The following is a 976,879-nucleotide window of genomic DNA, read 5'->3' on the forward strand; positions in this document are numbered from 1 at the left end:
AAATGAAAATTAACACGTTGACTGCCGCGTCACCCGTATTCGGGTGACAGCAAAAGTTCTCGTCAGGCCACGTCACCCGTATTCGGGTGACGCTGATTTGATTACTTACAAAGGATTTCCGAAAATATTTCGACAAATATTCTACAGGAGGTAATGAAACTATTGAATTCTTATAAAAATGGTTTATTAAAAATATTATTCGCAGTGTATAACATTAAAACATTCTCTGCAAAGTTGAGGTTGATCAGGACAGCTTGGACAAAAAGTTGTTTGTTTCTTCAGACATGCTCGTGCCTCTGATCGGTCCATTTCGTATCTTTTATTTGAACCGTAGCTTCCTCGGTATCATCAACATTTCTTTCTTCTTCCATGACCAATTCTCGTAAAATCTCGTCAATAGTATCTTCATAACATTCATTATCACTAAGATTATATTTATCAGTATCCAAATCAGAATCTGACGATGTAATTTTATTTATGCTTCACCTTCCGGGCAATCCGATCTCTTTTCATTATTGAAAAAAAATAAGGGCAGAGATTTTAAGTTATACCATTCGGTACTCGGCAAAGATTCTAATTGTTCATGCAGGAACAGAAACAGATATGAATTAACAGCGCACGCTTCCTATAGCGGCACGAGTGGCCTGTAGGAGATTTTGTTGTAAATACGCGTGGCAGTCAACGTGTTAATAGTGATGACTTGAATGGATCTAGTCGTGGTTGCCATAAATAATAGAAAAGAGCGCCGTCCGAAGGTTAATCATGTCGATAAGTCAATAATAACGTGACGGTATATTTAAAGTTTTTTAAAGTCTGTAGGTTTGAATTTTATCCACTCGTTTTTGCTATAAAATATACAATTACTCGCTTTAACATTCGGACACCTTTTAAAACAAAATAACTTTTCCAAGACTGGAATAAATGACTTGAATTCTTTTTAGATGATAGAGGGACTAGTCGTGTAGGCAATGACTAAAACGCTTTCTTTTTTCCATTTTTCTATTATTTAGGAGATGACAACAAAAAAAAGACTCTCGTACTTTAACGCTAAACCAACCGAGTCGAATATCAAAAGTCATTAAATGAATTATAACTGCGATTGCTGTTACTTGTACGTCACAAACTATCAATATTGAACATATAAAAAATTATGAGACTCATTTTTAGAAGATTACACATTATAAAATGTCAGATTCGATTACTTTTATAAAATGTGGCAGTATTTGGGATGTCCGCGGTAATACCCACATATACCACAGTTACTCTTAGAGCTCGGTAGATTTAGCGTTAAATTAGGGTGTCGCGCACCCCAAGCGACCTTCATGTGACTTTAACTGACGCTCCCGGTCCAGGCTTAATCTATTACCCGCCGAAATTCAAAAATACAAAAAAGAAAATTAAATTGAGGTTATTAATTTCAACCCGAAGTTTATAATGATTTAAAACAAAATAGCGGGAATTCTTAATACTTTCATGGAGCACGTGATATGCTCTCACTATTTTAATGCCTGTATTTTATTTAAAAGTTGCAGTTTGTAAAAGAAAAAAATTTGTAAAAGTGTCCCAAAAATGGGACATTGGCGGATAATGAGTTAAAGACGAAGCAGTGGAAATCGTCGCAGTTATGAAAGACATTATAGCACGATGTGTTGAGAAACCCATAAAATAAGAGAGAGAGAGAGAGAGAGAGAGGGGGGCAGGGAACGGTCCGGTTAGAAGTGAACAGGAACAGGTGGCGATTTGCATTTCGCCGATGATAAAACTTGAAAGAGAGAAAAATAGAGAAATAGGGAAAAGAGGGGAAAATATAGAGCGAGAGAGGAAGAGAGAAATAGAGAGAGGGCGGCTGCCGATCGGCGCGAGTTCGCCGGTATGCTCGCAATGCCGATCGCGGCTGCACGCACGGATCGGAATGTCAGTGGACGGGATTCCTCGTCGACGATTTCCTTCGGACGTCCCCGTAATATCTGCGGCCCGTTGGAAGACGTATGCGCGCGAAACCCCGTGAATCGGCTGGAACGGCTCGGGACGCGAGAATTATCGAGGCTGGAGAAATCCGCTCGATCTTGTCCGGTGATGGACGACACGCGGAAACGCCGCCTTTAATCGGCACGCGGTCGCCCCATCGCCATCGCCATGAAAACCACCGCCGATTCACGTTGCCCCGTTGCTCGATAATTGCTCGCGATTTGTTTAACAAGTCGCGCCGCTTTATTTGCTAGTCCGCGATCCTGCGATCGCTTACCCTGGGTCAGAAGTTCGCGCGGCATACTCCATTCAAGAGAATCGAGAAATCGTAACGAGTTCTGTCTTTGTCTTTGCAAGGCAACAATTCGAAGGTACTGCCGTCATTGAAACATTTGTTTTTATGCACTTTTCGCGTCGTGAGATTCATCACAGCGGTTCGGCATGGCTGCGATGAGCTGGTATCTCTTTTATTTTTATTTTGGCACGTTTTTTACATCTTAAGATTGATTAGAGAATTTGGATATTACTGGAATGCATTATAATTTTTGACATATTTGTTTTGATGCACTTTCGGCATCTTAAGATTGATTAGAGAATTTGGAAATTACTGGAATGCATTGTAAGTTTTGAGATATTTGTTTGGACGCACTTTTGGTATCTTCGGATTGATTACAGAATTTGGAAGTTATTAGAATGCATTGTAATATTTGAGACATTTGTTTTGATGCACTTTTGACATCTTAAGATTTATTAGAGAATTTAGAAATTACTGGAATGCATTGTAAGTTTTGAGATATTTGTTTGGACGCACTTTTGGTAACTTAGGATTGATTACAGAATTTGGAAGTTATTAGAATGCATTGTAATTTTTGAGACATTTGTTTTGATGCACTTTTGATATCTTAAGATTGATTAGAGAATTTGGAAATTACTGGAATGCATTGTAAGTTTTGAGATATTTATTTGGACGCACTTTTGGTATCTTCGGATTGATTACAGAATTTGGAAGTTATTAGAATGCATTGTAATATTTGAGACATTTGTTTTGATTCACCTTTGACATCTTAAGATTGATTACAGAATTTGGAAATTACTGGAATGCATTGTAATTTTTGAGATAATTGTTTTGATGTACTTTTGTCATCTTAAGATTGATTAGAGAATTTGGATATTACTGGAATGCATTGCAATTTTTGAGACATGTGTTTTGATGCAATTTTGATATCTTCAGATTTATTACAGAATTCAGATACGAATGCTAGAATGCATTGTCATTTTTGAGAAATTTTTTTTAGTATATTTTTGGTACCTTAAGATTGATTAAAGGATCTGAAAATGACTAGAATGCATTGTCATTTTTGACACATTTGCTTTGGCACATTTTTGGTATCCTAAAATTGATTAGAAGATTTCTAAATTATTCAAACGTACTGCAATTATTGAAGCATTAGTTTTGATGCACTTTTGGCATCGTGAGATCGATTACCTGAATACGGCTACGACAAGCTGCCATTTCTTTTCACATTTATTTTGACAAATTTTTAGCACCATAAGACTGGCTAGAAGATTTAGGAAACGACTAGAATGCACTGCCATTCTTTAATAATTTGTTTCGTCACATTTTTGTTATCCGAAGAGTGATTAAATAACTTGGCTACGACCAAAATGCACGATTATTCTCTAAACATTTGCTTTGACATTCTGAGATTGATTAAACAACTCAGATACGACTAGAACACACTAGCATCTTTTCACGGTTTCGCATTAGGCTTCCGGATTTTTCTCACGAGCGCATAAAATCGGCGGTCCAGCGATCGCTATCGCTCCTTACCGTGCAGCGATGCTCGGAACGATGGTTGCCAAATCGCAGTAGCTGCCTCGAAGTTATCGAATAATCGCGGCATAAAGAGGATCGATTGGTTCGATAAAAATCGCATGGCTGTCGGGCAGCGGAGGATCCAGGGCGGCAGGTTTCCGAAGAAACAGATGTCGGGACGAAAGCGAGCGAGTGGCTAATTGACTAACGAGGCATTCGCGGCTCGTACACGTCGTTCATCAGCCGTCACCCGGGTAACCGAGAAAATATCGAGAGGTTAGCGTGGACGAGCAACGAAAAAGAGAAAAAAGAGAATCGGGGGAGGAAGAAAAGGAGAAAGAAAGTGAGTGTGAGAGAGAGAGAGAGAGAGCCGATGATCCTGTGCGAAAAGAGTAGCGCACCGGCGAGGCGAGTTCGTTCTATTGGTTTTAATGCCGGGCCCGCGTCGGTAATCGAGCGGGGCATCCTTTATCATCGGCGAAAAAATGGCCGTTTAATCACGGCGTTTCCCGACGTGGGGTCCGAGGCCCCCCTCCGCTCGAACGGCCGCGACGGGAACGGTCCCGATATTAATGGCGAACGGTTTGACCGCGTAATATGAGGAATCGTCGGCGCGCGCGTATAATATCACTCGGCCGCGCCAAACCGGCCGAGGTACACGCATGTAACATTGGCCGAGCATGACAAATTAATCGTCCACTTGGCCGGTCGCTCGACGATCACCTCCGACGATCTCCTCTCGGCCGATCAGGTTAGCTCCGGTCCGCTTTGTCAAGGTCCTGATCAACTTTCAGCCTGACGAGGGACTTTCGACCTTTTCCGTCGAAGCTGAAACGAAGAATTAATTAATTGTCCACGGAATTTGTTACAGGGTCAACCTCCGCGTTCATTTCTCTCTTGCCGATGCTCTCTAATTCGTATCAATCTGCCCAGGCATCTGTTGCACCGCCGCGCCGCGGAGCTGGGCGCGATACGAAAATGTATGGACGATGATACGCGAGCTTGTATCATTAATCTCTTCGATGATACTCTGATACGTGCGTGTACAGTTAGGAACGTGGTGTTAGTTTTATGAGCCGCATTAAGGCCGCCGTCTATTCTTTTTTTTTCATGCACGCGCGATTCTACCTCTTTTCGTTTTGTTGAATCGAGGCGTACTTATCGGGTTACGTAATCGACGTTATCTTAAGGATGTACGAAGAAACTGTGAACGGAATGTTTACAAACATTTTCTAGACACTGGCGATGGCCAGTGCTTACGGAAATTGCACAACGATGTTTTTCAATGTCCTATCAACTATTCACAACATTTGGAGATGCTAATGCTGGCGGTACATGATAGAAGTGAAAGGGTTAGTTTAAAGTGCTGTAACTGTGCGATGAAAAATCATAGCTATGTTTCTTTTTTTTTAATGAAAGGAGAAGGATCGATCTTTGTTACGCTATAAACGGCATGCCCGGAGAAAATTTGACCAAGTCCAGGCATTTGGTCAAACTTTGCAAATTTCAATATTACAAACATGGCTTAACATTTAGATGATTACAGTGGTAAGGGTGCAAAAACTTGAAGTTGAGAAAAAGTATCTCAAAATAGAGATCTCAAGCTTTAATTTTAGATAAAAATCATCATCCTGCGATCATTTTTCGCGGAGTTATCGGCTATCAAAGTTAGCCAACTTCTATCCACACTTGTAATCCGTAAGGAAATCAATAAAGTTTGTTAACTGCGATTTTTATCCAGAATTTTTCGATGCTATAATTGTGTTGAGGAGCATATTTTAGAGATCTTTTAAAAAATAAAAATTGTTTGTTTCAGGTCAAAGAAACAGAGGATCGATAAAAATGCATTCCTTGTGTGAATGATCTGAATAATTTCAGAATAACTTTACAGCGTTCGTCGGTTCTTCCAATGTTTTCACTGTTCCGTACTACATCCACCGATGTTTGTCTAATCACATTGCGGATTTTATGCGTTTCTGGCAAAAGTTGGTTGGTGTAATTTAAAACAGTGAAGAGAGATTCGAAGAAATTAAGAATATTGATATATCAATTTGAACTTATTAAAATGATTAAAGAAAGAAAACAAATTGTGCTTGACTCCAATGTCTGGCAATTAATGCAGACGATTTATACAAGGTGTCCTAAAAATGTCTCGCAATCCGAAAGTGGCGGGTTCCTCAGGTCATTCGAAGCAACTTTTTCCTTTACAAAAATGTTCTTCGAGGCACCGTTAACGAGTTATTAACGACAAACAGTGACCAATGAGAGGCGAGCTCAGCTGGCGCGAGGCGATCGAGCCAATGAGCGGAACTGGGCTTCGTGCGCTGGTTGGCTGGGCCGCCTCGCGTCAGCCGTACTCGATTCTTACTGGTCACTGTTTTTCGTTAATAACTCGTTAACGATGCCTCGGAGAACATTTTTGTAAAGGAAGAAGTTGCTTCAAATGATCCGAGGTACCCGCCATTTCCGGATTGCGAGACATTTTTGGGACACCCTGTATATGTCCCATAAAGACCCACAGTCTACTAACAATTAACATTCAGAATATTTTTAGACAATTGTTATAATATCGAATGGTGGGAGAAGTCTCTCCTTTACAACGACACCTCAAAAGTCTGTCTATGATTTTTATTCGTGATTTTACGGCATTTTAAATAAAGAATATGCCAGCGAGAAGTGGTGAAAACAATGAAGAATAAATATAGCAATGTTTATGAAGATTGAGCATTTTCTATTTTATTTCACGATGTTGCTCTTCAATAATATATTGAAAGAATATTACTAACAACATTCTATTTATTTATTTCATTTTTTCGTGCAAAATACTATCGCTGTAGTGAAAAGAAACCAAGATTAAACACTGTAATCAATGTTAATAGCAAAAGTGATTACAAATTTTAATAAAAATGTTTAACAATAGGTTTACGAAACACGTCCAAATGATGGGTAACTAATTGTTTAATTTCCGATTATCCAAATTGCGAAGATACATTTATGAGTCATTTATTCAATGTATAGGGTGTTTTGTTTAAGCGAGTACAATGAAATATCTCGAACCGGGTTTAAGCTACGAAAAAAAACGTTTATAGAAAAGCTCTTCAGTATAAAATTGTATTTTACGTGACATTAACAATTTTTTCGTTGATATAATATTGGTGAATTTTAATTCATATTACGACTGCATTCAGTTAGACGAAACACCCTGTATATTGAGTAGATAACTCACATCTTTACAATCTGAAAAATCGTAAATTAACAAATTAATAAATACTTATTTTCTTGATTGCACGCGAAATGCCGGAGAACTAAAAACAGACAAAACTTAATAAAAAAGAACTTAATAGTTGAAAGTTTAATTTTTTATGTCAATAAAAACTCCTCTTTCTAAAAAACCCTTAACATCTGCGGCAAATATTACAACAACGCTCGTTAAAGATCATCATAAATGTTTTCCATTTGATAAACAAATATAAATCAGCTGTTTCCGGTGATCCGTAAATCAAGCGTGAACCTTACGAAACTAAAACGACGCTTGTAGTTTCTACTTAGCTACAGTCTCGCTTTTATATCTCCACCATTAAAATCGGCTTAATTTCTCCATCCCCTAGGCGCGTTCGCCGGCGAGCCGAGTCTAGAAAGTTAGCAATCGATTTTAACGAAGCGGCCCAATTAACGGCGATGTCGGTCGCCGATGACGATCGGATAGCCGACAGATTAGGACGTGGGGCCCCAGCTGGCAACGGTGTCGAGAGCTCGAATCGATTCCTCGGGCTCGATCCGGGACCGTTGCTGATCAAGACGTGACAGAGAAAAAGGCCAAACGGACTACGCCCCTCTCATTAACCCCGTTCACCCGACCTGGAATCCGATTGCCAGCCGAAAAAGAACCGATCGCCTGCGTAGATCCCGTATGGTGGCCCTCGAACCCGCCGACAGTCGTCGAAGATAACGCGGCAGCAGGAAGTCAGACGCGGGAAAATCCACGGCGGAAGGAGGGGAGGGGGGCAGACCGTTCGAGCTCGATGGAACGCGCAAGAAAATCACGTTCGTTACAGGTGTTCGGCCGTGTTCCGCCGCGTAATCCGCTCGTACGATCTTATCGGGCGAAATTAACCTTCCGCGGGACCCGAAGCGAGTCAGTCCCCGTGACAGCCCCCTCCCCGTGGGCCCCACTCTCCGCCCGGTTGCCCCGTGGGCCCGCATACCGTCGGTGCATCCATCGTGACGCGCGCGAGAGGACACCGAGCAACGCGAGTTTCCAAAGAGGTCGACCGGGGCCACTCCTCTCCGCGGCCGATAATCGGCGACTTTGTAACGGGCCCCGATTCCGCGCCACGTCGCCTACCGTTCGGAGCTGATTGCCCGTAATACGGCCACCCGAGGTATCCCGGGCACTCGCGTTCGCGTCGGCCAACGGTGACGACACCGCACCCGTCCACGAAAATCGAAACGGCCATCGCTTACGATCTCGCAAACCACCTCGCTATACAGGGTGGGCCGGAATTCGTAGTACAGTCGAGCTCGAAGTGATTCTACGCGAACAAATGAGACAAACATTTGGGATAACATTTTTTTACCCGAGGTTCCGTTTTCGAGAAAATCGACTTTAATGTTCGTTCGTCTTTGTGGAGAATTCAGTAGTCGTTTATTCTTTTGCCGCAGTTGTCTCCGTCTGAGATAGCGTTTGCGAATTTTAAACAATGAACCCTCAATGGACCGGAAGTATTTTCAGTTTACACGCCGCCAAGTCTGAGCTATTTTTCATAAGCAGGGAAATTTTGTGTCAAAGATCTTTGTATCAAATATGTAGAAAAAAATATTCATTTTTTAATAGAACTTCATTGATATGAATGTATATATATTATATATATTTATTATATATATTAAATATATTTATTTATTATATATCGCGTATATTCTTCCAAAGTTTCCTGCCAGATTCAGGCTTTATTGATTTTTGCTGCGTGTATGATGACATTGGATCGTTAAGGGTAAATTATCAATAGGAAGACATAACCCTGCTTTACCTTGATTTAACTCGCACGATAAATAATGTTCGTATCAAAATATTCTATGAAAAATATTATATTCTACTAAAAATTTCATTCGAGTTCCCTTTTAGACGATAATGTATCTGAATAATACAATGATTAGGGTTATAATGTGTAGACGTATAGGAAAAGAAAAGTTTTATACATGCACAAATTGATGATTAATATTTTCTTATTATATTTTTCTGTCAACATGCAAGATTTAGAGAGAAGTATTATAGCGTTTATGTTTTAAAACGTAGAAAATATTTTTCGATCGATGATGCAGCACTTCTGACGAGCTTAAGTGGTATATTTTATCAAAAATCGGAAGAAATGCTTGCTGAAGATTTCATGATATAAATGAATTATTAAAGCGATTTAGTAAAAAGGTTTCATTTGGTACTAACGACGATAACAAGCTGCAAATCACGTAAATTTTTATATTTTTTAAATAAATCCAGGAAAAAGGTTAGATTTTAAAACATGTCCGTATTTCAGTGCCCTCTTGTATTAGACCGTGTAATCGAACCTAACCTCACTTCGTGAAAAGGATGTTATGAGAAGAGAAAAACAGATCGGAAACGTTATCAAAAGAAGCACAATAATTGCAGGAGATAGCTACAAGATAGAAATAGGTGCGCAGAAGTACAGGCAGGCACAGAAGTACGGTCGAGCACAGAAATATGGACAGACGTAGAAATACGGATACAGAAAGGACACGGAATTAGAATAAAAAAACACCCTGTTCGTTCAATTAAAAACACGATTAAATTACTAATTTCTGTGACGCAAAAAGATATTTCTAAATACAAAAATGTCCGAAAAGTGCAACAAATAAACATTAGAACATTTAACACGTTCCGTGCAACGTGTACCACCGATAGTACATGCTTACATGTTTATTTAATCTGCTAAAAAAGAATAGTTCACACAACAAACTTAGAACGGAAAAATAAATTTCCACTACAAGAATAATTTCCGCGTTCATAATAAGTTTGCTTCATTGTTATATGCACGATAATTAATAATCACATATAATATAACAAGTTTCAGTAAAATATCGAATGGCCAGTGTGAAGGGTAGATTAAAAACATCTCGGCACCAAACCTGTCGACGAAAGCATCAGCAAAGCAAAAATTGGGACGTCCACCCTAGATAATAGAACAGTCGAATACCAGAACTTTGTAAAAATAAATGTTCGGATATGGGAGTCTCCACCGTATTTCAATGTTCCCGAATGGCTGACGGACAATTTCCTCGCGATGCAATTGCATCGCCTAAGTATCGTGCTTGCCGCAGCGCCTAAGTATGTACTTGCTGCAGCGGCTAAGTACCTGCCGCAGCGTCTAAGCATTTGATGCCGCGTCCCAGCATTTGATGCAACGCCTAAGTACGCGCTGCATCGCCGAAGTACGCGATGCATCGCCTAAGGACTCGCTGCGGCAGCCACTTGATGCAAGAGCTATCCGGCGCGGCGTCTTTTCGGCGGCGTACGCGATCGGCTGGCGAACAATTAGCGTGCTGGGATCGAGGCACCGGCGGCGGATCGTCGGCTGATGATCAGATACGTGGAAAAGGAGGTGCCGGCTGGAAAAGCCGACCACCCGCGGCGGTCGCGAGTAGGCGTAGCACCGGCGCAGTGTTCGGCCAAGCGAGAATAAAATAGTGTGGGAGAGCAGGAGCGCCTCGACAGCCGTCGCGTCGAGTCGCGCGTCCCGTCGCAGACCGTTCGAGAGAAACACTTTCTCCAGTCGCCGGCCAATCCTGGGGACACGGCTCGACCCAGTTCCGAGTCGCTTCGTCGTCGATCTCGTTCCTGCGTTTTTCATCCTCCGCGACGATCGCGAACCTTTGTCGCTAATGATGCCTGCAGGCACCGATCACCTGGTCGTGACTGCTCGTCCTACAGGGTGTACCAGCAACGCGGATCCGACGACGTTGCTTTAACCTTTTAGGTACGGTTGAATTCTGCGCGAGGCTATTTCTCTGGGCGGCAGAGTCTGATGTGTACTGTACAGAGTCTGAGACAGAGTATATACAGTGTGTCCCAAAAATGTCTCGCAATCCGAAAGTGGCGGGTTCCTTAGGTTATTTGAAGCAACTTTTTCCTTTACAAAAATTTTCTCCGAGGCACCGTTAACGAATTATTAACGAAAAACAGTGACCAATGAGAGGCGAGCTCGGCTGGCGCGAGGCGATCGAGCCAATGAGCGGAACTGGGTTTCGCGCGCTGGTTGGCTGGGCCGCCTCGCGTCAGCCGTACTCGATTCTTACTGGTCACTGTTTTTCGTTAATAACTCGTTAACGGTGCCTCGGAGAACATTTTTGTAAAGGAAGAAGTTGCTTCGAATGATCCGAGGAACCTGCCATTTTCGGATTGCGAGACATTTTTGGGACACCCTGTAGACTGTTGTAAATCGATGCGAAGAAAAAAGAAGTGTGAAACAATGCATATGAAGATGATTATTTGGTTCAAACGATGAACGAGTGAGCTACTAGAGCAAGCCACTATAGTGGCGTGTCGTGCCTAAAAGGTTAACATTCAGCGCTGGGAACGTTGGACAGGTCCAAGGGGTTACATTCGAGATTGCTATGAACGATGGGAGCGATGATCACTCATTTCTACATTCTATGCTTGACAGCAGAATAAAAACATCGGTAATCTTTGGCCGAGAAATTGTCAATCTTTGAACAGCTCTAACTCCGTTAATGACTATGATACAGTCACGAATTTTGTCTGAAATTAAAGCTTGAAGTCTCTATTTTCTGATGCCATATTATATTTTTTAATGGCACGCATCATCACGACTTTATCCCGAACCTGAGACCATGTTCGTGATACTGAAAATGTGCAAAGTTTCATGCCCTCTGTAGAGTGGCAAACAATTTTTTTCGAACATGCCGTCTCCAGAATAGCAAAGTTCAGACCTTTCTCTTCAATTTAAAGGTAGAGTCAAGTCGCTACGATCTTTTCTCGCATAGTTATAGCACTTTAAAGTAACCCCTAAATTAGTTAGTCGTGTCTGTCACAAATGCATAAAATCCGCATTCTAAATATTATTAGTATTATTATTATTATTAATATTACTAGCTAAACGAAGCTCGCCAATCGCAACAGCACAGACGAAAAGCCGCTCTCACTGTTCTGGGATCGTTAAATAAAGCAATAAACGGTTAATGCATTTTCTTCTGGCGGAGCGGCCGCCGGCGTCAATTGGGAAATCGTATGTTTTCTAATTGCCAGGCATTCCGTCTCGCCATTCAAATCGTAATGGGAATCGGCTGGGATCGCGGCACGAATCCTGTCACTCTCGTTCAGCCTCTTCCACACGACAATGATCCGACCTGGTCCGGTTAGGATAACCGTCGGCGTAACGCGAAACAGGTAGCCCTAGATGATCGTATCGAGCATGCAGTCGGCAAAGGCACGCTCAATTTCAATGATCTACCAGACGGCTCGTCCCGGTGTAAATATGGCAGTGGATAGATAGACTTTTGCTTTTACGACGACTCCGGCCGAGCGACGTCTTTCACAACGAGCATCGGGAATAATTTATAGAGCGAGCCATCGACGCCGCGGTCAAAGTTCCCAATCGTTGCGAAATCTTCCATCGTGTACCCTTCGACACGCGGAAGAATTTCACGGGAGGGGTGGGAAGAGGCCGGCGTTGATAGACACCAGCAAATCGCTGTATTATAATTCCCCGCCGTTTTCGGAACCAGTCGGATCCAACTTTCTCCGGGGGAAATTCGAGCTCGCGAACGTTGCGGTGTCATCCTTATTTAGATTTAGAGACCCGACTGCATCGGTAATTGTGCCGCCGCCGAAACTGGAGACCGTTCAGCCTCGAATTCTGGGCAGATTCGACGCGTGTAACGAGATTCGTCCATCCTCGGACGCCGTTTTCGAGAAAATTGACTCGCCGCTTCCTGGTGCAGACTGCGACCAGACTTTCCAGGTGCTTCGAACCGTCGCAACTATGATTCGAATCGGTATCTCTACGGTTGTATAATTCTCTGATATTTGCTGGAGATCGAATAAATCTAGATGAACAAATGTAGATGGTTCAAAATTGATAAGTTCGTTGGTTTCGTCTGGGAATATCGGTGAACTTTGTACGCTTTTGCAGATCTTTTCTCTCGAGGAGACAAAATCGATTTAACGTTATTGATTTTAACGCTTTATTTACCGGCTGTTTTTTAATAGTTGTTTTGAAAGTGAAAATTGCTGAAATACTACGACAATCTCGTTCATAATCCATCGAATTATTTAGATTGAGGTAATGTAACAATGTTTTATTAATTTCTATTTTTTTTCCACTTTTTGTGGCTATGTTTAGGATTTAGGTGTCGTAGTTTTCCATACTTCGTACGTGTAGTTAGTAAATACAGTAATTTCTTCCAGAAACGTTCGGAGGTCGGTATTGAAACCGGCAAATCTGAGAATACTAAGTCGCGACTTTTCGAGCCTCGCGGCTCGTTTTTATAAAAACTCAGGGCAGTCGACAAAAAAGGTAGTGGTCAACACGTCGGTGTACATTAATATGAATACATAATAATGCTAGAATGAAAACGATAACTTAGCTTTTCTTTCTAATTTTTTGCCACGATTTGAAGGCAATTCGGAGGACACATGACACGATTCGAAGACAATTCGGAGGCGACGTGACACGATTCGAAGACAATTTGAAGGCCACATGACACGATTCGAAGGTATTTTGGAGGCCACATGCTACGATTCGACGGCACATACCTAGTATAGTAATTTCTCCTTAATTCGCACTCAGATCGCGCACAAAAATGGACAATTTGGGAAGAGGAGATACGATTATTCGAGCTTTGTGGGTCGTTTTTATAATTACCGATTGTCAACAACTATAAAAACGAGACGCAATGCTCTAATAATCATATTTCCCAAATTGTCCTTTTTTATGCGCGAATTAGGGAGAAATTACAGTACCTACCACGTACCTTGTATCTCCGCGATTTTTCTTATCCCACTCTTAACTCACTCCCAAACAGACCATTTTGTATTGCCTTCCGCATCACACGCTTGACCGACTCCGACGACCCTCAGCATCGACATAGCGATAAATTACATAGGCGTAGGACTAGCACAGGGAAATTCACAGAAACCCAAAATATATCATTTTCGGGAGAAATTACTGTATAGCTACTTTGCCTATCGTGCGACCTTTACGTTTATTCTAAGAGAAACACGCAATTCCATAGGTGCTTTACCAAGGATACTTCGTGGTGTAGACATAAATGGCATTTTCATTAATCGTACGTGTCCTCTAGAAGCAATATATTCTTTTTAATTTAATCTTTTGCCGTATAATTTTCATCATAGATACAATGATTACAACTTCTTCGATTACAACCATTTTCTGCAAGAAAAACAAAATTTACACTTGCTTTGTGTCTACTCTCACTTGAACGCTTAAATATTGAACACAAATTTTTATTCGACAATTTATTGAATAAAAATAAATTCTTTTCCCGAATTCAATGGACGGTGTAAACCTGCCATACTCGGCAGGTTATCACTGGAAATTCCCATCACGAGTCAAAGTGATCAAAGTATGGCAGAGGGTTAAAGTTCTGTCGATCGCTAAGAATTGTAGCCAACTTCGAACAAGAAAATCTGATTAACATTAAACCTAGCAAGGCCTAAAAACGATTAACAAGAGTCGTCTTATAAGAGTATACACGATAGAATTTAATAAAATTTTTCACAATTTTTATAATAGTGTGTACCTGAATAAAGAAACATATTAAAGAATTTCCAATGGAAACAGCTTTACGACTGCGATAATTAGGAAATCGAAAATATGGAACCGGTCATTTGACCGGCGGTGGTGGTTTTAGTGTTAATAATACAGACGGTCAGAAGCGGTGCACTGGCCACAACCGGTACACAACTACCCTAATCGCGGAGCCGACGAGATTCTTCGGTGCCATAATGTGGATCGCGAGTTTTACAACTCGGACCCGGATCGGAGCGCTCCACGTGGGCGCGGTTTCTCGAAAAGCGGCAGAAAATCAAGTCGGTCCCCGGCGATTTTTACAGCGCGTTCGACTCGTCAGACATCCGGCCCGGCCGTAAAGATCAAAGGTTCCGACGTCCGGCGATAACAAGCCCGAGGACAGCCACGAAATCCACGGCGCGTCCCATTCGCTGCGAAATTCTGACCCGCGGAATGCGGACGCGATCCAGCCTCGTTAAATTAAGCGTCGCGTCCCGCGAGAGTCCCGACGAGAGTAATCGAGCGAGGCTTATGGACTCCGTCTTCCTCCTCGAGTATGGTTGTCGACTGTGAGAAGCGTTCGCGGCCGATCCGCCGCGCCGGCTTCCTGAAACGTCCGGGCACCTATCGACGTCCTTCCGTGCCCCTTGGTTACCTTTCGGTTTCCCTTCGGATATCGAGCGGCAAGTTCGATGTGATCTCGAACAATCCGCGTTGCTAGGAAAATTTTTCGAGAAAAATGGACTGCGAGAAAAACGGACTGTGAGAAAAACAGTTCGATATTGTCCAACGAGTAAGAGAAATGTTGATAGAACATGCATAGTCATTTCTCCCTAATTCGCGCTCAGGTTGCCACAACAATGGACGATTATTCGAGATTTGCAGCTCGTTTTTATAGTTACCGATTGTCAACAACTATAAAAACGAGGCGCAAGGCTCGAATAATCGTATCGTCCTTAATTGTCCATCTTTATGCGCAATCTGAGCGCGAATTAAGGAGAAATTACTGTATTCTGCCATCCTTAGTTAACACTAGAACTACCGATTTTTGCTTTTACAATTTCTGACACTATAAAAATGTTTTTGTCAGAAATTTTCATCTGAACTTCTTCATTCCAGTATATATTGTAATAAAAATCGTAGGAAGTTAAAATAAACCCAATCATGTCATTGTTGTAAACCAATATGTATATATATGTAATATGTATGTGAAAAGTATCCTAAAATGTGGCATATTAGTAGATAAGATATTTTAACACTATAAGTACCAAGTCCTAAACTAATATATATTAGTCGCGTTTAGGGCTTGGTACTTATAGTATCAAAATGTCTTATTTACTAATATGCCACATTTTAGGATATTTTTAAGTATTTTACCATTCAAACGAAGTTAGAATATTTTATATATTCATAGAGTTCCAAATGTAATTTTATTTATTTGTTTTCGCTTATCTGAAAATGATTTTATTAATTTAAAACTTAATTTTTTGGATCATTAGAAATATTAGCTAGGACAATTTAAATTTAGAGGACGGTATTGTGACAGGGAAGAAGTAATATAGTAAAGACTCTTTTATTTGAAGATTTATTTTCGTAATATCCCGATACCAAAACATTCTATTATCTGAAAAAAATCATTCATGTTCTCTGCCAGGCGATGATGTATCTAGATAATACAATGTTGGGATAATAGAATGTTTGGATACCAGAATAAGGGATTCTTTATTGTATTCAATGTTTTTTACAGAATTAACTAGACTAAGGTGATTCATAGTCTATCAATTAACTAGACTGCAGATCTTTAGGAATAGCACAGATTTGGGCAACTTTTATTTGAAATGAAGTTAAGAAATTGTTATCTCAAATACTGGAACTCGGTGCTAATAATTAGATCACCGTACACATAATTGCCAAGAAGCGTTTCACAATGATCTCAAATAACTATAAAATAAGATAACAAGCAATTTAAAATAATATTTCGAATAATGGTATGTGAAAAGTGACCACAATCGTGGTAATAATGCAACATGTATAATAATAAAATTAACAATAAATAAAACAACACGTTATTTCGAATAATATTTCAAATAACGTAATGTGAAATGTGCCCGGGTCTGAATAGCACGTGAAAATGATAAAAAATATCGCGATACCGAGTCCGATAGAATCGAATGCGATTGATTATTATTTACGTATTTGCGGGCAAGGAATATTAACACTGGAAGCAAGATTCTATTTAGCAAATTGCATAATCACGCGCGGCACGGTCGTTACGAAAAGCGAGTCGCAAAAGGTTCTCGATCAGTAGGCGCGCTAATGACAGTCTCGGGTTCGGCGCGAGCAACAATGCTGTCATTAAATCCGTCGCCGGTAGACAGATTAAGGCCCGCTATCTAACTTATCGGAAGTCAGGCCTGGGAAAGCGGCGGCGGATTTATGAATCGCGATCCAGCCTCCCAGTGTATGATCAGCGTCGTAAACGGTCCAGGACTCTCGTTCGAGTGTCTCCTCTTAATGGCCGTTGCGAAACGGCTCGGCTAAGAACGGCCGTTTTGAAATGCACGCGAAAGCTGAGTCGCTCGGTTTGATCGATGCTCGCTCGTTGTCGTCGGTCCCATGCAGCGATTTCTTCTCGTTGCAGGAGACAGAGACAGAGACAGAGGACAGAGAGAGAGAGAGAGAGAGAGAGAGAGAGAGAGACAGAGAGAAAAAGAGACAGAGAGAGAGAATGAGCGAGAGAGAGACAGAGAGAGAGAATGAGCGAGAGAGAGACAGAGAGAAAAAAAGGGAGAATGAGCGAGAGAGAGACAGAGAGAGAATGAGCGAGAGAGAGGGGGAGACAGAGAGAAAAAGAGACAGAGAGAATGAGAGAGAGAGAGACAGAGAGAAAAAAAGGGAGAATGAGCGAGAGAGAGACAGAGAGAGAATGAGCGAGAGAGAGGGGGAGACAGAGAGAAAAAGAGACAGAGAGAGAGAGAGAGAGAGAGAAACGATCCTTCGTGAGAGAGAGCCTGCTATTAATAAGTTGCTAATGGAATCTCGATTTGCGTGGGCGAACCGATAAATTACCCCGGCAAAAGCGCGCCGACAGGTTGCTGCACCGCGATGCAACACCCCGGCCGCGATTTAGATGCAATTAACGCGCCTGCACGGCGACACCGCGAGTGTGCAACGATCTCGCACCGCTGCTCTTTATTCCACGAGACAGCGCGTGGAGATTAGTTTCTGCTTGGAATTTATATTTGCTGTTTATCTCTTCGCCGGCGAACGCTTCGTAATTTATTTTGACGGTGACAATGGCCACGGTAATTTATGAAGTTTTAATTTGATTATAATTCAATTTCATTAGAGAGACTCTTCAGTCGCCGCGTTAATTACCTGCGAAAATTCGCCCCGATCGTCCGACCAAGAGAAAGGAAGTTTCAATCGTTTTTGGTAGACTGCGGATGCGATGCGTGTAAGACGAGAATGAGTAGCTGAATTGCAATTAGATTGCGGATATGCGTGCGATTACGATACGTGCAGTGTCGTGCAGTGTACACACAGGAAGTCGTGCGTATTAATAAAACTCGATAATATTTCGATTTGTTTTTCGCCACGAAAAATCTTTTAGTCCGCGAACGAAATTACTATTTTATTTCGGTGTTCGTAAAATTATGTCTGATAATGGAAATTCGCCATTTAAATGTAACGTTATCTTTCTATTATTGTCATATTTAGATGGCGGATTTCCATTGTCACGCTTAATTTTACGAACACCGAAGTGTGAGATAGAAATTTCATTCATCGGCTACAAGATTTCTCGTGGTGAAAATAAAATCGAAATATCGACAAGTTTTCTAAATACGACTATTAATGACAATCATCAACTTATGCGTATATTTCCATTTTACTGTTTTTACACTTTATTTACATCTTTGTTAAGATTAACGAATTTTATCAACGTTACACGATAAAAATAATAATTTCAGTTAATTCGTCCAGCTTACTAAAACTAAGAAAAAACACACAAGGAATCCTTGAGATCCCTTACAACAAAAGCGCTCGCAATGACATCGATGCACAAAAGCACTCAAAATGGCTCTATAGAACAAAGCTAAAAACAGCAATACGAAGACAACGCCGCAAGCAATCAAGGCTAATAACGCGAAAGAGAATAATCACAAGATTAACCCTTTGCACTCGAATGACGACTCTGAGGCACCACTAAAAATTGGTGTACTATTTTTCAAAATCATTCTAAGCGCATCGGACTCGTTTCTACTTGAAAAGAAACTATTAAAATTGCATTGTACTTGTCAACAGGCTCAATTTCATGCGCATAAAATAAATGCGCATAAAAAATTATATAAAATAGAACTACTGTAGATCAGATATCATGTTTTGGATTTCGATTTCAAATAGCTTCGACCGCAAAGGGTTAACACGTTCCGTGCCGAGCTTTTTTTACTCGAATCTTCACACTTTGATATTTGACTAAAACTTGATGTATTACGTGCAATTATTAATTCTCGTACACATAACAACGCAACAAAAACTTATCAACGCCCATTCTTGCGGTGGAAATTGATTCTTCGGTTCTAAATTTCTTGTAAACAATTTGTTCAGTTCACTAAGTAAACATGCAAGCGTGTACCATCGATGGTACACGTGGCACGGAACGTGTTAATATCGTCGAACCAAAATGACGAGGAAAGATCGACCATCAGCGACGAAGAAGCGGCAAACGACTGACCTAATATCTGACAAAACGTCGCGGGAATTGGCACCGTCCCCGTTCACGCGGAAAGTGGTCAATTTGAAGACAGCTCGAAAGAATCCCCGGATGTAAATAAAGACAGTTATTGTCTGGACTAGAGCATTCACGAGGCCGAAGCCTGCTCTGACCGGGCGAAGTGGTGCTCACTTATGCCGGTCGATGTTAAATCAGCGGTGAACAGCTGCGAAGGAACCGGGACTTGGATTCATCGCGCCCTCGCTGTTAAGTTCATTGGACCGGGGAGTCAGAAGACCCGGTCTTAACCCGAGAAAGATAACCTACGTCGCAGAGGCGCCTGCGAAATAAACAACTGACTGCACCGTGGATGACGCAAAGTCTGGAAGCACCCACTTTGCCAAGGCATGTGCGAAGCAACATTGAAAATATTCTTCCAAAATCTGCTGTACAGGCTTCCACAGATGATGAAGAAGAACCCTCAGCCAAAAAAAGGCGTTATTGCAGTCTTTGCACGTCTAAAAAGGAAAGAATGTCAAAGATGACCTGTGCCAAATGCAAAAAGACAGTTTGTGGTGAACACAAGAAAGACGTTTGTCATGACTGTCTCTAAAGAAATTTTTTATAATATTATAGTTTTTTTTACACTGATTATATTATAGTCTACTAGTTTGTAAGGATAAAACACTATTTTTTGTGATATTTTACGGGATTTGTTCCCATAAACCGAAGACTGTTGATTTTTGTTAATTTTTCATAGAGGTCTAGTGATTTAAGTTTAAAATTACTTAAAATATAAAAAAATATAATATAAATGCATTTTATTTTTACAATAATGCCAAACCTTTAAAATGACTAGATTAACTTAAATAAATATCCATTGTTAGTATAAAATTGACGCCTTAGAAAAGCATGCGCCTCTGAAGCGTATGGTTATCTTTTACGTACGTTGTCATATGGTTATCTTTCTAGGGTTAACTCTCTGTCGGCTGCAAGGAGTGTAAATAAAGACACGAACAAATCGAGGCACGCATGCAGAAGGCGCTTCCAGCCGACGAATCCAATTATCGCGGACCTGTGTGCCGGCGAAATCAAGCGCCGCTTGTAATTGTCATAATAAGGACGATATTGTTGCCGTGCGTCAATTACGCTCGGACGTGCGTAACGCGCGAGCGTGTACGCCGAAGTGTAATCGGTCGCTGTCATGCAACGTCGATGGCACACACGTGAACGCATCGGCTTTCAGAAAGTTTCGCTGCTCCGCGGGCCGCGTTACCGCCGTCAAATTACCATCGCGACGAGTCGAAATCAACGTTCATCGGGCGCAGTCCATTTATCTAAACTTCATTTGTCTACGGTTACGTTCGATTCGATTCGTTCGCGCTCCGATTTTCCGTACGCGTCGTTATTGGTCCTGCCGACGTTCGTATCGCGTACGAGAGCACGTCATGTAACAGCAAATAAAACAGCAAGCGGACGCTGTTTGTTCACTTTTACGTACTCGATAACACATTTCCGGGATATCGTTTGAAATAACAGCGATTTTATAGGAGGGTGTAGAAATTCAAATTTGTGACGACATTGTTGGAGGTTTTTTTTTATTTATTAGTCTTTCTGATACTGGAGCGAAGTGAATAGCGAAGTGATAAGCGCATATTAGCAGTGTTGGTAATAATTTTTTTAGATTTTTAGGTAACTTGATAGAGGCGGGAGAGAGTTCTTCCCTTTCTGCTTGGCGTCTGACTACAGATGTCCGTATCTACTGCGTCAAATACATTTCCTTCGTAGGCATTATTATGTACGCGTCATATAAAAAGTATATTGTTTTCGATAATCAAACGAATTGAGAATATAGTGCGATATAGTGAGTAATCATCTGGCGAAGTTTCGTCTCAATTGCTTCAGCAGCTTTCTCAAAAATGATTCACGAAAACAGCTATTTTTGCAACTATTCAGAAGCTGAAGGATTCTTGACGCTAGATTTACGGAGCATCAAATGCAGCTGCTTTGATATTAGTTTGTAAAAGTAACTTTAATCAGGTACTCTGATTTCGAACGAGTGTTATTGTAATATTTACCGCATGTCACACATACACTGTGCTTCGTCTAACTGAATACTGTTGAAGCCACAAAAAACTGTTTATACAAAAGCTGTTCAGCATACGACGATGTCTTACGTAGCATTGACAATTTTTACATTCGTATAATGGTGGAGGATATCTGAAGGTCTACTTGTTTTTTTTTTTTTTTAAATAGGCCATACATTTTCTGATTCGTATTGCGACTGTACTCAGTTAGACGAAACGCCCGGTATATTCAGTAGGAAACTCATAAATGTATCTTTACAATCTGAAGAATCGTAAATTAACAAATTAGTGACCACCATTTTCACGGGTTCCGTAAACCTAGTGTTAACTCATTACCGTCCGGATGACTAAAAATAGTCTTTTCCTTGATTGCTCGCGAAATGCCGGAGAACTAAAACTAGTCAAAACTCGATCAGAAAAAATCATAATAGTTAAAAGTTTAATTTTGTTTTGTAAATAAAAACCCTTCTTTCTACGAACCTTTACACGCAGAAGTTTCCGCACTAACGATTCCTAAATTCCTGAACGAAATTCCCGAAAATATTGGCAGCTTGATTAGCTGTCAAAAAGTGAGTAAAACCGAAGATAAATGCTGGCGATTTGGTAGGAGAAAAATGCCGAAACTGCCAAAGCACACAAGTACCAGAAATACAGCTGACTTTGATGGCCGTTGCTTATGGACTTTTCCAAATCAGATCTCGCTCGATTCACGGAACCCAACGGCGCAACGGTCTCGTAAAATGGATCACACGGCGCAGTAAAGTCCTGTGACTCGGACGGCCGAGGGAGTTAGTATCGAACAATTCGCGATCCGCCGCGAACGGCGATAACCCAGAAAAACCGTCGAAACGGCTGGAGTCTCTCGCGGATGGAAATAGATTACGTGCTCGCGGGAGGATCCAGGCCTGCGGGAGCCGGAAGGATCGCGGGATCTAAGGGCAGGATCGCGCGCGTTTACGTCTCGCCTTATACGATCGCGGCCGTTGCGTCGGTTCGGTCCGATGGCCCCGCGGATTGTAAAACCTCCGTCGATTTGCCGGGGCCTAAGCCGACGCGTACGCGCCCCACGCGAGCGCGTTACATCGCTATCTTAATAAACCGCAGATATACGGTAATCTGCCGAGTTATACGCCGGCACGGAACAAACATTAAACCGTGTGGTGGTAGCCCCGACGAACGGTCCCGCCCCGATTTACGAGCCTCGACGCCTTATCGAACCCGACGTTAATCAGTTGCACGCGGATAATAACGTTCCGCGGATTCCGGGCACAGATTAGCACCGGCCCGCGCCGATCCCGGCTCGATCCACTCGATTATGTTACAACAGACACTAGAAACCTGCCGACTTGCCGCACAGTGCGGCCGTCAATGCACGATATTCAAAAATGTCACTGCCATCTATTGGGTTGGCAACTAAGTAATTGCCGATTTGTTCAATGAAACAAACAATTTTTTTTACTTCGAATGAAGTTTAATCTGTAATGTATTTTCCATTTTGTTCGATGACCTTTTGCCGTCTCTCTGACAACTTGAAAATTCCACGCTCGTAGAAAGTCTGACCCTTTTCGGCCAAAAACTGAGTTAAGTGAGATTTTACGGCGTCATCATCGTTAAAAGTTTTACCACGAAGGGAGTTGTCCAGGGATCGAAATAAGTGGTAATCCGATGGCGCGAGATCAGGGCTATATGGTGGGTGTAACATCAATTCCCAACCAATATCCATCAATTTTTGTCGAATGGACAAAGACGTGTGCGACCTAGCATTGTCCTGGTGGAAAATGACACCTTTACGATTGACCAATTCTGCTCGCTTTTCCTTGACCGCTGCATTCAATTTGTCCAGTTGCTAACATTCGCGGATAATAAAAAATAACATAATAATAATAATAATAATTTTATAATATAACGTTTACGGATATCATAAAAATGGGAGTGAGAGACATCTGTAACTGAAATCGGCAATGTAACTGAAGTTGCCAACCCAATATATCAAAGCTATGTGTACGATGCGTTAAAATGTTTAAATACAGTAAATTCTCCCTGATTTTCCTTCAGCTCGTAAACGAAAATGGATAATTTGAAAAGTGGAGATACGATTATTCGAGCCTTGCGCCTCGTTTTTATAATTGTCGACAATCGGCAGCTATAAAAATGAGCCGCGAGGCTCGAATAATCGTATCTTCGCTTCCCAAATTGTCCATTCCTTTTTGTACAGGCTGATGGAAAATTAGGGAGAATTTACTGTAATTATATTTAGCAGATATATTATACTCCCAGAACTCGTAGAACTCTAAGAACGCAGATAGAACGCAAATAACACACATCGCTAACACCATAGCTATACTGTAATATTATTAACCCTAGAAAGATAACCATATGACAACGTACGTAAAAGATAACCATACGCTTCAGAGGCGCATGCTTTTCTAAGGCGTCAATTTTCTACTAACAATGGATATTTATTTAAGTTAATCTAGTCATTTTAAAGGTTTGGCATTATTGTAAAAATAAAATGCATTTATATTATATTTTTTTATATTTTAAGTAATTTTAAACTTAAATCACTAGACCTCTATGAAAAATTAACAAAAATCAACAGTCTTCGCAGGCGCCTCTGCGACGTAGGTTATCTTTCTCGGGTTAAAGTGTACATAAAAGCAACCAGCGACTTCGTTCAACTTAATTCCATTTGGAAACATCGCGTATATACAGAACCTATTAAATTAAATTAAAATGATTAAAAGAGGATAAACATTTTCATCCGACTTGCGTTTCGTGCGATTAAATTCGACAATTTTTATTGTGCATAAAATTCCGCAGTCCGGTCACAACGAAGCAGAAGTAAGCCGAGTAAGATAACGAAGACGAGTCGTAGTTGACCCGAGCGAAAGGTATCGGCGATCACTCATCGCGGGGCGAACCGGCTTGTATCTGGCTGCCGTATCGCCGTATACGAGATTAATAGGGAATAAGCGAAGATTCACCGGCACTCGAGTTTGTAATCACGGAATGATCTCCGCTCGTTCCGGCGTGCAGCGCCGATCGGTCGACCACCCTCGAGAGATTTCCTCACGCAAACCGTCGCGCCGCGCCAGACGAAAGACCGCGCACGGCCTCGAGGTCTGCCGCGTAAATTCGAATCGAGATACAATTAGGATTCGCCGGTGAAAAGGCCCGGGGAACCCGCGCGCTTCTATCTGATCGCGAGGCGCGGGTGGGGGACAGTTTACGGCTCGCTCCGAAATCGAAAAACACCGATCGAGCGTGACCACTCGCGACCCTTCTCTCGACGGAAGGCTGTTCAAGCCTCTGCCAGATTGCGATCCGACCAAAATACGTCTGGAAGTTCTGACCTGCTGCTGCAAGACCTCTTCAGGCTCGTTTTGTTGCGTTTGACGCGATTTCACGTCGTTCGACTAAGTTTGATTCCGTTTCACTGTGTCTGTATTAACCGTTTGCGGACGCGGATTTTTATTAGTAACGAGAATGTATTCCTCAGAGAATTAGATCATGTACGACAAACGTAAATAAGGTGACATATGAACAATATATTCTGATGTTTTGTTATGCAAATCATCATATTATGTTTGCTACTTCTGGAACAAGACGGGTAACCCTGATGTCGTCACTATGTCTACATTTGTTCTGAAAGGGTCAATTAAATTGTGATGAATACGTTACGAGAACAAGCTCACATTTTGATTCGACATAGTCGTTTAATAGTTGATATACTGTTTGATCTTGTCTGGCCATGTTTGACTGTGTTTATTCCAGCTGTTCGCAGTGTGGAGAAGCATCAGTTAAATTCTGATGAATGCGTGTGGTAGATAGGAAGTCACATTTCGACTCAGCTTTGTCGTTTGATAGTTGATATATTGTTTGATCTTGTCTGGCCATCTTTGACTGTGTTTATTCCAGCTGTTCACAGTGTGAAGAAGCATCAGTTAAATTCTGATGAATGCGTGGTGGATAGGAAGTCACATTTCGACTCAGTTTCATCGTTTGATAGTTCATGTACTGTTTGGTCTTGTCTGGCCACGTTTGACTATGTTTATTCCAGTTGTTCGCAGTGTGGAGAAGCATCAGTTAAATACAAATGAATATATAGTGGATAGGAAGTCACATTTCGACTCAGCTTCGTCGTTTGATAGTTGATATACTATTTGGTCTTGTCTGGCCACGTTTGATTGTGTTTATCCCAGCTATTTGCAGTGTGGAGAAGCATCAGTTAAATTCTGATGAATGTATGGCGGATAGAAAGTTACATTTCGACTTAGCTTCGTTGTTTTATAATTGATATTCTGCTCCACCATGTTTGGCCATCTTTGATTGTATTTATCCCAGCTGTTCGCAGTGTCGAGAAACGTCAGTAAAATTCTGACGAATGTGTGGTGGATAGAAAATCACATTTCGACTCAGTTTCGTCGCTTTATAATAGATATACTATCTTGTCATGTTTGGTCTTGTTTGACTGTATTTATCCTAGCTCTCCGTAGTGTGAAGCAGCGTTAAATAAATTCTGACGAATGTGAGATGGATAGAAAGTTTCATTTCGACTCGGCTTTGTCATTTTATAATAGATATACTATCTCGCCATGTTTGGCCTCGTTTGACTGCGTTTATTCTAGCTGTTCGCAGTGTGGAGCAGCGTCAAATAAATTCTGATGAATGTGAGATGAATAAAACGACATAATTCAATTTAGCTACGTTATTTGATATTCGATGTAAATGCTGTTTGTTCTTGTTCGATCGTGTTTAACTGCGTTTGCCTTTGCTGTCTGTCGCGAACAGCAACATTAATCAAATTGTCAAAAATGTATGGTGAGAACAAAGTCCCATTTTGTTTTACCTTTATCACTTGATACTCGTTGCAGACACTGTTTCTCGCTGTTTAACCTCGTTTGACTGTGTTTGACTTTGCTGCCTATACTTTGCAGCAACGTTGATTCAGTGTCGCAAATGTATAGTGAAAAAGAGACGCTTTTTTTTCTCAACCTGATCCTCTGATATTCGATGTTAGAAAAGGTTTGACGAACGTACGATAAACACGCTGTCATTTTCATCCAGATTCGTCATTTAACACTTTATGGACGAAAAACCAATGAAATTTCATTTCGATTAAATGCAATAAATCGATGCCACGGATAACGCTGTATATTTTTGGCAGGTTCTGTTCTAAATCTTCGCGAAGCGACTGGTTCGATATTACAGAGCAAGAGGTCGAGCAGTAATTATTTCTGCGGCGACCCGATCCGAGGTGCTCCTCGGCTCGAACTGCCGAGGATCGTTATTAATATTATTTAACGGACAGCGGCGCGTTTCAACATCGGGATCCGGCCATGTCATGACGAAGCCAGAGTTACGTTGATCCTCGGGTAGCGGGATGCTGCGTGTGACTCGTGCGGCGGTGCAACGATGAATTCGTGGGATCGCCGACAGCGGGACGAACGGCTGTCCCTTCGGGGAGATCCAGGGTGGAATGCCAACGCGCCGCGGAACTGCCTCGCGAAATCCTGATCTCTCCGAGCACGTGTGTCATAAATATGCGCGTCAAGATCGAATTAATTGCTCCGCCGCGCCCGTGGAATGACAAGGTCCCGGCCGCGGCGCTTCTTCTTCGATCGGCCGATCCCTGAACCCCGGCTTCGACGTTTCCAGGGGAATGTCCGGCTGAGGTCAGACATGCTGAAACCTCGTAACTCATTTCTCTAATCTTTTTCAGTCTGACACGATGCCGTCATTCTTTCGCTATCCAACGTTTCTGTTTAAGAAAATTCGTCAAACATAATTCTCACGGAAGTGCATCGCACACCATATGGTCGTTACAACTGTCTAAACCCGACCACTCATCAATGTCAATCGTTATTGCCATTCTCTCTCGACTTCTTTTGTGATCCATTTAGCTCGTTTAAACGCTCTGCCATCAATATTGTACGCAACCATACTTAATTCTTGTCTTACTGCCATTACTGTCGCTGTTACTACTATCCTTATTATTCTTATAATTGTTATTATATACTCTTACTTTGTGTACTCGATATTATTTTGCATTGGATAACAAAGGGCATATCCCGTTAGGGAATTAACATTATTATTATTATTAATTTGGTAAAAGGAAGTGTGCGGAGTCCAAAACCATTTGGCTATGTTGATTGTTATTCTTTTGGCATTGTTGAGGTGACAATGTGCACTTAAATTTAACACTTTGCTCGCCATGCCGCCCATGTACGTCTGACGGAATTATTTGCACAGACTTGAAAATCAATTTGTGCGCTAATCTATTATATGTTCCTAATTCGATTAGGATCTGCAAAGCGTAAAAACGTTGACAACGTAATTGGTGTCATACAACTTAAGTTTCCAATTTTAATTTGGTTGAACAGAATACTATGATTTCACGAAATCCTTGATGTGAAATTGCGTTAATCCGTTCGTTCCGAAGAAAATACGATGTTGCTGTTTATTAACTTTGTCTGCAAGTGGAATCACATTCTTCAAATGTTTCAATTACACTTTCGATTTTTCTTTTCCATATTCTGTACGAATTTTTCTTGCAACTTCTGCGCGACTTTCACCGAATTTCTAATAATTCTGAATAACAAACAGGCGTAGTTGAATCGAATATCCTTGCCATTTTCGTTCACCGCAATGTTCCCGCTTGTCAAACGTCGAACGATACGCGGCGATCTAGTGCAAAACATTTAAACGGTGCGAAATTGAAAAGTAACGCTCGGAAAAGGACACCCTTCGGGAACCGGAACGAACCGCGCGCGACCAGAATTCAGTCATGCCGAGCGTAACAGCTCTGCAGCCGAGACTCGATAATAATTCAAATCCGTGAGAAGGTGGACATTTAGAACAGAAAAAAGAATCGCGTTAATCGGGGCATCGATCATGACGAATATTAATAGACAGCATAATTTCTCCGCGGATTCTACCAACGGTTGCCTCCCGCTTTCGAATGATCCGCTTTATCGCTCGTGTCCGTAGCTAAACGAACCCAGCGCCGAACGGATCAACACGAATCCACTTTTCCACGGTTAATCGATCTCTCGGTCTCGATGCCGAGGCGGCCGAGTGGCAAAACGATCGATGGATCGTGGGCAGTTGGCGAAGGTGGAACTCGCGGGGCACGTAAGGAGGCATTTTCGCGATGGAAGCAGGCTGCCTATCGGCCGGAGAAGATACCGGCTTCGCGGAGAGATAAAGCGCGAGATAAAGAGAAAGAGAGAGAGAGAAGAGAAAGAGAGAGAGAAGAGAGAGAGAAGAGAAAGAGAGAGAGAAGAGAAAGAGAGAGAGAAGAGAGAGAGAGAGAAGAGAAAGAGAGAGAAGAGAAAGAGAGAGAGAAGGGAGAGAGAGAGAAGAGAAAGAGAGACAGAAGAGAAAGAGAGAGAGAGAAGAGAGAAAGAGAGAGAGAGAGAAGAGAGAGAGAGAGAGAGAAAGACGATGATCGCGCTTGAATTCCATCGCGGCCGCGTTCGTGCTCGCCGCTCGTTACTCTCTCCCCGTTAGCCGGCCCCTGTAACCGCGCCTAAATCCTGTAAATACGAGCGTTACCGCCGCGCCGCGCCGCGCCGCGAGCCGATATTACGGATCGCTGGCATCCTCGGCCGCTACCGGTTCGTTCTGCACCGTCGGTTTCATCGGGAAACCTCGCTCCCGAAATCGAATGCTCGCCCCACCCACGCATCTCGTCGCTTATCACCCTCCCTCTACATCCTCCTTCCTTTTTTCGCCGACTTTTAACCCCCTTAACGCGAGCGTTACCGATGAACGCACGATTGGCAAGGATCAGGATCACTGCCAGATTCATTTAGGCATCTTTTCGTGACGCAGAAATCGCTGTCTTACTGTACAGGATGGACTACGCAATTGCTTCAGGTCGTAACTCCGTTATTGATGCATTTACGAAAAAATGACAAAGGAGGAAGATAAATTGTACAAAAAGCACTACATCTGTGGGCTTCCAGATTTCATTTAAGTGCATCGGTGCATGTGCAATCGACTATTGTATCATTTCTTTAAATGGAAATGCATATCTTTTATTACACAGATCGATCCCGCTGTTCATTTTGCGTAAAAAATTGTCAGGGGTATCATGGCAAAAAGATTATTAGTTTTCGTGATATTTTTAAAAATGTCTAAATCGAAGAAGATGCTCGAACGCGACTTCACTGCACTGTAAACATTTCTGATAATATTTTGCGACTGTTCTCGTAACTGCGTTTAAATTTTCCGCAGTCATTGCGGCACTCGCCGGAGTTTATTCAAATCCTATAAATTCTGCGGAGATTCCGAGAGAACGGGTCTCACACGGGAATGTGCAGCAATAACGGCAGAACTCTCTGAATGTCACACGACTTCACGTGATTGCTCGTGACGCGGCATTGGTAACGTTTCTACCTTTAGGGTCACTTCCAGATTCACTTAGGAATCTTTACGTGACGCGGAAATTACTATTTTACTATATTTCAGAAAAATCGAAGGAATGCTAAATTATGGCAGATAATGTTGTCGATCTTTGAACTCCTGTAACTTTAAAGAATTTCGTCCAAACATGTTTTGCATACTTGTGAAAGTAGAGACATGACAGTTCCGAAGGGGCATAGATAGAACGTTGGAAGATTGTTCTACACGATGTTACAAGAATACGAAGACCGACAATTGTGTCGGTCGTAGTGAGAGTTGCGCAGAATTGCAACTGAATCACTCAAGGTATTATAATTACATAGTACTTCAATCACATTGTAATTCGTAATTCAGATCGCTATTGAATTAAATTTCAAAGTTATTCAATCCCATTGTATTTGAATTACAAGGTTATTCAATTACATTGTATTTGAAATTGTATTAAAATCAAAGTTATTAAATTCCATTGTATTTGAATTATAAAGTTATACAATTTCATCGTATTTGAATTAGAAAGTTATTCAATTACATGATATTTGAATTTCAAAGTTATTCAATTCTATTGTATTTGAATTACAAGGTTATTCAATTACATTGTATTTGAATTTCAAAGTTATTCAATTTCATTGTATTTGAATTACAAGGTTATTCAATTACATTGTATTTGAAATACAAAGTTATTAAACTCAATTGTATTTGAATTATAAAGTTATACAATTTCATCGTATTTGAATTAGAAAGTTATTCAATTACATTATATTTGAATTTCAAAGTTATTCAATTCTATTGTATTTGAATTACAAGGTTATTCAATTACATTGTATTTGAATTTCAAAGTTATTCAATTTCATTGTATTTGAAATACACGGTTATTCAATTCCAATGTATTTGAAATACAAAGTTATTCAATTTCATTGTATTTGAAATACACGGTTATTCAATTCCAATGTATTTGAAATAAAAAGTTATTCAATTCCATTCTATTTGAATTACGAAGTTATTCAAATTACATTGTATTTGAATTGCAAGGTTATTCAATTACATTGTATGTGAATTACAAAGTTATTCAATCACATTATATACGAATTACAAAATTATTCAATTACATTGTGTATTTGAATTTCAAAGTTATTCAATTACATTGTATTTGAAATACAAAGTTATTCAATTCCATTCTATTTGAATTACGAAGTTCTTCAAATTACATTGTATTTGAATTGCAAGGTTATTCAATTACATTGTATGTGAATTACAAAGTTATTCAATCACATTATATACGAATTACAAAATTATTCAATTACATTGTGTATTTGAATTTCAAAGTTATTCAATTACATTGTATTTGAAATACAAAGTTATTCAATTCCATTCTATTTGAATTACGAAGTTATTCAAATTACATTGTATTTGAATTGCAAGGTTATTCAATTACATTGTACGTGAATTACAAAGTTATTCAATTACATTATATACGAATTACAAAGTTATTCAATTACATTGTGTATTTGAATTTCAAAGTTATTCAATTATACATTGTATTTGAAATACAAAGTTATTAAATTCCATTGTATTGGAATTATAACGTTATTCAATTACATTGTATTTGAATTACACTATAATTCAATTAGCACAATTCTAACATTTGCACAGTGCATCTTCACATTCTCGATAATGATATATTAATTACAAATTGTAGTGCTATTAAAGTACGTGGAATCTTTCCTTAAATATTTCTGCACGATTTAGTAACAGTATAACTGAAGTCAAAAATAATATTGTCTACTAAAAAGCCCACTCCAAACAGAAAATTAATGTACGTTTCATTTCGGCTCTTTTATGGAGTCGACCCCAGGAAGAGAAGATCGTCTTCAGAAAATAGCGTAGAGTCACTCGTCCGCGTTGCACCTCGAACTTTTTGCACGCGACTTTAACAAGGGTTGATAAGGCAACAAGGTACGATGAACCGATAGATCGCATGAACCCGGCATAATATTTGCACGCTGAGGGACAGCGATCGTGATAAAGAGTCTGCGGAGTCTGGAAGACGTGTCTCCTCGCGGGATTTTAATACCCGTAAAGAACATGCTTACGTCTGTTAGGTTGTAGCTTAACTTCCTCCGTCGCCGAAGCTGGATACAGTCGCCTGAAGTATACACTCCCGGGTAATGCTTGCCGAGGATAACTGTAATCACCTAATGCCGCGAGTATTTCTCGCAGCTCGGAGATAGTAGCTGCGGTCGCTTGTCAAAATTTCCGATGTTCAGCAGGAAGAGGGTTGGAGAGCTTCATCACTGTCGCGATAAATGATTCTTCGTGGATAAACTGCGCGATTTTCTCCTAATCATCGGAGACACAAATTCAATTCACTTATTAGGAGGTGGCTTAGAAGATTATTTATGCAGAAATGCCCAGGCCGGAATGTAACAGCGAAACAAACTGCTGTAGCTCGAGTTATGAGATCTTCGAGGGATTAGGTACGGATTTTGCTAACCTAAGGTCGTTTCTTCTAATCTTCAGAAAATTATTGATACTCTTTATGTCGCGTAATCAGCAACGCTTGGTTCATTTAAACCACTAATTATTTTCTTAAATTGTAATCTATAACAGTTGTTATTAATTTCATTTCATTTGCATAAATTGACGATGCTCTTCGATGAACGTGGCGAGTCATTATCGATAATCTCGAATTTAGCAACCGTCCAATAATGACACAAGTACTGGAAAACTATTTACCGATGTTATTTCTATTCACATACTTCCAATCGCATAAACCGTCTGCGCTATTAAGTGGTATTCACATGATTCTGTCGTCACTAGACTGGCGGATTTGTATGCACAATAAAAATTGTCCAACTTGATTATAAGAAACGTGAGTTGATTATAAGAAATGTAGTTCATTGAATTATTCGAATTATCGAATTTCGAATTATTTTTCTCGAATTATTCGAATGAAGAATCATTCGAATAAAGAATTAATCGAATAAAGAATCAATCTAATAAAGAATTATTTGTACAAAGAATTATTCGAATTCAAGAATTATTCGAATAAAGAATCATTCGAATAAAGAATTAATCTAATAAAGAATTATTCGAACAAAGAATTATTCCAATCCAAGAATTATTCGAATAAAGAATCATTCAAATAAAGAATCAATCGAATAAAGAATTATTCGAACAAAGAATTATTCCAATTCAAGAATTATTCGAAAAATTATTCGAATAAAGTATCATTGGAATAAAGAATCATTCGAATAAAGAATCATTCGAATAAAGAATCATTCGAATAAAGAATTATTCGAATTGAAGAATTATTCGAACAAAGAATTATTCGAATTGAAGAATTATTCGAACAAAGAATTATTCGAATTCAAGAATTATTCGAACAAAGAATTATTCGAATTCAAGAATTATTCGAACAAAGAATTATTCGAATTGAAGAATTATTCGAACAAAGAATTATTCGAATTCAAGAATTATTCGAACAAAGAATTATTCGAACAAAGAATTAATCGAATAAAGAATTATTCGAACAAATAGATAGAACAACATATGACGGATAATGAATGAGCCGAGCCGACTGACTCAAATATCCGACAAAAAGTAATTCATTCGAACGATCATCTTCGATAAAAACATTTATTCGAAACAATCCGAGTAATGCCTAACTGCGTACACCGCGCGCAAAAAATAAAATAAAAACAGCTGTTTTTGAAATTTCTGCTCCCTCTGGCCAACAATCCCCTGATCGCATTACGCCCCCAGTCCCCTCATATCCCCTCCGTCCGCCAGCGGGAGAACGTTTCCCCGGCACTCTCTCCTCCTTTCTCCCTCTGTTGGTCAGCGGCGGCGAGGGTAGGTACACGCGGGAGAGCAGAGCGTAGGTCGTCGCTGGCCGCTCTTCCCGACCGATGACGTGTTCAACGTGTTTCACGGAATGCCACGAGCAGCTCTCATTGTAACGGAGTTAGGCCCGCGGGCCACTCTCGTCAGAATGCGCTGCTCCGCTCGGCTCCGCTCCGCTCCGCTCGGCTCCGTTCCGCTCCGCTCTGCCCCGCGCACAGGGCAAGGCGAGCCTGCAAACCGCCGCGTGGGCGTTTGGCTCAGGCAGGTGGATGCTTGCCCCACGGCGCTAACACCGTGATCCCGCACGCACCAACCGTCCTATGCGCGCTGTATACTGTACGGTGTGCCGCACACCGTGCCATGGGAGTCGGCTGTCCAGCTGAAATACCCGCGGCCGACACCGAAACTTTCTGCGTGTTCTTTCGGAATTTTGTTGGGAATTTCAGGCTGGCCGCGCGCGATGGCCGCTGTCCGACGGATGAAACAATGGCGCGCACTGTTGTCGGCAAGTGGGCTGCTCGAGAGACTGTGGGTCTTCGTGTTGGAAAACTGTACGGCAATCCTTCGGGGACGAATGTCGACATAGCTACAACGTCGGGCCTGTGTATCGTCTTCTAGAAGTTGCAAGTTGATTCTTTATTCGCGATTAATTCTTTATTTGAATGATTCTTTATTCGAATAATTCTTTGTACAAATAATTCTTTATTGGATTGATTCTTTATTCGCGATTAATTCTTTATTTGAATGATTCTTTATTCGAATAATTCTTTGTACAAATAATTCTTTATTGGATTGATTCTTTATTCGCGATTAATTCTTTATTTGAATGATTCTTTATTCGAATAATTCTTTGTACAAATAATTCTTTATTGGATTGATTCTTCATTCGCGATTAATTCTTTATTTGAATGATTCTTTATTCGAATAATTCTTTGTACAAATAATTCTTTATTGGATTGATTCTTTATTCGCGATTAATTCTTTATTTGAATGATTCTTTATTCGAATAATTCTTGAATTCGAATAATTCTTTGTACAAATAATTCTTTATTGGATTGATTCTTTATTCGCGATTAATTCTTTATTTGAATGATTCTTTATTCGAATAATTCTTTGTACAAATAATTCTTTATTGGATTGATTCTTTATTCGCGATTAATTCTTTATTTGAATGATTCTTTATTCGAATAATTCTTGAATTCGAATAATTCTTTGTACAAATAATTCTTTATTGGATTGATTCTTTATTCGCGATTAATTCAAATACGAGCGTAACAACATAATGAAAGAGAGCCGATCTTTGCGCGAAATAATAATTGTCTGTATCAATTGCATAGATTTTTCATATTTTTATATAAATTTTTAGATTCATTTCTATGTATTTGTATACAGAATTTTTATTTTGCACATAACTCCGCCGTTTTCTAATATTTTGTTACGGATATATTTGAAATGTATGTTATATGTATACATATATTCAAGTTTTTTTATTGTTGGTACCCGTGCGACGGCTATATATGAAACCTCTTCTTTTGAATTTCTTCTTCTGCTTGTGGCCACTTTTCCGCCAGTTGTGGCCATCGATGTTACACGTATCATAAATTTGCAATATAGAAGGATACAAGTGATCAAAGTGCAGTCTAATGTTTTAAAAAGATATCGCATTTCTATATTTTACTGTACAGTGCTTGAAAATCTTGGCGATATAATATATAACGATATACAGGGTGAGTCACAAATTAGTGCACACGATTTTTCAACCCTTTCCGATGGTCTCACAAAAAAAAATGTTTCGTATCAAAGTTAATTAGTATTTAATCGACATGAAATTGCAGTTGTCTAAGTTAAAAAAACATACCATTATATTTTTTGAATAAAACTAAGTAATTTTAACTTCATAGCATTTTAAGCGACGTCGAGACAAACTCAACGAGCTGCTACATAATGACCTTCAGATGACATTGAAGGAAAAACTGTTACGAATCGATTGCTACAATACATTGAAATTTCTCGATAAATAAGGCCATGCATGTAAACATAAACAAATGAACGTAAACATTACAAATGCTCATTCATTTAATTTCAGACCTTAACACAAAAAACAAAAGAAAAATGTATACGTATGAAACCAAATGTTGTGGCAATCGATTCATAGCAATTTTTCCTTCAATGTCATCTGAAGGTCATCATGTAGCAGATCGTTGAATTCGTCTCGACGTCGCCTACAATACCACGAAGTTAAAATTACCTAGTTTCATTTCAAAATATAACGGTGACCTTGTTCTTTTATCGAAAATCAATTTGTTTTTAAATACCAATCGGTTAAATACTAATTTTAAATACTATATTATCGATTAAATATTAATTAACCTCCATACAAAACATTTTGTTGTCGGACCTATGGAAGGGTCAGAAAAATTGTGAAAACTAATTTGTGACTCACCCTGTACAATCTTAACGTAAAAATAATTCTATTTTACACGTTCTAACAAATTTCGTTTGCGTTGTTCTTTTATCTCTTCTTCATTATCCTCCTATTTTGCATTACTTCCAATTTCCTTCTTCTCGTTTCTGATTTGCCTTCCTCCATTTTTCCTGCTTCCTTCTATTTCCCCCTCTCTGCTATTTGATTTGCATTGCATTTTCTTGTTCATTAAAATTGTACGCATCCGCTAGAAACAATATATTTCCTAGCTCAAACTTCTGTCGATCGCTGGGAACTGTGACGAACTCCGGAGAAGAAGATATGAATAATAAATGGACCGTTTATTTTGAAAGTGGTGCTTGTCCACTTTCTTTCGTTTCGAGAAAATTGAATGTTAGCAGATCTGACAATTAAAAAATATAGGTTAATTATGCGAAGTCTGGGAATGTTTGTACTAATTTATCAATATGTAATTTGATTATATAAATTTCTTTTAGGCGAATTTAACTAAAATAATATACAATTTTCAGGCTGCAGATGGACTTATACCACTTTCAAAATTAGTCAATTGTAAATATCATCTAATTTCAATTTTGAAATAACAAATATCACTTTCTTTTTTTGCTGGAATGAATTTTCCTTTTTCCGTAAAGTACTCTTGTCCGGCATTTCGCTCAATTTTGTTTATTCGTTGCGTATATTTTCCTTTATTTTCTTTTACAGAATCCAAGTTCTCAGTAACAATATCCTCATCTGATGAAGATTCTATCTCTATAATTCTTTTCTTTTTACGCTTCATTAATTTGTTTTTCACAGTGGAATTATCTTTATCCTCCGATTCTAAGATTATTCTTTTGTTTATATTCATGGGTCTTATTTCCCCGTGTAAATTTATTTAAAATAAAATAAAATAACTATTTTCAATTGTCATAAAATAACATTGATTTACTATTTCTTCTTACCTATATCACTATCTGATGTGAATATGAAATTATCCATTGTTCGAGGAAAATAAAATAAGTAACCTAAAATAGTAACTTTCGGCAGGTGAAATAAAACAATTGTGAAGCCACCGGTGGCCACTAACCCCGCCACCAGTCTATGGAAATTGGACTTACACCACTTTCATAATCAATGGTTACGCAATTTCTTTTACCGGCCAATTTTAAATTGAACAAAGCATTGGAATTTTTTAAGGTATTAAATACCAACTAGTTATAAACAAAAAGTTTACACTAAATTAATCATAAATTACGTCATATCTCATTTTTTTAAAAAAAGGACTTACACCACTTTCAAAATAAACGGTCCAAATAAAGACGGCCAGAAATGGTTGCACCTTTTCGCGCCTGGCCGCAACCGGTACACCCACCCAACGAGCAGCAAGAAAAGAAGTCTCTAATACGTGGCAAAATACAGAAGCACGAGGATCCCTGTTAACACGCTCCCAGAATTCTCGGTGCCGAGATTTCTATTTCGCCGTTGAGAGAGACACCCGGGCCTTAATCACCCGGAAGGCAGCCGAAATGATCGATCAAAGGCGGCGGGGATCGTAATCGCGGGATGGGCTGTCGATGAAAGCCGGGTTCGGCGGAGAGACAGGCCAGCCCACAGCTCGGGGACAATTAACGATCGGAGGTTGCCGGATCGGCAGGGACACGGAACCGAGTTGGCCGAGGCCGTAGGAGGTTTTCTTTGGCGGGCACAATAAATGGATAGCGCCGAGTCGAACGCCGGGTTTTGTTTGTGTTATTCGTGGTCAGGAGCTTGGGAGCATGTGCGGTGATTGCCGTAACCATCGGGCACGCCTGCCTGACTGGCTGCCTAGGCTCGCGAAGGCTCGCTAGGCCGCTCGCTCGCCTCTCCCGGCCTTCTCTCCTCTCCTCTCCTCTCCTCGCCGCGACGGCCGGCGTCGCTCTCGCCTCGTTGGCTCCGCTATCTTTTGCTTTTGCACGCCAATGCACCGAATGCACTTTGCTGCACGCTGCTGCACCGCGCCGCCGATGTATCACCTATCTACCTGCGTACGGACGCGGCCGACCCCCTCGGCTCTTCCTCTAGTTCTCCTCTCTCCTTGCTCTTGCTATTGCTCTTTCGCTTCTTCGTCGCGACCGGCCTCTCGTGCTCTCCTGTCTTCGTTTGTCTCTTACTCGCTGCGATCCGATCGACGCAATTTATTCGCGGCCGCTGTGACATTAGGTGATCCCATAAGTCCTGTCCTTCTACTTCGAACGCGTTCAAGCGTTTTAATCGGGCAACGGAAGAAGCGCGCTGCGAGGGCGGGCTGTTTGATTTAATTGCTGCGACATTTGTCGCGAATATTTCTGACGGGAAATATGGCGTGTTGTTTCGTCAACGCTCGTTCCTCGACTTCTTCTCAGAGGAAAGGAGATCGGATTAACAGCGTACGCGCGAATGGCTTTGTGACTCATTGTGCGTCAATTGTGACTCCGAGAGAAGCCATGAAATATAAAGTACTCGTAATCAGATATAAAAGTGGGCTAAGTAGTAACACTTTGAGCTCCACGTTGGCAGCCTCAAGAACTTCGTAAGATGAGTATTCTTCGTTTAATGAAATTCAAATTGGAAAGTTGAGCTGTGCAATATCGATTACTTTCTTTTTCATCATTCCTGCGTTTTGCGGATCCTAATGAAGTCTGGAAAATCTGAATAAATAACTCAATTATATACCGTATATAATCGATGTTATATACCGTATGTTATTTGTATATATTTAATAATTCGATCTTATAGAAATCTGAATAAGTAATTCCTTCACCCGCATACGGTATTGGCACGGCAGTTGAAGTGTCAACGATTCGAAGGGCATGCAAACTTGTGGTTAATTATAGTAGCGTTTCGCAAAGTGCTGCATGAATTACCGATCATCTTTGATCCGAATGAAAGTGCACCGTTTATTTCGACGACAGGAGATAAATATTGTTAACATTGATGCAAGAATTCTCTGGTTGATATAAGAAATAAACGAGAAAGGAAAGCAGGAAGGTTTCGCGCGAGCAAAGAGAACCGTAGAAAGGGAAAGAAGACTAATCTAGCCCGCGGGCCAAGTTCCCGCGAGCGTATAAACAATAGCGCGTTGCAATGAGATTCAAATTGGCCGCGCATCGACTCGCATTAATCTGAATTAAATAACGCACGGGATGATTGCGTGCCGACCTGAAGCTACGAAGCAGAGATAGAACGGTGTCGAGAGAAACTCGAGGAAGAAAAGCGGATGGAGAGTAGTCGGCTGGAAGGGAAAGTAAACAGCCAACTCCAAACAGAAATCCACGAAATTAAATGCGAAGTAACTAATCTCTTGGTAAACGGGGAACTTTTATTTCAGAACTTAGAAAAAGGTGATATCAGAGTTTAATTGTGTATGATTTGGCTGGTGTCTGATCTGTTTCGGTACTTTCTACTTTTTCCAGATTTTGCTGCGTCTCCAATTTTCCTCTTCTCAGATTTTTCCTAGCTTCAGATATTTCTCAGTCTCCGATCTTTCGTTGTTTCAGATTCTTTTCAGTTTCAAACTTTTCTCAGCCTCAGATTTTCCTCAGACTTAGATATTTTTCAGTATCGAATTTTCCTCAGGTTCAGATTTTTCCTAGCTTTCAGATATTTTTCGGTCTCAGACATTTCATAGTCTCAGATTTTCCTCAGTCTCAGATATTTTTCAGTATCGAATTATCCCCAGTCTCAGATTTTTCCTAGCTTCAGATATTTCTCAGTTTCCGATTTTTTGTTGTTTCAGATTCTTTTCAGTTTCAAACTTTTCTCTGCCTCAGATTTTCCTCAGACTTAGATATTTTTCCGTATCGAATTATTCTTAGTCTCAGATTCTTCCTAGCTTTCAGATATTTTTCGGTCTCAGACATTTCTTAGTCTCAGATTTTCCTCAGTCTCAAATATTTTTCAGTATCGAATTATCCCCAGTCTCAGATTTTTCCTAGCTTCAGATATTTCTCAGTCTCCGATTTTTCGTTGTTTCAGATTCTTTTTAGTTTCAAACTTTTCTCAGCCTCAGATTTTCCTCAGACTTAGATATTTTTCCTTATCGAATTATTCTTAGTCTCAGATTCTTCCTAGCTTTCAGATATTTTTCGGTCTCAGACATTTCTTAGTCTCAGATTTTCCTCAGTCTCAAATATTTTTCAGTATCGAATTTTCCTCAGGCTCAGATTTTTCCTAACTTTCAAATATTTTTCGACCTCAGGCTTTTTTAGCCTCAGATTTTCCTCGGTCGCAGATATTTTTCGCTCTCAGACTTTTCTCAGCCTCAGATTTCCCTCAGTCTCAGATATTTTTCAGTATCGAATTATTCTCAGTCTCTTATTTTTTCTAGCTTTCAGACATTTTTAGTCTCAGATTTTCCTCAGTCTTAGACATTTCTCAGCGTCAAATTTTCCTCCGTCTCAAAATTTTACTAGCTTCCAAATATTTTTTAGTCTCAGATTTTTCCCAGCATCGAATTTTTCTTAGCCTCAGATTTTTCCCAGTCTTAGATATTTCTCAACGTCTCATTTACCGTGATGACAGAATTTTTCTAGCTTCAGATTTGTCTCCGCTTCAGATATTTCTCCACCTCGAATTTCTCTCAGTCTCAGATTTTTCCACAGTTTCAGTTACATTCCATTTCTACTTCTCTTCAGTCCTTCGACTTTCTCCGACAATTTTCAGTCTCTGATTTCTCTTACTTTCTGCTCCATTTCTTACTGTGTCCTCTATATATCTCAATCCTCCTATGACAATTTTCTCATTATTACACAGCTTTCATTCTCCCTCAGTCCTTGCCTCAGCTTCTTTTCTCCCTTTCGGTCTCAGATTTTGCCGCGTCTCAGCTCAATTTTTCCTCTCAATTTTTCCTCTCAATTTTTCGTCCCAAATGCCTCTGTCTTCCAGTGACAACCACCGCCTCGCTATTACAGCTATCTCTTCACCCTTATCTTCATCTCAGCCCTCTTTCTCCTGCATCTCAGCTCTGTTTCTCAGTCTCAGCTCTTCTCGATGCTCAAACTCTCTGCACTCCTCCGATTCGAAACTCCGTCTCTCTGTCCCTGCTCTCCATACACCCGTATCCCTCCAGAACTTTCTCTCTTTCTCAATCATCTCACCTCCGTCTCCGTCTCGGCTCTCTCTTTCTCTCGGCTCGGCCTCTCTCTCCCTCCTAAACTCCGTCTCCCCACCTTTCGATCGGACACCGGTGCCCGAGCACCTTCCTCAATCCGGCTTATCTATAAGCACGAAGTGACTCACCGGTGCGGTGAGTGGTACGAGCACTTGTCGCGACTCGTGAGTAGCCGCGACGCGGATGCCGATGCCGATTCCCGGGGCCCGATTCAGGCCCGGCCTGCTGCCGCTGCCGCTGCACGTTACCTGTGTATGTTCCCTCGGCTAGGAAAGGTTCTCGGGCATGTCGCCCGCCGCGCACCGCCGTTGCGTAAGATGATTTTATGTCCGAGCAGCCACGCAGGTGGACACGGAGCCCGGACCTTTCCGCGTGAGAACTCTCGGCCACGATCCGCATAGGGTCCCTGCGCAAACTGCGCTTTTAATCCGCGATCCAGTTTCTAATTAGCTTCCCTCGATATCAATCCTGTCGCTGTGTATTCGCCGTGTTCCTCCTTTATGGTTACTATATGTATATTCCTTCGTCAGGATTATTATTATTATTATTATTATTATTATTATTATTATTATTGTTGGGATTATGGAATGAAAATGAATATGATTCTAATTCTTTGCTTAAAAGGACTTTATTTTATTCCTTTATTGAGAGAAGGTATATGGGCGAAAACGATCGAGCGACCAAACTCTACTAAGTGTCCGGCAAGAAAAAACGCTTCTTTTATACCCTTTTTGGGTTCGTCTTGTCCACCAATCAGAGACGTTTTCACATTGTATACGTGACGCTGGGACCCCCAAACAGTCAGGGTACGATGTATATCTAATGGTACCGGTGATGATGTATCGCGGTATCTACTATATACAGTTTACACGAAAATGTAAACCGATATCTTAGTATCTTAGTACTAAGTAAACTATAGATTAATTTTTGTTCGAGGCTAAAATTTCAACAATTATTATTATTATTATTATTATTACTATTATTATTCTAAGTACTTCGATTGCTACTGTAATTATTGATAGTAGTATAACTGGTATGAATACGTATTTTAATCATTGCGATGTGTGATAATGTTAGGACAAGGGATTAACCAGTCAACTGTTGCAATTTTTATGCAATAAACATGTTACGATGAGTGTCGTTACTTGACCGCAGTGGCGGATTCAGTGGGCCGGAATGAAACGAGAAGCAATTCTATTTAACCAAAAATTCGGCTGAAAGGCCTTGTCAATTTATTCAACAAAAATGCATGGATCTTACACGACGCTTCGAAATAAGTCGGAAATTATAACAGAAAGATAACAGTACTTGTTTTTTAACACTAGATTTATGGAGCACAAGAAACAGCTGTTTTGTATTAGTTTATAAAAGTAACAATACGATATTTGTTCTGATTTTGAACGAGTGTTATTGTAACATTTGCCGTAAGTAACATATAAATTGAATAAATAACTCATAAATCATCATCGATAAATGAATAAAGTATCGTTTCAATATGAATAATCGTAAGTTAAAGAATTAGTAACCTGGCATTTTAACGGGTTCCGCAAATCTAGTATTAAAAAGTGTGTAACTTGCCCTAATTATACAATATATGTCTGATGTCCTTCATATTTCGTTTAAATGCAGCGTTTGTATAAAATAAAGGTAATTTAATAAGGAATATCAAGGTACATACATCCTTCATAACACTAGAACTACCAAACCAGTCAGAATGACTGGTTTTTTTATTTCTTCTTTCACAGTTACTGGAATTATAGAAACGTCTCAATGAGATATTGTTTACTAAACATTTTTACTGCCGCGTATATACTATATCAGAAATCGTATAAAATCTGAATAAATCAAATTTGTACACTGTTATAAAAGAACGTGCATTAGTCGCGGTTAGAGCTCGATAGCGTTAGTGTTCACTAATTAACTGTTTGCGACGAGTATACTCGTCGTGAAGCGATGGCGATATTTTGTGTTACAGCGAGTATAATCGTCGAAAACATCCACTCGGTTAAGATAAGAAGAAGTGCTAAACAACGTAGCTGTGTAAGTGATCATAGCGAACGGGTTCAACATGCAGATACGAGATCAAATGTCGCTCGAGAACTAAAGTTCGAAACCGAGAGACACCAAGCATCCACGTGTCACTGGAAAAAAAAACAGTCTAAGGATCCAGGATCCCACGGATCCGTCTGACCAAGACGGCCATGTTCGCGGCCGAAGAGGATCTTCAATCGGGGAAGTGTCCACGAAACTGTGCGTGCTCCTAGGCCGTCTTCCTGCGGACACGTCCAACACGCTTCATCGACATGCAAATCGTCGGAGCTTAGGACTGAGAGCTGTTGGTCAGCGCGGCCCGCGGAATTCCTGTTTATCGATCCCCGGCGAGGTCGAACCGATCGAACCGAGCGAAACGGAATCGGAAGGGAGATGAACTCCGGGCCTCTCGTCGACGTCGTACGTCCGCGCGCGGCACACACGTGGCCGACTCCACGGAGCGTGTCGATCACGTTCGCCGGAATCATTATCATTGATCATCCTCTCCGCCTCCTCGGCGAGCGTCCGGGCCTATCGGCTAATTGCCATCGTGCCGGCGATCTCGCGGGCGTAAAATCGTGAACGCTCGGTCGCGTACGATCGTGAGAGCTCCCTCGACGGGATTTTCTTATTTCGCCGTGGCGAACGGCCGCTGTAGATCGCTCGCCGAGATTCCGAGATGTCGGAATCGGGCCGACCATGGAAAACCACGGAGAAAATCGGAGAACCGGCGGACCACGCAGATCGGTACGAGATCGGAGAACCGCCGGACTCCGCGGTTCAGTTCGAAATCGTAACAGATGGCCCATGTCGTCCAACGAGAGCCATTCGTTTTGCCATGATGATCTACGGCTTTTTGGGGCAGACTTTTTCTCGTGATTTTCGCCTGCTCGATTGTTTTATTTGCTAATATTCATATTTATTTTCGGCCATTCTTGCTAACTACTCGGTGATTCGGAAAGAGATTTCGTTTCTTCAAGGGAAAATGAAAGACGGTTTCTAATATTCGGAGTAAATTTTATTCGATGATGCATTGTCCAGATTGTACTGTAATTAAATATAATACTTTCGTCATTTTTCTAGCAACTTTTCTTTTCCCTTCTCAGTGTGTCCGTTTAAAGTCGCGTCAACACCACAGGTTCTTCTTGTTCGAATCACCGTTTAAATCGCTGTTTAAATCATTGTTTATGACGAATGTAAGATTCAGTATTCAGATAAGACATCCGAGATGTTTCGAGATATACGTCAGACTGCGAGCTCGATCAAAGAAATGTTTTCATCCTGATCGAATGTTCGCGACTGCATCCGCGAACGAAAAGGGACAAAAAGGGGACAAAAAGTGGCGCGGTAGCAGAGAATCGGCTGGAAAAACGGCGCGGCTCTGAATGTCGGATCATTTGAAGGGAGCGCTGGCGCAAAGCGGGAAAATTTCAATCGGCTGCGAGCGTATCGCATAATCGAGTAATCGAGAGTCGGTTTGAATGCGCCATTGTACGGGCGGGCGGGCAAAAAACGCGGACACCGTGCCGTTACGTGAAGCGAAGTCGTGGCCATTAACTCTCGACGAAATTGAACGAGATCCGATCTCGCACTCCCACGCGCCGCGGAAATATCAGCGCCGTGGAATATAATCTCCGCGGCTCTCGGCTCGGGCCGAGAGCCCGGCGCGGTGCGGCACGGCCCGACCCGGCCCGGCCCCGCCGGTTATCAGAAGAACCGCGAAAAATGTCGCTCGGAAATACCCGAGCCAGCATCACAATGGAACGGGACCGATCTATCGGGCCCGGGGATAAATCCGAAAGCGATTCGCGCCGATTATGTTCGCGGAACCGGGTTGATATTCCGCTTCCTGTTCCTCTCGGACGTTAACTATCTCGCGAGAAGATCCTCGATCGCCTTCCAAGCATCGTTTCGATGGTCGCACTCCGTAGATTAAACCGACCAGTCCCATTATCCGGCCTGTACAGTTATATGCATGGTTTATTTTCATGGTATCGCGCTATTGGCACTTCGCGGGCCTCGATGGCGTTAATAATCTACAAAAATTAAGGAAAATCGACGATTCGCGAGGCCGGCGAGATCTGCAATCGTTGGCCGTATCGAGACCGCTCGTGTATCGAGTCGTGACAGCGGCTTCGCCTCGTAAATACTGAGATGCGACTACTGTTTACGGACAGCAGCGTTGCTGATCTACTTATTGGGTTCGTCATCTTCGAACATTCTTCCGGCGAACTTGCTGCTCGGCTAGCTACGGTACATCATATTCGATCGCATTGGCAATTTCTTCCATTTTTCGTTTCATTTCTCAGGATGTTAATATGACCAGGCAAAATGACTGGTTTCCGAGCTTTTCTTTCACGTTTACTGAAATTATAAAAATGTTTCTGGAAGAAATTTATGGACTAACTGCTTTATTCGAGTTTATATTGTAAGCGAAATCGCTCGAAGTTTGAGTAAATCGAATGTTGCCATTGTTCTGAAACAATGTACATTAGTCACGCTTGGGACTCGGTAGTTCTAGTGTTAAATGCATTTGTTTTGCGTTAAACAGTTAGGCGTTTTTGACGAGTACACTCGTCCTGAAGAAATGCCAATGTTTTACATTACAATTTGCAGTTTGCACTGCAATTTCAGCGAGAACTCAAATATATCCGTACATTTTGAACAGTTAGCTGTTGAAATATTGGATCGGAAAGACGGTTTTACTTGATAAAATTAACAATTCTGTTACTAACATTCACTTATTCGCTTAACATTAATACGTACTACATACATAATAAATGAAAAACGCAGAAAAAATCAAGTACTTATAAAAGTTAAAAACATTACATGATGGCACTTTGCAGGTCGAACACAAATATCATGAATTAGTCATATAATTGATAATACTTTTTATTTGTCTGTTTTATTCTGGCCTAGCCTCGAGATATTCTAAACATCTTGAAGTTTTAGAGTATGTTCTTGTTTTCTCTGAAATTACAATTTAAATAGCCAATGGTCAGCACTTTTTACGCACGACGAGTATATTCGGCATGATAAAAAATACTGCCACGTCTCCATGACGAGTATACTCGTCAAACACAGTTAACTGGTTAAAATACCTCGAATACTTGGAGGCTAAGACACATGAGAACGAACAAATAAGAAAATATAAGTAATTATTATGAAGATACTGTACACAGGTGTGAACAAATAGAAATTTAAACTGCATAACAAATTCTTTTAGCAGAAAAGTAGAATTCTACCAGAGTTCGCCAAAACTGAAACTTCTGTGGCGGACCAGACATAAAAAGACACGTCCTTCAAAAACGGGGTGTGCATATGCCTTTTTCGGGTTTTCCCGACGCAAGGCGTACACACCGCAATAAAACAATAAAAACGTTGGGACACAGCTTCGGACCATAGGTCCCGGATCACCCCGGTCGGAAAATCTTCGGGAAAGGCCTTCGCCCTTCCCAAGGACTTTCCCTTACCAATTTCAATACGTTCTCCCCGATAAATACGAGGACCTCTCGACCGGGAGACGTCAGTTAGCAAGTTTTCCTCCGACTCTCAACGTGTCCATATTTCTGTCTCATCCGTCACTCGCTTACCTTTACCTTCTACACACTGTACCTCATCGCCTTTTGTTACAAGTTATATTAAAGTTCTCGTTATATAAAAACCAAAAAAACTCTCTCGGATTATTTTATATAAACCGTCGCAGTAACCCCTGCGACAAACTTCCCTGAAGAGCCGACGTCCCTTAAGATATTCCCGAGAAAGCAACAGAGATTTGCAGGCAGCGTGGATCGATACGCAAGTATCAATTTGAAGCTCCGAGGTGTCAAAGTAGCCGCGGTTGCGCCCCGAAGAAGCAGCGAGAGCCGAGAGGAGGCGAGATAGCCTCGAGATCGTTCGTTCAGCGAAAGGGCTCGGCTCCCGGCGGTAATAGCCGACGCATTATGTCAACCGTTCCGCGGACAACCGTTTATTACTGGGTTGCGGCTCGATAAAAAACGCATTTTGCATAATGCAAGATAATCGAGCGGGACGGGTTTGGGACAGGTGTGTGTCGGCGCGGCCCACTCGCCGCCATCATGCTCCGCGAGTCGACGTGTAAATTAATAATCTATTAGGACATCCTCTTCCCCGCAACTCTTCTCTTTCCTTTTAGCCGGCTCCTCTTCCTTCCCGTCAGCTTCTCGCGGCCATGCTTTCCTTTTTCCTTTCGTCACCTCTTTAATCCTCGCGAGCAACGCTGTTCGGCCGATCATAAAATCGCACGGATCCTCCTAACGCAGAATGCCGAAACAATGTATCGTCGAAACCGTAAGAATGCAGATAAGGTTTTCTGTGATAATCAGTCACTGTAAAAAATGCATTTGATTCCGATTCTCTTCTATGGGTGTTATTACAAATTTTGGCAAGTAAGAACATTGTCTATTTAACAGATATTTTAAATAGTTTGAATATTTATTTTATTTCAAGTGGTACAATTTATTATACTATTGTATTATATTATATTATATTATATTATATTATATTATATTATATTATATTATATTATATTATATTATATTATATTATATTATATTATATTATATTATATTATATTATATTATATTATATTATATTATATTACATCATAAGTATAATTTCTAACGAAAGACGAAGAATTAATGAACCAAGCACACAGGTTATAAAGTTTTGTTTTAAATCTAATAACTAGATTGGGGATTTGTATAGAGAAGGAAAATTGTGTGTCTGCATGAATTGCAAGAAATAGGAACTAAATGGCAAGTTTATTCATTCTTCAATCATTTTTAATAGATTAAAAATAATAGATCGCAATATTTCAATTTTTTGAATCTTTCTGCTATTTTAAATTGCAACCACCCAAAGTTATCATTTTTTATTGTTTCGTGGAGCTAACTAAGTGAGTATAAATAGATTCGGAGAGAGAACAAATAGTAACTGTTGAGAAGAAGAAATAATAAACTCACGATTTCTGGTTACGTATTTGCATTATCTTCGACAAAACTGTTTATCTAATTTACTGATTCGCTGATTCTCTTGCAGTCAAAGTGTGATATATGTTTGTTCAATTGCTGTAAAAATAGACGTTCACCCGTGTATATATAAATACATTGAATTAAATTAAATTAGAAACCGTCGGGAAAGAACCAAGAAGTAACACGAACGAAGCTGAGATCGCAATTAAAGCACCAACAATCCCATACAAACCCCGAAGAATATCGATTACTTAATTACTACGTACATGCAACAGAAATTGAGTTTCTCCATCTTGTTTTAGCGAGCCGTTCGAGCTTTTCAGCAGCTATCAACCGCATCATATCGCATCGAATCGTCGCGGACGAACGTCGAAGGAGCGACAGCTCGCGAACAGCGACGCCGAGGAAGCCGCAGTCGGTCTTCAGGAATCAGGCTTATCTTAGACCGGCTGATGAATGGGGATCGAGAAGATTGCGCGAGTCGATCCGCGTCGAAACAAAATCGATCGGCGATGCCTGGCAGCCGCGTATCAATCCGCGCGCACAGCCAACAAACAATTTGTCACTGTCATTTATCCGGCGTGTCACCTGCGTTCGCGGAGCCTCGCCCAGCTGATCGCGATCCGAGGATCGCGTCCGCGAACGACAAATCAAGGGGACCGTAGCCGCGCGATAAATTACAGCTCGGCGAGATCGATCCGATCCGATCCGATCCGATCCGTTTCGACCCGCGATCGGATACGATCGCAGATCGTGGTCCCGATGATTTACGTAAATCTCCGGGGCGTCGATCGAATCTAATCGATCCTGCCATTCGCGGATGGTTAATGCCGGTTCGCGAGATTAAATCGGCACCGAAGGCGCGCGATTCAACGCGGCAACGGTGTTCACGGGGAAATAAGTTACGCAAGGAGTGGGGGCAGGTGACGCATGCGCCCGGAGATCCGCACAGCGCTGCACAGTGGTTCAGGAGATGCGCTCTTTATAAATTTTTGCTTTTCAAAATACCAGGTTTTCTTTGCTTTCTAGCTTTTTATTTGCGTTTATGTGTCCAATGCGATTGGACAACCTTAAATTCTGCTCGAAAAATTGTAGTGGATGATTGAAAAATCGATAAATGAATAGCTACACGCTATACAGAAACACATTATTGAACTCAGTGCGATAACTATAATGGGTTTTCCGTTTCTGAACGTAGAAAAATTAATAAATAAACGGTATTTGGTATATACGGACGACAAGTCCGTAAGCCACACAATTCCAAAGGGATGACGAAATTTCACTCGAGATCTGTACTACAATCTATACTACAACCCACGGACAAAATGCTATCGCATTGCATAATAATCTCGATTGCGAACCTCAAGCAAATTCCCGATTATTTACGCCACTATATAATAAAACTGATTCAGAGTTTCTCTTCCTGTACTAGAGGCATTGTCTTACGAAAACCATCACGTGCCCGAATGTTTAACTTCGCTGGAACTTCTTTGTTATTACCTTTAGTAGGTTAAGACACGCCGTGAATGCACAAACATCCATAGTCTAATAACGACGACGACGATGACGACGATGACGACGATGACGATGATGACGATAGTAAAAATAATAATAATAATCACAATAATCATAATAGCAATAATAACACGGCAGTGACTGCTGAACATTGTCCGGGAACAAGTGCAGCCGGAGGTAGACAAGAATCGTGTAATCGATTCTCGGCGATCGACTTTCATCGCTTATCGCCGCGAGGATCGCAGCCGGGGCTTGCGGTCGCGGATCTGTCCGCTGAAAACGATTTGCCTCGACGAGGACACGATCTGATCGATCGAGACCGAGCCTAATCGCCGGGGAACGCCGCGCAGCGCCGCGCCGGCTTCTTAACTATAGCTTCGCCACAAATGTCACCCGTGTCACGGCGAAAATTGAAATCGCATTGGAAATGTCGTTCCATTTTATTCCGATTTCGAAAGATCGAGCAGGTTTGCGCAGAACGGGGGGAGAGAGGGCGCAGAAAGAGAGACAGGTTCAGACGATATTGGTCACTAGACCGCGGATTTTACGCACTTAGGCGAAATTGAGCTTGTATAACTTCAAATAAAGAGGACATTGAACGAATTTATGAATACCGACATATTATTTCCAGTGAATTGAAATTATCGAAGAAGGAAATAACCTTCTATTGGGTCTCTACTTTTTGCAATTCACGCAGAAAGATTTTATTTCGCATCGATATCCGCGGTCTATCGATAACTGTTGGTTAATAAACCATGCCGACTGCGTTGGAAATGTAATTTTAGTTTATTTTATCAATATTGTATCAGTTTATATTATCGGTAATATTGAGCAGTTTTCCGCAAAATGTGCGGAAGAAACAGATTTAAATAATGTAGGACACTGTTCGACAGACTTCGAGACAGTCTTCCGTAGAAATTGATATTTTATTGCAAATGCTGACTTATTTTATTCGTGTCTCAAAGTATCTGCAAGATTGAGCATTTTTGCGCAAAATTTACGAAAGAAACAGATGAAAATAATTTAGACCAGTTTTCATTAATAGGCGATCTCAATTAGCAGGCAGTCTCCCATAGAAATTTCAATTGCATTGCAAATGTTATTTTATTTTACTCATTCCTATCTCAAAGTATCAGTAAAATTGAGCAATTTTGCGCAAAATTTACGAAAGAGAGAGATAAAGATGATCCAAATCGGCAGCCATTAATGAGCAGACTCGATTAGCAGACAGACTTCCGGACAAACATAAATTCCATTGCAGATGTTATTTTATTTTACTCGTATCTCAAAGGATCAGTAAGCTCGAGCACTTTCGCGCCAAATGCACAAAAGCGACGGATTAAATGAACTCAGTCTATTGTTCATTAATCAATACTCGGGATCAACAGGCAAGCTTCTATAGAAATTGATATTTTATTTGAAATTTTACTTCAGTCTATTCCTATCTCAAAATATCAGTAAAATTGAGCAATTTTGCGCAAAATTTACGAAAGAGAGAGATAAAGATGATCCAAATCAGCAGCCATTAATGAATAGACTCGATTAGCAGACAGACTTCCGGACAAACATAAATTCCATTGCAGATGTTATTTTATTTTACTCGTATCTCAAAGGATCAGTAAGCTCGAGCACTTTCGCGCCAAATGCACAAAAGCAACGGATTAAATGAACTCAGTCTATTGTTCATTAATGAACACTCGGGATCCACGGTCACAGGCTTCCGCAGGAATTGATATTTCATTGCAAATGACGCTTCTCATTCTATTCGTGTCCGAAAAGACGAAGACCAAGCACTTTTGCGGAAGATAAGAATGCAAAGAAGAGACGGATTAAGACGATCCGGGTCACTGGCCGTGTCAATTAGCAGGCAGGTTTCCGCAGGAATTGATATTTCACAGGAAACGTTGCTTCGTTTTATTCGTGTCACGTAACGATCGGCAATATTTAGCACATTTTTGCGTAAACTGTAAAAGGGAGACAGATTAAGATGATCCAGGTCGCTGTCCGTTAATAAGCGATCTCAATTAGCGGGCAACCTTCCGCAGAAATTGAAACACGATCGTATCAACATTAATAACAGCCATCGAGCGATTTACAAGCCTCCCAGAAATCCCCCTGCGGACGATCGGCACAGCTGGAAGATCGAGGACGCAATTCGAAGTCGATCGACCCACAAATTAGCCGAAGTTTTATCGTGTTGCCAGAGAAAGAAAATGGACGACGAAGGGCGCCGCACCGTGGCCAAGGGACAAGAGGGGGAAGATTTTTCGAAGCTCTACCCGAGGAAGATTAACGACTAATCGAGCTTCCAAATGGCCGATTCGCAACGCCTATATGTTATGAGCCGCGTGCAAAAAGAAGGCAGGGGAAAAGAAAGAGAGAGAACAAGAGAGAGAGAGAGAGAGAGAGAGAGAGAGAGAGAGAGAGTGTTTGAGAGAGAGTCAAAGTGAGAGAGTGATAGTAAGAGAGACAAAGTTAGAGAGTGAGACTGAGAGAGTGAGAGTGAGAGAGAGAGAGAGAGAGAGAGAGAGAGAGAAGAAATCGTGTGGGATCGTTTCACGGTGCCCTTGAACGGAACGTCATGGGGTTATTCGATTTAACCCCGTCGCCGGTTAAATGCAGATCTCGAGCGGTACGACATCCTCCTGGATGCCGTTTATGTAAGACGATCCGCGATCGTCCGCGATCACGACTCCTAGATCCCGGATCCCAAGGATCTTTCTGTGCCGTGCCGCCTCATTTCGCAATCGATCATCCTCTGGTAATTAGTCCTCCTTCACCTGCTCGACTTTGTCCGTCGCCAGGGTCGCGGATAAGTGAGCTACGCCAATCTGTAACTTTTGTTTTCAGAGAGGTACGTTGTTGCTATTTTCTGGCTACTTGGGGGCACTCATAGTCCAGCTGCACCGCGAATTTCAACTCCATTCAATCGACCAATCGTATATGGTGGTGATGCAAACGTGGACGTGCGTCCAAGTTCGATTTTCTTTCCTATAATTTTTGTAGGCGGATATTAGGTGAGAGAGAGAGAGAGAGAGAGAGAGAGAGAGAGAGAGAGAGAGGGAGAGAGAGAGAGTGAGTGAGTGTGAGAGAGAGTCAAAGTGAGAGAGCGATAGTAAGAGAGACAAAGTTAGAGAGTGAGAGTGAGAGAGTGAGATTGAGAGAGAGAGAGAGAGAGAGAGAGAGTGAGTGTGAGAGAGAGTCAAAGTGAGAGAGCGATAGTAAGAGAGACAAAGTTAGACAGTGAGAGTAAGGGAGTGAGATTGAGAGAGAGAGAGAGAGAGAGAGAGAGAGAGAGAGTGAGTGAGTGAGTGTGAGAGAGAGTCAAAGTGAGAGAGCGATAGTAAGAGAGACAAAGTTAGAGAGTGAGAGTGAGAGAGTGAGATTGAGAGAGAGAGAGAGAGAGAGAGAGAGAGAGAAGAAATCGTGTGGGATCGTTTCACGGTGCCCTTGAACGGAACGATTTACAAAGAAGTGATACACTTAATGAAATGATGACAGAATAAAATGAAAATATAATCGTTTGTGGTATTTTTTGTAAAAAAAGAAGTAACGTCATTTACTAACAATAGCGTAGAGTGATCCACGAATTTTGCATTATTTCCACATTATTTTCTGTTTAAATGATGCACAAATCCTTCGAACGTGTAAAAATTGTTTCTTTAATTAGAGCGGCAAATTCTAATAAATATCGTAAAATATTTTAAAACCATTCTAATTTGTTAGAAACGATTCCAATTTCCAAAGCCATCCAGAAATGAAGCCAATCACCTTCATTATCACACTTCTCTAAAGCTAATACATTATCGATAAATTAAGTTTTTTGACTTACACCATTTCTCCATTAAACGGCTCATACATCTCAAGAATTAATGACACAATTTATTATTGTACAGCATGTTCTTGCGATAAAGAATGTTTATCATCGTCGATAAATTGTTTGGCAATCGGAAGAGCGATATTAGACGAAACGCTTGCTCCCGAATCGCGTTACAACAAAATGTGATCTGAACGGTTCAGCACCCAAAATAAGACACTACGAACCTAAACTAACTCGTCACGCAACGTCAAATTGATCTAATTGCCGGCTGTCCCGACGAATCCGCAAAAAGTATCGACCCGAACCAGACCCGGCCGGCCGACATTCTCGTTAAATGATCCGAGCAGGTTCGCGGCCAGGGTATTTGAATTTGTCCACCGTTAAAATTCATCTCGGCCGAGCTAAGTACCCCGGAAGTGGTCAGACCAGACTCGCGGGATCTAGATTCTTGATTCAGGCGACACTGGCCCGTTTACGAGCAGGTCTCGCAGATGCGCCGCGACTTAAAACGGAACGGTACTTTTACGAGGTCTGCTCTCTCGCAGAAGTCGCTTCACTTTTAATCTTTTTTTCCCTCTCTCTCCTTCTCTTTCTCTCTCCCTCTCTCTCTCCTTCTTTCTTTCTCTGTCTCTCTCTTCTCGGGAACCGAGGAACACGTGCTTCACTCCTGACTGATTACGAGAGTCCACGTGGGAACTGTACCACACAGGTGGAAACCCAGCTCGAGATGCTGAAGCTGGAACGCTGTGGGCTAGGTCAGTTCTTGGTCCATCCACGCCCGAATTATGCTGGCTGAACTGCTTTCTGCGAACTTTAACCCTTGTGTGTACAACTGGCTACTCGGGTACACATTTCTAATTTTCCTTTAGTAATTTTTCTTCTTTCTCATTCAAAGAAAATACAGCTTTGGACATTTATACATCCACTTTGGATGTCTACAAGTCAGATTTATTATTTATAGAAATATCATTTCTTATTTATAGGTTAGAAGTTGATAATATGTGAAATATAATATAGGGAATAAAAGGGAATCAAAATAAATAATAAATCAAAGTATCTTATGAAAGTAAATTCTCCCTAATTTTCCTTCAGCTTGTAAACAAAAATGGACAATTTGGGAAGAGAAGATACGATCATTCGAGTATTGTACCTCGTTTTTATAATTGTTAACAATCGGGAACTATAAAAATGAGCCGCGATGCTCGAACAATCGTATCTCGTCTTTTGAAATTGTCCATTATATAATATAAATTATTTTTTTATTATTATATTATTATATATATATATATATTATTTATATATTTATATCTTTTACATATATTTTTGTTTGCAAGCTGAAGGAGAATTTGGGAGAATTTTATATATATATAATAAATAATAATAGCTTGCAAACAAAAATATATATAAAAGATATAAATACATAAATAATATATATAATACTATAATAATAAAAAAATAATTTATATTATATAATAATAAATATATATACATATATAAATGTATGTATATAAATATATATGAATGAGTAATATAATATTATATTTTTCGTGACATAAATAATAATTAATCTTGATAGCATCGATGTCTGGTTCGAAAAACACCAAGGTCTGCTTTTCTCTTTTAACAATCGCGACAACTTGAGAACAATGTAAAAATATCCTCCAATTCGTCGAACGTCTTTTTAGCTTCGTATTCGACCTATCCATTTTCGTCATAGATGCATAAAATCCGCGGTGAATTCATTAAATTTGAACGATTCACACGAATAGACAGAGAATTTTCAGACAACCCGAATTTGTAGGTATCGAATAATTGGACTAATGTTGCAGAAATATCTTGCTCGCTTTAATCCGACACATTCGTTAGAAACACATTCCAATGTTCATACAAATGGTAGCAAAAAGCTGACGATCATTTCCAAACGCGCGGAACAAACCTCGTTGGAATTTAAAACGTTAGGAACATATCTCATAGAACAGATGCGGTGCGATTTTTGCGTCGCTGAATAATCCGGCGACTATTTATGTGCCGGCACACGTGGTCGAGGCGAGTCCCACCGGTTTTCCTTAGACAGTGGCCCGTCGGAATTCCGAAGCCAGCTGCGAAAGCAAAATCGTCAATTCGATCACGTCGCGATCGAACAAAGAGCGATATTTTTCCGCGGACCGTGGATCTCGGGCCAGGTTCCCATGATCGCGACGAACGGCATCGATCACCGGCGTCGGCGCGCGGTTTCACGAATCCATCTCGGCTGTCCCTGCGACACACGTAACCCAGTTTCATACAAATCGGCCGGGTTCCTAATAAGCCTAAGCCTAAGGTAGCCAGTGGCAGCCAGTCGCAAGCCAGTCGCAGCCGGCGCGACCGCTCGGCATTCCGGTCCGCGAAAGGAGCCTCAAAGAGCGTCGAAGCCGAGAGTTCCGCGAGCGGAATGGCCGCGCGACCGTCCAATTTGCTCTCCGGGCTGCTCCCGGAGAAATCCGATTTTCCGACGCTTCCTCGTTCCCTGGCCTCCACTCACGGTGTTACGCAGTCGAGGACGGTCGCCGACTGTCGAGAAAACGGAGCCGAGCCGGGCCGAGCCGAACCGAGCCGAGCGGAGCGGAGCCGAGAGCAGTGGAAGGAAGGCGAGGCGAATGGATATGCAGGAACGTAGAGGCACTCGCGGCCAGAGGCGATTAAAGAAAGCGACACGCCGCATATGTCACAGCGTTCACACGCCCCGGCATTGCACCGACACCGACACCCACCGCGCCTATGCCGATACCGGTCGGTGCCCGCAGACCGACTCAAAGACCGGCTCCTGCAGACACTTATACACCGTGGACCACCTGAACCACCTGGCGCCCAAATTACTCCACGATTTTTAACAATAGACCGTCGATTCTTGAGAACGGTTCCATGGTTTTCGAATGGAAGAGCTTCTCAATTTTTAACAAAGGCCTAGCGATTTTTAGGAATGCCTTTTTCATATTGAAAAATACCTTCGCAATTTTTAAGAATAGCTTTCGTTTATTTTACAATTGCTTCTCGAAATTTAACAATATCTTATTTTTAACAATACCTCCTCTGGTGAAGGATAATCGAATACAATTGATGTTAAATTATTGAACTTATTAAGAAAGATATTTATTTTAATTTAATTAATTTGACTCATTCCTTAGTATTGCACTTATTAAGAAAGATATTTATTTTGATTCAATTATAATTTTACTTATTCACTAGGATTGAACTTATTAAGAAATATATTTATCTTAATTTAATTAATTTGATTTATTCACTAGTATTGAATTTATTAAGAAATATATTTATTTTAATTTAATTAATTTGACTCATTCCTTAGTATTGCACTTATTAAGAAAGATATTTATTTTGATTCAATTAATTTTACTTATTCACTAGTATTGAACTTATTAAGAAATATATTTATCTTAATTTAATTAATTTGATTTATTCACTAGTATTGAACTTATTAAGAAATATATTTATTTTAATTTAATTAATTTGACTCATTCCTTAGTATTGCACTTATTAAGAAAGATATTTATTTTGATTCAATTATAATTTTACTTATTCACTAGGATTGAACTTATTAAGAAATATATTTATCTTAATTTAATTAATTTGATTTATTCACTAGTATTGAACTTATTAAGAAATATATTTACTTTAATTTAATTAATTTGATTTAATCGTTAGCATTGAAATTATTACGATAATTGCAATAATCTTACTTCAATGTTTGAAGTCCTTCAATTATTAAATCCATATTATTGAACTGTGTAACAGAAATATATCGTCTACCTTTTGGAATGATCATGAAGCGTTGTGGATTCGTTCGACATTTTTGCTGATTGATTTTCGGGACACCCTGTATGCACATACGTACAGCCACACAGACTCGCGGATACGTTTTCACGAAGCCCGTTTTCTGGCTCGTGACTGCACCGGCTGCAGATGCAGGTAGCTCTCTCGCGTACCTGACCCCGTGAATGTGATCGCGAACAAGCGCGTCCGATGCACCGGCCCCGCACACACCTAACCGATCGCAGTTCCTTATCGACCGTGGAACTGATCGCTGCGGATCTAATGTCTAAGCTTCTGCACGGTGATCATCGATCGTGACTCCATTCAGACTCGGTTCAGCGAGACGTTCATAATTGGACTGCGAATTTTCTGCATTTATGGCAAAAACTGGTAGGTGAAGTCAGTCGAATCGTTCTCGACTTATTAAAATTGTCTTCTTGCATAATGACGGATCGAAATAATAATTAGAGCTCGTATTTTATGCATTTATGTCGAAATGCGAGTAGATCGAATGCGAAATAACAAAAATATATAAACAATTTGAAAGCATTATTGTATTATTAAGATCGTTATGAATTTTGAAAATTTTTTAAGACCGCTAAGAATGAGAGACTTATGTAGTTTCAATTAATAAAAAAAAATCCATTTTGCATAAGAATTCGCAGTTTAAATAAAATAAAGTTTTTCGTTTTAAATAATATAAAAATTGGAGTCGCAGAAAAATAAATACAATCAAAATTGCATAGCTTTAAATTTCCTAAATACAGTCGTATAATATAATATAAACCAGTAGAAAGTAATATAATAAGTAATATGATATAATGTATATAGTATATATTAGTATATAGTATAATATAGTATATAATATAATATAGTATATATTAGTATTATATATAGTATAATATAGTATATAATATAATATAGTATATATTAGTATTATATATAGTATAATATAGTATATAATATAATATAGTATATATTAGTATATAGTATAATATAATGTAATATATAATAAGTAATATAATATATCAGTAGAAAGCAATGAATTTTGCTGGTTAGATAATAGCAAAATATATAAAAATATACAGTAAAGAGCAAAAGTGTACACATATCTTTGAAAACGGTATCACTTTTCTTTTTTAAACTGGTTTAAAATGGCTTGCATTTTTCTGTAAATGTTAGAGTAACTTATTCGCTGTACAATGACCGAAATATCTTTCTTTAATTTTCCTATTATTTGGAATAAAAAAGATATAAAGAAACTCTCGTTTCTTTCACTTTTGTATCTGAGCCAGAATAATGAAAATTTAAAGAATATGTTTCGTAGATCTCGTTAACTTATATACATGCTGAAAATTATATCGAAATCGATTGACGCACGGTCAAGCTACAGCCTCTGAAACGTATAAAAATTATCTGGTGTTGGTTGAAATTCGTGAGAAATTGCTATTTTCACGAACTTCATGTTTTAACCGCTCGTAAAAACATCGTCCAATTTCAATGAAATTTTCAGCACGTACATAAGTTACCAAAAAGTACCAAATGCATTTTAAAAATTATCATTATAGGCACAGATGAAAAAAGTGAAGAAACGAGAGTTCTTTTACGCGCTTCCTTATTCTAAGTAATATCAAATTTAAAAAAAAATAAGCCGTCATTGAACAATGAACTAGTTCCTGTAACATATACAAAAAAGAAAATTCACGTCAGTCTTGAAAAAGTTATACCGTTTCAAAAGGTGTGCGGACGCTCTTGCCCGTCGCTGCATGTTGCAAAACAAACTGTAAAATTCTCCTTCAAAAATGAAAGCGTCGAACGCACCTAACAAGAGAATGTTGCTCGCGGTTGTATTATAGAAGTGGAAAGCGGGACGAGCGTCGGCGTAGCTGAAATATCGCGGCGAGTAAAGTTTCTGGCAAAGTTGACAAGCCAGGAAAACCTGCGTGAGATTTTTCCTCGCGGATCCGGCTTGGCGAGCGAAAGGACATCGTTGCCCCGCGGACAGCGTCGGCGCGTCGTCTCTCGGAAACGTTGCGTCGCGTCGCGTAAATTCGTCGGCATCCATCGTCGCCGGTTTGGACGGCGCGGCTCGAACCTCGCTCGCAGATTAATAACGCGATAAATTCAACGCTTAGCCAGGTGGGCGTGCGTAGGAACAGGTAGACAGAGCTACGCGGTACAAGCAACGTGTTTCGCCGACGCGGCGCGGCGCGTCCGCTCCTCCTTTCTTCGCGGCTGCTCGATATATGCACGCGCCTGCATTATTAACCAGTGCCCAATTAACGGCGAGTACTACCCATCCATCGGCAACACTCGTTTATCATTTGCCACCTATTTGTTGCGTCATGCGACGAATTGTCGGCTGCGAATTGTTCGCCGAGCTGGATGACTGTAACAGCGTCATTGCCGATCCTTGATTATTATGCTTAACAAACTGGCGGCGGAGTTGCGCGTATACGTAATTCGTATACGATTTTATTTCGAATAGATCATTCGAATAATATTACATTCGGATAATATATCGAATAGATTCTTTGAATATGATTTTGTTCGGATAATAATATCGAATCGATCTTTCGAATAGAATTTGGTTCGGATAATATATCGAATCAATTTTACGAATAAAATTTGATTCGAGAAATATTTTGAATGAATTCTTCGGCTAAAATTTCATTCGAGAAGTATTTTGAATAAATTCTTCGACTAAAATTTGATTCGAGAAATATTTTGAATAAATTCGTCGTCTAAAATTTGATTCGAGTAATATTGCGAATAAAATTTGATTCAAGAAATATTTCGAGCAATTCTAATCGTTATTCGTTATTCGAATAAAATATGCCAAACCCTGCCTAATGGCGGGTCAGAATACAAATAAAATGATATGAATATATATATAGCCAACTAGCGCACGAAGCCCAGTTCCGCTCATTGGCTCGGTCGCCTCGCGCTAGCCGAGCTCGCCTCTCATTGGTCACTGTTTTCCGTTAATAACTCGTTAACGGTGCCTTGGAGAAAATTTTTGTAAAGGAAAAAGTTGCTTCGAATGACCTGAGGAACCCGCCACTTTCGGATTGCGAGACATTTTTAGGACACCTTGTATAAATCGTCTGCATTAATTGCCAGACATTGGAGTCAAGCACAATTTGTTTTCTTTCTTTAATCATTTTAATAAGTTCAAATTGATATATCAATATCCTTAATTTCTTCGAATCTCTTCACTGTTTTAAATTACACCAACCAATTTTTGCCAGAAACGCATAAAATCCGCAATGTGATTAGATAAACATCGGTGGATGGAGTACGGAACAGTGAAAACATTAGAAGAACCGACGAACGCTGTAAAGTTATTCTGAAATTATTCAGATCATTCACACAAGGAATGCATTTTTATCGATCCTCTGTTTCTTTGACCTGAAACAAACAATTTTTATTTTTTAAAAGATCTCTAAAATATGCTCCTCAACACAATTATAGCATCGAAAAATTCTGGATAAAAATTGCAGTTAACAAACTTTATTGTTTTCCTTACGGATTACAAGTGTGGATAGAAGTTGGCTAACTTTGATAGCCGATAACTCCGCGAAAAATGACCCGAAGAAAGTCGGAAAATGCATATCCCGGAGAAGACAGGCTGAATCGAAGGCCTCGATGGTAACGCTCGAGGATCATCCGCCGGACAGTCCCTCGAGGGTTTCGCCCGGCTCGAACAATACCCGTTCGATGAAACGTTGAAGGCATCAGCGGAGACGAGGGAGACCCGTGCCGTAAATCGGGTGGCATTGAATCCTCGGTGGGACAGAGCCGCGTCCTCTGACTAACTGTCTCCCGTACACAATGGCGCGACTTTGCTCGCCTGGAACACCGCGAGGGCCCGAGCAAAAGAAGAACGGCGATCTCGCGGTTCTCGGAACAGACGACGACGACGACGATGCGTCCGCGGGATACAAGTGCAGGGTATATAGAGGGAGCGCCGGTGTGCCCCTCGGACGTATTGAGCCATCATCGCGGATCCGGGAATTGTGCAGGGCGGTCCATAAAACGCGGCTCCGTGCCGCGTTAGGACTCCACGCCGCGGTAATTTACAACGCTGGACACCGCTGCCGGTTTATTACTAGGTTGTTTATTTTACGGTTGGTACGCCGGTGCGCGCCTTCCGATCTGTCTCTACGTCTCTCTCTCTTTCTCTCTCTCTCGCTCTCTCGCGATTCCTCTCGCGATTTCTCGCTCGTCGCGCGGACAGCCGCAGCCTGCACGCGCTGCACCTTCCTCGTTCCTTTCGCGATGCACCCGCCGCAACCGTGATACTTTTGCTGCGACCTCGAGGACACGGCTGCTACACCCCTTTCCCATTTTTATAGCAAGTCATCCAGCTTAGGAAACCGTAGTATTTCGCCTTTCTTGTTGTAATAATTGTAATAAGTTGAAAATTATGTAACGATATCTTTAAAATCTTTTAATCTCTTTCCAGTTTTGTATCCGATTTTGTACAACATATGCATTAATTCCGCGGTGCAATAATCGTTCATGCATTTAACCTGGAACGTTGCAACAATTTAACAATTTTGACGAATTCTTTTTCAGATTCTGATGCATCTAATATCATATAGTTCCTTTTGTAATTCGTTCAATGTCGACTTCAATTAACTATATCTTGCTATTCTCTCGCATATAATCAAATAAATGGTCATAAATAAACCACCTAAAGTCGTTATAAATGAATAATACAATGTCGTTATAAAAAAAAATATAACGTGGTTGTTATATATAAATGACGCAAAGTCGTCATAAATAAATAACGATGTAACCAAAGAACGTGAAAACAACAGATATGGATGCACAGACGGAGCGTAGCAATTTTAATTTTAAAAAAATCGGTGAACAAATGCGTACATCAGAGTCGCGGCGTATATCCGAGAAATAATGATCGCAACGTTGCCGGCGGACAGGAAAAAAAACCGAATCGATGTACCAACTTTTTCGTATATTTTTTTCAAATTTCAGCCGAATCCGCACTTTTTCCAGCTTTCTCGCCCGGGTGACCGTTTCTGCTACATTTCACGGTATTGTACGATTTTTTTGTACAATTCCATCGCACAATTTCCCTGTACTTATTCCGGCGGCGCATTTGAACACGTGTACTATTTTATACTGTTTTATTACATCCGGCAAAAAATCGTGCAATTTTGTTTCTCTTTGCAACGAACATCGTGTACATTTACGGTATCGAGTCGTCGAAATTGAATTTCTGCTCGAGCAAACTATACATAGAAACATAGTTCTATGCGGTGGTCTCCCGTTCCACCGGTTAGACCGTGCACCTTGCGCATCGATCCGATCAAGTTCAATCCCTGACTCACGGCCGCTATCGATCCGATCGGATCCGTGCGATCGAACTCGAATCGAATATCGCGGCTCGTAATTTACCGTTTCGTCATATTTCCAAGGCGATCCGGAATCGGCCGGCCTCTGGCGACGAGAAAAAAAACCAGGCAAAAGTCACTGGACGGGATTCCCGGTAAATGAAAGAGCCGACTGTAATTGGACGATGATAACGGACTGCGCCGTTGTATTTGCATAGAATAGGCGCGCGTCAAGCAATTAAATCGTATCGCGGAACGTCATCTTCGAATGAAATCGTTCTCGACCTATCATTCTTAAGAATATCCTTCGAAACTATTTGAAAAAGTCGCGACAGAGATTCAACAATTCTGAGACGATTACGTTTGCTGGCTGTATAGTGCAAAATTGATCGACGAAGATGTTGAAAATAAATTTTTTCGGATACGATAACCACGGTCCAACGAAATTGAAAAAATTAGATGTGAAAAGATAAAAATCTCGATCTCGCGATCGCAACGCAGACGATCCACTTGATCAATGAAGTTCTCCAAGAGAAATATGAAAGTGTAGTAACAGAGATCCAATAAAGGCAAACAATCTTCCAATCGACTCGATCTCGAACGATCATTGATCAACTAAGATCTTCGAGCGAAATTTTCAAGCATGACGATAGGGGATGCCACGAACGGAAAACGATTGTGTGTACGCTCGGCTATTGATTTTTCAATATAATCGATCTGGAACGGTCATTGATCAACAAAGATCACCGAGAGAAATTTTAAAGCGCGGCAACAGAGGTCGTGCAAAAGCAAAACGATCAGATAGATAGGGCAAAAAGAAACCGGCGATCGGTACAAGAAGATCGTGAACATCCGACGTGTATCGCGGGAATAGCGTTCGCTTCTCGCTCGCGCGTCGATCGGTGAAATACACGCGTTGACCTTTCGCAGCGACGAAGATCGAGAGGATGATCTACGCCGTCCGCTACATCCTCGATCGATCGACCTTCGTATTTGGCAAAGAAACTGCGCCCGCGCGAGAGGTCGATCGGCATTGACCTAGGTTCGAGCGTTCCCGTTAACGCTCCTTCCTTTCGCGGATCAAAACGATCCGATCAACTTCCGCAGTGAATGATAAATCTTGTGATTTCTTCCATGGATCGGCCGGACCCGAGAGGATCTATGAAACACGTGCGGGTTGCTGAAACTTCCGACATTTCGACTGGAAGAGTTCAAGGCTCGGATCAAAGTGGTCGAAGCCCGGCGAACTGACGTATGCTTATTAAACAATGCATTATAATGGAAGCGCGCCGAATTGCACATTGTGTAGATATCATTCTGTACAAATAATAGCGTACAAGGCATATTGGTACAAATCATACTATACAAATCATGGTGTATAAATCATACTGTTCAAATCATAGTGTACAAATCGTGGTGTATAAATTATACTGTTCAAATCATAGTGTACAAATCGTGGTGAATAAATTATACTGTTCAAATCATAGTGTACAAATCGTGGTGTATAAATTATACTGTTCAAATCATAGTGTACAAATCGTGGTGTATAAATCATACTGTTCAAATCATAGTATACAAATCGTGGTGTATAAATTATACTGTTCAAATCATAGTGTACAAATCGTGGTGTATAAATCATACTGTTCAAATCATAGTATACAAATCGTGGTGTATAAATCATACTGTTCAAATCATAGTGTACAAATCGTGGTGAATAAATCATACTGTTCAAATCATAGTGTACAAATCGTGGTGTATAAATCATACTGTTCAAATCATAGTGTACAAATCGTGGTGTATAAATCATACTGTTCAAATCATAGTGTACAAATCGTGGTGTATAAATCATACTGTTCAAATCATAGTGTACAAACCACAGTGTTCAAGTAATAGTGCTCAAGTCATAGTGTACAAATCATAGTTCCCAAAATTTCATATACACGTATGGAGAACGTCCATCTGCTGGCACAGTTGTAAGTCATCACTAGACCGTAGATTTTTACGCAAAATTAAAATTGTCTGCATCAATTGCTAACCAAGCGCACGATTATTTCTTTCTTTAATCTCGTTTTAATAACTTCAAATTAGTACCAATGTACTAATTCTTAGTTTCGTACTCGTTTACTCGTTAACTAATTCTTAGTTAATGTACTCGTTCTTAGTTTCTGTTAATCTTCTTACTGTTTTAAATTATATCTACCCATTTCTGTTCAATTACCACAAAAGCAAAGACAATGGTCTTCTAATACTATGACTGTCTGACCAACAATCTCAAAAATGTCACAAAACCATTTGCTTGATTCGATCAAATTAAAACAGAAAATTTAAATTGTATGTCATCAATTGCTTTCTCAATATTTGTAAAAATAAATAAAATCGTAATAAGGTAGAGGAAAAAAATTCATTTTCAAATCTTAGTAAATAATTCCGTCGCTCTCATATGGATGTAGCAGTAATGAATCGTTAATTAAGACCTTCGCGTAATAAGTGAATGATAAAAGAAGTTTTAGATCGAACCAAAGATACTAGAGATATACTTTGAGAAAATTCTACGACATTGTCGTAGAAAATCGTCTTCGAATGTCTATCGCCGAAGTCGAAAAGTTACGGTAAATTTTCTTTAGCTTTGTACCGCGAAAAATTACGGAAATAAAATTGTAATCCGGCATCGGGAAGATTTGACGAATACGTATATTATTTAGCGAGCGACGATCGAACGCAGCGTAACAATGGGACAACAAGGTATCAGGATTCGCATCGTTGCGGCGTGTCCACGCATGGCCGTCGCAAAAGGCGAAGGAAAGCGGCGCGACGCGGTGCGGCGCGCCGGATGGAATGAGTTTATGGTTGTGTTCCCCGGTTCCCGCGGTTCCCAGAAAGCGCAAAGCAACCGGCTGGATCGTCCTGCGAGTCGTTTCGTAATCAAACGAAGGCGGTGCAGCGATGCACCGGTTACACGTACTGGTTCGGTACGGTCGCGCGCGTACCACCGTTCCCGTGGTACGTAAGCATCGCGTACGAGTCGCGTCTCGCGTGTATCAAGCCCGACACGCACCGCTGATAATATCTTTAATTACCGGCACCTCTAGAGGAGGCTCTTCCCCTCCTCTCGAAACCATCGCAACGGCCAATGACAGCCGCGATCGAACTTCGACGACCGCCGATCCGACAATGCCAGGGACGGTCGATTTTAATGACCGACGATCCCTTACTCGCAATTAGTGCGATACGATTCGAATAAGCTGATGGTTCAGTCGACGACAGTGCTGCAGGATACTCCATAGGAAACCATAGTCAACGATGTTGCAAGTAATTTCGTTATTTATTTATTTATTTATTTATTTCGTGATACATTTACTTATTTATTTATTTGGCGATTTATATAATTATTTGGTGATTTATTTAGTTATTTGCTGATTTATTTGTTTACTTGTTGACTTAAACGGTAAAACCCTTTGTTAATTTATCGTTATTGTACTTGTTCCAGTAGGTACTATGCTTTTGTATTGTACCTTGTGAATAGGTTATTGAGGATTTTTTGTGAAAATCATTGGTATGAGAGAAAAATTAATTTCCTTCATTAATTTCCTTTAAATTAATTTCCTTCATTATTTTCCTTCAATTAATTTCCTTAATTATTTTCCTTGCATAGAACTGTACGGTCTACTTATGGTTTAATTTAGAAGTAATTCTCTGAGTGTTGCATTTTGTTAATTTATCGTTATTGCACTTGTACCAGTAGATACTACGCTTTGTAGTGTACCTTGTGAAAAGGTTACTGATTTTTATGTGCGAAGTAACTTTTTGTAAAAATTATTGGCATGAGAGAAATATTAATTTCCTTAAGAAATATGTTTGCTGTAACAGGAACACAGAATAAATGTGAAAATTTGACTTCTGTCAATATACAGATTTTCTTGTGTTTTATAGATTCATAGTACGAGCGCATAAAAATGTCCGATCTATTTATGGTTTAATTTAGAAGTAATTCTCTTAGTATTGCATTTTGTTAATTTATCGTTATTGCACTTGTTCCAGTAGATACTACGCTTTGTAGTGTACCTTGTGAAAAGGTTACTGATTTTTATGTGCGAAGTAACTTTTTGTAAAAGTTATTGGCATGAGAGAAATATTAATTTCCTTAAGAAATATGTTTGCTGTAACAGGAACACAGAATAAATGTGAAAATTTGACTTCTGTCAATACACAGATTTTCTTGTGTTTTATAGATTCATAGTACGAGCGCATAAAAATGTCCGATCTATTTATGGTTTAATTTAGAAGTAATTCTCTTAGTATTGCATTTTGTTAATTTATCGTTATTGCACTTGTTCCAGTAGATACTATGCTTTGTATTGTACCTTGTGAAAAGGTTACTGATTTTTATGTGCGAAGTAACTTTTTGTAAAAGTTATTGGCATGAGAGAAATATTAATTTCCTTAAGAAATATGTTTGCTGTAACAGGAACAGAATAAATGTGAAAATTTGACTTCTGTCAATACACAGATTTTCTTGTGTTTTATAGATTCATAGTACGAGCGCATAAAAATGTCCGATCTATTTACGGTTTAATTTAAAAGTAATTCTCTTAGTGTTGCATTATCCAGATAATACTATTCGGCATGAAATAATAGAGTATCTCGAAATCGCGTCTTTTTCTTTAAACGTCTCGGTATTGAATTAGAACAGCGACATGCTAATAGAGTTCTAGCAAGCGATAAACAGCGGATAAACCAGCGGGGAATCGTTCGGAAAAATCGGGTTGAAATTGCCGGGACGAGACGACGAACGTTTCTCCGTTGCAGCATCCCGGCGATCCTTTCCACTCGTTCAACGTCCCAGAGACACGCCCGGTATTGCTTTCAATTAGCAGCACCTGGAGATCGGTATCCGGTACCATCTCGGCGAACGACAGGGGCAGCCTCGGTCCCGCAAAAGCAGCCCGCCGATAAAGCGCGCCGCGCCGCGGTCCGCGCGAGGGAACTTAATAATGGTAATTACAACGCAGCCGCGGAAATTTATGATGTTACTCCGGCGAGAGAGCGCGGGCCATGGAAATGCGTGCCGAGCGATACGCTGATTTTTCTCCGGCATTTTTCCGGCCGATCGCATACCTGCCGAGCGATACCTGCGCGACTATTCGCTCGCGATTATTCGGAATTCGGAGGGAGGGGCGCGAACAGGGTCGCCTTACGCAATTACCGCGTTGCAGACCGTCCGCAGAATCCGCTTATATTTTATTGTCACTTTTAAGCCGATTTTTATAGCCCTTCGACTGTCTGGTTTATTTTTGTCTATTCGGTCATTCGTATCCAGGAGGCGCACTCTTATTGGCATTTTTAATATCTGAGCGGTCGAGGGTATCCTTGGGAAAATTTTGCTATAATTAGACGCAGATTTTGTGGTAGCGTAGAAAAAGTTTCAGCCTGGAGTATTAATTTTTTATAATATAAGATATAATTATTTATGAAAGTATTGGATTTGTGAGGACAATATCGCCGCTGTCCTGTGAAGCGTTTAGGTATGGAAGTTTTAATACCCGAACGGTTCAGTGTGCATTCGTGTAACTTTTGGTTTACTCGGATACAGGTTTGAGGAATGCAAGAAAAAAGTGTCGGCTAGAAATATCAATTTATTAATAAAATGTAAGAATTTCTCGCTGGGACAATAAACATTGAAATTGCTGCTGTTTTTAGAACTGTGTTCATAGACGAACATATATGATTGTATTCCTGCAGGTAGAACGTTGTGCAGTTATGTGCGCTTTTATGCGCTGCGTGTGCCGTCGTAAAACGCAAGGAAACATGTATATTAACGAGAACCAATGGAACATTAATTTTATTCTCGGAACCAGGAATCAAAACTTTATTCGGATTATTAAATTGCATTTGCATAAGGATTCGCGCAATCTACCTGCGACCTAAATTTTATGTTGCGCGAAACTGTGTTCATGCTGTTTTCAATCCTTGAAAAAGATCTTTATCGCGTTATATAACCTACTTTGTAGCAAATGATAATCATTTATTGGAATGAATTTATATTGGGTTCGCAAGAAAGTAATTTCGGTTTGCACCAATAGATTGTATGACGTTTGCAATGTCATTCTTTTGTTAAAGTTATAATTTTGTTGTCCTCAGCTTTGGTAGTTGACACGTTTAGGTTACTATAGAAACAAATTCCATTTAGTTTTGTTTGAAACCGATAGCTTGTTGTCAATTTTAACACGGAGTGCAAAAATAAACATTTTCGAAACATTTTACTTTTTTATTCTCATAAAGGCAAGAAAGCGGCCGAGGCTCGCAAAGAGATACGTGAAGTTTATGGCATCGATTGCTTAACAGAACGCACGTGTCAGAATTGGTTCAAAAAATTTCGTTCCGAAGATTTTTCACTTAAAAGTGACCAACGTTCTCGTCGACCTTCTGAAATTGACGATGACAAAATCAAAGCCATAATTGAATCGAATCGTCATATAACTGTACGAGAGATTGCAAAAAGGTTAAATGCATCACAAACAACAATTGAATATCGCATAAGATATCTTGGACTTGTTAAGAAGCTCGATGTTTAGATTCCGCATGAATTGAAAGAAATTCACATAAGACAACGATTCAGTATTTGCAACATGCATTTTAAACGTAATGCGATCGATCCTTTTTTGAAACGAATTGTCACTGGTGATGAAAAATGGATCGTTTACAATAACATTAATCGAGAAAGGTCATGGTCCAAGCGTTGATGAACTAACATAAACCATATCGAAAGCTGAATTACATCGAAAAAAGATCGTGCTGTCAATTTGGTAGGGCTATAAAGGTGTTGTGTATTTTGTGCTGCTTCCAAGCAACCAAACGACCAACTCAGATGTTTATTGCCGACAACTTATGAAATTGGAGAAAGCATCCAAAGTGAAAAGGCCAGAATTGGCAAATCGCAAAGGAATCCTGTTCCACCACGACAGTGCGAGGCCTCGCACATCTTTAGCGACACGTACAAAATGATTGAAGCTCGGTTGGGAAGTGATGTCGCATCTTCCGTATAGCCCCGACCTTGCACCATCGAATTATCGTTTATTTCAAAGTTTACAAAACCTTTTAAATGGTAAAATTTTCAATAATAACGATAGCCTCAAATCGCACTTGAGTTTTTTTTACTGATAAGGACCAGAAGTTTTATGAGCGTGGAATCAAGAAGTTACCAGAAAGATGGTAGAAGGTCATCGAACAGAATGGAGAATATTTGACCGATTAAAGTTCATTTCTTGTATCGAAAAAAATGAATTTTATTTAACATTGAAGTGCCGAAATTATTTTCCTGCCAACCCAATGCCTGAAGAAGAATTTGCTTCGCTTATTCTGTACGACTCGTAGACCATGAAACATGGTGCCGTGTTCTATGGGACTCCGCTGCAACCGTTCCTGCACGAGTATTAAAGTAATTTGCAGAGTGATCGGGGAAACGAAGTGCGTACAACCCCGTTACCGGATCGCCGTGTATGTTCCCGATCTGATAAAAAGCTGATAAACGCGTACGCGCCGGAGACCGACTCGCATGATTTTATTCGGGTTATTAACGTGATAATCCGTTGCGGCGGACAGAGCCCTCGTCGTCGTCGTCTTAATGGCATGTTTAGGGAAACCGGGCAGGGAAATAATCTCGACAAAGTAACGATCGACTGCTCCCGGTCTCCGACAACGAGCAACGTATCCCAGATTACCCGGCAAACATCGTTTAATCGACGTGTTCATCCTGTCCCGGGCTCCCTTGTCTCTCTTTAAGATTTTTTTTCTTTTCGCCGTACCATTATCGCGATATTATTCATCGGCGCGCTAATAACACGTGACTCACGACAGAACGCAGAAAAACCGTACACAGCTCGGCTTTTTGCGCGACGATTACGGAGACCTTGCGTATTATACTTATCCTGTCACGGGTTCCGCTTTAATCTCATTAACTTGTCAGCCGATTTTTGCGTCGGCCACGCAAATCGATCGACTATTTTCGCGGCCGATCCGTCCTCGGCACAGCCTACCGGTGTCTCAGCAAACGAAATTCTTCCTTTCGCAATTTGCCAACGATCTTCGTGTTCGCGGAATTCTAAGCAGGCCGCGTTCCTTCAGGCGAAATTACGCTTCGTTGTCACGGCGGAACAATCGCAATCGGTCAAACTGACGTATATCAGATTATTTGTTCTCCAATTGGATGGCTCGGATATTTAGTCTAAGTCCGTTATCTTGAGATAATTAGCTGTGATAAAATCACAATTCCAGTAATAATGCGAAGTAAAATTTTTATTATAATTAAATAAAAAAAAATTATTACATTTGAGTAATATAAAAAAAAAATTAAATTATTGTATTTGTACTATGCAAAAATAATTAAATTATTACATTTGAGTAATATAAAAAAAAAAATTAAATTATTGTATTTGTACTATGCAAAAATAATTAAATTATTGTATTTGAACTATATAAAAATAATTAAATTATTGTATTTGCATTATATAAAAATAATTAAATCATAACATTTGAGCTATATCGAAATAAATAAATGATTACATCTGAGTCATATAAAAATAATTGATTTACAATGTATTTACACTATATAAAAATAATTAAATTATTGTATTTGAACTATATAAAAATAATTAAATTATTATATTTGAACTAAACAGAAATAATTAAATTATTGTATTTGAACTATATAAAAATAATTAAATTATTATATTTGAACTATATCAAAGTAAATAAATTATTACATCTGAATCATATAAACATAATCAAATTGTTATATTTGAATTATGTAAAAATAATTAGATCTAAATATATTGATCGAAATGTATATATCTAAATATTAATATTTCATTATTTTACGTGATTTTTCTATTTCCATTTCTTTTATAGTTATTGTAAACTTCTTTTAGAAAAGTGGACTTACATCGATTAACTTCAGAACCGTCCAATTACATATCGAGACTGTAAAGATGCTTCTTCTTCTTAAATTCCTCTATTAACGTATCAGAGAGTGTGAGCATCGTAATGCGAATGATGAATATTGCAAACATGCTTGTATGGAAAAATCGATGACCCATCATTCTGCAATAAAAATTGCACAATATCTCGGCAAATTGAAATCTTGTTCCTTCAGTGTTAACCAACTACAGAAACCGGCATTCAGTCTTTGTGAAACACTTCAATGCTTAGATCCTCAAACGTAGGTTCTCTAGCAAACAATCTCTGCATAAACAATTCGAGATATTCTTTAATTCTTCGAACGTTATTACCGCTTTGTTCAGCCTGGCTCATTTCGGCCATAAATGCATCAAATCCGCAGCGAATACATACTTTCGATGCGCCGGCCTGCACTCAGCTGGATTTCAATTCCCGCGAGACACGCGGTTTTTATTGGCAAAGGGAACCCGGTCGGCCGCCGAGGAGCAATTAGTCGTCGCGCAATACCTCTTCCTGTTCGGAAAAAGTTGCTCGCCTGGAGACACGTGCGATTTCTTTCGGCTCCAGCGGCCCCGTCACTCACCCTTTCTGCAAACTGGCTTATAAATACATAAATGGTAAAGCGTGTCGCGGTAAGCTTCCATAATGACGCACGCGGGTCCCTGCAACACTGTGTAAACATCGTCTGCAACCGCTGCAACATATTCAATGACGTATTAATCCGTTTAAAGCCAATACGTATCGATTCGCGAGCAATCATTGTGTCAAACGGGTATAGAGATCTTGTGGTTATTGGGAGAATTGACACGTTGTGCTACGTGCCGCAATGTAATCTCGTTTCAACTTGAATACTTCCTAGGTTGCCCTAAAGGCCCATTTCCACTGGCTTGGTCTTGCCGCTTGGCCTGAGCCGCGCGGCTCTGCCAACCGAATGAGCCGATCCTTGTAAAATCCGCGTTTCCACTGCGTCGGTACAGGCCAATCGGGCAAGGAATAAATAATAGGCAAAAATAAACAAGTTTGAAGCGTTTCGTATCTCTTCAGTGTGTCATTTGAAAAGGGTATAATACTGCTTGAAAAGCGAAACGCTATGCGGTAAAAGATCGAAGGAAATCGTGCCAAGCGAGGCCAAATCATCGGCACGAGGAACAGTTTCGGTCCTAAAGTAGTATCTGGAACGAAATTAATAAGTCCTAAAATTCTCCCCAAAATGATGATGAAGAGAATACAGTTTCATAAAGAAAAAGAGTTTAGACCACTGTGTATCTTCATGATAATATTGGTTAATATTTTCATTTTGAATAAATTCGAGCAAACAGAGTCGCCTTTAGAGTTTAAAGTGTCCAAAAATAGAATCGATGTACCATTCTTCCATGAGAAGAAGGCATGGCCTATTTCTGCAGCAGTCCCCCTATAATCGCAGGCAGTGATCGATATTAGTCGGAGATAGTGACGGTTTTTTTCCGAATAGTGTAAATTCTTCCTAGAAGACTCGGAACTCGGAATTCAAAACGGTAATCGGCGGACACTCAGGCACGATTCTCCGAACCTCGTGATTCGTTTTTATAGTTTCCGATTGTCAACGAATATAGGCTCAAAGAATCATGTATTTTCTTCACAAATTGTCCACTTTTTTCTATTTATAGTAATTTCTCCCTAATTCGCGCTCAGATTGCGCACAAAAATGGACAATTTGGGAAGAGGAGATACGATTATTCGAGCCTTGCGTCTCGTTTTTACAGCTGTTGACAATCGGTAATTATAAAAACGAGCTGCAAGGCTCGAATAATCGTATCTCCTCTTCCCAAATTGTCCATTCTTGTGCGCAATCTGAGCGCAAATTACGGAGAAATTACTGTGTTCCGGGAATTAGAGTCGAAGGAGTCGCGTCGCGTGCCGCATCACACGCTTGATCGACTCCATCGAACCTAAGCATCGACGTAGCAATCAATCACATAGGTTTAGGACTGGCACAGGGAAATTCACAGCAACCCGAAATTTGGAATTCTAGGGAGAAAATTTACTGTACTGTCATTATTCCCTTTCACTCGGTCTCGCTACTACCCGTCGTTGACCTTTGTCACCGTCTTCGACCAATATCAATCACTGTCTGCGATCATACGAGGAACACCGGACAGCAGCTGAAGTTTGTTCGCACGGAACCTCCGCTAACGCGAGAGGAGGAGAACGAAACCAAAAAACACAAGCGATCACTGCGTTGGCATGCCGCGCGGCATGCCCAAGCGGCAAAGTCAAGCCGGTGGAAACGAGGCTTAAGACATCGTTCCTTGTTCAGACGAGAGATTCATGGCACTGATTATGACCAAAGTCAATTGTTTGAATGGAATTTTCGTTGCAGTAATTAAATTGTGCGGCTCACCGAACCTTTTTTCGTGCACTTGTAACGCTTTACATTTTATACTATTACGATTGTATGATGGTTCTTTATAAGTTCTGTATAAGTTTTGTGTAATGTGTAATTTTTGCATAATTATTGTATAATGTATAATTTCGCATAATAATTATTGTATAATGTACAATATCTGCATAATTTGTCAATAATATATAATTTTTGTATAAGTTTCGTGAAAAGTACAATTTTTGCATAATTTTTGTATAATGTATAATTTTGCATAATAATTATTGTATAATGTATAATATCTGCATAATTTATATATAATATATAATTTTCGTATATAAGTTTTGTGTAATGTATAACTTTTGCATAATTTTTATATAATGTATGATATCTGCATAATTTATACATAATATATATTTTCGTATAAGTTTCGTGTAATGTATAACTTTTGCATAATTTTTATATAATGTGTAATTTCGCATAATAATTATTGTATAATGTATAATATCTGCATAATTTGTACATGATATATAATTTTTGTATATAAGTTTTGTGTAATGTATAATTTTTGCATAATTTTTGTATAATGTATAATTTCACATAATACCTATTGTATAATGTATAATATCTGCATAATTTGTACATAATACATAATTTTCGTATATAAGTTTTGTGAAATGTACAATTTTTGCACAATTTTTGTATTGTATTATGTATAATTTTGCATAATAATTATCGAACAATGTATAATATCTGTATAATTCGTACATAATATATAATTTCTGTGTATTTATTCTATAACGTATAATTTCTGCATAATTTTTGTATAACTTACAATATCTGTATAATTCTTCTACAATTTTTAATATTTTTATTCGCTAAAGTGTTTAGACCTCGTATGCATGCAAATAAATAAATACATGAATAAATCATGACGGATCTAAAAAAATGCTAGGTCAAGAAAATCGAATTGAAAAGCTTTCATTTCGTTAAACGCGACATTCGTTCGTTTCGGAAGCTTTCCAAAGCTTCCGACGCGGTCACCGTTCAGTTTGTGAAAGCTTCGTCAAAGCCGCGATGAAAGTATGAAGCAGTCCTGTCCGATAGTGGTCCGTGGAGCGATCACCAGAGGTCAAGGCACATCCGAGGCGATTTGATCCCATTTTTCGTGGAAACGACGTCGGCGAGCGCGTCTCTGTGCGAGCTGTGGCAAGCGGATCGCGGCGGATCGCGCGGCGTTACCGATGTTAAATGGGTGCCACGGCACGCCGGGACGCAAACTAATGCCCGCGTCCACCTCGTATATAGCATCGCGACTGCTACCGCGATGCAAATGCCGGATTCCGCGGGCCACCGCATAATGAATCCACTTTGCGCCGAGCGGCGTTTCTTCGGGCTTTTTTCGCCCGGTTCCACGTTCCTCTCGCTCGCCTCTCTCTCTTTTATACTCTTGCTCTCTCACTCTCTCCCCGTCTCTCTATCTCTCTCTCTCTCTCACTCTCTCGTAGAGAGTCCTGCTGTCGGTTTCGCGGCGAGTGTCTCCGGTTCGCCGGTGCCCGCCGTTGCTCGCCGTTGCTCGCCGCTACGCGGCCGTGCGACCGCCACTTAATGAAATGTCACAGGTGTCCTACCGATTGCCGAGCTAAATGTCGCCGGCTTCCCATACCCCGCCTCGTCGTTGCCGCGCCGAGCGGAATCGAGCGGGGTCGCGCAGCTTGATTTCGACTTTACGCGGAATGCCGCGAAGATGACGACAAAGATACCGACGTGGACCTCGGAGCCGACGAGCCTCGCGATCCTCGTGGCGATCCCCTCGGCCGTCCTCTTCCGATCCTGGAATCTTATCGGCGCCGGGGACCAAGAGGTCTCCGCTGGATCGCCGCCAACAGCTCCGCCGCGATTACTTTCGATTACCAGGCAGATTCGCTCGGAGACACCGGCCAGCATAGATACCATGCCCGCGGAAGATTGTCGCCGCTGAGTTAATTAATTTTCCACCGTCAAGCGATTGCATTCCGTCTTCCAAGCCGCGAACCAGGCTGCACGGTCACCTGCGTCCAAGCAAGAAGCGCATCCAAGCGGACGTAGAACTTCGGAGCAAGTTGAAAAAGCAGTGGTATAAACCTTTGATTTATTTGGAACCTCTAATTCGTTGATCCACGTTGGTCGCATTTGGGTGACACTGGTCTTTTAGGGTTACTTTGATGTTTACGACAATCGCTTCAATGACTGTGATCTCCTCGACACGAGTTTCGTCGACAGCGTGCATTTAACGAAATGCAATTTGTGAAATCATCGACGAATATTATCATTAGGCTGCGGATCTTTGTGCGAAATTAGAATTGTTTAAGTTAATTTTAAGACACATAAATTAGCTGAAAATGTCTTTCTTCCTGTCTTTCTTCCGCAGTTTAATTATTATCGATGCTCATTATGCGTTAGGTTTAGGTTATGCCTGAGTTAATGAACGCAACAGATGAATTCAACAGATTCCGTTTTTGTGACCAACGCTTGTTTGTCCCGCTGTCGAGATGAGCCAGAGTTCTTTTTCGAGAAAGCGAGATTAACAATTAATTCAATACATTTGCAAGGGAGATATCAAGTTAAAACTTTCTTAAAAGAAAGGAGACGATGTTCCAGAATGTTCACAGATTATATTCTCGTAATTTTTTTGGTGTCAATAGCATCGCTAGTTTTTGTGGAATAGTCGCTTGAAAATTGTATGGTATACTTGCATCGCATAGGAATTGTGATAGCAAAGGGTCAAATATAAACAGGGTGTCCCAAAATGCTTATACAAGCGGGAAATGACGAAACGGGAAACCCGAGAAAGATAACCTACGTCGCAGAGGCGCCTGCGAAGACTGTTGATTTTTGTTAATTTTTCATAGAGGTCTAGTGATTTAAGTTTAAAATTACTTAAAATATAAAAAAATATAATATAAATGCATTTTATTTTTACAATAATGCCAAACCTTTAAAATGACTAGATTAACTTAAATAAATATCCATTGTTAGTATAAAATTGACGCCTTAGAAAAGCATGCGCCTCTGAAGCGTATGGTTATCTTTTACGTACGTTGTCATATGGTTATCTTTCTAGGGTTAAGATCATTTGAAGTAACTTTTTCCTTAGCGAAAATGCAATCCGCGGCTTCATTTACGAGTTATTAATGAAAAACAGTGAACTTCGACCGCTCATTGGCGGTCGATGAGATGCAATTGTAACAAAATCAGTTAGACTATTCACAACTAACATGATGTACAGAACACTATCGAATTGGCACAAGGGACTTGAGTAACGAACAAGTTGAATCGTTGTTGTAGATGTATAAGTGTATTTATAAATTTATACTAAACGTAAGCGTGTCTTCTTTTCTCATTGATATATTTAAATGTCCCAATATTGTGAATAAATGTTGGGTAATCTTAGAATATCTTGTGTTATATTTATACATTTTTATTATTATAGTTCAAAAGAAGCATTCTACCATTTATTTAAATATATCCATATTCCTTAAAAATAATTAACTATTTACATATACATGCAATAAATTATATACATGTATATATTAAAAAATTATATTATTTAATATATATAATTTATTGTATGTATATGTAAATAGTTAATTATTTTTAAGGAATATGGATACATTTATATACATAAATGTATATGTATGATGTATGTATGCATATTTTTTTACCCGTTAAATGTTTAATATTCCCTTACAAGATTTTTCTGATCTCAAAAGAATTCTTGAGGCAGTCAAGTCCGATCAGCTGAAGTCCGAAATCAGCTCCGTCTCACCAGGTGAGTTTCACCTGGGTCTGGACAGAGAGCGGCTTGGCGATCTAATTCCTATTCTCGTGGCTGCCGCCTCCGGGAGTCGCATGAGTTATGATATGCATACGTCGCGGCCAGATGGCTCGTGATCTTGTTCGCGACGGTGCCCAGGTCGCTACCTCTCGGCGATCCATTGATCGACGGATCCTTGGATCGATCTAACCGCGAACCACCTCCGCGACTCCTTTTTCTTCGTGGCCCGGAACGTCGCGTCGGCCATCCGTCAGCGATCATTACGCGGCGAACGGATTTCAATGTCCTTGTTAAAACCGATCGGTGACCTACGACATGCCGAGCCGACGAGAAGATCGATGGCCGGACGATCCTCGAGATCTCCGCGATCCATCGGCTCGTTAACATTTGTTGCGGTTGCAGGGAACGTCTTTATCCCGTTCTTGGAGTTAGTGTCCTTTCGCTGGTCAACGCACCGCGTTCCAAATACGGTGTGCAGCTTAAATTGGGCTCCGAAGTCTACTGAAGTGATCCGATCGTGGTAAAAATTGATCTGGGAACAGCTAATTGAAAGATACAATTGAACTGTACTAAATTTTGTTAGAAATTACAGTTTCTTTGTTAGAAATTATATCGTTGAGGAAGAGGATAATTTTTGTCTTCGTGAATGATTGTTGTAACATTGCAGGAGGTATTTAAACAATAGCAGTCATTTTTGTGTCATTTTTGCAAGATCGGTGGTTGTTCATCTTGTTATGTAAATAAACTTTAATAATAATAATAACATAATATGGTACCAAAAAAATGATATATTAATAATAATGTAAGCGGTAGAAACCTTTGTTACAGGAAAGAGAAATAAAAAAGAGATTTTATATAGCCGTCGCGTGAATACAATAAATATATATATTTTATTATATATATATTGTATTCATACGACGGCTATATAAAATCTCTTTTTTATTTCTTTCTCTTATAACAAAGGTTTCTACCCTTATAATATCATTATTATTATTATATTATATATATGTATATATAATATAATATAATAATATAATATATATAATATGTAATATAATATAATATAATAATATAATATATATAATATAATTATATATAATGTAATATGAAATGTGTGTGTAAGAAATATAATAAATGTAAAATTGACAGACGTACAAGTAGTTCAGTTGTCAAAATAAAAAATACAAAAATAAGTATCATAAAAAATGTGAGAAATTGGGTTGCGGGATGGTGAACGGTAACTTCGAACGGAACTCTGAAAATAATCGAGAAAGACTCCATAATGATTCGCATTGACTGGTGGATGAATCGGTATAATGATAACTAGACAGCGGATTTTATTCATTTATGGCAAACAGCTGAAATATGAAATTGGAAGAAAACAGAGAGCAATTGCTTTCGCAATTTACGTTCAAACATTACGTTCAAATTCAATAACATAAGAACATTCTTAAATTTTTGAAATTTCTTCATTGTTCGATATTTAACCTAGTGAATTTTAACATAAACGTATAAAAACCGTGGTTTACCAATAAGACTAACTGTAAGTGGTTTCGACAAATTCCGGCGACGTGCGCCAGCAAGCAGCCACAAAAACGACGCCAACAGTTGCAAGACGCACGCGACCGTCGTCACCGTGCGAGATCGTTCCGCGGCGATCGGCTCGCCGTCGATTTTCCCGTCGGTTTCTTTCGCAGTCCGAGTTACGGCAACCGCGGGGTTTTCTAACGGTCGGGCACGGATTATTTAATTAAGCATTATTTAGCAATTAAGACAGTTGCGCGGCGAGTCGCGAAATGCATTTTACGGCCGTGTCGCAACACGCGAGGTTTGCATAACGTGTCCTTGCCTGGGCCTCGGTTAGGAAACCAGCGACAACAACCGAACGGGGAAAAAGCTGCGGCACGGTTCGAACACGCGCGCCCGAGAAGATGAGAATGGTGTCACCGGCGGAATAAACTGGTCGTTCAACCCCTCCGACCATTGAATTAATTCTCGTGACTCATCGGTCGGATGACTGATCGATCAGGAATGCCAACATGCTAATTGAATCGTGATTTTCTCGTGCGTGGCCGCCGTTGTCTTGAAAACCGAGTTCCAGTAGAGCCCGCGTCTACATGCGATCGAACCCGACTCGCTTGTGCTCCACCTCTTTTTAATTGAGCCGCGATTCCGCTCGAGATAGCTACGGATTACCTACATAAAGTATTTACGCTTGTTTCTGTCTGATTACCTCGATCGATCGCTTTGTTCGCCGAGGTAAATGCCTTAATTTCATGCTGGACGCAGTAGACGCCAAAGCGATGAATTTAGTCGGATTCTCGGCGATTGCTAACTCATTACGTTAAGACGTATTTGTTGAATTAACTTGTCGGAAGTTTTGCCGATTTTATTTGAGAGTTTATTTATCGTCGGACAGCCTTGACCAGTTTCACAAGAACAGTCTGTAATAGAAACGATGTTTTATCATTTTATTACGTTATTGCTGTCTATAGAGCAGCAATTTCCTCGTGGATAAAACTGGAATAACTTAATCATTATTTTGCATCTACTTTTTTTTTAGTTTTAACTGTGGAAACAAGGCTGAGAGACTGATAACATTGATAGAATAAAATAGCTGACTTATAACTCGATTATAATTGAGCCGTTGAAAGCACAGCGATGGTGTAAGTTAAAAAGGTTGTTAATTTGCAGATAATGAAGCATGAATTAAAAGTTATGTGAAATACAATATCATAAAAAATTGTTGCACCTATTTTATATGTTAGCCACTTTCAAGTTTTAACTTAAAATAATAATAAAAGATCAAATAAAATAATAAATTAGATGTGATTTAACCCTTTGCACTCGAAGCTGTTTTAACTTCAAGAATAAGATATTTCTTCCAATGCTGTGTTATTTTTATATTGTTATGAAAGTCAGTTTACTCGCTCGTACAGTAACTACACTTTTAACAATTCTTTGAATATAAACAAATTTATTAAATATATATATATATATATATATATATATATATATATATATATAAATATTATATAGCAATTTTTAGAAGCGCCTCAAACGCGCCATTCGAATGCAAAGAGTTAATAATGTTAAATCAACTTAGCAAAAATTCACTTACATCAATTTTGCTTTGAACGGCTCAATTATTAGCACTTGGAACTTCATCTGGAAATACTCGAAGGCCTCCAAATTCGCCTGGGTACTTTTTATAAATTCAAAAGCGTCGTCTAAGAATTCCTTTGAGCCATTCTTTCGACCAACGCTGACCCAACCCTGACTCAGAAATAGTCTTCAAGCATCCTCGCAATCGCGACAGGTTCCTCGAAGTCCAGGAAATCATTGCGCAGTTCTGTAAGAAGTTGACGATCCTCTTTCGTTTCGACATTTGCGCCGGCGACACCCTATAGAAGTGGCCTCATGTCGTTGGCAACGATCTTCCTCGAGGTGGCTTCCCCCAGCGACCAGCTATCTTTTCCTCTCCGGTTTCTCCGAGTCGGTGCTTCCTCGTGGGTGGATCAGAGCCCGGGGATACGTTCGCAACCGCGGAACAAAGTGCGTCCCTTCCGCCATAGAACAGTGCATCGGGCAACATGAGGCAACACGAGGCACCATCAGGCACCGCTTATCCAAGGTTCGGTGACCAGGCTCGCGGCATAAATCCCGCACACGGAAACGCGACGGAAACAATCGCGTGACAACCTAGCAAGGCTTATCCTAGAGGCCGTGGACTTCAGTCATCCCGTATCGCACTTCGATTCAAGTTGTTCCGATCAGATCGAACAATCGATCTTATAAAAGTCCTATTAAAAATTCTATGGTATCGAAAATCCTCGTTGAAATTTCCCGTAGACTTTTTTTCAAGATTTATTCGAACGAGTTCAAAAGCAAGACTGCTCTAAACAAAATTTCAGTGGATCATCGAGGTCGTCGATCTATTCTAAGGAAATCCTGAAGTGCAGAGAATGGGTCCGAAGACTTGGATATTTGCAAGAAGACTCGATGGTTACATTTGTTACATTCCCGATGGCTTCTGATACATTCTCGATGGTCTTTAATGCATTCTTGTTGGTCTCTAATACATTGACGAGGGTCCCTGGTACATTTCTGAAGGAGCGTGCAGCTCCCGAAGAATTTCAACGTTCTTAGCAAAACTTCACAATGTTGCTTAAGATTCCTCTGCGACACACGACGTCTACATTCACGTGCTGTGAACTGCTTGCGAAACCTGAAGAGACTTCAGTCCTAGAAAAATCCTATACATCAGAGAAAGCCGTTAGCAAGGTTTAAAGGTCTGCGAAGAATAGAGTTCTAGCTCCAGAAGGACTCTTCTAAATGGCACTACTGATTTATACATAAGCACGTCGAAAAATCCGAAACAACTTATGTTAGTTGCAATTTGCTGATGACGAAGGCGTTGTTCAAAGTAACCCAGAGATTTCCATGGACTTCTATAATTGAGTCCCAAACCACTGATGCTAATCTCAATTTGCTGATGGAGGTATTGCTCTACGTGAATCGTGCATTTCTGTTCCAGCTCTTAAAAAATTCTCCTAAATGGTACAATTGATATCTATCCATGTCTATTGGAAAATTCCAAACAACTGATGTTAGTTGCAATTTGCTGATGACGAAGGTGTTGTTCAAAGTGACCCAGAGATTTCCGCGGACCTCTATACTAAAGTCTCAAACCACTGATGTTAATCTTAATTTGTTGATAAAGGTGCTACCCTACGTGAATCATGCATTTCTGCTCCAGCTCTTAGAAAACTATTCTAAATGATACAATTGATTTCTATCCATGTCTATCGAAAAATCGGAAAACAACTGATGTTAGTCTCAATTTGCTGATGACGAAGGTGTTGTTCAAAGTGACCGAGAGATTTCCATGGACTTCTATAATAGAGGCCCAAACCACTGATGCTAATCTCAATTTGCTGATGGAGATATTGCCCTACGTGAATCGTGCATTTCTGCTCTAGCTCCTAAAAGGCTCTACTAAATGGTACAACTGATGTTAGTTGCAACTTTCTGATGACGAAGGTATTGTTCAAAGTGGCCCAAAGATTTCCATGGACCTCTATACTAGAGTCCCAAACCACTGATGTTAATCTCAATTTGCTGATGAAGGTTGCCCTACGTGAATCGTGCATTTCTGCTCCAGCTCTCAAAAAATTCTCCTAAATGGTACAATTGATTTCTATCAATGTCTATTGAAAAATTCCAAACAACTGAGGTTAGTTGCAATTTGCTGATGACGATGGTATTGTTCAAAGTGGCTCAAAGATTTCCATGGACTTCTATAATAGAGACCCAAACCACTGATGCTAAAAAAAACGATGATGGAGGTATTGCCCTACGTGGATCGTGCATTTCTGCTCCAGCTCTTAAAAAACTATTCTAAATAGTACAATTGATCTCCATCCATGTCTATTGGAAAATTCCAAACAACTGAGGTTAGTTGCAATTTGCTGATGACGATGGTGTTGTTCAAAGTGGCCCAAAGATTTCCGCGGACCTCTATACTAAAGTCTCAAACCACTGATGTTAATCTTAATTTGTTGATAAAGGTGCTACCCTACGTGAATCATGCATTTCTGCTCCAGCTCTTAGAAAACTATTCTAAATGATACAATTGATTTCTATCCATGTCTATCGAAAAATCGGAAAACAATTGATGTTAGTCTCAATTTGCTGATGACGAAGGTGTTGTTCAAAGTGACGCACAGATATTTCCATGGACTTCTATAATAGAGACCCAAACCACTGATGCTAATCTCAATTTGCTGATGGAGATATTGCCCTACGTGAATGGTGCATTTCTGCTCTAGCTCCTAAAAGGCTCTACTAAATGGTACAATTGATGTTAGTTGCAACTTTCTGATGACGAAGGTATTGTTCAAAGTGGCCCAGAGATTTCCGCGGACCTCTATACTAGAATCCCAAACCACTGATGTTAATCTCAATTTGCTGATGAAGGTTGCCCTACGTGAATCGTGCATTTCTGCTCCAGCTCTCAAAAAATTCTCCTAAATGGTACAATTGATTTCTATCCGTGTCTATTGAAAAATTCCAAACAACTGAGGTTAGTTGCAATTTGCTGATGACGATGGTGTTGTTCAAAGTGGCTCAAAGATTTCCATGGACTTCTATAATAGAGACCCAAACCACTGATGCTAATCTCAATTTGCTGATGGAGATATTGCCCTACGTGAATGGTGCATTTCTGCTCTAGCTCCTAAAAGGCTCTACTAAATGGTACAATTGATGTTAGTTGCAACTTTCTGATGACGAAGGTATTGTTCAAAGTGGCCCAGAGATTTCCGCGGACCTCTATACTAGAATCCCAAACCACTGATGTTAATCTCAATTTGCTGATGAAGGTTGCCCTACGTGAATCGTGCATTTCTGCTCCAGCTCTCAAAAAATTCTCCTAAATGGTACAATTGATTTCTATCCGTGTCTATTGAAAAATTCCAAACAACTGAGGTTAGTTGCAATTTGCTGATGACGATGGTGTTGTTCAAAGTGGCTCAAAGATTTCCATGGACTTCTATAATAGAGACCCAAACCACTGATGCTAAAAAAAACGATGATGGAGGTATTGCCCTACGTGGATCGTGCATTTCTGCTCCAGCTCTTAAAAAACTATTCTAAATAGTACAATTGATCTCCATCCATGTCTATTGGAAAATTCCAAATAACTGAGGTTAGTTGCAATTTGCTGATGACGAAGATGTTGTTCAAAGTGGCCCAAAGATTTCCATGGACCTCTATACTAGAGTCCCAAACCACTGATGTTAATCTCAATTTGCTGATGAAGGTTGCCCTACGTGAATCATGCACTTCTGCTCCAGCTTTTAAAAAATTCTCCTAAATGGTACAATTGATCTCTATTCACGTCTATCTAAAGATCCTAAACAACTGATGTTAGTACCAATTTACTAATGACGAAGGTGTTGCCCAAAAATTTGCATGGACCTCCATACTGAAGACCTAAACCACTGATGCTAATCTCATTCCGCCGATGAAGGTGTAGTCCAACGTGAATCAAGAATTTTCGCTCCAGCTCCCGAAGGACTCTTCTAAAGGGTACAATTGAATCATACAAATATCTCTCGAAAGATCCAAAACAACTGATGTCAGTCTCAATCCGTTGACGAAGGTGTTATCCAAGGGGAATCGTGCATTCTGCTGCAGCTCCTTAAGATCTCCTGGAAACGTTACAATTGATTTCCCCGCAATTCTATGAAAAAATCCCAAATCCCTGATGTTAATCTCACTTCGTTGACGAACGCGTCGCCCAAGCAACTGAAGCACTTCTAATTCTTGCTGGTTCGAATTTCCCGGCGAGTCTGGCGAACGTGGGCGAACGATGTTCGCTGCAGGACACCCTGTATGAGAGGCGAAGCCGAAAGCCGGACAGAAAGGAGGGTCGGGGTCGGGGCTGCAGGGGCATGCGAAGGAAGAAGGAGAGACTCTCGGCAGGTGAGGTGTCACGAGGCGCGCGAGTAATATATCGTTGCTCGGCCCATCGTAGGTGGGTGTGCTCGTCCCGTGCTCGTCCGTATCCTCGGCTCGGCTCGGCTCGGACGGCTGGGTCTCTCGGGTATCTCACCCGAGCCCCTGGCGCTAAGAGAAAGAAGGGTAATGCCGGTATAAACGCGCCCGATCACTTTTTTTCGCCGAGGGACTGCTCTCCGCGCGCGGGAGTAGAACAGAGTCTCCTTCGCTTCGGCTCCGGCCTCCTCTTCTTTCCTCCTTCCGCGGGATTGCCATTAGCAAATGCCAACGTGAAACGCGCACGCCCGCGCTCACCTGCCTGCCACCACACCTCGTCGACGTTACTCTCTGCCTCGTGCTGTCTCCTTCCTCTTCCTCCTCTTCCTCTTCTTCGTTCCTCTTCGTCCTCTTCTGCTTCTTTCCTCGGCCTGCCTACCACGACTGTTTTTGTTTTCCTGCCGGCCGCGTGTCTTCCCCGAGAGTATTCAGACGTGTCTTTGCGGGTCTCGAGGCCTGGGTGTGTTCGTCTTGATCGGCTGGCGGAAGCTGGTCTGCTTCGAACATCGAAGGTCCTGCCCAGGTATCCTAGGATGGAAAATGTGTTACGAGAGAGGCTGACAGGTAATGAACTTTGGTTTCTGGAGGGGAAACGAGGCGAGCTGCGGTGGGTGTTCCGTTTGCCGCTGCAGCCGGCCGGCCTTTGTGGTCGTGCCAAGTTTGGATGGGTTTGATCGGCGATGTTTCGGACGGTACTATTTCGTGCGGCCGTATCGATGCAAGAGATTCGAACGGTGTGTTTCGTTGGTCGACGCTGGGTTTAACGGGATCCGGCCAGCACGACGGGCTTCAAATTGTTTAATTCACGATTGTTAAGGCTGCGGAGATACATTGACCAGTTAGCTGTGGCGTCTGCTTTTCGGAGCGCGCACCTACACGTGCCGCGAGAATCGAGCGATGACGAGTATACTCGTCAAACACAGAGTAAGCGTCGCTCTTAAAATATTGGATGAAAAAGATGGTTTTATCTTATAAAATTAACAATTTTATTACTAATATTTAATTGTTCGCTTAGCATTAACGTATAGTACGTACATAATAAAACGCAGGGAAAATCAAATACTTATAAAAGTTAAAAATTTTAATTGCTGCTGTAAAGTGGTATCCGGCAAAGTAACAAACGATGCACAATGGCGTCGAACACCAATATGATGAATTATTCATATTTTTTATTCTGGTCTGATGTCAAAATATTCTAAACTTGAAACTTGAGAATATGTTTTTGTTTTCGCTAAAATTACAATTTAAATAGCCAATAGTCACTACTTTTTTTTACGCGCGACGAGTATACTCGTTAAGATACAAAATACTGCTATTTCTCCATGACGAGTATACTTGTCAAACGCAGCTAACTTGTTAATAAGGAGTTTAGTCAATATATTTCTATATCGTATATTGTTGTTGCTTTTATGAATAGACGGAGAAAATTTCATTACAGAAATAGAGAGAAAATATTTTATTTAATAAAGTACCTGATTTTACGTTTATTTTTACAAGATCCTGGTATCCAAACGTTTTATTATCTAAACATTGTATTATTAACGCTACAACCTTTAAATAATAGAACGTTTTGGTATCATATAATAATATCAACAATAATAATATATCAATATATCAATATATATCAATATATATCAATATATATCAGTATATCAATATATCAATATATCAATATATCAATATATCAATGTATCAATGTATCAATGTATCAATGTATCAATGTATCAATATATCAATATATCAATATATCAATATATCAATATATCAATATATCAATATATCAATATATCAATATATCAATATATCAATATATCAATATATCAATATATCAATATATCAATATATCAATATATCAATATATCAATATATCAATATATCAATATATCAATATATCAATATATCAATATATCAATATATCAATATATCAATATATCAATATATCAATTTATCAATTTATCAATATATTAATAATATCGATATATCAATAATATCAGATATATATCATATAATAAAAATAATCGTTCAGATTATTATTTTCCTAGAATTGAAGAGTACACTCCTTCGTTTCCAGTCAGATTTCTTTATTCTAGAGAAAGACAGTAGTTGAGTTAGATGGCACAGCTGACAGTAGTGCAGATATTGACTGTAAAACCCACCACTGTTGGTCAAATAACAGCTTTAGAAATTCGTTCAGTTATTGAAGTTGCGAAAATCCATTCGTAGACATGATTACATAAATTTCAAGCTTTCATTGTAATAAAACTTGCCCACGATCGGTATAGTTACAGTCTTGCTATTTTTATACCAAGCAACGCATGTCATTCTATGTATATTACCATATTACAACAAACATTGTGTCACAACTAAATGGATTTAATCATGTCACCGTTATACAGCAATACATACCAGTCCGAACCGTATTAAAACAAAAATTGCACAAGAACCGAAGACAGTAAATTCTCCCATATTGTCCCTCAGCTTGGAAACAAAAATGGACAATTCGGGAAGAGGAGAGTCTCGCGGCACGTTTTTATAGTCGTTGATAATGGGCAACTGTCTATTTTTGTTTCCAAGCTGACGGACAATTTTGGAGAATTTACCGTAGATTCAATCTCACAACTTTTATTCAATTCTAGCATGACTGACTATAGCGTTCGAGTCTCGCATAATCTATATATTAATATCTATAGTATAGTATATATTTCACTTTCATTGATTCATTTATTTTTTTATTATTGCTAATACTGCCATATAATTAATGGTGGTCCGGGATAAAGTTCCATTTACTTTTTCTATTTATAATAAATAATTTATTATGTTTCCTTATATGTAATACATAACAGTCACCGCAGACTCGGCCATCGTCGTGCGAGGGTTTACAGCAACGCATGCCACTGGCTTCTAATGTGCAGCTTCCTCGGTAACAATTAATCAGCGAACGCCAGGATTATAAGTTTGAAAAATCGCGGAGGGGATATTAGAGGATGGAAGGCTCCACGGGCCGAAATGAGACGAATCGATTACGCGAGGGATTTCAGGGTTCCGTATCTCACAAGGCTCTATTAATATGTATGATTGGCCGGGACTCCTGACGCGGTCTCCTCCGGGGCATCGCAGGATACGGTGCAGCAGGGGCAGATGTTGCTGGCCCCCGTGTCACAGCATAAATCGCGGAACTGGCCGCCAATTAGCCGGACGCAGAAATTACACGACGTGGAATTAGAAACCGGCCCCGCCTTTCCGGGAACACTCTCGTCTATCGATCTCCGCGTCGGCGATAACTAAAAATACACCCTCGTTGTTCGCGTAAATCGCGCGATTAAATGGATATCGGACTGGTCGGGCCCCTCTTCGTTCCTGACGAAGGTGTATTTAATTCAACGAGCTGCTATTCTTGTTAGCGAAAATTTGTCGCTCGCAGCTACGATTACCATTGTCATCCTTGAGCTACGATTATCATCGTTGTTCTTGAGTTACGATTATTATCGTTGTTCTTGAGCTACGATTATCATTGTTATTCGTGTGTTACGATTATCATTGTTTTTCTTGAGAAACGATTACATTATTATTCTTAAGTTACAATTGTCATTGTTATTCTTGAGGAACAATTATCATTATTATTCTTAAGCTACGGTTATCATTGCTAACTCTGAGCTAAGATTGTCATTATTATTCGTGTGCTAGAATTATTATTGTTTTTCTTGAGAAACGATTATCATTATTATTCTTAAGCTACAATTGTCATTGTTAATCTTGAGAAACTATTATTATTATTATTCTTAAGCTACGGTTATCATTCTTAACTCTGAGCTAAGATTGTCATTATTATTCGTGTGCTAGAATTATTATTGTTATTCTTGAGAAACGATTACATTATTATTCTTAAGCTACAATTGTCATTGTTAATCTTGAGAAACTATTATTATTATTATTCTTAAGCTACGGTTATCATTCTTAACTCTGAGCTAAGATTGTCATTATTATTCGTGTGCTAGAATTATTATTGTTTTTCTTGAGAAACGATTACATTATTATTCTTAAGTTACAATTGTCATTGTTATTCTTGAGGAACAATTATCATTATTATTCTTAAGCTACGGTTATCATTGCTAACTCTGAGCTAAGATTGTCATTATTATTCGTGTGCTAGAATTATTATTGTTTTTCTTGAGAAACGATTATCATTATTATTCTTAAGCTACAATTGTCATTGTTAATCTTGAGAAACTATTATTATTATTATTCGTAAGCTACGGTTATCATTCTTAACTCTGAGCTAAGATTGTCATTATTATTCGTGTGCTAGAATTATTATTGTTATTCTTGAGAAACGATTACATTATTATTCTTAAGTTACAATTGTCATTGTTATTCTTGAGGAACAATTATCATTATTATTCTTAAGCTACGGTTATCATTGCTAACTCTGAGCTAAAATTGTCATTACTATTCGTGTGCTAGAATTATTATTGTTATTCTTGAGAAACGATTACATTATTATTCTTAAGCTACAATTGTCATTGTTAATCTTGAGAAACGATTATTATTATTATTCTTAAGTTACGGTTGTCATTGTTAACTCTGTGCTAAGATTATCATTATTATTCATGTGCTAGAATTATTATTGTTAATCTTGAGCTACGATTATAATTGTTATTTTTGTGAAACAATTATCATTGTTATTCTTGAGCTACGATTATCATTGTTATCCTTATTATTCTCGAGCTACGACTATCATTGTCGCTATTGTTGATTCATTGGTTGGAACGCGGTTATTAAGAACGTACTGCTGCAAAAAATAATAAAGGAGAGTATAGTAATACATTCACAGAAAGTGTTGAGACGCAACGACTTTTAAATAGGATTAGGCCTGCCATAGGATTTCCTGTATCACCGGGTGACGTTGCGTCCTATTTTAAACCATTCCGTATCATTTAGAATGTAGAACAAGTATTTAGGATCATCAACGTGATATTTTCAACTTATTAAAATGATTAAGTGCAGAAAGAGGTTTCAATGTGATTCCAGTTCCGTAAAAACGATGCGAACATTTTTTACTCCGCGCAAAGATTCGCAGTCCAATAATTGCACTCGCGTGGCTGCCTTTATGTCGCCCAAACCAATTATTATTCTCATTAATACAATCGATAAGGGATTCGATACGGTCGTCGCAACAACGAGGTTCGCAGAGAATACAGAAAATCCTGAACACCTTCGAAAACAGTTCGCAGAGACCCGGTCGAACGCAGTCGAACCAAACGCCGGGTGTTCGAGAACGAGCGCGTCGGTAGACCGACAATTACGAATCGCTGATCGGTAGTTTCGGTCCGTAGCTAATTAACACTCGCGTAAGATCGATTAGGCTTTTCGGTCGGCAGCGGCCGGCGGGACGTGCAGAAAAATGGGGAAGCGGGTGAAAGCGGGTAGCGGACAGTCGTTTTCCCGGCCTTTCCATAAATCGAACGGAGCCGGGGCCGAAGAGCTGGAACTCTCTCTCTCCGCGAGGCGTAACGCTCGCGATCCGGCGATCTCGCGAGATCGGTCTCCGACCGCGGCGCGGACAATTAAGCATCCGGCCGATTATTATCGATCCGCGCACGCTCTCCGGGACCCGGTCCGGGAGAAAGTCGACGCGTCTACTTTGGTCCGGTGACCCCGGGGAGGCGGCGAGGACCCGGGCCTCCGAGCAGAAGCCGATGCAAAAGCGCGACGCGCGTGCGGAACGGATCCGACCGTTCTCGAGGAAGCGGAACCGAGACGTGACGAGAGACCGGGCCGGAGTCCGTAGGAGCGGAGAGGAGCAGACACGGTCTGTCCGACTTCGCCAGGCCGGTTGCCACTTTTTTTTCCCTCCTGTTCTGGCGCGGGAAATCCACTCGGTCGATTTATGCAAATCTATGACGGGGTCAATGGGGAGCAACGAGATCGAAGGAAACGCTAGAAAGCTACTTTTACCGATGAAATCGAACGATCTTTTCGCTCCTTTTTCAACCGGCCGGCCCGGCAATAATTCGAATACCGTTCCTCGCCGGTACACCCTCCGGGATTAGTAATCGCTCGGTTGGATGCGGTGGCTAGGCCGAATGTGCAGGCTTGACAGATTAGGCTTGACCCGTTGCCGTAGTTTAACGAGTCCGACTCGTCATGAAAATTTCTAGTAATGACTTATCGATGTTATTCTGATTATACGATTATTACTTTTTATTGTTGTTTTATATGATTATATAGATGTTATTCTGTCCTTTAAAATTGGAATAAAATTCTAATCTCTTGTCATCAATATTTGAGCGTGCAAGTAAATTTAGGCTTACGATAAGCATCAATTCTTAGCGGCTTTCCTGACGAAGCTGGTGATAAGGTGAACATGAATTCTGTGGCTGGAAGGAAAACGCCGCAACTGGCAATTTCGCAAAAAAATTCAGTTCATGCATTAATTGAATTGTAGCTACTAAGATTTATGAAATTATCAGAAAGAACATCGTGAAAACAAATTCTAGAGAACGGAGAAAATGACGCAATTTGACGTGGTCCAAACGGAAATTATTGAATTTAAAAATACTGCCGCACTGTTTTCATCTGATTAAAATAATTAAAGAACGAAATCAATGTCTACGTAGCGCCTGTATCTTGTAATTAGTAGAAACAATTTTTATTTTGCATGGAAATCTGCTTTAACTTCCTCGATTCTTCGTTTGCATTTTCTCCGTTCGATCGTTATTCTATTTTCGTTATAATATTTGTTATTATTATTACTATTATTCTTAATAAATGTTGAATGAATTGTATCGTTCCGAAGAAAAATTCAATTTAATGGAACACAATGGTAAAAATGTTTTATCGTCGATCTTTACATATATTCGCGATTATAAATAGTTTAGCAATGCGAAAAGATTTTCTTAAACAACGTTAAACGTTTATCCACATTCGAATCCGTTGCATCGAACGATCCAGCAACGTTACAAACGTGCCGAATAATATTGTTTGCAATAAATAAATACACCCGAACCATCATTCTACCATCCGAACAATTATTACCAGTCTGTTTCCGTTTCTTTCTGAAAAAGGTCGCGTTAATTGCACGCACGAGCCGAGATCGGCAGCCTCTTAAACTTAATTACCTCTTACAGGGAACGAGTTAATAGCCAGTTGACTTTCATCGGATCTTTACCGTATCATTATTATACTCCGCGAGTATGGTTATTAAACTCCGTTGAGACGAAGTCAGCAGTTTCCTCATTTTCGAAAGTCAGTCGACGCGTTCGCAATTGTCGGAGGAGATTCGGAGTCCGGTTGAGTTATCGTCGCGGCGATTCCGCGTTCGTGTTCCACGTCCCTGTAGAAACCGTCGGGCTCGCGATAAATCCGCGGAGATCCATCTGGCCACACCCAGCCAGGGGATCGGAAGGAGATAGAAAGTTATTTTCGTTATATACGCGAGTTAGTCACGCGCGCGATGGGTCAATCCGTAAGGAAATTTCATCGATCAATTGCACTCGGGGACAGGTGGCGTCGTTTCTGCACTGGATGTCGAGAATATGGCGCATTTTTGCGATCTTTCACTTTGAACGAATGCAAATACTTTTCTGCAGGTGCATTTATCCGCTTGCTTTGTATCGACGAGTCTGAGCCGTGACGAAGACGTGAAACGAAAACTTGAAACGAAGATCTAAAACGAAGGCTCGAAACGAAGATTTGAAAGGTGGACTCGAAACGAAGACTTGGAAGGAAAACTTGAAACGAACACTTGAAACGAAGACTTGAAACGAAGACTTCAAATGAAAACTTCAAACGAAGACTTGAAAGGCGGGCTTGAAATGAAGACTTGTAACGAAGTCTTGAAACGAAATAAAATTTTAATTTTCTATTATCCGTAATCAAGTGTAAAAATAAGTAAATATAAAATAAATACGAATTTTCTTTTTAAATACCAAGGAAATATTAAACACAAAGAAATCCTGATTATTGTAGGTATGATGAAAATAATATGGATGACAGTGTTGTATATTATTCGAACAAAATTTGATTCGAACATTTCGAATATATTTTACGAATAACATTTTATTCGTATACTATTTCGAATGAAATTTTATTCGAATAATATACCGAATAAATTCGACGAATACAATTTTATTCGAACAATATATCGAATAAATTATTCGAATAAGAAGTTCAAGAAATATTTCGAATAAATTCAGTTACTGTTCGGTAACCAATGAATCTGGCCGAAATTGAAAGAAAATTGCCTCGTCGAAGTCGATCATTTTTGAACAATGAAGATCCCAACACCGTTCAGTAACCAATAAATTAGGGGCCAAAATAAGACAGAACTTTCAGCATGATTTCGCAAGATCCCATACCGACGTTACCACCAAGAAAGATCGCCAAAATCTGTCGATTGTTACACAATGCCTCAAAATCGAGCGAGAACCCGGGACGGAAAAAGTGCGGCCCATTGTATTCGTCGGTCCTCGGGCCGTCGGTCGGTGGACGCGCGACCGGTTCGAATAATCGAGATTCCATCGTGATTAATTCGATCCGGAAGACACGCGTTCCATTGAGGATCGAGCAAGAAGAACCGTTGTCGGGCTCCTCGGATGTCTTCATCGCGAGCGTTGAAGCCGCCGATGCTCGCTGTGACCCGGCCTTGAGAAAGAGAGAGAGAGAGAGAGAGAGAGAGAGAGAGAGAGAAAGGTGTACAAGACCGAGGGAGAAAGATAGATAAAACCGAGAGAGAGAGAGAGAGAGAGAGAGAGAGAGAGAGAAAGGTGTACAAGACCGAGGGAGAAAGATAGATAAAACCGAGAGAGAGAGAGAGAGAGAGAGAGAGAGAGAGAGAGAGAAAGGTGTACAAGACCGAGGGAGAAAGATAGATAAAACCGAGAGAGAGAGAGAGAGAGAGAGAGAGAGAGAGAGAAAGAGAGAAGGACGCGAGCGAGCGGCCCCAGAAAGAGAAGCGAAAGGACGGAGTACCACGGGTCGGAATTAGAAGTCTCTACTCGCGTCCACGGTTCTTGTTACCATATTTTTCGTCCCCGCCGCCGGGAGAGGAACAACTCACTCCGAGGGAGAGACCGTGCACGCGAGTCCCGGTCACGCACGGTCACGCACGGTCACGCACTCGGCCGATATGTAGCCCATACATCAGCCGAAGAATATGTGCGAATCGGCAAGCTGCGAAAACTAATTTCCGCGTACGCGCAGCAAGGTTACACGGCTCGGTCCAGGCCTCTTTCGAGATGATTTAGAGAGACCCCTACCACGATTCTTGCACGCTGCTTTTCGGCGCGGGTCCTTTCGGTTTACGTCGAATCCGCTTTCCGTTTCGGTGGACCATGGTTTTATGCGTCTATGGCGTGCGCCTGTCCGTAAATATCGTCTCGGTCGAACGACTCGACGATCTTTATGGCGGCTTTTGCTGGTGAAACGTTGGGACGAGTAGGTTCATTGACTAAAGGTAGATCGTCTAATTCGTACTGATCTACTAAATCGCGTCTCCTATGTTTTTCCTAAACTATTCTATATTAGTAGCATCTAGCGATAGTAACATACACTTAAGTTATGGGCAACAGGCCTTTTTAAAAGCTAGGCAAGTACAATGTACGTTTTGAGTATACTTATATCGAAAATATTAATCAAACTGTGACATTTTTTTTCGCAACGTTACCGTACATTTGTTTGATGTAAGAATCGTAATTCTTTTGTAGATTATATTAGTTTCGTTAAACAGTGCATCAGTTACCCAAATTGTAGCAGTGTAATGTTTCTAAAATCGCAATCCAATGATATTATAAGTTAATATTATATTGTGCAATTTAAAGGATAATGTTTAATTAATAAAAAATAATACTATTAAATCAATTTATAGTTATTCAATTATATCCAGATCGTAGAGCAAGTTGTATAAGAGAAAATAAATATTGAATAAACGTTGAATAAATATTGTATAAATATTGAATAAATATTGAATAAATATTGAATAAATATTGAATAAATATTGAATAAATATTGAATAAATATTGAATAAATATTGAATAAATATTGAATAAATATTGAATAAATATTGAATAAATATTGAATAAATATTGAATAAATATTGAATAAATATTGAATAAATATTGAATAAATATTGAATAAATATTGAATAAATATTGAACAAATATTGAATAAACATTGAATAAACATTGAATAAATATTGAATAAATATTGAATAAATATTGAATAAATATTGAATAAATATTCCATAAATATTGCATAAACACTGAATAGATGTCGAATAAATATCGAATAAATATTGAATAAATATCGAACAAATATCGAATAACTATTGAACAATTATATAATTATTAAAAAATAAAATAACAAAATAAAAAATAACTATTAAAATATTGAATAACTATCGAATTAATATAGAATAAATATTACATAAATATTGAATGAATATCGAATAAATATCGAAGAAATATCGAAGAAATATTGGATAACTATTGCATAAATATTGAATAAATATTGAACAAATATTGAATTGACGAAAACAATTAACAAATGTTGTCATGTCACGTTCAGCCTTCGAAATAACGCGGTCCACGGTAATTTGCGAATAGTCGTATCTGCTCAAACTGCAGATTTTATGCATTTGTGATAAGATTGAACGAATTCACGAACCGGTCAAGATGCACGGATATCCACAATAAAGATGTACAGTTGACTGTCTACTAGGATTTAGAAAGATCGACGAATCGGATGCATCTACGATGTTTCCGCGGTCGAATAGCATTTCGCGGATGGCCAAGCGCCTCGATTGGAACTTTAATTAAAATTGTGCACAGGGTCATTAGAAACCTATACCGGGATCGACCAATTACGGACTCGGCAACGTAACCTTTCGACGACTTAAACTCTCTATCAACATCGTGGCTCGCATACCGGCTGACTTTGTATCGCGGGCACGGATTACGATTCCCCTAAAAATCCTTTAGCAAGTCAGCGGCCGCGGCGCGCGGCTCAACAGGACTTTCGATTAGTGGCGACTGTAATTAGTACCGTTCGGTAACAATCGTACGATCGATAATCCGCGTTCTATCCTTTCGAAACGGCGAGTCGCTCGTTCTACGTTTCGCTCTGACGGATCTTAGGACTTCGCAACGACGCCGATACGATGTATCCTTTCAGCGATAGCATTTTTATGATCGCGATCGAACGTGGTGGGGCAACTTGTGCCGCTTAGACGATCGACGTTATTACCGGTCGGCCGTTGCGTTTTATGCCGAGTGAGCCATCCGACGTGATCGCTTTTAATTCCGCTGTCCGATGACTTCGAATCTGTTCTCGAATTCAGAAAGAGGCCAGCGTTATTTCGACGTTTCTGAAAGATTTTCTTAAGAACCTTCAAGTATATCTGAGTAAATTTTATTTCACGTGAAAATTAGATATAATTATTTGAATTAATTCATTGGGAACCGTTATTTTCAACGCAGTTATTTGGAATTAAAAATAATATCGGTCCATTTGGAATCATAGCAATTTCGAATAATGAATTATTTCGTTATTTTTTATTTCAAATATGACAAGGGAAATAATTCTGAAAATAATAGCAACAGAATGAGTTTAGTTTAAAAATTATTAGATCATAGATTGATTAGGCATTGATCACCTTCGAGTAAAAATCTTTTCTCAGAAAGATCATCCTTGAGAGATTTTTATCTAGATCCAAATAATATTGTTATTTAAAAAGTAATCACAGAAAGGGAAATAATTATGAAATAAAATAACAAGTTATTTAAAATGATATCTCAGATATTGTTATTTAAGAAGTAATCAAAGGCATGGAAATAACTAATGAATAACTATGTTATTCGAAATAACGTCTCAAATGATGTAATTTCAAATGTGTCCAGATCTGCCTTCAACTATACTGCTACTCCTCTATTCAAGATTGCAACATAATTGAAAATTATGGTACTCCAAAGGTTTTATTATCATCATGGAAAAGTACTCAGAAATCTAAGCTGCGACATACAACAGGAAAGGTTGCATGTAAAAAATCGTGAAATCATTTAAATAACTCAAGACACATTTCTTGAACCATAACAGCTAGAGAAAATAATGAAACGGTTACATCAACTATGACAAAATATACTATATTAAAAAACTATAACAAACACTTACTATAACAAAAAGTATTGTCCATCCGATAATGTTTCCGCCAAAGAATGCTACATTTTGATCATTTCAACCGTTCATGTTCCATGGATGAAAATGCAGGCTAGTTCGGAATACTGAAAAAGTTCCCGTGTACCAGTTACGTGTTTTTTTAACGCTGAACACGGCCATGCAAACAGGCCTTTAAAAAATTCATTCATTTCGGAAACACGGGTCGTGCAAACCACTGCATTTCCTACTGCACACATTTTTAGTTTGTATCGTGAAAGCAATATCCTACCAGAGGGCAGTGTTGGTCATCGATTTAATGAAATTATTTTGAATTTCACTACAAATGTTTGATGAAAACGATTATGGACATGTATCGTCAAAAAGTCGTCGAATGAATAGATGAATTGACGAATATAATCGTCAGTCGTTGATTAAAGACGTCGAAAAATCGATTATGAAAATTGAATTAATCGATCGACGAAATTAATCGTCAATGATCAAGGTATTAGAAATTATTTATTGTTTATTATCTGTTATATTAAGAAATAGATGGCCAAAAATTGTCTTTGTCGTGTTCATTACTTTATTACATTCATGCATTGTTAATTACGATTACCGATTCATAGGTAACATTTCAATCGTTAATTGCGATATCGTTAATCGCGATCAACGATAGTAATTCAAACCGTTAGTCGTCGATGAATTTTTTACGCAACTCTGTCAGATATTCAATTAGTTCCAAAACAACGAGGTTCGTTCTTTCGTGTCTCTAATTTTAATAATTCCATAATCTTGCGGTTGCTTCTCTGGCAACTCTGTCTCCGTTTTCTCGGTTGACTCGTGAAAGTATTCAGAAATCGCTTGCGAAAACGGCGGCCGCACAGAACCGTGAAATTCCGTTCGATCTGTTGTGACTAACGCCCGACCGATTAATATAAATCGCCGCATGTTACGAGTGTCTAATTGCGCCGAGAGGATCGGAGGCATGGAACCTGCTCGCGTTCCCGTTTCTCGATCCTCTGAGTCACCGTGCCACGCCGAGATCGGCCGAGATCGTCGAGACCGCCGATCCCCGGCTTCGACACGCACGATAAGTCCGCGGCGCTCTTATCGCCTCTTTCCCTTCGGCCTGCTCCTTTTTTTCCTGGTTGCGTAAGCGAAACGCATCCAGCTCTCTTCCGCAGGATTAGCGGACCCACGTGACCCAACGTATCGCCGAATCGATCAGCGGAACGGTTATCAATTCAGTCAATTTGTTTTATCGGTGCACGTTACCGGAAAAGTCGTATATTCTGCAATTATCGGTTAGATCAAAGCGATATTCTGCTGGCCTCAAATTTCACAATTATTATTTTATTATTATTATTATTATTATTTTATTATTTTTATTATTATTATTATTATTATTTTATTATTTTTATTATTATTATTATTATTATTTTATTATTTTTATTATTCTATTATTTTTATTATTTTATTATTTTTATTATTCTATTATTTTTATTATTTTATTATTCTATTATTTTTATTATTTTATTATTATTATTATTGTCATTATTTTATTTTTATTATTATTATTATTATTATTATTATTATTATTATTATTATTATTATTATTATTATTATTATTATTTTATTATTATTATTATATTATTTTTATTATTATTATTATTACTACTACTATTATTTTGTGATCAGAACTGACCAACATAATTTACAAGCATATAGTTTAATCATAATCGTAATTAATCATAATTTTTCTAGGACTTTGAAAATGTGGGCTGTTATTTTTAGGAGGTATTTTTTGGAGGTACTTATTTTTTTTATGGGCAGGATATGAGGATACTTAGAAGGCTGTTGAGAATTTACAGGTTTTTCCAACTAGTTCGAGCATGTTGAGCATGTATTATTACTATTATACTACTATTATACTACTTACTATGTATATGCTACTTTCATATATTATAACAATTTATAGTTATATTATTTTAATATTAGCATATTAAAAATTTTTTTAATATTAATATATTATATAGTATAATTATAAAAATTGTCTAAGTTAATTGTAAGAAACTTAGGTAAGGTGGAAATGTTTCTCCTCTTTCAATAATTCCATTAAAGTAGAAAGAATGTAACAGTATCCTTAAATTTCTTTAAATCCTTTACAACTTCGTACTTGATCTACTTATTTTCGTCATAAATGCATAAAATCCGCAGTCTACCAATCATTGGCAATAGAAAAGAATTGTGCAGGAAGACATAGTCAGCCTCGAATCACGATGGTTTACACTATATAAATTCATCATAAAGGTATTCACAAGAAGGATTTTTACTAAAAACATATTTCAAACAGTTTTGCCAGTATTGCAAATATTATCGACACGATTAGGTTCGAATTCCAATGTTTCACAAAATAAATTCATCCTGAAAGAGTTCACACAAAATATTTTCACCAAAAACATAATTTAATCAGTTGTTTCGATCAGTTTCGCGAACGCATCGTGAAAGAATCCACCAGACGAATTTTTCTAAAAGACGTATCTCGATCGACTCTGCGACCGGACACAGATATCACCACGATCGCGATAAGTCCGCAACTGCGAAAGCTTATTTCGCCTCGTACAAAATAGGCGCTTAGAACCGTCCAACGCGGATTGATAGATTCGCCTGGTGTTCGATAGGCCGGTACGTCCGTTTCCGAAGACAGGAGGAAATCGCGAGCCGGAAACGATTCAGCATCGAGACGGAACTCGAAGAACTGCTTGAGAGACTCGCGCACGTTGCCACTTATCCCGTAAACCGGTAATTTGTCCGGAACAACGCGATGCTAGGAGCGAGGGAACGCATCCAGCTGTACGTTTTGATCGGCGAGCGATGGTTCGCACGGGCATTTCAACTGGAAAACCGGCGATTAACGTTCGACCGGTGTTAGGCAGGCTGGCAGGCCAGGCGAGTTTCACTCGGTCGTGCAAATATTTACGATTCATAAAGCGTCTGTACGCCGTCTAATTTCCGGAGTGATATATCGTCGGGGAGTTCGACAGCGGGCAGAAAACGTGACGGCTCCGCGCCGCGCCGCGCGGGCGAGAGTTCACGGATCCGCGTGGAAATCTCGCGTGTGCTGTTAATTAACGAGAACATCCTATCGCCGAGCTTGATGAGCTTCGTTTTCTTCAGGTGTGGCCCCCCACCCGCGCACCCGGGACCCGGACTTGTTTCAGACTGAAAAATTCCCGCCATTCCGGACGACTCAATCTTGGACCGCAATGTGGACGGAACTCGATTCCTTTACAATAAGCCCGCGCAACAGTCGTAAAGGTCCGCCGCGAGATCTTGCAATTACTTTTTGCCAGTGTGCTACTTCTGCAGTCGCGTTGCGCACAAATAAATGCTAAGTGGGCACAGTATATGTAAATAAATACGCTCGACCGTGCTTATAAATTGTGACATGAAGGAAGCAGTGCATGTTCGTGCACTCTGCAAGCTATGATTCGATGAAATGGGATCTGTATTCAAAGCTGCGGTAGTTTTGATCAAGTCGAGACGGTTTCTTAGAGATCCAATGCTTGATACTTTTTGGGAACCAGCTCTTAACTTTCCAAATAATTGTCTGAGACGACTGAAAATCTTGCTGACAGTCTTCTAGAAATTAAACGGTTGAGAATCTCTTATTTATGCTCTGCGTTCTATTTGCTCTCTTCTTTGTGATTTTATAACTATTGGGTAGCTTTTCGTACATGTTCGATAAATATATATATGAATAATATTTATGATCAGTTTATAGTATGATAATATTTATGATCGATTTATAGTTCATTATCACTTATATTACGAATCAAACCTAATACAAAGTAGTATATAGTTGTATATAGTATATGTGTATAGTATTGGGTTGGCAACTAAGTAATTGCCGATTTCAGTTATAGATGTCTCTCACTCCCATTTTTATGATATTCGTAAATGTTATATTATAAAATTATTATTATTGTTATTATTATGTTATTTTTTATTATCCGTGAATGTTAGCAACTGGACAAATTGAATGCAGCGGTCAAGGAAAAGCGAGCAGAATTGGTAAATCGTAAAGGTGTCATTTTCCAGCAGGACAATGCTAGGCCGCACACGTCTTTGTCCACTCGGCAAAAATTCATGGATATTGGTTGTGAATTGATGTTACACCCACCATATAGCCCTGATCTCGCGCTATCGGATTACCACTTATTTCGATCCCTGGACAACTCCCTTCGTGCTAAAACTTTTAATGATGATGACGCTGTAAAATCTCACTTAACTCAGTTTTTGGCCGAAAAGGATCAGACTTTCTACGAGCGTGGAGTTTTCAAGTTGTCAGAGAGATGACAAAAGGTCATCGAACAAAATGGAAAATACATTACAGATTAAACTTCATTCCAAGTAAAAAAAATTTTTATTTCATTGAACAAATCGGCAATTACTTAGTTGCCAACCCAATACAATAATAATTTATTTAGCTTTGTATCACGTCATTCTAAGCTTCCGTATCTTTTTATCTTTTTATTATTTCTTTCTTGTGACTTTACAACTATTGGGTAACTTTCCGTACATGTTCAATAAATAAAAAAATAGTATTAATAGCCGAATTATTGTCGCTTCAGTTTATCACTTAGATTACACACGAAACCTACTACAAAGTAGTATTGTATACAGTATAACTATAATTTATTTAACTTTGCGTCGAGTCATTCTAAGCTTCTAAGCTTTTCTATTTTTTTATCTTTTTATTATTTCTTTCTTGTGACTTTACAACTATTGGGGAACTTTCCGTACATGTTCAATAAATAAAAAAATGGTATTAATAGCCGAATTATTGTCGCTTCAGTTTATTATCACTTAGATTACACACGAAACCTATACTACAAAGTAGTATTGTATACAGTATAACTATAATTTATTTAACTTTGCGTCGAGTCGTTCTAAGCCTCTGTATTCCTTTTGATTCGTTTCCTTTCTGATTTTATAACTAACGGCTAATATCCCGAACATATTTTATATTAATAATCAAACGCTTTACAAGCATTATAAATTGCATAGAGTTTAAATGCAGAAAATTCTCGGTGCAAATAATCAGGAAGCGATCGCGTCTAATTAACGTCCGCAGGTAATTTTGTCGCGCTCGAAAGCGCTCTATCTCGGTTTCCGGCTGGCAGAGGCCTGAAAGGCCGAGCAGGCTCTCGCGATTTAAGTTTGTCATGGTGTTCCCCGCGTGGATTCTGCCGGCGGTACGTCTCCGAGGACAGTTTACGGGCGGCGTGCACGCGAAATAAGAAGATAACGCGGCGCAGGATGTGACCGGTGTCCGCGCATAAGAAATCGCGGCGACTGGGGACCTTTCCCGGCATGCTGTCCGCTCGCCACGAGCGTGAGAAAGGTAACGATGACCATTCGTATGCGCCGGGACGATTAACGGCAGCGAATTTTTCGCGATCGACCGCTATTAACGCTCCTGCAAGTCATCCGTCCGTGATGCCGCGGCTCGCGACCCCGCTTTTAACGCAGACTGCCTGTCGGAGCTTGTCTCTCTGTGATCGCCGTGACATGTTTTTGCTTGATTCGCACTCGATTTTCCTTGTACCACTTTCGGCACCGTATCACGCGGATGTGTAGAAAATATTTTCGTAACTTTGCCAGCATGGAAAACACGCAGCGTTAGGCGAAAAGTAATTTGATCAAGGATTAACGAATATAACTAGATATAAAAGTTAAAAATGTAAATGATGTAAATATTAAAATATAAAAGTTATTCTAACTTGCTATAGACTATAGTTATAACTCGTTAGTTATTCTAAATTATTATAGATTAGTTACAACTGATCAATTATTATATTATACTATTACAATTATTATAGATTACAATCTGATCAAGGATTAACGAATATAACTAGATATAAAAGTTAAAAATATAAATGATGTAAATATTAAAATATAAAAGTTATTCTAAATTGCTATAGATTATAGTTACAACTCGTTAGTTATTCTAAATTATTATAGATTAGTTACAACTGATCAATTATTATATTATACTATTACAATTATTATAGATTACAATCTGATCAAGGATTAACGAATATAACTAGATATAGGAGTTAAAAATGTAAATGATATAAATATTAAAATATAAAAGCTATTCTAAATTGCTATAGATTATAGTTATAACTCGTTAGTTATTCTAAATTATTATAGATTAGTTACAACTCTTTAGTTATACTAAATTATTATAGATTAGTTATAACTCGTTAGTTATACTAAATTATTACAGTTTAGTTACAACTCGTTCGAATAAATATCGAAATAAATATCGAAATAAATATCGAATAAATATCGAATAAATATCGAAATAAATATCGAAATAAATATCGAATAAATATCGAAATAAATATCGAAATAAATATCGAATAAATATCGAATAAATTTCGAATAAATATTGAATAAATATTGAATAACTATCGAATAACTATCGAATTAATATTGAATAAATATCAAAATAAATATCGAGATAAATATCGAATAAATATCGAAATAAATATCAAAATAAATATCGAATAAATATCGAATAAATGTCGAAATAAAAATCGAATAAATATCGAAACAAAACGGTGTCCGTCACGTCACACTGGTAGCGATCGCGTTGAAAACGGCGGGAAGAAAATTTCGACAAAGTATTCACAAGCTCAGCCTCGAATCTGTGTACACGAACGAGCAGTGAGTTGGTAAGTTGCGAAGACGGGTGACCGCCCACGCGGCGAGTTTCAATTTCTCTAATGACACTCGCAGCGAGTCGAGCGGCCGATCCGCAAACAAAGTCGAAGGTGCGGAGGATCACTGGCACGGGCGGTCGGTCGGTCGATCAGCGATCACGTCCGCGACGCGAGCGAAAAGCTCGGGTGTCGATTACTCGGACACCGACCAAGAAAATAGCTAGGCAGTTAGAAGGGGCCGATAAAATAGCCGGCGAAATCGTTTCCGTGCCGTGGTGGCGCGTACAAATGCCCGTGGAACATGATATCTATTTCATAACACCCACAAACCGTCCCCCGTGCGAACGCAATCGCGCGCCGTTGCGTAATCTCGGCCTCAAAGAGACACGCGCGGATCGGCGCGGCGCGGCGCGGCTCGGCTCCGCTCGGCTCGGCTCCGCTCGAAGTTTCCGAGAGGAGAAAGATCGTCGTCGTGGTCGTCGCCGTCGCGTAACCGCGCGCCGCGCGTTCTAATTTCCCGTCGATAGATCACCGAGAGACTCGGCCGTCGTCCGAGAACCGCGGGACTCTCTATCCCCACGCCGCGCCGCGTCGCGCCGCAGTCCGACCGAAGGAGACAATGCACCCGTGATGTATGCGGCCGCTTCTTCGCCGCGATCTTGAAAAATGGCCGGCCGACGCGATCCCGTTTCACCTGACGAGCCATTCAAGAGCATAATGAGCGGCAGGCCGGCTGTGGAACGCGGGCTTGCGAAACTCGGGGCCTGCGCCGGTCGCACCTGGGTGACGGGGCTCGCTGTGCTCCGCCGATTCGGAGACTCTTATCCAATGGAAATGATCAGATTACGATAACAATGACAGTATTTATTTATTTATTCGACCGACGACGAAGCAAGTACCTGTGTCGCGATAGCACGACGCTGCGTCGCGCGAGTAGCAAATGAAAAGAAGCAAGAAAAGGGACGATACGATAAAAGAAAAGATGCGACAGAAGATACACGAGTTTGTAGAAAATTCTGAGACGACCAGGAAGTCCAGGCAGCCGGGTATCTAGGTATAATGGAACGACGTTGGCGTGCAACGCACGAGTCAACGAACCTCTAAACCTGCTTCGGCACACCAAGTAGTATGAGACGGTGCGCGATCAGACAGCGTTGCGTCGGTTTACGGTCGCTAAACAATTGCGCAAATATTGACGCACGGTCCAAACGAACGGACTCCTCTCTCGAACCGACTTGATCATTTTTAGTAGAAGCAGACGGTGGTTGGTCGGACGCGGTAGTAGAACGATCTATTTACGCCGGACGCTCTCAAACGAAGTCAAACGCGGCTGAACGGTCTGCGGAAGCCTCGAGAGACTTCAGTAGCCGTTCCTTTGAAGTTCCACTCGAATCTCCTGGACAATGTCGAGACCTAGCCGGCGATATCCGATCGGACACGGTAGCAAAGGAGTGAAGAATTCGCTTCAAACCAGGTCGAACGGTCTCCGCCGATCCGAAGCTCGCATCTCTCTCTTTCTCTCTCTCCGCTGAAATCTGATCCGAACGAGTTCCCGCTGAACGTGCGCAACAATATCCGTTGCTACCCGGTTCTGCTCGATCAACCGCGGTGGCAGAGCCATCCGGCCGCTTCAAACGCTCTCAAACATATTGAAACTTGCCCGGACACTCGGGGTCCTTTGCCTCGGACGGCAACGGGCCCTGCGTCTCCTCCGGTGGCTCGTCCCTGGGATCTGACAAGCGGTATGCGAAGGTGGACAGTCTTTTGCATCGGCGGTTAGGCGGGCAAGGAAAAATCGGCGGAGATCTGTGACGCATTGTGCTTGCTCGCGGAGCGTGCGACGGCGATCGGCCCCGCGCGAGAGGAGGATCGCGCGCGGATCGAGGATCGAGGATCGGCGATCGGTATCGGAGCCGCGTTATTTCTCTAGGGTATCGTCGCTCGGCTCCTCTATATCGTCGATCGGCGTACTATTAATCGTCGGGCAGACGTTCACCCACGCCGGGAGCCGGCCTCATTAAAGGTAGCCCGACGCAGAGATACGCGTGGCCACGGCCAGAAACCTCGGCGTGGCCACTAACTCGCCCGGGGCTGCTTTATACATCGCGAGGAATTACGCCGCAGAAAAGTGTGGGCCCCGCTAGTTAAGGCGTACCAATATTGAGTTACCGAGCCGACCGTCTCAAACGAACCGGCGAATTTATGCTCGCCAAGTAGCCTCCTTTCCTGCGTTCGCCATACTTCGGCCACGGTCCCCGCTCACCCTCTTGTCGCCGCTCGAACCTCTTTACGCCATCTTCCAGAATCCGTTCGATTCTAGTCGATTCGGCGCTTCTTAATCTCTTAACAGTTGTTTGATTAGAACGCCGGTTTCTGGAACGGTTTCTTCGCTGGGTTTTGTTCGGAAAATTGGGAAAACTGGTTCGATAAGACCGAATTCTACGGGTCGAGTGCCGCGTCGATCACGTATGAGCAGTGTTTATAGGAAATCATGTAAGTACCAGTGCATCATTTATTTATTTATTGATTATGTACGGTAAGTTGCCCGTTAGTTATAAAATTACAAGAAGAAAAAAATCAATCGTGCTCTTATTATGCTCTTATATGCTCGAATATGTTTTTATTAGAGTAGACTGCATAAAAATAAGTATCGAGGAAAGCGAGACCTCTAAACTATGTTAGAATACATGGACAAATATATATATCATGGCTTTTACAATTATTTACGTGAAATATTTTAAATTAAAATTCTTGCAATAAATTTCTTGCTCGCAATAAGAAATTGAAACATTATATTATAAATATTTCAGTTTCTTTTTTGTATTTCCTATATTTCGATATTATATATTTTGATATTCTTAAGTAATTTGCGATAATGTGGCGCTTACAGTACTTGCAGTTTTAAACAATCGATAGTTCCAATTCTTTTTATTTCTAAGATGTGGCATATACAGGTATCTCTCTCGAAACAATCCTTTTTTTCGTCAATTCGTGTATTATTATCGCAAGAAATAAAAAACTGTTATATTTTTAAGCAATTGCGGTCTTAATTACATGTAAAGATAACCATAAATCAAGTTTTGTTAATAGTGCAAGGACAGCTGTGTTTTCTCTTTCTCCTGGAAAACTACATTTTTTACGCTTACATTGTTTTCTACGAACATTCTTCATACGAATGACTCTAATTTTTAACTAGGTTTTGAAGTTTAATTCTGTTTTCATATATTGAACAAACTGAATGTTACTAGGATTTTTACAATAAAAAAAAAGAGTTCGACTAATCTTTCCTGTAGTAAATTTTAACTTCCCAGCTTCGGTTGCATTAATAAAATAATTTTGACATTGTCGAAATTTTTGGATTTGATGTTCGGCACTTAACCTGATAATACTGTCTGCATTAATTTTGTTCAATTCTATACGGTCGTTCACGATTTTCTAACTGAAACATCAGCGATTTTATTTTCCTGACTTAGCAACTTTGATTAGTGTGAACCTTTCGCTATCACCAAAATGAATTTCACCATAATTCACAATTTTAAACCACAATTTTAACACCACAATTTTAAATGCCGCAATTAGTAAGTACAATAAATTCTCCCTAATTGACGCTCAGATGATACGCGAAATGGAGAAGTATTGGGACAATTTGGGAAGAGGAGATACGATTTTTTGAGCCTTGCGGCTCGTTTTTATAGTTACCGATTGTTAACAACTATAAAAGTGGGCCACAAGGCTCGAATAATCGCATCTCCTCTTTCTAAATTGTCTATTTATTATTATATTATAATGGACAATATATATTATATTATATTATATTATATTATATTATATTATATTATATTATATTATATTATATTATATTATATTATATTATATTATATTATATTATATTATATTATATTATATTATATTATATTATATTATATTATATTATATTATATTATATTATATTATATTATATTATATTATATTATATTATATTATATTATATTATATTATATTATATTATTGTCCATTATTGTGTACAATCTGAGCGTCAATTAGGGGGACTTTACACCTGCTGCGATTTTTCAAACAGTCGCCTCAGACTAATGCTCGACTTAGGCTAACGGCATCGCGAAGCCGCGGTTAGAATGAATTCAGCGCCGATTTCCTAGCAACTGCCGTTTCTATTAGGAGCTCGCCGATTTCCCGGTCGAGGTACAAATAATCGTCGTCGGTTGTCCGCGGCGCGAAATCCGTGTGCGAGCCGAGGCTGACAGAACAGTGGCGGACGCTGCATCCAATTGCAGTGGTGGAACTGTGCGGTGCCGTAAGGACGAGCACGAGATCCGATCGGAGAAGCCCGCAAATGGTAGCAGACGGTGTAGCCACGGCGACAAAAGGATCCGGGCCCGATGAGTTTTCAAGGGGGTTGCCTCCTGCGCCTAACGCCGCGAGATCTCTCCTTCGGTTTTCGATCGTTATCCCATTTAGGGGAGTCGGATCTACGCGCAGCTGCGACGATTTATCGGGCCCCTAACTCCGCCGCGCTCTCCGCTACGATCGATCGATCGCCGCTGCTCGATTTTCGGTCAGAGATACAAACGATCCATCGCGGAACGATCTTTCAAAAATCTCTCCGTGTCGAGGTTATGCATGGTTGCATTGCAGAAATGCATCCGATGCATTTTTATTTTGACGCCGTTTTTCTTTTAAAAATGTTTGTGAACGTAGACTGCATATTTCTGCAACCTTTGGCGTATTTTTTCCTAACGTCGTTTTTAAAAAATTCATAATTGAATGCAGCTTTCCATGTAGTTCTTCTTATCGCTATTTTTAAAAAATTGTTTCCATGTAAACTGCATGTTCATGCAATTCCCGGTGCATTTTCATCTTGACGTCATATTTTCAAATGCATGAAAGTAGTCTGGATGTTCGTGCGTAATTTGATGCATTTCTTCCTGATGCCATTTTTGATTGATCTTTCGAAATAGAATGCATGTTCGTGCAACTTCCCATGCATTTGTTCTTATTGCCAATTTTGAAAAATGTTTCCACGTAGACTGCACGGTTGTTATGCAACACCTGATGCATTTCTTCTTGACACCATTTTTGACAAATGCTCCGAACTCGATAGACGTCTGTGCAACTTTCTAATGCAGTTCATTTTGCCGGTACCTTTAGAAGATTGTACATAGTAGACCACACGTTTATGCAACTTCTGATGCATTTTTTCGCTGGTGCCATTTTTGAGAAACGTTTCGAAATAGTACGCATGTTTCTGCAACCTTCCGTGCATTTGCTCCCGTTGCCATTTTTCAAAAACGTTTCCAGGTAGACTGCACGTTTGTGCAACTTCGGACGCATTTTTTTGAAAATGTTTGGAAAGTAGCCGGCATATTCGAGCATCGTCCGATGCATTTTCCCTGCATGCGACTTTCGAGGAATGTTATAAACTTAATTGCACACGTTTCTACAACTTTCCAATCCGGTCTGCTTTGTTGTCATTCTAGAAAGATGCTGTTCGGTAAACTGCACGTTTATGCAACTTCCGATGCAATTTCTCCTCCGCGGTATTTTCGTCAAAATTGTTCTATCAGTCCCTCCGTTCTATCGAGTCGATAAGTCTAGTGCAAGATCAATTACGACTAGAAGCAAGCACCACATCGGAGCGGAATAATGACGGCTGGAATTGTTTGGTCGGATAAACTCGTGTTTATGCTCGCGGCTCGGGAAGCGTTAGGTGGCTGCGCTGGCACAGAAGACACGCAGCGTCCTGCGGCTCGAGGATCTCGAGGATTTCAAGCGTAGGATCTCGGAGCGGGCTGGCTAAGACCGTAAACAAAACGCAGCGCGACGGAAGAGCAACGGGAAGGTTGGTCGAGCAACTTGTCCCGGAGGTATAAAGCGCGGTGCACGTGTCTCGCTGGCAAAGAGGATATCAACGCGGAAGCGGCGGAGCTCGTGTCGCCGCGACGAGAATCACGGCTCGTCCCCGCAGTTTCTCTTCGGGGTACCGAGAGCAGCGCGTTCACGATGCACACGCAGCGCGGTGCAGCGCGGTGCACCGCGGCGCACCGTTCGCTTCTGCGACCTGTTACGTGCCGTGATGGTTTTGTTTCGAAGCCGGGACACGCTTGCCACCGCTCTTACCGAGACATTGATTCATCCTGCTCTTCCATGTCTCCACCGTTACTCGCCGGAGCAATTGTGCCCGTTGCATGCTGCATCCGCAGCGGACGATGCGTCCACAGGCCGTTGCGAGTGCTGCGAACGCGACACTCCGTCTCTTCATTGGTTCTTTCTTCCGAGTCACTTTATTTGCTTCTAAACACCGAGATGGCAATTAACTATTTTCGTGATACGTGGATCGATGAATTTTTAGTCTGTCCAAAACTCATTTGTAACTATGTGTACTTACGGGAATAGTTAAAAAAGTTGTCATTTTCAAGACATATCGTTAACATTCGAGTCAAATTTGATGCTTTAACAAACATAAAAATCAATTATTAAATTCAATTGTTAAATTCAATTATTAGATTGAATTACTAAATTCAATTATTAAATTCAATTATTAGGTTCACTTACTAAATTCAATTATTAAATTCAATTATTCGATTAAATTATTAAATTATTATTATTAAATTAAAAAGACATATTACAGTGAAGCATGTAACACATTATTTGTAGTGCGATATTGTTTGATTTAGTGCATACGGCAAGTAAAAAAAGATAGAAAATAAAGAAATAAGATAAAAGCAAAAAGTTAAAATAACGTGAAAAATTAAAATTAATATTTTTCTTGTCACAATACAAATTTTGATCCAGCGTTAAGCAGGTTCGTTGCAACAAAAAATATGCATCCGCGCGTAACACAGTTTTGAACTCTTTAACTCCGTAAGTGAATATACATCAGACAGCGATCACGTCACACAGTGATCGATTTCCATACAAAAAGCGGAAAAATGTCAATTTAAAAAAATATCCCCATAATGCATAATTTATTCACTTAGTAGTAAATTAAACATGTGGCTCATTATTTACTATGATGCTTTTTACCATTTGTTCATTTTGGATACGGCTACATGGCTTCGAAGTAGCTCACCTCCAACTCATCCTAAATTTATATCATCGTTAATAATTATTTTGTTCTTTGAAAGTAAATAATTCATACAGAATTTAATGTACTCAGTATGTATTTAAATTATGTCACAGGACACTCTTTTATCTCTCACATTTTTTGAGTTATGTACATTTGAATATGTTGAATTTTCATTTCACTTTTTAATTATGAGGTCGGTGGAGTTCAGTGTTCGCTTTGATCGCATTTTAAAGAGCGATGCCTTACATTAATAACAAAGTAAAAATTGGCTGCTCTTAGCTGCTATTAGAGAAATCGTTTAATAATAATGGCACGTGCCACGAAGCATACCGTGATATCCATTGGCTACCGAGTTACGCGAGATGTTTTGAATAGGTCGAGTACAATATCAATATTTCAACAGATCACACTCTATTGAAACTAGTGAAAATAATTATAATTTCTTTTTTTTATTATATGCAGACTTTTGCTCACACCCGACCCGTTCATGTCGAGTATGTGGAAAAGAACGACTAAGAAATCGAAACTATTTCTCAAAGAAACAATAAAACTACTGGTTTCGGTACAATGTTCGCAACATGAAAATAGAGAGGATGCTCAATTTAATTGAATTCCATCGAAAACAAAAATTGTATTTTTTAAAAATTTGTTTACAATCAATTAAAACACTGCATTTTGTTCTCATTATTCCATCCCAACAAAAACCCAAATATATGTACTAGTAATATAAAATGAAAAAGTAAGACATAAATATATAATTTTATGTATATTATATATATTATATATATTATATATTATGTATATTATAATATATAATTATATATATATAAAATTATATATTTATGTCTTACTTTTTCATTTTATATTACTAGTACATATATATATATATATATATATATATTAATAATCATATATATTATTTACGGGATCAACTCCTTGTTACAAGAGGAAAACGAGGAAACAGCTAAATAAATAAAAGACCAAAAAGAAAGACACACTTGTCAGTCATGAATGCATAACGTCTGCATAACGTCTGTTATATATATATATATATATATGCCACATATTTTCTTCCGCTTTTCGCATGGAAACCGACGACTGTGCGCCGTCTCAATTAGCCATTGTCCTAGCGACGAAGCGTTTGTCGACGACGGGACCAGCGACACCGGATTAAAAACTCCGTAGAAAGACCGATCGGCGGTAAAGGAAAGATCGATATCGGCGGCCGCACGTTTCAGTTGTTCTAAGGGCTTCGGTAAACCGGCAATTACTTTCGGATGGGTCCAGTCACGCCCAGCCGATCTGCTCGATAATGGCGGGCACCGGTGTGTCTCATTAAAAGACGACACGGTGCCTGTGCGCCGAGTGCTATTCGCAGGAAGCCGAAATTTCGGAGATTACCGACGCGGAATCAGAAAAACGAGCCGTATAATCGATGCCTCGGCCCCGAGGGGGCTCTCGGTCTCTCCGATGCGGCCCGGGCTCCTCCATTAATTGGACCACCCCGTTCTGGATCCATGTACGACCAGCGTTTGAAAAAAATCCGGCAATCGAGAGGCCGCTCATGCGGCGAGAAATTAACAGGTGCAACGCCAGCTCGGAAGTATGTCGCTCGATCGTATTGAAATTTGCTACACAGTTGCCAGCCGAAATTATAACGATTTTCTGCACGCTGATTGCCCGGTAATGAGGGGATCGTTGGCTTTTCGGCAGTTTCGGAAGCGGCGGACAATCGCAGCGCGTTCGGACGCGCCGGAAAACGAAATTCGAGGATGTATCGGTTAAACGGTAACGTATCGGCTGACTATTGCACACTTTATCATAGTTGCCGTGAAACGTTAACTAGCATGACGCGCCTCTGAATGCTATCAATTTGTTCGTTTCCATATTACTTCGCCGCTTATTAATCGATCTTGACGAGTACCATCGTTCTGCGGATACAACGAATAAGCATCTTGTAATTAAATCGCGAACCTTTGTGCAAACACCGATGCTCATCAATCATTTCATAGAAGGAATGAGAGAACCGGTGGAAACTTACGCGAAAATAAGAATGTGAGACAAAGTTGGAAATGTCACAAGGATTCGCGCGATTGCTGCGAGAGCCTCGCGAACCTGTGAAAACAGCCTGGAGATATCAAAAAACGATTGTTTCTCACGTTACCGGGAGGAGGATCGCATCCTCTAAGAACACCGCGGTCGCTTTGCAATCTAGCGATCGTTAGACAAAGGGAATTGCGGAATTTGCGGCCGGAGGGCGGAAAACGGTTCGAAAATTGAATGTTCGGCGGTGATCAATCTTGAAGATGTTGTTTGAAAACGCGGGGCCGGGGTATCCCTGGGCCAAGGGAAATCGTTCGGTCGATCAATCACCGGAGTGTCGCAACGCTCCTGGAACAGCCTGTGCGCCAACCTGGGCTGGCATAGGTGTAGATAGTTAGCCGCGGCTCTCCCTGTACGTATCGTCTGTGCTCCGGGCACGACCGATCATTATCTCTCTATCTCTCTTTCTCTCACTCCCGGTGTGCCCCGGCGTTTCGAACCACAAAGCACGGCAGTCCCACGCACGCCTTGTCGAGTTATTAATCGCCACATAATTCTACAATTACAAAGGTTAATCCGGCGTTTTCACGCTCCGAGCGTCGTGGGTGCTGCGACAGGCCACGGGAGCACCGGCGCGGAGCAACGAGCTGTTTCGCGGGGGAGGAAGACGGCGAGGGGGGGAAAGAGAGCGGTCCCCGTTGTCAGGGCAATCGGTGTCACTTTACTTTCGATCCTCACCTTTGCCTCTCTCTCTCTCTCTCTCTCTCTCTCTCGCTCTTTTTCTCTCTCTCTTTCTTTCTCATTCGCTTTTACTCTCTCTCTCTCTCTCTCGCTCTTTTTCTCTCTCTCTTTCTCATTCGCTTTTACTCTCTCTCTCTCTCTCTCTCTCTCGGTCTTACTCTTTCTCCCTCTCTCTCTCTTTCTCGCTCTTCCTTTTCTCTTTCTCTGTTTCTCTCTCTGGTTCTTTCTCTCTCTCTCTCGCTCTTACTTTCTCTCTCTCTCTCGCTCTTCCTTTTTTCTTTCTCTGTTTCTCTCTCTGGTTCTTTCTCTTTCTCTGTATTTTCTCTCTTTTGTCTACTCTCTCACCTTCTCGCTCTTTTCTTTCTCTCCATTCTCCCTTTCCTCTCTTTCTCTCTCCCTCTCTTCTGCCTCTTTCTCTCGCCCCGCGGTTTAAGGCTCTGTTTCGCGTGGTCGGGACCAGGGAATTTCGCGTTCCGCTTGGATAACCTCGCGTGATATACCATCGGGGAACGAGTGTCAACGCGAAGCCGCTCGGATGCTAAATTGATGAAGTATTGTTGAACGAGCATTAGTCGCCTAGGACGAGGGACGCCTAGGCAATGGGAAAGGTGAGCTTAGTCGGCCGAGATTCGAGCGAAACGACGATTAAGCTCACTCGCACAGCAGAGAGATTATGCATTGCCGTTGTGCGTTGTTGGATTCTCTCTATAATGATACTGGAAAAAGAAGATGGATCGGATAATCTAATCGAATAATCTAAGTATTCCTACATCTTTATCTTCGATCCATCTATTCTTTTGTCTAGTCCGTGTTCGTACTTTTGTTCAGCCATATTTCATTTCGTTCGGATGGTAAAGAGTTGGCGCACACATTCGAATTGTCTCGAACAAATATTTTTTTAGGATTATTATCCGAACGAAGTCTTTTTGGACGAGTACTTTATTTGAACAACGATTTTCCGTTGTTCGTCATAAATTATTGTATCTATTCGAGTAAATTGCTGGCATAATTCCTGATTCGTATAAATTGCTGCCATCATTCTTTACTCGAATTACTGGCATAATTCTTTATTCGTATAAATTGCTGCCATAATTCTTTACACGAATTACTGGCATAATTCTTTATTGGAATAAATTATTGGCATAATTCTTTATTCGTATAAATTGCTGCCATAATTCTTTATTCGAATAAATCGCTGGCGTAATTATTTATTCGAATAAATTACTGGCGCAGTTCGTTATTCGAATAAATTACTGACACAATTCCTGATTCGAATAAATTATTCGCATAACTCTTTATTGCTATTCGAATGAGTTCTATATTCGAATAAAATCTTATCCGAATAAATTTGTATTATCTACACTAATTTGTGTTCAATTCAACATCGATCAAATAATGTCGAATAAAATTGAATTCGTTAGCCTTCACCTCTAATTCGTCATCCGAAGAAAATGTTGCCCAGCTCTGTGATCGTGGAGTATGCTACCCCGGAGCTGTGACTGGCACTCGCGAAGAGTGGCAGGGCTCGAATCTAACATCAGATTACACCGAGATAAGGTGCAACTGTAAAACACAGTCACGACGGATGGAAGACCAGATTCGTAGTTATTGTAAATGTTCCGAGTACAAGCACGCGGCTGTCCTTGGTATCAGGCCGACTAGAAAATTGATTGGAATGGTCCCGCGGACACCGACTATTAATCGACCGACTGTAGCCTGCAATTACGAAATATATTGTACTGTACACGTACTCGGCACAAGCATGCTAATTGCGAGCTTAGTGGAAACTGATTTATAATCACGTCGAACCTCTAACTTATAATCAGCTTAAAGTCAATCGACTTCTGATCTTTCAGCCTCTAACTTCTAATCTTTTAGACCGCTGCACGCACTTACGCCGACTGAAAGTGCGATAATGATAGCTGGTTATAAGTTGATATACAGCCTCCGAGTTCTTACGCACGGTTACGTCACAAGCGACACACACTTTACGTAAGTTGACTTTCATTATCAACTCGGTTGGCGTTCATTGACATTTGATAGTCAGGCTATCAAGATAGTCTTGTTCCGCGCATTCCCATCCATTGTGTACTCGCGTACGGTACCTGCACGCTCGAATCAATTTCCTAATTATTTACAGTCGATATCGCGCCACTCGAATAAGTTTCTCAACGTCATACAGCAGACAATCGTGCAGGTTAAATGCATTTCCTAATTGCTTACAGTCAATACCTATGTACAATGAAACGAATGTCCCAGTTGTTTACAATCTGAACGCTTCGAATAGATTTCTCAACGTCTCGCAAGTCGACATTGGCGCGCGTAAATGGATTTCCTTATTACTAATAGTCAATATCTGTGCGATGCAATACATTTCCTACTTGTTTACGATCCGATCGCTTGGCACAGATTTGCTGCTCGCATTCAGCGCGCGATTATGATGAATATCTGCACGCTCGGGCAGGCCTTTTAATCGTTTCTGCCCGATCCCTCGCGGCGGAACAATTCTTCCGTGGCGACAAGAATGGCGCGAGGAAGGCGATCGGCGGAATCCGCGGAGGGCCGCGCGAGGAAAAGCCGTGCGTTCTCACGCATCCCGGCTGACTTTTCGATGGAATCCTGTTCGCGGGCATCGGGAAAGGAGCCAATCGGGACAAACGCAAACGCTGGAATTCCTATCGTTTATTACGAGGAACAATGCGCGGAACTATCCTACCCTTTTACCACCTCTCGTTATTAGCCGGCGGCGCGGCGCGTTCAAATGGCAAGCGTTGCCGAGGAAGTTCGAGATAAAACAACGATACCTGGATTCCCGGGGTGCACGCTCGATTAATCATTCGCGGCGACTTTTCGCCCGGTGATAGACGATTGTTCGACGAGACCGGCTTCCACGTGATGGTTCCTGATCGCTTACGAAATCGCACGATGATACAGCGCGCCGAAGATTGGGGGTTGTGAGAAACGAACGGGAGTCGTTTGCATCGTTCACAGAAATTATAAACACTCCTTTCTCTAACGCATTCGGAGCGTGCACGGAACACCGACGATTCGAATCGGCTTATTGCAGTCTGTTCATGAATGTGGATACAGCCAATCAGTGTCAGTCCATTGATCTTAAAATTCAGATAAATAGGAATTTTTTAAATCAGTTGTGAAAAGATAACAATACTACTAATAATGCAGAGCACAATTTTTATTAGAATTCAATCAAAGAAAAAAAGATTAATATTAATATTTTAACTATTTTATTTGCGACGAGTATAATTTCCTTTCCCATTTGAATAATTTTCATTATAGATAGCAATAGACAGCAACACTTATGTTGAAATATAATAAATAAGTTTATAAAAAAGAATAAGCCATTTTATTTCGTTTCCAAAATTTTTGTTCTTTTTTATAATGTTAGTTATTTTGTTTGGTCATTCTGTGGACAAAATAAATGCTGCTACCTATTATATTATCTATAATTAAAATGATTTAAATGGGAGAGAAGATTATATTCGGCACATTTGTCTTGCAATCGATGCAACAAACTTCTCTTTTCCGTAAAGATCCGCAGTGCAACAATCGCAACGAAATACAAAAGTGCATGAACTCTGTCGGCCCGCAAGACGAAACACTTCGAGCCTGCCGATTTTATGCATTTACGATAAAAATTCGCGGACCACGTACAAAACAGCAGAGACACGGCTTCGAGAATTTAATTATTCATTCCATTGTACGCCGTTGTGTTATTCTCGGCTCGTTAAAATCGTTCCTGAAAGAAATAAATGTCTACACCACCGTGCAACGAATGCCGGCGATTTTTTTTACATCGCATAGAAATCCGCAGTCCACCGGTAATTGAAGGCGCTCGCTTAACAAAGAAGCCATTTTCTGGTAAGCTTAACAGTGAACACTGTGCCGGGCAATTTATACCACCCACTTACCGTCTGATTTGAGGACGACGATCAAAAGGTAGCAACCGTGGTGCGATTGAATGCGGCAAAAAAGTCCGGGGAGTACACGAGATTACGGCCCGGAATGGTCCACCGTGGGCGATATTCCAGGATCGGCGTGTATTTCCCGGGGTACACGGTCCCTTTGTGTCGACGGTGGCGCGGGGACCGGCCACGTAACAAATGGGCCCGCTTTCAACCGCGCATTACGCATTGGTCGCGCTGAATTACGCACGGAAGTAGCGAGTTACGATGTCACCGGGCTCCGAATGGGCCCCGGCGACTGCGCGGGAGCCGGTGCACGCTTCTTGGGAGGCGAGTCGCCGCGATAATTGATTCGGCTCGCTTCTTATCGGGCCCCGCTAATATCCTCGATGCCCTAGTAACTGCTCCTCGTTCCACCGAGATTGCCGAGCCGCCTCTAATGAGCGTATCCTTTCCCCGCTCGCCGATTCACCCTTGAACCGCTCTTTAATTGTGTCAACTTTCCTCTGCGGTTTCTGTTACCCTCGCATACGACGTCGCTGGCCTCGGGAACGGGGATCGAATTTAACTGTAATTTAAATGTAATCGGTTCAGCAAACTTTTAACATCCCGATCATTTCTTTTCCCGTTTTACGTTTCACGTTTCTGTATGAAAATTTTCTGTCTTAACTTTCACGTGAACATTTTAATTCCGTTGAAATAGTTTGATTTTAATATTCAGTTAGGATTGAAGTTTGAGTACAGTTAAGCACAGTTTATGTTCAATTTTACAATTGATCGATATTATTTCTTGGCAGATATTTTCAAGTAAAATGTAACAAATATCTATGAAAGAATCGTGATTTGAATGTACTTGTTTCATTGGAAATGTTTGTATGTAACCAGAACTGTGATGATTTTTTTCGAGGTTGCTATGATTACAATGTTTCTCAATAATTTTGTAGCAGAAAAGGAAAATTTAGTATTTATTATGCACTGTTCAACAAAATTCTAGCGTAGAAAAATTTTTGATAAAAATTGGCCAACTTCGACTGACGATAACTCCGCGCGAAATCATCGAAGGATAATAATCCTTTGCTTAAATTAAAGCTTGGAACTTCTACTTTAAAGTAGTATATCTGAATTTTGAGTGCGACGTACCCTCGGCACTGTAACCCTTTATATGCGAGACCATGTTTGCTATGTTGCCATAAAACTTGCCCCAAATTCCCACGTTTGACGAAATGCACGGGTTTTGCCAAATTTTTTTCGAAGATACCGTTCACAGCCGAATAAAGTTTGATCCTTTCCCTTTATTTTGAGCGAAGAAAAGCTTGACCGCGATTTTTTTTCGCAAAGTTACAGCACTTCGAAGTAACCCTTGCATTTTGGCAGAATTGTACTATAAACCTTAATGTTCCTATGCTACAATTTGTTTAAACAATACGTATCCACGGTGAATATATCGACAGCGAAAGGACAGAACCTTAATTTGACTGAAATGAAAAGAATAATTTGCAATATTACACGACAAAGCGTTCACGAATCCGACGTACTGTTCAGGCCCGTGCGAGATAGTTCCGCGTGCCGCAGCGTTCGCCAAAAATCGTCGGATCTGGGATTTCAATTTGCAGTTATAGTTCTTTTTTTTCGACTGCCGCCATCGAACCGGCTCGACCCGCGTAACTTTCAACCGATCGCGGATACTCATTAATCACCGTTCCACGTCGACACGTAGCGTTTATTAAGTACCACACCGAGCGGCGAACTGTTAATCAGTGAGAACTGCCAGTTTAATTTCCCTCACGACATGCGTGCCCGTAATAAGCTTCGACTTTGTTCTATTATAACGGTACCCCTTTAACCAGCCAGACACCTGCCATTTTCATTAGACGTAAATATCCCGAACGAAAGTTTCTGCGTTTTTCACCGTGGATATCGCACGCTCCGGCAAACGTGAAAGCATAATTAACCGGACGAGCGCTGATTGGCGTCCAAGGATCCGCAGAGTGGCCGGATTCTTATCGTCGAAGGATCTGCGTCCGTTTCGTTCGGCTTTCCGGAGCATGTTGCACTTTTGGGACAAGCTGCATAATATCGTAGAGCAGTCTCGTCGAGACTGCAATTAATTTTGCTGCGATGCGAGTTGCATCCTCGTTTCACTTTATAGTGCAGTTCCATTGTTCACTGTATATAATTGGAATATTTTAATTTGAAGTGCAGGCCTTTATGGGGAATGCAAATTTTCTAAAATGACTGCGAACAATTATTTCTGCATCCGTGTCCTGATTTTTCTTTTGCACTGCAGTGCTATTATTTTGCAAACTGTACATGTTACATGTTGCAAACTGTATTCATATTGCTTGCATTTGTACTGCAAGTCTTTGTGCAGAATGCAAATTTTCTGAAACTAGAAAAACTGATTCTGCGTCTAGTTTTCTCTTTATATTGCAGTGCCGTTACTCTGCACATGTTGCAAACTGCATTTATATTTCTCGTATTTAAACTGCAGGTCTTTATGCAGCATATAAATTTCCCAAAATAACTGCAAAGAATTGTTTCTGCATACATGCCCTAATTTTTCTTTTATATTGTAGTGCAATTATTTTGCACATGTGGTAGACTGTGTTTATATTTCTTGCATTTCAAATTAATTCAATTAATTAATTGCGGCGTCATCCATACATGGGTGACGAAATTATTTGCTAAGGTCACAAAATTAATTTTCACGTCAATCTGTTATACGTTTCCAATTTTATTAAAATCAGCAAAGTGTAAGAACGTTGCAAAATTAATTGATGCTATACAATTCAATCTTTGAATTTCAGTTTGATTGAATAAGTATACTATATTGCTATATACTATATTATATACTATATTACGAAATATTACATAACATTATACTATATTACACTGTATTAATTGTGTGCAATTTTTTAGATGGTTGTCGCGACGTTCGAAATGTTAACCAGCATGTCTATGCATAATTTTCTAGTACGATTGCTAGGAACCGGGGGACCGTAAAAATTCGTTTCGATGACTTTGCACCTCGGTCCACTATCATCGATGACACACCCGATCTGTATAACCGTATCTTGCCCTCGAACTTACGCATGCATGAGCATGTTAAATGCGGCCCGATCATCCTCGACCTAATCGCGGAATCGTTAACAGCGGTCACGGTCGTTCTCTCTCACTCACTCTCTCTCTCTCCCTCTCTCGCTTTCTCCGTCCGGATCTCGGTCTCTCGAGGAGCTGCAGGTTGCACCGATAAATGAATTGTGCATACTCGGGCCACGGCCTTATCTCGCTCCACTAAATCACTCTGCCAGAAGTCGAACGTTCGCTGTCCGGGCATCTATTTCATATTTATCGGCGAATACAGGCACTCGAGCATTTTCCTGCGCCGCGTGGAGTCCCCGGCTAGAATATCGAGACACGGTTGCACTCGATGCAATTTCCTATTACATTTTGCGACACGTACCGATCGTCTTCTCTTAATTCGATGCATTTTTCATCCGGCGAAGCATAAACTAGTCTCGCGAATTATTAAATGAAATTATGAAAATCGATTTCTAGGGAATTTATTCGATAAATTTGTTTCATTCGATATAATTGCACTGCAAATAATTGCATTACATTATAAAAGAAAAATTAGGACATGTATGCAGAAACAATCCTATGCAGTCATGTTAGAAAATTAATATCCTGCACAAAGGCCTGCAGTTTAAATACGAGAAATATAAATGCAGTTTGTAACATGTGCAGAGTAATAGCATAGCAATATAAAGACAAAATTAGACGCAGAATCAGTTTCTCTAGTTTCAAAAAATTTGCATTCTGCACAAAGACTTGCAGTATAAATGCAAGCAATATGAATACAGTTTGCAACATGTAACATGTACAGTTTGCAAAATAATAGCACTGCAGTGCAAAAGAAAAATCAGGACACGGATGCAGAAATAATTGTTCGCAGTCATTTATCGACAAAAGTTAAATAAACATTGATAAATAGATGTATATTCTTGGGTGTAGTACAGCTTAACATAAGACAAAACTTTTATCTTTTTTATAATTCTTTAGTTTCAATTTTCATTTCGTTTCTCTATTCTTTATCTGTCCTATTTTATTCTACTATTCATTATTTGTTTTATTTTCTTTATTTTTCAATTCTATATCTGTTTTCATTAATTTCGTTCAACTTTTATCATACTTCGTATTTGTGGTATGCACTAAACAAAACAATATTGCATTATAAATAATGTGTTATATCCTTCGCTATAGCGTCTACTTTTAATTTAACAAGACGTATATTTATTAAAGTATCAAATTTTACTCAAATGTTAACGACACGTAAAGTTTCTTAGTTCTTGTCGGTAAGTGTATATTATAGTAAAAATCGTGAAGAATACGAAAAATCGTAGATCTCGTGTTAAAAAGCAATTGGATGGAGGAATAGTCAGGGGAGCAAAAATCGCAGTCGGTGCAAGCACATTGTTATTCGAAAATGGTTGAGGGAAACGCTAACAGGGAACGCGATACCGTCCGCGTTTTACGTAACGGCCGAGGCGACGCGGGAAAATGATCTTCGACGTTAATCCTCGTTGCAGCGCACCCACGTCGGGACATTTCCATATTCTATCGCGATAAGCTGACTATGAGAGGCGAGGGAAAACCGAGACGAGCCTGGGCTTGGACCGTTCGCCGTTTGATCCTTCGATCCTCTGACATTCTATGTCCTTTTTTCTTCGGAGTTTAAAAGACACACAATACGTTGCATATTTCGCTGGAATGAAAAGTTCACGACCCCGTTACTATCTTGCGATTATATTTGAGACAGAGTTGGGCAAAATTTTGTTCGAATGGCGGATAAAGGATAAATGCTAACGAATAAGATTTTATTCGACGCTGTCGAACAAATGTTCGATCGAACAAAACTTTGTCTAGATAATAATTTATGCGAATAAAATTTTATTCGACATTATCGACTAAATATTCAATCGAATATAAATTTATCTAGATTTGAATTTATACGGAAAATAAAGGATTTTTGAATAAAAATAATAGAATATAAAGCGTTTCGTCGAATAAAGAATTTTTCGAATAATTCGAATAAGAATTTGTCGAATTATTTGAACAGAAAATAATTCGAATGACGAATTACGTATAAAGAATCATTTGAATAAATAGATGGAATAATTTCTGACGGTTAGTGAATTATTAAAATAAAATATTCGACTAAAAAGGAATTCATTTGGATAATTATCTTAGATAAATTCTCAAGCCAACATCTAAAAGAATCACGATATCAATTTTAGACGTGGCCAGAAAATTTGTAAATCCAGAACGATCCTCTATATGCTTAATTCTCGAGGAGATTCTACTGCAATACAATTGCTATTTAACATCGGCAGTGGCAAATGTCAAGTGTACACTAGATGCATTATAGAAACTTATGCAATGACCGCAACTGTTGGATGCACAAATATTTAATTGAAGGGGATAATAAATCTTGTTCAGGAATCGTTATCTACGATCGGAGCCGGGCAAAAATTTAATCAACGGCTGACGATTAAATTTCCACTTCAATCGTTCATTGCGATTGACGATTAAATTCCTACGTTAGTCGTTAACCGTAATTAAGGATTAGATCGCCTGCTTGGTTCTTAACTGCGATTAAAGATTCGATACATATTCGATCGAATAATTAATTAGCGATTAACTTCCGAAATTCTTTTTCTGGCGAAACTGCTATCAGAATTGAGAGATCTCTGAGAGATCTTTTGTAGTTGGATCAATTGATTAGTGCGTGCAGCTTCAAAAATGAATCGTCTAGAAATCAGCGACTATCTAAATGAGATTGTTAAAGTGTTCCATTGCAGCTGTCGATTCATTTCATCAACCGATTAGATCGAAACGTCGATTTCTAGGCGATTAATTTCCTCAATCAGCGCTTCAGCAATGGATTGATCGACCGATTAAGTCGATCGCTGATTTTTCGATTGATTTCTTTCATCAACGATTCACGAACGCTTTGATCAATTCATTAAATCAATCGTCGACATTCCGACGATTGAGTTTCATTTAATCAGCGATCTATGATTAACCCTTTGCGACTTATGCACATGAAATTGAGCCTGTTGACAGGTACAATGCAATTTTAGTAGTTTCTTTTCAAGTAGAAACGAGTCCGATGCTCTTAGAATGATTTTGAAAAATAATACACCAATTTTTAGTGGCGCCTCAGAGTCGCCATTCGAGTGCAAAGGGTTAATTTCACCAATCTATCAGTTTTACGATGTTTAATCTGTTTAATCGTAAGCATTAACACGTTCCGTGCCGAGCTTTTTTCACTCGAATCTTCACACTTTGATATTTGACTAAAACTTGATGTATTACGTGCAATTATTAATTCTCGTACACATAACAACGTAACAAAAACTTATCAACGCCCATTCTTGCGGTGGAAATTGATTCTTCGGTTCTAAATTTCTTGTAAACAATTTGTTCAGTTCACTAAGTAAACATGCAAGCGTGTACCATCGATGGTACACGTGGCACGGAACGTGTTAATCAATTAATTGCACGAAAAATTTTAATCGCACGAATTCGAATCTCAACGCCATCGAATCGTTGCACCCTGTAACTAACCCTGTCCTTGACATCATCAAATTATATTCATCATCATCGAACACCTTCACCACATTCTATCATTTTCAATCTGCGAGAACGATCGTCCAACGAATCCGAACGCGTTAAATCACCGGGTTATATCAAGCCCGAGCAATTTCGTTCCTTAGAATCGCAAGATCCCGTCGATAAGCGACTTCCCCTGCGATGAATTAACGCGGAGGAGTTACGCTCGAAGTGAAACGATGATAAACAATTAATTCTTTGTCCGATTATCGGCAAGTTTATCGCGAGCAGGCGTGGAACCGCGCAAGAAGCCGGACGCGACGGATAATCTACGATAATTGTACTGGAAGTAATTGCCGTAAGACGGTCCGCGGTGTTAATTATACCCACGCGATACGTCACCGCGCGTCGCGCCGGGATCGGTTACTTAATAATGCGTTTTTCCTGTTTACGATCTCAATTTCATTATTCGCTGAACGAATACGTGTCCGGACACGTCCGATAGGATGATTCGATGCCCGCGTCCCTATCGACAGCTTAACGAGACCGCCTCAATTAATAACCGGTATTTTCATAATCTGTCGTTAGGCGGCATGAAATTGGTCCGCGCTACGCGGATGCACGGGCGACGTCGACTCGTTCAAAACTGCATCAGAGTCACCGGGCGGTAACGAGCGGATACGAATCCGGCCGCGAACAGATTCGCGGATTTTAATTTCTCGGATCATTGCGGGAATGATTTGCTAGGATAGTCGGACAGGTGTAGCCTGGAAACTCGTTTAGGGGGAAAAAGCAGCGTAGGAAGCATCTTGGAAAAGATCGCAGCCTTCGTGGGAAAGGAAGCCCGGGAGGATGCGATCGGCGATTTTCATCGGAGCGTTTCGAACGACCGGCGATTATCCACGGTGGACAGATATCGGCAGATCGTGATTCGACCGTCTGCTCCGTTAACTGGCCTTTAATTCCGCCGTGGGGGGCTAACTAACGACAACGAAATTCCTCGCGGGGTTCGCGCCTCTGCGCAGCGTTGAGAAGATGCACCGGTCGCTGTCGCGCGTTAACGATTTATAAGAATTTCAACGGGAATATTCTTAATGTCTTGCATCGCATAGGAAATGTACAATCTTAAATAGATTAGTTAATAGCTTTAGTAACAAAACGATTCGAACATTCTTAGTTTCTTTGAATCTCTTGGCTGCTTCAAATTACATATACCAATTTTTCTCATAAACATACAAACTCAGCGGTTTAATTAGACAAACGTCGATGAGTGGAGTATGAAACAGTGGAAACATTGGGGAAGAACTGACTGTGATGATATTATTTTATTTATTTACTTATTTATTCACGTTCCCGATCAAAATGTAAAGAAAATGTAAAAGTAGTTCTATTTTATTTATTTTTAAACATTTTTTTTCGCGTTTTTCTTTTATGCTTTTCTTGTTTCCTTTCTTCTTTTCGCTTTTAATTGATTCTTCTTCAGTTCTTCTGCTTTCTCTTGCTTTATCACTAATTTCTATTTTTCTACTTTTTGAGGTCATGTTTAAGATTTACGCGTCGCAATTTTCCATACTTTGTACGCTCTGTCAGTGTGAATGTAGCTTTTCTATTTGCCGTGCGACCTTTGCGTTTATTCTAAGAAAAACATGCAATTCCCCAGGCTCTTTACCGGTGGTACAGAGAAGAATGGCTTTTTCATTAATTTTACGAATCTAGTAGAAACGATATATTCACCATTTTCTTTACAGGAGACCGCGGATTTTGTGCGATTATCGTGAAAACGAGTACATAAAATTTAAAACAATGAAAAGATTAAAAGAAACTAAGAATCTCGATGTACTGCTTGAAATTATTAAAATTATTGTCAGATGAAAGAATCTTGCGCTTGGCTTCAAAGTCCTACAATCGATGCAGGGAATTTCTATTTCGCATAAAGACCCGCAATCTATTCATCGCGCAACAAATCGGACGATGAAGAAGCATTAGCGACATGCGCGGAGACTTGGAATCAATTTCCAGCGTGATTGGATAAGTTTATGGATTATTACATGGATAAGTTTATTTAAAACGATGGATATTATTAAAATCTATGCACATTAATTAATATCTTCTAATCAAGGAATTTATGGTCTAAATGCTTCGGGTTTATTAGTTGCCTCTGCTACACCGCACACTGTGCTCTCACGCGAACTCGCGTCGTCTTCGCCGCTTAATTGTCCGCGGATAATTGGACTGGTAGCCGCGCGGCGGTCACCGGTGACGATCGGACGATGTCATTCGCGAATGCTCGTCCGCTCGCATGCTTTCCCCCCCGCGGCATCGGTCGCGGAAGGAATTTGTATTGGCTCGATATTCAAATGAGAAGTCACTCCCCGAGCTACGCGATTTTATCGATCCGACCGATACAGAGGGATTAATTAACCCGTGGAACGAGGAAGCTGGACACGCTCGGGTTGCGGTTCGCCTCGGTTCGGAGAAAAATCACGGAGCAGAATGTCGCCGATCTCCCGATGCCGCGGAATCGCAACGCGTGCCGATTTCAGGCTAAACTCGTTCTATGATTGATCGCGCCGAAATTCGCGCGAAGAGATATAACCTGTTCGTGTGCAACAGATCGTTTTGGAGGAAATCCTCTGTATCGTCTTCTAAAAGTTGCAAACAGGGTGTCCCAAAAATGTCTCGTAATCCGGAAATGGGGGGTTCCTGAGATCATTTGAAGTAACCTATTCACATACAGGGAAGCTACGGAAATAATGTTTATACAAAAAGTGTTCAGTATAAGGAGATGTTTTAGGTAGTATCAATAATTTTTTTATTGACATAATGGTGAATGATATTTCAAGGTCAAGTTGATTTTTCTTAGATAGGACCGTACATTTTTTTAGTCATATTACAATAGCTGGTTTCAATACGAATAAAATGTTGTATTATTTTTTTCAGATAATCATACAGGAAACGATCGAAATAAGTTTGACCGAGAGGAGACGATTTTAATTCATACCGACAAGTGAGGGACAAATTTCATGGGCGACATCCGGACTTGTAATACAGAAGGATGTAAGGATGCAATATCCGATTCCTATATTTTACTTTGTAGTATTTGAAAATCTTGACGAGATATAATATGTATAAATGAGTAATAATTTAGTCCCTACGATTTTTCATCCCCTGGCGATGGTCTGACAAAAAAATATTTCCTATCGAAATTAATTAGTATTTAACCGACAAGAAATTGCAATTGTTTAAATTTAAGAACAAATTAATTTTCGATAAAAGAAACAATGTGACCGTTATATTTTTAAATGAAACTGGATCATTTTAACTTCACAGTATTGCAGGTGACGTCTAGACGAATTCAACGACTTTTTTATTGTAATTATATTAATGAATTAAATTAATTATATTAATAATTACACGAATCAACTTTTATGCGAATATTCTATTGTCAGACCATGGGAAGGGGATGAAAAATCGTGGGTACTAATTTGCGATTCACCCTGTATACTGTTCTTCCAATTTCTTTCTTCACGCTTCTAATTTGTTTCCCTTCATTACTTCCGCTTTCTTCTGCTTTATCCCTTTTGCTGTTAATTTTATTTGCACTGCGTTCTCTTGTTCATTAATTGTACATATCCAGTAGAAACAATATATTTACTGAAGTTCTGTTTATCGCTAGGAACTATAGCCAACTTCACAGAAGCGGATACGAATAATAATTAAACTACTGATTTTATACATTTGTGATAAAAATGAGTAAGTGCAATTTAGAAGAATAGATGAACTAAACGAATTTAAGATGATCAATCTGATATTTTCAAATTATTAACACGAAAAAGGGAAGAAACAGATTTCTATTCGATTCATGTTCCTTCCAATTGATGCGAACAATTATTTTGCATAAAGATCCGCATTCCAATAATAATAGAGATGGCCGGAAAAGGTGCGCTGGCATCGGTACATTTACCCTAGTTGAACGATCAAGAGGCTCGGCCGAGGTTAAGGTCGTCGACACGGCCCGGGTCATCGTTATCCTCGTCGTCGTCGTCGTCGTCGTCGTCATCGTCGTCGTCGTCGTCCAGCCTGAGGATTCCGTGGACGTTACGCAACACCGCAGGAGAAGTCGAACTCGTTGCCGGTGTCCCATAAATATGCCATTCCCCTGGGTGACCGCTCCTCGCACGCGGAAACCCAGCCAGGTATTAATTTTCTAATACGATTCCACGTTTCGCTACGACCCGGTCTCTGCGAGCGGTCCCGTGATATCGCGGGTCTTCTTCCTACTCTTCTTACCGCTGCACTGGTCCCCCATGGCCGTTGATCCGGGCCCCGTGGATACACAGGTAGGCATAGAACCGTCGTTACCGGTCTGTGTCATAGCGGCGTCGTTAACTTAATCGCCGGCAAATGCGAGGCGAGGTCTCGTTTACAAGGACCCCGTTGCACCTGTGCTCCTCGAGCCGACGGCTCCGCTGGCTTTGATAGCTTACCCCTTAATAGATATCGCCTGGATACATTATTTCTGGTATTTGGTTCGCTCCGAACGGGTCCTTCTAACGATCTGTTATTATTAGTGGCCCCTGGATCTTTATGCGTTTATGGCTTTCGCAGATTTTTCAAACGCAAGCGAACGTCTAAATGAACAAGCTGAAATAGCATTTTTAGTTTATTTTTGTTTTTAGTATAATGCGCGTATAAGGATTTTTAGTGTAACGAGCAAACCTTTAGTCGACGAAGGAAACTTTCGTTTAATTCCGATTCTTTTAAAATGGTTATTTCTGTGCAATTGCCTTCGTAGTTGCACGCTGTCGATCAATTTTTACTCTGGAAAATCATTTTGTATGCTTGTAGCATTACTTTTTTATTATTATTATTATTATTTTATGGTCATCGATATGTTGAATTTTTGTAGAGAAATTAAAAGGTCATTTAGCCTGTTGATGCTAAATAAATGAATAATATAAATAGAAAATAATACTTTTGAAGTTGCACTTATATCTGAATCTGTTTCAATAAATTTATATTGAGATTTAAGGAGAAGAAGATTTTAAAATCGGAAATAAAAATCATGTTCTCTTTAACATACTCAAAATAATGCGTGTTAGGAAACACTAAGTACTTGCAATTTTCAGTGTCTTGCATTTATGTATGCAATGATCGATATCGACGAAGTATCGATCGCGAATAGAAAATCCACCGAACGTATATGCCTCCGATTCTTCTTTGATTTAATTAATATATCCATACACACGATAAGACGATCCCTTTGTTACAGAACAAATAACAATATATTTATATATTGCATTTATATATTTATATATTTATATAGCCATCGCACGAATACAATAAAAAAAAACGAAACAAAAATCGAAATATATCGAAATGTATATGTACAATTTTAATTAACGTGATTCTAATTCCACGATTTCAATTAAGCTTCCAGATAAAACAGTCGCAAAGATCGACTTCCAACTACTTTCTTCGCGACTCCGAGCTAACAACGTCTTCCCACGATTTCGATCAGAAAATGTCTAGCGAAGATCGCGTGACGGACGAAAATTTCAGGGCCCGTGAAAGCGAGGCCCAAGAGCTTCGAGCGGAAAGAAAATCTGGGGATCGGTGAAAAGCGAGCGGATTACGAGGACGATCGCGATCGACGATCTCCGCTCGCGAGACCGCCGAGCGTGGCGAGCGCGGCGATCGCGGCGAGCCGGCTCGTTAGGTCTTCCGCATCTGCATCAAATCCAGCAATTAAACGCGGAAAAGACGATCGCGTTCCAACCGGGAGATAAGTGCCGGTCATTCCGCCGGACGGAGCGGCGCGAGAGACTTATGGTTCGGTGACAACGCCGCCAGATATCCGCGAGAGACGAGGAAACGGCCGCTCCCCTGCGTTTCTCGCCGCTATCGAACACGCATCTTCCGCTAGGCTACCTGGTCGACGACCTCTTTATCTCGTCGACTACTCCTGTACGCTTTAAAATCCTGCGAGATACGTGTTCCACAACAATTGAACGACCGACCGACGTTACGAGAACTGCTGCTGTTGCTGCTGTTCGAGGACTATCGATGCTGCGACCGCTTATTTTAGCAGCCGTTGTGACCTTTTAACACTAAACCAAGCAGTAATGACGACTAGCGAGCATTGACTCATAAGAGTGAAAAGATTGAATTCATTTGGATTTTGTAAAGTTTTAATTATGAGACTTGTTTCAATAATATTATTTATTCAATCATTTTCCACGAAGAAATCTCAAAAGTTTGTAGTATCGAAAAATAAGAGATCGATCATTTTGACCGTGGTAGGTTTAGCGTTAATGTCCATCTGACATACGTGATGGTAACCTGACTAGTTTACGTCGATTTAGTGAATTTGCATCAATTAGTGAATTTCATTATGCACGCGACTGCGATATAAAGAAAAACTATCGAAACTGTACCAAGACACTAAACACTGAACAATTACACAAGAATGATATAGAAGGAAGTTATTAAAACTATATTACACTAATTTTATGCAAAGCAAATGAAATCTAAATATATGATACTAGAAAAGTAATACGGGATCATCAATATTGCAAAATGTAAATGTGTTTTTTACATGTCTCTCCTCCTCGATGATTCTGACTGAACTGTGAATACATTCGTGGAAATCAGCGACTCGCTAACATTGCCAAGTCAATGTACAACAATTTCCAACGACACTGATTGTACGTTTAGTGAAATTTCTCATCTCTTATATTATATTTTCCTGTGTTATACACTTTTACTATATCTACTATGCAGGGTGTCCCAAAAATGTCTCGCAATCCGAAAGTAGGGGATTCCTGAGGTCATTTGAAGCAACTTTTTCCTTAGCGAAAATGCAATCCGCGGCTTCGTTTACGAGTTATTAACGAAAAACAGTGACCAATCAGAGGTGAGATCATTTGGCGTGAGACGGCCGAGCCAATGAGCGGAACTGGGCTCCGTGCACTCGTTGGCTGGGCCGCCGCGCTCCAGCCGAGCTCGCCTCTCATTGGTCACTGTTTTTCGTTAATAACTCGTAAACGAAGCCACGGAAAAAATTTTCGCAAAGGAAAAAGTTGCTTCAAATGACCTCAGGAACCTCCCATTTCGGGATTGCGATACATTTTCGGGACACTCTGTATACTTATTACGTACGCTGCACTTTTTTCACTTTTCTTCTTACTTTGTATTATATACGATATGATTTATGACATGGAATGGTGTCACATAGCAGATCGTTGAATCCGTCTCGAAACCCATTATTATAATACTACAAAAAAAACATATCATCCTATTTAAAGAAATTAGCGTGACCTTGAAATCTTTTCTATCACTTTACTCAGAAAAAAGATACTAACTCGAAGCATTATATTCCATCATACAGATAAAGTTTTACGGAAACATTTTCTTCATAACTTGCACCATTTCCGAGATATTCCGTCGTTCACGCTTAAACGAGACACCCTGTTCGTATTTTATATACATTCGATCTTTTTAATGTAAAAATCTATTCTAAATCTGTTTTGTAACAATTTTGATATTGCAAAAACGTGCTCTATGTAACAAAGGGTATTCTTTGCCCACGTATACGAATAAATAAATAAATAAATTTGCAGTTCGAAGATTCGTATGCGCTACAAGTCCCATAGCAGCGTCAGCGAATGCTCGGTCGATCGGTCTGGATTTTTCGATAACGCCGACTTTGTGCACTAAAACGTTCGGAGTTGGTCGGCTCGAGTGGTCGCCAAGACGGGGGATATCGGATATCCGCGCGCAAATTGGCGAACACTAGAAGCGATCCCGATTATAACGTCGAGCTGTCAAGGGATTTACGGAAGACGATCGATTCCGGCGGACGTCCCCGCGGACCATGTCACCGACGTCGCTCGATATGCAAACGTCGATAGTCACTTAGCGGCTCATCAGAAGCCGCTAATCTTAATTCGCTTATCGGATTATTCGCCGGCCCCGCCGATGGAGATGTTTCGCGCTCGAAAGATAATCCGGTCGGTATGGTAATTCAAGAGTGGACGGGTCCGTCGCCGTTTCGGCGCGTCCCTGTTTCTGGTCCCGCAACTCGTCTCCTTACTCCGTTCCCATCCCCCGTCGAAGGTTTTTAACCCTTTCGGTGATCAGTCCGCAAGCAGAGGACCATGGTACTTCAATTTTGTCGATTCTTTCGGCATCTTTAGCAGGAAAGCGCACGAACTTGCGACTTTGTATATACACCCTCGCCTTTACGTATGAGAACACTTTCTTAACTAAGAGAATTATTGAAAAAATATTGTGTGATCATTAATGAATATTATTACGATTTTTGTATTTATTTCGTGCTATGGTAGAGGATATATTTTAATAATAATATATTTAATATTTCGCTAATAATAACAAAAATGACATTTAAAGTTTCTGTTCTTTTGGTGCAAAAAAACTACTTAAAAACTATATATCTCAGCCAATGGGAGCCGTCTCACGACGGCTGTTATTTAATGCAAAGGAGAAATCACAAAATATTAAGCATATTGTACGTTGAATTATTGCTACACATCATTTCTAGTTAAACGTCCTATTATTTTGGCGCACTATATTTCTATACAAATTCCTTTTATTGAAATAAAATTGTTTAGACCAGCGAAATTCAACTCTGTTTTATTTATGTATGTCTATTGTCCTGTTTACCAAATATTTATAAAAACGGAACCTTCGTTGTAATGTTAAATAAACGAAAATCACGTTACTTTTAAAGTGTGTATAAATGAAAATCATGTTACTTTTAAACTTTTTGCCGCGGGCTGTAAATGTTACTGAATATATGTACCAAATAGAATGTACCGATATACATCGTTTTATAATTCATATAATTCAGATAATTCAAATAATTCATATAGTTCATATTGTTTGATACGATATTGCCATATCACTTATTGTGTCTCAATACTTATGGACGTAATTAAAAGATAAATTGCAGTTTCTGCAGTTCCATTTAGACAGGTATCTCGTGTTAATCTCCGACAATTACAATGTAACCTATCGCAAAGAGAAATATAGCGAAAAATAGAGTGGGAACGAAAAAGGATCGCAATTGACGGAAACGCTTAGGCGTGAAAGTTGAATGAAATTTATCGCCGTCTCCGCTAAATCGTACAGGAGACTGGTCGAGGATCGATCCTCAAGTCTCGACGATTGCTTCGTTGAAAGTGTCAGTCGGTTCCCACGATAATTTACGCATAAACCGCTTTGTACGATGCCTCGAACGATTTAACCAATCTGCGTGCGAATTCGGTGCTCTATACTGAAACGTACTCGCAGTAGAATCAGACTGCCAGTCAGACTGTGGTCAGACACTTAAGGCTTACTACTTCCTCCAAGCATGTATCACGCATTGGTCATTAGTAGACGTACGGACTTCATGCATTTTTGGTAAGAATAGGCAACTGCAATCAGAGACATTAACAAAAGAGATTTTAGAGAAATTAAATTTAATATTGAACAAATTTGAGAAAGTAATTTAGAAGCGAAAGAATTAGTAACTTCGTGGCACTAAATTCTGCTCTCAACTCAAAGAAAACATAAAAACACAGAAAAATACTTTCTAAAAATTCGAGAGAAATCTGTAGCTAATCGAAGATGAATTCTTGACACTCTTACGACCGCGCCAAAATTCTTAAAAATTTCATAAAATTTAAGTGTTTCGTTCAATTAAATTGAGATTGCAAAGCAAACTTTTACGACTTCAACATTCGTGTCTTTTGCGAATCTTAACCCTTTGCACTCGAAGCTGTTTTAAATATAAATCTAAAATAATTTTTCTGACTTACAGTACTTTCATTTTATATGACAAAGTACATTTTATGCATGCAAACTCGAGTATCGCGACTTGCTTTTAACAACTATCGCGACACTTTTAACAATTTTTTAAAATCCAAACTTTGTTAATGTAAAAATTATCTTAGAACGTGATATAACAAATTCATTATATTACAAATAATTTTATATATATATCGTAAAATAAAATAATATAAAAATATAATATAATAAATATATATATAGAATATATATATATATATATATATATATATATATATATATATATATATATATATATATCATTCAATATATATTATATACTGCAGAATATATATTTATTATATTATTTTTTTATATTATTTTATTATATATATAACTGCCTCAGAGTCATCACTCGAGCGCAAAATGTTAATAAAATTAAGAAATTATAATGATGACTAGCGTGAAAATTAATTCTTAGAAATTAAATTAAATTTAATTAAAACTATGTTCAATAAAGAAGGAAAAAGTAACCAATAAATTGCGAAAAACTCCAGGTCGAGACTGATCGATGACAACAGCAAAAAATAAGCAGAACGAAGGCCACGCGTCGCTAAGGTAAAAGTGGGAGATTTCCCTGGTGGGTCGTCAAGCGACTCCATTTAAAACGAGGAGATGTCCCGATTCGGTTGGTTAAGTATTAAGTCGAATCGATTTCCGAGATGTCTCGGGTTCCCACGATCTACGAAATTCACGAACGGCGAGCGTGTCACCAGGTTCGTTATAGGGCGCGGTGGCTCGTAAGTAGCCACGTTTACGACGTCGCCGGAAAAACGTGTCGTAAAGGTGCGCGACGCGGATCGTACCCGTCGTAAATAGTCCTTAGGCCGGTGCTCTCACGTTCCGAGCCGTTCGGATCTGGCCCGTGGACAGAGATCGGGAAAGAAAAGGGAGTCGGTCGCACGCCTCCGAGCAGCTGAAAGGATACTTTCTCCGTCGTCTCGCGTCGCGTCGGTCCGCGCGACGAGCTGCGACGTTCCGTCGATCGGCACCGGCGATCGGCACCCGGCTACTCGCGATAGATCGACACCGGACGGTGATAAAACGACCGTGTTGCAACCGAGGACGACAGCTCCGGGACCGTGCACGATTGATAGCCGACCATTCGAGATCATCTCCGCGTTAGAAACCAGTCATTTGTTCGGCCAGATGCTTCTTTCCGACCGATACGCGCCTGGACATTTTCTTTTACCAAGAACCATCTTCTTCCGCGGCGATTTTATTTTAACGGCAACAGTTTCAGGGAAACTGTTATTATTTTCTTTGGCGTCGCTTGAACTTTGTTTCTGAAACGTGCTCCGAGAAGATCGTTGGAAGAGCTGAATTGTGCTTTGAGTATTGTGTGACTTGCATACAGTTGCGGGCAAAAATTATATACTTGGGTGTAGTAAACCTTCTCAACGTAGGAGAAAAATTTGTATTGTGACAGCGAAAATATTGTGTTCATTTTATTTTCTTATAATTTTGTACATTTTTATTTTTATAATTTCATATATTTTTATTTTATTTTCGTAATACTTAATTTTGTCATTTAATTCTTCTTCTTCTTGTTTTTATTTTATTTTTTTACTTGTCGTATGCACCAGATTGTGCTATGGTGTTTACTATTAATTTAATAAAACGTATACCGATTAAAATATTAAATTTTACTAAAATGTTAACGATATTTACAGTTTCATCATCTTCGTCGGTATGTCGTGATTAGACCGTGGATTTTGGTATGCATTTGACTGAATTCGCGGTAAGAATGAGGTGTCATTTATATATTTACGGTAAGAATCGTGGTAAGAAAATGATTAAAATGATTAGAGAAAGACAGAATGTTCAAATGGCTCTCATTTCAAAAAATCGATGCACAAAATTATTTTGTTTGAAAAATGAGATTTAACACTGTCTTTATCGAAAGCGTCAAAAGACGCTTCTATTCATTTCTATTTAACATTATTTCCACACGTGTTTCATCAATTTTTAATACAAATCGTTTCAAGATTATTGCCTATTTAAGACTTTTGCTACAGTCACGAAATTAGTTCGGTAAATTGCACACTACAAAATATCGGTAAAAACAGTGTTGAACGATGCTGCCTTCCCTTTCATAGTTCACGTTAATACCTAGAGGAGTCCCGTTCGCATAATTGACTGCATGGCATTCCGAAATCTCTGCCACGACTTCCACGTTGATACAATTTCGCGATCGTTCCGACGAGCATCGTGAACTCTCTCGACTTTCGTCGATAAATTCTTGAAATTCCATCGAAGAGCACCCGGCACGAGTTTTAACTGTTAGGGTAAAGGGTATCGCGTTCACCGAGGACGTTCCGGCAGCGGAAAAACGGCTCCACCGTTAAGAATTATTAAATTGTGCTCGCGGTTCGAATCGGAGTGGTCACGAAGCGGCGGGATCGGCGACGAGCGCGAGTCACGAGACAGGAACGGCTCGCTCGAGCGATTTCGAGGCGGTAAACGGTCGGCTGGAAGCGACCCCGGCTAGATGGAATCGTCTTTTATCGTCGCTGGTGCACAGCTCTCGGGAAAATAACGAAGGAAACGCGGTGCGCCGCGATCGAACGAAACCCGCGGACAATGTAGCTCACGAGGCAATTACCGACGGGAGCGGTGCTACTTTGCTCGCGGATGAAATTCGCGTGACTCCGGCTCGTAGAGCTTTCCTTTAAACGAACTTTGCGGTCCGAGGGGCTTTGCTAAGTATCGCGGCACGTTTCGAAGCTGCGGAGACGGCTGCTGCAGCATCGGAGAGCAGAAATCGCGTTGCAAGGTGTAGAGCTGTGTATCGTTACTCTTTGGAATGCTGCTTACTTGTACGACTAAAATAGTAGAGCGTGCAGGGTTTAAACAAAACGATATCGGTAGACAGCGCGGATGTTTATGCAAATGCGTATTTTTAGAGAAAGAGTGCGAAGTTGCGGGATCTAGACAAAAATTCACGTCGTATGTAGAGGTTTTTTAATGCTCGGTTTACGGAACCCGTCGAAATGCTACCGATGTTTTAATTTACGACTATTCGGATTGTAAAGATACTGAAATAACGTTTATTTTCTTATGGTAAAGATTTACGAGTTATTTGTTCAATATACAGCAAGAGCAAAAGTGTCCGCGCACCTTCTAGAAAGGTAAATAACCTTTTTAATACTGGTCTAAATGACTTGAATTTCTTTTTGTTAACGTTAGAGGGACTAGCTCACTGTACAATGACTGAAATACTTTCTTTCTAATTTCGCTATTACTCGGAGTAAATAAAATGTAAAAGAAACTCTCGTCTTTTCAGTTTTTTTATCTGAGAAATAGATCTTTTTCTCGTTGCTACGCGTTTAACGTGCTATCAATTGCGGATTTTATGCATTCACGTTAAAAACGAATAGCTGAAATATACAATCGTTAAGACATAAAGACAATTCAGTAATATTGTTACACCGTTTTGCGACTTATTCAAATTATTGAGAGACACAATTTCTTTTTATTTCATTTCTGTTTCTTATCATCCTTCTGGACAATCGTTATTTCGCATAAATGGTCTTAGTTATTAAGATAACTTCTGAGATAACTATGTTAAATTCTACCGTACCGGATTCGTTTAAGAATGAAAGAAATTTCGGCTTCGAAGTAGATCTTCGAACAACGAATATCCGAATCAAACACACACATATGTTCGAATCTTGCGTCAGAATACGGCGGCAGTTTTGCTTCGCGGAACGTGCACGGCCGCTCGGATAGACCTTTCGTCGACGAGGCTCGATAAAACGACGACGGACAAAATGTCGGAATTGTCGCTATTGGTCACAGAGAGAGCTGGTGGCTCGTGCAGTCACGTGAACGGAAGTGCCGGTGCAGCACGTTGGCAACACGGTGGAAAGAGACGGCGGAGAGCAAGGGGAGAGAGGAGAGAGTTTCGTGACAGAATGACATAGTCGCTTTCTACGGTGTGGCAGGGTCATCTCGGTGCAGAGAGACACGGCTGCTGCCAATCGTGAGCGGTCACCGCACGATTCTATTGTTCCGCTCCGCTGCTATGCATTGTGGAAGCTCGCTGAAGAAATTAATCGGCGGACTCCGTATTCGAAGCGCCGAGAAACTTTGCCATTTTTGTACACCGAGTCTGGTGCCACCTTCGAACCCTTTTGGTCACGCAAGAAAAGTTCTTTAGTTACGTGAGCCATTTTCTTCCGTGGATCTCGTTTGTGCACGTGGACGCGGTTGAAACGGGACGTTATTACTGTCTACTACCTTTTCAGAGTGGACTCATTATTTCGAACAAGTACTTGTTATGTCCGACCAACTAAGCAGTTAGTCTCTTATTTATTTAGGTGATCCATAGACCGCAGACGTTATGCATTCATGACTGACAAGTGTGTCTTTCTTTTTGGTCTTTCATTTATTTAGCTGTTTCCTCGTTTTCCTCTTGTGACAAGGAGTTGATCCCGTAAATAATATATATGATTATTAAGACATATATTTTATTAAATAATACATAATGATTGTATAATAATACATTATTATTATGTATTATTTAATAACATATATGTCTTAATAATCATATGTAAGTTATTATTATTATGTATTATTATATTTACTATTTATTAATATGTAATAATTGTATGTATTTATTGTATGTATTATTATGTGTATTATTTAATAATATGTATTTTAATAATCTAACGAATTATATATGTATATATAACGTAAATATATAATAATATGTCATTATACATAATACAATAATAATATATAATTATTATTATTAAAATTATGTATTATTTAATAACATATATATCTTAATAATCATATATATATATGATTATTAAGACATATATGTTATTAAATAATACATAATAATAATGTATTATTATATAATCATTATGTATTATTTAATAAAATATGTCTTAATAATCATATATATTATTTACGGGATCAACTCCTTGTTACAAGAGGAAAACGAGGAAACAGCTAAATAAATAAAAGACCAAAAAGAAAGACACACTTGTCAGTCATGAATGCATAACGTCTGCATAACGTCTGTTATATATATATATATATATATATATATATATATATATATATATAATGTAAATATATAATAATACGTAATAATACATAATACAATAATAATAATATATATTGTTATTACTAAAATTATTATGGTGTTTCCCTTCATCTGTCCTTGCGATCCGCAGATTCCTGTCTCTCGAAGTTCGGCCCGCAGTCTCCCTGTCCCCGTAAAATAGATTCGACCCTGAATTATTCTCCACGGGCGATTCACCCTTGTCTCTCTCGGCTTTATCGCCAAGAGGAATCGACTGCGGACCCGCCGCTAAATTACCGGGTGGCAGAGCGTGTACGCGAGCGTGATAGACGCGGCAACACCTAACGCCAGTCACAAGGCGGAATGGGCGAAAGCACGCGCGCGAAACCAGCACCGTCGCGTCGCTTCGCGTCGTCCTCTTCTTCTTCGTCCTCGTCTCTTCGTCTTCTTGGTCCGTCTCCGTCCTCCACAAAGTGCACCGGCGCCGATGGTTTCGGATCACGGCCGATTCAGAGGCCACAGCCCCGGCTAACGGATTGATCCGTGGACGTGTCCGATCGTTTCCGTGCCCTGACCTGTCCTACTAGCCCCCTAGCGAGTCCTCTTCAAGGTACATTGTTGGCTGGAACCGATCGCGATAACGGGACGGGCCAAACGTTACGCGGCATTAGTTCGCGCTACGATCTCCCCTTTGTTTGCCACTCGATGTACTTGCTCGGCCGAACTATGGTCGCGCAATCATGTCGGACCGACTAGGAAGAGATAGTCGCAATGATGTTTCCTTCCTTGAAACGATAGCTGACGGACGTAAAACAGAGGTTTTGGATTCTTTAGGATTTTGAGGTGAGCAGCGATACATTGCTGTTGATATTTGTTGTTTAGGGCGCGTTTGAGATTTCTTGAAGTGGACGGAGTTGATTGGTTGGGACGCTGGTCGATTTGTTTGCAATATTGTGAATATTGTAATTTGTATAATGGTATTGTGTAATTTTTTTTATGGAATTAACGAGTAAGGATTCTTGTGGACGTTCGATCGTGAAGAGAGTTGTAAGAGCTTCGAAACGAAGCTGAAATTTTTGTGTATACTTCTTTCAGGAATGTCGCGAGAAATGCACCAATGTCGCAAATAATTGAAAGTATTATTATTAAAGTTTGATGATGAAGAAATGGTTGGAAACGAGCACCGATTTTTATGCAGTTCTTTTAGAAATGTCACGAGAAATCTAGAAATATTGTAGACAAATAAAGGGATTATTATATACAGGGTGTCCCAGGTTTTAATGTTCAAACTTTGTCAGTATATTCTATGGCACGAAGTATGAAAACAATGTTATGTAAACATAGATTATATAGAGCTTTATTAAGAAGTTATAACAAAAATTCAGAATAGGAATAGTAATCAACTAAAAAAAAAAATAAAAAATAAAAAAAAATCTTGGATCGATGTCAATCATGTATTGTTAACAACGGTTATTAATACATTTCGAAATGTATTAATAAACACAGCTTACATAAACACACGGCATGTGCTGATCTATTCAAGTCAATGTTCGCAATAACAGCAAGTTGATTACTATTCCTATTATGAATTTTTGTTGTAATTTCTTAATAAAGCTCTATATGACCTATGTTTACATAACATTTTTTTCTTACTTTGTGCCATAGAATACACTAACAAAGTTTAAAATCTGGGACACCCTGTATAGAAGTTTGATCATGATGAAAGTGATAGAAGTTCGAAACGAGCTCCGAGTTTTATGTAGTTCTTCTAGAAATGTCGCGAGAAATACGGAAATATTGTGGACAATTAAATGAATTTTTATGGAATTTTTATAACGAAGAAAGCACAGTAAATTCTCTCCAATTTCTCTTCAGCTTGTAAACAAAAACGCACCTCGTTTTTATAATTGCTGACAATGGGCAACTACAAAAATGAGTCGCGAGGCTCGAATAATCGTATCTTCTCTTTCCGAATCGTCCATTTTTGTCTACAAGCTGAAACAAAATTAGGAAGAATTTACTGTACCTAGAGGTTCGAAGCGAAAGTTGAATTTTTACGTAATGTTTTTAGAAAGGTCGCGAGGAACACAGTAATTTTGCAGTCGAACAATTTTCATAGAAATTGCAAGTGTTGTGACAAAGATTTACGTCTTCACGGTGTAAATCACTGCAAATATCAGACTCGGAAGCAACGTTAACCTTTTAGGCACGACGCGCCACTATAGTGGCTTCCGCGGATATCATCTTTTAGAACGACACGCCACTATAGCGGCTTTCGGGGATGTCATCTTTCAGATTGTAGTGGCTTTCGCGGAAGTCAACGTTATGTCAAGGTTATGTCAAGGTTATGATCATCTCTCTGGACGACGCGCCACTATAGTGGCTTGCTCTAGTAGTTCACTCACTCATAGTTTGAACCAAATAATCGTCTTCATATGCATTGTTTCACACTTCTTTTGTCTTCAAATCGATTTACAACAGTCTACAGGGTGTCCCAAAAATGTCTCGCGATCCGGAAATGGCAGGTTCCTCGGATCATTAGAAGCAACTTCTTCCTTTACAAAAATTTTCTCCGAGGCACCGCTAACGAGTTATTAACGAAAAACAGCGACCAATAAGAATCGAGTACGGCTGACGCGAGGCGGCCCAGTCAACCAGCGCACGAAGCCCAGTTCCGCTCATTGGCTCGATCGCCTCGCGCCAGCTGAGCTCGCCTCTCATTGGTCACTGTTTTTCGTTAATAACTCGTTAACGGTGCCTCGGAGAACATTTTTGTAAAGGAAAAAGTTGCTTCAAATAACCTAAGGAACCCGCCACTTTCGGACTGCGAGACATTTTTGGGACACCCTGTATATACAGCATCAGACTCTGTACAGTACACACCAGACTCTGCCGTCCAGAGAAATAGCCTCGCGCAGAATTCAGCCGTACCTAAAAGGTTAAAATGATTTCAGCCAAGCACATACATAAATTCGATCCCGTCGCTTATCTACGACAACCTATGCGAGTTCCGTCGAGTGTCGTACAACGTTACAAACAACCGATAAAAGCGTTTGCCGCGACGTGACACAGTTCCCTTGTCTGTCCGCGTGAGAATGCGGCTCTCTTGGAAGGCGGTTGTTATCAAACTAGATGGATTACGAGCGCAGCTTCCGCGCCGTGATCTTTTTCCCAAACAACAACCGTCGGAGCACAAAGCGTGGGAGGAAGTCTTTGTTGCGACCTCGGAATTAGAGAAAACCGCTCGTCATCGCTTCATTCATATGTATGAGCACAACATTGTCGAGATGAATCGCGATCACGGCTAACGACCGCGCGCATTTACGAACGCGGAATACTTCGGCGTAAATCGGTGTATTACTCGCGGAACAAGCCACGGTCGGTTCAATTTGTCTACAGGGTGGCCCGAGAGTCTCCTCCGCTAACTCTCATCTATAAGGTGACACCGAGAAAGTTTGACGTCATTATTTGTTATAATAGTAATAATAATAATATTTATTCGATCAACGGGAGAAAGTCGCCGCGTTACAATGGTGTGACAATATGTCGCGCAGGAAGCGTGTCGAAAGGAAGTAAAGAAAAAAGAAAAGATGACACAATAAAAGAGAGGATACAATAGATGGTAAAATAAGTGATCAAGATATTTAAATAATGTGAAAACGGAAATCATCATTGGAAAACTTTTCCACGGAGATCATTGTAGGACATTCTGAAACTTTTATACATACATGTATTTTCACAATGAACATTTTCTTCGCTTCTAGAAAAATCCTGGACAATACAATCAGCATTCTCAAATCGTTTTCTTATCGATGAAAGGCATGTCTACGTAGATCATTGTAAAACTTTCTAACCGCATGTCCGCACAACGAACGTTAACTTCTTGCACTCGGATGTCGCCGCGACGACGACGCTCTACGTACATTCATGTCGAAGTGGCAATTTTTCATAATTATTATTTTTTTTCGTATTTTAAGGTAATAATATAAGATGACGTCAACCCTTAGCAACCTGTCGAATTTTCTGATACATCCATCGTGGCAAATCGAAGCAAATTTTTCAAAAATTGCGATTCTGCTTCGGGTAAAAATTGAGAATAAAAAGAATAACAAGAATATATTGAGAATGATAAGAACTGAGATAAAAATCATCGTACTGCTACGAAATCTTATAGGAATGAATAAATAAAACCGCAAGATCTTCGATTTATCAATTCCTATAAAATTTCATAGCAGTATGATCACTTTAATTTCAGTTCTTTACATCCTCAATTTATTCTTGTTGTTCCTTTTATTCTCAATTTGTATCCGAAGCGGAATCAGAATTTTTGCAAAATTTGCTTCGGGTTGCCATGGCGGAAACAGACAATTTTTCCAATTGCTAAAAATTGACGTCCCAGCGAAAAGAAATCTGAAGCATCACTTAAACCACCCGAAAACGCGGCGCCGATTAAGGGTACACGATCGACGATAAAATCGGCAACGGGAACAACAGGGTTTCTCGGCGGCACCCTCGATAAATAAACGTTACGAGGGAGAACCTAAAAGCATCATCTTCATTTATCTGCGGAGCGTCCGCCTGGCTGCCGTGGCCATTTTTCAGGGATTTTTCAGGGTAGAACAACGAGCGCGGAGCGTCGAGACAATTGAAAGTCACCGTGCCGGTCTTTCGTTCGGCGAAGAAAGAGTACGTCGAGAGCGCAACACGCGTCGGTACAAGCGTCTCCGGCACAATGTCGGTGGCCACAATTCAAATCCCGCGGCGGAGCACGTCCCTCGGACGGACCTTGTCCTTCCTCCGAGAACGCATGGCGCAATAAAAGCAGTCGAAAGCGGTCGTCCCGCGGGCCGGCAACATGTTCGGGCCCTCGCGCGGAACACGGGCCCGCGAGTTAATCACTCCCGTTAAGAGCCGCTCTTCCCGAAAGGTTCAAACTGCCACGGCAATTTACGATAGGAGCAGGAATGTGTCAGGTGGCCGGCGCAAAGCCGAGCTGCGGTGCAAAAGCAGCCACGGAGCGTTCTGTTGCGCGGCTCGAAGCGGTGCGAAGCGGTGCGAGAGTCCGCGCGAGGAGAGACTTCACGCGGAGACGCGCGCACCTCCTACACTCGTGCACGCCGCGGAGGCCTTAGGGCCGCCGTATAGCAGTCGCCTGACAGCTGTCACCTCGCGAGAGGGGCGACAAGACGCGCTAGGGCCCCGGGGAGGCGGGGCCGGCCGGCCGGCCGGCCGAGCTCCGGTGATTCACGCGCCGCAGGGGGCCACCGGAGGGCCACCAGAGGGCCACCATAGGCCCTCCAGGATCCGGCGACCTCCTGTCAAGGATCCCGAGCCGCATACCGCGCCGCAGAGGTGACATCGCGGCCGACTGATTTAATCGCGGACACACTCGCCGTGTACCCGTGTCGCGTCGCGTCGCGTCGCGAAGCGGTCCCTGCGACTCGGCGTCGTACCTTGTGGAACCTTGTGGAACCTTGTGGAACCTTGTGGGACGACGGCGAACGGCTTTGGGTCAGTCGAAGCGCCGATTTCGTGCCACCTTTCTCCCCTTTCGCTCGTGTCACGCGTGTCCCGCGCAGCCGAGATCCCTGGGACCCAGGGTGACCCTATCGAGAACAGCATTTTCAAGGTCCCTGCGAGGAAGATGTACCGTTGCTGAAATCTCTGGTGATTTGACGGCCGCTTGACGGGTGAAAGGATTCCTCTGCAGATCCTGTTCCGATAGGGACAATTACCGCGGGTGTAGAAAGTCGTCGCGATTGGGTTGATGCGGGATGTTTTGATCGATCGAGTTTTGCTGCGGGATTTTTGTTTCAATTAACGAGCCTATTGTTGGAACACCGTTGATTTGTGGCCCCTTTTTGAAATATCAGCACATACGATAGAATCAACAATAGATAGAGCACGAAACACAGAGTATGGAACACCGCTGAATTGTGAACCCTTTTTAAAACAGTGGCACAGACAATAGAATAAAAACTAGGTAGAGCATATGAAAGTGGATATAAAAATTCTGTCCATATTTTTGTAGATTGTTCTTTATAAATTCCCTTACAGCGATACTGTTATGCAACAATTTGCTGCAGAAATATATGTTTATTCAAATACGAGTGTTTACTGGCAAAAAACACCAATCTCTATCGAAGAGTGGTATAAATATTAAAAAAAAAACTTCTCGGTTAGAATAAAATTGATGATTGTTGTCCCTGAAAAGCGTTCCATAATAGGTAACTCTTCCTTAACTATTATACGATTCAACCTGACAGTACATTAGGAAGCCTTTTCTCCTTCTGTTTATATTATAACATTACATGTATTATACTAATTTTAATAAAGGGCAATAAAATATGTACAGACATTCATACAGTGGGTGTAGAAAGTATTCGTACACCTTTTAAAACAGAATAACTTTTTTATAATTTGGCCAAGCGGTCTAAATATTTTTGAGATGATAATGTGATTAGTCTACTAAACAGTGACTAAGAAATTATTTTCAAAAATTGCAATTTGTTGAAATGATAAAAGAATAAACGAAATGATGTTTCGCATAAATGCATCAAACCCGCAGTCTACAAATTACTATAAAATCAGCACAATCGCAACAACTATTTTCAAACTGAACCAAATGACTTGAATTTTTTTTAAATAATAGTGGGACTAGTCTACTGGACGATGGCTAAAATGTTTTCTTCCTAATTTTGCTATTAGTTGGAATGAAAAGAAACAATTAAGTGCTCTCATTTTACAACTTTTTTGTCTGAGCCCAGAACAAAAATTTAAAAAATGCATTTTGTAGATCTCGGTAATTTAAATGTATGCTAAAAATTTTATCGAAATCGGTTGACCTTGACATGAACCGTAAGCAATTAAAGATCGCGGAAATTTCATTTTTTTATGTATTTCAATCAATAGCAAATAATTTTTACATCATTCAGTGACTGTGGCTTGGCTATGCGTCGACCGATTTTGATGAAATTCTCAGCATGCATACAAGCTACGGAGATCTACAAAATGCATTTTTAAAATTTTCGTTATAGCCCTAGGTAAAAAAAGTTAAGAAAACATAATTTTTTCAATGCTTTATCACGCCAACAAATTGCAATTTTTGTAAATAATTTTTTAGCCCTTGTCTAGTAAACCAATCACTCTAACATCCCAAAAAACATTCAGGCAGCTTGGCCCAATTATAATAATGTTATTACGTTTTAAAAGGTGTACGAATACTTTCTACATCCACTGTATATTATTATACAGATTATGCGACTTACGATTCTCATACTCAACTTAGACACTTCTTATTTTGCATAAAAATCCGCAATCTGCCAATTATCTATTCATCTGTATTACCCTTTCTGCATGATTTACGAGCCTATCACTCTATAAGTTCTTTTCAATCACAGTACACTATTTGATTAGCAATTGTAGAACTTGGACCCCTTCGTCATTTATCTGTGATGTAGACCAATTAATTTTGATCTTTCATTTACCACTTTCGTGTCAATGATAACACAGTAAACATCAGCAGTCTGTGAAACCTCTAACAGTATAGTAATTAAGAGCGAGTACATGAAAGCACGTAAAAATTGTTCAACAAAATGTGCGAACGTATATCCAGTTTGCGGGTCGCCGTCACGAGGGTTGTAGACGCGTGTTGAACAAACTGTTTCACCTTGTCTCGAGCAATCAAGAAAATGGCAGCAAATAGTTCGCCGCTGCTCCGGTGCAGTAACGCAAGTCACCTTCGAAACGTTAAGCACAGTCCCGTTCCGGATTTCGTCGGGGTCCAACGGAAGCGTCTCGGCGAATTATTCGAGAGGAAGAGAGAGAAAGAGAGAGAGAGAGAGAGAGAGAGAGAGAGAGAAAATGCGGGAGAGAGAAAAAGAGGGAGTGAGAGGGGGCCTAGGGAGAGAAAGAGAGCGCGACGACACGCACGCGGGCTGTTTGACGAGCCTCGTTGCCGCTCATTACTCTCCGGTGGCCGCGTCATTTGTCTCCGGAGAATAATCGACGAGTCTCCTCGAGCGAGTGGAACGCCGCGAAGCCGAGAGAGAAAGGGAGAGACAGAGAGACTGAGAAAGACAGAGAGACAGAGAGAAAAGAGAGAGCGACAGGCAGAGAGAGAAAGAAAGAAAGAGAGAGAAAAAGAGAGCGACAGGCAGAGAAAGAAAGAGAGAGAGAGAGAGAGAAGAGAGAGCGACAGACAGAGAGAGAAAGAAAGAGAGAGAGAGAAAAAGAGAGCGACAGGCAGAGAAAGAAAGAGAGAGAGAGAGAAGAGAGAGCGACAGACAGAGAGAGAAAGAAAGAAAGAGAGAGAAAAAGAGAGCGACAGGCAGAGAAAGAAAGAGAGAGAGAGAGAGAGAGAAAAGAGAGAGCGACAGACAGAGAGAGAAAGAGAGAGAGAGAGAGAGAGAGAGCGACAGGCAGAGAAAGAAAGAGAGAGAGAAGAAAAAAGAGAGTGACACAGGCAGCCTGAGAGAGACCGAGAGAGACAGAGTGCGAGAGAGAAAGAGAGAGAAGTAGGGGAGAGTAATGGGGGCTGTCGCTGCGCGGAGTCAACGAGAGCCCCGCAATTATGTAATCGCTGTGTCATTGCGTTAAAGTAATTCCATTAGCTAACGAACACACCGGCTGCCAACGAAAAACGTCTGTGCCGCGGCGTGGCTGACCCCGAACCCCGTTTACATTGTACACCGAGGGTCACGTTCTCACCTTCCGCTCGTTCGCTCGGCTCTGCCATCTTCGATCTCGCCATCTTCGGTCCCGTCGACGCCGAGTCAATCGGATCGAAGACTTTAATGCGCTGTCGGGACCACCGATCTGCACCGTCACCTCGTGCACTCGATTAAACGCGATCTCGATCTACTCTCTTGCGCTACGGCTCTCGGAAATCAATTTTTTCCGAGCCTCATCTTTCCTCTCTGACGGACGGAACTTGGGAATCGCGATCTCTGCGCGCTCACGACAACTTCTATCTTGCTCTGGTTTTCAGCAAATAATATGGACGATTATATAATAATAATTGGACGATAATAATTGGATAATAATAGATGGACGATTTGTTTTTGCGAAGGATACGCGACGACGAAGACACAAATTACGTTGTTTTAATTCGTACATTTCTACACTTCCCTAATTTTCATAGAGTGAAAGAAAATAGTATGGAAAATGAGACTTTGCATAATGATCCGCGGTATAATTATGGAATATTAATGTATCAAGCATTAACCCCTTAACGTGCACGCTCGGGTTAACTCGAGCGCGCTAAACTGACCAAACTGTGCACACTCGAGATAATTCGAGCGGCGTTGTACTTTATGTTGCTATAATTTTTCACACTCGAATGCAATCGAGAATTGAAAATAACAATGTGAAAGCAAAAAAAAGACAATCGCTTTATTGATATTTATCATTTACATGGGATTGTAAGCTATATAACACTTACTTATTCAAGTATAAAATATATCCTTTTTCTACTTATCACTTACGACTTATCTGTTCCTTGTGAGCCGCTTTCCGACAGCGTATTCATATTCAGATTCTGATTCGCTCATTTTTCAATATATATTTTACTAAAATATAATGTAAAATAAAATATAATAATAATAATAATAATAATAACAATAATGATAATAATAGTAATATTCTGGAAATTAGAATTGCCATACAAATTTTGATTATTTTTGTATTTATGTAATTTTCTTCCCAAGACAACGTTCTAAATTGTGTTTTTTACATTAAAAAAAATTGATTTTTTTTGGCCGGCCTTTTTCAAAAAAACTATGCATTAAGGGGTTAAAACTTTGTTTACAGGAGGTTTCATAATCCGTCAACGCTGGGGCCAGTTAAGGGAACCTTGTAATATCTGATTATCTTTTATTAATGTATTTACATGGTAATAAGGTTATGTTAGTGGTATAACATTAATGTGAAATTAATATCGTACAATTAATATCATATTGTTATTGTTATAAAATTAATGTTATATTGTTAATGTTATAAAATTAATATCGTATTGTTAATATTATAAAATTAATGTCATACTGTTAATGTTATAATATTAATATTATAAAATTGATATCGTTTTGTTAATGTTATAACGTTAATATCATATCACGTTAATGTCATATTTTTAATGTTTCAAAATTAATATCATATTGTTAACGTTATAAAATTAATATGATATTGTTAATATTATAAAATTAATGTCATACTGTTAATGTTATATTGTTAATGTTATCAAATTAATATCATATTGCTAATATTATAAAATTAATGTAATACTATTAATGCTTTATTGTTAATATTACACAGTTAATGTCATACTGTTACTGTTATAAAATTAATGTCACATTGTTAATATTATAAAATTAATATCGTATCGTTAATGTTATAAAATTAACGTCATACTGTTAATGTCATATCGTTAATGTTATAAACATAATGTTGTAAAACTAATGCCATACTGTTAATGTCATAAAATTACTGTCACAGTGTTAATGTTATCAAAAATTACAACATTATATTCGTGTCAATGTATGCAAAATACAGGTCCGTGTTTAGTACGTATGCCATCATTAAGGGTCTGATAACCCTTTCAAAGTCGACGACGAACAATGAGAACTTCCTAAAAAATTGTTCCAAAGCGACACTAACATCGTCCACGATTCAACAAATTATTCGGATAAATCCAGTGCAACAATTTCGTCTGAAATTATTATCGCGCTTCTTCCACATAGAATTCGGTCATCAACGAGCCTACTTTCCGGCAACCAAAGCATCGATTACCATTTCTCTTGCTCGAGACAGAGAGGATGGCGGAAGATAAAATTAGGTTGCTCTCGCGCGCGCGTTTCCAAAAAGCTACTCCACGTTTGAAAGTTCGTCGACTGCAGCTGCAGAAGAAAAAGGAGTCGCAGCCGGTCGAGGTGGCCGGCGGAGAGGAGTAAGAAGAAGAAGAAGGTTGGAGATCGACTTTCCTTAAGTTACAACCGAGTCACCGGTGGTTCTCGACGTAATAAGGTCGATAAGCCTTCGGACAGGGCACGAGCGTCGCAAGAAAAGAAGCCGACGTCGAGGGACACTCGTCCCACGAGAGGACAAGGTCCGAGCGTATCGTTACACGGCGACACCAGAAAGCCCGGCGACGTCATTGTCGAGTTATCCTCGCCTCCGCGAGTCGCCTCGCCGACAGGTTGGCGTTAATCACGCCACGTGGATGCCCGTACGGACGTTCCCGAATCGTCGATACATCAATGTCCATTAAATCCCCTTGGACGAGGAGAGCTCGCGATTTATATAGGTCGCACCGGTGCCACGGCGAAAGTTCGCCGCGAATGTTGGCTGCTTTGCCGACTCTTCGCGGACGGACGGTCTTCTTTCAATGATGGTTTATTAAACATTTTAGTTGACAGCATGTTTCGTTGATTCGACTCACGGTGCGGCCTACTGCGGATAAGAATTCAATCATTGTTGTTTATTGAACGACCCGCTCGGTGATATCGCCAATCGATGAGTAAACTATGTAAACATTAAATCCCGAAAACACTGATCGGGAATTAGGTATAATTAAATATACTTCAGGACCTATATATATATATATATATATAATTATTAGGACCATGGATGTTTAGGCGAAATAAAAATTGTCTTCATTAATTACAAAGATATCGAAATTATATATACGTATACTTTGGCGGCGGTTCGAAGATCGTGGAAAGGAAAAGGAGTGGGCAGACGTTTCGTCCGGGGCCCGCTAGAGGACTCATCGGTAAGGCTATCCTAGCGGGCCCTTGCCTTAGACGTAAGGGTAGGACGAAGTCTCGGAGTATATATAGGGATCGAGGCGGATCGGCTACTAGCGGGAAGAGGAGCCCTCTGCTGGCGGGTCTGGAGGTAGCCGCCACAATACTTTTTCTTTTTTGATAAAAGTGAGTTGAATAAATAAATAAATATAATAAAATGAGTTGATAATAATGCAGTAATATTTTCAAATTGTTTAAACGTTTTTGCTATTTTGCATTCGATCTGGTCATTACTGGCATAAATGCATCAAACCCGCAGTCTACAAATTACTATAAAATAAGCTCATTTGCTCCATATATACAGTGACCCACAAAAGTGTTCGTACATCCTTTAAAACGCAACAACTATTTATTTCAAACTGAACTAAATGACTTGAATTTTTTTAAATAATAGAGGAACTAGTCCACTGGACGATGGCTAAAATGTTTTCTTCCTAATTTTGCTATTAGTTGGAATGAAAAGATTTTTTATCTGAGCCTATAACGAAAATTTGAAAAATGCCTTTTGTAAATCTCGATAACTTATGCGCGCTGAACATTTGATCGAAATTGGTTAACCCAGGATCGAGCTACAGACGTCGAAGGATTTTAAAAACTGCAGATTTCTCACAGTTTTTGGTCAAAATCGTGATAAAATTGCTATTCTTGGGATCTTTAATTTCTTGTAACTCATCTTCTTGTTCACTCAACGTGAACTGATCTCGATAAAATTTTCAACATGCATACAGGTCACCGAGACCTACGGAAGAGATCTTTTAAATTTTCGTTACAGGGGCTCGGATAAAAAAGTTAAAAAAGGAGAGATTTTTACTTTTTTGTCATTCCAAGCAATAGCGAAATTAAAGAAGAAAGCATTTCAGTCATTGTCTTATACATACATATAGTCATCGTCTAGTAGACCAGTTCCTTTATCGTCTAAACAAAATTCAAGTCATTCAGTTCAGTTTTGAAACAGTTATTGCGTTTGAAAATGTGCACGAACACTTTTGTGGGCCACTGTACGTAATCGTTTGTTGATCTGTGTCGAAAACGTGTTTGTTATACCTTAACCCTTAAATGCATGAATTAATGAATTTTATTTAAAAAATAGGGTTATAATTTTTCAAATGAGTGGAAATCGGGAAAAATATTAAAAAAAATTATAAGTCATATCTTATAGGGTTTTTATTGAAAAATATTAATGATTCATTTTTGGTACACTATGCAAAATAGACATAAAAATTCTTTAGTTAGTATGACATATCTATAACAAAATTATAAACCACATGCATACCACACCAAAACGAAACCAACAAACCAATAAAGGAAGCATAGTACTAAATACATGTCGTAATTATTACCATTAGTGCATGTTGTCCCATTTTTGCATCAACACGAAATAAGCCCTCCATACACATGATAGTTACGGAATATAGACAAAAGTACTAGCAAATTAATAAATAAGAGCCTTACCTTTAGAAAATATTGTTTGTTTAACGAATACACCAAAATATTTCTAAATAATCCACTTCCAAAAGTACGTAAATGAACCCGCTATCAAAAATGCGCGCCAATTGGTATAACGTCAGAAAGATACAAATATTGAAGTCAAATGTCATTATTTTAGTTAATTTTTGATAAGTCAATGGACAAAGGAATCACTGCCATTCAGCCAAATGTATCGATATCAAAACTGTTGTCGGGTATCCGCGCAAAAAGTTATTGATTCATTTTTGGGACTCATTTAAGGGTTAAATATGGAGAATTTTAACAGAAGCACGTATCATCGTAGTCAACAATTACGAAATTTCTCCGTCCTTAAAAAATTTACATTTTAAGGTTTCACCATTTTTCCGATTAAATCGAAGCGAATTAAAGAAAGAAATTCGCGCAAGAAGGTCGCGTTTCCTGGAAAGGTGAGAGAGCGGCGTGCAGGTGATAAAGCTAAGAGGCGTTCCGCTACATTATCAGCTTCCGAAGGCAACGGAATCTGAAAGAGTCCCGGCGGACCGTTGGCGGAGCCACCCTCGTCTTAAGCAGCGATTTCCAGGCTTTCATTAAAAACACAGTTCCCCTTTCGGCTAAATCGGGTTAAAAACAATTGATACTAGCCGGCGTGGAGAAAGAAACGCCAGAGGGGTGGTATCATCCTCCGGTTCCGTCGCGAGCATCGCAGTTACCGTTTCACCCTTTCCAAGAGGAAATAAAAACAGCGAAAGAGGGAAGAAAGAAAGAAAGGAGACGAAAAAGGGGGAAGTAAGCGGCGCGCGGCGCCGTTACAGAGGAGAGTCACGACCCTCGCTCGAATCGTTTTCCCCAGGGTGCCGCGAGCGTAAAGCTTTATGCACGCGTTTCCATCATGCCTGCTCGGCGATTAGGACGTATCGCCGTTAAAAATGCATGCAATTAGCGTCGCACCGTGCCGCGGCGCGCCTTAAAAGCGCGCTTCTTCTTAGGAGGATACGGCTCCTCACCCTTTCTTCGCCAGGGTGACAAAATTACGATCTACCGGGTGTCGTTAATATCAGCGTCTCGGGTAAGGGGGCAGAGAAAAAAACGGGGGAGAAGATCGCGCGGGGATGATCTGCGAGATACCGCTGGCTGCTCGTAACGGCCGCGTAATCTGCAAATGTAAACGTACAGCTGTAATCAAACGGCCGCGAACGCGGACTATACCGGATCATGTAACCGTACTATACTGCGTGGAAATTGCAACGCCAGGGAAAACCGAATTGCAACTCTTGCACGTTCGACCGTATTATGTTTCAAACCAGAGTAAACGCTTGCCAGTGATTTCCGGCGTGATTCTCTCCGCTTTGTTTTCTGCAAATTTGGGAAGAGCCGTGTTGCTACTAAAAACGCGAATTGTTACCGATCGCGATCTACGTGTAATCGGACCGTTTGGAGGTTCCGCTTGCCGAGAAATTGTTTACTACGTACTTTCGCCTTTCGGTCAGCTAGACATTTGTAAACGTTGAATATTTGACGTACTTGAAATTTGAAGCACGTGAATACGAATTGTTTAATATATATTTATCGATGATAATTATCCGAATGAATTAGTTTCTGTTCGAATAACAATTATTCTTTATTCGTCAAAAATTATCCTACCTATTTATTCGAATAAGTCTTCATGTTTTAGTCAAATAAATTGTTCAAATGAGTCTTCGTTTTCTAGTCGAATAAATCGTTCGAATAAGTCTTTATTTTTTAGTCGAATAAATTATTCGAATAACTCTTTACTTTCAGTCGAGTAAATCGTTTGAATATGTCTACACTTTTTAGTCGAATAAATTATTCAAATTACTCTTAATTTTCTATTTGAATAAATTATTCGAATAATTCTTCATTTTCTAATCGAGTAACTGCTCATTTTCTATTCACATAAATTATTCAAACAACTCTTCATTTTTAATTCGAATAAATTATTCGAATAATTCTCCATTTTATTCTAATGAAAAATAAAGAATGATTCGAACAATTTATTCGAACAACTCTTTACTTTTTATTCGAATAAATTTTCGGAAAAACCGATAAAATTTTGTCAAAGATTATCCTGCTTTCGCGACGTCTCCTGATTCCTCGGGATCGTCGACGAGCAAGATCGCTGTATCATTGCTCTCGGGACATTTATGATCCAGGTCCGCGGATCCGAGCGGCAATAACGAACGAGCGAATCGCGCGCGAACGAGGACCATTTATTTATCAAACTGAGTTACGAGGAACGCGACGTCCGGTATAGGCTTCTCGATAAATTACAGGACACCGGCCCTGGTTCTCGGTGAAGCCTAAGACCACGGTCCTGCTCGTTTGCTCGATTCCCTGTTATCCCCTAATCAAGATCAAAAGCTGTGCCAGTCGCGTGAAAACCGGCGGCGGCGACCGGCCAGCGTCGTCGTCGTCGCACGGACACTCGTTAAGCCTCCCCGCGGTAAATTAGTGGCGGGCTCCTTTTGCGGACGAACTCCGCGACGATGACAAATAACGATAAATGTTTCGAGGGGGACTTTCCTAGATTCCTTCGGATCGATCGGCCCGTGGCTGGCCTTTGAGACCTAGCTTCTAAGCAATTTGCGAAACCAATCGTGAGAGACCTGCCTCTTCTCCTATAAGACGTGTACTTCGGAGACTGCTTAGAAATTGTCGACGATATTAATTTATTTTTGCATTATTCACGTAGATCTTATTATTTATTTTATTCATTTTGTTCACGTGTGTCTTTTTATTTATTTTATTCAATTGGTTTATTTATTTTCTGTACTCGATCTTGTATCTTGCTTACATTTGTTACCGTATTTTTGTTACACTCTGGACACAGGTTTTAATTACTGTTTAACTGTAATACGAGACAAACAATTGGTCTATGTATCCAGTTTCCTGACAAAATTGAAGAACGAATTTCGTGTACATTTTAAGTACAACTTATACAGGAGGTTCGATCGAAGTGCATCAATTCACTTCACAAATCACATACCCTGCAAAAAGAACTGTCATTGGTGCCATGCGATTAAATGAAAGCTGGTTAATTTATGCTGCTCAAAGAAATTATGGCATAGACAAATTTTTGATAAAAATTGGCCAATTTTGGCTGACGATGACTACGCGAGAAATCATCGTAATATTTACATTGATGCTTGAAATCTCTACTTTAAGATAATGTTTCCGAATTTTAAGTGCGACACATCCTCATCGTTGAAACTCTTTAAATGTGAGACCATGTTCATCATATCAAAAATTGCCAAGTTTGATGAAATCATCGGGATTTACTGCGATTGACACTTTTTACAGGAAATCGTGTCACGTGCCCTCCGAATTGCCTTCGAATCGTGACAAATAATTAGAAATAAACAAGTTAAGTCATCGTTTTTTTTTCTAGCATTATATATATTATATATTCATATTAATGTATTGGGTTGGCAACTAAGTAATTGCCGATTTCAGTTATAGATGTCTCTCACTCTCATTTTTATGATATCCGTAAATGTTATATTATAAAATTATTATTATTATCATTATTATTATTATATTATATATTATTGTATTATATTATATTATATTATATTATACAATAATATATAATATAATAATAATAATGATAATAATAATAATTTTATAATATAACATTTATATATATATATATATATATATATATATATATATATATATATATATATGTTATAAATATAATATAATATAATATTATATTATATTGTATTATTATATATATATTATTATTATTATTATTATTATCCGTGAATGTTAGCAACTGGACAAATTGAATGCATCGATCAAGGAAAAGCGACCAGAATTGGTCAATCGTAAAGGTGTCATTTTCCACCAGGACAATGCTAGGCCGCACACGTCTTTGTCCACTCGGCAAAAATTGATGGATATTGGTTGGGAATTGATGTTACACCCACCATATAGCCCTGATCTCGCACCATCCCCGGACAACTCCCTTCGTGGTAAAACTTTTAACGATGATGACGCTGTAAAATCTCACTTAACTCAGTTTTTGGCCGAAGAGGATCAGACTTTCTACGAGCGTGGAATTTTCAAGTTGTCAGAGAGATGGCAAAAGGTCATCGAACAAAATGGAAAATACATTACTGATTAAACTTCATTCCAAGTAAAAAAAATTTTTTATTTCATTGAACAAATCGGCAATTACTTAGTTGCCAACCCAATACACCGGCATGGCGGGCGTTGCCTTTTTTAGCCGACTGCCCAGAGTTTCTATAAAAACGAGCCGCAAGGCTCGAAGAATCGCGATTTAGTATTCTCAGATTTATCGGTTTCAATTGCGACCTCCGAACGTTTCTGGGAGAAATTACGGTATTTACAGCCAATATTATAAAATTGCTCGCTGATTCTCGGCCATTATTATTCTTAGTTTTTGTTCTTTGTTGTAAAAATGCGTTTTCACTCGTGCAAATAAATGAATAAATGAATAAGTAAATAAATAAATAAGCAATCGATGAATCAAAACGTGTCAAAATCTGAATCATTGGGAAACGAGCTACGATATGATCAGCCTGCTAGTGTTAGGTCAGCTGAAACGAATCTCATCCGAGGTACCAGAATCCCACTAAAGCGAGCAAAACAAGAAAAGTCCGTCAGTTTCGTGCAAGAGAGCAAGAGCCTAGGGGCAGGTCGTTCTCGTCGCGGTTCTTGCCGCCAATCAAGAAACTGGGAGCACCGTTCGCAGCACAGCAGCGATGCAACCTCAACTTATTGCCCTCGCAGGAAAAGGAATGATCGATTCTCCGCAGCGGGGCACCTGCAGCATCGGTCGCCGCGCTAATTCCGCGGAAATGCGGGTATCTCGAGGACCATTAGTCGCTTGCCGTTTCCATTTCCGCGGCGGAACAAGAAAGCAGCTTTGCGAATCGTGAGCTCTCTTGCGCCGGGCAGGGGTCGGGAACGCGCCAAGAAAGTTAGCGGGGAGGGTGGCTACGCGGGTAGTAGTATAGCTGGGAAACGAAGGAACGCGGACGGCAGCATGCAGCCAGGAGAGTCGACGGGCTACGAAGTCGAGTACCGTTCTCGTTATTATGTTCCTTGTAGCGAGGCGGCTTTATTAAGCCGGCGGCCTCGGGAATGGCAAGAAAGTTGGCTCGGAGCTACTTCCTTCCGGTCTCCGTGATCGCCGCGACCGAGACCCGCCTAAACATCCTATATTTAAAGGCCTCCGGAACACACCGGAGCCTCGTTCCTTCTATTTCTGGCGACCGTTAGATGGTTATCGCGGACCGTGGAACGGCCAGACACCAAGGTTACATACTGCACGGTCCCGCGTATCGATTTAAGGGGAGGGGGCAACCCTGTGAACATCAGCTACCAGTCATTTTTAAGGCAAAATTTTGAGAACACGTGCTTTCACTGCACTTTTTACGGTAAATTTAAATATGTAAAAAGTCATTTTGTAGGTATACTTTTTACGTAAGAAAACGATTTTTTTTCCGAAAAAATCGTCGGAGCGTGATATCCATATTTCTATTTTTTTTCGATACCGTGAACCTATACTGTTAGAAAATGTCAGCTCGGAAGCTTCATTTTTGTGAAAGTTATAGCGGTTTTTATAATTGATATATTACCTAAAATGTGCTCTTGCGGCTTATGTTGAAGCTTTTTCTTCCTATAAAAACTTTTCTACCACAACTCTATTGCTATGTTTTTGAGGTTATTTTAGGTAATGTAACAATATTAAATTAATATGTAGCAATATTAGAAAAAAATAAAGTTTTTGTGCTGAATTCTCTTTGCAGTATGTGTTCACGGCACTGAAAAAATAAGAATGCGAGCATGCAACCACTAATTTCAACTTGTAAATATAAACTCTTTCCTATACAACTAGCATTGTTATATAGTTTTCTTCTTACATTGTGTTATTATATAGTTTTTCTGTAGAGACACACAATAATTCTGTATCACAAAATACTGTACTCACCACAGGTGAGATTCCTATCCATGAAGCGTATTATTGTACAATGTTATAAATTTTACTAAATCTCATCAGACAGATTGGAAAAAATATGTTACTGAAATATGTATAAATCAAGCTTGCAAATATGACTGTAACAAATGTTATAGCTTCTTCGCAAAAGAATCACGAAGTAAGTACAATAAGCAGTGTTGTTTAGCAGTGTTTGCTTTTATAACCTTGACAAATTTTAGGTAAAAATTGGCCAACTCTGACTGACGACAACTCCGCGAAAAATTATCGCAGGATAATGATCTTAATCTTGAATTAAGGCTTGAAACCTCTACTTTAAAACACTGTTCCTCGATTTTAAACCAGACACACCTGCATTCCTGTAACTCTTTAAATGTGAGACCATGTTTGTCACATCGAAAATTACCAAGTTCGACAAAATGCACGGACTTCGTAACATTTCTCTCGCAGATGCCGTTTACAATCGAATTAAGTTGGATCCTTCCCCTTTAATTCTTAAAAAAAAAATAAACGTGACTGCGATTTGTTTTCGCGAAATGACGATAGCTCAAAGTAACCCTGGCATCTTTGGCATGAAATCATAGCTCGCATTAACCCGAGAAAGATAACCTACGTCGCAGAGGCGCCTGCGAAGACTGTTGATTTTTGTTAATTTTTCATAGAGGTCTAGTGATTTAAGTTTAAAATTACTTAAAATATAAAAAAATATAATATAAATGCATTTTATTTTTACAATAATGCCAAACCTTTAAAATGACTAGATTAACTTAAATAAATATCCATTGTTAGTATAAAATTGACGCCTTAGAAAAGCATGCGCCTCTGAAGCGTATGGTTATCTTTTACGTACGTTGTCATATGGTTATCTTTCTAGGGTTAACATTACAGTGTATTCGCGTACGAAATCGTAAATAATTCCGATGTTGCAGACTCGAATAATCGAAGCTCTATTCGCAAAGTGCGCAGAGTTTCTCGGATATCGCAATACTGACAGCGCGCTCCCAAATATCGCGTGATCGAGGAAGATGGCGGCCCGGCGGCGAAGTCAGGGCGCATCATCGGCAGCCGATGAAAAAGCGGGTTCCCGTCGATTTCACAGCCTTGTACGACATTTACGAACGTTCTAAAAGGTCTTAATCGGAATTCGAATCGAGTTCGGCGGGCTTCCCCCGCGCGATAGCGATCTGACCTCAGTTTGCTCGATCGGCGCTCGTCCCGCGAGCAGAGCGTGCGCGCGCGCGACAAGATCGAAACGGATGACGAGTGACTTCACAATAGCCCTCGAGTCGAGAGATTTACGATAACGTCGATCGCTGCTCGCGGGTCCTTCATTCATCATGGCGGCGGGACAGTGGGATTGTCAAAATCGAGCGAGAGACGTTTCGGTGTCGCTCGGATCCTGGATCCTTGGATATCTTGTCCCTTTGCGCCGTGCTCGTGATCAATCTCGCTCGATCTTTCTACGGGGAACCCCTTTTTTGCGCGCGACCAACCTTGTCCGATGGCGTCAACAACGTCGACTTTAAAGGTCACCGGACAAATTCATTAGCATCTCCTCTTTGTACGAGAGCGTGACGAAAAATTCGATGCTGAATTTTGAACACCCGAGACTCCGCCGAGACACGTTTCCATTGTATTCGAGATCGCATCGTCGATCTCCATCTTTTCAACTGTAGGATCTTTTCAGGAACGCTGGCGTTGTGTTCGAAATATTTTCGCCTACTTCGCAGGCGCGGAAACGAAGCGAAAGATCGGGAAAAATCGTGCAGGAGAAATGGAAAACGGCAAAAAGATCGGAAGAATTGATGGGATCTGGTTAACCATCTGGAAACGGTGATTTTCAATCGAACGCAAGAATGTCTTTGTCTCAACATCCATCGACCCAGGAAATTGTATTACAGTGACTTTCTCCCGGCGTAAAGAGAAGTATCACATTTCTGAATTCTTTTTACAAAATCGCCATATTTCATCGGGTATATAATATCCTCAACGCGGAGTTTCTTTCATTCGACGGAGCGAAACTTTTCGTTTTGCACCGCACTCGTGTAGCATTCTCGGAGACGAGGAGCGACTGCGACGCTGAGAGCTGCGCCCACGCGGACGCTCGGAAGAAACCTAATTATCGCGAGTGGCTGGAAGCTTCTTGTCGGCGAGCCATCTGTGGTTTAGGCCGTCGCTATCGGACCTGTCTACCGGAAAGCGAAACAAATTGATATCCTTTTTGCTCCGGCAATTAAAACCGTAAAAATCGGGACGTTACGACAAATCCGTTTCGATTGATCGATAATGTTGTCGGTGTACGTTCGGTCGCGTCTCGTTCCATCTTTGTCGCGCGGGTAAAAATTGCTCAGTGATATTTTCTGGCACAATGGCGGAGAAAGTGGTCCGCGAGGAATCGAACGGATTCATCGATCGTTAGGCGAGCTCGTAGAACGGCAATCCTCTCCTCTGTTCTTTAATTAACTTCTCAACGCTTCTTTCGCCGCGAGTGAACGGCCGGAAAAACGACTCGAACGAATCGCGCAAATGATTGTGAAAGAAAGCCCGCGGACGAAGAAACGGATTCGATTGCTCGGACGAGGCTCGTTTGCGATTGTCGGAGCAATTTTCAGGTTCGTTGAGCACCGGACCGTCTGAAATTAGAATGGCTAATCGGGAAATTATTGCTCCCGGTACGTGGACGGCGTTTTAAATTTCCTTCGGCTGTTCGCCGCTACCGTTTCAAGTGTCGGGACTTTCTCGGTTTATAAATGCCGCGTCAAAGGACTTTCGAGAAGTCCGCGATCGTTCGTGTTAAAATAGCTAGCATTAACGTCTATGCCAATTTTCGTGACGGCTGAAGGCATATTAGCATATATAAAGTGGTTAGAATGAAGCGAGCACGGTGGTATCGAATGCCGCCTTAAGTTTGTAAAGACATTTTCTCTTTTTGGACAATGAAATGTAACAGCGATCCTTTCGAAAAATTCTACAAGAATTTCTCGAAATACTTTGAACTATCTAGCTCGTGTTCAAGCTCGAACTATACTTTGAACTATTCTAGCTCACTCAAGAGTTCGATTTCTCAAAAGAAATTGGAGGACGTTTATATTTGAGGAAGTTTCTGGAAGAAGGGCGGACAAGTTAAACTGATGAAATGTGTAAATCTCATCAGAAGTTATAGCTTTGTCAATATTTAGTTAGATTTAAATTGTCAATTAAGTGGTTTCTAATAAATCTTGTTGTTATCGAGCGAGGTTCAATTTTCAGAGGAATATTTTTCGATATATCGCAGCTCATTAACGCTAGATTTACGGAGCACTAAAAACAGATATTTTATATTTGTTTATAAAAGTAACAATGAGATATTTGTTCTGATTTTTAACGAGCGTTATTATAATATTTGCCACATGTAACAAGTATATGATGAATAAATAACTCATAAATAGACCGCGGATTTTATGCATTTATGACAAAAAATGGCCAATTAAGATATAAAACAATGAAAATATTGAAAGGATTTAAGGGCGTCCGATCATTTTCAACACACTTAGATTACTAAGGAAAGAAAGCAATTCCTATCCGACATATTTTTGTTGCAAATGTCGAAGCTAATTTTTATTTTGCACAATGATCAACGCTCTGCTCACAAATATATCTTCGCAATCAGAATAATCGTAAATTAGAAAATTAGTGATCCGTCATTTTGACATGTTCCGCAAAACCTGGTGTTCAAAATGATTTACCGAAAAGAGGCTTATAGACAGTGTGACCTTTTTTCAGAAACGTCTTCATTCGCATTGATAACCACACGGTCAAGAAGGCGAAGCGTCCGATCAAATATTTCATTTGCATAGCAATGTGCACGATTTGAATTCGAATGGGCCATTTGCTCTTTGAATCGGTATTTCGTCCATTAATGACTCTGTAAGATGTTCGCGATGATTTCAATAGGACATATCAAAGAATGCACGGGAAGAGGGCTATCGCACGGCGATTAAGATCCTCGCACGGTGGTGAGCGAGCAAGAAACCGTGGCCGACGCCCGGCTTATTCTCTTTTTGCCGGTTCCTGTTTCCCCGGAAAGGATCGGGGTCCCGGCGAGACAGAGACGATGAAACGGGACGCTGAAGAACAGAGGACGGAGGACAGTAATCGCCTCTGATTATCGAACCGAGCGGACAGATTACGAGCAGGACGGACAACATCTGTTGCTCCTTTACCAGGCCGGAGCAACATCGGGGGCATTCCGTTGGTACACACGGTTGTCGCTCGCGAGCAGACCGCCTTTCATTTGCCGCGCGAGAAGGTTCATTCGCTCTGGACGATGTTTCCTGATGACCGTAGACTTCATTCGAGACTGGAGATATATTATTGATTGAACCTTCTATTTGGAAAACTTACCGAAAGTAAGGAAAAGAAAGAATTGAAGAAGTTCAGTTTGAGAAGGGGAGGACAAATTCGAGGAAAATTCTGCGAGATCTATTATGAACCGTTGAGGTTCTCCAATGTCTATCAAGGTTTGTGGAGATCTGCGAAGGTCATCCGAGGACCATGTAAAAAACCACCAAAGTCTACCAATAACTATAAGAGCCTATGCAGGTCTATGAAGATCTATGAACATCCATGAAGATTTATGAAGGTTTGTAAAACTTTATGAAGGTTCATCAAGATCCACCAAAATTTATCAATGTTTAGCAAGGTGTGTAAATGTCTGTAAATCTCCAACAAAGTCCATCAAAGTCTATCAAGGTCTATCAAGGTCTATCGAGCACCATCAAGATTCTCCAGTGTCTATCAAGGTTTGTGTAGATTTGTGAAGGTCATCTGAAGTCCATGTCACACCAAAGTCTATCAATGTCTATAGAAGTCTATAGAGGTCTATGAAGATCCATGAAAGATTTATCAAGATCCACCAAAATTTATCAATGCCTAGGAAGGTCTCGAAAGATCTGTAAATGTCTGTAAATCTCAAAACAAGGTCCATCAAGGTCCATCAAGATCTATCGAGCACCATCAAGATTCTCAATCGTCTATCAAACTTTGTGTAGATTTAACAACTTGTAACAAAGCACCAAATGCATGAAGATTTATGAAGGTTTATCAAGCTCCGCCAAGATTTCTCAGTGCCTAGCAAGGTCTATAAAGTTCTGTAAATGTCTGGAAATCTCAAAACAAGGTCCATCAAGGTCCATCAAGGTCTATCGAGCACCCTCAAGATTCTCAATTGTCTATCAAGTTTTGTGTAGATATATGAAGGTCATCCTAGGTCCTTGTAACGAAACACCAAATGCATGAAGATTTATGAAGGTTTATCAAGCTCCACCAAGATTTATCAATGCCTAGCAAGGTCTATAAAGTTCTGTAAATGTCTGTAAATATCTGTAAATGTTCAACAGGGTCCATCAAGATCCATCAACATTCACGATCAACCTGCAAAGTGTCTTTTAAGCTACCAGATTCAAAACATCTGGACATCTTTAATATATCATATATCTATATCTATCATCTATAATATATCATATATATTATATATTATATTTAATCTATTATATATACATTATATTTATAATATATCATATATATTAATATATCATAATATATCAATTTCTTGATTCAAGCACATACTATAGTGAAAATTACACGAAGTCTAAATAAAATGCATTCATGCAAGTTTTATGAGAAAAAACAAACCAGCCACTTTTAGTGCTTCGTACGTACAGAATTAAGCACTCGGAGGATGCGACCAGCCCACAGCACTTCGACGAGGACAGTTGTCGACCATGCTCCTCTATTTATAATCTATTTCAAACTTGCTCGTAACATAACCGTATCGCGCGTTTCTCAATCCTCGATCCAGGATAAAGATATCGCCAACACCTCTTAGTTCGCTCTCGCATAATCGCATACGTTCTGGCGCTAGCTCAGTGTATGTTTAATCAAACAGATTATCGCCTGCGGGTGCGCGCCGCTTAATTCCGTCGTCGACTTGTAGATCACCGTGATAGACAACTTCGATGCACAAAGTGCACAATGTAGAAAGTCCGCGTTATTAATTCGTATCATTTTGTTCGCGAGAGCGTGTACAATAATTCGATGCCGGTATTGTAGCGCTGCGCTGTTCGCGATTTACAAAATTCACGACCCCCGGCGATAAATCACTGGAAAATTACGGCTGACAGAAAAAGAAGGTTTCCGGATCCGTGCTGAACGTGCGAGAAGATCGCGAGAAAAAAAAAATCCTGTTATTGGACGATTCGATCGTTCATTAGAAATCCAACGGAGGGAGAGAAAAAATGAAGATATCGAGTAATCGATCGCTCGTTCTCGAAGATCCCGGGAACGTTGCCATTCGCCGCGGGTTTTTCAGAAGCGTCGCGGCACGATTTGCCACTGGAGCCGAACGTGTAATCGGATTACCGGGAGAAACGATTGCGAACTCGGCCGATTTATTGCCGCGTTGACGCGCCCGGCCCGATGAACTCGATATATTCCGGCGCGATTCCGCTCGTGCACGCGCGCGTACCGTTAGAGAATCCCGCGCGCCATTATTAGTTTGCGAGTAATTTGTTTTCTTGCGGAGTCGCCTAATGCGACAATCGTTGCAGCTCGGTTTATCAACCGCGGTACCGTTACCAGAACGTGCTGCTGTCATCTAATTTCTGCCTGCAACGCGTGACCGTTTCGCGCGCGGACGTGCGGATCGAGATTTCCAGGAGGTTTTGCGCCGTGCATCCACGAATATATAGATCACTCTGTGCTGCATGCAGTCGATCGCAAAAACCTTTCGCTCGCGGCCACGACGGTCCCTGATAGGCTCGAAAAACTGCTATTAACGCGACACGACCATTATCTCTGCTGGCCGTGAATCTATCCCGAGATAGAAGGATCTTCTTTCGGTAGACTTTCAGATGTCGCGCGTGTCTGTGCATCTTGAGAACGAAGTCGATTCAATAATCGCAATGGATTAATCGTTTCGTCCACGTATTGGTGTTGAAAGCAAGGAATTTAAACAGTTTGTACATTTCGCTCGCAATGATTTCAATTATTTTTAGAATTTGTTTCATAGTTTCATTGTAACTTGAAGAGGATATGTTACAATTTTTATTTAATGTCAACGTTACTTTCAAATCAGTTGTTCTATTAGAAATGAAATAGTGTTCACATTTATATATAAACGTATTAAGTGAAAGCAGAAATATTTTATTTTAATTTCATGATATCTTCTCCTTCGCTAAGGAAATAATTTATATTAATATCTTTACTTAGAAGAAACGTTCATTAAATAATATAAAAATTAGAAACTTCTTTTTGTATCTTTAAATTGAGTCTTATTTTTGTTAAGAAAAAAAATATATGCTTCCGGTTTATATTAATATCTGCGCATACAAAAAAACGTTCATTAAATAATATAAAAATCTTGAATTTCTTTTTATATATCTTTTTTAATCGGGTCTTACTTTTGTTAAGGAAATATTATATAGTTCTCTATAAGCTTACTCTTCTGTCCTCCTTCATCCAAACATCTTCATTTTCCGATTGTCCGGAATTGTTCGTCGATTGTTCGTCTCAGCATTGAGACACGAGAAATCTCGCGAGCGGTCGCTTAAGTGTTAATATTTTTACATGAAATTGAAATGTTGTGCCCTAAATTGGAACGTCAGCAGACGCGCGTTTCTTTAAAAATAGACCGTAAGGCAAGGGTTTAAAAGCGGCCTTGAGACTCACGACTGAAAAAGTAAGCCCGCCGTCACCCAGCCTACCGCGCGAGCCGAAACAAAGAAAAAGGTGGCCGTAATCGTCCGATACGGGTTCATGGAAATTTCAGACACCGTGGCCCGTCGAAACCCGTGAACACGTAGCGCGTCGTTGAAGCATGAGCGGGGCCCGAGCGTGGCCCGAAAACGGCTCCTTGGGATCCGGTGGTCCGGACCTAGGCCGCCGTATGCATGGAAGCCGATCCAGCGTCGGCATTGACAGTTTTTGCGGGGTGTCATTATGGCCGGCGACGGCACAAAAGACCGTCGTCGACCGGCCAGCCATCCGTGACGAACGCGGCGACTCCCGAAAGAAAGAGGATAGGATCGGAGGCTCTTGGAAAAGAGAGCACGAGGAGGACGATGATGGAGAGGAACAGGCGGAAGAAGGATCACCGGGGCATCCCGAAAGAAAGTCGGGCCCGGATCGGGCCTGGATCGGGACCGTGGGACGCCGGTCGGTCTCTTATCATCGGCTGGCAATCGGCGAGAGGCGACACACCGCGCCTTTTGCTCCCTTTGTCTTATGCACGGTCCAGCAAATTAATACGGCGCGGGGGGAACGAGGCGGCCGTGCGTGTCCGCTCGGATGCGCGAGACGATGCTCGCTCCCGGGAGCCGGCAGCCCGACGAGAAAAACGCCGAGGAAACGGGAGCACGTCGGGTCGCCTCGTATCGCCTCCGATCGCCTCTCTATCGCTTCGAATTGCCTCCTATCGCCTCTCTACGCCGGCCCCTGCGGTTGCGTGTACTACAATGTACGAAGCACGTCGCCTCGCGACGTCCACGCCCGTGAAATCGGTCTCGACGGGCTGCGAGAACCAATCCTTGTCCGGGATCCACGGTCCGCAGAATGGGGAATCGTAATTCGACGCGAAAACCGTAACTAAAATCGAACAGGTCTACCGACGATTACTTGGAACCACGGTAGCCGAACTGTTTTCGGTAGTTGGTCCGCATGAGTGGGAATCGTGTTCAATATCGGGAATTTTTTAAACGTTTTTATGTAGGCACTGCGCAGTCTAATTGATCGAGGTATTCAGTAAGTAGATATTCTGAAGATGTGGACTGATTGGGGGACATCTTTAAATCAAGAAGAATATCATTTCAATTATTTGGTCATTTGTTTATCAGTTTTAGGATTTTTCTAGATTCTTCTGAAATTTGTAAACGTTTTTATGTACTGTACAGTATATTTGATTGAGATCTTCAGTAATTGGATACTTTGATGAGGTGGACCGGTTGGGAGATATTTTTAAATCAAGAAGAGTATTATTTCAATTATTTGGTCATTTGTTTATCATTTTTAGGATTTGTCTAGAATTTTCAGAATGTTGTAAACGTTTTTATGTACTGTGCTGTCTATTTGATTGAGATTTTCAGTAATTAGATATTCTGATGATGTGGACTGGTGGGGAGACATTTGTAAATTAAGAAGAATATCATTTTAATTATTTGGTCATTTGTTTATCAGTTTTAGGATTTTTCTACAATTTTCCGAATTTTGTAAACATTCTCATGTACTTTACAGTCTAATTGATTGAGATTTTCAGTAATTAGATATTCTGATGATGTGGACTGATTCGGAGACATTTTTAAATCAAGAAGAATATTATTTCAATTATTTGGTCATTTGATTATTATTTTTAGGATTTTTCTAAAATTCTCCGAATTTTGTAAACGTTTTCATGTACTTTACAGTCTAATTGATTGAGATTTTCAGTAATTAGATATTCTGATGATGTGGACTGATTCGGAGACATTTTTAAAGCAAGAAGAATATCATTTTAATTATTTGGTCATTTGTTTATCATTTGTAGGATTTTTCTAAAATTCTCCGAATTTTGTCAATACTTTTACGTAGTGTACAGTCTAATCGATCAAGATCTTTGGTAATTGGTTATTTTGTTGAGGCGGAGTGATCGGGACACACTTATAAACCAAGAAGAATATTATTTTAATTATTTGTTTTCGTTTCATAACCATTCCTAGAATTTTTCTTTCTGTTTCTTTCTTTTCATGTTTAGTGTATCCATTCATTCTCAAAACACGACTCACTTGCGCAACCCTAAACGTATCGGACATTTTAAACATTTTAAGAAAAAAGAAAAATGAAAGTACAATAAGGTAAAAGTGACAAGTAAAAGAAATATACTATGGCGTACAATAGATTAAAAATATTTTATCAAAATTAACACTAAATCTACCAGGGGGTTCTCAAAATGACCGGTTCCAAATTTATCAGTTTTCGAATTTCTGATATCATCAGGGTATAGCAAAAATGGCAAGAAGTGTAAATAAACTAGCGTAAAACGTGACTGGTGCGTGTTGCCTTATGAATTTACCTGGATTTCTTGCCACTTTCACAACAATATTTCCTCTAATGAGTTAATTCATCAAGTAATATTTCAGTAATTGTTTAATAAAATACATGCAACCGGTCGCCCGACCGGCAGTGATACGTTTACGATTTAAAGGTGCGCGTGGCTGATCCTGGCTGGCACATTCTACTGGCCACGTTCACCGAACACTGCTCACGACTTAAGCCGCGCAAGTTCGAAACGAGTTTTCACTTGAACGCCTGAAATCGCTACGAAAATGTTCTACAGCAAACGATCGGCAGCGCCGCGTATTTCGAAAGCCTATTCGGATCGTCTTAAATAGAGGATCGTTAATTAAATGCAAAGCCGGGAAGAGTGAAACTGTAAGAGCAGATCAGCCGAGCCTCTCGCGGATAATAAGCTCGACGATAATTTCGCAACGAGGCTGCGATTTCAAACGCGCCTCGTCCGATCGTAAAATACCGGTATTCAGTGGATACTATCCACTTACGACAAATCGACGTGCTTTGACAGACGGGTAAACACCTTCGTGGAGAGATCCGAGCCGGCGAAAGGTGATGGAGGAAGACGGCGAAGTCGAGTAACTGGGAATCGAAACCACTAAGGAGGTGCACGTGCAGGTTCGTACACGTTGTCGCTCGGCTCGCCTGAAATCGGTCGATTTTCGTTCGGCCGCGGGATCGGATGCCAACAGCTTTTTCATCGATCCGCCGGAGTCCGCCGGGGAAGAACTTAATCGAGCTCGGCCGATCTCATCCGCAATCCGCGGCCGGGGAAAAACCGTGACGATCGTATCTGCGGTTACAAAGTAGACTGCCGATATTACATATTCGCTGGGATTTCTTCCGCTGACCGCGTTCACCTGCCTTCAACAGCCAACCGATCTGTATGCAAAGGAAAAACTCTTTGCGCGAATTTTACGCAGCCGAGACAGAAGATAAAAACGGCTCAGAATATTTTATGCCTCCACTGTCCTGTATTTAATCGTTTTCGTTGAAAATTAGAGCGCTTTGCTCTTTAACCATAAATGGTACACGTTAAACTTGACCATCAGGCCACGTGTACCATAAATGGTACACGCGGACATATTTATTTAAAGCGCTGAAGACATACATTTTGTGACAAATTTGATTGTATAAAATATATTTCCACCAAAAGGATGAGAGGCATTGTAAAAAATGCTGTATAGAACAAAGCACATAAATTTGTTTAATCGTTATATACACAATAACTATTAATTACAATGTTTGACTTTTTTAAAGCAAGAGCTGCATAAAAACGGTTGATTCGGGCAATCACTACTTATCTACTGATGATATAATGAAATATTATGTGATAATGTATCAATCTTTAGTCAAAACATCAAATAGCCTGAACGACAAGTTAGGCAAAAATGGCTTGGCACGGAACGTGTTAAGATCGTGCAGAATGTTTATTTCGAAATACGCGCACGAATGAACAAATTCATTCAGTAATTTTCCACGGAAGAGTAACTCGCACGAATTGCCTACGGTTTCGTGAGACTTCGAAATATGTTACCAAAAAATGGTGTACAGTAAAAGACTGCTGGTGCTTTTATAACAATTTCTCCATGGAATGTTTGAACGAACGATTCAATGCACGACGGCTGTTTCAAACGGAATAACTTTTCAAAAATTGGACCAAATGATTCGAACTTTTTCAAGATGTTGGACTGCGAGATTAGACAGCGAGTAAAACAGATTTGACAAGAATTGCAATTCGTTCGAACGGTTAAAAAATTGAAGAATTGGGTCTTTTCGACTGAACCAGTGTTGTTGTCGTTGGTCACTTATAGTCAACGTAAAGAATATTTCTACAATGTATTTTCGATTTTCATATACTACGATCGATACGATCGTATATTATTTATAACAGCCTCAAAATGTCCAGTTTCGCTGATTTTTACGCGTTTCAGCTTCATGTCTCCAAAACTATCGAAGATACAAAGCTACGATTTTTCCGGTAATCTCGAAACGTAATCTGAACAAATTTCGTTTCTACTTAAACAAATTTTTCTTCAACATACAAAAAATGAGGATATGTCCGTTTTGCAAATTCGATTCGCGATCGTGTGCTTAAGAATTCAAACATGAATGCAGGTGGTGCAAAATTATCTATTATTATTATATAATTATTATTTGATGCACGAAGTTTTCTCAATTTGGAAACAGCGGAATCGAAGAAATTGACAAACGTTGTCTTCGACTGTCCGTCTGCCAGGTGCAGGATTCTGCTTATTGGGATAGATTCGGCAGAGAAGATAGTGGCTCGGAGATAGCTCGGAGATTCGCTCGCATGACGTCGCTCGCGGAGAAACGCCGCTCGCGTATCGGTATCGACGCGATGGCACGCAAGCATTTTCGCCTTTGCGTACGATGCCACACGGCAAAGTGGAGCGTATACGCAATCGGCGGCCCTCTCTGTTGTGGTCTTCCGCGGCGTCACGCATCGTCGGCCACGCCGCAAATCCGCTCGGGCCCGCGCGATATCGCATCGACGCGGCGCAGCGTACCCGCGCTTCTGCAAATTGATTGCACCGCAGCGTCGAGGACCCGCTCTCGCACTCGCTACATCTGGCGAGCTAGCTAACCCGTCTTCCAGACGACCGGAGTCCTTTACAAACACCGAGCTTTTTGCGTTCGTTCGCTTGGACCGCGGGCAACCTGCTCGCCGCTCTGCATTTCTCGACCCGTGATTAATCCATTCCGCTCGGCCGAATTCTTCTTTCGGCATAGACGATGCCGCGATTATCTTTCCAGCTGCCAATCCTTTTCTTGCGGGAAAGGCGAGCTTTTCCGATCGCCGCTGATCCGACTATCATTTTAGCGGTTTAGTTATCATTTTAGTTTTTTTCATTATATTAGATCTACCGAGAAGTTCTGTCCGTTTTTTAATTGAAATATAACACAATTTTCATACGTTTAATAATATTTATTGTAGAATGTACTTTCCATCGTTACTTATGACTTCTTGCCAGCGTGATGGCAACTTGTAAATGCCATTTTTAAAAAATGATTTATTTTTAGAGGCGAAGAACTCAACTAGTGCTTGGTTGACATCAGCTTCAGTTTTGAATCTTTTTTTCTGCAAAAAGTTTTGCAAAGAGAGAAACAAGTGATAATCGGAGGGTGCTAGGTCTGGGGAGTATGGTGGATGCGACAGAATTTCCCAGCCTAGCTCTGCGATTTTCTGACGAGTCGCCAAAGCAGCATGTGGTCTGGCATTATCACCGGTAGCCATGTTTTCACGATCGCGTCTCACTTAACAATGACATGAGACATCTTTGTTTCGGTTTATTTAGGAGAGCGCATGTGTGTAAATGCAATGATAAAGAGAGATAGTCATATATGTCTCAAATCAACATGTGCATATGGATTGAAACTTGAAGTGACACTATCGGACAGAACTTTCCGGTAGACCTAATAGTATTAATAGATTAATAGATTATATTATAGATAGATTAATAGATTATATTATAGATAGATTAATAGATTATATTATAGATAGATTAATAGATTATATTATAGATAGATTAATAGATTATATTATAGATAGATTAATAGATTATATTATAGATTAATAGTATTAATAGATTATTAGATTTTCCTCGTTCTTTATTATTTAGGTGTTTGATTATTTCAAGGAATAACGATGAACGTTATAGAAGGACTTCGATTGAACCTCGACCTATCATCTTGTATTATTGAATTAATAATTCATCGAAAATCAAAAGAAACTAACTGTCAATTTTGGATTCGCATAACCGAAGTACTACCGAAATAATTTGTATTACTGTTGCTAACATGTATATCGTTCACAGACCAAATTTATTATTAACACTAAATCTATTATCGCCGGTCAAACGACCGGTCTCACATTTTTTTATTTTCAAATTGTTCCAATTATGCAGATTCTATCTTAAGGAACGATCGAATCAATTTCTTTATTCAAGCATGCATTGTAATAAAAATGGCGAACCCTAAAAATAAAGATCCTATTCGTTGGAATATCTTTTAACGTACAATTCAATGTTTTATCTGAATTCGTGGATGGCACATAAACCAATCCATTTAAAAAATTATAGGTGACCTTCATATGTATCTGGATAAGAAAGCAAAATAACGTAAATCTGATTACAGTACTATATATATATAGTACTATATATATATATATATATATATATACAGGGTGTCCCACAATTATTTTAACAGCCGAAAATGAGGGGTAGCTGAGGTCATTTGAAGTAACTTTTTCCTTTGCGAAAATGCAATCCGCGGCTTTGTTTACGAGTTATTAACGAAAAACACTGGCCAATGAGAGGTGACGGTGCGAGAGAGAGGGTCCGCGAGAGAGTCCGCAGCACGAGGCTTTGACAGAAGGTCGGGACGGACACGAGCCGCGATCGAAGTATTGAACAAGTCACAAGGCGAGAACTTTACGGATTTTTTTTTACTACATAACAGTGATATTTTTAAGAAAAACGCTGTTCACCTTTACTTTAGAACGTCTGAAGAATATTTACTAATTTTTCGGACCCGAAATAATATGAAGTTTAACCGTGACAGCTGTTTTAATTTTCTGGTGTGCATGACACCTCGTGTGTACCATATGAAATTTTTATGCAAGGTGTACAGTGAAGATTAACGAATGATTTGCAAAGCTGATTTAATAATAAATAAGGGACGTAAAGGATTTGTTTATTAGAGAGATATGAAAAATATTATCAGTAAGAAACTCACCCATTTAGTTGAGGATGCATTTGCTGGCTGAAATTCATGATGTCGAAGGGCACTGACCTTGTACAACGTACAGCTGATCTTTCACTGCACTGTCACTAAACACTGATCACTTAATTGATCACTGATAATCCGAATCACTTGTGGATATTTAAGAAAGATCACTGAGACTCGTTCGCGGATAATCGTTTATTCGACGCGTTCGTTCGGAAGTCGACGTTTCACTGCCAAAAAATCGAGGCCTCGACCGTGGGCCCTTGTCGTTCGTCTTTCGGCCGTCCGAGGAAATAACACCCGATACTATTTTCTTCGAAGCGCAGGGTAACGCCAAATGAAATAAACAAGATATGCCGAGACGTAAACTGTGTCCGACCCGCTGTCACCCTGCGCTCTTAGAACGTAATTAATGGCCGTGCGAAGAAAATGGTATCGAGTGTCATTTCCTCGGACGGCCGAACGAAGAACAACAAGGACCCACAGTCAAGGCCTGAATTTTTCGGCAGTGAAACGTCGACTTCCGAATGAACGCGTCGAATAAACGATTATCCGCGAACGAGTCTCGATGATCTTTCTTAAATATCCACAAGTGATTCGGATTATCAGTGATTAAATAACTGATCAGTGTTTGGTGACAGTGCAGTGTAAGTGAACTTCGCAAATAACCATACCAGAGGTTCCACCGACAGTATCCCTCGAATGTTGCGGTCATCGACCTGGGATCAGCTGTTCGTTGTACGAGGTCAGTACGTACGAGTCAGCAAATGCATCCTCAACTAAATGGGTGAGTTTCTTATCGATAATATTTGTCATATTTCTCTAAAAAACAAATCCTTTACGTACCTTAACGCGATTATTTATTATTAAATCAGCTTTGCGAATCATTCGTTGAATTCTGTTCGTACACGGAATTATTTAAATTAAAATATCATTTACGAACTTTGTTAATCTTCACTGTACACCTTGCATAAAAATTTCATACGGTACACATAAGGTGTCATGCACACCAGAAAATTAAAACGACTGTCACGGTTAAACTACATATTATTTCGAGTCCGAAAAATCAGTGAATATTCTTCAGACGTTCTAAAGTAAAGGTGAACAGCGTTTTTCTTAAAAATATCACTGTTATGTAGTTAAAAAAATCCGGAAAGTTCTCGCTTCGTGACTTGTTCAATACTTCGATCGCGGCTCGAGTCCGTCCCGACCTTCTGTCAAAGCCTCGTGCTGCGGACTCTCTCGCGGACCCTCTCTCTCGCACCGTCACCTCTCATTGGCCAGTGTTTTTCGTTAATAACTCGTAAACAAAGCCGCGGATTGCATTTTCGCAAAGGAAAAAGTTACTTCAAATGACCTCAGCTACCCCTCATTTTCGGCTGTTAAAATAATTGTGGGACACCCTGTATATATATATATATATATATTTGCCATGCAGCTTCTATCTGAAACGTTTTTTCTTAGAACGAATATTTCACGAGTTATTTGATGTCGTGCGAGAAGACTCGCCCTGTACAGTAATTTCTCCCTAATTGACGCTCAGATCGTGCACTTGCGACTTGCCTTGCGTCTCATTATTATAGCTGTTGACAATCGGTGACTATAAAAACGAGCCGGAAGACTCGAATAATCGTATCTCCTCTTCCCAGATTGTCCATTTTTGTGCGCAATCTCAGCGCGAATTAGGGAGAAATTACTGTAATTGTCTGCACGTGTTTCCTGACCTTAATAATCTGACTTCAAACACTATAAGTGTGAGGGGGGGGGGGGGCTTACAAATAATAGATGGCGATACCCATCTTCTAATCTAGAAATAAAAAATCATATTTCTATATCAATGACTTACAGACCTAGATGTCTAAAGTTGTATATTCTTTAAACAAAAAGAAGACAATAGAATATAATGCACAAATTTTTGTGCGCAATCTGAGCACGAATTAGGGAGAAATCGCTGTACACGTAATTATTTGGCGATACAAATTGGACTACAATGATCAGGCGCGACAATTAATTCGTATTCGAAGTAGAATTTGCAGCAATCCCATCGCGTTCCTTGGATTAGAGGGGTCGCAAACCGGAAAAGACACTCGAGGCACGGGGTTGCAATTCGGTGAATTAACTCGGCACCTAATCGCCGGCGAGCCCGGGTCCCCTAAGCCAGGTGTCGGCGGTGTCGTGAGAAAGCAATGAAGCAACCGGTCGTTAAGGGCCCCTCCGCTAGTCCGTTCCGGCATAATCGTTTATCGGAGTCATGCGACCGTCGAACTACCAGTTTCCAAGTTTTGCTTAACCGCCCCGAGACCCCCCGTCCGCGAAGGGAAAACCAGACCGGGCCGCAGACGGGTCAAACACGGACGACGGAGGAGGGGGGAGGGTAGAGGGAGGGGCCTTGCAACCAAGTAACACCTTCGGCGTCGCGTGATACCGGTAATTACTCAAAAATAGCCGGCCGGCCGTGTGTTCTCGCCTTAGCGCGGCCGACAAAACGCCTTGCCAATTGCTCGTTACGTGGTATCGTGCGCGTAAACGCCCAGGCTCTGCCCTCGCTGAAAAGTCGGCCGCTGCGAAACGCCTCGCGAGTTCGTTTCTTCGGCTTCTCCACGCTGCCAAGACCGCGGAAGGACCCACGCGAGCCGCGGAGGTCAACTATGCGGACGAAGGTTAATCGTTTCCAGGAGAATCGGTGGCTTCTCGGATCAGCGGATTGCGATTCCCAATGCCGAAATGACCCACTTCCAATCTTTCTGCTTGTTAACACTAAATCTATCACCGTCGCACAGTGGTCGATTGGACCCGAAAAGACGGCCGAATTTGAATTTCAGAAAGATCGCATGGTCCAAAATGTTTTGTTTCCCTAGATAGTAAAATGTACGGGCAACATAACCTTTCGCTTTTTAGACAACTCTGAGTGACTCTGAGTAACCCTCAGTGACATGCTGTTTAAAGATTTTAAAGTTTAAAGAAAACACTTTTCATTCGCTATCGATTTTTCAACGTTTTAAGAAAATTTTACGGATTGTTGCTTATGGGAGCTTTTAAGACAGCTCTAAACTGCAGCCTCATGCAGGCGTTGTTTCTTTAACATTTATATTTGCATAGTTATTAAACTTCGAAAATAGAGAATAATCTGCTCATATTCTGTGCAATTTTCAACCTTGATTAACGATTTTGTTATACTTCCGAGTTCGTTCGAGCACTTTTATTGGTATCATTATATTCGGGGAAGATTCACAATGGCGTTAAAATTTTTTCCGGATTCGTCCGGATAACAGTGTTGCAGCTAATTGAAGTTGAAATGTCGCAGCATTTTGCACATTTCGAAGACTTCAGTTTTAAATGTTATTTATTTTACTGAGACTGAAGTTTATTGTTTATTTATATTATTATTTATTGTCTATTATTTCTGTATCTATCTATCTATTTATTTATTTATTTTTTAATTTATTTATTACTTCGTTTAATTGTTAGATATTAATGACATTTTTTTAGTTACTAAACAAATATTCATTATATCAATGTCATATCTATTTTTTTTATATATCCATATGTTGAAAACATTTCCTTTCAATAAAGTTTAGTCTATTTAATCTATTTATACGTAAATAAATATTTATATAGCCTACAGTGGTTAATTAATATCAAGAAATTCTTTCAAATTAACATACTTCCTTATACTCCGGTTTTATGCTTTAGACACCGATTGCAATCAAGATAATATAAATAATTCAAAAGTAGGGAGTATGAACTTTAATATGGTCTTTGTGTGTGGTTCATTCCTTTTGGATGAATATTGACAAAGTTATGAGAGTTTAAATATTAAGCTGCTTTTAAGTGTCCGCCTTTTCGGGTCAAATCGACCAATGTGCGACGGTCGAATGACCGGTTACAGATTTTTTGTATCATGTTTGTTGATGTCATAAAGCTGCTTTCATTAGAAATTGATGAATGGATTTCTTTATTCAGACACAGACTGTTATAAAAATATTGTGAAAAATTTGAATAAATTCCATCTTGTAATTCTTACAATGCAACACTTGTTAGTCACTTTTACACCTCGGCAGGTTTAATGTTAACGTGCTAGAGCTGTTCTTGGAACTACAGAGGAGATGTCGCTGTTCGGATAATGGAACGTTAGCTTTTTGTGAGCCGATATGCAAGTTCTTATATTAGAAACTTATGAATAGACACTCCAAATGCGAAACGATTAACGAAGGAATATGATTTTAGAACAGCAGTCAGCTACCATTTTTAGCTGCCGATTAAAATCAACTAAAGCGTGACTATTAACCCTTCGCCGTAGCTACTTTAACGAGTCAGACTCGTGGCGGAGATTTCTAACAATAAGCTGAATGTTGTTCCATCATTTTAAATAAGAATTAAATTCTATTCTCTTGTCGCCAATATTTAAACATTGAAGTAGATGTAGATACACAATAAACATAAATATCGAGAATTGCAACAAAATTGAGTCAGATAGAAATTTCTTTCTTTCTTTAAATAATCCAAGTGAGTTGAAAATTGTACGCAGATGTCTCTAAATTCTTTCAATATTTTCATTCTTTTATATCTTAATTACCCATTTTTCTCATAAATTCATGTTATTTATTCTATATATAAATATATATATATATATATATATTTGTTACTTACGGAAAATACTCAAATAACACTCGTTAAAAATCAGAATAAATGTCTTATAGCTACATTTATAAGCTAACACATAAACAGCTGCTTTTGTTGCTCCGTAAATCAAGCGTTCAACCATGAAACAAGTTGTCCCGATTTCGTGTGTCTTTCATAGGCATCGCTAACGCGTCGAGAAGAAGTATTGTGTTGGCAACTAAGTAATTGCCGATTTGTTTAATGAAATAACAAATTTTTTTTACTTGGAACGAAGTTTAATCTGTAATGTATTTTCCGTTTTGTTCGATGACCTTTCGCCATCTCTCTGACAACTTGAAAATTCCACGCTCGTAGAAAGCCTGATCCTTTTCGGCCAAAAACTGAGTTAAGTGAAATTTTACAGCGTCATCATCATTAAAAGTTTTACCACGAAGGGAGTTGTCCAGGGATCGAAATAAGTGGTAATCCGATGGCGCGAGATCAGGGCTATGTGGTGGGTGTAACATCAATTCCCAACCAATATCCATGAATTTTTGCCGAGTGGACAAAGACGTGTGCGGCCTAGCATTGTCCTGCTGGAAAATGGCACCTTTACGATTGACCAATTCTGCTCGCTTTTCCTTGACCGCTGCATTCAATTTGTCCAGTTGCTAACATTCACGGATAATAAAAAATAACATAATAATAATAATAATAATTTTATAATATAACATTTACGGATATCATAAAAATGGGAATGAGAGATATCTATAACTGAAATCGGCAATTACTTAATTGTCAACCCAATATAATCATCGACGACAATCGGTTGTCTTAACGAACCACGAAAAATTGCTAAAAAAAATCGCGACAGAAGGTAAATCGCTTACTGGCCCGCAGGGTCTCTCCACCCACTCACCGAGCTGCATTATATTCTATTGGCGAGCGATTAAAAAACGACTCTCGATTGAATGTAATTCACCGGCGATTACATACAACGAGAATTGTCGTGTCCGCGCTCGACATTACACAAACATAACAAAGGGCCGTCACGAAGCGGCGATCGAGAGGAAAATTGACGTCAATGATCTCTCCCTCTCTCTCTCTCTCTCTCCTTTTTTATTTGTTTCTCTCTGTCTCTCTGGTTCGATCCCGGCACCGATATATCCGTTATAAAGTCGTTACGACACGGCAGCGGCACACGATATCGATACACCGGGGTCCGAAGAGCACTCCGAGGATAGATACCGATCTGCCGTGTGCGGTACACGATCCGATCTCGAGCCGGCCTGCTCGTTTATGGCTCTCGAATCGTGTAACAGCGATTCCGATTGCGCCGGCGTACCCATGCAAATTAATCGTGCGTCGTTATTACCTGAGCGACGGTCTCCTTTGGCTAGGCGATCGCCCCGGAATCGCTATGCAAACCGATCTCGTCTCTCCCCCCCCCCTCCCTCACCCCTTGCCGCCCCTGTTTTCCCACCGAGAGCTATTCTCCTCGATTTATAACCGCGATCCCGGCGTTTTCTACCGTGCGGCAATAATTACCAACCGAACATCCCCCTTTCTTGTTTCCGTTAATTGCTCGGTCGAGATCGGCTGCGTTCTTCGGGCCGGGTCGGGCCGGGTCGAGCCGAGCCGATTGTTACGGGCCACAGTCGGCTGGACAGTACTATTTCTGGTTTCTGCACGTAGCAGTCAGGTAATATTTCATTTGGGCGATGGATGAGGGATCGACGAATCGAATTTTATATATATATATTCTTCGGCCCGACCCGGCCCGAAGAACGCAGCCGATATATATATATTTGGCACTGTAATGTAATTTTGTAATAAAATAAAAATTTATCTGGATAACAGTTTAGCCGAATACGATTTTGTTCTAATAAGAAAACATCTAAATAAGAAATTATTTGTCTCGCACTTAATGTGCATAATTCTCTTTCTAATCATATTTTCTCGATTGTAAATAGCGTGCACTCATCCATCGATTTTCTCAATCATCATTCGCTACACTTTTTCAAACAGAATTTAAGGCGTATTACTTAATATAATTTCGCAACGTTATTATAGTCCGTAGAGATTTATTATATTAATGTAAGGAAATGCGGTCATCCTATTTCGCTTTCTTTTTTACTTTTACTCTGTATCATTTTTATTGCGATTTTTATAATTAACAGGTAACATCCCATACATATTCGATAAATACACAAACAAATAAATAATGCATTTTCAGTTTGTATAAAAATCCGCGGTCTACTAGTAACTCTACATGGAGCATCTACAAAAATATGTTCGCAAAAATTGAGGAATAAAGCGGGGAATATCGTCCTAAGCATCATCAATTGTATAGTTCCGGCAATAATCCGCCGTCCTAAGTTTAAGTGTAAGCAGAGAAACGAGTAACACCGTTTCGGGCATCGCGTAAACGGCGATCGCGAATTAAGAGATACCGATAGAAATAACCGGTCGATTTCGCGTGTAGAGCATACGGTAATGCCGTCCATCTCGGTCTTTTAATAAACAAGTAATTGCCACCGCGGCAGCTGCGCCGCACCGTTATCTCATTTCCCATAGCACGCGCGTTCCGCAACCGGCAGCCGTCCCGCTCGCAATATCAATTCCGGGACAGACTCGTCCCGGTTACGGGTTTCACGGGTTTGCGCTCGGGCCTGCCGATTTTTCACATTCGATTAATCGACGCCGGTCCGAACGTCAGCCGAAACGCGCTTAATCGGCTGCCGTAACTTTATTAACCCGCGGGACCTCTGCGTCGCCGAGTTATCTCCCGTTTCCGACGGGATTGATACGCCAATTAACCGGTGCCTGGACCCCGGACTCTAGCCACGCGTGCGCTCCATCCCGTTGCTCTAGCCCGCCGTCGAACGTCCGCCCAGTGTTCTTAGGGAAATAAGTTGCGCCAGGAGTGGGGGCACGTGACGCATGCGCCTGGAGTCCCGCACAGCGGCGTGGCGCGTCCACCGAGTGAACGTTGCAATTCTGAACTGAGATCAGCTGAAGCTCTACGTCAGGGCACGGAATTAACTTGCCCACGACAGGTTAATTAAATTGCATTGTAATTTGTAAATCAGATCTCCATTCAATTCCATTACGATGTAATTTGTAATTCGATAGAGCTACAATTGAAAGTTACCAAGTGATTCAATTAGCTTAATCACGAATTACGATGTGATTGAATTAAAATTACGAATTGAAATATAATAATAGGTAATAACAGATTGAGAAGAAACCATCATTTAATTAAAAAACAGAAAAATGTATTTCATATCTTGAAACTTCTGGGCTGCAATTTGAAGAACTGTATTTCAATTACATTGTATTACAATTATAATCGTAATTAAACTAATTAGTCATTGAATTAACTTACAGGCTTGAATGACGTAATTGAAATGCAATGTAATCGAATTTGCGCAACTCTGATTGACGACAATCAAAATGTTCCATAACAATTTTGATCTGGAATTGTATGAGATGTTCAATGTACTATTTTCGAATTTTCTAGACACAATTTGGTCTCGTTTCAAGCATCTGCATTCTGTTCCATTCAATAAGGTAAATACCTTGGCACATATTAAAATATATGTTGAATTTCAACAGATAAATTGAATACACTAATCAATCTGGCAAGTAGGTGTTTATAAATTATCTTTTTATAATACGATTAAATCAAGTCGCGTGGAGAATAAACAAACTCCTACTTGCCAGATTGATTAGTGTATTCAATTTATCTGTTGAAATTCAAAACCAAGGAAGGTATAAAATATGTTTATAAATTATCTTTTTATAATACGATTAAATCAAGTCGGGTGGAGAATAAACAAACATATTTTATACCTTCCTTGGTTAATAAAAAGTATTAGTTAAAAGTTAAACACTGAAAAGAGTAAGCATTATTCCCACAACTAAATATAATTCCAATATTCGAATGAATTTTCGAGTACATATCAAATGTACGCATGTTTCGTAAATTTATTTCACGATTTTATGTGATTCGTTTAAGGAAGGGACAATTATTTTCTGGCAAATCAAGCAGAAAAATCAAGATCACGATGTTCTGCGTCTGCGTCGCTGCTATTCGTAAGTGTTTAAGAAAAACGCCGAGAAAACTGAAGCTTCGATATTTCAGATGTATTTGCAACAAACTCGTATCTAACCGAATGCTGAAAAGCCTACGAACAAGCTCCCTAATGTCTCGGTAGAAAACTAGTATAAATTTCCAAGACACGAGCACGGCAGCTGTCAAAGGGGTAAGAACGATGGTACAAGCTGCTAAATCGCGGCCCCCAATAACGAAATTACCGAGGCGCGATTAGCGTAACATCTAAATATATCGCCGCCGCGTATCGCTGTAATACGTGCAATTTATAACGCAATTTACATGCGCGATTTGATAGAAGAAATTCTATACTACACTTTCCAGACCCGGCGTTTTCTTTCGCATTACGTTAATGGGCAAAGCTATTAGACGCACGTACGCCGCGGCGGCCCGCGCGGGTAGCGCGGAAGAAAACGGTGTCACGTGTTCAAGGTACTAAGTTATCGATTAATGTCTAAATTACAATCTGCCGGTACCCTTTGCGCGTTCGTTAGATCGAAGTTTCGGCTCGAACCGCCTCCCGCGAAGAGCCTCCCGGTCGATTCCTCCGTCCGTGACGTTTGTTACCGCGACGGGGAAATCAAGCCGGTTTCAAACCGATTTCAAACCGATTTCAAACCGATTCCGGTGTTCGCTGCGAACCAATCCGAACCGATAATTTCCATTTCGGTCACGGAACCGACCGGAAACCAGTTATCGTTCGCGGATCGCGTCGCGGCGTCGAGTGTTCCGCCGACTAATCTTCGAAACAATTCTTAAGACCAGTCACGGAAAGAACGCGAACCGGTCCCACTTACGCCGGAACCCGCGTCATTCGAGCACTTCATTTCCCAGGATACTACTTTTCGCAAGCGTGACCCGTGATCCGGCAGCCGCGATCCACGGTCACGGAAGGGGAAGTACCGTCGAGGCTTCCATCGAAATTCCGCCGGAACTTCGCCGACTTCGAAAACTGCTAACGCTCTGGCCCGCAATTATGGAAAAAGTTTCGCGGATCGACCGGCAACGCGCGCACCAACCGCTTTCTTTTCGCCACGGTTTAGTATATTTTTAGTGCATCACCTGCTACCGCGTGCCACAGCGCATCGGGCCAGCGCCGTGCAGATTTTTCTTTTTCTCGCAATCCTTTCGCTTCGCACGATCGGTTTTGTCGATCTTTAAATTGTAGGTTAACACAGAATATTAACAGGGTATCGTGCAATTCGTTTATTAGACTGTGGATCTTTATGCAAAATAGAAAGTTTCGGTATCGATTGTAAGAAACAGGGGTTGAATGAAAACGTACTCCCTCTTTCTAGGATTTATTTATTATTTTTTACTTATTATTATTTCTTATTTATTATTGTATTTTACTTATTATTATTACTGATATATTATTATTATTACTTATTATTACTTATTATTACTTATTATTATTATTTAGTTAGTTATTATCTAGTTATTATTGTTACTTATTACTTATTATTATTTACTTATTATTTATTATTTTCTACTTATTATTATTTCTTATTTGTTATTATATTTTACTTGTTATTATTATCTACTTATTATTATTCCTTATTTATTATTGTATTTTACTTATTATTATTATGTACTTAATATTTATTATTTTTCACTTATTATTATTTCTTATTTATTATTGTATTTACTTATTATTATTACAGATATATTATTATTATTACTTATTATTACTTATTATTACTTATTATTATTATTTAGTTAGTTATTATCTAGTTATTATTGTTATTTATTACTTATTATTATTTACTTATTATTTATTATTTTCTACTTATTATTATTTCTTATTTGTTATTATATTTTACTTGTTATTATTATCTACTTATTATTATTATTCCTTATTTATTATTGTATTTTACTTATTATTATTATGTACTTAATATTTATTATTTTTCACTTATTATTATTTCTTATTTATTATTGTATTTACTTATTATTATTTTTTACTTATTATTATCTTCTACTCACAGTATCTTTCACTTGTTATTATCCATGTATTTAAAAGAAAAGAAATGGCGTCTAGAACAGATTTCCTGAAAATAGTCTTCCTGGCAATCAACGCGTTAATACATCAACAATAACGTGGCAATATTTCTCAGAAGATGAGATTCCCGGAAAAACGTGATCATCGGTCACTTGGAAATATATGTACACTAACCCATTAATGGTCATCGAATAGCTGTGACTTCGTACATATCGGAAATTCAAACAAATCTTGTCGCAGACGTATTTTCGACGGCGTATAACATTAAGAAAATACAACAAACGAAAACTCGATTTTTTGAAAAGTTCTAAACCAGAAAATACCGCCCATGAGGATCACGGGTATGGAAGGTGCATGAAAAATGCAGCTAGCAAAACAGTGTGCAACAGTTCGGTTTGTTTGCGAAGGGAAAAGCAAAGGCAGGGGCCGCGACGGTGTTATTCCAGCGCGAAGCATGAAAGGGTGTGGTTGGCGGAATGGCTAGGCCCGCATTGAAACCGCTCTCGAAGAGGTTCGACTATCAGATCGGTAAGGACACCTTCTTGCCTCGATCCCGTTGACTGTTGCAGGCTGGACAAGCGGTTTTTGTTGGCGGGACGTTGAAGTGGCAGGCGAGCCACGGCAGAAAGAGCCATGGGGCTCTATAGAATCGCGCGCGCGCGCGCGCAGCCGAGCACACGCGCGCGCTGCCGACCGAAGCGAGCGAGCGATCGCGTCGACGCGGGACGGAGCGGAGGAGGATCGAGGCAGAGAAAAATATTCAAGATGAAATCGGCGAGGGTCAAAATGCGTGACAAATAACGCGGCTTGTCCACCGCGGAATGAAACAAAACCCCGGCGAGGACGCCGCGCCGCTTTGTTCCCATTGTGGCCGGTGTCACTTCAAGGTAACGTTGCCATTCGGCGGAGCGCGGTGTCGGGTCGCCATCAGATGACGCTTGATAAAGGAACGACAAATTGGTACCACCCGAACGACTGCTGCTCTTCGCGGAAGATCCGCTCGCGATAAAGTTCGCGTCGATAAACACGCTACACGACCCCGTCTCCTTCTCTTTACCCTCTCTCTCTCTCTCTCTCTCTCTCTCTCTCTCCCTCTTTCTTTCTTTCTTTCTCTCTCTCTCTCTCTCTCTCCCTCTTTCTTTCTTTCTTTCTCTCTCTTTCTCTATCTCTCTCATTCTGCGCTGCGATTTCATGCGCCGTCGTACACAATTTTCGTACGTGTTTCCGGTACATTGAAAAATCATCGTTTTCTGTGAAGGAGAGCCACTCTCCCGGGCCGCTCGAGAAAGCCACCGGCGAACGCCGACCGAATCTGATCCCAGGGATGCTGCCTTCTCAACCAGAGGACATCGCTTCTGCGAACTTAACGCATATGATACTTTTGCGCCGGCTTCCTACGCTGTGGAGCCGCGAGGATGCATACGTTCGCGAGATTCGGAATCGCTTGCGTTGATAATTTCATGGTAGCCCGATGGTCATAATCCGTCACAATCCGCAATTCTCTTGTAAAGCAACAGAGAAAGTGACTTTGTTTCTGTGAAACAAATTTTGTAGGCCCGATACGGCTGTTTGATACACTTTACTCGGCTGGAGACGGCTGATCATACCCTAACTTTCAATCTTCTCTCGAAGGTACAAAGAAAGTGACTTCACTTTTGTTAAACAAATTTTCTAGGTCCGATATAACTGTTTGATACACTTTGCTTGGCTGGAGACAGCTGATCATACCCTAACTTTCAATCTTCTCTCGAAGGTACAAAGAAAGTGACTTCACTTTTGTTAAACAAATTTTCTAGGTCCGATATAACTGTTTGATACACTTTGCTCGGCTGGAGACAGCTGATCATACCCTAACTTTCAATCTTCTCTCGAAGGTACAAAGAAAGTGACTTCACTTTTGTTAAACAAATTTTCTAGGTCCGATATAACTGTTTGATACACTTTGCTGGGCTGAAGACAGCTGATCATACCCTAACTTTCAATCTTCTTTCAAAAGAAAAGAGAAAGTGTCTTCATATTTTGTTAAACAAATTTTGTAAGTCCGGTACGGCTGTTCGATACATTTTGCTGGGCTAAAGACCGGCTGATCACGCTCTAACTTTCAACCTTCTCTCGAATGAACGGAGAAAATGGCTTCATTTTTGTTGAATAAATTGTGTAGGTCTGATACTCCTTGATACTCTTTGTTGGGTTAAAGCTCAATCCTCTTATAAAGCAACAGAATCTTCTTCCTGTTTGAAAGTATTCGTGACTAGATTTTTCTGAAAATCGTGTGCCTCCAATTTCAAGATTTATTCGTGTCATTGAAAACAATGCAATATGCAGTCGAAAATGATTCGTGTCATCGAATCTGAGGAAACTAAATTCGTTCTTCGATTAAAGGATTGCAGACTTGATCAACTTGTACTACCATAAAACTGGCGTTCACAATTCCGAACTTTCTGTGAAATCATCATAATTGCGATCAGTAGCTGGTACGGATAACTAGAGAAGACTATAATAATGAAAAATACCGATCAGTATAAGTCCAGTTTTCTTTGAAATTAAGTTAGACAGTGAACAGAAATCTTTATCATAGGATTTTTCGGATCATAAATCAATAAAGTCGATTTCTTCATAAATAAACAATAGATACGACCACTGATATTAACCACGAAGCGATTAAACGAAATAAAAGAAACGAATAAAAAGAGAAAAAAATGAAAAGAATTAAATAAACCAGTTAAGCATTAATATTAATTCCTTTTCTTTCATTTAATCCTAATAAAAATTGTTATATTTTATCGTTGTTATCATTTGTTCATTGTTACTCTTTTTACATCTAATTTTCAAAATCCTTATTTCTTCTACACTGGCTTTACGGAACCCGTCAAAATGACGCGTCATCAATTTTTTAATTTACAATTATTCAGATCGTAAAGATACATTTATGAGTTATTTATTCAATTTATACGTTACTTACGGCAAAAGTGTCACGATAACACTTCTTAAAAATCAGAATAAATGTCTTATCGTTACTTTTACAAACTGATACAAAACAGTTGTCTTTTGTGCTCCGTAAATCCATTGTTAAATTTTAGGGTTCACGGGCTTACGCCGATCGGCTTCTGAGCCGTTCATACAAGTTTCGAACATTTCTCCGGGAATCAGAGTCGGCGCAGGATCTGCGATCCGATCTATCAGGTCGGAACAAAGGCCTCGGACGCTGACCAAACGGTGCCCGACAAATTTCACAAGCCGATCGTTCCGAAAGATTCATCCGACCGTCCGGATGGGTTCGTCTTACGACATAGACAAGCTCACAAAACATCGTTACAAGAAAACCGGAGTATGCCCGTCCTCGTTCCTCTACCGATCGTTCCTCCCGGTCGCGCGGCCACGATCGGCCGCGATGATTGACTCGGATGACATCGACGGTTATTAAATCAAGATAACCGGTTTACACCGGCCGGTCGGCCGCCAGGAAATAATAGCGATTCAGTTTGTACGGATATGTGCGCGCCGTGACAAAGGGAGGACGCGGACCGTGTACGAAGGTGGTTCAATCACGAGCTACAAGCGATCGGGACCGTCTTTGTCCGGCCCAGTGGCGTAATCATGCGCTCGTTAACTATTTGCTCGATCGGCTATCTTCCCGCGGGAAATGTTCCTGAAATTTTTTGGCAGCGCGGAACCATTCTATCGAGAATGGCCAATAAGTCGTTGCGTTCTTTTTTTGTCATCGCAAATGAAAGACAAATTTTCCATTTAATCACACAATTCACACAATTTCTTGATACCGCGTTTACGTAACTTTTTATGTGCTTGCACAGCAGTATTTCCTTTTCGGAAGTATAACAGAGCAAAGTGTGACGAAAATGCTCTTTCGAGTTATCCGCGTCAAAATCGATGCCAAATAAACAGTCTTACACAAAATTGCGGGACACTTATTTTTAAAAACCGGCTTAAACTGTAATCTATCACGATGTACTACGAATTTGCGGTTTAGAATGAAGTTAAATACATTGCAAAAGCTGTATTATTGAGTTGGCAACTAAGTAATTGCCGATTTCAGTTATAGATGTCTCTCACTCCCATTTTTATGATATCCGTAAATGTTATATTATAAAATTATTATTATTATTATTATTATGATATTTTTTATTATCCGTGAATGTTAGCAACTGGACAAATTGAATGCAGCGGTCAAGGAAAAGCGACCAGAATTGGTCAATCGTAAAGGTGCCATTTTCCAGCAGGACAATGCTAGGCCGCACACGTCTTTGTCCACTCGGCAAAAATTGATGGATATTGCTTGGGAATTGATGTTACACCCACCATATAGCCCTGATCTCGCGCCATCGGATTACCACTTATTTCGATCCCCGGACAACTCCCTTCGTGGTAAAACTTTTAATGATGATGACGCTGTCAAATCTCACTTAACTCAGTTTTTGGCCGAAAAGGATCAGATTTCTACGAGCGTGGAATTTTCAAGTTGTCAGAGAGATGGCAAAAGGTCATCGAACAAAACGGAAAATACATTACAGATTAAACTTCGTTCCAAGTAAAAAAGAATTTTTTATTTCATTGAACAAATCGGCAATTACTTAGTTGCCAACACAATACTTCTTCTCGACGCGTTAGCGATGCCTATGAAAGACACACGAAATCGGGACAACTTGTTTCATGGTTGAACGCTTGATTTACGGAGCAACAAAAGCAGCTGTATAAATGTAGCTATAAGACATTTATTCTGATTTTTAACGAGTGTTATTTGAGTATTTTCCGTAAGTAACAAATATATATATTTATATATAGAATAAATAACATGAATTTATGAGAAAAATGGGTAATTAAGATATAAAAGAATGAAAATATTGAAAGAATTTAGAGACGTCTGCGTATAATTGTCAACTCATTTGGATTATTTAAAGAAAGAAAGAAATTTCTATCTGACTCAGTTTTGTTGCAATTCTCGATATTTATGTTTATTGTGTATCTACATCTACCGAAAAGGATCAGACTTTCTACGAGCGTGGAATTTTCAAGTTGTCAGAGAGATGGCGAAAGGTCATCGAACAAAATGGAAAATACATTACAGATTAAACTTCATTCCAAGTAAAAAAATTTGTTATTTCATTAAACAAATCGGCAATTACTTAGTTGCCAACCCAATACTTCTTCTCGACGCGTTAGCGATGCCTATGAAAGACACACGAAATCGGGACAACTTGTTTCATGGTTGAACGCTTGATTTACGGAGCAACAAAAGCAGCTGTTTGTGTGTTAGCTTATAAATGTAGCTATAAGACATTTATTCTGATTTTTAACGAGTGTTATTTGAGTATTTTCCGTAAGTAACAAATATATATATATTTATATATAGAATAAATAACATGAATTTATGAGAAAAATGGGTAATTAAGATATAAAAGAATGAAAATATTGAAAGAATTTAGAGACATCTGCGTATAATTGTCAACTCATTTGGATTATTTAAAGAAAGAAAGAAATTTCTATCTGACTCAGTTTTGTTGCAATTCTCGATATTTATGTTTATTGTGTATCTACATCTACCGAAAAGGATCAGACTTTCTACGAGCGTGGAATTTTCAAGTTGTTAGAGAGATGGCAAAAGGTTATCGAACAAAATGAAAAATACATTACAGATTAAACTTCGTTCCAAGTAAAAATAAATTTTTTACTTCATTGAACAAATCGGCAATTACTTAGTTGCCAACCCAATATCATCTACTGGAAAGAACGCAATGACTTATTGGCCAATTAAATTATCGTTTCTTTTCGAGAAAGTGGTATTGCTATGATAAGAATGAAATGAACAATTAATTCAATATACTTCGGAAGCGAGAGATCGAGTTCTAATAAAGGAAACGATGTTCTAGAATGTTCAAGTTATATTCTGAAATTTTTGGGCCTCGACAGCACCGCTCGTTTTTGAGTGACGATTGTTTGAAATCTGAACTGTGTCTAAACGATCCAACGTGGCACGCTTGTTTCGCATAGAAAGTCTGACAACGGATGGTTCAGAAATTTCCCGAGCAATCGCTTTAACCCTTTGACTCCGAAAGACGTATACATGTCTCACGAGTCTACCGATGCGTACGAAATGTGTGAATACACGCCGTTCACATTTTGCGAGCTGAAACACCTTCGCCGTTGCACCAACTTATCATTGTGTCATCGATGAAACTTCTTAATCATTATGAACGTCGAGTTTCTTTCTGTACGATTATCATCGAAATGACATGCGACCGATTTGTCGATTCCGCTTCGTTCGCATCGACGTTTCTATCCGAAGTCGACGGGTCGAACATTGTCATCTGCGCGACCCCGGAGAGCATCCGAGCGAAAAGTCGCGTTCTGTCTTCTGCGAATCGACGACCGAGAAGATTGCGATCGGAACGAGTTGCACAATGTGCTAGATCGACGACCAATAAGTCGACGTGTCCCGCCCACGCGGCGTGGCGGCAGGTTCGATCAAAGGAGGATTCCCGAGAGCGGAAGTCTGCCGGGAGAAGACGCTGTCGGACACCTCGCGGCGAAAGAGGATCGCGAAGCGGAGCCGAGTCGAGCCAAGCCAAGCCGAGCCGAGCGGAGCGGAGTGGAGCGGAGCGACGCCGGTCGAAATAATGAACCGTGTTCTCGAGTGCTTTACGCGGTCGACGGACCCAGTCCCGTTTCCGCAAATTATAACCATTAGCGGCAGTTCGCGTCCGCGGCCGGCAATCTCGCTGAAATTAAACGCGCCGAATCAATTACGCGTTCGGATCCGGTGGATCGTGGCACCACCTAAGCTGGGAAGAAACTGAGGCCGCGGCGCTTGTCTCCGCGTTTGTCAAAGAGGAATCCCGCGTATCCGGTTGCGGGGCGACGCGACCGAGGGAACACCGTAATGTCCGGTCCGCGTCACGGAGCGGCCATAAAAATGCAATTTGCTCGGCGATTACGCGCCGGGCCGACGATTTCAGGACGATTTATACAATGTGCTCTTGGCCGCTTAAACGATCGCTTGGCCGTGGAATAATTGAAGACGGGGAACCGAGGAAGAGGACGGTGACGCGGCCCCGGGTAACCGGTTCCCGGCAACTTCCGTTTAAGAGTGACTTATCGACGCCTCTACTCGCCTCTTCCTGCACGCTCGATCTTATGATCCCGTGCGACCATTCCCTCCTCGAGAGAGCTCGCCGCGCGTCTATTTTTCTGCCGAGCCACCGCTTTTCCTCTCGCCTTCCCCGATACGATCCACGGTGGTCTGCCGGAACAACGATCCAAGAGACAATTTTGCGATTTTTGTATTTTCAACGATTGTATTTTCTAATGGGTTCGCAGCCCTCCGAAGCTTTGTAATATACAATATTAGTTCATTCGGACAGTTCTGTTATAAGTGTAACTTTATGAAGACTAAGTAATGAAAATTTGAAGGAAGAGATTTTTTAAATTAATTATTCTAGAGTATCGGTGTATAAGTGTGTATTATGTTATTGTGTTGGTAAGTTGGTATATTTTAGTTATTTATGCATCATGTATGAATTCTTTATTATACGTATGAACGTTGCATGTCGAATTAGTTTCGCATCATTGAAATTGAATGTCTATGGAGTTCCTGCAGCATGCAATTAATGCTGGCAATTTTCGTGCATTTATGGCAGTTAGAGGATCGGATGTGTCGTTCTATGAGAATGAGGAATTATTGTAACTAGGTGGATTTTTATACAACTACATATTTTTTAAGAAAATAGGTGTTGGTTTGGTTAGAGATGTATATCATGATCGGGTGATCCGAGAAATATATTTTTTATATTTTGCATGTTGTATATGCTTTGCTCATCTTTTATGAAAACATATGCTGATGCGAATGTCATATACGTATTTTCATAAAATTAATGCTTACCGGCTTTCGAACATTATCTAATTAAGCGATAAACGTAATTGATAAACTGCAGATTTTATGCATTTGTGATAGACATGAATAGACCAAATACAAAATACAGAAAAACATTTATAGAACTTGAGAATATAATTGTATTACTGTTAACTTATTGGAATGTTATTAAGAAATGAAATAAATATCCATGCAGTTTCTATATCTTCTAATTAACGAATACAATTTTTATTTTTAAAAATACTTGTAACATGTACTGTGAGTATTATTATATTTATTTATTATTATATTATTACATTATCATATTATTATGTTACTATATATTATTATATTACTATATTATTGTATTATTATATTATTGTATTATTATATTATCATATTATTATATTATCATATTATTATATTATTATATTATTATATTATTATATTATTATATTATTATATTATTATATTATTATATTATTATATTATTATATTATTATATTATTATATTATTATATTTTTATATTTTTATATTATTATATTATCATATTATTATGTTATTATATTATTATATTATTACATTTTTATATTATCATATTATTATGTTATTATATTATTATATTATTATATTATCATATTATTATATTATTATGTATTATATAATATTTTTATATTAACATATTTCGAGTATATTTTGCATATTTCCGTACACGTTAACATATTATTGATACATATTTCACATACGTCACTTACATATGTTGACACATTTTAGTGACATAAACGTCTGAAATAGAAAATGGTAACTAAACTGTTGATTTTATGCATTTATAACAAAATTTGGTATTCGTAATCTTAAATATTAGAAAAATTAAAAGAATTGAAAATTGTCAATCTACTATTTTTAATCTGCTAACATACTGAACCTACCAAGCAGTAACAATAACTGGCGAGGATTGCTTCATAAAATTCAAACGATCGAGTCCGTTTAGATTTTGTAAAGCTTTTATTATAAAACTTGCTCCGATAATTTCATTTACCCAAGTATTTTCCATGAAACGATCTCTAAAGTTTGTACAATCGCAAAATAGGTTTAGCGTCGAAGAATGAATAAACTTGTCATTTAGTTTCTATTTCTTGCAATCGAAGCAGACAATTTCTGTTCAGCATGAAAATCCGCAGTCCAACGATAACGCCTACGATCCCAAAATAAAAAGTGTGAAACCGGCGAAAACGAGCGTCACGGTGGGTTTAGGGTTAAAGAAAAGAGTAAACGCGCCTTCGCTGACAATTTCACGGCGAGGGCGACGATAAATCTCGGCAGGCATCGGACAATATTAAACAGTGTGTATTACGCGAGTTTTCGTGTAGTTAATCGTGAAATATGAGGACAAGCGTTGCGAAAAAAGCATGGCCGGAGCGTAGGGGAATGATAAAGGCACGGGCCGCTGCCTGGGCCGTTCGATCAATCAAAATCCCAGCGAGTTCATCAGAAAGTTGTCGGTCGGCGTCGAGGTGGGTCCGAGGCGCGTCCGAGGTGGGTCCGAGGTTGCTTAAGCGGGCGCGAAACTCGACGACTTCTGACAGAAAAGTTCGTCCTGGGACCCGCGTCCTCATCCTTAAAAGGCGTGTCGCTCCTTGACCCGCGTTCCCGCTCATCCGTCACGGTTGTCGGCTCTCCGAACACAATATCCAGAGTCCTCGGGCGCTGCTCCGGGCTCTTTGTCACTCGGGACGAATTTAGAAATTTCGCGATCCGAGGGCTACGTTCGAACAACCTCTGCTCGATATTCAGTACAATATATACTCGACTGCAGAGCTACGACTCTGACTGTGCAAAATTAACACCGTCGACAGAGAGCATTATTCGAGTAAAATATGATTCGATAACGACGTTTCGAATAAATTCTTCGAGTAAAATTTTACTCGATAATTATGTCAAATACAATTTTAGTCGAAGGTTATTTCAAATAAAATTTTATCCGAATAACGCTTTTTCAATACAATTTCATTCTAATAATATTTCGAACACAATTCTATTCCGATCATATTTCGAATACAATTTTATTATAATAATGTCTCCAATAAATTCTTCGAATAAAATTTGGCACGAATGATATTTCGAATAAATTCTCGGAATAAAAGGACATTCAGATATGATATTGAATAAATTCTTCGAATATAATTTTATTCAGATAATATATCCAATAAATTCTTCAAATCATATTTTGCACAAATAATATTTCGAATGAATTCGTCGAATAATATTCTAATCGTTATTCGAATAAAATATGCACGACTTTGACCATCAACTGTGTTCGTTGAGAAGATTCGGATGATCTAGAAGCTGTCTGATCAACAAAGGACGAATCTACTACGACATAAAACAGTGCTGTATCAGGTAGTAAACGATATTTGTGAGACATTTGAACGACATTTGCAAATATAAAAATGTCCAGAAACTTGGACACGATGGTGTAGATCACGCATCCTAAATTTTGCACTTCCTTAACCCTTAAATGCATAGAGTCCCAAAAATGAATCAATAACTTTTTGCGCGGATACCCGACAACAGTTTTGATATCGATACATTTGGCTGAATGGCAGTGATTCCTTTGTCCATTGACTTATCAAAAATTAACTAAAATAATGACATTTGACTTCAATATTTGTATCTTTCTGACGTTATACCAATTGGCGCGCATTTTTGATAGCGGGTTCATTTACGTACTTTTGGAAGTGGATTATTTAGAAATATTTTGGTGTATTCGTTAAACAAACAATATTTTCTAAAGGTAAGGCTCGTATTTATTAATTTGCTAGTACTTTTGTCTATATTCCGTAACTATCATGTGTATGGAGGGCTTATTTCGTGTTGATGCAAAAATGGGACAACATGCACTAATGGTAATAATTACGACATGTATTTAGTACTATGTTTCCTTTATTGGTTTGTTAGTTTTGTTTTGGTGTGGTATGCATGTGGTTTATAATTTTGTTATAGATATGTCATACTAACTAAAGAATTTTTATGTCTATTTTGCATAGTGTACCAAAAATGAATCATTAATATTTTTCAATAAAAACCCTATAAGATATGACTTATAATTTTTTTTAATATTTTTCCCGATTTCCACTCATTTGAAAAATTATAACCCTATTTTTTAAATAAAATTCATTAATTCATGCATTTAAGGGTTAAGGATCAAGTTTTTAACTCTTTCGTGACTCTACTACAACATAAAACAGTGCTGTATCAGGTAGTAAACGATATTTGTGAGACATTTGAACGATATTCGCAAATATAAAAATGTCCAGAAACTTGGACACGATGGTGTAGATCACGCATCCTAAATTTTGCACTTCCTTAAGGATCAAGATTTTAACTCTTTCGTGACTCTACTACAACATAGAACAGTGCTGTATCAGGTAGTAAACGATATTTGTGAGACATTTGAACGATATTTGCAAATATAAAAATGTCCAGAAACTTGGACACGATGGTGTAGATTACACATCCTAAATTTTGCACTTCCTTAACCCTAGAAAGATAACCATATGACAACGTACGTAAAAGATAACCATACGCTTCAGAGGCGCATGCTTTTCTAAGGCGTCAATTTTATACTAACAATGGATATTTATTTAAGTTAATTTAGTCATTTTAAAGGTTTGGCATTATTGTAAAAATAAAATGTATTTATATTATATTTTTTTATATTTTAAGTAATTTTAAACTTAAATCACTAGACCTCTATGAAAAATTAACAAAAATCAACAGTCTTCGCAGGCGCCTCTGCGACGTAGGTTATCTTTCTAGGGTTAAGGATCAAGATTTTAACTCTTTCGTGGGTCGTTCGAAGGGCAACATATAGCACAAGGTTGAGCTTGCCTATTCGTTCTCTGCAACGTTGCACCGATGAAAATACGTCATTCCATTCGGAAAAACGTCGATAACCTTGAACAATTGCCTCTCCGAAGCAAACTTGTTCTCCCTGAGACATTTTAAACAGGTGTTTTAGCTGTGAACGTTGGATGACTCACCCTGTATAGTACGTAGAACGCCGATGTTTCTAGAAATTCGCATTTGCATCGGTTATCTTACAAAAATCGTAGCGAGGAAAAAATTTCTTTGAAGGATTAGAAGGTTCCTTCCGGTAAAAGTGTTTCGCAGTTTTCTAGAGTTTCACAAATTTGCATACGCTATAATTGCGTCAAAATTGTGTGGATTGATTGCACGTTGCAGAAGCTAGCCAGACGTTCAGTTTCTCTTTGAACGATTTGAACGGAGATAGAATAACACGTCGTTATATCACGGGTACACAAAATTAGCAAGGGATAATGTTAAACAATATAAAATTAATCGAATCCGAAACTGTGTTGCATTTTCGATGCACGCACAGGAACCTCCAACACAAAGAGAATCGATCGACGTTAATTTTCTATCGACGATCTAGTGAAAACAAGATCAGAAATTGATTTCAAGTTCGTTATCGGGTTAATGCAAAACCGGGAACCTTTTATTATCCGATCAGGATACTTCGATGCAATTTCTAGTAAAACTGAAATTAGAGCAAAATCGGAATGCCGAAACTGCGGTTAGGAAAATAGAGAGCTATGAAAATATCGACGTTGACAAACCTTTCACAATTCATGAAAATATTTTTTAAAGAACGCCAAAGTAGTCTCGTCGGAGAACAAAATAAAATAGTAATTTCTCCGTTCGGCGCGTCAACGTTAATTTCTTTTCCAATGCCATAATCGTAAATTCGGACGACGATGTCGATGAAATCGCGGACGTAGAACGTGGATACCTGGCAGTAAACATAAAATGCTGTAAATCTACGGGACTACAAATTTGCATTTTGAGTCTGCCCGTTGCGATCGGCTGTCCAGTAACAGGATCTTTTTCCCGATACCAGTTTCAACGATTTTTCATGCTCACTGGTCTCGTCCAATTTGCTGCAGCGACTTTCGAACGGATTAAAGTTGAGCTACGATCTTCGGATTTTTCGAGACCTAATCGTTTCCAGTCGATTAAATCCTCTTTAACGTTCGGGAGAACGACGAGAAGTATGACTAATTGGTCGAGTCGACGCGGATAACTTACAAACAGGAAACACTGCTGCGACACTGTTTATTCGCGGAGTTAGGAACAGTTGTTGGTACTTGTCAGCTGTTAACACGTTCCGTGCCGAGCTTTTTTTACTCGAATCTTCACACTTTGATATTTGACTAAAACTTGATGTATTACGTGCAATTATTAATTCTCGTACGCATAACAACGTAACAAAAACTTATCAACGCCCATTCTTGCGGTGGAAATTGATTCTTCGGTTCTAAATTTCTTGTAAACAATTTGTTCAGTTCACTAAGTAAACATGCAAGCGTGTACCATCGATGGTACACGTGGCACGGAACGTGTTAATGACGATTCGCGAAGAACCTCGACTGATTTCTTCGCTTTGCTTGTCTGCCGAGGCTTCTGTCCGGACAAATAATATTCGCTGCCGCGTTACACCGGTAATTAGACAAACACTGGAATACATTTTAACATGAGACGGCGTTTTGGTGCGGCAACACGCATTTTATGGTGTCGTTCGTACCATGAAATTAAATGAAAGATTGTTAATTTATACTGCTCAAAAAATTATAGCATGGACAAATTTTGGATAAAAATGGATCATCTTTGATTGACGATAATTCCACAAAAAATCACCTTAGGATAATGATCTTTCTCTTAAATTAAAGCCTGAAATCTCTACTTTAAGATGCTATTGCTCGATTTTAAGTTAGACACACCCTTACCACTGTAACCCTTTAAATGCGAGGCCACGTTTGTCGCATTACAAATGGCCAAGTTTGACGAAATGCACGAATTTTGTCGAATTTGTTTCGGGAATGCCGTTTCCAGTCGAATCATATTCGATCCTCCCCCGTTTATTTAAGAACAAACAAACGTGGCTGCGATTTTTTTTCGCAAAGTTACAGCACTATAAAGTAACCCTTGCATTTTTCTCATGTACTATTGGCATTGTCGTTACGGGATATGTAAGAGTTACTTCAAAGTGCTGCAACTTTGCGAACAAAAATCGCAGCCTGATTACTTTCTTTTTAAATTGAAGGGGAAGGATTAAACTTTATAACCGTTTGCAAACACCTCCGAAAAAAATATCACCAAGTCCGCGCAATTCGTCAAACTTTGCAATTTTTAACATGACAAACATGGCCTCAGATTTAAGTGGTTACAGTGACGAGGGTGTATCAAACTCGAAATCCAGAAAGACTGCCTTAAAGTAGACGTTTCAAGCTTCAATTTAAAAACAGGACCGTTATCTTATAATGTTTTTTCGCAGAGTTATCACCGGTCAAAGTCGGCCAATTTTTATCCAAAACTTCCCAATGCTATAATTCTTTCGAGCCGTGCTTTTTTTGAACTGTCATCTGAGATCAAGTATGAACGAAAATGTATTACATCTAGCAAGTAAGAAAATAATTATCGTAAGAACTTCATCAGCTTTCTTACTTTTAACGATCAGAATGGATCGTTTAACCCTAGAAAGATAACCATATGACAACGTACGTAAAAGATAACCATACGCTTCAGAGGTGCATGCTTTTCTAAGGCGTCAATTTTCTACTAACAATGGATATTTATTTAAGTTAATCTAGTCATTTTAAAGGTTTGGCATTATTGTAAAAATAAAATGCATTTATATTATATTTTTTTATATTTTAAGTAATTTTAAACTTAAATCACTAGACCTCTATGAAAAATTAACAAAAATCAACGGTCTTCGCAGGCGCCTCTGCGACGTAGGTTATCTTTCTCGGGTTAAAATTGAACGATCTATAGTAAAACGTATTTCGACGAACAGCGAATTCAGTTATCAGAGATTCTACCGCGCGCTCTGAAAAAGAAACAACTGAAAAAGCAATTCGTCGATTCTAATTCTGAATTTGTTGATTTTACGATTTCGGAGCTACGGGAGAGGACGAACGTCTGCGGAGAGCGGCGACGGAGAGCGATCTCCGATCCAAATTCATCGGATCCCAATAAAATCGGACCGACGACGGTGCACCGATAATAAAAAAGAAAGGAAAGCATGGCTTGCACGGTACGCGGAAACGCGCAATTTATTCCCTTCAAGTCGGGCCCGATAAGAGGGCCGTGATCCCCGGACGCAACGCGCCGGTCATTCGATTTGACCTGGATTTATGCGATCGCGATCGCGGGCTTCTTCCACGCGAGAGATCAGTTACTTCTGATCGTCAACGGTCTTGATTTGTTTCTGGTGCATAGCGCGCGGACTTTGTAATGCGCGAGTCATCCCGGCTGCTTCGCTGGATGCCGAGATAAATCGCCCCGCGTACACCGCCGCGGCGGTGTGTCTTGCCGCACTCGCGCCGCTTCCGTGAACGTATCGTCCGCGGATCTCTTGTACTTTCGATACAAAAATCGTCGTCTCTTTCTTCGGGACACTGCACAGTGGAGTGGAAGCCCGTTCGTCGCGTCCGAAATTATTTTCGCGTTATTGGGTGCCTTTGGGTGCCTATACCTTAGGTGGTAGTACAGCAGGTCGTTGAATTCGTCTCGGTACCAGCTACGATATTATGAGGTCACAAATATAGAGGGTGGAGCATTTAAAATGGGTCATTCGAATAACTTGTTTGCCTTTAACAATAGAAAAAATACAGCTGCACACAAATGTTGCTTGGTGTCAAGAGGCACATGGTATGGTGACAATAATTTTGTGATGGGGAGGCGTAGAGGTCATATAATGATCAAACCTATTTTTATTTTGTTTAATAAAATGGTATACTTTTTATCCCAAAATCTTATTCTACGTTAAAAGCCTAGTAACATTTGTCTGAAGCATTTTTTTGTACGTGCTTCAATTTTTAAGATATCGAGGGATACAGGTACGCAATTATTGATGCAATTACACCAACTCTGCTAATGAAGATATTTAAGTTTATATCTATGACCATCGATATTTTTGAAGCTGAAGCATACCTGGAAACATGTCTGAAAGCTAGCATGTTGAAGCACTTTTTTAAAAATTCTTCTTAAAGTTTGTACGAAATTCTACGTAATTTTATATTATTCGCACGTTGATTGAAACATGGCTAATTTGGTGAAACCACATATTTTGATAAAACAAGAAAATAGTGAACAATTAATCGCTGCCATGAATACTCTCTTTGTACCAACAAACTTCTGTTCGAAACACTTTTTTGTCAACATGTAGTTCGAAAGAAAAATGACGGTGAAGGAATTAAATGAGCTGTATACGTTCACTATAAAAAAACACAATAGAATTGCGTTCAATTCAACTGGCAGTAGAAATACATGCCATCCGTCATAATTCGGAAACAATTACCAAAAATGTACCGAGGACGATGAAAGGATTACTTTCGTCTTTCTATTATAAAGCATGCTTGAACGAAGAAATTGATTACATCGTTCCTTAAGAGAGGATCTTCGTAATCTCAAGAATTTGAAGATAAAAATTGTGTGAGACCGGTCATTCGACCGGCGACGGTAGTTTTCGCGTTAAAATGGACGCTCGAGTTTCTCCTGAACTGAAATGAAATTCAGACAAAGTAGCAATATGCATCCGTGCCAGATCGCGAAAGGCGGCGTACTCGACGGCAGATGCAGCGTTCGATCAGCCTTGAGGCAGCTAGAGTAAAAGTATCGGTAAAAAAAAGTAGCGCGCTATAATTCCGGACATAAACGATTAAACAGCGAGGGCTCTCGTGGCGGCGATCCGGCCGGGCCGCATTAATAAAATCAACATTGTAAACAGGTCGTAAGCGATGAAGAAATTATACAAACGCGAAAATAAGGGAACAAAAAGCGTTCATACGGAGGCGAGACCGGCCCGTTTATGGTGGCTCGGAGCCACTGCGAAATTCTTCGAGCGAGCTATGAAGATCGCAGAGCCAGATAGGACGGTCGAAGAGGCCTCTCGATTTGAATATGCAACAGCTGCGATGGATTCCGCGGCGCAGCCACGCGGGTGAAAGACACGTAACGGCTTCACACTTTCTAGCTCGAAAAAATGCCGCTTTAATACCCTAAATTGCTAGGCGATCCACGTCCGGGCCCGAACCGCGATCGCTTTTCCACGATTTCACCTAAAGGGGGGCCCGGCCGATCCTCTTCGCGCCGCGGAAAAATCTCGCGAGCCGAACTTTCTCGAGCCAGGCCTACGGAGCGGTGCCGAGCGGACACCTGGACGCCTTTCACGCTCGCTACGAGACCATTTTCCATTACGAATCGGTCGGATCACTCGGCAATAACTCTGCAAAGACCGGCTGAATTCGACTATTATACCATGTACACTTATAAATTGCAGATGATCGAGCAAATTGTCATTCTTCTAGGGTGCATGTACCAATTTCTGTGCCTTCTGATTAAAAGCGAATATGAAAAGAAATGTTATACGTATGAATTGTTGATTTATATTTTTTTATTATGATTACCTATCGTCGTGTAGGATTTAGAAAGAAGTATCACATTTTTTATGAGTTCAAATTTAACAAAAAATGTTCAATTGAACACAGTTTGAAGAAAATTAACAGCGAAACAGCTGCAACAACGTATCTCAACAGACATATACATGCATACTGCTAGTCTACGGATTTGTATGCAAAATAAAAATTGTCTGCATCATCTGCAAGAAATAGAGAATTTTGTTCTGTCTTTAATCATTTTATAGATTGAAAATAATGCGTTGGTATTTTAGAATTTGTTTAATCGTTCTACTATTTTGAATTAAAACTGCTTAATTTTGCCACAAATTCGTAAAATCTGCATTTTATTTACAATTAAAGAAAGGATAGAAACATTTTTAAGACTGTTAATGAAAGTGGACGAATTTTTGAGATTATTAGAAAGAGTAAATCAATATTTCAGATCGCGCGTTGGAGAGACCAAATTAAATTTTAAAACCAGTAGAAAGACTGAATTAATTTTTAAGGTCACTAGAGACAGTAAATTAATTTTTAAGACCACTAGAAAGACTAAAATCAATTTTAAAAATAACTAGAAAGACCAAATTAATTTTCAAGACCACTGAAAAGACTAAATCGATATTTAAGATCGCAAGAAAGACTAAATCAATTTTGAGACTCCAAGCAAGACTAAATCAATTTTTGAGACTATTATCAAGACTAAATCAATTTTCAAGACCACGAGAAAGGCTAAAAACCTTGTCTAGAGTAAATCAATATTTCAGATCGTTGGAGAGACCAAATTAAATTTTAAAACCAGTAAAAAGACTGAATTAATTTTTAAGGTCAATAGAGAGAGGGAGAGAGTAAATTAATTTTTAAGACCACTAGAAAGACTAAAATCAATTTTAAAAATTACTAGAAAGACTAAATTAATTTTCAAGACCACTGGGAAGACTAAATCGATATTTAAGATCGCAAGAAATACTAAATCAATTTTAAGACTCCAAGCAAGACTAAATCAATTTTTGAGACTATTATCAAGACTAAATCAATTTTCAAGACCACGAGGAAGGCTAAAAACCTTGTCTAGAGTAAATCAATATTTCAGATCGTTGGAGAGACCAAATTAAATTTTAAAACCAGTAGAAAGATAGAATTAATTTTTAAGGTCAATAGAGACAGTAAATTAATTTTTAAGACCACTAGGAAGACTAAAATCAATTTTAAAAATAACTAGAAAGACCAAATTAATTTTCAAGACCACTGGAAAGACTAAATCGATATTTAAGATCGCAAGAAAGACTAAATCAATTTTGAGACTCCAAGCAAGACTAAATCAATTTTTGAGACTATTATCAAGACTAAATCAATTTTCAAGACCACGAGAAAGGCTAAAAACCTTGTCTAGAGTAAATCAATATTTCAGATCGTTGGAGAGACCAAATTAAATTTTAAAACCAGTAAAAAGACTGAATTAATTTTTAAGGTCAATAGAGAGAGTAAATTAATTTTTAAGACCACTAGAAAGATTAAAATCAATTTTAAAAATAACTAGAAAGACCAAATTAATTTTCAAGACCACTGGAAAGACTAAATCGATATTTAAGATCGCAAGAAAGACTAAATCAATTTTGAGACTCCAAGCAAGACTAAATCAATTTTTGAGACTATTATCAAGACTAAATCAATTTTCAAGACCACGAGGAAGGCTAAAAACCTTGTCTAGAGTAAATCAATATTTCAGATCGTTGGAGAGACCAAATTAAATTTTAAAACCAGTAAAAAGACTGAATTAATTTTTAAGGTCAATAGAGAGAGTAAATTAATTTTTAAGACCACTAGAAAGATTAAAATCAATTTTAAAAATAACTAGAAAGACCAAATTAATTTTCAAGACCACTGGAAAGACTAAATCGATATTTAAGATCGCAAGAAAGACTAAATCAATTTTGAGACTCCAAGCAAGACTAAATCAATTTTTGAGACTATTATCAAGACTAAATCAATTTTCAAGACCACGAGGAAGGCTAAAAACCTTGTCTAGAGTAAATCAATATTTCAGATCGTTGGAGAGACTAAATTAAATTTTAAAACCAGTAGAAAGATAGAATTAATTTTTAAGGTCAATAGAGACAGTAAATTAATTTTTAAGACCACTAGAAAGACTAAAATCAATTTTAAAAATAACTAGAAAGACCAAATTAATTTTCAAGACCACTGGAAAGACTAAATCGATATTTAAGATCGCAAGCAATACTAAATCAATTTTAAGACTCCAAGCAAGACTAAATCAATTTTTGAGACTATTATCAAGACTAAATCAATTCTCAAGACCACGAGAAAGGCTAAAAACCTTGTCTAGGGACGGGAAACGAAGGAATTTTCATACAAGCATCTCAGAGCTACCAGTTGCATAACTATACCGACCCGGACGACCATAAGCAGCTCGAAACGCGGAGGTAGCGCATCTAGAAGCGATTCCGTAGCAGCTCGGTGATTGATGAACAGCCAGCAATACGGTGAGCAACGGGCAGAAGACAATGTAGGAGAATTAAAACTGTCCTCGGCTGGCAGAAATTGATTCGACGGTCGGCCGGTCCGCGGAGCAGGTGAACGAGCACGCGCGCAAGTTCGAGCGGAGGCTCGCGAAAGCATAAACTAATCTAGCTCGGAATGCCGAACGTACCGAGGAGCGATCCTCTCGAGGAGTGACTCCTCTGCTTTCACGATAACGAGCCACCGTCTATAAATCATAGCTCCGCTGGAATCGTTTCCGCGTAGCCTCTCGGAGGCTTGAGAATTTTCAGCGTCTAATGGCTGCTGGCCGCTGGACAAGGGGCGTCGAAATCTGCGTGGGACGAATGGGAAATCGGCGGAAGTCTCTGGATCTTTAGCTCCATCGATCCGACGACGCCGGATGTTAAGCGTCGCTTCGATTTAACGTTATTCGCGTTTGTTATCCATCGGCAACATTTTCACAATTGTACTATGGACGATGTTCGAAACAACTCTGAGCTTTATTCAGCGATTTTTCGAAACATATTTTTCAGGATATTTCTTGCATTTCTTATTATTAATCTTTATGCTGCTTCTGCAATTTATTGCATTCAGGGTCAAAATTGACCTAGCCACCGCGTTGCGAGGGTTAAACAAAGTCTATTCGTAAGTTCTAGATTCTAACTTTCTAAATTTCTAATCGAAAAGTTGAAACTTCCACGTGGAATTCAAAGAAAGACGATTGTTTTTTTATTCAGTCTCTTGAGGATTTTCTGGGTAGTTATACTTTATGTTTACAGGAATAAGAAAAAAGGAATAACAAAAAATTGAGAAAAATTTCTAATATGCAATATAATAGAACACTGGCTCAATTAGGTTATCGAGATCGATAACTAGACTGCGAATTCTGTGCATTCATGGGAAAATTGAGCAGTTGTAATTTGAAACAAGAGAAAGTTTCAGGACATTTTTAAATACCAAGATATATGTATATATATTATATATTATTTTTTTATATATTATATATTTATATATATATTTTATATTATCTTTAATATATTAAAGCAATTAAAGAAAGAATGAACCTGCCATTTATTATCAATTTTTTGTAATTGATATAGACAATTTTCAATTAGCATAAAAATCCGTTATCCACTGTGATAACCATTAACCAGTTAGCTGTGTTTGACGAGTACATTCGTCATTGAGAAGTGTCAGTATTTCGTGTCATGACGAGTACTGGCCGACGAGTAGTGATCATTGGCTATTTAAATTGTAATTTTAGAGAAAATAGAAACATATTCACCATATTCAAGATGTCTAGAATATTTTGAGGCCAGGCCAGAATAAAACAAACAAATAAAAAATATAAATAATTATATGAATAATTCATGATATTGCTGTAATTGACGCTCAGATTGTCCACAAAAATGGATAATTTAGTAAGAAGAGATGCGATTATTCGTTCCTTGCGGTTTAGTTTTATAGTTACGAATTGTCAACAACTATAAAAACGAGCCGCAAGGCTTCGAACAGTCGTATCTCCTCTTCCAAAATTGTCCATTTTCGTAGACAATCTGAGCGTCAATTAGGGAGACATTACTGTACCATTCTACAGCAGCAATTTGAATTTTTATCTTTCATAAGTATTTGATTTTTCCTGCGTTTTCTATTTATTACGTATGCAGTATATGTTAATGTTATGCGAATAGGTAACTATTAGTAATAACATTGATAATTTTGTAAATTAAAACCGTCTTTCAGATCCAATATTTGAACAGCGACTCTTACTCTGTGTTCGACGAGTATACTCGTCATCGCTTGATTCTCGCGACACATGTATGTGCGCGCTCTGCAAAGGAGGCGCCACAGCTAACTGGTTAAGTCATTGAAGAAAATGAAGAATCTCCGACAAGTTCTTTAACTTCAATGGAGTCGTGGAATTAAAGCAAATTGTTCGTACGAAGAATGGCCGGAAAGTACCACTTCGACCTGCTGCAGAAATTTCTCTGACAGTTCACGTTACTTTAACAATTTAATCAATGATTGTTAATCATCCGATTAACAATTTAATCAGCACATGAAAATGTATGTCCAAGTTCTGCTGCGTTTCCGATACACGTTATCAGCACCGTTCCAAAGCTATAAGTCCCGCAATATTTCTTCAACTTTCACATTTTTGAAGAAACGAGAAATATCGACAAACCGAAAGCAACGTTCCAACAAAGCCAAATCGCCCCGAAAATACCAATTCCGAAGGTGTTCGCGAAAATGTGCAGATCTGCGACGCGAGCGGATCGATCGGCGGAACGCACAGATGCGTGGCGCACCTTGTCGAGCGGATTACGCGGACGATTTTCACCGGGTAATTAGACAGCCGGTTGCGAATTTACTTTCCTGCGAAGGTCAACGTTGCCTCTATCAATTAAGAGCGCGGCTGTTAATTAGCGAGGGAACCGGGTAATTGATACCATTCCGCACTAAATCGCGATCGAATTAATTCCTCGGTATCGCGGCGCTTAATTGGCCGGCGACGAATTAATCGCGCGCCGCCGCGGACGCGCCGAACGGGATTTTCGTTTTTCCAGATTTTAATTGGTTCCCGTGACACCGCGCTGAATGATGGGAGGGGAGGAGCGTAGAAAGGCAGCGCTTTGAAACCGCGGAACCTCGACTCTGCGTGCACACGCCTGACACGGCTTGGCTCGCGTCGCGTCGCGTTGCATTGCGTTGCATCGCGTCGCGTCGCGTTGCAAGCAACGAGGCTTCCCTGTCGCCGACTTTCGGCAGAGGCCTCCTCCGGCGTTTCCGGTTTATCATTTAATTTCCAGCCGCGATTTTCTGCGAAACAACGCGTTAATGACGCTCCTCATGAATTTTCATCGGTGTAATTTAATTGTTAATGGCCGTGGTTAGCGCGAGCAGCGCCGAGGATGCGCAGAAATTCTTCAAGGCGTCGTGCACTATGTATTCCGCTTCATGACTCGCGAAAAATCCTGTCGTACGGTTCACGCTTGTGTCAATGCCCGGACTTTCCAGTCGTCTTTGATTAATGCCACTTGAAAACCGGCGACCAAGCTTCGGAATAATTGGACACTAATTTACCGTATTTTGCATACGAATTAGGCCGACTGCGATCTCATTGACCGTTACATGGAATTATCGTCACCGAAGTCAATGTTCGACGCTGGTTCTCGACTCGCGAGATTTTATTCGCGATATCAGCGAGTGAAACGAAGAAAGTAATATTGTGGCGTGCTCGTCCGTAACCGCGCGTTACGATTAAAATAATTCGAGAAACACGCCGAAGAGCAACACAGCGGTGGGCAGACATTAATTCAGCGATACACATCTGGAAATCTTATTGTTCGATAATGACCGACGAACAGCCGAGTCATCGCCTCCTTTCAACAACGCCTATTAAGTAAGCGTCTAATTTGCAAAATACGAAGCCCGTTGTATGTACTGTGTACACGACTCTGTCTGCGGAGATCGCGTTGCTAATGAATTTCCTCATGAATTTTCAACGGTGGCAGGCTATTTTTAGCCGCGCCGATCTCAATCAAAGTTAAGGTTGCAAATGAAAATTCTGACAAGCGAGAGTAACATAGTGGCATCCTTGAGTTTTGCCGGTATGCACGCGTCCCACGCAAGAAAGCCCGGCCCGGCCCGGCCCCGACGAAATTATACCGTGCGGCTGCTCTTACACGGATCACGTAAACGAAATGTCCACGTTAGCCGCCGGGTTATGCGAACGGTGGATCGTTCCTGCACAATGAACCAACGTGTCCGTCGTTTCCCGTGTAATTTGCCGGACCAGCAATTAGAACGATCACGCAAAACGTTTCTGACGTCGGGCGGAATTCGAATCTCATTGCGCAACCCTTAGCGGGCCAGAAGTGTAGTAAATTCTCGCCAATTCGCGCTCAGATTGTGCACAAAATTGGGAAATTTGGTAAGAGAAGATACGATTATTTTAGGCTTGAGGCTCGTTTATAAAAGTTACCAATTATGAATAATTATAAAAAGGAGAGGCAACGCCCGAATAATCGTATCTCTACTTCTCAAATTGTCCATTTTTGTGCGTAATCTGAGCGCAAATTAGGAAGAAATTACATTGTATTTCGAGTTTACGTTCTGTCAGGTCCGAGCTATTTTTTATGTGGAGGAGAAATTATGTAGAAAAGATTTTTATATCAAATGTAGAGAAGAAATATTTATTTTTCACTGAGAATTCATTGATATATTTATCAATATCATATCATTATTATATTTTATTATTAATATATATTATTAATACATATAATATATATTATTATATTTATCAACATATTATCAACATCATCGTGTCTAGTCTTTCAAAATTTCCTGCCAGATTTCACGACAGTTAAAGGTTAATTGTTACTAGGGTCAGTAGAATTAATTAGCAATAGGCTAACGCAACACGTCGAAAGGGCTTCAAATCTTTTAACTTACGATTATTCAGATTGTAAAGATACATTTACGTATCATTTATTTAACAAATTGGTCACTTGGGACAAATGTTACGATCAAACTTCCTAAAAATCCAAGAAAATACAATTTGTTTTAAGTTCAAGTTTTAGCGATAGGAAAAATTTTATCATTGCTTCTACAAAGTAATAAATAACAGTTTGTTATAAAGCTCCGCGAACCTGGCGTTAAGATAACAACAGATGGTTTCTAGGAAAATTGAATACATCGTAAGAGAAGAAAAATTAGACATCGCCGGTGAAAAAGGAAAATGTCTAAAACTTGCAAAATTAAGTTGCATAATCGATGAGTAAATTTCTGAATCCACACGATTAATTGTAACAAAAAGAAATGATTCCCAGTAAAATTGAATAGTTCGTGGTAGAAGAGAAATCGAAGATGGTAGATCGCAAACATAACAGGCTGAAACCTGCTACAAAATCGTGCACCATTAGAACTAATTGTAACGAGAAGAAATGCTCGATAGAAAGATTTTTATATCAAATATAGAGAAGAAATATTTATTTTTTATTGAAAATTCATTGATATATTTATCAATATCATCATTTCTCAACATATTATCAACATCATTGTGTCTATTCTTCCAAAGTTTTCTGCCAGATTTTGCGACAGTTAAAGCATAATTGTTTCTAGAGTCAGTAGAATTAATTAACAATAACCTTGACGGAACACGTCGAAATGGCGTATAATTTACGTATAATAATAATAATAATATAATATATATATATACTATAATTAATATATATATATAATATAATTAATATATATATAATATATTAATATATATATAATATAATTAATATGTATATAATATATTAATATATATATATATATATATATATATATATATATATATATATATATATATAATATAATATAATTTATTTAACAAATTGGTCACTTGGAACAAATATTATGATAATACTTCTAAAAGTCCGAAAAAATATTTTGTTTTTAAATTTTGGATTTTAGCGACGGAAAATATATAATCGTTGCTTTTACAAAGTTATTATAAATAGCTCCGCGAACCTAGCGTTAAAATAACAAGAGAAGGTTGCTAAGAAAATTGAATACATCGTGAGAGAAGAAGAATTGAAGATCGCCGGTGAAAAACGAAAATGTCTAAAACTTGCACAATTAAGTTGCCTAATCGATGAGTAAATTTCTGGATCCGTACAATGAATTGCAGCAAAAGGTGCAAAAGGTTCCCTGGTAAAACTGAGCAGTAAAATTACTTCACCAGCAAAATTCCTAGTGAAACAGAAGAGAAATCGAAGGTGGTAGATCGCAAACATAACAGGCCGAAGCCTGCAACAAAATCATTAGAACTAATTACAACGAGAAGAAATGCTCGATAGAAAGATCTGGGTCGTCGTAATACGGAAACAATCGGAGATAACGAACCGAAAAGAAACCGTGCGACAAAATTGTCAAAGCTTACAGGCTAGAGAAATTGAGGCTGTCATCGGCGCATCCATCGCGCGGTGAAAGAAGGAAGAAGGATGGAGTTTTAATTCCTGGGCACCGGAAGGGCAGAGACGCAGGCGTCAAAAATCGCTCGCAGGTGTTCCCAGGCAGGTTAGCGGTCCCGGTGTCCGAATTTTCACCGCGTATTCGGCCGCGGCCGATTTGACAGTGGCCATTTATCAAGGAAACTCTCTCGAAAATGAGCGGACGGGCCGCGGAGCGGGAAGAGAAGAAAGACAAAGAAAAGGAGGCGCAAGAAAGTCGTGCTCCGGCCACGGCCGCAACCGACGGTCGATTTGTTAGGCGTACACACCTGCCCGGGCGTCGTTTGCCGGGACAATAAGCTCTATCTCGATCTCCCGAAAGGTCCTTTTACCGTCTTGCCAGCAGCCAGAGCCTCACGGGGGCGATATATCGCTCGAAATAATCGTGTATAGCGTTTCACTGCGAACGTACCACCGGCCATTGTCCTTGGATGGCTAAGTAGCCGGCCGTGGCACACTCGATACTGCCTAGGCCCCTCCGACATCGATTTTAACCTGTTCAACGACCGATCGCGCGATCCCAAACAATAATATCGAGGGAATTCGAATCGGCCGGTTTCAACATTGTTTGACCAGAGTCGGCTGTTGCAATCGCTTCAAATATCTTTCGCGATGAACAATAACATGCACGCGGCTTCACAAAATGGAACACGACACGATCGAATCCAGCGATATTGTTGAAAGCTTCTTATCGCGCGATCTGTGGCGGAGCTATTTGAAAAGTCGTTGCGTATCTCAACGTTATTCGTTTCGTCTAAATCGAAACGAAATTGGATTCTTTCGTCGGCAAAATCACGAAATGCAGAGTAAACGAGGACGTGACGGAGACAAAAATTGTCGCTCGTTCGAAAACAGAGTTTCGTTCTGTTCTTTTCAGTCGGAAGAAGATTCTGCAATAAATGCGAATTTGAATTATTGCGATGGTAATGTTAGGGCAACAAAAATATCCAGTATGCAATTTGTCCTGAATTTGACACGAATCTGATCGTACGCTGTTATGTTTGCGATCTACCACCTTCGATTTCTCTTCTATTTCACTAGGAATTTTGCTGGTGAAGTAATTTTACTGCTCAGTTTTACCAGGGAACCTTTTGCACCTTTTGCTGCAATTCATTGTACGGATCCAGAAATTTACTCATCGATTAGGCAACTTAATTGTGCAAGTTTTAGACATTTTCCTTTTTCACCGGCGACCTCTAATTCTTCTTCTCTTACGATGTATTCAATTTTCTTAGCAACCATCTCTTGTTATTTTAACGCTAGGTTCGCGGAGCTATTTATAATAACTTTGTAAAAGCAACGATTATATATTTTCCGTCGCCAAAATCCAAAATTTAAAAACAAAATATTTTTTCGGACTTTTAGAAGTATTATCATAATATTTGTTCCAAGTGACCAATTTGTTAAATAAATTATATTATATTATATATATATATATAATATAATTAATATATAAATATATTATATATATATATTAATTATAGTATATATATTATTATTATTATTATTATTATACGTAAATTATACGCCATTTCGACGTGTTCCGTCAAGGTTACTGTTAATTAATTCTACTGACTCTAGAAACAATTATGCTTTAACTGTCGCAAAATCTGGCAGAAAACTTTGGAAGAATAGACACAAGGATGTTGATAATATGTTGAGAAATGATGATATTGATAAATATATCAATTTGTTAAATAAATTATATTATATTATATGTATATTATAGCATTTCTACATCTGTCATATGGGTGCCACCAATCTGCCCTCTTGAAACGGAACGTTTCGCTACAAGATTGCGCCAAGTTTGCCATTGATTTGGTAACGCAAAGCGTCTGCTCCCAAATACCGAACCGTCTGTTTCCGTGTTACGCCAGGGACTTGGCCTTACCAAAATACAGTAATTTCTCCCTGATTGGCGTTCAGATTGCGCACAAGAATGAACAATTTCGCCAAAGAGGCGATATGATTATTCGAGCCTTGTGTCTCGTTTTTATAGCTGTTGACAATCTGTATCTATAAAAATGAGCCGCAAAGCTCGAATAATCGTATCTCCTCTTCCCAAATTGTCCAGTTTTGTGCACAATTTGAGCGCGAATTAGGGAGACATTTCCCTATATATCAAATGCGAACAAAAATCAGTGTCTTTGGCAATTGACATAAACTGTTCGCAAAGTACACTATCAAGCGTTTTACATGTTTGTATTTGGTCGAAGCAGACTTGGCTGACTGGGTATATACCGTTGCACTTGGGAGAGTCTGAAGAATCGTTCAGTGTATGAATCGATCGCATAGCTTTCATAATTAAGGCAGAAAAAATTCTTAAACTTGGAAAATATACCAGAATATGTACATCATAAGTACACATCGACGATCAACATAGTTCGCTTTAAAAATGATTTAAACATATTTAAACATTCATAACCTACTTAAAAAATATACCGTTGTATAAAAAAAAGTCTGCGGAATCATTCTACTCACCGATCATTCGCATACCTAATTACGTTGATCCAGAAAAAATCCTGAAAATTGAAAGTGTAACTGAGCCAGTCGAATCGCAGAAGGAACGTTCAAATTCATTGGAAAGTGTAATTACAGTATGCGGCGAATATTTACGCAAATTTCCACTTTCATACGTCATTCGACAAGAAATGGATGTAAAAGAAAAGTTTTCTACGTCGACAGAGAGATTACTCGTGAGCGAACGAAAAATAAAAATGCTAATACGCCTCGTTAATTCGCCTGTCTCGTGGAATGTTTAAAATCAGCGCAACCCATAAATGCGTAAAGATCCCCCGTCAACCGATCAGTAATGATCTATCATTAACCGTCGGCGACAAGCTGATCGTTTACGGTACTCGTCGAGGGGCCGATCTGGTCCGGTGTTTCTCGGATGCGCGCGGACGTTGGAACTGGTCCGTTCCAGCGAAAATCCAAGGGGATTAGCAGGCTCGTAAATCCCGAACTTGTTTCGCGGCGCGAACGGAAAAATATTTGAGGAGGACATTGTAATTTGAAACGGTCGTACTTTGTACGCGGTCGCGCGCGCGCTGATCGGGGCCTGCGAACGATGTAATCCGGAGGGTCTATAACCCTGAAAGAATCTCGCTTTGCTGTACCTGTCCGGAGCTCGTTACACATACCCGTTCGAACGCGAACGGTGAAAACGAATCGCTTAATCGTCGCCCCGAAACTCTTCCCCGTGATCACCTCGAGAGCGTACCTTGCGTCAGGCCATTGTGCAACCGGTCGTGTTACAGTGTCAAACCGTTGTGTACGCAGCCAATTTAGTAATTACAGGCTGGAGCGTTCTGATCCGCGTTAATTACCAGCCAACGATGCGTGAGATTATGCTGGGTCGATGAAGGCTGCGAGGAAGGATAGTGGATTTTCTCGTGGATCCAATGGCCGATCGGGGGAAAATCGTTCGAAAAGTTTGTTCCTCGACGAGTAAAATTGCACAAGTTTCGTTCCGTCGGATGAATATTGTTCACTTTATCGAACAGCAGACCGCGGTACGATGCCGAGGTCCGTGTTGCGAAAACGCAACGGACCCATGGGACTTCGCGAGAGAGTATTATAGTTCGACCAGAACACAATGTCTGGCTCTGCGGGGCAATGGCAACACGTTCCTGAGCAGAAAGAGCGAGGCAAGGTGCATTAAACTAGTTCGAGATCGTGGCTGGTTCGCTATGCATTATACAAAGTGTCCGTGATGAACCGAGAGCACCGGGTTCCGCCTAGATCTCTGGCTAGATATCTGCTGGCTGTAGCAAAAAAATGAATCCTTCGGAGAAGACAAGCTCCAATACCTTGATTAACTAACCAAATTATCCCTAAGCTAGAGCAAATTAAAATAAATGATTTAAATAACAACGCAATAATAAAGTAAGATCATATTCGATTAAACTGCAGATTTTGATGTAGAATAAAAATTGTTATCGTTACTTCTTTTCTTATTAATTTGAATAAATTGAATGGTATATTTAAATTATTTAAATATTTTAGCACACCTGCACACTCACTTTTGTCAAAAATGCATAAAAATAGGTTGACAAAATTTGAATTAGTTCAAAGATCAAGAGAATTATTTAGAATTACCTATAATAATATTAATAACTCGCTATTTATTTTATTTCATTTTATTTTATTTTATTTTATTTTATTTTATTTTATTTTATTCTCTTGCTTTATTTTATCTATTTCGTTTTATTATATGTTATGCTATGCAATAAGGAGATGAAACACTTATCATCCGTAAAGAAATGAATAAAGCTCACATCGCATTAATAACTCACTAAAAGTATTGAACAAAGAACGTAACGTCGATCTTGTTCCTGTTCGTTGCAACTTACAAAGAAAGCTTCTATTCCGCACAAAGATCCGCGGTCTAAATATCGCCAATATTTCCTAAACTAAAACGCCTTGAACTTTCCGTTCATTACAATAATCTTCAAGCTCTGATAAATCATTCCGTAGCAGTATGAAAATCGCGATAGCGTTCGATTTTCTGCGGAACGACACGACCCACGTAAAGATACCGACCGGAGATTGTCAGCGACCGCTTTGTATGGTAAACACCCTTCACCCGCGACGTTCGGCATAATCAGAGACCACGAGAATTATTGCTCCTGTTTGCGCGGCTATTTTTTTTCCAAGTTCGATAACCTTTCGCCGGCTGAAAGGATGAGAAAGTAGCGACTTTAATCGTCTATCATTTCCTTTCCACGGGCTGCTGGGTTCCGAGCGCGAATCGGCAACAGGTTTTCCTGGAGACACCGTTCCCTTAACGCGACCACGACGGCCGGTTGACCTTCTTGCATTTTCCCATGACGAGCTGCCTACTATTTTCCCATGCGCTGGCCGATCATCGGCTGGATAACGATCCTAAACTCCCTTCGGCACGCCGTGCAACCTGCGCATTCGAGTCGGTGCTGTCAAGCTTGCCTGTGCAAGGTCGTTCGAGTAGTTGACGAAATAGGTAGAACACGGTGGTGGAACCAAGTAATACCGCGTGGAGTATGTCAGACGATTAAATTATTAGGAATAGATGGAATTCTTGCATTTATTTCATTTACTGTATTTATTTCATTTACTGTGTTTATTGCATCTATTGCATTTATTGCATTTATTGCATTCATTGCATTTATTGTGTCTTCGCCTTGTTTTCGACACTAGAACTACCGTGCCCTAAACGTGACCAGTATACAGAGTGTTCCATAATTATGTTAATACCCGGAAAGAGGTGATTCTTGAGGTCATTTGAAGTAATTTTTTCCTTAGCGAAAATGCAATCCGCGGCTTTGTTTACGAGTTATTCACGAAAAACCGTAACCAATGAGAAGCGAGCTTAGTTGGCGCGAGTCGGCCGAGCCAATGAGCGGAACTGGGCTTCGACCGCTCGTTGGGCCTTCCGTTAGCTGAGCTCGCCTCTCATTGGTCACTGTTTTTCATTAATAACTCGTAAACAGAGCAGCGCATTGCATTTTCGCTAAGGAAAAAGTTGCTTTAAATGACTTCAAGAATCACACTCTTCCGGGTGTAACATAATTATGGGACACCCTGCAGATTGTTTTATAATAATAAGATTGAATCTATTTAAACTTTCTACAATTTTTATTTTTTAATATGCTCGAATGAAGAAGTTCATGTAAAAATTTCTGACGAAAACATTTTTACAATATCAGGGATTGTAAAACCAAAAATCGGAAAACTGTCATTCTTACTGTTTTTTTTTGTCGGTCTAGTGTTAATTCCTCGCCGTACTTAGACGAGTCGGATTATATGTATTTATGAGAATAATAAGTAGAGTACAGTAAAATGGACAATTTTAGAAGTTGGCGATTGTCAACAATGATAACAACGAGCCACGAGGCTCCAATAATCGCATCTCCTCTTCCAAAATTGTTCATTTTTCTTTACAAGCTGAGCGAAAATTGGAGAGAATTTACAGTACAACACAGTCAGTAGAAGACAGTAGAATAATATAAGGATATTGTGCCATTATTTCCAACTTATTACAATTATTGAAAGAGGAAAGTCAGTTACTTAACTTGGATAATTTTCATTTTGCAGAAAGTTTTGCAGTCTTGTAATAACCTATTAAGTTAATCTTTATGCAAAATAAGCGTTTTCAAAGTCAATTGTAAGCAACAGGAATAGAATAAAGATAAATTAAATCAATGGAATTAAATTATAGAACCTGAGCGATAATAAATTAATAAATGACAATACATAATAATTAGCGGAGATAAACGACAATAAATAGATAATATCAAATAAAATTCAGCAAAACATAAACTAAACCTCAAACAAAAGTAAGCAGCCTTATTTTCCTTCTTTCTTTATTGATCTCTCAAGATCAGGCCAGACCTTGGTAGCGCTTTTAAATCACATCTTTGCGATCTTTGTAGCATATACAGTAATTTATCCTAGAAATGTTCGGAAATCGGAATTGAAACCGGCAGATCTGAGAATACAAAGTCGCGATTCTTCGAGCCTCGCGGCTCATTTTTATAGAATCTTCGGGTAGTCGGTAAAAAAAGGCAGCGATCAGCATGTCAGTATACATTAACCCTTTGCACTCGAGTGGCGACTCCAAGGTGCCATTAGAAATTGTCATGTCACGTCTCAAAATAATTTTATTAATCAAATTTGTTTATATTTAAAGACCTGTTGAAAGCGTAACTGTTGCACGGGTCGTAATATTCAATTTCATATGCATACATCATATAAAATGGAAAAACCGTGGGTCGAAAGAACTATTTAAAATTTTGTATTAAGGCTTCCAGTGCAAAGGGTTAATATGAATATATAGTAATGCTAGAATAAAAACGATGACTTAACGTTTTTATTTCTAATTTTTTGCCACGATTCGAAGGCGATTCGAAGGCCACATTACACGATTCAAAGGCAATTCAGAGGCCACATGCCACTATTCGACGGTCAAGTACCTAATACCTACCACATACCTTTTATCTCCGCGGTTTTTCTTACCTAACTCATACCCAAACATACTATTTTGTATTATCTCCCGGGAATTCGCGTCGCGTGCCGCATCACACGCTCGACCGACTCCGTCGGCCCTTAGCATCGGCGTAGCAATAAATCACATAGGCGTAGGCCTAGCACCGAGAAATTCACAGCAACCCGAAATTCGGCATTTCCAGGAGAAATGACTGTGCTTTCGATCTGTATAAAAAAAATCGATGCAATGTTGTCATTAGTTAAACAGTGTTCCTTGCCAAAGGATGCCAATAGAGTCCGGATCGACGATAAACAGTGAACGATCACGACGAACGCCGACCCCAGCGAGCTCGCGGCGTTAATCATCGTCAGCAGCATAGCTCGGCCAAAGAAGCCGGGTATCGAAGATTCCATTCTCCGGCGTATCGAAAAACTTGCTATCGCGTGTAGGAAGTCGGAAGGTATTTCGTTATCAGGATCGAGGCGGCGTAGGAAGAAGCCGGGCCCGCCACGAAACCGGCGAAGAAAACGACGATCGATGCCCGGAGATTCCGTCGAATTCTTGGCCGTCGATCCCGTCGATATAATCGTCCATATTAGACTGCGAAATTAACGAGGCTCGCGGTTGGTCCTGTGGCGCGTTCAGCCACCGAGGAAGCCGATACGCGATGAGGATAGCGAGGAGGACCGCGGGGAAGGCAAGGGAGCCAACAAGAGAAGACAGCCGCTATCTCTGGGCTGTTGCGATTAGCAATCTCCCGAACGTTTCCCGAGGACGAAAATGAGCGACGATCGCAGCGACGGTTTTATCGCGTCCGAAAGGCCAGCGGGCCGGTACTCCTTAGCCGGCCGATGCCGAAGGACCGGCCGATTTGCATAAACGATCGCGGGGACGCTGTTGCGATGATCGGGACGCGACACGCATCTCGCGCGGTATGCAAACTGACGCGGACGCGTTCTCCGGCTTATCCGCGACCTCGATCGTGATTCATCGATCGATCCCGCCGACCGGGAGAGACGAGGACGGCCGATCCAGGCCGGCCGGTAGCCGGTGATCCTCTTACTTTCACGTTCTCTTTCTCTCCTCCTTTCTCTCCTCTTAATTCCCGATCGACGAACTAACGAGAACGACGCCACCGCCGCCGCCGCCTCCGGCGCTCGCCACAGTAAATTACGCGAGTGTTCATGCGAGGCCCGGCCGTTCAAGGTCCGCTAACGGTCGACCGTTACCAATGGGAATCGGCTCGAAGGACGAGACCGGCGAAGGACGTCGTGGGAAATTCGACCCTCGCGAGCTGCAGCTCCTTCGTGTTACAACCCTTGCGTCGATTTTTTCCTACCGTCGATTCCATTTCGAAGCAGGATAGACGAGCCAATTACTGTGCCCTGTTAGCAGTTTTCATGGGTTTTCGCTACTGAACACAACTGTAGCAATTTTAATGGTATTTCTTAAACCTGGAACGGTCGCGTGGTGTGTTCGACATCCCTGTTGTTTGTTTTATAATTTACGGCTTTTTTATTTTTTAGCGGAATGTTAAGTGGTGTTATCTTGCTGTTAACCCTTTGCACTCGAAGCTAGTTTAATTATATTTTAAACATATTTTCTGACCTACGGTGTTTCCATTTTATATGATTTATTGCGATTTATGCATATGAAAGACTATTGACAAGTACAAAACTTGCAATTTTAAGAGTTTTTTTTAGATATAAACGAGTCTGATACTATTACAATTATTTTGAAAAATAGTATAGCAATTTTTAGTGGCGCCTCAGAGTCGCCACCCGAGTGCAAAGGGTTAATAGCTGCCATTAGCTTTTAATTAAGAGGCGTAGTAGCGTGATTTTGTTCCCGGTATTGTTTTTGTCAGGTCTCCTGGGGTGTCGCGCACCCCACGCGTCGCTTTGTGCAACTTTGACTGATGCGCCAGGTCCGGGATTGAGAAATCAAAGGTAAATTTCGAAGTTTCTTTTGTCGATATCGATTTTCCCATGACACATGTATCAAATCTCCTTTGAATATTAGGAGAAAGAAAGAAAAAGTTCTGGAATTGCGAAAGAAAAAAGGAAAGAAAAGGTTACCGTGTGCCTATAATCTACAAAAATCAGTTACTGTACTCCCTCTTTGAATACTGTGCTTCAATTAATATGCTCCTTCCCTGAATGCTGAGTCTCGATAATTGTACACAATGAAAATTTAATACTTTTAACACATTTTCATAAATTTTATATCCCATCAAAAAATTTAACCTTAACAATAAGTCATTTAAAATTTTACGTTGACGATGACTGCTTTAACAAAATCTCATACTTACATTTGTTCTCTTTAAAAATATGGCAGAGATGATCCGATATTTGAGGTTATGTTAGTCTATCTTTTGGCAAATAGCACAGTAACTATCGCATCGAGTGAATAACGGGTTCGGTTATTGTGCACAGTAAATAAATAAACTGAGAAATTGAAGCTAAAAAGAAAAATTCAAATAAACAATACGTTCTACCAATACAATTAACATTGTCATATTTTACCTAGAACGATTTATTAGACTGAATATTTATCTTCATTCGTACAGTCTTTTTTAAAGCTTTTCCCTAAGTTATACTTTTGTCTTTGTTGTTGCAAAAATAAGTGTTTATGGATTTAAATGAACGGAAATCGACCGTTTTCTTTCTGTTTCTTGTAAGAAAAGCTGTTCATCTACTTATTTCAGTATGTGTGTGTCAGACACTTATTTAAGTACGTGTAATTACCATACCGCGGCTTTTATGCATTTATAACAAAAACGAGTAGTTGAAACACGAAACATTGATGCTATCAGAAAAAAATTTAATAATTACGTTATATTGTCTATAACTTGCTAGAATTATTCACAATGGAAATAAATGTTCATGCAGTCCCAGTTTCTTGCAACCAAAGCATAAAATTTTTATTTTCCATAAAGATCCGCAGTCTGCGTTTGCCTCGTTCGTGAATTGATTAATAGAACGTTCCACGCTTCTTTTCACTAATTGGGAACTATGAGGATCTGCTAGCTCTGGAAGAAGAAGAACCAGGATGCAGCCTTCCGAAGTATCCTCTCGCTTAAGAGCGTTTTCCATCGTCGAGGGTGATTCCGATTTCACGACGTCCCAAAGAGGAGCTGGTCTCGATCGTCGCGTTATCTGCTCCCTCGAATCTCGGAATCGAAGCGTGTTCACGAGGGACACGCGAGAGAGAGAGAGAGAGAGAGAGAGAGAGAGGTTGCCAGCCGGCTCAGCTCTGCTCGTCCACGGTAGCGAGCTTTAATTGGTGGTTCGGCAGCTCCGCGAGAAAGAAACGCGAAACGTGCGCGGAGTGAAGATGCCACTTCGTTCTCCGACCCGATTCGGTTCCGATCGGACGTCCCCCGTTACCTTTGTCACCGGCTCCGCTGCCTGCTGTCTATCCGGGTGCTCCGCTTTTAATGTCCGCCACGGTGTCACCTGAGATTCTACTAATTGGACGGTATAAATTCGCCGGCGCGGCGAGGTGCGATCGACAGCGGAAAGTTGAAACGACGGGAACGTGACGAGCGACGGGAACGTTAGTGACACTCGAGGGGCTGCGATCGTTATCGAACTGCTTGACGAACGGCCCAAGGCTCCACGGGCGTGTTCCCCGAAATACCGCCAATTGCGAAATTGCAGAACACAATTTGGCAAACTGTGCTCTCATGTAAATTAGCGTAGAACCAAGACTTTTATGTCCGCGTTCGCGGTGTCTGCTCATATTTGAACGCAATCTTTCCTGCTATCTACGGTGGCCCATATGTGTTCGTACACCATCTAAAACGCAATAACTTTTTTGAAACTGGACTAAGTGACTTGGATCTTTTTCAGATGATAGCGGGACTGATGTACCAGACGATGACCAAAATGCTTTTTTTAAATTTTGCTATCACTTGGAGTGACAACAATAATAAAAAAAGTTTCGTTTTTTAACTTTTTTTATCCGAGCCTATAGCGAACATTTAAAAATTGCCTCTCGTAGATCTCGGTAACTTATATGCATGCTGAAAATTTTATCGAAATCGGTTCACGTTGTTATGAGTTATAACAGATTAAAGATGGCAAATTAAAGATCGACCAAGAAGTGGAAGAAATCTGCAGTTTTTTAAATCTTTCAACGCTTCTAGCTCGACTCCAGGTTAACCGATTTCGATCAAATTATCAGCGCGCGTATAAGTTACCGAGATCTACGAGAGGCATTTTTAAAATTTTTGTTATAGGCTCAAATAAGAAAGTTAAACATTTTTTTACTTTTTTTATCATTCCAAGTAATAGCAAGATTTAAAAAAAGCAATTTAGTCGTCGTCTGGTAAACTAGTCCCACTATAACCTCAAAAAAATTCAAGTCACTTAGTCCAGTTTCAAAAAAGTTATTGCGTTTCAGAAGGTGAACGAATACTTTTGTGGCCCACTGTATTTAGTTACTATTCTTTCTATGGTATTTAGGGTAGTAGATAGAAGGAGGTTCAAGAGTTGTTCACCAGGATTTTTTACAATGATCGCGATTCACACTGGTCACAGACAATGGTCATCTTTCAATAGTCAAATTTCGAACAGAAAGCTTTAACTTATTATAAATTGGCTTTGATTAAGTATTAAGGTTATCGTCACCGTTTTTATTAATTGCATCTTCTATTCTTTATTGCATAGGATCGTAGATGATGTAAAGAGGAATTCAACCACTTAGCTAATTATCAATGTGCAATAATTTCTGAACTGAGAAGCGATCAAGAATTTCTCGGTAAAATTCACCTGGACATGCTTAAAGATCATAACAGAATTTATTTAATTCGAATACACTGCAATAAATATTAATTTCTTCGTGCAAGAATAATAATTTATTTGGTCATATAGAGTAATTCAAGATGGCGTAGTATGTAGGGTTGTTAAAAAATGAAAAACGAATGAGATTTAACGAAAGTGATCGGAAATAAATAAAAGATGTATCAGGAAAAATTGTAAAATTAAATTTTCAAGTAAAGAAGATGAGAACAATGATTTTTCTCATTAACACCAGATTTACGGAACCCGTAAAAATGACGGGTCACTCATTTTTTAATTCGCTTTAATTCATTTTTTTATTCATATCGTAAAGATACATTTATGAGTTATATATTCAATTTACATGTTACCCACGCGGCAAATGTTACAGCAACACTTGTTAAAAATCGGAATAAATATCTTATTGTTACTTTTATAGACTAATATAAAACAGATGTTTCTTGTGCTCCGTAAATCTAGTGTTGAAGAAACTAAACGAGTATCAAAAACACGCTCCACGTGGCCTTTACAAAGCGTCACCCAAAAGTGACAGGGAGAGACGGATTTAAACTCAGCGACCGCAAGCGGAGTTAAAGCTTTCGGTAACAGATGAAAAATTGCAACTAGCTGTTTCCGTAGTTTGATTTTGAAGAAAACTTCCGAAGAAATCGATTCTCGTTCGAAGAGCGGCGGATATCGCGTTCCTCGGATCGAGATAGCGGAGCGACGAGCCGTCCACGTGGACGTCCGAGTCAATGGTCGTTAAATTTAATGGGCCCGCTCGTTAATTCCGTACACCGACGGTTTCACGTACGCAATAACAAATTACGCAAACGACTCGCTCGGCCCGGCTCGAACTGACGCGCTTGCCGCGTATTTTCATAATATTCTCTCGGAACGTCGTCAATTAATGCGGTACGCGCCGCGCCGGCTCGATCGCAAGCGCGAGTTTACCCTCTCCGCTTCGCTCTGCTCTGATCCCGCTCTGCTCCGCTCGCTCGCTCGCTCGCGAGAAGAGCAGAATTTCGGCGAGGCGAGGATTAATTTCGGACGTTGGAACGCCGGTCACGATAACCCTCGTAATCAATGCATCGAGGCGAATTATGTCCGCGCTATAAAGATGCATCTCGCTCGGGTTGCTTGCATTTATTTTCCTTCGTTTTGGACGTCCCCGCGGATACCCGAGGTGATAATGTAAATAAGGGGAGAGGGGTGCCTCGCTCCTTCCGCTCTCGATTTGCGACCCTGGCACGCGCATAATTTAATTGTTACATTATGCAACCCATAAAGATATTGTTTACGAGCGAGAGGACGTCCGCAGAGCTTCGCAGTCGTCTCCGCTCGTGCGATGACCTCTGGACTGCGCGATCACCAGCCGTTCCGTGGTGCGTTGCACCGGGTTGCATATCGTTGGTCGAAAGCAATAAATGAACCACCGTATGAAAGACCAAACGATTTTAAAATATCGTTCTAATTACTAACATATCCGTGTGCTGCGAATTTTTATTCCTCCTCGTCGCGAATTTATATCCTTATCTTTCTAACGGGACTTGAATTTAACTGCAAATTTTTATAAAAATCAATTATTTTGTAAACTTTTGACTTCCAAATCATTTCTTTTTCTGTTTTAAATTAATTGTTTTAATTTTTTTTAATTTCTTACAGGGAATTTTCCCATTTCCGAAAAATTAACAATTTTCTGCTTACGCATAAATGTACAGAATAAAAGTTTGTGTAATATTATATAAATTATAATTTTATATTATGTAATATTTTACATAGTATAAAATATTTTACATAATATGATATTAGACAAACTTTTATTCTGTACATTTATGCGTAAACAGAAAATTGTTAATTTTTCGGAAATGGGAAAATTTCCTGTAAGAAATCAACGTTCCTTCGGAGTTGTTATCAATCAAATACGAAACGAGTGTTGAAAGTGAACTTTTATAACAGAATTGAAGTGTTAAAGTTTAAGTTATCTTAAAACAGAAGAAGAAATGATTTGGAAGTTCAAAGTTTACAAAATAATTGATTTTTATAAAAATTTGCAGTTAAATTCAAAAATCCCGTTAGGAAGATAAGCATAAATTCGCGACGGGGAGGAATATAATAACATAACGTTATTGAACGATCAAACGAATTTATCTACTAATGAAGTTTGACATCAATTATTTTATTATTATTATTATTATTTTCTTAAAACAGCAAAGTTAAAAGTCAAGAACTAACTGTTACATCAGAATCAATTAGAAATGTTGAACGGTTTCATTCAACCGTGCATTCCAACGTTCGAACATTTGCCCGCAAATATTACATTTTATTCAACTTGATATCGATTTCGCACAATGAAATTTTAAATAAATAAGTCGGTAGCCTAAACGCAGTGTACGTGGGAAGAAATGAGCCGTTTATTTTGAAAGTGGCATAAGTCACTTTACCGTAATAAAAAGTGGTGATTTTTTAATGTTTATACAAAATTATTTATACTGAGAAAAATATCAGTAACAATATCAATAACAAATACAAGTAAATCTTCTCGAAAGTTAGCATCCATATTTTTAAACGTGTTAAAACGCGAACTCTTAAATATATCGACTTAAAAACAAAGTGACTTATGCCACTTTCAAGATAAACGGCTCAAATATCGCGACAGAAAAATGTCCGACACCCGTCAATTTGCCGATGATTCTGCCGGTGAGCCGGTTAAGTCTGAAAAATTGAAAGGTGATCGCTGGACGACAATGGTATCATCCCCTCGATTTTCTATCGTCTTCCCTGTCCGTTTTCGTTTTGTTCTCGTTAAGACTGACCCGATGCGATCTACGAACACGCGAGGCTCGTAAAGCCGCAGACAGTTGTTTTTTTTCTTTTTTAGATTGTTCCGCGTTAAACCACGCGGAAACGTGTAATTAAGTCGAATGTATCGCGTACGTGGCGGGGCATTAACTGTTGCCCCTTTAATTATTGTGCGTTCGGAGCCGCGGCCGTTCCACGGAAACCGACAGGATGCGGTGATACCTTCTTCTTTTATGTACAAAGCATAATTTGTGGCAAACGTGTAAGCCGCGCACAGCAAACTGGAAAGTGAAAGGTGTTGCCGCCGGCTGCGGCGTTCCGAAAACTACCGTGTCCGTGTAATCTCTCGTTAATTGTCGCGAATGAAACGCGACGGAACCAAACGTATCGAAAATTCATTTCGTTCCGAAACGACCGCTACTTACGATGCTTACACGATTCGCATACAAATCTCGACACGCGCGATTTATTCGGCAATGTTTCTGTCGAGAGGACAAATTCGGTCTTAACAATTATGCCAACTGTCGGGACGCATGCGTAACGAAGATTCTGACAGATTATGCCGTTTTAGCGTTTTATTATATATTTATTATATTTTATTTACACGCGGAAGCCTATTAACCCTTTGTGGTCGTATGTCTACTCTCGGCCAAGTAAGCTATTTTAAGCTAAAAAATATATTTTTTTATTTTTACATAACATGAAAACATATTATCGTGTTATATATCTAATGAAATTTACGAAGGAAAATAAATTAAGAAGAAAATGAAAGAAAAATTAATAAATTTCGTTTCTTTTTGTATTATTCTTCCTTCGACGCATCTATGTATAAACTTAATACAATCGCAAAAGATTAATAGGTCTCTCAATGATAGAACTATGTCTAACAATAAGAGAAGCTGAATCATTTTCTTTGAAATCATTTCAGAAGAACTTCTTGCGTTATATTAATCTGGATAATTTGATGGTTTAAGGATGGGATTACTGCAGAATTCCACGATTTTTCGAGAAATTCTTGACAGTTGATCTTCGATTTTAAAAGAACTATTAGAAAACTATCGGTAGATAAATTATTAACGGATTTCCGTAATTGGGGAGACCCACTTTGCTTGTTTTACGATCGTCGTAACGTAGATATGGTTGCCAAAAATTTGCCTAATATTAAATTAACCCTTTGCATTCGAGTGTCGACTCGGAGGCGCCGTTAAAAATTGTTGTATCACGTTACAAAATAATTTTAACATCATCGAATTTGTTTATATTTAAACAATTGTGCGAAACATAACTGTTGTTTGAGTCACAAAATTTAATGTTGTATTATGTATAAAATGCAGTAAGTTAAATGAAATGAAAATATTACACGTCAGAGAAGCTATTTTAGATTTCGAGTTAAAATGGCTTCGAGTGCAAAGGGTTAATTGTATCAACAATTTATTTTTAGAGATATAAATTAATAACAGTGATTAAAAACATAATAATGTATATTAACCCTTCGATGTCACGGATTTCAAAGAATTTCAATTTTCAAAAAGAACTGTCACTCAAAAAGCAACGATACTACCGAGATCTAAAAATTTCAGAATATAATTTAAACATTCTAGAACATCGTTTCATTTATTAGAACTCGGCATCTCACTTCCAAGTATACTGAATTAATTTCACTGATTCGAAAAGTAAAACGAGGATTATTTTGACCCAACATGACGGCGGACAGTTAAAGTTACAGTTACCTAGCAAGGAACAAAAGGGTTATACTTCTTCGACACCTCGCTAAAAGTCTTACAATTTCCAACGACCCGTCATCGCGATCCGTGCGCAAAGGTTGTCGCATGTCAATTTTAACAACACGGATCGCGGTTCTCGATATCCGAGGATCGCGTGCGATTTAAGGAGCGCCTCTGCGAAGTCGTGACGATCAATGATCACCAAGGCACCTGTCGAGAGAACAAAAATACGGCTCCGGTCCGTCGATCCTGTCGATCCCCTCGAAATCGTCCGCGATTTCATAGAAAGTTCCAGCTGCTGGAAATAAAAGCCGCAAGCGGCGCCTCTTGCAATGGAGCTTTCTACGGCTTGTGAGGTCTCGACGATGCGGTTGCACATTTTTCTGCATACATTATCGAGAACGATCATCGTTTTACGCGATCGATAAAGTCCTCGTGCGTACAAAAATTGTGGACACTCGAAACTGCTGCAATTCCGCGTGAAGAAATCGCTCGACAATAACATTCGACTCATCTTAAAGCCCGAGGTTTCTACATTCGGAAACTATCGTTCAGTTTCGTCTAAATTATACTTTTTTCTATTATGTCACATCGTATCCACGTTTTTCTATTATCATAATTCGTTATAACCAGACTGCGGACCTTTATGCAAAATAATAAATTCCTGCAACAATTTGAAAACCGGTGAGCCACAAGCATAATTCTCTTCCTTTCTTTAACCCTAGAAAGATAACCATATGACAACGTACGTAAAAGATAACCATACGCTTCAGAGGCGCATGCTTTTCTAAGGCGTCAATTTTATACTAACAATGGATATTTATTTAAGTTAATCTAGTCATTTTAAAGGTTTGGCATTATTGTAAAAATAAAATGCATTTATATTATATTTTTTTATATTTTAAGTAATTTTAAACTTAAATCACTAGACCTCTATGAAAAATTAACAAAAATCAACAGTCTTCGCAGGCGCCTCTGCGACGTAGGTTATCTTTCTCGGGTTAATAACGTTATTCAGTTGAAAGTTGACCCGTTTCTGCCATAAACGCGTAAACACCGAAGTCTACCGATTATTATCGAACCACGATTTGCCGATCGAAGGTAACAGACGCGGAATCGATCCAGAATTTGGACTGCGACTATCTGGCAGTTAGGATGCTCGAGAAGATAGGATTAAGCGTCCGGCGATGAACGGCTAACACAGTTAAACAGTTAACAGGTGAAAATTCTCGGTAACCCATTTCCGTGGGAACGGGCAGCAACGAAATCCGCGGCGATCGTTCCACAACAGCATCCCCCAATCTACTAACAAGGGGATGAGGGATATGGGGGATACGTCCGGTATGGGGGTGTGGGTGGATTCTCTCGTTGGCGATGCGCGCGAGACGAGCTCTCTTTTCCCATCCGTTGCTCCCCGCTCGATCGGGCAATCCTCGTTACGGGCCTCGACCAGCCGTAATCAATTTCACGCATTGATTAATACGAAGTAAATGAATACCTGGGAATCGTTCCAGGGCTCTCGATAGCGAGAGCAAGGGAGAGGGATAGAGAGAGAGAGGGAAGAGAGAGAAAGGGAGGGAGAGAGGGAGAGAGAAAGAGGGAGACAGGTCCAAGCACAGCGAGAGCGAGAGATGATTTATCCGGCGTGGGTCGAGGGCTGGCTGCCACGCGTAATTATCATACGACAGCCGATTAAAATTGCGGCGGTGCTCGCGTTCAACATCAATTTCAGCTAATTACATGCATTTTCACGTCTATGCGCGGGACCGGGTCGACTCCGCCGCGGAAAAATCGGCCGGTACGTGCCGAGAAACGCTGACCGGATTAGCTGAACGAGCCGGTGCATTATGGGATCGATCAGTGTCTCTCAACCTTGTCGACAAGATCGATTCGCATGGGAATCGGTCGTCCGGGTTCTCCCGCCGCGACCTTCCTAATTAAACAGGTGGTTGACCCGCTTTCCTTGCGGCTGCCATTTTAGGACGATCTTCGGAGCCCGATATTAGTCAATTTCTATCTGAATCGAAGTTGAGACATTTGGGTGGATTAGAATCAAAATTACGTGAATCATATTTTCCTTATTTTAAGAAACACGCGTTGTTACAGTTTATTAACGTGTTTTGTTCACTGATCAAATTAATTGTGAACACTTAGCCAATCGAATGGGCAGATCTCACCGTTTTAAATTCAGTCGGTTTGTGACCGATTGGGGAAATCTTCCACGTCTAATTAAATGTGACTGCTTAATTTTATTAAGATTTGCAAGAGGCACGAATGTTGCCATATAAGCTCGCTTCATAATTATTGTTTAATTGAATGAAATGCTTTTTTAATTTTATGAAATTTATGAGATTTCTGGCGCGGTCGTGGAAGCGTTAATATAGCTTGTACTTAAGTTAATTCATAGTAATTTTATAATTGTAAAGTTATGAAATTGATTAAATTTATTTCACTTGTTTTTTCAACGTTTTGGCATGCATTGATTACATTTATAAAACGTAAGTCACAGTGTTCGGGAATGTGACCAATGTCACTATAATTTTTCCTTTCAACTAATATGCATATGTTAAATATTTTTTGGTGTTTCTAGACATTATACGACTGTCTAAGACGAAATCTTCAAACAAATTTGTAGAAGTGGATTGCGCTAATAATTTAACATACATTTCTACAATAATGTGCAAGTGCCTAAATACTTATGCACGGTAATGCACAAAGGCAATTTCACTTCAAACAAATCGATTCCAATGTTTTCATTATAGAATTGTTTGACGTGTAGCGCAGTCAAGTCCATCTGTTTTGAAGACGGAGTGGAACATCCTCGAGACGTTCTGATAACAGATTGATAACAGATCTGATAACAAATTTGAAGCCTATATGCAATTTAAAGAAAATATCTCCCTCTTCCTGTTTTTATAAATCAATGAAAGCTAGTTGGAACACCTTGTTCCTTCATTTGTTGAAAGTGTCCTCAAGATCACACGAAGATCATGAGATTATAAGTCGTCCTATTTAGTCCTGTATCTTCGACATCGTAACGAGAAAGCCACAACGATGGATAAAGATCGTGAAATATGCACACAGATTTAAAGAAAGCATCGATGACCTTGAAATAGCTAAAAACTGTGACCTCGAGAAACATTTTTTTTCTTCTTACAATATTCGTTCTCTTTAGCCTAATTATCGAGGTAATTAATACGGATCACTCAATATAACCTCCAACTGGTGACTACGTCAATTCGACGTCTTATCACTTTGCAAAACGAGCCATAAAAAATTTGGTCATCGCTAGAAGCTTGATGGCGATCCAATTGGGCCATTTTCACAAGACACTGCACAATTAGCGGAAAATTTCGATAATGGAGAACATGATCGACCATAAGTCGCACTCACCGGAACGCAGGAAACACCGACAGCTCCTCAGCGCGTCTCGCAGATCTCAGCTCGAAGCCTCGGAGTTTCCTTCGGAAGCTGCGTTTCGCTCTGATTCTTGGCACACTCGAAGTCGACCTTGGGATCCTGAATCCTAGCTGATCCTGACGCGAAACGGTGGCGCCGACCTTGTTTTTCACAGTTGCCGCGAACACAGAACCGTTCTCGTCAAGGTTGCTCTCGGATTTCGCTTTTCCCAGCCTCGCAGCTGCCTTTTTGTCATGGTCACCCTCGCCTGTAGCCACCTTCCTCCCAGCGTCGAATCTTTCGTTGTTCCCGATCGTCTTCAGGTTCGTTTCAGACTTCGCGTTCTCCACGGGTGCTCTGTTGATCTTTTTAATAGGCTGAGGAGGAACCTGGCCGCCATTGATGAGACGATTGAAGTACCTCTTTCTTTCAAGGACGAGGTCGACAACTGGCGTGGTGAGAACGTCTTCCGAGTTCGTCGTGCTGGACTTCGACAGGTTTAGAGATGGCACCGAGGGTTCCTGCTCGGGCGAAGTACATTTGTCTTCGTCAACTTTCCTGTCGCCGGTGTCTCTGGCAGTGTCGATGTTACTGGTTGCATCGTCGTCTGTTTTTAACGAGTTCTGGCTGCGGGCGATCTCTGAACATTCGCGATCTAGGATCGACAGGCGCGAGGAGTTGTGGACACTGACCTCGATGGACGCTGCAGCGTCTTCTAGCTCACATACTCGCTTCTCTAGGTAGGCGATTCGACGATCTCGATCCTTCAGCAGGAAGAGAGCCTTCTGGGCTCGTTCTTCCTCGTCCAAGGCGTTTCTGAAACAGTATTCGATATATAATAGCTTTCAATTTTGAACAGAATCCTTTTAGCATTCGCTGACCAAAGAAACATTTAACGCTAGATTCACGGAGCACAAAAAACAGCTGTTTTACATAAGTCAGACAAAAGTAAGACATTTACAGTGGCCCACAAGAGTTTTCGTACACCTTTTAAAACGCAATGACTTTTTTAAAACTGGACTAAGTGACCTGAATTTTTTTTAGATGATAGCGCGACCGAAATGTTTTTTCAAGTTTTGCTGTTACTTGCAATGACAAGAGAAAATAAAAAGCTCAGCTTTTTTAACTTTCTTATCTGAGCCTATAACGGAACTTATATGCATGCTGAAAATTTTATCGAAATTGGTTCACGTTGTTCTGAGTTATAACAAATTAAAGATGGCAAAAATCGCAGTTTTATCACGATTGTGATAAAAAATTGGAAGAAATCTGCAGTTTTTTAAATCTCTCAACGCCTGCAACTCGACTCCGATTTCGATCAAATTTTCAGCGCGCGCATAAGTTACCGAGATCTACGAGAGGCATTTTTTAAATTTTTGTTATAAGCTCAGATAAAAAGATTAGAAAACGAGAGTTTCTTATCTGCTTTTGTCATCGCAAGTAATAGCAAAATTAAAAAAAAGAAAGGCATTTTATTCATCGTCCAGTAGACTAGTCCCTCTATAACCTGAAAAGAATTCAAGTCACTTAATCCAGTACGAACACTTTTGTGGTCCACTGTATTCTGATTTTGAACGAGCGTTATTGTAATAATTGCCGCAAATGACACATACTGGGTGTTCCGTCACCCGAGATTGATTCGATAGAAAATTCTTGGAATTTAGTTAAAACACTTGTACATATTCATCCTCAAATATCGCAATAACTGACGTGAAAGAAACGATTGCAGATATTTGACAAAACAGTGCAGATATGAAACATTTGATAAAACAATGTATATATACAGTAAATTCTCCCTAATTCGCGCTCAGATTGGGCACAAAAATGAACAATTTGGGAAGAGGAGATACGATTATTCGAGCCTTGCGGCTCGTTTTTATAGTTGTCGACGATCGGTAAGCATAAAAATCAATATCGTGATTCTTTTCTAATCTTATTTTTATAACAATGTAAACACTTTCGCGCAGGACTGGCCTCAAAATATTCGAAACATCTTGAAATTTGAGAATATGTTTTTGTTTTCGCTAAAATTACAATTTATATAGCCAATGACACAAAATATTTCTCCATGACGAGTATAGTCGTTGATCACAGCTAACTGGTTGATTGCGACCAAAACAATACATTCAAAGAAGCTTGTTTTGTAACAATATAGGAGATTTTTCCCTATTACAATTCCTATGCGACATAACTAGACTGCAGATTTCATGCATTTTTTTGACAAAAATAATTAGGTTAAATACGAAACTTTGTAGACGTTGGAAGAATTTGAGGAATATCTTTTTATTATGCGAAACGCACTAAAAGAACTGGAACAAGAGTGACTCGAACTAAAAGAGGAACGACATTCTTCTCAAATTTACATTTCTTACAATTAAGTAAGACAATATTTATTTTACACAAAACTTCGCAGTCCAAATATAGCATATCTCACTAGCAAGAAGACTCGCACGATTTACGTCGAAGAAATGATTAGCGCTAAACCTAACGAGCTTTAAAAGTGACTAACGTGTGTTGCTTCATAAGAATTACAAGACAGCATTTATCGAAACCTCTCACCATTTTTATTACAACGTCTGTTTGAATCGAAAAGTTTATTCGCATCGTTTTCTACGAGAGCGTCTTCATAATTTCAATAATTGTAATCAATAAATTTTCGCAAATTGTCCATATTTGTGCACAATCTGACCACAAATTAGGGAGAATTTATTATAATATGTAAAAAAGAATGCAAGCTTCAATAAAAGCAAAAGGAGGACACGCACATTGTTACCATGTATTGTGTTGTTTACTTGTGTGTGGTTGTTCACTTGTGCCTCGTGATTTCATTAGAAGTATTGGAAAGCATTGATACAATTATAAAATGTGGTTGGTCCTTATCGTTCCGAAGGGACGATTCCGTAGGTTCTTCTGACCCTCGAACCTAATTCTAGAACTAAGAATTTATCCTGTCCCATGAAGTCTTAATTTTAAATCCTAGAATCATCAATCTAGAAATTAGACTAGAATAGCGACTAGAGTCTAGGATTTAGAGCCCAGCATTTAGAGGCTAGAGCTTAGCTCTTAAGCTCTCCTGCCTCCGGAGCTCGATGCTCGGAGTCAAAATTCGCGAGCACGGCGAGTCTCGCAAACCCTTTCTCGTCTCACGCTCTCCGAATTGTACGCTGCGAGATACAACACATATGTATCTGTCGAAAAAGAAGAAAGCGAAAGTGTAACGACTGACACGGACCGCAGAATCGTCGAGGAAGACGCCCGCGGTCAAGATTAAAGCGTGGCAGGAGCTTTTTACAGGAGGCGGCGTCAATTAATATCCCACGGAGCCATTATTAACGTCCGTGGAAAGCGCCGGCGAGTTCCCGACGACTTAAAGCGCTTAAGGAAACCGAAATAAATTACGCCGCGGAGAGAGGTGCATATTTAATTCGAGCAATTAATGCCGTCTTGTAAAACACGCCGCTGGGGTGGCTGTTGCTGTAGTCCTCCCTCTTTCCTGGCAGTAATGAGCCCGATAAATCAACCGGCTCTGCACTCGAAACTTCGCGGATAACTTTGGGCTCCTGCAGTTTCTTCTCCCCCCTCTCCTAGTCTATCACTCTCTCTCTCTCTTTCTCTTTCTCTCGGCTTCGGAGACGGTAGCGTTCCGTTTTCCACCATACGACGATTGATAAATAACCGGGGAATAAGTGTCCCGGCTCGCCAACCACCCCTTTTTATATATACCCTTCTTTTCTTATTGTTGAATTAATATTTTAAGCTAATTACTAATATTCGAAATTCTTCGTATGATTCTATGCTCGGATCTAGAAGATTCTTTTTATTTTTTGGTCGCTTCTTTTCGAGTACCTTGATTGCCAAAAATTGTGAAGGTTTGATGAGTGTCGACTGCAACTATCTCCTGCTTAATTTAACAATTCTGAATGAACATTTATTTCTTCTTTTGGCTAACATCCGCCCTCAAAACGACGGAACATTGATAAGTTAATAAAAACATATTTTCTAAACATATTCATCACGTTACCATCAGCCGACTGCTTCTGGAATATACAGGGTGTCCCGTAATTATGCTGACACCCGGAAAGGAGTGATTCCTGAGGTCATTTGAAGTAACTTTTTCCTTAGCGAAAATGCAATGCGCTGCTCTGTTTACGAGTTATTAATGAAAAACAGTGACCAATGAGAGGCGAGCTCAGCTAACGCAAGGCCCAACTAGCGGTCGAAGCCCAGTTCCGTTGACTGGATCGACCGCCTAGCGCTTGGCGAGGTCGCTTCTCATTGGTCAGTGTTTTTCGTTAATAACTCATAGACAAAGCTGCGGATTGCATTTCCGCTAAGGAAAAGGTTATTTCAAATGACCTCAGAATCACCTGTTTCCGGGTGTTAACATAATTATGGGACACCCTGTATATACTTTTAAAACTTTATACAATTCTTTTGTCGGCTCCGAAATTGAGTACTCACAGTTGTCTGACGATCCTACCAAAAGAATCACTGTTCAAACCTTGTGGGCATCCAGCAAAAATTGTTGCGTCCGATTTCTTAGAAATTGGGTCATCTTATATTCTATTGGGATCGTAATTACTCAGCCACATTGTTTAAAATTAATTTTCTATCGTTATAGCATTTCCTTCTATTTTATGCCTTGTATTTAATCCTGATTTGTTTTAAACTTTAAATGTATCATATTGGAATCATTAGACTTTCGTAGAACACTTTATAACCGACTTAACTCCTTAAGTCGCATCTACATCAATGTTAATAATTTTGAAGGTTTATTTAGTTTTTCTATTTCATTTGCACGTTTTAGACATAACCCAATTACAATAAATTCTCTAAATTGATGCTCAGATCGTACACAAAAATGGACAATTTGGGAAGAAGAGATACGATTATTCGAGTCTTGCGGTTCGTTTTTGTAGTTACAGATTGTCAACAACTATAAAAACCAGCCGCAAGGCTCGAATAATTGTATCTAATAATAAATGATAATAAATATATACAAATAATTGTATTAATTAGGGAGAATTCAGTATTTCTCTCGTATCTAGTATTAAGAATCTTCTTGTACCCAGAGCTCACATTCGTTACTTAACCCCTTAACGCGCAGAAACGTATTAACACGGGCGTGCAAAACCGGCCTAAATGTGCAGACCCGTATATATACGGTCGGCGTCGCAACTTATGTTATGTTACCTATATTAATTGAAAAACAGTACGATGGGTACAAAATTCGATCTGCAATGCGATTCAATATTCACTATAATTATTTATCCACTATTTTTATTGAATTTTTAGTAATTTTTGCATTTTTTTTACATATTTATTGAAATTAAGGTCCAAATATGTATTTTCTTACATAAAAAAAATTGATCTTTTTGGTCGGTTTTTTTTTTAAATTGTGCATTAAGGGGTTAATAACCCCTTATTAGGGGTTAAGTAACGAATGTGAGCTCTGGGTACAAGAAGATTCTTAATACTAGATACGAGAGAAATACTGAATTCTCCCTAATTAATACAATTATTTGTATATATTTATTATCATTTATTATATATTATTTATTAAATAATAATAAAGGGAATATAGCAGGAATATTGCTTAAGTTAATAGGAAATGTTAGGTCCGGTCTTCTCTAAATTAATGCGACTTTGTGAAAATTTCATTCCATGCGAATATATATTTTTGCATAGTTCAGCAAGAAAACCGTTTCGAAATCTGTAAGAACGTCGAGTGTCAATACGCGTAGTGCAGTAATTAATAAGGACGCGGGGAGATTTATCGCGGGCGTTTCTATAAAACCTAATTAAGAGGGGTATAATTTCCTAATCGCGGGCACAAATCACCGCATCGCCCCAGCTGAAAGAAGGTATCGCGCGAATTTCACCGTAATCCTTGTTCCCCGCCCCTCGGATATACCCGGCGATTAATTAAGCATAAAAATCTGGTCGTTTGCGAGGTAAAAAAAAAAGAAATGCCGCAGATTGCCCCACTTAATCCCCACGGACGACCGCCTTCTGCGCTGGGGATGACGCCTCCTGACGTTCCGTTGGAAATTCATTAAAGCGATATCCCATTAATTCCGCGCGACCCCCGCGTCTTCGTCGAAATGAAAGAACAAACGCGTAATCCGCTCGCCTAATGCGCGACGGCCCCCAGAAACGTTCCGTTTCTTCTGCAAGTTCAACGAACGTTCGTCATATTAAGTTGCATTTATCCATGAAAAGTGTTAGATTTCAAACTCAGTGTCTCATAAAAACATTTTGAAAATTTTCTTTCAGGAAATGATAAAGTCATTGATGCTAAAATTGGGTACCACGGACGCTGGAGTCAGCGAATTCAATTCGGAATAAAAAGTATTAACTATCCATAATATACGAAATACTCAAAAATACTCGAGATACTCAAAAGGCTCAACACACTAAACAAATCTCTGTCTATGAGAGAGTTTTGTTTTCAATGATTTATATTTTTATTGCTGGTATGAAAACCGACCCTCTTGATTCTAATAGTTATATACAACGAATTCCATAGAACACGCGTCGATACAGGTTAAATTAAAATGCACAATAATTCTAAAAATACAGAATTGTATTCATGATAGCATGGCTTATAACTATGAATTTAATAGCATTCGTGTCATTTTGCATCCCAATAGAAATCAGTTCTTAGAATAGCAAAATAGCATTCACGCCGATGCAGGTCAAATTAAAATGCATAATAATTTGAAGAAAAATAAACACTGTATAGAATTGAACGCATGATTATGTAGCATATAAATTTGAATTCGTAACGTTCACGTCATTTTGCATCTAAGATGTAAATGAATGCAATAGCATTCACATTCACGAACGTGTTAATAATTCTGCATCTGTCAACAAACTCGAGCCAAACAGAAATATCCTTTCTTGAATAATTATATCAAATTTGAAAGCTCTATACGAATAATATCTCAAATTTGTTGAATCTGAATATAATTTGTATCAAAACTTTTGACTAGGACTTGAAATTTTAGCTACGGATTCCAGCCATAAACGTAGAAAATCCGCAGTTTGGTGATCAGAAAGATATTCGAGGACGCATTTAGCAGGCGGTAGGAAGCCGTTTTGGTAGACAGGAGCTCGTAATATGGCTTATTAAAATTACAGAGGGTAGCCGGGGGTGGAGGGTTCGAGTGCCGACCGCATCCCGGCTAGGGACAGACCGCGACAGAGCCAAGACAGCTCGTGACCAGAGCCGGAGGGAACGTAGTTTCGAATAAGTCCATTCCACGGGTCTGCTTTATACGGGCTCCGAGTCCCGGGGCTGGTCCAGGCTCTGGTCCAGGAACTCGACCGCCGGGGATTGCTCTCCGTGGACCACCACGCCTTTCCTGGATTAATGTTATAGCTCTTCGGTTCGCTCAGACCGCGAGGAAGACCGGACAACTGCTCGTCAGTTTCCCGGTGACCTCAAACTGCGTCGCCTGGGTATGATTTAATCGGCTGATCCTGATAACCGGGCGAAATTGCCGCTCAAGTTTCGCTATTAGCTGTCTAGATGAGCAGCTCCGTGAACTACAGCGTTCCGACGTTGTTCGTACGCGTTTAAAAGCTCGCTATCTGGATGAAAAATACACGGTTTCGTTGTTACAGCTTTTATAGTCGAGACGGGAAACATTGTTGAAGTTGGGAAAAAGCTCTTTTCTCTAGGTGTTGCGCCGAAAGCGTTTTGATATCTCAATATAATTTTTAACTATGTTGTTAAATGTTGTTAAAAAATATACTATTATGTTTAGGAGGACCTACAGAGTTGATTTACTCAAGAATCATTAACGTGGCTTTTAAGATAAGAGAGAAAAAAATGTTCGAAGTTATAATTATGCGTACAGGAAAATTGTCGCAGACGTTTCGTAGCTTCTAAATGATTTTTTTAACTATGTTTAAACGCTCACAGTGTGGTTCAAAAATATACTATTATATCTGGAAGTATTTACAGAATTGATCTACACAAGAATCATTCATGTGGCTTTCACGATTAGCGCAAACAAAATTATTAAAGTTCAAATTATACGTGCTGGGAAATTGTCACAGGCTTTTCGTAGCGTCTAAATAATTTTCAACTGTGTTTATACGTCCACGATGCTGTTAAAAAATATACTGTTATATTTGGGAGGTTCTACGGAGTCGAACTACACAAGAATCATTCATGTGGCTTACACGACCAGCGCAAACAAAATTATTAAAGTTCAAATTATACGTACTGGATAATTGTTGCAGGCGTTTCGTAGCGCCTAAATAATTTTTAACAATGTTTATACGTCCACAATGCCGATAAAAAATATACTGCTATATTCAGAAGGATGTACAGAGTTGAACTACATAAGAATTATTCATGTGGCTTTCACGACTAGCGCAAACAAAATCGTTAAAGTTCAAATTATACGTGCTGGAAAATTGTCACAGGCGTTTCGTAGCGTCTAAATAATTTTCAACTGTGTTTATACGTCCACGCGATGCTGTTAAAAAATATACTGCTATATTTGGGAGGTTCTACAGAGTCGAACTGCACAAGAATCATTCATGTGGCTTTCACGACTGGCGCAAACAAAATTATTAAAGTTAAAATCATGTGCACAGGATAATTGTCGCAAATGTCTCGTAGCTTTCAAATAATGTTTATCCATGTTTAAACGTTCGCAATGCTACTAAAAACCATACAGCAACACTTCGGTGAATCTTCGCAGTCCTCGTGGGTCAACATTATTCGCAAAAGCGTTACGATTACAGCAGAAACACTGCTAAAAGAAGAAAGATCGCGGAATCCTCATCGAAACCTGCTCCTCGGAGATCGAGATGATTCAGGACACCGCGGCACGTAATCGTTCCCCGTTGAAAATATTGCCATAAAACGTGAACAAGCAGAGAAATGTAATTGAAGCAATAAGGACACGATTATAACACTTTTACACCGCAGAAACATTAGAAGTGGATCGCAAGAAGCGATCGGCGCAGTCTCGGACGTCGAATTACCGCTTCTGATACCGAACGTAGAAGCGACGACACTCGCGAGGTCGGTAATTATGTTTTACAAGGAACAAATCTCACCTAGCGGTGTCCGAGACGGTTGAAAAAGAGGTTTCCGGTAACAGTACGGCCGAACTAAGTGGCAGTTTCTTGCGCGCGTTCATCGCAGAGACAAATCCATGGGTCTCGTTCTTGCCGCATCGAGACGCGTTAATCCCATTTAAATCGCGCGACGGATATTAAAACCTTCATCCTTCTCGAGTAATTGGGAGAGCATAAATTGCAAAAAGGCCTCGCGCTAATAGCCCGGCAGAGAGTGCGAGAGAAAAAGAGAGAGCGAGAGAGAGATCACGGCCAGTTTATTTGCGAGGAGTTGTCAAATGGAGACCATCAATGTCCCGCGTAATCGTTTGATGTCTCCGTGGACTGTAAAACCAGCGATCGGTTAGGTTAAATAACAGTCGTAAATTTTCACGTTTTACGGGAATCCGGTCCCGGAACGAATAAATCATCGGGCCGGCGTTTTTGCCGGCCGCGCGAGAGAGGAGGGCTCTAATAGAACCGGTTCTTCGACGATTTTTCTGACGATTCGATTCGTTTCCTGGCGGTCGCGATTCGCGAAACCGATTTTTCTCGACTTGTTCGTTGAAACGGCGTCAGCGATTCGATGAATCCGCGGATTAAGCGGCGGGATCGGCGGAATCGCAGCGACGCAGATCGCGCGCCGCTACGCCGGAAGAAAAATCGGCGGCCACGACATGTCCGCGTGTACCACTGCCGCGCCGGCGATATTAATTACGATAATTGCCTTCGAGATGATAAATGACTCGGCCGTACACGGACGACTATTGAACCGGCCGCCATCCCGTTCTCGCGACAACGATCTCGGTCGTCCTGTAATTAAAGTCGGCTAATGAAGCCTCCGCGAACGCGCGGCCCGACGATCGAAAGCTCGCCTCCTCTGATTTCGACGCCAACGCGATTTTCTTCATACGATATCCTCGCTTGTTAGGCCTCTGCACGGTTATTGTGCAACAATTCGAATTTGATGTGGCTCTCGGACTCTCGGCTAATTGCTGTAATTAGATCGGCCCTATGAATACAGGGCTGAGGAGAGTAACAAAATTTATTGATCTGTAATCGATGAATTGTTTCGAATAATCATGTTAAATAAAATGCATGTAACTCTTCAGTTACGATCATTTTACAGACATTCGTAGGTAGGAATGCAATAAGTGACCCTATCGCAGAAATGAAATCAAAGTTTAATTTTCGTCGCTGTGCATGATTTCCGACGCTTTGCACGCTCCAGTGCTCAAGACTCGGCAGCAGAGTTAAGCATTATTCGGATTGTTTCGAATAAATATTTATTTAAAATAATTATCTGAATGAACTTCGTTTAGTCGAATATATTTCATTAGAATAATTCATTATTCGAATGATGCTTTGTGCGGATACTTCTTTATTCGAAGAATTTTTTATTCGAATAAGTCGAAAAATTCTTTATTTGAATGATTCGAGAGACTATGAAAAAACGCTTGATATTCGATCATTTTTATTCAAATCAATCATTTTCCGTATGAATTCCTGTACGAATAAATTCTTATTCGAATAAAATCTGATTCGAATGAATTTATATTCGAATCAAATCTGATTCGAATGAATTTATATTCAAATCAAATCTGATTCGAATGAATTTATATTCGAATCAAATCTGATTCGAATGAATTTTTATTCGAATAAAATTTTATTCGAATGAATTCTTATCCGAATAAATTCGGATAAAATTGTATTCGGCTAAATTATTAACTGGATAAATTTGCATTCGATTGAATATTTATACGAAAGATCGAATACAATTTGTTTCGTTAATCTTTACCTTCCATGCGACATCCGAATACAATTTTGCTCAACTCTGCTCTGCGATTCGTACGCAACACTTAAATGTAACAATTTCCTGTACAGTGAACGCGGATTACTGAATGTAAATTAGCCGCGTGAACAATGTAACGTTGTAAAAGCCTTAAGAACGTATATTCAAATTAGAATCATAACGAGGATCAGCCCGAGCATAATTAAATAACTCAGACGAGAGGCTAATTTAATATTCCTGTTGTAAATATTAGCACGAGTTGCCATTGAATTTACGACATTGAATTTTGCACAATAACGAACGTTATCTGCTGGATCGAAATTTCCGAGGTGTCTGTTAGCTTCGCGAAGCAGTTATGTATATTCTTTGTAGGAGACTGCGAGCTAATTCAATAATGACTGCGATTTAAGTAAACGCCGTGGCAAAAATGCCGGGGCAAGAATTCTGTCACGACGTTTCACTTTTACCAACCATACCTAGCGGCGTGACTAACAAGCAATTCGACAGGTTTCCGTGCATACCGAATCTCGGTCCTACGAACGCTTTAGCCAAAAGGTTATTGAAAAAGTCAGAACTGCGTACACTCGAATGCTGCATACTCGTTCGTGCATGTCGAAATGTCTCCAGCGGTGACTCGATAAACACATATTGTTACAATCTGTTTCCCAATTCGTTCGTACATTAACGCATTAGAGAGCGGAACGTGGTTATTTTAAAATAGAGAAAAGCTGCTGGCCCTGGCTCTTAAACTCTCAAGTGACTCACCCTGTGCAATAGTCTAACAATTAGCCGGCGGATCATTACGCAGACATTAATTTCGACTGACTGTATAGCATTTTAATTTCTAATTATCTTTCTTTTATTTGTACAAGCCCTGGCAGGAAGTATTCGATCACTTTTTTAAAACGCAACCACTGTTTTACAGCTGATCTAAATTACTCGAATTTTTTAAAGCGCCAAAGGAACTAGTTCTCGGTACAAAGACTAAAAATACTTCTTCCAAATTTTGCTATTACTTGAAATGGCAAACTAAATTAAAAAACACTCGTTTTTTAACATCTTAAAACTCGCAGTTGAGCTACAGTCGCTCAGAAATGTAAAGATAACCTATTTCGGTTGAAATCCATTTAAAAAAATTCAATTCTCACGACCTCTGTTTGTAACCGTTAACAACGTCGATCGATTTCGATGGAATTTTCAGTATGCGTATACAGAAGCTTGCGAGATTTGCGACAAGCATTTTTCAAACTTTTGTCGCAGGCTCGGACGAAAAAGAGTTGGAAGAACAAAATTTTGTAATTCTTTTCTCATGCCAAACAATCGCAATTCTTCCGAGCAGTTTCTTTACCATCGTCCAGCAAACTAATTCCTCTAACACCCCAAAAAAAATTGCAATCGCTTTGCCCAATTATAAAAACGTTATTCCGTCTTGAAAGGTTTCCGAATACTTTGTACACCGACTGCGTAAAGTTAATTATACCCGTTAACAAACCGAAGGCACAGCAATTGGTCACCCCATAATAACCGGCTCCGCTACCCTACAAGTTGATGTTATTGAATACTTTCCTACGTGATACCATAGACAATCGCGGATGCTGTAACTGCATAGAATCCAGTCTACCGGCAATAGCCACTGCAACAAAAAGAAAATAAATTGGCTGAACACTGAGGTAAGAGAGTGGACAGTTCTTGCAGCAGAGCATCGCCGCGGCGCGCCGCGGCGGAGCCTTCAATTTCGAGGACTATAGCTAGAAGTGGACTGGCCTGATCGAAAGAGGAGCGTGTCGAAAAGCTGGCCGCTTGATTACGCGGTCACGGTGACCATGGAGATCGTCACCGATAGAAGAAATGGTCCGGTCTCGCGGTGAATCGGCTAATCCTGCGATTCACACGAGGCAAGGACGTGGAACGGCCTCTTGAAAGGTGCGACGCCGATCAGGCCGACGACGATCCTTCTCGCCACCGCATTTACAATCGTTAGCTGGGCCTCCCCCCTCCCTCTCTGCCCGACGGTGGAATCGTTTAGCGTAATTACGGCTCTTGTCACGGTCCCTCCGACCCCCCCTACGTTCGAGGGCCCCGCCGCCGACAAATGTAACCGGTCGATTTTTCTCGCTTCCACGCCGCGCTGGCCACTGGAACATCGTGAACCCCGCGATCGGTGTTGATGGATACCCGATGGATGACCGGCCGGCGCATTCCAAGGGCCCGCGACGACATTAAGCCGCGATGAATCCGCCGCGCGAGCCAGCGCCGCCGCGCGATCCTCTCCCGGATCCTCTCTCCGGCGCCTTTCATTCACTCACGGTATAATGCACCGGGCATAATCGAGCGTTAATTCATTGGCCCCCGGACAAAGGACGCGTTCCAGAGTGATACAAAGTCGCCGTTACGCTGCGCCGAGCTCGTCCACGTTCCAGGCTTTTTGCGAGGTACGAGTTCGACTCGCCTCGATCTTTCTTCTCGATCTGGAGACGACGGGAGAAGTCCCGAGACTGCTGCACCGCACGGTAAATACCGTGCAACTGTTTTATCGGGAATTCTTGTTAACGCACGGGCGGCGGGACCCGGGTCCGTTTGGACCCAGCCTGTGAATGATTATTATCGCGATTAATTGTGAATATTTAGAACTCACGCGGTTCGTTCGGGTCCGTTGAAGAACCGTGAAGAAACGTGTGCTTTGAAAATATAGTAAACATAATTTACGACTAAAATTGATATCTAAAATTATAAACAATCGTAAGCGTATACGGTTACAGTTTTGTCAAAAAGGTCGGCCGTGCGTGTTAAGGGAGGGCATTCGGGCGATAATCAATAGGCAGTCATTTTCCAGATTCAGTTTTCAAAATAGCCGATATTCGATAGCATGTTTTACACTGATTTTAATAACATGCATATTATTTTGCCGATTCATTCTTTTGGTAATAGGAAGATTTTCTTATTAAAAACAATCGGATTGGAGAATACGTGCCCAATTTTCTCCGACATCGTATGCACGAAATGGAATAAACATTTCAACACGAAAACGTTATTGTTGCTCCAGGTGTTTCAATTTCAATGATCATCATTGGCACTATCATACGCTGCCACATCACGTGAAATCATGTGTCGTTCGAAGAAAGTGAACCTCTGCTTATTTCTATTATCTCGAATATGTTAGAAACAGATCAGGATGATGTGTTTATGTATTGTTACGCATGGGCGGATTTTATTCCTATGATTTCACGATGTTCGCGTGATTTGTACGTCCTCGCAACTCTACCAATACGTACGAAAGTCATACGAAAGTATTCGAACGCTTGCGTTTCTAACATTCAATTAATAAAATATATGTGTTAAACTGAAGCATTTGATATAATATGACACATATAACAAGGGATGCGTCTTAACACTTTATCGTCCGGTCGTGGTTGAGGCTGCCACTCAGTAAGGACTGGCTTAGTCGCGCGCGCATTTGCTCCCAGTACCGGCTAAATTTTCGCTATTCATTGTGTTGTGCTTATTCCTTTAAAAATAATAATAAATAATAATATAATTATTATAATTATAATTCATAAGGATATGGGGAGGTCAGCATACAGGAGGTCAGCTACTAACAAAACAGTAAAGAAGCGAAAACCGTCGATAGCTAAAAGTCGATTAATAGGCTATCGGTCGATAAGCATTGGCAATCGAAAAGCCGATAAATAGGCTAGCGGTCGATAAAGTGTTAAGACTGCGTAAGCAAAATTAGAAAATAATTCAACAATATATAGCGTTTTTACAGTACATTTATTGTAAACGCGTGCCAGAAATGGCTCACAAAAGTATTCGAACGAAACAATTAATAGTTATTTAAATCGAACGATTAAAGGTTTTAATAGGAAGATCATCCACCTTTTACTTTTATACCAGCCCTAAGTCTGTTTTCCATTGAGTGGACCAACTTAGAAGTAACATTTGCATCTATTGATCGTCATATTTCAATAATATTTCGTTTTAACACTTCTTTCGAAGTATTAAATATAAATAAGTAGTATTAATTCGAAGTGTAGATATAACCTTTACACTCTGTGGACTCCGACACCTTCGCTGTTGCACGAACTTGTTGCACAACAAACACTGTGTTCATCATGACATTCATTATCAATATCGAATTTCCTCCTTTATAATAATCGTCGTAGCGACATGCGACAGTCAGTCGCAGCGACTGACTTGTCTATTTCGCTTCGTTTGCATCGACGATTCTATCCGATAGTACGCCGCAGTCGAAGGGTTAAACAAGCTTCAGGATCCGGACAAGCCCGGCTCTCGCCGGAGTGTTCAATTATCACCCTCGCCGTTGACGAGCAGAAGTCCCCTCGTCCCCGAAGAAAGGGTAGTCATCGGAGAGCAGAAAGAAGTCGAGATAAAGATGACGAGGATGAAAGAAAGGGAGAAGGGTATACGTGCCGCGTATACCATAGCAGAAGAATATCTTCGGGAGCCGTGAACCTGTCAATAAGGTGGATTCCGAGCCGCTTGTTCGGTAGTGATGGCCTAAAAGAAGTGCCGCTAAGACGGAGAGAGAGAGAAAGAGGGAGAGAGAGAATGACCGCGGCGAGGGCGAGCGAGGAGAAGGCAGAAGGACGGGTCGGCGAAGGCGAAGGCGAAGGCGAGAAGAGGAGGATATGGTCCCAGGGATCTCGGAAGCTGGTCTCTGGCCGGTCTCTGGCCGTTCTCGGGGGCCGGCGTGACTTGCAGCTCGATTTCTGGCACAGAGAACTGACGGATGCCCGGTCCCGATGCTTTTCTTCGAATGCCGTATCGGGACACGATGATGCCCGCGCGCTAGTCATTAGGCGGTATCGCGCGAGAGATCGTTAAGGAGCAGCAACCGCAACAGCAGCAACAGCAGAACGAGCAGAAGCAGCAGAAGCAGCAGCCTGTAAAAGGAACGCGCCGACACAGAGCTCTCCGCTCGAGCTTTGCCCGCTTTCTATCGGAGCCACGGTGACGTTATGTAATTACCGGCCGATGAAATACACGTCGATCGATGATACACCTCTCCCGGACCCTGGGACCACTCTTGTCTCGCCGTCTGATCGGCCCGTTTAATACGTTCTCGCCGGCTGGCCGGTTCGCGATACCACCGTTCCTCCAACCGCCATGCCATCTCCAACGAGTAATTATCCTGCCGCGACTTCGCGCCGGTCAACCAACCAGCCGACGCATACTTTTGCATTGTTTCTTGCTGCGGGAGCAACGATATCGTGAGTTATCATTCCATTGGTAGGCTCCGGATTCGATGGATTTGTGGCTAAAATTGTTGGATGGACGGTACTACTTTTTCATCCGACATTCGTCTATTAGGTTGTTCGATACTTAATTCCGTTTTTTTATCTACAGAAACATTAGTTGTGTATTTTTCATCAGATAATTTCATTATAAATCATATTAACACTGTACAGGGTGTTGCGCATTTTTCGCAACACAATTTATTTTTCGGGACATAACGTTTGTGGACTTTTTGTTGCATGTCATTCTAGTCTTATTTTTTACTTGTTGAACGCACTGCCGAAATAGGCACGGAAAAGTACGAGACACCCTGGGTGTTCTGACAGTTGACAGTTCAAAGCTTATTTGTGACTTTTGTTGACTCTTCTGTGCAATTGTCCTTCTTAGATGTCCCATAAAATATGGAAAATTAGAAACAGTATTTAAAAACACTTTTTCAGGGTACTTTTTCATCCAACTCTCATCCATTGTTCGGAACGTAATTTCTTTTTTTTTATCTACAGAAACATTAGTTGTATTTTTAATCAGATAATTTCATTATAAACCATTTACTTGTTGAACGCAGTGCCGAAGTATGCACGGAAATATATGGGACACCCTGTCCCATAAAATATAGAAAATCATATGTCACGGTCATGTCAATGTCAAGGTCATGCCAAGGTCATATCAAAGTTATGTCAAGGTTATGTTAAGGTCATGCCAAGGTCATGTCAAGGTTAGGTCATGACAGCATCAAGGTCATGCCAAGGTCATGTCAAGGTCATGTCAAGGTTATATCACGGTTATGTCAAGTCTATGTGAGAGTTATAATTTTTTAACTCGGGTGGGTCAGCGATATATGTTGGTTCTGGAGCCCGGGGATACCACAGGTTAGTTGTGGGATGAGAATCATGTCAAAGTTATGTCAGGATTATGTCAGAGTTATGTCATGACAATGTCAAGGTCATGCCAAGGTCATGTCAAGGTTATGTCGAGGTCATGTCAAGGTTATGTCAAGATCATGACAATGTCAAGGTCATGCCAAGGTCATGTCAAGGTTATGTCGAGGTCATGTCAAGGTTATGTCAAGATCATGACAATGTCAAGGTCATGCCAAGGTCATGTCAAGGTTATGTCAAAGCTATGTGACAGTTACACTTCGCACCGTTTTTTAAAAATATAAACACATTCGATGCCGTTAAAATGATTTCGAAACGTGGTACAATAATTTTTATAGCGCCTGAAAGTCGCCACTCGAGTGCATAGGTTTAATAACACTATCAAATATCATATTAAAATTTTGTTGTTCACATTTCTTTGTCATATTATTGTGATTATCGTCAAAATACATGAAAGTGACGGTATTACGGACAACCATAGTAATTGGTACCCTCACCATACACATGCTTTATCTAGATTCAGCAATTACTTTATTGATTTTATTTTATTTCAGCGTAGCTGAAACATAAAATTGCGAAGACATACGAAGAATTTAATAACATTCTCAGACTGTCTTCGGCGTACCAAAATGATTAATAAAAACAATTTATTTCTAATTAAATTTCTATTTCTTAAAACCGCGTTGCAGCATTTTATTTTGCACAAAGATCCGCGGTCCGGTTATCAAAGTCGAAACAATACAATGTCCACGCCAACCTCCAAGAGTCCTTCGAAACGCGTCCGTCAGAAACTCTCGTAAATCCTGCTGGCATCGAACAAGACGCTATGAAGCAAGCTTCTAAGTAGCTACCTAACCCGAACGAAAGATCCGGCGAGCCCAGGACCGTCGTTTTACGTGACCCGAAGGGAGACAACCGAAGGGAACACGGTGTCCGAGACTTGTCCAAGCTTCGAGGTGGAAGCGGACTGAGTAGAGGGTACAGAGGGCCGCGGCCATTAACACCTCCCGGACAAATCACTCGATTTTCTCGGACGATTTTCCCGCAGCACGTCCGGCAAATAAGAAAACACGATGTATCACCCGTGGGACGTGGACAAGGAGTCCGAGGAACGGCGGGGGCAGGGGGAGGGTGGTTTACTGGCCGCCCGGTAATGACGAAACAGATGGTCTTTCTGGGGGCCGGGGCGGAGGACGCGCGAGGAGCACGCGTGTGTCCCGCAGGAAGAGGGGCCACGGCAGGAACCTTGATGAAGTGCCGCCATTATCGGTACAGGACAAAACCCACTTCTGCTTGGACGTCCGGCGACTTTATTACCCGCGAACACACGCATCCACCACGGGTCCCACACCGGGACCCGGCTGTCATTCTCTCTCGCTCGCTCTGTCTCCGTCTTCCGTGGTTCTCGACGGAGGTAGACGGGGAGCTTAACGAGCTTACCGCTATCGGACCTTCTCTACTCTTTGGCCGGAGCGAACATCGTCGCTGGCTACCGGCGTAATCTCTCTTTCTCTGGTCCACGCTCGTCCACGCTCGTCCACGCTCGTCCAAGGCATATTCGAGGCGGTCTTGCAGGAATGCCCGGCCATAGCTCGTTTGGGAAAATGGATGGGAAACGCTGATGGATCTCGAGCTACCTCCGCGAGCGAGAACGAAGAAGATTGGACGAATCAAATTCTTGCGTCTGACGCGCGCTGAACGGCTACCTGGATGTCCCATAGCGTGATCACCGGCGTCGCGTGAGCGTAATTTATGGCGAACGTGGATAGATGAGATTGAAACGGTAGAGAGATCGAAAGAATTTACAACTCGTTAAAACTATCGAGGATGGAACTAATTTCTGGTTGGTTCCTGTGTCCTGTAATTGATGGACGCTCCGCTTGGACCCGAGGCTATTATAATTTCTTGCCAAATGAATTTCGCTCGACGATCGATCGAGATGTCTTCTATTAGCGATCCTCGATCCGCGGTCGCAAATTGTGCACGAACAAATCGGTCGTCGTTGATGAGGACATTTATCTAATTGACTGTTGCGAATCACACGCCTGTCTGTCACCGATAGAAACGTCCGCGCAATACGCTCTCCGGCGAACGCGATGCAATCGCGTTCGCGTACCAGGATCTTTAATCGTAGGCGGATTATACTGGGTTTATATTGATCTGAATTGTTTATGCGACTAGAAGACTTATCGGCAGACAGCGGATTTAATGAGTTTATAGCAAAAATGGGTACACGAAACAGTGAAGACGAAAGAAAAATTGAAGAATGTTGCAGCATCTCCAGTAAAATTGACTGATATGCAATGTCTCATAAAAGCGACAGAATATAATTTATTTAGATTTTGTACAGTTTTCACTATAGTAGTTGCTCCAGTAATGTAATTAATTCAATTACTTCATGAGAAAATGTCCTTAAAGCTTTTATAATTTTAAAATTTTCTAATTTTAACATCGTTGAAAAATATACATTTTTATCTAATTTCGGTTCGATATAAGAGAACATATTTATTTTGCATAAAGATCGTCGTCTACTTATCAGTAACTGTAATTTCTGTATGCAGATGGTAAGTGTTCACTGAATTATCGAGGAGAAAAGTCGCACAGTGATTCGAAATACTCAAAACGCAGAAAAAAATATGAACATATCAATAAGATAACTGTCATTGAGGTAAAAAATAGTATCCAAAAGTTTTCGTGGTCGCTGATTACGAATCTACTGTTAAAAAAGTTGTTAAAATTAAATTGTCGTCTAAAAAATGTTTTAGACAACAACTTAATAGTTTCAGGAGAGACATAATTTTTATTTTTTATCTGAGTTCCATCTTTACATTTTCAAATGGAAGAAAGATTAATTCAGTCCGCATAATAAATTCTGACCAACTCGATGAAAAAAAGTGATCTACTTTAAAGATTAAAGCACCATAATAATCAATACTTACATTGACGCAAGTTATCGCAAGAAAGTTGGTCCTAATTAAAGTAAATTCTTTTATTAAAAATTCATTCGTGTGAAACTCGCGTCTACTAAAATCAACAATGATATTATTGATTTAACAAACGTAATATATTTCCTTATTATGTACATAATTAAAGTACAAAAGCTTTTCTATTTCAAATTTCTCAGCTACTGTTTAATTTTGAATTTAATAATTTTAGATTTCTCAGCAAATTTTTCAATACTGTTTAAATGATGATGCGGTTTTAGCTAAAAACGCAGTTATTCTTTCCTCTAACTTGCATACTACATTTTTGGAACAAATTGAAGGTATTCAAAGACAATATTTACTGATTTTAGAATCAGTACTAATCAGTACTACTTATACTGATTTTAAGAATTTACTTCCTTACCATTTGAAAAAAATTACTTTTTCCCCGTTTCAAACCACTGTTCGCCGTTTTAGGAAGTTTTGCATAACGAGAAGAAATTGTTAAGTCTAAGAATACATACTTTCTATTTATAAATAGATCTGCATAATAAAATTACCATATCTGTTGCTTTCTCTTCATCCATTCACTACAATATAATATCGTCCATTTTTTAAAATAATTACTAAAGATATAAAACCTAATAAATTGAAATATAAATCTGACGGAAAATTTTCTACATAAATAAAGAAATTTTGTTCTTGGTAAAATATGACCCGGCTTCGACATTCTCCGACCACGAAACCTTTAATCATCCTACGGTTAACCAGTTAGCTGCTTCCGACGAATATACTCGTCCTGTAGGAATGCCAATATTTTGTGTTTCGACTAAAATATGTTTGTTTAACACGTTGAACGCCCAGCGTAAATCGGTAGAGTTTCTCCCGGCGACACGAAGCAAAAGAAAATTTACAAAAGACTATAACGTATTGTCCTGAGTGTCCAGAGTCACCTCAATTATGTTTACAACGTTTTAACGAATTCCATCGTAGCTAATAAAATGTTATAAGATTTTGTCAGTATAAGTATATTTTATTATCTTATTTTATTATTAGCATAAGTATATTTTTAATGTTTGTTCTTGTTTACTTTATACTTTATTGTTACCCTATATTGTGTATACTCGTCATAATCGTGTTAGAAATAAAATTACTATAAATTACCTCCAAAATCCTGCTTCAATTGGACGAAGACTGCGGAAACATAGCCGTCACCCAGAGATGGGTGACGTGGCGTCCAACGTGTTAAGATGTTTCGAATATTTGTAGACCGGGACGAAATAAAACGAACAAATAAAAATACATACATAATTATTATGAAACAACTGTATATAGTGCCTGGGTTAGGTAGTATACTCGTCATCGTTTACTCTTTGTGACATATTTATTCGCACGCTTTACAAAGACGTTGCAGATCGACGAATGCAGAGCTTCGTAACGACGCCGAAATCTTCCCAGAAACAGTTCAATCGCTGGTTAAATCGCGTCCGCGTCAATATTTCTATGTCGAGGCCGGTAAGTCAATCCCCGGCGGTGCCGCATTAATCGCATAATTATCGGCGAAACCAGTTATGCATAATTGACTGGATAATTGCCGCGGAACGGCGCGCGCACGCCGCCGGAATACAAAGTATTAATTCCACGCGAAAATGTTGATGATCAGTCGCGCGGCCGGGTCCTCGTAACTTATCATATCAGGAGTCGTATAGCTAATTTATCGTGGAAAATTGCAGGATGTCCTTCTAAGGAGGAGCCGCGTGTCGTCGATGGATTGCAGGCCGTGGGCGTCGACGCAGGCGGAATGCATAAGTGTCGCCAGCCTCTTCCTTCCCGTAACGAAGCGTTCGCTCTTATCGCGATAATCGCTACGAGCAGCGATTCTTTTTCCCGTTTAACAGCCGATGACACAGCGGCCACGGGCTGTTTGCGCGCCTCCGATGATCGCTTAATGACCTTGGAAAATGTGGATCCTCTTTTCAACAAGGAACGGGGAAAAATCCAGAGGAAACGGTTTCCGAGGCGGCTGGTATAAATAGACCGCGGAATGCGCTTATGGCAGAAATGCTAGACGGAATTTATGGCAAGGGAATGATCGGAGGAGCTTATAGAGGGATCGGAGATCGATATTTCGATCGTCGTTACCGTGTTGTTAAATTCGTTCGAGGCGCTAAAATATTTCGAGACCTTATCCTGCACTATTGATCTACCATCGATCATTATTGCATTATTGTAATACCGATCTACTGTCAAAAGTTTTATGTACAATATTATGTACAATAAAATCTTATTGGAATGAATTCTTATTCGGATAAATTTTTGTCTAGATATAACTTGAGACAAGATAATTTTCTTCGATTTGATATTATATATATTATTATATACTCTATTAAATTGCTAAAATATTTTTTCGATTGGATATTTACTCGATAAAATCGAATACAATGCTATTCGATTGCATATATACTCGATAGCGTCGAATAAAATGCTATTCGTCAGTCTTTATCTCTTATCCGTCATCGAAACGGAATATTTTCCAGCTCTGACCGACGCCCGACAGGAAGGAAAATAAACTAGCTTGTGATGCACGCAGAAATAATTGCGTGGAAGCATGAATTCGCATACCGAGAAAAAATTGCGAGCAACTGGACTTCCGTGAAGGCCGTCGAAAGTTATGGAACGATCCGCACGACAACGAGCATAATCGTGTAATCAGAATTGTATTCGAGTCGTTATTGCCTGCTTCTAAGTAGAGCTTAATTTATACACCGAGCCGGGTATTTTATAATATTCCCCGGCCGGCTGGCTCATTACGACTTTCTCTGTTCGTTTACGGTGCACCGTGCATCAGCTTCCACGGCGATTTATCGCATCGCATATAGGCGAGCCCGAGATCCATTACGGCGGGCCGATACGGGCCGCGGATAAATAAACGCGGATCGCCTCGTTTCGCCTGGTTCCGGGGACACCGTGGAATTTCGACTCCGCGAACGTCACCGGTCCCACGGATATTAATTATTGTTGGCGCGCGAATAGAAACAGCGCGGATAGATACGCCGGCGTTCATAAATATTTGGACACTCACAATTAGTGCAATCTAATCGAGTGGTTCTCGTTAGGATTCGTTACTGCCGGGACGCGATAAGATGTTTGTACAAGGTGGAATTATTATACACACGTGTAACTTGCACTTCATTATTATTTAACTTAACTGTGCCGCTTCGTTAAAGTCTATAGCCGCAGCGACAATTTTTAAGATCTGGTAGGACTCCGATATTCAAACGACTGTAACTCTGTAATAGAAAATTGCACAATAATAAATTTTATCTCGTTTTGAAGCGCGAAGCGTATACTTTTAAAATCCTTAAGCACTTTCTCTCAATAATTTTTCTGCCGACCGTAGAAAAATGTAAACGTAAGGCTGCCTTTCTCGACGATTTTTCAAATCCAAATCATTCAAACTGCATTGAACAATTTTTGTCAGGATTGAAACTACAGTCGATTTTTAGATCGAAGTCTTCCCTTTGCAATGACGTTTTCAAATCTGGCGTGCGATCTTTTTTCTCGCAGATTTTTATCGAACTCTGAGCGAACGGTGCGCGGGTTAATTGATACGGAATCTTCTTGGCGCACGAAACGTCCCATGAACCTTGGCAGTCGATGCGCCGAGGGTCGAAACGCAGATCGAATTCCCGATGCACCGTTACCAGTCGATGAACACGGTCGAATAAAAGGACGCCGCGAGATATAGCGATCGGCAGAGTAAATGATTTCTAAATTGGATCGAAGGCGCGTGGCACTCGCGCTCGCTCGTGCATAACGCGCCGCGAAAAATCAACGGTGATCCGCGATCTCTGCTCGATTCGAAATACGGAAGAGTATACGCGAGTTGCGGTCGGCTCGCGGGAGAAACAATTTTCTGCGAAACGAACGAGAGAGAGACTTTCGAACGATCAATAATAAACAACGTTCAACGGTGGATCTGCAAACTGCATATTTTATCCGACCATTTCACTGTCGGGAAATCCTTTGAACCAGCAGTATCGTCTTTTTCAGAAACGAGGAAACAGGGTCCAGGTTATTTTATGAAACAAACATTTTGGAGGATTATCGATGAAAATGTACGAAGTGGAAATTAACTACTTTTATGTTCATCTCGTCCACGATTTCATTTAATTTAATTTATTCGAAAAACGGGAAAACCCTTTGGGGCAAAGGTTGAATTTTTATTGCCTGATAAAAGAGAGTGCGTATTTTTTCTTACCTGAATGCATAAAAGACAAAATAATTTGCGGTCAGGATTAACACTGGAACTATCAAACCAGTCAAAAGACTGATTTCTGATCTTTTCTCTTTCACATTTATTGAAATTATAAAAATCTTTCTGTGAAAAATATTGATCGTGAATTTCTTCACTGATGCATATACATATTATGACAGAAATCATACAAAATTCCAGTAAATCCAACCTTATCGATGTTGTAGGACAATACACATCAGTAACGTTTTGTACTAAAAGTGATAAAGAATGAAATTTTCAGCATGCATATAAGTTACGGATAAAAAAGTTGAAAAAACGTCATTTCTTAACTCTTAGTAAAGTAATATTCTTAATAGTAGTATTCTTAGTAAACTAATAGTAAACTAATCGCTCCAAAATCCAACAAAAACTTTAGACCGCTTGTCCCATTATAAAAAAGTTATTCCATTTTAAAAGGTGTACGAATACTTTCTACGCCTACTATAGTAAATTCTCCCTAATTTTCCTTCAGCATGTAAACAAAAATGGACAATTTTGGGAAGAGGTGATACGATTATTCGAGCTTTGCGGCTCATATTTATAGTTGCCAATTGTCAATAATTATAAAAACGAGATGAAAGACTCGAATAATCGCATCTCCTCTTCCCAAATTGTCCATTCTTGTTTACAAGCTAAAGGAAAATTAAGGAGAATTTAATGTATACGTATATTCAACAATTTCTAATGGAAATAGCTTTTATGACTTAAACAATTATGAAATAAAAAATGTAAAACCTGTCATTTGACCGACGATGATAAATTTAGTGTTAAATGATGTTTTATGTAGTGCAATTAACCAGATCCTTGTATTGCTGTTAAAAATCGGTAATAATCTAGGAAAACAAACAAACGTAGAATGACGCAGTCGGGACAACAAAAAGGAACAGGAAAAATGTGAAAAAATCGATGAATTATCGATCGGTATGGAGATTTCTGTGACGTCGGTGCGGCTGTTTGCGCGCGGCGCCATGGTGTCCAAGCGGGCGTCGCGTCGAACGAGCAACAACAAACGTCGTCGTCGTGTAGAACGCGCCGAAAAACTTTATGAACGGTTTATGAACGCAATAATCCGCTCGCGAGTAACACAATACAGGCTAATTATAGAGGACGAGGTCCAGGCCGGTCGACAGGCATTAACGTACCCGTTAAACTCGCGGCCACGACAGCCTGGGTGGCTTCCCTATTTTTGTCTTTTTTTTCTCTTATTTTCTCTCCCTCCCCTTCACCAAGTTCACCCCGTCTCTCTCTCGCTCTCTGCGCTCGTCTCTCTCTCTCTCTCTCTCTCTCTCTCTCTCTCTCTCTCTCCTGGCTCTACGCCGGTGTTCCTCGCACTTTGATCCTCGCGACGCTAATGCGTCTCTGTTATTTCAGTCCTTATCCCTGACAGCTAGACCCCGGCGAGACGCTTGACAACGACTTTTTCGATTCGTGTAAAACGATCTCGACCTCGCGGGTCGATCAGGCTTGCGACGTCACCGACAGCGGTTTTTGCGGCGCGGGAATATGCGAGCGATTGCGACACAGGTGCAGCAACGCTTGTTACGAGGAGATCTCGCAGGACCTATTTTCACAAGGTATTTTAATTAGGCCATCTTTTGGTCCTTGATTTCTTTGTTCCATTGCCGTGGAGGATCGTCGCCAAAATTCTCCGCCAATTATAGTAAATTCTCTCTAATTGACACTCAGCTTGGAAACAAAAATGGACAATTTGGGGAGAGTGGATATGATTATTCGAGCCTTGCGGTTCGTTTTTAGTCAACGTTTGTCAACAACTATAGAAACGAGCTCGAATAATCGTACGTCCTCCTCCCAAATCGTCCATTTTTGTTTCCAAGTTGAGCGTCAATTAAGGAGAATTTACTGAATTGCCAAAAAACCCTACTTTGCTAATATTTTCTTCCTCCTGAGTCCCATTGTGCTCTTTACGGTTGTTTCAATCGTTTCAATCGCTTAATTATAAACTATTACTTTTCTTGCGTTGATTACAATCGCTTAATTATAAACTGTAACCTTTCTTGCGTCAATTATAATCGCTTAATTATAAACAGCAACCTTTTTACGCTAGACTTCTATAATAGTTCGTTCACCTCATTTAGATCGTTTACTATCGCTGCGGTTCATGTCTTGTTTTGATCATCATTTAATGTTTTAACCGTCTCAGTCGTAGTCTTTAATTCTGGCTTCTAGTCTGTTTAATAATTCTTTCAAAATTTCATTTCTTTCTCTTGTGTAACAAAGGGTTTTCCCGTTTGTTGGGAAATTGGTGGAAATATCCGTATGGATCTAATGAAAACACAGGGTGTCTTAAAATTATGCTACTTCCGGAAAATGAGGGATTCCTGAAGTCATTCAAAGTAACTTTTTCCTTAGCGAAAATGCAGTCAGCGGTTTTGTTTAGGAGTTATTAACGAAAAACACTGACCAATCGGAGCGCGAGTGCGGCCGGCGCTCCAACTTTGCAGCCAATGCCGCGTCGCGCTGGCTGTCCGACGCAGCAGCAGTGGTCGCGAGGGCGGGGCGTCAACCGTACGCGATCTTTCGTTAATAACTCGTAAATGAAGCCGCGGATTGCATTTTCGCTAAGGAAAAAGTTACTTCAAACGAACTGAGGAATCACCCCTTTCCGAATGTTAACATAATTATGGAACACATGGTATCCATATAGTCGTCGAGACAAAGGTCTTCGTCACCTCAACACAATCGTCCTGGTTATTATAATACATGTGTAAACAGATAGCAACATTGATATCAATTCATGGATTTATAATACCGTTAAATCACCAAATAAACGAATAAATTAATAAAGAAAGAAATTCTTGGAATACTTAAATTAATATAGAGACTTGATTTAACAATGTACATCAATCTTCAAGACAATTTCGTACAGTTTATGGTCATGGCGCCCTATGACTTTACGAACAGGAATGAATTCCGACTATTAAGGACACATATATTATATAAATGCGGCAAATACCTTAGTAAAGATGTTGTAACAACAAATAATATATAGATGTATATATAATAATATAATATTAATATATAATAATATAACATTAATATATAATAATATAATATTAATATATAATAATATAACATTAATATATAATAATATAATATTAATATATAATAATATAATATAAATATATTATATAATATATTTTTTTCTCGAATTTTTAAGGGTACAGTTTAATGGAACACAGTTCTCAGACCGATAGCACGGTCACGGGTTCCTCACTTATTCGATAACAAATGAGGTCGCTCCCCTTGCAAGTCAAGGTCAACGTTTCCATTTAAAGTGCCCGACTAATTACTTCCGCAAAGGGTTGAATGCGTTTTTTTACGCGAATGTTTACCCTCCGAATAATTGGGATGCAATTTGTACTTCACATAATTGCGATCTGTATTCTTTCTGAAATCCTGTTGCTCCGAAAACCGACAGAAACGTAATCGACCAACGAAGATTTTCGTTCGGCTGACGCACGGCGATCAGTCACTGTAATTGGTACCCCCTCGCGAGACGAATGTTAATACCTCGGACGAGGAGAAAAAAAAGCCGAGGAACAAATTGAATCACCGGTGCATCGCAGGGCACCAGGAGGTCACCTCGGGATCTCGACCTTGTTCCCAACTAAGCCCGGCAACGGGCTGATAATTAAAATTCTCGGGCTATTTCTCGTTCGGAATTAGCTGCGACCGTAATCACTCTCGCCAAGTCGAATTACGCGGAAATAGATCGTTTTGGGGAATTTATTACGGCACAACCAAACGACGTGGAGCAACGAAACCCGTTGCAATGGATTCGGGCATGATTCGATATTGTACACAATGTGTTTTGAGAAGGAGTGTTTAATAAATTATTTTTATGATATATGAGCTTAGTTGAAAAATCTTTTACAATGTAAAATAGATGTCTCAGTAATTTGATGATTAACACGTTCCGTACCACGTGTACCATCCATGGTACACGCTTGCATGTTTACTTAGTGAACTGAACAAATTGTTTACAAGAAATTTAGAACCGAAGAATCAATTTCCACCGCAAGAATGGGCGTTGATAAGTTTTTGTTACGTTGTTATGTGTACGAGAATTAATAATATTGCACGTAATACATCAAGTTTTAGTAAAATATCAAAGTGTGAAGATTCGAGTAAAAAAAGCTCGGCACGGAACGTGTTAAGAAAAGATTTTCCGTTACAAGTCACTTATTAGACTGATAAGAGTGACATTTTATGTGCGGATGAATTTATCTGGAAGGGTAGATCGTTTATTTTTTAAATTGCTTGTCGAAAGGAACCTTCGTTTGGAGTAAAAGTATCTATGTAGTAATCGAGATTATGTCCATGTAAGATAAATATTTAACAAGTTTCGAATTCCGTGTACAATAAATACGTTATGAATTTTTTATTTTTAAATTTATTAACGAGTTAACAAATATGCTGCTTTTTGTAAAAATGTTAAATATAAATTAATGGTACGCTTAAGAGAAATAAGCAGAATTACTTAGTTATTATCAAATAACCTTGACTTTTTTTCCTGTATGATGTATCCTTGGTTTAAAAACACCGTTCGTTTTCTTGCACAAAGAAATGTTTGGAAGACATTGTTCAGTTTAATCAATAATCTGATTATCGATTCAAAGGAAAATATTAATGAAAATGTAAATTGCTGTCTAATCACTAGGACAATTACCTTGCACAGTAATGTCTTTCTAATTGATGCTCGGATCGTCCACAAAAATGGACAATTTAAGAAGAGGAGATACGATTATTTATACGATTATTTTTGTAGTCACGAATTGTCAACAACTATAAAAACGAGCTGCAAGGCTCGAATAGTCGTATCTCCTCCTCTCAAATTGTCCATTTTTGTACACAATCTGAGCGTCAGTTAGGAAGAAATTACTGTAATCTCACCAGAACAGATTGCAGAAAGTTTTTCAGCTTTACGTCGTTTCATTCACTAGCAATAAATTCTCCAAAATGACCCACTCTCGAACGCTCGACCCGAGCGTAAATAAATCATTTTCGGGTTATCCGGAGGTGCGTTTCCCGCGGAATCGCGTCCCGGATAAGGTCGTTTTACATAGCGGTAGACGCGATTACGGTATCGGATTACGCTGCCGGTTCGGGGAATTAATGTTCATCTCGCGACGCGGAAAAATTGGAGCGATTTGCGGTCGGGGCGAACCAGCCTCCGAGAAAAACTGGCTGCAAACTCGATTTCAGACGCGGCGCTGACCGCAAATCGTTTTCATTCTTTTCGCCGCAGCGCCACTCCGCGGCAAAACCTGTCCGCCACGCTGCCTTATCTCGAAATCGAACTTCTCTCCGGCCTGGGTGCAAAAGGTCACCGCCAACCATTCCGACACGATGGGAAAGTGGAAACCGTTTCCGCTGCGCGAACCAACTCAAGGTTCTTATTTTTGACCGGCGAAGGTCGCCGAGCTTTCCTTTTCTAGCAAGCTCCGGCAATAAATCAATTTTACCGCAGCTATACCGTGAAATCAAAAACTGTATAAGGGCTGGTTTACACGTTCACTGCCAACAACGAGTTTTCTCGCGGTGAAACGCCCACCGTGATGCGTCTGTTAAAGGTTCATTATTTACCAAAGGAACGACGTATTTATTATTTTTTACTTATTATTACCTTTTACCTATTATTACTTTTTACTTATCATTAGCATTTACCTATTATTATTTTTTACTTATTATTAGCTTTTACCTATTATTATTTTTTACTAATTGTTTTTTATTTATTTAAAGAAAAAGAAGCGTTGGCGTCTAGAACATCAAAATATGCTTGGCAGTCATTGGGGTCAACATGAATTTCGTCACGAAGAACATATGTTCTTAAAATGAGATCTCACGTGTTTCCCTCGCCGTCCTCAGTTTCTAAAAAATTTCATTAGACTCCACAGAGACGCGAGTTCATAAACTCATTCATAAATGAGTGAATAAAAATTCAGAATTTCGAATGCCTTAAGCCAGATCTACCAGATCTTAAGCCAGTATCATCGTTTACTGACTAAATTTGTTGCCAAGATAATTTAAAGTATTTAATTTAATCTACAGTAACTGCTATAATTTACTCCACTTGTCTTTACAACATTTTGTATAGATTAAATTTTAGCCAACATTTTTAGAAACACGACTTGCTGCGATTCTAATTCAAATGTTCGGAGCAACGAGAAATGCAAGTGCGTGTTCTAATGCTTGAGACCAGCCTGTGGGATTCCAGAATTTTATAAATGCACACATTCGAGCATCATCTTCTGTCGGTGACAAAAACTGCTAAGAAATACCTGTCCGATGGTTACGAGATGGGCATTTGGAAAACATCAAGCTCACCCCGGCCTCAGAAACCGATCGTTAACCCGGCATTTAATGTGTTGAGCACTGTCTCCCCGGATGAAGTATAGTTTCCTGACCAGATACCGATCCTGATAGCATCGGCTGTAATCGCCAGGAGATCGGCGCGTTTTCCCCAGCACCGAAACATCGCGATGCGCTCCGTTCCCGCGAGATTGCGTTTCTCGAAGCTCAAAAAGCTCGCGGGGTGAGATTGCGCCGAGATTCATCTCGGCATCGCGGAACGAAGGTAAATCGAGGCGTGTAGAGAGTCCCGTAAAAAGGACCCGTGGAATAATTCCGGTCCGTGTCGGAGCCGCGTGCAGATTACACCGTGATGCGATGTCAAGAGTCATCTCGTGACGGTCGTGTTTCTTGTCGGCGACAAGTAATCCGGAATCAATTACTAGCATCGCAGCCCTAAGGAACTGCTTCGCCGAGAGACAGAGCAAGGGAGAAAGGGAGAAAGAGAGAAGAAGAGAGCGAGAGAGGGAGAAAGAGAGAGAGAGTGAAAGAGGGAGAGACGGCCCGTGGGACGCGACGACCTTTTTAGAGGCCGGCGATCATTAATCACCCGCTTTTTAGCTCGAAATTCCCTCGCGCCTAGTTTACAAAACGAGGGTCGTCGAAATCGCCCCGTCACCCACGACAAGGGTGCTGCTTTTTGTACTTTCACCGGCGCGCGGACAGACGATCTACCGGCTTCCACGGTGTATCGTTGCTCGTTTCCGTGCGATTACTTCAACCTCTTACTTATCCAACGCGATCGTCGCCGTCTTTCGACCGGCCAACGTGGGCGTAGAAAATCCTGCTTCCATTAAGTACACGCCGATTCACTGCGTGTGAAAGTTTACGAGTAGCTGCGGGTTATAATTGATCCGGCACTCCGCGCGGCCGGGAAGCGTGATGCAATGCAGACAATGTTCTTCTTTTCTAGCGCTCGCCTCGGGGTCAATGAAATTTCGATGCTTCGAGCCGCGCGCGTACTCGGCTTAATCAATTGTGCCGGATTGTGGATCGATCGTGGATCAAAATGCCAAACTGCGCAGACATTGGGAGAGCTAACGTTGTTGTCTTTCGTTTTGTCACGTTTCGTTCAATCTGCTGAGATTGTCGATTCGAAAAGCACATTTTTATTCCGTTACCGTTTCTTACCGTTGATACGGGAACGGTTCATTGATTCGGGAAGCACGTTTTTATTTAGTTCCTGTTTCTTATTGTTTACACAGAAATATGTTGAAATAGTGACAATAGCTCAAGTAGTCAAATTCCTGTAATAATCTGTAAGATCCATTGTTTTTGTGAAATTCAAAGAAAGACCTTGTGATAACCCTCTAACCGGTTAGTTGTGGCTAACTTGATCAAAAACACGGTTTTATTTTATAAAATTAACAATTTTATTATTAATATTTACTTAGTCATTTAACATTGACATATACTACATACGCAATAAACGAAAAACGCAGGAAAAATCAAATACTAATAAAAATTAAAAATTCAAATTGCTGCTGTAGAGTGGTACAGTAATTTCCTCCTAATTCGCTCTCAGATTGCGCACAAAAATGGACAATTTGGAAAGAAGAGATACGATTATTCGAGCCTCGGGGCTCGATTTTATAGTTGTTGACAATCGGTAAGCATAAAAATCAATATCGTGATTCTTTTCTAATCTTATTTTTATAACAATGTAAACACTTTCGCGCAGGACTGGCCTCAAAATATTCGAAACATCTTGAAATTTGAGAATATGTTTTCGTTTTCGCTAAAATTACAATTTACATAGCCAATGGTCACTACTTTTTACGCACGACGAATATACTCGTCATGACACAAAATACTTCTCCATGACGAGTATAGTCGTTAATCACAGCTAACTGGTTGATTGCGACCAAGACAATACATTCAAAAAAGCTTGTTTTGTAACAATATAGGAGATTTTTCCCTATTACAATTCCTATACGACATAACTAGACTGCGGATTTCATGCATTTTTTTGACAAGAATAATTAGGTCAAATACAAAACTTTGTCGACGTTGGAAGAATTTGAGGAATACCTTTTTATTATGCGAAACGTACTAAAAGAACTGGAACGAGAGTGACTCGAACTAAAAGAGGAACGACATTTTTCTCAAATTTACGTTTCTTACAATTAAGTAAGACAATATTTATTTTGCACAAAACTTCGCAGTCCAAATATAGCATACCGCACTAGCAAGAAGACTCGCACGATTTACGTCGAAGAAATGATTAGCGCTAAACCTAACGAGCTTTAAAAGTGACCAACGTATGTTGCTTCATAGGAATTACAAGACCGCATTTATCGAAACCTCTCACCATATTTATTACAACGTCTGTTTGAATCGAAAAGTTTATTCGCATCGTTTTCTACGAGAGCGTCTCTCTCTCTCTCTCTCTTCATAATTTCAATAATTTTAAAATAAAAAAGATTAAATCGGTAATTTCGACCGGCGCGGCAGGTTTAGCGTTGAATTAACAAGAGAAAGAAGACTGGACGAGAAGATGTATTAGGTCTGCCGGAAAGTTCTGTCCGTTTTTCAATTGAAATATAACACAATTTTCATACATTTAATAATATTTATTGTAGAATATACTTTCCATCGTTACTTATGACTTCTTGCCAGCGTGATGGCAACTTGTAAATGCCATTTTTAAAAAATGATTTATTTTTAGAGGCGAAGAACTCAACTAGTGCTTGGTTGACATCAGCTTCAGTTTTGAATCTTTTTTCCTGCAAAAAGTTTTGCAAAGAGAGAAACAAGTGATAATCGGAGGGTGCTAGGTCTGAGGAGTATGGTGGATGCGACAGAATTTCCCAGCCTAGCTCTGCGATTTTCTGACGAGTCGCCAAAGCAGCATGTGGTTTGGCATTATCATCGGTAGCCATGTTTTCACGATCGCGTCTCACTTAACAATGACATGAGACATCTTTGTTTCGGTTTATTTAGGAGAGCACATGTGTGTAAATGCAATGCTAAAGAGAGATAGTCATATATGTCTCAAATCAACATGTGCATATGGATTGAAACTTGAAGTGACACTATCGGACAGAACCTTCCGGTAGACCTAATATCACATGTCGTACCAATATTGACAATTCTCTTAGCCCAAAAGTGAGGCGCAAGGCCTCTCGAAAAATTCTAATTTAATCAAGACAGTATTGAAAGTTGGACTATGCACGGCAACAAAGTCCCCGATCGTTCAATCATCGCCTGGTGAAAACAAGACCGGATCGACACCAGGCCCAGCTCATTACGATCGGATTCCTCGCGGCGTCACCGTCGGGAAAAAGTGTCCATCGCCGGTATTTCTGGCCTGTGTAGCCCCCGGTGTCGCTCGCAGTCACAACGCGCGTGACAAATGAGACGTTGTCGTACGTTTGTTCAAATTACTCCCGGCATTCCGCGCGCCACGGTCCTCTCTAGCGCCCAACGAGCTTTGAAATATTACCCTCGTCGCGTCGCGTCGCCTCGGCCGTTTCCCGGGGCCGAGAACCGAGACCCGAGACCCGAGAACCGAGAACCAACAACGCCTCGGCGATCGCCTAACGGTTCATCCTCCGGCTACGACGCGTTTCGTTTTTACCGGTCCCGAGCAGAAAGACAGACCCCTCTAAGCTGCGGTAGCCGGGTAGCCAGCGATCGCGGCGGAGTCCTCGATTCCTAGCGTATTTCTTGCGAGAACGTTTCACCGAGTTTTCTTGTCAAGCGCACGCGGAATTCCTCTACCGAGGCGCTTCCTATGATTTCTCAGGCTTAACGGCGTCATTTGTGTCATAAGGATCAAACTTTTTTCCCGCGTAAGCGTCGCGAAATTACCGAGCGGACGGTGTCCCTGATTCGTCGCGAATCGAGGTCCGATTCGAGAGACTCTATCATCGAGATTGCGACGCGATAGGCATGGTTACTCGTTTATCCCGCGCGTCGCGATCCGCATGAATTTTCTGCTTTCGCCACTCGCTGCACAAGATTTCACTTCGTACTGTGGGGTGACCGATTGCTGTGCCTTTCGTTCGTTTTCCGGGATAATTAACCGTACATATTTATCGAATAAGAAACGTTGTGTTTTTGTATTAAAAAGTACTCGAAATAAGAGAACGAAATAATTATGTATATGTCTTGTTCGTTGATTAAATATATTCTTTATTATTTATTTTTAGTAGATATTCTTTATTATGGTGTAAAAGGAGGAAACATGTATGTACTCCTAAGCACCTTTATATAAATAATTAACTAACTATATTCTTTATTATTATATTATCTATCGAGTAATATGTATTAAATCTTTTTCATCTTTTATTTTGTTTAATTATGAATTAAAGAATTTAATAATGTCTTATTCGATAAATAATATAGTAACAGAGAATACGTAATAATAATAAATAATAAAGGATATATTTATTGAATAAGACATATTCAATTTTGCTATTCTTTTACGTCGTTAAAATTTATATTAAAGAACTTAATATTTTTTATTCGATAAATAATATAATAATAAAGAGTACCTAATAAAAGTGAACGAAGAGAATACATTTATCGAATAAGACACATTCAATTCTTTTTTGTTCTCTTATTTAGTTGAATTTTGAATAAAAATATATATGTCTTATTCGATAAATATAAAATTAATTATTCCCGAAATCAAACCACAGTAATTGGTCACTTCATAGAAACGGACACCCCACTAGCCTATCGCCAATATTTTCCACGAGCATCTCGTTCACCTCTAAAAATGACGTAACTAATTGTTGAACTTCTAAAGATAGCAATGGCAAACAATTCGGAGCATACATTTATCGAATAACAATTTATTATTTATTTATTATTCTATGAAGTGACCAATTACTGTGGTTTGATTTCGGGAATAATTTTATATTTATCGAATAAGACATATATATTTTTATTCAAAATTCAACTAAATAAGAGAACAAAAAAGAATTGAATGTGTCTTATTCGATAAATGTATTCTCTTCGTTCACTTTTATTAGGTACTCTTTATTATTATATTATTTATCGAATAAAATGTTAAGTTCTTTAATATAAATTTTAACGACGTAAAAGAATAGCAAAATTGAATATATCTTATTCAATAAATATATCCTTTATTATTTATTATTATTACGTATTCTCTGTTACTATATTATTTATCGAATAAGACATTATTAAATTCTTTAATTCATAATTAAACAAAATAAAAGATGAAAAAGATTTAATACATATTACTCGATAGATAATATAATAATAAAGAATATAGTTAGTTAATTATTTATATAAAGGTGCTTAGGAGTACATACATGTTTAATACAGGTATAAAAAAAACACTATACGAATGGCACACTAAATTGCCGAATGACGTTCGGTATTGGCGATCGATCGCACGTCCCGTTCCACGGGGATAAAACCGTGGAAGACTTTTGATAGCGTACATGCTATCAAAGCGGCGCAGAGAGGAAAGCTCGCGCCCACGCCGGATGGCAAATAGTCAAAGATCCTAGTCAGAATTTTTCCTTTGATTTCGGGCCCGCGAGCCGCGCACGATAGAAGCCAGATTGCCGGATGTTTGCGAGGAGCAAACGTTGCTAATTAAAATCCCGCGGCTCTGCTCGGCCGGTAATCAACGAATGCCTTTGGGCTGCGAGGATGGTCAACGATCCTCGACCCTCCAACCCCCGTCCCCACCCTTTCTCGGCCCGTCTGAACTCGTTCGTTCGGCTCGATCGGCTTCGGCGTCGCTTTGCTTTTTCATCCCCCAGCGTACCGACCTTCCGCACCCCTGCCTTCGCCCGCGCGAATCTACTAATCGAACCGTGACTCTGGCCTGTTTGTGCTTGTTTTAACTTCTTGCGCAATTTTTTCGTTTCTCTCGGAAGACGGTTAATTGTCGCACTCCGACTAACGAGAAGTCGGCGAAACAATGGGGATGGTTGCAGCTTCTAAACACAGTTGAAAGAAGAGCATTCTTTGAGAATTGCTTTTGAGAAGCAGAAATTTTGAAGAAACCCGATCAATAGGGGTTTCGAAAGTGCAAATGTTCAGCAACAATTGAGAATCTTTTCAGCGAAAAATCTGCACGTTCAAGCACACTGTAGAAACGCGATACAATACTGCATTTTTTACCAGATTTTACGGAGGCTTCTCGGAGGAGTTTCGCAATTTATATTAGCAGCCCATTGTTACAAATTCAAAAGTTTCGTACGACTTCTCAAGCTACGTTCGCGTTGTTTCGATTAGGCTTGCGAAATTTCAATTCCCACAATTTTTAACCCTTTGCGCCCGAGTGGTGACTCTGAGGCACCACTAAAATTTGTTATATCCGCGTTTCAAGATAATCTTTATATCAACAAACTTCAGATTTAAAAGATTGCTAAGAGTGCAATAATTGCGCGAGTCCCAAGAGTCAATTTCCTGCGCATTAAATGCATAATTTGTCACGTATAATAGAAATACTATAAAGTGAGAAAATTGATTTTATATTTACAGTTAAAATAGCTTCGAGTGCAAAGGGTTAAGAACGCAATGGTCGCTGAGACCGTTGCTATTTTTTCTGCAATTTTCCGCGTGACACAAGCAAGCCGAGTAGTTTCAAGAAATATACCATGGTTATTAACAATTCGCATCGTTTTGATAATAAAAGGATCGTGCAACATACCTAACGATGCACCCTTCGATCTCCCTGGCCAGCCTCCTCGGCGTGCACTCCCTGTCGTCTGGCATCGTCTGCGAACACAAACAGGCGTCGAGTCTTTTTGGGGTCTCGGCTAAGTGAACGGGACCTAATTCTTTCAATTTGCTCCGAGACGCTTTCGAAAACACGTGTCACTTTTTAGCTCGTAAATTGGCTCGGGTGGAAACGAGGGTGCAAACGAGGTACACGATTTCCGCTTTATTTTAGAGCGACGATAGCACGTGCTCGGAGGGAACCCGAACGCTCGTCAACCACTTCCGCATGATGTACGAGCGAAACTTAGTCTTCTTGGTGACATAGTTATGATCGCGGTGCCTAAGCACGTGGAGTTTTCGTTTCCGCGGCGTCGTGCCACTGACGGATCTATGGCGACGGTTCCCGAAGCTACAACGTGCCACGTCGACTACATTTTCATAGCCGTTTTAATACCGTGTTCGTTGCGATTTCGACCTTCTCAACGTGTCATGCAACTTGTACACGTTAACCGGTTAGCTGTTGCGATCGCTTTGAAAAGCGTGTACCTAAAATGTGTCGCGAAGGAAAGAACAACTATTTGTTCACATTACACTCGCTTGAAACCGGCCACCTTGACGCTTTAATGGCTGCACGGCAATAATTTAACACGTGCGAACATACATATAAAATAAGAAAAAACAACAACAACAATAACAACATATTTGGTACAACAAATTTAATATTTTTCCTGTGTGTGATAATTATTAAAGCAATCGCCTACATTATTATTGAAGCATCGCACACATGTTGTATGAGCGGCCATTAACACGTTCCGTGCCGAGCTTTTTTTACTCGAATCTTCACACTTTGATATTTTACTAAAACGTGATGTATTACGTGCAATTATTAATTCTCGTACACATAACAACGTAACAAAAACTTATCAACGCCCATTCTTGCGGTGGAAATTGATTCTTCGGTTCTAAATTTCTTGTAAACAATTTGTTCAGTTCACTAAGTAAACATGCAAGCGTGTACCATCGATGGTACACGTGGCACGGAACGTGTTAATGTATTAATATGTGGCAAAAAATTTTCTTTTATGGATTTTGATTGGTATCAAATGACGAATACGATTTGAAAATTAGTTTCTTTTCGAGTTCATTTTTTCAGGATTTTCTCGGACTTTGGAGTCAAAGGTCAGGTTTGTAGTCGTAAATCATTTCAAGGTCGAATCATTATACATGTCTGAATATATTTTAACAGTTACACGGTGCAGTAAAGAAAATATGTGCACTCGTGTGCAAATAAACATCGATTACCTTAAAAACACCGAGAGAATTGACACTTTTTAAATGAAATGATACTTTACGCATCGTATTCATTTCTTGATACCAATCAAATTCAGTATACAATATTTTTCGTGACATCACTGTCGAAGGAGATATTTAGGTGGCCGGTTTAAAGCGTAATACTGTTTATAAACAATTTGTTTATGACAATTATTAGACTGCAGATTTTATGCATTTATGACAGAAATAAGTATATGTAATATGAAGCAGTAGAAAGATTATATTACTCACGACCTACTAGGATTTTAAACAAAATAATGCAACTTTTAAGTTGCTGCTAGTTTTTTGCACCAAATGTAGACAATTATTGCTTGGCATAAAGATCCGTAGTCTAATAATTATTTATATTTTTCATTTGTCCGCTTTATTTCGTCTTGGCCTGCAAATATTCGAAACATTTAGAAATATATATCAGTTTTCACTAAAATTGCAATTTAACCAGCAAATCGTAACTACTTTTGACGAATGACGAGTATACTTGTCTCAACGCAAAATATTGCCATTTCGTAAGAAGAGGAAACCTGTCAAAAACGGCTAACTGTAGTCAATTTAAATTGCTATCTACTTCTGGTGGGTCTAAAATATTTGCTACCGACAGCAATAATTAGACAGCGGATTTGATGTATTTAGGATAAAAATAATTAGGTGAAATTTCAAGCAATGAAGATTCTACAAGAATTTAATATAAAATTAATATTATAATATTACTATAATATTATATTAATATAATATTAATAATATAATATACTATTATATTAATATAATATTAATAATATAATATACTATAATATTAATATTAATAATATTCCTATATTTTTTTCTCAATCTATTGAAATCATCAAACGAAGAGATAAAGCTTTATTTAAATCTTATTCCTTATAATTAACTCAGAAAATTTTTATTTTGCACAAAGATCAGCAGTCTAGTAACAATAGATCGCAAATCGTCGTGAAAAATGTTATTTACCATAACGAATCATGCTCGAATACAGTGTCAAAAGTTCTCAAGCTCCACGCCGTCCAAAAAAAAAATTCCCCAAAAATACCAATTCCTACGACTTGGTGAAACAATAGCCCGCCCTATAAATCCAAAGATCTACTCCAGCAATCTCTCCAGCCATCCATCAGAAACCACACGCGCTTTCCCGAATCCCGTTTCACCGCTCGAGGCTCGCAACCCCTGCAAATCCTGGCAGCATGATCGCGGACCAGGTGGACCTCGTTCATCAACCACGCAGGTATCCGAAAAATCGGGATTCCAGTACCGAAGAAAAACAACCGGCCAAGAGGATCGCAGCGACCTCGGCGGACTTCTGAGCCGGGAGAAAAGAAGGTCCTGAGAGACGTCCACCTCCATCAACCGAATTCCGATCAAAGAGCTCGGATCTGAAACCCGGCACCCCGAAAACTTTTCCCGCGGACCTAGGCTGCGGCCAGGTCCGCGAGATGGTATCTCGGGCTGCTCGATCCCCGTGCCTGAGGTCTCGGAAAGAGCTGCCCGGGGCAGGGCTATTAATAATCGTCGGGTGCGAAGGCGCGTGTCGCGTAACGGGTGGCGAGGAACGTTTGTTTGCTCCCGGTGGCCACCGGGTTGACAAACTGGGCGGAGGAATTGCCGCGACTCGCCACGAGACCGGCCTAACACGTACGAGGGTGTGAGAGAAAGAGAGACAGAAAGAGAGCGAAAGAAAGAGAGAGAGGAAAAGAGCGAGGGAGGAAGAGAGAGAAAGGGCGTGAGAGAAAATAGAGCGAGAGAGAAAGAGAGCGAGAGAGAAAGAACGCGAAGGAAAGAGAGCGCGAGAGAAAGAGCGCGAAGGAAAGAGAGCGCGAGAGAAAGAGAGCGCGAATGAAAGAGCGCGGAGGAAAGAGAGCGCGAGAGAAAGAGAGCACGAGAGAAAGAGCGCGAGAAAAAGAGCGCGAGAGAAAGAGCGCGAGAGAAAGAGAGCGAGAGAGAAAAGTGAGCGAGAAGTACAGAGAGAGCGAGGGAAAGAGAACGAGAGAGAAAGAGAGCGTGGGAAAGAGAGCGAGGGAAAGAGAGCGAGAGAGAAAGAGAGCGAGGGAAAGAGAGCGAGAGAGAAAGAGAGCGAGAAATAGAGAGAGAGAAAAGAGAGCGAGAAATAGAGAGAGAGAAAAGAGAGCGAGAGAAAGAGGGAGAGAAATAGACAGATAGAGGAAATGGGAGTGTGAGGGAGAAATAGATAGAAAAAGAGCGAGAGAAAGAGAGAGTGAGAGAGAGAGACAGAGTGCGGGGGAGGAGGATGTTTTCACGCCGGATGAAAATAGTGCGGAACGATCCGTCCACGGCTGGCCCCGAGAAATTTATCAGGGCTTAATGGCCCCGGGATCGTAAAAAGAAAGGCTGCAACCGAGACATTGTCAACGAGTTTGTCGAACTTGTGTCAACAGAGGCACGCTGCCAACAGCTGCCGCTGGTAGCTGGCTGCCACCGTTATTCCGACGTTAACGACGACTTGTTTATAGCCACGACACCGGGGGACCGTGGCGCGAGCCGGAAAACGAGCGTTCGGGGAACGGAGCCGACGTTCCTTTCCTGGACAATTTGTTTATTCGATGCACGGGATAAAGAACCGGCCCGTTGTTCCCTCTGTAATGGAGCAAACAAGGCTACCGGTAAATTTGGACCGAGTATTCTGGTAGAGGGGTCGAAGGTTCCACTCCTTTTGTTCGGTCGTTCATTAGAAGTGGAGAGTGACTTTCGTCTAGATTTTTCAATGAAACTTTGGCAACGTCTTTATCATGAACCGATAAGCATCGACCTTCTCGAGCGCGATTGCTGAGCATTCTCGGACAAGCAAAACCGGAGAAATTAATTGTCTATAATTAAATCGTTCTCCCATCCCGCAACTAGAAAAAGTTAAATACTTAGGCCTATCTTTAGATGGTAGATTAACTTGGGGTCACTCTCTGAGCCGCTTGACCTCTTTAAATCATCCTACTCTCGTCAATAAGAACTAACCCTTATTTAATTGAGATTAGAAAGAAACTCTATACCTATTATAGTAACAATTTAGATGTGAATAGAATTGAGTTTCTTTGGAATCCTGCTCGTATTGCTGATGACTTGGCAAAGGGTGCCGACGAGTCATCTTAAAATTCCCTCTTCACTGAGCTTTAAAGTACTCGCCTTTAACAATACTAAAGATCATGTTATTACGCAGGGTTCGTAGGAAGATCTTAATTATTTTGTGCATTGTTATAATATTAGGAAGAAGCCATGGATTGGTAACGTAAATTTATGAAACGATTGTCATGGTTAACAGGATTAGACCAGAATATTATAGTTTTGCTGTTTCAGTTGTGAAAATTAATGTCGAAAGTGACTCTAAATGTATGTGTGGATGGGAAAAATAAAATATGGATATGAATCATCTCCGTTGTCATCAAGACAGACTGTGGAAATGAAAACTTGGAGATTCGAAAAAATTGCTAAGTATGTGATTTTCAGGAAGTGTTTCTTTCAATGTTCACAAAATATAATAAGTTATGAAAAATTGTATACGCATAAAAATCTGCAATCTAGGAGTCACCGATAAAAAGGTAGTCGTTACCTAAAACAACTGAACGAAGAAGATAAATCTGCTACAGTCTAAGCACTGTCTACACAATTGTTAACATTTTCGAAAAACAGAAAGCTAAGTATCACGTGCTGAAACAACCATAAAAGTATCATCGATTGGCGCCAAATACACCTTTGCAATTTCTAACAGAAGTTCCAAGATAGTCGCTTTTACTTCGGGTGCTAATCGTCTTTGTCATCAGTCACCAAGGCACTAAACATCTCTCATTTTCATCATATCCACCGACTGCTGAAATTAATTGCACGCACTTGATCAACTTCTGTCCTCTTCACGACATCGACTGCTACCATTTCATTTGGAAGACAAAGCGAACGACGAAAAAGGGAGGTTGCCCGCGGATGACGATTGTATTCGTGTTCCCATCGCACCCGAAATCGTTTCCTCGTTACGACGAACGCAATAACTTTTGCTGGGAACAGCCGGCAGCGCGCTAGAATTAATTGTGCCCGTGACGAATGTCCTAATCGAATTCTGGATGATCGAGCGTTCCGAGTCTCGTTCTGAAGAACCGTGGAAGATCTCGCGAAAACGGAAAATAAATCGCAGATCTCTACCGTGAATCTTCGTGTAAAGTTAAGATTTTGTAGAGCACTGGAACCGGTTACTGTGGGGTGACCAATCGCTGTGCCTTTAGATTGTTTTCGGAATATTTATGGAATATATTATATTTATGGAATAAGACATATAACATTTTTGTATTCTTTTATTTCGCGTATTTTCAAATAAAAGGATTCAATATCTATTGTTCAATACATATAATTGATATATATAATTAATTATATATAATATATAATTAATAATACATATAATATATAATTAATAATACATATAATTCATGTAATTGTAAGACATATTAAATTTTTTTATTGAAAAATAAACGAAATGAAATTTATTAAAATTTATTTTTGAATAAAAAAGTTTAATATGAAACTATTAAATTTAAATTTACAGCGCGAACTAATATTAAGCAAACTACATTTTCTCTTTACCGAAAGCTTGCGAACCGCGCGTTTAATTGCCACGTTCTCAGGCAATTCTGTGCACGAAATTCGAGTATTTCAGAAAGATTATCGCCAAGATCGAGCCTGGAGATCCTCGGAGCAGCCTGTTCCGGAAGAGGAAGACGTGTCGCGAGCAGCGAGCGGGATGCAGCACGTGTTTAAATCGGTATTAAGTACATCGGCGGAGAAACAGTGCCAAGAGGCGAAGTCAAACAGACGTTTATCTAATGTGTAATGGCATAATTTGCGAAGGGGCTTAATCACATCAGTGTTACTTGGCCGTCCAGCAGAGTGGAATAAGCTGATCGTGTCTCAGACTTCCCTCTCCGCCTTCGGTGCTTACCGTTCGTCCGTGGAACCAAATTGCATTACACCGTAAAATTAGGGGCCCGCGAACCGTGATTAATCGGTTGACAAGATTCGCAGCGACAAACGATTGGATCGTTGCGCCGCTGTCGATCCGAATGTCCCACAAGTGTGTTACAGTTTGCTACAATGACTCACGGCCCACCGAAAATAGCGAGTGCGCTGACGCGCGAAACCGAAGAATTCTAACTGCTGTAACTTCGCGAAAAAAAATCGCACAGGGATCCACCCGGGCTCGTTTTGAAGCGGCAATCCTCTACATTCGGCATCCATGAAGTCGTTTTTCTCAGAAAAATTTTTGCGTAACTTTAGTGGAGAGAAAATCGCGTGTACTTTTTTTACTCGATTCAGACAATTTCGCAGATTCAAACGACTGTACCGAGAACAAGACATTTTTTTCTATGTATAAAATCACCGAGGTAGCGAAGATTAAAGATTTCCCTTTAAAATGACGTTTTAAAAATTGGTCCACGATTTTTCTCCGCTGTTTTATCGCATTTTAAGTGAACAGTGATTCGTTGCCGGAATAATTGCGTGTTCTGTGTACCGAATGCTGAATGTTTATTACAGTTTGTACAGACAGTGTTCGTTTAGTATATATTTAGTGGATATTTAGTATGTGTTTAATCCATACAGCGTATGCAGAAACGATAATTAACCCCATTACGCTCCTTAAGTCCCTTGTCATTGTTAAATCGAACATCGTAGATCCGTCCACTTAAATTCGATATTTCGAGCTTAATTAGAAACAGAGGAACCCGGAACGCTATTTAGGGCGGCGAACATCCCCCGCACAAATCGTTTTTCACCGTCCCTGATAATCCTGGGAAAAGACAGCGGTTCGGGTGTCACTCGCGAGGGGTAAAGCCTGTTGTTTCAGAACTGCGCTCGAATTAGGTGATTTGCCCGACCGTATCCAACGCTGCTCGCACGTTTCGATAGGAAACGATCTCGCAGGCCCCGAAATTCGGCGAATTTTATTCTCCGCGCAACTTCGAAAGCAGATCTTTGTGCCCGAGGTAGAGAGACGGAGTCGAATGCTTAATAAATGAACTGCGCGCAGCCTCGCGTTTCCCCGATTACCGAGTTTATGGCGGCAAATTGCGACGGGCAGCGAGAGGAGAGCGTGAAACACGAAAATTCGATGGGAAGAACGCAGCCTTTTCTCCAACGATCTTTCCTTTCGTTAGAGGTCCTGGGAAAAGGGACGTTGAAAACGCTAATAACGTACGTTTAACGCAGGTTGTCGTGCATTATTGTGGATTAAAGGAAGTACTTCGGCTGTCGATTCGTTTCGAGCAGCCTTATCCCGCGGCGGGTTCGAGAAAATGAAATTCTACGGTACGCAACAATGGGTCCTTCCAGCTTGAAACCACTTTGGGCCTTTCGCTGGAACGGGACTGCGGGAACGGGCACGCGTTTCTCGCGGGGGAGTGTCTGAATTTATGGCAACGGACTAAAAACAGATTTATGCGAGCCAGTGAAAGAATTCAAAGTGTTCGGATTTCGTAAGACCCTTGAACAATCGCACGGAACAACAGAAGTACGCGATAATATAATTCCCGCGCGAAGAAGGAGAAACGTTCGCTGTCATAACAGAAGGTGCCGTCGGTGGAGGCTACCACCCACGCTCGCCGGCTGAGTTAATTAGTGGCACCTCTCTCGCAACAACTGCCTTTCTTTACCGGTCCGTACAAATATCATCTTCGAGCGTCATTTAACATCCGTGTAGAACAGAGTTTGCCAGAGGACTCGTCAATAAGGCTATCACCTCTTAGGACTCCTTTCACCCACTTTCATTTCCATGAAAAAGAAAACAAGGCGACAGATCGCGACTTTAATGAGTTCTAGCACGTGTCTCATGAATCGTAGATCAAAGGATCAGAAAAAGAAGGCGAATTATTCATGAAACGGGAAAAGCTATCGAATGACGACTTCCCACTTCGTTTCCGGAACCGTCGTGCGCCATTTTTTGCTTCAAATAATAAATTTTTTAATATACATTTATTAAAAGATAATAATATTGAAATTTTATGAACAATTACTCCCATGATTATGTTATTAATCATTTCGAATTATTGACGAATTTTGAAACACAATATATCATATTTAAAATCAATTGGTCATCGATAATGTCGAAGGTATGAATACCTAGAATTTAATAATATTACGTTTGCTTCATATATAATTACAAATATTGAATGTGTAAATCAATTTCGACTACTGAATGATGACAATCGTGTTATTGTCCTTCTTGAAACACTTGTATTCAATTATTAGTTAACTTCTACATATGTAATTCATTCATGAATTGTCCCTTGATTATGAATTAAAATAAATGCATCACCAGGACGAATTAATCAAATATCATTAATTATTTATCGACCTGGTTTATTGTTTGTCGAACGTTCAAAAATTTTATGCGTATTATGAGTTAATATAAATATAGCATTCAATGTCGAGAGTTTAGTACATTTGCGCATTACATTCTATTCTTTCCTTTTTATTTAAAGAAAATACAACTTCAGACATTTAGGTCTATAAGTCATTGATATAGAAATGTAATTTCTTATTTATAGATTTGAAGATGGGTATCACTATATGTATATTATTTTTAATGGCTCATTCTCCCACTTATAGTGTTTGAGGTTAGATTATTAAGGAAATCAGGAACCACGTGCAGATAATTATATAGAATATTATTACGAATTTCTTACCAAGTTATGAACGTTATACAGAGGGTTCCAAAATTATGGTATTTTCGGGAAATGAGGGTTTCCTGAGATCATTTGAAGAAACTTTTTCCTCAGCGAAAATTCAATACGCGGTTTTGTTTACGAGTAATTAACGAAAGACACTGACCAATGAGAGGCGAGCTCAACTGGCGCTAGGCGGCAGAGCCAACGAGCGGTCGAAGCCAAGTTCCGTTCGTTGGTTCGGTGGCCTTACCGCCAGCCGAGCTCGCCTCTCATTGGTCACTGTTTTTCGTTAATAACTCGTTAACGATGCCTTGGAGAAAATTTTTGTAAAGGAAAAAGTTACTTCAAATGACCTCAGGGAACCCCTCATTTCCCGCACGTACCATAATTTTGGGACACCTTGTATATACAGGATGTCCCAATAATGTCTTGCAATCCGGAAATGGGCACTTCCCAAGGTCATTTGAAGTCACTTTTTCCTTAGCAAAAATGCAATCCACAGTTTCGTTTACGAATTATTAACAAAAAAAGTGACCAATGAGAGGCGAGATCAGCTGACGCGAGACTGGGCCGTCTCGCCTCTTATTGGTCAGTATTTTTCGTCAATAACTCGTAAACAAAGCAGCGGATTGCATTTTCGCAAAGGAAAAAATTACTTCGAATGACCTGAGGAAGCCCCCATTTCCGGATTACAAGACATTTTAGCGACACCCTGTACAATGAACGTTGAGCTGAGTTAGCCAACCACGGATCTGAACAAAAATAATTGTTATAATTCCCCATTCGTTGGACGTTTGAATTGAAAGGAAGCAAAAGCGACAGATTGCGATTGCGACGAATTCCACCACACGCGCTATAAATAGCATCATCGAAGGGGCTCGGCAAAGAAGCCCGAAGGCAAATCGTTCATGAAATGTGGAAAGCAGTGGAGCGGCGATTCGATCGAGGCAGCGAGGACAGGCTGCGGGGGCGTCCGAGGATCTGGAGGCGCAGGGTGCAAGTCACCCTCCGATCGTTCGGCGCAGAGTTCGCCGCCAGGACATCGTAGTGACATCACAAAAAATCACGGCGCTGCTTTCCGGCCGGATATCTTTCAATTACCCGTTAATATGATAGGCGGCGGGCGTAGTTGCAAGTCATCGGTACGTCGTTGCCCGCAGCCACGCACGCTGGCCACCGCGTGATTAATCGACGTCAACCGCAGGCCTCGCCGCCGCCGCAACAAACGCGGGGAGAATCGTCGAACGCGTTGACACGTCGATCCGTGGATTTACCAACGCGATCCGATATACGTTGCGATACGATAGGACGCGAATCCACCCCCGCGCACCGTGCCCCAACCCTGAATCTAACCGGGAATTACTCGCCTCGGTACGCGCAACTCACTTTCACCCTTCGCGGGCTCCTTCGTGACTGTTTCGCCGCTGTGTTTTCGATTTGACTGATGTCGAAGCTGTTCTTAGTGGCTCCGGCTTTCTGGCAAGACTTGAGCGATTCACTCTGCTCGAAGTGACGCGAAACGTCTCAGAAAGTGAGATTTATTTAACATTGAATTCGACATTGGCATCTGATGTTTGATGCAGCGATTTCTAGGCAGATCTTTGTCATGCTTCAGGAGCTATATCTCAGTTGCAGATCAATTTCTTTTTATCATGCTTTTTGATGTTGCGACAGCTTAAGAATGTTTTCCTAAAATGCTGTGCCCAAATTCGTTGGAATAGCGAAGCTGCAACGAATCTGGCATGAGCAGGATTTAATTATGATGTAAAGGATGGAACACAATTTTCCTAAAACCATGCTTCGTTTACGCGAATCTTAATGACTGATTGATTAATCTTCTTCAGATTTTATACACGCACAATGTGAACTATTTTCCTATGAAACATATCTAATCAATCGTATCAATTTCTACAATAACACTGTTTCAACCCTTAATTGGATTATAGTGACCGCGGCGGTTCCGCGCAACTTAAAGCTAGTCATCATTAAGACACGTTAAGGTAATTATTTAAAAATTCGCACAAATCCTCTATTAACTGATCAAGTTTGTAATGTTGCAAATTTACTTACAATTACAAATTTCGAACAATAACATACTTGCTGAAACCATAACTAGCAGTAATTGATAGTCACGTTAAGGGTCAATTTTGCAAGAAAGACTACCGTTCGAGCGGCAGTTTAGCTCTTTAGGCAGAAAAGCAGAAAATGACAATAAATAATTTTTAAAAAATAGCCCTACTGGAACCGGTTAATGTGGCATGACCAATTGCTGCGGCTTCGGTTTACTTCCTGGCATAATTAACTTTGCATTTATCGACGAAGACACGCTAAATCTTTTCATTCGAATACAAACGAAACAAAAGACTACGAAACTGAACAAATCATTTACCGGAAATGATTTTATAGTAATTCCGTACGCAGATCCGAGTTATCGAATGTCAAATAAACGTGTCCAGGAATCGTGGAGGTTTGTCGAAGCTCGAGGAAGTTTTGGAGAAAAGGGTTTCCGACGCGGAAGGTAGGCGTGTAGCTCGTTCGATTTTAAAGCGCGTTCGAGCGGCCCGAAATTACACGAGCAATTAACTTTACGACACTTGGCAGCGTTCGAAAATCCTCCGGGCGGGCGTCGGTTGTTGAAGGCTCGCGTGCTCGACGTCGAAGGCTTCAGGGGCCTCGTGAAGTCGTGAGACGCGCGCCGTTAAAGCCCGCGACACCGTAAACAAAGCCGCGCTGTACTCTTCCCGTTATTAATAATAACCGGAGCCGATTTCGGCTACGCGGCTGATGGCGGAGGGGCGACGGGGAGGGAGAGAACGTGTTTCAGCTTTCAGCGTTTAAGTTGGCTTCGGCTCGTGACGGGGCGCGGCGAGGCGCGTCTCGTACGAAAACATTCTTCGTCGATTTACTTTCGGGAATTCACGCGTAAACGTTGACGTATTTAAGGGAGGCTGTAAACCATCTATTTCGGTGTCCCGGCGGGAATCATCGCGGCCGTTTCGCGTTATCGTCGCCACTCGATCATTTTTTCCGTCACTCGTCATCTTTCGCTACCGAAGCCTGCCGGACCGGCCAGGAATAGCCGCAGCCTCGTGCAACGTCGCGTTTCGCTAGCTTATGCTCGTCGTCGGCAACCAAAAACGTCCCGACAACAACGCGTTTCCGAAAAGAACTTCGTATTTTCGTGAGCGAAACGCGGCCGGTGCTAAGCGCCTTCCTTTTTGTAATTATCAGGCCGATTTAAATTGACCCTTCGCCCATAACCTTGCCCTTTAACTCTAGAACTGTCAAACCAGTTTAAACGAATGCTTTCCGATTTTTTCATTCACAGTTCCTGATATTATACAAATATTTCTAGGAGAAATTCTTGGGTACACTTCTTTATTCAAGCATATAGCATAATACAGATCATACGAAACCCAGTCCTGGCATTGTTATAAAACGATAAACAGTAATTTCTCCCCAATTCGCGCTCAGATTGGGAAGGGGAGCAAACGAGCTTGCGGCTCGTTCTTATAGTGACCGATTATCAACAATCAACAACTATAATTATACTCCTCTTCCCAAATTGTCCATTTTTGTGCGCGAATTAGGGAATCTGAGCGCGATTTAGGGAAAAATTACTGTACATTAGTGGCGTATAGAGCTCGTTAGTTCTAATGGTAAGCACCCATACGAAATTTTCGAAATTTCCTTCAACTAAACAGCTTAACAATCAATTGTACATCAAAGTAGAAACTTTAGCGAACGTTCCAGAATTAAATAAAAATTGTGTGAAATTCTAGGACAATAAAAAATCAGGTCCGCTTAAAACTTAAATCGCGGCTTCCGGATCTGCCATCCTCGCAGCATTTGTGCGCCAGATCATTTCAAAGCGTAAACATTGCTGCATCATTCAGTCTCCTAATCACGAGCTGTGTTTTTGTTCTCTGCGTTCGTTCGATCCAACACATCAATGAGAATACAAGCGAACCGACACGATAGTCGTGTACGAATTTCAACCAGTAAGCAGCGAATACTACAGAGACTATTGAGTACGAAGAAAACAGAAGAGCTGGGAAACGAAGTTTCGAATCGGGCCCATAATCGATCGATCGTCCGCTGTCGAAGCGTCCGGGCATTTTTGAATTCCGCGGTTCGACGAAAGGCGCGTCAAGGTCGGTCACGGTGTAAAGCGTTATCTAATCGAGATACTGGTCCTCTTGTTACAGAGCTGCCGTGTATATCGGCATTGCTATCGCGAGGAAGAGGATGCCTCGTCGTCGAGTTGGATTCGCCGGGCTGAACGACGGTACGACAAGGAGTTATGATATCGGCGCCGATCGCCGCGCCAAGTGAAAACACGGTGGCGTGAGTAATATACAACCATAGGGCGATCTTTTATAGTGCAGGGACTCCGAAGGGAATGATCCGCGGCCACGTCGGCCGAGATAGGATCGTTCTAACCCCCGCGCGAACCAGAGGAGAGGGTCAAGGAGGAGCGAACCCGGAGCAGTCAGCGATTCTAGTCGTAAATAAAACCGTGTCTGCTACCAATGCCAATCCTGGACCGAGCACTCGGTACCTGTCCGATGCCGCGTTGCCACCGAAGCTCTAGCTACCTGCGAAAATTTATATCGAAGACATAGGATTCATAGTGTCTCGGCTCGGACCGGGTCGAGCTACTTTTGTTCCCGATTCCGTTTATTCTATGCGAAAAATGATATTCTTTGTTTATGTTAAGAATGATTATGTTCATTATTTATATTAGGTGTAATTATATTCTTTATTTGTATTAAGGATAATTGTGTTCTTTATTTGTACTAAGAATAATTATATTCTTTATTTGTATTAAGGATAATTGTATTCTTTATTTGTACTAAGAATAATTATATTCTTTATTTGTATTAAGGATAATTGTATTCTTTATTTGTACTAAGAATAATTATATTCTTTATTTGTATTAAGGATAATTGTGTTCTTTATTTGTACTAAGAATAATTATATTCTTTATTTGTATTAAGGATAATTGTATTCTTTATTTGTACTAAGAATAATTATATTCTTTATTTGTATTAAGGATAATTGTATTCTTTATTTGTACTAAGAATAATTGTATTCTTTATTTGTATTAAGGATAATTATATTCTTTATTTCTATTAAAAATAATTATATTCTTTATTTATATTAAGAATAATATATTCTTGTACTTTGTACATTATTGAGTTTCTTTATTCTTTTGTTTTGTATATTTTTGAGTTCTATTCTTTTGGTTCGTTTATTTTGAAGTCCTCTTTATTCATGAACCTTTTTATTCTTTTATTTCGTTTATTTTTGAGTTCTTTTTATCCTTGAACCTTTTTATTCTTTTATTTTATTTATTTTTTACAATAAAAAATTTAGCATGTTTTATTCGATAAATATACAATTAATTATGTCCGAAAGCAAACCAGAGGCAATTGGTTATCCGACAATAACCGGCGCCACTATTCTAACGAGTTCAAAAGTGACTATTGCGTGTTGTTTTGTAACGATGAAACAATTGTATTTAATTAAATCTTTCGTCTCCCAAAAGAAGTTTATTTTGACCGGTTCGACAGATTCGGTGTTAAAGCTTCAGTATTTGAGATTCTCTGCACAAATGTTTGTGGTAAAACTATAAATTGATACGACAGTGTGCAAAGAATGAGCATTTGGAGCGATTTGATTCTCAAAACTTTAAGAATTTTTTGTTTTGTAGGTCTGATGATGGAGTGCAACGTTAGAGTGCAACAATAGAGTTTAACGATAGACTGCAACAATATATTGCAACGAAGGACTGCAACAATATATTGCAACGAAGGACTGCAACAATGGAGTATAACAATGAAATTCAACAATGGACTGCAACAATAGAGTGCAACAATGGAGTAGAAAATGAAGTGAAACGATGGAGTGCAGCAATAGAATGCAAGGATTGATTGCAACAATGATGTGCAACGATTGAGTGTAACAATAGAATGCAACGATTGACTGCAACAATAGGTTGATACGATGGACTGAAACGAAGGAGTACAACAATGAATTCCAATAATGGAGTACAAAAATGAACTGAAACTATGAGTGCAACAATAAAGTGCAACAATGGACTTTACATTTACTTTTCACAGTACAACAATGAAATACAACAGTGGAATCCAATGATGGAGTGCAACAGTGGAGTACAACGATTGAGTGCAACAATGATGTGCAACGATTGACTGCAACAATAGAGTGCAACGATTGACTGCAATAATAGAGTGCAACGATTGACTGCAACAATAGGTTGAAACGATGGACTGCAACGATGGAGTGCAACAATGAAATGCAACAATCGAATACAAAAATGAAGTGCAACCATGGAGTGCAACAATAAAGTGCAACAACGATTGAGTTCAACAATAGGTTGAAACGATGGTCTGCAACGATAGAGTACAACAATGAAATGCAACAATGGAGTACAACGATGGGCGTGTAAGTGGAGGAAGCAGAATCTGATACTGGATGAACGATTGGCAAGCAGCGATTAGGATTGAAAGGAGGACCGGTGACGTTATCGTTTCCGCGATTCTCTCGTCAAGACGTCCGCGATACTTCGTTTCTTTCCTCGCTTGTCTAACGGCCCGTGGTAACGAGTTTCGCACGATCGGCACGATGATGATTCCCGCTCGAAGGACTCGGGAACCAAGAGGGAACCAGGAGGGAGCCAAGAGGGGATCAGAGGGAATCGCGGCATGGCAATCAGCGTGTCGTTACGATCCTCGATTTTTAAAGATCGGCGAGAGATTCAGTCGGACTTTTCACCGTGGAGCTCTAGAGAATCGAACGGAATCGGAGTGTACCGTTCGATCTGATTTTTAGGCGATCCCCGAGCGCAACCAGGGGATCATTCCGAATAGGTGGATGAGCAAGGGCTTACCAATGGCCATTGCGGAGGAAAGTAACTGCAGGTGTTATTTATGGGAAGCATTCTATTTCCGGAATAATCCGTGCTTTTCTATTCTCAATGCGATTTCATTGGATGCGATTAGAATGATTAGTAGACTCCGGACCTTTATGCAAATTCTCATTTTCGGAGAGAATTCATTTTAGAAAAATTATGTTCAACGAAAAATTTTCTTCGTCAACTACAAAATTAATCATTGGGAACAGAATGCAACAATGCTGTTAGTGTTAACGCTAGTGTGTTGTTAATTTACACTGTTCCTCGCGTTTGAAACATTTGCACACGCCATAAATGCATAATGATCCGCGATCTAGTAATTAGCCATGATTAGATTGCAGACATTATGCATTTTTGATGAAAATTACTAAGTTAGGACTATAAATATTCTGAAAATGTAAATATTAAGATTATAAATAAATATTATTATAATATTATTATAATATTAAGATAATAAATATTATTATAATAATATTATTATAATATTAAGATAATAAATATTGTTATTATAATATTATTATAATATTAAGATAATAAATATTATTATTATAATATTATTATAATATTAAGATAATAAATATTCAGAACTATGAATATTCCTGCATCGTCCTTAAAAATCCAATAAAACCAGAGAGAGATTGATATTCCTTTAACGCGACGATTCGAGACCAACATCCCCGAAGTACCACCCTAGGAGCTCCATGATCTAGACCCTGGATGATGGAATTTCCGGCGGAAGTTAGTCGATCGCAGCTGCCGGTTCAGCTTTGAAACGAGTTGGCCAAGTCCGAGAGAGCAATCAGGTGGTCCAATCTAGCATTATTCGTTGGACTTATTGGTCGGTTTCGAGGGTAGAAAGGGGCGTAAAGAATCTCGGAGCGTTGCGTAGCCTCGTGTATACAGCGATTAGGTGGGCTCCTGCGATTTGAATGATTAGATAGGCTCGACGATTCGGAGATGTTGTTGCCGGCGGTGAAATAACAGCCTCCGGGCAGGATCGGCCGTGTTCGTGACCGGTAGGCACGCATCTCGCGGCGCGGGTCGATAGTTCGCACGAAACAACGGTCTCTCGTCATCTCTCTCTCTCTCTCTCTCTCTCTCTCTCTCTCTCTCTCTCTCTGTGTGTGTGTGTGTGTGTGTGTGTGTGTGCAGGTTGCACGGACTGCACACCGTGTGCACAAGTTGCGCGGGTTGTACAGGTTGCCGGTAAGTACACGTGTCCGTTCGGTCGGCCTAGCCGATCGTTCTCCGCCTTATCATCCCTCCCGTCCTGCCGCCGCCGCCGCGTCGATCCTCGACAGGTGTGTCCGGTGTGGATTAACGCGCGATCTCCACTCCCGATCCCGAGGATCGAGGCGAGAGAGATCCTGTAGCGCGCCTCGTGTGGCAATTTCCTCGATCGAAACGGAAATCGTCCGCGACGCTGAAATCTCCCCTTTTAATCGGTCGGACCGATGTAATTCCAGCAAGACTCACCTGGATTCGAGCTGACCGGGTCCAGGGGCCTCCTCCGCGAATCGGAAATGTCGATCGTCTGTGGACCTCGGGGCTTCGGACCGCCGGAGGATCGACCAGTTTTATTCAACGCGGCGATACAACGCGACGATTCAACGCGACGAGGTGTTACGTCGCGAAATTTTGGTTAACTAGCACTGTTGCTAAATTCAGAGGGCAACGATATCCGCGCGATACGCGGTTAATTAACCCTTTGCACTCGACGCCATTTTAACTCGAAATGCAAAACAGTTTTTCTGACCTATAGTATCTCCATTTTATATAATCTAATGTATTTTATACGTTTGAAATTGAATTTTGTGCTTACACTTTGCACAATATTTTTAAATGTAAACAAATTTGACAATGTTGACATTATTTTGAAACGAGACGTAGCAATTTTTTGTAATGGCGCCTCAGAGTCCCTACTCGAGTACGAAGGGTTAAGCATAGGTTACGTTCGAGGGACATTACTCGGATTTTGTAAATAACTATTCACTAAGCCTGAACGCGACGCAGGACAGCTTTGACCGTCATTGATTTGAATTAGCGACACTTTTAGGTGATACTAGATAGATAGACAGAATTTCCCATCGAAAAGAGAGAGGGAGAGAGATCTATAACGTAGAGATTATCTAAAAATCTATAACGTGGAGATTATCTAAAAATCTATAACGTATCTTCTACGTTGATCGTCGTAGCGATTTTATGGGGTAAGATATTACTATTAACTATCTTTAATTTGACACTATTGCGTTAATAATTAGAGAATATTGTTTCACAAGAATTTAGAATATTCGGTATACATAAATGTTAATTAATTCCAGAACTCTTCTTTAATTTAATTTAATTATCGCTACCGGTAGAGGGAGCACATCCAAATTGAAATCGCTGATATCGAAAAAGAAATAGAAATAGAAATAGAAATATCTTGACTGCATGTTCGAGTTATTGATTATATATTATATTATTATTGTTTTATTATATTATATTATTTTATATATATATATAATATAATATTATATATATATATATATATATATATATATATATATATATATATATATTTATTATATTATATTATATTATTTTAGCTGTTTGATATTTAAACAAATACTTGATTGATAAAAAAAGACTATGTTAAGTACGTCTGGATAAAGAACAATAGTAGTAGATAATTAGCAGGACATTTATTGTGCACACTTTTTTATTTAATATACTCTCTCACAATCTGAAGGGAATCGAACGTGGATAGTGCGCGGTGTCATTTGATTTACTGCGGGTATTTTTCACTGCGAGTCGGAGTCTGTGGATCGAGGTCCTCGATCGTGTACACGTGGGATATTGAAACGTAGATTCTTCATCTCATCTGGTCGTAGGTACGAGTAATTTTTTCGTTCGTATATTTCCTCGATTTCTCTCTTGCTCACCTCTATAAGATTAATTAAACGTGAATGTCCCAAGCAATATTCTTTTCATTGTAATTATACGGATAAAATATTGTTGCCAACGAAAGTTAAAAGTTAATCGTTAAGCTTTCAATCGACTACAAATTGCAATATCAGATATAATTTTTTTTTCTTTTCCTGCAAACATTGTTCTCTATTGCAATTGAACAGATATATATTTATTTTTTTCTCTCTCTCCCTCCCTCTCTCTCTCTCTCTCTCTCTCTCTATATATATATATATATATATATTATTATTATTATATTATTTATTATTATTATTATATATTATTATATATTTGCCCATATAAGAAATAAATATATAAATAAATAAGTAAATAAATAATAGAAGTTTGATGAAATATCAAGATCTTGAATGAAGGAATCGAAAGAGTATAAAAAATCATGTTGACTGAAGAAACTTTTGGACCACCCAGGATACTTTGATGATTCTGGTGTAAATTATCAAATATCAACTAATATTAAAATTTAATGGATCGACCCGTACTTGATAAGTACTTCAGCCTGGTCATATGGAAATTGTCTTCTTTGATCCTTTTTTCGGTGGATGTATTGTTCAGAACATAGTCTGGAAAATTATACTTCGTGTTCATTCTCCTTTGAGCTGAAAGAATTACCAAAATCTGTTCGTATCATCGGCGCTAGTCTTCGAAATGCAATTAGTTATTGAATAATAATTGTTGAAGAAACTTGAAGTACTTGTAGTCATATTAGGTCTCGAAATGCTATTTCCAGGCATAGTACGTTGCTCAGGGTGGATAGTTCCCTCGCGGGACGAACCTGGGTCGGGATCCCCCCCTCTGTCATCTTTGGGTGCATGTTCGGTGTTAGTCGCGTGCATTGGCGGGGATGACGAGTCGCCGCCGCCAATGTGGGGACCCGACAGACTCGATGTATGGTCTGTCATGAGCGCGTTTCTCGTCTCTGTTTAAATGACAAATAAATAAATAAATAAATAAATAAATGAATAAATAATTTACATATCATCGATCACCGTAAGTGACTTTATCGAGCCAATCGATCCCAAAAGAGTCGGTCTTGCTTCGACCTTAAATAACTCAGCCGAAAAAAATCGCACCGAAACCAAGAAACACCAACTTTACGCAGAAAGGTAGTCGCTTTCGATTGCCATAAACGTAATTTGTCGCTAAAATTTTGTTCGCTCCATGCAGCATTGCATAGACGAACAAAATTTTGAAAAATCTTCAAAGCATCCTGCAAAATCGAGAACTTCGAAAATCATTCGCTTAGCCGAGAAATAATATAGTTGAAATCTACGGAAAGCATCTAAATGTAGAGATTTCGCTCTTTCAAATGACTTTCGAACGACATCGATACGATCATTTTTGTCGAAGTTACGGCAACGCGAAGCCACCCTGTTCTTCTTAGAGGTGGTCTCTTTAATTCAGCAGAGCGCGCAACAAAAAAAAAAGGAAAATTGCTATCGCAACGTTCAACTTTTCGATTAATCGTTTTTCCTTATTATCGCATAATGAATATTTCGCTGGCATTCGCTGATAAACCGCTCTGCCCGATCCACGCGAAGAAAAAGCTCGCGCAGTCGCGATCGGCCATTAGAACGCAGCCCCGGTGTTCCGCGGCGAATAATGCCTTTGTTCCGCAATTACACCGCTCCAATTAAGGGCTGACATCGAGCCGGCTTTAACGACTATTCCGCGGCGTGGTAATTCGGTAATAAAATGACTTTCCGCCGGCAGCTTATTAATCGAGCCGCGCGGCGGTGTCTCGTTTGTTACGAGGGCGATCCACTCAGCGCTAATGTAACGCAAATAGACACGATCGAAACGTTAATTACGATCGACCGTCGTTTGATCAGCGGTCGTTCCCGTCGACCTACGCCCGACTAGAGCAAGAACAACCGTAATCATCGGTTTGCGAGACCAGGATCCAGGAACTAGTGCATTAAACGTTCCAGGTATCACCTGGTTTTTCTAATTATCAACGATACAGCCAGACGCTGCCTCGATCCGATCCACTTTGTATCCCCGGCTTTATCGCCGTGGAAATCGTTTCCTAGCGATCCACAAAGTCGTCGCACAATCCCGCCGTTCTATAGCGCTTTATCGCGTTGCCAACCGTCTGGCAGCGAGCAAAAAGGCAGCGTCTGACGAGGAGAGCGAACCATCGGGTCACCGACTTCGTAGAAATTGTCTAGACTTATGGATCTTGTTACGCCGATCATGGCAATCCCAGTACGCTCTGTGACACTTTGACTGCCGACAAGTAATTTCGGTATTTTTATATGCTATCTATTTGGAAAACCGAAATTTATAACAACTCGATACGACAGAAATCAAACAAAAATGGAAAAATGGCATCTACTTCGTAGAAATTGTCTAGACTTATGGATCTTGTTACGCCGATCATGGCAATCGCAGTACGCTCTGTGACACTTTGACTGCCGACAAGTAATTTCGGTATTTTTATATGCTATCTATTTGGAAAACCGAAATTTATAACAACTCGATACGGCAGAAATCAAACAAAAGTGGAAAAATGGCATCTACTTCGTAGAAATTGTCTAGACCTATGGATCTTGTTACGCCGATCATGGCAATTCCCATACTCTCTGTGACACTTTGACTGCCGACAAGTAATTTCGGTATTTTTATATGCTATCTATTTGGAAAACCAAAATTTATAACAACTCGATACGACATTAATCAAACAATAGTGGAAAAATGACATCTACTTCGTAGAAATTGTCTAGACTTATGGATCTTGTTACGCCGATCAGGGCAATCTCCATACTCTCTGTGACACTTTGACTGCCGACAAGTAATTTCGGTATTTTTATATGCTATCTATTTGGAAAACCGAAATTTATAACAACTCGATACGACAGAAATCAAACAAAAGTAGAAAAATAGCAGCGTAACAGTCAATTCTGAAATCTGGGCAAATCATTTCGTCATCCACGCACGGGTGATGCGACAGTCAAAGTATAAAATCGAATAGTTTTTTTGTTTAATTAACCAGTAACTCCGCGCAACTTCAAATAAATTATTATTAATATGCGTTAATGTAAATATTTAAATCCACTATAAACTAATCGAGTTTGCAATCGAGTTTCGATATAAATCTACTTGCACTTACTAATTACGAAATACGCAATATTTACTCAAACAATAACTGGCAGTATTTGGGTGTCCGGTTGAGGGCTAAATGAAACTGGTACATCAGATCTATCGTTAAAATTTTTGTAAAACTGTAATTGACTGGAATGGTGACGGAAGATCCGAAAGATGCCTTTTCCGAATCAGCGCAGCAAATTCTGTGAATCCGCAAGGATTTCCGAATCGGTGACCTTTTGAGGTCCTACTCTGTCCTTGGAAGGAGGACTCACCAGCGAGTCACAAAGGCTGCCGGCGACGAGCCCACTGATGGATTCGCCGTGCGACCTGTCCTTTCGACAGCCACTCGTCCACCGTATCGTCCACTATTGTCTTGCTCGTCCAGGACATTGCAGTTGTCCGAGGCGTTAGTACGTATTTCTCTGGAGCGTCGCGACGCAGGCTTTCGGGGATTAGACGTCGTTCTAACGATGACACGGAGAACCTGCTCAGTTTTCTCGCGCGTTTCTCGGTCCTGGATCTTGGACGTCTGGTTCCGTTTGCTGAAAACATAGCCGGATTATCGTCTGCTTTATCGGACACGGTATTTCTGCAAAAATTGATACGCGTTGGTGGAAGTTTAACGAGGATCGACGGCGCTATTTCTGGCAGAAAATGTTCGATTGGATTGTTCAAGGAATTAATTGGATGTATACATAAAACGAAAAACGGTGTTGCATATTGCACGCGATGGGCGTGTACGGTCAACGGTATTTCTAGAATAATGGGATGAGAAATGTGCGAGCACTTTTCAATGCTTCCACATATGAGCCGTTTATTTTGAAAGTGGCATAAGAGAGAGAGACACGTTTTTTTTTATGAAAAGATACCGTTCAATTGTAATTAGTGTTACCATTGACTCGATTTTTTTGAAAAAGTGACTTATGCCACTTTCAAAATAAACGGCTCATATCCGTCTTCGTCGTAAATGAAGATATTTTTGGAAACACTGCATTGCGAGCAGAGATACGAATACGGGAATTTTGTTTCGCTCTGACCGAATACTGTTTGCCAGAAGCAGGAAAACACTGACATGCTCTTACTTAATCGTGAGTCCAGTTTCCTCCGCAATTCCACTGAAATACTTATCTTTTAATCTGGCATTCGTCTAATCTTTAATCTGTTAAATCCTCATAATGAATAATATACAATTTCGACATTCTCGGGTCTCAATAAACACGGCAATGATCATGGATGAATATTTATATTTGATCTCGAACGAGGGACAGGACAACACAAGAAGAAACTGATTTAGTTGGACGTCTGAATTTTCGGCTCCATAAATTCATCGTCAAAAATAGATGATCGTTCGAAAATATTCTTTAAGGCTTCGCAGGCTGACACCTATCGCTCTAGTCAGGCACACCTTTGCCTCGAGACAGGTCACGGTTTTGCACGGCGTCTTGGGACACGCTCCTGGCAGGTGGCAGAATGTCAAGCTTTCTGGTCCTCGCGTCACCGATCGGAGTTTCTGCCTCGATCTCCGGCTTCTTCTGTTCAACGATCGGGCCAATGTCGATCTCGTGTGTGGCCTTTCTCCACGTCTCGAAGTACTGCTTGCTGTAAGGGTAAGGATCCCCTGGCAACCTAATGTACTCGCCGTCGTTGACATAGTTATCGCTCAAGGCTGGAGGCTCTTCGGATTCCTTCTCGAAAGCGTCGCTGTTCTCGGCCCATTCCGCGGATTGCTGCTCCTTCTTGCGCTCCTCTTTCGCGGACTTCTCTGAAAAGTAATCGTCCGCGCTGTCGATCGGATCGATAACCGATTAATTCTGTGACTTTAACACGTTCCGTGTCAAGCCGTTTTTGCTGGACTTGTCGTCCAGGCCATTTGACGTTTTGACTAAAGATTGTCATATTATGGCACAATATTTCATAACATCATCAATTCGTAAGTAGTTAGCTGCGATAGCATAAGTAGCTACTTAGCGCTGCGATCAGTTCGATTGTAAAAGTCAGAAACTCTTCTCGGAAAAAGAACCTGCTGTATTCGAATTGGTTAAGTAAAAAACGAGGGACTGAAGTAGCAAGACATAAAAACTATAAGAGTGACGACGTTTTGCAGCAATTGCCCGAGAAAGTCATTTTTAAGTATTGTCTTAACAAAGTCAACCATTGCATGTAATTATTAATTATTGTATATGTAACAATTAAACAAACTTATGTGCTTTGTTTTATACTGCATTTTTTATAATGCGTCATTATTTTGGTGGAAATATATTTTACAGAATTAAATTTTGTCATAAAATATATGTTTTCGGCGCATTAAATAAATATGTCTGCGTGTACCATCGGTGGTACACGTGGCACGGAACGTGTTAAGAAAAAACGCTGCATGTCTAACTCTGACCTTCTCGATTCGCTCGATTAGCACTGCCCTTTACAACCTCATTCTGCTCATCGAGATTTAGTGCGATTGACCTTTTTTACAGGACACTTCAAATTGTTAATGACAACAGCGGCAAAATAGACATATCCGTTCACGTAAACCGCTGATTCGCCGATTCTGTATTAGTATTAGCTTTGTGTTCTGTATTATAAAAAATGGGTCTTTATTCGTATATATGCATAAATAAATAAATTAATTAATTAATTAATTAAAAAGCTTTCAATTAATGCATTAATTGAACTGTAGCATATAAGATTTACGCATTTATGATAAAAAGCATCGCGAAAACAAATTTATATAGACTGCAAAAAATGATGCAATTTAAAACGTTAAAACGCTACTAATGCGAACCATGGGCGATGAGAATTTTGAGCGATAATATTGGGTTGGCAACTAAGTAAATGCCGATTTCAGTTATAGATGTCTCTCACTCCCATTTTTACGATATCCGTAAATGTTATATTATAAAATTATTATTATTATTATTATGTTATTTTTTATTATCCGTGAATGTTAGCAACTGGACAAATTGAATGCAGCGGTCAAGGAAAAGCGACCAGAATTGGTCACTCGTAAAGGTGTCATTTTCCAGCAGGACAATGCTAGGCCGCACACGTCTTTGTCCATTCGGCAAAAATTGATGGATATTGGTTGGGAATTGATGTTACACCCACCATATAGCCCTGATCTCGCGCCATCGGATTACCACTTATTTCGATTCCTGGACAACTCTCTTCGTGGTAAAACTTTTAATGATGATGACGCTGTGAATTCTCACTTAACTCAGTTTTTGGCCGGAAAGGATCAGACTTTCTACGAGCGTGGAATTTTCAAGTTGTCAGAGAGATGGCGAAAGGTCATCGAACAAAATGGAAAATACATTACAGATTAAACTTCATTCCAAGTAAAAAAAACATTTTTTATTTCATTGAACAAATCGGTACTTACTTAGTTGCCAACCCAATATTTTGGAAGTGATAACATGTGACCTGCGGCATTTTTCCCAGCAGCCACAGAATTATTTCATTGTATCACTCATAATGGTGATACAATGCTAATCCACTCACACGAAGTCCACAAATAACTCACCTGGCCCCGATTCTATAGGTATTGACTCGTACCCGGCCACGTAATCGTCCTCGTACTGCGTGAAGTTATTAGCATGCTGCTGATAGGAGTCCTCAGACTTCAGCGACCTCGAATCCTTCCTCTCGCGAAGATTCATCGAAACATCCTGGATCTCCTGATCCTGATGCGTTCCTTGCAAAGAGATCTCCATCTCTCTTTCCGCAATAGCGTTCAGACTGTCTGCAAACTCTGCATCGATATCCGTCTGATGAAACTGATACTCCGGAGTCTGCATCTGGTCCAGACTCGCAGCTTCCTGCGTGTTCTCGGCTGCCTTCGCTTCTGTACTGCTGGGACTAGCACTCTCTGTAGCTGGTGGAGTTTTCCAGCGTTTAACATCGTTGACTCTCTCAGCATCGGACCAGTCGCCATCGGAACTGGTCGAAAAGGTCACGATATTCGCCCTTGCCAGCCTGTTCATGGTTGACCACGTCCACGAACCTTCAGACCTAACTTCGGAGTAGTTGTTGTCCTCAAACCGTCCGAAACGTGACGACTGCAGCGTGTGCAGCTTCTTGTTGTCTATCTTGTGGACCTCTCCAATCCGTTTCCCATCCAGCTTCTTCATAGGAGTCTTCATCTCCTTCGTATTGTCCCCTTCAACCTCGTCATCCTTCAGGATCTCAGGGTCTACCGTTGGAACCGCTTGAATGTCCAACTTCGGCTCCGGTGGCTCCGGACGAATGCTCAGCAAATCGATCGACTCATTCGCCTGCACGAAGTCGTCCTTTCTGGTGGTGTCTATGGGCACCTTGGACTTCAGGACTAGGTCCTTCCAAGCTGAGATCTCCGCGTCGAAGTCGGTCCCCGCGGGAACGTTGTAGTCCTCGTCGCCCGGCGAATCCTCCTTCGCCGAAGTCGCTACTGCCTCCCGGACCTTCTGCTCGGTTTCCAAGTTGTCCGCCGGTTCTGCTGTTTTGGTATCCTCGACTATACCGGGTCCTATCGGCTGGGTTGTCTGAGTTTCTAACTCGGGTTTCGCGGTGGATTTCTCCTTGTCCGAGGTGCTCATCGTCGCAACGAGACCACTTGCTCTTCCGAGATTGATGTCGCATACTGGATGAAACGTTTGCGTTAGGATGCGAAATTAATTTCATGCATTCCGGAATTAATTTAATTATTTAATATTATAATCGTTATCCAGGTTTGTCTTTCTTTGTATACTGTTAGCCCTTTCAGTTCGTATGTGGTAGTATGAATTCTACATGAAAAAGTTACACTGTGAAAGTTACATTAAAATAAATAATTACTGTAATATTGGCCAAATAATTACCAATACTGACCGGCCGCTCATAAATGAAGGTGTCTAATGTAACATAATTTATTTTTGCTAATATTTTAGTAACTGTCTATTTTAGACCCTATTTGGTATAGTACTTTTTTTCATGTAGAATTGAATACTTTATCCAAATTCGAAAAGAACTATAAACCATTACATTTTAAAAATTGATGTTGACTGTCATATCTTGATAAAAAAGCAAAATAACTTAAAGCTGATTACAGTACTATGTGCCCCTCTGTAAATCGGGCAATTTTTATCTGAAACATTTTTTCATACAATGAATATTTTATGAGATATTTTATATCTGCACGTTACCGGATTCACCCTATATAATAAAATATAAAATGTAATATATAATATATTATGTGTATCATGTATTATATATATATATATATAATACAACATAATTTATTTTTGTTACCATTTTAATAACTATTTATTTGAGACACTATTTGGTATAGCACCAGACTCACCCTATATAATAGAATATAAAATGTAATATATAATATATTATATGTATCATATATAATACAACATAATTTATTTTTGTTACCATTTTCATAACTATTTATTTGAGACACTATTTGGTATAGCACCAGACTCACCCTATATAATAGAATATAAAATGTAATATATAATATATTATATGTATCATATATTATACATGTACATATAATACAACATAATTTATTCTTGTTACCATTTTAATAACTATTTATTTGAGACACTATTTGGGGTATAGCACATAGATATAATATAGATATAATATATTGTATATTATATATATTTTATATTTATTTTATGTCTTATATATATATTATATATTGTATTTTATTATAAAGAGCGAGTCTGGTAACGTGAGGACATCAATATCAATCAAAATATACAGTGTCATTATGTCAATAAAAAAAAACATGTGGGACACAAAACATGGGACAGCGGAGGGTCAAGCACAAGGAGTCAAGTACAAACCTTTGCCCCAGATCTGTTCCCTGTGAGCGGTCTGAGTCGCTCGGCTTTGAGGTTCCTCCGGGATCTTAATGCCCCACTGGTACCGATAATTGACACCTTGGGCGTCCTGAAGATGCGGTTGTCCCTCCACAGCAACGACATCCGGGAAATTCTCTGAGCCGTCCACACGCATCACCGGCTTCTTTTTCTTCTTTTTCTTCTCCTTCTCCTCCTTCCTCTCCTGTTTCTCCGGCATGTTGGGCTCCCTGATCGGTGGCTTCGTGTTTCTAGGGGAGCAATCCGCCACCCCCCGGACCTGCATGTCCATCCCGTTCGCCATCAACAGAAAGCTGCGACTCGATGGACTCGGGTACCATCCAAAGTACCCAATGGGCTCTGTCGAACAGTTGATTTTCGGTTCAACGTTCCTCTCGCCTATGCTGGCTACCTCTGGGGACGAGCAACTTTCAATATTACGAGGGAACTTTCGCGGCGTGACCTTTGGAGCGACCTTGATTCGGAAATCTACCGATTCCCGGGCTCTTCGGACCCAAATTTCTATGAAGCGTTACATTAGCGCTGATTTATTCGCTCGTGGATCGCATAACGAATCTATTTCATCGAACCCGTGCACAAGTTTCCGTTACTAAGTAATCGCTGTCGATCGGAGCAGACGGTGATCGAGCGGTGAATCTCACTTACCTGTCCTGAAAATGTCCCTGAGCCAGGAAAATACACCCTCTACCTTCTTTCTGTCGCTGTCGTCTGTACATCGCACCGACGCTGCGAAAATGATATTTATTTATAACTTCGATGCACGGAAATTCTTTTATCATCAGTTAAAATCGACTTTGGGGAATCATTCTTTGCACAAATTCGCAACGCTACAACAATGATCTATGTTGAATGAACAGCGAATCGAAACGAATCGATGAAGAATTTTCACGAAAAAAATGTAATACGCTATAATTTTGCATAAAAATCAGCAGAAAGAAATTCTTCTCAACGACGAAGAAATGCGATAACAATTAGTCCGAGTAAAACTAACCCCACAAAACCTCGTTACGATGTATTCGTGGCGAGATACATGCAGTATCTGCAAAAATATTGAAACGTGGCAATGAATCCCAAAGTTGATTTGTCTTTCAGATGAAGTTCGGCGGATTGAATAATATTTCGTAAGGAAAATTTCTATGAAAACTCATGTTGTGACAGACTTGCAGTCAGATTCCTTCGGAACAGAGGGTTGAAAAGACCCCGTATAAGATCCACCGAGCCAAAATGTCCCCTCAGCATGGCGTCCGAGCGTAGATGGAAAAATTCTGGAGGACTGTAGATACTGGGCGAATTTTGTCGGCAGGCCGGACCTAGCAGATAGAATTTCCAGATTTTCCTGGCTCGATTGATCTCTTCAGGGTTTGTTGACAGGTTCGACAGACTGTCTGATTTTCCCCGGCCGTTTGTTTCACTGTTTTCTCCATTCGCTTCTCCTTTCGAAATCGAGCGCGAGCTACCAACCAGCGATTAATTCTACATTAATATTTTAATTTTAATTCAAATCCTTTAATCGATTTGTTTAATATTAAGTTGTCCCTCAAATATCTTTTACCTCAAAAATCGATGCTGCTCCGAAATAATTTTCCTCTCTGTTCTTCGACCAATTTAATTTATTTAGCATCAACGGGTCAGATATCCTTTTAATTATTGTACAAAAATTCAACGTAATAATAATAATGAAACAATAATGAAAATGAAAATGAAAGCTGAAACAATTTCGATTACAATATACATAGCGAACACAAATTAAACATCCTAATTTCTGATAACATTATACAGCAGATTTTTAAATTTTCCTTTTAAGTTTTCTACATAAATTCAACGTAATAATAATAATGAAATAATAACGAAAATGAAAATGAAAGCTGAAACAATTTTGGTTTCAATATACATAGCGAACACAAATTAAACATCCTAATTTCTGATAACATTATACAGCTGATTCTTAAATTTTCCTTTTAATTTTTCTACATAAATTCAACGTAATATTAATAATGAAATAATAACGGAAATGAAAATGAAAGCTAAAACAATTTCGATTACAATATACATAGCAAACACAAATTAAACATCCTAGTTTCTGATAACATTATACAGCTGATTTTTTAATTTTCTTTTTAATTTTCCTACATAAATTCAACGTAATAATATTAATGAAATAATAATGAAAATGAAAATGAAAACAATATTTATTACAATATACAAAACAAACACAAATTAAACATCCCAATCTCTGATAACATTATACAGCTGACTTTTCAATTTTCCTTTCAATTTTTCTACATAAATTCAACATAATAGTAATAATAATAACAACAATAAAATGTTAATAAAAATAAAAGTGAAAATGCAAATTATAACGAAAAAGAAAGCTAAGAAATAATTTTTATTATAGTATACAAATCAAACACAAACTAGACATCCTAGCTTCTAATAACATTATATATATATATATATATATATATATATATATATATATATATATATAGTCGAGTTTTAAATTTATTAAAATTATTAATGAACAAGTCGACGTCGTTAGTATAAATGTCAGTTAAATTAAGAATCTTATGTAAAGGATTCTTAATTATTATTTAAAGGATTAATAATTATTATTAACATATATTATATAATTATCTAAAGGATTAATACAGAGAAAAACCAGATCGCGGATTGTTGAAATTAATCAATTTCGCAACGCTAGAGTTGTTGATTCTATCGTGTATAATGGTTGCCTCCCATGTTTATTACTATAAAATATCCTAAATTCAAATAAATAGAGAGAGAGAAAAAATAATATACATTTTGAACAAAATAATGGATGATTCGTGGATCAAGAAGTATATGAAGATTCGTCAGAAATCAAGATCGTTCCTTCATCTGCCAACAAAAATGAAATATCAGGTTGTCGTATCACGGCTCACGGAATCTGATCGAGCACTCCCGCAGCGAAGTTCCGCGACGAGAACTTGCCGTCGGGACACAATTATTCTTGGTAAATCAAGCGAGGCGAGTTCCATCGGCGTCGACTCATCGAAGGCCGCCGAAGGCCGCCGGAGAGTCCGGGACTTCGGTTAATCATTGCCAAAACTTTTCTCCCCATGAGACCGGAGACCCTCTCGCGCGCTTAATGCCATAATGGACACTTCTCTTTTCTCTTTCGGATCGCCTCCCTATTGATCCGAAACCACTAAACACGCTACACCTCCCTCGCCGGACTCGTTGCGCACACATTCTTTCTGCTCTGCCACCCCCGACGCAACTTCGTGCCTATTGTTTTCGCGAAACTTCATTCCCGTAGCCGCTAATTGCGTTCCTTGTTCCATTCACGATTTATGCGACGATTTTCGATGTCTCTGGAAGACTTTCCGATTCACTTTTTAATTCAATGCTCGATTCGATTCGGTCAATTCTATTTTATTATATTTAGAAGAATCTGCAGACCGATTATTCAGGATGTCCCAGGTTTTAATGTTCAAACTTTATCAGTGTATTCTATGGCACAAAGTAAGAAAAAAATGTTATGTAAACATAGGTCATATAGAGCTTTATTAAGAAGTTATAACAAAAATTCAGAATATAGGAATAGTAATCAACTTGCTGTTACTGCCAGCATTGGCTTGAATAGATCAGCACGTGCCGTGTGTTTATGCAAGCTGTGTTTATTAATACATTTCGAAATGTCTATCGTTATTGACAATACATGATTGACATCGATCGAAGATCGAATTTCTGACCGTGCGAATTTCGTTTCTATTCTCTTTCATTTCATTGAACGCATTATTAATCCTATTCTGAAGTTTTGTTATAACTTCTTAATAAAGCTCTATATGACCTATGTTTACGTAACATTTTTTTCTTGCTTCGTGCCATAGAATATACTGACAAAATTTGAACGTTAAAACCTTGGACACCCTGTATAAATGTTCGTGCGGATCTGCATTCAAAATTTAACTTAGTTCGTACAAGCTATAGAAAAATTATTCAGAAAGCGATTGTTCATCGTGACAGGGATTTTATCGTATCGTAAAAGGGGTGCACATACTGTTACTACTTTGTTAATCCTTTGAGGACGAATGTCGACATACCGAAGGCATTGGGACTGTACATCTTGCACAAAAGGCATGAACATTACAAAAGATCACGATATATTACTCATTTTTCCCATTATTTAAGTCTCCCCCCCCCCCCGAGGCATTATTTTTGATACAAGATTTGTAAAAGGTGAATTATTCTAATCGTTTCGAGTAAATATTTTTTCTTAAATAATTATTCGAACGAATTCTTTCTATCGAATATTTTGTCGAATATTTTGTTCGAATTTTTATTCAAATTATTATTATTATTCGGCTAAAATTGTTATCTAGATAAATTTTTATTCGATAAAATATATATTCGCTAATGTTGAATAAAATATTATTCGTCGATTACCTCTGATCCGTCATCCGAATAAAATATTGCCCAACCCTGGATCAAAGAGGTCTAATGCGATCCGATCAGCGTTCCCAGATCTCAGAGACCGTTTTTAATACCATAAAGGTATTTTCAATTTAGGAGAGGGTCTTGGTTAAATGATTAGCCAGGCAAACAAGTGTCCCAAGGGTTAATGAAGGGGCAAGAAGAGAGTAAACCCCGACGAATATCGGACTCGCGGCAGTGTTTGTTTTGATTGCACGAAGGACACGTCCCCGGGTCAGAGAGGCATCACCCTTGCCGCATGATCCCCCTGCGATTGGTATTCAGGCGGGCGGATCCCTCGGATCCGTGTAACAACATCGGAGACATGTGTCACCGAGGACGGTAGGTGGCAGCGGCCGGAAATAGCTGTTTAAAATTGCATCGAGGGCCCACCGTTAACGGCACGTGCGCTTTTTAATGTCCCGACGAATGCTTACGATAATGTCCTTTAAGCTTTTATTAACGGTTAGCAGCGGTACGTGGCCCGAATCGCCATGGCCATTCGCATGCGACATCACGAACCGCCCTTGGATATCTCCTTCGGGAGATCTGATCACACGTAACACATTTATTTCTCCTGGCGAACGACCATTCATTCGCCTGTAATCCTTTCTCGCGACCTCGGACTTGTAACGCGCTTGTTCTCTCGCCACGGTCTCCGTGATTACAATATTTCATAAAGCGCATCCTTTTACAAAATGGGAAGGAGAATATTGGGTGATTCGCGAGATCTTCGAACGTCGTGACGTCTGCTGTAAATTTTATGTGTAACATTTTAAATAATTAGTTGTAATTAGGTAGCTAGTTTGGACAGTCTACGTAGCAGTTGAAATAAATCATAATGTACGGTGTACGTATTCAGCAATACGGTAAATACTCTCCAATTGTCCCTCGGCTTGTATGCAGAAATGGATAATTTGGGAAGAGGAGATACGATTATTCAAGCCTTGGAGCTCGTTGTTATAGTTGTCGACAAAATAAAAACGAGCCGCGAGGCTTGGATAATTGTATTTCCTCTTCTCAAGTTATCAGAGAATTTAATCTAAATAGAAAGCAATTGCCGGGAGACATGTCCGGATAGGACAAGAGCGTCTGGAGAACCGATTAATATACTCAAGCTGCGCCAATTGCAGTTGAGACGCTATTATCGAATAGACATAGCAGTACTCAAGAATATTAGACCAAATAAGCACATGCGTAAACTTAATTTGTTCTTCTCTCGATTCTTTTAAATTCATCATCGGATCCACTAGGATTTCTTTCACAGCTACAGTGATTATCATTAATTGCGAAATATCGATAACAGGAAATTCGAATTCCATTTGAAATGAAAAGAAGTGAATAACACCCATATTTACTAAATTATGATCGAAATCTTTATTACAGTGAGTGAGACACGATATTAGAGGAAGGTTGCCTAATTTGTGTGGTCTGCTAAATCGTACCTCCTATATTTCTCTTAAACTATTGTATATTAGTAGCATCTAGAGGCAGTAACATAAACTTAAGACTGGTTTGCAGGTGAGGACAAAAATTCAGTGGTCTTGAGTTTGTATTCGTTTATTGACAAGCCCTTTTAAAAATCAGATAAGTAGTATGTAAGTTCTGAGTATACTTATATTTATATATACTTACATATACTTATATTTGTATATACTTATATATACATACTTCTATTTATATGTATATACTTATATATAGATTCTTAAATAAATGTTTACAGCTAATGAACCGTGTTATTTGAAAAAGAACGCGGAATAAATAATAATATCTGAGGTAAGTTGTCTTACTGATATTACTAATTATTAAAGCTGCAAATCATCCTATTTAATTGACACTAGAACTACCGAACCAGTCAAAATAGCTGGTTCCCGATTTTTTCTTTCGCAATTCCTGATGCTATAAAAATATTTTCGTCAGAAATTTTTATATAAACTTCTTCATTCAAGCACACATTATAATAAAAATTGTAGGAAGTTTAGATAAATCCGAGCTTGGTAGTTTTGATGTTAATACATCGATGAATGTCTTAAATCGTACGATTTGGGTTACTCACCCCTGTAGAGCATGGGGTTTAATCAATTGTCAGTTTGCGAAATAATAAATTCATCCAGCACTCCTCCAGCTTCTCGGTAGACAACAAACGACCCCGGACAATACCAAAGAATACAGATCACGCGGTAATTACTCGGGACACGAAAGTCAAGGTTCGCAGGTATCGCTTCTCGGTTTGAATCATCGCGAGGATTAGCGGTCACGACGTGCCCCATCATTCCCACGCGGAAATGGCGGTTATTTTTTCACGGGCCGACCGAGGAGAGACATACGGCGGGCCGAGAGAGGGTGGGACATTAGCCATAAATTCGTGGCTCCCCAGTGGCAAATACCGGAGGAGGCCGCCATGCCAATTGTATAAATTGGCTATGACAAACTTATCGTCCCAGTGGCACACGCGTGCCGCAAGCGTCGCCCACGTACGAGTCGCAGAGCCGGCCACCCCCGCACCATGGGGGTCGATACATTTGCACGGACATGGAATTTTGTTGCAGGTGCGTTACGCCGTGGTTCCCTCGTGGACGTTTGAGACATCGTTCCCTGGAGGTCCTCGAAGATACGTGAGCTTTCTACCTTCGGCCACTCTCGAGTCCACGATTTCTTATCTTTGACAACTTGATGCCACGGTTAATCTAGGTTCTTGATTTTTTTTAAACGTACTGTGAATTAATTTGATATCGATGCGCTAACGTAAAAGCTGAATCGGGTGGGTCTTCAATTGTTTAGGGTCGCTTCGAAGACTAGAAAAGTATTAGTCTCTTACACACGTTTCTGTTTCGTGACTTTTGCAATAAGGATAGTGTGTTCTTTGGTTTCGGTATCTCTACAAGTGACAGCGAAATGAAGGAACTTTTGTTTACCTTATAATAAGCAAAATGGGTGTATTTCTCCATGTAGATAGCGTGCAGTGCAATTTAGATTGCACTTGTCCAACCAGGCTCGTACACTATGGATTTTCATAGTCCTACGTATTTTTAATTGCGAATTAACTACGCTGATAATGCATATATATTTTTATTTCATAATTTATAGATACTAGAGTCAGATACATATTTTCATTTGATAGTGTAGGAATGCAAGAATCATACAAATATTTTTGTTCGACAATGTAGGAACACTAGAGTCATACTAATATTTTTTTCGACAATGTAGAAACACTAGAGTCATACAAATATTTCTGTTCGACAATGTAGGAACACTAGAGTCATATAAATATTTTTTTCGACAATGTAGGAGCACTAGAGTCCTACTAATATTTTTTTCGGCAATGTAGAAACACTAGAGTCATACAAATATTTCTGTTCGACAATGTAGGAACACTAGAGTCATATAAATATTTTTTTCGACAATGTAGGGACACTAGAGTCATACTAATATTTTTTTCGACAATGTAGGAGCACTAGAGTCATACAAATATTTCTGTTCCACAATGTAGGAACACTAGAGTCATATAAATATTTTTTTCGACAATGTAGGAGCACTAGAGTCCTACTAATATTTTTTTCGACAATGTAGGAGCACTAGAGTCATACAAATATTTCTGTTCGACAATGTAGGAACACTAGAGTTACACTAATATTTTTGTTCGACAATGTAGGAACACTAGAGTCATACAAAGATTTCTGTTCGACAATGTAGGAACACTCGAGTCATACAAATATTTCTGTTCGACAATGTAGGAACACTAGAGTCATACAAATATTTCTGTTGGACAATGTAGAAACACTAGAGTCATACAAATGTTTTTGTTCGACCATGTAGAAACACCAGAGTCACATACACATTTTTCTTCGTCGATGTAGAAATTTAGATATTTCTCTTATATAGACATTTTTTTCCATTAATTAAAAAGCACCGAGCACAGAGAGAAATAAAAATCTTCGTGCCGAACTTTCGAAAGACGAAGTCTAAGAAATAGTATTTAGAATATTATGTTACTCGGCTCGGTGCACGAGCACAGTTCGGCCAGGTCGATCCGCATCTCCCGAAAGTTAGCCGACACCGCTCTCCTTTATTAAATGAGAATCGCGCGCAATTCTCTCGACGGCTTCGACCAACTTCCGCCCGCCCCCCTTAACAGCAAACGAAAAAATCGAAATAAAAACACAGCCGTGAAAACTCTGGGTTTCGAGCAATTACCGTTTAAACGTTGAAACGTGAAATCGTCGGAAATCAGAGGCGACGTCTCGAGTTCGCGGTTCGTGGGTGCGTGAGGGAGGGAGGGGGACAGAGGTAGGCGGCAGGGGGGATAGGACGGTTTCGAAGCGGGGGTGTTTTAAACCCAGGAAATTTCTCGTCGGGTCCTAAGTGAATTGAAAATAGAAAAAAAAAGATAGAAAAAGAGAGGAAGGGGGAGGGAGCGGTAGAAAGAAGGAAAGGCACGAGGTAGGATAAATTATGTCCGAGGTAGGTAGACGACCATAAGGGCTGGCTGGGGCAATACTTTCCGTATCGGACCGACACAGGGGGTTCGGGGGATTGTTATTCGTGCGGCGTAGAGGCTCGGTGTCGCTTTCACTAGAGTCGGTTACTGATAAACGAGCGGTTTCAACCCCCTTCCCTACGCTACCCCCTGAATGCAAACTCACCCTTCTTACTCGACACGCTTCAACCTCGTGCCGCGCCGCGACGGTAGACCGGTGTAAATCGTTTTCGAACTTAAACGATTGTCGACGACAGACCCCGAATTAATCGTCGCGATTCCGACTCGCGGATCTGTGACAGCCACGCTAATTGACGCTGAATTCGGGACTTCCACCTCCGCGCATCGATCCGGGGACAACCCTTTTCTTTCGCACGTACCCAGTCGTTCCGTAAGTACTGCAGTCTTCCATATTTTTGCAAGGCGAAATTAAAACTCGCTCCTGAAGCAAAGTATTCGATCAGACGAATTTCATCGATGCAATTGTTCATATGCAGGGTGAGTCACAAATTAGCCTCACGATTTTTCGGCCGTTCCGATGGTCTGACAAAAAAAAATGATTCCTACCGAAGTTAATTAGTATTTAACTGAAAAGAAATTACAGTTGTTTAAATTTAAAAACATATTGATTTTCGATAAAAGAACAAGGTAACCGTTATATTTTTAAATGAAACTAAGTAATTTTAACTTCATAGTATTATAGGCGACGTCGAGACGAATTCAACGACCTGCTACATGATGACCTTCGGATGATGTTGAAGGGAAAATTGTCACGAATCGATTGTCACAATATTTGGTTTTATATAAATTTTTCTTTTGTTTTATGCGTTAAGGTCTGAAAGTGAATAAATGAGCATTTGTAATGTTTACGATCATTTGTTTATTTTTACATGCGAGGCCTTGGTGTTATGTATCGCTGAATTTTTTCAAATATTGTGATAATTGATTAATGGCAATTTTTTCTTCAATATGATATGAAAGTCATCAATTAGCAGGTCGTTGAATTCCATAAGTTAAAATTATCTACTTTCATTTAAAAATATAACGGTGACCTTGTTTTTTATCGAAAATCAATTTGTTTTCAAATTTAAGCAATTGCAATTTCTTTCCGGTTAAATACTAATTAATTTTGATAGAAATCATTTTGTTGTCAGACCATCGGACATCTCCAAAAATTGCGGGGACTAATTTGTGACTCACCTTGTATGCTCCTTGAACAAATTATAGCATAGAAAAAAGTTGGATAAAAATTGGCTACCTTCGACTGACGATAACTCCGCGAAAAATTATCGTAGGTCGATGACTTTTTTTTTAAATTAAAGCTTGGAACCTCTACCTTAAGATAATGTTTCTAGATTTTATATTTGATGCACCCTCACTACAGTAACTCTTTAAATGTAAAGCCATGTTTTTGATATTAAAAAATGCCAAGTTTGACAAAATGCACGTGCTTTGTAAAATTTTTACCAAGATGTCGTTTACAGCCGAATGAAGTTTGATCCTCTTCCTTTAATTTAAAACAAAAGAAACTCGGCTGCGATTTTTTTGGTGCAACTTTGTTTTCGACAAAAGTATACTCGTCGTATATGTATGAAGACAATATTAACCGAGAAATTGAGATGTTTTGCGCACAAGGTACGAAGTATTAAAAAGGGTTGTGACCATTTCCTATACTCAGTAAATTTTTTCATGATTACTGTATAACAATTAAATACAATTTTCAACACTCTTTTCTATGTAGACATAAATACATCGATGTAAAAAGTTCTGATGTAAGAAGTATCGATCCAGAAGATCTAGCTCTAAAAGATCAACAATACTTCTCTCCGTTGAATCTCTAAAATTCGAGAAAAAAAAGTGTTAGAATACTGGGGATGATTAAAGTAAATTGTTCTTTATTATTAACATTAATACTCTACATTTAACACTATAACTAATTAACTGTCCCATTAGAAGTGCCCTCGCACGCTTCCACTGCGCCACTCTGCTCATTCATCCTGCGCATGCTCACTCACTTGTTTATTCGAGGTATGATTTAATTGGCTATTCCAACAAAAAGATTTCGCCAAAATTCGGTATAAAATCGTAATTAATATAAAACGCGTGAAAGCACCGGGCGATCAGGGTCGAGCAATCGATCAAGATTGCCGATCGAAGGGTTGTCGAGGGTGACCGATAACCGGCAAGGGTGAGCGTATCGTTCAGGCTGTCTAGCGGGAGAATTGACTCCGGCTACAGAAGCTCGAATCTCATCGAGCCGGGGCCGCGTCAAATTCGAGCGGAAACCGGGCATCTTCTTGTCGACCCATTTTGCAAGTGTCGTCGTGGCGGCGGGCTAATTTGTCAGTTGTCGAGTTAGCGTCCTCCGGGGGATTCCCCTTTTCCGTGGGCCCACCCCATCGGGACGGTAATCAACCGGTGAATATCTAAACTGCAGCCTCGAAACTCGTCCCATCCCTGGAACGTCCACCCCCTTCGTTCTCTCATTTATAAAGAAGAGGCTATTCCGGTCGGTAGGTGCGATTGATCCACCCCTGGATCCCGCACCCCCGCCCTCCCTTCTCATCGCTATTCCCGCCTCGGATCCCGATCCCGATCCCGCTCTATTATTCTCTTCTTTCCATGGAAAACTTGCCGATAGCGGGGGCTTACGAACCGAATCCCGAAGTCCAAATTCAATTAGAAGCCGAAGATTGATTTATATTTGGCCGACTTGGCCAGGTAAAGAGTCTGTGTCTTCTCAACCCCTGGAGGCGCCTATCATCTGTATTCGATTCAAATATTTGTCTCGGTGTTGTTCAACACCGAACCTGCCGTCACCGGTCAAATGACTGGTCCTAAATTTGTTATTTTCAACAAATTGAATTTTCAAATTACTTTCTCAACAGAATACTGTCCGCGCTGTTTGTGCGAGAACTTTTGAGCGTAGCCGGTATATTTCAAGGTTGTTGCGTCACTTCAGAAAAATGGATATAACTGATGAAATATCAGACAGTTAAATTAAATTATTAGGTATGTTGATTCACATTCAAAATAGAATTCATTCAGATTCGATTGCACAAATAAATTTTACGATTGGTTTTTTCTTTTCTTTTAAATTACGTCCCACGAGCAATCAAGAAAATGACTATTTTTAGTCACCCGGACGTTACTGTGTTAAGAAATGATTGAATCAATTTTTTTTATTCCAGCATGCATTATAATCAAAACGGCGTAACTGTTTAAATAAATACAGTCTTTGTGACTGCTATATATATATATATTAATTATTCTCTTACCGTAACAAAGGGTTATCCAGTCGATTAATAAAGTTATTATTATTATTATTATTATTAACAGCGTGAAAAATGTCAGTAATTGTAAGGAATGGATTTAGATTGGAAATACATTATTTCTCTGTCTCTATTAATTATTATCAGTTTTTAAAAATATGATAGTATCTATAAAGTTCGTAATACTATCCATAAAGTATTTCTAAAATTTATAGATCATCATAGTTAGCTCAGAAGATTCAGTTCTACTTGTTACGATTTTGAATTTCACATAAAGAATTATCAAATGAATTTTAATTATTATAATGATTGCAAATTGCATAGCATAGCATGATATTGAGAGAATATGTAGCTTCTCTTTGACATTTTTATCATATTTCATATATATAAGAGGATACAACGTATTTCCTAATAGATTTTCTAACATCGAAAAAATCCTTAAGAAATTCTTCGAAAGCTACAGTAATCTGATCCATAATCTGTCAAATTATTTGTATTAATACGATGTAACGAGTTCTTTTGAAGTTATAGTTTCAGAATTATCGTGCTTCAGTTAGACTGGCCTCCATATACTTACGTACACTTGAAAAACGGCATAAGTTTGTAAAAACTGGACTAAACGATTCGAATTTTTTTTTTAGATAATAGGAGGACTACTCTACTAGACGATGACTATAATATTTTTTAAACATTTTGATAATACTTATGATATTACTTATTACAAAAAAGTTGAAAAACTCATGTTTCTTAACTTTTTTGTGAGAGCCTATAACGAATATATGCTGAAAATATGCTGAAAATTTTATCGAACTCGGTTGACCGCGACAGGAGCTGCAATCATTTAAAGATCGCGAAAATCGCAGTTTTTCGCGAATTTCCACCGAAAACAGCTAATTTTTACATATTTCAGTGGCTGTAGCTTGATTATGCGGCAACAGATTTCGATGTAATTTTCAGTACGCATACAAATTACCAGGATCTACAAAACGCATTTTTAAAATTTTCATTATAGGTTCTAGCAAAAAAGGTAAAAAACATTGAGCTTTTCAATTTTTTTTTGCCACTCCAAACAATATAAAAATTTTAAAAAAGTATTATAATCATTGTTTAGAAGACTAATGCTTCTATTATCTAAGAAAAAATTTGAATCGTTTAGTCCACTTTTAAAAAGAAACTTACACCATTTCTCAAGTGTACGTAAATATATGAGCCGTTTATTTTAAAAGTGGCATAAGTCACTTTGTTTTTAAGTCGACATATTTAAGGGTTTGCGTTTTAACACGTTTAAAAATATGGATGCTAACTTTCGAGAAGATTTACTTGTATTTATTATCTCAGGATACTTATATTTTTCTCAGTATAAATAATCATTATATATATGTATTTTTCTATATATATTTATATATACTACTACTATACTACTACTATACTTTATATATACTACTACTATACTACTACTATACTTTATATATACTACTACTATACTACTACTATACTTTATATATACTACTACTATACTACTACTATACTACTACTATACTTTATATATACTACTACTATACTACTACTATACTTTATATATACTACTACTATACTACTACTATACTTTATATATACTACTACTATACTACTACTATACTTTATATATACTACTACTACTATACTACTACTATACTACTACTATACTACTATACTACTATACTATATATATTTTTCTCAGTATAAATCACCACTTTTCAATACGGTAAAATGACTTATGCCACTTTCAAAATAAACGGCTCATATGGCCGCCGCTGTAGATACAATTCGGTCATTGTAAAGCCTACTAATAGGCTTCCGGTACATAAAGTGTTAATACGATAAATACAATAAATATAACTGTGTGCGCTAGTCACGCAGCTAGCGAACGTGTTAAACAAGGACCAACAGCTCGACATTCGTGTTCTAAAATCGCTCGAGCCGCCCACGCAGTCGCTAGAAATCAAAAGAAGAGAGTTCCCCGCGTGTTTCTCGGAAGAAAGCGATGCCTAAAGGGAGTACGGCAAAGGGGTGGTGTATCGCGAAACGATCCTCGGCCGAGAAAAAAGCTGGGGAAGTCGCGAGTAGCGCAGAACTGCTGTAGCTAATGTTCCGGGCCGTGACAGGTGGATTGGCTCGGTTGTCGCGGGGGCTGTATTCCAAGAGAGAGAGAGAGAGAGAGAGAGAGAGAAAGAGAGAGAGAGCAGAACAGAGCAGAGCAGAGCAGAACAGAGAGAACGAGAGAGAGAGGGAGAGAGAGAGAGAGAGAGAGCAGAGCAGAACAGAGAGAACGAGAGAGAGAGGGAGAGAGAGAGAAAGAGAGAGAGTCTTGTAGCGGTTCTCGGGGCTTTGTAGTCATCCATTCCGGGGCTCACCCCTGTGCATTATTTAAATAAACAAGAGAGGCTGGGGGCAGATTGGCTCTCGCGTCTCTGTTCTCCTCCGAAGCAGTTCCAGTGACGAACAATTATCCCCTCCAAGCCGGGGAAAACGGTAGCAAAGGCTGGCTCCGGCTAGGTCGAAGTGACAGGCCAAGGGGGTGCCGACAGTGTTCCCGCTTGTTCTAATGAATTTTAAATTGCCTCGCATTCATAATGCAGCCCCGTTGACAGTCGAGATGAACCGGAGATGACAAAGTAAAACGGCCGACTTAATATTTCCGGGTGCGCGCCGAACGAAACGCGAAAATTACCGAGGGACGGAGCACTGCGACAGAATCGGTAAGAAACTGTAAAAGAGCTTTTAATAGGAAGCTGACCATTAGTGAGAATACCAAAAGATTTCAGCATTTTTAGAAATTATTTCGAGAGCTGTGCTATATTGACAGTTTTCTTGTGACTGTAGAGACGATCTTATTTGAACGGTTATTTTTATCATATCCTGATAACAAAACATTCCATTATCTGAAAATGTCATGCAAGTCCTCTTTTAGGTGACAATGAATATAAACGATACAATGCTTGGATAAAGAGACGTTTGGATGACAGAATATTGTAAAAATAGATGATCGGATAGAGTACTATACCACATAACTAGAGTCAATATTTATATTTTTCATCATAATCGAGCTGTTTTCATGTCTGTGCTCTCTTTCGTTCCACCAGCTACCATTTTTCTCATAAGTGTTTAAAAGTTCTAATCCGGATTTGATAGCGTGCATTCCGTTTTATTAGACTTGTACATCATAATCGATTTAGAATCATGATTCTTCTTCTAGAGACGATGGCTTTATTATTATTTCGATCGATATCCTTCCACCAGAGAATTGCGAATGATACTGGCAGGAGCTCATCCTTCAATTTACCTTTCTTTTTTTAATCTCATCGCACTCTTTCTGCGGTCATTTCAATCGACTAATTGTCTCCACAAATCTACAGCAACTGCTGGCAACAGCATATACAGCAAATTCTCTCTAATTCGCACTGAGATTGCGCACAAAAATGGACAATTGGGGAACAGGAGATACGATCATTCGAGCCTTGCGACTCATTTTTATAATGACCAATTGTCAACAACTATAAAAACGAGCCGTAAGGCTTCAACAATCGCACTTCCTCTTCCCAAATTGTCCATTTTTGTTACCAAAGTTGCGTGTCCATTAGGGAGAATTAACTGTACTTGTATATCATAACCGATTTAGAATCATGCTTCTTCTAAAAACGATGGCTTTATTATCATTTTGATCGGTATCCTCCCACCAGAGAATTGCGAATGACGCTGGCAGGAGCCCATCCTTTAATTTACCTTTCCTTTTTTAATCTCATCGCACTCTTTCTGCGGTCATTTCAATCGACTAATCGTCTCCTTCATATACCTACAGCAACTGCTGGCAACAGCATATACAATAAATTCTTCCTAATTGATGGTCAGCGTGTACAAAAAAAAAAATAGATCATTTGGGAAGAAAAGACACAATTATTAATCTCATCGCACTCTTTCTGCGATCATTTCAATCGATTAATTGTCTCCATAAACCTATAGCAACTGCTTGCAACAGCATATACAGCAAATTCTCTCTAATTCGCACTGAGATTGCGCACAAAAATGGACAATTGGGGAACAGGAGATACGATCATTCGAGCCTTGCGACTCATTTTTATAGTTACCGATTGTCAGCAACTATAAAAACGAGCCGCAAGGCTCGAATAATCGCACCATTTTCGTGCACAAGCTGATCGTCAATTAGGAAGAATTAACTGCATTCCTTCCTAAGAGAATGCAACCTGCCGATGCAATATATGTATCATATATTCCGCACGTTATTGTAAATTAAGTCGCAGAATAATCTCCATCGGAAACTGCGTCAGAATAAAAAGAAAACACAGACAATGCCGAGGATCGTGCGCTCGCATTCCACGACGGGAAACGGTGCCGAGACAGGTCGCCGAAGCGGAGTCGCATGGTTTCCCGTGAACCGGCGTCTTCCTCGGAAACTGTGACTCGAGAATGCAAAACAGAGGCATAACTCTTTCAAGATACGTTTACGCGGCGGTTCAATAAGTAAGGAACGGTTTATTGTTCCTCGGCGGGAGTGAGTCACTCGAGAGACATGCCACTCAAAAACGACGCCGTCCGTGGCTCGCAAGAAGGAGCCGCGCGCACGAGTGGCCCGGCGTCGAGGAGGACGTCGCGTGTACTCATCCGTATTTTTATACCTCGTTCAGAGATAATTACAGAATGCCCCGTTTACGAGTCGACCAATTATAACTGGCTCGTTCGCGGCCATCGAATTAGCAACACCCGAAAAACGATTAGTCCCGAGTCGACGCCCCAAATGCCAGTAATTTCGCGGACGGATAAGCGAGAGAGCTTCCGCTCTGTAATACCGATCCCGTCGGGGAAAAAGGGAAAACAAATTAATTTCCGGCCTACGGGAGCATTCGGCGGACGATTAAAGGCCTCCTGATACAATGTATTGAGAACGATCTCGATGGATCACGATCCGGATCGGTCCCGGCCCGATCGGATCGGCAATGATTATTTACACGCGTGTAAATCGAGCGCAACCATCGCCACTGTTCACCATTAAATAACTGTAACGACGCCGATGATATGCTTTAATCTACGAGCGGCACGGAACCGAGCCCCGGGAACCGATCGATGCGTAATTGCCTCTTTCGCGATCGGAATCGGCCGGCGAAATTATACGCGTCAAGATGGACTCGCCTATTAGGCGAGTTCTGTCGTGTTGCGTAAATCATCGCGGTATCATTACCAGCTGAACATTTTGCGAGCGGCGCGAGTCGCTGAACCTTTCCATTCTGGAATCGTCGATCTCAATGCACAGGATGTCCCGGCATCGGTGGTATTTTTAAAGATTCAGTGCAAATAGAATGTGGTAATAAATAATCTACACTTGTGTACAGTTGGCAATGTGTACAGGATGCTCCATAATTATGTTAACAACCGGAAATGGCCGGTAGCTGAGGTCATTCGAAGTAACTTTTCCCTTAGCGGAAATGCAATTCGTGGCTTCGTTTAGGAGTTATTAACGAAAAACGCTGACCAATGAGAGCCGAGCGCGCCTAGCACTAGGCGGCCGAGCCAATCAGCGGAACTGGGTTTCGTTCGCTCATTAGTTGGGACGCCTCACGCCTGCCGAGCTCGCCTCTCATTGGTCAGCGTTTTTCGCTAATAACTCGTAAACGAAGCCGCGGGTTGCATTTTCGCTAAGGAAAAAGTTACTTGAAATGACCTCAGGAATCGTCCCTTTCTGGATGTTAACATAATTATAGGACACCCTGTATATTCATTCAATCGTTTGTACGTTTATAGGCTGAGTGATTAGGTATGTAAAATCTCGTGTTCACAAACAACGGTGTTCGCTTTTCCCATCACAATCAACCTCGATCCTTTAGGCACGAATAGATGGCAACGTTGTCATAAATCGCGGATTCCCGAGCGGTCTCTCTCTCTCTCTCTCTCTCTCTCTCTCTCTCAGTTATTCTGCATGGAAACACAAATCGAAAATAGAGAATGAAATTTCCTGAGGCTTCGTTGCCGAGAAAATCGACTTTCAGCGAGTACGCGTACACATAACTGTAGTTTCGATGGATGAATCTCGATAAAAGTCGTATGTCATTTATAAATAGTGCTAATATCATTAGCAGACAGCGAATTTTATACATTCGTGACAGAAATGGCTAAGAGAAGTGCAAAACTGTGAAGACGTCGAAAGAATTTAAGGATATTAAGAATTTAAGGATTTAAGGATATTGTTACATTATTTTCGAATTATTAAAATTATTATTAAAGGAGGAAAGACATTTCTGTCAAACTTATGTTTCTTACAATTAACATGGATAGTTCTGATTTTGCATCAACATCCGCAGTTTAATCATTAGTATCAACATGATATATTGTGTTAGTCATTTGTGTCTATGGATCTAGAGTGGATTTAAATGAAAATGAAACGTATAGTTTAATTATTAATTAACCTCATTAATGCAAAAATAGTTGAAAATGCTGAATATACAAAATCGTTTTTCCCTCGTAGACTGTACCACTCATACTGAGATACCCTAAATAAAACAATACAACCAATATCTATGTTCGTCTCGGCGACGACCCTATTGTTTATCGCAGCTGCAACAGTAAAATGCGTTCAACAATTGATACGTCGATAAACGTATTTATCAACGTATAACACATGTTAAGAACCTTGCTCGCTTTTTTAATCCTTTTACATCTTAAGGAAATATTAAACATAATAGACCAATAATCATCAACTATTTTGAAACGGTTAGTATATAAAGATTCTGAGTTTCTCACGACGACGTTGTTTCAGCAACAACAACAAAATAGTTTTATACATTCGCTAATAGTGCAAATGGGTTAACTCTAGACAATACTATTCGATGTAGCTTTGACCTTCGTAACACGATTGCTGTGTCAATCGTAATCCAGAATATTCAAATCGTTCGCTGTTCACTCAGTTCCCAGCAATTGAACAAAATAATTTGAAAAATTGCTCTTGCATCGGACCAACAGAAAGGCTAACAGGTCGGCGAGAAGCGTCTTCACAAAATAAGTTTCAAAAAATTGTTCGATAAAGCTCAGAATTGTTCACGAACATCGTGCATCAGTACAATTCGAGAGTTAATCAACATGACTATAAAAATCGCTTTCGGATCAAACGGATCCAGTGAAGAAATCAGCGCGCTATCAAAGGTCGCCAGCAAGAGGAACCTCTTCGAAGCGGAGCCTCTTATCGGCGTCTGCGTCCGACGCTTTCGTGCGAGCTCGTTGTCCTTTGATCGAGGCTGAAGAAGGGCCGTAGCGGAGGTCGCAGCGTAGATCAAAGAAGAAGGCGATAGAGGATTTTTGGGGCGGTTAGGGGCTCGAGTGGCGTGTTTATCGGCCGGACGAGGACGTTGGCCAGACGCGGGTCTATTTCGGTGTCAGCGTTGCCTGGCAGAACGGCGCGGCGCGGCGTGGCGCGGCGTCGGTGGCTACCTGTCTCGTGTTTTCTCGCGAACGTGGCCACCGCGGGGCCGATCGCGAACAATAAACACGGCTCGGCCCGGATTCCACGGAATCCGCTGGAAAGCGCCGGCTGGCCGCAGCAGAAGCAGAAGCAGAAGCAGAAGCCGAGGCAGCAGCAATTCGTCCGATCGGCAGGACCGACTCGCGGGACCGGCTGCATGTGCATCGCGCGGCGTGCAACGTGCAGCGTGCAGCGCGCAACGAGCGCAGGGCTCCCAAGGCGGCGATTCCCGCGGACCGAGCGAGCACAGCATCTTCGCGTTCTGGCCGGCTCTGCCGCGCGAATTGTTCGCGGTTTATGCACGTCAGGCACCGGCAATTCGATGCAGCTACCCGTACCACCAGCAATTTACGGTACGCCGTAATGTTAACCCTGCCATGCCGCTGCTCTCGCTGTTCCTCGCTGTTCCTCGCTGTTCCTCGCTCTCCTCGCGGCCGCTCGCTCTCTCCGCCTCGCCCTGCCCGATGCTCGAGTATTTTTGGGGAGAATGCGGTTCCGGAATGGTTGCTCCACCACCCGGCGATAATTACTTCGACGTGTTTTCGGCAGGGAACGCCCGGCCGACTTCACGCCCGCGTCTTCGTACTCTTTCCGCGTTTCGGTCCATCGATCGCGGAACTTTGCCACGGTGACAGATCGTAAAAGGACAGACGATCTTTGTCACATCGACCGGAATGCACTGTCCAGGGTGATCGATATCCTCTGCAATCGGACGACGTCGCCAGACGATTCGTATCTTCGACCATAAATATCTGATCACCTTCTGTGAGATCGGTGGATCGCGGATCTTCATACAAAATAAAAATTTTGTTGAGTAATTGTTTAAAACAAGAGTTTTATGACAATGTGTTTGTTCGTTTAAATAGTTTTAATCAATGAGAAACGATGTGAGAGTTAACTTAAATTTTTCTAACGTTTTCGATATTCTGTAATTTCTCTTGACAGTTTTTCCAATAAACGCATAAAATTCGCTGTAAAATCAGTTCACTATTTTTACCCTTTGCATTCGAATGACGATTGGGCGACACCATTCGAAATAATTTGTACCATGTTTCAAAATAATTTGTACTGTTGGAAAGCAACAAGTAAGAAGATAGCTAGAATAATAGAACAGTTACTTAATTACCGTGTCGGATTTCGTGTTTATTAATTTTTACAGTAAATTGTCTTGCATATGGACTGCTTTAGAGTGAGACAATTACTAGACTGCGGATTTTTATGCAAAATAATAACCGTCTTCATTAATTGCAAGGAATAGGAACAAAACAGACAATTTCTCTTTTGTATTTTATTTACGGTATTAACCGCGTTATACAATGGCAGCGAATAATGTATAATATATAATATATAATATATATACAATATACAATATAAACGCTGTTTTTACGAAATTCCGCACGCCAACTATTCTCTATGTATTCGATTGTTGCGAAAATAATTTCGATTTATTTGTAATCTATCCATTTGGAAAACCGAAATTACTTTTAAAATAACCCCAATATTCTAAACCGAAGTGTTTCTTTTTTGCCTGTGAATAAATAAATCAAATCAAATACAACAGTATCGTTGAATTCTCGAAACTCTTTCAAATACATCAAATCCTCAGTCCACTGATGAATCATCGTAAATCGAAGAAAACAGACACGCGAGTCAATTTGACGTTTCAATCGAAGAAAAATTCCTTCATTCTCCCAATTTTCCTTCAGCTTGGAGACAAAAATGGACAACTCGGGAAGAGAGAATTGGATTATTCGAGCCTTGCGGTTCGTTTTTATATTCTCCGACTGTCAACAACTATAATAACGAGCTGCGAGGCTCGAATAATCGTATCCCCTCTTCCCAAGTTGTCCATTTTTCTCTCCGAGCTGAGAAAAAATTTGGAGAATTTTCTGAATTTATCGTAGATATTATTATTGTTAAGGCGATAATTTCTGTGAATTTTGCTTCGATTGAAACGTGGAATTAGTGTGTCTACTATCTACGATTTATGATGATTCGTCGCAATTGTCCCTCAGCTTGTAAAAAAAAAATGGACAATTTAGAAAGTGGAGGTACGATTATTCGAGCATCGCGGGTCGTTTTCATAGTCGTCGATCTGTCATAAAAACGAGCCACGAGGCTGTAATAATCGTACCTCCTCCTCCTCCTCCCGAATTGTCAATCTTTGTTTACAAGCTGAGGAACAATTTGAGAGAATTTACTGTGCTGCCATTTTTCTCATTACCATAATCTGCAACTATGTATAGTTTCAGGCACCTTCCCGGTCCATGACTCGACGTTGCCCCGTCAGCGCTTCCGTGGCTAATCCGTAATTTCATGAGTCCGACCCGCGGGTACCATCCAAAGTCGCCCGAAACCAGGAGATATCGAACTGCTTCGAACTCTGTCTCTGGCGTTGGTTGGCAGGCAACATTGCAGTGCAAAGGGGGATGATAGTTCGTTCTAGGGTGAGGAGGATGTGAGGGAGAAAAGGGGCGGGTGGTTTTCGCCGCGAGTTGGCTGTCGGTGTCTGCGGCCGGATGTTGCGTCAGTGATACAACCGGATGATACTTGGCGCCCCGGGGCCATTCCGCGTCTGTAAGTTAGCCACGTACAATTACCATGCGTCTCGGTACTCTCTCTCTTTCTCTCTCTCCCTCTCTTTCTCTCTCTCTCTTTCTCTCTCTCTCTCTTTCTCTCTCTCTCTTTCTCTCTCTCTTTCTCTCTATCTCTCTTTCTCTCTCTCTCTTTCTCTGTCTCTCTTTCTCTCTCTCTTTCTCTCTTTCCCTCTCGCACGCGCTCTCTCTCTCTTTCTCTCTCTCCCTCTCGCACGCGCTCTCTCTCTTTCTCTCTTTCCCTCTCGCACGCGCTCTTTCTCTCTCTTTCCCTCTCGCATGCTCTCTCTCTCGCGATGCCGTTACAGCGTTTCGACGAAACGTTATGGATGGATGGGTGAAGCCAACGAGAACCGACGGTTAGCCAACTTCCCGCCGATATAGAGAGCAGACGGTGGTTTTGACGAGCCCGGCCTGGCAAACTCGAGCGATCCGAAGATTAAGTAACGGATAATCGGTCTAGCGCCGGTGATAAACGCGTCGGACGCAGCCGAACTGCAACGATCCGGTTCCATTCTATCAACGATGCAAAAATCCTGTGCGTTTGTTCGGTTGACGATGTTGCATTTGTCCGAATCGCATGTTCACCCGGGAAGGAACCAAGCGATGCGAATAACAGGAGGAATTGACGCGTTGACTGGCAAGCCTATTTCGAAGAAATCTGTCCTCGACGTCAACATCTCTTGTTAAAGAGATGTCTTTTTAAAGAAACGAAGATTTGTCTTTTTAAAGAAGAAAGAGATGTCTTTTTAAAGAAGAAAGATTTGTCTTCTTAAAGAAACAAGTAAAAAATAAAAATAAGCAAAAAATAATGAATAAATCCTTTTTCTTTGTTAGAATTGTACCTTTACGGACGTGTCGTGGTGGGCGTCTAGCACGAGATATCTCGTGGTTGGCACTTAAGAAAGTTCATATGGAGTAGCAATTTGCGTGCTTAATTTTTAGATGAACATTTTGGAAACGTATGCTAATCACATCGACAAACTTCACCTTTCAATTCCTAATTTCTATTCACAAAATGATGTTGCTTCTCTAATATTTCTTGAATACTGTAACTTGGCAATGGAATCGTTAAGAAGCTCCGTGTGTTTGCGAGTTAACACTAGATTTTCGGGCCCCTTCAAAATGACGGGTCATTAATTTTTTAATTTACGATCATTCATATCGTAAAGATACATTTATGACTTATTTATTCAATTTATACGTTAATTACGGCAAATGTTACAATATAACGCTTGTTGAAGATCAGGATAAATGTCTTATTGTTACTTTTATAAACGAATATAAAACGGCTGTTTTTTGTGCTCCGTGAATCTAGCGTTAATTAGGAACGTTTGCGACAGCGACGTCGAAAATATTGGAACATAATGAGTGTTGCGCACACTCGATGAAATATTATGGGGTACTTTTTTTGTGGCGAGCGAATAAGATTAATGAAGCGGGAGTGAAAACGCGAAGAAATTATTAATTAAGGTGTAGGTAAGGTGTAGGTATGGTGTAGGAGGCGTCCGCGAGCATGTGCGACAGCTGGCAGGTCAGGATGACGAGTGTGGGATGCAGGAAACCCGTGGAACAATGGGATCTTGATACGTTAAACGGGAATGGTAAAGGAATAATGTAACAGGATTCCAACATCTCTATATTAGCCGGTGTCTTTATTTTTCATTCATCTTGGTACCGTTTTGCCCGGGTTCAGCAGGTCAAATCGCTTTAGCTGTTGCATTCGTGAGTTATTCATTGTTGCTTAATCAGTTTAGTTGGCGGAATCTGGTGTTGCGCGTCTGCAATCTTTCTTGCGTGAGATGTATTTGTAGGTTGAAGATGATACGCCCTTTCAGAGACAAAAGATTCGCTTTGAAACTGACATTGTGCAACCCAGAGTTGGGCCTTGTTCGGAGATTGTATCGAATAAATATTTATCCAAGATGATTATCCGTATGAATCCTTTTTAGTCGAATATTTTATTCGAATAATTCATTTACTCGCCATAAATCATTCTATTTATTCGAATAATTCATTTATTCGTCATAAATTATTCTATCTATTTATTCGAATAATTCATTTATTTATCATAAATTATTCTATCCATCTATTCGAATACTTTTTAATCGGACGATTCTTTGTTCGAATAATTCTTTACTCGAATAATGCGAGAAAGTAATATGGAAGAAATAAATAGATAAACTATGAAAAAACACTTTATATCCCACCATTTTTATTCAAATAAATTCTTATTCGAATAAAATTTTATTCGCGGAATTTCTATCCAGATCAATTTTTATTCGATTGAATATTTATTCGATAACGTCGAATAAAATTTTATATTAGTCTTTATCTTTCATCCGTCATTCGAATAAACTTTACCCAACTCTAATACGGTCTGCTACAATTTTATGGTATCTCAAATTTCGAGGTTTGCTGAAAAATTTTGTTTTACAGTATTTTCATTGGCATACGGAATAACTGAAATAAAATTGTAACATTTACGATACTTTCGACAAGAAGTCTTCAATCTTTCCATCGACACGAACGAACATGCGTATTAGTATAGCAAGTAGTGGCAGCGTTTAGATAAGCATCGGTTAAGTACACGGTTCGTGATAATCGCGAAAGAGATTTAGGGCAGGATCGTTGACAGTTGTGGATCGTGATTGTAAACGCGAACGAGAGTATCGAAAGTTGTACGGCCCGTTCATCTTTTCGGCAGTAAAGCCGGCGAAGTGTTGATTTACGGAACAGATAAAATTTCAGGTGAATCTCAGTGGCTCGTATTTTACCTCGTTCCAGCATTTACATGTTGCGTACTCCTCGCCCTAATCTACTTCGGGCGCCTGACCTAGTATGCTCGCGTCTGAATCCCCTTTCGAGATTAACCCTTCGCCTTGTGCTCACCGTTGCCAGTTATTCAAACAGACTTTTATTCATCCACAATAATTCCAGAGCACAAATGAGTCACTCGCTAGTTAATGCCGGATTTGCGGAACCCGTCAAGATGGCGGGTCACTAATTTTTTCATTTACGATTCTTCAGATTGTAAGGATATTTTAATTTAATTTAATTTATATATTCAATATGTATGTCAAATATTACAATAACACCCTTTGAAAATAAAAAAAGATGTCTTACTATTACTTTTATGAACTAATATAAAACTTTTGTTCGATAACGATTGCAATTAAAAATTGTTACTAAATTTAGCAAGTTCGGTAGGCCGAAACAAATTTTTATACAGAATGTCTCATCGAACTCGAGCATCTAAAATATTTCGTTTGTTTTTTATGATAGAAAAAAATGTCAGAGCGAAACGTTGATTGGTTCAGAGTGACAAATATTGTGATGGGGAAATAAATTTGTCTTCATTATTTGTTCTGCCATTGTTATTTAATTGTATTTAATTACATCAAATGCCCTACTTTTATGAAATTTTCGTACTCAAGGTCACGTGAAGGTCATAATATTACAGGTCGATGGTTTCGTCTTGTCCTCGGCTGTCGTATAGCGATATCCAAAATATATCATTCTATTTAAAAAAAAATCTTTGACGACCTTGGAATCTCAAAAAATATAACCTTGAACAAATTTGTTCGCCTATCGTAATATTTGCCTTTCTGAATCAACTAATGCTTTCCTCTGACATTTTGTTCTATCATAAAAAACAAGCGAGATAATTTAAATGCTGAAGTCAGGTGAGACGCCCTGTATAGGAGGCATAGACATGATTGATAATAGTACATCGATGTTTTAAAATTCATTAAATATCGCTTTGAAATCGACGGTACAGTTTCAGAGAATCGTCCAGTTGTTCCGTCGCAAATAAATCGGTTATTCCAGACGCATTAAAGCTCCTCAAACAACCCCCCCCCCTGATCGTACATTTAGAGAGTGATTCCCGACTCGGACTTAATTGCTCTACAAACGAGCGGACTACACTTCCATTCCCCGCGAAATCGATAACTCGCCCGCAAGTGGGTCACCCCTTCGTCTGGATCGGAACGTGACGTAGGTCGTTTTTCGTTCGAATCAGTCTGCACCGTCACACTTTATACACGCTAATAAAATTTACAAAAATCGACACACAAGCAAAACCATTTCAAATCATCGTTCGAATTCACCGAATTTAAAGATGACCCGTTAAAAATGTTCTGTGCCAAACAACGTCTAGCAAGGTCCCGAATATAATTGAATTATTATATCCCGACTAATTAATCGTTTGCTTGAAATTTTCCAACGCAACTAACCGTGAGGCATTTTTAAAAAATACATTTATTAGAAACATGGATCTCAATATATTTTCAAATATATATTCGGGGCAGGCACGCATCTTCAGATATTTTTAAAAACATATTCGGTACAGACACGTGTCTTAAAAAATGTTTAAAAACGTATTCGACGCGCACGCGTACCTTAAAATATTTTTTAAAATATATTCGATACAGACATGTATCATGGAATATTTTTGAAGATATATTTTAACGATCCTAGTTAATTCCTAAATAAAAACGCGACCGCGATTCGCTGGCCAATTATTTGAAAATATTTCCCGGTATGCATTCTAACGAGCGCGTCTGGTAGCCGGCTACATTGCATTTTGTTGCATCGATTGGCGGACGTTGCGCGGCTCCTCGTTTATGCAAATACGGCGACGAACTAATAGGAGGCATCGATTCGTACGCGACCCCGAAGAATTAGGTAAATCGTGTGCAAATGGCTGGCCGTGACGTTTTCGTGGCCGCACGGTCTTAGGTCACGCAAGATACCGGCCAGATATTTGGTTAAATATTAATGACGTCGTTAAAACAACGCATTTGCGGTTCGTTAAACCGGGGAGGGCCGCGTGTAACGACTGCCCGCCGAGGGCTCGCTTCCACTAGCCATTCCGTTAAAGCAACCACCGGCGATAGCACGTCCTGGCTAGCTCCTAGAAATCCTATTATATTCTTCACCGTACACCGGTTACATTGTAACGCCGCGATGAAATTTCCGATTAATCCGACCCGGCCAGACCGCCTCGCGTTCTTAATGGCGGCCGCGAGATCGTTCTGCGCGATGTCATTTCAGAAATATCGCATTGCCGCACGTGAATTCGCGGTTTCCATCTTCAACTTTAAACGAACGCGCGGCTTTTCAAATAGAAACCAACATTTTCGGAACGCCGAAAACTATTGTTCAACGCTCCCGCCATAGAATTTTTAATTGTTTCATTCTACCGTGGTAGAAATTCGCGATTTTTCGAGGCCGATGAATGCTTTATGAAATTCTTTTCATCGTTTTTGGTTCTCCTGGTTCTCCTCATTCACGCAGAAATTCTAGCATTTTTAATTTCTCCCGCAATCGAGCAACATTATGGTCTGCAGAATATCGGCAAACGATTTCCAGCCCTTTCACTCGAATTTTGCTTTCTCGCAATATACTGGGTTGGCAACTAAGTAATTGCCGATTTGTTCAATGAAATGAAAAATGTTTGTTTTACTTGGAATGAAGTTTAATCTGTAATGTATTTTCCATTTTGTTCGATGACCTTTTGCCATCTCTCTGACAACTTGAAAATTCCACGCTCGTAGAAAGTCTGATACTTTCCGGCCAAAAACTGAGTTAAGTGAGATTTTACAGCGATGGCGCGAGATCAGAGCTATATGGTGGGTGTAACCGCTGCATTCAATTTGTCCAGTTGCTAACATTCACGGATAATAGAAAATAACATAATAATAATAATAATATTTATTTTATATTATAATATAATATAATATAATTTTATAATATAATATAATATAATATGTATTATATTTTATTATTATATATATTATATTTTATAATATAATATAATATATTATAATTTTTATATTATAATAATATTTTGTTGTAATGCTATCAAGTACTCGAGAAAAAATATCCCTTTGTTTCGAAATTGCAGGCGCTATTCACTTGCTACGCTCATTTTAGAAACCCATTGTGACATTAACGCATTATCGTCGGGAAAGGTGTTAATACTTTCCTAAAAATTTACTTTTATGTATTTTATTACATATTTGAAAGAAAACCCTCTGAAGTCATAAACATCCGCGTTATGTGATTGTTATCAAATCTGTGACTCACAGATAGCGTGTTAAGTATTAAGAAAATATGTCACATCTTCTTTTCGTAATTGACTCATAAAATTAGATTCGATATAATTGAATATTAATTCAATATACTTGATATAATTATGGAAATTAATTCAATATACATTAAATTCTTCCCAATTTTCCTTCAGCTTGTAAACAAAAATGGACAATTTGGGAAGAGGAGACACGATTATTCGAGCCTCGAGGCTCATTTTTATAATTGCCGATTGTCAACGATTACAAATAAAAAAATTATGATAAGAGAAATAAAAATCAGAAGAAACAAATATAAAGTGCAAGGCTCGAATAAGTTCAAGGCTCCTCTCAAATTGTTCATTTTTGCTTACAAGCTGAAGGAAAATTAGGGAGAATTTACTGTGTCTATATATTGAATGCATTTAATTTACTGTATTATACTTCTCTGGTTCGCTGGTCGATGGGTAATACATGTACGCGACGGATCCGCCATTTAGGAAGACACGAAAGTTAGATAAAAAGTTTCCGGGCAACTTGCGTCAAATGAAAAGCTATTGCTCTCGCGATGGAGTTTCGAAAGTCTTTCGATTTGCATCTCCTTCGCAGGGATGACCATAAATCCGTCGGGCTAAATCCACGCGAACTTTCTTCGGATCCTCTTCACGTTCACCAGGAAATTTCAAAATGAGTTTCTTTCGACTGACAATGCCCAAAATGATAATGTATGATAATCCTATTGATTCTTCCTCTCGTGCGTTCAGAGTATAGTTGCACATTCGTATGATACGAAAGTGTTCATTAGCTCTTTTTGCTATGATTTCTTCTACCGTTACGTTAATTAACGCTTCTTCGTCCTCAATCGTGTTCCTAATCAACCGTGACAATTTCTATTTTCTATTCTCTATTTTCGATCATAGATTTTGATAATAAAAGAATTAAATTTTGCGTCGATGTAGAAAAGAAATTTCTAACATTCGTGTTTCATAACTAAACTGCGGATCTTTGTGCAAATTAAAAATATCCAATATTAAATAAAAATAAATTGTTTCTTTTAATTATTTTGATAAGTTGCAAATAATATAACAATTTTAGAAAGTTTCTCTTATCTCTTCACAATTTTATATTTCAGCATCTCGATTTTGCCATAAATGCATAAAATCTGTAGTTTAATAATAATATTATTGAATTTCTAGAAAAATAAGATTTGACAAGGTGAACAACATTATTTTGCAAAAACAGCGGACGTCATTAACACCTTGCCGTACCATTTTTAATTTCTTAGAAGTAGAAGAAAATTTTCAATTATTGTGTCTATATTTTCTTGAATACTTAACCCTTTCACGGGCACAAGATGAATTTTAAAAAAATTGGAATATTCACCTATCATAATTTTATCATACAGTAATACAGCTGTTACTCGCTTTCCAATCGTTTTAAATTTTTCACCCCTCAAAATTAAGGGTGGTGGGACCTATATATAGATGGCAGCACATTTCAACGGTGGAAATATTTGAGCCTGGCGTCCATGTGCGCGCTAAAAGTGGGTGGGAAACTTAGTACCCAGTTCCTATGAAGTGGTTAAACATCGTGGAAAAAGAACAGAATTTAATTCCATCTTAAAAGAACGAAATAACATTGACACGTAACAGGTACCATTACGAGTTAGACTCGCTAAAAGGCTAAACACTCGGCAAGGGGTTAACACGTTCCGTGCCACGTGTACCATCGATGGTACACGCTTGCATGTTTACTTAGTGAACTGAACAAATTGTTTACAAGAAATTTAGAACCGAAGAATCAATTTCCACCGCAAGAATGGGCGTTGATAAGTTTTTGTTACGTTGTTATGTGTACGAGAATTAATAATTGCACGTAATACATCAAGTTTTAGTAAAATATCAAAGTGTGAAGATTCGAGTAAAAAAAGCTCGGCACGGAACGTGTTAAACAGAATAATTCGGAGTACTTCGAAGCTGAAGCAGAGCAAAGCTGGCCCATTTCTAGATCACTGTTGGAAGTGACCGGATAAAAGAAAAGGCTTAAAAGTCACCCCCACCCCATCGACGAGGGGCAATCACGTTAAAAACATCGAGGGCGACCCCTAAAGAGCAACTGGTCCCGATCGAACTCCACTAAATTCGAAAGCTAATCTCGGAAGTCGGCGCGTCCAGCCCCGCGCGGGGGTTGCCGGCGATAAAACCGGTGCGCCGGTATGTAAATTCCGTCGGCCGGCGGTCTCCCGAATCGCACACGCTCTTAGCCTCGATGGGAAGAGGCCGAGGGGTGGAGGAAAAAATCGAGACAAGGATGGGCGACCACGATAAACCGGAGGAAAGGGCGGAGAGGTGATATTTCAAGGGTGGCCCGCCCCCGCGCCGGCTCCTTGGACAAGAGGCTCGAGGAAGCGACCGGGCTAGTTAGCTGCAGGGACAACGAGCATAAATTCTCGAGGAGAACGAGGGATCACCGGGCTGCACGCAAAGTCCCATGATCTTCTGCCACCCTCGGCCAACCCCTGCGTCGACCTTCGCCACCCCGATCTGCGACTCCTTTCTCTTATCCACCTTGCCGGACAGCGGGATGATCTCTGTTTTCAAGATTTCAAGGTTGCGGGGTTATCAGTTTCTTGGAGGGATGAACGTTGGAGGGTGTTCCTGTTCGAACTTGGTGTGCTTGTCAGGAATTTCTAGTGCTGGACGAACGATGATCATCGTAGAATTTTTGGGGGATTATTTTTCAGAAGACAGACACTTCTTTGAAACAGATTGAAGTTGTTAAAGAACAAATGTTTACACAAGATAATTAGCCGAATGATTTAACGACATAAATCAATTTAACGATGTAAATCAATTTGTTTATAAACATTTGTAGAATAATTTCTGACAAATAATGAATTGTTGTTCGAATAAAATATTCGACAATATTTTATTCAAATAACATAATATATTGTAATATAAATATCGTCGAATATTTTATTTAAATATCATTTGGCAGAAATTATTCTATTTCAAATTATTCGAACAGAGATTGTAAAATAAATCGAATAAACTATTCGCATAGAGATTGTAAAATATTTCGAACAAACTGTTCGCATAGAGATTATACAATTATTCGAGCAACGATTATAAAATTATTCCAATCAATTATTCGAGTAGAGATTGCGGGTGAGTTAGGTTGTGTTAGGTGAGATTAGATCAGCAGAATGGGCGTTGATTGAAATATTCGTCGATGTTGTGTCATAGTTTCTGTTAATGCATGCTGTCAATGAAACTCGATGTCGGTGAACTCGTGTTGACGAAAACAGAGTCGGAGCAGTGCTGCGTACAATGTTTTCGAATTGATCCTCGAGAATTGATAGCATAAAGATTTGCAGACCACTGATCGCACGGAATGCCTTTCTGCGGTCGGTATTTCGATAAGCGATCAATCCTGAATGAATCTCGGTGACAGAGCGAAAGGACACGCGACGGACGGGCGGACGGACGGACGGACGAAAGGCAGTCTGCGCCTTGGAATCCGAAATATGTTCGGGGAAAGGACGAGGCAAGGACGACGCCTGAAGAGACGTTCCTTGGTATTTCGGAGCCGATCGGTATGTGTCGAGAATGCCCAACATGTGACGTCCTAACGCCATGTCACCCTGTCGACCTTTGCGTGCCGATGTATCCCCCTCGAGACATTCCTCGGCTGTTCGGGAACGTCCGAGCGTCTTGGAACATTAATTGTGGAAAAAGGCCGCTCGTTAAGCTTCAATTCGAACTGCTGAATGGACACTGACCGGGAAAGACGGTGTCCAGGCGCCCCTTTCTTTCGACCTGTGAAAAATTCATTGCGTTCTTCCAGCCTCGTATGAACAAATAGTATAACTTTTATGTCGATAGAATATATTTTAGAAACTTTCATTTTTTTCAGGAAATTGGAAATTGTTTCAAAGTCGTTTCAGAATGTTTTTCTGTACAGGAAGAAATCTATAAACAAACATAAAACAATACAGGGTGTTCGGAAAATCGTGGTACATCCGGCAAGGGGTAGTATTACATTTACAACCTATTTTTTTCTCAAAAACGGAGCCTTAAATGAAAAAAAATGTTATTCTCGACTTATCCTTCTCGACTTATTTTTGCATGTAGAATCATCCCCTTGCAGGTTATACCACGATTTTCCAAACACCCTGTATAATACTGCGAATATTGTTGGGTAAAGCAGCTATTGTTTAAGAGAACAGACGCGTCAGCCAATGTCGATTTAGTAGTTCGTCCACCCAATTCTTTTCAAATAAAGCATGAAGTAAGGGAATTAAAATGTTTGTTTTTTCTTATTTTTATTCATAAAGTGTTTTCTTGTAAGATTGTTCTTGTTATTCGATCCTTCGAAAATGAGTGTGTAAACGTCCTATTGCAGGCAATTTTATTTTGCCAAATTCATTACTGTGGAACCTGTCATCGCTCTCTTAACAATGGCAATTATATTTACCAAATATAATACCATAGATCAGGATGTCAGCATCAGTTCTTTCTATTAAAATATTAATGGAAGGCTCATAATTTTCCGGATCCTTTGGAAATAGACAAATACCGTGCCTTCAGTGATCGTATTATTACTTTATTTATCATTAGTTGTCTAATACCTAGTCCTTGTAAAATCGAAGATCGACGGTCGAGAATTTCTTAAAAAATTGTTCAAAAGCGACAATAATTTTAGCTATGAACGAACATATTATTTAGATTTATGTACCAAAATAATCATTCTTGAAAGAAACATTTAGAAAATAATTAATAATCTTAATCATATAATACAACAACCTTTGTTGAAAGAAATATTTAAAAAATAATTAATGAGCCTAGTATATAATGCGATAAGCTTTGTTGAAAGAAATATTTGAAAAATAATTAATAAGCTTAGCATATAATGCAATTAAGCTTTGTTGAAAGAAATATTTAAAAAATAATTAATGAGCTCAGCATATAATGCGATAAGCTTTGTTGAAAGAAATATTTGAAAAATAATTAATAAGCTTAGCATATAATGCACCAACCTATATTGGAAGAAATATTTAAACAATAATTAATAAGCTTAGCATATAATGCAACAACCTTTGTCGGAAGAAATATTTAAAAAATAATTAATAAGGTTAGCAAGTAATGCAACAAACTCTGTTGAAAGAAATGTTTGAAAAATAATTAATAACCTTAGCATATAATGTGCAACAACCTTTGTTGTAAGAAATAATTAAAAAACAATTGTTGAGCCTAGGCATAAGTCAGACGCAAAAAGCCTATTAATCGGGCTCCGATAGACAAAGTGTTAGCATCGTCGATCTCCCAGGAAATTAGGCATAAAAATCGAAGACAGGGTGAAAGGTGAGCGTCGAGTGACACTCGGTTTTCGAGAAGCGGCTCTCGAGGCGCGCGGTCGAGAATTGCGGCGATAAATTTGATTCGCCGGCAGCCGGTCCGTGACTAGAAGTTATTACGAACGAAAGTAGAACTCGTTCCGGGTGGAAGCGACGCCCCGGACTGTCATAGAATAATACGGGATGCCATTGTAAACGTCAGTGGGCGACGCGGCGGCGTTGATCGATGGCCACCCGTCAGTTGGCACCACTTTTAATTAAACCGCCCTCAAGATTAGCTCCCCTCTTCTTCCGGGCCGCGGGCCCCCGACTCCTTGTAATTGTTTTAAATCTCACCCCCGTGGCCGGGCGGACGCTCCCTGCCGGCACTTTAGCCCGGAAAAAAACCGCACCTTGTCAGGGTGACAGATTCACCGGCTTTGCAGACATTTATAAGCTCGCGGTAGGGTTGCGTCCTTCTGCTACTTCGGAACGTCGGGACGGATCTCTTTATTTTTTCATCTTGATTCGCTTCGGCTCCTGCGACAGGGGCTCGAAACGTTCTCCTTAGTTTTCTCTCTTCCTTCCACTTCTTCGGCTCCTTTCACTCTTCCGGGGATGTTTTTTTTTTACATAGTTGCAGCTAGTATAAATTTGGTAATTGGAGGCTACTCTTGGTAATTTGATAGTTCGTTCATTTATGGTTTCACAATTTAGAGAATTTATGAATTTATATAGGATCTTCTTGCCTCTTAATATTATTTAAGTATTTTTATATATTTTACTTCAGATTTGATTTTTTTTCAATATGGAACAGTTTGCGTTCCATAAACCTTTTCATTTTAGCCTTCAATTAAAAGACTAATGATTATGCTATCTTTGTACAGTTATAATACTGCAGCTATTTAATATTCATTGAGCAGGATTCACTTTACGTTTTAAACGAAAGAACAAGGTTTTAATAAACAGGCGAATATAATTAATTTGTCAAATTCCTTTGTATTATTTAATTAATATTATATTAATATTAATATTATTAAATTAACTATAATAACAATAAAATTACTGAAATAATTAATTTTATTATTATAAATATATTTAACATTATCAATTTTTTTTTTTAATAAATTATATTAACGATTTTAAACTTCTATAGAAAAATGTTACATTATTAAATTTTTTCTTAAATAAATTCAATTTTATAACAAATTACAACATTAACTGATTTAACGTAATTACAAAAATCTCACAAGGCATTTCTTCCAGTTCTACCATTCTTCCGGAGACGAGTTCGTTCGAATGCTCACAGAAGATACAAGATCAATGAAACGTTCCCAAACGAGGCTACTCGACGAAGAACAAATTTCATCTTTTTTGTTACAATTTCGTAGTTTAAATAAATCCACCCGACAAGATCCAACAAGATCCGTGAAAAAGAGACCGAACGTATCGCAGCTCATCAAACCAGGAAACGTGTGACTTACTAACGAAGCTCGAGGAAGTGTCTCTCTCTCTCTCTCTCTCTCTCTCTCTCTCTCTCTGCAGACGTTTCACAGTTTATCTAGAAGCAGATAAGAATTAAGAAGAGATGGGAGTGAAGAATTTAGTACGATGCTTGAGAAGGTGGCCGAGTACGTTTCCGGATCATGAAAAGCGACTCTCTGCTAGGCCGGCCACTAGAGTCTCTCGTCGTGATCGCAGTTTCCTTATCGCGGCAGGACCAGGCCCGCTAACTAGACGGCTTCCAGCTCGGCTAACTCGGTTTTCTAATTACGAAGCCGTTTCTGTCGCTGACTTTCCTTTTCGGATAAACTTAGGTGTCGGACGTGCAGCTCCCGCGTTCTCCTCTCGGCTCGGGGGACGAGTGTGTACACCGCGAGAAGAGGACGGGGCGGGGGATCGAGAAGGTCGAGGGGGTAGCACCCTTTGGTAGATCAAAGCGCCCCCAAAGATCAATACGGTCCCGAGACACGGGCAGGGGCTGAAGAACGGAGGCAGGAAACGCGGAAGAGAATGCTGGAGCGAGACACGGGCCGGTTGATTGAGGGCACAGGGCATTAGTGGCCCTATAGTGGCCGTCTATCTCTCGCTATTCTTTTCTCTCGCTCTCTTTCTCTCTCGCCCTCTCTCTCTCTTCCTCTCTCGCTTTCTCTCTCTCCCCGGCTTTCTCTTTGGAAACGCGTCACGTACTACTTTTCGGCCGAGCGGAAGCAAAGGGGCATAAATAGGCGCAATTAAGGGCGACTCGGGAAAATTCCCGCGACCCGCCGGAAGCAATCCAGCCGAGCTTCTTCGGTTGGTATCTCTTTGGACCACGAAGAAGGCCGCGTGCTTCAGGGACGGCCCGGCCGATGACTGAAAACTATGCGTACACAAGAGGTACCGGGAGGTCCGGCCGATCCGAGGATGTTTGCTTTCACTGGAACTAGCTCGGCGAAATCTGGCGATAATTAACACTGTTGGGCCCTCTTCGGCATCCTCGAAATTCGATGGCATGGAGGATCATGGATCGTGTTCGGAACTGGCCACTGGAACCTGCGATCAAGAGCCAATCGACCAAATAGGAAGGCGATTTAGGTATTTGGTAGTTGACGTTTGTTCATTCACGCGAAGTAATCACTCTGGATGACAAACAATCGTTTACTAATAGATTGTTGTCGGTTAACACTCGGCCAGCCAAACGTGAACCGAGAGTGATATTGTTTTAGAACGTTTGAAGAACAGCGTTGTTTATTATCATCTGTAATAAATAAAAAATAGTAGAAAACAAAATTTAAAAATTAGATATGAAAATTATTTAGTCTTTTACTTTACTTTTACAGTCACTACAATATCATATCGCTTTTTATAGAAACAAAGTTACTGACACATGTAACCGAACGAATTTATATATAAATTTTGTATTCTCTTTTCCTTTTATATATTATACTACTTGCATATCTTCAACAGCCTCGCGCTGTTGCCAATTTAATTGCTTTTAATTTATGATTATCTGAAAGAAATAATACAACATTGAAACCAGCTATCGTAATATGATTTAAAAAATGTATTGTCCCATTTAAAAAAATTAACTTGACCTTGAAATATCATTCACCATTATGTCAATAAAAAAATTATTGATACTACCTAAAATATCTCTTTATATCGAACACTTTTTAGGCAAACATTATTTTCGTAGCTTCGATCTATTCCGAGATATTTCACTGTTTTCAGTTAGGCGTAACATCCTAAATAAATAATATAAAGCAAAAAGTAATAGTTTATAGTTCAGGAAAATATAACAGATGAGACATTTTATGAGGCATGCAAGTAGTGCCTTTGGGAAAAATATAAAAAAAGGTTAAATTAAAGGTTAAATATATATTTTTTCTTCCCTTTCAATATTTTTTATTGCACTCGCGTGACGGTCATATAAAATCTCTTTCTGTTTACTTCTTCTTCTATAACAAAGTGTTTTTCACCCGTGCACAAGAATAAATAAATGATTACTAGCATTATTATTAAATCTGGCGAAAAATTTATTTTTTAATACACAAATAAAGAAATCTTGTTTCGGGAGAAACATAACCCGGATTCGACTTTCGTCCGAGCACAAAACCAACTGTCATCCAACGAAAGAGAATCCGTTCATCGAACCAAGAAAACGGAAGATCCAGGTTGTTCAGGTTTACGAGGAGGTCCGACATTCCCCAAATACCTCGAGTCAATCAACGTTGCACCGTCAACCCCGAAGACGTTGGTCCGTCTAGTACGAATTACAAATTTCGAGTGAACGAAAGGGCAGATAGTTTCCGTGTGCTTTTTGGCAGACGAATGCCAGCGTGTTTAATTAGGAAACCGACGGAGAGAGCGCCGGCATCGGAGCTAGAGGGCCCGGGCAGATCCGCGGGAAAGTTAAAATGCAGGGACATCCGGCGAAAGGAATTTACGAGACAGCCGAGCTGCTCGCGCAGTTCTAATAAAATATATCGGCAATTAACTCCCTAAATATTCTCGGCGGCGTGAAACGTCGTGATCTATAGGGGCCCGGGCGCCGCGCCGCGCCGCGCTGCCGCTAAATTACTTTGAATCGCCATTTTTTAGAGGCCCGGCCAATTGCCTCCCTGCGGTTGCCAATTATTCCGGAACCGACTGCCTCCGCGTTCCTTTTTGCCCGCCGCTGTTCGAGTTTCCGAAGACACGGTTTTTCGAGCGGAATTCTCCACGGAATTTCATTACCCGGCTCGGCCCCGCTCGCCTTCTCTCCTCTGCGAGCAACGGGAACGGTGCCGTTGATCTTTCTTCCCTTCGCGAAGGGACCGACAAATATTTGACAAACGTTAATGCTTGCATAATCAGAAGCGGCGATATTAATTCCTGCAACGGCTCGCGGCGTCCTCGATATCGCTGAGAACAATTACTCGCGGCCAGTGGATCTCAAAGAGCCAATCTGTACGAATTCATAAGCTGCAGCAAAGATACATATTAACTAATTAACTGTTGCGGCCTCTTTGAACAGTGTGCACCTAAAATGTGTCGCCAAGGAAAGAACAACTATTTGACCACAATATACGCAGTTTTTTCATAATAATTATTTATACTTATTGTTTTGTTTGTTCTCATTATTTCGTCTTCGCCTCCAAACGTTCAAAACATCGTGAAATGTACGAATATATTTTAGCTTTCACTAAAAATTGCAATTCGAATAACAAATTTTAACCATTTTTTACGCGTGACGCGTATACTCGTCATAATATAAAATATTCTTTCTTCGTGACGAGTATATTCGTCACAACACAAAATAATGCTATTTCTTTCGTGACGAGTGTACTCGTCACAATATAAAATATAGCCACTTCTTCGTGACAAGTGTATTCGTCACAACATAAAATATTGTTATTTCTTCATGACGAGTATATTCGTCGCAACATAAAATATTGTCATTTCTTCATGACGAGTATATTCGTCACAACACAAAATATTGCCATTTATTCATGACGAATATATTTATCACAACACAAAATATTGTCATTCCTTCATGACGAGCATAATCGTCACCACGCAATATATTGTCATTTCTTCATGACGAATATATTCGTCACAACACAAAATATTGCCATTTATTCATGACGAATATATTTGTCACAACACAAAATATTGTCATTCCTTCATGACGAGCATAATCGTCACCACGCAATATATTGTCATTTCTTCATGACGAATATATTCGTCACAACACAAAATATTGCCATTTATTCATGACGAATATATTTGTCACAACACAAAATATTGTCATTCCTTCATGACGAGCATATTCGTCACAACGCAATATATTGTCATTTCTTCATGACGAGTATATTCGTCACAACACAAAATATTGTCATTCCTTTATGACGAGTATATTCGTCACAACACAAAATATTGTCATTTCTTTATGACGAGTAGATTCGTCACAACACAAAATATTGTCATTTCTTCATGACGAGTATATTCGTCACAACACAAAATATTGTCATTTCTTCATGACGAATATATTCGTCACAACATAAAATATTTTTTTTTCACGACGTCGTCGTAACTCGAGCAAGATGTCCACGGACAATCGTGGACACAGTGCTGCGCACTCTCGGCCGCAGAAAAATACGATGCTATTAATTTCAGGAACGAAGATTTCACGGGTAAGCGAATACGTCCCTAAAAGACGGCCGGCAGCTGGAAGAGATTCCGTTCAACGTTCGTGACTGACATTAGTAACTCTTTTCTCCCCTTGTTTCCGCACCCCTCCGCCTCCCCTAACCCAGTCATCCCCATCAGTCCGCCTCCAGCTATGACCAGGATCGTTCTCCTCCGATTTTGGCTCGGTCTTCGACGTGCTAGACTCTGTTACACCCTAGAAGACGGGTGTAGACGAAGACGGTTCTCGACACTAATCATTCTGGAGCTAGTTAAAGATTTCCTTTCTTGTTGCTCCGGCAACAAAAATTCAACAGTCATTGAAAAGAACAGGAAAGAAAAGGATTTATTTTATTGAGTTGGCAACTATGTAATTGCCGATTTCAGTTATAAATGTCTCTCACTCCCATTTTTATGATATCCGTAAATGTTATATTATAAAATTATTATTATTATTATTATTATTATTATTATTATTATTATTATTATTATTATTATTATTATTATGTTATTTTTTATTATCCGTGAATGTTAGCGACTGGACAAATTGAATGCAGCGGTCAAGGAAAAGCGAGCAGAATTGGTCAATCGTAAAGGTGTCATTTTCCACCAGGACAATGACTATTGACATTTTCCACTCGGCAAAAATTGATGGATATTGGTTGGGAATTGATGTTACACCCACCATATAGCCTTGATCTCGCGCCATCGGATTACCACTTATTTCGATCCCTGGACAACTCCCTTCGTGGTAAAACTTTTAATGATGATGACGCTGTAAAATCTCACTTAACTCAGTTTTTGGTCGAAAAGGATCAGACTTTCTACGAGCGTGGAATTTTCAAGTTGTCAGAGAGATGGCAAAAGGTTATCGAACAAAATGGAAAATACATTACGGATTAAACTTCATTCCAAGTAAAAAAAACATTTTTTATTTCATTGAACAAATCGGCAATTACTTAGTTGCCAACCCAGTATATTGCGAGAAAGCAAAATTCGAGTGAAAGGGCTGGAAATTGTTTGCCGATATTCTGCAGACCATAATGTTGCCAACCCAATATTTATTACTTTTTATTTATGTAGGAGCCGAAGGTTAACAATCACGGGGCGGCCTTCGAAAACACAACAGCTGATCGGTGCTCGCGGACTTCCGTGCGTTAACCCCACTCGTTTGTGCGTGCGTACGCGAGCGTCGCAATCTAAACATCACGACGCCGCTAGGACGATCGGCCCGCGTTAGGCTCTGGTCGAATGAAACGGCCGGCTCGTAACGTTCGGCCAGCGCACCGATAAAAAAGGACGCGCGCTCGCAGTGCACGCAGACGCACGACGCGGCAGAACGCGACGAACGTCGACATGCGATTTACGATCACGCTCACGAATACGATTACGATTACGATTGACAAACACGACTGCGAACACGATCACGATTACGGTTTACGATACGGATAACGATACGGGATTATAATATAACGAACACGGCGTACGATTAAGGTTTACGACTTCGACGTGCGTTCACGGGAATTATTTTATACGGCTTTACTGTTTTTTTTTTATTGCATTCTGTGTGCGTAACTGTTTAGTAATAAATAGAATACTTTCCAAAATCTACTATCTCTACATTTATATATTATCATTTTACTTATTATTTTCTACTTATTATTATTTTTTATTTGTTGCTATATTTTATTCATTAGAAATGTTTTTACTTATTATTATCTTCCACTCGTCATTATTTTTTACTTATTACTATTATTAACTTATTACTATCTTTTACTTATTACAACAGTAACAACAGTTTGTAATATTTTGTTACGTTATTATAATAGTTATTATGACTATAGTATTTCCACTACTGTAGTATTAATAGTTATTATTACTCTATTATTATTATTATTATTATTACAATAGTTATAATAGTTTATTAGAATAGTTTACAATAGTTATAGTAGTTTATTAGAACAGTTTACAATAGTTATAATAGTTTATTAGCATAGTTTACAATAAATTTTCAGAAATAAATAAGTGATAATAAGTAAATAATAATAGTAAGTATGATGTTTCTTATATAAATGGTAATAATTAAAAAATAATAGTACATAAGAAACATCTTATTTACTATTATTTTATACTTATATTATATATTTATCTAATAATTAACTATATATGATTATAGAATAAATATAGAATAGTTTACAATAGTTATAATAGTATATTAGCATAGTTTGCAATAGATTTTCAGAAATAAATAAGTGATAATAAGTAAATAATAATAGTGAGTATGATGTTTCTTATATAAATGGTAATAATTAAAAAATAATAGTACATAAGAAACATCTTACTTATACTATTATTTTATACTTATATTATATATTTATCCAATAATTAACTATATATAGTTATAGTAGTTTATTAGAATAGTTTACAACAGTTATAACAGTTCATTAGCATTGTTTACAATATATTTTCAGAAATAAATAAGTGATAATAAGTAAATAATAATAGTAAGTATGATGTTTCTTAAATAAATGGTAATAATTAAAAAATAATAGTACATAAGTATCATTTTAGGAAAACGTGTTAATCAAATTTTTCGCCGGTCGGACAACGTCTTCTGTGTTCAGAGGATGAGCACACGACGATCCACTTTAGATCCACGAGGATCACAGGATCCAGTGCGAGCAGCGAACGAAGAGAAGGAAGGAATCGACGCGTTCGATTCGAGGCGGTTACATCTGGCCCGTCTTCGCGTTCCCGTAATTAATCTGCCGCGAGTCCCGACGACACAGCCCGCGGGCCTTCCACCAAGTTCCCGTTTGTAGTAACTAAATGCGTTTGACAACGGAAGCTTGTGTCTCCCCTTGCCGCCTGCGTTAGCCGTGAGCGATGTTCGCCGGTGCCGTGTCGCGGGGAATAATCGCGGCCTATGCCTACGCCCGAGAGCCTTCCGTTAATTTGATTCACCGCCGTGTAACTAGCTCGCTCGCTCGCTTTCGCGCGTTACCTTTTCTTCGTCGGCTCTGTCGCGGTAACTAACGCTTTAACAATAGCGTCCTTAGCTTTTCTAGGCCGCAATGTCAACCCTCGAGCTCCCGCAGCCTGGAACGAAACGATACAGCTCATCTTTCGTAATCAAATTGTCTACGTTTTCATTAAATGTATTAAAATTTAAACTGTTTTAAAACGCAATAATTATTTTAAAACTGAACCAAATGACTCGAATTGTTTTTAGATGATAGAGAGACCAGTCAACTAGACAGTGACTGAAATGATCCTTTTTTTAAAATTTTGCTATTACTTGGAATGACAAGAGAATAAGGATCTCTCGTGTTTTAACTTATTTATCTGAGCCTATAACGAAACTTTAAGAAATGTCTTTCGTAGATCTCGGTAACTTGTATGCATGTTGGAAATTTTATCGAAATCGGTTCACGTTGTTATGAATTACAACAAATTAAAGGTCGCTAAAATCGCAATTTTCTAACGATTTTTGACACTTTCGACCAGAAGCTGTAAGAAATCTACAGTTTTTGAAATCCTTCAACGCCTGTAGCTCGCCTCTGGATTAACCGACTTCGAACAAATTCACTGCACGCGTGTAAGTTACCGAGATCTGCGAAAGGCATTTTTTAAACTTTTGTTATAGGCTCAGATAAAAAAGTTAGAAAACTAGACTATTTATTTTGTTTGTCATTCCAAGTAATAGCAAAATTAAGAAAAAGACATTTAGTCGTAGCCTGGTAGACTAGTGCCTCATTTAAAAAAAAATTCAAGTCATTTAGTCGAGTTTTAAAAAATTCATTACGTTTTAGAAGATGTTCGAACACTTTTGTGGCCCACTGTACGTTACGCAAACTCCTCGTGAAGCAAAATATCAAAATATCCGTACGGCGATTCGCATGCATTCGTCCCGGCACCTACGAATCTCTGACAAGAACGAACGAGTGAAAGAAAGAAATGTGAAAAAATGTGACTTCTGCCGCGTGCCATAGATTCAGAAGCAATCGAACATCACGGAGTCCAGCGATCAGCGGACTCTCGATCGAGGCCGAAAGATAAAAGATCGGCGAGCAGTTAATGTCTCCAGCGGCGGCGAAGGGTTGGTCGCCGGATAATGAAGCCGGGCGAGCGGTTGTTCGACGAGGGCGTTAACGGTTTCAATGAAGAGGAAACCGAATCAGCGTGCGGCTCGCGTTTTTCTGTTTACAACGGGCTACGTGATCCCTGGGCGGCCTGCGATCCACCCTCGGAGCAGCGGAATTCCATCGGGCTCGGCCACTTCGGGAATAATAGGACCTTTCCGAGGCTCTGCCCCTTAAATCCTTATGTCGTCCGAACGAACCCCTTCTCGATTCCCGAGGGGTCGCGGACGTGCGATGAAATCAACAAGAACAACAACCGTCTTTCCACGGGCCGGGTCTCTCGGCTCGGTTCTCCCGAGCAGAGCCACTCGCAGCCTCGAGTGACATTCGTGAAAGGGTTGTGCCACCCCTTTCTTCGTTTTCCAGCTTCTTCCCGAGCTCGTTTCTTCGGAGACAAGCCGGTGGAAGGGTTCCCCGAACCGGTGGGGCGGACCTCGTCTGATTGCCAGCCCGTTATTGCCTGTCAATTGTTCCGTGCTCCACGTTATTAAATTAATATTAGGGCCGGCGATGGGGTTGGCTCGGCTCCTCTTCCGTTGCCCAGTTTTTCCTTTATTTCGCCGGTTTCCCAGGGGGATTCGGGCGCAACCCCACCGTGACACTTGCCATGGTCAGCTGCCAGACTGGACGACAATGCCGATCGACGATTGACCCTTTGATTGATAATTGCTCGCGACGGTCCGGCAGTGTTTGGGCTGCTGCTTAGGGTGCGAACGTGTAACGCGATTATGGGTGACGCTCGACATACGGTCCGCTACGTGGCTGACAGTGATAGAGACCACTGTTTACCTTTCGCGTATCCGCCCAGAGTATGATGGACAAGCTACAAGCTCTAGATTTCTTTCTTGCTTCTGGGACTTTATTTCAAGGTCACTCTGTGGAGCATAGTCTTCCGCCAAATTTGACGCGCGTGTTTCTTTCACGGTTTGATGGCACTTTCGATTGAAACATGTTTGACCCTCTGAGGAGAAATGGTTCTCGAAGGTCGTCGGGGACGAATGCAGGGTCATTTCGACGCTTAAAGTTTTTATTGCAAACGCATCTCGAAGAGCATATACTTTATTGCAGGGGTGTCAAACTCGCGGCCCACTGGCCGCATGCGGCCCGAGGTGAACGTTTTTGCGGCTCAGTCAATATATCCGACGCAAAGTAAAAATAAAATAGAAATGTGAATTAGAAACGAAACCAGCACACAAAATTATGATATACTTTATTTATAAGCTATACGGACTCCAAATTTGAAGGCAAAATTCATTGAAGTGGGTGTGCCTGAATTTTACAAATATTTACCGGCAAGATTTGAAAATACTCGAAAATTCGCATATGAAATTATTTGCATGTTTGGAAGTACTTATCAGTGCGAGCAATTATTTTCTGTTACGAATGGAAATAAATCTCCTGTCCGAAAGTGTATTAATAACGCTCACGTTGGGTCAATTTTGAAAGTAGTCTCGGCCAATAAAATTTTTCCCGGAATAGGAAAGATAGTATCAGAGAAGAGATGTCAAGTATCAGGACGTAAACAATAATTTAACTTTATATATGTTTATTACAATGTACTAGTCAAAATAAAAATATTTCTTTCTATGAACATTGATTTTTTTTGCGGCCCACCTAAAGTTAAGCATTGTTTATTTGGTCCAAGTTAGCTTTTGTGAGTTTGACACTCCTGCTTTATTGCCTTTTAGTTTTCTGTGTGTGCGTGTGTGTGTAATACATGACGTAAGTGTATATTTTTGTATGCTTCTTACAAATAAATTTAATTACACTTCATTGATGTGTGTGCAGTGTACCAATAGTTTATACCAAACTGTCTTATCGTTAACGGGTCAAGTTGACTCTGCATTTGGCGAACGATGGTTTAATCGCCGTTGGTTAAGTCGAAACGTAATTCTAAATAAAGACCAAATACATGCAATCTTATAGACATTTTAGTTGCCAGTTTTGTCAACGCAATGTACAAAAAAGCGTGTATGCTTCAGAATTTATTTTTTTCTATTCAATTGACGGAAACAAAAATTTGTCCAGTATAAATGTGTAATTATTTATATTATATACACCGGGATCCTCACAGTGATAGAAATGCGGTAATACAAAAAATGACCGAGTAAAGTAAACAAGAGCATGTAATACAAAGTAAATTGTAAACCAAAATACTGATTTCAAGTATTTATAAAGAATAATAATTCAATTATTTGTACTTATTTTCTTCTATCTTTAATTCGTCAAATCTGCCGGTTAGCTCTATCAAGCTGTGATGTAATATAAAAATGATGTAAAAGAAAAGAAAATTATATTTAAAGATCGAGTTGAGATTTTTAATTATCCTCAATAGCAAAAATAGCGGGACGCTTGATGGCAACTACGGAGGAAGATAATATAAGATATTTATATAATAAATATGATATAAATATAAATATGAATATTATATAAGTATAATTCTGCATACAGAATTCGCAACAGCGCAGTAATAAGTTGAGAGTAATAAGTGCAAATTGTGCAAGATTTGTTGAAAAAAGAATTGTATTAACACTTAGCTCCGTTTTAAAATTCAGTCGATTGATGAGAAATCTTCCACTTCTAATTTCTAAAAATTAAAAATGATTGCTTAATTTTATTAAGATTTGCAAGAGCTGGAGAAGTAATTGATGCCATATAAATTTGCTTTGTAATTTTCGTTTAATTTGAATGAAATATTTGAATTCGATGCAATTTCTCAGGTTTCTGGCGCGGTCGTGGTAATGTTAACTGACTACTGTTTTGCTAACGATGAAACAAATTGTCCAGAGCTATCGAAACTCCAGAATCAAGGTAATGTTTTCCCTCGATTATTCTTTCCCGAAGTTCCTCCGTGAAATATGCAGAACGCGAAAGACGGAAACGTGCACAGGTCTAGTAATCTAGTAATAAAAGTAGAAGAGGGTTCGGAGACGAGCCGGATGCCCGGTTTCCGTTCATAATTCAGTTCTCAGTTGCGTCTGAATCGTAGAATAAGAACGACTCGAAATCATAACAAACAGAGCCGGAGCATTTTATAATTCTCCGCGATCCGGAGGAAATGTAAATCACCCGGTATCTCGTGAACAATCTGGGTTGAAATTCTCGGGACTCGGGCTATCGAGAACCCCATTGTTCCTCCTCATCGATCTATCTCCCCGGTTTAGAAACCGGTGCGCGGAGCGAGCATGGGAATCCAGGAAAATGGGAAACCTCCCTGCGAACGTCCCACGGTTCCCAAAAGTCACGCCGTTGTTCCATCGAGTCCTGCGAAACGATGACACGTTGCGCTTAACCCTCGTCGGCTCTTGCAAAATCTCCGCAAAATAATTGGTAATTGATGAAATTGAAATTTCGAAATCTTGATGTTGAAATTTTAGCCTCGAACAAAAATTAATCTATAGTTTATGTTGTAGAATGAAAGGATACTCAAAGGCACTTTATTTAGAGTTACAAATTCTACTCCAGAACATTCGCGTATCCAGTGAAATAAGTGATGGTGGTATATTGCAAGACTACAGAGATACAGAAATCTGGTGTTGGTGAAAATCCCGAGGTGGCAACCTCACGGTTCGGTGTCTACTTTTGAACTGTCGTCTGGGCCCACCTGGGCCTCTGTAGGCAACGGCTCACCCTCGCAAGGGGCCATAAAACTGTTAGGTGGGTCATCGTTGAAATTCCAACAGTTTACTTAGTAAGATATCTTCAGTTAAGATATCGGTTTACATTTCGCCGGCTCCGTCAGCGGGCAGCGACGGTGACGTAATCTATATATATTAGATGCCGCGATACATCATCGCCGGTACCTTTTGATGTACATCGTGGCCTGACCGTCACGTATACAATGTAAAACGCGACAAATAAAACGTCTCTGATTGGTGGACACGACGAACCCAAAAAGGGTATAAAAGAAGCGTTTCTTCTTACCGGACTCTCAGTAGAGTTTGGTCGCTCGATCGGTTTCGCTCATATACCTTCTCTCAATAAAGGAATAAAATAAAGTCCTTTTAAGCAAAGTATTAGAATCATATTCATTTCCATTCCATAATCCCAATACTTGAAATTTCGCTTCGCAGTAAATTTGCAATAGACTGCGGATTTTACGTATTCGTGACAAAAACGAGGCGATCGAGTAAGAAACAGTAGAAACAATGAAAGGCTTTAAAAATACTGTCGCACTATTTCCAACTTTTTAAACTTCTTACGAAACGAAATAAATATCCACGTATCCCTTGTACATTGTAATTAGCGCAGTCAATGTTTATCTTGCAGACAAATCAGCAGTCTAGCAATAATACAAGAATCGCTTTATAGTTTGCTACAGAAATGTAATTCCACTAATTCAATGGTAAAGAAATCTGAGATACCACCACGATTATTCGAACCACAGATCGTTGAAATCGTTGTTAACAAAACGCTTGGTTCATCTGCAACGCTGTTCATAATAAAAATCGGAAATGATTCAATCCAACGATGTATCTAAAAAAAATATATCATCCGAACGATCACGTTCTCTCGATTAGATTTAGGTAACAAAAGGAAGGTGGTGACAAATAGAGGACACTTCCAAGAAGAGAAAAGCGCGCGAATTTTATGCATTTAAAAGAAAAGTAAGCGAATGGAATACAAAACAGTAAATACAGGGTATAAATTTGACAGTGCTTTTAGATTATTTCGTGCGATTTATATCATAACATAAACTTCGATAAAGAAGTGTACCTAAAAATTGAACACGTTAAGAATGAAAATCAATTTTTATTTCGCTTCTGTTTCTTGCGTCGAGGTATTGATTTTTCATTTTGCATAAAAATATGCACAGTCTAATGATCGGATTTCTCTTCTTTAGCACAATTGCAAGCTAAAAAAACAACCCAAAGTTTATTGTTCCCGGGGAATCGATACAATTGACTAGATCTCCTGCTAAAGTGTGAGTGCACTGTAAGAATCAGAGGATTTCGGTGCGGCGCGTTCGATCGAGACTTTGTTAAAACTGCAGACAGCATAAATCAGTCGGCGCGGGGTCGTGGGGAGGACGCGGACGGTCGGGTGCTCGCGGAAAAAATAGAATCCATCGGTGTCGTGAGGTCACCCCGTCGACGGTATAAATATTTGAAGTCCCGAATTAAGACGAGATGATAAAGCGGCTCAGAGTAAACGGCTCCGGCCGGCTTCTGGCTCGTATCAGAGACCGTCCGTTCGCTCTTGTGCTGCTCGCCTTCAGTCCTAATACTTTCGCTATCTGACCTCCGTTCCTCGCACCGCCACCGCAGTCTTCGCCCGCGGTGCTTGCGACCCCGAGACGGGACGGTGTCCTCTCGAGGGCTGTCAATCTCGATCCGCTGCCCGTGGATCGTACAGGGCTCTTCACCGAGATCCAGCGAAAGCGTTTAGATCAACCTCGTAAACAATCCCTGTTTGAAATGCAGAGAACGAATTATTAATTATTGAGCCAATCCATTATTTTTAGTTTCAAAAGGAATCGTAGAAATGCGACGACAGTTTTATTGGATGCAGAAACATTGTTTTTTAACCATGGATGTCGGTAAACAACGGCATCGTATTTATTTACTAATTAGGAGTTCATGCAGGATTTTATGCATTTATGAGACAAGTGTGCAGATGGAATACAAAATAGCGAAAAGATGACGAGACTTTAAGGGTGCTGTGTGCTGTTATTTTCAACCTATCAAACATATTACGATCGAAAACACTATTTTACTTTAAATTCTTGCAATTCAAGGAGGTAATCTTTATTTTGCATAAACGTCAACAGTCTGCTAATAATTAGACTGTGAATCTTCATGCAGAATAATAATTATCCAAATCGATTGTAAGAAATATAAATTAGATGAAAGTATCCTCCCTTTTTTTGACAAATGTAGCTAGTTGAAAATAATGTCGCAATGTTCTTAAATTCTTCAGTCTTTCTAGTTTTGTATCTGACCCATTTATTTTTGTCATAAATGCATAAAATCCACACAGTCTACTAATAATAATAATTTGTTGACTTTGTTCATCCTTGGCGCTCGAACGGTGAGTCTGCAGCACAACTAAATACGATCACAGTATAATCAGAAACAAGTTTTAAATAACTGAATCGTGTGTAGAATATTCCGGATTGGATGAAGCTTTCATGAAATTTCTATGATCTCTAGCGAACACAGCTCCGAGTGCAAATGGTTGATTCATAAACCGTCTAAAATCGCCGGTATCGAATGGAAGCACCATCTGCAACAAATTCTAGGTAGTCGAATGTTCGGTGAGCACAAACATGAAGCCAACCGCTATCGCGTTATTGTAACATTTGCTTTAACAAAATTGTATACGCTAAGAATATTTGGGATTTGAGAACGTTTTATTAAAAATATTAGATTGGTGCACATGAAATGTCGGATCTTTTTACATGCGGACGTTTGTCTCCCTGTTTTCGTTATGCTTTTATTTTGACATAATGTCGTTTATGATAGTACTATCTATTGCCAGAGTCACACTTCGACAAAGAAGATTCCCTCAAAAATGTTCCATTTTGTTATTTGTTTTGAATTTCGTAAGAATATGAATTCAACCGATATTCGTATATATATATATATATAAAAAATTATATATATATATATAAAAATGTGAGTGTAAACTTGGTAATAATGCTGCAAAAGCTGCACGCAATATAAACCAGGCGATTGGGGAGAATACTGTTAACGATCGAAAAGTGCAGCGTTGGTTGGAAAATTTTCTGTCTGCTGATTTTTTCCTACAATATGAACCACGCGGGAGACCCAAAACGTCTGTGAAAAATGATGCACCGTCAGCATTGGTGGAAACGAATGTGACTGGAGTAATTCACTACTCATTCCTTTGAACTGGGAAGACAATTACAGCCGAAAAGTACTGCCAGTACATCGATGAAATGCATGAAAAATTGAAAATAATACGCCCATCACTTGTTAATCGGCATGGCCCAATACTTCTCCACGACAACGCTCGGCCGCATACCAAAACAATTCAAACAAATCGTACAAAACAATTGCGAAATTAAATGAATTAATATATGAAATTTTGCAGCATCCAGCTGATTCGTCGGATCTTTCGCTAAACAGTATGAAAATGGAGACAGTCTGAAAAATTTGATATCAGAGTTTATTGATTCTAAAGATCAGAATTTTTCTTTAAGACAGGCGTCTATGCATTACAATCTCGTTGGGAAAAGTGTATTGAAGCAAATGGAGCATATTTTGCTTAAGTAAACAGCCATTCGCTTAAAAATCCGACATTTCATACGCGCCAATCTAATAGAAACACGCAGGCTCACACTCTTCGAATGTCACACGATTTCACGTGATTTCTCGTAACGTGATCATAGCGTTTCCACCTCTGTTGTTTCTTGCAGCAGGAACAATAATAATAATGTGGACGGTTGAAAAAATGGTAGGCGTGGTGAAAAAAAAGAGGAGACACGTTTCGTCCCGGGTCCGCTAGAGGACTCATCAGTAAGGCTTTCCTAGCGGGCCCTGCCTTAGACGCGAAGGTATGCGTAAGGACAGTTGGGAGAGATTTAGTCGCAGGTAGTTTAGATCGACGCCCAGACTTTAGGAGAACAACGGTGGGGAGAAACAGATGGCAACTGTTCCTTCAGAACCGTAAACGCGTCGCCAAAGCGACGCGTATCGAAAGTCGGCCAGATTTTTATCCCTTGTGTGATGGCCGTTGACCACTGTGGTACTGTTACAGACGACAGATCCGCAACAGATAGACGACGATGACGGCCATCACACCTGGGAATACTACAATTCATTTGTAATTCTTCGACAGCTAGCCTCCGGCCTTCAGTCTGCAGTTACACACCCATTCTCCCTTGCGTTGTTCCGTGTTGTTGTTGTTTCGCTGGCTCCCAATAATTGTACACATTCGTCGTCGGCGACATTTGATTTCGACGACGTTGTGGATAGTGGAAGATTGGAAAGGAAAGAAAAGGGCGACGAGCGAGCACGTTTCGTCCCGGGTCCGCTAGAGGACTCGTCGGTAAGGCTTTCTAGCGGACCCTGCCTTAGACGCTGGGGTATTAGTGGTACAGTTGCGGACCGTATATATACGAATCGTGGCGGCCCAAGCAGTTGCGGGAGAGGTAGCCATCTACTGGCGAGCGTGGAAGTAGCCGCCACAATAGTAACGATAATAATAATAATAGTAAGTTTATATATATCGACGGGATAAACTGTTTCACCCTCTCTGGAATGTTTTGCAGTCGTTCCACAATATTGACAAGAGCTGTGTCGATAAATCTATATTATAGAAGATTTATATATAGAATTTATTTATGGATTTATTTTTATTATTTTTATTATTTTTACTATTTTTATTATTTTTTATTTATTTATAGATTTTATTATTATAGAATTTATATTATAGAAGATTCGCATAAATTATGTTTTCGAAGTGTTGTAAAGATATATAAAATAAACTGAGTACCGTTCTTCTCAATTTGAAGCATCTTAAATTATGTTGAATGGACTTGAGCTCCTTCAAGAGCCTTCAAGGAGAATATTGTTAACAATCGAAAAGTGCAGCGTGGAAGACCCAAAACGTCTGTGAAAAATGATGCTCCGTCAGCATTGGTGGAAACGAATGTGACTGGAGCAATTCATTACTCATTCCTTTGAACTGGGAAGACAATTACAGCCGAAAAGTACTGCTAGTACATTGATAAAATGCATGAAAAATTGGAGGTTATACGCCTATCACTTCTTAATCGACGTGGCCCAATACTTCTCCACGACAACGTTCGGCCACATACGTTGTACAAAACAATTGAGAAATTAAATGAATTAAAATATGAAATTTTGCAGCTTATTCGCCGGATCTTTCGCCAATCGACATTCATTTTGTTAAACATTTAGAACAGTTTTTACGGGCTAAACAGTATGAAAATGAAAATAGTCTGAAAAATTCCATATGATAGTTTATTGATTCTAAAGATCAGAATTTTTCTTTAACCCGAGAAAGATAACCTACGTCGCAGAGGCGCCTGCGAAGACTGTTGATTTTTGTTAATTTTTCATAGAGGTCTAGTGATTTAAGTTTAAAATTACTTAAAATATAAAAAAATATAATATAAATGCATTTTATTTTTACAATAATGCCAAACCTTTAAAATGACTAGATTAACTTAAATAAATATCCATTGTTAGTATAAAATTGACGCCTTAGAAAAGCATGCGCCTCTGAAGCGTATGGTTATATTTTACGTACGTTGTCATATGGTTATCTTTCTAGGGTTAAGACAGGAAAAGTGTACTGAAGCAAATGGAGCATATTTTGATTAATTAAACAGCTTTTGTAAAAAGATATGCAGTTCTATATATTCGCTTAAAAATCCGACATTTCATGCGCTCTAAACTAATAAAAATTGACAGGTAGTCTTCGATGGAGAGCCCTGTATGTCCAAAATCGTCGACCACTTCAGAAAGTTCGTGGTGACGTCAGGAGGCGACGCCCGACAACGAAAACGAGAACGTGCACGCGCGCTACTCGAGAAAGGTCTACGGGGAGTTTATCGCGGCTTCCGAGTGGGCGAATTTCCAGCTCGGATCAAAGGGTGACGGAAGTCGTTCGATAACGTAGCGCAGTGCACCGGAGTCTCCTAACAAGTCCATCGCAAACGGAGGAGTCGACTTCTCTGATCCAGTTTCGAAATACCAATTTTCTCTCTACAGCTTTAACCGGTTAGTTCTGAAGATCTAATGAATAAAATACAAGATAATTTGATCTGGAGATTTTAATCAATCTCGAGAATTTCGTCGCAAAAAAAGACCGCGTGAACTGGCAATTTGCAAACGAAACGTTCAGACGAACGGAAGATGAAGATCGAGCTTGTTGAAACAGCTGTACGTACCGCTCGATTAGAGCACCATAGTATTAGCATCGTGCAGCGCGCTATAGTCTTCGTGGAACGAGCACTTCAACGTCCGAGTCAATAAATAATGGACAACTGACTTCGAGCGACTCCTGAATCGTCATCGAGCTAAATGCGCGTCCATAAATTGCGACGATGTGCTTTCGAAATTGCCAGATATAACCCGCATCGATGTGTTTGCCACAGCTCGCCTCGCCAATTGCAGTTAAAAAGGTCCCAACAGAATTTGTCTCGTTTCATGAGGATTCTCAAACGCGATCCAGCAACGCTGAAGCTCGACCGATGCGAACGTGTGTATAGTGTCGAATTTAGTGTACGCTTTCATTTGATGTCGATAAGGAAAATAGCAATTTTACGAGTGTCAAGAACGTCGAGGGACGAAACGGTGCGCACCGCGAGCGATATGGGCTCGTTATCTAAATGCTCGGCTAGTCCGGAGAGAATAAAAAGCAGTAAGAGCTTGCAGACACGCGTCAGGCTTGCGACCATGCGTTCGCGATAACCGACGTCCGCTCTCTCCGCCAGAAATATCCCGCCATCGCGGATAGATATCTCCGCGGCCGAAGTAACACGTTCGTGCATTGAAATCTGCGGGAGACACGTCTTGTTCGGCCCACATTATAGAGCGCCTTCCAAATAGTATACCTTGTTTTATTTTAAAACGTAATCGCATTCGAACTGTTCGAGCATTTCATTGACCCCTTCACAGAGTTGACCATTATTCGAATCGTTTAATATAAATACTTATCTAGGATTATTATCCTATTCTCCTTAGGCGAGTATTATATATTCGAATAATAATTATTTATTATTCGTTAGAAATTATTTCATCTACTTATTCGAATAATTCTGTATTCGTCACAAATTATTCGAATAATACTTTACTTGTCATAATTTTCGTCATAAATTATTCTATCTATTTATTCGATTGAATTATTCGAGTAATTCTGTATTCGTCACAAATTATTCGAATAATTATTTATTCGTCATAAATTATTCGAATAATTCGTTATTCATCATATATTATTCTATCTATTTATTCGAATGAATTATTCGAATAATTTTGTATTCGTCATAAATTATTTTATCTATTTCTTCGAATGAATTATTCGAATAATTCTGTATTCGAATGAATTATTCGAATAATTCTGTATTCGATTAAATTATTCGAATAATTCTGTATTCGATTAAATTATTCGAATAATTCTGTATTCGTCATAAATTATTCGAATAATTCTGTATTCGTTATAAATTATTTGAATAATTCTGTATTCGTCATAAATTATTCTATCTATTTATTCGATTGAATTATTCGAATAATTCTTTATTAAATATAAAAAATAATATGGAAGAAATACATCGGTAGACTATGAAAGGAAGACTTTATACATATTCGATAAATGTTATTAAAATCGATAATTTTCTGTATATGTTGAGTACGAATAAGTTCTTATTCGAATAAAGTGTTATTCGAATGCATTCTATCTGAATAAAAATTGTTATTCCACTAAATATCTATACGAAAGCGTCGAATAAAATCGTATCCGTTCGTCATCCGAATAAAATTTAACCGAACATTGCGCCGAACTGCAACTCTTCGCAAAATGAACTCCGCCGCCAGTCCAGTGACAATGCAATGCGCCAACGTGCTTCAGAGCTGCAAAATGGAAAGTTTAAAAGAGGTTAAAGCAATTTCACGCATTCAATTTACGGTGCCCAGGATGCTGCATCGTGGCTCTAAGCTACGAGGTGCGATCTAGGTAGGAATTCGCGCGAGCACCGGCAGAGCAAAATAATCGCAGAAGAAGGAAATCTATCAATCGTGGAACCTATCCCGCAATTTCCCCATCTCTCGCTCATCTTTCCCGAGATTTGAATCGACTGTTCCAGTATTGGCTTCCGAGAACAGTGCATCAACACTGGAAATAAAGAAGGCGAAGAGCAGCCAGGTGGAGAGGAATAACGTAGATACGTAGAGCAGGTAGCAGTACGGCAAGATCGTTCGAGCCGCAATCCAGTAGGACGTGCCTTGATGCGCCGTGCTGGCTCGAGATACGTGCGCGAAGATGCTACTTCTTCTGTGCAACTAGCCGGGGTAATGCACGGGACCGGCCGCCGCCGCGGCAAGTGCATCGAGAGCACGGTGCAGCCGCCGCCGCCGCCGCCGCCGCCGCCGCTGCTGCCGCGGCCCCGGAGATAATTTGCCCTCTAGAAAATAACAGGGTGGCGCAGGGACGCTCGGCGAGGAACGACGTGCACCGTGCACTCTTCTGCGCTCTTCTGCAACGGCCCTCCGACCGTTTCTGCGTACCTACTTACATACCTATGTCGGGGAAACAAAGGAGGAAAGGAGACCGAGGCTTCGTTTTGCGGGCGCACGCTCTACCAAACTTCACAGTTGCGCGCACAGTTAGCGGGACGAATTTCTTTCGGTGTAACCTCTGAGATTGTGTCGTAATTATAACTTAACCCTTTAGGGGCGAATGTCGAGGCTTTGAATGCCAGAACTATATACGGTAAATTCTCCCTAATTTTCTTTCAGCTTGTGAACAAAAATGGACAATTTGGAAAGAGGAGATACGATTAAAATGAGGTGCATGGCTCGAATAATCGTTTCTTCTCTTCCGAAATTGTTCATTTTTGTTTACTAGCTGAAGGAAAATTAGGGAGAATTTGCTGTATCTCATCCCAGATGATGTGAATATATAATTGAATTGTGTACATATAACGAAAGATCAGAATATATTGTTTATTTTTCGTATCGTTTAAATCTTTGGTACATAATCTAGTTTTCTGAAGGAAATATTCTTAGTATTCTAATAATGCTCGTCCGTAAAGGGTTAATAGTTAGGTGATCTCAATGCAGTTGCTAGACAAGAAGAGACATGGAATCGAGTTCAAAATAAAATTAATTCTAATAGTGACAAATTGAGAAACAACCTTGACCTGTCATAATAGTAATAATAATAATAATGTTTACTGTGTAATGGGTCACTGTGTCGTTGTTACAGAGAAATGGAGTTCAGAAATCTGTACTCGTTCACCAGATGTGGAACAATATTTTAAAATTCTTTTGATGATTCTCCTGCTTTATATTACATCTACGTACATGCATGAAATTTGCATTCTAATAACAAAAATAGTGATGCACTATTAAGAAGAATCAATTTTAAGATTGTTCCTCGTACACAGAAGTTTAAGAAAAACGCAAAATGCAATCTACATTGCAGCATACGAATCACAATATTATATAAGATATTATATAATATAAGAATATTATATTAACCCTTTGCAGTCGAGTGGTGACTCTAAGGCACCAATTAAAATTGTCATACCAGAGTTTCAAAATAATTTTATCATCAAATCTGTTTACATTTAGAAAGCTGGTAAAAGTGTAACTGTTGCACGAGTCACAAAATTTAAAATCATTTTGGATTCGAGTTAAATCGGTTCCGACTGAGAAAGGTTAACCCTCAACGCTGGAACCATATAAAAAAAACTAGTTGTGCATAAATAACGTAGTACAATATATACCATATGATAATAAATAATATCTTATAATATATTATTTATTACTAATATTATTATATATAATAATATTACGGTAATATATTAAAAATAAATGGTATCATAATGTTAATGTTATTAAGATCACAACAATATTATCGTATTAGTGTGCAAAAGATAAGTCGGTATTTCACACGGATCCCGTCGTTAAGGGGTTAAAAAGAATAGCGAGTAAATCGTCAGATTTCATAATCACAATCATAAGTAATACCTTATTATCGTGTTAAATATAGCAATAAAAAATTATAAGGTATTACTTATGATGACGGGGTACGTATGAAATAGCGACTTATATCGTTTGCACATTAATACGAAAATATATTGTTATGATTCTAATAATATTAACATCATGGCATTATCTTTTTTTATTATTAACGTAAAATTATTATCGTGTTAAATATAGCAATAAAAAATTATAATTTTACGTTAATAATAAAAAAAGATAATGCCATGATGTTAATATTATTAGAATCATAACAATATATTTTCGTATTAATGTGCAAACGATATAAGTCGCTATTTCATACGTACCCCGTCATCAAGGGGTTAAAGGAAACGGTAATAAAATAGTGAGATTTCGAAACGTCACAGTGACAGGATAGTGTCACAGGATCGTTCGTCGAAGACAGACGAATTGCTCTAATCGTCGTCGCTGCTGCAAGGACTACAAAGTGTCGGTCGTCGGATGCGGGGGCGTAAATCCGGGTGTACGTCGTCCAAGGGGAACACGCGGGAGATTCTAGGAGATGCCCTGGCATTCGGCAAAGGGGCCGGCCGTACTGACCGTACTTCATTACCCAGAGGGGCCCCCGAGCCTCACGGGTCATCCGTTATCATTTTTACAACTGCCGCCATTCAACAATGTCGAATAAACTCCGTTAGGTATTGCGGCCTCCTCCGGCCCGGCCCTGGACCGGTCCGCAAGGGGATTCAGAAGAGCCTCGCTTTTAAACCCATCGATCGCCGATCCTGGCCTTCGATTCTTCAACCCCTACGCGAACTACTAAGGAAGTAACTCCCACGGCTTTCTTCAAATTCATGCTCAGATCTCGCTGAAACGACTGTCAAATACGATCATTTGAACGTTCTCATTTTGCGGTTCGTTTTCGAGATATAGGAGAAAGTGGTCGGCCGATCGGATAGATCTGGGCCAGAATTCGAACCAGGCACATTTTCTCTTACTGAGGGCGACTTGGGAATTGATGTTTGACTGCAAGGTATCTGGGGATGTCACCTTTCTGCAAAATAGAAGATTTTGTATCTTGCGTCAATGATTCTCGCGATTCTTATGCATTTATGCTAAAAAAAGGCTGGGTGAAACTCAAAACTGTGATGACGTTAAAACAATTGAAGAATACTGTTACGCCATTTTCGACTTATTCAAATTATTAATAGAGAAGATACACCTTTGTGTTAATTTTTTTATTTAAGATCTTTGTGTGTAACATTTATAATATTATAATACTGTATTATAATTAGACCGGGAATCTTTATGCAACATGAAAATTCTCTCAATTAACTGTAAGAAGTGAGTATTGCACAGAGATATAGTTCTTCGAGGGTTCTTCTCTCTATAGTTCTTCAACGTCAATAAGTTGCAAATAATATAATAATGTGGTTAAATTCTTCTGAAGTGACGACTATGGTCGACAACTTGACGTATCCATTTTTGTCATAAACGCATAAAAATCCGCAGTCTCGTGATAATTTTTCTTATAATTGTATAAGATCTAAGAATTTTTGACCCACTTTTGGCTATTGATTTAGAAAATTTGCATAAAAATCCGCAGTCTACCGATGACCTCCCAACGAAATGGAAAACGGGAGCAAAATCCTCTGAAATCCATTAGATCCAAGGATATTGTGGACGCTAACTACAAGGCTCGGTAACTGATCAGATAGTTGACTGCTAGAAAATGGCTGTTGACCAGTCCTGCGATAACTAGCTCAGGGATGACCGCCGTGATATGAAATTTGAAAGAACGGCGAGGACTCCATTGAGTTCCGAGTTGGTCTAAATAGTTGGATAGCTAACTAGCCGGCGATGCAGGCATCTCGAGGATCGACGAGGACGCGGATCGGCCTCGAACAAAGACGATCCCTTCCGCGGCCGGCTCGGCTTGGCGCACTAACGAGAACAACGAACTCCGTTCTCGTCTTACTCCCTCATCCGTCTCCCGGTCCCCGGGTGTTCCTCCCTCCGGCAGCTCCGTGGAGGCTGCTGCCGTCGAGTCATTCGTTACGAGGCCGCGAACAAGAGCAATAAACGTGTCGGAGTGCAGTAACGGGTGATACGTACGACGTGAACCCCGGCCCCCACGACCTTCGCTTTATAGGTCTACTTCGGCACGACCCCCCCGAGACTCGATTTGTCAACTCGTTAGTGGAACTCGTTTAACCCCGGGGCCACGTTTCGTGCCATGGGCGCTGACCGTTCTCTGTCGTCTCTCTTCTAGATGGCTCTGTCTCTCTCTCTCACTCACACTCTCTCTTTCTCTCACTCACTCTTTTTCTCACTCACTACCTCTCACTCACTCTTTCTCTTGCTCTCTCTCTCTCTCTCTCTCTCTCTTCAGGATAGTTCTCGCTCTTGTTTTCGCTCTCGCTCTCTCTCTCTCTCTCTCTCTCTCTCTCTCTCTTGAGAATAGTTTTCTCGCTCTTGTTTTCGCTCTCTTCAGGATAGTTCTCTCGCTCTCCTTCGCTCTCTCTCTTTCTTTCGTTCTCGCTCTCTTTAGGATAGTTCACTCTCTCGCTCTCTCTCTCTTTTCAAAATAATTCTCTCTCTCGCTCTCTCTCTCTCTCTTTTCAAGATAGTTCTCTCTCTCGCTCTCTCTCTCATTTCAAAATAGTTCTCTCTCTCGCTCTCTCTCTCTCTCTCTTTAGAATAATTCTCTCTCTCTTTCTCCCTCTTTTGGATATCTCTCTCTTGCTCTCTTCTGGATAGCTCTCTCTTTCTCTTTCTCTATTTCTCTCTCTCTTTTTCTCTCTTTCTCTCTCTCTCTCTCTCACTCTCGCTCTCTTCTGGATAGCTCTCTCTTTCTCTTTTTCTATTTCTCTCTCTGTCTCTCTCTCTCTCTCTCTCTCTCTCTCTCTTTCGCCTTTGACTCCCTGTCCGCCTGTCGGAGCACAGAGCCTCTCTTTTCCCTCTGATCGAGGCTCGCGATCCACCTCGAACGCTGAAATATACTCCGTGTCGCCACGTGACAGCTAGAAAAGCGTTTATTAAGTTCTACGGTCGACACGCGGTGTCGACGGTGGGCTAAACTGGCATTTGCTTCCCAAAAATACCAAAATGTTCTCAAGCTGAAGCACTTCAACCGTAAAAACGGTTTAGGTTGTTAGTGTATAGATTAGATGTCCCAATCTCTCTCTCCGGATTGAAAAGGTGTATAAAAAGAACAGCTTTTCATATATAAATCGACGAATTATACTTTTGTATCATGTTTACTAGATAACGGATAGAACTGTGAAGATATCGGAAGAATTTAAGAATATGCTGACGCACTATTTTAAGGTGCACTATTCAACATATTGAAATTATTAGAAATAAATCTTCATTTCATTTCTCTTTGTCACAAACGACTCGTAAGTTTTTATCTCGCATAAAGATCGGCAGACTAACGATTACCTATCAATATGTAAGATTTAGAAAGAGGTATTCTAATGTTGCAAATGAGCACACGTCGATTTGACGGGGAACAAATTCCGTCGGAAAAAGCAGGGACAGATGACAGTTGCTTCGTCCAAATCGCATGCGCAATAAATAATACTTCTCGCGAATAAAACACTTCGTCAGTGTTCGACGCGTACGACAGGCATTCTTTTGTGGCGGTCAGGTATGACGCAAACCGTGGATCGTCTTCGCAACGTGTTTATCAGAAAACACATCAGGAACAACGCTCTCTCGAGGCTCGGCTCGAAGATCGTCGCATCACCGCGAGCTAATGTCACGCTGGTACAAGACGAACAGGTACTTCCTAGGACCCGGTGTCACGACACGATGTTCAATCGTTGACAAGCAGTCGTCACTGTCAAGCTGGATCTAAGGAGCGTTTCAATATTTCCGTGTCATCCTCGTTTATTGTCGCTGCGTTCGCTCGACGTTGATTTCGTCGAAGGTCTTCGATCCTGTCTACAATTAGACGATCGACAGCGACGATCCTCAACGAAATGACGCAAACTTGCGTGAAATGCCATTAGACTGCAGATTTTGTGCGTTTACGGCGGATCCGACCGTCTGAAACTCGCAGTAACAAGTATCACCGAACTTAACGACCGTCGATGTTCGTGCAAATTTCTGTAGACAAGTGTCAAAATAGGAGGGAAAAAAGGAGAAACTTAATTCCCTATTGTGATCGAACTTTCGACATTGCTTACCGAACGTTTTTATACTACTGCACGAAGATCCATAACGTAGCAAAGGCATTTCTTATTTATTTAGACAGCGTCGTTCGGCTAATCAATCTCCGACGAACAATGTTCTTCAAACGTCAAATTTACGGCAACGGTTTTAAAAAAAGCTTCAATGTTCAGTTAGTCAGAAATGGACGATTTCTTATATTTTCGTTATCGACAATAAATCGTTCATTTTCAAAACATCGATCTATCTTTATTACAAAGACGTTGGAATACCATTTTAACGCGATTTTTTCACCTGGTTCGCGGAAGGTTAATTAGATGCAATGAGAATATGATTATGGTTAGCTTCTAAGTAATGAGTAATAAGTAATTTTAGATATTTAATACGATTGCTGGCCTCTTATGGCAGACCTGCATAAAATCATGATCTGTGCATCATTATGCCAAAGGATTCTAATCCGTTTATAAATAAATAAATAAATGAAATAAATGAAATATCAGTATCCGGAAGATGAATAAGATACTAAACTGATTGAGTTTGCGACAACCGTTGTTATACCTAGGACAGCTTTCTAGAAACGCCTCTTGACTGGAAACGCTCGCATCTCCGAGCACTTTGTCACCAGCCGGAAAGAAGTTGAAAACTATCTGCCTGGCCGTACTGTTACAACACGAGCACATCCAACGATCGACCCTGTATCGTTAAACGTCCCCATTAGTGGAAGTTGTTCGAAGTTCTACACCGTCCCTAAATCAAATTATATTTCCTTGACTTCGCAATTAGTGTCACCAGCGAGAACCGGAAATTGTGTGGCCCGTGTCTCTGAAAGACCTCCGCTCGCCTCGGCGAGCCATCCTAGCTGGTTTTACCATCGCGGTAGAATAAACTTCTCGCGTTTCCGACTTCGAACAGAATTTATTGCACGGTTGACCATGGGGACCGGCGCGGCGGCGCACGGTCCTTGGAAATCTTCTGTAACGTATCAATCGTGAAACTTAATGGAACATCGGTGGGATTGCAATTATCGGTTCTTGTTATCGGACGTTTAGCCGGCGTTCTCGATTACCAGACGAATTAACAAAGCCAATAATAATAACGATCATGATCGGCGGTGATAGTCAATTACTTAACCGCGTTATTTTATTATTTTCGTTCTTCATTTCTGCTTTCTGGCTACTTTCCTCTCGTTTCATGCCAATTTCGGCATTCTACATTTATTTTCATATCTAATCCCCTTCTCTTGCCTCTGAACGAAGATTACGTTAATGGACGAATACAATAATGAAAAATTGGAAACAATACAATAATGAAATGTTGTTATTCGTGTAACAAAATTTAAAAAATAGAGATTAATATATTTATTATATATTATAAACATAATAAATATATGTATCTCTATTTAATATATATTAAATAGAGATTAATATATAATAATCTATTAATATATAAAATATATATATATATATATAACAAAATTGAAAAAATAGAGATACATATATTTATTATGTATATAATATATAAAAAATAAATATATATATATATATATATATATATATATATATATATATATATTTTATATATTAATAGATTATTATATATTAATCTCTATTTAATATATATTAAATAGAGATACATATATTTATTATGTTTATAATATATAATAAATATATTAATCTCTATTTTTTAAATTTTGTTATTGTATTCGTCAAAGTAAGAAAAAGGGTAGGAAAAAGTGTAACGCGCATAATAAATATATTGTAGATGTAGTAAAAAAGTGTATAATACAGGAAAATATAATAGATGAGAGATTCAATTACGAGATTGTCCATCGGAGCCCGTCTCATTCCCATTTATTTTATTTCCACTTTATTACTCATATTCAATTAAATTTTTCGTTTCATCTGTCGTTGTCTGTACATTTGCGACGCATGTATTAACGAATGAATTTAATTACAATTTGGATTTTGGTCGTTGTTTTGCGTCGCCACATGCGAACGATCAGAATCTGGTCGAAACGAATCGCTAATAGCGCCACTAATGTCGTTGCTATCTGCAGGACGTAACGGAACGAATCAGTGTTTCTCTTTTTTCGTTTTAAAATCGTAGATTGCATCGGCCGCGCCGATGATTCCCGAAGGAATACACATTTTCCGATACATAATCTCAAATTACGATCGTTAACGCGAGAAACGAGCAAATGAACGACCGAGCACCGATAATGAATCGCGGGTACCTTGTTCGACAAGCGTACGGAGATCTTGAAAATTGCATCGCGTGGACGTGCTGGATCGGCCGAGGCAATACTATTCCCCAACCACGCAAACGTAGCATCTTCCACTGCCTAGTTCACCTAAGACCTTTCAACATTTTCACTAAGATTACTCTACTTGTCTACGTTCGAAAATATTCAGAAATTACAGTGACTGTAAAAACCGATTTCAATGAAACTTTCAATATACATATAAGCTACCGAGATCTACAAAATGTATATCATAAATTTTCGATATCGGCTCGGATAAAAGAGTTGAAAATACATGAGTTTTTTAAATCTCAAGTAATTGCAAAATTTAAAAAAATTATTTACAGTGAACTAATTCCTCTTACAAAAAGAATTGGGGCAGTTAGTCCAGCTTGAAATAGTTACACCGTTTTAAAAGGTGTCCGAAGACTTTTTGCACCCACTGTATATTTTATCGATGACTTTGAGATATTCTTCCTAATGAGAGAGAAATCGTCATGATACAATGATTCACTTACTGTGTATTCTACACGATCTTTCTGTAAGATAAAAATTGATTTCATCAGTTGTGAGCTTTATAGAAGTGCTGACATAACCTCAACTTTCAAATTATCCCTATCATATCATCATATTTTTTTTTTAAAGCAGTCATCGCTAATGTGAACCATTAAATGACTTATTATTACATTAAATTTTTTCTATAGAATATAAAATTTATGAGAGTATGTTGTGTATAAAATTTGTATCGTTCACAATTATTGAGGCTCAGTATTCAGGAAGGGAGCACAGTAATTGAGGCACAGTATTCAGGGAGACGGCACAGTAACTAAAGCCAGTATTTATGGAAGGAGCACAGTAACTGAGGCACAGCAACTGATTTTTGTCGATCACAGGCGCACAGTAACTGGCTCCAGATCTTTTTCTTTCTTTCGTCTAATAGTCAAAGGAGTCTTGTGTCGTGAAAAAATATCTGTCGACAAAAGAAACCTTGAAACTGACCTTTAAGTCCTCAAAAAATGTCATTTAAATTGCTAAATTTATGTACAATAGCGTAAACTTTTCAAGGCTGCAAACAAGGCACAGTAATTGGCTCTACTACCCTATTTGGCGGCGGTTCGAAGGTCGTGGAAAAGGAGTGGGGAGACGTTTCGTCCGGGGCCCGCTAGAGGACTCATCTTTTTTTCTTTTTGAATAAAATTTATTAATATGATTAACAAAAATATACTATCACAAATACAGTTTATCACTAGACTTATAATAATACTTGGTAGACATGTTCTGTTGGGTAGTCCCTGCTTAACTTAACAAGCTTAACCTACTGTTCAGTCGTGATTGATGCAATCTTTTACAAGATTGCAGAGGACTCATCAGTAAGGCTATCCTAGCGGGCCCTTGCCTTAGACGTAAGGGTAGGACGAAGTCTCGGTGTATATATACGGATCGAGGCGGATCGGCTACTAGCGGGAAGAGGAGCCCTCTGCTGGCGGGTCTGGAGGTAGCCGCCACACCTACTACCTGGAAGTAAATTCATCAGCTCAAGTTCATAAGTGCATACTGAACTTGATGCCGTAAGTGCAGCCGCGACTCTCGCAGAAACGGTCGCTGCGCCGCAGAGATTTTTGTGATCCGCGATCCGCGATTTACCCTACATTTTCGTGACGATGATTGACGCGGATCTGGTAGGTGGTCCCGAGTAGCAAATAAACGAGCCCCGAGTTCGAGTTCCGCGTTATATCTCCGCTGACGGCTGGCAATTCTTCTAATACGTGTTGTTAACGCGTCGATTCGTATTCGCGGCTTGTTATTCGAGTGCTCCGCTCGCGTGTAGCGCTTCGGGAACGGATAGAATTTCCCTAACGGACACTCGCGCGCAGACACCGTGGGGAGCAGGGCTCTCGAAGAACGCGATCGAACCAGCGAAAGCCGGCGCCCGTGAAAAGAAAATCGCGGGGATTTCTCTGGCGCTCGCCGGAAGAGTTTCCGCGGGACGTCTACTTTACAACCTCGCCTCGCCGTTTAGCCTAAATCTCGGGGCCGAACAATATAATGCGCCGCCAAGCGCCGGTAACGGAAAGAGAGGTTTCCCTAAGTATCAAACGCCGGACAGCGGAGAGAATGTACGATCGGTGCCGATCGTTGCCTCGGAAACTTATTATGACGAAGATCTCGCGGAGGAATGGCTCTTATTGCGGAAATTAAGTCTGCGAGTTTATGGCGGACCCCGCAACGTCTGCCGCAGCGACGTGGCCGTAAAACGTGGATCCTGTAAGTCACGGGTCAGTTATCGAATTCTGAAATGGGAGGAAGTCCACGGTCCAATGGAATTCGAGAGTTTCTAATTACTAGGCCGCGGCTGTTTTATGTCTACGCAGCGTTTCTACAATGTTCAGATAGAGAAACCCGGTAACGGTAACACGCGTCTGTTTTTACTTTTATCGGAAAGAATTTTCTACTCGCAAGAATGATCGTGATCTCCACCGATAAGGCGGAATAAATGCAGTGTTTCAGGAATAATCTTGAACGTAATGCGACGCGTAAAAATGTAGACGGAAAATCGACGAGTGAACAAAACGTTTGAAGCACATTCACTTTTTTGCATTGTACTATTTATTTTCCATCGACTTCTATGCTAGGATTAGAAACGCCGACGAGAGCGTTAAAATCGAGCTGCAGATTAGGGAAACGAGTGCATCAATTTATGCACTGGTATATCAATTTAGTGCGAATACGACCAACCGCGTCCAGAAGATGCGAGCATTATCGAACGCTATACGGCCAATGCAGACATTTTTTAACAGTTATGGCAGTCATGGCTAGGTCCATTCAAATCTTTGCCAGTAATATTCATTCGTATATTTTTAAACCCGTTTTACGCGAGGCCAAAGTTAATCCTTTTATTCGACTCAACATTAACAGTTGATAATTGCAAATTGATGTTACGAAATTAGCATTCGGATGGAACCTTTCTAACTCTGGGTCGAAATGGACCCGACGATCATTTCGATTAACTCGACCAGTTTCTTCCTTATTCCAGCTTTAGATATAACTTGGCAAAATGTCATAAATAACAAGCTAGATTATATTTATCTAAATTTATCCACGTATTTACGACTTGTATTATTATTTGCATCTGCTGAAAAGTGTACTCTCGTTACAAACGAAGACAATTTTCTACGCAGGGCACGCGGTTTCGACAATCGGAAAGCGAAGAATTTCGAATAGGTCGTTTCGACTTTGGAGATTCGCGTGAGAATCGACTTATCCGGGTATCTTTCCAGATCGTAAAGCGTGGAATTTCATGCGTGGGTCATTTTCCTCTGGCACCGTGAAAAACAGACTGCATAGAAATTAGGAGCAGCAGCGAGGAAGCGATGCGAGAGAAGGAATAATTGTAAGCCCGGCAAAAACGAAGCGATCCCGATAAGAGGCGCAGCCGGATAAAATTCTACCGTATTTTTGTAATCGGTAGAATTTAGCTATCACAGCTGTAGCAAGATACGAGGATCGGGGCCGCGTCAGAAAGCACGGAAGAAGGGCGCCGGTTTTCCAAGAGCGGTGGTCGCCGGCTAACGACGGACGGGACGGGACGGCTCTGGTCATTTCAACTTTATTGCAAGGGCGTTCTCCGGCGAGATGAGGGAGACCGCACGGTACTAATGCATCGTCAAGTGCTAATTACAGGCTGCGTCGTGTTTCCCGGTAGGAGCGAGGAATTTTATGAAGGCTGCACAAGCCCGTATCGTCGTGCTGCTGCTGCTGCCGCTGCTGCCGCTGCCTTCGCCTCGCGTTCCTCCCTTCGCGACGGCCTGCCCTCCCTCTGCCTTTACAGGGATCATTCGGTTGCGCCGATTACGCAGTCGGCCCCGGCCCCGTCCTTCCACGCTTTTACGAGCGCGACTTTGTTTCCTCGGGCGAAGATCGAAATCAGGAAACCGGAGCGGCCGCCTGCAATTAAAACTAATCGGATAGACGGCGACCACTGGATACCGCGTACGACGACAACCGATAAGGAAAAATCCTACGGTGCATCGAACGTTTTATCGGCCGGGAGGAAACAGCCCGTTCAATCGGAACGTTCGCTGTTCTAGTCTATTATTTTTGTAATTAGGGTTTCTTTGATATTCGTTTGATCGACGGGAGAACGTCCCTGTCCTACGATAATATGACAATGTGTCGCATAAGTAGCATATCAAGAAGAAGTAAAGAACAAGGAAAAGAAATGATACGATAGAAGTCACAACGGGTGATGAAATAAGTGTTCAAATCACATTAAATAATGTGAAAACGGAGGTAAATTCGTAAGAACGAATAGGTACTGGGATTAGGAAGGTAGACCTTCGTATGACCTTTATGCGTCCACTTACGAAAAAATTAATGATACCAGAATATGCATCGCTCGATACCATTCAAATCTCCTATGAAGCACTTTTTCTACGTGTAATGATAATCATGTAAATCAAAGTAATAATGTCGTGACCCGTTCTGCATATTTGAACCGTTCGAAAAATATTGTTTCGTTTCGCAGGACGCGAGCACCGAGTCTCCTTCGGGGCTGGACACTTCGCAGAGGGCAAAAGGATTTCCAGGGTCGCTGGAGAATGGTGGTCGGTGCTCCGTAACGGGGTGCTCCAGTTATAACGGCCCCGGGTGCCACGGTGACGGATGTCGGACCGTACCCCATTACAGGGAATAGAGAGCCATTGGTCACTCCGCCGGAACGTAGCTCAAATTGACGAATGGTAATGAGTTCGGCTTGTTAAAGCGACTACGCGCCGCTCCTCCGGTTCCGTATCCCTCACTCTCTCTCTCTCTCCCTCTCTCTCTCACTCTCCTGCTCTCTTTCTCTCTCTCTCACTCTCCTGCTCTCTTTCTCTCTCTCACTCTCCTGCTCTCTTTCTCTCTCTCTCACTCTCCTGCTCTCTTTCTCTCTCTCTCTCACTCTCCTGCTCTCTTTCTCTCTCTCTCTCACTCTCCTGCTCTCTTTCTCTCTCTCTCACTCTCCTGCTCTCTTTCTCTTTCTCTCACTCTCCAGCTCTCTTTCTCTCTCTCACTTTCTCTCTTTCTCTCTCTCACTCTCCTGCTCTCTTTCTCTTTCTCTCACTCTCCAGCTCTCTTTCTCTCTCTCACTTTCTCTCTTTCTCTCTCTCTCTTTCTCTGCTTCTCTCTCTCTCTCTCTCTCTCTCATTCTCTTCATCCCTCCGCCCCAGTCTGTGTTCTCGGGGTCGTTTCTGCTGGAATTAAACTTCGATACACACAAACCGCTGCCGCACCTGCCGATGCGCCGCAGGAAGGATTGCAGCGACGATTCATCGCCGATGCAGAGATTAACCGACCCCAGAAGGAACATCGCGCGGCGAAAAACTGTTCACCATTTTCCGGAAATTACTGGACTGGCACGCTTTAATTCGGGGTCGGTCCGGCTTGATCAAGTGGAGGCTGTTCCGAGTATAATTGCAGGGTATAATTGAACTGGCCTGTCTTTTCCGTTACGAATGTTGGAGATATTTTACGGTGTTTCGACTAGTTGAGTGGATATGTTTACGACAAATTGGGTTTATTGGTTCTCTTTTTAATGCTTGTTCGTTGATGCAGGGATATCCGAAGATGATATTTATGTATTTATTCTTGTGCATGGATAATCGATTAATACACAAGAAATTAATCAATTTTATTATGGTCTGTACCGCCCGGTAGATAGAAAAGGTATCATTAAACGTGTTACGTCACCCTTGAATGAAATAATTGAGGACACAAAAAAATCCAAAGTGGCAGAAAAAGAATTCGCGTTGCAACGTATGAGATTTATTGAATCTGAATCTTCCGTTCTGGCTTCTCTCGCATCCAATGGAAAGATTATGTTTAATTAATATTAAATTTATTATGTCGCGCAGGTGCCTAGAAGTTGACTGAAACCAGGAGATCAGGGCAATTGATCATTACAATTTATTATTTCATATTATTTTATTTTATATATTCATTCATCGCTAGTAGAACCGGATACAGATTTTGCTGTCGATGATAACTATAACTGGACTGCCGATCCTCGTGCAAAGTACAAATTTACCCAGACGATTGTGACTGAAACAGAAGTGAAATAAAAATGAATTGTTCCTTTCAATCGTTTCGATAAACCGAAAACAGTGTAACTATATTATCAAATTCTTTTAATCTCGGCACAATTTGATATTCCATCTGCTCGCTTTTGCCACAAATTCGCAGTCCACTGACAACTTCCTGGCATACAAAGGTAATCAAGATTATCGGAAAAATTGAACGTGCCACACACGTGTGACATATTCCACTAAGCAGATTTGTCGCGAATTAGAGTAATTTCTCCCTAATTCGCATACAGATTGTACACAAGAATGAACAATATGGAAAGAGGAGATGCGACTATTCGATCCGCGCGGCTCGTTTTTATAATTACCGATTGCAACCAACTATAAACTTCATCTCAAATCGTTCATTTTTGTGCGCAATCCGAGCACGAATCAGGGAGAAATTACTGTATTTCGTGTTCTCGTCGATGCGACCGAATGAAATCAAAAACCGCGACAGTCGGTGCAAGCGAAAGCAAACGGAACGAGGACCGGTAACAGTGCCCTCGGAAAGTATTCGATCCCCCGGAGGTGGTCCGGCATTCCATGGGACGGTGTTCCGAGCTCGTAAAAATCGTTCCCCGAAAGTATGTCCGTGTTCGAGGGCATTACAGGTTCGGTCACGGGCAGGACGTTAAAGGGAAGGTCGTTCGGCTATGGAGCGTGGACGGTGGCGCGAGTGGATCGCGGCGAGGCCGGTGGATCGGTGGATCGGTGCATCGTGCGGTCGCGGTGCAATTGTCGGCGTGGATCGGTTCGGCTCGGCTCGGGCGGTGGGCGCGGCCGATCTCCAGAGGCCGAGAGGTCGTCCGGAGCCGCTGGGAACCGGCGATTGTCGCTCTCGGATGCTCCTCGACCGCGCCGAGGTATACCGAGATGCACCGAGAGGGAGCCGAGGTGCACGCACCGGTCTCTCCTGCGCTAGCTCGCGAGCCGAGCCGAGCCGAGCCGAGCCGGTACGGCGCAACCTGCGATTACCGAACGATTTTCAGATCGGTAGCGGCCGACCGTCCCGGATTTTTTCGCACGCTGCGCGCCGATCGTCCTAACGCGCCGGGACCGGGACACGTCTGTCCGTTCCTCACGACGGCTCCCGGGAATAGAAGTAAACGGGCCCCTCCGCAATTACGCTCGCGCGCGTCCCGACGTTACATTGTAAACTATCTTGCTTTATTTTCTGCGGATTCTTCGGTAATCGCTCGCTGCCCGTGATCCAAGCCTCGCGCCGCTGATCCATGGATCGCAGAGACGCGAGAGGTCCCTTTGCCTACCCTCCTCCATTTTTGTATGATGCAGGCGAACTTGGGATCCATGGGCGTAGCCGGGAGCGTGGCAAGTGGCATGTGGCATGTTGCCCCCCTCTAGCTAGTGGTTGACGGCTAATATGATATGCGAGCATAAATTCATATATTTTACTTATTAAAAGTAGATGTAAGATTCGGTATTCGCGAAAAAGAAGTAAAATTCGGAGTTAATTTTGTTGCGGAAATAAATGACAGGAAAGTCGATGTAAGATTCGGTATTCGCAAAAAAGAAGTAAAATTCGGAGTTAATTTTGTTGCGGAAATATATGGCAGGGATAATTGTACGAGCTAAAAAAATAGAAGAAATTAGAATCGCGATTGACCGCCTTGATGTCTTGATCCTGGACAATAAAGAGAAATTTAGATCTCATGTTATGACAAAATTCGCTGAGAATTCTGGTAGGTTGATTTTAAGCTAAATTTGTTAAATATGACATAAAGGAAATTATATAACATTGTTTAAAGATTTTGTTTAAATTTCATGAAAACTTTTGTTTTATTTGTTTCGCGTATTATGTAAAAAGATGAATAAGTTACGTGAAATTAATGTCTAGTTCAGTTCAACTTTATGCAAAATAAAAATTTTGTTTAAGTAAAAATGTATCTGCTCTTTTAATAGTTTTAATTCAGTGAAAATAATGTAAGTGTTCATAAATTCTTCCAATATTTTCAGTATTCTGTATTTCTCTTGTCAATTTTTGCAATAAATGCATAAAATTCGCTGTCTACTTATGATTAGCAAAATGTATCGATTTCTAATGATACCTGTTCACAAGTTTGAATACTTCGTAAGTATACCTTGAATGACCTTGTATCGATACTATCTCAGTCCTATATATTGATTCCGCTCGATGCGCCCCAATCATTCAATTGTCACACTTACACAGCCATGCACTCGCAATCACTTTTACACCACTACATTCGTACGTTCGTACACTCAACCTAACTACTCCCCATCACTACTTATATACAGGGTGGATCACCCCACATATTGTCATCTAGATTTATGTCATAATTATTACGCAAAGGGAATAATGTTTCAGATGAAATTGGATAGTTGAGAGCGAGAGAGAGAGAGAGAGAGAGAGAGAGAGAGACATTCTGATAGTTACAGTTTTCTTGTGGGTGGACCTTTTAGAGAACATATAAAAGTCATTAACGTTTTTTCAAATGGAATCTTATATTTTTTATTGCATCAGTGATGCATCTTGATATTCTCTTATGATTTTTGAAAGAGGTTTAATAAAGATTTCCAGATATATCTTAAATTTTATTCGCATCTTAAAACACTGTATCTTGACATAAAAATCATACAGTTTAAAAGAATATATTCTAAACCCCTGGTTTCTTACACTTCGAATATGAGTTTTTTTTTTTTAACTCGACAACGAAAACCTGTGTTACAATGTGGGATGCACGTCCCGCCGAGTTAAACGGGAGAGCGGCAAAGGGTTAAAATAAATCCAGGACGTGAACGAGGATGTTTCCGCGGGATTGAAATGTTCTCGGGGTACGAACACGATTCCCGGCCGAAGCCGCGAACGCGAAAGCGCGGCGAACAATGCAATTAGCATCGGGACGCACTCGAGATCGGAAGAGTCGTGCAATTAGGCTCGGAAGCGACGTCGGGCGTGCCGATTTCAAAGCTCGCATTAATCCTGGCGGCCGGGCCGTCCTGCCATGCCGGTCCGAAAGACGGAAGTCGTAAAAATCCGAGTTGCTTGGTATACGTAGAAACGCAACCGGAGGCGGGTATCACGCGATCTCGTCTTCCGTGGTCTCGAGCGGGATTTTTCCGCGGGACGTTATTGCTTCGGAAGCAATTACAAGTACGGTAGCCCCGGACAGAATTGCATACTGCACACACAGACACGAGTGCTCGCGCGCGCGCGCGCGCTCACACTGGCATGCACCCCGTCCATCGGTCGGTCTATAATTGTTTCGAGGATTCCCCCGGCTCGCTCCGCACAGCCAATTGCACCTGCTTCGATTTTGCTCGCTTTTTGTAGGAGGAGCGATCGCCTTACTCTCTCTCTCTCTCTCTTTCTTTTCTCTTTTTCCTGGGTGTGCGTTCCCCGTGACCTCAAGCACGCAACGATTATGCGATTGATACGACCCCGCAGACGGGCCCCGACTCGCCCGGGCGACCCTGAAATCCTTCGCGCCTCTTGATCCTCGATCGTCTGCGTCCATCGCGATCCAATGCGCTCGAAACGCGTCCTTCTTTCTCAAAGTAGTATTCTGATTATTTTATATATCTAACTTCGTCGAATAGCCTATCCCGGGTGAGCGAATTAATGTAAATAGTACAGATGATAAATATGATAACAGTACGGGAGGTACAAAATATAATAATACAGATGATAAATGTAATAACAGTCGATGGTATAGGATATATAATAATATAGATGATAAATAAAATAATAGTACGAGTGATACAAAATATAGTGATAATAATAATAATAACAATAAAAATAATATTTATTGGTATATATAAACGAGAAAAACATTGTTGTAAAAAGTTAAAGAAGATTTACAAACAATAGAAAGAAAGAAAGAAAAGAAATATGGTATAAAAGATATGAAAAAGTAGAAATAACAATGACAATGATAATAAATATAAATTAAACGGCGATAAAAGAGAGAAACAAAAGTAATAATAATTATTAATAATAATAATAATAATAATAATAATAATAAAAGTAATCATATTGTAAAGGAATAACTGCCTTAGAAACCTGGAAGCAATAGAAGGAAAGAAAAGAAATATAGTACAAAAGAAGTGGAAAAGTAGAAATAACAATGACAATGATAATGAATATAAATTAAACGGCGACAAAAGAGAGAAACAAAAGTATTAATTATTAATAATGATAATAATAAAAGTAATCATATCCTAAAGCAGTAACTGCTTTAGAAACCTGAAAGCAATAGAAGGAAAAAAAGAAAAGAAAAATGGTACAAAAGAAATGGAAAAGTAGAAATAACAATGACGATGATAATGAATATAAATTAAACGGCGATAAAAGTGAAAAACAAAAGCAATAATTAGTAATAATAATAATAATAGCAATAATAACGCTAATAATAAAAGTAACAATAATATAAAGGAGTATCTGTTTTAGAAACCTGGAAGCAATAGAAGGAAAAAAAGAAAAGAAAAATGGTACAAAAGAAATGGAAAAGTAGAAATAACAATGACAATGATAATGAATATAAATTAAACGGCGATAAAAGAGAAAAACAAAAGCAATAATTAGTAATAATAATAATAATAGCAATAATAACGCTAATAATAAAAGTAACAATAATATAAAGAAGTATCTGTTTTAGAAACCTGGAAGCATAATGTCCAAGACTGGACCGTCTCGAATCAAATATATTGCGTTTCATAAGATACGAACTGTGTCGTCTAGAATCAGCTGTCAGAATTGCCCTTAGACACTGGGCTGGATATTCACAGACACCGTTAAATCAGTGACGCATCAGCGACCAGAGTCGTTCGCCTAATCAATAAGTGAGAATTATGAAGGAAATTGGATCTGTCCAAGCCACTTCTCGGCTCGTCGAGCGAATTTTCCGATTCGATTCCCTCGAGGAAACGGAGCCGCATTTATCAGAGAGCGTTCCTCGAGATTTACAAGCGGAGAGGTTAATTGAGTCGCCGTAATACCATGACTCACTGCGGTGGTATGCGTATCCTGAGTTTATTCCCGGTCAGAATCGGAGTAAATTTGAATGAATGGCCTCGTAATACCGGCGATAATGAGAAAACGCGGCGGATCCCGTTACCCGGTCGACGATGACTATTTTTCCATGGGAGCATCCCAGCCGGAGAGACGGGAGTCACGCACTTAAACAGAGCCTCCTCCTCCTCATCCTCTTTCTCCTCCTCCTCCGCCGTTTTTTCTGTTTTCTTAATCCGCACGCGCAACAGGTATTTATTATTTTTTCAACGGGAAAATTGCATTCGCCGCAAACCGCCGCAAACGCGCGAGCTAATAATTAATATGGCACGAGGAACGGCTGATTGCGTTTCATTCACTCGGCGGCGCTTTGCTCCGGATTTGGGTTCGATCGTTCGCAGGGTGAACCGGCGCCAACTCTTCACAGTTTTCCGGTTTATCGTTCTATCTATCGTTCATGGCTTATCGAAATTTTGCAGAGGTTAACGCGAAACCTACCGGACACTAAAAATAAAAATCTAGAATCTATGTCATTCCTACTATTTATTTATTTATTTGTTTATTTATTTATTTATTCATTATATAGACAAAAAAGCCTATTAGACATCTAGAAAGACATCTGTTCAGTTGTGATAGAGTACAAAGTCTAGAGAAAAGGGAAAGAAATATAATACAAATGAAAATGTAATTTGTACTCAAATTAAGAAACTTATTCGATCAATTCCATTGATGACTCTTTACAATTTCGGCAATTTTTAAATGAAAAATGTGTGTCCGGTCATTTGGACCGCCACGACGGTAGATTAACTATCAACACTATCTGTCTGCCAAGCCTATTTTGAAGAAATCTGTTCTAGATGCCAACATATCTTTTCTCACATTAATGAATAATAATAAATAAAAATAATAATAAGTAAAATATAATAAATAAAATAATAATAAGTAAAACATTCTTTTCACTTATTAATATTTTAATTAATTATTCTACTTATTATGTTTTACTTATTATTATCGTTTATTATTATTATTTTACTTATTATGTTTTACTTATTATTATCGTTTGTTATTATTATTTTACTTATTATGTTTTACTTATTATTATTGTTTATTATTATTATTTTACTTATTATGTTTTACTTATTATTATCGTTTATTATTATTATTTTACTTATTATGTTTTACTTATTATTATTGTTTATTATTATTATTTTAATTATTATGTTTTACTTATTATTATCGTTTATTATTATTATTTTACTTATTATGTTTTACTTATTATTATCGTTTATTATTATTATTTTACTTACTATGTTTTACTTATTATTATCGTTTATTATTATTATTTTACTTATTATGTTTTACTTATTATTATCGTTTATTATTATTATTTTACTTATTATTATTGTTTATTATTATTATTTTTACTTATTATAATAAGTAAAAATATTAATAAATAAAACTAATAATAAGTAGAAGATAATAAATAAATCCTTTTTTGTTTTATTAATAACGAACCTCTACCACGAGATATCTCGCAGTCGGCAGTGAATGTGTAAAAAGGTTACGACCCAAATCTTTGAGATGTCTTCAAAATGTCACAGAGAGAGGCAACTAGGATGCCGTCAGAGTTTCATATCGTCGCAACAATAGCAATAGGAGTAGCGTGATTCTATTGTTCGAACACATGTCCGTACGTCGCATGAAACTGCGAAAATCTGCGCACACCGGTTTCTGCGGGGTCTTCGGAAGCTAGAACACGTCAGTCCCGTGGCAACTAGGACTATACTCCGGTGTACTGATAACGGTCGGCGGTAGTCGGGCATGCTACTCGAGGCAGTGGGCACTAAAAAAGGTACGTGTGTCGTTAGACGAAGTTCCGTGGCGCTCGGCCCGGTGCCGTAAATCGTAAGCATCGCGACTGTAAGCGACCGTGGAGCTCCGAAGAGGGTGCAGGAGGGGCGGCGGGAAGGTGAACGGGGTGAACAGGGTGGAGGCGCACGATCGAACGGTATTTTATTTACGAGATGCAGCGGCGGGCGTTGCAGCGATGATGCAGCGTGCCCGTACGGGTCGTTTTCCAGTCGAGCGATCGGCCGCGAGTATGAACGCTCCCAAGGATCGGCTCGGCTCTCTAAATAACGCGCCGGTAATAAAAGGATAATGACCAAAGAGAGCGGGAGAGGGCTGCTCTCCTCTCTGGTCCGCTTCGCGCCGCTCCGCACCGCGCCGGTTCAGCGCGAGGGACCGGCACACGATCTCGAAGCAGCGCCGAAGCGCCTCGCGTCTCGCGCCTCGCGCCGAGTGCGGAGCAGAGAAGAGAAGAGAAGAGAAGAGAGAAACGGAAGAGGAAAGGAACCGAAGCCAGCCGCCCCGATATCGCAACACGCCCGACAAATTTATATTACTCCGCTTCAGAGTTCGTGGCTTTCGGTAAAACTGCTCTGTTTTATGGCTGATCCTCGGAAGTCGTTACTCTCGCAGACGTGGAATTATCCCTGACGTCCTCGCGGATCGGCCTGACCCCCGACACCCACCCCCTCGAGGCCACCGGTCGCCGTGCAACGAGAGCCGATCGTACGGAGTCGAAACTTTCATCGAGGAAATTTCAACGACCCCTCTTCCGTCCGGGAGGAATCGTTTTCCTCGGATCGAGCAACCGAAAGTGCGGCTGCACCGCGGATACGGGAACCGTGGCCTCGGCGCATCGTCAAAGTTCTGATAGATTGAAAATTTCGATCATCATTTCCTCGATACTAGCAATCTTCTATCGACCGCGAGTAGCGACTGTTTTGCATTGCTTTATGAAAATAACGAGAACGCTTTTTTTTGTTATTCCGTTCGTTGTTTTATTCAGGCCTCCAGGTGTCGCGGGTGGGAGAAATAACGGCGAGTTTAAAGTCATCGTTATATTTTTTTAATTATAATTATTTTCGTCGTTTGTACTCGTCAATTCACTCGACTTTCTTTTGTCATTCTTTTACTTCACGCAGCCATCACTATTGTTCGCAATCATTCCTAATTCATTGATTAATGATTTCATTGTTATTACTGTTGTTAACCCCTTGCCATACTTTGACGTATCCGACTCGTCGTGAAGATTTCTGCTATCAACTCATTAAGTATAGATATTATTTTGTTCTTTGAAATTGCAATAAAATTCTATTCTTTTGTCATCGATATTTAAGCATTCCAGTAAATTTAGGCGCACAATAAGCATTAATTTTTTTCTCTTTCTAAGAGATTATTGCAATCGAAAAATTTCTAATCGCAGTAACTGCGAAGAAGATGGTATGTTAAGGGGTTAATATTATTATTAAGTAATAAGAGTAATTAATACTATTACTCCCCTTACTGTTGTTATTATTGTTAACGAAGCTTCTACATCATTATCTGCAAGAAAGAATCCAGCATATCGACATAGTAAACTAATTTAATTTAATTCCATTTTTGGTTAAAAACGTATTTTAATTTACAAAGTAATTTCGATTGCAAATTTACGTATTACACGAGTTCGGCGACCAACGACACCTTGAACTGACCTTCGATCGACCTTGTAGAAAATTACTTCAGAATCGAACGGTGTTAAACAAACATAAGTGAACGATTACGAACGAGCCTAGTCTCTTAAACGTTCAATATGTTCCGGCAACCTACGCCGATGCATTCGATATCGCGATGAAATAATTTGTATAGCCTTTAATTGAACAGCATCATTTGCAACGTTTCCGTAGCTCCAGCGATAAAGATAGAATCGACAAGATTTTCACTGAAACGGTGAGATCCCTGCACTCGAACTAATTGTCGAAACATTTCTTACGGATCGCTTGGCGCAGACGATTCTACCGTCGATTTCGCATAATAAAATATTCTCCCGCGGTCCGCGTCTTATCATCGGGATGGTAGAACATCGATCCGCGGGTTATCTTTATGCTCAATTATACGGCGGCCGCGCGTTCGGCCGGTATCAACGCATTAGATTAACTGGCCGACGAATAAAGAACGAACGCTCGCGAAAGAAAACGATGGCCAATCTCCGGCGGCGGTGCGAGCGACAAACGGAACCAGCAAACTGTGCGTATAAATATATTACGGGGCACGGTTATCCAGGGCTACTTCTCTCCATCGAAAGGCACGCGCACAGCTACTTCCGGTTCTACCCTCTCGAGCGTCGAAATATCCGGCCTGCTTTGGATCTCCGTCGTATCAATCTGGAAGCTCTTAAGAGGATCTCCCTCGAGCGGGATCGCGATAGCAATTAGCGTCGAAGACGCCAACGTTCCGGAGTCCTGGCGAATATACCGCGTGTCTGATCGAAGCACAGCTGATTAAATGTTTCGAACACTGTAGTACACGTCGTGATGTCTCTTCGGAGATTTCGAGTGCTGGAAGGCGACAATTGTCTCCATGAAGGTGAATTATAGTTGCACGTGCGCGTAGTTCTTACTATTGTTGCATTCGATACTTTTGTATTCAAACAAATTCGCAATTTTTGATTTTACGTAATTTTATTTAATCTTATTTAATTTTACTTAATTTTACTTAATTTTATTTGCTTTTATTTAATCGTATTTAATTGTATTCAATTTTACTTAATTCAATTTATTTATTTACGAGTTTAATTATCTTGTACACAATTAATACAAAAAATATACATCTATAAGGAGATATAAAAAATATATGAGATATATGTATAAAAACTATAAAAAGTTGTAAACTATGCAAACTTACACTTATAGAACGAACTAGTTTATAATATATTTGTATTCAAACAAATTCGCAACTTCTAATTTTATTTTATTTTATTTTATTCAATTTAATTTAATTTAATTTTAAATTTTATTTAAATTAATATCAATTTTATTTAATTTTAAATTTTATTTAAATTAATATCAATTTTATTTAATTTTAAATTTTATTTAAATCAACATCAATTCTATTTTATTTAAATTAATTTTATTTTATTTTAATGAATTTTATTTAATTTAAATTAATCTTATTATATTTAATTTATTTATTTACGGGTTTGATTCAGTTGTATACAATTAAGAACCAGCAAATTAACAGAAAAACAACGTGCTTCTATGCTCAGCATATAACTTTCGCGAAGTTTTGTTCCTCTGATTCCAAAAGGAAAAATCCATTGTAAATGGCCTAACAGGTTAAGGGTTAAATAATTCGATTTTCTCAAGCGAAACTATACAGGCTATTCCATCGAAATCAATCCTATCGAACATTCGAAGTGAGCCGCCTTCTGATTTGTGGCCATAAATGGTTAAGTAGATCGCATCGATCAAGGCGCTAAAGAATACATGATTCGATTTAGGACGAGCCCAGATGATCTACTCATCTATCTCACGTCAAGTTTGACGCTCCTTGGAACTAATCCACGTCTCTCGGTTCTATCAACAGCCCCGCAGACGTCGGACGTGCTTTCCGCGGAGCACCCAGTAGATTTGATCCAGGAGTTCGCGCGCGGATGATCCTCGCGGAGGGTATTAAAATTCCTCGGCCGTGTCTCGCGACGAAAAGTCGTTAATATTATAGAATACGGCCGGGCGTATAATAATATCGCTTCTCTGGGAGCACGGTGATCGGGTTTGCCGCGTGTGTTCCAAATCATTGCTGTTTATCGTAAATTGTTCCGACCCGTTGCGTTCGCGTTTACGGCGGGTTATCATCCGGGGAGCTCTCGGGCGACCTTTCTTTCGCGCACCGTGGGTTTCTAAGTTCGAGGAACTCGGCTCGCGCTTGTAATATTGAGATTAATTTCCTCGGTCGTCGGTGCTCATGCGTGAAAATCGAATGTATCGCCTCGCAGGAAAGCGGCCAACGATTTATTCACCCGCCGGCGACTGCGGACTCTGCAAACAGTATATTCCTCGGTTGTCGGACTTTCTTTTCTTCTGCCGGAAAAAGCCAACATAAATATTAGTTATTATTCCCGTGTTAATCGGCCCGCTGTACGTTCGCGCGCTGTACGTTTCGTTTCCAGCCGTTTCGAAACACCGTCTATTATAGTCGCGCTGCGCGAAATTTCGCACATGTTCGAGCGGCCGGACACCTACTTGCTCTCAGGTAATTAAGAGTCGATTAATTGCTGCAGCCCGTGGATAGCAATCAACGTTCGACGGACGATGGTCAATTTCCAAACTTCGTGCGTCCGATAGTTGTGCTTGTTCATCAGCGTGCAGCATGCTTTCTCTACATCTGTTGCAGAAAAACTGAAACCGCCGCGGAATCTCCTTCTGCAATAACCCGATTCCCTTTGCACTCGGTGAAATTTTTCGGTTCACCTGCCCATAAACTCGAACGTATTTATTCGCGAAGTATTAACGCTAAACATACCGGGCAGTAAAATCGACTGTGTTCATTGCCTCATAAAATTGGCGGGATCCAATTTATTTAGATACTTACGGTTTTTATTACCGTAGTTGCTACAATAATGTAATTTAAGCAATCAATTCCCATGAATGAGTTTTTATAATTTTTATAACTGTAAAATGAGGAACGGGACATTTCACCGTGGTCGTTTTAGTGTTAACAATAACTAGCGCTTCGAAGAAAATATAAAACGACGAAACGTGGGAAATAATTACGCTATTTAACACGTTCCGTGCCACGTGTACCATGCTGTCACATGTAGTACATGCTTACACGTTTATTGAATGAGCTAAAAAAATAGTTTATAACAAATTTAGGACTGAATTATTAATTTCCACAAAAAGAAGGGGTCGTGATAGGTTTGTTTCATTGTTACATACACGATGATTAATAATTACATATAATATATCAAGTTTTAGTTGAAATATCAAATGGCCAGAGTTGATTAAGGTTTTACGAATCAAAAATTTAATTCATTCAATTAATTTAATTTAATTTCGAAAATTTCGAAAGTATCATAATTTGTAATATGCTCGCTACACTTCTTCGCATTCTTCTTCCTACTTTGTATTATATGTGCACGTATGTGCGTGCGTTTATATGCTCCATGATTATACAGGGTGTCCTAAAATTATTGTATTTCCGGGAACTGGGGGGTTCATGAAGTCATTTGAAGTAACTTTTTCCTTAGCGAAAATGCAATCCGCGGCTTCGTTCACGAGTTATTAACGAAAAACAGTGACCAATGAGAGGCGAGATCAGCTGGCGCGTGGCGGCCGAACCAATGAACGGACCTGGGCTTCGTGCGCGCGTTGGCTTAGCCGCCTCGCGCTAGTCGAGCTCGCTTCTCATTAGTCAGTGTTTTTCGTTAATAACTCGTTAACGATGCCTCGAAGAACATTTTTGTAAAGGAGAAATTTACTTCAAATGATCTCAGGAACCCCACATTTCCCGGAAATACCATAATTTTGGGACACCCTGTACACATGTTATTTTGATATTATTTCTTCTTTCTGTCTTTTCTCCTTTCTTCTCTTTGTTTGTACTTGTGCGATTGCTATATAAGATCTCTCTATTTGTTCTTACTTATTCCGTAACAAAGGGTTTTTCTGCCCGTGTACACGAATAAATTATTATTATTATTATTATTTACACGAGATGCTAAGAATATTTACCGTCTATCGACTGCTTTCAAAAACCGATTTTTCCGCAGTTGCGACGGGCGGGACGGTTAGGCGTCTCGAAAAGCGAAGCACGGTGCAGCGACGTGCAAAAGAAATCCGGAAGCGCATGCGGCGTTTCACGGTGAAGAAGTCTGTTAACCCCGCGGGTCATCCGAGGCGGCGGTAGTTGCACACGGTGCATCGTGCATCGCTCGTCCGCAGGTCGACGTGCGAGAGGAGCGGTTCCGAAGTAAGATGCTCGGTGTCGGGTGATTATTGCGTAATCAAGGCTAATTATCGTGGCATCTCGCCGCGCTTTCCGCAGGAATGGTCTCGACTCGCGGGGTCCGCCAGGGGTCTCCGGGTCCGTGGAAAAGGCGGGACCGCGGCGGGGGGCAAAGGGGTGCCGGAAGATGGGAGAATAGGGGCTGACGGTGCGAGGAGGAGCCGCGCGCGCGCGCGAAAGAGACACGTAACCGCCGCTCGGGGCAATCTGCATGCATTAGACGCGTATGCACCGTGTACGTGAGACACGTCCTCTCCGTTGGTGTTTCGAGTCTTGGGCGATTCCAGCCCCTCTCCGCCGCTCGGCTGTAACGCCGGTAACGCCTGTAACACGTAGGCACAATACTTTGTCCCCGGTGTTTCTCACGGAAGCTGACTCGAGACGCATGACGGTCCCAAGGTCTCATTGAATAAGCCCCGGAGAGCAGAGAGAGGGGCGAGAGGAGGGGAGAGGAGAAGAATCGGCTCGCTCCGGCTATATCCGCAGAGTATCGCGGGCCCCCAGGCCGCCCCAGGAATCAAGCGGCGCAGCCATCCGGTTTCCGGTGTCGTTTACCCTAAGCCGCCGACAGCTAATGGCGGAAGAATTTCTGATTAGATCGAGGAGAGATACACCGGCGAAAGCGTAATTGAAATCGCGGGCCGTTTCGCTGCGCCGACCCGAGGCTTTTTCTGCCCGGCCTCTTTTTCTTCTCCGCGGGGAGCTGCCCCCTTCCCGCGTTTGGGGGACAAGCCGCATCATCCCGCGATGTCCTCGCCTTCGCTCGGAATCGGACAATACGTTCCCGAGATTCTGTTTTTCGATCGATTACAGAGATACGTACCTTCACGCTGGGCGATTCTTGCCGCATTTCCGAGTTGTTTTTTTTAACTGATCTTTGCACTACGATTTCAATCTCGGCCACGTTAATCAGCATTTCTGCGCTGCTATGAAACTCCTGGACGAGACAGAAAATTTATATTCACTGCACATCAGCTGTGCTTTAACGATTTAACATTGATAATTTTGATTTAAATTGAAGAGTAGAATATCATTTTGATTTAAGGGAAGTGCGTAACGTTTATTTTTGGTGGATCGTGTTCGAAATCGTCGCAAGGGGTCAACGAAATGTACTACTTCCGAAACGGAGATTGGCACGTTGTTTATATTGTTAATTTAAATTGTTCCGGACGATTTTTATTTGATCAGCACATTAAACGTTCATTCGTAATCATTACACTGCGGATTTTATGCATTCATGGGAAAGGTGTATAGGTGAAGCATAGAATAATGAAACGATTAAAAGAAATTAGGAACGTTTATATGTTAATTACAACTTATTAAAATGATTTAAGCGAGTAACAAGATTACAGGTCTAGTTCCTACGTCTTGCAATTTGCAGAGAATTTTTATTTTGCATAAAAATCCGCAATCTAGTAATCATTCATACCGTAGTTTATGACAGAGATTCCCTCCGGATGGAAAATTATTTTAGCAAATATTTAACCCTAAAGATATCTGCAATCCTAAAGAGTATCTACAGTTATTTACTCCCAGGTGATTAGTTACTGACCCAGTGTATTTAAATCCTCTACTCTAATTAGTCAATCTTCAGCAGTTCAATTAACCTTTTAGGTACAGCTGAATTCTGCGCGAGGCTATTTCTCTGGACGGCAGAGTCTGATAAGTATGCAGGCCATTTGAAGCAACTTTTTCCTTTACAAAAATTTTCTCCGAGGCACCGTTAACGAGTTATTAACGAAAAACAGTGATCAATGAGTGGCGAGCTCAGCTAGCGCGAGGTGATCGAGCCAATGAGCGGAACTGGGCTTCGCGCGCTGATTGGATGGGCCGCCTCGCGTCAGCTGTACTCGATTCTTATTGGTCACTGTTTTTCGTTAATAACTCGTTAACGGTGCCTCGGAGGAAATTTTTGTAAAGGAAGAAGTTGCTTCAAATGATTCGAGGAACCCGCCATTTCCGGATTGCGAGACATTTTTGGGTCACCCTGTAGACTGTTGTAAATCGATGCGAAGACAAAAGAAGTGTGAAACAATGCATATGAAGACGATTATTTGGTTCAAACGATGAGCGAGTGAGCTACTAGAGCAAGCCGCTATAGTGGCGCGTCGTCCAGAGGGATGACATCCGCGAAAGCCACTATAGTGGCGTGTCGGGCCTAAAAGGTTAAAGAAATGGCTGTTACGTTATGGGAACAACAGAACTACTAATAAGTCTACATGAAGAATCTCCAAAAATATTAGGTCATTAAGTACGACATGTTCGATTATTTAAAGCATCAAGTTTGATATCCGATGCTTCCGATATTTCATTTCGAATGTGCTTTGTATTTTTTTGCAGTGAGAAGGGATACGTCATCTGGCTTTTAGACGCACTCTTTTGTTTTTAATAGTCTACCGTATTGTCGTCTGAGCGTTAAATATTGTAAATCATAGATAAGTCAAAAATTCGCGTTATTTTCGAATATGAGTTTCGTCGTGGAACCAATGCAGCGCAGACAAGTCGAAATGTTAACGAGGAGATCTTGATATCCAAAATGAATTACGCGGGCGATCTGAGAGCAAGGTCCGAGATACAATAAACCAAACTTTCGGTCTAAAAATCGGACATCTCATAGTTATACAATTATACAATTGATGATATTTATAACGATTCTCAGATCTAGTCACAAATTTTTCGAAACATATTTATTACAATTCTCAGATTTATTCCTCAACTTTCCCAAGCATATTAGGTAATTAAGTATGAAATGTATGACTCCACAAGATTGAATCAACTTATCGAAAAGGTTCATTTAACGCGAACTCAGTCTCTTGTCCGAAGGCCAAAAAGGCGAACATCAAAGCTGAAGAAAAGTGACCAGATAGTTCTCCCTTCGGCAGAAGATCTTCCAGCAAGAAAGAGCAGCGGGAACTGCTCGCCTGGCCATCTAGTTTCGGTAAAGATTTAGGTGAAAGACGATCGGCTCGGACAAGTGTCTGGTTAGCTGGAGAGAGAGAGAGCCGGTAGCCGGGCGACCGGACACGGACGCAGACACCGGTTGGAGCGAAGGCATCCTCGGAAGACGGTCGTTCGTCGTTTAAAGTGGCGAGCAGTAATGTCCCGCGTTTGTCAGTGGCCCGAAACACGGAGCTCGTTTCTCCGCCGTGGGCTAGTTAAAGTTAGCAAGGGACTCCGGATACCGCAGAAGGAGAGCCGCGGGAAGTCGTGAGGACAGAGACGGAGCCTGGCGGCCGCAGATTACTTAGGTAATTGGTAAATACGAGGGTTGCCTTCCAGTTTTCACCAAGGGGTTGCCCCGGATGGCTGCTAGCCCGAAGTAAGATGCCTCGCGGCCTCCCCTCCCCTCCGTACCGTCTCTCTTTTCCACGACCTCCTACGTCGCTCCTTCTCCTCCCTATCGTCCACGTCCCCCCTGGCAGGATATTCGCTTTAAGGGGGGAAATGAGCCTTAAAATTGTTTAAAGCGGTCGGAAGAAGGGTCTCGAATCCCCTTGGCCTTGCGCGGCATGTACCCGAAAAGCCTTGGGGAAACCTCGACACTTGCCGCGACGTGTATCCTCCCGATCCACGATAAAAGTCGCTACACGATCGCGCCGATTGATCCCTGCGCTCCGATGAATTCGAATCACCTCTCACGGGGAGAATTCCCACTCTCCTTATTTACTCGAAAATACTTCGCATTTTTTATTTAACAAATTTTGTCGGGTGTTCTGGAATTTTGCACGAGATTTTATTATACTATGGAAAAGAGTGTAATAAATATTATTAATATGTAATATAATATATATACATATATAATATAATATATACACATATTATATAATATAATGTACAATATATAATTAATATATAATATATATAATAAATAATATTATTAATATTTTTCAGGACACTGCGCTCGGAAATACATCGTTTACCTGTAATAAACGAGGACCGAAGCCCAAAATTCTGATGCAATTTAATTTGTGCCACTTATTTAAACCTTTGCACAAGATTTTTTCACTTCAAAAGCCCCAATATTTCTTTCGACCTTTCTCAATTTTTCTTCTCTCTTTGCACGTAAAATTATTACTATTATTATTTATTTAGCGTTTACGACGAAAATCTTTGTTAGAACAATAAAGAAGATACAATTCAGTTGCTACAGTATCACAGAAAAATTAGGTTTGTCGTATCGCATTCGTGACGGTGCGTTCAATACTATTTCCACCAAAGGTTTCGAACATTGTTTTTTTAACGCTATTTTTATCAAAGGGGTTAAAGAACATCTTTCTATAATTATTAATAAAAATTATTTCCCATGTTCCATGCTTTCTATGCAAACACTTCTCGACTTTTGCTATAGTTGTCACAAAATTAACTCGGTAAATTGTATAATACAAAAATCAGAAAAATAATGTCAAAATCAAAATGTGAATTATAAAAGAAATCTAAAGAATCGCGATAAAGCTTAGCATTTTTACATTACGCGATTTAGACAATTATATTCGGCAAAATCAAACACTCGTGCGCACCGCGCTTTAAATTTTAGCGGCTTATTAAATAAAGACAAAAGCGACGTGAAAATCGTTCGAGAATACGGTATGATAAAATCGATCGGTGCCTCGGAATCGCCGTTCGAGGGTTAAATCAGAATGTTTAATCGTTTCTGCAAGGAATTCCGACGTTTTCATTGGATACCCGATATCAGTCGACATGTCATAAAGCCACGTGCACGACATAGCGGTCGAGCAAGAAAGCGGGCAGAAACAATTATGCAGGTACCGAGGCATAAATTATTTCGTATGAAAAGTTGGGCAACACGTCCATTAATTCTTTATCGAATCAGGAAGAGTAGCCGATTTCGTCGAGCAGCGCCGGGCCCCGTGAAAGTCGATATCGAATGGCATCGAGTGGAAGCATTAGTTTCTCTCGCCTCGATGTAAATTGCACGGGAAATTGGATATCGGTCGATGGATTTTTACGAAACCTTTCGGTTACCCGTGTTTTCCCGCGGTATTTATCGATTATGGACCGGCTCCGATTGATTGAATTATCAGCTCGCCGTCGGGACCGACAGGAATTTTTCTGATCCATCGGATATCGAAGGCTGAAAGGGAAAATACCCTGTTAAGCAATACTTCATCTTCGCTCGGTTATCGATTCGCTTGGTGTTCGATTTAATTAATTGCCGCGCAAACTCGTCGGCAAGGCATGCGAAATACCGTTACAAAAGGATTCGAATCGCTTCTGTGATCACGGAGGTCACCTAAATGTCTCTTTGCATTGTCACGGCGACAACAATTTTTCCTAGATCCTTTTCTTCTATTTTGGGTAATACTTGACAATTGCATTTGTTTCTATAATAATTAGAATTATAACTTTGAATTTTATGTCCGAACTTTAAAAGCATACTGTAATTATATATATATATATATATACCTTCTAAATAAAATTTATCTCATCATTGTTCACTAAAAGAAGATCTTCATTTTAAAATGAAAATACCACTTTTGAACGGTGACATTTTGCTCGATTTTGATCCGCAGCCAAGAAAGCTTACTCGGTCTAAATTGTTATTCATTAATTGTAAAATGCGACAAGCTTTTCGTTCGATCGAACAGAATTTTCACATTCTGCTATACTTTCTACGAAATCAGTAGAAATATACGTGTTCCGGCCGAATCGCGGACCGCTGGTCAGCGTACGTTCGACATTCGGTGTACGCCGTCTCGCCGTTTCTGTCGAATAAACGGCGAGGCGGCAAGAAAATAACACGAAAAGGCGTTTTTGCCTTAGAAGGCAATGACCCGGCCTTCGACACCTGACGATGCTTCCCCTTGAACATCGGCCAGGTGTCTATATATACTGTCGCACATTTCGATCACGAGGGGATTGTCAAGATGATATCGTTATCGGTAACGTTACAAGTTTATTCAGCGCCCTTGCGCCCATACGAAGCCGTGCTTCAATTTATAGTTCATACGAAGCCGTGCTTCAAATTTTATACTTTGAACGGAGCCGTGCTCCAAGGATTGTAAACCGAGGACTGTGTGGAGTCCTACCAAATAAATCGTTTTCGTCTCCTTGCGACCTCCGGCAGTTAGGGTGTCCCATAAGTTCCTTCCGCGCCGCGCTACGAATGACTTTAACTGGCTGTGTTTATATAAATACGTAGGCTTATCTCTTGGCTGTTAAGGGTATCGGTTGCAGTCGTCCCAGAGCTCTTTTAGAGTAAGTTTCGTTGGTGACAAAGTTCCTTATCAAATTTTTTCTGCGCCGTTCGATATGGATAGTCAAAATAAGCATTTGCTGCGTGTTATGCTTTATTGCTTTAACCCTAGAAAGATAACCATATGACAACGTACGTAAAAGATAACCATACGCTTCAGAGGCGCACGCTTTTCTAAGGCGTCAATTTTATACTAACAATGGATATTTATTTAAGTTAATCTAGTCATTTTAAAGGTTTGGCATTATTGTAAAAATAAAATGCATTTATATTATATTTTTTTATATTTTAAGTAATTTTAAACTTAAATCACTAGACCTCTATGAAAAATTAACAAAAATCAACAGTCTTCGCAGGCGCCTCTGCGACGTAGGTTATCTTTCTCGGGTTAAAAAAAGTGATAGGGCAAAGGACACTGCAAACGAGATTTGTACCGTTTACAGTGATGGTTCTACGACTATTAGGACAGTCCGCAATTGATTTGAGAGATTTAGAGCTGGCAATTTTGATTTGAAAGACGAAGACCGCAGCGGCCGTCCAACAACGACGGATGCAGACCTTGTCAAAGATATGCTCGCTGAAAATTCGCGATATAGTGTGTGCGAGATAGCGGATGCCACTAACATACACAGGACAACGGTACATAAGCATTTAACTCTAGAAAGATAACCATATGACAACGTACGTAAAAGATAACCATACGCTTCAGAGGCGCATGCTTTTCTAAGGCGTCAATTTTATACTAACAATGGATATTTATTTAAGTTATTAAGTAACCGACGACTGAGTTAACTAAGAAGGACAAGTTAATACGCGCGCCTAATAAAAAGAGGTAGCAATATGTTTATTTCGCAGGCGCCTCTGCGACGTAGGTTATCTTTCTCGGGTTAATCAAGATGAGATATGTGAATCGCTTCGAAGTTCCACACCGTCGATAGGTGTTGACACCAGCCTTATGAACCGCGTCTCTACGCGCGATTTGCTTCTCCAACGACATGGAAGAAATCCTTTCCTAAAGAGGCTTGTCGCTGGAGACGAGACTTGGATTTTATACCAAAATGTGCATCGAAAACGAACTTGGTCAAAAGGAAATAGTCCCTCAATTGTTGCGAAGTCAAGACTTCATCCGAAGAAAGTTCTTTCGTGCGTTTGGTGGGACTGGAAAAGCGTAGTCTACCACGAGCTCCTTTCTCAAGGTGAAACGATCAATTCGGCTAAATATTGTAATAAAATCGATGAATTGAAAGCCACCATAGCAGAAAAACGGCCAGAATTGGCGAACCGACGCGGCGTCGTTTTTCATCGCGACAACGCAAAACCGCGTGTTTGATTGCAAAAAAAAATGATTGCAGTTCGATTGGAACGTTCTACCTCATCCTCCGTGCTCTCCAGACATTGCTCCATCCCGATTATTACTTGTTTTTCTCGTTAAAAAATTCTCTCCGTGAAAAACGGTTTAAATTCGTAAGCGAAATAAAAACGCATCTTGAACAATATTTTGCAAATAAGCCTCAACAATTTTGGAAAGACGGCATAACGAGGCTTCCTGAAAGATGGAAGAAGGTAATAGAGCAGAACGGTTCATATATAACTCGATAAATCAACTTTAAACAATAAATATCGTGTAATCATTTCGCATCAGAAAAAAGGAAAGAACTTATGGGACACCCTAAATTTTGTGCCGTGCGCAACAATACGTAAAATAGTAGACCGAGCGCATTTCGGAACGAACGCAGCAACGAAGACCGCGCGTCCCAAAACTGCGGGACTTGTAAACAAAACGATCGAATGATTTCGCGGCTCTTGCAATATCGTTGCTGAAAAGTATGATGAAGTACAGTCGCCGTATTTCCACTGGAAACAGGAAGGATTACGTCGGAAGACGGTCGACTTCTAATTTCGTTTTCCTCGTGGAGTCTTCCGGCTCGGCCTCCTAATGAATAGTGATTAATTGCCGGTGCTCCGAGACCGAGTCGCTGCCATTAAGCCCGTCAGAGCCGATTCCGTCGAAATAATTACCGGCGGGCGAGCGCACGCACGCGCTGTCTCGCGCACGGCTCTCGACAAATCGCGGCAACCTCGGCGCGATCTTTTCCTATTCGTTCCCGAGCGTGGCTAATTTTTTAATTGCACTGCCAGAGGGGCGAGGGGGCCGGTTTACCGTGCGAACACGAACGGCCGGCACCGACGATCGTCAACAATGTATCGTCCCCGAAACGTTCGCGATTATTGTCAGAAGAACTGCCCACGCTTCTGCGTTCTCTCGCACGAATGCGGCGTTTCTTATGTTCACATGTTGCTTGGATGTTTGACGAGTGCTTGAAGATAAAAAAGAGCAAATTCTCCTGTGCCACATTCTGAGAAAGAACTGATTCTACCGTTTCTTTAACATTATATTCACAGTGCACAAGAAACAGCTGTTCTATAGTAGTTAATAAAAGTAACAATAAGACATTCAGTCTGATTTTCAACAAGTGTTATTGTAACATTTAAATTGATTAAATAACTCATAAATGTATCTTTGCGATATGAAGAATCGTAAATTAAAAAATTAGTGTCATTTTGACGGGTTCCGTAAATCTAGTGTTAAACCTGCAAGCACTTTAAGCGAAAAGCTATCGCAAATTGCTTGAGAATATCAAAATATAGAAACTATAAGATAAATTCCAGCTACTAATTTTTACACAATAAATGCACAAAATTCGCAGTCTATTCATCGCGCACTAACGGTGCTGCGATATAAATACTCGCTCGGTCTGCTATCGTTCGCATTTCAGAATAGTAAAATAAAAGCCGAACGCAGTGCAGGCAGCAATTTTAGTTCGTAATAAAAATATAGACAGTCAAAGGCGGCGTGCAATTATTATTTATTTAACTATTAGTGCTTGAAACCAGATGGTTCATTTAGCAAACTCAGGGTTGTTACGTGTACACGTGTTCGATAGTAGTCGCTTTTAGTTTATATATTTTTACGGAACATTGTTTAAGAAAATTACAGTATTCAATTTTTCTGCATCCATCGCAAAAAGCAGAAGTCATTTAGGCATCTGTTCCTTTCTATAATCAATTTCGCTGCTTGCAAATTTTACGTTACTAGTCTTAATTTATCGAAATTTTTTTCTACCAGTTTAGACAAAGGTTACTCAGTTTTCTGATAAATGCATCAAATCCGCAACACAGGATTATAGTTGAAAATCCGAATTTTCGTCGGTGACCTTAATTCGACGGCACGGGACCAGTGCAAGCTGTCGCAAGGTCATCTTTCGCGCAACTACGTTCAGCGTGCCGATGAAACATGTTCGAAGCGAATCGATCGATCGGCGTTTCGTGATTTGATCGCCGCGACTTTTGCTTGGGTGTCGATTCGCCGGGACATTTGACGTCGAAGTCAAGCGTGACTGGTCGAGGGAACAACGTTAGGTTCCAAGTAGCAAACCGTCGGCGTCGCGGCGGGACGTAACCTATCGGATCGGTGAATAATAAATGCGCGGGACACGGACGGTCACGCTACCAAGGAACACCGGCTTGTCACTCGAAATGTCAGACGAGAGACGTCCGTGGGCCTGCGGACTACAGAGCCTATTAATTAATGAACCGTCAGCCATTGCTGCCGCCGGCGGAGCCTCTAGTCCGACGTTTCTACACGACCGACGGACATTTTCTGCGAAGACGTGCCCGGGCTCTCTAGCTACCGATGCCATCGCATCGGTGGCCACCGCTAATTATACCCACGGAATTACCCATTCCCCGGCTCGCGGGAACAGCATCGTCGGGAAAATCATCCAGGGATTTCAATTAGCCGGTCGATCCGTCGCATCTGATTGCTCGGGGATCCTTCTTCTGCTTCTTAGTTAGCCGGCCGAGCGGCTCGCGTGCATCTCGGGAAATCGCGTGAGCCGGCCCTGCAATTGCACGCATCACGTTTGCGTCATGGGCGGGTACCGTCGTCGATTAACTCGTTCACTGCCGTCTTCGGCGCATACCGGGGTGACACGACTGTTTCTCCGGTTATTTGAGAGACAATCTTTGTCGTCGCTTATCTGGCGTCGGTCGAATTGCATTTAGCAGTCGGACCATTATCTCAAAACGTCGTGCAAGATAGCAGCAATTTAGTCGAACGAAGACAGAGTCGGGCATCGTTCTCCAATCGTTTCGAATATATATTGATACAAGATAATTAATTACGCGAATGAATTCTTTTTAGCCGAGCATTTTATTCGATTTACTCGTCGCAGATTATCGTATCTACTTGCTCGAATAAATTATTACAATAGAGATTGCAAAATTGGTCGAATAATAATGCGGATAATTGTCGATTGTCTTCGTTTTTACGTAATTTCGCGAGGACATACTTATGCGAATACATTCAGGATCAGTTCGATTTCAGTTCTTTGTAGAATCATTGAATTGACGATGCGTTCAATGTGTATAGAGTCACAAAATTATGGTATTTCCGGGAAATGGGGGATTCCTGAAGTCATTTGAAGTAACTTTTTCCTTCGGGCAAATGCAATCCGCCGTTTTCTTTACGAGTTATTAACGAAGAACAGTGACCAATGAGAGGCGAGATCAGCTGGCGCGAGACGGCCGAGCCAATGAGCGGAACTGGACTTTGTCCGCTCGCAGGCTTGACCGCTTTGCGCCAGTCGAGCTGGCCTCTTATTGGCCATTGTTTTTCGTGAATAACTCCTAAACAAAGCCGCGAATTGCATTTTCGCTGAGGAAAAAGTTCCTCCAAATAATCTCAGGAATCTTTCATTTTCCGGAAATACCATAATTTTGGGACAGCCTGTATATCTCGGTATCGAATTGGAGCAGCGATATCTTGATATTGCATTCCGCAGAGCATGTTAAGTTAGTTGGAAAGCTCCGATTTGGATGAACGACGAAACGTTAGCTCAAAACAAAAAGATAATAAATATAGATAATAATGAACTAAAACATGAAATAATGAAATAAAAGATAATAATGAACAAAAAGATAATGAACAAAAAGATATAATATTCTAACGCTGAAATCTTCAGGCAAGAAACAATCATAACAACATTGATATGAACGTTTGGGAGAATGAATCGGCGCGTGGGAGACGATAGATTGCAACCGGCGAGCCTCTCTCCCGGCACAGGAGAGCGAGCTTATTAACAAACTAAATCCTCGGTAATAATAGACCAGCTGGAATCAGTCCCGACGTCTCCCTTTACGGAGCAAACAATTCAGCGAGAGAGACAGGCGCGCCGCGCCGCGCCGGCCCGGCAGTTTCTCGCCGGTTTCTCACGTCTTTCAACGGGGACCCGTGGAGTATTATCCGTGTTCGCGAAATCCGCGCTGTTATCGGCCGGAATGATCGCCGCGGAGTGTCGATCGCAACGAAACACGTAATCAAGCTCATGCATCGGGACCGTCGGAATGGTAATGACGTTCGCCCGCCAATTCCCCTGGCAATTTAGGGTTGTTCGCTGGATCCCAGAAGTTAATCGCGCTCTTGGATCCTGAGTAGACAGCGATCGTATCGAGTTCAACTTGTACTGGCCGAACTAAGTCGATTCGGCTATAAAAAAGAACCACGTCGCGCATAGATAATGCGGAAAGATCGTTTCAGATTTCTTTTAAAAGTTATTCGCTTCGCGGCGTTTAAGCAGTTTAACGAGGTTGTAAACGCGCTGAATTTGCAGTTTAGTGACGAGAACGCGCATCTTTTGTGCGTTTTCTGAGACCGTTCCGAGAAGATTAAAACATTGCTTCGAAATTATTCAACAGAACCTCCTCGATGGATTCATTTAATTCTCATTCTTTATACGTGCTCGCCGTGTGTGCTCCAGCAAGAAGTTCGAGACCTTCGCAAATCTTTTTTTACACGTAATTACACTTCTAGGATTGGCCTCTAGATCCGATTGGATCCTGTAAATGGGATATGCAAGCGAACTTCATCGGAGTATCGACATTTTTGGTGTATTAGACGGCGGATTTGTATGCAAAATAAAAATTGTCCGCAATCAATTGTAATACACAGGGGCCAAATAGACACCTCTTTCTTTTTCTAATAACTTTTATGAGTTGAGCATAATGCAATAGAATTTTGAAACTCTTTAAATACCCATTCGATCTACGCATTTTCATCATAAATCCACAAAATCCGTAGTGCAATTTTAAAGATCGCGTTTAAAGACCCACGATTAAAGATCAAACGGTTAAGATCAATTTACTAGTTCGTTGTCTTTTTCTGCAAATAATCCCTACCTCCGATTTCGCATAATGCGATTGCTAGACTGCGGATCTTTATGCAAAATAAAAATTGTCCGCATTCAATTGTAATACACAGGGGCCAGATAGACATCTCTTTCTTTTTCTAATAACTTTTATGAGTTGAGCATAATGCAATAGAATTTTGAAACTCTTTAAATACCCATAAATGCCCATTCGATCTACGCATTTTCATCATAAATCCACAAAATCCGTAGTGCAATGTTAAAGATCGCGTTTAAAGACCCACGATTAAAGATCAAACGGTTAAGATCAATTTACTAGTTCGTTGTCTTTTTCTGTAAATAATCCCTTGTCTACCTCCGATTTCGCATGATGCGATTGCTAGACTGCGGATCTTTATGCAAAATAAAAATGATCTTCGTCGATTGCAACGAACATGAATTGAACAGAAATTGGTCCTTTCTCAAACAATTTCATTCAATTGAAACTAATATGTACATAGATTTGTTTAGATTCTTTTAATGTTCTCATTGTTTCAAATATCGCCTAGCCATTCTTATTATAAATTCATAAAATCCTAGCAATTACAGTCGGTCACGAGAACATTCGAACACAGTTCAAAACTTTTCAACTCTTTCACAATTGGACCAAGCAACTTGAATTGTTTGTAGACGATAGCAGGACCTCACACGATGTAATTATGCATTTATGTACACTGAAATGGATATAACCGGCGCATTAAACATTAAACATTAAGCATTAAAGCTTGGAGAGCTCTTATTTATAGAAAGACATCGGAAACATGCCACCCAAGCGTTGGTCGTTCGAGCGACGACCCATAGAGAGGGGTTCCGCGACGCGGTATCGATTTCGCGAAGACACCAATTTCCATGAAATCGGTGCAGTAGAAAGCGGAGTGCACGCAATCGCGGAGTCGAAGCTAATCGTCGGTTCGGCGAGTGGCCTGGCCAGAAAAGCGTGGCGCGGACTCGGCTCGTAAAAGTCCGTCTCGTTGAATACGCAAATGCCGGGCTGAGAGACAGGAGGAGGAAGAGGCGGTGGAGGAGGGGAGGTGGAGGAGGAGGAGGAGGAGGACGAGGAGTAGGAAGGAGGAGGACACGCGGAGACGGTGAATCGGTCCCACCGGTGGCAAATCTCGTAACGAGAGCCCGTATCTCGGCGGATCTTTATGGCCGGCAATTACGGGCCGGTTCCGGCGCGCGCGTTCCGGAAAAAGCTGCGAGTAGCACGAGCTCTCCGCCGCTCTATGACCGTGGAATTATATAAAGATGAAAAGTTAATGGCGGCACGGGAGCGCGCGCCGTCAGACGGCATATCGGCCGGCTCCTCCGCCCTAACCCTCAATCACTGGGGCCTCTTATGACCGCCCACGACCACCGCCACGATCCACCGGGGAAAATTCTGCCGATCGTGGAGCATGCGACATCAAATATGCAACGCCACCGAATCTACGATTATGCCCGCCGGCTATACCGGCTCCGCTCCGGACCATCCCTCCGCGATCCGCCTCGAAAACGGCTCCTTATGGGACGCGGTTTGTCAAGCGGCACCCGTACCAGCCGCCCGTTCCGCCAAACATCGCGAGAACCTGCGATGTGATTCCACGTAAACGCCGTCTGCCCCATCTACGCCGTTCGACCCTTCCCTTTCCGTCCCTTCCATCGAGCTCCGCGTACCCTTTATACACGTTTAATCCACCGATGTTGGAGTCTGGGACACTTCCCACCGATCTGGACGGAAGTTTAATTCAGCCTTCTTCGGACTCGCACTTTGATCTTTCGACCATTTCGCTGATTCACATTTTTATCTCTTGTATTGCAATACAGTAAGACTGCTGGAACTACTGATTTGCGCAATAAATCGTGTTACGGATGGATTTATTTTTAGACTGCACAGTTTCAATGTGAAACGTACGTAGAATCCCGGTTATCCGGTCCCCAAACGTCTCACTTGTTGATTATCTAAATTCGTTTGACAGTTTAACCCCTTTGCACTCGAGTGGTAACCCTGAGGCGCCACTAAAATTGTTACATCACGTACCAAGATAAATTTCACATTATCAAAGTTTAGATATAAAACATTGTTAAAAGTCTAATTGTTGTATGGATCACAAGAGTCAATTTCATACGCATAAAATGCACTTTGTAAGTCAGAGAAATTAATTTAGATTTACAGTTAAGATGGCTTCGAGTGCGAAGGGTTGACATAACAACTAAATGAACTCTGTAAATCAGTAACCATGTCCGGTACACTTGCAACTAAATGAATGTTCCATTATCCGAACATTCAACTGTCCCAGAGTGGTCCGGATAATCGAGATTCCACTAAAATGCTAATAAATATTAAATACGCGTGTATATTATACAGACGACAGCAAGAGAAAATGATACTTAATGGATATACCGCTTATTACTACATGCATACGAGGTAGCGGTGCCGGTTACTGTGGGGTGACCGATTAGTGTGCCTACGGTTCCTTTTTCCGGCATAATTAATTTTATACCTATCGAGTAAGACACATCAAATCTTTTTATTGAAAAATAAACACGATGATAGAATCAACAAATTTAACGCGTCTTACTTGATAAATATAAAAAGAAACCGAAGGCACAGCACAGGTGCCTTCTACTACACTACTCTACGGTAAGAAATGGAAAGAGAACGGACAGGAAGGAAAAATAGGTTAAAAATATATATAAATATAATATAAAATATAAAATATAATATAAAAATATAATAAATATAAAATATAAAATATATATATATATATATAAATATAAAATATAAAATATATATATAAATATAAAATATAATATAAAAATATAAAATATGATATAAAAATATATAATAGGCTAAAAATAACGAAAATAGGCTAAAAATATTCAAAGAAAGTGAAATATGGTGGAGTTTCACAGAAGATGCGAAAGCAAAAGAATCGCCGAAATCAAAGGATAAGAGAAATACCCCGAAATTGAATCAGGAATGTCCATGAAAATGCCGCGAGCAATGCAAAAAGCTATAACAGAGAAAGAGAAAGGACATTGTCGCAATGCTCGGTCCAGCGAAATCGTGCGACTTCTAACGAATGGGGGACGCGCGCAACGCAACCATTGGCCAAATAACACTGTACTTGTCTGGTCTAAGCATTCGTCGGTTTGTCAGAAAAGGCTCGGTCAGCGACGGCAGGCGAACTCTGCCGTCCGCGGCAAAAAGACAGCGATCACAGGGGGCTAAGGAGCGGCATGAAAACCGAACAATTTCGTGGAACAATTAATTATGGGGTCGAGGAAGGAGGGCAGCGTACCACCTTGCGCCGAACGGCCGTAGCCGGAGCCGCAAGAGCAAAAGGAGACCGGGGCCAGCGCCGCCGCAGCCCATTTCGAATTTACGACAACAAAAGGAAGTCGACGAGGACCGGGAGTGTATCGACGGGGTAAAAGATACGAGACGCCGCTCCGCACCGCTCTGCACCGCTCCGCACAGCTCCGTTTCTCTCGGCACAGCTTCGAAGGACTTACTACGTCGTCGTGCCAAGCACGAGGGCCAGAAACCACTTGGAAAGAAATCTATTGCATCCGTGGGTCGTGTTCGTCCGGGAGGCGAGTGTGGGCTCAAATGACACGGAATAAAAGTAATGCCCCGCGATACACACCGCCCCTGCTAAGAACACCCTTCTTCTCGCCCTTCGCCCGTCTCCCGTCGCCCTCCGGCCACGGGCGTCGGCGTTCCCAGTGCCACCGAGCCACGAGGGTTCCCGCTGGGAACAGAGCAATCGATATCCGGGATAAGAAATGTCTGCTTCTCTCGCCACCAGCCTTGCCCCGATATCGGACCGAGCCCGATTATTTCACGATACAATGCCCACCGTTTCCCGCTAACGACCTTGCTACTTCGTTATCGGACCGGCAACCTGCCTGCTCTAGCCAGAACTCGTCAAACGTGCGAGATCTCTTCAAGAGTCAAACGTTTGTAAGTGGCGATGTCCGGACCGAGTTCCAGGATTTCCACTTATTTTTATCCCGTCCTTGAATTTTTCTGTATCACAGAATATGTGCAGATTTTTTGTAGCTCAAGGACACTGAGAGATTAGAATAAATTGATGTTGATATGTACATGTTATGCTTCCAATTTGTACGACGTTGGATAAATTACTTTGGATGAATAACAATTGATGTGTAGACAACGTTGGATAAATTACTTTGAGTAGATACAAATTGACACGTAGACATCATTGGGTAAATTACTTTGAGTAGACAACAATAGATATGTAGGCATCATTGGGTAAATTACTTTGAGAAGATAACAATAGATATTTAGACATCGTTGAATAAATTATTTTGAGTAGACAATAATAGATATCTAGGCATCATTGGCTAAATTACTTTGAGTAGACAACAATTGATATATAAATATCATTGGATAAATTACTTTGAGTAGACAACAATAGATATGTAGACATCGTTAGATAAATTATTTTGAGTAGACAATAATAGATATCTAGGCATCATTGGCTAAATTACTTTGAGTAGATAACAATAGATATGTAGACATCGTTGGCTAAATTACTTTGAGTAGACAATAATAGATATCTAGGCAGCATTGGCTGAATTACTTTGAGTAGACAACAATTGATATATAAATATCATTGGATAAATTACTTTAAGTCGGCAAGAATAAATATGCAGGTATCATTGGATAAATTACTTTGAGTAGACAATAATAGATATGTACGTATCACTGGATAAATTGCTTTGAATAGACAATAATTGACATGTAGACATCACTGGATAAATTACTTTGAGTGGACAACAATTGATACGTAAGCAACATTGGATAAATTACTTTGAGAAGACCACAATTGACATGTGGACAACATTACCTTTGGGAGAGGCATACTGACCTAGTAAAAGGTTATGTGGCATGACGTCACTCTACTTTCGTCCGTAGGGGTAATTCTGAACCGCGGGTATACCCCATGGTGAGATCGATATTTTGGTCCACGGGGTTTGCTGGCATTAAAGAGGAGAAGACGTCTATCGGCCAAACTTGCCCATATTGTACCACGACTATCAGTAAACTTGTAACTTAACGGGAAACTTTCGCAGTTCTCTATTTTATCGATTCAGAGCTGTATTTCCATCAAGTTTTACAACCAAACTATTAATCACCACACAAATAGTTGCATAAATAATTTCGCAAAATCCAGACTAAAAGAAAAATCTCTTTTGCTTGATCGTCATTGCTGGGTGACTGGGTCAGTTTTGACTCGGAGTATTAACATCGTTCACTTAATTGCTCAATTTTCAGCACAACTAAATAAAAAATAAATTACTAAATAAATAAAATTACATTGGGAACAGCAGAAAGTCTAACGAGTCTGCAAAAAATATCTTCAAAAATATGATTAGGAAGATTACTGGATAAAGCTCAGAATAGTTGTGAAAATGATCCGCTGTTCGAAGGTCAAAAAGTTTCGTCATATCCGGCGAAGGAGATTCCCAAAAATGCCCAAAAATTCATCAATGGAAATGGCATAGTTTTTATAAGACGACTCGGAGTGAAGACAAATTCGCTCTCTCGTAGCCGAAAAAATGAGCGGCGACGAAAGAAACGGAAGGAACTAGACAGGCAATCCCACTATCGGCTTAGTCGCGCGAAAAACACTGCCGCGTAAAAACGAACGGAACTCTCTGTCGCTGTTGTTTGCCACGATAGAGCCAATGAGCGAGAACGCCGGCAGCTCGCGAAACTTTTAATCGACGCCCGGCGTCAATGGTCCTCTCTCCCTAACCGGATGACGAAGTGGCTCGTTCGTTTGCCGGACGAGCAACTTTGATCCCTCGATCGAGCCTAATTTAGCAAAAACGACGGCTCCCGGCAGCATTTCGCGAAATTGAAATTGCGCGATCTTTTTGATCTTTCGCCTCCTATTGCTGCGAAAAAAGCGGCGTAATGGCGGCTCGTTCATTCAATATAGTTCGTCGAACAGTATCTTCGAAGGTGTGTACCAAGTATAGTAATTTCTCCCTAATTCGCGCACACATTGCGCACAAAAATAGACAATTTGAGATGAGGAGATACGATTATTCGAGCCTTGCGGCTCGTTTTTATAGTTATTGACAATCGGTAACTATAAAAACGAGCCGCAAGGCTCGAATAATCGTGTCTCCTCTTCCCAAATTGTTCATTTTATTGCACAATCTGAGCGCGAATTGGGCGAATTGGGGAGAAATTTCTGTTTGGGCGAATTGGGGAGAAATTACTGTACATTATAGTATCACTTTATCGACCGCTAGCCTATTTATTGGCTTTTCGATTGCCAATGTTTATCGATCGCTAGCCTATTAATCGGCTTTTCGATTGCCAATGCTTATCGACCGATAGCCTATTAATCGATTTTTAGCTATCGACGGTTTTCGCTTCTTTACTGTTTTGTTAGTAGCTGACCTCCTGTATGCTGACCTCCCCATATCCTTATGAATTATAATTATAATAATTATTATTATTTATTATTATTTTTAAAGGAATAAGCACAACACAATGAATAGCGAAAATTTAGCCGGTACTGGGAGAATAGCCGCTAATTTAGCGCGCGACTAAGCCAAGTTTACTGAGTGGCAGCCTCAACCACGACCGGACGATAAAGTGGTATGAGTGTTACGTTTCAGGAAACAAAATTTACAGTTAAAGTGTTCTTAAAAAATGTGACCTTAAGATGACCTTTACTCACACAGACCTAGACAATCAGAAGATTGTATCTATCTGCGGAGATGAAATTATCGAAAAATGTTATTAAAGCAAATGCTACTTTATCGAGCTTTGCTTTGAAAGCAAAGGAGCTCTTCTTTTAGAAAAATTACAGGGCTTACTTCACTTAGAGTAGCTCTTCTCTAAATCGTAAAATCTTCATGAATGTCAATAATTATGCATTTTTTCGTCATAGTGAGATTTTTCTCACATTAAACGTTTAACTGGTAGCATACGTCAATTTGACATCTAATCGGCAGACTGCGGATCTTTATGCAAAATAAAAACTTTCTGCAACTGTTCCAAAAGATTGAAGCAACTAATAAGTTGAACTCTTCCTTTAATAATTTCAGCAGGTCAAAGAGGAGTATATCGACATTATTTAATGTTTTCTATGTTTTTACCGTTTCACGTACTCATTATCCTCATAAATGCACAAAATCCGCACTACTGGTGGATTAAGAATTTTCTTGTACCAATGGTACATAACCGTTGCTCGATAAATAATAATAACGATCATGATAATAAATGTTAACGTGCAATTGGACATGTTTTAGTTTCACTATAAGGCATTTCCATTTCACGCTCTGTTTCCGCCGCGAAAATATTGTTGTCTTCTCGAATTTCATTTTGTTTCGTTGCGCATGTGTTTCGAGCGACTGCGAGCACAAAGGAACGGGTTCTGATAAGAAAGCGGGGCCCCGCGAAGCGTCAAGGGTTTTATAATCGCGCGGCGGTCAGGGTAAAGAGAACGAGGACTCGGCGGATACGTGGAGCGTGGTGCACGAGGGGCATTCAATTAAAATATTCCTCCATAATTCATTATCGCGGAGTCGTTGTGCGTGTCGGGCGAGATTAGTGGGAGTAGCCCGCTCGGATCGAGGCCGACAGTCTCGGACTCCCAAGTCGTGTCTTCACGGTTCTCTCCAACAGGTGACAAAACGAGACCCAGGAGCATAATTAAGGTATTAACTCCGGTCCCAGCAGCAATTCAGAACCGATGTTCTTTTGCTTCCTCCTCTGCGCCGTGGAACTTTCTTGAAATAAAAATTCAAATGAAAATCACAAGATTCGACGTTGCACTGGATACGAGAAATCAACTTTCTCGCATCCTGTTTGGTAGCGAAAGAATTTGTTATCCGCCTGCAGCAGTAAATAACCGGAGTTGGGCCACATTTTATTCGGTTGACGTTTAAGAGATAGAAACGAACGAATTCAATTTAATTCGACAGCATCGAATAAATATGTAATCGAATACGAATTCATTTAGACACAAATTTATCCGAATAAGAATTTATTCGCACAGGAAATCACGCGGAAAATAATCGATTTTAATAAATGTGATAGAATATGCGTTTCTCTTTCATGGTTTATTAATTACTTTTTACAATTTATTTCTCTTCGAACATTGCATCGGTGTGTCAAGGTTAAAAGGTCTAAATAGTTGACATTGAACTGATCCTGAATAAATTCGTCTAAATATATTCTTATAAAATTACGTGAAAAAACAGTCAACAATTATTCGCATTATTGTCCGAATAATTTCACAATCTCTATCCGAATAATTTGCTCGACCAAATATAGACAGAATAATTTACGACGAATAATGAATAATCGTTATCCGAATAAAATACTCGACTGCAGAGGATTGACTCGCCTAATATCCAACTCTAACTAACCGATACGTCGCACTACAATTTCCGATTTTGCGAATAAGTTCGATTATTCAAGCATCAGCGTTCTCGGAGCATTTTTGCTTCGGAAGAAGGAAAGTTCTACTAGAATTTGAGAGACGAGAAACGGAGTTTGAGGACGGGGCTATTAAAAGTTTGGACTTCGCAGAGCCATCGTACACGGTCGAAAGCGAACAGAACCGGGACCGGACGGCATTACATTGTAATTAGCATCAATATTCGCGGACGAGTCGCGTTTCAGCGGTGTCGGGGTATCTCCCGTAGGATGCAATTACTTGGCACTTTCTTAGCAGGCGAATCCATGAATTATTCGGCGAGCGGTGCTCGTTAACGAGCGCGAAAACGGAACGAAAGGAGAGGGGGAGCGGATCGGGGATCATCATCGCGATGTCAAAGCCGATGCAGCTGCGGTCTCGAACTCGACTCGAGCCGAGCTGGGTCGAAGAAGAGGCGACGAGCCGCGCAACGTCCGGTGTGTAATCTGCCTAACGATCTTCCTCAGCTCGGATTAATAATCACGGTCGTTCCGAGTCCTACGAAACAGTCCGGCGGAATCTTATTTAAAAATAATTGCGTACCCAGTTGCGATGGTTTCCTGTGCTTGATTACGGCTAATTGTTCGGAATTTACAAGTATAATGGCGCGTTTAACGCGACCGACTATGTAACGGCCGTGACTGCAACTGAAAACAGAGAGAGAGAGAGAGATAGAGAGGGAGAGAGGGGGATAGATAAAGGACGGCTCTGTCGTCCCGCATGCAACTGCAATTCCTGTGCGGGGAGCGAAAAATTTTATAAACTCGTGACGCGCATCGACCTCCTTCCGCGTTTACACGAGGACCCCGTTGCGAAACTCGGGAACCAGAGAACCCAAGCACCTAACAAACCAAGGAGGATCGGCACTGAGTTTCATTGTGCGAAAGTGCAGTCGTGCCGTGCAAAACATTCGCATATCAATGAATAGGGTGAACTTTGACAATTTTTTCTGAGCGGAAAATGGTCCCCGATTAAAAAATTGTTATGTACATTTTAAAGTATGCACCTTCCTCTGCAAGTCCCGAATATTTCAACGAAAAAGGGATGACGACGATGATGGGACAAATGATTTGCTCAAATGATCTTTAATTGCCTCGTCGATGATTTCTGTGTAAAACAGTAACATCAACTTCGACGATTTTTCCTGAGATAAAAATAACGTTTTATCGAAAAATCGTTATATACGTTTTAAAGAACGTACTTTCGTCTATAATTTCTCTAAGTTTTATTAAAAAAGGATTAATGTTACAGATTTTATGGTAATATCCTTAGCATGCCCTCCGCGATGAATAAGTCTTGAATAATTGTAGTACAGACAAGTTTGTCGAAATTTAACGATTTTTCTAGAACGAAACAAAATTTTTATCGAAAAATCCTTAGGTGTGCCCTAAAGTATACACTTTTTTCTATAAAATCCGTAAGTTTCATTAAGAAATACTTAATATTAAAAATTTGGTAACAGTTTCCCTAATATGCCTTGCACAATGACGAAGTTACGAATAATTCTAATAAAATAAGTTCGTCGAACTTTGACGACTTTTTCCAGAAAGAAGCAAATTTTTTGATCAAAAAATCCTTACATACACTCTCAAATGTACACTTTTTCCTATAATATCCGTAAGTTTCATTAAGAAATACTTAATATTAAAAATTTGGTAACAGTTTCCCTAATATGCCTTGCACAATGACGAAGTTACGAATAATTCTAATAAAATAAGTTCGTCGAACTTTGACGACTTTTTCCAGAAAGAAGCAAATTTTTTATCAAAAAATCCTTACATACACCCTCAAATGTACACTTTTTCCTATAATATCCGTAAGTTTCATTAAGAAATACCTACTGTTAAAAATTTGGTAACAATTTCCTTAGTATGCCTTGCACGATGACCAGCTCATGGATAATTCTAACGAAATAAGTTTGTCGAACTTTGACGATTTTTTCTAGAACGAAATAAACGTTTTATCGAAAAATCCTTATATACATCCTCAACTACGCATTGTGGTCCATCATATCTGCGAGTTTCATCGGAAAATATCTGACCCTAAAAATTTGACGGCGAATTTCCTGAATCGACGTCTACGGTAACGACGACGCGTCTTATCAAAAACAGGGGGAACAGTTAACGGAGAAATTTGCAACAATCATCGACAGCTTGCAGCACGACAAGCGCCGGTAAAAGTATAAGAGTCAGGATGCCGCGATTACGTCAGAGACGTATGATTAAGTCCAGGCGAGCAGTTTCGCTGATGGCCCGTGTCCTTGCCGTTGGAAGGAGTAAAAAGTTTTTCGAATATTCTTAGACCTTTACGAGCGAAGTCCGCATCCCATTATTAGTCAAGCGTTTCGTTTGCAGCCTGTGGTTACGTCGAACGTCGTTCTCGAGTCGCAACACTGCATTGCAACTAACTATTAAGTGGGTGTCGTTTTCCTCGGGCGCAGTTTAAACGCGTGTTGCGTTTCAGGTATCCTACGGTACTGCGCGGGCCCCGGCGCAAAATAATTAGAAACAAGTTTGCAGAGTTTCCGTGTTAATTTTATTATTTTATTACGTCGACAGGAAAACAAGACTGCGAACGACGCTTCGGTAGATATTTTTCCAAGAGGCCGTGCACGCGCGTTGCGAATAACTTCATCCCCGTTTACGCCGATCCACGGACTCCTCTGGAAAGTTAATTAATCGCGGAATTACATAAACATTGCGCAAGGATTCCCGCGAAAACTCAATCGGCTGGGAGGCGTTCATCGCGAACCAGCCAATTACACGCGAATAAAAAATCCGCGCCGAACGTTAGAAAGCGTATGCCGGGTTTAATTGACGGTCGGTGGCGATTACATCGAAGAAAGTAATCTGCTCCCAGGCGGGCCACGGGGGAAAATCTGGTATTAACTTTATAGAATAATTGAACGGCAATAACAGCGCGTAAATCGATTAAAAAATCGCGCGATGCGGTGATATCACACGGCCGCCTCGAACAAGTAGAAGCGGACTGCCACGGACAGACTCGGTGTCCGAGTAGGCGTGCGAACAATGGTTTTTTAATCTTCGATCTCGTGTGGAATAATCGTCGTTACATTGTTATAAATTGTTGCGTGAAAACTACACTGCTATTTCGAACTATTGAACAATATCTTCATTATTTCATACGATTCTAAGATCTTCGTGCGATCTTTCTCTGCAAACATCAAACAGTTTAGTTTATTTGATTTAATTTATTAATGCATATATACGAGCAAGGAACCCTTTCGTACGAACAGAGAAAAAAGATTTCGCGACAGTGGTTAACAGACGAGCAATCGTATGTATAACGATGCAGAGGCTGCATTAAAATATACTTACGCATGTATGTATGTAATTACGAGCAGTTAAATGAGGAAATAAAATGAAGCAGTATTGGGCATTATATATAAGTATAACCGTATCATATAATTAAGCTTATTATGCCGGGTGTTTCGCCCAAAGCCGGCCACCTAAATATCTCTTCCAATAGTGACGTTACGAAAATTATTGTGCATGGAATTTGATTGGTATCAAGAATTGCATAAACTAGCTTATTTCAAGGTCATTTTTCTCGGAGCTTCCTAGGTTATCGACGCCAAGTTGCATACGAGTGCGTATTTTTTGTATTACATAGTGCTGCTGACGTTCAAATATATTCAGACGCGTACAGTGACTTGACCTTGAAATGAACTTCGATTGCAAACATGATCTTCGTTTCCAGTGGTCGTTTGAAAGTCAACTTATTACGCATCCCTGAAAGTATTAAAAATGCACTTATATGCAAATCAATATCGACGACCTCGAAAACTCCGGAAAAATGACCTTGAGAAAAGCTAGATTTTGCATCGTATACGTTTTTAAATACCAGTCGAAATCCATACACAATATTTTTTGTAACATCGCCGTTGGAGTAGATTTTAAGGTGGTCAGCTTCAGGCGAAACACCCTGTGTACAATTAACCTTATTATATAATTATCTTTATCATATAATTAACCATGTTATTAGGCTGCGGATTTTACTCATTTCTGACAAAAATGATGATGACAAATAGAAAACCTGTCGAGTCATTAGAAGAAATCAAGATTATGTTTCTATCATGTAGGACTCATTAAAATGACTAAGCGAAGAAAGACATTTTAATCAGACTTACGTTTATCGCAATTAACTTCGACAATTTTGATTTCGCCTGAAAGTCAGCGGTCTACTGATTACACAGCCGCACAACCTAATCGTATGAAACGTCCGCGACAGTCTAGTAGTTCCTTCACAGCAAATTTACAGATTACCAAAGCCGAGTCCGGCAAGCCATCCACTCCAATCGCGGTTTCTTCGGTGGCTGGCTCGCCGGCGCCCATTAATTAACAAACTGCCAAAGTCGAGACCGCGAGCCCGCCGGGTCCAGTTTAAAACCCTCTGGCGTAGGGCAGGCCGTTGTGTCTCTTGTTCCAGGTCCCTCGGTCGCGGCACACGCGGAGAAACGTCTTTAGAGCGACGCCGGCCGCGCGCTGCCCGTTTGGACACATTTTCGCGATCGGTTCCAGCTATCAGCGAAATGACCATTCGGCAGGGAATCGCGGGACGCTGACAGGAGGCAGGAGCGAGACGGATAGATAGCAGCGCCGAGTTAGATAAAGCGAAAGAGAAAGAGAGCACGGAGAATCGGCCACCGCCAATCTGTCGCTGGCTGCATTAGCCCCGGGGGGGTTGCCTTTTGAAAACGCCCCCGTTTGATGAAGCGTGGAGCGCCGGCCGGCGCGGCTCGCCTCTCGGATACTTTTAAAGTAAATTAGCTTTTTAGTTTTCTGTGCCTAAAACCCGGGAATATAACATGTATAAAAGGAAGGGCTGCGCGAGGGTTCAACCGCCTGAATGGCTGAATGGGTCTCCGCGCGCCTCTCGGTTGCCTCCCTCTCGGCTCCGCTCGGTTCGGCAAGGTCCCGTTCCCGGTTCTTCTGTCGGTCGGCGAGAGACCGGGTCGGCCCGCACCGCCGCGGCAGCGTGTGTAGTGTGTGCGCCGTCTAAGTCGGCGGTACCAGCACGGTCCCGCTCTGAATGCCCTCCGCAAAACAAAATGCGGCCCCGTTGCATCTCGCGATTCCAGCCTGAAAGAAGACTGCCTGCCCTCTCCTCCTCCTCGCAGCCATCCCCCGATATCGAACGAAACCCGGCGCCCTTCTCGCCTCCTGCCTCCTGCCTTCTGTCGCAAAAAGAAGGACGGCTTCGACGGCTTCGCCACTCTGCTCCGCAACTCGAGAGTTTCGCCAGCCGACCACCGCGCCGCGCCGTGCCGCGCCGCGTGCTCCACCAAAAAAGTCAACGAAATCCGGCGTCTGCGAGCGTTTTTCAACCGGGAAAAAGTTCACGGCGCCCTTTTCCCCACACGTAGCTACCCGTCGAAGGAAACCCGAGAGCCCTTTGTGAGCGGAGTGTCGGCCGAGGATGGTTTTTCGGTTTGCGCCACCTTTTTCCGGGTCAGAGCCGGGGATCGAGGAACAGCCGGGTCTTTTTTTCACGGACTGCTACATGTTCCGGGTCTATGAGATGCAGTTTTCGGGCGGTTTCGTCGGGGAATTGTATGGGCAAGGAACGCTGCCGATCGCTGCTGAGCCAGACTCGGAAGTCGGAGCCTTCCTCGTCGGTCAGCCTTCCAGGATGGTCAAGATAAAGTCCTAATTTCAGATGAAACATCGCGCTCGGATTGAACGGTGTTGGAATTTTAGATGAAAGGAACTCGCTTTTTACCTGAACGTACTATCTGCGGGAATTTTGAAAGAATCAGCTTCTTAGAAATCATTTAATATTCGCAGAACTCTGACAATGGGATTTTGGTAGCAAGTATGTAACGAGGAGTTTTAGGATTTCACAGAGGTATTCATTTAAATACAGGGTGTCCCAGGTTTTAATGTTCAAACTTTGTCAGTGTATTCTATGGCACAAAGTAAGAAAAAAATGTTATGCGAACATAGGTCATATAGAGCTCTATTAAGAAGTTATAAGAAAAATTCAGAATAGAAATAGTAATCAACTTGCTGTTACTGCGAGCATTGGCTTGAATAGATCAGCACGTGCCGTGTGTTTATGCAAGCTGTGTTTATTAACCCTTTCGCTACTACGGGCCACTATAGTGGCCCTCCATAAGATGTCACTGAGGTACTACGGGCCACTACAGTGGCCTTTCATAAGATGCCACTGAGGTACTATGGGCCACTATAGTGGCCTTTCATAAGATGCATTATATTGCATAATGTTTTATTTCCTCTCATACTGTAAATTAAAGAGCGCATGCTAAAACGTTATAAATATCCTGGAATACCCTTTATTTATAAATACCCTTTGGAGAGAAATTTTTTCGTACGAAAACATTCAAGCAGCTTGGGTTCTCCGCCGCGGTACTCCCGCTGACGATCGGCGTCGCGTAGCGTGCAGTGATGTCGCGGCGCTCCGTTCAGCGGAAGTACCGCGGTGGAGAACCCGCCCGTAGCGAAAGGGTTAACACGTTCCGTGCCGAGCTTTTTTTGCTCGAATCTTCACACTTTGATATTTGACTAAAACTTGATGTATTACGTGCAATTATTAATTCTCGTACACATAACAACGTAACAAAAACTTATCAACGCCCATTCTTGCGGTGGAAATTGATTCTTCGGTTCTAAATTTCTTGTAAACAATTTGTTCAGTTCACTAAGTAAACATGCAAGCGTGTACCATCGATGGTACCGTTGTTGACAATACATGATTGACATCGATCGAAGATCGAATTTATGACCGTGCGAATTTCGTTTCTATTCTCTTTCATTTCATTCAACGAATTTTTGTTATAACTTCTTAATAAAGCTCTATATGACCTATATGTTTACATAACATTTCTTTCTTACTTTGTGCCATAGAATATACTGACAAAGTTTGAACATTAAAACCTGGGACACCCTGTATAGTAACGAAACTGAAAGAAAAGTTTTTTTTTTAACTTATTAATACTTTTTCCGCACATACTGTGTTAATGCATTATGATTTCACTCTTATCTGCGATACGATACGAGTTTGCTGTAAGGCTGCCGAAGCAGGAAGAAGGGGTTCGTACAGAAAAAGTTTCACACAAGGCTCGATATTGTCTCGCTTATCGGTTCACCCAATTACACGATAGATGTCGCGATTAGTATCGACCGAAAGTGTCGACATACATTTATATTGTATTAATTAATTCTCACAATACTGGAATTGCTTGTGCAATACATAGTTATAAGCTAGCATGTAAAAAGATATTGCGATGTATTTTGATCTATGGAACAATCGCGATTCAGTGAACGGATGATATTCCAATGAACAACAACATATTACATTTCAACATTATATATATTATATAATATTACATATATTACATTTCAACATTATATACATTATATAATATTACATATATTATATTATTACATTATATATTAATGTAATTATGTAATGTATATTTATGTAATTTTATATTATTATAATATTACATATATTACATTACAACAACTAAATTGCAGGTGTCATTCCTGCATTCCTTTCCAATTTGAAAGGAAAGCAAATTCATGTTGAAGAAAACCGGATAAAAGAACAGTCAAAATTCCGTTGAAGGACGGAACAATTAATGTGTTCGAATTCTGCCGAATTAGTATGATTGGTCTATAACAGAATTGCTGGAGAGATTGACCGCATTTTTAATATAAAGTAGAAACGAATGCATGCGTACTATTGCAGTTATACAGTAGTTTTATGCATAATGTATCTCTTAAAATTAAAATAGTGTAAATAAACTTACCTATCTGTCAATTATGTACTGCTAAGAACATATATATTAGTGAAAAAACTTTCAGATTCGCCTAAAACTTTCAACGCAATTTGCAAAATTAGGATACAATTCCGCACCAACTGCAACAAGTGATCAACAATCAATTTATTAAAGTGTTTTCTGACTTTTAACACAACATCGTCCTCTCGCTGGCCGAAGTCTCCCGGACTTATCTTACAATAAGTATCTCGTGCATTAGTATTAGTGTACGTTCACAATCTGAAAATTAGCGAAACTATTTCGTTTTGTACAAAATTAAATATATTCAATAATCGAAATAATCGAATTCTGACAAATTTATTTATCGACTTGAGGGATTAATGGTAATTAACAGCAATTATCGATACACTCACCGTGCGTTTCTATTAAAAAATATCGATACTGTCCTGAGCTAAATGCCATCCGTAGCTAGTGCAGCTTGTCCGCCTCGCGTTTCAAAGCTGCCACGTCTACGGCACCGAGAAGAGCCGGAGCGGGCGCAGTCTGCAGCAGAAGTCGCGGAGCAAAGAAGCAGAAGCATCGACGATTGCATCGGCGAACCAGTCCCCGTTCTCATGATGGATCTCTCGCGCGAACGTGGACGATGATTCCGCCGGGCAGAGCAAATATTTTAGCGTCCCGCTAAGAAAAGTGTCGATCATTCGGACGCATCTAGATCATCTGTAACGTTCGGTGCGCGTGAAAGTCGAGCGGTCTCATTAGCGCCGTGTTTCCGCCGTGTTTCGATCTAGGAAGCCCGGCGAAACGTAATCCAGATTCCTCGCGGACTGGCCGGGCCCGGCGATAAATAATCGCGCCGGGGCTCAGAAAAGATGCCCGAAAACGAGCAAAACGATGGAACGTTTAAAGGCAAATACTCGCGGACTCCCCGCGAGGCGACCCCGGGCTGAACTTCTAGCAGAAATCGCGGGGGGTCTTCTAACGAGCCGTGCAATTAACATTTTTATTAGATGGCTCGTTCCCCGGCGATCTCGGCCTGCTCCACATGTGCAGCCCCGGTGTCGATACCCTTCGACGACACGGAACGGCATCCTCTGCCCATCTGCAGAAATTAATTGAAACTCGAACGGCGATGGCTCCGCACAGCTCTCAGAGGCCTTCGGATCCGCTTCCCGGAACAATAACGTGTTCTAAGAGCGGATTACTCCGCGCCGGATTAGGGGTGTTCCTTCGGCGATAAGTTTGCTGCTAAACGTTGCTCCGATGATGCAGCTGGCGATCCATGTTGTAACGATATCACAGTTGTCGGGGTTTGTAGAGACGTTCGCCTATTTTGTGCTGAAAGTGTCTAAAGCACAGAGAATTTCTCTGGTTATAATTTATTATCGAAATATTAACGGTTAATTGCCGTTGGGACTGGACGATTAAACTTGGGGAGATGCACGCAATTATGTGTTTATTTGCTGGCTCACACGCATAGGCCATAATAATATATGCTACCCTTATGGGCGAAGGAGGGTGGTAGCAAATCTGAAAGAAAAATCTAATGGACTATCCGTCATCTTTGTGCGACATCGTAGTGCTGCTATCTGTTTCTTAATTGGGAAATTATAATTGAAATTTGAATTGACGAGTATCCGCCATCTTTGTGTAGCACCCTAGTGCTGTTACATGATTTTTTAATTTAGAGAAATAAATGCGTATTTTTAGGTTATTGTGGAGTTAGTTATTTTACAATAATGTAAACGCTTACGCCTTTGGTACAATCTTATCGTAACTAGGCACTATGCTTATGATCCGTGGCTCACGCGTCTGCTTGCAAAACCGATATAAATAGACTAAATGATCTTAATATTTTAGCTCCGCACTTATAAATTAATTAAGTATTTAATATTCTTGATCAAAATTAATAAACCAATAAATAAATCACTCCTGTTTCGTACGATTGCGTTCACTCTTAGAAGATTTATTAATTGCTTACCAGCAATTGCTTACTCGTTGGCAAGCAACAGTAATAGTTGAATAAATATTTACAAGATGCTACAAATTTCATTAATACGATTCATTCACTTAATCAATACCAAAAATATCATCTGCCACAGTTCTGACACGTTCCAACAATTACTAAGCTATAACATTTTTTAACCTCGCATCTTTCACTTAAATCGTTCGGATCCAACGATCGCCAGAACTATTAACAAAAAGGCAGGGAGAGTGTTACAGAATCACCGATCCAGCGAAAGACATAGAACCGATGACCTCGGAAGGGTCGGGAAGCTAGCATACAGGATCAGCCGTCGCAGTTCTACAGTTCCTGATTCCCATAAAGCGGTTAACGAAACAAACAAAAGGAAGAGATTATCGGCTCGCGCCTCGAAGAGGAGTTACGGCTCCGGAAGAGTCACGGTCCAACGGTTCGCGGAGCCAACGCGGCGTTTCGCGAAAAATGGCACCGCGAGTCGGCGCGATGCTCTTCGCGCCTGGCATTATGATTATCCTCGCGCGGAGGTCCCTCGACGGAAAACAAACAAGGGTTATCGTCGAGGGGGAGGCGTATCGGCGCATAAGTATCGCGAATACCTTTATGCAACGCAACAAGAGCCGGAGAGCGAGAGAAAGCGAGAAAGAGAGAAAGAGAGGGACAGAGAGAAAGAGAGGGACAGAGAGAAAGAGAGCGAGAGAGAGAGTAAGAAGGGGAGAAACAAAAGGGGGTGGCAGAGGGGGGTCGGTGGCACAGGGAATGGCGCAGAGCGGCGCCTGGCCGGTACATCGAGCATTGTTCGGCATTCGATGTGCATCGGTGTGCTACGTGCCGTACGGTGATTTGGCTAACCACACGTTGTTGAGCCATCGGCGGCATCCAGCATTGTTTGCTCGCTTTGATGAGGCCAATTCGCGTTTCGCTTTTACGTTTGCGTTTCGTATGGGATGCGCGCATGATTCCCGGACTGCTCGCACGCTCTCGCCGTGTTGTACCTCTCCCCGTCCACGTCCGCGTCCCTGTACACGTTCATGTTCACGTTCACGTTCACGTTCACGTTCACGTTCGCGTTCGTCCGACCGGCATCTATTTACGCGTGCAGCCCCGTTGCGAGCGTCGCTCTACGCCCCGACACCCACGCCCCGTTTCACTAGGCTATAGCATTGTTCAGAAATTCTGCGCCCGCCGGACCCGCGTCGTGTAACGCGGTTTCCATTTACGTTTCGCTCGCGGCCCGCCTAAACGAGACCGAATGACCTGGAAAAACGGGCCGACCGTGCACCGCCGCGCTGCCAGATGCATCCCGCACCCCTACGCGCTCCCGATGCGGCCCCGCTCTCCACCCTCGTACTCGCTCCACGGATTTCCGCTGCCGAAGATTTCGATGCTGGAAATCTGGCTCCTCGAAATCTTGGACAGCGCTTCGATCTAACGTTGCTTATAAATTGAATGCTGGTTTCCCGCGTGTTCGCAGGCGGCTGTTTCTGCTAAATAACAGATTCTAGACTCTTTGAATTACAAAATATTTCAATTTATGCGTTAACGATGAACCTTCAGAGGTTTGAAAGCGATTGCTTAAAATTGTCTCGTTAAAATTAGGAAACGAAATTTGTTCGAATTTTTCACTATTTTTATGATAGTGTGTGCCCGATTAAGGAAATATATTCAACAATTTTTGATGGAAGCAGCTTCATGACTTTAACACGTTGAATGCCACGCCGGCTTTACAGAAATTGTCCGTGGCGCCACGATGAATTTTCTTTTATGCGATACATATAATGTTGAAATATTTGCAATAGATAAGTTACAGTGTATAACCATGTTTGACATGTTAATTGTGACAGGGGTCACTGTTCGAATCGACGATGGTAATAATACAAAATTTTAGATATTGACATTTGTTTTAAATTATATATATTTCTATCAATTTAGGCGCGCCGGTCACCGGTGGCCCCCATGGCGTCATCGTCAAGTTAAGTGCCGGTCACCAGTGACCCCCGTGGAATTCAACGTGTTGATCATTATAAAATCAAAAATTGAACTATCACGTACTTAACAGAAATGAGTTATGAAAATAACTTTGATGGGTTGAGAAAATGAGACGAGAACTGTAAGCGACAATATCTCGAATGTGAAACCGTGCGACGTGCGGCGTTTTTCCTTGCGGCCACAGATATATCGTTCAAACATGTGGATCTCAAAATTATACTGATAGAATGATTACGATGCTAATTCCGTATATAAGTGGACTATCCATAGGAAGTTTAATATTATCGTTGCAGCATATTGTACAACAATCGCTTCGCTAACCACCTTCATAAGTACACTGCGGATTTTATGCATTTACGAGATAATTAAATAGTTGCAATTTGAAAGAACAAAAATATTAAAAGGATTTCGTAATGTCGATGAATAATTGTCAATCTATTAGAATTGTTAAAGGAAGAAAGAATGTTCCATTTAGCTTCTATTTCTTGCAATTTCAGACAATTTTTATTTTACATCAAATTCCACGGACTATTCATAATGTTTTCATATATATTGTGGAATTTCATGCAAAATAAAAATTGTCTGTATCAATTGCAAGAAGTAGAAGCTAAGCAGAACGTCCTTTCTTCCTTTAATAATTCTAACAGATTAACAATAATTCATTGACATAATTCTTTTAATATTTCTACTATATTTCAAATTGCAACTACTTAATTTTCCTACAATATGTATTATCACTATTTCTTTTAATATTTTTACTATTTCAAATTGCAACTACTTAATTTTCCCGTAACATATATTATTTACTATTTCAAATTGCAACTATTTAATTTTTCCCTAATATACAATATTAGTTGCAAATTGAAATAGAAAAAGTATTAAAAGAAATAGTAAACAATATATATTATGATAAAACGAAGTAGTTGCAATTTGAAACAGTAAAAATATTAAAAGAATTTTGAAATATCAATTTCATTTATTTTTTCCCTACGTATTACCATATCTTGTACTAAACGCTTTCGTCATGAATAAATGAATGAAACGAAATACCGATGCTTCAAATCACGATCACCGGATAACTTCAAATCGAAACCGTGAAATATCCCGATAAGCACGGTCTTCTTATTTTTAAAGAGCGATTCGAATTAGTGCTGGATAGTTCCAGTGTTAAATCCTCGTCCCAACCATGGCGCGTCGCATCACAGAAGCCGTCGGGCGATGGTGCCCTGCTCTCCCCTAACGCATAAATAATTCCGCAAAAAGGTGGCGTCCTATAAAGGCGAAATAAATTGAGGTAGTCTCTTTTCTCGAGGCTGAATTGCAATCTATATCCATAGGAAATAGAGGGGTCGGAGCCGCGGAACTGGATTTCTGAAGAGTACGTACATGTGTGAGCGCGCGCGCGCGTGTGCTTGCTGGAGAATGCGTGTACGGGGCTGCGTATGTCATTAGTGACCCCGACGATGACCCGGGGATTCGCTCTCACCGCGCCGGGCTATCAACACCGACCACCGTGCGCACGGGCCTCCATTACGCCTTTTCTAACGATCCTTACTGCACGACACTGTCGCAGATTATAGTTACTCGCATCGACGCGAGCAGTTCGAGGTTTCCCCTTTACGTTTTATCACGTGTTGCCGAGGTAATGGCAGGATGCGAGCACGGCGAATTGTTTCTTGCACTCCACGACGGGAGAGGCTACGATACGTTCCGGCGACCGGCTTGTCGCTGCCAAATCACCCGGAATTACCGTTTCTCGCCTTCTCACCCTTCTGTCAATACCCAAAACTATCTGCGACGTTCATAGACCCGGCTCGTATTTCCACGAACGCGGATTGATTCGTAATTATTCTGAAAAGGAGATTCTGCGTATAGCGATTCTGCTACTTGTCGAAAAGGGTTAATATCGTATTTCTACGCTCAGAAAACTTTCGTTCGTATTACTAACACTAGATTTGCGGAGCAAAAAGACAGCTGTTTCGTATCGGTTTATAAAAGTAACGATAAGATATTTATTCTGATTTTTACCAAGTATTATTGTAACATTTGCCGTAAGTAACATATAAATTGAATAAATAACTCATAAACGTATCTTTACATATGATATGAATAATCGTAAATTAAAATATTAGTGACCCGTCATTTTGACGGGGTTTCGTAGATTTACGTTTGTTAGTGTCAACGAACACTTTGAATCTATTGATTAAAAATCATTGATTTGTTTCATGAATAACATAAATCTCTATGATGGGGTTATGTGTGCACTCGTTAATGGAATATGAATTTTCATTCATCGCGATAGCAAATATTTTTGCGTCAGTTAAAATGTTCATTGTGATAATCAACTTTTCACGTGATAGATGAATTCGTTCATTGGATACGCGGAACTGATTATTAACAGTTCTCGCGAGCAAAAATAAAACATTTTCGTTGCATCGAAAGTTTAATGTTTGTGCGAATTGGATTGTAAATAAGAGCAGTGTAGTTTTCGAACAATTGTTTAAGAGATTCTCAACTATCAATCTTCGATCTTGCGTGAACTAGTTGAAAATTACCGGAAGATAAAGTGTCAATTGAAACTAATTAAACGTTGTACGTATTCTGATAGAAAAATATATGTCCGATGATATCCGACGATGAAGTATTCGCAACGAAATCGTCGTAGCAAGTCCGCAATTATTTCTCAGTATTTAATAAATAATTTCACGTCGATCGGAGGAGATCCCGGGAAAGGGAGTGAATTTATGAAAAATAGGGCGAAGGGGATGAAACGTGGACGCGTTCGAAACCCGTGACGACCAGAAGTCAGCGTAGCCGCGATCGATCCAGCATGGGACGGCCGCCTGGAAGAGTGTACGAACGTATGCGAAAGGTTCGCCTGTAACGATACTCCTCGGCGTCCTGGTCTGCCTCCACCGAACTGGTAACTGCTGCCGCTATTAAATGCAGACACGAGCGAGCACAGCCCGGAAATTGCCTAATTTCCTGAGTGCGCACGCCGATCCGTCAACCTGACGTGACGGGGACGTGGTTGCACGAATACCGTGACTTTTAATGTCAAGTGTCAAAAGAAACTCGGTGAACACGCCGGTAATACCGCCCGCTATACCACTGGACCCTGTTTCGTCCCGCGAGGAAGCTCGAACCTGCTCGAGCATCGGACATCCCACCTGAAATTGATTTATTTCGCCTCTATTCTCGTCCTCGGAACGATCAACGCGAAAGAAGTAAGTAACAACCTTGCGCATCGAAATGCACAAAGTAGGATTTTAACCAGTTAGATGTTGCGATCCCTTTGAAAAGAGTGCAAGTTACTGTAATCACATTGTGTGCGTTTGATTTTCTTTATATTTTGTATACAATGCTTTTATGAATTATAGAATTTAACCCTAGAAAGATAACCATATGACAACGTACGTAAAAGATAACCATACGCTTCAGAGGCGCATGCTTTTCTAAGGCGTCAATTTTATACTAACAATGGATATTTATTTAAGTTAATCTAGTCATTTTAAAGGTTTGGCATTATTGTAAAAATAAAATGCATTTATATTATATTTTTTTATATTTTAAGTAATTTTAAACTTAAATCACTAGACCTCTATGAAAAATTAACAAAAATCAACAGTCTTCGCAGGCGCCTCTGCGACGTAGGTTATCTTTCTCGGGTTAATAAGGGATATCAAGGTATATGTCCTTTTTAATGTCCTAATATATGTCCTTTCTAATCAGTTTGTTGTTTCTTACGAGTGTACTCGTCTTGGTGTAACTGGTATAACTGGCCATACACTGATTTTCAAATTCCTGCGAATTCAATTATGAGCTTATCGTCTTCTTTTTATTATCATTAATATTATAAGTTTATTTATTTTAGCGTGATCGCATTGACTGCGAGATCATTAGCGACCATCATTTGCAATTAACGACACATGAAGAGTTACATTCTAGATTATGATTAAAATTGATATTGGCACGAGTAAGTAACAGAATAAAGAAGAACAGAAAAAAATAAAATAAAAGAAGAATACAAAAAATAACAGAAAACTATGACGAGTCGTACAGATTTATGGATTTAAAGAAGACAAGCACGCGTTTCTCTATGTTGTCATCGCTTAGGTTTGACTTGAGGTCCCTCTTAATAAAGCATCCGATTCGTTCCAGGGAAATTGAATCGTTCAATTGTACAAATTGAATTAAGTAAACAATTGTCCATAGATCGCAAGTTTGGCAGAAAATGTTGCCGGCATCGTGTGCAGAGCGAAACAGCGCGTGTATCGCGCCCGAAAGAGCTCCCACGGAACGAAACAATACCAAAAGAGACGAATTCGAGTTCGAATTTCGAAGAAACCGGAAAAATTGTCGGAGGCTCGGAGGCGCCAGGTGCGGCACGTTTTCAGGTATCGGTTTTCGTTCGGGCTCGGGCCGAACGGTGAACTTTGGAATTGAAACGGAGCCGAAAATGTGGCCGGTACACGCTTCAATTAGCGATTCCCCGTTCGAGGACTCGCGAGGCCCGCGGTAAGAGTTGCCGAACGAGTCCCGTGTTCGACGGATCCACTCGCGTTAATCCGGCAGATCGATGCCCCGTAATACCTGGCGGTAATTAATTAGAGACCACGGAATGGCGTACATTCGGCGGGACCTATGTAGCGTGCGGCAACACCGGCACCGATATTTGTCGACGAAACGCTAGAGAATTCCGGCGAGCGGAATGTATCGAGCAACCGAGTGACCGATCGATGCGATAAACCACCCCCTTGTCCACCCCGCCCCGTGCCGGCTGGCCGACGTAGTGGCTATCGAGGGAAAGATTAGGCGTTCGACGTGGCTCCTCGATGATAGAGAGACTAATCCGAGGGACTTAGCGCAGTCTACGCGCGAACAAGGGGATAGGGTGACAGTAGATAAGAGAAAAGCCACAATTAAGAGACGTCAATCGTTCGGGGCCTAAGCCCCGGCGATCGACGTTTCTGGACCGGTCGAACTTGTCCCTTCCGCGAGAACTATTATTCTCTCGAAACTCGCTCGATTCTCGCAGACTCGATAGACGAGTTAGTCGAGCCTGTCGTTCGAGACGCATTTGCGATACGTCCGTTGAACCGTTGGTGTTTATTTCACCCGCACTCTATCTTTTGCAGATCCTTATTTTCATACGAACAGGAACCGTTGCGCACGTTTTATTTATTATATAATCTTAATATGTTCCGTTATGGTCTCTTGAACGTCGTAGAACGTTTTTTAACACTAAATCTACCGTGCACTGTAATTGGATTGTCGTGTGTTATATCAATTATAAGAATGGTAACAGTGATTTTATTTAAACATTTCACCCTATAATTAAAACATCTATCCAGTCATTTCCTATGAAATAAGCTTTACAACGTTAATAATCTTAAAATAAAATCTGTGAAACCGGTCGAAATAACCGTCATGGTAGGTTTAGTGTTAATTTACTTTTTTCTTTCAATGTTTTAAATGGTTTCTATCTTACAATTTGTAATAATGTTCATTTTGTTCCGGATTATGCGTATTTCATTACTTCGATTTTTATAAAAGGGTCTGGTATGGTCTCGTAAATAAATAATAATATTAATACTAATAATTTAACCCTTTGGGCTCAATTTATTCCGATCTTTAACGAATGTTATTATAATATAATATTTGCAGCAAGTAACACATATATTGTATAAATAACTAATAAATGTGTCTATCTTTACAATCTGAATATCTGAATTAAAAAATTAGTGATCCGCGTCAATTTGACACGATCCGTAAAGTTTGATTGCATTTGCTCACAGCCCATTTATTAAGTACAATTTATTATTAAAACAAACAATTATATTATTATTAAAACAATACATCATTGAATAAATATTATTACTAATTATTAAGTATCAAATACAAACAGATTTAGGAACGTAAACATCGTTGCACGCGAGTTATGGTATGGCAATTTTTCATCAGTGTCTCCACTCTAGAGCAAAGGGTTAAGTATCGACAATTTCAGAAATAAGAAATCGGGAAAAGGACAGGCAAGCCGGTTCAAATGTTGAAACCCGTCGGAGTCCGAGCGGCGAGCGCAATTTTCGCGGGATTGCACGATATTACTAGCTGGAAGCGCGCGATCTAATCGGCGCGGACGAATCGCGGTAAAAGGCGAGCGAAATGCACGGTACACGCGACTAGAGTTCGATTGCTCGCAAGAGCGCAGTTATGCATAAGTTTTCCGGTTCGTGTTTTACGAGAGCCCGCGGATTTTCAAGCGGTGCAGCAATTGCAGCGGCGCGGCGCGGCGAATCCGCGCGCGTCTCGCTCGGGTCAACGATGTCTGCGCTGCTCGCCTCGCCAGTTTTCTTTGAGCGAGCGGTCATTTTGTTCGGGCAGACGTCCGTGGCCACGATCCATGACGAAGAAGGCTCCGTAAGGAAATTTATGCGCATAGCTACCGACTAGAACCGGGCACCGTGCGCAACCGTGTGCCCATGGACAGATATTCCGCAACCTGCTCTGACAAAGCCCGCTGCGCTTTTGACGCTCGGAAGGAGATCAATGCGATCTGTCCGCCAGCCGCGGGGAAAAAAAATCATGGCGATCGCCTCGCGCGATTCTTGCGTCATCGGCTGTATACGCGATTTGGAACCGGTCTTTCATGATTCTGCGATTGCGTTCGCGCAGCTCGCCACAAGAGGTTCATTATCCGGAGTAGACCGCGGATTTTTATGCAAAATAAGGATCTTCTGCGTCAATCGCGAGAAATTCAAGCGAAATGGAACGTTCGTTCGTTCTTTAACGCTAGGTTTACGGAATCCGTCAGAATGACGGCTGATTAACTTTTTAATTTACGAAATATTCCAATAACAGACGTTACTGGTTAGAATAAATGTGTCTTATTGCCACTTTTACAAACTAATATAAAACAGTTGCTTTCAGTGCTTCATAAATCTAGTATTAATCATTTTAGTAGATTAAAGATATCTAATACATTGACATTTTTCAATTCCTTTAAACGTTCTACCATTTTAAATTGCAGCTAATCAATTTTGCCATAAATGCATAAAATCTGCAGTTTAATCCGCAGTTTAAAATTTCGCCTAAGAACAGAGAATTCAATTTAATCTAATTTAATCTAATTTGATCTAATTTAATTTAATTTAATTCAATCTACTTATTTGCGGGTTAATACAAAATATATATTTATAGGATAAAAAAATATATCTCTAAAAACTTATAAACAAAATAATCTTAAACTTTAAATAAAATAACGGACGCCAATATTGACTATAAGTTTGTGTAAATTATAAAATGCAGTTATACGAACATCCAAGAACGAAACTCCTGATGTATAAAACTATAATGTTTCGTTGCAATTAATCTACTTGGGTATATTTACATTTATCATTCATTTATCATTTCTAGAAGAAGATCAGATCTGATTCGATACGACGACGTTAATAAATTTATCGCCTGAAAATGTTAAAACGGTTGTCGCCTGGATCGAATAGGATCGAACGCGTTGCAAGCCCATCGGTGGCGTGCAAACAAAGGAATTCTCGTCTCGCGAGTCCCTAATTCAGTCCTCGAGGATAGCCTAACGGTTCGGAGCGATTCCTCTGGTCTGGCACACGTATTCGTAGCCTCGTACGCGTAGGAGCGGACGCCACATGCGCCTCGGTCGGCGCAGGCCAAGACGTCCCCCACCATTCGGTCTGTGGGCGTGTGCAGGTGCTCCCACCTCGGCTCGCATTCCCCTACGACCCCTACGTCGCTCTCCCCTCCAGGCGGCTCGAGGACCGTGCGACCGTGATCACCAACACAGACACGCCGAGGCGGCCGAGAGGGACGGAGGGACGGCTCGTGTCGCTCGAGAGTCCCCTTCTTTCCCGGTGTCGTCCGCTTGCTGTCCTCTAACGCCGCGATCCACGCCTCCCCACCTTCCCATTGGCCCGATCTGTCCCCCGTGCTCTTGGTGACACACGCCCATTCGCGGTCGTTCTCCAGGAAACGCTCGGCGGGAATCGCGACCGGCTCCTCGGACAGGATTCTTCGCGAATTGCGCGGCTTCGAGCGCTCTGCCTCGCGTCTGACCCTGCACGATTCTACTCGGCGATCTCGTAAATAGACATACGATTTTATACACTCGTGATAAAATTGGATAGGTGGAGCTTGAGACTATAGGATGGTTGATGGAAGGATTTCAATGTCCATTATTGTTCTCTATTCGCTGCGATCTTTGTTGGAAGAAAGGAATTTCTATTTCTACTTGGTTTAAATGTTAATATATATGTATAACGATGAGTATACTGCTTCAACGTCTGTCTATCTAGACTTTCAAAAATATGAACAAAACTCAAAGTATTTACGACCCGATGGGAAAAGCCCTCGCTGCTGTTTTACGATTTACTTTCTGAAGCTTCCTATACTTTTTGAAGCCTTTTTCAAAGCCTTTCCAGAACGATGTTTCTCGTATCTAATTCTTCATGCAAATTATTTTATTTCAATTTATTTCCCTGCAAAATAAACATTTATGTCAACGCATATTTTTCGTATCTTAAACGTTTCAAGAGATATCAAACCTTAATCATTTTAATCATCAGTTGGAGTTGTTTGTCATGACGGTGTTTTTTAATTCTTCACACTCATAAATGTATCAAATCCGCAGTCTACTTGCATCTGTAAAGAGAACACCTTTTTAATTTCGTGCTCCACACGCAGCGTCAGAGTTTCTTTCAAACAGTTGACGCAGTCTATTTCACCGAGCCCAGCATGTCCGATTAAAGGAGAAGAACACCAGGGTCCGAAAAATGTTCGCAAGATCGATCTGCTATACGATTCACACGTTTCCACCGTTCGGGAAGCATGTGTTGTGGTCGAAAGTGGTTCATTCTGCTAATTCCGATGAAACTTTCAGCACGCTTCGCGGGAGTAAACACGGTCCGGTTATTATTAAAAATCTGCGTCAGTGGGCAGGCGTCGGCCGGCCAGCCCGGAAATAGGACTAATTTCTCGAGGATCCGGGCTCTGGGGGGAGAGTATCACCGTGTAATCTAAACAAACCGGTAATCGATGTACGCGCTTGACGTGGGCTTGTTTTTCTTTGCTCTACGATACCGCGAGCCCCTCTGCTCCCCTTCCGGAGCCGCGATCCGCGATCGGACAGCTGGGAAGCGTGGCCCGATTGCGTAACGAGGACCGGCACGCTGCTCCTGCTCCCCCGGCTCGTAAAATATATAATCGTTTTGCTTGGCTTGGCCTCTCTCGTGCGAGCGAGAACCGGCCCGGGATCCGTTTATCGCGCGGGAAACCGCGCGTTATCGCGCCGCTCCGCGGAAACAAGGCTGAAAAATCGGGATCCAACGCTTAAAGGTCGCGGCCGATCTCCTCTCGCATTTTTCGGTCCCGATACGTCGCTGTCAACCTCTATCGCCCCTCGACAGTTTCTCCGTCGCTATCGGACGCCGACTTTTGCTACCCCGCTCGCGATATGACGCGCGCGAACTGCGCGCTGCCCGCTTGTACTTATAGATGCAGCCTCGGATCATTTCCCCGAAGCAAAGACGAATCACCTACGTGACGTCACAGTGAACTTGATGTGCAAGCTATGCTAGTATGATGTATCTGCGATTTCGAAAAAGCGGCACACTGATGTTCCAAACTTTGTTGAACTGTTTTAATGTTCGACGTTAACGGTAGTACTACCGAGACCTAATCGCGATCAATGTACATCATTGTTTTATAACAATGAGAATATTTGATTTACTTAAGCGTTGTGGGATTTCTATTATAATGTGCGCTTGAATAAAGAAGTTCATGTAAAAATTTCTCGTAGAAACTCTTTTATAATATCAGGAATTCTGAATGAAAAATTCAGATACCAGCCATTTCGACTGGTTTGGTGGTATTAGCGTTAATGAATACGCGAGGAAGTCGAATTTTCAGGAAACAAATTCAATTGATTAACACGTTGAATGCCACGGGGGTCACCGGTGACCGGCGCGCCCAAATTGATAGAAATATATATCATTTAAAACAAATGTCAATATCTAAAATTTTGTATTATTACCATCGTCAATTCAAACAGTGACCCCTGCCGCAATTAACATGCCAAACATGGTTATACACTGCAACTTATCTATTGCAGATAATATTTCAACATTATATGTATCGCATAAAAGAAAATTCATCGTGGCGCCACGGACAATTTCTGTTAAATATGAAATACGCATGGAGCATATCTGGGAAAGAACTTCACGTGAGGAATGAAAATTGAACATCTTTGTTACGTCGGTTTATCGAGTCTTGGTTCCGAAATACTTGTCATCGGCTAAATGGGTGCTCGGGAAAGTACCAACATTTTTTTGTATAACATTTTTTACCGCGTGCTAAGAAATTTATTAACTCGTTATCATCGACGACTCTGTCATTGCACAAGGTGTCCAACGACGACTCAAACGTTCCAAGGTTGTAATTGTTCACAGAAATTGTTTGGTCCTCGAAGAACCAAGCGGGAATCGCTTCGCAACATCGGGCAAAATGTGACCGTTCCGTCGAAGTCAAATTAACGAGCGACCGCGAGGAATGCGAGCCGAAATAAGAACCGTCGGGTGTCCGCAGCGCCGACAAAAAGGTTCAATTAATTCCGGCGTATCGGTCCAGAGAAAAACAGCGTGACGGTTCCGTCGGGGTAAACGAGTGTTTGCGACAAGTTAAACAGTCACGGGTTCGCACGGGGCCCGTACCCGCGCCGCGGGTTAATCGATTCTCGGAACGGGAGCGTAATCGGGTCCATTAAGTTTTTTCGGCGGTCCGGCGCGGCGCGGCGCGGCACGGCGTAGCGCGTAACCGAAGTCCTCTCGTTTGACGTAATAGTCCCGGAACAAAGGGTGGCTCCGAGCAAAACGACAGGTCCATCGTCGGGCCCCTTCTACTCTCACGCAGCCAGCACTCGCACGAGATTCGATGTCCGCCGGAGAAAAAACGAGGAACGGTCCGAGAGCGGAAGATGGAGGCACGATAACGACGGTGGAAATTGAATTCTCTCACCAGTCATCCTGCTGCGAGACTGCCTGCGCGAGCATACACGGTGTCCAGTTTGTCCTGGCCAAAGGAGAGTTTTCTATCCAGAGGTAGTTCCATTTCTTTAGTCGCACTGGTTGTGCGAAAAATTTCGTACCAATTTTTAAAGGAAATTCAATCAAAGTCAATTTCATTCAATGATACACATGTCGCACCGTTCAATGTACTCTGATGACTGGACTGCTGTTTTTATGCGTTTATGAAAAAAATCAGAAGATGAAATGCAAAACTGAAGAAACCCTGTTGCATTGCTATCACTTTATGAAAATTATTAGGCAAGAAAATTAACGTCTACGCAGCTTCTGTATTTTGTAATTAAGTTTTATTTTGTATAAAAATCCGCAGTGTACTTATGATCAGCATTTTACGTTCGTAATTGTTCACGGTATAATTAGGTAGACAGTAACGACACTTTACGACATAATTAAAAGTAGAATTCTGGACAAATACAAGATAGAACGTAGGAATACCAATCTACAACCAACCGATTATCAATCAACATTGCTTCTGTTCACTTTCAAGTTGAGCCCATGACAAAGAAAACATATTTAGAGACTTTAATTATTAGTAAACTACGGATCTGTATGCAAAATAAAATTTTCCTGTATCCCCATTGCAAGTAGTAGAAAGTTATTCTCCCAATAGAAAGTTATTCCTTTCTGTAATCATTTTAATGGACCGAAAATAATACCTCGGGACTTTTCATTTCATTTAATCTCCTTGCCATTTTAAATTGCACATGGTCAGTTTTATCATAAATGCATAAAATCCGCAGTCTAGTTGCTGGCATAACATACATTTATGTATATATAACATGAACAACATCGATGTATAAAGATCAATATAACAACATCAATATATAACAATAACGCTTGCCGGATAATTCAACAGCCTCCAGAACATCAGATTCAACAATTTCTCGGCTACAAAAGACTGAATTAGACGAACTCGACCGTCTCCTGCATCGTCCTATTCGGCTCGTAATTATGTGCCGTTGTTTAAAGCAGAGAATCAAAATGCAGTGGCAGCCTGTGTACATCGTTGGCCAATCCTGTGGGTCTGTCTACCGAAGGGAGAGCAAGGGTCCCGTTCCCCTTTGTGCTGGAACCGGAGCACAGGTAGGCGTACGTAGGTTACTTGCAACGAAAACCTACCGAACGTGTGCCCCTCTTTGTAGGGAGCTGAAAAACGCCATAATATAACATCGTAGGTCGACAGCAGGCAGAAAGAAGGGGCAGGAAGCTGGTATGCTGGATGTGCGCTGTGGCTGGCAAGCTGGGAGAAGCAGTTCCGAAGGGCTGTAGGCGAATGGGACGCCATGGCGACGATTGTCCTGTGAATTTTTAAAATCTTATGCTATTGTATGGAGGTGATACGGCAGTCGAATGCGTCCACGAGTGGGCTATCGTCGGGGCGACGCCAACGATCGATCCGAGAAATGAAAAGGGTTCTAATAAGCCCGAGCTAGCGGAATCGGCTCGGCGGCTTGACGAGTGCGCGTCCGTGAGTAATTGCAGGCCGCTGCCAACTTAACGGAAAGAAATATCGAGCGCGAGCAGTTAGCGAGCACTCCCATTCCATTAAAAGATCATTAATATACGGCAAAGCACGGCGAGAGAAAAAGAACGAGCGATCCGCGGCGCGCTCGCGCAAGAAACGCGAAACAGGCGGCGTTCTCTTTGATGTGCACGCGAGTCCACGCGAGTGCGGCCGTCGCGACCGCGTCGTTTGTTCGCCAACAAGTGACACACGGTGGTTACTCGTAATCGAGTTAGAAATTTCTTCCTTTCGCGTTTGCGGATTCTTCAACTCGTGAATAGATGATATCTAAATAACATAAGATGTCCAACGGAATCTTCTGAATGGAGGCGTTACTCGTTTCTCGTGCATCGAAACAAAATTCATACCGCTTTGACGTCGATGTTTGGTCATCAGATTTGCCAGGATACGTATTGGAACACAATAAATCGGAGTTCTCTTTCTCTAATAGGAAATTATTCGCGACGAAGTTCGAATTAGTTCAGCTTTGAGAAAAGCCGCGAAACAGTGAGCCTATGCATTCTTAAAGGATGATTTGACTTGGAAAACAATGTATTTGTGATCAAAGACTTCTGTCCTTAACTTTCACGCTGCAATTTTCTGGCAGAGAGATGACATTCACGAAAGATTCTCGTTAATTGCGGGACGCTGAATAAATCTGCGTGCCGATTAGAAGACGGTGTTCCCTCTCGGCCGATCCGCTATGCGCTACGGAATACGCAGCGTGGTAGACGGAAGAAGATTCGATAAGGAAGGCATCCGCGACCCCGTGAAACAGGGAATCCATCATTTCCGATTCCGCGTTGCCCCGCGGCCGATGAGAACCTCCATTCGCGGTTCCGTACGCGCCGTTACACGATATATCAGATTACATATCCGTTGCGTCCCGTAAATTGATACTCGAACCGCGGCGCACGTTTATTCCAGTGATAAATTATCGTAACGTCGAACCGTCATGCTTTCAATTCCAATTTCGTTAACTAGATCGCATGGGCGACGTCGACGGAGGCGGGCTGTGCGCTATACCAACAGCTGCGTTGCGCAACCGGGACAATGGTGACCGCGATGCGCTGAGCTCTGACACGGTGCGTCGCTATAAATCACTGGAAGAACCTCGCCGAGTGCCAGTTTACACCCATACTCTTCCTGCTTTTAATACAAAAATAATATCGGCACCGTGCGAGACGAAATGGCCGCGTTAAAATTACAGATGTTGGCACGAACCTACTGTATCGGGTGTGACATCCAACCTTTCTATCGTCCCGACCGTGTTCCCGTCGATGCTCCTCTATAATTTCGCTTTTCTAACTCAATTATGTATTTTGCAGCTTGTTGGACGCGTGTGGTCGAATTTTGTCTTCGTACTCGGCTGAGGTCCACTAACGTTCACAATTATACGATTGACGATACTTAGTTGTGTTTTATTAATTTTTCCAAACGTATTGTTACGGCGACTTGTCCAAATCAAGTCGCTGTAATGTGAAACTGCTCTGTTGTGAACAACTCCTTAAAGAATAATAGAAGATAGGGGTTGCCACGGAGAGATGTGTTACCAACGGACAATCGTAGAGTCGAGATCGGACCGTCGAACGATCAACATCCCACTTCTGAAAGATCTGAATTGTTATTGTATCGAATTGTGTTATAGTTAATATTTTTTATTGTAAATAAAATGCCGCGACGCGAGAGAAATGGTGTAATTCGCAACAGTATTTATGTAAGCTTATTACGTTTCACGTTGTTCCTAGCGCAGCAGCTACTGCCGAAAGTTGACTAATTAAGTGGTAATTTATCCGAACTGGATCAAAATGACCCGGTGACCGCGGGTCGAGGGTTAAATCGAGACCGCACGACTGCCGAAAGTGAAACTATCCACCTTCATTTCGACATTTTTATCCGCAGTTTTGCAGTGTTCGATAAAATCGTTCCCTAAGCGTGATTCACAATTTCATTGACGTTCAAAGTGGCGAAAAAGTTAAATCTCGGTTTACGCGTTCGCATAAACTGTTCTTCGATCGTTCGCATTTAGAAAACGTAGTCGTTCGAACAAGATCGTTAATCTCGATCGCGGTCTTCCACATAGACTCATAAAACCACCCTCAAAATATTCTACGCATTCGGCATTTGGCACCCCGTCCGACGATCAACGGTGACAACAATTTCAACGAGTGAAACTGTGAAACTGCTACGTAAACATTTCCGCGCGTTTTCGTGTTCGAAAAACGTCGGTAGACGAAAGGAGCCGTGCGCTGTTTGCCGTTCGTCGAGGATCTCTCGGTCGCGGACGGGCCTCTCGGTTGAATAGAATCCACCTTGATCCTGCCGACAAAAGGTGAGCCCATCGGTGGTTCTGGCGAGGAGCGTGCAAGTCCGCGGAAGGCGGGAGGCAGCCGGCCAACTCCGTCGAGGTATCCCGAGAGTAGAGATATATCGTCTCGCTCGGGCGTATTCGGGCAGGCTCGTGCGTTCCCGGTGGCTGGTGGTGGCCGCGCACCTCCGCCAAGAGTTTCACGCTGCGTGGAACGAAACTCGTACGCCGTACGCGATCAGCCCGACCGAGGCGCAATCCGGGATCCTTGCACGTATGGCCGCATCGCGTACCGTTCCGGCCCGAATATTCGTGATTTCCGGTGAGGCCAGGTAGCCGCGCGCGCGAGGACCTTTGTCGTCGTGTCGAGAGGGTCGCAATCGGGGCCGGGTCTCGGTTTCGATCCATCCCCCCCTTTGCGACGCGTCGAAGCCCCCGTCGCGAGCCAGGATCGTCGGCAGCGCGCCGTTCCGGAGCCAGTGTACCGTAAAAAGTTCGCGGAACACGGTGAAAACGCGGTTCACGGTGCCTCTCGGTTCGTTCACGCTCGGCGTCTCGTCTCGTCTCGTCTCGCATCGCATCGCATCGTCTCGTCTCGCATCGTCCCGTATCGTCTCGTCGCTGCTCAGAGAGGAGGAGGAGCCCAGGAGCTGGTAGGAGGGAGAGAGAGCAGCCTAGGAGCCCGGCAGCGCGCGTTGACAACCCCCGTGTGCCGTTCGGTCGCGAGTGTCAACCCCCACCCCTCTGTCCCGCAGTGAGACACCCCTCTCTCCCTCTCTCTTTCTTTCTCTCAGTCTTTCTCTCGCTGTCTCCGTTTATTTCTCTCTTTCTCCTCTCTCTCTCTCTCTCTCTCTCTCTCTCTCTCTCTCTCTCTGCGGAAGAGAGCCTCGCGAATCGTGCGGGCGACAGACGACGAATGACGAGGAGGAAAGGTCCAGGGCCCCCGACAGGGCCAGCTTAACGATCCGTTCGCCGAAGGAAAATCGCAGTTGTAGGCGGGGCCTAAGGTCGGGGACACGTGACACGGAAACTGTCACGCCGCCCTTGTCGCCTCCCCTCCCTCAACCCCCTCCACTCGACCGAAAACCAGCCAGGCTATACGAGCGCCGCTTCTACCAACCGACTGCGTGCCGCCGCGCGCTTCCGTACGCTGCGACGAGCCGCCTCGAGACTGGCCACCTTTTTCTGAGACCGACGACGACCATCGTGACGCGGTCCTTTATGCCCGGGACCACGCCGGCACACCGGAAAATAAGAATGCCGATTCGCCAGTGATTTATGCCACTCGAGACCATCGACAGCGCTCTGACGAGATAATGCAAAATCGCGCTCCTCTTGCCCTCGTTTTTTCTAAAAACTAGGAGCGGTCCGAATGACGGCCGATTGACAGCCGGCAACGACGGCGACGGCCAACGTCAAGGACGATCAACGAGGAGTGCGGACGTTACGACGATCGTCGGACGTAGTCGTGCGAGATGCTCGAATGCCGACGTTTAGCTTTATGACAATTTCGAGCGATTCGAGCCGGTAGTTACTGCTTTAGGAAGAATTCAAAGACGTAACGTGTCTGCGCGTAATGTGCCCGGCAATGGTGTGCGTATCTAGTTTCACGCAGAGCATCGGAACCTTTCATTCCGTTTCCGGCGAGCAACAGAAACGCTGACGTGCTGTATCGTACCCCCGAAAATATGATCAACGAAACTGTTAATTATTTCGTGCGTCTGCAAGAGAGTTCCTCTATGACAGGATTACGCTCCGCTCACGAACCTGTCTGAAAGTAACGAATCGTCGAGGAGCATCATCTATCGATTTACGCTATCGTTCGCTTCGAATAAAGTACTTTCGATCGCGCACAATCGATGCACCCGTCAATGTTCGACACGATCGACGAACAACGCTTCGAATGTCCCCGAGCATCTCCAACGCAGTGCAGTCGACATAAACATTCCCCATTCGAGGATTAAACGATGCTTGAGAGAAACATCTTTCGAATAAGCATGCACAATCGTGTTGATTGAAAGTGATTAGCTATCCCCTCGTTGAGCGACGACAGTGAGCCGAGCAGCGAGTGTCGAATTGTCAACCTCGAGCAACGCATCTTCCGTCGAATCTGCTCGATGCGTCCATCGACGTTTAACGAAATGAACACGGAAGACTGCGAACGTCTCTGAGCATCCTCGACCGCGCTGTTGCCGAATCGATCCACAATCCTATCGTTGGAGGACGATAGCGAGAGCAGCTGGAATCGAATCCGCCACAGACATCGAACTATGCTCGTTCAACCGCGGCCGCTCGCTACTTCAATCTCGTTCGATCCCGAGGCAGTTTGACGCGGATCGATCGCGTCGTCGCGCGTGCATCTACGAGAATGCAGCAGGGCAGCGTGGGCGGCTGCGACGGGGACTCCGGTCCTCGGAAATCGCAGAGAAGCTCGTACAGAGACGGCGAAGCGGACAGGGCTTCGGGTGAGACCGAGAGGGTGCGGGTGAAGCTCGAGGCTCTGGAGTCGAAGGTGTTCGAGGTGAAGCGAGAGCCGCAGGAGGATTGCCACCCGGGTCACCAGGACTATCAGTACGAGAGGAAAACGATCGTGCCGGCGAAGATCGAGGGGAACCCCGAGATCCCTGGACAGTGCCAGGTCCAGCATCCCGGCTACAGGCCGATCACCGGTCTGCCGAATTCTTATGGGTTCCCGCACTTCTACGCGCCGCCTGCCATGCTGCCGCCGCCGTTCCAGGCCGCCAGACCCTCTCCGGATAGGTCTATGGTGAAATTGGAGGACCACGAGCACGAACAAGAACGAATGAGAGTGACCGGTGACGGTGGGTTTCTGCATCACGATCATCAGCGTTTCGACGTCGGTGATTATCATCACGGGAAACCTCCTGGATACCCCGGGTTGCCTTATCCTCATTTTCGGCCGTCCATTCAGCAGCGGTACGCTGCTCATCAGAACAACAGCTACGCCAGGGCCGCGCATTTTCAAAACAGACACAAGTGGAGCGGAGCCGCGCTGAGAGGACTGCATCCCGCCATGCCTGTGAGTTTTGTCACTTTAGTAGCTAGAATGCAGATTTCTATGCGAAAATATGATCATCGGTATTCGCTGCAGGGCATAGTATTTTTTTAACCAGACAGCTGTTTTCGACGAGTGTACTCGTCGTAAGACAAAATGTTGCCATTTTTTTTCGAGATATGTGAACTCGCGAAAAACAGGGGTAACTGGTTAAAAAGGATATATACTATTGATATTCTTTATAGAATTACATCTTTAATTATATATAAATTATAAACTTGATTTCTTTGTCATATCCTGAGCCATTTCACCGATTCCACTGCATCTACCATTAAATCTTGTTCTCTGTAACCTCCATTTTGTCCCGAATTATGTGCATTTCATTCGGTATGATTTAAAAGGATCCGATAGCCCGTAAATAAATAATAATAATAATAATATTTGATAAATGTGTTGCATTTAAAGAAAATATAAAGGAAATCAAACGTGCACGGTATAATTTGATGGAAATAAACAAAAAGCAATACCGCGTATCCGGTTGAATAATGATATTTTATTCTCAGTATGTACACGCGCTATTTGATGTCCTTTATATCCGTTTATGTAACTGCGATAGACTGACTAGAACGCGCTGTTTGACTCAAACAATTGAAACAAAAAAACTCAACGTACACAAAATAACTGCCGAGGTGACAGCGACGATGCCTCTGGGCACCAAGGAGAACTATGATCGTTGAATGCCAATATAATTAACTTGCAAACTTTTCAAAGAGACTGCAACAGCTATGTAACTGGTTAATCCGTGCGTTTCCAACGACGCCAACTTGTTGTTTCGACGAACGCATAAAATCTGCAGTCGGCCGACGACTGTTCTCGTGATCGTCGGGGCCTGCATCAAACGCGAGCCGACGTTCCAACCGTCTCGAAGACTGGTAGCCGCGGAAAACGACTGTCAGTCCGTATTAGGCTTAATGATTTCCCCCGTTTTTCGTCCGCTTTCTTTTCTCCATTTTCCACGCCTAGTGACGCAACCGGGTCGTCATTGTTGTAATCGCGCCTCGATAAGATTTCCCAGCGGTGCCGACTACATAAAGCAATTCCATCGGCCAGGCGATCGTTTTTGAACGCCATTGTCGGCCGCGCACAAGCCCCGGGACTTCTGCGGACAATGTTAGGAAAAGCGCAAACAATGGGCTAATGTTTCTATCCGACTTTCACTCTGATTGCTTGGACTACGTCCAATCGCGGAACACCACCTGTGTGCTGGAATCGATAATGCAAACGCAGGCGTCAAGTCCCGAGGAAGAATGAAGGGAATGTTAATGGCAGCGCGCTGGCCGAGGCTGCGCTGGGAACGCGATTTCGATAGGTCGTGGAAAGTGAGCTGTTAACTTGACCCGCAGCTCCGTGCAAATTTCCGCTATATTTGCATTTGATTGCTATTATTAGCTTGCATAACTGGAACCTGGTTTTTTAGATAGCTCTATGCATGATCGCTACACCAGCGCACCCCCGTACAATCGCTCAAGATTCGTAATATGTAGATTATCGGGGTAAACATAGACGAATGGGTTTCAGATTTTACGATACGTTACGATGGCATCAGTAACCGGCGGACACTTGTTTCAATTTTTTAATGTCATGCGAACGTATCATGCAAATTACAACAAACTGTAAACTATCCCCTTGTTACGGAAGTGCAGTTGCTATGCACTTGCAATACTCATTTTAGAAACCCGTTGCGACGTTAACACACTATGGTCGAGAAAGGTATTAATTCCTTTCTAAAAATTTACTTTTGTATATTTTGTTATATTTTTGAAAGAAACCTCGTGAAATCATCTAAACATCCTCGTTATATAATTGTTGTAAAATCTGTGACTCGCAGAGAGTCACTGGGTCCAAATATCTCGCATCTTTTTTTCCGAAATTGATCCCAAAAATTATATTCAATATAATTGGAAATAATTTCAATGTACTCGATGTAATTATTGAAATTAATTCGGTATACAGAAAATTCTCCCTAATCTTCCTCCAGCTTGTAAACAAAAATGGACAATTTGGGAAGAGGAGATACGATTATTCGAGCCTTGCGGCTCTCATTTTCATAGTTGCTTATTCATTTTTCTTATTACAAACTGAAGGAATATTAGAGAGAATTTACTGTACTCGAAAGCGAGACCGTCGAGTTCTAATGAAGTAAACGATATTCTAGAACGTTCAAATTATATCCTCAAACGTTTGAGTCCCAATAGCATTGCTACTTTTCGAGTGACAGTTTAAACATTGTATGATACACGTGCTTCGCATAGAAAGTGTAACAGCGGAATTTAATTTGTAAAATCACTCTACAAGTTTAATTTGTAGAACACGGTCATATTTCCTCCGCTAATCGAGCAGCTAAATTTCAAGCGGAAATTCACGCGATCAGAATTTCTCGGTAATTCTTCCCGATGATCCCCGATTCCGAAATCAATCGAGCGACGAACATTAATTGACCGATGCCGGGTTTCGTGTATTGAACTTGATCCCACCGCTAATGATGTTCGACACAGGCGAACAGGATGCGCGTATCGCGGGCCGGCTCGCGATCGCGTCGCGGTTATTGTGTGCGAAATCGAAACGCAGAAGAGTCCGCGTTCTCAGTTCGGATTACGATGCGCGTCGCGGCGCGGCGTGGCGCGGCGCCCGGAGCTGCGCATGCGACTCGTTAATATCGACACATACCTGGAGAATGGCTTTTGTTCCGCGACGCGGAAGCAAACGCCGCAGCGATTTTACTTGCAGATTATTTTTAATTGCACACCGCGCGCTAACAATCTATTGAACGCCGCTTTCTTTCGCTGCCGTACGCCGTGCCACGCCGCATTGTAAACAACGCCGTGTATGCATTATGTAAACGGGACCGCGAGTTTCATCGAATTCGCGGATATTTCGGCCGATATCCGGGCTCGACGTCGAACATTTCGGAACGAGGACATGGCGCTCGTTTCAAAGATTTTCGATTGCATCTTCTTCAGCCAGTCTGCATTCCAGACTCCGTTGCATTGGGATAGGCCAGAGGGCACTACGTTTAACACTGGATCTACCAAATCAGTCAAAATGACTGGTTTCCGATTTTGTTCATTTATAGTTCCTGATATTATAAAATCATTTCTAGGAGAACTTTTTTAGACACATTTCTTCATTGAGGTATATATTATAATATAAATCATACGAAGTTTAAATGAATACAGTGTTGGCATTGTTATAAAACATTATATTTTAACCGCGTTTAGGGCTCGGTAATTCTAACGTTAATTGCTTCTAATATGAATAACGATATATAGGGTGTTTCGTTTAACTGAGTACAGTCGTAGTACGAATAAGAGAATGTATGACCTGATTTTAAAAAATCCAGTTGACCATAAAATATGCTCCACCGTTATATGAATGAAGAAATCGTTAATACTTGTTGAAATGTGGATAGTTTCTACATACCCTAATCGCGTCGTCTAGTTCGGGACGAGTATACTCGTCACAAACAGTTAAGTCGTTAAGAAGGATATATATATATATATATACTTCGACATTTTTTATTAAATTATATGCTTTACAAAAGTGTTATATTTAAAGAAGACTATATTAGAGACTTAGACTTTAAAATTAATTTTAAGTAATTTTTGAAAGAGATTGCAACAGCTAACTGATTAAGGCGATCCACACGCGACTCCGTTTACTATACAAATCAATGAATATTGAATCTAGAGAGCTGTGATGAAATAATTACTCTGTCCGAACACTTGCCTCTCCCTCATTAATTTAGATAATTGATTCTCTATTGCACGCTGCTGTAGCGACTACAAGAAAAGAAAAAGACTGTTCGGTCTGGACGAAGTACCTCCGAGAATGCGAAGTCTGCGAATTTCGTTGTAAATAATTGTAGAAAAGGTCCAGCGCGACGGCGAAGCGCGTGTTCGCGACACGAAACAGTGGGAACAGCGTCCGACTGGCACGGTGCCAGGTTTCGTGGGTTCATAAAACAAAGGCCAGCCCGAAGGCGGCGTCGGCGCGCTCTTGTCCGAGGCTGGCCTCGGATTTTAAAGCCTCGCGAAAACTCGGCCCCGCGCGTCCGCTTGAAATCACAGTGGTTAGATTCATCGGCCCGTAAAAGAAGATGGCCGGTGTCAGAGGAGCCGGCCCGATATCCGCGAGGGAAAAGTGGCGTGTAACTCGGCTCCCGGTCGAGGATATCGGTCGTTCTCGGTCACGCGGCGTTATCGTCGCACGACCTGCGAAGAACTGCCAGGAGGGTTGCGCCGAGTATTAATGAAATCGAATGAAAGTTCGCGATCGCTCGAACAAAAATTACCGGACGGTCCGCGGCCGAAATTACAGTGATTACACGCGAGCGTGTCGGTTTGGCCCCTCCGGGGAGGACTCGGTCTCTCGCCGTCTCTCTCCCTCTCGGGCCGACTCTCCCCGTTCCCTTTATTCTCTCCAAGGAACCGCGTGGCCGGGTCCACGGGCCCATTCAGCGTCTGGCCCGGACATATTGCTCGTAGCACTCGATTACGAGCGGGAAATGGACGACGCAGAACGGTTTGCTCAACGATTATTATAATAATATCGGAGTATTAAAATAGATGCACGCCGGGCCCGCGGTCTGCAAGACTTCTCCCGGCCTCACCGCGACTTGCCACCGAGCCCCATTACGTATTCTATCGTTATATAATGTGTTGTGCCAAATAACGCGTGGCGTAATGTGGTTGCTTTACAAATTACGCCCGCGGCGCGATGCCGGGAAGGCGGGCTTCGATTAATTCAAATTGCTCCTCGCCCTCCTCTAGCCCCTCCTCGATAGACTCTCATTCTTTCGCGCATAAATTACTCGGCTCTTCCTAATTCCTGCCTTCGCCTCGCCGAATACCGGCACCGTTGCCGAACGAACAGGCAGCCAATGCGTCGAAGCAATCGTCCGTTTCGATATCCACTTCTTCGTCGAATACAAATTCGTCTTTGGTTCAACATGGGAGCCAACGTTCATCTGAAAAATGTACACCGAAGATATGAGCCGTTTATTTTGAAAGTGGCCCAAGTCCGTTTGCACTTAAACTGAGATATTTAAGGGTTTGTGTTTCAATGCAATTAAAAATATACGTACGGGATACTAATGAGTTATACTGCTTGAGTGTACCTAAAGGAGTTAAATTTATAGTTCCTATTAAAACAATGGCAATTATTAAGTGAATAATATGCGTTTTCTTACCAAGAATGGAGAGCTAGGCCACTTTCAAAATTAACAACCAGATTCTTTATAAAGTTTGAAGGAGCCCAAGTCCATTCAACATAATTTAAAATGCTTCAAATTGAAAAAAAACAATACTCAATTTATTTTATATATCTTTACAACACTTGAAAAACATAATTTATTTATCTTCTATAATGTAGAAGATTTATCGACGTAGCTCTTGTCAATAGTGTGGAACGGCTGCAAAACATTCCAGGGTAAAACAGCTTATCCCATCGATATATAAACTTACTATTATTATTATTATCGTTATTATTGTGGCGGCTACTTCCACGCTCGCCAGTAGATGGCTACCTCTCCCGCAGCTGCTTGAGCCGCTGCGATTTGTATATATACGGTTCGCAACTGTCCCTCCAATACCCCCGCGTCTAAGGCAGGGTCCGCTAGAAAGCCTTACCGACGAGTCCTCTAGCGGACCCGGGACGAAACGCGCGCTCTTTTCTGTCCTCTCTTTCCAATCTTCCGCTATCCACAACGTCGTCGAAATCAAATCTCACCGACGACGAATGTGTACAATTATTGGGAGCCAGCGAAACACAACAACAATACGGAGCAACGCAAGGAGAAAATGGGTGCAACTGCAGACTGAAGGCCGGAGGCTACAGCTTGTTAAAGATTACAATACAAATAAATTGTAATATTCCTAAGTGTGATGGCCATCATCGTCAGTACTACAGTGGATCAGCGGACATCACACAAGGGATAAAAATCGTGGCCGTATTTCGATACGCGCGCATTGGCGACGCGTTTACGGTTCTGAAGGAACTGTTGCCATCTGTTTCTCCCCACCGTTGTTCTCCTAAAGTCTGGGCGTCGATCTAAACTACCTGCGACTAAATCTCTCCCAACTGTCCTTACGTATATCTTCGCGTCTAAGGCAGGGCCCGCTAGGAAAGCCTTACTGATGAGTCCTCTAGCGGACCCGGGACGAAACGTGTCTCCTCTTTTTTTTCACCACGCCTACCATTTTTTCAACCGTCCACATTATTATTATTGTTCCTGCTGCAAGAAACAACAGAGGTGGAAACGCTATGGTCACGTTACGAGAAATCACGTGAAATCGTGTGACATTCGAAGAGTGTGAGCCTGCGTGTTTCTATTAGATTGGCGCGTATGAAATGTCGGATTTTTAAGCGAATAGCTGTTTACTTAATCAAAATATGCTCCATTTGCTTCAATACACTTTTACCAACGAGATTGTAATGCATAGATGCCTGTCTTAAAGAAATTCTGATCTTTAGAATCAATAAACTCTGATATCAAATTTTTCAGACTGTCTTCATGTTCATACTGTTTAGCCCGTAAAAACTGTTCTAAATGTTTAAAAAAGATGAAAGTCGGTTGGCGAAAGATCCGACGAATAAGCTGGATGCTGCAAAATTTCATATTTTAATTCATTTAATTTCGCATTTGTTTTGTACGACGTATGCGACCGAGCGTTGTCGTGAAAAAGTATTGGACTACGCTGATTAACAAGTGATAGGTGTATTATTTTCAATTTTTCATGCATTTCATCGATGTGTACTGACAGTACTTTTGAGTAGTGAATTACTCCAGTCAGAGAAAAATTTTCGAATCAACGCTGCAGTTTTCGATCGTTAACAATATTCTCCCCAAACGCCTGGTTTATATTGCGTGCAGTTTTTGCAGCATTATTGCCGAATTTATACTCACACAAAAAAATTACACACACACACGCGCGCGAATATCTGTTGAATTCATATCCTTACGAAATTCAAAACAAATAACAACATGGAACACTTTTGAGAAAATCTTCTTTGTTGAAATGTGAATCTGGCAATGGACAATACGACTATAAACGAGGTTATGCCAAAAACAAAAGCATAACGAAAATCCGATATTTCATATGCACCAATTTAATATTATTACTAGACTGCGGATTTTATGCATTTATAAGAAATATGTATAGATGAAACGTGGAACGGTGAAAAAATTAAGAATATTAAAAATTATTTAAGAGAGAAACAAAGTTGCACTTGACCCCTACATCTTGCAATTGAGATAAACAATTTTGATTTGGCATAAAGATCCGCAGTCTCATTATTACGAATCTGTCAGAAACGGATCAGTGTTATCAATTCGCGTGAAATCGCATGAAATCATCCTGATCTGTTTCCAACAGATTTGAAGCAATAAGAATACGCAGGCTCGGATACAATAAATTCTCCCTAATTGACGCACGGATCGTGCACAAAAATGGATTATTTGGAAAGAACAGATACGATTAGTTGTGCCTTGCGCCTTGTTTTTATAATTGATCCGTTCATTTTGAAAGTGGCACAAGTCACTTTGTTTTGAAGTCGATATATTTAAGGGTTTGCGTTTTAACACGTTTAAAAATATGGATGCTAACTTTCGAGAAGATTTACTTGTATTTGTTATTTGAGGATACTGATATTTTTCTCAGTATAAATAATTTCGTACAAACATTAAAAAATTTTCATTACGGTAAAGTGACTTATGCCACTTTCAAAATAAACGGCTCAATTGTTGACAATTGGCAACTATAGAAACGTGCCGCATGGCTCGAATAATCATGTCTCCTCTTCCCAAATTGTCTATTTTTGTGTACAATCTGAGCGTCAATTAGGTAAAATTTACTGTACTTCGAATGTCACATGATTTTACGTGGCGTGACGAGACGTTAGTATCTTTCTACCTGAGAATTCATCGCGTTAAAGTGCGTTCCATTTCCAAGAAAACCGTCACCCAAATGAACAATTTCGATGAAGCAAAAGAGTTCGACGGGACCGGCGTGTGATCCAGTGATGCAAGGATCAAAGAGCAACGGTGTAGGATGAAAGGGGAGACCTGGTGGACAGGATCTGCGGAGCGGAGAGACCGATTCGGCGGTTCCGGAGCGCAGGTGCGCGCGATTTCCCGGCTCTCGATTTATAGACCGATCGGCGCGAGTTATCCGCGGCGGCGCGCGGATCGCCGGATCGCCGCGGAGCGGATCTCGCCGGGCCCTTGGGCCCGCGGAGGCCGAGGAAAGCCGGCCCCGAGGGATCGGCGTCGATTCAATGCCCTTATTCGCCGCGGGTATACGTTACGCCGCGTTATCTCGATACAGGTGCGTACGTCCTACCGCGGAAGATGAACGGTCGTTAGAGAGAGGAAACGGTATGCAGATGAGAGGCCGAGGCCGAAGCCGGCAACACGGTGCAACAGATCCTCGGACAGTTTCGGCGCAACAAGCGCGGCTAGCTTCCTCCGCGTGTCGCCACTCGCGGCCCGTTTTGGCGCGGCGTGGATAAACCATCGCGGAATTGACGACCGAGCCGCGCTAATTCGCGGTCCCAGGGACAAACGCCGCGCCGGCTGATTTATTTGTTTCCGTTTCCTTGACGCTCGGCGCGGCTGTATGATTTATGGCCGACCGGTGGCCTCCGAGCTGATAATATCGGCGCTAGGATCCGCGCCGCGGAATCAGTGCTATCGTCTTACCAAGGGTGAATGCGATTTACAGATGATTTAAAGTTCCAGCGATTCGAAGGATTTCGAATATTTCAAACGAGCTTTATAGCATGCTAACGCAGGAGCGCCTATTTCGAGACATCGCTCAATTGCAATAATATCATTTTAATCATTTATTTTATTCGTATATATACGCGAGTAAAAAAATCCTCTCTTACAAAAGAAGAAATAAAAAGAAAGAGAATTTATGAAGAACAGTGTTAAAAAATATGAGGCGAATTTTTATACCCGCTTTCGTGCGATTTATTTTTTATCGTATTATTCCTGACCCTTTCTTGAAACAGTAGTCATTCTATCCATATTTTTGAACATTATTCTTTAGAAATTCACTCACATAAATACCGTCATGTAACAATCAGCATGCTCATTCGTATGCGAGCGTTTCTAAGCAAGAACATACTGTTCTATATTGTGTGGTTGTTTCAATTTTTTCATCGTGTCGATTTATGACGAGACGTGGCAAGGAAACGGTGTTTCATAACAGGTACACGCTCATACTTAACTACTTTATTAATTTTCATTTTCTACGCATTTTAAATACATATTTCAAAGTTCGTTACGTTTTCCAGAAACGTTTATCTATCGAACAGTGGTATAAACATACAACAATAACACAATTTCCAGTTCATAATCAAATCGATGAAAATTTTATACTCCCTGAAGGATGTTCCAAAATTAGGTACATTTACCTTGCACAATGCGCTGTCCCCAAAGTGCTGTCACGAGAACAGTTCGCAAGCGTACGTTCCGGAGTCTGTCGAATTCGTATTCGAACGCAGACGATTCTACTTGGAGAACGACCCTTGACCCGTGGCCTTCGAGATCGACGACGCAAAAATGCGGCTTCGTCGACGTATATTGAAAGAAACAGATTGTCAGTCTGAGCCTGGAATAAAGAGTCAGCTTGAGCGTACCGCACTGCGTCCGCCTTTCGCCTTTCACCATGAGACACTTGTTACTCTCACCTGTTACTCATTCTGCTCTCTATTTCAACGCTGCCCCACAGGCCGATCCGAGTCGAATTTGTAGTACCGGTGACCTCGAATAAATGCATCGACGCTGCAACTTCGGATGCGCTGTCGAATGCGCGTGCATCGCTTAACTCTTTGGGGTTAAAAGCTGGCTTAAAAACGGTCCCACCTTTTCCTTAGCTTTTCATGCACGGCGGGATATATTTTAACCTACTTGGAAAAGTTGAAGTTGCTCACAGTTGTACAGTTTAATATTTTAATTAGTTGGTAACGCTATGAATTAACGGCGAATGCGTGAATAAGCGAAAACAAACATTTGCGCAAGTCAAGACGCATTTGTAAGTTTTTGACACACTTTTTGGCACATTTTGCAATTAACACGTTATTTGAGGAATTTTTAAATATTTAACTTTTTCTCAATTTTGTTATATATTTGAAAGAATGGACCTTTGAGATCCTAAAAATCCTCGTTACATGCTTGTTATCAAAATCTTATTGTTAGTTTCGAAAATATTAAATGTTTCTTTAAAAAGTAGATTTTTCAACCTGATTTTTCACCGCTAAGTGCGTGAGTAAAGCTCGACCTGTGACCCGCAAAAAATGTGATTAAGATTGGCGAATTGTGTGGTTCAGTGAATTTTAGTCTTTCATAACGGTATATCTCCCTAATTGACGCTCAGATTGTGCACAAAAGTGGAAAATTTGAGAAGAGGAGATACGATTGTTCGAGCCTTGCGACTCGTTTTTATAAAATTTTATATATAAAAACTATTTTATAATTAATAATTTAATTATAATTATAATTTATAAATATAAAGTATAATCTATAATACATAAAAACGAGCCGCAAGGCTCGAATAATCGTATCTCCTCTCCCCGAATTGTCCATTTTTGTGTACAATCTGAACGTCGATTAGAGAGAACGTACTGCATTTTGTGCAACCTGAGTTTTTATCTTCTTTCAAATCGCACGCCTCGAAGAGTTAACAAAAAAAAAATCTAATCTCCAGCGCAGCAGCTATAAGTTAAAGCCTCGAGAAGCTGCCCAGGAAACCGAAACCGATCGCTGATGATTACAAGCGTTTAATAAGATCTCGTCGCGAGACAGTCGATTAATAATTTCATCGCCAGCGTCGCCGTGCCGTCGTTAACGAGAGAGTAACGGAATCGGCGAGCACTTGGTCGCGCCTAGGACAATTTGTTCTCCCCTCGCCTAGTCTCGGAGCGCGCGCACCAGATTTCCATAATTATATGCACTTAATTACGCGCGTAACTGTAAACATTGTACCGTGCACGGCTGAATCGAACTCGTCGGCTGGTGCGCGAGGTAATTAGCGCAACCATGCTCGGCCTGCCTGACGACGTAATCGTTTCAACATAGTCGTTCAAGAGATGACGCAGGAACGTGGCATCGATTCGAAACGGAACATCCGGTGCGCCATTTGTCGGTGCCAATTTAACTTCTTCGGTTTCCTCCGCCGTTGCACGCTGCAATTCGACCGAAATCATTAGGAAATTCTGTTCGCTTCAAATTCGACCGGCGTGGTAACTGATCGAGGCATTTTTCTGTCACAGCGTTTCATTCGATCCTTTCGGCCGGCGTGTTCCGTCGCCGAGCGCAAAGAGAAACTGGACGTGCAATTACGCGCGACGGATAAAGAACGCAATCGTGACAATCACGCGGCGGCAATGAGCCGTGACGAGTCTCCTATCAGCCTTTCTTTTTTTCTCTCTCCCCTTTCCGGAAACGAGTCGGCCGGCCGCGGGAGTCGCGGCCAAAGAGAAAAATGAAAACCAACCGGGAAAATGAAACGTAAACGGGGCCCATTAATTATTCATACGGCGCAAAGTGACACGCGGAGCCACGCGATCGCCGCGACTCGCATCGAAGGGGTGCCCGGAGAGTGCGAACACGCGCACAAACAGCCGTCCCCACGCTTCGACCGTAGGTATATCATCGGGATGCCTCATTTCGAGGTAATAACGCCGAGCACGCTTTTTGTCGTCCGCCTGGTTGTCGTTAACTCGACGATCCCCGCTGGAATCGCGGTAAATGCGAGCCTGCTAATGCTGCCGATTTCACAATCACGCTCTGCATCGCTCCCCTGTGTGCGTTCGTTGGTGTCTTTTCACGTAGATCGCGAGCGATCGTCCAGATCGCGTCAAATCCGTCGACCAGGCGCATTGAAATTCCCGTCGAAGGCCATTCGAATAAACTGTCGACGATTTTTAACGAATTCCAATTCACCGATGCATTGGCGACTTACTTCATCTTACAACTAGACTGCGAGATGTTGAGAGAGTTTAAGGTTATTGTTGCATTAGTTTTGCTTGATTGAAACTATTAAACGAAACAGTAGATTGTTATTGATTTCTTGTTTTATAGAATTACTCACAAAATGTTTATTTTACTAGACTGCAATTATTATGCAGTCATCTTCAATCACATGATCCAGTTATATTTTATGTATATTTTGTTTTCTTTTCTTTGCGAGCTTCTTTTTTCATTCAAGCTTTTTTTCTTTCCAGTTTCAACATTTTTTATGTTTTATCCGTCCTTGCATGACTGCTACATTGTTACTGCTTCCTACAAATAATGTTGTTCGAATAATATTCGAATAGTAGGAAAATCTTTCGAATCTTTTTCGAATGTGACAACTTTTTAGTGGTGGCAGGCTTAGCAATGGCAGGCTTTTCCGGTTGTCGTTACGGTAGACAAATTCGAACGTGCTCCCAGGAGCCATCGGCAGCAGGCGAACGTTGTTTAGCATGCTTGTTAACGATGAAAAGCGTGTAGCCTCTGCCAGCGGTCGGGACAATGGGGCCCAAGCAGGAGGGGCATGGTTTTTTCGAGAATCACGCCCCGTTGTGAATCGATCAGTACAAAATATACAACTACTTTGGACACGTTGATGAAAAACAGCCAGATGGACGTTCCTCTTAATAGACTGCGAGTCACTATGCAAAAATTGTCTGCGAGAAATGGGTGCTAGATACAAATCTTTTTCTCTCTACGATTGCTACAATCTTGCTATAATTATTTTATCTTCCTACAATTATTTTATCTTCCTTCAACTATCTAATCTTCCTTCAACTATTTCATCTTCCTACAATTATTTAACCTTCTTTCATCTATTTAATCTTCCTCCCATTATTTTAGCTTCCTTCAACTATTTAATTTTCCTTCCATTATCTATTATTTCATCTTGCTACAATTATTTCATCTTCCTTTAATTATTTAACCTTCTTTCAACTATTTAATCTTCCTTCCATTATTTATTATTTCATCTTGCTATAATTATTTTATTTTCCTTAAACTATTTCATCCTCCTTTAATTATTTAACCTTCTTTCAACTATTTAATCTTCCTTCCGTTATTTATTATTTCATCTTGCTACAATTATTTCATCTTCCTTTAATTATTTAACCTTCTTTCAACTATTTAATCTTCCTTCCATTATTTATTATTTCATCTTGCTACAATTATTTTATCTTCCTACAATTATTTTATCTTCCTACAATTATTTTATCTTCCTTCAACTATCTAATCTTCCTTCAATTATTTCATCTTCCTTCAATTATTTCATCTTCCTTCAATTATTTCATCTTCCTTCAATTATTTCATCTTCCTTTAATTATTTAACCTTCTTTCAGAACTATTTAATTTTCCTTCCATTATCTATTATTTCATCTTGCTACAACTATTTTATCGTCCTTCAATCATTTAATCTTCCTTCAACTATTTAATCTTTTCCTCATTATTTATTCTTCCTGGAAACTTCGTCTACTATTTCACATTTTGTTTACCGTTGCTTGTCACGATTGCACAGAATTTAGATCATTATAAGGAGGATGATTTAATAAATAAGGTATACGATATCTCTGTACGGTGATGGGAAGAGTACATTCTCATCCCGGCCAATTTTCTCGGAAATGGCAGCGTGTCCCCCGTCCAGAGCGGATTTTTTCGCGGCGGACGTCGACTCAATTAAATGCACGTCGGCTCGGTGTACAGAACCCCATTGTGTCGGTAACGCGGCAAGACTTGTTTTCACCGTGGATACGAGTCGAGACGAATCGGCGGCACGCCGAGCGGCGCCATGTGTTGCGCCCAATTGGACGCCCTCCAGGTAGAAAAACGCACCGGGGCCCGGGCCCAGGGGCCACGGGCGCATCTGGCGAGCGGAATCGCTCCGGGCCCCGGTGTTCGCGTCACTTTCCGCCACACAGTGCTCCAGATCCATACCAACGGACCGAAATCGAATTTTCTATCTCCTCGAAAATCCACGCAATCGTAGCCGTATGTAGATTCTACCGCAGTAAAAAATTGTTTTCTGGTCAATAATCCGCACTTTTGTATTATTCAGGGTGTCCCAAAAATGTCTCGTAATACGGAAATGGAGGGTGATACGTGGACAGAAATGCAAGGGTTACTTAAAAATGCTGCAACTTTGCGAAAAAAATCGCAATCGAGTTTCTTTTCTTTTTAAATTAAAGGGGAGCGTCAAAACTTCAATGTGAATGGCATCTCCGACAAAATTTTTGCAAAGTTCGTGCATTTCGACCAACTTGGCAATTTTCAATATGATAAACATGGCCTCACATTTTAAGGGTTACAGTGGCGAAGGTACTTCGAACTTAAAATTCAGAACCATTATCTGAAAGTAGAGGTCTCAAACTTTAATTCAGAAACAAAGTCATTATCCTACGACGACTTTTCGCGGAGTTATCGTCAGCCAAAGTTGGTCAATTTTTATTCACAATTTTTCTATGCTTTAATCTTTTTGACCGGTGTATATATATTTTTTCAATTTTTACTCTCTTTCTCGATTTTTATTATACTCGTGCGATGGCTGTGTGCAAAATCTCTTTCTTTGCATATCTTTTTCTGTAACAAAGAATTTCTTTCTCCGTACACGTGAATAAATTATTTTCAATATTTCTCAAGGAAGCTCGAGTCGTGCGAAGCAATTCTGAAAAAGTAATTCTGCTTGCAACAAAATTATACAACCGGACATCCGACAATGGTCATGTAAACAATCGCTATCACTCTGGCGATCTATTTAAATTAATAGACCCCACTGTTGCGTTAATTGCTGAACAGCAATCTAGTTAATTATTTTACATTGATTCGTGAGAAGCTAGCGCGGCAGATGGAACCTCCAAGATGCGTTTACAAAACTCGGTCGAATACATTACGACACTTTGTAATGTACGAGGCAGAGATTTGTAATGGTAATTCGTCTCCACGCGATGATGGTATAGAGCTGCTTTTAACACTAAAACTATCCAACAGTACAATTAACCAGCGTGCATTGTCCCGTAAAGATGAGAAGATCAAACTTATTTAGATTCTGTACGGGTTTCATGATAGTAGCTGCTCCAAGTCTATCACATTCGCCTAGTCTATTTAAATATTTTCCATGAATGTGCCCTTATAATTTTCGCACGGCATTCGCGACATCTGTCGAATGGTTATTTATGTACGGTAATTGTGTGTGATGGTAATGCAATGGTAATTTTGATGTCTGGATCTTCAGTTTTCGTTTATATCATTACCGTATCCGAATAAAACGGTTTTAATTCACGATGTATTTTCTAAATGGCATACAACAAATTTTCTTTTCATTTTTATAATCGTAAAGTGAGAGTGTTAATAATCGTTGGAATAATGCGGCGACGAAATTGGCGGACTGCTTGCAGTCGAGGGTAAGTCGATGAATCGAAGGAAGACTGAGCGGCAATCTCGGTGACGAAGGGTTGGTAGGATGGCGTAACGAAGACGACGACAATCGTTACGAATCGCGAGTGGCGACAGGCAAAAAGAATGGTCACGCTACGACGAAAGGAAGGCATAACGAAGAATAAATAATTAGCGTGCGGCTTTCGGGGTTGCGGTTTCGGCGCACGCGCGACGGCTGTCGACGACTGGCGTCCGGTCCTTTAATAACGACAAGAGGGCTGTCGACAGCCCTTCCTTTTACTCCCTCTATCCGCCAACATACCGAACGGTGGCCAGAAGAACGCCTAACGGACCGTTTCCCCGTGAGACAGAGACCTTCTTCGCGTTTTAATCAACCCCCTTGTTTACCGAAAGGGTAACCAGCCTTCCACCATTTTACGAAACTCTGCCCGCGTTTGTCGCGGGAACTAAAATAGCGAATAAGTCGTTCGCGCACGTGAACGTCCTAGTCGTCCGCTTTCGTTTAATTCGAAGAATATCTAGCAGTTATTTCTCTACGCTGATGTCAGAGACTTAGTTTCCCGCCGCAATCAACACGGTCGTAAAACTGTTATCGGTGGTTCGGGTCTTTCTCTCTCTCTCTCTCTCTTTCACTCTCATTTCCTCCCGTTCTCTCTCGATTCTCCGCGGCTTTTTTGCCTCGGTTTATAATCCGCCGATATGGTTATCTCGCTGCCGACGTTTACGACAGATGAGTCCGGTCGCCGGCTAAACTTCTGATAATTAGGAGAACGGTATACAGTTTAAGTACTTTCACTTAAAGTCGAATATACGAGGCTGGCCACCCTTCACCCGGCTCGGCCGGCCTCTCTTTCCTAGCTCAAGTATCCGGAACGAGTCTTCTAGCCGCAAACGTACTACCAATAAATTGCCGGCCATTTTTTCTACCACGATTTCAGCCGAGCAAACCGAGCGAGAGCACGTCGCCACTCGAAAGTATCGGATCGAAGTTTCCAATCGGGTATAAAAGTCATCGGAGATCGTTCGAACGGGTCAAAGCGGCTCGTTCCGGCTCCTTTTGTTTTGCAATTATTGAAATCTGGAAGCCGTTCAGAGTTAATAAAGACGTATAATTTATTGCGATTTGTAAACGCTCGCGACGAGCATAAGAAATTTTTCCTACATCGATTTCCAAGGAATAGGAATGAAATCAAAATAAATTGTTCCGTCTAAAAATTCTATCGACATCAGGATGGTGTAACGATGTCGTTAAATTCTTTTTATCTCTCCGCGCAATTTTATATCCCGTCTGCTCATTTGTGCCATAAACGCATCGAATTCGTAGTCTATTAGTAATTCTAAGAATGATTTTCGCGGATTCTTTTATTGATATTTTCCGACATAATTATTCTGATTCAAAGTACATTCTATTTGCCATATTTTATATAGACTAAGAATTTTATACTTTTATGATTAAAATGACTAGGCGAAGCAACAAACGACGAAGACTTGTGACATAATTAATAATATTCTACTATTCTCCACTATTCATTGAAAGCATCAAAGGAAGAAAGATCATTTTATTTACCTTCTGTTCGTTACAGTTGATCCAGAACATTTTTATTTCGCGTAAATATCCGCAGTTTAATAATAATAATAATAATATTTACTTGATCAAAACGAGAATAAGCCCCTGTGTTACAATAGTATGACATTAAGTCACACAAGTAGCAAATTAATAGAAATAAAGAACAAGAAAATTATGTATAATTTTGATACGAAACTTCCCAGTTTTGATCATTTTTCTGTCCACCTCGTCCCTTAAGTTTTCAACGAGGTTAACACAGTAAGCGCCGAAAAACAACCCCTAAAATTCCCATAACGTCGAAACAATTTAATCAATGAAACCGAAACTAGAAAGTTAAAATTGATCATAGTGGATGACTTTAGAACGCTTTCGTATCCGAGACATCCTAATTAAATTGTGATTGTTCGAATATATTACAATGAAAATGCATATATTACTATATTAAATATTAATAATTAATATTATTAATATTATATTCATTAATATTATATTCAATGAATATATTACACTAAAAATTGGTCAAAAATTATTGTCACCCGTATGTGGTCGACGCGGTGCTCAACCTGTTAAAAACAAAGCGGTTGCAAGCAATGCCGGTTCTCCGTAAAAACGTGGCACCGTTGAATCCGCGATCGTGTGAATCGATCTCTGCGCGCAGGTTAAGGGACGACGCGACTATAAATAGAGAGCAATCAGCAAATTACTCGGACCGTTCGACGTATGACCAAACCGGAAACTAAAGTCGTCCCAGTCCGGCAAAAAAGCGTCCTCAAAGAGGTTAATCGATCAGCGAAGGACAAAAAGCGACTGCCACGATCCGCGGATAGACGAAGCCCGCTGATTAGTCGGACACGTTGATTCGAGTTCTTTTTTACGACCTGATAGCGATCTACGTGCTCGCGACCACGAGAAAAAGGCCCGGAGTGCCTCGTTCCTCGCCCGAGGCGTGCACGAGGAACGTGACATCGGGTGACTAAACGGACGCGCGTAAGTATAACCTGCCGAGCCGAGTGACGCATTATTTAACGCGAAGCCTCGCAGATTTGCAAACACGAGTGTACACGCTAGATATGTTTAACCGTATACACTCCGCGACAAAAAGATTTCACATCTCGGGAATCCGATGTTTTCATCGTTTCGACATAATAAATGTAGCCTTTCTCGGCGCTTGCACATTTTTATTATGAAGTAAATTATACAATATTTCTCGCAGAAAGTGAAAGAAGGGGTTCGTTCGTTTATGTAAACCAAAGAAGATCAAAAACCAGTGCGACTAAATGATTTTCTTATTTTATAAAACTTATTTTTTCTTTTTTTCTTTTTTATTGACTTAGAACATTTATGATCAATAACCTCATGGAATTATGAGTAAATTTGAGCCGTTTATTTTGAAAGTGGCCTAAGTTCATTTTTCAAAAACACCGAGCTAACTATTTTAATATCCACATTTCTACGTTATACATATAATTTCATGTCAGCAAAGCTGAAAGAACGCAGTGACCCTTGGGAACACGAAAACATTATACCACCGTGTTAACAATTAGCAACATTTTTAAATTTATTAAAACGTAGAAACCTTAAATATCTGGACTTTTAAATGAATGGACTTAGGACGCTTTCAAAATAAACGGCTCATTTGTTGACGGTTTTATATAAAACTTATCTTCTTTTCTTTTTTATTGACTTAGAGCATTTACGACGAATAATCTCATGCAATTACGAGTAAATTTGTTGACGATTTACTGCAACATAAGGAGTAACTCGGATGATTACATCAGACGATCATGCCACATTATAGTATAATAACTCGTGTGCGATCGTTGTTATACTTAAGAATAATAAAATAAGATACATTATTTAACAATATTATCTTTAATACTTTATGTTGTTTTTACCAGAATAGTCAACGTATAGCAAGTTTAGGGGCGTGCCAAAACAAAGCGACAAAAAGTCTAATTCTAGGGACCTAAAAATGAAGAAGAGAATTTTTAACAGAACGCATATAGAAATCTGCCGTAACATTGCGATAGATGTGAATATTTCTGAATAATTAAAATTATATTATATTCTTTAAACCGAGTCTTTTTGAGCACGCAAACATTCGTTGCACGAAGTCGCACAGTTGCCGAGACAGACATTCCGGAAGATCGACTCTTTCCGGTCACCCAACCGAGCACAACTCGTTGAATGATGCAAATAGCCGCGGTTACCTTTCGGGAGACTGTGAAAAGCAGCTTACTGGAAACATCAGGACTGGCGATCAAAACATTCAGTTCCCGAAGGTTTCCCGTATAATTCCGCCGATACCGAGCAAAATTTCTACATACTCGTTGCCGTACCATCGCACGCGATTATCCGCGGCAATTACCATTCATTTATCCGTGGCGAACGGTAATTAAGTTTTTGTCCGTGGCCGCTTGGACTCGAGAGCGGGGGATACTGCGAGCACGGTTAGCATCGCGGGCACACTTTCCCATAATGCATCCTCTCTCAATTATTCCGTTGGCCTAGCCACGCGAAACGTCTCGTTGCCGGGATGGCCGCCGCGGTCTTCCTTCTCTCGCGCTCGCTATTACGAATCGCGGGCAGAAATTCCGCGAGGACCGACCCGGCACGCACTCGCATTCCTCCTCCGATCCGAACACGCACGCTCGCAAATATTTTCACACAACCGGCCCAGCACGCTTCGCGGCTGTCTATCTGCTCGCCGATATTGACGTCACGGAACGCAATCGCCGAGTAACTATGCCCCGTGAACAATTATCCCAACGAGATAGCCCTTTCGAACACGATCGTGAAGAACGTACGCGAGCTTTAAAAACTGGACGGCGGAAAATGCGATTTTTTACACCGATCGGAAGAGCTTACTTTTCTGAACAGAGAGAGAGAGAGAGAGGGAGGGAGGGAGAGAGAGAGAGAGAGAGAGAGAGAGAGAGAGAGAGAGAGAGAAAGAGAGAGAAAGAGAGAGAGAAAGAGAGAGGGAGAGGAAGAGAGAGATAGCCTTTTGGTTCGCGGTGGAATTTGATCGTTTGCGGATTTTGCACCGGTGCATACTCGTTTCTCAATACAAATATTCCAGGAACTAAGAACGAACGCAATTATTGTTCCGATAAAAATTGTTCAGAATCTCGTCCTATATAACGAGTCCTAGAACTACCGAGCCTTAAACATCATTAATGTGTATTGCTCTATAATAATGAAAAGATTGGATTTACTTAAACTTCGTGTATCATTTCTATTATAATGTATGCTTGAGCGTAGAAAATTATCTAAACAGGTTGTCATAGAAACATTTTTCATATGTCAGGGTGTGTAAAAGAGAAAAAAAGCAGAAACAAGTAATTTTGACTGTGTGTGTGTGTGTGTGTGTGTGTGTGTGTGTGTGTGTGTGTGTGTGTGTGTGTGTGTGTGTGTGTGGTCTGATAGTTCTAGTAATAATATACTGCAAAGTCATTGGGATCAATTTGCCCGTTTCGCAGAATTACGAAGAATTTTCATATCTCCCGTTTTCTTAATGTTGTAATAAAATACACTCGGTTTTACTTAATTGAGTTATATAATGTCGCACACGAGGCGATACGAGTGATCAACATCATTTAAAAAATCGTGAAAAGTATTATACGTTATTTTTTATCGTTTTTATTTTATTGTTACATTTAACGGGGAGCCACTAAAATAAATATTTATCGACAATACTGAGACATATTCTAATTCAATATTGAGACATTTAATTCAAAAAGTGATTTGGAGATATTCTGCTATTATTATTGTATTTAGTGCAATAGTGGTATATGTATCAAATGCCAGGTTACCATTCATAGTAAACAAATTATTATTGTGAAAATAAAACTTTAAATGCCTTTTTCTTTGAACTTCATTATTTAGACATTATTGAATTAGAACAGTGAAATGTTTTGCACATTGTGGTGCGACCACTTTTTGAAAAATTACTTAGCTATATACTTTATTTTATTATTTACTTATATATATGAAGAAAGCACTTTTTATGTTATTTTTTCTTCAGCTTCCGACATAAATCACAAAAATCTCATATTTGGAGCATCCCACGTGATACCAACGACTACACCTCACACATTTAAGTCAGGTGTCACTTTTTGTGGTTTCGAAGTAGTCCTCTTTGCATCTCACGCATTCATGTTGGTTCCATTCTTTTAATGAGGTGTCACTTTCTTGAAAAACTGGTTTATCTCTGCTTGAGTCGAATGATTGCTCTAATCGTCTTGCACGTTTCTTTACATTCTTTCCCCTTTTAATTGAAATATTCCTATGTTTCTTTATAGTTCCCTTGTTTTTCTTTTCCTTAATGTTCTCCGAACTATTCATAATGTTTACAAATTGCTTATCGCGTTTTATGACCATGACAGTCGCACTTGTTTGTGGAAATACGGGGTACTGTCTCGTTAAGCCAAATGAAATTCTGTGCAAATTAAACTATTTTCAATTTGAAAAGAAAGCTTCGCTTTGAAGAAAACCGGATAGAAGAGTAAAAATTCCGTCGAAGAACGGAACAATTAATTGACTAATAAATTGATTAATTGACCCTATTTTTTGATGGAAATAAACAGAAAGCAATGATATGATACAAATGATATTTTATTCTAAGCATGTACACATGCTATTTTATGTCCTTTATATCCGTTTATGTAACTGCGTCAGGCTGACTAAAACGCGCTGTTTGACCCAAACAACTGAAACAAAACACTCAATGCACACAAAATAACTGCCGAGGAGTAACGATGCTTCTATGATCGTTGAATGCCAACATTTTTAGTATAAAGTAGAAATGAATACGTGCGTACTATTGATGAATACGTGAATAAGAAGTGGATACATGCGGTTATACAGTAGTTTTATGCATAATATGTCCCTTAAAATTAAAATAGTGTAAATAAATTGCCTATCTGTCAATTACTGCTAATGATATACGAGCTGTTTATTTTGAAAGTGGCATAAGTCACTTTTTCAAAAAAATCGAGTTAATGGTAACACTAATTACAATTGAACGGTATCTTTCATTTATAAAAATAAATGCTCATATATCAGTGAAAAAAATTTCAGATCCGTCAAAAGCTTTGAACGCAATCTGCAAGATCAAAATACAGTGTCGCGACAAAATTGCAATACGTGATCAACAATCAATTTATTAAAGTGTTTATATATTATTATATATAGTGTTATAGTATTATATTATATATAGTGTTTAGATATTTACACTGACCGGTCTCTCCCGCTGGCCAGACTCTCCCGGACTTACCGACTTACCCTATAGCTTATTTGAATGAATTCTCATTGGTCGAGGCATGAAGCGAATGATCGACAGCGTCTTTGTGCCTTTGAATTGCTCGAAAAGTGATGCTCCGGCGTAACAGGTAGGTCAGTATCGCATATTCGAGGCCGCGAAATCGCAGGATTATCATGGCGATCCCGGCAACAAGCTTTGCCAGCCAGGATGGTCGCTTTAATAGAGGCTTATCCTCTTCCGCGAAACGGTTTCTGACTCGAGGTGGATTCGCGTCGAGCAGAACCGTGGACAATGTACGATACATTGATTCCTTATGAGGCCACTTTAGCCCCGGCGAGCTCTCAGCGTTATTGTAATGCGGCTAACGTTCCACACTTAGCCGATTATGTTACAAAGACACGGAACGGGCCGGTTACCGGGCTCGCCACCACGCTTCACGATCCCTGACACCTACCGACCCGCGAGCGCTCCACGATCCGCCGGCATTATGATCGCGGCCATTAAAGTAATCGATGCTATTTAGAGGCAGATACGCTTCTCATACGCTGACCCACGTGACATCCTAGAGCGAACCGTGGATAATCCTGATTTGCACGATCCGGGCGTTAGTCTGATCGGCGATCCATGCCGGCGGGACAATGATATCGATCCCGCTTTGTTCCGGGGATCCTTAAACAAAGGCACCGTTCCATCAGTCTGCAGGCGTTTTGTTCGACACTGCGTGTACCGGTGCGCTTTTTAATTGTTTCTCTTGAAGCGCTACGATGCACTCGCTGTTCAAGGAAAATCTTTAATTTTGGAAGTACAGTAGATCCTCTCTTATTCGAACGTTTATCTTTGTAACATCTCGATATCAAAATATTCTATTATTTAAAAATGTCATTCGAGTTCTTTACTGGGTGATCATTTACGTAAATAATACAATGCTTAGATGATAGAACGTTTGGATACGAGAATATCGTGAGAATAAATGTTCCGATGAGGGAGTCGCCACTGTACAATAGTAGTTTGTTCTCTTTGGGAAACAGTTAATTATCTTTGATTTTGGTAGAATTGTTATCTCTTTAAAAAGATGCAGGTTTTATTTTATCAATTTTGTTTGAGAATATCGATCATATTATTTTCTATAGAAGATAATAGGTCTTCTTTTGGAGCAACATTATCACTAGACCGATTTTATTTTATCGCATCTCGAACTATTTTATCGCACCGAACTATTTGAAAACAAAAAATCATGTCAAATTATGCAGCGATAATAATTACTTAGCCCTCGGGCGGCGGACTATATTCACAACTATTGGGTTATTGCAAAATTAATAACGGTTTTCCAAACAGATAGTTTACAGAACAACCGAAATTACTTTTGCAACAATCCATCATATAATTAACGATGTTTGCGATCATTTGCAGTTTCTTCCATCAATTTTTCAAAACATATTTTCGAAGACCCTTAATGTAAACCTAACGGCCTTCCTGTTGTTCCTAGCATAACAGCAGTTTATTTAATTTAGTTGTCGAAAAGTGAAGAATTATTTGCATACCGCAGTCCGAAGATTAAATAAGATTTTTCAAAACGTTCACGTCTATTGCAAATAGTTTGATGTTTTTTCTACCTCAGCGTGTTTTGTGCATCAGTGCATCGTCTTCTTCACTTCTACCTCTGGTAAACACAGTAAATTTTCCCTAATTTTCCTTTAGCTTTTAAAGAAAAATGAACAATTTGGGAAGAGGAGATTATTCGAGCCATGCACCTCGTTTTTATAATTGTTGACAATCGGCAACTATAAAAATGAGCCGCGATGCTCGCTTCGCAAGCTGAAGGAAAATTCGGGAGAATTCACTGTAATCTGTTTCTATGTTTTCCAAAGAGGTTCTTCATCCCTTAAATAAATAAATAAATAAACGAACATCTATACCAAACAAAATGATACAAACAATTTGGGAAACGACGACGACGACCTTGAGGACAAAATCTACAATTGTTCCATGGGAGTCTGCGTCCCAACGTTTCCTCGCATCGCTAGACAAAGGGGTAATATCTCACGCGGAGACATCGGTGGACTCGCACCCCATTCGTTGACTATTTTAGAGCCGACGCGGCCGATAAACCCTGGGAATTCTCGAGCCGTCATCGGCAGAAAAGCATTTTAATTAAATGGCAAGTGTTTCGAGAGGCAGGCTTGCAGCAAAGAGCTGGAGCCCAGGAGAGCATCGTTGCAAATCGTCCCGAGGCACCACGGTTTCCATCCATGAATCAAGACGTCTCTCGAGAGGGCTCGGGTCCCATCGTTGGTGTCAGCGCTCGTAAAGCGGAATCGCGACCCTAAAGCAGTCGTCCGGTGCCTTTGTAAAGTAATCGGCACGGCGCAGAGCGGTGCAGAGCGGTGCAGAGCGGTGCAGCGCGGTGCAGAGCGGTGCAGAGCGGCGCGGAGCGGCGTGGTGCGCTAGTCGGATTATAATAATGTTTACCGTGCGACTATGACTCCGCGCGCGGCTTTTAATGGCCCCATAAAGAATCACCGGGTCGTGTTTGACCAGCCACCATATCTGCTCGTTATGGCGTCGAAGGAGAGCGTGAGCGAGAGGCCTCGTGCACCATAGAGAGCCCGGGAGATCCTGCTTATGAAAACGCGTATGAAAAACTGAAATTGTTAGGCCGGAATTGTCCCTTCCCCCGATTCGTCTTGCCTCCCGCCGTAAATCTCGGCGACGGTAAAAACGCTAAACCTGTCCTCGGGGCCGAGTTACACGGATGACTCGCGTGATTTGTTCGGTGAACGTTGAACAGAGCCGCCTCCGGGCCACGGAGTAATCTGTAGCGGGGATGCTCGCCGCGGAATGTCCTCGGGAATCTTTGCGGAATAGGTGTATCAGTTATCAAGCAATTACACCGGCTATTGAAAAAGAGTGGACTATGGGCGACCACTGTACGGAACGGGTTCGCTTAACGAGCCGGCCTTTGACAGCTTCAAAAATCGAACCGTTCCTATGCCGCCTGTGGAACTTTCTGTTCTGAAAATATCATCTGCTGGCGGTGCTGGAAATGGTGGCAAGGATACGCGAACCTGGCTCGTCGTAACTCAAAATGCCGCCCCGTCTCGTCGCGACGAGCAAGCCCGTCGAACAGCTGACTTAATGATTCGTGTGCGCGAGAATTTCTTGCGATTCTATCTTTGCTGGAGGAGTCCTCTTGGGATGAACAGGCTCGATATTCGATGCCGTTGTAACAAAAGCTGCAGCTTTTCGACCTGCCAGAATTCTCGAGGAAAGAAAGACAATTTTTATTTTCGATTTTACTATAACGAGGAGTCTCCAATTATTTCTTAGAGCAATGAGACAGTTGGTGCAGCGAGGTTCTTCGAAGCAGAACGAACGGCTTCTCGCGACTCGAATTTTGCATAGCCGGCGAAAAATGTATGCCGAAGTATACGTTGGTTTCAGCGGTGGCTGACACTCGCCAAAGCAGAGCGGATCGCAAAAGCACAGGCCGCTGGTACCGCGCGCGAACATTCGCTCGACGTGCGCCGATATTACGAGCTCGAATATTAAAGTAATTGATGCCACCATAAAACATCGAACAGCGGCACGTCTCCCGTGTCCCTGCGCCGTTCCTTAGCTCCGAGTCGCCCCGTGGTGCTCGATTTAACGCGCCTACGTTCCGTCATACGACAGTAAATTTTTAATATATGAATGCGAAACGACTGAGATACGATTAGACCGCGGATCTTTATGCCTGCGCGCTTTTGATGGTTAATTGGCATTCGCATAAATGCAGACAACGTTGTATAAATTACTGTAGTTTAATTCGGTTTCACTCGTTGCATTTTATTCTATTCTATTTTATTTTTTGTATTATTTTATTTCATCTGTTTCATTTTATTGTTCGGTATGTGATGCGTATAATCCATAAAGTTTATTATAAAAGCAGACATTGGATGACAGAGTCGGTCCAGTAATGCAAAGTTTTAAACATAACCTCTTAACACATTGAGTGTCGCTTGGGTTAAAAATATATTTTTATTGCAATATATTCGAACGGACTGAATTTGACTAGAGATAAATTTTTAGGGATAAATTTGTACTCTCCTATCTTCAGTTTTATTAATTAAATTAACTTTGATTTTATGGTAATCTTTGCGGTCGATTTAAGGTATTTAACTAACTGTGAAATACTGGTCACTTTATTTTAAGTTGCACGAAAATTCTGTAACTCGGATATTAACACTGGAACGACGAACGTTTTTGACAAAAACATAATCGAGTATGTGTAGGACCAATTATAATTACTAGACCGCGAATTTGACGCATTTATGGCAAAATTGAGTAGATCATATTCAAACATGCAAAGACTTTGAAAGAATTGAAAAATAACATTATTTTAGTTCTAAATGCATTGACATTATTAAACGAACAAGTCCACCTTCATCTTCCGTTCTGCACTGTTAACATAGACACAATTTATTTTGCATGAATAATTACATTAAATTACAATAATAATTACATTTAACGACATTCGTCAGCATATTTCTTAAGGAACTCCTTCTAGACACGTTACTTTTCCCATAGATTATACTGAAACATGTGAAACGTCACATTCATTGTCAGGAACTCGATACTCGTTAATACTTGCAATGAAAACTATGTTCGTGATTAACACTTTCTCTAACACAGCCAACGATTCTACGACTGTCTTTAATTCCTGCAACTGGAAAACGAAGTTGGTTCGTTCGAGGATGTTCCCCATTGCCACCAGCAACGTCCCTACCACGATGCCCTCCTGCTCCGAGCATAAGCTCACGCAACGTCTCTCATTTTCATCGTTAGAAGGCCACGTATGCCGATAATCGCGGCGCATTACACGCGGGATTTCCAAGCGGCGCGAGGGTAGAGATCAACAGTAAGAACGACGGGGAGGCGCAAAATCCTGCTGGAGGATCACGGGAGTACGTAAAAAGACGGCGGCACCGTGTAGAGGAGAGAGGCGAGGGGAGTAGAGGAGAAAAGAGGCGAACGAGTCAATCGAAGCGAGGCACAAGCACGAGCACAAACACGGGCACAAACACGAGCGTAGTAGGTAAAAGGCACGGGCACAACCAGACGTACAGCGTCGGCTGTGTTAACCCTTAAGATGGGTCGTGCGCGCGCGCGGCGAGGGATACGAAATTAATAGTGTCTATGCGCGGGAACAAGACGAGAGCGAGGCATTATCGTCCCTCGTTTGGGCATTGGGAGCGTGTAAAGGCATGATGCAGAGCCGAAGCGGCGCGGTCCAGCTCAAAGCGACGATCCACCATTGCCGGACACGCCAGGGGCGCAACAGCTTGATACATCGTTACACGCTGTTCCTTCCATGTGCCCTTCCATCCCGCGTCTCTCTCGATCCACGCGTCTTCCTCCACCGTTCGATCCATTTCTCCGTCTCTCCCGACGCCTATTATTTCTCTTTGCTTTTCCCCCTACCTCCACCCTTCCATTCTCTCTCTCTCTCTCTCTCTTTCCCTCTGGATCGTTCTTCTTCTTTCTCTCTTTCACCTCGGATCGTTCTTCCTCTTTGTCTCTTTCACTTCGGATCGTTCTTCTTCTTTCTCTCTCTCTCTCTCTCTCTCTCTCTCTTGGCCGTATCGTTTTATCACCCTCTCTCTTTCTCTCACTCTTTCTCTCACTCTTTATTTCTCTCTCCCTCTTTCTCCGTTTCTCTCGGGTGGATCGGTCCGTTCGTTGTCCGCTCGTGTGCCTCCCTCGCGTCGGAGCAGCTGAGGAACGGCACACCGGCAACCCCTCGCACCCCTCGGCTCGCCGACACCCTTCGACCTAAGCAAAACTCGGCGCCGCGCCGCGCCGCTCTAATACGATCTCACGATCGACGGGGCCACGAGCGCCGTAAAGCTCGGTTTACACCGTGCCGGGCAGCCGCCTACGCGATCCACCCGCTCTTTAAATCCTCCGGCTACACACAGCCTCCGCGGGGTAGACAATGTCGCGAGGACGTACAACCGCCCCGGGGAGATGAAGTCGTTCCGAACGGCCCCCAGGCCGATCGCAAATTATTGCACGGCCAAGGGACCGTGGAACACGGGCACAAGACTCGAGGAGCCCTTTCCGGGTCCGGGCCTACTCCGACGAGTCCCGGAGAATCGGTTTCGTTATGTATGTGGAAACGGAATGGCACTTTTTGCGAATATAGTAATGTCTCCCTAATTGACGCTCAGATTGTGCACAAAAATGGACAATTATTCAAGCCTTGCAACTCGTTTTTATAGTTACCGATTGTCCACAATTATAAAAAGAAGCTGCAAGGTCCGGATAATCGTATCTCCTCTTTCCAAATTGTCCATTTTTGTGCACAATCTGAGCGTCAATTAGGGAGACATTACTATAGCTCGTTGTAGAATATCAGCAATGGCGAGTAGTAAATACAGTAAATTCTCCCCAATTGACGCTCAGACTGTACACAAAAATGGACAATTTGGGAAGAGGAGATACCATCATTCAAGCCTTGCAACTCGTCTTTATAGTTACCGATTGTCCACAATTATAAAAAGAAGCTGCAAGGTCCGGATAATAGTATCTCCTCTTCCCAAATTGTCCATTTTTGTGCACAATCTGAGCGTCAATTAGGGAGACATTACTATAGCTCGTTGTAAAATATCAGCAATGACGAGTATAGTAAATACAGTAAATTCTCCCCAATTGACGCTCAGATTGTGCACAAAAATGGACAATTTGGGAAGAGGTGATACGATTATTCGAGCCTTGCAACTCGTTTTTATAGTTACCGATTGTCAACAATTATAAAAAGAAAATAATCGTATCTCAATCGTCAATTAGGGAGAATTTACTGTACCCTCTTTTTAGAGTGCGTTCTTTCTGGTGCCATTTTTTGGACAGTTGTGCATCAAGGATTTTCTTGTGATACGAACGGGTTAAATACTGTGTGTAGCCATTCAGTATTTTGTATTGGTTCAGTATTAGTAAAATTGTAGTGTGCGTGAGATTGATCTAAGGGACATCAATTCCGTTGTGTTTCGCTTAAAAGTCGAAATGACCGAGTTTTTAGTTATTCTCTCTTTGACATTTATTAAAATTGTAAAAATATTCTCATACAGAATTTTTTAATACGCGTCTTTATTCGAGCATTTATTATGATGAACATCTTACGTAGTTCAAATAAATCCAATATTTTCGTTGCCGTAAAACCATATAGACTAGCTGTGTTTTGGACTCGATAGTTCGAGTGTATAAATTAAGAAATTAAGTAATTAAGAAGTTAAGAGACAAATTAAGAGATAGCTTCTATCTCAGAAATATAATATACTCATTCAATTAAAATAAAACGAACATATGAATATATCGGCCGTGTCATAAATAACTTCCGTTGCTTTAGCAGACATTTATTTTATTCCTTTTCATTTATTCTTTTTGTTTCTTTTTATTTTATCCATTTCGAATCCTTATCTATTTAGTGAAAGCAAAAACTCGTTTGTCCCGGTGACTCATAGTGCGTAGATGCATAAATAATAAATGATTCTACCTAGCTGCATCAAAGTTATTTATGACTCAACCTATATTCTAATTTTAATCTAATATATATTATAGTTGTATTGTGTCCAAGGCCCGTAGTTCCATCATTCACATCATGAAATGTGAAAACAAATTTTGCACCAGTCCCCAGCGATTAATGTAACTCCCCTCTCGCCCCGCCCCAAAGATTAATATCGCGAGAAGCTCGCCGACTCGTGTGGCAAAGTGGCGGAAATTCAAAAAATTGCGCGATGGCCGCGTATTCCCTCGACTGGTTAATGCGGATAGATTAAAGTTTCCCATTGGGTCCGCCGATAAATTCCATTAATAATGTTGCATGCCACGGTTTTTGCCGAGGCCGTGGCAAAACTGCGGCTCTCCCGTGGCCGCGCGCCGTCGCGTCGCGTCGTATCGGGAACGGTACACATAATTATCCGTGGAAAGGATCGCGTTGTTGCGTGTGACGTCGTAACCCGTGCCTAAACGGCCCCGACGATAATCTCCTGGGCCGGTCTTGTTCCCAGCCGCGGATACTATTAATTTCGTGTCCCTCCGCCGCGCCGCAACCGCCGCGCCCTGCCACGCCGTGTTTTTCGATTGACTCGTTTATCTTGCTTTCCGCCGATTTCGCCTGTAATTAGAACTCTCGATGCGAAATTAATTCGTCGAGGGCTCCGCGAGTCCCACCGGCCTCGACCGCTTTCCTCGTCCTGCGAGCAACGCTCGGATCGCATGCTTCTAACAAGCTGCGTTGACCAATCCGATTTTATAGCGGAAACATTAATGAGCTAATGGATGAACCTAACTTAGAATACGTACGATCACCGACGTGGATCTCTCTCTCTCTCTCTCTCTCTCTCTCTCTCTCTCTCCTTGAATGTGTTTTGAAAATTATTGTCACTCGCCGACGTCCTCGTGCTTCTAGGATCGCAAGCTTCTACCGAGCTGTCTCGACCAACCGGATTTTAGATTGGAAAATTTAATTTCATTTAATTATATATAACGGTAAACGCTCATTTTTATAATAACCGACACGAATTAACATGTCTTCTGTAAACGGCGGAGAATCAGTAAAATTAGATAATCGGTTTATAACAAAGATTTGTTTGAAATTTTGTAACATTGACTGTAAATATGTCGATCTTATCGCTATTGTTGTTAACGAATTCAGATATCCTGTAAAACGGATGAATCGCGCTAATTCTGGATGAGCAGAATAAGATGAGCTTAAAATATATTTTCTAAGAAATTTCATTACAGTAAATAAATTATGTAGATCACTGACACTTTCTTTGTATACCTTCTGAATTTAAATGTAATACTTTTCTATTATTACGATCATATGATGGTTCTATAAAAGTTCTGTGCAATTCTTGTATAATGTATAATTTTATATAATTTTTGTAGAATGTATAATTTTCGTATAATAAAATATTATATTATATATAATAATATTATATAATAATATTATATATAATAATATATATATAATATAATATTTTATTATACGAAAATTATACATTCTACAAAAATTATATAAAATTATACATTATACAAGAATTGCACAGAACTTTTATATATATATATATATAATATTATATTATATTATTTATATATTATAATAAAATTAGGTCTACCGGAAAGTTCTGTCTGATAATGTCATTGCAAATTTCAATAGATATGCACATATTCATTTGCGACATATATTTTTGCAAAATGTTGCTCACAAATTACCGACGGAAATTATATCGTACAATAAATATTACTAAATTTATGAAAAATCTATTATTTCCTTTCATTTCTTAAACGGACAGAACTTTTCGGTAGACCTAATATAATTTTTCATATTTTTGATACACTAACGGATCTAAAGCTCGACCTGTGAATAGATTCTAAATCCTAAATAAAATGAAACCTGGATTATCCGGTCTAAGTAGAGTCACACAAATGTTCGTATGACCGCAGTGTCAGATTTCATCTCTATCGACATCTACAGTAAATGCTTCTGTATATGGATTGCCTCCGATTGAGCTGATCGCATGTCAGACGTGTTTGAATAACAGAGAATTCCGACATCGGAGGTTCCACTGTATCCGATGATCAGATTAATCGCAGGAGCGTTTAGTTGGCCGAACGTATTTCGAGAAAGAGATTCGGGACGAATGCGTGTGGATCGCGCAGAGAGTTGTTCTCGCGGCAACCTAATATTTCCATTACGCCCGTGCAACCGCTTCGTTTTCCCACAATAAAAAGGAGGCGAGATTGGATCACGAAGAGCGCCGCAGCCTTGGCAGGCTGGAGAGCCCGCAGGTACAAAGCCTCGTTTCCCGAAGAGAGCGCGAGCGTGTTCCGAGAACGCATGAACGTCTGCTCGTAAATAGCCCGGACGCGGATTTTTCCGCGGATGCGCGCGTCGTCTTTCGGATCGGCATCGTCGTAAACGGGGTCCGTGGGCCCCGGCGCGGCGCGCGGCGCTGCCCTGGGAGCTTTTATTGCCTCGGTTTTGCGGACGGGCCCGCTCAACATCGGCTCGCCGCGCCTCGTACATCACCGCAGAGCCCCATTATTTCCGCGAACGACGCGGGGCGCGCAAAACAGAACTACCGGACGTATAATGACACGTTGACAGGTGTGTAGAGCCTCGGCCCGATCGGGACCCACTCTCTGTTCTGTGTTCGAGCCTGCACCGACACGCACGTGAATGCCGGCAGCCGATGAATGCGTGCGAGGAAACGCGTGTACCGGGTTCGCACGTGCCACGCACGCCGTTACGCTTCGAAAGCTCCTGCCCCGCCGCGAACCGCCTGCTTGGTCTGGCCTGGCCTCTCATTTTCGCTCTGCTCGATTCACTACGCGAATCTCTTTATATCTTCGATGTCTTCTTTCCACCGGCCAGCCCTCCGATGCGTCGCGCGCGCCGCGCCGATTCAATGGGCCCCGTTGCGATCGCCGGATGGGACCGCGTGATCGCTCGCTGCCGATCCGCTTTTAACGGAAACGCGTGCACGCGCAGGTTTCCCACAAGCAAGCGACCGAATCGTCGCTTCAGGCGAATTTAGACTTCGCGCTTTGAATGCGCGTCTCGGATGGTTCGTCCGCAATGGAAAGTGTAATTATTGTTCTCGTTTGCATTTCTTTCAAAGTGAACATCCAAAGTGAACGAAGTAGTACGTCCATCAATGATTCATCCGTAGTAAAGCGACAATGGCATGTCTAAAGGAGAATTTAGACTTTGCGCTTTGGATGTGCATCCTGGATGTGCATTCTAGATGTGAATCTGTGAATGAATTCGTGGTGAATATGAAACATGAAAGTTCGATTGTTTACACCAGATTGTTTACAAAAAGCAATCAATGTTCATAGAAACAAATATTTTTATTTTGACTAGTATTATACACTGTAATAAACATATATATATATATATATATATATATATATATATATATATATATATATAAAGTTATATATTATAATAATAATATAAAATAAAATAAAAAATAATATAAAATAATATATATTTTATATAAAGTTAAATTATTGTTTACGCCCTGATACTTGACATCTCTTCTCTGATATTATCTTTCCTATTTCGGGAGAAATTTTATTGGCCGAGACTATTTCTATTTTATTTTTACTTTGCGTCGGATATACTGACTGGGCCGCAGAAATGTTCATCTCGGGCCGCGAGTTTGACACCCCTGGTTTACACCATTTCACTGATCGAATACGTTTTCATTGTCGATGAGACCTGGGTACTGGTTGAATTCATGAAACGAAGGCGGTGGTTATGTCAATTTTATCCGAAGTATTTACATCGTTTTCTTAATTACTCAATTTCCGGCAACTGAATGAACCGAATTGCTGTTACGTTAGGCACGGCAGACAGAAAGGCTAATAAGTCTGCAAGAAATATGTTCGAAAACATATTTCGAAAAAATGCTGACTGAAGCTGAGAATTGTTGTAAACATCGTCGACAGTACAGTTATGAAAATAGTCCGCCGTCCGAGTACTTGAACAATAAAGACGCGTAAGCAGAGCGAAATAGCTAATAGATAAGTGCTTGTTCTTTCATCGCGCGATCGTCCACGCGATACAGTAATGTCTCTCTAATTGACGCTCAGATTGTCTACAAAAATGGACAATTTCGGAAGAGGAGATACGATTATTCGAGCCTTGCGGTTCGTTTTTATAGTTACCGATTGTCAACAATTATAAAAACGAGCCGCAAGGCTCGAATAATCTCGAATATCTCCTCTTCCCAAATAGTCCATTTTTGTGCGAAATCTGAGCGTCGGTTAGGGAGACATTACTGTAGTCTGTAAGATCGTCTGTAGTCTACGATCGAACTCCGCGATGGCTATAGTTTCCAAAAACGATTCCATCGAATTTCGATCGTGCAACCTGTTGAGAAGTCGCGGAAAGCCGCAGGACGGTTGGAGATCGCCGGGACTCGCGGACGACCGAAAGGGAACGCAATTAAAGCACCGAACGCGTCCTAATTAACTCCTCAATTACGCGATTCCCCTCTGATTATGCGGGCAAACAAAGAAAGGCGAGTCGGGCCGAGGTTGGGCTGGAACGGGCTGGATCGGGCCGGTTTCAAGAAGCAGGGTCACCGACGGAGCATCGACAATGCGCTCCATCCCCCGTCCGACCCTGCCCCGCCGCTATCATCCCCCCGGGGCTCTGGGTACACATTATAATTGCGCATATTAAAATGGCGTCACGACTCCGCCATCCATCCATCCGAGTCGAGCCAGCCTGCCATCTTTAATCAATAATGGAGCATCAGGGACCATGACAACAGATACCCTTTCCCGGGTTGGGGCTTCTGTCTCGCGGACCCTTTCGCCTACCCCTTCGGCAAGGGTTGTCTGCCGCCTCTCCGCCCTGCAGTTTCGGTATTCCAGCGTCATATTACGTCAGCGCCGAACGCACCAACTATCCGTCTAAGAAATTCTAGATATCCTATCCCGGTTGCAGGCACGCGTACGGCTGCCGATTTTTAGTTTCTCCCGTGGAATCTCCGGCAATTAACCGGGCTTGCCATCGGACTTGAGGACCTCGCTCCCTCCTCGCTGCTGAAGTCCAGTTCATGGTCCTGACGAAGTTACAGGCGCTGATTCTTCGCTGAAATTCTGCCACTTAGGCCACTCTGATATCGTCAGAGGCCTTTACAAAGGCAGAAATACAAAAATTGTTTGTTTGGACGCTCGGCGAAAGCTGTTGAACGTCCTGCAATTAGTTCTATTTTATACACAAATAAATAATTATATTTAGTCATTTCCCCCCGAAAAGCATCTTTATAATTCTAAAACCGATTCTAAAATTCTAAAACCGTTAAAAGCAGTCCGCACTCAATGGGTCGAATAAAATGATAAGGGTAACTGATGCTGGCGGATGTTAATAGTGCAATGGAACTTTGATTATTCGGTCCTTTAATATCAGACCATCGTTCAAATACTTTCTGCATGCAGTCCGCTCAATCTAAGGCAAAATATACGTAAAATAATTTAGTGTATAACTCAATTAATATTAACACGTAATGCGTCAAGATTGTCATGTGTTCCTTTCTGCGAATACCGTGTTTTAATACTTATTAAAAGCTTCTTTGGTAACAAACGATATTTAGGCACATTCTTTTACGATCTCCAAATTATTTAAAATTTAGTAATAGAAGAATATATATAATTTTTGAAATTGTACAGAGTGTCTCAAAATTATGGTACTTCCAGGAAATTGTGAATTCCTGAGGTTATTTGAAGTAACTTTTTCCTCAGTTAAAATGCAATTCGCAACTTTGTGTACAAGTTATTAATTAAAAAACTTACCAATAAGAGACCAGCGAACGAAGCCTAGTTTCGCTCATTGGCTCGGCCGCCTCGCGCCGACTGATTTCGCCTCTGATTGGTCACTGTTTTTCATTAATAACTCGCAAGCAAAACATCAGATTGCATTTGCGCCAAGGAAAAAGTTACTTGAAATGACCTCGGGAAAATCCCTCATTTTCCAGAAATTTTCCATAATTTTGGGACACCCTGTATATCGTCGATGACCTGTGACTGGCATAGCGCTTAACCCGTCGAATCTATCGCTGTGTCTAAATAACTGTTCTATTATCTGAACACTCGCGTCACTATATTTATTAGCCCGGATAATCGAGGTTCTACAGCATCTCTATCGCGAATGCAGACATCAAAGTATCCCGCAGCAATTATAATCCCTGTGGAAATCGGTGCCAATAATAGGACAGACAGCTTGTCTAGTAAGCCGGTAAGTACGTGGACAGAAGAATGACGCCAGGGCGGCGTCAGGTGGGGAAGAAGGAAGTCGGCGGGGAGGGCATAAAGAAGCAGACAGGGGTCTTCGGGGGCCGTCAAGCTGTCGAGGCACGTCCTTCGGGTTCAATTAATTGTACGCAGGAATTATACGCGGACAATGCTATCACGGATCTCGCGGGCCCCCCAGGGTGCGCGATGCGACCACACACAACACGCATTAATTCTCCTATTACGGGCATTGTGGCGCACGTACATCGGCATTATTGGCATTGTACCTACGCGAACGAATACGGACGCGGACGCGGACACGGACACGGACGCCCACGGACGGCCGCGGCCGCGGCCGTTATCGAGTATCGAGCGTCGCGACGTCGTCGCTGCAACCCCAGCGCGGCGCTAACGAGCTGTCGTCGACATTATCTATCCACGAGTCTCCTGATACCGAAGCGTAACCCCCTGTAATCATCGCTCCACCCCTTCTATCGCGTCCGCCGCTGACAAACCGTGCGGCGACGACAGTCTAGAGAGACTCGCTGATTGGAGGATCGGATCGAGGAGGAAACGCGCTGAAAATTTAATGGCGTCCAGTGACGATGTTTCCAGGAAGTCGAATCGGCCGAGCAATTGCTCTTCGGAATCGAAGTTCAATTTAGAATTCGCCGAATCGTCGTTGGATCGCGTAATTTTCTCGAGAACAACGTCCGGTGAAACTTTAAAGTTCTGAATGATTTTCAAGGTTCATTCATTTCGTTTCTTTAAAGAGTAGATCGTCTGTTGGTTTTCTCTTAAAATTTCCATAAAAAAGTGTTGCTCGAGGTCGGGAAAATGAATTCAACGGTCAGAGAAATTGTTAAATATAATATAAAAAAGTAATATTTCTAGGAAGATACTCGATAATAGCATGAGCAATGTCTAGTTGACTTTTGTTACCAATAAACTTAAGATTGTTTATACTTTTTTGGATTGCACTCTTTCAGTCTCTTTTCTTTTTTACCGTTTCCGCACACGAGCTTCTCCCTTCGAAACGCATCGTCGACAATCTCTCTCTCTCTCTCACACACGACTGCCATCCTGAGAGCGACTCCATCCAATTATGCCAAGGAAAAGAAACGCGAACAAAATGATCCGCGAAGCATACGCCTTTTAATGAGGCAAACAGCTTTAAAAAATATTAACACTAAACCTACCAAGCAGTAATACTAACTGGCACGTACTGCTTCGCAAAAGTGAGAAGACCGAATTTATTTAGAATTTGTAAAGCTTTTATTATAAAACTTGCTCCGATAATATAACTTATTCCAGCGTTTTCCACGAAAGAGTCTCGGAACGTTGCAGAATTGCAAAATAAGAAAGCGGTCACTCTGACCGCGGTAGGTTTAGTGTTAAACATTTCTTTTGTAGCAATTTTGTAAAGAAACTGTCAGATGGCCCACCCTTTCGATTTTTTTATCAGTTTCATCGAACTCTCCGCCATTACATCAATTTTTCCTACGACTTTCCGCGAGGAAAATCGTAATGACTGTATACGTAATCCTAACTCACGTTGCAGTCGGCTTCCGACTGTCTCGCCTTCATCGCACGCGCGTTGCAATATTGACGACGAAGGGAGACATAAAATCTTCGCGTGCATATTCGAGCGAGTATACGATCGCGGAAAGGACAACGAATACAATAGCGAAGGGGGAGGAACCCCGGTGACCGTGGATCGGTTTTTCCCTTTTTCTCGACGTCGGTTTCTACTTGGCATTATCGTATCTCTTATTTAAGAGGACGTGTACGAACCACGCAACCCTGAAACTGTCCGATTGAAGTCACTCTCTGGCAAGAGATGGCTCGTCGTCCTCGGTTAGGGGATAATAACCGACCACGAGGTAGTAACTACGAGTCGACCCCACGACGAAGCCTAGGTCCCCTTGCGGTGGAAATGTCTTTTAATAAATGCGAGGCGTTTAGCAACCTGCCTTGTAATAGGAACGGGGCTGCAAAGTGTGGAAATACTTCGTTTCAGACTATGTGGATCATTTCTCCACGCTGTTGCCGTTTATTTGCTTCAACTTCAAAGCTTCCTTGTTTCGACTTCAAAGCTTCCTTGTTTCGACTGCGAAGCTTCCTTGTTTCGACATCAAAGCTTCCTTGTTTCGACTGCGAAGCTTCCTTGTTTCGGCTTCGAAGCTCCCTTGTTTCAACTTCAGAGCTTCCTTTTTTTAACACAACTTGGAAATTGAATACACTTTACCATAATTGATAAATTGCACCTGCAATATAGGGGACGCCGAGACATGTAAAGCTTGGAGTAATCAGAACCCCGTTGAACATTTGTTTGTAAAATTAAAATTTATGTGATTTAGTGTTGTATATTAAATTGATTTATCGGTGATTATTGGCGATAATGATAAATTGTAATAATATTATTATTTAGTAAATAGATCGGTAATTTTCTAGAAATTGGAATTTGGATGAATAAAGTATTCATTTGATATTTTATTATAGAAATCCTTATCTGTGTGTTCATGATTTCTGTAAATATTAATGTTTCTATTAAAAACAATGTAAAATGACTGAAAAATGATTAAATTAATCGATCAATGATAAACACGTTATTCGGGACAAACGGTGCCGCATTGGAGAGCAGGCGAAAAATGCGTGAACGACTTAGCCTAAAACTAACCTAAAACTTCTAGATTTCATAACCAAAGTTTGTTAACCATAAAAAATATAATTAAATATAACTATATAAATATTTTAAAGTATTGCTCTCACATTTCCAAACCGATGAACGTGTTTCGAAATTCGATACAATTGATTGATTTGATTAATTCCCAATTTTCTATTGTTTTTCTTCCAAGCTTTCATTGAATGTTAAAGGAGAACAAAATCTGTCGAAAATCAACTACCAGTAATTTTCCAGATAAAATTATGAAAACATGCGTTTTGGTAGCATTTTTTACGCCGATTCGAATTACGAGCAAATTATTTTGCCATCTGATTTACTTCATTTTCGCCTGAATGCACTCCCATAACTGTACCGTGAAGATCAAATAATTACTCTGCTTTGTCGTTAGTAAATACTACTAACATAATAATTATTGACAGCAAAATCATCGTAATAGGCGTCGTTCAACTTTTCGGATTCTTCGCGAAGCTCGGCGACTATTTTCTCGCAGGCGAGAAAAGTATGCGTTAGCATGTTGGTATTTAGACATCAGACGATCGGAAGAACGGGTCGCGAGATGTTCGGAATCGCGGAAGCGGAAGCTGTACATGTTATCCCCCGCGATTCTTATCGGGTAGCCGTAAAGTAGACTAAGTGAGCACATTTGTAATGTAACATTGAACTCCGCATTATTACTTTTGCCGTGTAAGCGGTCATTTATATGCTCGGAGCCTATAATAGCTGTAATATATCCAGTGACCAGTGCGTTAATAGCCAATAACCGGGACCCGACACGAGGTCCTAACTTGCTCACGGGGAAAATTCCCGTTTTCCTCATCGTCGGCGCTGCGATACAAAGTAATCTCGAGAGGCAAGCTATGCTCGGCAACGAGATATTACGAAAGATTGAGAGAGAGGGAGAGGAAGAGAGAGAAATAGAGTATGCAAAAGAGAGCGAAAGAGAGAGATAGAAAGATTGAGCAAGAGAGCGCGAGAGAGAGAAAGAGTGAGCAAGAGAGAGCGAGAGAGAGAAAGAGTGAGCAAGAGAGAGCGAAGAGAGACGGAAAGAGTGAGCAAGAGAGAGCGAGAAAGAAAGAGTAAGTAAGAGAGAGCAAGAGAAAGAGAAAGAGTGAGCAAAAGGGAGCGAGAGAAAGAGGAAGAGTGAGCAAAAGAGAGCGAGAGAAAGAGAAAGAGTGAGCAAAAGAGAGCGAGAGAGAGAGAAAGAGTGAGCAAAAGAGAGCGAGAGAGAAAGAGTAAGCAAAAGAGAGCAAGAGAGAGAGAAAGAGTAAGCAAAAGAGAGCAAGAGAGAGAAAGAGTGAGCAAAAGAGAGCAAGAGAGAAAGAGTAAGCAAAAGAGAGCAAGAGAGAGAGAAAGAGTAAGCAAAAGAGAGCAAGAGAAAGAGTGAGCAAAAGAGAGCAAGAGAGAGAGAAAGAGTGAGCAAAAGAGAGCGAGAGAGAAAGAGTAAGCAAAAGAGAGCAAGAGAGAGAGAAAGAGTAAGCAAAAGAGAGCAAGAGAGAGAGAAAGAGTGAGCAAAAGAGAGCAAGAGAGATAGAGTGAGCAAAAGAGAGCGAGAGAAAGAGAAAGAGTGCGCAAAAGAGAGCGAGAGAGAAAGAGTAAGCAAAAGAGAGCAAGAGAGAGAGAAAGATTGAGCAAAAGAGAGCAAGAGAGAAAGAGTGAGCAAAAGGGAGCGAGAGAAAGAAAGAGTGAGCACGAGAGAGCGAGAGCGAGAGAGGAAGAAAAAGAGAGATACTCACTGGACCAGGTATGACTCACGTCCAGCCGATTGATTACGCTCGCAGGTGACGAGGAGGTGCGCCGCGGCGTTGGCGCTGGCGCTAGAATTTTCCCATACGTCTCTCGAGAAAGATAATAATTATGTTTCGCGTCGGGAAACGTCGATCTCACCTTCTGGCGCAGCTGCGTCGGGATTTACCGCGGTGGACCGTGTCGTGAATTATTGCGATCTCTCGCAACGCTCGTTTGCGTGGCCGATCCACGCTCTGGGATCGATTACTCGAGTCACCAACGTTCTCCGACCATGTTCCCGATCTAAAATGTAGACGCTGTTCCGCTATTTAGTTCTCCAACGAACTAACTGCTCCCATTATCAGAATGTCTGTAAGTATTAGCATACGCAATTTCGCAATCATGGAAGATTGCGCCATAACTAACACCGAAAATTACATTCTATTAGTCCCTCGATCATCTCTGAACGTTCATAAGCCGACCATAGTATCGTTAATACCGCAGCATAATCGCAAATGTCTGATCCATGGTCGCTAATTCTACTGCAGTTTTTCCTCTGCCAGCTTTGCTATGCCGCTTTTGCTCTGTTAGATTGAAGACGTATTTAATAACAACAATATTAATAATAGTAATAACCGTGGTAAGAATAAGATCAAGAGTCAAGGATGGTTGCGATCGATAGCGATGGCAGAGTGTTTAACTGAAGCAAAGGGATTGCAAAAGAACTTGAAGGTATGGCAATAACGAGTGGTATAATTGAACAAGCGATTTGAACGGCAATACAGTAATGTCTCTCAGAAATGTTCGGAGGTCGGAATTGAAACCGGCAGATCTGAGAATACTAAGTCGTGATCTTTCGTGCCTCGCGGCTCGTTTTTATTGAAATTCGGAGCAGTCGGCAAGAAAAGGCAGCAGTCAGCATGCCGGTGTATATTGATATGAATACAGTAATTTCTCCCTAATTCGCGTTCAGATTGCGCACAAAAATGGACAATTTAGGAAGAGGCGATTCGATTATTCGAGCCTTGCGGCTCGTTTTTATGGTTGTTGACAATCGGTAACTATACAAGCGAGACGCAAAGCTCGAACAATCGTATCTCCTTTTCCGGAATTGTCCATTTAATTGCGTAATCTAAGCACGAATTAGAGAGAAATTACTGTACATAATAACGCTAGAATAAAAGCGACGACTTAACTTTTTCATTTCTAATCTTTTGCCACGATTCGAAGGCAATTCGGAGACACAAACTGACTATTTTGTGTCGTTTTCCGGGAATTCGCGTCGCGTGTCGCAACACACGCAATAAACTACATGGGCGTAGGACCAGCACAGGGAGATTCACGGCAACCCGAAATTTGGCAATTCCGAGAGAAATTACTGTATACATAAAAGAATGTAAGTATTTGGAAATCTTTGTGAAAACATGCAAGATGGCAAAAAACGTAAAAACCAGAAGCAGAAATAGTCTATAACTACGGTTCACCAGGAGTCCGTTAAATCGAGCCACGCCCCGGTTAATTGCAGTCGATTGTCTCGGCGAAGAGGGTGCGAGCTTTCGTGTCGGCTAGAAAAATCTCGGGTCGATGGTAATCGCGGCCTGGCCGCAAATTAATTCGTCGCCGTGGTGCGTGGCGGATCGCAGTACGGAGAGCTCGTTCCGTTGTCACGTTATGCTGATGGTCTGGTCGCTTTGTCGCCGGTAATTACGGGACACGAAGTGGGCGGCGCGTAGCGTGTCGCACGTGCGCGTTCCTCAACAACCGGAGCTGACTGATTGTGAGAGCGGTCGCGCGACGCGCGGATGTCGCCGCGCGGCTCGGCGCAGTCACGGGAGTGTGACAAGTGTGATATGACACGCCGGTGTCACACCGGCTGGGCCGACTCCATCAGATAACGCTGGCTAACTGCTCGTTAAACCAGTCGCAATTGAAAGCCATAGGTGCACACCTACCGTCGCGTATCACGGGCCATGGCTCGTTGCATGACCACTCGAAAACTCGTGTCGCCTTTATTCCTCGAATCTCATGCTCGTTAGCCACGCCAATCTTCACGCATCTTTCCGATTCCATCGAGCATTCTTACGATGACCTTCGATTTTCTGATAGGACAATTTGATTGACTTGCTATATTGCTCTCGATGTTTTCGATGGTCTCTAACAGGTGTCCTAATATTTTATCTAAGTTCTATTTAAATACTTTGCCGACGTCACTGTCGAGGCACGATCTCCAACCCGGCAGTTCTAAAATTTCTGAAACTTCAGGATCATATGTTGACGTGTATTACGCAATTTTTTTCGTAACTTTTTTTTAACATAAATCCACTTTAAGGGGTGGTCGTTAACCCCTAAACATGTACTCGGTATTTTTTATTTTATTGCTATAATTCGCGAACTGTACAAGTTAGAAAAAGAGGTCTTCGAATAAAAGGAACTATTTTTGTCCAAATCTGTTCGAATTCATTGTAAAAACATGTATTGTAATTGGTCCAATCTTGGAGTGACTAGTCAATAAGTGACTGCCACGTGGTGTATGATTCTTTTCTTGGCAAGCAACCAAGCTGTGCACATACGTAAATAAATCAGTGCGAATAATATGCTTTGAATTGTGTTAAGTTTGAAACATTTTTTTCTCTACCTTGAACTACTGGAAACAAAATTTATTAATCGTTATAATTAATAATTTTTTAATAATTTAAAATGCAAATAATTATATATATTATATATAATTTAATATAATATACATAATTATTATTAAATTATTATTAAATATAATATATATAAGTATTCGACAAAGAAAGTCTCAAAGCACTTTTGAAGGAGGACGGTCACCAAACAAGTCGTGGATTGGCCGAAAAAATGAACTGCGATCATAAAACGATTCTCAATCATCTTCATTCGATGGGATTTGCCGAAAAATTGGGAGCCTGGGATAAGTTCGAATCCAGAAGGTCTTCCGCTGCAGGGCGTGTCGTCGACGTCAAAATCGCCATTTTTGAACTTCGCAAACCATTTCCGTGCTGTAGACTCGCCTATGACACCTTCTCCGTATACGTTGCAAATATCCCGGGCTGCTTCAGCAGCTTTTTGGCCTCGATGAAAAGCGAAGAAGAGAAGGTGTCGAAAATGTTGCTTTTTACCTCCTGGATATTCCATTTCTAAGCCTCAAAAGTAATAAAAAATTAAATTACTCAAAAAGACGATTAGCACAGTTTTGTAGAGCAGAAAGAGCTCTATCGAATGAATATTATACACTTTGTCGAACAGCAAAAAATCGTCGTAAAATAAAAGAAAATATAAACAAGCTACGAACTTATTCCCCAACCCAATATATTAAATAATTAAAATTGAATTTAATAATTTTGTTCGCGGTCGAGTGAGCCGCAAAACTGTAAAAATATGCGCTGCATATTTATGCGTGGCAGAAGCTTCCCGACAGGACGAAACATTGCGAAACGATGCCAGCAATGCATCACAATGACAAACCGAACCTAAACCGCTGTCTGGCCAGATGGAATTGAAAGTTCAAGCTCAGGTTTCAGTGATTTACGTTTGAGAAACGACAATTTAAGCCCGGCGAGCCCCGGAACCCTTTACAAGTGATCCCACAGAGTGTACCCACACCTCGGGCAAAGACAATTTACGGCAATTATTGCGGAAGTATCGTCGGAGAAGCCTCGGGAGCATAAATCTCCGTGATTTTTGGGGAAGAATCCCGACACGTGTTTTCGCACTCCCACTCGATGACGATCGTGTCTCACCTTCCATCATCGTCATCCCACGGCGTTTGCCAAGAACCGAGAACGTCCGAAAGGGAAGAGCGTCGTTCGAGCACGAAAATAGATGCCGCGCGCAGTCTCGAATACATCACGGGCCGTTCTACGACGCGGAGATACATTGAAACTTCCATAAAGCCAGTCGATTGTTTTTCGTGGCAGCCAAGATTAACGCTTCCCGTCACTGGCAATGTATTAATGACGCGGATGATGGAGCGAAGCAATGATCGTCGACGTGCTTACACGTGCACCTCGTACAAGTCCCCCTTCCACGTTGTCCTCCGCGGCTCTTCCGGACTAATTATCGTAGCTGTTCGGCCCGTCGCTTCCTGATCGGGCCATCCTTGGGCGACCAGATCCCGAAAACCATTCCGAGACCAACATTTTTCGTGCAGAATACTTTGCCACTTCAGTCTGGGTGCAGTAAATTCTCCATAATTGACGCTCAGCTTGTATACAAAAATGCACAATTTGGGGAGAGGAGATACGATTATTCCCGAACTGGACAATTTTGTTTCCAAGCTGAGCGTCAATTCGGGAGAATTTACTGTACCTGCGATTCTGATAGAGGAACGACGATGCCGGTTTCTTAAGAATCTTTGATAAATTTTTACGAGAAACTACCGAGTTTTTGCGCCCCGTCAATATGTGCCACGATCTCTGTACAATTATCATTTGCATAGGATTCACATTTTAACTACAATTATACTACTAATTATATTAACTACTGAACAATTGTACTAACGACGTTGAGGATTCTCATAAATTTAAAAGATAATTTTAACATTTTTAAAAGTTAAAAGATAATTTTGAAATTTTTGAAAGTTAAAAGTCAATTTTGAAATTTAAACATCGAAAAGCTGATTTCGAAATTTAAACATTTAACAGTTAATTTCGAAAGTTAAAAATTTAGCAGTTAATTTTAAAATTAACAAATTTAAAAGTTAATTTTAAAACTAAAAAACTTAAAAGTTGATTTTAAAGTTGATTTTAAAATTAAAAATTTTAAAAGGTAATCGAAAAATATAAAAGTTGATTTTAAAATTAAAAACTTTAAAAGGTGATTAAAAAATATAAAGGTTGATTTTAAAACTAAAAACTTTAAAAGGTGATTGAAAAATATAAAAGTTGATTTTAAAATTAAAAACTTTAAAAGGTGATTGAAAAATAGAAAAGTTGATTTTAAAATTAAAAACTTTAAAAGGTGATTGAAAAATATAAAAGTTGATTTTAAAATTAAAAACTTTAAAAGGTGATTGAAAAATAGAAAAGTTTATTTAAAAATGAAAAACTTTAAAAGGTGATTGAGAAATAGAAAAGAGTTGATATCAAAATTAAAAACTTTAAAAGGTAACTGAAAAATATAAAAGTTGATTTTAAAAAATGAAAAAAATGAAAGAGGCATATACTATCTCAAAATAAATTTATAATCTTAATATTCTTAGACGTGTGAAGGATTTCCATTGGTAGCGACAGTTCCCAAGGTGAGTGTCAGCGAGCAACTCGGACCGAGATTGTCGTGCGGTGGAATGGAAGGGCACGCGAGTCAGCCTAACAGGATGATTCGAGGGGACACGAAGATGCGCCGATGCTCGAGTGAAATTCGCGGATCGGCTTTCGCGCGGGCCGGAAGAAAGTGCCGTGCCGTGGCGTCGTTAGGTCCCCGGCGTGGATCCGAAGTGGCGGGGGTTTGATTACGCGTTTTACCGAGCATTACGCTTAGGACGATGCAATTTCGCGACAAGCATCAATTTCGAAGGGGACACGCTACCGCGGCAGTGATGGCGCAGCTACGCCTAAGAGCGTCGAGGTTCAGGCTCGTGTTCGACCTATGCAAATCCCGCGGTACACGGGGCCGCTCATCATCGGGCTCGGGCACGGGGTAAACACCGTAAAGCCCGATCGATTCTGCTCGTTAATGTCGCGGGTACCTTGTTCCTGGCCTCGTCGGGCTATTTCCCTGTCGAGTACGCGATCGTACGCACGATACTCTATACGGCCAGGCTCTTCAGCTTCTAGAACATCTTATTGTCACGAGCGAAGCTCGTCACTCCGCTCTTTCACTAGCGATCGTCCTCTGGGCCGAACTGCTGATTCCCTTTAATTATTGCTAGACCGCAGTCGAACTCTGCTGATTCCCTTTAATTATTCTTAGACCGCAGATCTTTGCGCGAAGCGAACATTTTTCTAGACCGATCCCGAAAAGAAAGAAGCTGAGCAATCGTAAAATGTTGGAGCACTTGAAGAAGATGACGAGGAAAGGAAAATTGGATTCAATTTGGTCGGGGTCATTTTATGCGTTTGTGGCAAGAACGAGCGAATGCTACTTAAACAATGAAATATCGATACATCGTATTCAACTTATTAAAATTATTTATTTATTTATTCTATTTATTTTGAACGCACCAAATGATTCCTTTCACAGCTACGTTGGTTAGCACTTCTTCGTTCTTAACCTTCGGACTTGTTATCGGTTTATTTTAAAACAGTGTACCTTTAATCGTCACCTAATTACTGAATTTACAGAAATCGCATTAAATAAATTGTCGTTTTACTAGGAACAATGAAACGAATAATGCAGGAAGAATCTTCGAAAATATGTTTTGAACAATTAATGTTGTACAGTTGTTAAAACGGCGTCGAGAATTGACAATTTTCCTGATAGAACGTAATCTCAAAAAAACACATCGAAAAAGATTGCCAAATAAAATGATACATAGTCCTAAGCGTATCCGGTTATGTTTTTGAGACTGCGACGTTAAATACACTCCTCGAACTAACGTTCGAACACGAATGCACTTTTCGAATCAACGCGCAGCTTCGAATGTTGACTAAATCGTGGTTCGACCAAAATGCAAACGCGATCAACATCTTCGATGGCGATTGCTGACATTACCGAGTGGTTTCTAAATAAAGTGGGTTCGGAGGTTGCACGTGTAGCAATCGGCGACTATTTCCGTACGATTCGGGGGAAACGCGCCGCGGGATTTTTCGAATTCCATGCCAGGGAGTCATCGAATGCTCAGCTGGAACTTTCAGCTGGAAGCGCGCATGGATCTTATCGGGCCCGGGGAAAAATATTTGCGTTCGAATTAATCATGAGTCCCCTCGGCGACGCTGCTCTACGACAGTGTTCGTATCGTCATAATCGTGATCTACGAACGGGCCGCCCCCCTTTTTTACATCGGCCCGATCTAAAAGTAGCGAACGCCGGCCGTAATTATTCTCGCAGGCGCCACGGTGAATATGGGCCATCCTTTGATCGCGATAATAATAGAAAACTGGATTTCTGCACGATCGAACCCATTGTAAGCCATTGTATGCTTCTACTTTATTCCGCGGTACTGAACTTTAGTGAACTTTTTTCTTCTGTTTCTTGTTTAAATTGCAGATCAATTTATAATAATAATAATAATAATAATTATATTATATTATTATATTATTATAATTATATTAATAATTAAATATTATATTATGTTATTATATTATACTACATAATAATAATAATAATTATTATTATTATTGTTATATATTATAATATAATAACATAATATAATATTTAATTATTAATATAATTATAATAATATAATAATATAATATAATAATAATTATTATTATTATGGCTGATTGCAATTCTATTTATACGTAAGAAGATTCAAGATGTCGGAATGATGTAGAGTGACTAAAACATTAAGGCTATATATAAAACTGAATTTTAACTAAATTTAGTAAACCAAAATTTATTTAAACAGTCAAATTTTATTCGATCTAGTTCAACTGTAACTTAAATCTAATTAGGTTAAGATATATTCCAAGTTTAAATTGCGCTCGAATCTAGTTAAACTTTAACGAGCTTCGTATCTCATTTCCGAGAAAATTTGCAATTAAATTTATTAACATCGTAAGGGAATTTCTCAGGCTTCGAACGAAGATGAAAGCTTCGTGAATAACAGCTTTGCTTAAATGCGTACAATTGCGTTCGATTATTACGGATTAAAATAACATGAAGATCGAGACGTGAATGATAAGAGATCGAGGCTCGACGTTCAGGTGTCTTTACGCAGAAAGATCGGCATCGCATACCACGCGGCGATCGCAAATTGATATTATGAAAATCAGTGTAGAATCGTGTAGGTTGCGGCGCATAAAAAGCCGAATGAAAATTACGATCGATAAGAAATGTCCGGCGTCCCGGTCCCCAATTTGACCCGGAGGACCCGCGGTTCGTACGTAATCAGTAATCGTCGCTTAAGAATCATTAAACGGGCACCACCGCGTAATTACACGTCGGGACAGATTGCACGTTACGGGGAACCGTGTGGTTATCGATTGCGATCGGCCAAATTGATTCGGGGAGCCGATCGAACGGGCTATCGTTCGGTACGATATAGAGGGATTGGGAACCGATCGAAATCGGGACGAAGACATCTGTGAAACGGATCGGCGAAATTTATGCGACGGACCTTCGGCCCAATGATATGTAATTCCCGTCGAATAAATTAGGGGACACAGTCGAATTACATCGTTGCATCGCCTGCAATCGCGGCCGCGCCCGGCTGATAAAATACGAGCCGCGTTGCGAAATCCGTGCGAAAGCGACGCCGCGAGATTCGCCGCGATTCGTCCGAGATCAACGGCGCAAAATTGGCAATGTCTTTGCCGATGCTCGACAGTTCGCTGTCGACGTTGGTCGGGCGTTTTCGCAGCGAGAGATTTCAACTCGACGGAATCTCGCGTTCGATTTTCTGCTTAAGCGATCGCCGACGTCCGAACGAAGCTTTCGTTTCGATTCAAAGGTAACTAAAAATGATAATTTTTCAGGTGGACATTTCTACTGCGAGATATTTTAGAATAACTCGACGGAATCTCGCGGCTCGATTCAAATTTTATTCATTCTTTAATTCGTTTATATAAACGGGTAAACGGGTATTTTTAAAATAACGGAACAAATTTATCATCTAATTGGTCGATTTTCGGCAATTCGATTAAATAAAAGAAACAACAGTATAAGGTATCTTCAAAATTATATTAAACTACTAAGTTAATATAAGTTATCTTCAAAATTATATTAAACCAATAAGTTAATATAAGGTACCTTCAAAATTATATTAAACTAATAGGTTAATATAAGGTATCTTCAAAATTATATTAAACCAATAAGTTAATATAAGGTATCTTCAAAATTATATTAAACCAATAAGTTAATATAAGGTATCTTCAAAATTATATTAAACCAATAAGTTAATATAAGGTATCTTCAAAATTATATTAAACCAATAAGTTAATATAAGGTATCTTCAAAATTATATTAAACCAATAAGTTAATATAAGGTATCTTCAAAATTATATTAAACCAATAAGTTAATATAAGGTACCTTCAAAATTATATTAAACCAATAAGTTAATATAAGGTATCTTCAAAATTATATTAAACTACTAAGTTAATATAAGTTATCTTCAAAATTATATTAAACTAATAAGTTAATATAAGGTATCTTCAAAATTATATTAAACTACTAAGTTAATATAAAGTATCTTAAAAATTATATTAAACTACTAAGTTAATATAAAGTATCTTAAAAATTATATTAAACTACTAAGTTAATATAAAGTATCTTCAAAATTATGTTTGGAAAAAATTGACGAATAAAGTTAAGAATCGTCATAAACATACCATCGATTATATAATTGTGAAAACGTTAATGAATGAAATAAAAGTAAAATAAAAAAATGCGCTCGCGCGGGCATAAGTGGGACAGTAATCGCGTGAAACGTGTTGTTGCGACGTCGACACGTTTCGAGCAAGGCCGCGCAAAGGATGCCGGTCCACTGTAAACGATTTTCTCGCAGAATGGCCGCGGTAAACAGAAAATAACGGAGCACCGAGACTAGTCGGCTAGCCGGCGTTAACTCATCGAGTTTAGGAGTTTGTTATTTCGGTTTTCCCGTTAACTCCTGCTAACCGACGACAAGAGACATTCGCCAGACCACCCTGGGGCCACCCTACACTGGCCGATCGAACTTCCTTTGGCTCCGCGGTGAAACGTAAGCAAAACACGCGATATTACCGCGTGACGCAAGATTTTCCTGTTGACTCGTGAAATCCCCGGATCCGATAAATAAATCTGAATTTATTGGAGATTTCGGTGGATGCTTTTTCTGCTTATGCCTGGGATCTATCGATCTATCGATGGAATCTGCGTTATTATAAATCGTTGTACCGGTGAAAATTGAAGTCGAGTATAGATTAAACAGTGACTTCGCTTTTTATTTCGTCATTACAATGCGTTCACCCTTTTATTGCGGATTTCATCATCGCGATAGAACTGTAAAAACACATTTGAAATTTCAATAAAACCGTTCGTTTTATCGTGTTTGTAAATCCATAAAATTCGCAATCTATTCACAAACCCTCGGCCAGCGTACGTGTAAATTTCCATTTTCGCTTTTTAAATCGTTGGAACGTATTATATTTGTTTCCATGTATATACAACGTTCTCGTATACGTAATTCAGCAATAGCAATTTTATTCTACCGAAGTGTTACGAGAGATTTCCCGAGTAAAAAACGAAAACGAAAATGTACAAGCTGGTTTCAAGAGAAGGAAGATGGCGGCAAAGAGGGCTCTTTCTACAAAAAGAGTAAAACGATTCAAGTGAAAGATGGCGGAAAAGGGAAAAGATTGATCCAAGAGATGGAAGATGCTGGAAAGTATAGAACAGAAAAGGGTCTGAAAGAAAGAAGATATAGGAAAATGGAGGGTGATCCGTGGAAAAACAGAGACAAGCGTTCCCTTGTTTACCTGATTTACTGATTCTCCGCCATTCAACGTAAGTTACGCCTTGCTTTCGTTATTGTGAAAATGGATGTTTACCCGTATATATAAATAAATAAAATAAAAATTGTCATATTTGAAAAGCTATTAAAAGTATAACTATTGGACGAGTCGCGCAAAATTCAATTTCAAATGTATAACGTGCACTAAATTATATAAAGTGTAAATACTGTAGCTGAGAAAAAATATTTTGGATTTTGGACGATGTCGGACGTCCGTTTTGGGACGTCTTATTTCAAACGTCTTGACGATTATCTTATTTCAGACGTCCTAAAGACGTCTTCAAGGCGTCCCGAAGTGGACGTTTCAAGGGATCAGTTTTATATTGATTCCATAATCAGATGTCGTCGTAGGCATTGCAAATAATTTTCTCTAGATTCTTTGGAAACGGAGATCCTAATTAAAAACACAGAAAACGAATTCCTCGAAGTTTCTTGAATTTTACGTCGACATATTAAGCAATATTAAACGTTCCTATATTCGAATAAACATTGCACGGCACCATCGACTGCGAAGGGTTGAATGAAGAGAACGACGGAGGCGAGGGTACGATATTCGCGAAGAAGATCGAACAGGATAAAGATACGCAAAAATAAAAACCGATGGCACCTTCGTCGAGGCGCGCAGGATAAATCGGACGACACTCCGATGAAAAAGGGCTTAGCGCAGGTGGCTGGGCCCGTGCATTAATGCGCGCCGCGAGTCGCGGCGAGCCGCGATCGCATCGGGCACAGAGGTTTCGCGAAGAATCGCGAGGAATTCGTGTCGCCCGACCCGGCTGGACGATCAAAAGGTCTTTACGTACCACGGTGAACGGAACACGCCGTTGGGTTCTTTTGATCCTCTCCCCGGGTTCCTCCTCGCGAGCACTTACAATGGACCACACACGCACGGTCACCTCGCAGCGAGTGCGCTTCTTACGGGGTCAGCGGCTTGTGTCATCTATCTTAGAGAGGTTCATATTCACTCGGTGACACTAATGCCTGCTCCTCGGTCGCTGCGAGAGCTTTATCTGTTCGCCGAGGAACGCGAAGGAACGCGGAGGAACGGACGTCTCGCCAGTTTTTTCGGCCGCGCAGGAAGTTGGTCCGATGACAGGCAAACGGTCCCAACCGAGGACTCGGCGGGCCCAATCATTCCTTCCTCGGGTTTCCTGCTTTATCTCGATTGTAAATTGTCTCCTGACAAGCGGCAGATTGATGGCGCTGCGGTCTGATTGCTCTACGATCTCCGCTTCGCTCTTAGAAATGAAATCTTTGCTTAGGAATGGTCCCTGGGGAATTAGCTTTTAATTATGGGCCAGTGAGATAGGGGAATTTAATATTATTATGGCCGTTGCTTTTTATAGTCTCTGTATACGAAGGCAGCGCGAGATGACGGTCGATGCCCTCTCTCCGCATACATCAAGTGATACCGAGCACTTTGGTTGTGCAAGAAGTCTCCGTTCTCCGGATCTACGATGACGGAGCCAGTTACTGTGGGCTAGCCAATCACTGCGCCTTTGGTTATTTTCAAGCATAATGAACGTTTTTTATATTTACTGTATAAGAGATATCAAATCTTTTTATTTAAATTTAAGTCATTATTTATTTGTTAAAATTAAACGTGTAAAAGATGGAAGTTCTTAAAATACCACAGAAATTATTTCAATTTTTTGATACTGAATTCGCGAAATTTTCTGTAAAGCTTCTGAAAACGCTTAAGAAAATACTAAACGAATGAAGATTAATATCCAGTGAAATGTTAATTGCATTGGTAAAATGTATTTAGATCACGGATAAACAAAACGGTGATTATTTATTAGGATTTTTGTTTTTAATTTCAGTAATTTATTTACTGAGCACAGAAACGAAACGTCTTGAACACTATGTTCTCTGTGTTCACGTTTCCTCTGTGTCTCCTTGTGTTCCGCTTATTGTCACCACAATATTTTCGTGATTGGTTAAGTATGATAACAGACAATGGTTGTCGAATTTTTATATTGGTACGTAGACGTGTTTGAAATCGTCTTCGTTGGAGGAATGCGAAACTGTCTGTGGAAATAACACCTTATTGTCTCGTATTGGCAATGCCGTGATTTATTCGCGAAGGATCTTCATTTAGGACTGTCGCACGTGACGTCTGCATGTTTGGGTTGCGATTGCCGGTGATCGTGAACGGTTTGTCGGGGCTTAGTCCAGGATGGGATTTCGGCAAGCTGCAAACTGCAATGTAGGGAATTCGGTGAAGCGTCAAAGTCGCGTTGAATTTTTAACGCGACACTGCATATTTTCGACCTTACAGTTCCTCTAACTTTTCCTAGAAAATTAAGACTAATAATCTAATTAATAGAACTAATTTTCTAAAAATCGGAGGATCCTGAAGACCAGCAATTTTTAGGGTATCGAGTAACGATAATTAGATGCAACCGTGGAGCTGCTAATACCGCATCGTTTCAAATCGTGATAATTGTGCGATTTTGATGTTACAGTGGCCGACGTGGTTCTTCCAACCAGAACTTCCTCTCGGCGCGCCACTGCCAACCACTCACGTGTCCAACGCCAGCAGTATACCTACGTCGTCGCATCTATCCTCCAGGACACACTCGGAGTTGCCTAAGGCGCCGGACTTAGTCGACGGTACCAAGATTCATGGACAAACTCCAACGATATGCACGGTAAGCTCTAACTCACGTACTACTTTCCAGGAATTTTTTCAAGATCGCTGGGCGATCAAAATAAGCGAACGTAGTTCAGAAAGAGTTGCCCCAAACGAATCTTGGACGAAACTTGGTGAAACGAATTGATAGTTTGGTTCGTCCAGTAAGAAATATCGAGTGTCAAGCGTATTTTGATAGACTTCTTAGGCTCACGTCGCCGCAACGATTATTATTAAACCGCGTGTTTTATGCATTTGTGACAAGAGACAATGGCTAGAATACAGAACATGAAAATACATGGAAATACGTGGAATACAGGAACGCAATGGATAAATTTAACAATGCAGTCGGATCGTTTTCGACTTATTGAAAACGTTAAGAACGAAAATAAATTTTGATTTCGTTGTTTGTTACTCGTAGCATTCGCGGTAGAGAATTTTCGTTTCGCTATAAAGCGAAATAGGATATTTAACTTCCACAAGAGAATGCTACGTGTACTTAACATCGTACTTTCAAGTTAAATAGAGAAAATCGTAAAAATTACTTTAGGTGCAGGAAATTGCAATTTCGCTGGCGTTAAAACTGGCTAGATCGAGGAATAGGAGAAACTAAATAAATTCCGACCAGGATATTATAGAGCGGGACGTTCCATCAAGGAAACGTTTCAAGTAGGGCCCAATCTCGTTAGGTCTGGTAGTTGCACGCACAGTTATCCATAAAATCTCTGCGGGACCAATCTGGAGGGTATCTAAGAAAATCAAACCGCAAACACGGGCGCAGTTTATCCTCGATAAACGTGAAAGGCGCCGCGAGTGAGTCGGCCAGGCCAGCCTTCCCTGATGAGCCTCGAAAGGCGCGGCGGACCACGCGAGGCGGACACGCATGATCGTCGCAGGCCGGCTGGCAATCAACGGTGTAACCGGCGACGTATCGCAATTTCCCTCGGCGACATGTAATTTCGTCAAGGTGGCCTCGTCGGCAGGTGACAACGGAGAAACTTCGCGCGGAACGAGAGAGATTGGATTCTTCCGGACGCGTCCGAGTGTTATAATTATACTGCACGCTCTTTACGCAATTATCCGCGAAATGGGCGACCGAAATTCAAGACAGCGCAATGTTTCGTGGAATATCAATTTACCATTTTCAATTTCGCCAGATTATTAAAAGGAGAAAGACAGTTTCTCGCGAACGGTGCCGAACGTTTCAACCCTTTGCGGTCGAGGGTTTTTAAAATACTAAGAATGTTTCCTTCGGAGATCTAGATTATGTACCGAAGATATATTAGGTCTACCGAAAAGTTCTGTCCGATAGTGTCACTTCAAGTTTCAATCCATATGCACATGTTGATTTGAGACATATATGACTATCTCTCTTTATCATTGCATTTACACACATGTGCTCTCCTAAATAAACTGAAACAAAGATGTCTCATGTCATTATTAAGTGACGTGAAAACATGGCTACCGATGATAATGCCAGACCACATGCTGCCTTGGCGACTCGTCAGAAAATCGCAGAGCTAGGCTGGGAAATTCTGTCGCATCCGCCATACTCCCCAGACCTAGCACCCTCCGATTATCACTTGTTTCTCTCTTTGCAAAACTTTTTACAGGAAAAAAGATTCAAAACTGAAGCTGACGTCGACCAAGCACTAGTCGAGTTCTTCGCCTCTAAAAATAAATCATTTTTTAAAAATGGCATTTACAAGTTGCCATCACGCTGGCAAGAAGTCATAAGTAACGATGGAAAGTACATTCTACAATAAATATTATTAAATGTATAAAAATTGTGCTTTACTTCAATTAAAAAACGGACAGAACTTTCCGGTGGACCTAATATATAATTAAATTATATGTCGAAATTCGTGTTCAAAGGGCTAATGTTACGGGAAATGCAAAATTGAATATAATTAATTGATATCGGTGTCCCGCGTCGCGAATATATTGAAGCATCTCGCGAGGAAGAGACGGAGGATTCGCTCGATTTCTTCGAGTTTGTCTATGGAAATATGAATTTGTATAAGACACCGCAGTTTATTATAATGGCTGACCAGCTGTGGGGATAATTGGAACGTACGATGGTTTTCTTTAAAGAAGGCTGGCTCGAACATGGTCGTCGCAGGCTACGAATTATCCGTCGGCGACGAGTCACACGAGCGACGCTGTTCACCGCGAAATTATGATGTTGGCTGGTGTAAAAAGGGAGAGGGACTAAAACGTTATAGTGGACTCGATCTTGCGGTGGATAATTGGTACATGCGACCGTAGTGGCTTTCCTCGCCATTATAAATATCGATGGTAAATTCGAACTTTGTTCAAAGTCGCGTCGTTCTGCAGGCAAATTTCAAGGATGAGTAGGCGCTTGTCCGACACTGTTCTCCTACGCAAGAATAAGCTCTGCAATATTCCATCGAAAGATGTTGTTTTTAACGAAATTTAATAATATTCTATCAAACTCGCTTGGCAGTCGACAGAACAAAGTTTCTGGCATCTCGAACAACCAGTTCTCTTATATCGCTTAAATACAGTAGGGTTCAGTATGACACGAATTCTTCTAATGAGCTATAAATTTTGTGATCAACATTTCATATATTCTCGTACGATTTTATAATAAAATTTTTAAATATAGAAAAACGAACGGGTAATTATCCGACATCGGATCTTGATGCAAAATAAAAATTGTCTTCATTAATTGCATGATTTAGGAACTGCACAGACACTTATTCCTTTCCTTAATAATTTTAGCAAGTTTACAGCAATGCAATAATGTTTTCAAATTGTGTAAATGATTTTTCGTCATAAATGCGAAAAATTCGCAGTCAATTAATTACACTGGAAGACATTAGATCGTAACATTGTACGATTCAGACAGCTATTAACTATCAACACTATAAAAGTGTTTCTCTGGTTTCGTTTAACTAATTATTTACCATTAATCGATTTATTTAGATAGTCCTATGGTTCTGTTAAATTATCGTTACATCATATGCTTTGTAATTTTCTTGCGAATTCTTAATTCTACAACGCTATCCTGTTAAGCTAAAACACTTGTACACTTCGACTTTACATGATTTATATTCTATATATCGTTAATAGTTCTTTCCCGTAACAAATAAATGAATAAAATAAAAACAAAATCCCAATCCCGCGACGAATACGTTGAATCACTTCTTTCGTTGCATTTGAATGGATCAGGATGCTTCACTGCTATCCGTCATTGCTCTCGTTACAAGACGAAAAGTTTCGTATGACAGGATTTCCTGTAACGCGAATCCGTGCAACGCGTGTCACGTTACTCGCCAGTCCTCCGTCGTATAACAAAATATTAGTCCGTGTTCGCTACAGTTTCCAAGAATGCATCGCAGCGAATTACGGGAAAGTTCGCAGCTACGTTGAAACGAGTCTAGAAACAGCCGGCCACCGATGTTCGAGAAAACGGAAGGCCAGCAGTTCCCCGAAAAGCGTCGTCGGTTCGATCGGTTCGATTGGTCGCACACGAAACTAATTTTCGAAGGAGGGACGAGCCCTGCAAGGGTTGTTTAATGGTCGGCGACATGACACAGAAAGCTGCAGCCGGTCGATATTCAATTTACAGTTTTGTCACAACCGGCATTACGGTTCGTGGAAGCAGGTGAGGCGGAGGCTTCGTGGCGAGGCGAGGGTGGCTCGGGCGTCGCTCGCAGTCATTCGTCAAGATCGAAAACGATGCTTACCCTGAAACGATAAAACCGCGTGGGCGTGCTCGGCTCGTTAAGCCGCTGTCGTGGCCCCTCGTTAGCACCGATACGATGCGATGCGATGCGATGCGATGCGATGCGCTGAGCCGAGCCGAGTGGAGCCGAGCCGCGCCGCGCAGGCACAACAAATGATTTAAATATAATACTTAATAACGCGCCGCGCCGCGCCGTCCCCTGGTCCCCGGTCCTCCGGTCCCGGCTTATTCAATGCGGGGCCACTTTTGTTTCTCGATTATGCATTATCCCGCCGCGTAAATCGTGTCCCGCGATATTAATGGCGCGTACGGGCCGAGCAGTCGCGGCATCGATCAATCTCGTTGTCACAATTAAATGCGCGGCCACGGCAAGTCGAAGAATAATTTATGTACAGGCTACCCACGTGAACAACGTAACCCGAGGAACCCCGTGATCGAGATCGACGCCGCGCCGCACCGTCTTCTGCAACATTCTTCTGTCCTTTGTCATCCTCAACGTTCTCTCTGTGTTTCCGCGCCGTTCCATGTCATTAATCTCATCGAGAAGGGACAGTTACAGTCTGCCCTGCGAGAGCGTGTCGGCGATATCTCTGTAAATATAACTTTATTTGTAAAAAAAAAGACGCTCGATGTCAATCGAATGTAGACCTGGAACGCTGTTACTTTAATAATAGCACCAATCTCCTTCGTTTGCAATGATAACACTTTTTGTGCATTCCAATCGTCCGTGGAAATGCACAAAGTCTCGAAATTCCGAAACAACCCCGAACGTGCTCTTTTATGGGGTGTTTTCTTCATCTCTGTATCAATGGTTTTTCGTAAACAGACCGAGCACGTCTAATAGGACACCAGGTACAAAAGGAAAATTCGTCGGTGCAGATTCGTCAGCTCCAATCACGATCGATCACGATCTTTGTAAAAAAACCTTTGTTCTTTCTCGTCGACGACACAAACAAGTTTGGAAGAAACGCAGCCAACGCATATTCGAGAGGACTCTAAATTTTTATATTAGCTCTATCTGGTCTCCATTAGGTAGCAAATTTCGAAGATATCATCGAGAGACGATCCTGTGGGACAGATTGTACGTCAAACGCGTCCCAATGATACAGTAAATTCTCCTTAATTGACAATTTGGGAAGAGAACGTATGATCATTCGAGCCTAGTTGTAGATAATCGGTAACTATAAAAACGAGCCGCAAGGCTCGAATAATCGTATTTCTTCTTCCCAAATTGTCCATTTTTGAGCGTCAATTAGGGAGAGTTTACTGTACTTATTTCGTCCTCGTGTGTTAGGTTGCTCTAACTTAATAAAGTGTACATTAATCAATAATTTAACGAATAGTAAATGATTTAATAAAAACATTACATTAATAAGTGTGTATTAATAATATCGGGTACACTAATATAATAATAATAATAATAATAATAATAATAACAATAATAACAATAATAATGGCAGCAACAATGGTCGTAATAATAATAACAATAAGGATTAGACTGCGGATCTTTGTGCAAAATAAAAATTGTCTGCATCAATTGCAAGAGAAACCAAGTGCAATGTTGCTTCTCTCTTAAATAATTCTACTAATTTGCAATTAACATATGAAACTTAACTTTCTTAGTTTCATTTAATTTTTTCACTATTCTATATTTCATCTACACATTTTTCCCATAAATGCACAAGATTCGCAGTCTAGTAATAACAGGAAGACGAGAATTAAAGATAACGCTGCATAATAAGGAATACATGAGGAATACGATAAACATGCGAGAAAACCGACCAAGGATTTCAAGGTGAAGGTGCGCACATTGCGCAAAGGTTTTCGAGCACAGTTCCTCCGATCGTCAGTAACAGCCACGATTTCTCTACACCCTGTAGATCGGAGTACCGTGACATTGTTTGACCAGAGAAAATATGTATATCTGACCAGAGGACCGTAACAGGGGTTAAGCAACGGTTCGCCGGACCCTATTGATCACTATTAGGACACAGCGCTGTCGCTCCACCGCTCGAAGCATGAGGTACGCGCTGGCATAATTTTCCTCGGAGCATTGGAACGATTCAAGCAGCACATGTTCGGCGCTGATATCAATGACAACCTATAACGTTAATATCCGCACCTGGCGACGACGGAAAAATCGCAAACGAATGGGTTCACGCTGTCCGATAAATCACATCGGAGGGTGTTTCGAATTCCCGACCTCCGCGACTTTTCCTTCGATAATACGGTACAATGGGAACACACAGAGAGGAGGTAGCCCCGGCGTGGAAAAATGCCGTAACAAAGCCAGCACGCAGCGAGAGCGTGCGCTCGCGAAGACAACTCCCGTGATCGCGAAATTGGTACAGTTCCCGAAGGGTTACCGGCGTCGATCGCTCGTAAATCAACGGCAAATTAGACGCGAGGGAGAAACGCGCGCGCGCGCGCGCTCGCGCGTCGATTAAAAGCCGGCTTGGGGCCCCGCGAGTGAAAGATCATGCGTGCCCATTAGACGCACGCTCCCGTCCGAAAGGTTCAGATCGATCACACGAAACGCGTTCAGCAGCCTCGCCGCGCCGATCGGGGCCCCGGTTTTTCGCGAAATTAATTGCCCGCGCTATCGATTTCATCCGCACGCGATTTCTAAGCCGGCGAGATCCGCCGAGGTCAGACACTGCGAACGATTCAAATGCGAAAGCCGAGACCAAAGAAATACGATTTCAGATTATTTCCACCGAGAGGAGAATCACGAAACAGTCAACAAATAGTGGGAAAAATTCTGATCATTATTGTATCGAATTAGAAGATCATTGTTGTTCGAGCAGATTGGATTTCCTCCTCGAAATGCCTTCGTGAAACACGCGCACTGTGTGTTACGGCAGGGAGACGAAGTTTTCGATTGATTTGATTTACAATTTTATGAAGCAATTACGGTGCATCTGCTCCTGAACTCTGTCTATTTGTTTGATTGTCAGGACGGAACGCAAGGAATGTTCACGTTATCTTTGAAGTTCACTTCAAAGTTAATCAGTGTGATGTACCGATTCATTGATGCTCCTTAATTTCATTTCATTTTTAGCTACAATATTTTTTAGTCTTTTATTATTTCTCCTTTAGAATCGAGGAGCCAAGGTTAGACAAAAAGTGAGATGATTAATTATTAACGATTATTAGTTAAACGAGCGATCTATGCCGGTGACCCTTCGAGAGCTGTACCAATTTCGCGATCACGAGAGCTGTCTTCGCGAGCGCACGCTTTCGCTGCGTGCTGCCTTTGTTCCGGCATTTTTGCACACCGGGGCTATCTCCTATCTGTTTCCATTGTACCGTATTAACGAAGGAATTTATGCATTTACGAGACAAAAATGAGTAGATCGAACACAAAACAAGGAGAAAATATTTAAAGAATTTAATGATACTGTTGCAGTAATTTCAACGCGACATAATAATTTTAAAAAAAGAAATAAATGTCGATGCAAGTTTTGTATCTTGCAAATGATGCAGACAATTTTTATTTTTCACAAAAATCCGCGGTCTACTTGTTACGCGAGACTGATAAGAAAGAATTTATTTCGACCTGTCGTCGTTTTAACTGTAATAAACGCTTCGATTATTTTCTACAATTTTAGCAATTGACTGGATTAGAACGATAGTGGCGTAAGCCATATTTTTCTCATTGTGAGAAACAGGGAGTGTCGTTGTTTTCTAATATGTCTGCTCTGTACCGATCGAATTTATTGTTGAAATAATTTAGAATCAAGGTAATTCATAGTATCTTTATCATTTAGTTTCGTTGCCTTTACATCATTTTGGCATGCATACATTTTAAGACACAACCTTGAAAGTGTTCGAAAAATGTGTGCTACGCCACTGTAATTCTATCCCATTCAATTGTGGAACAAAGAACACGGAGCCGGCCATATTGACCGGCACGGTAAGTTTGGCGTTAATGAACGGCGCAAGACGACCGCCGTTCCTCGGATTCGGCTCGCGTGGAACGCGTGCATTAACGGGTTTATGGACAAATCGCTCGTTCCTCGAAGCCCCCGACCGGCATGTTCTCGTTTTAAACGTCTTCAATTTGCCCCCTGCATTTTCGCCTCCTTAAATATCGTCCGCGCGTTCGCAGGTGCAGTTTCGCCACCTTTTTTTCTCTGATTTCCGTGCTCTACGCGATACGCTCGCCCCTTCGGTCGCGAAAAATAACGCAATAAGTCCGGAACGGTCTGCAACCGGCTCGAATAAATTCGCGGAATCGTTCGATCGCGGTTCGACCGATTCGATAATTGGCTCGCGACCAATTTCCCGGCCTCCTCCGCGAAAACGCCCGCGCATCCCTTCCTGTTCCGCGCTGATCCGCGAATAACGCGTTGTCGGGCGGTGGCGTCGTATTTTGATATTGCCCGCGGATCGGCTCGATTTAGCTTCGGCTAATTGTAGTTGGCGTGCCGAGTACCATAACGGAAGTTAATCGTTAACGACCGAGTAGAGGAGGAAGGCGAAAATCGTCTCCATTAACGCTCTAACGAGGGCAAGTTTCGAGAATTCAAAAGAAAATAGCAGTGCGATTTATCACGCCGATCGAACAGGAGGATCGACCTCGGACGAGTGCGGTAACAACGTCTTTCGTTAGGGGAGCAAATTGAAGTCCTGTTGCCAATCGTTTGGGGATCCAGGCTTCGCAAATTGTAGACGTAGGTGCGAACTATCGCTTCGGAACTTTAACTCAATATTTAAAGTTGTTCCGCTCGGCTGCCGAGAGGAAATTGGTGCCGATTTATTCTTCGCTCTGAAATATTCTCACGACACTCTACAGCAGGGGTGTCTAACTCGCGGCCCGAGATGAACATTTTTGCGGCTCAGTCAATATATCCGACGCAAAGTAAAAATAAAATGGAAATGTGAATTAGAAACGAAACCAGCACACAAAATTATAATATACTTTATTTATAAACTATACGGACTCCAAATTTGAAGGAAAAATTCATTGAAGTGGGTGTGCCTGAATTTTACAAATATTTACCGGCAAGATTTGAAAATACTCTAAAATTCGCATATGATATGTTTGGAAGTACTTATCAGTGCGAGCAATTATTTTCTGTTACGAATGGAAATAAATCTCCTGTCCGAAACTGTATTAATAACGCTCACGTTGGGTCAAATTTGAAAGTAGTCTCGGCCAATAAAATTTTTCCCGGAATAGGAAAGATAGTATCAGAAAAGAGATGTCAAGTATCAGGACGTAAACAATAATTTAACTTTATATATGTTTATTACAATGTGCTAGTCAAAATAAAAATATTTGTTTCTATGAACATTGACTTTTTTTTTGCGACCCACCTAAAGTTAAGCATTGTTTATTTGGCCCAAGATAGCATTTGAGTTTGACACCCCTGCTGTACAGGGTATCCCGTTTAATTGTAAACGGCGGAATATCTCAGAAAAGGTCCGAGTTATGAAAACGATGTCCCTAAAAAAGCTGTTTGGTATGATTTTTGATATATCTAGTGTTTACATTTTTTTTTGTGGTTGTTAATTTTTTTCGATGAGCCTGTATGTTCTTTCATAGTATTATAATACAGTGGGACTGGAGACGAATTGAGCGGTCTGCTATTTGCTATTTTCTAATAGATCATAAATTACAACGAATTGAATTTTCATTATCGGCTATCAAACTTTATACTCCATGGTTCAACGGGACACCCTGTAGAGACTGGTACTAGTCTTGTTAACGGATCACATAATTCTTTATCAGAAGCACTGAACTTTCTGACTCGGATTGATTTTCATTACGAAATGTCCGCTGCTGCGTTCATCCTTTCTGTAGATAAATTATAGCGCACTTTGTAATCATGCACTTTGTAACGTGTAACACGCGTATCGATTATGCAGTATGCAGCCAACTGTCGCAGAGTTTAAAAAATGTTCATTATACAATCTATGAGCACCATCGTATCGAAGTTGACATTCAATGCATAAAGAATTATTTACAAGTGTACCGTTAATTTATTATAGTTCATTTTGATATAGTTTATCGAATTCCATTACGTATCACTTACCGCACCGATTCATGGCTCCAACAACTTTTGCTTCGTTTCTAACATTTGTTTTCGATAAAAGAATCTCTCAGTCAGTGAATTTTCCATTCGGCTGAGAAAACCGTCTCGGCACTGCGAAATCTGCTTCGGGTCGCGGAATCATCTCCTAGGCCCTAAAACTTTTTCGTACGCCGAAGGTGTCTATTTAATAAGACAGCACCGGCGCACGGGGGTCGCTTAATTGCCGCTTAAATTCGCGTTACACGATGTCAATTACGATTTCATGGGGACCGAAGGCACGGTCAGTGGCATGCGGCCCGAAAGGAATCCCGCTACCGCGCGCTCGTCTGCCAGAAGTCGGCCAATAAAACGGTGAGGCCGGCGGGCGGCAGCGGGGAATCCGGCGAGGAGGAAAAAAAAATCATTAACTAATCATTAACTGTTAACCGTTCGCCGGGGCGACGAGAGATTCAAAGAGTGGCCGACGCGGTGACGAGGCAGCGACGACCAGTGACCAACGGCTAATGACGATGACTTTTTGTCGGCGCGGGAACCTTGTTTCTTTTTTCTTTTTTTCCGCTGCTTCGTATTCTTTCTTCACTTTTCTTTTTTCCTCTTCTTTTTCCCTTTTCTTAGTCTCGAGCTCCGACCAGGCTGCTTTTCACCGCGCGCCCCGATGGAACGACTTCGTCGCCTTGGGACGCGATCTCTAATTACGGTTATTACGAAAATATTTCTCCGGCCGGTCGCCACTTCCGTATTCGGTCGCGGACGCTCCTCTCTTTTTCATCTCGGACCGCTCGCGATTACGGGCCGGGCTGCGACACGGTTTATAGACTACTTTTATTCTCCGCTAACGACTCAATGCGATCAGCGGATCGTTTCGTTCGATTAGGCTCGGGAATTCAAAACGACGCTCTCGTCTCGGAGCATCGAGAAACTTCTTCCTTTCATTACGATCGCGCATAATATCGCGCTCATTGATTTCAATGTTTGTTGTTTTATTGTGCAATAACGATCGAATTCGATGCGCGGATCGTTTCGTTCGATTAGGCTTGGAGATCCAAAACAACGGTGCTCATTTAGGTGCATCGAGAAACTTCCTTTCAGTCAGGATCGCGCATGATATCGCGTTCGATGATTTTATTATTTGTAGTTTTATTGTTCGCTAACGATTGAATTTAATGCGCAGATAGAGAAACTACTTTCTAATAAGAACAATCTCGGCTCGCGATTTGATCTTATCCTATTTCGTTCTGTTCTTGCTGGAACAGTCTATAAAGTCGAATACTTTCTTATTCGTCCTATCGATTGATAATTGTTTATTTAAGTCAACTCACACGTTGAGAATAGCAAATCTAACAACCTGTTACAAATTAACCGAACCGGTAATCATCGACGAATCTAACGTATCGTTTACAGCTTGGTCCGATATCGAGTCTCGCACAACATTGTCTGCTGTACCAATGATTAATTAAACGTAATCAAAATTATTTTATTTTGTTGATTTACGCCGCACTTATGAACAATTTTACATAGTACGTGGGAAATAAGTGCTGTATTTCTCAACTGTTCCGAATAGTTTGCAGAGTCATATACAGGGTGTCTCAGCTAATGGTGGCTATTTAAATACTTACGTTTCATTTTCTAAAGATATCGAAAAACTTGATTAACCAATGTTATTGAGTTGAGAGAGATCTATAAAACGGCGGTAAGAATTTCTTTACAACTGAAGAATTTTTGGAGATTTCAAGGCCATTCTTCGCTTATATAATCATAATTTTATAAAAAAAAAATATTGTCCTATAAATATCAAAAAATTATTAATAGATTACGGATCTTTATGCAAAATAGAAATTGTGAAGGGCGATTGTAAGAAACGGGAATTAAATTTATGATTAATTGTTTCTTTTAATGATTTTAATGAGTCGGAAGCATCGCGATCAAATGATTAAACTCTTCTTATGTCTTCACGATTTTTTCGTTCTTCAGAGTCACTCATTTTTGCCGTAAATGCAAAAAAATCTGCGTTCTTTACACCGACCATTTGATATTTTACTAAAATTTGATATATTATATGTAATTATCAATTGTGTCGTATATATTCGATGAAACAAACTTATTATGGCTCATTCTTGCGATTGAAATTAATTCTTCAATTTTAAATTTGTTAGAAACAATTTTTTCGTTTCATTAAATAAACATGTAAGCATATACATATACATTTATAGCAATAAAGTTAAGTTCTAACTTTATTTTACGTTCGGTTTTAAAATTAATTTTCTAGATTTTTAATGCGGATTTCGCTGTGCCAAAAACTGCATATTATACATATTTTATACATTAAGGCCTTCACAATTTATAATTGCACTCCCCTCGGAAAATAACATTAAGTATGTGCAACTGCTATAGCGGCATTTGAAATAAAACCGTGGAAGCAGTTTGGACCACATAATTAGCGGCAATTCCACCGGAAGAACCATGTGTACAAATGTTTTCCATGTAATGGCGTGCACTGCGGCAAAATCCGATCTGAGGGATCGACTTTGGAATCGCGAACGATGCTGGTGTGGCGCAGTTGTAACACGCGGGGGCGTTCTTTCTCTCTTTCCCGCTTTCCGGCGAGGACGGTCGAAGTAGAGGCGAAGTAATTAGCGTTTCGAAAGTTTGGTCAGACTGTCGTATCGCGCCCGCGAAGTAGAACGTCCGCGGCCGGGCCGGGCCGGGCCAGGCCGGGATCTAATTGCGTCGGCGTTTAATTAGATCGTTTGCGCCGACTCGCTCGCTCGCTCGCTCGCGGTCTCCCGCGTGCTGCCCTTCGTATCAAACTTGCCCTGTCCTTAGCGATACGGATCAGCCTTAATTCACCGTTCCTCGGCTGGCGGCATTAATCTCGCTTCCGCTCCGAACCGCGCTAAAATTAGACGGCCCGTTAATTCAACGAGCGTACGCACGCGCTGCTCTCTGTAATAGCATCGATTGTTTCGAGCGATTCCGGCTAGTTTCCATAAGATTGTGCGAGCCGAAACCTTGTCGACAGACGTCCTTCGCTTTGCCAACAACATTCGTTCACCCTGCGTTTTCATGTCCGCGTGGATTATGAGTTTACGATGCAGCAAGGCGGATGTTCCAATTTTGGATCATTTAGGTCGGCAGCACACACGACCGTCAAATTGACCGATGTTGATCATCTTTCCTTGTTTTTCTAGTTCAAAACAAGGATAAATCCTTCTTGTTTTCTATCAGTGAAACAAGGAGCGACATGCAAGTCCGCCGATTTGACGCTCGCGTGTCTCAACCTTAGGTGTTGACTAGTTAAAAAGGAAGGTACTGTTGGGTATCGGTGCTTATGCATACGCAAGGAACTCAAACTAAAGGTTGTTGCTGCGTCGACAGCTGAATCTGAGTATATCGCGCTATTTCACGGTGTGAAAGAAGCCGTTTGGTTGCGCCGCATATTGAACGAACTTGATGTTCAATGTAAAATTATTCCAATACTTGTAGACCACCAGGCAGCTATTAAGATTTCAGGTAATGCGATTTTGATCATAAACGCTCAAAACACATCGACGTGAAATATCATTTTACTCGCGATGCTGTCAATCGTGGCGAAGTAGACATCGAGTATGTGCCACGAACGAAGCCACTGTCGAAACAACAATTTATGTACTTAAGAGCAAAACTAACTGTAGCCTCAGATTTAAAACTAAGTGGGAAGTATTTGTTAAATGCATGCTTAGATTCTAGTTTTATTATATCTTGCGGTTTGACCCTTGGAGGGTCGTACACTTATAGGTCGGCTCACCGATGCAACGTTCGAGCGACGCTGCTAGGGCAATAAATGCACAATAATAATACACAATAATAAATAATAATAATAATACATAATAATTCACTTGCATGTGTTTATCCTGTGCCCCTGGCAACTTTAGAAAGAAAAACTACGCTGCCTAGTCAGTCGAACGACAGCCTTCGCAAGAGTAATTGCATTTACTCGGTTGTCTCCGTATCCTATTCTTTCACATCTTCTACTCACCTTGTTTCTATTAACTAACTAAAATACTATTTTGCTGTAAAATAACAGTTTGAGTTCCTTGCTTATGCATAAGCACCGGTACCCAACAGGTACAAATAATTTTTTGGGACTTGAAGCGCTTATATTAATGTATGATCGCTTTAATCATGTATTAACTTAAAAAGCAGCATTTAGGAGAGTATAGTTCGTAATTATATCTAATTAATTATGGAATGTCCGTATCTTGGATCAAGGGAAGCAGTCGTGTACGTATTTCTGCTCACCATTTGTACCGATTTCTGCTCGGAAAAGGTCTAACAATCATTCGTTAAATGCGAACCGGTCATAGATCGCGACATGATCAAAAATTGGGACAACCAGTTTAGCCAGTTTTTCGTCAGCCCTTTCGCGGTGGCAGCCGGAGGTTAAGAAGAGAGGTCGATTCTCGAAGGAAGAAGGTCCCATTGAACCGGTAGGCAAGAGACTTCAATAAGCGATCGGGCGAGGAAGATAATTCGTTCGACGGGTCCTTTGATCGGGCCCCGCGCATCCGTCCTTGCTATCGTTTTCTCGGAAATAATTAACGAACCACGATAAAGTGTCCCGTGCCGATGAAACGTCGTTCTGTGCGAGCACCATGAACGCGTCCGTTCATGAGCGGCCGGCGACATCCGAGCGAAATCAGACTACGCTTTCAGATTCCTTGTGCTCGCAGGCACCGCTCACGTTTCCATTCTGTTTCTATTCTTTTGAGCACGAGGCTCCACCGTTACCTGATTCACGTTTTAGACGAAGCTGCTACTACGTTCAACGAGAACTGCCACCTGAAATGCAAACAGAACTGTGCTGCGGTTGCAGTCGAGTTGCTGTTAAACGACGATGCCCAGGGACGAATTTCAGAGGATCATCATCGAGGGCCCTTGCATGCAGAGTAGTCTCATGTAGATGGGCCCGAAAATTGTGATCCGGCCCTGGCCCGATCACGGGTCGCACGCGTGCAGCTGTTTATATTTTGTGCCAGTTCTCGTTGAACAGAGTACAGTCTGGTACAAGAGCCACATTTTCCCGAGCCCACGGGACAAGTTTCTTGTTTATTAGTCGCGATCCGGTCGCGCAACGATGACGACGCTTAGGCTGATTCTGCATCATCTTGGAGGAGCGTAGACGAGACGAGACGAGACGAGACGGCTGATGAACGTTCACGGGGGACGTTGAACCATTCCTCGTTGCATTGACTGATGCACCAGCCGGTCGCTATGCTGATTCGAGCTTTCAGAAAGCATTCGAACAAGACGACCGCGACCAAACGACGACGGTCGGGTGATCGAGATGGGACAAGACTCTTCGATGATTCCCGCGAGCCGAGGAGCAGCCTATTGAACGGCGTATCTAGCATGTCCCGCGCGCACGCTGAAGAACCACGGCCATTCCCGTTGAATATTAAAGGGGGAATGGGAACTTAGCCTGGAAAAGAGGATCGGGGACGAGTGTTCGGTTGCTAATGATCCTCGGCGGAGTCTGAGGACATGAGTTACGAGGATGACATCCGGTTCAACGATCGAACGCCGTGGAGCCGGTGAAATCAGTACCGGTCGGAGTCGGAACCCGTTCGCGTCGGCACGGCGACTGCCGATTTACGGTACCTACCGGGGCTGGAGATTGCTTATTAGGAAGCCGCTCGGCGATCAAATAGAAAGGCCAGTGACAATTTGATAGATTGTGCTTTTTGTCGAGGGAGTCGTCGTTAGGGCCGGCTACGCCGCGCCGGAATTATCGGGTTTTTTGTCTGGCGAACGGTCGAATAACTAATAACGAGACGCGAGCCGCTCGGGAATGCGTCCTAGCAATTCCTCGATGACGAAAAACCATCCTAGAGGACGAGCGCTCGATGAAATCGTCGACGCAGATAGAGGCGATTGCGAAACGATGCTGTAATTAACTTACCGGAGATGGCCGACGATGGGAACTGCTTTCGGCGGCGATCCGAAGCTTTCCTAGATCCTTGAACACCGTGGAAACGAGAGACTCGATCGATTACATGTGAGCCGTTTATTTTGAAAGTGGCATAAGTCACTTTGTTTTTAAGTCGGTCACTTTGTTTTGAAGTCGATATATTTAAGGGTTTGCGTATTAACACGTTTAAAAATATGGATGCTAACTTTCGAGAAGATTTACTTGTATTTGTTATCTCAGGATACTTATATTTTTCTCAGTATAAATAATCACTATATATATGTATTTTTCTATATATATTTATATATACTACTACTATACTACTACTATACTTTATATATACTACTACTATACTACTACTATACTTTATATATACTACTACTATACCACTACTATACTTTATATATACTACTACTATACCACTACTATACTTTATATATATACTACTACTACCATACTTTATATATACTACTACTATACTACTATACTACTATACTATATATATTATTCTCAGTATAAATCACCACTTTTCAATACGGTAAAATGACTTATGCCACTTTCAAAATAAACGACTCATATATTAGCTAATGCTACTTCAATTTTGTTATTGTCGTATAGAAGGATTCTCATCGAAGTGTGGCCCTCCTATTATGTTCTTTAATTTTGTGTAAGTAAACAATTTTTTATGTGTAATTTGTAGGGTATCGGATGGTCAGTATCCCATAGGGTTGTTTCTTTTTAAATGCTGTTTACTTTCGTAGTTTTCAAGGTCGTCGATGTTTTTGTTTTTGTAACTACATATAGTTTCGTGTTGCATCACGTAGCTCATAAAAAATACATTAAAGTATGTGCAGTTATATCACCTTCAAATGATCTTGAACTCCGATCGTATTTCTCACGGAGACACATTCTTCTCAAGAAAAGTTTGATCTTCATCTTGTATGTTTAAGGTCATTTCAAGCTTATATCACAGCAGATGTTTGAATGTATCTTTTATGAGTTACGTGATGCAATCTGAAAATATGTAGAGTTATTTAAAAAACAATATCGATGACCTTGGAAACTACGAAGAAAAGCAACAGTTTGGGACACCGATCACGCGATACCATTCACAAATTACAAATAATAAATTTTTTACTTTCTTAACCTGAGAAAGATAACCTACATCGCAGAGGCGCCTGCGAAGACTGTTGATTTTTGTTAATTTTTCATAGAGGTCTAGTGATTTAAGTTTAAAATTACTTAAAATATAAAAAAATATAATATAAATGCATTTCATTTTTACAATAATGCCAAACCTTTAAAATGACTAGATTAACTTAAATAAATATCCATTGTTAGTATAAAATTGACGCCTTAGAAAAGCATGCGCCTCTGAAGCGTATGGTTATCTTTTACGTACGTTGTCATATGGTTATCTTACTAAGGTTAAAGTAAAAGAATGGGAATAGGGGGTCAGACTTATAGCGTCTTTAAGACGTCTTTAAGCAGTATGCAATAAAATTTGCCAGTCCCTTTAAACGTCAAACAAGCGTTTCCAGATCATACTGCTCCGTACTCCTATGATACGACCATGAAAAACACTTTAAAATCCAGGTTAATCATATCATTTCCCAAATAGCAAACGTCTTAACCCATTAACTGCCAAATTTTATGTTTTGAATTTTTCACGGGAAATGTTATGCATATGCACAAAAGGTTGTGTAACAATATAATTATATTCGAATTACGTTTTGTTGTCAAAGTATTAGGTCTACCGGAAAGTTCTGTCTGATAATGTCATTGCAAATTTCGATAGATATGCACATGTTCATTTGAGACATATATTTTTGCAAAATGTTGCTCACAAATTGCCATCACGCTGGCAACAAGTCATAAGTAACGACGGAAATTATATTGTACAATAAATATTACTAAATTTATGAAAAATCTATTATTTCCTTTCATTTCTTAAACGGACAGAACTTTTCGGTAGATCTAATATTTTATATTTTTTTAAAAATTCCACATGGGGATTACGGCAGTTTGTACGAATGAAAAAAAAAGAAAAAAAATTTTTATTGTATGAAAAACAAAGGATTGAGCAAGTAACACGTAGTTACTGTAAGCTCTAAATTACATATTTATGTATGGTATTTAATTATAATATAAAAACCGAACCAAAAATATATTGTGCGTTCAACATACAGATGATTTCCAAATCTGTTCGCTCGTTGAAAAGAAACGGACCACAAAATACACACCGTCTGCTATAAACAATATTGTCTGGTATGTATAAAATGACATTAAACTGTCAACCGCAGCTGACATATTCTTCGCGCCAAGTGGTGTACGCAAAATTCCAAAATCCCCAAATGTGCATCGCGTCGGTTAATGGGTTAAAGACGTCCAGTTTACGTCGTACGACGTCCAGACCTAAAATGGACGTTCTGGAGACAGTAATGGAAACCGTATGATTATAATGAATCCTAAAGTGTCCTTCCTAGCTGTATCGTAGTAATAAAAAGCAGTACGATCACATGCAGGATTGTTTTGATGTTTGAATTATCTGACAGAGATTGTGTACTTCCAGGGAAGACTATACAGAAGCATACAGCTATTACGATAACGGCTCTGCCTGTTCTCATTTAATATACATTAAGTTTGAAGTGTTGATGGGTAATTAATGGCTGTAATTAATATTACAGTAACTTCAATCTGCATAGACCGCTGGTTGAAGTCGTGCTCCGCACTTAGTCGCTTGGACAAATGATGCCACTAAAGCCTGTAATAATATATAACGCTCGGAAGAAACAGAACCGGGACGCGTGGACACTTAGTGCGATTATTAAAAGATAGCGGCGAACGGATTTCTTCGCTTTGTGGCCAACGAACACGATAATTCCGGAAACAGAGCGTTGCTCTTAACTCGGCAACCGCGTACTCGCGGTTTTTCCGGCGCGTAGATCAAGGGTTCGTGCGAGCCGGGAATTCCGATTTTTTCGCGAGCTCGCGAAAGCGTACAATTAGCTTAGGATCGACCACACGCGAGCCTCGTAAAACCAGCGTTCTCGGTCTCCGGCAGCGGGCTCCCTCGGCAATCAGCGCGCTTCTTCGCGCTGGATGCGCGACGATTAACCGACGGAGGACGAGGCGGTGGACAAGGACGAGGGGAGCACGAGAGAGGCAAAAACCTAACTGCTAACGATTCGCGTCTGTCCAGCCTTAATGTCAGCGCTCGTAAATTCGGGTCGTTCTTCCGAGAACGTGGCTGGACAGTCGATCCTTTTACTCTCCGGATAGGCTGCTCCACCTAGCCGACTCCGGCTAATGGAAATCTTTATGAAACTGCCACTTGCAAATTAATTCGAACGCTTTCGACCCGCAGCGGTTCTCCTCTGCGATTTCCATCGTGTTTCTTGGCCAAACATTAGCTACGTTCTCTTGATTTTACGCTCAAAGAATTTACCCTTTCGCTCTGAGAACTTGCTACAGTTTTTTGGCGATTTAAAATCATTCCTATGTTACCGAATCTGTTCGACACTTTGACTGTATTTTATATAATTATAAGTATTATAATTATATAATCATATAATTATAATTATAGTATTATTATTATAGTATATTATTAGTATAGTATTATTATAGTATAGTATATTATTATTATAGTATATTACAATATATATTATAATAAAATATATTATGTTATATATGTAGTATATTATAGTATATTATAACTATATATAACATGTATATAACATATATAAAACATATATATAACACGTTTGCTTTATAATTTTAACACTTAATAAAATAGGATACTTATAATTATATAATTATAATACTATAATTATAACTAATGAAAACGAGACGCAGGGCTCGAATAATCGTATCTCCTATTCCCAAATTGTCCACTTTTATGCGCAATCTGAGCACGAATTAAGGAAAAATTACTGCATTTGGTACGTCTTCGATGATACTGTTCGACGAACTATTAGGTCTACCGGAAAGTTCTGTCCATTTTTGAATTGAAATATAACACAATTTTCATACATTTAATAATATTTATTGTAGAATATACTTTCCATCGTTACTTATGACTGCTTGCCAGCGTGATGGCAACTTGCGAATGCCATTTTTAAAAAATGATTTATTTTTAGAGGCGAAGGACTCGACTAGTGTTTGGTTGACATCAGCTTCAGTTTTGAATCTTTTTTCCTGCAAAAAGTTTTGCAAAGAGAGAAACAAGTGATAATCGGAGGGTGCTAGGTCTGGGGAGTATGGTGGATGCGACAGAATTTCCCAGCCTAGCTCTGCGATTTTCTGACGAGTCGCCAAAGCAGCATGTGGTCTGGCATTATCATCGGTAGCCATGTTTTCACGATCGCATCTCACTTAATAATGACACGAGACATCTTTGTTTCACTTTATTTAGGAGAGCACATGTGTGTAAATGCAATGATAAAGAGAGATAGTCATATATGTCTGAAATCAACATGTGCATATGGATTGAAACTTGAAGCAACACTATCGGACAGAACTTTCCGGTAGACCTAATATATTGAATGAACGAGCCGCCATTACACCGTTTCTTTCGCGGCGATAGAAGCTGAAAGATCAAGAAGATCGCGCGATTTCAATTTCGCGAAATGCTGCCGTAGTTGTACCTTGTAGCTCCGTGATTTTTCTTACCCGATCCGGGAATTTGCGTCGCGTGCCGCATCGCACGCTTGACCGACTCCGCCGACCCTTGGCGCATCGACGTAGCAATAAATTACATAGACGTAGGACTAGCACAGGAAAATTCACGGCAGCCCGAAATGAAGCATTTCCGGGAGAAATTGCCGTACGCGCGTTCTCGATAAAGCTTGTGTGGTCGATCAGAGTTCAGCGACGGTTTCCGGTGGGCATTTTAATCGGCACCGGCAGCCAGCTTATCGCGGCTGTATCGGTGCTTACCGATCTTCGCCGCGAGAGAACCGGGAGTGGGAGGAGAACGAGGAGGCGGCGGTGGATGCTGGCGGTTTTTTCGCAGGGCCCGGCGTATTATTAATGGTGTCACGTATGCGTCGGCGCGTACACACCGTCTCATCATGGACAGTAACCCAAGGCAGCGGTAGATGGCGAGATTCCGCGGTAGTGGAATTCTTTCCGGCGCCGCTGATAAGAAACGAGGGTACCTCGTCTCGGTGCCGTCGAAATTACGGGGGTCGCGGCAAATTTAATAAAGCCCGAATTAATGTATCGCTGTTAGCTGAGAGCGTTGTTTTCCTGCGCGCCTGACGCTTCAAAGTGCGGGAACGGCAGCGGTCGCTTTCTCGCCCCGAAACTACGGGGGATGCATCATCGGCCCCGTTAAATTACGCAATATCCCGTATTATTACGCGCACGACCCCGATCGGTGGAAGAAAAAGGTTATTAGCTAAAAGCGGTGTATTAATTCGTGCTCTTATCGGCAGCATAAACATGGCCGCGCGTGACCGACATGCAAACCAGCCTTTTCACCCCTCCCCACCCACCGCTGTCACGCGATCCACCATCGGAACTTGGTCGATCTTTGTGCCGCACGCAGAAACCTGGCCAGGCGTTCTTCAATTTCTAATTCGATTCGGTGATTTCGAGTTATTTTCGAATTAAAGTTCGAATATAATAAAGTTACTCGATATTGGACTAGACCGCGGATATTAATGGAAAATAAAAATTGTCTGCGTAAATTGCAAGACACACGGGCCAAGCACAAGTTTATCTATTGCCATTGATCATTTTAATAAGGTTACGTTAGTACGTGAACATCCTTAGTTTCTTTTAATTTTATTCAATGTTTGAAATTATGTGTAATGCCATAAATGCATAAAATTCGCAGTCTAATAAGGATGAATAATCCTTCGCTCGATTTGACCCTAGCATGCTTAAGGAAGGCTCGAAAAATATTTAAAGAATTTTTAACACGTACTTTTATTCTAACAACTTCTTCTTATCAGTTTTTTTATATTTTACATTTGCAGTTATTTAAATGTACTATTTAGCAGTATTGTATAAATAAATATAACTCGAACAGAAATAATAATATTTATATCACGTTTCTCTTATAGGGATACAAAATGACCCTCCCTTAACACGTTCCGTGCCACGTGTACCATCCATGGTACACGCTTGCATGTTTACTTAGTGAACTGAACAAATTGTTTACAAGAAATTTAGAACCGAAGAATCAATTTCCACCGCAAGAATGGGCGTTGATAAGTTTTTGTTACGTTGTTATGTGTACGAGAATTAATAATTGCACGTAATACATCAAGTTTTAGTCAAATATCAAAGTGTGAAGATTCGAGTAAAAAAAGCTCGGCACGGAACGTGTTAAGCAGACCTTAAACCTGCTAATACCTTAAGTGTCCTAGGGTTAATTATAGGGCGGTGCTTTCGCCAGTTCGCAGAAAGAGACCGAATTACAGCATCGAAAATATGTCAAATTTGGTGGCAATCGGCGCGCAACGATTTCCCTGGAATCCTCAATGCCGAACGAACTTGAAAACAGCGGATCGTTCGAATCGAAATCGTGTCTGGCTCGTCATAGTTTGCGTTTCGGAGACTCGATCGATGAATTACCAGCATCAACACGTCCTTCGATCGTTTTAAGTAGCCCGGGATCGTGCTATTAAACAATTTCTCGCGGACCCACGGTGCGAGCGACACGAAAAAGACAATCGCGGCTTCCTCTTCGACGGGCGTCGCGTCGTTTCAGGAACCCGGACGGAGTCCGTTTCAGCCGGCAAGCTGAAATTAACCACCATAAAATTAACCGTCCGAGAGCGGCGGCGCATCGGCCTGTCGCCCCTCCGATCGAACCAGAAAATAAAGCGTTAAAAGGGTTACAGTCTTCGCTCGATCCGCGCCGATTCTCTTTTTTCGCCGCTCGCTCGCGTTCTCTCTACGCTTCCGCCAGGAGTAATGGCGATTCCCACTCAGAGCCGGATTTGTCTTGGCCGGGACCATCTTGCACGAGTGGCTGCAACCTTGTTTCTCGTGTTATCGCGTGACAACGTACGAGACGATCTCTTATCGAAATTGTCGATTCTTCTCTTGGCGATCAAACGGCAGCGAAAATTTCTTCGCCGAGTTTGGTTAGACGCGGTTGCAAAGAGGAGACTCCGGTCGTTAAATCCACGATGATTTCAATCGCGACAAAAATTTATTCGCTCGTGAAAAATATTTGTCGAGGTTATTCAGTAATAACTTCGATAAATATTTTGAAGGCAACACCTTCGAACTGCCATTTCGTCGAATACAGTGATTGCCAATTAAAACGAGATAAAGTAACTGCGAAAAATTGTGCAACAAGTTTCAGGGTGTCGTTACGAAGAAAATGCTCCGATCTTTCATTCTATAGTAAGGTCGGCCATGACAAGAATTTATTTAACCATGAAAAATATTTACCGAGGTTATTATCGAAGGGAACATTTTCGAGCTGTCACTTGGTATAATTCAGTGACTGCCAATTGAAGCTTGATAAAATGGCAACGAAAGAAGTAGCAGACGCTTCGATGTTCCATTCTACGGTAATTTCAATTCTGAAAGAAATCGTTTAACCCTTTGCACTCGAGTGGTGACTCTGAGGCACCACTAAAATTTGTTGTATCACGCTTTTAAGATAACTTTTATATTAACAAAGTTTAGATTTAAAAACTTGTTAAGAATGCAACTATTGGGCGAGTCCCAAGTGTCAATTTCATGTGCATATTTTGCCATATAAAATAGAAATACTATAAGTTCGAAAAATGATTTTATATTTTAGAGTTAAAATAGCTTCGAGTGCAAAGGGTTAATAGAAATCACCACCACGATTCTGACTCGTTGAGGTACCGCAAGGGATTAACACTAGAACTACCGAGCCCTAAACATGATTGTAAATAATGGCATGATTGGATTTATTTGAATCTCGAACGATAGAATCAACGCTTTATCCAAGTTCGGGAAGAAATGGCATAATTTTGCCATATAAAATAGAGATGCTATAGGTTAGAAAAATGATTTTATATTTTAGAGTTAAAATAGCTTCGAGTGCAAAGGGTTAATAGAAATCACCACCACGATTCTGACTCGTTGAGGTACCGCAAGGGATTAACACTAGAACTACCGAGCCCTAAAAATGATTGTAAATAATGACATGATTGGATTTATTTGAATCTCGAACGATAGAATCAACGCTTTATCTAAGTTCGGGAAGAAATGGCATAATTTTGCCATATAAAATAGAGATGCTATAGGTTAGAAAAATGATTTTATATTTTAGAGTTAAAATAGCTTCGAGTGCAAAGGGTTAAAGTCGTACGCGTGTTCGTTTTAAAGAAGTAGCATATTTAACGTCTAGCGACTCGAACGTGGACGATTTTTATCGCTGCATTTCATTCAATTAATTTCATTATTTTTTCCGGGGTTATTATAGTAATTAAGCCCCGTGAATGCTTGAAATACACTTATATTTCAAGAAACACCGTGATCGCGAAGAGGGAATACGGAGAACGGAATGTTTCGGCCCACCGCGAACCGAAGAAGGCTCCGGGTAATGGCTGGCCGCGCGTATCGTACTCTCGTCCACACGGACGCGAAGTCACGACCTACTAATGAATGATTATGCTACAATTTGCCCCGGGACGGCAGCTCTCGTAATTTATTAAATTACAGTGATTCGCGGCCGGGCTCCGGGCATCCGGTAGTCGCGCGTCCCCGCGAACGGGGATCCTCTCCCTCCGGTCGCTTTTCGATTTTGATCGCGAGCTACGATTCCACGGAAATCCTCCCACGACTCTGATCAACTGAAATTAATTTGCCAGAATTTGCCACGCTCGGCGAGGAGGCTCTTTTCAACAGAAAATACCACCTTTGAAATTTCTCTGCCGCGAAATAAAACACCATTTCGCGGTTGATCAGGTACCCGTTTCCCTCTGGATCTATTAAATTATCGGGAATAAAGAAATCTTTTCTTATGGATGTTCAGCCGGCGATAAACGTAATAGCAAATAGAGCTTTGATCGAAACGTGGATGATTCGGCATGGAGAGATAAGATGAATAAGAATCGAATCCTTGGCCTTGGCTGGCGTTTCTGATTATGGCTTGGTGATTCTACTTCCTGTAAATCGTGCCAATGTACTCGAGCACTTAATAGCGTCTATTTGAATTAAATTAAATTGTTCGTTGGATCTTCGCACTGGATTAACGAATATATTCTTAATCAGGTAATACTTTTACTGTCGCAATCGACAGTATTCACAGGTCACAAGATGAGCGAGTCAGGCAAATCGCAACGCGAGCAGATACGCAGCGGTTATCAGCCCCATTTTCGAAAGTTATTACAAGCCTGTAGATGTTTATGCAAAATAAAAATGATCTGCATCAGCTAAATAGCAAATCCGTTCTTTCCTTGATCACTTTAAGATAAGGCATCGACATTTATAAATTCATGTAATCTTGCTTCTGTTTTAAATTGCAACCATCCAATTTCGTTATAATTGCATAAAATCCGCGGTCTAGTTATCACGGTGTATCGATTTCTATCGGTTTTAACGATTGCACATGATTTCCATGTCGATACGTGCCAAAACGAATCAGTTTAATCCGGGAAACCTCTGTTCACCGCCAAGGGGTGCACGCACCCACGAGGACCAACGTTAAGAGTCGTAAGACAATTTCCAATGCTCCCCCGGAGGTCTTCTAAACGGCAAACAGAGACGAAAATAAGTATGCCGGTGATTTTCTAATTAATTTCCGTCGGGTCGGATTTCGGCTCGCGTTTCGTCAGCGGCGTAACTCGTTCTGCAAACGAGGCCCAATCGTCCGTAATTGAAATAGGGTACTCGTGTAAACAGGGGCTACCTCGCGTTGCCATACTTGGTCATACCGTGTAATAAAATGCGAAGAAGGGATCTCGTGCGTTTCGAGAGAGAGAAAGAGGGAGGCTGAGGGGGGCAGGCCAGGGGTTCTTCTCGTTAGAAAAATAACGAAGCGAACGAAAGACGGTACACGGTGGTGGTAGGGCGAATGGAAAGGGCGTCTTTGCAGTAGCTAGGGCACCAGGGGGGAGCGGCGGAGGGCGAGGAAGGTCGGTGTCGGTATCGGTGTCGGTGTCGGTGTCTGGTGTGCTACGGCGGGAACATCTGCGCCCTTAATTATTTTACAGATTTAGTAGATCGTTATGGCTTGTAAAATTACTGCCAATTTCACGCCCCTAAACTTATTTTATCCGCGCGTTAGCTGCCTATCGGTGGATCGCCGCAAAAGCTTTCGAAGGATATTGGGCATTCTTCCTTGCTAAATTAATGGCCCCTTGTTTATGACTGCATCGGCACCGGACACGCAACGATTCCGTCGCGAATTCCCGTAAATACCCCCGATAATAATGTGCCTCTCCTTCTTCGGCCCGCTCTATGCTCGTTCTCTTCTCTCTCTCTCTCTCTCTCTCTCTCTCTCTCTCTCTCTCTCTCTCCCTTTCCCGCCCTTTTATTTCAATTTTGCTTCCCCCTGACCCAGACGACCGGCAAGCACTGGGATATTTGCTTCGAAAAGCTGGCCGAAACTATTTTAGCGTTATTTCAAGGGCTACGATCATAATTGGACCGCGGCTCTGTGAGCAGAAGACTAGTTCTCCGGGTTAATTACAAGAGACAGACTGTCGAATGAAAATTTCAGCAGAAATGAGCAATAGTACGAAGTTAAACGCGAACATTTTCCATCGTTGTAAATCTCTTTTTATACGAAACATTTCGTAAGATTGTCAGAAATTAATTTTTATACAGCGTGCATAGTTATATTCAGGGTATTTGTTATGTCAAAAACGTGTACACCGTATGCTCTTATAGAATATGATAAAAATTTCGTCAAAGAGAAGCTATAAATTCTCCAAATATCGTACTATGTGTGTTACAATTCTCATTAATTATATTCACAAAATTCATTTCATGTTCTTTACGTGAAGTACACTAAAACTGCCGCTTTATAATGCAAGATCATATTTATTTAAACGTTATGTCACTCTTCTTGTACGTTGGTATCTATGTAGGACCGAGAGAAACAATCAATGTTGGCATTGTGTAACAATAAGAAGGTAAAATAATAGAAGAAGACAAGAATAAGAAGATAAAATAATAATGTAATTGTAATAATTGTCCAAGTCAAATAAATAGGTCACCACATATTGCTATCTAGATTCATGTCATTATTATTACGCGTGGAGATAAACGTTTCAGATGAAGTTGAATGGTTTCGAGAGCGGCTCATTCTGATGATACTAATTTTCTGGTAGGTGGACGTGTAGAGAACATATGAAGGTCATTAACGTTTTCTTAAATGGAATCATACATTTTTTATTACATCAGTTGATGCATCTTAATATTCTTTATAAAAAAGTATTAACCTATTTATGTTAAAAAATCATTAGTTTAGGAGATATTTTAATTATAATGTTGTTAGGAAATCGTGACTCTCTCGTCAATATTACGAATTCAATGTGATAACTATTTACATCATACATTATATTCAATAATGTTATGTTCACGGACGAGGCAACGTTTACGAAAAATGGATCCATGAATTCAAGAAATATGCATTATTGATCAACGGAAAATCCTCATTGCTTTAGACAAATCGATAATCAACATCGATGGACAACAACAACATGTTTCTCTAAGTGACGCTCAGATTGTGCACAAAAATGAACAATCTGGGAAGAGGAGATACGATTATTCGGGCCTTGCGGCTCGTTTTGATAATTGTTGACAATTTGTAACTATAAAAACAAACCGCAAGACTCGAAGAATCGTATCTCCTCTTCTCAAATTGTCCATTTTTGTGGACAATCTGAGCGTCAATTAGAGAGACATTGCTGTATCTGAATCGGCAGACTCGACGATCGTCTCGTCGGGCCATACTTTATCGGAGAATCGCTGACCGAACCAAAATATGCACACTTTTTAACAAATACTCTATATACAATGGCCCACAAAAGAGTTCGTACACCTTTTAAAACGCAATAACTTTTTTCAATCAGGACTAAGTGGCTTGAATTTTGTTTATATGATAGCGGAACTAGTCTACTAAATTAGTTAACCGATATTTCGATCAAAATTTCAGCACGCATATAAGTTGCCGAGATCTACGAAAGGCATTTTTAAAATTTTTGTTATAGGCTCAGATAAAAAAGTTAAAAAACGAAAGTTTCTTATTTATTTTGTCATTACAAGTAATAGTAATGTTTTGAAAAAAGGCATTTTGATCATCGTTTAGTAGACCAGTCCCTCTATCGTCTCAAGTCATTTAGTTGTGCTTTAAAAAAGTTATTACGATTTAAAAGGTGTACGAACACTTTCCTGGTCCACTGTATGCGCTGTTATGTCAATCTCTGCGTCACCGTTTACAACACTTTTTATAACGTATGCTTGGATTAACAAATCCGTTCGATTTTCTACGAAAGAATCTTCATGATGCCAGCGACTTCAAAACAAAATATGCGAAACTGGCGATTTCAATTGACTCGAGTAGGCTTGGTATCGAGGTACAGTTTGAAAGATACACATTTGATCACGTCGGCTTTCGCGGAGTACTCGAACGGTTCTACATCTTCGTAGAAAATTGTTGCCTCCACGGAATAAAGACGGGAAGAAACGGCATCGTTACCGCTCGAATACATTTGCAAAGTTATGGAGCCGGCTCGAAGTAGCCGGTGTCCAGATGTCCTGCCAGTAACTTCAATTTCTAAGCCGCCGTTTAATAGGCGTATCCGGTATCGCGGGCGACCCGCGCTCGAAGAACATAATTTCATATGGGGAAAAAATACGTCGCGACCGCCGCGAATGTCTTCCGCGTTCCATGCTCGGCGACAACCTGACATCGATCCGATTATGAAGTTCAGCGTACGCTGCGACCTAATTAGACGCCGCGCAACGACGAAACCGTTGTCATCCGACCCGACTAATCAACGCGGCAAGAAACAAAGAAATCACACGTTATGGCCGCGTCCAAATCGACGATACGTGCCGGCCATACATTACCCGTTGTTTCTTTCTTGTCCTGTTAATCGATCGGATGTGTCGCTGTACGACATGCAATTAGGATGCAGAGATACGATTACACCACAACACGGAATTACGTGAACGTTTAACCTAAATTAATGGTCCATGTATATGTGTAACATCGAGGAAGTCCGTTTCTATTACTTTTCCTAGGTTCGCTCGTCGAAAAAGCTGAGAGCTTTTAAGAACATTAGTAGGACATTTAATTGGAAGAAGATTAGCAGGCTATTTAATTGGAAAAAATTAGTAGGGTATTTAATTGTAAGAAAATTAGTAGGGTATTTAATTGGAAGAAAATTACAAGAACACGACGATAAAAATGTTTAATAGTCAACTAAATATACAACGAACTTCACGCAACCGCAACATCTCGCCTGAATCGCTCGAACTAGAATAGGAAACGTAGTATAATACATATATTGGGTTGGCAACTAAGTAATTGCCGATTTCAGTTATAGATGTCTCTCACTCCCATTTTTATGATATCCGTAAATGTTATATTATAAAATTATTATTATTATTATTATGTTATTTTTTATTATCCGTGAATGTTAGCAACTGGGCAAATTGAATGCAGCGGTCAAGGAAAAGCGACCAGAATTGGTCAATCGTAAAGGTGTCATTTTCCAGCAGGACAATGCTAGGCCGCACACGTCTTTGTCCGCTCGGCAAAAATTGATGGATATTGGTTGGGAATTGATATTACACCCACCATATATCCCTGATCTCGCGTCATTGGATTACCACTTATTTCGATCCCTAGGCAACTCCCTTCGTGGTAAAACTTTTAATGACGATGGCGCTGTATAATCTCACTTAACTCAGTTTTTGGCCGAAAAGGATCAGACTTTCTACGAGCGTGGAATTTTCAAGTTGTCAGAGAGATGGCAAAAGGTCATCGAACAAAATGGAAAATACATTACAGATTAAACTTCGTTCCAAGTAAAAAAATTTTTTATTTCATTGAACAAATCGGCAATTACTTAGTTGTCAACCCAATTGAATCGTCGTTCGGAGCGAAACCTTTTTTGTCATTAGCTGAAGATCTGTGACGTGTACGACGAAAAATAACGAAGCAAATTTTTGAAACGATCGCTCGCTCGAAAAATTTGAGAAAATATCCTGGACGATGTTTATGAAAATTGCCGCGTTGTACGTATGAACGATGTTGTTGCTAGGATCTGAAGGCAATCGAAGGCTACGTACGATGTTTCAAAACAATTACCGACCGTATTGGAGTCGGATAGACGGAATTCCGATCGATGACTGTTCCGAAACGAAAGCTCGTCGCGCCGACGGTGAAAAATAAAGGGACGAGGGTCATCGAGCAATTTCGCGGATTGATTTCCCATCGCGGACTTAATCGGGCTCGCGATTTCGAGCGCGTGGAACTCGAGGTTAGCGCGCCGAGCAATTCCATCCGGATGGGGCGGCGCGAGCTGCCGGTTCTCTCGATTTATTTACACGAAATTCTCGACAGGATTTTCGGCCGGCCGAATCAAATGTTTCGCGCGCTTTATAGGAGCGGAATCGCGCCGGCTGCGATATTAATAAGCGACGAGGGCCGTCGCACTCGGTTACGCGAACGCCCAAGCGATCCGATTCATTTGCACGCGAAACTTCGCAGCGGGCGGGAGGGGCGGTGCGGGTGCATGGGACGAAAAATCTTCCGCGCGCGTTTTATTCGGCGCGTACCGCGGGCGAGCTGATATTTCGACAAAAATGCGTCGCGTCGAAAAATGCACGCGAGAGACACGGTAATTACTCGCGATGCAATTATAAAACTCGTTACTGTAATTCTAGGATTGTCGGATGCGAAGGATTTAATGCGGGGGTATTTCGAACGTATTCACCATTTGTTCGCAATTTTTTGAATCAGTTGAATATACTGGGGGATCCGATTACGTTTATTTCATATTCAATTATTTTTTAATACAGCACGTCTCGTTTGCCCTGCTCATTGTATCTTCTTCGTAATTTTTGCAGATTCGAAATAATAGCGATGATTATGGTAGTGTTTACTGTAATTTGTTACTTTTGTGCGAACATGATATTCTCGTGTTCGTAAACATACGTGTGCAGAAAAGAAATATAATATTACGTCAACGGGATGGAACATTTGTTACAGTGTTGTAATAGCGTCGTACAAGTGATTTTGATTTAATTTCAATTTATTTGTTGTCTAAACAACGTCGATCTTTTTGTTACTGAAACAGTAATAATAACGAGTAGACGAGTACGAATGTGTAATAACAATGATAGGAATGATGGTGATGGTAATAACAGTAACAGTAATGATAGTAAGACAAGAATCAAGGATGGTTGCGTACAATAGTGACGACAGAGCGTTCGAATGAAGTAAAAGAGTTATGCACATAAAAAAGCCGAAAGAATGGTTGTAACGATTGGCGGTAATGTGTAATCGGTTTAAACAGTTGTTATGGCCATGTAGCGTACGAAGAAGCAGATGCTTGCGTGCGTAGCACTAAATTCGATCATTCGAGCGAGCTCTCGCGAAAAAATTCGTCGCTATAGGCACCATTTCCGATGTTCGGAAGACTTCTGATCGGCCAAGGGTTAAAATAAGGATCAAGTGGGGTGAAGCATGATCACAGAACGCGGGACTACCGTGGCGCATCATCAGCGACGATTTCGGCGCACCGGCGTGCAGCGTAATTTTTGTCGGGCCCGTTAGCCATCTTTTCGGCGTCTCAGAAGCGAGTGATGGCGATCGATCGCCGGATCGATCCTTGATCGCTCAATTCCGCGGCGATCGACGCGGACGGCGCGGTGTCTGGCTGAAAAACTGGAAGCCCAGGGCTATGGTGGCGCGTGAAAAGGGTCCCGGGGAGCGTCGTTGCTCCGAGAAAATTACAGAGCTCATTGTTTCGTGTTGGCCCTCGGGACGAGCACGGCCGGCACCGGAGCGAGCACGGCCCGTTTCATGTTTCCCGCTCGTTTTGCACGTTTTGCGAAACTGCACGCGCGAATCGACGAAGACACGACGGCCGACTCTTTGTTCTATCGAGGAATCCAGGGGATGATTCCGCTAAGATCGTCGCCGCGGAGGATCTCTCGAGCCCTATCGAATTTTCATTGCACTCTGTTGCCCAGTCCGAACGGTGCTGTAGCTCGCATAAACTTCGCTGTAACATCGGCAACAAATGTTTCGGCAAAACTACAAGAAATAAAAAATACCTAACTGAAAAAGGCCGACACGATCTAACTCTTTCCTGGCATGTAAAACAGGACAACCAATATCGCGTATTGACCATGATTACAGCGTACCTTTGCGAACATTCAATTTGCTCTCCCCCGAGGATGGACGTACCATTACTGCTCTGAGCTCCCTACGCAAAATCATGCAAGGAGAATTTTCCCGTTCTGGACTCGCAGCCTCCATCAATTTTAACGTTGCATCTAGACACTTCGGGTACCCACTTCTGTTTAGTTAACAAATACTTTATGAAGGTTCACTTTTTCAACTTAATACAATTGTTAACGTTTACTTAGGACAGAGTCCATTCCTATATGTATTTGTCTTCTCTTTATCTTATAGTAAGGAAAAAGTTACTTCAAATGACCTTAGCTGTTCTCCATTTCCGTTTTACGAGACATTTTTGGGACACTCTATAATATACGAAAATGTCTCGCAATCCGGAAATGGGAGGTTCCTGAAGTCATTTGAAGCAACTTTTTCCTTTGCGAAAATTTTCTCCGTGGCTTCGTTTACGAGTTATTAACGAAAAACACTGACCAATAAGAGGCGAGCTCGGCTGACACGCGGTGGCCCAGCCAACTAGCGCACGAAGCCCAATTCCGCTCATTGGCTTGGCCGTTTAGCGCCAAATGATCTCACCTCTGATTGGTCACTGTTTTTCGTTAATAACTCGTAGACGAAGCCGCGGATTGCATTTTCGCTCAGGAAAAAGTTGCTTCAAATGACCTCAGCAATCCCCTACTTTCGGGTTACGAGACATTTTTGGGACACCCTGTATATATATTTTTTTTCTTCAATTTTTATTTGTTTATTTATTTAGTACTTAACTCTATATATATATATATAGAGAGAGAGAGAGAGAGAGAGAGAGAGAGAGAAAGAGAGAGAGAAAGAGAGAGAGAAAGAGAGAGAGAAAGAGAGAGAGAAAGAGAGAGAGAGAGAGAGAGAGAAAGAGAGAGAGAGAGAGAGAGAGAGAGAGAAAGAGAGAGAGAGAGCGCTATGTCCGTTAAGTACTAAATAAATAAACAAATAAAAATTGAAGAAAGATATATTTTCTAGAAAACTTGTATTTCCTTTGAAATTCTTGTATTTCACATTTCTACATTTAAACACGAATAGGTGGCAATCTAAATTCTAATAGATAACGTTGCAAGCTACCCTTTCATCTACGCGTTCGCGTATTTTAAAAGCGATAAATCAATTACAGCCCTTTCAAATCCACCCTTCCGTTTGCAGGTACAATAACGAGGCCAGCTCGATATTAAATGATTTTGAAACAGCTCGAAAAAACAAAGACAAAAATGACATCTTTGTTCGTACATAATTGAGCGCATCAAACTTGGTTAAGAGATTAGTAGCAATTATCGAAATCAGGAACTATATAATCCTAAGGAGCTTGTAATTTTAATCAACGGTCTCGTTAGGTGCAGAAGAATATTAAATCGGCAATCAAGTTCATTAAAGCTTTTATCTCATTGCAGTTCAATTTGCCGTAAATGCTCGAGTATGCATTAGTAATCACTGCGATAAATTACCATTTTTCAAGTTTTTGTTTTATTAACTTCATTAACCACCGAATCGCTTAGGACAGCCGCTGTCTTCCTTTTATAGTTTTACGAATAAATGCGGCTCCGTTTGACTATAACAAGGTACCTGCTTCCCTGCAAATAAAAGGGTAATTTATTCGAGCCTGGTGGCTACGCGCAGGGCCACCCCTCGGCCACTTTTAAATCCTCGCCGCGTTTGAATGACGAATGTGACACAGATAACGATTAAAGTCTTGTATTGTTATACGTATATTATTATTTTTAGCGTACTCGTGTCACGGCTACGCGAAATTCCTTCTTTCGCTTCCTCCTTTTCGCAACAAATGATTTTAATATGTACGGATAGAAATATAATTATTACAAGACGCGAAATCACAAGCGATCCGGCCAGTTGAAGCAAATAAACGTCCGCGGCGATGAAGTTGCTCAGTCCCGAGCTCGATCCGGATCGAGCAACGTCGGATGGGCAACCGAAGATTCCTCCATGTTAGAATCGCGCGTCAGGAACCGTTCCCTCGGCTAAGAAAATGATTTCGCGTTCGATTGAATGCGCTCGCCGCAGGGATGAATAGCGGAGGCCGAGTGAGCGGCTACGCGCTATTGAATTTCGATGACCGATCGAGAACATTACCAGGCAGGAATCATAATTTACGCGCGGCGGATCAATGAAAGTAAATCCGGGAAGAGGGCACGAGCCATTGATACCCGGCATCGGCATCGGCATCGGCATTTATTCGCATCGAGGTCTCTCTATTCGACTCGCGTACACTTTTCCTCGAGAGGGTCTCGATCGGCCCTCGACGGCTACTCGATGGTCCCCCTTTTCCCAGCTGCCGGCTCCTTCCGCGGGAATTTAAAAGGATTTCCATCGGGTATCGATGATACTCGAAGGGCCGCGGGGGCGGTTTGTAGACTTTCCGCAGAGCTATCGAAACGTTTGCGCTTCCAAGACACTCGGACCACGGCGCGGCGTCGCTTCCACAGTGTCCCGAGAAGTCGAGGGCACCCTTGAGAACCTTGCTGGGGACCGTCTTCTCCTTTTTCCAGCTTCTTCCGGGCTACAGCCTCGAGAACAAACTTTCCTCGCTAAACAGTGTGCCTTCGGATTTCGCGAGAGATCGCTGTTGCCGAAGAACCGATCAGTACCAAGTTCGTTTCTAATGGACGCGCGGCAAACGGATCGGCACAGAAACTTTCGCAATCTAACAAATTCATTGCGCCAATATTCTTGGACTTTTACCGATGCAAGACGTAAGAAACATTTCGTTCCAAATGAGCGGAACTTGTATGCGAGATCAATTTGGCCAGCATTCGTTGCAGGAAAGAGAAGTTAATTAGAAACACATATCATTTCTCAATCGTTTTAATCTTTTCCGTTTGGTTTGCTTGTTCAAGGGATACGCTAAGGGTGTTGGTAATTATGGTACCTTCGAGATTCGAAATCGTTGCTTCATTCAATCTCTATCCAAAGTGCGGCAGAATTAGAATTGTTTCGAATAAATATTTATTCAACGTTATCCGAATGAATTCTTTTCAGTCGAATATTCTACGTTGTAATCGAATGAATTTCGACTCGAATAAAATCTTACACGGACAAATTCTTATCCCGATAAAGTTTCATTCGACTGAACGTATATTTATTCGACAGTGCCGAATAAAATGTCATTCGCCAGTCCTTATCTCTTATCCGCCATCCGAATGAACTTTCGCCTAACTCTGATCTGTGCCAATACAGTGTCAACGCTGTATTTACTGTTACATCATTTCATATAAATATTCATTGTTATTTTTATATATTTATATTATATATTTTTATATTTTTTATATTACATATTTATTGTTCATAAAAATATTTTAACAAAACAATAATTTATTTATAATAGACGTTAGTCATACGAACGTCTCGTCGCCATCGATTCGCCTCGTCCATTTCTTCGATTTGCAGCGAGATATTTTTCGCGGGCAGAGAAAAAACCCGCCCGAAGCGTATCAAAATCGATACAAGATAGCTCGATTAGCGATCAGGTGAGTACAGTTTCCCAATCGCGATTAGAAATCGGCAGCCGCATTTAGTCCGTGACTGGAACCGCGCGGCGCACACAGCGTTCGGGCGATCGCGGTGCCGCGGCGGCGCGGCGCGGTGCGATCCCACGTGTAATTTCAGAGTTACGCTCATTGGCGGATACAGTTATCCGCTGATTACACGTCTCCGTGGCTCTTAAGAGTAATATCCTAAATATCAATTACGTGGATTTCCTCCGCATCGGTGCGCAGCCGCCGCCGCCGCCGCCGCGTTTGCACGACTTCCTACCGGTCGCGCGCGCCGCTGCGAGCTCGGCCCGAGGCCCGAGCCGACGCTAATTGGCTACGAACCTCTTAATGAAACCCAAGGCCTATCGCGGCCGGGATCTGGAAAAGTCGCGGATAATCCGAGCCGGTGATCGGGTTCGGGAACGTAAATAAAGACGCCCGGCTGCCGGATAACCCAGTTTAACCTGGACGATCCTTGACGAGGTCTCTCGCGATCCTGCGTCCGATATGGAGCGAATTTAGCGAATCGCTCGAGAGTGAGAGACTGAGAGAGTAGAGACTGTGTGTGCGTGTTAAAGAGAAAGAGAGAGAGAGAGAGAGAGAGAGAGAGAGAGAGAGAGAGGGTATGAGCGAACCGGTAGAACGAGAGAGGGAGGAGAGATCGTTAAAATGCTCGGTATCCGCCGGAATGGATCGACGACCCGCGTCGGTTACATTGTAGCCGATGCTGCGTGCGCCTGGGAAAATTCATGGGGGATACTTCCTCGTTTGATAGCGACCGCTCGCAATTATCGTTTAGAGCTGCGCCGATCCTGGAATTGGCTTTTAACCCGGCTCGTGGGAGCTGAAAAATCGCGGCACCGACGCGTCCCGTTTTTAGGCAAGCCGCGCGGCAGGATGTGCGTTACGAGCCGCCATAATTATTAATGGGACAGTATAATCGAGCCTGTTCCCGGCGAGCTATAGCGCACGAACATCCTAGATCCTTGCGACTTTTACAGGCTGCACACGCGCTTGCCGTGCGGGACGATTTATTTATCCAAACATCGAATACGCAGCAACATTCTACGCGACACGTGACAAATTTCGGGCGTAGAACGTTGCGGTACAACGATCTTATATTCTCCGACTGAAAAAAGCTCGTTTTGCACAATGAACCAAAAAGGGGTGCGCAAACGTTTATTGACGCGACTAGACGATTTAATTAGTTAAAATTATTACGACGAATGATTTTATGTTATACGTTATGTGAACACAGTTTATTATATCAGTGAAAGCAGAATCATTGAAATATAAATTTTAGTCTCGCGGAATTAATAAATCGTACTCCTTGCGCAAGGGGTATATTCAAAGTATCTGACTGATTAAAATCGATTACGGTAAATTCTCCTTGATTTTCCTTCAGCTGGAGATCCGATTATTCGAGCCTCGAACCTCGTTTTTATGATTGTTGACAATCGACAACTGTAAAAATGAGCCGCGAGACTGGAATAATTGTATCTCCTTTTTTTCAAATTGTCGTTTTTGTTTACAAGGAAAACTAAGGAGAATTTACTGTAGCTCGTTGACTATCAGGTCGGACAAATGTGTATGGCTGATACTAATCTTTAACAGATTTACAAATAAAATATCAGGATTTGTAGTATGTAGGAGAATTAAAGAGAAGCAATTGTGCTTAAACGCCAAACCTACGGAGCTCTGAAAGCGACTAACGAGTGTTGCTTCATAAGAATGGCAAGATTGAATCTGTTTAAACTGTGCACCATTCGTATCGTAATCTAAGCTCGAATAGAAGAATATTTCCTGCCGTTTCTTAAGAAAGAGTTTTCGTAATTACAAGAATTTGAAAATGAAAAATATGAGACGGATCATTTCGGCCAGCATGTTCAAGCGTCGATCAATTTAATCTTTATTGTTTGATTTCCCTAATTAAACAGTATCGAAGCCGTTTTAGTACATAAATACGTGAGCCAATACCTACGTCAGAACGATAAAAATAAGATCGCTTGCAACAGAAACGCATTCTCCTTACAACAACATTGCAGAATGGAATAAAAGAAACGAGATTTCAAATGTTTCGCACCGATTTTCAGGCCAACACGAATCACAGAAACGAATTTCTTCTCGCAGAACACGTCCAATTCTCCGGACAATTTCAGCGTTTCACAGCGCACAATTAATTTTTGTTGGAAACCCATGAAATCCCGCTCGTAACCGTCGGATCGGACACGGTGACGAAATCCGCCTGAGGAAAGCGTGGAATGAGGACGAATAGTTGTTATTATTCAAGCGATTTCTTTCGCGGGTCTCGGCGTTATACGCGACGGAAAAAAGGATTGGCCGCGACGGTTTTGTTTTATTCGGTCGATCGATCAATCAACCTAGGACTGACACCTCTCGTGGGAACCATTAACTTAAACACGGTTTAATAGTCGCCGCGGTCGACTCGTCGGAATTTCTGCGGGATTCTGATGCGCGGAGCTAATGTTTCCCCCGGACTGGAGGCCGGCTGGATAAATTTCCAAGGAGCGAAGAATATTTTCGTGTTTCTGCGAGATGGCTGCCGGTGGTCTCTCTTTCATTCGGCGATGCTCGTTTCGAAACTCCGAATAGTCCGGTAATCAACGGGTAATTAAAGCGAAAAGTAGGTGTTTCGGGTGTCGGGCGAACGTTTAATGATCGGATCGTTTCGTCTTTTTCTATTTTCGGTTCGCGAACGATCCTTTCTAACGATAGGATCACTCGAGCCGAGAAATCCGCGAGTATCTCATTGGCGGTGCGAATGATGGCCGATAACTGTGCCAATATTGCTCCCATAAATATGTCCTTGCGACGTCTACCAGTACTTTCTCGAAGGAATAAAACGAAGACGGTAATTAACCCTCGGACGACGGACCATTTTAACAACTATACAAACCACGATCATTCTAATTGTTCTCAGATTTATTGCTTAATTTTTAAAAACATATTTTTTTCGTGATTCTTCTCTTGTAGGTTCGTTATTCTTTCTGTTGTTCCTAGTGTAACAGCAATTTATTTAATTCAATTTCTGTAAATCATGTGATTAGATAACGACTGAAAGTTCACTGGGTCAAAATGATCCAATAACCGCAAACCGAGGATTAATTTACTTTCAGCCTGTACCAACGAATGTGTCGATATTGCAGCCAATCTCACAAAATTCATAATAAGTTTTCATAAACTCTGCTCACCCCCCCCCCCCCCTATATATATATATATATAATTTGCTGAGTCGCTGATTCTCTTCAGTTTAAATATATGTTTTTGTTCTGTTCTTGTCAAAAATGAGTGTTAATAATAATAATAATAAATAATAAATTAAATTAAAATGAAATAAATTAAATATATAATAAATTAAATAAATTATATGTATAATAAATTAAATTAAATATTAAATATAGTATTTTGTATAGTAAGAGATAGAATAGTATTCTATCGTCATAAAAAAGTCTTGCGTCGCCTAAGAGACCATGCTCGAAATAGTAAGACAGAAATAGCAATTAATGTACGGCAGCTTACGTATTTTCCGAGATTTCACGCATATTCCCTAGGGTCACGATGATCCACGGTCCAGTAATGGCTCCTGACAAGATGAGGAAGCGCAGTAAAACGAACCCAGAATGCAGCAGCGGGTGACCGATAAGTTTTCTGGAAAAATCGAACCGTGTAAGCCAAACTGCATGATATAGAGGCACAGTTGAGTGGCGGATCATGTTTTTCGAGCGAAAAAAGCCGAAAGATAACGGTGCCGAGCGCCAGGACGACGCAGCGCGGGCTCTCGGCGGGTATCATTAATTCGGTCGCAACATAGTGGCAAGGATGATTGTCGAGCCTTGTTCACGGTAGTCGCAACCGAGTGTCCCACCGACGCAGAATAATCGCCGGCCCGGTGAAACGGGCTGCGAAACGATTACGCGTCTAGCGTCGTTACCGCGCAGTCCTTCGCGTTAATCTTTTCGAAAGAGCCGGACGGACGATCTGCCGGTTGTTAAGTCGCGCCGGCTAATGCCCGGAGATCTATTAAACCGTCCGTGACCGACGAGCCGGTGTAACGCGCGCGATTAAATTAAAGAATTACCGGGAACGAGGACTGATGCTCGTGAAAAATCGAGAGTCGTGAGGGGATGGCGTTGAAGTATGATCGGTGTGGACCGCGGATGAAGCGGGATTTCTTTCGCGAGCTCGCCTCCAAACCGATTCGATGCTACAGACGTTTTCAGTGCGCTCATCATTCGTGGATCCCTCGATTTATAAGTTCGAAACCACATCCGGATCTCTGATTTTTTCTTGAATCACGGACGTTATATGGACGTTATATGAGCATCAAAACTGGGTAAACCGTATCTTTATAACTGTTAATTCGCATAACGAATACAATGTTTTTCGAAGAGTTTACTCGAAATAATATGCGAATAAAATTGTATTCCAAGGATTTATTCGATATATTACCCGAATAAAATTTTATTCGAACAGTGTATTCGAAATATATCCCGAATTAAATTTTGTTCGAACAAATTATTCGAAATATTTTTCGAATTGAATTTTATTCGAAAAATTTATTCGAAACATTGTACGAATAAAATTTTGTTCGCAATGTTTCTCAAATAAAATTGGGGGCAATTCAGGGGCAAAATCGGGCAATATTCGTAATACTGTCCCAAAATATTTACAATAAATTGTAAGTAAAATTCTATTTGAATAATGCTATATCATACTAATGCTAATATCATTCTTCTTTTGTTAATTCGTTTGCATAAATCAGAGGGTACCTCAGCCGTAAGCAAATAAATAAATTGATTACTTGATAAATAAATGTCGTTTCGGTGAAATACATTTTGCAAAGAATAGCGAGAGGAAACGAAACGGCTCTCTCCACGAATTTTTCCCGTAGAAGAAATGCAAAATCTAGACTGCGAGAGTACAAAGAGTAGGAAAAACAAAACGAAGGGGCCGACCCAGAGGAAAAGAATTTACATTGTTAAAACACAGCTCCGCCAAGGGCCAACAGAACTTCCGAGAAAAGTTTGAGTTTAAGTACACAATAATTAGACCGGCGAGTTCATGAAAATTTTCATTTTTATTCGCGAAATTTCGAGGAAACCGAGCTAACGAGAATTCTATTTCCTGTAACGATAACATACCTCGCGTCTGCTATTGTTGTTAGCTATTCTGCCGCGACTTTATATTATTCGGTTTCGCTCGTAATTGCTCTCGGCAACGTTTCGTAATTGCAATTTCATGGTACGCTATCGAATAATAGCTAATCGTTGGTCCAATACCACGGAGTGTCACGTTAACAAGATTGAACTACAAATCTAATTATCCTGAAAAGAACAAATTTTCGGGAAAAATGTTAAGAATAGGAGTCACAATGGATTTCAAAAAAGAGAAAATAACCTTCTGTACGAAACATTTTCTGATCAGATATTTAATAAAATGAAAAATTTGCTTACTCGTGAAACTTCTTCATTTCTATTTCTTATTACCGAATATGCTGATAAATCGATAATAATTGCACATTTTCACGTTGCTTGATGGAACAAGCTTGAAATGGTCATTTCGAAGAACATACGTAATAATTACAGTTATCTTTTGTAATAAATACATCAATTTTCTTCCGTACTATACGCGATAAACCTGAATTATTTCGATGTCAAACACGATTAAGTTGCAACTTCAGTAATAAACGTCTGTCGTCGGAAGCCTCAGCGAGCATTCTTCCCGAGGAAAAATTTGTCCCAAATACGTACTAAAAGTATGTCGCTTTAACCCTGAAACACCCTGTAGATGCTCTAGCGTCCGCGTCGTGCGACAAGTATTCGAGCAAAAAGCAAGGTGACTGTCGGACAGCGATTTCGCGTCGGAGAGGCCCTAATCGCCTGAGCATAAAGTGCAGAGCAGGAAGGAGAAACTTGCCAGGCGTGTGGTTGTTTTTCACGGCGGTGAGAGCAGACGAAAGAAGTCGTAACAGTATTTGCGCGATGCATGGCTAACGAAGCCATTAACGGCCCAGGGAAAAAGCCGTCGCGGCGCATGGTGGTGCGGCGGTGTTGTGGTAGGGATATTTGTCAGCGGGACCGCCGGGAAAAATGAGATCGGACAGGTCGGTTTGAGGTCTCGCCGTTTTCGCAGGCTAGGCGGTTCGACAGCCGAGGACCGAGTCCGGCCCGATCCCGGGGTTTACAGGTCCGCAGCTCGACAGCCCGGGACCGGGACCCGCGTGCAATTTAGCGGCGGCGCCATTACTCTTCGCGCGTCCCTCCGTCGAACGGGACAGAGTCTAATTGCGTCGAGCTGTAGAAAAAGAATTTGACGTTGCTCGTTAAGCACCCTGCCAGTATCTCTAGCCGGAGGGCCTCTGATCTCCTCCGGTGCTTCTTCGACGTCGATCCTCTCCTCCACGGACGAAGATGCATTTCCCACGCGGGCCCCTGCGCTCGTTAGACACTTTCTCGATCGCTGGAACCGAGAAAGTGTGCAACACCACGTTGTCAATGCTTCCCCTATTCGCCTGTAATTGAGCAGTCAGACGGAATGAAGGCGAATCTGCTATCATCCGCCTCGAGGTGTTTATTATTCGCGGCGACCTATTTTCCGCGCTCTCAATTTGTCTGCACACGAGAACTGGAGCATCGTTGTGCGTGTACTCATTTTACTTAAAATTGTTGATAATATTATTGACTGAATGTGACTCTTAACTCTTAACCGAACTGCCGATTGCTGTCAGTTATTCTTTCAGTAAATATTGCGTATTTCCAAATTTAAAAAAAATAAGTTGAAAAGCATATTTCCAAATTAGTAAGATCAAGTAAATTGACGCCGCAGGGTCACGCGAGACCCGCGAGTTAGGCTTGAACGTGACAATCAAGCTTCCCCTTCTCTCTTTGTATGCAATAAAAGAATAAATAATCGAATGTTCAATTTTTTTAATTTCCTTCTTATAAATAATTTCATTAGTATTATAATAAACAACGCTGATTCTCAAACGTTGTAAAACAATATTATTCTTAGGTCACATTTAACCCTATATCCGCCGTGCGTGCAAGTATCACGACGGCTGCTGTACAGTTAACGAAAATATTAGGTCTACCGGAAAGTTCTGTCCGTTTTTGAATTGAAATATAAAACAATTTTCATACATTTAATAATATTTATTGTAGAATATACTTTCCATCGTTACTTATGACTTCTTGCCAGCGTGATGGCAACTTGTAAATGCCATTTTTAAAAAATGATTTATTTTTAGAGGCGAAGAACTCGACTAGTGCTTGGATGACGTCAGCTTCAGTTCTGAATTTTTTTTCCTGTAAAAAGTTTTGCAAAGAGAGAAACAAGTGATAATCGGAGGGTGCTAGGTCTGGGGAGTATGGCGGATGCGACAGAATTTCCCAGCCTAGCTCTGCGATTTTCTGACGAGTCGCCAAAGCAGCATGTGGTCTGGCATTATCATCGGTAGCCATGTTTTCACGATCGCGTCTCACTTAGTAATGACATGAGACATCTTTGTTTCGGTTTATTTAGGAGAGAGCATGTGTGTAAATGCAATGATAAAGAGAGATAGTCATGTATGTCTCAAATCAACATGTGCATATGGATTGAAACTTGAAGTGACACTATCGGACAGAACTTTCCGGTAAACCTAATAGAATCAATCTTTAAGGCAAATTGTACTTCTAATACAAGTGTTCATATTTTCCGTTTTACAACGTATCGTTTATTGTCCCTCACCGCACGGCTTTAACAATACTTTAATCAAATTAACTGCGGCAACTTCGACCTAGCCATCTATCCACTTCGCGCTCCATTTCTCTAGGATCCCCGTCGATCAATCGCGAATCCATCGATCGCCCCGAGTCTCGGTCGCGGTCCGAACAGAACAAGATCGCGAAGATCTGCCCCGAATTGAAGAAACAGGGGGCCGAGGGTGGCGAGGGTGAAGCAATCAGGGACGCTCGGCTCGCGAACAATACGCAAATTAGCGTATCGGCTTGCAAAAACAACACGGCAGAGGGTGGATCGCGGCGATCGGTACCGCTCGGTGGGCGTGACGCCCACACGCGGCCCTCTCGGATCGGATCGGATCGGCTCGGATCGGTGCGGATCAGTGCGGAATCGGAGAAAGGGAGACGGGAACTGGAGGCCCGGCAAGAGATGGCCCCAGGCCGATTCGGCGTTTGTCTTTAACGAGGTGTGCAGGCTTCGCGGTGCGGAGGATGCGGCGCGGCACGGCGCGGAGGATGCGGCGCGGCGCGGAGGAGGAGGACAGGCGCAGGTGTACGGTCCGCGCGCGCAGGGCGTGGCACTTCTATTCGTTAACGCGGACAGATTCGACGGAGGAGGGCTACAGCCGTTCCTACGACCTTTTCCGCGATTAATCGACTCGCCGTGGGATCGATTCGGATTCGATTCCTCGCGAGAAGACGCGAGAACGTCCCGCAGAACCGCGAGCATTTCTAATTTCCGCGATCGCCGTCGATCTCACCCTTGCGTCGCCGATCGAGCATTGTTGCGATCGAACACAATGCCGATTGTTCGAGTGACGATCGATCGGTGAGAAGCTTACCTCCTCGGGCAGAGGCAGTTAGAGTCGGTTTCACGCGGCTGTTTGATTTGCGGGACGATTGTAACGGCGGAGTTTTGTCGCTTGTTCGAAACGTGAAAAACAAACACTTCAGAATATCGAGGGTTGGCGAAAGATAACAATGCTATTTCGCGGAACTAATTAGACCACACGAAGTATATTAATATTAGATTTATGAAGTACAATAAACAGCTGTTTTATTTAAGCTCGTAAAAGTAACAATAAGGCATTTATCCTGATTTTTAACAAGTGTTATTGTAACATTCGCCGCAAGTAACATATAAATTGTAGCAATAATGTAATAGTAACAATAAATGTATCTTTACGATATGAATAAACGGAAATTAAAAACTTAGTGACCGGTCATTTTGACGGGTTCCGTAAATCTAGTGTTAAACAAAGTATATTTATCAGTTAGCTGTTGTCATTTCTTTGAAAAATGTATAAGTTGTGTAATTATACTTTATGTGTTCGGTTTTGTATAAACCGTAATTGTATAAACTATATAATTTAATATTTCACTCAAATATTTCTGATATCTTTGTTCTTACTGTTTTAACCCATTATTCGCCAATGTCCCATTTTTGGGATACTTTCTCAAATGTTTTTCTCGTAAAAACTGCAACTTCTAAATAGAATACAGGCATTAAAATAGTGAGAACATATCACGTGCTCCATGAAAGTATTAAGAATTCTCGCTACATTGTTTTAAATCATTGTAAACTTCAGGTTGGAACTAATAACTATAATTTAATTTTTTTTTGTATTTTTGAATTGCGGTGGGCAATGACTTGGATTTGTGCGTTTTTCGCCAATGGGAGAAGAAAACGACAAAAGATCGAGTTTCTCGGCAACGCTCATGCGAAATAACGGTAACAGCGTTTTCCATCGATATCACGGCGGTTAACTGTAGATCCGGTGGAACCTTTCCTCGGATAGTAATCGGCGCGAGCGATTGCTCCGCGGGAGGTCGCGGAAGGTGTCGCAGTTCGACGGGCCCCCGGTCAGCCAGACAAAGGAGCCGTTTATCCGGGGCCCGAGATTTTTCAGGGGCGGTCCCGTCGCTCCGAAATGAGTCACAGACCGAGTCCGAGAGCCGGTTATCCCGATAAGAGGTCCCGCGGCAAGGTGGTATCGTGGTTTCCGCTTCCACGGTAAAAGGCGAAGTCACGATACAGGCCCATTGTTCGACGGTAAAAGTGAAAAATGCTAATGTACGGTCGGGGTGGCGCAGGTGTGAAGTCGCATATTTAAACATCTTATTATATCCCCGGCGATCGGGTAATGTAAGACCACATTAATTTCCACCCACGGAGCCGAACAATGACCCAGGGTCGCCGGTGCCGGTAGAGTGCTCATTAAAACCCGGGTGGTACCGTTTCTCCGTGTGTTACTCTCGCCGATCAGATATTCTTGCTTTCGATCCTTTCTCCCGGGACTCTTTCTCCGGCGACCGATCCGCGAATACGCGATCCGCGAATACGCGATCTGAGAATATATAATCGGCGAATATATGATCGGCGGATACGCGATCGGCGAATATATGATCGAGGAATACGCGATCGGCGAACGTTCGACAGACACGCGCTACGATATTTCTATAATCTGGGAGAACGTAAGTGAATTTTGACAACGATTCGGAGTGATTCGGGCATATTGTAGCAGAGTTGCAAAATATCTACTTCATTAGGAAGGGATTATCCTAGGGAATAATCTGGAATGATCCATTATCAGAATCTGAAGATGTAGTCTCCTTCATTTGCTCTTACGAGCATGTATGTTCGGTTACCTAATAGTAATCTCTAGACTGTGGATCTCTATGCAAGACAGAAATGTTTCTAATCGTTCGCAGGAATTTTAATAAGCTACTTGAAATTTGAAACTAACTGTTGAACTCCAACTCATCTGTTGAATACACTGATATGATTTAATCGTGAAGCGACGATGTATTTTGTCTTCTTCCGCCGGCGTATCGTTTAACCGAGTTGAATCGAGCTGATTAGCGCAAGCATCTCGTAAAAAGAGAACATATTTTACAGCTTCCTCGATTAATAAAAAGTAGTAACTTGATGATAAGAAATGAGAAGTGTAATAATTGTTCTCATAACTAAAAATATAATTTAATTCTGATATTAAAACCTGATATTTAATCAAAGTTCTACTTAATTATCTCTCGGATCTCGCTGAGACGCCATTTAATTCTCCTACTAGAACTCCAGAAAACTGACTATGATCAGTTTAACAGCCTAATGTTTTTGAATGTAAATAGATTTCGATCTATTTTAGTCTCTAAATTTGTACACTTCCCTTTTTAATTTTAGAAGTATCGTAATACGATTTTTGGCCTCTTAAGATGGCCCTGCATGTAATCATTATCTGCATACCATTATACCAAAGGTTTTTAAACCGTTTTTAAATAAATAAATAAATAAATAATTCCATCACTAGCCTTGCAATGCTCGTAAATTGTTCCGGCACGTCTTCGCCGAAATGCATAAAATTCACAGTTAGATGTTTCTTAGCACAGCCAATAATTTAAATAGCGTTGCAATTCTGATAGCGTACCCTCGGATCCAGATGATCCGACCGCGAACACCCGATTCCTCGAAACGAAATTTCCAGGAACGCTGTAGCACTCTCGGAGGGTTAATTACAGAACGAAATTCCTCGCGTAGCGGGTCTGACAGTCGACGAACGCAGCCCTCGTCACGATGGATGGCCGATTTCCTGGTGGATCCCGATGGATCCCGGGGTCAGACGTCGATCCTCCTTGGGACACGCTAAAAAGAACCGAGCCACCGCTCGCTCGCTGCCAATAAGACAAAATGGCGCGGTCGGCCGGGCTTGTTAATTGCAGTTTAGTGTTCTTGCTCGTAATTAGGTGCACTCGGGCAGCTGGCCGGCTCGCTCGCACGACTCCTCTGCTCCCGGGATAATTACCGCATCGGCATCGGCATCGGCATCGGAACGTCATACGCGAGTCAGCGAACTATACTCGACGATGGTCTCTAGCATCGGCCGATTCCGCTACCTAAGTTCCCGGCGATCTTCCGCTATGTAGACAACGCTGTTAGATGCGCGATTCGCGTGATCGCTGCTACCTCCGCAATTTACCCTAGGAAATGGTCCCAGCAAGTATCCTCGGGGATATTTCACCGATTTTACTTCCCGCGCTTTAATCCACACTATTCGAATTTATTAGAACCGACGAGCTCTTAACGGGACTAGTGTATATTGTTTTATTACAATGGCAAGATCGGTTTTATTTCAACTTCGTGCGATTTTTATCATAAGATGAGCTAGGATGAAGTTTATCGAAAAATTTTCTCCTAGAGAGAGTTTTTATATCAGGAACTGTAAAAGAAAGGATCAGAAACCAATCATTTAATGCTATTACAATAAATTCTCTCCAATTGTCCCTCAGCTTTTAAACAAAAGTGGGCAATTTGGGAAGAGATGATACGATTATTCGTTTTTATTGTTGTTGACAAACGGCAACTATAAAAACCAGCCACGAGGCTCGAATAATCGTACCTCCACTTCCTAAATTGTCCACGTTTGTGAACAAATTGTGGGACAATTTGGGAGACATTGTTATATTAAATTGTTGCAAAAATAATTTCAGTCGTTGCTTTCGTTGTAGATCACTAGGCGAAATAATAATTGAGTCCAATAATTGATTTCCGTGCTGATTCTAACACAGAAGATCGTATTTGAAAATATAAATTGAATTAATTTTTAATTTCAATCAATTATTTTATAAAACAAGTCTGATTTAAGTCAGGTTTAAGTACGGTTCAGGTCCGGCTTACTTGAAATTATAAATTGAACGAATTTTTTCGTTCAAACCGATATCTAGAAATCGACCGTGGATTCGATTCCAACGAAAACATAACTCACTTCTAGCTACTCGGTTTATTCCCACCGGTTGACCATTGTATCTGCATAATGCGCATTGCTCGGAGAAAAGACAATGTTATCTTATCGATGCGGATAAGCGGCGAGATCGAACAGAACCGAATCCTAAAAATTGTGCTAGAAAGTGACTGTTGTTGCGCACATATTAAAGTCCAGAAGAGTCGTTCACGGGTTGCCGATGCCGGTGAAAACCGAATTGGACGGCGTTCCTCGAGTTTCGCGGAACAACGCGAACGCAGTAAAATCATTGACGCGGTTGTATCGCGGTCTCGCAGCACCGTGCACGCGTTGTCCGTGCTCTTAACGATCTCGCTCTCCGGTTCTAGGATAATCCCTGTGTCTCGAGAGAGGCAGCAGACGTCTCTTGATCCGAGAGACTCGAAGACTTCCGAGCTGTCTCGCCTGTCCCCGTTGCGCAACAACTAAATACGTATCCGTCGCTGAGCCGTCACGGTTTAGAAATCGGGGCCGGCGCTCGTTTCTCGTGGCATTTAATTCGATAATTAACCGTTCGGGATCAAAGGTTCGTCAAATAAGCTGCCGCGGTAACGAGCGGCGAGCATTAATTTAGGCATCGCGGTGTCGGCGTCGGCATCGGCATCGGCATCGGCGTCGCTCGACCGAATCGGATCTAGCTTCGCTCGGTCTTCGGCTCTTCGGCTTCGGCTTCGGCTTCGACTTCGGCTACGGCTTCGTTTCGCGAACGAGTCATTTCCAGGCTGCCGATCCGTGAGAAAGTCGGCGCGCGCGAGCCGCGATCGGCAACGCGATAATACCGATGATCGAAATGCATCGGCATGTGCGAGCGTTTCCGCGTCGGCGCTACGGGCCGCCGTTTCCCAACGATTTTGCGTTTGCATGGCGAAAATCGCTGCTTTCTTCTTATGCAAGGCGAACGGTCAGCGGGCTCGGAACTTGGGACACGGTCTAATCAGTCCGATGAAATTATGCGAGTTGCATGCCAGAAACGATCAAGGATAGATTTTGAAACGGGACGAACGACGCTATTTTCTCATTCATCTTCAAGTACCAATTTTTCTCCGAAAATATTTGCGTGCACCGGATGGCGTTAACAAGGTTCGCTAACAGCGTCACGTGCTTACATAATTGCATTTATTTTATTTATCGTATTGTCGTTATATATCGTATATATTTATTATTATTTTTATTATTACTGTATTATTATTATTTTTTGCTATATATCGTATTGTAATGTCGACGACAAGTTACCTCGTAGTCGACGCGTCTGTTAAAGGTTCCTTAATAATAAACAAGAATTTATTTATAATCTTCTACTTATTATTATTTGTCTTTTTTACTTATTATTGTTTATTCTTTTTTACTTGTTATTACTTTTTCCTTTTCAAATATTAGGGTCTAGAACAGATTTATCCGAAATAGGCTTGGCAATTGGCGTGTTAAATGCATCGTATCCTCTTCCGAAATGTTGCAAAATGTCATAAAAATGTTGTCAGAGGGAAACTATAAATTCTTTACACATCAATCCTACGTGTTACAGTTTTAACCCTTTGCACTCCAAGCCATTTTAACTCTGAATTCGAAATAATTTTCCCGACTTACAGGATTCCTATTTTGCATGACTCAAGTGCATTTTATGTATACGAAATTGAATTTTATGACTCGTGCAACAATTACGTTTTCAACCGTTTTTAAAATACAAACAAATTCGATAATGTTAAAATTACTCCGAACGTTATATAACACTTTTAAGTTGCGAGTCGGAGTGCAAAGGGTTAAATAACGATATTCATAAAATAAATTTGACGTTCTTTAGCCGAAACACAAAATCGTGATCGTAGCACGTGCGCGACACGTAGGACATAAAAGTGTTAATACTACAATAATTAGAAAGTTTTCGATTGTAATCATTTTCAAATAGAAAAAGAAAAATATACATTTATAGTATGCCGAGATTGATTTGAATGCTTAAGTATGAATGAAAATCGAACAGAATTTGACTTGCGCGTAAAAGAACGGAACAACATTCATCCGAAACAGGTTATTACTAACAATCTCCACCTCGCGTCGGGCTCGTCGAACTACTGCCAAGGGTTTAGCCAGAACTATCTTGATTTTGCGTACAGTTAAAGTGCTCGTTATTATGTTCCTATCTGGAATGATCAGAACATCAATTCCTGAAAAAAGTCGAACACTCTGATTGGAATCATGACAAGTCAAGTCGGAGAAATGAGGGTGAAAATATTTCGAAATGATACAATATCCGCCTCGATGTTGGAGGTCTTGTTAAGCTTTCTTTTTCGCCACCTCGCGCCGACACCGGTCGCGAGAAGAATTCAAGCGTTACACGCCCACCAGACCAATAATTTCCTGGCGAACGCGAAAACTTCGAGCCGTCGATTCCTTGGGCGTTCTCCGCCGGGGAATAAAACAAACGGGGAGATTAGGATCGCGACGGCGCGGCGATCTCCCCGAGTCATAATACTCCGCGGGCCGCGGGATAGGTGTACGTTACATAGGTGTGTCACGCGACCGATTACGAGCGAGCTGTATTAAGCTGCAACAAGGATTATTTCTCAAGTCCCGTTTTTCCTATTTCCATGTTGCCAGTTGCCTGTTGCGTATCCATTAGCTCGGAGCTTGATTTTCTCGGTTTTCCTAAGGGGAAACATTTTTCGACCATCGTAATTGCAAATGGAACAGGTCCGACCACTAGCTTGTACTATTCATTTACCGGAGGCTAATTGCCAAAGATTGGCAAAATATTATTTCAGGTTGTAATTAGCAAACAGTCTTATTAACACTAGAATTACCGAGTCCTAAATAAGACTAATATACATATGTATATTGTTCTGTAACAATGCCAAGACTGGATTTATTTAAACTTCGTATCATTTATATTGATTTATATTAATATATATTTATATTATAATATATATATATTTTATAATATAATATAATAATAATATAATAATAATATAATATAATAATAATATAATAATATAATATAATAATAATATAATATATATAATATATTATAATAATAATATTATATATATATTTTTATATATTATATAAAAATTTCTCTTAGAAATATTTGTTTAATATCAGTAACCCTAAAGAAGAAAACCAGAAACCAGTCATTTTGATTGGTATGGTAGTCCTAGTGTTAAGGGCGACCCTGAGCCGTTAAGAAATAGGTAAAGTTTGGGAATTTTTTGACAAGTGATTACTAGATCAAAGATCTTGCCTTTCTAAGAGAATATAATTGTAATGTCTCAGCTTTGTTTTACAATTTTTCCAAAGTAAAAATCGTATGAAATGACAAAGTTATTCATTGTTTCCGAAGCCCTTTCTCGTAAAACATTGTTTGCTGGCTGCCACAGTTGGCAAATTACAAGTCCGAATTACAAAAATTTTGTTGATTAGTAAACTGGAAACTATTATTTAAAATGTACTGTACGGGTTCTTGAAAGTTTTAATAATTGTAAAAACGGCCGCAGTTTGAAGAAAGAACAGCTGTAATTATCCCAAAGAATCGTCTTCGAATGCTTGTAAAAAATTAAATAATCGATAATATGAAAAAAATCGTAGGCAACATGCAGAAAACCAGCATAAAATTTGAAGTACTATATCATAAATACGTCATAAATTTTGTGACAGTCAGGTTGAAAAATGTGGTTTGGAGAAAAACATGAAAGAAGTTTTAAATTAACTTTTCTCTCTATAAGGTAAGCTTTTTTAAACTTTATCTTCGGCGGCTAAACGTTCGAATTTCGAAATATGTGTCGCTTTCACATATACACTTGAGACTTCAAGAAAATCAAATCAAAATGAAATCGATTTTTTTGTAACCGTTACGGTGGAGTTCCTCCTTAAATAATCCCGTAACGCGACATACATCCGTATATTTTTTATCAATGACGACGGTATAAATAAAAGTATTTTATTGCTAGTTGAAAAAGTGACTCTCCGCGCCGAGTTAACGCAGAATCTTTGGAATACATCAATAGCTCTGTCGGTATCGCTTCCACGGTTCGATTAGTTATAGTCATAAAACGATTGTAACCTTCTCGAACACTATAATTTCCTTTATCTAGATCGGGGTCGGTTGCACGTGGATAGGGGCGTTAGAAATCGTCGATAAAGTCTACTCCAATGAATCGGTTGATCTACTTATTATATCGGCGTTTATGATATCTATTAGATTGTTTCTACAAGTGATTATAGCTATTAAATCAGAAATATCGTAGATCCCAGATCTCTCATCGGATTGCAGATTTTCCTTACACCAATATCATTCTGCTTCCTTACAGTTTCCAAACGTCATAACTGTACTCGTTGCAACTGTCACAAGAACAAATTTTTAAGAACAAAAATTTAAAAAATCCAAAGTAGCATTTCTTTCATCGACTGAAAAATTCTTCGGTGATCGATAGACTGCGAATTTTATGCGTTTATTGCAAAATTTGCTACGTCAAATTTTAAGCAGTGAAACGATAAACAAATTTTACAATATCAATACTTCTTTTTCAAACTATTAAAATCGTTAGCGAAAGACAGGGATATATAGGTTCTATGCAGCTGCTGTACGTTGCACATAATGCACAAAATATTTATTTTGCATACAGCTCTGCAGTTTTGCGATGAAAATAGAACGAATGATGTACTTAAAAATTTCGCACGCGGCAAAAATAGACAAGATACCTCGGTCTAGATATCGCTATCGAGAAGTCGATTAAAATAGATTAGATTGAGACGGCAAGATATGTGTAGAATATCCGAGGGGTTATATTTAATCTGACCACGTCAAAATCCACTGCACGCTTCCTCCAAGATGTCCGCGGGCGACGTCACGCGTCCGCCGTTCGCGCGATACCGAAAACACAAGAGATGTATTCAGATAGACCCGGTAATTATGCGAACGGCATGAATAAAACTGTTTCCCGGTGTTGTTTTAATAAATGCAAAACTCGGCCTGAATATTCATGCCGGTGGCGGGTGGTTGGCTGCTTTTGTCGTTCGCCGCGACCTCTGGAAAAATCGAGAAAGCGCTCGCCGAAGACGTTCCCGTTCCGGAAATTGAAAGTATCGGCTTACGAAAGTGTCTTACAATTACGAAACATTCCTCGACGGAGACGTGTAACAAGACGGTGTTGTAATAAACCGGAGACCATTACATCGAACGATTATTATCGTGGCTGTTACTGCATAATGCAGCTAATTTGCGCGCGGTGATTCACTTTTGCTTAAAAACGAACGCTGGTCTGTCGATTTTTTTGGCTCTCGTGTCGATATCATAGCTCATACTGACATAGTATTCTCCTGATCCTTCGTCGTTGTGTCATAATTTTCGCGCTTTGAAGCATAATACCTAATAAAAATTTGCCCTAGGTATTTGCCCTAATCATTACATCCCTGTGTGAACCATGCAAACAAATTCTGAAAAAATTTGAGGAGATACTTTCAAATATGGACTACAAGATCACAAAAGAATCTTCAGATTTACGCACATTTTTCGTATTTTCTTCGTTGCTAAACTACAGTAAATTTTCTCTAAAACGGACAATTTGAGAAGAGGAGATTCGATTATTCGAGCCTTTTGACTCATTTTTATATTGGGTTGGCAACTAAGTAATTGCCGATTTCGGTTATAGATGTCTCTCACTCCCATTTTTATGATATCCGTAAATGTTATATTATAAAATTATTCTAAGCAATAGCGATCTTTAAAAACAACATTCTAGTTATGGTCTAGTAGATTGGTCGCTCAATCATCTAAAAAATAATTCAAGTCGTTTGGTCCAGTTTTAAAAAAAGTTATTGCGTTCTGAAAAGCGTCCGAATATTAACGGGAGTCACTGTATTTATTGGGTTGGCAACTAAGTAATTGCCGATTGCAGTTATAGATGTCTCTCACTCCCATTTTTATGATATCCGTAAATGTTATGTTATAAAATTATTATTATGTTATTTTTTATTATCCGTGAATGTTAGCAACTGGGCAAATTGAATGCAGCGGTCAAGGAAAAGCGACCAGAATTGGTCGATCGTAAAGGTGTCATTTTCCACCAGGACAATGCTAGGCCGCACACGTCTTTGTCCACTCGGCAAAAATTGATGGATATTGGTTGGGAATTGATGTTACACCCACCATATAGCTCTGATCTCGCGCCATCGGATTACCACTTATTTCGATCCCTGGACAACTCCCTTCGTGGTAAAACTTTTAATGTCGATGACGCTGTAAAATCTCACTTAACTCAGTTTTTGGTCGAAAAGGATCAGACTTTCTACGAGCGTGGAATTTTCAAGTTGTCAGAGAGACGGCGAAAGGTCATCGAACAAAATGGAAAATACATTACAGATTAAACTTCGTTCCAAGTAAAAAAAATTTTGTATTTCATTGAACAAATCGGCAATTACTTAGTTGCCAACCCAATACTTCTTCTCGACGCGTTAGCGATGCCTATGAAAGACACACGAAATCGGGACAACTTGTTTCATGGTTGAACGCTTGATTTACAGAGCAACAAAAGCAGCTGTTTGTGTGTTAGCTTATAAATGTAGCTATAAGACATTTATTCTGATTTCTAACGAGTGTTATTTGAGTATTTTCCGTAAGTAACAAATATATATATTTATATATAGAATAAATAACATGAATTTATGAGAAAAATGGGTAATTAAGATATAAAAGAATGAAAATATTGAAAGAATTTAGAGACATCTGCGTATAATTGTCAACTCATTTGGATTATTTAAAGAAAGGAAGAAATTTCTATCTGACTCAGTTTTGTTGCAATTCTCGATATTTATGTTTATTGTGTATCTACATCTACCGAAAAGGATCAGACTTTCTACGAGCGTGGAATTTTCAAGTTGTCAGAGAGGTGGCAAAAGGTCATCGAACAAAATGGAAAATACATTACAGATTAAACTTCGTTCCAAGTAAAAAAAAATTTTTTATTTCATTGAACAAATCGGCAATTAATCGGCAACCCAATAGTTACCGACTGTCAACAATTATAAAAAGAAAACGAGCAGCAAGGCTAGAATAATCGTATCTCCTCTTCCCAAATTATCCATTTTTATGCACAATCTAAACGTCAATTAGGGAGAATTTACTGTAACCATGAATTTTTTAACCGTGTAAAATTTAACGATCCGTGTAATTTTTAATAAAATTCTTCATAAAATTCGAATTAGGTGGAAGCGCAGGTCCCAACACCAACAAACAGGTACGCGGGCTTTTATTGATGATATCTGGTTGCTGTTTCAAGTCGCACGAATGCGCGCGGTTGACCGTCCGTCTCTTTGGTTGGCACGGTTACGCCGGCCGCAGTCGTTAGGCGGGAGATTAATTAAGTTAAAATCACATGTAACGGGCCCGGGACAGCGTGTAACGGGTCGCTGTACAGCTTCACTTTGTCGAGGCTCCCTTAATTTGACAGGGGAACGAACGGAAAGGTACTGTTGCTCGCCTCGCGGATTAATGTCTGATTAATAGACGCAATAATTCAACGATGCGATCGTTTAGCGGTAATTAATAAACGTGCTTTATTGGCCGGGAATAATGCATATTATATCGGACGTGGCACCTTGCGCCGTTCAACCAAGAACTCGATCATTCGAGCAACAGAATTGCCACCTCGTTTTTAAATTATTTTAAATTATTTTAATCAGTTGACTGTTTTTCTTTTTTTACGTGTATTCTCGACATCTCGTACTTTTTGCGACATATTTTAAAATCACAAAACTTCGAAGATGACAGATAATCAAAAATGTCTGATTAATAGACTGCGGATCTTTATGCAAAATAAAAATTATCCAACTCAATTGTAAGGAATATATGTTACATGAAAATACATTTTTCTTCTTTTAGTAATCATAATAAGTTAAACATAATGAGAAATTATCCCTGAACTCTTTCCATTGTCGTTTCAGTTTTCTATTCGACGTTCTTATTTTCGTGATGAATGCATAAAATCCACGGTCTACCGATTAGTTAACGTACTTGTTCTGTAATCTATTGGAACAAGGTGGAATTTTGCACTGAATTTGACTGTTATCCCGGAACCGACACCGCGCAACATACCGCAACTTTTGTGCGGAACGTTCTCGCGAAATTTCGGTAACAACGAAAATATTTCGAACGATAAGCACTACGGTACAGCCGGCGTGGAATTAGTTTTCTATGGGGGAGTTCGCGAGCGAACGGTAACTGGCAGGGTGGGTTCTCGGCGCGGCGGCGTCGCGACGTCAACGTCTTCGACAATGGCGTCGAAAGGACGACGAGGAGCCGTGTGTGGTGCCCGCCGACCTCCTTATCGATAACGTGACCGGGCGTAATGCAGAAGATCGGTAAGTGCAGCTGTATGCCGCACGCGGGATCGCATTATCTGAAATGCACAGCTGCCGTCTCCCACACGGCCACAGTCCTTCCGTGGCCCGCAAAAACAAAACTCCCGTGCCGCGATACTGCTCGCGTGATCACACGTGTGGCATGTTAATACACAATAAGAAATTAAGAACGTCCGCCCGTTTCTCTTGCGCATCCCCCCATTTCGTTCGGGGGATGGATTTCGCGTGGGCCGCAACTGTTGCGAAAACTCGCCCGGCGAGGGAAGACTCACGACCAACGAATCCAGAAAATTACGGAACTTTCGTAAAACGTGCATTCATAATGAATCACTCCGATCATCGCGCCAATAAAATTAACCCGGTCGAAACTCCGCCGGTTCTCGATTTATTAGGGAAACAGTTCGCAAGGCTTTCTGCCGTCTCGAATCCCTTGCTCGATCTTTCGAGCATGCTAAATTGAACTAAAAAATAGTACGAAACTTGCGCTCGTTTAATTTTAACTAGACTGCTTTCGTATTGGAACAGTATCGTATGAGAGACGGGGCCGTTTGAACAAGAATAATACAATGTCACTTGGACGAAATTTTCAAATTCAAATTCATTTATTTGTTCATTTATTTTCAATATTTCAACGGGTCGTATCATTTGTGTTAGAAATAACTGCTTTAATAATTGTTGGTATATACAACGATACTCGCACACATACACACACGCACACATACATGTCTACATAGGGGCAATAAATAAAGGTATAAGTCCGAGCTTCATAAATGCAGGTACAAGCCCGGTCATCTCGGGGAAACATTAGGTACACATTAGGACTCTCATTTACCTGGAATTTACCTGAAGGAATAGTATAAAAGGACTGCACGTTCCAGTGCGAGACACTACTTCCCATAGAACTACAGAGGCGTTGATCAGCCTAGAAGATGATCAGTCAGACAGTATCTCCGCGACTTCACATATAGTTATTCTTCTTCAGATAAAGTACATTTTATATCCGCTAGGCGCTTTTTTAAAACACTGTATTATATTTGTATTGCATTATTATGAATAAACAATTACAAACTCTAACAATAATCATTACTTAAACCTCATTCAATATGATAAAAGTACCTATTATGGAACGCTTTTAATAGTGTTATCGCTGAATAATTATACTACTGTCCGATAGATTAATGTTTCTAGGTAACGAAATGAACTTCGGAATATTCAGTTTATATGAATAAAAAATAATACAAGTACCAATTAAGAAACACCATTTTCGTATCACGTCCCGGTGTTCCATTAAATCGAAAGAATGAAATTGAGGTACACAATAAGGAACAGTATGCTCTTGCTTAGGGACATCCGTATTCAAATGAACATTTTTTAGAGCTAATTATTACCTAACAATATCTGTTTGAGTGAATTTATAAAGAAACATGTTGAAAAGTACGCGGTTCGAATTTTCACATAAATGATTTAAGAAGAGATCACGATTGAGGCGGTGTTTCATAATAGGTGCTTCTACCCGAAGAGAGAGGCCAGCGACGGCGAACCCAGTTGAATAAAAATGGTAATTCCAAAAATGGAAGCGACGAAGTCACAACAGGTTAAAAGGATTTCGGTAGGCAAAGTGTTAAACGAGAGACGTTCCCGAACGGGACACCACGGATTTGACACGATCGACGAAGAGAGAGAGAGAGGACCCGGAGGACCTCCGGATGAATCTCGCATCGCCTATTAAAGGGTGAACGTTAAGAGTTTTCCCTTTTGTGTGGCACGCAGGAGGTCCGCGCAGGTTCCAGGCTGTTTGCCGAAGTGTTTAGCTCGGTTGTCCCCGAATCGTCGTCCAGAAACGAGAGGGCCTTGGCTCGCCGCCACCGCAATTAGCACCTGCAGGGTCGTTAACGTGTCCCGGGCTCCCGGGCTTTGCCTTTTCGGCCGCATTTTCTCCGTTTCGACTCTACCTTTTTCTCCGCTCCCCTCTATCGTCGGCCTTTTCCCCGAACTGCCGAAAAAACGCTTCATTGTTACCGATCCACCGGTTGTTTGATCGAACCGGTAGCTGTCCTGGGAGCGCTAAACGAATCTCTATTTGCCTAGACGCTCTCTCTCTCTCTCTCTCTCTCTCTCTCTCTCTCTCTCTCTCTCTCTCTGGGACTCATTATGCGGCCACCGGTCGAGAAACCGTCTTATCTATCATTCATTATCGAGATTTACCGTCGACGTTTGCTCGACCAATCGTTCGATCGCTGGAGAAATCCCGGTTCCCTCGACTCGACGTCAATTAACCCTTGCAAAGCGGTTTCGACGATTTTATACGTGGAAGTGCTTGGCTCCATCTAGCCTGGAGTTTATCAATTATTATTAGACATGGCTCGGTTGCAAGGTCCTTTATGTTTTCATTTGCGTCGCAGCTATGATGCGATGTAGAGAAATCGATGCAGCGAATAGATCTTATTCAAAGTCCAGTAAATTGTCAAAGAAAATTTGTACGTCAATTTTAAAGAGGTCTTTGCGAACGGAAGCCTTCGATTTTCGAAACTATATTAGTTTTAACGGAACTTGACAATATTTTATGGAAGATTGCAGAATGGTCCTTTCACTCCACAAACAAGTTACTGTAATTACGCTTATGTGTTTGATTTTCTTCATCTTTTGTTTAAATACAATACTTTTACAAAGTATATAATTTAATCTTTTAATAAATTCATTTAATAAAAGTACATATATCCTTCTTAACCAGTCTTTTAGCATAATTATTTAGCTAAATTAATTTATTCAGCATAAATTAGCTAAATTATTACATAAATTTAGCGAAAAAAAATGTAGCTAAATTAATTTACTTAGCATAATTAAAGTGCCTTTTAGCATAACGCATTGCACTGACCGATCTCTCCCGTTGCCCTAACTCTCCCCGACCAACCCTATACTTCTCTCGATATTCTTTATTAAATTGATTTATTAAAAGATTTAATTACATATTTATGTAACGCTTATAATTTAATAATCGTTAAGAAAGAATGCTCGAAGATTCTGCCTGAAATCGAACGACGCACGACTATCGCGCGTAGAAGGTGGAAACAATCGCATAACCGAGTGACACGGTGAACGACGATGATGCACACGGTCCCAGGAATTCGCGCACCCTCTAGCACGAGGGATCAACACCTAACGAGGGAATAGTGTGTAAACAAGGCTGCATCGTCGCGCCCCGAGATGCAAATTGCGAGCGCCGTTGTTTCCGGGCGCGACGTGGAATTTCGCGCACGCTTAAACGAGCTGTCATCGGAGGAACGCGTACAGGAGGGTTCAAACGCAGCCGACCGTAGGACTGTCAACGGAACTGACTGTCACGGCGGAGGCCCGATGGCGAAATTTGCATCGGCGCGGCCGCTTCTCCTTTCACGCCTTATACGAGGAATGACAGCCTCGTAATCTGCGTCCTCCCACACTACCGCGGTCTTATTCTCGGCGTCTCTGCGCTCCGCATCGCTCCCTCTCCGCCTCTCTTTGTCTTCTCGTCTCTTCTTCCTTCTCTGCCGATCAATTTTTTTGCTCGTCTCCTCCTCTTTCGTTCTACCCCGTCGTCATTTATTCCGGCCCGCGTGTCAGCCTCAACCGCGATCTTCCTGGCCCAAGGCCTCGCCTAACATTGCTCGTCTAACACTGCTCGCCTATCATTACTCGTCTAACATTACTCGACTATCCTAACTCGGCGCTTCTTTGTTGCGCGCGAACTCGCATCTTTCGCTGTTTCGTCTGCTTAGTGACGTCCCAGATCAGTCGTGGGCAACCATATCTACGGAATCCGCTGTGGAAATTGTTTGGAGGAGTTCAGTCGTATTGCAAATATCTTAAAAATGGTGGGTGTATAATTATTTGCGCAATTGCTGTTCCATTGTGCATTCAATGATTTATTTAAGATTTACAAATGGTGTCTATCCAACGTGTGAAAAATGGCCATAACCGAGTCTCATATTAGGAACATATTTCGCAAATCTATGAATTTGCATACCTTTAGCTTTTCTTTTATTACGAAGAAGCAGAGTTTTGTTTTCCGTATTTTCCACTAGATTGTAAAAGAACGTATATTTTAATTTTTAAACGTCTATCTACTTTTAACGAAAGTATTTTGAACTTCTCAACCATGTAAGGGCCATATAAGGAAACCTAATTGTACCAAAAAATAATTTATTTCAATCATGCCACATAATAATAAATAACATCTTATAATTTGTTATTAATGTATTCACATGAAAACATATGACATAATGGTAATGTTATTAAGATTATAACGTTATTTTCATATCAGTGTATGAAAAATACAGGTCCGTATTTCGTACGTGTGCCATCGTTGCCATCGTTAATCGAAAATTATAATTTGAAAAAAAAAATAGGTTTCATATTAGGCATCCCTACCGTATCAGCATAATGGCGTCCATTGATTTTGTTGCATATTTCATGCACGTTCAGTTTCTTTCAACGGAGTCTGTGAACAGTGGCTTTCGTCTCTTCGCGATTTCGCAGTTGGATACAGTCGGAACCATTCCACCATCGTCACTGCTCATTGACAATTGCCAAGAAAGAGAGAGTGAGGGCGAGAGGGAGAGAAAGGGGGGGACGAGTGAAAAGCGAGGATATGTTTGTCAATGGCCCGACTCGAGAAGAGAGGATACACTGTATTCCGCAACTGGGTCAACGATGTCTTCGTGACGTGTCTTTTAAGATCTTTGTAACTCGAACTTACAAGACATACATTCGCTATCGAGACCAATAGCTGCGATACATCTAAATCATCGCAAGAAGTCTATAATATTTACGCCGTGGATCTCTAAGCGGTCTTTAACGCTTTGACTGCGCGTCACCCATATGCACATATGAACGACAGAATTACTTGCTCAGATTTGGAAATGAATGTTTACAAATTTTATCAGGATCCGCTAATAAAATGTATTATTTGAACTAACATTATTAACATTCGCAAATATCCACTGTTTAAACCAGTTTTATTCTGATTCGCAGAACGTACGAATATTAACAAAGTGATTCATGTCACGCAACATGACTTTTCAATCTTAGTTCGATGAAATCAAATAATTTAATTTCATGAAAAGCGTTAGTATCCGAATGAAAATACTAAACATTTTCGGTATAGCAAAAATTGAGTCGCGCCAAAATAAATTAGAGGCAGTTCTCCAGCTCGACTCGATTGAATGTTCCAGCGATCGAATACTCAAAGATAATTAACTGAAAAATGATTCGGTCCTAGTCGATGGAATGGCACTCTAAATCCACTTTGTTCTATCCATCGCCGTGGGTCTCGCTTCGGCGATTACGATCTCGCCCTAGGTCTGAACCGGGGGAGCAGTTCTCGCGAGGCAATGTTGCACGCATCCCGTACCGTCTCCGGATAATCGATTTGCAACAAGGTCGGGCGCGGGTACGCGAGATTGTTGCACCGCGGCTATTCAATTCGCCTTCGAGAGAAAGGTACCGTTCGAGGCTGCAGGTGAAAAGGAGGAGAGCGAGGTAAACGAAGAGGGAGAGAGAGTGGAGAAGAGGGCTCGGGAGAGCAGCCCGGAGAGAACGGGTTACTCGTAAAATTCCTCGGGCCTCGGGACTAATTACCTGCATGAGCTGAAGGCGGCGGTCGCGCGAGCAACAGCACGCGGACACTGCAGCGCGTCATCGCCGTTAATCGCGGGGTAATTAATAGGCGATCGTCGCTAATTGCGCGATCGGATCTCAAGGATCTTAATGGTGCGTGACGTTCGGCGATTCCCACTGCAATGCCGCCGCGGTTCTCTCGCTGCTTCTTCCCTCCGAGAGGAAGAAATGCTGCAAGACTTATGACATCGAATGAACTTTCCCGTAAACAGTTTGCTTTCCGTTCTTTTAATGTTTCCACCGTTTTAATGTGCGCCTACCCGTATTTGTGCATCGAATCTCCTGTGCAATTACAACTGTGGGAACAGTTACTGAAATCGAACGACGAACAGTTCATCTTTTTTATTACGATTTCTCTCGCAGGTACAGTTATTCGCAAAATTGTGCGTACGCCTTTTAAAACGCAATAACTTCTTTGAAACTGGACTAGGTGACTTGAATTTTTTCTTAGCTGGTAGAGGGACTAGTCTACTAGACGATGACTAAAGTGTCTTTTCTTAATTTTACTATTACTTGGGATAACGACAAAAAATAAAAGACTCTCGTTTTTTAACTTTTTCATCTGAGCCAAAAATTTAAAAAATTCCCTTTCACAGATCTCTGTAACTTATATGCGTGCTGAAAATTTCACCGAAATCGGTTAATCCAGGGTCGAGTTACCGGCGTTGAAGGATTTAGAAAACTGCAGATTTCTCCCAGTTTTTAGCCAAAATCGCGATAATAAAAGGACAAGTGATTTCGATAAAAATTTTCAGCGTGCATATAAGTTACCAAGATCTACGAGAGGCATTTTTTAAATTTCTGTTATAGGCTCAGATAAAAAAGTTAAGAAACGAGACTATTTATCTTTTTTTTTTGTCATTCCAAGAAGTAACAACATTTAAAAGAAGCATTTTAGTCATCGCCTAGTAAACTAGTCTCGCTATCATCTAAAAAAATTCAAGTTATTTAGTCCAGTTTTACAAAAGTTATTGCATTTTAAAAGGTGTACGCTCAATTTTGTGAGTAACTCTATATTGTTTAGCAATTTCTCGTCCTTTAACCAAATTTAGGCATTATTTGAATAGAATTTCAGTTAAACAATATTTTGAATAAATTTTTTGGAATCAAATTCTATTCGAAGAATTTATTCGTAATATATATATATATATATATAATATGTTATATATATAATTAATAAAATATTATATATCTCGCATAATATTCGAAATAATATTGGAACAAAATTGTATTCGACAAATTTATTATTTATATATATAATTTTGTTCCAATATTATTTCGAATATTATGCGAGAAATGTCACACACGAACGAATGTAGATCAATATACAGTCAAATAAATCCTTTTAGCAATAATTTTTCATTTCTCTTTCGAGTAATATTGAACAAAACATACTTGTTTCATGGAAATATCTATATAGTTCAAAGAAACTTAGAAATTTTCCTCGAAATTCTTGAGAAACGTCAATTAAGTTGCTAAAGTTGGCTTTAGTAACGAGCAAACAGAGCACAGTAATTGGCTCCTAAGCGAAGAAACCTAAAAAGTGATCTACGTATAGTGGTCCCGAGCACTCGGAGGATCTCCCGGGTCCCCTGGAATCCCATCAGCGTCTTTGTAACGCGAGCTCGTGAGGTTTGCTCCTCGGCTGATATTTAGACGTCTCCTAAACCGTGAGGTCCAGAGTGGGGATCAGGCCCCGGACTGTTATTTACGCGGCGTGACGAGTATCTCCGGTCGGTGGACGGTGATTCGGCGGTTCCTCGGAATCTTTGTTCCCCGCGGGACCACAAATTGTCTCGTGTTACATGCATCGTTCGCCGGGGTCCGCGACGGAAGAGAGGATTCCCGGCTTTCACGGTTCCGTCGCGTCGTTAGCCGTCCCATTCGCACCTGCAGCATCACCGTTCATTGTGCACCTGTCATGTTTCACACCCTTAAAACAACAATCGCCGTTGACCCGGCGAGAGATTACTCGACGAGAGCCGGTGGACCAGAATGTTCTTCGTCTTCTTCCTCCTCTTCTCCGATGCCAACCAGGCTTACCGGAGTCCGAAAAATCGCCGATTTATTTATTTATTTGCCTAGGCAACGGGGACGCCAGAAAGCCACCGCTCGGCTATTCTGCCGGTCTGTTTACCCTGCCAACCCTAAATAAAGATCATCCATGTCGTCCGAGGCGCGACCTAGAGGATGACGATGATCGTGAATCGAGATGGAGATCTCGCGGTGGGAGGCGAAGAAAGTTCGATAGAGACCATCTGTGTTCGATGATGACGACGATATCATTCGATGGACGACGTATGTCTGAGAGTTTTTTAATTCTTCACGTTTCTATTCGAGTTAAATTGCGCATGTTTCAAAAGTATATTATTTCGTACATGTTTTAAAAGTAGCGAGAGACCGGAGCTAGAAGTTCCGGGAGTAAATTGTTCCAATGGTAATGTATTTTAAATAAGAAAGAATCGCGTTATGGCTTTCAATCGTTTTGAAAGCGTGGACCGATCACGCCGTACCGTCAACCATTCTACGCGACAACGAATTGTGTAGTTTTAGACAATATCAGATACCAGGTAAGTAGATATTTCGCAATCTCTATTTTTTGTCTGATCCAATTATTTCATGTCAACATCGTCTATTGCTTACATGTTCTTATAAATCAAATAACCCTTAAGAACATATTGTATAATTGCATTTACAGTTGCCAATAGTTCCCGTTGTGTTGCGATACATATACTAAATAACAGCCCAGGGAGAAATGGCTTTAGTGTATGTTACGCAATAACTGGGCTCATACCAAATGTGTAAAGAAAGTAAATGCTGTATCACTTATTTGTCCAAATTGCGATTCTGACGAGTCATTTGACGATATCTAATTTGTTTCGTTTAAAAGGTTATTTCTATTAGGTTTAATAAGTAAAGTTATTCCAAAATTATCATAATATGAGCCGTTTATTTTGAAAGTGGCATAAGTCACTTTGCCGTAATGAAAAGTGGTGATTTTTTAATGTTTATACGAAATTATTTATACTGAGAAAAATATCAGTATCCTGAGATAACAAATACAAGTAAATCTTCTCGAAAGTTAGCATCCATATTTTTAAACGTGTTAAAACGCAAACCCTTAAATATATCGACTTAAAAACAAAGTGACTGGCTCATATTAGATTATTTTCATTTTACTAGATTAATGTTTTTGCCAAAGATAGTATATATTTTTCTTTCAAAAATATATATGTATTTCTGTTAATCCGAAGTTAATGACCAAACTTTGTTAATAAAATTATGTTCTATTTCATCAGAGAATGAAATATTTCATTAGAAAATAACATTTATTTTTTAGTAACAACTATAAATAACTAAATAAGTTCCGTTTGAGTTGACCACAAAAAAGACGAGTTTCTATGAAAACCTGATTGCGATATATTACATTTACCTTGACAATCAAAAAGTAGAATAAATTTAACAATAAATTAGTCAGAAACGAAAGAAGTATCTCCCCTATATTATTTTGTAAATCTTTTGAAAGTACATTATTTTAAACATGTTCTTAAAGTTTTCAATCATATAATTGACTGCCCGCCTATTCTCGAGCTGTTAATATTCCGGATTGGTCATAATAAAACTTCATTGCGTTCACAAAGCTGTATCACAAGAACGACTATAACGGCGAACGAGTTCAGCAAAAAAAAGAATTGATTTCTTTGGAACATCCTGAGCTATTTTACTAATACCACTGTATCTGTTTTAAAATTTTGTCCTCTGTACTGTTTATTTTGTTCCGGATTATGAATATTTCATTCGTATGATTTAGAAGGATCTAGTAACACGTAAATATAAATAGTAATAACAATGTCTCAACTTAATTAAAAATGTTACATCTGAACTGATCTATTTATGCAGTGATTCAATCGATCATGGAACGATAACTATACAGATTATGGCAACGCAAGTATTATCATTTGTTCATTTCTTCAGTAAAATAATGACCTCGTAAAAAAGATTATTGAACTCACGATCCTCTCCGACACACCTAACAAGATACAATAAATTCTCCCTAATTTTCTTTCAGCTTCAAAGAGGAGATACGATTGTTCGAGCCTTGCACCTTCTTTTTCTAATTGTTGACAATCGGCAATTATAAAAATGAGCCGCGAGGCTCGAATAATCGTATCTCCTCTTCCCAAATTGTCCATTTTCGTTTACAAGCCGAAGGAAAATTGTGGAGAATTTACGGTACTACCGAAAAATATGGAATTCGATACGACTGAAACAGAGCTCGAAATGCATCGAAGTCAAAGAAGGGAATGCAGTGACACGATTTACGAAGCAGAATGCCATATAGGGGCTGCCTGCGTCTCGGACACGTAGAAGTCGGATGCGACCGACGCGACGCGACGCAGCAATGATAATTAATCAAGCCGAACGCCATTCTGGCGCCCGTAATAACAGTGCTAGCTGTGTGGTCCATCCTTGTTTTTCGCTCTGTCGTATTCCGGACGTGAGACAGTTCTTTCAACGCGGAATCATACTTCCTTGCTTGTTACAAATATACTCTTCTCGCGCTCGCTTCTTCGGCCGTTGTGCTCACAAATATTAATATGTTTTAACGAAACATTTTGAAGTCTTTCCTCAAGATATGGAAGATACTGGAAGACTGTCATAAAGATATTATATGTATAAAGAATTCGGGGACGTTGAATAAAACTAGTGTAAAAGCGACGGTTTCTTCCTAGACGGTTCTTTGTTCAGTCCTCAAAGAGTTATTTGTAACAATTCTTTGAAAAGTGTGTAAGTGTTATATGTGAAACTGATTACTGTAATTATAGTGGATATGTTTGAGTTTCTTCATATTTTGTTCAAATAACTTTCATAAAATACATAATTTAATAAAGAATATCAAAGTACAGTAAATTTACCCTAATTCGCGCTCAGATTGTCCACGAAAATGGACAATTTTGGAAGAGTGAGAGCTCTACGTCTCGTTTTTATAGTTACCGATTGTCAATAACTATAAAAACGAGCCGCAAGGCTCAAATAATCGTATCTCCTCTTCTCAAATTATCCATTTTTGTGCACAATCTGAGCGTCAATCAGGCAAAACTTATTGTACATATCCTTCTTAACCAGTCAGCTTTTTTCCACGAGTATACTGCCCTCCGTAGTTAAATTGTCCTAACTAACGTTTTCGATACTCGAAAAAACGAAGCTTGAAATTAATAAAATCATTTTCGAATAAGTGAAAAAGAGTAAGTAGAATTTTACTTGTAACTCTATGAAATACGTAACAATATTCTAGCCTCGATTAAAAATGGTAAAAGGCACGTAATGTTCGAAATATTTTCAAACATCCCGAAAAGTGGCAAATTAATAAATAAGACACTTTAAGACACGAAAACATTTTGTGATATGTATATTGAATCAACGGAAGGTGTGGGCGATGATTGGAAAAAATTAATCGAGTACCAGACAGCCAGTCACCTATCGAAGGGGTTAAGAGAGGCTGCAGACGCGGAAGCATCGTTGCAGCGACACGCACGGGAAGCAGCAGCGAGCTTCCACGGCCGTGGAAATTAATATTAGCGGTGGAAATGTAACAAGGAACGATAGAAGACAGCTGCGGCTCGTTCTGAGGTAGAGAAAGAGAGAGAGAGAGAGAGAGAGAGAGAGAGAGAGAGAAGGGAGGGAGAGAGAGAGAGAGAGAGAGTGAGAGAGAGAGAAGGGAGGGAGGGAGAGAGAGAGAGAGAGAGAGAGAGAGAGAGAGAAGAGAGAAGAGAGAAAGAGAGAAAAAAGGAAAGACGGAGAGAGAGGGGGAGGGAGAGCGAAGAGCGGGGATAGGAGAGACGGAGGAGAGAGAACCAGGTTACAGCATCGCCTGAAGACAGAAACGCGCACGGTCGGAAACGTCGGTCGATCTGCGGTGGTCGTACAGGTGCGGCCTGCGCGAGAACGCAGCCAGCTCGTAAAGATGCAAATCCACCGAACTGATGGACTCGTCAGCGACTGTCAAAGCGCGATTGCCAGAGAGGGAGCGCCGTTTCTACGCGTGCAACTCGCCCTCCTCTCTCCTCCCTCGCCCTCCGGCCGTGCCCTCCGCGAAACAATATTCTGTAGCGGCCCCGAAGATAAACAATGAGCCGCAGGAGCCGTTCTCCGGTTCTCGAGTTCTCGAGAAGAATCGCCAGCCTTTCTTCCTCGGCCAGCGACGCCTGCCTCTTATTTTCTGTTTGCCGAGCAAACAAACCCTTCCCGATCGGCCGAGCCCTGTCCTCATCCTCCTCGAACGCTTCCCGATGGCGAACAGAGAGATTCTTCACGAAAATCGACGGAGGTCACGAGCTGGCTGTTGTCGCGACGCTAGGCCATTCTACCGGTCGACTTAAATAGCCGAGATCGCATTTGGTTAGGCTAGCAACGGCAAACATTGGATGCCTGGACCAACACCTGATTACTTGCGCAGCTTTGTGTGGAATCCGGCAGTTGTAACCTCTTGCGAACTTAGGCTGACAGCAGATACTTCGCGCCTTTTCTCCGAAGTTTCTGTATACTTTTAAACTCGTTCCGACAGAACGTCGACACCTTGGGCCTCCTTCATAGATTTTTTCCTGGCCGTCGCGCGACAGCAACGTTCACACGCGCGCTTCATTGCATCGGGCTGTTTTGGGAAACAGATGGACTTTCTCATTTCACGTCATTAATCCTCAACCAATTTCATTCCTAGCGTCAATTATGTTGGCTGAAAATAAGAAAAAAAACGTGCGGTAGGGAGTAATGTCTTAAAGAATCATACAAATGTATAATTAATTAGGAAGCTAGTATCTAATCGAACCTCTCACTCTACGCACTCGTCTCATACGCAGCTAATTCGCGATTGTTCTCGCGATCATTCTCTGTGTTCCTCATTTAGTTGTCTCGCACGATCTTACCGCGATTTTTAAATTTGCATGGCCTACAAATTTGATATATTCTTCGTTAAAGAGAAGTTAGTTTCGAAAGAAAAGTAATTTTTCCAATAAAAATTACTTCGAAGACTGATGTAAGTTCACAAATAAAAATGACTTTGAAGGCTGAAGTAATCTTACAAACAAAATGACCTTGAAGATAGAAGTAACTTTACAAATAAAAACGGCTTAGCGAACGGAAACGAAAATCGATATGTGACGTTAGAGATTTCCTCGCTCGAAAAAAGGTGCACTTGCAACATCCGATAGTAACTGAAAAGGACTGCCTACATTGGTTTACTTTCGGCGTCAATAATTACGAACGGCCGTTTTATGCGAACGTTGCCGGTGTACGCACCCGTAAAGCACTTTTCCCACGATCTGGGAAACTGGAAGGGACATCTGTTTAAGTATTTCAATGCTCCGACGTGTTCTCGAAGTTGATTACGCAATCGCACTTATTGTACTTGGTCCGAGCACAAAGGGCGAACGATAGAAGGCTTTTCAATACACGACGGTTTCAAGATACCGCAAAAATAAACGGTCTGCGAATAGGACGTGTGAGAGACTTGATGCATACACATTGGCCAATAGTCGGCAAAGTTAGGTTTCCGAATTTTCTTCGAGCCTGGAGGAATTCTTTACTCGCTCTCTTTTAAAAGATCAACGTCGACCAGATTTGCGGAACCGTCAACGTTATCACAAATCATTTTGAAAATCTTCTTCTATATTTTATTACTCTCTTTTAAAAAGTCAATATCGACCAGATTTGCAGAATTATCAATATCATTGAAAACCATTTTCAAGACCATCTCTTTTATATTTTATAACTCTCTCTCTTAAAAGATCGATATCGATCAGATTTGCAGAATTATCAATATCATAAAAAAGCATTTTCAAGACCGTCTTTTATATTTTATAACTCTCTCTCTTAAAAGATCGATATCGATCAGATTTGCAGAATTATCAATATCATTAAAAACAATTTTGAAGACCATCTTTTATATTTTATAACTCTCTCTTAAAAGATCGATATAGGTCAGATTTGCAGAATTATCAATATCATAAAAAAGCATTTTCAAGACCGTCTTTTATATTTTATAACTCTCTCTTAAAAGATCGATATCGATCAGATTTGCAGAATTATCAATATCATAAAAAAGCATTTTCAAGACCGTCTCTTTTATATTTTATAACTCTCTCTCTCTTAAAAGATCGATATCGATCAGATTTGCAGAATTATCAATATCATAAAAAAGCATTTTCAAGACCGTCTTTTATATTTTATAACTCTCTCTTAAAAGATCGATATCGATCAGATTTGCAGAATTATCAATATCATAAAAAAGCATTTTCAAGACCGTCTTTTATATTTTATAACTCTCTCTTAAAAGATCGATATAGGTCAGATTTGCAGAATTATCAATATCATAAAAAAGCATTTTCAAGACCGTCTTTTATATTTTATAACTCTCTCTTAAAAGATCGATATCGATCAGATTTGCAGAATTATCAATATCATTAAAAACAATTTTGAAGACCATCTTTTATATTTTATTACTCTCTTTTAAAAAGTCAATATCGACCAGATTTGCAGAATTATCAATATCATAAAAAAGCATTTTCAAGACCGTCTTTCATATTTTATAACTCTCTCTTAAAAAATCAACATCGATCAGGTTTGCAAAATTACCAATATCATGAAAAAACATTTTCAAGGCCGTCTTTTATATTTTACAGCTCTCTTTTAAAAGATCAATATCGACCAGATTTGCAGAGTTATCAATATCGCCAAACGTTTGAACACCATTGTTTATATTTTATGACCCACTTTTAAAAAGTCTATATCAATCAAATTTGCAAAATTATCATTGTCGCCAAAGCATTTCGAAAACTTTTCTTTATATTTCATGCTGCTTCGATATGTTTATATCGTGAAATTTTTTGCAACGATAATTTGCTGATTTTTGTGCTTCCATTGGACGTGCAAAATCGTCAAACACAATGGAACACACGCACGTAGTAAAATTTTGACGATTTCTATGAAACAATCTAGAAAAGTGAGAATTTATACGATGCACATACAAAAGTAATATTCTGTCATCCAGCTACGATAGAATATCCGTTCGATACACTTTTCCGAAAATTTTGCACACCGCAGCAACACAAACCCTTGCTACTCGATATACGGCTTCGACCTTCAGGGAAACCATTTTTCAAACACGCTCCGTCTAAAAAGAACAAACGCAGTCGTGGTTAACAGTCACAGAAGACAGTAGGCTGCGCTTGCACCTCGGAATAAAAGAAAATCGACAGAAAATAGGATGAAAGGAAAAACAGGAGACAGAAAGAGAGAACTAAAGTGAGGGAGAGACTCCCTGGCTATGAGAGAGATAGATAGATAGAGAGAGAGAGAGAGAGAGAGAGAGAGAGAGAGAGAGAGAGTCAGAGAGGAGAGACGGAACGGAGTAAAGTGCAGATCGTACTCGTCGTTCGGTTGCCAGGCAACGCGCTAATTAGCCCACCCAGCTCTTTCGAGTGGATACTCGACGGTACTTGGCAATCTCTCTCTCTCTCTCTCTCTCTCTCTCTCTCTGCTCTCTGTCTACTGGTCTCTTTGTCAGTGGCTGCACCGGGGTAGTGACATTGTACCGGTAGGATCATTAATGCGGCAGTCAACGCGGTCACGTCGATCGGAGGGATCGCTGGAAAAACCGTTCAGTTAGCCCGATCTCGCGAATCAGTCGAAAGCGATAGAATTCGATCGTAAGAGCTCGTCGATTCCTTTCCGTCGTCGTTTCTCTATTTGTTTATGGAGAACATCGATGCCCCCATCTAATTACAGGACGGAAATTGAACGCGCGGCCACGGTCGTCGTCTAGTACGCGGCCCATCCAGCCCCTCGCCAGTAATAGATACTGATTGGAAATTATCGTTATTAGTCCGCCGCAGAAAAATCCGCCGGCGAATGCGGTGGCTGACAGGATTTACGCTACCTGTCGGGGAAGGCTGCAGAGCGGTGCATTATGCTGCAGCGCTGCATCGGTGGGCCAATCGTTTCGCGTTTATGCCGTTCTCAGAGGAACTGTACTGTTCTCTAGAACCTGGGAGAACACAGCACCGGGCCTGAATTATTGTATTTCTAACCGATGGCAATCTTGTTAGGGCGTTAAAGGTTGAGGGATTTAATATCACTGGGATCGCGAACTTTAAGATTCGACGCGACCACCCGCCGAGTTGATTGGCGAATGACAATGGATCTTGTGGGAACGTCGATCAACCCTTAACTAGTTGGACGTTAGGTCTGGAGTGTCTTTATGAAGTTATTGTGCTCTTCGTCTTTATATATATATATAACCTTTAGCAATTATTTTAACCCCTTGCACTGTAACAACGTGTTAGGCTCAGTGTGAAAATGTCGAGTACAATCTGTTAAATAAGGATGTTACATTTGCTTAATGTGAATTTAAATGAGACTCAATTTCTCCGATGTTAATATTTGGCGACTAAAATTAAATATAAATTTTCTTTCTCGTGTAGGGATTTATTAACAACAAAGATGCGCTGATCAACACAGCCGTGGAAAAAATCATAGCGCAAGGAGTTAAGGTAAATCGTTATTTGAGATAATATATTGTTTTAAAGTTGGAATTATTTTGCACCGAGCTAATATTATACGAGGTGGTATGCACACCTCAGCGTTCTCTTCAAGTGAGATAATTCAAATGAAGATTTTGTATTCATTTTTTTGGTGATGGATCTTGTATACGCGATTTTAATTTTCTGAGACAAAAGTTACGCCGAATCTACTGTACCGCAATGTCTACATAACCTATTTGCCGCTAGGTGTCTAACCCCGAAATCTGCTTGCGAATAATTTATCTATTCAAATGAGATCAGTACATTTACATCGGTATACAGTCTACTTTTCTTGTTTGCAGTATTTAATATTTTTATGTACGATTAAGATGATGAGACAGAGTTAATATTTGTTGTATCCAAAGCTAACATCATAGTCAATATAAATTATGTCTACTCAATTTAATACCAATTTAATACTAAGAATATCTGATTACTCGGGTGCCTGCATAATTAGGCTCAGATTGTTAACATATATTCTGGCAGATGAACAATCTTTTGTTCCAAGGCCAAGCACACGATCTAGCGTTGATTTAATTTAAATCTCATTTAATGTCTATTTCAGTATCTGACTACTTTGGTAAATTTCAGTAAATTTCATTCATAAAATTTCGATCTAAGAAATCAAAGCGTCTTGTACTCGCCTAATTTAGATCCGAGTATCCCGCCATCGTTAAAAATTTCTTTAGGAAATCCTCAACTACAAGATACAAATTTTTAGTTCAACATCAACAGAATTATTTATCCATCTTTTCTACGATGACTATTAATGAGGCAAATAGATCGTTGCTTCAATTGAATGTTCAATTGATCGTCAATTTTGTTCTAAACGAGTAATCGTCGGAAATGTAAAATCATCCACAGATCTAATAATCTCACCGCGATTTCTTCTGTAAGAGATCCGCTATCTCGATTTCCAGTTTCCGCGATCACGCGGCGCATGTTCCTCCGTTTCGCGGATCAAGGCTCCAGGTTTCGCAAAGCAGATTAGTCGCGTGGATTCAGCTGGTTGCGCAAGGACCGCGTTCCGACGCATCGATCCGTTGTTCAAGGATCCGCGATTCCGTCCGAGTTCGTCAAACCTTTCCATTCCGACGGTTACTCACTGGTTCTTCGTTCGAGCGATCCTGGTCCCGCGCGGAATTTCCCGCGTTGCGCGAAGCGACGCCGCTCTTTTTTTCGGGGGGAAGCGGTGTCCATCGATGCCCGCCCACCGGGCTCCTTTGTCCCGAAAATCGGTTCTGATTCTTCGGGATCGATCGGCGCTCGACGTCGTCATCCCCGCGACCATTCTTCGTGTAAGTGGCCGTCCTCCAGGCTCGGTCTCGAACGGTGGCAAAGAATAAGGTTTCAGAGGAATCTCTCCCGTGGCATCCGCTCGTCTGTTTTGTCGGCGCTTCAAGCTGTGAAATTGCTCCGACTTATCATTCGAGCTAACGAGTCCGTAACCGTCTTCACACTTCACACTCGCCTCGCACTGTCTATTCCCTGCGCCTTCCTGCAGCGGCGTCGCAAATGAGGGACCACGTTTTCTTCCCTCGAACCGATACTTTTCTGGGGACCTTCGACGCTGGGGGACCCTGATCCAGGTCTTCGGATCTAGGGACTGTATACTCTATACGAAAGTCTCTTTGTCGGTTAACGTATTTCCAATCTAGGTAATTTTATTAACATTCGTTATTCACACGAAGTGAAACATTGGACAAGACAAGAGGTGCATTAACCCTCTGTACAACTCTGCTCCTCGTTTCTGGTCTACAAAACAATAAAGAAAAATCGTAGATCAGATTTCGAGGGGTCATTGCAAAGGGGTGACTTCAGTCTTCAAATCTATGATGGTTTCGTCGAGGAGAAATATGTTCTAACGTTTCAAGAAGCGTCGCAATATATGGATTTGTTTAGAACAAGCGTTCTCACTCGCTGTGGCATGCAGCAAACGTGGCTTCGACGATGGAAATGAGAGCATAAGCTTTCCAAAATTGGTCCAGGTTTATCGCTGCACGATTGAGCATTTCAAGCCTCTAAAATAATTTTCAGAAGGGTCTGAAGAGTCCTTCAAGGGTCAGCACTTCGAACACTTTTTCCGAAATCTTGCGCATCGGCGCGATAAGATCGAATCTGAGTGATTTATGGGGTGTCGACGCCACTGGTTCCCGCCGATCAAGAAAGAATCCTCGACCAGGCTTGTCACCCTGTGGAACGCCGGTGGTTTCGAGGGATGGCCGGCGAGCAATCGCCTGTAATTTGTGCCTCGGCCGACATCGATGGCGTTCATTGTTGTTCCGTCTCGCATCCTTTCGATGCTCACGCACACGCGTCGAGCTTCAAAGGGCCGTTTCCCTTTCGGAATCTCCGTCGAAACGTTGATCGGCCGTGCCAATATTTATAAAATCGTCCTGAAAGAGATTCGTCAGGGTACTTAACGCCTCGGTCCTCTCGCGCGAAATTGCACAATGCCCGACTGGCCGTCGCCGATTGAAAGATACGACACTTCCGAAGGCAGCGCGGATTTTATGCCTCTCCCATGGAAATGCTGAAGTTAAAGAAAATCGGTGACGGGGATCTGACGCGTCGCGGGGCAACATACGCGTCGTTATAATACATACATTACGGCGTGCCGGAGCGGCTCGGCTCTGCGCGGCGCGGCGCGGCGGTGTGTCCAGCGTTGCGTGGAGCATGTTAATGAATGTATTTGGGTTAATATACATTTCAATTTCTGCCTGTTCCTTCGTAAACGGCCGGGCAATTTCTGTTATCATTCGGGAACGTTTCGGGCAGTGATTACTGTAATTAGAACCGGTTCAAAAGAGCCGAAAAATTGGCCAGCGTACGATTGCGAGCGCCGCGGTCCCCTTCGCCGTGCCGGGAGGGCGTTCCGACGGCGCGGAAACGCGACGAAAACAGCTGCGCGTCTCGAAATAACGTGCGAGAAGTTAATAAATGCCATCTGCGAAATATCGCCTCAGGAAACGTCAAAGCGTCTTCATAAATGTCGATCCGCGCCGTCACAGGCCGATCCGCGTTACAGCCCTGTTTCCTTTGACAAGTTCGCGCGTAATCGAATCTGTCGAACAACCGCACGGTGGCCTAGCAATTCGATTACTGTGTCCAGAATTAAATTTTTCATGTTCCATATAGCGTGACAAATTCTTTTGCTGTAATGCGATAACCCTTTCAATCTTCCAAATCAAAAATTTTTATCGTTTCAGATATCGTTTCAGATATCGTTTCAGATCGCCGAGATACGGCGTTTTAAATACGAAATCATAAAATTCAAAGTTAAATTAAATATCTTGCACGTCAATCGTACAATATTTGAAAACAGCTTTTAATAACGGTTTTATATACACTGGCTGGTGCACTTGATGCCTTTTGCATTGCATGCACTTGCATTGCACTTTTGCATTGCACGCACTTGCATTGCACTTGATTGCAATTTTAAGCATTTTGTAATCTATATACAAATAGCGTGAAATTTATAACATTTCAAACTTCCAGTAGTGTTTTAAAAAACCTGTGAACAGTTGCAAGCATCGGTAAGTTTTTATATGAAAGCTTAAACAATCGCTAAGAAACGGTCGTCAAGTTTTGGTGCAATCTCTTGTTACCTTCGCGTGTCGAATTATTCTAAGAAATAGATGGCAACAGTATTGGGTCCAGTGACGACCGACAAGTTCCGAAAAGCGGACAGGATCTTCCGAAATCTAGAGAAAGTTATAATCCGCCACGCGGATTGTATGTGGAACAGAATGAAATCAATATCTTGGAAATCATTCGAATTTTGACGGGCAGTCTTCAAGGCGATTCTGCGGGCCAGGGATGACAAGCCCGCCGGCTCCGTTACATTAAAAGCTTATTCATCGCGGTCGGACATTGTCAACCGTTTTCACCGTGACGACTGAAACTTCAAGGGGTTTTAATTGCGCGAAGGTCGCGCCGCTCAATCGTCCCCGATGACTGTCGACAATCGATGTGTTACAAGCGACAAGCGTCCTCGTGGAAGCGACAACAGTGACGTAACGACTCGACAATGAGACCGAGAGATCCCTGGGAAGGGGACAGATATATGTATACACGCGGTTCTCGATCCGCTGGATCGTTGGATCGTTGGATCGCACGGGCCGTCTCCCAGCTGTCGAGCGTTCCGGTCCCCACGCCTCCTTTCGAAACGACTCGATCGGTTAACGATTTCTTATTCTCATTCTTGTTATTATTAAGACCGTTCCCGCCTCTCGCATCCTCCTTGCGACCTCACCGATTCCCAGGGGCAGCTCGTAATTGTCGGTATTTTTCGACGGTGACGCGTCGCGACGTTCGCACAACGAGACGCGATTATCCTCCTTGAACTGCCACGACACCGTCACGCGATCCTCGTTTCGGACGGAATACAATTCCGCCGGCCGGAAATCGATTTTTCAACCTGTAACCGGGCCCGGGCCTGCAGCACTCACCGAACCAAATTTGTATCTCTTTAATTAACCCTCTGCTCGCCGAGGCAAACGCACCTGTGCCGCATACTTGCCAACCATTTCGCATCGGGCGAAATATACGGTGCAATAATCGGATCTTTGATACTTGACTTTCGCTTATCGCGTTGGGAACACGATCTTGATCGTCTGGAGGACTCTTCACGTTTCTATGACAAATATTTCGATGATTATTATTAGCTCGGTTTAGATCGAAATGCCAGAAACGGAACTAGAAGAGCTATCATCGCGCAAACAATGAGATTATTAAAAAGCGCCTAACCAATGAACTGTCTATCTTCAAAACAAATCATTTCTTACAATCTGTTCTAAACGAACTCAATGTGACTGCAGTTGAGGATATAAAAAATACTATGGCAAGAAAGAAGCGGGAAACTATATATATAATCCTGCTTCTTTCTTGCCATAGTGTTTATATATATACATATATATATATATATATATATATTATATAACGTAATAATATAATATATATTATTATTATTAAATTATAATTAATAATTAATAATATATATTAATAATTATAATTTAATAATTATATCGAATTAATATTCGATCACAACAGTGTTTTTGTCGGTGTTTTATAACACCTCAAATCCATTAGTTAATTAATTAACGCGGAGATACGTGATAAATATAGGACTTTCTTCTACAAACCGAAAACATCATCAGAAAAGATAGGATAATTCCATCAATGCTCTGAGCCGAACACAATGTCCGTTATAAACAATATTTGCAACTCCTGCAATACGAACGAAACATTTAATCTATCAAGACGAAAATATGAAATCCATACAAACACATCTCGGACCACCGAAGACTATATCATGGATACTATTTGAGAGAAAGTCCGACCATTTTTTGAAAAGCGTATTATATTGTGGTTTTCCAGAATTTTATTGTATTAATTAAATTATAATAATCTCTAAGTCATTCAACATATACATAAACAATACCTTGCGCCAAATTAAAATGTATACTACCATTTACAAGCAAAAAACAAAAATACTGTAAGTGGACCATCTCACCCGTATCACTGAGTTAAATCGTTCATTTACTACAGGTGAGAGTGACCTCGAAAAATAGTCTTGACTGTAGCTTATAAAGAGTATTATAAATGAAGAAAGTAATTCATATGTTATTTTTTCTTCAGCTTTCCACATAAATCGCAAAAATTCTCATATTTAGAGCATCCCTCGTGATATCAGCAATTACACCTCATACATTTGAGTCAGTCGTTTCTTTATATTCTTCACTATTTTAATTGAAGCATTCCTATGTTTCTTTAGAGTTCTCTTGTTCTTCATTTTCTTAATCTTCTATTATAATGTTTGCACTCTTACAATGTTTGTACTATTTATAATGTTTGCAAGCGTTTTCTGACCATAACAGTTGCAGTTGTTTGTGGAAACACGGATATTGTTTCGCTTAGTCAAACGGAATTCTTTGGAAAATAAGCTATTTTCAAATTGAAAAGAAAGCAAATTCGCTTTGATGAAAACCGGATAAAAGAAGTGTAATAATTCTGTCGAAGGACGGAACAATTAATGTGGTCGAATTCTCTCGGATTAGTATAGTCGATCTATACCAGAATTACAGGAGAGATCGACCGCATTTTTAATATAATGTAGAAATGAATACATGCGTACTATTGAGGTTATACAGTAGTTTTATGCGTAATATATCCCTTAAAATTAAAATAGTTTAAATAAACATACCTATCTGTTAATTACTGCTAAGAATATATATTAGTGAAAAAACTTTCAGATCTACCTAAAGCTTTAAACGCAATTTGCAATATCAGGGTACTGTTTCGCGACGATTGCAATAAGTGATCAACAATCAATTTATTTAAAGTGTTCTCCGACTTCTAGCACAACGCCATATGGCGTCGTCGCTGGTCGAACTTTCCTGGACTTACCATATAACAGAAAAATTTAACACGGCATTGTTGAGAAATAGCCAGCTGCAGAAGAACGCGATATTATTCATCGACCAACCTGAAAATTAGGGCAATATAACGGTTTAGGCTAGACATAGGACCTTGTGATTCCGAGGACACCCGAAATTCCTCGGATCCGATTCGCAATTTGACTCTGGGAGCTGAAAATTAGCATCCGGACCCGAGGAGACGCGTCGCTCACAATTTTGCGTGATTGGTCGCGGATCGATCGTGGTCTAGGGGGTCCGAGGACGGTGATTAGGCCCGGGAACGCCGCGTTTAAAGACACACATCGTCGTCTCGTAGAAAACGATCCACCGCAGTGGAAGCTGCTAAGCGGGGCTAAGAGCGAGAGACAAGATTAGAATAATAGTCGTAGGTCGTTTTCGGGGCCCGCTTAGAGAATAGTTTAAACTGTTTAACATAATAGCGACGGACGTCGCTCCGATTCGGAGACCCAACAATTTGCCGGACTGTTCTCTAATGTCAACAGATTAGCCGTAATAGTGAAATTACACGTTCGCGTAATGTCTCGCATACGCGGTCACGTCGCCCGGCCGTAATCCACACGTGATCGCGCCCCGGCTACGGCCCAAACCCCCATGACCAGGATCGAGGACGCTGTTCTTATGTCCCCTGGATGGGGCCACCTCCGATCCAGGGTCCGGCAGATTTTGGTAATGCTAGGGTTAGACGTTATACCCCGGACGAGAGGTCAAACGGCTTTACCGGCAGATTACATGCATTATTTTTGCGCTCGGGTCGCTTCGCCGACGCCGCGACCAGAAAATCACCGGTAATTCGCGCGGAACATGTCCTCCTCCCCCGCCGATCCCGGAGCCATCAAATTCGGGGGTGATCAGACCGTTTCGAGCAAGTTACGGCGACGGAAATCGAATTTCGGGCCTTAACCGTCCGATTATTCTATTTTCCACGAATTAACCTCTGCGTGCTCTTCGAAAATGATTCTGAACTCGTTAAATAGCTTGTGAGTATCATACGTTTACAACAGAAATTATTAGGTCTACCGGAAAGTTCTGTCTGATAATGTCATTGCAAATTTCAATGGTATGCACATGTTCATTTGAGAGATATATTTTTGAAAAATGTTGCTCACAAATTGCCATCACGCCGTCATAAGTAACGACGGAAATTATATTGTACAATAAATATTACTAAATTTATGAAAAATCTATTATTTCTCAAACGGACAGAACTTTCCGGTAGACTTAATAATAAACGATGTATCGAACTCTGTAGAATTGTTAGAAAAATGGATCTCTAAATGAAGACTAAAAATCGAATTTGATGTTTCTCAATGATAAGATAGAAATTCGATTATCCGAATTCAAAATAAATAATTAAATTCTTTTTATTTTGGAATTATTATTGATACAGTAGGATAAGATTATTGGTCGAGGTTTGATCGAGTTTCTTTTATAGTTTCATCGTTATTACTTGGAATAATAGAAAATCTGCATATATAATAAAGATCGAGGGATGTAGTAAAGATCGTTCGGTTAATCGAGGTTCTATCGTATCGCCGTTCTTCTTTCTACAAATGATTATAAATTTAGAACTACGAAATTCTTAAAATTGATGTCGATGAACTATTGTCTGTAGTCGAGCCCGGTTAGATCGAGACTCCGTCGTGTTATCTCCCGCTACGAATATTCAAAGCAACCATAATTCCTCAGTCAGGTATTTCGTGACTGTTTGCCAAGCACCAGCGGTTCAGGCTAATACTTTGTTCGGTATCTCGCTAATCGTCGTGGAATCAACTGCTTTTTAATAGTGTTCGAAGCGCTCTCACTTTCACTGGGACCACGGCGCACCGTTGAAAGTGTGAATACCATTGTTCGAGCGCATCGGACCATTGAGAAGAACGCGATTAAGTAACTTCGTAGGGACAGTCGGTTTTTAATCCCCGAATTAATAGCCGACGATAAATCACCGACAATACGTTCCTGCGAACCATGATTACTTAAGAACGGCGGCCGAGTCGGGTTCGCGGTACATTTTGCGAAATGTTCGAGCATGCAAATGCTGCACGGTATGATTACTTTAGGGTAACTGATCAAGATTTTTCAGATTAATTTCCGCCCTGAAAGGGGACGTCTTTTTCTCGATCGATATTTCACAATTTGGTCACTTTATACGGATGTACAGATGAATTATAATTAATAATTAATAATGTATTATAATTAATAATTAATAATTAACGGATGTACAGATGAATTATAATTAATAATTAATAATGTATATTAATAATTATATGTACAGCAAATTCTCCACAATTGACGCTCGGATTTTACACAAGTATGGACAAACCGAGCGTCAATTGGGGAGAATTTGCTGTACATCCGTATAAAGTGACCAAATTGTGAAATATCGATCGAGAAAAAGACGTCCCCTTTCAGGGCGGAAATTGCTCGGATTGTACACAAATATGAACAATCTGAGCGTCAATTAGGGAGAATTTACTGTACTCTGTACAGCGATTTTTACCCGAATGATTCGCATCGGTATTAGTCGATGTATTATCACCGACGAAAAGAGTTCGAACACCGTTCAAAACCTTGTTATATAAAGTACAAACAATTAAAGATCATGAAAATCGCAGTTTTTCACGGATTTTTCACGGTAATTTTTATATCTTTCAGTGACTGTAGCTTGCTAATGCATCGACCGATATCAGTGAAATTTTCAATACGTAAATTTCAATGCGAGATCTACGAAAATCAGTTATCCAGATTTAAAAATGCATCCTTTAAATTTTCATTCCAGATTCAAATGAAAAGGTCAGAAAATGAGAGCTTTTTCTTTCCTCTTGGTCATTCTAAGAAATAGAAAAATTTAAGAGAGTACTTCTTTTTAAGCGATTATAGTTCAGTTTTAAAAAGCTAATGCGTTTTAACAAAATGTACGAATACTTTAGTCCGTCACTATATACGTGCAGATTTTTACAACTTGATTATTGTAGCAGTGGCAATAGTTTGAGATGAAAATAAAATTTCATCAACAAAATTTCTTCTTTTTCATTTGACTGGTTCTAAAACAACTGAGATTTCGAAAGGGTTTGTTTACCCATAAAACAGTGAGGTAGCCAATGTTCACGTGCAATATTTTTGCATGCGATCCCGATTCGATGGTCCAGGCTGGCTTAAGTGAAAAACCGAGGGCCTACGGTCGGTGAGAAAAGTTCGCGAGCATTTTCCGTTTCCGCTCACGTCAGCGACTGGCCGGATTCTTTTCCGAAGGGCGGTCGAGACGTCGAAAAGGATCGTGGAACGTGACGCGCGTCTTTTGATCGTCGAAATCGTGGGTATGGGGTGGAGAACAGGGTGGCACGAGAGAGAGAGAGAGAGAGAGAGAGAGAGAGAGAGAGGAAGGAAGGAAGGAAGCGGTGTACTCCCTGGATAATAATGATCTCAGGATCGACGGATGACGTACGACGGAGTCCCCGAGGGGGCCAGGCGGCGGTTGATCCATTGTTACGCTATCTCTCCTATTCTGGCTCGCGTTTAATGCATAATCTATTACGGGCTTTTAACAATGCGAACCACCTCTCGCCGATCCGAGAGAGGCACTCGGCCGTCTTCATCCGAGGGTCCCGGCGAGAATCGATCTTCCGCGGAACGCTCTCTCGCACCCTCATATTTCACCAATGTTTTGACGTCTGCTTCGTAAGCATCCGTCGCAAGGGTGGATCGACTACGGGACATCCTGCCCCTTTCTGCGGGGTTGCGACCCTCGCGAGACGACGTCTCGTCTTCGTCAACGAGTAGAAACTGGACTAAACGCAGTCGAACGGAGTCCTCGACCGGCCGCGATCTTCCTACGATGATTTAGGGATCGCACTCTTCAATTTTTAGCAGTGCAGCAAAGAATCTTTGATGAGTAACATATTTATTCTTCAATCGTTTGTTTCTCATTCAGCTGGTGATCTCGTTGCTATAAAATGCAATATACATATAAACGGGGGATTTTATATGTGTATACAAGACTGTGAAGACACTACAAAATTTTAATAAAAGTCCTTATTTATAAAAAAAAGAACCTTGTTCGTTGAAAGAAATATATAAATATTACTGTTACAATATCTGCACAATTTCTGTACCTTAGAATTAACTTAGAGAATTTTTATTTCGCGTAAAAATCTGCAGTCTAATTACTGGACTGAAGATTTTATGCATTTGTTGCAAAAATGGATAGCTTCGATTTTAAATAGTAGAGAGATTAAAAGAATTCGAAAATGTCATTGTATTATTTTCAATCAAAAAATGAACGAACTTCTCAGTTTGATTCTATTTCTCGCAACTAATGTAGACGATTCTTATTCTACATAAAAATCGGCAATACAGTGATTACAAAGGGCAATGTTAGTTTAAAAAATTTTAAAACGAGTTGCCGAGCTTTCGTCGACAAGATACTGACCCGAAAATGATCATTTTCTCGGATAGAAGTGCAATAAATTCTCCTTAATTTTCCTTCAGTTTGTAAACAAAAATAAAGAATTTGGGAAGAGGAGATACGATTATTCAAGCCCTGCAGCTCGTTTATACAATTGTTGACAATCGGCAACTATAAAAATGAGCCTTGTGGCTCGAATAATCGCATCTCCTCTTCCCAATTGTCCGTTTCTGTTTACAAGGCGAATGAAAGTTAGGGAGAATTTACTATATCTCTCGACGGTAAACGTCCGAACACTTTTGTAAGTACCGCTGTCAACGATAACTATACAGATTATGGCACCGCAAGTATTGTCATGTGTTCATTTCTTCAGTAAAATAATGACCTCTTTAAAAAGATTGTTGAACTCAGGATCCTCTCCGACACACCTAACAAGATACAATAAATTCTCCCTAATTTTTCTTCAGCTTGAAAGAGGAGACACGATTATTCGAGCCTTGCACCTTTTTTTTATAATTGTTGACAATCGGCAATTATAAAAATGAACCGCGAGGCTCGAATAATCGCATCTCCACTTCCCAAATTGTCCGTTTCTGTTTACAAGGCGAATGAAAGTTAGGGAGAATTTACTATATCTCTCGACGGTAAACGTCCGAACACTTTTGTAAGTACCGCTGTCAACCGTGGAAACGAATGATTTATCCAGGGAAACGAATGATGCAGGCAGCAGTCCGCGAAAAATCGGCTGTCGATTCGCCTCCATCACGCGAACTCGTCATTGAATATGTATATCGAGAAGTGCATCGCCCTTGGAGCCCTGCCAATAGATTAATAGCCTTGGAGTGATGCTCGAGATTTCGCCGGTATATATCGCATTACGGGAAATGACGCGCCAGAATCTTCGAATGACTCCGCGAAGGTGAATCCGCAGGGTCGAGCAACGGGAGTGGCGGAGAAGAGCAGATCAACGAGAATAAAGGCGGATAGAAGAGACAGAGAAAGGGAGAGAGGATCCGGAGGCGATCGTATAATGGCTCTTTCTTTCATTCACGATCCGCCCTTTCTTTTCTGTTCGACGAGCCACCCTTGTGTTTCTTCGTTCGACGATTTTGGGACATCGATTGCTTTTCCTTCACGCTTCTCGAAATCCCTCTTCGGGCGCTTTTGGAAACGAGCGAACGTGATTTTGCTTTTTCGTGGCGGCTGTGTAGGAATCGGGACAAGTCAGGTTTAATTGATATCGAACCTATCGCAGTGAACGCAAGTTCTTTAGTTTACTTAATTGCTGAAATTATCGGGACGGTTCTATCGTACATCATTAATCCTATTTCTTTATTCAAATATATTTTATGAATCTGTAGTCTGTATAAAGAGAAAAATTGAAAAATAAAATATTTAACATGAAAAATTAATATACATTAATTACAGTGAACCCTAATCTACGGACACGGGATCTGACAAGATCTAACGTAAAAATGATTGCATAATAATGCGTTTCCTTTTCTTTGCAGATTTATGTTTTCAATGTGTAACTATTTAATGTTTTTTAATAAAACATGTGGAATACGTGTTAATTTAATTTTTTATGCAAGATTTAATATTACATTCATTTTATGAATAATATATTTCACTGAGAGTCTGACAGACTCCCTGTCCGCAGTTAAGGGTTGATTAGAGAAATACAGGTTGTCTAAAAAATATTTCGCAATCCGAAAATGGGGGGTTCCTGAGATCATTTGAAGCAACCTTTTTCTCAGCAAAAATGAAATCCGCGGCTTTGTTGACGAGTTATTAACGAAAAACACTGACCAATGAGAGGCGAGATCAGCTGACGCGAGTCGGCCAAGCCATTGGGCGCGACTCATTGGTGCAACGCCTCGTGCCGAGCTCACCTCTTATTGGTCAGTGTTTTTCATTAATAACTCGCAAACAAAGCCGCAGATTACATTTTCGCTAACGAAAAAGTTACTTCAAATGACCTCAGGAACCCCCCATTTCCGGATTACGAGACATTTTTTGGACACTCTATATATTCCTGCGGCACACAACAATCTACACAACCGATAATGTTACGAAAACCGCAATAAGAGGAAAATCGTCGCAACTGAAAACTTATTTAGATTCTTTGCCAATCGTCAAGCAGCTTGACCATAACTAGTCGTCGAGTTAACGGACGCTCCATTACAATTTGTCCGTAGAAATGAAAATAACTCGCGCATCGGCTTAATAGTATCTATAAAGGTTGCGAAACGGTGATCGTAAGGGATAAACCGACGGGACAAAAAATTTCGGAGCAATTCAGACACGCCCACGTGGCTCGGTTCACGCGATCGCGATCGTCGCTTCCGGAATCCCGGTCGGAGCCGCGGCTTTCGAGCGTGTTCGCAGAAGAACACAGAGGCGATATTTAATTCACACCGGCGGGCGCGTGCAGTCATGGTAAATCATTAACGAGCGCACGGTGGAAGATTAAGGGCCGGCGTTTAACGGGCTCGCTTTTAACAGCCCGAACCGGCACGGCGAGATGAATGAAAAGCTGCAGCTAAATCGACGCAGGCCGCGTATCGCGTTTCGATCGTGCACCGTCGACGTCGTCTTCTTCGCCGACGTCGACGTCGATTTCTGCGTTCGTTCGTTTCAGAACGCCGCGTCAGGCCGACTGTCGTGGATGCACGCGCATCGCGTTGCCATCGTCCCAACGGCCATAAATAATATCGACTAATTATTGCGTTATTAGGTCGGCGCGAAAATAATTGCCGCCCGGAACCATCAATTTTCAAGCAGTATATCTTGGCTTAGAATATATTTTATGATTCCGAATGGGAACTATTAGCATCCACGTGTTTTAACAAACGCGAAGGGAGTCCGTTTATGCTCCTTCTTTGGCCCGCGTCTTGTACGCGACTGTCATTATTTTTGCTCCAAGCAGGTGTCGTTATACGATCCATTAATAGGATCTAGAAACAAATATCGTCGACACACGCAAAAATCATCTGTGATTTTATAATGAAAATTCAGAAAATTTGATCGAAATCGGTTAACTCAGAGTCGAGCTACAGGCGTTGAAAGATTTTAAAAACTGCAGATTTCTTACAGTTTTTGGTGAAAATCGTGAAACTGCGATTTCTGCGATCTTTAATTTGTTGTAACTCGTAACAACGAGAACCGATTTTGATAAAATTTCCAACACGCGTATGAGCCGTTTATTTTGAAAGCAGCCTAAGTCCATTTATACTTGAATTGAGATATTTAAGGGTTTGCGTTTCAATGTAATTAAAAATATACGTACATGATACTAATGAGTCACACTGTTTAAGTGTATCTAAATGAGTTAAATTTATAGTTCCTATTAAAATAATGGCGATTATTAAGTGAGTAATATGCGTTTTCTTACCAAGAATGGAGTTAGGTCACTTTCAAAATGAACAACCAGATTCGTTACAATATTTGAAGGAGTCCGAGTCCACTCAACATAATTTAAGATGTTTCAAATTGAAAAATAAAACAATACTCAATTTATTTTATATATCTTTACAAACATATATCTTTATATATCTTCAAAAACATAATTTATGCGATTGAAAACATTTCTTAACTACATAAATTACAAAACAATTTACTGCTCATCTACATTTGGTGTGTGTGAAAGTTATAAGTTATAAGTTACCGAGATCTACGACAGACACTTTTTAAATTTTCGTTATAGGCTCAGATGATAAAGTTAAAAAACGGGAGATTTATTTTGTTGACGTTTCAAGTAGTAGCAAAACTTAAAAAAAGAATCGTTTCGATCATCGTCTAGTAGACTAGTCTCCATATCGTCCAAAAAAAATTCGACTCATTTGATTCAGTTTTAAAATAGTTATCGCGTTTCAAACGGTGTACGAACACGTTTGTGGGCCACTGTATTTGTTACCGGCCGCAATTGTATTTGATAATATTTCCTGAAAATCTGCGTCGAAAAGATGATCGCTGGTCCACGGATCTCATCTACGCCAATAGCGAACTTTTCAATAACCATCGCGGCTCCGGCAGGGTCGGCGATTCAATTTCGAAATTCCGCGCCCTACGGGCCTGAAATACCGGCGAAGATATTTTTGCGCGCTATTCGCGAAAGAATCCGGCCAGAAACAATTTTAATAGACCGATCCCGGCGATCGGGAAGCATCGCATCGGTCCGGCCCGCCGCTTCGGACCGTGTGTGTCCTTAACATTCCACGCGCAAAAAGATGATGAATTGTCCCAGGAAGGGATCGAGCCCCCTAATCGTTGCATCGGACGAAATTCTGGGCCCGGTTATTTCGTCGATCGGCCGAATCGATCGGAGGAAAGCTCGAGGGCGGTCGGGAGTGGGACTCTCCGATCGGCAATAGGATCTTCGAGACCGGAGAGAGAACCTAGCCCCGGCACCCGTAGCCAGGGCGTAGACACATTTATATATCGATCGGATATTTATGAAGATTCGGGAAGAACGAACGATGATCCGCATCTGCCGCGCCATTAGGCTAACCCGGGCCCCGTAGCTGGGGGCGCCAGGTGTGACCTCCGTGGCTCTCTAATGGCCGAGAGCCGCGATAATCCCGGCAGCCCTTGCGATCCCTGCACGGATACAAGAGATTGATACGGCTCGATGGGAACCGAGAGCCGCCTTCCTCGATTCCTAGTTCCCGTGATCGTGATCCGCGAATATTCATCCGTCGTGGAACCGGCCGCTTTTTCACCACCCAATCATGCTCCCCACTTCATCGAGCCGACCTCAAAATGACTGGTTTCTGATATTATAGTCGCTGATATTATTAAAATATTTCTCGGAGGAACTTTTAGAACTTTAGTCAAATTTCTTTATAATTGTTGTTGTTATAAATACAAATATAATTGCTGTTGTTATAAAACAATGTATGTACATTAGCCTCGTTACGGGCTCGGTAGTTCTAGCGTTGAATGTCTGTAATTATTTCGGAGGCTTGCGAACGCACTTTTTCAATTTTCGTTACAGGCTGAGATAAAAAAGTTAAAAAAGCGTGAGTTTTTTATTTTCTTTGTCATTCCGAATACAGTCAGCTCTAATACGATTGGATAAATTGTGAGAACCCTCGTATAGCACTGCAACGTGTAACACTGTTTCGCTCTAACACGATAAGAAAATTGCGAAAACCTTTGTATAACACTGTACTTTTACAGCACTGGATAACATGAGTTCTGTTTAACATATTTAAGAACTAAATTACCTTAAAATAATGACGGGAAGGAATAATGAACTATAGTGCCTTTACATGAAAATATAATTATTATAATTAAGGGTGAAAGAAGCCGAAAATTCAAAAGGGAGCTGCAAAATTGTCTATCTCCATACTATAAAATCTACAATGACCTTGTAAGAACCAGCAAACCAAAATTACAGATTTTTTAAAGAGGGTAGAAGGTGCAAAAAATCTGAATAAAGACGGTTCAGAAAGTGAATATATCATTCAATAGAAAAAACATTCTCGTTTCATTGTACTGGATACTGACGAAGAAGAAATTTATTAAATTAAGATTACATTAAATGAAAATAATATTTTTTATTTTTTTTTCATTTCGTATTATATTTTTAATAAAAGTTAAGTTGCTTATATGCAATTAAATGAAAATGTTTGTTTTACGTCTCAAACATTTACACAACACAGCATTTTCTATAGGATCCTATCTACCGCATTATAGGAGGGTTACCTTTTCTCCTAAAATTAAGAAAAGTATTTTAGTTATTATCTGCCTGACTTCTTCTATCATCTAAAAAAAAAGTTCGAGTCATTTAGACCAGATTGAAAAAAGTTATTGCGTTTTGAACGGTGTCCGGATACATTTGCTCGGTTCTGTATGTATTGGAATCGATAACAGATCGGGTAAATTGCGGGAAATGTGTCGACTAATTAGCTTTCGGATCGTTAGTCCAGGTGTCCGCCACATAGGTATCGACAAATGTACAGTTCGGAAAATTGATTTTTCTTATCCGGTGGGAACATCGGACACGGGGAAGCAGCGTGTCGCTAGCGAACAGCAGTAAAATCTCGAAACAGGGGAAGGTGAGAGAAACGACCACTAAATCGAAGACAAAATGGTTGTTTCTTGCGAAAGAGTGGTCCACAGGAATGTTCACCTTTCGCCGCGGAGGCTGCGCGCCAAGGTTTGGACGAGGACCTTGTTATTAATCACGTCGCTGCCATCTCCCAGAGCAACGTTCGCTCGTTAGCCAGGGGGATGGCGGGGCCGCCGGGGGTGGCCATCTCTTAATTACTTCCGCGCCAATTAACACCGCCTCGAATAAAGAAGGGGCTACTCGACCGCCAATGGGAGCACGCTTCTGAAAAAGCTAGTTGCCTCGGAAGCACTCGCTTTCGATTTAATATAGCTGCGGCCTGTACCGTGCACGTGGCCGCGTATGGACGTGTGCGTGCGTGTGTGGGTGCAGGAGTGGCCCGCCACTTTCGCGAAATCGATCCTCAACGTCGGTGACGTTGCCTTCTTCCTCGTGGTCGCGGCCTTTCGCTTATAGTCGACGATTTAACCGAATCGATCGCGATGCTTTCGAGCGTCGACGCTACTGATCTTTTATATCGGGCTGAAGATTCTTTGGATGTCCATTGCATTGTACATATCTGTAGATGACGGAACATTAAGTGGTTAAACCTGATTACATTGTGAAAATGTTGCGTTCTTTATATTATTAACACCAGGTTTACGGAACGCGTCAAAATGACGGGTCACTGAGTTTCTCATTTACGATTATTCTGATTCTAATGATTTTTTTGTAATATTTATTCAATGTATGTATCACCTGCAGAAAATGTTACAATAATACTCGTTAAAGATCAGGCTAAATGTCTTATTGTTACTTTTATGAACTAATAGAAAACAGCTGCTTTTAGTGCCCCGTAAATCTTATGTCAATAAATAACAGTTCCATTTCTTAATTTATGTTTCCCATTAAACAGATTACCAAGTTTTCGAACTACATCAACCAGATATCGTACTTTTCGCTCAGGAACACGCCGACTCTTTTAGTCGGCACTAAAAGGGTTACTTGAGATTAAAATCTCTAAATCTAACTCTCTAATGCGCCTCCAAGCTTTTCAGAAAAGTGCTAAATTGTCTTGTAGAACGTTATTTGCACCAACAATTCCAATCGAATCAAAGACAAAAATAGTCCTGACATGTTTGACACGTTTCTCGCCGCGACCGATAGCCTAGTCGCGGTGATAGAAACCTATCGTCAGCCGACAACGAGTCGTCTCGTGGCACCCGTTTCATTTCTATAAGTCGCGAAGCTGTTTGAGGAAGGTTTTCGTCAGGGCAACACTCGTCGTTCGGCCTCGATAGTTATCGAGGTCTCGGCGAGATTCGACCCCTAGCTCTCGCAGATAGCGGCCCGCAGAGGGCCCCGCTCCATGCATCATATACAGCGAAGATACCGGAAAAAATATGAGGAGGGCGGTTCGCTGTTAATCTGAGACGTCCGCGAGGAGGACGGCCGAGATCGCCGGTAGATACAAGCTTTTCGTCTACTCGTGATTTACTCGAGTAGTTTCGCGGCGGACGAGGAGCCAAGTAAACCGGTCACGTTCGGATAGAGTTTGCTGGATTCCGAAGGGATCCGGGGGTAGAGAGCAAGCGACAGAGAGGGAACGGCCAGTCCTGGATAGCCAGGAGGGATCAGCTGTGCTCTTCCGAAACCGGAGTCCCACGGGAAGTCAATCAACCGGCCTTTCTTCGCCGCGAAGGGGTGACTCGCGATTCCGACAGAAAATTCCGTTTCATCGAGCATCATCCCCACTCCGCTCCTGGCTCACGAATTTGCGCCTCTTCCTCTGCTATACTGGGTGTCCCGTCTGGTATTGACAGGCTCTTGTTCGCATCCTCGATATTATCCCTGGCGAAAATCTTGAAGGTAAATATCGAATGGTTTCGAGGATGGTACAGAGATGAACTGGAAACGTAGAGGATCCGTGGAAGCCAACTCTGTCCTTTAATCCTTTGCGTTCGAATGGTGACTATGAGGCACCACTAGAAATTGCTATATAATAATTTGTTGAAGTAACTTGTGCGTTATTGTATTGGTTCATGTTTAAAAAGGTTGTTAAAAGCGTAGCTATTGTGCGAGCAAATAAGCTCAATTTTGAATGGCAGCAATACAAGAATAATGTAAAATCAAGATACTATAGAAGAAATATATTAGTTTTGAAGTTAAGATAACTTCGAGTGCAAAGGGTTAAATTGAAACCACTATTCTTTGAGTGTGACAAGGAATAAAAGCCGCATAGCAATTGATTTCCTTCGCCAATAATTTCACGCAGTTCGAAACAAAGCAACGTTCTTCCAGATTTCAATCTCCCTCCTCCTCCCCCTATTTCGAGCGTAAACGAACGAAGTCCAATATCAACGACAACGATCACAGAATCCCAGCATAGCAATTGATTTCCCCCGCCGATGATTTCACGCAGCCCGAAACAAAGCAACGTTCTTCCAGATTTCAAGCAAAATCCTCCCCCTCCCCCTATTTTGAGCGTAAACGCACGAAGTCCAATAACAACGACAGCGATCACAGGATCCCAGCCAGCCGGAGACCTCGTCAAAGACAAAGTCGACTTGCAGGCCGGACAAAGGGAAAGGGTGCAGCAGCAAACGAATCACGGCGTACAAACGACACCGGGAAGGTCGCGATGGTGGGGGCAGCGTGACCCAATCGGAGTAATCGGAAGGGTTGCGCTTATAACGAAGGTCCTTGAGTCGTCGCGTCGCGGCGTAGGATAAAGCGTGCTCGGGCAGATAGGGTTGGGTGTCCAGGATATGACGATACGATGTCGGAGGATATGGCGGTAGGTTCAAAGGGGACGGGTTCCGCAGGAGACCGGCGACCTCGGAGCAAGTAGAGGGTGAATTGAGTGGCGGAGCGGGTGGGGTGTGCCGGTGAGATATCCTGCCGGCCGAAGGAGGGGAGTGGGGATCCAGCGGAGAGAGGGGGGTCCGGGGGAGGTTGACGGGGGTGAGGTTGGCGATTGGCATTTAATTAGCGGCCGGATGACCGCCGCCGCCTCCGGATCAATACGCCGCCCCCGGGGGCCAGTGTGCAGGAGGCAGATCCCCCTTCGACCCTCCCGTCCTCTTTCTCCTCTTCTAACCTCTTCCGTCCTCTCCTCCGCGACTCCCTCTCTTCCCTCTCTCTCTCTTTCTCTCTCTGGCTCTCCGGCCCTCGGTCCTCCTACTTTCTGCCACCCCTTCCTCGGACCCGAGTAGAACCGAACTCGTTTGCTCCGCGTCGGTGAAACCCTTTTCCAACCCCTGTACCCCTCTGGTTACCGCTGGTCTCTTTTAGCTACCTCTCTCTCTCTCTCTCTCTCTCTCACCGTCTGCTTCTCTTTCTCTCTCCCTCTCTCTTTCTCTCCACGGCTGGACCGAGGAGAGAACTGCCTTCGCCCGTGCTCCTTAACCTAACCTCCTGACCGAACACCACGTGCGGGGAATATCCGGAAGCACTTCGGTAAAATAAAGCGAATCGACGGTAAGTGCCGCGGATCCTCTTGTATCCGTGGCCTCCGGCTCGCTGGACAAGGATCCCTGCCCCTCAACCCTCTGCATCTCTCCTCTCCTGCTATACGACGGTTTCTCTGCCTCCACCCATCTTCTCTCGCTCCCTCTCTCTCTCTCTTTTTCTCTCTTTATACCTCCCTCTGCTGTTCTCCCGGCTGCTCCCGCTGATCACCGGTTCTTTTTCCTCGTTTTCCGATACCGATAGACCGCCGATACGTTCGACTTTGTGCCCCGACCCGATATTATAGGTGGTACGCCGTAACGAGACCGATCGTTACGAGGATTGTAATTGCGTTTTGAGACGGCACGCCGGATAGACGGGATGAAAAGAATGCTTCCGGAGGAAAATACGCCGCGCGGCGAGCGCTCCTGCCGGCTTCTAGCCACGGCCGCGGCTACCTGCCGCTTGATTGGAGCCGCCGATTACCCTGGTCAACCTGCTTCTGGTTCTGGCGACCAATGAAAAATTCTTCAGCCGCGAATTTAGCCCTGCAGTCTTCATCTGAGCTATCAAATTTAATTCGTTCAAAATCCGCGAGTAAAAATTGCTTCGTGAGGAATAGTTAGTTACACAAATTCGAAGATTCGACTTCGTCGGAGCAATTGCCTGTTCTTCGAAACTGTCCTTTCGATTGTAGATCAGACGATGATAAAACTCTTCCTTAACCCCTTGGAGTCTGATTTATTTTTCGTTCATTTGCGTTATATCTGAAGTCAAGTTTCATGTACATGTCGATGCTAATAACAAGAAATGTTGATTTTATTAGTGTAGGTTATCCCTTTTAGACGCTAAAGGCTGCGACATGTGTCCCATTGATTACATGTACACAAATATTTGCGTGGTATGCATTCTAAGACTGGTATATTCGTGTATTGAGGAAAAACGGTATTCATTTCTCCCAAGCGTACGAAGCACATAGGTGGGACACGTATGTCCCGATAGACTCCAAAGGGTTAACACTCTATTTCCTCAGATTGGGCAGTTCAGTTTTATGCCAAGCTATTGTATCTCCCTAATTTTATTAAGATCCGCAGAACGTAAGAATGTTGACAAAGTAACTGATATGGTACAATTTAATTTTTTAGATCGAATTTGTTCGAAATACTTTTACATATGATATTCGAATGAAATAATTTTATGAAAGTCTTGGGGTTGCTGACGTAGCAGTCAAAGTGTTGAGACAGGCATCGGTACGTCCCGCGGATTATCAAGTGACCTATTTAACAATTATATTTGTTTTCATAATAACTAGAATTTAAATTTTGAATCTTTATGTTTAATATTTAAAAACGTATTTATTTTCTCAACAAAATTTATATATATATAACAATTATATTTGTTTTTGAATATTAAACATAAAGATTCAAAATTTAAATTCTAGTTATTATGAAAAATATTAAACATAAAGATTCAAAATTTAAATTCTAGTTATTATGAAAAATATTAAACATAAAGATTGAAAATTTAAATTCTAGTTATTATGAAAAATATTAAACATAAAGATTCAAAATTTAAATTCTAGTTATTATGAAAACAAATATAATTGTTAAATAGGTCACTTGATAATCCGCGGGACGTACCGATGCCTGTCTCAACACTTTGACTGCTACGTCAGCAACCCCAAGAATGTCATAAAATTATTTCATTCGAATTTCATATGTAAAAGTATTCCATTAGAACAAATTCGATCGGAAAAATATAAAAATATAAAATATAAATATATCTTATAGTTCACTAAAAGACTGCTTGAAAATGAAAACACCACTGACCCGAAACGTCCTCTTAATAGTCACATTTTGATCGATTTCGACCCGCAGCCAAGAAAGGTTGCCGACGCCTGGTCATAAGCCGTTGCACAGAGAGAACCCGAAAGAGTTATCCTCCAACATTCTGCAAAGAGGAGATCGATTTATTCGGGCGAGTAAAAGAGAGATCGATCAACGCGAAGTCAGCGAGGTCTTCGGTTCGCGAAGGGGTCAGGAGGGCGAGGAGAGTCGCACCCCGGCACTTTTCGGCGGGGCCCGAACCAGTGTAACGGCATCCCCGGTCCAGGGACCCGGTCGATGCGTGATATATCGGCTCGTAAAAATCCTCGGGAATAAAATATCTCCGGTGGATCTCGGGGCGAAGGTCGGCGTCGCCGAAAGGGCCCCTCGCCGCGGCCGGCCGCGTTTATGGGTGACCAGGTACACGTATGCAAGGCCCTCGCACACGTACCCGTAGGTGCGAACATTGTTAACAAGTCCCGTATTTTATACACTCCCGCAAGAAACAACGAGCGGCTGCTGGCAAGGGGACCGTCCAGGGGTGCTCCGTCACCCTCTTCTCACGATCTTCGTTTCTACAGGATTTTCCAATAATCGCTGGAACGTCTATCATTATCCTAAGTCGAAAGATGGACTTCAAATATGATACGAAATTCTTTTTCTATGGGTTCTCGTTGTCTGGAGAACGATTTACGATTATCCTAAGTGAGAGAGCAGAGTGCAGAAATTTGGTATGAAATTTCTTTGCACGAGGCCTTGCTTTCTGGAGAAATTGTGTGCAGCGACGAATAATTGGTCGACCATTTAAAAACTTAATTAAATAACAGAAATAAAGCTTGACTTTTTAAGGGTATCTTCTAGAAAAGTTACAACCAACATTGTACTTTACGAAAGAATAAATTGTACTCTCGTACAGGAATTTCGTCGCATTCTTTACGATCAATAATAATTGCATCAACAGTGAGGATTAATTAGCGAGGATTAATCAACATTTTTGTTATATATAAAGGAATTAAAGAACGAATAGAACAATAAGAAGATTATATAATATCTTTATGTTGATCATTGAAAATGTTGATTGAAAATGTTGATCAGTCCTCACTAAAACCACCTACAAGATTTAATATAGAGATTAATATAAAGATTTACATTAGTGGTGCTCCTATTGACGCAATTATTGTTATATATATATATATATATATATATATATATATATATATATATATATATATATATATATATATATATATATCGACATGGAGCTCTGGCAAATAATTATGTAAATGTCTCATACATGTCCCGTTAAATGAATACATTTACATAATTATTTGTCAAAGTTCCCTGCCGAGTTGGCGAAGGTGGATCCTTCGACACCATCGGATGCTCCCCTAAAGCCATCGACGCCGATGCTCCGCGGGCCGCGGCAAGGTTGAGCCGCCGCGATGATTCATCAGGATGATTTTTAAAGTTCCCCGGCCGAACGAAGTGCGAATCGATGGCCGCGGTCGGCATCTCGCTCTCGTTCGCGCGAGGAGTTAATCACGGTAAACAGACTTCATTGTTCGAAGGAGGCGCGGCGTCGGAAAAGAACGGGCTGCGCCGTGCTCGTGCCAAATCAGTGTTTATACATGAAATTATGGCCAGCCGTGTAATAGCCTTCGGAAATATCGTCTCCGGGGCCGGTCGCCAACCGAAAAGGGTTCTAAAATTCTCGGTGCCGTCGATTGTCGTCGATTTTTATCGGTTCTTCTCGCGGTGCCCACGCCGCCGCGCCGCGGCGCGCCGCGACCGCCAAAAGAAATCGAGAAAAAGAGAAAACAAAGAGCCTGGAAACGAGGATAAATTGATATACCTGTCGGTTATTACCGTAATAATTTACGTTGACAGCGCTATCTATATGTAAATGCAAACGATCGTCCTCTCGCTCGCCGGCAATCGATATCCGATCGATCAAGAATTATTTACATTGTCCGACGTCGCGTCGCCGCGCCGGCGAATTTCAGAATACGCCGCGGCGGATTAACGTCGTCCTAACGCGCGTTAATGGACGTCCGCGCCTCGGCCCGCTGCATTTTATTTCTGCCACGATTTATTTCGCTGCGCGGCGATTTATGCGAAGGCCGGGCTGCGCGCGTTTTCTGCGTTTCAAAGTTCCCCGAGTGGACGCGATCGGTATCGCCGCAACCACACGTGTTCCACGGTCTGCTTTCGAATATCTCTTCATCCTCTCTGCCAGCGAATAGTGCGAGGCGGATCGATTGATTTTATTCACCCTTCGTAACAATTGCTATATTTACTAACAGAATAACAGGTAATATTGTATACTATATCTCGCAGTTCAGATTACACAGTTACTGACTATCTTCCTTTCTTTCTCTCTCTCTCTCTCTCTCTCTCTCTCTCTCTTTCTCTCTTTTAGTTGGTTCACTCTATCCTCACACGTCTTTACACCCTCAATTTTCTTCTAGCAATCGTCGTTCCACAGTCTTCACTCTCCCACTTCCATTCGATCCATACGCTGCACATACTAGCTAGATCATACCACCCACACTCCCTAAATGCACGCTCGTTTCAACACCACGAACCTTAAGCTATATTTGTAAACACAACACTCTCGCGTCACACTCATCCTTCCAAGCAAACATCGCATCTTAACCCTTTGCACTCGAAGCCAAATTGACGCAAAATTTAATATAGTCTTTCTGACCCACTGCAATTCCATTTTATATAACCTAATGCATTTTATACGTATGAAATTGAATTTTGTGATCGATGCAGCAGTTATCCTTTCAACAGTTCTTCGAATATGAACAAATTTGATTAATCAAATTATTTTGAAACGTGACATAACAATTTTTAATTACACCTTGGAATCGCCATTCGAGTGGAAAGGGTTAATATTATCTATATATATAGTCTACGAAGACAATTGCAATAAATAACTGCTAAGTCTACGGGACAATTCTATTCGGTTTGCAAATTGCCTGCGCAAATAATTACTCGCTAAGCAGTTCATCCATCACCTATTTTTCCAACCCTATTCGTCTCTTGGTGTCGTAGTGACTCGATCGTGAGCTGTGCCAAGAATTTGGACTAAGATTTTCAAGATTTATTTTTTTTATTTTATTTACTTATTTACAGGTAGGGGTTCTAGACCATTTAATGCACCGAAAATATCGAAACTTCTGCAACAATTATACAAAATTATACAAAAATAATATATAAGTGATCAGAGGACTCACAGAGGACCGGGCGATCCTCCGTCAAACGGATAAATTTCGCGAGATGTAGTCACCTTGAACCGACAAGATGGCGGCAGGGCAACGAAAGCATCGAGAAGCCGCGTTTCCGGCGAACCGGTTCGCTTATCGATCGGCAGCCCGTTTTTACTCGGTTTCGCTCGTTTTCCGTCCCGGCGAGACACTCCTTGGTCCGCGCGATCTCGGATCGCCGATCTATCTCGACTCGACCTTTCGATTCGATTCGCCTCGGAGTCCTTGCGCTCCACCCGCGGGAATTCCGCGGATGCAGGCTATCGTCTGTGTGTCTGTCCGTTGCCGCGCCGCTGGAATGCCATAATTGGCGCTGGTTATTATTTATTTGCCGCTCGCTGACACGAGCGTTCCTTTCGATCGGGGACCTTTCTACTCGCGGGAATTCCGATATTCGCCGCTGTCCGGGATCGACGCCCGTCCATTCGCTTGTCAGCCGGTGTTTCGCGTCGTTAACATTTTTATTTGCCGATGCCGGGCCGCACGTTCTCCGCGTTCCGCCGCTGTTAACACTTCGTCGACTATGCGCTGCTTTATGGAGGCTGGGGGACCGAGGAACTGTGACTCGTTACTCGCTAAGCTCGGCTTAGTCAGCTGGCTGGAATATCGTTTCAAACGGTGCACGGTCCACTTTGTTCTAGGTCGCGCGTGTGCCATTGAAAACCATAGTTTATTCCACGGAAAAGCCTTTAGAAATGGTGCTCGATGCATTGTTCTAATTAGAGACTGATACTGGTATACGAAATACCGGTATAACCTTGACATAATCTTTATAGAAACCGAAAAACCGGTATACGAAAATACCGAAATATTTTTCGAATAGACTAATAAGTGGACTGCGGATCTTTATGCAAAATAAAAGTCGTCTTCATTAATTGCAAGATGCAGAAACTGCGTGGACATTCATTTCTTGTCTTAATGAATGTAACGAGTCGATAATAACGCAATCGTATTTTCAAATCGTTCAAATGTTCTTGCTCTTTTGCATTCGATCTACTAATTATTAGCAGAAACGCGTGAAATCTTCGGTCTACCAATGGATCTGCAAGAAATATCTTCAAAAATATGTTTTGAAAAATTGTTCTACACATCGTCGATGGTACAGTGGTGAAACTGGTCCGCCGTCCGAGAATTGAAACAGACAATTCAACAAATTATGTTCATATAAACGAAGTGTACATAAAATACAAACTATATAAACTCTCTCTCTCTCTCTCTCTCTCTCTCTCTCTCTCTGTATATATATATATATACTTCAATAGATCGACTGCCAATTCAGTGGCATACAAAATTCGTCAAAATCAATGTATGTATATATATATATATATATATATATATATATATATATAGTATATTATATATATAACTATAAATAACTATAGCTACTATATAAACTAAGTATATATAAATACATACTAAACACAAAATACAAACGGAGTTCTACTGTACATACATTGATTTTGACGAATTTTGTATGCCACTGAATTGGCAGTCGATCTATTGAAGTTCCTCGCCAAATTATTGACTAAACGAGAACAAACATTTTAGTCTAATGTCTCTACGGCATCGAGGAGCTAATAATTAACAGCGTATCGAATCTATTCAACGATCCTTAATTTCCTGCTTCCGTGTCGACGGGAGCCAGAGAACTGGCGCAGATTTCGCAACGAGACGTTTGTGTTCCGTCGAGGTCAAGCGACGTCCCGACGTCCTTCGCGAGATTCGCCGGGCGCCTAATCATCCCCCGATGGGCGTAACCGATCGAAGAGGAGAAAGGCTCGGAGTCACGATCTATTCGCGAGGCACGTTTACCAGGAAAGGACGTCCCGTGTCAGGAAGCCATCAGACATCGGGGGCCGTCGACGACTGGCCCTCGAATGCTACTCGCCGGAATTGACGAAATGCAAACTACCATCGACGAAAACTTCCTCGAGGTGATGGTAATTATAATAATGAAGCTGAGTGGAAATTGTGCCGGAGCGAAACGGATCGGGCAACCCAGACCGCTCCTCGGGACCGGCGAGCTTTGGATCTCTCCTTCGAACCGGACGATTCCGAATTTATTCCCTTTGAACACGGCAAAAATTATTATCTAGATCGATTCGTTTTTTTTTTACTTCCTCGTGAAAGACGAAGAAAATTGTGCCATACACTACGAAAGTATAACGAAGTGCGGGCACGTTTTTGCCGTATGGAAACGTTAAAAGATGCGATAACAGCATTCTATTGAATTCTGAACAAAAACTATGTCGCCGGAATCAGCAGATCGCGGATTTTTATGCAAAATTAAAATTGTCTGCATCAATTGCGAGGGATAGAAACCAAGTAGCAAGTTCATTCTGCCTTTAATTGTTTGAATAGATTAAAAATAATACATTGACATTTTAAAATGTTTTTAATTTTTACACTATTCAACATTGTGACTACCTAATTTTGCCATAAATGTATATGATCCGAAGTCTAGTTATCACTTAAAATACATCACATATGATCATCATGATCATAAAAATTGATATTCCTTGAGGTTACTCCAATAGGCACTCGTTAGATGGAAGATTAGGTTTAACGCTCTTCTTTTTGAGACTTTTTGTAACTTAAATATTGAATAACAATGTTCCTGGACATTTGTGATACATTTTCGATTTTATTGTTAATTATATTAACTATATTACTTAGTTAAGGGAAACTGAGTATATATTTTATTACAACAGTTCACACCTTCTTATTTTTCGTGAGAAGTGCACAGATGCATAAAATTCACAGTCGAATTACAAATGTTAACAATACCGATTTAGTGAAAAATCGACGGAGGTTTATACTCGATATATTGGTCCTGTCTCGCTTGAAATCGAAAACATCGCGTTTCGTTTTGCAAAAAACGGAGGACACCGGGCAGTTCGGCAAAGAAAGAGCGCAATGTTAACAATAATAATAGTAATAATCGCGTGGGTCGATATCGCAACGAAGATTTTCGTGGTTGATGGGCTCGCAGGTGGCCGCGGGCAAGGATCGACGTGATCTCGCGGCCGATCTTGGCCGATCCCGGCGCGGCGTGGCGGCGAAGGCGGCCAAAAAAATGACTAGACATTTTAATAGGGCGAGTTTTCATCTATCGTCCCTATTCATCGGCAATTTCCGATTGAGTCGCCCGTCCCCGGGGGATCGATCGCCATTGTCTCGGTCTGGTCTTGACTTTTCATCCAGCCGGCCACACCTTGCGACGTCCCGGCATCCACCAGCCGGTCGTTCAACGAAAATGAACCATAATAGCGTAATGGCCGATGGAAGCCTCGGACGATCGCTTCGGGAATCATCGTCGTTACACGCGACACGTGACACTATACCTGGCCGAGCCTGTGCGAGATTATTCTAATCGGAGCTGAGCGATTAGAGTGCTGATTGAAGCATCGAATATGCTTTTCAGCGTTCAGTAACCGAAGATTCCAATATTTTACAATGTTTTTACAGCTATTTCTTTAGAATTAAATTTGCAATTTAGAAGAATTTTTCGATCTACCAGAGCTCAGTTTTCTAGTGGTTGTTTTAAAATCGAAGATCGTCAGTTAAGGACTTCTTCAAACATTTTCCAAAATCTGTAATAATCTCATCCATAATCCGTCAAATTATTTCGCTTAATGTAATGTATTTTATGCGTATATTTTATGCATTTCTTACAAAAATGAGTAGATCAAACACGGGAAACATTTAAAGAATATAAAAATGCTGTCGCATTGTTTTCAACTCAATAAAATAATTAAAGTCGAATTAAATGTCTATGCAGCTTCTGCATCGTACAATACGGGCAATTTTTATCTTGCACGAGAATCCGCTGTCTGGTAATGTAACAAGTTATTTTTAAATTATCATGTGATTGCAAATTATCGAGTTACTTTTAGACACAGTTCAGTCATCGACAAAACTGTTAAAACCTTGACTGCCGTGTCGGTCACATATGGGTGACAGAATTTTGTTTAACAAGCTTGGAACTCGATTTTTGTGTGATCTATTAAGTAACTTAAAATTTGTTTCCATCTACTAGTTCCAAGAGTACTGCGCAAGTAATTTTTATAATAAATGAGCCGTTTATTTTGAAAGTGGCATAAGTCACTTTGCCGTAATGAAAAGTGGTGATTTTTTAATGTTTATACGAAATTATTTATACTGAGAAAAATATCAGTATCCTGAGATAACAAATACAAGTAAATCTTCTCGAAAGTTAGCATCCATATTTTTAAACGTGTTCAAACGCAAACCCTCAAATATATCGACTTAAAAACAAAGTGACTTATGCCACTTTCAAAATAAACGGCTCAAATCTTGTCTTCCCTGTTCTTGCATTATGAAATGGATCGTTCTGACTGCGTGTGACTTTTCTAAACATCGCTGTGACAGTCAACGTGTTAACAGGCTTCCGGTAAATAAAATATTAACACACCACAGTCGAACAGGAAACTGTTCTCCCCTGGCTGAAGCGAAGATAAATACCACGGAGGCTTAAATATTCAAAAATATACAGTGTTTTTTGCAGCATATACATAACCGTGGCAACATTCGCAGATATTTGTTGCCGCACGCACGTTCGCCGTAAACATAAAGCTCCCCACGCTAAAATAATTATGTCAGCATCCGAGACCTATGACGCATTTCCCAGCGCGCAAATGCGATTGTGCCGAGGAAAAGATAGCGTGGGTTGGTTCGTCCGCATCGCGCGCTCGCGATTTTCTCAATTAAAAAACCCACCTCGGGCTCTCCATTTCCGGGGGTAGGAGCGATGGAAACGGTACGGACGAATTAAATCCCCGTCGGTGGGCGTGTCCGCCGAGAGGACGCAAAATATCGTGGCATTGTTCTCCTTATCGCATTAAAAAAGAAATCCCGGACGCGTGGCCCGGGTCGCAGGCGCGATCGTCGTTTTTACGAGCTGAGCCCGTAGGATTAAGCTCCGGTGGCCCCGCGGTGGCCGACGAATCCCCGGACACGGACCCTCGGTTATTTTTCGCATTGCCCACCAGCTGTAATAATGAGATTTAAAAAGCACCCTCCTCCCTCCTCTCCTCGTCCCGCTACCTGTCCGGGCGCGCGCAAACGCCCGACGCGGAAACAAAAAGGGGAAAAGAAAAAGGGATCGAGTAATTTTCTACTCAGCCGATGGCACCGACCATTCTCTCACGGCTCCGCAACTCTCCCCTCCCCTCTCGCAAGCATGTCCTTTTTCCCTTTTTCTCTCTCTTTCTCTCTCGTTTTCTTTTCTCGTTTTTCTCTCTCGTTGCGGCTTTTGACAATTTTCCTAAATTATTGGGGGCTACGGCTACAGGTCATTTTCTGAACGATTGCACCCACGTCAAAGGGGCAGATAATCCAATTCCATGGCTTTTGTTTCTCCCGCGGCCCTGTCGGCGGCTAGTCGTAGGTGGCATTGTTCGGGTAACGTTTACCGAGTCACCGGAAAGTGGAAGCAATTGGATGTCCCCAGAGAAGGCTCTGGATACTCCTGCTACTTCGCCAGAACAGGTTAAGGGCTATTGTGCCCTTTGTTGCGGCTAGTTGTCCCGAGGAAATCAAACTCGTCGGCTGTCTCTTTGGGTTCACTAGTTTCTAGTCGGACAGGTCCAGAATCTTTTGAAAATTTACAATTTAAGTTTCAACAACGTGTACCACAAACAACAACAAAGGTCGGTCACACGCTGAGTCTTTTCGCGGTTGCGCGGAACGTCTGAAGCTGTGCCAATCACACGCGTCTTACGGAATGTATTGGGTTGGCAACTAAGTAATTGCCGATTTGTTCAATGAAATAAAAAATTTTTTTTTACTTGGAATGAAGTTTAATCTGTAATGTATTTTCCATTTCGTTCGATGACCTTTCGCCATCTCTCTGACAACTTGAAAATTCCACGCTCGTAGAAAGCCTGATCCTTTTCGGCCAAAAACTGAGTTAAGTGAGATTTTACAGCGTCGTCATCATTAAAAGTTTTACCACGAAGGGAGTTGTCCAGGGATCGAAATAAGTGGTAAGCTGATGGCGCGAGATCAGGGCTATATGGTCGGTGTAACATCAATACCCAACCAATGTCCATCAATTTTTGCCGAGTGGACAAAGACGTGTGCGGCCTAGCATTGTCCTGGTGGAAAATGACACCTTTACGATTGACCAATTCTGGTCGCTTTTCCTTGACCGCTGCATGCAATTTGTCCAGTTGCTAACATTCACGGATAATAAAAAATAACGTAACAATAATAATAATTTTATAATATAACATTTACGGATATCATAAAAATGGGAGTGAGAGACATCTATAACTGCAATCGGCAATTACTTAGTTGCCAACCCAATAAATACAGTGACTCCCGTTAATATTCGGACGCTTTTCAGAACGCAATAACTTTTTTTAAAACTGGACAAAACGACTTGAATTATTTTTTAGATGATTGAGCAACCAATCTACTAGACCATAACTAGAATGTTGTTTTTAAAGATTGCTATTGCTTAGAATAATTAAAAAAAATAAAAAACTCTCGCTTTTTAACTTTTTTATCTGAGCTTACAATGAAAATTTTAAAAAGTTCACCGAAATTAGTTGACCTTCGTATGAGCTGTAAACAATTAAAGATCGCAAAAAACGCAGCACGCGTCAAGCTGGTTGCTGAACCTTCTTTAGGTACTAATGAAACAATTAAATGACTAAAGACAAAAAACCACAAAACACGTATTCCTTAATTTAATACGAGCCTAACTAGTTATGTTTATATTTGGCCCGAATGACGCACCACGGTTCCCATTTCTATACCGATTTTTCGATCACGTCTCTCAGATGTGATAATCATTTCTGGATTAATTAACTGACCATGTCTCTCAGATGTGGTTGTAGGGCAAACGGGTAAAAGTTTTACCTAAAGAGTTTTTACTTTCACTGACAAAGGACCATATTCACGTTATACAAGTCGATTTCGATGAGACTTATATCAGATAAATATTTGATATATTTCGAAAAATATTTGACACGTGTTTTCTCTTATCGGCGATCATCCACATTGAAGGGGTGAAAACAGCCCCCAAAGTTGGAGGTTAAAACTACATTTTTTCTATTATATTTTCTCTAAGTATAATTAATTGTAAACCGTGTGTTCTTTAATGGCTTCGCAGTTAATGCGACCGCGCTAAAATAAACATATAATACTAACAGCAATATAATAATATATAAATATTTGATCAGTAAACAATACACATGTTATTAAACAACAATACTCCTTGCTTCTCGCAACAAGGAAAATGTGACTCACGCCACTGTGATTCCAACTCGCTCATATGTTGTCGATATGTTTGGATCCAGATTTACCGATTTACAGTTGTATCCACATATTTCATTACAATTATTTATGGGAACTTATATGGAGATGTTTAGACCAATCACAACGATATTTCGATATTTGTGACTCCGAGGTATTTTTAATCGTCGGTTTCGCAAAATATTGCACCGCCCAACGAGAAACCATCAAAGAGAAGAAAAAGCAAGAGGAAATTTTTCATACGGAAAATTCTTCCCTTCAGAAAACCGTGCATCTTCGGGATTGAAGTAAGAGAGCCCGCGTGTGCATCCCTTAGCGATTTTCTTGGCCGACTTGTTCCCGGAGCATCCCTCTCTTATGTTCGAGCCGACGCGTCGGGACGTTTTACGCTACATGGATCAGGACCGGCAATCGGGGTGATATTATTTCATCGGACGGAAATAGAGGGGGGATGTGGCAGCGCCGGTCAGGCCGAAAGTTAGCATAGGCCGTGACTTAGTGCTCCTAGGGGTGCCGTCTGTCAACCCCGGCCCGGAGAACCTTTCTTATTTCGCGATATTTTGTCGTCGCCGCCGCGATATTTATCGTCCACGCAGGACTCGGCCCTCGATTCGCCTCTCTCTCCCTCTCTCTCTCTCTCTTTCGCTGCTTTTCTCCTCCTCGAAATAATCTTTGCGCCCTCTCGAGGGTGGCTAATCGGCCTGCCAGGAATTTTTCACTTTCCCTCGAAAAACACCTCGATGAATTGCGAGGCATTTTCTCACTATTCATTTGTGGCCCGATAATAACTCACAACAGTTCACACACATCCTTGAACATTTTTCAGCTCTCTTATTTTATTTTCATATATTTTAATCTTTGCTTTATCCTTTCCATTAACTTTTTTACATCTCTACATACGAGAATCTCCAAGATTTGAATTAACCAGTTAACAGCTGCAATCTCTTTGAAGAGTGTGTAACTTACCGTAATTAAACTGTGTATGTTCGATTTTCTTCTTACTTCGTTATAAACACGACAATTTCATAAAATATGTAATTTAGTGAAGAATATCAAATAAATGGCAACGTTTGGTGTTATGACGAGTATGGTCGTCGAAAACAGCTAACTGGTTCAGTAAGACACAAAATTTGGGGAACTTTAACGAAAACATTAGTCACTATATATATTATTATTATTAATTAATTACATATATATTAAATATATTATATATTATTATATTATTATTATTAATTAATAATATAATTTTATTATTATTATATATATATATATATATATATATATATATATCAGAAATTAATCACTCGTATACTAAATAACAGATAATATGACAAAATAAGAATGATCGCGTCATCGATTGCAACAAACACGAGTCACACAGACTCTCTTCTTAATAACTGCATCGAGTTGAAAGTAATACTTGTAAATTCTTTGAATGTTTTCCCTGTTTGAAATTCCACCTACTCATCTTCCCTATGAATGCATAAAAACGTCTAGCCACAAATTCGTCAAAGAGCATCCTGCAGACGGATGTTTCAAACCCAGAACACATTTTCCAGAGTCGGTGAAAAATTGCCGTGATCAACTTCCGCCAGAGCTTAATAAAAATCAGTCAGTTAGCAATACTCGTTCGCAAAGCGAAAATTCCTGTGGAAAATTCGTTCCGCAGAAGCGGCTTCCAAGGAAAACGCACTCGAGGCTAATCTACCTAAAACTCGGCATCCGGTTGGTTAAATTGTAGCCGAATTCAGGATTGATTACAGTGGGAGTGAGAGCGAGGGATAGCGCGCGCGAGAGAGAGAGAGAGGGATAGCGCGAGAGAGAGAGAGAGTGAGAGAGAGAGTGTGTGAGAGAGAGAGAGGGGAGGGGGTGATTCAAGGCACCGCATCGGGGAGTACGAAAACTCGACAGCACTCGGCGACGATGACGTCTATGCGATCTGCCGCGGCCAAATCCGCGCGGTGGATGCAGCGCGTTCGTGTTTAATGAACGGGGCTAATCTCCCCCGTTCGAAATGCAGCGCTAACAGCGCCGTGGCCGGGCGGCAACTCGCTCATCGTTTGCAAATTAATTTGACAAGCGCGATTTAAACCTCAAGTATAAAGCTGGCTCGCGTCGACCGTTGCAGCCCCATTAATGCGTTCGAGAGCATAAGCTGGCCTATGCGTTTCGCTGATCGGATCTCTCGTTTCCGTCTCGTTCCGTACTGTTCCGTTCTGTTCCGTTCTGTTCCGTTCTGTTCCGTTACGTTTCGAGGTCGATGCACGCTCGTCCTTCTCCCCGAAGAATCTAGTGACATTTTCATGCCGATTTTAAATCGCAAAGAACATTGCGATCAAAATACAGACAACAATGAAAAGTTCCTCGTTCAATGCTCTCCCTTTATTTCATATTGTGAAAAAAACATTGCACTTTTATTTTCGCATGGCTTGCCCAGAGTGGACAGTATTTCCTAAATAATTTATTATTTTTAAGAGGCGAATCAATGTTACAATTGTATGTACCTTATAAAACATCCAGTCAGTCTAACAATAATCTTGTCGATCTATAATAGTGATAATAGTAACTAAACATTTGGACTAATTTTATACGTATTTTGTATTACTTCTAGTGTCTATAAAACGAATAACAAATAGCTTCATATATTCGTTGTTTCATGAATCGACTGATATATTTTATGTATTCTTTTTATATTCATTTTTAATATATATATTAAAAAGGATAATAATAATATTATATTATATTATAATATTATTAATAATTAAAATAATATTATTTATACAATATTATATAACAGAAAATATATCAGTCGATTCATGAAATAACGAATATATGAAGCTATTTGTTATTATATAAATAATATTATTATAATAATATATATTATTAATATATATTATATTATAATAATAATATATAATATATATTATTATAATATAATAATAATATAATTAATTAATATTATATATATATATAATATTAATTTAAATATTATATCATAATATTTATTTTTATTTTCTTTGTATTTTCCGTCGGAAGAATTGGATTTAATTAAATAACAGACTAGATTAAATTACACTGAATCATGCTCGAATTCTAAATTTTATGCAGCAACCAAAATGAATCGCTTTTAGTGCAGTTTTTAGTGGATGCATTATTAACCCTCCGTCCACACTGTGCCGGAGTCACGGCGAACAAGACTGAGGAGGATCGTAAATATGTAATTAGTAGAATATCAGTGTGAGTCACGAATGACTCCGGCACATGTGGCTGCGCTTCGGTGGGCAACGGGTTAATCGGTGCACATAAAAATCACATTCGTCCTGCAGAAAATGTCGTCTCTTAGAAACGAAGGAGCACAAGGCACAGCGGCGCGATATTATTTATTTTTGCTATTTGGCGAGCGCACAGTCTCCAAGGTGAAATACAAGGCCCTTGCGCGGTGGTGCGGCCAATTAATTCCAGTACATTTGCACGCGACCCGGGAAAACGCGCAGATATATCAAGCAAATTGCCATTGTGGCCGCGACAATATGCTAAGCGCAGCCAGGCTGTTAGCATATCGTTATTCCGCCACAGAAACGTTATCGGGATGAAGAACGGCTCTTCGGGAGCCGTTGTTCCTCTGTTTTCTTTTCCGTTCGAACGCGTTTCCCTAGCTGCGACACGCGTCCGCGCAGTTTTCCGATCGGAGGGGACGCCGCAATTGCTCCTTTCCGCGAGCGAAACGTCGGACGCGTGTAATATGGGGATGAAAGTTTCACGACTGCGGTGGAAGGGTTCGCTGAATCAATGGCAACGATACTGTACCCTAACTGACGCTTTAACAATGACGTACGGACGTGTTAACATCGTTTTTGTTCGGTACAAAAGCACCGCTAAATGCAAGTCATTCGTTTCACCCGCTCTCTCCAAGAATGAACAAAAAAAGATAGAGTGAAATTAGTATACCGTAGACTCTTATGAGAAATAAATTATTTTGATCGGTTGTTCGCAGAAATTATGAGTCCCTGTAAAGTCTTTTAACACTAGATTTACGGAGCACAAAGGAAACAGCTGTTTTATATTAGTTTATAAAAGTAACAATAAGACATTTATTATGATTTTTAACAAGTGTTATTGTAACATTTGCCGTAAGTAACATATAAATTCAATAAATAATTCATAAATGTATCTTTACGATATGGATAATCGTAAATTAAAAAATTAGTGACCCGTCATTTTGACGGCTTCCGTAAATCTTGTGTTAATCTGTCCATTTATTTCATTAGAAGGATCATTAAGGTGTACATGTAAACTAATTTAAGGAATTGCGGTTATCTTACTATTTTTTATTTAACCTTGTACCTACTCGTTCGAAACGCCTGTATTCTTTGATTTTATAACTAATTGGTAACTTCCCGCAAAAATGCAATAAGCAAATTAATTAATTTATTATCTAATACGATGAAATATGATGTCAAGTTTCACAGACCAATCTCTCGCTGATTAGAAGATTCATAACAAAAATCGCAAACTAAAAATATCATTATTCTTTTAATAATTTAACTAAACAGTTTCTTTGATTTCCATAATTCGCGAAAGCCCAAATCGCACAAATATTCGCGGTCTATTTATTACTACGAATAATTCTGCACCCGGCTATTATTGGTGAATATCGAATTCGCAGTCCGCGAGCCAGTATCATTTTCATTTCGGTACCTACAGCTTTTCGAAGCTCTAGGCTTCGAATGACAGGCTTTCTTCGGAATAGAATTTCGATTTCCGATTGTTAACGAGTTCCATCGAGAATCCGGATTCTCTACTCGAGTAATATAATTAACAATACGCAGGCACAGTGCGTGTAACCGTACCACCACGGTCGCGATTGTAATTATCATGATCATCGCTGGGCATCGCGATCGCCCGGTTATTATTGACTGGCAACACACGTCCGCGTAATTTTCTGTAATCCATATTTGCGCAATTAATCATGGTTCCCTGATACGTTGTAATATCCACCGACGTTTTGTTCGTGTTCCGCTGTGGTACACGATACCCGTTCTCGATATCATTGTCGAGAAACATCGGATAGAATGCCTATCCGGCTCCTAAACATCTAATTTTCCTTGATCGCGCCCGGATGATAACGCGGAAAATTCAACAGCGGCTACCTTCGAGAAGTCGAAAAATACTTGCAATATCGATGCAGTAGAGACTCCCTTATCCGAACATTTATTTCCACGCGATATCAAGAAACACGTAGCGTTCCGTTTAATAAAATTAAAGGTCTCCTTCATTTCTAAAAAAATAATGCAGATTAAAGAAATCACGAACACCGTAACATTGCTTACAACACATTTTTTCTAATGTTTACTATTTGCGAGAAAAACGGTGCTTAGATTTATTGGGAACACACTGTATATTCTGTATAATAATTGTGGAGACCTCCCATGGATTCGCGCCATCCAAAAATGAGATTGTCGTCGAATAGAATAAAACCAAGAGACAATGTAAGCCGAAAGAATTTCTCGACGCTATTCTAGTCAATTTTCTACCAGGTTTGCCTCGAAGGTGCAACCCCGCTCGTCTAGCGAGAGCTAAACGGATTAAAAGGAGACTAGAAAATGGAGGAAGAGGTAATAAACCAGGTAGAAACCGTATAAAACGTTTCCACGTGGAGGCAGAGCCCAAGGGGAAGACGTTCGGTCGTCGACGGGTTTTGATGGGGGTGCGAAGGGGGTGGGGCATCGTCGTTATATCGCTATAGCGGCGTGTGCCGCTAATATAAAGACAAATGAAGCGACGCGCAGCTGCCTTAGTCGGCCATGTGTCTTTATACAGGCAGCGACCCGCGCCACCGTGCAAGTTCATTCGCGGGAAATCTTCTGTCGGCCGTGAACACCGGCGCAGCCCGCTGCCTGGCTGACAAAATTTCGCAGCCGGCGAATTTTATTAGGTTCGCAGCGGGTTATTTATTCGGAACGGCGACAGATTATATGGCGATATTAGCGGTCGCTTCCTAAGGCCGCGAGGGAGGCTGCCGCGCTCGCATAAAACAAAGTCCCCGGCTTTTATATCCCGCGTCCGTGACTCTTTGAAATTACTTTTTCGAATTAATTGACCGCGCCGAACTCCCGGTCTTTTCATCCTTCGGCTCGCTTTGATTGTGCCGTACAAAAAGAAGTCGGTGCCACCGCGGCGCTCCGAGGCGGCGGGACACAGGTCGTTGAACATTTATTTATAAAATTGAGATTTATGTGATACGAAGTTATACACGAAATTGATTTGTCGGTACAATGATAATTATATCCGTACAATTATGCTAATATTTTGATTTGGTAAATATGTACAGTGGGTGTAGAAAGTATTCGTGCAGCAATCAATTTCAACAGAAACATTATAGAACTTTGTTTATTACAGAGAAATGTTAACGAAAATGATGTGAACATGTTCTTTGAGATCTTCAATACAAATGTCATAAAAAAAGAAATTGTTTATTTATATCCTTTAGGACATTTTATTTTACAAAACTCTTAAATATGAACGAAAATATACGCGTAATAAGTATTAGTACACTTTTTTTCAACTTTACAACGACGTCTCTTAATTTGTATACATAAATAAAACAAAATATTTATACATAAACATGTTTGTTATTCTAGTATTTAGTTGGATTTCCTTTAGATTGTATAATCGTTATAAGCCTTCGTGACATTGACTTTACTAACTTTCTGGTGATAGTGCTAGAAATGTTATTCCATTCTTGCAGTAGTGCACTTTTTAAATCTTTTTTTTTGAAGAAATATAGCGATTTCGAATTTTGTCTTCGAGACGACTCCATAAGTGCTTTATGACGTTTATGTCTGGAGACCGAGGAAGAGTTTTTAACTGATGTGGTACATTATACAGAATCCATCGTCTTGTATTATAAGCATTATGCTTCGGATCATTGTCTTGTAAAAAGATATCAGTTGTCTCATAGTTGCATTTTATTTGCACTTGGAGAAACAAGTACTTCATTTGAAATTTGAAATTCGTTCATGATTTCTATAAATATTAATACTTTTATCAATAATAACGTGAAATGACTGAGAAATTATTAAATTAATCGATTAATGATGAACACGTTATCCGAGAGCAAATCGAGCGGGGCAAACTGAGCCGCATTGGCGAGCAAACGGAAAATGCGTGAACGAAGTGTGCAGCGATTTAATCGAAAACTTTTACATTTCATAATCGAAGTTTGTTAACCTCAAGAGATATGCTCAAATATAAGTGCCGACGTTAAAGACATCACAGAATAAGAAAAAGAACGTGTCGCAATAAAATGTTTGCCAGTTACATTCTAAAATGCGGCACCGGTTGTTCCATTAGCGAATCTGCCGGGTCAATTAGCCAGCGGCGGGCAGTTTTCGGGAACTGGGAATTGATGAACCGTTGGCCGGTCGAATCGGAAGATATACGGCCGCGAAAAATATACAGAAGCTACTCGCGGCGTCCTTAAGCGGGAGTATTAAGCAGAGGAACGGCGATGATAAAACGCGGCGCGCGCCAGAGAGCCGGCAATAAATGTTTCGTGGCTCGTAAAAATGTTATTGCCTTCCGTATGCCACGATAGCGGAAGTCGCATGGACCGGGTTCTGCCTGCCAAAGGACAGGAGACAATCCGCTTAGATCCTCTCGAAATACCTGGGCCGTGCGGTTCCAGTGCCATTCCTGGTTCCGTTCCGATCGATTCGAACTTACACCTTTTATCACTTCGATACACGACTTTCTGGACTCTTAGAGCTATCAGAGGATGCAGAGGATTCCTTTTTCTTGAGTTTCGCGATTTTCTGAATTACTACTGCAAGTTCTCTTGCGTTAAAGTGTAGTCCAAGCAAGTTTAATCAATTGAACAGTTCTATTTTTGTCATTTTGTACAACCTTACAGTTACTAAAAGATGCTGGAAGCTGTAGTTAAATTGATGTAGCTGTTCCAGGCTCAAGATTTCACAAGTTGCGACGCTTAACACGTTAACGACCGAATATCGACACCAAAAAACCCCACGACATTAATAACCCCAATTAATAAAAACCGGAACTAAAAAATTAAGATTTATCACAGGAAATATTAGCGTAACTCTTTCGTGTTCTAAAAATCCTAGTAACATTCAGTTCGTTGTATGTATTAAAATAAAAATGAATTTCAAAACGCGGTTAAAAATTATTGTCGCTAGTGCTAGCAGAGTTATTGAACAGCTTCACTTCGCTCATTATTTGCATCGTTCCGATTGGTGCCAACTAACGGAAATTTTAGTTTATTTAACGTAGCTGTACGCAAACGGTAAAATTTCACAAAACCAGCGTCTGGGATATTCGGAATTAAAATCACGGTGATCCCGGTTAAGAGTTGATTCGCGTTGTTTAGCGGGAGGCTTCGGGACAAGAGGGGGCGGGAGGAGGAATTAATATTTTTCTCTCGTCGCGGGCGGAAGGTAGACGGCCAAGGATACCTGTAGGTAATTCGGAACAGCGGAAAATAAACTTTTCCGCCGCGTACATAAAGTAATACCCGATCCAGGGAGGTAGCTCGGTTCCTTTCAGCCGGGGGCAGGATTGGATGGTGGCTCCCAAGGGGTTAATTCCCGTGCCGAAGGGTGGAAAATATTCACGGTTCCTTAAAATCCGACGAGCGGGCTCGTCTCTTACGAGCTCCCTCTGGGGTGGCGTTATAGCAAACGGTCACTCAAAATACCACACCCCCTTTTTTTCTCCGACTCGCCCGTGGCAACGATCCTTTAATCCGCGCCAAACTGTCCGGGATATTTCTGCCTCCACCCCCTCCGAGACTGAAAACTCCAATAAAATTCCCCCTCGAGACGTTTCTCGCCTTTCTGCCGCCGTCTTAACGAACAACTAACTCGCTTCGAGACGGTCCTGCAATCTTAACACGTCGGATTCGCCGATTTTTCCATTCGCGCAGATTCGCACGGTTTATAGCTACCTCGTTTGTTAACTTGCTGTAGGATCATGTTCGAGAAAGCTTGAAGACGTTTCTAGCACCATCGGACTCGAGATTTGTACGCTGATTTTATTTATTTGTTTGTTTGTTTGTTTGTTTATTCAGCATAAACGAGTGCCCGTTTTAATCATGTCCGAGAATTCAACATCTTAATAATAACAGGACAACGGAAATATATTTAATGAATGTATCTGAATTCTTTATAAAAGTACAACATTTACAACGTTTACAACGTTGTAACAGGCTCGAAATGATCATTTACATTTAATTGTGCTTGAAACGATCTGTTGAGTCGATTAATATCGCTAACGATGTAGGTAAAAGTGAGGTACAGTTCGTAGCTGTTTTGTAACCTGATATAATAACGAACCGAATATTCTGTAACAAGCGCGAGCATGGTGTAATTCGGATCGCCGCGATTATTATGGCACGATTAAATGCTGATATCGTGGAACAGCTGACCGATGCGTTCAAAAATAATCGAGCTATCACTGGTTAATGGGATGCAAGGCGAATTACACATATCAACTATTTGTATACAAAGTCGCGCAATATGGAAACGATTCGGTTGATGATACTGTAGCCAAAAATTTGCAATTCTCTTTCTTGTTTCAGTCCATCAGGTGCACGGTGACCGGATGTACCTGCGACTCTTTCACCCCTGGAAAACGTCACATCAGGTGCTGCGAGAAGTGCCATCATGGATGGGTGCCACATGGTGAGTACACGTACCCCTAAATCAGCAAATGATTAATTCGCACTTCCATGTGTCACAGACTAATTATGCGTAGTCGTTAAAAAAATATGGGAAGCAATAATAATAATAATAGTAAATAAAAATAACGATAATAAAAAATTTAATCGTAAATGAGTTGTTACATGACAAGTACTCGTACCCACAAATCAGTCGATGATTAATTCGTACTTGCATGTGTCACAGTCTAATTAAGCCTAGCCGTTAAAAATATATATAAAAAGCAATAATAATAATAATAATAAAGAAATTTAATCGTAAATGAGTTGCTACATGGCGAGTACTCGAACCCATATATCGGTCAATCATTAATTCGTACTTCCATGTATCACATACTAATTAAGTTTAGTCGTTAAAAAAAAAACATAAAAAGCAATGATAATAATAATATAATAATAATAATAAAAATAATAATAATAAAATTTAATCGTAAATGAGTTGCAACATGGCGAGTACTCGAACCAATAAATCAGTCAACGATTAATTCGTACTTCCGTATGTCACAGATTAATTAGGTGTAGTAATTTTTACAAAAATATACAGAACAATTATAATAATTACAATAATAATAATAAATTTTAGATTTGTTTAACGGGATTAAAGCTTCATCGCAAAAGAAAGAGAATACGCGAGGATAAGATCGCTAGACTCATCACTGTAATACAGGTTCAGAAAAATAATAGAACGTAGCTCGAAAATTAATCGAATTCGGCCGAACGACTCCGATTTAAAGGGCTGTTGAAGATTTGCAAGAGGGTGGGCGCAGCGTGCACACGGTTAAACGCAAATTTTCGAACTGTCAGCATACTTCATCCGGGCGGCCCTCTGGGACGAAATTCAATTTTCCGACGATGACCAGTGCCGTCCCTTCGCGGCCACCACCCTCTCCGGCCTTCTGCGGGCCAGGCTCGTGGCCACGCGCGAGCATGCATACGTATCGCCGATAGATATAAGAGGGCGCACGCTTTATGCCCTCGTAAGCTTTCGAATGTATGGAGGAACCGATTGGCTGGCGTTCTCCGTCAGTCTCTATACTGGGTGGAACTATTGGGTATTTCGAAATGTTCGTCCTAAATATCGCGAATAATTACAAATTCGTTCGCATTAACCCTTAACTCCTTGCTGGACCTTTTTTTTTACAATTACGATGATTATAAGTACATCGTCGTTCAATTCTTGCTCTATTCAATCACTCGACAAGATTTTGATTTTACACAGAGATCCGCAGTCTGTTAATTAACACATTATATGCGAGACAAGTATTAACCCTTTGCACTCGAAGTTACTTTAACGTCAAAACCAAGACGATACTTCTGGCCTATAGTATTTCTACTTTTAATAATTATTTTCCTGTTGTGCATATAACATTTAGCTTATTTGCTCATGCAGCTTTTTGCACTTGGAACGATTTATTAAATATAGATAAATTTAATAATGCAAGAATTATGCTGAAGAATGATGTAGCAATTTGCAGTTGCACCTTAGAGTCGCCGTTCGACTGCAAAGGGTTAATACCTTTTCATACAGCCTGTTCTATAATTATGTTATCACCTGGCAAGATGTAATTCCTGAGCTCATTTGATGTAACTTCTCCCTCAGCGAAAATGCAATCAGCGGCTTTGTTTACGAGTTATTCACGAAAAACAGTGGCAAATGATCTCGCTTTTCTCATGGTCACTGTTTTTCGTTAATAACTCGTAAACAAAGCCGCGAATTGCATTTTCATTCAGGAAAAAGTTAACTCAAACGACCTCAGAAATTACCCCTTGTTGGGTGTTAACATAATTATGGAACACCCTGTATATTTGAAAGAAACTCCTTTGAAATTCTAAAGATAGTCTAAAAATCGTTAAATAAATATTAAAATTAAATATTGCAATATTAAAAAATCGTTATATACTTGTTATGAAAATCTTATTGTTAGTTTTGAAGATACTAAATAGTTTCTAAAAAGTGGATTTTTTCAAACTTCACTGGTTCTCCCTCGCTAAGCGTGTAAGTGAAGCTCGATCTTGTGACCCGCACAAAATCCGTTAAAAGATTTTCAAGAAGAATCGTCGAAGGCAGCTTGGCCGGTAGCATTCTTCTAAGACAGCAAAGCGAAACGCATTGTTCTTCGATGGTACAGCGGTGAAAAATGTATGAAACAGCGAGGGCTTGGCGAGGGTTAATCGACGCGATAAAAAAGAATGGCTGACGAGGCGCGTTCAAAATTCCCATCCGGCTCTCCGGTCGCAAGATGGACGATCTCTCCCAGCGACACATCCTTTCTCCCCGATGGTGGAACAGGCGGAAGAAGAAGATACCTCGGAGGAAACTGCAACTGCGTTCCCGTGGGACCGGAATTTATATGTATTCCGCGGCCCGTCCAATCTATCGCGGGTCAAGCTGCCGGAATTTTAAGCGCGATACACACCACGCCACGAACATCCTGATCGCCCTCCAGACGTATCAATGCGGGGCGCTTTGTGTCCGTAACATACAGGGTGTCTTGGTCAATTTCTCAAATTTTCGGATCCGCCCGTGGCGTTCCAAACGCGTCCGTGAATTCCGATTCGTTTCTCCCGCGCGAATACGGTATCACGATGGAGAATTTTGAAATATCGTTTGTACCGACTCTTTAAAATACTTCGGGGAAAGAAACAAGTGTCTACGTGGCTTCTGTATCTTGTAATTAATCCGGGCAATTTTTATCGCGCCCGGAAATTTGCGTTCTACTAAGAGTCTTACATTGATTTTACTTTGTCTTGTTTAACACTTTATCTACCGGCAGTTTTCAATAGTAGTATATGTATAATAATCTGTAATAGTATTTATAATAATATCTATGACAGTAGTATACAGTATACTGTTATTTATAACTATATAATAAGTTAATCTAATAATAATCTAATATTATACATATTAATCTAATAATAATCTATAATGGTATTTATAATAATATCTATGACAGTAGTATACAGTATACTGTTATTTATAACTATATAATAAGTTAATCTAATAATAATCCAATATTATATATATTAATCTAATAATAATCTGTAATAGTATTTATAATAATATCTATAACAGTAGTATACAGTATACTGTTATTTATAACTATATAATAAGTTAATCTAATAATAATCTAATAATAATCTATAATGGTATTTATAATAATATCTATGACAGTAGTATACAGTATACTGTTATTTATAACTATATAATAAGTTAATCTAATAATAATCTAATATTATACATATTAATCTAATAATAATCTATAATGGTATTTATAATAATATCTATGACAGTAGTATACAGTATACTGTTATTTATAACTATATCATAAGTTTTCTATAATAAGTCCTTTCAAGATCGAGGATGAACAGAAGGGAGTTTCTAAAACGATGTCTGCGACAGCAATATGCGACAGCAATATTATTGATGCTTTAACAAATTATATAGATTAATATCGTGCAACAGTTTCTTCTGTTGTTGTTATGTAAGAGAAAATGATCGAGTTTCTTCTCGTGCAGCACAATCATCGTCAAAAGTCTGTCAATAGATTGCCGATAAGTAAAGCGTTGATTAGTTGACTTCCAGCGAAGAAATTCGAACGAATCATTTGTCTCTTCATTAAATTGATCGTTTCCCTTCGGAACTGTTCTGTTCGTCGAATTGTTCGCGTTCATTTCGTTCGGAACAGCTCCAGCGAATGACATCAGCTATGAATTACACCGCGAAGACAGCGATCGGAAGGTTGCCTCGATCCTCGTCTCCGAGGCGATTGTTTGACACCGGAGGAACCCGGCCAGTGGCTGATTGCTCGTCGATCGACAACGACCGGGATTTTTTGCCGCACCGAAACGAAACCGGTCCGGGTTAAGAACAAAAGGGGCAGCGACGAATCGTCGGGCGCTCGGCTCGATTTCTAATTCCAGTGGTCCGATCGGCCATGTCGAAAGAGAAATGACTCCGTCGGCGTGTTTCCGAGACCGATCCCGAGCAATTACCGGGATCGTCTTTTGTACCAGCGAGGTTGATGAATGCCAGCGGGCTGATTACCGTCGACAGAGTCGCCCCACCGGCTGACAGTGTAATGTGGCATCGTTTCGGGACGAAAACGGGCCGGGCCCTTTCGGTTGACCGACCAGAAAAATGAAAGACATCCTTTAATGCAGCATTGTGCCTCATCTCCTGCCATTTACTGGCTTTTCATTCTCTCAAAATGAACTTCGCCGTATTGTGAACACGTCACTGCTCGCGCAACGAATTCCTAAAATTCCTATCAGGTTGTTAGACTTAATTGTCTTGTTTATAATTCCGTGAAAATAACAAGTCTGCAGGAAAAGGCTCGACGTTTTACCGTAGAACGAAGCAAACATTTTTACTTTTAATTAAGGATCGTCCTAGCACGGTTCAGCATGTCTCGTACCGTTCGCTAGTGAGAGATTTAGCCAATTAGCTGTTGCGATCTGTTTGAAAAGTGTTTAAATTACTGTAATTATAGTGTGCATTTTTTATAATATAGAATTTTATAAAGAATATCAAAGTGTATATCCTTCTTAACCGGTCAGCTGTTTTTTATTTATTTATTGAATTTGTACGGAAAGTTACCTATTAGTTATAAAATTAAAAATATAGATACAGAGGTTTAGATTGGTATAGATTTCTTTGGTTTTATCGCAACTTTTGTTCCAGTAGCTACGCATCAATTTTCTTCTAAAAAAATGATATAAGATTAAATAAAGAAATATATATATATAGCTAACCGAAATTCCTTAAATTAATATGATAAATCTGTACGGACTACAATAACATTGCGAAATAATTACTAACAAGAACAATAGGTCTTAAATTCTGTTTGAAACAGTGCAGTGAATAATAGAACAAATCGTGAGTGCGCATTATGTATTTACATTAAAGAAAACACGATTGAGCTCGGTTTTGTGTATATTTTATTATGTATATTCGTCATGAAGATACGGCAACATTTAGTATTACGACGAGTATACTCGTCAAAAACAGTTGACTGGTTAATTGGACTGAAATATATATATAGTTCAACTATATCTATAATAATAATAGTTATACTATAATATATATATTCTATATTTCGTTATATTATTCTATAATAATAGTTCAACTATAACTATATAATAGTCCTATCATTCGATAGTGAAAATTGCTAATGATCGGATAGAAGAGCACAGAATTAGGGGACGGTCACTATGAATTCTGCGTAATAGAATAAAACAATGGTATTGGTAATTTGGAAGACGAAAGATCCGGTCGAGAGTCCGTTGCTTGTTCACCTGACAAACGCGCCGGACTTGTTCCGCTTTCGGAGCGAGTCCTCGAGGCGGTTTGGTCCCGAAGGTGACAGGGCCGTGACGCGCGAGCGGGTCGTAGGCTCGTAAGAAATCACGGTCAGGGGTGCACGCTGACAAAGGCCTTTTTAAATTGTAATGAGCTGCCAAAGAGTGAATTATGTGCCTTGTCCAAGTGGCATCGAGTCCTCGAACGAACCCCATCCTATAAAACCCCGTCCATACATACATGCATCGGTCGGCTCTACATATACATACATACATAGATGTATGGGCCGCGTATCGGAGCATCCCCGTGCCGCGAGCAGCCTCCCCACGTCATGAATATATTTACATTGATCGTCCGTCTCGGCATTTTTCATTTGGCCCGTCGTTGTGTCAGCCACCGGCGAACTCTCTTCTCTCTATCCCCTGATACTTTATTTATATCGGCGGGACGTGTCCCACCTTCCGAGAGGGCAACACTTTCCATCCGAAACTGCTAATGATCCTTTCGTCCTTCGGCCGTCACCCCGGAAGTCCGCGAGCCGAGCCAACGTGTCGAGATCTGGCCCGATCCGCGCTGTTCTCAAGAATTTAGAAACGTTTCCTGGAACGTTGCCTGCTTTGATTCGACGTCTATTCAAGTTGTCTCTCTGTCCAAGGGTTCGACTATGAACACGTTAACGAGATTAACCCTCCGAGCTCGGTCAAAATGTCAAACATCTTTTTATTCGAAAAAGTGATATTATCGTGAGAAGAATGAAATGGACAATTAATTCGATATATGTACTTGGAAGTGAGATATCGAGCTCTAATGAAGGAAACGATGTTCCAGAATGTTCATGCTGTATTCTCAAATGTTTGGACCACGATATTATTGTTAGTTTTTGAGAGACAAGTACTTGGAAGTGAGATATCGAGTTCTAATGAAGAAAACGATGTTCCAGAATGTTCATGCTGTATTCTCAAATGTTTGGACCACGATATTATTGCTAGTTTTTGAGAGACAAGTACTTGGAAGTGAGATATCGAGTTCTAATGAAGGAAACGATGTTCCAGAATGTTCATGTTGTATTCTCAAATGTTTGGACCACGATATTATTGCTAGTTTTTGAGAGACAATTGTCTGAAAACTGAATCAGGTGTGAGTGACCCAGTCTGATATACGCGTTTCGCTTTGGAAGCGTGACAGCGGAGGGTGAAGTAAATTTTTAGATAGAGCATTTAAAAAATGAGCATTTTGGAAACTGCATATTTTACCTGAGATGACATTCATCAATCTAATCATTCTGTTTCGTAATTTTCTTGTGCGATGAAACACATTCTTTTTCAATAGGAAATCGAGCCTTACAGTGGTTTCATGCATTTCTAATAAAAATTGTTGAAATACATAATAATAGAAGAATTTGAAAAGTTTGATAATGTCGATATATTTCTTTCAGCTTATTGAAATTATTAAGGAAAAATGAACATTTCTATCCGACTTCTGTGTCCTACGATTGATGCAGGAAATGTTTATCTTGCATGAAGATCCACATTCTGGTCATTACCACTACTAACTACTATTACTATTGCTTAACAAATTCAATAAGTAATGCTGAACGTTTTCGAAGTAGCACAGCAGACCAAAGATTACATTCTTTAAACGTTACGTTCTGATCATTCTGTTGTCTATTTTATCTCGATTCTTTCAATGTCACAAAGAGCACGTCTTCGACGACGATTCGCCGTCGACGATTTTTTCCGAGGACGTAGACATACCGGAAAATAGTCCGAAAATATCGCTGAATTCTTGGATTTGGAACACCGCGGTTGCTCGAATGTATATTCGGCCTGAACGCGTCGAACTCGTGCTCCCAGCACTGAAAACTGTCGTTACGATTTAACGTGTCGTCGGTCCGGGAAACTCGCGTCGGAATTCGAAACGTGTCTCTCCTCCCGATCCGGTCACAGTTACCATTCACAATTTTATCGCCTTCGTTCACTTCGAAATAGAAACCGACGGTAGTGTAACGACTGCGAGGGAATGCGCCGTTAATGCACAACTCGATGCGCCGCGCTTCCTGCCGATGCTGCGGGTCATACAGCCCTATAACGCATTCTGTAACTGCCTCGAAACTTTCAGGCTATTTCGGTACCTGTTAACGCTTACTGCGAACGGGACATCGTCGCTTCTTTAACCGAATCGACGGAATTTCATCGGTGCGACTTTCTAGCTAATGGAAAAGTGACTCCGGTCGTGTATTAACACGTTCCGTGCCACGTGTACCATCGATGGTACACGCTTGCATGTTTACTTAGTGAACTGAACAAATTGTTTACAAGAAATTTAGAACCGAAGAATCAATTTCCACCGCAAGAATGGGCGTTGATAAGTTTTTGTTACGTTGTTATGTGTACGAGAATTAATAATTGCACGTAATACATCAAGTTTTAGTCAAATATCAAAGTGTGAAGATTCGAGTAAAAAAAGCTCGGCACGGAACGTGTTAATGTCGACTTTCGACGATGTTATTCACCGCACTCGTGGCCGAAATTTTCGATGTGCTTCACGCGATTTTGAAAGAAATGGCATCGTACATTTTCGTACGTCTAGAACAAGAAACAGATGAAGGAAAAATGAAGTGATCGTTTTGACCAGTACGATAATTGTGTCAGAAGAGAATATAGGATCAAGTATCTTGAATCTAGACTATCAGTGTAAGCAGATCGAGAGTATTCAACACCGATTTTTGCGATTTGCGCCCTGATAATCGTAATTATGATTACCTTATGTGTGTTCAAGTTTAAACTTTCTCCTCTTCAACATACTTTACTTGATCTCTTATTCGCGTTTTAAACCATCAATGGTTTCGTCTCGTAATCCTTATTAATAGACAGATTTTATTTTATCGCATCTCGATCTTTCGTTAAACACCAAACTATTTTATGACGAAAAGGTGGAATCATATCACATTGTACGGCGATAATAACTAAACGGATGATAGGAAATAGGATTTTCAAAAACATTAGTATCTACTACAAACAATCGGATTTTTTTCTATCCGAGCGTGTTTTGTGCGCCAGATGCGTCGTCTTCTTGACACCTACAGTTGATCTGTAATCTTTTCCTACGTTTTCCAAAGAGATTCTTCTCCCCGTCAATAAATAATAACAACTAGACTGCGGATTTTAATGCGAGATACAGTAATGTCTCCCTAATTGACGCTCAGATTGCGCACAAAAATGGGCAATTTGGGAAGAGGAGGTACGATTAATCGAGCCTTGCGGCTCGTTTTTATAGTCCTTGACAATCAATAACCATAAAAAAACGAGCCGCGAAGCTCGAACAATCGTATCTCCTCTTCCAAAATTGTCCACTTTTGTGGACAATCTGTGCGTCAATTAGGGAGACATTACTGTATAAATCGTCTGCATTATTTGTAAGGAATACACACTAAATAGTAAGTCCATTCTTTCTTTATTCACTTGAATGGATTAAAAGTAAAACATCGACACGTTCAAATCCTTTTAATCGTTCTTCTATTTTAAATGGCGACGACTCAGTTTCGTCGTAAATGCATAACATCCGCAGTAATAAAAACAACATTGGAAACGCGCGAAAGGGCTTTTGGTTCAAGGACAATGGAGGAAGCATCTTGGGCTCCTGTGTAAGACGTCGGGCGTTCGCGAAGCGGACGAAACGCATTCGTCGGAGCGTTGCACGCGAAGCACGCGCGGAAACAGCGAAATTCAGTCTGTACGAACCGTACGTGCATCTAATAAATAGTTGGTGGCTGGGTACCGGCCGATTAACCGTCCGGGGCGCACGGCAGAATTTCTTTCTGCTCCCATATAACCTTAGACGGGAGCGGATACGCATACTTTAAATTCCGATGCCCTTCCTGGTAATACAGAGAGAAAGAGCGAGAGAGGGAGAGAGAGGGGGAGAGAGGAGCGAGCAATTTAGCGTAGCCGGTCAAGCACAAGCAGAATTTCCCGAAGTTCGCCTTCCAATACTTTACGTGCCTGGAAACCAGTCATCTACGTCGTCCGCTCTCGGGATCCACAATCCACGCCAATTAACTGTTTTTCATCGTCTGTCCGGCGAGGTACTGGCCCCGTCCACGACCTCTTTCCGATGCATCGCGTGCACCGCGATGGTCCTCGATCGTAGAGCCATCGATTACGCTGCGATGATGATGACCGCCGACGTCGTTGCCGCGTTGTTGATGTTCCTCTTGCTCTCTGCCGTTGCTCTTGCCGTTGCCGTTGCTGTTGCGCGTAGCCAGAACGAATTTATTGGGTTCGCGATCGCCGACGCCCCTTCCTTCCAGTCTCAAGGAATTTCAAAAGTGGATACAGAGTGGATAGAAACGGGCGGGGTCAAGTGCTCGCCAGTTACCGCCCCGTATTTCACTTTGTTATTAATTTCTTCCTGTCCTGCACACAGGCTCTGCCATGATCTCGCCTTCGCGTTGCTGCCTTTATGATTGTCGTTCCAGGCTGCCAAGAAATAGTCAGACTTTTGTCCTTAAGTGCAGTCGACCTTCGACGATGTTCAGGCTATTTTTTAACAGTCTAATCGACTGTTTCATTTTAAGATTCTTCGGAAGATCCCCTTGATATAGACGAAATGACTGGTTTGTGATTTTTTCCTTTTCCGATTCTTGATATTTTTTAAATGTTTCCATGAGAAATTGCTGAACGAACTTCTTTAGTTAAGTATACAGGGTAAGTCTCGTAACGTGTCGACCTCAAATAACTCGTAAAATATTTGTTGTATGAGAAAATGTTTCGGATAGAAGGTGCATGGCTTCCAAGGGGACACGTAGTATTGTAATCGGTATTATGTTATTTTGCTTTTTTATCAAGATATGAAGGTTACTTTCAATTTTTTTAAATGGAATAGTTAATATTTCTTCCCGAACTTGGATAAAGCGTTGATTCTATCGTTCGAGATTCAAATAAATCCAATCATGTCATTATTTACAATCATGTTTAGGGCTCGGTAGTTCTAGTGTTAATCCCTTGCGGTACCTCAACGAGTCAGAATCGTGGTGGTGATTTCTATTAACCCTTTGCACTCGAAGCTATTTTAACTCTAAAATATAAAATCATTTTTCGAACTTATAGTATTTCTATTTTATATGGCAAAATATGCATATGAAATTGACACTTGGGACTCACCCAATAGTTACATTCTTAACAATTTTTTAAATCTAAACTTTGTTAATATAAAAGTTATCTTAAAGCGTGATACAACAAATTTTAGTGGTGCCTCAGAGTCGCCAGTCGCTATTTTCAAAAGAATTTTCACATTATTAAATTTGTCTGTATTCGATAAATTGGCAAATAATAGAGAAGTTTTCTGTAAGCATGCGCGTTCAATTTCATATGTATCAAATAAAAACAATCGTATCAAATGGAAATACTGTAGGACTGAAACAAATGTCTTCACTTCGGATTTAAAATAGTCTCGAGTGCAGAGAGTTTAATAAACTGTTAGGTATGAATGTTGTTCCGTTCCATTAAGTCGGAATCAAATTCTATTCTCTTGTCACCGATATAAACATTCAAGCAGATGCGAACACACAATAAAAGTTTCTTTTTCCTTTAAGAAATTATTGCGATCGAAGAAGTTCTAATCATTGTAACTGTAAAGAAAATCGTACGGTAACGGGTTAACCTTTTCACTGCTGCAGACGTATATTTGCGATATGTCCATTATATCTATTGTAATCTATTATAATCTGCCATAATCTATAATATATTACAACAGATATAATATACAAGGTGTTCCACAATTATTTTAACAGCCGAAAATGAGGGGTAGCTGAGGTCATTTGAAGTAACTTTTTCCTTTGCGAAAATGCAATCTACGGCTTTGTTTGCGAGTTATTAACGAAAAACACTGGCCAATGAGAGGTGACGGTGCGAGAGAGAGAGAGAGAGAGTCCGTGAGAGAGTCCGCAGCACGAGGCTTTGACAGAAGGTCGGGTTGAAGCAAGTCTCGCATGCATGAAAACGCAGCGCGCATTATCGAACCCCGACGAAAGCACAGACTTCTCGAGGAATCGAGAACTTTAATCAAGTTAACGGTTTCGGGATTCGGACCATTCGTTGACGGGTCCGATCGCATCGAAACGACGCTCGTTTGCATAATAATTTCGGTCGAACCGATTTTCCGCGATCGGCCATCGCGAGGATAATCGCTTCCGTCCACAAATCACCCAAGGTCTCGCGACTCTCCAAACAACGATTTGTGTCCCGGCTGGCCGGCCAATTACAGGCAAATTTATTCGGCTTTCTCGTGTAAACGCGAAAGATTCAATGCTTCGATATTACCGGTCGAACGCGCGCGCGTGCTGCGCGGGGCAGAGGGCAGGCCGCGGAACAAAGGGCGCGACAGAAGGGGGGTGCGCAACCCCTCGCGAGTCCGGTGTGTAATTCACGGTTTGCCGGTGCATTTATTAACCGGGTACAAGGCGTGTCACTCCGGGCGACGCCTATTCCATGATTTATCGTGCGCGGCCCAAGACGCGTAAATCCCCTGCGCGGGGCTCGCCAATTCGGCTGTCTTTCCTCTGGCACCCTGTCTGCCGAGTTGCCAGTGCTGGCGGCTTCGGTTTCTTACAGCTGCCGAACGAACCGTCGCCGCAGATGCGCTTCAACCCTGTCATTCGAACACCTCATCTACGATCCTTTTCCATCAGCGATTGTTAAAAAGATAAGGCAAGTTATCGAAAGAGTTTTAAGCGGTGCAATATTTGGCCCTATTTTCACTCTATCTTTCATTTCTTAAAATTACAAAATAGCACAGGTGAATACTATTGTTTGGAATCGCACTCGATAGAAGAGTTGGACATTGTTCGAATTGTTTCGAATAAATATTTACGTAAAATAATCATCCGAATGAATCCTTTTCAGTCGAACATTTTTTATTCGAATAATTCATAATTCGGCATTTACTCTATCTAGTTATTCGAATAAATTGTTCGAATAGACATTGTAAAATTATGTTGAATATTAATGCGAATATTAATACGAATTTTTACGTGTTTCTGTAAGAATGTATTTGGACGAATACAATCGGGATCAGTTCAATCTCAATTCCTCTGCACCCGTAGTAATATCATTTAGTTATGCATCAATGATCAATCAACCTAAAAGTAACAAGCTTTCCGATGCAACATTTGTAAAGAAGATAATTGTAAAAGGCAACGCAAAGAAAAAGGAAAAAATGTGAAACTTTACAGTCGATCATTTTTCTCCAAATCGATTATTTTCCGTATGAATTCTTCTACGAATAAATTCGTATTCGAATGAAATCTTCTACGGATAAATTCTTATTCCATTGGATATTTCTTCGATAGCGTCGAATAAGATCGTGTTCGTTATAGTCTTTATCTCTTATCCGTTATCCGAATCAAATTTTGCACAACAGAACAGTTGTTCTCGATGCAACGAACGATCTCTTAATAACATAGAAAAATGGAACCAAGGCGAAAGAAAAAATCTCGAATCGAATTTCTAACACAGAAACCAGCGGAAAGGTTTCAAAATTGTAACCAATTGTTCGGCCCCGTCTTGTGCAACAATAACAAATGCCACCATCGATCTCGCGGCGTCCGTGATCCATCGAAATCCGTGGTCCATCCATCCGCATCTAATCAGAGTCGAAAAAACGATCGAGAGAAGAAATAATCGTGAGGCTCTAAAGAGATCGAGAATGATGTGATCCCATGGTCGGCAAACCGGACGATGATTGACGATCGTCTATTCGGTCGCTGGAATTTGTCAGTCCGGGGTCCGCGGTCGGCCATAGGTGTTCCCTCGACCTCCAGATATCGATCTTCCTTTATTACACGAATCGAAATCGAGAGAGAGAGAGAGAGAGAGAGAGAGAGGGTGGGAGAGAGAGAAACAGAGAAGCCGCCGTTCCCTTCCGCGCGGAGAAAAACTAAGTCTTAATAAAGCTAGGCCAAGATAAATTGGTACATTAGCATCTCGGCCGTGATTCATGGTGACGTCCTCGGGCTTGGCGGACGTGGAGGGGGTATGATGTATGGCCGTCGGCATTGGTTTCGTATTAGAGCAAACGGGCTCGTGTTTTAGGTCTTAAAAGCCGCGACCGTCCTTAATGGGGTGTAATGCACCCCCGGGAAACACTGTGGATGCTTGCTGCCGTGACTTGTGCTTTTCCGGACCATCTGCCAGCCGCCTATTGTCTCATCTGAGTGGCACAGCTTGATCTCCACGCGGAATAACAGCACGCGCTGTCTTTAATTTCTTCTGTTCAGATGTCCATCAATAATTCCCAAAACTGAGAAAAGATTATAATCTTTCATTTAGGACACCCTTACCGAGAAGAATATGCTACTGAATATTCATGAAATTATAGATACTATTTTCTGAATTATTCGAACAAAGCATTTTTCGAATTATTCGAATACAGAATTATTCGAACAAGAAATTTGAATAAGAAATTATTCGAATACAGAATTCTTCGAATTATTTGAATACAGAATTATTCGAGTATAGAATTTTTTAATAAGAAATTATTCGAATACAGAATTCTTCGAATTATTTGGATAAAAAATGACTTGAATGCAGAATTTGTTGAATTATTTGAATAAGAGATCGTTCGAATACAGAATTTTTTGAATTATTTGGATAAGAGATTATTCGAATTATTTGAATAAAAAATGATTCGAATGTAGAATTTTTCGAATAAAATAATCGGCTGAAAAGAATTCATTCGGATAATTATCTTGGATAAATATTTATTCGAATAATAGCCCAACTCTATATTGACGAAGCCGCGATAAAGTATTGATAAACGTGTATCTATTTCCACGTTACTTTTCCCCACGAAAAATCTCCACGAAGTTAGTGCATACTCCTGAAACGCTAGGTAAATTATCCTACAAAATTTGAGAAAGAATCGCAGCGTTCTCTCTGACTAAAAAATCACAAACATGATGTATTTCCTGAAGTAAACAAACCCTCAAAAAATGATAACTGGAATTCGGGAAAGCCGGCAATGTTAATTAAAATAAAACTCTGAAGCGATGCGAGAAGCAAAGGAAACTACAATTTGCATGGATAAATATAAAATGCTTGTTTACAATTTCTTACATACGTCGATGCAATGGCGGAGCATCGTATGTATAGACTGGAATGTCATCCTCCGGATGACCGATCCCGCGGCCGATCTCGTGGAACAAGCAATTCCCGGGATTAGGATTAAATATTGATGGCCAGCTTGATACAGATTAATGTGGAGTCCTCCGCAGACCGTCCCGACGGCGATTTGTCACTGGTCGGCTGGGTTCACCCCCGCAACCAGCTAGAGCTGCTGGAGCAACGGATGATCGCCACCTCGGACGTCGCACAGATCCTCCGGCCCTCTTATCTGCTCCGTTCCTCTCTCTTTATCTGCGGATTCGACCCTAGACGCTCCGCTATGATTAACTGCGCATCTCGAGATCGTTTCTACTAGGAGATACGAGTCGCCATGGGAATCTATTAGCGAAAGGATGCGCGATAACGCCGAATTCAAGGATACCGTGTGAACAATTTCGTCGACCACTGCTGTCTAAACAAACGCGAACAGATTCGTCTTTGTTTCTTAACCCTCGGACAACGGACCATTTATACAATTATATAATTGACGATGTTTATGGCGATTATCAGTTCTGTTCATCAATGTTTAAAAACATGTCGCTGCTCTGATTCGATGCTGAGATATATCTAAATAATGAAGTTTAGAAGAAAAGGCAACTAAAGTTTTATTTTTCCAATAATAATTTGATTCTCGAAAATAATGTAATATTATGTTCACTAAACTCTGTACTAATATACAGGGTGTTCCACAATTATCCTAACAGCCGAAAATGAGGGGTAGCTGAGGTCATTTGAAGTAACTTTTTCCTTTGCGAAAATGCAATCTGCGGCTCTGTTTACGAGTTATTAACGGAAAACACTGACCAATGAGAGGTGACGGCGCGAAGTTCGAGAGCCCGCAGCACGAGGCTTTGACAGATGGTCGGGATGGACTCGAGCCGCGTTCGAAGTATTGAACAAATCACGAAGCGAGAACTTTCCGGATTTTTTTTACTACGTAACAGTAATATTTTTAAGAAAACGCTGTTAATCTTCACTGTACACCTTGCTTAAAAATTTCATATGTTGACCTTGACATAACCTTGACATAACCTTGACATAACTTTGATATGTCCTTGAAATAACCTTGATATGTCCATGACATAACCTTGATGTAACCTTGATATGTCCTTGACATAACTTTGATATGTCCTTGACATAACTTTGATATGCCAAGGTTATTGATAATATTCTTCATATTTCTCTCTAACAAATATATCCCTTACGTCCTTTAACACGATTATTATTTATTAAATTAGCTTTGCGAATCATCCGTTGAACTGTGTTCGGACACGGAATTATTTAAATTAAAATATCATTTACGTACTTTGTTAATCTTCACTGTACACCTTGCTTAAAAATTTCATATGTTGCACACAAGGTGTCATCACACTAGAAAATTCTAAGTTCTAAAGTAAGGTGAACAGCGTTTTTCTTAAAAATATCACTGTTACGTAGTAAACAAAATCTGTCAAAGTCTCGTGCTGCGGGCTCTCGAACTTCGCGCCGTCACCTCTCATTGGTCAGTGTTTTCCGTTAATAACTCGTAAACAAAGCCGCAGATTGCATTTTCGCAAAGGAAAAAGTTACCTCAAATGACCTCAGCTACCCCTCATTTTTGGCTGTTAAAATAATTGTGGAACACCCTGTATATTGAAAAAAGTAAAATGAAGTAAATATAAATATAAGTGAATATAGTAAAGAAAAAACTTTATACAAAAATATGGATATTTTAGTATCTTAATATTTCTCCAGATATACACAAAGAACATGGAACAGTGAGTTAATGCTTTTGCGTTATAAATCTAAAGATATGTCAATATCGCATTATCCAGATAATATTATTTGATATGAAATACATATTTGGTCGAAACGCACACACCGAAATGCAACCCGCACGCCGTGGGTTAAATCTGGGGACTGGTTAACCATTTTTATCGATCGATCTCCCGGTTCTCGATAAATGAGATTAAGAGATTGAAATAAAAAATGCGAATATTTTTCTTTCATATCCACGTTCCTGTATGTTACACATTTGCATACACTGCGAATGCTTAAAGATCCGCGTTAACACAAAAAAAAATCTGCTCGGCCTGAACTCAATTCTATCGAACTCTGTATACGACGGTTTTTTCCGGTCGTTTAGCGTGCAATAAATGCGTAAAGGTACGTATTATGTCCAATCGTAAGACGCTTCATAATATTAGAAGGTTTATATTATGAGACCACAAAAATAATTGCCGGCAAGATGAGGGGTTAGTGTAAGATACGCGCTATAAAACGAGATATGTATTGTTATTTAATCCTTTACGTCCAGAAGGTACTTTATTGCACCACTTTCATCGGAATGCTGCCACTGACCAAATAGGCTCGTGCTTTTTTAAGCGATTGAACTCGATTCGATTGAAAGTACAGTCGTACGTAATTTATAGCTCGATGCCGGCAAAAAACATCTTATACTTGGATGCTCTGCTTAAACAGTCCTTTAGCGACGAAAAGAAAAATTCCAAGGGAGCACGAGTCTTTATTGGCACCACTTTTTCCGTTTCATTTACACTTTATAATTCTCATCAACGATTTAAGCAATTTCTTTGTATTTGATTCTGTTCGAAGGACTTGCAACAAAGAAAGAAGAAACAGGTGAAAACGATACAATCCGAGTCTGTCGAAAACTATAGAGTATCAAAAATTCGTTCTCTCAAATACTTACAATTCGTGCTGGCCAATTTTTTCAGGCATTGCCATCGCCGAGATCTTACTGAAAATTTGCATGGGCGTGACCAAGTGACGTCACTGTCCAGCAAGAAAAATCGCAACGAAAACAAGAGCGCGGACGAGGGTGCGAAAAAATCGCGCGAGTCGAGAGAATCGAGAACGCCGGAACGAGAGGATTGGCGCGTCGAAGATTAGCGGGAACGAAAAATCGCTGGTTGAATGTTTGCCACATGGAACGCGTCGCGGGTTCTCGAACGGCTGACGGTTTACGGAAGGCGTCGCGGCGCTCGGAAAGACTGCGAGCGGAAGCGGGGTCAGGGGGTGTGGGTGGCACGGGTCGACGCGCGTGTCGTCGCTCGAAGCCGGCAGTGAAAATGGTTTGTGCCAGAAAGTCTCGGATAAGTTAAACACGGGCCGCGGTCCGGGGGCGTCGTAAAGCGCCGCGGCGCCTCGGTGTTTACAGGGAGACGTCGAGGCCCACCAACCGCGTCATCCCTTTCCATCGACACCGATCGTTCGGTCTTTCTCGCGCCGGTGCGTCGCGGCGCGGCTGCCGGGCGTCGCGTCGATTCACTCTACTTGCTCGGCCGTCTATTTTCGGCCGCGTGACAAATCTTCTATGCCGGCCGGATTTATCGAGCGACATTCTGGCCCGTGCCGTGCCCATATGGTGGCCACGCGAGCTATTTTCGACGCCGAGGTGCGATCCCTGCCTCCCTTCGACAAGTGTAACCACTCGGACACCGTAATTCCGCGTTGCCGAACCGAGGCCCGATTTATCGCGACACGTTCCATCAAAATTGCTCCATGCTCGCCGGATCATTCGCTTTTATTCAAGATTCCTCCTGGAAAATGGTACATGGCACTTAATTGCAAATTTTGCGCATCGGAATCGATGCTCGATTTATCGCGACACTTTCCGTCAAAATTGCTCCATGCTCGCCGAATCATTCGCTTTCATTCAAGATTCCTCCTGGAAAATGGTACATGGCACTTAATTGCAAATTTTGCGCATCGGAATCGATGCTCGATTTATCGCGACACTTTCCATCAAAATTGCTCCATGCTCGCCGGATCATTCGCTTTTGTTCAAGATTCCTCCTGGAAAATGATACATGTGCAATAATAGTAAACGTGCTATAGAATAAGTCAAAATAAGAAAAGACTTAATTGCAAATTTTGCGCATCGAAATCGATGCTCGATTTGTCGCGACACTTTCCATCAAAATTGCTCCATGCTCACCGGATCATTCGCTTTTATTCAAGATTCCTCCTGGAAAATGATACATGTGCAATAATCGATGCTCGATTTGTCGCGACACGTTCCATCAAAATTGGTCCATGCTCGCCGGATCATTCGCTTTTGTTCAAGATTCCTCCTGGAAAATGATACATGTGCAATAATAGTAAACGTGCTATAGAATAAGTCAAAGTAAGAAAATACTTAATTGCAAATTTTGCGCATCGGAATCGATGCTCGATTTATCGCGACACGTTTCATCGAAATTGCTCCATGCCTGCCATATATAATTGTCCTAGATTGATGTCATTCTACGTGAAAAGTGATGGATAATAAAAAATTCGGTATTTCGAAGTTCAGATAATCGGTTTCAATGTAGTTTAAAGTTGGCAGAGTTTTAGATTCCACGAAAGCGTTCGAAGGCAATATTGTTCAGGTCTTTGACAAATAGGCAGTTGTTACAGAGATAATCGTAATTAGTGGACTGTGGATTTTGCGCATTAATGACGGAAACGAGTAAATCAAATACGAAGTAGGAGACACGTTTAAAAAACGTAAAGATATTACTGTGTTCCTCTGAACTCGTTGAAATCGTTGAAAAAAATAGAAACGAATGTCTAAATGGTTCATGCAGTTCGCAATAAATGCAGACAATTCCTATTTCGCATAAAAATCTAGCAACAAGTAATAAGACTGTTTCTTACGAAATAAGAAATATCAGTTTGAGAAATATCAATTTAGGCCGGAAGTGCGGCGATTTTCGTTTGTAAGCACGGTGGTCTGCAACTGCGTCAGGATAACAAGAGTTTTACGACTGTTATTACATTATACTGTCCTCGGAGCTCGCGACGTTAAACGGTATTTAGCCTCGATTTACGTTTCCCTCGAATTTATCGTCGAACCAGCTCTGTAAAACGGTCCACAACGTTTGCCCAATTATTGCTCGGTATTCAGGCACGCCAATTAAACGGGGCTTCTATTAAAGTTTTATAAGACCTAACAACCCCGTGAGACGAGGAACGGGAGCGGTCCTTCCTGTCGCGCGAACGGCCCAGAAAAAAGCGAAAACGAAAGGAGATCCACGGAGCAGGGAGCAACCGCGATCGGTTACAACCGGACGCAGGCCGCGCAAGCGAGTCCAGCCGATTAAAGAGTGCTGCGTAACGAGTGTTTCGCCCGATCGTTCGTGTAATTAATGGCGGGACAGTGCGCCCGGACAGGCCGCGCCGTGTAATAATCGGTAATTACTCACGGTAATTAAATAATGCGTTTATCGGTGTGCAATCAGCTGGATGGGTGGCCCGAATCGCGCTGCTCCGCGCTCCGCTCTGCTCCGTTCTGCTCCGCTCTGCGCGCTGATCTTCTCTTCCTTCGATCCTCTAACTGGCCAACGCTCTCTCGATAAATCTTTTCCACTTTGCTGGCCACGCTGCCATGCTTTGCCGCAGCGTATTTTTCGCCGCTGAAGAGACCAGGCTCTGTCCTCTACCTAAAAATATTCTTCTAAAATCCTCGATGTAATTGCTGGAATAATAATATCGCGTTCAAAGAAAGTAAATCGGTAAATTCTTATTGCATTTTTCGACAGGTCTGCGTTGATCGCAAAATAACAATTCTTACGTACACAAGCATTTTTCTGCTTAATAGTTCTAATCACCGAGAAAAAAAAACATTTGAAATGTAAAAATACCAGCTAGTCGAGTTCAGTTAGGACTCTGGTTCCAACAAAAGATCTTCAACAAGATTCATTCACCCGAAAAAACATTCAAAAGTTATTAATAAACTCTCCAAAAATTCTCCAGGAAATGTTAACCTCTTCTTTCGCCAAAAATGTCTTCAAATATAAAAAAATAAAATATTAATTCATAAAAAAATAAGGAAATGTTAAACTTAGAAGGATTTAAAGAAACGCTATTATTACAATATTTATTACCATTTAATTTAGTTCGAAGAAAGTACTAAAATTAAGAGTGTTGTGATAAGTAAACTACAAATTTATATGCAATATAAAAACTGCCTGCATTGATCGCAAGACGCAACAGCTACATACATATTTATTTTCCTTCATAGTAATTCTAACGAGTTGGAGGATGTATAAAAGTATTTGTAAATTCTTTAAATATGTTTACTATATTGCATTTGGACTATTTTCCGCATAAATGCATAAAATCCGCAGTCTAGTAATGACGCTTTTCTATTCTAAAGAAATTTTGAAGCAAACAATGAATATAAACTTACGTTTTCATTTTACTAGAAATCAGTTCGAACGATATCACTAGATCACGGATCTTCATGCAAAACCAAAATTGTCTGCATCGATCGCAAGACAGGTGACAAGCACAATTTATTGTTTTACTCTAACAATTATAATAAGTTCAAATTAACGCATCAACGTTCTTAGCTTGTTTGCATCTTTCCATTGTTCTAGATTCTACTTACTCGTTTCTGCTGTAAATGCATACAATCCGCAGTCTAGACATCACTATGAAACAAATGACGTTATTTCAGCCGGAAACGCTACAGCCAATAACGCATGAAGACGTCCAGCTCCTCTATCCCCAACATTTGTCAGGTCTGGTCAGCTTTTGCAAACGTCGCGAATATTCCCCTTGTATGGAATCAAACGATCGCAGTTCGGTCTGAAACCATGAGAAGCTCATACTCTGTCGGCCTCGCGAAGGTTCGAGCTCAAACATAAATTGTGCCTACCGTATTCAAGAAATGTGTTTCGTTGTCCAAATTCGCTGTCCGAATCGATGGATTGAATCTGATTGATTTGGTTAGCTCGCGTTTCCATTTCTCGTGTCACACAACGCCGACAAAGAAGGTCCACGGAAATGATTACGACGCGACGCGAGGATAAAGTGGGCGGCTTGTAGAGGTTTGAAGGGTTTGTTTGACCGCAGAGGAGGAGAAGATGTCGTGCGGTCAACAGGCTGTTCCTCGGATTAATGTGTCGCTTCCTATCGCCGGTGATTGACAGTCCCGAGACCGCGACAAAGCGCCGACTCTTAACGCTATTCTTCTGTCTCCTCTTCATTGTCCTCCCTGCCTTTCGTCTGCGGCTTTTGTCAACCCTGGCAGTCAGATGCTGTCTGGCTCTAAAATATCGTAGAACACAAAATCGCGAATGTACTTTAATCGAACATTTTATCTGTCCATTCCATACGCAGGGAAGAATTATATAAATCTTCATTGTTGGCGTTTCTTAATATTTTGACAACCGCGCCAACAGGCTCAAAAGTTTCATAAAATTAAAATATTTGAGTTAATTCAATTGCAATTTTAAAGTTAAATTATATCAATCAATTATATCAATCTCTTTTTCAGCATTCTTACCACTTCCGGTAAGAAGTAAATTAAGAAATTAAAGAAATTAAAAAAGTAAATTAATTAAGTAAATATATATATTACTTCGACAGCTGCGTCACCCTTACGTCAGTGACAGAATTATTTAAGATCAATTTCTTACGCTGATCCATTGTAATGTCTTAATTTACTTTTTTAATTTCTTTAATCTCTTAATTTATATATGTATGTGTATATCACAAAATTTATCCTATTTATATTATTAATAGATTATATACAATTACACTATTTTAATAGTGCAATTATATATTAAAAAAGTGTATCGCAATTACACTATTTTAATAGTGCAAATATACTATACATCATTAATAATATAAATTGGATAAATGTTGTTAATAATATATTTGGTACATTTTAAGAAAAACCTGCGCTCAATCGATTTTTATAATATAAATTATTGCGGAATCATGTGACGGAACTCCGGCCGACACTGTTGACAATTTCAGTGACGCTTCACTAAGAAATATTAGACAGAATTATTTATCCAGTTATTAAAATTAACTTCGAACGAAATCATTTATCGGCGCGACTATTGCTGTAAAAATTCCGTTGTGTCTCAATAGATACGCACTTGTAATTTCTATAAGAAATTGCTCGTCTGTCGCAGAGGAAATCTCGCAAAAAACTCAGCACGTTAGATAAAATTTCCGAATCGGCCAGCCAGCAGTAAAAAATTAATTACCGAGCAGTTAAAATAAGCTTATCTATCGCCCGATAGTGGGAATCGTTTCGGTATATTTCTCGGAACAATTCCACTGTAATCGTATCGCTGACGTCCCAACAAAAACAAAGTGACAAAAATAATTGACGAAATCCAAATCCCTTTTCTGTATACGGAATTCTTACAGTCACTACGTAGAATTTCTTGATTATTAGGTTAATCGCCATGTCCGTCACCGGTTACCGACACTGTACTTTTCGTTCGAAGCGCGTCGGTCATCGGCGATCAGCGATATGAACGTACAAAAATTATATTTCTGTATATAAATAAATTAAAAAATAATTTGGCGATCGTGAAAGAATGTACTTAATATTAATTGTTACCAGACAAAATGTTAATGAAACAACAGAACAACATGTTATCAACAGAATTATCAGAATAAACAGTTTCACAGAATCTTATAACTAAACTGCGGATCTTATGCATTTATAACGAGAATGAATAAGTCAAACACAAAACTGCGGATCCAATCATAATAAAAATTATCTAAATTAATTGTAAGAAATATAAATTGGATGAAAATATCTTTTCTCTTTTGAAAATTATAATCAGTTGAAAATAATGTAACAATGTCCTTAAATTCTTCTAATGTCTTTTCAAAGAATTTAAGCAATTGTTAAAAAAAGAAATTATTAAAGATATCTTCATCAAATTTATATTTCTTACAATTAACTCAGATAATTTTTATGTTTCATAAATTAGATAAAAATAGATATTTAGATATTTAAAAATAGATATATAGATAAAAATAGATATTTTCATCAAATTTATATTTCTTACAATTAACTCGGATAATTTTTATGTTTCATAAATTAGATAAAAATAGATATTTAGATATTTAAAAATAGATATATAGATAAAAATAGATATTTTCATCAAATTTATATTTCTTACAATTAACTCGGATAATTTTTATGTTTCATAAAAATTCGCAATGGTCAACGGAAAGGAAAGCAAAACAGGTTGAACGTGTTAGTCCGTCATAAAAGTCATCTTGACAATCTCTCGGCAATAATGAAAAATTATAGATACCAATTAATATAATAGCGTTAGTACTATTAAGAAGCTGCTCCGCATGGAAAGGCGCGCAGGTGAAAAAATCGTGAAACCCTCAGGTGGAATCGCTTTCCAGTCGATCCCGTGGGTCCGCCGGCAATTAGTCGGGCTAATTAGATGAAGGTTTAATTGCAGGGAGCGGGCTGGCCTGTCTCCTAGGTGCAATTCCCCGCATATTTACATCCCCCGCGGGACGGGAGTGAAACGGGCATCGGAACGGGAACATTGTCCAGGAAAGGGTGTACTACATAAGGCGGGAAAGGAGCGCCTTTCTGAACCCTTTTGCTGTTCGCCGTTTTACCGGTCCCGCCGGCCGTCTTAAAAGAAAGGGTTAATTAAAAACAACAAAAGCTATCCGCGCCATTAGCGGCCGTTTGTATGCGCCGCGTTAGCGTTATGTCCGGTGCTTTTCGAGCTACAAGCACCCTTTCCGTCGACGACCTTAACGAGTTCGAAGCTGCGTCACGACCCCCAAGAATTCTCCCGGTGTAGCTCCTTTCATTTCTCCCTCCGCCCTCTCGCCCTCACCCTTCCGCCACGAACGCCGTCGACCAAGGATCAAAGTGGAAATTGTTCCCCGATGGAATTATGAAACGGGACTCCTCCCTTTTTCTCGCTCTATCAAGACGTTTGACTCCGAGTAATCGCATCCGCCGCTGAATTATGCTTCCAGTTGCCTGGTAAACGTTCTACTCAAGGTGCTCAACCGACTCAGAAAAATACAGCTATACAAACATTAGAATTTATAGCGATTACTGGAATATATAATGTACAACTTGGGATTAACCCTTTCGCATCGCGTGACGGGCAATGCGGACAATGCAAAGTGTCACATCATTTGCAAAAATTTGTTTCGAAACATTTCATTATATTTTATATTTTCATTTTTTATGAGAATTATATTTTATTTATGTTACTGGATCAGTTATTTATTTGTCAGTTGTCAGTATTTATTAAACTCGATCAGTCTGACCCAGCGTATTTAAGTCGTCTACTAATTAGTTTATGAGAATCGAATTAAATAAATTGATGTTACGCTACAGAGCAACAGAAAGAGATTTAATTATTAATTATTAAATTTTTTTTCGAAAAAATGCTTGGAAAAATTGATAAATGAAGTTGAGGATCGTCCTGAACATTGTCAATTGTATAGAAATGGTCCACTATCCGAGGATTAACGCTACACCAACCGAGTCGGTCAAAATGACCGGCTTTACATTTTGTATTTTAAAATTGCTGAAATTATAGAGACTTTTTCATAAGAAATTATTAAATGAATTTCACAGTCCGAGTATTCGTTGTAATAAAAATTATGGGAAGTCTAAATAGATTCGGTTTTATCGTTCTTACAGAGCAACAAAAATTCGTCGCTTTTAGTGCTCGGTAGGTTTAGTGTTAATCATTCTGTGTTAGTAAATTTATTTTCGAGCGATAACATTTATTCCTTCATACACGGAATTTTAAATAATATTCAGAAGGCTCTACACTTCTGGAATGCATAGTTGTATTGGGTTGGCAACTAAGTAATTGCCGATTTCACTTATAGATGTCTCTCACTCCCATTTTTATGATATTCGTAATTGTTATATTATAAAATTATTATTATTATAATTATGTTATTTCTTATTATCCGTGAATGTTAGCAACTGGACAAATTGAATGCAGCGGTCAAGGAAAAGTGACCAGAATTGGTCAATCGTAAAAGTGTCATTTTCCATCAGGACAATGCTAGGCCGCACACGTCTTTGTCCACTCGGCAAAAATTGATGGATATTGGTTGGGTATTGATGTTACACCCACCATATAGCCCTGATCTCGCGCCATCGGATTACCACTTATTTCGATCCCTGGACAACTCCCTTCGTGGTAAAACTTTCAATGATGATGACGCTGTAAAATCTCACTGAACTCAGTTTTTGGCCGAAAAGGATCAGACTTTCTACGAGCGTGGAATTTTCAAGTTGTCAGAGAGATGGCAAAAGGTCATCGAACAAAATGGAAAATACATTACAGATTAAACTTCGTTCCAAGTAAAAAAAATTTTTTATTTCATTGAACAAATCGGCAATTACTTAGTTGTCAACCCGATACTTTCAAGACTGTACATTGCCAAGGCAGGGAAATTATTGTGAATTTCGGAAGGATGGTGGTTAATGAAACGAATGAAATTCTAGCAAATTCTGCTACCGCGAGATCAACATCTATAACCGTATCAATAACTTACAATGATCATCCGAACCAGACCGAGTAGAAGAGAGTCCAGAACTTGAACACACTGAAGAAATAAAATATCGCGAATCCCGCGTCGCAACGAATGGAAACGCAGCTAGCTGTGGAAGCGAACGGAAAGTTCTCGCGGCGAATTAGGGTCGAGCGAGGAACGAGAAGCTCTATCCGGCTGCGTCAGCGAGCACGGTATTGTGTCAGCGATTTTCGCAGAAACTTTATCGTCCGTGTGTCTCTGTCACTCGTCAGCGGTCGCGTTCGCCTGCGGGATAAGTTAATAGATAACCCGAGCGAATTGTTCGTCCGCGTTCGTCAAGTTGTCGGACAGGTGTTCCGGCGAGCGACTTCGGTCCTATCTGGTCCGCTTTCACGCGAGCGAACGCCGCGCCGCACCGCGCGCCGCTCCATTCCGCTTCGCTCCGCGCCGCGCCGAAACAGGCCAGCAGACACGAGTTTCGCGTGTGGTCGCGGAAACCAAAACGTTCCCTCGGCTTGGTAATCGCGGCTCCGGGGATCCACGTAGCACGCAGCCGAACTTTCAACCAACAATTTTAGCGCGCGGCTCGTGCAATTTCGAAAAAATAGCATCGCGTGCTTAGGGACCGTCCAGTCGGTGTCTTCGACGAACTCGGAACCTACAAAAACCGTTCGCAGCTTCTTCCCACGGGGAAAAAGGAAGGAGCAACGCGGCCGAATACTTTGTAACGCTGGTTCGTCCTCGACGCACGCGTGATTATCGGTCCCGGGGTAATTGAGTTACTCTCGCCGGCCGTTTTAGGATGCGTCCCGATTAATTGTTTCCGCTGAAACGCGGATCGTTCGCGTTAATATTCTCCGTAATGGCCGGACCATCGGCGATTTTATTGCGAACGAGATCGTCGGGCATTCTGGAAAAAGTTCGTTTAACCCCTTCGCAGTTTATCCCGTGCGAGACTCGGGCAGAGCGTCACATGTCGAACTGTTTATTCCCAGCGAGACTCGGACAGGGAGTCGTCACACTGTTTATTCCGAGTGAGACTCGGCGCCATGAATGCGCGATAGTTATTTAGATTAACGTAAATACGTGATACACTTTTACGCGTGTCTGTCTCTGAACCTGCAAAACGATGCAGAGATTGACGTTCGAAAAAATTTAGCGACAAAATAAGCGATAAAAAGCGATAAAATAGCGATAAAATAAAAATCCGAGTCTACTCGGATTGCAATGTGGGATTAGGTTAGGTCTAGGTGTTTTAAGCAACCTGTATAAAGGATGTATAATATGATATATTAAAGTATATCAGTCGACGAAATTATTGAACTGGTGTTTGCAAAATAAATTTTTGTACACCTTTTATCGCATACAGTATCTTGTTATACGATAACATAATTATACATTCTTTTGACAGAAAAGTCAAGATTTATTAAACCGATTAGAAGTTCAGGTACCAACTTCGGGTACGAACCTTCTTCAAATGCAATCTTCGAACCGCAGATCTTCGTGAATTTATGGTGCGCGTTAGTAACAGATTTATTCTATTTCTATCGCACAAAATCATCTGATTGGTAAACGAAGTTTCTTTAAATAATTTATCAAAGTGAAAATCTGTCCAGTAATAATAAGTCAAGCCTACCAACAAGGTAAAAATATTGAACAATTACATTTAGAAGCTCGTCAGATTCATGACTTTGTCACAAAATGTTTTATTAATATTCGATTGCGATAGAACTTCGATTATCCGAATTCAAAATTAATAGTGAATTTCCTTTAATTTTCGATCAATTATTAATATAATATTGTAAGATGATAGGTCGAGGTTTAATCGAGATCCTTCTATAGTTTCATCGTCATTACTTGGAATAATCAAAAATCTAAATAATAAAGATCGAGAAAAATCCGGTTCGGTTAATCGAGGTTCTATCGTAATAACCCAGTAGTACCGAAGTCAGGGTTAAAAGATTCGAAGAAAACTGATGAGAATCGAACGAATACTCTGGCTAACACCGTGTAGTCCCGCGCAGCAGGAATTCGATCGACGATGATCGACATTCGAGTGAGTAGTTAAGACTTTATTGGCCGGCAGGCGTAAATCTGTCGTCGGTGTCTTAAATATCGCGATAGGGTGAGACGGGGCGAGTAAACGGACAATTTCATAAGCAAATCTCGCGACGCTCGTAAATGTTCTTCCGCGAGACGTTGACTCTGGTTCACCGTGACGCACCGTTGCCGCCGTAACGAAGCGCGCTATAAAAGACGAATGATCCACGAAGTAGTTTATTTGGGGAGCGTATCAATTCCAGAATTTTATAGACTTCCTCGATCGTTAAGCTGGAATCACAAACGGCGCCCAGGCCCTTGATCTTCTCCTTTTTCACCTTCGATTTTATCTCCCGATCGCGTTTATTTTTTCTTTCCGAAATAATGCTTCTGCAACCGGATACGTCAGATTAATATTGTATTATAAAATACCGATCACGTGTTAATGTAATTTTAGTGAATCCGTTGCTTTGTTGATCCATTGAGCTATGACAACGTGTCAGAGTCGTGATGGAGATTTCATACATGACCTATTAAATGTGAACTTCATTTACATTTCTTCTAAATCGAAGGAAAATTTGATTCTTCCGTCGTTAAAGTCTGGGAACGAATGTAGATGAAGACATGCAAAAAACAAAAATTCTGTCGTTTTTTTAGGGAAATTATTAAGAATGAAACGGTGGTAATTAACATAGTTGGGACAGAAATCGCAACGCAAGGGATTGAATACGTCAAACGAAGAAGATTGAAGATTTTTTAGAAGAAAATTGCGAAATATTACTAACCCATGAAATGATTTAACACCGTTGATCGAACGATTGATTGGGGATTGATTGATCAAAGAGGAAGGTTAGGCTATGTTTTCGAAGTTGAGTATCAGAAATTCTCAATTAGGCGAATAGCAAGTGAAGAGTACAAAATTGTAGTGAAAAATAATAAATTTCATTGACTTATCGGCCAATTAAAAGTTAAAAATGTGATGTTTGGACAAAGAGAAAGATTAGGCTACATTTTGGAAGTCGAATAGGTGTCGAATAGGTGCCTATTCTATTTTTGCTGTATTCGCAGACGAATAGCAAGTGAAGGTAAAATAGGATAATAGAAGAATAGGCAAAGAGAGAATAACGTTGAGGAAAACGGTCTCGCGAACAGGCGGAGCAGTATCAGCAGCCGATTTGCATTTTATCGTTTCTGGGACAAGCTAATTGGCCCCGGGGAATTGGTTGCGCCCGCAATTTCACCGGGTTGCTCCGATAATGCCTCCTCTGTCCCCATTTCCCGTTCGCGTTTCTTGTCAACCCGAAAACACTGTGCACCATTCGCGGTGTTCCGTATCACTCCCGGGGCCACCTGTAATTACGGGACCCTGCAATTTACACCGACTTCCGGAGATCATCGTTCACCCTACCGGCCTTTCTTTCCCGCGATCCTTCTCGTGGATTCGCGCAAACGGATAATGGTGTTCCGTGAAACGAGACGAAACGCGGTGTTTACGAAACAATTCATAAAGGTGCGGTTGAGGAGCTCTGACACGGGAAATTGAATCGTTGAATATCGAACGATGGGCCGCCGCTGTCTTCTCGTCAGTGAGTCACGGCAGTTCTTTTTCGTGTCGTTATATGCGGTATTGCCGTATTCCGGAGAGATCGTTGAAATTGTCTGTATTTATCGAAGTCCGTCTGGATGCTTCTTCTTATACTTATCGCTCTGCGGCTTGCTGTTTCAACACTGTCAAACCACCACGCCAAATGATCCCATAAAGTCTTAATGATTCACCAGGCGTAATGAAAACTGCGGAGGCAAGGTTTATCGTACTGTACGCTCTTTTAATTCTTTTATTTTTTTCAAGAAATCCAAATGAAATTGCATTTAGGTATATGTTAATGCATTACTGGAAAAATTCATGTATAAAAGAAAAATTCCTTTCCAAAAGAGAAATTCATTTCTCTACCTGGACATCGGGTATTATCGTCCACACAATTTCTATCTGCAATTACTGTTTTCCATTAATATTTTCATAATCTTTAATCTTTAGACCGCCGGCACGATGCCATATGGAGCCACTAATATAGCACTACCGTAGTTCGGAGAACACGTAGTCCTCTTTCATCTGACTCGATTTGTGAGAAAAAATATTTAGGAATCTAATATATTTAGGAATATTTAGGAATAAGATATTTCTTCCTAAAAATCGAGTCAGATGAAAGAGGACTAACTATTCTCCAAAATACGATGCGATATTATTAACACCATAAGACAGGGGTGTCAAACTCGCGGCCCGAGATGAACATTTTTGCGGCCCAGTCAATATATCCGACGCAAAGTAAAAATAAAATAGAAATGTGAATTAGAAATTTCGAAAGTAGTCTCGGCCAATAAAATTTCTCTCGAAATAGAAAAGATAGTATCAGAGAAAAGATGTCAAGTATCAGGACGTAAACAATAATTTAACTTTATATATGTGTTTATTACAATGTACTAGTCAAAATAAAAATATTCGTTTCTATGAACATTGATTCTTTTTTGCGGCCCACCTAAAGTTAAGCATTGTTTATTTGACCCAAGTTAGCTTTTGAGTTTGACATCCCTGCCATAAGGTAAGCTGCCAGCAGCCTAAGGGTTAAAGCAGGGTGATTCAATGGACTTCGGGCATTTACGCAGATGCAGATTTTCAGCCCATGGGAATTATTGGATTCGGAGGAGAATCTCGTTGCTCTTTCGGGGCCGCTGTCGCGCTCGGAGAATCGCGTTTCGGGGATCAATAACGAGACCGTCGAGGTGGCAGCTCGTTTCTCGATCTCTGCGGTCGGCCGCAGAAGGCATCGGGAAATAACAGGACCGAAGTTGTTATGACAGTCAGCGGCGGGCAATCCATCACCGAGATTTGGTCTCCACGGGCCGACCGCGGACCAACTTATCCAATATTTAAGGTTTTGTCCCTCGCGGCCGGCCTGATATATCACTCGCATTAATATATATTTGCGGGGGAGATAACTCTGGTTACAGGACCAAGGAGGAGGGGCGGGGGTGGATAGTGGCGATACTGGCCGGTCGCATAAACGGCGACCGACGTTCGCAGCCGCTTCGCGAATAATGGATACGATGTTATTTATTGCCGGCTGCACGGAAAAATCAGGCGAACGGGCGAAATCTCCTGGCGCGTCGCACCTACAAATCTGCTAATTAAATATGCAGTGTGCGATGAAAACGTACTCGTTATTACTGCTGGGAAATCCATGAACTTGTTACTTTCGGAGCGAGCGAATTTTGTTCGTCCCTTTACAATCCCACTGTGCCAGATAAATTCAAATGACCTGCAAAGGGATCAACTTGCAATATTGTTACGCTGCTGGCACAACAATTAACGCATGCCGCCAGGTCTACTTTTCATACGATGTGAAATTGTGGATTAATGATTTCTATATGAAGTGTAGACAATAAATATTTATTTGATAGATATAGATGATAATAAAATAAATATAATATATTATATATAATATTATACATATTATATATATAAATTATAATATATTATATATAATAAATAAATAATATAATAAATATAGAATGATAAAAATAATAAAAGGCTTTGTGCAGCAAAATACACGGCATTCAATCACATAATTAAAAGTGTATATTGCTGTATTGGACTGTTAAGGGTTAATATGTAGGCAGACGTTTAAACATTGATGACTGGTCTGTGGATTTTATATGCATTTATGATAAAAATATGTGGATCAAATGCAGAGCACTGAAACCACTTAAAGAGAGATAATAAACTAATGAAATAAAATAGACAAAATAAAGCAAGAAAATAAACTAATACGAAATAAAGTAGAATAGAATAAAATACAATAAATTAAACTGAAATGAAATACAATAATTTATACAATGATCATTGTACTATGTTCAACTCGCCAACAATATCAGAAACAGGAATAGACGTCTATATGTATAATCCCCGCGTCACGCAGTTAAGGCAGAGAATTTTTATTCTGCATAGAAATCTGTAGCCTATTAATGACGTCTAAACAGTTTCGTAAAAGAGAACTACAAATCAAACAGAAATAAATGCAGAACATTGCATGAACATTTGCAGGAAGTTTGTAGCATGAGAACCGATCGACAAACGAGCCGAATAATATCGAACGAATTCCATTTGAAATCTTCATTGCTCGGCTCGATGTTAAATGGCAAAGGGTTAATTTTGCTCGTAAACGAACGAATTTGCATACGCTTCCGCAGTCGATATATTATTATAGATGTCTTCTACGAGCCTCTATACATCCTGCGCCTACTATTATACTTTACATTCTCCGGTTTTTGCTTGTTACGGAGTCCGAGCGGCAGTAAACGCGGCGGGTGATGCAACGAGAGCTTTACGAGACCGCGTTCCGTTAATGATTATCAATTACGGAGCCGTCACTCGGTGTCATAGCGCGCGGAAGAATCGTTCGATTAAACACCACGATTTCAGGTCATTTGCTTTTCGAGGAACTCGCGGCGGTGCCTCAATTTCATCGGGACGAACGGCGGGAACGCGAGAACGCGTCCGCAAGCTCTCGCGTCCCACCTTATCGCGGACACGTTTCTGAGTATAGATTATGGCGCAATAAAATGCATCGTTTATAGATGCGCTTTATTACATAGCTCGCGGCCCCGACGCGTTCCGTTAAGTGTCGCAACTCCTGCTCGGCCTGCATCCGGACGAAAAGCTGCGTTGTTGTGCAACCACAGGTATAATATATGTACACGCATATCTCCATTCAAACGTAAAGAAAATTCCATTCCCATGCGTTGTTTATTATGAAAATCAGAATTATTTGAAAAGTATTTTCTTCGTTGACCAAAAGATTTCTCGTTGTGACAATAAAATAAAAATTCTTGCAGTCTAATGATGATAAACTTCTAGCATATTTGAGAAGAATCGAAATACAAAGTATGGTTGAACTCATTTGGTAGTTATGGTTAATCTGGCTGGGCCAAACTCATGGTTTCGATTTGTAAGTACAAATAGTCGGGAGCAAATAATTGACGCTTAGCTTGTAAACAAAAATGGACAATTTTAGAAGAGGAGATACGATTATTCGATTATTGATTATATATTTTTATAGTTGTTGACAATCGGCCACTACAAAAACGAGCTGCAAGGCTCGAATAATCGTATCTCCTCTTCCCAAATTGTCCAATTTTGTTCACGCTCCGAGCGTCAATTAGAGAGAATTTACTGTAGTCAAAAATAAAATGTAGCTGTCCAATTCAATCGTGTAAATAGGATGCTTATTCTACGAACTACTTCAAAACCCACGAAAACAAAAGTGCTAAAATCGCTTCTTTCGCAACAATGTAACCTGATCAACTTTCTATTAACTCTTCACAATCGGAGCCATTTTAAGTCAAAATACAAAACAGTTTCTCCGGCCAACAGTATTTCCATTTTATGTAACTTAGTGCATTTTATACATATAAAATGGAATTGTGCAACTCGTGCGACAGTTACACTTTTAACAGTTTCTTAAACATAAAGAAATCCGATGACGTCGAAGCTATTTCGGAACCTGATGTAACAATTATTAATGGCTCTTCGTAGTCGCCGCTGCAAAACCCATAACGTTCATGACGACTCAGATTCATTATTGGCGAATCCGAATACTGGACCTCGCCGCCATCGGATATTGATAATCGCCAAGCATTTTCATTGTCGAAACTGGATGTTAAGCGGATGTCAGCGCCGGTTCGGCGACGACAATGGTCCCTCGAAGCCAAGCAGTATTAATTCACCCCTTGTTGATGTTCTGATACATATTCAAAGGGTCTTTGATCGATACGTACGCGGCGTCTTCATCCATCCGTGAGAGCACATACTCTTCGCCGGGGAATCGGTTGTCACGAACAATATTCCGCTCCCTTCTTTATTACCAATTCCATATCGGTAGCGTCGATGCCGGCGGAAAATGCGAGAGATCGGCACACCGCCCGCGGGCTGGTCTCTTCAAAGCGGACCCGAGGACCGATTCCGAATCTTAATTCATTGCCGGCCCATAGTCCGCGGTCCTCGTTATTGGATTCCTCCTGATAATTCCGCCCTAAATCATCCCTCTCGGCTAGCGCCGGGCTCGACTAATTTCGTGCGTCTCCACGGGCTCGTGGATTATGCAAGGACCGGCAAAGGGTTGATCCTCCGGGGACTAAACCGTCGACGTGACACTACTTGGCCCCGGTTAATAGTATATCGTCTTCCTGTAAATAGACAGCTCCTACGATGTTGAAACACCAGCGCGAAATCGTTACCGTGCTCTTCCAAACGCGTACACTTCTCGAAAATTTCGAAATACTCCGCGAAAGTATTTCGAACTCATCTTGACCCCTTGGACTGTAATAATAACTTTATTTATCGACGAGATAATCGCTTCATTACAGTGTGTGAATATAATAGATATTAATAATAGATAGACAATAACCGATAAAATATAGTATATAAAAATAATCCGACCTCTAATCTGAAACGAACGCTTTCGCATTTTTCGTTTTACGATTGCTGGAGTTGTAAAGATGCTTTCATGGCAAATGATTTTGATAATTAATCGGGCCCAATCAAAGTTGGCCAATAAATTAGCCGACGACTAGCGTCTGACTTGAATCGCAATTAACGATTACATTCGTTTTAACCATTAATCGCAATTAACGATTAAAATATTACTGTTAATCGTTAATGGCAATTAACGATTAAACTGTCAATTGTTATTCGCGATGAAAGTGGAAATCAATTCCTCAATACGAAAATACATGTAATAAAGTAACGAACACGATAATGACAATTCTGAACGGAATTATATCAAATTATCCACCCAATTCCATCGAAATATTAACAATTATTAATTGCCTCTTTCAATCGACGATTGCATTCATCAATCGATTAATTCAATCGTCGACGTCTCGACGATTGATGCCTTCAATCGTTTTCGTCGATCGTTTAACCAAATCAAAGAGGTTAATTGATCGATGTCCAACAGGCCACTTTCGCGTTTCGCTATTTTTAAAAATAAATTCCAGTTTCCGCTCTTTTATTTCGGACCTTCCAATGCAACTTTTATGCAGCTCCGCAACATACTTAGAACAGTTGCGAAATGCTACCTCGGTTCTTACGTGGCATCGTTCATGAATATGACGCGAATCAGTAATAATAGGTAGCTTTTAGGTAACGATTCTTGTAAAGATCAATGTCGAGTTCGGCAGAGAGTGAGATACCGCGGTGCACTAACGCTAGATTTACGGATCACTAAAAGCAACTGTTTCGTATTAGTTTATAAAAATAACAATTAGACATTTATTCCGATGTCGAACGAATGTTATCGTAACATTTGCCGCAAGCGACACATACATTGAATAAATAACTCGTAGCTGTATCAATGCAATCTGAGCAATCGTAAATGAGAAAAGAAAACCGTCGTCGTTTCGACGGGCTCCGTGAACCTGGTGTTGAACGTAAATTTTCTTTCCCGCGTGGAAGTTTCTTAACGGCAACGAAATGTTTGGTGACGCGGATCGGGCGGCTATCTTTCCGTAGAAAGTCTGTGTCGAGGAGAAAGAATTCGGTGTGCATTCGTGGAAACGATAGCCGGTCCGCGATGTCACGGGACGAGGTTATCGCGGAAGTCAACCGGCCCATGACATCGATCAGTCTGTGTCGCTCGATGGACCCCGTATCGCGGAACATTAATTATTATTGCCTGGCCGACACTTTTCAACGGCGGCCGGCTGCTTCGATTCGAGTCGACTCGAGTCAGTTCGCAACAGAGAGCTCGAAGCGCGTCCGTGTCCGCGCCGATAACCACGATAATCCCGACACAGTCGCGCGGCATTCCGCTTCGCCACGAGCGTTACGAAAATCGGGCTCGGATCGGAGTCGGATCGACCGGCCCGAGCGGGCCCGGCGACCGGCGAGAGCTCATTGCGCGCCTCCCCTCGCAATAGATACCGCCGCGGCGCGGTGCCGACGCCGAGCGGCTTGCGTCAGAGCACAAGCGCGAAACGCCGTAAATTTGATCCGTATCTTTCCTCGAACCGTGCTCCAACCGCAACCCTATCGGTCTCCACCGGAGAGTTATCACCTGCTAAAGTGGAGCAATTTCTCTCGGCGACGAGCCGATGCTTGTCGCGAGCCGGTGACGTTCCCGCGGCCGATTTCTACCCCTGCGATCCATCAATAACGATTCTCCCCGGCGAAGTCCACTACCGAAAGTTGCCGCGGACTCCGCGCCGATCGTCCTGCAAATTGCTACCCGTGCACAGTGGTCGATTCGACCAAGAACTGCGTCGCTTCATCAATCATACCTCATTCGTATCAAGCTGCCTGCATAAGAGTGGGCTCGATCTAATGAGACAAGATTGAGTTACTATTGAGTCGACGCCGGTTGAGTTAGTGTGCGATGTCAGGCGAACTTCGGTACGTCTTACGAACACACTTTTATGGACGATCAAGTAGTCGTGATTTTCATGCCGGGACAATGGAAACGATCTCTCAAGCCTTCCGCGGAAAAATATTCGGCCAGCTTGTTGGCACTTGTATGATACTATTAAATCGTGGAGTTTTCGAAAGAATTCTCGTAACAGAAATATTGGAGATTCGGCTATTTAATCAAATACTGTGGAATATTTTTGCTAGTATAGGGAATATAAAATAAGGAATATACGGAATACTGGAATACATACTACAATAAGGAATATATAAGGAATATACAAAATTTATGCATTTCACATTTAATGACTAGACTACGGATCTTTAAGCAAAATGGGAACTTTTGTGCTTCGATTGGATAAAACAGGAGACAAATAAAAATGGGTTTCTTCTTTCAATTATTCTAAAATGTTGAAAATTATATAGCAACATTTTTAAATTCTTTCGAAGCCTTTCGATCTCGTTTTTTAGTCATCTATAATGCTATAAATAATAAGAAATACATAGCACTGCTTAATATATGATGTGATCTGAGCGTTTCATCGCATAAAAGAATTTTTCGAAATTTGTATTGTTGCACTTTGTACTTCTCAAAGTACTCAAAACGTTTATTGCAAACATCTTACATCTTTACATATAAACACAACCGTGACATAACCTTGACATAACATATAAACATAGTAGTGACAAGTAACATAGTAACATAATAACATAACAGTGTTAAGGTTAGATCACGATTATGTGTATATGTATATATACATACATGTAATTTGAAAATCTGCCTCAAAAATCGATGTGATCGTTTAGATCAGGGGTGTCAAACTTAAAAGCTAACTTGGGCCAAATAAACAATAAACAATGCTTAACTTTAGGTGGGCCGCAAAAAAGAATCAATGTTCATAGAAACAAATATTTTTATTTTGACTAGTACATTGTAATAAACATATATAAAGTTAAATTATTGTTTACGTCCTGATACTTGACATCAAAAATGTTCATCTCGGGCCGCGAGTTTGACACCCCTGGTTTAGATGAACACCCCGAATATGTGCACGCACATCGATTTGCGAACTTTCCATTGCTTTCACCCGCTAAACTCGAACGATAAAATTATTATACCCATCTTTTTTCTTAGCAAGAAAAACTTGTGCAGCTAATATAAATCACGATCTATGCACCAATGGTTGGCCGATTTCCGCTGTGCAGAGGCGCTCGAAATCTTTAAGAAGCCGCCGAATCCCCAGACAGTCGCTCTCGAATCGAATATTCCAAGAAGAAAGCGATTTCATAGCTCGTGACAGGCATCCGGTCAGCTTCTCGACGAGGAGGATCTCGAGAGGACCACCTCGCGAGCTATCCTCGAGGACTGGAAAATTGATCTGCCCGTTGCTCATTCGGTCTTTTTTCCGTCTTCTTATCCCACTCGAAGATTCGAGGAAGAGTATTCTCTCTCTCTCTCTCTCTCTCTCTCTCTCTCTCTCTCTCCCTCTCTCTCTTTCTCTTCGTCGGATGTCGGGATTTTCTCTGGCCGTTTCCTGGGGGACCTGCACTCTGTCAAGACAAGTTTATCCGCGAAGCGACGGCAGCTCGTCTGTTTACACCGTAAAGCCGGTCGCGAGATCGAGCGGCTCGCGTTATATCGGGTGCGCGAAGTAGGCCGGTTTCGAGGTTGCTATCAACTTTTCATCGTCGATTGTGTATCTACGCGCCGACGCGGTTTATTTGCCCGATTTTCTGTTCGATGGCTTTCCGAATATCTATTGCGAATTCATTCCTCGGTTATCATTCGGCTGTTGCATTCGTTCGCTACGCAAAATGTTCGGTGACAAGACCAGCGTGAAATCATTGTTAATAATGATTTGACTGCGGATTTCATTATGGGAATATATTAGGATACATTATAAAAGAGTTTGCGAAAGGCGATGCGTTATTTTGAAATTAATCGGACTGACCTTATTTTATCGCATCTCGAACATCCGTTAGGCACCGAACTATTTTAAAACGAGAGAATCATGTCACATTGTACGACGATAATAACAATTTAAATAGGATAATGTTGGACAGTCCTGCTTCAATAACTACGTGAGACGGCAATCTGCTGGACGATCCGATTTGTTTGATTTCTTGAGTACGTTCTTCCAAAATTTTGAAGCGTGACGGGCTACATTTTGCACAGGAATATCTGAACCAAATTGGACGCAATCGAACAGTACACTGACAATTGTTCGATGCAATCTATAATATTTAAAATTCGCAATCTAGAAATTGTAGAGATTGTTATTCGAGGTTAAGTGAAGGGATCTTTGTTTGCCGGACAACGTAACATCAGAAAAATGTAACCTTAACAAATTTTCTTTGCTTCGAATTTATTGAAATATGTTTTTTCTTTATTAATATAAAAAAACTTTAGATCATCTCTGATCCATAAACCATAAGAATAATTGCATAGGTACATATAAATCCTTATATAAATAATCGGTGTTATAAATCGCTCTTACAAAGGGTAGGTCCTCTTTAGGTCCTCTCTGATCCATAAACCATAAGAATAATATAAAATAACATAAATAATCTTTGTTATAAATCGTTCATACAAAATCTAGCAAAAAGTATTACAATATACAGTAGTTTCTCCCTAATTCGCGCTCAGATTGCGCACAAAAATGGACAATTTGGGAAGAGGAGGTACAATTATTCGAGCCTTGCGGCTCGTTTTTATAGTTACTGATCGTCAACAAATATAAAAACGAGACGCAAGGCTCGAATAATCGTATCTCCTTTTCCAAAATTATTCATTTTTGCGCGCAATCTGAGCGCGAATTAAACAGAAATTACTCTATTTCGCTAGGCCATACATGAATACATAGAAATACTATAGCAAATACGTAAATCGAACAACTAAGATGCCGCGATTACATTAACAATTCTTAAAGATTCAGTGGACGTTGTACGCAATATGTATATCTTTCCAGTCGTTTGCACGTTTACAAACCACAGAGCGTTTAAATCACCATAATCATCCTCGTTACTTTAGGCACGAATAGATGTCGACGTTGTCATAAACCGCGGATTCCCGGCATGAATAAATCGTAAACCCTAAGATCGGTTATGTAGATCTGGCGCTTCTACAATCGACGCGGACAATTTTGATTTCCCATAAAGATCCGCCGTCTAATAGAGACAAGTACGACTGCCTCGCGAATGCTTCGAGTTCGAAGATCCGCATTCCACCGCGCAAGAGACCAAAAACCGTTCGCATGGAAAACATTATGCTGCTTCCCAGCGGTAAATTAGAAAACGAATTTCATTCGCTTAGAACGCGAAACAGTTCCGCCAACTGTATTCCGCTCCCGTTCGTCACTCGGAGGCCTCGGAGCGGAACGCTTTCCTGCTCGCGCAGAAGCTCGCGTGTACGTGCGTCCACGGTTTATGAATGGAGCCAGTATTCAGCCTTGTCGATATTACGCGTTGCAGAGCGGTGCAGAGCGAAGCGTGCGTGAGGTTAGTTACGCACGGTTTCCTTGCCCCAGGGGTGTTCAGCGGCGAGCGAACTCGCGTCGCCTCGCTTCGGAGCAAAACCGACGAGGGTGGTGTAGCTGTTCTCTGCCACCGGAGACGGACAACTAAATTCTATCTGGAATCTAGGTCCTCGCCTTCTGTCCTCAATTGCAGGACCTTCTGCCTTCGATTCCAGGATCTGTCAGATGTTGTTGTCATTTTACAATTCAGTGAACCCACTTTGTGGACTTGCAGAAAGAACGATGTTGCTGCGTAAGATTTCTCACGCGGCTCGGTACTGCCTCTCGTTCGTTTCGCCTATTTACATCTAGATGAAATGATTAGTGTTAGGTTGGAAACTATGAAACGGGCGTTTTTGCTTGGTCCGTGTTCAGCTGCGACTGAGAGAGATTCATTGTAACGTATGCTCGATATTTTTATTTATAAATTTTAAGGGTATTCTTCTTACTCATTTCGTCAAATTTGTTCGTGTTTGCATCCCATTTTTATTTGATCTTTCTTCGAAACCAGATGACAGAAACGAAACGCGATTTACATCTACTTTTCTTGTGCGAGTTCAAATTGAATCATAGCGCAGCTCCAAGCTTCGAGAAACATTAATCACGCATTCGAAGATGGATGCGCTAATGAAAAAAATGGTCGATATTGGTAGAAAGTCGTAGATGCCAATGGAAGTTATTTCGATTAAATATAGTAAATAATGTGAAAAATTGCGCTTTTTGTTTTTTATTTTTATTCAACGCCCGTTTCATAGTTTCCAATCTAATATGTTTGAGAAGTATGTATCTACATTTCAACAGTGCGATGAAGACTTTCCATCTTTGATTGTAAGACCTGGCACCGAGGACAAATATATGACATCCTTTAAAATGGTACAACTTCTTTAAAAACTAGACTAAACTGGACGACTTGAACATATTTAGAAAATAGAGGGAAATGGAAAATAAAATAAAATAGAATAAATTTAATAGAAATAATTATAAATATATTCTAAAAATATATATAATATATAATATATATAAATATATATAATATATAATATATAATATATAATATATAATATATAATATATAATATATAATATATAATATATAATATATAATATAAAAATATTCTAAAATAGAATATATTTAGAAAATTAGTTTACCGTACAATGACTAAAATGCTTTCATCTCATTTTATTATTACTCGGAATGAGGAAAAAAATATTAGGTCCACGGGAAAGTTCTGTCCGTTTTTTAATTGAAATATAACACAATTTTCATACATTTAATAACATTTATTGTAGAATATACTTTCCATCGTTACTTATGACTTTTTGCCAGCGTGATGGCAACTTGTAAATGCCATTTTTAAAAAATAATTTATTTTTAGAGGCGAAGAACTCGACTAGTGCTTGGTTGACATCAGCTTCAGTTTCGAATCTTTTTTCCTGCAAAAAGTTTTGCAAAGAGAGAAACAAGTGATAATCGGAGGGTGCTAGGTCTGGGGAGTATAGTGGATGTGACAGAATTTCCCAGCCTAGCTCTGCGATTTTCTGACGAGTCGCCAAAGCAGCATGTGGTCTGGCATCATCATCGGTAGCCATGTTTTCACGATCGCGTCTCACTTAATAATGACATGAGACATCTTTGTTTCAGTTTATTTAGGAGAGCGCATGTGTGTAAATGCAATGATAAAGAGAGATAGTCATATATGTCTCAAATCAACATGTGCATATGGATTGAAACTTGAAGTGACACTATCGGACAGAACTTTCCGGTAGACCTAATATAAGTGACACTCGTCTTTTTTACTTTTTTATGGGCTTTCAATTCTCGATTCCGAAATCTATTTTCTTGGTCTCATTTACCCGGACCGTTACCAATTTTAATTAGAGTTCTCTAGTTCTGGTCTCCAGAATGTGTCTTAAATTCTTATTTCAGATCATTCCTTTCTATTGCCAAGACAGAGATCTGCTAATCGAATCTTCCAGTGCCGTCTCTCGAGCATCATTCCTCAAAGTATGTACCTTGCCCCTTCAGAGTACAAAGAATTACAAAAAGGTCCATGCAAAAATGCCGCGAATATTCAAACCCAAAATTGAAACGCATACTTGGATCCAGTTGAAGACATGTCATCTCTGCGATCATCGTGCGATACTATAGCCAAAACCAGTATGGAAAACCAGTGTACAAAAACAATCTGCAATACAGTTTGTCCAGAATCGCTAAGAGCCAACAGATTGGTCAATAGAATACCGATGTTCGCCTTGTGTGGCACTTCAGCCCTAAGATAAGCATGTCTCCTCGCCGCGAGGATCCGAGGATCCATGCCACAGGAGTGGTTGTTCCCTATGCTTGTTCTAGGTCGTAGATCATGTAGGACCGTCTCGGAGGATAACAAAAAGTGGGGTGCCGTCCGGGACACAGTGGTCCGTTTGTGGGCCAAACGAGGTTATTATTTCACTGTACGCTGTTTCACCGTCGACGTCTACGGCTGTTCTCGGGTGATTTAGGGTCTGTTTACATGGCCCGGGCCACTGTCAAGTGGGCCTTTGCTTCTTGTCACTGGTGCTGGTGACGTTAACCGGTGACGTACGATCTCCTCGCTGATTTAACAGTTCACGGTCTCTTCTTTCGTCCTGTCACTGTGATGCATTGAGATCTCGAGTGGATCGATAACCGTGGGTGCCCATCGATCCTTCTAGCATCGCCACTCGACACCAGTTTTTCGGATGCGCCGAATACTGCGGCAGATGGAATTATAAGATAGCGGACGTCGCGTCGTCGAGATAGGATCTTCAGATCGAAAGATTCCTCGACCCAGATTCATTTGACTACATATCGTTGAACGTGATAATGCACGTTATAATAACTAGACCGCGGATTTTACGTATTTATGAGAAAAAAGAGTTCTACTACAAAAGAGCTCTTCTACAACACGGCGTTCTCTAACACGGTTTCGCTCTAACACGATAAGATAATTGCGAAAACCTTTGTACAACACTGCACATACTTCTACAGCACCGGATAACATGATTTTCGTTTAACATATTTACAAACTTAATTACCTTAAAATAATCACGGGAAGGAATAATGAACTATAGCGTCTTTATATGGAAATATAATTATTATAATTAAGGGTATAATTAATCTACAATGACCTCGCAAGAACCAGCAAACAACCCAAAATACAGATTTTTAAGGAGGATAAAAGGTGCAAAATATCCGAATGAAGAAGATTGTTCAGAAAGCGAAGGTGATATTGTTCTACCGAAAAAACGTTCCCATTTGATTGTACTGAGTATAGCGATGTGTGAGGAAGAAATTTATTAAATTAAGTTTAAGTTTATTAAATTATCTTCATTTTAAATAATGATAATACTTTTGTTTTTGTTTGTTGTTATACTTGCATTTATATTTTTAATAGAAGTTAAGTTGCTTATATGGAATTAAAAAAAAATAAGTTTACGGAATAAGTTTACGTTTAATAAGTTTACGAACGTAGCCCCCTTTTTTGTACTGACTCTGGGTCTTATACATATAACATGGTTTCACACAACACATAATTTTCTAGGAACTTATTCACCGTATTATAGAAGGGTTACCTGTACATCGAACATGGAACAATGGTAACTGTTGCATTTTTGGTTTTAATAAAGTAATATATTTAACCCTAGAAAGATAACCATATGACAACGTACGTAAAAGATTCGTACGCTTCAGAGGCGCATGCTTTTCTAAGGCGTCAATTTTATACTAACAATGGATATTTATTTAAGTTAATCTAGTCATTTTAAAGGTTTGGCATTATTGTAAAAATAAAATGCATTTATATTATATTTTTTTATATTTTAAGTAATTTTAAACTTAAATCACTAGACCTCTATGAAAAATTAACAAAAATCAACAGTCTTCGCAGGCGCCTCTGCGACGTAGGTTATCTTTCTCGGGTTAATATATTTAAATATAATATATTTAATTTAGAATATACTCTTAACATTATAGTAGAGTCGATACCTGTTTACACAGTTCGACAGACGAAACAAGAGCGAGGGCGTTAGACAAAGCCGAATATCTTTAGCCCGTTAAAAGGTCACGCGACTATCTACATAGTTATCTATTGTGTCTGACAGATGTCACGATTAGTCCATTGCAACAGTAACGTTTCAACAATTTAAAAACACCATTGTATTATTTTCAACTCGATAAGATAATTAGAGAATGAAAGGAATGTTTATACAGCTTCTGCACCTTGCAATTGCTGCAGTGCAATTACTTCGCAATAAAAATCTGCGGTCTAATAATAACTAACCGCGACATCTCTTACGCGACTGTTTACATCCCTAATCAAGCAACGTATGACGTACGTTGTATCGGGAATATGCACCTGCGAGCTCGTGCCAGTATCACTTCCGCCTTGGTCTGACCGTCGTGAAGATAATACGTATCTGCGCAAGTGCGCCGATAAATAATGTATATTCCGCCGATATATTCAGCTCCGAGTCGTCACTTATCCCATGAATTGACGCTTCGTCAACAAGAATTCATTTCTGCACTTATCCTAGAAACTTCCAGGGCGACCGATCATTTTCCCCGCGAAAGTACGAAGTACGGCTCTCGTTTCCAAGGCGAAAGTCCGAAGATTAATTGCCGGTCGTGAGAGGTGTGTAAACAAAGGATTCGGATAACGATTTTCAACCGGTAGATCGTGTAACGATCACGTCCGACGACGGGGCAAGAACGGATCGCTGTTTCGTTTCGATCCGGCTATGAATTATGGGATTTTGTAACGCGAAGATTCTATCGGGCGGCAAGCACGTCGCTCGTCTAGCAACCTGTCAGATATCTAAATAATATTGGCGGTAATTCGTTCGCGATATTATCGGGTTCGCCGGGCTGCCCGCTTAATCGTCCGATTGCGTTGAATTTCATTGATGCGGGCCCGCCAGATGGGGGGAACTGATAATTAATGATGCCGATGATATCGCAACAGTTATTACAGCAACTTATCGTTTCAGTTAGACCAGCCTATCGTGATTTATACGTCCGAGTCAATTTTCGATTGTTTCCGCCGCGGACCGCGAGTCGGCTGTCCTTCGCAAAAACCGCCGCCACTTCGGTGCACGCGCGCTCCATTGCGGCGCAGAGGTTCTGGGACACTCGCGTTGCAAGATACTTTTCTTCGAATCCGCGAGTCACCGATCTAGACGCCGTCGATAAATATGTATTTGGACTTTCCGATATCCGTCCGATCGCGGTTGCTTAAGCGTCGCGGCAATTACCGAGCGCGAGTGTCTGGATCTAATTTGCAAGTGTCTCGGATCGGCCGATTTGCCACCGGATACACAGGAACCGAGGCTCCGGACAGCATGTGCTGCCCCGAGATAAGAGAAATTATCGTTAAAAACACGCCAGGCCGTCCGCTCGCTTTGCCGGCTCCCTCATTTCCCTTGGACGCCCTGCGAGCGGTGCCATTTACGTTTTTACTCGGCCTGGGACACACCGGAATCAAAGGCCATTGGCTACTATAGCTTGTTTTTCGAAGTAAGACGCTCGACGTGCACCGTAACCCGTAATAGCTGTCCACCGCAAACACTCTCCGCCGATCATCGATTTTTGCGCGTTTATGCCTCCTAAAGAGGCTCAAAAAAAAGCTACACGGATGGTTCGATAAAAATTGTATTACTCCCAGCCTCCTCGCTACTCTTCCAACTGTTCTCAGCTCCAAGATGGTGAAATTGAAAATGCAAATTGATAATTTATTGCGTCGCGAGCGATACGAATCATAGAACCGCGCGGACCCCTCGATTGAATGCAACTTTTTGTTTCAATGCTTCGATTTGCTTCCGGGCATAATTAATTCTATATTTATAGAACGAGACATATTAAATATTTTTTATCAAGAAATGAACAAAATGAAAGAATAAAAAAGAAATCTTTCATCAAGGAATGAACAAAATAAAAGAATAACAAAGAAATCTTTTATCAAGAAATGAACAAAATAAAAGAATAACAAAGAAATCTTTTATCAAAAAATGAACAAAATAAAAGAATAAAAATATGTCTCACATTCTATAACTATTGAATTAATTATGCCCGGAAGCAAACAACTAATTATCTTGATATTTATCGAATAAGACGTATAAAATTTTGTCAATTCAAAAACAAACAAACTACAAGAACCGAATAATTGAATATGTCATATCGGATAAATATAAAGTGAATTTAACCCGGAAACAAATCGAAGACGCAGCAATCGGTCGCCCCACAGTAACCGGCTCCACTATCCCGAGTGGGTTAATTTATTGGCAAGAAAGCGGGGAATTCTAATTTCGGTTAAGCAGTTCGAGAAAGTCGATGGAAGGTGCAGAATCGATGTAGCCTCGATTCAAAGTCGACGCCAGTGCACGATGATAATGCGAGCACAAACGGATCTCTGTCCGAGCCCATCCATAATACATCGCTCCGGGCACGTTCTCCGGTTTTTTGTCACTGGATACGTTGACGGATGCGTGAAAGGAGTCTGAAGGACCCGGAGTTTCCTCCTCCTTCCTCCTCGTTCCTCCTTCGCCATCACCACGCGAGCGGAGAACGCAAATTACCGAGCATTCGACTCGAGAAAATCCTCGAGGGTTTCGCAACGCGGCGGCGACGCGACGTAGGATCATTTTGAACCCGATCTACGAGCAGATTACCGTTCCACGAAATATCTAGTCGCAATCTTCCTACTTCCATCTGGAAATTATTAATTGTCTCTAATTACGAACGTGGTTATTTCTTTACTGAAAAGTCCTCCGCTTATTTGTTGACTTAGAATTATGCGGCCGCGTTTCAACAGATTGAACAGAATATTTCACAATGCGAGCAGATTTGCCGGACCGCTGAACTGTTTCACTTGCCTTAATCTTAGAATTAATGTTATGCGACGAAATAAATAAACAAATAAATATTGTGCGAAAAGTTTGTGTCTAAAGATGAAGATAACGATCACTGTTTTATCAACGCTTTGAATTATCTGCTCGGATTTGAAAATTAATGTTTATGTCGATCTTCCTAATTTTATATTTTATTAGGATCAGCAAAACGTGAGAATGTTGAAAAAGTAATTGCTGTCATACAACTTCACTTTTCGATTTCGATTTAATTAAATAAAATACTTCGTGGAATTTGGGAGGATTGTTAACGTAGCAAAAAAATATATTTTATCCTGAATCTTGAGGGCTGTGTCTTAGCATCATAGATCGTTGCAGATAAATCGAAGTACGTGGGAAATATTTGCCAATAACGCGTTACATTTGTTTTTGAAGCGATACCTCCCAAATTGAGCACGCGCTCGCAGCTGGGAAGATAATAATCGGCAAAAAATTAGCGGAATCGATGAGAGTAGCGTGGTGCGTCTAGACGACGAATTGCGGAAAGACGCCGCGAGATAATCAGCGGCCACATAATCCGATGAGGCGTCGATCAACCGGTCGACGCAGACGAGCGAGTCCATTACTCCTCGCGTAGAAAAATAAAACGGGCTCTCGTAATCCTCCGTTAATCCCAAATACGCGCGTCTCGCCGCGCCTAGCCGAGCCAACGAGCGAATTACTTTAGTCTCGCAAGTCCGACCGATAATCACGCGGCGAGACCCGTCGCTCTCTTCCCTCTTCACTTTTCTCCTCCCTCCTTCCCGCCGACTCTCTTCTTTCGCCAACCCCCTCGACGTCCGCCGCGCATAAAAACGACCGTTCCATAATTGATTTTGTTCTTCGAAAGTTGGCATGCACTCTACGGGGGCGGCGGCGTCGGCGGCTACCTACGTTCGGCCGGGGTAACGCGAAACTTGCAGCGAAAAGCTCCCGCAAGCACTCGAGCGCCTCCTCTCGAACCCGTTAAAAGTTTTGTAACGATCCCTCGCGGAAATTCCCGATCGTACGGCCCTCGACGACGTCCGAGCAAAAAAACTCACATGCAACCAGCCTATGGTTTCGCCCGCCCCCTTTACCCTCGTTGCATCCGCCTGCAATCCTCAGCTGCAATCTTAATTCGCCTGTCCACTTTTTCTATTCCTTATTATCAGCCGCTTTTTTCCGAAGCAATTTGTATACAATTAATCTTTCTAATACGTTTCACGCGACTGAATCAGTTGCTTTTGAATCGTTGGAACAACGACGATCTTTCTAATTTTCTTATCGATCTTATGTCGATCTTCCTGATTTGATTATTTTATTAGGATCAGCGAAACGTAAGAATGTTGGGAAAGTAATTGCTGTCATACAACTTCGCGATTTCAATTTAATTAAATAAAATACTTCGTGGAATTTGGGAGGATTGTTAACGTAGCAAAAAAATATATTTTATCCTGAATCATGAGGGCTGTCTTAGCATCATAGATCGTTGCAGATAAATCGAAGTAAGAACAGTCCTCAACAGTTCTTCGAAAAAAATGACATTCTTCTGATATTCTTTTCGAAATTATACGTTCTATAAAAGTGTTGTATTTAGTATTATTATTAACACAGTATAGTGTTATTGGCAATAGTATAATATAATATTACAGTATCCAGATTTTTTCTCCTACAATCGTTAACCTTAAATGCGTATTGTTGCCAATTATCTACATTCCAGTTCCACTTAATTTTATTCAAAAACCTGAGTATGTGCGTTTCCGAACACACGTTGATAACAATAGACAATAGACCATGTGTGAAATAAAAGACTTGAGATTACTTTTGGCGAGTAGGTTATATGTTTTTTGACATTCGAATGTGGTGGGTGATAACTTTCAGGTTGCAAAGGATTTTCACGGACTGAGTGCATCAAATGCAAGGTTGCTTTGTGTCACAACAAAAATCGCAATTGCTTTGCTGCATTTCATTTATAAATAATGTGAAAATTCCTATACTAATAGATAATATAAATACATGACCATTTGTTTACGTCTTCAATAATTTTAGTAATAAACGCATATTCTTGCCAAAAGTCTACATACAACTTTTTTTCAAAATAAATACTCAATATTATTACCTAGATTTCTTTATTTATTTTTTACGTAACGTATAACTACATTCCTATAAAAAACGATTTTTTAAAATTCAAAACAAAAAATCATGCATTTAAGGGTTAATACCATGCAAATGTTTTCGTTAGAAATTTGTATACGAACTTTTTCATCGAGGCACATATTAAAATAAGAATCGTAGAAAATTGAACTAAATCTGATCTTGTCGTTTTTATAAAATAATATACATTAGTTACGTTAAGTCTCGGTGGTTCTAGTGTTAAAGAAAATATGAAGAAAATCAGCCGTATATGCTGTAATCACTTAAAACTTACACAGTTTTCAAAGAGAATGCAGCAGCCAACAGATTAAACTCCAGCCCTATGCATTCACAATAATGTAAATTCGAATGCAGCCTGACACTTTCCACTATCGCTACTTAATTTCGAATCAAATTGTATCGGCAACGGGTTAAGTCAATTTTCCAGGATTCCGACTAAGCATCGCAGCGAATGTTCGCGTGGAAAACCGAAGGACGCTAATCTGTTAAACGAATATTCGGGGCGAAAGGAAGGAATTCCGATAAATGAATCGCAGCTTTTAATTTTCCTCGTAAAAACGCGGGACCGGCGGTGATCCCCTTATTCGCGAAACGCGGATCCCTTAAATAACAAGGTAACGATACTGCGAGCATTAATAACTCCACCGGCTGAAATCCCCGCGCAATTTTACGCGTTCCAACTCTCCAAGCTCTCCAAGCTGCTTAACCCCCGACTTTCGGGGATTAACAACGCCGCGCTCGTCTCTCGCGCTCTCCAATCCGATGAGCGGGAACGTATCCGTGTCGATTTTGACCAGAACTCGGCCCTGTTTCCCGCCGAAAGCCGTTTTCCCTTTGTCTCGTTTTCTTTCGCGATTATCTTCCACTCGTTCCCTTTGCTGGAAAACAAAACGCGCCGGCAACTCCACTTTGTGATAATTCCTTCTCGACAGCGATACTGTCCCATTACTTTCATTAAAATCGTCGAAATTGGAATCGAAAAGTTACGCTATTTTGTCATCCCGCAAAAATTAGGGTTCAGAGTTTCGTTAAACATGAAATCAAATGAAAATCGATACAATTATCTTTAACACGTTGACTGCCACGCGTGTTTACAACAAAATCTCCTGCAGGCCACCCGTGTCGCTATAGGAAGCGTGCGCTGTTGATTCATGAATTGATTCCTGCATGAACAGTTGGAATCTTTGCCGAGTACTGAATGGTATAACTTAAAATCTCCGCCCTTATTGTTTTTCAATAATGTAATTCAAATTCGGATAGCAGCGATGGGGAAGAGATCGGATTGCCCAGAAGGAGAAGCGTAAATAGAATTACATCGTCAGATTCTGATTCGGATACTGATAAATGCAATCTTAGTGATAATGAATGTTATGAAGATAGTATTGGCGAGATTTTACGAGAGAATTGGTCTTGGAAGAAGAAAGAAACGTTGATGATACTGAGGAAGCTACAATTCAAATAAAAGCTCAAATAGAAGATACGAAATGGACGAGCAAATCTGAAAAAATCAACAACTTTTTGTCCAAGCTGTCCTGATCAACCTCAACTTTGCAGAGAATGTTTTAATATTATACACTGCGAATAATTTGGTTAATAACCCATTTTTATAGGAATTCAATAGTTTTATTACCTCCTGTAGAATATTTGTCCAAATATTTTCGGAAATCCTTTGTGAGTAGTCAAATCGGCGTCATCCGAATTCCGGGTGACGTGGCCTGATGAGAACTTTTGCTGTCACCCGAATACGGGTGATGCAGCAGTTAACGTGTTAAACATCATGCATACTTTTGGACTCGTTTGGACGATTAGAAATCAAGTAAAAATCGCGCGAAATATTGTTAAGTGATGATGTGACGACGGAAATTCACGGAACCCGTCAAAATGATTTATTATGAGTTGTTTATTCGATGCGCAGGGTGGTTCGTCTAATCGAGTACAGTGAAATATCTCGGAATCGGTTGAAGCTACGAAAAAAAGGTTTCTAGAAAAGATGTTCAGTATAAAAAGACGTCTCACGTAGAATCAACAGTTTTTTCGTTCATATAATGGCAAAGGATATTTCAAGGATAACCTGACTTTTTGAAATCATATATTTTCTGATTCTTGCGGCAAATATTACACAATAATTGTTACTTTGATACAATTATCTTTAAACATCATACATACTTTTGGACTCGTATGAACGATTAGAAATGAAGTAAAAGTCGCGCGAAATATTGTTAAATAATGATATTGATATTTAATTGATATTTAAATTGATGCATTGATATTTAAAAATCAACTATATGTATAATGTTGTCAGCAGTTAGGTTGTTTAAATTGCGTTTGCTTTGTATATTGTAATCATATTGTTAGCGTTTTCATATGTATTAATAATAATAATAACAATAATAATATTTATTTGATCAACGTGAGAAAGTCCCAGCATTACAATAGTACGAGTAATATAGTAAATACAAGTAGCATATTTAAAAAAGTAAATAAAAGGGAAAAAAGATGATACAATAAAAGAGAAGATACCTTAAAAAATAATATAAGTGGTCAAAATATTTAAATAATGCGAAGACGGAGAAAATAAAAAAGAATAATACAGTACGAGACATTATTATTCTATCGTTATGTTATTATGTCGTATTTTCGTGGTAAACTTAAAAGGACATTTGACCTGTTTATGTCGAATAAATGAACTAAATAAATAAATTAGATTTAGACAATCGTCGAAGCCAGTAATCGAAGTGATCGTGCTAATGACAACTGCATTTTAATGAAAACACGGCTCGATTTTCCTTATTAAAAGCGTATCGATTGCGGGGGTTGAAGGCCGCTGTAAATCAATTTCGCAGTGTATCTCGTGTAACTGGATTTCGTACGGTCTGGCCGTTGACATATTAAAATCCGCGGCGATGATTCCCGCCTGTCTCTGGCCGGTTACAATTTCGCGAGCGTTTCATCGCATGACGTTCACGCCGTCCCGGACACCGGTTGATGTATGTTGGCAGGATTGGCAATTATTATCGAGTGTTATGGCGGTAAGCGTGCGTAATCGTCATCGGTATTACCATATACTGTTATTTCCATTCCGCCTTCGCCGGCGTCCATAATGATAGCGTTGTTCCGGCCGCCACCCTGTTCGTGCCGCGTCTCCCCGACCAACCCCTTCTTTTCCTTTCGTGACGATTGCATAAACACAGAAACGGATTCCACGACCGCCGCCGCCGCCACCGCCGCGCAAATTTATTCGCTCCGATCGCTATAATTTTGATAAATTTCATTTAATACAATACACTCGGCACGGCTACAGTCGTCGGATTCTTGGGAAACGGAGGGTTGATATTAACACGTTCTATGCCGAGTTGTTTTTACTCGACTTTTCACGCCGGCCATTTGATATTTTACTAAAACTTGATATATTATATGTAATTATTAATCATCGTATGTAATAATAAAACAAACTTATCATGACCCATTCTTGCGGTAGAATTAATTCTTCGGTTCTATATTTGCTACAAACTATTTTGTTAACGCATTAAAGAAACATGTAAGCATGTACCATCGATGGTACACATGGCACGGAACGTGTTAAAAGACGTCGAGAAGTTTTACGTTGCTGGATACGAAACTTCGTCGGGACGACGACGGAAATTCACGGAACCCGTCACAATGACGGGCCACGAATTTTTGAATTTATGATCGTTCGGATTTTAATGATACATTTATGAGTTGTTTATTCCACGCACAGGGTGGTTCGTTTAACCGAGTACAGTGAAATATCTCGGAATGGGTTGAAGCTAGGAGAAAAAGCTTTTTAAAAAAGTTGTTCAGTATAAAAAGGTGTCTCACGTAGTATCGAAGTTATCGTAGTTATTTCGTTCGTACATATAATGGCGGAGGATATTTCAAATTTAACTTGACTTTTTTAAATCAGACCATATATTTTCTGACTCTTGCGACAAATATTACAATAATTGTTACTTTGATACAGTTATTGCTACTTTTATAAACTAATAGAAAACAGCTGTTTTCACTGCTCCATAAATCTAGTGTTAAAACTGTTCAACCCTCCTACGATTTCATTCCACGGAAATTCATTAATTTTCTTTCTTTAACGTCCTTAATATCTCTGTGATTGTATCAGAGTATAAGGCGGCGTACATAGTTAAAAAAATCAGCGAACGTGCGAACGTGCCTTGTTAGAAATAAATAGACTTTTTCATAAAATGAAGTATCGCGAAACACTGTGTTACATCGAGAAGACTGCTCCCATCGACTCGCAAAATCGAAGCGCGTTTATGAAAAACGTCGGAAGCTCGCTTCCAGCCTCGATGAGAAACGGAAGAGTTCCCTGGACGTTCCTTTCTATCGACGAAAAAAGAATAGAAAACAGAAAGATGAAGCTGAAGGAACGGAAGAAGCAGCTATTCAAGAGGTACACCCGTTCGACTGGAAATCACAGAGCTCCAGAAAAGTTTCCAGCCGCTCGGCAAGTTTCCGTTTTCGCGGAGCGATCTTAGAAAAACACCCCTTTAACGAAGACGTTCCTTCCCTCGAGGCCTTCCACGCGACGCAAATTACCGGCACGGCGAAGAATTTAGGCGCGCGAGCCGCGCGCTTGGAAGTCTTCGCGATCGGAGGGGAAGGTCGAGAAAGGGTGGCCGAGGGAATTGGGATGAGACCACCCCGAGGAAAGGGTGGGTTCTTCCAGCCGACAGTCCACCGCGCATAAATCGTCCTAATAACCGCGCGGTTCCACCTGCGGACCCGCGGAAACGCGAAAACGCGCACACGTACAGGCCGACGCGTATGTTTTCTGCCGCGCGAATATCGCATGCATTATTCAAGGACCGCGGAGACCGGCTGCAACACCGCGAGAGCCGGCTTTGCATAAGCGCTGACGAGGAAAACTGCACCCGCTGCACCCACGCTTGGCCGCGAGTATTCGTCGATAACCGAGCCACCCGCTCGGCCAGGTGTCATAACTACCCCCGCAGACTTTTCGCTACGTTCGCGCAAACGATACCAATCCCCGTTGCTTTTTGTTTTCCGACAGCGTTTGGCACCGCCGAGTTTTCACAACAGTCCACAGTCGGTGGCCCAACGGTAAACTTTTTATTCATCCTTTAACGATGATCGGAGATTCGCTGCCGCGATTCGATGAAAAATATTGTCTCGTTTTTATCACGTGTTTTAGGAACATTGTTGTTGACATTCGAACGGGATACCGTATGGATAGCGCATTGCAAACAACTGCATATCCTGTGACTTCGTTTTCGGTAGAATGGAAAATGTTGCCTCTATTTCTTTTTTATATATTTATCATATTGTTGCGAATTACTCCATTTCTCTCGTGTCGCAGCATTTTATTTACAATGTTGTAGAATAAAAGGATACTCAAAAGCACTTTATTTAGAGTTACAAATTCTACTCCAGAACATTCGCGTATCCAGTAAAATAAGTGATGGTGATATATTGCAAAACTACAGAGATACAGAAATCTGGTGTTGGTGAAAATCCCGAGGTGGCAACCTCACGGTTCGGTGTCTACTTTTGAACTGTCGTCTGGGCCCACCTGGGCCTCTGTAGGCAACGGCTCACCCTCGCAAGGGGCCATAAAACTGTTAGGTGGGTCATCGTTGAAATTCCAACATACAATAAAGAGTATTAACTATAACACAATTCGATACAATTACAATTCAGATCTTTCAGAAGTGGGATGTTGATCGTTCGACAGTCCGATCTCGACTCTTCGATTGTCCGTTGGTAACACTCTTCCGTGGCACAACCCCTATCTTCTATTATTCTTTAACCCTTTCGCTACGGGCGGATTCTCCGTCGCGGTACTTCTGCTGAACAGAGCGCTGCGACATCACTGCACGCTACGCGACGGCGATCGTCAGCGGAAGTCGGTACTCCGCGGCGGTCGGCGGAGAACCTAAGCTGTTTGAATTGAATGAATTTTTCTCCAAAGGGTATTTATAAATAAAGGGTATTCCAGGGTATTTTGTAACGTCTTAGCATGCGCTCTTTAATTTACAGTATGAGAGGAAATAACATTATGCAATATAATGCATCTTATGGAAAGCCACTATAGTGGTCCGTAGTACCTCAGTGGCACCAAATGGAAAGCCACTATAGTGGTCCGTAGTACCTCAGTGGCACCATATGGAAAGCCACTATAGTGGTCCGTAGTACCTCAGTGGCACCAAATGGAAAGCCACTATAGTGGTCCGTAGTACCTCAGTGGCACCATATGGAAAGCCACTATAGTGGTCCGTAGTACCTCAGTGGCACCAAATGGAAAGCCACTATAGTGGTCCGTAGTACCTCAGTGGCATCATATGGAAAGCCACTATAGTGGTCCGTAGTACCTCAGTGGCATCATATGGAAAGCCACTATAGTGGTCCGTAGTAGCGAAAGGGTTAAGGAGTTGTTCACAACAGGGCAGTTTCACATTGCAGCGACTTGATTTGGACAAGTCGCCGTAACAATATATTGTAGAGGCATTGCTGTTTAGCCGATGATGATGGAATGGCATGTGGATGAACAGCATATTTGAATTAATTTTTCCACCTCGCGTGTCGGGGCTCGTTAAAATTGTAACCTGGACATACATTTCAACTTGGAAAATAAAAGAGCGAATTAAATTGATATTCCACATTCTGATTATAGATATTCGGTTGCAGGTGAAACGTTAACAGAATTTATCGACATTCAATTCTTTTGTAAACGAATCCGATTCGTACATGTAACAATTTAATAATTACAAACGTGAAATTTTCACAGGATTTACTCTACGTTTTATTGTATAATATCGAAAGTATAGGCAGGATCGAAAGTATAATCACTTTATAGAATCATAAATATTTTTAACAAAGTCCAGTCTTCACGAATGTACTATTTTCTGCATTGTTTTTACAGATTTACATTTTTGTCTTCATTCCAACAATTTAGTAATTAACACTAGAACTACCAAACCAGTCGAAACGTATAATTTTTCTTTTGTCTTTTTACAATTCATAACGTTATTAAAATGTCTCTATTGAGAATTTTTTAGAGGAACATCCTCTAATCGAGGATACATCATGATAAAAAGGCGTATAATGTTTAAATAAATCCAACCTTGTTATAAAACAACACACATTAGTCGAGTTTAGAGCTCGGCAGTTCTAGTGTTAATAAACATTAAAAATCTTCAAGCATGGGGATAAAAACGAAAACGCAGATTATTAATCACGAATGTTGACTCAGATACTGCAAATTTAGCGTTGGGTACGGCGTTTAGCAGAACAATTTGCATGAGGCGATCCAACGGCCGAAATTGCCGCGAGTGGCAAGATTACCAGACTTCGATTACCAAATTCTTCGGGACGCAGAAAAAGGTAACTCGCGACTGTTTCTCGTTAAGAGGCCATCCCCCCTGCCCCCCACCCTATCCGAGACAGTTTCCGAGGCCTGGACCGTTGGAGAGCGCGCCGTCGGCGGTCCGCAGCGAGCGCAACTCAATTAGCACTCGATAATTAGCGCGGCGACGCGACGCGACGGTTGATTAGCGGTCGACGGAGTCCCGATGGCCACATTGTTCGCCGGCTGACAATAATCTGCTCGCGTGTGCACCGGCTGGTCGCGTTAACAATAGCCGTCGCGACGCCGCGCGTCGTTCCCTCGAAAAAGAAAGACGACGCCTACGTTCCACCTGACGCACTCGAGTGGCTCGTTAAGGCCCGTTTGAAATTATCGTCCATCGGCAGGACGGGGGATCGTTAAGCCCTCGATTGATCCGCCACGGGTAATGCCGATTTCTTTTTGCCCAATAAATCGTGCTCCATCAACTTTTTCTCGGCGACCGTGGAATCCTTTCCCAGAACCACCTGGGAAACCGAGAACCGAGAATCTCGATGGTATCATGGACGCTTTCGTCGGATTTGTCATCGGTGAGCACTCTCTAGATGTCGACGACCATTTTCAGAGGCAGTTGCCGTCTTTCCTAAATCTTCGTCGTCATGTTTTCGAAGGTACGTCAAGGGAGGCAAACTTGTGAACATCATAAAACATCATAAAGTTTCGAAAAGTCTTCGTTTCGTAGCATTTTTTACGGCGAATTGAAATGCGTAGAAAATAATTTTGTAGGAATATTTTTGACGTAAGAAAACAAATTTTGTTTAAGAGAAATCATCGGAGCGTGAAATCCATACCCTTATTTTTTCAACACCGTGAACATATATACTGTAAAAAGAATTTTAGTACGAAATTTTTATTTTCTAATTATCTCAAAAACATGGCAATAGAAACTAGCAGACGACCATTGACAATGATTACGAAATATGATATAGAATATTCAACATATCCTGCAGGAATATTTTATGTAATATAGCAATGTAAAAAATGTTATAATTTTTACAAAAATAAAATTTCTGAGCTGAAATGTTTTTACAGTATATGCTCAGGCTACTGGAAAAATAAAGGTATGGATTTCACACTCGAAACGGGAGTTGAATAGACGCGTATTCCTTCTTCTAATAGCGCTAATACAATAACAATAATGTAACAATATTTTTAAATTCATCCAATGTCTTCACAGTTCCGCATTTCTTCTAGCCGCTTCTGCCATAAACGCATAAAATCCGCGGTCTACCGATCGCACACCGTTTTTATCGGAACCCTAATGGAGTTGAGAATCTCCAGAATTTCATCCGAAGTAAATGAACACCTCTACGATTTCTCTGAACTACCACCGACGGTCGGAACATGTCGCTAATAACCGAGAAGTCGATGGGACTATAGAATCCATGCAACGAAGAAGAGCCGCTTCGTGTACAAATTAATATTTTTAATTTGGTCCTCGAAACGCGGCTCCCCGGAGCCTCGGAGCGACGTTGCAACTTGATGGAAGAGCATGTGTTCGGGCTCGTAAAACCGTGACTCGGCCGGTTGCTCGACAATTAAGAGAGCCAACAAAGTGTTCCCGCTAATGCCGCCGCGGAGAGACAAGATTCGCAAATTGGCGGTCGTGCGGCGGTATCGGTAGCCGGAAGGGTTCGGCCGCCATTAAAAGAAATTATGCCGGCGACGCGTACACTTCCGGACGCCGGGACACGCCGTGCACACTTGCACGTACACGATGCGTACCTCCATTCATATATACATACGTACGTACCGGCCGGGAACATTATTCCGAGGGAACGTATCATGACGGCTATTATCGTTAACATGTAAATGCCGCTGGTCTAATGGTGTCTTAATTGAGTCGACCATTAGACCCTCGTGTAACTCGCGTACCTCCCTGCGCGCCCAATATTAAGATATTAGGATCGTTCGTATAATAAAGGTATTAAGAGGCCGGGGACTGGACCGCTACGGGACCTGTTCGGTTTTTGACTTTCTAACGGGAGCGGCGATTCCCAGTTTCGGGGAACCACTTTGCCTCAACACGGTCGTCTCGCCTTAAATATCGCATGCGACTCACGGCGGAATTTCTTTCGATAATGTCGGAAATTTCCGCTGACACGTTAACTGTCGATTCGCCCCTATGCAGAGCCTGTCCCTGGATTATAGGAATTTTAAATTTTACCTCCGACAAGTCTGCGGGCAGACGTCATTTTCTTTCGACGAACAATCGCAAACGAATGTCGTTCAGCCTTTCTTGTAGTTGTCAATCTTCGATTTTTAATCATCTTCCTGCTGTTTCCGGGTCGTTTTGACCCAATGTATACAGGGTGTCCCAAAATTGTGGTATTTCCGGGAAATAAGAAGTTCCTGAGGTGATTTGAAGTAACTCTTTCCTTTACAAAAATTTTCTCCGAGGCATCGTTAAAGAATTATTAACGAAAAACACCGACCAATGAGAGGCGAGCTCGGATGGCACTAGGTGGCCGAGCCAATGAGCGTAACTAGGCTTCGTGCGCTCATTGGCTGGGCCGCCTCGCGCCATCCGAGCTCGCCTCTCATTGGTCGGTGTTTTTCGTTAATAATTCTTTAACGATGCCTCGGGGAAAATTTTTGTAAAGGAAAAAATTGCTTCGAATGACCACAGTAATCTCTAATTTCCCTATAATATTGGGACACCCTGTATAAATCGTCATCTACTTAGTCAAGCTTCGGCTATTCGGTTAAACGAATGTGTGTGTTACGCTGGGAACAACGTAAAGAGTAATAAGTGCACATGAAGTAGCTACAAAAATATGTTTGGAAAAATTGATAAATAAAGCAGAGGATCGTCATTAACATCGTCGATTATATTATTGTGAAAATGGTCCGCCGCGGTTTAAAGATCTTTTCCTCCATACGAAATTGTACGTCGGTAAAGCCATTGAAAATCTACCGAATTTATTTATTCGTATTTCAATCGTTCATTTACGCTTTCCACTTCTAAAACGCTCGTGACTTTCTGCGACTGCCTCCGTGTAAAAAGTTTCTCCGAGACGTCCAGAGTGCATCATCGCGAGCGTAGATCGTCGGATCAGAGAACGATTGTTCCTAGGGAAGGCACTCTGAAATCGGGCTGATGATCGCGGCACGGTGATAATGCCGGTTCGATCCAGAATCCGTGAACGGTCACGCGAGGAGCATCAGCAACAGCGGCGGCGGCAGCGGCAGCAGCAGCGGCAGCAGCATCGACATATAAAAAAGGTGGTCAGGGGTGGGTCGAGGGTGCTGGTAGCGGTCGGGCTGATAGAGCCATAAATAGGACCATAGCTCATTGATCCGCATAATCGCATGCATTACCGCTCTCCTCACCGGCGGCGATTCGCTCGCGGTTTTCGCTTTTCGAGCCGGCGGCTCTGTGCCGTCTGTATTATTATGCCGACGAACGAGAATGAAGGGCCATCCCGTGTGCCATCCCCCGGCACTCCTCCTCCAACCCCCGTCGGCACGACGAGAATCGGCGCGGCGAGGAGCGGAGAGGAGCGGAGCCAGCTTCGACCGATCCTCGTTCAAGTGATTCGCGCCACTCGATCGCGTAACGCTGATAAAAGCGTTCTCCTACGCTCGGTTAGCGCTGATTGATGCGCATTGTGACAGGTGAATGGCGAATACTCAGCCACGGAATTTAATTGGCGACCGACCATCGGCTCGGCTCCGACCGGATCGCGAAAATCAGGGACAATCGGCCGTTTTGTCTTCTGCGGGAGCTTCTCCACTCGGCGTTATAATCTTCTCTCCGACGTAAAAACGCTCTACAGTAGAATCTCAATTACCCGGACTAAGCAGAATGACATTAATGTTCGTATAATAGAGTTGTTAGTTAGTTACTGAACTAAAATGCTGTGTTACATTTTTATTCACATCCACGGTAAATAATTTTGCATATGGGTTATCTTAGACTCGGGTGATTAAAACCTATTTGGATAATGGAGAATTCTGATATTGGGGGACCGTATAATCGAGCTTCTATTGCAATTGCATTTTTATTACAGGATATTTTTCACTAGAATTATTAGTAGGTACTTGAGTATGCGTGATTCAAGCAGACATATTCATCTCAAAGTTATAAATAAATCGATGCAACAGTCTCCAAAGAAGGGACATTCAGAGGGGAACTAATTTCAGTTTGCTAAACTATTCTCTTGGAAATGATTATAAAACCAGATTAAATCCTGTTGTTTTCAGTGGTTCGAGGTACAGAAAAAAATATTTCAAACTCAGACAACTAAAAGTATATTCGCATCGATCCGATAGTTGGAATTACTAATACACCACGTGACAAGAGATGTCGCGATTAGATCAATTATATTTTAAAATGCAATGACTTTTTAAAAACTGGACTAAACGATTTGAATTTTTTTTTAAACGATTGAGGGACCAGTATTCCTGATCATAACTAGAATGCTGCTTTTAAATACTGCCATTGCATGGAATGACAAAAGATATAAGAAACTCATGTTTTTTTAACTTATTTATCTGAACCTATAACGAAAATTTAAGAAGATGCGTTTTGTACGTGTCGATAACTTATATGCATACTGAGAATTTCATCAAAATCGGTCGACGTTGTTATGAGTTATTTTTTTGGATTTCAATAAAAAGAAAAACGGTAATTTTTACATCTTTCGGTGGCTGTGACTTGACTATGCGTCAACCGATTTCGATGAAATTTCGAGTATGCAGATAAGTTACCGAGATCTACAAAACATGTTCTTTTAAATTTTCATGCCTGGTCCTCATTCCGAGTACATAACAGCGAAATGAAAAAGAAGTATTATACTTATCGAACAGTAAACTATCGTACATGTTTCCACAAAGCCAAATTGCTGCAAAATTATTTGAATTGTCCACAAACAACAAAGCGAACAACAAATCCTCAGAACGATCGACTCTTCAAAAAGTGAAGAAAATTGCGATAGAAATTCTCAAAGGAGAAAGGAACTAGGAAAACAAAACGGTGATCTAGGAAGCACGAACGCGTAAGAAACGAAAAGAAAGAAACATTGGACGAAGGATTTCCCAGGATGATTCGGCGAGAAATCTGATTACACGGTGGTAAGAGAAAGAAAAGGGCAGGAGACAAAAGGGGACCAGCCGAATGATGATCGTGCGGTCGCCTCGGAATATCGATGACCGAGGGCTAGCTGGCGTCGAAAGCTAGAGCTGGTCGAAGGAGACACAAGGCCCGTGTATTCCCGTAGAAAAGCTGAAAAGTGGGCTTGGTAGGGGTTGGCGAGGGGAGGGGTCGGCGCGCACGGTATCCCGCGGGGGCGGCGGCTTTGACCCGGTAATGGCGTGCCGAGAAGAATGGGAAATGTCACCAGGGGGCGCGGACCTTCCTCCGGGTCGAGTCAACCTCGTTTCTTTTTGTTCCGAGCCGACGACGACTGCGCAACACGGCCGAGCCGCATGGGGTTGGATCATTCTCTGTGGCGTCATTAGTCCTCCCGTCGACGTGAACGCATACTTCACCGCCGATGGAAACGCCTTGATCTCGATGGTAGCTAGGAAAAGCTGCCAGCCAAGTCCCAGAGTTTACAGTCTAGAATCTAAAGTCTAGAGTGTATTTAGATATTGGATGATATCGTGACAATATTCTTGATCCGATGTCTTCGATATCTACAGTCTAGATTTAGATACTAGGTACTGTAAATTCTCCCTAATTGACCCTCAGCTTGTACACAAAAATGGACAATTTCGGGGACAATTAACCTTACGGCTCGTTTTCATAGTTGTTGACAATCGGTAATTGTAAAAACGAGTCGCAAGGCGCGAGCAATCGTATCTCCTGTTCCCAAATTGTCCATTCTTGTGTACAAGCTGAGAGTCAATTGGGGAGAATTTACTATACTATTATACTTCACAGAGGACTGATCAATGGACTTCGGATCTTTATGCGAAGCAAAAATGATCTAAGTTTATTGTAAAATGTATAAATTAGACGAAAATGTCTGAAAATAATGTTCCACATCCTTAGATTTTTCTGACTTTTTAGTTTCGTATATGACCCATTCATTTTTGCCATGATCCACAATCTACAGATCAAACACTTCGTGATGCAGCAATTCAAGATTGAAGAAGTATTAAACACTGTTCTAATAAAAAACAAAACGTTTAATCGCACGGCATGCAACCACTAATTTCAGCTTGTAGATATAAACTCCCTTGTGTATAATCAGCATTGTTGCATAGTTTTTTCTTGCATTGTATGTCTTTTTTTGCACAAAATATGTACTAATCGAGGGCACATAAGAGAAGGTACATAAGAGAGGGTGCATAAGAGGGTTAACCATATTATTGTACTATGATATAAATTTTATTCAATACCAATAGACGGATTGCACAAATAAATTCGATTCAAAAGGATTCCAAATCAAAACTTGATGCAATGCTCGAAGCAAAGCTAGTCATAGAGAAGATCCACGACTGCTCCAAATGGAGCTCCGAGATCATCGTTAACAGCTGTCTTTGGAGACTAGAGACGACAATCGTCCGCACTGCATAGCTGCAAATGCATCGTACTTCGAAACAGACGCTGTCCACGTCACCAAATAACAATTACGAAGGTCGCCGAATTTTTTGCTCCGCAGCTTGGTTTTAACGTCGAGCAGAAGGTTCGGGACGAAGACGGGCCCGAGGCCGGGACACCATCTGGTATCTCCAGGCATCCTTCGGGCATCGTTCGATCAGCGTGGCGCCGTTCGAGGCGCACGCGTTTCTTTTCTTCGACTGCCGGGATTCCGTGTAATCGCGTAGCGGGCGCGTGCTAAGAAAAAGATAGGGATCTCTCTCCGCGAGCGAGAGCATCCCGTTCACGGGGCACGGGCCAGCCTTCCCACACCTAGCCGATCCTACCTGACCTACCTACCTACCTAGGTAACCATGCTCTAACCTTGATAACCCTCTCGCCGCGCCGCGCCGGGCTCCTTTGTCCCCTTCGTCAAACACGTGTACGTTTCACCGAAGGACGGGTGTTAAAAAGAAATATGGATCTCTTGAAATCTATCCTTTAGATTCCGTCCACCCACTTTCTCCCCTCTTCTCACGGCTCCGGCGATCCTGTCCCGCGACCCTTTCTTTACTCCTCGCCGTTCCACGGACAATCTCGGAGCCGCGGTCCTCGAGAGGGTTGTGTGTCAACCATTGTGCTATCTTGTTAGTGTCGATCCTTTGAGCACCAGCTTCTCGATCAGCGGGCATTATTGCGGGCCTGGGCGGTGCTGCGGTATACTTTGAGGTACTGGACAGTAGGAGGATGGCAGAACTTCGCAGTCTCTGAACGACAAATTTGAGTACGGTATCCCTCGGTTTTGAACGATCGACTGTTGCTTGATAGTTTACGGATGACCAACTGAAGTGATTCTGTTGCTATATATATATTATCATATTATTATTAATTTATATTATATTATATATTATTATTAATTAATAATATGCGATATATATATTATATACTATTATTATTATTATTATGCGATATATATATATATATATATATATATATATATATCGCATATTATTAATTAATAATAATATTAGATTATAATGAAATTATTAGAATTATAATTATAATTATATATAATTAATTTATTATTATTCTAATATAATTATTATAATATATAATATCATATATATTATATTATAATATATTATATTATTAATTACTAATAATACACAATTAATAATAATTAATTATAAATAAATAAACATATATATTTATTACTAGTTAAGCAGTTCTTAATATTATTCACTTTATTAATCTGCAAGCGGTCTCTTCTTATATTATATGTGCTTCAAGACGTTACTTTCTCTATCTGTGTTTCTTGGAATATTACTCATGCACTATTGCTAACTGAATACGATATGTATACAGGGTGTCCCAAAAGTTATACAAAATCGAAAAACGAGGTGCTGCTAACGTCATTTGAAGTAACTTTTTTCTTAGCGAAAATGCAATCCACGGCTTCGTTTACGAATTATTAATGAAAAACATTGGCCAATGAGAGGCAAGCTCGGCTGACGTGAGGAGGCCTCTAATTGGTCACTGTTTTTCATTAATAACTCGTAAAGGAATCCGCGAATTGCACTTACGCTAAGGAAAAAGTTGCTTTAAATGATCTCGGGAACCTCTCATTTCCCGATTTTGAGTAACTGTTGGGTCACTCTGTATACAAATCGTCGACGCATCAGGTAGTTGCGGGGAAAGGTATCCATCTGCTGGCGAACGCCGGGGGTAACTGTCACAGGATAAAAGAGCTTCGTCGTAAGAATTACGAGACACTCGGTAATTGAAAAACGAGGACTCCGCCGCAAAAGCATCGTCACTCGCGATCTCCCCGCAATTAAAAGCGGGGTTTCGCTTCCGTCATCGGGGCCGAGGCGTCGTGCACAGGCAAAAACCAGACCGCGGACAGCCGGGAGGAGGAGGGTGGAGAGAGTTGCCGGACAATCAGGATCGCACCTCGATAATGGAACGTTAAAAATGGAGTGGTGCGCAGCTGCTTGCTGGCGCAGTCGGCGGCGCACGAAAAAAGAAGCGACTCCTTTCATCGCGACGTGTCTCCTCTCGTCGCGGCGCGTCGCATGCGCGCGAGTAATTACTTTATCGGCGCTTGGAACGGGGAAAAAGCGGATGCCGGAACCGGCCAGGTGACAACCGATCCTCTTTCGCGAAATAATCGTTCTCTGTCCTGGCAGAACCCGCTAGAAAGCCTTACCGATGAGTCCTCTGGCGAGACCAGGACGAAACGCTCGCTTTCTTTTCCTTCGCTCATCTCATCATTCACGGCACATTCTACAATCCTGTCGCGGCGCAAACGGAACGTTCATCTACGCGACTGGATTCGCGTTCGCAAACGATTGCCGATAGACGCGGCGCGTGTCAAATATTTATTCGGCCGCTATCTTTCGCGAGAGTATCGTCCGAATCGGCGTGTCTGCGCACACAGCGCTGTTCCCTTGTTAGCTAAACTTTGCCGATCCAACAACAACTGTAATCCTCGGTGTATTGCAGTCCTCGAGACGATAATCGGGAAAACGGGTCAAGAGACCAGCGGACCGGCTGTTGGCTCAACAGCAACGGACTCGGTGAAACTCGATTCTCATGAATTATCGAATTAGCGGAGTTACGATCCGAGCACTTCGACCCTCGTTCCCCGGGCTGATGCCGGCAACGTAGAGTTGTTCGGTGTCCTGGACTTTGTTCGCGGAAAATTCGGCTCCGGAGCGCTGAAAATCCGGGGAAAAACTTGTTACACTTGTTCCTACGAACTGCATTCTCGAGCGTGATATCTCTCATCTTGTAACGAAAACAAAAGCTTCGCACGAAAATGTTGATACGAAACGAAACGGACGTGGACGAATAGGTGTACCGTAGACATTGCGTACCTAATTCTTTATTTTGCGAAATGCGCGAGGGTTAGAATCGTAGTGGCGTTCGGCAGATTTTCCAAAATTGAGGCTTCTATCTAAAAATGTGATTTATACATGCCGAAATGTTAAAAATATGAAAGGAAAAATTATAAAGTTCATCCTCTGCACTCGAAGACCTCAATTTAATTTTAAAACCAAAATAGTTTCTTCTTGCTTATACAGTATTTCTATTTTATATGATTTAGTGCACTTTATGCATATGAAATTGAGCCTTGTGACTTATACAGTTACACTTTTAACAGTTTTTTTAAAAATATAAACAGGTTTGACAATGTAGATATTATTTTGATAAACGATATAATAATTTTTAGTGGTGCGTCAGACTCGCCACTCGTATTTAACGCGTGATTATAAACTAACTTAACTGGAAAGTATCTTAACAATAAATTTGCTCGGTAAACAATACACATGTTAGTGAACAATAAAGGTAGAAACATACTAATGTCACAAGTAATGTAAAATCAGGTCAAATCGTAGGAATGAGATCCTACTTCGGATGACAATATGTGAACAGCATGACGTGATACTGATCCATTGCATCTTTTCTCTTATTGTATCATCTTCTTTATTTCTTCTTTACTTCTTTTCGATGTGCTACTTGTGCGACATATTGTCATACTATTGTACCACAGGGATGTTCACCCGTTCATCAAATAAATACTATCATTATTTTTCATTATACATGTATAAAAATATACGAATAAATGCAATATATAACATGATTCTGCAATGTATAAAATTATACGAATGAATAGGCATACCGAAAAATCGCGTCGGCCGGTTGCCGTCGAAAGCGTCCGAGTAGACAGGCCGCCGAAACGAGTCGGTCGATTATTGAAATCTCGAAAGAGTATCGCTCGAGAGTATGGCACCCGAAGGCGCCGCGATTGTTCCAGGAGTAAGAGCGAGAGCCTAACCGAGCCTGGTCACTCTCATCAATATGGAGTAGCCGAGTGCCCAATCCGGCGGCAGCCCTTGGCCGGCCCTTTTCGAAGGTTACGAGGCGGGCAGCGGACTGTCATTCCTTTGATTGGCTTTTAGAGTGGGCCACCTTCTCCCCTCGGCTCTTTGTTTCTTCTCTCCCCTGGTCCACACGAGTCCTCGCCTCGCCTCGCCTCTCCTCGCCGTGCCTCGTCTTCCACCGGTTCTTTTACTTTTAATCTAACGGCGGACTGTTCACTCTGAGGGACAGCGGTCCTTTTGCTCTTGATAGTGGGCCCGCACTCTTTCGTCCGTCACGCGAGACACCGGCCTGTCCCTTCGGGCCCAGGATTCATCGTTGACGGACCGTGTCGTCGGAACCCGGTCCACTGACACCGGCGATTTTCTTAGTCTTAGAGATCCCGGCGATATTATTGATCGAATCGCGAGTTACTGGATGACTAGAGATTCTTTTGGAATAATAAAGTAGCGGAGCCGGTTATCGTGGGCCGTACCATTGGTTCATTTTAGGGCATATTGAATTGTGGTTGAAATGAACCGCACACTGTCCGCGATAACTAGACTGCGAATCTTTATGAAAAATAAAGATTGTCTGTTCCGGCTGCAAGATGCAGGAGCTTAACGAACATTCATTTCGCTTTTTAATCATTTCAATCAATTGAACATTATAGTATAGTATCTTTGACGCTTTGCATCCCGATGTCATCGATACGGCGATGCTAAATTATTATTTTTAAGGCAATCATGTAAAATACGCGAATAAAGACAGAAAATCTCTTATTCATTAATTTCTATAGAATTTCACAGTGGTATAATGAGTTTTATTTCAACTCAACTTTGTACAATAGAATCACAATTTTAGGAAAATTTGCTCTGAGTTGCCGATAGCTAGTTATGTCAAAAAAATCTTCGGAGTCCTAAGGATTAAATACTTTGAATGTTTCAACTGCTTCGAATTTGATCTGTTCATTCTTGTCATATGTGCATAAAATCCTCAGTCTAGTAATAACTAAGACGCATGCGTTTCAGTGTACACTCGTTTAATCCGCGTTCTTTCTCTCCCAGTCTATCCAATAAGAAGGACGATTCGGCCGCGGGCAACCTTATTTGCGTACACAAGAAGTGTGCACATAGTTCTACAATTGATATCATAGATGACGCGATTGGTACAAAATATTGTCTATTTCTACATGCCCCCTAGCCTGACACGCTGTACAATTGCTGTCGTGTGGCACTTTGGGGGCAAAGCAAACCACAAAACTCCTTACACGGACGCGGAGTTAAGACTGGGTCCTCCGTACCCAGCCTAATGATCGATGAGCGAAGGCGGCGATTTACCCACGTTCGGACCCCTCGTAGGTGTTCCGTCGGGGGGTAGGTACTAAATTTCTTGTGTATGCCAGATCTGGCGAGGAAACATATCTGCGCCACCTCCGCGGTGGCCAGATTCGCAATAAATGTCTATTTCTACAAGGCGTAATTAACTTTATATTTATCGTATAAGACATATCAAATTCTTCTATACAAAAATAAAGCAAATAAAAGAATAAGAAAATGTCGTGTGTCTTGTTCGATAAATATACAGTTAATTATGCCTGAAAGCCAACCAAAGGCACATCAATTCATCCCCGCGTCCCTTCAGCCCTTCTCAGTAACTGACTCTACTACTATAGAATTTGTAGGGATTTATCAGAAATCAAAGTGTGTAGAGTACACTGCGGATTATGGGTGCAAGTTTCGTTGGAAACAGGACAATAATACCATTCTTCGCACTTAATTTTTCCATGGTAGACACACAACACATACAGTCGCATCGGAAAGTACATTAATGCCTTTTCAATCGGAATAACTTTTTTAATATTGGTTCAAAGGACTTGAACATTTTTGAGATATTAGACCGACTAGTTTTATATGAAATGAGTACAGAACAAGTTTTTTAGATTGCAATTGATTGGAATGATGAAAAAAAAATTAAAAATGACGTTTTCTCAACTTTTCTATCTGAGCCTATAACGAAAATTTAAAAAATGCATTTTGTAGATCACACTAAATTGTGTATATATGCTGAAGATTTCATCGAAATCGGTTGACCTGGACATGAGCTGTAATCAATTAAAGGTCGCGAAAACCGCAGTTTTTCACGAATTTCAAGCAAAAAAAAAAGGTAATTTTCATCTGTAATTTTACCTTTCAATGATTGTACCTTGACTATGCATGCATTTAAGTTACCGTGATCTACAAAATACATTTTTTAAATTTTCGTTACGGACTCAGATAAAAAAGGTGAAGAAACGTTATTTTTTAATTCTGTTATCATTCCAATTTTATCATTACAATCTAAAAAACTTCTTGTACTCACATTTCATAGAAAACTATAGTCGGTCTAACATCTCAAAAATATTCAAGTCTTTTGAACCAACTTCTCAAAAGTTATTCCGTTTGAAAAGGCGTTAACGTACTTTCCTAGGCGACTGTACTTATACACATGTTTACAACGGGTTTATAGAAACATATTCTAACAGGTAGTCAGTCGTGCAGAAGCCATTATACAAAACGTACGTAATATATTGTTATCGGAGCAATCACAGTCTTATTTCTGTTGGAATGGACTAATCGTGACATCTGACAGGCACATTACATAACTAAGTATATACATTGCCACGTGACCTTTTATTAGGCTAAAGATATTTGGCTTTGTCTAGCGCCCTCTCTTATCCTCTCCTCTCGTATCGATTTTACTATAATCTAAAGAGTATATTCTAAAGTGTTTTAAATATATTACTTTGTATTATATATATAAAACCAAAAATACGGCAATTTCTAAACGGTGTTCATTCGAACCTATTCCTCTTACCCAGCAATCTCCACAAGTTTTACACACTTACGACAGAAATCGGTGAACGGATCACGAGACACTGAAATACGTTTCATCGTGTATATGAGAGACTCAAGGCAGTGTTTAAAATCTATGATCTATTTACAACTATCTAGCAACATCAGCGACAGTCCTCCTCTACCTCAGAAGCAAATAAATGCATCGAACGATTTTCGCATATAAATAACTCCGCAACGCAACAATCAGTTGCGCAGCTTATCAGAACAGTAGAGCAGACGTTCCACAATTTCTCGGAACAGATTCATAGCCGCGTTAACTTACTCGTACGACTGTACGCGTCGTCGAAAGCCAGAAATATCCGGTACGCTCGTAATTTCCTAAAACATTGAAAGCACGGAGGCGAGAGATCAGAGAATTTATGGAGCCGAAACGAGCTGATTCATCGGCTAGCATCGAATTTACGAGCATCTATTCAATCGTCACCGGAACTATTTTTCCTGTTCGGCCGCGCCGTATCAGCGGCTTGCGACTCCGGGCAAAGGGAAGACAGGCAGAAATGGCGGAGAAGCGCGAGTCGAAGAAGGAGATGGCAGTCAATAAAGCAAGGGGACGCTAATTAGAGAGCCATTAAGACGATAAACGATGACACAGAGTTGACGCAGCTCTCGAACGACACGCCGTTAGTTGTGTCTTCTTGGATAACCCCGGTTGATAAACCGCGCCGATACTCCCCACCGGACATCAAACGGGAGCGAACAACGACGGTAGTGTCAACGCACGTGTCTCCCATCAGAGCGGGCCGAGATCTTCGCCTACCGACTCGCGGTTTTTGCCCGGAGCGAGCACTACGTGGCTTCTCTCTTCGTTGCTTCTGAACCTACGTGACCCTTGGCCTTGACTGGGGGCCAGGCGACATCGTGATAGAAGACCGAGAGTCTTCGGCTTCGCGAGGAGACCGTTGTACACGCGGATTAACCCTTTGCATACTCGGAGGCACCACTGAAATTGTTATATCGCGTTCCAAGATCATTTTTACGTCATGGAAGTTTAGATTGAAGAAATTATTAGAAGCGAAACCGAGAGTGTGAGTCGCAAGACTCAATTTCATATGCACAAAATGCACTTTGGCATATAAAATGGAGATACTAGAAGTCAGAAGAATTGTTTTAGATTTACAGTTAAAGTGGCTTCGAGCGCAAAAGATTAAATACGTTTAGTTCCCACGCGAGGTGTCTCTCTACATCGATGGCTCCGAGAAACGCGATTTTCCCGAGGTTCTGCATTTTATCTCGACGACAATCACACTCCCTTAGCATTTTGCATTTTATCGTGTTCGGAGACTTAGTCTCTTTTACGCGGAGACTTAGTTTCTTTTACCATGTTTTAACGCGTTCCTATTATCCTCAGTTTCTACGTTTATTATCTCCAATACTGACTTTTGAATTGTTTCCATTTTAGCTCACAGTCCTCGTCTTTTTACGATTTCACATTTTCATATCACAATTTTCTGATTTTCATATCAGTCTTAGCTTTTCTACGATTTTAGGTTCGAAGGATAGAAATTGAAAATTTCGAATTAAAATGGAAACGTGAGAAGTCCACGTTTAAATTGGAAATGACGCGGTACAAACACGTATTACCAACTGCTCGTGACAACACGAGCAAACATAGACCGTCGTGCTCAAAGACAAAAATAGCATATCGTTCGCGCGGGAATACATTTTATCAACATCTTAACCTCTCGCGAACCGATGTCATCGAATAGATGACATAAGGTGTTTGCTCGTAATGTGCAGAGACAGCAAGTCTGCTGGAGGAAAATGTACAGGTCCGATTTGTTTGATTTCTTGAAAACGTTTTTCCAAAATTTCGAAGCGTGACTGGCTACATTTTACACGGGAATGTCTGAACCAAATTGGACGCAATCGAACAATACACTGACAATTGTTCGATGCAATCTAAAATATTAAAAATTCACGATCTAGAAATTGTGGAAATTGTTATAAGTGAAGTGAAGGGATATAAGTGAAGGGATCTTCGTCTATCGGACAACGTAACATCGGAAAAATGTAACCTTAACAAATTTTCTTTGCTTCGAATTTATTGAAATATGTTTTTTCTTTATTAACATAAAGAAACTTTAGGTCCTCTCTGATCCATAAACCATAAGATTATTCTTATAGGTATATATAAATCCTTATATAAATAATCGGTGTGATAAATCGCTCTTACAAAATCTAGCAAAGTATTATAATACATGGTAATTTCTCCCTAATTCGCGCTCAGATTGCGCACGTAGATGGACAATTTTGGAGGAGCAGGAACAATTATTCGAGCCTTTTTCATATAATAGTTACCGATTGTCAATAAACATAAAAACGAGACTCAAGGCTTGCGCTTTTGTGCGCAATCTGAGCGCGAATTAGGGAGAAATTACTGCAATATCTTACAACGAATCAGAAACCTTCTCGTTCTTAGATACTACTGTAACGGTCTAACATTTCATTGATTAGAAAAGTCATTGATAATGCTAAAACATGTCGTTACCACATCCATCGCGACATCTACTAGGAAATACTGCACGTAGACTTACATCACGTGACTCGTACCAGTTAATGTATACATTTGTTTCTTGTTTCTTTGTTTCTTCGTAATCAAAGAGACGCGCGTTACAGCGAGTCTACCAGTAAGCAAACAATTCATAGCGTGTCTCTCCAAATCGAATCGTCCAGTTCAAACAGAACTGCTCAAATTGAATGAATCAGCCTGTACGCTAAAGTCAAGACGCTTGGAATCCTAAAAATTTAAGACCCGCCAGAAATTGAATCCAGTTACTCCAGCCGATCTAGCGCCGAGTGAAACGGGAGACGGAAAATTCTGTCGAATCTGGATCAGAGAATCGCTGGCGAGATCGGCACCGGTTGGCCGGAGGGCACGGGAGGGTAAACTCGCGTTTGCGCGGGCGAGTTGGAGCGGCGAGCAGAAAAGGAGAAACAGGGTTAGAGGTTGTCCGGTGGGACGCGTAGGACCGGAGAAACAACAGGTTACCGGTGTACCAGAAGCGTTCTCGGTCCGTGGAGGCTCTCGGAGGAGGCGTAGCCATTCCGGCCGCATAACTCTCGGGCACAGAGGGCAATCTCTTAGGCCGACAATGCGTCGGTGATTGTGGAAGAGAGGACGTCTCTCGCCGAAGGAACACCTTGACGACGACGAGAGAGACAGAAAGAGAGAGGGAAGGATAAAGAGAAAGGGAGCGAGCGAGAGAGAGAGAGAGAGAGAGAGAGAGAGAGAGAGAGAGAGTAAAAGCGATGGGAGCAAGAGAAAAAGAGTAACCGATGATCGAACGAGGACGATGGACGACCGACGGACGCGGGGCGAGGGACGAGGGGAACAGGATCGACTTCTCCGTCGAAAGAAAAGAGGTGCCGGGAGGGGAGGGTAGAGACCAGGTGAGATGAACGGGATGACGGATACCCGGTTTCACCCCGTGGAAGTCACAACAATGTTTGTTAGCCGGCGTTAGGCCGGCACGCAGGGAACCTTTCCATCACGTTTCCCGGTTAGACTAATGGCCGGCACGTCGTGAGGTCCTGCAGGATGACTGGCCGCGCGGTACACTGAAAACAGCGCATTTGTTAGGCCGAGTTTCTCGCGGGATTATTACCGCAGGGTGGAGGGCATCGGTAGATAGCAAGCGGAGAGGCGAGGGGAGGGGAGAGGCGGAGAGGATGCGGGGATACGTCGGCGACGAAACAAAAGAACAGGGATGACCGATGCTCGGGGATAAATCAAGACTAACCAGCCCATGCCTTTAATTCATGCGCGTGGGATGCGCATCGGTGCATCCCCCATCCCCACCGCCATCAACCAGCCTCGTCCTTCGAGCCGCTTCACGGGAAAATCGGCGTTCTTAGCCGTCGCGGCCGATCCGATACTCCGCTTCCCATTTTATTAGCCGAACAAATTAGTCCATCATTTACAACGCTAATGTCCAGTTACGGAGCTCCGCCGGAGAATCCAAGGTCCGGATGATTCGACGTTTCCAGAACGAAGTGTTAAAGCGCGTACCGAATTGGTATGTTCGTAACAGCCATATCTGCATCGCGATCTCGAGATCGATATGGTTACAGACTTCATCGGTGAGCTCGTCAATTCCCATCGGTGGAGACTTCGAAACCACGTCGACATCGAAGCGTCCAGACTTTTCAACCTGCGTAATGTTACTACACGACTCGAAGTGGAACAAATCGTTCGAACTTGTTAAACGTTGGAACTTTAAGCGATTCGATGGAAATGTCCTGGGCTTTTGTTAGTTTTAGTATAATAGAGCGGGAATAAATTGATCCTTGGTTTCGCAAACTAGTTTTAATTGTAATTAAACACTGGCTGTCGAGACTTTCATTTAAAAAAGACAAATATCTACGAGACGAAAGGAACATCTGCGCTTCGAGTGAGCAAGACTTAAAAAGGAATTTACATAGAGTTGAAAATTTTGTTCTCAATAATTATCTTCAGAATTTGTCTCTTAATTTCATTGTAATTTGAAAAGGATATTTTCGAATATTTATTTAATATTAGCATTACTTTATTGATTCGTTCTATTACAAATGAAACAGTGTCTACATTTAAACAGACATATTAAATATAAAATTTTAGTATTATATTAAATATAATATTAAATTTATTAAATTTTTATATAGTTAGTTAGTTAGTACTATATATAGTACTGTATAAATTTAATAAATGTGATATTATATTTAATATAATACTATAAAATATTATATTTAATATGTCTATATAAATGTGGACACTGTTATATTATATAATACATATTTATATAATATATATATTTATATATATATATTTATATATTATAAAATATATATTTTAGTTATATTTTGTGATAACAACTCGCACAGAGTTGCGCTGAATGAAATCGCCCTTGAAAATAAACAATAAAGCAAGAAATTCATTCATACAAAACTGCGTCGATTCCACTGAACCTCTACAGCTGCATCTAAATCAGCAACAATTAGGAAAGGGCCACGAATTAAGAATTATTTACCTGCGAGAAGCAAATCTTCGCGCAGTCAGTGAGACGAGACACGTACAAAAATATTTCCACGGTAATTAACAAAAAGCGGAATATCTTCGAGCATGCTTCAAATTCCCGAGGAATCGGTGCTCGATTGAGAATCGCAGAATTTTTCCCGATCTATTATTCGAGAGGCAGAAATTATTGCGGTTTCCGTGGCCGGCGAGGAAAGGGGGGACGGGTGCAGGTTATCGAAGATTGAAATTCTTCGAGGCATCGATTTGCGAGGGGCACCGGCATTTAAAGGTCCCGGACCTCGAAGGGCCAGGGACGCTAAGTAGCGGCGTGCGCGCGCTGGCCCGGTAGCAATTTATTCATTGCGCCCGCTAACTGGCCGCGCATTGAAAACCCGCCACGGTAATCTGCATTCATTTGAATAAATAACCGATCAATAACCAATAATAAGTTGGCCAATACCCGGTTTGTCATCTCGGCAATTCCGGCCTGGTGCGCGTCAGGTGGCCGTCCGCGACCGACACGCTATATGTATACATTGTCGCGAATTTACGTTGCTAATCAACTATCGCGCGGCCTCGTTATTGATTGAGTCGTTCGCGACACGTGAGGAATATTAAGGGCCCCACCGTGCCACGGACATGCTTACCGCTAAACAAACACGGCCAAATTAATTTTTACAAGTGATCCAACGAACTCTCGAGGAGGACGTAGAAAACGAAAGTAATTGAATAAACGTGATCTTGACATTTAATAAACGTCGCAATCTGTTCTATAATTCTTGGTTTGAATCTTTTCGGTTAAACCAGTATTATTATTATTATTATTATTATTATTACTATTACTACTACTATTACTACTACTACTACTACTGCTACTACTACTATTATTATTATTATTATTATTATTATTATTATTATTCTCCGAAGTAATGTGATAAACGGTTCCGGAGGGGAGTTTCAGTCGCGAGAGAAAAAAGGGAAGCGGTTATAATATAATATAATATATATAATATATATAATATAATATAATATAATATAATATAATATTATTATTATTATTATTATTATTATTATTATTATTATTTTATTGTGTGACATGCGTTTCATAGTTTTTTCCTTCATTTGTCGATGTTAGAATTTTAACGATTAGAGTTCGCACCGTTCTAAAATTCTACGACGATAAACAACAGACGAAACTATAAAACGCATGTCACCTAATAATAATACAATAAATAATAGTATAACTATTTATTCAATCAAATTGCTGAAATTCGACTAATTATACGACGATTTAAATTCACCGGGTCAGAAAGACCCGGCAACCGCAGGCCGAGGGTTAACACTGAACATACGAAGCAATAGAATTGACTTTGCCAATGTTTTTTGGATCCGTACAGTTTTTGTCATGGTAGTTGCTCCATTTATTCGATCAATTCCCACGAAAGCGCTTTTATAATTCTTTCAGTTACAAAATCAGAAACAGGTCATTTGACCGAGGTAGCTTCAGTGTTAATATCTACCAATGGAACAAATCTGCAATGGACTTTACGGTCATGGGTCGATCCAACCGCATTCTGGTGAATTGTCAGCGAGCTAGGGGTGGTAGGAGCAAGTGGGTACTGTAGAACATTAATGCAGGCGATCGAAACGTGGAAGAATGAGAAACACGAAGGAATGCAAAAGATTCCAGGACGTTCCCGAGGTTTTCGGCGAGAAGGGACGTGCGAACGTCTCGTCAACCTCGCGGTACTCAATCTCACTTACAAATGCGGTTCCTCGGGTCTCAGGCCGCGTGTGTGGTAGCGTCGTCCGAAGAGAACAGGAGAGAGGAGAGAGAGAGAGAGAACACAGAGAGAAAGAGAGAACAGAGAGAACAGAAAAGGAGAGAGAGAACAGAGAGAGAGAGAGAGAGAAAGAGAGAGAACAGAGAGAGAAAGAGAGAACAAAAAAGGAGAGAGAACAGAGAGAACAGAAAAGGAGAGAGAGAACAGAGAGAGAGAGAAAGAAAAAGAGAGAACAGAGAGAGAGAGAAAGAAAAAGAGAGAACAGAAAAGAACAGAGAGAACAGAGAGAGAGAGAGAGAGAACAGAAAAAGAGAGAGAGAACAGAGAGATGAAGAGATAGAGAGAACAGAGAGAGAAAGAGAGAGAGAGAGAACAGAGAGAGAAAGAGATAGAGAGAAAGAGAGAGAAAGAGAGAGAGAGAACAGGGAGAGGAGAGCGGCCGAAGAGGAGAAAGAAGGTAACGGAATAAGCGGGATAAGGGAACGAAAAGATGGCGAGAGAAGAGGAGACCGAGCGAAGGGAGCGCGTACGCCGAGTCCGGGGCCCCGCAAGCCAATTTGTGACTGACGAGGCGATTGGTAATAAGCAACGGAGGGACTCAAATTGCTTGAGTTTTTCTGCGGTCGTTCATTGGGTGTTGTCGTCGGGATAGCCCACGAGACTCTCCCAGGGCCCCTCTACAATACGCCAGCGGAATCGAGAAGCGAAGAAAAGAGTAATCGAGGCTCCGGAGGATCGGGGGAGGAGATGCGATGATAGCGATGATGCCCATTCGATTCTACCCGGTCTCGGTTTTTTGGTAGCTCGGACAGTGCGTACGTGTGTCGGCGATATGCTACTTTGGTTTGTTTTTGTATCAAATTTTTACTTATGTCCTGTTTCACGCGAAGAGCAGAGTCTGCCAAAAATGCTCAATGCTTCGGGAATTTATTTCCAACGATGCGCTGGACCAATCTTTTTGAAATGATACGTTCATTTTACCACACTGTTCGAGTAACTAAAGAAATTTTTTCGACCACTGGAAGCAACAAATTATGTTGCTACAGTTGTTTATGGTCTGCGCGTTTTTAAAAGAATTTCTCTGTATCATGGCACTTGAGATTGATAATAATAGATATTTGTAATAATCCATCTACATCTAAAATATAAATCGTGTAAATATGCGAGTAGATTAGAATCATAGTGGCGTGATTTTTTTCATGAGAAACAAGAAATGTTATTGTTTACTAACATGGGTATTGTTTACCGACCAAATTATTCTTTTCGATTGTTTAAAGTCGCAGCAACATCACAGGTTATTAGCGACTATACCGCGATTAAATCATTCTAAGATTGCTTAAGTAAGGTTTATTATTTAAATGAGATTTCCGAGGTTTGCGTCGTCGAAGAATTGAATTATTGCCAGTAGGCGTTCTTCGTTCCTAAGAGCTTTCTAATTTAGAGTCGAGTTAATTTACAGTAAGTTCGTAATTTATTTCACTAATCTGTTTAACACTTTAACAAGCGTAGATTATATTTTAAGACGTCAGTGGAAAGTTTCGAAAATCGAATTTTAATTTGATTAAAACCCGATTTTGATTCACCGCAATTCTCGTTTAGTCAAGACCGCCCGAGATCGGAGTTTCCGACGATCGACGCGGGACAATTTCGAAATTCGGTCGTTGAATGGGGCCCGAAGCATCCTGAGCCCATTACTAACAGCGATCCCATTAACCGAAGTCCCCTGTTCCTCTTCGGCAAAGGGCACGGGGCAAAGGGAGTCTCCTGGAGGGCACCGCCCCCCGTGCTGCGTGTCCCTGCGGCCTGATCAAGAATCAGGCCCCTTCTACGGTCCTCGAACATCCTCTACGAATAATAGGGGAAAAAAAGGATATTCTCGGTCGGTCCTCTCTCTTTCTTTCTCCTCTTTACTCTCCCGGCTCCCTTTGCCAGGCTCTCGTGGCCTGTGCACGGAGATTGATCGGCGTTGCGTTCTTAATATCTTTATTAAGCTGTCTGTCGACTCTTTTTCCGCGTCACGAGAAATTCGATGCTGCTCGGAATTAAATACCGTCCGGTAAAGTTAAGATTTCAATCAATTTTGACCTCGAGAGACCGACGGGTTTTGTAGTCGTATGGCTGTGTTCCGCTTCGGGTTGGGAACTGCTTGTCAATTTTTTAAAATATATTTTTTGTGGTGCTTCGTCTGGATTCATTGCATACAATTAGCTGAATGACGTCTTTGAAATTCAGGGTCGATATCGGATCAGTGGAGCCAATGTAACGAAAATATAAAGATCTTCGAACACACCGTATTGTTGAACGTACATATTTACAATTTGTTGTTATCAAGACAATAAAATCCGAAATAACACCTCGTATAATAATCTTTTTTTTCTTTATTTCGAGCAATTTTAATCTCTCTTTAGGTTGTTTTGCATTACGTGGTATGTATAAAATGTTGTCGAGAAATTACGTACGTTTACAATATTCCAGACAGATATTTCGCAGCTTTTTAAAAAAGTGTGAACTGCATTATATATTTCTATTGTGGCCTTACGAAGTATAATGCTGTATGACAATGGGAGAGAATATTTGATCTTGAGTAATTACAAATAGAGTGAAGATTTTATCCTGTTTTTATCCTTTTTTGTAATCAAAATGGATAGATGAAATTTCCAACAATGGAAATATTAAAAGAATTTTAAATCATGTATGCATTATTCTCGTCTCACTGAAATTATTAAAGAACGAAAGAAATTCCTGTTTAACGCGCTCCGCTACCAACGTTACACATTGTATTTCACGTGAAGAACAAATTAATTTCGCGAATATAATTATTTAAAATCGTAACGCATAGCTCCAAATATCAATTTGGAAAAATTATAGCTTCTCTTCGACAACATTTTTATCATATTTTATGAGAGAATGCGATGTAAATAATATGATAAATATGATAAATATAACTATGTACGCTAGTGACGCTACTAACAAACGTGTTAACTCATGTGTATTGCAATTGTCGGAGATCATTTTTGCCTCGCACAAAGACCCGCGGTCTAATTATAAAACCGATCAAACGTCCTAGAAAATTCTAAGACGACCTAACATCCAAACAATTGTTTAAAGCAATGGCACAACGCGATATTGAGCAAGAAAACGATTGTTATAGATGCATCGCGTTGTTGGGATCGCGCGTTCGTATATTTTCGCGGACACAAAGGTGGACAATCGAGCGAAAGGGATCGAGAGGTCGATGCAGGAGGCTTCCACTAACCAGGGCCCGCGTTCACCATCGTGGAGGGTGACGGGGCCGAAGGGCGGAAGGGAGAAAGGGGCACAGGTGCCCGCCCTTCCGTGTGTGTCTCTGTGGCCCCGGTCTGGCCGCTTCTGCTGCAGCTTCTCCGGGCAGGTCCGAAAGGTGGGGGGAGGACCGATTCGATGGAAAGGGGACAGAGAGATAGGGGGCCCTTCGGTCCCTATATTTTAAGCAGCCCCGAACGTGTTGCAATCATCTCGAGACAATGGCCCACCGATCGGTCCGCCTCGCAAAAAGACCGGGGCCCGATAATAGCCGCGACGCATCGTCCACCACGCTTCGGGCGATTCCTTCCCTCCCTCGGCCCCTCTCTTTTCATCTTCTTTCCACCCCCCAGCCGCCACTTTTATTTCTCTTCTGCCGGCGAATTCCTCCCGCTCACTGGCGACGATACGTGAACCTCTCGAGACGACTTCTGCGAAGATCCTCCTAAGGGTTGCTACGATTCGAGCGAAAATTTGATCTTTTTAACACTGAGCTTATCGATATTTTGTATATAAAGTGTGGGATAAGTATGTGTGGACACCTTTTAAAACAGTGTAACTTTATTAAAACTGGACTGAACTGGACGGCTTGAATAGTTTTTAAAGAATAGTGGGATTAATTTACTGTGCAACGACTAAAATGTTTTCTTTTAATTTTGTTATTATTTGGGATGAGGACAAAAGAATAAAAGATACTCGTTTTTTTCCTTTTTTATCTGAGTCTAGAATGATCAATTTTAAAAATGCGTTTTGCAGACCTCGGTAACTTATATGAAATCGATTGCCGTTGTTACGAGTTACAAACAATTAAAGATCGCGAAAATCGTAGTTTGGTCCCGACTTTCGACGCTTTCGATCAAGAACTGTCAGAATAAATCACGATGAATAACGGTAGAGAACATAAGATTATCAGAAAAAGTAAAAGAGAAAGAAAGATAGATATTGCAAAATTAAGCAGCTATATATTAACAAAAAAAGTCATTTAATAAGTAAAGAAACTGCGAAAGAGCATCGAATTTAAGAATTTTGTTCAAAGTTTAAAAATAATTGGACCGCAGAGCTTCGAGCAAAATAAAAATTGCCCAAGTTAACTGTAAAACACGGAATTGTGAGGAAGATATACTTTTTGGTTTAACAATTTCAACAAGCCTCTAAGATGTTCCAAATATTTTTATATATTCGTATTTCGATGCTTGAAAATATCTTGCTTTTTATGAACAATAAAATCATGATCTTCTCTTTGAATAATTCTAAGTATCGATTAATATTGTGGACATAATTTGAAATTGATAGCCTGTAGAAAGTGGTGTTGCCGCGAGATCGAACAAGATTGGATCTCGGCGAGACGATCGTGCACAGTGAAACACATGTCGTTTATTTCGGTGCGATGATGCACGGGACCGCGGCAATTACGCAAGGCCGAGGCTTGTTCAATTTGCCTTGATTTTCGACGGCTATCAGAGAAACGACGCGTGAAACTAGGAATACTTTTCAACGCGACGATCGCGACCGCCTGTCGGCGACGCGACGCCAGCGGCTTCCTCTCGATCGGCATAATCGTGCAGATAAAACACAGCAGCATAAGTCTCCGGTTAAAAATTGCTGCAACTCTCTCATTCGTTAAACGTTCGAACATTTTACAATACAAAGTGATGACATTAATTAAGGAAAACCGTAGCACGCTTTTTGGCCGTACTGCGAGTTTTTATAAAAATTATATGGAAGGTAAAAATTGCAAATATTCTCTATCAATTGCTAGACTTTATGTTGAATGTAAATTAAATTCTGCTGCAAATATTTTCAATGGTTTCTTTCTTCCTTTTACGTTTCTGCTGCGTTTCATTTCTTTTTTATTTATTCATTTATTGTCGCATCTGCTTAATAGCAATTCGCGACCTCTTGTGAGATTACAATCCGTAGGGTCACATGTGAATCTAATATTTACAATTGGATTATATTATCGGATTATTAGATTATTAGATTATTGGATTATATAGTGGGCATTAAGCACTCTGACTTTAACATTGTCGTCTTTAACCTAGATTTGTTGAGTAAAATGTTTACTTTCTTCCTGATATTGTACAATGAACAATCTATTAGAAGGCGTTTAACTGTAAGCTCAGTGTTACAGTTGTTACAAAACGATCTGTCTGTTTTCGGGAGCAGGTACTGATGGCTTACCGTTTCATGTTTCATTCATTTCTCTGATAAATCGATGAAAGCGACTGCATCGAATAAAATTACGGATTTCACATTACGCGAAGGCCGCTAAAAAAAGGCTACGAAATTCTATTTCACGGGAATCGCCTGAAATTTCCCCGCAAGCAATATCCGTCGACCACTTGGTCGGTTCGTTTACCACCATGTTCGCGTTCGACAGACGGGATCCACGACCCCAGCATCTCGTCTCCCAATTGTCCGTCGAACCTTAAAGAAAAGGCAAAGACGCTGTCGTCGTGCTGGTCCATAAACTGATAAAACGAGTCAGACTGCCGTGGATAGGGGGGCAGAAGAGGCGTGGACGGGGTGCACGAGCCCGTTCCTGGAAGCTAGGGGGCTAATTGGTCCGCAGGACGAGACAGGACCATAAACTGTCGCCTGCAATCAAGGATGCGCGACTCTAGCCCGCGGGTGGACCCTATACCTCCTCCCACCATAGTTTTCGGTGGTCGCCAACGCGAACAGAAGAGTCCCAAGTTTTATAAGGACCCCACCGGCCTCCGGGCGCTGGGCCCGAGAGACAGAGAGGTCCTGGGACCGTGTACGAATTTACATTTAGAAAATATAATGAAGCAGCGTGAAGCGACCATTAGTCGTTCAGAGATGACAGACGATTTCGAACCCCCGCAGCTCCTCCCCCTCGGACCGCGCGCACTCGAGGGGCCCACCGACACCAGCCAATGAAACAAAGACCGCGGTGCCCGGGGAGGGGGCGACGGGGCGCCTTAATGACAGTGGGCCCAGTGGTTTTCATTAAGTTCGTCGCCGCGGCAGTATCGTTCGCGGACGACGTCGAACCGCATTCTTCTGCGACGGTGGCCCTCCGACTTCGAACGATGTGTCACGCGAGGGTAGACACTCGCTTAAATTGCTTTCGTTCTGCACTCGGGTTCCTTGCGATCTCTCTTTCGGCCGCGAGTTCACATTCGCGACGACAAATTACTGTAGAACCTTGTTTATTGCTAGACTTCGCAGAGACCGGGATCGCCTTGAATTTCGAACAGAATTGTTTACGACAATACGTTTTCAGCCTTTGCACTCGAATGGCGGCACTCTGCGGCGTCACTGAATATTGCTGTATCATTTTTTCAAGTCATTTTTATATCATTGTATCGATTTAGATTTAAAGAGTCGTTAAAAGTGTAAATGTTGTACCAGCGAATAAGCCGAACTCCTTGCGCATACTGTCGTAGAATTATGTGAAAGGAAATGTAATTGAAGACGAATTGCTGTACCGGTCAAAGAAAGAAGGAAGTACAAATCAAACGTTGCAATAACAATGGACCCTTAATGAACCCTTATTCGCAGATGTTGCGATTATCGTATCTCAATATATTCCAACACGTACAGTACAAAACAGTACAAACTCGAAATATCGTAAGCTAGAAAAAAATATCTTAGATTTTAAGTTAAAATATTACTCAATTGTTTGACACGATAACGTGAGAAAATGTTAAATAAATTGCTCGAATCGATGCATTTGGCTGTCATTTAATTGCGTTCGCAAATTCGCGAAACCGAACATATTCCAATCATTCGAAAGCCGAGAAGCATCGCTTGACAAGATATGCTTTCAGGAAAAAAATCAAGGACGTGAAAATTAGACATATTGCTCTTCGAAATGAGCGCAGGCGGAATGTTTTGAGACCTTTGTGGTCGAAGTAACAGGAGTTCGAGGGTCGCCAATTATTCGGCGATAATTTAGCGTTCCTAATTTTGTGGAGCAGTGTAATTAGAACGCGCATAGGTCCGAAGTTTCGAGGGACGAATGGAAAGTCTATGAGGGAGCTTCCAGGCCCCGAGAAACGGAGGAAGCAGCGATCGTCCGCCATTCGGGGCCCGGTACGGTCCGGGGACCGTAATTAATGCCGCCCTGACGTCGGAATCGCTCCAGTTCGATTTCCACTCGCAGCCGGTCGTCGTAAATCAACGGAGACAGGAAAGGTCAGGCCTCGAGACGTCGTCGTGGGCCCCGATCGGTTGCGTCGCGTCTCTGCAGGATCGCCTAAAGCGCGAATCGATCGAGCTGGAGAGAGAAACGGACCAGGAGAGAGCGAAACAACGATAAACGACGGCCTCGATTCCGGGACGCGAAGAAACGACCGGCAATTAGGCGTATTAGTTTTTGCGCAATCGGCCAGTTGGCACGAGTGTGGCCGTCAAACCGGCTGACAGCGGACACAGTCGAGCGACCGGAGAGGAAGCAGAGAGAGTGAGAGAGAGAGAGAGAGAGGAGAGAGGAGAGGCCCAGGAGGGAACAAATAATAATTACGTGTCCCTGTCACTCGAAAGGGTCCGAGTCGAAACCGGCGCAGCTACGATCCCGAAAAGCCTCGGTCTATCTGTCTCTCTAGCCTCGGGAGGACCGCCGGGGCGGGGAGAGCACCACCGGGGCCCCGAGGGGCGGGGCCTCTGATTATTATAATTATTCCAGTGGGGCTCCGGGACCGTAATTAACGCAACCGCGGACCTGGGACATCTTGACAGATCCGAATTCCCGGTAATGATAAAAAATAGCCGTCCACCGCGTCCTCCGTTACCGTGGACACCGTCGACGGGCCCGAAGACAATTCGCGCGGGACGGTCCCATTTTGATCCTGGGAGGGGCGAGATTCCCGGAAAAAATATTTCGAGTGGTAAAGAGATACATACATCTTAAATCAAGTGAAAGCACGATTCTAATAAGAATAGAGTAATCTATTTAATTATTTATTTACTTATTTCTGCTTTTTTATAGCTCCCTTTTGTTTGAGATATTTATAATAATTATATTTATTAATTAATAATCGAATGGCGAGACTCGGGTCTATCTGGACCCAGGATGTAGATATTGTCTATAAATATTGGCTTATTATCGAGTTTCTGACAATTAATTTCAATGTTCACAGGATTCGTTGAAGTTCGTTGAAAATCTAATGTGTCTGGAAGGAGAACCTTAAAAAATATGTTTGAAATGAATTGAGAAATAAAGTTGTAAATATTCCTATTTAATTACGTTTTTATCAAGGTTATTTTTTTGTCCAGTGTTTATTAGTACGCAAATTAAATAGAATATTTTGTTCCGAATGTCGCGTATATTTTTATAAAACGAAAAACAGCCCGCTTACTATCCAGAATTACGTACCCCTTCGTTTGCTCCGTTTCAGACGACCTACCATACGCCCGCGCATCGTAATTAGGAGGAAACAACTTTTTGTTGCAACTTGATACAACAAATATCCCCGAAACTATACGCTCCGAGCGTCTACGTACAGTTATCGGTCCAAAGCACGACCGTAATTATATAAGAATCATCTGAATCATGCTCTAAACGCTTAACCATAACCTTCGTCGAGTAGCTTAGGGAGATAATTGCCCGAAACGGAAAGATCATCGAGCTGTTATTAATCCGGAGAACGATAAACCGTGGATCCCTCTCGTCTCTTCTTTACGGGAAAAAAAAACGAACAAATGATCGCCGTGGGCACGATGGTGCGCCGTTTTCTCGACATTCCTTATTTTCTAGATCATTAGGCGACACCTTTTTCACCACGAACGATCCCGCGGCCGCGCTGGTCTGGCCGGATCGATTAATTATTCGACTGCCATCGTGTCGAGCCTAGATTTTTCTTTTTGACAATCGATCGCGACCAAAATAGTAATAATTAGGTCATGGTGGAGAAGGTGGAATTACATTAACATTCATTTCTTCTGTTCGTAATTTAAACTCTATTTTCAACTCCCTTTTGCTATCGACTTATAAATCTGCAGTCTAATTATGGGTAATAATAGTTTTGCATTCTTGGACTGCAGATATTGATCTATTTATGGTGTATTTCACAACTTTGTATTTCACTATTATGCAACGTTCACTATTACTTCAAACGAAAATTGGCAAAGTGTGCGAGATAAAACTCGCCTGCGTCTATTACAAACAGCAGGAGTCACTTTGGAGTCTCTTCCTTCAATCATTTTAATAGAACGAAAATAATGTATTGACATTTCTCCATTCTTTTAAACTTTCTATTCCCTCCAATTCCCATTTTTGCTACAAATAAAAGTCCTCCGTCCAGCAACAATCAATGATTCCACAATTTTTATGCGCTAAATTGCTTCGATATTTTGCAAACGAGATACGCCGCTTCTAAACAAACATTTCGACAATGAAGAGATAGTCGGCGAGAAAGCGATGGCAGTGTCAAAAAAGTCGAGCAAGACTTCCAGCTTCTGTGAAACGTAATAAACTCCGTAACAAAGAGAGCAAATTCTTCTTCGATAAGAACGTGATTGTGTCGGACGACATTTCTCCGATTGCGGATTTTGCGAAAGGAACGCCGGCATTTAGCCGATCAGCAAAACAGTGTCGGCGGCGAAGCGGCCATCGAAAAACGTGACTATCGACCCGGATCCCACCCTCGCCCGCGGCTGTCGTCCGTTTGATCGACACCCCTCGTGGAAACTCGCAGCGGAAAGCTTTCGACCGGGGCCGTATCTGTTTACTGCTGCAGGTCGGAGAGAAAAAAACACGCGCAGAAAACACAGAAAACCGATACCGATACCAGGGCGACACGATTGCGACAAAAACGCTGGGGACAGCTCGTCCGAGCAGCCACGGTATCGACGCCGCCGTGACACGGATTAATTTCCATACCGGAGCGTGTTGCTCGATAACAGATATCCCGGTTGTCACGTCGGCTTATCGCGCGGCCGGTCACGGGGGTCGGCACTTTGGGCAAATTAAACAAACATAAAGATGAGATAACACCTTCCTCCCTTGCCGCCTCGCCCACACTCCGAGGCCCGGAGTCGCGGCGACTGAAAACTCGGGGACGACCGATCGGTCGAGCGCCAATAACGACCGGCGATCCGATAATTAAATCGGAGAGTTATTCACGTCACGCGTCCGCGCAATTATAATTAAGGATTTATTAGCGTCGGCCGCCGCCGCCTTCTCCTTTCTTCCCCTTGGACCCCCTCGGACCCCTCGAGATCCCGATTCCGCCGCAGGCTGTGCCACAACACCGTAGAAACGCCTTCCTCGGCTTCTAACGACTAACAGGTCGAAAACTCCTTGAAGACCGTGGAGCAGATCGCTCGTTCTCCCTTCGGCCCTTGTCTTCTCGAGCTCGCCGGACCCTTCTCTCCTTCTTCGTTTCTCTTCCTCTCGCACGCCGACCGTCCCTCGCCCGCCTCGAGGAGAACAAATTAAAAACTGTCCCAGTGGCCGTAAATAAAACGTTCGCCGGCATTCCTCCCATCTCTGTATTCGCCTTAAAGAAGCCCTCTAGACACGCGGTCGACGCGATCCGTATACCGGGTGCCGTGCCCGTCGATCCGGGATCATCAAATTCTAGATCCAGACGGCTTCGAAATCGTTCGACTTCTGTATATTCTGGAGTTAACCTTTTAGGTACGGCTGAATTCTGCGCAAGGCTATTTCTCTGGACGGCAGAGTCTGATGTGTACTGTACAGAGTCTGATACTGTATATACAGGTTGTCCCAAAAATGTCTCGCAATCCGAAAGTGGCGGGTTCCTCAGGCCATTTGAAGCAACTTTTTCCTGTACAAAAATTTTCTCCGAAATTTTCTTCGCATCGATTTACAACAGTCTACAGGGTGTCCCAAAAATGTCTCGCAATCCGGAAATGGCGGGTTCCTCGGATCATTTGAAGCAGCTTCTTCCTTTACAAAAATTTTCTCCGAGGCACCGTTAACGAGTTATTAACGAAAAACAGTGACCAATGAGAGGCGAGCTCAGCTGGCGTGAGGCGATCGAGCCAATGAGCGGAACTGGCCTTCGTGCGCTGGTTGGCTGGGCCGCCTCGCGTCAGTCGTACTCGATTCTTATTGGTCACTGTTTTTCGTTAATAACTCGTTAACGGTGCCTCGGAGAAAATTTTTGTAAAGGAAGAAGCTGCTTCAAATGATCCGAGGAACCCGCCATTTCCGGATTGCGAGACATTTTTGGGACACCCTGTAGACTGTTGTAAATCGATGCGAAGACAAAAGAAGTGTGAAACAATGCATACGAAGACGATTATTTGGTTCCAACGATGAGCGAGTGAGCTACTAGAGCAAGCCACTATAGTGGCGCGTCGTCCAGAGAGATGACATCCGCGAAAGCCACTATAGTGGCGTGTCGTTCTGAATGATGACATTCGCGAAAGCCACTATAGTGACGCGTCGTGCCTAAAAGGTTAATCACGGAACACTGGATCAGCGAATGCATAACGCGTTTGCAAACGTGACACGCGCGTTTGTCGAAAACGAAACAAATTGGAAAATCACTTCGATTTAATTTTATTTAACGTTGTGGTTCTCCTTGTGCCTCACATTCGTAGCCCTTCGGGTCATTGTGATCCGACAAACGAAAGCTGGGGTTTGTATTTTTGGATTTATTTGTTTAATATTGTATTATCTAATTGTGTATTATTATTAATTTATTGTCATGTGATATTATGTTTATTTTCTGCATATAACAATTATTAAGTATATGAATATTATGAAAAGTATATAAATGAAGGAAATATTTAGAAACGTGGGATCTTTTTACAAACGTAGATTTCATTTCGGATCATACAGACTCAAAGAGAACTGCAGTGTTGGATCGTATAGATCCAAAGAGAATCAGCATTGCGTCAAAACAAAGTCAATTGATTTAGTGTTCCATTTAATCCGGGATTATCCATATATGGTGTGCTCATGGATCCCTAATGAAAATAGTACTATTTTCTGATTAAAATATACGAAAATTTGTCAATGGTAGTACGGGGTTTACTAGATCTACTAAATCTACTAGATCTTAGGGATCTACTAGATCTACTAACAAATAATCGACCTTCCCGTTCTATTTAACCAGTTAACTCTTGCCGAGTTTATTTTGGACAACCGTCATAACAAAAACTGTTGCGATTTCTTCGTGACGAGAATACTCGTAAAAAACAGCTAACTGGTTAATATGAAGAATTATAGTAACTTATACACTCTCCAAGAAGATTGCGTCAGAAATTAGTTAACTGAAGAAAAGAAATTATTGCTCCATTCGCTTATCCGTAAACGTGAAATCCATTAGTATACACAGATTATTCAACAATTGCGGAAGTTACAATACTCTTGACACACAGTTCTTCGAAATTATACGCTCGATGCTACTTTATTTCGACCACCCTGTATGCACACCTGCAACTGGATAACATCAGGGTACAATTAACCCTACATGGTTCGAACGTATTCACCAGGTTCATGGAAACTTATGTATCGATAAATTCATCGAGGAATCCACGTGTCAAAGTTGTGCGCCGAAAATATGCGAGCGTATGCGAGTATCGTTGATTTACGACGCACGCGCGAAAGATCCGCGGATACAGCACTGATTTTATCAAAACGAAATGGTTCCACCTCGATGGTACCGTGGCCCGTGAAATTTGATTTTTCGCCGATACGAAAGATCGCAATCGAGAACGGGGCTCAATTAACGGCGAAGACGAATGCAAGGGCGGGGAGGTGCGATCGAGCAACAGACACCTGTGGGACAGTGCGAGGCGCGAAGAAAATGGAGTGCGCGCGATTATTATGCGTGTCGCGCGATCGGCGTAATTCCCTTTGTAACGTGTAACGATGCGAGGCTAATGCGAAACCGAACGGCCACCTGACAAACTGTATCGGGACAATTATCGGGAGCGCACGGGAGAGAGTATTAATTACGGCCGGGGAGATACGTTCTCGGTGTATTTACGAGCAATGATCATTTTTAATCGGGCCCACCGAACGGCCGATGATTAATGATTTGAGGATTAAGCGCCGATCAATTGACGATTATTGTGAAAAATGCTCGTGTTCCTCCTGTTTTATTAGGCAATCGTTCTTATAGTAATTAGTTAGCCGTAGATCCTTCTGCGTACGACGTATGCGTAAAGCTTTTAAATGCGAGAGATCTACATGTCTGATTAGCCAATCGCTCCCATAATAATTATGTGGTAAGCCGTAGATCGTTGCGCGTACGGTACGTGCAAGATTTGTGAACGCAAAGACAAGCGAATTCTAACGCATTCGGCAGGAACATTTTATTCCAGAATTAAAAAAGCACGTTCTAGTCAAAAAGGTGAATCCAGTCTATCAGTGCAATAATTAGTCTCACTGCATCGTGATCGCACGATTTCAGAAGGGAGTTTTACAATTGTTCTAATAGGGTTAAATTTATCCAACGTGCAGTTTTATACAGGGCGTTTCATATTAATCGATTCACCGAATTATCTGCGAAAATGATTCCTGTTAAAATAAATCGTGAATCTCGTCTCAGGTTTCAAGGTGACCTCTTTCATTTATGTCGTACTCTTTGAAGGTCGTTCAGGGTTATCTGCAATCTCAACCCGATCAATGAATTGCAACTGAATGATATAAATTATTGAATATTGAATTATTGAATTATGTCCGAATCGTCTGATGAATCAATTTATGACAAAAATGAGAAAGTCAAATTTAAAATCGTAAAAAGTTATTAATTATTTAAGAATGTGAATTCACACACTATTATTATTAAGATTAGTAGAGCAAATATATTGTTATTAATATAATAACAATATATATTAATATATAATATATATATAATAATAATATATATATTATATATAATATATAATATATATACATATATATATTAATATAATAACAATATATATATTGTTATTAATATAAATATATATATTAATATATTATTATATATTATTAAGATATTTATATTATATTTATTATTATATACTATATTATTAAGATCAATAGAGTAAAAATAAAATTTCTTCTGTTTCTTACAATCGATAGGGACAATTTTTATTCCGCACGAAGATCCGCAGTCTAATTATGACACAAATTCGCGCGAAGATCATTACGTTGCAGATGTCGCTGAATTCGCATTGATCTTATCGATAAAAATATACATTGTCGTATAAGAAAAAAATCGACGACACATCCGTATCTCCGAGTGGGTAATCTGGCGGGGGATTTGTTGAAGCCGCAGAGGGAATCGACGGAACATTTCGGTCACCCGGTAGACCGTTGTTTCGGGTCCACGCTGTATTTCAGGGGAAGGATGAGATACTGGGTCCTGGCGCCGCCGCGCGGTTCAAAATAATGACACGGGTCCCGGCCGCGGTCTCATCGGGGGAACTTTTAATTACAAACTGATGACCAAGCCAAACCTAAAAATATTGTCTTCGGCCGGTCCGTATCCTTGAGAGGCTGAATACATTAGCGCAAAGATCGATCGGCGTGCGTTGCCGGCTCCGGCCAAGTGCGATCCATTATTTATTTAGGGTCGCCTTTTCACGCCGCGTCGCCGAGTCGCTTTCGTATTTATTCACCGACATTTCATTCCTCCCGAGATAATTGTCTAGTCAACGCGCATGCTTCACCCCATAAAATCGGCCCAGGTAGATCCTCTGTTCTCTTCGGCTTTCTTTCAGCCGGCCGTGCCGTCTTCGACGGCCACCATTTTAATCGTAATCATCAGGGTTAAATTATTAATAGATTTGTTTAGACAAGTCGATGTCGGACGGTGCTTTAGAACTGCTTCGGGAAGATAAAGTAGAAGATCCGTTCTGTAAAATGAGCTCGAGGTGGTTGTCCTGAGATGTTTCCTCGACATTTTTTTTTCTCTGTGCCTACAACGAAAGTTTATAAGATGCGTTTTATACGTTTCGCGCGTCATGATTTGCCTGATCAGGAATGCCAGAAACGTAGAAAATTCGCAATCGAAATACATCTAGCGATTGTACGACCGTAATCGTCAGTTTGTGTCAACATTCGAGTGATCGGTAGACTGCGGATTTTATGCACTTATGGGCAAGATCGAGTAGCCGTAATTTAAAATAGCAATAATAGAAGGAATTCCAACATGTCAGTGTATTATCTTCAATCTACGAAATTAATAGTTTCTATTTCTTGCGAACGATGCAGACAATTTTTATTTCGCATAAAGATCCGCGCTCTCTTGGTCAGAAATGCTGCAACCGAGGGAACTCCGCATTCCAACTACGTTTTTGTAACTACTATGACTTGGATCCTCGGCGAGTACCGAGACTCGAGCGATCAGAAATGCTGCAACTGTAAAAAATTCTCAAGCTACCTTACACCTAGGTGCCAGAACCTTACTGGCTGGTTTATAATCAAGGCATCGGATTGATCCATTCAAGGTCATTTCCCGGACATTAAGGTCACAGCTCGTCTCATCTATCACCATCCTCGATTAGAAGAAAAGAGAAATTCCGCGCGTCCGATGAAAAAGCCGCTCGCGTGTTGATGAGCCTGCTCTCGGCTCGTTCTCCTCTCGAGGAGGACACACGAGAGATCGTTACGGACGACTCGCAGAGCAATTTCGGCCGGCACCGGTCTGAGACGCGGCGAAAGAAATCGCGGACTTTTGACCGGCCGATTTCTAGCTGTTTTCTCTGTGTGCCGCAGCCGGAATAAAATGTAAAGTAATCGCCGCGGCTCGCCGTCGAGGAAAAAAAAAGAAGAAGCGGACGAGCGGTGAAAGCAGAGAGGCGCATGCATAAGTGGCTCCGGACGAGAGACGAGCCTCAGATATGACAGATACGCTGCTCGCTTTTAATTATAGGGCTGCGGGAGAGGAAAGGCTCACGCGAGCTCGGGGCCGCGAACCGCGACCACCTCGCCGCGATACATTGTGCTTAGTTCGCTTCTTCTTTGTTTGTTTTTTTCGAGGCCCTCGTCCCTTGTCCGTAAGGTTGCCGAAAAAATTTTCGCAAATTACCCTGTTCGCGGCTCTCGCCCTCGCACGCGATACACGAAATACATTGCCGGGTAGCACTTTGTTAGACGTCTTCTTAGCCGACCGATCGCGGCTTAAACGTACACTACTTACAATATTATTTATAGCCTTCAGAAACATTTTTGCAGCTTTTCCAGCACAATTAGATGCTTCTTTATTTTTTCTGCTAGACGAATCCAGAAATCTCGGTCTTCTTGATTCTTGAAGCATTGCATACGGATTCATGCAATTTAACTTAATTTTAATGTATTTAATCGACGGAAGAAACTTTCTCCATTGCAAGTATAATTTTCTTGGGATATTGAAATAATTGTAGAGATTTCTGTTTAACTGTGCGCTTTAAGCCTTTGCACTCGAGTGACTCTGAGGCACCACTAAAATTTGTTACATCACGTTTTAAGATAATTTTCATATCAACAAAGTTTAGATTTGAAACATTGTTAAGAGTGTGATTGTTGTGTGACTCCCAAGAGTCAATTTCACATGCATAAAATGCATTTTGCCGTATAAAATACAAACACTATAAGTTAGAAAAATGATTTTATATTTACAGTTAAAATAGCTTCGAGTGCAAAGGGTTAATCTTGAACACACTCATGGTGGAGTAAATATGGTAGAATAGTGGAACGGCAAGCTTAGAAACAGGAATAAACAGTTAAGGTCACGTGCATAAACAAGATCAATGAAGTAATTAGTATAATCAATAGATATCGTAATTAGTTTCACATTTCAACAAATTATAATCTTCCCTTATCATTTTTTCATTTTCCTGATCCCAGGACATATTTGTTGTTCTGACAAAATCTCATACTGTGTTATTCTTTTATATTTTTCTCTGTTTTCACATTGTTTAAATATCTTGATCACTTACTTTATCTTCTATTGTATCTCTTATTGCACCATTTCTTTTCTTTTTTCTTCACTTCTTCTTGGTATGCTACTCTTGTGCGCCATATTATCACATTATTGTAACACAGAGACCTTCTCCCGTTGATCAAATAAATATTATTATTATAAATATATTCAACGAGATCCTTGCAGTGACGCTGAAGCAGCAAACTGAAAGTAAATAACAAAAATAAGATAAACAAGAGTGTGTAATACAAAATGAAGAAAAAGATATTGCAGAAAAATATGTGAATCGTAAATGGAAGCTAAAATAATGTCAATGAAAAGTCATCTTTACTGCAGAACAAATACCAGAAGAAACTGTTATATTGCTCTAAAAAGAATTCTTTTCACAAGTTGCACTACGAACGAAAGCATACTAAAAGTTTGAAGACGATTCATCGAGGCATCGTGTCAAGAAAAACTCGTTTAGCGGTACATTCGTGGCTCCAGCCATAAATAACAGTGACCAGGTGAGAAGTCAACGGTGAACATTTGGCGCCGAGTGACTCGTGTCCACCTGGTCGACCGCAGAGATGGAAACTCGCCTAAACGCGCCCCGGGCGGAAGACAGAGGCCTGCCCCCTGGCGAACTTCCCTTCCTTCGCCGTCCTCTGACGTAATCGAAGAAGCCCAGGCCAACACAGATCACAGATTAAACAACACTCGAGTCCTTCTCCTCGATAATTACCCAGGCTGGGGTAATTGCTGCAATCCGGGAACGGCACGCAGTTACAGAACGGCAGATAATTCAGCGAACGGTGATTTCGAGTCAGATTGCCCGGGCAGAAGTTACGTTATACGCGCGCGCCTCCACCAAAGTTGGAATTGGTTGAAGCTGAAATTGAGAGAGAGAGAGAGAGAGAGAGAGAGAGAGAGAGAGAGAGAGAGAGAAAGAGCAGATAGAGACACACGGTGATAGAGAGAAAGGGGACCCCTTCGGTGCCGTTCCCACACCCCCTTCTCGCGAATGCAATCCTCGAGGAACAGCCGACGGATTACGCGTTCGCACCTGCGTAAGCGAGATGTCGATTCGTCACGGAATCGTCGTTCCATGACGAGATCTCGCTCGCGTGCCGCGCACCATGCGAAACGCGATACCATCTAACCACGGGAACCATCGCGACTCGAATTCCGTCGAACTTCGCGAAACACCGGTCGAACAAAAGCCTCCGGTGTTCCTAATCTCGTTATTCGCTGGCGAAACGTCATACAGCGATCCAAAATAACCACTGATCTCCGCGATCGCTGTTACATTGTCCATCTTTACGTCAATTCTCGTTATTAGGCTGCCGATCTTTATGCAAAATAAAAATTGACTGCATCAATTGTAGGAAACAGGTGTTGGATATGCACTTAATCCCTGCTTTAATCATTTTAACAAGTTGAAAACTGTACATCGATGTACTTCAATTGTTTTAACTTTTTCACTGTTTTAAATTGTTCTTATTCGTCTTTTCCGTAAATGCATAAAATTCGCTGTCTATTCGGCATACTTACGCATAAAAATTGAAATTGGGAAGCAGTTTTTAAAAGGTGCCATTTTGCTCATAGGCACAATTGTTTTCATAAGTACCATTTTTTTTGTAGGTGCCATTTTTTTTTATAGGTATCATTTTTTAAACTTCTTCGACTGTAATAATTTCTTGGAAAAAATAGAAAATTGATGTTCGCTGTGTGTCTACGTTTACTCGAATGCTTAAATCTGTGTCTACAAGGAAAAACGTTGCATATTATATGTTTTCGCTTCCGAGATATCGTCGCTTAAAGATCGCATCACTGATGCTTCGTGTTAGTAGTGTTTCAAATTGCATAATTTCGTACCTTACAGCGACAGAAATATTGATGACAGGAGAACAAAATACTTTATTCCGATTTAATATTACGAGCCAGTCTCGTCAAAATCTGAGAAGGGGTTCGTGTATACGTTTCCTTTCATTTTACAGATCTGCATTTTACAGACCATGCCATAAATGCATGAAGTTATATATAGTTCTACTTACACCCTGTTATTAGTCTTACACCTAGAAACGCCTCTTTCATCCTCGTATACTCCTCGGGTTAAAATCCGACCATACTTTGCATTGGACACAGTGCAGTCTTGTATTTCCTAGTGACTGTGTTGCAATTTCATGTAATTATTCAATGAGATTACGAGCATCACGTAATTGCTCAACTTGCGTTATAAACGAATCCAAGTCAATTTTTGAGGTGTGAACGAGGATTAATATGTGAGCTGTTTTCGACGAGTATACTCGTCGTAACAAAAACTGTTACCATTTCATCATGACGAGGATACTCGTCAAACACAGTTAACTGATTAAGATGTTCTCTATTAAATTGTATATTTTATAAAAGTGGTGCAATTAACTCTCCGCTGTCACACTTCCTAAACGAAGCAGGTCCGTCATACAATTTTCAAATAAGCGTCACTCAAAAACTAGAGACACTATTGGGACCAGAAAATTTGAGAATATAATTTGAACATTTTACAACATCGTTTCCTTAACCAGTTAGCTGTGGCGCCTCTTTTTCAGAGCGCGCGTCTACATGTGTCGCGAGAATCGAGCGATGACGAGTATACTCGTTAAATACAGAGTAAGTGTCGCTTTTAAAATATTGCATCAAAAAGACGGTTTTATTTTATAAAATTAAGAATTTTATTACTAATATTTACTTATTAATTACTTATTAAACGCAGGAAAAATGAAATACTTATAAAAGTTAAATATTCAAATGACAAGGTCAAAAATTCAAATAAAAATTCAAATTCGTGTTTCTTTCTAATCTTATTTTTATAACAATGTGCTGGAGTGAGCTTAAAATATTGATCTTGAAATTTGAGAATATGTTTTTGTTTTCACTAAAATAACAATTTAAATAGCCAATGGTCACTGCTTTTTACGCACAACGAGTATACTCGTCATGACACAAAATATTGCCACGTCTTCATGACGAGTATATTCGTCAAACACAGCTATCTGGTTAATTAGAACTTGACATTTCACTTTCAATATATTGAATTGGCAGTTAATATCACTTCTTCGAAAAAAATGTAGGCTATTTTGACCCAGTGTGGCATCGGAGAGTTAAATAAAATATGAAGGAAATCAAACATATACGGTATAAATGCTGGATCGCGGATCTTTTTGCGAAATGAAAAATTTCCAAGCCGATTATAAGAAACAGAAATGAGATAGAAATAAATTGTTTGTCCTAATAATTCGAATAAGTTGCAAATAGTGTCACAATATCATTAATTTGTTTTCCTGTCTTCACGATTCTACATTTCAGCTATTCATGTTTCACATGAATGCATAAAATTCGCAGTCTAATAATTACAGTAACTTGCACACTTTTCACAGAGAGATTGCAACAGCTAACTGGTTAACCGAGCACAGCTGCGCTGTTTAAGATTGTCATAAAGAGAGAGAGAAGCCACGAGGATCCTATGACACAATTGATTCGGGATTGAAGGATTCACGAGAATCGAAGTTGATCAGCTGATCGCGGGATCGTGGCCAGCTCGCGTGCCGATTTGCGAGCGAAGAATCGCGCTCGCTCGGCCGGCGATTACGCAATTAACATTCGGTTTAATTACCGCTTCGCGGAGCTGATGGGCTAGGCAACGGGTCCGCCCGTTGGCCGGGTCACCAACGGCAGCTCGTTTCTCTCGCGGAAGCTTCGCCTTCTCGCGTTGTTGCTCGTTAACCCACCATCCCTCGATCCATCACCTACGTTTGCAACTGCAATCTACTTATGGGTCACTGATCTTTGTCGGCAACCTTGGGAGAATGCATATTTTAATGGCACTCACCGAGGATTTGTCAAAATCGTGTTAACGTCAGTTTGACGACGCGCCGGCTTCCATGCGTCCTCTTCGTGTTCATCTGGACATTATCGATACAATCTCTTTTGTGGTATAATAACAAGAATTTATGGATATATACCAACATATTTTAAGATTACTTAACATTTATTTTGTATATCGGGGCATTTAAATGTATCGATGAGGAAAGAAGATGTGTATACATTTTCGTTTTATTTATAAATATGCTCGTATATCTTTAACTATAATTTATGAATATATATTATAAATTTATTATATAAATAAATAAATGTATATATATTAAATATAATTATATACTATTACTATTATAATAATAATATATATACTTCTAAAGAAGCTTCTCTTGCAATCGATAACTGTCAAAATTAATGTTTAAATCTCGCCGATCGATTGCAGCCCTTTCGTAGATACAAGGTAATCATTATTTTTTAAAATGGCGTCTCGGTATACATTGCGAAGTGTCTTCGAGGAGTCGTCCCTAAGAAATATTCGCAAGGTCGAGTAGAAAAATGCGAAACGCGTAGAGCGGGGACTCCAGAAGCACGAAGCCAGGAAAGTTTGCGAAACAATGGCGGTGCCTGTGCAAGGCTCGTCAGCCCGGCCAGCTCATAGATAATTTATTAGCGATCCGCAGAAAGATCGGTGTTTACGAGCGTCACATTTACCGGTCGTGAAGATCGTGATATTGGTGATCGAGCCGAAACTGTCGAAACCGCCGAGACAGGCCTGAAATTGGCGCAACTGCCTTCCGTCCGTGCTCTGTGCCGGCGTTGCCCAAGTCCGAGTTATACTCTGCTCTCTCTCCCTTTATTAAATCGATCTACGGTCTCCGAAAGGTCACATTTTATCCGTCTGTATCTATTAGTCCGAACGAAAAACCGCCACGGTCCGACGATTCTTTTATTTCGCCGGATTACCCGAGCAACGACCCGGTAATTGCTTCTTCGCCGGCGATCGCGATGGGACGAACCCGACTCTGACGAAACCTGGCCGGCTAGAAAACGGATCGGCGACGACGCGTGCTTATTCCACCGGCTTGAAATGCTCGACCGACACATCGGAAATTCGCCGGGGAAACCCAGGAAAACCATGCAAATTGCCAGCTGCAGAGAACAGCCGGACTTCTGTCGGTAAGCAATTTTTCTCTGACCTCGGATCTCCTCCCCGAGTTCACGGACACCGTGAAAAATCGAGATCTAGGCGCGGTCCGATACTACCAGGAACAGCACGACAGTGTATAATTCTATTGGCACGAAGAGTACGACTGATAGATCGAAGATTGGCCGAGAAAATTGAGGAAAAATATGCAAATTGCCCGCTCGATCGTTCCAACAGGTTTTCAAGGATCTTTCAGCGGAGGCCTCGATCGAGCGTCTCCATAATCATCCGGGAAACATAGTAATTATCAAATTTCGAATTCAGCGGATTTCTGGAAAATCACCGAGCATCGTTACCCGACAGAAGAAAATCCTGTTCCACTCCGTAGCCACTCCCGCGATCGTCCTCGGACACCATCGGCATGCCGACCGGCATCCCTCGGGAGCTTCCCGGTTTCCTCGGTGCTCGGCGCGTCTTAGCCGCGCGTTTTAGCGGCCGTCTGCGGAGAGACGGGTGGGCTGAACGGATGGGCAATCTCCCTGCAGCGCGTATTTCTCCGTACGGCACGCACAGCCTGGCCAGGCTGCGATCGCGACGAGGTGTATGCCCTAGAAGCATTAAAGTCTCGACGTCATCCTCGATCCTAGCGGACGGGCGAAGACAACAAAGAGAGAAAAACGGTAGTGGAAGCCTGGATACAAGGTGGAAATAAAAGGACCGACGTGGAAGAAGGAGGAGGGGGGCGGAGGCGAAGGGAACGCGGCCGAGAGAGCACATATAACATCCGAGCTGGAGGAAGGAGGTGGCGGCGTCGGATAGCGAAGGTGGCCGAGGGTGCTCGGGGGACCGAGGGGCCGAGGGAGCACAGAAGAGAAGAGCAGAGAAGAGAAGAGGCCGGGAGCTATGCGTGCTCCGCCCCGCCCACGCTTTCAGAGACCCGGGACTCAACTTGTCCACCTTCTTCTCGGCGTACAGCCACCCGCAAGAGTGTCCGTGATGCACCGTGCCACCCCGGTTCCAGATTCCAGGGGCCCCTCGAGGATGCTCCCACCGATCCTCGGCGATCCCACCCCCACCGTCGAACTGGTTGTTCCCCGGACGCCCTGACCGACCGATAACGCGATAGGAAGCTCGTTCCAGCGGAGCGGCTCGCCTCGGTTGTGATCCGCGAGACCGTGGCCCCGCTCGCTGTCTCCGAGTCAGGTGGCCAGCGAGCATGGTAGCCGGCCGTAAACCGAGTGACTTGGAGCTGACAGAGGGTAAATGGGATGAAGGAAATACGGAACGTCTCTCGTTTAGATTAGATCCGCGTGGGCGGACCTGGCGATCGCCGTCGACCCGAGAAGATTTAAAACCAATCGAAGGTAACTGGGAGACGCGCGGATCGTTACGTCTTTGTAGGCTCCAGGGACGCTCGTTGTACAGGCTTCTCGATACGGGTTTCTGATTTGTCCAAGTATACACGGTTTTAGGCGGTTCAATTAATCTCGATCGTTGATAGCGATAGCCGGGTTCTCTTAGAGTTCGCATTTCAAAGGCATCGTGCAGTTCGCGACGGTTAATTCAAAATGGAAATTGCTTGGTTGTGTTCAACGAGGAGATCAATGAGACTCGATAGAGCACCTCCACAAATAATTACCAATTTAGATTGGTCTACAGAACAATGTACTGTTTGTAAGTGTTGAGATCCGTGGGTAAATAGATCATTTGATGTTCGCTGTACATGTCGTTTATTGGTAGTTAAGTAGATCTTAATATATATCAATGAGAACGTATAAATGAAACTAATCGCGACATCTGTTGTATGTATTATTGTATATTGGTCGTTGCTGTGACGCCTATGTGTGCATAGATTCATCAGTCGTTTGGATTACCTCGGCACTAGAATTGTTTCAAATAGAAAGTTTATACATAGAACATACAATAATACATTTATATTTATTTTATTATTGTACTATTGCACAATAATACATACAAAAATACATACAATACATATAGTAATACGTACATATAATACATACAATAGATGTCGCGATTCACATTAATGAAATATACGGATAAATTCAAAAACAGGAAAACAGTCTCATTGTTTCTATCTCTATTCAATCTAACATAGTCTACACGTGGATCCTAACTGTTCTTAATATTCTAACCTCGAGAAGTTACTTTTTTTTATCCGTGTACCTGGGTACACTACGCAGGCACTGTTGCTAGCTCTAAATGCTATTTGCATATAAGAGACGGAAATTAACCATTTACAAATAATAGATAGCGACACCCATCTATCTCTCTATACAATAGAGGGTACATATAATACATAAATATACTAAATTCTCAACAGTAACGCATAAGGTAGACTTAAAGAGAATAAAGTACGACGATGTTCAGGGTAGACGTTGCTACGGATTACTATTGCCACATCGAAGCAAGAATATTTTCTCTCGAGAAAAATGTCTCATCTATGAAGCAGCAAGAAAATGCTCCTATCAGTACACATGTCTTCCATCATACCCTTCTCTCATTAGAGCAGGAGATCTCTCCAGATGCCCAAAGGCTAAGCAACAACCGGGTAGATTTCGCGAACCCCCAAAGGCCTGGAAACCCAGTAATCTTTCCCATCGCCGCATCTCCTCCTCCTCGAATGACACAGTCGATCTTGATCCTGTCGAATCAAAGAAAATCCCGGCTGCCTGGAGTGAAACAGCAGAGATGTTCCTAGGCCGGCAATCAAGGCGAACATGGCCGAGGATATCCAGAAATTTCCATCGAGCGTTTCCATCACGTAGGTGGCTGGGGTCCCTTTTGACGCGGACCGTACTCTCGCAGGGTCCAAGGGCCGCGGGCGCCATCTCCTCGGACGCTTATCCTGCTGGATCCGTGCAACCTCCTCCCGCGAGCCTGTGTCCCTCTAGCGCATTACCATACCTTCGCCTCCACCTTCTTTCCCCCCACCCCCTTGACCAAGAGGAACGTCTCTCGGAGCTGGCCATTATTCTAATAATTCCACCACGGTAGTTTTCTTTTCCCTTTTGCGGGCTATTTAGATTAATCTCCCAGGTTTCCACTTCGCTGCCGTACGCAGCCGCTGTCCCGTTACCAAACGCCCGTGGCAGAGCGAGACCGAGCCGCGTTTTCGTTTCGGCCCCGCTGGATCGACCCGGTTGTTGTTGCCGCTGTGTTGTTCGGACGTTCTTGTCGGGCTGTTTCGCGGACTTTTCGTTGTCTCTCCGGCGGGCCGTTCTCCGGATCCACGGCAGAGTTGGGCATATTTTGTTCTAATAACGAGTACAATTTTATTCGAAATATTATGCGAATAAAACTTTGTTCGGAATATTATACGAATAAAATTTTGTTCGGAATATTTCTCGAATAAAATTTTGTTCGGAATATTATGTGAATAAAATTTTGTTCGGAATATTTCTCGAATAAAATTTGGACAAAATGTTGCCCTAGCACTCGTTCATTGGAGACAAAAATTCCGTCACTCTAATAACGAATATAATTAGATTGTATTAGCAGAGCCTGGGTCGCAGCAGTCACTCTAGCGCAATTGTAGATGCCAAGAATCATTTCACAAAACGCGGCTCGGTAAATATCGAAACGTTAAGCGTATATCGAGGGTCGCGTGCTGCAGTGTTTGGAAACACTGTTAAAACAGAGTGGAAACGAGCTTCGCAGCTGAGAACATTGTTCGGGCTCGGCCTTTTCCTCGCTGAATGGACCTTTGCGGTGGGAGCGCCGCAAAGAACCACGGGGCGAGAACCTTTTGTCTTTTAATCGTCGCGCCCTTTGCTCGGGGGATGTCTAGGGTGGCCTCGGACTCGCCTGACAAATGGCTGCCGACTCTTCGGCTGCCCCAGTCAAACGCCGCCACCGCCTCTACCGCAATTCATTCGATTTTCAATGCCGTGGTTTATTCCTTTCGAAAAATCGACCGCCGTCCCCCCGTCGATGATCGAACGTCTTCTGGACGGCCCTTTTCAGCCCCCGATAAATTATTCCCCGTCTCCGTGACGTTTTTACATAAGCCAGGGCGGTGTCCGAGATTTATTCATCACACGATTTTGCATCCAGAGTTAAAAATTCGATTGCAACGCGATACAGTCAGATAAACCGGTATTTTCTAGAATTCTTTTTAGGACTGTAGGCTGTCAAGAACTTATTCCTAATTATGTATTATATTATAATGTCAACTGTTAAAATGTGGTAGGTGAAAGCAGGAAGCTTCTATGTGAGATACAACACTGTAGAGAATAAATGAAACTAATTTTCTTTCGATACAAATTTAATAAATTTGTTCCAGATTTGCGTAACCAATGATGATAATTGCTACGAAATAGGCTATACAACAGGATAAAAATCTTTTGCAATGGATGACAACATGAACTTGGCTTTAATAAATTGAAATATGGTAGGATATATTCGGGTGATACAGAAAACTTCTCACGGTGCGATCTATGGCGAGCCCAATTAAAAAGCGTTGTATTTCGACACACAGAATAATATATCACAGAATAATATATTACAGAATATTATGTATATTTCAGAATAATATATTACAAAATAAGATATTTCAGAATAATATATTACAAAATATTATGTATATTTCAGAATAATATATTACAGAATAATATATTTCAGAATAATATATTCCAGAATAATATATTACAAAATAATATATTTCAGAATAATATATTACAAAATAAGATATTTCAGAATAATATATTACAGAATAATATATTTCAGAATAATATATTTCAGAATAATATATTACAAAATAATATATTTCAGAATAATATATTACAAAATAAGATATTTCAGAATAATATATTACAGAATATTATATATATTTGAGAATAATATATTATAAAATAATATATTTCAGAATAATATATTGTAAAATAATATATTTCAGAATAATATACTATAAAATAATATATTTCAGAATAATATATTATAAAATAATATAATTCAGAATAATATATTACAGAATAGTAAATTACAGAATAATATATTTTAGAATAATAACACAGAGATTTCAACAGTGTGCGTCCGCACAGTTCGACAGGCGGAACAGGAAGAAATACGCGCGATCCCATGCTGCACCTAAACGTTTACGTTAATTCTATCGATTTCCGATAGATGCCGCGATTAGCACAAAATTTCGTCGCTTCAAAATTTCGTCAATAAAACAAAATTTACTGCCCAATACGTCACAGACTCGTGCTATTCCTACATCACGTTAATTTTCATCTATCCGCTTCGTACCTGCTGACAAAGGTGCAAAGATCTTTCGAAGAAGAGCGAGATCGAGAGCGTTTTTCTCGATTAATTAGGGGGTGGGTCACGGCATGTCGCATACAGCGGTCGCCCCGAAAAGCGATTTATATAGATCGTCGCCGCGGGGGTCGCATTGTCTCTAAGCGGAGCAAAGCCACGCCGCCGACCTTGCCTCCAGCCCCGCATCGCGATGCTTTTTCGTTCGTACCATCCGATTCCCAGAGTCGTATGCCGATCAGCTTTCGGAATTCGTGTCCGCCGCGGCGGGTGGCCGTCGCTCGCCCCGCGGTCCCAATAATTACCGCGTTGGGAACGAGGTCTTTATCGTGGGACAGCTTCTCTCCTCCTCGCAGGTCCTCGTCGAAAAAGACGGCGGCGATATAACGTCTCACGAAACCTTACAGGCTTCGGAACTCTTTAGTTGCTGTGCATTTATATCTCCGGTTATTTAAACTGCAGATTTGATGCAACTATGACAACAATTTATTATTTTTTTAAAATTTTCTCTCTCTTCTCTTTTAATTAATCTTTCTTTTGGGTTCTTATTTTAACAACGTTATTAGTTGTATGCCTGATAATCTGATACGATAATTTTCCATTTATTATATTCCCTGTACTATGATTTATTACAGATACTATAATTTATTATATGTACTATATATTTATTATATATACTATTTCTTACTTTTTCCTCCTGCTTGCTTACATATACTATAATTTATTATATATACTAATTTATTTATTATATATACTAAACTATTCCTTACTTTTTCCTCTTGCTTTTTGTATTGTGCCATTATATATATTTATATTTTTATTGTACTCTTGTGACGGCTATAAAAATGTATTTTTCTCTATTTCTTTTTGTAACAAGGGTTGCTTCACACGTATACATGAATAACGTGATAAAAATGAGTGCTCGAAATATGCAGCAGTTGGGAACGTTGAAACAGTTTGAATATGCTACATACGAGGTTATTCAATTTGTTATAAATGGCTGTTTAAAATTTCTCTGCACTTGACGTAGACAATTTTTATTTTGCATAAAATCCACGGTCTGGTAACGTCACCGAAAATAAAGTGTTTAAAATGGAAATCATTTTCTGAGCGTTACCGCTAACTGTTGAATTTGCTATCTCTTCATTTGAGAAGAATTTCCAGGCTCGCGCAGATGTAGAATTACAACAGATCGACCGGGGACAGCTCCAGGAACCGGTAAGCGATGCACGAACTGTTTCTCGGCACGGTGTTTGCTTCCAAGCGTCATTAGAATTCGTGTTCTCGGCTCGTGTTCCTTTGGTCCCCGCTCTCGAGCATTGTAATATCAATGACACGGAAATAGAGTCCTCGAGATATCTCGCTGAAGGGAGCGGACCCGTGTCGACCCTCTGACAAGAGAAAGAGAGAGGGGGAGAGAGAGAGAGAGAGAGAGAGAGAGAGAGAGGCAAAAGAGAGGGAGAAAGCAAGGGAGAGAGAGAGAGAGAGAGAGAGGCAAAAGAGAGAGAAAGCAAGGGAGAGAAAGAGGGTGGGAGAGGGATGACGGCGCTCAACCTCTCGGAAATATCCACTTTCGAGGGCGTCTCGAATCGAGTCTCCTGTCAAGAATCATTCGTAATTTGTTTTCTCGTGCCCCTCCTCTCGTGGCCGTGGGTTTGTGTACCGATGACACAGAAATAGATGCTGAGGGGCCGCGATTCCAAAGGGCTGCGCGGCTCTATGAGACGATAACGTAAACAGACCGAGACCGAGATTCTTGCGACCGGCTTCGAAACGATTCCGTGCATTCTTCTACTCGATCTGGCAACGCTCAATTCTCTGACAAATTAGTTCCTCAGCTTGGCACCTAGCTCGCACACGAGCTCACGATAGAATTCGTTAACAATTGGTAAGATAAATTGCATTGGAAAACACATTTGTTTTTTCAATTTTCCAGATCAGACAATTTAACCCTTAAATGCATATTGTTGTAAATTGTCTACATTCCAGTTCCACTTAATTTTATTCAAAAACCCGAGTATGCGCGTTTCCGAACACACACGTTGATAACAATAGACAATAGACCATGTGTGAAATAAAAGACTTGACATTACTTTTGGCGAGTAAGTTAGATGTTTTTTGACATTTGAATGCGGTGGGTGATAATCTTCAATGTGTTACTTGGAGAGATATCTTCTTTTTTCAAGTTTAAAAATTGCTTTCTGTCACAACAAAAATCGCAATTGCTTTGCTGCATTTCATTCATAAATAATGTGAAAATTCCTATATTAATAGATAATATAAATACATGACCATTTGTTTACGTCTACAATAATTTTAGTAATATACGCATATTGTTGCCAAAAGTCTACATACAACTTTTTTTCAAAATAAATACTCAATATTATTACCTAGATTTTTTAATTTATTTTTTACGTAACCTATGACTACATTCCTATAAAAAACGATTTTTTAAAATTCAAAATGAAAAATCATGCATTTAAGGGTTAAAACAAGAATTGACTGCTGCAAAGTTAGGCAGAAAATGAATCGACGACTAACGATTGAATTACTATCGTTAATCGTTAACCGCAATTAACGACTTAATTTTTTCTATTTATTAGTCGCGATTGACCAGTGAAATGGAAGTTTAATCGTAAACTGCGATTAACGATTAACAGCGGTAATTCAATCCTTAATTGCGATTAATGATTAACGATAGTAATTCATTCATTAATTATGTAGAAAATAATTCAATCATTAATTATATGAATAATAAACACGATAAAGTCCATTCTTGACGGAATCACATCAAAATATCATTCCAACTCCACTCAAAAATCAATTATTAATTGTCTCTTTCGACGATCAATGCTTTTAATCAACGACTGACGATCATATTCATCGATCGACTAATACAATCGTTTAAAAACGAAAACTTTCCGACGATTAACTGTCGAATTATCAGATAGATCACTTGGTGACCGATTCATAGGTCGCCGACGCGTGGTCTAGAACGTAGACTGCTTGAACTTGGCTGGACTATCGGAGGTCTGAAGAGGAAAACTGGCGGGTTATTCGATCCGAGTGCAGTCGGCTAGCAATGGGTCAGGTTGAATGGGACCAGAGGCTGGTTTACACACGGCGACTCGGTAATCCTTGCTGCGAGATCGGTCGAGGACTCTTCTCCGGCTTCGCCGCCGAGAGAGAGACGAGAATGTTTACATTTGTCTGCAGTGGCAGCACGCGGTCCCGGTTGCACCGCGAACACAAAGACCGTTTTATAGTCTGGGTCCCCCGGTTAGATGGACGCAGAAATTCCACCCTCGTCACGGCGTGTCGCGGCCGGCGACAAAACACCACAAAGCCGGCCTTGTTAATTACAGCCGGCGTAACCGGCTCCATCTGCATCCGTCGGGGCCCGTTTTCCGAATACCGCAAAAAATTGCTCATTGAACGGCCAATCGCGATCCTATCGGTACCTCGTAGCCGCCGTCGGTTGCTGGAATCGGAACGGGGCCGTGCCGATTGCGAGGGAAATCGTCCGCTATCGCGAAGATCATGCTTCTTTGGCATTCATCCTAGCTGTACCAGTCGACTTCGCGAGCACGAAAAACGTGGCTCGCTTCAGAATCTTTTTCCTTAGACGGTACAGGTTCGATAGTAACAGTCTTTTAGCATGTTATTATCGAAGAATAAATATTTGTTCCAGATATATAACAGACGTTCCACGATCATCTCCATTGAATGTCACTTAGCTGCTGAACCTAATGCCAGGCTTGTAACTATTGAAATTTTGGAATTTCCTTTCACAGATATATTCCTAAGAGTCTACGCTACAACACAGTGTATAAAGCAATCGATTTTTTCAAGCTGATAAGTGAGGATACCGCTTTCACGCGTATAAAAAGTTGCTAGATTTACGTGTATCCACTTCTCGGTCACCTTTGAAATTTTTTTCTAAAGAAATTGGTAGACTTTTTCGAATGAAACTTTTTTACACGAAAGCGTATACTCCGAAGCACATCTGGTAATTTTTGTGGTAGGAAATATCGATTATGTTCGTAGATATAATAGTTCTTTCGGTGGGCCAGCTTCCGAAGATTTTCGAAGAAAGCTCGAAGAGAGGTCGACGCGCCCCGATCGATCGGCGATCGACGAACTTAGAGCGGTCGCGCGTTTATTCCGGGACGTTGATCGTCGGTCGGGCTTGTTTATACTGGGTGGGACAGAAATATGTACAAGAGTGTCGCTGGGACGCGAAACATCTGTCGCGGTTGAACCCGCAGCCGCCTCGGCGGTCACGCCGCGCCGCGACTATTTTCGCTGCATGCCGCCCGATTACGCAGCTGACAGCCAGTGACAACCGCTTTCTCGCACGATTTTCTCATAGGTAACCAAGTTGACAGCGTCCAGAGACACTTCCTTGAAGTCGCTCGTCGCCCCACGACCACCCATGTCTGCGCCACCTCGCCGTTAAAAGGCTTGCTCCCTCCTCCATTTTCGAGGAAACTCGAAACTATAATTGATGGCTGTCTATCCGACCGCTGGCGTTTCGCTGCACCGTGTCCTTCGAAGCCGACGGTCTTATCAGCGTGCTTCAACAACAGCTAAAAACGAGACACATACCAAACACAGATCCCAAAACAATTTCATGGATAAGTGCACCTGTTCAAGATGCTACTTAGAAGACGCGAGTCTTCACTTTCTTCACATCGTTATCTCCTCAGTGCAGGAAGATGCGTTCACGTAACAGATACACGATTATATTATTAATTAATATAGTATTAATTATCTGTTATATCAATAACAGAAATACAATTATTCGGAACAAAAAGCTGCAAATCTTCGGTTTCCATTCATTTCATCCGATCCTGTTGGCATTTAGATCGAATATGCAATTCGAGATCGAAGAATTTTCATAGAATTTGTCTGTATTCAAATATACAGGGTGGACCAGATTGATCAGATTAATTTATTCTGCTGCTGGTACTTCGATTGGAAATATTTTTCTGCTGAAATAACATTCTTCGAGGAGAGCTTTAAAACGATTGTACCAAATTTTTTGTCACCCTTTCTTTTTACCCGGAGTTGTCAAGGTCATCTTCAGTTTTTTATAGGTTGACCTACAAATTTTTTTTGTATCCATCTTCTAGGGGATGCCGAGACGAATTCTTTTCCGAATCGAAAAAAGAATTGTAGGTTTACCTATGAAAAACCTTGATAACTCCGAAAAAAAGGTTGACAAAATTTCAGGTAATTTTTTTAGTAAATTTCAGGTAATTTTTTAAGTAAATTTCAGCTAATTTTTTAAGTAAATTTCAGCTAATTGTTTAAGTAAATTTCAGGCAATTTGTTGAGCTGAAATAGCATGGTTTAAGGAGAGTTTTAAGATGATAGTACCAATTTTTTTCTTATCAACCCTTGCGTTCACGCTGTAGACGCGCCACGCCGCTGTGCGGGCCTCCCGGCGCATGCGTCACCTACCCCACTCCTTGCGTAACTTATTTTCGTAAGAACACTGGTCGCGTGCAACCTCCCAATTGACAAACCCGCGGCCTAGAAGAAGGCATAAGGAAAACAGCAGGGAAGGGGAACGCCCCCGACCATTGTCGGAACCGGAAACGGTAATAGAGCTCGACGAGGAGGTCACAAAAGGGGTTCGGGAAGAGTTAAGCGTTCTGGATCGTCCACGGGATCTCTAATTCCCATCACGCCCTCGGAAACGTGGAACAGATGGACGCGACGCCGACGCGGGCTCCTCGCGCCGGCTCGATTAAAACAGAGTATCGGCGAACGTTCTCCTCTATCCTCTCTCCTTCGTTTCACCTCTCCGACTCTTCCTTCTCCTTCTTCTTTTTTTTCTTTTTTTGTTCAATTCGTTGTTTACCTTTTCGGCCGGACCATCTGGCCGGATTAACCGCTTCGTTTGCAGGGGCGTTTCCAATTTTTCGGTCGCCGCGAATGGCGGAACGATCGACGTGTCCACTCGCACGTGAACACGCGAAACCGAACTTTGCCGGGCCGCAGAACTTCGTAAACGGTTACTACTCCGCGGAACTTCGGGATCGAGTCAAGGGGTGGTTACAGTCGGTTTAATTCAGGCGTGCAGACGCCGCCGCTGAAAATGGCTACGGAACATCGATGCGTCAGGGTTTTAGGGAGTTTATCGTTCAACGGTGGTCCCGGAGTCGTCGAGAAAATTGTTTAACGCTATTACTACCGATCTTTTATATACTGTAAATTCTCCTTAACCCTTTGCACTCGAATCCATTTTAACAGTCAGTCTGAAATGATTTTTCTGATTTACAGTATTTCCCCATTTTATACGACAAAGCGTATTTTATGCATACGAAATTGCGTCTCGTGATTCATGCAACAGTTAGATTTTTAATAATACTTAAAATCTAAACTTCGATAATGTAAAAATGATCTTAGAACGTGACATAACAATTTTACTGAGGAGGCCTCGGAGTCGCCACTCGAGTGCAAAGAGTTAATTCTTTTTCAGCTTGGAGACAGAAATCGACAGTTTGGGAAGAGGGGGTACGATTATTCGAGTCTTGCGGCTCTCCTTTTTATAGTTACCGTGATCAACTATATAAACGAGCCGCAGAACTCGAATAATCGTACCTTTCCAAGCTGAGCGTGAATTAGGGAGAATTTACTGTACACCAATTTTTATCAAATTATTTTTAGAATCTTCATAGGAGAAGTTGTACGATTAATTAACCCCCTGCAGTTATACTGGGACAAATTGATCTAGATTTTATTTTCGAAAATGTGAAATTAACAATTAATTTAATATATTTGGAAGCGAGATATCGAACTCAAATATAGCAAACGATGTTCTGGAATGTACGAATTGTATTCTCAAATTTTTTGATGTCAATAGCATTGCTAGCGTTTGGCTAAGAGTGTGAGGGTTATATTCGGCTAATAAGAATTGTGTTATATATTGGCTAATAAGAAGTGTGAGGGTCCTCAAGCGTGGACTTGAGGAATAATTAAGAATTAAAATAAAACTAACAGGTGTCTTTTGACGCGTCCGGTGAAAATAGTATTAAAAACGCTGGAGACTTTACTGTTTGAAGTCTACGTACAACGTTACTCTATTCTTTCCCAGGAAGATAAAATAGCTTTACCGAAGCTTCAGGACTATTTTGATCTAAATCAATTGCTACGAAATTTTATAAAAGCAAGCCTGTTATTTAACAAATCACCAGAAAACGATCGGTTTCATAGTCGAGCGTCATGCGCCGATCGCAGAGGGGGAGGCGTTCTAAAAACTAAAAGCCTCTGTTCTGCTGTCGGGTGGTTCTTTGCGGGGGCGTGGGCCTCGGACAAAACCGTGATGGCAGCGATCGTTCCGTCGCGGGCCGATACGCGTTGGTCCCGGGCGGAAAGTGGAACGAAATAATTTGGCGGCGACGAGGGGACAGAAGGAGACGAGGAGGAAATTATGAGACCGACTTGGTTGGAGGAGGACGAATCGAGCAGCCGGCTGATGGACGGGAGGGACGCGGGCCAAGGCCCGGGCCGACAAAGTCGAAGCAAAATCGTCGGAATAGCAAGAATGCGGAGCTCGGGCGTTTTTGCGGTCTGTCGGCCCGCGATTCTCGACTTTCGACGAAATTACCCTGCTCCGGGTGACACCGCGTCGCGTAATGGCCGGTTCGCGTCGCATTCCTGCACGCAAGCCCGCCAGGCGACACTTTGCCTAACGATGGGTTGCCGGCGGACGACAAAACCGGCACAGGACTCATCGGGCACGCTCGCCGTCGCGATCACGCGACACTCGCCTGGCTTTCAATAAATCCGGACGCTGGCCGTGGTCAGGATCGACCGCTGTTCGCTTCGGAAACACACGGTGCCTACAAAATGTTTCTGGCCTTGCTGAAGGGTGCTTCGAACCCGGTGCCCTCCCATTTCAATCGGATGTGGAACGATAGAGATACGCTTTGGTTATTCAGAGCGCCTGCGAAATGTTCTTGGACATGCTAAAGGGTGCCCCAGATTTGGTTCCCTTCCGTTTCAACGGAATTTAGTGGAACGATACAGTCGCGTTTTGGATGTACACGGTGGTTGCAAAATGCTCCTGGACTTGTTTAGCACTAAACTTCTTTATTTCGTAATCATTGAAATCATAAAACTGTCTCCGTTGGAAATTGTTGAATATATTTCTTTAATAATATATTCAATAATTCCTTTTCGGGCACACGCTGTTATCAAAATTGTGAAGAATTTCAGTAAGCTCAATCTTACAATTTTTATGAGAGAATTTTTATGAGACTTTTATGAGAATTTTAGCGTGAAGAGAACTTCCAATTAAGTAAAAAGTGGAACGAGATAGAGCAACGCTTTGATTACGCACAGTGGCTGCAAAACGTTCTTAGACATGCTGAGATATCTTCAAACTTGGCCTCCTTAGATTGACCATGTTAGAACGATAGAGCCGCATTGATAGTGATCGTAGCGGTTGCTGAGGCTGTCGATAGAGCAATGGAACATACGCAGAATTCCTTTGAAACCATCGAGGCACGTTATTGCATGTCCGAGGAAGTAGAAGGAAATTTCTCACGGAAAGCACGTCGTAATTAATTAGGCAGCATCGATTAAGCGACGAGGCAAATTTCGCGGAAATTCCGTAGGAATCGCGTTCCCGAACGATTCCATTTTCCACGTAGCCCGAGGGCCGGTCGGTCAGGTGGCATTGTTCGACAGGATGTTGTAGCATCATCTAAACTAATTGTTGACAGCCGGACAAAGACGAGTCGGTAATAATAACTTGCCTGCTGGGAGACGCATTGTGTCCCAACTCGGTGTCTTTACCTGGATCCTGGAAGCGGGACCAAGAAGAACAGAAAGCCTCCCTTTCTCTCACTTCCTCCCTCCCTCTCTTGCTCTCTCTCTCTCTCTCTCTCTCTCTCTGTCCGCCTTCCTCTCTTTTGGAAGTTCTCGATTGCAACATGTCCCGTTGGCAAAAAATTGAGGCGGCATACAAAAGATTTGTTCAAAGCAGGGTTTACGGAATTGTAACGTGAGCAGCAAATGTTTCTCTCGAATGTTGCAACATGTCGGGCCTGAATAGAGCCTAGGGGGAGACTAAAGGAATTCGTGATATGGGATATAAAAATGTGGCCGATATAAAAGAGAAAAAAGGGGCGCAAACAGGCGGCGCAAAAGGTTCATCTCTATTGGAAATGGGTAGATAAATAAAAGTAAAACGCAGTGAATTAAACTTATCCCTTTTTAGTTTATTAATTTGATGTACGAGGAAGGACCGTCTTTACTCTCCTGATTGCTCCAGGAGACTGAAGACTATTCACAAAGACGAAACCAAAAACGTCACCTAAAGACAAAGAGCACTCTGTTCTATATACATATGAAATCATTGTTTATCTAATGGTACTCTGGCGAGACTCTCGGCGTCGATTCGTTTTTGTAACTTATATGCTAGAAGGAAAAACTTCTGAGTATTCAAAAGAGAGAAAATAATCCAATAATCTCCAACGATTTGTTTCGAAGAGATAAGAACGGATAAGATCGACATTGTTGCCTGAAACATAGAAACGAGGGTATCCGGTTGATAAATCGGAACGATCGGTAGAGGATCGAGGATTCTCACGGCCGGGGCCAGAGCAAGAAGACAAAAGAGCCCGACGCGAGGCAAAAACGGGCCGCCGAAAATCGGCGAGAAGCTGTCGTGATCCCAGCGGACTGGCATTCGACTCGCCGGCTCGATTTCCTCGAGAATCGGCCGGTCACGGTGGTTCGTCTCCCCGACGAGGGCGGCGACGATGACACCAGACTTTCCTCGCAAAAACAATGCGCGAGAATCACTGCGTCAGCCTGGTCGATCCAAGGAAATCGGCACCCCGTCCCCTCCCGGCCTCTCCCAGCGCTGTCTTCTCGCCGCTGAAAAATGAGGAAGAGGGCTCGACGGAAACAGCGTCGAAGGTGTGACCGCGCCCCGCCTTCGGACGTGCCAGCCACGAAAGGAAATTACGGGCTAAACAGTACTTTCACCGGACCGGTTATTTGTATTATTTCTGACACCCCGGGTGCCATTGTTTCCAGCCGGGGCTGGCCGAGGCCGGACCAACCAGCGCCGGCCACCTAATGACCGACGCTGCCAGCCGCAAATCGGCAAAACGAGCCGATAATTGCGGCTTTCGTTATTTTTCCGGGGGCCCAGCCCGGCCCGGCTCGGCCCGGCCCGGCCCGACCCGGACCCGACCTATGCGAACCGCCGACGAAAACGCGCAGCGTCATCGCATTCCCAATTTGTATCGATTGGATTCCACGTTCTTGTTCTCGGCCCACCGCCACACGAATCTTCGGACTTCTCCTTCTTTGGATGACTTCCTTCGGTTTCTTGCTGGTGGTTCTGCGCTCTGGTCCTTCGAGGTTCCGAACCGTAATCGTTTGGACAAAGCAAGTGACAAATGGGAAATTGTTTCATTATAAGAAGAAGCGGGTCGAATCGTTGGAACCGGGCGATTTTTGGAGAGACCCTCGGAACTATTCTTTATTACTAGATGCACTTACACCGCACTGGTTTGTTCGCTTACAAAGCCGGGACGAGAAGAACAATTGCGCACGAAGCAAACAAACATTGACTGCCAAGTCGATTTCGAAGAAATCTGTTTTAAGCGTCACTATTTCGTTTTTTTTCAAATAAATAAATAATGATAAGTAAGAATAATGTTTAAAATGTGAATGAATAATAAGTCCTCTTGAGTTCATACAGGACTGTTTACATTCCTAATCAGATAACGGTATTATCATTTTTTTGCTTTGACTGTTAGAAAAACAATACGTATTTGCGCAAGGGTACCGGTAAATATATTCTATCGATATTTAGCTCCAAGTGTCCACTGAAATAGGGACATGCGCAGAAATAGGGATAGATGCAGGAATAGGGACATTAGCAGGAATAGGGATAGCCACAGAAATAGGAACATGCGCAGAAATGTGGACAGTCACAGAGTGTTCCAGCCACGAATTTCTTCTTAATAATATTTTTCATTTATAGTAATTAACATTTCTCAAACAAACGAATTCTTTACGGTCTTTAACGGTATTATTTATGAATGAACGTAAAAATCGTAAACGGAATTCGTTAAATTCCGTTAAGTCACCGAATTATTTAAATTAAAGTATCATTTACGTACTTCTGTAGGGTTATTTATTGTTAGTTTTCACTGTACACACCCCATAAAAATTTCATAGGGCACACATGAGGTGTCATGCACACCGGAAGATTAAAACAGCTAACACGGTTAAACTACTTATTATTTCAGGTCCGAAAAATTACTAATTATCCTTCAGACATTCTAAAGCAAGGATAAATAGCGTTCTTACTAAAATGATCACTGCCACGTAGTAAAAAAATTCGGAAAGTTCACGCTCCGTGACTTGTTCACTGCTTCGAACGCGACACGGAGCCTGCCTTTACTCCCCTCCTACCGTCGCACTCCGGAACGAAGCAATGTTTTATTCGTTGGCTAGACCGTGTTTCAGTTTTTGCGCTTTTTGTCACTGTTTTTCTTTAATAATACGTAAAGAGAGCCGTGGATTGTACTTTCGCTAAGGAAAAAGTTACTTCAAACGGTCTCAAGTACCGTCCGTTTCCGAGTGTAAACATAATTATGGAACACCCTGCATATTTCCTATTATATGGTGCGTTTGATGCGGTTGTGACACGTTCCAAGACGAATTAATTAAGCGAGTGCTAAGTACAATCGATCGAGTCTTCTAAATCGGAATGCAAAATACAATAGGATCTTTGCGTCATTTTCAGTTTGAGGAAGTTCATTTGATGTACCCTTCGATACTCTTTTTCAAGCAGCTCAAAACCTATTGCAAAATTTGTTACCAGAATCTCCCGTCGACCAACAGAACCATAATCCATATTTGAACACCGTGATTCACATCCCACTGATGGAAAAGTCCTCGGAAGGACAGTCAAAGAAGGACCATCTACAACCGAAGGGTAGCAAACATCGTTAGACATTGTATCCCCGTCACTTATCGAGTCAATCGTCGAAAAGTAATTCAACGTGCATTCGAGGAACATTAAACATCCCGCGAATTGGCGTGCACCAGTCCGTAATACCGGAACGAGCATAGAGTATAACCACTCGAGAGCATTGCCGGTCCCCCCGGAACCTGTCGAACCCCATCATCCTCAAGATTTTCCGGGCCCATTCTGCCTGTCCCATTGTCCGCGCGTCATATGAGATTCCAGAGACACGTTGCGCAGCGACCGAGAAAATATGATATTCTTTAACCCATAGACAACAGTCCTCCCGACGGTAGACGATCCGAGGGACGGTCGTAGAAAAAGGAGAGTTTAGAATTTAGAAGGACCCAGTTTTAGCGATGCCGGCCTCTGTCTCTCCCCATTGTCGAGATACTTTCTCGGATCCCGCGGACTCCAGGTAACGTCATATTCAATGGCCGACCAATCACAATATTTTTGACGAGTTATGTCGGCGCATAATGGCCCCGGGCCAAAGGGGGAGGTTTTTCCAGCATAAAAGTTACGGCCCGGGTCGGACCCGCATTCAGGCGACGAGCACATGCGGCTTCCAGGACGATTCGTGGCCCCGAAGGACGCCACAATGGGCCGCGCCCAGGTCCTTGAGCCTTTAAAAGCACAAAGACACGCGCCGCCGTCCTGCGGCCCCCCCTGGAACCCCATGGCCGCCTCGTCCACGGCCCTTTTTCCCCGTCCCGACGCATCCTGCTTATCCCGGAGCGCCGCCCGCCACCCTCCCGAGGGATATAGACGCTGTGGAGCGTGCGTAACAAGCTCACCGGCCCGTGAGTTATGAGGGAAACGCGCGCAATATTAATATTTTGTATCATCCTTGCGAGAGCCGCCTGCCACCGGCGGGATGCAACCACCCTGCGACCCTCGTCTACTTTGCTCCCGTCTTTTGTCGCTCCGCGACGCATCCTGCGCGCTGCTTTCCTCGGGAATTTGCCCTGCGTTTGTTTCCCTTGCCTCCGTCAAGCTCCTGGACCTCGGCGAACTACTTTCTGCTCCTATTTTTCCTTCCTATTACAAACTCTTAACACTCGGACGATTTGTTGTACAAAGGCGAATTGTAATAAAAATCATTACAGGTATTTCTGTGATGTTTTATAGAAATTGATAAATAAAAGATGTCGCGTTTATATTCGTGTACTTTATACCAGGGGTGTCAAACTCGCGGCCCGAGATGAATATTTTTGATGTCAAGTAATCAGGACGTAAACAATAATTTAACTTTATATATGTTCATTACAATGGTACTAGTTAAAATAAAAATATTTGTTTCTATGAACATTGATTTTTTTTTGCGGCCCACCTAAAGTTAAGCATTGTTTATTTATTATTATGGCCCAAGTTAGCTTTTGAGTTTGACACCCCTGTCTTACACGATTACCGTACGGTATGAAAAAGAAAGTAATAATTAAAAAAGGATTAACTCTTTGCACTCTCTCGAAGCCGAATTAACGTAAAATTTAAAATAGTTCTTCCGACCCACGGCTTTTCCATTTTATATGATCTAGTGCATTTTATGCATATGAAATTGAATATTGCAACAGCTACGCTCTCAACAGTTCTTTAAATATAAGCAAATTTGATTATGAAAATTATTTTGAGACGCGACATAACAATTTTTAATGGCGTTTCGGAGTACAAACGGTTAATAATATTGGCCTGCAGCGTATCGAATCCTCGAGGAGACGGTGACAATTAAAACGAAAATGCAATTTACATACAAAAAGACTGAAGATGAATAGACAAGCTTCGTATAAATATAATATAAGCGTAGAAAGTGGACAAAACGACTGATCGTCGATAGCACTGTCTTGACAGCAGGTCTACGAACTTCAACAATCCCCTGCAGTAAAATCATTAATGTCAATCGTCGACTGGATTTAACACGCATACTTATCTGGTCATCGTATCAATTTTTTTGTCCCCAAGAAAATGCTGCAGATATTTGTTAACGCGTTTCTTTTTGGACGCTGCGAGTTCCCAGACACCATAAACGCAGCTCCAGCAATTACGCTTCACGAATAACTTGTCCGACATCGTCGCGGCTGGGGTGGGCGAATTCAATCGTCTCGTTCGGATCACGAGTCTGGGTCTGGTCCAAGTGCAGAAATCTTGAGCCTAGAAACCGGAAGACGTTCCTTTGGCAAACCGCGAGTCAAACTGCCGGGCTGAGCGTGTATCACGGCGCGGCGCGGGTGCGGCGGTCTGGCCCGGACCCGAGCCCTTTATCCGCTTTCAGGGTTGCCACGATGATGTTGCAAATTTAATCATCTGCATACTTGCCGATTACACGGAACGCCGATCACAGAGGTCGCCCCGCGGGGGTTGTTCCGTCCGAACTCCGTTTACGTTTAGACCACATACTTTGTGCGTCCGTAGACGCGCGCCACCCCTATCCCCTGCACCCCCATAGCCCTTACACCCCGTGATTCCACCGGCCACCCTCCGGCTTCCGGAACATCGCGTCCATTTCCAGCAGCCTTTGTACGGGCCCGCCGCGGGCCCATCCTATTACCGTCATTGCCATCTTCGAGACTGTAAGCGAAGCTGCCCAAGTATCGCGAAGTAAATCCGGAAAACAGTTCGCTCTTCGAGTGGCTAGAAATTGCTACCGATTCGAGATCGATCGTTCGGAGTCGATTCTCTGAGGATACGACCATTTTGACTACGCGTTAGACCTTGTATCTCGGAGGGAAACACGCAGGAAATGAAATCGTAACTATATAATAGAGAACAGTTTGTTAATCTAAAGTGTACAGTTTACAATCTCTTATGCGTTACAATTGTTTGCGTTACAATTTCAAATGAGATCGCGAGCGAAATTCCTTCGGTCGCGATAAGCAGAAAATCGGGGCCGAGTTAAATAAATCATGCACGCGCGGAGTTTCTGTTATACTTAGGGGTGAACACCGCTGCGGTTCGAATGTAGGAATTGCTTTCGATTGGAGTCGATCGCGTTAATCGGCCGGGACGGAGGGTCGACGTCGAAGGTAAACAGATCCACACCGGCAAACGACACGTTTGCGGACACAATATTATTCCGCGTCGTCGGAGGGATCGCAGGACAAGGGGACGGGCGGGGGTGGAAGAAAAGCAAAGGGGGCGGTTCGGTGTCGCTTGACAAGGAACATCGGGACAACCGGGCGAGAGCAACAAGTGGCAGATACGAAAGAGAGATCGACGGATGTCAAGTCGTGGGGAAATAAAAAAGTCACCCTCATCCCCGAGGAGGGGGTGGGCGAGGCTAATAAAGGCTTGCGACAACAAGCGACAAGAGGGGTTGCCGTGACTGGGACGAGAGGAATTGGAGGGTAAACCAGAAAGAACCAAGAGGCTTAAACGCTCCTCAGCGACACAATAGAATTTTATCGGGGGTCGCTTTCACCTTTTCTCTCTTTTTCTCGTTTCTCGCCCTCGCCGCTCGTGGACTCGGATATCCGAGCTAATCGTTCCTTGCCTCTACAATTAAATTATACACTAAACGATACTTACTCAGTTTCGAATATGGACGTTTCTGACAATTCTATAGTTTACGGCAATTGCCGGAATCTCCATCGATTCTTTCAACCTTGGAACCACCCCCTTCTATATTTCGACATAAGTAAACGTTGTGGGGATGCTGGTGATCCAAAATCAAATCTTATTAATTAAAATATTATTTATCATCTTCAAAATATAAAAAAGATCAGAAGCTCGGTACACAGTAAAATCTTCTTTTTCGTTATTTCATTTATGTTCTTTAGTACGACATGAGTCGGGAGGGTAATGTTTAAATGTTTATGTTCATGGGTAAATGAGTTATGGTTATGTTCTACAGCATTACCCATAACCATAACCACATGTTTGTGGTTATGGGTAATGCTTAATGTTTAAAAATTTATTAACGCGTTTGCAGCAAATTAAAAATTTGGCATGGTCGTCGGCGAGCCCAGGGGATCGTTCTATGGTTAAACATATTTTTGATTGTATTATTTTGGCTGCGTATGCAGTATTAATTGCATGATTGTAACTCTACACAATATGCCTGAACTTTTCATAATGGCTACGATTGATTTTACCCCTACATTGTTTAGTGTGTTACTTTAGACTTCAATGTTGTTGCGCCTATAATAATCGTGCACGTATCGCAAGATTGTAAATTCCTCGAAGTCGAGTCCCTAAGCAGAGATCCATGCGTCGCTGGCAAAGCGATTATCGAAGTCCGTTGAACTGACAGGAGATGGTCAGGAATCATTCGTAGAATGTTCTGCATTTGGCAAATGAAAACTTAACGAGATTTGCTGGAAAATGTTCGGTGGACGTTCTTGTCCTCCTCCCCACGGACGTTCTTCAAAGTGACACGTGCCACCCCATCTCCTGTCCTCGTCCCCCACACCCCCGCGGTCCGGCCACTTTTGACATCCGATACATTTCGTTGGAACAACAGACCCGAGGCATTTTCGATCCCGATTACTGCGCCGCGAGCCCCCGGGCCATCTCTGTTCCCAATCAACAGAGGCATTCCCACGTAATTGGTTTTTACGTAATGCTAAGCAGCCGGGCTCGGCGCGAGCGCTGCCGGATTTGTTTTCCGTCAGGCTGAACTCGCGATATTCCGATCAAAGCCTCGATCTGGAATTAATTAAATGCCTCCTCGATAGGGCGGCTCCTTTTCTTTTTTTGCCTGCTACGATTTGCCGACGGTCCGCCACCCTTCGGGGGTGGTTTCCGATACGAAAAGTTCACGGAATAGAATTTTGAGAAGTTGCTCACGGAGTTGTACACGCGATCCCGGATGCCAGCGATTTTCAATCGTTGAATCGTTTCTGTTTGGTAGCTTGCTTTTGTACAGAACACCGTTCGTTAATTTTTTGTTCCCTGGAACTGCTCGATTTGACCCGAATCATACCATTCTACGGAGGGGATGCACGTGTAACAGATCTCTACAATTTTACCGCCGATCCAGGCAGCGTTTCTGTGAGCTGTAGAATTTGATTTGGAGATGCCGCCATTTCTCCGTGTGCTGCAGAATACTTTTATAGGTCCCCAAATTTGTCTGTAGACCCTTAAAACTTATTCGTACATTACCGCAGGCTCCAGAATTGTTTCGTGTGTTCTCACATTTTTTTATAGACCTCCACAATTTTCCCATTACAAACCTTGCATTTTTTGCATAGGTCTCACAATTATTTTCTATATTAATATAATTTATATATAAAAATATTTTATACAAAAATGGTTTCACCTACGTGATACACCAAAATATTTTATGTAACATATATCTAGAAAAACTATATTATTTATTACCAAACACACAAAAACATTACTACATATAAAATACAATACGAAGAGACAGTTAAGCAGTGTACAATAATTCTCCGAAGTCGTAAACCGTGTTCGTAATTATATATTATTATTTAATTATATATTGTAATTATATATTACACTTATACACTATTATAATTAATTATAATCTGTACGTACATTGCAATTACATATCAATTATTTTTCCAAATTATATTTATATTATAATTCCGTATCGTTTTCCGCATAGTAAACCGTAATCGTGATCATGATTGTAGCCGTGTTCGTAAATCATAATCGTAATCGCATTCGTGAACGTGACCGTAAATTGCGCATTCTCTTATCGGTACGCTGGCCGAACGTTAGGAGTGTTTATAGTTACCGATTGTCAATAACTATAAAAACGATACGCAGGGCTCGAATAATCGTATTCCTCTTCCCAAATTGTCCATTTTTCTGCGCAATCTGAGCGCGAATTAGGGAGAAATTACCGTATACGTTTGCAGAACATGTCTACGGCTGTTCGCATACTTTTGCACGTCAGAGAGGAACGATCGGAGTTATGAAAATATGGACAAAATAACCAGAAATGAACGAATAGCTCGAAGCGAGCGATCGGAACGAAGAATGGTAGCCGCTGTAACGTCACGATATCTTCGGTGGCGTGTTTCCGACGGGCGGATTTCCAAAAATTACAATTCGAATTCCCTCGCGTCGGATTCCACTACCCCACGGAAACATCCACGCGAACGAATTCATTTGTCGAGTCGTTAAAAACTCGGCACCATCCGTTAATTTAAATAACCGCGAGAGAAAGAGAGTGTATGCGTGTGTGTGTGTGAGAGAGAGAGAGAGAGAGAGAGCAAGAAAAAGAGAGAAAGGGATGGGGATTCGGGATGCCTCCGGTCGGTCGGCAGGCAGCCGGTATCTATTACGATCGGAATTTAATGAATCTTGTAGCCGGCAATGACGCGCGCCGCGCGGATCATCCCAGAAATTACATCATTCGGCACGAAATTTCGCAAGATTGCTCGTAGCGCGATATTTCTCTCCTCCTCCTCTCCATCCGTCCGTTCTCTCCCCCTTTTCTGAACCCCGGCGATCCTCATCTTCGCCCCCGTTCCCCCTATTCCCGGGACCCTGTTTGGCCTCGAGACCGAGACCGAGACGTTCCAGCGATATTCGGGCCTTATTCCCCGTGTAATCCTCGCTGGCCGGGGAACCACCGTAATTCATATTGTCGTTATACGTGCGCGCAGGTTCCCTGGACTTGATTACCAATAACGCCGGAATGGATACACACGTGGCCAGCGTCTCTCATCGTCGCGGAAAAATGCGAAAAAACCGGACCCCAGAGTGGCTCTCGCTGGCCCAGAGTGGCTCGTATTGGCTCAGAGTGGGGGTTGTTGTACTGTGCCAAGAAACCCATCACTTTTGCTACGTAAGGATTTGTCTCGATGGCTAGAACTGCGAGTTCACCTTTTCGGATGTTTTCTTACAATTTATGCAGATTCTCCTGACGGAATCGGGGCGTGGAATTTGGGGTAGTTTAAGTGCGATCACCAAGTAGAATAGTAGAGCCGATATTACTGTGCATTGACCAATTGCTGTCTTTGGTTTGTTTTCGAGCATAATTCATATTTTGTATCCAGTAAGATATATCAAATTTTTTACTCTTTTGTATTGTTATTTTTCAGTAGAAAAATTTTCGGGTATAATTAACATTACATATTTATCGAATAAGATATATTACATTTTGTTATTCAAAAGCAAACGAAATGAAAGAATAAATAGATTTCCGAAAATCAAAGCAAAGGCGCAGCAACTGGTCACACACCCCAGCAGAGTTTGGTATTATAACTAATTCATAATAATTTACAAGAACTAACGAGTTATAATCGTTACTTTCTCCCAATTATTATAAGTTAGTTATAATAACTAACGAATTACAAATTAAATTCATTAATCATATTACTTTTCGTTCAACTTTGCCCCACACAGTCACCAGCTCCACTGGCCTATTATAATATTTGCTACCTGTATAAAATCGTACTTCAATTCTGAACTAACTGTCAGTCTAAAATGTGTCCGAATTAACCAAGAGATCATCTAAGTTGATAATAATCGTACTACGTTACCAATTTTCGAACGGGATTCCAAAACAATGCAGAATTTGATTTAGTTCCAATTTCTTCGGTTCTGCCAATCCACCGAAGTATAGTAATCATCGGGAGATTTTCGGCGGATGGGTGGGCAGAGATGGCCGAGATGAGAGCCGCTGTACGAAAACCGCAAACCGCGGTCCAATATAATGAGATTTAAATTACTGTGGGACTGTGACATAGTGTCCTTTTTACGAATCGTTGCCTCCGCGACTCCTCCGCCCGGTAACCAATTAGGGATGGAAATTTGATTCGAAGCCTCGTCCCGAAATAATCGATTATTTCGTAGCGAGCCAAGGTCTGCTCCTACGAGATTCGATAATCCGCAAAAATGACGCGGTTTCGTGGCCAACGGGATTGCCTAACGAAGCTGCCGCGAGATCTTCTCCGATCGGAACGAATTTCTTCCGGACGCATACATACACGCGAAGAGCGATACCATCAACGAGGACGAATCAATTCAAGAGTATGGCATTGATTAAATAACTTCAATATGTATACACAGTGGGGTCCTCGAACCTCTGATATCTGAATTCTTTGACATCTCAATACGTCGAATATGTAAATGTCTCAATCTAAAGTGATCCATATGCAACACTATTTATTCTACAAACGAATAAAGATTTGACGTATCACTTTAATTAATTTAATTGATTGTCCTTTCATACAATCACTTATATTTCTTTTAAGAGGCCGGTCAATCGAGGTTCTACTGTATTTGCGAATCGGCAGACAATTATCCGCTAATACCATTAATTTCCTAATATTCAATTACGTGGAATTATTTCCAGATTGCCAATATTATGTTTCGATATTGAAGACTTCTCTTCTTAGCCAAACTTCTGTTTGGCTCCTGTTTCTTAGAACGATCGCACAAATAATTCACTTCGCGTATCCTCGAAAGCGAAGTTTTAACAAACCGTTAAAATTCAATGGCCGGGAGAGCGAACGAACAATTCCGAAACGAAGTAAAACATTGATCCGTAATCCCGCGGTTATCCGACTTCTATCCGATCTATGCAGAGTAAGATATTAAACATCTGTTCGGGCATTACCGCCGATTCTCGCCCTGGTGAAATAGAGTGGAGGCCTTCGCCACTCCTGTTCCCGTATCTGCCATCGATTTCTGATAGCGAAACCATCGAGCTGCCTTAGATTCGAGTATTTCGAGACTTCGAACCTTCCGCGCACAATCTAATTTCTTATTGCATCGATCTCGCACAGGATGACACAACTGTGCCGTATTACCATGATATATTTGAGCCGTTTATTTTGAAAGTGGCATAAGTCACTTTTTCAAAAAAATCGAGTTAATGGTAACACCAATTACGATTGAACGGTATCTTTTCATTTTCAAAAAAAAGAAGAAAAAGTGACTCTTATGCCACTTTCAAAATAAACGACTCATTTAACTCCGGAACGATCGCGTGAGGTGTTCGACACCCCAGTCATTTGCTTTATAATCGATGCTTCTTTATTTTTTAACGAAATGTTAAGTTGTGTTACCTAGCTGTCGATGGGTTCATTAGCTTTTAATTAAGACAGTTCGCTAACAATTATTTACGGCTTGGATTATATTCAGCCGGAGCTATGCTAATCCAAATAAATTGTAACCCAATTATGTAATTGAATTATATTGTAATTGAATTACTTCGTAATTCTAGTCCTTGAAGTATTTTCAATTGTAATCCAGTAATAATCCTGTAAATTCTCGCCAATTTTCCCTCAGCTTAGAAGCAAAAATGGACAACTTGGGAAGAAGGGATATTACCTTGCGGCTCGTTTTTATACGTTACCGATTGTCAACAACAATAAAAACGAGCCCCAAGGCTCGATCGTATGTCCTCTTCCTAAATTGCCCATTTTTGCTTACAAGCTGAAGGACAATTGGAGAGAATTTACTGTAACTGAAGCGTCCGGGTCTAGGATTAATTGCTATTATAAAACGTGCGATATTAACATTCGAATATCAGCATTCGAAATCATAATCGATTATTTCTTTCATCAGTAGCATTCGTGTCGACGCATTCCGAGGCACCTGGTTAACAGGTTAAGGGACAATTTGTCAGGTAGCCGATTCGAGCATCGAGACGAACCCGCAGGAAAGAAAGGGTGGAAGAAAGAATGGAAGAAAACGGGAACGACGCGGCTGGGCAGGTGGTAGTAGATGGCCACGGCCTTTTTTCCGGTCGGCGCTTTTTGTCAATCAATTAATGCGCATTCGCCGCAATTTAGAACGCATTAAGACGCCTGTGGCAGCATTCCACGCATCGTTCCGCCGTGTCCGTGTCGTTTTCGTGCGCCTCGCGGGCCGGAACACGAAATGCATCGTTTAGGAGGCTACCTTAGACACGCGTTGCATTTTTCACACGCGGTCGCTCTGTTCTACGAGGCTCGAAGACCGATTGAAATGTATTATTTATTGTCACGCTGTGCAAGTTATTTTAAAATTGTGTTAATATTTATCTCGTGAAGGCGTAAAATTACCAATTCATACTTTACTGTCTGTATTCTTTAAATTACTATGAATCTACGCAAACATCTGCAACATTTGTTATTATAGAAAGCATTTAATTTTATGCCAGAGTTGGGCAAATTTTATTCGGATGACGGATAAGAGACAAGGATTAACACGTTCCGTGCCGAGCTTTTTTTACTCGAATCTTCACACTTTGATATTTTACTAAAACTTGATGTATTACGTGCAATTATTAATTCTCGTACACATAACAACGTAACAAAAACTTATCAACGCCCATTCTTGCGGTGGAAATTGATTCTTCGGTTCTAAATTTCTTGTAAACAATTTGTTCAGTTCACTAAGTAAACATGCAAGCGTGTACCATCGATGGTACACGTGGCACGGAACGTGTTAAGGAACAAAATTGTATTCGACTCTGTCGAATAAACGTCCAATCGAATACAAGATTATCCGAATGATATATTCTTCAAAGAAATATCAATTTGAATAAAAATGATACAATATAGTGTTTTCCCATAGTTCATTGATTAATCTCTTCCATGTTAATTTTTACTTTTAGGTAGGTGCAAAAACAGTTTTCTTAACAAATTACGTAGGAGGACGGTCAACAATTATTGGCATTATATTATCCGAATAATTTTACAATCTCTATCCGAGTAATAATTAATTTTTCTTTATTCGAATAATTCATTCGAATAATTTTCAATCTCTCCGAATTTACAATCTCCATCCGAATAATTTGTTAGTTTTCTCTATACGAATAATTCATTCGAATAATTTTCAATCCCTACGAATAATTTTATAATCTCTATTCAAACAATTAATTCGAATAATTATTCGAATCAATATACATATAGAATAATTTATTACGACTAATGAATACTTGTTATTCGGATAAAATGTTCGACTAAAAATAATTCATTCGAACAGTTGTATTATATAAATATTTACTCGAAGCAATTGAAACAATGGCCAGCTCTGCGCCAGCACTGAAATTTTGCGAACCCTTGTACTAAAATTATGAAAACACCGTCTTTCTACTCCGAGAAATAAAAATTATTACAAAGAATTCCACGTGAGATCTACTCTCTCAAAAATCTTTGCCGACCTGCGTCGTAAAAGCAGTTTTAATCCCTCCGTTATCAGATCGTCGCCTCCTCTCGCGAGAAACTGGAAGAAAGACGAGGAGGGAGAGCACTGTTTCCCTGATCGGATCTTTTCGCCTCGGAATCGGCGCCTCTCGCATACGAAAAGTCATGGCGATCCGATCTCGTGACCCGAAAAATTTCCGAGCCCGCTAAAATCTCGACTCCTCGTCGCTTCCGTTATCTGCGACGCTGAATCTGCGGTCGGAGATCGAAGGGCACATATTGATTTCGATAACGATCGATCACCCTCGACCCGTGCACCCTCGTCTCTCGGTCTTCGGCGGAGAGCCGACGATATCGTGACTCAATTTAGATGAAACGATACCCGCTGGATATTAAACGTTTTGTTCTTTCCCGAGGTTATCGTTGAAAACCTCGCCGCGAATGTTGGCACGTGAGCAGAGTGTCCTTCTTTCATTATTTCCGCGGCAATTATTCGGATTGCGTCGAAAATGATAAAACAGATTTTCGGTTGTTCAGTTGTTCAGTTGTAGCTTTGACGATTTGAGATGATAAAATAATAGAATAATAGCAGAATAATTCTGAAGACGATGATCGCACGAGCAAATATTGTAAACGAACATTCTTGAAAATTTTGCTGCAGAAATATTGATTAATATAATTGTGTCAATAGAATTATTAGAAATGTACACTTTTACAGTTAATAATAGTAATAAATAATAATAATAATAAACAGGTGATAATATTATTATTACAATAATATTATTATTACAATAATTATTATTACAATAATTATTATTACAATAATATTATTATTACAATAATATTATTATTACAATAATATTATTATTACAATAATTATTATTACAATAATTATTATTACAATAATATTATTATTACAATAATTATTATTACAATAATATTATTATTACAATAATTATTATTACAATAATATTATTATTACAAGACGTACGATATTGTTCTGTTATGTTCAATATTTCGAACTTTTTACTACGAGATTTGACTACTAAGAAAATAAAAAAGTTAAACGATCCTAAGGAACAAAACATTGAACAATCTTAATGCCAAAATAGCAGCCAGAGAAAGAGACAAGCTTCGACACGCAAAATTAAGAAAATGCGTCGCTTAGATCCGAGTTGCATCGTTTGCATCGTGCACCGTACGCTGTGTCAGCTGTTAGGCTCGCGTTGACCACGCTCGCGTGCGATCTCGCGCGTCTAATCGGCCGTGAGCGTAGGAGGGCAGGTAGACCAACGGGAAGGACGTTTTCCGACGGTTCGTTGAACGCGATCGTCAATCTTGCCGGAGATTCACCGTCGACCGGGCTAAGCGGATAATTATTTCGGCCTCCTCGAAAGCTTCTTTCCTCCCTTCTTCTTCTCGGTTTCTCGGTTCCTCTTGTTTTTGGTGGAATTCAGCTGGAAGAGGAGAGAGAGAGAGAAAGAGAGAGAGAGAGAGAGAGAGAGAGAAAGAGAGAGAAAGAGAGCAAAGCATCGGCATTCTTTGAAAATTCGGATAGCTTGCTTTCCGGTGAAATCATCTTATTTTGTTTATGCTCTTGACTGGCTGGATGTCATTCTTCGGATGAAAGGAGACCCGGCGGGACGCGGCCGAAGCGGATCAGTCTTGACAGGCTTCGCGTTGCCAAAGGAGTCAAGCAGAAGATGAATGCTTGAATAATGGTATGCAAGTTGTTTTAGGGCTCATTGTGCTGAAATGTTGCCAACGGACTTCAATATCGTTTTATAATGCGGCGTTCGCGAGACGCCGGATGCGTTTACCGAATATAAAATAGTGATTAGGCTGTCGGTTCTCTTGACATTTTCTTACACACACTGTAATCTTGCGGTAGTTAAAGTTTACAAGTACGTGTTGTTTAATCGGTGCAAAGGTTATTTATTAATGGTTATTATATTTATTATTATTATTATTATTATTATTATTATATTTATATTTATTATATTTATATTTATTATTATTATTATTATTATATTTATTAAAGGTTATATATTAATGGCATTACCAGGCTGCAGATGTTTCAATTACGATTGTGTGATGCAGAATAAGAATGTTCCGCATTAGTAGCAAGAAAGAGAAAAGCTAAATATTTGCATAAATATGTATCTTAATACATTGTATGCGGAACAAGTATTAATACGTTCCTAAAACTTTACTTTTATAAATTTTGTTATATATTATATTTGAAAGAAGTCCCTTTAAAATCCTAAAAATCCTAATTATATTGGGTAAGTCCAGGAGAGTTCGTCCACTTTTTGAGAAAAGTATCGTGTTGCTGCTGTTTCTCGGAATTTGATTGTATTAATCAAATTACAGTTCTGTCTAATTAATTTAACATATATACAGGGTGTCCCAAAATTATTGTACAAGCGAGAAATGAGGGATTCTTGAGGACATTTGAAGTAACTTTTTCCTTAGCGAAAATTCAATCCGCGGCTTTGTTCATGAGTTATTAAAGGAAAACAGTTATTAAAGTGACTAATGAGAACTGAGCTCGGCTGGCGCGAAACGGCCGAGCCAACGAGCAGTCAAAGCCCAGTTCCGTTTATTGGCTCGGTCGCCTCGCGTCAGCTAATCTCGCCTCTCATTGGTCACCGTTTTTCGCTAATAACTCGTAAACGAAGCCGTGGATTGCATTTTCGCTGAGGAAAAAATTATTTCAAATGACCTCAGGAACCGTTCATTTCCCTCTTGTACAATCATTTTGGGACACCACGTATAAAAAATATTTGGCGTTAATTTAAAATATATACTACCATTTTCAAGCAAAAGCAGAAATACTGTACGTGGTCGATCTCACCCGCATTTCCGAGTTAGAGCACTTACTATGGGTGAGAGCGATCTCGAAAAATAACCTTGACTGTACTATAAATAAAGAAAGCAATTCTTATGTTATTTTTTCTTTAGCTTCTTACATAAATCGCAAAAATTCTCATATCTGGAGCATCCCTCGTGATAGCAACCACTGCATCTCACACATTGAAGCCAGTCGTCACTTTTTGTGGTTTCGAAGTAGTCCTCTTCCGCATCTCACGCATTTATTTTGGTTCCATTCTTCTGATGACTGTCACTTTCTTGTAAAATTGGATTATCTCTGCTTGAGTCGAATGATTGTTCCAATTGTTTTCTACGTTTCTTTACATTCTTCCCCCATTTAATGGAAACATTCCTATGTTTCTTTATAGTATAGTATAGTATATCGTTGTTCTTCTTTGTCTTAATATTTTTTGAACTATTCATAATGTTTGCAAGTTGCCTACCCCGTTTTCCGACTATGACTGTTGCACTTGTTCGTGGAAATACAGGTATTGTCTCGCTAAGCCAAACGGAATTCTTTGGAAATTAAGCTATTTCCAACTTGAGAAGAAAGCAAATTCGCATTGAAGAAAACCGGATAGGAGAAGAGTAAAAATTCCGTTGAAGGACGGAACAGTTAATGTGGTCGAACTCTCCCGGATTAGTATTGTCGGTCTATACCAGAATTACGGGAGAGATCGACCGCATTTTTAATGTGAAGTAGAAATGAATACATGCATACTATTGAGGTTATACACTAGTTATGTGCATACTATATTCCTTAAAATTAAGATAATAAACTTACAATTAAATAAAAATTAAATACATATACAATTACAATTAAATACAATACAATAATTAAATACATATACAATTACAATTAAATACAATACAACAATTAAATACATATACAATTACAATTAAATACAATACAACAATTAAATACATATACAATTACAATTAAATACAATACAACAATTAAATAAATTAAAATATTAAACTTACCTGTCAATTACTGCTAAGAATATATATTAGTTAAAGAACGTTCAGATCTTGAAACGCAATTTGCAAGATCAGGGTACAGTTTCTCGTCAATTGTAATACGTGATCAACAATTAATTTATTAAAGTGTTTTCCGACTTAAAAGCTAAAGCACAACGCCATTTGGCGTCATCCTTTCAATACAGGGTGTCCCAGATTTTAATGTTCAAACTTTGTTAGTGTATTCTATGGCACAAAGTAAGAAAAAAATGTTATGTAAACATAGGTCATATAGAGCTTCATTAAGAAATTATAACAAAAATTCAGAATAGGAATAGTAATCAACTAAAAAAAAATAAAAAAAAATCTTCGATCGATGTCAATCATGTATTGTCAACAACGGTTATTAATACATTTCGAAATGTATTAATAAACACAGCTTACACAAACACACGGCATGTGCTGATCTATTCAAGCCAATGCTCGCAGTAGCAGCAAGTTGATTACTATTCCTATTCTGAATTTTTGTTATAACTTCTTAATAAAGCTCTATATGACCTATGTTTACATTACACTTTTTTCTTACTTTGTGCCATAGAATACACTAACAAAGTTTGAACATTAAAACCTGGGATACCCTGTATATTTACACTCTCCCGCTGACCGAACTCTCCCGGACTTACCCTACTTGTTATCAAAATCATACCGATAGTTTCGAAGATATTAAATATTTTCTAAAAATTGAATTTTTTCAAACTTCACCGGTTTTCTCCCGCTAGGCGTGTAAGTAAACAGACAATATAATAAAATTCAACAACCTAGACACTTTAGGAATAAGAAATAATCCGTCCATTTAAAATGAATAATAAACACGGAAGAAATATCATCCTGGCATCTTTCGTGGCATTGTTTTGACAATCACGCCCACGATCCGGAATATTTCCTACCGGGACCTACATCTCCGCGAAACAATCGAAATCAGCCCGCGAACACCACCTCTGCAGTTAATGAAAAAGGACAAGCCTCGGTATCGGCGGGACCGTGACAGGAGCTGAAGGGGAGCACGGTGCACGGGATCGGGAGACAGTGATGAAATCGGTCGCGTTGGCCAAGGGAGAGATGCCCGGACAATTAACTTAAACGAAGCGGGAGTGGCGTGACACGTACTTTGTCGCGCACGTCTTCTGACATCAGCCACCGTGGGAGAAGACATGTCCGCGGCTCCCGTTCGCTTCGGCCGGCTCCAACGCTCGCTTAATGTCGCGTTGATGTTATATTGCGACACGTGCGTGTCGCCGCCGCCGCCTCAGAAGTCGTGAAACGAGGATTATGGATGGGACAGACAGGACTTCTCGCGACTTTGTGGGCGGTCCTGTGACAGGTGCGTTCAATGAGCGAAAGTGTGTCGCTTCGCGCTTCGCCGGACAATCGTTTGCTGGGAACCGGTGGACCTTTACGCGTCGCGAGTTTTTGAGCATTGAGGCTCTTGAACTCTTCGATACTCGCTGTTACATTGCTGTAAGGGTTTACAGTTCTGATGAGCCTCCATTTTTGTTACTGGAATATCAAATTATCAAATTTTGCAGACAGAATCTTTTGTTTCAGAACGGCAGTATAGTAATTTCTCTCTAATTCGCGCACAAAAAGATCTCTCTAATTCGCGCACAGATCGCGCACAAAAATTTGGATAATTTGGGAAGAGGAGATTATTCGAGCCTCACGTCTTGCGTTTTTACACTTGTTAACAATCAGAAAATATACAAACGAGCCGCAAAGCTCGAATAATTGGACCTGCTCTTTCCAAATTGTCCATTTTTGAGCGCAATCGAGCGCGAATTAGAGAGAAATTACTGTATAGACACGTACATCTCAAGTTCTAATAAAACGTAAAAGCAGATCTTAGTGAAAGAATAAAATCCCAAACCTTAAGTAAAACTATTAACAGAGAATCAACCATAAATTGCGTAAATTAGCGTAAAGATCTCTAGATTAGGCTCTCGGAAGCTAAAATGCTAACCCATCCACTGCGACTGTCGTTCATAGCAATAAAACCTATCTCTTCGAAGAACTGTCGTCGATAACTACCGGCATCACAATATTTGCTTTTGTCTTTCGAACACCGGTAGGCGTTATGAATGCATACCCGCAATCACAAAGAGTCAATGAACAGCGTGAGCCAAGCCTCGAGACTAGTCTCACTTCAATCGCATTCAAATGCCACGAGAAAAGTGCAGCGCTATGAAAGCACGACTGCGGCGGAAGAGTTAATGAAGCATATAAGTCAACAGGAAGAGCAGTCCCTGATTAGAGGATCCCAAACAAAACGACCGAGAAAAGTGTTCGGGGCTCGTAGCAGGTTGCGGCGGTCCTTTCAGCAGACTGAAGGGACAACTAGGCCGATCTCTATAGAGATCAGAACGATCTACTGTCGCAGTTGTCAGGCGGTCCTCTGTCCCATAATCTTCCCATCGAGCCGTCATTCCGGGGCAAAGAGATGTCATCGGGGTGCGACAAAGCGGTCGACTTTCTGCTCGGGGAGTCCCCGTCGAGGATAATCCTGTTACGCTTTTGCGGACCGTTGACGTGCACGTGATGTCACCGGGTCGGCCACAATGCTGCACCACCGTGCTGACACGACTCGAATCGGCTGAGAGCATTTCGTGGGTCCCCTCGATCCTTCTATAGATCCCCTGGCACGGCCGCCCAGAAACTGTCACGGTGTGTCACCTGTCCCCAGGTACGAGCACTTGCGAGCACGAGCAGAAAACGGCACCGCCCGCGCTCGCGCGTGTCCCCTGCTTTGCCGGTGCGACAAGTGTCCCTTTTTCCACGGGAACTCGAACGAGGGTCGCTCCTTCTACCTGTCCACGCGAGCATTTTTTTTGCTGGGGTGGACCAATTCTGCTTGCAACGATAAATGTGTTATATAGAGTCCGTTTATCTGTATTAGGCGATTATATTGATGTACAATTATCGCGACGCCTGCACAATTACCCTAATGTATTATGGGTACATCTTTATGCAAAATGGAAACAAGTTAATAATAAAAATGTGTTTGCTCTTTTAATAATCGTAAGAAGTTGAAAATAATGTAACGACGCCCTCAAATTCTTCTAACGTTATTACAGTTTTGTATTTGATCTATGCATGCTTGCCTTAAATATTTGCCATAACATATGGGTGAAATATGCGTGACCTCGCTTTTGTACCTTGTACCTCGCTTATATTAAAAATACTTAAATCGCCGTAATAAAAAGTCGTCTTTTCTCTGCCAAAGTCTCTGTTTTATTTCATTCCAAAAAACAACAAAACAGCGATCAATTCTTTGGTTTTTAATTAATAAGAGTCAATCAAACGCTAGCTTATTCTATCTATACGCGCCAAAATGTTAAACAGTCAAGGGAAATAAATGATAAAATTACCATAAATTAGCTTGACCCTAAATCATTTTAACAATTAATTTGGTCAATAAACAACACACACGTTGGTGAACTGACAAACCCTAAACCAGTTTAACTATTCTCACCCACCCGTTCGTTAAACGTCTCCGAATCTCGGACAAATTCCTGACGATGCATGTTTTATCATCGAACCTGATTGAACGATCGAAGTAGCCTCTTAAATACCTTCGAATCTCGATGGCCGATCGACAGAGGATCGAAGATGGAAGACTCGGTGCAGTGTGATCGGGCGTGGAGGTCCGTGACGCCCACAGGCAACAGGCCTTTGCTCTCTTCTGTCAAGGAGCTGTCGTTACACGGCACGGTGTAAAATTACGAACGGTCGCGCGGCTGCACGCGGAAGGCACTCTCCGCGTGGGTCGCATCTCCTCCGACAGAAGTGACCGTGGATTTCATTAAACGCGAGCGTTTCGCGATGATTAATGTTTCCATGCCGGACCGACGCCCACGCTTATCGTCGTTGCATCACCCGAGCTCTGCCCCCCGTCTCTAATGTCTCTGGCCCTATTTCTGTTTCAGGTAAGCGGAACCGAGAGAACGCGTCTCCTCGCGAACGATTTCTGCCGTTTGACACGCCCCTGTCCTCTGACAATTACCCTGTAGTCTGCGGACGTTTGCGCGTTCGCGACTTGTGCTGCGGAGAGTAAGGTTTGCACTGATATCGCTACTAATTTTTTTACAAGACTCTGTAACCTTGAAAGCAGAACGAACAAATGAGAGTTTTCAGGCGTCTGATTGCACGGTTTGAGATATAAGTTATAGAGGTCCAAAAAATAAGAGGTACGTGTTTTCATATTTAGAGGGTGAAAGTTCGTATGTTCGTAAGTTAAAATACGAAAGATAGCTTAAAATTATCTAAAAAATTATTATCGAATTTCATATGAATTTAATTTGTGGCATAACTGGGTGATGAATAATGTTCTTGTCGTCAATCACCCTTATCGCGGGGTAAACTACCCCTAATCGTTTAAATGTACAGCTGAAAAATTTAAAATCTGCATGACGATTACGACGAGGCATCTTCTGATAACATGATAAATTTAATGTGAGTTTAAATTGAACGAATTTTAAATTAGGGAGAAAAATTAATTAGAACAGATTTTTAACAGAATTTAAATAGAAAATTTGAATTATGTCAGATTCTATTTGATCTATTATTAGATTATTATTTGATCTATTATTAACTCGAATTTCATATCTGCGTGAACCGAAGCAATCGGAAGAATACCTTCGAAGTGTTATAAAACGAATGATCACGTTTTCGCGATAAAAATGCGTTTGGAAAGTGGCACGCGTCTGCAGCAACAGCTCGCGTTTCCAGCGCGGTAAATCTCCGTACAGCGTGCCAAAGCGCGTCTCTTGTCGATAATAATTGAAAAGAGGAAACCGGCTGTCGGAAGTCCGACGAATCGTTAAAGATCAGCGGATCCTCGTAATCAGACGGTTACGTAAGTCCCCGGGGGAGATAGAGAAGCGAGTATCTGCACGGTCGATCGGCAAATGCCGGCGCGGACGCGAAGGCGTGACCGATCGCGGCCAGCCTTGACGTTCGTAATTTATGCGGGATTTGTCATTGCGGGCCTCTGTCTGCGAGTGTCTGCGAGCGTCTGTCTCTTGGCTGCCTGGTACAGACGGCCGGTCACGCCTATCCTCGAAAATGGGAGGAAGATCGGTTAATTAGCGACCGGGTTGGCTAATGCATCCTTTTGTCTCCGCTCCCGGCTTTATCTGATTCCGTCGGACGGCCGCGTCGGTAGATAAGCAGCCACGATATACCGTTCGACGACGGGAAAGCCCTTTCGAAAGCGTTTTACGTGGACCGCGACGCGGATGCACCGTGATCCGCCCTCCGGCGTGGCGCACTCCACGCTGAGTGATCGTTAGACTGCAGGTTTCGTGCATCTCTGAGCACTACGAGCGAGAAAAGTTCCTGGAGTCTAGTGAAATTGAACCATTCACTTGCTCCTGCTTCGATCGTAAACTTAAAGGCTTTTTTCTTACTATGCACGTCGATTCTTTTGGCAGGAAATTATTTCTCTCTGTTTAAGAGGAGGTCGAATTGTAGTCTCGAATTTTTTTGTGACGACCCTTTCGCTTCTCACGTTTAAAAAAATTGTTCAAGTTGCTAAGCTTCGGGCGTTTAGAGGAACGTTAAAATTTAAGGCATGGCATTTATGTAGGATTATACATTTTCTTTTGCTATTCAACTCCTTAACTTTTGGCAAAAATATATTTTTCTCGGTTGAAACTAGGGTCGATGCGTAAGCCTGTATTTTGCCATAGCGATTGTTTCATTTTCTGCGTTCGGAAAAAGTTCTCGAAGTTGCTGGTGTTCAGGCAATCAAAAGTTCTCTATGATACAGAACGTGGACTTTTCCCTCAACTATGATAGTTTTTAGCTGTTGAATTACCGGCAAAAAAGATATTTTCCCTGTTCGATTGAAAAATGAAAAACGGCCTAGTATTTCGTAATCATTCCACGGATCGCGGCGTGAACAGGATTCGAAAAGAATGAAAGTGGATCGACAAACGAAGCCGAATCGCACCGAAACGTCCGAGGATTTCCACGCGACTGAACTCGCGGCGAGGAAAGGGACCTAGAAGGAATTGCCTGGCATCTCGAAAGGCGCCGCAGAAAACGCCCGAGTGGAAAGGTTAATTAGCAAATAAATAATTATAACGGCTCGAGATTAAATCTGCCGGTCTGTCGGCAACGAGTAGAAAGCGCGTCGCTCGCGGCACGCGGCTCGTGAACGTATACAAAATAACTCGGGAACTGCATAAATAAACGGGACTGTGTCGCGTGGGTGTGGCATTGTCGACGATGTGTCCGGTGATCCGCAAAGTTCACCGGCCATTTTTTCCCCTCTTTCAGCTATCCGAGAGAGATCGCGTCGCGGACCGATCTTTCGCTTTTACTCGGCGCCTTTGATGCTATTCCGTGCGCGATTTAATTGTAGGAAAGTCGGCGCTCGATGCTTAAGACTGATCAATTAGCGCCGCGGTTCTACTAGCGAGGGCGTGTTAATGACGAACAATGCTGTTCCATCGCTCTGTTCGACGAAAAAGTGAAACTGCGATCCATCGTCCGCCTTCCCAGATAGCACACGACGTCTTGAAGGCGTACATTTTACGTACAGTTCAGATCTGAACGTCTTATCGCTTAAATTGGACAACCTCGAGGCGTCTTAAAGACGGTCCGAACTGTACGACGATTATCTGTACGAATTTAACTGTAGGTCGGAAATTTAAGTCTTTTTAAATACGTCTCGAACTGGACGTTGTTCGACTTCTGAAATTTTCGTCTGTAAGAAGCCTTAATACGGGCAGAATTGAACATTATTCGACTTCTAAAATAAGACGACCCGAACTGGACGTCGCTTTGACATCTTCTAGACGTTGTTTTTAAGACACTCAGTTCTATAACATAAGACGTTCGGAAGACGTTTTTATGCTACGTAGGTCAGGGGTGTCAAACTCGCGGCCCGAGATGAACATTTTTGATTTCAAGTATCAGGACGTAAACAATAATTTAACTTTATATATGTTTATTACAATGTACTAGTCAAAATAAAAATATTTGTTTCTATGAACATTGATTTTTTTTTGCGGCCCACCTAAAGTTAAGCATTGTTTATTTATTATTATGGCCCAAGTTAGCTTTTGAGTTTGACACCCCTGACGTAGGTAGTCGATCGGATTGAATTATTAACCAGACTGCGAATTTTCATGTAAAATAAAAATGTCGTGCATCGATTGCTATAAACAGGAAATGCCTAGACATTTATCGCTGTCTTGAACAACTTGCTCAAACAATATAAAAAACATGAATAATATAAATATAAATTGTTGAAATCTTCGTAATAGTCACCGTTTTATGTTTATTATTAGAAACGCGCCAAATCCGCAGTCCAATTATCACGACGAAAGAAACCCCGCTCGCCGACCGGACTACGAAAATAATAATCGCGCAAAATCCACAGCGAGCGTAGTTATCGCCGATTGCGACACAGGAAATCCGACATGCGCTCCATCTATACCGGACGATCCTAGGATCCAGCATTAGCTTGTCATTTTAACAAGGCTTAAGAAGAAGTATGGAGAGCCAGGATTACGCAGTCATTAACCGTAGTCGACTGTAATTATCGGCTGGGAAAAACGACTGGTCTCTCGAAGAAGACCAACCGGCCGTGTTCGCGGTTTCTAACTGTTTCTCATCGCGAGAACGGTCAATTACTTTCGTTTTTCTCGCAGTGGTCGCGAATCGTTAACACGGTCGTTCCCGCGGATCGGCGATCGTCACCGATAGATCAAGGTCGGGTACCGGTGGATGCATCATCGGGCCGACCTATCGCCGGCATCGACTAATTATCTGCGTTTACGCGTCGCGTCCACCTTATCGGACCGCGAGTATCTGCGACTCGGCTGTTGCACGTGCGAACAGGCAATTTATCAAAACACGTGGATGATCAGATCGCTCGCTCGATCTGTCGATCCTCTCCGCAATCTGAGAACGAACGTTCTCGCAGCATCCGTTTCCAAGTGTTGTTGAACTCCCGTGTAAAATGTGTTCGGAACGACGGCGGGTACGTTAAAATCTCCTGGAAAAATGTCGATATTTACAAACAATTGAGCGAAGGTATCGCAGAAGAGATGCTCAAGTTCCGAAGTGAGAATTAAGAACGATTTAAACCCACACACGCACCGATCCCAGTTCCCCCGTTCCCGAGCGCCGCAATAAAGACTCGATTAATTAATCGAAAGGATCCTTTCTCTTCCTCCTTGCCGCGGTAGGCGATGAATAACGACCAATTAAAGGCAAATAAAGCCGAGCAACCGTCGACGCGGAGTCCTGAATTATTAATTTCGCGACTATCTGCCGCGCGATCGAGTTCTAATCGAAGCTGCATCGAAGAGGATCGCCGCGCTGCCGATAGGAAAAGCGCGGCGAGAGGGCGAGGCGGATCTATAGATCCGCGGCTCCTCGACGTATCGATACCGAAGGAATCGGAGCGCGCCGTGACCCCGGCGGCGATCCTCACGATCGCAATTAATGGCGCGCCGATATCGTGGGATAAATGTCTCCGTGAACGTTTGCATTCGAAATCGACGCTGCTGCTGGATACTCGCGCGTGCAACATTCTCCAGACGTTGCCGAACGAGTCTCGTATTAACACGGTCTACCGGCAATTTTCTAATAGTCCTTTATAACCGACGATCGATAGCTGAAAATTTTGTAAAATATACGAAACGACGATTCAATATTTTTTTGAAATTAGTATTCAACCAGTTCGCTGTTGCGATCTCTTTGAAAAATGTGTTCGTAAAATATAACAAAGCATGATGCTTTATTCATACTATGTGCAGTTTTTGCTTAGTGTTTTAAAATGTAATTAGTATTTTAGAATGTTTTTTTGAATATTTGAAGGCCGAGACCAAATAAAAGGAACAAATAAAAAGTATAAATGATTATTAAGCAAAAGCTGTACATAATAATTATTTATACTTTTTATTTGTTCCTTTTATTTGGTCTCGTCCTTCAAATATTCAAAACATTCTAAAATTTACAAATATATTTTAATTTTCATTGAAATTGAAAATTAAACAACAAATTGCGACTACTTTTTACACGTGATGAGTATATTCGCCAAAAACAGCTAACTGGTTGAAAGAAAATTGTTGAGCTACCCAGCTCAGTCATTGGAAGGCCTATTAACACGTTCCGTGCCACGTGTACCATCGATGGTACACGCTTGCATGTTTACTTAGTGAACTGAACAAATTGTTTACAAGAAATTTAGAACCGAAGAATCAATTTCCACCGCAAGAATGGGCGTTGATAAGTTTTTGTTACGTTGTTACGTGTACGAGAATTAATAATTGCACGTAATACATCAAGTTTTAGTAAAATATCAAAGTGTGAAGATTCGAGTAAAAAAAGCTCGGCACGGAACGTGTTAAGAGGCTTCTGTAAAGAAAGTGTTAAAAACTATGCCTCGATAATTTTATTTCGATTCAAACAAAAGCTATAACATTCGTATTTAGTTCTCTTTGAAATATACATCAGAATATACAGCGAATGATTAGTATCCTTTCATTTTCATGTATAACCTAGTCCTATCGACAACGAAAGCCGAACAAACAGTGTTCAAAGCGCCACAGCATAACTACCAATTTTACGCGAAACCTTCCACCGCTAATTAACCTCCATCCCACCCCAGAAAAAACATTTAAAATGTAAAAACACCAAGTAGTTGAGTTCGGTTTGGACTGTGCTTCTCAGAAGAAATTTCCAAAAGATTCAGCCACAAAGAATATCCGAAAAGATTAATTCACCCAAAAACACATTTACAAGATATTAACCCAAAAAATTAACCCCACAAAAAAGCATTTAAAAGATAATTAATAGACAGCGGATTTCACGCACTTATTGGAAAATTTGCTAAGACAAAATCGGAATAATGAAGATGTTGGAAAAATAGAAGAACGCCGTTACATTATTTTCAATTAATTAAAATTATTAAAAGAGAAAGTACATTTTTATTTAGCTCAAGTTCCATACAATTGCTCGACGGTATTGTTATTTTGCGTAAGGATTCGCTGTCTGGTTATTGATTAACTTTTCGATAAATTTCCGAGAAACGATGCCCCCCACCCCCTCCGTCGATAAAGAAAGAAGCTCGCCTCTATCGTTGAGTTTCAAAGCGGGAAAACGCTTCCAGCAACGGCAGGAAGCTCTCGGCGACCGGAAGTCCAGGTCCTGCTGGATGGTGCCGGTCGTCGCGGTTCTCAGAGTAGCGTAAACGATGCAGAGTCATCTGAGCAATGCTGGGGATGGATGTCGGGCCGGGTATTAGCATGACAAAGAGACGCTGGGACGCCTTCTCCTCGCTTCTGCTTCCATACCGAGGGGCTGCTGCCTCTCAATTCAAATGCGATGGGCGTATGCTATGCTAATATTCTGATCCACCGACGTTAATGCATTATCAGACGCGACGAGGTGCATCGGGGCGCCTCGCGATCACGATTCACTCTCGATGCGCGTGTATCACGCCGAAGACTGTGCGTGACCGTGTCGCGCCGCCTGTCACGTCTCTATTAACGTTTCCCGTGTTCCCAAGTCGCCGCCACCCCCTTTTCTTACCTGTCGAATGGCAATCAGCCGGCGATTCGACGGTAATCTGCCAACCGCTCGCAGACGTCCACGAAGTGCCATCCTGTCGCGGGACATCATCGTCCGACGAAGGTTTTCCACTTTTAACGCTGTCTTCTTTGGGTCCTTTCTGACTCGAATACCATTTTCCCTTCTTCAGTATAATTATGATTGTATATTATATTATTCTTATATTTACATCATATTCTTATATTGTATATTACATTGTTCTTATTGTTATTATATTTGTTAACACTCGGACGGTGAACGAAATCTAGATATTGTTATTTGATTATTTAGTTTCTGACAATGAATTGAGATTTTTATATATTTCGTTAAAGTGTAAAAGAACCAATGTATCTAGAAGAAGTAAAATATATGTTGAACGAAATTCATAAATGAAATTATAAGTTATATTTTTGTGAAAAGGTTTGTCGTTCATTTATTAACTCTTTGCACTCGAATGCTATTCTGAGACACCACTAAAACTTACTATATAAGTTTTTAAAGTAATTTCTACATTAATTTGTTGGTTTGATTTGTATTATACAACAGAACATTATATTATATTATGCAATATTATGTTATCTTATATTATACAATATTATGTTTTTTATTATATGTACAATATTATGAAGTTATTTTGTTCTTTCAAGTGACAGTATTTTTAATGTTTAGAGTAAAAGACCTCTTGACATTTCTTTGGTAGCTTTGAAATCTTATGTTTGTGGTAGTTTTGTTTCTTTATTGATAAAAAATTGAATCAAGTGCACTTTTAAACACCCTTATAAAATTAAATATTATTTGGGAAAGGAAACAACTTATCGAGTGACCCAATATTATATTACACAATAGCATCTAATTATACTAATATAAATAGTGCGACAAATAAGTTTCGAGACTCGCCGAGGAAAACATCATTGAAACAAGATATATGAATATTTTTCGAGGCGGTTGAGCTAGGCGGCTGAGCCAGTGAGCGGAACTGGGCTTCGTGCGCTCATTGGTCACTGTTTCTCGTTAATAACTGATTAACGATGCCTCGGAGAAAATTTTTGTAAAGGATAAAGTTGCTTCGAATGACCTCAGTAATCTTTAATTTCCGGGAAGTACCATAATTTTGGGACATCCTGTATATTTCATATAATATAAATTGTGTGTACATAAGGTGAACAAAATACATTTGCTTGTATTTTCAATAATGAGTAGAACCTCCTTCGTTTTCTATAACTTCTACAATTCGGTTAGGTACAGATTTGAACAATTTTCGAATTTTGGTTTGGGATAATTTATCCCATTCTTCCTTAATGCGTATTTTAAGTTCATTGATATTGTCAAATTGTCTTCCCTCTGCGTAAACTGCTCGCGTCAATAATGCCCAACAGTTTTATATTATATTTAAGTCCGGCGAACACGCGCGGGCCATTCAAGAACAAGAACCCTTTCTTTTATAAAATATTCTTGAACGACATTTGCTGTGTGTACCGCAGCATTATCTTGTTGAAAGATATATTTTGGGCCAGAAATGTGCTCCGCAGACTTATGGATTTGATCTTTTATTAATTGCAAATAATTCAAAACAATTCCAATAAGTCCAAACAATTTCCAACAGAACTATTTCCCACATCTCAATAATTGTAGAACAACGAATCCAATACTCATCGTAATGAAGGATTTGATTGTTCCCAGTGTCAATGCCTCTGACAAATATCGGGGGTACGTAAAATGGTCGAGCGATTTTTCTCCGTTCACGGTTCGCGTCTGATGGCTGTGTCTCCACGGTCTGCCACCCCAACAACGGTCGACGGTTGACACCGCTTTGACACAGAGCCGCGTCCCTGCATTGTGCGGAACCGCGTGAGCGTGCAGCGAAGCCATTGTTGGGGTGTCGCCCCGCGCTTCTCTCTTCGTCGCCTTTCCACCCCCGCATGCCGGAACCTTCGCCTCGTTTCCTGGCATCCTCGGCTGCCCAGAGCACGTTGCGTCTTCCGTGCCAATTATCCGTCGCCTTCCATACGAGCCTTCTATGTACGGTATCTTGGCTGGCATCAACAATCACTGAAATTCGCCTCTCGCGACACTTCGCGATATTTCTTGGAATATTTAAATGAATGTGAAGACTTGATTTAACGAGGCACTAGTAGCGAAGAATGTCGGAAGCTCGAGGTGGTGTTTCGGACACAATTCAGATCCACTAACCGTATGTCTTAACACTTTATCGACCGCTAGCCTATTAATCGGCTTTTCGATTGCCAATGCTTATCGACCGATAGCCTATTAATCGACTTTTAGCTATCGACGGTTTTCGCTTCTTTACTGTTTTGTTAGTAGCTGACCTCCTGTATGCTGACCTCCCCATATCCTTATGAATTATAATTATAATAATTATTATTATTTATTATTATTTTTAAAGGAATAAGCACAACACAATGAATAGCGAAAATTTAGCCGGTACTGGGAGCAAATGCGCGCGCGACTAAGCCAGTCCTTACTGAGTGGCAGCCTCAACCACGACCGGACGATAAAGTGTTAATTAACGAAGTAATCAACTGAAAATACACTCCACTGCCTTTGTACATGCCTTATCTCGGCGACTTCGGTTGTGAATTTTCGATTCGAGCTCTACATCTCTCGATATTTACGAAAAACTGTTAGCGGCGGCTTGCTCGTGACATTGACACCACTCTGGCCGAATATTGCAAATATCTCCGCAATAACTGCAAAACGGATATTTCTACAACCGAAGTACAGTAGTTTAGTCTTTTCGGAATCTAAATTTTCCACTTGTGAGAACTGCACACTTCGATATTAAAGCGTCAGTTTTAGTGGATGTAAACCTCTAAAACTAATATACGTATATGGCTTTTCTTCTATGTGTGGGTTGTCATAGTGTGCGGGGCGCCCCTCCCTTAACACTTTATCGACCGCTAGCCTATTTATCGGCTTTTCGATTGCCAATGTTTATCGATCGCTAGCCTATTAATCGGCTTTTCGATTGCCAATGTTTATCGATCGCTAGCCTATTAATCGACTTTTAGCTATCGACGGTTTTCGCTTCTTTACTGTTTTGTTAGTAGCTGACCTCCTGTATGCTGACCTCCCCATATCCTTATGAATTATAATTATAATTATTATTATTTATTATTATTTTTAAAGGAATAAGCACAACACAATGAATAGCGAAAATTTAGCCGGTACTGGGAGCAAATGCGCGCGCGACTAAGCCGGTCCTTACTGAGTGGCAGCCTCAACCACGATCGGACGATAAAGTGTTAAGACTTTGCGAACAGGAATGAATTCCGACCGTTCAGGACACCCTGCGTAAACGCGGCAAACATGTTAGCGACGAAATTGTCACCGCAATTAACAGATGCGATTAGTATCACGTTTCAATTATACTCGTGCGGATTTGTGTTTGAAAACACGATTCTGTGAACATTGCGATCTGTTAACTAGAAAACTCCTCGCTGTGGAAATACCATTGACTTTTACGCTGTTTTATGAAAGTTACGATTGGGGAGAAGCTTAATATTACAATAACGCTCGTTAAAAATTAGAATAAATGTTTTATCGTTATTTTCATGAAGTAATATAATATTAAACTCCTGCTTTTAGTGCTCCGTAAATTAAGTACTAAACTTATGAGCGTGTTAGAATCATAATGATATGAGTAAAATTTACGATAAATTTGATTTATGTCTTGGAATGTAAGCTATACATGTCAAAATGTTCAAGAGACAAATCAAATAAATGAAAAATTTCCTATAAATGCACTTAACTCCAAATTATCTTAACCATAAATTTAATCAGTGAACAGTACGCATGTTATTAAACAACAACTTATTTCTCACAATGATGAAAACGTAACTCACGCCGCTATGATTCTACCCCTCTCACGTAAGAAAAAGACATTTTAGTCCCAAAAAGTCCCAAAGGAGACGCTGCTGCAACTTCGTTCAGAGTTGCCGGTTCTATTTAATGTAACGGATAGAGCCATCAGTTTATAATTTTGCCAACGCTACGGTGGGATGGTACGAACGTGCAAAATTCCGGAGTCCAGTTCAAACCATGGACTTACACCCCCGCAGAATTCCAGACGCGACGTCCCCTCGCGACTTCATCTCCCGTCTCAATTACACACAGTCGGTCTCTCGTGCACACCTATACACGTCCGCTGGCCCCCGCATTTTTTTCCAGCCTGCTGTTTTTCTCCCCGCCGCGCCGCGACGTGCCGCGACACGCGCGAATGAATAATTTAACGACAGAGACAGAGCCGCGTGGAATCTGCGGCGTGGATTCCGCGTGGGTGTCACGGACAGCGAGACACGCGTGTTCACGCGAGTGACGTGCCCCTCGGTTTTTCGCCTTTTATGCGAAACGAGGGAGGGTGGCTACGCTCTTCATCGAACCGGGGGCTCGACCGCAAACTGTATCAACGTCATAGTTTCTGCGGCTGCTGTTTCCAATTTTTTGATCGCTCGCGAATGGTCCTGTGCAGATTCCAATCTGATGGTTAAGCAAAGGTCTGCGCGCAGATGATACCTTGAAATATTCAGAGAGAGGACCTCGTGTATCGCGTGAACGTAGATTGATTTTTTTCCTGCGTACGAATTACGAGAATAATAACGATGCCTCTTCGATTGTTTTATGTTGGATTGGTCGGAAGACACTGCGTTTAATTATTTATACTAGGAATAACAATATTTTATATATAATGTATTATATTTATTATATTATATTATATTATATTATATTATATTATACTATACTATACTATACTATACTATACTATACTATACTATACTATACTATACTATACTATACTATATTATATTATATTATATTATATGTAATATATCATATTTATTATATTGATTATATTATATATTATATTACATATAATATATTTTATTAACACTAATATACAACATTCGCGCGTCTATCCAGTCCAACGATCCATTCAAAGATGAACCTTTATCTTATGATTTGTTCTGCTAATTTTTGTGCACTCATAATTATAGCATGTAAATGCAATTTAAAATAGCAGAATGATTAAAATATATATAGATTCCACAAATAGAATATAGAATATATATATAGATGACAAATAGATTCCAAAAATTGATTAGATTCCAATAAAAAATCTGTAACGCTACAAAGTTACAATAAAAAGAAATTTCGAACAAAAATTCAACAGAAGACACTTGTTGTAAATTCGTACAGACATACAGTCTATCAATTGCACGTAGAGCAATGCATATTTTTAAACCGTACCATCCACAAAAATCCATTTAACAGCGCAAACGTAAATCCACCGTGAACATCGTTCGATGATTAACCAACTGTTGTAGAAACGACTCCGCCGTCCGGCACGAAATTCCAGAAACTCGCGGTGTTGAAAGGTGAAGCGAGTTTCCTTCGACAGGAATGCCACAGTTCGATTGTAATAAAAGTTTCGACGTGTCCACGGAGAAGGAAAGAGGGACCGGGGATTGGTGACCGCGTGAAAACCAAGGGTTTCGTTATTCCCCCCGCTGTTTATCAGCTTTTAAACGGACCGTTTAGAGGGCCGTATTTTAATGGTTCGATATACTCCACGACACCGCCGGAGAAAATTCATAAGAGGGCATTTAGTGCGGTCGTTAAAATTCTGGAAAAGTCGTAAAACCGGGGTGCACGGTACGCACCGGCGCAGCGGAGTTACCTGCCACCTGGTCAACCGCCGCGCCGGTAAGAACGAGTTTATGGAGGCAAAAACCGTGCCGACGACACGACCCTCCTTTTTCGTCATCTTTTGCGATACGCCGCGCCACGCCGGTCACCGACGGACACGCAATTTCGTCTACCTTTCGCGCACCGTTTCCTACCCTCTTGCTCCCCTTTGCCGTCGACGATCCTAGCATGCCGGGCCACAATAAAACCGTACCGGAAAATCTGGGAACCAGATTGTTTGCCGACTAATCGAGTTCAATTGTCTGCTGCCCGCCAGCTGCCGCAGTTCGCTACTTTGTCCATTTTCCTGGGAGCCCTAAGGGTGAGTGACCTCGAGGAAGTTTTTTCGGTAGCTTTCGTAAGGGTTTATGGGTTTTTAGGGAATTTACTCCGGCGATTTTCGAGAGCAATACAATAACTCAAGGCTGGGGGAAAATCGAATTTTGATATAGTAAATAAACTACGAATATTTTTATATTCTTGTGCATCACGAAATTTGGCAAATGAACTATTCTTTTGTAATATTAGTTACACATGTGAAATAGCATTTCAAATTTATTTAAATAAGTAATATCGATATGTGACTACTAATTTAAAAAAAGTTTGTTTGCCAAATAAGAAGACGATAAAAATATTTATAGCTACATTTATAGCTAAATCAAAAATTGATTTTTTCCCAGCCCTGCATAAATGCGACCGGTATTTTAGGTGCATAGAGCCTATGTTACTTTACGCCTATCGTTATTTATTATATCTTATTTTATTGAACACACTGGTCTTAGAAATGAATACCCACTTTAATACGGTATAAGATAAATACATATTATGCTAATAATTGACATCTCCGTACATGTTTATGTTTATCTGTATTGTTTAGTCTGTCACTGTAATATATACTTTTTAATCAATCGGTTCATATTACCCCTAAATAAATACAATAAATAAACGATTTTTATCGTGTTCTCAAAAACCACTGTGCATCGACATTCTCTAAAATCTTCCTCCATTCCCGCAACAATTCAATTTACCCACGAGACCGCTTTGAATCGAAGTTAATTACGCACGAGCGCTGGAAACTCTATAAAAGATCTGCGATCATTTTTTCGCGTGTACGGTCACGGTGAACAATTCTGGTGGAGGATCTTTTGTCATGGGAAGGAGCGTTCCCTTCGCGGCCGGTCCGTCGCAGATTGCAATAAAGATGACGTCCGAGTTGCATCGAGAGGAAAGGAAGCGCGACTGGAACTCGCGGCGCACACTCGGCGTGCGATCACGAAGCGTCGCTGCACCGGCCGCGGCCGCGGCCGCGTCCGCGCGGCGTCTGACAGGTTCATTAACATACTACACAGCGTATTGCAACGGCGACGATCGATTATGTTTCGTACGAGGCACGCCGCGTTAAGAGTTATCGATGGATTTCACGGTTTTACGCAAAGAGACGCGTAACCGAGTCTCCGGGCCCGAAGGCAGAGCCGACCCAAGGCCTCCTATCGCTCGGGCCCCGTAATCCTATCGCGGATCGTGAGTCATGAATCCTCGTCCGTGGCAGCAACATTCAAAGGGAATTCTCTCGCGCGGCGGCTATGGTCGCGTGGGGGCGACCTTTTCATTTGCCTGTCGATGTCGCACGGGAAAATTAATTCAAACCCGCGAGCGCCTTTGACGACCGTTTAATCCCGCGCATGCGATTCCAAATCAATAATTAACCGCGACGCTGGTTTGCCTGTACGGATCGCTGCGAGACAATCAAGCAATTACAGACACCACAATTACATCATCTTTTTCACGCGGAGAACGTGTTCTCTTTCGAGGACGCGGTCGCCCTTTCTTCGCAGACTGTCTTCTCAATTTCTGAATATACCATCGGGCATGTTTTGTTCGAATAACGAATAAGGGAATACAATTTTGTTCGGAGAGTTTGTTCGATGTATTTTTGTCGAATTAAATTTTATTCGGAGGATTCAGTCGATATATTACTCGAATAAAATTGTATTCGGTCAGATTACAATTTATTTAAATCGTTATAAATCGTACCTAATTGGTTCTTGCGTTTTAGAATAGCTGCAGAACCTTCGTATTTCGCATAAAAATCTGCGACCTATTCATTACTAAAAAGAATGATTTATTTATTATCTTTGATTACTTGTTATTATTTTTTACTTATTATTGTTTTTCACTCCTTGTTATTCCGTCATTAAAAAAAAATAAAACATTTGCGTCTAGAACAGATCTCTTCGACATTGGCTTGACAGTCGATGCGAGAATGTTGCAATTTTCTGTCTGAAGTTTGAAGGCAACGTGTCCCTGTGCCTGCTACTCTGTTTTTATCTACCAAGTCGCCGTCTTTCGGAACACTGTCACGAGGGAACACGTCGGGATCGCCGACGGTGGCATGTTCGCTCGTAATAAGGGTATTAAAATCTTCGGTCGCGCGCGGTGCACGGGATCGTCTCTGTAGAACACGAGGACAGATTTGGGTCGTTCGTTTTACGAGCGTCGGCCAGTACAGTAGATTTCCTTCGCGAGAGAAGTCGTGCTGCGCACCTGTGTGTAGAAGTGCGGCCCGAGTGCAAGACCGAGTGCCGAGAGCGAGTGCAACAGCGAGTGCAAGAGCGAGTGCAGCGCGGCCGGAGCGGTTCGCGTGATGCATATTTTTCATGAACTCGCCACCTTCCGTGACACGGCGGAGTACGGGCCCTTCTGCGAACGTATCCGCTCGCCCATCGCCGGCTACTCGTAAAGCGACCTTATTTTTTACGACTTCTCAGTCACGATTAGCGGAAAGAAGCGGAATGAAATCCGAAAGACGTTCTCGAACGCGAAGTTATTCCGATGCCGAACGGGCCCTGTGCACGAAGCGACCATTGCGAAATGTCTCTTTGAACCATGCTTGTCTTCAGTCAGCGCGGTGGTAAGCTGTGGATTTTTTATGCTAGATAGAAATTTTATGCAACAGTTGCGCACGAAATGAAAATTAAAGAAAACTTCGATTCTTTTCTCGGACAGTCGTGTTTAGTTGATACAGAAATATGCGATTTTTACGAATTTATTTCTAAGAAAACTTAATGGACTTCTTTTCAAACAAGCAACCACATTTATAAATTTTATTTCTGCGAAATATTACAAAATATTATATTCTTGGCCGAACGATGAGCATGATCTTTCGACGTTAGATCGTCAGGAAGATTTATGATCATTCCGTTAACGTATGATTTTATCTAGTAAACGAGCAAAGAGTTTCTTTTAATTTGGAATAAGTTTTTAGAAAATTTGATCAGCAAAGGATTCAGGATAATGCATCATTTGATTAGAACATTAACAATGATCGGACGAAGAAACGCGTCGAATCGAATATTCTGAAGCGGCGTGCATCTTTGTAACGAATCGTGCCGCGACAGGTGATACGTAAAACGACAAATTAATTGTTTACGACGGGTATATCTTTATTGAAATTCCGTGAGCGACAGGTGGTCCCGTGCAATTCGAAAATTTCACCTATCTCCGGCCGCCGCACGGAACACTCCGAAAATTCCGGATCGCTTGTTTACGACGCCGATATCTTTATCGATGCGTTCCTCGCGACAGCTGGCCGTTGTTTTCCAATCATTGCAATTTATCGGGCGTCCTCCCGTTCTTAATTGAATAATCGTTCCGTCTTGGAACTCTTTGAACTTCGCGTCAGAATTCGGAATTCGCCGAGGCGGTCGTGTTTGTAATTGGCACGGAGGAAGAGACCGCCGCGTAAAAGGGTGGAGAGGGGGGGGGGCGAGTGTTTCGTTACGATCGGATTGGACCGGGGGAAGCGGCGAAAGATCGATATTACGGAATTTATTAAAGAGCCGGGGACCCGTGTGAATTAACATAACCCGTAAATATCAATTTGTACGAAGCAATTTGGGCGTCGTGTGGACGGCCGGGACACGGCGGAGGTATAATCGCGCGTGCACGCACTTACGCACATGCGTGGCTGCTTTTATCGCGGCCGGTATCGCGACGGTGCTTCCTTAATCGGGGACATCGTAAGATTTTTATGTATGCCATTAGACCGGCCGTGTCCCCGATAATTAGCGAGTGTAAAGGTGCTCCCGCTGGACGTCGAAATTAAGGACTCGCCGCCGCGCCGCGCCGGTTCCAGATACAAGATTAATATTTCATGGCATTCTTCTCCGAATGGACTTTCGGCCAGTTGGTTTCGGCGCTGCTTTCTGGAGAAACTTTTCTGGAACTCGATTCATGATTCCTTCCAGTCACGAGCTCCTTTCGGAATGCATAAACTTTTCTTTTAATCTGGCCATCTTGTTTAACGATCTATTTTGCTCATTATTCGATTTAATTCATTTAACGTATATGTATGTATATTTATTTATTATTATTATATATATATATATTTATATATTTATATGTATATTTATTATTATTATTATATATTTATTATTTATTTATTCGTGTACAAGGGTGAAGGAATAACCCTTTGTTACAAAAGAAGAGATAAAAAGAAAGAGATTTTATATGGCCGAGTCGCGCGAGTATAATAAACAAATGGAATATTTATATATAATACAAAGTATATAGAGGAGAAGTAAGAAAAAGTGTAGTGTACATAATAAGTATATAGTGGATATAGTGAAAGATTTTTTGATTGATAGAAAGATATGGTTACTCCAATTCAATTTGACTGCTGTGATACATTTATTATTAGACTGCGAATCTTTTGTAGAATATATGCGTATCTTATTTCTTTTTTAAATCATTTTAATAAGTTGTAATTAACATATGAATGTATTTAGCTTCTATTAATTCGTTCAGTATTCTATGTGTCACCCATAGGTACATTTTTCTTATAAACGTATACGATCCTATTAATTAGGATCCTAATATCTATCAATTATGTATCGACAGGTACATATTCAAAGATACATAAGCTAAAATATAGTAGCACGTAGGTTCGACAAATTTTTAGCTAGAATTAGACAGATTCTGCATCTGTTATGATTGATCGTAAGTAAAACATTTCCGAGTGCTGTTCGAAATCAGCGGTGATTTTACTAACCGCGGTGATTTTCGAAGCTAAACAAAAATCATTTAAAAATGAAGTAAATGGAAGTCGTTCTATAGAAAGGTCAACGAAAATTACTCTATAGAAAGTTCAACAAAAATTTCTTTTCCAAAAGGTTATCAAAACTCACTACAGTAACGTCTCTCTAATTGACGCTCAGATTGTCCACGAAAATGAACAATTTAAAAAGAAGATATACGATTATTCGATCCCTTGCGGTACATTTTTATAGTTACGAATTGTCGACAACTATAAAAACGAGTTGGAAAGCTCGAATAATCGTATCTCCTCTTCCAAAATTGTCCATTTTTGTGGACAATCCGAGCGTCGATTAGAGAGACATCACTGTATTTACAAATTTGAACAAAAATTTCTCCTCCAAAATCTCGCTCGCTCTTTACTTTAGTAAACTTACGCTCCTTAGAATCGTCACCAATCGTTCCAAAAGAAGGAGCGTCCAATCAAGCGCAGTTTCTCCTGCAAAAAATTATGCGACCGCAGTTAGTATCGGCTGGTTTTCGCCTGAATCAGCATAAGATCACCGAAAGAGGGTACAAGGGTCGACGTTTTGAGGGCGCAGGGTTGCATTTCGCCCCGAGCAAAAGCTGATGGTCCATCTAGCGTTGTTCTCGCTGTCGCGGCTTGCTCGTTACGCTCGGCCCTCGTGATTTAACGATCGAAAATTGCGAGACGCCCGAAATTTTCGGCCACGGTGTCCCGTTACCGTGGCGAAATTTATTAAAGGGAGAACCCGGTCCCTGGCCCCTATTCTGGACCGTGCTTCGTAATTAAGACCTTCCTCGGAGGGCCGCGCGCTAATTATGATTACCGGCGCGTGCGTGCTCCCAAGGAAATCGGAACCGGACGGACGCCTCCGCGATTTTCCCCTTTTTGCGTCTCCGTACCAACGACCGATGATTTCACGAGGTTCGACACTAAATTGTACAGCCTTTACGTAGTTTCGTTGTTCGTGGTTCTAGTTTCTATTCGCGAAACCCGTTTTACAGGATATTTCAACCTGTCAACGACACACAGCGATAATGTAGACATAATCACAGTCATTGTCACAAAATATAAAACAAGTTTGTATTAACTGTATATCTAATTTGCTGATTCGCCGATTCTCCGTCAGCCTAAATATGATTTGTTTCTGTTTTGTTATTGCATACATGGGTTTCACCCATTCATATATATTCTTGCGTTATCTATATTATATACATATATTCTTGAGTTAGTTGCAAGAAATAAGAACTGCAGAAACATTTATTTCAGTGTTGAATAATTTTAGTGAATTATAAATGATACAACCATATCGTTAAATTTTTCTGCCAGTGCCACTCTTTTGTATTTAATTTTCTCATTTTTGTCATAAGTGCGTAAAATCTGCATTCTAATCATCACGTTTCACAATAAATGTTCCATGATTGATTAATTAATTAATTGATTTAGTTATTTATGCATCGTGAAACATTTATTGTGAAACGTGATAATTGGAATGCAGATTTTATGCAGTTATGACAAAAATGCGAAAATGAAATACAAAACAGTGGCATTAGCAGACGAAATTTAACAATATGGTTATATCGTTTATAATTTATTAAAATTATTCAACACTGGAATAAATGTTTCTGCAGTTCCCGTTTCTTTTTTATTTTGCATAAAACGCCGTAGTACAGTGATGATTGACAAAGGATTTAATCTTACTGACGATTTTTTACGTGATAAGTAGACCGCTAATATCTAATATCATTTTGAAGAAAGACGAGTAGTTCAAATGCAAAGGAAACAAAAACATTTCGATAATTTGACAACGTTATTGTGTTACCATCGACTCGGTAAATAGATTAAGAAAGAAAAGAATTGCATACAGAATTGAGATACAGAGAATTGCATTGAAGGCAATTCTTATTTCGTACAAAGTTCCGCAATCTAGTGACGAGACATTGTTGCACGTGAGTCAATTAATTTAATTTTCGGCGATGTGCAAATCTTCTGAACATTTTTTGAACACACAAGAATTAAAGACTGTCCAAACAGAAGAAGTTGATACATGCTTCGACCAATGTTTCGAAGGAGAATTATCGAGTCCAGCGGGGCGACCGTTCCGGCTGATCAGAATTGTTCAGAATTGGGCCCCTTGTGACACGGTAGAAAACGAACATTATAATCAGATTCTATGCTATCGAGCTCGCAAGTGGGAGGTTCCGCTCGTAAATGACGGACACGGCGCCTCGCGGCCGACGGGATTCCATTGCGGCAATAAATACACAATTAAGCTGCGTTGATGTCGATACCAGGGTCCCAGAAACCGTTTTACGACGCGATAAAATCGGGTGACAAGTGTCACCGCGAGTAGGACCGGGATTATAGCGGGGCCTTTGCACAATAGGGACAAATCCTCGGCCAGAGGGCGCGTCTCACGGTCATAATTTACCTCCGCCGATGATTCGAACGTGCTTTATTAAATTCTGAAAGGAGGAGGCGAATGAGACGAGTACGGTCTACGGTCCCATGAAAGGACGATGACGATCGGAATGAAGGAAAATGTGATGTTATAAAATCGGATGACAATGATAGTGGAGAACGACTCGCACAATTATAATTAGAATGGGCCAGGACCAACAACTCTGTAATGACCAAACCCATTTGGTTTAACGATTATTTCGGTCAACTTTAACCCTAGAAAGATAACCATATGACAACGTACGTAAAAGATAACCATACGCTTCAGAGGCGCATGCTTTTCTAAGGCGTCAATTTTATACTAACAATGGATATTTATTTAAGTTAATCTAGTCATTTTAAAGGTTTGGCATTATTGTCAAAATAAAATGCATTTATATTATATTTTTTTATATTTTAAGTAATTTTAAACTTAAATCACTAGACCTCTATGAAAAATTAACAAAAATCAACAGTCTTCGGTTTATGGGAACAAATCCCGTAAAATATCACAAAAAATAGTGTTTTATCCTTACAAACTAGTAGACTATAATATAATCAGTGTAAAAAAAACTATAATATTATAAAAAATTTCTTTAGAGACAGTCATGACAAACGTCTTTCTTGTGTTCACCACAAACTGTCTTTTTGCATTTGGCACAGGTCATCTTTGACATTCTTTTCTTTTTAGACGTGCAAAGACTGCAATAACGCCTTTTTTTGGCTGAGGGTTCTTCTTCATCATCTGTGGAAGCCTGTACAGCAGATTTTGGAAGAATATTTTCAATGTTGCTTCGCACATGCCTTGGCAAAGTGGGTGCTTCCAGTCTTTGCGTCATCCACGGTGCAGTCAGTTGTTTATTTCGCAGGCGCCTCTGCGACGTAGGTTATCTTTCTCGGGTTAAAGGAGCTATTTTCTTCGACAATGCTGATACCTACAAACAGTTGAATAGGCTTCGGTTTTACAAGGCTAGGTCTTGCAGTAGTATGTACAGGTGTTGCGTAGGTGTGTACAAGAATTGAGATATTGCTTTGTAACGAAGAACCGCTATTTATTAGCACTAAATACAGGTATATAATTCTGTTACAAACTGGACGTGCGTCACAAATCGTGCGGACTGTCGGCTACGGAAGAAGTGGACAGAACAATGCACGAGGCGGTTAGGCTTGCTCTTGAAAAATCTTTCAATTGTTTTTAACCAGGGACTGAAGAAGTTCCGAAAAAATAACTGTTATATGTCGATTCTGATTGAAACAGTTTCTGACTTATATCGGTTTCGGTTTCGGTTCTTAAAAACCGAAATTATCATACATCGGTTCTATAACTGTTATTCTTCGGTACTTGATTTCTAAATCTATTTCACGTAACAGATACATTGTATTTTTGGGGTGGATTAAAAGTATGGATTTTGAAATACTTTGTATTATTAACAAGCTGCGATTCTAAACATGTGCCAAGGAATGCACTCCATAAAGTATTCGCATAACTTCGAGATGCTCTACACCATTTGGAGTATGTCCGTCGACAGGATTCTGAGCTTTATTCGGCAATTTTTCAAAACATAGTTTCAAAGATATCTCTTGCAGACTTTTATTAGCCTTACATAAAATAGCAACAATTTATTATATTTAATTGCCGGAAATTGAGTAATTAAGTGAACGATGTTAATACTGTGGGTCCAATTTGACCTGGTTATCGCTATAGAATAGTTAAAACGTGTCCGAATATGAATATAATAATTATTAATAATATAATAATAATATTATTATTATATAATATGTGTATATTAATATATAATAATTATTAATAATAATTAATATCATATAAAATCATCGTAGGATGATGACTTTTTTTTAAACTTGCTAGCTTGAAACCACTACTTTAAAATAATGTTTCTGGATTTTAAGTTTGATGCACCGTCACCACTGTAACCCTTTAAATGCGAGACCATGTTTGTCATACAGAAAATTGTCAAGTTTGACGAAATGCGTAGACTTTATAAAATTTATTTCGGAGATGTCGTCGGCAATCCAATGAAGTTCGATCTTTCCCCTTTAATTCGAAGACGAAAGATGACCGATTTTTGTTCGCAAAAGTTACATCTTAAAGTAAACCTTGCATGAAAATAAAAGTTTCAAGCATTAATTAAAAAGGAAAAGTCATCATCCTACGATGATTTTCCGCGAAGATATCCTCAGTCAAAGTTGACCTATTGTTATAAAAAATTGTTCTATTCCATAATTTTGTCGAGCAGTGTATCAGCAATAAGATTGACAATCGCTGTCCATCGATTCCTCGTCGCGCAAAAGAAAAATAATGAAGTTCGAGCGAGCAAACCGATTCGGACAGTCGACCGATTGGATTCCGGGGAATTGCGAAGAGGGTACAAAGCGGCAGAGGGAAGAGAGAGCCGGCGAAGGAGCGAGGAGGCTGACAATGAGCGAGACGATGATGCAGGTGCGGGGGTGCGGAGGACACAGAGGCACGCTTTTGATCGTCGCCGTGGCTCGGCGCAAATCCGATTTGTCAGGCAATTTGTCCCGCGACAAAATTTAAATCGCAAAGCGTATTTCGGCGCGGTCTGCGCGATTCGAGGGCCGGCGCGAAGCGGGCGCGGGAGGGCGGGGCGGCGACTGTGTCCTTGCCGCAGAGGGGATTCAAAGTGGATTCGAATAATACGCGGTAAAACGCGCGGCCGAGGGTGAATTCGAAATTCGGCCTTGTAATCGCATTTCTCGCGGCCAGACACTTTCAGTGACAAAGCGATCGCCGATATTGCGTTACCGACCGTCGTTTAATGTCTCCGAGCCGAGGACCAGGGCACTCGACAATGCAAAATTTCCTGCCACCCCGGCTTCGGCGGAACGTCGTCGGAGAGCGATTTTATTTTTCGAGTCAAAGGGAATATGTTCGGTTTGTAAAAGTTTCTTTCATCACTTGAACGCTAGACTGCGGATTTTTATGCAGAATAAAAGTTGCCTACATTAATTGCAAGATACGGAAGTTGCGTAGATATTTCTTTCGTTCTTTAATTATTTTATTGACTCGAAAATAATGCAATAATATTTTTAAATTCTTTAAACGTTTTCGCTGTTTTCTATTTAATCTACCCATTTTTGTCCTAAATGCATAAAATTTGCGGTCTACTTGTCACACATTTTCGTCTATCAAAATCTTTAATTGTTTATAAGTTTCTTCGAACTACTGGTGAAGAATATTTTTGGATTTTTTTCCAAATTCTTGGAGACACCGGTATCTGAACAACCGAAGACCCTGACGTCATTCTCTGAAAAAGAATTTATTCGACTGTCTCGCCATGTGCAATTTTCGGCGCGAAATATTTTTATGTCTTTCAACGAAGGCTGAGAAACATGCCTGTATTTTTTTTGTAACGAACCTTTCACCTAATCCGTTCCAAAAAATTCTTTAACTTTGATATTCGATGATTCGAAGTCCTCCCGCAGGAAGTGTTCTTAATTATATAAATCCTGAATTTTTAGTTAAACATTAGGTGCATGATAAAAGATCAATGGAGTGATCGAACGAGTCGATACTTTGAGTGTAACCATTATGACACAATAAACGCAAATTGCCACATTATACGAAGATCACCGATCGTAAAATTGACGATTATAAATTCAATCCCGTGCAACCGAACAATTGATGGAGCGAACGTTGAAAGCAATAATCAAATTCTGACAGTCCTCGAACCGCTCCGAAGCATCGCCGATAATTATATGCGTAGCATTTTCAACGAATAAAATAAGAAGAAGCGGCCGGTCGAAGATGTTCGATTAGAAGGCCGAATTGAATAGTCCACTGTGTTTCGGGCATGGAGGACTGTCTTCTTGAATGGATTCAGAGCCAAGGACCAGCGAGTGCCACTCGCAGCATTAATTAAGTGGCGTCTCCCTTTCTTTCTGCGTGGAGGGTACGCTGCGAATGGACCCGCGGCCCTTTTCTTTTCGCGAATCGCTTTCAGAGGCCCCGCGCTTCGGATTATTTAAGCAGCCGAAACCGTGCTCCTTTTTGTATCCCCTTAACTGCGATCTTGTGCTTTCCTTGATACTATGCCACTGTTCGAGCATCCCCTTTGACGCACCACATCGAATATTGGGGCGAACCTTTGGCAGTCTGCAATATTGTTCGCGGTATAATTTTATTATTATTACAACTAACCCGCGGACTTTTATGCGAAATAAAAATTGTCCGCATCGATCGCAAGAAATAGAAACTGAATGGCAAGCTCGTTCTTTCTTTAACCATTTCAATAGATTAAAAACAATAGATCGGTGTTTTAAAATTCCTTTAATCTCCACACCATTTGAAATTACAACTATCCAATTTTGTCATAAACGCGTAAAATCCGCAGTGTAATTCGAACGCAAGTGGATCGTGTCTTTTTAACCATTTGTGACAGAAAAGAATGGACGGAAGACAATCTTACGGGGTCACTAGGAGACTTTAATTAAAAATTGCACGCCAAATATTCGCGGTATAATTACTGCTGTAATTATGGAGCTTTCCGGAGGCGCGATTTCATTCTGTACGGAATCACAGTGAAAAATCCTCGCACATTGCGATTCCAAAAAATATTCGAACGTTACAGCATAATTAATATCGCCTGTAATTTGTATAATTCATATCAATTATAATGTAGCGTCCGAATATTTAATTACACTTCGTACGGAGCACTCATCGCCGTGAAATAATAATATATTATTATAGAATCGGTTAAGTTCAATAATTAGTTGGTTTAATGTCCGCCGAAGTTTCGGGGGCAGCCGCGCACCCTTTTTAAAAATTACCTTCCACTGTCCCTCGCGGTTATTATCCCAATTACTTTTATTCGATGTTAACTGTCCGGCCACCCTTATTATTTGTTTCTGCTGTTAATAGGCCCGTGATGCGTGCAATAAAGACGGCATTTATTATTATCAACATGTGGAGCGAATAATTCGACGCGGTCATTCCAGGTCCGGTTCAATTAATTGCTCGCAACAATTACCGCTCGAATTACAGAATGCTTTCGATCATTTCCGCGATAACGCGCGTGTACGATTACGCGATCCGTTCGATTTTCATTAATCGAAGGAAACCTTCCGACGGTCCGCAATTCCACCGTGTACCCGCCGCGTAATTACAGAAACCAGCGGGTGGGGGAAGGGGGGAGTCGAGGACCGCGGATGCAATTAGCCGAGAGAGTCGTCGTGGGCCCTCGAATGTCTCCGGGACTGATTTTATCACGGAGGCTCAATTTCGCTGACCTCTACGCATCGTGGTCGTCGATAATTGTTCCGAGATTGCGGAATCGCGTGAGACGGGGCACATCGCCGTTCGGACAATGCCGGCAAATCGGGCCAACTTTTTCGGCGGCAATAAATTTGATCGAGGAAAGAAACCCGACACGCTTCGGATCCGTTCACTTTTGTCAGGAGTAACTGTACATCAGAGCCGGTAAGGCTGAATCGTAGTTGGCGATATCTAGTCTGCGTATTGTTATGAATTTCAAATAGATTTGATCTAGATTCGGTCCAACCGTAACTGAAACGCGTATAGCATTGTCATACATCCCGTGCATAAATATAAATGAAGACACTTCTTCTGTTGTGTAAAGCAAGTGGTGAAATTATTAATGAATATTATTACGATTCTTCTATTTACTTTGTACTATGTTAGAGAATGTATATTACCAATAACGTGTTTAATATTTTGCCAATGATGACACAAGAAAACAATTAAATTTATTGCCGCTTGAACTTTTAATAATTCACTCATAATTCATTCGATTATAATTCGCTTAAACTTTTAATAATTAAATTTGAATAACTCAATCAGTTAATTTAATATTACCAGATGTCACCGAATATGAAACGAATATTGTTGAAAATCAACCGAATGTACATCCGATATAAAATGCTCCCACTTTTGCATCGTTTTATAATATTAATTCATACTTAATATCCAACTTCGTAATATCACTTATTCATTAAACGTTGCAAAAGTGTTCGCATATTATGGACGGCGGAATATGTACAAATCCATGAAATGGAATACTGAAACCTGGCGTTTCGCTGGGCTTGAAGCGATTAATAAAAAGATATTAACAATTTTACCGACATCACGATTACAAAGAAGCTTTACAATTTACTGGCTACCTAGCAACGGCAAATGGAAACGTAGGGCCTAGAACAAAGAGGACAGCAGGGCGAAGGGAATCGCAGGGAAGAGGTTACTATCGAGTTGCGGATAAAAGAGTAGCCGTTAAAGAAGCTGGACCGGCTCGCAGAGAGAAGCACTCGGTTGCAATTGGTTTCCGTGCATGCGAAGACTGCCTCCGAGGTGGAAGAAAAGGAGGGTTGAAGTTGCAGGAACGAGAGAGACAGCGAGTGGAAAAGGTGAACAGGGGTAAACAGGGTGGTTGGGACGAGGCTGGGATAAGGGAGCCTTTACCGGGATGAGATTCGATCCCGCGGAACAGACGAATTTGGCTACCTAATTCGCAAAAGAGTGGGAGGGCGAGAGAGCGAGAGGGGAGGGGGTTGCTCGCGCGTGTCTCTCGCCAGCAGCCTACAAATGGGATTACGTTTGCTGGCGCGCTTCAAACGCCGCTTTACGCCAGCAGCGGTCCCCGCCGACCAGCGACGAATTGACAATTGACAGAATTGATACAGGGGGCCACGTGCGGCCACGAAAACGCCCCCGGCCAGCCCCCACCCGGATGGAAATTGCATCCGACCGCGTCGCCCGCGAAATCGAGCCTCCTTTCTCACCCCATTACCGAATTTCCGGCAAAGGGAGCGCCCGGGACGAGGGAATTTATGCGCGGCGGATGCTCGATCTCGTGAGCGCGGTAAGGGTTGCTCTCCCTTTCTATCCTTGCTCCTTTCCATCTCTCTCTCTCCTCTCCCGCTCGCTTTCTCTCCTGCTTTCGCTATCTTTTTTCGGAGGCAATCTTTAAATTGTGCCGGCTGTTCCGAGCAGTAAAAGTTTACGCGTTACGCGTGAGTCTAGCTGCCTCGATGACTGCCGCGAGGCCAATCCGACTGAGTGCCGACGAAAGCTGCAGAATGATTGCGGGGGTGGCTATGAAATTCTAGCGCTCGGCGCTTACGTTAGCGCTTCGGCCACCTTTCACTTCGGAGCCACCAGAAGCTTGTGCTTCTTTCACCCCTTTCGCCGTGCAATTGTGTCTCCGAGTTTACTCTGCGCGAGTCCGACGACTGGACTGCGGATCTTCGCGCGAAATAATTATTCTCGAGGACGGCTGTGAGGAACAGTAATTGAATACAAGTAAATTGTTCCTATTAATAATTTCGATACGTCGAAAATAGGGTAACGATATTATAAAATTGCTCTTATATCTTCACAATTTTATATATCTGCTGATATTATATTTGCTGATTTTCTGCTCATTTTCTCTGTAAACTGATGACAGAAACGTTTAACAGTAGACTTACCATGACGGTTAAAGCTACCGGCTCGCATTTCTTGTTTCAAAATTGTTTGAAATTGTTTCGAATCATAGACACGCTTTCGAGGGTGAAAACATTCAATAAACTTCTTAACGCTAGATTTACGGAGCACAAAAAACAGCTGTTTTATGTTAGTTTATAAAAGTAACAGTAAGACATTCATTCTGATTTTTTAACAAATGTTAGTGTAACGTTTGCCACAAGTAACATATCAATTGAATAAATAACTCATAAATGAATCTTCACGATATGAATAATCGTAAATTAAAAAATTAGTGACCCGTCATTTTGACGGGTTCCGTAAATCTAGTGTTAATTGAAACGTACTGTCTGATCAAAATGGCGAGTGGATTTAATAAATTCTTGTTATCCTCGTAAAGCATCGTACATTATTCGCTTCTAGCATTCGATAAGCTTCCGCGACACACCACTTTGACACATTCCGAATTTAATTTACGATTACCGAAATTACAAAGACACATTTATGGATAATTTATTCGGCAAATTTATTTCATTGGGCGTACATCGCGATAAAAATCGCTGAAAGTCTGAAACACGCGTATGTTATTTTTACGGAGCAATATAAACTAGCTACGACTTGTGCTCCATAAACCCAGTGCGTTACACGCCATGATAGTCATTCCACATTCGAGCGTTGGCCACAGTAAAAGAATGTCAGCTCGAACGGATAGATCCACCCCTCGCGAGCGGGCCAATGAATCCACGAACCGTCTGGCCGGCCGGAACCCCGAAAAGAAAAAGTCCCGCAGAAAAGGAAATCACTCGAGAGAAAAGCGCGGGATCCTTGTTCGTCGGCGAAGAAAAAGCACCAGAGGGAGAGAAATGAGGGAGAAAGAAGAGAGGAGAAAGGGATGGGAGGATCGAGGGGTGCGGCGGGGCAAAGGTGGGCAACGAGTTGAAATTAATCGGCGCCCTTCTTCTTTCAATGGACCCACTCGTCATCCCCTCTCCCTGCGATCTTGGTCGTTGGATAGGTATTAATCCTGGCCACCGTGGGGTCCCGGGATTATTGAAATTATTATACGGCAGCGAAGTGAAATCGGACGCATGGGGGTGGTAGGTGGGGGTGGCTCGAATCGAGAGATTCCGGCACACAATCGCGTTCTCCCCGTATACGTGCACTCTCCCGGTGATGGCGTGCGTGTTCCTCGAAAGAGAGAGTGCCCGTGGCCGAGGGCCGGGGGTGGGTTTCGGGGATCGAGGGTTTAGGAAGGATGAGAACGGCTAGCCGAAAATAATGAGTCACCGGGCTGGACGGGGCGCTCGCGGCCACAATACGCACCCCCGAAATATCGCGTCCTATCCTGGCCTATCGTGGCCGCCCCCTTGGAAACGCGGGGGAGAGAGGCAAATTACCAACCGAGAGAAAAAAAAACATTTCCGTCGGCGATCGGCCGAGCCCATCCTCCCCGGCCTCGGAACGGATATCGTTGCCGGACGCTGATCGATTCCACCCCCGTCTCACTTCGAGCTAATTAATAACGCAAAGATAGTCGAGTGCCTCGGACTCTCTTTCGTTTCTTTCCGACTATTCGAACCAAGAAATCGGGGAACAAAGAGAAACTTGGTGTCCGAGGTACAGGCCGCGGAGAAATTCCGGAGGGCGGTCTTAATTTGAACCTGGAATTATGCATCTTCGATCTTGAAATTTTCGTAGTGTTATTAATGGTATCGATTCATCGGGAATTGCTTTTCAATTTCACTTGTGAGCCTTTTGGTCGACAAGTGAGCTAAGTTCAAAATTATAAAAAATAGTGCATAGTGTTGTTTCATTTGCCATTTAAAATTTATGTATATATGTGTTAACGTTTTATGTTAATATCGTACAACGTAACATTTCAATTTCAATTTGATTAGCTACGTTACTGTAATTTTATGAAATTTTTTAGACTGTTGCTGCGCCAGAGAAACTGTTACACGATGTTATCGTAATTACTATTCTTTCACTATGTTTCCTTACAGTAAAGTTACAATCTGTCCTGAATTTTTTATGAAGCATTACATAAATATCCAACTATCAACTCGTATCGCGTTGTTCGCGAAAGCGTTGCTGAAATTCCGAAAATATCAATTTCGCGTCGTTCGCAACAGTTGAGCATTTCCGAGTCCAGTATATGGCGAATTGTTTTTTAACCCTTTCGCTGCGGAACGCCTAAAAATGAATTACTCTCTCAGCAGCCGGCGCGATAGTAGATTGTCTGTACGAACGACACGATACGCGCGACGCTCGTAAGACGGTGTGTGAAACCGATTTTGCTGGTCTTTTCTTCGAGGCGACTGGCCGACACGGCAGCCAAACATTAATAGTAATAATGATGATAATAACAATTTTAGACATTTTTAATAATCTTAAATAATATAGACAATTAATATAATATATTATAACAAAATTTAATAATCGAGCGCCAAAAGGCGCTGTTCGCTGAGAGAAAGTGTCTATAGCCGAGCGCCAAAAGGCGCTGTTCGCAGCGAAAGGGTTAAAGAAAGGGTGATTTTGGGTGGTCACGTGGCTGATACTGTATTTCACACGTAATAATTGTACACAATCGTACCAGAAGTTACAGTAAAAGTTTGTCCAATTGTTTAAACGTAAACATGTTTTATGTAACCGTGTTTTACAAAAGAAATATCGGTAGCTATCGTCGAAAGACCCATTAGAACCTTATTTTGTTCTTTCACGTTAACACGTTCCCTGCCAGACCGTTTTTTGAAGACTTTCCGTTCAAGCCGCGTGGGGCGTATGCGCCCCACGCTTTACATTTGTATTATTTTGTTTCTGGCGTATGCTTTACAATAATTAAAATAGTGCAAAAATCATAATTATCAAGGAAAGGTTGTATAGTTTAACATGCATAACACAGCAAACCAATAAATTTATTTTTCTAGGAATTACTTTAACAAATACCTGGCTGATCATTATTATGCCAAGCGAGTTGCATCCTCACATATAATTTTTTTTATCATGCCTATATTAGTTTAAAATATAACATTTTAGTTAAATTCAAGTTTGTATGCGATTACAAAGGGATGTTACGATGAACTTTGTTAAAACATGCCAAACATAAGTGTGGTTTATCCACACAACTATCGCAGAATGTTACAACTTTTACAGTACTATAGAACTATAAATCAATCCCAGCTTCAGTGAAGCAGTAAGTATTGTGTCAACGACACGCGAATAAATGACTGATCGGAATAAGAGAAATGCAGTTAAAACAAGTTACAGTAAAGAAAAATTGCCCATCACGCCGCGTGGGGCGTATACGCCCCACGATTAAATGAGGGCATCAGCAATAGTATTAAGATGTCCATAATTGACTGCATAATGAATTTTTAAAAAATTCTTCAATTTAGAATGATAATACCAAATGGCTTGAACGGAAAGTTCAGCGTGGGGCGTATACGCCCCACGCGGCAGGGAACGTGTTAAAAGAAGAGGACTTTTAGTTTCACCGATCGTTCGTCACTCGACAATTTCCCTGTATCATTTTCCTGTGCACGCTCGTCCACCGGTGTCCCCCGAATGACAAATATTCTTTTCGCGTTTCAAGGGTGTAGCGCGAACGTGTAGCTGTCGCTGAAGGGTTAATTTTCGGCGAGCCCTGTGCCAAGGTCCCCGGGTACAGAATCGAAGGCGAGTCCCATCGTTTGAGCTGTGTAAACACGCGTGTTACACCGGTTGCGGGGATGGCATCGTCGGTGGTCGTCGGCCCTTCTGTTTCCTTTTTGTTGGTTTTACGGCAGCGCGGCGACTTTTATTTCGTTCCATCCCCATCTTTTTGCGCGCACGTTCACGCAATGCTTTGTAAAACCGCGGGTTACGCGCCGGAGCCGTGCCGCTCTTGTTTCACGTTTGCGCCTATTCGAACGCGCCGATCCATTTCGATCGTGTTCATTAAATTTTTCCGCGGCGCTCGAATAATGTTATTAAGAGTTAAACGATCGGAAAATAGAGGAGGGAAGAACGAACGAACGGCGGCCCGTGATTAAAGTTACTTTTTAATCGTCCTCCGGCGTGCGGACTTCTCGAACGGCGAAACGAGTCGTCGATTACCGGGGCTAGAAAAATAGGAAAGATGGCGGCGGGGTACCCCGATCCTCGTGCATCCGCCACGCATACGAGCGAACTTAATCGCCGGTAAACGCGCGTGCAACTTATAATCGACTTACGAAACAATCTCATCAATAACCCCGTTCGACAAGCGTAATTTACGAGCAGACGTAAATAATTAAGCGAACGTGATCGTCGACGCGAGGCCCGGTCAACGATCAGCTCCATGGTCGAGCGCGTAACGCTTTTCCATCGATGCATGCCCGGTTATCGAATCGCCGTGGGAATCGGCCATCGCGGCGTTCACGCTTTTCAACGATCGGCCAGAAACGACTTTGTGTAAACTAACCACGAAATGCCACCTTCGGTTAAAGATAAATATAGTTAAAGTGGAATATCACGCTGCACGCGGTAAAGGCGCACCCATTATGTAACCATTTTCTTGTGATCGGACTGCAGATATTTATTGCTTCCACAAATTTTGAGATCGAGTAGGAACAACGTACACAGAGACGCGAAAGTATTCGAACTTGCATTTTGAAACGCGATAACTTTTTTAAAAACTGGACTAAAGGAATTTTTGTGGACGATAGAGGACACGGCACTTATTTCAAAGTATCTTTTTATGAACTACGTGATGCATCCCGAAAATATATGTACTTATTTTTTTTAAAATGACCGTTTTAGAAAAACAACATTTTAAAAAGATAACTCCTTTGGAATACTGACCACGTGATACCACTCAAATAAAAATATAAGTATCACCATAAAAATTATAAAAATTGTTTACTTTCTCAAAACTAGTGAAGATAATAGGGGGATCGCAATTGTGCGAGACACTCTGTATATCGACTATGATTGATAATTTCATTTCACTCACTAAAATGCCATAACATTTGTATAAAGTCCCGCAATCTAATCGCAGTCTATACTCATAACGGAAACAATCCTGCTATAAATATTAATAATGTGAACACTTAAACAAACCTTGATGAATTCACGGTAACAAAATTAAAGAAAAATCCTCCGTACATCGGAAACGTAAATCACTTCAAAATTCGTTGTCCAGGACGTCGGTCAACTTCAACATTTCCCACGAACTGCGTCAAGCAGTGCAAGACCGCAAACTGGTAAAGCAAACGGATTGGAATGTCGTAAGGCAGTTTCTCGAAATGGCACGCCAGGGGAGGGACAATCGGAGCTGTCCCTGCCACGATTTATCGATAATGAAATTCAGATCGGATTCAAACATTCCAACGTCGAACGGGGCTCTCCGCCCCTCGTGCGAAGGGAGAAGGAGGAGAGGGAGAGAAAAAGAGAGAAAGAGAGCCCTTAATCCCTGCAAGGGGTGCGGCCAAAGAGGGCGTAGACCTCGGGGAGGCCTGTGTACACGCAGTCACCCCTTTCGAGACGGGCCGAGAATCTTTGAACGCACGCGGGGAACCGTTATCGACCTTGCCGCGAGTTAAGGAGGCCGCTTTCGAGATCGAGAAGTTACGAGGCCCGTTTTAGTGGTGCCCTCGCGTGTCCTGGCTGCGCTCGTTCCCCTTTCGTACGTGCGCCGGTTATTATATCTGCTAATGCGTCGTTTATCGCGTCGCGCTTTCCGTTCCCGTGAAAATCGCCGCCGCGGCACGCACCGTGCCGATTCTACGCTCCTTTCTTCCTCCGAGATCACCATTTCCGGGATTCGAATCTATCCTCAGGTAAGAGACCTCTTTATTTTTAATCGGACAGTGCTACGTTTCTGAACTACCGGGTGCGCCAAAGGAACCGGACGGTGTTCTTTTATTTTCTTTTTACATGAAATTACAAATATACGCTTCAAGATTACTTATTTTCAAATACTTCTTTCAAAACATTTTACGACATATTTAGAAAATGTATAAATCAAATATTTCCAGCGTAAAAGGAATCAATATAGATCGAAGTAATTATTTCGTGATTGTATATATCCTGCTGTAAGTTTATATCCTGTTATTTGCTGTACAGTTTTCTTTAGTACATCCTGGCATCCTTGGCCAACCTCGTAAAAAAACATTATAGCGGTGTTTGAAACGAAACTGTGCAAACTCGAAGTGCCATCTTATGGTTAAACCATCTTATTAATGGGTTAAGAACGGAGTAAAATGTAACGCGCTCCGCGTATTGTGTACTTGGAAGATCTTCCATGACGAAAAAACTCGTCTTGCACATCAAAGTTGCCTTCCTGTGACGAAATATTCCGCTCAGCCGGTTAAACTATTGCACAAGATGAAGCACCGGCCGCGCCTCGTGTCTCTTCGCGTTTCGCGAGAAAAGAGCAGAGCAGCAACGCGGACCTATCGCAAAAACCGCGATCGGACACGAGCTCGTGCGGCGTATCCTCTTGACCATAACGGACCCACTTCTCACGCGCCTCCTATCGCAAGCAGGAAGTCGCGTTGATTTTCATCATCGGCTGTTCCGCGAAACAGACCAGTGTTTTCGGTTCGAATAAAATAATTGGTTCGCTTGAATTTCCTGTGCGAGGCTCGTCGAGAAATTTGTTGCGAACGCGGCTGAAAAACGCGCGCGCGAACGGTGGCCAGTCGATTGAGGAAAGAGTTCGAAGACGAACACGACCGAGAACAGGATCGAAAACGGCGGTCGTTCCATGCTCGGAGGCCATATCCGCGATGAAACGCGAGGTGCAACGCGAGCGCAGACCGATGCAGAAGCAACGCATCCCGCGAAACGGAGTGACCGCTATATTAATTCGCACATTAACACTTTGCCACGGTAACTGCCGTATAAAATCACTTCCTCCTCGGCCCTGGGAACACCTGTCGAACGGCCGTATCGTTCCGTGCGCGACGCTCGATCTCACGTGAGTGGCAGACATTCGCCATCGCGGTCTCCGCAACCGTTCATTATCGCAGCGCGCCGCGAACCGTTCGTTTCGAGAGAACGATAGCCGAGGAACGAGCCAGCGAAACGAAAAAGAACGACCACCGCCGGGGGAGAACGGGATGAATACATTTCAATGAATTTCCTTAGAAAATCCCGCGCCGAGTTCCGCCAACCTTTGTTTACACGCGACGGGGACAAACCTACCGTCCGCCATTCTGGAATTCATTTCCGCAAACTGAACCTATTCAAATTAATTTGCACGGGTCGATTTCAGGCCTCCGGCTACGATGCAAACGATTGTAAGCTACGGATGCTACGTGTGAAATTAATATAGTTCGGTTGATTTTTCGACGTTCTTCAAAATTATTGTCGCGCTTTAAAATTCTATAGTGTTTTACTTCGTACGTTGAAGAAATAATCGTAATCGCTTCGTTGTCTGCCCGGAATTATTGGTTTATATTTTGTTTAAGTTCCTCGACAGCGTATTACATCGAAGATACTTTTTTCGACATGAAAACCGTCGCACATTTTATGACATACGAGATCGTATAGATCGTATACTCTTCAATGTGAAAACTACTTATTCCGACACGTTTGATGTTTTCTCTCGGTTTAATCGTTTTAGACAGCAATTGATTTGTGCTGTATCTACCTGCAGATGATTCAGTGACGCTTACTTTTTGTTACGTTTTCCTGTTTGTTAAATAAACTAAGCTAAATTAAATTAAATTAAATCAAATTAAATAAATTAAAGTACATTAAATTAAATAAATTAACCTACGTTAAATTAAATTAAATTTAATTAAATTATTGAAAAGTATATAAATTACTTGTTACTTTTATATATTAAACTATATAAAAGCAACAATTTCATATATTAAGCTATATAAGGGTAACAATAAGACATTTATCCTGATTTTTAACGAGTGTTATTGCAACGTTTGTCGTAACACATAAATTGAATAAATAACTCATAAATGTATCTTTACGATATGAATAATTAAAAAATTAGTGACCCGTCATTCTGACGGGTTCCGTAAATCTAGTGTCAAATCTTGAAAAGCAGATCTTAAGAATTAAAGTTGGAAAATAGATTTGAAGGATCAGAGTTGAAAAATAGATATCGCTGCAGGGTTTCGTTCGCCCACAGAAACGATCGACGAGTAAAATTATTCAGGGCGACGCGTAGTTACGGAGCGCAGGCAAAAAGAGTGCCGCAGCTCGGACACCGAAATGTAAAGAAAGGAGCGAAGCGGAGTTATCGGTGGGAATCTCGGCGAAATAAAAACCCAATTAAACACGGCAGATAGGATCGGGCCGGACAAGAACAGGCGGAGCGCCATTAAGTCGCCGCAAATCAGTAATATCGTTCGAAATCTCCCCCAAAAGATTTCGGCGAAAAAATTTCACCGGGCCTGTTGATCGTAGCGACGTCGCCGGGTCTCTTCGTCGTTATCCTCGTCGCTAACCTCGTCGAGACACCGTCCGGGATACCTTTCTCTCGATTAATTGCCGTGACGGTGCCGCAGCGCCGGCTCCTTTTCCCTAATTAATTCGTATTGCAAATTTCTGCGCGGCATGCAGCGTTCGCGGCGGGAGGAACGGAGAAACAGAGAGCGAGAGAGAGAGAGAGAGAGAGAGAGAGAAAGAGAGAGGGAGAGAGTAAGAGAGAAGGAAAGAGGAGAAACGGACGATCTCCTATCGCGATTTTTGGCTTCCTGCGACGGAACAGACTCGCGGCCATCGCGTGTCCGGCACCCTTCGAAAATCTGCGGGCCGAGGTCCGTGAGCGTAATTGCCGGCGCTGCGTGATCCGCGACTCGTTTAATTGCCGGCGTCTCCTCTTCCTGCTCCCCACGATCTTCCTCGGCTGGAACCTCTCTGAACTCTGGTGACTTTCAAATGTCGTGTCCGGGATCCATCTCTCGATTTATTTCTCCCGATTCTAGTCCGTCGTCCGTGCTCGTTAAAATCAACGAAGTGCGGCCATTCTTTGCGTCGGCGTTGCTTCAGTTCGCATTATTATATTTCACTGTTTGAAATTATCGACGAATTCGTATTGCACGAATCGTAGATTTTTATTTAAGTGACAACTTCTGCCGTTAATAACTGTCAAATGAATCGACCTATTTGCCGTTTTGTCAGATCTGTTTCGCAAATCTATATCAAGAACATTGTTTAATAATCTATGTAATTGTTTAATAATCTTTGTGACCGCTTAATAATTTATATAATTGTTTAATAATCTATATAATTGTTTAATAATCTTTGTGACCGTTTAATAATCTATGTAATTGTTTAATAATCTTTGTGACCGTTTAATAATCTATGTAATGTTTATATAATCTATGTAATTGTTTAATAATCTCTGTGGCCGTTTAATAATCTATGTAAACTAATAGTTTACATAGATCGTTTACGAATGAAGAAGTAAATAAATAAGTAAGTGTATGCAAATATTGGCAAGTGCATGTAAAAATAAACATAGCCTGACAGTGAACGCAGTTCGAATTGTCAATTAACGCAACTAAAATTTGTACGAGCCTCGTAAAAGCCCTTTTCATAATTAAACTGACTTTGTTGATTTCGCCAAACTTATTACAGTTTGAGAACACAATAGAACCTCATTTATCCAACTTAACCAAAGAAACATACAGAAAATAATTTCCGTTCGAATAACAGAAAAGTTACTCGATTAAAGTCTTAAAATAATGCTTCAATGATTCGTCCATCAAATAGTACCGTATGCAGACCCATTTCCATGCAACGTGTTTGGATAACAAAGAATTTAGACAACGAAGGTTCGGTTAATCAAGGATCTACCGTAGGCTCGAGTTCAGATATTCGAAAGATTGCTTAATTGCGGAATAAAAATGTTCGAATGATTGGATTTCGGGCACGGAAAGCCGGTCTCTTTTTGCAGAACGTTGCGGCATGGAACAGCGCAAACGAGCGGGTCGCGAAAATATGAAAATTAAATGAAGCCAGAAGCCGGCGGAAGATTCCAATCGCCGTGGCTTCCTGTGCATGCGAATGCCGTCGGCCTCTCGACAGAATTCCGATCGAATGCCGACGATTTCGCGGGGGCAAAAATGTTGCAACCGGCTGCCGCGCGCTGTTTGACGACGCTGCACCGCGATGCCGTCCGGTTAATTGCTCTGCGCCGGACTTCTGCCTTTGGTAAATCCTTCTGGAGCGATCCCCGCGTTTCCATGCCATTTAAATATTATTGGCTCGGTAGCCGCAATGCTTTATCCCTTAAAATCATAAAACTCGAAAATCGACTTCGGCGCTCCGGACGAGAATAAAAAATCATTTTATCGAGATTGAAACTTTTTACGGGAGAAATACGATCCTTTGATGGCCCGTGGCTTTGTCCAAAAGGTTAATTCAATCTTGTGGTTATACCAATTTAATAACTTGGGTTAAGTTATTTCGATGTTGATTTTCCTTGCGATCATATTCTTCGTTTAAAGCTCGATAAAACGGCAATAAAAAAAATCGTACCTTGAATTTCGAGATGGCGTTGTAAAAGAGTGACTTTAAGCTTTGAGATCACGGCGATGTTAATGAGGGAAAATATTTTCTAGCCTCTGTACACACATCTGAAGTTGTGACATTTCTAAAGGAAGATCCAGAAGTGCAAGTTTCAGTTTCTCGGTTACTGCTTGATGCTACCAATTTTTTTTAGCGAAAAATAACTTTAGTGGCGTGAAACTACAATCTTCGCTGTTCAAAACAAGCCGAGCTAGACTACTGTACGATTTTTTTTCTCAGAATTATGAAATTTTAAATATTCTCCTAATATTTAGAGTATCTACTTTTCATCTAAAAGCAGAGTCGTGCAGGATTACAAATGAATTACTTCAGGAATTAGAGTCACAAAGTAATTCAATTACATTGTAATTCGTAATTCAAATCGCCATTGAATTAAATTACAAAGTAATTCTATTACTTTGAAAATAGGACAAAAGGTAGGACAAAAAATGTGTATACAAAAAAAAACGAAAATTGTATTCCATTTATTCAAAGTTCTGGGCTGTGTAATTTCAAGATCTGTATTTGAATTATTTTGTAATTCAATTACATTGTAATTCAATTACATGGTATGTGAATAATGCAATTCAATTACATTTTATCTAAATTATATTGTAATTTAAATACAATTGTATCTGAATTATATTGTAATTCAATTACACTGTATCTGAATTATATTGTAATTCAATTACATTGTATCTGAATTATATTGTAATTCAATTACATTGTATCTGAATTATATTGTGATTCAATTACACTGTATCTGAATTATATTGTAATTCAATTACATTGTATCTGAATTATATATTGTAATTCAATTCCATTGTATCTGAATTATATTGTAATTCAATTAACTGAAAGGTGTTTGAATTACATTCTAATTCAATTAACTAAATGGTTTCAATTACTCAATTGAATTACAATGCAATCCAAAAATATAATGTAATTGAATATCAACGTGATTCAATTATGTAATTGAATTACAATGTAATTGAACTAGCAAAACTCTGTCTAAAAGCGCTAAGAACTTGGACTAAAGGATAAATTCTTGAATACTGTTTGTGAAAAGGTATTCAATTTCCTTCGTGACAATTAACCAAGGGTTACCAGGTATTATCTTGTGTAATCGACAGGTCTGAAAATCGTCGTTAATGCGTCAGACATCGGTCGCGTGCTTCGGCGAGTTAGCGGATCGCAAGCGTGCACGTTTTGCTCGTGTACACGCGTGTCTATCGGCTAGGCGGATCCTTCGAAATTGCGTGGTTACACGCACGGTTTTGCAGGAGCAACCCCTCCTGCTCGGGGGAGAACTTGTCAACGATGCCGCCTTTCGTTTCGCACGATAAAGGGACGTCGCCCGGGACAATAATTCGCGAAGTATGTTTCCTGTCGGCTCGCCGCGGCGCGGCCCGGCGTGGCTATCGCCGATCGGCATCCGTAGCTACGTAAGAGCCTGGAATTATGTATACCCTACGCTCAGCTGCCGCGGAGGGACGAGCTTCCGGTTATGAAATCGCTCCTCCTCGGCCCGCTCCACTCTTTATCGGTTTAAGTGATTCCGATTTTACGATCGCCGCCGGAACGGAATCCACTGCCACCAGACGAGTCCTCTGAATCATCCGACACTTCCCGGAATCGCGGGATTTGCGATTAGGGTAGGTGGGAGTCCATCTTTTCCCTCTGCTAACCTTCAGCTGTGGCGAATACTGAATCTATGAAATTGTTGGCCACACTGTGACAGCGTATTGCTTCGAAAAGGTGTGCATTTAAGAAGAATGCACTTTTGCACAGTGCAAGCAATAACTAGGCTCGCTATTTGACCTTTAGCTTAACCAACAATTGCCATACTTTAAAACTGAACCCACTATGCTGATCAAAGTGATCGGTTTCACAATGTTTCTTTTTAAATTGTTGAAATTTCGAACGCATTTTCGCAGGAAATAGCCGAATGCACTCTTGAATTCCAGCATACGTTACAATAGAAATGGTGAAAAAACTGAGAAAAATTAGATCTTGTACTTATAAAACAACACCGAATAAATAGTTTCAGTGATCGGTAGGTTCAGTGTTAGGAAAAAGCGACCAAAGTCGACTGTTTCATCCCTCTGAATAAGAATACTAAGAAAACAAAAACAAAAAAATAAAAAAAAATATGAACAATTATTATCAAAGCCGACTGTTTCATCCCTCTGAATAAGAATACTAAGAAAACGGAAACAAAAAAATAAAAAAAGATATGAATAATTATTATCAAAGCCGACTGTTTCATCCCTCTGAATAAGAATACTAAGAAAACGAAAACAAACAAATAAAAAAATATGAATATAATTATTATCAAAGTCGACTGTTTCATCCCTCTGAATAAGAATACTAAGAAAACGAAAACAAAAAAATAAAAAAAAATATGAACAATTATTATCAAAACCGACTGTTTCATCCCTCTGAATAAGAATACTAAGAAAACAAAAACAAGAAAAAAAAATGAATAATTATTATCAAAGTCGACTGTTTCATCCCTCTGAATAAGAATACTAAGAAAACGAAAACAAACAAATAAAAAATAATTATTATGGAGAAACTGTATATACTATGAACAAAGTACTATGCTTCGTTAGTCGTCGCTACGTCGCATTACGTTTAGCTATAAATTTTAGGTAGCACACGCTTTTCAAAAAGGTCTCAACAGCTAACTGATTCGGGATTCGAACGGATGTGGCAATGCTTACACTTCGCCTATCGATTTCTGTAATAAATGCACAAAGCCAGCAGTCTACTTACGTTATCTCGAAGAAAATCCCGCGGCGCATCGTTCGATAAGATCGCGGCACAGATAAGCCGTCGTTTCGAAAGCAGCCCACGTTTGCGTGGCGAGGCTGGCCAGAGGAACGAATTCGCGGTTTCGCAGGCAGAAAATCAGGAAACGTATATCAGGCCGAAGCCTCGAAAGTTTCGAGATGGAAATTCGATCGGCGACGCCGACCCGGCCCGGCTCCGCCGGATATAGAGCCGGGAATGAGATAAAGAAAATTGCGAATAATTCAAATCCGAATTGCCCCGGACATATTTCTCCGATAGGCCGCGATCCGATCGCGAGAAAGACAGAAAAGAGGGAGAGAAGGAAACGACGGATCGCGGAGAGGGAGAAATAGGGTGAAGGGGGACAGAGGAGAGGGGGGAGGGAGAGCGAAGCGCGAGCGCGCGAAACCACTCTACAAGTTTTGATATCGATGCATCATCTCGATCCTCGCGCCGCGCCGGGCTCTCTGATCGATTTTCATTCCGCGGGTTGCATGGCGGCTCGCTATCCGGGTGCTATCTTCAACCACCTCGCCTTCTCGACCAGCCGCAGCTACAGGGTGACCCAGAAGTGCGCCACGGAGTCGTGGGAATGTCGAATCTCTGCTCGATAGACTCTCGGATCGGTCTAACAGAAACTATAACTACTGTCAGCGAAAAATATTCGAACACTTTTCAAAACGCGATGACTTTTTTAAAACCGCACTAAATCGCTTGATCTTTTTTTTCACATGTTAACACTCTATGTGTGGGAGAGGCATTAGTACCTTTTTAAAGAATTCAATTTTTCTTAATTTCGTTATATATTTTGAAGAATCCCTCTGTGAAATCCTAAAAATCTTCGACATATATTTGTTATCGAAATCTTATCGGCAATTTTGCAAATATTATACGTTTCTTTAATTGAAACAATTAAATTTTTTGAAATGGTACTAACACCTCTCCCATAGATAGTGTGTTATGAGGACTAGTTTACTATACAATGACAAAATTACTTTCTTTTTAGTTTCGCTATTACTTGGACTGACAAAATAGATAAGAGGCCGTCGTGATTTAATTTTTTCATCTGAACCTGGAAGGAAAATTTCAAAAATACATTTTCTAGATCTCGGTGATTTAAAAGTTGCTCGAATACTTTTCACAAGAGATTGTAGAAACGCGACTGGAAAATTTGCGACAGTGGTAATCGATAAAAATTTTCAGAGATCACGCGTGTCCCGCTACTGCACTATGCATCTTTCTGCGAATTTCTTGATGCAGTTTGCAGATGCAAGAATTGAATGCAAGTTTAAATCATTTCCTAACAGTTTCACTAAATCTGAAATGAAAAATCTTTCAGAAATTTGTTTTTCTCGTGAACGCATCACAACCTGCACTCTCGGCAATCACAAATGCATTGAAGTAATTTTCAGAGATTTTATAAACGTTCTAATTTTAACTTCTAGATTGTAGATGTTTAAGATTTTATTTAAACTCGAGCGCGGAACTATGTGGAAGAAATTGAATGTTATGCGATATCGAAGCGAACAATGGGCGAGTTTTCTTCATGAATTTTCTGCTGACCAAAGTCGGCGATTCAACGGCGTCTTCGGCCGATAGAATTACGCCAATTAAATCGGCAGTTTCGTCGGGCGCAATCTTTTCCGAGCAATTAGATCGCGAAACCGATCCAGGGAAAACTTCGCTTGGTTTTCTGGAAATCTCTTACGACTTCGAAACTCGTCGAGATTTTCTCGAGCTGGAACGCGATCCGAGAAGTGATTTCCGGGATAATTTTTCAAGAAATATCCCGAGTTTCATGTGGAAGCCTAGAATCTTCGAGACCGTCTCCACGAGAAGTCTGGAACTCGCGGTGTAGATTTAATTTTCAAATCCACAGCAGATTCTGGGATTACAACAATTTTCCAATGATTTTAGAAACCTTCCAAATGATATCATTTTCGAGAGAAAATGTTTTCATTTTCGTACTTGCTGCAACCCCAACAGAAATATTTTCAAAGAAAGCGATTGACGTATCCTGAAAGCAGAAGCTTCATGCTTTGAAATGATGTGAAATTTCTCGTTACAGCATTTCTTGTTTGCAAAATTAGAGCAGCTCGAATATAGAGATTTTTTGTAGAAATGGGCAATTTAGCGTTGGAATACTTTTCGGTGCCACTGTGTGTTTTCGTGTGCCGCGAGATTACGCGGAGAATTTATTTGCTCGATTAAACGTCGGCGTGTGCATTGTGCGCCACAGGTGCGCTCCACAGGTGCTCCTCCATTCGAAAAGTGATCCAAGCGGCGAGATGTTGATCGCCGAACGAATCATTCCAGGGAAATCCGTGTTCCGACTTCATTATCCCTCGAGATTATGCTAATATTCCACGCCGACGTACTTACTCGTCGCTGTGAAATTTATAAAGACCGCATCCCCGCAAAAAACCCTCGATCCTCTAGATTCATTAACCCGTTCGCTGTTATCATTCGATGCGGTCGCGGTTTTTGTAGCCACGACGCTTCCTTCACAGCTTTACCACCGAACACCTACTTATCGGCTTCCGAATGACTATATCGCGAACAAAATACCGCGAAACCCTGTTTATCTCAGTTCTCATAAAATTGAGTACAAAATTGGGAATCAGCTTCAGGTTCCTAGACGGTGGAAATTTCGTAGAAAGGAATGAAACGCGATTCGGAGAACCATAGCAATTGTTAACGCAGGAAATAACGTATTCTCGAACTGTACAGATTCCGCGAGCTTATTTTTAACGCTATAAATATATGCAAGATTTATCATCGGACGTTTGTTGACTGAAAACAGGTGATTCGATTAAATGCTGGATAAGCAACATAGTTCTTTCTTGATCGCGGTGAGATCGATTTTATGCCAGACTGTCATAAGAAATGTCGGGCTCGCGTTTCGATCTTATCTTGCATTATACATGAGCTAACACTATACCGCGCAAGTTTATGGAACTGTCATTTTCTACGGAGACTTTCAAAGCGAAGCGGAGCTGCGCGAACTTTCATCTATTTATTCTCCACAGTGCTCTACTCATTAATTGGCATGGCATATTATCGATCCTCGCATTATGCAAAATTCTATCTTCAACGTATGCACAAACAACTCGTTCAGCAATCACACTCGAGATTCCGATCTGAAGTTGGTCCGCCACCGAGAGCATTCGATGCCCGATGAGATTGATTATAGGTTTCGTAGGCTTTGCGGATTAGAGCATCGATCGGCAGAAACAATGGCGGTGCGGTAGAGACACCTTGTATAAAGGAACGTGTAAAAGCCCCCGGTCGACAGCCTGTGTAAGATATCAGCGAAGAAACGGGCCCGTCCAAGACTTTACGACCGCTCTTATAATTATCTCCAATAAATATCTCCGCGGCACGAGAGCGTATATCGAAATACTTCGGGGGGTCAGAGGTGAACTCGCTGGCTCCATCTTTCGATCAACGCGTTTCTTTTGGTCGCCCGGTTCTCTCACTGATAAATTTATAATGTTAAGACCCCGCGAGAGCCCACAGGCCGCCGATGAGCAATGGGCTTGCTTAATAAGTCCGGTGACCACACGCGAACAGGCCTGCGAGTACGCAAGGCCCCGGATCGACGGACCAATTTCGCTCTTCGGATTTCGATTAGTTCTCGCGACCTCGTCCTCCGATATACACGGTGTCCCATTCGCACGCGGCGCCCCAACGCCGTTCTATTTCGGCCAACTTTTCGTTCGGGCCATTTAAGAGTGGACACGATCCTAACGATTCCAAAAGATCAATTTTTTATTTTTTTTTATATTTTGATAGCGATTCAGTTTCACTTTCATTTGAAAAATTAACGAATCGGCTATTGTGTTTATTTTAGGCCTCGATGGTCACCGATGGGGGGCGATAAAATAAATAATTCAGCTCATAGAATCTGTTGATCAGAATCGATATTTATCTAAGATAATGATCAGAATCAGTTCAATTTCGAATTGGCTTATTTTGCAACCGTGGACGAGTCATGTTATTAATATGGAAGAAATAAATCGACGAACTACGAAAATAAATATTTTATATCGTTTATCATTTCTATTCAAATTGATTATTTTTCGCGTGGATTCCTATAGAAATAAATTCTTATTCGGATAAATTTTTGTCTAAATAAATTATTCGACTGAACATACCACCGGCTAAAATTTGATTCGTTAGCCTTTATCTCTGATTCGTCGTACGATCAAAATATCGCCGAACTCTGCCGTCGACATTTACTCAATCCGAAGTCTCTCGATTTTGTATCGAAGCTTCTAACGCTCGTTTCAAGTTTGAAATTAATTAACCAAGGTACGGCTGTGATAAATCGAAATTCTTTGGCTGTTCGTGCGTCGGAGGATTGTGTATCTCGGGGCAAACACGTTCGCTTGGCCGTACAAACAAGTCTCGGTGTTGGTTCGCCATGCGGTGGACCTCCCCTAATGCAAATACAAAGAAGGAAATTAACCGTCGGGACCGTCGATAAAAAAAATCGGCGTAAATATTTATAATGAAATGTGTGGCGCGTCTGCTCGCAGGTCTCCGCGAGGACAAAGGATCGACGAGCACTTACGACACGCTCCTGAAACGATCGACGGACGATCATCTGTTTCATTGGCTCCCTCGAAAGTACCAATTAGCTGCCTCCTTAAGGGGGCTCGTAAAAAACGCGGTGTACTTAAAGCCAATCTCCGGGCTGTTCGGATCGGACCGAAATGCTATAATTCTTGATCAAATTAATCCGAGCTAAACATACTCTGACGCGGCCGGGACACTCGATCCGCCATCTTCTGGGATCCGCGGATCGTCGATCCGAGCGATTCCATTGGCTGGAAACGAGTGGTTCCGTCTCGAATGTAATTGGAAAATTCTGTTTCATAGGTTGTATCGCGATCCTAGCGATTCAGTTTCGTTTCAAAGATGGCTGCGGTTTGCGAAGCCATTACCACTGATAGCGTATGCGAAAGTTTATGGTAAAGTCTGTGGTAAAGGGTTAGGCTGTAACTCTTCGCGCTTGTAACTCGTTACAGATATTAATTCCTAAACAAACTGGTTTTTTTCATGAAATCAACCGCCAAAACAACAATCGCGAATCGCTCGAGCGGCGCGATAAATCGACGAGTCGCTGGTGTATCGCAACACGCGAGCCACGCGTGTAATTAAATGTTCCTTCCAGCTTATACAGGGTGGTTCAGAATTATCCTTACTCCATCAGGAAGCACTCGGTAATGATACTTAACGGATCCTTAAAATACGAAATTTGCCGATGAATTTCTTAATCAGTCAGCTGTTGCGATCTCTTCGAAAATTGTGCATCTAAAATGTCCAAACGAAAGAACAACTAATTTTTTGTATACAGTTTCTTTGCAATAATTTTCCATATCGGTTATTTGTTCGTTTTATTTCGTCTTGCTCTCCGAATATTTAAATCATCTTCAAATTTACGAATGTATTTTAGCTTTCACTACAATTGCAACTTAAACAGCAAATTGTAACTACTCTCTACGCGTGACGACTATACTCATCAAGAACAGCTAACCGGTGAAAAATTAAATTCTCTGCTTCCTATAGTTTACCGAAAACCCCTTTGTTCTCAAGAAGACATTGTTGAAATCTGCAATCTTTTAAAGAGATCGATGTAAACGGAATAACATGTATCGTCGAGAAACAACCTCTTGCATCGAAGATCGTCGCCTTTTTTGTCGAGTTGCAACAAAGATTTGTTGCAGATTTGATAAGATATATTACATCAGTTAACGACGACAGCAATAAGATTGACACATCTGTAGCCAATGTTACTAGATGTAAATCTCTCTAAACAGTTCATCCGATTCACTGACAGTTTTCATTCTCGTAAAAATGGATGTTTACAATGAATTAAATTCTGCTAAAAAATTTCTCTCTTCGATGATCGAAGGGCTTTACCGAATGAACTGCGGTTATTAAGCTGCGGTCTAAGAAGGTTGCAACCGCGTTTAATTAGCGGTTAGGGAACCGTCCGGTTCCCAGTGGTTACTTCTTCTGCTGGCGTGAAGACAAATGGACATCACCTGGGCGACTTCTAACCCAGATACCGGCGCGTTTCTTTTCCGTTGCGCCAGCCGTTCCTCCTGCTCTTCTTGGCCGGTCTCTAACGAGCCGGCGATCGCGCGAGTGCGATGCTGATTTCACTTGCGGAATAGTCCATCGGTGTTGCGTCCACCTGTACAGGTTTATCCTGATCGAGCGGCCGCGAGCAGTTGTCGAACGAATCGCGGAATTCTTGGGCCTGGAACGGCGACCGTTCCGCCGTGCTCATTAATTCGCTAATTATTCCCGATCCCTGGAGGCAGTCAGCCACCGATTCGCAACGCTCGGTCATAAATCATTGTGCTTCCGTTCCCACAAACTTTTAATCATTGAAAACATAGGAATTCCCAGATTCGGTGTGTAGCAGAAGAGATCAGTCTCGGCTACCTGAACGGCTGCCGGGATCGTTAGATCGGTCGTCCAGGTGAAAACTCGTGGAAAAAGGGAGAGGACCGGCCGAGGATACCGTCGATTAATCGATCCTTTTTTTAAATGAACGCTCTTGGAACAAATCAGGATTTATCGGTCGAAGGAAACGGTTCGTTACGAACAAATAAATCAACATTGCACTCTCCAAAATACGGCCAGATAGAATCACAGTAATTGATTCGATGAAACGAAAACTAGAAAGCGAAGATGCACGATAGTTATCGAGGTCTAAAAGCAACTGACGCGTGTGGCATTATAAGAATAACAAGGTAGAATTTATTTGAATTTTTCACAATTTTTATAATAGAATATCCATTTCTAATGGAAGCAGCATTGTGATTTTACGAATAATTTTATGAAATAAAAAATGTGAAACCGGCCATTTGACACTGGATACTGGTAGGATCTATGTTAATATGATTTTTAATTTATTTCCGGAGACAATAACGATCTCTCGATCGAGGAAATAAACGTACCCTGCCTCGCGAGTGACAAAATAATTTACGATAATGTGAATCTACGCAAAGATAAGTCCAGTTGCAACAGGGTAGAAGTGTTTTTACGACTATTCAGGAGATTATCGAGCAAAACACCAGCATAGTTGCTGCCAAAGAAGTAGGTGGCAATTCTGATAAAGGATTGTGGCAGTGTCTTCGTGGAACGACCAGAGAAAATTACAAAAGAGGGGGGCAAAGTAACGGCGATACGGAAACGGATCGAGGTAAATGTTCTGTGAAGACGGAACCGTGTATCTTGATCTTGTTACGTTGCCGACTGTCGTGCATAACGTAAAACGCGATGGTGGCCGGCGAAGCCTTCTAAGTGAACGCGAAGCACGAAGTTTTAGCACGAATAGCCATCGAGTGCGACATAATTGCTCCTATAAATCCGGCGAGTCACTGTACGCCGACGAAACCGAGCAGCCAAGGGAAAAGAGATCATTTTCGACGTGGCTCTCTATCTTAAGATTGGGAACAACCTGAGCAACGATAACCGAGGTGAAAGAATCTCAAAAATGTGTTGACGTTAACATGATTGATAGAACACTGACTACTGCTTGCATAAATTTTCTGCATTAAATTTATAAAAATTTGAGTACGAACGAATATCTCATATTTTGTGAACTTCGAAAATTAGCGAAAATTATCGAAAAAAACGCAAAATTTGCCGAAAAATAAACAAAATCTGCATTTTCTTTCTTTAGAAGTTTATAGAAAATAAATATATTTCATTGTATTTTATAGGAAGCAATCTTCACGAATTGTCAAAATTTTTGATCATTTTTTTCACAAAAGATACTTAAATTTACCCCACAATTCCTCGATAGAGATTTATAATAGAGATTTGATTGTGTTTCTGTTGGACAGTCAAACTAAACAGTTTCATATTTCAAACTATGTTTTCTGTTTTCTTGTACTTGTTCTCGTGTAATATAAAACCCGACACGCGTGTCAAAGAATTGAGTTCTGCCGAAGAACTTGTTCTATCCGTATTATTTTCAAACATCTTGAACCAAAATATCCCAACAGTTTCTTAGAAATTGTGAGAGGTGTATACGAACTTCTCGATCTCTGTTTTCTACTTCCAGTCGCAGAAATTCTATAAATTACGGCGTATCTTTATGCACATCTTTATGCACTTAAGGTTCGCGCAGATTCTTCAAGAAAGCGAATAAATCAGCAAGGTCTAACAGCATTTTTATTTAATTTTCACATATGAGTAATTGACGGAAGATTCTAATTTTCCAGAATCTGCATAAAGATCCGCAGTCTGCTTGTGACGGACTTATGCACAATCTTCTGACTCACCTTGCCAGATACGTTCGCTGCGATTCGTTCAACAATAATAGCGGCTCCCGCCGGTTGAAGGTTAATTTCGTGAATTTTCCCGCGAAAGGCGAAAGAAAATCCGAGCTGTCCGAGATTCCCCTAATTATTCTTTCCATTTGGACTGCTTCTTTAGCCGAGCGTATACGCGCGGGAAGCGGTCGTGTGACCTGGCTCCGCGCACTGGAACGACCACATTCGAGTTGCAACTTGCAACGCGTCGCAACCCGCAGCGCAACGCAATCCGACGCGATGCGATGCGATGCGATGCGATGCGATGCGGTGCAACGCAATGCAATACGCGCGTATACCGGCTGCGCGTTCCTGGCGCAAAGGACGCGCGACGAGGCGGAATTTTCCCGCGTTCGATCCGAGCCGCGTAACGGGAAATCAACACGCGGGAAAAATCTAGACGCGTGGAAACCTAATTGACGCGCAATTAAGTAACGCGAAATTGCGCGGCGAAGCCGTCTTTATTGCCTTCCGCCGCGATCGGCAGCTCGGCGAATGCCTCGAGAAACTTTTATTCCAGTCCGACTCGAAATGGATCAAGATGGCGGTCCTTGGTATCCTTCGGTATCTTCCTTGGATGTTCGTACAGTAACGTGTGCACGCGCATGTATTTTGTACAGCCATGTATACGTATCTTATACAGGGTGTTCCAAGGGTGTTTTTGGCCAAACGGTACCAGCTTATTCTACCAGCGAAGGGGTGTCATATGAGCCGTTTATTTTGAAAGTGGCATAAGTCACTTTTTTTTCTTTTTTTTTAAATGAAAAGATACCGTTCAATTGTAATTAGTGTTACCATTAACTCTATCTTTTTGAAAAAGTGACTAATATGTACAAAATATGTACAAAAATGCTTTAATCAAATATTATAAGAAAAATACGAAAGAACGGACTGAGTTTCGTTCATTGCAGAAATATGTTAGTGACATTTCCCTTATCTGTATTTACTTATCCAAGCTACGTTTACGAATCCGTTCAATTTTTCACAGATGTGAATGCTGTATTTTCAAATACAGGCGACTCTTCCTGACGGAGCTAGCTTTAATAATTTCTTAATAAAACATTTTTGAGCCTATGTTTATACGTCATTAATCTTCTTATTTTCGCTCGTAGAATGTGCTAATACCGTTTGCCCGAAGTGCTCGAATCCAAGGGTGAAATTCATTAACCCTTTGCAGTCGAGTGGTGATTCTAAGGTACCGCTAAAAATTGTTACATCGCGTTTCAAAATAATTTCAACATTATCGGATTCATTTATATTTAAAATCTGTTTAAAAGTGTAACTGTGGACAATAATGACGGCTGTGAAGTGGAATAACGGCGTATTATTTATTAATACGTTGAATTGACCTACTTAACACACATATTCGTGCGGTAATTTTTTGCACCGCCATTCACAAAATGCCAGCATTTTTTGACACTATCTGTAGAAATGATATGGTCTATATAAAAACACAACGTAACTTGTTAAAAATCATATATCTTTCAGTGAAATTTTAGAGAATGATATAAAACAAATTTGTCTTTATATACAAATTTGTAATTTTGTCTTTTTCTGCTTTCTGAAGTTAAAAAAGAATTAAATCCACAAAAAAGTTGAAACGAATTACTGAAAACACAAAGTTATCATTCTCTTTTTTATTAGACGAAGTAAATTATATTCGAATCTTTAATTTTATAAACAATTAATATTTCTTCAGCGAACGGTACTGTTCGAAACATGTTCCAGTATGAAGTGGGAATGTTGCATTTAATTTATCTAGAATTAAAAGAACAAGAATCAATTATTTTCTCTAATATACAAACGACGAATTTTCGTCATTTGGCTATTGGTGATTGCGAACGAATATGTGTTAAGAGGAGCCGAGGAGTTCCGAAGCATACCATAAGTTCTTTTCGAGCAAACACGGGGCTTCCGATTATGCTTCTGAAGACATCTGCACCGGATAAACAGTGACCGCACGACGATGACTACCCTCGGAACGGTTCCACGACGGAATCAGAATGGCCGAGGACAGGATCGACTTTTTGGGCCACCGAAACGCTGTGAAACGAGCAGAACGACAGCAGATGAAAGGAGCTGATGTGGCAGGCGGTTCTCGGGCCGAGAAATAGGAAGCTTATTAGCATAAGGGCGAACGGGGATGATGATGGTAGGCCATTGTGTGGCCGCGGAGGAGGACGAGGAGGATAGGACTCGGTTTCGGCCGGCCGTGTCCGGTGCCGAGTATTCCGTGGAGCGTGTCGCGCGATGCGGAGCGGTGCGGAGCGATGTCTCAACGAGAGAGTCGGATGCGCGCCGTGAAAGCGAGTGCCCCGTCCCGTCCGAATCCTCTTCGTCATCGCGGACCCTCTTCGTCGCGCGGAGTCTTCGTCATTTTCACACGCCGCTGCGCCGGAATCGGCGCTGCTCTACTGTGACTCGCTTGCGTAACAAGAGCGGACGCGGTCACCCGAGCAGCCAGGTCTCGGGTCGATGTCTCTTCCTTTCCTTTTCACCGTTTACCGTCCATCGAGAATCCAGGATCCATTCGGACCATTCTTCGACACACGATCTTAACCCTAGAAAGATAACCATATGACAACGTACGTAAAAGATAACCATACGCTTCAGAGGCGCATGCTTTTCTAAGGCGTCAATTTTATACTAACAATGGATATTTATTTAAGTTAATCTAGTCATTTTAAAGGTTTGGCATTATTGTAAAAATAAAATGCATTTATATTATATTTTTTTATATTTTAAGTAATTTTAAACTTAAATCACTAGACCTCTATGAAAAATTAACAAAAATCAACAGTCTTCGGTTTATGGGAACAAATCCCGTAAAATATCACAAAAAATAGTGTTTTATCCTTACAAACTAGTAGACTATAATATAATCAGCGTAAAAAAAACTATAATATTATAAAAAATTTCTTTAGAGACAGTCATGACAAACGTCTTTCTTGTGTTCACCACAAACTGTCTTTTTGCATTTGGCACAGGTCATCTTTGACATTCTTTTCTTTTTAGACGTGCAAAGACTGCAATAACGCCTTTTTTTGGCTGAGGGTTCTTCTTCATCATCTGTGGAAGCCTGTACAGCAGATTTTGGAAGAATATTTTCAATGTTGCTTCGCACATGCCTTGGCAAAGTGGGTGCTTCCAGTCTTTGCGTCATCCACGGTGCAGTCAGTTGTTTATTTCGCAGGCGCCTCTGCGACGTAGGTTATCTTTCTCGGGTTAAACATCGAGCTACGCGTCCTCCAACGGGTCTCCGTGATTTTTCTAGTCTTTTGCCTGTATCTATCATCGAGGTTGCTTCGCTGGTTTCAGAGTTCTTAGTTCGTAGCTGATGAAACTATAGATCTTGAACTTAATATTTTGTCTTAATCTGGTCTTAATCTTTTGTCAGGTTTTGGGCCAATTTTCATTTGGTGCCTAGAAATGATTCGACAACAAGATATTGAATTACAGAGAAAAGATGAAAAGAGTAAGGGACACAGTTCTGGGAGAAGTTTGTAGCAATATCGGTAGAAATAATATTTAACTATAGGGCGACTCCTTTTTATTTTTCGTCATAAGCAACATTGTGGAGTTGTGTGTTGTAATTTTAGAATAATATTGAATTATTATAGAATATTATATTAGAATTTTTGTTGAATAATATATAGATTATTTTAGAATATTCTATATATATAGAATAATATATATTATATATTATATAGTAGACATCTTATTATTATTATATATTGTAAGTATAGAAATATACAATATGTATTACGACGCAACCACATAATTTTATTTATGCAGAAAAATAGAAGGGGTAGTTATAGGGTTAAATATTATTTCTAGCGATGTTTTTTATCATTCCAGCGTATTTTGTATCTTTCTCTCAATTTTCTACCTAATTTTATATTTTATTGTTGATTCATTAATATATTTTGACTCTATTAAAAACTAAAATTAATTCTACTAAAATATACAATTAGACAGAAAATTGAAAGAAAGATAAAAAATGAAGGACACAGTTCTGTAAGAAGATATTTTATATTTATATAACACAATATATGTTATATACTATATATTATACATGTATTATTATTATTATTATATATTATATATTACAGGTTATATGATACATAACCTCAATGTTTTGGTAATTACACGTTCGCAGTGAAATTAACAATTTTGTGGGATCGCCGACATCCCCAGTGAATCGTTCCAGTGTCAAAGATCGAAAAAGATGCATCATCGACGAACCGAATGTCGAATCCAACGTCTGTCCATTGGGCACACATGCAGATGCAATGGATTTCGAGCAACGATCCGTTCGGACGCGGCAATCGTCGCCAGAAAACGAGAAAATGAAAGGCCAAGCCAATTTTGTCGTGCGACGTGTCGGTCGGTTTATCGCGATGATCACAAGACCTGAACGATTCCCCGGAGAGAGGGAATCATTCGATTTATGGGATATTGTGACCGTGGACACGGCCCGGACAGTCCGCCGTATATAATTACGCCGAAATCGTAGTTAGACGCGCAGCTATACCACCGAAAGGGCGGAGGGCCCGAAAATTGATCACGTACCGTGCCGGGGCCACTCTGTTCGCGCTCTCTGTCATTATCGGGAATAAAAGTCACCGCTACTCCTCGCTGGAATTCGTTGCGAGCCGGCGACAATCTACTCTTCGTCCTTCCACAAACTGTCTGCGGGAATGCCGACGCTCGCCCCGAGTCCCTTGTCCCCAGCCCTCGATCGCGAACCTTTCGTCGTCCCCGAAAAAAATCGTACGAAGTTACGTCTTAAATTCCAATTGCCTCAGCGGCATAAATCGCTGCTACTTGTGGCTTTCTGTTGAAATTTTTATTGTACGACAACCACGCGTTCGGTGTGACTGCGTGGCATTTTTTGAACGGCATCGAAAATTGTTGGAGAGATTATAGCAAGCTGGTACTGGGATGATTTATAGTTCTATTTTCATTTTTTTTAGCTTGTGTTATCTGTTAAATTGGCACTTGCTGTTCCGAAATTTCCTGTTTGGCCATCACGTTGTGCTTCTACACGATTTTGATTTAACACGATCTAGATATATTAATTCAATTTTCTTTTTACACGATTTCATTCGATTTAGCACAGCTAAAAATATTATGCGACTTTAATTTCGAGGACAATTATTTTTATTAACGCGTTGAGTGTCAAGCTTTTGTTTTGTCTTCCTTTCCGTTTAGTCCGCGTTACAGGATTCTGTGAAAGCTGCGAATGGTCTTGTTTTAATAATACTCATTCAAATTTATATATAAATTTATACATATAAAATTTATATACATATGTTACATAGTGTGTCACTGTATGTTCCGAATAATTTGAAGATTACGAAAGAACGTATCTAAATATTACTCGTTACCCAACAAAATTTTAATCAGTATTATAAAACATTATATGTGCGTGTGTGTACTTGTTAAAGTTTAACACAATTAGGTTTGAAAAAAATTGAAGAAATTATAACATTTTCCTTTCGTGTTTTCATATTTCTTTAATTGTCCGTTAAGTGTGCTAGTACTTTTGGAGGGGGGTGTATGTGAAATATGGAACGATGTGGGAAACGAAGCGCACGACCCTAATCTCGGCGTTGTCTTCCGGAACCGCACTGGGTCCCCCCGTCCAACCGCAATATCAGTCCCACCGCACCAATTTGATCGCCTCGTTGCCCTCCTCCCTTCCCTGAGATTCTCGCGACAAACCGCGGTCACGTCTGGCCCGGAATCGTTTCTCGTTTTCATGGGGAAAAAATCGTGGCCCCCGTAGGATGACGCCCCACAGCTGGAGGAGTCATCGGGAAAGACGGAGGAGGAAGGCTGTTGAAGGATGAGTGGTCATCGAGTCTTCCGGAGGAGCAGATGGCCACGAGACGAACGTAATTGGCGAGGCATCGAGATTATTGCCCGCGGCTCGCTCCATTCCTCTCTCTTTCTCTCCTGAGAGACTACGTTTCCTCGTTACACACCGTCTCCATATCTTTCTCTTTCTTTATCTCTCTCTCCCTCTCTCTCGCTCTCTCTTTTTTCTTTCTCTCTCTCGCTCTCTCTTTTTCTTCCTTTCTCTCTCTCTCTCTCATTCTCTTTCTCTTTTTCCTTTTTCCTCTCTCTCGCTCTCTCGCTGCCTCTCTTGCTTTCTCTCTCTCCCTCTCTCTCTCGCTGCCTCTCTTGCTTCCTTTCTCTCTCTCATTCTCTTTCTCTTTTTCTCTTTTCCTTTGCCTCTCTCTCTCACACTCTCTAGCTTTCTCTCTCTCTCTCTCTCATCCTCTTTCTCTTTTTCTCTTTTCCTCTGTCTCTCTCTCTCACTCTCTAGCTTTCTCTCTCTCTCTCTCTCATCCTCTTTCTCTTTTTCTCTTTTCCTCTGTCTCTCTCTCTCTCTCTCTCACTCTCTAGCTTTCTTTCTCTCTCTCTCTCTTTCACTCTCTTACTTTCTTTCTCTCTCTCTCTCATTCTCTTTCTCTTTTCTCTTTTCCTCTCTCTCTCTCTCTCTCTCTCTCTCTCTCTCTCTCTCGTTGACCGTTGGTCAAAAGACAACACGCGAGGGCAATTATTAGATTTTCGGAGACAGATTAGAAATATCCAAAATTCTTGTAAAGAAGTTCGGTAATATTTGCAGAAACGATAGACAGTCATTTCAGTTGCGACCTTTAATTACTCAATTGTGATATATAGTTTGTCACTAGATCGTGGATTTTGTATGCATCTATCACTAAAATGGGCATGTCAAACACACAATAGTCAACACTTTAGGAGAATTTAAGAGTACTACTGTATTCTTTGCAACTTGTTAAAGTTAATAATAATAAGAAATAAATGTCTGTGCAATACCCACTTCTTACAATTAATGCAGGTAATTTCGCATAAAGATTTGCATTTTGCAAAAGTAATCTATCACTTCCACGTGGAAATTCTATAGGACTTGTCTCTGGAAATGAAGTTAGCCATGTCCAAGTTCAAATATTCGGATCAATGTGTTCATTGCTATTGGCTTTTAATTGTTGAACACTGACGTTTGGTCTTAGTTTTAATTTTAATTTAAAACAACGTTATACAACGATTATACGTATTTTGTGTGTCGTTCTTCTCACTTCTAACTATAAGTAGTAAGACACTAGATGCCACACGAGTACAATATTTACATATGAGGCGTTCATTTTGAAAATGGCACAAGTCACTTTGTTTTTAAGTCGGTAAATTTAAGGGCTTGCGTTTTAACACGTTTAAAAATATGGATGCTAACTTTCGAGAAGATTTACTCGTATTTGTTATCTCAGGATACTGATATTTTTCTCAGTATAAATAACTTCGTATAAACATTAAAAAATCACCACTTTTCATTACGGTAAAGTGACTTATGCCACTTCCAAAATAAACGGCTCATATATAATTTACAATAAGACCATAAATATGATTTATAACACATGATTTACAGGTACTTCTGACAGAGTGAACTGTAGCTACTACAATTTATATGCTATATGATTAAGAAAACAATGTTTGTACACCAGCAGGACGTTTGCACGGATAACTGAGAGTCTAACGGCAGCACAAGTGTGCCGAGCTTATTTTTGTTAGTATCGAGGCTAGAACTCCGGGTTTCTGCTAGGGATCGAGACAACTGTCGTCGCGGACGACAGCAGGACAGACCGAGTTGTCCTGTCCGGGTCTGCAGGCTTGTTCGATCGCTTCGTCATTCACCTGCTCCCCGGCTACCACTCGGACGTTTAACCGGAAAAAAAGAGCCGGGTAATTGGATAAAGCGGCGAACTCGAGAAAAAGTCGTGTCATTCCGCCGCGCGGGAAAGCGCCGCTATTGTTCGACCCCGGAGATCGTAATTGGAAACGGTCTTTGGTGGGACGACCACGGTATAGGATAAATTAGGATCTTTTGTCGAGCGCAGACTATTCGGACGACGGGGGAAATGCTCGGCCAGCCGAGATCGTCGGAGTCGTTCGAAGTAAACATTCCTGTTTCATTAGATTTCGTTCTATCTTCTGCGAAACGACTGCTAATCAATCTGTCCATCAGTTCGTAGAAATTATTAAAAAAATTTCTCGATTTATTTACTCATTTAACGGCCAAAGTCTTTTATGTATTAGGTCTACCGGAAAGTTCTGTGTCCGTTTGAGAAATGAAAGGAAATAATAGATTTTTCCTAAATTTAGTAATATTTATATTGTACAATATAATTTCCGTCGTTACTCTTGCCAGCGTGATGGCAATTTGTGAGCAACATTTTTCAAAAATATATGTCTCAAATGAATATGTGCGTATCTATTGAAATTTGCAATGACATTAAGAGACAGAACTTTCCGGTAGACCTAATATAATATATTAGGCTATTCAGTATGAAATGCATAGATTTTACAGTAAAATTATAGAGTAAAGTGTGCATTTCATACTTAATGATCTGCTACAATGTCGTGAACGTATAGCAGTATTAATACAAAGGTATTATTATATATAAGAAATACATAATATTATCTTAACAAATATAAAACAATTTTAAATACAGTGGAACAAGTAGTATAATAAATATTAAAGTCGCTTTAAACGTGTCCGTGTTGCCAGTGGAAAAAGTCAAACTTTGTTAGCTGAATTAATTTACATTACTTCTAAAATCGAGAAGCGAAGTGAACAAATTTCGAATACTCACTAAATCTATTTAAATTCGGAGATATTTTGTTCAGGCTGTTTAGACTGAAATTTTAGTCGGAGCATTAAATGGCGCCTCGGCGAGGCCTGAGAGCTGATTAACCAAAACTTTGATAAAATATCAGGACAACAGTAGAGACCATTTAACGCTTTGAACGCAAAAAGTAGGTGATAGGAAGTGATAGTAAATTAAGGCGAGATGTTAAAGACAAATAGTCATGATTATTTAAAAGAACATAGTACAATTTATCTTTTGCCTTTAACATTTCAACTTAAGTTATACTATGCTTGGAAGCAGATGCTATCATTGCTAAATAGTCAGCGCCACATTCCTGACGCATCCAGCTTGTCGTCCGAGGCTCTCCGGCGAAGAAAAACGCATCTGCACACGTGCTCGCCTTGCCCTGTCCCAGGTGAGGCGGGTTCAAAGGTGAGGGTCCGTGTCGAGGCACAGTCGGCCGCACGGAATCGTCTCGGATCTCGAGGGATGTTTCTCGGCGAGGCCATCCGAGATCCGATGGGGAATTTCTGCGAGTTCGAGATCGCGAGCGGCGTTAAAACCGCTGCCCTTAAAAGCCTGGAAGCGTTTCAGGAACGCTGTCGTCCGCGAGCGGACAGCGCACGCAACAGGCAACTCTCGGGCCCGGGCCCGGGATTCTCGGGCCTGGCTCGCACGGGTCACCTGTCTTCTTCCTGCGAGCGTGTAAAACGACTTTTACGACGAGCGAGCCACGTCCCGGGCCCCGTCCGGTGTCCACGGGAGGTCCGTGAACAGGGCCTGACCTCTCCCGGCAACGAGGTGTCTCGTTCGATTCCGGCTGACACCAATCCAACCGGACTCCGTAAACGTCGTATAAATTTTATTCGGTGGTTTTACCGCGCGCGCGACCGTAATTTACGACGAGTGCGCGACCGACCATGGTTACACCACCCCTCCGGGATGCACCGGCTCGATTCTACCTCGATATCCTGCAATCATCGTAATTCCTGGGTAGAATCGCTCGTGTTTGTACACACGCAGCGATTTTTAACCGCGCTGAATTTCTCATCCGTGCCGAGCAATCATTGCGATATCTACGCGGGTAGAATCGACCATGTTTGCGTGGACGCGCGTTTCCGAGGCACGTAGAATCGTTCGCGAACGGTAGAATCGTCGGCCGGATCCTCGACCCTCGCGCGATCCTTGGCAGACGCGTCGTATTCTCGTTCTACGGTAGAAGAACTAATTACTCTAAATAGTACACAAACCATTTTCTTTGGAATTGTTGGCATTATTGTGATAAAAAGTGGTATACTTGTTTATTTTACTATGATATTGGGTCCACCGGAAAATTCTGTCCATTCGCCATGTGAAAGAGAATAATAAATTATTCATACTGAATATTTACTGTAGAATACTGTAGAATGCAGTAATCTCTCGCCAGTTTGAAGGCGATTTGTAAAAAGCATTGTCGAAAAATATACGTCTAAAATGAGCATGTACATACGCACTGAAACTTAAAATGACATTGTCGAACATAACTTTTCGGTGGGCCTAATATGATTATATTTGATTTCTTCGATGATTGGATTGTTTGAGGTGTTTTTTAGAGCTGATAGGGTACTTTCAGAATTTGTGTAAATAGTACTCTTCTCGATTATGTATTTTTTCCGTAAGTTCCAGTCCATTCAGGACTGCGAAAGCTTCGCAGGAGAAAATTGAGAATTAGTTTGGCAGTTCGAGCCGAATTTTCAACTTGTCTTGAGAACATCGTCGTGGGAAGAGAGAAGAAAGCTGAAAAGGAACGAATAGGCGCGTTCTCGTTATTTTGCTAAGCTAACGCGAAACGATTGTCTGGCGCGAATTTCCTTTGGTGGGGCCGACCGAAGAAGCCAGAGACCGAGATCGAAGAGCTCTCGCGGGGTTGCTCCGTCTCAGAGGAAACGCCCGAGGGCCGAAAGAAAGGATGACAAGAGCAATTACGCTGTGAAGTCCCTTAAATCCTTTGAGGAGAGGGATCCCGGGCGAAAGAAAACGCAAAGAAAACGAAACCCTTTGGACGTCGCCGGTGTCTCGGGAAACAAAGCGCGGCGGGGGTGGCTGCGGTTAATTGCTGCGGCTGGGATTTCGCGGGACGATAGCTGCACGCGCGCCTCTCTGGATCTTTGTCGGCTGCCTCGCGTGATCTACGCTCGCCGCGGGTATATTAAGCGTACGTAACATCGCCACGACAACTTACGCGCCGTGCTCGACAACAAGCGCCGCTGATTTTACGAGCTACGAAACTGCTCACCGTTTACCGACCGCCGGGACGTCGCTGTCGATTAACAGCCAGCTGAGATCCGCTAAAGGAATTCCCACTAAAATTGAAAATCTCCGAGGTGCCACGACACCGGACCCTAAACGCTTGCACGCGAAAAAAAGAAAGGAAACGATCTGAAGGCGGACCGCGTTTGCGCGAGAAAAAAATCCGGTATCTGTTAAGTGCCGCACTTTCCTGCTTTTTTTTCTATTTAGCACTTGGAATCGCGCCTGAGATTCGTATCGGCTTACAAGAGAATACAATCTACAAAATCTTTTTAACAGTGCAATACATATAAATGCAGTGTGTTTACCAGATGTTATATTCCATTAAGTTTATTTCATTGTGTTACGCTAAATAAGGCTAAGGAAATAGCTAAATCTTTAGACCACACGAATAAGTTGCAAGCATAATCCGCCAATGATAATCGACGGAGGTAATCCGTGAATGATTCAAATGTTAGGTTTATGTTCACTTTTCTTACGCTGAATTCTTGTCGTTTTGTAGGTGAGTCTTGTATTTTTGTATTGTGCCTATGAATCAGATTCAGAAGGGAAAAGGTCTTTTAATGTATAGAGCGAAAAGCAAAAAAACCTTTTAACATTTTTCTGGTAGCTTTGAAATCTTGTGCTCGTAGAAGTCCAGCTTTTTATTGGCAAAATACTGAATCAAGTGGAAGGGAATACGTATGAGTGAAGAAGATAGAAGAATGAGATAAACGTGATGGGAGACGGTGTGGAAGGAAGCCGAGCGGTGCGAAGACAGTGCGAAACGTGACGATCGAGAACTGTTAGAGATTACAATAATCTTGTTTATTACAGAATAGAAGGACTCATTTTCCTTACTAATAGGATCTGCAAAGTCGGTAGAATTGTCTCTTTGTTGGTGGACAATGGTGTCGCATTGTCGATTTCGGGTCTCTTCGGTAATGCCGCGGTCGAACGAAGGTCGAAGGGACTTTACGGCCCACCGACTTTTATTGCGGGGACCAATGACGGTTGTAATACTTTGATTTTAGAACGTAATTACACGTAATAAACTATTAGTATTATAATGGCCGATACAATTAGTATTTATAATGATGTAAATTATTGTAGGAACGTCTTACCTACTTACCCGAGGTTATTGAGTTGCAATGGTTTTATTGTGCATTAACAGGTTAACACTTTATCGTCCGGTCGTGGTTAAGGCTGCCACTCAGTAAGGACTGGCTTAGTCGCGCGCGCATTTGCTCCCAGTACCGGCTAAATTTTCGCTATTCATTGTGTTGTGCTTATTCCTTTAAAAATAATAATAAATAATAATAATTATTATAATTATAATTCATAAGGATATGGGGAGGTCAGCATACAGGAGGTCAGCTACTAACAAAACAGTAAAGAAGCGAAAACCGTCGATAGCTAAAAGTCGATTAATAGGCTATCGGTCGATAAGCATTGGCAATCGAAAAGCCGATTAATAGGCTAGCGATCGATAAACATTGGCAATCGAAAAGCCGATAAATAGGCTAGCGGTCGATAAAGTGTTAAGCGCGGAGCCGATTTTACTGGGCTTTCCGTTGCGGCGGCAGGCCGGTATTATTTTTTAACCTTGATCCCATGCGCCGATGCCATGCAAACGATAGGTTCGCTGTCAGTCCCTGGGAACTGACGCCGCCCAAACGAAAAATACACTGTCGGTCCAAGAGGACTGGCGCCGTCCAAACGGAAAGTTTACTATCAGCCCCAAGGGACTGATGCCACGCTTAACGTGGTAAAGAATATCCAAATTATCCACGAAAATTCGGGTACCCGAGCCTCGGGTCAGATTTCTTACTCCAAGTCATAAAATGGCTTTGTCATTCTAAAATGTGATCGGCAAGGCACACAGCAATTTCTCCCTAATTCGCGCTGGGATTGCGCACAAAAATGGACAATTTAGAAAGAGGAGATACGATTGTTCGAGTCTTGCGGCTTCTTTTTATAGTTACCGACTGTCAACAACTCGAATAATCATATCTCCTTTTCCCAAATTGCCAAGTTTTGTGCGCAATCTGAGCGCGAATTAGGGAGAAATTACTGTATTTAGTAGGGGTTGTGCGGGATGCCGGTACGGGACGGGACTAAGATTAATTATGATATTGAATTATAACAATTTTAAATTTATTAGTTAACCTAATGAGATATAGGTACTTATTTGAATTATAACATGAAGAAAATTAGGCGTAGAAACTTCTCGCTATCGACCCCGACTGTCGGTGTTACAATCATTCCCGACTGCACTTTCAAACTTTAATTATAAATTGTTATTTATAACATGCTTATTACTGCAAAGTAACCACCAGTATTTTTTTAGGGCATATTTGCTGGAAAGACACTTACATCACAATTTTATAGCAGTAAGGAAAATTAGCTTTCAGGTGCCAAAAAATAATGTTTCCTTATGCAGATGTATATTTCGTATTTACCTAATCATAACAAATGACTGTGTCCCAAATGTCACTTTACATTATATACAGTCTTGCTAGCATGTAGCTTCGAATTTAACTATTATCTTATATTTTCGATTATATTTTTTATTATATTATATATTTTTATATTTATTATATTAAATTTTCTATTATATTATGTTATATTACTATTTCGCTGAACACGCGAATACACATTGTGCTATAATTGTTCAATTTGAATAAACATTTTATTGTAAGGATTAAACTGCAATAGTCTTTGACGCTTCATATATTTGCATGTTTTATAGAAGGGGCGCTGCATTTATTAGAAAGTTGTCTGAAATTCAAAGCGGCATGCTAGCAAAGCTATAACTATTGCGATACTTCCCAATAGTAGTTCGTACATCGTCCACCTACGTCCACAATAATGTCCACCATACTCCGAAAAATGAAGTCCGGCCAAACCGACGCCGTCTCCCAAGGCTGGACTTCGCGATAGACTAGGAAAGTCGCTGTTCTTTGAATGATGTGTGCTGTGACCGCTTAAAAGCGAAGAGTCAGCTGTTAGCGAAATCGCGAACGAAGTCTTTTGTGCGAAGGTATCGCGGCGTGGAAACCGATCGCTAGCTGTCGCCGATCCGCTCGCGAAACAATGTCGAGGATCCCGCGGCGGGTCCGCGGTGCCAGTCCGTCGCGTTCCGCCGATTACGCTTCGACGCTCGCGGATACTCGCTCGCGGACGCTCGCGGACGTTTAATGGCGGTCCGCGGCGAGAAGAGGTTTAACACGCGTGAAGTAGGTGTACGCGGCGAGCCGAGCATTAATCAACGGGGAATCGCGCCGATTTCTAAGCGAATGATACTCATCGGGCATACCGCTCGCGCGCGGATCTTTCGACTCCGCTCGATTATAATTCCGAGCCGACCGATGAATTTTAATCGCGATCGTGACTTCTCGCCGCCTCTTGCATACCAACGGAGATTATCCCTCCGTTGCTAAAAATCGGCGTAACGCCGCGCCGCGCAGTGCGGCCAAATCGGAGAATTTTTGACGTAAATGGTTTTAATTATACCCTTACGAATTACATTATATTTTTAGAATTATGTTTATAACGTATATTGCGAAATTAGACATCGTGTCTCTCTCTCTCTCTCTCTCTCTCTCTCTCTCTCTCTCTGTCTCTCTCTCTGTCTCTCTCTCTCTCTCTCTTCTGATTCAATATTTTCTGTCTCGGTGTTCTTAGATTCATTTGTGTTGGTTTGCAAATCATCGATTGAATTTCCTTCCTCATCTGTTCGAACTATACGTATACCGTTCAATTTCAGGAACATCATCATTGACCACTTTCGACATCGTTTTCTCGATGATTTCTCCAAGCAAAAGATAAATAAATAAAAAGGTTGTATAGCGTCTTCCTGATGCAAAACAATCAAAACTACTTAGAAGACAACGAATAACTTAGAATAAAATCTTACTTAGAATATATAAGGTTATATAAGGTTATATATAGCGTCTTCCTGATGCAAAACAATCAAAACTACTTAGAAGACAACGAATAACTTAGAATAAAATCTTACTTAGAATATATATAATAAATGTAGAATATATAATAAACTTAGAATATTCTAAGTTGTTTTCGTCTAAATGAATGTTTTAAGAGAAAAGAAATGCCTTAATCGTGAACTAAAGTTATACATTCTCACGTTCAAATTCTCCGTATTCATGGTATAGCTAACAAAATTTAACACTTGTAAACAAATGGCGATGTATATTGAACAAACAATCCGACGTTCTAGCAATTGTATCGCGCAATTGTAACTAAATCTTGACGGACAACAAATGTTTACACTTATCTAATGCAATTATCGAGCGATAACGTCGCCAGCAAACACTTCAAAATCGAACCAGGATCTCCGGAGGCCGGTCGACAGCGGACCGAATTATTCTCCGATTCTTAAATTAGCCGCAGGAAGCGAGGCGGATCGAACTTTGCACCGCGTTGCGTTGTAGAATAGTCGCTCCTAGAAAGGCGGCGCTCGAGAAATCCGCCCGGTGAAACGGCCGATGATTGATGCCGATCCCGAACGATTTTAATGGTTTTATTAGCGTGGCACCGTTCCCCTGTTAATTAGCTGAATCCCGCGCGAGCTAATTAGCGCGTTTTGGTAGCTCGGTGGTAACGAGACGCAGAAATGTACAATGTGACATGAATTATGCATGGGCTCCTCTCTAATTCTATAATCGTAAAACTGTCTCCGGGAGTTATCGCCGCGGGAGCGGGACCGACCGATCAAGACGTTCTATTATAGCGACGGGCCGAGCATCTCGTGCACCGGCGTGAATAGCGAACGAAAGGGCTTGCGCGACACCCGACGCAGTCCCGACGGCATCGAACACGATCGACACGACACTTTGTCAGCGTCGAACACGCCCGACGACAGCGGAGTCCCGAGCTCGCAGTCAATTGTGATACAAAGTCGGCCATCCGGCTTTCCCCGAAGAAAGCGACAGGCCTAGCCGGGAGAGTCCCCTAACCGTGTGTCGCCGGCGAAGATAATTTCTTCGGTGTCTCGCGGATCGACAGGACAACGGCATGCTCGACAAGGTGTACGCTCGATTTTACGAGCCGGCTCGCCGCTTTCTTGACAGGGACATCTTGCGAGGAGCTATCCACGCTCTGGTCGGTCACACTGGCTGCCTCTGCGAACCGACTCGCACGCATTTCCATACAATAAGAGCCGCACGGCATTTCCATACGCGTCGAGTCGCGCTCCTGGTTTCACACGCGGCGCCGCTTTTTTATTCCGCGTCTCCCCTTCTCTCTCTCTCTCTCTCCCTCTCGGACACACACTTCTGCCCTCTCTCTCTTTTCCTCTCTTCTCTTTTCCCTTTTCTTGTTCTCTTTTTTCGCAACCAGCCACCCCTCTGGCCCTCCGCTCGCCTGTCACGCTCCTCTGATCTGGGTCAGCCCGAGCGTCGCCGCCGCCGCCGCCGTCGACGTCGAGATCCATCGCGATCGAGCGATCCACCGGCTTCCGTGTTCCGCGTGCTGGACCAACTGGGACGATCCGCCTCGATCCACACGCCTCGCGGTCTCGCTTTGCACAGCGATTGCTCTATCGACGCGTGTGCCCGAATCCGATTGTTTTACGGGCAGGTCGCACATTGCACGATTCATATGGACGGGATAAAACCCATAACTTTTGAACGTGGATGCACCGATTAGTGAAAAAATATACAATTGTGTTAACAATATTGAAGCTATCTTCGTTTGTTATTAGGTTAACCATTGGTTTACGATATTTATTATTGAATTTTTTAAATATAAGAATTGATTAATCTGTGCAACAAAATTTTATATGTATCTGTTTTTTCGTAACATTATAGATTAGAATTATGATTTTCAAAGACAAGCACAATTTTGCGGTCTACTTTTTTTATTTTCATCTACTTGTAACTAGACTGTGGATATTTATGCAAAATAAAAATTTTCTTAATGAACTTCAAACAACGGAAATTAAATGAAAATACACTTCTTTCATTAACGAGTTCAAGAAATTAAGGAGTTGCAAGAACATCTTTAAATCCTCCTAACGTGTTCATTGTTTGGCGTTTAATCTAGTCAATTTTAGGATAAACGCATAAAGTCCAAAGTCTAGTTACAACAATTGACGATCACTTGCTATAAAACATCGTTTACAAAGCTTCGTCTCCAATCTTCAAGACAGTCCTGTCAATCTTTCCAGATTCAGGAATTTATCAAAGTTTGATCCAGCGCTGTAAGAACGTTCATAGGACGAAATTAGACTCCCTGCTCTCCAATAGAAATGTTCAAATATCAATCGAGTCGGGAGATCCACCGACGAAACACACAGCGAACTCCCATGCTCGTCATTGATCGGAGCAAAGGGAGTCCTCTGGATGGTTGATTCATTATGCATTCGAGTAGTATGCATACTCGCATCCTCCGATCCGGCTAGGAAATTGACGAGATCGTAGCAGGAGGAAGCAAACGAGGTCCTGACTCGGGCCAGCGGTGTCTCTTCCACGACGAAGAGAGCGATCAAATTCGGCTTGCGTGGTTCGCGAGCACGGTGGTCCAGGTCGGTGTCACCTGCGAGACGCAAGGAAGACTGCGGGAACTAATTTCTACGGAGATCATGGGGCGACACGGGGCACCGCCCCGTGGAGTCCGATCAGCTGGCCCACCAGCTTTCTTCCTCTACCTGGAAGAAAGCCCGGAGGCGGTCCAGATTTTTGGACACGAGTTACGAGCCGGTGTTCATCCTCGACCTGGATCCCGGCGCAAAGACGCCGTAGCGTGCAGAGTTCACTCCGTCCCGTGGCAAGTTCCTTTTACGTGTTTTGAGAATTGATTTCCTATTGGGAGATGTTGCTGTCTTTATCGGACAAGAAGCAATGTGATTAACAATTAATGATATGAAATCTGATCTTACGATTACTACGTATTCAAGTAATCGTGATTAATGAATAACTTAAGTAATCGAGTAATCGTGATTAAAGAATAAATTAAGTAATCAAAGCAGATGTAATCGTTGGTCATGATTAGACTGCGGATTTTTATGCGTTCACGACGAAAATGAGAAGACGCACTTCACGAAAATTATTCAAGAAAGTACGAATTTCCTGTGTGACTTCTGCTTCTTGCAATTGACGAATAACATTTTCATTTTGCACAAAGACCCGCAGTCTAGTCATGATTAACGTAGTAATCATTAATTATGTAACGATTACTTTGTCTCATTATTACAGTTTTACAACTGGCATGCCCTACTTAATTTAATTGTCCTAACTAACATTTCTGATCATCCAGTAAACGATGCTTTAAATTAATAAAATCATTTTCAAATGAGTGGAAACAAATCAATGGCATTTCGTTTGAAACTCTACGAAGTATATAGGGGTCCCAAAATTATGGTACTTTCGGGAAATGAGGGAGGGTTATTAACGAAGAACAGTGAGCTGGTCCCACATTGGTCAGTGTTTCTGGTTAATAATTCGTAAACAAAGCCGTGAATTATATTTTCGCTAAGGAAAAAATTACTTCAAATAGCCTCAGGAATCTCTCATTTCCCGGAAGTATCATAACTTTGGGACACCCGGTATAGATACTGTCCTGTGGAACACCCTTTGCTTAAATGGTAAACCGCGCGTGATGTTCCAAACATTTTAAAACGCCCCGAAAAATGACAAATTATTGGATAAAGCATTTTAATTGTGGACGGCAGCGCAGCTTGATCCTCGTCCGCCGACGTTGCCATAAAGTCGTAATCTAGGCACGATCGATGTGCCGGCCGTGGAAATCGGAAGAGGAACGACGGGGCGCCGCGACGCGACATCAGAAAAGTTCCTCGCGATCGGCACGAACATCGCCCGATTCCGTGGGAGAAAAGTAATTGTTCGGGCCGATGAGAATAATCTACGACACGCCGTTAATTCGTTTACAACTTCCGCGGACGCGTACGTGGCGAGAGGCGGCGACGACGACGATAGGGACAGCGTCGGCGATGACGCCGGCGATGCGGCGTCGTCGTGTGTTCGCCGTGTGTTCCCCGTGTGCATCGAGACAAACGGACAGACGTTTAATGAGTTTCGTTGGGCGGGGAGCGACGGGCCGAGTCCCGTCCGTTGTATTCGTGATCGTTAATAGGAAACTAACGCGGCCGCGGAACAAAATGAACGGAAGTCTCCGTGAAATCGCGCGACTCCTCCCGGAAGACGCGCCGCCGCCTCGGCCGCGCACCGGTCACGATATATCGTATGCCTGTGAGCCTGAGCGATCGATCCCATTCCACCGCCGAATAAAGATGCACGAACGTAACCCCGGGGCCAGGAACCTTCGGCTGGCACGTTTCACGTGTCAACGTGTCACCGGTCTCGCGAATGCAACCGGCTACACGCCCGCCTCTGTCGAGAATGGTGAACGACGTGCGTCCGGTCGCGTTCCTTCGCGCTTCTATCCATCTGGTCTGCAAGCTCTTTTATTAGAAGTTCCACCACCGGTGGACACTCAAAGCGGCTTCCTGTCTGCGAAGCTTGAAAATTGTTGCTTAAAAAAATGCTCCCTTTTTTGCAATTAAGCGAACAAGGCACTTTTGCGAATACGCGCAGGCAACAGTGACTTTTGCGAATTATTTTTCGGAAAAACTGGAGACGATGCGTGAATGAACTGTCTTGGGACGTATGAATGCTGTTGAATTTCTACGGACGGGTTGAATTGAAAAATCTGTCTGGCAAATATAGGTGTTTATTTACCATCTGATATGATTTAATCGTGAATATATGCGACGATTTGTTTTTTCTTCGTCGGGCGTATTGTTTGACCGAGTTGAATCGTGTTAGTTAGCTGAGGAATCTCATGAACAAAAAGCATTAAATACATCATCGTCAGAATAAACTATAAATGTTAGAAGTTTATAAAAGATGATAACATGATGCTGTAATAAATGCATCTTAAACGCTTCGATTGCCGGGTCAGAAACCTTAAAAATTTTATAAAATTCGAGTATATTATTTAGTCACATTATAAAATCGAGAAGTTCTGTTGTACGACATGTATTTTTTTTTTTTTTTTGCAACATTCATACGTTTCACGAATCCTAATAAACTTTGAAAATGGGTGACGCGGCAATCAAATTGTCAAACTACGAGAGAACGTTTTTTTTTTAAATTCCATTTGGCCATTTATTTATTGAACAGCGCGCAGTCATGTAACCTTGTTCGATTTTATTATTCGCGTGACGCACAGCGCTCTTCGTAGTCACGCGAACGCGAAAGACGAATAATTTTCTTAAAATGAAATAGTTTGTCCACAGCCTGGGCAATTTTTGAATAGTCTATAAAACCCAGAAGCCAGCAGTATAGCTGAAACAACACCGAAACAAAGGACCAAGGTTTCTCGGGCACATCTGGTCACCCAGTGTCAATCCTTGGAGTGTTTAAGCCAGCATTGCCAGAAACAAAAAAAAGGGCATCCGTAGGATGCGGTCCCGAAATGAAGACGTTTCCTTCGAAATTTCATCTTCGTGGATAGCAATTAAGCTCCGTTATAACATCTGCCCCACAAATTACATTTCGGAGCCAGGGAACCGCGACAGCGTCGCAACGAAGGCGTCCTAGAGCACCTGCCACGAGGACGATCGATAGCCGAGGATAGATAAACACCGTGAAGTGTTCCCGAGTCGACCAGCCATGCCACGGAAGTACATAATACTCTGCTAGGTAGCGATTACACCCGGCCACGTGTCACCTTTCGAGCCGAGGCTGTTTCACGGTCACCGCTGGCGTGGGCGGTAGACTGAAATTACCGAAATGTTGCGGCATGCTGCTGCGAAAAATTGTTTTAACGCTTTGGCCACCATGGCGCAACTGTCGGGGGGAGTTTTGGTAACTTAGAAGCTACGACTTCTTCGAAATTTTTGCCGATTCGTTGGAGGTCTCTCCGGCGAGGTCTCGAGAAATTGATTTGGTTGTACCGAGTCTGATTTTCCACGGCGAAAACATCCTTTAACCCTAGAAAGATAACCATATGACAACGTACGTAAAAGATAACCATACGCTTCAGAGGCGCATGCTTTTCTAAGGCGTCAATTTTCTACTAACAATGGATATTTATTTAAGTTAATCTAGTCATTTTAAAGGTTTGGCATTATTGTAAAAATAAAATGCATTTATATTATATTTTTTTATATTTTAAGTAATTTTAAACTTAAATCACTAGACCTCTATGAAAAATTAACAAAAATCAACAGTCTTCGCAGGCGCCTCTGCGACGTAGGTTATCTTTCTCGGGTTAAATACGGACAGGTGTTTCTTCATTTTACAAAAGACCACAATCGTAGTGGCGTATGTCACATTTTCGAAAATTATGTTTTAGAATGTAATCTATACCTGTGCTATAAAATGTTGAAAAAGACAAGTGAAATAAATTAGAAAGTTACTATAAATTTACTTAATTCTAAATTACCTTAAAACGATAATTTAATTAACGATTGTTTTAGAATGTAATCTATACCTGCCAAAATGTTGAAAAAGACAAGTGAAATAAATTAGAAAGTTACTATAAATTTACTTAATTCTAAATTAATTGATTACTTAAACTTAATTCTAATTACTTATTTCTAAATTAATTCTAAATCTGATTAGCATACAATGCACATGTCGGCGAACAATAACATAACAATAATAATAAGTCCGACTTACGCCACTGCGATTCTATCCCATTCGATCGTAAGTCTTTGGTGTTTCGTAAAACGGAGCTATGAATCTAACGCGAATTTGGAACTAGCAATCTGTAATTAACAATCAATATGAAACCATCTCAAATTTCTCAATGATTACTCTAGAGTGTGGAAAGAATTCTCAAATGCACTACGAGGATTTTCTAATAAATTGTTTAGTGACAATAAGAATTCTGCTTGCGAACCAACAATTTAGCTGTAATGACATATAATATATTAACCTCGTCTGAATATTATGCAGTAGATTGGTAATTCTACGCGATGCTTATAAATGAGGTCGCAATAATGGCTCGAAAAAAAGGAAACGATTCAGCGTACTTGAACGCTCGATCGACATATGGCAATTCCGGCCATATTGACGCGAGCTGCGACGCCAGGCAACCTGCGGTTTCTGTCATTTATCGATAATCGCTCGCCTCTCGTCCCAAGGATACCCCGGTACTTCCCTCGTTAATATAGACTTCCGGTTCTGAGGTAGGTACAGAAGTGCGGCCGTCTACGACACGTGCTGCTCGACCGTTCGCGTTTATTTTTAATCGAATATCGAGCTCGATCGTGTATCTACCACCTAGCAACGTCTGCGGGATCGAGTCTATTAAAAACATCCAGAATCTTATTAGATCGGACAGAAATGAATCCTGTTGAACGGCAGCAGAAGAACGATTGTAGAATTATAATTGCCGTTCTAAAATATATATCTGGACATCCTGTGTTCCCTCTGTCATCTTGTTAGAGTTTTTACATCCTCGGACTAGTTTCATCGTTGTCAAATTATTTCTTACATACAAAATTATTTATTTATTCGTTTATTTAGAGACAACGGGCCAAATGCCCTCATAACTTTTATATTGGGTTGTTGCAAAAGTAAACTTTTGCAAACTATCTATTTGGAAAACCGAAATTACTTTTGCAACAATTCAATACAAAAATTCAACGTAATAATAGTAATAATAGTAATGATAATAAAATAATAATAGTAACGAAAATGACAGTGAAAACAATACGATTAAAATATCCCACGAAACAAACACAATCTGAACATTCTTGTTTCTGATAGCATTATAGACTTGATATTTAAATTTATTAAAATGATCTACGAAGAAATCAAGGTCGTTGGTATAAGCGTTGACCAAATTGAGAATCCTATTCGAAGGATCAGCATAAAAACGCGCGGATTGTTAAGATTCTGTAAACTCTCGAATCAAAAAAAAAACAATAAATAAATAAAAAAAATATTCACGGTTGTGTATGATAAATTATTTCACGACAAGTTTTCTCAATTGAATTTTGCGCGGCGCCATACCGCGGTAAAAATCACTGGCGCAAAACTGAATCGCAAATGGTCCCGCAGCGAATTTTATTAAACCGTATAAAAAATCTCGTGTAAAGTAGTTTCGACGATTGTTCCCGTCGTTTATTTTTTTGGAAAAGCATAGCGCGCACCATTTGCAATTCTGCGGCACACGGACGTGGAACACGCCGAGTTTCCTGCGGCTGTGGCCGTGGCGGAGCCGCGGGCCGAGAACAAAGGCCGCCTAAATAATTCTCGGCGACTCGTCGTGGCGCTGTCAGTCCGCGGGAACGACGTGCCATGCCGAGGCGGGTGCTTTTCATTTCGAGTCGGCTTTAATACTCGTGTCGCACGCGAAAATGTTGTGGCGAGGAAATTAAGGACTCTCGAGGCCGTCACGGCAGAAAAAGAGGAAAAAGACTGGCGAAACACGCTGTCCTACCCTCGTTTCGGAGCACCGGGGAACGATCCTCTCGTGCACAGGCTCCGCGACCTCATCCCTCGCATAATTCCGTCGAATCAACACGCCAAACGAACCGGCCATGCATCCGAAAATTATTAACACGCTCTGCTTCTACGCGCTGATATCCCACACTTACGACTAATACAGATTCAACGAGAGACCGACGCCATTTTCCCAGCACTTCTGCGAAAATTGTGTCGAGGCGTCTTGTGCGATTGTAACGTCATAATTTGACTGACAGAGAATGCAGGCGACTCTTGAATAATTACGTACTCAAGTTACAAGACAATTTCTGCAGTTTCTTGACACTAGAACGACAATTGTACAGCAAAGATGCTTTTAGGGGAACATGCTAGATTTATATATTCATTGTAATCAAAATCTTGCGATATTTTGATAAATGATGTCTCCTTAGAAGACAATACAGACTACCCAGATAGCACACGACGTCTTAAGGACGTCCATTTTACGCCAATTCGACGTTCATTTCAAGTCTGAACGTTAAAAATGTGCGTCTTTGAAACGTCTTAAATACGCCCGAACTTGGACGTCATTTTGATATATGAAATAAGTTGTCTTTGCACTTACTTTTAGAACTCGATTATTTTGCTCCTTGGTTTTGCTCCGCAGTTTCTTCCACTGAAGACGCGGGAAATATTACTGACTATATTGCAGTCGAATACAAATCTATCTAGAAACAACTTATTCGAATAAAATTGTATTGTAAAGAATTATTCGAACAAATAGATAGAACAATTTATGTCGAATACAGAATTATTCGATTCAAATATTCGTCTAAAAGGAATTATAATATCATTCGGATAATTATCTTAGATAAATCTTTATTCGAAGCAATGCGAATTGTATTAAACGCTCGACAGACTCCACGAACTGTCGCCGAAAATTTCGGGTGATAACGGGCACAAAGGTTAAACGCCGGGTCACGCCGTAAGGATTCTTTCGCGAGATAACGAATGATCGTCGGGCGATGATCGCGAGCCGATTAAGAGACAATGGGCGCGGCGCTCGGAGCGAGTCTAATTGGAAAACTAACGAGAAGAGCAGCGAAATTCCCGGGGAATCGGTCACGCCATGGAATCACGGCAGCGAAGGGAACCTGCGAGGTTGAACAATACGCGGTGGCATAGGGCACAGGAGAGAAGGAACGGGAAGCCATACGGTCCTGCCGCCGACTGTGTCGCGGGGTAAGGAACGAGGGACACGAAAAAAGACAGAGACCTCGTCTCGCGCAGCCTATGATGGCCGCTTTCCTGTCGACCCTATAAAAAATTCAGTTTTCAAACGGCCGGCCCCGGGACAACCCTTTGTGCGGGACAGAAGGGTGCCCCTTCAGACGAGAGGGCACGCACAATACGCTGGGCGTGTGTCTCTTGGTGTGTGCCCTATTTACACAGCGACAGCCTCCGACTATGAGACATCGGACTTTTTCTCCCTTCCTCATTTCCCTCTGTCTCTCTTTCTCGCTCTCCCCCTCTCTCGCTCCTTCTTTCCCTGTAGCCTCTCTTTCTCCGTCGACCCCTCGAATATTGGCACGGACAAGCCCACGGTGCATTGTGGGACCCCTCGAGCGATCCCAGCCAATCGGGCCACCGCATGACGATTTTATTATGAAAAAGCGAAACGTTAGGGTGGATCGAACCCCTTCGCGAAGGGTGAGCGACACGAAGAGAACAGAAGAGATATAGGGAGAGAGGAAGAGAGAGAGAGAAAGAGAGAGGGAGAGAAATAGAGAGAGAGAGAGAGAGAGAGAGAGAGAGAGAGAGAGTGGACCTGGAACGGTCTCGTTGCGTGTCCCGAATGTTTACCGTCCCTGCTAAATGCTCGCCCCCCGGATGGACGGGGCGAAGAAGCTGCGAGGAGGGGGCAAGCTCGAAAATGAGCGGATCCTGTCAACGATGGACACGATTGATTTTTTCCTGACAGAATTGTAATTTCTGCACCGGGCCTGTGTCCAAGCGTTTCATTCTAGTCCCCGCCGTTCGCAAGATACTTCATGCGAGGTGAAAATACAGTGAATTCTCCCTAACTGACGCTCAGATTGTGCACAAAAATGGGCAATTTGGGAAGAGGAGATGCGATTATTCGATCATCGTTTTTATAGCTGTTGATAATCGGTAACGAGCCGCAAGGCTCGAATAATCGCATCTCCTCTTCACAAATTGTCCATTTTCGTGTACAATCTGAGCGTCAATTAGGGAGAATTTACTGTATTCTGACAACCATTTAATTGTTGGTGGAAATACTAACGTTGGAAATCGAAGTCTCCAAACGTTCCGTTGGAAATCCGAAACTCCAAATGTTTAAACGAAGTTACTGTTACTCTTTAGCAAAATGAAAATTGTCTAACAAATTTTTCTTTTTAATAAATAATTTTAATTGCTTAACCCTCCGTTGTCAAACTGTAAAAAAAAATAAATAAAATGTTCAACATCCTTTTATTCGACAAAGTGATATTGTTATGAGAACAATGAAGTTAACAATTAATTCAATATATTTGGAAGTGAGAGATATCGTGTTCTAATGCTGGAAACGATGTTCTAGAATGTTCAAATTATATTCCCAAATTTTTGGATTTCGGTAGTATCGTTAGTTTTGAGTGACAGTTGTTTGGAACCGGAACTGTGACCTTTACATGACCTTTAAAAAATAGGGTTTAATAGGTAACAAATAGCGATAACCTTCAATACTTGAGGAAAACAGACATGAATCATAATATTAGCTTTGAACAAAACAAAGTTGTCCTGTCACGTGTTTTTTACATCAGAGAAAATAACGAAGGCATTTCAATGTGTGTGTAGGATAAAGTAAACACTCTATATATTTTAAGGAACTGTTAAAGCTTTGAATATTATACGAATCACAAGGCTCAATATTTCATATCCGTAAAACGCAACAATCATATAACACGGAGATTTTATGGATCACGAAAATTATTTTAGATTTCGAGATAAAATAGTTTCGACTGAGAACTAACGAAAATTGCAACAGGAAAGATCCTCGTCCTGAAACTTGGCCTTGCGTCCGCACCAGTTGCGTATGAACGAATCCGAAAGGCAACTGGCCGCCACTTTCACACGACGAAGGGTGGTTTTTCGCGGTGTTTACAAAGCCGGCAGAGAACAATTACAAATTTCCTGCTGCCCCGAGTCCGAAACGAAATAACTCGGTCGTAGGTACACGCACAAGGGGGCCCAATGGACGCGTCGCTTAATTACATCCCCCGCCGCCGGCTTGGGAGAAATAATAATCCGGAACAGAACGGCGGCATCCCATTGTTTCGTGTCGCACGCGGATCGCAAGAGGGAGAACCTCGAAATGGGAACAAAGAGAGAGAGAAAGAGAGAAAAAGAGAGAGAGAGAGAGTCGCCATCGTCCTGCGACTCTCGACTCAACGGGGTGGGTATTCTCCGTGCTCTATGGGGGAGGGGACACCGAGTACACAGATGCATGGGGTACTTACAGCCCCCGCGCCACGAGTGATTAGCGATATTTTATTTCGCATGGGAAAGCAGAGAGACGAGAGAGAACTAGTCGAGTGGTAGCTCAGCTCTCTTTCATTAGGGAGGCTTCCCCCTCTTTCACCTCCTAGGAACCGTTTCGCAACGCACCCTGTCACGATGGCGTTACGTCCAATATCCTCCGGGATCGGTACAGTGATTCGAAATGGACAGATTTTGAGGACATGGGGGTTACCGCCCTCCCCGGCCATCGACTTAGCTCGATCAACGTACTCCGTGTTCGAGGTACACGGATTTGGATGGGCATAGACTGTGTTTATCGACTGGAGCGGTCGGCTGTTACGGGGATCCAGAGATTAGGCTCGCTGGAATTCTTTTTTAGACAGCGATTGCACGTGGGTTTGATTTGCGTCTGTTCTAGCAGAGTACACAAGGGTTATGTAATTTTTATTGTAATAGTTTGGAGATCATATTTTTAACAGCTTCTCCATGTATATAGATATTTATCCTCACATGTATAAACAGTAATTTGTATACTGCAAATAAGTATGTTATTATGACAAATGTTTTATGCATATTTAAATACAACGAAGTAACAAACAAGCTGCAGAGCACGTCTCCATTTTGCAACTGTCTGGTCGTTCGAGGGCGGCAACTAAAATTTCACGAAGCTCGAAGGAGGCAAGAAACGACGCATCGGTGGCGTCACCGGCCTCTCCCGGGTCAAAGGCCTTCCGTGGCCCTACCTGGCGAGCATTCTGGGATTTAACAAAGTACAAGAGCAACAGCAACATCGGCTAGGGGAGGCAAGACCTCTCGTAGAGTGGTTCTGTCAGAATAAAATGAAACACGAACGGAGGCAGGGACTTTAATATCAAGAATCGGGGCTCCGCCATTTCTCGGCCGGGCGTGGAATCATCGTGAGCAGACAACAAACGATCCCTAGGACGGTGTACCATACCTGTGTGCGCATGCACACGTGTATTGGTGCGCGTTTGCCAGTGTCTCGGCGAAACCCGTCCTTGTTAGCAGCTGCGTAGCATCCCCCGCCCGTTACACAATGCCCGGCGCTCCGGCTCCGGCCCCGGCTCCGGCTCCCCCCGTGAAAAAGCTATGGGTGGATTAATGACGTCACGGGGGCACAGGGAACCGCACCTGGCTTCCACGGGGAATCCACCAATCGAGGGCCGGGAACTCTCCTTTTGCCCGCAGGCGGACTACGGTGACACGCGGCGTAACGCGATACCCACCCCCTCAGCCCTCCTTTTGCCCGTTCATTTCCTCCAATCGCGTGGACAAACGCGAGCCGTCTGCGCATACACCACCACAGACACGACCACACGGTACGTGTGTACAGTCTGCTCTACCTCTCCGGCCGTCCGCTGGCTCGTGGAATGAAATTAACGAGTTAATTGTAAATGAACCGCCGCGCCGCGCCGACCCGAGGGTCGTCGAGGAAATGAATTGAACAAACGCGGGGCGAATTGTACCGGCGAGAGAACGCTGCCTTTTTCGCTGCGCTTTGTTTCTGCCACCGATACCGCCCTGTCGAGACTGCTGCCCTTCCACGGCCTCTTCGAGGGCCGGCCGTGTCGCGTCGCGTCGTGCCCGTGTTGCGGCCACCGAGGTGGCCGGAGTCTGGGGAAGGAATGCTCCACCCTTGTCGCTGACAGAATATTCTACCTCGGGGGCAACATTCGCAGTCGGTTTTTATTCATCTTCGCCCGATGTGTGCGCGCAGTCGCATGCTAAAACCATTCGCATCCGTTTGACGATTAAATTCTTGGCTTTTCAAGTAACGTCTCACAGAATGCTTTGATGAAACACGCGTGTAACTTAATAATCGCGACACCTGTTGGTTTTATGCATCAGCCGATATTCGTGGCGACTCTATACATGGTTGAATAGAGCGATCTTTCTTTATCTTACGTACAGTCTGCAGTAACAGTATTAAAAATAATAAATATACAGGGTGTCCCACATTTCAATGTTCAAACTTTGTTAGTGTATTCTATGGCACAAAGTAAGAAAAAAATGTTATGCAAACATAGGTCATATAGAGTTTTATTAAGAAGTTATAACAAAAATTCAGAATAGGTATAGTAATCAACTTGCTGTTACCGCGAGCATTGGCTTGAATAGATCAGCACATGCCGTGTGTTTGTGTAAGCTGTGTTTATTAATACATTTCGAAATGTATTAATAACCGTTGTTGGCAATACATGATTGACATCGATCGAAGATTTTTTTTTATTTTTTTTTCGTTGATTACTATTCCTATTCTGAATTTTTGTTATAACTTCTTAACCCGAGAAAGATAACCTACGTCACAGAGGCGCCTGCGAAGACTGTTGATTTTTGTTAATTTTTCATAGAGGTCTAGTGATTTAAGTTTAAAATTACTTAAAATATAAAAAAATATAATATAAATGCATTTTATTTTTACAATAATGCCAAACCTTTAAAATGGCTAGATTAACTTAAATAAATATCCATTGTTAGTATAAAATTGACGCCTTAGAAAAGCATGCGCCTCTGAAGCGTATGGTTATCTTTTACGTACGTTGTCATATGGTTATCTTTCTAGGGTTAATGAAGCTCTATATGACCTATGTTTACATAACATTTTGTTCTTACTTTGTGCCATAGAATATACTGACAAAGTTTGAACATTGAAACCTGGGACACCCTGTATAGGTAAACCGAAAAGTAATGAAAACTTTTTTTTATGGCGAAGAACATATATTTATTAGAGAAATCCTACATTTTAATCAACGAAATAATTTCCATCATTTTTTAGCATCTTTTGCCAGCGTATAGGCAATTGTTCGATTCCTTTTTTATAAAAGTCCTTCGATTTTGTATTGAAAAACTTTTCCAAGTGCGTTTCCACTTCTTCAACATTGTTAAAGTTTTTACCTCTTAATGTACGCTCTAACGATCTGAAAAGGTGGTAATCCGACGGCGCGAGATCTGATGAATAAGGTTATGTCAAGGTATATTGTTCTATAACTAGCCCGCGGATCTTTATGCGAAATAAAATATTTTTTCGTTGACTGTAGCAAGCAGAAGTTAAATCAAAACGTATTTCTTGATTTAATATCATGCGAACATATCAAAAATAACTTAACACTATACATACTTGAATGCTTTAAAAGTCTTCATTGGTTTGTATTTCATCTACTCATTTTTGCAATATACATAAAATCCGAGGTTTATTTGGAACAATGACAAAGTTGGATTTATTTTTTTCGTGCGATTTCTATTGACATATAGCTTGGATAAAGAAGTTTCACCAAAAGTTTCTAATAGAAACATTTTTATAATATCAAGAATTGTACAAGGAACAATCAGAAGACCAGTCATTTTAGCAAAATATATTTTGTGTTTAAGAGAAGAAGACGTCATCGTTAAACTCTCAAAATCCACAAAGTTCAACTGCGTCCAAATCGAGCGTATTGATCTCAGAAGAACGGCACTCGGAAATCGAAATGATAGTCCGCTAGTAGTGTTACTTAATGTTATGTAGAAATAGTAGTGTTCGCTCTCCCACGGATTAACTCCTATCACCGTTCATTCCGAAGCAAACTATTTAAAGAATCACAGAGCGATTCCCGGAAACGCGGGTATCATTACACATTGCAACAGTGTTCCTTCGACTCCGGTGGCCCGGATGGTCTATCAAGGCACGATCGGAGAGTTAAACCCTGGCAGTAGCTCTAATCTCTCTAACATCCTCGGAGAAAAGCCGGGACTGGAGTTTGTCCGAGAATTGTCGAGAAAAAGGGACCGAAGATGCAACCGTAATGGCTGCCGAGGAACAAAAAGTTGGAAAAGGAAACAGTGGCTCTCGAAGAATCTTGGAAAAATGTCCCGTCACGTGGGCGGCGAGAGGGGAAAAGAGTCAGAGGTAACCCGGCGCTGTTTGATCTGGGCCCCCAGGACGTTTTATTGTCTTATTGTGGCGTCTCGCGAACCCTCGGCTCCCCATTCAACCAACTCTACGACACGTTTATGAATTTATAGCGGGCTTTGAGGCGGTGGCCGGTAATCCAACGGACAGCTACCTACCGTTTATTGGGCCCTTTGTTATTAGCCACCCTGTGAGGTACGGCGGGCGCCGAGGGGGACGGGGGCCGGGGCGGGGGCGGCAAGAACGGTTTCCGCGTTGTGCAACCCTGAAAAGACGGAGCCTTTCCTCGGCGTAATTAAGACGGGGAGCCGTGTATCCTTGGCCCCGGTGAAAATCTTTAGAAACTTTTCAGCCGAAAAGATGGATGCAGGAAGGAGAAAGGGTTGTGCCGCTCGCTGATGATGCATAAATTAGGTACGTTAATGGCCGGTGCCAGATATAGACTGAGAAAAGACCGGGAAAATATTAATGCGGCGGCTTCCTTGCTATCTCCTTTCCTCTCTCTTTTTCGTCTACGGCCTGGATCATGAAGAATTGATAGGGCCGTCCTAATTATGCTCCTACGACCATGGAGTCTCGAATGAATCCGAACAACGTGAGTCTTTGCGCGAATTCCGATTTTTCTGAGCTGCCTTGCGAAAATCAGGGAATGGAGAATTAAAAGACAATAATTAGTGTCGTGGTATCGACGACGTCAGAGTTAATTCGTTAATTTGTTTCATCCATCCAGAAATTGTTTATAGTAATAGCGAAGCAATGACGTCAGTGCATAAAAGTCTAAAAATCACTTTAATACGGAGAAGATGAACGTCGCCGTCGTCGAGCAGATGCTCGTCGATGTTTTGAATTGAGTTAATTTCTAGGTTAAGAGATCTTTATATTGCATCGATGCAGTTTACTAAACATTTTTATAGACGCAGTTTATAATAATATCTTCGCGTGCAACGAACGTTTATTAGATAATGTAAAATTCTGGAAAAATGTATGAAATGTATATATTAAATAATATAAAATTCTGGACAAATGTATGAACTGTATATGTTAAATAATATAAAATTCTGGAAAAATGTATGAGCTGTATATATTAAATAATATAAAATTCTGGAAAAATGTAAGAAATGTATATATTAAATAATATAAAATTCTGGAAAAATGTATGGAATGTATATATTAAATAATATAAAATTCTGGAAAAATGTAAGAAATGTATATATTAAATAATATAAAATTCTGAGAAAATGTATGAATATTATAAAAATGAGAAAAATCCATTTTTAATATAATTTTAATACATGTAGTTTATAGTAACTCCCTGACTTGCTACAAACGTTCGTTAAATAATATAACACTCGTAAAGTCTAAAACTAGGTCCACAAAGATGTCCATTAAAAATATGGAGGCAGTAACCCGAATAGTGAACGTGTTAACGAGGTTCGTCCCCGAGAAATTTCGTCCGATTAGATTCTCTAATCAGAACGGCGCGGCGTTCGCGGAAGGCCGAGACCGCTCCATTCACCGAATTCAGCCGGCAAGGGCGATCGATAAAGATCGAAGATCACGGCACCCCTAATGACTCCTCCGATACGGGTTCTTGATTAGCGTGAAACGTCGGCCGTGAATGGCCGCCAACGATCGAGGAGAGCGAGTACCTACTCGAGGCGAAGCGCGTCGAGCCGCGGGCGGGGGTGTTGTTTGGATGATGATCGACCCTGAATTGCAGCGTTGCAGCAGAGCAAGAGGCGGAGGTGGGCACGCGGAATTATTGCTCGGTGCACAGTGCCTTCCCGCGAAGACCTTCCTCTCCAGGCTGATCGTACTTGAGCGTACGTGACCTCGTAGGACAATGGCTACCAGACTTGAATCCTGCCGCAGGATCTCTCTGCGCGAGCGCGCGCGCGCGCCCTCAAACGAGATATTTGCTCGTCCTTCGGTCTCCGGGCTTCGACCTATTCGATTTCCTTAACGCTGCTGTTTCTTCTCCTTTCCAGCAAATTATAGCGTAAGGGTCGCAATCACCGAGGGTGTCCTGCATACCGTCGCTTTCGTTTATTTTAACGATAATCAGGATTATATGACAAAGGAATTATAAGCAACAAAATTTTAATGTAACATTCGATATTACATTAACCAGTTAGTCATGGAGATGCCACTTCTCCACGACTAACTTCGGTAATTAAACCGAATGTTAATTGCGTAATCGCTAGCCGAGCGAGCGCGATTCTTCGCTCGCAAATCGGCACGCGAGCTGGCCACGATCCCGCGATCAGCTGATCAACTTCGATTCTCGTGAATCTTTCAATTCCGAATCAATTGTGTCATAGGATCCTCGTGGCTTCTCTCTCTCTTTATGACAATCTTAAACAGCGCAGCTGTGCTCGGTTAACCAGTTAACTGTTGCAATCTCTGTGAAAAGTGTGCAAGTTACTGTAATTATTAGACTGCGGATTTTATGCATTCATGTGAAACATGAATAGCTGAAATGTAGAATCGTGAAGACAGGAAAACAAATTAATGATATTGTGACACTATTTGTAACTTATTCGAATTATTAGGACAAACAATTTATTTCTATCTGATTTCTGTTTCTTATAATCGGCTTGGAAATTTTTCATTTCGCTTAAAGATCCGCGGTCTAGTAATTATACCGTATACGTTTGATTTCCTTCATATTTTATTTAATTCTCCGATGTCACACTGGGTCAAAATGGTCTACATTTTTTCGAAGAAGTGAAATTAACTGCTAATTAAATATATTGGAAATGAAATATCAAGTTCTAATTAGCCAGTCTGCTGTGTTTGACGTGGCAGTATTTTGTGTCATGACGAGTATATTCGGCATGCGTAAAAAGTAGTGACTATTGATTATTTACATTGTAATTTTAGTGAAAACAAAAACATATTATCTAATTTCAAGATGTTTAGAATATTTTCAGGCCAATCCTACACTAAGGTGTTAACATTGTTAGAAAAATAAAATTGGAAAAGAATCGTTCCTTGCTTTGCTGAATGCCACTCTACAGCAGGAATTTGAATTTTTAACTTTTACAAGTATTTGATTTTTTCTGCGTTTAATAAAATTGTTAATTTTATAAAATAAAACCGTCTTTTTGATCCAATATTTTAACAGCAACACTTACTCTGTGTTTGACGAATATACTCGTCATCGCTAACTGATTAATAGAATAAAATTATTCAAGTACTTCATTGGTTTACTGCGAGTTCTATAAAAATTATTAATAGATACTAGTTATGTGCGTACGCAATTTTGAATAGTTAACTTTCAGTCATACTATAGTAATCATTAGATTTTATAAAGAAAGTATAAACTTTAACATTTCCTCTACAACTTTAAAATAAATATAGCAGTATACAAGTGGTTAAATTTATTTAGTTTATTTTTCATTAATTTCGTATCAAATTTAATCCTCAAATATTCCGACAATATTTGCTTGTATAACTAGAGAAATAAACAATATGAAATGCAAGAAGAAGTTCATTTTTACGTAAATTTCGACTGAAAACATATAGATCAACGAAAAATTATGCCGAATGTGTCGGTAACTGGAACCCTCACCCTAACTGCGATTGCATTTAAATTGTACCGATCAAAGACCTAAAACGTTTCTGCCTAGATTGATAAGAATTAGAGCGAACAAAGTTAAGTCAAAAGTTCATCTTCGTTGTTCCGGCGTTCGACAAGTTCGATTTACGCGTCGATGAACTAGCCTTTGGTCATCGTTCTGTATCACATTTTCCCTATTGCGGAAAGAAAACAGGTACTCACACGTGTCCGTGGTGGACGAAGCATCCGGTACAAGCTGGACCAACCAGCCAGTTTATTGCAATAGTAGCGGTCTGCGGTAATGAAGAATGCCAGCTATTTAATCGTTTCGCAGGATGAATTGGGGTCGCTTCCGGTAAATATTTATGGTATGGAATTCGTTACGGTGGACCTGGCTGGAATTTATTTTCCGCGAAACTTGGGTAGCTGCTTCGGCGAACACCGCCAAACGTTGCCGCGGATTTCGGCTATGTGATGGACTGGAAACTCCGCGTTCGCTTTTTGCCGAATCATAGCGAGCCGGACACGACAAATCGCTTGTTCGAACAAATTTAGCTCGGCTGCTTCAATCCATTGCAATCGAAACTGTTGGAGAGGGGACAACAACGCCACCCTTTGAGCCAAATTAGTGTACCTGCATGTTACATATACGACACACGCACGCACAAACACACGTATAGGATCCACGAAAACGGATTCGAACAAGCAGAATTAGTCGTATTATGTAATATTTGTAGTTGACACAAACAAATACATACCGATACCAGAGCAATAATTCAAATGTATTTTTATACAGAGTAGAAATTCATTCATCCTTTGCAGAAGGCATCAATAAAAATTGTCGTATCACGTTGCAAAGTAATTTTGACGTTATCAAATTCGTTTATACTTAAAAGACTGTTAAAAGCGTAAATGTTGCATGAGACACAAAATTCAATTTCATATAAAATGCGTTAAGTCATATGAAATGAAAATACTATAATTCGGAAAAACAATTTTGGATTTCCGGTTAAAATGGCTCCGACTGAAAAGAATTCAATTTTATTATTATAGCAAAATTATAAATTTAAATACAAATATTATAAACACAATTTAAAATTAAAATTATAATATAATATAATAATAATTATATTACAATATTATATATATAATATAATAATATTTATATTATAATATAATATAAAAATAATTTATAATTAAAATTATAAACACAATATTTTTATAAAATATATAATTCGAACAAAAATATCAAAGTTTATGTACATCCTTCTTGACACTAGATTTACAGCAAATGTTACAATAATACTTGTAAAAAATCAGGATAAATGTCTTACTTTTATAAACTTATATAAAACAGCTGTTTTCTGTGCTCCGTAAATCTAGCGTTAAACAGTTATCTGTTATCGACGAGTATACTCGTCACGAAGAAATGGCAACATTGTTCTGCAAAGTGTTCCTCTATGAATCCATGAATTGCTTTTGGCAGAATAACGGCGCCGATTGCAGTGCAATAACGCAGCATTACCCGTCAGGTTGAAACGATTTACCGAAAAGGACCCAACCTTTCCGAATAGCCTGTACAAATTGACTCGAACGGGCGTGGCTGATATTGCCGCCAACTTCTACAGACCTCCGTCCATATCAGAATCCCATAAAGCTCTCCTGAAGCAGGCTCGTGAGAGGACACCGGTCACGAGTGAGCCTCACGACATGCACCATGGAACAAGGTAGCCTAATCAAAACCGAGCCGCGCATAGTAGCAGCCGGTAATTCGCATCCGCGCGAGGCTAGAACGCATCGTGATCGCAATTCCACCCGGCAGAAATCTGCACCGCGCGGCACGATGATACTCGGCGGTGCGTCACGTCCGATGTCGTGAACCACGGGGATGGAAAACCATTTCCAATAGAGGACCCCGGCAATCAGAGTGAGAACGAAACCGTACCTACCCGATCCGCGGCCAGCAAGGTACACGGCGGTGGCCGTGGTATACAGTGTACGTACGTAGAACGCCGCGCGCACCGGGCCCGGTCCTTGCATCTGCGTCTCTCTGGGCCCGTAATTACCGGGATCGGCCTTCACCGCGGCAATTTGTCAAGGCTGTAATAATCCCGGCGGACCTATGGCATTGTATACATATCGGCGGATGCCTCCCACCGTAGCAGATAACATCAACGGCTCGGTCGGACCGGGTCTTCGGGCACCGTCGGCTGAGAACCATCCATTTCGAGTCACCGGCGCACCATCATCGACTCGGTTTTGACGCCCGCCTCGAATTAAAGCCAATCGACACTCGACTACACCGTTACCATCGCGCCGTCGCACAGTGGTCGGTTCGAAGAATTCAATGACATTTTATGTAAAAGTGAACTTTTCCAAGAATTGATAATTGAGCCGTTTATTTTGAAAGTGGCACAAGTCACTTTACCGTAATGAAAAGTGGTGATTTTTTAATGTTCATACGAAATTATTTATACTGAGAAAAATATCGGTATCCTGAGATAACAAATACAAGTGAATCTTCTCGAAAGTTAGCATCCATATTTTTAAACGTGTTAAAACGCAAACCCTTAAATATATCGACTTATGCCACTTTCAAAATAAACGGCACAATTATTCGATTTGTGTTGTTTTACAAAGGTCTCTGAACCTGGGAAATGGAGAAATTAATGAAATTGAATAAATATATTAGTTACTATGAACGTTTAATGTTGAGCGTTTTGAAAGCAGGATATTTCCCCTGACGGAACTCCTTACCTTCCTTGTGATGTCCTGATCATTGTGTTCCATATTTTCTCTCAATCGTTTTATATTATAAAAATCGTACTTTCCTAATAAGAAATCATATATTTGTTTAGTCATTACTGACAATAATATGTTACAAAATTAACACCGTTTGATACGTGACAAATTTAAAAAGCTCGCTATATTTGACAGAGGATAACTTTTGAATTCCCTTTGTCTCCGTGTTTTAGAAGAAAAGAATATTTTCTATACAGCTTTCTTTAAATAACTGTGAAAAGATCGCGTCCCTATAGAAACCAATATGGAAGTTATAATTATTTAAGGACGACCGCGTCACGCATCGCTCACGGGCACGCTCGGCCGCTGGTGTTCCATAAAACATATTCCATAAAACGTTACATGTACGAAATATAAATATGAAATACATATCTAGAAAGTAAAAAATAGTTTATATAATTACATTTAAACAATTTTTTTTAAATCGAAAATGGCAATGAAAATGTATTAAAATTTATTGTTTAACAAATGCAAAAAGTATTTAATTATAAGTAGCTAAAAATTAATATTTTTTAATTATTTTTAGTGAAAATTTTATTGCAATATCTCTAGTGGTTCAAATATTAACCACTGTTAACAACTGTGCGCCGTTCAAATATAAGTGGGAACGAAGAATGACTCGATGCTGTCGTAAAAAACTCGAGGAAACTGGAAGACACAGGGCTCGCCTCCTTTAAACAAAGGCGTAGCCACGATTTCGTTTAAGGGAGGGCAAAATTGTTGGACTAAATTGGACTCCAATTTTACGTAAATTATTTATCTTTTTATATAACACATGAAATAAATAAAACAAGCGTTTTTGTGATATCCAAACAAAATGTTTAAACAGTATTATATAATTTATTGTACGTGTAATATTTAACGAAATTAGTCAAAACTTCGGATTCAAATTTCTTTTTATTATCCAAGATCACGATATCAGGGCTATGAGTCACGGTTCGCGGTTTTAATTTTTTGGATGCAGCTCGTGCAATTATTATATCACTTTTCTGTCATTTATTTCCAGAAAAAATTAACTTCGAATTTTAGTCTTTTTTATGAATATTAAACATGGCACTTAGAATTTTATGCTATAATATAGTGTATATAATGTATTCTACATATATACACTATATACATTATACTATATATAATGTATTCTACAATATAGCGTACAATTTTTTTTAAAATGTCGATTATGTAATTTTTTATAAGCATTTAAAGTTGATTCTTTCGGATATAAACAGCTGTTTTTCTTTCAAACTGCGACCATTTCCACAATTATTAAAACTTCCGAAAACCCGTACGCTACATTTTAAATAACAATTTCTAGTTAACGAATCAACAGAATTGTTGACCGCTACTATTGCAATAAACTGGCTGGTTGGTCCAGCTTGTACCGGATGCTTCGTCCACCACGGACACGTGTGAGTACCTGTTTTCCTTCCGCAATAGGGAAAATGTGATACAGAACGATGACCAAAGGCTAGTTCATCGACGCGTAAATCGAACTTGTCGAACGCCGGAACAGCGAAGATGAAGATTCACTTTTGACTTAACTTTGTTCGCTCTGATTCTTATCATTCTAGGCAGAAACGTTTTAGGTCTTTGATCGGTACAATTTAAATGCAATCGCAATTAGGGTGAGGGTTCCAGTTACCGACACGTTCGGCATAATTTTTCGTTGATCTATATGTTTTCAGTCGAAATTTACGTAAAAATGAACTTCTTCTTGCATTTCATATTGTTTATTCCTCTAGTTATACAAGCAAATATTTTCGGAATATTTGAGGATTAAATTTGATGCGAAATTAATGAAAAATAAACTAAATAAATTTAACCAGTTGTATACTGCTTCAGGGTGGTGCCACCCCTTAAGGTATTTTATCGAATCAAATTAAAATTGATGAATTCAATTGCATGACATCAATTGCATTTTAGGTCTTAGATCGGTACAATTTAAATGCAATCGCAGTTAGGGTGAGGGTTCCAGTTACCGACACGTTCGGCATAATTTTTCGTTAATCTATACGTTTTCAGTCGAAATTTACGTAAAAATGAACTTCTTCTTGCATTTCATATTGTTTATTTCTCTAGTTATACAAGCAAATATTTTCGGAATATTTGAGGATTAAATTTGATACGAAATTAATGAAAAATAAACTAAATGAATTTAACCAGTTGTATACTGCTTCAGGGTGGTGCCACCTCTTAAGGTATTTTATCGAATCAAATTAAAATTGATGAATTCAATTGCATGACATCAATTGCATTTTAGGTCTTAGATCGGTACAATTTAAATGCAATCGCAGTTAGGGTGAGGGTTCCAGTTACCGACACGTTCGGCATAATTTTTCGTTAATCTATACGTTTTCAGTCGAAATTTACGTAAAAATGAACTTCTTCTTGCATTTCATATTGTTTATTCCTCTAGTTATACAAGCAAATATTTTCGGAATATTTGAGGATTAAATTTGATACGAAATTAATGAAAAATAAACTAAATGAATTTAACCAGTTGTATACTGCTTCGGGGTGGTGCCACCCCTTAAGGTATTTTATCGAATCAAATTAAAATTGATGAATTCAATTGCATGACATCAATTGCATTTTCAACATTCTTCGTCTCGCTCTCCCGCCGGTATTTTTCTCTATGAAAACCTCCGGTCGGATCTCGGTTAATGGTGGATGGCAGTTGCAGGGGCCAGGACGTCAGGCCGGCGCAACGGAGTGCGAGCATCCACCTATCTTGATGAGATCTTGTTTTCCGTGGGATCCCCCGCGGCGCGCCGCGATTCGTTCCCCGTGTTCCGTTCCCGTTCCCGGGCCCCATTCCCGTTCCCGTTCCTGTTCCATCGCCGGAAAATCACTGACATGGCCCCGACACGCGAGCCTCGTACAAGTCGAACATCCGAGTGGACACACGCTGCCCACGGGGCCAAAGGTCGTCGAACCGCCCACGCGAACCGCAGACCCCGGGGAGCTTCCTGCGATTCTGAAAATTGCGATTTTTCTTCGACCAGATTACGCCAATTCGGTGCACGGTGGCGCAAAAGTTGCCGGTGTTGCCTAGACAATCGATTAACACAACTAGAAATAGATAAAGAACGTTTTATAGTTCTAACTGATGCGTATGCGCGTGTGTGTGTCAATTAGGGTAACTGTAACATAGAGTGAGGATGAGACCACTTCAGAATCAATATATATAAAACATCTTTCTTTTTATTTTTTCTTCTGTAACGAAGGGTTTTGTTTACCCGCGTACATGAACAAACATATTGTTATTATAGAATCCGTTCAATATGCAACAATGAAGCATTGAAACAAACGAGACGATCATTTGAAATTAGAATGAATTTCTTGCGACATTTCGCTTCCTTTATTGTAATCTAGGAAAAGGTGGATGTTGTACTATTAATAAAAAAATAGATAACTAATTAATTATTATGATCTAGGTTTGAACTGAGAGTCTTTATTACTTTGACTATTATAGTAGATTCAGTATTAATATTTAATACCGGAGAATATAGTGCAAATCTATTGGATTGTTCGAAAAGTAATTTCGTTTTACAATGGTGTTAATGGAGCAGTTGATGCCAAATTTGTCCAGTAAAAAACAGAAGTTCTACGATTATAAGATTTCAAAAGTGCCAGAAATATGTAAAAAGTTATAAGAACGATACATCATTAAATAATACGTACTCTACAAAAGTCTCTTAAAGAATCGTCTTTCATTTTCTCGCGAAAAAATGAAACTACTTTCCGAGCAACCCGATTGCGACAAATAGCGCGGATCATTCTCCTGTAGTCGTTACCTAAAGAATAAATCGAGCGCGATCATTTAGGTTTTTAGACCGGTCGCGATCGTGCGCATATTCGAGGCCGTCTTGTGACAGGATCCGCAGGGAAATGGCGGTCGCGATTAGGCGAACGTGGGAAGCGTCAGGACCGTGTAATCGCTCCATTTGTTAATACGCACTTTAGTTTACGAGGGCGGTTACACAAGCCCATAAACAGAAGGTCTTATGGGAGCCGGGAAACCCCCGGTGACACTAAAATCCGTAGTTTACACCCGTAACCAACGTTTACGGCCTCTTTGACCGTCGCCGCCATTGACGTCTCTGTCATTCCAATTAGGACGTAGTAAAGTCTTTCTTCCCCGGTTTTTTTCTCTCCCTCTGTCGGTCTCCGATGTTTTAGGGTTGAATCTCCGAGGCTTCCTGCAAACATCCACCGGAAAAGGGAGCGAGAGAAACCCCGGACCCGAGTCGGGCCGGTTCGGGCCGGGCCGAGGGATCGACCGGCGAGAAAAAAACGGTCGGTTTGCTCTGGCAGAACGATTTTCTGCGACTACCGGCAGCGGCGGGGTAATTAATCGTTAGCGAGCTATCATCGACTCCTTTTAGTCCCTTCCCTAGGAACCCTAGACCGTTTTTCGTAATTCGGTGTTCGCTGGGCTAGCCACGTTTCACGCAATTAATTCGATTAAGGGACCGGCGACTTCCTCCGAGGTCTTGGAAATCCATTTGAAAGACAGTCAGCGAAGTACTATGGTTGCCAGGTCATTTCGATCCGGAGTATTTAAATTGTTCACTCAATTGCTCAATTTTCGTCAGCTAAATAAGATCAGTTGCTGTTACATTTGGAACAACAGAAAGGCTGCAAAAAGCACCTTCAAAGATATTTTTAGAAAATTTACTGAATATAGCTTAGTATAGTCATTACTAGATTGCCGGTTTTATGCATTTATGGCAGAAAATTGAGTAGCTTATAAATTAGAATATAGTATAAAGATTCAAGCAACTTTAGAGTATTTAAATTGTTCACACTTAATTGTCAACAATTAAATCAAATAAATTACTGTCGCATCGGTAGCAACATAAAAGCTAATAAGTCTGCGAGAAATATCTTCGGAAGTGTTTCGAAAAATTGCCGAATAAAGCTGAGATTGTTATAAACATAGTGCAGCTGTAAAGATGGTTCTATGGTTAATTGATCAGTCAGGTTCAAAATAACGTAACGCGATCCCTAAAATCTTTTTGTCTATCCATCGTTCTTCGCGACTCGTCTACTCTATGAAATGCATAAAATTCCGCAATCTAGGCATCGCATTCTGTGCCCCAAATCGCAGCTGCTGTTCCGATCCATTCGCCTACTCGTGACTGTTACGTTAGGAGACCACCAATTAGCCAAGAGATCCGCAATCCCAGCATTCCCGCGATCCGGATGCAGCAGAAGCGATAAAAAGCTTGCGGCCAGAAAAAAAAAACAATACATTGCTCCATAAAAGCCGGAGATTAATAAACGAGGAACGCGTCGTAACTCCGCGGGAAGACTCAAGTACCATAAGTCACTTCCGTCTAGCCGCGGCTTCGAGTTGTTCGATTACCATCGTTATATCCCAGTCTCGTTACTCACTCTTTTTTTCCCCCGGTATAAGTGGTCGTAGGAGGCGGGGAGCCGATCAGGCTTTTCCGCAATGATAACGACAGCAATGCCAACAATAACTCCGTTTATTAGCGGATTAATTAAAACCAAGGCGAGCAGGGGCAGACGGGGGTGAGCAGGGCCAGGCAGCGATCGCTCATCGAGCCATTCTAATGAACTTAATTATCGTGGTTAATCTCGCGAAATCGCACATTGTACGGGTCGGAACGAGCGCGCGCGCGCGCGAGATAGATAGAGAGAAAGAGAGAGAGAGAGAGAGGCAGTGTTAAAGAGAAAGAGAGAGGGGGGAGAGGCAGAAAGAGAGAGGCAGAGATCGAGTTGTGTGCGATGTAAACTGCACACGGTGTGTCTGATTAGTATTCCAGGATCGCGCAGCAGCCGTGGACTATTTATATCCCGGATCGCGCGTGTACGAGCGGACAACGGGGTATTTATATTCCACTTATTAATATATCACGTGCACGCACCGCCGCGTAATTGACTGCGAATCGCCGGAGAACAATTGGACCGTGGTGTGGGCCGGTAACGCGAGTTCGTGTGCCCGTGTCTGCGGCCGGTGTCTCGGTGCGCGTGGCCACGTATACGTGCATGGGAGCGAGTGCCGATCGAAAGGTTCAGCCCGGCGAAAAGGATAAACAACGAGGAAGGGAACAAAACGGCCGACGCGAGGCTAATCAGCTGCAAATAAACCGGAGCAATCGCGCGAATCGCGAAGCAAGTGAAATTGACTGGCTCCGGGCTCCGCTACCGTTCCTAGATCCGTGTCAATTAGCCGACACCCTGCGCGATCGGACCGCGTAGACAATGCTAACTTTACGACACGCTGTTCCGCGAAATGCGAACATTTTCTTGATGGCGATATTAGCTTCTCGTTTCTGTTCTTAGATCGATAGACAGCGAGACTTTTCCGATAATAGATAGCTTGTAGAAAAGCGTCAAACGCTTTGTAAAGTCGCGCTTTATCTACTGCACGATTGGTAATAGATTTTATCATAATTGCGCCAAGAGCATGCTTGTTAAACCGGTGTGTTTGTCTAGACAATACGGTATTTCATTAGCTGGCGTTATTTCTTGTTATTTTGGGCTACGAAAACGCCTGGAAAAGTTCTCAAGTACTCGTTGCAGTCTCTAGTGATATATTACTGTGTGTGTACCTCCGTGTACATGTGTGTGAAATAAAGCAAGATTTTATCTATTTATTATTATTCTTCTTATTATTATTCTATCTATTTATTCGAATAATTCTTTACTCATTCAATTATCAATTTCTATCTTTCTATTCTTTCTAATTTCTATTCTTTTTAGCGAATTAAAATCTTATTCGAATGAATTCTTATTCTAATAAAATATTATTCGAATGAATTCTTATTCTAATAAAATATTATTCGAATGAATTCTTATTCTAATAAAATATTATTCGAATGAATTCTTATTCTAATAAATTATTATTCGAATGAATTCTTATTCTAATAAAATATTATTCGAATGAATTCTTATTCTAATAAAACATTATTCGAATGAATTCTTATTCTAATAAAATCTTATTCGGATAAATTTAATATCTAGCAAAAATTTGTATCCGACTGAATATTTATCCGATAGCGTCGATTAAAATTTTACCCGAGTAAACATTGACCTAAATAAATTTGTATTCGATGGCATCGAATAAAACGTTATTCGTTAGTATTTATCTTCTATTTGTAATCCGAATAAAAGTTTGCCCGACTCCGGTTCAAACATCAATATCACTTTTAAAAACAACGAGCAATCGCTGCAAATATGCTCTAGCCAATGAAACATTGTGCAATGCAAAATTTCACTCGGCAATAAACAGTGAAATAGCAAAAACGAAAAGGATCGTGCATTACTATAAACGGTGGTCGTGGCCGAAGGGGAGCGTCGATCGTTCTTGAAGGAGCCTAAGTTTTTACTGTGTAACGCGCGTTGTCCACCGCGTCCCATTAGGGCGATAATTAATGGCGGCCGGGCTTGCGGGCATAAACATCGCGCATTATTATGCCGCGGATACACAGGCCGCGTGGCCCCGGCCCGAACTCTGCTGTCACATTTGAATAACACGCCCGCGAACTAGTGCATAAATTTCTAATTACAAGAAAGCCAAACGGTCGATTATCATACGGAGAGGAGTGGACCGGTGTCTAGGCCCCGAAATCGATGCGACTCCGTTTTAATTAATCGACCCGCGGCGATCGACACGGGCGACGACGATTATCGTTGTTCATGCTCGAATCTCTCACCCCCTGCCTCTGCCACTCCCTTCCGACCCCCCTCCTCCATTCCTGTCTCGTCGAGGCGACTAACTTATAGGGGGTCTCTCTTAAATTTTCTAATCCTTAATATTCACGAGACACGCTTGTTTTCGATGGCAATTTAATGTTGCTGCGTTTCAGAGAATTTTGCTGGCGGGAGACGGTCCGAGATGCTGTTCGAACTGCATTCGGCCAGATCGTGAGTCATGCGAATTTTCTGCTGCGATTTCCGAAGGACAAGTACGGGAACGTGATCGGAAAAATTGTTTTCTGTTTCATCGTTTTGGTTGCATTATTGTTTGTCTATTATTTTAATGAACAGACTATAGAAGAATTTAAATGATGCAGAAGATTAGAAAAGGATTAGAAAAATCTTTCACTTCGTTCAATTTGTTGGAGGTCGCGATTCAACAAACGAGTCAGTCTGTTAGGATTCTTAAACGAAGTTACCTTTTTTATATTCAATCTCATTTTCATTATACATGCATAAAATCCTCGATATAATAACAACGTAAAATATACTGTTTGCAGCAAACACAATCCTTTATCTTCGATCTTTCTTGTTCCGAAACGACGTTCTTGAAGAATCTTTAACCATAGATTTACGAGACATTAAAATCAGCTGGTTGTTATTTTTTAGATTAGTTTACAGAAGTAAAAATAAGACATTTATTTTGATTTTGAACGAGCGTTATTGTTATATTTGCCGCATGTAAACATACATATTGAATAAATGTCTCATAAATATGTATATCTTTACGATCTGAATAGTCGTAAATAAAAAAATTAGTGAAACTCTTTAAATCTAGTGTTAATTCAGCACCACCAAATATGTATCTCTACGATCAAAACTTCCAAGTGCAACGTATAGTTGTCGAATCTTGGGACAGGTTAGATCAAAAGCGAAGCAAATGAAGCGTACCCTTAAATCGTTCGGACGAAAATCCCGGTTTAATGAAATCGGACGAGCGTCAAGGTAACGAAAGCTCGCGGCGGTAATCGCGCGACCTAACAAACGCTTAGGTGTCACGCATACGTCGCTAGGGGATCGTTATCTGTTCTTGTTGCCGCGGTGTCAAGAAGTTAGTTCTTCGCCCTGGGGGTTGGCCGGCGAACGAGACCAACAGGGTGGGGGTAGGGTTGCCTGCGGCTGCCGCGTTTCTTTTTCCTCTTTTCACCCCGTCGGGCACACCGGGAACACCCCCCGTTGTCTTTTGGTACGCCATTAACACCGTCCAGCTCGCCTCGAAAGGCCGACCGCGCTATCTCGAATCAGGCTTTATTAAAAGACGCGCTGAAAGCGACCGCTTGCGTGGAACCCTTGATTGGCTTTTACGAGCCGGCAGCTGCGGGTCCACTATCTCCTTTCTTCGGCCTCGGGGGAGGATTTCTTCGGGAATCCTTTGGCCATCCTGCTTTCAGAGAATTCTCACCTTTAGGCAACTTCGAGCGAACCTCCCTACTCGAGTCTATGTTTCTATCGGCTACCAATCTTGAACACTGTGATCAAGCTTTACTTTTAACACTGGGTCTACGGAACCCGTCGAAATTTCGGGTCGCTAATTTTTTAATTTACAGTTATTCAGATCGTAACATTTATGAGGTATTTATTCAATATGTGTGTTGGTTGCAGCAAATGTTACGATGACACTTGTTCAAAATCAGGACACACGTCTTATTGTTACTTTTATAAACCAACATGGAACAGCTGATTTTAATGCTCCGTACATCTAGCATTAATCCCTAAACCATAACCTCATAATCAAAACCATAAACCAAGTCATAAACCATAACCTTCATAATTAAAACGAGTAAAAGCTTCACGTTTGTAATCATTTTTTAGAAAGCAAAGAAATATATATTTATTGTGTGCCTACATTAAATTGGATATTTAAATATTTATGTCAAGAGAACAGAAATATATTCAGACTTTTAAAAAATGTGCAAATGAAATAAAACAAGTCCTTGCAGTTATTAACCTCGATGATTTAACCCTTTCACGTGCACAATATGAATTTTCAAGATGGCAGCACATTTCAACGGTGGCAATATTTGAGCCTCGTGGTCCAAATGCGCACTAAATATGATTTCCAGTGCCCATGAAAAGGTTAAATCATCGAGGTTAATAATTGCAAGGTTTTGTTATATTTCATTTGCACGTTTTAGACGTAACCTTATTATGTATTTTTCGCCACTGTTACATATAGATGTCATCCCATTTTTTAAAAGTCCGCATACAATCCTGTTCTCTCGACGTCAATATTTAAGTATCAAAGTTAACAGAGGCACACAATAAATATATATTTCTTTTCTTCTAAAAAAAATGATTACCTCGATTTAAAGAGCTAAATCAGCCATAAAGTGTTCTATGAAATTCTAGCAGGATCGAACGATGTCTAAGAGCTGCCGATGATGCAATCTTTTTCCTCCATTGACACCGTGCAACGGCAAATAAATTTTCGTCTACGATGACATTATCGCGTTAGAACAATCTGCGTGCGAAGAACCGAACAGCGAATGTGATTATTGTTCGGACTTATTGATCACCACAGGATCTCGCCGAAGCGTCGGGCCGTGTGAGAAAGTTCTAGAATATCGCTACTATTTTTTCAGCGTCGTACCCTAGTTTTCCGACACCCTCTACCTGGAAGGTGTGCAGGGCCAGTGGGTTAACGAGCCGTGACGTCTCAGCGTAGAGCGGTGCTACGATCCGGCCCGATCGTTTCATCGTGCGCGCAGAGGGATACCAGGATGGAGAACATTGGAAAAGAGTCGTGATTCGTTTCGAGACACACCCGCGTCGGATCTGAAACGGGCGGAGGCCTCGTGCTACGATTTCGCAGCATTTCGAATCAACCTTTCTATCTGGTCGCCCGACAATGGTCGCTCCACCTGTGCCTAGCGATTGTTCCACGGACCGCTCGTTTTCCTTCTCTATGGCCGGCTGTTTTTCAGGCTTTTAATGTATCCATCGTAAGCCGGTCGCCGCGTTCTTCCGCCATCGATTCCCCGATAGAGAACCGCGTCGCCGAGCCGGCCGACCTTTCTCCTTGTTCCCACGCGTGAAATCGGGACGAAGAATGGACGATTTCTTTCGCCGCGACTCCGATACATTGTCCGACGGTGCATTATGGATGGAAATTGCACGCTGGAAGGCCTCCGATCGACGCACGCACCACCGCGATCCATGCTGCCTCGATTGACCGGCTACCTCGTAATGCCGGGTCCACACCGGAGAGAACAGTTCGCGGGCAGCTCGCGAAGTGCTCGTGGACAGATCGCGAACCGTTCGCCGACGAAAACATCGGCGTGTTCACTTGGAACTCGCGAACTGCTCGCAAACTGCTCGCGAACTGCTCGCGAACTGCTCGCGAACAGCTCGGGAACTGTTCCCGAACAGCTCGCGAACAACTTGTGGACAGCTCGGAAACTGCTCGCGAACAACTCGGAAACTGCTCGCGAACTGCTCACGAACAGCTCGGGAACTGTTCCCGAACAGCTCGCGAACAACTCGTGGACAGCTTGCGAACAACTCGGAAACTGCTCGCGAAAATCTCGCGAACAACTCGCGAACATCTCGCGAACTGCTCGCAAACTACTCGCGAACATCTCGCGAACAACTCGCGAACTGCTCGCGAACAGTTCGTGAACAACTCGTGGACAGCTCGGAAACTGCTCGCGAACAGCTCGGGAACTGCTTCCGAACAGCTCGCGAACAGCTCGCGAACAACTCGGAAACTGCTCGCGAACATCTCGCGAACAACTCGTGGACAGCTCGCGAACAGCTCGCGAACAACTCGGAAACTGCTCGCGAAAATCTCGCGAACAACTCGCGAACATCTCGCGAACTGCTCGCAAACTACTCGCGAACATCTCGCGAACAACTCGCGAACTGCTCGCGAACAGCTCGCGAAAATCTCGCGAACAACTCGCGAACATCTCGCGAACTGCTCGCAAACTACTCGCGAACATCTCGCGAACAACTCGCGAACTGCTCGCGAACAGCTCGAGAACTGCTCGCGAACAGCTCGGGAACTGCTTCCGAACAGTTCGCGAACAGCTCGCGAACAACTCGGAAACTGCTCGTGAACTGCTCGCGAACGGCTGTAAGGTTGTTCGCTTTGAATTCGTGGTTAGTTATTAACGCGTCAAATTGTTGCAAACTCGTTCAAAAACGCTCTACACTCGCACGCAGTCCCATCTGTGTACCATTTCCAACCAACAGTGTTCACGGATCGCTGAAGAGCTCGCTGCTCGCTGTTCGCGAAAGTGTCCACATTGCCAGCGAGCACAGCTCGCGAGCTTTTCTCGAACAACAATGTGGACCCGGCATTATCGGCCAAGATCCCACTGATCATATTCTCTCACGAACCCTCCGAGATGTATTCTTCTTCGATTTCGAACGTTCGCAATTGGGGTCATCGCCTTAAGAATATCATACACTGTTGCAACGGGCAGACTCGTGCCCGTAATCGATTCTGTATGATTGTCTTAACTGCACTCCGGGAACCATCGACGATTTACACTTCCCGCGAAAAAACCGGAGAGATCGGGATCGAACAAGCTTTCCTCTGAGAACTATAGATCTTTCTTTCTTGCTAAAGCTGCATTGGCTCGGTGCGCACAGAAAAATTTGTACGCGTCATTATTTATTTATTTATTAAACGGGCTAATTAGCATTTAGATTGCAGGATACAATACCAATTAAGCGTAAATAAATATACCGTAATGTACCGTAAATAAATTAGAAATAAATAAACGTAACCCGATAAATCGCGTCACGCATACTATTGAGTTTCACGCACACTAGATGCCATTGGCACTGGTACGTGTAGTATGTACAGTCATGTAATACGTGTAGTCATGTAATGCGTATAATATATCGCTCCTATGTTTAAACTATTATGTATACAAAGAGCTCCGAGCCCATCTACCAGTGAATAATAACAATAATGTAAATTGTGTCCGACGATTTCAGAATCACAGACAAAATTAATGTTGTTGCTGGAAAAGTTTACATTTCTCATCATTCTATTCAAACAATTATACAGGCCATAAAGGATGTCCAAACATTAACGACCACAAGTTCCATTAACATGTTCTACAACATTCGTACACGATACATCGATCACGGAATAACGCCCGATTTTACCTAGCAGTAGCATTAAGCGATTGTAAACGAACCGAGCAACGTTTGCCGATTTTTCCTACGAAACCCAGCGAACCCTTCCCAAGTGAGAGACCTGTTGTATTCGAAATTCTGTATCGTCCGGTGCTCTCGAAATATTTTTCCGTCGGACGATATCAATCATCTTGAAAGTTATTCGAGAACGCCCAAAAGAGACTGCGAAGCCGCGCGCAGGGGAATTTTCAGCAATCAGTTCGATTCTCGTTAATGAAAAGAAAAAGCGCGCCACGGACGCGGCGAGGCCGAAAGATTGGGCGAGAACCTAATCGAGGTTGCATTGTGCGGCCGGGGAACGTAATTAGCCGAGAATCTGGCAATTACCGGCGTAGCAGAGTGCAAAGGTGACACGGGCACGGCGGGGTGATTGATTTTAGCGAAAACGCGAATCAGGGAGTAATTTGTCAAGCTGTCGGCGTTCCATCTCTGGCAACGCGAGCACGCAGCGTGAAGATACGGATCTCCTTCTTCGGGCACTTGCTCCCTATAACCGTGGTACCGTTCGCGTCAGGAACGACCTGCCAACCTGCCAAGTCTCCGTTCGCGACGTCTAATAATGTATGGCCCGTTCGAAGGGAGTTCGAGCCAATGTCTGTCTCGCGGACGCGAGGAGACGCTCCTCGGGAATTCAATGTGCTGCTGCTTCGAGCTTTTTTTGATCTATCCGACGTGTATCCTCGGATCGGTGCCGCGCTACGATGGGAAACTGTCCGATAACGATTTCTGTTATCTCATTTTCACCGTCGAAAGTCGCGACGCGCTGCGAAAATTGGCGAACATCTTAACATCAAACCTATCAAGTGTTACAAGTAGACTGTGGATCTTTATGCAAAATAAAAGTGGCTCCCGTTGATTGTATAAAACACAAGTTACATTATAATGCATTTTTCCTTTTAATGACGTTGATGCAGTGAATGTAATGCAACAGTATTTTCAAATTCTTCTTGCATCTTCATTTACCTCTTCTTCGTTTATTCATTTTTGCTACAAAGGGATAAAATCCAAAATCTAATTATACCTAAGTGGTTAATGTATATTCTTTCGTGAGAATGACAAGATTGAATTTATTTAGAGCATCCACAATTCTTATTATAATGTATGCTTGGATTAAGACATCTTTATTTAATCACTTTTTTTGAAAGAGCCTTCATAATTTCAGCAACTTTAAAATAAATAATGTGGATCTGGTCATTTTGACCGGCTCGATAGGTTAATATTATCTATGAGATGCACGGTATAAGTTTTTTTACATTCGACAAACATTTATTAAATTATATAAAAAGATCAGAACATTTTTTTATATTGTATAATTAAATATATATAGTTCATTTTATCCTCCAATTTAAAAGTAATTTAAATACGTTTAATTGTATCCTCGAACTTAAAATTGATTTAAATATATTAAACTGCATCCTCCTCCAATTTAAAATTAATGTAAATATATTTAATTGTATCCTCCAACTTAAAATTAATGTAAATACATTTAATTGTATCCTCCAACTTAAAATTAATTTAAATATATTTAATATCCTCCAATCTAAAATTGATTTAAATATATTCAAAAAATCCACATTATTTATGTATTAATAGATATTTAAAGCATCGTATGTCAAGGCCAAAAGCCTATTTCTTTAAGAAATCAAATTCGTAAGAAACTCTGAAATTTTCTCTTAATTTTCTCTTGGTCCGCTATCCTAAAAAGAGATAGGTCAAATATCACGACCGATTAAGGTTCGATACTAGTCGATCAGCTCGGCCGATCATCCAACCAAAATCCCCTGGATCCCGGCAAAATCCTCAGAACGGATGATGAACTATTTACCGAGGACTTTGGCAGAGGATCGAAGATGTACCGCGATCCGAGAAACAAGAACGAAAGGAGATAGGAAGTGGAGAAGCGAAGATATAGAGACCTTAGGGCACAATACCGTGGCTGTGGGTAGCCATTGACAGAAACGGCCGTGTCATCCAGTCATGATACATCCCATTGTGCCTCCGAAGGACCTTCTGGAGGCTGCATTATCGTCCTTCTATATCTTTTTATTAGAGCTCGGGGTCCCGATTTCTCAGCGGCCTCCGGCTTCCTCCGGGTTCCTCCGGGTTAGCCCGGCTGCTTCTCTCGTGCTAGCAAGCAGTTTAACAGCTTCGGGAAGAGAGGATGCTGCCGCTGATACACACCGTGCGTCAGCAAGAACGTCGTCGGAACGATCCCTCTCCGGCTCCCTTTCGAAACCGGCCGCGGCTCTCAAAAGTGTAATTAATTTTACGGAGGAGCGGCCCCGCTCTGCCACTGCCACTTCCACAGAGACAATAAGCGACGTCTGCACTTTCTAGCGGAGCCGGAACGGAACAAACACGGTGAGATACTGTTCTGTGTACCGTTGCCCACCAAGCCGGCCAAATGCCAAAGGCCGTGACATTTGAATTTTGGCAGTCGTTTGCGAAACGCGAGCCTCGTGTGCGTCGACAATGCACGTGGCTGAACTGTGGAGGCGACGGAGGATGATGGAGGAGAATTGGAGATCGTGCCAATAATAATTCGATGATGGTTTGATCTATCTTTAATCAGACTTCCCGGAATTTTGATTATTTGGAAACGAGCACACGCGAGCAACGTGTAATGAGCAACAGTTCCGCCGTTTTTAAACATTTTTGCTATTTAAAAATTTGAATAAAAAGACAAAATCTGCGCCTATACATATGTGAGATATTGGAATCTTTCGTGCAGCCGTCATTTGTGAAAAAAATTCTGAAGTTCGACTACTGTTCAACGTCTCAAGATATAACTTTGAGGGCGACATTTCACAGTGATGAAATTAAGTTGGACTAGGATCGAAAATTCATGTTTAATCACGTATTTATTTTTTAAATATAGGTATATCGCTTTGAGGATCAACTTATATTTCGTGAACACGTGTTGTTCGAACTGTATGGTACATTGAACGGCTTAGATTAGAGATTGATAAATGCTAATTAGTAATGCCAGGCAATGTCGTTGTACCCTTATCGATAATAATTGGCCAAATTCTTATTTTTAATTTATTTTTCTGATACTCTTAAAATTAAAATTAAAATTTGATATTGAGTTATACTACTCATTTGCACATATATTTTCATTCTCTTGTCTTTAATATTATATTTCACATATTATCAACTTCTAACCTACAAATAAGATATTATATTTCTGCATCTAAAGTTGTATTTTCTTGAATAAAGAAAAATATAATAGACAAGTTCTTGATTCATATAAACATTGAAACTTGATCTTGTATTATACCACTTATTTGTACAAATATTTTATTATATAAATATGTTTCACATATTTTCAGCTACTCGCCCATAGATAAGATAATACATATATTTCTATATTAATGTTTTATAGACTTTGATGTCTAAAATTGTAATTTCTTTGAATTAATAATCGGTCCACCTTTTAAACCATGGAGCTGCAAGATGCATCCGCACCCTCTTCTTACATTAAAATTTTCTCTAAAGTGGTTATCCACAAAAAACATTCTAAATTTGCCCCATTTTGGGATGCATAGATTGCCGAATCTTTGGACATCGTCGCGGAATCGATAGAAAGACCCGAAAAGTTCGCATGGAGGACACCCTGGTGGATTCTGGGAGCGTTCCAAAGGCAAAAGGGTGTAATGCGACTCGACGCCGAAGATCCACGGCCGCGGTCCCTCAGAGGGGCCGGTGACAGGGGAACAAAGGCCTGTCGGCAGGCTTTTGCAGGCGACTCAGTGTTTTCGAAAATTCGTAGCAGCGGGCAGCGATTGTCCTAAGCGCCTCGGGGGCCCTGACAAAGGGAGTCACCCGCTGACGATCGCGTTGCGAACGCAACGATCCGCCGATGCTCCGGCATTCTCAGCCCGGAGGATCTCTCGATAATTTCGATAATTCCTTTGTCGTTCTCGGTTGAGCTTGCTCCGGGTGCTCGCGCACGAGGAAACTTGAAAAAAGGAACCACGGAAATCTGACCTATACCTTTTTAACGAAATCGTTCGTTTTTCACGAAACGTGCCGTCCGGGGGAAACAGGAAACCGATCGGGGATGTTTGCGGAAGGATTGTTGGGGGTGCTTGACCAACGGTTGCTTGGAACAATTACGGAAGCTGATAAATTGCGAAAGCTATTGATATTATATCATGCTAACAGCAGATTCACTGTTTTTAAGTGGTCAATAATTCTGAAATCAATAATTGTTTCTAACCGGTGTGCTGTAGTTTCTTAAAAATACATTGTATGATAACTCGTCTGGCCTCATTCGAACGATCAGAGCCTCTAATTTTAGAGTACATATTATTTTTAGCAATCTCTTCAGACCTTTTTTTATTTTGACAACAATTTTGCGCTTAGAGGCAGCTGGGAAGGTGACAAAGTCACCTGCGAATATCTTACAGATTCAAACGTCTCTGGCTGGCACCAAAATTTTTTTCCAATTTTGAAACTACCGCGGATTTAAAGCTCGAGGTCTCCCCTTTACAAGCACCCCTCAAAATTCGATCCACGATTTTCCGATGCCGAGTTATTCCACTCCAAAGCAAAAGTATACCTCAAATCTTAAAACAACGAACACGATTTTTGCTCACGATTTAGCATTGTTTTAATATCGATCATTGGTATAGCATCGACCCTCCGTTTCACACCCTCAAAAACGTCCCCGAAGAGTGGCTGGAAGAGGTTTCCACTGGCGCGCACTGGACACAACGGCGACAAACCGCGACGAGATTGTTAATCCCGAGACAAAAGTCGAACGGATCGATCGCCGGTGATTAATATCAATTAGTCGGGGCGGAAGCGAGGGGCGAATGGGGATGCTCCGGACGGATGACGCGGCGGTGACGTCACTGCCGGTCAACTACAAGTATTTCGCATTAGCCGGAGCGGCGGGCACGCGCTAATTAATTGGGTTAAAAAGACGTTAGGCGAATTGATCGGTCCATTCAAGGTGGCCACCAGCCGAGATAAAGTTATTATTCGGCCGTATCAATTTGCCGGGGGAGGCCGGCCGATCGCGTGCCGTCCCGCCATATCTCGTCTTATCGCTTCGATTCGCCGGCATGGGAAAAACCGGCGCCGCTCGTCCCTTTTCCCGCAGTAACTTCCCCCGGGTCCAGCCGGGAATCGTTTTCCTGGTGCGAAGCCGGACAGCCGGTGTCCCGAGTTCGATCTCATTGAGACGTCCGTCCAAAACATTTCGACATCCCGTCCGCGTTGCACGAAAGTATACGATGAGTGCGGAATGCACTAGATTCTGCAATAAATCCTTCCGCGTTCCTTGAATTTATGCGAAATCGGAGTTGCATCGAATTTGCATCTTTCTCTTGTTGCGCACAAATCCGACGCCTCGTTCTCAGTGTTTCGGGTTGAATTGATCTTCGCTATTCGATCTATTAATTCTTGTTTCCTCATCTTATACAGAGGAGTCAACAAATATTACCACTTCGATTTACTGTTAATACTATGACTATTATTACTCGTAGCGACAAATGTTGCAGTGGAGATTTGAATGGTAACGAGTAGAGCGTATTCAAGTGCTATTAGGTTTGTCACTACTCGACTTGTTGCGCACAAATCCGACGCCTCGTTCTCAGTGTTTCGGGTTGAATTGATCTTCGCTATTCGATCTATTAATTCTTGTTTCCTCATCTTATACAGAGTGAGTCAACAAATATTACCACTTCGATTTACTGTTAATACTACGACTATTATTACTCGTAGCAACAAATGTTGCAGTGGAGATTTCAATGGTAACGAATAGAGCGTATTCAAGTGCTATTAGGTTTGTCACTACTCGACTTGTTGCGCACAAATCCGACGCCTCGTTCTCAGTGTTTCAGGTTGAATTGATCTTCGCTATTCGATCTATTAATTCTTGTTTCCTCATCTTATACAGAGTGAGTCAGATTATATTACCACTTCGATTTACTATTAATACTGCGATTATTATTACTCGTAGCGAAAAATGTTGCAGTGGAGATTTGAATGGTAACGAGTAGAGCGTATTCAAGTGCTATTAGGTTTGTCACTACTCGACTTGTTGCGCACAAATCCGACGCCTCGTTCTCAGTGTTTCGGGTTGAATTGATCTTCGCTATTCGATCTATTAATTCTTGTTTCCTCATCTTATACAGAGTGAGTCAACATATATTACCACTTCGATTTACTATTAATACTGCGATTATTATTACTCGTAGCGAAAAATGTTGCAGTGGAGATTTGATTGGTAACGAGTAGAGCGTATTCAAGTGCTATTAGGTTTGTCACTACTCGACTTGTTGCGCACAAATCCGACGCCTCGTTCTCAGTGTTTCAGGTTGAATTGATCTTCGCTATTCGATCTATTAATTCTTGTTTCCTCATCTTATACAGAGTGAGTCAACATATATTACTACTTCGATTTACTGTTAATACTACGACTATTATTACTCGTAGCGACAAATGTTGCAGTGGAGATTTGAATGGTAACGAGTAGAGCGTATTCGAGTGCTGTTTTAGGTTTTTTACGACTCGACTTGGTTTTCCTTTTTAAATTTTGTGTATCGATTACAACATAGGAAATGCATACACATTTATTCCCGTCTCGAATCATTTAAACGAGTCATAAACATTATAAACAAACTGTTGAATTCTCCTAATCTACCGATGATCCATCCTGTACATTCTCAAAATGAATGTCCAGTTCGCTCGTGCCTAAACGCTTCAAGCTATATATTTATAAGACGAATTACAAAATTATAAACATTAATAAGATAAGAAGAAACAAGATTGGCAGGTGCTGAACGCACTGCAAAGATCTCGAGACAATCTTGAGTCTCGCGTGTTCCAACATTCGTCTTCGCCGAAATACGAACCAACTTGTTACTGGAGCGTTTAGGAGAGTGCTTTCTGGGCCGTTGGTCGGCGGCCATGTTCCAGAGGCAGGACAGAAATCATGAAATTCCTCGAAACCGATGCGCGGGGTGCGGCAGAGTGAAATCTCCATTCGAGCGAGAATCAAAAGGTTCTGGGTGTACGACGATCTTCGGCTCTCGATCGCGGGGACCGATACGTCGCACGTGAGGATCGGCTCGAGATACAGGCGGATAAAACGGTTGGGACAAGGGGAGGACCGACGTGTCCTGTCGCGTGACGTCCGCGAGAACCTCCAAGAGAACGAAGAGTCCTCTGCTTTGATGTGACCGCCGCTGCCCACGAGACTGGACCGGAATCACCGGTCGCCGGGATGCCCGTTTGACATTTTCACTACGGGAGACTCGGCCACGATAATAATAGGTTTAACTTCGTCCGCCGGGGCCCGAGGAGAGGAGCTGTCCACCTGAAATTGCTTGGAAACCGGGGCCTGGGCGATCGCCGCCGTGTCCACTGTCGATTTTTCCGGATCTTTGATCGCGACCGGATCGACCGGGCCCCGGATTAGTCGAAACGCTAAACGGATCCGCTGGTGTTCCAGCGCAGCCCGGCAAAAACAGAAGCCAATCCCCTCGTTGTCTGGCCAAGATAAATCGAGTTGACTTGGAACCGAGGCGGCAGGTACGCCAGACTCTCGGAGACTGTTCTCCTATTCCACGAAGAACTGCTGGTCGGTTCTCCACGGCTGTTTGGTTAGGCCGCGGAAGAGCCGAGGACAAATTTGTTTCTACTCTAAACACCGTCTGTTCTGCCGCTCGCTTCCGTCTTCCTTCAGCGCACGTTCGCTCCCGAGATACATTTATTCTTCGCGCTGTCAACAACTGGTGTCCTCCGACCCTTGGTTTTCGTAGGGGTTCCGGTCTTCGCGAAGGATACTCGGGGATTTTGATCGTGTGCTGCGATTTATCGAGTACCGGGTCGTTGTAATTGTAATTTTTATTCGATGCAATCGGTGAAGAATTTCTTGTAATTCTCCGATAGGATGTTGCGGCAGTGGAACTCCATTTATACGAAATCAGCGGGGGACAACCAGTAAACGCATTATACGCGGGGCTGGTATTAATAATTTTTTGAAAAATTACTTTTATAAATTTTGTTAGGGTAAGTCCGAGAGAGTTCGGTCAGCGGGAGAGATCGCTTGTTTTTATAGTTACCGATTGTCAACAACTATAAAAACAAGACGCAAGACTCGAATAATCGTATCTCCTCTTCCCATATTGTCCATTTTTGTGCGCAATCTGAGCGCGAATTAGGGAGAAATTACTGTATCTCGTAACGACGATGCTATATGGCATTGTGCTAAAAGAAGGAAACACTTTATGAACTGATCGTTGATCACGCATTGTAATTGTTGCGAAACTCTATCCTAATCTTGCGAATTGCGTTTAAAGCTTTAGGCGGATCTGAAAGTTTTTTCACTAATATATATATATATATCCTTAACAGTAATTGACACGTAAGTAAGTTTATTTACACTATTTTAATTTTAAGGGATATTTTATGCATAAAACTACTATATAATATCAATAGTACGCATGTGTTCATTTCTTCTTTATATTGTTCCAAATTACACCATTTTATTTACAATAAAGAATATTAACTATAACACAATTCGATACAATAACAATTCAGATCTTTCAGAAGTGGGATGTTGATCGTTCGACTTGATTTGGACAAGTCGCCGTAACAATATTAAAAATGTGGTCAATCCCTCCCGTAATTCTGGTATAGACCGATCATACTAATCTGGGAGAGTTCGACCACATTAATTGTTCCGTCCTTCAACGGAATTTTTACTCTTCCTCTATCCGGTTTTCTTCAAAGCGAATTTGCTTTCTATTGAAATTGGAAATAGCTTGATTTCCAAAGAATTCCGTTTGGCTTAGCGAGACAATTCCCGTATTTCCACAAACAAGTGCAATTGTCATGGTCAGAAAACGCGATGGGCAACTTGCAAACATTATAAGTATTAGGTTGGTGCGTATGAAATGTCGGATTCTTAAGTGATTGTATAAAACTGCATATCTTTCTTCAAAAGCTGTTTATTCAATCAAAGTATGCTCCATTCGCTTCAATACACTTCCCCCAACGAGATTTTAAAGCGTAGATGCCTGTCTTAAAAAAATTTTGGTCTTTAGAATTAATAAACTCTGATATCGAGTTTTTTAGACTGTCTTCATTTTCATAGTGTTTGCCCCTTAAAAACAGCTCTAAATGCTTGAAAAAATGAAAATCGGTCGGCGAGAGATCCGGTGAATATGGTGGATGCTGCAAAACTTCATATTCCAGTTCGTTCAGTTTCGCAATTGTTTTGTGCGATGTATGCGGCCGAGCGTTGTCATGGAGCAGTAGCGGGCCATGCCGATTCACAAGCGATGGGCGTACAATTTTTAACTTATCGTGCATCTCATCAATGTACTGGCAGTACTTTTCGGCCGTAATTGTCTCCCCAGGTCGAAGGAACGAATAATGGATTACCCCAGCCGCGTTCCACCAAACTGTGAACAAAATCTTCCGTGGATGAAGCGATAGCCTTGGAGTATGGGCACAAACCTCATCCTTGTCAAGCCACCGAGCACACCTCTTTCTATTGTCATAAAGAACCCATTTTTCGTCACACGTAATGATCCGATCGAAAAATGGCTCTCGGTGAAATCGGGTTAGCAATGATGAGCATACGTTTAACCGATCCAGCTTATTTCGCTCTGTCAGTGCGTGTGGTACCCACTTGTCCATCTTCTTAACCTTGCCAATCTCAGAAAGGTGTCTCAATATCGTTGTATGGTCAACTTTCATCCTGATAGCAAGTTCCCTCGTGGATAGGGCTGGATCTGCTTCCACTAGAGCCTTCAGGTCATCATTCTTCACAGACGTTTTGGGTCTTCCGCGCGGCTCATTTTGCAGTGAAAAATCGCCAGTCCGAAATTTTTCGAACCAACGCTGCACTTTCCGATCGTTAACCGTATTCTCCCCAAACGCTTGGTTTATGTTGCGTGCAGCTTTTGCAGCACTATTACCAAGTTTGTACTCATATAAGAAAATGACGCGAATGTCGGCAGAATTCATATCGGCAATAAACTTAAAAGAAATAACAAAAGGGAAGACCTTCGAGAAAACCTATTTTGCTGAAATGAGTCTCTGGCAATGGACAATACGACTATGAATGAGGTAATGTCAAAGACAAAAGTATAACGAAAACAGGGAGACAAACGTCCGCATGTAAAGAGAATCCGACATTTCATACGCACCAACCTAATAGTTTAGAGAACATTAAGACAATCGAATAAGAAAACTATAAAGAAACATAGGGATGTTTGAGTTAAAAAGGGGAAAATGTAAAGAAACGTAGAAAACAATTAGAACAATCATTCGACTCAAGCAGAGATAATCCAATTTTACGAGAAAGTGACACGTCATCGGAAAAATATAACCAAAATGTAAGCCTGAGATGCAGAGAGAACTACTTTGAAACCACAAAAAGTGATGGGTGAGGTGTAATCATTGGTATCACGAGGGATGCTCCAAATATGAGAATTTGACATGAAATGACGATTTATTTATGTGGGAAGCTGAAGAAAAAATAACATAAGAATTACTTTCTTCATTTATAATACTTTTTATAAGCTACAGTCAAGGTTATTTTTCGAGGTCGCTCTCACCTGTAGTAATAGATCGTCCAATTACAGTATTTTTGTTTATTTGCTTAAAAATGGTACTATATATTTTAATTTGACGCAAAATATCGTTTATATATTTGTTAAATTACTTAGACATTGCTGTAATTTGGTTAATGCAATAAAATTCTGAAAAACCACAGTTGTCATCAACATCTTATTGTTAGTTTTGAAAATATTGTAAGTAAAGTGTATAATTAAAATAGTGTAAGTAAACATCGATCTATGATCCGCACAAAATGTGTTAATATGGCTGAGTATGTTTATATGATAGTATACGATAGATTTGTTGATCATCCCCTCCACTTGTAACTTTTTTATGCAAACAATCTGAGGTCACGATCGGATAAATGGATTTAATCAAACAAACGCAAGAAAACCTGCTGAGTTTACAGTTGTTTACGTTCACAATATCTAGGTGTTCACATAATTGTAGTTCAGATTAGTGAAGTTGTGTTATAACTTCGTTATTGTGGATTGCTGATCTTCAAAGCTGTACCAAAAATACTAGAAGAATTTCATCTTCAAAAAAATGGATCGATTCATTATCATTCTAATATCACTGAGAATCCGCATTGATCAGTTGACTGCGGATTTCTATGCAAAACAAAAATTCTTTACATTTGTTGCAAGAATTAGGATTCACTTAGGAACTTCTTTTCCTTCTTTAATAATTGTGATAGATTGAACGCAATGCATCGCGCGATACTGTTTAACTTCTTTACTCTTTCTCCTCTTTAAAATTACAGATACCCAGTTTTGTCGTAAATGCATAAAATTCGCAGTCGTTTGAATAAAATTCCCTTGCATTTTTCAATAGATTGCACTGTCTTCTTATACACCCAATCAAAACTAACAAACTAGCACGTGTTGCTTCCAACACACCCCGGTCGAATTCTCACGAACGATGGCTAGATCTCAAGCTTGGTTTCGGTCTACATTTAGGACTCGTTCAAGAAATGAGTTTCACGAGAAGTAGCATTCGATGAAACGTCGAAGGGAGCGACGAACCAGGGAGCCGGTTGACGCTGAATCCGGTGGAATGTTGCAGCCCGGATTGCATCTGGGCGCAACGTTGCAGAAAAGACAATGCGGCGCGATGCACCGGCCGAGACGCCGCAGGTCAGGTATATAACCGCGGTATTCTCTATACGTATCGAGGCTGTTTCTCATCCGGAAAGCCGACGATTAGGCCAGTTTTGAAACGTAATGTAGCCGCCGTCACGAGGCCATTTGTCTTGCAGCGCGTCGGTGGACGTCGCGCTGCGGGATATACATTCTGTCCCGAAGCGAGCAGGCCGAACACGGGAGAAAGGAGCGCGCTAAAAGAGAGAAAAAGAGGGAGAGGAAGAGATAGATCGAGGGAGAGAGAAAGAGAAAGGAGAGAGAGAAATAAAGAGGGAGAGAGAGAGAGAGAGAAAGGGACCCGCAAAATAATTGTTCGTCGAATGAGCTCGTGGGGCCCCAATACCCTGGGACCTATACCCGACACCAGACGACCCAATTCGACGTACTTTTGTGATCCAAATGGGATGAGTCAACGATTGATGTGTTTCTGCCGGTCTTTCAGACTTCAGCTCCGCTTGGATTTTATCGGTTTCGTCCTCCGCCCTGATCGGTCTCCTCGGAGTCCTTTTCTCCTCGCTCTAATTCGTTCTCTCTATTCCCTGCCCTTCTTCCGACAGTTCCTCGGGATCCTTATGCTATATCCTACTCTTTGTTGCCATCGCTAGCCAACCAGTATTATACGTGAATAACGAGAAAATTAGCAGAGCTTGATTGCCTGCTGGTTAATGAGCAATCGATTATCGCTAGACTGCGGATTTTATGCGTTTATAATAAAAAAATGGGTAGGTGAAATTTCTGGCGATGAAGATGTTAAAAGAATTCAAGGACTTCTATGTATTATTCTCAATTCACTGAGATCGTTGACGAAAGAAAGAAAATTCTGTTGGACCAACGCGTTTGGTGTAATCGACGAAGATCATTTGCATTTTTAAAGATTGATCATTTCCAAAGATCCGCGGTCTAGCCTGCTTATCGCCTGGCCCCCGTGTGCGTTTATCATAGTCGCAAATTCAACCCGTTGAAATTCGATGTGGCCAAAGGCAATATATATTTTTGCAATTGTCATTTGCGTCAAACTTAGGAAAGAGTTTTCGTACAACATGCTGCAACTGCGGACATTTAGTCTAACAGACTCTGCTATAAATATTATCGCTTATTAATGTGTTTTTGATTCTTTGTACATTCAAGTTTTCTATACGTAACTGTAAACTAGTTTCTATCGAAAATAATAATAAAAGCAATAAATATATTGATGGGATAAATCGTTTGTTTCAGTGAGAGAAAGTAATAATAACGTAGCAGTCACACAAGGGCAGATGAAGTACAAGAACATAAAGCTAGAAAAAAAAATTGAATATGCAGTACATGTTATAATTAAAAAATTGATATGTCAAAATTAAGTTAATTAACTTCAGAGATTCCGTGTCCGTATTGTTGCCACGATTCGGATGTCCGTAGTTAAGAGTTAAACGAATCATCCGAAGGCGATTCTTGCAACGTTTACACGATTTAGCATCACTTTGTCGACATTGTAATCGGCTGAGTGCTGGCGCAAGGGGAATAGGTAATTGTCGAATGATCAACAGTGATAGAAAAATATTTGTCATTTCGTGACAAGTGTTTCCCCCATGGCTGTTGTTCAACGAACACGCCCGCCGTAAATATTTCCATCGGAGCTCTGGCAACGCGCGCGGCTAATCTTCCTCGAGAATAGCTGGAAATCGGGGCGTTGTGTAAAAAAAGCGAAAGAGAGCGAGAGAGGGAGAGAGAGAGAGAGAGAGAGAAAGAGTGGGAAAGAGAAAGAAAGAAGGGAAAATAGAATGGAGGCGCGAAAAAAATCGATTGTAACCACCGGTGGTCCGCAGGGAGCCCCGCGGATTCAATACTCCGGCGATTCGTATCCCGCGAAAAAACGAGAACCGCGAGCAAACCAAAATGTCCGTCACGATGGAATACCGACACGGACAAAGAGAGCAGAACGAAGGGAATTGTATCGTTCGGCTATAGCTTGCAGTTATTTAAAACGCCGTGGTTTTAATAACGCCTGCTCGAAAAACTGCTACGCTACCTCCGTCTCTGTTCCGCCCCCAGTGGAAACGTACGATCCCGTTATTAAACAATTGCAAACGGAGGTTCGTCGTGAACATTGGTACAACGATGATACAGAGCGCATCCCGCGTGCGAATTAGGAGCGTCCGGAAAAACGAGAACAATCACATTTATTTTTCCTGCACTAAATTCCTAAAGTCGTGACTTTTAAACTTACAATGAGCGAAGATATAAATGTAAATGGATTGTGAATGTATTTTAATTGTTTTGTTAATGTATTGTAAATGTATTATAAATGTATTGCGAACGTATTGTAAATGTGAATGTATTTATTTAACGGGGAAAATATTTATTTTCGGGCTTTATTTGGATATTTAATTATTTGATGGGCTTCAGGAGATCCAAATCAAACAGCAAATAAAACAAGAACAAGATTATGTAATGACGAAAACATTGATCAATCTTCACTAATGCTATCTAAAATTTCTTAGGTCTGGTCTGAGAGTGCCGAAGACACTACAAAAATGTAAAATGTTGCAATATTAATTTACTTGATTAATTGATTATTAGCGATGATCCTATTGATGCAATTTTGTTGACCGTAAAGGTTACGATGAAATTCCTGTACAACGATACGATTAATCTCTGTAGACGAGCCAGACTGCTGAAACTGAAAAAGAGCACTAATTTCTCGACCGTCTACGTGTCTATTAAACGTTCGATGTTTCGAAGCTCCACAATAAAAATTCAAAAACGCGATTTATTTCCATGGAAACGCGGATGACGAGGGATCCTCGGTTGCACAATCGTTTACCGAAGTCCGGGTTAGCGCGTCAACGAGAGACGAGGGAAGGATAAGTCCGCGGCCGCGAGCAAAATGTTTTCGGGTTCGTGGGGGGCCCGGCGGCGCAAATGTCGATTAGTCCCCGTCGGAGGACAATCGGGACGGGGCCCGATCGATCTCGTCCGCGAGGAGAGCGTGTCAGGGCTGACTGCGAGGGCCGTCCTTTACGTAATCGGGGCCGACGCCATTGCGAAAGTCTGTCTCTCCTCCGGCAGAAGACGTCGGAGATCTCACACGCGAGGACTCCGAAAAAACCGGCGTCTTCTCCTAGAGGTCCCAATGGGACGGTTAATTGTACGATTCCGAGTTCGAGACACTCCGTGTTCCGTGTTGTGTGTCCGTTTCTCGATCGGGGACTCTCGGCTGGCCGTGGCCACCGATTCCGTGCGACTCTTCCTTTTGACAGGGGGCGTGTGTCGACCTAGAACCGGAGACCCGTTCGTTCGTTTGGTTTCCTCGAGGCCGAGGCGTTTCCATTTTTAGACGGTTCGATTCGTTTGTTGCGTGTTGCTCGCGGCTCAGGTGTTCCTGCAGGTCCCGCGACCGAAATTTTCAGTCCCCCCGCTTCTCTGCGCGACGCCGATTCGTGGAATCATTTGTCCAGCTTGTCCCCTTCGGTGGCATCAGCTCACAAGACTTTGATATGTAGACTGTGTCATCTACTACCCCTGGTAAAAGCTACTCGAGCACCTTTTAAAACGCAATGATTGTTTTTGAAACTGGACTAAACGATTTGAATTTTTCTTTCAATGTTAAAGGGACTAGTTTGCTGCACAATGACTAACATACTTCCTTTTTAATTTCGCTGCTTGTTGGAATGATAAAAAAGTACAAAAACGTATACATCTCGGTAACCTACAAATATACTGAAAATTTTGTTAACATTGTTATTATTATAATTATAATATTAACATTATTATATATTAAATTTATTAACGTTGTTATGAGTTACAAACAATTAATCATCGTGGAAATCGTAGTTTTTCACGGATTTCAATTAACGACAGGTAATTTTTACATCTTTCAATGTGTCTGTAGCTTGACTATGCGTCGACCGATTTCAATGAATTTTTCGGTATCCGTATAACTTGGCAAGATCTAAAAAACACATTTTTAAATTTTCTGTCCAGGTTCAGATAAAATTGAGAAAACCCTTATTTTCGTCATTGGACACTGAACATTAAAAAAGATGCAAGTTCTAGTCCAGTTTTAAGAAAGTTATTGCATTTTGAAAGGTGTTCGAATGCTTTTTACATATGTAAATACATATGTAAATCTGCATGATTTATAGAGGCCGACCTACGCGTGCAAGAATCTAAAAGGGCGTACCCTGAACATTTGACCCTGAAGGGCGCACTGCACGTAACTACACGTAAGACTATTAGATTAGATCCCACATTCTCTGAACCGTCGTTACTCTCCAATTAAACGGTGGTCGAGATCATGGTAGCCCAGTGCGAATGGGAGGAACGTTTCGTTTTCGGGTAGAAAAATGGTAATTCGCGTTGGGCCGTTAATTAGAACGTCTGCGGAATCGACGAGACGAAAAAACCGTGGTTCGTGTCTCGATCTTTCTCGGAGACCGAAGTCAAAGAGTCATCAGCGCGGAGAAAAAGACGAAGATCGGAAGGAGAGGAGGACGGGAGACAGAGAGGAAGAGGGAAAGAGAGAGAAAGAGAGAGAAAGAGAGACAGAGCGAGAGACAGAGAAAGAACGAAAGCGAGAGAAAGAGAGAAGAAGAGAGAAAGAAAAAGAGGAAGGAAGAAAGACAGAGAAAGAGAGAAGAAGAGAGAAAGAAAAAGAGGAAGGAAGAAAGACAGAGAAAGAGAGAAGAAGAGAGAAAGAAAAAGAGGAAGGAAGAAAGACAGAGAAAGAGAGAAGAAGAGAGAAAGAAAAAGAGGAAGGAAGAAAGACAGAGAAAGAGAGAAGAAGAGAGAAAGAAAAAGAGGAAGGAAGAAAGACAGAGAAAGAGAGAAAGAGATAGAGAGAGAAAGAAAGAGATAGAGAGAGAAAGCGAGCAAGAGAGGAGAAGGAGGAGGAGTAAAAAGGCGGTTTCACGCGAAAGGAAGTTAACGATGCGAGCTGGTTCGCAGAAGAGAGTGCTCGCAGCAGCCCCATGCCGAGCGAGCGCGGTGCCCCCCGTTCGGTAACAAATGATAGTTTTGATAATTAGCGGCCGCCTTTCGTTGGCTGGTTTTCGGGGCGGCGTCCCTTCAACCTGCCACGAGTGTCAATGGGCAGCAGGTGCGCGCCCATTGTCTGCCGGCGTGCCGGCGCAACGATAAACCTGGGAAGCGCGAATTCCGGCCGGAAACGCGGCGTGACCGAGCCGTTGACAGGTCCCTGGAACAATGAGAGGAAGCCTCGGAAGACACGCGGAGTTCTGGGGGACCCTCTGAGACAATCACCAGCCGCGAAATTCGAATTCGACGGTTCGTTTGAAATTTGCATGGACACCCTCTCCCCCTCTGTTTCTATCGGAAGCTGCTCGGCGATTTCTATAGCGATCCCTCGCGTTAGTTACGAACCACTTTTTCTCTTTCGAGGAACAACCCTCCACTGGATTCAGGGGAATATTGTTTTCTTGATCTAGTGCAGAATCGTCCCTTTTCGATCTTTCGTAACACAGCCCTTTTGTGAAGTCGCAGAGACTCGGAAACATACGAGGGCTTAACGGATTGCTTTAAAAAACGGCTTATTCGACGAATTTTTATTTTTATTTAGATTATTTTATTTATTTTAATCAGACTGCGGATTTTATGTATTTGTGACAGAAATAAATTGGTGAAATGGAAAGCAAATAGAACGATAACAGAATTTGGAAAGAAATTTTCAATATTTCCAGCAGATTTGAAGAATTAAAAGGAGGAATTTGTTTCTGACCAAACTCTTGTTGCGCACAATTGATGCAAAACATTTTTATTTTGCCTAAAGATCCGCAGTTTGGCAATGACTATACTGTAGATTTTATGCATTTATGACAGAAACGCGTTGGCGAAACATAAAACTGTGGAAAGATCAAAAGACATTAAGAAAACTGTTACATTATTGTTAACTTATCAGATCTATTCGGAAAGAAAACAAATTTTTATTTCACTTTAGTTTGTTGCAATCGAGGCAGACAATTTTTATTTTAAACAGAAATTCGCGGTATAGTAATAACTATCACAGCTATTAAAATAATTAACTCCTGAACGTCGGGGTCGTATAACAAAACGTAGTTGTGCTGAAACTAATTAATTACCGTTATACCATATAATAAATAAATAATATCTTATAATTTTTCACGGATCTATTTATGTAATAATAAGGTTACGTTAACGTTATAAAATTCATGTCATAACGTTAATGTTGAGAAATACAGGTCCGCGTTTCGTACGGATCCAATCGTCGAGGGGTAGAACGAAGCAAGAACTTGGCGTTGAATATCTGCTGATTGCAATTGACGTAGAATTGCGTATAGCTCTCTGTAGATAAAAGTGCAAAGGTCAAAGCGTAATTAGACGTCGCGACTCATAGGAAGCACACGTTTCTGATAATTATACAGCCGGCGATGATTTGGGCCAGTGAAAACCCCGTACAGGTCAATCTATTTTTAACCCAGCTGTCGTGAGATTTGTCATCCCAGCTCGCGGAGAAAGTATGTCACAGTGCAATTAACTTCGTTTTCTGGGATCCTAGTAAAACGTTTTGTTTGCGCACGTAACGGATTTTACAAGTAGACGAACAACGCGCGTCCGGAAGAGTCGACCGAAAATTGGAATTTCCGAGATACCGTCCACGACGACAAATTAAAAGATCCGGTAAACCGTGTAAGCGGTATTAAAAATAATCAGGAATATCAAGATAAAACGGGCTGTGAATTTTCGTTCGTTCCGCCGTGACAAAAGGCAGGCGGCCGCGAATTCGGCGGTCGTTTCCGCGATACGTAACGAAGTAACCCGACGAATAGAAACGGTGGGATTAATTCGAGAGTTTTCAAACACTCGGCCGGGCTCGGGTCCCGAACAGAGAGCCCCATTATACCGTTGTTCTCGCCGCTACTCACGTTCTGCATACGTGAAATATCCATCGGTCGGAACAGTTGTTCGTAGAGGAGCAGCAATCTAAACGAAACGGCAGATCGGCGATCAGCGTCGAGTCGACGAAACGGCGTACGACTACTACACGGGTTCTTGTTCATGGGGCGTGACGCGTTTCCACGGGGTTTCATTGTCCGCGCTATTGAAACGACCGGCCCCGAGAAATACCCCGTGGAAGGTGGCCTATGGGACAGGAAAGAAAGATTTGCGTGAGGTATCGTTGGCGTAACTAAAGGCTACCGAATGGGGACCTGTCGCGGGCTCCCCCGTGGCGTATGAAAGGAGGGAAAACAGGGATCGACATGCAAATTCCGTGTGTTGCGGGGGGAACGAATTTTCGTCGACTGCTATCCTACGCCCGCTTGTTTTTGCACGGGATCCGCGTTGTTCCCTCTGAGAACCGAGAACCCAGAACGGTTCCCTTTGTGCGAGCCGGCTTCATTGTTGCTGAGAGGGGCTTCCGTCGAGATACGCAACACCGAAATCTCCCATTGATTTTCTTATTATCGACCTCGATCGTTTGCGCGCTACGCGAAAAGATCGCACTCCCTTGAACACGACGATTCCCAGTCCTTTTCCGATACGATTTCTCTGTACGCGACCGAGCAACGATCGTTCTACGTTGAACGTTAGCCCTCCACAGCTTGCTGTAACTTTAAAGTAAAGTATTAACATCGTTAAAAGAAGAAATACTTTTTTTATCTAACTTGTGTTTCATACAATAGAGGAAAAGAAAATTTTTATATATAAAATGATAAAATAAAATAATATAATAAAATGAAATAATAAAATAATGCATAAAAATCCGCGGTCTAATTATTATAGTAATTGCAATGTAGTGGCTGAATGGTTAATATACATAATTTCCTTGTCTGGTACAAGAAGTACTGTTTAACTAACGACTATTAACATATTTATTCACTGTCTCGTGTGCCTGGAAATTAGTAAATGTACAGTTCGTGATACGGATGCTGGTCCGCGATTTTTCGACCGAGTCGAACGAGTCTGCCAAGAATATTTTGAAGAAACTTGCTCTAGACGCCAAGAGAGTTCTCTTTTTTAATAGAAAAATAATAATAAGTAGAATATGATAATAAGAAAAAAATAAATAAAAAATAAGAAATAGGAAATAAGAAATAAAAATAATAAGCAAGAAATAATAATAAGTAAAAAATAAGAAATAGGAAATAAGAAATAAAAATAATAAGCAAGAAATAATAATAAGTAAAATAAGAAATAGGAAATAAGAAATAAAAATAATAAGCAAGAAATAATAATAAGTAAAAAATAAGAAATAGGAAATAAGAAATAAAAATAATAAGCAAGAAATAATAATAAGTAAAAAATAAGAAATAGGAAATAAGAAATAAAAATAATAAGCAAGAAATAATAATAAGTAAAATAAGAAATAGGAAATAAGAAATAAAAATAATAAGCAAGAAATAATAATAAGTAAAAAATAAGAAATAGGAAATAAGAAATAAAAATAATAAGCAAGAAATAATAATAAGTAAAAAATAAGAAATAGGAAATAAGAAATAAAAATAATAAGCAAGAAATAATAATAAGTAAAAAATAAGAAATAGGAAATAAGAAACAAAAATAATAAGCAAGAAATAATAATAAGTAAAAAATAAGAAATAGGAAATAAGAAATAAAAATAATAAGCAAGAAATAATAATAAGTAAAAAATAATAAATAAATCCTCCTTTTCCTTGGTAATGAACCTTTAACAGACGCGTCTTGGTGGACGACTACCCACGAGATATCTCGTAGTTGGCAGTGAATGGGTTAAACGACCACTACGAGGCAACGAGGTTCCGTTCGTCCGAATAATAGTTATCGGTTAATCGCGGCAACAAACAGAAGAATAATCGTTTCCCCGGGCTGACCACCGAGCACTCGACATCGCGAAACGAATTACTTCGGGCCGGGGCAGCTGGGATTCTCTCAGTCGGCGGAGAAGCAAGCCGATGTTTAATCGCATTCCGTTATTATCGTCGCTTACGAATGCGCTCGCAACTGGCAATTTTCAGTTCGATGCCGGACGTCTCGCGGCGCCGCGCGCCGCTCCATCGTTCGCACAAAGTAAGCAAGAATCACTTATTATGTCGTTAGCTGGATTACGAGGATGCCGTTTGCGCAATCCGACTTCCCGGGACGCAGCGACGTCATCCTCGAAATTTACAATCGCAGTGTTTGCGTGTGGTCTAGCAATCTACGATCCAATGGGTCGTTTATCTTTGCGAATTCATTTTTGTACCGACGACAGGCTCTCAGCTGACGAACTTTGTTTACGGCGACAGCCGAGTATGCAGACTTCGACGCAAGGATTACGGAAAATTTGCTACGGTCTGTTCGTGAATTTCATTCCAAATTCAGATGCAAGTAGCACGGTGCGACAACATCGGTTATTTCTGTTTTATTTCTATCTATAACGGTATACGCTCGCAGCAAAATTAAAGCATCGCTAATTTTTTGCCCGAAAAATTGTTAACACTTGAACAACTGTAACTTGGTTAAAAGCTATCTTAGAATTAAAATTTTGCTTTTTAATTGAACCTTGAAATCTCCACTTTACGATACCATATTCTAATTTGTAATATCATGCATCCCCAAGACTGTAGTAGCCTAAATCTGAGGGCATGTTCGTGATACCGAAAAAATGCAATTTGTGCAAAAGTGTGCGTCTATGGAAAGAAACAGACAGCTTTCGTTTCAATGCTCCGATTGCCCATGCAGCAACCTCCAAAATTCCAACAAATCAAAGTAGTTCATTTAACACTGAACGTACCACCGCCGGTCAAATAACCGGTTTCGAATTTTCTATTTCAGAATTTTTCATAAAAACTGTTTGTCAAACTGTCTTTACTAAAGCGTATATTATAATAAAAATTGTACAAAGTCTAAATACAACATTATAGCTTTCATAAGAAGATACTCAGTACGTTCGACGTTAATGAAACCAAACTTGCCATCCGCAGATCTGAATCTCAGATTAAAATGAAACAGCAGCAAAATTAATGAAAGAAAAATTAATTTTCAAACCCGGACAAATCTCGTCTACGACTTCTGGAGACGCAGCGCTCGAGCTGTCAAAAAACCTCGAAAAATGAAGAAAATATTGAAAGAATTTAACCCTAGAAAGATAACCATATGACAACGTACGTAAAAGATAACCATACGCTTCAGAGGCGCATGCTTTTCTAAGGCGTCAATTTTATACTAACAATGGATATTTATTTAAGTTAATCTAGTCATTTTAAAGGTTTGGCATTATTGTAAAAATAAAATGCATTTATATTATATTTTTTTATATTTTAAGTAATTTTAAACTTAAATCACTAGACCTCTATGAAAAATTAACAAAAATCAACAGTCTTCGCAGGCGCCTCTGCGACGTAGGTTATCTTTCTCGGGTGTCAATGTCTTGTTTTCAATCTATTGTCGCGATTAAAGGAAGAGCGAACTTACTTATTTACTTTCGATTTCTTCCAACTAATGCAGACGGCTTTTATTTTGCATAAAAATCCGCAGTCGAATGATAACTTACCCAAAGCACACAAAATCGTGCTCGCCTGCAGAGGGACGTGGATCTCGGCTGTGGATCGACTTCGGTTCCTCGGGACACCGATTGGTCCTCAGACGTCGGTCCTCCTCCTCGGTCGGCGCACCCTTATCAATCGTCGGATTCGAGATATCTCGGCTCGGTATCGGAAGGAGTTAGGGCGTCGTAAGTACGGCAGCGACGCGACGCGAGCACAGTTTGTACAGCACTGTAAACAGCCGGTTCCCGAGGTTACAGGGCGCGAGTAAATGGTATGTAAACCGTGGCGGGCTCACCCTTGGCCCGAGAGAGGCTCGGGCTCGCGCGCGTCCCTCCTCGCACTCCGCAAACTCCATTAAAACATTATCCACGTGCCGATGCGCTCGGAAAATCAGACGCGACTATCCTGCCTCCGTGGCGTATTGATATTACGTCCCGGCATCATCGCGTCCCAAGCCAGCGCCACGCCGGTTATGTATGCATGCACTCGAATCTCCATTTCGTGGCTGCCTCTGCCTGGGCTCCGATCGACCGGCCTTTTCTGTCGGGCTTTCAGTTATCTCTCTCTCTCTCTCTCTCTCTCTCTCTCTCTATTTCTCTCTCTCTATTTCTCTCTCACACTCGGTTTCTCTCTCACTCTCTTTCCATATATATGTATATCTGGCTCGCTTTTTGTTGGCTTTTTTTAAAGGTCAAAAAGCCAACGCCACCCCGGTACGTCAGGATTTTTGTTTTCGGGAAACGCAACGACCGGACAGCTCGGCCTCGGACTTTTACTCCGCACACGTCAATGCGCCCCCGCACGCCGTTGTTTCAATGATCCACCGGCGAGCGGTCCCTCGTTTCCCCTGGATCCACGGTCCCAACGGGACCGAGCACGTTAACCACGTTTTTCGACGGCAATCCTTTTTCGGATTACGATTTCACTCTTTGGGGTTCAGGTGGGTTAAAAACTGTCCCATCATTTGCTTAGCTTCTTGTGCACGGTGAAATATATTTCAATCAACTTGGAAAAGTTGAAGTTAGTCGGACTTATACAGTGGAATATTTTTTTTCATTGGTTGGTAATGCTACGAAGCAACGGGAAAATGGGTAAATAAGCGAAACACAGACATTTACGCGGGTCAAGACGCGTTATTTTCTTTTAACACGCGATGCTCTGAAACTCTGAAACGGGGAAATACAGTAATTTCTCCTAGAATGCAGTCATTTCTCCCGAATTCGCGCTCAGATTACGCACAAAAATGAACAATTTGAGAAGAGGAGATACGATTATTCGAACCTTGCGTCTCGTTTTTATAGTTGTTGACAATCGGTAACTATAAAAACGAGACGCAAGGCTCGAATAATCGTATCTCCTCTACCCAAATCTTCCATTTTTGTGCGCAATTTGAGCGCGAATTATGGAGAAATTGCTGTACCAAGTCACGATCCTTCGAATCTCGCGGCTCGTTTTTATAGAAAGCCAGAGCAATCGGCAAAAGAAGCAGCGGCCAGCATGTCAGTATACAATATTATGAATTCATAGTAATACTAGAATAAAAACGATGACTTAATTTCTTTTTATTTCTTATTTTTTGCCACGATTCGGAAGCAATTTGGAGGTCATATGCCACGATTCAGCAGTCACGAACCTTGTAGCTCCGTGGATTTTCTTACTTGACTTTTACTTGACTTTCTTACTTGTCCCTTACCATCAATGTAGCAATAAATTACATAGGCATGGGACTAGCGCAGGGAAATTCACAGCAACCCGGAATTTGACATTTCCGGGAGAAATTATTGTACTTTGTTGAAACTTGAATTGCTGGAACATTTGCAAGATGTTGGAAGGACTAGTTTCTAGGCAACGTATAAAAGAAATTTCGGATCGATCAGAATTGCAAGGAAGATTACAAGGATGTATATAATACTTTGCAGACGAATATTTTATTTGAAACGAAAATAAGAAATAGTTATTTGGAACAATTCATTTCTAACCATTATTTTCAACGCTGTTATTTGAAAATACAGTTGAGACTCTCTTATTTGAAGATTTATTTTTGTAATATCCTGATACCAAAACATTCTATAACACCTAAGAACAAAGCTACATCATTTGAAAGAAGGAAACAGGTCATCTTAACCAGATTGAAAATCGGACACGCCAACCTCACGTACTCTTTATTTAATTAAAAAAGATAACCCTCAAATGTTTAAGTCTGTAATAACAAAAAAATTCCATCCACGACATTATTACATCCTGTCAAAAGTTTGAAAGAGAAAGATATCTTCGCCTGGCAAACAACAGCAATATCAAAGGAATCTTGAACAACATCGTAGAAATCGTACGAACACAATAGTATCTGAGCCACACCTAATCGCGCGAGATAGACGAAATTCATGGTGAAAGGGTTGATGATTCGCGGAGAAGAAAACGAACGACGAGCGCAGCGAGACAGCGGTGGGCGTGCCCACTGGCATAAACTCCAGGGTAAACATTGTCTTTTGTGAAAGCCATCGATACGCGGCCGGGCAAATATAATACCGAGACAGAAATCCCGTGAAATGTAACGGACGGCTGACCGCGGCGTGCTCTCGCACACGTCTCGCAAAAATGCGTTTCACTCGGCGTGGAAATCCAGCCGGCACACCCGACACCGAGCCACCCTTTCTCTCTCTCTCTCTCTCTTTTTCTCTCTCCGTCGTCGCTGTTCGTTCGTCGAAAAATTCGTTGTCGCCCTGCCAGCCGATCCAGGGAAAAAGGTAACAAACGTGCGTCGCGCTGGGGAAAACAAATTCGATGAATCGCGCTGGGGAAAACAAATTCGATGAATCGTGCTGTGGGAATTTTCCGTTTTCACTTCGCTCCCTTTTGTTCCCGAAGACTTTAGTTCGGCTGTGATCTACTGCCTTGAAAAACAGAAAACGGAAGACAATCTTTCATTTATTTATTTATTTATTTATTCATATGTTGCAATTTTAGGTTAGACAGCAAAATTTTCTTTCCTTGGAAAAAGACCGAATATTTATTATATTCACTAGTGTTCGCAAACGGCTGCAAGTAGTGAATATGACAACAGCAGAATATATATATATATAATATATAGCAGAATATATATATATATATTTTCTTTTCCAAGAAATATTTTCTATTTCATATATCTATTTCTTTTTCCAAGAAAAGATAATTTTGCTGGCTAACCTAAAACTGCAACATATAAATAAATAAATGATGAAAATACATATAAATAATGAAAATAAAGTACATATAAATGATGAACAAATATATATGTATATTTATTTCATAAAGTTCTACGAAGGTTTAACTATATATATATAGTTAAACTTTATATATATATACTATATACTATATATATATAGTAAACTTTATGTGAACTGTACGTGAAGTTTATGTAAAGCGGAAATCGATAACAAATCGAAAACGAATTACATAAAAGGAGATACTGAATTGATAAAAGCCGTGACCTATGCTATTGCATAACTTATGATGATTGCCGGAGTATCAGTGAATCAAGTAAATGGTTCATAAAGTCTTATTATAAATCTAGTAATACTGAACATCAGTATGTCAATCTTATCACTAGACAGCGGATTTTATGCATTTATGAAAAAAATGAGTAGCTCAAATGATAAACAGTAAAAACATTTACAGAATTTACAAAGACTGTTATATCCCCATCAGTTGAATAAAATTATTAATAAGGAAAATGAATGTATGTGTAGCTGCATTATCTTGAAATTAATGCGAACAGTTTTTACTTTGCATAAAAATCCGCAATCCACTTATCACTATTATTATTATTACATTATATCACATTATACAATATATCACATTATTATTATATAATTGCATTTGCCTTGCACTTTCATCCTTTAATTTTCTTCTGTGAAATATGTGAAATTCAACATACGAATTCATTCTGGCATTTTAATTCTGACTCTCTTAATTGATGTTCTTTCAATTGTTAGTTAAACCCATCGTTGTCCAAAACATTTCATTCAAAACTAATATTACCTAAATTTATTTACGATCTATTTAGCACCGCTGAAAAATACTACAATTTGTTCTTATACGCAATTGTGGTGTTATTTATTTTTTAGTCTGGCTAACATAGAATCGCAGAGAAGTTAAGAGAATATACCCTGCACTGTTATTCAAGTTTGTAGGTGTCGAGAATGTTTTAATTGCGGTAATTACGAAAGCAACTTTGCGTTAATATCCATCTTGTTACTATCGACAGATTAAATTGTACAAAAGATTTATGTACTTAAAATGGTCCACAGCTGCTTTCATGTAACAGCGGGTCTCTGGAAGCCTGACGGACGTTTTCGAAAAATTGCAAGAGCATAATCTGGCGCAGTTAGGCGAGTGAAGGGGTGAATCAATCAAAGCAGAGCAACTCGAAAGCAAACGAGCTAGTTAAATTACCTCACTCCGGAATCCTTATTGCCGAAACCACGCCCCTCGCGGTGCTCGGCAAGCGAGAGTAATCGAGACGTGAAAAAGCCTATCGTCTTCCTCCTCTTCTTCGTCCCGGTTTACAGATCATTCTCGCCGGAGAGTAACCGATATTCCGGGGTCCTTCGGGCCCGCACGAGTTAAAGCGGACGGGGCTAAGGAACGTCTAGGTGGCAAGATCGTCATCGCAGTTTAATTAAATCGAAAATCGGATAGTCATTAATGACAAGTGGCGCCCAATCGCGATGACTTCGTGATTTCTATTGATCCCACGCTGGGACCCCAGCAAGGGCTCGGGACCGCTCGCGGAGTCCCGGAGGGGCCCGATATGGCACCTACAACGACAATCATCGCTGTGGCCCGGCGCGTCGCCCCGTAACGACCGCACCGCCCTCTTAATGTTATCGGTCCGAACAAAAAGGAACAAGGGTAATGGATCCTCCCGCGTACACGATCACCGCTTTCCCATCGTCCACCGATATGCCACGACAATGAGTGATTATCTCCACCGTGGGCCCTGCGACTGGGGCCCACGTCCAGTTGTTTAGGGTGAACGGCCCCGTTCCAACATCTTCAACCAGAATTTCATTTTTCTCTTAAAATTTCCACCGCAATTTTAATTAATCTCTGCACGGTAAACGTTTGCGACGATCATAGTAGCTGTATTAAGCAGAATTGGGCATTATTCGGACTGTCTCGAATAAATATTTGTCAGAAATAATTATTCGAATGAATTCCTTTTAGTCGAATTTTTTAACCGAATAATTTGAAAAATTCTTGAATAATTCTTGAATAATTCGGAAAAGTAATACGGAAGAAAAAAATTGATAAACCATGAGAAAACGTTTTACATTCTATTATTTTTATTCATATCAATTATTTTCCGCATGAATTCCTGCACGAATAAATTCTTATTCGACTCTCTCTCTCTCTAAAATCTTATTGGAATGAATTCTTATTCGAATGAAATTTTATTCAGATAACTTTCTAAATATTCGATTGAATATTTATTCGATAGAGTCGAAGAAAATTGTATTCGAATAAATTTTTGTCTAGATAAATTTTTATTCGGTTGAATATTTATTCGACTGTGTCGAATAAAATTTTATTCTTTAGTGTTTATCTTTTATCTTTACCATTCTGGTATTAAGGGACATATTAGCGGTACGGGTAATCGAGGTCCTACTGAAAAAATGTATAGTTTAAACATACGGGGAATATCTCTATCGTCGTACTAATAAAATGTTCTTTCTGTAGCGGCACGCGTTACATTTCTAAACGTTGAATCAATAACTAAAACAACTTCTACTTCGTAAGGTCTTTGATCCGTTTCTGTATCTCTTGGCGCCATCTCCTGGTTGCTTCGGGGTTCAAATATATATATCGAGTGCGTGTTAATATCTACGCATGAATGGCTCAGAAACCAATCACTGTAAGTTCATCAACCTTAAAATTGAGAAAAATAAGTATTCTACAAACCAGCTGTAACAAAATTACAATGCATACAAATGAACTTAACCAGAGCAGAAGTAAAGGAAAGATGTCAAAGTTTCTTTTTTAGAAAAAACAATTCTCTCTGACCAATTTTGTTTAGTCATTCCGTGGTCAATCTAAGTGCTGCTATCTATTGTTTATTTATCAGGAAATAATCTAGAAGAATCCTATAATCAAGATGTGCTTGCACTGCGTAACTAATTTTCGAAGAAAACCTATACTGCTTGGCTCCTGTGCCATCCATAAAATAAATTACAAAAACACGAATGCAAATGTAGACGTCTTCGCATCCCCTGATACAAAGAACCTAATATAACCTTGACATAAAGATCCGCAATCTCCTCATCGGGACCGATACTTAACAGCCCCGAAACCCAAAGACAAAGTATTCGAAAATATATCTTCGTCGTTCCCTCGAATTAAATAAAGACAAAGCTGTAGGAAATTACGGGGAAAAAATGTATGGCGCATCGGGCAAATTGCGATCGGCGATCCTCGGCCATATGTTCCGTTATTACGCAAACGTACGCATCTTAGCTCGGGGCGACACGAAAAATAAGACATTAAGCCGGTGATTGTTTGTCATTACATCGCGGAGCGGGACTTCGGATCGTCTCTTCTTACCCTTTCGGCCGATTAATCGGTTCCCGGTCGATAAATTCGCGGCGGTTCCACGGCGCAGATTGATGGGGCCCCAGATAGAAGGCGGAAAGATTAACGTGCACGGTTTCGATTAATGTTTTCGTCGTACGCGAAACGCGGGAACCGATACCATCGTTGAACCCGTGTGCGAACACGCGTGTGCAACGTGTGTGTGTGTATGTGTGGCTGCGCGGTAAGAACGCCTATAAACTTTCGTGTCCCGAGATAGGGATCGTCAGGTGCGAAAAGCGTGACGGTTTCTGGAGGGAAAGCGCCTCGAGACCTTACGGGTGTTTCGACGACTATATACGTCGGCGCGATCCGTGTCTCTGTTGTGAGAAAGGCAACGCTCAGAAACCACCGTGGGCGTTTTCCCTCTGCGAAACCTCGTCGCGGTCTTTAATCGTCCCTAAATTATCTTTGTAATTGTTCATTGCTAAGCTGCGGAACAGTACGCGCGATCAAAATTCTCCAAAACGGTTTGTCTTGTATTTTTAAGTTCCTTTAAGTACTATCAAGGTTGCACATGGGAATATTCCGAAATATTAGTAAATATTTCTTAATATATTTTTTAAACAAATTTAAAGCAACAACAACATTTAAAATCGGTTGGAGTATCTAGATTCCTTATTGCAAAATACACTATTTCCCATTTGAATCATCTCTCTAGCTCTAGTAGTTTCAGAGATATTCGGCCAAATGTATGGGGGTTGTTTTCACCCCTTCGCTACGTTAGATGATCGCAGAGAGAAAACTCCATGTGCAACACTTTTGGCAAGAATCGAGTCCTTTTAAATTTTTGTTAACGTCTGGATCAACCTTTGTTAGTGTCTTTAACGTATTTGACATCCGCGATCCACTTTCTACCCTTAACATTACTTTTTCCAGACGCGAAGTCCCATCACAGTAGTTAGAAATGGCGATATCGGATTGTTCCTTTCGATTTCGCGGCAAAAGAAGCAGCCGCCAGAAAACTCAAGAAATGTTCGAACTCACCCCAACTCCGAAGGGAAGAAAGCCCTCGAAAATGCTTCTCGCCGCAATAAAAATCGTGTCGAAAAAATCGCAGCAAAGACGAGAGGTTTGAGCGATTCCGGGCCGACATGGTGCGGGTCGTAGTACGCTTGTCGTCCGTACATCGCCGAGACACCGTGGCGGCAGCAGCAGGTTGATGGATGCCGGGTCTCACGAGAAACTGCTCGGACGAGGGTGGTGGGGGGTCCGCGGGTACATTCCATCTCGACGAGTATTGGTAGCCGGCGTCGCGTCGGTGGCGGGTATCGGTGTGGCTGTTGGCGGAACTGTCGCCGGTCGATGTATGGGTAGCCGTCTAGTATGGGTAGCCGTCTAGCATTGGTGTGCGTGGCCGGTTGGGATGGGTAGGGGGCGAGTCCGGTGCGCCGGCGGGGAGGGGGTAAGTAAGTACGGTGGGTGCCAGGGCGACCCTTGGTTGCGGGTCCGTAGGATACCCGGGGAGACAGCGGCGCGGAAGAAGAGAGACACGGGGAACGGTCGGGACTGTTGGCAGAGCGAGCCAGGGCGAAGGCTGGATGCCGCGAAAGGAGACAGAAACAAAACGAAAGGACAGGGACCCGGTCTGAGTCGGGTAGGAGAGGGTGGGAGGGAGCAGAGGAAACCGTGGGGGTGGGAGGTGCCCGGCCGAGAGGACTGGCCGGGTGGTGGGGGCCGTTTGTCCACGGTCACCAACACACGCGCTAATCCGTGCCGGCCAAACAGACGACTCTCTTTCTAACCCCGTCTGTGTTCTCCTCTCTGTTGTTGCAGCGCTGGCGCGACTCTCGGGTCTCCACCAGCAGCGGCCGGGTGGGGATGTCGTCTCCAGCCCCCGAGTCGTTGGTAGGGAGGACAAAAGCGGCGGAGGGAGGGCGAGGCAGGCGACGCCGGCGACCGCGGTGACGACGACGCCGACGACGCCGAGGGAAGGAGCTCGCGGCGGTGGCGGCGGCGGCGGCGGCGGAGGCGGAGGTGCCGATCCGACGACTGCCACCGCCGGGGGAACTCCGGCGAGTGGGGCCAAGCAGACTGGAGGAGGAACCGGTGGTGGGGAGCCGAACTGTGGAAGTGGTGGCGGCTCCAACGGTGGTAGGGACTCCGGTGGTGGGGGAAACGAGGCTGGTGGGGCCCGCGATGTCGCGGAGAAGGAGGAGAGGCCACCGGCTTCAGAGAGTGTCGAGCCGACGGCCGCGTTTGACGTCGCATCCCTCGTACTCTACGGCTCGCGCGCACTACCGATCCGCCTTAAGATCTTGCTCGATCAGTTGTTCAACCAGTTGCCGCACGCGCAAGTGACACGTTTACTAGCCGCTTTCGGCTGGACGTACGAGGATTACGCAAGAGGATACATACTGCAGGTGAGTCGTAACACTGTTCTGCGAATTGACGGTCCACCGGACGTAGGCCACCCTTCTCGAGGATTCTGGGAAAGATCGTCACCGCAAAGTTTCGTGAAAAGTGCCGGAGGATCGTTTAGAGGTGCATTGGACACGGCAATGTGCTTGACTTGACGGCTGACGGACGAAGTGACAGTGTGACACGGGGTTAGGTTTCCTTGGCTCGATTGTGATCTATGTTGTGCGACAGAGGGTCGGATTGTCGTTGAGATACACTTCGTAAGATCGAGAGTGATTTTTCTGGTAGGCTACTAGTGGAATAGGGTCTGGGAAGCGACCGTTGATCAGACTAGCGGAATAGGCTTCTCGGTGTCAGACGAACCGTTCGCAAGTTGATTAGGCTGGTACAGTTGTTTTGATAGGTAGGGTCACCCGGCACCAACGTCGCCTACGATTCACGCGTTTCTTCTTCGTCAATTTCGAACGAGATCACGATGATAGCCTTGCTGTTTAGGGACCGGTGCCGATCTATAAATCCTCCGACTCCGATCGCGGACTTCGCGCGATTATCGAACGCGCCGCCTCGGGACAAAGTGAGCATCGGCAGCCAGTGTCGGACAATCGTTGATCTACAAATGGATTTCGATGACGCGAATCGTGAACTTGGTGGGTACTCGGGAGCGCAAAGTGAGGATCGGGGACCAGTGACAAGGACGTGCCAGTGATTCTCGACGCCGAGTGATCGTCGTCGATCATGCCGCGTGATCGACGGCAAGCCTACGCGACCGGGATCGATCCCGGAAGCTTGGGACAGTGAGAACGCATCGGCGAACGGTGTTTGAAAGTGCAGATGGTGGAGCAGTGATCGTGTGCCCGTTGCATCGAGATCGTCTAGATCGCGGTGATCGTACTGTCGCATGGAAATCGGGATTCGTTCGACCGGCGCGATGTCCTCCGGCTGGATCGAGGAAGGATCCTTGATTCTCAGTGTACTCGTTGGCATAAATCATGGATCTCGAAGGATCGAACGAAATTTTCAAGACGGTCGGAGTTCGGATTCTGTGCGAGATCGATTGCTGTTATTGATTCCTGTGTTGTGAGATCGATGACGGCGATGGCAGATCTGTATATACCGATGACTGAAAAGGATCTATGAAACTCTCGACGGACCTTGTGAAAGATGAAAATATCCTACGCAGTGATGTACTTTCGCGGGTCCGGAAGATCGTGATGTGGAAGACGAAGAGACTGTTGAAATTGATCCGCGAGGATCTAGGAGATTGAGCAGTGAAATGTCAGACTCTGAGGGACACTGATAACCTACTGTAACGATAAACGTCGCTGAACGGACGTTTGTTAACAATGCCGCGGGCCGGACAACAGTGTGAAGTGAAGACCGCGCTATCGAATAATTAATCACTGCCATCGACAACGCTCGTTTCTACGCATTAAGTGAACAGTACCTAGTTGTGCGGAACGCTCTGAAGTGACAACAGACCTTCTTGGCGAACCTCTTTGGAAGGGGTCAATGAACCTACCTGAAAAAATAAACAAGCTTGACCAGCCACCTTCTGAGAAAATTGTTGTGCATTCATCGCGAAGACACCTGGAGCTGTGTTATCTTACGAGGCGTGCGACGAAATTGCGCGCGCTCGGAAACGATATACCGCACGTCGAAGGTCTACAAAGTTTCTTTCCGTCGTCTGTCATTTAGAAATTCGATCAAGGAAATTAATAATCGATCGCCGATCCGGTGATCGAAAAAAACTCGTCGCCTCGAACCGAATCGCTGGACTGCAACCGCAACGGCAACGCGTCTCTCGCGAGCCGACCGAACAATTCGAAACCAAGGGACCGATTAATTACCGAACGAGATCAATTAATCATCGATAAAACCGAACCACGGTCCAATTATCTCGGAGCAGGAGCAGGAGATCGGCGAATTATGCAAGGGGAACAATTAATCGTCGAAAAACGAAGGCGAGCGGTGTCGCGAAAGAGTGTCCAGCGGCGAGATCGGGTCAATTAGCCCGCGAGCCGATCGCTCCGATGATTAAGATCGAAAAGCGGCTACGTGGGAGAGGTGGGACGAGTGTAGGAGGCGAACGAGGAAGAGGACGAGGAGGCGACGAGGAAGAACCGGCGAGGAGAGGAGCGGAGAGGAGAGAGAGAGACCGTTCGGGCATGTTCCTGGGAAACGTGTCGCGGCGTAAATTCCGCGGAACTTTGAAAACACGCGCGCCGCGCGTACACGAGCTCGAGACATTAATCTCGCGAGTCGCGCTAGAAAATGGCCAGTATCCGTGTAAACTGAATTGCGCCGATGTCAGCGTGAAATTAAAACGTATGGAGAACCGGTTTCCACCTCGACGGTGTGCTCGATCGCTTCCTCGCTCTCGCTCGTCCGCTTGTCCGCTCGCGCGCGCTCGCTCTGTCCACGCGGAACCGACCGGAGAACCACGACGCGACGCCCCGGAATTTAATCGGACGAGCAGAGCTCTACGCGCTCGATCCGAAATCGGCTTGATCTTTGACCGGGAACGGTGCATCTCGTGAATCGCGCGATCTTCGGCCAGAGTTCAGGCTTCCCTTGATCTTCGCGATCCTCTCGTTCCTCCAGTTCTGTTAGCTTCGTTTCTTGGAACACCGCGATTTTTGTTTTCGGTCTAGGCGTGTCGCTCTCTCTCTCTCGATCTCGATCTCAATCTCGATCTCGATCTCGATCTAGGAATCATTATGCAGAACACTCCGTGAGCAAAATGTTTCACGATCTTTGTATCTCATCATCGGGCGCTGACCTGTAGCATAAACGTTGAATCAAGACGTTCTAATGTGACATACTCTGGGAATAAAATGGCGAAGAGAGTTAGGGTACAAATGTAGCATATTCGAAGAGAAACGTTCGAAATTCCTAGCGTTCTATTCAGAATGCACTCTGTTAGAACTCGAAACTCTATTGGACATCGACGATCTAAAATAAAATTTCCTGGCAGCATAGCGTTCTTCGATGATAAATATTGGATTTAGATCTTCCGATGAATAATGTTTAATGAACGGTCTTGTGAACTGTCAGAGTTCTAGTCGATATAGAATATAGTCTCTTATAAAATTCTATGAGATCAAAGTGTTCTATAGTCTTGGTCTTCCGTTCGCTATAAAACTTTGGAGCGGATATCGAATGTAAAAGTTCCTTTATAACCACTCTAAAAGCTAAGTATCCGACAGTCTTAGCGTTCAGTTCTGAAAGCATTCTTCGTAACGTACGCTGAACTTAGACATCAATTTTTCAATTTTCTTACTGTTTCACGCATTTCTTGCATCTCTTACATGTTACATTGATTACAGTTTCAGCGTTCCCTTTAACAAAGAAGATGCGCTTTCGATTGAACATTGCACTCTGATACAACTGTATATTCGCAGTATTCTAGACAGTATACCAGAAAAGCGCACTGAACTCGCGGCGAGTGATTGACTATATTTATCCATTAAAACGGTGCCATTTATTTTTCTGGAGTGCATCCCAAGAGTTCAAAGACTCCGTTTATATAACGCTGCGAGAAAAATATCGCAACAGAATGTCGAAACGTTTCGCATAATTTTGAAATGTGTGTGCAATATACGTACATTAAACCCAGTCAACTGTTTTTGACGAGTATTCTCGTCATGAAAAAATGGCAACATTTTGTGTTATAACGAGTATACTCGTCGAAAACAGTTAACTGGTTAGGAAGGATATATATATATATATATATATATATATATATATATATATATATATATATATATATACTTCGATATTCATTGTTAAATTATATATTTGATAAAAATGTTTCATTTAAACGAAATACGAAGAATCTTAAACTTATATGCAGTATAATTATAGCAACTTACACACTTTTCAAAGAGATCGCAACAGCCAACCGGTTCAAAAAAGAAGCCGACAAGAATGGATAAACTGACAGTCGATTTTCTTCAATTTCCTAGGCTGTTCGTCGGAGAGATAAAAATCGCAAGAAGTACAAGAAAAGGTTCCGGACCTTTCGTCTCCTCCGCGACTGCGAATTGCATCATAGACGTGTGTGGTCCCGAGAATCCGGTGTCCGGGAGTGTCGTAGGTTCGGGCAGAAGGCTCGCGATCACTCAAAACTGGCGGAACGTGTCCGGAATGCGTATCCGGGGCCGCCCTTCGTTCGTTCACGCACGTTTTTCTGCGGGTCCGAGTCCACCCCGAGGGCGTCTCGTACTTGAAATCACGATAATGGGTGATTACGATGCCCGCAGGGCCACAATTTTTCCCTGAAATTCTGTTAGTTTCGTCGCGAGCCCCGGACCCCGGCCTCCCGAAACACGCTGTCCATCATGCTTAAGCGATTTCGCCCTCTGGAAACCATATTTCAAAGCTTTTTCGCGGAGAGAACAAAACCGAAACGACGCTGACAATCTTCTTAACCACTTCCTCCCTGCCGTTCTTCGCGAGTCCCCTGAAATTTACCGGCGACGATGCGTGTGTGTGTGTTTAGCGTCGCCGAAAGAAACTCGATCGTTAGAACTGTGTACAGCAGATCGAATCAGCTTATTTCGCATCCCCGTTTTGCAACTATCACGAACACGACTAAACGAAATTATCCTGCTGGATAGCCGTCGAGCATTTCATCCGACCGGCGCATAAAGTCCGAAGCTTCGCGTCGAATTTAAAATAAAAGCTCTCGGAAAAGAAGCACGACCGACTGAGATGTAAACACATAAAACTATCGAGCGAGGCGTAACAATATTTGCATTCCACTTTTATTTGTCAAACACGCGAAGGGAATGCGCGACCCGCTGTAAACGAAACTATGAAACACATTAAACATGTCGCCTTGCTAACACAAGCTGAACGAGTTCATTTGAATACGCGGCTATAATTTCGTGCCAGCGCTTGCCGCGGCTAAATTCCCGTATCAAAATTCTGACGCGTCGTGCCTGACAGAATATTACACTTCCGAGGACCGTTACCGAAATAGCTGGTGGCAGCTAGCGCGTCGAAATTCGCACTATGCCACGTAAAACCGGCTCCGCTCTCAACTTTGCTCCGGCGCGACGCAAAAATCGCGGCAGGAATGTCGCGGGAACTGGTCGGATGCGCTAATAACGTATTGCGGCGTTACCAAACGAGAAAGTCAATGGATATTTATACGGGGCGAACACGCGAGACCGAAGTTACATTCGGCGACTTTCACTGTGGGCATCGGTTACCTCGTAATGTATCTTTCCGAGGGACAATCGCGCGCCGACCCGCCGACTAATAATCTCGAATTACGGCCGATCTTGTAGACAAGCAGCGGAGAAACTCTCGGGGACGCGTCTCCGCTGGGCAAACTGTCTTTTCATCTTTATAGATCCAACGGGATCCGTTGGCTCTTCAATCACGGTCGCCGCGATCGCCGTAATCCTCGCCGAAACGGTTACTTTCGATTTCGGAATAAGCCATCGGGACACGTCGCGATAAAGCAACTCGTTGAAATTGTTCGTTAGAATTTCTTAGACGATACTGGACACCGAGAAGTTACTCGTCGGAGTGTATTTCATTCTTGTAGTAACAAGTTTATCGCAAATGTTATTTCGTAAACGTCGAAGAGAAGTTTCACAGCGTTCGAAATTATGAATAAGCTTTTATCTTGTAAATTGTTCTTCGAAGAGCTTGGTTGCTTCAAATTCGGAGGAAATTTTGATCGACAGAAAACTATGCCGCGACGAAGCGAAGCGCATAATTTTCCAGGTCCATAAATTTGTAGTATCAAAAACAAGTGTCTAATTTTTGCCGCGATTAGCAAATTCGTTGTTACGCTGGCGCTTCTGCGGCTCTGCTTCTTTTTCTTGTCTAGGACAGGCAAATAAACGCTTCGAATTCCGTAAAATAACTAATCAGCCCCGTTTCGACGCGACGGGCCGACAAACGAGATCCGCTGGACGTTGTTTGACAATTCCGCTGGCCTGGATCGCGTTAAACGCTGGACTGATTTATTATCGTGGCGCGTCGATCCGCTGGAAATCATCAAAGTGCGCGAAAATGAAAAATTGGAAAACTGAAATAGACCCGATCCTTTGTATAGATTTTACAATCTACGGAATCGATCGATTCTTGAGAAAGATCATTTGCTGCGTGCACAATTCGTTGCTTGAGATGCGTATCTGTATTTTTGGAAACGTTCTCTTCATAAAAGATAGAACACTATTTCCGCAGAACATTTTTAAATGCAATAATATTTTTAAATGCAATAATATTTTTAAATGCGACAAATTTTTGTCCGCATTCGAAATTCTTCTTTTAATCTGCCTAACTTCGGCACTCGCAAATGTAGCTGGAATAGTCCGCGGGCGTTCCTCGACCACTTGAGACAACAATAATTACATACCTGTAATTATAGTTGTAATTATAGTTTGTAATTATAGTTTCCCCGTGTCACTGTGCCATACGAATCGAAAACTGCTCGCATGACATCTGCAGGCAGAGTAGCACGCAAGAAGTAACGTGTTAACAAGAATGTTAATGTCAAAAAAAAAAACTGTGGCTGCATTGCTCGCTATATCTTGCAAACAAAAATTGATTTCATTTACGAATGATTTGCAAACTCGTGAAAGAAATATGCGATCTGCAAAAAATTCGATCGAAATCCACGATGAAACATGATTCTTTTGTGAACAACGATTCGAGACGACTGTCCAGAGAACTGTGAACTTATTTTCAACGCTAATCTTCTGAAATAAATTAATAATCTTGAAGAATCGTAGACACGAAAAGAATCGTCTTGATAGAAATTAGAGTGGAAATTCGAGACGATAGTTTCTTTTTTTCCACTCGATTCTCGGTCAACTCCACGCCGCGCGCAGAAACATTGTGAAAGCGCGAATCGGTAAAAACTCTGCAAATATCGAGTATCACGTGTCCCGCCTTCTTCTTCTCCGTCTTCTTGTCCGGCGAAGAAGGCAAAAATCCTCTCGGATGCATCGGTTCGTTATTACCGTGTCGTATTTAGCATCTCATTTCGCGAGCGCCGATGAACAGCGATGGTTTAACCGGCGAGCCCGATTATCATAATATTCGTGAAATGAGAAGGTGCTAATTCTCCGGTTCGCCATTATAGTTCGTCGTTTATTATACGGTCGCGCCGATAGCTGTCTCTTAATGAATGCGTTAGTCCCCGGGTAGACCGTTTCTGGAGAGCGTCGACATTAATCAATGTGTATTTAGCAATTTTCGTCGGGTTTCTTCTCGAATTCCGGAATCGTCGCGAACGTTGCCGTCTCGATCCTTTTTAAAATTGCAATGCAAGGTATCGGTTCGGGTGCCGCCTCTACCCGACCGAAATAAATGCCATTGAAACTGTAGCATATTTTTATAACCAGGCGAACAGAGATGATTTTTCCGTATTCATTGCATGAAACTGTCATTAAATTGCAAGAAATACGAGCGAATCGAAAATGCATTTCTTCTATTAGTAATTTAAACATGGCGAAAATCCATCAATTTTTCTGACATTTTCACTGCCAAGTCATTCTTTTGCCAGGTCATTTCTGCCACAAACACGTAAAATTTGCGACCTGGTAATTACAGACCGTACACGTTCCAACTTTAGAACCTTCCGAGCGTTAGATCGCCGGTAATACTGTTAGTAAAATATGGTGTTAACTGCTTCTAAGTAGTTCAGCTTCTGCGAGTGACTAGCAACGCGGATGTTTATACGTTTACGCAGCGTTAAAGCCTCGGACAGTTTACAATCTGCAAGTTTCCATAGAATTTCTAATCTGCGTCCCCGCTACCGATCCACGGAATGAAGATACTCCGCGCAGTTTCACCGAATTCATAAACGCACGCGGCGTTGTCACAATTCACTTGCAAAAGTGGCAACACCTATTTCATCATCATTGTTCTTAATCTTTCAACTTATAAATAGATTGAAATTCTGTACGCAATTCGCAAGAATAAGCGAAGAATTCGACGATCACACGCGCGCGATACGCAGCAGTCGCAATAAGTGGAAACCGTCTGCCATGAGAAGACACCGTGCACGCGTCGATGCAACGCGAGTTCGTCGAATGTTCGGACACGATTGCATAGGAGAAGGCATCCTCTACAGAGACAAAAGCAGTTTAGTACAACTGTCGGTCGAGGAAGTGGAGTGAAATCGTTCGGAGCCGGCGAAGAACGTCGGCGCGTTCACTCGCGATTTTTTGCGATTTTTCGCGAGTGGATTCGCGGCGTCCGAGGTCGCGGACGTGGAAACGGTAAATCATATCGCAGCGTCGTTCGGGGCCCATATCGAGTACGTTTCGCCTAGTGGAAGCCAATTTCGCACGACAGGCCGGCAATACTCCGCGGGCCGGCCCCGTGGAATCCGGTAGGGTTTCGCTGGGAGCCAGAAGCGTTGCAGTTTACTGGCGGACGATGCCACGACGGAACGCTTTAGAACGTGAAACCGCCTTTCGAGCTGCGCCGAGCCGGGCCGAGCCGAGCCGTGCCAGATTTACGAGCGAATTCTGCGCCAGCGAGCGCGTCGCGAATCGCTCGACCCCGAACGCTACGCCCGGCAGAGCTTTCGAGCGACGTCGATAGCCCTTTGTCGATGCCGGAACGCGCCACGATTTCTTGCTGCCGTTGTTGCGGCCTATTCCTACCGCGGGAGACCGTTTACTTACCAGATTTCGCGGGAACGAGCTAACCGTGACGCTTCTGCCGGCCATAGGACTGCCTCGATACTTGACGATTCTTGCGTACGATGCCTCCGGAGGCTCTTCAAACATGACATTTTTTGCACTGTTCAACGAAATTATAACGGCAAATTTTCGATAAAAATTGGCCAACCTTGACCGACGATAACTCTGCGAGCAATCATCGCAGGATGATGGCTCTTTTCTTAAATTAAAAGGGAAGGATCGAACTTCTTTCGGCTGCAAATGGCCTCTCTGTAAAAAATTTTACAAAGCCCGCGGAATACGTCAAACTTTTTCAATCTTCGATATGATAAACATGGCCTCACATTTGAAGTGTTATGGTGGCAACGCTACGTCAAAGTTGAAATCCAGAAACAGTATCTTAAAGTCGAGATTTCAAGCTTTAATTTTTAGAAAATGAGTCATTATTCTACGATGATATTTCGCGGAGTTATCATTCATCAAAGTTGGCAAATTGTTATCCAAAATTTTTCAATGCTTTTATTTTGTTGAGCGGTATGTTTGCGATAAATCTTCCGTATTTAAAATGCTATAATTTCGGAGAAAAGAGTCGTACGGCAATAAATTCGCACTCGTTTTAAAGCTTGAAGCTTCTATTTTTACTACGTATCGTTTATTTTTTCGTACACGTGGTTGCCGAAACCGAAGACTCAAATATGCTGCAAAATGAAACGACTTCAAAAATATTGAAGATATTTTTACGAAATTATAACTAGACTGCGAATTATTATGCAAAATAAAAATTGTCTAAGCTAGTTATGAGAAACTGGAGTCTGATAATAACTTTTAGTGATTTTAGAAAATTGCACACATTAGAGAACGATATTCTTCAATTCTTCTAATGTCTTCACAATTCTGTGTTTCACCTAATAATTTTAATAAAAACTGCATAAAATCCGCAGTATAATTATAACAGTTCAATTATCGACAATTTTTTACCATGATTTCTAACACTGAGTCTACGTGCTGCCTCCTCAACGAGACAATTAATAGTACAATCTAACAATAATTTTCACGTATGAAGTAAGACAATAACATTGTTGTCTTCGCGATTGGCTTATGCATCCCTCTGCACATTTTATTTTCATTTGTTTATGCATACGAGTAAACACGCATTTTTACAACAACAGAAACAAAAGCGTAACTTATGACGAATGGTGGAGAATCGTAGAATCGTGTAAACAGTTTATAAATTCTTGTTTTAGTTAGTCATCCGTCTATCCGTCAATCTCTGTCATTATTTATTAATGTACACGTCCCGTAAAACGTGACGTTTGCATTGTGTATAACAAATGCACAATTTTTGCTCGGCAATAGCGGTATGTTTCGCGCCGGTGTATCTTCCCGCGGAGAACGTTCGAAGGTTCGAAAGGGGTGGAAATTTCGCTGCGGGTAAAATCGTATTTATATATAGACTGAGCATATCTTATCTACAGGTAATGATTAACGTTCCGGAGGTGTCGGCCGAGACAGCGTCCCGTTGCATCTTGGCCATAAATCGAATCTCGGGGAACGCGCAAGCGATTCGCGTCACAATGCAAGGTTAGACATTGTAATCGCGATCCCCGCGATGCGGTTCGACAGGGAAAAACTACGTTGCCCACGCGAATAGTTCTAGGCTGAAACGAGCCGGGCTCGCGATTCTCGTGTTTCGCTTCTCGTCTCGCGGGCTCGAAACTTGCGAAACTTCATTAGGAAGAGGATGTTTCTCCCGGAGGGACCGGGTTTCTTTCCGGGACCCATTAACACGCTCGGCGTCGCGCCACCGACGCGAGAAAAAAAAGCGCAGAATCCATTTCGCGAAGTTTCACTCGGACAGAATTGGTCCCGATGCGCAATATACTGGATCGAAATATTGGAGGAAAGAATGACACCGGCCCGGCAACGAGTCCTCTGATAATTACGTTCAATGGTAAACGACGTCGGAAACGAGATCGTGCCGCGCAGCCGGACACTTGTTAAAAGGAACACGAATCTGACGTAAATTAGAAGGCTGATCAGTGTCGTGCATAAGGCAGATCGAAGAAACGAGGATCGACAATTTACCGGGCGGTGCAGAAGTGTGTCGCGCGGCTTCTACTTGTTTCACCGTGGCTTGCGCAATCGTGTAATGAGACAGTAATCGAAATTGATTAGGAATTCGCCATATAAGGCTCGTCTGGTTTCCTACCGGCCGTTGAACGGCATTTTCGAGCTCGTGTAATTAGGATTCAGCGCCGGCAGTTGATTAGCCAGACGCCGATCGGAGGCGAGAGGAGCATTCGTCGCGGAGGAAGCCGGGCTAAGTGAATCGAGGCCGATCGAGAAGTCAAATAAATCGTCCGGATGGCGATCACGAGATCGCGATAGCATCACGGGATCTCTGGTTCGTTATCCCGGCACCGTTGACAGCGGTAATTCTATAACGATTTTTCTCTGCCTCGCTTATTAGCCGGACTAGTCGGCCGAGCGATGCCGATTTTTCCGAGGCGGCAGCCGTGAAAGGGTCTCGACCGTGACCATCCCGATGGAAATCGAAAGCGGCGGGCTGGACGAGCATAGGGATGCTCGATGTTGCATAATATAATCGACGAGTTGGGAGAAAATTGTTGCAGCTCTGTTTCTCGTGGAGAGAACATTCCAAAAAGCTCAAAGAAACCGATCATGGCGTAATTGACGTAAAAGGTATCGCTTTTGCCATAAAGAAAAAATATTTTATTATAATACATGTAATATTATATTATAATACATATAGTACTATATTATAATATAATATAATATTATAATACATATAATACTATATTATAATATAATATAATATTATAATGCATATAATACTATATTATAATATAATATAATATTATAATACATATAATACTATATTATAATATAATATAATATTATAATACATATAATACTATATTATAATATATATGTATATATATACAATATAATACTATATTAATATTATCTAATAAATACTATATAAATACTATATAAATAAATTTGAAGAGTAATCTGATCATGAATAAAAGAGATACAATGAGACACATAAGCCAATTTATTCATTGCACTGTTAAATATTAAACCACTGCTGTTCAATCTTGTTCTTCGTAACGTTTATTTTTTTTCGACTAAGTGTATTTCATTCGTTTCAAAAGGGTTTAGTAGCTCGCTAATAAACAATAATAAAAATAATTACTTAAAACCACAAGTGTTTCACTCTACAGTTCGCTTAACATCGAAGCACAAAGACGAAGAAATGAACTAAATATTGTACAATAAAATCGAATGGCAAAGTACTTGCACAGAAAGTTTCAAAATTGAAGGACCAAATGGAAGATCCAAAAGTAGATGCAGCCAGAACGTTGCAAAGCGAGCAAGCTGTAAATTGATTGGATTAGAATCATAGTGACATAACTGACATTTTCGAAAATATGTTGACCTATGTCTTCTTAAAATATAACCATGCGAAAATATGTTAGAAAGGCGAGTGAAATAAATTATAAAGTTACTACAAATTATCTCGACTCTGAATTATCTTAACAATAAATTTGTTCGGCAAAAAGAATGCACGTGTTAGTAAACATCAACACTCCGTGTTTCTCGGAATGAGAAAAATGTACGCCACTGCGGTTCGAACCCGCTCAATCGAACCTATGATGCGCTTTGCACGGGAACGTGTGCGAGATCGAAGGACGAGATCCAATCTCCTTGATACGGAAACGGTGGATACCGGAGTCGATCGTGGATCTCGGTTTCGTGCGGATAATTTCGTCACCGTCCTATCGGCACGGGCTTCGGCGGGCAAGAAACATCGAGGATCGGCTCGAACGGATATTCGCGAGATCGAAAGTGGCAACGGGGTAAGCAGACGCGCGGCGGAGAGCGGAAACCGGGCAAAGATGGTAGCCCGGAGCCGATCGACCTGTCATTACTCCACCTCGATGGAAGAAGCATGATCCAAAACCGTAAATTACGTGGCATCCCGAGTCGAAGAGAGTGTAGGTAACCGTCGGAGGGACGACCGGAGAGAGGAGCGGGAGAGAAGGCTGAAATGAGACAAGGCCGATTCGGCGCGGGCTGGGGAGAGTCCGGGCCCCAAAGAGGAGACGAAAGGAGAGAAGAAGAGGAGACAAGGCTGCCGCTGGTGCTGCTGCTGGTGCTGCTGCTGCCGCTGCCTCGGAAGACGATGCTTCTTTCGGGCCCCGGTCGCTCGAGCGGAAACGCAAAAGCGGGCGCGCGATCGGGAATTAAAACTCCGACGTGGCATTTACATCGACTACCGATCCGTTGGGTCCCGGGGACGGCACACGGGCCACGGAATGAAAGGGAAACGTAGTCAGGGAGCAACGGAAATCGGGGAGAAATTACTGGGTTAGGTCTGCGAGGCCCAGGGTCGGCCTTCTTCGGAGACTCTGTTTCGCGTTTCGTTAATCATGCGTTTGTTTGCCGCAGAGGTTCCCTCTGTAGACTTGGACGAATAATAGATGAGATTTCTAGAAGAAGCACTCTGAATCGGCTAAACTAATTCTAAGGTTACTCTCGCTTAACCTTCATATTGCGGTTGACCGGTCATTTTGACTTGGTGTATGTTTAATCGTCTCACCTAATTACTTAATTTACAGAAATTAAATTCAATAAGTTGCTGCTGCTTGAACTGAAAGAGTAATAGATCTACATGAAGAATCTTCGACAATATGTTCTGACGAATTCGTGAATAAGGCTGAGAATTGTTAAAATCGTGGTTAAATATAGTTGTTAACATGGTCCGTCATTCGCGGGTTAATTATATAAATAGATGTTGTCGAGGCATTTTCATTTGCAGAAAGCAAATTTGCAAATCCGTTTATGTACGATAAACATATAATGTTCCAATTGTTTGAACATTTATTTAATCAACCGAAAAGTCTTGTCGCGTATTCATAAGCTTTAAATATTTCGACGTCGTTAAAAAAAGCTTTCCAAAGAAAATATTAATATCGAGCATTCTGTCGTTTGGCTTTATTCTCTTCGGAGAAACTTACTGAAACTGAAACGAAAAATTACTGAACTTTCTGACCGTATCAATATCTTTACAATCATCCGTTAAAACGAAATGTCGTAGAAAAATGTTACTTCTCTGGAAAGAAAAGAGACTAAGAGAACGAGCAACAGCGCAAACCTATTTAATGAACTGACAAAACATGAAAAATTGAATCGACGTAGGTTATTTTGCAAACGGCGAGGCTATAAAAGGGTCTCATCGGAAGGTTAATTTAATTGGTGTAAAAAGCGAAGGTTAACGAGCAGATGCGCAAAGATGGCGGCGTCTAGCGTCTGTTCCGCTTCCGAGCGCGACAAGCAACGTTTCGATCCGACTGGTTGGAAGAAGCGTTTCTTTATTAATGCGACTCTTAACTCCGCGTTCCCGTTACGAGCATCCTCGAGCACTCGCATTAATACAATCGTCATCACGATCGCGTAACGAATCTCGAAACGAACCGAACAGCAATCCGTCGTATTATTCCGAGTTCCATCGCAAATCGCTTGTGTTTAGAGCGATTTATGCGCGCAACACAATAGCGGCGAGCGGAACTTCTCGCATTCATTGTGCAGAAGAAGTCTGCGAAATTTGTAAACGCGAAACTCCATACAATCGTATTCTTTTTCAGCTATTATTCGATCGACGGACGCAACCTTCGCTCAAAATAAGAGTTTGGTGAAAATAGGACCTAAATTCTGTTTCCGTACGTTTCAGTTGAGCATTTAACGAAGTAGAAATCCGATCAAGTTTTCGTCTGCATGAATTCAGGTTGAGCGTTTATAAAAATTGGTGATTCACGACGAGGTTTTCGCGAACGTGTCTTTCAGGATCGCGTTCCGTGGGCAACGTCTTTATCGGTGATTTATACGTCGTTCAACGAGGAACAGGGAACCGAGGATTCCGTTTCAAAATATCATCCAAACCTAGCTTTACCGTGAGCGACTGATGTCCAAACATTCCACGGACATCGTCTAAATATCCGAGCCGCCGAACAGCTTTCCATACAAGTAACTAACACTCGAGGATTCAAGTACCATTGTCGGAGCAACAGAGAACCAAAGATTCCATTTCAGAGTGTCATCCAGTCCACTATGTATAATAGAATCTCGGGTTTCCATTCGGCCCGCCGGGCAAACAGAATTCCGCGCGCCGTTCTTTTTTTTTTCATCTGTCAAAGAATACAATAACAATCTCGCGTAAGAACCGATGACGCTCGCGGCGGCCATATTGTCGTCGGAAGACACGCTACCGAACCAAACGTTTACGGATCGCGCAGATATCTATTCCGGGCGAGCACCGAGCGATCGTATACAATTTTTCGGTTGCTTGGACGTGTCATCGGACCGCTAAAAATGCGTATAAAAATTTATTTCAATTAACACTTTGACAGCCGCGTGACCAATATTCGGAATTGTTTGCCGAGATTCGACAATTAATTCTTACGTTAATCTATTATATCTTCCTAAATTTATTTGTCTTGCAACTCAACATTTCAATTTTTTAATTTCACTAAATCGAATATATTTTACTTCTATGAAACTTTTTAGATCGTTGAAGGTGGCAATCAAAGTATTAATGCAATATAAATTGTAATATAAATAATCAATATAATTTCGCAAAATTACTGCAATATCTGCCATCTAAGAATGACAGCAATTTTAAAGACTCCATTAGGAGATTGTAAAAAATAGATCTGCCGCGCTCGCGTTCGTTTAGCCATGTCCTTTGCGAACTTAACACGTTCCGTGCCACGTGTACCATCGATGGTACACGCTTGCATGTTTACTTAGTGAACTGAACAAATTGTTTACAAGAAATTTAGAACCGAAGAATCAATTTCCACTGGAAGAATGGGTAGTGATAAGTTTTTGTTACGTTGTTATGTATCCGAGAATTAATAATTGCACGTAATATATCAAGTTTTGGTAAAATATCAAAGTGTGAAGTGTCGAGTAAAAAAAGCTCGGCACGGAACGTGTTAATGAACTGTTCTATACCTGTGCTATAAAGTAGATGATCACTGTTACCGATGCCGAGCGCCAGTAAATCGAAATTCTCCTCAAACAGACTCGATTCTCGAAAGCCCGAGGAAACGTCGGCAGATCCGAGAAACAAAAGAAGCCGTGTGCATCGTGTACACAATTTGAACCGGACCGCGGTAATTCCAGCTCGTCCGAGGCTGGACAACAAGAAGGCCCGGTTTCAATCAGTTACAGTCACGGCGAGCACCGTGATTACGCGTGGACGACATTAAACACTGGCATTACGCATTAGTGCATTAACCGGGACAAAAGGACGAGAGCTACGACTGCAAAAAGAACAGAGGGCACGAGTTATAGCTAGCTCGAGAAATCCGTGGACAGCGTTATCGATCGGCGCGATCGGCCACCGAATCGGCCGGCCCGCGATCCTCTCGATCCTCTCTCGGCACGATCGTTAATACCTGTTGGTTCTGTTTGATGCGGTGGAGCAACGTTCGGGGACCGGGATCGGGAACGCAGAAGAACCGGGACAACGAGAACCGGCCATTAACGATCGGCAGATATCGGTCTCGGCAATTTTTGTCGCTCGCGATCACCGCGAGGCACAGGCGACGCCGCTCGAAAGATGAACAATGTGACTTTGATCGGCCCGTTCCGTACGTTTAACGCTGCCATTATCGCGAACTAATAATAATACCGCGTCGCCGCGGGCGGCTCAGCCTCGGAACCGTCGCACCCCGGAATCCTACCCGCCGCGAGACTTCCTTTCCCAGAGTCAGGCTCTCTTGATTTACATACGAAACGTGTTTGGCAGCCGGACCCGCTCACTGCCGGAGGGCGTGGCGATTTTTGGCAGGCGCCAAGCCGCGCCGAGCCGCGCCGGGACAACGCGACACTGGAGGACACCGGTCAATCCCGAAAAGTCGATGCCCGCCAATAAACTGAAACAGATTATTATCCCGCCGACTTCCCCGCGATCGAAACTCTTTACGACGGCTTTTTATATGCTTGGACGGGCCATTTTCTTCAATATATTCCGCGAGATCTCCTCCTTGTAACGCCGTATCTTTCAACTTGCTAATGCAATAGTTGCTGTTCCGCCCGGTTTTACTGCGAAGAATTAAATTGTAGAAGATAACGACTTACGCTAAGTGGACATTTGTTACTGTGTGAGAAAGTTTTGTGTTCTCGAACAGATGAAAAAAATTGCGAGAACGTAATCTTCATGGTCGAAGTTCCGCTACAATCGTAGAAACCACGACGGCAAAATTTCATCTGTTCCGTTTTATTATATTGTTGCAGCCGGTGAACAGCTTTACAATGTAATTTCATGCGTTAATAGTGTTGAGATCGAGAGAATACAACAAAAACCAATGAAAATCTGTGAAGGTTGCGATCTTGTTTTTTCGCGAATTTTTCTACAAGCTGCAAAACGTTGCAATCGCAGCATGGCTATTATTATCTTTAAATTGAGAATTATTTCACGATCTTTTTCTAGGAATTTCCGTGGTCGGGATATCTCACCTTCTTATACTTGGAACAATCTGTGTCACGATTCGCAATTTTATGTCGCTTTCGTCGCGTCTCTGCGTAAGTTCTTGTTTCGATTTACGATCGTTTCCGTGAATCACAACAGGCGTTAAAGTCTCCGATAAAAGACCAGTTTTCGAAATGATTTCCGTGACGTGTATCACCAAATCTAGCAGACTTACGCACGAGTGGAGGAAGAGGTTCTGAATATTGACTTTTTTGCTAGTAGCTTTCATTAACACGTTCCGTGTCACGTGTACCATCGATGGTACACGCTTGCATGTTTACTTAGTGAACTGAACAAATTGTTTACAAGAAATTTAGAACCGAAGAATCAATTTCCACCGCAAGAATGGGCGTTGATAAGTTTTTGTTACGTTGTTATGTGTACGAGAATTAATAATTGCACGTAATACATCAAGTTTTAGTCAAATATCAAAGTGTGAAGATTCGAGTAAAAAAAGCTCGGCACGGAACGTGTTAAAGTCGCTAAATTGTGCATTGAAGTTACCAAATTGTGCATCCAAATTGGAACTCTTTTGCAAAAATGCGTCAAAGTTGCTCCCGGTCGTTGAATTCTCATACTGGAAACTAATTATAAAAAATAATGTTAATAATAATAATGATAATGTTAATAAATTGTGATGCAACAGTGTCCAAAGGCGGACACTCCGGCGCAATGATTAAATCGAAAAGCAGACGATTAAAACAGAAACTCGTGAACTCGGAAACAACGGCAAGTGAAAGGTGCACGAAAATCGCTGTTGTCTAGCAGTCAAATGGAAAAAGTGCGAGATTAAGATCATCCCGGACCTTTTCGCAAGAAACGAAATCCCCGGCGATGTTAGCGAACGACGAAGCAATTGGAAAAGGAGAACACGTCGGAGTTGCATGTAATTAACTATTTAAAGAAAAAAAAAGCGATTAAGATCAGTCGTTTGCGGCGTGGAGGTGGGGGCAAATGAATTCTATGCAAGAAGGAGAAACGCAGTAACGACCGGCGACTGGCGAGGGGAGTGAGAGAGAGAAAAAGAGAGAGAGAGAGACTTGCAGGTAGCTGCAATCCAATTTAGAGGCGGATATCCACGCGAGATCTTCACGATTTCTACACACGAATAAGACGCCGAGCACCGGCCGTGAAATCATATGCGGTGTCCAGTCACGGATGGCATTGCCGTCGCGATCGCTGTCTCTCCTTTCGAAGGGAAAAGCCGGAGCCGGAGCTGCGGCTCCGATAGTTAGCGATCGCGCCGCCAGGTGCCGCCAGCAACTGGAACCGCTCACTATACCCGCGGCCCGGAATCGCCAGTGCACAATGCAACCCGTCGCCAGTGAGTAAAAGTGCAGCAAATTAAACGGAGAACATTTTCAATATTTCCGTACGCTTCAATTTTCATACATTTTAATTGTATACATCACACATTATATAATATCGAAATAAATTTCTGTGCGCTTCCTGCATTGCTATCGTATGCAAAGTGCATCTAGTTACTGCACTGTGACTTCTATTGCGAATAGGAAGAAATTGCAGAGATCTAGCTTGCAGTGTTGATGAACAGTATAACGTTTCAGACACAATTCGATACAAAATTTAACTCTTCTCTTGTCAATAGACTGCGAATCATTATGAAAAATAAAAATGTCCTACATCGTTTGCAAGACAAAGATAATAATAAATAATATTAAATTGTTTCTCCTAATAATTCTATTAACTTGAAAATAATATAACGATATCGTTAAATTCTTGGCACGTCTTCACAATTTTATATTTCATCTGTTGATTTTCGTCATAAATGCATAAAAATTATTAATTATGAAAATCTAGGAACGAAAGTAAACGAAAACGTGCTCGAATAAAAAATTGTCTCGTTTTGTTCGGGAAATTATCGAGACTGTTGTCGAGCGGTCCAATTTTTCGAGAAAGTGCATCGTTGCAGTTGCAAAGTGCACTTTTACTCTGAATGGACCCTTTATGACTTTCATTCCAGTATCTGATTCTTGATATTTTTAAACAAAATCGACAGACAAGGTCAAAGAGGTTAATACTATCTCACGAGATACTTCGAAGCGCTCGCACGGAGACTGATCGGTCAATTCGAGCGAAAATCGTGAATCACCGGGGTCATTAAAAAGTCGCGTAAGTGCGCGATAGTTCCCGATTCCACGGGAAGGCATCAAACGAAATGAAACTCGAGTATGCCAGTTCCCGGTGCACCCGCGCGATTACGCATTGCGCAACGAACCCAGTGACGCCTTGCACCGCCGCACAATGTATTCCCATGCTCCCGAGGAACCCATTTTCCATCTGAAAAATGAATTCACCTAATGACGTGTAATGTAACCGTATCGTTTCCTCGCGCTCGTTCTGTGTTTTATTACTTTCTTGTCCCGGGCTCTGTGTGCTTTATTAAGTACCGCACGCCATTAGGACACTTTAATTACCGCTACGTACGCGACCTGCATTGTACGGACCGTCGACAGGAAATGGACCGAATTTCCAATTTCTCAGATCGAAAGTGCGCTAAATATCCGGCGATACAAATAATCGAACAATTATCTACGTTGTTTACTACGTTTTTAAGGCACGCGCGTGAACCAATGAGATTGAAATGGTTCGCCTAATCAAATCTGTTGCGATTTTTGCAAAATTCTGGATTCGCAGGAAACGTCAGAGCTCGAAGAGAAGAGAACTAGATGGACGATAGACATCGATAGAAATTAGCGATCCATGTTTAACTTTTAAGAAATCTTTTCATCACTTTCGATCGCTGCGTCTAAGGGACTCCCGACGCACTTTCCTAATTAGTATCGGTGATCGCTGATCTCGAACACCTTCTCGCATCCAATCCAAAGGCAACCGTCTAATAATCAGTAATGATTTACACAGAGCTGACGCCCGAGTGACAGTGAACACGCTTGAAAACGGTGTCTGATGCAAAACGATCCTCGAGAACAGTTACTTCCGATGCGGTGTTCTAATTAGAATCGATAATTGCGGGTCTCGATGGGTTCGCAGCATCGCCGGCGTGCCGGCATAAAGGGTAATTGTTCGACAATTTCATTAGCCTGGCTGATTTTTCCGTGAGAATGCCGCGGACCCGTCGCGAACCACTCGAGGCGGGTTAAACGATCCTCGAGGCGGATCCGCGTCGCTCCGATTCTCACCGTTACCACGAACACACCAACCAGAGGAGGCTATGATTTATTTTTTCTTTAAATTACCGAGCTTCCTAGTCAGGCGTTTCCTTTCTTTTGTTTATGCCGAGAGCGCGTATGGAAAGGAAACGAAGGTTCCCCGTGGTTCATTTGCAAAAAGAGAAAGAAGAAAATACAGAGGGAGAGAGAGAGAAAGAGAGAGAAAGAAAGATGGAAATAGGAAGAGAGAGAGAGAGAAAGAGAGAAAGACGGGAGGGAAGCCGATCCGCGTTCCTGATTGATTTATTATCGCCGAGGAAATGGTACGCTATGAAAATTTCATTGGGCGAACGCTAAAGGGGCAAACGGTACCTCGGGACGCTCTCCCGGAAAACCGTTCTCCCTGTTATGCTAATATTCGCGAACCCTTAGAGTCGCGATCGAGGCTGACGCTAATTGCTCCTCGCTCCCTGGGAATTTGATATTTATTGTTCTATTCGGAGATTAAATTAGCACAATTTGTTCGAACAATGGAGATCGAGTCCAGAAAGAAATCGCTTTAGGGAAATTAACCGAGCAATCGCGAGCTAAGCGGCGAAACCGCTAGGCGAACTCCTTCGTTGTGAAGTTGCATTGTCGAATTTTTGATGGAGGACCATTCTTGCTTAAGACTGAAAGTTTATCGATTTTTGCGAGAAACAACAAATTTTAAGGGCGACGAACCATTTTAACTGTACAATCGACGATGATTCTAATAATTCTCAGCTTTATAGAGAAGAGAAGATTCTTCTTGGAGTTCTATTATTCTTTCTGTTGTTCCTATTATAACAGCAATTTATTGAATTGAATTTCTATGAACGGTTGAAAGTACACAAAAATATATAAAATATATAAAAGCATATAAAACAGTTAAAGGTATACTGGGTTAAAATAACCAGCAACCGCAGTTAGAAGATTAATAAATTTAGTGCATATTTTTCTCCGCTTGCTAAAGATAGTTTCGAAATGTCTATTTTTGTTATCATTTTGTAAAACGATGCAGAACAATTATGGAAAAATTAAACCGAAATGTTTGCACTAGGGGCATGGAAATGGCACTTGCGTTTAGGTGTGGATGCGAGGTCGAAGCGCAACTATTTCGAATAAAACTGCTCGTCCTTCTTCCTCGGGTGTCCATAGCATTCGAGAACGTCCCGGAAGAGGACTGCGAGACGCGCGATGACCACAGTATAAAATACACAAGAAGTAACCGCACCCGCGGCGATTTAAGAGACAGTAAATGGCGCATGAATGCCTTCACTGACAGTGGCGTCGTCTAGCTGGACAGAAATATCGCTTCTCGAGCGCAGAATTTTTCGCGAAGGCATTCAGACCTTGTCAACGTCTTCGTGATCGATTGTTGAATCAATCGATGCGGTAGATATTCGGTTGTCTGCTTGAATGGCACCGAAAAACGGTAACCGATAGGTGAACCGATAGGTGAACCGATAGGTGAACTGCGTATCTTTATGCAAAAATTGCATGTATCAATTGTGATTGGAGCCAGATAGTCATTCCATTCTTTTGTTCATAATTATAATTGATTGGAACAAGTCTGTTTGATAGTTTTCAATCATCACAGCTCTTTCAATGCATTAAATTACACCTTCTCGCTTTTGCCATAAGTGCATCGAATCCACAATCTACTGATAGGTATTGTTCACCGGTACGAATAGATTATCGAACGTTTCTTCGTGATTTTATCTTCGATAACATCTTCGAGATCGGGAATAAACGTCTAGGGAATTCCATCGACTGCAAATAGGTCCATAAAAATCGGCATTAGCATAACGATGCGCAGTCTATCCGCTGGGTACGAAGACAATCAATTTTTATTCGAAGGTCGCGGCTAATTATACGATTACTCTCGATGTATCGTCAAACGTCGATAAACAAGCGCCGTCTCGATATTAATCCACGTCGAACAAACTAAATCCTGAAACGAAAATTATCATAATCTCTAATTTTTCATAATCTCCAATTTTTCATATAATCTCGAGGATAAAGTCCCGCGTTTCTTTTCCGCAAAGTCGACGAAACCACGAGCAGAGGCTACTTTCATCGCGATCGGCGGAACCGTGAACGCTTTAATATCATCTTTCACAAATGCACAGGTGCGCGGATGCCAACGGAATACCGTTCCAGCGATCGGTAATGAATTAAATATCGGTTGCGACCGTTGATTCCCGTAATCGCGTGGTCGCATGATCTCGCGGCGGACGTTCTGGAGGACGACGGTCGTTTAAACCAATGAAATTCAAAGGGCGAAGACGTCAGGGACTGGAGATACACGCGGCCGGGTTCATCGGCCAATTTAAACGACATTAGGGCATGCTGCGAAAGAAACGACGTGTCCCGTTCCGCGGAATGAGGGGCTGAGGGGCTGAGAGCAAGAAATTGCCCGCCCGGAGGAAGCAGTCGCCGCGCAAAAAGAGACATTCTGCCGTGCGGAAAGATACCACCGATTACATGGTATCAACGGTTTAATGATCGCTCTCACGTACGCGCGATTTCGCTAATTCGAACTGTTACCTTACGGTGGCCCCCTCGCCCCTCGCCGCGGCTCGATTCGTGCGAGCTTGCGAGTTCGATCATTACCAATTGCCTCCGAGCGAACTCGCGCGATCATCCTGTTGAACGATCACGACTGCTCGTTTCGCATTTTCTGCCTTCTTTTCAGCCAAAAGTCCATTCGATTTCTAGTCCGGTCTACCTCATGCTCTTTCCCACGTAAAATGCAATCTTTCCGAAATTTTAACCCTGTTCGCTGTTTTTAACGAGCATACTGCTCATACAGTATGCTCATACGAACGTACATCGTCATGAAGTAATGGCAATGGTAATAATAAAACGTTTATTTCACTTGCTTTTCAGCCTATGAAAGAGAGTGTACATTTTTTGTTTCTATACAAGGTGTTCAGAAAGATTGGAACCAAACTTATACTATGTATTATCGAGGTCAAGTAGATGAAAAATATTCAAATTAACTTGTGTCCGAAAATGCTTTGTTGAAAAGACACGCACATTTAAAGATATTTATGATCTATTGTGGCATTTATAACACTTACGATGAGAATGAAATTGTCGTAATTTATATGGAGCAGAAATCGTGGTATTGTAGAGGATTTATTGGTTTAGAATCTTTGGCTGATAAAGTTCTGTCTGTGTAATTTCGAAGGCATGCCAAAGTTAAACAGATGACAGTGTAATATGTCCCATTATTAATATGTCCCATAATATTCTCCTATCATTTATATTTTTCCAGGAATTATTGGGTTGGCAACTAAGTAATTGCCGATTTGTTCAATGAAATAGAAAATTTTTTTTACTTGGAGCGAAGTTTAATCTATAATGTATTTTCCATTTTGTTCGATGACCTTTCGCCATCTCTCTGACAACTTGAAAATTCCACGCTCGTAGAAAGTCTGATCCTTTTCGGCCAAAAACTGAGTTAAGTGAGATTTTACAGCGTCGTCATCGTTAAAAGTTTTACCACGAAGGGAGTTGTCCAGGGATCGAAATAAGTGGTAATCCGATGGCGCGAGATCAGGGCTATATGGTAGGTGTAACATCAATTCCCAACCAATATCCGTCAATTTTTGCCGAGTGGACAAAGACGTGTGCGGCCTAGCATTGTCCTGCTGGAAAATGACACCTTTACGATTGACCAATTCTGGTCGCTTTTCCTTGACCGCTGCATTCAATTTGTCCAGTTGCTAACATTCACGGATAATAAAAAATAACGTAACAATAATAATAATTTTATAATATAACATTTACGGATATCATAAAAATGGGAGTGGGAGATATCTATAACTGAAATCGGCAATTACTTAGTTGCCAACCCAATAGACAGAAATTGATCTATCTTGAATTTCTAACACACTGGTTTTCAACTCGAACAGTGTACTGTTTATAAGTACAAGCAATGCAATGCATAAAGATTGACGACAGTAGCAATTTTGCAAAGATGTCCGTTTAAGCTGCCTTATCCTACCACGTTCATACTGTCTTATTCTACCGCGTTTGTACTTTACTCCGTGCAGAAAATCATCGACCAAACGAAGATCAAAATGAAACCGGCATTTATTGAATTTGTGGTTTAATGATTCATCTCGGCCCGCCGACGATGTTCTCGCAAGAAAGAATAACTTCTCTTGGCAGACGATGATCTCGGTCCGGGGCAGAGTTGGACCCGTTCGCGTGCGGAAACCAGAAAAATTCGGGTCCCACGGTGCGCACGCGGTGCGGCGTCGGCTCGCGTTCTCAGACATGATCGTTTAGGCTGCCCCGGCGTTCCTTTCACGTAACAGCGAACTGTTCAGCCGGTTCGCGGAACGCCTTTTCACCGCGCGGATCTTGTCACGCACGCCCGCGAATCATCGGCTCGTTCCGCCATTCCTGCGAGCCACCGGCAGCGAACAACATTCCTCGTTTCGGGAGGAAAACCGATGTATGGGAAAGTCGCCGACGAAATAGAAACGCGTCGCTCGACTTTTCGGGCTCCGGAAACTACGATGATGAAAATGCCGGTTACCTTTTTTTCGCGTTGTCCTCGCCGTTTAAAGGTGAAAGTGGTGGATCGAGGGAACCTGTCGTTTTTGCTCGCAGACGAACGCTCGCTGGTTACAAAGTTGGACATTGCAGCGATGATTAACGCTTGATTCGCCGTGGACGCGGAGGAAGTTATCCTTTCGAACCGTAAAGCTCTGGGTAAAATATTTCTCGAGGTGCAGCGAACCCTGTTTCAATTCCGACAGTGGTTGACTATTGTCAAATCATTTGCTGCTGTTCCATTGTGTACTTGAGAATACCGTGGGGGGTCCTGTAACGAGCTAATTCGTTCTGGAGCCTCGTTCTTATAGATATTATCGAATATTATTACCAGATGTACAGCGCAGTTATCACCGAAAACAATAATTTCGCACATGTGAAAGAAAAGTATGTTAATATGTAAATATAAAATATATAAAAAAGAAAAATAATACATGCTATACATTTAATTTATCATATTTAAATTGTATACATTCGGCGCATCTGTGATTTAATAAAAAATTATGAAGAAGAGTCATCAATCCTAATTTTACTGCGTTTCCACGCGTTCGTTGTGACACTTTGATTTAATGAGAAAATCTGTCTGTAGGATACCCCACTGTAATTAATTTGGCAACATTAACACTAGGTTCACGAAATCCGTCAAAATAACGGGTCACTAATTTTTTCATTTACGATTATTCAGATTGCAAAGATACATTTACGAGGTATTTATTCAATACACATGTGGCAAATATTAGATATAAATATATTTATGAACATATTTGACAAAAATCAGGATAAATGTCTTATTGTTACTTTTATAAATTAATACTGAACTGTTGCTTTCAGTGCTGCGTAAATCTAGCGTTAATTTCGACATAGAATGGTATCGTTTGTTTTGATCTGCTTTTTTAAAAACGATTTTATCTGATACATCGACGCGAGACATGCGATTTTCCTTGATCTCCAGTGAAATTGCGACCGAAAATCCACACAAGCTGGTTAACAAAATTAAAACGTGCACAGTGTACCCGTCTTACCTTACCAAGAGCGATCATTCTTGCGACGGAACGAGGCACGGAAGCCCGAAAAAGATTGAAAAATCAGAAAGAGCGGCACGTCGGCCTCGGGCGTCGCTCATGCTCCGGAAGAGGGCTGAGTTATCGGACATTGGAGTCGGCCGAAGATTACGTTGACCGGAGAAAGTGATATAACAGTCAGGCCGGCCATCGGTTCGCACGGCAAACATAAAAACCATGAAATTACAGGCCCGGAGGAGTGTCACGCTACGTGTTGCGCGACCATTATCATAATTTTCAGCGGGATAACCCGCGGCCACTCGGTAACTGTAATCCCCGGTCGTTCGTTTCGTTTCATTTCGTTTCGTTTCGTTTCGTTCCGTTTCGTTTCGTTCGTTCGTTCGGTAATTCATTATCATACGTCCGCGACGATCGGCCCCGTGTCGCAATTAGAACGTCGGCTTTCGCCGTTCGTTGAATAATAGCTCGGGACTCGGGAGACGATCGACGGATCCGGAATGCGTCACTGCGCTAGCGTTCGTCGAACAGTATTATATTTAGCGGGTCTGACTGCAAATCGCCGGACGGTCGCCATTTTTCAATAGCTGCTTCTCTTTCTCCTTTCTGTTTTGCGCAATCATTTCTTGGCGTTGCCAGCTAGCGGCGATCAATTTCAATTGACAGTTTAAGACGGCACCAGAGGATTCGAGAGTTCATGACTTGCTTTTGTTCAAAAATTCCAAAATAGGATTTTAAAAAATTAAAAATTAAAAATATAAGATTTCAAAAAAATACGATATAAGATTCCAAAAAGTTCCAATAAGAATATAGAAATTGTCGAGACGAAATGGCTGACACACGTCTATGTCTACGCCTAAAGTGGTCGATTTAACTTCTTTAATCGTATCTTCAGCAACGAGAATAATTTGAAAGATTTATTGGAGTTTTCTATTTTATTTGTACGTTTTGTATACAACCTTATTATATATTTTACACCGTTGTGATGTCTCCCACATTTTAGTCTTAAGATTATCATCAAAATTATTACTATCATAATCAATCGCATTTTAACATTTCGCTCTTATACCAAGGACTCGCGCCCGTTAATAAATAAATAATAATAATAATAGATTGAATCGTTAATAGTGTCCTCTTTGTCGGTGACCGAGAAAAGAAACTTTTTGGTGAAACGTCGTCGCTTTTCTCTCGCCGGCAAAGAAACTTTCTGGGCTCGTCTGCAGTTTGGTCGTGGAATTAGAGAGTTTTTGTTGCTCTCTCCCGCTCTCTTGTTCTCTCAATTGATTAACAATGTTTTAAGGAGACACTTGACGGGACCGTGTTAAGTCCCCCGACACTTGCTTTCATGATGGGTCAGCGCCCTCGTGTCCTGGAACTGTCCAGTTTCGTTTTGGAGTTTCGAGAAACTTTGCTCGCTGTTGTCTTGCTGCAATCATTGTGCTTACGTAAACGTGTGGTTCAACTGTGATTCTTTCTTTCGCATTTCCGAGTTTTAATAGTTCTGCTTAAATCTGCCTCTGTTTTAATAGTTGGTCCGAATTGCTAAAATTTCTTGGTTCTGAAATCTCTCCCCTCAAGACTAAACATTGTATATTAATATCGATTTCATCTTGTGCGATGGGTAATTTTGTAGTTCCATTAAATTTCTTTCCTTTTTGGTTTTTTGTTCCTTACAATTGGACTACGGATCTTATGCAAAATAAAAATTTCTTACATCAGTTGTAAGAGACATTTCATTCTCCCTATCATAACTTTAATTGGTTGAAATCAGCGCACTGATATTCTTCTCAACTCTTTCACCGTTTCAACAATTCGAACTACCCAGTCAAAATGGCGGGTTTCTGATCCTTTTCCTTCCACAATTCCCGATACTACAAAAATGTTTTTCTTAGAAATTTTATATGAACTTCTTCGTCGAAGCATATATTATAATAAAAATCGTAGTAACTTTAAATAAATCCAGTCTCGTCGTTGTTATGTAACAATATACATACATTAGTCACGTTTATGGCTCGGTAGTTCTAACGTTAAATCGCGCCTGTTCACTTTTCCCATAAATGCATAAAATTCGCGGTCTACTTATAATGAATAAATAAATAAATAATAAATACTTAGCCACACTTTGATCCAAAAGACACGAGCAATGCTTTAAATAATCTACTTCCGTTTGAACTTTTCACCACGAGTTCAACTCAGCGTTATACGACGAAGGATTAAAAGTGGTAGCTCGTTGAATAAATAGCAAGAAACGTTAAAAATTTCGAAGGTTCTTCACGCGGTTTCGGTGTTCGGCTCACGCGGATCGTCGGACCAACCGATCTCGACGATCGATAAGCCGATCGTGGTCCAGTTTCCGAGGGTTTCCGCTCGTACGTGACGTCTCGGCTCCAAGTCGCGGGTTGTTCCTTCTAAAATCGAGGTGGCCGGCGTATATAGACCGGCCGTAAGCTTGTCTCTCGCGGGCTTGTATATTTACGCATACCGGCGGGCTCGACGTAACGCAGGACGCCCAGCGCCGCGACGCTTTTCGCCCGCGTCCCGTGTATATTTCTTCAAGCACGCACACGCGTCCGCGAACGACATACAGCCGCCGTTTCGGCTCGGCTCGGCACGGCGTCAACTCGCCACCGACGCCACTCCAAATCCGATCGAGCGCCGAAAGCGTCGCGTTATTTTTCGCACGGGAGCTGACCGCAGCCACCCGAAAACACACACGCGCGACTCTGTAACACGAGACAACCGCCATTTTACTCTTTGTCGCCCGCGGAACGGAGCCTCCGCGGGGCGCCGAGCGCGGCCCACCCTCGGCGATACGTGCTAATTTGCAGTCCGCGCGCGAAAACCAGCAGAAAATGCCGGAAACACGATTGCAAATTTAGCCGTCGATTCTGCGGACCGGCTGCGAAAACCTTTAACGCTCGGCCGACGGCCCTTCTTCGCAAAAATATAACTGTCTATGCTCGACGTCATTTCGTAATTTTATTTATCAGCTTTCTTTTTGTTCAGGATATTTACAACGCGCTCATAGACGCGTTAGCTTTTTCTATACCTTGATGAAAAATGTGAAAATTTCGGTAAGTTATCAGGAACTTATTATTCAAACAATTTTCAAATTCTTGGTCCGAGCGTGAGTGTTTCAAATTTGGCTATTTGTTAGATCTTCGATTGCATGATGATTCTGCAACACGATAGAAATTTCCTGCATTATTTACCAGAAACCGTTATCATTTTGAATAAGTTGGATCATTCAATTGATTCATCATTCATCATTCATAATTTTCCATTTTAAATGGCACTCATATCGAATGGCTATCATAGTCTTCTGAACCACTGCAGAATTCACAAACACATGAGTGGGTTAGAATCATAATGATGTAAGTCAGATTTTCCTCACTGTGAGAAACAGGAAATGTTATTGTTTACCAACACATATACTGTCTACTGATCGAATTTATTGTTAAGATAATTTAGAGTTAAGTCAATTTATAGTAATTGCATAATTTCTGTCGCTTGTTTTTTTAACATTTAGGCATGCATAGAGACGGCTGCTCGAGACATAAGTCAAAATGTTCGAAAATCTAACTTACGCCACCACGATTCCAACCTATATTCACGTCAGTGTCATCTTTCTCTCGTCGCGAGAATTTGCATAAAGGGCCGGACAGTCTGCGACGATCGGTAAGAAATCGGCACGCCGTCTCTGTGTCTCCGATTCCTGGCAATTCGATTAAAGATTTCACGCCACGTTTTCGCAGACGATCGTGCAGTGGCCTCGTAAAGCCCGATGCCAGTATATTGAACCGATCCGCTCGAGTCGTTAATTACTCGTATAACGATTTTCAATCAGCGAAGATCGCCGCGGATAAACACGGTTACGAAACTTCCGTTCGCCGATTATTATAGTAATTAGAAAGTCCGATCGTCGGGAACGAATCGGCGTTGTCGGTCGCCGCGAAAATATGATCACGGCCCGGCACCGATCGGCAACGCCAAAGAAGCCTGCACTTGACTTTCGATGGCTCGCGCGACGCGACGGTCGCACAAAGAACAGGTGTATCGAAATCAAGAACGCGAAAGAGAAACCCGGTTGAACCGCAGCAACGGCCTTAGCTCGGCTCATTGCCGTCACACTTTTGCGGACCAGTTCCCTGCAGCGAAATCGGCGGCGGCGTCCTGGCAACCTGATAGATCACCCGATAAACTTATCGCGAATTTATCGCCGCGATACACATCTCCGCGGAACCAATCAACGAGTACATTCGCGTTTATTAGAGACATTTAATTTGCGGGAGACAGTTTCAGATTTCTGAGAGATTGAGGGATAATTGCGGAGACGTTTAATGGCTGCGTAAATTGATCAGTTTCGAAGTTGATTGCCTAGCAAGTGCCGGCATGCATTGGAAATGAAACTGCCGAATGAAACTGTTGTTTCGTTCGGAAGGAATGCGAAATAAATACTGTTCACGCTGGATCAACAAGCAACGAGCACCGTGCGAGAGTGTTAAAGGTCCGCGGCTCGTCTCGATTCTCCGGAATGAATTGCCGAAGAAGAAGATCAATTAATAAGAGGGAAGAAGCCGCGCGTTACGACATTGATGACATTGCTAACAACGAAAGTGTTTCGTCAGAGACGCTTATCGGGCGGCATAAAAACGCAGATTCCTGTTTGCTCCCCGTATTCCCATTCCACGGTGACTAATGGCGGTAAAAACCGACTGTTTACAGTTAATTATTTCGCGATTCACTCATCATCGAGCTAGGAGCCCGCGTCCGACGCGGCAACTGAAGTGGAACTAATTGCTCGCCGCTAAAGCGAATAAATTAGTTTTGATTATTCATTGATCCGTTCGTATTAATCGTTTCCCCCGCGCGCACAAAGTAAAACGACATTACGTAAACGGCCTTCTACGGTCGCGGAACGGCGGAAGTGTTTTTATCCGGATATGGAGTTATCATGGGACGATTACGCGAGGCCGAAGGCTGCTCGGACTGTACAAAGAAGTCGAAGCAACAATCGACTCCGTCCGATTGCTGTACAAGTGTTCTGCCGCTTCCTTGGATGCAGCAATTCTCTCTTGAAATGTAAACCTTTGTCGCCTCCGCATTTTATATTATTTCATAATCTGACTTCTCGTTTGTCGAACGGGTTTGGAATATTCTAATTTGACAGCACACATTTCCGACAGCACGTTTCAATGGACTTTAAACAGTTCATGCAGTGTTAAGTAGAAAATGATGCGGAGCACATACGTAACGCACGTTTAGTTTCTAGATAATATTGTGCTGGAAATATTTACGATCGTTTTACTGCTACTTTGTTACTTTCGATCGACGATTCGGTAGGAAGCGAGAATTTTATTGCCATCGAGCAACCAGGAAGAAATTCATTAAAGCAGACAGAGTTAATTTATGTAACGCTTCGGCGACGAGCGGCCATGGCACACAATGTTTTTCCTGTGCCGCAGCTTTTTCTCGCATCTACTCCTACAACTTTTGTTCCACTACCCATTAATTCGTTGTCTTGTTCCGTGACGTCCGATATATCCGTTTGACGCGATCGTTATCGATAGATAATTGTGTGAAAATGATTGCAGCGAGGCAATGCTACACAATATAAGACGCAATTGCTGAATCAACCCTAACGAGTGTAGAGTTCACGGGGATTTTCAAAGTAACCGTCGGGCGAAAGGGTGCGCAGCGTAAACCCTGCGCGGTGCTGTAAGGACGAAGGCGTCGTGTACTTCTCGTCTACGTGTGTACGATAGAGAAATAGCACGACGAGTGTGGTTGTGTGTGTGCGAGAGAGAGAGAGAGAGAGAGAGAGAGAGAGAGAGAGAACGTGCGATCGCGACAACGTGTCGATAAGAACAAAAAGACGGACGGTTTTCGGAGAAATAGCGCAAAGTTAAATAGCGAGGCCGTTTAATTTCATAAAAATCTGTTTCTGCACAAATATCTCGGTAAACAAGATTACGTAAGTGAGCATACTTAATCGATTAATTGTTTGAACATTGTCCAATATCCTCCATGAACTTTTCTCTTTCATATTTCAAGCGCAACTAAACGACGTTTCCTTCTTTTACTCGAGGCATCTTCATCTATAATAATGCTCAATAATAATAATAATTCATCAATACTAATGCTCCACAGCATTATCCTTCAAAGTTAAATATGAAAACATTTTCAATCGACAGTTAGTCTATGAAAGACTTCCTACTAAAAGCCGATGATTGTCGAAACGTGGACCGGAGATGTCTGTAAGCACTAGATGCATCTTCAAAGCCGAATCGTACAGGCCTCGAGAGGTATCACCCAGAAGCCTAATCGACCTCTATTTTCTGTCTTCAGGACTCGCAGAACGGCACGGTGCTGGACCGATGGAGCATCTGTTCGCCTGAAGAGGAGCCGCTGGTGCTGCAGCAGTTCCTCAGGTTCGCCGAGACGCGTCCTTTCGTGCAGCAGTTGCTGCTGGCCGCCGGGACGCCGGGTACGGATGCTATGTCACCAAGCAGACGACCTTCGCCGCCGACGATGCCACTAGCACACCTACCACCTCCATTGCACCTGCTCCATTGCGGCCTCCCACCGCCAGGCTCGCGGTTGCCACCTCCGTTGCCACCGCCGCCGCCTCCGCCGGCGGTGTCGCACCCATCGATGTCGCCGACGCCTCAGAAGCACCACTACTCCTCTTCGTCGAGCGGGAACCCCGGAGTAACGAGTAGCGCGAACTCGCCACCCAGAAGCCTGGAGTCTCACCTGACGGTGTCGCCGTTGAACAGACTGCAGAGCATGCAGCCGTTCGACTTCAGGAAGCTGGGGACGCTCGGCCTGCCGGCGTTCCCGCCGCTCCCACCACCACCACCGGCGGATCAGCTGATGCAGAGTCGAAAGTCGTTGAGGAACACGCACAGTCCGCACAGTCCGCCGCATCACCCGAGCAGCAACCAGCTGCAGAGGCCTCACATGCCCCCGGTGGCCCCCGTGTCCTCTTCCGCACTCAACTTCGGCCATCCACTGTCCGTTGCGGTGTCCTCCGGCGCGCTACCTCCCAACTTCCCGGCCCACTTTCCCCCTCCGCCGATGGGCAAGTCCTCCGGCTGCGTGGCCGGCATCACGGTGCCCTCGGACGTGCACAGCGGCGGCGAGAAGAGCAGCGAGTTCGGCTCCGAAGAGGACGAGGAGGACGACGAGAATTGGGACAGCGCGTTGAACCTCAGCAGGCGCGACTCCTCGAAACACGGCGAGCAGCGACACCACCCTCCACTACCTCTGCAGGCAGCCCCGCTCGGTAGGCCTCCGGGGATCCCCGGCAGGAAACCTCACTCCCCGGGTAAACGGCCGGGTAGCCAATGGGGCGCCTCGACGAACATCCCGCCGAACCTGGGCACCACGTTCATCAACCCGACCACCGGCAAGAAGCGGGTTCAATGTATCACCTGTTTAAAGACCTTCTGCGACAAGGGCGCCCTCAAGATTCACTATAGCGCGGTACACCTGCGGGAGATGCACAAGTGTACCGTGACCGGCTGCAACATGATGTTCAGCTCGAGGAGGTCGCGCAACAGACACAGCGCGAACCCGAACCCGAAGTTGCACTCGCCGCACATGCGACGGAAGATTTCGCCGCACGATGGCCGGTCTTCGATGGCGCACGCTCTGGTCCTGCCTCCGGGAATGCCGGTGCCCGCCACGGGGTTCAAGCACCTGCCCTTCAGATCCTTCCCGCTGCTGACCCCGCCACCGGACCTCAGATCGCCGGCATCGCTTTGCGGGTTGGACTTCAAGCACTTGGACCAGGGGATCCCGTACGACGAGACGCTGCATCAGCGGATCAACGTGAACGCGAGTCTGTCATCGACGACTGGTCTGACCACCTCCTCCATGGCCATGACCACGGCCGCAGAGACGCCAAGTACCACCGTCGCCACCAGGGAGTCCTTCTCCAGCGGCAGCGCGGCGGACACGGTGTCGCCTTCCACTCAAGCCTCCACAGCCGTGGCGGAAGGCGAGGACGACGATGACGACGACGACGGAGGCATAGTGGTGGTCGCGGAGGACGACGCCAGCAACCTACCCTCCAGGCTACCCCTTCGTCCCGGCGAAGAGGAGGACGAGCAACCGGCTGATCTCAGTCTGACGAAAAGGAAGGTGTACTTGGGCGAAGCTGGGGACGAGGATCTCGTGAGCAACCCGGACAGCAACGAGGACAACGACTCCATGGGCACCGTCGACCAGCAGAGCTTCTCCATGAGCCAGCTCTCGTTGAACCTGACCTCGTTGCACAGTAGAGGCGTCCGGAAAAGGAAGTCTCAGCACCCGACTCGCTGCGCCGTTCTCACGGAGCTGCATTCCTCTTCGACGGACGGTGACTCGTCGAACGACGAGGAGAGGGTGAAGAGACGTTGCCTGTCGGACAGCGCGAGCATCACGTCGATGAACGACTTCCAGAGCGAGCCGGAGGATATGTCGATGTCCCGATTGGAGGCGGAGGAGCGGAAGACCTCGCCGAACTCGCCGAAGAACTTCAACGATCACGAGTCCAGCTCCCGTTCCCCGGAGGCCAGCAACAGGTCCTCGGGGGAAGGTAGACGGGACTCGGCGCTGTGGCATTTACCTCAGGAGGACCCGCGGGATCTGAGCTCGAGGGCGAAGTCGCCGAAGAGGCAGACCAGCCCGGAACCAAAGACATCGCAGCCGCAACCGCAGTCGCAGTCGCAATCGCAATCGCAATCGCAATCGCAATCGCAGTCGCAACATCAGCATCAGCAGGAGGAGGAAGCGACTTCGACGAAAGAGCCGTCGGAACCCGGCGACAGGCTGAAGAGCGAGGCGGTGAAGGTGGAGCAGTCGTCGGCGAAGAAAGACGAGGAAAAGTCGAAGGAGGATGTGAGGCCGGATGAAGAAGATGTGGACGACGACGAGGATGACCCGTTGGAGGAGGTCGATGAGGATGATGATGATGAGGAGGTGAACGACGCGCTGCGCAATCAAGAAGGTGAGCGTCCCGATGATCCCTCCCGTGCCCCGAGCTCGGTCGACAGCCGTCCGACGACAGCCGACGACCTCTCCCATCACGACCCCTCGACCACCACTTTGCGTCAACTCGAGTCCTTGTCGCAGGGTCGCGCGATGCTGAGCCACGGGACGCAGCGGCCGGGTTCGAGGTCTGGCCGCGATTCTACCAGCCCCGTCAGCCTCACGACGCACCAGGAGACCACCATGGACAACTGCTCACGTGGCTTTCGCTCATCCAGCGCCTCACCCTCCACAGCGGCCATGGATATGGACAATAGCCTGATCACGTACGCGCGCTACGAGAACGGCGGGTTCGTCAGCACTCAGGAGGTGCCGCTCGACAGGGAGAACCCGAGGCGATGCACCGCCTGCGGCAAGGTGTTCCAGAACCACTTCGGCGTCAAAACCCATTACCAGAACGTGCACTTGAAGCTGATGCACCGGTGCAGCGTGGACGGGTGTAACGCCGCGTTCCCGTCGAAGAGGTCGAGGGACAGGCACTCGGCCAACCTGAACCTTCACCGGAAGCTGCTCTCCACCTCGTCCAGCCCGCCGTTGTCCTCCAGCCTGCCGCCCAGCCTGTCGCCGCGGGTCGAAGACTCGCAGATGAACCCTCTGCTGCGCAACGAGTTCCTCGCGAGACTGTACGCCGACGCTGGCATCGGCCCGCTCGGCGCCTACCCGCTCACACCTGGACTGCCCGACCTGGCCGCCAGAATACCGCCGCCGCATCCCCTTCTGCTCCCGCCGCACCTGGGAGCCACCTTCTCGGGTCTGTCCTCGTTCGCCTCGCACCTGGCCGGCCTGAACGGGCTGACTCAGCAGCATCTGAGCCATCTGACCAGGATGTCCCAGGAGCAGGCGACCAGGCATCCCGCCACCAGCTCGCCGATGTCCTCGCCCGGCCCCGAGGACAGGAAGGAGGAGGCCAGGTGCACCATTCCCGGGTGCGAGCGGATTTTTGGGTCCAGGGCAGTCAGGGATGCTCACTCCAGAGACCCCCAGGCTCATAGAGACCTGCCGGTGCTGTCGACCAGTGGCTCGTGACCGATCTCGTTCTGCGGACGCGAGTATTACTACCCTTTACTGTGATGCCAAAATTTTGACGATTCGACCGATCGCCATTGATCTCGATTAGGGAGGCTCAGCGAGGGTGAGGCTCCGCGATTCTGGCCCCGAGCTGGGCCTTATCGTTCAACTTTTACGTGCAATATCGGACGGGACCGCGCGTCGACCATTCTGCATTGTTCGAGATTTTAGGGTGGGGGGAGGTTCGAGCGGCCGGTGGCTGGTCTTGTGAACGGTGCTTGTCGATCCAGAGTTTGCTAACTGGATCATCTGCTTCAATTTTTATGGTATCGAACTTTCCTCGTTTCTGGGTTTTTCGATTTTTTATCCGTAGACTGTGGACATTGCTGTAGATTTTAATCGGCGACCCCCTGTAGATGGAGTTTATATTTTATTTTGTATATTTATTTTATTATTATTTTTAGTCTTTTTATTTTAGAAGATAAAATTTTATTTTACTTGGAAGCAATGGCTAAATTTATTACTGTATTTTTACTATGACTTTCTCAGACGACAAAATCTATTTAAATCGATTTAAATCAATTTAAAACAATCTAAAACAATTTTATCTACAGTCTACTTATCAGTCTCCCTCCGTTTGCTTTCCCATTTCTTGAAACACAAGGTGCTCCAATCTAGTCAATTCGGAAGTCTTCAGCCACGACGCTGGAGTCGAAAAAAATTCTTTTCACCTCGTCCTTAGCTGTGTCCTGAAAACCTACGATGTTCCTTGAATAATTAATAAACACGAAGTACCGTCGAAAAGAGACCGGACCGTATCTATAATTTTCATAAACTCGGTTTGGTTTCTTCTCGTTGACACTTCATAGCGTAACAAACAAATGGAGCTTCGTCGATCCAAGTCTGACCAAAGACGAGCCTGTTCCACTGTTCAGCTACCTATCGTTCAAACCAACGGCTAACAAAATCTCACAGATTTCCCAGAGATAAAGCACGGATCTTTCTGCATTTATTGTTGCATTTATTTCACTCGCGTCAAATTTCATTACATTCTTGCCACATGGAATTTTTCCATGGAGGAGCGCAAAACGTTCTCCGATTCCAATTTCGATTGATTGGAGTTTGCATAAAGATCCGCGATTTATCGATGGACGACAAAATTTCGCGGGGATGTTTACGAGGAAGGATGAGGTCTCGCGTGGTGCAGGTGGTCGCCGCGCTGGTGGTTGCCCCGTGGCCAGTCCGCGTGTCACGAAGCAGAGCAAACGAGAAAGAGAGAGAGAGAGAGAGCTGATCGACCGAGGAAGCACTGGTTCCACCCCCTGCCTCTGTCTGTTTGCTAATTAAAAGATGGAGGTTCGACAGGCCGGCGACGGCGGCCGGCCGGGTACAGCACAGGATCGGGAAGATCGAAACACGGACGATTCCGGTCTTCCGGCTGATTTTATCATCGTTGTGATAACGTAACATTTAGTAAATATGCCACTATTTAATCAGTAATCCAATTGCTACCGCTGTATATATAAACATAGTACCTTTCGATGTATCGCGATAATTAATCTATTAAGATATCGACGCGGCCACGAACGCGAACTGAAAGGCGCGGCGTGCGAACTTCTCGGGACAACGATAGTTTTGTAAAGAAACGGGAAGAAGACCGGTCTCTGCGCGGATCGGTGGATCGGAGGGAGGAATCGAGACTCGAATGGTAGCTATCGGATTGCCCTAGCCAGGGAGGCTGGGGAATTTGCCGCGATCGTCGCCCCTCGGACGCCATTTTGTCCCGGAGAACGGTAGTATTCCATCGATGAAGTTTCATTCGTTCAAAACGTTTGTTGAAACGATCAAGAGCCGAGAGATCGAAACGAAAAGGACTTGTTTTTTCGAAACGAAAAAGTCGCAGCCGATAGAAACATTTGATCTCCATTTGAAAAATTGAGGTCCGCGCGAGTGTTCAAATAAAATATCGATTCGATTCGTAAGGATTTGTATTTGCACAAGCAGCCCGGAATTTCCGCGGAACTAGGGTCGCGGCTTAATGGCGTCCGGCTAGACTGCAGCCGTAGCGACCCGCGGAATGGCGCCGATCGCGGCAAAATGGATCGTTGGATTCAGATCATAGTAGAAGGGCCGAGGACGTGAAATGGCACCGATCGACCACGGAAAAAATCAAAGTGACGGACGTCGTCTCGCGCTAGATAAATGAGAATAGATAGATTTTATTTATTGTTTCCTAGGGATCCTACACGACACACACTGTATCAGCGGCCAGTAGCGGGCACTGCCGCGGAGACTTCCTTTCTCGTAGAGTCGGACGATCATGTTGAAAACTCGCGGACTCGGTTTGTCGGCCGATCGCGATCGATTCTACGTAATGCGTTCTCGTGGATCGATCGATCGCCGGTCCGGCCGACTCTTCTCTCTTCGGTTGTACATACATTGTATACCTTATTTTCGTAGCATGCGCGTCGATTTCTCTTGTACGGCCAGGAGTTGTTGTTGTTTTATCTCGCGAACCGGGGATCACACCGAGAGAGACAACGGGGGGAGGGGGGGAGAGGAGAGTTTTTTTTTCTACGCGATCTCTACCGGTCGCCCGCGATTCATCGCCCCCGCATATCGGCGCGACGGCAGCTCTCGCGACACACGACGAACCCACTACTAATTACACTCCTAAGGGCGAAACCAGATTTACAATTGTAATTATGTATAAACTGAATGCTATGATGTATGATATTATAGATCGATTATAAAGAACATTCATCACTATGAAAATAAATACCTATCGAAATCAATATACGCCGCTCTACTTTCGAGTTGATCCATCATTCTCACCCGATCACCTCAGCGCAACATTTTCACATCTTTTGACTTTAAATTCTATAATATGGATGCACGTACAGTGAATATAACTTTTCATTTATTTATTTGTCAAGGCACGGTGATAGAGGAAAGCAATTACTAGAGGGAACAATCAATGTTTCAATTCTAATTTTTAATTCTAATGCATTTCGTTTGTTAACTGTGATATTTTCTCGTTCGATTCGGTGACACATTATTTTGCTTCTCAACGCACATTCGCTCAGCGTATTTCTTTTCAACGATATTAAATAATTCGACCAGAACTTCGTTACGATTTTATGCTCCCTTCTGTCGCCGACTACGAATTGAATAACGTCGATGTACGTAAAATGAATATATCTTGTCAGAGAAGCATTTATTTATTCATCAAGAGACGGCGATAGAAAATTGAAAAAGCAATTATCAAAAGGAACAATGAACATTTAGTTTGCTAGCTGTAATATTTCCTTGCTCGACTCGGTGATAAATTGTTTTGCGTCTCACTGCACGTTCGCCTAGTGCATTCTTTTTTAAACAATTTTAAATAATTCCGTCAGAGATTCGTTGTGATCTTATACTTTCATCTGCCGCAAAAATACCAAAGAGACAACGGCCGCATCTTGCACAACATCTATAAATGGAATTAGAATACTTCGACCACAGATACTCTATTACCCTAAAAAGTCCCCAAGACCAGCATTCCGTGGCATTAGCAGGTTGCGACCCTTCCTCGACGGTGCATCGAAGGTGCTAATCCAATCTGGCCGACCTATTAAAGCGGTTTAAATCAGCCGTTGGATTCAGCAGGGTACCCGGGTCAAGCAGAGAGAAAAGAAGAGAAGAAGCAGGTCCAGGTATCCCCTGCGTACATGTAATTAACGATCTCCTTACCGCACGGTGATCCCCGGACCGGGACACTTCTAATTATCTAGGCCCGGTGTCAGCGGACCTTTTCGTTTGTTTGCCATTCGAGCACGGAGGATCTCTCTCGGCCGAGGTGCGTCGCGAATTTCAGGCAACCTCTCCGGCAACCTTTCCCCTTCTCTCTCACCTGGAATGAATCTCGGCTGTCGGTGTGGCTGCTCGTGGCACCACGAGGATTGGTAGGCGTGCGCGTGCACGCCCGCAAAGATCCCTGATAAACGAGCCGCGGCGTCCCTCGCCTCCGAGAGCGGATTTCTTCCGCAGAAAACGAGGTCGAGCCGAGAGCCGTCGTTCGAGGTCGTAGGCGGGATCCATGGTTTTTCATCTGTGCACGACCGAGGTGGATCTCGCTCGATCCCGAATCCTCCGGGATCTCGATCGCGGCCTCGCGATTCGTCCTGCTCGAAATTGGCTTGCGATCGACGAACAATCACCGGGTACGCTGAATTATCAATTTTTGCGTTGGATGCGAGAGGGGACGCGTACTTGCAAAAATCTCTTCTCTTTATTATTATAATATTGATTATTATAACATTATAATATTGACTATTATAATGTCATAATATTGATTATTATAACATTATAATATTGATTATTATAACCTTATAATATTGATTGTTATAACATTATAATATTGATTATTATAATGTTATAATATTGATTATTATAATGTCATAATATTGATTATTGTAATGTTATAATATTGATTATTATAATGTCATAATATTGATTATTATAACCTTATAATATTGATTACTATAACATCATAATATTAATTATTATAATGTTATAATATTGATTATTATAATGTCATAATATTGATTATTATAACATTATAATACTAATTATTCATCGAGGCATCATCATACGATACCGATAATATTCTTGAATTTTTCTGATCATTTTATTATTCTGCAGTCCGATGAATATACAAACAATATATCCAACTTAATTTGCTGGCTATTAAGGACATTTGGCAAAATTTATTTTGACACTTTGGCTACCGCGCCAAAACCTCGCGAAATTGCATAAAATTCGAGAATTTTGTTTAGTCAAATTAGAAAATCTAGTTCTACGTCATCAATTACTTTTTCATCATTCTTACGTTTCGCAGACCTCAATCAAACTGGAGAGATTCAATGCGTCACCGTGAAAATTCATTTTGAAATCTGAACAAATAATTCCGTCATCCACGTCGATGACGCGGCAATCAAGATGTTAAACGACATATCGAGCCAATCTTTCTGAAATTGTATAAATACTGTCTAGAAGTAATTAAACAAATTTTGCTTTGCTAGAAATAATAATAATAAAAATATTATTTATTCGTTTAACGGGATGAACTCTTCAGTATATAATACAGAAATACAATAACAATCAAACAGAGTGCAAACGAGAAAATGAAGAAGAGAGATGATAAAGCAAATGATGTGGATATGAAACGTAATAAAATAAAATAATAGAACCTCAGGTGTCTGAAGATTAGTATGAGATGAATTATATTATATTATTAATTATATTACTATTATATTAATTATATTATTAATTATTATTTATATAATTATTATATTATTTATAATAGTTAGTTGTTGTTAATTATACTATTAATAATAGATATTATTAAATAAAGTTAAATAATCTTGCGACATAGGCTTACACTTCTCCTACCATAATTCCTCGCATTTCGCGTTTAAAAAGATGTTCCTATTTTCTGTAGGATTGCACCGTCGATCTAGTTTCCAGAGTACAAGGTTAATAAAATGGCTACTCTAGGCGCTAAATTAGTCGCCAGAAGAATGAGAAACAGCCAGGCCGAGTTCGCGAAGCGTAGGGACCGAGATAAATGGATTTGACGTGGCTCGGTGTCGAGTACGCGTACTCAGCCGCCTAGGACTTTACTGCCACCTCTCCGGTTGTTCAGGCCGCGCACGACAGGTGTAGCGTGGGAGAGAACGATGGCTCGAGGGGGGACAGGTGAGGGGGCAGGGTAGACAGGGTACGGTCAGAAAGCGGAGAAGAGGATAGGAAGCACGAGGCGAAGAAAAAGGAGAAAATGGGAGAGAAAGAACGAGAAGGCGGTCTTCGGTTAACGTTGGCTCGCCCATCTACCCCCCTCGCACCCCCGGCCGCTGTTCTACCGCCGTTTGCAATCCGCCCCCACCCCGAAACGCTGCGCTTTCGCTACTTGCCGGCGCTGTAACCGCGACAATGAAACTCCTGGATTTATTTCTTCAAGTTCGCAAGACGGATCGGCCTGTTGTTGCGGGACGTCGTAATGGACGATGCTTAGAACATGGTGCTTTTCAGATTGAGGACCCGGCGCCAAAAAAGCTGCAAGCTTTCTTTTCCCTTTCATTTAATTGTAGAGCTTTCTTGCAAGTATTCGTCTTTCAAAATAATAGTTCGATTTTGTTGATTAGCCTAGACTCCAATTAGAGTTAAACCCTTTGCACTCGGATGTCGCATTCTGACTCGATATTTCTTTTTGATTATTATTTTCTTGTCTTACTGTCGGGTAATCGTGTAAAATACATAAATAAAACACACAAAATCTTTTATTTATTATTTTCGATGAAATTTCACAGCAGTATAATGATTTTGATGTGAATACGACTTTACCGGTAGGTACATCAGATACTTCTTCCGACTGCAAAGGGTTAAATTGAGTTCTGCGAACTGTCAGCATTGCTGATCGTATTCTGGAATATTTTTATTTATTTATTCCAGCACAGTGGCGGTGCATTGTGTAGGAAAATAAATATTTTAAGCGTGTAGAATATTCTTGATAATATTCTTGTACGATAACACTTTTTTAAAGCGATCCAGTATTACAAGTTTCTCCAGATGAATCTGCTTTACAACGAAGCTCTAAACTTAAACATGTCACGTAAATTGTTGTTTTTACTGGCATGCGCCTATCTATCTATTTTTACTCGCATGAGTGAAAATAGATGAACTGATTTTCCAATTTTCGTTAGTGCAATATTGTTGTTAGTTTGATGAGAGACCTTGGCTGCACGTTCCCGCAGGTAAATAATGAAAATGGAGGTCGAACCGTCACCAAGGGAATTCATCGCCTCGAATCAGATTGAGGCGAGCCGCCATTAATCATTTTTAAACGGCACGCGCCGAGGCTCACGATCGGGGAATTTCACGCCGGGAAGGTTACAGTCTTCGCGGGGCCGTTTAATGGCCGGGTAATTAAAATTCTGCCCGCTTTGAGGGTAGCATTATTGTTGTTGAGAACTCGGCAACCGACGGCAATAATTGCAATAATTGTCTTGACGAATGCTGCCGCTATTTTTTCCGCTTGTTCCAGCGCCGCGTAAACCAGCGCCAGTTCTCGTTAAGCTAAATTGCGAGCAGGCTCAAACTTTGAATCGCGTCAATTTCAGCGGTTGTTTGATTCGCACTACGATCTCCAGTGAATTTTAAAACCGCGATTTATCATCAGCGTACTGTGTAGATTTTATAAAACGCTAGAAGAATTAGAAAATCAAGGTGTTTTATTTTCAACTTAACCCTCTATGGGCCCATGTAACTTTCAAGTCACAAGCTAATATATCCACATTTTACCAAATAGTTTTAGTTTTTTTCACAAGATGATGTATACGTCTTAATTATATAATGCCTCTGCATTAACAAATAACAATATTGATGACGGTTGGCAGCACCATCAATCTGAAATGTCAATTGAGATTATTTGTGCTTTTGTCGGTGTTTACTAAATAAAAAAAAAAGCGTGTATAATATCTCTGGGTTCGTATATCAATAACAATTTATTTATTTGCATTTCAATAATCATTTTGTTACTATTTGTATATGATACAGTTTTGTAACTGTCAGGTTACATTGGGATATTGTGGTAGATTTGAGTGTATTTAGGATAATAGTTGTGCTTTCTTCTATTTTCAAATTTATATATCAAATACCCCCAAAATATGGATACAAAATCATATAAAAATAAAAGAGGAATTAGAATTAGACGCATTAGCGGTAATAGATCCGAAGATTCTTTATTAGATTCTAAATCCGATGTAGATCATCCGGTAACATTTACCCGACGTCGCATAAATATTATTGACAGTGACAATGAATTTAGTACCGAATCATCATCAGATGTGGAAAATTCAGGACCACAAAAAACTGTTTGGCAACCAGTTCCAAATGCAACGTACATCAATGTTTAACGCCAAGTGCAAACTGTTTTATGGAATTTCACGCTCGAGCTTCTATGCACAAAAATTCAAACGTTGCACAAGCCGCTGTTACTTCAAAGTTACAAAGTGAATTAATATTATAATAAAATTATTTAAAGTGGTAAATTTCTTTTTAATCTGCATATATAGATTTATAATTGTTGATTTTCCGTTGCATAAATTTTTTTTATATTTAAGAAAAAAATTCGGCCCATAGCGGGTTAATAAAGTGGTTATGGAAAGGAGAGATTTGTATTTCGTTTCTATTCGTTGCGGTCTAATCATCAAAAAGTTTGCTCACATTTTAATTTATTTTAATTTAATTTATTATACAAATATCGTATTATAATATTAGAAATATTATATAAATATTATATAAATATTATATTATAATATTAGAAATATAATATAAAATAAATAATATAAAGAAATATAATATATAATACAAATATAATATCATATTAAGACTGACAGAGAATTTTGTGACATCGGTTGCAAATATGTCTATTTTATCGTTGTTGTCACCGACAACTTGAAATATCCCGTAAAAATGTTAACAATGCTAACGCCGAGCAACAGTTTGTTTTCTCAAAATGAACGTTGAATGTTTTCAAGGAAACGGTTAAGTATTGAGTCATTCCGAAAGATATTTCGTTTTTCAAGAAATCGTTTCGTGGAAATGTTTAAAAAAAGCACTTGATTCGGTATTTAATGATAAACAATAAAAGAACAAAACTTGCATTCGAAAGCAACCAGAAAAGTGTTCAAGAAATTTCATTTTTTTTTAAATCTGAATGTTAAAAATTCGTCTTTCATTTTCTCGCGAAAGAACGAAAACCAATATAATTTCTGTTCAACTCGTCAAACTGCGATAAAGCATATTTCAGGCAATGCACTAACCCAGGCTCTCGCTGCCTATACATCACGATCCGTATATCGATCACATAAATTTCCCTGTGCACACAACTCGGTTAAACAGAAGCCCATGCAAATACGTGAGGTATAAGTACAGGGTGCGAATGGTAATTCGTCGCGACAACAAGGGCGCAGAAAGCTCCTTATCAAAGTCTTCGCCAATATTCGTGGCCGCTCGAGATGTTTAAGGAAGCGGCGGATTCGCCCGAGGGACAATGAATTACCGTGTTTCGGGGGCCAGCAGGCAAAATTACTTCGGAAATTACCTGTAAATTATAACATCCGCACGAAGCAGCGCACGGCCACGACAAAGTTGTAACGAGGTATCGTAACTTTACGCAACCTGAATGGCACCGGGGAAACCTGTCGCGTTACCACGGCAGGCCGTTTTCAAGGAGGATGCCGGGACACACCTGCAAACCATAGATCGATATCTGATTGATTAGACACCTCACCTCGTGATTGCCATTCGTGGCTCCGCGCCGAAAAAAAATCCCCAAAGAAAGCGTTCTCGTTGACAGGAAGTCGAGATCGCCGCGTTTCAGGTTTATTAACGGGACCGGATTACTGCAATTCACCAGTTATTTCGGATAAGTATCTGTTAAAATCTTGATTACATAAGAATTATGAAAGTCTATCAAGTCGATGGGACGTGAATTGTACGAGGAAAGGATTATTCGATTATTCCAGCTAAATTGTAGGTAATGCTTTAAGAAACGTTCGTATTCCAAATGCATTTTAACCCTCATCCGTTCCTGATGTCAATTCGACACATTTCTCACAGATTTCAAATAATAAATAATGTGATCTATACTTCGTTTAATTAATTATAAACGGCGCTGATAATCTGATTTTTATTTAATTTCATCGTAGATTTTCGTTTACAAAAGAGGAATTTGTGACGTTAATCTTTCCATAACATTGACCATTAGACACTAAGAAACGAGTTAAATTGAGACAACGAGGGACTATCTTTATTACTGATAATAGTAAAAACTTAGACAGACTATATTGTTACAATTTCCACAATTCGTTAAAATTTACGAAATATCAAATTAATTTTTGTTGCGTCGCTGCTGCGACTTGCACTTCTATCAGAAAAATTCTGCATTCAGATCGACATCTTAAAGCAATAATGACAGAAAACGATTCAATCCGATAGAATTCACGGAAGAACAAATTAATTTCTATTCGGCCGCTATCACTTGCACTCTCCTCGGAAAATGTCTTGCCTAAACGTCCACGATCTTCGCGCAACAATTCTTTCGAAGCTAAAGAGACAGATCGATATGATCCCGAAATGCTGCATTAAGTTCGAAACAGCAAGTCTGCAGCTAATAACAAGCTGAAGTGTTCACCAAAGGCGGCAAAGGATCGACGAATAAAGGCAGCTGCAATTTCCGAGGATCGATTCGTCCGAATTCGAGGCCCGCGACTAGCCAAAGTGGCAGATTAGAAGCGCCGCGACGATCGGCCGCGTGTCTGGGATCGATAGATCCTCTCGGAACGATAACGGCTTGCTCGTGGATCCTCGCGAGCGGTACAGGTCCCTCGCTAGCCAGGCCGGATGGGACGCGACATGTGCACGACGCCGAAATTGCCGTGGCGATTTTTATCTCGGCCGAGATACGAGGGGCCGATATTCACGGTTCGACATGGAAGTTCGCCTGCGGCGTCTGATTAAACGACCGGAGCCGGCTACACGGTTCTAACGTGTATTTAGAACAAGCCTGTACGCCCGTACACGTCCACGGGGACCGGGTACCTGCTCGTACCACGCCGATTAGGTGTACCGATCCCGGTGAAGATTATTTTATTACGATCCTTGCTCTTCGCGCGTTGCCTGTCTTTTCTGCGTCCGATCGACACGCGTCTCAACAATTTCGCCCCTCATCTAGTCCGCAGAAGGTCAATGAAATTTTTGATCCATTTTCTGTTTCTTCCTTAACCCTAGAAAGATAACCATATGACAACGTACGTAAAAGATAACCATACGCTTCAGAGGCGCATGCTTTTCTAAGGCGTCAATTATATACTAACAATGGATATTTATTTAAGTTAATCTAGTCATTTTAAAGGTTTGGCATTATTGTAAAAATAAAATGCATTTATATTATATTTTTTTATATTTTAAGTAATTTTAAACTTAAATCACTAGACCTCTATGAAAAATTAACAAAAATCAACAGTCTTCGCAGGCGCCTCTGCGACGTAGGTTATCTTTCTCGGGTTAATTGGATAAAATATTGTATTCTCAAAATAATCGCTTGGTTGACGAGGTACTATTTTTATTTATTTATTTATTTAATGTCAACGAGCCGAAGGCCGATATAATAATAATAATAATAATAATAATAGTAAGGATAAAACTAATAACGATAATAATAGTAGTGATAATAAAAATAATAATAAAATTAAAACAGTGGCTGTAATGGTGACATCCGTTCATAAAAAAGTGTTAAGAACGGGAACCGAACCAAAAGATAGCCTCTCATAGAACATAACTGCAATATACAACACAAACTAAACATCCTAGCTTCTGATAACATTATACAGTTGACACTTAAATTAACTAAAATCGTCAACGAAGAGGTCAACGTCGTTATTATAAGATGAGGATGAATGAAACTGCTGTAAAAGTATCTAAACGTGCGAAGACCTTTGACGCTCAATTGATGTGCAAGAACTGCAACTGCACACTTTCAGAATTAACGCCTCTGTGTAAGGCTCATCGAGAAATATGAAATTGCATGCCTCCCCGGACGATGCAGAAAATTTCACAATGATCCGACCTGCTTTTTATCGAGAAACCATTCGTGTTTCCGGGAACGTTTTTGTTGAAGGGCGGCGTGAAAAATCGCAGATGACAGCCGTCCCAGAAGGAAGGTGCGTCTTTATTATCGTAATGAGGCCGTTTTAATGCCGTCTCGAACGAGCCTAACGGTCATTAATGGTTACAGACTTGGCCACCTTTAGCGTTATTACGCGATCGTTAACGCGTTCACGTGCACGTGCACTCCGAGTGTCGTTTTAATTTTCTCACGCGACTCGAATTACCTTTACTACGTCCCAGCGAATTAAAAAATTATTGCATCGGGCAGGCGTCGTTTTCGACGTCATTTAAATTCCGAAGATGGCGACACAGGAAGGAAAAACATATGCCGTTCAACCAATTTTCTCCGCGCAATTTCGAGTCATCTTACCCCGAAAAAATACTTCGCGGGAACACGAAAAGAAAATTGCAGCTAGCAAAAACACGATTGCAGTTGTATCGCAGTTTTCGGTACTTTCGCGTTCGCCTAAGCTAGGGGGCGAGGTGAAGGTATCCGACGGGAAGTTCGTCGAGGAAAAAGAGATTCGTAAGACTTAATTAATAAATTAGAAGTTGTTGGGTTCGGCGTCCGGGCCGAAAGATGATGCTCGCGAAGATTGAGGCGGACGGTTTGACAACAGGTCTTACTTGTAAATCAATTTATTAGCAGACGGGCAGCGAAGGGCGGCGGGGCGGAGGGGCGGGCGCGGCTCCGAGAGCTTATTAAAATTCGGGACACGCGGTTTTAACGATCGAGGACGGCGAGGAAGGTGTGCGGAAGGAGACAAGATATAGGTCGATAAAGGCCAGGTATGATGGAGCACGTTGACCGAGTGTGCGGTGTGCGCCGGGAACACAAGGATCTGTTACAAATTACGAAACATAAATGCTAACGATAATGCGGAGAGCGGCCGGTTTACTTTGAGAAATTAGCTTATGAAAAGCTTATAAAAAGATAGAGCTAATTATAATTGCAGACTTCCACCGCGTTCCCTTCGAGTATGCAATTTTCTATAAAAATGATTGCGGGCTCTAATGACTTTACCGGAGCGCTCTCTTTTAACGGCGATGGATTTCAATTACAGGCGCGCGAGCTAAGAATCGTCATCGATCATCATTCCGCGTGCGAAATTGTTACTCCTGTAATATCGCCGACGCGGACAGAAATATATTGAAACTAGACATTTCTTCATTATGTTTCTTAAATAAATGTCGCAGCTCCTACAATTTGTTACTCAACCAGCCGCTCATTTTGTTCTCGTCCCGCCGATTTTATACGCTCGCGAAGTATGAATGTACACGAATATGTTGCTCGTTGCATTATTGCTACCCTCGGACCTGCTGGTTGATAATTAAAGAGAGAATCCGATGGGCGAATGAAGGAAACGATACTTTGTTCGTTCCGCACCGATCCCCGATCACGAGGTCCGAAATCAAATTACGGTAATCTCGATTTCGATGATCGATACACTGATTGTTTGCTAATGGCTCTTAGCAGGTGCAACGTCCAGAGTGGATAGACCGTCTCGAACAACGCGAAACCACATTACTTTTTCGCATTACGCAAATCGCTCGTAATTCGTGCCTCTTTTCATCGATCGCATTCGTCTTCATAAGCCAAATCAACGATCAATTATTGCTGTCAGAAAATGAATACAAGTTGCACAATGTACGCAACTTTAAAGTAAAGTACCCGTTCATGAGGGAAGACCATTAACTTCGCCGGGAAAAAATTGCTATAGATCACTAGATGATATTAACTAGACGACTTACGTTGTTATTTACCAGTTAACCCCTTAAGTGGAAATGACACGGCAGGTTTAAACGTTTAAAAGCCATATAAATTTACTCTAGCTGTTAAAATAAGATTATTACGATGTTTGCACGTTCTCTCGCCTTTCTCCTATCTAAAATCGTGTCATAATAGTTGTAATGAATTATTAGGAAATAAACGATTCTAAAAGAGAATTTGAATAGTTTCTAAGTTTTGTTTGCAATAATATCAATTATATTAAGAATGTTTTTTTTTCTTGATTTCATTGTAATTTAAAGAGAGAATAGGGTTCAATTTTTATTTGACGTCAACTGTCACGTCAACAAACTGTTCCGAATGAAAAATGAAGCACAGTGCCCATACTAATACAAATATATTAAATAAAAACAGTAATATTTCAGTTTTATTTTGTGACATAACTAGACAGCGGATTTTATGCATTTATTGCAAAAATTGATCAATGAAATAGAGATTAGTGAAAATATTGGGCGAATTTAAGAACGCTGTTACATCATTTTCAATCGATTAAAACTATTAAAAGGCGGAAGCACGGAATTAAACCTCACACGACACTCGCTTCGGACAAACACATCAAGAATACTATGAAATATTTACTCGACTCTAATCTTATTCACAAAATTTAAACGACCCATTACTGAATCCTGTCGCTAATAACCAAATTGTTGATGTTAAATTTTCAAAAAAAAAAGAAACAAATTCTGACTCAAGTCTGGTTTCATACAATCGCTGAACAAAATTTTTATTTCGCATAAAGATCCGCTCTCTAGTGATAACTCTTTGCATAGAGTTGCATTAAATTAAATTGTCGGCACGCGCACGTTTCTTCGAAAATGAATCGCACGGCAAGCGGTTAAAATTGAATAATCCCGTCATTCTCATCCTAGCGTTTGCTCCAGAAGTTGTCGTCGTTCTCCAGCCAAAATTCAATCGTTTATTAACACGAAACCCACCGTGATCAAAATGACCGATCTCTTATTTTACAATTCTACGAACTTTAAAGACTCTTCCGTGGGAAATGCTTAAATAAAATTATATTATCGAAGCAAGTTTTCCACGGAGTAACTTCACAAAACCGAAGCGAATTCGATCTTTTCACTTTTACGAGAGAATACGCACCTGTCACCATTTCTGCTCGGTAGGTTTAGCGTTAATTTCGATTCTTGTCGCATCTGCGGTCGACGCGCAGCCGCATCGGAGACCGTTTCTAGCACCGAAAGTTGCCTAGCCAAGGTGCATCGTGTTCGGCCGGCAGGCGCCATTGGCTGGAACGTTGATAGCGCGGCTAATATCCGCAGAGCCGCGAGCATTATCGTCGGGCCGGTTGATAGTGAAAGGTTCTAAGGTTCGTGGCGGGCCTCGTGGACGTTTCTCAGAGGAGGACGGCCGGATTACGTGGAATTGATGTAGCGTTACGAACACCGCGACGGCTGTAATGGATGTACCGCTGGTGGTTGGTGCACGATAAGCCGGCCAGAATGGATGCACTTTTCACGCATGTAGCGTTTCAGCTCGCGGCGATGCGCGATGCACTTCTCCTGCGCGCTGCTGCAGGTGGTCTCCTTGTAATTGTGCTCACTTCTCTCTTGTGACAGAGCACCGTGCCTTCTATCGCGAATGAAACGCAGACCCGCGACAGCTTGACTACTTACTTCGTTCAACCCTATCCCCCGCCCTGCCGTTTCTATCGCGTTCTGCCAATTTCAGGCGCTGTCGATCCTTCGCTTCGAGCTCCGACGGTAATTAACCTTCTTCGTTATTAAATTCTGTACACAATGTATGAGGCACTGTTTCATATAAAGGGCGAGACACGATTACGTTACCGGTTGGATGAAAGGAGAAATTATTCGACGCTAAGTAGAATGAAAAATGTTACGGTTTTTTTTGTAGAGGTTGAACAAAGATCTTAAGGTATATTTCAAATTTTGTTTGCATTTTAAAACCCTGCTTGTTTGCTTTAAAACGCTGTATATTGTTTTATAATAATGACAAGATTGAATTTATTTAAACTCTCTACGATTGTTTTTTCTTCTTTGAACGAGGAAATTTATATACCGCAATTATTTATATTTATTATTAATTTATAAAAAAAGACGACACACTGCCTCGCCACGACGATTGCACCAACGAAAAAGAAAAAATAAGTGAACGAGCTTACAACGAACAACGCACTCACAACGATGAAGAAGCACTGCCTCACGAAGCTTCCAACATCAAAACGCGTGTCAAGTGGACTAGAGCAACGAAGGCTCCTCCTTACGACCGCGTCGATGTCTATAAGAACCAGCGAGAAAGAAAAAAAAAACAAAATAAAACAGAAAAAAACGAACGAGCTTGTCGAGATGTCTACAAGACCAGCGAAAAAGAAAAAAAACAAAAGAAAGACACAAAAAAAGAAGAAAAAAGAAAAAACACTCTTTTGAAACACGCGCTGAATTATCCTAATATTTATCCAATTACTTTCTTACACATGATCGCTGAGTAATACTAAATGATTCTTGCCAGAATTGCAAGTATCGTTCGCCACAGTTTGCAACGACGCGACGCCCGCAACGATTTTCACGAGAGCGCATTGTGCGTTTAGGAAGACTCGTGGAACGCGAGGGAACGCTGTGTCGCGGGAAACGCGTGTTTCTCGGAAAGAGATGACGCTGCAGCGATCGTTCGATCGGCCTGAAGCCGTAGCCCACCTGTCCTACCTGGTGGAAAGAAGCGAGCCCGAGGACGCGGGCACCGGTACGAACCACCGCTTCGTATCGCTTCGGTGCGGCCCGTTTCTTCGTCGGCAGGGGCAGCCATTATATAGTAGTAAATATCGTAACGACCGGCGTCGGTCAGCGCGACCGACACACACCACCGCTAACCACGAGTAATTATGTAATTGCCGAAGAATTACTTACCGGACTCGATGGACCCGCGGCCCGTCATTCAGTGACATTCCGTCCTTTTTACGAGGCTCTGAGTGCAGGGTCGTTGTCTGAGACCGAAGACACTCTCCTCCACCCCTCCCCGTCCCGTTGCATCGTCTCCGCCGTGCACTCTTTCTCTTCTGGATCTTCTCGTATTTTTCCTCATCCCTCACTGTCTTTATCTCCCTTTCTCTCTCTCTCTCTCTCTCTCTCTCTCTCTCTCTCGCGTGATAGCCCGGCGTTGGACTCGCGGCAGCTGTTCGGCCATAGGTTGTAACTAACTCGTTCCCTTGGTTTTATACCGGCACTTTTCTAATTTCGACCGTGAGAGACCGGCCGAGGGAGGGACAGAGAGAGAGCACGGGGATCGTTTTACTGCCGAACGGCAAGATGCAATTGCATCTGGCGCGATCCTTCCCAGAGAAATCCTTCCGCACCCCGCACAGCCAGGGGTAATTCCGCGACCGATTTCGGAGGGCACTGTATTTTGCGTTTTGGGAGTAGCTGCCTGCCGATTTCGCTTCCGAAGCCAGTCTGTCTAGCGGTTGAACCCCCCTGCCCCGAAGAGAAAGAAATCGTTCCGCAGAGAAGATTGTACTCTGATCTAGAATAGCGTATAGATTCGCTCGGACTTTAAGGTCGGAGATGAAATTGAACAGAGAAACACGCTACGATGTTTGAGTGGGTTCAAATCATAGTGGCGTAAGTCACATTTGCCTCGTTGTCAGGAAGTGGGAGTGTTATTTTTTTAGTAACGTGCGTATTATGTACTGACCTTTATTGTTAAGATGATTCTGTGGCTGCAAGGAAGAATGCTGCAGGTCACACGTTTCCATTTCCGAGATATTGTCGTATTAGTAGTGTCTCAAATCGCATAATTCATTCGAGTTTCTAGAATTTGTTTCCACGATGTTGTTCTGATAGATACGTAAATCTTTTACAGTAAGACCTCGCTTAACGCTGTTTCAGTATTACGCGGTAGTATTGGGGTTCCCCTAAATCGCACACTGTATTGATACTTGTTGTACATGTGTGCAAATGAAACGGCCTTGTATCAGCCAAAAGCGACGGTGCACACTATGTATCTTTTCCAACGCTCTTTCGTTAGTGCGTCCAGAATAAAGGTTCCAACTGTATTCCCCGAAGTCGCAATCACAGTACGAACGCATCTTTCCTGCGTTCACTGATCCCCATTACATATTTACATATGTACGTGTTAGGTTGCCTCGTTTAACGCTGTTTGGTTTAGCGTTGGAACTTATTGGAACGTATTCCCCGCGTTAAGCGAGGTCTTACTGTATGCTACAGTCCAATTAATGCATTGACCGAAATTTTGTTGAAGTTGTCACATGCGGCGTTTTTCCTTGCAGCCACAGAATTTAAAGCTAATTTATAATTTGTCTCACTTGTCTTTTTAACATTTCGACATGTACAGATTACATTTTAATGCGCGAGTCAACATCTTCGAAAATGTCACTTGCTTCACTGTGATTCTAACACATTCGTTTCTTTTAAAATACTTAGAAAGATGAGAAACTTAAAAAGAAATTAAAAGATGAAGCGTGTCACCGTTGTCCAAATCTTAGGACACCCCAAGGCACCCTAATACATCCTGATGGTACCTTCGTGGCATCATCTGTTTAATCATTGTTGGGAAAGTCGCTATTATCGCAGATTACGAACTATCTTTACCCAGTGGCCAACTATGATTTACTCTGTTGAATAGCAACAATGAAAATTCGAAAATTCTCGCGATTGGCCACAAGCTCCGAAATAGGAAACGCGAGAATTTTCGCGATCAATCCGAAATGTGTCAACACATTATCGTTCGGATGATTAAAAATAATAATTTTCTTGATTACTCGCGAAGTACCTGACGACTAAAAATAGTCATTTTCTTGATTATCAAAACTTAATAAAAAAAAGCTTAATAGTTAAAACTTTAATTCTTTTCTCTTCTAAATAAGAAACCCCCTTTTTGAAGAATTCCTACTTACAAAAGTTTTTGCACAATCAGTCCGGACCGTATAGTGTTAAAACAGAGAGCTATACGACGGTTCGTAAACGTAGACTGTTACAAGTGAAAAGAACAAGTTCGTCGCTTCTGTCGACCATTTCGGATAAATACGCTTCTGTTGCAGCGTTTACTAGCTTCGCGAGTTCCAATGGTCATTAATTCGTGATTGCAGCCGTATTGCCGGTTGATTACAGCTTCTGCGTAAAAACGCCGGAGCACTTTGCACCACCGTCTGTGTCCGATTAGCGTGTACAATGGTTCTCGCGTACTTAAGTCGGGCCCGATAAGATCGACCCTTTTCGCGGGAGGACTCGCGCCGCAATTTGACCGTCACACCCGTGCGCCGCGGTTGATGCATTAGCGCGATTATGGAGCCCCAATTTGTTGCTGTTGCGGATAGCGGCCCCCCGTTATCGACCGGTGCGATCGCGAGCCGACCAAGCTCCGCGCGATTTCGCACGAAACCAAAGCAAGCACTGTTACGCCATCGCGCCGGACTTATGATTACGTCCTGGCCCGTGCACGACCTGTCGTTCAACGGGATCACCCCCCGTGACCCCGCGCGAATGCTCCTTAATTGACCATCCAACCACCGTGCCGCGTTAATCAACCCCCCGCGCAGTGTGACGGTTGGCGTCCAAAAATAAAACAAATGATTCCTAAAAGTTCATATCTGCTTCCACCGAGTAGGTAATTAACACTCTTCCGTCATAAGAGCAATGTAATTTAGCAACACGAATGACGGGTAAAGGTGAGAAATTCGATTAGAAGTCGAAAAAAGACACGCAAGCCAATATACTGGATACAGGGTGTCCTAAAAATGTCTCGCAATACGGAAATGGAGGCTTCCTGAGGTCATTCGAAGTAACTTTTTCCTTAGCGAAAATGCAATCCGCGGCTTTCTTTACGAGTTATTAATGGAAAACACGGACCAATAAGAAACGAGCTCGGCCAGCGCGAGGCGGTCCAGCCAACGAGCGTACGACGCCCACTTCCGCTCATTGGCTCGGCTACCTCGCGTCAGACGAGCTCGCCTCTTATTGGTCCGGGTTTTTCGCGAATAACTCGTAAACAAAGCCGCGAATTTTTTAATTTCCTTTTAAGGAAAAAGTTACTTCAAATGACCTCAAAGGCCTCCCATTTCAATATTTTCTAAGTGAAACTTTGTTGTATGTGTAAGTTCTTTGTTTCTGTTTTGTAAATTAGTTGACAGTGTTTTATTTCAGTTGTCGTATACATACTTGAATGTTATTGTATTTATAGTTATGGGCGAATTACAGTTGTTTTTTTTTCAAATTACATTTTTGTTGGATTTTCCAATTTCCAGGGAGGCTAAGAAAAAAACGAAACATGTCGATTATGTCATCTTTTTCTTACAATTAGTTTCTCCTACTTCCTTTAATTTGGTATACATTTGCTCTGCTCCCGAACGCTCTTCCGTGAGATATTTCATTTCTTTGAATCTGTCAGTAATAATGAACTCTTCAAACTGTGTCTTCGAAATACGTAAGGACGAACAAGACTAATTGTTGTTTTCTTTGTTATTTATTTATGTTAATATACATGGTCGCCCGTGTATCGATGAACCGAGTTCCTATAGATCGCAAAATGATTTCCGGTGCGGATTTACCATCGTGGACAATTACAGTGGCCTTGAAAACGATGAAGGAACCGATTCTCATGCTCGACCGCAGTGCTTTTCCGGTTCGACCGCAACTCTACGCCATCAATTGTGTCGCTCTGCTCCGAGCGCGACAAGTACCTTCGTCAAGCATCGATACGGGTGACGCGATTTTCGATTATGCTTTTGGCGACGATTGCTCGGCGACACGCGAATCCCGGGTTCGTTCACCGACTCCGCCTTTGTTCGACGCATTGAGAACGTCGCCTTTGAGCACGCTTCAGATTCTCTTTCCGGTGTCGCATCCTGCGGAAGCTGATTTTGGAGGATGTCCTGCCAATTGAATATACTTTGCTACTTTGCTGAACAAAAGTGTTCACACTGTCCAACACCGATCTCATACTAAATATAACAAATGTTCCCTAATTAACGCTCAGCTTGGAAACAAAAATGAACAAATTGGGAAGAGTAGGTACGATTAATCGAGGCGTGCGGCTCGTTTTTATAGTTGTTGATAATTGGTAACTATAGAAACGAACCGTTATTATGTATATCGCATTTCCTCTTTCCAAATTGACCATTTTTTTGTACAAGCTGAGCGTCAAGTAGCGAGAATTCATTGTATTACGTCGAGAAATTAATTCAGTACCCGTAAAATAAATTATTAATTCATTTAGAAAAATATCTGTTGTAACAATTAACGATCTAGTCTGGCACGTAGATTCATATCCGTCAAAACATTTAGGCATAGACAAGGTTACTTCTTCAAAGAAGTTACTTCGTTAAACTATGATCAAATTCCACCATCCTCGCGATCAGTAAAAAATAAAGCTATTTTATTACTGCCATTCCTCTACTTGTAGGAGCGATTACAATATTATCGACTGATCGTAATTTAAATTCTTTATTTTTTGATCCTTCGGAAGGCGAAAACTCTATTTTATAACAACATTTAGTACAATACTTTGGATATCTTGAAGTTTATATTTTAATTATACCAGGATTTGCATTCATTTCCCATGTAATTTTCAATAGAAGAAATAAGAAAGAAACTTCTGGTAATTTAAGAATTATTTATTCAATATTAGAAATTGGACATTTGGGTTGCATTGTTCGAGCACATCATTAGATTGCGGATTTTACGCATTTATGGCAAAAATGGTTAAACGAGTAATGAAGATCCAAGAAGAATTTGAACATTCGAATGCATTACTTCGATTGTATTAGCATTAAACGAAGAAATACTTCTTTATCTGACTTCTGTTTTGTATAATGGCTGAAAAGAATTTTTATTTTGCATAAAATACTCATCGTGTCTACTCACCGTGTATTTAAGTAGAATTAAATATGCTGATTTTAAGATCAACGGTGATCTCGTTAGACCTGATACGAATAGCTAATTATTTAAACCGGCTACTAAAAAGTTAGTGTAGGTCAAAACGAACCCAACGACCACCATTCGAGGATTAATATCTGTATTAGCATATTGGAAGGACGACAGGATATGCTCGATCCCGTCGGTGCGAATTAACTTCTACACCTAATAAACTAGCGAAGCGATTCGCACAACGGAGAGATTACTCGGTGGAGCTTGTCAAGTCTTCTCCGCGCAGGCTTTAATGCGAGCCGGAACATTTAACGGCGCACAATAACGCAACATATTAAAACGAGCCCGCCCCCTCGGTCAGTAACGCGTTTCACCACTTTGGAACGCCGAGGATGGGAGAGAGGTACGCACGATGGGAGAGAGAGGGAGAGAGAGAGAGCATCTCCCGACGCGGTTTACGATTACGAGACTAATCTCGTTTTAATGACAGGGTCCCGCGCGCTCGACGAATGATGAAGTGTCAAATCGGGGCCCGGAGGTGGGCGTTCGTTTCCATCTTGGTCCCCCGGTTCTCGCGAACCGGGCCCTAGAACCGCTGATAATCTATTCCTACGGCTGACTTTTAATTAGCACCGGGTGGACCCTGCCGTTTTGCCACTCCTCTCGCCGTGTCATTAGCTGCGAACACCGCTGACTATCTTCCCCCTGGGAAACCTCGCTGCCAGATGGCTCGCCGATCTCCTTTTCCCACCTTCCGCACGATTTTTCACCGACGACATCGGGATGAGAGTTTGAAATAAACAAGATTCAGAGTCTACACTGTCCAATCTTGAAACAGAAATTGGCAAAATACAGGTTCATTTACTAGTTTTGATATCTAGATACAAATTAACCCCTTCGCCTTTTATAATTTTCTCGATCGATCTCGTATTGTCTTCATTTCATTTCGTTTCTAGACTTTGATAACAGAAGAACTATATTTTTTGTTTCGAGGTGGGAGAAATGAATAATATTTACGTTTAGGAGATCTTGCATAAAATATTTATCGCGAGTCTGACATGTTATTATAGTGCAAGGGGTTAAAAGGAAAAGCGATATCAATTTAACGAATCGGTTAGCTAACTAGTCGTTTCGACCTCTTTAAAAAGTGTGTACCTAAAATGTGTCGAAAAGGAACGAACAAGTGTTTGTTTGTTCACACTATATACAGTTTTTTCGTAATAATAATTTATGTATCTTCATTCGTCCGTTTCATTTCGTCTTAGCCTCCAAATATTCAAAAAATCTTCAAACATACAAATATATTTTAGTTGTCACTAGAATTACAATTTAAACAGCACGTTTTTATGCGTGACGAGTATACTCGTCATATCACAAAATATTGCCATTTCATGTTGACGAGTGTACCCGTCATATCACAAAATATTGCTATTTCATGTTGACGAGTGTACTCGTCATATCGCACAATATTGCCATTTGTCACGACGAGTGTACTCGTCATATCACAAAATATTGCCATTTCATTTTGACGAGTGTACCCGTCATATCACAAAATATTGCCACTTCATCTTGACGAGTGTACTCATCGTATCACAAAATATTGCCATTTCATCTTGGCGAGTATACTCGTCATATCCAACAAAATTGCCATTTGCTACGACGAGTGTACTCGTCGTATCATAAAATATTGCCATTTCATCATGACGAGTATACTCGTCATATCGCACGATATTGCCATTTCATCTTGACGAGTATACTCGTCATATCCAACAAGATTGTCATTTTGCCACGACGAGTGTACTCGTCGTATCATAAAATATTGCCACTTCATCTTGACGAGTATACCCGTCATATCACAAAATATTGCCATTTCATCTTGACGAGTATACTCGTCATATCGCACGATATTGCCATTTCATCTTGACGAGTATACTCGTCATATCCAACAAGATTGTCATTTTGCCACGACGAGTGTACTCGTCGTATCATAAAATATTGCCACTTCATCTTGACGAGTATACCCGTCATATCACAAAATATTGCCATTTCATCTTGACGAGTATACTCGTCATATCGCACGATATTGCCATTTCATCTTGACGAGTATACTCGTCATATCCAACAAGATTGTCATTTTGCCACGACGAGTGTACTCGTCGTATCATAAAATATTGCCACTTCATCTTGACGAGTATACCCGTCATATCACAAAATATTGCCATTTCAACTTGACGAGTATACTCATCAAAGTCAGCTAGCTAAAACTCCGTATGCATAATGCTTAATATTAACTAATCAACACACGTAACTTCAATCTTCGGTGAAGAAACTTACGCCGTTACCTTTCCGAAGCTGTTCTACAACAATATATCTTAATAGCCCGCCTCGGCATTGAAAGTATTAATTTTCGCCGGGTTCTCCCACCAGGAAAATGGATTCATAGCCCGACCGGCTGTCTAATTGTCTGTTATCTAATTACCGGTTAGCGTCCGTGTCAAGAGGTAATCCTGAAAGGATCGAACAGAGCACAGTGTGATAATTTTACCTTCGAAACGAAGATAAATCCTCAGGAATCCGTGTTTGCGTTCACCTGTCCGCCTTCTCTTCAACTTTGTTCTTTATTCCACTCCGGTGGAATCTTTGAAATTTATTTCCACGTTGGTGGAAACACCTGGCGCACGCCTTTTGCATGCTTCGCAGTTTTTTAACGCCGTGGTTCCCGCGGAGCACAGTCAAGGTTTATTTTGAAGCACGCCCGCCAGTTTTCCCTTGTTACGGTGCGCGCGTTTCTAGATCATTCACGACCGGTGGAAAATCGGCGATGGATTACTTTGATCGCGGACGCTTCGGGTGAACCGTAGCCGTTTGCAAAAAGCGATTCTTCTTTTGGTAGATCGAAGCTTTGTTCTTTTAGATGGATCTCAAACGCGGATGAGAGAGATGCAAGTCAGAAGATTTCTAGCTAGAATTTGACCCAAGTACTGCGAACATTGGATCATTTTGACTCGACTTATACAAATCGTCGCCTAATTACTGACTTTTCGACAAATGAATCGATTAAATTGCTATTACACTGGGAACAGACTAGTAGACTAGTAGATCTACAAGAAATATCATCAAAAACATATTTTGAAAAATCAATGAAGAAATCTGATAATTATCGTAAACATCAACAATTAGGGTAAGTGTGGTATTACTGCGGTATTTTGTAAGAGTAATAGAATCGAACATTTTATAGTGTGTAATCTTCTAGAAATAAATCTCATAACTTTTTACATGTTTAATATAGATAATTTATGAGTAAGTAATAACAAGTAGTAACAAGTAATAACAATCGCAGTTTTAATTCATTTATTGACTTTTGATATTTGGAAGCTTATGAAAACGTCGAGTATTATGAAATACTCGCAATTGCTAGCTGTGAATGCTGATTCGGAAGGCATTTATATTTTGGTAATTAATAATAAGCTATTCATTTTGGCGTTATTTTTAGATAAAGTAATCATTACTTTGATAGAAAATCGACGAACACTGTCGCTATCATCTATGTTCAAATATTATTTACTAACATAGTATTTGGCACACAGTTTTTTACTATGTGTGTACATTACTGCGGTGCTTTCCTGAACTGCGTACCCTAACCTATACAGTGCAGTTCTCTATGAGCCGGTGCGAATACGCTTGATCGTAGAGTACCTATAGCTAATTTGTAAAGTGCTATAGTGAGAATGCTTGATCCTAGGAATTGTAGCTGTGTGTGTACATTTAAAAGAAATTGGGTTATATGTCAACCTTGACGCGCAGTAATCGGAACGCCCGCAGTATTTGGCTCGCAGTAATATATGCACATGTATGATCTCTTTATATTACGCTTTTTAATGAAATTTATGCTTTCAGAGATCCAAAATTTTGAGAAAAGTAGATATTCAAGTTCAAGAATACTAAGTGTAGCTCGAGTTCTCAATTTATTGGCGTAAAATTTAGCCAGTACTAATACTCTAAATCATTTTCCTGGATCTATTTGATATCCTAAATTTTAAGATAGCTGTTGAAATTGACCTTCTACGTTAAAATAAACAATTTTATGGCCCAATTTGCATCGCATAACCGCTCTCTTCCAGAAACAGTGAACCTTGTCATGACCATGTCGGTATCACCTAATAATTACGTTCCAATCAATAATGAAGAAACAAAAACCAGCTTGCATAATATAAGCCGCCAGGAGACGGACAAATGGATGCAAAACTGATGTACTAAAATTATCAATGATTGAAGTAATTTTCTGCCATTTCCAACGCATGGTTCCGACAGTTTAGGATTGAGCAACCCACGATACCATCGTGAAATAGCCTAACGCGACATGCGAAGAAGCTAGTAGCTGTTCCAAAGTGCGCATTATCGCTCCTTATGCTGTTCTCTGGTATCGAGTGGACCGTGCTTAGCGTGACATTAATCCCCGGTAAGCTGGACGTGTTTCTGCGTTCCGTAGCGAACAACAACGGGCACTTACGTATGCAACGATGGAGGAATGGCCCCGGAACGGCACCCTCGTTCCTTTTCGGCGGATTGGGCTGAATGCCCGCGACGTTGCATCCTCCTGCGATTCTCAGACAACCCTGAAACGCGACTTGAGCTGACGGTCCATTCGTACGCTCGCGTATTCACGGAATTTTCCTACCAACATTACCGTTCGAAAGCCATTATGCACAATTTCTGCGAACGTCGCGCTTTTGTCGATTTGAAACGAATGGCGGGCCTACGAGGACCCAGCAATGCAGCTAAGAAACACACTTAGTGTCTGTGATGGAACTGAAACAAAATTTGTGCATAGAATGCCATAGGATTCAATTAGGCAGATTCAATTTCAGCTACAATTAATTGAGTTAGAATAGCAGTAACATAAATTACATTTTCTTCATTGTGAGAAGCAAGGAGTGTTATCATTTAGTAACCTGTATCGACAAAAATTGCTAAGAAAATTTAGAGTTACGTTACTTTATAGTAAATTCAAAATTTATTTCACCTGCCTTTTCAACAGTTTGGCGTGCGTAGATTACATTGTTAGACGTAAGTCAACATTTTCGAAATTGCGACTTGCACCGCTATGGTTCTACGTTACTCATTTCGAAAATGAAGATTCGCTACGTAAATTCGTGAAATTGAAAGACGAATCGTTTCACCGCTCAAATGTGCCTCCCTAATGGTGCTTTCGTGACACCCTCATTTCAATTATAGAAGAATATCCTGTGAAATCATAAGATTAAGCCAGCAAAAAATACAGAATGATAATTATAAGAATGACAAATATGGGACTAGATTTTCGAGAAAATCGTGACTCACTGTCGAATGTTCCAGATCCGATTCGCAGCATACTCGACGGTATGCAGCAACGAAATCGAGGGGCTACTTAGCGCGCAAGCAAGGACAACGGATTGCCATCGCGGGATAAAAATGGTCGCGGCGCGTAGCAGCATAATTTCTGTAATTCCGTTCGCGCCACCCCTTCTTCGTGGATCTCTACCGGTCGTGAACGCCACAATTCGGTCCTGAACGCTTGCAACAGACGTCTCGGTGAGCACGCGAACAGCCGCGATTAGTAATTTGAATCGTTACGGCCGTCATTCCCACAGTTGTCGAGGCCGTCCACTGAATTCCGCGTAAGAGCACGCGTTTACGGCTTCCACAGGCCGATCCGTGGAAAAATACCTGTAAGCGAACCACAATTCTACCCACCAATTCCGATTTTCGCAGATTATCGCGAGAAATCCGAAGAAATCTTTGGACACGTGAAATGAACAGGAAATACTTATTATTTTTTAGTAATTCACAATTGTTCTGGCAGTTCGAGCTTGATTGTAACAGAAATAGAAATTCTGCGTAGAAATTCAGACAGAAAGATACAACCTGCGCAGAAATCGTTGAAGCTCGTTGTTTAACCCTAGAAAGATAACCATATGACAACGTACGTAAAAGATAACCATACGCTTCAGAGGCGCATGCTTTTCTAAGGCGTCAATTTTATACTAACAATGGATATTTATTTAAGTTAATCTAGTCATTTTAAAGGTTTGGCATTATTGTAAAAATAAAATGCATTTATATTATATTTTTTTATATTTTAAGTAATTTTAAACTTAAATCCCTAGACCTCTATGAAAAATTAACAAAAATCAACAGTCTTCGGTTTATGGGAACAAATCCCGTAAAATATCACAAAAAATAGTGTTTTATCCTTACAAACTAGTAGACTATAATATAATCAGTGTAAAAAAAACTATAATATTATAAAAAATTTCTTTAGAGACAGTCATGACAAACGTCTTTCTTGTGTTCACCACAAACTGTCTTTTTGCATTTGGCACAGGTCATCTTTGACATTCTTTTCTTTTTAGACGTGCAAAGACTGCAATAACGCCTTTTTTGGCTGAGGGTTCTTCTTCATCATCTGTGGAAGCCTGTACAGCAGATTTTGGAAGAATATTTTCAATGTTGCTTCGCACATGCCTTGGCAAAGTGGGTGCTTCCAGTCTTTGCGTCATCCACGGTGCAGTCAGTTGTTTATTTCGCAGGCGCCTCTGCGACGTAGGTTATCTTTCTCGGGTTAAACGAGCAGTGGTTTATAGTTACGGATAGTCAAGGAATCGCTTAAGAAGTATAATAATTTTATTTTTCGCAGTCTCGAACGAAACTGTAAGTTACCCGTTTGCATCAAAATGATAGATGTCAAGAATTCCTTTAAGAGAAGATAATAATTTAATTTCTCGTGGTCGAGAGCGAAGCTAGCAGTTATTTAAATGCATCAGGAAGATAAATGTGAAGGGGTCGCTCGAAAAAAATATGAGCCAGGGCAGCGCGAACGGACGCCGGCACAATCAAAACCGTCGATAATTACGGAATTCGGTGTTCCCAGTGGAAGTTATCGTGCTGCCGCGTTCCCATCCGTGGAATCCTTCTAACGATGACTTTTGTACGCGGACAGCAGGTAAACACGGCGGCCGCGCCGTATCAAAACGTAGAAAAAGAGAGAATGGAGCAACGAGAGAAGGACGTGGCGCAAGGAGGAAAATAAAACGGCCGACCAAAACACGCGTGACCTGTATTTAAGGTGGTTTCGCCCGCTCTCGTTCGGCCCCGGACCCGGGCTTCCATCTTTTTCACTTCTTATTTGCAAACCGCCCTCTCCCTCCGCTCCTCTCGCTCGCTGAGCGACTATTTTACCCTCCCCCGACCGCGCACCCTCGGCTGCACGTGAACGTGAGAACCTGGAACATTCTGCCACGCAAACACGGGTTCACCCTAATCGAAACGCCACGGAGTAGGCTTTTCCTGCGGCCTCGGTCACCGGAGTCTGATCATCGTGATCATCGGCATCGCCTTCGATCGTTCCATTGACGCTGCGTCGATTTTTAACCCTTGACCGCGGACATCGGAATTTGTGAGAACCAAGTACTAAAATATGTTGTTTATAAAATGAATATGATATGAACCCGTTGCAGTCGAGTGGCGACTCTGAGGCATCATTAAAAATTGTTATATCACGTTTCAAAATAATATTAATATTATCAAACTTTTTTGTATTTAATGCTAGATTTATAGAGCACTAAAAGCAGCTGTTTTATATTAGTGTATAAAAGTAACAATAAGACTATAAGTGTTAGGGTCGATACACATCTGCTAGGCTCGGGTCGTGCTAGCAGCGTGTTCGATTGACGGTGTTCACATTAGATGTGCGAGCATGGTGCAGGCAGGGTCGAGATTCGGAGCTCAACTTTATCTTTTTCGGATTTTCCAATGCAACCGTGAGCCTTTCCCGATTAAAATAAGATCAAACAGGATATCATTTTTGTAAGATTATAATGATTTTTCTGAATAATATGAATATACTTTTCTTATTAATATTAACTTAAACATTTTAGGAAACCAATAAAACGTCATCCTACACAAGATCTTTATTTTTGTAGTTTAAACGCCCAAAGTTTTGCCAAGGTTATGCCAAAGTTATGCCGAAAGTTATGCCAAAGTCATGTCAGGGTTATGTCAAAGTTATGTCAGGGTTATGCTAAAGTTATGTCAGGGTTATGCTAAAGTTATATCAGGGTTATGTCAAGGTTATGCCTGATTTATAAATTTGCAACAAAATAACATGCGCCGTTTAATTATATGAAATAAAAGTTAAATAAATGCTTATTATACTCGTGTAGCTTTATTGTACTTAGTAGATTATGTTTACGCCTTGAAATTAAAAAAAATAGTAAAGTTGAGCGCGCTACTTCAGCAGTCTGCGAGTGTACCGTCAGTTGTCCATAGCGTCCAAATATCCTGGGACTTCCTGTCACAGTTGCAGTGACAGCAGCCGAAGGATTACACCTATCCAGAAAGGAAAGCTTGTACTCTACTGTAGGGATGTTTGAGGAAATGATCGATGCATCGCAAAGGCATCTAAAGGCAACAATTGTTCAATTTCTGGCAGACTGGAGATCGAAACAGTTGGATTAAATGTAACTCCGCATTGAGAAAAATTCGTTCGCTTTGGGTGCCTGTTCTCCTGGCGAAGATAAAGGGTTGCGCATGGAAGGCAACAAAAGGGACAACATTCTCGAGGCAGCCACGATCCAGGATGGTCCGAAACGCATCGAGCTTCGCAATCAGCTTTCCCGATATTTATTACAGTAACCCCGAGACTGACCCCTGGTACCAACCCCCAGCCGCAGGAACCAACGAATCATCCTAGTGGATGGTTTCAAGCACTCGAGTCTCGATCCCAATTCGATATCACCGACGCAAAGCGAGGAAGGGTTGAGGAGGAGGGCATGGAGAACGGAATATCGGTGATCGGTAATAAATTTAGAAACAAATTGCCGGTCACCCCGACGACCCATCGCGTCGAGACCGTTCTCTCTCTCTCTCTCTCTCTCTCTCTCTCTCTTTTGCGCTGTTCCACCGGCTCTCTCTTTCCTCTTGCCGGCTCTCTTTCGACGGGGGTTGTCGAGGGCGAGCGAACGGATCGCTGGAAGAGGAAGCTCGGAGTGCTGCAAAGCAAACAACAATAATAATTATTTGATGGGAAGGAGCCGGGGCCATACGCGCGGCCTGCAATATCTGCGATGGGTTGGTTCTACTCGAGTGACCTGTCAGCCGGCGCTGAATTAATGGCAGCCGAGATTTCGCGTGGAAACGAGCCGATCGACGGCACCGAGTGGAAACATAACCGGCGAGATCCGCGGCCCAGGCTGAAACTTAGGGCAACCGGTGGTGCTCGGTCGTGGCTCACGATCGGCCATGCTCCGAGCTAACGGATGCAGAACGTATCTGCGAATGTTGCTGCCGTATAGTCGTACCACGTGATCATGGTGCACGATGTTCTTCGACGCTACGAAAGTTACCGGAAACAGACGCCTTCAGACGATCGTAGCCGACGTTCAGATGATACAAGACGTTTCCAATTCAACGTGCAATGATTTCACGAATAGCTAGGAATCTTTTGCTTCGGCAAATTTACAAGTGAATTTTATGGTGATTTTTATGCATTACTGACGAGAATCAGTTGATGAAATGCAAGATTGTGAAAGCACCACAGATGAAAACATCTTCATAATAAAAAAATTCTGTAGAATATATAATTATCGGACCGTGAGTTTTTAGGCATAAAAAAATTGCCTGCAGTAATGGAAAAATCGCGATGTGCCCATCCGAGCTGTTCGTTGGAACCTCGTCCATTGTTGCAGCTGCAGCATAGGCGTCTGAAATGTCGAAAGACGAACTATTGCAACGCGATTGTTTCGTCGAAACGCTAATACAACGAACAGACATGCGAATGATTACTTTAATTTCTAGAAGCAACGTCTTTGAAAAATCTAAGGAAACTGACAAGTCGAAACGCGATTAGATGGCAACGTTATATTGGAATCTATTGCACTGGACAATTTAAAGAAAAATCGCGATCAATCGCAACGCTAAGTTCGATTTCTGTTCAAAATTAACTAAGGCAACGCGACGTCATTTCGCAACGCTATGACAAGTCGCGGATGTGGCTCTCCGAGCTGTTGTTGGGGTGGCAAGGCCTGCCCTTTGTTGCAGCTGCAGCATCGGCGCCTGCAAAGTCGAAAGCAAACAACTGCAGCGTGATTATGTCAATGCAACGCTACTTCAATGGACAGAAATCCAAAAGACAGCTTTCCGAAAGCAAGAGGATTTTAAAAATCTCGAAAATTGATCAACTCAAGGCGGGATCGCATTTATTTCGCAACGCTATCTCTAAAGCTACTGTGCACAACAATCAAAATGAAATCACAATTATTTCATTCGCAACATTACACTCTACAGAATCAATTTCAAAACCAGTGGAAATCGCGACTGTTTTATCCGCAATGCCAACTTTTGTCTCTGCTCAAAATTAATTGAAACAATGCGTGATTATTTCGCAACGCTATTTGTAAATCGTGGACGTGCTCGTTTGCGCTGATCGCTGGGACGGCGAGGCGTGCCCGTAATCAACACTACTGATACAATTGCTATTTCTATAAACGAGTACAGTGACAATAAATTGGCCTAACTCGACAGTTTGTCGGAGAGATCTCTTCGGCATTTATAGCCTCTTCTTTTCTTCGGCGATTCGCCTGCCGAATTTAGAACTCTGCATGTGCACCGCAGCTCAAGAAGAAGATCAACAAATTCCAAGACGAAGTAACAAAGTCTCGTCATCGACGTAGCAATAAATCACGCAAGCTTAGGACTAGCACAGGGGAATCAACAGCAACCCGAAATTTGGCATTCTAGGAAGAACTTTGATAATAAGCTCCATTGTCTCCCAACAAGGGGTTGTTTCCCAAAGGCATCCTTCGAGCGTCCTTCGCTCATTATTATCTTAAAAAACAGGGACGAGCGAGGCCCGGCGAGAGTCGAAAGGTGCAGATGGCCGATCACGGAGTTCGTGATTGTGAGATGCACGAAAAACAACAGAAACAGTTTTGCAAGTTCCTCGAAGTAGACGCGCGCCGCCGCGCTGGTGCCGGGTCGGCGAAAATTGCCGTTAAATGCTCGCCACACATTCGGGCAATCAACGGGCGCGAAAATATGCAAGCTGGAATCGGCGAAGTAATGCAGAAGTACGATTCCGTACACGCAACAGGACCTTTCCCACGTCCGTGTCTTTATTTACCTAACAAGCCCTCGTGTTACGCTCTAGAATCCTTTAATTACCCAAAACGAGCTACAATTTCGAGATTCCGGCGAGCCGGGACGGCCGACGCTAGACACGCGAAACGACGTCCAGCCGAGCTATGACTGACTTCAGACACGCAAAATTCCAAGGGCGGAGGGGGTTGCGGATATCCATGGTGTTCGAATTTTCTCGCTAGATCCCCCGACCGTTGCAAAATTGAATCGAGACCTTCCGCACAACCGTCAGAGGGCGAAACAACCCTCCAGAAAATTCAATCGCGCTTTACAGACAAATCGGCACTAAAATTAATATTTTCAAAATCGAACTGTTATTTGTTAACTTCACTCTTTATTTTCTCCATATTTATTTTTAAATATATTCGAAGTCGTGGCTTCTTCTTTTCTATTTTCCTGCAATATCTTTATCTTTATTGCATATCCTCGTTTACTCAACTTCGTCATCTTCTTTTGTTTTACTTCTTTACACACTCTCGTCTACTTTGCTTTACCATCTTCTAATTAATTAAATTCTTCTAATGTCTTTTTAGTTTTATATTCGACTTATTCATTTCTGTCATAAATACATAAAATCAGTGGTCTAATAATAACTAATGAACTGCTGAAATTGAAACTGAAAACAAAAGATCAAATAAATAATCACTGTTTCGTTTCTCCGTAATCTTAATACAATGCTTAAGCATTTTTATAAGCTTTACAAAAAATGTCGCGAATTCAGTATAAAAAAAAGAGGAAATATTATTTGTGGTATTTTAAGAGCTTCCGTCTTTTACCTGCTTAATTTCAACAAATAAGTAATTAATCGAAATGAAACAACAAATTTTGAAAATGCCTTATTCGATAGTTATAAGCTTGATTATGCTTGAAAATGATCAAAAAGGAGAGTAACTGGCTACCCCACCGTAACTGGCTCCGCAACCCTAACTACAATGATCTGGTTGTACCGTTTCACCAGCCCGATGCACCAACATTGTACTGCACTTTTAACGAAGAACGAGGGACCCGCTGCATGTCCCGGGCACTTTACCCCCATCGAACTCGTAGAATTCTGAAAAACCATTGTTGAATGGGTGGTTCCCCTTGTCCCAGGCAGCCCGGGACACCCGTATAAGGCGAGAGAGACGATCGACCGAGGCTCGTTGGCGCAATAAAAATTTGACACGATCGTCCACCGCGTCTCTGCCGTGGCCGGGGGAAGAAAAACGGTCGACACGCAGAAGATCGCTGGTAGACAGGGAGCAAGGGAGCAAGATGAGCAAGGGAGCAAGGGAGCAAGGGCCGACTTTACGACTCGCGCTATGCGAGGCCGGCCCGAAAGGGACGACAGCGAAACTCGTTATTATCCGACCGTACTTCTTCGTGGTCTCGCCGAGAAGAAGACGGGCTTGGACGTCGATGGCGACGCCGCGCCGCATCGGTCCGTGGGCTCTCGCTCGATCCACGGGCCACTTTCAGACCATAAAGAGACAAAGGAGCGTTCTTCTTCTACCCGGCCAAGCTGCCAGGCAGTAAACTCTCATTTTCGCGAGGGGGCCGAGGGGGAGCCTGCAGACTCGCCGAGAAACACGCGGGGGTACCGTTTCGGTTCGACCTAATCGAAAAGTCCTAGTCCACGATTTTACCCTAATTTCCTACAGACAGAATGTATTTCCTCGCTCCGCAGTTTTAATCCATTTTCATCGAAAGGAGACGTGAAACGTAATGATCTCATCGTCGCGTTTAACCTAAACAGTTTTGACATAAACATATAAAATCCGTGGTCTACTTATTACACTGATAACTTGCTTCTTTCCTTTTCATTTGTAACGAACAAACGCTTTTAAAGTTCTCTCGACGAGATTGTTCCAATCCAGAAAAATTAAACATTATGAAACTGAAAAGAACGACCCACAAATATCTACAATTTACTTATCGTCTGCCCCACCAGGATTCAAGCAAGACTCCCAGCCAGGGGTCCACGAAAAGCACAATTTAAGAGTTATAGTTGAAAAAAACCGAGCCAGAAAAGGGTCCAGGATGGCGCGATATCAGGCTCGCGGGGGTGGAGAAGCAGCGCACGCCGGGTACACGCCGGTTATCGGGAAAGCGGGCACTCCAATCAATGCAAATCAAATCGAGAGCCGTGAATACGAAGCGTATAGTCAAATCAACCGAATAAAAGCTTCGTGAATGTAAAAGACCGGTGAATACGAGCGGCCCGGGCCAATCTGGTAATGCGTCTTCTCCCCCCTCGCGGACTTTCCCACCACTCTTCTAGCAGGGGGATGGGGGTGGGAAAAATAACCACCTCGGAATATTGCACCGGATGGACGCGAAACCTTCTGTGTTTCGGACCCCCGTGCTTCAACAAATATTGCTTCTTCGTACCCTGTCCGCGCCAGTCGTTGATCTCTGCTCCATCGACCAGAGATTTTCAAATCGCGCACCCGTTTGTTGGGCTCTTCGATGGTCGTCGCGCCGGTTGCTTCCGATGTCGGTCCTCTTAACCCGTTAACCGACTGAATTTGCCGTTATTAACGCGACCGTTCGCATAATTACTGATACTGCGTAGATTCGTGAGCGGTAAGATGGCGAACGCGTTTAGATATGATAGTTGTAGCAATGATGCTCGATGATATCGAAGTCGCTTTTTAATCAAATTTGTTCTCTTTTGAATTGATTATTTTAAGATTGTCTTCGCTTTTATATCGATCACAAAATGACGATCTTTTTACGCTTCGTGCATTTTATACAAAAATCGTCAACGTTTGAACGCCTAAGAAAATTATTGCACTATTTAAACTTTTAATCAGAGAAGTAAAACTCATTTATATTAAATTCCATTTTGTTGATCGTTATCCTCGGATCTTGCTTAGCGAAGTGAAGGTAATCTTCCTGCGAGATAAAAATCGTGGAAGATATTCTATTTTATAGTTGAAGCGACGATCATTCTTTTCACGTTTCTCCTGTTCTGCCACGAATGTGTGAAATGGTCCGAAATCGTTTTCAAAATCCCGGAGACGTTTCCAACCAGACCTAAACGGACGAAGTTAGGCTAAAACGGTTAAGAAACAAGAAGAATCTGTCGCCGTTCCCGTTTCGTAACACCGTGCACCGTGTTCTTGCGTAACGATGACAGCATTATGCCGGTGTCAGCGTCAGCAACGATGATTAATCGATCGCCGGTCACAAATATCCCGGATTCCGTGACTCGACAGGGCTACCGGCGGCAACAAGAAGAGGAAGTCGATGAATAACACCTCGGCCACCGTAATATTCGGGGGACAAAGCCCCGCGGAGCCTCCGGGCGTCCATTAATAAAAATCATACGATCGTTAGAGCGAAAATATTTACAGTGATCGTGATCCTGGCCCTGTCGGCGTCCCTTCTATTTTCGCCGATGCAAATCGGAACGATTGTAGAACACCTTCCGGAGAAACGATAGAAAATGCCTCGGTGCTAGTTACGGTTCGGAGGACGTTAGGAAGACATCGTGCACCCTAATCGAAAGAGCCGAGCATGGGCTGTAAAAAAAAGAAAAAAAGAACTAAACTAATAACTAAAGTATTAAAAAAATAGTAATAAGATTCTTTCATAAAACGTTGGATCATTAAAAATGTTTGAAAGTATCAGTTTAACTATTTCTTTTTCAACCATCAAAAACTATCGTTTAGGTTTACGTAAATGGAATCGTGGATTAGAGTTCTAAACCATTCGTAAACTGCAAATACCTGTGCAAGTTTTATATTTAGAAATAATTTTTTTTACGGAAAATAAAAGGCTGATGTATCTTCGAAAAATCACGATAAAATATAATATAATATTTATTATATATCTATAGTGGAGTATAGGTCCTTGAGGTTTAAATGAAGAACTCCAAAAATTACTCTCCTCTTTGGATCTAATCGTAAATGTTTTAATCGAATGGCTGAATTTAGATCATTGTACGAAGCCAACGGGGTCGAAGAATGAAGCATAATCGATCGAAAAATGGTCGATGATGGTTTCGGGCAAGTTTCTCGGAGTCATTGAGCTTTGATGGTAAAAAATGAATGGTGGCAAGTCGATCGCGAGTAATGGAGAAAACACCGGCGACGAGAACGTTGGACACCGACGTTTAATCGTCAGACAGTGAGTCTCGAGTTCCTTTCTGTCCACGCAAGGGGTTGATCCCCGAAAAAACGGGTCCACCTGGGAATTTCTCAAGATGAAAATTGATTCGTACGCGCGAGAGCGTTTCGCGGCGATCCGTAGGTATGCCCGCGTTCACCGCGGCATCATTCATCTCGCTGCTATACTATTAGTACAGTTATTTATGGTGAAAAAGTGTATAGATCGACCGACACCTATTATGTATCGGATCCGAGGCGTCCCGCCGGTGATTTATGCTGCCCTGCAAATTGCCGCTTGTCCTTTGTGAGAGCCAGCCTAAGCGACTCTGATTAAATCCGACCCGCGGCCGTAATTTAACAATCTTTGGGACACGAACACGTAAACCTGCCGGAGACAATGCCTCCTTCATCATGGGAATACTGTTCTAATTCGTTTTTCTGTCGCCGTGCGATAAAGCATATTCAATCGAAGTACAGTAATTTCTTCCCAATTCGACAATTTGGGAAAAGGAAATACGATTGTTCGAGCCTTGCGGCTCGCTTTTTATGGTTACCGATTGACAACGACTATAAAAACGAGACGCAATGCTCGAATAATCGTATCTTCTCTACCCAAATTATCCGTTTTTGTGCGCAATCTGAGCGCGAATTAGGGAGAAATTACTGTAATCGAACGTTTTGCGAACGTGTACCGTAAAATTCATGTTTGCAGAACGTCGAATCGTTTGGTTCGATTCGAAACAAATTACTCTATTTAAACCGAACGTTAATGAGAATCACTGTAGATAAGTATCTCAAATTGGTAATCTGCATAAACGGCCGCAGTGCGGTAGCTGCAATAATTTTGATGATCGGAAGATCGAATTATATTCGGCGCGGTTGTCCGGTATAAATTCAGTTCTAATGAGTTTACCAATTATGTATTCGAACCTAGCGAAACCCACCGAAAATAAACGTATTCACGTCCGTTTCACCGCACGTTCCGCTTCACCCCTATTTCTATTCATTCGGTCTATCGCTTTGGTCCGTTAAACAAATCCGCACCGGCGAACCCGCCGAAAATTTTCTGCACACCATACTTCCATCGCGGTCAAACGCTCCGGGTAATTATCGAAATTACTGGGTCCGATTTTATCCAAGTATATCGCATAAAGTGTGCCGAAGTCCGGCCGTGGAACTCGCGAATAAGCAAAGTTAAAAACTTGAAACTGAACGAGTTCTATTCGATTGTAATTCAAATTCAAAGTTAAACGAAACTTTGGACAGCTTCCGATTAAATCGATTAGCAAATTCGTATTCGGAAGCTTGCGATCCTAAATTTAACGCTAAATTGTAATTGTAAAATTGAAATCTAAGCGACCGAGAACTTCCCGCCATCGGTGCGCTCGGTGCACCTGCAACGAACTTAACATTTCGAACTTCCAATTCTCCATGCAACGAATACGGCTGCTCTACGCAAAATTAAAATTCCGAATGAACGCAGCAATTACCGGGCGATCACAATCTACAACATTGTATCCTCGCGGGACTTCATTAATCAAAGGTAGTTCCTAAGAAACATCTCGTCACGCGGCTAGCGAAAGCCGGGCATCGTTAAGAAGGACGCCTAGAAGATTGCGTCCGAATCGTGTCTCTACTTGTCGTTGTCGTCGAGGAACTTGAAGTGGAGCGTTGGGTATCGCCTCAGCCTGAGCAGCTCGTGCAAGGTCTGCAGCTCCAACAGCTCCGCGTAATTATCCTGCAGCTTCTTGATCAGATCGGATCGCCTCATGACCATCCTGATCTTCCTCTCCGTGTGTTGCCGCTGCCTCGCCTCGGCGATATGATCGCGGCGGAGCTCCATGTCGCACCTCGACACGTTCAGATCGAAGATCCGCCGATCGAGTTCCTTGTTCTTGCTCCTGGTGATCACGATGTCCTTCTGTATCGAGGCCAGTCGAGCCTTGCGGTTCTCCATCAGCTTCTCGCACTGCGCCTTCGCCGCTTCCACGTCCACGGTCATCCGTTCCAAGGTCTTGTCGTCGGGCAGATCCTTGGCTTTCCGCTTCAGGTACTGCTGCATCTCCTTCGTCACGGTCACCACCGCGAGGAAACGCAGGTCCTCCTGCAGGTCGCTCAGTTGCTTCTTGCGGCAGCCGTGGATCCACTCTTTCAATTTCGTGCCTGGGAAAAACCGTGAAATGGGGCAGTGGGACCAGTTACTACGTGCTAGCTAATTACTGACCCTTTCGTCAAAAGCGACTAACAAGCGTTGCATTGTGAAAATTACAAGATAGAATTTATTTTAAATTTTCACAATTTTTGTAATAGTGTCTAAACAAAGAAATATATTAACAATTTCCAATGGAGGCAGCTTTATGCTTATGTCAAGGTTATGGTTATGAGTTCAATAATGTATCAATTTTTGAAATAAAAAATGAAACCGCTTATTTGATCGGCGGTGGTAGTTTTAGTGTTAACAATTTTTGTAGTAGTATGTGCCTGAACAAAGAAATATATTAACAATTTCTAATGGAAGCAGCTTTGTGCTTATGTCAAGGTTATGCTTATGAGTTCAATAATTATGAAATCAAAAATGTGAAACTGCTTATTTGACGGGGGTGCCAATTTTAATGTTAACAATTTCTGTAGTAGTGTGTACCTGAACAAAGAAATATATTAACAATTTCTAATGGAAGCAGCTTTATGCTTATGTCAAGGTTATGCTTATGAGTTCAATAATTATGAAATCAAAAATGTGAAACTGTTTATTTGACGGGGGTGGTAGTTATAGTGTTAACAATTTTTGTAGTAGTATGTGCCTGAACAAAGAAATATATTAACAATTTCTAATGGAAGCAGCTTTGTGCTTATGTCAAGGTTATGCTTATGAGTTCAATAATTATGAAATCAAAAATGTGAAACTGCTTATTTGACAGGGGTGGTAATTTTAATGTTAACAATTTTTGTAGTAGTGTGTGCCTGAACAAAGAAATATATTAACAATTTCTAATGGAAGCAGTTTTATGCTTATGTCAAGGTTATGCTTATGAGTTCAATAATTATGAAATCAAAAATGTGAAACTGTTTATTTGACGGGGGTGGTAGTTTTAATGTTAACAATTTCTGTAGTAGTGTGTGCCTGAACAAAGAAATGTATTAACAATTTCTAATGGAAGCAGCTTTATGCTTATGTCAAGGTTATGCTTATGAGTTCAATAATTATGAAATCAAAAATATGAAACCGCTTATTTGACCGGCGGTGGTAGTTTTAGGGTTAACTTGATATTTATCGAATGATTAAATTTCTTTCTTTAAATTCAATTGATTATTTATTTATTTATTAAAATATGTCAAAGACGGATGTTCTTAAAATGCCAGAAACATTATTTCAATTTTTTGATACTGAGCTTGCGGAACTTTTTTTTAATGCTTAGGAAAATACTGAACAAACGAAGATCAATGTTCAGTAAAATAAATCGTTTGTAAAATAAATGCATTTATGACAAAAATGAATGGGTCAAATACAAAACTGAAACGACGTTAGAAAAATTTAAGGATATTGTTACATTATTGTCAACTTATCTCGATTGTTAAAAGAGAAAAAATATTTTCATCTGATTCATATTTCTTAAAATTAACTCTGACAGTATTTATTTTGCATAAAGATCCGCGGTCTAGTTATTATACTATAATGTACAATAGACCCATATAAGTTACTCCTCGTGTCACAATAAACCGTCAACAAATTTACGCATAATTCCATGAGCGAATTGATCGTGAATGCGCTAAGCCAACAGAAAAAAAATGTACTGCACACATTAAAGCTCACCTCTTTGGAAGTCCAGCAGCCGCGAGAGAGCCACCAGCTTGCACTTCCCGGCAGCCTCTATCAACGCGTTCACCGCCAGTATCTCGTCCCTGGTCACCAACACCACGTTCTTAGTGTCCTCAAGTTCTCCAGTCAAATCGACCTCCGCCTGACCCATCTTCATCACGAACTGCATCTCAAGGTCCAGTTCGCTGGTCGTCCTCTGCCGTCGATTCTCACCGAGGTCCTCCTTGACCTGCTCGATATCAGCAATGCACTTCTCGATCTTCTTTTGAAACCCTTCGAGCACTTTCTCAGTGTCCGCGATCTCCGCTTCCTTCGCTCTGAGCTTCAACTCTGACTCGATCTTGTGCCTTCGCACCTTAACCAAGTGTTCCCAATCGGCAGATTCTAACGTCATCGGAAGGACATTTGGCCGAATGTCTAGATGGTCTAGAGCCTTCAGATACTCCTTGCTATCATGAGCAAGGTACACAGCTCTGCTCCTAACAGCTATATGAGCTATTAGATCCGTAAACTCGGCGGAACTTAGGTTTTTCAGGCTGACTCTAGGTCGACGTTTGAACTGGCGATCCAGAAGTTCCACGTGGAACTTGTTCATGGAAGAAAACTCGCCCTTGAACCGCTTGGACAGCGTCTTCTCGCGAGTCGTGATCAACTCGTGCTGGATCAACAGTTCTTGGTGCAGGCTTTTGAAGATTTCCATGTTGCTCTGCAAGGTGACCAAGTATTTCTCTTTGTTCGAGAGCTGCTTCTTGATCTTCTCTTCCTCGCGCAGGGATACCATTCGACGATAGTTTCGCAGGCGACCGCGGACGTATCGCAGATGCATCTGATTTATGGCCGACTCGATGTTCATCTTCAGCTACGGGATTGTGGTGGAGATTCAATAATCGACGCGACAATGCCGAGAGAAAATTTATTTTTGTCTCTCTCTCGAATTATAACAGATCGTCCAGTACGGTAAAGAACATTGCGTTCGACCTAGTTTCGAAATGATTTCACAACGATTTCTATAAAATTTAAATCCACCAGGACATTGACAAATGTATAGCTTTTTTAATTTCTCTAGCAATGGTCTTAGTGAAACCAGAGTTGAGCGTTGTTCGAATTGCTTCGAATAAAAAATATTTATCGTTTTAGTCGAATATTTTACTTTAATAACGATTATTCATTATTCGTCATGAATTATTCTATTTATTCGAAGTATTCTTTATTCGAACAGTAATTGTAAAATGGGCTCGAATAATAATGCGAATAACTGTTGACTGTTTTTGTTTTCTTTTTTTACTGAATATATTTATACGAATACATTCAGTTCAATTCCAACTACTTATAGAATTATAAAATTGCCCAGCATTGCATTAAAAATATTTCGTTTTTGTCTGCTTTGAAGCTAAATTTTTTGCCAGGCTTAAAACGGCAATCACAAATTGGACATATTGGGCGATTGGATTTTATAATCATTTCAGTAGAATTAAGCTCATTTGCTTGTAGAATTAAGTTTCGCGAAAATCCAAAATGTAACTTCGAATGACATAAGAAGATTATAAACTATTTCTGACACTTACCCGAAAGAGTTGGTCGAGCTTAGCGTTGAATTTGTCGATCCCTTCCTGCAATAGTCCCATGACCTTGGTGTACTCCGCCTCCAGCTTCCTGTTGTACCGTTCGCGTTCCTCCTGCAGGAACAGTACGTCTTTTTCGTACTTCTTCACGACGAGTATGTCGTCCTCGTTATAGTCTTCCGGTCGCTTCTCGAGCATGCAGGCGGGCTTGGGAACGTCAATCTTGATGACGTCCTCCCATCGAACCTCCAGCACGCCGTCCATCATCGTCATTAAGGCGCGTTCGCGAAAATCATCGGCCAGCAACAACCGCCTGATCCGCTCTGCCTCGGCCGCCTGTCTGTCTAGGAGTTCTTGTTGCGACGGCGAAATGTACGGTCTCGCCTTCACCTCGTGATCGAACACCTTGACAACGCCTTCTGGGCTCTCCTACGCAAAGAGAAATGAAGATTACCAGGAACCTACGATCCAGCTGAAGACAATGTATCTGATGGCCACTCGCTGAACTTCAACGCGACTGGCGAATGATATATTTCAAGATGTAGAGACAAGATACCGAGGTACGAAACTTCTAACAGCGTGTGAAATCGCGGGCCAGCTTTATGCAGTTGCGTCCTAAGAATTAGATTGAAAAGGATATAAAAAAGTGAAAGAAAAGGAAAAATAGAAATATTTAAAGCTTGACAATCTTTTTAATTTTCCGCTGAATTCCTTCTTCCGCTGAATTTTACAAAATATCTAGAACGCGATTGGAAGATTAAATTTGTGCAGCGTTAGTGTTTTCGTCGATGTTCGATCACCGAATGTGGCGTCATTCAAGAATCGATTTGAACTGCTATTGCAGCTGTTTGCTCGTTAATTTACCATTAGCCTACTATTTGTTAATTCACCATTGATTCGGAACGCAAACCTGCCAGCGCCAAATGGGATCCTCAGGTATGTAGGAGATTCTTCCACTGAACATTGTCTGCAACTCTGAATTGATGTGACATATCCTCTCGATCCTATCTCTGATCACATTCATCTCCCGCTCCTTCTGAGCGTACACTTCTTCGAACGCTGTGTTGAAGTAACTGCGGATTTTCGCGCAGTCGTGCAACAGGAAACGATTGTTCACCATCACGTGTCCGAACCCATAAGATTCCATTTGAGAATAGCAGGATGACAAGTCGATGAACCGGTGTGCAATGGTCCCTAAACAACACAAGCCGACGATCTTTCATGAAGAATAAAATAAAGAATGAAATCGTGCGAAGTTAACTCAACTTACCCTCCAAAGCCCTCATCTTCGCCAGTGTCATCTCGGAGATCACCTTCTCATCTTCCTCCTCCTCCAGCAACATGTCCATCTTGATGTCCGCTTCGTGATGTAGTTTCATGCACTTGTTAAGCTCCAGCTCTAGCTCCTCGTCCGTGTACAGCTTCCACGACTGGAAAGTGTCCTCGTCGAGGATCATGGAGACGCTATCCTTGGAAAACTGCGAGAACTGCAGCAGCTCGGCAGTCCTCGGGTCGTCCTCGGTCTCAGGATAGTTCACCACTTCTCTGTCGCCAAAGATGGCGACCAAACTCTTGCCAATCACCTTCTGAGGATCCCAGAAAGTCTCCTTCAACCAATTCGACACTCTCTTCATCTCGCTAATGCCATGCTCAAGCTCCAGATGAAGATCCTCGCACTGATTACGACCGGCCTTCAATTTCTGATCTCGCCCGGCTCTGTCCAAGTCGAACGCAGACACCGGAAGTCTCTCGATCTCTGGACAGATCTCATTAGCGTCCAGCAGAGCCTTCACCTTGCCTTTCAGCACTTCGAAGTCCTTCAAAATCTGTGATCTCTCTTCCTCGCACTGGGCTACTTCTCTCTGCAGTTGAGCTTCCTTTCTCCAACTGAACCACGTCTCCTCGCCGTTGTCTTCAGGGTCGGGGAACTGATACCTAGAACCTGATAGCATTTCATGGAATTCCGAAGGGAGGCTGGCGTAGTCCGATTGGACCTTCTTCTCGTTCTTGTCGTAGAGAGTGTAGTCCACACGATGAAGGCACTGAGCATCTGCAGGACACGAGGATGTATTATCCTGCGCTGGAGGAAGAAGGAGCATTAATTGCAACTGAACTGTGAAACGACGATTAATTGGGTCGTGTCATAAATAACTTTCGATGCGGCTATTGTTCGTATCGCTATGGGTCACCGGGACAAACGAGTCTTTGCTTTCACTGAATAGATAGTGGTTCGAACTAAATAAAATAAAAAAGAAACAAAAAAGAATAAATACGAAAAAACGATGGATAAAAGAATGGATGTTATTTATGACTCGACCCAAGATTTTGATGCCCAGAGACACAAATTGAACCTTTATCATGGCGACCAAGGATCCATCGTACCCCATAACCACGATCAGGTCTCCGAACTTATTCGCAACCGCCTTCACGTTACCAAAGTCCGCTCTATGATGCGACACGAAGCAGGCGACCACCTTGCGCAGGGTCCTGTCCCTCACATAGACCAAACCGTCGAAGGCAGTGCTGGTTAGCCACTGTTTATCGACGAAGAGATTCGCCATCTTGACAAGGTGGCCAGTCAACAAGCCATCCACCAAGACCATGCTCTTGAAATCCTGGAGTTTCTGGACCCGCAGCTGTCGCGACATGTACGGCGTTCCAATGAGCATCATCGCGTTGGAGGGATGATGCCACAGGCTATGGTAGGTTACAGATAGATCCAAGGTATCGACAACCTCGTCGACGAGATCTTTGCCTTCTGGAACGACGTACAGCTTCAGGTTCTGGCCCAAGCCGTGCTGTTTCGAATGGACCATGAGCAAGAGCACCATCAGTCTCCTGGCGCCTTCGTAGATCAACGCGTCGCTGATTCTTCTGTAGGATTGCACCATACCCAGCACGGTGAACGCTTTTTCTGGACGCAAGTTGATGCAGTAGCAATTGCCGCGCTGAGATTCCGCGGCTATCAACGATCTGCAACGATCGCAGATGATGATTAGACAGTCGATCTTTATTGACATTTATTAATGCAAACGTTTGTTAATACTAGAACCACTAAACCAGTCGGAATGGCCGATTCCTGATTTGTCTCTTTTACAATTCCTGACAGCACAAATTTGTTTTTGTTAGGAATTTTTGTACGAACTTCTGCTTCGTTGAAGGACGCGTTATAATAAAAATCGTAGAAAGAATAAATAAATCCGATGATGTCGTTGTTATAAAACAATGTACATTAGGCATATTTAGGTTCGATAGTTCTAGCGTCGATACTTCACCTTCCACTATAAGACAACTTGATCAGATCCAGAGGACCCTCCTGCAGCCGCAAAAGGGCAACGATCTTCGGCTCCTCGGGGGCCACAAAACTCACAAAAATCAGTTCACCCTGCTGAGTCCCCACAACGATCATCGGATAATCAGGATGCGAGGCTTGACAAGTGATCTCGCTCTGGATCTCTAGATCGACGGTGGTCAGCTGACTGCCGCTGAAAGACTCCAGCACAACCAACTCTTTCAAATTGTCCGTGCCGACCACGTGATGACACCAGGGGTACACGAAGTCCATGAACTTGAAACTGGCGCCATAATTCAGACAGTTCTCTACCATCGGATGACCACCGCTTTTCGGTATAGTGATCTCCATCAGAAAGCCCTCGAACGTGTGATAGAAGCACCAGTCGGTCTTGAGGGGATGGGTGATGAGGATGCACGGTTTGGTCTCTAGTTTGACGTACCACGTCATATTCCATTTGTGAGTTTTCGGGTTCTTCGAGTAGTAGCGAAGCTGGCAGAAGGTAGTGCGCAGGATGATCCCCTCGCCGAACCAGTTGATGATCGGTAACTCGTACTCCAAACAGATGCCGCAGCGCTGGGAGAGGACGATACGGTAGACGTGGGAGCCATCGTAGTTGCTGAGGTAGACGTGACCGTTTCTGTCAGTGATTGCCAGCAGAGGCTCCGGGGAGGTTGAAGACCAGTCCACCCACGCGATTGGATCGTGGCACGGCAGTTTTATCTCGTGCTCTGAGAAACGTTGATAAAGACAAGAGTCATATAGAGCGCATTACAGTAAATTCTCCTACATTGCCCCTGTTAAAGGCCTGCTCACATTATCCCTGTGCTATTCCTATTCTCGTGTGCGTTATTCCTACGCTTATGTAAAGGACTAGAATTCTCGAAATGACGACTCGTAACGTCATAACATATTGCTGATAGTTTCCTGATTAAAATGAGACCAAACATGATATAGTTTAGACAGATATTTCTAACTACATAAATTAAAATCAATCGCAATGTAATTGAATAAATCTGATCTAAAGCATGTCGTGTTTGGTCTCATTTTGATTGAAAGGATCTTACAAATTTGCTAAAAAAAATTTATATATAAAAAGTTAGAAATAAAAAAGTTGAGCCATTACTTTTGTTCTAGCATTATCGTGTATTTGTATTAATAGATATTGATGTGCTGGCCGCTGACTTTTAAGTTTGCCAACTGCCACGATTCTCATTCTGTCTCTCTGTCTCCCTGTCTCTCCGTCCCTCTGTCCCTCTGTTCCTCTGTCCCGCTGTCTCTCTGTCTCTCTGCCTCTTTGTCTCTTTGTCTCTCTGTCTCTCTGTTCGTCTGTCCCTCTGTTCCTCTAGCCCCCTGTCTCTCTGTCTCTCTGTTTCTCTGTCCCTCTGTCTCTCCGTTTCTCAGTCTCTCTGGCTCTCTGTTCCTCTGGCCCTCTGTCTCTCTGCCTCTCTGTCTCTCTGTTCCTCTGTCTCTCTGTTCATCTGTCCCTCTGTCTCTCTGTTCATCTGCCCCTCTGTCTCTCTGTCTCTCTGTCCCTTTGTCACTTTGTTCCTCTAACCCTCTATCTCTCTAACTCTCTGTCTCTCTCTCTCTCTCTCTCTCTCGCGCGCGCGCGCGAGACGCCGGCATCTATAAAGGCAAGTAGCGAGGCTCGAAGAATCGTGTCTGGTCTACCCTAGTTGTCCATTTTTCGATTGCAAGCCAAGGGACTATTTGAGAGAATTTACTGTAGTTGTTCACCTTGCAGGGTCACGGTCTTCCCGGCAATGTCCAACTCCCAGGTGTACAATCTGCCACAGGTCCTGCCCATCTGAGCAACCACGGTAGGTCCAACCTGAGTGATTCTCAAGATCTCCCCAACCTGGTCGCACACGAACGTGGTCACTCTGGCGATCTTCTCTCCGGTCCTCCAGGCCCAGACGATCAAAGGGAAGTTCGGGTACCATCCAATGGACACCATATGGTCCCGGGCAGTGAACGCAGTGGACAGGTACTTGTTTCTGGTGCCGCCAGTGCACTCGGTGATCAGAGTCATGGACGGATACGAATAGACAAAGATTTTCGGGTTGTTCACCCTCTCGGCGAAGCAGAAGATCGACAGACTCGAATGACCTGATAAACAGTGCGCGCCCTCGCCCACTTCGCTGTTGCAGCACCATCGAATCGACTCCTTTTGTTGCACCACGTTGAAGAATACGATGTGCACGCCGATGCACCAGGCGATCACGTCCTTGCCAATGAAGACCATGTCCTCGACGTGACCTCCGCGGACCCAGTAGGGTCGCCAGGTGTCCTTCTGCACTTTTGACTCCATAGTTCTTGGTTGCGGTGAAGCTAAAATTCCGGTTTGTTGACAGATCTTGGTAATGTAACCTCGCAGGCGTCGCCGAAACGTGGCATTGATCGAGAACAATCGACGACGTCGATAGACTGGATCGAAATTCTCGAGATGCTTGGAGGCGATTTCTCAACCTTGATTCACTGTGGCCAAGAAGACGATCTTGAAGAGAAGCCTCCAAGAAGGCGGCATTGAGGTGACCTGGGCGAAAGCCAATGCACTTTCCGCGCGGATCAAAGCGCGAAATGAATCGGCAAGGAACGGTGATAAATCGCGGAACAGATCCGAAGATGGCGGCGGTATCAGCAGCGATATTCAGTAGCCCCACCGACGCGTCGCCTCATCTGGTTCCCCAATTTAAGAGGTATTCAAGGCGACACAAAGAGGTCCGGTGGCTCATACGTCATCGTGGCAACTCTATGGTCCACGCTCGGCTTTGTCCGTGCATCGGCCGACGATAGATCCGTGACCATTTATGCCTCGTCCCCCTTTTTCGGCTCGTCGCTGCCACCGGCGAGCTGCTCGCGAATGCTAATCGACTGCGGTACCGACTCTCAACGACCTGGCCCCGTGTGTGGTCCCCTTGCAAGTCGCTCTTTAACCCTGCGACGACGAGCCTTGGGTCTATTTCGACCCGAGCGTGGAGACGTTCCATCTGAATTTGGACATTCTGACATTCTCGAAGAGTGTGAAGCGGAAACGGTGATCAGATTCAGAAATATACAAAAAGAAGAGAAGAAACGGATATACAAATACAGAGACCATTTACGAAACACTAAGCGTAGCTCTGTTATATTAGTTTATGAAAATAACAATAACATATAAATATATGTTACACATAAAAAAAATAACAATAGAACATTTATTCTTATTTTTAACAAGTGTTATTCTAATGTTTGTCGCAACTGACACATATATTGAATAAATAACTCATAAATGTATCTTTGCAATCTGAATAAACGTAACATAAAAAATTAGAGACCGACTATTTTGTTGGATTCCGTAAACCTAGACTTTTAAAGCAACAGAAAACACAGAATCACGGAGAACTACTAGTTATTGATTGTTAAGTTTCGTTTATATTGTTCTCTCTTATCTCCCTAGTCTATTTTGCAGTGCAGTAGTACCTCGATTAACTGGACTAAGCGACATAAATGTTCGGATAATAAAACAGTTACTTGGTTAAAGTGTCAGATGTCATTTTTATTGATTTGTGCAATAAATCGTTTTGTATATGATTCGCCTTTGATTGAGCCGACCAGGAGAAAAAAGTATTTAAATATCAGATGATTCTGATATTGAAGAACCGGATTATCAAGGTTGTACCGTGTAAGATTATGTTAAAATCTTGGTATATATAGTATGTAAATGGAAACGAAATAAGCGAATCACTGACTTACAAACAAAGTGAGTCGAAAGGGAAAACGAGAAATACAACTAATAATGAAAAGACCGAGATCTGTTTCTAGGCCAAACGGCTGAAATAAAGACACTCATTCCAGAATCATGTCCAAAAACATGAAAGCCTAAGTACACGAGTAGGTCTAGCCCCGACTGCCATAAAATGGTAAACAGCCGACCGTTTGAAGCGACTGTTAAACAAGTCTGTTAACCTCGAGATAAGTTTAGGGTGCACATGAGATCCGCATTAAGCTAGCCATTTCAATCGGCATTTAGCTCTCATCAGAATAATGACAGACATGTAGCCGCTAACAGAAGACATAATCGACCGTCGAGTAGAGCCTCCAGGACGCTACTCGAGCCGACGGCCTTGACGGTATCTCGAGGAATCCTCGAGAAGGGTGGTAGCTTCTGGCAAATATTTACGCGACGATTAGCTGTGCGATACAGGTTTGCTTTTTTACGGGAGTCGCGCGGGGATCTGCCGCGTAACAAGTTCAGGTGTGCCGGTATTTTCTGGAGGATTCCGGAGAGGTAGCAGCCACCGCCATTGGTCGACCGCCATTAAAACTGTCCTCGCAGGGTCGGTATCGGCGGCGAAGGGAAGGAAGGGTGTAGTTCCCACGCGGGTCGCGACGAAGCGAAGGCGGCGGCCAGTCGCGAGGACGTCGATAGGATCGGTCGTATGGCGTCGGGTTATGCAAATACCTGGTCCCAGCGGGCGTCAATTTAATGGCGAGGCCACAGGTTCGGCCAACGGACAGGAGGAAGGACCGCGGAGCCCCGGGAAAGGACGACCGGTGCCTCGGTAGTGATGGACGTTCGATCCTCGATTTATGAGCCTCCGCACGATCCCAATATAGAAGCCTCCCCGGCGTAATTACCGATCACATTCGCCCGATCATTTTCAAGACTTCCGATTTAATTGATTCGTGGCTCCGCAAATTGAAAACGGAATGAGACTGCGCTGGCCGATCGCTAAACACTCACACCATACCGGACTAAAATGCCCGACGCCGCGAAAAATCGCTGTACCGTAATTCAACGCGATTCTTCTATTGCTGGCTTCGTTATTGTGTTTAACGAACGCGCTCGATTCCATATGCACGAAGGGCCGAATAAACTGGTTATCATCTTAGGGTTAATCACGACGTTCAAATAGCTTCTACGTTTTATAGAAGCGTATACAATTTCACACTTTTTTTCTTTCATCTACTGATTATTAAACAGCATTTTCTCAACCCAACTGTACTATCGACGATGTTTATAGCAATTCTGAGCATTGTACAGTAATTCTGTAAAATATATCTTTGAAGACATCCCTTGCAAACTTATTAGCATTTTCGTTCGCTCCTAATGTACCAGCGAATTAGTCGATTTAATTGCCGAGAATTGCGTAATTGATTGAACGATTTGAATACGCTGAGTCAAAATTGACCTACCCGCCGTTTTGCGATGGTTAAACTTGAATGTGAACAGCAGTCGACCGTCGACAACAATTATTGCGAATATATTGAAGTGCGTGTTCGAGTCAGAAGTGATTGCTCATGATCAACGAGGCCAACTCAAGAGTTCAAGATGGAACAGCGATTCAGGAGTTCAAGATCGGACTATTGTTTGGCCGATAAGTATCAGCTTGAGCAGTCGCGAACTTCGAGTAGAGAACTATACTCGAGGATCTAGTCTTGAGTGGTAGCTGACGTTGAAGCATCCGCTTTGGTAGGCAGCCAGGTCTGGGCCAGGTCGTCGAACAGAGGGAGGAAAGAGGGAGAAAGAGGTTGGCAGGCATCTACGGGCAGTATATCACGTCACAAGGATAAGTTTTTGATCGGTCCTCGGTATACGGATGACTCCCTGCTGCTTGACCTCATCACGCCACGCTATGGGGGTCTTTATAAACCACCATCGACTGCGCGTATCCTAATCACCTTTTGTCTTAAGCCTGCCAAACTCTTCTTCCGAGTCTAGTTCTCCGGATCCCGGAGAAGCTCTCTCTAAGTCGTTCTAGCATTTGCATCTATATGCACTTTTTCCGCGCGCAAAAGAGCACCGCGGCGTTGTTAATAGTATTCGCTGTTATTTTATTTCGATTGCAACGAGTCCTGAAGTAAGTGACGGAGATTTTAACGTTGCTTCGGTTTTCATATAAATCAGTGTGAACAGTAGGCACGCTATCAATGGAAGGAGCCTTTAGTGGAATTCTGTGCAATCTGAATATGCAGCAGAAACGCTAAATATAATATATATATTTCACTTCGCTTGTATTTCCACATTCGCTCGAAACAAACATTAGACATTGACTCAGTTAGCACTTCAGAGACGTCGCGATTACCTTGCGGTGTCCATAATTCGGGGTTCTAACAACAATTCCATCTTTGGGCCATCTTTGTACTTTCGAAAATACAGTATAACTTCATTTATGCGAACGAAATTTTCGTTAATGCCCGATTTCGTGAACAGGTTGTCTTAACTTAGCTGAACCTGAACTGCGGTTATTTGAACGCAGAGTTGCAAGTATCGAGGCTATATTATATTATACTCGAATTATATGAACCCACCCGATTATACCTGAACTGGATGTCTCCCGCCGAATTCGCATAAATGGAGATTCACTGTACCTCGTTTGCGCTAGAACGCCCTAAAACCATGGACAAGCACCTTCGGACCCAGTTTACAATTTGGAGCCGGCGCAAAAAGGTTTTCAGTTTAAGCGGCCACCGATCATACGCCACCGAGGGCTAAAAAAGAGCGCAAGAGCCAAGAGCAAGGTAGGATGTTGCTCCAATTCGGGCGCGGGTCCCACGTTCTCCGTTCTCACGGCGAAAAAAGGGCCGGTGATCGGGGTCCCGTGAGAGACTCCGGTAACTTTTGGTCCCGGCAGTTTCGTGCTCTATGGCGTCGGCGAGCAGCAGACACCGGGGCCGGGGCCTCCTCCGAGCAGAGGAGAGGACCGTGGTTGGCGTGATACCAATTTTCGACAACGACCACCTGAAACGGCCGCTATCACACATCGTCCGTCCCTGGTTGGAAGGTTGGAGCAAGTGCGATTCCCTGTATCTCGTTCCTTTTTTCCCGCGTTTCAGCGTGGCCGGCAATCACCGTCCGAGAAGAGGAGTGTGTTCTAAGCTGCCGGGGCCCGATGATCGTGGAGGTGGTGTTGTTGGCCGCGCGCGATGTCGGCGAAGAAACGAGCCACACGAAACCGGCGCGGCGCGGTTCGGCTCCGCTCGGCTCGGCTCCGCTTGGCGCGGCTTGCTGCGCCCCGAAAAAAAGGAGCCGGAGAGATGATCGAGGGAGCGGGCGAGACGCGAGGATCAGGCTTCGGAGCGGGACGAGGCTGAGGAAGGACGAGGATGAACCCGGAGAAGGATGGACGGAAGGGAGCGAGCGAGAAAAAGAGAGAGAGAGAGAGAGAGAGAGAAATGGAGATAGCAAGAGGGGGAGAGGGAAAGGAAACCAGAGGATTTCGAAGAGGCGGGGGGACGGGGGTGTACGAGAGAGCAGAGGTTACTTTTAATGTCTCGCGTCACGCAGCCCAAGGCACCGTGAGCCTCGCCTCGTCCTCCTTACTAATTTGGCGCCAATTTCCAAGCAACCTCCCAAGCAAAAACTAACCGAACCATACACACCGCTTCTATATACATACACTTGCGCGCCGTGCACTTCAACCGTGGGCTCTGATTAAATGCTACCTCCTCCCTTCCACCCTTTTGCTCGCGTCTTCTTCTTCTTCTTCTTCTTCTCCACCTCCTCCTCCTCCTCCTCCTCCTCCTCCTCCTGCTGCTGCTGCTTCGTCCTCCTCGTCGTTGTACGCTTTCTTTCCGCCGTGAACTCTTGCTCCTCTCTCTCTCCCTCTCTCTCTCTCTCCTTCCTTCGTTCGCTCTCTGGTCACCGCGGTCTCTCCACCTTTTTTCTCCTTTTTCCTTACTCCTTTCGTCGCTCTCTCCCGCCGTTTCTCTCCCTTTCGACCCGTGTTCCCACACTCCGTGAACGCGTACCGCACGAGAGAACATCCTCGGTGCCAGGACGCCAGGCACGCACGCGTGCTGCTGCGTGCACCACGGATCCTGTCAGAACCGAATCCCATCGTGTTCCTCCTTCAATCTCCTAGGGTCTGATGCTACCACTTTGGACGCGAGCTGTCGTTCCATCTACGCGGCCTATCTCGACGGAGAGCCGGTTGTTCCTGATTTAAGGGTCTGACCGCTGTGTTACACGTACGTGGGTGACGAAATTGTTTGCTCAGATTTGCAAACTAATTTGCACGCCAATCTATTGCGTCTTCCTAATTTTATTCGCGAAACGTACGAACGTTGAAAATGTAATCGATGTCAGACAACTGGACTTTTTCGATTTGAATTTCACTCGACGCGATACTTTAACTCGATGACATTTTCGAGGTGGTTCGCGTGGCATTCGAAGTTTTAATTTGCTACCATCTTCTACAGTCTTCTTGAGCCTTATCGGACACGAGATGTCACTTGATCTAAGCGATTTACTTTGACGAAGAGGTTCTTGTTAGGAAACTCGTTCGAAAGTTGCGTTGTCCGTTTTTGCACGAAGGGTGTCCTAAGACGTTTGGTAATACCGTCGATACTTCAAGAATCTTGAAAAAGAATTATTATAATATTTACACATTCTCTTGCCCTGTTTTCTATCTACAATCGTGCCATTATAGTTACAATGAATTATCAGAAAATAAACAATATGAAAAAGGTGTTTAAACGGTGTCTAAATTTTCTTCACAATAATTTCAATTTCGTTAAGAATTCTTTTCTTAATGCATTATTGCTTTATTAATCTGTTTTATTGCGAATGAAAAACAAAACTATTTCAGCCTTATTGCGAAATTGAGCAGAAATATTAGAAGAATTAAAACATGTCAATATATTACTTAAAATTTTTTAAATTATTACAGAAAGAAAGAACTTGCGATTTAGTTTCCATTTCTTGCAATCGCGGCAGAGAATCTTTATTTTGCATAAACACCCGCTGCCTAGTGGTAAGTCCTCGCATAGAGTTGCGCTAAATTAAATCGTCTATATTTCTTTAAAAATAAATCGTAACGAGTTAAGAAGACATCTTTTGCAGCCGTTACTCTCGCACCATCCACGAAGAAACGAAAAGAGAAACGACTATGGCTTCGATGAAGAGATAAGTTTCCATATTTTCACAATAACACGTCGATCGATTCTATCTGCATATTGGCAATATGTATCGATAGTCCAAGGGTCCATTCGCATGTATAATGATGCTTGGAACCTCGAAATGTAAACAATAAATATTGAGCATGAAGATCGCCGAAGATGAAGCAAACTTTGGAAGCAACGAAGCTAGTACAGTAAGTTCTCCCTAATCTTCTTTCAGCTTGCAAAAACAAAAATGAACAATTTGAGATGAGAAGATACGATTATTCGAGCCTTGCGCCTCGTTCTTACAATTGTTGGCAATCGGCAACTATAAAAATGAGTGACTCGAACAATCGTATCTTCTCTTCCCAAATTGCCAATTTTTGTTTACAAGCTGAAGGAAATTGGGGAGGATTTACTGTACCTGGCTCGACGAATGCAACTCGAGGCAGATTGTTTAGCTCGCGCTTGCGACCCTCTAAAAACTGCGTGCCGCCCCTGAAATTGATTCCAGCCGATCGAGAGCACACGGAATCGAAAGGCACAGGTGCAGCCTGATCGGCACACGATCACAATGATTGCACCGTGACCGAGCCGTGAACGATATCGCGGATCGTCCGGCCCAAATTGCCACACGAATAATGAGTCAAGAAAGAAACGAGAGCAGAGGAGAGACAAAGAAAGTGAGAGAAAGAGAGAGAGAAAGGAAAGAAAGGTTGCCGGACACGCGTTCTTCCGATAAATCGGTCCGTCCAGACGGCGAGGATTCGAGAGCCGACGGTGGCGAGGGAAGATTACAGATCCCGAGGAATTAATACGGAGGAACAGCGGGGTAAATAAGCGTCTCCTAGTGAATCGCAGCTGTTGGAGGAGACGCTACCAAAAGCTCGGGAGCTAGCCGGGCTATCTCTACGCGGCGGCGTGGCTATTATTTTTTACGGCGCGGCGCCGAGCCGGACCAGGCCGAAGAGAACGGTAGAGATCGCGGCTAATTCGACGTTTAGCGATTTAAACGTTTGTCTGTGATCACCCGGAGGACGCATCTATAATCTGCGCCGGAGAGTCCAACGGACATGCAACTTAAGACCGAAACGCAGCTGCCTCGAGAGGAAGAGAACCATCGGCTTGAACGCTTTTTTCGAAGACGATCATCCACGACGCCGATCGCCGATACCGTTCGTGGAAACTTCGGCCATGGTGCAGAGCGAACGCCATAATCCTGCATGCCAGCTAGACATCGAAAATTTGTATTCGTTCTGAAGGAGCAGTGTCTCAGTTTCAGTTCTCAGTTCTCAGTTTCTTTCGGAGAGCTCATTTGGAGAAAGATTTTCACTCGTTTTCTTCGACGGAATACGGAGTGCTATAGTATACCTAAGTCTTCTCATCGAAAAGACTTGGGTATCGTTCGGATAAGTTTCCGGTCTTCAAACTCTCAATGAACTCATCTGCATCTCAGTAAACTGCATCGGCTCAGTATAATTGTTTAAATCGTTCAATCAATGGCAATCGTTGTTGTCATCCACTCAATTTCTTTTGTCTCTCTTTTCGTTCATTCGAGCACTCTGCCGTTACTATTGTTCGCAACCACCCCTAATTCATCGATTCTTGACCTTATTGTTAATATTATTCTTCATATTGTCGCTACTATTGTAACCCATTACTCTTGATATTATTGTCGTTAATGAGGCATCTGTGACATCCACTGCAACGGCAAAGGGTGTCCGTTGAATCCAGAATAAACCCGTTGACATAGAAAACTAATTTAATTGAATTTTATTTTAATAAGGAGAAGAGAGATACTTAGTTACGATGCTAGATTAAATTCTAGTTAATTCGTACAATGTCTTGCCCAAACATGTACATATAGATAATAAATAATTCCAATATCATACGACCGGATAATTAAAGTTCTACTGTACGTATTTCACCTCTTCAAGGTGAATCTGAAGAGCTAAGGTAGAGCTAATTACGAGAGAGACGATTACGCATTGTTGATTAACCTTCGATTATTCCTGGTCAACGTCAAGTTAAGTTAAATAGTTCAAATGGAAGTTACAGGGCGAAACGATTGGTCGGACGGCGGCTGACGAGCAAGTAGCGAGGGCTAATTAATGTCTCGAAACAAACCGACCCTGAAGCCGGCGACGAGGAGTGATTCGGACGTCACTGTGCCGCGAGGACCATTCGCGGCCCCTCTGGGACCGCTAAAAATTGTTGACCCTTTAGCGAGCCGGGGGCAGAGCGGATAAGCCAGGTAGATATATAAGAAGCAGATGCGTCTGTCATTAATATGAGCCGGCTGAGCTATTAATAACCAGTTAATGAGGCCTCTCGTCCCTCCCCTCGTGTCGTATCTGCGTGCGTGCGTTCGTGCGTGCGTTGGTCGGTCGCTGGTATCGCAGGCCAGGTAGGGATACGGCTAACGTACCTACGTACGTATTTACGCACACCGAAAACCAAGCGGCCGCGCGCGCGTATAACAAGCCATATTGTGTGCGGCCCGGGGTGTGGGGTGCACGAATGTCGGGTCGTCAAAGGGTCCCGGTGAACCTCGTGATTTATAATCCCCCGCGTACTCCCCCGCCACACCGGCCACCCTCGATTATACCCCTCGCCAGTGACGGGAAAATTTTGGTTTTCTTCGGCTGAGCCACGCGATCCGATCCACGCTGTTACGCATCTTCACTCACGGATTTTTCTAGTGGCCACTTCCGGCTCCCTCGCTGAAATCAAGCTTATTTCTTTCTCATTCGTCTGCCACTGAGTATAACACGCGATAAATGTTGCGCCAATCCTACGGGACGTCGAACATTTTGTCTACGAAATAACGAAGCAGCACCTCGATTATCCGGACCAGTCCTCGACGGTTAAATGCTCGGATAATGGAACAGTGACTTAGTTGGAATACTACTTATTTACATATTCACTGTGCTGTATAATTAATTCGCTATACGTCGTTTTAGATTGAATTTTTTGAAACGAATTGGAATAATTAACACGTTCCGTGTACCACCAGCGGTACACGGTTACATGTTTATTTAATGCGCTGAAAAGATATTTGATGACAAGCTTAGAAATGATGAATTAATTTCCACCAAAAGAATGAGCCATGTAAGTTTGTTTCATTGCTATATATACAATAATTAATAAATACATACTATATATCGATTTCTACAGTATCAATTGATCAGAATGAAAAGTCTAGTAAAAAAAACTTGGCACGGAACGTGTCAATAAGAATAATTAATAAGCTGGTGATCCGGAAGTTTTGCTGTACTCTGTAATTCATTCTAGTGAAACTGTTTAAAATAAACACCGCGTTTAAGAAGTTCACTCTTCGGGCAGATCGGTAAATCTAATTCCTCGCTTGAACAACAAGAGATCAATACACCGTTGACTTATCTCAAGGAATCATTAAAGAGAATATTTTTAATACCTTCAAAGATACTTGATCGTGATGAATCAAAGAGAACGAAGATCTTTTGACGATAACTTGAAAGCGTGTTTCGAACGTAGATTTAATTACCTGCTTGAAGTAATGTGCCACGTTCATTTACACTAAACTATCACACCAGTCAAAATGACCAGTTTTTGATCTTTTTCATCCACAGTTACTGTAATTATTGAAACGTTCCTGTGAGAAATTTGTTGATAAACTTCTTCGCTGAAGCATACAGTAAATTCTCCCTAATTGTCCTTCAACCTGTAAACAAAAATGGACAATTTGGGAAGAGGAGGTACGATTGTTCGAGCCTTGCGCTTCGTTTTTATAGTTGTTAGCAATCGGCTCCTCTTTCTAAATTGTCAATTTTTGTTTACAGGCTGATTGGGGCGAATTTACTATATATTGTAATAAAAGTCGTCCGAAATTTGAGTAGATCAAATCTTGTCATTATTATGAAACAATGTGCATTAGGGCTGTTTGTGTGCGGTAGTTCTAGTGTTAAAATCGCATACAGTAGAACCTCGATTAACCGAATTGAATTTTCCTCGATCTTTATTATTTAGATTTCTGATTATCCCAAGCAATAACGATGAAACTGTAGGAGAACTAAATCTCGACCTATCATCTTATCAATAATTGTTATTATTAATAAATATATAATATATATAATTATATAATATATAATAAATATATTATCAATAAATATTATTATTATCAATAATTTTCGGTCAAACGGATTTCTTACTGCACTCTGTTACAACAAGCTTCCGTTACTCGCGCAGAAGGGAAACAAAGCTCGAGGAAGAATTGATCCAAAGATTGACACGAATGTACTGTTCGACCGACTCCCTTTTCTTTGGTTTCCCGGCTGACAAGCTAGACTTTTCGCTTCAGTTTGTCGAGCACGGTCTAAACAGCTAGAAACCGTGCACCGTATGCAGTTGCACGACCGCTGCAACGTGTTCGTTGCTCGCGTCACTCTGTGACAGCGGAAAGACGGCTATTTGTGGATGCTGTCTCGCTGTGAATTCGCTGTCACGACGTGACCGGGTGCGAGACAAACCGCTGTCAAATTACACGTCCCCGTGCAGGTAGTTAAAGGTTAATCTGGAAACGAGTCTGCTGAGTGAATATCAGAAGTAACGTAATTTATAGTAAAGCAACGCTCGCCGTACGCTTCTGTGAACGGTGACCTTTCCACCCGAGCTTGGGCCAGACCGTTTTCGAAACCCGATTAAACGATCATTCACCTCCATCCCCCAGGCGATTATCATTTTTCTGAGAACGCATTCGAGGTGTTCGCTGAATTTACTACTGCGCTGGAGCCTCCTTACGCGTTTATGCTATTCACGAACATCGGTGACACTTTTACTCCGTTTTGATTGCAAGAAATTTTCTAGTTGATAAATTAACCATTGAATGGGAACACCGAGTCTGACAGGCTCTACTGTATTATTGCTTGTTACTTCTATCATAAGTGGATCTAGAAACTATTACAAACTTCGAGCACCTTTCCCTCTCCTTGTCACCCGTGAAATTTGTGTAGCTCGATTTAATATTTCAGAATTCCAGAGAATGAGTCTAAAATACCGTGCGTTCATACACCACGTGCAGATTTTATTAGGTAGTTTAAAAACCGTGGAATCCGTTTAAAAAATTTTTGTTCAATACATCTTTAAATTTGTCATATTATTTTAAAGGTAGAAGGCATTTTAGTTTTAGAAATATCTTCCTGCTATTTGTAAACCACACAAAAAGAATGCGTTTACCTTTCTTTGTAAGTTACAGTTTTCTATGTGCAACTATGGAATATTTTGCAATAAAAATGTGCAATAAATGATTCATTCAATTTCTATGTAACAATTAATATCATATTCATTTTATGTTTTAGCGAGGGTCTGACAGACGTCGAGTCTATATTGCTTTCACAAATTCGAATGTCCGCAGTTAAGGGTTAAATTGGCAGTCGATCTTAGGGGTTCCGAATAAAAAGAAATTGAAAATAGAATAGATTTAGTAGCAATTTTAAATAATGGAAAGATTTAAAAAAAGAGAAGCGTCTAGCATGTTTAATCTACTAAAATTCTTACAGAAAGAAAGAGCTTGTAATACGGTTTCCGTTCCCTGAAATTGACGCAGGCAATTTCTATTTAGCATAAAGATCCGCAATCTGGCAATAAAATTCAATTTATACGTGCAGTAATAAAATTCTGTAATCAAATTCAATTTACCCGAGTTGAATATAAAATTGTGTCAACGGAATGACACGTAGAGCAGCAGTCACGTGTTAAGCTGCGTCGCCATTAATCACGTTCGTTCGATTAACGTACTCGGTGAACGATGACGCTGTTTTCTGCTTTTCCGGGACACGCGTGACGAGCCGAGAGCCGCCCACGCAAGGCCAGGTGAAAGATCGTCGGAAAAATGGCGCGGGTCGCGAAGGCCCGATATTCCCATCGTCGGATCGAATGGAAAAGCTGTCGGGCGAGTTGAACGGTAATTAAATGAGAACCCCGGCGTACGAACGCAGGAACGCCCACGCCATGCATCAACCGTGACGTGGATAGGTAATGCTGCTGCAGATGGAGAAGATGGTCCTCGAAGATATAGCCTCGGTTTCTACGTTAGTTAGGGTCAGCTATCTCGCGCGACCCATCTCCGCCTATCCAATCACACACCGCACACCGCAAGTATGGCACGCAAGCGATAATACACGGTGTCCCAATTATCCCGCGACACGGCAGGGCCCACGCTCTCTCCCTCTCGCCGTGAGAGAGGATTTTCAACACGCCCCTATCGCCCCCACCGATCCACGATACCGAACGATGCACCTACCTACACACAGGCCGCTGCACCGCAACGACGCTTACCTGGCTGTGCGGGATAACGCCAGGATCTCCACTCTTTCGCGAAATTCCGAACTTCTTGTCGCTCTTCGAGAACTCGTCTCGTGTTCCGTCCGGTCATTCGACAAGCTCCGTTTATCGCGAGAACTTTGGGAGACAAAGATTTCAAACGATAGATGCCGTCAAAATGCTTTCGATGATTCAATAATTCGTCGAGCAATTCGAGAAGTTGAATTTATTATAAACAAATGTCCACTGAGTTTTGAGAAACTGACGATTACAAGCTGTAGCACAGCACTGCAATGAATGGATGATGGGAGTCGTCTTTATTTAGGACAAGATAACAAAAAACTAAACTACCTATCCAATTCTAGTTCGAAACATTCGGAAGATCAGTTCTTTTACTATAGGAATGCATAGTCTCAATGAGCTTCTCCTACGTTTACTTGCTTTTATTTTTAATCTTTTTAATAGGTGCCTTCTGAATGAGACATTTAATTGATTGCATTGGATGGCTGCATTTATGACAAAACAAATAATCTTTTCAGTGAAAAGAAACTGAAAACAATTGAGGACAATTTATGGACAAAAATGTATTGAAGATTAATGACAAGATAAGCGAAACCATTTTTGAGCACCTTTTATTACAGACCTACATTATATACTGCGTGTCTCATTCACAGATTTGATAACAACATTAACAATTTAACTCGTTTAATTACTGTGATAAAAATAGATTGTCTTATGCTATATGTGTCAATATTCTTGAAAATATACATGATCCAATGCAATACATAAAAAGTCGATCAAAAGTAACAGCAGCATTTCATACACAACGTTACGAGTAAAAAGAAAAAATATTAATTTGAAGCATAAAAAGATCAATTGCCTCACATAGATACGTATCAACTGATAGCGGCTTCAAATTTTGTGTGATTATTATATAGTATAATTTTATTACAAAAAGATTCATAATTTTTGAGACAATGGTGATGTCCTATTCACGGCAGATCTCTCCTATGTTCTCAAATTCGAAATGAGAATACTCTAGATCGTAGTACGGATAATAGAGGCCTACCTGCGATGAACACTATCGGCCCTACTCTATTTGTTAAAACGAACAGCTTTGATTTAAAGGAATATTTGAGGCTACCATGTCGAAGCGTTGAACCGAGGGTTGTCACTGGTTCCGAACCAGTTCCGGCGACTGGACGTCACGCGAAAGTGGCTGGAACCGCGCGAGGGATCGATCGCGATCGACTATGTTGAATTATGTTGTTGAGAGTAACCCGAACGGGGAATTACGTTGAATTGCATGAAATTGATGTGGTGGTGAAAAGGTGCGCGCGAGCCGGAGAATTCTTTTTCGGACGCAACGCAGCTTAAGATGCTGACTTTTCGAGCAACAATTGCATCTGGAAATTGCTATCGAATGGTCAAAATGACGCCGGTGCAACTGCGCCGTTCTTTTTTCCATTTTTTGAAATTGCTGGAGGAAGCCGTACACGCCAGTTTCATTCGGGAAGACGTACAATATTCGGACACAGGTTACGGTGCTGTTAATTAATAGCTGCTTTTATTTGTCGAACGGTGCACCAACTCGAAACTGGAAGATCCGTTTCTCCTATCCAGGGTTTGTCTGACACGGAAAGCCTTTTTCTACTTTCACATGACTGTTTTTCTACCGATAAATTTCCGTTATAATTGACGTAATTCGTTTGTAACGTCTAATCAGCTAATTGCACAGTATACCTTCTCTTCTTCGTTTCTGTTCATCTTTCTTCGAACGACTGAGGACAACTGCGAAAAGTTCTTCGTCGTCTATGATACTGTATCTGTCAATGGGATGTATGTTTCTACTTTCACCAGCACGGTTTCCCTTTTTTGTAATTTCTATAAAGCAATGAAAAATGACGAATCTGGATAATGATAGACAATTTAATTACACCTAATTGCATACAATTATGACTAGTCTGCCGATTTTTTAAGCCATCCGAGCATTTTCTTCTTCTGCTGATTGCTTCACTGTAATCTGCGCATATATCAATCTAAAAAAATGCACGATCGCATCGAGGTCATCGTTTAATCCCTCTATTTTTATCGATCAAATTCAGCAAACAATTGTTCTGTCAACAATTACAGAAAGTCTAATACAAAAGTCTACATAAAAGAGATACCTTCGAGAAACATATTTAAGAAACTTAATAAGTCAAATTTCGAATGTCCCTAAGCATCAATTAGGTACAGAACTGTCGGGAAAAGTTCGCCTTCCAAGGCTGAAAGAACAAGTACGCCTTCGAATGAAATTGTTGATTCGAATTAAATTCGACGAAAAAGAAATTCCGTGAAGCATCAAGGCTCTCCTCGGCGAGGAAGCCATTTATCTCGCGATAGGGTTCGTGTGAGGAATATGGGTATCAAGCCGAGAAATAAGTCGTCAAGGTGACAAGTGAAGCGATGCAAACAGGTAAGCGAGTACAGTCGGAGAGGAAAGGCGAGCAGCGGGAAACGCGGCAAAGGTCGACGCACAGGTGAACGCTGTGCAATTATCGAAAGACAGCGATGGAGGTTAACCACGCCCCTGTCCCCTCCGGCGGCCAATCACCGCTGTCGCTGGTGTCGCCCTGCAGCGGGGACACAGCACGACGACATTCCGACTCGACGGGAACGAATCCGTTCGCATGGAGATTCTCCGCTCCGACCTGCCTAGCCTGTTTCTCTCCAATCTCCGCTCTCCCGTCGACGATTCCACTTTATTTACCTCCAGACTGCGAATCTTTCATCGTTTATTATTTACTCAATTTTATTAAACTCAAGATAGCATTATCGTCGTTAAAAAATAATAACAATGTCAGTTTGTTTACCCTCGCGAATGAATCAACGACGATGATGAATATTACAATCGTGGAGGAAAATTTCATGGAAACTTTGTTAAGAATTAATGTTACTCTATTCTCGTGATAATAAATAATTTAATAATCGGAAAATAAATAACTTAGCTTATGATCAAGATTTTAAGCAAACTTTGTTAAGAACGAATGTTACTCCTTTCTTTTGAGTTGCAATAACTATCTGTACTCTTGTTGTCAATATTAAAGCATCGAAGTAATATAAAATACTCTTCTTCTTTCAAGAAAAGAATTTCCAATTATTGCAGCCTCAAAGAAAATGATGTAACCATGAATATCAGACATTGTATAAATATTTGCAACTATGTGCAACCTACTGTAGTTACAAAGGCCAACAATACATATATATATATATTAGATTCTAAATACATACCTCTACAATAAATGTAGTTGTATGCGATCGTTGCCATTATAAGTTCGAACTTCGGATAATTGAGGATATTTCTTGAAAGTGCCATTGAACAATGCCATCGAGTACACCGATTTCTGTTTTCACACGATTTTGATTTAACACGTTCTAAAAAAAATGAATTTAATTTCCTTTTTTACACGATTTTATTCGATTTAGCACGGTTAGAGCTATTCGATCTAAATTTTAATTTAGACAATTTAAACAATTATTTCCATGATCCGTTATTTTCGAGATATACTGTTCAGGGCAGTACTATTTTCTATGTAGGTGTAGGATGTCTTTTTTTACATGATTTTTTTCTGAAACATATCTCCTGTATAAAAACAGAACTGGATGTAATTTCAATGAGTCGAACACAATGCAATCCGTATTTTTGAATTCCATAAATGTTTACAACGTTTTGAATTTCATCTACACATTTTCGTCATAAGTGCATAAAATCCGCATTCTAGTGTAGTCGGTAACTATGGAGTGACCAATAGCTGTTTTTCAGACATAATCAACTTTATATTTACTAAATAAGACATATCAAATTCATTTATTCAAAACTAAATAAGATAAAAGAATAAAATTATTTGATATATCTTATTCGATAAATGTAAAGTTAATTATACCCGAAAACAAACCAAATCCACAGCAATTGATTACCCCACAGTAACCGGCTCCACTGCCCCAGTCATGACGAAGCTTCCGAATAGGATTTTTAAAAGTTTCTAGCCAGGTATTCCTTCGTATATTAATAGACATCGTCAAAGAGGCCCTTAGGGGCTGAAAAATCGCGACGATTTCGGTCTCGGCAACCGTAACAGAGTTTGGTTCCTAGGAAGAAAAAAAAGATGTCGGTTCGCAGCCCGGTTTCCGGTCTCTCGGCAGAAGCATAGAAGCCGCGGAGGTCGGCGAGGGCGCGGGAGAGGAGACTTCTGGGGCCGGAAGAGGGAGGACAGGGAGACAGCGGAAAGGGAAGCGACGAAAGGAGGAAAAGAGGTCGGGGGAAGGCGTGGGTGGACGAGACGGAGGTTGTAGAAGCGTGGATCGATGTGTCGCCCGCGTGTCCAGCAGTCGCGAGCGCTTGCGTCCTGACGTCCTCCCTGTCGCTCCCTGTCCTCCAGGACGTCGCCAGGCTCCCTGATTCGCCGGCACTCGGGGTGACAGTCCTCTCGATTGTCACTCCGAGCAGCTCCCTCCCTCTGGCCACCTCCTAGCCACCTGACAGCCTAGCTGGATGCTTTTGCCGCTCTTTGTCCCCCCTGCACCTCCTTCCCAGCCGTACTCCTCTCTCTCTCTCTCTCTCTCTCTCTCTCTCTCTCTCCCGCCGCTCTCTGTCAACCAACTGCCGAGCTGCCGAGCTCAACGACAGATCCCACGCAGGGTCGCCGCCCTTCGTGGGTGTGTCCCCGACGTACAATTCACCCTCCGTCTGGCGAACCTCTGCCCAGTGCACCGAGAAACACTGCAACGCGTTGCAGCTGAGTTTTTCGAGAAGTTACCGGCTCTAACGAGGGTGAGTCCGATGATAGGAAAGATCGGCGAGTGCTTGACTCTTGCACCGGCTCGAGTGCAGTTTGCGGAAATTGATTTTTGAAAATGATGGCGGAGAGAGAGGGTTGCAGCCTAGCTGGTGCAGAGGGTAATTAATTTTGCGGCGAAGAGACGCGTGGGGACAGAGAAATTATTTACAGACTGCTGTATCGCTGATCGGTAACGTTTGAAGATGTGTAATTATGCGAATGGAAATCTCGTAATTACGCGGACTTTTATGTAAAATATAAATCGTCCGCATTATTTACAATATATAGAAGTTACGTAGATACATCTTTTATCGTTGAATTATTTTATTCAGATGACAATAATGCAATAGTATTTTTTAATTCCGTAAACGTTTTCACCGTTTTGCGTTCGATCTATTAAATTTTCGTTATAAATACATCAAATCCGCGGTCTAGTAATTAACTGCGCGGAGTAGTTTGCAGCAGAGAAATTATTTACAATGCTGCTGTAAATTTTTGCGAATAAAAAACGATGCAAAACACGTTTGCAATCGGACCGTGCTGTCTCCGAGATTTCGAACGAGGTCAATTAATGTGGACAATTGGGACAAAAATGGACAATTCGAGAAGATGAGACACGATTATTCGAGCCTTGCGGCTCGTTTTTATAGTTCTTGACAATCGGTAATTATAAAAACGAGTCGCAAGGCTCGAATAATCGTGTGTCCTCTTCCCAAACGGTCCATTTTTGTATATAATCTGAGCGTCAATCAGGGAGAATTTACTGTACAAGATAAAGCGTACGTCACCTGAGGATTCCTCGGTCACCTGAGGTATTTCCTAGGGGTGGGCGATGGTTAAGTAATACACGAGGGATTGATTTAGACGGCGGGCGTCGGGTCATCGATTCGTCCCGGCGATGGCGGAGAAGATGCCGAGCAACAATCGGAGATGCTACTCGTCGGTGAGGGTCGTCCACGAATGTACCTAGATATCGATTCCCTCTTGCACCTCCGTCGGAGGAGGTTCCACCGGGAGGAGTAGGGGAGAAGGTGGGTACTGGCCGACAGGCTTACTCGCGTCTCACGGACGACAAGAGGGTGATATATTGCCACGAACTACCCGCTCTGCCACCCCCGAGTGCCTCCCCTTCTTCGTTCCATCGGTAGCGATGGCCTCAACAGCTGCTGGGACACGTAGAATTTTTTGGATCAGCGATAGCGAGATAACATTTATTACGAGATACCATTTATATTAACTGCAGATCTTTATGGAACATTCAATTAACGTTTTCCACTTTATAAAATTAAAAAATGAGGACAGAATTTCATTAAAATAACCAAATATTATTTTTGTCATGTATCATTTGCCAAAATATCATTAATTCTTGATAGTGTTCGCATTTTGTTTCATTTTAAAGAATTTCGAATGCCGCAAATACATAAAGATCTATAGTTTAATTATGACATTTCGGATTTCGTGTATGTGTGTGTGTGTGTGTATAGTGTCTCTATCTTCTAAAACAGTATGCTAAAATCCGTGGCAAAAAGTGATCGAATACCTTCTAAAACCAATAACATATTTAAAAATGAACTGTTTTTAAAGGGAATAGTTTACTGTGCGAGAATAAAATGAAAAAAGCTTTCGTTTTTTAACCTTTTCATTTGAACCTGAAACAAGGTAATAGCAACAAAATGTATTTTAGTCATTCTACAGTAAACTAGCTCCTTTAACATTTAAGAAACAAATTCAAGTCGTTTGGTTCAGTTTTTTGCAAGGGGTAAAAGAATTTCTACGCAGACACATTCGATGAGAGTTGTATGCTTCTAGGAATATAATAGGGCCCCGAATGGCGGAATAGTGTTCCGGCATAAGGTTCCAGTTTCCATAAAATGATCTCAGAAGATAATTTGTGCGGAGATTGAAGGTCCACGTTATAATAAGGCTAGGAAAAGCTACGATTTCTCGTCTGAACGAATCGAATGCCCATCACTAGCAGCACTCCCGACTTCCTTCAGCCTGCTACGAGACCCCTTTGCCGGCACTTCAAACTACCCCCGGCGCGCCCCCGTTTCCGAGCTTTATTCGAAGGAAGATCCATCTCCATAATGGCCCCCACGCCCTCCTCTCTACCTTCTCACACGCTCTATCCGCGACGTGTATACGCTCTGCCTGGAAACTCGCGAGAACGTGGATGGTTCGCGGCTACGTGCCAATATGTAGACGTTCGATTCCTTCGAATGAACGGAACCCCGACGAATTAGCGCTTCATCTTCCCCAAATTTATGCTGAACTCCTATCAAACTGTATACGATTAAACGAATAATTCGTGCGTTCGTTGCGGAACTTTTGAAACCGTTCCCCTCGGAACGATTTAGTTGGAGTCGATTGCAGTTTAGGGAATTCTCTGTAATCAAATGATCACAGAATGCAGGCTGCAATTGATGCAACCTGCAGTTTTCGATGGAAATCACTTGAACGGATCAGAAGGCGATCGATGGGGCGTGTGTGCCGCCTCCGGCCCACGAAAACCCTCGCAAAGCGATCGAACTTTCTAACGCAACGGGTCTGCAATTGACAACTGGGTGTCAATGCAACGGGTAGCAGAGGTCACAGAACGGTGCGCCGAGTTACTACTACCCTGAGGCACTCGGTTCACGACCCTTCCGTAGTAAGAACCAACACGAACTGTTCCAGAATATCGAGCGATGTCAAATGAATTTCGTTGATAATATTAAAACTGGAGATTATTTGCTTGATCCTTTGGCAGTCTAACTGTGACGATAAAAATTGATTTACACAAGCACTGTGCATCTTAATAGAACAAAAATATAACAACTGCTTCAAGAGAAATGAGGATATCAACTGACAAGGTTATTTATCACAGTTTCGGGAGTATTGTACTGCGACAACTGCTATTGGCAAATTAGAGCAGAAAATTGTTACAGCGGTTCCTCTTTAACTAGTTATAAATAGGTCTTTAGATCTTTATGCAAAATATAAATTTTCCATTGTATAAAAAACAGAATAGATAAAAAAGTATTTCTTTATTTAATGATGTTAATGCAGTGAAGGTAATGCAATAGTATCTTTAAATTTTTCTTGTGTCTTTAATACTCTGTGCTTCCTCGCACCTAAAATATGATTATATCTGTCTAGAGTAAGTGTAGGCATTACTGCGGTTTTTCAATGAAGACGAACTTTAACAGAGAAAATAAGACCTTTTACACCAATAAATTGAGAACTTGAAATATATATCCTCAAAATATTGGATTTCTGAAAGCACGAATTTCGTTAAAAACCGTAATATAAAGAAACCATACGTGTGTATACATTACTGCGGTTATGTACCTATTACTGCGAGACAAATGTTGCGGATTTTCTTTTAAATGTACACACACAGCTACAATTCCTAGGATCAAGTATTCTCACTATAGCACTTTACAAATTAGGTATAGGTACTCTACGATCAGATGTGTTCGCACCGGCTTATCGAGAATTGCACTGTATAGGTTAGAGTTCACACATAGTAAAGAACTATGCGCCGAATACTGTGTTAGTAAATAATATTTGAGCATAGATGATAGTGACAGTATACGTCGATTTTTTATCAAAGTAATGATTACTATATCTAAAAATAACGCTAAAATTAATAGCTTATTATTAATTACCAAAATATAAATGGCTTTCGAATCAGCGTACACAGCTGCCATTACGAGTATTTCATAAGACTCAACGTTTCAATAAACTTGCAAATATCAAAAGTCAATAAATGAATTAAAACTGCAATTGCTATTACTTGTATGTCATAAATTATCAATACTAAACATATAAAAAATTGTGAGATTAATTTGTAGAAGATTACACGCTATAAAATGTTAGACTATAAATGTTATTACTTTGACAAAATATCGCAGTATTTGGGCCGTCCGCAGTAATACCCACACTTTCCCTATCCGTATCCATTTTTGTTATAAATGCATTACAGTCTAGTTGTAAAAGTATCCAGACATGGTCAAATGATTTCTGGAACTCTCGAAGAAACGCGTCTAGAAGAAACATGTTTCGAAGAAAACTGTTCAGATTTACAATCGTCCACGACGCCGTAGTCACGCTGTAGATTGTCCAGCGACGTCTGGAGTGCACAAATCCTGAAGAAAAGGTGTCGAAGTTTACCCTAATCCACAACACCGTAAATGTCCGACAGATTTTTTGCAGGGGATGATTTCTAGCGCGCGCGTTGCTTGAAAACGCAGCGTGTCGATTTGTTCCGAGTAAATCACGTTCGGTGTATCATGACGATTTCGTTTTACTCCGCAGTTCTTCGAAATGCGAATTGCGAGACGGCGGACGGCGGCGGCGGCAGTGGCGGATAGGAAGATCTGCGGAATGAAACGGCGTAACACGTAACGAGATCGGTTCGACGTCTGCCATTGGGTCGGAGGACTCGTTACACGTCGTTCGAGAGGGGAACACCCAGAAACTCGAGCGTTTCTCGGGCGCCGCGGATCAGTTACGCATAATAGGAGGCGCGCCCCCTCAGGTTTGTGTTCCCGAGGCTCGAGCCAGTCCCCGAGGAAGAAAAAAGGCCCCGGCGAGAGATGCGAGACGCGAGATGCGAGGCGTATAGCGTGAGAACTACCCGAGAGAGCCGGCAGCGGCCCCCGAGAAATCTTCAGCTCGCGTGAAATCCCAAATGTAGATATCGGCTCGTAAGAAGACGCGTCCTAGATCCCAGGAAAAACGCACGGAATCCAGGCGATCCTCCTCGATCTGCACGCTACCTGCGCCTCCTCCTGCCGCCGATCTCTTGCCGTTCCCGCTGCTCTTTTGCTGCTCCTGCTGCCTGTCGTTCCGTGAGCCGTGTCGATTTCCATCTTCCGGTTTTTAAAAGTTCCTAGCGGAATCGTGGCTTTAATCGCCGCGGCGCCGTTTTGCCGGACGATGATTTCCTTTTAGATACTTTGACCAATTTCAACGTCTCGAACGGCCCGTAGAACGTGCCTCCTTTTTTACCCTGCTACGGCGTCAGCATTATTTGAACATTACGTTAGCCGATTGACTGACATACACCTCCGACCATAACGTTCCGGATATTTACATACAGTAATATGAGTAATCACGGTAAGTCTCTAAGTAAGATTTACATTTTTAGTGATATTTACACAAAAACTTAAGCAAACATCATATTTGTATAATTCTATATGTATTAGAAATAATAGAGAATTTTATTATTAGAAAAAATATATAGAAATATACGAATGTGATGTTTTTTGTTAAGGTTTGATTTAGATATTAGTAACATGGTGAAAGTTAATTTTAGTTTAGAAATATGCGTACCACTGTATTTGCGAATATCGTGCGAATATTTTAGGTATATAGTTTATTTTATGGATTCATTATGTTGTCCTACAAACTTAATGTTATTCTTGAACATTATCAGCAATATTGATTATCAAACAATATTGCTTTAATTTTACTTAAGTATATATTAGTGAAAAGATGTATGTATATATATGTATGTATATATTACTGATATGAACCGTTCAAGTTTTAGACAACCTTATCTTTAATCTAGCCGACATTCACGACGCGATCTATTTTATTAGGGTAAGCCTGGGAGAGTTCGATCAGCGGGAGAGACTGGCCAGTGTAAATATCTTGAAACGACCACGCCACATGGCGTTGTGCTAAAAGTCGAAAAATACTTTAATAAATTGATTGTTGATCACGTATTGTGCAATTGTCGTGAAATTGCAAATATAATATAATCCTAATCTTGCAAATTGCATTTAAAGCTTTAGGCGGACTTGAAAGTTTTTTAACTAATATTCTTAGCAGTAATTGACAGATAGGTAAGTTTATTTACACTATTTTAATGTTAAGGGATATATTATGCATAAAACTACTTATAACCTCAATAGTACGCATGTATTCATTTCTACTTTATATTAAAAATGTGGTCGATTTCTCCTATAATTCTGGTATAGACTGATCATGCTAATCCGGGAGAGTTCGACCACATTAATTGTTCCGTCTTTTTATTCTTCTTCTATCCGATTTTCATCAAAGCGAATTTGCTTTTTTCAAGTTAGAAAAGCTTAATTTTCAAATAATTCCGTATGGCTTAGCGAGACAGTGCCCATATTTCCACAAACAAGTGCAAGCGTCATGGTCGGAAAAGGCCATAGACAATTTGCAAACATTATAAGTAGTTCAGAGAACATTAAGACAGAGAAGAACAAGAGAACTATAAAGAAACATAGGAATATTTCAATGGAAAGGGGGAAGAATGTAAAGAAACGTAGAAAATAATTAGAACAATCATTCGACTCAAGCAAAGATAATCCAGTTTTACAAGAAAGTGACACGTAATTAGAAAAATGCAATCAAAAAATGAATGCATGAGATGCAGAAAGGACTGTTTCGAAGCCACAAAAAATGACGACTAGCTTAAATGTGTGAATAGTCGTTGATATCACGAGGGATGATGCAAATATGAGAATTTTTGTGATTTACGTAAATAGCTGAAGAAAAAAAAGCGTAAGAATTATTTATATATAAGAATATATAAGAATTGTTTATATAATAACGTAAGAATTCCTTTTTTAAGATACATTCAAGGCTATTTTTCGAGGTCGCTCTCACCCGTAGTAAGTGAACGTTTTAACCCGATGATGCGGGTGGGATCGTCCACTTACAGTATTTTTTGCTTGAAATTGGTAATATGTATTTTAAACATACGCAAAATATTGTTTAGATATATGTTAAATTACTTAGTCATTCCTGTAATTTAGTTAATGCAATAAAATTCTGAAAAACCACAGCAATACTATACTTTTTTTCAAAAAGTGATCGTACTCTCCCGGATTTACCTTAAATTTCTCATGACTTTACGATTTGATTCTTATGTCTCATGATTTCAGTTTGGGTTTATTACCTCTTTTCGCTAATATACGCTTAAGAAATTGAAACAATATTGTTGAAACCATAATGTCAAGGACTAACATTAAGTTCGTAGGACAACAGAATAAATCCTTAAAATAAACTATATACATTTCCTAGATATTTGAACGATATTCACAAATATCAAAGTGTCCTGAAACATATGGACAGGGTTGTACGTTTGTTCTTCGCGATGCAAAGTGAAACTTTTTCACATGACGGGAATGAGAAACCTCCTGCTCGATCAACAAATTTTTATTCGTTTAGCCTCTTTGATGTACACATTACAATTCTTCAACACTTCCTGTCTTCTTCTAAAGCTTGAAGTGTATAACGCAACGCAGCCTAGAATTTGTACCTCTTTTATTCCCGAAGTTGCAGCCGTTACACTGCAACAGTCGTTGACTGCACAGCCCAGTTTTCGCGAGAAAACATTCTTCAGCCTTCCGCAAAGGATCAATTGCCTCGCACTCTTCGAGTCTATCTCGAAAGTCGTCGGAAGGGTTGCTCCCGAACATCTCGATCCCGCTGACACCGAGCTGTTGTTGCAGCAGATTATTTCGGTATTTTCCCGTATCTCGCAGTCGAATCACGCTCCGCGCGGCGCGGCAGCGCAGCAGGATAAAATGGTCGGATAAAAAAGTCCTGGAACAGCTCGGAGATAGCCGCGAGAGGGAGAGAAAGAGGATATCGGAGGGCAGGCTGGCCTCGGCTGGCGGAGAGGGATAGTTAATTGAATACTCGGGAGCGAGGATTGATGCCCTGTGTCAGTAGCCGTGTACAGAGGCATCGGCGTAATAGACGTATTACGGGGGCCTTTACGGGCAATTATGCTAAGGCCGAAAGGCTCGCGCTGGCACGTTGTACAGTACTCTAGCCGCTAGCAGCCGATAGTCCTCGCCTCCTAGCCGTCACGTACGGATAAATGCACGCCGTTGCGTAAGCCTGGTCGCAAACCCGATACGGGCCGCGATCACGATCCTCGGCTCGGCTTCGCTCACAGCTTCGCCCGGCTCTCGGCTTCGCTCGACTCCCTGCTCTCGTAGAATAGCAGTCGGCACGAAAGACGCTATTCCACCGGCTGATTGCCGGATCGACGATCCTTGTCCCGCCTCGAAACTTTCCCCCGCGGTTCCACACGCCGCGTAATCATAAGGATCCGAGCCGGATCGCACGGCGTAACGCGCGCTTCCAGCCGTTCCGTGAATACGAGATCGGCCGGGAATATTCGCCGAGGTTTCGCGCCGGCTATTCCGATTACAGAAGCCGACTGCACGCTGCGTGCCAAAGGGTTCCATTTTTTCCTACCGATATAGGCTGCGCGCGAGGCGCGGCCGAATAACGTGTCAAGCGGCCGAGAAGATGATTTCTTCGGGAAAAAGGGAGGAAGTAGTTTGATTAGCCGCTACGTTGCGCGAGAGATCACGGCTTTAAGTACTAGTTTCCGGCCGAGGTATGATGCTGATTTTGCTCGGGTACGCTGGATAATCGAACACGACTGACACGTTGCTCGACGGAACACTGTTTAGGGCGAACTCTTTAAGCTGTATTCCGTGCGAAGTTCGGCTTTGCTTTAGTCACGGGGTTCGGTTTTGCTGTATTCTTCGAGTTGATACAGTCGTTTATTCGCGTTACATGTTTGTAGCTAGTTTTTCAGAATTGCGTCAATTTGTTAACACTTTGACGTCTGGGAGACGCCATTGCTTTCATGCGCCATTGCTTGACTATGCCGGGAAACGAAGGGTTCTTGAGGTCATTTGAAGTAACTTCTTCCTTAGCGGAAATGCAATCCGCAACTTTGTTTACGAGTTATTTGATAGAAAATCAAATAGCAAACTAAGCAGTTTGTTGTTCACAATAATTTCATTTGTAAGAATTCTTTTTCTTGACTTTCTTTGTAACTTAGAGAGGATATTTTTCTATGTTTACTTAATATTAGCATTACTTTATTGATCTGTTCAAATTGCAAATTACAAATTATATAATGTCCACATTCGTATAAATATATTGAATACAAACAGCAATATGTTAGCTTTATTTTGCGGTAACTTAAATTGCCTGCACACGCGCGTTTCTTTTTTAAATAAATCGCAAGAGAAGGGGTTAAAGTCTAGATTCAACAGTTGAGAATGCCTTGAAAAATTGTTCGAAAGCGACAATAACTTCATTCGTAATTAGACAGCGGATTTGATGTATTTATGACAAAAATTAGTAGAGGAAATGTTACAACGGTGAAAAGATTAAGGGAATTTAAAAATGTCGTTGCATTATTCTTAACTTATTAAAATTATTACTACTTCTTGCGAACGATGCAGACAATTTTTATTTTTTACTTTATAATCAACGAATTATGGGGGTACGGTTAATGCAACACTTTCTTCTGAAATTATTATTTAAAAGAAAATTATCGGGTTATTTTACGCGCGTGTGTGAATCACTGATAGAAAAATCTATAATAGATTTTCGGTGAGTAAAGTTTTAAACGAGACAAAGGGCATCCTTTTTGGACGATGTAATCCCCACCTAATATAACCTAGTCGCATCATCGAATCGATCTAAATGCGATGTGACTACAATTCTGAACGGAACATCTCAAAGATGGAGCGTTCTCACGTGTTCCAGAAGTTGGAGAGGATTTTCAAAGCTCGTGTCAATAGAGAAAAAATGTATATTAAATCCTGAGCGATAGAATTTGGTTTGGGTTATAGTCTAGATTTGGTGTTGCCTTGATTCGACAACTTCTTGACTGCGCGGTCTAGCTTCTTCCGCCGGCTCGTCTGCCACAAGTATAGGGGCCGACGATCAGAATGCCAATGCACGATTTTGGACAGATGTTAGGCCTTCGGGAAGGTCTCAGTTAAATATAGATTCGCGTGAACAGTATGCAGATTCCGAATCTGTTCAGACGAAACAGGGCAAGGTGGCTTGACAGCCTCGGGAAATATAAGGGTTTTGATGTTCTAATGCCAGAGGTCTGCTCTATCCACCCTTCTCGGCTACTCCAGGAATTCGAATAGTTTCTATGAAAATAATGTGGATCGAATTAAATGGTCGTATGATGCAACTGAAGATTCGATGACTAAGCGTTTCCTGCATCCAGGTGAAAAAAAATATTTATCTAGTGAAAATATCGATGTAATAATCTTGCTAATGAAATAAAAAAAAAAGAATAATTACATGCAACAATAAATCGACGCGGATCTCAAAGAAATTCAGCGAAATAAGATTTCACTAAATCTAATCGTAGCTGTCATGTATCTAATAATTAGATCCAACAGTGTGTCGACGCGGATCTTGAAGAAATTTAAAGAAATAAGATTTCACTGAATCTAATCATAGCTGTCGTGCATCTAATAATTAGATCCAACAGAGTGTCGATGCAGATCTCGAAAAAAATTGAAAGAAACAAGATTTCACTGAATCTAATCATAGATGTCGCTATCTAATAATTAGATTCAACACTGCATCGATGCAGATCTCGAAAAAATTGAGAAAAGTGAGATTTGATTGGATTTGATCATGGTAACCATGAGTCTAATAATTAGACCCAGTAGGGAATCGATGTAGATTTCGAAAAAAAAGAACAATGAAATAAGGTTTATATGAACCCAGCCAAGTCGTCAAAAATGTCCGCCTCTCGAGAGGCCGAATTGCTTTTCAACCCTAAAAGTAGCACCCACCTACGCTTCCGATATTTTTCTATTAGCACAATAACGGTTCGGGCCGTTTGTGCGAAAACTTTTGCGTCTAGCCGGCATATTTTAAGACAGTTGCATTACTTTACAAACATGAACATAACTTATAATATATCAGACAGTTAAATTAAATTATAAAATATGTCGCTCCGTTCTAAATAGATTTTATTTAATTACACAAATAAATTTTATGACTGGATCTTTTATTTTAAATTACATTTTACGAGCAATCAAGAAAATTACTATTTTTTGTCAACAGGACGTAACGTGTTACTAATCAACTGGATCGAAGAGGTCAAGACTTCGTTAAGCCCAACCCTGCAATGGTCTCCAGACCCTAATTACCAATTAGCTACCCATCCGCTAGTGTTCCTATTTGCGTGACAAGATTCTGAAGCCGGTGTCTCCCGCATGGTACAAGACGAATTGAAATTTCGCCAAAGGATAAAAAATTCCGGAAATCCATGGGACGAGGGCGCGTGTACACACACCTGCCGCCCCGTGCCGAGTTTTCCGTGGCTGGCCGAGGGGTCGGGCCGGCGCGGCGCGGCGAACAGATTAAGCTTTAGGAAGGAGATTTATGGGCGAGCGTGTAACGAGCAACTTTTTCATACGATGCGCACGCCAGGGTTAGCCTCCGGGGGTGGGATTAGCATAAGATCCAGCAGCTGCAGACCGCGCGCGAACACTCCGCCGGCTTCGCCTCCCTTATGCGGAGGATACCGCCCTCCGGAACGATACGGTGTCCACGCGTATCCCATAACCCACCCTCGCCATTACAGAGTCACTTTTCTTTGAAATATCCTCAAGAACCGCTCGCGTATCGACAGACAAAAATCTCGGACGAAGAAACAACCCCCTTCGGTTCGAGATTGCAAATATCCTACATAAACAATACACCGGCATACCAAAAATAGCAAGCAAAATGGCAAAAACCTACTATAATAAGCAAACAATTCTTCTCCGAGATCGTACTCTTCAAGGTGTGAAGGCAATGATCCTTTAAATGGCGGTGTATATTTTTGCCATCATGGCGTCGTATTTATGGCGTCCGAATTTAAGATCAACCCAATCAAATTTTTCATTCTGGACCTCGAGAACCGTTTAGACGACCTTGATACATTATAGATAAGTACATTGTGTTCAAGAAAAATCGTTGCTCACCATATTTGCCTCTTCGAACGATGTTTTCTTTAAAATCTCCAGCCTTACACCAAAATGAGTACAGCAATGTTCTTTGAAGAGATTGATACCGGTTCTAAAGAAGTTGCCGAAGATGCGAATGGCTTTATGGAAATATCGGATGGCGGAGGAAGGAACCCGAGTTCGTTCGGAGCGAGGTCGAGTCACCACCTCGGGGGTTGAAACTTAATTTCTGCGTTTCGGAGCCGCGTGGCGCCAGATCCCGTAACGTGATTCGATAATTGCCGTAATCTGGCAGCGAGCCTTTCCTTATTCCGGCCATATGCCGTCCAGCCCGAAGCTACGGTCCTCAACTACCGACTGTAAAACTTCCTACTGGACGCGTTCGCCTTCTTTTTCTCCTGTTCCCTCCGTTGCCGGAGATTGGAAGCTCTGAAAACAGTCGGCACTCGCTGCCGCGGGATTCGTCAGCGGATTTCGTTCCGTTTCCTCTTCTTTTTCCACCTTTTTTTTCTCATCCCTCGTCTTCATCTTCTTCCCTGCTCCCTGTCCATTTGCTGACGAACGCTTTCATCGGCGTTTCGCGACTTCCACTTTGATTCCGGCGGAGTTCGACTATCGGAGCGTTCTGCGATCTTTCATCAGCGACGGTTATCTGGAACAGCACGCCAACGTGTCAATCAATACTGTGACAAGAGGTTCTAACGTGTAGAATGTCTTCCGTGTTCTTCAGACCTTATTTATTGCACCAATTACAATACAAGCATAAGCATAGTTACTGGGATCAAGGTTCTAAGGAAGTCTAGCCTCGTTTTGCTAAATAATCGAGAGAGAAACTGAGTCCTCCGATGGAAGTTGTTGCAAATAATCTTCTGATCGAAGGTGCTGTAAAAATGCTCTTCCGACTGAAGTTGTCGTAAATATGAATCTGTGAAGACAATCGGCATTCAACGTTAGCATCCAAGAGTCTTGTAAACGATATAAAGGCTGCAAACTATTTCGATACTTTGGACCGTTTCTATTTAGAATTCCCTCGACCTATCGCTTTTCACAGAGGTTCAAAATCAGTGGTATATACCTGGCGTTACGCTCGACGTAGACTATCCCCAGCCAGCACCTCCGATCGGGCGTCCCAGCGATATTCGCGAAACAATTTTCTACGGATACTTCGTTCACATGGTCGAGCACTTTGTCTCGGAGCGAACCTACCTGGAATTGCCCTAGAGAGGAACAATAAGACACAGATTCCATTAGATCGTCATGCAACGGGCAGGAGGCAGTGGCAGAGCGAGGTGTAGAGGAGAGGAGGCAGAGGCAACGCGAGAAACCCTCGCGTTTGTCCGGGTGCTCCCGGTCCGCGATCTCGATGGCTCGGGCAAGCCGGTGGAGTGGTTGAGGATAGAGACAGGAGGGTGAAGAGCCAGAGGAGAGCAAAACGAGAGAAGTAGCGAGAGAGTGAGAAGAGAGAGAGAAAGAGAGAGAGAGGGGGGACCAAGGGAGAGCGGCAGCAGCAGGAATAAAGTGGAGTAGACCGGAATAGAGTACAAGGTGTATGCCTAGAAGGTATAGAGAGAAAATGGTAGCCAATGGCGTTGGCTCGGCGTCGTTGCTACAGTATTGAACGTCTCCTACGTGGGCTCCAGATCTCTCTCCGGTTTGCTGTCGTCTCGCTCGCTCTCCTCGGCCACCCCCTCCCGGTCTCTCGACCTCCGTTTCCTCCTGGTCCTCTCTGGTCCTCCCGCCTCCACTCCCCGGCCACGAAACGGTCCCAGAGATCGGTCCGTTTCTCTCTTTCTCCGCCGCGAGAATCCTCTCGGTCCCTCCGCCGCCGCCTAGCCGTTCCGTCCCGTTCCTGTCCTTCCCTCCGTCGACTTCTCGTGACCCGACGACGTCCTCCCTCCATTCCAGGGTGGAGAACCTCCCTCCTCCTCCTCCTCCTCCTCCTCCTCCACCTCGTCTTCGTCCTCCTCCACCTCCGTCTCTACCTCCTGGAGCCCCTCGCCGTCCTTCCGTCCCGTCGATGCTTCTCGTCTCGGATCCGACAGGGAGGATCGCACAGCTGGGAGGAAAGGAGGGCCGAACACTCTCGGCATCCTCTCGCTCCTCGCGAAGATCCGTGAGTCCGAGATCTGGGGATGGTGCGAGGCGGCCGCCTCTCTATCCTCTCATTAATATCCGGAGACACGACCTCGGGAGGTCTGAGCCGGTCTACCCGACCCGCAATCCTCATTGGCTGCGATCCTCAGCCTGCTGATGCTCCTATGCGACATCACGACTCGTCCACGTGCAGCATTCGCGATCCTCTTGATTCC

General features: G+C 41.3%; 3 protein-coding genes and 4 long non-coding RNA genes across 9 annotated transcripts; 2 read left to right on the forward strand and 5 right to left on the reverse strand.

Annotated features, from left to right (window-relative positions):
- Positions 1-65,931: 65,931 nt before the first annotated feature.
- On the forward strand, positions 65,932-131,383 carry LOC143259994 (uncharacterized). 2 transcript variants are annotated; one of them, XR_013034061.1, is made up of 3 exons: positions 65,932-66,010; positions 127,620-127,736; positions 130,113-131,383. It is a non-coding gene; the product is annotated as an uncharacterized LOC143259994 (long non-coding RNA). The 2 variants fall into 2 exon arrangements; XR_013034060.1 differs by lacking the exon at positions 130,113-131,383 and having other exon boundaries at positions 127,620-128,469.
- Positions 131,384-286,861: 155,478 nt separating this feature from the next.
- Positions 286,862-296,341, reverse strand: LOC117220737 (uncharacterized). The gene is made up of 7 exons (XM_033470990.2): positions 296,130-296,341; positions 295,615-295,695; positions 294,934-295,308; positions 292,641-293,735; positions 290,529-290,885; positions 289,396-289,665; positions 286,862-286,952 (listed from the first exon to the last, which is right to left on the reverse strand). Exons 1-6 carry the CDS (start codon positions 296,206-296,208, stop codon positions 289,403-289,405), a joined length of 2,250 nt encoding a protein of 749 aa, XP_033326881.2. The 5' UTR covers positions 296,209-296,341; the 3' UTR covers positions 286,862-286,952; positions 289,396-289,402.
- A 128,931-nt stretch (positions 296,342-425,272) lies between these two features.
- LOC117220745 (uncharacterized) lies at positions 425,273-900,315 on the forward strand. Of its 2 annotated transcripts, XM_033471006.2 has the most exons (6): positions 425,273-428,072; positions 481,622-481,807; positions 596,750-596,852; positions 860,935-861,521; positions 893,825-896,471; positions 896,597-896,904. In XM_033471006.2, the coding sequence occupies exons 1-6, from the start codon at positions 427,401-427,403 to the stop codon at positions 896,767-896,769; spliced, it is 4,368 nt and encodes a 1,455-aa protein (XP_033326897.2). In that variant the 5' UTR covers positions 425,273-427,400; the 3' UTR covers positions 896,770-896,904. The 2 variants fall into 2 exon arrangements, with proteins under 2 accessions (XP_033326897.2, XP_033326896.2); XM_033471005.2 differs by having other exon boundaries at positions 893,825-900,315.
- On the reverse strand, positions 617,727-622,888 carry LOC117220746 (uncharacterized). The gene is made up of 3 exons (XR_004490339.2): positions 622,652-622,888; positions 617,991-618,382; positions 617,727-617,920 (listed from the first exon to the last, which is right to left on the reverse strand). It is a non-coding gene; the product is annotated as an uncharacterized LOC117220746 (long non-coding RNA).
- A 26,399-nt stretch (positions 900,316-926,714) lies between the features above and the next one.
- On the reverse strand, positions 926,715-928,217 carry LOC117220764 (uncharacterized). The gene is made up of 2 exons (XR_004490346.2): positions 928,006-928,217; positions 926,715-927,906 (listed from the first exon to the last, which is right to left on the reverse strand). It is a non-coding gene; the product is annotated as an uncharacterized LOC117220764 (long non-coding RNA).
- A 7,501-nt stretch (positions 928,218-935,718) lies between these two features.
- LOC117220751 (cilia- and flagella-associated protein 43) lies at positions 935,719-945,131 on the reverse strand. Its single transcript, XM_076524567.1, has 9 exons — positions 944,545-945,131; positions 943,634-943,744; positions 942,801-943,580; positions 941,843-942,498; positions 940,796-941,638; positions 940,436-940,719; positions 939,529-939,954; positions 937,958-938,822; positions 935,719-936,309 (listed from the first exon to the last, which is right to left on the reverse strand). The coding sequence occupies exons 1-9, from the start codon at positions 945,129-945,131 to the stop codon at positions 935,780-935,782; spliced, it is 5,082 nt and encodes a 1,693-aa protein (XP_076380682.1). The 3' UTR covers positions 935,719-935,779.
- A 28,441-nt stretch (positions 945,132-973,572) lies between these two features.
- Positions 973,573-976,459, reverse strand: LOC143260009 (uncharacterized). The gene is made up of 2 exons (XR_013034104.1): positions 975,646-976,459; positions 973,573-975,222 (listed from the first exon to the last, which is right to left on the reverse strand). It is a non-coding gene; the product is annotated as an uncharacterized LOC143260009 (long non-coding RNA).
- Positions 976,460-976,879: the final 420 nt, after the last annotated feature.

Source organism: Megalopta genalis, chromosome 9 (assembly GCF_051020955.1).
Source record: "Megalopta genalis isolate 19385.01 chromosome 9, iyMegGena1_principal, whole genome shotgun sequence".
NCBI classification, from domain to species: Eukaryota; Metazoa; Arthropoda; class Insecta; order Hymenoptera; family Halictidae; genus Megalopta; species Megalopta genalis.

What these genes read in the sequence shown, in the direction of transcription:
- LOC117220737 (XM_033470990.2), bottom strand. Translation starts at nt 296,208, where the DNA reads ATGCTGAGGGGACATTTTGGCTCGGTGGATCTTATACGGGGTCTTTTC. An exon ending in CCGAAGGAATCTGACTGCAA is followed by an intron (nt 295,696 to 296,129) that starts GTCTGTCACAAC and finishes TCATTTTCGCAG; the next exon opens with CGTCGGTGCGATGTACAGAC. An exon ending in TGACCTGTCTCGAGGCAAAG is followed by an intron (nt 289,666 to 290,528) that starts GTGTGCCTGACT and finishes CTATGTTTTCAG; the next exon opens with CAAACGGAACCAGACGTCCA.
- LOC117220745 (XM_033471005.2), top strand. Translation starts at nt 427,401, where the DNA reads ATGCAGCAGGGCAGCGTGGGCGGCTGCGACGGGGACTCCGGTCCTCGG. An exon ending in AAACTCCAACGATATGCACG is followed by an intron (nt 481,808 to 596,749) that starts GTAAGCTCTAAC and finishes TTCTTGTTTCAG; the next exon opens with TCCATCAGGTGCACGGTGAC. An exon ending in CAAGAGGATACATACTGCAG is followed by an intron (nt 861,522 to 893,824) that starts GTGAGTCGTAAC and finishes TTCTGTCTTCAG; the next exon opens with GACTCGCAGAACGGCACGGT.
- LOC117220751 (XM_076524567.1), bottom strand. Translation starts at nt 945,131, where the DNA reads ATGGAGTCAAAAGTGCAGAAGGACACCTGGCGACCCTACTGGGTCCGC. An exon ending in AGGAATAGCACAGGGATAAT is followed by an intron (nt 943,581 to 943,633) that starts GTGAGCAGGCCT and finishes GTAATGCGCTCT; the next exon opens with ATATGACTCTTGTCTTTATC. An exon ending in GCTGCTGGACTTCCAAAGAG is followed by an intron (nt 936,310 to 937,957) that starts GTGAGCTTTAAT and finishes GGTTTTTCCCAG; the next exon opens with GCACGAAATTGAAAGAGTGG.